This window comes from Elephas maximus, chromosome 10, assembly GCF_024166365.1.
Source record: "Elephas maximus indicus isolate mEleMax1 chromosome 10, mEleMax1 primary haplotype, whole genome shotgun sequence".
Classification (NCBI taxonomy): Eukaryota; Metazoa; Chordata; class Mammalia; order Proboscidea; family Elephantidae; genus Elephas; species Elephas maximus.
This window is the reverse complement of record NC_064828.1, coordinates 93,352,724-94,304,308: the sequence shown is the minus strand read 5'-3', so window position 1 is coordinate 94,304,308 and position 951,585 is coordinate 93,352,724. Positions and strand designations below refer to the sequence as shown.

Below are 951,585 nucleotides of genomic sequence, written 5' to 3'. Positions count from 1 at the left end.
GCTCTTAAAATGGTGCTTGGTATATGGTAAGCACTCAGATGTCATAATTAAATTATTTACACAATTCAAAATGACTTAGTGGAGCTGAACATTTTTTTTAAATTGTCAAAATGGTGAAAGAGCTTGTGGTCTTAATTGAGAAGGCGTGAAAGGTTTGGTTACAACCAAATTAAACCCAGGAGATTGAGTTAGTGAGGCAGTAAATCTGGCTGTAGGGCTGCTGTGAGTTGGAATCGACTCGACGGCAAGGAGTTTATAGCAGAATGTGCTGGAGGAAAGAATAGTGAATGGTGGTTATAGAAGAGGAATAATAAAACACAATGGGAAGGCTAAGAAGACTTCCTGACCTGTTGATCTAAATTAGGCTGAATTTTCCCAAAGCACAAACTATAGTAAACTATAATGGTTTTTAGATTAAATGCTTTTCCCAAATTTTAGTGGATTCTGCTCAGTTTATTTATGGAGAGAAAAAACATTGAGCGATGGTAAGAGGTGAAGCTATGACTCCCTCTTCTGTTGCTTCTTGGCAGCCTTATTTCTGGAGGCAAATGGCTTTTTTGTCAACTCTCCTACCTTCCAGCTCAGGAGGAAGAGGCAAATCCTTACTTTTAATTCTATTTTGAAATAACAGTTTTTCTTAATTTGAGAGGGAATTTGAGCACAGGCATATATTAACTCACTTATTAAACTCATTTAGTGATCTATGTTCCAGGAATTACGATCAGTACTGTTGGTGGTCCCCAGAGATGACTAAGACAGTTGCTGCCTGCCTTCCATCCTTGCCACGGACTGGATTACTAGCAGCCTGATTTGGGGCATATTAACAAACCTGATTACCTCATAGGGTTGTGGTGAAGAGTAAATGAGATAATGGATACATTGCCTTTAACACAGTCTCTGGAACATGGTAACTGTTCAATAAATATATATATATTTTTTAGTGGGGAATAATGGTCACAGAAAAGATTTTATGTTGCCTTCTAGATTGATTATGTGAGTCTTCCTCATCTTCTGTCTTCATAGAAACAGGTTCATGGCCTTCAGTGCCTCTACAGATTGAAGTGAAGGATAGGGACTTAATGATAGTAATTACAGAGCACTGAGTTTGTCAGTGAAAATACAATCCTAGAAGCTTAATTGTAGACTCCACATTGGAAATGAATTTTTGTTCTCTTGAATCAAGAATGTCATGAGAAGAGGCCCCAGATACGTAAAGCATTACTGAAGAAGAACAAGGTGGGAGGCCTCACACTACCTGATTTTAGAATCTATTATACTGCCACAGTAGTCAAAACAGCCTGGTAATGTACAACAACAGATACATAGACCAGTGGAACAGAATTAAGAACCCAGACGTAAATTCATCCACCCATGAGAAGCTGATAATTCAACAAAGGCCCAAAGTCTCCAACAACTGGTGCTGGTATAACTGGATATCCATCTGCAAAAAATGAAGCAAGACCCATACCTCACACCATGTACAAAAACTAACTCAAAATGGATCAAAGACCTAAATATAAAATCTAAAAGATTATGGAAGGAAAAAATAGGGACAATGTTAGGAGCTCTAGTACATGGCATAAATAATATACAAACCATAACTAATAATACACAAATACCCTAAGAGAAACTAGATAACTGGGAGTTCCTAAAAATCAAACATGCTCATCAAAAGACTTCACCAAAAGAGTAAAAAGAACCTACAGATGGGAAAAATTTTTGGCTACAACACATCCATAAGGATCTATACAAGATACTGCAAAACTTCAACAACAAAAAGACAATAAAAAAATGGGCAAAGGGTATGAACAGACAGACAAAGAAGGCATTCAGGCGGCTAACAGATACATGAGGAAATGCTCATGATCATTAGCCATTAGGAAAATGCAAATCAAAGCTACAATGAGATGCTATCTCACCCTAACAAGGATGGCACTAATCCAAAAAACACTAATAAATGTTGGAGACGGTGTGGACAGACTGGAACGCTTACGTGCTGCTGGTGGGAAGGCAAAATGGTACAACCACTTTGGAAATCAATTTGGCACTTTGTTAAGCTGGAAATAAAACTATCATACCATCCAGCAATCCTACTCCTTGGAATATATCCAAGAGAGATAAGAGCTGTCACACGGATATGTGCACACCCATATTCATTGCAGCATTGTTCACAATAGCAAAAAGATGGAAACAACCTAGGTGCCCATCAACAAATGGATAAGCAAATTATGGTACATACAATGGAATACTATGCAATGATAAAGAACAATTATGAATCCGTGAAACATTTCACAACATGGAAGAATCTGGAGAGCATTTTGCTGAGTGAATTTCGTCAAAAATGGACAAATATTGTATGAGACCACTATTATAAGAACTCGAAAGATTTAAACACAGAAGAAAACATTCTTTGGTATTTATGAGGGTAGGGAGGGAGGGGGAGTGAAATTTACTAACTAGGTAGTAGACAAGGATCTTCTTTGGTGAAGGAAAGGGCAACACACAATACGGGGGAAGTCAGCAGAACTGGACCGAAGCAAAAGCTACAGTTCCCTGAACACATCCAAACACTTTGAGGGACAGAGTGGCTGGGGCTGGGGTCTAGGGACCATAGTTTCCAGAGACATCTAGGTCAATTGGCATAAACAGTTTATTAAGAAAATGTTCTGCGTCCCACTTTGGCGAGTGGCATCTGGGGTCTTAAAAGCATGTGAGCAGCCATCCAAGATGCATCAATTGGTCCCAACTCACTTGAAGTAAAAGAGAATGAAGAACACCAAAGACACAGGAAAATATTAGCACAAGAGACAAAATGTCCACATAAACAGAGCCTCCACCAGCCTGAGACCAGAACTAGATGGTGCCCAGCTACCACCAGTGACCACCCTGACAGGGAACACAATAGAGCCCCAGATGGAGCGGGAGAGAAGTGGGAAACAGAACCCAAATTCATGTAAAAAGACCAGACTTAATGGTCTGACAGAGACCGAAGGAATCCCTGAAACTATGGCCCCCGGATGCTCAACCCAGAACGAAAACCATTCCCAAAGCCCACTCTTTGGACAAAGATTAGACAGAACTATAAAACAGAAAATAATACTAGTGAGGAGTATGGTTCTTAGTTCAGTCAGATACACGAGACCAAATGGGCCGCTCCTGTCTGGAGGCAGGATGAGAAGGCAGGAAGGGACAGGAGCTGGTTGAATGGACACTGCGAACCCGGGATAGAAAGGGGGAGTGTGCTGTCACATTGTGAGGATTGCAACTAATGTCACAAAACAGTACGTGTGTAAATTTTTGTATGAGAAATTAACTTGAGCTGTAAACTGCCACCTAAAGCATAATAAGCAAAAAGAATGCCTTGAATCCTCACTTACCTTCAAACTTCACCTTTCTGAAGCTTGTTGATATATCAGTTAGTTTCCTACTGACCACTTCTGGAATATCCCACCATCTCAAACACAATGTGATGAAAATGAAATTCATTCCTGTTTCTATTTTCTTATCCCTAACCTCATGTCTCAGTGACTAGTACTATTATGCCCATCACTGGGATTTGAAGTTTAGTGTCATCTAATCCTGTTTCTTCGCTAAATTTAGTAAACAACTCCACTGTCTACCAGAAGCTCAAGCCAAAATCCAGGAGTCATCCCTGATTCCTTTCTTTCCCTCATTTTACCACATGCAATGAATATGTCTCTGAATTTTGCTGATTCTACCATCAATGTATGTCTTGATTCTGACACACAAAACAGGGAGTCAGTTTATGAAAAAAGAAATATAAAAGGAAAATAAATTGACCCTTTTAGTAATTAAAAAAAAAAAAAAAAAACCCCACTGCCGTTGAGTCGGTTCCAACTCATAGCAAACCTACAGGACAGAGTAGAACTGCCCCATATGGTTTCCAAGGTGCGGCTGGTGGAATCAAACAGCTGACCTTTTCGTTAGCAGCCATAGCTCACTGTAGCTTTTAACCACTGTGCCACCAGGGCCCCTTAGTAATTAAAGGAATGTAAAATAAAACACTGCCTTTTTTTTTTTTTTTACAACAAAGATTGATAATATCCTGTCATGATAAGAGCATGGGTAAATGAACCTTCTGATATATTGCTGGTGGAAGTGTTAATTGGTACAACTTTTTTGGCCGACAGAGGAAACAAGGCACAAATGCTCTGAGTTAGGAAAGAGGAGGGTGTGTACAAGGTACTGTCAAAGAGAAAATAACATACAATTTCCTTTGATTTTAAGGTTTTCTTACCAACGAAACCAAATATTCACTGTAAGGAAATTCCTAACCAAAATTAATCCTGCCAGTGCCTTTTCTTTCATCCGAAGTGGCTAATCTTTTCTCCTGTTCAAAGCCAGGATACTAACAAAAGATATGGCTGGGTGGGGGGCCTGAGACAATCTTGTGACCTGATATCAGTTGATCTCAGTGAAAGAGGAAGGGCAGGGCTCAATCAATCATGTTAAGATCAGCCAATGGTTGATCTATAAGGAACCCTGGTGGTACAGTGGTTAAGCTGCTAACTGAAAGGTTGGCGGCTAGAGCCTCTCCATGGGAGAAAAATGTGGCAGTCTGCTTCTGTAAAGATTTACAGCCTTGGAAACTGTGGGGCAGTTCTACTCTGCCCTATAGGATCATAATGAGTCAGAGTTGGCTCAGTGACAATGGGTTTGGAATTTTTTTTTTTTTTGGTTTTTGATCTTCTATATTTCTCTTTCTTTATAAACCTTATTTTTATCTAGCTTACTCCAAGCCATTTGCTTTTTCTGTAATCAAAATGGTCTCCTTAGATGCATACAGAATAACTGCTCAGAATAAACCTTATGTTTCAATTTCATTGAGTTTTGATTATTTTTAGCAGTACAAACATTTACCCAAGAGGCTGCTGTGTAGTGAGTATGAGCGAGGACAGGTATTTTGGGGAAAAAAATGAAAAGATTCATATTTGCTATATTAAGTTTTCAGTGCCCATTAAGCATCCAAGCTGAGGTATCAAGATAGCAAGGTGAATATAAGCAGATGGAGCTCGGGGAATGTTTTGGGCTGAGTAATGTCTTTGGGATTCACTATCATATGGAGAGCATTTAAAGCCATGGAAATGATTCATCTGAGCAAGAATGATAAAGAGGGCAATAGAGAAAGGAATAGGACCTAGGACCAACCCCCAAAGCACTCCCAAGATAGATTGGGAAGAGGAGTTAGCAGGACTGGCTATATAATTTGCAGGGCCTAGTCCAAAATGAATATGTGGAGCCCATTATTAAAGAATTATCAAGAATTTCAAGGCATCTGGCAACAGAGTATTAAACCAAGCATGAAGCCCGGTGCGACTATACTTGTCATACACCTATGAAGCTAGCCCTGGGAGTAAGAAAGGGAGAATGAGAAAGCAAGGCCAGTGATGTAGGAAGGAAGGAAGGAGAGGCTGGCACTTAGAAGCCAAAGAGGACAGTGTTTTAAAAAAAGATTAAGTCCTGGTTGGCTTAAGCCATTCTACTTCCCTGGCCATGGCCATTGATTCAAGGATGGACATGTCTTTGGCTAATCTCAGGACTCTGGCTTGAAGTAAACAAAACAAAACAAAACAAAACAAAACAGTGCTATCGAGTCGGTTCAAGCACTAGGACAAAATATCTCCTGTCAGATTTGAATGAGGAAGCATGTGGCTCCAGTGCCACTGGAAGCTGTCTGCGACCTTGAGGAGAACAAAGCTTAAGATAAAGATGATGAAGGGGAGGCAGAGCAGAAGATAGATGATAAAGGGGCCTTGATGACACCTTATGGCTCATGCCTTTTAGTGGGTGATTTAGTCCAGTTACAGTCATCACGGATACTGGTTTTGCATTTTCTGTTTACCATTCTTTTTCTCTATTTCTTCCCCCTTCTCTGCCTTTTAATTGGATACAACTTCCTGCATTTTTTTCTGTTGATTCGATGGCTTGGTTTAGGCCTATGTTGTGAGACCGTGTCTCCTGCTTCCCTAGAATCTCAAAGATCTATAAGCATAGCTTCTAGATTCATAGTGGAAAATAGAGTGAAAAGAGCCCAGGCTTTGGAACAAGATTTATCTAGCGTCAAGTATCGGGTGTCTCTACTCTCTCTGAGTTCCATAAACTCGTTGCTGTAGAGTTGATTCTGACTCACAGCAGCCCTTTAGGACAGAGCAGAACTGCCCCATAGGGTTTCCAAGGAGTGGCTGGTGGATTTGAACTGCTGACCTTTTGGCCAGCAGCTGAGCTCTTAACCATTACGCCACCATGGCTCCTCTGAGTCCCATATCCCTCACTTATAAGATGGACATAATAATGGTTATCTCACATCCTTCCTGTTAGATTTAGTTCATGTAAAGTGTTGGGCACTTATTTAAAAAAAAAAAAAAATCAGTTTTGTCAAGTCAATTCCGACTCATGGTGACCTCATGTTGCAGAGTGGAACTGTGTTCCCTAGGGTTTTCATGGCTGTGACCTTTCAGAAGCATATTGCCAGGCCTTTCTTTTGAGGTGTCTCTAGATGAGTTCGAACTGCCAGCCTTTCTGTTAGTAGCTGAGTGCTTAACCATTTGCTTCACCCGAGAACTCCAGGTGCATATTAGATGCTGAAAGTATTTTATGTTAACATCAATGACCTTAGGGTTCTTTTGGTTTGATCTTATGTTACAGGTGAGAACTTAAAAACCCAAAGAAGTGATGCAAATTGACCTAGGCTATGCAACTAATAAAAGCTATAGCCAGAACCTGATACCACACCTTCTGATACCTAGTTCCCTTTCCACTAGCTAGAGGCAGGCAGCGTGCAGGCAGTGGTGCTCTATGGTCACGTTTTGTAAGCCTGTTTTTTCCTTCCCTTTTTTTTTAAAAATAATTTTTATTGTGCTTTAAGTGAAAGTTTACAAATCAAGTCAGTCTCTCACACAAAAACCCATGTACACCTTGCTACACACTCCCAATTACTCTCCCCCTAATGAGACAGCCTGCTCTCTCCTTCCACTCTCTCTTTTCGTGTCCTTTTCTCCAGCTTCTAACCCCCTCCACCCTCTCATCTCCCCTCCAGGCAGGAGATGCCAACATAGTCTCAAGTGTCCACCTGATCCAAGAAGCTCACTCCTCACCAGCATCCCTCTCCAACCCATTGTCCAGTCCAATCCATGTCTGAAGAGTTGGCTTCAGGAATGGTTCCTGTCCTGGGGCAACAGAAGGTCTGGGGGCCATGACCACTGGGGTCCTTCCAGTCTCAGTCAGGCCATTAAGTCTGGTTTTATGAGAATTTGGGGTCTGCATCCCACTGCTCTCCTGCTCCCTCAGGGGTTCTCTGTTGTGTTCCCTGTCAGGGCAGTCATGGGTTGTAGCCGGGCACCATCTAGTTCTTCTGGTCTCAGGATGATGTAGTCTCTGGTTCATGTGGCCCTTTCTGTCTCTTGGGCTCGTCATTGCCTTGTGTCCTTGGTGTTCTTCATTCTCCTTTGATCCAGGTGGGTTGAGACCAATTGATGCATCTTAGATGTAAGCCTGCTTTTTAACAGCTTATATACAATGGCTTTTTTATGCTTATTTGCAACACAGCCTCCTACACCCAGTCTACTTCATGCATTCATACCAACTACATGTCTTCTTCACCCACTGAAACTGTGGCCAACGTGACTGCCTGTCAACCCCTCGTGTTTGTTATAAGAACAGATGCAAAACGATTTATAAAAGTATCCCTATTCAGTTCGAAGTCAAGGAGCTACCTTCTGTTAGACATTTTCTTTCTCTGGGGCTTGCCAGTAAGAAACTGCAGAAAGCCTTGCTGCCTTTTCAAAATAACCGTCAATTGTGTTCTGCAACAGGGCAGGCTATGGGAATGGGAGGGGAGACCTAGGGCTGTTATTGGAGTGTCTGTGTTTGCTTGGTCCTGCAGTCCCCTTGTGTGAGGGGCTCCTGATTGTAATTAGAGAAATGGCACAGCTGGCTGCTTTGCTGTTTTAAATCTCAGCTTGTTTTAAAGGAGTAACTTCCATTCCTTCATAATCATCTGTTTATCCAGTTGCCTTCGAGTTGACTCTGAATCATGGCAACCTGTGTGTGTGTGTGCGAGTATGTGTGTGAGAAAGAGAGGGTAGAACTGTGCTCCATAGGGTTTTCCATGGCTGATTTTTCGGGAGTAGATCACCAGACCTATCTTCTGAGGTACCTCTGGGTGGACTCGAACCTCCAACCTTTTCAGTTAGCAGCCGAGCCTGTTAACTGTTTACACTACCAGCTTTAAAATGCAAAAAAAAAAAAAAAAAACCCAAACATGAAAACTTTATACAACCCATGGAGTGAGGGAATCTTGAGGAGCCACATGGATCATTATTTTTTTAGGAATAGCCAGTTGAAAGTCATCAAATTGATCAGGTTTCAGGCAATTACTGAACACCTCAAGAGAGAAATATTCTATAGGGTTCCTTCGGGGTGAAGATTGGTCACTGAACTATAAATTCCATTAGAACCGAGACTGTCTTTCATATTCACAACTATAGTTCCAGAACTGAATTCTGTGCCAGGCATATTCTATGCCGGGCACATAGACGTGCATATTTGTTGAAGAATCAGTGAAGGACTGAGTGAGCAAATAAAAGTGTGGTGCTGATTAATTTTAAGAGAGTCAAAGATCTGTCTTCTTCATTTTGAAAACTACTACTGACTTTTCTGCAGAGTTGACAGAGCTTTCATACTAAGGATGCTTATAAGATGGGTGGCAATGCTGGGCAGGGCAAGTGAGGCTGGAAAAACCAATAATTCCACCTAGGTTGTTTTCAAGAGACAATTAGAGTTAAGGCTTTTTATAACTGTTTAATTGCAACAGGAAGGAGCCCTGGTGGCACAGTGGTTAAGCGTTTGGCTGCTAACTGAAATGTTAGCAGTTCAAACCCACCAGCTGCTTCATGGGAGAAAGATGTGGCAGTTGACTTCTGTAAAGATTACAGCCTTGGAAACCCTATGGAGCAGCCCTACTCTGTCCTATAGGTTCGCTAGGAGTCAGCATCAACTCAGTGGCAATGGGTTTGGCTTGGTTTTTTGTAATTTCAATGGGATGCATCAGGGACACTTCCCACTTTGGCTTCCCAAAATGATTTATAAAAATATCCCCTTTCAGTTCGAAGTCAAGTAATTACCTTCTGTTAGACCTTATTTTGCTTTGTACCAAGCAAGATGGAAGACAGGGCTATGCCTCCCTTAATAGAAGTCGGGTAGAGGAAGTGATTTCTCTCCCTGCCCGTTTTAGTTATCTAGTGCTGCAGTAACAGAAATGCCGTTAAGTGGATGGCTTTAACAAACAGAAATTTATTCTCTCATGGTCTAGGAGGCTAGAAGTCCAAATTCAGGGTGCCAGCTCCAGGAGAAGGCTTTTTCTCTCTGTTGGCACTGGGTGAAGGTCCTTGCCATCAATCTTCCCTGGTCTAGGAGGTTCTCAGTGCAGGGACTGGGGTCCAAAGAACCGACTTCCCCTCCTGGTTCTTCATTTTTGGTAGCGTGAGGTCTCCTTTCTCTGCTTGTTTCTCTATTGTTTCATCTCTTGTAAGATAAAAGGTGATGCAGACCACACCCCAGGGAAACTCCCCTTATATATGTTCAGGGCTGTGACCTGAGTAAGGGTGTTGGATCCCACCCTAACCCTCTTTAACATAACTTAATCTTGCCTCATTAACCGCAGGCAGAAATTAGATTTACAACACACAGGAAAATTACATCAGACCACAAAATGGAGAACAACCAAACAATACTGGGAATCATAGCCTAGCCAAGTTGATACACATTTTGAGGGGACACAATTCAACCCATAACACTGCCTCTGCATCTAGAAAGAGGGACAAAAACCTGAGAGGTAGCCAGTCAGATGCTTGCACTCAGGACTTTGAATCTTGAGCTTATGAGACCAAGTTGCGGGGTCATTCAGAGGTTCTATATAGGTTCAGGAAACCCTGGTGGCGTAGTGGTTAGGTGCTACAGCTGCTAACCAAAGGGTCGGCAGTTCGAATCTGCCAGGCACTCCTTGGAAACTCTATGGGGCAGTTCTACTCTGTCCTATAGGGTCTCTATGAGTCGGAATCGACTCGACGGCACTGGGTATATGGGTTCAGGCCTACTGGTGTGACAGTGACTGGGGCAACAGTACCAGTGGCAATCTCCAAAGCTGACCTTTGGTAGGGTGGGACCTTGCTATGTCTCACCTTGCTTGATTCCTGCCTGATCCTGGTTCTCCAGCCTTCTATTTGGTTCTGCAAACTACTTAGCACCTTTCCAATCTATTCCTTTTCTGCTTCAATTAACTGGAGTAAGTTACTGTTGTTTGTAACCAAGAACCCTGAGCATTATAGCTCAATTCATCTGGGGATGAACCCATATTTAGCAGTGATTTGGCACGAAAAGGTTTATTAATCATGCAAAGCAGTGTCTGTTGCATAGCTCAGCAACAAGGTTCATGCTCAGTTACACGTCTATATAGTATGCAAAAAAACTCATGTATCTGTTGAGTAAACAAGGTTGGTTTTCAATAAACCTCTAAAGATGATGAGGCATGCATTAAGAATCACCTTCCTTCCCTTGCAGGGTATCTTCCTTTTCACCTTTGTATTTACCCCTTCTTCCCATTAGACACTCAATATCTTCCTAGTCTATAATCTTCGCCAGATGAGCAAAACAGCAATGCATCTCAGTGTCAGTTACACTTGTCGCTGGCTGACCGGTAATCCTTGAGCATGAAAAATTTTCAGCTACATTTTAAGCCCTACATATATTGTTCTGTCAATCATTTATTTAACAAATATTTATTGAATGCCTAGTCTTTGCACAATGACAAACAAAACAAAACCCTTTGCCTGTTGAGTTGATCCCAACTCGAAGTGACTCTATAGGGCAGAGTAGAATGGCCCCATAGGGTTTCCAAGGAACAGCCAGTGGATTTGAACTGTTGACCTTTTGGTTTGCAGCTGAACTCTTTAACAACTCCTCCACCAGGGCTCCTTGACAACTAGACCCAAAATCAAGCCTGTATAGTTTTGATGAAGTAACTGACTCGCAGGGGTGATGGAACCAGAACAAGATGCCTCATTCCTAGCAGACCTGCTTTGTGAAAGCCCTGCTGGGGCTTGCCTGGATGAGGCCACTGGAGGCCCCTTTGTAGGAGATAAAGGAGCATGGAGGTTTCATAGTCTATTAGCATCTCCTGAACCTGTCCTAGCACAAGTTGGCCTACCTTCGGCTCCTCTTTCTAAAATTTCCTCTCCTTTCTTGGTGTGAACACATATTAGGGCCTCATGCCCTAACTTAAGGTTATTTTCATTTTCTTGAAGCCGTCTTTTTTTTTATATGCTCCATAAATTAGGGAACCTCCAAAGCCCACTTCCCACCACCAAGGAACCTCATGTAAACCAAAAAACCAAACCAGTTGCTGTCGAGTTGCTTGTGACTCAGGACAATCCCATGTGTGTCAGAGTAAACCGTGCTCCATTGAGCTTTTAAGGCTGTGAACTCTTGGAAGCAAATTGCCAGGCCCTTCTTCTGAGGTGCCTCTAGGTGGGTTTGAATGCCAACCTTTCAGTTAGTAGTCGAGCTCTTAACCATTTGCACCACCCAGGAACACCTGAGCCTTGTGTGTGAGGTTCTTTTTCTCAAATAGAGAGGGCATTAAAAATGAAGGAGGTCACAGAAAGATTTTATAGACACAGCTCTTTTCCATGGGGGACAAAGAGGAAGGGAAGGGGCAAGAAAGACTATTTTTTGAGTGCCAAGTACTTTGCCTGCTCATTTAATTCTCACAATAGCTCTAAGAGGGGTTATTTTTATCCCCATTTTACAGATGAGTTGACTGAGTTTTAGACGAGCGAAGGAATTTGCCTAAGATCACATAGTGAAATGATAGTAAAGCTTGGCAGGTTTGGCAGAGTCAGGTCCAGATGTCCCATCCCTAGCATAGCCAGGATAAGATAGGTCCCTCCGTCTCCCCAGTGTGCAGGGAACAAATGCTTTCCACTTTAAGCTAAACCTGGCAACAAGAGGCTGTGACCCTCGCAGTAGCCTGGCCTGCCTGTTCATGTTCAGAGGAGGTGTTCTGGAACACTTCGTATCTCTTCACTTATTATACTCACCATTCTGAAAAGACAGGGGAACAAATAAAAACATCACCTGTGGCCACAATAGTAAAGTCACTCTAGAGAGCTACTTCATGCTAACTTGGGATCAGCAAAGTGCTCTGTTAATGGCTTTTCCGCCCTCTAATACTGTCAGGTTAAATGAGCTGAAGCAAAAGTGTGTATTTCCAGAAAAAGAAAATCAATTTTTTTGTTTGCCTGAAGGAGGGTTGTCCACACTCAGCTTGCATCACTTATCTTCTGGTGAGTCTGAAAGCCATGGAAGTTTATTTCCAAGAGAGCTCCCTAATGCAGTCAAAGTGGCCCCAGCTTCTGAGGGTGCAGCAGGAATATAAAAAGCCAGAGGCCAATGGTCATTGAAACACCTGATTTTTATTTATTAATTTAAGGGCGTGAGCATGGTAGCCCTTGTCACTGGGACTGCCTCCAGGTAAAGCTGTTGCAGGCTGCTCTCTGAGGCTAACTTTGCAGGAGTGGCGCCAAGGGCAGGGTGATGGGAGCAGTCTGCCCTGGAGCAGCAATAAGGGGGTGAAATTGGCAGGGAATTTAAGCACAGCAGTAATACTGACTACTTTCAGTGTGCTTTTTATTATTACCACGATCCAGCAATTTTTTGTTGTTGTTAGGTGCCATCAAGTAGGAGCTGACTCATAGCAATCCTCTGTACAACAGAACGCAACACTCCCCTGTCCTGCGCCGGACTCACAATCATTGCTACGTCTGAGCTCATTGTTGCAGCCACTGTGTCAATCCATCTCATTGAGGGTCTTTCTGTTTTTCATTGACCCTTTACTTTACCAAGCATGATGTCCTTCTTCAGGGACTGTCCAAAGTACGGGAGGTGAAGTCTCACCATCCTTGCTTCTAAGGAACGTTCTGGCTGTACTTCTTCCAAGACAGATTTGTCCGTTCTTCTGGCAGTCCACGGTATATTCAATATTCTTCACCAACACCATAATTCAAATGCATCATTTCTTCATTGTCCAGCTTTCACATGCTTATGAGGTGATTGAAAATACCGTGGCTTGGATCAGGCACACCTTAGTCCCCAAAGTGACATCTTTGCTTTTTAACACTTTAAAGGAGTCTTTTGCAGCGGATTTGCCCAATGCAATGACTCTTTTGATTTGTTTCTTTTCACAATTATGGGGTTTATTAGGGAAGTAATAGGTTACGATTCAGGTTGAGGAATGCTCAGGATATTTCTTGGATCAGGATGGCCTTTTCTCAGCTGTGTCTGCAGGCATGCCTCTCTCTGGCCCCCTGGCCTCTCAGCCTGGCCTCTGCCCTGATCAGGTAAGTAATTACAAAGTTCTTTTTAGCTCTGCCAGTAAGTGCCTAGAGGCACCCAACTCTGCCAGTAAACCTTGACCCAAAGCCGCTCAGTTCCAGCTCCATGGGTCTGCAAACCCAGCTCCACCAAGTGCTTGGAGGCACCCTACTCTGCCAGCAAGCCTTCTGCTCAAAGATGCTCAGTTTTTTTGCTCCGTGGTTCAGGAAGCCCCCTGCGCCGTCTCCTGCCGGTTTCCTGCCTGCCTCTGCTGCCGCCGTTTGTCTGCCGCCATCTTTGATGTTATAGCTGTCTCTGCTGGTCTCCGGGTTCCAGGACCTTCTCAGCACAGGGATCCAAAGGACATGCTACATTCCTGACTCTTCTTTCTTGGTGGTGGTGAGATCCCTTGATTTCTTGATTGCCCCTTCAATGCGCATTGATTATGGATCCAAGTAAAATGAAATCCTTGACAACTTCAGTAGTTTCTCCAGTTATCATGATGTTGCTTATTGATCCAGTTCTGAAGATTTTTGTTTTCTTTGTGTTGAAGTATAATGCATACTGAAGGCTATAGTTTTTAATCTTCATCAGTAAGTGCTTCAAGTCCTCTTTACTTTCAGCAAGCAAGGTTGTGTCATCCGCACATCACAGGTTGTTGATGAGTCTTCCTCCAATCCTAATGCCCCATTCTTCCTCATATGGTCCAGCTTCTCGGATTATTTGCTCAGTATACAGATTGAATACGTATGGTGAAATGGTATAACCCTGACACACACCTTTCCTGATTTTAAACCATGAAGCATCCCCTTGTTCTATTCAAACAACTGCCTCTTGGTCTAAGTACAGGTTCCTCATGAGCGCAATTAAATGTTCTGGAATTCTCATTCAATATTATCCATAATCTGTTATGATCCACACAGTTGAATGCCTTAACATAGTCAATAAAACACAGGTAAGCAACTTTCTGGTATTCTCTGGTTTCAGCGAAGATTCATCTGACATCAGGTATAATTACGTATAGAAATTGCATAGATTTTAAGTGTTCACTTCAAGAACTTTTGACAAACATATGTATCTATGTACCAAGACTTTGGTCAAGAGGTAGAACATTTCCATCACCTTAGAAATTTTTTTTCTTACCTTTTCCATTTAATCCCCCTCCATAGAAGCAAATGCTGTTCTGATTTCTATTCCTATACATTGTATTTGTTTTTTAAATTGCAAATTACAACACAACCATCCTGATCACACCACTGCCATAAGTCTTTGGATGATATTAATATATTTTTATTGTTCAAATTTCACCACTTCTCTGGATCCCAGATTCTTGATTTTTAAAATCGAGTTGACTTTTAATCTACTGGTCTAGCCTCTAGAAAGAATAGATGCTATATTGATACAAACAGTCATGCATAATGGTTAAGTAACACAATATATATAATAGTCATATTAACTGGTCTTCCTTGTAGGCATATGGCTATTATCCTATCACTGACTGCGTTGTACTTCAGGATGGATCTTAAAATGTTCTTTTTGATGATGAATATGGTGCTATTCCTCTTTAATTTGTCATTCCTGGCATAGTAGACCATATGGTTGTCTGATTCAAAATGGCCAATACCAATCCATTTCATCTCACTAGTGCTTAGGATATTAATCTTTATGTGTTCCATTTCATTTTTGCAGACTTCCAGTCTTCCTAGATTCATGCTTTGTACGTTCCATGCTCTGATTATTAATGGATGTTTGCAGGTGTTTCTTCTCACTTTGAGTCATGCCACATCAGCAAATGAAGGTCAAATGACAAACTGACAGACAAGTGGTGGACATTTATATTACAAATCTTTTAATAAATGTATTCTGTATGGAGTTAATTTCAAGAACTATCAGTTACACAGTTAGACCCCTACAGGTGGGTATCAGACACGTACATTTATTTAAATATAACAGTTGGAATTCTATGAATTAATTTTTAAGTAGTTTAGTATAGTTCAAGACTACTCCCAGAGACCAGGTTACTTGATTACCTAACTATCATGTGTGACCATTTGTATTAATACAGCTTGTATTCATTCTAGAAGCTAGACCAGTAGATTAACAAGTCAGCTTCACCTTAAAGAAATCAAGAATCCAGAACCCAGAGAAGTGGTAAAGTTTGAACAATGAAAATATATTATTAGTACCCAAAGATTTATGGCAGAGTTGTGATCAGCATGGTTGTGCTATAATTTGCAATTTAAAAAACTAACACAATCTATAGGAATAGAAATCAGAACAGTGCTTGCTTCTTTAGAGGGGGATTAACTAGAAAAGGCAAGAAAGGGAATTTCTAAGGTGATGGAAATGTTCTGTGTCTTGACAGGTGGTGGTACGTAAGTATATATGTTTGTCAAAAGTCCTTGAAATGAACACTTAAAACCCAGGCATTTTCTGTAAGTAATTATGACAGAATTGAAAATAACAAAACCAGGAAAAAATGTTTAACTGGAAATGACTCCCGCTAGCATCAGTTTATTCCTTGGAAATGGTTCAGAATTGTTCTTACTCCCTCTGGACTCCACTCATGTCTCTAACTCCTGGGATAGCATCTATATCTATGTTAAAACAGTACATTAGAAAGAAACAGTTGGAGCATGATTGTAAGGAAAGAACTAGAACTTGGGTTATTCAATTACGCGATTTTATGTGACCACTTCAGAGACATTGGTGGTTCACTGGTAGAATTCTCACCTCCATGCGAGTGACCCGGGTTTGATTCCTGGCCAATATACCTCATGCACAGCCACCACCCATCTGTCAGTGGTGGTTTGCATGTTGCTATGATGCTAAACAGGCCTTAGCAGAGCTTCCAGACTAAGATGAACTAGGAAGAAAAGCCTGGTGAGCTACTTCCAAAAATCAGCCAATGAAAATCCTATGGTTTACAATGGTCCAATTTGCAACTGATCGTGGGGATGGTGCAGGACTGGGCAGCGTTTTGTTCCATTGTGCATGGGGTCACCATGAGTTGGGGTGTTGGACTGCTGCTAACAATGACAACAATATGTGACCACTTGGAGTTTTCATTTGTGCTTAAATATGAAACAGTGCAAACTGTGAAGTGCAATCATTTTGTTTAGTAAGTGCAAATTTTTGTCCATACCAGAAATGCATCCATTTCATTTCATGATTGTTACTGAAATATTTGTGTTGCTTAAGAGAGGAGGGGGTGTTAAAGGATGATGTGCTCTGGGTGTCAGATATGTATAGACTGGGTATCAGGATCAGACCCTATTCTTACATGATGTGGAAACAAACACTTTATTAAATACGGAGATAGTGACCCAAAGGAAAGAGCTGGGTAGATCAGATTTTGAATTCAGGTTCCATCCTTTCTGTGGCAGACGTAGGGTAAGGCATTTAAATCCTCTCATTTTTTAAAAGGGTCACTAACACCTCCCTTTGCAAGGATGTTTTACAACAAATGAAGGAGAATATGAATACAATGTACCTAGCTTAGGTATGTTGTTGCTGTTTGTGGCTGTGGAGTCTTAAGTACAGATTAAGCAAGATCTGAGCTAGTGTATTAATTTCCTAGGGATGTCACAGCAAATTACTACAAACCAGGTGGCTTCAAACAACAGAAATTTTTTCTCTAACAGTTCCCAAGGGCATAAGTCCAAAACCAAGGTGTTGGTAGGTCTGTAGTCCCAAAGAAGACTCTTGGAGAGAATCCTTACCTCTTCCAGATTCTAGTGGCTTGGCTTTTGGCTGCATCACTCTGCTTTCACAGGGCCTTCTCCTCCATGCTTGTGTTCTCAAGCTGGAGGTTTAAAGGAAAGTAATAGATCCCTGCGAGGTTATAAACGTATTCAAGAAGGGGAAATTCAATTGAGAAGCAAGTTGGCACAATCAAGTGCTATGCATACAGGAGTCATGGCCTCACATCTACAGCCTGGCTTTGGCAGAGCATTTTTCTGTCTTTCACCCTGAGTTTTCTGATGAGCTTTAAAGCACCCGGTGTGAATTTTTCAGGCTCTGGCTTTGGCAGGAAATGTATTGTTTTGCAACCAACTGGACACGGTCAACCTGACTGATGTCATTGCTTTTCTCCTTTCATACAGGAGGAGACTAAAGCCAGCCGCAGCTCTGTGTTTAGGCATAAGATTTTTGTTTGCTTCTCATCTGGACTGTGGCCATTGGGAAAGAGTTGTGGGGGTACAGGGAAATGGAGGAAAGATCATAGCCATTGCTGGTGCTGTAGACGACCAGATCTGGAGCAAAAGGATACTCTTCAGGTTGGGTCCTGGGTGGAAGAAAAAGCCACCCCCCCCCCCTTGTCACTTATAGAATTGTGAGAGGAAGGAGAAATTGGCAGAGACCTCTCAGGTAGCATGAAGCTGCTCTGAAGTGGGGGAGTGGACTTATAGCTGCCTTCTCTCAAGCTCAGTTTTCATTTTATTTATTTTGCTATTGTGCTTTAGATGAAGGTTTACAGAGCAAATTAGTTTCTCATTAAACAATTAATGCACATATCATTTCGTGACATTGGTTGCCAACCCTGTGACGTGTCATCATTCTCTTCTCAACCTTGGGTTTCCTGTTTTCATCCATCCAGGTTTCTTGTCCCTTCCTGCCTTCTCGTCCCTGCCCCTGGGCTCGTGTGCCCGTTTAGCCTCTTACACATGGTTGAGCTACATGTATTTTCATTTGTTTTGGCTGAAGGATGAACCTCAGAAGTGACTTCAGTACTGAGTTCAAAGGTTGCTGGGCTCCATACTCTAGGCGTTTCTCCAGTCTCTGTCAGATCACTAAGTCTGGTTTTTTTTTTTTGTGTGAGTTAGAGTTTTGTTCTACATTTTTCTCCAGCTCTGTCCAGTACCCTGTATTGTGATATCTGACAGTCAAGCTTAGTTTTTAAACAGCATTCCAGAATCCAGGATGGCAGGTCCAAATGCCCAGGATATTGTTTGGTATGGCTGTGCTTTATTCTTTCATTTGGCAAAGAGGAACAGAGGGCTTGGGAGTTACCTGTATTAAGCATTTATTCACAGTCAGGACTGTTTAAGTTGTGTGGTACAGAAACCCAACTCAAAGTGGCTTAGCAAAAATGGAAATTTAGTGGCTCACAGAAGTGGGATGCTGGGTTTCAAGCAAGACTGGAAGCAAAAGCTCAGCTGATGTTATCAAGGCACTCTGATTAGCTTCTTCTCTTGGCCGAGTTTCACTTTTAAGTTTTGTTCTCATTCTTATTACTCCTGATGGATTCCTTCTATGTCAAAGGAAGATGGTGGCCACCAATGGCCGTACATCTATATCCTTAATGCTTGTGAGCCAAGAAGAGAGAGATACCCCTCGTAGCTTCATACTTTACAAAAAATTGGAGAAGAGTCAATTGACCTGGCTTGGACCAAGTGCCCAATCCTTGGGCCAATCGCTGTATCCAAAAGAATATAGGACCATAATTGACGCAAGCGGGATCACATGCCCAACTCTGTACCCGGGGATGGCAGGGGAGACATTATGATTTACAACTCAGTCATGGAGTGGGGAAAATGTCCTCAAGCAAGAGTAGACACAATTTTATTTCTTCATGTATTTGTTCATCCATTCAGTTAATCCAATTTATTGAGTGTCTACAATGTGACAGGAACTGTTATAGGTATTAGGGATACAGTGGGGGAGCATAACGAACCATGCCTCTATTCTCGTGGAGCTTTCATTCTAGTTTGAAAGGCAGATAATTCACAAGTTAGATAAATAAACAAATAATATTTGAAAGTAATAAGTGCAATTGAAACCAAAGAAAGATGATGAAATACATAGTGACCAGGGGAGTTGGTCCTACTTTAGAAAAGGCAGTTGGAAGAAGTCTTCTCTAGGAGGTAAGTTTTCAGCTGTGACCTAAAGGGACAAGGAAGAATCAGATCTTGCTAAACTCTGGGGGAAAAGTGTTCCAGAATGAGGGGACAGCAGCTACAAATTCCTTTGGGTAGGAAAGAATTTTTCTTTTTTGTTCACTGATGTACTTCAGATGCCTAAACATTACCTGACACATAGTAGATTGTAAAAGTGATGTGGGGGTGGTGTCTGACCTCCTCTAAGTTCACAAGGGGGAAGTAGATCAACAACTCAAGGCTGACTGCTATGAGGTGGAGGTCAGACATGCCTCTTCTCTGTGATCTAACCATCCCTCCTACGCCACTCTCTACTTCTCTGCTGAGTTTGATAATTCATTTCAGTGGCCACACAGAACTCACAGTTATGGGTTTATTAGGGAAATAACAGGTTACAATTCAAGTTCAGGAACAATTAGGATACAGTTCTTCTGATCAGGATAGCCTCTTCTTAGCTGTGCCCTTAGCCACAGCTCTCTCTGGCCCCTTGGCCCCTGCCCTGCTCCGGCAAGTGTTATGAAGCCCTTTTAGCTCTGCTGATAAGTGTCCAGAGGCACCCCATTGAGCCAATAAGCCTTGGCCTGTAGGCACTCGGCTCTAGCTCCATGGGTCAGCAAACCCAGCTCCACCAAGTGCCTGGAGGTACCCTACTCTGCCAGCAAGACTCCTGCCCGATGGCATTCAGCTTTCTCACTCCATGGGCTGGGAATTGTCTCCTGCCAGTCTCTCCTGCTGCCATTTCTCTGCCGCTGCTTTTTGTCATTTTTAGTGTTACAGCTCTCCCTCTCAGTCTCCTAGATCCAGGAGCTTCTTAGCACAGGGATCCTGGGTCCAAAATATGTGCTCCATTCCTGGCTGTTTTTCCTTGGTGGTGGTGAGATCCTCTCTTCCCACCTCTAGGATGGCTCGTTTTAAGGCTAGCAGGATGGCAAAACTGACCAATCCCCTTGATGGGCTACAATTACCTTTTTTGCATAGTCCCACCCAGCCACTTGGGTGGGAGTTATAAGACCATGGTGAGAAAGACCACACAAAAGCAATCCATTGCACCTCATAGATGCTCAATACATATTTAGGGAATGCAAGAATTAAAGGAAGGCCAGTAAGGCTGAAGTGTTGTAAATAAGAGGGAGAGTGATAGGAATGAGATTGAAGAAGTAGGAAAGGGCTAGAAAGTAGGGCCCATAAGCCTTGGTGATAAAGACATAGGATTTTATTCTGAGGGCAATGGGAGATCTATTGGACTTTGAAGCAGGGGATAACATGATTTATTTCCATTTAAAGGAAAATCATTATTTCCAGAAGGAAGAGATATGAAATAGTACTAGTCAAATAAAATGATAGCAATTATTATTCCCCCTACACTTAGTGCAGGCCAGGCAGTTCTGTCAGAGAATGGTCTTATTCCCTGCTGTGAGAAAGGAAGAACTGCTATTTAAAATGAAAAAACAAGTAAAAAAGAGCTGTCTTTGGTCCTCCAAAGGAGATAGCAGGGGCCAGTGGCATAATTCACGTAATGGGAAGGATGCGCCTTTATACTACTCTCTTCTCCTTGAAGACATAGATGACAGAGGGAGCCATTCCAAGGGACATGAGTATATAAAGACCATACAAAGATGTCACTGCTTCTGCTGTGTTTGGGCTTGGGGCTAGGAAATAGAGAAAAAATAGATAGTCTTTATTTTCAAAGCGTCTTGATTAGTTTTGGATGTGCAAAAGTAGGCCTCTGATAGTTTAGGGTAAGGAACAGAGAGAAGAACTGCTCTGTATGAGAAATGAAAAGAGATTGTGGGAACATGAAGGTAGGTTGGACAAGAAGTAAGAAAAGTAAAGAAGTCTGATCCTTGAGCTACAGGGCAGGAGTGTGGAGATACCCGGGGAGAATAAGAGTCAAGAAGAAGTTTCCATGATTGAGGATGGCTGAAGGATTTTGAGAACAATAACATCTAGTGTTCATATTTAAGGCATACGAGGGTATGATTCTGTGATGACAGGCATTACACTTACCCTCATCGCCACAATCCCCATTTTACAGAATGGAAAATAGGTCACAGAAAGATTGTGCTCCTTAGTGGAGCCAACATTGGGCCCAGTTCGATTCTAGAGACTTACTACTTAACCAATGACAGCAGATATTTCATAAAAAAGAGTATGGCCTAGTATAGTCAAGGTACCAAGGGAAGATAATTTGACCCAAAAATCTATACCCAACTAAAAATATTATTTGAGTGAGGATGAAATAAAGATGTTTTTATAAAAAACTCCGAGTGTTTACCAATTACAAGGTTCAGGTTGAAAGAACAACTGATGAATTTTAGGAAGAAGATTATGAAAACCAGAAATCAGAAGGGGGATGGAAGAAGAAATGGAGAACAAAGAAATTGGTAAATGTAGATAAATCTAAATATTGACTGTAAGAAAAAAATTAGTTTTGGAAATTTTAAAAGAAAGTGGGATAAATATATAACAAAATTCAATTGCTGAGTTAGTTGGAGACAATGTGGGTGTATTGTCTTTTATATAAATGAGGAAATTCTTTTTAGCCTTTATTTAAGTTTAGTTGTCTCTTCTCAGAAGCAATAGCCCAATAAGCACTTCTTTATGTATAAATATGTAAGAAAAATTCAAAGATAACAAAATGGCATGTCAAAAATATTTTTGTTCATGCCACTCTATTTTTTATATTTTACCCTGGACTAATGAGCCCTACGGGGCAGTTCTACTCTGTCCTGTAGGATAGCTATGAGTCGGAATCGACTTGATGGCAATGAGTTTTAATGGAGATCTAAGGAGCCCTGGTGGTACAACGGTTAAACTCTAGGCTGCTAATTGGTCAGTGGTTCAAATCCACCCGACACTCTGTAGGAGAAAAGATCTGGCAATCCGCTTATATAAAGATCACAGCCCAGGAAAGCCTCCCCATAGGGTGACAATGAGTCAGAATCTATTGACAGCATGAAACAAAAACAACCATGGAGATCTGTAAGAAATGAACACTACTTTTCTCCCTCTTACTTTATTTGACTTTTGTTCATTCTGGACACATCTTGATCCTTATTAGTCTAGGTAATCCGGTGGTATTCTTAGTAAAAAAAAAAAAAAAAAAAAAAATTCTCGGTAGTACAGCATTAATGCCGGTGTCAAAAAATTTCAACATTATTCCTTTTAAGAAAAAAAAGAAACTTTTTGAAAATTCCTTTTCTCATATATTGGACAATAGCAACGATTTCCTGTGTGATTTTGAGATCTTTATTGACAGTAATATACATGACATGAAGAAAAATTTTACTTTCTCATGAAATGGCCATTATGGAATTTATTACTAAGGAAGGAGTCTAACATTTAGAATATTTTCTCCTAACAATTTTTATTTGGGTTCTATGCATTTTTATTCCAAGCTTAGCATCACTAATTGGCATGACTATCCATATGAAAGATGACTGCACAATTCTGTATTATTTATCTGCCGTCAAGTTGTTTTGATAATGGAAAGAATTCATGTAACATTGACAAAGACTTATAATATGTTATAATTATAGAGAAAATATGTTGCCTACAGTTGTTCAGTTTCTGAAGTAAAATAAAGATTACTGTATAAGAATGTGAGTTAATCAGAGAAGGTAAACTTAATTCCAAGATTTCAGGGCTTAGCTCAATAAAGTTATGTTTCTTCTTCAATCACAATACAATACAGGTTGGTGGGGATGGCTCTGCTCCATGCAGTAAGTCAGGGATAAAGTCTTCCTCCATGTCTACTGGATTCTTTCCCTGGAACTTTGGGCACCCACCGTCTTTCCCCAGGGTCCTTTACATTTTTCTGGCAGAGAAGGAAGATAGAAAGCAGGAAGAATTATGTGGGAAGTTTGATGGACCTGGATTAGACACTCGTTAGCCGCCGTGAGTCAGCCATATTCATGGTGACTCCATTCACAAATGGAGCTAAACTTTCACAGAACAACTGAATATGGCTTCATTCTGCACCATCCCCATGACCATTGAATTGGACCATTGTGAGTCATAGGATTTTCACTGGCTGATTTTCGGAAGTAGATGGACCTTTCTTCCTAGCCTGTCTTAGTCTGGAAGCTCCACTGAAACCTGTTCAGCATCATAACAACACACAAGCCTCGACTGACAGACAAGTCGTGACTATGCATGAGGTGCATGGGCCAGGAATCCAACCCAGGTACCCTCATGGTGAGACTTCTACCACTAAACTGTGCTGCCTGTATTCCACTGGCCAGATCTCAATCACTTAGAGGAGGGCTGGGCAAGGTACATGTGGCTGTGTGCCTGATGTGCCAGGAAAATGAGCTTAGTGCGCATATATCCTTGTGTTTGCCACAAGATAGCTAATTATGACTTTGTTTTCCAGGTATGGAAAAACGGGTGATTTAATCATACAGTAATTACATTTACAATTTATCATTGATCACTTACCCAAGTTAATCACATTCTGTTGTTTTCTGATAGCCCTTAGCATGAGCTCTACTGCCTAAACACTATTTCATTTATTTGTGTGTTTGAATAATTCATTAATATGAATTGCTGGTTATTTTGTTTTAGGTAGAGTGTAAATGCTGCATTACTTTAAGTGAAGACCTTTGTCAACATTTTGCTTTATAAATTTAATAGAAGTATGCATCAGTGAACTTTCATAAAAGAATAAAGCTATATGGCAAAGAAGAAGTAGAGCAACTCTTCAACTCTACCTACACCCATAAATGGTGATTGTACTTCCTTGAACAGCATTGCTTTGGACTTAATTGGGCAAAGGAGTTCAGGATACAGATGACAGAAACAGAGGCACGGTATCAAAGGGGGCTGTCATGGATTGAATTATGTCCCCCCAAAATGTGTGTATCAACTTGGTTAGGCCATGATTTCCAGTATTCTGTGGTTGTCCTCCATTTTGTGGCTAATTTTTTGTTAAAGAGGATTAGGGTAGGATTGTAACACCACCCTTACCCAGGTCTCATCCCTGATCCAATGAAAAGGGAGTTTCCCTGGGGTGTGGCCTGTACCACTTTTTATCTCTCAAGAGATAAAAGGAAAGGGAAGCAAGCAGAGAGATGGGGATCTCATACCACCAAGAAGGCAGCACCAGGAGCAGAGCGCATCTTTTGGACTAAGGGTCCCTGTGCCTGAGAAGCTCCTTGATCACGGGAAGATTGAGGACAAGGACCTTCTTCCAGAGCCGATAGAGAGAGAAAGCCTTCCCCTGGAGCCAACACCCTGAATTTGGACTTTTAGCCTACTGTACTGTGCAGAAATAAATTTCTCTTTGTTAAAGCCATCCACTTGTGGTATTTCTGTTACAGCAGCACTAGATGGCTAAGACATGGGCTAAATCATTAGATGTAGCTTCACCTGAGGGTACAGTCTGATTCTTGTGGTAAGATGGTATATGGGAAATTCAGGGAGAGACAGTCCTGTGAAAGTCTAATGCTCAACACGTAAAGTATAAGTTACTAGGCTACGGGAAGCACTCCCGTCTTATGTGATTCTTTCCTTACAGTAATTTCTGCCCCTTGACTGGTCACAAGGAGACTTGGTGGCAGATTGGCTGGATTCCAGGGCTCTATCCTTTTTGAAAGAGGCAACTTATTTTCAAATCACCCGAGTAGTTTGCAATGAGGGTGAGGGAGTGCTATCTACCATTTCCCAACTCAACCATCATCAAATGGAACAAGCAATCTTGGAGATTTTTAACTAAAACAAGAAGATGTTGAAATGTCTCATAGAATGTGGAAAAGCTACACCTATGTGTGATGTTTTCTAGTACTGCTGGGGACATGCTAATACTGGTATGCCTAACTTTATGTTATGGACCAAGGAAAGAAGGTAAAGAAGCATAACCAAGTTTCAGGCCCACACATTGTTCAGCAGTGATTTTGTATTCCTTGGTCTATGAATCCACTATAGAGCATTTAGATGTTATCCTACTATGTTGGCTGAGAAAATGATGTCCAAAAGTGAAGGACACAGGAAACATGCCAGTTATACTCGGAGATAGCTGTGGAGATGAGCCTTCCTTATGCTTCAGGTGTGTAGCCTTTAGAAGGAGGGACGTTCTCCCGGTGAAGATTTAGTGTGTGAACTGTGAACATGTTGTGAGGCCCCTAATTCTCTGGCAAGAGGGAAGGAGGAGAAAGGTGTGTTTTTAAGCAATTCTAGGTTGGGGCTGTGCTGCATGTCCAGTAAATTATTTAACTTTTTTCCTCCTTCTCCTCTTTTTGTTCCATTGGTTGACAATGATCCTTCGGTTTGGCAAACTCTTGACCTCATTCACTGATCTGACAGGCTTGCTGAGTAAATGTCTGTAATAAGGACCTAGTGACACAGGTATATTTCATTAAGTTTTTCTTTTTTATTCCTCACAAAAAGGTCGTTCATGTCTGGCAAAAAACAGAGGAGCTTTGGATATAGGTCATGTTAACCTTTTCCACATTTGGAAAAAAATTCATCCCTTGCCACATTTTGACTCTGAGCCTGAGGCTGCTGGATCCATTTTGTGTTTCTATTGTAGAAATCATCTGCCCAGCAGCTAGATTTACCTGGGACACAGGTGAGAAATAAGGTATATACAAATAGACAATATAACTAACTAGTCAAAGGGACCTTCAATCCCAATGTGAAAGTATGTGAATCTGACTTGTGAGAAACCCTCTTATGCTTACTTTATGCATAATAAAAACAGCTTCCTAATAAAATCAAGTATATATTCAAGGTGATCATGGAGTAAGTCCTCCATATAGAGAGATACCTGAACTTCAAAGCTTCAACTTCTATTCTTCCACTCCTAGTTTTTATTTCCAAACTTGGAAGGCAGGGGATTAATTTTGCTAAGGGTTTGGTGTTATACCTTATGGTTAATGCTGTTGGATTAATGGAATCAGCTTAGATGGTATGTGGCCCAGTTGTAGAAGTCAGGGTAGAAGCTTCAAGAGAGATCACAGAACTGGCCAAACTTCCATGAGACCTTAGGTGTCATCAAGCTGTATCCTAAGGCTCAATACATTGGAGGTTCAAAGTGTATCTCAGTATTTGATATGCGAACATGGCTATTGTGAAAGATTAAGCCACCTAGAGAAGAGCCAGCCAACAGGCAGGAAAGATCCCTTAAAGGCCTGACAGTCAACTTCCCTGGTAAAAGAGTCAGAGAAGAGAGGGTGTGCCAGGAGAGCTACAAAGGTGCCCAACAAGGTAAAGAGACAACCTTCTTATAGGCCCCAAACAGGTAATATGAGTAAGCAGCATTTTGTAAGGCAGATTATTGAGTGCTGTTACTTCCTCTTTATTTCTCTAATCCCATAAGTTTTTAGTAACCTTGTTTAAATATTCCTGATCTGGACTAGCTGCTGTTGCACTCTGGTGGCACACCATCCAGAGCAAGGATGCCTTTTTCTAATAATATGGATTAGCTATGACCCTGGCTGTACTTCAGGGAATCAAGGAAAGAGTTACATGTCTGTGTTTGGATTGGAATGTTAAAGAAGAAGCAAGCCCCATTTGAGAGATCCCCAAGGGGAAGGGGTTCTTGTGCTGATAGAGTTGAAGCTCTGAGGTAGAACTTCACAACTAGTGTGCCTAGTTAGCCCTTAACCCTTAGAGAAGCTGAATAAGGTTTGGGGCAGCCAGAGCCTCTATAGCAGTCATCTCTGGCCAAGATCAGCCTTGTCCATTTGCCCCCCTCAAAAACCCTTAGCCATCAAGTCGATTTAGACTTCTGATGGCCTCATGTGTTACAGAGTAGAACTGCTCCATAGGGTTTTCTTGGCTATAAGCTTTATGGAAGCAGATTGTCAGTCCTTTCTTTCACATTGTCCCTGGGTGGGTTCAAACTACATACCTTTGGGTTAGTAGTTGAGCACAAAACTTTTGTGCCACCCAGGAACTTTCCTATTTACCCTAGTTTTCATGAAAATATGATTATTTTCTCGGTGTACCATGATGTGAACTAGTTTGGGCAGCACTGCTGTAAGGTATTACTTGTCTACTGCAGACTTTGAGGGACCTGGATTCAATTTCTTTAAGGAAACATGTCGTCTTCCTTATACTTGGCTATCTGACTTCTAGGACCAAGGCAAATTAACATCAGAAAATGATAAAGTGGGAAAATGGATGCTAAAGTACCTCGAGCTAAAGCTGGTTTCTAAGCCAGAGTGATAGAGGATCCTGAAGTGAATAGACACAGGTTGTTGCAAAAGATAAACTCTGAAGCTCTGGAGAGAATGTGGGCTACTAAGAGCTAAGTAGCTATGACAGTCTGTTTAAAACTGAGACCACTCTTACTCTTCACAGTGTTAGTAGAGTGTTCCTAAAATACTCTGAGCCCCTGTTAACATCACGTAGATTCTCTCCTTGAAATGTTTCACATGTAGCCCTTTCCTTCGTATTCTTTTTAATTATATCACTCCCTTCCTTAAGAGCTAGGGCCTTCACATAAAGTTGCACCATGCACATCCTACACAACTGTGTGCTAAGAGCCTTGATTTTCTCCATTGTCTATGGAATAAAGGTCAAATTTTCAGTCTGGCATGCAAAGGCCCTCCATGATCTGGCTTCAATCTACCTATATCAGTCCAAGACACTGGTGGGAAACAGATGGCCCCCTCAAAAGATTTAATTGAGGAGAATTTAATGAACATACTATTTACAGAACGGTGAGTAGGGTTGAGGGAACCAATCAGAGGTGGTGCAACGCCCAGGATTTAGCCACAGAGATGCTGTTACCATCTCTGAATGCAACCCTATTTGGAAATAGGGTCTTTGAAGATGTTACCAGTTAACATGAGGTCATAATGGAGTAGGATGAGTCTTAATCCTATATGACTGATGTCCTAGTAAAGCAGAAAATATACAGAGACAGAGAGACAGAGGAAGGATGCCACGTGCTGCTGCAATTACAAGCCAAGGAATACCTGGAGCTATTTTTTTTACCAGAAGCTAGAAGAGGGGCATGAAATAGATTCTCCCTCAAAGCATCAGAAGGAATCAACATGGCTGACACACTGGTCTCAGAGTCTCAGTCTCAGGAAGTGTGAGACAATAATTTTCTCTTGTTTAAAGCCACCCACTTTGTGGTATTTTGTTATGGCAGCCCTAGGAACCTGTAATGGATTGAATCGTGTCCCCCCAAAATATGTGTCAACTTGGTTAGGCCATGTGTAGTTGTCCTCCTTTTTGTGATTTTCCTGTGTGTTATAAATAATAATCTCTGCTTGTGGTTAAAAGAATTACTCAGGTCACCTCCCTGATCCAAAAGGGAGTTTCCCTGGGGTGTGGCCTGTACCACCTTTTATCTCTCAAGACCCTATAGAACAGAGTAGAACTGCCCCACAGGGTTTCCAAGGAGCAGCTGGTGGATTTAACTGCCGACCTTTTTGTTAGTAGCCAAATGCTTAACCACTGCCCCACCAGAGGCCAACAGAGAATGAGAGGGAAACAGTAAGAGGGAAGTAATTTGCAACAAAGAATAAAGACAACTATTCTACAGACTGCTAATAGGGAAGGGCGGCAGCAATTGAGTCAAAAAGAGATTTTTTTTTTTTAACATGGGAAAAACAACAGCATATTAGTATGCTGATGGAGTACCAGTAGAAAAGGAGATGGTAATTTCATTCTGTTACAATAACTCAAGGAGGAACAACCTATACTCCATTTACGATGAGCACCCATGCCTACAGTAATTATACAAAGTTTTTTTTTTATATAGTAAACATAAAAATACTGTAATTCAGCTAAAATGTTTTTAATATTTAATTAATGGTTTTGCTGGCCACCTTCTAACTTAGAAGGACTCTTATTTTTTGATAAATGGTAAGCCCCAATTCTGTTCAAGAAACTAAGTTGGTGCTTTGATATTTCTGTTTATTAAATTTCACAATAACAAACAGAGGTATTCAATATCAGTCCATTTACCATAGAGCTACTGTCATTAGCCTTATCTGCCAGTAATTTTATTATCAACGAAGTCAAAGATGATTATTTCCTTGAAAAATATTTCTATATGCTCAGGCTAAGGTCAGTTTGTTCACTTTGTCCTTCCCTCCCTGTTAATTTATTCAGAGCAAGCATAATCAGAAGAAATAGAGGCTTCTAGGAATCAAATCATTCATATCAAGGCATTCAGCCTCCAAGTCCCCACCCAACACCTGGTTGACAGCTCTCAGAGGACTTTGAAATTGAAAGCCAAAGTCATGGAAACAATTATCAGGTTCTGAGCAGAGTTTTTTAAAACAAAATTCCAAACACCTGTAGTGAATTTAAGAACAACTTTAGATACTCTGCTGATTTGCGTACGTGTTAATATCTTGGTGTGCTCAGACTTTGAGTAAACACACTTTGAGCTTTGTCTCTCAATTATCATTTAAATTAGGACATCTATTAGTACATAAAGTCCCTGAGTGGTGCAAACCATTAACAGACTTGGCTGCTAACTGAAAGATTGGAGGTTTGAGTATATCTAGAGGTGCCTGAGAAGAAAGGCCTGGTAATCTACTTCTGAAAAATCAGCAGTTGAAAAACCTACAGAGCACAGTTCTACTCTGACAAGCACGGGGTCGCCATGAGTTTGAGCCGGAATTGACTCAATTACAACTGTTGTTGATTAATATGTAAAAATACTTTGCATCAGACAAAGCTGAGGATAACTTCAGGCATCTCTGAGAAGGTGGTGTTTGTTAATTCATCAAAAAGTTAAAGAAGAGGTGGGGCCAAGATGGCGGACTAGATAGATGCTACCTCGGATCCCTCTTGCAACAAAGACTTGGAAAAACAAGTGGATCGATCACATACATAACAATCTACGAACCCTGAACAACAAACACAGATTTAGAGATGGAAAACAAACAAATACGGGGAAGCAGCGACTGTTTTCGGAGCCAGGAGCCAGCATCCCAGTCAGGTAACCTTTGGCGCCCGATTTAGGGCAGGGCCCAGGGGAGCTGACGGCTCAAACAAGGGGCACAGCCCTACCCCACTGAACTCACCCAGGGAGGGGGCCCAGCCGGTCCGCGCGGGTGGCGTGGCGACGCGGCCAGTGGGAGAAGTCCCCGGGAGGCAGTAACTGGTCTTGGAGCTGGGAGAGCAGCGTCCCAGCCAGGGAATCGGGCCTCCGGGCATTTGACTGGGCGCTGTCATGGCACAAGCACGGGGAGCTGCTCCACTCCCCTGAACTAACCCCGGGAGGGAGCCCAGCCGGTCCGCGGGAGTGGCGCGACGATGCGGCGGGCGGGACGAGAAATCCCCGGGAGGCAGGGACGGCAGCGTCCCAGCCGGGGAATCTTGCTGCCAGGCATTTGACTGGGCGCTGTCAAGGCGCAAGCATGGAGAGCTGCTCCACTCCCCTGAACTAACCCTGGGAGGGGGCCCAGCCGGTTTGTGGAGGCGGTGCAGCGACGCGGCTGGCGGGACAAGAAGTCCCTGGGAGGCAGCGACTGATTTTGGAATCGGGAGTGCACCGTCCACGCAGGGGATCCTTGATGCTGGGCGTGGGACTGGCAGCGGAGGATCTGACCGTGGCTTCAGTGGGCCAGACCCCTGGGGGCAATCTCCACACAGCCAGCACACATAGGCGACACGCCCCTCGGGAATCTCAGATATAATAGTCATTCCGAGCAAGACAAGCAACTCTGGCTATATTCTGAGGTGCTACTCTCCTATCCCTCTGATCCCTCCTCCACCCTCCCCAGGCGGCTTCATTAACATTGGAATTTCCTGAGCCAGATGGAGAATGGCTCCGGCTCCGTGGCGGCTTTGCTTCCCCCCCCCCTTTTTTTTTTCTTTTGGTCTTTTCCTAACCCACTCTTCCGGCCTGAGAGAAGGAAACACAAAAAACCCAGGGACCAAAAATCCACCCCTAATTGGACTAAAAACACAGAACCAGCTACAGCCAAGCATATATGATCCAAATCTCAGACTTTCATCCTTACAGGGAACAAGGTGGCGGTTATAATCCAAAGGCAGTTCTGATAGGAATCTGACTGCATTTTTTTTTAAGCAGATTTTCTGGAAAAACTAGTTTCCCAGTGATGGCTCGGAGACAGCAGTCCATATCAAACCACATAAAGAAGCAGACCATGACAGCTTCTACAACCCCCCAAACAAAAGAATCAAAATCTTTACTGAATGAAGATACAATTCTGGAATTATCAGATACAGAATATAAAAAACTAATTTACAGAATGCTTCAAGACATCAGAAACAAAATAAGGCAAACTGCAGAAAAAGCCAAGGAACACACTGATAAAACAGTTGAAGAACTCAAAAAGATTATTCAAGAACATAGTGGAAAAATTAATAAGTTGCAAGAATTCATAGAGAGACAGCATGTGGAAATCCAAAAGATTAACAATAAAATTACAGAATTAGACAACGCAATAGGAAGTCAGAGGAGCAGACTCGAGCAATTAGAATGCAGACTGGGACATCTGGAGGACCAGGGAATTAACACCAGCATAGCTGGAAAAAAAATCAGATAAAAGAATTAAAAAAAATGAAGAAACCCTAAGAATCATGTGGGACTCTATCAAGAAGGATAACTTGCGTGTGATTGGAGTCCCAGAACAGGGAGGGAGGACAGAAAACACAGAGAAAATAGTTGAAGATCTCCTGACAGAAAACTTCCCTGACGTCATGAAAGACGAAAGGATATCCAGGATGCTCATCAAACCCCATTTAAGATTGATCCAAAAAGAAAAACACCAAGACATATCATCATCAAACTTGCCAAAACCAAAGACAAACAGAAAATTTTAAAAGCAGCCAGGGAGAAAAGAAAGGTTTCCTTCAAGGGAGAATCAATAAGAATAAGTTCAGACTACTCAGCAGAAACCATGCAGGCAAGAAGGGAATGGGATGACATATACAGAGCACTGAAGGAGAAAAACTGCCAGCCAAGGATCATATATCCAGCAAAACTCTCTCTGAAATATGAAGGCAAAATTAAGATATTCACAGATAAACACAAGTTTAGAGAATTTGCAAAAACCAAACCAAAGCTACAAGAAATACTAAAGGATATTGTTTGGTCAGAAAACCAATAACATCAGATACCAGCACAACACAAGGTCACAAAACAGAACATCCTGATATCAACTCAAATAGGGAAATCACAAAAACAAATTAAGATTAATTAAAAAAAAATGCTCATAACAGGGAATCACTGAAGTCAATATGTAAAAGATCACAATAATCAAAAAGAGGGACTAAATACAGGAGGTATAGAACTGCCATATGGAGAGTGATACAAGGCGATATAGAACAATACAAGTTAGGTTTTTACTTAGAAAAATAGGGGTAAATAATAAGGTAACCACAAAGAGGTATAACAACTCCATAACTCAAGATAAAAGCCAAGAAAAACGTAACGACTCAACAAACATAAAGTCAAACACTACGAAAATGAGGATCTCACAATTTACTAAGAAAAACGTCTCAGCACAAAAACGTAAGTGGAAAAATGAAATTGTCAACAACACACATAAAAAGGCATCAAAATGACAACACTAAACACTTATCTATCTATAATTATGCTGAATGTATATGGCCTAAATGCACCAATAAAGACACAGAGAGTCTCGGACTGGATAAAGAAACACGATCCGTCTATATGCTGCCTACAAGAGACACACCTTAGACTTAGAGACACAAACAAACTAAAACTTAAAGGATGGAAAAAAATATATCAAGCAAACAATAAGCAAAAAAGGAGTAGCAATATTAATTTCTGACAAAATAGACTTTAGACTTAAATCCACCACAAAGGATAAAGAAGGACACTACATAATGATAAAAGGGACAATTGATCAGGAAGACATAACTATATTAAATATTTATGCACCCAATGACAGGGCTGCAAGATACATAAATCAAATTTTAACAGAACTGAAAAGTGAGATAGACACCTCCACAATTATAGTAGAAGACTTCAACACACCACTTTCGGAGAAGGACAGGACATCCAGTAAGAAGCTCAATAGAGACACGGAAGACCTAATTACAACAACCAACTTGACCTCATCGACTTATACAGAACTCTCCACCCAACTGCTGCAAAGTATACTTTTTTTTCTAGCGCACATGAAACATTCCCTAGAATAGACCACATATTAGGTCATAAAACAAACCTTTGCAGAATCCAAAACATTGAAATATTACAAAGCATCTTCTCAGACCACAAGGCAATAAAACTAGAAATCAATAACACAAAAACTAGGGAAAAGAAATCAAATACTTGGAAACTGAACAATACTCTCCTGAAAAAAGACTGGGTTATAGAAGACATCAAGGAGGGAATAAGGAAATTCATAGAATGCAACGAGAATGAAAATACTTCCTATCAAAACCTCTGGGACACAGCAAAAGCAGTGCTCAGAGGCCAATTTATATCGATAAATGCACACATACAAAAAGAAGAAAGAGCCAAAATCAGAGAACTGTCCCGACAACTTGAACAAATAGAAAGTGAGCAACAAAAGAATCGATCAGGCACCAGAAGAAAACAAATAATAAAAATTAGAGCTGAACTAAATGAATTAGAGAACAGAAAAACAATTGAAAGAATTAACAAAGCCAAAAGCTGGTTCTTTGAAAAAATTAACAAAATTGATAAACCATTGGCTAGACTGACTAAAGAAATACAGGAAAGGAAACAAATAACCTGAATAAGAAATGAGAAGGACCACATCACAACAGAACCAACTGAAATTAAAAGAATCATATCAGATTATTACGAAAAATTGTACTCTAACAAATTTGCAAACCTAGAAGAAATGGGTGAATTCCTGGAAAAACACTACCTACCTAAACTAACACATTCAGAAGTAGAACAACTAAATAGACCCATAACAAAAAAAGAGATTGAAATGGTAATCAAAAAACTCCCAACAAAAAAAAGCCCTGGCGCGGACAGCTTCACTGCAGAGTTCTACCAAACTTTCAGAGAAGAGTTAACACCACTACTACTGAAGGTATTTCAAAGCATAGAAGATGACGGAATACTACCCAGCTCATTCTATGAAGGCATCATCTCCCTGATACCAAAACCAGGTAAAGACATTACAAAAAAAGAAAATTATAGACCTATATCCCTCATGAACATAGATGCAAAAATCCTCAACAAAATTCTAGCCAATAGAATTCAACAACATATCAAAAAAATAATTCACCACGATCAAGTGGGATTTATACCAGGTATAAAAAAAAAAAATTTTTTTTATGCAATATCAGAAAAACCATTAATGTAATCCACCACATAAATAAAACAAAAGACAAAAACCACGTGATCTTATCAATTGATGCAGAAAAGACATTCAACAAAGTCCAACACCCATTTATGATAAAAACTCTCACCAAAATAGGAATTGAAGGAAAATTCCTCAACATAATAAAGGGCATCTATGCAAAGCCAACAGCCAACATCACTCTAAATGGAGAGAACCTGAAAGGATTTCCCTTGAGAATGGGAACCACACAAGGATGCCCTTTATTGCCGCTCTTATTCAACATCATGCTAGAAGTCCTAGCCAGGGCAATTAGGCTAGACAAAGAAATAAAAGGCATCCGGATTGGCAAGGAGGAAGTCAAATTATCTCTATTTGCAGATGACATGATCTTATACACAGAAAACCCTAAGGAATCCTCCAGAAAACTACTGAAACTAATAGAAGAGTTTGGCAGAGTCTCAGGTTATAAAATAAACATACAAAAATCACTTGGATTCCTCTACATCAACAAAAAGAACATCGAAGAGGAAATAACCAAATCAATACCATTCACAGTAGTACCCAAGAAGATCAAATACTTAGGAATAAATCTTACCAAGGATGTAAAAGACCTATACAAAGAAAACTACAAAGCTCTACTACAAGAAATTCAAAAGGACTTACTTAAGTGGAGAAACATACCCTGCTCATGGATAGGAAGACTTAACATAGTAAAAATGTCTATTCTACCAAAAGCCATCTATACATACAATGCACTTCCGATCCAAATTCCAAAGTCATTTTTCAAGGTGATAGAGAAACAAATCACCAACTTCATATGGAAGGGAAAGAAGCCTCGGATAAGCAAAGCATTACTGAAAAAGAAGAAGAAAGTGGGAGGCCTCACTCTACCTGATTTCAGAAGCTATTATACAGCCACAGTAGTCAAAACAGCCTGGTACTGGTACAACAACAGGCACATAGACCAATGGAACAGAATTGAGAACCCAGATATAAATCCATCCACCTATGAGCAGCTGATATTTGACAAAGGCCCAGTGTCAGTTAATTGGGGAAAAGATAGTCTTTTTAACAAATGGTGCTGGCATAACTGGATATCCATTTGCAAAAAAGTGAAACAGGACCCATACCTCACACCATGCACAAAAACTAACTCCAAGAGGATCAAAGACCTAAACATAAAGACTAAAACGATAAAGATCATGGAAGAAAAAATAGGGACGACCCTAGATGCCCTAATACAAGGCATAAACAGAATACAAAACATTACTAAAAAATGACAAAGAGAAACCAGATAACTGGGAGCTCCTAAAAATCAAACACCTATGCTCATCTAAAGACTTCACCAAAAGAGTAAAAAGACCACCTACAGACTGGGAAAGAATTTTCAGCTATGACATCTCTGACCAGCGCCTGATCTCTAAAATCTACATGATTCTGTCAACACTCAACCACAAAAAGACAAACAACCCAATCAAGAAGTGGGCAAAGGATATGAACACGCACTTCACTAAAGAAGATATTCAGGCAGCTAACAGATACATGAGAAAATGCTCTTGATCATTAGCCATTAGAGAAATGCAGATTAAAACTACGATGAGATTCCATCTCACTCCAACAAGGCTGGCATTAATCCAAAAAACACAAAATAATAAATGTTGGAGAGGCTGCAGAGTGATTGGAACTCCTATACACTGCTGGTGGGAAAGTAAAATGGTACAACCACTTTGGAAAGCTATCTGGCGTTATCTTAAACAGTTAGAAATAGAACTTCCATACAACCCAGAAATCCCACTCCTCGGAATATACCCTAGAGAAATAAGAGCCTTCATACAAACAGATATATGCACACCCATGTTTATTGCAGCTCTGTTTACAATAGCAAAAAGCTGGAAGCAACCAAGGTGTCCATGAATGGATGAATGGGTAAATAAATTGTGGTGTATTCACACAATGGAATACTACGCATCGATAAAGAACAGTGACGAACCTGTCAAATATTTCATAACATGGAGGAACCTGGAAGGCATTATGCTGAGCGAAATCAGTCAGAGGCAAAAGGACAAATATTGTATAAGACCACTATTATAAGATCTTGAGAAATAGTATAAACTGAGATGAACACATACTTTTGTGGTTACGAGGGGGGGAGGGAGGGAGGGAGGGAGAGGGTTTTTTTTTTACTGATTAATTAGCTGGAAAGAACTGCTTTAGGTGAAGGGAAGGACAACACTCAATACATGGAAGGTCAGCTCAAATGGACTGGACTGGACCAAAAGCAAAGAAGCTTCTGGGATAAACTGAATACTTCAAAGGTCAGAGGAGCAAGGGCGGGGGTTTGGGAACCATGGGTTAAGGGGACTTCTAAGTCAATTGGCAAAATAATTCTATTATGAAAACATTCTGCATCCCACTTTGAAATGTGGCGTCTGGGGTCTTAAAAGCTAACAAGTGGCCATCTAAGATGCATCAACTGGTCTCAACCCACCTGGCGCAAAGGAGAATGAAGAACACCAAAGTCACACGACAACTACGAGCCCAAGAGACAGAGAGGGCCACATGAACCAGAGACCTACATTATCCTGAGAACAGAAGAACTAGTTGGTGCCCGGCCACAATCGATGACTGCCCTGACAGGGAGCACAATAGAGAACCCCTGAGGGAACAGGAGATAAGTGGGTTGCAGACCCCAAATTCTCATACTTAATGGTCTGGATGTGACTAGAGGAATCCCGGCGGTCATAGTCCCCAAACCTTCTGTTGGCACAGGACGGGAACCATCCCCGAAGACAATCCATCAGACGTGAAAGGGACTGGACAGTGGGTGGGAGAGAGATGCTGATGAAGAGTGAGCTAATAATATCAGGTGGACACTTGAGACTGTGTTGGCATCTCCTGTCTGGAGGGGGGATGGGAGGATAGAGAGAGTTGGAGGCTGCCAAAGTTTTCACGAAAGGAGAGACTGGAAGGGCTGACTCATTAGGGGGAGAACAAGTGGGAGTAAGGAGTAAGATGTATATTAACTTATATGTGACAGACTGACTTGATTTGTAAACGTTCACTTGAAGCTCAATAAAAGTTAATAAAAAAAAAAAAGTTAAAGAACCTTTCCCTGGAAATGGTGGACAATACTAAGCAATTCTTCTAAGGCGCAGCCATGTAAATGTGAAATTATTAGCCCCTGCATTTCCTTTTCAGATGACTGGGACACCAGGCACAGATTTCTTTCTTATTATGTATTATTACCCTATCTAATCCTGAACAACAACAACAACAACAACAAAAAAAATCAAGAAATCAAAAGATGCATTGTATTGGGCAAATCTGCTGCAAAAGATCTCTTTAAAGTGTTGAAAAGCAAGGTGTCACCTTGAAGACTAAGGTGTGCCTCACTCAAGCCATGGTATTTTCAATCGCCTAATATGCATGTGAAAGATGGACGATGAATAAGGAAGGCTGAAGAAATGACAGCTTTGCATTGTGGTGTTGTCAAAGAATATTGAATATACCATTGACTGCTAAAAGAACAAACAAATCTGTCTTGCAAGAAGTACAACCAGAATGCTTCTTTGAAGCAAGGGTGGTGAGACTATGTCTCACATACTTTGGACAAGTTATCAGGAGGGATTAGTCCCTGAAAGATGGACATCATGCTTGATAGAGGGTCAGCAAAAACGAAGAAGACCCTTGATGAGATGGATTGACACAGTGGCTACAAAAATGAGGTCAAGCATAACAATTGCGAGCATGGCGCAGGACTGGGCAGTGTTTTGTTCTGTAGTACATAGGGTTGCTATGAGTAGGAACTGACTCGAGGGCATCTAAGACAATAATCCTGAACCAGTCAGCGATTCTTACTATTGCACTCTGCATCTTCTCGCTGTTTCCACTGCCCGTTTATGATGATCATTCTTGAAAAGTGTCTGAATATATTCTAGATGCAGTATCATCCACTACTTGACCCTTTCCCCCTTGTGAGGGTGGCATGAGGGACATAGAAGTCTATTTTCTAGGGCTTGGACAAGGATAATAGGATAGGCTGGAGGAGGCATGTGGAACTGGGGTAGCATGGAGAGTTTGGTGTAGGTTGAGGATCTTCTAGCTGGAAGACAGGGTGTGGCTGCAGGGTGAGTGGGTTTGGAGAGAAGTCATGGGCACCATATAGGCCAGATGTGCAAACGGTTAAAGATTTAGAAAAAAAAACTTTAACTTCCTTCAAGTAGTGCTCCAATTGGTAGTTCAACTGGAGCAATTAAAATGAAATTGAGCAGTAGCTTCGGTGCCAGTGGTGTGTGCTCATTTTTGCCCTCTTGCCCGAGTTGCCTTACAGATGGTGAAAACATGTGTGATGTCAGGCATCTCCTCTTTCATTTGGATCATGACATCAGTTGGTCAGGGTATCTCATTTCTCCAACATTTGTTGAAGCTATTAGTACTTCCCCTAGGACCTCTTCTGTCAGAGTGCTTAAGGAACACTTTGAGACATCAGAGAAATATCTGGGAGCAAACAGAGTGTTATATTTGTTATTAATAATAAATCCTAGGAGTCCCATCAATAATTTAACCATGTCCAAATTTGTTCACTATTTTATTTGAGGTCAGGGAAACTGAGGTAGAATGTAATAAAATTTAAACCTAAGATTTGCTAAAAAAAGAAACAGGAATAACACTAGTCTTGTTTTTCTCAAACTTTTACCTCATCATTTTAATATGGCTCTTGCTGAGAAACTTGAAAATCCTTCTAGAGAACTGAAGTGTTTTTGGACTTTTTGCAAGTTCCTTTCAAGTTGGTCCTTAAATCACAGTGCCTGTGTTGAAAGAGAAAATTGAGTCACAGGAGTAAGTTATGAGTTTTTGTCAAAATATTTTCTAATGGGCAGATATGAAGTGTTGCTTTTGATTGTAAATTTCTTAATGACTAGAATTCCATTATGGTGAATTATTAATACATCATTACATGGTTTCCAAACTATTGAGTGTGTTCTAAGCTGCACCTTCTCCACTCTTGAGTTATTCATCAACTCAAGGCACATACTTTCCATATTCTAGAAAGCCATCGAAGTCCTCTGTCTGCTGGTGGTGCCATTCCTCTTGTTCACAGTGCAGTTTTGGCTTTCTCTCATTTTATACTTTTTCATGGTCATCTTAGTGGAATTTGAAAAAGAATGGTAGTAAATCCTGGTTCTCAGTTCACTACATTGAGCTGAAATTTTTATATCTTTTAAAACAGAATGCATTGCTGCCAATAAATTTATCTTGTCCCTTTAGGTATTCAGATTGAATGAAAATCACTCTACTGTGTTATAATACCCTTTTTGCCAAAACGTCAAGCAATTAGGACTATTCTCTAATTGTTATTATTTTTAACTCTTTCAATTACACTTTTCTTCTTTTTGCCTTTGCTTTATTGATGCTGGAAACCCCAGTGGCATAGTGGTTAAGTGCTACGGTTGCTAAGCAAAAGGTCGGCATTTGGAATCCGCCAGACACTCCTTGGAAACTCTATGGGGCAGTTCTACTCTGTCCTATAGGGTCGCTATGAGTCGGAATTGACTTGATGGCAATGGGTTTGGTTTGTTTATTTTTTTATTAATGCTGTCACTGTGCTGCCCTGTAGTAGACACTCCTCTTCTAATTGGCTGCTCTTGTGTAACGGATTATCCATGAACCAAGAATTAATAAACTTTGAGGGTATTTTGAGAGTTGAGTAACATTTATAAGCTTTAGGGTATGCATTTCATGACATATATTGTGATTAGCCTGAGGCTTTTGTTGTCGTTAGACTCTGTCAGTCAGTTCCAACTCATAGTGACCCTATGTACGACAGAATGAAACACTGCACCGTCCTGCACCTTCCTCACCATCGTTGTTATGCTTGAGCTCATTGTTAAGTCACAGTGAAAATCCGTCTCCTTGAGGTTCTTCCTCTTTTCACTAACTTTCTACTTAACCAAGCATGATGTCCTTCTCCAGGGATTGCTCCCTCCTGATAACATGCCCAAAGTATGTGAGACATAGTCTCGCCATCCTTGCTTCTAAGGAACATTCTGGTTGTACTTCTTCCAAGACAGGTTTGTTCATTCTTTTGGCAATCCATGGTATATTCAATATTCTTCACCAACACCATAATTCAAAGGCATCAATTCTTTGGTCTTCCTTATTAATTGTCCAGCTTTTGCTTGCGTATGAGGTGATCGAAAACACCGTGGCTTGGGTCAGGCGCACATTATCCTCAAGGTGACATTTTTGCTTTACCAGAAAAAAAACAACTTGTTGCCATCGAGTTGATTCTGACTTATAGCAACCCTACAGGACAGAGTAGAACTGCCCTATAGAGTTTCCGAGGAGCACCTGGTGGATTCAAACTGCCAATCTTTTGGGTAGCAGCTGTAGCACTTAACTACTACTACGCCACCAGGTTTTCCACCAGAGTTTGCTTTGCTTTAGTCCTCACTAATTTGGGTCTCTCTTCAGAGAGTTGAAAGCTACCAGATAAAATGAACTGTGGAAAGACCTGAGAGATTTATTATCTCCATTGGAGCACTATTTAAATTCTTATTGTCAATACTAATCATTTGTTTGACATAGTCTCTTACTATTTCTTTCTCTTGTCCATCACTGCCTGTCAAGGAATTGTAATTCAATTCACCTTCAGTAAGTTTTTCACATAAAGACCATTTATAATCAAGATATTGTGTTATGCTTATAAGTTATTGATAGTCCACAATTTATTTATTAATACGGATTTATTAGCAAATGTGCTAATTATTTTTTCCTATATTTAGTTTTAAAACATACAATGTTAACCCCAAAAGAAATTCACAAATTACAAGAAGCAAGACTCTGAGAGTCAGCACAATTATTTCATAGGAAGAAAAATGTATTTCATGCTGCATTTGCAATATTCAATTTTAATAGCAATTCTGTTGAAGTCACATTTCTAGGACAGTTTTCCAAAGTATTAGTTCAGCTACTCAAGATAAAAGCACATTATTTATCAAGATGAGACATTTGAAAATGTCACAGGTGAGAAACACATGCCACAAGGTAACAGGTTTGTTTAAATTCATTAGGCACAGGTGAACCATTGGCTAAGTCATGATTTTAGGTGTTTATAATATTTCTATTAACATGTACAAGTTCCGGTGGTAACCGGGAATGGGTACAGCTCTGGAGAGATTCCAGGGGAGGCAGGCCCACTAACCCTGCTGCACAACTCAAACGACAACAAAGGGCTTTTTTTTCCATGGTGTGGTTCACTGAGAAGCAGTACATGGGAATTCTTTTCTAGCAGGAAATTAAGGGGCTGTCTTTATAGATAACTTGGAGAGTACGTCTATAGATACAGACCTTGACTGTTTTATGTAAAGGAGAATTTGGAGAATAGAGGCTCCATGTCCAGTGATCAGTAGGGCTTGAAAAGGCTGGAAGTTGCAGCAGAGAAGAAAGTACTCTTAACTGCTTTAGCATAGTAGTATGGGCTGGAAGTGGCTAAGTAAAGAAACCAGTCCTTAAAGATAAGTTAAATGTTTTGAAGTGACTCTGGACAGTGGCGTAGTAACTCTAACCAAAATTTTGCAAAGCTACCTTTTACTCCATTATATGAGTAACAACTACTTTTTATTTCTGTTTTTGGCCTGATAATTAGAGCTGTGTAGATCGAGTATTAGATGAGTGATTCAGATCTCGCCCAACCTGGTCGCTCAATAGGGTTTTTGGCTCAGGTATTATAACCAAAAATGAAACAAAGGGAAACTTTCCTGGATCCTATGTCTAGGCTCCAAAGAGAAGAAGACAGCAGCCCTACAGGATGGAAAACACATTCTGTTCCCTTAATGCTTTGCTTTCTCATTGTTATGGAAGTGCGTGTTTTGAGGGAAAGGAATAGGCATAGAGTATTAAAACTGGAAGAGGCCATTGAACCCCTTCACTTCTACAGAATTCTGGAGCCCAGATATAGATTGGTTTGCCCAAGGTTCCACACTTAACTGGTGTCCAGCCTGCTTTACTAATCAATTGATGATTTAGTGTCCTCCGCCCACAACTCATACTTGTTGCTACTTAGAAATACTTTCTAGAGTTCATGTCTATCAAAAAAGAGCAATACCCTGCTAGGCCACATAAGCTGAAATCCTGCCTGTTTTTCCAGGCAACACCTAACAGCTGGGACACATCGGGTAGATCCTTGTGAAAAGATGATTACAAGTTTCAAAGAATTAGACCAAAGCAACAACTCAAAACTAAGGCTTTCGTCTCCTTCATAATTACTAATCCTTGTATGGCGTCTAGTTATATTGTTTGGTTTTTCAGTTTCAAGCCAATTCAAACTCTCTTTGGTTGTTCCGGGGATCATGAAGTTGAACTGAGCCTATATGGGGCCTATTTTATCTTGTGGTCAGGAACCAAATTAATAGCATTTGCCATTGGCTAAATGCTATATGAAACTGAGCAGCTCGTTGTTGATATCACTCAGCTGATACTTACTGAGCATCTTATGCAATGTCATATCTAGATTAGTCATCAAGGAAACCTTCCAGACAGGGCCTTGAATCAATTCATTCTCATTTGAACCCCTCCTGAGAATTTGTATTTCCTCCCCAGATAAACTGAATAAGAATCTACATTTTAACAAGATCCCCAGGTGACTCTTATGTATAATAAACTTTGAGAACTACTGGTTTACTAGTGGTTCTCAGAACTGACCCCTAGCCAGTGTCATCTGAGAACTTGTTAAAAATGAAAATTCTCAGCCGGGGTTCAAACCAGAACAAAGTGGTTCAAAGCCTTGGTTCCAGAGGATTGATAATTTTGATATCACCTGGGTTTCAGACATGTTGGTAGAATCTCTTCCTTCTCCAAGGTGATGATTTGGTTAACACAAGTCACTCTCCAGAGATGAACTCTTGCCCCCTGAAATATCACCTGCACAGGGTTAGATTAGTTTGGCTCTGCATTGTATGTGTCATGGGGTTGGAATGTACCTTTCAGGAACCAGCCTTTTGTTAAGTCCCCCTACCACTGCAAATAGTGTAGAGCCAGCCTACAAAACTGTTTGTTTATACTCTTCTGGGATTTGGCCCTGCTTATTTGGGGCTAGATAGGAGTTTTCAATCAGTTCATAGTCATCTGGCATGTTGGGAAGACTTTGTCTCATGTCTCGGGTAACCCTGTGGATCTGAATGCCAGTGCTGTTCTTTAGAGAAACTCCCTGGCTCCTGTATGCTTGAGCCTGGTGTTTACAGATGCCAAACTTGCTGAGCAGGATGAAAACATCCCTCTGGAAGGCCTTGGTGAAAATAGCATAGAGGAATGGATTGGCACAGGAGTTAAGAGGATAGAAGAGAACCAGTAAGATTTTGGAGTTGGTAACGGTGATGAGAGGCTTGTTCATAAGTGCTGACAAAGCATAGAATGAGATCGGGGCCATGCACATGAAGTCAGTGAAGATCAACACAGCCATCCTCTTGGCAATCTTGGTGTCTTTGTCCCCTGGGTTGTACTGGGGGTTTCGGACTGTAATGTAGATCTTCACGTAACAGGAGCATACGATGATGAAGGCGACTATGTTGAGCACCAGAACAAGGACAATGTAGGCCAGAGCGAGAGGGGTGTCGGTGTCCATGGGCAGGCAGATACTGACCTTGGCATAACTACTTATTCCCACCAAAGGGAGCAGGGCGAGCAGGAAGCAGCAAACCCAGCCTGCAACCATGACGGCGCATGCGTGCCTGAGGCGAATCTTCCGGTCCAGGCGCATGGCGAAGGTGATGGCATACCAGCGTTCCAAGGTGATGACCGTCAGTGTGTACACTGACAACTCACTGGCAAAGACAGTAAAAAAACCAGCTGTGTTGCACCCAGGGCCTGTCTGCCAGTCGATGGCATGGTTGTAGTACTCAGAGTGAGTGTAGAGGTCTACAGAGGCAATAAGGAGCAGGTACATCCCCATACAGAAGTCTGCAAAGGCCAAGTTGCACATCAGAAACCGTGGAACAGTCAGTTTGTAGTGGCTAGTGAGGAGGACAAACAGGACAAAGACATTGCCCAAAAGAGCCAGTAGACTCACAAACCACACCACAATTCTCAGGAACTTGTAGCCCATTATATCCTCACAGGGGTTGAACTCATCTGACTTGGGGGTGCACATTATCTCCTCATTGTCCCCACACACGGTGTAGTCGTAGTGGCTGTCAAAGGCCAGTAGGGCCTCTTCCTGGGGGTTTTTGAGCTCCTGCCCAAAACCAATGATCTCATCCTCTTGTTCTTCAAAGAACACATAATAATGAGAGTTGCTGGGGGTATCCTGGAACTTGGAGTTTACATTATACCCAGCACTGCTGTCATCTGGATCCTCCTCATATTCCTGGTAAAAGGGGCCATTCAAGGCATTCGCAGATTTCCTCTGACGTAGGCTCCGAATACTGCTCTCATTGCACATTAAGGACTCAAGGATTCTGCAAGGCAGCAGAAACAAGTCATTTCCTGCTTAAAGCCTGCTAATGGTTCTGTCTGCATTTAGAAAAATATGTAAACTCCTTACTATGGTCTATAGGAGTCTACATGACCTGGTCATGCCTGCCTCTCCTATGTCATCTCCTGTTGCTTTCCCCTCCTCTACAGCGAGCCAGTGACATTAGCCTTATTTCTCATTTGCAACAACTTTGAGAACATCAGTGATAAAAAAAAGTATGGATGGTGGAGTTAGCCCACTTAGGTTAGAAGCTGGTTCTACAATTTACTAGCTATTTCATCTTGGGCAGGGGTCCCTGGGTGGTACAAACAGTTAAGTGCTCAACTACTTGCCGAAATGTTGGAACACAGGCCTGGTGATCTGCTTCCAAAAGGTCATAGCCTTAAAAACCTTATAGAGCAGTTCTACTCTGCACACATGGGGTTGCCATGAGTTGGAATTGATTAGATGGCTACTAACAACAACAAACACCTTGGGCAGGTCCAAGAATAATGATAGTATCTATTTCACACAGAAGCGTTAAAGAACTAGATGGGTTTATTTTTTAAAGGTCTTTCTATAGCACCTGGCACATGTTAGCATCATATAAATGTTGGCTATTATTATCATTCCTATTCAGGGCTTTGGCGTGCCATGACCCCCTTGCCTGGAAAACTCATGACCATTTGTGTTCATTATTTAGTTGTAAACTCAAATTCTCAACCTTAGACACGCCTTCATAGTCTCCTTAATGAAACTGTCCCGTCCTTCCCTTTATCTCCTTTACAGGACTATGGGATATTTTCTCATTTGTTTGCCAGTTTATTTTCTGATTTTCTCCACTAGAATGTAAACTCCATGAGAGAGGAGTTGTCCTATTCACTGTGGTAGCCCCAGTGCCAGGATAATGACAGGCACACAGTAGGCGCTCAGTAAATATTTGTTGAACAAGTGGATAAATGGGCACTCTCATACAGTCACGCTCATGGAAGTAAGACAGTTTTTCCCTAGCCCACCAGTTAAACAAATGGGATTCTTTAACCTGCTTCAGCTACTGAGCAGATTTTGATTCACTTTCTAGGCCCTGGTTACAATGGTCAATGGAGGCTCTGGTTACAATGCCCAGTGAGCTGGCTATTTCAACCTATTTGGAAGTTAAGCAGAAAGGACCCTGCCCCTGATGCCCACCTTAGCCTTCCACCTAGCCTCTGGTCCTCTCTTATTCAGTGCTACAAGGCATCAGCATAAAGTCTGCTGTCACCAGACTCCTAGTTTTTTTGAGGTAGTTTTGCCTATATTGACCTCCTTTCCGCAACTGTTCAACTTTCCTCTTTGCTTCTGCCTTCACAGCTGGATCCCAATTCATGGCCCACTGGAAATATGAGTACAGAAAGTTATCAGTCAACATTTAGATAGTCCCTAAGAGGGAATGAATAAGAGATAAATGGAGGTGGAGTTAGGAGAATTGGGGAGGAGTGCATGAGACATGAAGGGGCAAATAATGCAGGCAAAAGTCAGCGAAGGCATGGAGAGAAAAAGAAGGCCATTTGTCCTTCACAGCCTCACAAGCGGCCTGATATAAAATAATACGTATTGTAGTTAGTATTTACTGAAAACCTATAATATTCTGGGTATTATGATTTTCCAGTTGCTGTTGAGTTGATTCAGACTCATGGCGACCCCATGTGTGTCAGAGGGTTCTTAATGGTTGATTTTTTCAGAAGTAGATTAATAGGCCTTTCTTCCAAGGCAGTGCTGGGTAGACTTGAACCACAAACCTTTTGTTTTTGTTTTTGCATGTAATGCACAGTATATTTTATTTCTTTACCTTTGAAACTTTTATTGTGCTTTAGGTGAAAGTTTACACAGTGAATTAGTTTCCCATTCAATAATTCATACACAAATTGTTCTGTAACATTGGTTCCAATGTGTCAGCACTCTCCCCATTTCCACACTGGATTCCCCTTTTCCATTGGTCTGGTTTTCCTGCCCCTCCCTGCCTTCTCGTTTTTTTATTTTTGGGCAATGTTGCCCTGTTGGACTCGTATAGTTGATTGTTCCAAGGAGCACATTCCTTATGTGTGTTGTTTTATGGGCCAATCTATTATTTGGCTGAAAGGGAGTGGCTTCAGTTCCAATTTAGGCCTTTGATCGATTTTGAGTTAGTTTTTGTGTACGGTGTGAGGTATGGATCCTGTTTCATTTTTATGCAAATTGATATCCAGTTTTACCAGCACCATTTGTTAAAGAGACTATCTCCTCCTCATTTAATGGGCTTCAACCCTTTGTCAAAGATCAACTGTCGAGGTGGATGGATTCACTTCTGGGTTTTCAATACTGTTCCATTGGTCTGTGTGTCTGTCATTGCACAAGTACCAGCCTGTTTTGACTACCGTGGCTGTAGAGTAGGTTCTGAGGCTGGGAAGTGTGAGGCCTCCTATTCTGTTTTTCTTCAATAATGCTTTAGATATCCAAGGTCTCTTTCCTTTCCATATGAAGTTGGAGATTAGTTTTTCCATTTTGATAAGGAATTTGGATTGGAATTGCATTATGCCTATAGATCACTTTGGGTAATTTTCTTAGTCATCTAACGCTGCTATAACAGAAATACCACAAGTGGATGGCTTTAATGAACAGAAGTTTATTCTCTCACAGTCCAGTAGGCTAGAAGTCCAAATTCAGGGCACTGGCTCCAGGGGAAGACTTTCTGTCTGTGTTGGCTCTGGAGGAAGGTCCTTGTCATCAGTCTTCCCTTGGTCTGGGAGCATCTCAGCACAGGAACCTCAGGTCCAAAGGATGTGCTCTGCTCCTGGTGCTGCTTTCCTGGTGGTATGAGGTCCCCCTGTCTCTCTGCTTGCTTCTCTCTTTATATTTCAAAGAGATTGGCTTAAGGCACTATCTAATCTTGTATATCTCAACAATATAACTGCCACTAATCCATCTCATTTCATCATAATGATAGGATTTACAACACACAGGGAAATCACAAAATGGTGGACAATCACACAATACTGAGACTCATGGCCCAGCTAAGTTGACAGGTATTTTTGGGGGACACAATTCAATCCATGACAGTAATACTGACATTTTCACAGTGTTAAGTCTTCGTATCCATGAACATGGTACGTTTTTCCATTTACATAGGTCTCTTGAAGTAGTGTTTTGTAGTTTTCTTTGTAAAAGTCCCTAGTTATATTTGTTTCTAATTATTTTATCCTTTTGGGGGCTACTGTAAATGGTATTGTTTTCCCAATTTTTTCTTTGGAGTTCTCTTTGTTAGTGTAGAGGAACCTGAGTAATTTTTGTATGTTGATCTTGTACCCTACCACTTTACCGTACCCTTCTGTTAGTTCCAGTAACTTGTGGAGTCTCTGGTATTTTCTACATATAGGATCATGTCATTTGCGAGTAGAGATAGCTTTACTTCTTCCTTATCAATTTGGATGCCCTTCATTTCCCTTTCTTGCCTTATTGCACTAGCTAGGACTTCCAGTGCAATATTGAATAAAAGTAGTGATGTAGGGCATCCGTGTCTGGTTCCCATTCTCAAGGGGAATGCTTTCAGTCTCTCTCCATTGAGAATGATCTTGGCTGTTGGTTTTGTATACATGCCTTTAATTATGTTGAAGAATTTCCCTTTCATTTCTATTTTGCTGAGAGTTTTTATCAGGAAAGGGTGTTGGATTTTATCAAATGCCTTTTATGCATAGATTGAGATGATCATGTGATTCTTTTCCTTTGTTTTATTTATGTGGTGAATTACATTGATTTTCTAATGTTGAATCATCCTTGCATCCCTGGTAGGAATCCCACTTGATCATGAGGTATTATTTTTGGATATACTGTTTAATTCCATGGGCTAGAATTTTGTTGAGAATTTTTACACCTACATTCATGAGGGATATTAACCCAAATTTTCTTTTTTTGGTGTCTTTGTCTGGCTTTTGTATCAGGATTATGCTGGCTTCACAGAATGAATTGGGGATTATTCCTCCCTTTTCTATGTTCTTGAATAGTTTGAGTAGAATTGGTATCAACTCTTCTCTAAATGTTTGGTAGAATTCTCCAGTGAATCCATCTGGGCCAGGGCTTTTTTTTGTTGGGAGTATTTTTTTTTTTTTTTATGATTTCTTCAATTTCTTCTTTTGTTATGAATCTGTTCAGATTTTCCACCTCAGTTTATGTTAGCTTAGGTAGGTAGTGTTTTTCTAGAAATTTGTCCATTTCTTAGGTTTTCAAATTTGTTGGAGAACAATTTTCATAATATTCTGTTACGATCTTTTTTATCTCAGTTGGCCGCGTTGTAATGTCACCATCTTATTTCTTATTTTGGTTATTTACATATTTTCATTCTTTTCCTTTGTGAGTCTGCCCAGTGGTTTGTCAATTTTATTGATCTCAAAAAACCAACTTCCAGGCTTGTTGATTCTTTCCTTTTTTTTTTTTTTTTTCTGATTTCTGTTCCATTTATTTCTGCTCTAATCTTTGTTATGTCCTTTATTCTGGCACCAATGGGCTTCTTTTGCTGCTCTTTTTCTATTTGTTCAAGTTGTAGGGTCAAACCATTGATTTTGGCCCTTCCTTTTTGATTATGTGCATTTATTGCTATAAATTCTCCTCTGAGCACTGATTTTGCTGTATCCCAAAGGTTTTGGTATGTTGTGTTTCATTCTAATTTGATTCTAAGAATTTTTTTTTTAAATAATTTTTATTGTGCCTTAAGTGAAAGTTTACAAATCAAGTCAGTCTCTCACATATAAACTTATATACACCTTACTACATACTCCCATTTACTCTCCCCCTAATGAGTCAACCCGCTCCCTCCTTCCATTCTCTCCTTTAGTGACTGTTTTGCCAGTTTCTAAACCCTCTCTACCCTCCCATCTCCCCTCCAGGCAGGAGATGCCAACATAGTCTCAAGTGTCCACCTGATACAAGTAGCTCACTCTTCATCAGCATCTCTCTCCAACCCATTGTCCAGTCCCTTCCATGTCTGATGAGTTGTCTTCGGGAATGGTTCCTGTCCTGGGCCAACAGAAGGTTTGGGGACCATGACTGCCGGGATTCTTCTAGTCTCAGTCAAACCATTAAGTCTGGTCTTCTTATGAGAATTTGGGGTCTGCAACCCACTGTTCTCCTGCTCCCTCAGGGGTTCTCTGTTTTGCTCCCTGTCAGGGCAGTCATCGGTTGTGGCTGGGCACCATCTAGTTCTTGATTCTAGGAATTTTTTAATTTCCTTTTTTAATTTCTTCTGTTATCCAGTGGATCTTAAGCATGGTGTTATTCCATTTTTATGTATTTGATTTTTTTTCCTATTATTGATTTCTACTTTTATGTCATTGTGATTAGACAAGATGTTTTGTAATATTTCAATGTTTTTGAATTTGTTGACGCTGCTTTGTGGCCTAAAATATGATCTACTCTGGAGAATGACTCCTATGAGTTGGAGAGGAATGTGTAATATGTTGTTTTGGGGTGGAGTGTTTCGTATATGTCTGTGAAGTCAAGTAGGTTGATTGTGTCATTCAGATCTTCTGTATCTTTGTTGAGTTTCTTTCTAGTTGTTCTGTCCTTTATCAAAAGAGGTGTGTTAAAGTCTTCTACTGTTATTGTGGAACTGCCTATTTTACTTTTCTATACCGTTAGAGTTTGTTTTATATATTTTGGAGCTCTGTCATTGAGTATGTAAATATTTGTTATGGTTATATCCTCTTGGTGGATTGACCCTTTAATCATTATATATGCCCTTCCTTATCTCTTATGATGGATTTTGATTTAAAGTCTATTTTATCAGAGATTGATATTGCCACTCCTGTTCTTTTTTGGTTACTGTTTGCTTGATACATTTTTTTCTATATATCCTTTTATTTTTAACCTATTTATGCCTTTATATCTATGATGTGTGTCTTGTAGACAACATATTGATGGGTTATGTTTTCTTATCCATTCTGCCACTCTGTCTCTTGACTGGCGCATTTAAACCATTTAAATTGAGTGTGATTATCAGTAGGTATGAATTTACCTGTTGTCATTTTTTTTTTTCTGGTGGTGTTGACAGTTTCTTTGTTTTACTTAATTTTCTGTGCTGAGTTCTTTTTGTTTCTGGATTTTCTTTTCATTTCCTTTGTTGTTGTTAATTTTGTGTTTAATGGATCTTTATAATTTTCTTTTATTCTCTTTGTGGTTATTCTGAAATTTATCTTTATCTCCAAAGTTTAAAACAGTCTGTTATTTCTTGATATCACCTTGACTTCCTCACCATATGGAAGCTCTGTAACTAAATCATTAATTCCCACTTTTTGTTTTAAAGTTATAGTCACAAATTGATATCTCTGGTTCCCTGTTCTCAGTTTTGTAGCTTTATTTTCCTTTTGAGAATTCTTTATCTGGGTTGGTATCTTGGTGAGGCTGTCAAGTGTCTTAATTTCAGGTTATTGCCTGATGTCATTGGTTCACTGTCAGAAGGACTCACTTGAATATTTCTTGTAAGGCTATTTGGATTTTTACAAATTCTCTTAATTTCTGTTTATCTGGGAATATCTTAGTTTTGCCTGTTGTTAGACAATTTCGGTGGATATATGATTCTTGGTTGGCATTCTTTTCTTTTAAGGTTTTATTTATGACATCCCATTGCATTCTTGCCAGCATGTTCTCTGCTTAGAAATCAGAGTTTAGTCTTATTGGTGGCCCTTTGCAAGTGATATTTCTTTTTTCACAAAGTGCTCTCAGAATTCTTTCTTTGTCTTTAGTGTTGGAAAGTTTGATTATGATTTGTCTTGGTGACTTTCTTTTGGGATCTATCCTATATGAGATTCATGGGGCTTCTTGGATTGAAACCTTTTCATCTTTTAGGATATTAGGGAAGTTTTCTGCCAGTAAATCTTCAAAAATTCTCTCTGATTTTTTTTTTTTTTAAAATCTCTTCCTATTCTGGAAGTTCAATCACATGTAAATTATTCTTCTTGATAATGTCCCACATAACTCTTAGGCTTTCTTCATTCTTTTTTCTTATTGTTCCACAAACAAATTAGTATGAAGGAATTTGTCATCTATTTCACAGATTCTTTCTTTCATTGATTCAATTCTACTTTTATGTCCTTCCATTGAGTAATCTATGTATTGTTAATCTTATGGATTTCTAGTTGCTGTTTTTGTATGGCTTCTAATTGTCTATTTATTTTGCCATTTCGTTCTTGTAATTTTTTATTGAATTCTTCTAGAGTTTTGTCTGTGTTTTCCTTGATCTCTTTGAAGATCATATATATAAGTCTTTTGAATTCCTCATCAGGTAGTTTCATTACCATTTCTTCCTCTGGAAGGTTTTCTGCCCTTTATTTTGGTCACTTGCTTGAGCCATCTTGTCCTGCTTCTTTATATGATTTGATATTGTCTGCTGTCTCCAAGGCATTAAGGTTATTTTATTGATTGATTGATTATATGTTTGTTTGTTTCATCCTGATTTTTTGGTTTGTGTTGTTTTGATATATCAGGGCAATGGATTGAGTGTGCTCTGCTGTTAACTCACCTGGCAGCACAGGAATGTTCACCACCTTTCTCTGGCTGGGTAGGGCAGTGGCAGGCAAGGTAAGCCCAAGTCACTGTTCACTAGACTTGCAAGACAGCTGAGGCTGGGCTGGGTGGGTGCTGGCTGTCTGCTGTCATTGGTTCAGTGGTATGAGAATGTTTATAGTCACTTGCTGGTTGGGTGAATTGGGCAGCTGAGAGGTGGGCTGGGCTTGTTTTCCAGTGCTTGGTGGCTGAGTGGGTCAGTGGGCAGGATGGGCAGCTGGGGGAACACTGGAGCACTCTGCCTCCCCTCAGAGGGGTCCATAGGCAGGAAGAGCAGGGCAGGCAGCTGGGGGAGCTCCAGAGCACTTTGCCACTTCTTGGTGGAGTAGGCGAGTAGGAGGATTGGCAGTGTTGGCAGACAGGGGCGTGTGGGGGGTGGAGGATGGGCTAGGTGGGGGAGAAGGAGGAGGTCATATTGCGGTCCTTGGCAGCCAGGGCTCCTGAGATGGGGGCGGGATTCTTGCTAGTAATCACCAGAAGGGTGGCAGATGGGAGAGTGTACCCCTCTGTTCACCTGGGCACTTCCTGTTGTCTGCAGCCAGCAATCAGGACCTAGCCTTGACCAATTACCAAGTCTAGTTAGGTGGGAACCTCCTGTTGATGCTCTACAAATCTATTACTCCATGTGTGCCACCCATCCCAATGGCCAGGGACTTCTGCTGGAGAGTAGCCTGTATCTGAGTCCTGTCTCCTTTCCTGCTCTGCAGATGCTGGGATCCCTTGTGCTTTCACCTTCCTTCCTGTACTTTTCCTCCTTAGATCTGATTCATGTCCTGCTCACCTTGCTTTGCTCTGGGTATGACTACACAGGTTCTCTGTCTCCTGTTGGGAGTTCTGTGAACTTGCCTTCTTGTGCTCCTCACCCAAGATCGCTGCTGGCTTTTTCTCAAGATGGCTACACTGTGCCAAGCTGGCTGGCAGGGTACCTCTGCTCCATATCTCTCCTTCTTTGCTGTTTTTGATTGGTTTCTTCTTCCCACTGCCATCTAATCTAATTCTTTATCCTTTCATTTGATGCTCAGGGTTCCAAGGATAGTCATCTGTATTTGTTTCCTTGATTTCTCAGGTCTTTGCTGTACAGAGACAATGTGGTGTGTCTGACTAACCCACCATTCCTTTTTTTTTTTTTTTTAACTTTTTTTGTGCTTTAAGTGAAAGTTTACAAGTCAAGTCTGTCTCTCATACAAAAATTTATATACGCCTTGCTATATACTCCTAGTTGCTCTCCCCCTAATGAGAAAGCACGTTCCTTTTCTCCACCCTGTATTCCTGTGTCCATTCAGCCAGCTTCAGTACCCCTCTGCATTCTCACTCCCCTCCAGACAGGAGCTTCCCACTTAGTCTGATGTGTCTACTTGATCCAAGAAGCTCACTCCTCACCGGTATCATTTTCTGTCTTATAGTCCAGTCCAATCCCTGTCTGGAGAGTTGGCTTTGGGAATGGTTCCTGTCTTGGGCTAACAAAGGTCTGGAGACCATGACCTCCGGGGTCCTTCTCGTCTCAGTCAGACCATTAAGTCTGGTCTTTTTATGAGAATTTGAGGTCTGTGTCTCATTGGTCTCCTGCTCCCTCAGGGGTTCTCTGTTGTGTTCCCTGTCAGGACAGTCATTGGTTGTAACTGGGCACCACCTAGTTCTTCTGGTATCAGGCTGATGTAGTCTCTGGTTTATGTGGCTCTGTCTGTCTCTTGGGCTCATAATTGCCTTGTGTCTTTGGTGTTCTTCATTCCCCTTTGCTCTAGGTGGGTTGAGACCAATTGATGCATCTTATATGGCCGTTTGCTAGTTTAAGACCCCAGATGCCAGTCACCAGTGTGGGATGCAGAGTGTTTTCTTAATAGATTTTATTATGCCACTTGACCTAGATGTCCCCTGAAACCATGGTCCCCAAACCCCTGCCCCTTCTACTCTGGCCTTCAAAGTGTTCAGTTTATTTGGGAAACTTCTTTGCTTTTGGTTTAGTACAGTTGTCCTGACTGCTCCTGTATTGTAAGCCACCATTCTTGCACCCCCTCCACCACCACCACCATTTTGGTTAGTAGCCAAGTGTGTTAACTGTTTCCACCATCCAGGGACTCCAGCAGTATGATAGATATTTTCTATTCATTTTCTTATTGACTCTTCTGAAAATCCCTATGATGACAGCATTATGATCTCCAGTCTCAGAAGATAAGGGAGGTTATGTAACTTGGTTGAGATAGTACAGCTAGGAAGTAGCAGAGCTAGAGTCGAAACCCAGCTGACTCCAAAGCCCGTATACATGAAACCAGTAAACCATGACATTTGCAAGGCCTGAATGGACCAGATAATACAGTTTTTGAAGTGTTTGTGTCCTTCGTGAGCTTGTCCTATGGCTGTGGCATCTAATATGCATTGTGGTGTTTAATATTTGTTGCAGATGGAGGCCAGAAATCATGTCTGTGTAACTTGCCATTGCCCCGTAGATTTTCTGTTTTTGTGGATGCCTCTAATTCTTCTCCACCTTGTTTTCAAACCACAAAGCTTCTTCCCCAAACCCAGAATTAATTCAACTTCCACCAAGGCCTGTTGTCACTTATTCAAGACCTGTGCCACTTACCCTCTGATTTTCTTCTGATTCTTAAAAGCACAGCAATGGCTTGGATAAGAAAGGTCAGCTCGTGTGAGATGAATGAAACTCAAGGAAAGTGGGAGTTTCTTCAGCGTCCAAGTGTTCCTTGCTATCAGTTCCTTCAAGTTCTCTAGGCCTTTGGATGGCAGGTCTGTAACACTGGTATAGGAGATGTCCCTGTAAGGGAGAGAGCAGAAGAAACCAGAGAGGTGGTGAGTAGCCAGGGGCTTCTAGTCCTTGTCCAGGAAATCCAACAATACTGAGCTTAATGGGGAGATAACATTTTTTTTTTTTTTTTACTATTAAATGTGCACTCTGAGTTCTTTATATACAGCCTCTGGTTTCAGGAGGAGTCCCTGGGTGGAGCAAATGGTCAAGGGCTGGACTACTAGCCAAAAAGGTTGGCAGTTGAGGTTACCCAAAGGCTCCTTAGAAGAAAGGCCTGGCAATCTACATTTGAAAAGATCACAGGCACTGAAGGCCCAATGGAGACCCTGGTGGTACAGTGGTTAAGAGTTCGGCTGCTACCAAAATGTAGGCAATTTGAATCTACCAGGCACTCCTTGGAAACTTTGTGGGGCAGTTCTACTCTGTCCTATAGGGTTGCTATGAGTTGGAATCTACTTGATGGCAGTGGGTTTGGTTTTGGTTTTTGAAGACCCTATAGAGTGCTGTCCTACTCTGAAACACACGGGGTTGCCATAAGTAAGGCTTCACTAGAACTGATATATATATATATATATTTTTTTTCTGGTCTAAGGAGTGATAGGAGCCTTGGTGGCGCAGTGGTTAAATGTCCCACTGCTAACCGAAAGGTCAACAGTTCGAATCCACCAGCTGCTCCTTGGAAACCCTATGGGGCAGTTCTACTCTGCCTTATAGGGTTGCTATGAGTTGAAATTGACTTGATGACAGTGGGTTTGTTTGTTTTAAGGAGTGGTATTGAGCTTCTAAGCCAGTATTTTGGAGCCCTGATGGTGCCGTGCTTAAAGTGCTTGGCTGCTAATGGAAAGATTGGTGATTTGAACTCACCAGCCTCTCCTTGGGAGAAAGATGTGACAGTCTGCTCCCATAAAGATTACAGCCTTTGGAATCCTATGGAGCAGTTCTACTTTTTCCTGTAGGGTCGCTATGAGTTGGAATAGACTCTATGACAATGAGTTTTAAGCTAATATTTTAGAAGGGACTCCCTTTTTTCTTGCTTGGAACCGCAGTATGTAGCAATACAAATAAGATTTCCACAGCCATTTCATCTGCTGCAATACCTGCAAACTCTTGGAATTGAGGCAAATGTCAGTTTTACTCCGGAAAGCTATACTATATAACCATTAAAGAGTCTGAAAGGGTAAGAGGAATAAAATTGAACAGGCTCAGAGGGGCCTGAATTGCTCTCAGCCCCCATGGGACTAGGGTTTTGGATTGATAAACTGCTGACATGGATCATCACCAATATCAGGAAAATCTCCCCCTAATAATGCAGAGCTTGGGAGTGATAACTAGTCCCACTGTGAATTCGTGACTGAGGACAACCTCCCACAGGGTCTTTAGAAGGCTGCAGTTGTATTCCTGGCAAGAAAACTCATGTATTTACATTTACAAATCTGAAATGAGATTCAAGTCACTTCTGAAAGCAAGGAGTTTGGAAATGTGGGAGGTGAGGCTGAGAACAACGTAGACATTAGCTGTTTCTAAAGTAGAATTAAATTCATGCTTTATTAGGGTGACATTCCCTGTTTTTTTTCAATCCCAGAGAGTCCAGGTTACCTGTCTTGCTCTGTCGTTCTTTTACTTGCACTACACGATAGCTTGAATAAGATGACAGATATTTAACCTTACAGTCCTCTTATTTTATATTTTATCACTTAAAATATTCACTAAATGTTCCTTAAACCAAAAGGAAAAAACATCAAACCTGTTGCTGTATTCCTTAGGGAAGGCAGTTATGTTTTCTTTTATATCTAATTAGCAAGTGAATTCCAGTATTTATAACTCCTTCCTCCCCATCACTATAATTGGACTTAGCTGAGATTTACAGTCTCAGGGTTCAAGTCTGCTAGAGCTTGTAACTCAACACGAAGCACCTGTACTCAACCCTTCTTCTGGCAGAACTGGGACTGTTGGGGTAAGTGTGCTGTTTGCTATTTTGTTGTGAATATCCCAAACTTGCCTGCTGGTAAGAATTACCCTTGGTCCTTGTTAGCATAGGATCCCGAGGCAATTGTTAGTATTAAGCAGGCATGTCTGGGGAAAACTTTGCAGTTAGTGAGGTGATTGAGGGATTTTTAGAGCCAGTCTTCAGCACAACTGAAGTAAACGAAGCTGGATTTTGCCAACTCCCCCAGAAAGCATCTCTTTCCCCTTTGGCTACATTGCCTTCAAGATGTGCCCATCTTTCTGTCTCCATTAGTCTGGAAGCAACTTATGTGTCTTGTTCTTCAGTGCTGTTTTCATGTCGGCTAAACAGGAGAGCATCTCTTAACTCTTTTGCCCTGATTTGCTCTCTGCTGGATACACTCATCGTCTTCATCTGAAAGAGTTTATTCTTCTAAGGAAAGTGTTTGCCTTTTAATAGATTTTTTGGAGAAAATAGTAACTATTCTAGTTACTACTGCTGCATATTACAACATCCCAAAACTAAGTGGCATAAAACAACAATCTTTTTATTATGAGTATAGGTTTTGTGGGTCAGGAATTCACACAGGGCATGGTGCGGATGCATTGCCCTTGCTCTGTGATGTCTGGGATTCAGCTGGGAAGACTTGAAAGCTGGGGCGACCCCATGGCTCGGGGCTGGAATCATCTGAAGTATCCCTCGCTTACACATAAAGTGCCAGGGCTGAGATGGCTCAAAGGCTGAGCTCAGCTGGGACTGTTGGTGTGGCCCTTCCAAGTGACGTGGGCCTCTCACATCATGGCTCGCAGGTTCTGATAAGGAATGCCCTGAGAGGAAGCACCCAGAGAGCAAATACCCTAAAAGAACCAAGCAGAAGGTGCACGGCCTTTTTAAACCTAGCTTCAGAAGTCACACAGGGTCCCAGGGTGGCACTTGCAGTTCGTGATCATCTATGAACCTCAAGTTTGGCACTTTGAACCCACCCAGCAGCACTACAGAAAAAAGGCCTGGCAATCTGCTTCTGTGAAAATTAGAGCCAAGAAAACCGTATGGAGCAGAATACTCAGTGACACATGGGGTCACCATGAGTCAGAACTGACTCAGTGACAACAGGTTTTTGGTTTTCAGAAGTCGCATGGTGTCACTTCTTCCATATTTTTTTGACTACAGCAGTAACAAGCCTGCCCAGATTCAAAGATGGGGGATATAGGATCCACCACTCCATGGAAGGAGTGTCAAAGAATTCAGTGACATATTTTAAAACTGCCACAGTAATCTAAATGGTGGGAATATCAGTGAGTCAAGTAGGTGGTGAAAACTGACAACACAATACTCTGTAAATCCGTGTTTCTGGCCTGGGGATCGCCCTGAGTTTCCCTTGCAATGCAGACTCCTAAGCCACATACCAAACCAACCAAAACTACGTGCCGTCGAGGTGACTCTGACTCACGGAGACCTCATGTGTGTTCAATGGCTGATTTTTTGGAAGTAGATCACCGGGCCTTTCTTCTGAGGCACCTCTGGGTGGACACAAACCACCAACCTTTCAGTTAGCAGTCAGCGTGTTAACCATTCGCACTCTGAACCATATACCAGACCAACTGAATTATAATCTCTGATGGTGGAGCCTGGGAATATGCATTGTTTAAGAAACTCTCCAGGTGATTCAGAAGCTCATCTTAATTCTCAGAGCATTTTTATGAAGCAGGCAGATGCTGTAATTAAGACAAAGAGACAAGGCATGTTGCATCCAAAGGGACTCAGCAAACCAAGGATGGCACTTTCTCCTTTCAGGTCTTGGGCTCTCAGGTTTTTCTCTACCTCTAACTTCAGACCTCATGGAATCTTTTAGCACAGATCCGGGTGCAGAAACCCTCCAGAGACTCATTAGGAACCTGGGAGAGAGGAATTGATTCCATGGTTTCAGTGTTTGCACAGAGTATCCCAGGTGGCCTCTAGTTGGATCGCAGTGGGGCTGAACCGGGAGGGTGCTTGGGTTGGCATGTAGAAATCAGGTGTTTGAAATGTGGGTAAAACTATGACAGAAACGCCTGCAACATAATGGGTGCTTGGCATATAGTGGGTGCTCAAAGAAGGCTAATTTCCTCCTTGCCCCAATTTGGAGTTTATCTGACCTTAAGCCAAAAGCAAAGAACCTGGGAAATACTGCCACAATCCAGATTTTGACTTGTACATCCAACTACTTTTTCGACATCTCTACTTGGATGCCTCACAGGCATCTCCAACTTAACAAGTACATTCAAAACTGAGCTTTTGATCCCCCATTCCAACCTGCTCCTCCTCTGTTTTCCCCATTGTAGTAACTGGCACTTCCATCTACTCAGCTGCCCAAATTAGAAGTCTGGGAATTACTAAAACATGTTAAGCCTCCTTGCCACCATTGCCCCATCAATATTTGATCTAGCAGAAAACATGTGGATCTGAATTCTAAAAGAATCTTTTGGATCCAGCTTTAATTAGTAATTAGTATTTGTGATCCTATGTCAAAAACTTTTTTGAAAATGTAGTAGTAACTAAAGAAAAAGAAGGAGTGATATATGGGAATTACAATTTATGAGTAACATTAGTACAAAAAACATTACTAAGGATTCTGTATGGCCTGGTAGGGGAGGAAGTCCACTGGGGGGTCTGACACCATGAGTTACCACACTGGGTGACATCACCCTTAATGATGTCACTGGTGGGAGGAACTCTCTCGTTGACCTTGATAGTCTCCTCAAAGAGCTCATCAAGCAGTAGGCACTGAACTCCATGAGAGTTTGTCCCTAGCAAGTATTTACTCACAAAATAAAATGCAGCTGACCTGAGTCCTGGCCGACAATTTGCAGTTTAATTGCCTAGGTTATGGGAACCATCTCCAGTTATGTATCTAATGAAAGTAAAAGGACCTGTATTTGGAGAGACTAAGTCCTGCAATGTCATACACAGGTCAATATACATCAATTGACTTTTAATGATGCCAGAAGAAAAGAGCCCACTAATATTTAAAGTCACAGGAAGGACAAATTGCTCCTCAGAAGCAGTTATGAACTCTAGTACCCCCAAACATTGGAACAATTTTCATTTTTGTGAGATATTTTGACATCATGATTGATCCTTATTTAAAATCCAATTGCAATTAAAAAAGCAATAGTTGGCTAGCTGATGTTCCCACAGTAAAGTAGTTCAATATCTCTTTTCGGTTTGCCTGTAATATGTGTGGGTTTTTCTAAAGGTCAACATGCAGAAGCTGCTCCATTATAAACGTGCAGTCACGTCTGTAAATTGGTAGGTAAAATGCATCTAAGAATAGAAAGATTTGTTTACTGCTTAAAAAGCAATTTGATTAATTTATCAATACCCAAAAAACCACCCATTGCTGTCGAGTCAATTCTGACTCATAGCAACCCTACAATACTGAATTAAAAAATAACCTAAAGGCTTAAAAACTATAAGTTCAAGAGAGTCAGCTTGTCTAATAAATTGTTTATAAGAATTTAAAAATATGATATTCGTTCATTCAACAAATATTTTTCGATTGCCTATGTCTCAGGTACGGTTTTAAATATTGGGGCTAGAGTAGTACACTACACAGACAGAAATTTCTGCTCACCTAGTGCTTACATTCTAGTGGAGAGAGGAGGGACAATTAAACAAAAAATAACTGTGTAATATATTAGTACTGTGGGAAAAAGTAAAGCAGGGAAGAGGGAAAAGAAGAACCGAGAAGTAGAGTCACCGTTAGAGACTGGAGGCCTCACTGAGGAGATAGCTGAGGAAAGATCTGAAGGAGGTGAGAGAAGTGGGTATGGAGTTGAATGGATATTTCAAAATTATATTTTAATATGTATCCCTAAAAGACAAAAAAAAGTCTTAAAAAATAAATTTTTAAGGTCATAAAATATTTAATCGATGTTTCAAGAGGGGTGAGGTAGTTGTCTCATTAGATTCAGGATCCAGGCAGACCTAGGTATTGCATGTGGGTGATACATCTCTTATCGTTAGTGGCCATTGAGTGGGCTCTGACTTATGGTGACTTTATGTATAAGGGAATGAAATGTTGCCTGGTCCTTCACCATCTTCATGATCATTGTTATGTTTGAGCTCACTTTTGGCTATTGTGTCAATCTATCTCATTGAGGGTTTCCCTTGTTTTCGCTGACCCTCTACCAACCATGATGTACTTTTCTACTGCGATTGGTCTTTCCTGATGATGTGTCCAAAGTAAATGAGGCAAAGTCTCAGCATCCTTGCTTCTAAGGAGCAGTAGATGTCTTTTAATCTATAGGTTCAAGAAAAACTGTTGTAAGATGGAAGAAACTGCAGCATATTTAAATGTTGGTGGGAATAATCCAGTAGAGAGTAACACATGGATGATATATAACTGAAGGGAGAGGACTGCTATAGCAATACACTTGAGTTGTTGGAAGGGATGGGACCCAGGACCCTAGCGAAGGGGCTGGTCTTAAAAAGTGATTTAAAATATAGGAGGTGAGACAGAGGATGTGGACACAGGTGCAGGAAAATGGGAAGATGTGGTGGTGGGAGCATGAGGAATTCTCTTCTGATTGATTTTATTCTCAATGAAAAGGAAATCAAGGTGGTCAATTGGGCATGAGAATGGGTGGGAAGAAATAGAGGGCTGAAGAAAGGTGAGGAGGTATGACATGATCATCTAGGTGAGTGGGAGACTGAATAGGGAAATGGGGTGTGATTGCTGGGTAGTATTTAGGGCTGATTTATGGTGAATGATTTGAGGTGAAACCACATGCCATGCTCAGCTGCAAGGGTCCAGGCCCACAGGAGGCAGGAGTTGGATTTAACCAGGGCTGAGTTTTGCCAGGCAAGAATGATGAGGGAGAGGGCAAGGTAGTTAGTTGGTTGTGTGTACAAGTCAGTGATTATGATGATGGGTCATGGAATTTAAGCTGCATAAGGAAGGAGTGAAGACATAAGAAAGGTGAGGGACAGTGAAACATTAGTAACGGACTATAGCTCCTCGTAGGATCAAAGACTTGAAGGAATAAACATATTGACAGGAAAGAGATAGAAAGACAGTAGGATGTTTGAAGTTGAGATTATAGAGGGTTTGTAGTCATTGGTAATGACAAGAGGGTATGGTCGTGGACGGGAAGGTTGGAGGGAGAGCAGAGGGTAAGCTTATTGGAGGAGAGAAGGTCAGAGGCTAGAGTATAGGAAAAATGACCTATGTGGGCAGTGAAATAACCAAATATTATGAGAGGAATAGTATTGGGGAGGCCAGTAAAAATGAGTCAGGAGCTCAGACCTTCAATAAATTAAATAAAATGACTTTGGGCTCATGGATAACAATAAAACTGACATTAGGTGGTATGTCTGATGACCTGGGAGTCAAAGTTGGAGAGGGCTTTTAGGAAGAGGGAGGGGAGAGTGGCCCAAAAGCAGCACTGAGGAAGGAGGACATTCACCTAAACTCCTTTTTATATAAACTGTTCATGCTTCTACAGTGTTAGCCAATAACTAGCATGTTTTAAAATTGGATATTCTGCTTTAAGATTCCCAAGGTGTCAATGTCCACCAGTAAAAGGAAATGCCTTTACTACTTTTCTCAAATGAAGATGGAATTGTAACATGAATTTGCATTATCTTTATGCTTAAAATCATCCAGTGCCCTATCATCTTATGCAAAAAAAGCCACAGTCATCATAAATAGCCTACACGGTCCTATGCTGTTGGTCCCCCAGAAGCCTCCCATTATCTCTGATCCCATCTCCTATTTCTTTCCTCCTCCATCACTCTGCTCCAGCCACATGGAACCGGTCACCCCAGGCATGTTCACACCTTGCAGTAGCTGTCCCTCTACCAAGAAAGTTCTTTCCCAGATATCCATGGGGCTTGTTTCTTCACCTCCTTCAATTGTTAGCTACTGTGTGCTGATTTTCAGAGAACCCATAAGGAGAGAGATATTCTTATTCTAACTTTAATGCCAAGACAAAACAATTGATGAACAGAAAAATGAGACTATTCTTGCTCCACCCATTGCTTTGGCTTGAAGTTCTTCATCACTCAACAAATATTAATGAGTTTCTGCTACGTGTCAACATTGTTCAAGGGACTGGGGTTACAACAGTGGAAAAAATAGACAAAAATTCCTTCTCGCATTGCATTTATGTACTAATGGAGGGAGACAGTGAGAACACAAGTAAGTAAATATCTAGATAAACATCATGGAGAAAAATGAAGCAGGGAGGTGGGACAAGGAGTGGGTGGGTATACTGGAAATTTAAACAAGGTATTCGGGGAAGACCTTAATGAGAAGCTTACATTTAAGCAAAGACTTGAAGGAGATGAAGAAGCAAGCCCCATGGATACCTGGGAAAGAACTTTCTTGGTAGAGGGACAGCTACTGCAAGGTGTGAACATGCCTGGGGTGACCTGTTCCGTGTGGCTGGAGTAGAGTGATGGAGGAGGAAAGAAATAGGAGATGGGACCAGAGATAATGGGAGGCTTCTGGGGGACCAACAGCATAGGACTGTGTAGGCTATTTGTGATGACTATGGCTTTTTTTTTTTGCTTGAGATGATAAGCCACTGGATGATTTTAAGCATAAATTTAAGAAAATGATCAAGAAAAGTTAAAGAATTGCAGCAGGTATGAGACAAAGCGTCCATGAAAAGGGCTGACCTGGCGTGCTAGAAAGATATTGTATTTCTGAGTTAGTTAGTACTGGATTTATATCTGTGCACCACCACTATGACCAGGTAACCTTGGGTAGCTTACCTGATAATCTCTGCACCACAGTTTTCTCATTTGTAAAATAGGGATAACAATAGGGATAATAATACCTACTACTGGATACAACAATCATGAAGATGGTGCCAGACCACGCAACGTTTGGTTCTATTATCCATAAGGCCACCATGAGTTGGAGCTAACTTGAGGGCAACTAACAACAACTGGAAAGTTAACAAGGCTCAAGGAGATGCTGCTATCTGTAAGGACCTAGCACATAGCTGAAGCTTAACAACGGCCGTTATTATTAGTAAAAAAAAAAAAAAAAAGCTTTTCTAAAGATTTCAATGATCATAAATTATTAAGTTTTTCTCAAAGTCTATGATGGACAAATAAAATTGCTTTTGTTTTGCTGAGATATCACTGTTATCCTCCTTCCGCCCTCCCCCCGAGTTTGTATAATTACATTTCGTTTACACCTATGGCTTTCACGACCTATGTAATCTCATGGAATTCATTGTTTCGGCCTAATGGATCCTGCAGTGAAAAACTGCCCGTACACCGTAATTCAGTAAGTTTAATAGCGCTCTACTAGAGTGACAAGAGGAAACGCTGGCAAGTCACTGCCAATTGTCATACATGAAACACAAACACACAACATTTCCTTCTCAATGTTGGATTCCATCCTCTCTCCACCCCAAACACACACAAACTGACCATCACCAGCAGAAAAAGGATAGGGCTTGCTGTTACCTGTCAGAAATAAAAAGCCCACTTTAAGATGTATCATTTCTTTTAGACTCAGAGGCAGAACATAACAAAATGGATTTCAGTGACTTGGCAGAGAGAGTGTGTCAGAATGAAGGAGTAAAACTCCTAGAAGTGTCAAAGAATTTAGTACCCATGCATATTTACTTGGGAAGAATCCTGTGCCTAAGAATTGCGCACATCAAAAACTGCTCTGTTCGCGTTTGTGGATTGTTTACTGAAAAATTTAACCCGAGGTTGATTTATCCCTCCCACCTGTTAGGTTGTTCCCAATATCATCTAATTATTTGTAAATGCATGAGTAAATCTTGCTGCAAAAGAGAGTACAAATGACTTTTGCCTCATTTATTTTGTTGCATGAAATCTCTTTTCCAATAACATCACACAAATATTTGGGACTTAAAATGCATAAAATCTCCAACGATTATGAGAGGAATAGTGTTGGAAAGGGGTCCGTGGGAGGTGCAAACAGTTAATGAACTTGGCTGCTGACTGAAAGTTTGGTGGTTCAAGTCTATACAGAGTACCTTGGACGAAAGCCCTGGTGACGTACTTCTGAGAAGTCAGCCATTGAAAACCCCGTGTAGACAGGAGCACAGTCACACTCTGACACACATGGGTTGCCATGAGTCAGAGTAGATGCAACGCAACTGGTTTTACTGGTTTAGAATTAGAAAAGTCAGAATCATTTAGGGTTGAAAGAATGAGATAAAATTTATATGATAATGTTTAACACAGAATCTGGAGCTTGGTAAACACTCACTAAATGGTGGATTTATTTATACTTCGTTTGCAAAGGGAAGCCCTGGTGGCACAGCGGTTAAGCTTTCGGCTGCTAACCAAAAGGCTGTGAGTTCGAATCCTCCAGCCACTCCTTGGAAACCCTGTGGGGCAGTTCTATTTTGTCCTATAGGAGTCAGAATCGACTTGACAGAATGAGTTTTTGGTTTGCAAAGGAGGAACAGTAAAAAAAAAAAATTGTGCTCCTATTTGATTTTTATTCTTAAGATTCATCACTGTTGGGGTCTCCTGGCTAAATAGTGATAATTAGCTAATAAAATTGTTCAGAATTTTCATGGTTTAGAAAATCTTACAAGCTTGTTAACCATTAGATTCATAGTCAACAACTATTCTTTTATGTTCTATCAGCTTTGATCTAGGTAAAAGCCCCTGTTTAAACAATTAACTTCAGCAAAGCCATATTAAAAGAAACAGTTTATGGATTTGTGAGTTATTCTTTCTTAAGGATAAAATATCATCCTAGTTTATTCTTTGGCCTGGCATAGATATGAAAACATCTCTTCAGACTAAATCCCTTGATATAAAATGCACTGTCGTTGAGGATGGTGGCTCCCAGCGCTTTGGAGAACTTATTATTATTTTTAATTCAAAGCTTTTGAGGATGATAGTAGTTGTAGTTTATTTGATTGAAGAAACACAAAGGTTTGCTTTGCATGGCTTTGAGGGTCTTTACAATAACTCCATCACCTCTTTTCCACCAAGAGTCAGCTACCTAGTTGGGTACTACAAATGATTTCTCAATACAAGCAGTTCCCAACTTACGACACACTTGAGTTACAACAAGCCCACTTATGACTTTTTTTTTTAATATCTTATCATTAGTAATATGTGCTACATACAATGTTGAGTATGTAATTTGCTAATGTTATCATTTTCATATGTTTGCTCACAGATGTTCAAAGATTGCATTTATAAAGATGTTGTTGTTGTTAGGTGCTGTTGAGTCGGTTCCACCTCATAGTGACCCTATGCACAACAGAATGAAACACTGCCCGGTCCTGAGCCATGCTTACAGTCGTTGTTATGCTTGAGCTCATTGTTGCAGCCACTGTGTCCATCCACCTCATTGAGGGTCTTCCTCTTCCGCTGACCCTGTACTCTGCCAAGCATGATGTCCTTCTCCAGGGACTGATCCCTCCTGACAACATGTCCAAAGTATGTAAGACACAGTCTTGCCATCCTTGCTTCTAAGGAGCATTCTGGTTGTACTTCCTCCAAGACAGATTTGTTTGTTCTTTTGGCAGTCCATGGTATATTCAATATTCTTCACCAACACCACAATTCAAAGGCATCAATTCTTCTTTGGTCTTCCTTATTCATTGTCCAGCTTTTGCATGCATATGATGTGACTGAAAATACCATGGCTTGGGTCAGGTGCACCTTAGTCTTCAAGGTGACATCTTTGCTCTTCAACACTTTAAAGAGGTCCTTTGCAGCAGATATGCCCAATACAATGTGTCTTTTGATTTCTTGACTGCTGCTTCCATGGCTGTTGATTGTGGATCCAAGTAAAATGAAACCCTTGACAACTTCAATCTTTTCTCCATTTATCATGATGTTGCTTATTGGTCCAGTTGTGAGGACAATAATAATGAAAACCAAAAAAAAAAAAAGGAAGTATTCAACTTATGTCAAAATTGACTTATGACAGAGTTGCTGGAATGGAACCCCACTGTAATTCAGACACTACCTGTAGTTCTAAGAAGTAAACTCTATCATTATAGATTTCTTTTATCAGAGGATATGGTAATAAGAAATGCTACCAATTGATAAGTTAGAATATTTTGAGAACCAAGTATCCTGAGTTGTCCACAAAACTCCTCTGGTTTGAAGATTCCTAGGGCTAGTGTAGACCACCTGCTTGTTCTTGGCAAGATGCCAGCATGTACACAATTCTGAAAGGGTACTTGTCAATTCTTCCTCTTCAAATTCTCCTGTGACCTTTCTTTTTCTTTTCTTGTGATTTAGGTGAAAGTTTACAGCTCAAGTTAGTTTCTCATACAAAAATTTATACGCACATTGTTATGTGACCCTAGTTGCTATCCCTATAATGTGACCACACATTTCTCCTTTCCACCTTGGATTTCCCATGTCCAGTCAACCAGCTCCTATCACTTTCTGCCATCTCATCTCGCCTCTGGACAGAAGCTGCCCATTTAGTCTCCTGTATCTACTTGAACTAAGAAGCTCACTCTTCATGAGTATCATTTTATGTCTTATAGTCCAGTCTATTCTTTGTCTGAAGAGTTGGCTTTGGGAATAGTTTTAGTTCTGGGTTAACAGAGTCTGGGGACCATGTCTTCTAGGGTTTCTCCAGTCTCAGTCAGACCATTTAAGTCTGGTCTTTTTAGTAGAATTTCAGTTCTGCACCCCACTTTTCTCCTGCTCCGTTAAGGACTGTCTGTTGTGTTCCCTGTCAGAGTGGTCATTGGTGGTAGCCGGGTACCATCTAGTTTTTCTGGTCTCAGGCTGATGTAGTCTCTGGTTTATTTGGCTCCTTTTGTCTCTTAGGCTCATATTTTCCTTGTGTCTTTGGTGTTCTTCATTCTTCTTTGCTCCAGGTGGGCTGGCATAAATGATGCATCTTACATGGCTACTCACTAGCTTCTAAGAACTCAGATTGCACTTACCAAAGTGGGATGCAGAACACTTTCTTAATAAACTTTGTTATGCCAATTGACCTAGATGTATGACCTTTCTTGAAGCTCTCACCTACTCCACAAAGGTGTTGCAGACCCTCTCCTTTGCTGTGCCTCTGAGATGTGTGTGTGTGTGTGTGTGTGTGTGTGTGTGTGACTTAGAAGGGATGAACCACTTTGGTTGCTTCCCCAACTTGGCTCTCTTGACATAGGTCTGGCTTGGTGCCTGAGAGTCTATTTGAAACTCATTTCACAGTCAGTGAGCAAAGCAGTGTAGTGGACAAACCTCCCTTGGCTTTGCCCTCCAGCAGGTTCCTTTTCTCTCCAAGATTGCTATTTCTCGGGATCCACTTGGCAAGCACAGAAAAGAAGACAAGGAGCTTTGGGCTAATTAGGTCTTTGGGGCTTGGTTTTCCTCACCTTTAAGGGAGGTCTAAACCAGAAAAACCAAACCTATTCAATAGCACTATTTTTTTTTTTAATTGTCCTCGAGTTGATTCTGACTCATAGCGACCCTATAAGACAGAGTAGAACTGCCCCATAGTGTTTCCAAGGAGTGGCTGGTAAATTCAGACTGCTGACCTTTTGGTTATCAGCCGAGCTCTTAACCACTGCATGACAAGGTCTAGTGCCTGCCAAAAAGCAAGGAAGTACAGATGGGCAATTCTGGCCAAGCCACTTGGACAGAGGTACCCAGGATTAATGTTGGTTAGGGTTAAGGGTGGACAGAGGCAAAGGAAAGAAGGCATGACACCATGGGAGTGAGTTGAACAAAACCGTAAACTATGATGGATTATACAACTATTATTATATTTCCATGGTAACCCTTCAGTGGATCACCTTTACCTGCTGAGTCAGGTCCAAAGGTTCTCCACAATATGATTTGAACACATCTTTCATATAACTCCCTTTATCCCTTGGACAGGAGCCCTGGTGACACAGTGGTTAAACACTTGGCTGCTAACTGAAAGGTTAGCAGTTTGAGCCCACCAGCCACTCCATGGGAGAAAGATGTGGCAGTCTGCTTCCGTAAAGATTTACAGCCTTGGAAACCCTATGAAGCAGTTCTACTCTGTCCTATAGGATTGCTATGAGTTGGACTAAACCAAAAACCAGACTAAATTATGTTTTTAGTTCTCTGAACATCTCCTGTGTGTTCCTTAGACTTGCCTTTGTTCTTTCTCTCATAACTCTATCTGTCTGCTGCAATTCTGTGCTTTATTCAAAGCACTTCTCAAATACTACCATCTTTAATGAGGCCTTTGCTGATCCCCTGTCTTATGCTGGGTTCTCTAGTGAAGCATATAAATATATATAGAGAGAGATTTATATCAAGGAAATGTCCCACGCTGTGGGAGAGGCTGGAACGTCCCAAGTCTGTGGGTCAGGATAGAGGCTTCTCCTGATGCATGCAGCCACAGGGGCTGGTGAACCCAAGATTGGTAGGTGGGAGAACAGAGCTGTTGCTCACAGGCTATGAAGGTCGATGAATCCCAAAGATCATCAGGGAAGACAGCAGGTAAGCCACTAGCTCAAGTCCCAAGAACCGGAGGTCAGAAGAATAGGAGCCAGCTACAGGATACAGAGTGAGGAAAAGCCCATGAGCCTTGCCGGAATAACCGCTTATATTCAGTGCAGGCCACACGCCCAAGGAAACTCCCTTTCAACTGATTGGCCACTCACAGCAGATCCCATCATGGAGGTGATCACACCATCATACGACTATCAATCCACTGAGAATCATGGCCCAGCCAAGTTGACACACAACCACACCCATGACACCCCCTTACTCAGAAATGTTAACTTGATTCTCTAAATATCTCTTATGGCTCTTTTTACATTTAAACTTATAGTTACTTATTCACGTTTCTCCTGAATTTGATTGTAAAGTCTTTAAAAGCAGTGGCTGTGTTTTTTTCAGTCTTATAACCTTTATGGAACTCAGTAGGTGCTCAATAAAATGCCCATCAAATAAGTGAGTCAATGAACACCTTGCACTATTTTGTTTTGGATTAGTCATTTCTCCTTAGCAAGGCAAGGGAAAAGGGCAAGACAGGATGAAATTTGCATGGCACAGGTGTGGTAACCAGTTGCTGTCAAGTTGACTCCAAGTCATGGTGACATCATGTGTGTCAGAGTAGAGCTTTGCTCCATATGGATTTCAATGGCTGATTTTTTGGAAGCAGGTTGCAAAGACTTTCTTCTCAGGTGCCTCTGGATAGACTTGAACCTCCAATCTTTTGGTTAGCAGTTAAGCGTGTTAACCATTTGAACTACCTAGGGACTCAGGAAGGGTGTTAGTTAGGACTAAAACTGATTTTGGTCTAGGCCAAAAAATTACCCAGAATATCGTCAATAATAAAAAGACGAACAACCCAATAAAAAAAATGGGTTAAGATTTGAACAAGCATTTCATAAAAAGTATACAAGTAGCCAGTAGACATATGAAAAAATCTTCAACATCATGAATCGACAGGAATACAAATTAAAACCATTAAGAGATACCACTTTACATCTACCAGAATAACTAAAATCCAAAAGATTGAGAATACAAGGTGTTGCCTAGTGTGAATCTCTCCTATCTTGCTGATGGGAAAAGAAAATGAAACAACCATTTCGGAAAATAGTTTGGCAGCTATAAACTTAAACACATGCCTAGCCTAGGACCCAGGCTCCTATATATTTACCCAAGAAAAATAAAAAGAGTGTGGTTGTCTATGGAAGGGTGGAGCAGCATGACAGAACTTTCTGGGATGACGGAAATGTTCTAAGCTTTGATTGGGGTGGTGTAACATAGTTTTGTCAAACTTTATCAAACTGAATCCTTAAAATATGTGCATATTATTGTTTATAGATTATACCTCAAGAAAAAATTATTTTGCCTAGGAGCAACCTAAAAAATCATGTATTCAACATGTCTGTGGACTCCAGGCATGCTAAAAAGAATCCTGTAGTAATTTTTCAACCACGTAAAAGTGCGGTCTTGTGAGAATCATTAAGAGTCAATAAGGAAAACATAAAAGGCTTACTTTCTCTAAACCAAAATGGCAGTGCCACCACCCTTGGATTTTCAAATGATTAATTTGATTAGCTAATAGCAACAAAAGTTTATTTTTGAACTTTGTTTTTGTTGATACCTGTAAGGAAAACTCAAGGATATTATCATAGAGATTTCTTAGGAGATATAATATTAAGTGAGACTATCAAAGTAATTTTCAGTGGTACACTAAAGCTTATAAAAATGGGTTACATAATTTAGACATTAGAGAACTCCTGCTGTTGTGAAAGGCATTGCATTTCAGTCTGTTTTTTCCTTTGGGATTATAAACACCAAGGGCTTCTTTCAAAATGTGATTAAAAGAAAACAAGGTAATCAAAAACAGAAAGTATAAATATAGAAAATGAGATCGCATACCTTGATTAAAAAAAATCGCTAAGTAAAAAATGTTATTAAATTACAAATGCTTTTTCTTTTTTTTAATAGCAAAGATTAGAGAATCGATTTTCTTACTCTAGATGTTGCATTTGTTTTAAATTAGATTCTGTTTTGAGAAATGACCTTGAAAAAAAGGTAGTAAACTAAGTGGGCGAGTTGCATTGTTTTTGTTAACTGTTAGAGATGATTGCGCTCTTTTGCAAAAACCTTTATGAGGTAGAAGTACAAATACAGCTCTCTGCACTTTAAATGGACTTTAAGATTTTCTAAGTTTGGCTTTTACACCAAATGCCCATTACTGCTATTTGATATTCAGTTACAATTCATGAAATATTTATCAAATACTTGCTATCTTCTCTTTTAAGGTGTGGGGATTAAAAAAAGTGGAAGACACAGTCCATATTCTCAAGGATCTTAAAATCTAGTTGTGGGGAGAAGATATGTGGGAAGTAAAGCAATGAAGAATCTGAGGGCAGCTCAGGATGAGAATTAAAGAGATGTCACAAGGCTAGGCATGACTAGTTAACAAATGCATGTTAAATCAACAGCTGTGCTTGGAATTTCAGGAATGAGGCTGGACTCCTCTCTTCATTTCCTCCTTTCCTTCCACTGGCCTCCCAGGTGCTGACGTCTCTATTTTCCTCACTTACTTTCTTTTTAAATTAAATTAAATTAAATTAAATTAAATTTTTTATTAGAATAATACATGGACTTATTTCAAAATGTAAAGTACACTGGAAGATTTATAATACAAACAGCAGGCCTCTGTCTAACCCCTCCCCACAGCCTGGTTTCTGATGGCCCAAAGTCTATTTCAACTTCTGGAATTGCTTTGCGTAATTGTACATATTTCTTGATTTGTCAGTTTTAGATTTCACCCATTGACTCTCTACTACGGAAGGTGAGGCCCTAGCTCTCTTCTGTCACTCCACATATGCATACATTTCCCCTCCAGACACCCTTTTACCCTCTCGAAATAGTTTTAGGACACACACATTTGTTAAATCTACATTCAGGATTTTGGTTATTACAACTCTGCTGTTCACTGCTAGGCCAAACAGTGTGTTGTGATTTCACTTTTTTCTTGTATAAGCTTTTTTGTTTCTTCGTGAGATGTCTGTCTCTCTTTTTTATTGGCATAATTTGATTTGAATGTATCTCTCGCTAAGTCTTCCTACCTACACCAGAAGTTCTGTAAAACACATCTCAAACCCGTTTTTCACAAGGTCAAGCCCGTCAGATAATCTATCAATGGTATTTTCTTCCTAGAAGACCTTCCTCTTGGAGCCTTCCATCCTGCTCTGATCTAATTGGCCCCTGACTCATGGCGACCCCATGCACAATTGAATGAAACACCAACCAATTCTGCACCATCCCCATGATCAGTTGCGCTATTGTGATCCAGAGGGTTTTCACTGGCTGAATTTTGGAATCAGATTGCCAGGTCTTTCTTCCTCATGCAGCTTTAGTCTGGAAGCTCTGCTGAAACCTGTTCAGCATCACAGCCACACACAAGCCTCTACTGACGGAGGGGTAGTGGCTGCACGTGAAGTGTCTTATTTTTCCATGAGAGAGCCTCTATGAATGTCCATGCAGAGGTGGCTGCCTGATAAGACATCAGGATGACATGTTTGAGCCTAGGGTCTTCTGAGTCTCAAAGAACATGGACTTTCTTCCAAGGAGTAGCCTGTACAGCTGGGCAGGAAAGCATCAGAAGGAGCCCTTATCTAAGACAGCAACATCCCCTGCCATGAACACCAGCTGCTCCTTTTAATCTTCCTCGCCCTTCCAAAATAAATAAATAAATAACAGACAAATATTCTCTTCATGTCTTACTCACAGCAAGGTCGGTCCACTGTATACTCCTCCAAATGCATCCTTGTCAATAACCGTCAGGTGTTTATTCTTGTTCAGGTAACTACAGGAAGAAAGAGAGAAAGACAAGGAGGGAGGAGAAAAAGGGGGAGACACAGAGTCAGACAGAAAGAGAGAGACACCGAGAGAGAGAAAGACAAGGAACGAGCTGAGGTTAAGCAATCCCACCAAATTAATACAAACACCAAAATAAAATGTAACCCGGCCTCACTAGCTCTTAACTGGTTTTAAGAATTTGTAAAATGCCTTATTTCTCTTGGCTTCAGCATTCAAACTGTCTGGATTTCAATTGTACAAGGTGTACATACATAAATTATGGTAGAGGCTTTTGAAAATGAGCATGTTTATGATCTAGTTTTCATAAAATTTGCCTAGTTCCCTATTCACCAGGTCCATAGGGATGGTATTTTTCAGTCCTTATCAGCATCAAATGACTTAAATTTTGTTTCTCACTGTCAAACAATATTCCCATTTATTCTTGAAGACCAGGCTTGAATCAGGAATAGAATAAAGGTGGTCACGATGGTGAGTGGTGATGGGGACTGTGAGAGGTTCAGATGTTTTCTCTTGGGGTGGGGTTGGCAGATTTAACAAATGAAAGTACAAGATGCTCAGTTATATTTGAATTTCAGATAAACAATGAATGATATTTTAGTGTAAGTATACCTTGTACATACTTATGAGACATTCCTATACTCAAATTTATATTATAGTTCAGAATTTTTATATTAAAAACTGTTTTGTTGTTCATCTGAAATTAAAATTTGATTTGGTGTCCTGTGTTTTATTTGGCAAACTTATTTTGCAGGGATGTAGGTAGATGAGATTATAGACTATACCGTTCATAAAAGGGGTCTGATGGGCCCATGGATCTTTCTATTTTGAAGATACTGGGCATTTGGGGGCAAATATTTTGGAAGCAATTTAAGTCACACAGTGATTTTAAGATATAAAATTTCCTCCAAATGGATAAAAGCTTCCAAGGATTTTGAAACTTCTTTGTTTTTTCACTCCTAGCTTCTTTAGAGAACAAAATTATCTAAAAAGAAACAAAGTACACAAATATCACTGTTATAAATGATCACAGTTTATACGTGTTATGGATTGAATTGTGTTCCCCCCGCAAAAAAAAAAAATGTGTCAACTTGGTTAGTCCATGATTTCCAGTATTGTGTGATTGTTCACCATTTTGTGATCTGATGTGATTTTCCTATGTATTGTAAATCCTACCTATACGATGTTAACAAGGTGGGATTAGCTGAAGTTATGTTAATAAGGCAGTACTCAATCTACAAGATTAGGTTGTGTCTTGAATCAGTCTCTTTTGAGATATAAAAGAGAGAAGCGAGCAGAGAGACAGGGAGACCTCATACTACCAAGAAACAAGACCCAGGAGAATAGCGCATCTTTTGGACCCGGGGTCCCTGCACTGAGAAGCTACTCAACCAGGCGAAGATTGATGACAAGGACCTCCCCTGAGGGTCAACAGAGGGAAAACCTTCCCCTGGATATGGTGCCCTGAGTTCAGACTTCTAGCCTACTAGACTGTGAGAGAATAAACTTCTGTTTGTTACAGCCATCCACTTGTGGTATTTCTGTTACAGCAGCATAGATAACAAAGACAACAAGTTTTGCTGTTGTTAGTTGCCAGTTGAATGGATTCCAAATCATAGTGACCCCATGTGTGCAGAGTAGAACTGCTCCATAGGGTTTTCAAGGTTGCAATCTTTCAGAAGCAGATTGCTAGGCCTGTCTTCTGAGGCACCACTGTGTGAGTTTGAACTGCCAATATTTTGGTTAGTAGTCTGGCACTTAACCATTTGTACCACCCAGAAACTCCTTACACATGTTTAGCCTGCTCAACTTAAGGGTTAATGAGTGGCCACCAGTTGATGAAAATGAATACAGTGGAGGTCCTTAAACCCGTTGCCCTTGAGTCAATTCCAATTCATATCAACCCTATAGGACAGAGTAGAACTGTCCCATACGGTTTCCAAGGAGTGCCTGGTGGATTCAAACAGCTGATCTTTTGGTTAGCAGCCGTAGCTCTTAACTACTACGCCACCAGAGTTTCCTAAAACAAAACCTGTGGCCGTCGAGTTGATTCCGACTCATAACAACACTATAGGACAGAGTAGAACTGCCCCACAGGGTTTCTAAGGCTCTGTAATCTTTATGAAAGCAGACTGCCACATAATTCTCCCTTGGCGAGGCTGGTGGGTTGGAACTACCAGCCTTTCAGTTAGCAGCCAAGTGCTGTAAACACTGTGCTACCACAGCTCCTATGGAGACCCTTAGGTATATGGATAATGATTCCATTATTCTAGTTATGGTATTTGCTCTTCATGATGGAAACATTCTTAAGGATGACTGTTAACAAGAGCGTGGTATGAAGACCTATGGCCAGAAGTATTCCTTTTCCAGAGCCCTCACAGAGAAACTCCCCCTAGTTAATTGGCTAGCCCCTCTCTTTTCCTGAATCAGAGTTGGGGAGAGGGAGTGAGGATTTGCTGTGGCTGACCAAAGGGGAGGCAGCCTCTGTTGCCTATAGAAGGCAAAGGTGGGCACAGCGCTTCTGTGGAGGTCCCTTCCTCAGCCTCCTGGTCCAGCTGCTCCGCTCCTCTCAAGTCCTCTGTAGAGGATGGAACTTAGAATAAGAGAGGGTATCCTCAGAGCCAAGATGGATTTTGATTGGTGTAGTTGAGGGAAGAAGAGTTTTACCAGCCACTGATGCTGGAGAAGTCTGCCTCTTCTGGGCAGGACGAGGGATTCATCAAATGACACGTAAGTAATGGGGCTCATAAACTGATCTACCTTTTGCTAGTCTTTCAATTTTTTCTCAAATAGAAGTTGAAAACTCCTGAATCTAAAGTGGCTTCCGCTGGTTTTCATCACTTAACACACTATTTCCTTCATGCTGCTTATCACAATCTGTAATTACTTTATTTGTTTACTTGTTTATTGTTTGGCTCCCAGCTAGAAGAAGAGCTCTATGTCTTATTCATTGCCGTAATTTCAGTGCCTGAATTCAGTGCCTCCACAACTATTTGTTGAATGAGTGAATAAATAAATCAATACACCTTTCCTCCAAGATAGAGAGGAGCAAATGTCAAGCTCTATGTTGACAAGTGTGATTGCTTTAAAGAAAAAATAATGAAGAAAGAAAAGATAGAAGACTTAGCATATGATGTAGTGGCATTTGGCCATTTGGCCTTCTTGGCAGTGACGAGGCAGCTGGCTTACAAATGCCACAAGGGTATGGCCCAGACACGATCTGTTTAGGTAGTGGCTGGCCGTCCGGCTTTCAGGGCATTGGTAAGTCTGACATGGAGAAGGTCTAGTAAGCTTATCTATGTATAAAGACGCAAGTCACTGGGTGGTGCAAACGGTTAATGTGCTCAGCTGCTAACAGAAACTTTGGAGATTGGAGTTCACCCAGAGGCACCTCAGAAGAAAGGCCTGGTGATCTATTTCCAAAAAAATCAGCCATTGAAAGCCTTGTGAGCTAGCAAGGAAATTCTGGAAGTTGAAAGTGGTAGACTCTGGGCCATCAGAAACCAGACTGTGGGCAGGGGCTAGACAGAGGCCTGCTGTTTGTGTTATAAAGCTTCCAGTGTATTTTGCATGCATGCGGTTACCATGAGTTGGAATTGACTGGATGGCAAATGGTTTTTCTAAGGTGCTAATGTAGCCAATCCATTTCTCCCCAGTGGGTCACTGGCATGTAAGGTTCTCCATCACAGACCCTACTCGATTACTGTTTGACTCTCTTTCAACCCACTCTGTCCACGGAATTCTTTATCCAATGACAGCTTCAGCGGGTAAAAGCCACCTTTGAGAAAACAACAACTGGAGAGAAGATTTGAACAGAATGATTTTGTAAAAAGATAGCTAAGCTAAGCTCCAGCATAACGGCTGCCCTGGCTTGCATCTCTTTTTGTATTCTTTGGATTGTGCAGCTTGCAGATCACATCCTGTTCCCAGACTGTTGAAAATCAAGCAAGAGCCGTGAGCTCATCTCAGTTTTTCTTCTTCGTCTCTGACTGCTGCAAGTGAAAAATCGGCTAGGTCTAATCATTAGAAATTATTGTAAAGCTAAATAATTGCTTGTCCAATTCTGCAGTGTTTTCATCTGATATTTAATATGCCCCTGAGGATAATGAGGCTAGTTGATAAGCATTGCGGTTTACCAGAAACGCTGCCGGAGACCTCAAGCTGGGAAAGCCAGCCAGGGTCCAGGAGGAGAGGAGGAGGATGCAGAGAGGTACAGCCAGCTCGAACAGAGATGAACTGCGTCCTTGGGGAGGCGCAGTTTCTAAAACCAATATGGATGTTGGGGACTTTACCTCTTAGAGATAATTTTAAAAAACCAAACCCACTGCTGTTGAGTTGATTCTGACTCATAGTGACCCTATAGGGTTTCCAAGGCTGTAAATCTTTATGGAAGCAGACTGCCACAACTTTCTCCCATGGAGCGGCTGGTGGGTTCCAACTGCTGACCCTTCTGTTAGCAGCCAACTGCTTTAACCAGTGTGTCACCAGGGCTCCTTAGAGATAATTAGGTGCTTAAAATTAAACTGCCACTCTGCTTTTAGCAGTTTTGAAGGCTGCCTTGTTTAGCTTTTTAACTTTGGGTTTAGATTGCTACTCCTAACTATCTAAATCTAAAAAGGTGGGATGAGCACTGTGCAATGAATTATTTAATATGGTTCTTCTAGCCATAGTTTTTGTGACTCAAACACAATGACTGCATTGGACTATGCAAATAAAGTGTATGGAACAGGTGATGGCTGGGGTTATGTGTCAATTCGCCTAGGCCACAATTCCCAGTATCGTATGGTTGTCTTTTGTAATCTGATGTAATTATCCTCCATTTTGTGATGTGTTGTGAATCCTAGCCTCTATGTCCATGATTGTTAACGAGGCTGGATTAGGGATGTATCTTGAGTCACCACCTTACTAAAGGGTGTGACTCAAGTCACCACCTTCTCAAGTAGGGGAAGTCTCCTTTAGGGTGTAGTCTGCATCAAATGTGTGTGAATGCTCTGGGAAAGTTCTCTCTCTCACACTGGATCCCGCATCCAGTTCATGATCATCTGACTGGATGGGTTCAAACCAGCACCCTTTTGGTTAGTAGCCAAGTGAACTGTTTGTACCACACAGGGCTCCAGAAGCCTTATTATCCAGGAAGAAAGTGCTTCCATCAGCCCCATTTATCACAGCAATTCTGGGAATGTCAATCTACCTAAATTTATTCCTTGACCATGACTTTGTTCTAATTCCTCTGCAATTCCCATGTCGTAAATCAGTTTGGCTAAATCACAAGTCATGATAAGCCCTATGATAAGCCTACTCCAGATGATGATTATTTTATAAAAACCAGTTGTGGCCAAGTCAATTCCAACTCATAATGACCCCAGGTGTATCAGAGTAGAACTGTGCTCCATAGGGTTTTCGGTGGCTAGTTTTTGGGAAATACATTGCCAGGCTTTTCTTCCAAGGTGCTTCTGGGTGGACTTGAGCTGCCATCCTTTCAGTTAGCAGCTGAGTTTGTTAACCATTTGCACCATCCAGGGAGTAGATTATTTTACAGAGGGTGATAATTTATCTCTTGCAAGGACAAGTTAAACATAATTGCACTTAGAGTAGAAAGGCTTGGAATCAGAAATGAAAGAAAGACCTTCTTGTAGGTCAGGATTCCTAAATAAAAATACTGGGAAGAGCTATGAGACAAGAACAGGCATCATCTAAAAAAATAAGATAGACACTCCTACATTTGTGTGTGTTCAACAGCTTTTCTGGGGCATACGCCTCTTTGAGAACCTGTTGGAAGCAGGTCTTTTTAGAAGTCTTTCTAGAAAAAAATGTCAGATTTTTCATGGTGGATGGGAGGGGTTAAGGAGCTCTGCCTTGATTTTAAGTGCTATATATCTCATAGTAAGCCTTGGTGGTGCAGTGGTTAAGAGCTTGGCTGCTAACTGAAAGGTTGGTGGTTTGAACCCATGAGACACTCTGTAGGAGAAAAGATGTTACAGTCTGCTTCCATAAAGATTTACAGTCTTGGAAACCCTGTGGGGCAGTTCTACTCTGTCCTATAGGGTCATTATGAGTCAAAATCAACTTGACAGCAACAGGCTTGGCTTGGCGTTTTGGTATATCTCGTAATTAAGGGAGAACAGTGCAGTCAAAAATATAAAGGTGGTCATAAGTGAGCTGTGAAAGAATATCCAATCAGCAAACTCTGTAGTATATGTGTACAATATTACAGCTCACATCCTTTCCCACTGGACTCACTCTTGGAACATAGCAGCCATTCCATAAAGACTTGCTGGTTGAATAGACGAAAGCCCAGTTACTAGTAACGTCTAGAGATTCTGACTTATAGCAGCTCTAGAGGACAGAGTAGAATTGCCCTATAGCATGTCCAAGGAGGGACTGGTGGATTTGAATCGCCAACCTTTTGATTAGCAGCTGAGCTTTTAACCACTGTGCCACCAGGACTCCAATTTCAGCATTGTTTTTGCTGTTATTAGGTGCAAACAACTCCACAGTTCCTTTACGGGAAATTTAGGTTGACATCCGTTTATGTCGTGAGACTCATGTGGGAACCTTCTGTGGGAAGCTGTATTTCCTTCCCATAGTTTTGGCTATTCACAAAATTAAAGGGGAGCCCTGCCTAGCTCTCACGTTAGCCTAAGGGAAGCTAGCTTGCTGTAGGGAAATACTTTTGGTAGGAGAAATCAGGATGCCTGTTTGTAAACAGTCACAGGTGAGACGATGCTCAAGGTTTCAATAGGCAGAGGTAAAAATCCACCTTGGAGCATATCCTACAAACTGTTCAAACACTTATCCCATGAGAAATAATGGCCCGCTTAATCCTATAATCTTCTCTATCGTCATTCTTTTCTGGTGCTCCAAGCTGTGGTGTTCTACTTCTGATGAACTAATGTGTGATGCTAATTAGCACATTAATTGTGTTGACTTCTCTATTCATGATGATTAGCATCATGGTAGGTTCTTAGCATATTAAAATGCTATTTTTTTTTTCCTGCCCAAATGTTCACTGTCAAATAGTAGCTAGTTACAAGAGTTTGACAATAGAAACCACAGTACAGAGAATCAGATATCCTACGAGAAGAAACACATCCCCATGCCAGATTGTGTGGAAAGAGGACTGAAAAGAAGTTCCAAAGAATGAACGTGTGACCGAACTTGTGACTGAGTACAGTTCAACTTCTGTTGAGCAAGAGATGCTTGTATTATTATTAATTTCACATCTGAGTGATGACAGGGTGCCTGGTTCCATATGAAATGACAGCTGTGCTTTTACACATCTGCCATAATTTTCACCACTGTCTAATTACTCAAATGCTGCTGAGGCATCAGCGTTTGTTCTCAATGTGGAATTCATCCAATTTGGCTGCAATTGTATTCTCCAGCAATGCTAAAAAAATGAGTGTAAATGAGGTCAAATCAGCTAATTTCAGCAAATTGGCATGAGGCTGATGATGGGGGAATAATTGTTCTTTCGGATGACACATTGTTTAAACGTTATATTAAATTAGAACCTAAAGATATCTGAACATACTTGTGGAGAATTTACCAAATTGTTAAAATGCCATGTGCACTCCTTTGACCGCTATTAGGATAATGATAAAAGATTGATATGCTTATTTTGGTCTATATTTACAGAAACAGCAGCCTTAGGTTAAAAAACATAAAATGAATACTATTTCATGATTACTATCAAATCTTAACCTCTGTTTTCTTCATCTAGAGCTCAATCCTTGTCCTCCTCCAGCGCCATAACTCCTTACTGTGATCATCATCTTGATTTTACTTTGGACTTACATAATAGCTTTTACTGAAGGCTTAAATCTAGGAAAAATTAGGTTTCCATTCACTACGAACCAGAATCTTAAGGTAGATTGATGAATAGATGGAGCATTGTTTTATTAACAAGAACAGAGTTTCAACTTTGGATTCAAAATATTGATTAAAAAAAACAATTTTTGTTTTCTATTGTGATTGATCTGAACTTTCTAACCGTGAAATATTCTTCTCCAAATACTTTTTTTCTTTACCTCATGCTTACCCTTTAACATTTACCAGGAATTGGGAGCAATAGACTACATATTCATCACACAATTGTCCTCACTGAATATCTTCATCTAAGACCAGAGTTCAGCAAGCTATGGCTCTTGGGCCAACTCTTGCTTGCTATCTGTCTTTGTAAAGAAAATTTTATTGGAACAGTCACACATTTGTTTATATGTTGGCTACGGCTACCTTTGTATTAGGATTGCAGAGTTGAGTACTTGTGACTGAGACCATATGGTCGGGAAAGCCTAAAATATTCACTATCTGGCCCTTTATAGAAAAAGTTTGCTGACCTCTGATGTAGACTTTTAAAAATCAGGACGCAAATGATTCTTAACTAAGCAATATTGCTGACATTTGTTAAACTCTTCCAAATAACTTTAATATTTAACATAAAAATGTCAGGAAAGTATGGTGGACATGGCACACTGATTTCTTTCCTGTGTTTGAAAGAATGGTTACAGTGACTAGAACAGACTGTTGATCAGGACACCAGTTCACGAGCCCTGGTGGTGCAGTAGTTTAAAGTGCTCGCCTGCTAACCGAAAGGTTGGTGATTCAAAACCACCAGCGGCTCTGTGGGAGAAAGGTGTGTCAGTCTGTTTCCATAAAGATTTCAGCCTTGGAAACCCTATGGGGCAGTTTTACTCTGTACTTTAGGGTCACTGTGAGTTGGAACCAACTCGACAGCAGTGGGTTTGGTTTTCTTGGTTTGGGTTTCTAACAGAATAACTTCCTGCCTTCAGCCAAGCCTCTCACAGAGCCCATGATACGGTCTGAGGTAAAAGGTGAGGGGGAAAATCAGGAGAGCCTCCCCACATAATCTCGTCATAGTTTTAATTTCAGATGACCACCAGGTAATCTGAATCCTTTACTAGTTCTTAGAATCTCCACAGGCTGACTCTGGAATAATAATAATAAAAAAAACCAGTTGCCCTTGAGTCAATTCCAACTCATGGCAATCCCATGTGTGTCAGAGTAGAACTGTGTTCCATAGAGTTTCCAGTGGTTGATCTTTTGAAAACGGATTGCCAGGACTTTTTTCTGAGGTACATCTGGATGGACTTAAACCTCTAACCTTTAGGTTAGCAGTTGAGTATGTTGACTAACTGTTTGTACCACCCAGGGACGCTACTCTAGAAAAACCTATGTTAAATTTATCTGCTTCCAACAAGATGGAATATCAAAAGATTCTTCTTGACTAGTGTTTCTCAAAATACGTTCTATGAAATGTCCACCCAAAGAGATGCTCCTGGAACCAATGGCTCCCCGGGAAGCTCTGTATATTATATCCCCCTCTTGGATACTACTAAATCAGGCTGATCTATGAAAAGTCCTGAGAAGTCCTTCAGTAAACACATCTGGATACTTTGTTTTATGTTTTAAGATGATGAACCTCTTTTTAAAAGTAACTTCCATTAACTCTTTCATTACTGTTGGATTAATGGTGTATCAGCCACTTTTTATGTCTCTTGGAACTCAGACATAAGGCATTCTTCTGGTTCTAATGCATTTAGCATCAAGGTGGGTCTCTTGAAATGTGTGAAGCTCAGCAGACAGGAGTTGGAGCCTAATAGTTGTGTAGGTTGAACATTCTATTAGGTGATGCTTCCTGGATGTGTTAGTTTTGTAAATGTTTGCCTTTTTTCCCTTTATTTCTGTGAGATAAGACTTGCAAACATAATTATGGCTTTCCTGTGTGATAGTTAGGGAGCCCTGATGGGTTTGTTTTGGTTTTTCTACGTCATATTTGAAAAACCAGAGGTTCCCCATATAACCTAGTGGAAAGGTGCCCATAATAAATTATCTATATAGCTCCATTGGAATATTGTCATACCACAGATCGGTGGTGCTACAGTGCCACTCACCTCATTGGTAGCTTGTATTACCAGATTGTATTTCTCAAAATCCTTATTAAACCCATAAAATCAAACCTATCGCTGTCAATTCCAACTCATAATGACCCAACACTCAATTAGTAAGCAGGCATTCCAATACTGAAAACACATGTCATCAAAAAAAGAAAAAAAAACTAAGGAGAAAAGACATAGTAATGAAAATAACTTATTCTTGATAGAGAATTCAAGGGAATGTAGTTTGGGAAATGTCACCATCCCCCCGCCCATCTCTTCTCTTATCAAAAAAGCTGGGGGAAACCTGGGACAGAGATTATGTTCCCTTGTCAATTTTCATATCTTTTTGGTAGAAAATGTCTATAAACTCTGTTGATATCTCGTACTCGAGTTTATGGCCAGAGCCATAACATAGGAGGCTGTGGACTTACACTGCGATCCACTGAGCACAGAGAAGTCTCCTGATCACAAAAAGCTCTTCCAGAAATCTCTTGAAATCTCTGTGGTCTTCTCTAATCATGACCAAAAGTCCAATCATGAGCAGGTGTGACTCGTTTTGAAGCAAAGTGGCCAAAACTTGTGACCTAATGTCAACCTTAATTTTTAAAATTTAACATCATTTTTACCATGCCAGCTTTTTCATCCAGATGCCCCCACTCACACCTCATTTGGAAGCTCACTGATTTGGCTTGTTCCATTTGTACAGCCAGGTTCTCCCTGGCTAGTGGTGCAGCCCCTTGGTGTGATTTTCCTCTGCACCTTCTCCTGGTCATGCCCTGAATCTTCAGTTGTCTCCCTTTGCTCACATGATCCCAGTCTTTCCAGCTGCAAGATATTTAGTTTCTGCATTTGCTGCTTTTGATGGACTAAGCAAAGAAGCCTAAACGTTCTCCTGGGTTAAGAAACAAAGCAGAACTGGCCAGAGGAATTGGGTGTCCAAGCTTGGTAGTGGCTGGAAGTCAGCGATGATGAACCCCAGCAGGGTGTAGGGAAGAGTCCTGCATGAGGTGATGCTGGTCCTGGCCTTGGCTTAGGCACTAGACCCAAACCAAAACCCACTGTTATTGAGCCGATTCTGACTCACAGTGTTCCTATAAGACACAGTAGAACTGCTCCATAGGGTTTCCAAGGAGTGGCTGGTGGATTTGAACTGCTGACCTTTTGTTTAGCAGCCGAACTCTTAACCACACCGCCACCAGGACACTACATAGCACTACAAAATTTAAAAGCCACTTAAAGACAAAAACAGAAAAAAAAAAAAAACATGTAACCTCTTTGGGCTTCATTTCCTTCATATGTAAAACGTGGAGCTTGGACAAGAAGATTGGTAATTACTCCACAGCAGTGGTTCTTGTGTTTTGTTCTACATTGGACTCACCTGTGGAGTTTTGAAAATCCCCATGCCCTGCCCACACACAGTCCAATTAGACCAGAATGTCTGGTGGTCAAACCCGGGCATCAGTGTTTTCAAAACTCCTTGGGTGATTCACATTTTTAGCCCAAATTGAGAACTGTTATTCTACAAACCTAAAGTCTGAATTGTAAACCTCAAATCTCAATCCTTAAGAAATGACAGCTGAGATTGTTTGAGGGCCATACCTTCTGATGGCAAAATATGGCAAGATAAAGAAGCAGAAAATTGCAAGTACAGATTCTGATCTTGGGCTTTAAGACCATTTGCTTGTGGAAAGGTTAAAGTTTTAGAAACGAATTACCCCATATCCAAGATTTCTGGTCTTTTTTCTTATCAGCATTCTGGAAAGGCAGTTTTGGTTTAGGCAAGAGTTAGGTGGAAACACCCAGTTCAGGGCACCACAGTATCAGCTCTGGTCTCCCTGGTTGAAGGACAAAATTTAAAAGCCACTTAAAGACAAAAACAGAAAAAAAAAACAAACATGTAACCTCTTTGGGCTTCATTTCCTTCATATGTAAAACGTGGAGCTTGGACAAGAAGGTTGGTAAGTACTCCACAGCAGTGGTTCTTGTGTTTTGTTCTACATTGGATACACTCTGGTGGCGTTAACTCAAGATCAACAATATCAAGGGTTGCATTACATTTAGGGAGAACAATTAGTTTCAATCCAGTCCAAAAATATACATCTCAGATTGGAAGTAACATTGGCTGCTTTGTTTGATGTTATGATTTTCCCTAGATTTATCCTGTAGTTTTTTTAAATTATTAGCTCTCAGTTGTAATAATACATGAATCTGACTAAATATTTTCCTCCTTGATTTAAGTATTCCTAGAAAACAGTGACCCTTAAGGAAATGATCTTTCTATTTCAAATTTTCTGTGGATGAAGTATTGGGACTTCTTAAATTTTTGAAGATAGTTTGTAGATGTTTAGGGTATAAAGATTTCAGGAGATTGTCACACTCTTCTAGACCACTGGGGATACCAAGGGATTAGCATTTCAGCAACAGAGAACCACATTAGCAGGAGGGGCAAGGGTGAGAGTGGTGAGACCTTTTTGAGAATGAAGAAAACCAAACACACAAGGGAAAGATTAGTCCAAAGGACTAACAGACCACAACTACCACGGGCTCCACCAGACTAAGCCCAGTAAAACAAGGTGGTGCCTGGCTACCACCACTGACTGCTCTGACAGGGATCATAATAGAGGGTCCTGGACAGAGCTGGAGAAAAATGTAGAACAAAATTCTAACTCACATAAAAAGACCAGACTTACGGTCTGACAGAGACTAAAGAAACGCTGAAAGTATGGTTCCTGGACACCCTTTTAGCTCAGTAATGAAGTCACTCCTGAGGTTCACCCTTTAGCCAAAGATTAGACAAGGACCGTAAAACAAAACGAGACTAAAGGGGCACACCAGCTCAGGGGCCAGGATTAGAAGGCAGGAGGGGATAGGAAAGCTGGTAATAGGGAACCCAAGGTTGAGAAGGGAGAATGTTGGCATGTCATGGGCTTGTTAACCAATGTCATAAAGCAATATGTGTACTGTTTAATGAGAAGCTAGTTTGTTCTGTAAACCTTCATCTAAAGTACAATAAAAAAAAAAAGTGAGGCCTTGTTTATGAGAACTCAGAAATCTATGCCTAAGTATAATGACTTAAAAACTTGCTATTATTTATCCTGTAAAAATGGAATCATACCAGAACCTACCACCTAACCCTAAAACTAGACCACCACCAAAACCACTGAGTCTACATATGTGTTCTTTTCCATCCAGGTTCACGGCATATGGTTGTGCATCCAGTGTACCTCACCCCTGCTGTGTAAGACAGGTGACTAGAGCAGTAACATCAGTATCCCCTGGGAGCTTGCTGGAAATGCAGGATCCCAGGGCTTACTGCAGACCTACCGGATCAGAATCTGCATTTTAACAAGGTCCTTCTGGCAGCTTGTATGCCCAAGTTGGAGAAATGCTGTGCTACAAACAAATTTAGAATCCTCAGGTCTTCAGATTTTGCAATGACCAGTTCCAGAGTAAAAAATAATTATGTATGAAATATTTAAAGGAAAAAAGATGGAATCGTAAAAAATGAGCAAACAAATGACACTATCAAAAGGAACCAGGTAAATTTAAACAAACAAACAACAACAACAAATAGAACTTCTGGAAGTAAAGAAATATAATTGTTAAAAAAAAAATTTTAAACCTAAATGAATGGTTGTAAGAAAAATCAAACACACAAGTCGGTTGTTTGTTATTTCAGCTGACTTTTACTCATGGTGATTTTTTTTTCCTTCTATATATGATCTTTGGCTGCGATTTTAATTTTCATAAAACCAGCCACTTGCATTGGGATTTTTTTTTTTTTTTTGGTAGAGGATTTGTATTTATTTCTGCCAGGAGTCAGGAGGTACTATTAGTGAGAGACCACTCCAGTTTTTGTCCAGCTTTCCTGGCTCACTGCAGGTATCTCAGTTTCACACCACCCCCAATTGCTTCTTACTGCCCTAAGTTCCAGTTTCCTGGCACTACTGATGCTGGTACTGGCCCATACGGGAACTCCACCCTTTATGAGCACTAACCGCTTTCGTTTTAGATCCTGGTTTGTTATTAATTTGTTTTATTTCCCTCTCTTGGAGCTATGCAATAACAAGGATGTTTTATGTATGATTTAGTTGTTTTGTAGTGGGAGAGCTCTACAAATTAACTAGTCTATCATATATGAGACGAAGATACTAAAAAATGCTATTTTTCATTAGTTGGGGTATTAGATTAAAAGATAAACCAGTATGACTTAACCAGGCTACAACTCTCAGACACAAAGTGTAACCTGGCACTGACACTTAGGACCACAAAGACCTGAAGTAAAAGTACAACAAGCCCAGAAACCTATGCCAGTGGCTGTCTTTTTGCCAACTTCCTGTTCTGGGCATTATTTATTTTTCGAAAGGGCAAAAGTTGGCTTTTCAGCTATTTCTGAGTCAGTCAAATATAAATTGAGACCCTTCTTGAGAATGTGTCATAAAGGACTAAGAGAGAAACCTGGCATTTTGAACAGCTTTGGGCTTAATTGAAAATACCCTTTTACTTCCTGTACATAGTAGGTGAACATTCACACACACATACACACCCCTCCCACCCACCCCTGCACATTCCTACAAGATCATTGAAAACGAATCCATGGTTCTCCACTGAATTGAGGATAAAGCTTTGGGATTTAGAATTACAGACAATTTAAGCACCTACTAAAGCTGGCCCTTGTCATGTTCCTTAACATCATTTCCGAGTCTCGGCCACACTAATTCTGGTGTTGAGACATGCTCTGGGGACCCTATCCCTCAGCTTCTAGTCACAGGAGATCTGCTTATGTACTAAAGGCCCAGTATGTAGTGTGAAGATCAGCCTGTCCTGGAGATCATCAGCAGATTTCCTGAATTGATGTAGGTAAGCAATCATCGCATCATCTTAGGAATGGATGGAGATAGGGCTGAAATATTTTCTTTTTCCCTGGTAGGGACCCCAAAACCAATCATAAAGCGGTCCTTCCAGTTTCTGCTTTTCTAATGTGCTGTAATTTCCCTTTCAGTGCCTAAAACTGTGAATGTTTTAGACATTCTGACTTTTTTTGGAATGTTCTACTCTTTAGCTATTTAAGTTTAGTTTCCTCATATTTAAGGTATTTCAGAAAAGCACTACCAAGCAAAGTTAAAAAAAAAAAAAAAAAGACTGGGAATTCTGACCCTCCTTCTTGGAGGGAGGGGAGGTGGCAGTTTCCATGGCTACCCATGACTTACACAGCATCCAGCTTTGTCCCATTGAAAGCATGTCCTTGGACTGAAGTAAAGCCATTGTTGTATAGTTTCCTACAATCAACAGAAAAAGGAGAAATCAGTGACCTGAGAAGGGTGGTGTTGGCCCTTTTCTGGAGGGTTGGACTTCATTTCTTCAGTGTCAGAAATGTGTGTGAAGGCTCTCAGGTTCCACGTATGAACTCTACAAGAAAACTTTGTGCCTTGTTTGGGACATAAAATAGCATTTTATGCCCATTCTTCAGAACTACCTCCTGGTAACATTTAGCTGTTTCTCAGAACCAGATTCACTTAGAGGAACAAAAATTTACTACCATTAAAAATTAAAAAAAAAAAATTCCACATATATTTGGAAAAAGGGGTTTCACGCAAGAGTTAACCCAATGGCAGGACTTTGAACTGGTTCATTCAAGTTTCAACCCCTGCTGAGAATCTGCATTTCTAACAGGTGATGCTAATGCTGCTGGTTAGGGACCAGTTCTGAAAATCACTAGTAGAGCAATGGTTCTCAAAATTTATTATAATAAGAATCACCTGAGGACCTTGTTAATTGCAGATTCTGATTCAGTATATCTGAGATGGAAATGCAAATTCTCAGCAGGGTTGGAACAGGTATGAACTGGTTTGAAGTCCTGCCTAATGGTAATGGTAGAAGTGTTCATAGGTGTTTCAAGATTTGATCTCAGAGAAGTCTGGCTAGATAATAACTCTTGCTCAAAATTGAAGCCATGTGAGTAAGTGAGTTCACCGGTGGTGAGAAAGGAAGGTGACAAAAGACAGAGCTCACATCTTTAAATGCCACAGGCACCAGGAGGTCACATAAATGGGTAGGCAGGCTGTTTGTAAGAGGCAACAAGAAATGATATGAACTGTGGCAAACTGGAGGGTGTAATGCTCTGTCTAGAGGCAGAGGCCCAACTCGGCCTCTGCTGATCAGTGCCAAATAGGAATGTGATCCATCTTTGCACATCATCTGATATTTCAAGGGGAGCCATGCTTCAGATGTTTCTGAGGAATCTCCCAATTGTAAAAGGAATCTGAGAAGAATTGACTTCAGGAGAGAGAGAGAAGAAAAGCCAGGAGAGAGAACTGTATCAGAATTCAAAGGAGGTCAACAGTAATAACAGTAATTTCAGACAGGTAAAATAAGTTGAGGATGGAGAATCAAAAAGTCACCATTTTTGCTAGAGTTTTAGTGATGTGATGTAAGTTCAGGCCTGATTTGGATAAGTTGCTGCAAGATGCTGAAGTCCCAGCTGAGTCTGTTGATTATAAATTTCCAGTCCATTTGTTTTCTCCAGCGTCACTTAATAATCTGGGACAGGAATGAAAAGGATCAATGATTGAATTGACCTAAGTCTGGGTGTATGTAGGCTGCATGTGGTATCAAGATAGGAATCATGGCCATTGAGGAGGATATCTGGATGACACTAAGCAGGAAGTGAAATCAATAAGACTATAATACACTAGGAGAAGACAAATAGTATGAGGAATTGAAGGTTTATATAAGATTTAAAGGTAGATATTGGACAGTAAGGGTTTCAGGGAGATGGGAGATTGTAAACTGTAGTAAGAGAGTAGGATATTAGAGTTATATATTCTGTAGCTAGAGAACTATTGTCATGGATTGAATTGTGTCCCCCTAAAATATCTGTCAACTTGGCTAGGTCATGATTCCCAGTATTGTATGAATGTCTATCATTTTGTCATCTGATGTGATTTCCCTATGTGTTGTAAATCCTATCACTATGATACAATGAGATGGATTACTGATAGTTACATTGATGAGAGCTACAAGATTGTTGTTGTTGTTGCTGTTAGGTGCCATCAGGCTGGTTCCAACCCATAGCGACCCCATGCACAACAGAATGAAACAGTGCCCTGTCCTGAGCCATCCTTACAATCGTTGTTATGCTTGAGCTCATTGTTGCAGCCACTGTGTCCATCCACCTTATTGAGGGTCTTCCTCTTTTCCGCTGTACTCTGCCAAGCATGATGTCCTTCTCCAGGGACTGATCCCTCCTGACAACATGTCCAAAGTACGTAAGATGCAGTTTCGCCATCCTCGCCTCTAAGGAGCATTCTGGTTGTACTTCTAATACAGATTTGTTCATTCTTTTCGCAGTCCATGGTGTATTCAATATTCTTCGCCAACACCACAATTCTAAGGCGTCAATTCTTCTTTGGTCTTTCTTATTCATTATCCAGCTTTCACATCCATATGATGCGATTGAAAATACCATGGCTTGGGTCAGGCGCACCTTAGTCTTCAAGGTGACATCTTTGCTCTTCAACACTTTGAAGAGGTCCTTTGCAGCAGACTTACCCAGTGCAATGCGTCTTTTGATTTCTTGACTGCTGCTTCCATGGCTGTTGATTGTGAATCCAAGTAAAATGAAATCCTTGACAACTTCAGTCTTTATCATGATGTTGCTTATTGGTCCAGTTGTGAGGATTTTTGTTTTCTTTATGTTGAGGTGCAATCCTTACTGAAGGCTGTGGTCTTTGATCTTCATTAGTAAGTGCTTCAAGTCCTCTTCACCTTTAGCAAGCAAGGTTGTGTCATCTGCATAATGCAGGTTGTTAATGAGTCTTCCTCCAATCCTGATGCCCTTTTCTTCTTCTTATAGTTCAGCTTCTTGTATTATTTGCTCAGCATACAGATTGAATAGGTATGGTGAAAGAATACAACCCTGACACACACCTTTCCTGACTTTAAACCAATCAGTATCCCCTTGTTCTGAACAACCACCTCTTAATCTATGTAAAGGTTCCTCATGAGCACAATTAAGTGTTCTGGAATTCCCATTCTTTGCAATGTTATCCATAGTTTGTTATGATCCACACAGTCGAATACCTTTGCATAGTCAATAAAACACAGGTAAACATCCTTCTGGTATTCTCTGCTTTCAGCCAGGATCCATCTGACATCAGCAATGATATCCCTGGTTCCACATCCTCTTCTGAAACCGGCCTGAATTTTTGGCAGTTCCCAGTTGATATACTGCTGCAGCTGTTTTTGAATGATCTTCAGCAAAATTTTGCTTGTGTATGATATTAATTTTTTTATGATATTAATGATATTGTTCTATAATTTCCACATTCGGTTGGATCACCTTTCTTGGGAATAAGCATAAACATGGATCTTTTCCAGTCAGTTGGCCAGGAAGCTGTCTTCCATATTTCTTGGGATAGATGAGTGAGCACCTCCAGCACTGCATCTGTTTGTTGAAGCATCTCAATTGATATTCTATCAATTCCTGGAGCCTTGTTTTTTGCCAATGCCTTCAGAGCAGCTTGGACTTCTTCCTTCAGTACCGTGGGTTCCTGATCATATGCCACCTCTTGAAATAGTAGAACATCGACTAATTCTTTTTGGTATAATGACTCTGTTTATTCCTTCCATCTTCTTTTGATGCTTCCTGCGCCGTTTAATATTTTCCCCATGGAATCCTTCAGTATTGCAACTCGAGGCTTGAATTTTTTCTTCAGTTCTTTCAGCTTGAGAAACACTGAGCTTGTTCTTCCCTTTTGGTTTTCCATCTCCAGCTCTTTGCACATGTCATTATAATACTTTACTTTGTCTTCTTGGGAGGCCCTTTGAAATCTTCTGTTCAGTTCTTTTACTTCATCAGTTCTTCCTTTTGCTTTAGCTGCTCGATGCTCAAGAGCAAGTTTCAGAGTCTCCTCTGACATCCATCTTGGTCTTTTCTTTCTTTCCTGTCTTTTTAGTGACCTCTTGCTTTCTTCATGTATGATGTCCTTGATGTCATTCCACAACTCGTCTGGTCTTCGGTCACTAGTGTTCAATGTGTCAAATCTATTCTTGAGATGGTCTCTAAATTCAGGTGGGATATACTCAAGGTCATATTTTGGCTCTCGTGGACTTGCTCTGGTTTTCTTCAGTTTCAGCTTGAACTTGCATATGAGCAATTGATGGTCTGTTCCACAGTCGGCCCTTGGCCTTGTTCTGACTGATGATATTGAGCTTTTCCATCGTCTCTTTCCACAGATGTAGTCAACTTGATTTCTGTGTGTTCCACCTGGTGAGGTCCATGTGTATAGTCGCTGTTTATGTTGGTGAAAGAAGGTATTTGCAATGAAGAAGTTGTTGGTCTTGCAAAATTCTATCATTTGATCTCCAGCATTGTTTCTATCACCAAGGCCATATTTTCCAACTACTGATCCTTCTTCTTTGTTTCCAGTTTTCACATTCCAATTGGCAGTGATTGTCAATGCATCTTGATTGCATGTTCGATCAATTTCAGACTGCAGAAGTTGATAAAAATCTTCTATTTCTTCATCTTTGGCCCTAGTGGTTGGTGCGTAAATTTGAATAATAGTGGTATTAACTGGTCTTCCTTGTAGGTTTATGGATATTATCCTATCACTGACAGTGTTGTACTTCAGGATAGATCTTGAAATGTTCTTTTTGATGACGAATGCAACACCATTCCTCTTCAAGTTGTTATTCCCTGCATAGTAGACTATATGATTATCCCATTTAAAATGGTCAATACCAGTCCCTTTCAGCTCATTAATGCCTAGGATATCGATGTTTATGCATTCCATTTCATTTTTGATGACTTCTAATTTTCCTAGATTCATACTTCGTACGTTCCAGGTTCCAACTGTTAATGGATGTTTGTAGCTGTTTCTTCTCATTTTGAGTCGTGCCACATCAGTGAATTAAGGTCTCAAAAGCTTTACTCCATCCACGTCATTAAGGTCAACTCTACTTTGAGGAGGCAGCTCTTCCCCCGTCACCTTTTGAGTGCCTTCCACCCTGGGGGACTTATCTTCCAGCACTATATCAGACAATGTTCTGCTGTTATTCATAACGTTTTCACTGGCTAATGCTTTTCAGAAGTAGACTGCCGGGTCCTTCTTCCTAGTCTGTCTTAGCCTGGAAGCTCAGCTGAAATCTGTCCTCCATGGGTGACCCTGCTGGTATCTGAATACCGGTGGCATAACTTCCAGCATCACAGCAACACACAAGCCCCCACAGTACAACAAACTGACAGACATGTGGGGGTCTACAAGATTAGATAGTGTCTTAAGCCAATCTCTTTCAAGATATAAAAGACAAAAGCGAGCAGAGAGGCATGGGGACCTCATATCACTAAGAAAGCAGTGCTGGGAGCACAGTACGTCCTTTGGACCTGAGGTTCCTGTGCTAAGATGCTCCCAGAGTAGGAGAAGATTGATGACAAAGACCTTCCTCCAGAGACGACAGAGAGAGAAAGCCTTCCCCTGGAGCTAACGCCCTGAATTTTGGACTTGTAGCCTACTAGACTGTGAGAGAATAAAATTCCCTTTGTTAAAGCCATCTACTTGTGGTATTTCTGTTATAGCAGCACTAGATGACTAAGACAACTATCTAGGAAATATGTGGTACTAGGGCATGGCAGTGGTTATTGTTTGATAATGTGGACTATAGATGAAGGCTTTTGGAGTTCAGAGATGTCAGGAGCTTTTGAGGCGTCATGGACACTGAAGCTGCATTTGATAATGGCCTAGCTATGAAGAGGCTATGAATGACGAAAATGAAAAACGGACAATGTAGCAAAGTTACAGAACATGAACTTCAAAGAAGTGAGGATTTTTTTTTTAGGAATGTGGAAATAATCTTCTGGAAATGAGAACTGAGAACCCCTGGTATCCCTATCTCTAGTTTTAGGAGATCTTAGGCTCTCTCTCTTAGACGTTTATCAAGTGCCTACTAGGCACTGTGCCAGGTGTGGGACAATGAGAAGCTTTCAGTTGAGAGGAATACATGGGATATGGGATCCTCAGGAAAAAAAAAAAAAAGCCAAAAGATGAAGTAACATTCTGTACAGAGATCTAAAATGTAGAAGTTTATTTATGATGGGTGCTAGATGATAAAATGAAACTTATACGGAGGAAGTAAAAGGCCTTGAGGTTGGGACTGAGCAAGCTAAAATTCCAGGTCTTTGCTTTGCTGTCAGAAAAGAAATATTGTCTGAGAAGGCGACTCCTATCTTTTTAAGAGAGCTCTCCCCATATTGTGAGAAGAAAGATTAGCTGGAATGCTCCAGTCTCGATAGAGTCCCAGTGATTGAGATGGCTTCATAGGACCTAGATTGATAGATCTGGCATAGTTTGGAAAATAGCCCCTTAGAAGGGCTGTGTGGAGGGTTGGGTCAGTTTTGCTAGGCAGTATTTCTATCAGATTTGTATCTAAGAAGGAATCCTTTGACTGCAGTGTGATGAAAGAAAAATTGGGGTGATAGTCCATAGTCCATAAGGCCTGAATTTAGGTAGTGCCCAGGGAATGAAGAGAGAAAATCCTTTGGAGGTATCTCTGACTCTACTTGGTGGCTAATTTGATGAAAGGAATTCTCTACCAACATGGAGAGGTAACTTATCTTTTACACTTCTATTAGAACATTTTGTGAATTTTCCCTGAAAAAAAAAAAAAAGCATCTATTTTTTAACATCTAAACAGCAGATCTCATCCAGGCTGTGGAATCACAATGATGGGTAGTAATGCTATGTTTTTGATTCAATGTTCCCTCACAGGAGCTTATAAGAGTTTGTGATTACTAAGTTAAGATCTGAGTGCAAAGCATGTACAAAACCCTTGCAGGCATCATTTTCAAACTTAGTGACCTTGGGAAAGTTACTTAAATCCCAGGTTCTTCCTCTGTCAAATGGAATACTAGACTATAGAAAATTATACCAAAAGACCTGCAGGCCAAATCTGGCCCACTGCCTGTGATTGTAAATAAAGCTTTATTGGAATACAGCCATGCTCATTCTTGTACATATCCTTTATGGCTGCTTTCACCCTACAATGGCAGAGGTGAGCAGTTGTTACAGAGGCCATGTGGTCTGTAAAGCCTAACTGGCCCTTTACAGAAAAAATGTCCCCACTGTCGTAAGAGAATCCGCCACAACCACCGATTGTCATTGAGTTGATTCTGATTTATGATGATCCCACGTATGTCAAAGAGAAATATACTCCATAGGGTTTTCAGTGGCTGATTTTTCAGGAGTAGATAGCCAGGTCTTTCTTCCAAGACATCTCAGGGTGATTCAAACCACCAAATTTTGGTTAGCATCCAAGTGCTTAACTGTTTGCGCTACCCAGGGATTACGCTTGTCATATTACCCGAAACCCTTTTGTAGTCTATAGAGTACCATACCATAAGGCAATACTCTTATTCAGTTATGTGAAACCCTTTGTAGACTATAGGGTACATAGAATAAGTTAGTATGGTTCTTGGATAGCTTGTGAAACCATGGCAATGACGCAAATAAAAGTGCAATTGTTGGCCAGAATACAACTGGCAATACTCACAGTGTCAAGGTTTCATTGCACAGCCCCTGAAAAGCATTCACAGGAATTGAAGTCATGTAAGGGTTGTCTGTAATTTCACTGCAAGAGAGTGGGACAGAAACACTTGAGGAGAAAAAAATACTTTGCTCTCGGACATGATCCAGCTCAGGGCTCTTGCTGCAAATATGCACTCAAATGACTAACCTTACACAATATTTTAAAACCTTATCTCTTTTCAATATTTAGTGAACCTCCTTAGCCCTGTTGGCTCACCAGCCCAGTGAGGTGGTGAGAGCTGCCCTAGGTGGGCATACACTCGGAGCCCCAAATGTAAGCGAGTGAGATTTGAGTGCGAGCTAAGGTTCCTGACTTAATCCTCATCTACAGAGGAGCAGGTAGGCCTCAGAGGCTTCTGAATCTGTGACACATAATTTGTCTATAGCAACTAGAGTTTTCTATGTGTATGGGATCTCTAAGAATGGTCAGGAGAAAGGGATGGAAGAATTTCATTTCAAGTGTGTTACTGAAATGTCCTCCACCTGCACCACTCTGCCAGGCAGATGCTCCTGTGAAATGTTTCTGCGCCAGCCTAGTTCCTGGAAGATGGCCTATATTTTGAGTTGGGCTTTTCTGCAGCAAAGGAGTGTGATCATTTTTTATGCTGGCAAAAGCCCCAGAGTTTGGATCTTATCACTCTACATTTTGCTGATTCTGTAGTGCTAACTCAACCCGTGATTCTCTCTGAGTATGTCCTTTCTCTTCTGTACAATTAGAGTAAGACAACTCACCTGTGTTATTGGATTTGGAAAAGAGTGTGGGGCCATCAATCAGAAGCCACAGGAGATAGACTGAGCATCACTACTGAGTGCTCCTCGGGATTTTGCTGTTATCTCATTTGTCAAATGGAAAAAATAACTTCCTTTTATGCTTGATAAAGTGGTTGGTTGTTCTGGTCACTCTATAATTTTATCCCTGCAATTATCTCTTGAGCCCACTCCAATCAATCTTCTCCACCCCTAGCACTCCACTGGAACTTTTCTTGACAGAATCGCCAAGGCCCCACATGCCTAAATCTCATGCTCGTTTCTTAGTCCTTGCCTTACTTCATCCATCAGTGCATTTGTCATGACTGACCACTTCTTCCTCTTTGAAATACTTTTCTCTCTTGGCTTCAACCAACCCCCAGAGCTGCACCCTAGTACTTGTTGGTAAAGAACATTGTCAAACACTGCATGTGTGAATACTTACAGTATAAAGAATACATCAGTGGAATAAATTTTGGTCAAGTCAGGAAATACTTTAAGTCCAGTGTTGAAAATTCCACTAAATTACATTAAAAAGAAGCAAAAAGGACAAAATTTAGGTTAGGAAATCAATACGTAAAAAGTAGAATAATGTAAGAGCTGAAAGCATGGATTCTGAAGCCAGACTGGAGTGGCAGTGAGTAAATTCTAACCCTTTGATGACATAGTGTTCCCTCAAGGCACAAGAGTCCAATCCAGTTCACCAGTGCTTAGAGGAATCTAGGGGTTCTTTAAACCAAATGAGACTAGAAGGTAGAAACAGGCATTTAAGTTTCTTTCTGTGTAGGAGAGAGAGAGGGAGAGAGAGTTTTGGGGTATGTTGTTTAATAGGATGGTGCTATGTGGGGAGGTGGAATGGGGGGGATGGGGCAGGGGGACATCAGTTAAAGACAATGCCTTAACTTCCGAAGTTTCTATCATCCAGGGCAAGATATTGGCTAAAAAATGTGCACAAAACAACATAAATACAAAAACTCTCAGGTTCTTGATGTCTCTTGCATTTAGTTGATTTAACATTTGTTGCAGCTACTAGAATGGTGGTAGTAGAACCAGTGACAATTTTGAGAGGGATGACATGCTATGGGGTGAGACCTAGGCACCCAGTAAGCTTTAGAAAAAAACCTCTCAGTAGATACTTCTAGTTCCATTGATACATCTTCTAAGGCAAATATAGACTTGACTCTTTGCAGAGGGGAAGGCATAGAGTTTGAAGAGGAAGTAGGAGACAGAGCCTCAAAAATGACAAATGGAACATTCCAGATAAAGAAAGGGAGGCGTTAGATTCCATATGATATATTTGAGGAACAGTAAACAAATGAGTTCATGTGGAAGAGTAGGGAGGAAAATGCCCAATAGTTAAGTGAAGGCCAGATAGTAAAGGGCTGGAAATGCCAGACTGGGCTTGGACCAGGACCTCTCTATTCTTCAAAGGCCCAAGCAAGCCTGTCTGCTTTTTAATGTTTCCTCTAATTACCTGAGGAGGCCTGGTGGAACAATGGTTAGGCACTCGGCTGCTAACCAAAAGGTTGGTGGTTCAAACTCACCAGCCATTCCACCAGAGAAAAGAGCTAGCAATCTCATCTAGTAAAGATTACAGCCTTGGGAACTCCATGGGGCAGTTCTGTTCTGTTCTATAGGGTCCCTATGAGTTGGATTCAACTCTATGGCACACAACAGCAATAAGAGCAACTAATTTCCTGACCGCCAGACACTGTAGGTACCTCTTACTTGTTGCTTACCATCATCCTCCTGTAGGAGAGGACCTTTTCATTTTGTATTCAATATCTTCCCAATTAGACTGTAAAATTTCTTGAAGACAGGGAAAATGTCTTGTAATCCTGTGTGTTCCCCACAGAGCCTCGCATATAGTAGGGTATCAGGATATCAAAGAGTTATTGGTTTATTGAAATCCCAATTCCATAGGAGTGATCGCCTTGTCCCACAACCAATTTTTATTGTCCTCCAAAAGTTCCTCTTTGGATATCCCTTCAGCTGCATCTCCCATCAGACGCCTCTTATAGTCTACCCATATCTCCCATCCGCACCTCTTCACAATACTGAACAATTGTTAGCTCCACAAATAAGCCATGTGGTTCCCTACCACTGTGTCTTTGTTCATGCTATTCTATCCAACTAGATTTCCCTTCTACCCTCTCCCCTTCTTTTCCTGGATAACTTCTATTCATTCTTAAAGACTTATCTCATAAAAAATATATATGGATAAAACGTCTTGCTGGAGATGAACTAAAACATTAATGGTGATTATTTCTGGGCATTGGGGTTAAGTTTGGTCTTTATTTTCTTCCTTATACTTTTTTGTTCTCCATTAAAAAAAAAAAAAATCCATGCAATAGGAAATAAGGAAAAGTTTCTTCTATCTGTGTGCCTCGAGGACGTGAGGTCATAAACACACATCCATCTAATATATTTATATTGGCACCTACTATAGGGAGCGAAGATGGACAAGAGAACTAGAATGTCGTGGTCCCTGCCCTCAGGGAGTTATAATCAGCTCATAGGTGTCACCAAAGCAAAACAGTGGGTGTTATCCCTTGCATTTTTCCCCTCGTCCCCCCATCTCTCTCTCTCACACACACATACATACATACACACATATGTGTTTGGATTTACCCTTTGTGGCTTTTTGGAGGGGGAGCTATTTAAGTTATTGTAATATTGCTCTGATACTCATTTCCCTAATAAAATTGAAACATTTTCTCTCAGGATTGTATATTTGTTGTTCTGGTATACTCCATTTAAAGACTACATAAGCGGGATTACATTTGCTCTTTTATGTCTCTTGGAGCATGTCGCTGGTCCCAGCATGTTAAGCCAAACCCGTTGCCACTGAGTTGATTCCAGCTTACAGCAACTCTATAGGACAGGGTAGAACTGCCCCATAGGGTTTCCAAAGCTATAAATCTTCATGGAATTAGGCTGCCACATCTTTTTCCTGAGAAGGGGCAAATGGGTCTGAACTGCTGAGTTTTTGGTTAGCAGCCGAGCACTTAACCACTGCACCATCAGAGCTCCTTCCCAGCACGTTGCTGACTTTTAAAAAGATTTATAAAAACTTGGACCTTGTCACCTAACACCTTTTCTTTGACTGATAGAGAAAGTAGTCACAGTGTGATTTAACCCAGGCAGGTAAAAACCAAACCAAACCCGTTGCTGTCAAGTTGATTCCGACTAATGGCTACCTCATATGTTACAGAGTCAAACTGCTCCATAGAGTTTTCTAGGCTGTAATCTTTACAGAAGTAGATTGCCAGATCTTTCTTCCGTGGTACCCTGAGTGTGTTCAAATTGTCAACTTTCAGATTAGTAGCCGAGCACAAGCTGTTTGAGCCAACCAGAGACCCTCCTGCCAGACAACAGTATTGCAATTATATAAAAAAAAAGAAATGGGGAAGGAGCTAATACTTACAGGAACTTCAGGAGGGGGAGCTCTTTTAGGGCACCAGGGTCTATGTAAGTTAAGCTTCTGGTATTCCGGATCTCTCTGTAAATGTTACAAGGAACACATTTGCCATGATACATTCATTTCTGTTTTTATCAAAGATAAAACCACATCAAAACACTCCTGAGAAGAATATGCGTTTGCATGGTGCCCCAGGGACTGCAGGTGCCAAGAGTCAATCCCATCAACAATGGCTCCAACTCCTCACAGGGACACAAAGGCTGTCCAGCCACCCAGCCATCACTTTGTCTTAACTGTAGTCTCAGAGCCTTTTTTCCCCCCTTTTAGATGTAGATAGAAAAGAAGGATCCACCCAGTGGTTTGCTGAGGACAATAGCAAGTATCCTGGCCAAGACAAGCAGCTCTGGAGGGGAAGGTCCAGTGATTCCATGATAGATAAAAACAGAGCAATCACAGCAGTGATTTTCTTTTTGCATAACTATTTCTCCCCAGTGGCCCAGGGGTTAAGAGCTTGGCTGCTAACCAAGAGGTCAGCAGTTCGAATCCACCAGCCACTCCTTGAAAACCCTATGGGGGGTGATATGAGTTGGAATCCACTTGTTGGCAATTGGGTTTGGGGGCTGTCAGTCTTAACTGTTCACTTGGATTTATTTTGCAATGTCAGTCATTTAATTTAAAACACTTCAGCATATGCAGTGTGATATCATGTGCGTATGTGCCTTGAATACTTAGGTTTGCACACATGCTAATCAAGAATGCACAGTCGGCATTAGTGAAATTAACTAGTTGCTGTTGAGTCGATTCAGACTCATGGAGACTCCACGTACGTCACAGTAGAACTGCTCCACAGGGTTTTCAGTGGCTGCCTTTTTGGAAGTCGATTGTCAGGTCTTTCTTCTGAGGCACCTCTAAGTGGACTCGAACCTCCAATCTTTTGGTTAGCAGCTGAGTGCGTTAACCATTTGCACCATCCAAGGACTCCTTAGTGAAATTAGTGGTTTGCTAATTAGCACAATGACTGTGAGAACTGGGGTCTTACTGGTAAAATTAAATATATTCAACATATGTACATTGGCTGAAAGAGTTTAAATGTACTGTCCATACTTTTACGAAGAGGATAAAAGAACCCAGCAAGACCTATAGCCTTTTTCTTAGGACTACCAGCAGAGGCTGGATTCCTAAAGAGGCAGAGGCTTAGAATCCAGCCTCTGGAATTAAAACAAAAAGTTTTATTGAAAGATAATTTACATTCCATAAAATTCACCCATTGCAGGTACACAATTTGATGATTTTTAGGAAACTTATGGAATTGCACAACCATCATCGCAATCCAGTTTTAGAAAATTTCCATCACCCTGAAAGGTAACCTTATACCCATTTGTAGTTAATCTACACTCCCTGTCTATGCCTGTGGGTGGAGGAACAAACCTGTTGCTGTGGGGTGGATTCCGACTCACATTGACACTATAGGACAGAGTAGAACTGCCCCATAGTGTTTCCAAGGAGCGGCTGGTGGATACAAACTGCCAAGCTTTTGGTTAGCTGCTGAACTCTTAACCACTGTACCACCAGGGCTCCTCCATATGCCTAGGAGCCACTAATCTGCTTTTTATCTCTATAAATTTGCCTTATCTAGACATTTCATATAAGTAGAATAATATAACATGTAGTCTTTTGTGCCTGGCTTCTTTCATTTAGCATGTCTGTGAGGTTCATCTATGTTGTAGCATGTATCAGTAGTTAGTTTCTTTTTATTGCTAAATAGTCAAAAGGACTTGAGATCAAATCTTGGCTCAGCCACGTTCTGGTTACATAACCTTGGGCAACTTCCTTGACCTCTTTGAACCACGGTTTCCTTGACTGTAAATTAGGGACAATAACAGTACCATTTTCATAGGGCTCGTGTGAGGATTAAATTATGCCTGTAAGGGGTATGACACAGAGTGAGGGCTCTATATACAATGACTATTATTATTATTATATTGTTTCATTCTATTCAAGTAGAATGAAAGCTAGAGAAGACATCAGACCTAAAAAAAGTTCATAGTGACCCTATATGACAGAGTAGAACTGCTCCCTAGGGTTTCCAAGAAGCAGCTGCTGGATTTGAACTGCCGACATTTTGGTTAGCAGATGAGCTCTTAACCACTACGCCACCAGGGCTCCAGAGCACACATCAGCGACCTGGTACTGGAGGTGCTGCAATGTTCTTGCAAAACCATCCAATAACATACTGGTCTTCTTTCTGTAGGTATCTCCAGCTTCTTGGCAGCCGCCTTGGACCAAAAATAAATGCTTAATTCACCCAGTTAGAGGCAACAATGGGCCTCCACCTAGGACTTCTGACTCCAAATACAGATTCTCTGTTTGTTTTTTTCCTAGTACTGTTTATAGGAGATCATCCACCAGAGCCAAAACCAACCAAACCCATTGCTGTTGAGTCAATTCCGACTCATGGCAACCCTATAGGACAGAGCAGAACTGCTCCACAGGATTTCCAAGGCTCTAATCTTTACGGAAGCAGACTGTCACATCTTTCTCCCATGGAGCAGCTGGTGGGTTAGCAGCTGTGCTTAACCACTGTGCAACCAGGGCTCCGCCCAGAACTAAAAAGAAACTTAAGTACCTATTATACAGGGCCAGATTATGGCATGTGAGGGCTCTAAATACTGAGAATCTGTGGAGCGCTCTCCTCTGCTTACTCATGCATTCAAATGGGATATGCGAGTTTTATCGACTCGATGGCACTGGGTTATACATATATACACACACACATATGTGTATATATACATATGTATATGTGTTTGTGTCTTAGCTATCCATAATGTAACTACTTTTTAAATGCAACTATAATATTAGCAATTGAACACAAAAGTGGGGTGTATTTTAGCAGAATGAGATGATTATAAAATTGGATGTGGGGCACTAAGATTTTTACTATATACCACAATTTCTACAAAAAAAAATTCCATATATTCTACAACAGAGGAAATGAAGTCAGTGAGCTTGGTTGTTTCAGCAATCAATGTAAAATTCTGTTGATCTCCCACAGCAAAAAACTGACTTTCACCAATTTTGTTTTCAACAGCTCATACTTCAATTTTGATGCTTGTTTTGTAATAAATATTATAACTATAAATGAACAAATGAAAAGATGTCATAAAAGAAAATTTAATGATCAGAAAACAAATATTACAAGTTACTATATTTTATTTTTAGATAGATCTTCCATCTCTAACATGTTATAATTAAAAACATTTCTTTTTGTTCTTTGCTCTTACAAATTCTTCAATGATTTCATCACAATTAAGCTGCCAAAAAATATCTACCTTCATACGCAATAAGAATAATGAATAGATACTTTCTTGGATCATTATCATATCCTGAAGAGTTTCTGAGTTTCTTTAGGGATGAAAATGAGCATTCTGTTGTACAGTTAGTGATCATTAAGGTTAGGAATACGGGTAAAACAATTCCAACATTGGGAAATATGCATTGGTTTTTATCTTCTATTATGGAATCATACATGACTACATGAGTAAAATTTGTCTTTCTTGAATCTGTAAACTTAGTTCTCAAGTAAGAATGCAATTGTCACACTTCTCCATAAAGGTTGGTGTTTAAGTCATTGGGATAAGCCTACACTAATTTCTTGGATGGCTTCATGCGTTATTCATCAGGTGTATACACACTGTTTAATACAACCTGTCCTTGTCCAGTAACCACTCATGTTGGATTCAGTGGTATATTGGGGAATGTACCAAGAGTTAGATTCGACAGCCCACGCCACCTCTTGTTTATTAGAAAGAAATGGCACATTCCCAAGAGACTTGCCGAGATAAGAAGTTTCAATTACATGGGAGGGGACTATAGGAGAAAGATGTCAACAAGGTGTTGAAGTGGTAGGGGCCTCATAGCTTAAATAACCTTGGACATGAGCACCCTCGTGACCCTGTGTGAGCTTTATTTCTGGCTGGTACATTCTCACACACTGGAGCTGGTATTCATTTTCATTTAGTGCCCTGCCAGTTCCCTTCCACTGTGGTGCTCACTTTTCCTTGTGCTCTGTCTGCTTGTTATTTATGGGTCTTTGCTTTGGACAACCGGTGCCCTTGTTTTGTTGACGTCCTAAGCATGCGCTTACCTTGCATATTGGGTAATCCGTCCCTGCTATTATTGCTTGATCCTCCTTCATTGGATTTCAAATAGCATGGAAATTTAGATGAAAGTGTAAAATTGATGCCCAGTGTGTGGTGTTGATTTCACAAGCCAGCAGATGAATAATGTGGCATAAATTAGGCCCGTTTAATTGTATGCCTAGGCTCTGAGTTTTTTTCTTCTTTTGGGAAACATTTGTTAGTTCTCAATAAGAGTCAAGAACAAGCATCCTCAGAGAAACTGACTTGCCCAATACTATCAGCATGGAGGCAGCCACTTAGGACTGGAGCCTAAACTCCAAACAATATGGGAAATCAGCAGCATGAGATGCTCAGGTGGGTTGGGAGGAACCAAAGGAAAAGAAATGGAGGCTTAAATCTTCTCATTATTAAGGAACTTACTGGTTTCCTCCCAATGTCGAATGTACCTCCCTTCCCACCTCAGTTATTCAGGTATTAGATCATGGCATTTGACTGCAATCCTCAACCTTAGACATATATGCCCACACCTCAAACTTCCCACAGTTCATGAGTGAAAGGCACACGAGATGGGAAACTAATGGAGGGCAATCATGGAGCAGATGTGGTATTTCCCCTGCAAAGATAGATGAGACCAAGGGAGGTGAGAAAGCTTCAGACCAACATGTGCTAAGGAATCTGGAGAGAAGTTGCCTCAGCCAGCACAGCTGGTCTTTTAAGAAACACAAATTCAATAGTCTGTACCAGTAAACTGTTTAAAGCAAGAAACTGAAAATTCACATAAAAGTAAAAGCATCCTTCTGAGGGCAGCTTTTTCTCTGGTCATTTTAGCTTTTAATTACAGAGAGTAAGTCTTCACACTTTATCTGTCACACATTACACATTTTACCTACCCAGTTGTAGGATTTTTATTTATTTGTGATTTTTAAAAAATAAAAGTAAAAATATCCTTCTGACAGCTTTTTCTTTTATTATTTTAGCTTTTAATTACAGACATACCAAAAACAAACAAATAAACAAACAAAAAAACCCCACTGCTGTGGAGTCGATTCCAACTCATAGTGACCCTGTAGGACACAGTAGAACTGCCCCATTGGTTTCTGAGGAGCACCTGGTGGATTTGAACTGCTGACTTTTTGGTTAGCAGGGCAACTCTTAACCACAACACCACCAGAGTTTCCTATTGCAGACATATGGTGTACATATTATTTAGCTTTTAATTGTGGTGTTACATCCACTTTGGAGAGGGGCACATTTGGGTTCGAAATTTGAAATTCCTCAGCTGAATAAACCTGGGCAAGAGTGTTAGCTCTCAAGCAGCCTCCGGTTTCTTTTCAACTCATGCATCAATTTGCTTTTAAATTGTTTTTCTTGTCTGTTTTTAAGGGCCTACAGTTAAAAAAAGTGGGGCAGGGGGCAGGAGCAGGCAGGCCAATCTGACTTTGACTGGGTCAGCTTGCTCTAATGAGCAGAAAGAGATTAATTCCAGTTGAATGAATAACTATTGGACATCTGTTATGCACAACTTTACCGAGCATATGAGGAGGTATAAAGAAGTAGTTCCTAATTATTTAACTATTTTAAAAACAAGACATATATATGTATATTGGCAAAGCCATAATTTCATTACTCTAAGTGCTTTAAGTACTGTATAGGACCGAGGTGATAATTGGGTGAATTAATTTTAAATGACATTTTATAATAGATTTTCACCACATAACAAATCACCCAAGTATTGTAACTAAAAAAACAGCAAGTATTAATTTCAAGCTTAATGCATATTGAAAGAATCCTTAATTTTTTTTAAAGTTCATTATATCTAGAATCATTCATTTTTTTAAGTTCATTTTATCTAACGATAAAGGTAATGGAAATTCATTAAAAAATTAAATATATTCACATAAAAAAGAAATGAAATTTACCATCTTTCCATGACTGAGAAAAAAATCAGTTTTTTCTCTCCATATGTCTTTTTTTGTTTTTCAGACAACATGTCAAAAGTATCTCCTGTGTTACTGGTTTATGGAAACAGATTTCTAATGGTTATACAGTATTTCATACTTAACCATTTTTTCTAGCTAAACATTTGAATAGTTTCCAAATTTCTACTCTTATAAATTAACTCTGAGGGAAATGGCCTTTTTTAAAAAATTTTTATTTCTTCTGTTGTTCTTGAGAATATATACAGCAAAACATACACTATTTTGACAGTTTCTACATATATAATTCATTGACATTGATTACATTCTTTGAGTTGTGCAACCATCTCGCCCTCCTTTTCTGAGTTGTTCCTCCCCACTAACATAAACTCACTGCCCCCTAAGTTTCTTACCTAATCTTTCAAGTTGCTGTTGTCAATTTGATCCCGTATAGATAAATCTTGAAAGAGCACAACGCTCAAGACAGATATTCTTTACTAATTAAGCTAAACTATTGTTAAAAAAAAAAAAAAAAAAAAAATTTTTTTTATTGTTAGGTTTTTGGTGAATGGCTTTTTATGTAAACTCTTCTCACTCCTCTTTTTATTGTGTTAGGGAAAATCTATAGAAGTAGAATTACTGGGTCAAAAACGATAAAGTTTGTCAAATCTGTTGGTACATATTAAATCCTTAGCTCTTTAAATCCTGATGTAGAGACTATCACTTGCTTATCAGCAGTATTCTACAGCTTCAAAGAATAAATAATTTTCTGACATCATCCAGGCTTTTCAGTGAGAGGAGACTTAATTATTCTACTTGCTGATTATCAATGAATTATATTTACCACCAACATTCTATTATATAATGGGAGAAAAATAAAATAATCTATAACCAAAAGATTATATTCAGTTTTTGGTGCATCTTCTAAGTAATGAAATTAAAAAATAATAAATGCAAAAACAAAAAAGATGTTAATTTAAAGAGAGGTCATAGATGTTCATATTTTTGAAGTAGACTGAAGAAAATTTAAATTTTTCCAAGATTCTCTACCAGAAATAGAACATTATACAAGGAATTCTCTAAATTACCTGGCAGATACATGCGGGTACTTTAATGATTTAATGATTTTGGAAGAATTACAGTCAGAATGCTCCTTAGAAACAAAGATGGTGAGACTTCGTCTCACATAGTTTGGACATGTTATCAGATGGGACGGTCCCTGGAGAAGGACGTCAGGCTTAGTAAAGTAGAAAAGACCACTGCGGTCGAGTCGATTCCGACTCATAGCCACTTAATATAGGACAGAGTAGAACTGTCTGGACCATAGAGTTTCCAAGGAGCGCCTGGCGATTCAAACTGCCGACCTTTTGGTTAACGGCTATAGCATTTAGCCACTACGCCACCAGAGTTTCCTAGTAAACTAGAGGCTCAGGGAAAAAGAGGAAGACCCTTGAGGAGATGGACTGACACAGTAGCTGCAACAGTGGGCTCAAACACAGCAATGATTGTGAGGGTGGTGCAGGACCGGGCAGTGTTTCCTTCTGTTGTACATAGGGTGGCTATGAGTTGGAATTGACTGGATGGCATCTAACAACAACAATAATGTAATGATTAATTATTGGAACTAAGGCTGGTGCTGTTAAAACTGCCATTGAATCTACTTGACTCAATTTAGTGTATCAGTGAAATTAATCTTCACACGCTCTTATAAGTCAAACATTTTACCTACCCAGTTGTAGAATTTTAATTTATTTCTGATTAAAAAAAAATCCACATAAGAGTAAAAGCATCCTTCTGAGGGCTTTTTCTTTATTTTAGCTTTTAATTACAGAGTCATTAGGGTGCTACATTGGCTTTGAAGAACGACACACCTGGGTTCAAATTCTGACTCTGAAATTTTTCACTTGAATAAATTTGGCCAAGAGCCTTGTGAGGTATGTGTTATCGTCTTCATTTACATAGTGAAAACTGAGGCTTAGGAATATAAGTGAGACAATGAATATGAAGCACTTTTAGCAGACCGATGGCCCATAAAAGGCAATTGGTAGCTGTTGTTAATAGATGATGGTGGCTTGGACAAGGTTGGTGGCAGTGAAGGGAAGAGGGTGGACTTTACATGTGTTAGGATAGTCAAATCAACAGGACTTGGTGAAGGACTGGAAGTTGGTGAGGAGGAAAGACGGTGTCAATATCACCTCTCAGGTGTCTGGATTTTCCAACAAGGTGAATGGAGGTTCCATTAACTGGCTTGGGAAACATTGAAGGAGTAGTATATTTCAGGAGAAGAATCAAGATTTCCATTTTGAATATTTTAAATGTGGGATATATGTGAACATCTGAGAGGAGATGTCAAGTAGACAGATAGGTATATGGTCCACTGCTAAGAACACAGGCCTAGACATATTAATGTGAAAATTGCTGAATGAGACCACACAGGGGGAGAATATAGAATGAGAGGATAAGGGGCCACTGGACTGGGCTATGTGGAATCCCAACATTTAGAAGCAAGGATGGTTAATAAACCAGCAAAAGAGACTGAGAAAGACTGACCAGCATGGTAGAAAGACAACCAGAAGTGTACTGTCACAGAGCAGGGGAAGAGATATGGGTAAGAATGGAGCGATCCACTCTATTGAATTCTCCATACAGGCTTGTAAGATACACAGCATTACACATACTGTGAGCTCTCAAAGAACGTGTGTTTCTTGGATGAATGGGTAGCCTTTTATCTTTGGAATGCCAGCTCTAGATCACTAACAGAAACAATCGTAGTGCCTATTTTCTATCACCCCAATTCTTGGCACAGAAAAACACAAAACATGAATAGGGAAGCCATCTCAGAAGATAAAAGTAAGTGATTTATCAGGAGAAAGTTGAAAAGGCATTGGCAGGGATGATTGACAGGGATGAGTGGAACCATGAACAGCAAGTTCCTCAAAAACCCTACCTCAGCTTCCTATTTATTAAATCACATGGCCAAAAAAAAAAAAAAAAAAAAAGGGAAGGCAGAGGGAGGGGAGCTGAGGAGGAAGGAAAGACAGTTGTGAAACAACTGTTCTTTTACTGTTCTCCTCACTGAGGCTTTTCAATAGTAATCTCCATGCTCTGACATTTGAAGTAAATGCTCTTTAGTATCTACCCCTGGCAGCAAATCTAACATGGTGAAGAGCTCTCTTTCCTGAATAAACAACAAAAAACCCATTGTCATCAAATCCATTTCCACTCATGGCAACCCCGTATGTTACAGAAACACTGCTCCACAGGGTTTCCTTGGCTGTAATCTTAACGGAAAGCAGTCCCGGTAGTGCAATAGTTGAGAGCTCAGCTGCTAATAACCTAAAGGTCGGCAGTTCAAACTCACCAGTGGCTCCATGGAAGAAAAGATTTGGCCATCTGCTCCTGTAAAGATTACAGCCTAGGAAACCCTATGAGGCAGCTCTACTCTGTCACCTGGGGTGGCTATGAGTTGGAATCGACTTGAAGGCATACAAAAACAACAATAATCTCTATGGAAGCAGACCACCAGGTTTTTCTTCCACAGCACTGCAGAATGGGTTCAAACTGTCAACCTTTAGTTAGTCGAGGGCAAACTGTGCCACTCTGAATAAACCAGAGGGCTTTAATTCTATACTTGGGAATCCCAGGAAAGTTTGGTTGATAGTATTATGTGGTATGTAGATTAAACAAATCATTCTCTATTGATATTTGGTTTCATATCTTATATCCACAAAATGATTATCAATTCCTTGAGGACAGGAGAATGATTTTTCAGCTGTCTCTCTCATGCAAGTAACATAATCCATTGTTTATACCAGTTGCTGTCAAGTCAATTCCGACTGGTAACAACTCTACAGGACAGAGTAGAACTGCCCCATAGTTTCCAAGGAGTGCCTGGTGGGTTCAAACTGCTGACCTTTTGGTTAGCAGCTGTAGCAATTAACCACTACACCACCAGGGTTTCCTCATTGTTTATAGCTGTTGCTTAATAAGTGATTACTAAATAAATGCATTAAACATTTAAGTGGCACACACTTCAAAGGTCTCATTTGTACTTTACACTGACAGAAACTATTTGTAGATAATGACATCAGATATATATTAGGAAAATTTGACAAATGGAAGATGCAATATTCTTTTATTTTCTAAGACACTAGATGCTCAATATCTCAAATATAAAGCAAATTTTTTTTTTAATCGAACTTTAGATGAAAGTTTGCAGAACAAACTAGTTTCTCATTAAACGGTGCACATATTGTTTTATAACGTTGGTTAACAACCCCATGACATGTCAATACTCTCTCTTCTCGACCTTGGGTTCCCTATTACCAGCTTTCCTGTCCCCCCCCCCCCCTCCCGTCTTCTAGTCCTTGCTCCTGGGCTGGTGTGCCCCTTTAGTCTCCTTTTGTTTGGAAGGCCAGTCTAATCTTTGGCTGAAGGGTGAACCTCAGGAGTGACTTCATTCCTGAGCTAAAAGGGTGTTCGGAGGTACAAATATACTTTTAAAGATTCATTTTAAGCTTCTCCTTTTTTTAGTCATCATATTGAATAAGTTCCTTTGCTTTAGTAAATTAATACTTTTGTTCAGAGGAAAAATTGATATTTATAAGGGAGCTGTTAGCAACTGGAATCTTTAAGAGAAAAATGACTATAATGTAAACAAAACAGTTGCTTTGAAGAGCAACAGGGTTTATGTAGGGCTTTATTAATTTTTTTTTTAATTACAAATTAGTAGCTTTTAGTTTTTGGTGAGTGGGGCAGAGAAGCAAAATGGTGTGATAAATGAACATTGCCTTTGGAGTAAGGAGATGGGTTTTGAATTTTGGTAACTCCATATTGATCTGGGACTTAGTTTTCTTGGGCTTCAGTATTTTTCTACTTTCTTTGATTTTAATTTACTGTTCTTTTATAAATTTCTTGTGAAGGATATTTAAATGATTTGTTTTTCAGCTTTCTTGTCTAAATATCTTTTTAAGACTATACATTTCTCTCTGAGCATGCCTTTAACTACATCCTACAGGTTTTGGAACATCATATTTTTATTATTATTTAGTTTAAATATCTATTGTGATTTCTTCTTTGATTCATGGTTATTTAGAAGTGTATTGTTTGCTGGTCAGACAACATGCTTTAATTTTTTGTAAGCTATTGAGATTTGCTTTTATGGCCCAGTATATGGTCAATTTTAGTAAATAGTCCATGTACCTTTGAAAAGAATGTGTATTTTGTAACTGTCGGGTACAGTGTTTTATATGAGCCAATAAAGTCAAGTTGGTCAACTATGTTGTTCAAATCTTCTACCCTTATTAATTTCTTGTCAGTATTATTATTTACTTTTTTGTTTGTTCTATCAGTATTGATAAGGGCATATTAAAACAAACTCACTATGTGGGTTTGTCCATTTCTCTTTTCGGTTCTATCAATTTCTGCTTTATATCATTTGAAGCTATGTTCTTACAATTATTCAATTTAGAATCATTATATCCTCACTGGTGGTGCAGTGGTTTAAAACATTTGGCTGCTAACTGAGAGGTCAGCAGTTCAAACCCACCAGCTGCTCTGCAGGAGAAAGATATGGCTGTCTGCTTCCATAATAATTTACAGCTTTGGAAACTGTATGTGGCAGTTCTACTCTGTCCTGTAGGGTCATTATGAGTTGGAATTGACTTGATGGCAGTGGGTTTGGTATATCTTTTTGGTGAAGTAATCCTTTTATCATTACGAATTCTCTGTTTTTATAGATGGTAAAACTTCATGTTTTGATGTGCATTGGTCTAGTCACATCAGCTTTCTCTTGGCTTGCATGCTATATATTTTTATCCTTTCACTTTCAACCTTTCTACATAATTACATTTGAAATGCGAATCTTGTAAGCAGCATTCAGTGGATTTTTTAAATTAACCAATCTGACAATCTTTGTATTTTGATTAGAGTGTTTAGTCCTTTTACATTTAATGCAGTTGATGCAAATATTGATAATTTGGGATTAAATCAACTATTTGTGCCAGCATTTCTTTATTTCTTCTCCTTTCTTGTCTTTTTAGATTAGTTAATTTGTATTATTCCATTACCTCCCCACCCCCCACATACATTAGCTTGGTAGTTATCCACTCTTTTAAAATTATTTTAGTTGTTACCTGTGGATTAAAACATTTATTCATGACTTATAAAGTCTAAAGAAATTAGTGCTTTTGCCACTCCTCAGACAATTCAAGGACCTTAGGACACCCTTCCCACCCCCAACCCTTTGTATTTTGGTATTATATATTTTACTTCTATCTGTAAGGAGCCGTGGTGGTGCAGTGGTAAGTGCTTGGCTGCTAAACAGAAGGTCAGCAATTTGAAACCACCAGCTGCACCATGGGTGAAAGATGTGGCAGTCGGCTTCCATACAGATTAAAACTTCAGAAACCCTATAGGCAGTTCTACTCTGTCCTATAGTGTTGCTATGAGTCAAGATTGACTGGATGACAGTGGGTTTATACAGGAAGTCCTTGCTCTGCATAGTTTCAATACACATGAACTTCAGTTACCACAACTTAGTTAAAGAATAACAGTCTCCCGGCAATATGTTCAATTTTTTCAGTTACTACAGTAAATTAACTGAATAACTGCATAAAGTACAGACTTTGCTGGCAGCTCTTCAGTCCGCAAGCCACTGTGTAAATAGCAGATGCACATCATGATAGGTAAATAATCACACCACTTCTTCCATAGTCATCAGTGATTGGTCACTGTGCATCTGTTGTTTGGTTCATGCACAGACAGTAAAGCATGTAGTTGTGTTCCTTCTTTGTCTCCCAGTGATAAGCCCATGTGACATTTTATAAAACTGGATAATTGAAAGAGGGAATTGGTCAACAAAGATGAAAGTGCAGCAAAGAAATGGAATGTGATAATGCTGGAAGTGAAATTTGAATCAAATGTAAATGAGGTTTTAGAAGAAATAGCTGACTGAGAATATACACTGTCACCATTTGTAAGACTCTAGATATTCAATCAGGAGGCCTGGTGTCACAGCAGGTAAAGTGATCGACTGCTAACTGAAAGGTCAGCATTAGAAACCACCAGCGGCTCCACAGGAGAGATGTAGCAGTCTGCTTTTGTAAAGATTTACAGCCTTGGAAACCCTATGGTATTGCTATGAGTCAGAATCAACCTGACAGCAGTGGGTTTGGTTTAGATAATGCAATCTGAAGAATGTAGTGAACGTAAATTATTGACATAAATGGGAAAAGTGGTTGTGAAGAAAAAGCTGAAGATGACCCCAAAGAAGTGATACTAGCAAAAACAAAACAAAACAAAAAACACATTAAAGTTACTGTCATAGATAGTTCATGACATTGAAAAAGCAAAGGATAAAATGTTGGCAGCTTATTCAAACCTAGAAAGAAGTATGATAATTTGCTAAGGCATAGAAAAGATAAAAAAAAAAAAGATACCCCCTTAATATTATGACTTATATGGTGAAGGGAAGAAGGCAAGGACCATTCAAACTGCTCTTGATAAGTTTTTTACACAAAAAAAAAAACCCTCATGTTTAAATTCTCAATGTTTCAAATCAGAGTGTACCTAAATAAATATTAGTTTTACTTTTTTTTCACTTCCCTAAAGGAGCCGTGGTGGCGCAATGGTTAAGGGTTTGGCTGCTAATCAAACAGTGGGCAGTTTGAATTCACAAGCTGCTCCTTGGAAACCCTATGGGGCAGTTCTACTCTGCTCCTATAGGGTTGCTATGAGTCAGAACTGACTCAACGGCACATAACAAAAACAACATACATACTTTTTTTTTTTTTTTTTATCTTCAGCAAGCTTTATTTTGCTTGAGTCAAGCAAAAGGAGTCAGCAAGGATCTAAGCCTCTCCAAAAGACTGACTCAAAAAGGGAAGCAAGGCTGGGGCTTATATGGGTTCGGTGGAGACAAGAGTAATGAATATTTAGGGAAATTCTTTCAAGGGTTGGATACTTCTCAGAATGGCAGTGTATTTTAACTAGGTTGAGCACACATCTGGAATCTAAGACGGAACCCTCTGATATTCAAGATGGAGTCCTCTTGGTAGCCCTTGGCATCCCTTATTATGGGATATAGCGCAAGAGCACTTGATCTTCGGCACTATATCGCCATCTTCGCAGGGCTAAGGAAGGTTAAACAGGGGTCACACTTTGTTTTTCTGCCCATGTGGAGCCTGTAAAGGAGGAGGGGACTAGAAAAACACTAAGAAGGAGATAGTAATTCATGGGTTGTTTCAATCTTCTCTCATGTTGACAGGGTGGGTTCCTGTTTACCCAACTTCTACATGGTAATCTTTTTTTTATTAACTTTTATTGAGCTTCAAGTGAACGTTTACAAATCAAGTCAGACTGTCACATATAAGTTTATATACATCTTACTCCGTACTCCCACTTGCTCTCCCCCTAATGAGTCAGCCCTTCCAGTCTCTCCTTTCGTAACAATTTTGCCAGCTTCCAACTCTCTCTATCCTTCCATCCCCCCTCCAGACAGGAGATGCCAACACAGTCTCAAGTGTCCACCTGATATAATTAGCTCACTCTTCATCAGCATCTCTCTCCTACCCACTGTCCAGTCCCTTTCATGTCTGATGAGTTGTCTTCGGGGATGGTTCCTGTCCTGTGCCAACAGAAGGTTTGGGGACCATGACCGCCGGGATTCCTCTAGTCACAGTCAGACCATTAAGTCTGGTCTTTTTATGAGTATTTGGGGTCTGCATCCCACTGATCTCCTGCTCCCTCAGGGGTTCTCTGTTGTGCTCCCTGTCAGGGCAGTCATCGATTGTGGCTGGGCACCAACTAGTTCTTCTGGTCTCAGGATGATGTAGGTCTCTGGTTCATGTGGCCCTTTCTGTCTCTTGGGCTCTTAGTTGTCGTGTGACCTTGGTGTTCTTCATTCTCCTTTGATCCAGGTGGGTTGAGACCAATTGATGCATCTTAGATGGCCGCTTGTTAGCATTTAAGACCCCAGACGCCACATTTCAAAGTGGGATGCAGAGTTTTCATAATAGAATTATTTTGCCAATTGACTGAGAAGTCCCCTTAAACCATGGTCTTCAAACCCCCGCCCTTGCTCTGCTGACCTTTGAAGCATTCGTTTTATCCCGGAAACTTCTTTGCTTTTGGTCCAGTCCAATTGAGCTGACCTTCCATGTATTGAGTGTTGTCCTTCCCTTCACCTAAAGCAGTTCTTATCTACTAATTAATCAGTAAAAAACCCTCTCCCACCCTCCCTCCCTCCCTCGTAACCACAAAAGTATGTGTTCTTCTCAGTTTATACTATTTCTCAAGATTTTATAATAGTGGTCTTATACAATATTTGTCCTTTTGCCTCTGACTAATTTCGCTCAGCATAATGCCTTCCAGGTTCCTCCATGTTATGAAACATTTCACAGATTCGTCACTGTTCTTTATCGATGAGTAGTATTCCATTGTGTGAATATACCACAATTTATTTACCCATTCATCTGTTGATGGACACCTTGGTTGCTTCCAGCTTTTTGCTATTGTAAACAGAGCTGCAATAAACATGTGTGTGCATATATCTGTTTGTGTGAAGGCTCTTGTTTCTCTAGGGTATATTCCGAGGAGTGGAATTTCTGGGTTGTATGGTAGTTCTATTTCTAACTGTTTAAGATAACGCCAGATAGCTTTCCAAAGTGGTTGTACCATTTTACATTCCCACCAGCAGTGTATAGGAGTTCTAATCTCTCTGCAGCCTCTCCAACATTTATTATTTTGTGTTTTTTGGATTAATGCCAGCCTTGTTGGAGTGAGATGGAATCTCATCGTGGTTTTAATTTGCATTTCTCTAATGGCTAATGATCGAGAGCAATTTCTCATGTATCTGTTAGCTGCCTGAATATCTTCTTTAGTGAAGTGTGTGTTCATATCCTTTGCCCACTTCTTGATTGGGTTGTTTGTCTTTTTATGGTTGAGTTTTGACAGAATCATACAGATTTTAGAGATCAGGTGCTGGTCGGAGATGTCATAGCTGAAAATTCTTTCCCTATCTGTAGGTGGTCTTTTTACTCTTTTGGTGAAGTCTTTAGATGAGCATAGGTGTTTGATTTTTAGGAGCTCCCAGTTATCTGGTTTCTCTTCGTCATTTTTGGTAATGTTTTGTATTCTGTTTATGCCTTGTATTAGGGCTCCTAGGGTCGTCCCTATTTTTTCTTCCATGATCTTTATCATTTTAGTCTTTATGTTTAGGTCTTTGATCCACTTGGAGTTAGTTTTTGTGCTTGGTGTGAGGTATGGGTCCTGTTTCATTTTTTTGCAAATGGATATCCAGTTATGCCAGCACCATTTGTTCAAAAGACTATCTTTTCCCCAAATTAACTGACACTGGGCCTTTGTCAAATATCAGCTGCTCATATGTGGATGGATTTATATCTGGGTTCTCAATTCTGTTCCACGGGTCTATGTGCCTGTTGTTGTACCAATACCAGGCTGTTTTGACTACTGTGGCTGTATAATAGGTTCTGAAATCAGGTAGAGTGAGGCCTCCCACTTTCTTCTTCGTTTTCAGTAATGCTTTGCTTATCGGAGGCTTCTTTCCCTTCCATATGAAGTTGGTGATTTGTTTCTCTATCACCTTAAAAAATGACATTGGAATTTGGATCGGAAGTGCATTGTCTGTATAGATGGCTTTTGGTAGAATAGGCATTTTTACTATGTTAAGTCTTCCTATCCATGAGCAAGGTATGTTTTTCCACTTGTGTATGTCCTTTTTAATTTCTTGTAGTAAAGCTTTGTAGTTTTCTTTGTATAGCTCTTTTACATCCTTGGTAAGATTTATTCCTAAGTATTTCATACATACATTTTTAACTCACAGGGAGATTTTAATGCTTTGACAAAATTTTAAAGATCACGAAGTAATCATAATTTTCCCCATTGATTATTAAAATTTTTTTACACATTTTCAGCCTGCATAGTCAGTTTTATGATCCCATACTACCATGTAGAACAAGGATTATCTATTTTTTAAACCCCATAAGATACTGTACAGTCAAGGATCATTTTTATTTACATGCACACACACAGACATATATATATATATTTTTTTCTGCTGCTTTTTATTTCCTCCTGTACCTCTGTGCTACTATTTGGGATCATTTCTCTTTTGCCTTAAGGATTTCCTTTAACAATTCCTTTAACATGAGTCTAATGGAGATGAAGTTTCTCAATTTTCGTTTGGTTGAATATGTCTTCCTTTTGCCTTCAGTATTGTAGGATCTTTTTGTGGGGTTGTCAGGTAATTGCTGTTTTTATTTATTTTTGTTTTGCTGTTTGTAGATAGCATCCTACTGCTTTATGGGTTCCACCACTTCTGTTGAAAAGTTAACTATCAGTCCTGCTACTTCTTTAAAAGTATTATGTGTTTTGCTCCCTCTGGCTGCTTTTTTAGTATTTTTCCTTTGTCTTTGATTTTTATCACTTTTAAAAAGATAGATACAAAGAAAACCACCATATGATGTGCCATGATATGGTGGTTTTCTTTGTATCTATCTTTTTTGGGTTTGCAGTAATTCTTACATCTTTGACCTGATGTCTCTATATAAGTCTTAAAATTCTCTTCAAATATTGCTTTTCTCTCATTCTTTCTCTCTCCTTTTTCTTTTTTTGGTGATCCAACAATAGGTATATTATACTTTATACTGTACTGATATTTATTTTCTCTATGCTTCAGGTTGGATATAGTCTCCTGATCTGTCTTCCAGGTTACTAATTGTCTCTTGAGCTGTGTCTAATCTGTTGTTAAACTCTTGTATTTAATTTTTATTTTAGTTGTTGAATTTATAAGTTCTAGAATTACAATTTCATTTTTTATAATCTGTTATCTTCTGAAATTATCTTGTCATTTAAATTCTTGAACATATTAATTATAGCTGTTTGAAAGTCTGTGTATGATAGAAATCTGAAGGGTTTCCAGTATCTGCAATTCCTGTGGATAATTTTCTGTTTTTTTCTCTTCATTTTTCCCCATTAATTCCTTTTTTTTTTTTTTTTGTATGCCTGGTTATTATTTTCTTATTCAAATAAAAAAAAAATTTAGTCTTCATGAGGCTTCAGTGTTTATGAGGAATGCTCTATTTCTAGTTATCCCATATACCTAGAATGAGACTCTTTAGAGATCTTAGCTAAAATCTTGAGGTGTTTACTAGGAACCATCCTTCTTAGTTGAGCTCTGAACTCAAATTTTTATTTCCTTAGCCCTGTGAGGCCGTCTAAACCTCTAGTCAGCCTCATTCTCTCAGCTGTCACTTACAATTCAGCAAATGCTCAAGGGTAAGATAACTAAAGTGTTGGGTTTACTCTTTAAGTAGACTTTTTTTTTTTTTGGTCCAGCTCTTCTAGTTGTTCTCAGATAATCATTGATTTGATGTAACATTTGAGACCTCAGTATTGTTGAAGGCAGCATAATGTAGTGCTTAGGGCATACATTTTTGAGTGAGACACTTATGGTTTAAAAATTCTAGCCTTATCCCTTAGTGACTGTGTGACCTAGGAAAACATATTTAGCCTCTTTTTGTTTATGTTTTTCTTATGTAAATAAAGAACATAATAACCTCTACTTCACAGTGTTATTTTTGGGGGGTCAAATGAGGGCTAATTGGATAAAGTACATAAAAATGCTTAGCATAGTGTCTAGAACATACTGAGTATTTATTGATGATAGCTATTTCTTTTTCTTCATTAACCAAATAAAGTTAATATTCCATAACATATGGCTTCTTAAAAGAATGAAATGTGACTTTACATGTAAAATTCTTTATAAGCTATAAAGCACTAGAGAAATAAAAACAAATAATTATTTCTAAAGTGTATGGACTGTTTCTTACTTGCTAGTCATTGTGCTAAATGCTTACATGCATTATCTTATTCAGTATTCGTAATTACCATATCGAGTTGGAATACTTGCTACCTTTATTTTACAAAGGAGGAAACTGAAGAGAGGAAAAATTACATGATTTGTCCAAGATTAAACAGTGAGTAGACAGGGAAGACAGGGTTTGAACCCAGCTATGACCAACTCCAGAGCCAGAGTTCTTAACGACCCTTTCAATTCTAATCTCACTAAGCTATTCTTATCTTTCCTAATTAAGGAAAAATTTTTGTTTTATATACCTCAGAATCTTGTACAGTCCCTGGCATCAAGTAGGCACTCAGTATATATCTACTGACTCGCTGACATATACACCAGTAAAATCTACAGACGCCATAGTAATAGAATAAAATAATAGCTTAAATCGAGGACTTCTAATGTCTTTCAGCTTCCAGTCATGGAACTGAGAAGTAATTAGGAAGGATTAACATAAACTCAGAGTGATAAAAAGTCCAGAATTTGATCATAAATAGAATTTTTGACCCATGATCTAGAAACCAGTTCTCATTGTCATCTGGAGCCCCCAAATCATCAATCCCAGTGGCTAAAGCTGGGAGCCCTGTTGCATTTTCTGTTGTACTTACATGTGAGTCATTTTACTCATATTGTAGAAGGAATGTGATTCCAGTCGCTGCAGAGTTGCGTCTATTGATAAGTAGCTGAATATCACAAAAATATAAGACAAAGTAGGAAGTTAGTAGGGTTGTGAACCTCAAACATAGTGTTAATTTTGAAGTAACTTCTTTGTCAGGGGTGTTCCAGACCACACAACATCCATAATCCTCATGATTTCTCCTTATGTTGAAATTAGTTACTACTTTTTTTTGCATCCCATAATGCCTGAAGTTTCCCAAAACAGTAAGTCCTATTCATTCTTCAGATCTCATTCAAATGTCACTTCCTTCAGAAGCTCCCCTAGGTCAGGTTCCCCATAATATACCCTCTTAGCATCATAAACCTCTCCTTTCACTAATTATAACAATGTGATATTTTAATTGTATAATATTTGATTTATGTTCTCTCACTCACTAGACTAAGTTCTCTGAGGTAGAAAACTGTTTCTGCTTTTGCTGACCATTGGATCTTGAGTGCCTTTCATAGTGCTTGGCATGTAGTAGAATCTCAATAAATATGGGTTAAGTGAATGAATAAATAAATGAATGAATAGATGAGTTATTCAAAGCAGAAAATGCAAAGCCTTAGAAAAAAAGCATAAAAATTAATAAGAGGGCATCTTTAATAGAGTACCCCAATAGCATGGAATTAGAAATACAGGTTCAGAGAGGGTGAAGAAAAATCCACAATCCCCTGATGGAACATTCCAAGAAGTAGTCATTGCATATTTCTTCAAGACTTTTCTTGATTTTAAATGAAGCTAAAAATTCAAGATTCATCTTGAACTTTGTGAGCAAAAGATAATGCAAACAAAAGTTTTCAGTACTTAAAAGGAGAAAAGAAAAACTCTGAAGTACAATTTGTCAAGAAAACGTCAGGAATGATGTTTCAAATAGTTTCCTCAAATTCCATCTTATAGTCAGAATGACTAATGCCATCAAATTCAACAACTATTTTCCGATGAAAGACCAAAAAAAAAAAAAAAAATCAAACCCAGTGCCGTCGAGTCAATTTTGACTCATAGCAACCCTATAGGACAGAGTAGAACTGCCCCATAGAGTTTCCAAGGAGCACCTGGCAGATTCGAACTGCTGACCCTTTGGTTAGCAGCCATAGCACTTAACCACTACGCCACCAGGGTTTCCCATTGAGAGACATTTCTATGATATTTGGGAAAACTAATGATTAACAGATGGTGTCCACCCGTAGTCTTACCAGAGATTCTCAACCTTGGCCACACAATTGAAACACCTGTGGGGCTTTTAAAAATACTGATATCAAAGACTCAGTCCAGGATAATTAGAATTCATGAGGGATGGGAGAAGCATTTTTATTTTTAAAAAGCTTCCCAGGTGATTCTATATGCAGGCAGGGTTGTGCACCACTGGCCTATAGTTTGAATTGAATCTTCCAGCGGAATATTTTCATTGATGCAATGTTTATAAGAAAGCACTGACTGCTCCATTCTGAGTTTCTTTCAAGGTTATTGTGAGAATTCTATTGGCCCTGCGCTTTCTGGTTTGAATTACCTAGTCTCTGAACAACTATCCTATGATTTACCAGGTCTCCTAAACCCACGGTCTCTTGTGGATAACAACGGTAATAAATTATTTCAATCCAAATATCGGAAACAATGGAAGACATGGAAAAGAATTAATTTATTGTATAGAAAACCTATTGCTGTATTGATTCTGGACTCATAGTGACTCTATAGGACAGAGAAGAACTGCTCCATAGGATTACCAAGGAGCAGCTGGTGGATTTGAACTGCCAACCTTTTGGTTAGCAGCTGATCTCTTAATCACTGAGCCACCAGGGCTCCTTATTGTGTAGAGATGGCAGGTATTTATAATGGATGAAGCTGAACCATCTGAAGAACAAGATTTATTTTGAGGCGGCCAACTTGTTTCCCTAACTTTGCATATCCGTTGTTTCAAACTATCTCCTAAATTTCTTAGTTTAGAAGTATGAGCCTTTCTCAAGGTTTTAGTGGAATGGTCATTTAGCTCATATTATAAGGACTGGAGTTCTGGTTTCTCCATCTAATGACGTGTTCTTAGAGGGGTGCTATAACTTGGTTGTAAAGACAATATGTAGGAATCATTTATTCAGAGGGGTGGAAGTATTGATTCTCTGATTACTTACTCCTTTTTTATAACCAAGAAAAATCAGATTCCATGTCTTCATCAAATTTCTTCTTAGCATGTAAATCTTGTATGACCACTAGGCTGACCATATCATTTATCATTCAAAATAGGATATTTTTGCAAGTGAAAATGGGATGCTATTAATAATTATGCCAGAATAACAAGTGGGAATTTGAACTGTGCCAGACAATTCCATCTAAGGTCATCCTGGTGATTTCTCCCTTCCCCCTAGATATACCAGCTCTTTAACTATTATTCATTCATGCTTATGTGTTTCCATTGAATAAATATCTATTGAACATTTACTCTATGTCAGACGTCCTTCTGGACATTGACAAAACTGACCCATTCCCTAGTTTTAAGGAACTCACAGTGTAGTGGGAGATACAGACAGGTAAGCAGAATCAATGAACTGGGTTGATAAGTGCTCTGAGGAGATTCAGGAAACACTTAACCCAGACTAGAGCATCTAGCACAGGCTCCCTGGAGGAAGGCTCAACTTGCCTGGGCATCTTGTGTATCTCAGTCAACCCTCTTTCTCTTATTGCCCTCCACATTTAGTGCAAACCTTCTCCTCATATTTCTAACCCTGCCACTTTTGCCTGTAATCATATACAGATAACTTTTTAGATGAGAACTCCTAAAATTTCCTACCAACAAGTTAACTAACTGACCTGCATCTACCCCATCTCTTGCTACTTTCTTGTTACAATGCAGAAGGTGATCATCTGCCTATAGAAGGCCAATCCCTTCTTTTTGGACTCTATCCCTTCCTGCCTCCTCAGGGCCTTCATGCTTTCAAAATTGTTCTTTCTTCACTCTGTTGCCAACTTCCCCCTCTTTATTGACATATTCCAATGGTCCTAGTTACATCTACCTATGACTCTTAAGTCTCAATCTTCACCCAAATCTCTCCCTTGAATGCTCTCTACACACCCAGCATTTTCAGTCTTCCTTGCTTTGTTTTACTTTTCCCATACCCACTGTTACCTTCTAAATTAGTATATAATTTACATATTATGTTTTTGGTTCACTGTCTATCTCCTCCATTCAGATGGAAGTCCCACAGGGGCAGGGATCTTTGTCCACTTTGCTCCCTGATGTATCCTTAACTCCGAGGACAGTGATTGACACATAGTAGGAACTGGGTAAATATTTGTTGAATGAATGAGTGAGAAATTATGCATATGTACTAACTAATGTCTATTGGGCATATCTGCTTGAAGCTTAACAGGCATCTCCAAAGCCACAAATGAACTCCTAATTTACCCTCCACTCCTCCAAAGCAGACCCACAAAAAATACTTCTCTATCTCAGCAAATGCCCTCATCACCACACAGTTGTCCTAGTCAGAGTCTTGGATGCAATTCTTTTCCATCTCCTTTAACCTGCAAATCGATCAAATATCACGTTTTTCAATTCTCCCTTATTTATTTTTCAAATCTCACCACTTTTTCTTTTCTCCCCACTTGACCACCATTATTCAGCCTCCTCACTAGTTTAAGATCTCCAGCCATGATCCTCTTTAACCCACTCTCCACAGGACAGTCAAGGGAATGCTTCTAAAATAATAATCTGATCATGTTACTTGGCTGCTTAAAACAATACAGTGGCTCCACATTCTCCTTAGGGAAGTCTTCAGATTCCTTTACACGACTTAAACGACCCTGAACCTTGCTTACTGCTAGTATTATTCTTTGCTACCACCTCCCTTCCCATCCTAAGCTCCAGTGTTAACAAACTTACTTCAGTTCCTCAAATAGCCTAGAATTCTCTCTCGTGCTTGGAACTATTTTTCCCAGCGACTTTTCCCCTTGATAACGCAGATCTCAAGCTAGGCGTTATTTCCCCCAGGAAGTCTTCCCTGACCATACCATCCAGGTCATGTGTCCTTCATATGAGTTTCCACAGCTTCCTATAACTTCTCCCGTCATGACACTCATCACTCACACACCGAAGTCTCCATGAGTGTTGTCTATGGAACATCTAGCATAGTGCTAGGCATAAAGTCAGGCTCAATAAATATATGTTGAATGATTGAAGTAATAGCCAAGCTACTGGAACATCCAAGTGGAGACACCAAATAGGCAGTTGTATAAGAGATGAGGAAAAGGGAGGGGCTCAAGGTGATCGAGGTCTTTAGTTTATAGGGCACTAAATGGTGGTGTTGTTAAAAGGAGAAGAAGTTTGGGAGGAAGATGATGTGTTCATTTTGGATTTGTTGAGTTTGAAGTGCCTATGGAACATCAAGGAGCCCTGGTGGTGTAGTGGCCAAGAGCTTGGCCACTACCCCAAAGGTAGGCAGTTTGAATCCACCAGCTGTTTCTTGGAAATGCTACTCTGTCCCATAGGGTTGCTATGAGTTGGAGTCAACTCAATGGCAACAGATTTTTTGGTTTGGTGGAATATCAAAGTGGTGATTTTCAGAAGGAAGTTTATAATGCAGGCCTGCATTGTAGGAACGAGTCAGGGCTGCAGATGTTAGTTTATGAATTAACTGCATTAGGTAAGAGTGAAGCCAAAAGTGTTCATTAAAGGAGAGTAGGGTATATAGGAATTAAGACAAAATCAACAAAGGAAGTGTTGGTATTTAAGCAATTGGCAAAAATAAACTAAAAATAAAATGGGAAATGAAGAAGGAAACTGAGGAAGAATACTCAGTGTAAGAAGTTAAGAAGAGGGATGAGAGAGCAATGAGAAGGAAACCAAAGGAGGCAAGAACTTAAAAACGGAAGGCGACATAAAAAACTGCAGAGGTTCAGTTAGAATGATTTCTCAATCTTGCGCTATTGAGATTTTGGGCTGGAAAATTCTTTGTTATGGAGGATGTTGTCCTGCGCATCATGGGAAATTTAACAGCATCCCTGGCCTCTATCACTAGGTGCCAGTAGTGCCCCTGCCAGTTGTGACAACCGGAAGTATCTCCAGACATTGCCAAATGCCTCTGGGGGGCAAAATCATGCCTGATTGAGAAAACACTGAAATGACACAGTAGAAACTCAATAAATGGTCACAAAATGAGTAAATTTACCCAGACACTGCACAGGCTGCTCCTGGTTGTACTGTGATTTGGTGTGCCTGAATGATCTGGATTGCCTGTCACAATAAATTAAATGAAATAGAGACCCGATTCACTTCATATATAGATGCACTCCTTGTCAACCCAACAGAGAAATCCTTTCCCCCTTCATTCTGAGTGGATAGCAATTCAGTTTTCTAAGGTTTAGAATTATTCCTAATTATTTTCTCTTATTGCCTTTCTCTTTTATAAGAGATGTCAGAAATCATTGACTGCAATTACGACAAATTTAAACTTTTGTATTAGTGTGGAAGGTAAATCAAGAATTGATTACTGGAATAGATAGATCAAAGATAGAGATATAAATTTGTTTACGGAAGAGATTCCCAGCTAAAGTTTTCATCCCAAGATATATTAAAATACATCAAGAATTGTAAAATTCACAAGACCAACTAAATTTAAATTTGCTTTAGTTAAAAAAAAAAAACATTTGGGGACTAAGAAGCAGAAGTGTAGCAAAGTCAAATAAACATCTCGTACTTTCACATACTTTAAAAGTGTACAAAGTGTACATTGACTTACAGCAAGTACAATATATAATAAAACATTTTTAATAGAGCACATGTCACAGTTCAAAAATAACATGTCAGAATTGCAAACTATTTTGGTATTCAAAAGAATTACTTACATCCTGGAAATATTGGGCAGATTTGAAAATGCGTGACTGGGAATGGTTTCCAGATGAGTCTCTGTAAACTTCCTATGAAAATAACAGTTACACAATTAGAGTTTTAACCACTGGACTTTTCTAACAACCTATTTAACCCGTTGCCGTTGAGTCAATTCTAACTCACAGTGACCCTATCAGACAGGGTAGAGCTGCCCTATAGAGTTTCCAAGGAACACCTGGTGGATTCCAACTGCCAACCTTTTGGTTAGCAGCCATAGCTCTTAACCACTACGCCACCAGGGTTTCCTTCTAACAACTCACCTTAATTAAAAAGGAAACATTACTAGAAACATGTCAGTCCTTAAAACATGTATTTCATCATATGTAATAAAAAAAAATAACAGTCAATGAAAACATACAGGTTTTTTTTCTCAATAACGAGAGTTCAAAGTAAGATCCAGATGCAGAAAACAAACCTTCAAATCTCGTCTTTGAGTTAGCTGTAAACTAGCATGCCTTGCTATTGTTTCTAAGATTCCATTCCATTCCACTTGTTAACTGAAGGGCAGCATAAGATATTCCTAAATATAGCAGGACTACTGAATTCACATTATACACTTGTCAATGAACATGTCCTAGAATTTCATCAAAATGTATATTAAGCACAATTAAGAAGAAATAAATGCATTTGATTTTATCTTAGATTAAAACCAGTGGTATAGTTACAATCCTTTTGCCCAAGCAAAGACCTCTTCATCCATCATCTTGATCTCATTATCTACTTGCTGCCCTTCATAAGTGACAAGGAGCATCCTCAGGATCTCAAGACATCATTGTTAGATATGCAAGATAAAGGTTGCGGTTTCCCCTTCAGTCTGTTTTTTTTTTTCCTGATATGATTCAGAAGGCTAAGATTATTTTCCTCATAAACAAAGAGACATCTTCATGAATTCCAGTATGTCTCTCCACCTACCTAACTGCTTTATTGTTTAGGAGTTCCCCTTTACTATAGCCACTGCTTGAATAGAATCTTGTATGATAAAAGATCTGCCTGGTGTCCTAACTCACTTTTCAAATACAGTGACTCCCCACCATACTACCATCTTCCTCCCATACTACCATCTTTCTCCTGAGTCTGTTTTTGCCGTTCAAATATCTATAATCCCATATCTTCCATTTAATATCTTATTTATAGATGTTAGATTAAAATTTAGTGTCGCTCCTTCTAGTCTAGGGGTTATTTCTCAACAATCTATTTTCTTGGTCTATGCTGCTTTCTTTCTCATTATAGCCAAGAAAACCCCTATGAGTCGAAGTGGACCCAGTGGCACCTAACAACAACAAATGCTGCTTTGAGCTACCATTTTTGGAGTGATTAAAATGCACCTGTAACTTACCTAATCGATGCATCAGCAGGGCTATGTTAGTTTATAAAGGGACCTGTCAACTTTGGGGAGGGAGAGGTGAAGTAAATGACAAAAAGGCATCTTGTCAACTCTTTGTGTAACCTAGGGTTTCACTACTGGAAACCCTGGCGGCATAGTGGTTAAGAGCTACAGCTACTGACCAAAAGGTCAGTAGTTTGAATCCACCAGGCGCTCCCTGGAAACCCCATGGGGTAGCTCTACTCTGTCCTTTAAGTTCAGTATGCGTCGGAATCTACTCTAAGTCAACAGGCTTTTTTTTGTTGTTGTTGTTTCACTATGAAGTCCAATGTTGCCTTAATATGATTTCGGAAATTTAGGTTCCATAGATTACCTGACCTCCCTCATAGATCTCCTACTTATATTTCCCTAACTGGGTTGATTAAAAGCCTTGTTGGCCCAGATACAGGATTCTGAAGTTTAAAAGATGTGAGCAGAACAAGTTGTTCTACTAAAATTTTTATGTAAAATGGGGCCATGCCAAAGGAAAACAAAGGATAAGATACACACTCGTTGGGTATTATCCACAAACAAGATATTCTACCTAGCCAAATTTCTCACCAAAGAAACCCCACCGAAACACATAGGCCAATAAGGATTATGTCTTTCAGAGCAGCCATCTTAGTAATAATAATATAACGTGCACAATAAATCTGAAACAAAAAAGAAGGAAAGAATGCTAGAAATTCTAGCCTGAAATGAAAATGAATTATCTATTTGTTGAATGAAATTAATTAGAATCATGATAATCATAATGTCCTGGTGGCTTAGTGGTTAAGAGCTATGGCTACTAACCAAAAGGTCAGCAGTTCGAATCCACCAGCTGCTCCTTGGAAACACTGTGGGGCAGTCCTACTGTGTCCTATAGGGTCACGCTGTGAGTCAGTATTGACTGAATGGCAATGGGTTTTAATCATAATGCAGTTTGAGACTGAAGATGGATTTCAATAATGTTAAATGAATAAACTAAAAGAATGACAGCTTATCATATAAATCAACACACTCAATCTCAATTTAGCAGCTCCTATTTTGCCTGGATATGCCCAATAATAATGTACACATAATCTAGAAAAATAAACTCATTACTGAATTAATTATGATTATTACATTTGGTACAGCTCGTCTTGGTTGCCTCTCTAAAATTCACCACACGATGGCTTAAACTTTACTTTCTTTCCTGGTTTTTTAAATGCTATTAACCTGATCAACATTATGAAAACATTCAGGAGGATTTTCCTTCTAAGGCATCTATAGCTCTTCAAATAAAAAACAAAAATCATCAACTAGGATATGGGACCTCGCTAATTAAATAAGGAAGATGCCATACTTATTTGCAGAGTCTTGGTTCCATTTTCCCCAATAGTTTTATTCTAAGATGGGGGTGGTAGAGAATAAATTATCATATTATGCAGATATCTTACTGGTCCCCAGCTGACCCTGGATGTCAATAACCCTGCATGAGCAATAACGCTTATGGAGCTTTTGTGGTTGGATGTTAAGGAGCAGTTTGGTGGTACAGAGTGTTTACAATCAACCTGTTTGTCTCCACCCACCCTTCCTTCTAGTGGGAAGCAGCTGGATGTCCCTTCCATTGCCCACATTTTCAAGAGTAAAACTTATATTCAAAAAAATCTTTTATGGTATTGTAATGATTGCTCTAAAGACAGTTGGAGAAAACAAGAGAATCAGAAAAACAGATGGGGAAAACAAGAGAATCAGATTATTTGGCCCTAATATTTTATTTTAGTTTCAGGATTTAAAAAAAAAAAATTTGTCATTGTTGAGGATATACACAGCAAAACATACACGAGTTCAACTGTGTTTACATGTACAATTCAGTGACGTTGGTTACGTTCCTTGAGTTGTGCACCATTCTCACCCTCCTTTGCTGAGTTGTCCCCCTCCTTTTTTGAAGAATTGTAGAAAAGGAAAAATACATGCTTAAGTATATAAGTATATATTCTTCTGACAAAAATATTAGAAAAGCTTCAAGGTGTTATACTATTAACCAAGGAATTAGCATCCAAGTAGTATTTGTTTCATATAAAAGTACACTAGGAACTGAAGGGACTCTGTTTTCTATTGGCCTTTAATTGCTCAAAATAAGAAATCAATGGTTATTCTCTTTAAAATATAATGAAAAAAATTAGAAAATGTACCTGTCGTGGATTGAATTATATCCCTCCAAAACTGTGTGTGTCAATTTGGCTGGGCCAGGATTTCCAGTATTGTGTGGTTGCCCTCTATTTTGTGATTGTAATTTTATGTTAAAGAGGATAGGGTGGGATTGTAGCACCACCCTTTAAACCACCCTTACCCAGGTCATATTCCTGATCTAATGTAAAGGGAGTTTCCCTGGGGTGTGACCTGCACCACTTTTTATCTCTCAAGAGATAAAAAGGAAAGGGAAGTAACCAGAGAGTTGGGGACCTCATACCACCAAGAAAGCAGCACTGGGAGCTGAGAGTGTCCTTTGGACCTGGGGTCCCTGAGCCTGAGAATCATCTCCACCAGGGGAAGATTGATGACAAGGAATCTTCCTCCAGAGCCAACAGAGGGAGAAAGCCTTCCCCTGGAGCTGACACCCTGAATTTGGACTTGTAACCTACTAGACTGTGAGAGAATAAATTTCTCTTTGTTAAAGCCATCCACTTATGGTATTTCTGTTATAGTAGCACTAGATGATTAAGATAGTACCTTATACAAATAGTACAAGTATTTACTATTAGTAATTAATAAAAAAAAAGTAATTAAGAGTACATATAATTCATCAGGAAAAAGGTACATAAGTATAGTTTCACAACCTAGGTGGGGTATACACATTTACTAGTTAATAAGTTAACTTTAAGTTCTAATGGGAAACTTTGATATGGAAATTACATAAGAGAATACATATTTCACCTGGTGATGCAATTTAAAGTTTTTTTTTTTTCTCTGTGATTTATTTTGGAAACCCTGATGGCATAGTGGCTAAGTGCTAGGGCTGCTAACCAAAAGGTCGGCATTTCAAATCTACCAGGTGCTGCTTGGAAACTCTATGGGGCAGTTCTACTCTGTCCTATCAGGTCTCTATGAGTTGGAATCGAATCAACTCGATGGCAATGGTTTTTTTCTTCTTTTTTAATGATTTATTTTAATCAAGAGTGATCAGTGAAGATTTGACTTCAAATCAAATGTTTCCTTTGGGCTTTAGCGTGGCAAGATTTGTATTTCTTAAATGTCTGCATTTGGAAGACATGATGCAGAAATAAAAATGTTGCATGTGAAATATCACTGATTGGCTTGTAGATTTTGCAGAAAAGGATTCAGCTTGAAGTACTGTCTTTTCGGACTGGCAGTAACAATGGGGGAGGAAAATGCCAAATGGTTAATGCCAGAGAAGGGAGCAAACAGTTCTCTTATTTTCCAACAAGAACAGACTGTGCAATTAAAATTCTCACAGTAATCTTGCATGATAATAGGCTCACTTCACTGAAATGGCATCATGTATTCCCAGTTATCACATTCCAGCATTTTGTTTTCTTACAAGCTTTCTGAAGTCATAAATATACAGTTTGTGTGTACGTGTGCCTACGTGTGCGTCAGTTTTAAAATAGTCAATGTTGCAGGTTTTCCACCAGCTCCTATTTGACAAACAACTGTAAAGTATGAATGGATGAGCATGACTGAATTGTACTGGGCAGAGAAGCCCGGCTTATCTGATTTGCCATGGCTAAGCCTGTGGTCCAGAAACACCAAACTTCCCATTTGTGTGCCATCTTTTTGATCTGGCAATCAGGCGGAGAATATTTTGTGATTCTGCCTCAAGCTTGTATGTTTAATGTTGGTGTCATCTGCATTTTAAGGGCCTCTTTTTGTATTTAATACCTAAGCCAATCAATCGATGGGTATTTCATTGAGATGTGTGAAGTGTATGGTGCTGAACTAATTACCATGAAGATAGAAAGTATTGGTAGTATGTTGTTGTCGGGTACCATCAAGTCGATTCCGACTCATAGCGACCACCATATGACAGAGTAGGACTTCCTCATAAAAACCAAAACCAAACCAATTGTCCACCAAGTCAATTCCTACTCATAGTGACCCTATGGGACATAGTAGAACTACCCCGCAGAATTTCGAAGGAGTGGCTGGTCAATTCAAACTGCCAACATCTTGGTTAGTAGCCATACTCTTAACTATTGTGCCCCCAGGGCTCCAGAACTTCCCCATAGGTAGAATAAAAAGAGGGAATTTGTACAAATAATTCAGACATTTATATATTATGAAGTTGTGGTCTATAAATTTTTACAGTAATCCTGCATGATAATAGGCTCACTTCACTGAAATGTCATCATGTATTCCCAGTTATCACATTCCAGCATTTTGTTTTCTTACAAGGTTTCTGAAGTCATAAATATATAGTTGGTGTGTATGTGTGCCTACATATGCGTAATTATAACCTGACACATTTGTCTTGTGTTTTTACTTTAGTGAGAAGAAAATCTCACAGGTGAATTTGCTTTGCTATTGAAATTATTTTTATGTTCTGCAGCAAATCATGAGAGAGTGCAGTCAACCACAGGTCTTAAAATTAGGGATACAGACCCTGAAGCATCATTCAGTCAAGCATTTGGGATTATTTGCATATAGACAGCAGTGGGACATCTTTTTAAAATGAAAAAATTTAAAGATCTGTACCATGCTGTGTTTTTGTTTTTGCTGGTGGAGTGGATAGGGTAAGAGTCTGAGATTTTAATCACTGTTTCTGCTGAATTATTTACAAAAATACTGGGGGATGTCTACATGAAAGGTGTGAAACTACAGCTGAAATACAGTAACATACCACTCAAATGCCAAATGCCTCTGTGAATCGTCATTTTGGGACAGAATTTCAGTTTGGGCTTTAGTTATTTTTTGTGATCTGAGCCTTAGAAACCCAAGCAATAGCCTGACTGTTTTGATTTATGGAAATTGTCCAGCTTAGACTGTTTGGGAAAGAGTTGTCCATTCACAATGCTTACTTTAAGTCTCCAGGAGATTGAAAATATTTAATTTGGTTTTATTTCATTATTTGGGGTAAATTTTTATATTGATACTTCTTTCACAGTTCTTTATTGAGGTATAGTTTATATCCATTAAAATGTACAAGTCTTAAATGTATGCTTGATGACTTTGTATGTATATACACTCATGTGACCAGTATCCGGCTGTGATTCAGAAATCAAGATGTATTTAGTACTACAGTACATTGCGTGCCTGTCACAGCTAGGCCTCATGTAAGGTGCTGGGGATGCAATGGTAAGTGAGGCAGCCGTAATTCCTGCCTTCACAAAGCTGAGAGCAGGAAAGGAGTCAAATACTATAATAACCATATTGTCATCATTGTAATAACATTATAAACTAAAAGTACAGGGTCTATGAGAATGTATGAGAAGGCCTTTCTGAGAAATTGGTTTAAGCTAAGACCTGAAGGTTTTTAACAAGCTCTGAAGGATCTAAAAGTGTCAGCAAAAGAAGCAGGGTGATGGGTCGAGTCAGGGCTTTCTGAGCCTCGCTTTCTCAACTCAAAAAGCATGGTAATACCATTACTTAGTTGTCATGAGGAGAAGGTGAGGTAGATATGAAAGTGAATCATATCTGGCAAAGCAGTAAATGAAAGACAGGGATTAAAACGCATGGGATGTTACCTAAAATGAAGCCCATAAAGATCGATGGCATTCAGTTCATACCTCTAGATAAAAAAGGCTGGTTGAACACTTATCATCTGTCCAGTATCCTGAACCCCCGTGTGTCTGTCAGTTTGTTGTACTGTAGGGGCTTGCATGTTGCTGTGATGCCAGAAACTATGCCTCTGGTATTCAAATACCAGCAGGATCACCCATGGTGGACAGGTTTCAGCTGAGCTTCCAGACTAAGACAGACTAGGAAGAAGAACCCAGTGGTCTACTTCTGAAAAGAATTAGCCAGTGAAAACCTTATGAATAGCAGCGAAACATTGTCTGATATTGTGCTGGAAAATGTGCCCCCCAGTTTGAAAGGCACTCAAAAGAAGACTGGGAAAGAGCTGCCTCCCCAAAGTAGAGCTGACCTTAATGATGTGGATGGAGTCAAGCTTTTGGGCCCTTCATTTGCTGATGTGGCACAACTCAAAATGAGAACAAACAGCTGCAAACATCCATTAATAATTGGAATGTGGAATGTATTAAGTATGAATCTAGGAACATTAGAAATCATCAAAAACGAAATGGAACACATAAACATCGATATCCTAGGCATTAGTGAGCTGAAATGGACTGGTATTGCCATTTTGAATCAATCACATGGTCTACTATACTAGGAATGACAACTTGAAGAGGAATGGCATTGCATTCACCATCAAAAAGAACATTTCAAGATCCATCCGGAAGTACAATGCTCTCAGTGATAGGATAATATTTATATGCCTACAAGGAAGACCAGTTAATACAGCTATTATTCAAATTTACACACCAACCATTAAGGCCTGAGACGAAGAAATTGAAGATTTTTACCAAATTCTCCAATCTAAAATTGATCAAACATGCAATCAGGATACATTGATAATTACCGGTGACTGGAATGTGAAAGTTGGAAGAAAGAAGGATCAGTAGTTGGAAAATATGGCCTTAGTGATAGAAATGATGCTGGAGATTGTGTGACAGAATTTACTTCTTTACTGCAAATACCTTTTTTCACTAACATAAATGGCAGCTCTACACATGGACCTCGCCAGATGGAATACATAGGAACCAAATTCACTACATCTGTGGAAAGAGATGATGGAAAAGCTCAGTGTCATCAGTCAGAACAAGGCCAGTGGCCGACTGCAGAACAGACCATCAATTGTTCATATCCAAGTTAAAGTTGACACTGAAGAAAATTAGAACAAGTCCACAAGAGCCAAAATACAACCTTGAGTATATCCCACCTGAATTTAGAGACCATATCAAGAATAGATTTGACGTGCTGAATGCTAATGAGCGGAGACCAGATGAGTTGTGGAATGACATCAAGGACATCATACATGAAGAAAGGAAGAGGTCATTAAAAAGACAGGAAAGAAAGAAAAGACCAAATAGATGTCAGAAGACACTCTGAAACTTGCTCTTGAACATTGAGTAGCTGAAGCAAAAGGAAGAAATGATGAAGTAAAAGAGCCGAATAGAAGATTTCAAAGGGTGGCTCGAGAAGGGAAAAGGGAAAACACACTTGGCATTTCACACAAGCTGAAAGAACTAAAGAAAAAACTCAAGCCTCAAATTGTAATACTGAAGGATTCTATGGTGTAACTAATAAACGATGCAGGAAGCATCAAAGGAAGATGGAAGGAATACACAGAGCCACTATACCAAAAAGAACTGGTCAACTTTCAACCATTTCAGGAGGTAGCATATGATCAGGAATGGATGGTACTGAACAAAGAAGTCCAAGCTACACTGAAGGCATTGGCAAAAAGCAAAGCTCCAGGAATTGGTGGAATATCAATTGAGATGTTTCAATAAATGGATGCAGCACTGGACGTGTTCACTCATCTATCCCAAAACATTTGGAAGACAGCTACCTGGCCAAACTGACTGTAAGTGATCCATATTTATATCTATTCCCAAGAAAGGTGATGCAACTGAATGTGGAAACTATTGAACAATATCATTAATATCACACGCAAGTAAAATTTTCCTGAAGCTCATTCAAAAGCGGCTGCAGCTGTATATTGATAGGGAACTCCCAGAATTTCAAACCGAATTCAGGAGAGGACACAGAACTGGGGATATCATTGCTGATGTCAGATGGATCCTGGGTGAAAGCAGAGAATACCAGAAGGGTGTTTACATGTATTTTATTGACTATGCAAAGGCATTTGACTGTGTGGATCATAACAAATTATGGATAACATTGGAAAGAATGGGAATTCCAGAACACTTAATTGTGCTCATAAGGAACCTGCATATCGATCAAGAAACAGTTGTTTCAATGGAACAAGGGGTTACTGCGTGGTTTAAAGTCAGGAAATGTGTGTATTAGGGTTGTATCCTTTCACCATACCTATTCAATCTGTATGTTAAGCAAATAATCTGAGAAGCTGGATTCTATGAAGAAAGTGGCACCAAGATTGGAGGAAGACTCATTAACAGCCTGTGTTATGCTCATGACACAATCTTGCTTGCTGAAAGAGAAGAGAACTTGAAGCATTTACTGATGAAGATCGAAGACCACAGCCTTCAGTATGGATTACAACTCAATGTAAAGAAAACAAAAATCCTCACAACTGGGCCAATAAGCAACATCATGATAAATGGAGAAAGGATTGAAGTTGTCAAGTATTTCATTTTACTTGGACCCACAATCAATACCCATGGAAGCAGCAATCAAGAAATCAAAAGACACATTGCACTGGGCAAATCTGGTGCACGGGACCTCTTTAAAGTGTTGAAAAGCAAAGATGTCACCTTGAAGTCTAAGGTGTGCCTGACCCAAGCCATGGTGTTTTCAGTTGCCTCATACGCAGGCAAAAGCTGGACGATAAATAAGAAAGACCAAAGAAGAATTGGTGCTTTTGAATTGTGGCATTGGTGAAGAATATTGAATATACCATGGACTGCCAAAAGTACAAATAAATCTGTCTTGGAAGAAGTACAACCAGAATGCTTCTTAGAAGCAAGGATGGCAAATCTGCATCATACTTTGGGCATGTTGTCAGGAGGGACCAGTCCCTGGAGAAGGATATCATGCTCGGTAAATTAGAGGGTCAGTGAAAAAGGGTCATTCTCAGTTTGCATTTCAGGTGATAACACTTTTGCATGAGCTAATTCTCCTTTCTGTGCTTCCATTTCAACTGTTACATGTTGATTTCAAATCTCTAAAAATGGCAGGGCGGGGCCATCATCTGACCTCTCTAACTTCACAAGGGGGAAGAATCAGCTTCAGCAGCAATAGCCCAAGCTGATTCCTATGAGGTGAAGGTCAGACATGGCTCCACCCTTCAACCTTTTTACCAATTCTAACACCATCTGTTTCTCTCATGGCACTCTCTACTTCTCTGCTGGGTTTGATAATTCATTACAATAGCCACACAGAACTCACAAACCCTACTCATGATTATGGGGTGTATTGAGGAAATAATAGTTTACAATTCAGGATCAGGAGATACTCAGGATACAGTTATTTGATCTCCTCAGCCCTGCCTGCAGGCAAGCGTCTCTCTGGTTCCTTCGCCTCTGCCCTACTCACACAAGTATTACAAAGCTCTTTTAACTCCACCCACAAGTGCCTAGAGGTGCCCCACTCCATCAGCAGGCCTCCTGCCTGAAGGTACTCAACTGTGATCCAGGAATCCCACCACTTTGTCTCCTGCCAGTCTTCTGGTTCTGCTACCTCTGCTGCCACCATTTCTTTGCTGCTGCTTCTCGCTGTGTTTCACTGTCTCTGGTATTACAGCTCTCTCTCTCTGTCTCTCAGATCTAGGAGGTTCTTGGCACAGTAATCTCAGGTCCAAAGGATGCACTCCACTTCTGGCTCTTCTTTCTTGGTGGTGGTGAAATCCTCCCTTCTTGCCTTTGGGATTTTAAGCCTAGCAGGATGGCAAAACTGACCAATACCTTCGTTAGAGTTCCATATAATTTATTTGGATAGTACCACCTCACAAGGGTGTCATGTACCTAATTTACATTGTTAGCAAGCTATCCAATCCCCCCGGGGTGCCACAAACACATCATTTACATAGTCACACTCAGTCATTAAGTAACTGCATCACAAAACGACATTCTTCCTGCCCACCATTTCTTTTTTTTTCTAATAATATCTCACTGTATTTCTGGTGAAAGTTTACGCAGCAGATTAGGTTCTCATTTAGCAACTTCTACACAAATTGTTCAGTGATGTTGGTTACATTTTTCACAATGTGTCAACATTCTATTACTTCCATTCTGTTTCCAGTAATTTAGTTTCCCTGCCCCCTTACCTTTCCGTCTTTGCTTTAGAGTAATTGTTGACAATTTGGTATCATATTGACGATTTTTTAAAGGAGCACAGTACTCATGGGTGATATTCTTTATTTTATGAGCTGATTTGTTTTTTAGCTACAAGGTGGCCTCAGGGAGAGAGTCTCAGGGAGTCCTCTAGTCTCAACTGGTCTAGTATGTCTGAACTTTTTAAGAATTTGAGTTCTGTTCCACATTTTTCTCCCATTCTATCAGGATCCATCTATTGTGGCGGTAGCCAAGCACCATCTAGTTCTTCTGGTCTCAGGGTAGATAAGGCTGTGGGTCGTGTAGACTATTAATCTTGTAGACTACTTTCTTCTCTGAGTCTTTTGTTTCCTTCTTTATCTTTTGCTCCGAACGAGTAGAGACGGATAGCTGTGTCTTAGATGGATGCTTGCAAGTTTTTAAGATGCCAGAGACTACTTACCAAACTAGGGTGTAGAACACACACTTTATGAACTATATTGTGCCAATTGACTGAGTTGTCCCACTAGGCTATAGCCTTAATCCTTCAAACCCAGAAAACCAGTCCCTTGAGGTGTTTTGTTACGTCTAAGAAGTATCTGTAACTGTGCCCCCATGTGCTTTATTATTTATATGAATATATATGTATGCAAACACATACATGTCTATACATATAAATACAGCTACAACTATATGTATATATACATGTATAAACATACATTCCCATCATTTCTGCTGCTCTTCATTCATTTACGTGAATCCAAATTTTCATTTGGTATCATTTATTGCCTGAAGGACTTCTGGAACCTTTTTTTCCTTCTTTTTTTAAGTGCAGGTCTGTTGAATATTCTCAGCTTTTGTTTATCTGAAAAAGTCTTTATTTTGCCTTCAATGTGGAAAGATAGTCTGGCTGGCCAAAAATAGGTCGACAGTTTTTTTTTTTTTTCAGTACTTTAAAGAGGTCATTCTATTGCCTTCAAGACTGAGAAGTTTCTGACAAGAGGCCTTCCTGGTTCTTATCTTTGTTCCTCTGCGTGTAATGTGTCTTTTTCTCTGATTGCTTGTAAGATACTTATCACTGTTTTTCAGTAATTTGATTATGATTTGCCCTGGTGTAGTTTTCTTTATGTTTATTTTGTTCGGGATTTGCTGAAAGCTTCTTGGATCTCTAGGTTTAGAGTTTTTATCAAATTTAGAAAAATTTTATTGATTCAAATTTTTTTTTTTTTCTGTTTCTTTTCTCTCTTGTCTCCTGAAACACCAATTCCATGTGTGTAAGGTCACTTGACTTTGTCACACAGGTCATTGATGTGCTCTTCATTTTTTTTCTCTTTATGCTTCATTTTGGATAGTTTCTGTTGTTATGTGTTCAAGTGCACTGAATGTTTTTCTTCTGTAGTATGTAGTGTTGTTAATACCATCCAGTTAAATTTCTTCTTTTTTTTAAATTGTACTTTAGGTGAAGGTTTACAGAATAAACTAATTTCTCATCAAATGGTACACACATTGTTCTAGGACATTGGTTAACAACCCCACAATATGTCAACACTCTCCCTTCTCAACCCTGGGTTCCATATTACCAGCTTTCCTGTTCCCTCCTGCCTTCCAGTCCCTGCCCCAGGGCTGGTGTGCCCCTTTAGTCTTGTTTTGTTCCATGAGTCTGTTCAATCTTTGGCTGAAGGGTGAGCCTCAGGAGTGATCTCATTACTGATCTGAAAGGGTATCCAGGGGGCATACTCTCAGGGTTTCTCCAGCCTCTGTCAGGCCAGCAAGCCTGGTCTTTCTTTTTGAGTTAGAATTTTGTTCTACATTTTTCTCCAGCTCTATCGGGGGCCCTTTATTGTGATGCCTGTCAGATGAGTCGGTGGTGGTAGCCGGGCACCATCTTGTTGTACTGGACTCAGTCTACCATACAGTTAAATTTCATTTTATATGTTGTATTTTTAACTGTAGAAGTTCCGTTTAGGTCTTCTTTATATTTTACATTTCTCTTTTCCCTATGTTCACATTTTCTTTTACGTTCTTGGGCATGTTTAGAAGATTTTTAATAAGTGTTTTAAGATCCCTGTCTGTTTATCCTGTCATTGTTAAGGTGAGACATATTTGGGTCTGTTTCTATTGACTGATTTTTCTCTTTGTGATGGGTCTTATTTTTCTTTTGTTTTTTCTGATGCTGAGAGGGATAAGATGATGTGTAAAATACCACTGAAGGGAAAAAGATTTACTGGGTTCCACTGTGGTAGTAAAAATATGGACACAAATTTCTCTCTCATTGAATTTAGGTTGACCTTGGTAATTTTCTTGACTAAAATAATGCTGCAGGACGAACATTCCAAGACTTTTGAGGCTAGGTCAAGTCAGCTCCAACTCATAACATTCTTATGTGTAACAGAATGAAACACTGCTGAGTCCTGTGCTATCCTCACAATTGTATATTTGAACCCATTGTTGTACCTATTATATATATTTATGTTCTGCCTGGTCCTGCGCCATGCTCACAATCATTGTTATGCTTGAGCCCATTGTTGCAGCCACTGTGTCAATCCACCTCATTGAGGGTCTTCTTCTTTTCTGCTGACCCTGTACGTTACCAAGCATGATGTCCTTCTCCAGAGACTGATCCCTCCTGACAACATGTCCAAAGCATGTAAGATGCAGTCTCGCCATCCTTGCTTCTAAGGAGCATTCTGGTTGTACTTCTTCCAAGACAGATTTGTTTGCTCTTTTGGCCATCCATAGTGTATTCAATATTCTTTGCCAACACCACAATTCAAAGCATCAATTCTTCTTCAGCCTTCCTTATTCATTGTCCAGCTTTCACATGCATAAAATGCGATTGAAAATACCATGGCTTGAGTCGGGCTCACTTTAGTCTTCAAAATCTTTGCTTTTCAACACTTTAAAGAGGTCCTTTGCAGCAGATTTGCCCAATGCAATGCACCTTTCAATTTCTTGACTACTGCTTGCATGGGTATTGATTGTAGATCCAAGTAACATGAAATCCTTGACAACTTCAGTCTTTTCTCCCTTTATTATGATGTTGCTCATTGGTCGAGTTGCGAGGACTTTTATGTTGCAGTGTAATCCATACTGAAGGCTGTGGTCTTTGATCTTCATCAATAAGTGCTTCAAGTCCTGTTTGGTCTTCTTCTTTGGTCTTCCTTATTCATTGTCCAGCCTTGTGAGACAAGTCAGTCAAATGGTACAATATAATTCATAAAGTGAGAGTCAGAGAGGTTAATTGGCTTGCTGAAGGTCACACAGTAAGTGAGTTGTCAGGGATTTGAACCCTCTGAAGTGAGGGCTCAAGCCGTCTCAGCAAAAAGAAGTAAGAGACGTTTTTATGGCTTGATGAAGCTCTCTATCCCATTACTTTTTGATTGAAAGGGTGAGCACATTTGTATAAGGATCAGGCCTCCTGAGAACGAAAGCTTGACCCCTTCATTCCTGAGTTGTGATGTCACTAAAAACCAAAAATTAAGCCAGTCACCATGGAGTTGATTATGACTCATAGCAACTATATGTGTGTCAGGGTAGAACTGTTTTCCACAGGAGTTTCGATGGCTGATTTTTCAGAAGTAGATTGCCAGGCCTTTCTTCTGAGGTGCCTCTGGGTGGACTCAAGCCTCCAACCTTTCTGTTAGCACTTAACTGTTTGCACCACCCAGGGACCCAGCTTCTCCCCACCCCTTCCCATGCAACTCACTCTGCAATTAGTGAGGTTATCAGGGCTGCTGAACTAAACTCTATAGACTGGGCTGTGGCTCAGTCATCCCTCTGGTTTGGTCATCATGGAAAAACTTGTCATGAGAACTTAAACTAAGTAATTATAATTTGAGGCACCCAAACACGGACCTTGGAAGGTTGAGTGTGAGCTCTTCTTTCCTTGAAGATCCACTTTGTTCCATGCAGGGACCTGGACCAATAGTGGCTATATTGCAGCAGTGGGCTGTTTCTACCTGCCCTTGGGAAGTGGAATTGACTATATGAAAGGAACCCAACTCTGGGGATTTTCAATAATTTGTGGGTGAGATGGAGAGAGGCTTAAGCAAACTGGATATCTTTCCCTTTTACTAATGTCCCCTGAAAATTAGACACTAAGGCAGATGTTTTGCATTTGTGAAATTACCTTTTAGAAGTCTTGCTTCCCTAACTATCCAGAAAATGTGAAATTGGCTTGGATTTGTTTTCACTGAAACATACAGTGATTGTGAAGAGAAACAAAAATTACAAGATAGAAGAGATGGTGCTCACCTGTTTTATTTTCTTTCAGAATACGTACTTCGAAAAAAGGAGGGGACTGTAATTAATACTGTTTCCTCTCATAAGCTGAAAAAGCATTTGAAATGTACTCAATCTTTAGACATGTGCATGGTTTTTCTGAAATTTCTATGTGGATACTTTAAGCAGGCTAAGTTGAACACTTTAAAGTACCTAGACAAACAAAAACTATTATTTAGTGGGCTTCGATTTGCAAACAAACTCCCTATTTGTTGGATTACCTGTAAAATTATCTCCTGCTTTTTCACTTCAAACATGAACGAAACAAATCTAAAGTATAGGCTCTTTCCTGATGGCAAAGGAATATGGGTAATCGAAATGTCTAATGACGAGAAACTGGAAATTGGCCAAATAAACTGTGATACATCCATGAAATGAAATCTTATTCTGCTATTAAAATTTACATTGGAGATGTGTGAAAAGAATATGAAAAAATGTTTATAATATAATATTAGTTAAAAAGAACCAGTTCAACAGAGTACATGCATTGTAAATCTGCTTTTACTGAAATATGTGCAAACTGTACAAGAAAACGTCTAATAGATGAACAACAAAATATTAGTAGAAGCTCTCAGGGAATAGAATTCTAGATATTAAAAATTTTTTTGCTAATCTCTACTTCCTAATTTGTCTACAAAATATGTATTTCATTTAAAATGACAGGAAAAGTTATTAATCATTTTAAAAAGTGCAGGTGGGTGGAACAGGGTCGGATCAATATCATTCATAACTATGAGCAAGCTCTACAGTTCTAGGATAGTCATTTTCCACTAAAAGGCTAAAAGCCTAGGTAGGTGCTTGGGGTAGTGTAAAGAGGAAGTATTGGTTATTTCAACCCAGTAGGGCAGGTCACAAGCTTCTTTCACAGAACAGAGCTATGCTGTTCAACATGGTAGCCATGGCCACTGTGGCTACCGAGCCCTTGAAATGCAGCTAGTCTGAACTGAGTTGTACTGTGGCTATAAATACACACTGGATTTCAAAGATTTAATAATAAAAAAAGAGTAAAATATCATATTTTCTATTGTTTATGTATCAAAATTATAATATTTATATATACTGGTTAAATAAAATATATTATTAAGGTTTATTTCACCTGTTTCTTTTTACTTTGTTTAATGTGGCTATGAGATTTTTAAAAATTACATATGTAGCTTGTATTATGTTTCTATTGGACAGTGCTGGAGCTAAAGAGGAAACTCAGCTTTAATATTCTACGACTCTTTGTGAACCATGAAGGATTTTTAGGAAGTTGTGCTAAGTACTTGAGATGTTAATATAGAATTGAAATAATGTGAATCAATTTCAGGTTTAAAGAAATAATGCCTACTTTTAAAACCTGAAACAAGACACTTAATGATGTCCTATAGTAGCAAAGTATAAATAAATAAGGAACAACGTGACTAGAACTGCTCTTAAAATATATTTTGTTTTCCAAGTTGGAAGCCTAATGTTTTCAAAAACAATGCACTTAATATTTTCCCCATGACTCATCATTTGAGAAATTCAATTAAAAATACATTTTTGATAAACTTATTTATCAAAATAGAAATGAAGATACCTAGAGTCAGAGCTTTGCCCATTTTGCCTCTGAATTACGCAGTGCCTCCAAAATGAAGAGTGTAGGGACACAAACTGGACAGTGATCGGATGCCAAGAGAGGGATGGCAATATGGAGAATACCCATGATCTTCCAAGCATAACACTTCGTATATCCCTAAGAAATCAGCTTTCTGTCCTCTCTAACCCCAGGGCCAGAATGTGGAATTTTATAAGATTGAAGGCTTATACAGGGTATACCTGGTTACCCAAATCTATGGAAGGAAACTGTAGAGATTTCCTGATTGTTTTAATCATCAAGGCAACCAGTCAGAGCACCCTGGTTCCGAATACACCTCACAGTCAGGTCTAAAGTTTTATAATGCTATGATTTTATACAAAAAAGGCAGCAAAACTTGGTGTGTGTGTCCCTGAACAGCCTCCACTGTCATAAAATGGGCAAATGTTATGACCAAAAAGACATGTTTGCTCCATATGTACGGTACACAGAACTGACACTTCCTACTGACAATGCTCTCGATTAAAGCAAAACAGATAGCAGTAAAACCACAAACACGTTTCCCACTGGTAGTCTTCTTAATTAAAAGTGATAAAAACAAAGCCAAGTGATTTTCCATTTTGAATGAGCCTGAGTGGTTGGGAAGTCCAAATGCACCTGTATCAGGAGATCACATTTCGATAGTTTCGTTCAGAAGGATCAGGAACTCTATTCGGTTAAGTCTCCTTTTGAGCGATAACATTGAATTAGAAAAGTTCATTTCACAAAATGAAAACATCGCTGGTAAAAATCATTTGCTGCTTGATTTTTAAATGGTGCTTTTACGTATTTTAATTCATTGTGTGTGTGTGAGAGGATTAATACCAAAATGTAGTGTCTCCTATCATAATTAAATTGTTATCATAATTAAATTGAAATTTACTTTCGACAAAATTCAGAGCAAAAATTTCAGGTTTTTAAAGAAAATATATTGTGATATAATAAGCTTGGGCTCGATCCTTGACATAAAAAAATGGATTTAACAAAAGGAACACTTTTTTTTTTTTTTCATGAAATTAAGTGAAAGGTAGGCTTTCTGCGATCTTTTAGGCTAGATACAAGGAAGAAAAAAAGGACTCGGTCTATTCTCTTTAAGGCATCAGAGAGCAGGCAATTGAAAGTTCCTTGTGAAAGTGATTTCTTTTTTTTCAAGGGCTCTTGAGGGTTCACATTGGAACATCAGTAACCTTGTTTTTACTGAGTTTGTATGAGCCACCCTTAACTGTTCTCTGTGTTGCGATAAAAATGCTCCAGAAATTATAGGTACTAAGTTTCCAGGACTAATAAGCATCATTCCTTAAACATCCAGAGGCTGCTCTTTTTGACAACATAGGCTTAATGTAGGTTTTGCACTGAACCTACATAACTACCAGCACCCTCACCTCATACTGTGGTCCAAAGTGCAGTGTTAAGTATTTGTACATTATAAAATCGCTTGTAGGCAGTTCTAGTGAATTATTTTTATAGAGTGGAGGCTTGGAAATTCCAGACAATGTCGCACAGCCTCAACAAACTACGTACAGACAACTGGCAAGAATGAGGAATTCCTGGGGGTATATATACACCCCTAAACAAACAAATAAACAAACAAACCCACCACCATGGCGTCGATTCCTACTCATAGCGACCTTATAGGACAGAACAGAACTGCCCATAGGGTTTTAAGGCGTGCCTGGGGGATTCGGACTGCCGACCTTTTGATTAGCGGCCGCAGCTCTTAACCACTGTGCTACCAGGGTTTCCATATATGTAGACCACCATTCTAGAAAGTGGGAATTCTTTACAATTTGTTTTTAATATTTTCTGTATTTAAAAAAAAAATCTTTTACCATCGGTCTGTGATACATCGAAGGAAGCCTGGTGGCACAGCAGTTAAGCACGGAGTTGCTAACTGAAAGGTTGGTGGTTTGATCCCGCTCAGCGGCTCCAAGGGAGAAAGACCTAGCTAGCTATTTGCTTCCTCAAAGATTACACCCAGGAAAACCCTGTGGGGTAGCTCTCTAGATATTCATAAGACTCTTTCTTTTTCTTTGAAGTCCATTAAATTTATTAGATTATGCCTGCACATGAACAAATATGTATTTGTGCTGGGAAGTCCCTGAGTGATGCAAACGGTTCATGTGTTAGGTTGCTAACTGAAAGTTTGGAGGTGTGAGGCTGCCCAGAGGCACCTCAGAAGAAAGGTCTAGAGATCTGAAAACTCAGCTACTGAAAACCCTATGGAGCACAGTTCTACTCTGACACACGTGCAATAGACATGAGTCAGAAATGACGGCAACTGTTTTTGTTTTTGCTTATGTTTATTGGAATACTGTGTATCCTTCAATTCTATAGATTCAACTCTTCTTTTATTTCAGGAGTTTTTTGGACATATATTTGAATTTTTTTCTGTTCCATTTGTTCTGTTCTAAGTTTTAGAAACACATGTTACACCTGTTGGATTTCCTTCTGTGTTCTGCATTTACAATCTTCTCTTTGGTTTATTCTTTTCTACTTCGTTTTGCTCATTTTCTCAAGATGTCTTGACTCTATGTGCAGGATTGGCAGCATTGCTGTTTCCGTAAGCCTTTATTTCTGTAATAATTGTATTTTTGCTTTTACTTCTATCCCAAGATCTTCCAGCTAAAATTTTTTAAATTTTATGTTGTCTTAACCTTTTTTCAAGACTTTCTAAGTTTAGGCTCTTGATTCATAGAGGGTATTTTATTCATTAAGTTTTGTGAACTCACAGGCTATCCTTTGGTTTTGTGAACTCACAGGCTATCCTTTGGTCAAATTTTTATGTGCTCTATGGCAATAAAAATATTTTTGGTGGGTGATATTTTTGCAATTTTTATTTGCTCTGTACATTTTGTTCCTTATTTGTGTAGCACTTTTTTTGTGTAAATATTATGCTAATTATGCTCGTGAAAAGACTTCACCAAAAGAGTAAAAAGAGAACCTACGGACTGGGAAAAAAATTTAGCTATGACAAATACAACAAAGGTCTAATCTCTAAAATCTACAGGAAACTCCAACACCTCTACAACAAAGGGACAAATAATCCAATTAAAAAATGGCAAAGGAAATGAACAAATGGCTATGATTCAGATCACTAGCCATTAGAGAAATGCAAATCAAACCACAATGAGCTACCATCTCACCCTGACATCACTGAAACAAATCAAAAAAACAGAAAATGACAGATGTTAGGCTGCAGGGAGATTGGAACTCTTATTCATTGCTGGTGGGAATGCAAAATGGTAAATCACTTTGGAAAAAAATATGGCACTTCCTTAGAAAGCTAGAAATAGAAATACCGTATGATCCACCAATCCCACTCCTAGGAATATATCCTAGAGAAATAAGAGCTGTCAAGTGAATAGACATATGCACACCCATATTCATTGCAGCGTTGTTCACAATAGCAAAAAGATGGAAACAACCTAGATGCCCATCAACAGATGAATGGATAAACAAACTATGGTATATATACACAATTGAGTACTACACAACAATAAAGAAAAACGGTGAAAATGCAAAACATCTCACAACATCGATGAACCTGGAGGGCATTATGCTGAGTGAAATAAGTCAATCACACAAAGACAAATATTGTATGAGGCCACTACTGTATAAACGCATGAAAAGGTTTACACACAAAAAGAAACAATCTGATGGTTATGAGGGAGGGGAGGAGTAGGGCTGGAAAAACACTAAATAGACAACAGGGAAGTGGTAACTTTGGTGAAGGGTAAGACAGTACATAATACTGGGGAAGCCGGCACATCTTGTCCAAGGCAAGGTAATGGAAGGTCATTAGACACATCCAAACTCCCTGAGCGACCAAATTACTAGGCTGAGGGCTGTGGGGACCATGGTCTGGGGAACATCTAGCTGAATTGGCATAACATAGTTCATAAAGAAAATGTTCTATGTTCTACTTTGGTGAGTAGCATCTGGGGTTGTAAAAGCTTGTGAGTGGCCATCTAAGATACTCTACTGGTTTCACCCTGCTGGGAGCAAGGGAGAATGAAGAAAACCAAAGACAGAAGGGAAAGATTAGTCCGGAGGACTAATGGACCACAACTGCCACAGCCTTCACCAGACTGAGTCCAGCACAACCAGATGGTGCCTGGTTACCACTGACTGCTCTGACAGAGATCACAATAGATGGTCCTGAACAGAGCTGGAGAAAAATGTAGAACAAAATTCTATCTCTCTCTCACACACACACAAGAAGACCAGACTTACTGGTCTGACAGAGACAAGAGAAACCTTGAAAAGTATGGACCCCGGACACCTTTATAACTCAGTAATGAAGTCACTCCTGAGGTTCACCTTTCAGCCAAAGATTAGGCCCATAAAACAAAATGAGACCAAATGGGCACACCAGTCCAGGGGCAAGGATGAGAAGGAGGAAAGCTGGTAATGGGGAACCCAAGGTCGAGAAGGGAAGAGTGTTGACATGTCATGGGGTTGGCAACCAATGTCACAAAACAATGTATGTATTAATTGTTTAATGAGAACCTTGTTTGCTTTGTAAACATTCATCTAAAGTACAATTGAAAAAAAACACCATGCTAATTCCTTTTTTATAATGAAGGGATTTTCTCTAGATGTGGCAAGATAATATATAAGAATATAGGAGGGACCAGAGAAGTGATCTGGGATGGTAGGAAGACTTTTCAGTTCATAGCAGGGTCCCAAATCACACAAGATTGTGTGTGCGTACGTGTGCACACACACATATAAATATGTTAATCGGGTAGTCGATCCACGACATCTTCACCCATCCATACCACAGATATTCTTGTGCACCTATTTTGTGTAGGCACTGTTCTAGGTTTCAGGAATACAGCGATAAATAAAACAGAAAAATATCCGTCTTCATGGTGTTTGCTCTGTAAAGAATAAAGATTGACAGCTTCAGGCTGCTTAGTATTCACCGTTTCGCCTCTAGTCTAAGGAGAGGTGGCTTGTCCATACATGTCCTCATGTATCACTATGACTCCTGCCACTACAGGGTCTCTTATGGGGTGGGGTTCCAGGAAATCCTTGTTCTCTGCATGTTTTGCCACCGGCTTTGGAGAGCTCTGCCTTCTCAGCTTGTGATCTTCTCTCAGCATCTTCCCTCTGTCTCATGCAATAGTCACTGTATTTGACAATACTTCTTCATGTATATTATGATTCAGGTTAATGAGGCTTTTTTTTTTTTAATCATCATCATAAATGGGAATGTCTATTGCTAATTTTCCATGTTGCTTTTGGTAGAGTTCCAGAGAGCAGTGCAGGGATTGAGATGTCTTTAGGATCCTGAAACTGAATACCCCAACCTCTCCCTTTTAAAATGAAGGAACTTGAGCCTAGAGAGGTTCAGTGCTTTTCTTGAGGTCTCATACATAATTTATTATAAAAATCCAATCCTAGAACCCAAGTTTCTGGACTCTCAGCTTGATGTCCTTCCCATTATATTTTATTTTTCTGTGAAAGAGATATAAGTATCGAGTATAAGATATAAGTATCAAGTATAAGTATTAGGGATTTATTTAGAAAAACATCTTTCTCCCTCTTCTTACATTAAAAACATGTGCTCTTATTTATCCTGATTTCCCTCTATTAATTACTGCAATTTCCAAGCCTGCTTTCAGGTCAATGAATGCATTGTACCAGAGACTGAGTAGCATCAGTGAATTGAGGCTGTAAACTTAGAAAAGAATAAAAGCAGGTCATCGTTAAAATTATAGCCCTATATTTACTGTTGTTACCTAGAAAATTTCTTCTTTATCGTGAGTTATGTTGTACATTTCACATATTTAAGTGTTCTAGGTGATTTCAAAAAGCTGTAAGGAAGGTAGTAAAAAAGAAAGAATTGATCCAAAATGCTTTAAAGTTACAAATTTTTCCCAAAGTAGTAGAGCTGTTAATGCAATTCAACAATGTTTATTGCATATAAGGTAGAACTGAGGTCTCGGTTATCTGACAACAAAGCTACCAGCCCTTTAATCCACCATAATTTCCCTAGAAAGATTTTCCTAAAGATTTATTTTACTTTCTTGCCTCTCCCCCTTACTTTTACTGCTCTTCTTTCTTTTTCCTTTCCCCTACTACTAGCAGTAAACTTGGGGAAAACAAGGATGGAAAACACACAGAGTCTTTTTGACTTCAGCCTAGTGAGGAGGAAAACAGGTAAAACATCTAACCTACAAGATGATAGCAGTTCCTGGGTAGTGTAAATGGTTAACATGCTCAGTTGCTAACCAAAAGGTTGGAGGCTTGAGTCCATTCAGAGGTGCCTCAGAAGAAAGGCCTGGCCATTTGCTTCCCAAAAGTCAGCCATTGAAAACCCTATGGAGCAGTTTTACTGTGATACACAGGGAGTCGCCATGAGTTAGAATTGACTCAATGACGATTGGTAACCTTGTCATGTTCGATGAAGTAGCTGTCCCAGCTCAAGACATGTTTAAAAGTAATATATGCTAGGTACTGTGCTAAATGCTTTCCACATATCGGTTTTATTTAATCTTCATAACAACTTTGTGAGGTATATGTTTTTATTTTCTCTTTACCCCCATAAATAAGGAAACAGAGTTCCAGAAGACAGATCTGCCTAAGTGAGTAATAAAGAATTTTGTTCATCAATTTAAGTTTGGCTTCTACTCATGTCTGGCTTAATGGTGAGCTCTCAAAGGTATCTAACTGTCAAATAAATGGATAAATCAAGGTATCATTGACTTCAAAGTCTATGCTCTTAATACTGTCAATAAAATGAAACATTTGTTGGCTTAACCAACTATCCAAACTCACTGAATAGGGATCTGTGGTTGTTTCCAGGCCTAACAGTCTAGTTTCTAAGAAATTTGAAATAATTAATGATAGAAATAAATACATATACCCCTTAGATTCAACATGTATCTTATGGTGAAATTAAATGAAAGCAAAATTTCTTTCTTGCTTACTTGCTTTTTCATTTCTATCTTCCTACCTACCTACCTACCTACCCATCTATCTATCTACCTATCCATCCGTCCGTCCACTCACCTACCCATCGATCCATCCATCCACCCATCTAATCTATCTATGTACCTACCTATCCTGAATCGGTTTTGAGTTGCTTTCATGACATGAAAAACAGAGATTTCCTTTTATTTTATCAGAAAGGTCTCCAGTAGATTTTCTAAAGACTTACATACTTAAAATTGCCAGGTAAGCGCATTCAGCTATATTATCGCAGAGGCTTCCTTTGAAATATACCAACTTATATTTAAAGTTATTTTAAGTAATATCCTTATTCTTCAGTTGTTTTAGTTGGCATAAAGCTGGCAGGAAGAAAAACAGCTCTGTTAGGCAATTCTGTTTCAGGGACTAGCTTTACTTTTATTTCAAAAATGACTTTTAAAATAAGCATTCCTTAAATATGAAGACATTCAGTGTTAATGCTGGAAATTTTTAAGTTATTTATTGCATTTTAAGTGAAAGTTTACAAATCAAGTCAGTCTCTCATACAAAAACTTACACACTCCTTGCTATGTACTCCTAGCTGCCCTTTCCCTAATGAGACAGCACACTCCTCCTTTCCACCCTGTATTGCCTGTGTCCATTCAGTCAGCTCCTGTCCCCCTCTGCCTTCTCATCTTGCTTCCAGACGGGAGCTGCCCACACAGTCTTATGTGTCTACTTGAGCCAACAAGCTCACTCCTCATCAGTATCATTTTCTGTCCTGTAGTCCAGTCTAATCCCTGTTTGAAGAGTTGGCTTTGGGAATGGTTCCAGTCTTGGGCTAACAGAGGGTCTGGGGACCATGACCTCCAGGGTCCCTTTAGTCTCAGTCAGACCATTAAGTCTTTTTATGAGAATTTGAGGTCTGCACCCCGTTGTTCTGCTCCATCAGGGATTCTCTGTTGTGCTCCCTGTCAGGGCAGTCATCGGTGGTAGCCAGGCACCATCTAGTTCTTCAGTCTCAGGCTGATGGAGTCTCTGGTTTATGTGGCCCAATGGTGCATATTTTATGTATCTTTTTAATAGACCCTAGCTTGGATTAACATTATGTATTACCTCTGGTGCAAGTTTTTGGTGATTTAATATAACTCTTTGGGTCTACACATGAACTGAGTTTGTACAACATACTCTAAACTTCTGATATCATTTCTGTTTCACCCAGCCCACCCCAAACCTGCCTTTTCTTTGGTTTCCTCATCTCATAAAGATCCCCACCAGTTGCTCAAGCAGGACACTTGGAAAATATCTCTGGGAGAATGGCAGTGTATTTGAAGGCATAAAATTAAATGCACAGGATTATAAAAGGAACAAATATACTGAAATATAGTTATCAAAATATTAAAACAAATTTATGATTAGTAGTATATGAGTTTTCTTTATTAACACAGTTAACAACAATATCTAAGATATGGTGTGGTAAACCATATTTTAAGATATCTCCTTCAACAATAACAGGACATGAAAGATCTGTGATTCCTATTGATGACAAAGTTGCAAGGACTCTAATGCAACTGTGGTTTCCTGCCTGTGTTCATAATAGAAGGAAGTGCTGAATTTTAGAAGTTTGTGAAAATAAAAATGTAATTTTTTTTTTCCATCTGGGTTCATGGAGACTCATTATGAAACCTTAGAAAACTAATTAAAGAGATCAGCACACCAGGCAACCTAAAAGGGGTGGGGATAGAGTGGGTGGTTTTGAGCCCAAGGAGGGAGGGATGATTTCTCGTGCAAGGAAAAATCTGAAAGTTGATTGGTCCCTAGAGCAGAACAAGAGGACAAAGACCTCGGAAAGAATATCTAGGAGGATGGATCTTAGGGACTAGGGCTCCCAGCTGTAGTAAAGATCTTCTGTGGTCCATTTGCCATGGCTTGGTTTTTTTTTGGGCAGCAGGTATTTTTTATTTTTGTTTTTTACTGTACTTCAGATGAAGGTTTATAGAACAAAATAGTTTCTCATTAAACAGCACACATATTGTTTTATGACATTGGTTACCAACCCCATGACATGTCAACACTTTCCCTTCTCAACCCTGGGTTCCCTATTACCAGCTTTTCTGTCCCCTCCTACCTTCGAGTCTTTGCCCCAGGGCTGATGTGCTCCTTTAGTCTCGTTTTGTTTTATGGGCCTGGACAGCAGGTATTTTAGTGGTATGGACTGGAGTGTAGGGGGTATAAATCAGTGTTTTGATCTGAATAAAGTACCAGTTACCAGTTGCTTTTTGAGTCAATTCTGACTCATAGTGACTCCATGTGTGTCAGAGTAGAACTGTGCTCTATAGGGTTTTCAGGGGATGGTTTTTCAGAAGTAGATCACTAAGCCTTTTTTTGTAAGGTGCCCCTGGTGGACTTGAGCCTCCAAACTTTTGGTTAGCAGCTGACTGTGTTAATCATTTGCACTAGTCAAGAGCTCTGGATAAATTACTGGGCTCCTTTATATGTTCTTGGGTGGGGAAAGGAAGCCATGAAACAGCAGGAAAGAGGCTCAGAGAGCAATTTAAATTATTTTAAAGAAAAGGAAGAATTTCTTACAGACTTCGGTTTTAAAAATGTTTTATACCCACTACTTATCCTTGACTCTTCTTCTTAATCCCCAAGCCCAACCGATGGGCCCATCTTGCTGATCGTACCTTGTGTGCTATACCATCTCTCCCATCACTGTGGTCCAGGCTGAAGTATTCAGACCCCTGCACATGCCCCCTAGCATCCACTCTTGTCACTCACCAAAACATTCTTCATCCCGCAACCAAGAAGACATTTTCAAAGCACACATCTCAAAACCTTAGAATAAAGCCCCAACTTTTTAACCTGGCCTGAAACACCCTCCTGAGCAGGCCTCGGCACACTTTTTCCAGCCTCATTCTGCTTGACTTTGCCCTTAGTTTTCTAGACAGCAGTTCCTAAATGGCATTTGCTACACATGTCTGCTTTAAGGTTCAGAAAATTGGGCCATTTTGTTCTTTTTATTTGCTTAAGGATATTCGAGTACTTTTTTCTTTTAATTTCTTCTACCCCTCACACGGCATCTGCCTTCCCTCGCCTAAAATGTCTTTTTTTTGTGTCTCTAGGGTCCTGACTTTTGTCTTCACAAATATAATCTGCTTTTATTACTGAGTTGATTTTCAAGAGAAATATAATATAGGCCTTGCTCAATTTCTGGGTTGGTTGGATTCTAAAGTTTGTTTGTAAATCTGTTTCCTGGGATTTTAGATACATTTTTCCATAAGGTGGTCAAATTCTCAGGCTGGCCCCCAAAAGCCTGCCTCGCCCTCAAGATAGTGGAACTAGGACCAGCTTGAGTTTTGTGTTCAAAAACTATGAGGAGGCCACAGTCATCACAGGAGAAGGGTGTTAAGTAGGTAAGGTAAATAAATGAATGAAAGATACACAGGCTAGTGAAGAAGATCATACAGAGCGTGGTTAAGTACTATTACAGAGTTGCACAATATGAGATTTGGGCTGTTCAAGCTTTCCAGAGAAAATGACACTAAAACTGAGACTCAAACGACAGAAATTATCTGTTCACAGAAAAAGGACATTTTAGGCAGCAGGAACAGCTAGTGCAAAAGAATGGAGTCAAGGGAAAGCATGGTATGTTTGGGGAACTGCAGTCAGTTGAGCACAGGCTAGAGGGCAGAGTTCAAGAAGGGAAGTGAAGAGAGATGAAACGGGTCCCGGCCACAAGTCTGTCCCAATAAGTGGCATGTTGTCTACTTATTCAGCATGTTGTAATTCTTCCCTCCCTTCCTTCATTTCATCATAATCATCTTCTTCTCTCTTTTTTTTAAATACTATTTTATTGTGTTTTTGGTGAAGGTTTACACAGCAGTTTAGGTTCTCATTCAACAATTTCTACACAAATTTTCAGTGACATTGGATATACTCTTCACAATATGTGAACATTCTCATTATTTCTATTCTGGTTGTTACATTTCCTTCCTTCATTTCTAAACCAGACCGAACCAAAACCGTTGCCGTTGAGTCGATTCCAACTCATAGCCACCCTATAGGACAGAATAGAACTGCCCCATAGGGTTTCCAAGGAGCACCTGGTGGATTCCAACTGCCGACCTTTTGGTTAGCAGCTGTAGGACTTAACCACTATGCCACCAGGGTTTCCTCTAAACAAGACATTCTCAAAAAATTCTGTTTGAAAATTTCCCAATAACTCCTAAAGCAATTGCAGAAGGGATCTTTACTGAAGGATTGTGGAGCCCTAAGCCGTGGGCATTTTTATGTGTGATGTTTCTAAGTTCCATTTTAACTTAGTCTTTCTTACTTACTCTTGACTTTTCTGTGCAGAGGTTCAAACTTGAGCGCCCCTAAGAATTACCAAGGCTACTTGTTTGAAATGCATATTCTCAGGCTCCATTCTCAGTGTTCAGATTCCACTGATTTGGAGTAACATCTGGAAATTTAGACTTTTAACAGGCCCACAGGTAATGTGGACATAGTTGGTCCTGGGGCCACACTCTGAGAAATAACATTCTGGCATCCCAGGCAGGGCTGACTTTAGCTTAAATTGTAAAGTGAGTCAGGTTTTTTTGTGTACTCCCTACCCTCCTCCCACATTCCTGGTATCTGCAAGCTGCCTTGGGGTTACTTGAAGCTTTAATGGGGCTCCTCTGACCTAAGTGCTCAGTCCCTTTCCTCTATCATCCAAATATACCATCCTGTAAAAATCACAGAATGCTTGTAGAACATTAGAAATCGGTAAAACTTGTAATATGGGTAAAAGTGAGGCATTGTCCAAATTCACTTCCCTCTGTTATGGACAGAATTGTGTGTGCCAAAAACATATGTTGAAGTCCTAAATCCCAGTACACTGTGAAAGTGACCTTTTTTGGAAATAGGGTCTTTGAAGATGTTATCAGCTAACATGAGGTCTTACAGGAGTAGCCACCACCATCAGTTGCCATTGCATTGATTCCAACTCGTGGCTGCCCCATATGTGTCAGAGTAGAACAGGTTTTCAATGGCTGATTTTTCTAAAGTAGACTTCCAGGCTGTTATGCATTGAATTGTGTCCCCCCAAAACATTATCAACTTGGCTAAGTCATGATTCCCGGTATTGTGTGATTGTTCACCATTTTGTTATCTGATGCGATTTTCCTATGAGTTGTAAATCCTACCTCTATGATGTTAACGAGGCAGGATTAGAGGCAGTTATGTTAACAAGGCAGAACTCAATCTACAAGATTAGATTGTGTTTTAAATTAATCTCTTTTGAGATATAAGAGAAGTGAGGAGAGAGACAGCCAGGAACCTCATACCAGCAAGAAACAAGAGCTAGGAGAATAGTGTGTCCTTTGGACCCAGGGTCCCTGTGCCGAGAAGCTCCTAGTCCAGGGGAAGATTGATGACAAAGACCTTCCTCCACAGCAGACAGAGAGAGCCGACACCCTGAATTTGGACTTCTAGCTTACTTAACAGAATAAACTTCTGTTTCTTGAAGCCATCCTTTTGTGGTATTTCTGTTATAGCAGCACTAGATAACCAAGACACAGGCCTTTCTTCTAAGGTGCCTCAGGGTAGACTCAAATAGTCAACCTTTCAGTTAGCAGCCAAGTACAGTAACCATTTGCACCATCCAGGAATTCTGTACAGAAGTAGAATCAATCTTAATGCAATTGGAGTGACTCCTTATTAAAGAGAAGAAGAGACACAGAGAGACAGAGGAAGGTCACCATATGACACTGCAGCTGCAAGCCAAGGAATGCCTTGAGCTACCAGAAGCTAGGAGAGAGGCATGGAACAGATTCTTCCTCAAAGCCTCATAAGGAATCAACATGGCCAACACCCTGGTCTCAGACTCCCAGACTCCAGAGCTGTGAGACAATACATTTCTGTTCTTATAAACCATCCAGTTTCTGGTGTTTTGTTATAGCAACCCTAGAAAATTAATACACTATTTCAGCTTACTTCTGTAACCCTGAAGTGCAATTGCCCATCCCATTTACTGTGTGTTGAAGCCTATGCGCCACTTCCTTATCTCCTTGCTGTTCCCATCTCCTCTGCTATTAAATTTTGAGGTGACATTCACATGTTGATTTCCAACACACATGAAACATTGTAACTACGTTTGGATAAAACAATCTCAAACTGTTGCCAGTCTTGAGAACTGTACACTTGAAATTTAATATGAATTTTAAATTGATAATAATTACTTTTCCCTCTCCTTTTGTTCCCTATTGCCAAAAAAAAACAGAAAATTCTCCATCATTTTTCCCTCCAACTTTCCAACTTCTTTGCCAGCCTCAGGTTTTCAGAGCTATTTTTTAAAAGAAGCTTCCTAGATAAAGTGTAGAACTTCATGGCAAGAAAATTCAATGTTTATTTAAAATTTCTCAAACAAATGCATTCAGGTTATTTGCAAAGTCCAATTCCTATGCTTAAAAAAAAAAAAACAGCATGTGATTTAGAAAGGTTTTTTTAGCTTATATGAAAAGATACATTGTGATCCTAATACTTAGAATCAGACCATTTCTTTACTTATACCACATAAACAGATTTTAAGAACTCTATCTTCAACACTCAAATCACCAGTCTATGGAATTGAAATGAAAATTAGGATCAGGTGAAGGTTTATTTATAAGGAAGATTTGATCCAAAACACTGTTAACCTTAAAGCATAAATTCTGTTCTTCCAGCAACTCTTCAGTTTCTTGCTGTCATTAAAGTTGGCCAAAACCAACTGTGTGAAGAACCAGGTCTTTGGAAAGCATTTAGGAAATTACCTTTTGAGTTTGTGTTCCACTAACATACCATGACTAATGACTAAAGGAATTATGATAAGTGTCCAAGTCATTTTATGCCTCCTCTTGGTATGGGAATTCTAGTACAAAGTCCGTTACACTCAGTTTGGTTGCCAACCATGCTCCCACCCAATGAAACTGGGGACCAGGACATGTTGAAGAGTCTAGTAGCATTAACTGTACGTGCCATTGTTAGATCAAACCCTTAGGACTTGTACAGACAAGTCCAGAGGAGTTGCTAAAGAATAAGCTAAAGAGAAGGAGAAAGAATTCATTGAAGACTTTTCTGGCACTCTCCCTGGTATTTTCACATATATTATCACATTTATACTCCTTTATATCCCCCTAGATACAAACTCCCCACCATCCTGGATTCTGACACCCAACAGAAAGAGATTTATTATTTGTTGTCTTTGTTGTTAGCTGCCATCAATTCAGTTCTGACTCAGAGCGACCCTATGTACAACAGAACAAACACTGCCCGGTCCTGTGCCATCTTCACAATGGGTTATGCTTGAACCCCTAGTTGCAGCCACTGTATCAATCCATCTCACTGAGCGTCTTCCGCTTTTCTCCTGACATTCTACTTTACCAAGCATAATGTTCTTCTCCAGGGACTGGTCCCTCCTAATGACTTGTCCAGAGTATGAAAGAGGAAGTCTTGCCATCCTCGCTTCTAAGGAGCATTCTAACAGTACTTCTTCCAAGACAGATCTATTTGTTCTTCTGGCCATCCACAGTGTATATTCAATATTCTTCGCCAGCACCATAATTCAAAAGCATCATTTCTTCTTTGGTCTTCCTTTTTCTTTGTCCAGTTTTGGCATACATACAAGGCTACTGAAAATACCATGGCTTGGGTCAGGGGCATCTTCGTCCTCAAAAGTGACATCTTTGCTTTTTAACACTTTAAAGAGGTCTTTTGCAGCAAATTTGCCCAATGCAATATGTCATTCGAGTTCTTGACTGCTGCTTCCATGGGTGTTGATTGTGGATCCAAGTAAAATGAAATCCTTGAAAACTTCAATCTTTTCTCCGTTTATCATGATGTTGCTTATTTGCTCAGTTGTGAGGATTTCTGTTTTCTTTATGTTGAGGTGTAAACCTTACTGAAGGCTGCAGTCTTTGATCTTCATCAGTGAGCACTTCAAGTCCTCTTCACTTTCAGCAAGCCAGGTTGTATGTCATCTGCATAATAGGTTGTTAATGAGTCTTCCTTCAATCCTGATGCTACTTTCTTCTTCCTACAGTCCACCTTCTTGGATTATTTGCTCAGCATACAGATTGAATAAGTGTGGTGAAAGGATACAACCCTGACACATCATGTAATATAGAAAGGCCTTCACTGGGTACGTATGAATCAGTCAGAAGACCTCTAAACCTATGGATCTGCTGCTGATGTCAAGCTACTCTCCCTGGTTTGTACTTAAGCTCAGCTCTTCTGATGATCTCCTGGTGAAATAAAACTTCCTTAAAGACAGACCCCTTTGGGACCTGCAGAAAATCACTGTGACATTATTTTCATCCTCAAGGCTGTAAGCAAATGAAAAACAGCTCCTTCTCACAAGAGGGCTGGGAGACTTTGATACATAACAGATCTCCAGCTGGCTTTTGAACTGGAATAACTAAACCAACAAGATATTTTAGAAGTGTTTACTTGTTGCATTTCTCAAATTAAGATGAATTTTAGAGACCCATCTCTCAGGGGTATATCCATTTTAATCCTAAATTGGATTAGTACATTTTTTCCCCCAAATTACTGTAATCACAATTATCACCCATAAGGCTAATTTATCAAAATCCTTTCATCAAGAACTAGGATTCTGCTCTATCCCAAATCAAGCCAAGTAAATATAGATGGTGCCAGACCACTAAACAGTGTTTTCTTGGCCTCTAAGGGCAGAGTAAATATCAGTCCTTGAGCCACATATGTGAGTATAAAGTGTGAGTTTTGGAGGGTGGGGCACAGGCACAAGTGCTCACTGGCTGTGGGGCCCAGGCAAGTCACTTGCTCTTCCAGGGAGCCAGTGCCCAGAGTTGTGAGAACTTGAGTAATAAAGCCCTTGAGTCAGAATATGTGGACAATAAAGACTGGCAATAAATTTTCATTGGCTTAAAAATTCCTATAGGACAGGGTGTGTTTGCTCACCTTTGTAGCAGCAATGTTTATCAAATGGCTCTTATCTAATAAGTTCTATATAAACATAGGTTCATCAGAAAAGAAACACCTAAATATGTCTGCAGTCATGTAAATCTAATAAGATTTCCAGGAGGCTTTTTTGTGTCATTGAAATACAGAAATAAACTTCTTCCTAGAAGTTATTACATATGGCTAAAAATTCTAATTGCATTTCTTTAAGCCATAAGTATTGTACTATAATTTTAAAAACTAGTAAAAAAAACTGGTCCTTTGCAAGAATTAATAAAATAGGCAAATATCTGGCAAGATTGGTCAGGAAAAGAAGGGAGAAAGCACAATATATAATTGTACTAGGAATGAAAAAGAGGCCACAATTACAAAAAAAGTAAAAATTTAGAAAAATAACTTAAAAGAATACTATGAGTAGCATTATCCTCATAAATTTTGAAAATTAAGTGAAATTGATGTCTCTGAAAAAATGATCAAGAATAGACATAGAAAAAACTTGAAAAGACAAATAATTAAATGAATCATATCTATCTTCTGTCTATCTCTCATTTGTCCATCCATTCATCCAGCCATCTATCCTTCCCTAGCCCCCAAAATGGCACCAGGCCAAAATGGATCTATAATTTTCCAAACCTTCAAGAAATTGATAATTCCTCTCTAATAAAAACCATTTCAGAAAATCAAAGAGACACAAAAGAAGAAAGAAAGAAAAGTATTCCAACTCATTTTATGAAACTGATAAAATCTTCACACCAAAACTGGACCTGGATACTATAAGAAAGGAAAAGCCCAACATAATCACACTTAGTTCCTAGCTTCTGTTAGTTGGATGCTCTCACTTTAAATTTTGAGAGAGTGACAAAAAGATGGAAGGACAGCTCAGAAATATTTCTGGAAGCTGTATCAGTGAGAATGTCGCAGAGTCAGTGCTGAGTGCCAAGTGGCAGTGATGCCTGTAATGGTATCACCCTCAGCAGCATTCTAATGAAATGGATTCATTCAATTGCAGCTTAACCTTGGTGAGTTGCTGTTGCTTCCAACCCCAAACCCTGATTGATATACCATATAGAAATCATCTACCAAAACGTATAACCCTGTGCTGTTGAGTTGATTCCGACTCATAGCCAAAAAAACATATAGCAATTTTTTTTTTTTTAATAGGGAAACTATGGTGGTGTAGTGGTTAGGTGCTACGGCTGCCAACCAAAAGGTCGGCAGTTCAAATCCACCAGACGCTTCCTGGAAACTCTATGTGGCAGTTCTACTCTGTCCTATAGGGTCGCTATGAGTCAGAATCGACTCGACAGCAACAGGTTTGGTTTTGATTTTTAACAGGAAAACTTTAGGAGTATTGTCTCTAAGGTTAAGAAGACAAGGGTGTCACTATCCGACATTGTTCAAGAGTTCCCCATCAATGTAACAAGACATAAAAAATGAGAAATTAATATCAGAAAAGAAGAACCAAAATTGTTATTTTTATATATTTTTCTGTAGAGAACAGCAAGAGAGTTCAGCAAAGTTATTGGATGCAAGGCTAACATGTAAACATCAACAGCATTCATATATATTCTAGCAATAATCATTTAGAAAATGTAATTTAAAAAAACTCATAAAAACAAAAACTAAGAGGTACTTAAAAATAAAAGCACAATATTTCAGTGGGCAAAACATTAGATTTGATTAAAAGGTATAAACTAAAATCCAAATAAATAAAACAATATATTAATGAATATAAATTCTCCAATTTGGCCACATCTCATCAAATTAAGTTGAAAATTCAAAACTATTTAAATTAAAATTGCAACAATTTTAAATGGAAATTGATAAGCTGATTCTTAAAATTCACATGAATTATTATGGGACCAAGAATAGTCAAGATGATCTTGAAGAAGAATGGGGTACTTCTCCCAAAAGATATCAAGATTTATTATAAAGCCACAGTAAATTAAACAAGTATGATTTTCACGTAGGCATAGAAAATAGACTCATAAGAATAAACTAGAAAGTTCAACACAACCAGCATTTGTGGTTTGTGACAACAGGGTCACTAAACTCAGTAGGGAAAAGAATAAAATTGTATAACAAACAAAATACTAATATCAGGATATACAAAGAACTCCTAACAAGTAATAAAAGGACAAGGTAATAATTTACAGACAAATAAGTTAAAATGGCTAATAAACATGAAAAATATTCAACCTCAGTAGACAAGGAGAGCAAGGAGATTCATCAGATTGGTAAATATTAAAAATGTCTGAGAATGTTGGGAAATAGGAATTATTCTTATTCTTAAGAGTAGTATATGATATTCAATCTGTATGCTGAGCAAATAATACAAGAAGCTGGACTATATGAAGAAGAACGGGGCATCAGGATTGGAGGAAGACTCATTAACAACCTGTGTTATGCAGATGACACAACCTTGCTTGCTGAAAGTGAAGAGGACTTGAAGCACTTCCTAATGAAGATCAAAGACCACAGCCTTCAGTATGGATTTCACCTTAACATAAAGAAAACAAAAATCCTCACAACTGGACCAATGAGCAATATCATGATAAACAGAGAAAAGATTGAAGTTGTCAAGGATTTCGTTTTACTTGGATCCACACTCAACAGCTATGGAAGCAGCAGTCAAGAAATCAAAAGATGCATTGCGTTGGGTAAATCTGCTCCAAAGGACCTCTTTAAAGTGTTGAAGAGCAAAGATGTCACCTTGAAGGCTAAGATGCACCTGACCCAAGCCATGGTATTTTCAATCACATCATATGTATGTGAAAGCTGGACAATGAATAAGGAAGACCGAAGAAGAATTGACGCCTTTGAATTGTGATGTTGGCAAAGAATATTGAATATACCGTGGACTGGAAGAAGTACAACCAGAATGCTTCTTAAAAGCAAGGATGGCGATACTGCATCTGACATATTTTGGACATGTTGTCAGGAGGGATCAGTCCCTGGAGAAGGTCATCATGCTTGGCAGAGTACAGGGTCAGTGGAAAAGAGGAAGACCCTCAACGAGGTGGATTGACACAGTGGCTGCAACAATGAGCTCAAGCATAACAACGATTGTAAGGATGGCTCAGGACTGGGCAGTGTTTCGTTCTGTTGTGTATAGGGTTGCTATGAGTCAGAACCGACTCGACGGCCCCTAACAACAACAACTCTTAAGAGTAAATTCTGATACGATCACTCCAATGAAAAACTTGGCAGTGGTTGTTAAATTGAAGTTAACTAAAAAAAAAAAAAAAAAAATTTTTTTTTTTTTTTTTTATATCTTACAACCCAAAAGTTCTCTTTTAGGTATGTACCTGTCTTGGCTATTTAGAACTGCTATAACAGAAATACTTTTTTTTTTTTTTATATAACAGAAATACCACAAGTGGATCGTGTTAACAAAATTTATACTCTCACAGTCTAGGAGGCTAAAAGTCCAAATTCAGGGTGCCAATTCCAGGGGAAGTCTTTCTCTCTCTGTAAGCTCTCAAGGAAGGTTCTTGTCATCAATCTTCCTGGTCAAGGTGCTTCTCAGTGCAGGGACCCTGGGTCTTATTTCTTGGTGATATGAGGTCCCCCTGTCTCTCTGCTCACTTCTCTGTTTTATATTTCTAAAGAGATTGACTTAAAACACAACCTAATCCTGTAGATTGAGTCCTTCCTCATTAACACAACTGCCACTAATCCCACCTCATTAACATCATAGAGGTAGGATTTACAACACATAGGAAAATCACTTCAGATGACAAAATGGTAGACAATCGCACACTATTGGAAATTATGGCCTAACCAAGTTGACACACATTTTGGGGGGACATAATTCAACCTATAGCAACACCCATTTCCGTCAAGTTGATTCCAGCTCGTGGAGACCCTGTAGTGTTTCCAAGGCTGTAATCTTTACAGAGGCAGACTGCTACATCTTTCTCCCAAGGACAGATGGTGGGTTCAAACCACTGACCTTTTGGTTAGCAGCTGAGAACCTAACTACTGCACCACCAGGGCTCCTTTTCTAGGTATATAGAAAACTCCAAGAAAACTGTCACATAGTGACATATACAAAATGTACAAGGATTTCACTACACTATTCTTTGAAAGCATCAACTTTTAGAGACAAAGCCCATCAATAAGGAAATGGATTAATAAATTCTGATTTATTTACATGATGAAATACTACGCAGCCATTAGAATAAATTAGATTACATGTATCAACATTCATTTCCCTCAGAACGCATATATGGAGTCAACAAAATAAGTTATAGAATGATACAGAAACTATAATACCATTTAAACAAAATGTTAAAATACAAAACACAATCCTACAGTCTTTATGGATGTGGGCATATATGGTAAAACTATAAAACCCATAGAGGAAGAAGCACATCAACTGCAGCAAAGTGATAACTTCTGGAGAAGGAAGGAAGGTAATGGAATTGGAACAAAGAGGAACTCAACTATTATATTTTTATTTTTTTATAACACAATTGCTAATAATTTTCTCGGAGGTCGGTATCTGGGATACTTATTACAGTACACTGTGTATTTTTAGGCATTCAAAATATTCCATAATAAGAGAACTTACAATTAATACATAGAGCGTAGCCAGTATGTGAATCAATGTGACCTACAAATCGAATGGTGTTGTTGAAAAACAATTTCGCTAACGTGAAAACCCCAGAACTACATCATTTCCTATATCCAGGACAAGATCACTTATTCCTACCCTGTAAATTATGAGATTACAGCATGATCATATTGACATTGTTATTTAAAAAAAATCTGAGACTGGGGAAGCAAATGCTCTGAACTGACATCATAGAGCTCTCAAAAAATACAGGTATTTTGCCTACATCATCATAGTTAGGAGCCCTGGTGGCGCAGTGGTTAAGAGCTCGGTCGGTAACCAAAAGGTCAGCAGTTTGAATCCACCAGCCACTCCTTGGAACCCTGTGGGGCAGTTCTACTCTGTCCTATAGGGTTGCTATGAGTCAGAACTGACTTGATGACAATGGGTTTTGGTTTTTTTTTTTTTAAGCATAGTTAATGTGGGCTTGAGAACTATATTCTTTTCAACTTGATTTTAATTAGCCTGTTAGCAATAAAATTGTGTGTCCATTGTTTGAGGATGCTTTTTGGGTAAAATATAATTCTGTATTGTATGAGTACACTGCTGTATACCATGGACAAATGTGCCTTTATAATCATTTAAAAAAGGAAACTCATTTAAAGAACAACTAGTGTTCTGATAACTTCAAGAGAAAACTACCCATTATTTCTAGAGCAACTGGAGCTTTCATGCTTTTAATGAGGGGCACACTTAGAACTAATGTAGGAAATAAGAAGTTAGATATGAAACAACTAGCAATTCTTCACATTTTAAGAATAATTCATTTATGATGAAGATTAAGGACCTTAATTGCCATTCAACATTCATTTCTTGTAGCCTTGTTTTACATATTCAGGTTGCTAGAATTTCAATCATGTGTCATACACAGGAATTAAAAAAACGACATAGAGTTTATATTCAAGATGAAATTTCTGGTACATTTCATTTCACCTTTTAGTTATAGAAAAGGGTCCTAAGGTTGTCTTGTGTTTTGTCAGATGTAACGACTCAGCAATCAACATAATCATTGAGTACCGATACTGATAATCAGTAAATGGCATCTAATTTTATGTCATTCAAACTTATTGCCATCCAGTCGATTTTGACTTGTAGTGACCCTATACGACAGAGTAGAACTGCCCCACAGGGTTCCCAAGGAGTGGCTGGTAGATACGAACTGCTGACCTTTTGGTTAGTAGCTGAGCTCTTTCTGTCATTAGTTGTGAAAAAATAGACCCCTACAAGCCTCTCGAAGTGAGTCTAAACACAGGGGTTAAGTGATCTGCCAAAGGCTGATCAATATTACTGGGGCCAACTTGTATGACGTCACTGCAGTCACCATGTTTTTTGTAGTCCATCAGTTCAGAGTGCTAAGAAGGTTAAAATTATAGGCTTGATCCTAAGTGATCCTGTTCTCTTACCCTGTTCTGTGAATACAGGCTACATTTTTAATCAGAACAGTATTTCTCATTGATTATGATTGTCATGGATTGAATTGTGTCCCTCAAAAATAAGTCTCAACTTGGTTAGGCCATGATTCCCAGTATTGTGTGGTTGTCCTCCATTTTGTGATTGTAATTTTGTTAAAGAGCACTAGAGTGGAATTGTAATACCCTTACTAAGGTCACATCCCTGATCCAATGTAAAGGAAGTTTCACTGGAGTGTAGCCTGCACCATCTTTTATCTTACAAGAGATAAAAGGAGAAGGAAGCAAACAGAGAGTTTGCTTCCTCATACCACCAAGAAAGCAGTGCTGGGAGCAGAGTGTGTCCTTTGGACCTGGGGTTCCTGTGCAGAGAAGCTCCTAGTTCAGGGGAAGGTTGATGAGAAGGACCTTCTTCCAGAGCCGAAAGGGGAGAAGGCCTTCCCCTGGAACTGACACCCTGAATTTGGACTCCTAGCCTACTAGACTGTGAGACAATAAAATTACTCTTTGTTGAAGGCATTTACATGTGGTATTTCTGTTACAGCAGCACCAGATGACTAAGGCAAAGAGGAAAAAACCAGAGGTGATTTAGAAATCAATTAGTTTAGCCCTGATATTTTACAGATAAGAAACATCATATTCCATAACTCCCCAATCCTTAAGCGTGGGCTGTGCACAGAGAGTTCCTTCCAAAGAGGACAGTATGAATGGGGGAAAAAGAGTGACTTTACAGTGGAGAAACCTGACAAACACTATCTCAGCCAGGTGATCAAGGTAAACATCGGCAGTGACAGGACATGTGGATATTGTTCACCTTTGATGTAATGTGATGAGAATGGCACTTCACCTCCACAGACTTCTTCCCAAAAACACATACCCCAGCCTAACTATAAGAAAAACATCAGACAAATCACAATTGAGGGACAGTCTACAAAATACCTGACTAAAACCCAGTGCCATTGAGTCGATTCCGACTCATAGAGACCCTATAGGATAGAGTAGAAATGCCCCATAGAGTTTCCAAGGATCGCCTCGCGGATTTGAACTGCCGACCTTTGGAATACCTGACTAGTACTGCTCAAAACCGTCAAGAGGTCATCAAAGACAGGAAAGTTTGAGAAAATGGCAAAACCAAGAGAAGCCTAAAGAAATGTGGTGACTAAATGTAATGTGGTATATTGGATGGGATCCTGGAACAGAGAAAGACATTAGGTAAAAACTAAGGAAATCTGAATAAAGTGTGAACTTTTGTTAATAACATATCATTATTGGTTCACTGATTGTGACAACTGTACCATACAAATATTATATGTTAATAATATAGGGAAATGGGTGTGAGGTATAATGGGAACTCCCAGGACTCTCTCCACAATTTTTCTGTTAAATCTAAAACTATTCTAAAACAGGAAGTTTATTTTAAAAAGTGAAGCCCAAAGAGGTAGCCCAAAGACCCAAGGTGAAGCCTGGGTATGCTGTTTACTCTGTGGGCAAGTTACTTACCATAAGCCTTTGCTGGTTTGGAGAATGAAGACGGTATGGTCTGCCCTAATTATCTCACAGAGCTATTGTGACATCAGTGGAATTAATACGTGCAAAAGCAATTTAATCAAAGGACTAATTATTACTAAATGTTTCACCCAAAGCTCCACAGTTCTTTTAGGAAAAGGTCAAATTAGTTAGAATTCTTATCTGCGGTTAATCCAGTTTTTTCCCCAATCATTCCTTACTGATCTGCACTCAAAAACTTGTAGCCCAGTGGTTTCAAGGGCAAATTACTCATATTATAATCTGTGGCTGCAGTTTATTTTTCTATTAGGGTTAGCATCTCAAAAGAGCGCACAGTTGCCCATAACAGGGCCCAGAGTATGTAATGTGCAGACAAACACCACATCTTGAAAAGTAACTCTAAACAATATTTATTGTGGATCAATATCATTTCTGTATATGAAAGAAAATGTGTTTTCTATTAAGTACAATACTTTATAGCAGGTATCCAAAGTGCAGCGTCCAAGGGCAATACTCTGTGGTCCAGAAAAAAAATATATTAGAACTCTTATAATTTTTAAAATGCATACTCTTGGAATTTCTATTTTTGCATGTTTATAATTTACGTGGTATATTAATATACCCAGTGCCGTCAAGTCGATTCCGACTCATAGCGACCCTATAGGACAGAGTAGAACTGCCCCACAGAGTTTCCAAGGAACACCTGGTGGATTCAGTAGTACGCATCTACAAAACATACACACTTGTATTTTAGAGTGCTGATTGGGAGCATGTACAAAAAGATTTGGAGACCACTTTACTGGGGGCAGGAGAAATGGGATCATTGGATGGATAAGTACTAACTTGATTCTTAGTCTTTTTATTCCCCCTTAAAACAATAGCAGAGATAAGTAGCATATTTTTACCTAGGAATGTTTCAAATTGTAGGCTCTGCCACTTACTGGCTTCTGTGCCTTGCACAAATTACTTAATCTCTCTAATCCTTAAAGTGGGGATAATAACAGTGCCTACCTCCTGGTGGTGTTTTCCCAGGTAGAAGGGGAAGGAGAAGGAAGTTCTTATTTCCCCATGATGGAAACTTTCTTAATCAGAAGGCTAAGTGGTATAAAACCTGCAGGCCACCCTGCTCAGATGTGTCTTTCCACTTGTTGGTCGACAAACTTTGATCAGGCTTCTAGTACCTCTGAGACAGAGCAAATGAGAGAAAAATGAGGTGCAGGCTACTGCAACTAGAGATTTATGCAATGAGCTGGGAGGAACGGCATGAGCCTTTGCCAACCATTCTAGCCAGGAAACAGAGCGATAGGAGATGCATATGAACTGGGCTCAGTACCACCATTATTGATTTGTCTTTTATAAAAAAATAGATTTTTATATACAGTGTTAATATTCACCTGATGAAAGGGAATATGCAAGGCATCCCAAGCAAGGGGAACAATATGTGCAAACCCATGGAAGTATGAAAATGCATGGAGGTGTGAGGACTCTGTCAACGGTAAATGCTGTCATGGCAAGAACCATGCTTATTTGGCCCACCGTCGTATGTATGCCTTATGTATACCAGTTGCCATAGAATCAATTCCTGTTCGTGGTGACCCCACGTGTGTTGGAGTAGAAATGTGCTCCCTGGGGTTTTCAATGGCTGATTTTTTTGGAAGTAGGTTGTCAAACCTTTCTTCTGAGACACCTCTGGGTGGACTTAAACTTCCAACCTTTTGGTTAGCAGTTGAGCACATAAGCCCTTTGCACCACCCAAGGACTCCTCATACACATTAACTTAATTAAATCTTCACAACAACCCTGATGTGCTATTATTATTCTTATTTTACAAATGAGGAAACTGAGGCAGAGAGAGGTTAAGTAACTTAACCAAGGTCACAGAACTTGTGTCCATGACAGGATTTGAATCCAGGCCAGGGCACCAGAGTCCGCGCTCTTAAACTTGACAGTTTGTTCGGAAGAGGAAGATGTAGGAAAATAGAGAATAAAGTGCCATGATCTTTCACCCAGAAATTTTTGAGGTCAGATGTATTTCAGGATTCAGAAACTTTCAAATTTTAGAGAGGCAATACAAAAAATATATATATATATATATGTTTTATTACACTCAAGCAGGACCTGGGGCTAAACCTCAAAAACAATCGCACTGATGGTTGATATTTTTGTAGTAAATGTGTGAGCAAAGACTATAAGTAACTTCACATCAGTTCCAGCCAAACTGTGCCGCCGTGTGTATTACCACAAAACTGCCGATGTTCGGAGCTTTTTGGATTTTGGATTTGTGGATAAGGGCCCTGCAGTGGTGGAGTGCGTCTGAGGAGGGTAGAAAGGGAAGCAGGTGATGGTGGGCGGTTAACCTGGAGAAAGGCTGGGAAAACCTGCTCCTTTGTGGAGAGAGAAGGGGGGCAAAAGGAAGATCAATAAAGTTAGGCTCCAACTCTTTATTCCTAACTCTGCTCTTACCAAAGGTCAGATGTCAGGCCTACCTCACCTCATTTTCCTAAGGGTCTAGAATGCCCTGTCTTTGCTTTTCCTCTGAAAAGTCAAGGGTGATTTTGCCTTTTCCTGACAGATATAAGTAAGACAGAGAATGAGGAGAGAGATCGAGGGGATGGATGTTTCCCATTTGCCTTTTACAACTAATAACAGCCCCGTTTTTGCTACCAGCAGGAATGGGGAGGGGGGAATACCTTAGAAATCTGTTCAAACTGTGAGTGGTGCTTAAGGGATAAGTGAAGCAAAACTGAAAGTTTTGTGATACCAGGAAAAGAGAGAGTTCATTGTGATCCCTGGAAAAGAGACAGAGACAGAAAGAATATACGAGATTATTAATCAATCCAACATGCGAGAGAAGAAAAAAAAATTGGGCCTCAGCAGAACCAATGAAGACTGAGAAACATACCCTGAAAGGTATGGTAAAGCCAGTGAGCAGAGATGGCTCTGCTTCCTTTTTCCATTAGGTCTGTAGCATCTATCACTGTACTTCGCCTTCCCAGCCACAACCAGGCTCAGGCTACAAGGAACTCCAGGTATCTTTGTTCAAGAGACTTGGGGCAAGGGGTTCTTAGTGCAATTAGGTAATAAAAATTAGATAATAGAGGGGAAATATAAGAGTGTTCCTGGTGTTCCCAGGAGTGACTCTGGTTATATTAATCCAATCGAACATTGTTAAACATAGTGTTGAGTGCTAGAACACTTGCAATGCTTAAGGAACATGTTGAACAAAAAAATTAAGAGGCTCCATTCTGATCCACAGCTGATTTCTGAAATGGTATTATAAATGTCAGGTTTCTTATGGGTTAAAAAGTCTTTATTAGGCTGGCCTGAAAATTTAAGATTTATGGAAAATATATTCCAAAGAACCGACTTTAGAATACAACCACATAAGTTGGGGACTGCCTGTTTTTATATTCCTTTTGCTGAAGTTACTAAAATTAGTGGCAAAATAGAAATAAAAACATAATATATTCCCGTGACTCAACAGGAAGGCACCATCTTCAAAACCAAAGCTTAATCTTAGAGTCAATATTATTTTAGTGGGCATTTTGTAGACCCAAAAAGAATAAGCTGCCAAACCACTCTGTATGGCCATGGTTAAAGGAGAAATTCTCCTTTTGTCTTAACAATTAAAGTATCTCCATGCGGTTTAATTATCAGTGTGAATGGGGTGTAAGTAGTACACTGATCAAATCCATTGATGTTACAAAACTTAAAGGAATAGCAAATAGGATAGGTAACAGACACAAACATTATCCTCTCCCATCTCAGTTTCCATCATCCAAAATGGCAGCCATTTGGAGGATCATGTTGTGTATAGAATGGAGAAAGGAACTGGGATGTTTAGCCTAAGAGAGAAAAGACTTGTCAGTGGCAGGGAGTTGGAGAGGAGTTACATAGAAGTGAGATTTCATCCGATTTGATCCATGAGGCTCTAATGGACACATCTAAGAACAATGGAAGATAGATTTTCTTCAGTACAGGAAAAGATAAACATCTCATACAAGTATAATTTTGCTGAAGATCATTCAAAAGCAGTTGCAGCAATACATTGACAGGGAACTGCCAGAAATTCAAGCCAGATTCAGAAGATGATGTGGAAAAAAGGATATCATTGCTGATATCAGATGGGTCTTGGCTGAAAGCAGAGAATACAGAAAGATGTCTATCTGTGTTTTTTTGATTATGCAAAGGCATTCGACTGTGTGGATCATAACAAATTGTGGATAACACTGAGAAGAATGAGAATTCTAGAACACTTAATTGTGCTCATGAAGAACCTGTATTTAGACCAACAGAACAAGGGGATACTGCGTGGCTTAAAGTCAAGAAAGGTGTGCGTCAGAATTGTATCCTTTCACTATACTGATTCAATCTGTATGCTGAGCAAATAATCCGAGGAGCTGGACTATGTAAAGAAGAACGGGCATCAGGATTGGAGGAAGACTCATTAACAACCTGTGTTATGCAGATGACACGACCTTGCTTGCTGAAAGCGAAGAGGACTTGGAGTACTTACTGATAAAGATCAAAGACTACAGCCTTCATTATGGATTACACCTCAACATAAAGAGAATAAAAATCCTCACAACTGCACCAATAAGCAACATCATGATAAATGGAAAAAAGATTAAGATTGTCAAGGATTTCATTTTACTTGGATCCACCATCAACAGCCATGGAAGCAGCAGTCAAGAAATCAAAAGTCGCATTGCACTGGACAAATCTGCTGCAAAAGACCTCTTTAAAGTGTTGAAAAGCAAAGATGTCACCTTGAAGACTAAGGTGCGCCTGACTCAAGCCATGGTGTTTTCAGTTGCTTTATATGCATGGGAAAGCTGGACAATGAATAACGAAGACTGAAGAACTGATGCCTTCGAATTATGGTGTTGGCAAAAAATATTGACTATACCATGGGCTTCCAGAAGAACAGAAACTCTGGTGGCGTAGTGGTTAAGTGCTATGGCTGCTAACCAAGAGGTCAGCAGTTCGAATCTGCCAGGCGCTCCTTGGAAATTCTATGTGGCAGTTCTACTCTGTCCTATAGGGTTGCTATGAGTCGGAATCGACTCGACGGTGGTGGGTTTGGTTTTTTGGGGCCAGAAGAACGACCAAATCTCTCTTGGGAGAAGTACAGCCAGGATGTTCCTTAGAAGCAAGGATGGCAAGACTTTGTCTTACATATTTTGTACATGTTAGCAGGAGGGACTAGTCCCTGGAGAAGGACATTAAGTTTGGTAAAGTAGATGGTCAGTGAAAAAGAGGAAGACCCTCAACGAGATGGATTGACACAGTGGCTGCAACAATGGGCTCAAGCATAACAATTGTGAGGCTGACATAGGACTGGGCAGGGTTTCGTTCCATTGTACCTAGGATCTCTATGAGTCAGAACTGACTCTAGGAAAAGATAACAAAATTCTTCAAAAAGAGATAGCAAGCTTCCTCTTCCCATATGCATTCAAAGGATAAACATTATGAATTGGGCATAGGAGATTCTTACATTGGGCAGAAGGATAAAGTAGACGATCTCCAAGTCCCTCTTCCAATTCTAAAACTCTATAATCCATGAAAATCATAATAACTACTTCCTCTTTCCTCCCCCAGCAATATGATAGCCTCAAAATTAGATGCCAAGGAGAAAATTCAAGTTGATTCTAAGACCCCAGTTGGTCATAGAATTGTGTAATTAAGTTTTAAGTGTTCTGATGGAGCCAAACAACCTGAGACTGCCCATTTCATTAGTCATGGAGATACACTTTTGGGAACCAAAATCTGTAGTAGGCAAAACTCAGTCCAAGCCATGTGGCTTTCCATCAGTGTATGATTACAAAAGAGGCAGAAATTATGATAGCTCAGAAGGGGAAAAGTCAGCAGAATTCATTATCCTTTTAAAACACATCCTTTGATCCTGCCTTCTACTCTATTGCATGCACTGTTTCTTGGCCTATCTAGTGGTCGGTGAGGTCAAGATAATGTTGTTTATCTCTGGTTTCCTTTATATTGGCTTTAGAGAGACTGAGCCAAGATTAGCAATTCTCGTTACTTTTTAGAATAGTTACTATTTACGGAGTTCCAGGTTTTCATTGTTGGTAATCTTTTGGAGTTCTCCAGTCTGCAGTAGCAGATTCTGCCTGATCTTTATGCGTGTAACATCATGGCATTACAGCGTGCTCATATAGAAGTCCGTTTTTCTCTAACATCCACCAAATTTGGGATTATTTGGTTGATGTTGGTTTTCCATCTTGAATGCAAATTTCGTGAGTATAGATAACTTATCTGGTTTATTTAGCATTCTATTTCCAGCACCTAGCAGAGTATTGTTGCTGTTATTAATAGTTGCCAGTCAATTCCACTCATGGGGACTACATGTGTTACAGAGTGGAACTGCTGCATAGTGTTTTCTTGGAAACAATTTTGAAGGAGCCTTAGTGGTACAATGGTTAAGTACTTGTTTGCTAACCAAAAGCCAGTGGTTTGAACCCACCAGCTGCTCTGTAGGAGAAAAGACTTGGCAACCTGCTCCCATAAAGATTACAGCGTAGGAAAACCTATAGAGGGGTTTTACTCTGTCTGATACTGTCACTATGAGTCAAAATAGACTTGATGACAAACAGCAATCTTAATGAAAGTAGATTGGCAGGCCTATCTTTTGTGGTACTGCTGGGTAGGTTCAAACCACCAACCTTTAGGTTTGTAGTCCAGAGCAAACTGTGTCACCTAGCACAGTGTTAGCACTCAATAAATACTGAATTGAATGAATAAATCTAGCAAGGGAATGACTGCCTACCCCCTCCAATGCTTCTCATCTATCCCACACCACCCCCTCACCTCCCACACTTACTTATGCAGGACAGTGTCTTGAAAGAACAGAAGCAGCCTTCTTTTTTGTTTAGCAATTGCATAAAGAAAGGAGTCGTGCCTTAAGCCATTACCCAGGAAGTAGTGAGTATAAACCAAAACAAAAAGCACTTTTGGTTACATCCTCAGAGCCTAGAGGTTCAGGAGTTTTCGGTTCTTGATGCAGGCAGAGATCACAGCCACATGAGAGCTGCAATCAATTCTGAGACCCTACTTTACTTTCGTGCCCCCTTGTCTTGGATCAGTGCAAAGACCCTATTTCTTTTAACCTACTTCATTAATCCTGGTTTTAACCATATCAAATGGACAGTTCATAGTGGCGTAATGACAGTACATCTGGCTTTCAAGCTCTAGCTTGCAAATCCCCACCAGGAGAGCTTCCTTACCTAAGTAAATATCACCTCATGGGACAAGCAGTCCCACCATAAAGTTTAAGTAAATACGGAAAGACTACCAGCCCCTTAAATACCTTCTAATGCCCTTCCAGGCAACATTCCTCCCTGGCAAGTGGGACAAAGGCAGCACTTGCTCCCTGGGTATTGGGAAGTGGAGAGATAAGTAGTATTAAAACACTAACTTGCCCTTTTCTGAAATTTTGCCAGAAGCAGGTTGTAATCTAGTTTTAAACCCATGAAAATCCTAATAATAGAAGTATCTTGGTTTGTACATTGTTTACTCCACCACCTGTCAGTTTGTCTACTATGGTGGCTTGCTTGTTACTGTGAGGCTGGAAGTTCTGCCGCTGATATTTCAAATATCGGCAGGGTCACCCATGGTGGAAAGGTTTCAGTGGAACTTCTAAACTAAGACTTAGGAAGAAAGGCCTGGTGATCTACTTCCAAAAATCAGCTAATAACAACCCTACTAATCACCACAGAACACTGTCTGCGTCACTGGCTTCGGACACATCATCCGGAGGGAGCAACTGCTGGAGGAGGACATCATGTTCACTGAAGCAGGGGGTCAGCAACGGTGAGGGAGACCCTCGGTGAGAGGGACTGGCACAATAGCCACAATGGTGGCCTCGAGTATGGCGGCAAGTTTAAGGATGCCACAGGACAAGGCAACATTTCATTCTGTTGTACATTAGGCTACCAGGAATCTGAGTTAATGTGAAGGCAGCTATCTATATCGTTTACTTGTTCCATAAACACTCATGTGTATTATTTCATTTAATCTCTGTAATAACACTGTGAGGATTATTGCTGTTGTTATTTTCATCCATTTTGCATATGCAAAAACACCAGGGTTTACATGACCCTTTTTGGGTCAAAGTGCTAGTTAGAGGCAAAGCTGGGTCTCTTAACCTCTAAGTGACAATGCAATGTGGTTCAGGAAGCATAGGACTACCCCACCTCAAAAAAAAACCCAGTGCCATTTTTTTGCATAGGACTAAAAAAAACTAAAGCCCTTTAATTCCAACTCTTTTATTTATTATCTATGTGACATTTGAACAAATACTTTGCATTTTCTGAGCTTTAGTTTCCTTAACAATTTAAAAAATGGGGACTAAGGAGATAAGGAAGGATAAGGAGGGATGGCTGTTGATAATTGGCCTGTTTGTAGGTTAAAATGCTTTGTAAGGTGTAACCGTGAGATGGAATTACCCTTCTTATTTCCAGCACAGGTGCAACCATGGGGCTTTGGAATCAGAGAGGCTTCGTTCAAGTCTCAGTGCCACTCTTTCTAGTTGTGCGACCTTGGTCAATTCCTTAACCTCTCTAAGCTTCATTTTCCTCAGCTGTTAAATGGGACTAACAAAACCTGCCTTATATGGCTGATGTGAAGATTAAGTGGGACTAAGTGTATAAAACCAAAGGCACTAAACGGATGGTAGTAAAAAACGGATGGTAGTAGTAAGGACAAATGGTTAAGTGCTGGGCTAATAACCAAAAGATTGGTGATTTGAACCAAACGGGTAAGGTCAAAGCCATGAACACGCCATGGAGCTCAGTTCTACTCTGCATGGATGGGGTTGCCGTGAGTTGGAACTGACTAGGTGGCAATTGGTTTTGTTTTTTTTAGTAATAATAATGATGATGACAGTAGTTACGTCTTTTTTTTTTTACAGTTAAAGAAACTGAGATTCAGTAGCTTATTGATTTGGTCTCAGGGTACTCAGACAGCAGAGCAGCAAAAGACTTCATATACAAGTTTGTCTGGTGTTTACTCTGGGGGGAAGCAGATTTGGTGGTAGAAACTGGGAATGAGAAGAAACTTTTCTTTTTCTCACCATCCTACCACTCCTACCCAGCCTAGTCCACAGGCTCTGTTCCTGTAGGATTTGGGAAAACAGGAGCCAGCAGATGCCCAGAGAGGAACTAGTACATAAAGAAACTTCTATCTAACTACAGGAGTGCCAAGAAATCCTAAGCAAAAAGTTGGATTACTAGTGGGAACATTACTAACAGCCCAGGTTTCCATATTACTAGAACAAAGCTTCTTCCTGTTGAGGACAAGATCTGAATTTGTGCCAGTTTTTTTTTTTCTGGCCAACCCAGGACAAAGGAAGCAAGCTTCTGAGGTGAAACTAGTTTGTCTCTTGGTGCTCCCTCTGCTGGTTGGCTGACAGCTTAATGCAACAGAGCAAAGTGACTCAGAAAATTTTATAATAAACGAGCCATTGTTACCTTACTAGGTCACAGAGGAAAAGTTCTCAAGAATAATGAAGGTTATGGGAACATGTGGCATAGTATCATGTAATAATTCACTTAAAGGTAGACGAATCTGAAACAGGGTGTTTGGGAGGAGAGAGAGAAAATACTGGTAAAGCAAAGAGCATCTACACTTCCAAACCAGGTTGCTGGGTTTATGCTGGGACGTTGGGATTTAATTAAAGTTTGACAGAAAGGAGTAAGAATTATCAATCTGGATTATGCTAATGCATTTCTTTGAGTTTCTCATTTGAATGAATACCTGTTACAATTTTGTAAAATTGCAATTTTGTGAAATTTATTATCTTTATAAGGATACACCATCTATTTTTGAGACAGAGGTAGGAAAAACTGGATCAAAATCATGCAGGTCAATAGGAAACTTACTTTTTAAAGTTTTTTTTAAATTTTTTTAGGCTTAGAAAACACATATATGGAAACTTCAGGTAATCACTTAAACTTCTTTAAAAAAAAAAATCCTGACTGGTTTTGTCTGCATGGGGAAAGGGAAATGGAAAAATCGAGACAGATATGTAGATACTTCAGACGAAAGAGGGTCTGAAATATTCAGATATTTCAGACCAACCACAAGTTGCTGTGCAGTCCATTCCAACTCGTGGCGGCTCCCTGTGTGTCACAGTAGAATTGTGCACCATAGGGTTTTCAATAGCCGATTTTTTTTTGGAAGTAGATCTCCAGGCCTTTCTTCCAAGGTGCTTCTGTGTGGTACCTTTGGGTGGACTTGAACCTTCAACTTTTTGATTAGCAGCCGAGTATGTTAACCCATTTGCACCACCCAGCCACTCCAGTATTTGAGACAGAAGCTCTTGAATTGCCAACCAGTGCTCTCCAAGGTGGGGTGGTCGTGATGATCCATTAGAGTGTGGAATAAAAATACATTAACTTTTTTTTTTTTACCTCACACCTTTTGCCTTTCAGATTTAGTGTTTTCTATAAAATGTGCTGATTAGTACAGTAGTATAGTATGACATTTATAAACAAACATATATTTGGACTGCATGGTCAAAAACTTTACTATCGGGAGTGCACAACGAAATTTGGAGATCACTGATCTAGAGATTGGCTCAATGCTACACTTAACAGGGCAGAGTAGGTTTAAAAAAACCAAAATCCAGTTGCCATTGAGTTGGCTTCAACTCATGGTGACCTCATTTGTGTTAGCGAGTAGAACCGTGCTCCATAGGGTTTTCGGTGGCTAAGTTTTTGGAAGTAGATTGCCAAGCCTTTCTTCTGAGGAAACTCTGGGTGGACTCTAACCTCCAACCTTTCAGTTAGCAGCCAAGCGCATTAACCATTTACACCACCAGGGACTCCAGAGTAGACATACATTCATAGTTGAATATGATTATTTGCCCTGGCATCAACATGTGAAAAATATTTAGTGAATATGGATTGTGTGCCAGTGCTATGCTAGGCTGAGTTTGAAAGCCTTTTGTGACATAATCTCTCTACCATTGTTGAACAGCTGTTACCTTTGGAACATCCCTTCTTATATTGAATCTACACGTGACATGTGATAGTCCACTTTGGAAATACAAATTTTATTGGTCTAAGTTTCGCCTATAGGAGCAACAACAGATAGCTTTAAATAACTGAAGGCAGCTCAAATCTATCTTTTATTCTTCTATTCCCCAGGGCCCTCCTTAGGATCTTTAACTGTTTCTAATGTAGCATGGAGTACTGTCTACTCTTTTGAATGGTGTCATGGATTGAACTATGTCTCCCAAAAATATGTGTCAAATTGGCTAGGCCATGATTTTCAATATTGTGTGGCTGTCTTCCATTTTGTGATCTGATTACTCTTCATTTTGTGATGTGTTATAAATCCTAGGCTCTGTCCCTGTGGTGGAGTCCTGGTGGCACTGTGGTTAAGAGCTTGACTGCTAACCAAAAGGTTGGTAGTTTGAATCCACCACCCACTCCTTGGAAACATTATGGGACAGTTCTACTCTGTCCTATAGGGTTGCTATGAGTCGGGATCCACTGGACAGCAACGGGTTTGGTTTCACCTTCCAGGCTAAGAAAGACTAGAAAGAAAGGCTGGTGATCTACTTCCAAAAATTAGGCAATGACAACCCTATGGATCACAACAGAATATTGCCCGATATAGTGCTAAAAGATGAGTTCCCTAGGTTGGAAGGCACTCAAAATACACAATGGCCACCATAAAGGACTTGAGCATACCAATAATTGTGAAGATGGTACAGGACCAGGCAACATTTTGTTCTGTTGTACGTGGGGTTGGCACAAGTTGATGCTGACTCGATGGCAACTAACAACAACAACAAGGAGTCCCCTATGTATAGAAGAAGGACTTGAGGCTCAGAGCATTTAAGTGACCCAACAAATAAGAACCCTGGAAGGCATTAAACCTACATGTTCCAAGTTCAGATCCAGCCTGCTTCCTTCTGCCATGCTGTTACTCTTTCACATTCTAAGTAGAGGTTAAAGTATCCCATTTTCTCTTGTTCTCCTATCTAACCATTTTAAGAGCAGCAAATGAGGAGGCTTCTACACAGCCTAAAAAGGAAAACAAATACTATATCATCAGCTTTCACTTACATAATTGCTAATTGTGGTGAAAGATTTTTTTTCCTACACTGAATGCTGAAAAATATGGATCAAACAAAAAACATTCAAAACCTTTTTTCCATAAAGAAAGTTTTTAGTGTCTATTCAATTATATTTGGCTTAATTCTCATTAGAAATCCAATATGTGACTTGCTTCATGTTTTTTAGTATTATGTTTTAGTAGTGAAATTAATTCGTAGAGTGTGGATGATTCTAGGAAGACAGTAGTGAGCTGATTCTCAAATTTAAGTTAGACCTAATATTTTGGACAGATTTTTAATTTTATATATTTTTTGTTTGCAGCATGTCTCATCTTTGAGAAAAAATTTACAGAGTAAAATGCATAAATCCGAAATGCATAATTCTATAAATATTAACAAATGCACACACCCATGTAACCCATACCCCTACCAACATAGAGAATATTTCCATTACCTTTGAAAATTTTCCCAAGTCCCTTTTCACTCAGTCCACAGGGGGTATAACGGGAGGTTCTGTCAAAAAATTTATTGCAATTAAAATATACTATTCATTTCCTTTGGAGCCCTAGTGGCGCAGTGGTTAAGAACTTGGCTGCTAACCAAAAGGTCAGCAGTTTGAATCCACCAGCCCCTCCTTGGAAATCCTATGGGGCAGTTCTACTCTGTCCTGTAGAGTCACTATGAGTCGGAATCGACTGGATGACAGCTAGTTTGGGGTTTTTTTTTTTTTTTGGCTATTCATTCTCCTTATCTTCCAAACTAGTGATTCATTAAACAGGGCATGAAGTTCACTTGGTTGACAAGACGTATGAATAAACTGGTGTATGCGCCTACCTTTGCTAAAGGTTTCCAAAGCATCTACTTAATTTTTTACAAGAATTTTCTAATGGACAAGATGAAGATTATCTGTTTTCATTTCTGGCATCCACCTTTTCCCCCTTTTGGAAAATTGGGACAAAATAATCCTATTTTTCTGGTTCAACTCTTATTTTCCAAGACCTGCCAGAAATCGCATATGGTATCCCCAGAGTTACGATTGAGCCACATTAGCACCAGGGATATAATCCCTGCAGGCTTGTTGGTGTGAATTCACTTCAGGCAACTCTTCCACCACTAGGTCATCTGATCCTGGTCTGCAATAGTCAGCTTATCCTTTAATTACTCGTTCTCAACTTTGAACATGGCTTTAAAAGTCCCCTTTGTGTTGTATTTTCAGTTCCCAGACTTTCCTCCCCCCTCTCACCAATATCTGAAAAAGATTCAATAAAATCTGGAAACAGTGGTAGTGTTAATAATAAAATGAAGCCAAATCCTTGGACCTGTCAGCATTAATTGCTTTCAAAGTTTGGATTTTCTTTACAAAATTTGTTTCTTTATTTCCTCTTTGAAAACAAACTGGGGTTATTGAACGTCTGGGCTGGAATTTCTGCTGAAGAAAAATATTCAGAGGTCCTTGAATTGTGTCCAAGTTCTCAAGCCTTTTTGTAAGTAGGTAAAACCACTTGTTTGAAAAAAAAAAAAATTCTTCCCCACACTTAAGTGTTTCTTGTCATGTGCACTGGTGAGCAACTTTCGTTAAGATTATGAGTTGCATATAAGGACAGAGAGTGACAGGTTAAGAGGCTGGACTGTTCTGCACTACATTGAGTCCTCTAATGGGAAGAGAAGTTTATAAGTCTTTGAATTTAGAATTATAACATCATATGGGAAAATACTGATTTTTAAATTCCTGAATTTGCAAATTATTCTCAGTTAAGGGAAAGAAAAATTGGTACTTTTTCTATCTGTATTTTAATCTTCCTATTCATGAACATCACTCTTCACTTGTATAAAATATTTTTAAATTATCCCTGATTTAAGCCTCTCTCCTGAAAAAAGCTGTCATCAATTTTGTGTTTCCAACATCAGTATATTTCAAAAACTCATGCACTAACAACTGTTACAGGCCTAGTTTTAGGGATATTTTATTGGACACATTCCTCTTCCACTCTTGACTCCAGTGAGAAGCCTCCCAACAGGGGATGGGATCTGGTTTCCCAGGTAGAGATGGAGGGGGCCAGATGACACAGCTGGAAGGACAAGAGAATTAACTTTTATCAGTGGGAAATAGGAGGTGGGAGGGAGCAGGGAAGGCAAGCTCCTCCTTATGAACTGCTTTAAGGTATGGTTTTTCCCTAGTGTGGGTTCACAGATACCATGACCAGCTGTGCAGGTGCGCTTGTCACGTGACCTGGTGAGTCTCTCCTAGCTCATTGGGAAACAGCAGCCAGTGCCTTGCTTCCCAGCCATCCCTGCTTTACTTCTCTTTCTCCTCACTCTCACATCAGCAAGTAACCCCTGCTTCAGGCTATATTTTCAGGGAACCCAGGCTGAAACAGCTGTTGATTGGAAATTTATGTTAACCAGCACATTAAAAGTTCATCTCAGTATGCAGGGATGGTTCAACATTAGAAAAACAATTAATGTAACCCATCATATAAATAAAACAAAAGACAAGAATCACATGATTTTATCAATTGATACAGAAAAGGCATTCAACAAAGTTCAACACCAATTCATGATAAAAACTCTCAGCAAAATAGAAATAGAAGGAAAATTCCTCAACATAATAAAGGGCATTTATACAAAGCCAATAGCCAACATCATCCTAAATGGAGAGAGCTTGAAAGCTTTCCTCTTGAGATCGGGAACCAGATAAGGATGCCCTTTATCACCGCTCTTATTCAACATTGTGCTAGAGGTCCTCGCCAGAGCCATTAAGCTAGGTAAAGAAATAAAGGCATCCAGATTGACAAGGAAGAAGTAAAAGTATCTATTTGCAGATGACATGATCTTATACATAGAAAACCCTATGGAATCCTCCAGAAAACTACTGAAACTAATAGAAGAGTTCAGCAGAGTATCGGGATACAAGATAAATATACAAAAATCAGTTGGATTCCTCTACACCAACAAAAAGAACATCGAAGAGGAAATCACCAAATCAACAACATTTAAAGTGGCCACCAAGAAGATAAAATACTTAGGAATAAATCTTACCAGAGATATAAAAGACTTATACAAAGAAAACTACAGTACACTTCTGCAAGAAACCAAAAAAGACCTACATAAGTGGAAAAATATACTTTGCTCATGGATAGGAAGACTTAACATTATAAAAATGTCTATTCTACCAAAAGCGATCTATACATTTAATGCAATTCCGATCCAAATTCCAATGAGATGGAGAAACAAATCACCAACTTCATATGCAAGGGAAAGAGCCCCGGATAAGTAAAGCATTACTGAAAAAGAAGAACAAAGTGGGAGGCCTCACTCTACCTGATTTTAGAACCTATTGTACCGCCAGGAACTCTATAGGGCAGTTCTCGTCTGTCCTATGGGGTCGCTACGAGTCGGAATCGACTCGACGGCAGTGGGTTTTTTTTTTTTTATACAACCAGGAATCCCTGGTGGTATAGTGGTTAAGTGCTACAGCTGCTAACCAAAGGGTCGGCAGTTCGAATCTGCCAGGTGCTCCTTGGAAACTCTATGGGGCAGTCCTACTCTGTCCTATAGGGTCGCTATGAGTGGGCATCGACTTGACGGCACTGGGTTTGGTTTTGGTTTTTATTATACCACCACAGTAGTCAAAACAGCCTGGTACTGGTACAACAACAGATACATAGACCAATGGAACAGAATTGAGAATCCAGACATAAATCCATGCATGTATGAGCAGTTGATATTTGACAAAGGCCCCAAAACAGTTAAATAGGGAAAAGACAGTCTTTTTAACAAATGGTGCTGGCATAACTGGATATCCATCTGCAAAAAAATGAAATAAGACCCATACCTCACACCACGCACAAAAATGAGCTCAAAATGGATCAAAGACCTAAATACAAAATCTAAAACAATACAGATCATGAAAGAAAAAGTAAGGACAATGTGAGGAGCCCTAATACATGGCATAAACACTATACAAAACATTATTAAGAATGCAGAAGAAAAACTAGATAACTGGGAGCTCCTAAAAATCAAATATCTATGCTCATCTAAAGACTTCACCAAAAGAGTAAAAAGACTACCTACAGACTGGGAAGAAGTTTTTAGCTATGACATTTCCGATCAGTGCCTGATCTCTAAAATCTACATGATACTGCAAAAACTCAACTACAAAATGACAAATAACCCTATTAAAAAATGGGCAAAAGATATGAACAGACACTTCACTAAAGAAGACATTCAGGTAGCTAACAGATACATGAGGAAATGCTCACGATCATTAGCCATTAGAGAAAGGCAAATCAAAACTGCAATGAGATTTCATCTCACTCCAACAAGGCTGGCATTAGTCTAAAAAACACAAATGTTGGAGAGGGTGTGGAGAGATTGGAACACTTCTGCACTACTGGTGGGAATGTAAAATGGTACAACCACTTTGGAAATCAATTTGGCACTTCCTGACAAAGCTAGAAATAGAACTACCATACGATCCAGCAATCCCACTCCTTGGAATATATCCTAGAGAAATAAGAGCCTTTACCCGAACAGATATATGAACACCCATGTTCATTGCAGCACTGTTTACAATAGCAAAAAGATGGAAGCAACCAAGATGCCCATCAACAGATGGATGGATAAATAAATTATGGTATATTCACACAATGGAATACTACACATCGATAAAGAACAGTGATGAATCTGTGAAACATTTCATAACATGGAGGAATCTGGAAGGCATTATGCTGAGTGAAATTAGTCAGCTGCAAAAGGACAAATATTGTATAAGACCACTATTATAAGAACTCAAGAAATAGTTTAAACAAGAGGTGGGGCCAAGATGGCGGATTAGGTAGACGCTACCTCGGATCCCTCTTGCAACAAAGACTCGGAAAAACAAGTGAATCGATCACATACGTGACAATCTACGAACCCTGAACAAAAAACACAGATTTAGAGACAGAGAACGAACAAGAACTCAAGAAATAGTTTAAACAAAGAAGAAAATATTCTTTGACGGTTAAGAGAGCAGGGAGTGAGGAAGGGTGGGAGAGGGGTACTCACTAATTAGATAGTAGATAAGAACTACTTTAGGTGACGAGAAAGACAACACACAATACAGGCAAGGTCAGCATGACTGGACTAAACCAAAAGCAAAGAAGTTTCCTGAATAAACTGAATGCTTCGAAGGCCAGCGTAGCAGGAGTGGGGGTTTGGGGACCATGGTTTCAGGGAACATCTAAGTCAATTGGCATAATAAAATCTATTAAGAAAACATTCTGCATCCCACTTTGGATAGTGGCATCTGGGGTCTTAAAAGCTAGCAAGTGGCTATCTATGATGCATCAATAGGTCTCAACCTACCTGGATCAAAGGAGAATGAAGAACACCAAGGACACAAGGTGATTAAAAGCCCAAGAGACAGAAAGAGCCCCATAACCCAGGTTACATCAGCCTGAAACCAGAAGAACTAGATGGTGCCTGGCCACAACTGATGACTGTACTGACAGCGAACACAACAGAGAACCCCTGAGGGAGCAGAAGAGCAGTGGGATGCAGACCCCAAATTCTCATAAGACCAGACTTAATAGTCTGACTGAGACTAGAAGGACCCCAGTGGTCATGGTCCCCAGACCTTCTGTTGGCCCAGGACAGGAACCATTCCCTAAGCCAACTCTTCAGACATGGATTGGACTGGACAATGGGTTGGAGAGGGATGCTGGTGAGGAGTGAGCTTCTTGGATCAGGTGGACACTTGAGACTATGTTGGCATCTCCTCCCTGGAGGAGAGATGAGAGGGTAGAGGGGGTTAGAAGCTGGCGAAATGGACACGAAAAAGAGAGTGGAGGGAGGGTGTGGGCTGTCTCACCAGGGGGAGAGCAGTTGGGAGTATGTAAAACCAAAACCAAACCCACTGCTGTTGAGTTGATTCTGACGCATAGCGACCCTGTAGGAAGGAGCAGAACTGCCCCGTAGAGTTTCCAAGGAGTGCCTAACAGATTTGAACTGCCAATCTCTTGGTTAACAGCTGTGGCACTTGACCACTACGCCACCAGGGTTTCATGGGAGTATGTAACAAGGTGTATATAAGTTTTTGTGTGAGAGGCTGACTTGATTTGTAAACTTTCACTTAATGCGCAATAAAAATAAAAATAAAAAAAAGGTTCATCTCAGTCCAGTATAATTTTGTGAACCTACTATACACAAGGCACTATACAGGGTACTGGAAACCCTGGTAGAATAGTGGTTAAGAGCTATAGCTGCTAACCAAGAGGTCAGCAGTTTGAAACCATGAGGTGCCCCTTTGAAACCCTATGGGGCAGTTCTACCCTGTCCTATAGGGTCACTCTGAGTCTGAATCGACTTGACGGCAATGTGTATACTGGGTATTATGTGGGAACTAAAGACAAATAAGATTCAGTTCTTGACCTTAGGCACTAGTGGTCTAGAAGAGAAGATAAAACAAACACATAGTTCTGGAATAGGGATCAGAGGAGTGGGTTCTAAGTTTGGCTCTGCTGGTCACTGTTTTTGTTGTTGTTAGCTGCCACGGTGGAGTTGGCCCCGACTCATGGTGACCCCATGCACAACAAAACAAAATGCTGCCCAGTCCTATGTCATCCCTATGATCGACTGGGAATGAGACCATAGTGATTCAGAGAGTTTTCACTGTCCAATTTTCAGAAGTAGGTCACTAGGCCTTTCTTCTTAGTCTGACTTTGTCTGGAAGCTCTGCTGAAACCTGTTCAGCAACACACAAGCCTCCGTTGACAATGGTCACTGGCTGACATTTAATCTTGAGCAAGACATTTAATCTCTCTGGGCCTCAGTTCCCTCAGCTTCCTAGTTGTAAAATACAGGGTCATCTTACATAACCTTTAGATGTGCCCCATCCTCATCTAAAATCCTATGATTTTATAACTTTAGTCTAACAGAAGGAAAACTGTAACTAGTTCTATAAAAAAAAAAAAAAATAGAGAGGTTTAATCCTGTGGGGACCCAGAGCTACAGGGATTTAGGAAGCTTTTGTGAAGAATGAATCATTTGAGCTGAATCTTGAGGGATTTGTAGGATTTTAATAGGCAGCAAGGGGGCAGATAAGGAGCCCTGGTGGCGCAGTAGTTAAACACTGGCTAGCTAACTGAAAGATTGCTGGTTCAAACCCATCAGCCGCTCTGCTGGAGAAAGATGCAGCCTGCTTCTGTAAAGATCACAGTCTTGGCAACCCTATGGGGTAGTTCTACTCCATCCTGTATGGTCACAAGGAATTGGAATGGGCTTGACAGCAACAGTTTTGGTTCAATGGATGAATGGGGCAAATGGGCATTCCAAGCAGAAAGAAAAGCGTATACAAAAAATGCAAAAGGAAGAGCATAAAGTACATTCAGGAATAGCAATAAACAGTTCAGTTTGGTTGAAGCAAGGGGTAAATGAGGGTACCCAAGGCAAAGAAGCAGTCAAGAAATCAAAAGACATGTAAACCCATTGCTGTCAAGTTGATTCAGACTCATAATGACCCTATAGGCGTTAGGCAAATCTGCTGCACAAGACTTCTTCAAAGTGTTGAAAAGCAAAGATGTCACACTGAAGACTAAAGTGTGCCTGACCTGAGTCATGGTGTTTTCAATTGCCTCATATGCATGGGAAAGCTGAACAATGAATAAGAAAGGCTGAAGAAGAATTGACACCTTTGAATTGTGGTGTTGGCAAAGAATATTGAATATACAATGGGCTGCCAAAAGAATGAACAAATCTGTCTTGGAAGAAGTATGACCAGAATGTTCCTTAGAAGCAAGGATGGTGAGACTACCTCTCACATACTTCAGACATGTTATCAGAAGGGATTAGTCCCTGGAAAGGGGCATCATGCTTGGTGATTTGAGGTGCTTCCAGACAGAAGTGTTTAACAAGTGGAAAAATGTTGGTCTAGGCCTAGATTGAGACATTGGAGCATGAGATTGAGATATAAGTTTACTACTTGAGTAACTCATGGATCTGGACAAGACTGTCAAGGAAGAAAATATAGACAGAGTCAAGACAGTCAGAAACATTGAACAACCAGCATAAAAGATGCCAAAAGAAGAAGGAATCTCAAGGACGGTGGGGGAGATGAACCAGATCAGAGACTCCCAAAACTTAGTGGACTTAACTATATCTAATTCAGCTGAAACATGTATTAAAATTATTGATTTCATGTCTGGTGGTTTCCTTTATTACTGTGTGCTGTTGGGTCAATTCTGACTCATGGTGTCCTATATGACACAGTAGAACTGCCCATAGGGTTTCCTATGCTGTGATATTTATGGGAGCAGATCACCAAGTCTTTTCTCCTGCAGAGAGGCTGGTGAGTTCAAACCACTGACCTCTCAGTTAGCAGCTGAGCACTTTCCCACTGTGCCATCAGGGCTCCTTGGTGGTTTCCTTAGGGGAAGAAATTTAAGGAACCTAAGGGGGAAGCTGGAGAATGAATGGCTTTTTATCATTTACCCATTTTGGTATTAAAGATTTTACCATATGAATCTTTTACCTAACTGAATAAGTAAATTGAAATGCAGAGTTCCAACCTCTACTCCAGAACTACAGGGTGAGAATTTTCAGGAACAGGACCCAGGAATCAATATTTTAAATAAGTTTTCCAGGTAATCCTAACCTGCAGCTAAATTTTAATATCCCCAAAGTAGAAAACTTTTAGTAGGATTTTCAATTCTTAGGAAAAAAGGCCCTTGTACACATGTGATAGCAAGTTTTGGTAGAAAGATGGGGGCAGAAGAAGTCAGTCTGCAAATTGGCGAGGGATGAATAGAACACGATGAAAGGGTGGCTGTGAGGAATATGAAAGTTAAAGAAGATACTAGAACCTGTGGGATAACTAAAACCAAACCCATTGCTGTTGAATCTCATAAAGACCACATAGGACAGAGTAGAGCTGCCCCATAGGGTTTCCAAGGAGCAGCTGGTGGATTCAAACTTCTGACCTTTGGTTAGCAGCCATAGCTGTTAACCACTACAACACCAGAGCTCTGGGGGATAATGACATTAAGTAAAAAAGTTAACATTGGCAATGTAAGCAACTTGAGGTACTAATCTGGCATTTACCAGGAGAGGGCAATAGAGAGCTTCCAGAACTGAGAGACCTCACAAGGAATCTTAGGAGAACTTCACTGTCAGAAGTGAAATGCAATAGAAAATTAAAAACAAAAAAAATTTTTTTAAGTGTGAATGCAGCATAAGACTTGGATCAGGATTTAAACATAATCACATATAAAAATATTGAATCAGGGTTGAAGTACCCACACAGAAATAATTCAAGCAAGAGATTAAGTGAGTCATCAGGGGGTAGGTAAATTAGCCTGGAGTCTTAAATACAGACACCAGGTAACAGCTAGAGTGCAACAGCAAGTTGCCCCATGGTAAACTGCTATTATTTTGGAAATGACATCTAGGAAGCACCCAGGTTATGTTGCCTGGTTTTTAAGAGAATTTAGAGATGCAGGAATGGTGAATTGAATAATATGTCACAGAAGAAGAAAAGATTGTTATCTTGAGAGGGTAACAATACTAGGACAGGTATTATTGTTTTGTTTTGCTTTGCTTTTAAGGATAGAGGAGGCTTGAGCAAATTTATAGGCAGAGAAGAAAGAAGTTGAGAAAAAGGAAAGGTTGATAGTGCAAGAATGATGGGGAAAATAATAGACTGATAATTGAATTTTTATAAAGACACTGAAAATCTTCAAGTACTTCCTGAAACAATTTAATAGACTTAACTGTGTTAATGCATTCAACAATTATATTATAGTTCCTACAATGTCTGGGCTTTTTCAAAGTGTTGTGGATTCAGCAATTGAGAGGATATTTGTTATCATCTCAGAGCCTATAGTCTGGTCTAGAAGATGATACAAGCAAGCATGCAATTAAAACAGTGTGATACAATGGGGAAATATAGAGAGCTGGATTGGGTCTATATCTAGATTTGAGGAAAGTTAAGGTAATCTTCTAGAGTAACTATCCAATTTATAGTGTAAAGAATCTGTATATGTTTTGTTTACTGCAATGTCTTCAACACCGAAGCAGTTGCTAAGATAATAAATACATGTAGAATGAATGATCTAGGAACTAGAATATGGAGGCTTCCTGGAAACCTAGATCCTCTGACAGCACTTCTTACTATGACTACCTGGAAATGCTGGATACAATATAACAATTCTTTCAAATGAATAGCTGAGCTCCCTAGGAAAAATGCCTCATGTGACAAGAGGGAACTGAAAATCAGAGTGTTAAATCCTGTGAGTGCTCTAGGTAGTAGCAAGGTGATAGTAGGGGATCGGTTGCCAGTAGGTGAGGAGTTTGCTTTTAATGCTGATACTGTGTCAGAAGAGGAGACCTTAGCACATGTGAAGGAGAGATTTGGAACTATGATACTGCTATAAAATTAGAAACTTCAAAGGGCTTCACATTTAGCGAAAATGTGAGTCAGGAAAGATCTGCCCACTGGCTAAAGTTTGTATATATCTTGTATATATTCTATTATATACATATATAAACATATATACATACATATATATATATCCTTGATAATCTAGAATCACGGATCTGCCCATGGACTTGGATGCTTGGGGTTGGCATCTAAAATACTGCATGCTCCAAGAATCCTCCAAGCTGAGAGAGTAACATAAAATTTGACCTTGAGTAGTGAAATTGTTGAGTTTGCTGGTAGAAACAAATGCATAAATCTGATGGGACATGTTCTTAGCCCAGGCTGCACAAGATGCTCAACAATATAACCCTAATGGAGATGAGCTTATAATTCAAAATTATAAAATAGTTAATGATTTATCACAAAAGAGCCAGTAGACACCAAAACTGGCAAAATGAGACTCCCAAGAATTATCAGATAATAGAACAATTTCACAGAAACTATAAAACAGGTTTGTTTAAAATAATTCAAGACATAAAAGACTTAACCAAAACCATGAGAAAAGAACAGAACAATATGAAAAAGAACAGGCAAATGAAATACAATAGAAATGAGAAATACAGTCAGTGATGCATTAAACAGAATAGCCAGTGGGGAAATAATGAACTGAAAGATAGAGCTACAGAAATTAGATAAAATGTAGCACAGAGAGATATACTGGAAAATATAAAAGAGAAATTAAAAGACAAGTGCGGAATGGAAAGGTCCAACATACATCTAACAGAACTTATAGAGGAAAATAGAGAAAATATTAAAAAGATAATGACTGAGAACTTCTCATTTAAGAAAAACAATGATGTCATATCAGGATACATAAAAATTAATACCTACATACATTTATAGTAAAACTTGGACATCAAAGATAAAGAGATCTTAGAGACAAATGGAGGTCAAAGAATATTAGATTTCTTAAACGGAATTAAAAAAACAAAAAACTTGTCAAGTTAATTCCAACCCATAGCAACTCCATAGGACAGAGCAGAACTGCCCCTATAGGGCTTCCAAGGAGCGGCTGCTGGATTCCAAATACTGATCTTTTGGTTAACAGCCGAGCTCCTTAACAACTGCACGACTAGGGCTAGAATTATATCTTGACCTCTGAGTGAGGAGTAAGGAAAGGATGAGATAGTGGTAGGTCTTTAGCTGTTTCTGTAACATTTCTTTAAAAAATGAAAGTGAGTGTGGACACAAGTAGGGCAAAATGTTGACTCCTAGTTAATCTTGATGATACTACATAGCTATCTGTATTGATATTTTCTGTGCTTTTTATATTGCAAATTGTATTATAAACAGTAAAGGATGAGCAAGAGTTAACCAGATGAAAACGAGTGGTGATAAAGAATGTACCAATAAGAACAAATAGCTTGTTCAAATGTGTAATAGCAGCAGAGTACACAGCACATGCTAGACTATAAAAATAGTTCAACGTGGCTAAATAATAGAGTGACTGAAGTGCAGGGAAACTGGAAACCTGAAAAGGGATGAAGGTCAGACCATGAGGGTCTCATCAGCAACGTGAACAAGATTGAAATTTCTCCTGAGAGCACTGAAAGCCAGTAACATATTTTAAATCAGGAGCCAAGAACCCATCAGTAGTACATTTTAGACTGATTGCCCTGAATTCTATGTTTAGCAAGGACAGAAGAATAATATATGAAGGGAGGGATTCCATTTGTACTGGTTCTGGTGGAAAACGATGACGGTGTGAACTAGGATGGCAGTGATATGAATGAAATAGAGACAGATTCAAGACAGATTGATAATGATTGTGGATTTGATACTAGGAATGAGTGAGAAGAAAGTATTAAGGATAATTCTATGGTGTCTGTTTTAAGCATTTGAGTAAACAGCAATTCATTCATCCATTGGATACTGCCTGGTCCTGCACCATCCTCACAACTGCTGCTTTGTTTCAGCCCATCTCTGCAGCTACTATGTGAATCTCCTTGAGGGTCTTTCTCTTTTCCATTGATCCTCTACTTTAACAAGCATGATGTCCTTCTCCAGGGACTGGTCCCTCCTGATAATTTGTCCAGAGTATGAAAGATGAAGTCTTACCATCCTCGCTTCTAAGGAGCACTTTGGCTGTATTTCTTCCAAGACAGACTTGTTTGTTCTTCTGGTAGTCTGTGGTATATTCGATATTCTTGTCAAAACTATAATTCAAACACGTCAATTCTTCTTCAATCTTCCTTATTCATTGTCCAGCTTTCACATGCATATGAAGCAATTGAAAATATCATGACTTGGGTCAGGTGCACCTTAGTCCTCAAAGTGACATCTTTGCTTTTTAACACATCAAAGAGGTCTTTTTTGCAGATTTGCCCAATGCAATACTTCGTTCAATTTCTCGATTGCTGCTTCCATAGGTGTTGATTGTGGATCCAAGTAAAATGAAGTCCTTGACAACTTCAATATTTTTTCTGTTTATCATGTTGCTTATTGGTCCAGTTGTGAGGATTTTTGTTTTCTTTAAGTCGAGGTGTAATCCATACTGAAGCTGTAGTCATTGCTCTTCATCAATGCTTCAAGTCCTCTTCACTTCAGTAAGCAAAGTTGTGTCATCTGCATATTGCACATTGTTAATGAGTTTTTCTCCAGTCATCATGCTGCATTCTTCTTCATACAGTTCAGCTTCTAGATTATTTGCTTAGCATACAGATTGAATAAATATGGTGAAAGGATACAATCCTGATGCACTCCTTTCCTGACTTTAAACCACACAGCATCCCCTTGTTTTGTTTGAATGACTGCCTCTAGGTCTATGCATGATCACAATGAACTATTCTGGAATTCCCATTCTTTGCAATGTTATCGATAATTTGTTATGATCCACACAGTTGAATGCCTTCGCATAGTCAAAAAAGCACAGGTAAACATCTTTGTGGTATTCGCTACTTTCAGCTAAGATCCACCTGACATCACCAATGATATCCTTCTTTCTACCATATGATTGCCAGATTCAAAATGGCCAATAATAGTCCATTTCAGCTCACTATGGGACTCTTCTGAATCCATCTTGAATTTCTGGCAGTTCCCTGTTGATGTACTGCTGCAACCATTTTTTAATTATCTTCAGCATAATTTAATTTGCATGTAATATTAATAATATTATTCAACAATTTCTGCATTCTGTACGATCACTTTTCTTTGAAATAGGCACATATATGGCTCTCTATCAGTTGGCTGGCCAGGTAGCTATCTTCCAAATTTCTTGGCATAGACAAGTAAGTGCTTCCAGCATTGCATCTGTTCTTTGAAACATCTCAGTTGGTATTCCATCAGTTCCTGGAGCCTTGTTTTTTGCCAGTGCCTTTAGTGCAGCTTGGACTTCTTTGTTCGACATCATTGGTTCTTGATCATGTGCTACCTCCTGAAATGGCTGAACATTGATCAATTTTTTTTGGTTTAATGACTCTGTGTATTTCTTGCATCTTCTTTTGATGCTTCGTGTGCCCATAGAACTCTTCAATACTGCAACTCCAGGTTTGAATTTTTTTCTTTATTTCTTTCAGCTTAAGAAATGCCGAGCATGTTCCTCCCTTTTGGGTTTCTAACGTCAGGTCTTTGCACATTTCACTATAATACTTTGTCTTCTCAAGCGGCCCTTTGAAATCTTCTGTTCAGCTCTTTTACTTCATCATTTTTTCCATTCACTTCAGCCACTCTATGTTTAAGAGCAAGTTTCAGAGTCTCTTCTCACATTCATTTTGGTCTTTGCTTTCCTATCTTTTAACATATCTTCTTTTTAATGACCTTTTGCTTTCTTCATGTATGATGTCCTTATTGTCATTGCACAACTCTTCTGGTCTTTGGTCATTAGCGTTCTATATGTCAAATCTATTCTTGAGATGGTCTCTAAATTCAGGTGGGATATACCCAAGGTTGTACTTTGGCTCTCATGGACTTGTTTTAATTTTCTTCAGCTTCAACTTGAACCTGCATATGAGCAATTGATAGTCTGTTTCGCAGTCAGCCCCGGCCTTGTTCTGACTGATGATATTGAGCTTCTCCATTGTCTCTTTCCACAGATGTAGTTGATTTGATTCCTGTGTATTCTATATGGTGAGGTCCATCACTGTTGATGTTGTTGAAAAAAGGTATTTCCAGTGAGTAGGTCATTGGTCTTACAAAATTCTGTCATGCAATCTCCAGCATCATTTCTATAACCAAGGTGATATTTTCCAATTACTGATCCTTCTTCTTTGTTTCCAATTTTTGCATTCTAATTATCAGTGATTATCAATGCATTGTAATTGCATGTTTGATCAATTTCAGATTGCAGAAGTTGGTAAAAATCTTCAATTTCTTCATCTTTGGCATTAGTGGTTGGTGGGTAAATTTGAATAATAATTGTATTAACTGGCCTTCCTGTAGGCATGTGGATATTATCCTATCACTGGCAGTATTGCATTTCAGGATAGATCTTAAAATGTTCTTTTTGACAATGAATGCGATGTCACTGCTTCTTCAACTTGTCGTTGTTCCCAGCATGGTAGTCCATATGATTGTGCAATGCAACATGGCTAATACCAGTCCATTTCAGCTCATTGTTGCCTTGGATATCAATCTTTAAGCATTCTATTTCATTTTTGACAACTTCCAATATTCCTGGATTCATATTTTGTACATACCACATTCTGATTACTAATGGATGTTTGCAGCTGATCCTTCTCATTTTGAGATGTGCCACATCAGCAAATGAAAGTCCTGACAGCTTTAATCTATCCACATCATTAAGGCTGACTCTAACTTGAGGAGGCAGCTCTTCCCTAGTCATATTTTTAGTGCTTTACAACCTGAGGGGTTTATCTTCTCACAATATATGAGACAATGTTCTGCTGCTATTCATCATGTTTTCACTGGATAATTTTTTCAGAACTAGATTGCCAGGTCCTTCTTCCTAGTCTGTCTTAGTCTGGAAGCTTCATTGAAGCGTGTCCACCATGGGTGACCCTGCTAGTATTTGAAATACCAGTGGCATAGCTTCCAGCATGACAGCAACACACAAGCCACCACAGTATGACAAATAGACGAGTTGTGGAATCTAGCTACTACCACCTCTTAAGACTCTAACCTGTTAGCAACAAAGATCAATGTGGCACTATTCCTCAAAGAGATTAAGTGGCCACTTAGTGGCAAGTTGACTACATTGAGCTCCTTCTTTCAAAGGGGAGTCAGTGGTTTGTTATCATGGTTTGTTGTTGTTAGTTGCTACAGAGTCAATACCAACTCATGGTGACCCATGTTGTCATAGCAGTAGAAACTTATTCTGGGTAAGTATCACCTTTCCTGCCTTCACAGCCTCAGCAAGCACTGCTATCCAGGGGATTTCAAAGTGCCTGATCCACAAATGTAAAATTTTGCATGATATTGCACCTGGCCATGAGACCCACTTCACAGAGAAGGAGGTAGGGGAATGGGCCCATGATCATGGGATTCATTTGTTGTATCAAGTAACACACAATTCAGAAGCAGTTGGCCTTATAGAGCAATGGAATGGCCTGTTGAATGTGTAACTAAAGTGCAAGCTTAGAGGTAATACTCTGACATGATGAGGTTCTATTATCCAAGGTACACACTGAATCACAAACCCCTATCAGGTTGTTGTGACAAGGAAGAATATATGGGTCTGGGAACCAAGTGGTGGAAGCAAGAGTGGCCCCACTTGCCATTATATCCAGTGACTCACTGGGAGACTTTATGATTCCCATTCCTACAATTCTAGGCTCTGAAGGGAACTACAAGCTATGACTGCTGCCTGAGCATTTTGGACCTCAGACTAAAAGAAGAGTGACTACCTTGGTAGGGGTAATTGACCCTGACCGTGAAGAGGTGGTAGGGCTGCTGTTACACAAGGAGGGAGGGAGTAATATGTGTGGAATTCAGGTGATCTACTTGGCCATTTCTTGGTACTTGCTCAATTATGACTATAAGTGGACAAGAGCTGCAATCCTAGCCAGAAAAGAGTATGGTTACTAGGGGCTCAGAGCCCTCAGAAATGAGAGCTTGGATCGTACCACCAGCTAAGTCATCAAGACTAGCCGAGGTGAAAGTTGAGAATGAGAGAAATATGGAATGAACAGTGAATGAGAGAGACGAGAATTAGTAATAGTGGCTCTAATACCAACTACAGCAACAGAGGATGGAGTTCATCCCCCTAACTTTCCTCCTCTAAGTTTCCCCTCCAGAAGACAGGCCCACTGGACTCTTGCAAGATCTGTTCTTTAAATGTGTAAGGAGAGGTACATCTACCCAGTGCAAGGGGTGGACTGTGGCAGCCATGCAGGCAAGTGTACCATTCAAAAATGAACTTGCTGTTAAGCCGCAAGAAGTGTGGTTGGCACTGCTAACTCCAATTGAATATCTCATTATCTGAGCATTTTACCTCCACCTGCTGATCAGACCCTGGTGGCATAGTGGTTAAGACCTACGGCTGCTAACCGAAAGGTCGGCAGTTCAAATCCAGCAGGCACTCCTTGGAAACTCTGTGGGGGCAGTTCTATTCTGTCCTATAGGGTCGCTATGAGTCAGAATCAACTCAACAGCAATGGGTTATTTTGGCTGACCAGAAGACCCACATCGAGGCATCTGGCAACCAAGGAATGTGATGTGGAGGAAACCAAAGGAAGCAGTCGGCAGTGACAAAAGCTGCTAAAGGTTCAACCAAGGAAAGAATCTAAAAACGTTCATTGGATTTTGCAACAAAAGTTGTAAGTGACTTTGACAAAAGCTTTTCCAGTTGAGTAATGGGGGCAGAAGCTAGATTGCATTAAGCTAAGGAGTGAATGGGACTTGAAAATGTGAAGAGAGCAAATGAAGAAACTCTTCGTAAATGTTTAGCTGTGAAGGGAAGGAGAGAGGCAGGGAAGTAGGAGCACATTGTATTACGATATGAGAGTATGAAGGGAGTTTTTCTAGATTAAAGTGACTTAAGTGTATTTAGATACCAACAGAAAGGACCTGGGGAAGGAAAGACCAAAAAAAGGAGAGAGGGAGGAAAAAAGTCAAAGTAAGATGACTGCAGAGACCAGGGAGCAGGAATTTAGGGGGAGGCACTCCTATTGCATTGTCGCCAGAGTGGAGGAGGAAATGATGGGTGTAGATGCTTTTAAATTAAGTATTTAATTACTTGTTTTTATAGTCCACTTCTCTCAAAATCCCTTTATGATAAATCTGTGTTCAATTTGGTTCATTATCAAAATATTTGATAAATCATAACATCCTATTTTCTTACAATGTTGGATAAGAAAGACTGTCCCTGTATAAGGAAGAGCTCCTTGTGTACTTGAGCAATTACTTCCTTGGTCTTCCCAACAGTTCTCTGAAGTAGGACAGAGTTATACTACGGTTTTCATTTAACACATAAAAAAGGTGAGACACAGAAAGATTTAGTGCCTTGTTAAAAGGTTCATGACTTATTGAAGGTCTTCTGACTTACAATCTCCATTTCTATTTCCCATTCTTACTGGAGAACTAGTTCTTTCACATAGTCATACAATGATTTCCCTATTAGGCAGAAACCGCCAGTCCTCTGTCTTCTTCATCATGATTTTTAGCTGCATAACTTCTTACAGGATATTTTTCCTTCCTACTTGGTTGCTGTTGAAAATGAAGGTATTGGACACAATATAAAAAGAAAGCATAGCCTTCCAAGTCACTCTATTTTTTGGTCATGAGATACATACTTTCTATAAAATGCCGAGTTTCCTCCGAGTAAAAGGAAACTGTTGTAAGTACATCAGACCTTCTATTGTCACCTAGAACTGAATCAGACAGGGCCGTAATGGATTCTTTCATGCTTCGTGGAGCACATTTCAGAGCTCTGGCTTTGTTGATTTAGATTTCAGGAATTGAGTTGGTTGTGAAATGGCATGCTACATAAGAAGGCCAGCCAAGCATTAAATACTGGCATCTGGAGAGCTGGAAACACTAACAGACTTTTTAGCCAAACCCTGACACAGAACAGATAAATTCTTCATACAGATTTACAGGCCGTATTGGGACAGAGACCCCCCCTCATTAGAATTTTCTTCACTTTACCCTACTAACAGCAACTCTCTAGGGATGAATATCTCTGGAAGAAGATAGGAAATCGTGTAAGTCTTTTTTAAATGTCCCTTTTGCAAAGTGGACAAGCACTTGCTCTTCCTAATAAAACTGCATAACCCTCGAGCCAAACAGCTGCTGAACAGTCCCTGCATGGAAGCTTGACCTCTACAAATCGATGTAATCCTCACATTGAGACTTAAATCAGGCCAGATCTCACAGGCTCACAGATCTGTTACTGCATTGGTAATCTGGGATCATGACTTTTTTTTCTAGTTTACCAGGTATTTCATATACATGCTACCAGCAGGAACTCACATGATCCTCATAATCACTCAATGATGTGGGTAGAGTGGATGTTACCTCTTTGTTCATCCTGTGAGTTGAGCAAATATAGTCTCCCACATAGTGAGTTGTGAGAAAGCTAGGATTTAACTACACGTCTTCTGCCTCCAAGTCCAGAGCAATTTGGGGAGAAGTAGGTGAGACGTAAATTCTGGCCAACATAAGGGGAAGAATAATCTACTCCTCTTGCTTAATACTTTTATTCTTAGCCCATTTTCTTTCTTGGCATATTGTTGAATTCTTAAATGGAGATGATAAATAAGATATAAAAGCCAATATTATAAGAAACACCACTATAAAAGGGATATTGTCTCAATTGTTCTTCTGCTTCCCTCTAGGAAAGGGAAAAGCCCTCTGCATGACTGTTGGCTCTTAGGAGGGTAAAAGAGTTACAGATAATGGCTCATGCATTGTTATTAGGTCACCTCTTGCTAGAAGTGTTGCTTAAGGTTGTCGTGGGATCCAGAAGGGATAAACATATTGGCTAGAAACACTCTCCTTCACAAAGTGGGTACTCTTAAACCAAAAGACTTGGGAAAGTAATTTTGTAGCTCTGCGCCTTTGGGATTAAGTTCGTAAATTTTTGGTGTTCAGGTTACCAGATCCAAGGTATGAGGAAGGTTCTGAGACCTGGAATGGGACTGCTCTCTAAAAACGATGTGTTAGAAATGAACCTGCCTGAAAAGTCCTGCAAGTACATCAAGCTCAGCCTGCTTACATCTGTGTTCCCTTTGAGCTAGTCTCTTTCTAAGCCTAGATCTGAGTTTCCAGTTATGGGGCCTGACATAAAACAGGGCATGATTCTGCTATACGAGCCTCCTAAAGACTTTAGTTATCTGATTGGCATATACAACAGCATGTCAGAAAAGAAAGTAGAGGATATTTTTCTACACCTGACCCTTGGCTTGATAGAGAGCAGTTAAGCTGACCCACCCTTCAAATGATTTAGATCCATGCAACCCACTCTGGGAGATGTAAATAAATGAAGACAGACAGGGCTGGGTATGGCAAAAGACCTTCATTATTATTCACATTGGTTCTCTCCATGCCCAAATACAAGATAGGTACTACCTGTGTGCTATAAGATTTTGTGTCCTACAAACACAGTCTGAGAAGGAGCTCAAGGGTATGGATGGAGTGACACAGGAGCTATTTATTGGAAGGTCAGTTCATGAGAAAAACACAGTTATTGAAACCATGGCCAAGTAGACAGTTCAGAAAAAGAGAGGTAGGGTAGTTTTGGAGTTGGGAGCTTTGAAAGCATAGTATTCCCTCCTTTTCCACCCTTCCTTCTCAGCTCTACCCTCTGTTCTTCAGAGGAACTAGTCCCCTGTTCCTTATAAAATAAAACACTTCACTGGTCACCTGCCTCTGAATACATTCAACTTACTAATGTCATTTTTAAAATGTGGTACCCAAAATTGAACTCAGCCCTTCATTCAGGTGTGGACAGACCAATGTGACCTGCAGGGCTCCCTGGATGTCTATTAATGTAGGTTGAACATATTAGCTCTGTTGAACATATTAGCTCTGTGAATAGTCATGATATATTCTTGACTTAAATTGAATTTGCAGGTCACTAGGAATTTTTTTTTAGGAATTTCTTTAAGATTAATTGCTGATAAACTAGGTCTTTCTACTGCCACCCCCTTCCAGGCTGATCCTCCTTTTGCCCCTCCAGGTTCACTCTTCACCCTTCACCACCCAGCTCTGTGCCCCAAAAGGCTGACCCGTATGAACTCCACTAATAGGCAACTTTATCCTCAGCTTTCTGGTCAGGTTCAGCCAATGAAAGGCACTGGTAGGAGACTGAAGGGTAGGAAGAGAATAAGGCTGGGATGTACATCCTGCTGGTTCCCTGTCTGCCCAGTTGTCATCAGTTGGTTGTGTTCTTCTCTACAAAAGCTACTGCCCCTATCAGGCAGGTGCTAGTACCTCCTTTCTCTCCTGTCCCTTCAGTCCTGTTTTTTTTTTTTTTTTATTAACTTTTATTGAGCTTCAAGTGAACGTTTACAAATCAAGTCAGTCTGTCACATATAAGTTTACATACATCTTACTCCGTACTCCCACTTGCTCTCCCCCTAATGAGTCAGCCCTTCCAGTCTCTCCTTTCGTGACAATTTTGCCAGCTTCCAACTCTCTCTATCCTCCCATCCCCCTCCAGACAGGAGATGCCAACACAGTCTCAAGTGCCCACCTGATATAATTAGCTCACTCTTCATCAGCATCTCTCTCCTACCCACTGTTCAGTCCCTTCCATGTCTGATGAGTTGTCTTCAGGAATGGTTCCCGTCCTGGGCCAACAGAAGGTTTGGGGACCATGACCGCCGGGATTCCTCTAGTCACAGTCAGACCATTAAGTCTGGTCTTTTTGTGAGAATTTGGGGTCTGCATCCCACTGATCTCCTGCTCCCTCAGGGGTTCTCTATTGTGCTCCCTGTCCGGGCAGTCATCGATTGTGGCCGGGCACCAACTAGTTCTTCTGGTCTCAGGATGATGTAGGTCTCTGGTTCATGCAGCCCTTTCTGTCTCTTGGGCTCTTAGTTGTCATGTGACCTTGGTGTTCTTCATTCTCCTTTGCTCCAGGTGGGTTGAGACCAATTGATGCATCTTAGATGGCAGCTTGTTAGCATTTAAGACCCCAGACGCCACATTTCAAAGTGGGATGCAGAATGTTTTCATAATAGAATTATTTTGCCAATTGACTTAGAAGTCCCCTTAAACCATGGTCCCCAAGCCCCCACCCTTGCTCTGCTGACCTTTGAAGCATTCATTTTATCCCGGAAACTTCTTTGCTTTTGGTCCAGTCCAACTGAGCTGACCTTCCATGTATTGAGTGTTGTCCTTCCCTTCACCTAAAGCAGTTTCAGGCCTGTTTTTGATAAAGGCTTCCACCTACACTATTCCTTGTTGGCTTTGCAAATTCTTCTCAAATTTATGTAAGTTTTCCTTTAAAAAAAAAAATCACCCTACTATACCATCTAGTTGCTGCCAGGGCCATACTAAGAACTATAAAGTTTAGAGTTTATTCTCAAGAATATGGGAAGGCACTGAGAGGTTTAACATGAGTAGTATAGTCAAATATATATTTTAGAAAAATTACCCCGGAAGCAAGACAGAATAGACCAGATTTAGGAAGATAGGTATAGAATAGTAGAGAGAGCCTTGGATTTAGAGTTAGGAGATCTGAGTTCAAATTCTGATCTTTCACTTAGTGCCTGTGACACAATAGATAAGAAAACTGACATTTCTGGACCTGTTTCCTCATCTAAAGCAGAGCCAAACACCCACTTCATGGAGCCGTCATGGGTGCTGAAATATTGTATGTGAAAATACCTAGCGTGGAGCTGGGCACACAGTTGACACACATTATGCATTGAACAAAAGGAACAACACAACAGTGATAATTAGGTCTTTAAATCCCAGTACCCAACAAAAAATAAATCCCAGTAGGGTCACAAAATCATTAGATCCACAAAGTTTATTTAATTCATATTATAGCTGAAAGCATTATAACGTAGTAAAAGTAACTTGGACTAATAAATTCATGAGAGGTAAAGAATATGACCATTTTTGGAAAGCCAATCACTCTGAAGAACTAGATGTTTTTGTAGTTTTAGTTTATACTTCATTCATCTGGCACTGAGGCTGAAATTTAGACCTAAAAGTTAATGCTACAGTTAAGTTCTTTAGTCTAGCACTGTAGTATAGCTACATCAAGAGCTACCATATTTCATCAATTTAAGATGATCTTAAAAAAGAAAAAAAAATCTTTAACATTGGTAAAACCATGAGTCCATTGATTGGAAGGGATGCTGGATTACTGTGAGGAAGTATCTACAATGCCAGTACAAGCATACATGGTGAATATTCCCCCGATCCTTTCTCCCTAGGGACCTTTGGCCACTTGTCAGAGTAACTGTAAACTGTTAAAGGGAAATTCTTGACTCTATGAGGTGGATTAGATACAGAGTTTGAGCTGGCACTGATAATACCACATGCCCAAGAGGAATTAAAGATATTAATGTCATCTTCAGTGACTTAAAGGATGCAGAATGGTGGTCCTTTCCTATTCTCATTCAATTCACCTGTTCATTACCACTGCAAAACAAAAGAAAACAAAAATGAACTAAAGAAAAAAACCCCAAACAGATGGATTATAGTGGATGACAATGGGCTACATTAACTTAACCAGTAAGTGACTTGAATCATGGTGGCTGAGCCAGATATGCTACTTTTTGGTGGGGGGAGGGGAGCTCAAAAGCATCAATAGATTATTATCTGGTTCAGAAAAAATGTTTACAAAAACTTAAAATGCCCTTGTAAGGATCTACAAAGTACAGCATGCTCGGTCCCACTATCTATATCTGCTCTGAACTTGTTTACTACTACCCCCTCAGCTCAGCCACATTTCTCTCCTGTCTACTTCTTAAACATAATACATGTGTTCCTCTTGTGCCACCCCTGCTCCTGGGCCTTTGCATTTATTTACTCAGAATTTTCTTCCCCCAAATATCTGCCTGGCTTACTTTTTTTTTTTCCCACCTCCTTTAGGTCTTTATTCAAATATCATCTTCTCAATGAGGCCTTCTGGGCCATTTAAAATGCCATCTTCTAACAACCCCTCTCTCTCCCTTCATTTTTTCAATTATATTTATCATCATCTGACATTTTGTGTCTTACTTATTTATTTTGCTTATTGTTTATTTTGCCCTGCTGAATGTAAGATCAATGAGGTCAGGAAATTTTATATCTCCAATGATTTGAATAGAACTTGCATATTAAAAAAAATGATAAGTGGTTGATAAATATTTATTTTAAAAAAAAGAAGGAAAGAAGAAAGGAGTAAAAAGGAGGGGAAGGGGAGGGAGGAAGAAAAGAAAGAAGAAGAGAGAAAGAAAGAAAAAAACTACGTACATAAAATGTCACTTGTCTAGAGATTTCTGGTAACCTCACATCTTGGACCAGGGTTATGGGCCCAGAAATAAATGAAAAAGTTGCTGAGATGGAAACACTACAGTCGCAAAGCCCACTACAGACCTTCTGACAGGACAGATCCTCATTATGCCGTCCATTAGATCTTATGTATTCTCATATGCAGACCCTTTTCTCAAAATTAGCCTTCTAGCTTCCAGTTCACAGAAAGATTGAAAAAACAAAATATAAAGTGACAGTACCTGGCAGAAAAAAAAGAGACAATTTGAATCCCCTCTCTGAAACTGAGTAATAATGATGACACTGGAGTATGGGTAAAATTAAGCTAATGCCTGCAAAATGTGAGCAAAAGCTTTGTGTATCATATAAATATAGAGATTGTGTTTTCTGAAAGAAAAACTGAGACACAAGAGAGCTCTTTCCAGGTGCAAAGATGGCATGGGAAGCTTAGTTTAAGACCCAACCCAGACTTTAAGGTAATAATGAAATATTAGAATTTCTTGAATATTCTGACGGCAAAATATTTTCAATAGGACTATAGCAGAAAAATCCAGGGCATAGATACTCACCACATGTAAGAGTACACTATTTATAAGATGTCTTAAAAATCATAAATATCTGCTTTGTAATTTTAAGGAAACAAATTTGTGTTTTGAAAATCATCCAGAATACTCAAAATGCTCTTAAGATTCATACAGAAATGAAGTTGACATTTAAATGCAATACTTCTTAGTTTTGAAAAAATGAGACTATTTTGCCCATATTTAATTTTTGTTCCTGTTGTTTTTTTAATTGCAGTGGTCAGCAGCAAAACAATAATTAAGCATATAGGCCAGGTTCAGTGAAAATGGAAATCGGGTCAGCACTGAATGATTTAATGTCAGATATGAGGCATTACACCCTTTAAAAGTCTGTTTTCCAACTAATGACTTGAGGAATAGCCATACTTTGTGAGGTTCTGTGTGAAGAGCCTATTCAACGGACAGGCTAAAAGTGAGGTATAAAGAAAGCAACCACCATAATAATGTATTCAGGAGAATTTATTCGATGGCACACAACAAAAATAGTATATACCAGGTTCTTTTTGGGCACTTGGGATTTAAAACTAAACAAAACAGACAAATCAAAACAAAACCCAACAACAACAACAAAACAACCCTTGCCTTTACAGAAATTATATTCGAGTGGGAAAAGACATAAATAAGAAACATAAAAATAAGTAAATTATATAGGATGTCAGAAGGCGATGACTGTTATGGAATCATAAAAAAACAGCAGGAGCGTTAAATTTTAGAGTGAACAGGAGTGCCTTATTGAGAAGGTAACATTTGAGCAAAGAAAAGCTTGCAGGGGGCGAGGGTGATGTCTGGAAAAATAACTTTCCAGGCAGAGGGAAGAACCTAATGTGAGAGGATCAGCCAGGACACAAATGGGATGAGAGCTGAATTAGTTAGCGAGAGTAATAAGAAATAGAATGCGAAAGATAAAGAAGGTCCAGATCATGTAGGAACTTTTGGCCCCTACAAGAACTTTGGTTTTTAACTAGGAAGCCAGTATGTATATACATGTTCAACCATTTCAGGAGATAGCATATGATCAAGAATCGATGGTATTGAAGAAAGAAGTCCAAGCTGCACTGAAGGTGTTGGCAAAAAACAAGTCCCCAGGAATTGACGAAATACCAATTGAGATGTCTTGACAAACAGACGGAGTGCTGGAGATGAGCACTCATCTATGCCAAGAAATTTGAGAGACAGCTGCCTGGCCAACCAACTGGAAGAGACCCATATTTATATCCATTCCAAAGAAAGGGGGTCCAACCAAATGTGGAAATTATCTAACAATATCGTTACTATCACATGCAAGTAAATTTTTGTTGAAGATCATTCAAAAGCTGTTGGAGCAGTACATCAACAGGGAATTGCCAGAAGTTCCAGTCAGATTCAGGAGGGGACATGGAACGAAGGGTATCATTGCTGATGTCAGACGGACCCTGGCTGAATGCAGAGACTACCAGAAAGATGTTTACTTGTGTTTTATTGACTATGCAAAGGCATTCGACTGTGTGGATCATAACAAATTATGGATAACGTTTCAACGAATGGGAATTCCAGAACACTTACTTGTTCTCACGCCAAGCCTGTGCATAGAGCTAGAGGCGGTCATTTGAACATAACAGAGGATATTGTATGGTTTAAAATGTGTCAGCGCTGTATCCTTTCACCATACTTACTCAATCTGTATACTGAGCAAATAATCTGAGAAGCTGGACTACATGAAGAAGAATGTGGCATCAGGATTAAAGGAAGGCTCATTAACAACCTGCAATATACAGACGACATAACCTTGTTTACTGAAAGTGAAGAGGACCTGAAGCACTAAATGATGAAGATCAAAGATTATAGCCTTAAGTATGGATTACACCTCAACAAAGAAAACAAAATCATCACAACTGGACCAATAAGCAACATCATGATAAAGACAGAAGAGGCTGACATTGCTAAGGATTTCATTTTACTTGGATCCACAATCAATGCCCATGAAAGCAATGGTCAAGAAATCAAACGATGCATTGCACTGGGCAAGTTTGCTGCAAAAGACCACTTTAAAATGTTAAAATAAGTAAAGATGTCACTTTAAGGACTAAGGTGAGCCTGACACAAGGCATGGTATTTTCAATTGCCTCATATACATGAGAAAGCTGGACAATGAGTAAGGAAGACTGAAGAAGAATTGATGCCTTTGAACTGTGGTGTTGGTGAAGAACATTGAATATGCCATGGACTGCCAGAAAAATGAATAAGTCTGTCTTGGAAGAAGCACAACCAGAGTGTTCCTTGGAAGCAAGAATGGTGAGACTTCGTCTCACATACTTTGGACATGCTATCAGAAGGGAACAGTCCCTGGAAGATGACATCATGCTTGGTAAAGTAGAGGGTCAGCGAAAAAGTGGAAGACCCTCAATGAGATGGATTGACAGAGTGTCTGCAACAATGGGCTCAAAGATAGCAATGACTGTGAGGATGGTGCAAGACTGGGCAGCGTTTCGTTTTGTTGTACATAGGGTTGCTAGGAGTTGGAACAGACTTGACGGCACCTAACAACAACAGGAAGCCAGGAAAGAGTTCTGACTAGAGAAATGACATGACTTGACCTAAATTTAACAAATCCACTCTGGCTCTTGTGTGAAGAACAGATGCTTACGGCTTGGGGGGGGCGGGGCACCAGTGAGGAGGCTCTTGCAATAAGCTGGAAGGAAAGACATCTTAAGGATCTTAAAAGAGTCAAAGAAATGCAAAATTCAACTGAAGCAGTGATGGTAGTTCACTACCATCTAAGTGGAGGTTGTAGACTTTGAATCTGTATTGAGAAATCAACTGAGTAATTCCCTTGGTAGACCATAGTCACTTAATTTTCACAGTAATCAACCAGTTCCACAAGGTCACTTAATCTTATTAGGTGATTTTATGCACGCTATTTTTTTTATTGGCATAGAACACTGACCAATCTCTATAAGGTGTGTAAAATATGCCAATCACAGGGCTGGCTGTGGCCCAACCAATTATTTTTGGCAGAATTATAAACCCAAGGTGAGAAATGTGACATTTAAGAGAAACCCATTGCACTGCATGCCCCCAAGGACATTAAAATTCACCTTGGCCTGTATTTTGTTATGAAGAAAGTAGTAAAACATTTTTTTGCCCATAAATGTCTTCATCTCAAGTAGATAAGTCAACCCCTCCTCATCCCTCAGGTCAGAATTCTTCTAAGATCTCATTGCTTTTATGATAAAATCTAAATCCTATTCCTGTCCTACAGTGCCCTGCATGGTCTGACCCCTCCCTACTTCTCCCGCCACTGTCTCATTTGATCTCTTTCTAGAGCCACAAGGGGCTTCTTTTCGCTCTTAGGCTATGCCTCAGGGCCGTCAAATGTGCAGTGTCATCTTCCAGAACATCGATTCCCCACTCATTCACCCCTGCAGCCCCTAATACCCAACTCCTACTGGTTCTTCAGGAAAAAGCTCAAAGCCTTTCCTGAACCCCTAGTTTAAGTCAGTCTCCCCTCCAGTCCCATCAAATACTCCCTTGCCAACTTATCATAATCATAATGATGCATATTATGTCACTATTTGATTAATATTCAGCTTCCACACAAGACTGTAAGATACAGCCAGTGTTTAATAAACATGTGCAGAATAAATGCAATGATGAGCAATGCTGGGGACATATGGCATCCCTTTGAGGGGAATTGCCCATCATATGTAATGCTAGAAGGATCCAGTCTCCCACTAAATATTAGAATGATAGATATTAGAATATTTAAAGGATACCAAATATTAGGATTAGAATGATATTAGATGTTACAACATTAGAAGGACCCATCTCCCTCTACAGACATCAAAAGCATAGGGAGTGTGTGTGTGGCAGGTCTCTTCCCTCTCCTTAAGGGAATCACAGATAATATATGCCTGCCAATCAGAAGCTCCCTAATAATACAGGTCATTAACTCTCTAGCTGGTGGTTTGAAGAGGAAGGGACAGTTTAGAAATCACTTATGGCAGTAATACAATACAGGCAGTTCAGCAGCTATAGGACTGGGTGCCCAGTACCGCAGGTGTCCATTGGCTGTGGCTGTGGTATTGTCTGTGGAGTGGTCCTAACCAGATAGCTGACTGTGGTTCCAACAAACTGCCCGCCCTGGGCCCTGGCCTATCTTCAAAGCCTGCTTCTGCAATGATTCTGTAAATTGTATGTTATTCTTTCAAAATACTTCTTTTCTCCTTAAGCTAACCAGGATGGGTTTTCTATTACTTACCATGAAGAATTTTGACTGATTAAAAAAATGTATACATACAGAGAGATAAAGAGAGGAGCAGAGAGAAGGGAATGGGGTGGGGGGAGGGGAGGTGAAGGGAGAGACCAGAGAAAAGTTAGGAGAAAGAGAGTTGTGGAGCCAGGAAGCATGAAGCAAAGAAAAGACAAAGTATTGGCCTGTGTGTGGACAGAGTGTGGGTGCTGAAATAGAGGGCTTCACTTTAGATTGGGAACCAAATATTATTCAGGTCACACCCACCGATTGTGGCTATAAAAAATTGTGAAATATGGAATAAACCCACATTTCCCTAAGTGTGGCACAGAAATGACTTGAGATAAAGGAGATCATCCTAGGTGGAGTGCCAGTATGGCCTTAAATAATACTGAATTACGCAGTGAGAAAGTGATTTCCTTTTCCATTGTCTTTCGTTTCTTCTGATGCCACCAAGGATGCCCAGTGTTGGATCAGTATGTCTTTAATAATTTTCTAACACTTACTAGGGGGTACTGTTGGTTCAGTGGTATAATTTTCACCTTCCATGCAAGAGACCTGGGTTCAAGTCCCAGGCAATGCACCTCATGTGCAGCCACTGATTGTGACTTGAGACTAGTGTGTTCAGCTATGATGATGAACAAGTGTCAGCAGAGCTTCCAGACTAAGACAGATTAGGAAGATAGGCCTAGTGATCTAGCTCTGAAGATCAGCCAGTGAAAACCCTGTGGAACACAACAGTCCTATTCCCAACTGATCATGGAAATGGCACATGACTAGGAAGTGTTTCATTCCATTGTGCATGGGGTCACCACGAGTCGGGGGTGATTGGACGGCAGATAACAACAACATTTGCTAATCTCCCTTTTTAACAAAGAGAAAGGTATCCTGGGCTCAGAGCAGTCACAGGCAGTGGTCTCTAGCTAGAATTTAATTGAATTTTTGTTTTCACTATATTTAGCTTTCTGCTTACCTCCTATTATGACAAGTGATGCTGATTTTCTATTATAGTCATTATTTTCCATTATAGTCAAACTTTCCTAAATATACTTCTTTACTATGTCAACTTAAAAATATTAAGTAAATCATAGTACAGGTAGAATACAGGGTGAAAATCCTGAAGATGGTGAGTGATCATCTAAAGTTTAAAAAAACACTAGGAAAAAAAAAAAAAAAAACACTAGGATAGTCCATTCATTAGAGCCACAGATGCAGAAGGCAAATTACTGAAAACTGAAGCAAAAGCCAGAACCCCAAAAAACAACAACATCAACAACTCCCTCAGAAGCACTTCTGGGGGCACAAAAGTGTGTGGTGGACATCGTTACTTCATTGAAGCCTCCGAGGTTGGGAGTGGTGATTCTCACCATCAAGAAACTAAAACCAGGTAGGTAAAAAAGACAAGGCCAGGTAAGGCAGTACTTCCTTGAGGAAAAGTCCGCACAAATCCAGAACAGTTGGCTAACTTCATCCCTCTCATCATTGCGAGAAGGGATGGTCTTCTCATGCATGGAGGCAGCAAACAACAACGTTCTGAGTGAGAACGATGTGCTGGTCTTACTATTCTTGATTTTGAGATATGATTTATAATTATATACTTTCTTTATTTCAGTTCCTGTAAATCACTAATTCTCAATTAGTGGGAGCAATTTTTAAAACTACCTGCATATCAAAGATTCTAGGATCCACTAGGGGATGGAGAGACTCGCGCCTTTTGGGGGGTGGAAATGAGAAAAAGATTCAGAACCGCTGATTCAGTTAGAGCTACAAACAGTGTGATTCTCTCCTATCCAACCACCACAGCACATGGCAGGCTTATGGGTAGTGCAGAAAGAGGAGCTCTGCTTACTTTTTGCATTGTAATGTAGAAAATAAGATAGAAGATAAGTTTTAGGAAAGCTTGCTCTTAGCACCATAATAATTTGTAAAAATGACTAGGCAGTGATTACACAGCACCCTGCTGAACTTCGCAGAAATAAAATAAATGCCGATGCAAACAGCAAAATCTATGCATTTTAAACCATGGAGAGCTCTTCAAATACTTCTGAAAAGAGGACAGACTGGATAATATATATATATATATATATATACATACATATATATATATGTCCCCCATATGTCTGTCAGTTTGTCATACTATGGGCCTTGCTGTTGCTGTGATGCTGGAAGCTATGACACCAGTATTCAGATACCAGGAGGGTCACCCATGGCAGACAAGTTTTAGCTGAGCTTCCAGACTAAGGAAGACTAGGAAGAAGGACTCAGCTGTCTACTTCTAAAAAGAATCAATCAGTGAAAACCTTATGAATAGCAGCAGAACATTGTCTGACATAGTGCCAGAAGATGAACCCCCCAGGTTGGAAGGCACTCACAATACAACTGAGGAAGAGCTGCCTCCTCAAAGTAGAGTCTACCTTAATGATGTGGATGGAGTAAAGCTTTCAAGACCTTTTTTTTTGCTGATGTGGCACGACTCAAAATGAGAACAAACAGCTGCAAGCATCCACTAATAATGGGAATGTGGAATGTATGAAGTATGAATCTAGGAAAATTGGAAATTGTCAAAATGAAATAGAATGCATAAACATCAATATCCTAGGCATTAGCGAGCTGAAATGGAGTGGTATTGCCATTTTGAATCAGACAATCATATGGTCTACTATTCCAGGAATGACAACTTGAAGAGGAATGGCATCACATTCATTGTCAAAAAGAATATTTCAAGATCTATCCTGAAGTACAATGCTGTCAGTGATAGCATAATATCCATACACCTATAAGGAAGACCAGTTAATACGACTACTATTCAAATTTACAAACTAACCACTAAAGCCAAAGATGAAGAAATTAAACCATGAAGAAATTGAAGATTTTTATGACCGTCTGCAGTCTAAAATTGATCAAACATGCAATCAGGATGCATTGATAATTACTGGTGATTGGAATGCTAAATTGGAAACAAAGAAAAAGGATTACTAGTTGAAAAATATGGCATTGGTGACAGAAATGATGCTAGAGATCGCAGGCTAGAATTTTGCAAGACCAACTACTTCACCAACATAAATGGCAGCTATACACATGGGCCTCACCAGATGGAATACACAGGAAATCAAACTGACTACATCTGTGGAATGAGACGATGGAAAATCTCAATATCATCAGCCAGAACAAGGCCAGGGGCCAACTGTGGAACAGACCATCAATTGCTCTTATGCAAGTTCAAATGGAAACTGAAGAAAATTAGAACAAGTCCATGAAAGCTAAAGTACAACCTTGAGTATATTCCACCTGAATTTAGAGACCATCTCAAGAGCAGATTAGACACATGGAACATTAATGACCCAAGGCCAGACGAGTTGTGGAATGACATCAAGGACATCATACACGAAGAATGCAAGAGGTCATTAAAAAGACAGAAAAGAAAGAAAAGACCAAAATGGATGTCAGAAGAGACTCTGAAACTTGCTCTTGAACACAGAGTAGCTACAGTGAATGGGAGAAATGATGAAGGAAAAGAGCTGAACAGAGGATTTCAAAGGGTGGCTGGAGAAGACAAAGTAAAGTATTATAATGACATGTGCAAAGAGCTGGAGATAGAAAACCAAAAAGGAAGAACACACTCGGCATTTCTCAAGCTGCTGAAAGAACTGAAGAAAAAATTCAAGCCTTGAGTTGCAATAGTGAAGGATTCTATGGGGAAAATATTAAATGATGCAGGAAGCATCAAAAGATGAAAGGAATACATTAAGTCATTATACCAAAAAGAACTGGTCAACACTCAATCAATTCAAGAGGTCGCATATGATCAGGAACCAATGGTACTGAAGGAAGAAGTCCAAGCTGCACTGAAGGCATTGGCAAAAAACAAGGCTCCAGGAATTGACAGAATATCAATTGAGATGTTTCAGCAAATGGATGCAGCACTGGAAGTGCTCATGCGTCTATGCTAAGAAATTCGGAAGACAACTACCTGGCCAACTGACTGGAAGAGATCCAATATTTATGCCTATTCCCAAGAAAGGTGATCCAGCCAAATGAGAAAATTATTGAACAATATCATTAATGCCACACACAAATAAAATTTTGCTGAAGATCATTCCAAAGTGGCTGCAGCAGTATATTGAGAGGGAACTGCCCGAAATTCAGGCCAGATTCAGAAGAGGACGTGGAACCAGGGATATTATAGCTGATGTCAGATGGATCTTGGCTAAAAGCAGAGAATACCAGAAAGATGTTTACCTGTGTTTTATTGACTATACAAAGGCATTCTACTGTGTGGATCATAACAAATTATGGATAACATTGCAAAGGCTGGGAATTCCAGAATACTTACTTGCACTCATGAGGAACCTGTACATAGATTGAGGGGTAGTCATTAGAACAGAACAAGGGGATAACGCGTGGTTTAAAGTCAGGAAAACTGTGTGTCAGGATTGTATCCTTTCACTGTACCTATTCAATCTGAATGCTGAGCAAATAATCCGAGAAGCTGGATTATATGAAGAAGAACGGGGCATCAGGATTGAAGGAAGATTCATTAACAACCTGTGTTATACTAATGACACAACCTTGCTTGCTGAAAGTGAAGAGGACTTGAAGCACTTACTGAAGAAGATCAAAGACCACAGCCTTCAGTATGGATTACATGTTAACATAAAGAAAACAAAAATCCTTACAACTGGACAAATAAGCAACATCATAATAAACGGGGAAAAGATTGAAGTTGTCAAGGATTTCATTTTACTTGTATCCACAATCAACACCCATGGAAGCAGCAGTCAAGAAATCAAAAGACACATTGCATTGGGCAAATCTGCTACAAAAGACCTCTTTAAAATGTTGAAAAGCAAAGATGTCACCTTGAAGACTAAGGTGAGCCTGACCCAAGCCATGGTATTTTCAAATGCCACATATGCATGGGAAAGCTGAACAATGAATAAGGAAGACTGAAGAAGAATTGATGCCTTTGAATTGTGGTGTTGGCAAAGAATATTGAACATACCATGGACTGCCATGGAAGAATTACAAACAGAATGCTCCCTCGAAGCAAGGATGGCAAGACTACGTCTTACATACTTTGGACATGTTGTCATAAGGGATTGGTCCCTGGAGAAGGACAACATGCTTAGTAAAGTAGAGGGTCAGTGAAAAAGAGGAAGACCCTCAACGGGGTGGACTGACACAGTGGCTGCAACAATTGTGAGCATGGAGCAGGGTTGGGCAATGTCTCGTTCTGTAGTCAGAAGCAACTCAACGGCACCTAACAACAACAACAACTTATATAATAATATAAAACTTTTGAGCTAACATGTCTCAACAATGGTTCCTGTACTTTTAAAGTTGCTTTGGAACAAGGGTTAGTTAGTAGAATAGATTTTAAATGACAAAGATCTGGTTTGTTTCAGTAGGGAATGCCTTCTATAACTTCCACATATTCTTTCTTTTCCTCCTCCCTTCTACCTTGTCTCTTCCTTCTTTCCTTCCTCTTCCCCCAACCTCCTCGTTTCTGAGTTTTTACATACTTCTCAGGCCCATAGTACCCAAGGTTATTTGAGGTTTATTGGACATCACTGGTTTTCAAACTTCTTTCCCTGAAACCTCATGACCACACAGGAGGAAGGTGGCAGGGTGAGACCCACTTTCATCTGAGAGCAGTGGTTTAAGATTGTGGGCTCCGTAGCTGACTTTGTGGTCTTTCAAATCCTGGTTCCACCACTTACATCCTGTTTGATGTGGAGAAAGTTGCTTCACTTTTTTGTTCCTCAGTTTCCTCATCTATAAAATGAGGGTAATACAAAGTGCCAACTTCATGGGACTTTGTGAAGATCCAAAGGGTTAGTGCATGTAAAGTGCTGAGAACAGGGCCTCACGCAAAATAAGCACAATGTAATTGTTAGCTTTCTGTACTGACTTCTCTCATAAGCTTTCCTTTGACGAAAGAGTTTTACTGCCCCCAAAATTTTGAAAATCACTTTGCTACTATTGCATATGGTTGCAGTTATTTTTCAAATTAACATACCATTTTATTCACACTTTTCATCAATTTCCTCTTCTTTATCTCAGAATAACTTTATTCTCTAGATCATAGCCCCACACCCCCATTTCTCTCAAAGTCAGATTCCCCTTGCTGCTGTGTTTATTCAGTTATTACTCTTTGTGATTCAGTGGCTTCCCTTAGACTAGTGTCATTAGCACTACAGACATCAGAAAGGACTTAGTTCAACCCTCTCTTTTACCCAGAAGGAACCTTGGGTCCTTCTAAATGAATTATCACACCCAGCTTCATAGTGAGAGGGATGAAAAGAATGCAGACTTCCTGACTCCTATCCCAGTGCTCTTTCTCCATTGCCTTTTCTCCTCAACACTTGGTAGGATTATAAGCATGATGACTCCAAGTTCCTTTCCATTGTCAGAGGTACATCTCTCTTCGAGGACTCTTGAAATTCTGTCACTTTAAAAAAGTCCCGGAAGAAGGATGTCACTGGCCCTTTTCCACCCTGCCCCATCATGGAAATCTGAGACTAACATTCATTCTTTCATTCATTTAACATGCTTTTTTTTTTTTTTTTGAGCACTTACATAGTTCCAGGTTCTGTGCTGGGTGCCATGAATTCAGGGTTGAATGACAGGGCCCCTGCCCTAAAAGAGCTCATATCCAGCTTGGCTAGGCACACATGGAAATAACAAGACACAGAAAAAGCACACTGTGTGAGATCGGGTCATGCACAGAATGTTACGGCTCACCCAGCCTAGGGGTCATGAGTTAGGAGAGGCTTCCTGAAAGAATTGACACCTAATCTGGATCTAGAAGTAGGCATAAGCCACACGAAGAAAGGAGAAAAGGTGCTTTAGGCAGAGTGGGAAGGCACGGGCAAGAAGGAGCAGATCACTTTGGGGAAAATGTCAGACGTTCTATTCAGTGCCATTAGGAGGTGAGGTAGATGAGGTTTGAGAGAAAGATGGTATTAGGTCTTGAAGGATCTGATAAGCCATACAAAAGAATTTAGAATTTTTTCCTGGAGGCCGTGAGCAGCCAATTTAGGAATTTAATAAAGAGGATGATAAGAACATATTCTATTCTGTGGTAGTAGCACAGAGAATGGAGCACTCTTTACAGTATTAATTAGTATGAACCTTCATTTGCTGATGTGGCACAACTCAAAATAAAAGAAACAGCTGTAAACATTCATTAATAATTTGAATATGGAATGTACGAATCCAGGAAAGTTGGAAGTTGTCAAAAAATGAAATGGAACACTTGAAGATTGATATTCTAGGCATGAGTGAGCTGAAATGGACTGACATTGGCCATTCTGAATTGGATAATCACATACTCTACTATGCTGGAAATGACAAATTGAAGAGGAACAGTATTGCATTCACTGTCATAAAGAACATTTCAAGATCTATCCTGAAATACAAGGCTGTCAGTGATAGGATAATATCCATACACTTACAAGGAAGACCAGTTAATATGACTATTACTCAAATTTACGCATCAACCATTAAGGCCAAAGATGAATAAACTGAAGATTTTAACCAACTTCTGCAGTCTGAAACTGATCAAAAATGTAATCATGATGTATTGATAATTACTGGTGATTGGAGCATGAAAGTTGCAAACAAAGAGGAAGGATCAATAGATGGAAAACATGGCCTTGGTGATAGAAATGACGAGGGAGGTCGCATGATAGAATTTTGCAAGATCAACCACTTATTCATTGGAAACACCTTTTTTCAACAACATAAATGATGGCTATACATGTGGACCTCACCAGATGGAATAATTAAATTGCTGTCAAGTCCATCCTGACTCATAGTGACCCTATAGGACAGACTAGAACTGGCTGGTAGGGTTTCCAAGGAGGGGCTGGTGGATTTGAAATGCTGGACTTTTGGTTAGCAGCCAAGCTCTTAACCACTGTACCACCAGGGCTACAGATGGAATACACAGGAATCAAACTGACTGCATCTATGGAAAGAGATAATAGAAAAGCTCAATACCCTCAGTCAGAAGAATAAGATCAGGGGCTGACTGCAGAACAGACTGTCAATTGCTCATATGCAAGTTCAAGTTGAAGCAGAAGGAAATTAAAACAAGTTCGTGAGAGCCAAAATATGAACTTGAGTATATCCCACCTGAATTTAGAGACCTTCTCAAGGATAGATTTGATGCATTGAACACTGACTGAAGGCCAGACGAGTCGTGGAATGACATCAAGGACATCATACGTGAAGAAAGCTAAAGGTCATTAAAAAGACAGGAAAGAAAAAAAAGACCAAAATAAATGTCAGAAGAGACCCTGAAACTTGCTTTTAAACATAGAGTAGCTAAAGGAAGAAATGATGACGTAAAAGAGCTGGACAGAAGATTTCAAAGGGTGGCCTGAGAAGACAAAGTAAAGGATTTATAACGAAATGTGCAAAGACCTGGAGTAGAAAACCAAAAGAGAAGAACATGCTCGGTATTTCTGAAGCTGAAAGAACTGAAGAAAAAACTAAAGCCTCAAGTCGCACTATTAAAGGATTCTATGGGCAAAATATTGAACAACGCAGGAAGCATCAAAAGAAGATAGAAGGAATACGCAGAGTCACTGTACCAAAAAGAACTGATCAACATTCAACCATTTCAGAAGGTAGCATACGATCAAGAGCTGATGGTACTGAAGGAAGAAGTCTACGCTGCACTGAAGGCACTGGTAACAAACAAGACTCCAGGAACGATGTAATACCAATTGAGCTGTTTCAACAAATGGATCCAAGGCTGGAAGCGCTTACTGGTCTATGCCATGAAATTTGGCTACCTGGCCAACCAACTGAAAGAGATCCATATACACGCCTATTCCAAAGAAAGGTGATCCAACAGAATGCAGAAATTATCAAACAATATCATGATTAATATCACATGTGAGCAGTGGTGTCCCTATGAGTGTGTGGGGTGTGTAGACTGCACTGGGTGACACTATCAGAGGGGGTGTCACCAAAATGACTGTCTATAAAGTTTTTGTTCAGTGTTCCAGCAGAAATTTATTTTTTTATAAAAATATCCCTGTCAGTTATAGCAACAAAAACATTTTTTCATAAGTACTGACACATTTTACATGTATCAGTATACCTACAAGGCTAAATCTCTATGCTTATTTACTTTTTGAGCCTTCTAATGCCCTCCGGTCAGAGGTGTCATTATTACCTAATTACAATGACGCTTTGAATCATGTGCTACAAGTACGTGCTGTTGTTTTCGTTGCTCCTGGTGTTTTTACAGTCACTGATTTTGTCAAATTCTGTATGGTATGGGAGGAGGCCCAAGGGCGAGTGATACCATGAGTTACCACACTAAGTGATACCAACCCTAGCGATGCCACTGCATGCGAGTAAAATTATGCTGAAGATAATTAAAAAATGACTGCAGCAGTGCATCCACAGGAAACTGCCAGAAATTTAAGCTGGATTCAGAGGAGGACATGGAACCAGGGATATCATTGCTGATGTCAGATGGATCCTGGCTGAAAGCAGAGAATACCAGAAAGATGTTTATCTGTGTTTTATTGACTATGCAAAGGGATTCAGTTGTGTGATCATAATAAATTATGAATGAAAATTCCAGAACACTTATTTGTGCTCATGAGGAACTTACACATAGACCAAGAGGCAGTTGTTTGATCAGAACAAGAGGATACTGCGTGGTTTAAAATCATGAAAGGTAGCATCAGGGTTGTATCTTTTCACCATATTTATTCAATCTGTATGCTGAGCAAATAGTCTAGGAAACCGGACTATGTGAAGAAGAATGTGGCATCAGGCTTGGAGGAAGACTTATTAACAATCTGCAGTATGCAGATGACACAACCTTGCTTACTGAAAGTGAAGAGGTCTTGAAGCACTTACTGATGAAGATCAAAGACCACAGCCTTCAGTATGGAATACACCTCAGCATAAAGGGAAAAAAAAAAATCCTCACAACTGGACCAATAAGTAAAATTATGATAAATGGAGAAGAGATTGAAGTTGTAAAGGGTATCATTTTACTTGGATCCACAATCAACACCCATGGAAGTAGCAGTCAAGAAATCAAATACCATATTGCACTGGGCAAATCTGCCGCAAAAGACTGCTTTTAAAAAGCAAAGATGTCACTTCGAGGACTAAGGTGTACTTGACCCAAGCCATTGTATTTTCAATTGCCTCATACGCATGAGAAAGCTGGACAATGAATAAGGAAGACCAAAGAAGAACTGATGCATTTATACTATGGTGTTGGCGAAGAATATTGAATATATCACGGGACTGCTAGAAGGATGAGCAAATCTCTGTTGGAAGGACCGACCACAGCCGGAATGCCCTTTAGAAGCGATGATGGCAAGACTTCATCTCATGTACTTTGGACATGTTATAAGGAGGGACCAGTCCCTGGAGAAGGACATCATGCTTAGTAAATTAGAGGATCAGCAAAAAAGAGGAAGACCCTCAATGAGATGGAGTGACACAGAGACTGCAACGGTGAGCTCAAGTATAACAATGATTGTGAAGGTGGCTGTGAGTTGACACAGACCGGAAGGCACCTAACAACAACAACAGGTTGTTTTACTGTTTCATTTCAACCACTCAAAAGTGCTTTTTTTTTCCTCCCTTAATCTTGACCACAATTGCCCTTTAAATAGTCATTGATTTAGATTTCTGTTAAAGAACAGACATGCAAAACTTATTGAAAATCAGGTTTCTGATTTGGTACCATTTAACACTCAGATGAAAATGTATTTTATAAAATGTTATCCCTTTGCATCTATACCAGGCCTACATCCCAAAGGGGAGGTCTGGAGGCACCATATTAGTGGGAGGACAGTTCTCATTTGAGTAAGGAACTCTACACATCATATAAAGGGTTTATTTAAAAAGGAGCCCCTCATTAAATCTTTGTCAACTATTTGATCAATCAGCAGAATTGCTAAGATAATTTCTCACCTACCCTAGAAAGGCTAAAAGGAGAAATGCATTTCTGCAATCTTTCACTACTCAGTAAATTTCAAGTTTCAAAAGATCAGCTTTGTGTTGCTATTAATCTTATTAATATGTGAAGTTTAATTAAGATTCAGCCAGGGCTAAGAGAAAAGGAAAATGAAGAATAGCAGCTCCTTAGAATAACTCTCACTTTCATCTTGTACCAAAGTTTTGTTACCTTTTCCTGCCTTACGAATAACTAAAGTGTCAGCAATTATACCCTCCTAATTTTTTTTTTTTTTTAAGTATGAGCGACTGAGTTTTTTACCCACTAAACATACAGGGCCCTCTTCACCTTCTCCCAAGCTGTTTTTGCACACTCTGTCCACCTTTCCAGCAGCCCTTGGCCTCTGGGTCCTACCCTCTCCTCTCCCAGGTACTCACAGAGTCTCCGTACTGGCCGGAAGGCTGGGGATGCGGTGAATATCCTTGCAGGTGACTCTGAAGTCGTCGTCCTGGCGGCACTCACAGGGCGGAGGGGAACACTCCTTTCCCCCCAGGTTCCTGGGCAGGGCGAGCAGCAGCACCAGCTGCAGCAAGGACTTCTGCCTCATTTTCCCCGGACCCCCAGGCTACTTCTTCATCCTCCACTACTGCCTCATTCCCAGCCCAAAGCGCCTCCGGTTCCCCCTCGGCTGAAGGAGATGGGAAACGGGAGGGGCAAAAGAAGGGAGGGCTCTTGTAGGGGCTGTGACCTCACCACAAAAGAGGAGGCTGGAGAGGGGGAAGAAGAGGCTCTTAAGTGCTCTGCTTCCCTAGGCAACTCTCCATCCAAACAAGCTACTTGCTTCACTTCCCTTGCCTTGAGCCACGCAGCCCGCGCGCGCTCCGTGTGTTCCCTGACCCCTGACACCGGTCTAGGCTGTCGCCTACTGCTTTCCAACGTTACCTACTTTCCAATCGCTACCCCTTCTTGCCCCACGTGCTCCTCCCCTCAGTTCCCTCCAAAGCCTAGTTTAGACTGCCCTTCCTTTCCTCCTCACGAAACCCAAAGGCCCACCTTTTTGGGTGGGTAGCCCCTAAAAGCGCTGCCTGCCTGGGACCCACCCGCGCGGACTTTCTCTCCAGAAAGTCTCCGCTGGACCTAACCCAGAGCAGTCCCAGAGCGGACAGTTCCCAGGCGAACTGGTGTCCTGCAGAACTATAGCTCCTCCTGCCCTAAGACACCTCTGCTGAGAGTCGGAGGGAACACTGGCCAGCCCGGGGTTCAGCCGAAGCCGGGGCGCGATGGCCCAGCAGCTCTCCGCAGCTCCCCAACTGCAGCGCTAACAGAGGACCGCTTGGCCGCGAGCAGCCTATCTCGCGCAGAGATGGTCGCCAGAAGTCGCCTGGTGGCGCCCGGCGCCCACTGCAACGGGGTGGATTATCAGAGGCAGGTCAGGAATTGGGCTGTGGGGCCATCTGCTGTGGAGAAACGGGAACGACAGAAGTTCCGGGTGCCTTGAGTGGAACCCTGAATCCAGCTTTGTGACACGGGTTTGAAGTCTTCCTGAACTCTGGTTTGTCCAGCAATTGTTTGAGCCCATTTTCCCAGAAGATGGGAAGAAGAGGAATACTTAAATGGCACGCCATCATCTATTCATTATTTTTCACACAGTAGCCAAAACGATGATCAAAAATATAAATCAGATCTTGCCGATTTCCCTCTTAAGAGCCTTCAATTGCTTCCTGTTCCCCTTGGGGTTGATAAGGGATAAAATCAAAACAGAGACACTGACCTATTTGTAAAATGACTGAGCTAACTATAAGAGCTCAATGTAACCTTTCCTCCAGGCCCTACCTTTGCTGCCTAGGAACCAACCCCTGAAGAATGTGAATACCTCATGGAAATACATTTGTTCCCTGATGGAAACTATTCGTTCCCAATCTCCTTCAGGGGCTGACACTCTGAGCAAGATAACTTTTAACAGACCACTCCTAAGAATTTCCATCCTGTCATTTGCTTTGTGACCAACATGAAGCACCCCCTTTGACCCCATGTCTTTCAATTGTGTCTTTTAGCCAGTCAGTGTGTTCATGTAACCAATAATGTCAGAGTATGCTTTATTTTGTCTTGCATCCTATGGTAAAATCACCACAAAGTTATAGTAAAATAAGAAGAAAGATTTTATTCGGCATATGTTCCAAGAAGCAAAAGTGAGAAATGGACAAGTATGCTGCCAGGGCCATTGGCTGCCCGAGTCCAAGGAATGTGACAAAACAGGCAAAAGCAGATAAGCACGCTACCAGAGCTATGTCTGTCTGGGTCTGGGGAATGTTGCAGAATCATCAGTATGTATCGACCTTACAAATGGGTAAAATTATTAAAAGCTTCACCTTCTCACAGATTGGCTAATAGCTACTAAATCACTGTGATTCTACGTTCTGAATAGTCTTTCTTAATAATCAGTGGTACAAGCTTCAGTAATGACAGTCAGGAGGGTCTTCATTGGTCCAACAATCTTACTATGTACTAAATGCTCATAGAAAAAGATAAGAGTGGAAAATACGTGGGTCTTTTGTGTTCTAAGTATTTGTTTATGATAAAGGATCCCTAAAAGATGTTTTCCAAGATTGTCCCAGTCATTGTTCTTATACCTCAGGGCCCAGTTGATGTGTCCTTGTGAGTTCTTCTGAGATTGGAGGTAACACATTGATGATCAAAACCTGGACTCAGTTGGCCTCCTTAGATGGTGGCCATGGCATCTTTAAACACAAGGTACCGGTTTTCCACGGGATACCATCTGATTCTTTAGAAGGATCTTAAGTAAGAGTGATGTTCTCACCAGTTGCACTGCAGAAATGAGCAAAGTCAGTGTACATCAACGTTTTAGCCCAAGCCTTTCAAGTGTGTAAGACAATAGAAGATAAGTTTTATTATGCTTAATACTATCAGGATGCAGACTATTATTATTCCTTGCAATAGTGTTCTACCCATGTACTTAGTTCTGATGGTAATCAACCTAATAAATCTGGTGTTCGTAGGGGTGTTATAGTATGTAACCGAGTAGCTTGCTGTCTAATTCTATGTATATCCTGTTCTATTTCTTCTGTGTTATTTATCCAAATGCAACAAGAGATATTTGCTACAGCACAGACTCCACCTTCTTGGGCTAATAAAAACCCTAAGGCTATTCTGTTATCTAATGCCATCTTAGCTAATGAGGTCAGAGATCGCAGTTGTGTTTCCATCCCATTAGCTACTTTGTCTGCTATTTGTCCCATACCCAAAAAACCCAGTGCCATAGTGATTGATAAATTTCCTAAAGGTTTATTGAGGGCCATCTTGGAGGCTGGCTACCAGATCACCCTTCACAGCTATCTTGACAAGCTACTTCCAATATAATATCCTTGTATAGTTGTTGTTGTTCTTGTTGTGTGCCATTGAGTCAGCTCTGATTCACAGATACCCCATGTGACAGAGTAGAACTGCCCCATAAGGTTTTCTTGGCTATATATAATCTGTATGGAAACAGATTACCAGGTCTTTTTCCTGCGGAGCTCCTGGGTGTGTTCAAATCGCTAGCCTTTCGGCTAACAGCCCAGTGCCTGACATTTGTGCCATCTGGGCTCCTTCCTTATATAGTAGGTGGATATATTTATTCACTTTTTTAAGATGTAGAAATGAGTGGTAGGATTCACCAGTGAAGCCATCTAGAACTTGAGCTTTCTTTTTTGGAAGGTTAAAAACTACAAATTCAATTTTTTTTTTTTTGTAAAGGATATGAATACTTTTATTTTTCTCGGTTCATGTTGCCAAATTGTTTTAAAAAGGGTTGTGAAAATGTATAGTCAATGACCAAGTATGAGAATGTCATATCATCATTAGCATTGGGTATTTTCATTAGAATTTTATTTATTAACAACTTTAAAACAAAAAACTCCATTATTTTTGTTTGCATTTCTTTACTTATAAGTGAAATTGACGATTTTTGTTTTAAAAGCAGTTGTATTTCTTTTGTTATCTGTTCGTATCCTCTTTTTATATAATTGTTTCATAAACATTTTTGAAATTTATGCATATGTAATATATATGAAATCTCTTAGCTTTATTGCTCCTCCCTTTCCAACTTCTAATTTTTGTTTGAGTTATTTATTAGAGTTAAAACGGTCAGAGGATTGTTGGTGTCACAGTCTGCCTTCCTTTCCCTACCCTCTGATAAGAATACTTCTTCAATATAAATATTGATTTCATTGTTTTAAAATTCCTTTTTTTTTTTTACTTTAGATGAAGGTTTACAGGGCAAACAAGTTTCTCATTAAACAATTAATACACATATTGTTTTGTGACATTTGTTGCCAACCCCACAACATGTCAACACTCTCATCTTCTGGACCCTGGGTTCCCTATTACCAACTTTCCTGTTCCTTCCTGCCTTCTTGTCCCTGTGCCTGGGCTGGTGTTACCTATTCACTCTTGTTTAAGCATTTTAAAATTCTTTTCTTTCCCCTCCGGAGGGTGTTTTTTTTTTTTTTTTTTACTTTAGATGAAGTTTTACAGAACGAACTAGCTTCTCATTAAACCGCTAGTACACATATTGTTTTGTGACATTGGTTACCAACCCCAAAACATGTCAACACTCTCCCTTCTAGACCTTGGTTTCCCTATCACCAGTTTTCCTGTCCTTTCCTGCCTTCTAGTCCTTGCCCCTGAGCTGGTTGTGCCCCTTTAGTCTCATTTTGTTTTAAGGGCCTGCTTGGAATCTTTGGCTAAAGGGTGAACCTCAGGAGTCACTTCATTACTGAGCTAAAAGGGTGTCCAGGGGCCATACTCTTAAGGTTTCTCCAGTCTGTCAGGCCAGTAAGTCTGGTCTTTATTTGTGAGTTAGAATACAAATTCAGCTTTTGAAAATAGATATACGGACACAATACCAAGACAAAATTTATGAAAGAAAAAATTGATAAGTTGGACTGCATTAAAATAAAAAAAAACTTCTGGTCTATGAAAGGCACTGTTAAGAGAAAGAAAAGTCAAGCCACAGACTGGGAGAAATACATACCTGATATTTGCATAACACAATCTGATAATGACTTGTAACCAAAATATGCAATGAACTATTAAAATGGAACAATAAAAAAACAAATACTCCATTTACAAAATGGGCGGAAGATCAGAACAGACTTCACCAAAGACTGTGTAACAACCTGTAACAACAACCAGTTGCCATTCAGTCAATTCCAACTAATAGTGATCCTATAGGATAGAACAGAACTGCCTCATAGGGTTTCCAAGGAGTGGCTGATGGATTTAAAGTGCTGACTTTTGGTTAGTAGTCGTAGCTTGCCGTAGCTCTTAACCACCTTGCCACCAGGGCTCCAAAGAATATATAGTGATGGCAAATAATAAGCTAAAATGATACCCAACATCATATGTCATTAGAGAATTACAAATTAAAACAACAATGAGTTACCACTACACACCTACTAGAATATCTAAAATACAAAAAAACTGGCAATACCAAATGCTATCGAGAATGTGAAATGACAGGAACACTCAGTCACTGCTGGTAGGAATGCAAAATGGTACAGCCATTTTGGAAGAAAGTCTGGCAGATTCTTCCAATGCTAAACATGGACTTACCATATGATCTAGCAATTGCACTCCCAAGTATTTACCCAAATGAGTTGAAAATGTATATCTACACAAAAACATAAATGTTTATAGCAGCTTTATTCATAATTGCCAAAAATTGGAAGCAACCAAGATGTCCTTCAATAGGGGAATGGATAAACACACTGTGATACATCCATACGATGGAGTATTATTCAGTGATAAAAAGAAATGAGCTATCAAGATACTATAAAACTTGAAGGAACCTTAAATGTATATTGTTAAGTGAAAGAAAAGTCTGGAAAACTATATACTGTATGATTCCAAATATATAACATTCCGGAAAAGACAAAATTATAGAGACATTGAAAAGATCAGTGGTGGCCAAGGGTTCAGGGAGCGGCTAAGGATGTGACTAGGTGGAGTACAGAGCAGAGTAGATGAAATTATTCTGCATGATACTGTGTTGGTGAATACATGACATGCACTTGTCAAACCCCATAAAACTGTACACAAGGTGTGAACCCTAATGGACTATAGTTAAAAATAATGTATCAATATTGGTTCATCAGTTGTAACAAATGTACCAGACTGAGGCAAAATGTTAATAATAAGAGAAACTATTAGAGAGCACAGGGAGTAGGGAGGGTGTATGGTGAATCTGTGCTTTCTGCACAATTTTTCTGTAAACCTAAAACTGCTCTAAAACATAAAGTCTACTTAAAAATAGATACGGGGCTGTTCAAACTAATTCTTCTTGAGGCAGCTATGGTAGTTTGTGTCTTATAAGGATTGTGTCCATTTCACCAAAGTTGTATTTATTGGTACAAATTTCATAATATTCTCTTATCAACACTTTGATATTTATATAATCTTTAACGATGTAGTGATGTAGAGACCATACCTGACATTGGTAATTTGTGGCTTCTCTCTTTTTTTTCCTGGCTAGCATTAGTCTCCTGATTAGTATTAGTGTTGCAGGGACACTGGAAGCTATGCCACCAGTATTTCAAATACCAGCAGGGCCACCCTTGGTGGACAGGTTTCAGCGGAGCTTCCAGACTAAGACAGACTAGAAAGAAGGACCTGGCGATCTACTTCTGAAAAAAATTAGCCAGTGAAAATCTTATAAGTAGCAGTGGAGCATTATCTGATATAGTGCCAGAAAATGAGCCCCTGAAGTTGGAAGTCACTCAAAACACAACTGGTAAAGAGCTACCTCCTCAAAGTAGAGTAGACTGTAATGACATGGATGGAGTAAAGCTTTTGAGAACCTTCGTCACTGATGTGACACAACTCAAAATGAGAAGAAACAGCTGCAAACATCCATTAATAATTGGAACGTGAAATGTATGAAGTATGAATCTGGGAAAATTGGAGACTGTAAAAAATGAAATAGAACACATAAAGATCAATATCTTAGGCATTAGTGAGCTGAAATGGCCATTTTGAATCAGACAATTATATGGTTTACTATGCCAGGAATGACAAATTAAAGAGGAATGGGTGTTAAATGTATTGTCAAAAAGAACATTTTAAGATCTATCCGGAAGTACAACACTGTCAGTGATAGGATAATATCCATACACCTACAAGGAAGACCAGTCAATATGACTATTATTCATATTTATGCACCAATCACTAGGGCCAAAGATAAAGAAATAGAAGATTTTTATCAACTTCTGCAGTCTGAAATTGATCAAACATGCAATCAAGATGTATCCATAATTACTGGACTTTGGAATGCCAAAGGTGGAAATAAAGAAGAAGGACTGGTAGTTGGAAAATAAGGCCTTGGTGGTAGAAATGAGGCCAGAGATCACATGATAGAATTTTGCAAGACCAACGATTTCTTCATTGCAGATACCTTTTTTCACCAACATAAATGGCAACTATACATGTGGACCTTGCCAGAAAGAATACACAGGAATCAAACTGACTACACATTTGGGAACAGAGGATGGAAAAGCTCAATATCGTCAGTCAGAACAAGGTCAGGGGCCGACTGCAGAGCAGACCACCAATTGCTCATATCCAAGTTCAAGTTGAAACTGAAGAAAATTAGAACAAGTCCATAAGAGCCAAAGTATGACCTTGAATATAGCCCATCTGGATTTAGAGACCATCTCAAGAACAGATTTGATGCGTTGAACACTAATGACTGAAAACCAAACGAGTTGTGGAATGACATCAAGGACATCATACATGAAGAAAACAAGAGCTCGTTAAAAAGACAGGAAAGAAAGAAAAGACCAAAATGGATGTCAGAAGACACTCTGAAACTGGCTCTTGAATGCTGAGTAGCTAAAGGAAAAGGAAGAAATGATGAAGTAAAAGAACTGAACAGAAGATGTCGAAGGGTGGCTTGAGAAGACAAAGTATTATAATGACATATGCAAAGACCTGGAGATAGAAAACCAAAAGGGAAAAATACACTTGGCATTTCACAAGCTGAAAGAACTGAAGAAAAAATTGAAGCCTTAAGTTGCAATAGTGAAGGATGCTACAGGGAAAAATCAAACGATGCAGGAAGCATCAAAAGATGGAAGGGTTACACAGAGTACCTATACCAAAAAGAATTGGTAGATGTTAAACCATTTCAGGAGGTAGCATATGATCAGGAACCAATGGTACTGAAGGAATAGGACCAAGCTGCACTAAAGGCATTGGGGAAAAACAAGGCTCCAGGAATTGGCAGAATATCAATTGAGATGTTTCAACAAAGGAATGCATCACTGGAAGTGCTCGCTCATCTATGCCAAGGAATTTGGAAGACAGCTACCTGGCCAATTTGCCGGAAGAGATCCATCTTTATGCCTCTTCCAATTGAATGCAGAAATTATTGAACAACGCTAATATCATACACAAATAAAATTTTGCTGAAGATCACTTAAAAGCAGCTACAGTAGTATATCGACAGAGAACTGCCAGAAATTCAGGCCTGATTCAGAAGAGGATGTGGAACCAGGGATATCAATGCTGGTGTCAGATGGATCCTGGCTGAAAGCAGAGAATACCAGAAAAATGTTTACCCATGTTCTATTGATCATAAAAGCTGAAGAAAATTAAAACATGTCCGCTAGAGCCAAATTAGGACCTTGAGTATATCCAACTGAATTTAGAGACCATCTCAAGAATAGATTTGATGCACTGAACACTAATGACTGAAGACCAGACAAGTTGTGACATGACATCAAGGACATCATAAATGAAGAAAGAAAAGATCATTGAAAAGATAGGAAAGAAAGACCAAAATGGATGTCAGAAGAGACTCTGAATCTTGCTCTTGAACGTTGAGTAGCTAAAGCGAAAGGAAGAATTGATGAAGTAAAAGAGCTGAATAGAAGATTTCAAAGGGGGGCTTAAGAAGACAAAGTAAAGTACTATAATGAAATGTGTACAGATCTGGAGTTAGAAAACCAAAGGGGAATAACAGACTCGGTGTTTTTCTAGCTGAAAGAACTGAAGAAAAAATTCAAGCCTCGAGTTGCAACACTGAAGGATTTTACAGGGAAAATATTGAACAACACATCTTCACCAAAAGAAGATGAAGGGAATACATGGAGTCAGTGTACCAAAAAGAATTGGTCAATGTTCAACCATTTCGGGAGGCAGCATATGATCAAGAACTGGTGATACTGAAGGAAGAAGTCCAAGCTGCAGTGAAGGTATTGAAGAAAAACAAGGCTCCAGGAATTGATGGAATACCAACTGAGATGTTTCAACAAACGGATGTGGCACTGGAGATGCTCAATTGTCTATGCCAAGAAATTTGGAAGACAGCCGCCTGGACAAATGACTGGAAGAAATCCATATTTGTGCCCATTCCAAAGAAAGGTAATCCAACAGAATGTGTAAATTATTGAACGATATCACACACAAGTAAAATTATGCTGAAAATCATTCAAAAGCAGTTGCAGCAGTACATCAACAGGGAACTGCCAGAAATTTAAGCCAGATTGAGAAAAGAATGTGGAACAAGGAATATCATTGCTGATGACTGATGGATCATAGCTGAAAGCAGAGAATACCAGAAAGATGTTTACCTGTGTTTTATTGACTATGCAAAGGCATTCAGATGTGTGCATCGTAACAAATTATGGATAGCATTGCGAAGAATGGAAATTCCAGAGCACTTAATTGTGCTTATGCCTTGTACTTAGACCAAGAGGCAGTCATTCATACAGAACAAGGGGATACCGTGTGGTTTAAGTCAGGAAAGGTGGGCTTCAGGGTTGTATCCTTTCGCCATACTTATTCAGTCTGCATGCTGAGCAAATAAACTGGGAAGCTCAAATATATGAAGGAGAACGTGGCATCAGGATTAGAGGATTACTCTTTAACAATTTACAATATGCAGACGACACAACCTTGCTTGTTGAAAGTGAAGAGGACTTGGAGTACTTGCTGATGAAGATCAGACTATAGCCTTCAGTGTAGGTTGCACCTCAACAAAAGACAACAAAAAAACCTCACAAATGGACCAATAAGCAACATCATGATAAATGGAGAAAAGATCGAAGTTGCCAAGGACTTCATTTTACTTGGATCCACAGTCAACGCCCATGGAAGCAGCAGTCAAGAAATCAAACCATGTGTTGAATTGGGCAAATCTGCTGTAAAGACCTCTTTTAAAGTGTTAAAAGGCAAAAACATCACTTTAAGGACTAAGGTGTGCCTGACCCAAGACATGGTATTTTCAATTGCCTCATATGTATGTAAAAGCCAGACAAGGAATAAGGAAGACTGAAGAAGAATTGATGCCTTTGAATTATGGTATTGGCAAAGAATATTGAATATATCATAAATTGACAGAAGAATGAATAAATCTGTCTTGGAAGAAGTACAGCTGGAATGCTCCTTGGAAGCGAGGATGGTGAGACTTAGTCTTATATACTTTGGACATTGTCATGGATTGAATTGTGTCCCCCCCCCCCCAAATATGCCAACTTGGTTAGGCCATGATTCTCAGTATTGTGTGGTTGTCCTCCATTTTGTGATTGTAATTTTATATTAAGAGGATTAGGGTGGGATTGTAACAGCACCCTTACTCAGGTCACCTCCCTGATCCAATGTAAAGGGAATTTCCACCTTTTATTTCTAAGGAGATGAAAGGAAAGGGAAGCAAGCAGAGAGTTGGGGATTTCAAATGCCAAGAAAGTAGGACCAGGAGCAGAACATGTCCTTTGGACCTGGGGTCCCTGCACATGAGAAGCTCTTCGACCAGGGAAAGACTGGGGACAAGGACCTTCCTCCAGAGCTGACAGAGAGAAGAATTCTTCCCCTGGAGCTGACATCCTGAATGTGGACTTTTAGCCTACTTTTTACTGTGAGGAAATGAATTCCTCTTTGTTAAAGCCATCCACTTGTGGTATTTCTGTTACAGCAGCACTCCGTAACTAAGACAGACATGTTATCAGGAGGGATCAGTCCCTGGAGAAGTACATCATGCCTGGTAAATTGGAGGGTCATTGAAAAAGAGGAAGACCCCCAACGAGATGGATTGACACAGTGGCTGCAGGTTTATCCATTTTATTATTTTCAAGGAAACAACTTTTTGTCTTATTGATTTTCCTATTATTTTTCTCTTTTCTATTTCACTGATTTATGTTCTGATCTTTATTATTTCCTTTCTTCTGCATACTTTCGGTTTAATTTGCTCTTCTTTTCCTAGATTCTTAAGGTGAAGGCTGAGGTCATTGAGATCTTTTTTTCTTTGATAATACAGGTTTAGAGTGCTATAGACGTAGCTACAAGTACTACCCTAGAGTTATCCCAAAGATTTTGGTATATATGATTTCATTTTCCTTGTGTTCAAAATATGTTCTTATTTTTTTGGTTTCTCATTTGATTCATAGGTTGTTTAGAAGTGTGTTATTTAGCCATATATTGGAATTGACTCAAAAGCCTTTTTTTTTTTAATTTAGTTTCCAAGTATTTGGGCATTTTCCTGATGTCTTTCTGTTACTGATTTCTCAATTTAATTATGGAGACAGAACATAGATTGTATGATTTAAAACCTTTTAAATTTACCGAGACTTGTTTTATGGCTCAGAATACGATCTATCTTGATCAATGTTCTATGTACACTTGAAAAAATGTATATTCTTCTCTTGGATGGCATGTTCTATAAGTGTGAATTAGGTTAAGTTGCTAACAGTGTTGTTTGAGTCTTCTATGTATTTCTGATTTTTCAGTCTACTTGTTCTCTCAATTATCTTGTAATTGAGTACTGAAACTTTTGACTGTAATTGAGGATTTTTCTCCTTTTTCCCCCTCGCATGTCTATCAGTGTTTGATTCATCTATTTTGAAGCTCTGTTAGTAAGTGCATAAATGTTTAGGATTATTTTGTTTTCTTGGTGAGTTGGCTTCTTTGTCATTATTAAATGACCTTTTTTATTCCTTGTGATAGATACCCTTTGATCTTTAATCTACTTTGTCTGATATTGATAGAGCCAATCCAGCTTTATTTTGATTAGTCTTACCTTGGCATTCTTCTTTCATTCTTTTGATTTTAATCTCTCTGTGCCTTTATATTTAAAGTGCATTTGTTATAAACAGCATATAGTGGGTCTTGCTTTCAATCAGCCTTACAATCTCTGCTTTTAATTGGGTTGTTTAGTCCCTTTACATTTGATATCATTATTTATGTAGGTTTAAATCCATAATTTTTCTGTTAGGCTTCTCTTTGTTCTACCTATTCTTCTATCTTCCTCCCTTTTGTTTTTCTTCCTCCTTTTGGGTTAATTCAGAAATTTTCATGATTCCATTTTATCTCCTCTGTTGACTTTTAGCTAAAACTCCATTAATTATGAGGCATTTCAATGTGATGAGAATAGTCACTATTCTTTGCCTGGTATGAGTGCCAGGGACTTTTCTCCTCAATCCTGTCAGATGATTCTTGCTCTCTGGACTTAGGTCGTTTGTTCACATGCGTTTTCAAATCAGTACTCTGCTGAATATTCCGTGGGGAACCTTCACAGTTCTCTGGAACTCGCTCTCTGGTTTGCTCTCTGTGCAGTTCTCTCCTCTCTTACAGTTTGTCTTGCAAACTCTAGCTGCTTTGGTCTCCCCAGATCCTCAGGTCTGTCTCCTCAATTCAGGGCAATCTAAGAGCTTCTGTCTTGGTTCCCCTTCTTGGTATCTTGGCCTGAAAATTTTCTTAAGGCAGTTATGGCTATTATAAGTTCTACTTCATTTTTCTCCTGCCTCTCAGGGATCGCTGTCCTCCTGTGCATGCTGTCCACAGTTTTTATATGTCTATGAGGTCACATTGGTTGATCGTGGCCTTTAGATCTTCTGTATCTTGAGTTTCTTTCTAGATGTTCTGTCTTTTAGTGAGAGTGGTGTGTTGAAGTCTCATACTATTATTGTGGAACTATCAGTTTCTCTTTTCAGTACTGTTAGAGTTTATGTATTTTGGAGCCCTGTCATTGGGTGCACGGATATTTATCGTGGTTATGTCCTCATGGTGGATTGTCCCTTTAATCATTTTATAATGCCCTTCTTTGTTTTTCATGGTGGATTTTGTTTTAAAGTCTATTTTGTCTGTGATTAGTATTGCCACTCTTGCTCTTTTTTGGTAGCTGTTTGCTTGATATATATTTTTTCCATCCTTTGAGTTTTAATAAATTTGTTTTTGTTTCTAAAGCATATCTGTTGTAGAAAACATGTTTATGGGTCCTTTTTTTTTTTTTTTAAATCCATTCTGTCACTCTCTGTCCCTTTGTGGGTGCATTTAAGCCATTTACATTCGGTGTGATTATTGACAGGCATGAGTTTATTGCTATCATTTTGTAGTGCTTTTTTGTGGTGCTGATGTTTTCTTTGTCCCTCTTACCCTTCTGTGCTGAATTTCTTTTTGTTTGTGTATTTTTTTCATTTCTTTTTGTAGATTTTGTGTTTACTGAGACTTTATGTTTTTCTTCTTTATTTTGATGAGTGGGTTTGTTAACTTTCTTCATGGTTACCTTGACATTTTCTCCTATCTTCCTAAATTTAAACCAGCCTTTCATTATTTGATAATGCCTTGACTTGCTCCTTATTTGCAAATTCTATGTCTATGCCATTTATTCCCTCTTTTATTGTTGTGACATTGTTGTCATTTACAGATTGATGTCTCTGGTTCCATTTTTTTTTTTTTTTTTTTAGTTTTGCTTTATCCTTGGGAGTTCATTATCTAGGTTGGTATCTGGCTGATGCTGTCTTATATGCTAGATTGAGGTTGTTGTCTGATGTTGTTGGTTCACTAAATGAAGGACTCCCTTTAATAATTCTCATAAGTTTGGCTTGGTTTTTAAGTGTTTGCTTAATTTCTGTTTATCTGGAAATGTCCTAATTTTGCCATCATACTTGAGTGAGAATTTTGCAGGATATTATTCTTGGGAAAACTTGGTGGCCTAGTGGTTAAGTGCTATGGCTGCTAACCAAAAGGTCAGCAGTTCATATCCTCCAGGTGCTCCTTAGAAACTCTATGGGGCAGTTCTACTCTGTCCTATAGGGTTGCTATGAGTCAGAATTGACTCGATGGCAGTGGGTTTGGTTTGGTTTTGGGATATTATTCTTGATTGGTAGTTATTTTCTTTCAAGATTTTATGTATGTCATTCCATTGCACTCTTGCCTGCATGGTTTCTGCCGAGTAATCAGAGCTTAGTATTATTGTTTTCCCTCTGTATGTGGCTTTTCACTTTTCTCAAGCTGCTTTCAGAATTCTTTCTTCGTCTTTGGTTTTAGGGAGTGTGATTATGATATGTCTTGGTGTTTTTCTTTTGGGATCTACCCTATATGGCGCTCGTCGGGCTTCTTGGATAGTCAGCTTTTCATCTTTCACGATGTTACGGACTTTTTCTGTCAGCAGTTCTTCAATGATCCTCTCTGTGTTTTCCATTTTCTCCCCCTGTTCTGGACCTCTGATCACATGCAAATTTTGCTTTTGATTGTATCCCACGTTGTTCTCAGGGTTTCTTAATTTTTCTTTGTTCTTTTCTCTGATTTTTCCTCAAAGTGTTATCCAAGGATTTGTCTTCAATTTTGCTATTCTGTCTTCCATTGTTTCAAATTTGCTGCTAAAACCTTCTTTTACAGTGTCCATTTCTGAAATCGTTGTTGTTTATCTCTTGGATTTCTAACTGCTGTTTTTGTATGATTTCTACTTGTTTATTTATTTTGACATTTTATTCCTGTATTATTTTCCTGAATTCTTCCTTTGTTTTGTCTATCTTTTCCCTTATCTTTGTCTGCATTTTCCTTCATCTGTTGCAGAGCCCTGAATGTTAGAGTTCTGAATTCCCTGTCAGCTAGTTACGGTGCCTCTTCTTCTAGCAGAAATTCATCTGGTGTTTTATTTTGGTTGGTTTCTGGCGCCATCCTGTCCTGTTTTTTATATATTTTGATATTGACTGCTGTCTCTGGGACATTCAGGAATTTTTTTCTTCATTTATGGATTGCAAATTTGATTGTTTTGTCCTGCTTCTTTGTTTTATTTGGTTATTTCTGGGCAGGTGAGGTTGGTGTGTTTTGTTGCTTACTCGCCTGTGGGCACGATTCTTCTCACCACCTTGTCCAAGTGGATAGGGCCGGTTGCTCAGCTATAGTGCAGCAGGGCAGGTCCATCGGGGGTGGAGAAGTGGGGATGGGTAGTTTGCAGTATGAACTGGAGGCTATGGGGCAGGGCTGTGGGGCACTGCAGGCAGGGTCTGGGGACCGTGTCACTACTGCTCAGGGGCATGGCACTTGGTGCATGGTGCAGATAAGCAGGAGGGAAAGGAGAGGCTGTGACGTGCACATCTAAGTGGATGGGTAAAACCAGAAAGAGGAACAAAGGCAAAAAGAAAAAAAAAGGCAAAAAAATGAAGTAGAAGAATAATAAAAAGAAAGAAAGTAAATAAAATGGCAGTGCAGTAGGATTCAGCAGGTAAGGGTGGGGCAGACCCAGTGAGACCATGTGTTGGTGCTTAGCTTTCTAGCTAAGTGATGTGGCTCAGCCTGTTGAGAAGCAGCTTGGGTGGCACCCAGGGCTAGGTGGGCAGGAGAAAGGAAAGAGGGGAGATAGAAGAAACCAACAATCAAACAAAAATAAAAACAACAACAACAAAAGAATATGGTGGTGGGTACACTGGCCGTTGGGAGTGGGGCAGAATTGGAGCAGTAGCAAGCCGATGTCTCTCTTGCTGTCAGGAAGGGGCAGATGTCCACAGTCTTGAAAAAATTGTTTTTTAGATTTTTGTTTGTTTGTTTGATTCTACTGGGAGGGTAAATTCAGGCTCAAGATGTTACTGCACCTTGGCTGAAAGCAGAAGTGCTATGTTGAAATATTTAACATTTTAATCTAGATTTAGAGAGCATGAAATTGGCTTAATGGAAATCATTAAAAAAAAAAAAAAACCAAAACCCGTTGCTGTTGAGTCTGAATAATGTAGGTAAACTCTCCTATGCCTACAGGTTTCAGTTTAGTAAATTAAAACCTAACTTTAGGATAAAAAATGCCATTGCTGTCAAGTTGATTCCAACTCATAGCAACATTATAGGACAGAGTAGAAATGTACCATAGCATTTCCAGGGAGCAGCTAGTGGATTTGAACTGCCGACCTTTTGGTTAGCAGCTGAGCTCTTAACCACTGTGCCACCAGGGCTCCAGACTTTAGTATAACCATATTCTAATAGCCCGCTCCACAAATTGCTATGATAATCAATATAACAACTTTTTCCCCCTTAGCATAACTTTTAAACTGGGGCAAAAAAAAAAAACAAAAAACTCATGAGATGTGAAGATGAATCAGTTTAAGTAAAGCTGAAAGTGTTTGCACTCAGATCCATTAAACACACCCAAAAAAATCCATTTAAATGTAACAAATAAATGATAATGGCTCTAGACTATTACATTTTCATTCACGTAGAATAACCGTTAGCATGATCCAAATATCAGAAAGTGGTGTTTAGGTATGAATTCTTGTATGAATTCTCCTGTTTCTTTCATCTCTTTTTCATATGGTATCCATTAAAGTGGATATTGGCTATATTACTTAGCTACAATAAAATGTTCTATAATTTTGCTTTTGTGCACTAGTAGTTGCTTATTCTGACATAAATGCATACGAATTACTGCATTTTATCTTTGTTATGCACTTGACAGTGATGTTGTTCTTAGGTGCTATCAAGTCAATTGAGTGCTAACTACCTATAAATAGTAGGTGTGTTGCTGAAAAGAACAGTATGTGATCAACAGAGCTTCTACACAATGAAAGCCTGAAGGCAGGGGCAGATTATTCAATAGGCAAGGTAGGCACAGTGTTTAGCATGCTGAACAAATTATCTGTAGTGAACAATTCCACTTTTTTCACCACATCAAATATTCTGCTTCTAGGTATGGCTGGCACTTTGTCTCTCTCCCAAGCCCACAGCTCCTTCTTACAAAATCAAAGCCTCTATTCAAAGTTACGGAAACCCTGGTGGTGTAGTGGTTAAGAGCTACCACTGCTAACCAAGATTTCAGCAGTTTGAATCCACCAGGTGCTCCTTGGAAACTCTGTGGAGCAGTTCTACTCTGTTCTATAGGGTCGCTATGAGTCAGAATTGACTCGACGGCAGTGGGTTTGGTTTTGGTTTTATTCAAAGTTACAATCCCTAACAGAGACAGTTTACCCAGTAAGTAAGGTAAGCATGTGTTTGCTTGTGCTCCGTCCACACTTCTGTCATTTTGTCGTACTGTGGGGGCTTGAGTGTCGCTGTGATGCTAAAAGATATGCCACCAGTAGTACTCAAATACCAGCAGGATCACCCTTGGTGGACAGGTTTCAGCTGAGCTTCCAGACTAAGACAGACTAGTAAGAAGGGCCTGGCAGTCTATTTCTGAAAAAAATTTGGCAGTAAAAACCCTATGAGTAGCACTGGAACATTGTCTGATTGTCAGGTTGGAAGGCACTCAAAATACGACTGGGGAAGAGCTGCCTCTTCAAAGTAGAGTTGAACTTAATGATGTAGATGGAGTCAAGCTTTAGGAACCTTCATTTGCTGATGTGGCATGACTCAAAATGAGAAGAAATAGCTGCAAACATCCATTAATAATCAGAATGTGGAACATACAAAGTATGAATCAAGGAAAATTGGAAGTTGTTAAAATGAAATGGAATGCTTGAAGATTGATATCCTAGGCCATAGTGATCTGAAATGGACTGGTATTGACCATTTTGAATCAGGTAATCATATGGTCTACTATGCCAGGAATGATAAATTGAAGAGGAATGGTGTCTAAAAGAACATTTCAAGATCTATTCCGAAGCTGTTAGTGAAAGGATAATATCCATACACCTGAAAGGAAGACCAGTTAAGACAATTATTATTCAAATTTACCCACCAAGCAGTAGGCATAAGATGAGAAAATCGAAGATTTTACCAACTTCTGCAGTCTGAAATTGATCAAGCATGCAATCAGGATGCATTGATAATTACTGATGATTGGAAAGGAAAGGATTGGTAATAGGAAAATACGGAGTTGGTGATAGAAACACTGCCAGAGGTTGTATGATAGAATTTTGCAAGACCAACAAACTATTCATTACAAATACCTTTTTTCAACAACATAAATGGTGACTATACACGTGGACCTTCCCAGATGGAATACATAAGAATCAAATCAACTACATTTGTGGAAAGAGATGATGAAAAAGCTCAATGTTATCAGTCAGAACAAGGCCAGGGGCCAACTGTGGAACAGACCACCAATTCCACATATGCAAGTTCAAGTTGAGGAAAAGTAGAACAAGTCCATGAGAGCGAAAGTATGACCTTGAGTATACCAAAAAACCCAAACAAAGCCCACTGCCGTCGAGTCGATTCCGACTCATAGTGACACTATAGGACAGAGAAGAACTGCACTATAGAGTTTTCAAGGATCGCCTGGTGGATTAGAACTGCTGAACTCTTGGTTAACAGCCATAGCACTTAACCAGTACACCACCAGGGTTTCTACCTTGAGTATACCCCCCAAAAAAAAACCAAACCCAGTGCCATTGAGTCGATTCTGACTCATAGCAACCCTATGGAAACCCTGGTGGCGTAGTGGTTAAGTACTATGGCTGCTAACCAAAGGGTTGGCAGTTTGAATCCGCCAGGCACTCCTTGGAAACTCTATGGGGCAGTTCTACTCTGTCCTATAGGGTCGCTATGAGTCTATGACCTTGTGTGTATCCCACCTAAATTTAGAAAGCATCTTAAGAATAGATTTGACACACTGAATGCTAATGACTAAAGACCAGACTAGTTGTAGAATGGCATCAAGGACATCATACATGAAGAAAGCAAGAGGTAATTAAAAAGACAGGAAAGAAAGAAAAGACCATTATGGATGTCAGAAGAGACTCTGAAACTTTTTCTTGAACGCTGAGTACTAATGCAAAAAGAAGAAACGATGAAGTGAAAGAGCTGAATAGAAGATTTCAAAGGGCAGCTACAGAAGACAAAGTATCATAATGACATGTACAAAGAACTGGAGCTAGAAAACCAAAAGGGAAGAGAACAAGCTCAGGATTTCTCAAGCTTAAAGAACTGAAGAAAAAATTCAAGTCCTGAGTTGCAATTCAACAGGAAAAATACTAAATGATGCAGGAACTATCAAAAGAAGATGGAAGGAATACACAGAACCACTGTACAAAAAAGAATTAATGGACTTTCAACCATTTCAGGAGGTAGCATATGATCCAGAACCGACGGTACTGAAGGAAGAGGTTCAAACTACACTGAAAGCACTAGCAAAAAACAAGGCTCCAGAAACTGACGGAATACCAGCTGAGATGTTTCAACAAAGGTATGCAGCACTGGAAGTGCTCACTTGTCTATGCCAAGAAATTTGGAAGACAGCTACCTGGCCAACCAACTGGAGGAGATCCATTTTTGTACCCATTCCAAAGAAAGGTGATCCAATAGAATGCTGAAATTATCAAATGATATCATTAATATCACACACAAGTAAAATTTTGCTGAATATCATCCAAAAGCGGCTGCAGCAGTATATCAACAGGGAATTGCCAGAAATTTAAGCCAGATTTAGAAGAGGGTGTGGAACAAGGAATATCACTGGTGGTATCAGATGAGTCCTGGCTGAAAGCAGAGAATACCAGAAAGATGTTTACCTGTGTTTTATTGACTATGCAAAGGCATTCGACTATGTGGATCATAACAAATTACGGATAACATTGTGAAGAATGGAAATTCCAGAACACTTACTTGTGCTTGTGTCTTGTACTTAGACCAAGAGGCAGTCATTCAAAGAGAACAAGGAGATACTGCATAGTTCAAAGGCAGGAAAGGTGTGTGTCAGGGTTGTATCCTTTTACCTTATCTATTCAATCTGTATGCTGAGCAAATAATCTGAGAGGCTGGACTATATGAAGAAGAATGGGGCATTAGGACTGGAGAATGACTCATTAACAACCTGTGATATGCAGATGACACAACCTTTCTTGCTGAAAGTGAAGAGGACTTCAAGCACTTACTGACGAAGATCAAAGACCACAGCCTTCAGTATGGATTGCACCTCAACCTAAAGAAAACAAAAATCCTCACAAAGGACCAATAAGCAACATCACGATAAACATAGAAAAAATTAAAGTTATCAAGGATTTCATTTTACCTGGATCCACGATCAATGCCCATGGAAGCAGCAGTGAAGAGATCAAAAGATGCATTGCGTTGGGCAAGTCTGCTGCAAAAGACCTCTTTACCTGTTAAAAACAAAGATGTCACTTTAAGGACTGACCCAAGCCCTGGTGTTTTCAATTGCCTCATATGCATGTGAAAGCTGAACAATAAGGAAGACTGAAGATGAATTGATGCCTTTGAATTATGGTGTTGGTGATGAATATTAAATATATCATGAACTGCCAGGAGAACAAAGAAGTTTGTCATGGAACAAGTACAGCTGGAATGCTTATTAGAAGCAAGGATGGCAAGACTTTGTCTCATGTACTTTGGACGTGTTATCAGGAGGGACCAGTCCGTGTGGAAGGACATCATGCTTGGTAAAGCAGAGGGTCACTGAAAAAGAGGAAGATTCTCTGCTAGATGGACTGACACAGTAGTTGCAACAATGTGCTCAAGCATAACAATGATTGCGAGGATGGCAAAGGACTGGGTATTGTTTTGTTCTTTTGTACATAGGGTTGCTATCAGTCGGAACCAACTAGATGGCACTTAACAAGAACAATACTTGTGCTTACTTACTCTTCTGTAGTGAATAATTTCACATAGGTTTTGTGTAAAATTGTTTACTACAGATTAACAGGTAAGCACAAGTAAGTCCATACTTACCTTGCTTGCTGGGTAATCCTCCCTTCCTGAATTTGCAGTGGGCAATACCATCTTTGTAACATCTTGTCTTTTGTTTTGACTCTTCTTAGGCTTTCAGTTAGCTTGAAAATTGATGCACAAAGAGTCACACCATTTCTGATTGTTTCACAATGGTATAGGAGAGTGGCTTTTACCATATCTTGTGTCAGAGGGAATTTTGAGTGGTTCCATTCAGCCTCAAAAAATCAAGATGTGGGGAATTTCCCTTTTACTGTCCCCCTAGCACCTCACTTGGTTCCTTGGTGCTCAATCTTACTTCTAAAGACTTATGAGTGTCCTGGGATATTACAGAGAAGCTTGATCATCTTCGATGGCTAGATGGAACCAAGCAAAGTAATGGTACAGGTGGTTGTTACTGGCGCTTGGCAGTCACCAGGCTAAATATTGGCTGCTTTTGAAGGGATATTCTCCCCTGATGTGAATGGGTAGGGCAACTGGGCTCAGGTCATGAGTAGTGATTGCTTAAGTGGAGGTTAGGCACTTGGTGGACGTGGACTTACCTACTTTAGGATTTAACTCCTTCAAGTCTGTCCCTGCCCCCCATCCTAGTCCCTCTTTCTTATGTGTTTCTTACCATATTGCTGGTCAGGAATCCCTTTTCTTCTGAAGTACTGCTCTGGCTCATGATATTTTTTGCCAAATCCTTTGCTTATAGCATGACTCCTTTCTGAGAGCAGGGTGGCTTCATGAGTTCTCAACCTGTGAAATGGCCTACAGTCAGAGGGACACCATATTTAATTTAATACCCTCCTGTTCCCATTTTGAAATTCTTAATCAGTTTTGAACAAGGGCCTCACATTTTCATTTTGTACTGAACTCCACAAATTCTAGAGCCAGTACTCTCTGAGAATCTGTATGTTCAATGCTCAAAAACCAGGAAATGACTACTTCTTCTACTTTGCCTCCTCTCCCTGCTTTCTGCAGTAGCCTTCTCTGAGGCCACAAAAGAGAGCCAAGGGGAGAGGAAAATTCTGATTAGTATTTCAAATATGTCTTCCCATTACATGGAAATAATCAGTCACCTGACATTGTTTCATAGTAGGATGATTTTGCAAGGTATCACTGAAATACAGCTTCTGCCTCTTCTATTTCAAATAGCACTGCCTCGCTTTACCACCCAACAACATCTTACATACTGTTTTCCCTCCCCTTAGCCACTCTAGATGAGTTGGGTTATGATGATTATGTCAATTATTTTCGACTACCCCATTCCAGAAACTCATTATGGATTATCTCATGTAGGTGTTTAATGTTAGCTACGGTGTCTGATGAAACTTGTTCAAGACACTAGATGTGAATTTAGTACCTCGGGTCTCACAAGCTGGTCAGTCACGACCAAGGCCACAGCTTCGCCAACATAATCTTAGTCAAGGCTCTTTGGATTTTAATTAACAAAATTTATCTTAAGCTTTGAAAGGGAAATCATCACAAAGCAGCAAGGTATATTCTTTGCTCTAGAACCAAAGAATGAAGTCTCAATGTTAATGCACCAAACATTTTAGAATATCACAGAATATAGCAGTTCACATATATGAAGTTCTTACTACTGGGTAGGCACAGCGCTAAGTGCTTCACACACAATAATTTATTTTATCTCCTACATGTTAGGTATTATTCTTATCATCCACATTTGGTGGAGGAAGAACTGAAGGCACAGAGTGGTTAGGTAACTTGCTGAAGGTCTTATAAACCCCGTCCTGTGGCCATAGAGTCTATTCTGACTCATAACACCCTACAGGACAGAGAAGAACTGCCCCACAGAGTTTCCAATGAGTGGCTGGTAGATTCAAACTGCCAACCTTTGGTTAGCAGCCGAGCTCTTGACCACTGCGCCATCAGTGCTCGGAAAGTCTCATAACTGATGGGTATTACAGCTCAGATCTGAACCAAGTGGTCTGGGTTCAGACTGTGTGCATTTAACTACGGATAACTGCCTCCAGTGTACCACGTAACACACAAATAGGAAGTTTCTGTGGGAATAACAGAAGTTGGGACCAGGAATTTGAAGTCGTCAGAACCCATTCTCTCAGACTTATTCCCTCTGGGGCTGTCCAGTTTTGCTTATCTCTATCCATTTTGACTAGATAATCTTTCTCTGTTCCCTTTTAATTCTAAGAATTTGTGAGCCTTTGGAACAAGGCCTTAGGCCCTGGTATTAAGTAGATTTTAACATTTCACTGCTGGCAATTACTCCTCCCTGTTCCCGATATGGGTCCCTGGCGGCATAGTGGTGAAGAACTCGGCCTCGAACTGAAAGGTTGACAGTTCGAATCCACCAACGCTCGTTGGAAGTCCTATGGGGCTGTTCTACTCTGTCCTATAGGATTGCTATGAGTCGGAATTGACTCGATGGCAACAGGTTTGGTTTGGGCTGGTTCCCAATATGTTAGCATTACAACTACTTTGGATTTCCTCATTTTTTTAAAGTGAATATTTTAGATTTTTCTGATTAAATTACGGTCAGGGCCAAGGCAGCTCTCTTACTCACTTTGTGTCCGGACACTGAGTTTGTCTTACACATGAATGTACTGGCCCTTTAAGAAAAATAAAGACCGGACGAAGAGGGCGCGGCCCAGGGACTCAGATGCCAGCTACTGCCGCTCCTTCCGGGAAAGTCACCCGAAGGGCAGGCACTTTGTTTTCTGGGAATTGCAGTTTTCTTTACAGCCTCTTCGTCTTGGTTACTTCTTGCTTTTGAAGGCGGGATGGACTACAACTCCCACAGGGCCAAGCGGCATCGGCGGGGTCCTGTCCAGTTGCGGCTGCTGGGCGGCTAGTTCAAGTTGCCATAGCTGCGAGTCTGGGGAGAGCAGAATCAGTTGTGCCGCAGCGTCTGGTCAGTTGCACCTTCTGGGTCACTGGTAGCCGTGGGAGCCGAGTGGGGTCTCGGCGATGATCCGGCATTAAGGACTTGGAGTCCTGTTTTGTCTCAGGTACCTGTCCCTACTGCCCCTTTGCCCTTTCTCTTCACTTCCCTATCTTACTACCGACGTTTCGGGCCCCACTTCCCTTCGTCCTGGAAGTGGGATACCAAAGCTTCGCGGAGATCTGGGGTGGGGCGTGAGTGAGTAGGCTGTGTGCCGAAGTTAGGGAGAGACAACGTGCTTGGTATCCCCAAGCCGTTGTGTCTTGCCACGAGTGTCGCAGTCAGGTCCCAACCAAGTTATGCAGGGAATTTGGGCTACGTGGGCTTCCTTTGGGAGCAGCTTGCCCTGCCGCTAGCATCTGTGAAGCTTGAGCTGTCAAGGAGATTGGTCTCGGACTGTTTGTCCTTCAGAGAACGATGTGATGTTTGCTCGGCTGGCCCGGGGTATAACTTGATGTTTTTGTACTTGTCTCGTAGTCCCAGAAGTTTGCTGCCCTCGGAGACTTTATATCAGTGACCTATCTTTCCTATGCCGGTACTAGAGTTGCCCCCACGTTAGGTATTAGTCGTCCCTTATTTAGATAATATTGCAGGGATATTTGCCATTGAATCCCAGCCGCATCCTTTATTGGTTTGGTGGAGCTAGTCACTTCCGCCTTTCATCTGTAAAATGGGACGGTTATACCTCGCAGCATTATTCCAAGGAGTATATAATGTGTCTAGTACAGTGCCTGGCACATTGGAGGTGCTCAGTACTTGATATTTATTTTTATTAATTAAGCAGAACAGTGTCGTTGAATAGAAATATAATGTGAGCCACGCACAAAATTTTAAAATTTCTAGTAGCCACATTAAAAAAAAATCAAAACAGGTGAAAATAATGTTTAATAGTTTATTTAGCCCAATATATAAGAATATTTTCATCTCAACATGTAATCAGTTTAAACTTATTAATTGGACATTTTGCCCTTTGTTTTTTTTTCAAAGTGGTACTAAATCTTCAAAATCTGGTGTTTTACACTACAGCACATCTCTATTTGGACCAGCCAGATTTCAAGGGCTTGATAGCCATATGCCCTAAAAGAAACTAGTGACCGCCATATTGGACAGTGCAGACAGAAATTTAAAACTTTGACACTTTTACATTGGCACAGAGAAATTTGGTTTTGCCTATGGCTCTTTTGGAGCCCCGATTGCACAGTGATTGAGGGCTTGGCTGATGACCGAGAGGTTGACAGTCTGAATTCACCAGCGGCTCCTGGAAACCCTATAGAGTCACTACGAGTCTTAATCAATGCAATGGCAATGGGTTTAGTTTTTGATGGCTCCTATCATGGGGTGAATTCATAGGGTGAAGGTTGCTGCTTTGTTAGAAGAGTGAAATATGTGCCATAACTGTGTCCCCTCGGCATGACTCTGCCGTTTTACCTCTCTGCCATTGTGTAACCTGGATCACTTTGAATTGTCTCTCAATGGTTTATTTTGTTTATTTGGATTAACTTTCTCAGGTTACCTCTTTTCTTGAAATGGTTTATTGACTTATCCCAAGATTTACTTTTTATGTGGGCAACTAGTAGTTCTCTGGATGGCTTTACGTGGATTCTTACAGATTGCTTTGAAAAAAGTCACCTAGAATTAAACATATTTCTCTCCACAGCTCTTTCCTGAAATGAAAGGCATCTTATTTTTATTTGTTTGATTGTAATACTAAGTGTGGCAAGAACTGGGTGTCTGATAAAATGTTTCTTTTAGAGTTGCTAGCGTGTAGTTCATTATTGGCTTAGAAATACAACTGGGCCTTTAAAAATTCAAAGTCAGAAGTGGCATATTAATTTTATTTAATTTACCAATTGATAGACATACTCAGAGACAGTACTTTTGGCCAGATTTGGGCAACAGTTCACACCACAGAGTGACCTGGTAAGCCCGAGGTGAATATCTAGTGCTACTGTAACAGAAATACCACAAGTGGATGGTGTTAACAAAGGGAAAATCTTTCTGTCATAGTCTAGGAGGCTAGAAGTCCAAATTCAGGGTACCAGCTCCAGGGGAAGGCTCTCTCTCTCTCTCTCTGTTGGCATTGGGGAAGGGTCCTTGTCACCAATCTTCCCAGGTTGAGGAGCTTCTCACCACGGGGACCCTGGGTCCAAAGGATGCTTTATTCTCCTGGCTCTTCTTTCTTGGTAGTATGATGTCCCCCATGTCTCTTTGCTCGCTTCTCTGACACAATTCAATCCATAGCATGAGATGTGAGCAGAAATTCACCAGTGAGGGGTATGTTGAGTGGGGCACTTGGATGTGAAGGATTCCTATGAGGTCAGTTGAGCTTTTGGATGACCCCAGAGGTGTTTTCTGTGTTCTCTGATAGCCATCAACTGTGCATAGTGAGGGTAAAAGCTAATTTGATTATTTTTTAAGATTTAAAGTTGCAGGTGTGGTTTATTCCCTTATTTCATTTATCTGTAGGTGGTTTGGGGCAAGTGTAGAAGCAATCAAAGATCATCACATCTACGGATTAGGCCTTTTGCCCTGAACCTCAGAAGGAAATGATAGGAGGCAGATATATGTGCCTAAGGAGAAAAGCACTGAGCTAAGAGAAGAGCGACTCAGAGTTTTGGGGGCGTGTGCTTTGTAAGTATGCCTTCTCTCTGAGTTTCTGAGATAACAGACTTCTTCATATTTATAGTGAAAAAGCATCAACAGATAGACTTTTGGGGGCAAGAAACCCTTTTCTAATAGGTAAAATAAAAACAGGATGATCGTGCATGCAATGTTACAAAAACTTAGATGAACAAAATAGGTAGATTGAGAGACATTGAAAACCTTAACAGAAGCAACAGTGAAGCAACTGTTATATTAGACAGGTATTTGAGGACCTGTTTTGTCACAGCCACTGTATTAAGTACCTTTTACATGTATTCTATATAATCTTGTTATTATGATCATTTTTATTTTAAAGATAAGGGATTTGAGTCTCAGATAGGTTGTTCTATTTGCTCAGGACCCTGGAACCCAAAGAGAAGTCTTTACCCTCAAGTTTTCTGACTTCAAACCCCAGTGCTTTCCACTACAAAGAGACTCCACTGTTTAAGATTGCTGTCTAAATAGAATTTGATTTACAATCAGCATTTTTAGATTCTGTATACTATATAATGAAAAGCTTATTTTTTGTACTAGCTTGCTAGTACTGCCGTAACACAAATACCACAAGTGGGTGGCTTCAAAGAACAAGAATTTATTGTCTCACAGTGTTGAAAGCTAGAGTCGACATCAAGTCATCGGCTCAAGGGGAGGGTCCTTCCTTGTTGTTGGTGGTTGTTTTTAGTTGCCACCGAGTCAATTCTGATTCATGACTATCCCATGTGTACAGAGTAGAAAGAATTTCAAAATATTTTGTTTCATGTTTTCTCCAAAAGAAGATTTTTCTCTCAGACTTTAATTTTGATTGTGAATTACATATCCTCTGATCAGTGTGAATATCTTCTTGTACAAAATTTGCTCACATGGCCTATGTCTTCTTTTCCTTGCGTGTACCTGTGACTATTCAGCTCTTTTTATAACACTCAGAGGGGTTTAGGTTTAAGACTCAGCCAGCTACTATATGACCTCATTAACATGACAAAAGAAATCCCCTATTTCCAGTGGGTCATATAGATAAGTACAGGGGTTAGGACTTCAGTATAACTTTTGGGGGGATACAGTTCAATCTATAACACCGTAATTCATTTCTTTATATGTTCAAAGGTTCTATTATATTAGTTACTTTTAAAAAAAATACAATGGTCCATACTTTATAATGAACATATTCAATGTGAATCATCTTTGGAATCAGGGGTGCAGTGTTAAATACCAAATTTTGCAACATTTATTTAAAATTATAGGAACTTTTTAGCATTTTAATGTTGCAATTTGAAAAAAGGCACTTAAACATCTTGCATCGGAGCCTTGCAGTAACACGATGTTCAAGATCTATGCTTTACAAAATCCTTAGGATTAAAGACTTTTTTGAGCTAAAGAGGGTGACAGAGAGCTGATAGGATGCTCTAGTCCAAAAGTTCTCAACTGCAGTGTCTGGACACATTTGGGAATAATATAAAAATAATCTAGAGTAGATTCAGTAGATTCACAGTTATCCATGTAATAATGTCACTGGGTTGATTCTAATGTGAAATGGTTTTACTGTATTCACATTATTATATAACGTATTTTCTTCTTGTAAAAATGTTTTGTTATATGTTAGTACATAAAATTCTACCTTGGCCCTTTAACTGCTACATAGTATTGTAGTGAGTGGATGAACTAAGAGTCATGTAATGAATCCTTTATCAGTGGATGTGTTGTTTCTTCTTTTTTTTTAAGCTACTAGGAATAATTCTCAATTGAATGTTCTCACACATACCTTTTACAAACTTGTCCTTCTGTTTTCCTGAGGTAATATTCTTAGTAATAGAATTTCTGGGTCAAAAAAAAAAAAAGCATATGCATATTACTTACTTTTTCTTGCATTGCCAGGTGGTTTTCCAGAAAAGCTATTCTAGTTAATACTACTTGTTCCCTTGCCAACACTGGGCATGATAACTTTTTTTTTTCTTTCTTCTTTCTGGCTTATCAAAATAGATAGAGAAGAATTCCATTTTATTATTTTAATTTGCAGTTTCTAGATTAGTGAAACCAAGTAAGTTTATACATGTTTTAGGGCTATTTGTATTCTTTGAATTGCCTGTTTAAATAGTCTTCGCACCTTTTTCTCCTCATGTTCTATCGTTTCCACTACTGTTCTTTTTTTTATGTTTTTTAAAGAGCTAATTAATCCCGATTCCCATACAACGCACGTATTTTCCTGAGTTGTCCTTTAGTCTGTTAGCCTAGTTTCTGATGTCCTATTGTCAATAACTATGAATGACCTGAAAATGGTTATCACACCTTGCTCAGATATGCACACCTCTCTGAAATTCATATAAACCTCAAAAAAAAAAAAATTTTTTTTTTTTATAGATCTGTATAATGCTGGTGCTTGGCGTGTTTGGGAGATGGGAGTATTTGTGGGTACGTGAATCCATTTAGCTGACAAACATGTTAAATCTCCTCTGTGCTGGCAGATAACTAGCATAGGGTTTGCCATGGAGCAGGTGCTCATGAATGAATGGATGGGTTCTCATGAATGAATGAGCTCATAGATGAGTGAATTAAAGCTAAACGTGAACCAGGCTTGTCTGAATGAACAGAGGTGTTGTGGAAAAGTGAACTATGAATTTTATTTTAAAAGATGAAGACAGTAATTTTATAGATAGTAGGAAGAAGGAAAAATTTTGATGGTGGAGAGTGAAGGCTTTAAAATGGCAGAAATGAGTTTGCCTAGGAGCAGTGATTGGTACAATGAAACAGTAGTGTCTGGACCCAGATGATAAAGAGCCTAGCTAATTCGGAGTTTAGAGCTTTATATTGCAGATAAATAGTAATTGAGGAATGCGAGTAACTGCAAATGACTATGATAAATTAAAATGGTTCCCAATAACTCAAGTCAACCTCCTAGGATGTTTCAGTTATAATAACGTTTTAACACATTTATTCAAATGAATTTGAAATGTTTATCTTTGTTCACTCTATAATAGACATTATTGAGTATTCATATTTATGCTATTTTGAAGCTTAATCCATATCGTTTGAAGACTTAAGATAATTAACGTAGGCCATTTGCCACAAGAATTACTTCATCCAACAATTATTTAATTTGTACTTGCTTGCTATTTGCAAAACCCTGTCCTTTGAAATTTGTCTCTGGATTAATCATAAGGGGTAATAAGGAAAATTTAATTGTAAATTCATTTAAAATACATGCCAGGCAGTATGCTAGGTGCTGAGATACAACCATGAACAAATAAACAAAAAACTAATCTCTGATGAGATTTTAGAGTCTAGTGGGAGACAGACAAGTAAATAGCCAGTTACCAATCTATGGGCTGTGATGAGGTGCTATTCACCGTGGACATACAGCTAAAGGGCACTTGGCCCAGAGTTGGGGTAGAGCAGTGAAGGCAGGCTTTCTAGGGAAATTTCCTCTGGAACAAGACTTGAAGCAAAAGTGGAAGTTAGCCAAGGTAAAAGGATTGAAAAGAGTATTCCAGGCAGTGAGTCCAGCATAGGCCTGAAGGTGAGATGAGCATGACGTATTTGAGGAACTTAAAAATAAAATTCAATGGCACAAATAAACATTTCATGAATGTGCTTAATAAAAGCCTTGTTATATAGATATAAGAATGCAGAGGGAGGAAATACACTTCTTGCTGGAGATGGAAGGCCTCACTGAGATGAGAATGTATTATTTGAACTCTGCCTTGAAGATTAAGTAGAATTTAAATAGGTGGCAATAGTACACAGGGGAAGGCATACCAGAGAGCACTAATGATATTAGTGAACGATGGAAGTGGTAGAATAGCTGGTGTGTTCTATGGTTCTTTTGTTAAAGAGAAGGATTTTTTTTTTCCTTTCACCATTGAAAGACTCTCATATGTCTTTGCAGTCTGAAACCCGGTTGTTCTCTCAAGGATTGTAGGTTTGGGAGAAAAGTTCAGGAAATGAACTGCTTTTTGAACCAAGTCAAATGATTTATTAGTAAATTATATGTATCAGTTAGCTTTTTCTGTATAACAGACAACCTTAAATTTTGGAGGTAGACAGCAATAAATGTTTACTGTTTGCAAAATGGGTTAGCTAAGCTGTTTATGGCTAGAATCACTTGTCTAGGATCAGAGGGTTGATCTGCTGATCTAAGCTGGAAGTCACTGGGGTAATAACGTGTCCCTCACCTTCTAGTAGTCTAACCTGGACATGTCCTTTTGGTGATAGAAGAGCTGCAGAGGACCAAGTTCCAGTGTAAGTCCCATCTCAAGCCTCTGCTTGTGCCATGTCAGCTAAAATCCTATTGACCAAGAGCAAGTCATATAGCTAAGCCCAGAGTTACGGTTACACCACCTATGGTGGGAGGATAGTGCATATAGGGAGGAATGAAGAATTGGGGTCAATTTATTGAGTGTACTACACTATTATTCTGAATTTAGTTTCTTATATACACAATAACCGGAAAACATTCAAAGTAGTTTGCTTAAAATCAAGCTGTCTTGCTCAGTAACAGTATCTCGTTCTGGTTTTATAGTCTATAGGCAGGACTAATACTAAAGCTGTATCGAGATCATTATTATTCCTATTCTGTTTTACCTAATTTTTCTTTTGGCCTGTGTAGGAAAGCATATCTCTTGGTCATTTAACCCTAATTAATTAATTCTCTCCAACTGAACTGTTCTTTTTCAGCTGAACAGTGGGACTGATAAACTTCCTTTGTTTTGATTCTTTGTCCAAAATAGGGCTTCAAATTCAACTGCCAAGTGGGGTCAGTCAGGTAACACAGTGAGTGAAGCAGACCCTGTGGAGACTGAAGCAAATAGGAGACTACCTGCCTGACTATAGCGTAGCTACTCTTTACGTCTGGGTTGTTATGGGAATATTTGTCCTCAGTATTTTCAAGAGAAGCTGGAAATCAGAATTTTCATGTGAAGTCTTCCTTCTTTTCAAATAAAAAAATTAAAACAGCACAAACCAAAACAAACAAACAAACCTGTTGCCATCGAGTCGATTCTGACTAATAGTGATTCTGTAGAACAGAGTAGAACTGCCCCATAGGGTTTCCGAGGAGCACCTGGTGGATTCAAACTGCCAACCTTTTGGTTAGCAGCTATAGCTCTTAACCTCTACGCCACCAGGGTTTCCCTAAAATAGCACAGTGAGTGTTATTTTAAATGGAACACATTGTTGGGCTGAGTTTAGTCGATAGTCCTCCACTTTTCACCCTCTGATTTAAAAAAAGCAATATTAGAAGCGTGGGGATTATAGCTTCATCTTATCCAGGCTGATCTCCTGTCTAGTCTAGGGCAGTTTGAATAATTAGAGATTGCCTGAACTTGCAGAGAATTTAATTCTTCTCTGCTATTTTGGGACTGTTATACTGTTTGTTTATTATTGTCGTAGCACAAAATCACGAAGTCTGGTTAAAATTGAAAGTAAAGAGTTTTATTGAGGGAATAGAGTCAGCCGCAGCACAAAAGAACATTGCAATGCGGAAACGTGGAGTCCCAGCAAAAAGAACAGATGAATCCATAGGGGAACAATTGGGGGCACATGGTTATAGGGCTGGAAGAGGAAGTACAAAACACAATATTCTGATTGCTTTACAGGGGTTTAGGTCAGTTAAAGGTGAGACAAAGTAAAGCATAATCTTTGACATTATTAGTTACATGAACATATTGATTGGCTAAAAGACATAATTGAAAGACATGGGGTGGGGGGAGCTTCATGTTGGTTACAAAGCAGTGATACGAAATTTTCAAGAGTGGTCTGTTAAAAGTTACCTTGCTCAGAGTGTCAGTCGCAAAGGCTATTGGGAACAAATAGTTTTCATCAGGGAACAAATAAGTTTCCATGATGTATTCACATTCTTTAGCCTGGCTGCAAATAAACTTATTTCCTTAAAATAGTAGGAGTTAGTTCCTACACAACAAAGGTAGAGTTTGGGGGAAAGATTACATTGAGCTCTTAGTGTTAGTCCAGTCATTTTACAAAAAGGTCAAATGTCTTTGTTTTGATTCTTATCATTCTCTCCTTTTGATAAAAGATTTTGAAGAACATCTGTTGATCACGGTTGCGGGCATACTCTCTTCTGCATGGGCTTGACTTTAAATTGTCCTTAACGGCTGCTTGACATTACATGATAGAAGTGGCGAGACACCACTATGTATTTTTACCTTGTTACGGGGTTTTTTTTCATGGGGGAGTTCTCATCTTAAGGCTGAGCTGGTCTTATGTCGCCCACAAAGGAGTAACTCATCTTCTGCAAGCCTTTTCTGGCAGTAGGACAGCTTCAGTTTTCTTCACCATGCTATTGCTGAGCAGCCATCTTCAGTGACTTTGGTGTGGGGAATGGATAGGATGTAGCCAGATTGGAGAAACAGCCTCACCTACTTTCAAATGACTAAGTCATGAAGCTTCTTTAGTTTGGGTTCTCAAATACATTGTTGATATACATAATTCTCTGAGCATGAGATGAAGTGGAATTTTCAGTTCCTATAGTGGTTGGAAGCCCTGGTGGCACAGTGGTTAAGTGCTATGGCTGCTAACCCAAAGGTCGGCAGTTTGAATCTGCCAGGCACTCCTTGGAAACTCTACAGGGCAGTTCTACTCGGTCCTATAGGGTCACTATGAGTCGGAATCGACTCAATGGCAGTGGGTTTGGTTTCTTGGTTTTCATAGTAGATGCATATCTTATAGCATATTTTATAACTCCAGAAATAAGGATTATTATATGGGGCCCTGGTGGTGCAGTGGTTAAGAGCTATGGTGTGCTATGGCTGCTAGCCAAAATGTTGGCAGTTCAAATCTACCAGCTGCTCCTTGGAAACCCTATGGACCAGTTCTACTCTGTCCTATAGGGTCACTATGAGTCGGGATCAACTTGATGGCAACAGGTTTTTTTTGTTGTTGTTGTTAATATAATCAACCTGGTTCGCAACAGAGATTGTAACCAGGAACTTGCACTATTAGGTAGACAACTGAAGATACTAAAGAAGGATGGTAAAGTTATAGGGGGCATAGAATGTAACCAAACAGTGTTTTGGTGAATCTTAGCAATATCTTGTTTAACTTTTCCAGTGGTGCTAATCCAAGAGCAATAGAAGATGTTAGCAATGGTGCAAGCCCCTTTTTGCTGGGCTAGTAAAAGATCTAAAGCTGTTTGATTATTAAGTACCATGTTAGCCAGTGAATTAAGGTATTTTTGTGCTGCCATTCCATCTGTAATATCGACAGCTCTTTGAGCTGACAGGTTACGAAAAGACAGTTTTAATTGTATTGTACCAAACCAAGGAATGGTTGATTACAAAATGGACCAGTCCTATCTGGGGCAGTCAGCAGTAGGATTGCTGGTAAGTGTTGGGCTATGTTGGGCTAAAGAAATGAAATTTTAAGTAACTGGTCCAATGTAGACTTTTATTACCGGTGTAAATATCTAGAGGAACTCCCAAGGTTCTTATCATACATTGACCTTTTATTCTCCAAACTATCTAAGCATGTTGTGGCCTATGCATAAGGAAAATCTTTAGGTTAGGGGTCATCTATAATGAACCTCCACAAAGGAATAATAACCACAGGGGTCACACAGGGCCTGTTTAAAATCAGAGAAATGAGGGTTAGATAAATTTGCATTTACCAGCTAGGTTTCTACGTAGATACTATTATAAGTTCATAGCGTTTCCAAGTTTAATTCCTGACAGGTGTAGTTTTGTGAACATGGGTTATCGTAATGTTTAACAGTTCTATTCAGTGTCTTAAATTAATTTTTACACCAACTACAATATAATTGGGCTTCTTCAGGGTATTGTTTAACAAAGTGGTATTGCCCACTATAATCTTGGTTTCTGCATATGATTTCAGGATTCAGCTCTTTAGCTTCAGCACAACCATATGGGATAAACAAAATAACAAGGATCATTATAAAATATAAAAAGCGAGTAATACCATAAACATTTATGCAGTATAAGTACTCCAACTACTATTAGAACAAGTCCTTGAACTTCCAAAGGTTGGTAGAAAACAGGAAAGATCAAGAAGGGTTGGACTAAGTTTTGCTAGGCTCAACTTCACTTGATTTATCTTTCTTAAGAAATTGGACTTTGAAAAATTTGAAGAAAAATGGGAAGAAGACCCTAATTTTATTCTGCCTATTATTCCCTCCTTTTTATCCTGCTCATAATTCTAGCATGAAAACAATTAGTTAAAAATTACTAATCTATAAATGTTAACTTATACAATGAGGCAGCTTTAAAGGCTCTAAGTGTTAGGCAGGGATAACAACATCTCGTAAAAAAAACTTGTTGCTTTTGAGTCGATTCTGACTCATAGCGACCCTATAGGACAGAGTAGAACTGTCCCATAGGGTTTCCGAGGAGTGCCTGGTGGATTCGAACTGCTGACCTTTCGGTTAGCAGCTGAACTCTTAACGACTACACCACCAGACATCTAGTGGGAACATAAATAATTAACACCATGGAAGGTAATTTCCTGATATAGGGATAAGGCAATCTAAATGTAATTCTGTAAGGATCACCTAAGCCAATAGGAATAGAAGCTCAAGGACTTTAATAACCTGTATATACATGGGAAAGAAAGTAGTGGATGTAAATCAGAAGGTAACAGTTGGCAAATTACCAGTCTATAAATCCCAGCTGATGGAACAGTGCCACTTTAAAAGTTTTAAGCATTAAATAATGAATAACTATTTCAGGGATCTTTATTCAGCATATTTTACTAGGAGAGAATACTAAGTTGGTAAAGGATAATTAGATAAATAGGGAAGTAAAGCTTATAAAGAATAGTCCAAAAATCTTAGCTGCTTGTATGAAGTCTTGTTCCATGATCTTGGGTGGAACCTTTTGCTTCAGTTGCAGTTGTTTCCTTCAGTCTACTGGGATGGATGAATTTTAGTGGGAATCCTTTAGTTGGCTGGACAGTTTAAGTAGGGGCCGCAGTCTTCTTTAATATAGAGAGGCGTATTTACGTCTTAACTCTCTGTAATTTAGTGGTATAAGGATGAATAAGGAGAACTGCATACTGTCCTGTCCAACAAGGCCCCACTGACTCTTTTAGCTGAATTTTTTTTCTAATATATATGGTCCCCTGGAATTATATCAGGCAGATTTTGGAATTTTGGTTTTTGGTCATCAGAGATTCTTTCCACCTGTGAAAATGTTCCTTAGAGTATTGAATTAAAAATTGACAATATTTAACAATATTAGAGTTGGTATAAGTAATATAAGGGAGGGCTATTTGATTTTGAAGAACTGCTTCTCTCGCCATAGTTATTTCTAGTATGTATTTCTTGGAATCTGTGGCATTTCTGAATATATTTTAGTTAGAACTTTGACATGAGCCATAACATTTTTTAATTCATAGGATATTCCATAACTAGTGCAGTGTTATTAGTTCCTGAAATAGCTTATTCATACATAAAAAAGGGAAGAAGGAAGAGAGGAAAAATGATTTTTCATATCTAGAGAATAGAACATTGTATATTAGTGATGCTCTTATATAAATCTTATAGTAATCTTTTTAGTTTACTTAGTTTTAGGTAGCCAATTTTGGTGTCATGTTACTCTGGGTCAGCATCAACTTGAAAAACTCCCTCAATTTCTACAAAAGAGTTCTAAAAAACTTGATTCAGTCCAATTGCATTTATATTCAAAATACTATAGTCCTTTTTATGAGTCTGATATAGTCCATTTTTGTTGTTTTCAGTGAATCAGGAAGGTAAAACTTATCTGTGAATGGCAAATTTAAAAATGGCTATGTGGAGCCCTGGTGGCGCAGTGGTTAAGAGCTTGGCTGCTAACCAAAAGGTTGGCAGTTCGAATCCACAAGCCGCTCCTTGGAAACCCTATGTGGCAGTTCTACTTTGTCCTATAGGGTCACTATGAGTTGGAATCAACATGGCTGCAACAAGTTTTGGATGGTAGCTTATAATAATAATTTTTAAAATGAAGAGACTTGATGGTAACTAACTACAAAAGTACTGCAAAGTTAAATAACGTAAAATAAAAACTTTAGATGAAAATATCTCTAAACCTAATGATTAACCTCATTTTAAAAGAGAATCAGAGTATATGAAGAATCATAAAAACTCCTTAGGTGAAACAATTGTCTTTGATGATGCTAGATTTTTTTTTTTGCTCAATAATTTTTTTTAAATTGCACTTTCAGTGAAAGTTTACAGCTCAAGTTAATCTCTCATACAAAATTTTATATATATACTGTCATGTGACACTAGTTGCAGTCCCCACAATATGACAGCACACCCCCCCCCCCCCACACCTCGGGTTGGATGTCCATCCAACCAGCTCCTGCCTTCCCATCCTGCCTCTGGACAGGAGTCCCCCTTTTGGTCTTGTGTATTTTCTTGGACTAAGAAGCACACTGTTCATGCGTATTATTTTATGTTTTATATTCTAGTCTAATTTTTGTCTTAAGAGTTGTCTTTGGGAGTGGTTTTAGTTCTGGGTTAAAAGAGCATCAGGGGGCCATGGCTTAGGGTTCCTCCAGTCTCGGATCATTAAGTCTGGTCTTTTTACATGAATTTGAGTTCTGTTCCACGATGAGGCTAGATTTTAACAGAAATAAAGTTGTGACCAAGTTAGTAATTTGAAAGGATAATAAAAGTATAATAGAATGAGCTTACTTTCTAATATCAGGCAAAAAATATAAGGGAAACGTTAGTGCATAAAACTTTAACCTAAAGAAAATTTGGCATTTCTCTTGATTTGACATGTTATTAAATAAACCTCTTTAGCACTTTTTTCTTTATGAAACAAATCTTTTGTGGCTTTTTTTGAAGTTTCAAAAGTTGTCAGGAGTTTAATACAGGGTATCGAGAAACAATATTTGAGTTATTTAAAGATCTTACAGGTAAAAATTGTAGTTTTTCCACAGCCATGTGGCTTGGTTTTTGATTTAGGAATTTATTCTATTGAACCTTTGATTTTGAGGCAGAGCATATTAAAAAAAAAAATTAATTCTTTAGTTTTAAAGAAAATTTTGTTATCAGTGAGAAACCCAATTCTTAGCTTATATGTTATTTAATATTAAAGTTCTTAAAAATTCTTACAAATCAACTTATTAAATTTTTAAATACAGTGAGTAAGAACTTTAACCATACCAAATAAATTTTCTGTTTATAAACCTTTTAAATTTCTTATGAAAATGAATATTTTTTTTTTCCCCTGTGGCATAAACAGATCCTATAAACTTTAACTGAAATTGTAACAAACATCCACCAACCCAATTTAATATCAGTAAGTTACAGTAAGTTACTGTTGAGATAAAGCTTATCTAAACATTCGGTATCGCTATGTAAATTTTTATTTCTTTTGTTAAAAAAAGGTTTTTATTTGGTTGGGAAGGGGCCTTTTGGGGTCTTTTGGTGACTACATGAATAACAAAAACTTATCAGGAGCAGAACTGATTTTTAGCTGGATGTCTTATCCTCATAGAGGCCTGCTTTGTATGTTAGTTTGAGGGTCATTAGTGGCCAGATTGAATGGCCAGGCTTTTTCCTATAGCCTATGTTATAGTTTCTATGTGCTGCTAAAAACAGTGACCTTGATTGCAGCAATTTTTGTCAGTGCTTGGAGGCAAAAGTTTACAAAGGTGTACATTAATATATTACATCATGAGTTTAAAAGGAGCTTATTGGGTTTTTGAAGGGACTTATCTGTGGTCAGACCTGGGCAAGGGTCTCGATAATGGTTACTTCAGACTCAAAAGTTTTCTTTGTCTTGATGTCAGGTGTTATAAAAATTATAGTCACTTGTGTAATGGTATCTAAAGTCTGAGACATGTAATTTTTTCATTTCTGAAAGTTAGAAGATTTAGGTGGTGTTGTTAGGTGCTATATCGAGTCAGTTCTGACTCATAGCAACCCTATATAACAGAATGAAACACTACCTGGCTTTGTGCCATCCCACAATTGTTGTTATGCTTGGGCCCATTGTTGTAGCCACTGTTTCAGTTCATCTTATTGAGGGTCTTCCTCTTTTTTGCTGACCCTTCTACTTTACCAAGCATGATATCCTTCCCTAGGGACTGTCCCTCCTGATAACATGTCCAAAGAATGTGAGACAAAGTCTCATCATCCTCACTTCAAGGAGCACTCTGGCTGAATTTCTTCCAGGACACACTTGTTCATTCTTCTGGCAGTCCATAGTATATTCAGTATTCTTTGCCAATGACATAATTCAAAGGCATCAATTCTTCTTTGGTTTTCCTTATTCATTGTCTAGATTTTGCATGCTTATGAGGTGATTGAAAATACCATGGCTTGGGTCAGGTGCACCTTAGTCCTCAAAGTGACATCGTTGCTGTTTAGCACTTTAAAAAGGTCTTCTGCAGCAGTCTGGCCCAATGAAATACGTCATTTGATTTTTTTACTGCAGCTTCCGTGGGTGATGTTTGTGGATCCAAGTAAAATGAAATCCTTTATAACTTCAGTCTTTTCTCTGTTTATCATGATGTTGCTTACTGGTCCAGTTGTGAGGATTTTTGTTTTCTTTATGTTGAGGTGCAATCCATACTGAAGGCTGTAGTCTTTGATCTTCATCAGTAAGTGCTACAAGTCCTCTTCACTTTCAGCAAGCAAGGTTGTGTCATGTGCATATTGCAGGTTGTTAATGAGTCTTCTTCCAACCCTGATGCTGCGTTCTTCGTATAGTCCAGCTTCTTGGATTATTTGCGCAGCATACAGATTGAATAAGTATGGAGAGAGGATACAACCCTGACGCACACCATTCCTGACTTTAAACCATGCAGTATCTCCTTTGTCTATTCGAATGACTGCCTCTTGGTCTGTAGAGGTTCCACATGAGCACTGGAATTCCCATTCTTCACAGTGTTATCCCTAATTTGTTGTGATCCACACGGTCGAATACCTTTGCATAGTCAATAAGACACAGATGAACATCTTTCTGGTAATCTCTGCTTTCAGCCAAGATCCTCCTGACTGACATCAGCAATGATATCCCTCATTGCGTATCCTCTTCTGATTTCTGTTTGAACTTCCGGCAGTTCCCTGTTGTACTGCTGCAGCCACTTTTGCATGATCTTCAGCAAAATTTTACTTGTGTGTGATGTTAATGGTATTGTTCGATAATTCTCACATTCTGTTGGATCACCTTTCTTTGGAATGGGCACTAATATGGATCTCTTCCAGCCTGTTGGCCAGGAAGCTGTTTTTCAAATTTTTTGACATAGATGAGTGAATACCTCCAGTGCTGCATCCTGAGATGTATAATTTTTTCATTTCTGAAGGTTAGAAGATTTAGGTAAAGCTGGCAAAGTCCTCAGTCATTTGTGGAGCTACACCTCCACCTTTTCAAATGCAAGTAGTATGAGTTCAGCCCAGTTGCCTGGTGTAATACAGAAGTGGTCAGTGCACTTTTCAAGCAGACTAATTTATCTTAATGCTTCTTAGAGTAGCTGCCAAAAAAAAAAAAGATTATAAGGCAGGTGAAAACAGTTTTATGAAAAATATAGTAATTGTTAGCTGTAGCTTTTGATACAAGACAGAAATTCAGACACAATTTTTTAGACTAGAAGCAAGTTAAAACAAAACAGAAAAACTACATAGTTTATCTGTCCGTGAAGTCAGCTAACCTGAAAACTAACTGAAACATTTGTAAAATAACAAATGTGTGCACAGAAAAACAAAAAGCAATTGTGAGAAGCCTTACTTTCAGTCTCTCTAACCCCTTAAGGTAACCTCCACAATGCCAAATTTTGCACCCAGGTGTGAGGAGCATTACTTTAGGTCTCTCACCCCTTAAAGCAACCTCCACAATGCCAGAATGCAAGGAATGATCTCAAATGTGCACCAGACCTAGGTCAAACAAACTTTAACCTGAACTTGTAAGTGGGAAAAGAGCAAAGACAAAAACGAAAAACTGAATGTGCGCTGGAACTTGAATGCTTGCTGTAACTTGAAAGTGCACTAGAAAATAGAAAGTGAGCTCAAACTTAATAGGCTGGAACCTTGATCTCCCTAGAGTAGACTGTAGACCTGGGGATATCGTAGGAACAACCTCATCAAGCTGAATTTGGCAGTGAACTCATCAGAACGTTCAGAGAGTGAACCAAAGATAAAAGTAAAGTCAGATCCTCAATGAAGGTCAAACAGCTCTATACAATGAAGATGGAGCTTGGGTTTCAAAGACTTTAGACTACTTCTGGGCATCTGGGAATGTGGTAAGCCAAAAGGCTCTGCTGGTGAGGCCCATGTCGTCAAGGTCCCCAGGGTTATAGAAGCCAAGATGTCTTTGAAATTTCATGTATCTGACACCAAGTAGTGTTGTACAGGAAAATCACAAAGTCTGGTTAAAATTGAAAATAGTTTATTGAGGGAACAGAGACAGTTGAAGCACAAAAGAACATTGCAGTGGTGTCTTAGTCATCTAATGCTTCTATAACAGAAATACTACAAATGAATGGCTTTAACAAAGAAAAATTTATTCTCTTACTGCCTAGTATGCTTCAAGTCCAAATTCAGGGCATCATCTCCAGGGGAAGCCTTTCTCTTGTCTGTCATCTCTGGAGGAAGGTCCTTGTCATCAATCTTCCCCAGTTGAGGAGCTTCTCATTTTAGGGACCCTGGGTCCAAAGGACATGCTATGCTCCCAGTGCTTCTTTCTTGGTGGTATGAGGTCCCCCTTCTCTGCTTGTTTCCCTTTCCTTTTATCTCTTGTAAGATAAAAGGTGGTATAGGCAACACCCCAAGGAAACTCCCTTTGCATTGAATCAGGGGTGTGACCTGAGCAAGGGTGTTACATCCCACCCTAATCCTCTTTGACATAATCCAATCTTGCCTCATTAATCACAGGAAGAGATTAGGGTTTACAACATATAGGAAGATTGTATCAATCACAAAATAGAGGACAACCACACAATACTGGGAATCATGGCCTAACCAAGTTGACACACATTTTGGGGGGGGGGGGGACACAATTCAATCTATGACAAATGGGGAAATGTGAAGTCTTAGAAAATGGAAAACAGGAATCCAAGTGGGAGGAATTGGCAGCATGTGGTTATAGGGCTGGAGGAGGAAGTACAAAACACAATATTCTGATTTGTTAATAGAGATTGAGGGTGGTCAAAGGCAAGACAAAGTAAAGCATAATCTTTGAAACTATTGGTTACATGAATATATTGATTGGCTAGAAGATGTAGTTGAAAGACGTGGGGTCAAGGGGAGGGGGGCTTCATGTTGGCTACAAAGCAATGACATGACAAATTTTCAAGAGTGGTTTGTTAAAAGTTGCTGTCATGGATTGAGTTGTGTCCCCCCAAAAATGTGTGTATTAACTTGGTTAAGCCACGATTCCCAGTATTGTGTGGTTGTCCTGCATTTTGTGATTGTAATTTTATGTTAAAGAGGATTAGGGTGGGATTGTAACACCCTTACCAGGTCTCATCCCTGATCCAATATAAAGGGAGTTTCCCTGGGGTGTGGCCCGCACCACCTTTTATCTCTCAACGGATAAAAGGTAAGGAGAGTAGGCGGAGAGTTGGGGACCTCATACCACCAAGAAAGCGGTTCTAGGAGCAGAGTGCGTCCTTTGGCCCTGAGGTTCCTGTGATGAGATGCTCCCAGACCAAAGGAAGACTAATGCATCCTAAGGACCTTCTTTTAGAGCCGACAGAGAGAGGAAGCCTTCCACTGGAACCGGCTTTTTAGCCAACTGGACTTTTAGCCTGCTGAACTGTGAGAGAATGAATTTCTCTTTGTTAAAGTCATCCACTTGTGGTATTTCTGTTATAGCAGCACTAGATGACTAAGACAGGTACCTTGCTCAAAGTGTCAATCTCTAAAGGAGACTGGGAACAAAGATTTTTTCATAAGGAACAAATGAATTACCATGAGCTATTCAAGTTCTTTTTTTTTTTTTTTTTATTCAAGTTCTTTAGCTTGACCGCAAAGAAACTTATTTCCTTAATAATAACTGGGGTTGGTTCCTAGGCAACAAAGGTAGAGTCTGGAGGAAAGGTTACATTAAGCTCTTAGAGTTAGCTCAGTCATTTTACAAATAGGTCAGATGCCTTTGTTTTGATTTTATCCCTTATCATTATCTATCTATTTTTAGCTGACAGCAAATGCAAGAAAGTGTAATTTCAGTGCTAAACTACAAGTAATAAATTTATCTCAGGGTTTTGTTAACATCTTTTTGTCTGTAAATTTCTCCCCCCCACTTAAGTTTTTGTTTGTTGTTTTCTGTCTTGACATGTTTTACTTTTTATTTAACTTTGCATACTGCTTCATTTATTTATGAAGTGTGTGTGGGTGTGTAAGTCTAAAATATCTGTGCCATTCTGCTTGTGAGACAGGGAGAGGGGTTGCTTAGTAACTATTTTCTTTTGAAACTGCACTGATTTTTGACAACTTATACATATATAATCATCTGAGAGCTAATAGTTGTTTCTCCATGTGTGCATAAGCAGTCCTTTTTTACAGCGTGGCCAGTGGCCTTTCCCAGAAGTGCGCTCAGTGGGCAGTGGTCCACATGGCACAGTTCTTCAGCTCTGAGGTGCTTGACCAGGAGGGACTCCTGATGCGAGGGAAGCAAAAACGCAGGCTGGAGGCTGAGCCTGCCAGGTGTTCTATCAGGGACTAGAGGTGTAGGGATGTGCGTACGTGAGAAAGACAGTGGGACAAAGAGAGTGTGAATGCGTGAGTTTTATGTGTTGTGAAGAGTTCAGCCATTTTATATATGGGCTCTACGAGGTCCCTGTAGGGCTTTTGAGCATAGATTCTGGAGCCAGACTGCCTTGGTTTGAATCCTGGCTCTTCTTCATCCTAGCTGTATGAATTTGGGCAAGTTAACTGTCTGAAGCCCATTTTAATCACCTGTAAAATGGGCTCTAGCAGTATTATTCTATAGGGTTGTTAGGCTTTAATGAGTTAATATATGTAAAGTCCCTAGAATAGGGCCTGGCATAAAGTAAACCCGGCCCTATAGGACAGAGTAGAACTGCCCCATAGGGTTTCCAAGGCTATAATCTTCACAGAAGTAGGCTGCCACATCTTTCTCCCACAGAGCGGATGGTGGGTTCTAACTGCTGACCTTTCGCTTAGCAATTTAGCAATTGAGCACTTAACCACTGTGCCATCAGGGCTCCATTGGCACAGAGTGAGAGCCATATAAGTGTTAGTTATCCATATTATTGCTTACTTAGGCTTATACCATGATGATTACCACCATCACTGTTATTATCATCATGTTCCCCACTCCCTTTTTAAAAAAAGGTAATATACCCTTTTTCACTTAAAGCTAGCTCGTGTGTGTTTCTGACTTTTGGGTCACAGAGTCTTGATTAGAACAACACTATTCCTTTCTTACCAGTTCATTTTACTTTCAGAGAAGAGTACATTCACCCAATATTATCACCATCCCTCTTCCCTTTTTTTGTCTTGTCTGTACTGACATTGGCATGTAACAGCATAGTGATTAAAAACTTGGATTTTAGAGATAACTCCTTGACTGGATTTGAATCCTGGCTCTGCCACTTAGTAAGTTACTTTACCTCTATAAGCTTTAGTTTTCTTTTCTATAAAATGATGGTAATGATGATAATGTTATGATGATTAAATGAGATACTGCACATAAAACACTTAGTACAGAAATTAGTAAATAGAAAACTGAATCAATGGCAATTGTTATAATTCTTACAAAGTTGTACATTATCATACCTTTGTATAGACGTAAGCCAACACTAGTCTGTCAGTTTGTCGTACTGTGGTGGCTTGTGTGTTGCTGTGATGCTAGAAGCCGTGCCACAGGTATTTAAAATACTAGCAGGGTCACCCATGGTGGGTAGGTTTCAGCAGAGCTTCCAGACTAAGACAACTAAAAAGAAGGACTTGGTGGTCTGCTACTGAAAAAATTGGCTAGTGAAAGCCTTATGAATAAGAGTGGAAAATTACTTGATATAGTGCTGGAAGATGAACTCCCTCAGATATGAAGGCACTCAGAATATGACTAGGGAAGAGCTGCCTCCTCAAATTAGAGTCAGCCTCAATGATGTGGATGGAGTCAAGCTTTCAGGACCTTCATTTGCTGATGTGACACAACTCAAAATGAGAAGAAACAGCTGCAAATATCCATTAATAATCAGAACGTGGAATGTACGAAGTATGAATCTAGGAAAATTGGAAGTCATCAACAATGAAATGGAATCCATAAAGATCGATGTCCTAGGCATTAGTGAGCTGAAATAGACTGGTATTAGCCATTTTGAATCAGATAATCATATGGTCTGCTATGCTGGGAATGACAAAATTGAAGAGAAATGGTGTCACAGATCTATCCTGAAGTACAGCACTTTCAGTGATAGGATAATATCCACGTGCCTACAAGGAAGACCAGTTAATATGATTATTATTCAAATTTACACACCAACCACTAGTGCCAAAGATGATGAAATAGAAGATATTCACCAACTTCTACAGTCTGAAATTGATCAAACGTGCAATCAAGATGCACTGATAATTACTGGTGATTGGAATGTGAAAATTGGAAACAAAGAAGAATCTATAGTTGGAAAATATGGCCTTGGGGATAGAAATGGTGCTGGAGATTGCATGATAAAATTTTGCGAGACCAGTGACTTATTCATTGCATATACCTTTTTTCAACAAAATAAATGGTGACTATACATGTGGACCTTGATAGATGGAATATGCAGGAAACAAATCGACTACATCTGTGGAAAGAGGTGATGGAGAAGCTCAATATCATCAGTCAGAACAAGGCGAGGGACCGACTGCAGAACAGACCACCGAGTGCTCATATGCAAGTTCAAGTTGAAGCTGAAGAAAATTAAAACAGGCCTGCTAGAGCCAAAGTAGGACCTTGAGTATATCCAACCTGAACTTAGAGATCATCTCAAGAATAGATTTGATGCATTGAACACTAATGACTGAAGACCAGACAAATTGTGACATCAAGGACATCATACATGAAGAAAGCAAAAAGTCATTAAAAAGACAGGAAAGAAAGACCAAAATGGATGTCAGAAGAGACTCTGAAACTTGCTCTTGAACATAGAGTAGCTAAAGTGAGTGGAAGAAATGATGAAGTAAAAGAGCTAAACAGAAGATTTCAAAGGGCGGCTGGAGAAGACAAAGTAAAGTATTATGAAATGTGTAAAGACCTGGAGTTAGAAAACCAGAAGGGAACACACTTGTCATTTTTAAAGCAGAAAGAACTGAAGAAAAAATTAAAGCCTGTAGTTGCAGTTTTGAAGGTTCTGTGGGCAAAATCGGAAACCCTGATGGCATAGTGGTTAAGAGTTACAGCTGCTCACCAAAAGGTTGGCAGTTCAAATCCACCAGGTGCTCCTTGGAAACCACATGGGGCAGTTCTACTCTGTCCTGTAGGGTTGCTGTGAGTTGGAATTGACTTGACAGCAAAGGGTTTAGTTTTTGGTTTGTTGTTTATGGGCAAAATATTGAATGACACAGGAAACATCAAAAGAAGACGGAGTACACAGAGTCACTGTACAAAAATGAATCAGTCGATGTTCAGCCATTTCAGGAGGTAGCATACGATCAAGAACTGATGGTACTGAAGGAAGAATTCCAAGCTGCAGTGAAGGCATTGGTGAAAAAACAAGGCTTCAGAAATTTGTGGAATACCAATTGAGATGTTTTAACAAACGGATGCAGTGCTGGAGGTGCTCACTCGTCTATGCCAAGAAATTTGGAAGACAGCTGCCTGGCCAACTGACTGGAAGAGATCCATATTTGTGCCCACTTCAAAGAAGGGTGATACCACAGAATGTGGAAATTATTGAACAATATCATTAATATCACACGCAAGTAAAATTTTGCTGAAGATCATTCAAAACCTGGTGCAGCAGTACATAGACAGGGAACTACCAGAAATTTAAGCTGAATTCAGAAGAGGATGTAGAACAAGTGATATCATTTGCTCCTGTCAGATGGATCTTGGCTGAAAGCAGAGGATACCAGAAGGTGTTTATCTGTGCTTTAGTGACGATGCTAAGGCATTCGACTATGTAGATCCTAACAAATTATGGATAGCACTACAAAGAATGGAAATTGCAGTGCTCATGAGGAACCTGCCTCTGGATGTCCACCACACAAGATGCTAAAATGTAAATGCAGTAAATGGAAAACACTGGAGCTGGGAAGAAAAGCCCCTTCCTTCTGTAGTTTTCTTTTTTTTTTCCAGAGCCCTCTACTGATAAAGCTTATTGTTGTGTCAGCTGCGAAGGAGAAATATTTGAAAGGTCCATCTCTATTTTTACTGAGTAGGCAATGAAGGGTGATTTGGAGCTGAAGGGCAGTAGATTGATAACTGACATAATTTGTAACAGTTCTTTCCTCATTTTCTTGAAACCCTCTTTTCCATAGCTTTTGTTTTACCGTTTCCCCTAGTTTTCCCCCTACATCTCTTGTTTCTTCTCAGTCTTATTGGCCAGTTTCTTTTGTCTGCCTTTTTTATGTTGGAGTTCTTCAGAGTTCTCCTCTTACCCTACTTCTTTTCTCACCATGCTGTTTTTCCTTGGTAGTCTCATTCATTCCCTCATCATTCATTACCTTTTAATAGCCTCCCACTTAATCTCCCTATTGATGTGGTTATTACCATGTCAATCCCCATATAAGACTTCGTTTTTTCCCTTTAGTTATAGTATTTTTCTGTTCCTTTGAGGACAACAGCATCCTTTTAAAAAACAATCTGTACTGTATGAAACTGAAGCGTAGAAATGAGATGAAGGCAGCACTGTGCTGGTGGAAGGATGCAGGAACTCTGCCTATTTGGGCTATCTTTAGGTCCTCAGAGGCTTCAAACTGGTTTCTATTTCTTTGTCTCATCCATTTGTCAAACTTCTACTTATCCTTCAGGATAAGTGGAAGGATCCTGACCGCCTTTGGTATTTTGTCATATTACTTTGCTCACTGTATTATAACTAATACATTTATAAGCCTTTTTCTCCCATCAAGGGCTGTGCCTTATTTATTTACTTTTTAGTTTCTGATATAATGATAGTTTAGTAACTATTGAATGAATCAATCAATTCTAAGTATCTCTTTGATTCTGTTTTATATATGTTACATTGTCTACTGACTTAACAAAGAACTGGCTGATGAACTGGACAGCTGATTTTTATCTTATATGAATTTGCCAAAAGGGTTTGAGGAGATAAAGGTACGGAGGAGTAGTGATGTAAAGAAGAAAGATAAAATTGATAATTTTTTGTATATGATAACACTGCTGGCTTGCTAACCTTTTACTTGAAGGGTGCAGCATAGCTCTCAAGCCTCACAGTTATTGAAACAATGAGAAATACATTCTAAAATTTGAAGTTGGGTAGTTGTGGCACAGTGGTTAAGTGCTCGGCTTCTAGCTAAAAGGTCTGTAGTTAGAAACCAGCAGCCGCTCTGAGGGAGAAAGATGTAGCAGTCTGCTTCCGTAAAGATTATAGCCTTGGAAACCCTGTGGGGCAGTTCTACTCTGTCCTGTAGGGCCGCTATGAGTTGGAATTGATGGCAGTGGGTTTTGGGTAGTGATGAAGCTCAAAATATACTCCCCACCTCCTCCCACCCCCCTAAGTATTAACATCATTTCCTTGAACATGTCCTTTGGGGATGGTTACCTCAGACAGGGAGGGCTGAAGCACTTGGAGGCCACAGAAGCAATCACCTACTTAACATGTACTACTAAGCCTTTGTGAAATATCACTCCATGCTAGGTTCTTATCATTTATAGAACAGCTTGCAAATCCTAATTATTTTACACTGGCTTCTGAGGAAAAGAGATTTGAGAATCAATAAATTACAGCTCTCATACATACGAATATGCATCATTAGAATGAAGACAATCTAATTATTTAGGTCAAATAACAAGAGGTGGACTTGAGTTTGTAAAGACTTAGTGCCAGTCTTCTTATTACAGGGTGTGAATGCAGTTTTACTCTCTGTGGTCACTATATTCAGCTTTGCATATGGGCATTTGTTTTAGCTGAATAGATCCGCAGTGAGAGCAAATTGATGAGGGTTCATTACTTGCTCTGGTGGCTATATGTCTTCTTTAGAATATTCATTAAGGCAGAAGCAACAATATTTATGCCTTTAAATACTGATGTGTTGGGAGCAGCTAAATAAGCAATTCTAGGGGTTGTGCCATTTGCTTTTCAGACCCAGTTTTCTCTAAAACTCTAGGGGCTTTCACCCAAGGTCACCCATGTTAGTTCTCTCTAGAGTCTTGGAGAAGGCTCCAGGTCTGAAAAGCAGACAGCACAAACATTGTTGCTTTTTCATCAAGATAAATTTTGGTGCACTAGTAGGTGGTAGTAAACTGCAGAAAAGTATTTATTGCTTTTTTCTCTGATTGAAGCAAGCTCCTTTCTCACCTTTAACTAGAATTTAGGTAATTTAGATTCTCTAAATTGTTCTTCAAGAGTACAATCGGTTTTCAAATTTAGCAGCTATTCCCTTTCTTTCATCAGGAAATGTCATGTTGAAATTTCATGATAATCAGAAGGAATTTCTAATTCAATTGAACTTTTTTTCTTTTAAATCTTTAAAAATAATGCAGAGAACCCCTGAGGGAGCAGGAGATCAGTGGGATGCAGACCCCAAATTCTCACAAAAAGACCATACTTAATGGTCTGACTGAGACTAGAGGAATCCCGGCGGTCATGGTCCCCAAACCTTCTGTTGGCCTGGGACAGGAACCATTCCCGAAGACAACTCATCAGACATGGAAGGGACTGGACAGGGGGTAGGAGAGAGATGCTGATGAAGAGTGAGCTACTTGTATCAGGTGGACACTTGAGACTGTGTTGGCATCTCCTGTCTGGAGGGGGGATGGGAGGGTAGAGAGGGTTGGAAGCTGGCAAAATTGTCACGAAAGGAGAGACTGGAAGGGGTGACTCATTAGGGAGAGAGCAAGTGGGAGTATGGAGTAAGGTGTATATAAACTTATATGGGACAGACTGACTTGATTTGTAAACATTCACTTGAAGCTCAATAAAAATTAAAAAAAAAGTTATTAAAAAATTTTAATAGCATAAAAAAAATAATGATGAAAATTTTCCTTGAGTATGTATAGATGTTTTTCTACTAGTCTTAAGAATTCTTTTTTGGGGATTCAGATTATAATAGTGATTAAATATCGTATGTGAACCATTTTGAATTTGTTTTCCGAAGTAGAATTTTTTGCTTTGATTGCATAAGCTATGTCAGTACCCATTTTTTTTTTGCATAGTCCTTAAATTTTTAAGTTCATTTAGTGTTTAAAATATTTAAGAGGTTAATTTTTGACTCTAACAATTGTCTTTCAGTAAATTTGCAAAGAGAATCATTCACGATTTTTAAAAATTCTTCCTTTAGCTCTGAAACTCATGATAAATGGTTCCTCTGGTGAGCCAGCGCTTTTCAGCATGAAACAATAGAGGTCGATATTGCAATCCTATCTCTGTAGCTCAGAGGTGACAAATATCAGCTCATCCGCTCATCAGTTTTTCCTGACGAGGCTTGTGTATTGCTGTGATACTGAAAGGTATGCTACCGGTGTGTCAAGTACCTGGAGAGCCACCCATGGTAGACAGATTTCAGCGGAGCGTCCAGACTAACACAGACTAGGAAGAAGGACCTGGCAGTCTACTTCTGAGAAAATTGGCCAGGGAAAGCCTAATGAAGAGCAGCGGAACACTGTCTGATAGTCCCAGAAGATGGGCCCCTCAAGTTGGAAACCCGAAAGAACCAAACCCAGTGCCATCGAGTCGAATCCGACTCACAGTGGAAGACATTCAAAATACAACTGGGGAACACCTGCTTCCTTAGAGTCGACCTTAATGACATGTATGGAGTAAAGCTTTCAAGACCTTCATTTGCTGTTGTGGCGTGACTCAAAATGAGAATAAACGGTTGTAAACATCTATTAATAGTCATAATGTACAAAGTATGAAACTAGGAAAATTGGAAGTTGTCAAAAATGAAGTGGAACACATAAACATAGATATCCTAGGCATCAGTGAGCTGAAATGAACTGGTATTGGCCATTTTGAATCAGACAATCATATGGCCTGCTATGCTGGGAATGACCAATTGAGGAGGAATGGCGTTGTACTCCTTGTCAAAAAGAACATTTCAAAATCTATCCTGAAGTACAGCACAGTCAGTGATAGGATAATATCCATATGTCTATTAAGACCAGTTAATAAGACTATTATTCAAATTAATGCACCAACCACTAATACTAAAGATAAGGGAATTGAAGATTTTTACCAACTTCTATAGTCTGAAATTGATCAAACATACAGTCAAGATGCCTTGATAATTACTGGTGATTGGAATGCAAAAGTTAGAAACAAAGAAGAAGGATCTGTAGTTGGAAAATACGACCTTGGTAACAGAAACAACACCAGAGATCCCATGATCGAATTTTGCAAGACTAATGACTTCTTTGTTGCAAATACCTTTTTCAGCAACATAAACAGCAGCTAAGTTCGTGGGCCCCCCGGATGGAAAACACAGGAATCAAATCGATTACATCTGTGGAAAGAGCCTGTCATAGACATCTAGTGCCGCCATAACAGAAATACCATAAGTGGATGGCTTTAACAAAGAAAAATTTAGTTCCTCGCAATAAAATAGGCTGAAAGTTCAAATTCAAGGCGTCAGCTCCAGGAGAAGGGTTTCTTTCTCTGTCGGCTCTGGAAGAAGGTCCTTGTCCTCAATCTTCCTATGGTCGAGGAGTTTCTCAGGTGCAGGAACCCTGGTCCAAAGGACATGCTCTGCTCTTGGTACTGCTTTCTTGGTGGTATGAAGTCCCCCGTCTCTCTGTTTGCTTCTACCTTTTAGATCTCAAGAGATTGCCTGAAGACACAATCCAATCCTGTAGGTAGAGTCCTGCCTCACTAACACAACTGCCGCCCAGCTTTCCTCATTAATATCATGGAGGCAGGATTTACAACTTGTAGGAAAATCACAATACTGGGAATCATGGTCCAGCCCAAGTGATACACACACTTTTTGGGGGACATAATTCAATCCATGACAGAGCTGATAGAAAGGCTTGATATCGTTTGTCCGAACAAGGCCAGGGGCCGAATGCAGAACAGACCATAAAATGCTCCTATACAATTACAAGTTGAAGCTGAAGAAAATTAAATTAAGTCATGAGAGCCAAAATACAACTTTGAGTATATCCTAAATTCTGAAACTTGCTCTCGAACCTAGAGTAGATAAAGTGAATGGGAGAGATAAGGTAAAAGAGCTGAACAGTAGATTTCAAAGGGAGGCTGGAGAATACAAAGTAAATATTATAATGTAAAGATCTGGAGTTAGAAAACTAAAAGGAAAGAACCATGCTCAACGTTTCCTAAGCTGAAAGAACTGAAGAAAAATTCAAGCCTCTAATTGCAATTTTGAAGGGTTCTAAGGGAAACCCTGGTGGTGTAGTGGTTAAGAGCTACGGCTGCTAACCAAAGGGTCGGCAGTTCAAATCCACCAGGCGCTCTTTGGAAACTATGGGGCAGTTCTACTCTGTCCTATAGGGTTGCTATGAGTCGGAATCGACTCGACGGCACTGGGTTGGGTATGGGCAAAATACTGAATGACACAGGAAGCATCAAAAGAAGATGGAAGGAATACACAAAGCCACTGTAGCAAACAGAACTGGTTGATGTTCAACCATTTCAGGAGGTAGCATGTGATCAAGAACCGATGGCATTGAAGAAAGAAGTCCAAGCTGCCCTGAAGGTGTTAGTGCAAAACAAGGCTTCAGGAATTGACCGAATACCAGTTGAGATGTTTTCACAATGGGACGCATCACTGGAAGTGCTCACTTGTCTGTGCCAAGAAATTTGGAAGACATCTACCTGGCCAACTGACTGGACGAGATCCATATTTGTGCCCATTTCAAAGAAAGGTGATCCAATAGGATGTGGAAATTATCAAACAATGTCATTAATGTCACATGCAAGTAAAATTATGCTGAAGATAATTCAAAAATGGTTTCAGTAGTACATTGACAGGGAACTTCCAGAAATGCAAGCAAGATTCAGAAGAGGGCATGGAAGGAGAGTTATCAGTGCTGATGTCAGATGGGATATACAGATAATGCAACCTTGCTTGCTGAAAGTGAAGAGGACTTAAAGAACTTACTGATGAAGATCAAAAACTACAGCTTTCAGTATGGTTTACAACTCAACATAAAGGAACCGTAACCATCACACTTGGACAAATAAGCATCATAACAATAAATGGAGATAATATTGAAGTTATCAAGGATTTCATTTTTCTTGGATCCATGATCAACACCCATTAAAGCAGCAGTGAAGAAATCAAATGATGTATTGCGTTGGGCAGATCTGCTGCAGAAGACCTCTTGAAAGTGTTGAAAAGCAATGATGCTACTTTGAGCACAGAGGTGGCCTGACCCAAGCCATGATATTTTCAATTTTTCATATACATGCAAAAGCTGGACAACAAATAAGGAAGACTGAAGAAGAATTGTTGCCTTGGAATTATGGTATTGGTGAAGAATATTGACTATATCATGGACTGCCAGAAGAACTAATAAGCCTGTCTTGGAAGAAATACAGCCAGAGTGCTCCTCGGAAGTGAGGATGGCGAGACTTTGTCTCACGTACTTGGGGTGTGTTATTAGGAAGAACCAGTCCCTGGAGAAGGCCATCATGCTTGGTAAGGTAACCAAAGGTCTGAAAAAGAGGAAGACTAGGTGGGTTGACATAGTGCCTACAATAATGGGCTCAAACATAACAACAATTGTGTAGGACTGGACAGAGTTTTGTTCTGTTGTGTATAGTGTTACCATGAATCAGAACCAACTCACGGGCACCTAGCGACAATGGCAACAACAACAACAACAAATAGATGTCAGGGAACAAGGAAGTATGGTAATGAAGTTTCAAGGGAGGAAAAGAAAACAGCTACCAAGAAAAAAAGAATTCTGAGTGTAAAATTTACTTAGTGTCTTAGTTATCTAGTGCTGCTTTAACACAAATACCACAAGTGAATGGCTTTCAGAAACAGAAATTTATTCTATCACAGTCTAATAGTGTAGAAGTCTGAATTCAGGGTGCCAGCTTCAGGGGAAAGGTTTCTCTCTCTCTAGGCTCTGTAGGCTCTGTAGGAAAGTCCTTGTCTTCAATCTTCCCCTGGTCTAGGAGCTTCTCAGTGCAGGGATCCCAGGTCCAAAGGAAGTGCTCTGCTCCTGGCACTACTTTCTTGATGGTATGAGGTCCTCTGTCTCTCTGCTCGTTTCTCTTTTTTATATCTCAAAAGAAATTGACTCAAGATACAGCCTAATCCTGTAGATTGAGTCCTGCTTGATTAACATAGCAGCCTCTAATCTTGCCTCGATTGCTGTTGAGTCTATTCTGGCTCATAGTGACCCTATAGGACAGGGTAGAACTGTCCCATAGGATTTCCAAGGAATGGCTGGTGGATCTGAATTGCCAACCTTTTTGGGTAGCAGCTATAACTCTTAACCACTGTGCCACCAGGGCTCCACAGGTCAAAGGTACAAACTGCTGTTAATACATGTTACCTGCTGACATCTAGACAAGTTGTGTCAATTTATACGTTCCCATTAGCAGAGTATAGGAGTGCTGTTTTCTGTACAACCTTGCTGATCTTAGATGTTATTATTTAAAAGGAAACCATTTGACAGTCTAGAAAGATGTCTCATTGTTTCATTTACATTTCTTAGATTATTGGGTAGAATACTTGTCATGACCATGTACTTTTTTTTCTTCCTATGTGACCACTGTTAGTATGCTTTTATCAGCAGGCAATAAATCAGTATTTTAGGTACAGGTTCACTGGGGAGAAAATTTTTAGAGACCTGGTCATTTTTCATTAATTTCATCAATCGTTAATGTTGTGGTGTGATAGATTGCTTTTGTGTGGCCTCTTTTGCCATGGTCTTGTAACTCCTACCGAAGTGATTTGGTAGGACTATGCAGATAGGGTAATTGTGGCCCACCATGGGGATTGGTCAGTTTTGCCATCCCGCTAGGCTTAAAAAGAGAGCCAATTCCAGGGCAAAGAGAAGATCCCACCACCACCAAGGAAGAACAGCCAGGAGCAGAGCGTTTCCTTTGGACCCAGGATCCCTGTCCTAAGAAGTTCCTGGAACCAGGAGATAGAGAAAGCTGTAACCCTGAAGATAGCAAGAAGTGGTGGCAGAGAAACAGCAGCAGGAGAGACTGGCAGGGGATGGTACCGTGGGCTTCCCAGCCCACAGAGTGACAAAGCTGCGTGCTTTTGGGAGGGAGACTTGCTGGTGGAATATGGTGCCTCTGGGCTTTTATTAGCAGAGCTAAAAGAGCTTTGTAATACTTGCCTGAGCAGGATAGAGGCTGAAGGGCCAGAGAGAGGTGCGCCTGCAAAACACCTGGGAAGAGGCTGTCTTGATGGAAGAGCTGTATCCTGAGTGTTCCTGAGCCTGAGTTGCAACCTGTTACTTCCCTAATAAACCCCATGATCTTGAGTTTTATCTGTGAGTTCCGTGCGTCCATTCAGTGAATTATCAGACCCAGCAGAGAAACAGAGAATGCCATGGGAGGGACAGTTGGTGTCAGAATCAGTAAAGATGGCAGGAAGAGGAGGTATGTCTTACCTCCACCTCGTAGGAATTGGCCTTGGGTTGTTGATCTTGATTCTCCTTCCCCCTTCTGGAAAGTTAGAGGAGGTCAGATGACGACACCACACTATTTTTAGAAATGTCAATAATACTAGGATAAATAATACTTTGTTTTTTAAATTAATTTTTTAATTGTATAATACATTCTTAATGGTGATTGAAGAGTGTATAATTGGCACTTAGCACTTATGAGTCGGAATCGACTTGACGGCACTGGGTTACTGGGAGTGCTTTCTGCATTTCTTCTTGAGTCAGTTATATTGAGGGGCTCTCAGGAACTATTTTTATGGCTCTCCATACATCCTACCCTAGATGCTGGTTATGTGGTATGAGCTTTTTGTTGATGTCAGTGGCAGCTCTACTCTTATTCATTTCTCTCTTCCTCGTCAATTCTGTCTGGGGAGCTGTAGTGTTGGCTGATGATAGACTGGCATCTTTTGGTGAGGGAGGACCTCTGCCACCACAGCTGCCTTCTGCATTGTGGCACTCAGGTTTAGGTGGTTCCCTCAGCTAGCTGTGTGAATCAGGTACAGTAATAATTGAATAAAGTGCCCATGATTTTATCACCAATGAAAATAATTAATTTCTACTTTTTACTGTAATTAGATTAATTTTTGTTAGTACAGTATTTATGAAACATACGTAATTAAAGTTTGTAGTAGTTGCTTAGTATTTCATATGCTTAAAACGAATGAACAAAAAGCCAGGCTAAATTCTCAGATATATCTCACCTTAAGTGTTGATATCTCTGCAGGAGTTCTGTCAGATGCAGGAGTTTGAGCATCTTTTATTGCTCAAAGTAATTGAAATTAATAGCCACGACTTTGTGTGTGGGGACTAGTGACACTCATGGTGGAAAGTGTGATTCTATTTTATTAAAAGTATATAATCCTTAGTAGAGGTAAGTCAATTTTTTTCCTGTATTATGTGACAATTGAACATAATGTTTTTCTTTTATTTAATGCTGTTAAGGTTTTCTATTTTACCATTAGATTCAGATACCCCATATCTTCACTGACTAATAAGGAACACTTGATAATAATGTGTTCCATTAAAAAAACAAAAAACTGTCAGGTACATGTGCCCATGGTAAAAGTGTTAAAAGCTGAACTGGAAGGTTACCCAAGAATCATGCTAGTGGTTATCCTGGGGAGCTAGGGCAGTAATGGTACAGGGTAGGGAAGTACTAAGACTTTATAATGTTTTAAATCTTTTATTAAAAAATATTAGAAGCACACATCAGAATGATAATATTTATTAGTTCGAGGTAGTAATACATGCCTATTAGCCTCCGTACTATTCTATATTTGAAACACTTTCCCATATTATTAAAAACAACTCAACATTTTCATGAATTACTATTTTTATTCAAGTTAAAACTCAAACTGCCTGCTGGTTGGAGGTGCCTGACACACAACTTATATCCATTTAAGTTATCTGCATATAAACAATTATTATAAAATATTTGGTGCTCTTAGAAAATCAGGTTGTTCTAAGGATGGTTATATTGTTCTTTGTTCTCACCAACAACTGTTATAATAAACACCTTGACTTTTTCAATATCATCTTTTTATTTTGCCTCATGATTTCTTGAATTCAATTTAGTTTCTGGAAATATAACTTGTTAAAATGATAATTATCATGCTTTTAGCTATAGGATTTTGCTATGAAAGAGATAGATGCAAGGCGTAATTACTTTTTCAGTTATAGAAGAGATAGAAGAAATGTTGTTGTTAGGTGCCATTGAGTTGCTTCTGATTCGTAGTGACCCTGTGTAGAACAGCACAAAAAAAAAAGCCAGGTCCTGCACCAATCTCTCAATTGTTGCTATGTTTGAGCCCGTTGTTGCAGCCGTTCTGTCAGTTGAGGGTCTTCCTCTTTTTAGCTGACCCTCTGCCTTACCAAGCATGATATTCTTCTCCAGGAACTGGTCCCTCTGATAACATGTCCAAAATATGTGAGATGAAGTGTCGCCATATTCACTTCCAAGAAGCACCCTGGTATTTCTTCGAAGACAGTTATTAGTTCTTCTGGCAGTCCATGGTATGTTCAGTGTTCTTAGCCAGCACGATAATTCAAATGCATCAATTCTTCTTTGGTCTTACTTGTTCATTGTCCAGCTTTTGCATGCATATGAGGCAGTTGAAAATACTGTGGCTTGGGTCAGGTGCACCTTAGTCCTCAGAGTGACATCTTTGCTTTTTAATACTTTAAAAAGGGGTCTTTTGCAGCATATATGCCTAATGCAATATGTTGTTTGATTTCTTGACTGCCGCTTCCCTGGGTGTTGATTGTGAATCCAAGTAAAATGAAATCCTTGACAACTTCAATCTTTTCTCCATTTATCATCAGGTTGCTTATTGGCTCAAACCCAAACCTAGTGCCATCAAGTCATTTCCGACTCATAGTGATCCTATTGGGTTTCCAAGGCTGTAAATCTCTACAGAAGCAGACTGCCATGTCTTTCTTCTGTGGAGCTGCTGGTGGTTTTCAATCGCTGATCTTGTGGTTTGCAGTTGATTGCTTTAACCACTGCATCAGGGCTCACTGGTCCAGTTGTGAGGATTTTTGTTTTCTTTATGTTGGGATGTAATCCATACTGAAGGCTGTAGTCTTTGATCTTTATCAGTAAGTTCTTCAAGTCCCCTTCGTTTTGCAGCAAGCAATATCGTATAACGTGCATATAGCAGGTTGTTCGTGAATCTTCCGCCAGTCCTGATACCCTGTTCTTCTTCATATCATCCAGCTTCTCAGATTATTTGCTCTGCAAAGGGATGGAATAAGTATGGTGAAAGGATATAACCCTGACACATACCTTTCCTGATTTTAAACCACACAGTGTCCCCTTGTTCTGTTCCAACGGCCACTTGGTCTAAGTATAGGTTCCTCCTGAGGACAACTAAGTGTTCTGGAGTCCCCATTCTTTGCAATGTTATCCATAATTTGTTATGATACACACAGTTGAATGCCTTTGCATAGTCAATGTCTTAGTCATTTAGTGCTACTATAACAGAAATACTACAAGTGGATGGCTTTAACAAAGAGAAATTTATTTTCTCACAGTCTGTTAGGTTAGAAGTCCAAATTCAGGGCATCAGTTCCAGGGGAAGGCTTTCTCCCTCTGTCGTCTCTGGAGGAAGGTCCTTGCCATCAATCTTCCCCTGGACTAGGAGCTTCTCTGCACAGGAACCCCAGGCCCAAAGGACCCGCTCTGCTCCTGGTGCTGCTTTCTTGGTAGTATGAGATCCCCACACTCTGCTTGTTTCCCTTTCCTTTTATCTCTTGTAAGAAAAAAGGTGGCACAGGCCACACTCCAGGGAAACTGCCTTTACTTTGGATCAGGGATGTGACCTTAGGAAAGGTATTACAATCTCACCCTAATTCTCTTTAACATAAAATTACAGTCATAAAATGGAGGACAAGTATGCAAATACTGGGAATCGTGGCCTAACCAAGTTGACATATATTTTTGGGGGGCATAATTCAATCCATGACATTCCACCCTTTGGCCCCCCCAAATTCATGTCCTTGACACATGTAAAACACATTGACCCCATTATAACAAAAGTCTTAAATCAGCTCCAAGTCCAAAATCCAAAAATTCTTCTTCATCTGTGAAATCTAGAATATAAATTATCTGCTTCCAAAGTACAGTGGTGGAACAGGCAGGCACAAGCTAGACATTTCCATAACAAATGGGAGAAATTGGAGGGAAAGAAGGCATTACAGGCACCAAGCCAGTCAGCCGAACACATTACATTAGCCCTCAAGGCTTTGAAAATAATCCTTTGTTCTCTGAGATCATTTACACAATAGCCCTGCCCTTCAGACTCTAGGTATTGACCGCACAGTCTGGATTCTGAGTGGAGGCCCCTTGGCCCTGGGCTTCAGCTCTACCTTCTAGGCCCACTGGGAGGGCAACTCTGTTCCCTGGGTGTTAGGTGCACCATTCTTCTAGTCCATCTGAGTGGCAACTCCACCCTTAGAAACTCCAGAGGCCATGGCTCTGCCCTTTGAAACCCCTGAGGTAGCTCTGCTTCTTGTGTTCATTGTCTCTTCAGCTTCTGCTTCCTTGTTCCTTGGCCTCTCAGCCTGCAGGCCTCACTCCTGCAACTGCCCTTCTGGGGCAAGTGTTCCAAAGTTCTGCATTTCTACCAATAAGTACCTTTGTACTTTTAGACATAGTAATGGAAGCAAGAATCAGAGAAGATAAGTGAGGAAGGAAGTTGAGAGTCATGGACAGGGGAGAGACATGAGTATTTGATAAGATGTTGTCTAGCCTTGTCTCAGCTAGTATGAAGAAGTCAGATGTCCATTGGTTTTTTTTTTTTTTGACACGACAAGGACAGATTCTATTTGTTTGTAAAACATAAGTTCACAGCAGCAGTCCTTTCCTGCCTACTTATTTAGTTTTATTTGATCCATATTTAAGAAAAATGATTGTGTTGTTACCAATTGCCAATCTGACACAAAGAGTCCTTGTCTTTTCCCGAGTAAGAACGCACGCAAAAGGCAAACTATCTTCGGCAAGCTTTGTTTTGCTTGAGTCAAACAAAAGGAGTCAGTGGGTGACTAAGCCTCTCCAAAAGGCTGACTAGAAAAGGGAAGCAAGGCTAGGGCTTATAGGGGTTCGGTGGAGACAATATAGTAATGAATATTTAGTGGGCTTCTTTCAAGGGGCAGGTTCTTCTCAGAATGACAGTGCATGTTAAATAAGTTGCGCGTGCATATGGAATCCGAGGTGGAACCTGCTGTTATTCAAGATGAAGTCCTCTCGGCAGCCCTTGGCATCACTTATTATGGGATATAGTGCAAGCGTACTGATCTTTGGCACTACATCACCATCTTCATCTTTGGAGGGCTAAGGAAGGTTAGACAGCAGTCACACTTTGTTCTTCTGAGCATGCGGGAACCTGTAAAGGGGGAAGGGACTAGAAAAACACTAAGAATAAAAAAAAAAAAAAGAAGGAGATAGTAATTCATGGGTTGTTTCAGCCTTATCTCATGTTGACAGGGTGTGGTTCCTGTTTACCCAACTTCTACATGGTAATCTTTTAACAGCTCTTTTGTTCCACCAGCACAGTTAACCCTGTCTCACTTTCATTAAATGTTCTAGGATCTATACACATTTAGCAAATCCACTTTATCACCTCCTTAGATCTACAGTCATGTACTTTCCAGATGCATTTGAAATAAAGATTCAAAAAGCCCAGAATATTCTCTGTCATCAAGGAAAAGTTTCTTCACACTGTACTTAAGTCAGAAAAAAAAAAATACCGTTATAAATTTTAGGAAGATTATAACAATTAGTGTTAAAAGTCAGGTTAACCCTCTGTTAAGCAGAAAATGAGAAATTATGGAAATACTCAATAAACTTTTAGTTTTGATCAGTTGAGTTTTCTCTGATGTTTCTTTGTTCTAAATATGTTTAGTTTCTTCAACTTTTATAAAAAGTTTTCTGAAACTTTTGAGGTTGTCTTGATTCTTGATGAAATATATTTTTCTGTATTAAATAGAAAATTGAGAAGAAGATTGGAAGAAAGCATGTTTAGAGAATTTTTACTGATTAGATTATACTCAGGATGTTGTTTTCTATTTTGGTAGTGAGGATGAAGATGCCATTTCCTCATTTATTCCTTCCAGTAGAATTTGTACCTCTGGTACAGCCTTGATTAATTCTGCTGTATTTTAAATTGAGGTCTGTGGGAGTATTCACTGTATTCTGAATAGGAATTCTCATTTCAGGCTGCTCTGTGTGTGTTTTGTATTTTTTGTCGAAAGGTACGTATGTTCTGTAATATTAGAATGGACATCAGACTAATATTAACTAAGAGACCTGTAGGTCCAAGCTTCAGGGAATATCTGTTTTTCTCAACTGTAAAGATAACATATCTGTCCCATTTACCTTACAGTGTTGTTGGGAGACTTAAGTGAGATATCATATGTGAAAGGGCACTTAGAATTTGGAAGCATTGAAGAAAGCTAAGGGATTATTATTATTTGTAGTTACAAACAACTAAAATTATATCTGAGGAATTGCTTTCAAGGCAGAAAAAACAAAGAAGGGAGAATTATATGGGAAAGTGACTTGTTTTTGTTGTGTTTTCAAGCTATATGTATATATATATATACACACACACATGTATATGTGTGTGTGTGTAGAATTTACAATATGCCAAAGGATCAAAAGGTAAATAACTAATCTCTTATTTCCAGGCTCCTTACTAAATTTTTAATTTTTTACTATTTAATTGACCTTGACTTGAATTTATTTTTAAGGAATTGTGTACGTCAATGGCAGAATCTTCCAGTGATTCAGACTGCTTCCGCCATCAAGACCAGTTGAGTCGATGGGCCACAAGGTCAACTCACAGGGGAACTCAAAATCACCCTACAGTAGATGTCACCAAGAAGGTCAACACTATAACAAGTACTTTACAGGTTAGTTCAACAATGGTTGAATTTAATGGATTTTAAATAGTTTGATCTGAGTAATAATATCAGACAATTTATTAGTTTTCTATTGCTGCCATGACAAATTACAACAAATCTAGTGGTTTAAAGCAACACAGTTTTATTATATTACAGTTCTGTAGGTCAGGAATCCAATACAAGTTTCACTGGGCTAAAATTAAGGTGCTGTCAGGCTGCATTCTTTTCTGAAGGCTCTAGGGGAAATTCTGTTCCCTTGCCTTTTTCGGCTTCTACAGCCTACCCACATTCCTTGTCTTGTGGTCTTCTTCCTCCATCTTTAAAGCAATAATGGTGGATTGAATCCTTCTCACATCACATCACTCTAACTTCATCTGCATCTCTCTTCCACTTCGAAGGACACCTGTGAGTACATTGCCCGTTTAAATAATCTAGGATAATCCAAGACAATCTCCTTTAATCATATCTGCAAACTTCCTTCTACCTTGTAAGGTAACATATTCACAGTTTTCTTTAAATAAGGTAATAACAATATAAACCAGCATATTTCCCTCTTAGATGTCAGAAAACTCAGAACTAAATTAAATGTTAAACCACGATAGCTCCTTTTGGGTACCTGGGACACTACTTCTTTGTTCCTCTAATTTTTTTTTTCCCTAATTTTATTTTTTAATTTCCTTCTGTGCATCTTTTATCACTATGCTATAACTCAAAGTGAAGTAAGAATAAAATTTAAAAGTGATTATACATGAACAAAGTGCTTACAACTGTTTAAGACAATCAGGGGGATATGTATTTCAGGTTCATTCATGATCTATGCAAGTTCTTTAAATTTTCTTGCTGTATTTAAATGAACAGCACTGAAGATGTATAGAGAGGTATAGGGAAATTATATTCATTTTGAAATACCATATTCCACACATTTTAAGAACTTGGTGCATTTCTAGGTTAATTTCAGTAGTTTGAAAGTCATGTATATATTTCTAACTTTCTCATAGTAGGAAATACCTGAAGATGGCTTACGTACTCAAAGAGATTCAGTTGCTGAAGAATTACTTGATATACAGGGGATCAAGTGGCAGACAAACCATTAAAGATCTAAAATTTCATGATTTTATTGGTGCATTAATTTTCTATTGTTACCATAACAAGTTACCACAAACTAAATATCTTAAAACAACAAAAATTTATTATCTTACAGTTCTTTGGGTTAGAAGTCTGACAGCAGTCTCACTGGGCTAAAATCAAGGTGTTGGCGGGACTGAATTTCTTTCTGGAGACTCTAGAGGGAAATCGGTCTCACTGCTTTTTCCAGTTTCTAGAGGCCGTCCACGTTCTTTGTCTCATGACCCTCTTCCTTTATTTTCAAAGCCAGCAAAGGCGGGTAGAGTCCTTGTCACATCACATCACTCTGACTTCCACTTTTGTCTTCCTCTTTTAAGGACTCTGGTAGTGCAGTGGTTAAGAGCTATGGCTACTAACCAAAAGGTTAGTAGTGTGAATCCACTACTCTGTCCTATAGGGTCTCTATGAGCCGGAATTGACTTGACGGCAGTGGGTTTGTGATTTCATTGGGGCCACTTGGATAAGCCAGGATAATCTCCCCATTTCATGGTCCTTAATTTAATGACCTATAGAAAGTCCTTTCTGCCTTGTAAGGTAACATATTCATAGGTTCTGGGGATTAAGACAGGGACCTCTTTTGGGGCCATTATTCTGCCTACGATAGACTCAAACATACCAGTGATGATAAAGATGGTACAGGACTTGGCAATGTTTTGTTCTTTTATACATAAGGTTGCTGTGAGTCAGAGTTGATGGGACGGCAGCTAGCAATGACAGTGTCCTGCCTGTCGCAGTCAGTAAAGATATTTAAAATATATGGTAGGTGGAGAGTGTTTGGGAGAAAGTGATATTTTCAAAGAAAGTATTATGGAAATGAAACCAGTAGGAAATTACCACAGTTTAGCTCCTAGTGAAGAAGAGGCAGCTAGTGGGCCTTTAGAGAAGTTGCTTATGGTTTCGGTAGGCAGATTATTTATGGATTAGTAATATGGAAATGCCATTTTGATTTAGAGGCTAACCTTTGACAGTATTTGGACATTTGAATGATGGCAGATTATAGCCTTCACATAGAAGGGCATGGGAAAACAGGTCAGGGAAAGGGTGGCAGGGTCACACTAAGAAAAAAAAAAATTAGAAGATTTTTTCTTCTCATTAATCCCTTGCTTTTCTCTTTTTTTTTTTTTGTCTTAGCTAGGATACACATAGGTTTTGACTTTTAATTGCTTTCACTTAGTGTGCTTAGACAAGAAGAGGCTTATTTCTGAGGGAGAAGCCATAATCTACTTAAAAAATCAGAAGGCTTTTTCTTTTTTTTAAACTTATTTAAACAACATAATGATGGATTTTGAGGGTATAGATCCTTGCACTTTTCCATCAGTGAGTCACATTAGTAAGTATATATTTTTTCGGAAAAAAAAGTCTCCATTAATCTTTCAGTGTAAACCTAGCATAAACAAAATGTAATCAAAACCATTTTTGTTTCAGTTACAACTAAATTTATTATTGATAGCTACAGGTTAAAGGATACTTTAATCAAATTCTGGAGTGGAGTAATAATTGAAATAATATCGATCCTAATAATTTACTTCTTATACACAATTTACTAATTTACTCTTTCAGAATTCCTCCTCTGTCAAGAGGGTGTAAATTTGTTGAGGTGCGTAAATTTATAATGAGGATTCTTTTCAATTTATAATTTTGTCGTGTACTGATTAGGGAACCTTGGATAAGGATTTAAATTACGTTCTTCACATTTCACACAAGTAAGTAGGAGATGGATTTCAGATTTTCAGTGGCGTTGATAAGATTTATTTGATATTTATGAAGGACCTTGATATCCAACTTAACTATGATATAAATTATACCTTTTATAAACTGTTGACTTAGCTGTTTGACATACTATTAAGGTCCATTAAGAAGAAAAATGTTTGGAACAATTAATAAAGTCCATTTTCTTTCTTAAGGACACTAGTCGGAACCTGCGACAAGTGGACCAGATGCTTGGACACTATCGAGAATATAGTAATGAACAGGCGGGTGCTATAGAACAAGTAAGAACATTTATATATGTTTACATTTTCTCTTACCTACCTTTCTGAAAGAGCAGTCTTTGGAGAGTGCTTTATTATTTTGTAGTTTAAATTTAAGTTAGCTTGTTAGATGAACTGCCAACTAGCTTAAAATAGATAGGATTCTTTTGAATTTACAAGCTTTATAGCAATAGGGAAAGAATACCGAGTATGAATTAAACTGAGACGGGCTAAATTTGGGCCAAAAGTACTCCTCATGGGGAGTTAAGAATTTTAAATGTAGCTTATTATAAGGTAATAATACATGTGCATGTTCCAAAAATAGAACTCCTCTCTCAGAGTCTCTTTCAGTTCTGCTCCACAGAGGGAACAATTTTGATAATTTCTTATATATCTTTCCAGCGTCCTCTATGCATGTATAAGCATATGCATGTATTTCCAACATCCTTTATGCATGTTCAAGCATGTGTAAGCATAGGAACCATATAAAAATAATGTTTTGGAACTTTCCTCGTTGAATAATGTATTTTATATCACTTTCTATGTGACTTTTTGTAGCTGTTCCTCGTTCTTTTGAAAAATTATACAGTATTCCATATTATGAGTGTTTCCACTGGGTTTTTTTTTTTTATTTTTTGCTATCATAAACAATACAGCAGCTACCAGTATTGTACGCAAATTTTTGTGGGATTATATAGGATTCCTGGAAGTAAAACTGCTGAGTTAAGGGGTATGCATTTTGAAAATCTGCTATATATTTCAAAATTGCCCTTTAAAGAATGTACCAGCTTATATTCACTTCACATGCGAGTATAAGAAGGAAAGATACCCCAGAATTCTGGGACAAAATTAATATTTTTTATTAATGTTTTGCAAATTCTATTTTTTCTTAGATTTTGTTAACTCATCTTTTATAAACTCTTGGAAAACCAATTAAATTTATTCCTTCATGTTCCCAATGATACGTATATTATCCTTTAAAAAGAAGATTAATATTACACTTACGCTATAATGATTATTTTTATACTTATCCATGCTGTACTGGATTGTCATATAACTCCCAAGTTGTAATTCGTGAGTTGTTTTATTCGTACAAAAGTATAGTAATCAGTATTTGTAATTGTAAGCTAATTGCTTTACCACAGGGGAACATATCTTTTCTCATAAGGTTTTCTACTATTTTCATTTAGAAAATAAATTTGGGCATTTTTATACTTACAGGATTTTTATGACTTATGATGTTTTTGACAGATGAAGCCACATGTAGACTTTGCATATTTGGATAGCTCATGAAATGTTTTAGGTTTAATTACCTTTTTAATAATAGGAGTTAATTCTTTGCTTTCTAATTAGTGAAAAATTAAAACATTTTTGTTAACTGGTAGCAGAGAACAATCCTACTTTTTCATGTTAACTATTAGATGCTTATTTTTGCGAGCAAATTTCAGAAAATGAAATTATGTGTTAGAGAAACTTCTGTACGGATGAGCATCGGAAGCATGAAATGTGCTCTACTGTGGCGTTAAGCCTCAGTGGTAGGCCTAACGTTGAATAATGTTGAACTCTCTGGGGGAATGCTTTTTTCATGGGAGGCAAATAAACTCAACAGTTATTTTATTTCCACCTGAGTTGTAAGTACGTTTAATGCAAAGCCACTCATTTAAAAAATGAGACAAAGAAGAGCAAGAGTCTTCCCTTTTGCTTCAGGCTGTTCCTTATTCTGGTTTCAAGTCTACTTCTTAGTTTCAAACAGTTGGTCTTCAGTGTTCTTTTCCTCCAGCGTACAAGGGAATTATGTGGCTCATTGACTTATGTTACGTTGTCCTGACAAAGCAATGATTTTCACCCTGCCATCTAGAAGCTAGCTGGGGAGCACCTGCCAAAATCTATGGGAAGGCTTGCAAGTCAGAAAGAGTGTTTCTCATGAGAAGTGATTGTGATGCACCCCTCCCTGAAAATTGCTTTCTTAGTATTAAAATCTTTATTGCTATGAAATACGTCATACCTAAAAAATGAGTATATGTAATATGTCAAGCCTCAAGGGATTTACCTGAATCTTTCTATCTTTACTCTTCAAGTCTTTAAAATGATTCTAGGATTATTCATTTGACTTTTTTTCTTTCTTTTTTTAAGTTTTATTTAATGATAATTAGATGTGTATTCTGTTTAGAGAGGGACCCTGGAGGGTAGGTTTTTTTTTTTTTTTTTGAGATTATGCTGCAATTTCCACAAATCCTCTTGCCGTGGAGCCTGTTGTTATTTTTTTATTCCAAACGTCCTTTAACAGGTTAATTCATTTTAACCAGTGTCCCAATGTGAAAAATATTCTTTTTATAAATAGCTTTTGCTTAGTTGAAATTAGCATTTCTCATTTAAAATATGAAGAGATTTCCAAGAAAATTAGATCAGTTCTTTTGCCTGAGGGAAAACAGGAACATTTATTATTAACTTAGATTTCATAAGTTAATTTATTGCTAAGCCTCAGTAAATGGATATAAATGATATGTATATATTTAAATATTTATTTTCTTGGGGTTTAACTTTGTGAACATAGTTTACCAATGGATGAAGGGAAGAGTTTAGACATATAAATATTCAGCATGATGTTTTCTTTCTGAGAGGATCTACTCCCAAAAAGGGAACTCTGGGAATTGTTCCTGTCGATATTTAAGGACTAAGGGTCATAAGTCACGTGGAGTCTCTTCTTTGACTACTTTTCCTTGGAATGTATAAGGTTTCACTGTTTTTCCCTTGAATCTTTACAACCTCCAACCTAGAAGTCTGTGCTTTGCCTGTAGTATGTGAAGGCCTCTCGGTGAGGAGTTGAGCAGTGTTACAGGCTCATTGATGGGGTCCATGGTGTTTCATAAAGAGATAAACGACACCTGTCTTTGTATAGTCTCTTTGAGAACTCTCCAAAAGCTTAGTGTGCCCCAGGAGCCTTTATCTGTATTAACTCATTTAATCCTTTTAGCAGTCCTATAAGGTTTTTTTTTTATAAGGTAGATACCGTTATTGTCATCATTTTTAAGATAAGGAAACTGAGACACTGGATAGTTAACTAACTTCCGCATGGTTTCATAGTTAGTCTGTGACAGAGCCAAAGATAGAATGTTATTCCCAAACACAGTGTCAGGGTTCGTTTACCTCACTGAACCATGGCTGCTCACATTTTCATGAAACTTTGAATTTGTATTTCTGAAAATTGGGACTTTGGAATCAAAGTTTTAAAGGTTACATAATTGTACATCAATAAATTAGATTTTGGAAGTTATCTTAGTGATTAAAAGACAGAGGCCCACTGTCACCCACGTAGTTAATATTAAAGCTGGTAGAATGTTTAGAATGAGAGTTATATGGAAGCATACGGAAACAAAATTGGAGAGAAACCTGGTCTGAGCTAGAATTGGCCTTGGGCCATTGTCATCGTTGACAGTTCTAGCTGCCATGTAGGCAGCGTGGCAGCTTCTGAGAGCATCAGTTTTTCTCTTCTTCCTATGCAACAGCCATTGTGTTTTCACTAGCCTTTCTTGGAACTGCTCCAGCCAATGACCCATATTTAGGTCGATTGTGTGATTTAGGGTCTTTGGGCTCCATGACATTCATGATCTTAAAGAAATGTCATCCTGCATTGTCTCTCATGTTATAAATTTCTTGGGTGGTCTGAGAACATGTGGGCCAAAGAGGACATGCGGGAAAGGTTTTATTTTAAAGCTTATTATGGAGATTTGGAACACATTATACTCCTGTGCTATACAGTGTAATACATTAGCTTAGTTTTTTAGAATAATTCTAGAGCTGTGTGTGTCTATCCATGATATCAAAATGGAATGTCTTCAAGAAAGAATATTCAGCATAAAAAGTTAATACCTTCTACAGTGGATATCTGGGCTACAGCTGATGAAACTAAAATAGTTAGTATTGGGTATAAAAGAAAAATATAGTTCTCTTGTTTCAAGTTGCAGATTGATTAAGTTCATTTTTAAGGTGAAGATTGACTAAAGTCTAGTAATATCAAAATAGAGTTTAGAGACTTGCATTAATAAGTCACTTTTTTTCTAATTAAGCAGTCTCATTAAATTTTCCCTCCAGGAATAATAGGATGTTGGCCATCTGCTGTGTAAACTTTGGAAGAATTTCAATATTAAACTATAAAGTCCATGTTTCACCTTCTATTTTAATGGGTTTCAGTTGTCAAATATCCTTAGTGGCACCCAGGAGGGTAATGTTAATGGGTTCAAACCAGACACTGACCACTTGTAATTTCCTGAAACTGAAAGTATCCACTCCTTTCTCTGTGGCTGAGCTTCACTAATTTTCCTGAAGGTAATACTTGTTCACCATCTTTTAAAAAACTTTAATGTTAGCAGTAAGAATCTGTAGGAAAGAAAGTTTCATTAAACAATTAAATTCTCCTAAGAGCTTCTTTTTGTACACATATTTCAGATCTTAGGAATTAGGTTCTGAGAGTCTGTTGTTTAAAAATTTATTCTCAAGTCTCTCACAGAAGTACTGGACCGGAAGATAATTTTTACAGAATTTTACTTTGAAATGAATGGAAAAAATGTAGACTTTGGAGTCAGACTTGAAATTGAAAACTGATTTTTCCACTAGAAACTAAATCATTGACATTGGGCAAGTTACTTAACTTTTTTTAAGCCTGAATTTCATCACTTGAAAAATGAACATAATCATGTCTCCTTCATTATAGCTAACATTTATTTAAGTGCTCATACTGTTTTAGGTGCTTGCTAACCATTTATTTTCTTGTTATTTCTTTATTTCCTCCGGTAATCACCACCACAAATTCTTAATGTAATACCTGGCATGTTATAGACACTCAGTACATGTTACTTACCTTTCCTTGAATTCACTGGGTCTGACTTCATTTGCTGTGTGTATCACTGTGACTCTAAAAAACAATGTATTATTGCAACATTGAAAGTGATTTGTGTGCCTAATTATTTTCACTTCAATGTATCTGCTAAATTCAGTAGCTGATACATTGATTTTTCTCCCCCTTATGCTTGTGAGTGAATTCTGTCCGCCCAAAATAAGTAATATATTGCTATTAAGAGCACCTTCCATTTTCGATGAATTCTTATTTACTGACATTCAAAATCTTACGTGGAAATATTTAAAAAATTATTTTAAAATTGTGATTAGAACATGTGATGTATGGGATTTTCAATATTGGTATTTCATTTAAAAAGAAAATAGTTACACAAATAAGAACAGTGCATAATTTGAAAGGATTATTCTGAATTTTGGGAAAATTATTATGGACTTATATTTACCTAAACCAGCATATGGACAGAGGTTTAGGCACAGCAGCAGGAGCTAATGATCTTTCAGTAAATAAAAAATAAAATAGCAGCAACCATCTTAAAAATACATTTCAACAACAGATGGTGGAAGCAGAAAGATAAGCAAATCATTAACTCGTACTCATGTTTAATTTTACATATTTTTCTTCTTTTTCTCTTCTTCCTTGTTCTCTTTTCCTTCCTCCTCCTCTTTCTTCCTCTTGTTTTAATCATAGAAGATACACAAAAACCGTGTGGAACCAAAATAGTGCTCATAAAATTAATTTTATACCAAGGTCGTTTGCAGTCTGTTGCCACATCAACCTTGGCATTCTGTAGAGAAACAGGAAATAGAAGAAAGCCAAGCATAAAACACTTAATCAAAGGGCCTAGAGATATTATTATCCTGGGCAAATTTTTTTGAATGACCTCTTTTCTGGTTCCAGTTTTGTCTTGGATTCTGTCAAATTGACCCTTAACATTTGTAAATGGAAGTAATTACATTTTTTTATATCAACATTATATGTATGTCTACACTTGCAACACAAACCATGTCCACAGTCAGGAGTGCTGTAGACACTGAATGTTTGCTAAATACTAACTGTTTAGTGTCAGGTAGAAATACAGCTGACTGGTTAGACAGAAAATATTTAAATGTTTCCAGTTTCTACTGGGCTGTGCAGCTAAGTAGATACAGTAATCGATACATGACCAAATTTGCATGCATTTCTGTATAATCTTTGTTGTGTTAAGAGAGGCATTTTCCTTTTTTAAATAATTTTTATTGTGCTTTAAGTGAAAGTTTACAAATCAAGTCAGTCTCTCACACAAAAACCCATATACACCTTGCTACACACTCCCAATTACTCTCCGCCTAATGAGACAGCCCGCTCTCTCCCTCCACTCTCTCTTTTCGTGTCCTTTTCGCCAGCTTCTAACCCCCTCCACCCTCTCATCTCCCCTCCAGGCAGGAGATGCCAACATAGTCTCAAGTGTCCACCTGATCCAAGAAGCTCACTCCTCACCAGCATCCCTCTCCAACCCATTGTCCAGTCCAATCCATGTCTGAAGAGTTGGCTTAGGGAATGGTTCCTGTCCTAGGCCGACAGAAGGTCTGGGGGCCATGACCACCAGGGTCCCTCTAGCCTCAGTCAGACCATAAAGTTTGGTCCTATGAGAATTTGGGGTCTGCATCTTTTTTTTTTTTTTATCCCACTGCTCTCCTGCTCCCTCAGGGGTTCTCTGTTGTGTTTTTGTCAGTACAGTCATCGGTTGTAGCCAGGCACCATCTAGTTCTTCTGGTCTCAGGCTGATGTAGTCTCTGGTTTATGGGGCCCTTTCTGTCTCTTGGGCTCGTAATCACCTTGTGTCCTTGGTGTTCTTCATTCTCCTTTGATCCAGGTGGGTTGAAACCAATTGATTCATCTTAGATGGCTGCTTGCTAGCGTTTAAGACCCCAGATGCCACTCTTCAAAGTGGGAGGCAGAATGTTTTCTTAATAGATTTTATTATGCCAGTTGACTTATATGTCCCCTGAAACCATGGTCCCCAGACCCCTGCCTCTGCTACAGTGGCCTTCGAAGCATTCCATTTATTCAGGAAACTTCTTTGCTTTTGGTTTAGTCCAGTTGTGCTGACTTGCCCTGTATTGTGTGCTGTCTTTCCCTTCACCTAAAGTAGATCTTATCTATTATCTAATTAGTGAATGCCCCTCTCCCTCCCCCCTCTCGTAACCACAAAAAAATGTTTTCTTCTCAGTTTAAACTATTTCTCAAGTTCTTATAATAGTGGTCTTATACAATATTTGTCCTTTTGCAACTGACTAATTTCACTCAGCATAATGCCTTCCAGGTTCCTCCATGTTATAAAATGTTTCACAGATTCCTCACTGTTCTTTATTGATGCGTAGTATTCCATTGTATGGCTATACCATAATTTATTTATCCATTAATCCGCTGATGGGTACCTTGGTTGCTTCCATCTTTTTGGTATTGTAAACAGTGCTGCAGTAAATATGGGTGTGCATATATCTGTTCGTGTAAAGGTGAGAGGCATTTTCTTAGTATGAAGATAAAGGACAATTTGAAATAAGAAAGTGTTTGAGGAACCTAAATGGGATCTCTAAATGGTTTCCAAAATTTTAATCTACTTTAAGTTGCAACATTTTGAATTTTTTTACTAAGGTTGTTGTTTTTATTTATTTTTATTTTTAAATTGCATCTTCATATGTATAGAAGCTCATTATTTCATGACTTTGATAATTACTATATTTGTGTGGAAACCCTGGTGGTGTAGTGGTTAAGAGCTATGGCTGCTAACCAAAAGCTCAGCAGTTCGAATCCACCAGGTGCTCCTTGGAAACTCTGTGGGGCAGTTTTACTGTGTCCCTTTGGGTTGCTGTGAGTCGGAATCGACTTTGCGGCAATGGGTTTTAATTGTGTGGTGATCTGCTTCCGAAAGGTCACAGCTGTGAAAACCCTGTGGAGGACAGTTCTACTCTGAAACACATAAGTTAGAATCAACTTGATGGCAACTGGTATATTTGTGTGCAAGTAATCACTGCTCCTAGTTTATTTCTCTTAAGGTCTCAGTGAAAGTAATGGTAGACACCTTTTAAGAATTTCCTCATAACTATTTTCAGTGTTATTTTTTCCCTCCTTAAAGAAGTCCTGGAGCCCTTGTAGTGCAGTGGTTAAGAGCTTGGCTGGTAACCAAAAGGTTGGCAGTTCGAATCCACTAGCCACTCATTGGAAACCCTATGGGGCAGTTCTACTCTGTCCTACAGTGTCGCTATGAGGCAGAATCAACTGGATGGCAACTGATTTGGGTTTTTTTTTTTTTTTTAAAGGAGCCCTGATGGCGCAGTGATTAAAAGCTAGGCTGCTAACCAAAAGGCCAGCGGTTAGAACCCACCAGCCTTTCCATGGGAGAAAGATGTGACAGCCTGCTTCTGCAAAGACTGACAGCCTTGGAAACCCTATGAGGCAGTTCTCCTCTGTTCTGTAGGGTTGCTAAAAGTTGGAATGAAGCAATTACTGATGCCGTATATTGACCATTGAAGCTTATGCATGGGGCTCTTTGCCATTACCCTTCTTGTCTTATGCAAGACAGATTTTATCAAACGATTTATTTCTCAGGCATTCCTTTTTGTGGAGTTAGTTCCTAGTTTCCTTTTTAGTTCTAGGTGAGAGGGAGTAAGTGCAGTCTCACTGAATTCAGCTGTAAGACCTCTACTGAATGCATGGAGAAGCTACTCGGGGACTCTGAAAGCAAATACAGGCAGTCTTTGTTGCATGAATTTCAGTTACCACAGTTCAGTCAGATAACGTCAGTCCTTAGACTACATGGTTTTAATTTTAGTTTTCATGGTGTATTAATTGTGAATAGTGGTTTACAGGAGGAACTTTGCCACTTACTCTTCCGTCTACTCATCACTATGTAAATAGCAGATGCATACCATGATCAGTGATCAATTACGTAATTTCTTTCAAAGTCTGTCAGTTATTGGTCACAGGCAGCAAAGTGTGTAGTTTTTGTCTCCCAGTGATAAACCCACATGCTATTTTACAAAAATGGATAACTGAAAAAGAGAATTGGCCAACAGATGAAATTGCAGCAAAGAACAAAAAGTGATAATGCTGGAATTAAAAATTGAATCACATGTAAATGGAATTATAGAAGAAATAACTGAGACTGTGGGAATATTGACACTGTTGCTGTCTGAGCATCTCGGCATGTGCAGTCAGAGGAACTTAGTGAAGTGACTTTTAGGGTGTGACAAACTGTTCTAAAGAGCTTCTCCAGATTAAAGCATCCCATTTCTTTATTCCATTTTTTTTTTTTAGCAGTTACACTCATTGTCATTAGTAATAATAATAAAACTACCACTTACTGAACAAACAATCTGTCCTAAGCATTGTTCTAATTATTTTACATACATTGTCTTATTTCATCCTCAAAATAAAACCTATGAGAAGGTTATTATCTGATGGGGTAGATGAAAGCAGGAGCAAAAACAAAAGTATAGCTGAGGAAAGTTCTGTCAAGCTTCCTTTTGGTCCTGAATCATGATTTTAATGATCACATCTGTTATGGGGAATACCCGTTGTTGTCTGGATGATCAGTTTTCATAGATCGGGTTTGCATTGTGGTAGATGCTTTTGAGTTATATGCCTTTTTTTCCAGTTCATTAAGCTTGTCAATGAGTCCATTCTTACTCATAGTGACCCTACAGGACAGAGTAGAACCACCCCGTAGGGTTTTCAAGGCTATAAATCTTTATGGAAACTGACTGCCACATCTCCTGCAGAGCAGCTGGTGGGTTTGAACTGCCGACATGTCAGTTAGCAGCAAAGTGCCTTAACCACTGCACCTGCGGGGCTCCTTCAATCTAAAGGCATATATCATTTTTTTCATCTCACTTATTTTATCAGTTTCCAAAATAATGAGTTGGTTCTTTAGCATCTGTCAGTAGTGACCAATGGTTTTTTTTTTTTTTCTTGAATATCATTATGAACTCACAGGTGTGTGTGTATTTTGAAGTGTTTTAACCCTTTGAAGTTATTGTTTTTTATTGATGTCCAGATTGTTTGGTCTTTGGCTAGAGGGCGCCTGTATAACTTGACTCCTAAGTCTAAAAACAAATCTTGATGATTTGGATAAAATAAGTTATAAACAAGTATTGTCATTTAATTACAGTTCCCAGGTTTTACTTGTATTCATATTGGTGCATAGTAGTAATGCTTCGATTGTTTTAGTCTAATTAAAAAAAAAAAAAAAAGAGGAAAAAGAATAGACCTAATATGTAAATAATGCATTTATACCAAATTGAGGTGAAATATGTCATAGCATGTTTTATGATGCCAGTTTTGTGGTATTTCGGGTAGGAAAAGCGATAGAAAAGCCAATCATAACTTGGTAAATGGTGAGGTCATCATGTCAGATGCAAAAGGATCCTGCAGTAGTCTTATTGGAGCATAGGTAGAGTTTCAGTGAAATAACTTCATACATTATAGTAAATTAATGTTAAATTTTATTAGTGTCTTTATTTCAAGTTGGGTTTGGTTTTACAGTTACTTAGGAGTTATAATCCTAAAGTATTTAAAGTGATTTTAATGATTTTACATCTTTTTCTTTTATCTCTTTGCTTTTTGTGTTTTAGTTCTCAGTTTGGTTTTGTGTATCCTGATTAGATTTTGTGCAATGTGTATTGTGTTGTTAATACTTTATAAGTATAGATTTTAATTTCACCTATTACATAGTTAGTTTTGTGTCTTAGGGGGAGGACCTGTTTTTGCTATGATACCTGTTGTAGGGGTAGTAAAAAATTTCTTATTTATCTACTTTTTTACGTTCCATTTTTTGATCTTTGTGTATCAGCTGTTAATCTTCAGTGGCTTAGGACAGATCTTCTTAGGTTTTAAATAAAGTTGCCAAATAATTTTCTATCATATTTTTGAAATAATTAATTTTTCAACATCTGTCATTCCTCTTAGATTTTGGGATGACGTTTCATTTCTCTTGCTCTGCAGTATTTTTCCATATGTTCCATGGTGACTTTTTTTTTTTGGCGGCAGGAAATATGTGTGTGTCCAAATTCATTTTATTCATCAGCTTTTATTTACTGCTTGAAATTTGTTAGCAAATGAGCTCACATAAAAAGGATACTGAGATGTTCTGCTTCTGGCATTCATGGACAGTATTATTTTGAATCAACTCTCCTACTGAGAACAACTGGAATGGTGAAAAATGTACAACAACAACAACAAAAAAATTGTGTGCTTGTCAGAGAACTACCAAGGCAGTTAGAAATTGGGTAGTCAGGATCTGGCAAAGAAGGAAGTTCAGAAGGATGAGTCCTGCATTTGGGATTATTTTCCCCTCCAGATGATGTTGTTGTTAGGTGCTGTCAAGCCGGTTCTGACTCATAGGGACCCTGTGAACAACAGAACGAAACCCTGCGTGGTCCTGTGCCATTCTCACAGTTATTGAGCCCATTGTTGCAGCCACTGTGTCAATCCATCTCATTGAGAGTCTTCCTCTTTTTCGTTGACCCTCTACTTTACCAAGCATGATGTCTTTCTTCAGGGACTAATCCATCCTGACAACATGTCCAAAGTATGTGAGATATAGTCTCTCCATCCTTGCCTCTAAGGAGCATTCTGGTTGTACTTCTTCCAAGATAGATCTGTTCATTCTTTTGGCAGTCCATGGTATATTCAATATTCTTCACCAATGCAACAGTTCAAAGGTGTCAATTCTTCTTCGGTCTTCCTTATTCATTGTCCAGCTTTTGCATGCATATAAGGTGATTGAAAACACCATGGCTTGCGTCAGGTGCACTTTAGCCCTCAAGGTGGCGTCTTTGCTTTTTAATACTTTAAAGAGGTCTTTTGCAGCAGATTTGCCCAGTGCAATGCGTCTTCTGACTTCTTGACTACTTCTTCCGTGGGTGTTGATGGTGGATCCAAGTAAAATGAAATCCTTGACAACCTCGGTCTTTTCTCTGTTTATCATGATGTTGCTTACTGGTCCAGTTGTGAGGATTTTTGTTTTTTTTATGTTGAGGTATAATTCATACTGAAGGCTGTGGTCTTTGATCGTCATCAGTAAGTGCTTCAGGTCCTCTTCTCCAGGTGATAAAAAAAAAAGCCAGTCCAAAAGAGGTGTCTTTGAGGTTCAGAGGCTAAGATCAGAGGTGTTGATTGACTCTAGGGATTAAAAAAAACTCTAGGGATTAGGGAGACCAAAACTGGAGTTTAGGTATCCTTCAGCTTTCGATTGAGGCCCCAAAGGCTATAACTAGGATACAAGGTGAACAGAAAATAGAAGTGATAAAGTGGAAATAGACCAGCCCTCCTGAGGACAGAAACCCAACTTTGAATCATCTCAATTCCTAACTGGATTAAGGTGATTTGGGATTGCTAGTGACCCTAGCCCAGTTTCCTCTAGGAGCAAAACCAAACCCCTCTGAAAGAAGATATCATCTGGACTTGTAAATTATCTCTACAGTTTTTCATGTACAATATCTAGCACATGATGAAAAATACTCAGGAGTAAGTTGGAAATGACTTGATGGCAACAGATTTTTAAGAGAACACCAGAGCTGACTGAAAACCAAGGGAAAAAATAGATAATAGAAACATACATGGAATGGTAAAATAGCTATGATTAAGAAGTACAAAAATTAAAGGACAAGATCAAGAATATTGGCCAAAAAAAAAAAAAAAAAGGAAACTTTAGAACCAAATGAAAATTCCAGTAACTAAAACAAACAAACAAAAAACAGTAAACCTTAATAGATGGGTGAAACAACAAATACAAGAGAGAATTAATGAGTTGAAAAATAGGCCAGCATAAACTATCTAAAAAGAGAACATGGAAGTCTAAGTATAAAAAATACAGAAAATAGTACAGAAGACAATGAGATTTGGTAAAAGGTATAGCTTATATCTAATTGGAGTTCCAGAAGGAGAGGGGAGAGAGAATAGGGCAGAACAATGTTTGAATAGACGGCGGCTGAGAATTTACAATACATGAAAGATATCAAGCACAGATTCCATGGGCCAAGATCCTGGTATGGGCCGATAGTGGGATAAATATAAGTAAAGTTGCGCATAGACATGTCCTAGTAAAACTGTTGACAATCTAAGTCAAAAAGAAAATTTAAAAAATAACCAGAGTTAAAAAGGGAGATTACCTTAAAAAAGAAATAATAATAAGAAATGATAGCTGACTTTGCTTTCAAAAGGGTGTTGACATTAGGCCTAGCTTGAAAGATGTGAATGATAAAGATAAACACAGTAAAAGTTAAAGGAGCTGGTTTTACATTTGATTCTGTTACTAACTCATGTGATCTAAGGTTACTTTACATTTCTAGTCCTTTTCTCATGTCATAACTTAGATTGGGCCTTTTAACTTTAACATTTATAAATAAATATTAAATTTATAAATAAATGTTAAAATAAAACTTTAATTTTATTCTGAGTCTTTTGTCATAAGTTACTGATATACTACTTTGTATTCTCCATAAACCTCTAATCTACTTGTATGTTAGATATAGTTTTATTTCTCTTATATAAAAATTGCTCTCAAGGTTGACCTTGGCTCTCCAGGGCCTCACCTGTATGTTTCCCTTGATCGACAGGCTGTGTCCTGTGACTGGTGGACACTCACATAAGATGGTATCACACAAATCCCAACTTAGAGAGGCTGTGGACAGAGGGAGTCTCTTCTCTGAAATGAGGGAGCCAGTAGAGGTAGAGTCCTGAAATTCTAACTTTTTTTCTTTTAATCCAGACTGTTTTAACCTTGATTCTCTAGAAGAGCTAAACCAAACAGCCAAAATTAAAAAAAAAAAAAAAAGACTTGCTTCATTTGTGCCATATTCTGTTTGATCTGTGCTTTCTTTTCCTCTGAAACGACTTTCTTTCCACACATTTCCCCAAGGAAACCAACTTGGCCTTTTCATTGATTGTATTCTACCTCTTAACCCTGGCTGAATTTAAGAAACCCTGTTTCCTCAATCAATTCTTTTGTTTTGTCATTCTCTTTAAAGATTATATGTGACTTGTTCTATGGATCCATGTATTTTTATTATTACTGGTTTTTATTCATCCTTGGATGAAAGATCGAGACCTGAATTTTCCCAGCAATTCAGAGTATGTGGATTTTCCTCAGCTTTCCTCTTTGTTTCCTTGGGTCCCAGTTGACTTGTCTTCTCAGGTCTATAGCTATGAACAGCTCTGGACATTATTGTCAACATTTAGCATGTTCTAATTTAATGCACCTCTTTAGTCTAGAAAGGTGTATTCTTATATCCCCCACTGGCAGACACCCTCATATTCTGGAGAGAGCATTTGGACAACTGTAATGCCTAGTTGTATTGACAGTTCAGCATCTGACCCCATGGTTTTCTGGGATTTGAGTTTTTGAATAAATGAAAGAGATGTTCTGATGAAGAGTTGGACAGTACACATTGTTTGAATAGCAGCAGTTGCTGGGATAGCAGTTCATTTTCCTGTTTGATACAGATTTGGCATTTCTGAACGAATATTTAGAGAGGAGAAAGGCTTTCTTCCTTCTTTTGGATGTGTTGACCTTGTTATGTTTCTAAGCATGGGTGGACACCAATTACACATTTCAGTCTGGTTGTGTAAGTCCTTAAATAGTAGACATCTCTTATGCATTCTGGTATTAGAAAGATGGAATAGGTAGTGACAGATGCCATTTAAAACCAGATGTTAGCACCGGCTCTTAAAATACTGGCTACATTTATATTTCCTGACATAACATAGTTCAAAATTTTCTCTAATACAAATTCTTTGACTCCTTAAGATCAGGATATTTAGAATAGCTTATAAAATCTCTAGTCTATTTGTATTTGGAAGCTGTTTAAAAAGAATAAAATTCTCTTCATTATATTCTTTAATTTAGTTAAAAGAAAGCTTGGAACAATCAATAGGCCAACTCCGAAATCGACGTTTACTGAGAAACTCAGGAGGGAGGAGTATTTCTGTTACAAGTCTGAGTCCAAGTGACCTCGATGGTGGTGCTGCAGCAGGTAAACTCGTCAGCTGTTCTGAAAACTCCTTTTTGTTTTAAACCTATTTCTGAAGTATGTATTGAATACCATTGATCTTTAGAAAAATGCAACCCATACATAAAATTGTACAGACTAGATGTCTGCAGATGCAGTTGTCAAGGATATGAAGGATTTTATAGTACATGTTTTGAAATATGTTAAGTGAGACTTTATTATTTTGAGTCTATAATCTTTGCTTTTCTGAGACTCCACAGACCACATAGAGCTTTACCTGCCAAAGCTTGGATTTAATAATCTGCTACCAAAGAATCAAAACAAACATACAAATAAAATTTACTGTATGGTGTAATTTCTGGGTATGGGGTCTTGTCCTAGATTAATGGTTTTCAAATGTCTCGTTATGAAGTATCCTATGACACTCGTTAAGAAGAGGTGAATTTAACCTTGATGTCCAGCTAGATTGAAATAGCTAGATTAAAAGTGGCAGCTCTTAGTTTGTAGCTAATCTACTTTCTTATTGTACTAAGATTCATATTTCAATAGAAAAGATTTTTAAGTCTGCAGTGAAGAGAGGTGATTTAGAGTGAACATCAGTACCTCATATTGTTAACATTTCTATTAAGCATTACAATAATGATTAAAAATTAGACCTAATCTTTTTTTTTTTATGTAATTGGTTGGTTTTTATTGATTTTTAAATGCCATTCAGATCTTAATTAGTTTTTTTATTTGAAAAGTCTGTTTTACTGGTATTTAGTTACATCTTAAAAAAAAAAAAAACCAAACCAAACCCGTTGCGTCAAGTCTATTCCAACTCATATTCCACTATGGGACAGAGTAAAACTGCCCCACAGGGTTGCCAAGGAGCGGCTGGTGGATTCCAACTGTGTACCTTTTTGGTTAGCAGCCTGAGCTCTTAACCACTGTGCTACCAGTTACATCTTAGGGAGTTATGAAAGTTAATTTTAGTTAGCAATTTCTTTTTATATAAGGAAAATTATTCATCTTGCTTCTTTGGAAAGTATAGCAAATTGAAACTTTTTGTTTTGTTTCCAAATTATTTCTGTTTTCCATTTTATCTGCTTTAAAAGCAAAATTAGTGCCAATTTTATGGAGCTTTATTTATGTTCACAGCAACAAACCAAACCAAACCCACTGTTGTGGAGTCAATTCTGACTCATAGTGACCCTGTAGGACACTGTAAAACTACCCCATAGGGTTTCTAAGGCTGTAAATCTTTAAAGAAGCAGACTCACACAGCCTTCTCCTGTGGAGCGGCTGGTTGTTTGAAACTCCTGGCCTTTGGGTTAGCAAGTAAGCCCTTAACCACTGTGCCACCAGGGCTCCTTTTATGGCTATAGCAGGATTAACCCACTGCCATCGAATTGGTTCCAACTTGTAGAGACCCTATAGGACAGAGTAGAAGTGCCCTGTAGAGTTTCCAAGGAGCGACTGGTGGATTTGACGTGCTGACCTTTTGATTAGCAGCTAAGCTCTTAACCACTGTACTACCAGGGTTCCCACAGTATGATACTTGGAAATAAATGGGAGAATACTTGGAAATAAGTGGGAAGGTATTTGAAATAAATGGGTTAAGGGCACATGTGTATATCCATTAATGGGTTGCAGGTACTGAGTAAAATTTTAGATTGTTTTTTCTCATACAGTTTTTTTTAATCCTTTCTCTCTCTCTTTTTTTTTCCTAATTGTGAAGAGAGCCACCGTTTTCCACCTACCTCACCTCTCAAGGACTACGGGGATCCACAAGGTAGTAAACCAATGAAGTCCAGACCAACTGGTGTCCGGTTTGTTCGGGAGAATGATGATGTGGGCCAGGTACTTAGGACTATTCTGTACTCTGTATAGAAGCATTTCCTTACATTTCTGTATAAATGACTAACACTTGAACTTAATGGCCTATATTTTGGCCAAGAGTTTGAACATTGGTAACATTTTGCTTTTTTTTTTTTTAACCAAGTAAACTATTTTCTTGATGTACTAATCTTCATCAAGTGTTTATTTTGAATATTGTTATGGAGGCTTGCATTTTGTAGAACATTTAAAAGTGACCGTAGTTTTTTTTTTTTAGTTAGACATTATATGTTTCTTTGTTTAGTTGGCTAGCTCTCCTTTAAGCCCTGGTAAGCCAGCTACTTTTTATTTTACTAAACTTTGTTTAGTATGAAGAAATTGGTCCGATTTTTGCAGCATTAGTGTTTTTCTGATTGTTGAATCATTGATGGAGCCACTCTCTATTAAGTAAGAACTTCCATACTTCCTCTATGTATTCACTAAAGATTTGTTAGTTCTATGGACATATTTATTTTCCTGCCTTTTTAAACTTCTCTGCAAGAGCTGAAATTTTCTCTTTCTTGCCTTGGGTAGCTAAATTAATTAGGAAAGGGCTAGGGGAAGTTTTTAACTTTGACACCTTTGCTTTGGAAGTTTTAGGATTGGGAGCTCAAACTTTGTCTTAGGATACTCATCTGTAGCTATTGCACGTTACAGCTTAAGATAAAGAGATAACAGAGCCAAATGCATTACAAAATGGCTTATAGAAACTTTCTTTGAATGTGTTATTTTTTGGATAGGTGCAACTATGCTGTATGGACTATATGATTACGTCTAGAGCAAAAAATAATTTCTTAAAATTATCTGTTTAATCTTTCATTGTATTTATTTAGTGCCTCTATGCCAGGAACAATGTTTGTGCTTGGAAAGAGTGATGAGCAAAAGTAGACATGGCCTTTGCCTTTTCATGGAGCTTATAATTTATAGGAGGAGCTAGATATTAATCAGATAAGTGTATTAATACTCATAACTGTGAACTGAAGTGTATGTTATAGTGGAATGAACATAGTGCAATGGGAGTGTATAGAAGAGGTACCTGCCCCAGTCAGGGAATTCTTTGTTGAAGACAGGCTAGTTGTGTTGAGATCCAAGAGTTAAGAAAGACTCATTCCAGGTAGAGCAAATAGGTTGGCAGGAAGGAAGATAGCAGCTAAGAGTAATTTAAAGAAGGCCATGTGGCTAAAGAAGCATGAAGGGCCGAGGCCATGTAAAGCATTGTAATTGGTGACAAAATTATTTAGAAAAGATCACTCTGGCTCTCGTGTGCAAGGTAGAGTTAATGTGTGCAAACTGATTGGGAGGATATTACTGTGTTCTGGGTGTGAGATGGTGGTCACTTGGATTAGAATGGTGAAATGGAGTTGGAAAGAAGGGAGTGGATGCAAGAGCTATAGTGGATAAAATTGAAAGGTCTTGAAATTCAGTTGGCCATGTGGGGAGGGTAGGAATGAGTGAAAGCGTTGTGTCAAGAATGAATCCTAATGTTCTGGTTTGTAAAATTGGGAATCCATAACGGTAAAACCTAAGTGGATGGCCTCTTCATTTATATACTGCCTCTACTCCTTTCTTTTAAATTATCCTTCCTTATTTTAAGTCCGTTGTCTTAAGATGACCTTTAACTTCACATGACTGTGTACTTACTTTCTTTCTGCCCCTAGTTTAGAAATTGTGGTTAGCTGTTTACTTATGTCTCCCCCCCAAAAAATTATTGTGAAATATAGCACACACACACACACACACAGACACAGACACATAACATATATATCTATGGTTGAAAGTATAATAATAAGAACATTATGTAACTATTGACCACGCCAGGAAACAGAGGATTATCATATTCCCAAAGCCTCTTTTATGCTCCTTCTGTCCCCAGGGGGTATTCACTATCTTGACTTTTAAATTAATTATTCTCTTACTTTTAAAAAAAAAATCACTTTTACTACTTATATCTTATTTAGTGTAGCTTACCTTAAAACTCTGTATTAATGGAAGATACCATATGTCTTCTTTTGTAACTTGCTTTTATTATTCAGCATTATGTTTTTGAGATTCATCCTTACTAATGGGTGAGTAGCTTTAATAGTTTCATTTTCACTGAGGTGTGATATTCTGTTGGCAGAATATACTGCAGTTTATTTATGTCCATCCTACTCTTGATGAACTTTTAGTTTATTTCCAGTGTTCCCTATGAACAATGCTACTCCAACATCTGTGTACATGATTCCAGGTGCATGTGGGCAGGAGTTTTTCTAGGGCAGGGGTTGGGACTGTACACTGTGGGCTGGTAGAATAAAGTTTTATTGGAACATAGCCATGCTCATTTTTTTATGGCTGCTTTTGTGCTACAGTAGTAGAGTTGAGTAGTTGCGACAGAGACACTGTAGCCAGCGAGCCTGAAATATTTGCCATCTGATCCTTCACAGAAAAAGCTTGCTGACACCTTCTCTAGGAGTGGAATTGCTGTACTATAGAGGACCTATTAGTTAATATTAGGTATAGTTCTTAAAAAAATGGCTTTTCTTTGAAAAAAATATTTCTTTCAGAGTAGACATTTGTTTTATTTTTAAAGTAACAGCCATTGTAGAATTCAGGCATATTGCAAGAAATAAGAACTTATTCTTACCTTCGGTGAATCTTCATGATCAATTCAGTAGACTCCTAAATGAGTAACTGTGTTTTGCCTTTATTAGCTTCATATTTTGCATCAGTCCCTTCGAGACCTCAGCAGTGAACAAGTTCGCCTTGGAGATGACCTCAACAGGGAATTTTCAAGAAGAAGCCGGTAAAAGCAGAATATGGTTTTTACTAAAAAAAAAAAAAAAAATAGAGGCATGAATTATTAGAAGAATGAAATAAGTTCTGTAATCGACATGTTTATGTAGATTAATAAAAAAAAGTGTTTTTCTTTCACTGTTTTAAAATTTATTAATAGAGTAGTTCAAAGCCCTTTGGATTTAGAGTGTTCTGTGACTCAACGTTAAAAAAAAAAAAAAGAAAATTTTTTCTTTTTTTACTTGTGACTCAACGTTAGACAAATTAATTTCATATTTCTAAAAACACTTTAACTTAGTACAATGGAACCTTGATATCACTGAGAAATACATTATAAAACTTTAGCAAGGAGGTATATTTGCAAATATATTGAAAGAGTGCAAGAATGAGAGTGTGAACCTGTGCATGCATATGTGTGCAACCAACCCATGGCACTGCAGAGTTAGGAAAAAAACATAATTGTGGAATATTTCAATGGCTATGAGCAACTATAGAATCTGATATTTTAGCTTTTAGTTGAAATATTTGAATGCCAGTGGTTTACATCTATACAGTCTTGACAATTTTGTCAATTCTATATCGTCTCCAAGAACTATCATTTTAATTAGCTTCTTCACTTTTATTTTCATTTCCTCATCAGCAGTGGCTTTTTGGAGGCCCTATTTTCCAAGAAGCAAAGATTCGTATCCCTTCTCAAGAGTTACAATTATGTATAGTAATGATTAGGGAGGAGCCCTAGTGGCACAGTGGTTAAGAGCTCGGCCACTAACGAAAAGGTTGGCAATTCGAATCCATCAGCTGCTCCTTGGAAGCCCTGTGGGGCAGTCCTACTCTGTCCTATAAGGTTGCTATGAGTCGGGAGTCGACTTGATGGCAATGGGTTTGGTTTTTAATGATTACTGAATAAATTACTAGGTTTAACTTTTTGATTGGCTCAGAAAGGTTGGTATTTTCATTTAGTTAGTAATTTTTTATTAGCATTTATTACCAAAGGTATGTTGAATAAGAAAAGCACATTGAAATGCAGGCTTTTAGAAAGGATTAAGTGAAGTTTAATTCAGCATGTCTTTACAGAATTCACTATCTTGTTCTTAAAACATATTGTAAAAATAAAACCACATGATAAAGGCATATCAATTTATCGTTCATTAAAAAATAGATATTAAGTTAAAAAAGAGGAAAGTTTCTCATAATTGCTTCATTCCACAGAACAGCACAAACTATGAATTCATTAAGACAAGATATCAAAGATATGATAAAACAGAATCATATGAAGTTTTTGACTCTACACTTAAGACAAATTGAGAACGAAATCATTATCATTACAGAATGAATAAATGAATTAGAAACAACAAGCAACAGAATTGATAACAGTGAAAATGGGTTACAGAAATAGGTTTTATAAAATAGGTTTGATAAAAATTATAGTATTCAGATTAAAAATACAAAAAGATTAAGCAATTAGAGAGAAAGTAATAGATATGGAAGTCAAAGACACATCAACAAAAAGTATAATTGATATTTCAGGAGTCCGGAACCCAGCAAACACAAATGAAGATACCTTTAAAGATATACTGAATTAAATGAAAAAAGACTGGAATCTGAGATATGCAAATACATTCAGTGTTCCAGGGAATTTGATATTGAATACTAATTGCAGAGACATATTTTACTTAAGCTGTAGAACTTCAAGTTTAAAGAAACAGCAACAGCTCTCATGAAGCTTACATTCTAGTGGGAATTGCCATATTCTAAGATGTTAATAGTGGTTAATTCTAGATAGGGGAAATATGAGTGTTTACTCTGTATTTAATTACACTTTTCTGTATACAGTTTTGCAAAACGTGGTGGCATAGTGGTTGGCAGTTCGAATCTACCAGGCGCTCCTTGGAAGCTCTATGGGGCAGTTCCACTCGGTCCTGTGGGGTTGCTATGAGTCGGAATTGACTCGAGGGCAATGGGTTTGGTTTTGGTTTTGGGTATATATAGTTTTAAAATCTAATCACAGAACATTTTCTTGGGGTGGGGACACAGGTATAGTTTCTGCTTTTACATGGTGGCATGGGTGACAAACAGTAACTGAACCAGTACTGATACAGAGAAAAATGGAGTTCTAGTTTAGGTTGGATACTCAAGGAAGGCACTTCTGAGAAGAGTATTTAAGCTTATAAGGATGAGAACGAACCACCCGGAAGAGGAGCATACAGACAGACGAAACAGCGCAATGTGAACAGAACTTGGCTTGTTTAGGGAACCAAAAGAAAGTCTGGTGAATGAGGGAGAGTGGCATGAGATGAAGTTAGAGAGATTGTCAGGAACCAGGTCATGACAGGCCTCTGTGCCATGCCAAGGACTCTGAATGTGATTTTGAGGGCAATAGGAAGACATTGAAAACTAAATTAGAGAAGTTATGTGAACTGACTGACATTTTAGGAAAATTATATTGGTTGCCATGGGGAAAATTGGTTTGAGGTGGGCAAGTGAGAAATCTTTTCCATTACTGTATGAGAGATGAAGGAGCCCGGGTGGCACAGTGACTAAACACTCGGCTGCTAATCGAAAGGTTGGTGGTTCGAACCCACCATCTGCTGTGCAGGAAAAAAGATGTGACAGCCTGCTTCCATAAATATTTTAGCCTCAGAAACCCTATGTGGCAGTTCTCTGTCCTATAGGGGCACTATGAATGAGAATTGACTCAACAGCAATAGATTTGAGTTCATATGAGAGATGGTGATGTCTTGACCAGGATTATGGCAAGGGAGAGATGGAGAGAAGTTGATTTTATGATTTTTTTTGGAGATTGAAGAGGCAGGATTTGGTAATGGACTGGATATGTAGGATCAGGGAGAATTAATCTAGGATGAAACCCAGATTTACGACTTGAGTAACAGGCAAATGATAATTCCACTTCCTGAGGTATATAAGATTAGTTGGGAGTAGGTGAGGTGTAGTAATTAAGTTTGGCTGCAGACATGTTAAGTTTGAGATGCTGTGAAACATCCAAATGGAAATGTAAGGTACATAGCTGGATATTTACCCTGGAGCTCAAAGGAGAAGTCTCAGACAGATATAAATTCAAGAGTGGTCAGCATATAGAAGTGGAGTTTGGAAGCATGGGAATGGGTGAGATTATCTAGAGAGAAACTGTAGGGAGAGAATCAAGGTCAGGGCTGGGTGCCAGCAGTTCTTATATTTAGGAGTTCTATAAAAGACCTGGCAATCTGCTCCAGGAAAGATTTCAGCCTAGGAAACCCTATGGGGCAGTTCCACTCTGTCCTATAAGGTTGCTATGAGTTGGAATTGACTCGAGTGCCCATATCAACAACATCCAAAAGGAAGAATCTCTGGTGGCACAAATTGCTGCTAATGCGGTCAGCTGCTATCCAAAGGTTGGTGGTTGGAGTCCACCTAGAGGTACCTCAGAAGAAAGGCCTGGTGATCTGCTGCTGAGGAGTCAGTCATTGAAAACCCTCTGGAGCACAGTTGTACCCTGACATACAGAGGGGAATCGACTGGATGGCTCTGGTTTAGTTTTGGTTAAACATATGGAGGATCTGGCCTAAGAAGAAGTACCTAGTGAGATGTGAGAAATCCAGGAAAGCATGGGACCACAAAAGCCAGAAAAGAGGTAAAAATAAAGTCATTTTCAGATATTTAAAGACTTAGAAAATTTATCTCTTAGGATAACTTTTTTCTGAGAAAATCGCCAAAGGGCATTTAAGTAAAATAAAATCATAACCAAGGAAGAGGAAAATGTAAGTTTCAAGAAATAGTAAAACTGTGCCAGGAATTCAGTAAAAATAATCCCCAGAATGATAGCCATGTAGCTGGGCCAGGAAGTATTCACTCTAAATTAGAGCAGGAAGTGTCTTCTGTGAAAAGCATAGTTAATTAGAGTGGAGTAGATTCTTTTTAATAGATGATTCAGTAAGAAGCAGAAGGAAGATATCAATGATGTGATAAGTCAGGCCCATGTAAGGCTAAAAGATCATAAGAAACTCTAAAAAAAAACAAAAGCACGAGAAAGTTATGATCTAAGTATTAAGGTGACTAAAATGTGAGGGTGATAGAATGTAAACCAAGGATCAATTTGACTACGATGGAATAATTCATAAGAGGTATAAATATATAAAATTACACAGGTAAGCAATAGAAGAACTAAAAATAGTGATAAATTTATCTAAAATTAGGAGTGAGAGAGAGCTAAATATTTTAAGTCAATAGAAGTTGTGTAGAGTACAGCTGAGGTAGTCACCAAAAGAATAAGAATGGAAATGGTTGAACATAGTTGGCTGTGGGGAGTGTAACCAAAGGTAAGGAAGTGTGAGGGAGGAAGGCTTTTTTTTTGTTTTTTAAATAAGTCTTTTTGAAGTATTTGATTATTTATCGAATAATTTGATGGAAAAAAGTCATGGGAGATGTTAGTTGGGACAGAATTTGTAGAGCACACTCTGATGTGATTTGATTATGAATTGCTTAGAGAGAGAGGGTGTAAGATCAAGGGTTTTTTCTCTTCTTTCCTTCTTTTACGATGGAGCTATTGTAGCATGTTGGTATATTGAAGGTGATGTACAGTACAGCAGTGGTTCTCAAAGTGTAGTCCCTAGAGCAGCAGCAGCAATACCTAGGAATTTGTAGGAGTGCACATTGTTGGGCCCCATCCAATATCTACTGATTCAGAAATTTTGGAGGTGGGGCTCAGGCCATCTGTGTTTTTACAAGCCATCCAGGTGTTTCTGATGTTTGCAAGAGTATTTATGCAGTAGAGAATTACGTAAAACATAATATGTTGTGAATTTCACTAATTGTATTTTCCCAAATATGCAATTTAAAATATTAGTCTTTGTTTGTATAGGTCGGATGCTGAAACAAAAAGGGCTTTGGAAGAATTGACTGAAAAACTTAATGTCCAGAGACAAGAAGTGGTAAGAACTCTCTGTTTATAAAAAGTTTTATTTGATATGTGGATAGTAGGGAGGGTGGCTGGGCTGGTCATAATCACAGTGGAGTTTGGTGCATTTAACTTTTTGAGTGGTATATGTCACTTTGTCTAAAAATATGTTCTTACACCTCTTATCAAATATTTGAAAGTTTGAAATATTACATCTGTGGTATGTTCGAGATAGAATTGTCATTTGTTTTAATTTTTAAAGCTTTATTATGACTATTTGAAAGATATTTTAAATGTTATTTCTTCAGTGATTCTTCTGCTAGAGTTTTTGTTAAATGATATTTGAAAACAGAATTTTTTTGTAGTGGCTCCGTTTCACTCTCCGTTGAGTATTTTCAGGTCATCTCACACAAGTGTGAACTCACAATTGCTACAAGGATCTCCATGCTGTTTTGGCCCTTTTTTAATATGGTGCCAGTTGAAAATACCCCTAATTCTCATGTTTAATTTTTTCAAACTCAGGTCATTGACTTATTTTTCAGTGATTTTTTTTTATTTTTATCATATCACTATCTTTGAAAAAAAAATTAAAAAAAAAAATTTATCCTTGATGGAAGTGAGGTAAAAATGGATGGAAGTGAGGTAAAAATGGATGGAAGTGAGGTAAAAAAATAAAGTGGTTACGGTCGCTTTCTTTGCATGTCGGATTTTTTTAGAAGGAAATTACCAATAGAAATTGTCACTAAACTGTTGGAAATTTGTCAACTTCAGGAGCAATGAGCATTCACTCATTTTCTATAACACCTTTTGTTTTTTCAAGGAAAGGAAAGTTAGCAGAATTTTTTTAACATATTTTATTCAGATTGAAAATTTCCTAGTGAAAGTAGGTGAATTTTCTCCAGTTGTATTTACATTTGTAGATATATCAAGATCATTTTGGAGGTTGAATTTAGATATACTCTATTTTCGAAGTGGTCAGCTTTTTGCAGTAAAATTTGCTCATTTCAAAAATATGAATAAGCAACTGATTATATAAAATCACCTCTCTCCTCTGTTTTGGTATTAATTTCTTTGTGAAGAACCCCAGAGAGGTGAAGGTAGTATAATGCTTGTCTTCTGATGAAGTAGATAACATCTTTGCAGTTAGTGCCTGATGGTGTGACATTTAATGTGTGATCAGGATATGGGATACACTCTCATGTATACATTTGTGTATGTGTATATATATTTACATAATGTTCTGGATTTTTCCAGGCATACCAAGGGCACCATCAATGTGCATTATATGAATCTATAAAATTTCTATACTTAAAAAAAACTCTCTGCTGGAATAACAGATTGGTACTGTTCTTAGTTAAATGCTGTGGCTCACACAACAAGAAACCTATGCTGTTGTCTGATTTACATAACTAAACAGAAGGTGAATGCACACTTTAAGAAGTGTAGCTCCGAGGTCCTCTTTAATGTACTATGTGATAGTCTAGTTCTTCTCATAAATTTTAGAGTGGAACCTGTCATTTGACAAAGGAGCCTGCTGAAACTATTTTTTTTTAATTTTTAAAACTTTGAGTTATAATATGTGTACAGAAAAGTACATGAATCAGCATATAGCTCAGGTGAACATACCTATGTAAACTGTCACCCAGGTCTAGAAACGGAACACTACCAGCACCTAAGAAACCTCATTTAATCACTAACTCCTCCTTCCTTTCTAAAGGGAACCATTTTTTGGCTTTTAACCCTGTAGATTAATTCTGCCTGTTTTGACCATTTTATGTACAGCAAGTGTTCTTCTTGTGTTTGACTTTTGCTGATCATTATCATTGTGATATTTATGGGTGTTGCATTGTGTTCCTGCAGTTTGTTCATTTTTATTGCTGTTGAGTATTCCATCGTATGGATATACTGCAATATATTGTAACATTTTATGATGGCTATTTGAATTATTTCAAATACTGGGCAGTTGTGAATAATGCTGCTCTGAACATTCCTGTTCAGTATTTTAGTGCACACATTTCTGCATTTGTATTGGTAAGTATTATGGAGTGTGAATGCTAAATGTCTACGTATTTCGTAGATACTGATATCTATCGTACTATCATGCTGTTTGTTGAAATTTTTAGATAGTTGGGATGGTTAAGTTTGGCGTTTGGAAGTACTAAGTTGTATATAGTACATGTTACATTTTAAGTTTCACCTTTTATCATGTGGCAAGAGAACTCATAATGAACAGAGCTGTCAATTCATTTGTGCCTCTCACATAGCAAATAAAATTAGCAAGTATTATCTACATATATTCTAGACTTTTACTGTGGGTCTAAAGTTTAGCCACTGATCTAAAGTTAACAGCTGAATTCAAAAAAAGCCTAAGGTCTTTCATATTATCATTGCCATGCATAAGGAAATACGCCATAACAGGTAAAGCTATGATTGCATAACTGGACATCACACTTCATTGATGCTCATTGGTTTATGCAACTTACTACTTTACTTAAATGTCCAGGGTGCCCGTTTCATCAGGAAAAAGCCTTGTATATTGTGTAAACCCAGGAAATTGTCCACAGCCTAAATGTGTGCTCCGTTGAGTTGTGCATTTGTGTACAACATTGTGCTTTCTATAATTTGCCTTCACAGTAAGGTTGTCTCATAACTATACAGAGGACATCTCGAATCTCATGTGGGTGTATGTGTACTTCTGATTAAGAAACAATCATCTAATGCAAAACTTAAAAATAATATTGTTGAATTTTAGAAAGTCTTCTGAAGGCCACATGATGTTTGCTTCCAATTTGTACAAGGCTTAATATAGATTTTGTGACTCACTTATTCCAACTGAAGTCAACATTTACATTTTATAACTGTTTGACATATTGTGTTGTATTTGTGAATTCATGATAGCATGCTGTCAGAGAAGATGCAGTTTTGAGTGTTAAACTTCTTAGAGCTTGCAGCTGTTTCCCCCCTCCAGATTTAAGTTTAAAATAAAATTACCAAAGTGATACACGTTCACTGCAGAAACTTTTAAATATTATACAAATATGTAAAGTAAAAATGAACAACTGCCCTTTTCTCCCACCAATTTCACTTTCCACTGATACCCACTGTTAATCACATTTATTGTGTATTATTCTGAGGTTTACCATGCTTTTTCTCAGTAACTAAAATATATCTTGAGGGTTTATAGAACCCATTTTTCTTTGATAGGTTAGAAGTGTTGGTTGCTATCACGTATACCAAAATCTGATTTGTTAATCCTTTTGGGATCATAGGTTTATTTGCTTGCTTGTTTGTTTCAAACTGCCCATTGGAAGAGAATAGTTAGCATGTATAGCAATGATGTTAAAAACATATTTTATTAACACTTAACCTTGGTAATAAACAATCACTATTGCATGGGCTTCACACCACAGGGGAAATTTCAGTTCATTAGTTGTCTAGATTTTACCTAGTTGAGTTTGACAGGAGTGTGTATGGAGTTTGATTATTCATGGAAGAAAAAGTCAATTTTATTTTTCTGTAGGAGGGCCACTGTTTAAATTAAAAATGTGAAAATGGATCCAGCTGTTTCCAAATAGGTTGGTCATTAATAATACCCTAAGAATTTTGTCAATACTGCGTTTGGGGTATCATGGTTATTGCATAGATTACAGCAATAGAGTATATAATCAACATGTATTTAAATGGATTTAAACCAGCAGGTATTGTTAAAGTGTTGAAGAATCAACATATTGAAAAACCAGAATACAATCCCATAGACAGAATGCTTTTGCTTTTGTTTAAGCTTATTTCATTAAATGCTAATGTTAAAGCTGTTATGTACCACCTGTCCATCATTGTGTCCTACCAGGGGGCTTGCGCATTAATGCGATGCTGGAAGCTATGCCACTGGTATTTTAAATACCAGTAGGGTTACCCACGATTGACAGGTTTCAGCAGAGCTTTCAGACTAAGACAGACTATGAAGAAGACCTGGCGGCCATCTACTTCTAAAAAACTGGCCAGTGAAAATCTTATGAATAGCGGTTGAACATTGTCTGATATGGTGCCAGAAGATGAGCCTCTCAGGTTGGAAGACACTGAAAATATGACTGGGGAAGACTTTCCTTGTAGTAGGAAAAAACTCATTGCTGTTGAGTTGATTCCAGCTATATCAACCCTATAGGACATAGTAGAACTGCCCTATAGGGTTTCCAAAGAGTGGCTGGTGGATTTGAACTGCTGACCCTTTTGGTTGGCAGCCAAGCTCTTAAGCACTGTCCTACCAGGTCTCCAAGTAGAGTTGACCTTAATGACATATGAAGTAAAGCTTTTGGGACCTTCATTTACTGATGTGGCACAACTCAAAATGAGAAGAAACAGCTTCAAGCATCCATTAATAATCAGAATGTAGAATGTATGAAATACGAATCTAGGAAAATTAGAAGTAAAAATTGAATGGAATGCAGAAACATCAATATCCTAGGCATTAAAAAAAAAGGCATTAGCAGGGTGAAATTGACTGGCATTGGCCATTTGGAATCAGACAGTCATATGGTCTACTATGTCAGAAATGACAAAATGAAGAGGAATGGCATCGCATCCATCATCAAAAAGAACATTTCAAGATCGATCCTGAAGTGCAACACTGTCAGTGATAGGATAATATCCATATGCCTATAAGGAAGACCAGTTAATGACTATTATACAAATTTACACACCAATCACTAGTGCCAAAGATGAAGAAACTGAAGATTTTTATCAACTTCTGCAGTCTGAAATTGATCAGACGTGCAATCAAGATGCACTGATAATTACTGGTGATTGAAATGCAGAAGTTGGAAACAAATAAGAAGGATTGGTAGTTGGAAAATATAGCCTTGGTGATAGAAATGACGCTGGAGATCACATGATAGAATTCTGCAAGACCAATGACTTATTCCCTGGAAATACCTTCTTTCCACAACATAGACAGCTACTCTACACGTGGACGCCACTGGATGGAATACGCAGGAATCAAATCAACTACATATGTGGAAAGAAATGATAGAAAAGCTCAATATGATCAGTCAGAACAAGGCCAGGGCCTGACTGTGGAATAGACCATCAATTAATTAAAAAAGAAAAAAAAATTTTAATTGCTCATATACAAATTCAAGTTGAAGCTGAAGAAAATCAAAACAAGCCCAAAAGAGCCAAAAAAGGACCTTGAGTATATCCAACCTGAATTTAGAGACTATTTCAGGAATAGGTTTGATGCATTACTGAAGACCAAACCGGTTGTGGGATGACATCAGTGATAGCATACATGAAGAAAGGAAAAGGTCATTAGAAAGACAGAAGAGGAAAAAAAGACCAAAATGAAGTCAGAAGAGACTTTGGAACTTGCTCTTGAACATAGAGTATCTAAAGTGAATGGAAGAAATGAAGTAAAAAAGCTGAACAGAAGATTTCAAAGTGTGGCTCAAAAAGACAAAGTAAAGTATTATAATGAAATGTGCAAAAACCTGGGGTTAGAAAACCAAAAGAGTTTTCTTAAGCTGCAAGAACTGAAGAAAAAATTCAAGCCTTGAGTTGCAATTTTGAAGGATTCTGTATTTTGAGCAAGTAATCTGAGAAACTGGACTACATGAAGAAGAACACAGCATCAGGACTGGAAGAAGACACATTAACAACCTGCGACAGGTAGATGAAACAATCTTGCTGGCTGAAAGCAAAGAGGACTTGAAGTACTTACTGGTGAAGATCACAGACTACAGCCTTCAGTACGGATTACACCTCAACATAAAGAAAACAAAAATGCTCACAACTGGACAATAAACAACATCGTGATAAACTGAGATAAGATAGACATGGTCAAGGATTTCATTTTACCTGGATCCACAATCAACCCCCTTGGAAGCGGTAGTCAAGAAATCAAACAACTTAATGCATTGGGCAAATCTGCTGCAAAAGACTTCTTTCAAGTGTTAAAAAGCAAAGATGTTACCTTGAGGACTAAGGTGTACCTGATCCAAGCCATGGCATTTTCATTCGCCTCACATGCACATGGAAATTGGACAGTGAATAAGGAAAAGAGAAGAATTGATGCATTTGAATTATGGTGTTGGAGAAGAATATTGAATATACCATGGACTGCCAGAAGAACAAATAAATCTGTTTTGTAAGAAGTACAGCCAGAATGCTCCATGCAGCGAGAATGGCGAGGTTTTGTCTTACATGCTTTGGACACGTTATCAGGAGGGATCAGTCTCTGGAGAAGGACATCATACTTGGTAAGGTAGAAGATCAGCTGAAAGACCCTCAATGAAATGGATTGATGCAGTGGCTGCAACAATGGGCTCAAACATAGCAACGATTGTGAGGATGGTGCGGGATTGAGCAGTGTTTCGTTGTGTTGTACATAGGGTCACTATGAGTTGGAGCCATCTCAATGGCAAAACCATTCTAAATTTCATTCTTATTATTTTGTATTTTTATAACTGACATATGGAGATTTAGAACTATCTTATATCTCAGCAGTAAATTTAGTTGATTAATGTGAGACTGTGATAAAAGTGAATTGTATAGTATTTGATGACATTGTTAATATTTTTTCCTTAGGTCTCAGAAATTGAAAAAAAAAAGTAAGGAAGCATTAAATGGATGCATTCTTTGAAATAATCCTTATTCTGGACTAATGTCATCATTCAAAAATGATGCATATATATTGTATCATTAAGTATCAGACTCCAAGCCCTTGTAGTTTTCACTTGTTCTTCCTTCGGTCTTCCCCACCTCCAGAAGTGACATTACAATCCATCCAGTGGCTCGTTGTTCATCTAGGATTCATGCTAGATTGTTTTCTTTCCCACACACTACACTTCTAATTCATTACAAAATTCTTCCCTTTTTGTTGCCGAAATCTTGCTTGGTTCCATCGGCTTCTGTTTAATACTTTCGACCAAGCCATCACCTCTCCTTGGGGTCCCTGCAGTGACTTCCATAGGACTTGATCTCTCTGCTCCCTCACCTACCTCCATCTGGGCTTCTTACAGTAGCCAGAGTAATTTTCAGAAATGGTTATCACATTAAATTATTCCTCTCCTTTAATGCAAATCACAACCACCATGAGGCACCATCACACCCTGGCATTATTGGTACAAATCAATAAAACAGGAAATAACAAATGCTGGAGAGGCTGTGGGGAGATCGGAACTCTTATGCACTGCTTGTGGGAATGCAAAATGATTCAGCCATTTTGGAAAACGATATGGTGCTTCCTTACAAAGCTAGAAATAGAAATACCATATGACCCAGCAGTCCCACTCCTAGGAATATATTCTAGAGACTTAAGAGTCATCACACAAATAGACATATGCACACCCATGTTCATTGCAGCATTGTTCACGATAGCAAAAAGCTGAAACAACCTAGATGCCCTTCAATAGATGAATGGATAAACAAATTGTGGTATATACACACAATGGATAATTACTCAGTGAAAAAGAACAATGATAAATCTGTAAAGCATCTCCTAACATGGATGAATCTGGAGGGCATTATGCTGAGTGAAATAAGCCAATCACAAAAGGACAAATATTGTCTGAGACTACTACTGTAAAAACTCATGAAAAGGTTTATATACAAAAAGAAACAATCTGATGGTTACAAGGGAGGGGAGGGATGGGGATGGAAAAGTACTTAATAGACAATAGGTAAGTGGGAACTTTGGTGAAGGGTAAGACAGTACACAATACTGGGGAAGCCAGCACAACCTGTACAAGGCAAGGTCTTGGTAGCTTCATGGACACATCCAAACTCCCTGAGGTACCAAATTGCTGGGCTGAGGGCTGTGGGGACCATGATTTCAGGGAACACCCAGCTCAGTTGGCATAGCATAGTTTATAAAGAATATGTTCTACATTCTACTTTGGTGAGTAGCATCTGGTGTCTTAAAAGCCTGTGAGTGGCCATCTAGAATACTCCACTGGTCTTAACCCCTTCGAGAGCAAGGAAGAATGAAGAAAACTAAATACAAGGAAAAGATTAGTCCAAAGGACTAATGGACCACATCTACCATGGCCTCCACCAGACTGAGTCCAGTACAACTAGATGGTGCCCGGCTACCACCACTGACTGCTCTGACAGGGATCACAATAGAAGGTCCCTTACAGAACTGGAGGAAAATGTAGAACAAAATTCTAACTCAAAAAGAAAGACCAAGCTTGCTGGCCTGACAAGACTGGAGAAACCCTGAGAGTATGGCCTCTGGACACCCTTTCAGCTCAGTAATGAGATCACTCCTGAGGTTCACCCTTCAGCCAAAGATTGAACAGGCCCATGGAATAATACAAGACTAAAGGGGCTCCCCAGCTCCAGGACAGGGACTGGAAGGCAGGAGGGAACAGGAAAGCTGGTAATGGGGAACCCAGGGATGGGAAGGAAGAGTGTTGACATGTTGTGGGGTTGTTAACCAGTGTCATAGAAAAATGTGTGTACTGTTTGATGAGAAACTAGTTTGTTCTGTAAACCTTCATCTAAAGTACAATTAAAAAAAAAAATTATTCCTCTCCTTTTAAAAACCCTACATGGGCTTTTGTCCAGATTCTTTATGATGGCCTGTAGTGCCTATACTATCTGGCCTTCTCTATGTATCTTGAATTTACCTACCTCATTGTTACCTCAGGGTCTTTGCACTGCTTTTTTTGTTTTTTCCCTCCAAATTTTCATGGATGGCTTCTTCTTATCATTCAGGTTTCTGCTTAGATGTCACTACTTTCAAGAGAAGCCTTTCTCCCACCTCCTTTTTTTGTTACGCAATTGGTAGCAGGTAGTATACTAATGCTACCGCTGCTAACCAAGAGGCCTGCAGCTTGAATCCGCCAGGCGCTCCTTGGAAACTCTATCAGGCAGTTCTACCCTGTCCTATAGGGTCGCTATGAGTCGGAATCTACTCCACGGCAGTGGGTGGGAGCATGCTAAACACTATTCTCCATATTGACTTTTCCACTTAATATTATTTTTGAGATTTGAGATTATTTCATGTCAGTATTCAATGAATATCTCATTTTCTTTTTGTATTTAAAGTATTCCATTGATGGATGTTCCATAATTTATTTAACCAGTTTCATATTGATGGACATTTAGATTGTTGCATTCTTTTGCATTTATACAGATTGCTGCAATTAATGATCTTGTATATGTGCCATTTAGTTCATATGAAAGTAAATTGGCAGTATAAATTTCTAGAAGTGGACTTTCAGGGTCAAAGTATATGTGCATTTGTAATGTGTTAGATGTTCAATTTTATAATTACTAGTATTTTAATGTCCTCTGTTAAAATTTTTGTCTGGCAATTAACATTTGTCTCACCCTTTCCCAAAAAGTATTAAAGGTGGCTTACTTTACTTTTTTTTTTCTGCTTTAACATTACAATATGTATTGAAGTTACTGACATATTTCTCCCTGGCCTCTAGTATGCATTTATCCATTTCCTTCTAAGTCCCTGTAGCTATCGATTAAGATCAGTTTCAGCTGTGAATCACAGAAAATTCCATATAAGAGTTGAAAGTTACTTCTCTTTTATGGAAAACTACTAAGTAGAGAGTCCAGGGTTCCATGTGGTTCTCCATGTAGTGATCTGCAACATGCCATAGACTCAAGCTTTTTCCATCATGCCCTTCTTGTCTTCCTGTTGTTATGGCCTCAGCTTCATGAGCTAAGATGGAAGCATCTTTGTACTAGTTAATAGGGTGAAGGAAGAGATGAGTAAGAGGGCAAAAGGTGCCTATGTGCTATCTCTTACACATGTTTTTTTTGAAGTTATCACTTGACACTTAGGTTTATGTTCCATTTGTCAGAACTCAGCCACAGGGCCACCTAGCAGCAGGGGAGGCCAGAACATGTATTGTTTATGTTTGGCAGCTACGTGTCTACCTAAAAAACTCACTGGTGGTGCAGTGGTTAAGTGATACAACTGCTAACCAAAAGGTTGGCAGTTTGAATACTCCAGCCATTCCTTGGAAACCCTATGGGGCAGTTCTGCTGTGTCTGATAGGGTCCCCTGTGGGTCAGAATCAACTTGACAGCAACGGGTTTGGTTTTTGGCTTTTGTCTACCTAAAAATTCCATTGCTATGGAAGAAGTGGGTGTGTGTGTATGAGTGTGTGAGATATTGAAGAAGTGGGTGTGTGTGTATGAGTGTGTGAGATATTGAAGAATATCAGTTTCTGCCCCATCATCTGTATTTTTTATCTTACTACTGTACTTTTTAATCCACACCTCTCTGTATGGCAAGCAGGGCAGGTTTTATTATCCCCATTTTATAGATGATGAAATTGATTTACTGAGAGATTAAATGAGTTGGACAAGTCAAATTGTATATGTTTCTCTTAGAAGGCTAATGATAGGGCCAGTGTGCTTCAGAACTGGGAGTACAGAGACGGTCATCTATCATTGGATTACAGAAAAGCCTAATACCAGTGCTGCAAACTCTAATATTTAGAAATGGAGAACAAAATTCTGTGGTGTAGATGGGAATTTTGTGGGTGGAGTGGAAAACAATTTTTTTTTTTTCCTCAGCACACTGTAGCCTATTTCCTGGTGAGGGTTTATTTGAAAGCAAAAATACTGCATTCGTTTTCTATTACTGTGTAACAAATTTCCCCAAATTTACTGGCTTAAAACAACATTTATTATCTGATTGTTTCTGTGGGTCAGGAACCTGGTTATGGCTTAACTCTGTCCTCTGGCTTTGAGTCCCTCAAAGGCTATAGTCATCTCAAGGCTTGCTTGGGATAAATCAGATTCATAGCTCACTCTGCTGGTGGTTGGCAGGACTCAGTTCCTCATGGGTTACTGGACTGAGGCATCAGTTCTTCACGACCTGTTGGCCAGAGGCCTCCTTCATTTCTTCGTCATGTGTGCTCCTCCTAGAGTATTTCACAGTGTGGGAGCTTGCTTCATCAGATCCAGCAAGAGAGTCAGTTCTACCAACACAGAAGTCAGTTTTTTTGTAACCCAATCATGGAAGTGACATCTCATCATTTTTACTGCGTTCTACTCATTAGAAGCAAGTCATTAGATCTAACCGATATTCAAGGAGAGGGGCTGTACAAGTATGTGCATACCAGGAAGCAGGGATCATTGAGAACCATGCTAGAGGTTGCGTAACACAAATATTTCTATCAAAAGTGAAAAAGACGGTAACTTTGGATGATATCTGTCTGAAGGCAGTACTATCATGACGTTTACTAGCTTTGGTGGTAGAGTAGCTAATGTCTAAATAATTTGGGTTTAGTTTCAGTATTTGGCTACTTAAACTGCTTTAATTTTGATAGGATGCTAATAATCAGCCCCCTTTCCTGAAATATAGAAGTCATTTAACATACTGAATTTAATTAGAGAAGTTCTAACTGCTTGTTCAATGTTAGTCTTCAATAGTAAGTTCTTTGAGGACAGAGTTCATGAATATCGCATGTTTATTTCTGTATTCCTAACCTTTACCGAGCATAGTAACTAACACAAATTCGTGTTCCTTGCATGCTTCTTGCATGTATGAAAATTGGCCTGGAATTTACAAGGTACTCTGAAAATGCAGACCTCTGTTGGGCCCATTTTTCTCACTAATGAGTTGTGTGATTTCTGAATTACTTAATTCATCTCCTAACTCTTCTTTTTAGATGATTTGGATAAAAATCCAAAATTAATGATACCTATTGTTTTTTTTTTTATTGATTCAGTAATTCCACTTTAAGGATTTTATCTTGAGTCTCAAATATGATTTTATATAGGAGTGTTTGTCACAGCTTATGATAATAATAAAAAATAATTGTTATCCCAGTTATCTATCAATAGGGAATTTAATCAACTACATAGAACTGTGCAGTTGTTAAGAATGATGATATAGATCTATTTGTTGTCATGGAAGGTTGTTCATGATATGTGAACTGCAGAAAATTATAAAACACTGTATAATATATGATTTTGTTAAGAAATGAAATGCATGTGTGTTTGCATAGTCGTGCGCATATGCATAGAAAAAAATCTGGAAGTGTACAACAAAGTACTTAGTATTTTTCTCTTGATGGTTGGTATTGACAGATTCTTTTTATTTTTTATCATTATTATTTATTTTTTGACAAACACTGCTGTTGTCTTAGGCTGGGTTCTCTAGAGAAGCAAAACCAGTAAAGTATCTAAGTATATACATAGAGATTTATATCAAGGAAATGACTCACGCAGTTGTAGAAGGTAGAATGTCCCAAGTCTGTGGGTCAGGATAGTGGCTTCTCCTGACTGATGTAGCTGCAGGGGCTGGTGAACCCAAGATGGGTAGGTCAGAGAGCAGCACTCTTGCTCACAGGCTGCGAAGACTGATGAATCCCAAGATGTGTAGGCAAGACCGCGGGTAAGTTGCTAGCTCAACTCCCAAGAACCAGAGGTCTGACTAACAGGAGCCAGGTGCAGGATCGAGAATGTGCAAAAACCCATGAGCCTTGCCAGAATGTACACTTATATTTGATGCAGACCACATGCCCAAGGAAATGCCCTTTCAATTGATTGGCTACTCACAGCAGATGTCATCATGGAGGTGATCACATTATATCATATATCATTAGGGAAGTGATCACAACATCATACAACTGCCAAATTGCTTAGAATCAAGTTGACACACAGCCTTAACCGTCACAGTTCACCACTTGCCATCTTGGCACCTGTACACATCTCCTTAAACCGTACATAATCTCTGAATAAAAACCTGTTGCCGTTGAGTCGATTCTGACTCATAGCGACCCTATAGAACAGAGTAGAACTGCCCCTTAGAGTTTCCAAGGAACGCATGGTGGATTTGAACTGTCGACCTTTTGGTTAGAAGCTGTAGCTATTAACCACCACGCTACCAGGGTTTCCTCTCTGAATAAAGACAATTATAAAGTCATACTTATGCCTAACATGATACAGTGAACACACATACAACTGAAAATATACCAGCCCTGTTTAAATCTTATATTTTACAAGTGAAGAAAACAAAAATATTTGTTGCACATATACAAAGCAGAAATATTCATATCAATTACAGTCCTCGTATGTGTAACTGGTCACGTGGTCATAATTGGTATTTAGAACTACCTTCTTCCACTACTCATTCCATATTCTCTTTGCCCTCAGCAAGCACTTCGGCTGGTAGTGGTTCTTTGCCTGGTCGGGTGACCCAAACCTTCATTCCTGAAGGCTCTGGGCCATTATTACTCATGTCAGAATTGGATTGCTGTATTTCTCCATTGACATTAATCACAGGACATGGTAGTACTAAGTGATGCCCTAAGAGATCTCCTGCATTCCAGACATACTCTTCTTTACTTTCATTACGTAATATCAATCCGATTCCCTCATTGTAATCAAGATCAATCACATCAGCCAGTATGGTACCTGCCTTCTTTGCCTGTTGATCCAGAGGCATAACGAGCCCAAAGTGGCTAGGTGACATTCTTAGCTTCCAGTTCGATGGAATCAGTGATGTGTCTCCGTGTGGGAGCATTCCTCCCTTTGGAACTAAGACCTCTGGACCTGCAGTGCATAAAGCCATGGGGATAAGAAGCAAAAATCTCACGAGTACCATTTCCACCCCTTAATTCCTGGACCAATGAATCCTGGCTATGTGAGAAATAACGCCATATATTGGACACTGGCTTAGAGCATATGCAGCCTTCTGGAGAACATTGCTCCAACCCTGCAATGTATGACCACCTAGGTGGCACCATAATTGTGTCTTTAGAAGGCCATTCTATCATTCTATCAGGCCAGTTGCTTCAGGATAGTGAGAAACATGGTAAGACCAGTGAATTCCATGAGCAAGATTGCATTGCCACACTTCATTTTCTGTGAAGCGAGTTCCTTGATCTGAGGCGATGGTGTATGGGATACCAGATGGTGGATAAGGCATTCTGTAAGTCCACGGATGGTAGTTTTGGCAGAAGCATTGCATGCAGGGAAGGTGAATCCATATCCAGAGTGTTTATTGAAGTAAGAGCAAAACGCTGCCTTTTCTGTGGTGGAAGTGGTCCAATGTAATCAACTTGCCACCAATTTGCTGGGTGATCACCTCAAGGGATGATGCTGTATTGGGGACTCAGTGTTGGTCTCTGCTGCTGGCAGATTGGGCACTCAGCAGTGGTTGTAGCCAAGTCAGCCTTGGTGAGTGAAGCCCATGCATAGCATAACCTCCATCCCTGCCATCATGGCTACTTTGTTCATGAGCCCATTGAGCAGTGATGGGAGTAGCTAAGGAAAGAGGATGACTACTTTCTACAGAATGAGTCACCCTATCCACTTGATTGTTAAAATCCTCCCCTGCTGAGGTCACCTTTGGGTGAGCATTCACATAAGACACAAATATCATCACTTCTTTGGCCCTTTCAGAGAGGTGTGTCCACATACCTCTTCCCTATATCTCCTTGTCTCCTATTTCCAGTAATGTACCTTCCAAGTCCCTGATTATCCAGCCAAACCATTGGCCATAGCCCATGAATCAGAGGATGGCAGGGCTTTACTCCAAAATCCTAAGGGTCTGCATTGTGATTCACCAATAGGGGCCTGCCAAAGACTCCAAACAGTATCTCTATCTGCCACAGACACTACAAGCACCATTGGATCAGCCAGATCATATGGCCCAAGAGACATAGCAGCTTGCATGGCAGCCTGAACCTGTTGAAGAGCTTTCTCTTGTTCTGGGCCCCACTCAAAACTAATAGCTTTTTTGAGTTACTTAACAAATAGGCCAGAGTAGCACACCAAATGAGGACACCCAAAATCTAAAGATATTCAGAGTGAACAATAAAGGTATTTTCATTTTGCAAAACATTGATTGAAGTAATTTTTTTTTTTTTGTATTTCTTCAACATTTTGTTTTATATTATGGCAGGTACTATATTTCAGATGGAAGAGGATATTAGGATTGATTTTAGGATAAATTAGGGCATGATGATGAAGGATAGAGTTTTTAGTAAAGCAATGTGAATATCATAATATCTTTTAAACAAAAATCCTCACAGCTGGACCAATAAGCAGCATCATGATAAATGGAGAAAAAATTGAAGTGTTCAAGGATTTCATTTTACTTGCATCTACCATCAACACCCATGGAAGCAGCAGTCAAGAAATTAAACAGGGCATTGCATTGGGCAGATATGCTGCGAAAGTCCTCTTTAAAGTCTTAAAAAGCAAAGATGTCACCTTGAAGACTAAGGTGTGCCTGACCTAAGCCATGGTGTTTCCAATCACCTCATATACATGTGAAAGCTGGATGATGACTAAGGAAGACCGAAGAATTAATGCCTTTGAATTGTGGTGTTGGTGAAGAATATTAAACATACCATGGACTGCCAAAAGAATGAACAAATCTGTCTTGGAAGAAGTATAGCCAGAATGCTTCTTAGAAGCAAGAATGGTGAGAGTACATCTCACATACTTTGGACATGTTATCAGGAGGGACCAGTTTCTGGAGAAGGACACCATGCTTGGTAAAGTAGAGGGCCAGCAAAAAAGGAGACCCTCAATAAGATGGATTGACACAGTGGCTGCAGCAGTGGGCTCAAGCACAACAATGATTTTGAGGGTGGCTCAGGACCAGGCAGTGTTTCGTTCCATTGTGCATAAGATCACTATGAGTCTGAACCAGCTTGATAGCACCTAAGAACAACAACAATTGTTTATAAGGACTAGACATTGGATATCCAGGACTGATCGGCCTGAGTAAATATAGACTATTTTTTAGTTGAATATTTTTATTCAGACTTTATTGACTAATTAAACATTTTTACCAGTGTGTTTTTTAAAAAGACAAATATTTTTGAGGTACACTTGACCATAAAATTCCCCTGCTTTAAGTGTACAGCGATTTACTGAGTTCTGCAGCCATCACCATAATCCAGTTTTAGAACAATTCTGTTACCTCAGTAAGATCCTTTGTAACCAAGACCTTTCTTGATTCTATATCAAAGATAGAATTGGTGATAAAAGATTTATTATAACAGGGATATATTTATTGTTTCTCTAAAATGAATATAAAATGTCTTCTATCTTCCATATTCTTCTGCACCCAATATGCATATATCAAATAGTGTAGTTTTTATTTAGAAGACTGTTTGGTGCAGTAGAAAGAGCTCAGGCTGCTAATCAAAAGATAAGCAGTTTGAATCTGCCAGCTGCTCCATGGAAACCTATGGGACAGTTCTCTTGTGTCCTGGAGGGAACTATGAGTCCAAATCACCTTGACTGCAACGGGTTTGGAATAATGATGAGCATGAAATATGTTTGAATTTGCACAGCTTGTAGTAGGGAAAATTTGCATCACAGAGAAAAATTCTTTCATGTGTATTTTAGAGTCCCAATTAAACGTTTTTTAGTTTGACATTAGTGTTTTGATCTTTTACAGCTGGTTTATTTTTAGTAGCTCACAGTAGAAAAGGTTGACAAGCTAAAGAAAATCCCTTTTAATTATTCACTGCATGTAAACATCAAGACCTTTCTAGGCAGGTCATGCTCGTGGGTAATTAAAATGAAAAATAACTAAATCGATTGACAGTTTATCATTAATCTGATAACAATTGTAGTTGGCAACATTGGTATTTTCCGTCTAACGCACCAGAGGGCGCTCTTTTCTACTGTATTCTTTTAACTATGACCTAGTGAATTATTTGAAAAATTTGAGGCTGTTATTGGAATCTAGATTTGGATTATTCGAAGACTATTGCTTTCTTTTGTAACTGAGCTAATTTTTTTTTTTTTGTCAGCTTCTTTAAAATAGTGTCATTAAAAAGGGCTCCACTAGCAAGCCATTCTTAAATGCTTAGGCAGTAGCATATCTGGTGTAAAATACCACCTCAGTTTCATCTGTTTTCGCTTAACAGCTTTATAATGTCATTATTTCTGTTATTCATATTAAGATTTCAGATCGGGTAGAGCGGCGGCTTCAGGAAATAGAAAGAGAGATGCGCACAGAAAGAGAGTTGGTGGAAAAACGTCAGGATCAACTGGGGCTTATGTCCTTGCAGCTACAGGAGGTTTGTGAAAAATAATTTTTCGGAATGTAAGTCTTGAATTTGTAAGTCATTTAGCCATGGTTAGAAATGGCTGTAGTTCCTTAGTTGTTGCACAGAACTGTATAATTTGACAAACGAGAACTATAGCATATTGGTTATATAATTCAGCGTGTGGAATCAGACTTCTGTGGCTTCAAACCCAGAGTCTACTGCTTGGTGAGTGTATGACCCTTGGGCAAATTCCTTAACTACTCTAAGCTCTGGTTTCCTCATCTGGAAAATAGAAAGAATAGTAATATCTACATTATGTGAGGATAAATGAGTTAATGCTGGTAAAGCACTAAGCACAGTGTCTGGCATGTGCTCAAAACATGTTGACTGAAAGTGTAATTAATCTGATTAATTTTCCTTGACACGAATACAGGGGTCAACAAACTATGGCCCATGGGCCAAAGCTGGCCACTACCTATTTTGGTAAATAAAGCTTTATTGGAACATAGCCATACCCAATCATTTATACATTGTGGCCACTCTCATGCTATAACAGCAGTTGAATAATTGTGAAAGAGGCTGTATGGCCCACAAAGCCTAAATTATCAACTCTGGCCCTTTGTTGAAAGAGTTCATCAGCCTCTCTACTAGACTATCATCAAGCCGATTTGAAATGGTGGGTAGTTACCCTTTAGCTAACTTTTATTTTTTTATTGTGCTTTAGGTGAAAGGTTACAGCTCAAGTTAATTTTCATGCAAAAATTTATACACATATTGTTATGTGACACTAGTTGCAATCCCTATAATGTGACAGCACACTCCCCCTTTCCACCCCAGGTTTCCCATGTCTATCCAACCAACTCCTCCTGTTCCTTTCTGCCTTCTCATCCTGTCTCTGGACAGGAGCTGCCCTTTTGGTTTCGTGTATCTGCTTGAACTAAGAAGTACACTCTTCACCAGTATTGCTTTATGTTTTATAGTCCAGTCTAATCTCTGTTTGAAGAGTGGGCTTTGGGAATGGTTTTAGTTCTGGACTAACAGAGTGTCCAGGAGCCATGGCTTTGAGGGTCCCTCTAGTCTCAGACCATTAAGTCTGGTCTTATGTGAATTTGAGTTCTCCACAATTCTCTCCTGCTCTGTCAGGAACTCTCTGTTGTGTTCCCTGTCAGGGCGATCATTGGTGGCAGCCGGGCACCATATAGTTCTTCTGGTCTCAGGCAGGTGGAGCCTCTGGTTTACGTGGCCCTTTTATCTCTTGGGCTAATATTTTCCTTGTGCCTTTGGTGTTCTTCATTCTCCTTTGCTTGAAGTGGGTTGGGACCAATTCATGCATGTTAGATGTCTGCTTGCAAGCTTTCAAGACCCCAGACACCACTCACCAAAGTGAGATGCAGAACATTTTCTTAATAAACTTTGTTATGTCAGTTGACCTGAAACCATGGTCCCCAGACCTGTGCCCCTGCTACTCTGTCCCATGAAGTGTTTGGTTGTGTTCAGGAAACTTCTTAACTTTTGGTTTAGTCCAGTTGTGCAGACTTTCCCTGTATTGTGTGCTGTCCTTCCCTTCACCTAAGATGATTCTTCTCTACTACCTAGTTAGTGAATTCCCCTCTCCCTCCCTCTCTACCCTCGTAATCATCAAAGAATGGTTTTCTTCTGTGTTTAAATCTTTTCTTGAGTTCTTATAATAGCGGTCTTGTACAGTATTTGTCCTTTTGTGACCAATTTCACTCAGCATAATGCCTTCTAGATTCATCCATGTTGTGAGATGTTTTGTGGATTCATCGTTGTTCATTATCATTGCATAGTATTCCATTGTGTGTATGTACCATAATTTGTTTATCTATTCATATGTTGATTGGCACCTAAGTTGTTTCCATCTTTTTTGCTATTGTGAACAGTACTGCAGTGATATGGATGTGCATATGTCTATTTGTGTGACAGCTCTTATTTCTCTAGGATATATTCCAAGGAGTGGGATTGCTGGATTGTACGGTACTTGTATTTCTAGCTTTTTAAGGAAGCACCAAATTGATTTCCGAAGTGGTTGTACCGTTTTACATTCCTACTAACCGATAAACCAGAACCAAACCTGTTGCCATTGAGGTGATTCCAACTCAGCAACCCTATAGGACAGAGTAGAACTGCCCCCATAGAGTTTCCAAGGAGCACCTGGTGGATTTGGTTAGCAGCCATAGCACTTAAGTACTACGCTACCAGGGTTTACATTCCCACTAGCAGTGTATAAATGTTTCATCTCTCTGCAACCTCTCTAATATTTATTATTTTGTGTTTTTTTTGATTTTGTTGGGGTGAGATGGTATCTCATTGTAGTTTTGATTTGCATTTCTCTCATGGCTAATAATCGTGAGCATTTCCTCATGCATCTGTTAGCTACCTGAATGTCTTCTTTAGTGACGTGCCTGTTCATATGCTTTGTCCCTTTTTTAACTGGGTTATTTGTCTTTTTGTTTTTGAGGTTTGGCACTATCTTGTAGATTTCAGAGATTAGACTCTTATTGGGTATGTCATAGTGAAAAATTTTTTCCCAGTGTGTAGGTAGTCTTTTTACTCTCTTGGTCAAGTCTTTGGATGAGCGTAAGTGTTTGATTTTTAGGAGCTTCCAGTTATCTAGTTTCTCTTCCAGTGTTTGTGCATTGTTAGTTTTGGTTTATATTCTGTTTATACCATGTATTAGGACTTCTAGGTTGTCCCTATTTTTTCTTCCATGATCTTTATTGTTTCAGATTTTATATTTAGGTCTTTGATCCATTTTGTGTTAGTTTTTATACATGGTGTGAAATATGGGTCTTGTTTCTTTTTTTTGCAGATGGTTATCCAGTTATGCCAGCAACATTTGTTAAAGACTTCCTGTACCCCATTTAACTGTCTTTGGGCCTTTGTCAAAATAAATATCAGCTGCTCATAGGTGGATGAATTTACGTCTGGATTCTCAATTCTGTTCCATCGGTCTATGTATCTGTTGTATCAGTACCAGGCTGTTTTGACTACCGTGGTGGTATAATAGGTTCTAAAATAAGTAGCATGAGGCCTTCTCTTTGTTCTTCTTCTTTAGTAATGCTTTACTTCTTCGGGACCTCTTCCCTTTCTATAGGAAGTTGGTGATTTGTTTCTCCATCTCATTAAAAAATAACGTTGGAATTTGGGTAGAGACTGCATCGTATTTGTAGATTGCTTCAGGTAGAATCGACATTTTCACAGTGTTGAGTCTTCCTATCCATGAGCAAGTTATGTTTTTCCACTTTTGTAGGTCTCTTTTGGTTTCTTGCAGTAGTGTCTTATAGTTTTCTTTGTATAGGTCTTTTATGTTTGTGGTTAGATTTATTCCTAAATATTTTATCTTCTTAGGGGCTATTGTAAATGGTACTGATCCGGTGATTTCCTTTTTGAAGTTCTCTTTGTTGGTGTAGAGGAATTCAACTGATTTTTGTATGTTTATCTTGTATCCTGAAACTTTGCTGAAATCTTCTATTAGTTTCAGTAGTTTTCTTTTGGATTCTTTGGGGGTTTTCTGTATATAAAGTCGTATCATCTGCAAATAGGGTTACTTTTACTTCTTTCTTAGCAATTAGATTTTCACAATATTCACTTTTTACAATACTTGCTTTATCACTTTTCTATATTTATCCATATATATGTAATTTTGTTTTCTGACTATGAGTAAGTCGAAGACCTGATGTCTTTAAATACTTCTACTTCTAAATAATATGGTATATATTTCCTAAAACCATGCATTCTCTTCCATGATCGCTGTATAATTATTAAAATCAGGAGATTAATATCAGTATAATAATGTGATTTAAACTATGGATTTTATTCCACTTTTGCCGTTAATGTTCGTTTGTGGTACAGAATACAGTATAGGATCATGCTTAGTATTTATTTGTCATGCTCTTGAGCCTCCTTTAATTTGGAATTGTCTGTCAGTCTTTCTTTGTTATTCATGACCTTGACAACTTCAAAGAGTACCCGTCAAGTACTTTGTACAATGCCTTCATTTTGAGTTTGTTGAGTCTTCACAACTAGAATCAGTCTGTGGACATTTGGCCGGAAACCCAGAGAACTGGTGTTGTGTTCTTCCCAGGAGGCATATGATATCGATTTGTCGCATTACTGCTGAAAATGTTGAACAATTGGTGGAGGTAGGGCCTGCCAGGTTTGCCCACCGTAGAGTTGCTATTTTCTCCTTTTAACTAATAAGTGTTTTATGGGGAGATTCTTTGTGATTTGGAAATACCCTATTTCTTATTGTACTTTTACCTACTAATTTTAGTATCTATTGTTGATTCTTACTGAAACAATTCCTACTATAAGTGGAGCCAAATGGTTATTTTTCTAATTCCATCATTCCTTCTAATTTGGAACTTTTATTATTTGGAATTCTCCTGTAAGAAAGAACTTTTTCTTTTCCTCTATTATTTAATCTCTTTATCTATATTGATATGGGAGCCTGGGTGGTTAAGCCAGTGGCTAAGTGCTGAGCTGTTAACTGAAAGGTCAGTGGTTTGAATCCACCAGTGTTTCTCTGAAAGAAGATGTGGCAGTCTGCTTCCGTAAGGGTTTATAGCCTTGGAAACCCTATGGAGCAGTTCTACTCTGTCCTATAGGGTTGCTGTGAGTTGGAATGGACTATGGCAATGGGATATTGATATGGACTCTTATTTTATATAAATTTAAAAATTATGAAACAAGAAAACCAAAGGGTTAAAAACAAAAAAAATATTTTTTTCTTTTATGAATTGGTTTTCTATAAAACTTAAATTATACTCATGTACTTATATATGTTTGAAAATCATTAATCTTTATGAATTGACAAAGAAATTTTATTAAGAGATACTGCCAATTGAATATTAAGTACAAAAATTATAACATTGAAATTACAATGAGAACGGATAGAAAAACCAGCTTTTGTTTTCTAAAATTCCATTTTCTTCTATTTCACAAAAGGAGGCATACCCTTGTTAGTTGGTAATTACTTTGAAGAGGATACTTTGTCGAATAATTAGATACAGCATGTGGATAGCCCTTTTTTTAAACCTTGATTTTTATACATTTGTTCTCAAAGCAAATTGCATCTGGTGAGCATAAGAATAGTACTGAAAAGACAATTGTTCTTTTTTGCAAGAGAAAATTAGAGAAATTTTCTGTACTTCTTTTCTTCTCTCTTTGCAGAATGCACAAAATTACAAAGAAAGAGGGAGAGGAAGATTGCTTCCCACCCCTATTCTTGAGAAACCAGAGCCTGAGTATTTGCATTGTAATTGTCAGTTTAACTAAAAGCTTGAGCTATGATTTGGAATTTCATCTCTGACAATACAATAGAGTATCACTGTTGATAAAAAATGTTTAATTTCATATTTTGTCACTTTAAGTGGTGACCTGTATGCTTTTTAAAGGTGGTTTTGGATTAAACAGTGCAGTGGAAACGAAAGGATTAATTTAGCCTGATACATTTTCCTACTCTTAAGTGGCTTAGACTGTTCTGGAAAGGTCATGTTTAAGGAGAGAAAACACTTTGCTTTCTTTTTGATATTAAAAATACTTAAGAAAATATCTGCTGCAAAAGACCTCTTTAAAGTGCTGAAAAGCAAACATGTCTCTTGAGGACTAAGGTGCGCCTGACTCAAGCCGTGATATTTTCATTCGCCTCACATGCATGCGAAAATTGAACAGTGAATTTAAGGAGGTCTGAAGAAGAATTGATGTATTTGAATTGTAGTGTTGGCAGAGAATATTGAACATACCATGGACTGCCAGAAGAATGAACAAATCTGTCTTGGAAGAAGTATAGCCAGAATGCTCCTTGGAATGAGGATGGAGAGACTTCCCCTCACGTACTTTGGACTTGTTGTCAGGAGGGACCAGTCCTTGCAGAAAAATATCATACTTGGTAAAGCGGAGAGTCAGTGAAAGAAGACGACCCTCAATGAGATGGATTGATACAATGGCTGCAACAGTGGGCTCAAACATAGCAATGATTGTGAGGATGACCCTATTTTGTTGTACATAGGGTCGCTATGAGTCAGAACCAACATAACTGCACCTAACGACGACGACGACGCCAACAACAACAACAACAACATAATAGTAGTTGATGTTTTTATTTCTGGTTATGATGATAAACTGAATCTATGGATTACACCTCAACATAAAGAAAACAAAAATCCTCACAAATGGACCAATGAGCAACATCATGATAAACGGAGAAAAGATTGAAGTTGTCAAGGATTTCATTTTACTTGGATCCGCAATCAACAGCCATGGAAGCAGCAGTCAAGAAATCAAAAGACGCATTGCATTGGGCAAATCTGCTACAAAGGACCTCTTCAAAGCGTTGAAGAGCAAAGATGTCACCCTGAAGACTAAGGTGCACCTGGCCCAGGCCATGGTATTTTCAATCACATCATGTGCATGTGAAAGCTGGACAATGAATAAAGAAGACCAAAGAAGAGTTGACGCCTTTGAATTGTGATGTTGGCGAAGAATATTGAATATACCATGGACTGCCAAAAGAAAGAACAAATCTGTCATGGAAGCAGTGCGGCCAGAATGCTCCTTAGAGGCAAGAATGGCGAGACTGCTTCTTACATACTTTGGACATGTTGCCAGGAGGGATGAGTCCCTGGAGAAGGACATCATGTTTGGCAGAGTACAGGGTCAGCGGAAAAGAGGAAGCCCCTCAACGAAGTGGATTGGCACAGTGGCTGCAACAATGAGCTCAAGCATAATGATTATAAGGATGGTGCAGGACTGGGCAGTGTTTTGTTCTGTTGTGCATAGGGTTGCTATGAGTCGGAAGCAACTTGACGGCACCTAACAACAACATAGGTGAAAAAGTATAAGTAGATTCTGGATTTTATTTATGTCTGATCCCAGAGCCTAGACTTTTATCCACTATGCTCTTCTGTCTTCCTACATGTACAGTTCAGTGCTAGTGAAAATTGTGGCATTTAAAAGTTGTGAAGAGATTAAGAGTACTCATTAAAAATTCCAAGATGTCAGAGATTTCTAGCTATTTTCCTGTTATAGAGAGGAAAACTGTGGTTTTGACTAACCCTGCTTCTTTTTAGTGACATAATGAGGCCCTAAGGTTCTTTGAGTTCTGTTACCATGTAATGAAAAACGGAAAAGAGACTCTTTTTGTCTTGTTTACAGTTTTTAAGGAATTGTTCACTCTTTTCCTTTTCCCTTGGACTGAACAAATGGGCCATGCATGCTCTGGAATCCACTTCATTTTTTGAGCCTCAGCTACTCATGAGTCACATGAATGCCAGATTTTCTAAAACTTGGTAAGGACCTTAACTGGCTTTTAGGCCTTGTTTGTCATATTTTAAACAACCTTGTTTGGGTATCTCTTCTTTAGGAGAGGCGGGTGGTTATTCTGGTACTCAGCTTGTACTAATCAAGGTCAAGTCTTGTTAAGCCTGTAGCCATCTATCAGCCTTACCTTATTGAACCATTGCACAAATATCAAAGTGTTTGTTTATCATTAGGGTACATTTTACCTTATGATATTATAAACTCCTTTTGATCAGAAGCTTGATAATAACCTAATTATAATTAGTTAAATTTAGTGGAATGGGGGTAGGCATAGTAGGCTCTGGGATCAGTTCCAAAAATCACATAAAATCCTACATAACACTTCTAACTCTTATCTGTTGTATTTTGGGAATTCCTGATTTGCCTTTTACTAGCTGTTTCATTTAAATTGACTGTTATTTCCTCACCTTCAGTTGAATTACTTGACAGGAGAAACATAAATGCTCTGTGTATATTTGCATACGATTTTCAGACATTCCGTAACATAGTAAAATGCTAGTCTTCTCCCACCCCGTTGAGAATATTCCACGCCTGCATATACCTAGGGCGATTCAAGTATCTTAAGGTTTCAGTGTGTTTCATGGGGAAGTATATGAGGCAAGCAAGGAATGGACTATGAATAGAACGTGATGAAGATTAAGTGAGGAATTAAATGTTTAAGGTGGGAATTCAGCTTAGTGGTTTTCAGCCTATGCTCTCATGGAAAACCAGGTTATGTGAGCCTCATCAGTAAAATAAAACCACGAAAGTCTTTTTCTAATTTATCGAAAAATTAAAGATGATTGATAGATTACGTTTTTTTCTCTTCTTTTATCATTTCTGGAAACCCTGGTGGCATAACGGTTAAGTGCTACAGCTGCTAACCAAGAGGTCGGCAGTTTGAATCCACCAGGCGCTCCTTGGAAACTCTATGGGGCAGTTCTACTCTGTCCTGTAGGGTCACTGTGAGTTGGAATCAACTTGACGACAGCAGGTTTGGTTTTTTTTGGTTTATCATTTCTACCAATTTTGAAAAACTTAATAAAGAAATAGATACTCATTCCTGGCCGGCAATGTGATTATGGTTCCAGAGATGCCAAGTAATAGGATATTTAATAAGGAAAGCCTTTGTACAAATGTATTTAATTTGGACTCATTAAGGGAGAAGCTTCCATGGAAGCCAAGAATGCTTTTCTAATGTTTTCTCAGTACCTTTAGCATCTCCCTTGAGAGTTGCGTGTCAAAGCAGAGGTGAACCTAGTCAGGCATATGTTCTAACCTGGCTCCATTAGCCCCCTCTCCTGTACTTCCTTTGACTCTCCCAATTTTCTTTAAAGACAGAAATGCATTTCTAAGGCTCTGGTAGATTTTAAACTCGTCTTTACTTACCTTTCCAAGGCAGAATTGCAAAACTTTTGATTGGCTGTTCACTTTAGCCTCTCCCTCTTGTTCCCAGAGCTACTGCCCTCTTTTTTAGGTAACCAACCGGTGATAGTGATTCCAACGTTTTCACGTATATTTATTTCATTGTATAAACTTCCCTTTCCCCATTGATATTATAAAGGTGCCTTATATAAATGTCCACTAAGTAACCTTCACATTGACCATCCCAATAACCTCCCTGGGCTTTGAGAAGGACCAATAGAGTTTATAAATAAATAAGAGTTTAAAAATAAAACATAAGCTCTATGGAAGTAGGAGGAATGCTCAGAGCATGCGTTTTATTTTCCTAATCCTTGGGAAATGAACACTAGAATTCACTTCTTTGTTAGGCCTAAGTGACCCCTTGTAGAGGCAGTGTATAAGCAGAGTGTAAGGCAGGTAGGGTGATAGACAGGGGAGGTGACCTCCTCAAACCACCAAGCACTCCAGAGCACTGCGTAGCACAACAGGATAGCCATGCACGTACTGCTCTGTAGGAAAATATGTGTAGCAAGTGAAATGAACATTCTGAAACGTCTGCTCTAGTGTTTATATTCTTCACAGGGTGAAGCTGCGTGTTCACTTTATAACTAGGACTTGTTTTCGGCCACAGTATTCATTCTTTTTTTTTTTTGGTGAAGATAAGTTTTTTGTCCTCACTGTCCACTTTATAATGATGTGTATTATCTGAAGTTTTTTTTTTTTTTTTCCATTTTTGGTCTTGCGTTATTATTGCTAATTACTGTTTCTTGATATGCTGTCTTTTTTAACTGTACTTATCTTTGAACGTTTTGCATTCCTAGCACTTGAACATAGTATGCAATTAAATATTTGTTGAATGTGTCAGTGGCTCTATTAATATGTTGTTTTGATCCTGTGTTTAACTAGTTTTATTTTTCATGAAGTTCTTTTAACATTTCTATTTTTAAATATTTAGTATAAAAGTATTTATTAATATATAATTTAAATAAATATATAAGTATGGTCATAATATAAACGCTTATACAAGCATTCTGTTTTTTAATGTAGCTCACTCTATTTATCTAATCTATCATTTGGCTCATTTATTTTCCTATCTTCCTCTCTGTTTTCTCATCATCAGCCACTCTGCTTGCTTCCTAAAAAAGGGGTAACCATTGTTTGCAATCTAGTATGTATCCCTTTATATTTTTGTCTGTGCTTTTGTGGTGCAGTGCATTTCTTAATATGGTCCTTCTAGCCATAGTCTTTGTGACTCCCACACAATGATTGGGTGGGACTATGAAAATAAGGTGTTTGTGGCCTACCAAGGGGGTTGGACAGCTTACTAATAATGCAAATAAAGCACCCTTGAGGGGGTAAAAAAACCATGCAAATAAGGTGTATGAAACCCTAATGAGAGGGTTGGTCAGTTTTGCCATAACACTAAGCTATCCCAGAGACAGGGAGAGGAGGACCTCACTACCACCAAGAAAGAAGAGCTAGGAGTGGACTGTGTCCTTTGGACCCTGAGTCCCTGCACTGAGAACCTCCTGTACCCAGGAGACAGAAAGAGATCTGTAATACCAGAGACAATGCAAGACAGAAAGAAATGGTGGCAGAGAAACTGCGGCAGCAGAACCAGGAGGCTTCCTGGTGGAGTGGGATGCCTCTGGGCACTTATTGGTAGAGCTAAAGAGCTTTATAACACTTGCCCTAGCAGGGCAGAGGCAAGGCTGAGGGGCCAAGGATCAGAAAGAGGCCTGCCTGTGGGCACGGCTAAGAAGGGGCTGACCTGATCGAAGAACAGTGTCTTGAGTAGTTCCTGAGCCTGAATTGTAAATTGTTACTTACATAATAAATCCCATAACTGTGAGTATGGTCTGTGAGTTCTGTGTGGCCATTGCAACAAAGTATTGAACCCAGCAGAGAAGTAAAGAGTGCCATGGGAGGGACAGCTGGTATCAGAATTGATAAAAACATTGGAGAGAGGAGGTATGTCTGACCTCCGCCTCATAGGAATCAAGCTTGGGCTGTTGATCTTGATTCTCCTTTCCCCTTGGGAAGTTAGAGGAGATCAGATGCCTCCGCCATGCCATTTTTACAGCTCTCAATTGTTATAGAAAGATATATCTGTATCTCTAGATAATATCTCTCTACCTCTATATCTATAACTCTAATGAACATGAAGATGGCACAGGATTGGACAGTGTTTCACTGTTATATATAAGGTTCACCATAAGTCAGAGCCAACTTGATAGTAACTAACGGCAACAAATATATATATGTGTACGTATGTATGTACATGTATGTAGATATATAATACACCTTTTCATATGTAGAATTTTTTTCTGTTCTTATTTTAAGAAAATAGGATCATATTACATACACATTTCTGCATCTTTTTCTGTTCATCAATACTTTCTGGAAATTTCTCCAATTAGCTGTAAAAATAAGAGCTTGTGGAAAGGATCTTTTATTATAGTAGATATCTCCAGATTACTTTTCCAAAAGGTCTTAATACTTCACATTCCATCGGCAGTGGTTGAGAGTGGCCTTTTCCCCATATCCCTACTGACAGTCGTGGTTATAATTCTTTTTAATTTTTGCCAAGCTGATGGGTATAAAGTTTTACCTCATTTTTATGTTTATTTGCATTTCTCTGTTAGTGAATATGAGCGTCTTTTCACACAGTTGTTGGCAGTTTATAGTTGTGCGTGTGTAGATTGACTGTTCAGAACCTTTGCTCAGTTAGAAAAAAAAAATTGGTTGTTTGTATTTTCCCCCAGGGTTTTTTTTTTTTTAATGGAGGCGGGAAGGTATCTAAGTTATTTTCCATATGACTGATCAATTGACTCAACATCATTTTTGAATAATTGGTCTTTGCCTCTGATTTAATGCTGCTTTTGTTTTATTTCTACTTTTCCTAGATATCTCTATGGTTTCTGTATTCTTTGCTATTGATCTGTTTTTCTATCCCTATACTGATATAATTCTGTCTTAATTACTCAATGATAATGATAATGAAAATTCCTTGTCAAGTTCCATGAAAAATCTTGCTGGCATTTAGATTGTAATTCTTTTAAATAATTGGTTAATTTTCAAAGGATATCCTTTCTACTGTTCCTTAATAATGTTTTGTAATTTTCTCTATAAAGGAAGTCCTGTACATCTTTCGTTGGACTTATTTCTAGGTACCTATGGTTTTTCTTGCTATTGTGAACGGCAGTTTTTCTTTATTATATATCTAAGTGGTTATTTATAGTATATGAGTGCTTTTGATTTTATATATGGCTTTTGTGTCCAGCAACCTTGCTGAATACTCTCATTAGTCCTTATAATTTATCTGTAGCTTTACTTGGATCTGCTCAAGTAAAGCTACTGATAAACAAGAGGTCGGCAGTTCAAATCTGCCAGGTGCTCCTTGGAAACTCTACTGAGCAGTTTTACTCTGTAAAGAGGGTCACTATGAGTCGGAACCGACTGGATGGTAGTGGGTTTGGTTTTTTTTTGGTTTTTACTTGGATGTTTTCTGTAGATGAACATATCATTTGAATTGAAGGCAATTTAATCTTTCTTTATAATTCCCTTACTTTTTGGGGGAACTCTGATTGCACTGCCTAGAACTTAATATGCAGTACTGAAAAGAAGCAGTGACAGCAAGAATCTTTGCCTAATTCCTGTATTTATAGGGATTTCTTCTAAAGAGTTAACTCTTATTTATGGTGGTTCCTTCTGGTTTCCAATGCTACCTTTTATCAGTATCCCAGGTTGCCAATAGGGCACCCCAGCAGTGAAGTGGTTAAGCGCTTGGCTGCTAACCAGAAGGTCAGCAGTTGGAATGCACCAGCCGCTCTATGGGAGAAAGATCTGGCAACCTGCTTCTGTAATGTTACAGCCTTGGAAGCCCTGTGGGACATCTCTGCTCTGTCCTATAGGTTCACTATGAATTGGAATCGACTTGACAGTACCTAGCAGCAACAGGTTGCCAAGAGAGTTTTTTTTTTTTTTTTTTTTAATAATGAATAGGCATGAAATTGATCAAATGCTCTTGCTGCAGTACTTCTCTTTTGCTCCTTAAATATGGTTGCCTTTATGAATAGATGGTGAGCCCTCCTTGTATTGCTGAGAAGAATTTATTTGGTCAAAGTATATATTTTTTTAATACACTGCTGAAATAATTTGCTGATATTATATGTAGTTTTATATTTCATTTTGTCATACTGTGGTGGCTTGCATGTCGCTGTGATGCTAGAAGTTATGGCACCAGTATTTCAAATGCTAGCAGGGTCACCTATAGTGGACAGGTTTCAGTGGAGATTCTAGACTAAGACTAGCAAGAAGAACCAGGCAGTCTACTTCTGAAAAAATTGGCCAGTGAAAACCTTATGAATAGCAACAGTGTATTGTATGATAAAGGGCTGGAAGATGAGCCCTTCAGATGGGAAGACACTCAAAATATGACTGGAGAAGAGCTGCCTCCTCAAAGTACAGTTGTCCTTAATGACATAGATGAAGTCAAGCTTTTGGGACCTTCATCTGCTGATGTGGCATGACTCAAAATGGGAAGAAACAGCTGCAAACATCCATTAATAACTGGGATGTGAAATGTATGAAGTAGGAATTTAGGATAATTGGAAGTCATCAAAAATGAAATGGAATGGGGGGCAGAGCCAAGATGGCGGAATAGATAGACGCTTCTGGCAAGCCCTCTTTACAACAAAGACCTGAAAAAACAAGTGAAATGAGTATATTTGTGACAAGCTGGGAGCTCTGAGCTTCAAAGGTAAGCTTAGGAAATGAACTGAGGGGCAGGGGGAGGAAGAGACCTTTCAGAAGTGGGGAGGAGTTACTGGACTTGAATCATGGGGAGCCCTTGGGCAGCATTCCCGGAGCGGCAGTGGTGGGCTGGTACGGGCGTTCGGCTGCAGTTTCCTCAGCCTACTCAAACCTCCGGAACCTGAGAAGAGTGGCACTTTTGGCAAAAACTAAGTACTTGGGTATATTTTACCATGCCCCTCCACCCCCAAGCTGGCTTCAGTGGCTGAATTGCCTGGGCCTGAGATAGGCACTGTTGAGCACCTAGAGCTATCCCCCCGGCCTTGGGGAAGGAAAAAATTTGCAATTGGGGGAAAAGATAATTTGCTAGTTCCACTAAGCCGAGAGCTTAGAACAGAAGAGGCCCCTGTCCAGGCATAAACCATCCATGGACTTTGAGCACCTTTCCCTTCTGCATGGACCTGTGTGGGCCTATTTTGGGAGAATAGGCCCTTGTCGGCAGACTCCAACTGTTTTAGCTGTGCAGTGGAGAGGTGGGTGTTTGATGTTTGTCATTGCTTTGCCTATTAAAGAAGGTTCTCACCTACCCACATCAGGTACCTAAGGATTGGTAGCTCCATTCAGGTCACCCAGCCACCCATGACAGAGGTCCAAAGATAACTGGTACCTCCCAGTCCTTACAACCAAAAACTTTGGGTGCCCATGGTCTATCTGCAGAACCCACCCACCTGCACACTCTAGGAAACAGGGACACGCTTTCCTCAGAGACACTTGGGAGTCAGTTTTCAGCCCCCTGCCTTGTTCAGAGCATGACCCCTGCTGCAATCAGATACCGGTATATACGGCAATTACCCCTGCCCCTCTAAGACTGTAGGACAGAGCCTGTACCACACACTTGATGATCAGCTACCTGGAAACCTGAGCTGAATTCATACAAGAAAATTGAACGTACTCCTAGACTGATATACAGGATAACAGCTCTAGCCATCTGGGGACAGGATGTCAGAGCTCCAAAGGTGAAAATAATCAAGCTAGCTCACTCAAGCAACCCATAGGGGTATACCAAAACCAAAAAAAAAGAAAGAAGCTATGACACAGTAAGCAAGCATAAACTAATACGATAACTTACAGGTGGCTCGGAGACAACAGTCAATATCAAGTCACATAAAGAAACAGACCATGATCACTTCAACAGGCTCTCAAAACAAAGAGTCCAGGGATCTTCTAGATGAAAGTGCATTCCCAGAATTTCCAGATGCAGAATACAAAAGTTTATTATACAGAACCCTTCAAGACATCAGGAAGGTAATGAGGCAATACGCAGAACAAGCCAAGGAACACACAGATAAAGCAATTGAAGAAATCAGAAAGATTATTCAGGAACATAATGAAAAGTTTAGTAAGCTGGAAAAATCCATAGACAGACAGCAGTCAGAAATTCAGAAGATTAACAGTAAAATTACAGAAGCAGACAACTCAATAGAAAGTCAGAGGAGCAGAATTGAGCAAGTAGAAGCTAGAATTTCTGAACTCGAAGATAAATCACTTGGCACTAATATATTTGAAGAAAAAATCAGATAAAAGAATTAAAAAAAATGAAGAAACCTTAAGAATCATGTGGGACTCTATCAAGAGAAATAACCTATGAGTGATTGGAGTACCAGAACAGGGAGGGGTAACAGAAAATACAGAGAGAATTGTTGAAGATTGGTGGCAGAAAACTTCTCTGATATTATGAAAGATGAGAAGATATCTCTCCAAGATGCTTATCGAACTCCACATAAAGTAGATGTTAAAAGAAAGTCACCAAGACATATTATAATGAAACTTGCCAAAACCAAAGATAAAGAGACAATTATAAGAGCAGCGAGGGATAAAGAAAAGTCACCTACAAAGGAGAGCCAATAAGAATAAGCTCAGACTACTCGGCAGAAACCATGCAGGCAAGAAGGCAATGGGATGACATATTTAAAAAATTGAAGGAAAAAAATTCCCTGCCAAGAATCATATATCCATCAAAACTGTCTCTTAAATATGAAGGTGAAATGAAGACATTTCCAGATAAACACAAGTTGAGGGAATTCATAAAAACCAAATCAAAAGTACAAGAAATACTAAAGGGAGTTCTTTGGTTAGAAAATCAATAATATCAGGTATCAACCCAAGACCAGAACACTGGGCAGAGCAAGCAGAAGTCAACCCAGACAGGGAAATCCAAAAAAACAAAGCAAGATTATTAAAAAAGAAAAAAAAAAAAAAACCTCAAAACACGGAAACAGGGATGTTATTATATAAAAGAAGACAACATTAAAATAATAAAGAGGGATTAAGAGATGTAATCATACACCTTCCATATGGAGAGGAAGATATGGTGATACAAAGAAATAAAAGTTATTTTTAAATTTAGAAAAATTGGGATAAATAATAAAGTAACTACAAAGGAGACAAACTGTCCTACTTATAAAAATAAAATAAAATACAAGAAAAAAATAGAGACTCAGCAGAAACAAAATCAACAGCAACAAATATGAGGAAAGGACAATATGTAAAGATTATCTACTCGGCATATAGAATTAAGGGGTGAAAGAAACTGTCAACAGTACACAAAAAAAGACATCAAAATGATAGCACTAAATTCATACCTATCCATAATTACCCTGAATGTAAATGGACTAAATGCACCAATAAGGAGACAGAGAATGGCAGAATGGATTAAAAAAAAAGGATCCATCTATATGCTGCCTACAAGAGACACACCTTAGACTTAGAGACACAAAGAAACTGAAACTCAAAGGATGGAAAAAAATATATTAAGCAAACAACAATCAAAAAAGAGCAGGAGTGGCAATATTAATTTCTGGCAAAATAGACTTTAAAATTGAATCCATCAAAAAGAATAAGGAAGGACACTATATAATGATTAAAGGGACAATACACCAAGAGGATATAACCCTATTAAATATTTATGCACCCAATGACAGGGCTGCAAGATACATAAAACAAACTCTATCAGCATTGAAAAGTGAGATAAACAGCTCCACAATAATAGTAGGAGACTTCAACACGCCACTTTCAGTGAAGGACAGGACGTCCAGAAAGAAGCTCAATAGAGACACGGAAGATCTAAAAGCCACAATCAACCAACTTGACCTCATAGACATATACAGAACACTCCACCCAACAGCCGCCAAGTGTACTTTCCTTTCTAGTGCACATGGAACATTCTCTAGAATAGACCACATATTAGGTCATAAATCAAGCCTTAGCAGAATCCAAAACATTAAAATATTACAAAGCATCTTCTCTGACCATAAGGCCATAAAAGTGGAAATCAATAACAGGAAAAGCAGGGAAAAGAAATCAGACACTTCGAAAGTGAACAATATCCTGCTCAAAAAAGACTGGATTATAGAAGACTTTAAGGATGGAATAAAAAAATTTATAGAAATTCATGAGAATGAAACCACTTCCTATCAGAACCTTTGGGACACAGCAAAAGCAGTGCTCAGAGGGCAATTTATATCAAAAAATGCACACATCCAAAAAGAAGAAAGGATCAAAAGCAAAGAATTATCCCTACAACTTGAACAAATAGAGAGCAACAAAAGAAGCGTACAGGTACCAGAAGAAAACAAATAATAGAAATTAGAGCAGAACTAAATGAAGTAGAAAATAGAAAAACAATTGAAAGAATTAACAAGATTTTTTGAAAAAATCAATAAAATTGATAAACCACTGGCCAAACTGACAAAAGAAAAACAAGAGAGGAAAAAAATAACCTGAATAAGAAATGAGATGGGTAATATTACAACAGACTCAACTGAAATTAAAAGAATCATATCAGATTACTACAAAAAATTGTACTCTAACAAATTTGAAAACCTAGAAGAAATGGGTGAATTCCTAGAAATACACTACCTACCTAAACTAACACAAACAGAGGAAGAACAACTAAATAGACTCATAACAAAAGAAGAGATTGGGAAGGTAATCAAAAAACTCCCAAGAAAAAAAAGCCATGGTCTAGAGGGCTTCACTGCAGAGTTCTACCAAACTTTCAGAGAGGAGTTAACACCGCTACTACTAAAGGTATTTCAGAGCATAGAAAAGGACGGAATACTACCAACCTCATTCTATGAAGCCACCATATCCCTGATACCAAAACCATGTAAAGACACCACAGAAAAAGAATATTATAGACCTATATCCCTCATGAACTTAGATGCAAAAATCCTCAACAAAATTCTAAAGCCAATAGAATTCAACAACATATCAAGAAAATAATTCACCATGATCAAGTGGGATTCATACCAGGTATGCAGGGATGGTTCAATATTAGAAAAACAATTAATGTAATCCACCACATAAAAAAAAAAAAAACAAAAGACAAGAATCACATGATTTTATCAATTGATGCAGAAAAGGCATTTCACAAAGTTCAACACCCATTCTTTATAAAAACTCTCAGGAAAATACGAATAGAAGGAAAATTCCTCAACATATTAGAGGGCATTTATACAAAGCCAACAGCCAACATCACCCTAAATGGAGAAAGCCTGAAAGCATTCCCGTTGAGATCGGGAACCAGACAAGGATGCCCTTTGTCACCGCTCTTATCAACATTGTGTTGGGGGTCCTAGCCAGAGCAATTAGGCTAGACAAAGAAATAAAGGGCATCCAGATTGGTAAGGAAGAAGTCAAAGTATCTCTATTTGCAGATGACATGGTCTTATACACAGAAAAAAATTTTTTTTTTTTTCTGTGTATAAGACCATGTCATCTGCAAATAGAAAACCCTAAGAAATCCTCAGGAAAACTACTGAAACTAATAGAAGAGTTCAGCAGAGTATCAGGATACAAGATAAACAATCAAAAATCAGTTGGATTCCTCTACACCAACAAAAAACATTGAAGAAGAAATCACCAAATCAACGCCATTTATGGTAGCCCCCAAGAAGATAAAATACTAAGGAATAAATCTTACCAGAGATGTAAAAGACTTATACAAAGAAAACTACAGTACACTTCTGCAGGAAACCAAGAGACTTACATAAGTGGAAGAACATACCTTGCTCATGGATAGGAAGACTTAACATTATACAAATGCTTAGTCTACCAAAAGTGAACTATACATTTAATGCAATTTTGATCCAAATCCCAAGGACATTCTTTAATGTGATGGAGAAACAAATCACCAACTTCATGTGGAAGGGAAAGAGGCCCTGGATAAATAAGGCATTACTGAAAAAGAACGAAGTGGGAGACCTTACTTTACCTGATTTTAGGATCTATTATACCTCCGCTACAGTCCAAACAGCCTGGTACTGGTACAACAACAGATACATAGACCAATGGAACAGAATTGAGAATCCAGACATAAATCCATCCACGTATGAGCAGTTGATATTTGACAAAGGCCCCAAAACAGTTAAATGGGGAAAAGACAGTCTTTTGAACAAATGGTGCTGGCATAACTGGATACCCATCTGTAAAAAATGAAACAAGACCCATAGCTCACTCCATGCACAAAACCAAGCTCAAAATGGAGCAAAGAGCAAATATGAAATCTAAAACGATAAAGATCATGGAAGAAAAAATAGGGACAACGTTAGGAGCCCTAATACATGGCATATATAGTATACAAAACATTATTGGGACGCAGAAGAAAAACTAGATAACTGGGAGCTCCTAAAAATCAAACATCTATGCTCATCCAAAGACCTCACCAAAAGAGTAAAAAGACTACTTATAGACTGGGAAAAAGTTTTTAGCTATGATATTTCCCATGAGCACCTGATCTCTAAAATCTACATGACACTGCAAAAACTCAACTGTAAAAAGACAAATAACCCAATTAAAAAGTGGGCAATAGATATGAATAGACACTTCACTAAAGAAGGCATTCTGGTAGCTAACAGATACTTGAGGAAATGGTCAGGATCATTAGCTATTAGAAAAATGCAGATCAAAACTACAATGAGATTTCATCACACTCCTACAAGGCTGGCATCCAAAAAACACAAAAGAATAAATGTTGGAGAGGCTGTGGAGAGATTGGAACACTTATACACTGCTGGTGGGAGTGTCAAACGGTACAACCACTTTGGATATGGATTTGGCGCTTCCTTAAAAGGCTAGAAAGAGAAGTACCATAAGATCCAGCAATCCCACTCCTCAGAATATATCCTAGAGAATTAAAAACCTTCACACGAACAGACATATGTATACCCATGTTTACTGCAGCACTGTTTACAATAGCAAAAAGATGGAAGCAACCAAAGTGCCCATCAATGGATGAATGGATAAATAAATTATGGTATATTCACACAATGGAATAGTACGCATCGGTAAAGAACAGTGAGGAATCTGTGAAACATTTCATAACATGGAGGAACCTGGAAGGCATTATGCTGACTGAAATTAGTCAGTTGCAAAAGGACAAATATTGTATAATACCCCTATTATAAGAACTTGAGAAATAGTTTAAACTGAGAAGAAAACATTCTTTTGTGGTTAGGAGAGGGGGTAGGAAGGGAGAGAGGGACAGGGGTATTCACTAATTAGATAGTAGATAAGAGCTACTTTAGGTGAAGGGAAAGACAGCACACAATACAGGGGAGGTCAGCAGAATTGGACTAAACCAAAAGCAAAGAAGTTTCCTGAATAAACTGAATGCTTCGAAGGCCAGTGTAGCAGGGGCAGGGGTCTGGGGACTATGGTTTCAGGGGACATCTAAGTGAATTGGCATAATAAAATCTATCAAGAAAACATTCTGCATCCCACCTCGGAGAGAGGCATGTGGGGTGTTAAATGCTAGCAAGCAGCCATCTAAGATGCATCAATTGGTCTGAACCCACCTGGATCAAAGGATAAATGAAGAACACCAAGGACACAAGGTAATTACGAGGCCAAGAGACAGAATGGGCACATGAACCAGAGACTACATCATCCTGAGACCAGAAGAACTAGATAATGCCCGGCTACAACTGATGCCTGCCCTGACAGGGAACACAACAGAGAACGCCTGGGGGAGCAGGAGAGCAGTGGGATGGAGACCCCAAATTCTCATAAAAAGACCACACTTAATGGTCTGACTGAGACTAGAGGGATCCCGGTGGTCATGGCCTCCAGACCTTCTGTTGGCCCAGGATATGAACCGTTCCCAAAGCCAACTCTTCAGACATGGATTGGACTGGACAATGGGTTGGAGAGGGATGCTGGTGAGGATTGAGCTTCTTGGATCAGGTGGACGCTTGAGACTATGTTGTCATTTCCTTCTTGGAGAGGAGATGATAGGGTGGAGGGGGTTAGAAGGTGGTGAAATGGACACGAAAAGAGAGAGTGGAGAGAGAGAGAGCGGGCTGTCTCATTAGGGGGAGAGTAATTGGGAGTATTTTAGCAAGGTGTATATAAGTTTTTGTGTGAGAGGCTGACATGATTTGTAAACTTTCACTTAAAGCACAATAAAAATTATAAAAATAATAAAAATGAAATGGAGTGCATAAATATTGATATCCTAGGCATTAGTTTTTTGGTTAGGCATTAGTTAGCTAAAATGGACAGGTATTGGCCATTTTGAATCAGACATTCATATGGTCTACCGTGCGTGGAAGGAGAAATTCAAGAGGAATGGTGTCATGTTCATCATCAAAAAGAACATTTCAAAATCTGTTTTGAAGCACAGCACTGTCAGTGATAGGATAATATACAAGAAATACCAGTGCATTCGACTATCATTCCCATTTTTGCGCCAAGCACTAAGGCCAAAGATGAAGACATTGAAGATTTTTACTGACTCCTGCAGTTTGAAATTGATCAAACATGCAATCAGGATGCATTGATAATTATTGGTGTTTGGAATGCAAAAGTTGGAGAGAAAGAAGAAGAATTGGTAGTTGGAAAATATGGCTAGGTGATAGAAACGATGCTGGAGATCACATGATAGAATTTTGCAAGACCAACAACTTAATTCATTGTAGGTACTTTTTTCAACAATGCAAATGGTGACTGTACATGTGGACCCCACTGGATGGAAAACATAGGAATCAAATCAAGTACCTCTGTGGAAAGAGATGATGGAAAAGCTCAACACCATCAGTCAGATCAAGGCCAGGGGCCGACTGTGAAAATTGATGAATTGCTAATATGCAGGCTTAAATTGAAGCTGAAGAAAATTAAAACCAGTCCACGAGAACCAAAGTAAAACATTGAGTATATCCCACCTGAATTTGGAGACCATTTCAAGAATAGATGTGACTCATTGAACACTAATAACCAAAGATTGCAGGATTTGTATGTTGACCTCAAGGCCCTCATAAATGAAGAAAGCAAAGAATCATTAAAGAAACAGGGAAGAAAGAAAAGACCAAAATGGATGTCAGAAGAGACTCTCAAACTTGCTGTTGTATGGAGAGTAGCTAAAGTGAATGGAAGAAATGGTGAAGTAAAAGAGCTGAACAGAAGATGTCAACGGGGGGCTTGAGAAGACAAAGTAAAATATAGTAATGAAATGCACAAAGACCTGAAGTTAGAAAACCAAAAAGGGTAGAACACGCTTGGCATTTCTCAATCTGATAGAACTGGAGCAAAAACTCAAGACTCAGTTTGCCATATTGAAGGATTCCATGGGAAAAATATTGAATGATGCAGGAAGCGTCAAAGGAAGATAGAAGGAATACACAGTCACTGTGCCAAAAAGAAGTGGTTGATGTTCAGCCATTTCAGGATGTAGCATATGATCAAGAACCGATGGTATTGAAGGTAGAAGTCCAAGCTGCACTGAAGGCATTGGTGAAAAACAAGGCTCTAGGAATTGACGGAATACCAGTTAAGATGTTTCAGCAAACAGATGCAGCACTGGAGGTGCTCACTTGTCTATGCCAAGAAATTTGGAAGACAGCTACCTGGCCAACTGACAGGAAGAGATTCATATTTGTGCCCATTCCAAAAAAAGGTGATCCAACAGAATGTGGAAATTATCAAACAATACCATTAATATCACACACAAGTGAAATTTTGCTAAATGTAACTCAAAAACAGTTGCAGCAGTACATCAATAGGGAACTGCCAGACATTCAAGCCAGATTCATAAGAGGACATGAAATGAGAGATATCATTGCTGATGTCAGGTGAATCTTGACTGAAAGCAGAGAATACCAGGAAGATGTTTACTTGTGTTTTATCGACTATGCGAAGGCATTTAGCTGTGTGAATCATAACAAATTATGGATACCATTGGGGAGAATGGGGATTCCAGAACACTTAATTGTGCTCATGATGAACTTGCACATGGACCAAGAAGTAGTTTGAAAAGAGCAACAGGATACTGCGTCATTTAAAATCAGGAATGGTGTGGATAGGGTAGTGTCCTTTCACCATACTTATTCATTTTATATGTTGAACAAATAATCCTTGAAGCTGGATGATACGATTAAGAATGCGGCATCAGGAGTTGAGGAAGACTCATTAACAACCTGTGATATGCAGATGACACAACCTCGTTTGCAGAAAGTGAAGAGGACTTGAAGTATTTACTGATGAAGCATCCTTCAGTATGGATTATACCTCCACATAAAGAAAACAAAAATCCTTACAACAGGACCGAGAAGCAACATCATGGTAAATGGGGCAAATATTGAAGTTGTCAAGGATTTGGTTTTACTAGGATTCACAATCAACGCTCATAGAAGCAGCAGTCACAAAATCAAACAACAGATTGCATTGGGCAAATCTGCTGCAAAAGATCTCTTTAAAGTATTGAAAAGCAAAGATGTCACTTTGAGGACTAAGGTGCACCTGACCCAAGCTATGGTATTTTCAATTGCCTCATATGTATTTGAAAGCTGGACAATGAATGAGGAAGGCAAAGAAGAATTGATGCATTTGAATTATGGCATTGGCTAAGAATATTGAATATACCATGGACTGCTAGAAGAACCAACAAATATGTCTTGGAAGAAGTACGGTCAGACTGCTCTTTGGAAATAAGGATGAGAATTAGTCTCCCATACTTTGAACATATTACCAGGAGGGACCAGTTCCTGGAGAAGGACATCATGCATGGTAAAGTGAAAAAGAGGATGACTCTCAGTGAGATGGATCTTACTCAATGGCTGTAACAATGGACTCAAACATAGCAACAGTTGTGAGGATGTTGCAGGACCTGGCAGTGTTACATTCTTTTGTATGTAGGGTCACTATGAGTAGAAACAGACTTGATGGCATCTAACAATAATGAATTAGGATTTTTATGTTCATGTTGTTGTTTGAGGCCCTTTTATTACTTTCTTTACTTGTACCACCCTTTTTGCTTTTAGAAGCTAGATTTTACTAATCTCATAAAATCAATTAGGTAGCTTCCGTCTTTTATTAGTCCTTCCCTCATTTTGTATGAGACAGTAATTGTCTCTTTGAATGTTTGCTAAAACTCACTCAAAAAACCATTTGGGCCTGTTATGTTTTTTTGGTGAATGAGACCTTCAGTTAGTGATTTAGCTTCTTTAATGTTTATTGATTTATATAGCCTTTCTATTTTTTTAGTCAGCTTGATAAATCATAATTTTAGAAGTTACCCATTTCATCTAGGTTTTGAAGTTTATTTTTTAAAAATTTATTGTTGATTTTAATTCCTTGGAAATTTGTACTTCCTTTTTGAGCCACTGTCAATGAGTTTTTTTTTTTTGTTGTTCGTTTATAAGTATTCCGTGAGTATAAAAATACAATATATTTTCTGTTTTTTGGATGTAGTGTTTTATGTATTTGTGTGTCACACACGAAAATAAATTCAGTAGATCAAGTTCGTAAGTTTTTTTTTTTTTTATTCTTCTATATTCTTATTAAATATATTGGTTTAAAGCCTCCTATTATGATAGTGAATTGTCAGTTGCTGTCTATAATTTTTGGGAGCTTTGCTTTATATCTATTTCGTGACCATGTTTTCATGGATATAAGTTCACTATTGCTTGGTTAATTATTTTTTAAATTATTTAGTGTTCTCGACATTGACATTCTTTGGGTTACTATTTTCGTGGCTTTTTTTCCCCCTTTAATTCTCTGTAATTGTATTTTTATATGTTCCTTGTGAACATTATATGTTTTTATTAGATGCCATCAAGTCGTTTTCGACTTATAGTGACCCCATGTGACAGAGTAGAACTGCTACATAGAGTTTTCTAGGCCATAATTTTTAATGGGAGCAGGTTGCCAGGCCTTTTTGTGTGGAACTGCTGGGTGGATTCTAACCGCCAACCTTTTGATTGGTAGCTGCGCACTTAGCCGTTGTGTCACTAGGGTGCCTAAACACCATATACCTGGACTTAAAAAAAATCTGATCTTATAAATTATGTCTTTTAATAACTGGGTCAGTCTGTTTATACTTATGATTATTGATACACTTAGAGGTATTTTTATCATCTTATTTGTGTTTTTTAAAAACCTCTCCTCTTTGTCCCCCCTCCTTTCTTTTCTGCCTTCTATTGGATTAATAATGTGTTCCATATTTCATTTCATACTTTCTGCTGGCTTTGAACCTGTAGATTTTATTCTTTTGATGGACATTCTAAAATTTTAAACATACATGCCAAGCTATAAATTATTCTATGGAATTTGTGCTCTAGTCACAGTGGTCTCTTCTCCGTGTCTTGTTGAGACTTTTTTTTTCCTGTCTCTCAGCATAATTTATCCCTTGTCATCCCTTATTTCTGCAGAGGGAACTTTTATTTCTAAACTAACCCCCTTCTGTCCCATTGCTCCCTATTGTATCATACCAGTTTACTTTTTTGAAGAGCAGTTAACTTAAATTGTCATTTACTTGTTTACTTATATTATTGTATGTCTTCTCTAGAATGTAAGGTCCATGGGACTTTGTCCAACCTGTTCACCCCTGTTTCTGGGTATGTCGTTGTTGTTGGCTGCTGTCAAGTCAGCCCCCAACTCATGGTGACCCCATGTACGATAAAACAAAACGCTGCTCAGTTCTGCATCATCCCCATGACCAGTTGGGGATCAGACTGTTGTAATACCGTTTTTATTGGCTGTTTTTTTAAAGCAGTTCACCAGGCCTTTCTTGCTAGTCCGTGTTAGTTTGGAAGCTCTGCTAAAAGCTCTTCAGCATTATAGCAAAACACAAACCTCCACTGACAGAGAAGTGGTGGCTGCGTGTGAGGTGCCTTGGTTAGGAATTGAACCTGGGTTTCCCATGTGAAAGGTGAGAATTCTACCACTAAATCATCACTCTCCCCCTCTGGGGACACTCAGTGATTAGTTGTTGAAGGAATGAATGCTGTTATTAAATGTAAATGACCGTTTGGCTGCTTATAACATTTCTGGTAAAAAAACAAAACAAAACTTTTTTTTTCTCAAAGATTTATATACATCGTTGTATTATCCTACTGCTCTTTTCCTTGCAGAGAAGAAAGTGAAGATTAGCCACATTTTAACTTCTTTGAAATTTAATATTTAGTAGTTTAAATGATGTAACCAAAACCCCATATTCTCCAAGAGTTCAAGTAATCATAATTTAATAAAAAATTCCAACTTTATAAAGAGAATATGTCGATATAGTAGGTGGTTGTTTTTCATATTCTACTGAAAGCATAAACAAAGACAAGTGGATTTCTAGTATCTTGGTGTCTGAAAGACAGTTAAATAAAATTTAGAACAGAGATGCCCAGGTACATAAATACTAAAAGTAAGGCCTCTTTGGAATATTAATTATGTATATCTGAAAGAGTGCTAATTCAACTGTAAATGTGAATAGACTGGCACTTCAGGGAACTGTTCCCATTAAGGATCATCAGCTCATGCTGATTAACTTTTATTTTGGGACATCATGAATAATAGAGAAGACTTTTTAAGAGACTTTGCAGGTAGTTTTTTTTTCTTTTGTATTTTTCTGAATAATTCTAAGGGCTAGATCTTTTAATTTAGACTTTTCACATAAAGATATTGACATTAAATGCTTTAAACTTAGATCATTGAAAAAAAAAATCAAATACTTGATAGAGAATTGCTGCATTTCTTTGACCACTAGTCGTCAGTATTGAACCATCAATTGTGACCCAGCAGGGATCATTTATTAGAGTTGCCAGACTTTGTGAAAACTGATTCTTTGTGAAATATATACCCTTAGCCTCCTGAATTTGTACTTGGTACAAATGTTGTCATTGGAAAAAAATTAATTATTTAACTATTTTTATATGAAAAATTAAATTTGAGACAATATGCTCCTCCATCGTTGAAAAATAAAATGCTACACTTTTGAGTATTACATGTGTCACAGCCCTCTTCAAAACCTTTCAATGGTTTCTCTTCACGCACATAGAATAAGTGCTAAATTTCTTAGCCAACCAGGCCCCCTGACCTGGTCCCTGACTTCCTCTTACCCTACTTCCCTGTCATTCTTCCTCTTGCCCAGTCTAGGCAGCTGTCCTGGACTCTCATCTGTCTTCCACATGCCATGCATCCTCCTGCTTCTTGCACCTTTGCACTTTCTGTTCCCAGAATCTGGAATTTTCACCTCTGGAACTGTTGTGTGGCTTGTGCTGTCATGTCATTCAGGACTCTACCTCAGACAGGCCTTACTAACTGCCCTAGATATTTTTTTTTTCACCTGTAAGCTTCTTACACCACCATGTTTTTTCCTTCATAACACTTTTCAGTACCTGTCATTGTATAGCTCTGTCTTGTCTTTCCCCTTCACTAGAACGTAGGCTTTATGAAGGCAGGGACTTAGTCTGTTTTGCTCACTGCTGCATCTCTGCACCTAGACTAGCAGCCAGCACAGAGCAGGTGACTAGTAAATGTTTCTTGAATGAATGAATGAATGTTGCTTACTGTATGGCCAGAGCAGACAAAGTTATGTCACGTACCTGCTGTGTGCCAGGTATTGTGCTGGGGACTAGGGATTGAAAGATGTCTAAAACTCTTTCGTGCCCTCTAGGAACTCCCAGTTTCGTTGGGGATATAGAAATATCAGCAATCCTTGCAGTTGAGCACATGCTTTATTCCAGCTTTGCGTAAGACCCCAGAGCAACCCAGAGGGGAAAACCGTTACCTCTTCCTGGCCTGTTTGGAAAGTTTGGGCATTTTTGTTGAGACTTTGCTTTTCCCCAAAATATGTCATTTTAGGAAATTCTTTGGTGACTATGATTCTTCCTCATTGCTTGCTGCTACCTGTTAAGCACTTCACTGATCTATGGCTAAGACACTTATTAAAATCCTGATTTGCTGTAGTTTTGATTCACATCATTGCTCTTTCCTTATCATTTTATGCCATGCTAATTGTTTTCTCCTCTCTTGTGTTGGTTTCCTGTAAATTATTTTTTTCCTTTGCAAGGACAAAGTAAACACTGTTCTCTGTAAGGTTGTGAAAGACCCATTAATGTCAACATGATGATACAAAGGAAATGGATAGAAAAGAATGACTGGCTATTACGGGATTTGTCTTTCAAAGCTGGTTGAACACTATTGGCACAGCTTGAAACTATCAGGTCCAGGCCCAAGCCATGTCATGCTCTTAGCCTTCTTTAGTCCTTTTTCTTGGCTTTCTTTCTTCACTCGTCCCCATCCTCCCTTTTTTTCAACGGATGGTCTGTTTTCTTAGGTTTTGGTAATTTCTGACGACACTAAAGCACTTTTAATACTTTCAGTGGAACATAATTTTTCCCCAAAAACTTCTTACGGAAGAGAATTTAGAAGAGATTTTGAAGTTTGTTTCATTCTCATCCTTGATACTTGAATTTTTATTCATAGAGCAAACTTCTTATGCGGGTTGTGGATATTGTAGAAGCAGAGTCTTCACAAGCTATATTATCTTTCTAGTATTGGGAAATACTGAGAGAGTGGCTGGCTGGATTAAGAGATAGTCCATTTAAAAAAGATTTATTGTATTTTAGGTGAAAGTTTACACAGCAAATTAGTTCTCCTTTAACAAATTTTATATAAATTGTTCTGTGCCATTGGTTAAAATTTTTACAATGTGTCAGCATTCTCTATTTCTGTTTGTTCTGTTTCCATTGATCTAGCTTCCCTTCCCCTCCTTGCCTTCTCATGTTTATTTTGGATAACTGTTGACCATTTGGTCTCATATAGTTAATTGTTTAAGGGAGCACGTTACTCACGGGTGACATCGTTAATTTTATAAGCCAGTCTATTATTTGGCTGAAGGTTGACCTGCTGAAATACCTTTAATTTCAAGTTCAAAAGGTATCTTAGCGTGATAGTCTCGGGGGTTCCTATAGTCTCTGTTGGTCCAGTAGGTCTAGCCTTTCTTAGGAATTTGAGTTTTTTCTACATTTTTCTCCTATTCTCTCCAGGACCTTCTATTGTATCCCTGCTCAGGATGGTTAGTAGTGGTAGCCAGGCACCATCCAGTTCTTCTGGTCTCAGGTTGGAAGATGTTGTGGTCCATGTGGGCTTTTAGTCCCCTTGACTAGTTTCTTCTTTGAGCTTTTGATTTCCTTCATTCTCTTTTGCTCTGTATGAGTAGAGACCAATAGTTGTATCTTAGATGGCTGCTTGCAAGCCTTTAAGACCCCAGACACTACTCACCAAACCAACTTTATCTTTGTGAACTATGTTATGCCAATGGCAAAGTTATCCCCTGAGACTATGGTCCCAAGCCTTTTGACCCAGTCAATTAATCCTGTGAGTTGTTAGGATGTCTAGGAAGCCCCCTATACGGTTTGTTATATATGTAGATATATATGCAGCACACACAAAGTGTATATATATGTATGCCTACAGATACACTAATACATGCATGTACATTTACTCACATGTGCCTTCCTATGTGCATATGTGTATTCATATCTACCTATGTAACCACACGTGTATTTTCTGGTTGTTTTTACTGTTGTTGCAAAATTGTATATAACATTTACTGAAGTTGTCCCTTTTTCTTGTGTACTTCTCAGTGTCTTTATTTACCTTGGTCAAGTTGTGCTGACTTCGCCCATATTTGGGATTGCCTTTCTTATCACCAGAAGTAACAAGTGCCTACCATCTGGAAAGTGATTACCCCTCCCTCTCACTCCCATCCTTGGTAACCATCAAAGAACTTTGCTTTCTGTATGTATATCTATTCTTGACTTTTTATAATAGTGGAACCGTACAATACTTGTCTTTGACTTATTTCAGTCAGTATGATGTCCTCCAGATTTACCTGTGTTATGTTTCACGGACTCCACATTATTCTTTTTAGTAGTTGTGTAGTATTCCATTGTATGTATGTACTACAATTTGTTTATCCATTCATCTCTTCATGGGCACTTAGGTTGTTTCTGTCTTTTTTCTGTTGTGAATAATGCTGCAGTGAACATAGGTGTGCACATGTCTGTTTGTGTTACTGCTCTTATATCTCTAGGATATATAACTAGGAGCTGGATTGCTGGATCATAAGGTATTTCTGTTTCTAGCTTTTTGAGGAAGTGCTGTACTGTTTTCTATAGTGGTTGTACCATTTTACAATCCAGCCAGCAAAGTATAACAGTTTCAATCCCCTTACAACCTCACCAGCATTTGTTGTTTTCTGTTTTTTTTTTTTGACCATTGCCATTTTTGCAGGGATGAGATTGTATCTCATTGTAGTTTTGATTTGCATCTCTCTAATGGCTAACGGGAAACCTTGGTGGTGTAGTGTTTAAGTGCTATGGCTGCTAACCAAAAGGTTGGCAGTTTAAATCTACCAAGTGCTCCTTGAAAACACTATGGGGCAGCTCTGCTCTGTCCTATAGAGTTGCTATGAGTCAGAATCCACTTGACGACAATGGGTTTGTTTTTTTTTTTTTAATGGCTGATGATCATGAGCATCTTTTCATGTTTGTTGGCTGCCTGAATGTCCTCTTTGGTGAAGTGTCTGTTCGTTTTCTTTGCTTATTTTTTATTGGATTGTTAGTCTGTTGTTCAGTTGTTGAAGTCTTCTGTATATTTTAGAGATTAGACCCTTATCAGATATGTCATTGCCAAAGATTGCTTTCCCAGTCTGTAGGTTTTCTTTTTTTTTCTTGGTAAAGTCCTTGGATGAGTGTAAGTATTTAATTTTTAGTAGATCCCAGTTATCTAATTTATCTTTTATCATTTGTGCATTTTTACTTTTGTTTGATAGTCTATACTGAAAATTAGGTCCCTTAGTTTTGACTCATGTTATTATCCAGGAACTTTATAGTTTTAGTTTTAACATTTAGGTCTTTGATCCGTTTTGAGTTAATTTTGTACATGGTGTGAGGTATGGATCTTGATTCATTTTTTTTTTGCATATGGCTATCCAGTTTTGCTAGCACCATTTGTTAAAGAGACCGTTTCTTCCCCCGTCGAATGGACTTTGACCCTTTGTTGAAGATTAGCTGCTTGTAGATGGATAGATTTATTTCTGAGTTTTCAATTCTATTCTGTTGGTCCATGTGTCTGTCATTGAGTCAGTACCAGGCTGTTTTGATTACCATGGCTATATAGTAAGTTTGGAGATCATGAAGTGCGAGGCCTCCTACTTTGTTCTTCTTCTTCAATATTGCTTTAGCTATTCAGGGCCTCCTTCCTTTCCATATAAAATTGGAGATTAGTTTTTCCATTTCATTAAAGAATGTCTTTAGGATTTGGATTGGGATTGTATTATATCTAAGGATTGCTTTTGGTAGTATTGACATTTTCACAGTATTAAGTCTTCCAATCCATCAGCATGCGATGTTTTTACATTTATATAGTTCTCTTTTAGTTTCTTGCAGTAGTATTTTATAGTTTTCCTTGTAAGTCTTTTATGTCTCTGGTTAGATTTAGCCATAGGTATTTTATCCTTTTGGGGGCTGTTGTAAATGGTATTGATCTCTTGATTTCCTTTTCAGAATCCTCCTTGTCAGTGTAGAGCAACCCAACTGATTTTTGTGTGTTGATCTTATTCCCTGCCACTTTGCTGAATCCTTCTATTAGTTCCAATAACTTTCTTGTGGAGTCTCTCGGATTTTCTTTGTCTAGGATCATGCCAAGGATATGCCATTTTGATAAAATATTTTGAAGGCTTAGACTTTATTACTGATAAAACTGAAAGTTTACAAATGTATTTTATATCACAGAAGAAGTAGCATACTGACAGCCTGCCTGCTAAGGCTTTGGATTCTTTTGAATGGTGCAGTTTTATGAGATGATGTATAAATATAAGTTATCTTGAAATTCTTGTGGTCTCATTTCTGTATAATTAACACATCATTTCTTCTTAGGCTTTGTACCTTATTGAGGAAATATTACTTAAGGCTATTAATTATTAAGTGCTTGCAATGCACTTTCTTCCTCATTTCACTTCTGTTCTTCTTTCCTTATGTCAACTATCTATCTCTAAAATTCTCCCATTCATGCTAAGGTACTTTCTTATTATTCAAGTGTTTTTGAAGAATTGGTATTTTCCAGGATTTCTTCCTAGGCTGGTCAGTTTGCTTGTACCTTTCTTGGCCCTATCCTGATTAAAGTTAGTCCTCGCATAATTTCTCTTTCCTCTTTTTGTTTTTTTCTCATCACTAATTATGTTTGTTCTCTAGGTTCTTAAAGAGTTATTACTTACTGTCTATCAAAGAGCCCTGGTGGCGCAATAGCTAAGAACTCGAGTGCTAACCAAAAGATTGTTGGTTTGAACTCAGTGGCAGCTCCATGGAAGAAAAGACCTGGTGATCTGCTCTTGTAAAGATAACAGCCTAGAAAACTCCATGAGGCAGTTCTACTCTGTTACATGGGGTTGCTATGAGCCAGAATCAGCTCAATGGCACCCTTCTTTAATTTACTTATTATTTAATCGTATATGTTAGGCGTTCATGTAAAGCACCTCAAATTCTGTTTAGAAATAGAGTTTACATTTTAAATAAATACTCTGATTGCTATTGTGATTTGCATTTAAGCCTGACAGATATTTTTATGTTTGTACCGTGTATTACTAAATCTCGAAGTATTGTTTAATTGCATTTGTTTTGCTATGGGTACTTATTTGTTTTTGCCAATATTGTCATTGTAAATTATAATAAATAAGGCTAGCATGGATTCATGTGAGTCCCTTTGTGCAGTGCCATATGCAAATAGACAGTTAATGCAGTTAATGCTATGATGATGATGAAAAATGTCTGCTACTCTTGTCGACTGAACAGCTGTCTGACAATAGACCAAGATTTTCTGAGTGCAGTACTTGCTTAATTTCTGTTATGCTTTTCTTGAAGAGCAAAATGTTTTTATCTATATTTTCAGTGAATTTATGCTAGACCATCTGCTTATAAAGCCCTTTTCCATCATTATCAATTAATATTTATTGGACAACTACTGAGTGCATAGTAATATTGTGCAAACAAAGACCACTCTGCTACCGATAGGCTTATTCATTGACTTAATACTGTATTATTTTTATTAGAAAATAGTAAAACAACAAAAACAAAACCCCAAAGCATAAAATAACATCCAACTTTGAACAATGAAAGATGTTGTATATTACAGGGCTTTCTGCTTAAAGACATGTAAAATTTCAGAAATTCTAAATTAAATTTACATAATTATCTATGATCTGTTTGTCAATAATTCTAACTGAAGTTGTCTTACATTTAGAAAGTCAAATGAGATATCCTATTGCTCTGGTATTTCTAATAAAACTATGTGCCCCTTTTTTGAGAGAAAGCTATTCAGATAAAAACATACCCTCCACTAAGAGCATTTGCTTTTTAATTTTGAAGGAAATCCTGGAAAGTATACTTGTTGGGCTCATGTTTAACTTTACTTGCAAGATTTTTATTAAGATTGTGTAAAAATATAGCCTGTTCCAGTAAAAACAATATCATTTGAGGGAATAATACTCATTACCATTTTTGCTTTTGATTTAAAGCAGCCAAAAGACTTGAATGCCTTTTCAGCCTACCAACTTTGTTCGCAGAAATTAAGGTTTTATTTTGCAGATCGGCAAATTTAATAACATTTGAAGAATGAAATTCTGACACTAGTCAATAGTGATTTTGCTTTTGAGTTATTTTTCTAGTCATGGTAGTGGATTTTTGCTGATTCATCCATGGTCTCTGGCCTAGTTAGTCTTCCATGTGGCCTTTGGCTAAGGTTTAAGGTAAAAGCTAGGGCCATGGAACAGAGCATAAGGAATTTGCTCTCATGGAGATTGAACTTATGACCTTGGTTGGCTTCATTAGCACTGGTTGCCCTAACCAGTCACAGACTCCACAAACGTGGACTTAGTGAAACCAAGATTCTTGCTCATTCACTGGGGAAAATGGGTCAGTAATAAGTGCTCATCAATCTTAACACAGTAATGCCAGTAGGAGCTCTTGTAGACTCCTGAAATAATAATTTTTTCTTTTTTTTTTTTAAAGGAGAGGAGGAAATAGATATCTAGGTTATTGTCAAAGAGAGGCTTTGAACTTTAGATTTCAAAACCTCAGGTAATCTTTAAAGATATTTATTAAGAATTACCATCAGAATAATACCATGGTGGTTAATTTCTGATAAATCTGACTTTAATACATGATACTGGTTGCAGCTTATTACTCCACTTATGCACTTACCACTTCCATCTGGAAAATATCCACTGATTGGCAGCAACTTTTTTGTTTCTTCCTTACTTTGATAGTCCCAAAATTTGCATGATGTCTTAATAGTAATAATCTGTATTGGGTCCCATTTGGACTTCTTTACACAGTTCTGTTTTTACTTTTAATATTTTTATTTTATTGTAGTTATTAGTATAAACTTTTCTTTCCTTGGTCATGCTGAAAAATAAATTTCTTTGAACAATTCAACTAAAATCCACCTAGCTATTTTAGAGTTAGATATTGCTTCAGGGATTTAGAATGCGAATGCGTTGTTTTCTGTCTCAAAAAGAAATTTAATTTTTTTTGGTTTTGTTTTGGTTTTTGTTGGCACAGATAATCCCCGACTGGATGAACTTTAAAGGCTAAAATTTTCCATGACTCTAGCTAGTTTTCTCTCATGTGGGAGGAATCGCTAACTTGATTTAGGAAAAAACAGAATTTGGAAATTCAAAGACCTTGACAGGAATAAAGCCTGTGTTAATTTAAATGAGTGTACTCGTTCTGATCAATAAAATCCTGCTGTGTTGTACATATATATTGCTGTCCAAAATACCTATTATGCTACTAATGTTCAGTGGATTTGTAGGTATGATCGTAGCTTCCAAAAGGGAATTTGGAGATAGACACTCAGATTTCCATCTTAAAAAAAAAATAAAGTTTCCGCCATAGTGTTTTGTACATACTGTTTTAAATATGACAAATGTCTTTAAAGCTATTTAAAATTGCTGATAAACATAAATATAAAAAAATGTGGTTTCAATTTATAGCCTATGCCATTTAACTTGGGTCAGAATTTCATTATAAGGTGAAACTTAAAATATTTGCTGGCTGATTTTTATTTTGCGCCTACAGGAAGAATTTAATTACAAAAATATAAGAGCAACCATTTTCAAATTCTCAGTAACATTGCTTTTTTATTCTTTATTGTTCCTGGAAACAAACCAACAAACAACTCTGACTTGAATGTTCATATCTTCAAGTATAACGATACTGTTGTGTGATATGAGCATAGGCTTGTTTTGTTATAGTTTTGGTTTACCAGTGAATCATCTACATGATCTTGCCCTTGTGACCAGAGGCTGCAATTGTGGTACTGCTGAGTAATTAGGATGAGAGGGGATAGTTTATATTTATAGTTTTTCTCGGGAAATTTCATGACATGTTTGGGAGTTAACGTGACTTTTTTTCATTACAACTCCATCATTCTTAACCTAGCTTGATAGTCCATTTAAAGCAGACAAAGGCCCTTTAATTCCCTAATTTTTCTACATCTTTGAATATGTTATCTGTTAGAGCCTCTTGATAAACACGCCTGTTATCAATTGTAGGAGTTTTCACCTTTACTTGAGATGTCTACAAACATTTTCCTTTTCCCCTTTCCCCTACTCTCTTAAAGGAAAACCTACGTTTTTTTGATTATATACAACTGTGAGAGTTCAGAATCATCTACTTCTAAAAAAACTGCAGTAGTACAATACTCAATATCTTTGTCTTTTTAGTGGAAATAGGCACATTTAAAGAAAAGAAGAAAAAATGTTGTTATTAAAGATTTAAATATGCCCCAGAGACCCTCTATTAATGCTCTTTGTTGTTGCTGTGATCTTAAATGTGTAGGAGACAAGCTGAATCCTGGAGCCAGGCACATGATAGCTTTATAACTAAACTGCTTTTAAGGAAAAAAAAAAAAAAAAGCTTTAAAGGGCAAAATAATGTAGTAATCCAAATTTATTGGCATGTGATTTTTTCCTTCCTTTTTTAACTGCTTTTACTGGGTCAGTTTTAATATATAATTTTAAGTTGCTTGATCTAACTCAAATGGAAAAGAAATCCAGCGTACCCTTATGCACTTAAACGTAGTAAATGAGTTAAAGTTTATTATTAAGGTTTTAAAAAAAAGGCTTGTAGTTTTGGTTTAGTTAATTTTTGTGGTGTTTCTCTTTGAGTAGTAGCTGTGTTTTTAGAAGTTTAAAGTGCATATATATGTAGTAGGTCTTAAGAGTTAGATTTATCTTTCATTTAAAGCTAATAAGATGAAAAATAATATTACTTGTAAATAACATTTATCTTTCATTTTAAACTAGATAATGTAAAAAATTGATTCAGTACTCTGAGCTAGAATATTGCATATGTATTTACTTATTTACTGACTCGTGGTATATGGGAAGCAGGAATAATGTTCAAACTTAATGACATTCTTAGATGGTTTATTGGAAATGTAGTAATTTGCTTTGGGTTGCTCCTCAATACTTCACTTTTGTTCATTAGCTGAACGCAATAGAATTTAAGTTGTCATTGACTAAGTTTTCTAAGACTTACATATCCTTAGAGGAAAAGAAGAAATAAAAAAAAGGGGTCTTAAATAATATTTCAGGCTGCAAGTAGAGCTATAAAAGGAAAATATATTATTTTGGAAAAGCAGTATTATAAATAACTGGTCAGTATTGAAAGTCAAGAGAAAAAGAGTGATACAGATATTTTTCTTTTTATACAAATTCCTGGGTATCCAAGAGAATTAGAGATTCTTTTATTCATATACCTCATATAGGGAAATTTGGATTTTCAAAAAAATAGACAATTGACTTTCAGATGAATTATGTTTTTGTAGAGTATAATTCCATAAAGTAGAAAACACAATTTGATTTATTAAAGTTCGGTTCATTGATTTTTATTTCTTAAACACTGAGTAAAACTGTTAAAATTTATATTAATTATAGCAAATGACGATCACAGCAACTATCTATTTGTGTTAGATTGAAAATACTGTTTTCCACACTGCTCTTTAAAAGGGAATGGATCCTGATAATTGAGGGATCATTTTTTTAGGGGTGGGTGGAGTGGGGAGCATGGTTATGAGTATGGATATTCAAAATTTCAGATGAATTGGAATAGAAGTAAATTGCTTTGTATGACTTGAAGAGGGAGATTTAGAAGCTGGTGAGGATGGTCCAGGAGCTACAAAGAAACCAAATATAGGCTGAGCAAGGTGTAGGTGAACAGGGAAGAAGGAGAATGCCTGGTTTTTGAATAGTCTGTGAGAATTAAGAGAACAGAAATATTTGATAGAAATTTAATGAGTATATTCCATCCACCTACATAGTCATATAAATTCTAGATCCTTCATTATGTTTTTGGTGTGGGGAGGTGATCTTGGGTTGGATACAAATTGGTTCAGAGCTCTGCTTACTCATAAGCAGTGGTTTGAGAGGACTGGTCCTTCCTGATAAAAAAAAAAAAAAAGCATGTCCAAAGTACGTGAGATGAAGTCTTGCCGTCCTCACTTCTAAGGAGCACTCTGGCTATACTTCTTCCAAGACAGACTTACTCGTTCTAGCAGTCCATGGTATATTCAGTATTCTCTGCTAACACCACAATTCAAATGCATCAGTTCTTCAGTTTTCCTTATTCTCTGTCCAGCTATCGCATATATATGAGGTGACTTAAAATATCATGGCTTGGAAAACTCTCAATAAAATAGGCATAGAAGGGAAATTTCTCAACATAATAAAGCATCTATGCAAAACTAACAGACAGCATGATCCTAAATGGAGAGAGTCTGAAAACATTCCCCTTGAGAACAGGAACAAGGCAATGATGCTCTTTATCATCACTCCTATTTAACATTGTGCTGGAAGTCCTAGCTAGAGCAATAAGGCAAGAAAAAGAAATAAAGGGTGTCCAAATTGGTAATAAAGAAGTAAAACTGTTCCTTTTTGTAGACGATATGATACTGTACATAGAAAACCCAAAAGGTTCCATGAGAAAACTACTGGAACTAGTAGATTCAGCACAATAGCAGGAAACAAGATAAACATAGAAAAATCGGTTGGATTCCTATATACCAATAAAGAGAACTAGGAAAAGGAAATCAGGAAAATAATACCATTTATAATACCCCCTAAAAAGATAAAATACTTAGGAATAAATCTAACCAGGGATGTTGTTATGGATTGGAGTGTCCCCCCAAAAATGTATGTGTTAGTTGGGCTGGGTCATGATTCCTGGTATTGTGTGATTTCCTATATGTTGTAAATCCTGCCTCTATGATGTTAATGAGGGAGGAGGGGTGGCAGTTGTGTTAGTGAGGCAGGACTCAACCTACAGGATTGGATTGTCTTTTGAGATACAAAAGAGAGAAGCCAGCAGAGAGACAGGGGGACCTCATACCACCAAGAAAGCAGTGCAGGGAGCAAAGCACCTTTGGACCCAGGGCCCCTGCATGGAGAGGCTCCTAGTCTAGGGGAAGATTAATGAGAAAGCCAACAGAGAGAGAAAGCCTTTCCCTGGAGCTGAAGCCCTGAATTTGGACTTTTAGCCTACTTTTTAAGAAATAAATTTCTCTTTGTTAAAGCCATCCACTTTTGGTGTTTCTGTTATAGCAGCACTAGATGACTAAGACAGATGTAAAAGACCTATACAAAGAAAACTGCAAAACACTACTGCAGGAAATCAAAAGAGATCTACAGAAGTGGAAAAACATACAATGCTCATGGATAGGTAGACTCAACATTGTGAAAATGTCAATTCTACCCAAAGCGATCTACAAATAAAATACTACACAATCCTGATCCAGATACCATCAACATTCTTTAAAAAGATGGAAAAACTAATTGTTAACTTTATATGGAAAGGACAGAGGCCCCAGATAAGTATTGAAGAAGAAGAATAAAGTAGGAGGACTTGTGCTACCTGACCTCAGAACCTACTATACAGCTATAATAGTCGAAACATCCTGATACTGGTACAACGACAGACACATTGACCAATGGGACAGAGTTGAGAACCCAGATGTAAATCCATTCACCTACGGTTATCTGATCTTTGACAAGGGCCCAAAGTCCATCAAATGGGGAAAAGACATTTTTAACAAATGGCGCTGACAAAACTGGATGTCCATCTGTAAAAAAAGAAATAAGACCCACACCTCGCATTATACACAAAAACTAATTCAAAATGGATCAAAGATCTAAGTATAAAACCAAAATCTATAAACATCATAGAAGAAAAAATAGAGTCAATGCTAGAGGCCCTAATACATGACATTAACAGGATACAAACCATAACTAACAATGCACAAACACCAGAAGGTAAGCTAGATAACTGAGATCTTCTGAAAATTAAACACTTATGCTCATCAAAAGACTTCACCAAAAGAGTGAAAAGAGAACATAAAGACTGGGAAAAAATTTTTGGCTATGACAAATCTGACAAAATTCTGATCTCTAAAATCTACAGGAAAATCCAGTACCTCAACAACAAAAAGGCAGATAATCCAATTAAAAATTGGGCAAAGGATATGAACAGACGCTTCACCAAAGGAGACATTCAAGTGGCTAACAGATACATGAGGAAACGCTTGTGATTAGTAGCCATTAGAGAAATCCAAATCAAAACCACAATGAGATACCATCTCACCTCGACATTACTGGCACGAATCAAAAAAACAGACAATAACGAATGTTGGAGTGGCTTCAGGGAGGTTGGAACTCTTATGCAATGCTGGTGGGAGTGGAAAACGGTACAACCATTTTGGAAAACAATATGGCGTTTCCTTAGAAAGCTAGAAATAGAAATACCATATGATCCAGCAATTCTACTTCTAGGAATGTATCCTAGAGAAATAAGAGCAGTCACATAATAGACATATGCACACCCATGTTCGTTGCTGCTCTGTTCACAAAAGCAAAAAGATGGAAACAGCCTAGATACCTACCAACAGATGAATGGATAAACTATGATACATACACACAGTGGAATACCACGCAACAATAAAGAAAAATGATGAATCTGCAAAGCATCTCACAACGTGGGTGAACCTGGAAGGCATTATGCTGAGTGAAGTAAGTCAATCACAAACGGACAGATATTGTATGAGGCCACTACTATAAAAACTCATGAAAAGATTTACACACAAAAAGAAGCAATCTTTGATGGTTATGAGGGAAGGGAGGGGTGAGAATGGAAAAGCATTAAATAGACAATAGATAAGTGGTAACCTTGGTGAAATGTAAAACAGTACACAATACTGGGAAAGTCAGCACAACTTGTATAAGGCAAGGTCATGGAAGCTCCATACCAAAAAACCAAACCCACTGCTGTCGAGTTGATTCTGACTCATAGTGACCCTATAGGACAGAGTAGAACTGCACCATAGAGTTTCCAAGGAGCCTGGAGGGTTCGAACTGCTGACCTCTTAGCAGCCGTAGCTCTTAACCACTATACCACCAGGGTTTCTGGAGCTCCATAGACACATCCAAACTCTCTGAGAGACTGAATTACTGGTCTAAGGGATGTGAGGACCATGGTCTCGAGGACCATCTGGCTCAATTGGCATAACATAGTTCATAAAGAAAATGTTCTACATTCTACTTCGGTGAGTAGTGTCTGGGGCCTTAAAAGCTTATGAGCAGCCACTGGTCTCACCTGGTCTGGAGCAAGGGAGAATGAAGAAGACAGAAGACACAAGGGAAAGATTAGTCCAAATAAGCACCACAGCCTTCACCATACTGAGTCCAGCACAACTAGATGGCACCTAGCTACCACCATCAACTGCTTTGACAGGGATCACAATACAGGGTCCCGGACAGAGCTGGAGAAAAATGTGGAACAAAATTCTAACTAAAAAAAAAAAAAAATCCAGACTTAACAGTCTGTCAGAGACTGGAGAAACCCAGAGAGTATGGTCCCTGACACCCTTATAGCTCAGTAGTGAAGTCACTCCTGAGGTTCACCCTTCAGCCAAAGATTGTTATTGCTGATAGGTGCCATAGAATCGGTTCTGACTCAGAGCAGCTCTACATATAACAGAATGAAACACTGCCTGGTCCTGTGCCATCCTCACAAATGTTGCTATGCTTGAGCCCATTGTTGTAGCCACTGTGTCAATCCATCTCGTTGAGGGTCTTCCTCTTTTTCACTGACCCTCTAGTTTACCAAGCATGATGTCCTTTTCCAGGGACTGATCCCTCTTGAGAACATGTCCAAAGTATGTGAGATGTAGTCTCACTTTCCTTGCTTCTAAGGAGCATTCTGGTTGTACTTCTCCCAAGACAGATTTATTATTTTGGCAGTCCATGGTATATTCAGTTATACCATTAGATTAGACAGGCCCATAAAACAAAATGAGACTAAATGGGTACACTAGCCCAGGGGCAAAGATGAGAAGGCAGGAGGGGTCAGGAAATCCAGTAGTGAGGAACTCAAGGTCAAGAAGGGGAGAATGTTGATATGTCGTGAGGTTGGTAACCAATGCCTCAAAACAATATTTGTATTAATTGTTTAATGAGAAGCTAGTGTGTTCTGTAAACCTTCATCAAAGCTACAATAAAAATAATACTGTGGCTTGGGTCGGGCACACCTTAGTCCCCAAGGTGACATCTTTGCTTTTTCAATACTTTAAATACTTTCAAATCGGCCTTTGTAGCCAATTTGCCAAATGCAATATGTCATTTGATTTCTTGACTGCTGCTTCCATGAGTGTTAATTGTGGATCCAATTAAAATGAAATCCTTGGCAATGTCAGTCTTTTCTCCGTTGATCATGATATTGCTTATTGGTCCAGTTGTGAGGATTTTTGTTTTCTTTATGTTGAGGTGTAATCCATACTGAGGGCTGTAGTCTTTGATTCTCACCAGTAAGTGCTGCAAGTTCTCTTTGCTTTCAGGAAGCAAGGTTGTGTCATCTCCATATCGCAGGATGTTAATGAGTCTTCCACCAATCCTGATGCCACATGCTTATTCATATACCAGGTTCTTGGATTATCTGCTCAACATACAGGTTGAGTAAGTATGGCAAAAGGATACAGCCCTGACACACACCTTTCCTAATTTTAAACCACACCGTATCCATTTGTTCTGCTTGAAAGTTTGACTGTTGGTCTCTCAGGTTCCTCATGAGCACAATCAAGTGTTCATGGAATTCCCATTTTTCGCAGTGTTATCCATAAGTTGTTGTGATCCACACACACAGTCAAACGCCTTCGCATAGTCATAAAACACAGGTAAACATCTTTCTAATATTCTCTGCTTTCAGACAGGATCTATATAACATCAGCAATGATACCCCTCAGTCCATATCCTCCTCTGAACCTGGCTTGTATTTCTGGCGGTTCTGTCGATGTACTACTGCAACTATTCTTGAATTATCTTCAGCAGAATTTTACTTGCGTATGATATTATTGGGAAACCCTGGTGGTGTAGTGGTTAAGAGCTACAGCTGCTAACCAAAAGGTCGGCAGTTCAAATCCACCAGGCACTCCTTGGAAACTCTATGGGGCAGTTCTACTCTGTCTTATAGGGTCGCTGTGAGTTGGAATTGACTCCACGGCAGTGGGTATGATACTAGTGATACTGTTTGATAATTTCTGTGTTTGTTTGGGTCGCTTTTCTTTGCAATGGGCATAAGTATGGATCTCTTCAAGTCGGTTGGCCAGGTAGCTGTCTTCCAAATTTCTGGGTATAGACCAGTTAGCATATCCACCGTTTCATCTGGTTGTTGAATCATCTCAGCTGGTATTCTGTCGATTCCTGGAGCCTTGCTTTTCACCAATGCCTTCAGTGCAGCTTGGAGTTCTTCCTTCTGTACCCTTAGTTCTTGATCATATGTTACCTCTTGAAATGGTTGAACATCAACCAATTCTTTTTGGTACAGTGACTCTGTATTCCTTTCATCTCCTTTTGAAACTTCCTGCGTCATTCAATATTTTGCACATAGAATCCTTCAAAATTGCAACTCAAGGCTTTAGTTCTTTTGCAGTTGTTTCAGCTTGAGAAATGCCGAGCGTGCTCTTCCTTATTGGCTTTCTAACTCCCAGGTTTTGCACATTTCATTATAATACTTTGTTTTCTTGAGCTGCCCTTTGAAATTTTGTGTGCAGCTCTTTTTTGTCATCATTTCTTCCATTCGGTTTAGCTACTCTGTGTTCAAGAGCAAGTTTTAGAGTTTCTTTTGATACCCATTTTGATCTTCTTGAGATGGTCCCCAAATTTAGGTGTGATATACTCAAGGTCGTATTTTCCTTCTGTGGACATATTTTAATATTCTTCATCTTCAGCCTGAACTCGCATACAAGCAATTGATGATCTGTTCTTCAGTTGGCCCCTGGCCTTGTTCTGACTGATGATGTTAAACTTTTCCATTGTCTCTTTCCACAGATGTAGTTGATTTGATTTCTGTGTTTTGCATCTGGTGAGGTCCATGTGTGTAGTCACTGTTTATGTTGTTGAAAAAAGTTATTTGCAGTGAATACATCGTTGGTCTTGGAAAATTCTATCATGCGATCTCCAGCATCATTTCTATCACCAAGGCCATATTTTCCAACTACAATTCCTTCTTTTTTTTTCTAAGTTTCGCATTCTAATCACCAGTAATTATCATTGCATCACGATTGCATGTGTAGTCAATTTCATACTGCAGAAGTTGGTAAAAATCTTCCATTTCTTCATCTTTGGCATCAGTGGTTGATGCAAAAATTTGAATAATAGTCATATTAATGTCTTCCATGTAGACATATGTATATTATCCTATCACTGACAACGTTGTACTTCAGGATTGATCTTGATGATGACTGTGATGCAATTCTCTTAAATTTGTTATTCCTGGCACAGTAGATCATATGATTGTCTGATTCCAAATGGGTAGTCCCAGTCCATGTTCAGCCTAAGGTCCGATGAGTGGCAGGGTGGGGGAGGGGAGGAGGAATGGGAAAGAAACTAGAATCTGTTACAATGAACTATGAATTTGACTCTGAGTTAAAACTGGTGGGTGAAACTTTAAGTTTATTGCATAGCTGTAACTCCCTCAATGCATTAATTACTGTGGTAGTTTTAACATAATTCAACAGATTATTGGGCACTCTCCCTTTGGGACGTTGAGCTTAATTGTTTACCCTTAGACTTTGGGTTGGACTTCATGACTCTCTTCTAACAAATTGAGTATGTAAAGGGAAGAATACTAATTTTATGGTGGAGAAACTTGACAGACCAGACCGTGTATAACCTTACCTTAAGCAAGTGATCAAGGTTAACATCACCAGTCATTAATCAGGTTAGTATTATGTATCCTATGATGTGATGTGATGAGAAGGGCACTTTAATTCTGTGGTATCCTTCCCCCAAATTTATAAGCCCAGTTAATCATGAGAAAACACCAGAAACACCCAAATTGAACATTCTACAAAGTACTAGACCAGTAATTTTAAAAAATGTTGAGATCATGAAAAACAAGAAAAGATTGATAAGCTTTCACAGGCTGACAGAGGCTGAGACAAGACAACTAAATGTAACGTAGTGTCCCGTATTGGATCTTGGAAGAAGGCACGTTAGTAGAAAAACTAACGATATTCTAATAAAGTCTGTAGTTTAGTTAATGGTTTTGTAGTAATGTTAATGTATTAGTTTTGATAAACATATCGTAGTTCTGTAAGATGTTAATATTAAGGAAAATTGAGTAAAGGACGTTTGGGAACTCTGAACTATTTTTAAAATTCTGAAATAATTTTGAAGTAAAAGGCTTTAAAAAAAACCATCCAGGGAATTTCTTTCTAAAGAAAAGATTAAAATGATGAATTGTAAAGAAAGGAAAAGATCAGTACCTCTTTGATGTAAACCCCAAAATAAATATTATTTTTCAACACAGCTCCACTGAGATAATGATTTTTAACAGTGAAAGACAACTTAGTGCTTGAGAAATATGGCGATTAAGAAAAAATGGAGATATCGGGAAAGCCTACATCTGTGTGAAGAACATTGCAAAATAAAGTTATTCAGAGTTTATAAAGGGGTATTTATCCCTCCAACTGGTGTTTACCGCCTACTGTGTGCCAAGTACTGTGTTGGAAATACAATATGATCATGACAGATCAGGTCTTGGCCTTCTGAAACTTATGCCTTAGTGACACAAAAGCTTTTGTGTTACTCTTCGGAAATGTCAGCCTCTTGATAAATGAGGATTTTTTTGAACCATGTTTTGAAAGACTATTTTGAATGCCTAATTAAGTAAAAGTAGTTATTGTTAATGTGTTTAATAAAAATAATAAGCAAACTCTAGCGAAATGTTAACAAATCTTGTTTTTTAACGTGAAATGTTACAGGAGTTTTAAAATTTAATTTTTGGAAATCCTAGAAAAGGGGCAAGAATGAATTAATTTTAGTTAATAAGTTGGAAAAGCTTCTTCACTGGAGAATTTTTGGGGTTTAAATTCTTAAGTTAAGCTCTTTGTGTTGCAGCATGAGGTTGAGTTTTAATGGCCCAGAGGCGGCTTCTACTGTTTCTCTTGCCCCAGTGAGCAGGGGCAGAGGAGGAAACAGCATCCGAAACATGGCGAGGTACACAAAGTCACATTGCAAGGATCATTTTATTTTAGCTACTCCTGGTTCATAGCTGCCATGTCTCCCAAGTTAGAATTTGAACTCTCCCCCTACCCCTGCCCTCACCCTCATACCAATTTTTGGAAAGCTGTGATGTTGTTTCCTTTATTTGGCACTTCAACTTCTTTACAGCTTTGGAAGGACTCTTGTGTTTGAGGCAAACTCTTCTTCTCTGAAGTTATTTAGTCCTTCTCTCTTCCTCATGTTCAGCCTCAAGTAATGTCACCCAGCTTGGGTGAGTCTTCACTGTCAGCTCATTTGGAATGGATTCTTTTCAGGAGTTTGAATCTGGAAGTGGCAGCTGGCTGTTCCTGTAGTTTGATGGATCTTATCAACTGCCTAAAGAAGTCTTCCTTAGAATCACTCCTGTATGGAAAAGTGTAGGCTGGTTTTTAGTCCAATGAAAAATATGGAAAAGGTAATTGATTAAGTTTAACTCATAAAAAAGTAGGATTAGGTTAGAATGATGATGATGAATAAGATAGTAAAAAATTAAAAAATGAATTGATAAAAAAGTAGCAACATCTTTCTCTCTCTCACACGCACACATAAACACATGCCCTCTCTCTCTTTCTCACACATACATTGATTGGGAAGACCAAGGAAGCATGAAGAAAATAAAGAAGGCAGCGGTAATTTTCTAGGATCAAAAATCAAAATCATCTGATAACTACTTGAAAGGCATTGTGCTTTTTAATACTTGATCAATTTTAATAATTCAGTAATTTTAATGGTTGTCTTTTATTGAGCAGTTACTGTGTGCCAGGTATTGTCCTATGTGCTTTACAAGTAGCAAATTAACTTAGTTTTCACCCCAACTATATAAGGTTGGTATTATTTCAGTGTGGTGAGGCCATGCTGTTCAATGGTTAAGAACCAGGCAGCCTGAATCTATGCTCTGTTTCTGTTACTGAGTGACCTTGGGCAAGTTATTTAACTCTCTGTGCCCCGATTTTCCCCCAAATAAAATGGCCTTAATGATAACTCATGGAATTATTACAAGGATAAAAATTATATATGAGTATATATAAAGTAATTAATGAGAGTGGTAATAGTAAACTCTATAAAAATGGTATAATGTTATTGTAATATTATTATATTACAAAATATAACTTTTCATTTTGATGATGTGTCTCTTCTTTTTTACCCAATTGCTGCTTAACCCATGACAGTGGGGGCCATGGCAGAGCAGACAGTAATCTTATGGGTAAAGGGGCCATGATTATTTCATATACATGCTTAGAAGTAATGCCTACCACAATGCCTGACACATAGAAAGCACACTTAGTAGATATTTGTTGAATTCATAAGTTAATGAAATTGATTATGATTGAGTATGTTTGCGTCAAAGCCACTTTCAACATGTTCTGCCCTTTCCCTATGAATAGTTTTTCCATTGAGCCCATATGTCTTGGTGGAAAAGACTTCTGGCATTTTGGCCTTTCTCAATTTGTATGTCTTCTGCACATACAGCTCGCTAAGTCTAAATGCTAAAATTGTCAGAAGTTTTTTTTTTTTTAATAAGTGGAATACCTTTTAGATGTTTTTGAAAGACTGCTCCAAGTATAACTTTTTTTCCCTTAAGTTTAATTTTTTTTTTTTAGCACAGGAGAAACAAAAACAAACACTTTTATGTCTAACTATTAAAATTTATATTCTCTTAAAGTTATTTTTTTGATTTTATTAAAGGGAGGAAAATATAGAAAAGAATGCTTTCTCTTCTCTATGTGAGGTATGGTTTGAAGAGCTAGTTAGATGTAATAAAATATTGTATATGTAATAATGATGTAAAAAAATGATGTAATGTTGAGCATATTTTTCAGAATTTTTAGGGAGCTAGTTTTTGATATTATGTCTAAATAGTTGAACAGATAATATAACTTTTAAATACTATTATTTCAGTGGTAAGCTTGTTTCCGAGACAACTGTTAACTATCTAGGCTCTCTAAGTATGTAACAAAATTCCCACAAATGAGAAAAAAAAAAAAATGAAACTAGATGAAAATTTTTATGAAGATCAGGAAGTTGTTTATATTTGATCCCCACTAAAATGTCCTTAGGAATTCAGTGCTTGAGCAGGCTGTACTCATTTATAGATTTTGTCTAACTCATAACCCTCTCCTTCCCCACCTTTTTATTAATAAATACTACTAGTGGCTTTCAGTTTTATAAATTTTTTTGAATACATTTTTTGCAATGATTTTCATTCTAGGCACTGAAGAAACAAGAAGCTAAAGCAGATGAGAATGAAGATGTAATGAAAAATAAGCTAAGACAAACGGAAGCTGAGAAGAGTCAAGTAAGATATTGAAAGTTACTTTTCAAAGATTAATGCTTTTTTGAGACTGTGTTGGCATCTCCTGTCTGGAGGGGAGATGAGAGGGCAGAGGGGGCCAGAAGCTGCCCGAACGGACATGAGGAGAGAAAGTGGAGGGAAGGACTGTGCTGTCTCATGAGGGGGAGAGCAATTAGGAGAGAATAGCAAGGTATATATAAATTTTTGTATGAGAGACTGACTTGATTTATAAACTTTCACTTAAAGCACAGTAAAAATTAAAAAAAAAAAAAGGTTTGGAAGTACAATAACCTTAACTTATGACATAGGACTGTTTTTGAAAAATAATATATGAATAAAATTTAAAAAGGATTTTCAGCAGTTTAAGAATTTTTTCATGTGAACCAATTTGTGTTTCTTAATTATAAATTAAATTTAAATTTAATTTCATTAAAAAAAAAAAGAATGATGCTTTTCGGATCCAGTGATATTCGCTGAGTGCCTTGAAAAGTGTCTCTGAAGTCATTCATTATAACGCAGTGAAGTCTGTTTGGATGTGGAGTCCCTTGGTTTGATGGCTGTGTCACTCTCTGCTAAGTGCCCTTGGAAACATACCCAGGTTTTTTGCCACCTTGTTGTCTATGGTTGCTCTGTTCTCCTAGAGGAGACTTAAACTTTACCTTCCCTGTCTGGGGAACATTTAAAGAGCCTGACTTTGCTGCAGCTTTCGGAAAGACCTGTTATTTGAAAGCTGGATATTTTGGGTATATTTAAATTCATTGTAGAATATAAATATAGTTTAATAGCCTAGTTCTGAAAACGTTCTCTAGTCTCATAAATATTAAGGACTTTTGACGTAAATTCATGTCTGTGAGCACACAGAGCCTGGCAGTTTAGAGTTAGAAAGGCATTCAGAGGCAGGTGAATAGAATTAAGGGTGAGGCCAATGTGATGCATGATAACATAAAAATTTGACTTTATTTAATGGTCTCTGTATCACTTCTTTTTAATCTACCCCCCCTTTTTTTTTTTTTACTTTATTTTATTTTACTAACCTATGTAAAATTAAGTAAGGCTTCCATATTGGCTTCTTAGAAGGCAAGCTATGTTAGGTTGTGGATTTTGCCCTTTGGAAGATGCGGTTGCATAGGGATCATGACCAATATGGGCCTTGGTCAATTTCAATAGCATCTTGGATGGAAGTGTAATTTCTTTTCTCTTTATTTCTTCATAGAAACAGGAGAACAAATCAGACTGTATATATAGTCTCTCTGTGTGTGTGTGTGTGAATTCTGTGATGCCACATGTACTTTACTCCTGTTTCTTAATATACCATTTATTTTATGACCCAAATGTATAATTAAAAAAATTACATGGCTGGATTTAATTTTTTTTTTTTAATTTTGAAATAACTATAGATATATGTGATGTTGCAGAGAACAAAAGTATGGAGAGATCCTATGTACTCTTCACTCAGCTTCCTCCAGTAGTAACATTTTGCATAACTGTGGTCCATTATTAGACCAGGACGATTGACATTGATATAATCCCATAGAGTTTATTCAGATATCATCAGTTTTACATACACTTACCTGTGTGTGTATGTGTATTTGTAGTTCTATGCAATTTTATTTCTTGTGTGGATTCATGATACCACCACCACAATCAACTTATAGAATTGTTTTATGACCACTAGGCTCCCTTGTGTTGTTCCTTGATAGCCATACCCACAACATGTACTGTTTTAAAGGATTAATATATAGAAAGTAGGTTTTTTTTTTGGTTTAGTTTGTTCAAATGACATGATAATTCATAGTTACTATTACTAATATGGAGCCCTGGTGGCTCAGTGGTTAAGAGCTCGGCTGCTAACCAAAAGGTCCGCAGTTCAAACTCACCAGCTGCTCCTTGGAAACCCTGTGGGGCAGTTGTACTCTGTCCTACAGGGTTGCTGTGAGTCGGCATTGACTCAACGGCAATAGGTTTGTTACTAATTTAGGATCCCTGGTAGTACAGTGGTTAATGCGCTTGGCTGCTAACTCACAGGTTGGTGGTTCGAACCTACTGGTCGCTCCTTGGGAGAAAGATGTGACAGGCTACTTCTGTAAAGATTTTCAGCCTCAGAAACCCTATGGGGCAGTTCTCCTCTTTCCTATAGGGTTGCTATGAGTTGAATTGACTCAACAGCAGGGAGTTTTGGTGTGGGGGGTTATTACCCATCTAGCTAAAAACATCTTAATATAAATATGTGATAAAAAAAAGCTACTTTACTGTTATAAAGTCCAAGTAAGTCTGTTACTGTTGTTGTGTATCATCGAGTCAATTCCAACTCATACTGACCCTGTAGGATAGAATAAAACAGCCCCATAGAGTTTCCTTCGCTGTAATTTTTATGGGAGCAGATTACCAGGTCTCTTCCCCTGCAGAGCCACTGGTGAGTTCAAAATGCTGACCTTTTGTTTAGCAGCCAAGTTCTTTAACTATATGTAAGCTCTGAGTTTTTAACAACTGGTATCTCTCCTGTTACATTTTTCAACTTGACGTAGGCTAGGCATGTTCAGACTTTGTTGGGTATTTAGTTATCTAACTGGCCCCTCATTCCATTGATATTTATCTAGTTGCAATATTATTAAGAAAATTTTCAATTTCTTGCTCTGATATTTTAAAATTTCCACTGAAATGAAAGATTAGGAATTTAAAAGATCACCAGTTAAAAGAAATACACTTTGAGTTATTGGGTCCTTGCAGTGTTTATCCTAGCTCAGTTCATTTGACAGCATATGTGACAATTAAAAGAAAAAATTGTTTTAGAATTTAGGTTACAATGTTTTATTGCTGAAGGGATCTTATAACCAAAATAACCAAACCTGTTACCGTGGAGTTGATTCCGATGCATGGCAATCCTATAAGACAGAGTAGAATTGTCCTGGGATTTCCAAGGCTGTAATCTTTACAGAAGCAGACTGCCACATCTTTCTCTCATGGAGCAGCTGATGGGTTTGAACTACTGACCTTAGGGTTAGTAGCCAGGCGTTTAACCATTGCATGACCAGGGCTCCTTGGAAGGGATCTTAAAAAAACCAAAAACCCGTTGCTGTTTAGTCTGTTCCAACTCATGGCAACCCAAAGTAGAACTGCCCCATAGGGTTTCCAAGGAGCAGCTGGTACATTTGAACTGCTGACCTTCTGGTTAGCAGCCGAGCTCTTAACCACTCTGCCACCAGAGCTCTGGAATGGACCTTAGAGATTGTCAAATACAAAATTCTTATTTTAGAGATGACAGAATAGAGACATGAGGAGTAAAGTCTTAATCAGGATCCCGAGGTCTGGTCTAGTTCATTTTATATTATACAATTCACATTATTATTATTTTTATTTTATTATACTGTAGATGAAGGTTTAAACAAACTAGTTTCTCATTAAACACTTAGTACACATATTGTTTTATGACATTGGTTTACAACCCCATGACATGTCAACACTCTCCCTTCTCGACCTTGGGTTCCCTATTACCAGCTTTCCTGTCCCCTCCTGACTTCTAGTCTGTGCTCCTGGGCTGGTGTGCCCCTTTAGTCTTATTTTGTTTTATGGGCCTGTCTAATCTTTGGCTGGCAATTCACATTATTTTAATGAAAGTATTGATACATGTTTATAGCAAGATATTTACCCTTGCATATTAGCTGTAAATAGCTTCTGGAAACTTTCCCACTTTTTTCCTCTTAAACTTTTCCTATAATAAATTAATTATCTTCCACCCCACTGGATCTTAAAGCATTTTTCTTTATCCTCTAGCTTGAACAGGAGCTGGAGCTATCCCGAAGGTTATTGAATCAATCAGAAGGCAGCAGAGAAACACTTATGTATCAGGTAAGTCTATACACGCTATGAAGATATGCTTTTATATTAAATCAGGATTGATTCTCCTCTGTTAAATGTCTTATGAAAGAGGAGAGAAAAAAAAAAAACAGGTCTAGAAAATTTTTTCCCTAATGAATGTATATTAGCATACGTAAGCAAAAGATGGAAATCTTTTCAGAAAGATTCAGAGAAAGCTAGTACAAAACACAGGTCCAGGTTCCCACTGTGACAGTGTATCTTGCTGATTGCTGCTACAACTCTCTTAGCGTGAGCAGTGTAGAAGTAGACTGGATGTGTGAGATAAATTTCCCCAGGAGCTTAATTTTATTCCAGAAGGCATTGAAGAGTGAAGGAAGGAGCAAAATGCATAAAGCAGACCTTTACGTGTTCAGGTTACTTTGATTGCATCATTGTCTTATATTCAGGTTTTCAAGATGTCACCTACCCCCTTTTAACCAAAGATAAAGCTTAATTTTTAAGCATAACATTTTGCAGTCCATTAGCCCGTAATGGGAGTTTGGCGCTTCTGATATTTAAAGTTCAATAACTTTAAATAGCCATCTTTTATAATACATTGGATAAAGGCACATGGATTTCTAACTGCCTCTATGCCTGTGTTTAATATAAACTGCAAATGTACCTTCCTCCATTTTGAGGTGTGCGTTATATAACTCAGTTACATAATGTGCTTGGTAAGCAAAGGTGTCAGGCATCATAGATGTTCAGACGGAGTATTACTTTTTGACAGTTGGTACTGAAAATACAGCACCTGTTTTAACAAAACTTTAAAAAATGTTCATTGACTTTGTTCTGTAGTCAGTGACCACATGGAATTAATGTTGGCAGAATTCAGACTTACTGTTTTGAAGATTTATGTTTGTATTCAAATCTATTCTGATTTTTTTGGAACACTGATTCATAATCTCTAATTTCAGTTTTCGAAGCAACATATTTCTGTGTTTAGGTTGTCATTGTGACTTTAGCTGAGCCTTTTTGCCACTGCTGACTTTGTTTAACAGTCGTTGGGGAAGTTCTTGCCATGTGCTAGGCTGTATGCTCGTCTCTAGAAATACAAAGATGAGTAGACAGTCCCCTACCTCAAGGAGCTCATAATTTATTCGACAGCATTTTATTGCTTATTTATTTTGCTTACTTTTTGAATATAAAAATATGCCCAATCATGATCCTTTTACTTTAATTTGCCAACTATAGTTAGTTCCCAACTTACAATAGGGTTCCATGCAAACGATTCTGTTGTAAGGCAGTTCTGACATAAGCTGAATACCTCTTTTTTGTTTTTAGTTTTCATTATTATCGCCTTTTTTAAAAAACAATATCTTTATAAATTCAATCCTTGAGCAACTGCAAGTAAACATCTGAGAATGATAACATCAGCAGGTTACGTACTGTAACACTGTCTGTAGTACATATCACTAATGATAAGATGTATAAAAAAAAGAAACATGGACGGTAGTAAGTGCAGTTCATCGTAACTTGTATACGTTATAAGTCGGTGAATGCCTGGAGTAGATTATGTTCACATGGAAGAAAATAGGTGAAAATTATAAGAACATGAGAATACAAAGTACATAATTGGAAGTGGTTTGGATTAATGGTGGAATGGACTGGATCAAAATAAGTTTTTTTTTTTTTTTAATGTGGTCACATTCTTTTTGACATGGACACAGGGAAGGAAAAGACATTTATTCTTTGTGGAAGGGATGGGAGGAATGAAGAAATGGAACGAGATAATTCCGTTGTGCTTGGTATAGCAGGGACACCTTGTATTTACAGTAGCTCATTAGAAGTAATTTTTTTTCCCAAGGGACATAATTGGTTATAATTGTAAGTCGAATTAATTTTTTTCCTGCTTTCGAAAACTGGTAACAGTTTCATTTTTAACATATTATATTTAGATAGAAGAACTGCGGACACAGCTAATGAAAGCAGAAGGCGATCGAAAGGGTTTACAACATCAAGTATCTCAGATTTCCAAGCAACAGTCAAACCATCAGGATGAACAAGCAGATGACTGGAGGTTTAGGAGAGGTAAAATTCTGATTTGTAAATGTGTGGGTTTTTTTAGGTTTCTTAGAAAATGGAGTCCTTGGGTGCTGCAAACTGTTAACATGTTTGGCTGCTAACCAAAAAGTTGTCAATGTGAGTCCTCAGAAAAACGGCCTGGTGATTTACTTCAGAAAAGCCAACTATTGAAAACTCTATGGAGCACAGTTCTACTCTGGCATGCGTGGGGCCTGGCACACATAAGTGAGGATCGACTTGATTGCAACTGGTCTTAGAGTGCATTCATTCTGTTAGGCTATTGTCAGCATATCAATTTCTTGATCTACTGCAAGGTTTTCGAACAGGTTAAACGTAATCTGGTATCTAGCCTTGATATCTTCTCTGTCTGATTTCTAAACCCATTTCAGTTGTCAGACCTGCTTATCTTGTGGGACTTTTCTTTAGAAAGAACCAGCAAAGCTAGTAGTGGATTTTTTTTACCCCAAATTCCAACTCCTATACCTCAACGTGTGTGTCCATGTTTGTCTTTGTATTTAAGTTGTGAATATCCGCAATTTTTTACTTTCTCTTATTCCAGTTTTCAATATATATGAGCAACTAAAATTAAGCACCTGTCTTTTTTGTTATCTGGAGATTAACCCACTGCCGTTGAGTCGATTCTGACTTATTGCGACCCTATAAGACAGAGTAGAACTGCCCCATAGAGTTTCCAAGGAGTGCCTGGTGGATTTGAACTGCCGATCTCTTGGTTAGCAGCTGTAGCACTTAACCACTGTGCCACCAGGGTTTCCTCTGGAGATTAGTTACAAAAATTATTCACCTCCCAGATGTAGTCATGAATCTTTGAGCCATATGACTAGCTTTTTCTTATATGGATTGGGAAGGCTTTTTGTTTGCAAACGTTAGAATACCTGTTCAGCAGAGGTCTTGATTTAGGTTGTGAAATTTAATGACTGTATATGTATTTCTTTTTGAAAGTTCAGGTTTATCAAAAATGGTGATATCCAGATTGTATGATGGTTTCTAATGTGCTTGTCCAGATTGCTCAGGTTGTAGATTATTTCGGTAATGAGACTTCTTACTCGAATGCCCAAATTATCGGAGAAACTCTTGTAAGCGTTATGATGTACTGTTACCTTTAGGAAAGGTAAATATTTCCCCAGGATCCTCACATGTAATTCAGTATGTTGTCTAATCTAGAATTTCCACATTGCCAGAAAATCTTTAAAAGATGTCAAATTTTGACATAGCCATCTAATATGGATCATGATGTTGGATTAAATACCATTTGGTATCTATTTTCATTTATTTTTAAAAAAGTAAAATCCTAAACTTTTAGATTATTCATCAAATTTTCATTAAGATATACATGGGAACTCTCATTTTGTTTGAAAAACACATCTGTGACACATTTCTTATATGTTTTGGTGCCTCATAAAATCTAATAATTTTTGGCATAAGCCTTTGAAGAGTAGAAGAATCTCACTTTTATTTACTACTTAACCGGGTCTTAAAAAAATGTCTTTGAAATTTCTTTTTTCAATGTGATAATGGACTTCTGCACGTCTTTTAACAATTCTAATTTTTTTCCCCATCTTTATAAAATACTTGTATTATCTAAAAACAATTCTCTGTGAGAAGTCACACTCATTGTCACATTCCAGGTGCTCTTTATTCTTCCACCCGCTGAGAAAGGGCTTCTACCGTTGCTACTAAATTGACCTCACTTAGGTTACTTGTGGTCTCCTCAGTCACATCCAAAGGAACCTTTCCATTACTTATCTTACTTGACCCTTGTTTATATCCTCTTCCTTCTTGAAAGGCTTTCACTGATTTCAGTGCCATCACTGTTTCTTGGTTCCTTTGCCGTAGTTAGGAACCCTGGTGGTGCAGAAATTAAATGCTCAGCTGCCAACCTGTGGTTTGAACTCACCAGCCACTCCACAGGAGAAAGACGTGGCAGTCTGATTCCGTAAAGATTACAGCCCTGCAAACCCCTACGGGGCAGTTCTACTCTGTTCTTCAGGGTTGCTATGAGGCGGAATTGACTCAACAGCAGTGGGTTTGGTTTGGATGGGTTGCTGTAATTGTTTTCATTCTCTTTATTGGAATCTTTCTCCTTTGTTCACAGTTTGTCCTTTAAATGCTGGTATTGCCTAGTATCCTTTTCATGGATTATCTCACTTAGTACGTCTCCCTAGGGCTTGTCATTTAGTCTTATGCTTTAGCTATCATCTATAAATGCTGATCCCTAAACCTAGTTCTCCTCTCTCTTCTAATCTTCAGCTCCTCAGATGCTGTTGCTCACTAGACATCTCCATATGTGGTTCCACAGAGTGCTCAGTCAACACATATAAAAGTGAATCCATCCTCCCCTCAAAACCTGCTTTTCTGTCTTGTTTCAATTGATGGTATCATCCTCCACTGAAATACCCAAACCTAAAAAACATCCAAAAATTTTCCTTCATCCCTCCATCTAGTTAGTCACTGTCCACTTACGCTGTTGGTGCTGTTGAGTCGGTTCTAACTCATAGTGACCCTATGTACAACAGAATGAAACACTGCCCTGTCCTGCACCATCCTCGTAACTGTTATGCTTCAGACCATTGTTGCAGCCACTGTGTCAATCCTTCTACTTATAGATCCTGATATTTCTTGAATTTGCCCCATTTTCTTTCTTCTCATTCCCACTATCTCAGCTAGGTAGGCTTTATCTCATCTGTGTGTTTCTCTTACCTTACTATGCCTTTTTCTGGCTCCTCTGTAATCTATCTTCCATGCAACTTCTAAAGGGACTTTTCTAAAATTCAAACTAGTCATGTTATTCACTTGGTTAAAACCTCTCATTACGATTTATTGAGTTCTTACTACTTACCAGGCATTATGTTAATCCTTTTCCATTATGTCCTTTAATTCTTACAACTACTCTGTGAGAAGGCTACTATTTTTATTTCCATTTTAGTGATTAAAAAAAGACTAATGAACGAAGAGATTGAGTAACTTGTCCAAGATCATGTATGTGGGAAGTAGCAAACCCAGATCTTTTCCTCCCCAAAGCCTGAATTTTATTAGCTGCCTATGCTGACCCATCACTGTTTATAGCCAGTGTTTACCAAAATGGAGTATAGGAGACAATCTTCTGGGTGTGGGAAGAGAGTATTTGTAAAGCTATTTATATTTTATGTTTTAAATATTACAATTTTGGTACCTGATTCATTATATATGATATAATGTACATATGTATAAACAACCAGAATGCTCTTTGGAAGTAATAATGGTAAGACTTCGGCTCACTTACTTTGGATACATCATCAGGAAAGATCGATCGCTAGAAAAGAGCATCACAGTTGGTAAAGTAGAGGGTCAGTGAATCCAGAGAACCCCTCAATGAGATGGATTGACACAGCAGTGGAAATGATGGACTCCAGCATACCAGTGATCATGACAATGGAGCAGGACTGGGCAGTGTTTTGCTCTGTCATACATAGGGTAGTTGTGAGTCGGAATCAACTCAACTCAATGGCACACAACAACAACAACATATAAGTGTATGTATGTATACATATGTATATACATAGGAAACCCTGGTGGCATAGTGATTAAGAGTTCGGCTGCTAATCAAAAGGTCAGCAGTTCAAATCCACCAGGTGCTCCTTGGAAACCCTATGGGGTAGTTCTACTCTGTCCTATAGGGTTGCTATGAGCCAAAATCAACTCGATGGCACCGGGTTTATGTATATATATTAGATATCTACATATGTGTGTATATATAGTTTATGAAGTGTAAATATGTGTTTATATGCTAAGTAGATAGAACTGCCCCATAGAGTTTCCTAGGCTATAATCTTGGCAGGAGCAGATTGCCAGGTCTTTTCTCCTGCAAAGCAGCTGGTGGGTTTGAACCTTTCGGTTCATGGTCGAGTGCTTTAACCATTGTGTTACCAGTGCCCCTTGCATATGTATATGTACATGTATACATATGCGTATGTATTTTTATATATCCATATTTTCTATAATATTTATATATATTATGAAATGTATCAGAAGTATGTACTATGGAGACATATATGCTATATGCACACATACATGAACATATATGCATATATATAAAATAGATAATATACACATGTTTATGAAATAAATAAATACATTTACATATAAGCAAAGATGCATGTTTTCAGGTTTGAGACCTCTCAAGGGTGGCAAAGTATAGACCATGGGCCAAATCCAGCTCACCACCTGTTTCTGTAAATAACTTTTATTGGAACACAGCTACTCCTATTCATTTATGCACTGTGTCTTTGGCTGCTTTCATGATACAATGGCAGAGTTGAGTAGTTGTAACAAAGACCATATGGCCTAAAATATTTACTATCTGACTCTTTTCAGAAAAAGTTCACTGGCTCTTGGTCTACAGGAAAAATTCTAAGTTCCTAGCAAGGTATAAAGTCCCTGTTGATTCTCCCTATTTTCTTCATTATATATGTAATTACATAGAACTACTGTGTTTGCAGTTACCTGAATGTATAATACAGTTTTGTACTCCTGAGCTTTAGCTGTTTCCTTTCCCTGAAATAGCGCTCTACTCCATTTCCTTTGCTTGGTAAATTTTTGTATTCCTTCTTTAAATCTAACTGAGTTCCTAATTCTTCCTACCTCAGTTTCTCACCGAGATAGAGTAAATCACTCTGTCCTTTGTACTATGTCTGTATAATGCATGTGTATCTGTCAGTGCTGTTATCATGTAGTTAATATGCCTATATGTCTTCCATTTTAAGAAGTACAATTTTGAACACTAATATTTCTGAAGTTGAGATGTATCTTACGAATGATCTATAAATTTGATTTGGTAGTGTTTCCTTGTTCCCTCCCTCCTCTCCTTTTCTTTCTTTTTTAGAAAAATAGTTTTAAATTGATGGTATGTGTTGGAATCGACTCAATGGCAATGGGTTTTGTTTTTTTTCTTGGTTCCAATTGTTAATATCTTTGGCTTAAAGATTTGCTTTATGTATCTTGTCCCTATTCTTGGACTTCAGGCTCTTTGAGGGTGGGTTTTTGTCTTATTAATTTTTGTATTTGAAGAAGGTGGTATGCGTAGTGCTTTGGGCATCACAGATCCAAGTGTTTCATGTTGAATTAAGTACTAAAGTCAATTTTTATTGTTCTTTGTTACAATTTCAGATAGCAGTCTCCAGTATTAGTAAGAATTAGTAAATTGATGGTCATACACTGTTAGAAATTTATCAGCATCACTTGTTCCTTATGTTGTAGAAAAGCATTTCATTGTGTGAACTTCGGTGACTTTATTTAGATGGAGTAGCTCAGTTGAAATTTTCATACCATATTTTTGTTACTTTAGAGCTGGGAGGAAATGTGGGAATATGAAGACAGTTAACAAAAATGTGGGATTTTCTTGAAATAAGTTGTACTAGAAATCAGATAACACTTTAGCTATTAGTATCAAAATGGAATAATATTGGATGGCACAGTAATGTATATATTTTTGAAAACTGTATGAGACTTGAAATAATAACTATAAAGTCTGAAAAATCTGTTGAGTGACAATGTCAGTAAGTGGATGGTGTTAGCTAGAATATGAAAATATCAGGGCTCAGTACCACTTGAGAGGCCATTGTACTGTGAATAAGAACAACCTTCTAGCTTTACATTTTCTCTTTTAAGGGATTGAGCGGGAAAAACAGGGTCTGGAGAAGCAGATGTCAGATGTGAGAGCGGAGCTGAACTTCAACGCAATGGCATCTGAGTTAGAGGAAGTGAAGCGGTGCATGGAGCGAAAAGACAAGGAGAAAGCACATTTAGCAGTGGAAGTAGAGGTAACTGCTCTTTTTAAACCATATTTCTGGGACTTAAGTTTTGTTTCACAGACTTGCTTCAGGAAATTTTAACATAAAGATTGTGTTATTTTATGAGCTCTTTTGGGTATAGACAGTTTAAAATTATGTTGATGACTACTTTATACATACAAATTCCTACGGATTCATTTCTCTTTCATTGGGGCCCCAATGTCAGGCACCTGGATTCTTTTTCTTCATTATTTCGTAATGAAATATTTTACTGTTATTAAACATGAAAATATTCTTGTTCTACCGGCAATTGCGCCCTTTTTCCAAAGAGAAGTAACCCTTCTTCTCTGAGAGAACAGTAGATTATCATTTATTTTGGGAGTGAAGCTGACACAGCGGAAAGGTGTTACTGATATTTCTTCTTTAAAGCCAAAAATGTTTTCAAAATCTCTGGCTGTTTGGCATGAGGAAGAATGGTGATGCCTCCATTAATTTAGAGTTGTGTACTAATCATCAGTGATGTGGTAATCATGAATAAAGAGTAACTAGGCAGCTATTGTTTTCTTCTTGTCCTTTTTCTAGCGTGTTGTTGTTGTCGTTAGGTGCTGTCAAGTCAGTTCTGACTCATAGAGAACCTATAGGACAGAATAGAATTGCCCCATAGGGTTTCCAAGGAGCAGCTTGGTGGATTTGAACTGCTGACCTTTTGGTTAGCAGCTGAGTTCTTAACCAGTATGCCACCAGGGCTCCTTATCTGGCATAGATGGGATATTACCAGAAAATGTTAAAAGCAAAGGAAAGAACTTCACCAAAAGGAAATAGCTTAATTCCAATTCTGCAAATTAGATCAAATATAGAGGACACATTTGGAACTAGATATGTTTTTTGTTTATGCATCTAGTCTCCTCTGTGTATGTTTTTATTAATGAAACTATGTTCTAGTTGTAATAGATTGCCATGTTTGAAGAGTTTTCTAAATTATATTGAAAGAGAGAAAATTGACATTAAAAGTACCTAACTTTATATAACCTGAAGAAAAGATTTAATGTTACTCCAGTGTGAGTTTCTCTTTCATCTTATCAAAGTGTCAATAGAAAATGCCTTTTGGATTTGGTTCAAGATTCAAATTGTAAGGATAATGAAATATTCACATGCTTTCTACAAAGCCCTCAACACGTTTAATAAATACCTATCATAAATATTCTCAGTGCAATGGTAATTGTATAACTTTTAAAGTATGATTCATGGGTATTTATTTTAGCCCTTGATTCTGCTGGTGAAAGTGCTAAAATGTGATTATATTTCTGAAGTTATACATTTTTAAAAAAACTAATAACTATAAAAGGTAGAAAAATCCCTCAGCTACCTGTTCATAACCATATGTTGGTTCTCTCTCCCTTCTTTCCTCTCCCTCCCTTCCTCCTTCATTGCTTTCCCCCATTTTCCACTTGTGTGATAAATTGAAACAAATCTCAAATACTTGAGCATTTTAAAATTGCTTCTAATAGCCTCATTCAAGGAGCCTGACTTTCCTCTTGCCCTAACTTAATAGCCCTTTGATGTTTTCACATAGATTAAGGGAACAGTTTGCGTTTTCTTGGGTTAGTTTGAATTGGGCATATGGATTTGGGGGTAAAAACCCATTGAAGTTGAACATTTACTCATACATCAAATACACATTGATTGTCTATTACGTGCCAGGCACTGTTCTGGGTGCTGGTGACGTTAGCAATGAACAGAAAACAGGCCGACTCCCGTGTTCTGTGCAGCTGACATTCTAAAATTGATTCAGAAAGTTCTGCAGTGCTATTGCTTTGAGTTTGTCACACTTCTCAGGACAAATTCCTTTTGGAGGATTAAAGATTTTTGCCCAGTCGCTATTGAAAAAGATGTCATAAAATGACATTGTTCTTCCCTGGAAGAAATTACCATTAATCAGTTTTATTTGCATCAGTTTTCTTTTTAGCAACAAAATAATTAAATTTACATCAGCTGTTTTAGACTTAGTGTCATTTCTGATTATGCTCCTTTTGTTCTTCATCCCTTGTGGAGGCCCTTTGAATATCTTAATTCCCAAGCAGTTTTCAGACTGATGTCTAGTGCAGACAGTGAGAGATTTACGTTATGGATCTCTCAGTTGTAACTGCCAAAAGTTGGAAATTTAATTAAATAGAGTTAACCTCTTTATTTTTAAATCTGGGTGGTGCAAATGGTTAAACACTCAACTACTAACTGAAAGACTGGTGATTTGAACCCACCCAGAGGTACCTCAGAAGGAAGGCCTGGAGATCTCTGCTTCTGAAGGTTCACAGCCTTGAAACCCTGTAGGACACAGTTCTATTCTGCAATACTCGGAGCTGCTGTGAGTTAGAATCGACTCGCTGGCAACTTTTTTATTTTTAGACAGTATTAGGTGGTGTTGCATTATCCATTCTATAAAAAATGATGATTGATATCCCTTAGTTGGTTTCTAGAGACCAGATGTGAATAGGAAAAGATGCAAGAAATGGCCCAAGGAAGTGTGTGTGGTAACACATCTCCCTGTGGATGGTTCAATCATTAGTGTCTTTCTTCTTAACCTTGACTTTCTGACAACTCTCCTACAGGAACCTCATATGCAGTCTTGTCAAACAGCTAATTTTTTCATAAATTTCCCTTCTTATTTCTGTCTTTTTGCCTTTGTTCTAATTGTTCACTCTTCCTGTAATGTCTTTTTTTGTGTGGAAGTACTAAACCGTTTCCACCCTGAAGCCTTCTTGGATTGTATCAGCTGCAAGTAATAATACTTCCTTCTCACGATTCTTTTGTCCGTATCATTAATGCTGTTATGGAACCTTTCTTATACTGTTTTAAAGTCTTTAGGTGTATTTTCTTAAAATAAGGTAAAAAGGGACTGCAGAACAACTACCCTGCCACCAAAACAGATCCTACCTTGATATCCTTAATGTGAAGAAGTCATCGTGCTTCAAGGTCTTCTCTTCACGTCTGGAAATTTGAATTTTCTGTGTCCTAGAATTTATATGACCCAGGAGACTGGCTCAGATTAACAGTGAAATCCACAAGAGGGTAGTGTATAAAGAGCACCAGTTCACTGATTTACACTCTGGGATCCCTGTACAGATATTAAAACACTATTCTCCTATGAAGGGCACCAACCTCCTAAGTTTCTGTACCTAGATACTTGGAAAGCTGACTTAGTAACCAGAACATTGCTTGGTGAACACAGAATCAGAGAATAATAATGCTTAAAGGTTATTTGGAGCCTTGGTGAAGCAGTGGTTAAGAGCTCGGCTGCTAACCAAAAGGTTGGCAGTTTTAATCCTTTAGCCGCTCCTTGGAAACCCCATGAGGCAGTTCTGATCTGTCCTGTAGGGTCACTATGAGTCAGAATTGACTCGATAGCAACAGGTTAAAGTTTATTTGCTTATGGCTCAAGTAATGTCCTCCTCTCTCCCCTTTGTAATGGGAGTCCATGTAACCAGATATCCTATTTATTTCAGCCAGGTTGTCTGTCTTTATTCCTGGGATGTGTTGAACTAACATCTCGTCTCTCAAAAATCCTTTCCTCTGCTTCCATCTTGATGATCAGTCTTCTCCTTACCTTTTCTTTTAATATGTTGCTGTGCACAGATTTTGCTCTTGTCCATTTTCCAGAATGCATTGATGTTATTTGTACCGTGTTGTTCTGGAAGCCACTTAACGTATTAAGGACTTTTATGCCTTTGTAGATCATAAACTGGTGTGAATCAAGAACCAGGTCTTATGTCTGTGTCTCCTTTTACCCCCATACAGTGGCTTACCCATATAAGATAATTAATATTTGTTGACTGAGATAATATATTGTAGAAAAGTGTTATAGTTTTTTTTAAAGCTAACATTTGTTGTTCTATCATTTCTAAAAAGCACATTAATTTCTGCAAGAGTCATCAATATTTAAAGAGACCTTTGTTTGCTCTGTCTCACTAATTGCATTAGTTTTTGTTGATCCAGAATATACATTTTAAGTGGTCATTTTACACTGGGGAAAAACAGTGAAAATAGCTTTTAAAAAACCCAAATCGAAGCTACGTTAAGTTTGCATAATATGCCTTTTAAATTGTACCTAAAACCTTAAATCAGTATATGCATAGAAAATACTAAGCACATTCTTCCCTTCTTCTAAACTCAAGTTGAACCTCATTAACCTTGATAGGCTATTTGTATTCATAAGAACTCCAAGCATCCTTGATCAATGATTCTCCCTGATTTAATCTCTGCCTCAATTTTCCATCAACTTACTCCTCTTCGAAGAAAAAAAAATGACTTTTAAATTCAATGAAGAGCTTCAAAGGAAAAAAAAAAATAAGGTACTGCACATAATTTAGATTAAATGTTGAAAGTGATAATTGAGTGACAACTGACATGATTATTTATTAGCAAAGACTTGGTACTGTAATGCTGAAATTTGCTTTTAAAAAGACATAAAGGGTAGTGGAAAAAAGAAATGATAATCAGTAATAACTTTTTAAAAAATTAGTACAGTAGAAACCAGGGGAAGATTATTCCTTTTACCATGATTCTAGCAGAAACTCTAGATTTTTGTATTTCTTCTGTAAAACTGGCCCCATTGCTATGCAGGAATGCCCCCCTTCAATACTGCTTTTAGTAGTGAAAGATTAAGCCCTACAGTGAGTCGGAATCGACTCGACGGCTCTGGGTTTTTTTGTTTTTTTTTAGAGATCTAAGGTCTTAGACACCTTAATTACTCTGGCTGTAATTTCCTTTTGTACTTAATGTTTAATCTTAATAATGTCTTCCTAATCTAGGTACATGTTGTAAAATCAGGTATTACCTGAGTGTTAAGTAATTTTTAATACCCAGGTTAGACTGTCAAGAAAACAAATATTGGGGATACAGTCTTATAGACAGAGGCCGACATTATGTAGCATAGCTTAGTGGAGATGAAGTCTTAACTCTGTTTTTAAACAAATTTCTCTGAGATTGGGATAAATTGCTGAGTCTATAAATGTTCTATACTCCAAGTTCTTCATAAACATGATGAATAGCGGGTATGTTCTGTAAGTGAAAACTCTACAACTAAGTAAACTTTTGCACTTCCCGAAAGATTTAATTTGATTCTCAAATCCTTCATTTATAAGAAATAGTTCTACGAATTCTGAAGAAAGGTAATTTTTAAAATTTTCTGTAACTCTATGAGTTAAAAGAAAATTTTCAGAAAGCCAGAAGCACGAAATGGACCAAATATTTTGTCTTTAAGGTATCTGTGGGTCTTAGTTATCTAGTGCTGCTGTAACAGAAATACAAGTGGATGGCTTTAACAAAGAGAAATTTATTCTCTCACAGTCTAGTAGGTTACAAGTTCAAATTCAGGGTGTCAGCTCCAGGGGACGGCTTTCTCTCTGTGTTGGCTCTGGAGGAAGATTCCTTGTCATCAATCTTCCCCTGGTCGAGGAGCTTCTCAGGCCAGGATCCCCAGATCCAAAGGACGCACACTGCTCCCACCACTGCTTTCTTGGTGGCATGAGGTCTTCTTGTCTCTCTTTTATATCTCAAGACATTGCCTTAAGGCACAATCCAGTCTTGTAGATTGAGTCCTGCCTCACTAGCACAACTGCAGCCCCTCCTCCCTCATTAACGTTGTAGAAGCAGGATTTACAACATGTAGGAAAATCTCAATACCAGGAATCATGGCCCAGCCAAACTGATACACAAATTTTGGGGGGACATAATTCAATCCATGACAGTATCACAGATATTTACTAAAGTTATCATTTTACTTTGACCAGTAAAGAAACAATTTAGGAGTAAAAATGTCTATTTTCAAATTACTGTATTTGCCCTTCAACATTATTTTCTGAAATCATGGTAATTTCTGTCTCATGTTTTTTACATGTAAATTAAATACAGGCCTTTGAGATTGTTGTGGGTGTGTGTGAAACAGAGAGAGAGAAAGACTTACATGCTTCACAAAATAATGAAACATTGATAACTTTATATGAGCTATAGTCTTAATATTTAAAGTAATTATAAAGATAAAATAGCTTCAGGAATAATTATTGAAGGGCTTACAACGGGGAAATGGGTGATAGGAAGCAAATAAGGTAATGTTCTTGCAATATCTAAGTAATTGATAGTTATTCATTACTTGAATACCACCAATACCATTAAAAGGGGGTTAGGATTTTATAATAAACAAATTTTAACTATTCATGCATTGTTCCTGTAGTCTTTATACTTTCCTTATCTTTAGAATGATTATAATTTGGTAGTATATCATTTTAAATGGCAAATTAAAGTTTTTTAGGTGTTTGTTTTCTGGCAGCCTTCTAAAAGGATATAAGAAGAAATGAGACTGTCCTTAACCTTATATAGCAATAACAAAAAAGTCAACAAGTCCATTATGGTCTTTAAAGTATTAAAATAATACAAATTATCTCTGTAAAAAATAAAACTAAATCATTTCATATGCACTGAGAAAACATTCTTTTAGTTTTTAATAATCAAAACATGTTCAAAGGTCAGTGTGAACAAGGTTTTTCAAATGTATTAAATGCATTAATTTCCATACTTCGCTTGGGTGAAGTATGTGTTTGTTTCATACAATGTTTTATTTTTGAGAAGTGTATAATTGTAAGATATTGGACTATATTGCTTGCTCTTTCTTAGAGAAGATCAACAAATTAGGCAAATTTTTGGCTGTTCAGATTTTAAAAGTAGAGTGATTTCTGTGTTTGGTAATGCTAAACTAACTTGTGGCAGAACAAACCTACCAAGAAAAACTAGAAAATTGGGCAAAATATATATTAAAAAAAAATCTGTTTAAAGGCATCGGAGAGCTATCTAGGTAGTGAGGACAAGAGGGGCCTAATATCTTGGTGAGAAGATGAGTGCAGATTGGTAGACCTGACACTTGGCACCACTTTTCCCTTGAAGTGTTTTCTGATTCAAAACCTGAGCAGAGCTTATGACAGTATTATAGGCCCACTGAAGTGGAGGAGCATGAATAAACATCCCATACATCCAGTTGGGTTACCTGGGTTACCCAAAGGGCTAAACCCTAGAAGTTGAGGTCAACTGAAAATATACTAACACTTACAAAACTGTAGCATAGCTTTGAATCTGGCTTAGAGTGATAAGTCCATACCCTAACTGACATCAGAATAAAAGTAAATCTTTCAGGGAAGAAGATATCATCATCCAGAACTTGTATTAGTTCTATTATTTGTCGTACAGTGCCTGGCATTTGATCAAAACTTAGCAGGCATTTGAGGAAGCAAAATCAAATGTCCAAAAAGCAAGAGAAAAAAAATAAGGGATAGAAACAGGCATATTCAGATATTGGAGTTATCAGATGTGGACTTTAAAATAATGGAAATTAATATGTTCACAAATTAGACCATATGGTGATTAATTCTAACAGAGAACATGGAATTACAAAAAGAATCAAGCAGAAACACTAGAACTTAAATATAAAATAACTGAAATTAGAGCTGGATACATAGGTTGGGTTTAAGAGAAAAGTAAACACATTATTTTCTATTACTCAAAAGCTTTTATTAGGCATCCATCCATGTGTATGCTTAGATTATACAATTTAGTATGTGGTTTGGTTTCAGCTTTTATACTCTTCCTTTTGTACCTTCTAATTGGTGTTCGACTGTGTGGATCATAACAAATTGTGAATAACATTTCGAATAATGGAAATTCCAGAACGTTTAATTGTGCTTATGAGGAGCCTGTACATAGATCAAGAGGCAGTCATTCAGACAGAGCAAGGGGATACTGCATGGTTTAAAGTTAGGAAAGGTGTGCATCAGGGTCATATCCTTTCACCGTACCTATTCAATCTGTATCCTGAGCAAGTAATCCAAGAAGCTGGACTATATGAAGAGGAACAGGGCATCAAGATTGGAGGAAGACTCATTAACAACCTGTGTTATGCAGATGATACAACCTTGCTTGCTGAAAGTGAAGAGAACTTGAAGCACTTACTGATGAAGATCAAAGACTACAGTCTTCAGTATGGATTACACCTGAACAAAGAGAAAACAAAAATCCTTACAACCGAACCAATAAGCAACATCATAATAATTGGAGAAAGGATTGAAGTTGTCAAGAATTTCATTTTCCATGTATTCACAATCAATGCCCATGGAAGCAGCAGTCAAGAAACCAAAAGACATTGCATTGAGCAAATCTGCTGCAAAAGACCTCTTTAAAGTGTTGAAATGCAAAGACGTCATCTTGAAGACTAAGGTGTACCTGACCCAAGCCATGGTGTTTTCAGTCGCCTCATATGCATGCCAAAGCTGAATGATGAAAAAGGAAGACCGAAGAAGAATTGATGCCTTTGAATTATGGTGTTGGTGAAGAATATTGAATATAGCATGGACTGCCGAAAGAATGAACAAATCTGTCTTAGAAGAAGTACAACCAGAATCGTCCTTAGAAGCAACAATGGCAAGACTACATCTCACGTACTTTGCTCATGTTATGAAGATGGATCATTCCCTGGAGAAGGACATTATGCTTGGTAAAGTAGAGGGTTCTTGAAAAAGAGGAAAACCCTCAAAAGGATGGATTGACACAGTGGCTGTAACAATTGGCTCAAGCATAACAGTGATTGTGAGACTGGCACAGGACTAGGCAGTGTTTTATTCTGTTGCACCTAGGGTCACTATGAGTCAGAACTGACTCAACGGCACCTAACAACAACAACTGGTAGTGAGAGAAACAATTTATTCAGTCTTTTTGATAAATTTTGTTGAAAAGCCTATTATTTTTGGGTCTGGTTATAAGATCCAGAGGTACACAAAGAAAAGTAAGACAGTCATTATCTTTGATAAAGTCACAGTCATTGAACTCACATTTACCACAGAAGAATTGATTCACTAGAGAAGCCAGATCCCTTTAGAATGGAGGTGCAGAATCATAGGGAGACTTGAATTGGGGTTGGGGAATTCGGAATCTTGGGAAGTAGGCATGGGTTCCTCCATTTTTACAGCACCAAGTTGGCCTCTGTCCTCCAGACAGACAGACATATATAAAAGCAAAAGGTAAGTGGAACATAAAACAGCAGAAATGTCCTCAAATAGAAATTGATGTTTGGTGATTGAAAATATAAAGCAGTGGTTTCATAGTTTCACAGGTGTAATTTCTTTATTATGTCACATACTCTGGGTATATTTGTTTATCCCATCTAGGTTGCAAGAAGCTGAGACACACTCAGATGGTAGTTTATTGTAGGGAAAGCAAGAAACTATCTTGACTGTTGCCTGCTGGGCTCCATGATGGACACAAATTTCATACATGTTGCCATAGTGACCATGGGATTAAAATACTTGATTTTGCCTTTGTCTCTGGTCCTGAAAGATAGCCTGTGGAATTTCTTGAGCAATCAAGGTACCTTTGTTTTTTGAGAACAGTCAGGCAACACTTAAACTTGGGTAAATGGGTGGGGCAACATACCACAGCTGGCAACAAACCTTGGGAAAGGGGACTTCATAATGTAGTCAATCATGCATATTCATTAATCTATTAATTGATTATGCATTGAGGTCCCAATCATGTGTATGCATTAAGGCCCCAACTGTGCATATGCAATGTTATGAAAGATCCTGAACACAGAAGCAGCTGGGCTTCCTGGATATGCAAGAACATCCATGCATGGGAGAGGGTGGCATGTCCCTGGGGGCAGTGGGGCCTCATGCTGGAAATTCTCCCAGACTTCACCTGATACATCTCTTTATTTATCCTTTTGGTTGTAATAAATGAGTAACTGTAAGTATAAGTAGCCTGTGAAGTTTGTGAGCCATTCTAGAGAATTAATGAACCTACAAGGGTCAGTGAGCCAGCAGAGGCTGGCATCTGCCTGTTTGGCAATCTGAGGGACAGAGACCTTCTAACTTGTGTGAAGACCCAGCTTAGGGTAGCTGGTGGTCAGAGTCCTTCTGACTTTAACTTGTGAGGGCTGACCTAACACTGGGTGATTAGGTTCAGAGAGGACTAAAGTGCCATGAGAGTGGCTGGATTCAAAGGAGGGCTACACTAGCAGTCAATCAGGAGAACAGAGTCCTTCTAATTTGTATTTTGACCTGGCCTCAAGTGGTCAGGGATGAGGAAGTGCCATGGGGGTGGCTGGTGACAAAGATTGGAGACGTTGGAAGGTGAAGCTTAGATCCATTTCCAAGTGGGAATTGGATTCATGCTGATCCTTATGCAGTTAGCAATAAGGGTGGGATTAGCCCACCCTGCACCTTTAGTGTCACACTGGTGTGCTCTTTTCATTGAGAATCTTTATGCAAAGACTGAAACCTTAAGCTACCTGTGGATGGCTTGCTTTGGGTCAGTCATCAATCAATTGGACCAATCATCTATGGCCAATACAGTGGGATCACAGGGATCTACTGGCATTCTTTGTTTTTGTGTGTGGATTTGACTTACTGTCTGGTGTCAATTACTTTTAGGTTGAAGAACTTTTTTCCGTATTTTCTGTATGCCAGTCTGCTAGCAACAAGTTTTCTCTCTCTGTCTCTCTCTTTTTTTTTTTTTTTTTTTGGTTTATCTGAGAACGTCTTTATTTCACGTTTGTTTTTGAAAGATGGGTTTCCTGGACGTAGGATTGTAGTTGACTCTTTCAACACTTTGAATATGTCATCCCACTGCCTTCTGGCCTCCATTGTTTCTCATGAGAAGTTAGCTGTTAATCTTATTGGGTTCCCTCTTACAGAATGAGTCATTTTACTCTTGCTGCTTTCAAGATTTTCTTGTTGTCTTTGGCTTTCAACATTTTGACTATCATATATCTGACTGTGAATCTCTTTGTCTTTATCCTGTTTGGAATTCATTGAGCTTCGTGAATGTGTAGATTAATGTTTTTCTTAAATTTGGAACATTTTTAGTTGTATTTCTTAGAATATTTTTCTTCTCCTTTCTCTCATTGTTTATTGGTATGCTTAATAGTATCCCACATATCTCTGAGGCTCCAAGGCTGTGTTTCATTTTTATTTATTATTTTTTTCCTCTGTTCTTCAGATTGCATAATTTCTATCAATCCATCTTCAAGTATGTGGATTTTTTTCTTCTATTGAGCCTTAATAGTGAATTTTTTTTTTTAAATTGTACATTAAGTGAAAGTTTACAGTTCAAGTTAGTTTCTCATACAATAATTTATACACACATTGTTATGTGACCCTGGTTGCTCTCCCTATAATGTGACAGCACACTCCTCCTTTCCACCCTGGATTTCCCGTGTCCATTCATCTAGCTCCTGTCCTGTTTTGTATAGTGAATTTTTCATTTCAGTTATTATACTTTTTAACTCCAGGATTTCCTTTTTTTTTTTTTTTTTTAATTCTTTTTGTAGATATTCTCTATTTGGTAAGCCATCATCATCATACTTTAATTAAAAAAAAAAAAAAGGTTTCCTTTAGTTCTTTCAAACATATTTTTATAATATCTTCTTTGAAGTCTTTGTCTGCTAAGTCCAACATCTGGTTCCCCTCAAAGACAATTTCCACTGCCTTCTTTTGTTCCTTTGTATAGGTCAGATTTTCCTTTTCCTATTCCTGTCTTGCAATTGTTTTGGTTAAAATCTGGAAATTTTATATAATATATTGTATCAGCTCTGGATAATGATTCCCTCCTTCTTCCCCTGGAGTTTGTTTAGTTGTTGTTGTCTATTAGTGTAATGACTTGACTGGAGTAATTATTTTTGTTAGTGTAATGACTTGACTGGAGTAATTTAGTTTGCAACATCTGTTGTCACTTCTCATGGCCATGTGCCCAGTCTCCCTGATCACCAGGGATACCTACCTGGTTTTGTCTGTGTTCTCTTTAACTGTGTCTTTTTCTGATCTCCCCATTAAGCTTCTGGCTGATCTGCCTCTTTTGGTATCCCACTTAACCTGTTAGCCTCTACTACTGTATTTTTACACAGATGATGTACACCTTGTGTATTTGCTTGCCAACTGTGCCCTCCTCCTGTGAAGTATTTTTATTAGTGTACTATGCTAATTTTATTTTACAGCAACATATTAAAAGAGATTGACATAGACATGCATAGTGGTAATTGGTAGCTGATTGCTCTATTGTTTTCAACAATGTCCTGGAAGTCCCACCTCAAGTAAACACAGTTTAAGGGAGAAATGGTGAACTAGTCAGAAGAAAATATCCACTTTGACAAAAAGATAGAAATTACAGAACCTTCATAATAGATATATGGGACATTGTGAACAGGTTTAAAGTTCTAATGGATACGTTGTTAAGAGTCCCAAAAGTAGAACAGAGTGGGGGAAAACCAATATTTATGAAGCTCTAAGAATACTGTGCAGGACAAGTAGAATGAAAATCACAATTAGACATGGCATAGTATCAAACTGGACTTTCGGCTGGTATCCTTTTTTGCTGTTAAGGCCATCAACTGATTGGATTAGGCACACTCACAAATGGAGTTTAGTATGTTTTCCTTAAGGCCAACTAATTTAATGACACTTTTGAAAAATATTTTCATGGGGTATAGAATTCCAGGCTGACACAGCTATTCTCTTTCATCAGCTTGGTGACAGACATCGATACATGTGGGAGGGTAGTGTGTCCCTTTTTGAAATATGGAAGCTTTGCCTTGGGAGGTCTCCCAGACCTCGCCATATACCTCTCTTCATTTGTATCTTTTTTGTCATAATAAAACTGGAATTGTAAGTATAGTGCTTTCAGTGAGTTCTGTGAGTCATTTTAGTGAATTATTGAACCCAAGGGAGTAGTGGGAGCCAGCAGGTCAGAAGTGGGGGCGGGGGGGGGGAGCCTACGAATCCTGAGCTTATGGATGGCTTCTTAAGAAAGAGTAGTGGGAAAACCCTAAATTTGTATCTAGCAGGTCAGAAGTGAGGATACCTGTTGTGGGAACTCCCAAGCTTGCAGCTGGCATTTGACGTCTTGGGCAGACTTGGCAGTCTGGAGGACTGTGCTCCTTAACTTGTGAGATCTGACCTAGCTCCAGGGGGTTAGGGTCAGAGAAGGAAGTGCTCCATGTGCACCTGGTGTCAGAACAGAAGGAAAACAGAATTAATGGTGAGTTGATTTGGATCGATTAACACATTTGGTGTCAGAGAAGTGGGACTTGAGGTTTTTCTAAGTACAGAGTGCCAAGTGAAATAAATCAGATGGAACAGTCAGTGCAGGGTTCTTTGGATCAGAACGAATAATTATACTACTCACTGGCGTTGTCACTGGCTTTTATTACTTACAGTAATCAGGGCAGTGATAAATGGAGTAGGGGTGTATCAAGAGCTAGGTTCTCCCAAAAGGCTACCATCCAAGTAGGATTATTATTATTATTTTTTATCACTTCCGTAAGTGCCCCTCAATGCACCATGGGTGAGAGAACAAAGGGGAGATTGGGGACATTTGGAGCCCTGGTGGCGTAGTGATTAAGAGCTTGGCTACTTACCAAAAGTTTGGCAGTTCAAATCTACCAGCCACTCCTTGGAAACCCTATGGGGCAGTTCTACTCTGTCCTGTAGGGCTGCTATGAGTTGAAATTGACTCAACAGCAATGAGTTTGGTTTGTTTTGGGACCTTTGGTTTTTATAGTAAATTGGATGGGCGTATGTACTAGACTGCATGGAAGTAAGAGGAAGGAGGAGGTAAGAAGAGGGTACCTTAGTTTTTAGGTGCAAACAGAATACCATTTGGTGACCAGGAGGGTGCCTTTGTTCTTGTGCAAACAGCGTGGTCATCCTGTGATCAAAATGCAAATTTCTTTGCTTCTAGATACAAGATTAATTCTGTACAATTAAGTTGTTAGAGGTAATCATGGAGACAAAGTTACTGTGAGCTCAGAACAGGGAAGCCTTTAACAAGGAAAAGAAACTGGGAGAGAGACAGCGAGACTCAATTCCCAGCCACCTTTCTCGGAGAGGAAACCCTGGTGGCGTAGTGGTTAAGTGCTATGGCTGCTAACCAAAGGGTTGGCAGTTCGAATCTGCCAGGCACTCCTTGGAAACTCTATGGGGCAGTTCTATTCTGTCCTATAGGGTCACTATGAGTCGGAATCGACTTGACGGCACTGGATTTGGTTTTGTTTTTTTTATCAGAGAAGCTCTGAGCCCAACACCTCAGCTTAGGAAGCCCAGATGGGAATCGTAGAGGCTGCCTTCCCAGTCCTAAGTAATTCCCAATTGGCATTTTAAAAATCTAAAACAATCTACACATAAATTATTAGAATTAATAAGCATGGTATGTGTTTCAGCTAAGACAGATATTAAAACTAAATGTCAAAGTAAAGTGAACTTTGACCAGACCTTTGATCAGATCTTTAATCAGCATGCCTTCATTAGTGAAAACACATAGTGTCAACAAAAAATTCAAAGGAGAAAATAATTGGGTCTTGAAAGGGTTAAAGCTAGATTAAAAAAAAATAATGAAATATGTTCAGTTACATTGCTTCCCCAAACATACTGTCATAAGTACTTTTTTTGAGAAAAAAATAGTTTTTTTGTACTCTTAAAATTTTTACAATTTATTTTTTAAAATTTTATTGTGTCTCAGGTGAACATTTACAACACAAATTAGTTTCTCATTCAAAAACTTACACACAAATTGTTTTGTGACATTGGTTGCAGTCCTCACAATGTGTCAGCACTCTCTGCCTTTCTCTTTACACCTTGGGTTCCCCGTGTCCATTCGTTCAGGTTTCCTGTCCATTTCTGCCTTTTCAGTCTTTGATTTTGGGCAGGTATTGCCCATTTAGTCTCATATACTTGTTGCGCATTTGCTTTTGTATGTAAAATTTATGCGATTTATTTTTAAAATTTCAAAAAAAGAAGGAATACACATGTTCAACATTAGAAACAAGAAAGCGGCTGTATGTATAGATACAGTTGTTGTTAGGTGCCTTTGAGTCAGTTCCTACTTCTAGCGATCCTATGTGCAACAGAATGAAATACTGCATGGTCCTGTACCATCCTCACAAGTGTTGCTGTGTTTGAGCCCATTGTTGCAGCCACTCTGTCAGTCCATCTCGTTGAGGGTCTTCTTTTTTGCAGACTCTCTACTTTACCAAGCATGGTGTTCTTCTCCAGGGACTGATCCCTCCTCATAACATGTCCAAAGTATGTGAGATATAGTCTCGCCATCCTTGCTTGTAGGGACCATTCTGGTTGTACTTCTTCCAAGACAGATTTGTTCATTCTTTTGGCAGTCCATGGTACATTCAATATTCTTCTCCAACACCTACAGTTCAAAGGCGTCAGTTCTTCTTTGGTCTTCCTTTTTCACTGTCCAGCTTTTGCATGCATATGAGGCAATTAAAAACACCATGACTTGGGTAAGGTGTGCCTTACTCTTCAAGGTGACATCTTTGCTTTTTAACACTTTGAAGAGGTCTTTTGTAACAGATTTGTTCCGTGCAATGCATCTTTGTGGCGTAGTGGCTAAGTGCTACAGCGGCTGACCAAAGATTCAGCAGTTCGAGTCTACCAGGCGCTCCTTGGAAACTCTATGGGGCAGTTCTACTCTGTCCTATAGGGTCGCTATGAGTCAGAATTGACTCGACCGCAGTGGGTTTGGGTTAATGCATCTTTTGGTTTCTCAGCTGTTGCTTCCATTGTGGAGCCAAGTAAAATGAAATCCTTGACAACTTCAGTCTTTTCTCCATTTATCATGATGTTACTTATGTGGTTGCTATGAGTTGAAATTGACTCGATGGCAATGGGGTTATAGATACAGAGGAGATAAAAAAATTATAAAGACTGTGAAGTCATATTGATGTACCTCAGGGTTGCTTTCGATTAGTACTGCCCAGGAGAACTTTCTGCAGTGATGGAAATGTTTTATATCTGTTCTGTCCAATGCAGACTAGCCACATTTCCCTGCTGACTACTTGAAATAATGTCAATATGACTGAATTTTAAATTTTACTTAATTTTAATTTAAACATCAGTAGAGCTTTAAAGATGGCAGTGTGATTGGATGGTATAAAATTAGAATAGGGGCCATAGATCAATTAGATCATTGGCATAGAAAGATCACTGATTTACTTTGACTTTTAAATATGAAGAGGCTGTATAGGGACAGAGTTGATAGACTTCATTGAGAGGCTAAAGAAATGTTTCCCAAAACTATGCCTTCACCTTACCGCTGCTTTGAATACCCAGTCATTATACTTGTAAATTGAACTCTGATTAAAAAGAAAATTTGTAGGAAAATGAAAATTTCTAATACTGGCTCCAGTAAATATAGAAATATTTTGAAACTATGTTTGTTAAAAAAAAAAAAAAAAACCCACAGAATTCTCTTTATTTCATTTAGCCTCTCTTAGTGCCTGTTTCCTCCTCCTGTTTAAAAAAAAAAAGAAAGGATTTTCCTTAAATGCACAAGGTTATTATATCATGTAAAATAATATGTCTGAAACCTGTTTCAGAAAACACAATAATGCTCTATAAAGATGTATAACAATAATATGAGGTGTTAGGTTACATTTAGTTTCTCTTTCTCAATATTATGTTGTTAGAAGGAAAATAATTTTTTTTAAGTTAAACTATATAATTTATCTTAGTCCTCTCAGCTGCCACAGAAGTTTTAGAATGACACAGGTAGGTGTATGTCATTCATTGATACCTGCTTTGGCTTATTGCATTTCGTAGGAATCATATAACTAGGTTGTTCCACCTCAATTGAAAGTAGTCCCAAATACTAATCTGCTTCAAGCAGAATAGTTTTATCTTCTTTTACATTCAAATTTTCTTCTTCCAAAGTGCTTACTTTAGTTAGACATCGGAGTTGCAGAGTTAAAATTATCAGGCTAATAGAGTGTGAGAAAAAATAAGAAAACACAAATGTACTTTGAGATATGTGTGCCAGAGTCAGAATTTCCCTAGTGTGTTGCTGGGGCCTAGATGTTAATTATATGCCCCCTTATGTTTTAAGTTAAATACTCTGAAAAGTGTGTATTTAAAATGTTCAATGTCATGAACATCCCTGCTAATGAAACAGAAGTCAATATTTTATTTCTTTATAAAGAGATGAATGTATTTAATTAATTGAACATTATTTTCCTACTTTGCTTAAGCTTAGTCTCATGTTTCATTAAAAAGTACAAGGAAACTAGTTGTATGAAGCAGATATGTTCTCTTCGGATTTGTGGAGAAATAATTATTTTTAATCACTGCGAAAGACTGAGAGTAGCCAATTATTTGGGATTAATGTTCTTTGGGTGTCTCTACTACATTTTGCAAAAACAAAATAATAACAATATATATGGTCAAAATTAATATGATAGAAGAGACAGAGGTGATCTTTTTAAAGGAAGAATATCTGTGACATAATTATTACAATAGCCCCTGATATTTTATGTTTCTGCTTCCTAACTCATTAAGAATTTGAATTAAAAAAAAGAAGACTCACAGGTTTAATTATATATTCTGCTTTCAACCAATCAAAATTTTAAAAAAGCTTAAATAATATCCCCAGGAGTGATGGCCTAATTTAGCAGCATGCAGGTATATTTTGGGGCTACCAGGCTTATTTTGATTGATTTGAGCTCTTTTATTCAAAGAGACTTGCCTTAGTTCTTTTGACTGTGGAAAGTTGATTAGTTGTCCTCTCAGTATCAGTTCATAAAACTCTTAAATTATACTGAAATGAATGAGTTCATCAAGATATGCAAGAATGTATCAGGCTAATTTCCCAATAGAGGTGAGTAGGGGCATGATTTAATTGAGAATCTAAGAATTGCAGGTGAAATCCTATTAAATCTGTTAGTTCTTTTGTTTACTCAGTAAAGGCAAAACTTCTTAGTGTGGGTGAGGATTTAGTGCAGGATGGTTGGGGAAGGGAGGACAGAAACTGCTCTAGGCACTTTATGCAATCCTTGTTTATAAGATAATTGGCAGAGCTGGCCCTGGGTAGGTCTCCAAGGATCGGGAAGTTGCCTCTGCAAAGGCCTGTTGACCACCACCAAGGGGAGATTCACTACAGAACAAAATAAATTGTCTCCTTGACCTTGCTGGCCAGCAAGAAAAAGCCAAAATTTGCAAGAATGTGGTCTCTACCTCACTTCCACTTTCTGAATCTCTTTATATTGCATCTGATTTGCATCGCAAACCCTAGCTCAAGGGAGCCCTGAGAATTCAGCTCTGCAGCCTCTGCAGGGTAATAGGGCACATTAGGAGGTGGTGAAGGGGGCTGACTGCTACGGAGTCATGTACATCAGGACTAGTAATCAGGTTTTCTTTCAGTTGGGAAACAGGACCTATGCCTTGGATTTTTCATAGCCCTTGAGTCTGGCCTTGTGTCCTAGTTGATGCTCAGTGAATGCTGACTGAATTCATTTAATCCTAGTACCACATTTTCAAATACATATCTATGCATTATTAATGTTATACTCAAACTGTGGTTTCTTTGGAGAGCTTTTTTTTTTTTTTTTTAAAACTTTTTCTCTGTTCATTTTAGTTTAGTTAAAATGAAATCATCTGTAAATACAATGAACTGGTCACTTGGAAACTGTAAAATATCAACATTCTGGAAGAAAGTATAATTTTAATTAAATAAGTAACATTTCAGTATTTTTTCCTGTTCTTTACTCGGTCATCTTTCTCACTTTCTGGGACATTTGTGTGCCATTTTGGATACAACTGCTCTATTCTCTTCAGTGTGTTTTAGCTTGGCCCTCCTTTAAGGAAATCATAGGGTCAGTATTAAAAATGATTAATTGAATTATATTTCAAATGATATTCTGCTTGAGGCTTGTCTACTGTTTATTTGCTTTACCTTCACTGTTTTTATCCTTGTAAAGTGCCCAGCTGTATATGTCTGTGCTTTAAAAATCATTTTGCTTTAGTGTGTCGTTTTGATACGTTCAGACAGTTGCTACTTTTCACTGTACTGGTAAACAATTTCTTTTATAAGAGTCAGCACAAAGCTGGTTCCTATGAGGCGGAGGTTAAAGATGTCCTAAACGTCCAAATTTTGCAAGCTGCTGTACCATTCCATCATCTCTAACATTAACTACTCCCTCTCCCCTCAGTACTCTCCATCCTGTCTTTGGGTTCCGTAATTAGCTGCAACGTCTCACAGAACTCACAGTACTTAGGAACCATATAAAGGAAATGGCTCATGAGGTTGTGAAGGCTGGCAGTTCCCAAATTCGTGGGTCAGGCATAGGCTTCTTCCGACTCAAGTGGCTGCAGGAGCTGATGAACCCAAACTGGCAGTTTAGACCACAGGCTGCTGGCTCACAAGGCTGTGGAAGCTGGTGAATTGAGTCACACGATAGGCCTCTGGCCCAGGGGGCTGTGGAGGCGGCCCAATCCCGGAATAGACAGGCCAGACAGCAGACCTCTGGGGAGGCCAATTGATCAACGAACTGTTCTTGGGATCCAGATACAGAGAGAGAAAGAGGCTTGCCAGGACACACACATATATCTAATATGCAGGCCACACCTCAGGGAAGGGCATAACTTTAAAAGGGTGGGGCTTAAGTCACACCCTCTTGCAAGACTGCCACCTTACACCAACCCTGCCTCATCAACATGTAGAGGTCAGGATCTATAACACATAAAATGCAGGACAACAACACAATACTGGGAATCATAGCCTAGCCTAACTCCAACCATCACAGTTTCTAGGTTTCTTATTTGCATAGTCCTACTCAATCATTGTGTGTGAGTCCCAAAGACCATGGCTAGAAGGGCCATGTTAAGTAATTCATTACACCACAACTGGGTTCTTAGAAACTGTATTATAAAAGAGATCGTTCTGTTTTGGTTTGTGCATTTTTAAAAAATTTTATTGTGGAGAAATATATATAACCAAAATTTTGCCCTTTCAACCATTTTCAAGTGTATAATTCTGTGACATTAATGACATTTACCATGTTGTGTAACCATTGCCACTGCATATGTCCAAATCCATGACATTTACCATGTCATTTAATCATGATATTCACCATGCTGTGCAACCATTACCAGTATCTATTTCAAAAATTTTTCGTCATCCCAAATAGAAACTCAGCTCCCCTTAAGCAATACTTCCGCATTCCCTTCTCCACCCAGCCCCCGGCAACCACTAATAAACTTTTGTTTCTATCCATTTATCTATTCTAGTTATTTTATATAAGTTGGATCTTACGATATTTGTCCCTTTGTGTCTGACTTATTTCACTCAGGTTCAAGGTTATCTTCAAGGTTCAACCATGTTATAACATATATCAGAACTTTATTTTTCTTTATGACTGAATAATCTTGTATTGCATTTATACATTTTGTTTATTCATTCATCTGTTGATGAACATGGAGTTGCCATGACTCAGAATCTACTCTCTGACAACTAACCACAACAACAATGCCCTCTTTCATGATCAAAGTGCCCTTAACATTGGTGTTAGTGGGGCAAAGGGGGTTGAGAGAAGAAGGTATTAAAGGAAAGCAAAGGACAGAAGTGCTAGGCACATTCTTACCTTAGTGGTGTTGGGAATTGCTTATGAGTTCTCAGTCTGGTTGTTACGGGTATTAATTTTTTCTGTCTTTCTCTCATCCTGCCCCCTCATTATCTTTACTTCTTTCAGCAGCAACTGGTGAATTACCTGTTGGTTCTCTTAGTGACCACCTAATGTTGTTAGATCAGAACTCTTCTTCTTTTGGAGTTAGCACCATTGTTGAAAAACATCATATAATGTTGTTTTTCAAATGTAGCGAGGAGTGAAATATAAGTATATATTAAAAAAAAAGAATTTTTTTTAGGCAGCATAAATTGGGAAGACAGGCAGAATTTAAAATAGAAAAGAAAGAATTGTTCATATATATCACATTTATTAAATATAACTGTTATGTATCTTGTTCCCAACTAGGGTACATGGTTCTCTGGAGCAGTAGAACGTAGAACCATGCCATCTTATTGATGTCTGTGTCTCAGCAGCTAAGGTATTGCTAAGTACATTAAATGTTTATTGGACTGAATAGAAACATACTGGTATTTTCTTGAGATAGACTAACAAGTGTTTTTTTTTTTTCCAGTTTCTCAAATGCCATTTGTTGTTATTAGGTGCCATCGGCTCAGTTCTGACATACAGTGACCCTATGTGCAACAGAATGAAACAGTGCCCAGTAGTCTTGCATCATCCTCAAAATCATTGATATGTTTGAGGCCGTCGTTACAGCTACTGTGTCACCCCAAATCAATGAGTCTTCCTCTTTTTTGCTGAGGGTCACTATGAGTCGGAATTGACTCGATGGCAGTTGGTTTTTTGGTTTTCTGCTTTACCAAACATGATGTCTTTCTCGAGGGATTGGTCACTCCTCATAACATGTCCAAAGTACGTGAGATGAAGTCTCACCATCCTTGCTTCTGGGGAGCATTCTAGCTGTTCTTTTTCCAGGACAGATTTGTTTGTTCTTCTGGCACTCCATGGTATATTCAGTAATCTTCACCAACACCATAATTCAAAGGTATCAATTTTTCTTTGATCTTCCTTATTCATTGTCCAGCTTTCACATGCATGTGAAGTAATTGAAAATACCATGGCTTGGGTCAGGCACACCTTAGTCCTCAAAGTGACATTTTTACTTTTTAACATTTTAAAGAGGTCTTCTGCAGCAGATTTGTCCAACGTAGTATGCTGTTTGGTTTCTTGACTGATGCTTTATTGGTGTTCTCATGGATTGAATTGTGTCCCCCCAAAATGTGTGTCAATTTTGTTAGGACATGATTCTCAGTATTGTGTGGTTGTCCTCCATTTTTGTGATTGTAATTCTATGTTAAAGAGAATTAGGGTGGGATCCTAACACCCTTACCCAGGTCGCATCCCTGATCCAATGTAAAGGAAGTTTCCCTGGGGTGTGGCCTGCACCACCTTTTATCTCTTAAGAGATAAAAAGGAAAGGGAAGCGAGTATAGAGGAGGGACCTCATACCACCCCGAAAGCAGTGCAGGGAGCAGAGCGCGTCTGTTGGACCTGGGATCTCTGCGCGGAGAAGCTCCTAGTCCAGGGGAAGATGGATGAGAAGGCCAACAGAGAGAGAAAGCCTTCCCCTGGAGCTGACACCCTGAATTTGGACTTTTAGCCTACTTAACTGTGAAGAAATAAATTTCTCTTTTTAAAGCCATCTTCATGTGGTATTTCTGTTATAGAAGCACTAGATAACTAAGACAGGCTTTGAATGTGGATCCAAGTAAAACAAAATCCTCGACAACGTCAGTCTTTTCTTTGTTTATTATGATGTTGCTTATTGGTCCAGTCGTGAGGATTTTTGTTTTCTTTGTGTTGAGGTGTAATCCATACTGAAGGCTGTAGTCTTTCAAAAACACGGGTAAACATCTTTCTGGTATTCTCTGCTTTTAGCCAAGATCCATCTGACATTGGCAATGATATCCGTCATTTCACATCATCTTCTGAATACAGTCTGAATCTGGCAGTTCCCTGTGGATATACTGCTGCAACCATTTTTGAATGATCTTCAGCAAAAGTTTACTTGGGTCTGACATTAATGATGTTGTTAGATAATTTTCGCATTCTGTTGGATTACCTTTCTTTGGAATAGGCACAAATAGGGATCTCTTCCAGTTGGTTGGTCAGGTAGCTGTCTTCCAGATTTCTTGGCATAGATGAGTGAGCGTTTCCAGCCTTTCGTCCTTTGTTGAAACATCTCAGTGTTCTCTTAGTTCCTGGAGCCTTGAATTTCTCCAGTGCCTTCAGTGCAGCTTGAACTTCTTCCTTCATACCATTGGTTTTTTATCATATGCTATCTCCTGAAATGGTTGAATGTTGACCAGCTTTTTTTGGTATAGTGACTCTTTGTATTCCTTCTATTTTCTTTTGATGCTTCCTGCATCCTTCAGTATTTTGCCCACGGAGTCCTTCAGTGTTACAGCTTGAGGCTTGAATTTTTTCTTCAGTTCTTTCAGCTTGAGAAATGCTGAGAGTGTTCCTATGTTTTGATTTTATAACCCTAGGTCTTTGCTAACCAAAGGGTCGACAGTTCGAATCTGCCAGGCGCTCCTTGGAAACTCTGTGGGGCAGTTCTACTGTGTTCTATAGGGTTCCTATGAGTCGGAATCGACTTGATGGCACTGGGTTTAGGTCTTTGCACGTTTCATTATAGTACTTTGTCTTCTCAAGTCACACTTTGAAATCTTCTGTGCCGCTCTTTTCCTTCATCATTTCTTCCATTTGCCTTAGCTAGTCTATGTTCAAGAGCAAGTTTCAGAGTCTCTTTTGATACCCATTTTGGTCTTTTCTGTCTTTTAAATGACCTTTTACTTTCTTCACGTATGATGCCCTTGAAGTCATCCCACAACTAGTCTGGTCTTCAGTCATTACTGTTCAATCCATCAAACCTTTTATGGGATGGTGGGATATACTTAAGTTCGTACTTTGACTCTCATGGACTTGTTTCAATTTTCAGCACCTTCAACTTGAACTTGCAGGTAAGCAATTGATGGTCTGTTCTGCAGTTGGCCCCTGGCCTTGGTCTAGCTGATGATACTGAGTTTCTCTATCATCTCTTTCTGCATATGTAGAATTCCACAATTTGATTCCCATGTGTTCCATCCAATGAGGTCCATGTGTATCATCGCCATCTATATTGTTGAAAAAAAGTATTTGCAATGAATAAGTCTTTGGTCTTGTAAAATTCTGTCATGCGATCTCTGGCATCATTTCTATCACGAAGACCGTATTTTCCAACTACTGATCTTTCTTTGTTTCCAACTTTCACATTCCAATCACCAGTAATTACCAAGTGCATCTTGATTGCATGTTTGATCAATTTCAGATTATAGAAGTTGGTAAAAATCTTCAATTTCTTCATCTTTGGCATTAGTGATTGGTGCATAAATTTGAATAATAGTTATATTAACTGGGCTTCCTTGTAAGCATGTGGATAGTATCCTATCACCAACAGCATTGTACCTTAGGATAGATCTTGAAATGTTCTTTTTGACAGTGAATGTGATGCCATTATTCTTCCGTTTGTCATTCCCAGTATAGTATACTGTATTGTCCAATTCAAAATGGCCAATACCAGTCCATTTCAGCTCACTAATGCCTAGGATATCAATCTTTATGTGTTCCATTTCATTTTTGACAATTTCCAATTTTTCTAGTTTCATACTTTGTAAATTCTGCATTCTTATTCTTAATGGATGTTTCCAGCTGTTTCTTCTCATTTTGAGTCATGCCACATCAGCAGATGAAGGCCCTGAAAGCTTGACTCCATCCACGCCATTAAGGTTGACTCTATTTTGAGGAGGCAGCTCTTCCCTAGTTGTGAGGGGCTTATTTTTTGGTACTGTATCAGATAGTGTTTTGTTGCTATTCATAAGGTTTTCACTGGTCAGTTTTTTCAGAAGTAGATCACTAGGTCCTTCTTCCTAGTCTTTCTTAGTCTGGAAGATTCTCTGAAACCTGCCCACCGTGGGTGACATAGCTTCCAGCATTACAGCAGCATGCAGGCCACCTAAGTGGGGCAAACCGACAGATGAGTGGTGGGTAAATGTAGCTGGTTCTTAATCTATTATAAGCTTGCTGTGTTGAATTTGATTGCTAAAACTGAATTCAAATGAGAAAAGAATTGGTTCTAAAAGTCAGTTCCTGCTTTAGAAGGATGGTCATCATTTATTTTTAATGTTGTCATAGAATTTTAATGTGATAGTGTTAGCGTAATGCCACTTGGTGATTAATCTTCCTCAAGCACATATCTGATCATGTTATCCATTTGCTGAAAAACCTTTGAAAGCTTGGTACTCTCTCAACCATATTTCTCACCTTCCTTTCCAATATCTTTTTAGCCCACTTGGACTATCACTGTTCATAAACAACCATCCATAGCCAACTCTGCAACTCTTGCTCACGCTATTGTTGGTCATAAATGATTGTCTGTTTTCTGTCAGTGACCAAATCTTTTTTTTTTCTTCACACTTTGGTTTGCCTGTTATCTGCCTATTTTAATCTTTCTCCCTGTCTGTGATATTGCTGATCAGAGTAGTTTCTCTTGAATTTACTAACTTAAATTCATCTGTTTCATCAGCTAACTTTGATCTCACTTTTCTCCTGGCCAATCATATTTCTGCATATCTGTATTTCTCATGCAGTATTTTCCTCAGTGTCCAGTTCAGTGTCTTGCACACAGAAGGAGTTAAGTTAGCTATGACTGGTTTTGTTTTAGCTTGAGTCAACCATATTTGAGATTTCCCTGTTCCAGATTCAGAAACTTTCCAGGAACATCTATGCATCAGAGAATGTGTAATTCTTATTCAGGATTTCTTCTTGGCTCTGGAAGGAACATACTAAGTTATTTATTTATTAAAGGGTTTGTTTGGCTAGTATCTAAGTCCATAGTATATTTAAGTGGAATCAATATGAGAATGAACATCAGAGACCTGGGGCTAGCCCTTTCTCTACCAAAATCTACCTACCTTTCTTTGGATTAATTACCATATCTTCCTCTGCCTCTATTTCTTCATCTCTAAAGTGTGAGCATTGAATCAACTTTATAACATTGTCTCTAGCCAGTAATACAAACTTCTCTTTGTTGTGTGCCTACTGTGTGCTAGTCATTCTTACTTTACTAGATAATGGTATGTAGATCCTCATTCTTCTGAGAGGTAGGTGTTACAGAGTCTGTTTTACTAATGAAGCTGCCTTGGTTCACAGACAGTAAACAGTTGCTCTAAGTTCACAGAGTGGCAGAGCTGGAATTGAACTCAAGTCTGTGCAATTTATGCTCTTTCTATGATATGTCATTGTTTCGTAGAGTCATTAAAGTCTCATTTACTCTTATGAGTTTCTGCAAAAAGTACACAAGTGCCATAGATGAAAATCTTATTTAAAAAATATATTCTTCAGAGTACCTTGGCTTCTTTGAGATTGATTTTCAGTTTTTGATATGTGTTTTCACCGAATTGCCCAATCTTTTGTGTTGGATGACTCTCAAGTATGAGTATAGGAGAAATTGTATTATGAAATTTTAGTTACATCAGTGAACAAATAGTCATTGTTGCCACCTACACTGTAGTCTACTTTATATCTGTGAACACCTCATGGAAAATGCTTTAAATGCAGGCTTAGGAATTCTTCACGAATATCAGAAATAAGAAGGAAGGTGGGTAGAAAGATTTTGCATGTTAGGCAGAGCAGATTTCTTTATTCTGTAAATTTTCACTATTATTCTTCTACCTTGTCCAAATTTTCCACTTCTCTAATGATAAATATCCTTTTGTAGTCAACATTCATAAAATTATAATCTTAGATGCGTGATAAGTGAAAGTTAGACTTTATGAAGGGCTCTATCCATACTACTGATTTCTTTTGTAGGATATCTTTTTTATTTTTTTTATCTTTATTTTAATGCCTTATTGTTATGAATAGGCTTTGTGTAATTTTCTTGGAATTTGAATACTACCATTGCAGCAGTTACAAAGGGAGATAATGGCAGCCAAAGCCAATCAATTTTTTAAAATTTTTATTGTGCTTTAAGTGAAAGTTTACAAATCAAGTCAAAAACTCTCATACAAAAATTTATAAACATCTTGCTATATACTCCTAATTGCTCTCCCCCTTATGAGACAGCACATTCCTTCCCTCCACTGTCTCTTTTCATGTCCATTCGATCAGCTTCTGACCCTCTCTCTACCTTCTCATCTCCCCTTCAGACAGGAGATGCCAACATAGTTTCAAGTGTCTACTTGATCCAAGAAGCTCATTCTTCACCAGTATCATTTTCTATCCCATTTTCCAGTCCAATCCATGTCTGAAAAGTTGGCTTTGGAAATGGTTCCTGTTTTGGGCTAACAGAAGGTGTGGGGACCATGACCTCTGGAGTCCTTCTAGTCTCAGTCAGATCATTAAGTCTGGTCTTTTTACGAGAATTTGAGGTCTGCATCCCACTGTTCTCCTGCTCCTTCAGGGATTCTTTGTTGTGTTCCCTGTCTTGGCAGTCATCAGTTATAGCCATAGGAGAGGACTCTTAAAAGCTTGCACCTGATTTCCTTTGACTTTGCTCCATGTGTTTTTTTCCCTTTTCTGATTTTTTCTTTCTTTCTTTCTGTTTTGCTTTGTATCTTTTCACTGTAATAAATCTGAGCCAGGAGTGTGACTGTATGCTGAGTCCTATGAGTCCTTTTTAGTGAACCGCCAAGCTTGGGGGTTGCCTTAGGGAACCTCACACAACTATCCATCAACATTTTTTCCCTACATGCAAAAGGAAAGAGAAAACAAATGAAATTTAATTGTGTTAAGTTTTAGGTTTAGTTGGAGTTTTTTTTTTTTTTCCAGAAAGAATTCTTGGTATAAAGGAGGTTTTTATGGTTTTGGATTGTTCATTTCTTTTACAGTGTTTATATAATGGGAAACAAATTATGAGCTTAATTAAGTGATATGAAATTTAACCAATCTGCTTTAGTGGCTGAGATAATTTCACACAATTTAAATGCAACAAGTTCTTCAGAGTAGAAGGTGCCTTCAGGAATGTATAATAGTAATAACAGAAATGAAAATCATTATAATGGAATAAATAAGAAAATTGCTTTTTATTTAGCAATTCGTATAGTATATCTGGAAAATGCTGATATTTCCTGTATGTACCTACCCTGAAAGCATTTATCCATGGGTTAATGACGTGTTTGTTCTTTCTATGTAAATGTGTATATTATGAATGCGTGTGTGTGTGGGTGTGTGTGTGTATGAAAGGATTCATTGATGAGAGTTCTATAGTATAATCCTTTGACCGAAGGGGAAGAAATGTTTATTAAAACTCAGTCTTCATGATTGGTTATTTGAGGAAGGTAAATCTAAAGAAAATATCAGAACAGTGGCTGAATAGGATCTGCTGAGGGAAGAATATAAGAAGTAATTCTTTGATGAATTTTAGCTGAAGCACAATACAGACTCAGCAACCCTATATGACAGAGTGAAAATGTCTGATATGGTTCCCTATGCTGTGGTCTCTACCAGAGCAGATCACCAGACATTTTCTCCCACAGAGCAGCTGGTGGGTTCTGGACTCCAGGGCAGCAACAACAAAAACAATACAGACTGGCAAAGCAGTAGCAACAGTTTCCAACTCAGGGCATTCAGAGACGGTGTTTATCCAGTTCAAATTCAAACCTGCCTTCCCATCAGTAGACAGAACCACAATTATTTACAATAAGAACTATACCCTTTTCTGTTAATTTATGCTCCTATATCCAGTCAATGGTGTGTTTTCAAATATTCTTTTAAGTGAATTATTGTGTGTAACATGTTAATAGGAAGGTCTGTCATTTTTAGATGTGAGAACAAAAGAGTTTATGTGCCTAAGCTCTGGGCTTGTATATATTAATCCTATGCTTATTCTAGTTTCGCTGTAATTACAGAAGGATAAATAATGCTCAATTTCTGTTGCTTTTTGTGTTCAAAAGAGTTACTGGAGAAATCGGAGGAATTTTGTACACTCTTGGGTCCATTATAAATTTGAGACTGTCTGACTAGTTCCTTAATTCTGTTTGTCAGCTTGTAAGCATTTATCTCTTTTTCGTTTCCTTTTTCCCTGCAGTGATTATTTTAGAACTTCTTACTAATTAAACGCACAATTCCACCTCCATTTCTGTCCTTGCTTAGCAGAGAGAGCCTTTACTGCCTTTTTAATGGAAGTATCTTTTAGTGATCAGCTGGGCATCAGATAAGTTCACTTATTTGACATGCTAAATTTAAGATGCCTGTGGGATTCCAGGAAACCCTGGTAGCATAGTGGTTAAGTGGTACGGCTGCTAACCAAAAGGTTGGCAGTTCGACTTCACAAGGCACTCCTTGGAAACTCTATGGGGCAGTTCTGCTCTGTCTTATAGGGTCGCTATTTGTCAGAATCGACTTAATGGCAATGAGTTTTGGCATTCCAAGTGTAGGAAGTCATAATGCAATTAGATATTTAAAGGCATGGAGTTGAGGAGATTGGTCTGGCCTCTGAATTAGAAATCACTTATATCTCTATTGACCTACACATATACTTACTACCAAGGATATTGTATAATGGGAGGATGCCTAATTTTGGAACCCTGGAGAGTTATCTATATTTTAGAGTTAAGTGGTAGAAGAAGAGACCCCAAAGGAGATCATGAAGGAACAGCGAGAAAAAGGAGGACTAGAGAAGAATGGCATTATGAAAGCCAAAGAAGAAAAGAGGCTTAACAATAAGAAGAATTAATTAACAACGTTACATGCTATAAGGAAACTAGGTGAGGAAAAATTTTTAAAGACTTCCCTGCATTTGGTTATGGGGACCTTTAGGGACGCTATTTCTATTGTGTGTTAGGAATAGAAACCAGATCCAGTGAACTGAGAAGTGAATTGGAAATAAGATTGTGGTGCACCAAGCATTGATTACACTTTTCAGGAGTGTGGCTTAGAAGGCAGAAGAATACAGGGTGTCGGTTAGAAGATAATGTAGGGTTGAGTAAGGCTTTGTTTTGTTTTTTAAATCATTATTTTTTAAGATGGGAGAAGTAGAGCAGAATGAGCCGCTAGGAAAAGAGATGATCAAGACATGGAAGAGTTGGTTGTTATAGTGAAGCCCTTGATGGTCATGAAAGGGAATAGCAAAGGTAGGCTTATTTGTCTAAGGAAGAAAAATTTCTTTTCCTCAGAGGTTAGAGGGGAGGACATAAGACTAGACATTGGTAAGTTTCCGGATGGCAAGAGTAGGAGAAGTTTGGGATGTCTCGCTTCATGACCTCAATTTTATTTCTTAAGGAAGAACTCTTATTACACACTAAAAGTGAGGGAAAAGATGTTAGGGTCACAGATGAGACATTTTGGGATGACCATTGTGTGAGCTGGTTAGAGGCATACAGAAGAATTTCTGGGCACCGAGGAGCTGGCACACAACGTCCAATCACATTAACTGATGCCCGTGTGTGATGTTCTTTACAGCACTCAGTAACCTGGTGTAGGAAATGGGAAATTTTTGAGTTTACCCAGAGTTGGTGGTTTTGCTATTCAAGTTCAGTGGATGAGCAATTTGAAAAAGGAGTTCGAGCTGTGCCAAGAGAGTGGTTAAAGTGAAAGATTTTGGAAGTTAGGTTAGACAGCCAAGGATTTAAAGCCAGCAAAAAGAGTGGCACCTTCAAAGAGAGACCCTCCCTGGCCACACTGTAGAAAATAGACTCCTTCAGGTAACTAACTCTTCATCACATTTTAGCACCTAACACTATCTACTGTTGTAATTTAGCTGTTGGCATGAATAGCTCCTTAGTTAGGTTGGTAGCTCCTTTGGTGTTGAACCATGTCTCAAAAATCTTTCTATAAACCATCCGCCTGGCACATAGTAGGTGTAACCACCCTCCCTGAGTATTTATTGGGAAAAAAAAATCAGCTCCTCCTCTCGTTTGTTGTAGAAATCATTCGAATACTGGTTGTTAATAAAATTGATTTCTAGCATAGTGGTAAAACTTTTAGAATAAGGGCAAAAGGATAAACCACGATCACTAGGGTTTTCTGATCTCATTTTAGAATTTTCCACACAAACAAGTGCACAGTTCTCAATTTACTATTTTGTTTGGGTGGATAAAGGAGTGACTCAGCTCTTCCAGGCTGCACTGAATTTAGCAAACTGAACAAATACAAACTTGTTGCTCTGAAAATGAAGCTTATTTTTGAAGCATTATTATGATTTTTTTTTTCTTTTGCCATAATATCAAAGCATGACTTTAATCATGGAGGAAAATTAAATTGAACCTTACTTGAGCCACAGATCAGATCTAATGGAATCTGGAACTGAAAATTCTACGGTCAGGGCCAGAGCAACTTGGTAAATGTTTCCAGTGTCTTCAGTTCTCAGTGTCTTAGTACAATGTAGATGATAATTATTGTTTATCCAGCTCACAGCATCATGCTAGCATGAGGTCATTCTTACTTGAACACACATCCTTTTCATTTCACCTTTGTTACCCAGGTATTTGGAAACTAAGGCTCAGAGGGACAGGTTATGGGTATGTTATGTAAGCACTTAATTTATTTGTCATTCCCTTCCACAGCTTTACAAGAGTGGCTTAATGTTAATGTTATAACATTCTTTTATATGTTTTATTATAAAAGCAATGTCCTCTCATTTTTAATTTAACCATTTGGTGACCTAGTTATTTTCAGCTTTGAATTTTTTGTTGATACCATGTGTTTTCATTAATGGAAGCATGCTGAATCATTGAGTGTGTCTGAAGTTTTGGTAGATAATATGGATTTTTTTTTTTTGCTCCCTCCCACAAGCCTACCCTAAGTATCAAGTGGTACATATGAAGTACCAGTAATTATACCCCAGAGTCCCCACCAGGATCTATTGGTACATATGTGTAACAAAGAAAGATTTTCAGAATTTCTATTCTTCCTACCCAAAATTCAAATACCTCATGCAATACCTTGTAAAAACATTAATTTATGGCACATGTCCATTTCTTCAGTTTCAAACAGTCATAAAGGCCCCTGCTTTGTGGCAGTACCCACTGTCAATGGTACAGCAGCTCCCCAATAAACCCCAGAGGCTGAAAAAGCTCATGGCCACTGTATGTACCACCAGGCACGAAAGGGTTAAAAATAGACATTTTTTTCATTCTTCTCAAGTTAAAGTATATATTATTCAGAATGGATTTAGTGTAATTTCCAAAGGTATTATTCATTTTAAAGAGAGTTCAGGTTTTTTCTTGGTTAGAAAAATATTACAAATAATTTAAAATTAAGTTTATTTAAAAATCTATATTACTATGATTCATGTAAGCTAGAGCTAAGTACATCAGCTTATTATGTTGTTTTAGTTGGAAATAACCTAATCTGTAAACACTTTATTGGGAGCTTTTTAAATGGACTTCCAATATAGTGTTATCTATACTGATGCTTCTGTCCTTTACACTTATTTTATTGTTACTGATTTTTATTTTAATATAACAGAATTTTACGTGCTTCTGGAAAGTGAAATGTTAAATGTGATTGCTGGTAATTGTTCTCTGACACATTTTAAAACATTGACATTTCTTCAGTTGGACAAAAACTAGGTTCTTACCAAAGTAATGCACATTGTTTTTCTCATCAACAATGACTTCTACTTTAGTAACAGTCAATTGCAAACATAGATATTTTCTCTTTTTGGATAATAAAGTAGCCTAAAAAAAGATAACATTTCTACAAAAAATTATTCGCCACTAATGGGGTTATAAAATACACAGAAAAAGGCTCACGTTTTCTATATTAATTGCTAATGAGATTTAATATGGATTATTCCCATTCCCATGATGTTAAAGATTATTGTCTGATAACATGTTATTCAACTTTGGCAAGAATATGCTCCTAATATTTCACACACTTTATTTCTAGAACTTAACACGGGAATTGGAGAACAGGGAAAAGCAGCAACTGCAGATGTTGGATCGACTTAAGGAGATCCAGAATCACTTCGAGACATGTGAGACCGAGCGTAAGCGTGCTGACCTCCAGATCTCCGAGCTGACTCACCACGCGGAGGATGCGACCAAGCAGGCAGAGCGGTACCTCAGTGAGTTCCAGCAGTCAGAGGCCCTGAGAGAGGAGGCAGAGAAGAGGAGAGAAGAGCTGAAATTGAAAGCTCAGGAATCCATTAAGCAGTGGAAGCTTAAGTATAAGAAATTAGAGCGGGAGTTGGCGAAACAGTCTGAAACTCTTGATGAACTGACAGACAAGAATAATCAGGTATAAAAGTGAAATTCCTAAGGCATGGTCTTTGCTGTGACCAACCATTCACTCATCCATCCTTGAGTGCCGGTCTGTGTATATGATCTATTAATATGTCCTTGATAAAGGGTCTGTTTGTCTTGGCTATTTCAAGATAAAACTATTTATTTTTTTTAACTTTCTTAATAGCTTAACGTTCCATGGCTTTTCAGAGTTGGCCCTTAAAATAGATCACCACCAACACCATTTAGCTTTAAGTTCCCTAATTCAAATTGTTCTATAATATTAAATAAAAAAATCACCAAATGTTCCTTGACATCCCTTGCTCTTATAGTGGTTAGTTGCCATAGAGTCTGTCCTGACTTGTGGTGGCCCCATGTGTCTGGAATAGAATTGCTCCATAGAGGTTTTAAGGCTGTGACGTTTCAGAAACAGATTGCCAGACTGTCTCCCGAGGTACCTGTAGGTGAGTTTGAGCTGCCAACCTTTCGACTAGTAGTTGAGAGCTTAGCCGTTTAACATCCCTAACGTGTGTATTTTAAAATACTGTTTATTTGTACAATTTTACTTAAGTATTGGTTAGAAAGAAGCATTTAAAAATGCAGTAATTACTGCGGGTCCATTATCTGGCAGCAGCAACAGTAGATTTAGTTAAATGAGTGATACCGACAATTTAAATGACTGAATAGTGTTATTGGATCATAGTCCTCTTTAAGACTCTGCTTCTGTGCCCTTTTGATAGCAACTCAAAGCATTTTACTTATTCATGTATGCATTCCATGTTATCTATTCTCTTGTATAATCAGTTTCTCCATGTTATCTATTCTCTTGTATAATCAGTTTCTCTAAATGGATTTTATGCTCCTATGCTGATTCTCAACTATATCCTGGGGTTGAATTAAACCCAGATGTTTATAAGATAATAAGCAGGGAAGTCATGATGGATTTTATCCGTGTTTAGTCTTGGTTTATCACTGATACTTTGTTATTTGTCACTTGCCAAGAACTCTGAATGTTTCAGAAGAACAATCATTTGGATGAGTTGACTTTCTGTCAAAAGAAAACGAAGTACAAGGCAATTGTATTTATAAAATCACTTGTCAGCACTTAAGAGTGACAGATGAGCTGTCATGGAAAAGATGTTTTACCTCTTCCATATGAATTTCTAGGAGCCCTGGTGACACAGTGGTTAAAGCACTGGGCTACTAACCAAAAGGTTGGCGGTTCGAACCCACCAGATGCTCTGAGAGAGAAAGATGTGCAGTCTGCTTCTGTAAAGATTACAGCCTTGGAATTCCTATGGGGTAGTTATCCTCTGTCCTATAGGGTCGCTGAGTCAAAACCAACTCAATGGCAGTGGTTTATATGAATTTCTCAGACATAGGGAAGATGAAGAAAGTGATCACTTTGCATTTACTGTGGAGTGCTTTTCATTTTAACTCATCTGACTCGTGCTGGGTGCTTGGTTGCACTGAGGTAAAGCCGTTCTAAAGCTTTCTGATTTTAATCTGACTTATTTGTTCTCAGGAAATTGCCCTACCTGTATTATTCTGTTTTCAGCCTGGTTTGGTTACTAGTTCGATGAACCCTAACTGTAAGGGAAGTAGCTAGAGAGAGGAGTGGTTGAGGAGGTTGATTGATTGAGAACCATCTGGGGATTTTACTAAATTAAAGGAAATTTAGAAGGGCCCATGTCATCAGACAGTATTCCACTCTATGGTGCTGAGAGTTTGCTGGATTGAGCTTTTTGGAATATTAAAAATTATTAAACAATCATTTCCCAGAATACTCCCGGTATAATTATTTTTATCACTTAGCACTGCTAATGAATGATAAGCAAAGAAGTGGTTTTAAAGTGATTGCCACAGTTAGGATAGTATCACAATTATCACAGCAGGCATTGTAGTTTCTCCTTTAAAACCCTTAAAAATTAATGGGGCATGTCTCAGAGCAACGGTTAATCAAGGAAGAAAGGGTGGGAAACATTTCATTACAAATCTAGTGCCCAGTAAATCCGTGATGTAGAAATACATTGTAAATAATTTTGAAAAAAAGTATGTTTTTATATCTTACTGAATATACCTTTAAACTAAAAAGAAAACCAAACCCGTTGTTGTTGAGTTGATTCTGACTCATAGTGACCCTGCAGGGCAGAGTACAAGTGCCCCATCGGGTTTCTAAGGCTATAAATCTTTATGGAAGGTGACTACCACATCTTTCTCGTTTAGGTGCCTGGTGGGTTCGAACTGCTGAGCTTTTGGTTAGCGGCTGAGTGCTTTAACCACTGTGCCACCAGGGCTCCTTGAATACACCTTTAAGGAGTATTTAATTCTTAAATATTCACATTACCACCTTAAGGCATTAGGAATACAGTCTACCCCCTTTTTGTTTTTAGGAGTAATTATTTTCAAATAGTAACTGCAGCTTGTATTTGGAAATATATATTAAAAGAAAAATGATACCGATCCACAAATATAACATTGTGGTTTGTGGAATAAATTAATTGTTTAATAAGTAGCCTTGTTGAGCCATTTTATATGCTCAAATGATACAATCTTTGTATTTGCAAAACAATTCTGTTCCTAATGCCATTTCTCTTTTTTAAGCATAATTTATTTTCTTCTTTAAGATTTGCCACTTAAAAAAATACATTAGAAGGCAAAAGACATTTATTCCCTTTAAAATTGCTCTGATTCTTTTTTCTGCCTTATACATTTTGGAATCTTGGTAAGATTATTGTATATACAGTTGGCCCTCATTATCTATGGGTTCTGCATCCATGGATTTAACCAGCTGCAGATTGAAAATATTCAGGAAAAAAAAAAACAAAAACAAAAAGTTCCTAAATTCAAAACTTGAATTTGTCGCCCTGAGCACTGCTGGGTGCATGCGAATGCAGCAATGTGTGGGCATCCCCTTGGGGCAGGCTCCCACAGAGGATCTGTCTCTCTCTAGTACTCTGGCTTTGAGCATCGTGGGCCTTGCATCTCGTTCGTTCACTACTTGTGTTGTGTGTACACTTTGTTTCTATGAAAAAACGGCAGTGAAGTGGTCAGAGCAGTCCCTCAAAGCCTAAGAGGAAGCATGAAGTGCCATCTGTCAATGAGAAAATAAAAATTTTAGACCTTTTGAAAAGTGCCCTGTCGCTTGCCGAAGTGGGCCACATAAGATAGGTGAGAATGAATGGAACATTCCCACATTCAAGCAGAAAGAAGCTGAAATTCATGGAAGTGTTAGTGCTGCCTCTACACTGGCAGAGGTGGTATCTCTGGTTCATGATAAACTGCTTGCAAAGACTAAGAAAGCGTTAAGTGTAAGCTTAACAACTGTTTACATAGTATTTACATTGTATTGGATATTATAAGTAAACTCAGTATAAAGTATACAGAGGATATGTGTAGGTTATATGGAAACACTATGCCATTTTATATAAAGGACTTGAGGGTCTAAGTATTTTGGTATCTGAGGGGATCCTAGAACCAGTCCCCCATGGATACCAAGGGATGACTGTATATAATGTTTCAAAACTACATCATTACTGAAGGAGATGTAATATCAAATAAATAGCATATCATTGCAGAAAAAAACAAGATTGAATTGCTAACTTTCCTTAAAAGGCAGTGGCATAGATGTTTTCATCAGGGAATAAAGGAATACATATTGGGAGACCTAAAATACTGTTCATACAAATAATTTAGTCATAAATTATGATATTTTTGTCTATTGTTTTCTTTTTTAAAATAATTTTTATTGTGCTTTAAGTGAAAGTTTACAAATCAAGTCAGTCTCTCACATATAAACTTATATACACCTTACTACATACTCCCATTTACTCTCCCCCTGATGAGTCAGCCCGCTCCCTCATTCCAGTGTCTCCTTTCGTGACCATTTTGCAGTTTCTAACCCCCTCTACCCTCCCATCTCCCCTGCAGACAGGCGATGCCAACATAGTCTCAAGTGTCCCCCTGATGCAAGTAGCTCACGACTCATCAGCATCTCTCTCCAACCCACTGTCCAGTCCAATCCATGTCTGACAAGTTGGTTTCGGGAATGGATCCTGTCCTGGGCCAACAGAAGATTTGGGGACCCTGACTGCCGGGGTTCTTCTAGTCTCAGTCAGACCATTAAGTCTGGTCTTTTTATGAAAATTTGGTGTCTGCATCCCACTGTTCTCCTGCTCCCTCAGGGGTTCTCTGTTGTGTTCCCTGTCAGGGCAGTCATCGGTTGTGGCCAGGCACCATCTAGTTCTTCTGGTCTCAGGATGATGTAGTCCCTAGTTCATGTAGCCCTTTCTTCTTTTTCTTTTAATGTAGGATCTTGAAGTCATTGGATTTATATGTGCTTTCAAAGTGACAAAGGAAAATATATGAACTTGGACTCTCATCATAGTGTATGCTTTTCTGAGTGTTTCTAATTTTTTTCATATTCTTTTTTAGCATGGATAATGGGAAAGCTTTCTAGGTTTTTTTTCTTTTTTTCCTTGCTGTCTTTCGCTTTCATGCTTGGTGAAGTAGAGGGTCAGCAAAAAAGAGGAAAACCCTTAACGAGATGGAATGATACAGTGGCTGCAGCAGTGGGCTCAAACATAGCAACAATTGTGTGGATGACACAGGACTGGGGGGTGTTTTGTTCTGTTGTACATAGGGTCACAATGAGTTGGGACCAACTTCATGGCACCTAACAACAACAACAGAGGGCTGATGTATTAGTATAATCCACCAATCTTTCTGTGTTTTCCTTTCCATGTAGAAAAATGGTGTTTTTAAAATTTCCCTATTTAACTTTTTTCTAATTAAAAAAACTGTGTATTCTTTGCAATCAGGCTTTTGAGGAGTTGGTTCCTATTCCTATAAGTGCCATGGTTTTAGATAGTTTTTATTCTTCTGGCTTCCTACAGCCATTTCAGTCCTGCTTTCTGTAGTCTTCCCTTGCAGCCCTTCTTCTTTGGAAGCTGGGTTTACCTAATCATAAATTTTCTTCTTAATCTTGTTCCTGATCACTACTTATTTTTCCATTATGCCTCTGCATTTCTTCAGGGTTTTGGCACCTGACTCCCCCTTGACATGTATCATGTATCTTGCCATCATCCTTGTTGACCTCATTGTTCAAGTCAGCAAGATATTGAACTCCATTATCCTTATACTTCAGTAATTTCCTATTTCACAGTGACCTTCAAGTCACTGTATTTCAGCAACTGATTTCTGTGGTTAATATTTGTTGTCATCTGTAATTGTTCTATGTTCAGATCTTCAGTTCCAAAATCCCAGTCTCTGCTTTTTCACAGTCCTTTTATTTCCTTGCTTTTTTTTTTTTTTAACCATTAACACCTGGTTTTGATTTTTCTGCATTCCTCTGGTTGATCTGCCATTTCCTGAACTTAGGTTTTTTTTCCTCCAGTTTAGATTGGACTTCATAAGAAGCTTTTTTGATGATATGCTCACCAACATCTTCAATTTCTTCCTCCTGCCTCACACATTTTAGTCATCTTCAATCTAGAATCAACCTAAATCTCTGCTTTTTTCACTCTTGCTACTGAATGATACCAGCAAATTTTTATAGATGTATCAACTAGCTCTTGTAGGTATCATGGTTACCTGCTTCTACCCCCCTTTCAATAACTAATATAAACCAATTGTTCCTAGGCACACGACCCAGTCCTGAATGAGGAATGAAGTATGAAGTCTGTTGGGGAGCTTCTGGTAAACGTTTAGCTTACTCAAAAATGATACATAAGAAGAGAGATTTTCTTCTGGATATGGTTGTTTTTGGCTTTTATGCCTGGAGTAGCTGAAGCTTTCTTACTTCCACCTTGAGGATGAAGCTATACACAGAGGAGGTATTGCTGAGAGAGTTGCAGAGAAGTGGAGCTAGAGCCTTGACATACTACATCTGGAGCCATTCTGCTTAGAGTGATAAGTGTCCTTGTGGTTTAAGACCATTTGCATCTACATTTTCTCTTACTCTCAGCTTGAAGACATTGATATGAAATTTAAATTTTAGGAGTGAGGAGCTATAAATAAAAAAATCCTAAACTGTAGGATTGACTTAGTGGTGGCAGGGGGTGGGGGACGGTGGGTTGGGAATGGGTCAAGGAGGATAATACTATTCAAATGGGATAGTTGTTGAATCTTCATGTGTACTTGGAAGTATTTGGTTAAACCATCAGAAGTTGTACCTTGGGTAATTGATGCTGTATCTCAGAGTATGGTATTAAGTAACTGGTAGAAAAACTTAAGGTTGTTGGAGTATGCTGCTGTCTCCTTATTTTAGCCTTCAGAAAAATCCTACAAAAGAAGTTTAGATTGAAGCTCCTCTGTCTAAAAGCAGAGAGGAAGAATTATTTTGTATGAGGGGGTCTGAGGTCTTCCATCTGCAATCCAAGTTAACTGAGTCTGTGTCCAATAATTTGGAGTATTTTAGGATTGGAAAAGCAAAATTATCTATCTTAAACTGAAGTTAGTTCAAGCAGGAGGGGGAGGTGGGACACTTAGTGGAAATAAAAATGAGGTCAAATAGAAGCAAGATTTTTCAGTCCCCTTTCCATTAGTTCTAGTTAAGCATTCCTGGTCAGATACCAAAAAACCAAACCCTTTGCCGTTGAGTTTGTTCTGACTCATAGCAAACCTGTAGGACAGAGTAGAACTGGCCCATAGAGTTTCCAAGGAGTGCCTGGTGAATTCTAACTGCTGACCCTTTGGTTAGCAGCTGTAGCACTTAGCCACTATGCCACCAGGGTTTACCTGGGCAGATAAAGGGAACCCAATTCCACTGTTGCGAAAAGCCTCAAGAAAGAAGCTATTGAACTGAAGTAAAAACAAAACAAGGCAAAACAACAAAAAAAACCAAAAACCAAACCCGTTGCTGTAGAGTCAATTCTGAGCACATAGACAGAGAAGAACTGCCCCATAGAGTTTCCAAGGCTGTAATCTTTATGGACATAGATTGCCACATCTTTCTTCAGCAGAGTGGCTGGGGGATTCGAACTGGTGACCTTTTGGTTAGCAGCTGAACACCTGACCACTGCGCGAGGGCCCCTGGGAATGGCCAAGTTGCTTAGGGGTGGTTAGAGACTGACATTGTGAAACTCAGAGACAATGTCTAGACAAAGTCTTGGGCTGTGGCTACTAGCTAAATAACTAATCAGAAACAAATAGTTTTCAAAAACTATCCACCTTCTCCTCACTTTCCGATTATCTCGTTAATTAACATTCCACATTTACAATAGTAACAAAAATCTACTATTTTGCACATTAACAATGTATATTTGGCAATAACAAATGCCAAAGTGCAAGGCGAGAGTGACGCTGGCTGTGATGGTTAAGGTGATATGTCAACTTGGCTAGGCCATGCTTCTCAATAGTTCAGCAGTTATCTAATGATGTATTAGGCAGTTAATGCAGTGAAGTAGTCATCTTCCACTTTGTGATCAGATGTGGTCACCCTCCATTTTTACACAATGCTGATTTTGCATAAGGACTTGGTCTTGGGAACCTAACCATGTCAATAAACAGGGAGAGTGTATTGCCAAAGAAGTTCCAAACTTGACCAACATAGTTTGTGACTGGCTACTCCTAAGGCTGTGGCTTTGTTGTGAATTGATGTGATACCTGGGACACCGAAGGGGGAGCAAAGCATGGAGAATTGCAGAGTTGCAAGAGCCTAAGCTTCAAAGGATCTTCTTGAGCCACCCCATCTTTATGGGAGAAAAATAAATATCCTTGCTTTTTAAGCCAATTTCAAGGAGACATTATAATCTTTTTATAGTTACAGGCATTTACCAGATAGAGCTTTGTCATGAAAACATGATTTTTTATCTTCAGGGTGACCTGCCAATTTCTTAGCTCATGGCTGGGGAGCCATGTTATCTGTTCCAAACATTAATCACTATATGTAAACTACCTCCCCTCACTCTGAGGCCCTTCCCATGATATCTTTACAATTGAGAATCCATAAAACTTGAGTTCTTTCAGTTTCTTCTCTATTGTGGCAGGCAGAATGGTCCACCAAAGATATCTTACCCCAATTCCAGAAACCTGTGCATATGATGAGATATCACTCCCATGATTACATTGTTATATAGCACAGTTGACCTGAAGGTACAGAAATTATCCAATTAGACTTAATCACAGCTCTTAAGAAATAGAGACTTTTTTCTGGCCGATGGGAGGAGGGTAAGTCAGAGAGATTCAAAGGACATGTTGTTGCTGGCTTTATAGATGGAAGGATCTGTGAGGCAAAGGTGGCCTCTAGAAGCTGAGAACGACCCCTGGCCAACAGCCAGCAAGAAAATGAGGACGAGAGTCCTACAAGTACATGAAACTGAATTCTGCCAAACCTGAGTTTGAGCTTAGAAGTGTGTTCTGTACCGAAGCCTCCAGAGAAGAGCCCAGGCCAGCCAACACCTTGATTACAGCCTTACAAGACCCTAAGCTGAGTACCTCAACTGTACTTCTGACCTATGAAAAAATGAGATAATAAATGGATGTTGTTTTAAACCACTAAGTTTGTGGTAATACACATCAATAGAAAAAGAATACATGAACCTGAGGCTTGTCTATATTTCTAGCTAATTTTCTTGCCTTTCTTACTTGTTTAGATATACAAATAGCTTTATTTCTTTTCAAAGTTAACTCATTCATCTACGTTCCAGTCATTCCACTCCAGGAACTTGCTTCACCAGTTACTATCTCTTTCATAGTTTCAGTCACTGCCTTGCATTAATACCTCCCTGAGACCTGGTTCCACCTTGAACTTAAATCTCACTCCTATTCTTTGTTTCCCTTTTCCCACTAATCTTTATCACAATCCTGTGAAATAGACATTATTATTGTCTCTATTTTACAGATGAAGAAACTGAGGCATAGCAAAGATAATTTCCTTAAGGCCATAGAAATACTAAATGGCTGGACTGAGAACCAAATTAAGTTCTTTCTGTTTTCAGAGCCAACTGCTTAATCACTTCGTTTTATATTTTTTATTTTTGTGGCCCCATTATGTTCTTTCACCCTATCAGAACTGAGATCGATTTGAATAAACTCTTTATGTATTAAATTCATTTTGAGATACTGAGTTGTGGCAAATTATTTTACACTGAAGTATATATTGAACTGCAAAGCTCACAATTATTTCCATTTTAACTCATTATTTCTAATTCCGAAATGAGAAATTTGTTTTTCCTCCAGTTCAAGCCATGATGGGCATTGGTAAGATTGACCTTGGTACCAGTGTTGTTGTGAACCAAAAAAAAGAGCAACCTTAATTCCCTTGGCTGCCTGGTTTTTTCATTTGCATTGGTTGGGTGGTGAGCATTAGCGACCAGAGAGTTAGTTCTTGGCTTCTGTCCCTCAGTATATATCTTAACCCTCTGTAGAGGTGGCCAGAGGGTGATGGAGGTCTGGTGCCTTGAATTTTTCCTTGAGTTCCTTCCAAACCTCTTCTAATTTTAAATTAATATCATTTCTACTTTTCTGGGAACTTCAAGACTCCAAGTTACGTACCGATGTGTACCTTATCACTACGGATATTATTTTATTAATAATGACTGATTGTACTGTAACCTTTCTTGGATTGTGCTTATATGCTTCTCTATATTATTTTTCATCTCTGTTTTGAAGTTTCTTCTTTTTAAAAGTATATCATTAGAGCATAAATTGTTTTTATTTTAGGAAACACTGTATTTTTTCAGGAGCCCTGGTGGCACAGTGATTAAGAGCTCGCCTGCTAGCCAAAAAGTCAGCAGTTCAAATCCACCAGCCACTCCTTGGAAACCCTATGGGGCAGTTCTACTCTGTCCTATATAGTCCCTGTGAGTTGGAATCAACTCAATGGCAATGGGCTTGTTTTTTTTTTTTTTTTTTTGGTTTAAAAAAAATTTTTATTTTTTATTTCAACCTTGTTATCTTCATAATAGGAGTCATTTTTTTGGCCCTTCCTTTTGTTCAATTTTATCTTATATTTAAAAAATTATTTAAGACTATGTGTCGATATAAAATAAATTTCGGTGATGAAAAAATCCAAAACCAGTGTGCTCCTTTGGGCCTTGTAGTTTCAAGGTAATTGTATATTTTTCCTCATTTTCAAACCTAAGGAAAATTCTTCATTAAAAAATATGAAAAGTATAAAGCATTATTTGATACATTTTTCTTCTCCTTATGGATTAAGCCTTTTTTCTTACCTAGGAGAGTCTATGGTGTATTTCACAGTAATTTCTTTTCTTCTTTTTGTTCTTACCCTGATAGATTCTGAAAGAAAGGGATGAATCGAAAAGCCAGCTTTTTGCGGCATTACAGCAAATAGACAGTCTTCGAAAGGAATTGAACGATGTCTTAAGCAAGCGTGCCCTTCAGGAAGAGGAGCTTGACTGTAAGGAGAAGAAGCTAAATGATGTTAAGTCTCATCAAGCAGACCTTGAACAAGAAGTCAGGGATTCCCTGGATACCATACATAGGCTAGAAAGTGAATTGAAAAAGCAGAGTAAGCTTCAGAGCCAGCTGAAAGCTGAGAAAACTCACCTGGAGGAAGAAAATGCAGCTCTAAAGAAGAGCCAGGCTGAGGATAAAGCTAAACTTCTAGAGATGCAAGAGTCTGTCAAGGACTTGAGTGCCATCCGGGCAGATCTTGCTAACAAATTGGCCGAGGAAGAGAGAGCCAAGAAAGAGGTGCTGAAGGACCTTTCTGACCTCAAGACCCATGAGAAATCCAGGGAGGACGAAACAGCTACAATCATCAAGCAGTTAAAGCTAGAGCGAGACGTTCACCAGAGGGAGCTGAAAGATCTTACATCGTCATTGCAGAGCGTGAAAATGAAACACGAACAAAATATCCAGGAGCTGATGAAGCACTTTAAGAAAGAAAAGAGTGAGGCTGAGAATCATATTAGGACCCTGAAGGTACCCACGTTGAATTATCCTGATGATACTGGAGGAATTTTTATGGTGGCTCATGAAGTTAATAAAGCATAAACGTTTAGAGATCTTTCTGTATTCCCAAGTACTGAAGGGAAGATAAAACTAACAGTAAAGAGGCTTATTCATGCCTGTTCGGCCAGGTCGAAATGAGTTATAGCAGCCACCTGGGAGCACCTATTTCAGAGCACTGAAGCCCTTTAAAAAGAACATTTAGCAATTTTGGGAGTTCAGGAAAGGCAGAGGTGGCAGTAAGTTGTGGACCTGAAACGTGCCCGCATTCAACATTTATGACCTCCTAAAGGCAAAGACTTGTCAAGGCCACAGAAGCCTAACCACGGTCCTTATCAGTATGGTAACTAAGGTGGATCAGCTTATGGGCTGTGTAAACACAAGGTTTTTGAGGTTTTAACCCTTCTTTTCCAAATCAAAGTTGCTTGAGTAAATGCCTAATTGAGATTTTCCATTTGGGGAAGTGTTTCTAAGGTCTTTTTTTCTAAGGTCTAATGGTACTTACCACAAATGGTATTGGCATTATTACCATGCAGGAGAATCATTTCATAACATGAATCTCAGGAGCGTGATAAATCTGTCCCTTTTTCTGCTTTATTTTTTCTCCATAGCCCTTTTCATCACATGGTATAGATTCCATATTATTTATTTTTTATCTCCCTACATTAAAATGAAAGTTCCACGAGGACTGGGATTTGAATCGGTTTTATTTACAGGTGCATCCCCAGTACCTACAACAGTTTCTGGAACACTGTAAATATCTGTTGAATAGACAGATGAATGGATTGATCTTCAAAGGTTAATCATAATTGTTTAAAAAAAATTTTTTTAATTCCTTGAAAATCAGCAACTACCTTAAAAATGTTTGTGATAGAAGTTGAAGTCAAATTATGTTGAAATAGCTGACATTTGTAGAGTGCTTTCAACTATATCATGAATCCTTCCCCAGTCCCATATAATCTTCAGTTCATAGTAGTTTTGGGATCACCAGTTGGGGTGGGTAGGGCAGGGCAGAATGGAGGCCAGAAGAATAAGTAAGAGACCTTTACTATATTTCCTTGAACCTAATTCACACATCAGTGTATTACTAAGAGAAAAAATATTCCTATGAAACCATGACATGCTATCAATTGTAAGGTAACATCCCAAGTCAGGAATGGTAAAATAGGAAAAATATACATCGTAATATTGATGAAATATGACATAATAGTCCTTGAGAGTTGATGAGGATGTAATCAAAAATAAAATCAGGGTTATGGAGAAGTTGATCTTATATAAAATAAAATATATATTACTTTTTGACTGATTGGTGTGGCAATAATAATAATACTAGGAAACATGTTTTTAGCCATTTGTGTTGGTCACTGATCAGGACTTTACATGTGTTACTCATTTAGCATTCACATCATTAGCGCAGATTGTATAATATTATTTTTTTTTCCTGATGGTGAAACCGAGACTCAGGAGATTAAGTAACTTGGCCAAGGTCTTAATAGCTGGGGAGTAGTAGAGGTAGGATTTGAATCCAGGTAGTCAAGTGCCTGTGTTCTTAATTACTTTGCTGTGCTGGACAGAGTGTAGAATCAAGGATTACTAGGTAATGACTTGGGTAAGTACGTGGATAATGAGACTATGTGCCAAGATAAAGAATATAGGCAGGAGAACAGATTTGGAGAGAACAATGCCAAATCCAACCTTTTCATGTTGAGTATGTGCGAACAACAGTAAGCTTAAGGATGAAAAATCTAAGTAGAACCGTTTGGTACATAATGGGTCAGGAGTTGAGGGAGAAACTGAAATTAGAGTGAAATATTTGGAAGCTAGTTACCTATAGGTGATAGTTGAAATCACAGGATTTAGATGAGATCATCCAGGAAGAAAGAGAGGGCAGAGGATAAAACGCCAGGACACCAGCAGTTCCAGCAAATAAGAATATAGAACCATACAAGAGGCAGGAGGAGAGCCTCCCCGCCCCACCCCACTTCCTCCTGGTGCCTCTTTCCACCCCCGACTTCTCTCCTTTAACCTTCAGATAGGACCATATTTCCCTTTCTCAAACGCATCTGAATGTGCCACTTCCTGCTCAGAAATCTGGATTGATTGTTTACCGCCTCTGGAATGAGGTCTCCACTCTAACCCAGCCCTTCTCGAGATGGCCTTATTTATTGCCTTTTATGCTTCCCAATATTCCTCATACACGTGTACAACCACTCCCCGAATTTTTCACTACGTGTTTTCCATCTGTATATGACCCTTTCCTCCAGTCTGCAGGAAGAAACATTCTGCCTAGCCCATCAAAGCTCAATTAATTTTTTACATCTTTTACGAATCCTGAGGTTGGAATACATCTTAACTGAGGTTGTTATAAATCCTTCCATCCTCTGTATTTTCATTGACCTTGGTTAGTATTTCTAGTATAGCACATTTAGGCTGCCTTGTATTATGGTTAGGAGTCCCTGGGCAGTGTAAATGGTTAATGTGCTTGGCTGCTAACTGTAAGTTTGGAGGTTGGAGTCCATCCAGAATCACCTTGGAAGAAAGGCCTGGGGATCTACTTCCAAAATATTAACCATCGAAAACTATGGAGTGCAGTTCTACTCTGACACACATGGAGTTACCATAAGTTGGAACTGACTTGACAGCAACTACGTTTTTTAAATTTTTATTTATTTTTGTATTATGGTTTGGTGTGTGTTCACGTCTCCAGAATGGCAGGTGTCAGGTCTTAGCCGTCTTTTAGTCCTCTTATGGTGTATAGAATAATTTCCTGTATTTACAGAAGATATCCAATGAATGTTGGGTTGAAATGTTTAAAAAGCCAGAAATCAGAGGATTTGTTTTTTCACTTTTTCTGTGATCTCTCTGGTTTGGATCTCTCCATGTAATATGGGAAAATTGATTGTCCCCATCCGTTTTTTAAAGGAATTACTATTCAGTATAATGAGATAAAAGAGCTTCATGAAATTACCTGCGTGTAAAGAATTATAAATATTCTATAAATATTCTGAAAGGTTTAGATTTTTTCCCCTAATTCGGAAAACCGGTGTCCATGAGGGATGTTGCAGATACTCTTTAATACGACACAGAAGCAGCAGGGGAGCTAAAAAGAGAACCAGGGATTGTGAGAGTCCAGCAGTTTCCTTGCAAGTGAGCTTAAACCGAATGAGTTACTCATAAGGAACAACCCCAACCTCATGCTATTCTATACTTTTTATTTATATTTATTAAAAGGATTTGACAACAGTGGTCATCACAGGAGATTGTTATTGTTGTTAGGTGCTGTCTAGTTGGTTCCAACTCATAGCGATTCTATGTACAGCAGAACGAAACACTGCCTCATTCTACACCATGTTCACAATCATTGCTATGCTTGAGCCCATTGTTGCAGCCTCTGTGTCAATCCATCTCATCAAGGGTCTTCCTCTTTTTTGCTGACACTCTGCTTTACCAAGTATGTTGTCCTTCTGCAGGGACTGGTCCCTCCTGATAACATGTCCCAAGTACATGAGATGAAGTCTAGCCATCCTCACTTCCAAGGAGCACTCTGGCTTTATTTCTTCCAAGACGGGAGATTAGAATGCTGAATTATGCACAATAGGGCTTTGAACAAGTAGCTGTATAGCTCTATAAGTATTTCTGTGGTTTTTTTAGCCTTGTCTTAGTTTATTACTTTTTCTGAGTCTAATAAGCTCTGGTATGTTGCCATATTTTTTTTCCTCTGGAAAGATCAGCTATATTTTTACCCTATCTAGAAGTACCCATTTAATACTTATTTTTAAAATTAACTGTAAAGTATTTTTATGAAACACTCTAGCTATTAATATTTGCAGAATATTTGGTTATTGATCATCTCTTCATATTTTCAACAAAATCATTTTGTAGCATCATTTGTTTGGCATGAAAAGACCCCGGAATGGAGTTCTGTCCTTTTGCCACCTACTGACCATGTGATCTTAGACAAGTTACTTAACCTTTTTTGGACCTTATCAATAAAATGGCAGTAGTAATGTTTTTCTCTGTCAGGGTTGTTGTGAAAATGACATAGCTTTTGAATTCTCAAGTGATATGAAAACATAATAATAAAAACTACAACAATTTGTAAGTTCTTAAACTCAAGCAGGCATACAAATGCTGGTAAACATTTAACAACCAGCTCTTTAGGGGAAAAACCCTGCTTGGTAGCATCTGCCATTTTCATGGTGTAAATAATCACATCATGACTGATTTCAAGCTGTCAATGAGACATCATTGCACTGGGGAGGAGTTGGGAGGAGATGAGCACAATTGGCTCTTGCCAGTCTCCTGAGCCAGCCTGAGCACGCTATTGACCTTAGGAGGAGACCTAGGCTTTTTACAAGACATAAAGAAAACACATTCTACTGAAACTTAAAATTGTAATTGGGCAATGTTCCTAATGAGAGACTTTATCTTGTGAATTTATGTTTGGGTTGTAAATACAGGATTGCTCATTAAAAAATCAATTCCTTTGTTAATTCGAAGTGGCATCAAGTCTTAGATGACTTTTGTGCAGTGAATAAAATATAGATTTTTGTCTAAAACTCACAAAACTTTCTTTCAGGAGATTGCTTCCGGTGATTGTATTCCTACTTAACTGATTAAATGTACATAATAAATTTATAACATTGGTATAAATAAATTTATAACAAAGAAATATATGTACAGATATATTTTAGGCATTAAAACATGTATTTTGGACAGATTATATACGTAATTGCAATTAACATTGCAGGTTACACCCATATGGTTTTTAAAACCATATGGTATATGTACCTTTTGAGGATCAGTGGAGTGGAGTTGTTGAAAGCATGGACCTTTGAGCCAGATTTCTTGGGCTCAAATCCTGTCTCTGCATTCAGCTACTACATAAAACCCATCATAGTCGAGTCAAATTTGGACTGATAGCAACCTAATAGGACGGAGTGGAATTGCTCCATGTATGAGAGGAACATACTCCTTAGAACAATCAATCACATGAGATCAAAAGGGCAACTTTGGACCAAAAGCAAAGTTGAGAAGGCAGGAAGGGGTAGAAAATCAGAATGAAAGGAAACTGGGAACCTAGGACGGAAATGAGAGTGCTGACGCATTACAGGGAATGAAACCAATGTCATGGAATACTTTATGTACAAACTTTCAAATGGGAGCAATTCCCCACCTACCCACTATATACCCTTGGGTAAATTACTAACTTCTCTGTGCTTCAGTTTCAAAGGGGGAAACGGTAATAGTACCTACCTTGTCAGGTTGTTGTGAGGATGAAATTAGGAAAAAACAGTGTTCAAAAAGGTCTTAAAATAGTGCCTGACCTGGCATACTGAAAGTTTATGTTGTTAATGATATTTTGAAATTCTGTAACTTCACATACCTAGGAAATCTTTCTTGAATCCCATATACCAAATAGATTATTCCTAATTTTTTTTTTTAAGCTGATTCTGGCTATATTGCAAATAAAGATAAAAAAGAACAGGTACTTTATTATGCAGTTGGTGTTGAAATAATCACACTTAAGCTCTTTTTCATATTAGGTTATTTGTAATGTTTTGACTGCTACAGGTTATAATCCTTTTAGCCCCACAAAGATGGTATAATTAATTATGTTAACCAGAAAGTACACAGTTCTTTCATAATGACCAGGAGATAGGTAAAATGTTAAGCTCATTTTATAGATGAGAAAATTGATCAGTCAGCACTATCATCTCATAGTATTTCCTTCTTGGGATGCTTCCCTAATAACTCCTTCCATTCTCAAGCCAAATTGGTGTCCCTTTGTGGGTTGGCAAAATACCCAGCTTTCACCTTTATTAAGCACTTTTCACTTTTTCACATGTTGTAGAAATTCGTTGTTGCATCTTCAGCACCTAGTACAGTACCTATCAGTAAATGCTCAATAAATGCTGTTGAATGATTGAATAAATGCAAAAAACATTTCCTTTGGGTGTATTTTAATGTTTGTATACGAATGTTTAAACCAAAAACCAAACCCGTTGCCGTCTAGTCGATTCTGACTCATAGCAACCCTATAGGACAGAGTAGAACTGCCCCATAGGGCTTCCAAGGAGCGCCTGGTAGATTTGAACTGTTGACCTTTTGGTTAGCAGCCATAGCACTTAACTACTACCCCACCAGGGTTTCCTATAAATGTTTAGAAAAGGCAAAATCTTTAAGTATTTTTCCCATTGATACAATGTGTAATTTGTTTGGTATATAATTTGGCTGTGGCCAGTGGACTTTTTTTGTTCTCTTTCTCTCTTTTTTCAGGCAGAAAGCTTAGAAGATAAGAATACAGCTAAAGTCCATCTCTGGCAGCTGGAGAAGTTGAAATCACAGTGTGACAGGCTGACACAAGAATTAGCCCAGAATGAGGAGGAGAACAAAAAACTGAAGCTAAAGTATCAGTGTTTGAAGGAACAACTAGAAGAAAAGGTAAATATATGAATGGATTCTAATTTAAAAGACTTAATTGAATTTCTTCTACTATTTCTCCTAGAACATACTTGATGTGTTAATAAATGATAACTGTAGTCCTTTGTAGGAAACTTGTGACAATGGGAAAAATTACAGTTTATTAGAATGCTGCACTTTTTTTTTTTCTTTTTATTGTACTTTAGATGAAGGTTTCTAGGAACAAACTAGTTTCTCATCAAACATTACACACATTCTTGTATGACGTTGGTTAACAACCCTGTGACATGTCAGTACTCTCCCCTCTTAACCCTAGGTTCCCTGTTACCAGCTTTCCTGTTCCCCCCTACCTTCCAGTCCCTTTCCCAGGGCTGGTGTGCCCCTTTAGTCTTGTTTTGTTCCGTGGGCCTGTTTCAATCTTTGACTGAAGGGTGAACCTCAGGAGTGACCTCATTATATTTAAGCCTTTGATTCATTTTGGGTTAGTTTTTGTATATAGTGTGAGGTATGGGTCCTGTTTAATTTTTTTGCAGATGGGCATCCCGTTTTGCCAGCACAATTTGTTAAAAACACTGTCTTTTCCGTATTTGATGGGCTTTGGGACCTTCTCGAAGATCAGGTGACCATGCTGCTATTAGGTGCCGTCGAGTCAGTTCTGACTCATAGCGACCCCATGCACAACAGAAAAAAACACTGCCCGGTCCTGCCCCATCCTTAGGATCGTTGCTATGCTTGAGCTCATTGTTGCAGCCACTGTGTCAATCCATCTCGTTGAGGGTCTTCCTCTTTTCTGCTGACTCTGTACCTTACCGAGCATGATGTCCTTCTCTAGGGACTGATCTCTCCTGACAGTATGTCCAGAGCATGTAAGACACAGTCTCGCCATCCTTGCTTCTAAGGAGCATCCTGGCTGTACTTCTTCCAAGACAGATTTGTTCATTCTTTTGGCGGCCCATGGTATATTCGATTTTCTCCACCAACACCATAATTCAAAGGCGTCAATTCTTCTTTGGTCTTCCTTATTCATTGTCCAGCTTTCACAGGATGCAATTGAAAATACCATGGCCTGGATCAGGCGCACCTTAGTCTTCAAGGTGACATCTTTGGTTTTCAACCCTTCAAAGAGGTCTTTTGCAGCAGATTTGCTCAATGCGATGAGTCTTTTGATTTCTTGACTGCTGCTTCCATGGGTGTTGATTGTGGATTCAAGTAAAATGAAATCCTTTCAGTTCAGTAATGAGTTTTATGTGTGTTTTCCTTGATTTGTTTGAGGATCCTGTATATGTCTTTTGGATTCCTTATCAGGTATTTCTATTACCATTTCTTTTTCAGGAAGATTTTCTGCCCTTTTATTTTGCTGACTTGTTTGAGCCATCTTATCCTGTTTCTTCATAGAATTTGTCATTTTTGCTGCCTTCGAGGCATTAAGGTGTTTATTTATTTATTGTATGTATGTTTCTTTTGTGATTTTTTAAAATTTGTTTTGATGTATCTGGAGCTTTGTTCTCTTTAGAATCTTTCTTCCTCTGTATTATTATTTGCTGTTGTTTGTGGTTCTGGTCTGTGTGTGACTTTGGTTGTGTCTGTTGGGTGGGTGTGATTTTCTTTCACTAGTGGGAATGGTGGGTCACACCCATGTGTGAGTCCTCTGTGATTAGGCTCGTATGTCTGCCCTTAGAAGATTGCAAGGAGGTGGAAGATGAGTTTTTTTCCCTGGTATTGGGTGACAAGTATTGTGTGATCTGTCTCCCTCCATGGCCTTTGTGGGATCCTTCCGCTTTGGTGCTGGCAGTTAGTGCATTCTCTGGTGGTCAGGGCAGGTCATCTCTGTATCTGCTTTGAAGGGGTGCTACCCAGTGGATGGGGTAGGCTTGCTGTTTGTTCACAAAATGGCATCGAGCAGATGGTGTAGTATCAAGAGGTTTTAGTCCAAGTGCAGATGGCCTGCAGGAACTGTTTGGATGTGGGATGTGTGATGTTGCAACCAGGTAGATATTGGATGAGGGCACTAGGATCTCCAACTCATCATTTGTCAGAGACACAGATGGCGCCTGTCAGGATGTGACTAATGTTACTGATGAGGTGATGTGTCTGTCCTGCTGGTCAGTGGGGTGTGGGTGCAGGGAGTGTTCTCACTCACGCTGGGTTGGGCGCTGTGTGTTTGCACTGCCTGTTGCTGGGTAGTCAGGACCAGGGTGCATGGGTCACTGGTTACCGGGTGGGTGGGATGGTAACTTGCACCATCAGTTGCCAGGCAGGCAAGGTGGCAGGTGTGGGGAGGGGGGATCTCATGCCTCTGTTCACTGGTCTGTTGGCAGGCATGTACACTGCCAATTGCCAGGCGAGTGGGATGGTGCAAGGATGGGCGGAGTGGGCATGAGCCTCTGGTCACAGGTCTGACAGCATGGGAGTGTGCACCACAGATCACTGGGCTGTGGAGGGAGGGAGATCACACTGCTGGTTGCTGGGAGGCAGGGGTTTGGAAGGGGCAAGCATGTTTCTGGCGTGGGCAGCGGGTCACTCCCCACAGACTGCAGCCAGTGATCAGGACTTAACTCCAACGAAATGCGAGGACGGGGTCCGTCTAGAGTTGGGACAGGTTGGGGATCTCTATCCGTCGCTCCAAGGATCCTCCACCCTGCCAGCAGCACCCACCCAAATAATCAGGGACTGCTTCTGGTGAGTAGTTCTGTCCCTATTTTACAGCTCCCTGCCTGTTCTGTGGTTATCTGGATCCCTCGGACTCTCGCCTGCTTTCCTGCACTTTCCCTCCTTAGATCTCGTTCTTGTTGTGCTCACCTTGCTTTGCTCCGAGTTTGTCTACACAGTATCTCTGTCTCCTACTGGGGATTCCATGAGAAGTTGCCTTCTTGTGCTCCACACCCAGGAACGCTGCTTGCTTTGTCTCAAGATGGCCATGCTGCGCCAGGCAGGCTGGCAGGGTGCCTGTAGTTTGTAAGTCTTCTTGTTCCCTGTTTTCATTTAATTTCTTCTTCCTTTCAGTGTTGCATCTAATTCTTCATCCTTCCATTTGCTGTTCTGGTTTTCCAGATTGCCATCTGTATCTGTTTCACTTAGTTTCTTGGTTCTTTGCTGTATGAGGATGGCATGGTGTGTATGACTAAGCCGCCATCCTGAGCTGTATCTGTTTTGTGTCTTAAAATAATCTAGATGAAAAGTGGAAAAGAAAAGAATTACAGTTTATTGAGGACCTATTATGCCAACTGATTTGCATATGTCTACTCATTTAATTTTCATGGCTCTTTGGGTTTTTTTTTTTTTTTAACTAGAAGATTATATTAACATTCATATATTTTTTATTTATATTTAAGGAATAATGTATAAAAATTTTGATTTGTCAAAATCATTTGTGCTTGGCTTAAAATCAATATTTCTTCACGGATTCATGTGTGATGTTGCAGATACCTGTGCATTATTGTACATTTATATAAGCGGGACCTTCACCTTGGAATAGAGTTTCAAAAGTCAGTGATTTTATTCATTGCTGTGCATTGAGCACCTACTATGTGTCAGACCTAGTGCTGAATCCTGAGGTTTAGTGTACTGATAAGACACAAGTCTGCAATTGTTGAGCACATAGTGGTTATGAGAACCCCTTTCAGTTATTAAAATTATTTAGTCAGTCTTGACACTGTGTACTGATGCAGAGAAAAGGTGGTACCTGAAGTCTAAAATGGTGAATAATCTTAAAAATACACAAAGGTATGTACACACATCAATATATACAACTTACATGCTTGCTTTTCTTTAATATTTACGTAGTGTATGCATAATTGTTACGTACTGTGGTTTTACTTAGTTCTTTCTGTTGCCCAATTTGTTAGTACATTTAGCTATTAATCAAAAAGTTATTGGGTCGAGCGATCTATAGATGTCAGCTACTATTGTGTCAGCTCCAGCTCACAGTGACCTTATGTATAACAGAATGAAATGTTGCCTGGTACTGTGCCTTTTTTTTTTTACTGTGCCATTTTCATGATCAATGTTAAGTTTGAGTACATTGCTGTGGCTATTGTGTCAGTCCATCTAATGGAGGGTTTCCTCCTCTTTGCTGACCCTCTACCAAACATGATGTCCTTTTCTAGCGATTGGTCTTTCCTTTTGAGGCGTCTAAAGTAAGTGAGCTGAAGTGTCACCATCCTCGCTTCTAAACAGCACTCTGGCTGTGTTTCCTCTCAGACTGATTTGTTCATGTTTCTGGCAGTCCACAGTATGTATTCAGTATTCTTTACCAACACTTCACTTTTAATGAGTCAATTCTTCCTCAGTCTTCCTTTTTCATTGTCCATTTTTCACATGCATATGAAGCGATTGAAAATACCATGGCTTGGTTGATTCACATCTTAGTGATCAGTGTGACATCTTTGCTTTTTACAACTTTAAAGAGGTCTTTTGTTATCAAATTTTCCCTGTATGTCATTTGATTTCCTTACTGCTGCTTCCATGGACATTGACTGTTGATCCAAGTAGGATGAAATCATTGACAACTTCAACTTTTTTCCTATATATCATGATTTTGCTTAATGGTCCAGTTATGAGGAATTTTTTTTTCACATTCAGATGTAATTCATACTGAAGGCTGTAGTTCTTGACCTTCATCAGTAAGAGCCTTTATATTTGGGAGGTAGTTTATAGCATTAGTTGTTTAGAGCAGGACTTTGAATACTTTTCTAGCTGTGTGACTGGGGAAGTTGTTTAAGACCTAAAGCCCCGGTTTTATCATCTAATATATCAAACAGGTATAATAATTTGTTATAGGCTTAACTGTGAAAATGTATGTAAAGTTCTTGGCACTGTATCAGGTATCTAATAAACTATCAGTTAATGGTAGCTGCCATAATTTTATTGTGTTTCCAAGTATATGCTGATAATGGTTCAGTCAAGCCATCAACCAATCAGTAAGTATTGATTTACTGCCTATGGTGTGCCTAAAAATGTGTTAAGTAGTTAAGGGCCAGGAAACTCGGAGTCAGGGATTACCCCAGAAATATGCTGACTGGAAGTTCAGAGCCAGACTTTGTTGAATCATTTGAGACAGATGGTCTTCAAAGGCGGTGTTGTCGTTAGGCACTGTCGAGTTGGCTCTGACTCATAGTGACCTTATGTATAACAGTGTGAAACAATTGCTTGGTCCTCTGCTATCCTCACAATCATTGCTATGTTTGAGCCCATTATTGAAGCTACTATGTCACTCCATTTTATTGAGGGTCTTCCTCTTTTTTGCTGACCCTCTATTAAGCATGATGTCCTTCTCTAGAGATTGGCCTCTCCCTGACAACATGTCCAAAGTGCGTGAGATGAATTCTTGCCATCCTTGCTTCTAAGGAACATTCTGGCTGTACTTCTTCCAAGACAGATTTGTTTGTTCTTCTGGCAGTCCATAGTGTATTCAACATTCTTTGCCAACACCATAATTCAAAGGTATCATTTCTTCTTCAGTCTTCCTTAATCATTGTCCAGCTTTCCCATGCATATGAGATGATTGAAAATACCATGGCTTGAATCAGGCACACCCTAGTCCTCAAAGTGGCATCTTTGCTTTTTAACACTTTAAAGAGGTCTTTTGCCACAGATTTACCTAATGCAATACATCATTTGATTTCTTGACCGCTGCTTCCATTGGTGTTGATTGTGGAGCCAAGTAAAATGGCTTGACAACTTCAGTATTTTCTGTTTATCATGATATTGCATATCAGTCCAGTTATGAGGATTTTTTTTTTTTTTTATGTTGAGGTGTAATCTGTACTGAAGGCTGTAGTCTTTGATTTTCATCAGAAGATTAGAGGTACTCTTGTGAAAACAGCTAACGGTTCTATCAGCAGGTGATTCTAAAAAAAAAAAAAGCACGTATTTGTGTGTGTGCTAAGCAATCAAAACAGGTGGGCAAATTTATAATTGTAATTTTTTTTTAATTTAAGGACAGGAACCATATCTTGTTCCTTTTTCCATCCACAAGACCAGACACAGAGCCTAACACATAGTAGATAATTTACAGGTAAATTGTGGAAAAAGAGAAAGAGGAGTATGTGTGTGTGTGCACACACACAGATGTGGATATACACATACAAATATGGATATATCTCTATATCTACCTCTCTCTATATGAAGATATATATACATATATATATATATATATAAACGTTGGACAGAAGGGAGGAAATGAAAACTAGCCAATAAGACAAAAAGTATGCTTTTATTGAAGGAAATTTCAATGACCTGTAGTCCAAATATTATTTTTTAAGCAATGCCATGTACAAAGGAGGTTTATAATGCAGCACTGCTGTAATCAAAATGGAACGCTTTTGTGTTGACTTGACACGGTAGGTATTCTTGCATTACCCCCACCCACAACATAAATATGGGATACTACTTAAACACCACTAATAAACACACCCCGGTTTTTTTTTTTTTTTAAACACCCTGCTCTATTATTTTGATTTCATTCTTTAAGCCTTTGTTTCTTGTCTTGAACAGCCTTATGACTTGATAAATGAAGAAATGTTAAAACTGCGTCAAAATTCATAAAGTTTAACACCACAGACAATCAGTGGCAGAAGATTGTTGTGAGGTGTATATATGTACAGAAAAACTAATTCTAGCATATTTTTCTCATGTATTCGGTAGTGATATGTGATAATAAAATACATTTTTCCCAACACCTTATGTTGCTTTGTCAAATGTCATTTTTCAGTTTTAGATGACAAAAACAACAAGTATTGTGCAATCCCCAGAATTTTTACATATGTATTGAAGACTTAATTACGAACGTATTACCAGGGAAAACTCTCATGAAAGATTACAGGAAGAATTTTTTATCAATGGAAGTATCATTAAAAGTTTTTATTCCTTTTGCTTAAAATTTTAAAGGAAAATATTTGATTCTTCTTTCGTTCCAGATGGATCTTATTAACCTTTAATTCAACTGGCGTTTACCTGGAAACTCATAATACTGTTTATTCTATCAGAAATATCTTTTTATTGGTTTACTAGAATCTGTGAATCAGTGAGAGCTTGTGAATAATTAGATCATTTTTGTTCAGCAAGGCAACATCCAAGTTTACATAGCGGAATTTTTAAACGTCTCTGGATCCAATTTTTAAAATATTTTTTATTAAAATAGGTTTAAGTTTATTAATGATACTAGCCTTCTTTGTAGAAATTTCCAAATAGTTTTGTAATATAAAGAAAAAAATGATTTTAATTTTGGACATATTTGCATAATATTTAAAAATATTTGGTTCCTAAAATTAAGGAGTCCTGGTGGCTCAGTGGTTAATCATTTGGCTACTAATCTAAAGGCTGACAGTTCGAATCCACCAGCCACTCCTTGGAAACTCTCTGGGGCAGTTCTACTCTGTCCTGTAGAGCCACTAGGAGTCAGAATTGACTGGATGGCAGTGGGTTTGGTTTTTTGAAAATTTAGAAAATGTTATTTTCTAGGTTATTCTGTTTATACCATATATATTGTCTTGATCCTTATGTTTAACCTAAAGCAAAACATAACAAAGACATTTCTTTTAAATGTTAGTGGAAGAATGATTTAATTTTACTGATTGTGTTTATTTAAATATGCAAGAAAAGGAGAAATTATAAGTATAGGTAGTACATGTCTCTTTAAAAGGGAGCATTTAAAAATTATAAAACCGTAGATATTCATTGTGGAAGATGTAGGACAGTAGTTAAACCAGCAGCCACCCAGTTGCTTCTGACTCATGGCAATCCCATGTGTGTCAGAGTAGAGCTGTGCTCTCTAGGGTTTTCAGTGACTGAACTTTTAGAAGTAGATGCCAGGCCTTTCTTCTGAAGCACCTCTGGGTAGATTTGAACTACCAGACTTTTGGTTAGTAGCTGAGCACATTAACCATTTGTATCACCCAGTGACTCCTAGATACCATTAAAAAAGCCTGTTGCTATCGAGTTGATTCTGACTCATAGCGACCCTATAGGACAAAGCAGAGCTTGCCCCATAGGGTTTCCAAGGAATGCCTGGTAGATTCGAACTACCGACCTTGTGGTTAGCAGCCATAGCTCTTAACCATTGCACCACTAGGGTTTCCTAGGTACCATTAGGAAGATATAAAAACTCGCCTGTAATCTTATCACCTAATTTTTTCTTCATTCAAATTTTGGTAAAATTTATCCAGAAGTTTTTTCTATGCACATAGACTCAGATCCCAATTGGTATCATGTACTGTGCACAGCTTTATATTCTGAATTTACACAGATCATTGAATATGTTTCAAAATCATTTATTTGCCACCCAGCCTGGTGAATGTTGCTCTCTTTTGCTGTTAATTACATTATTTGTTACTTTTCCATTTTAAAATTATTGATCAATTAATTTTTTTCCTGTATGATCCAGTACTTTCAACATTTGGAGCTGTCGTATGCTCTTGTTACTATTCCAATTCTAAGCAGATTTACTAAAATGTGCTTCTTGCTTATTGGCACCCAAAGTCAGAGGTAGCTCCTCCCCGTCTTTCACTTTTCCCTCTCAGTTACCCATAGGTACATCCATATGAGGAACGTCCTCTGCTACAGGACCTGCTGTCCTGTAGATACACGTGCCCTTTAGCTAACTAGCCTTATCAAGGTTTGAAGAGTCTTCAGTGGTTTTTCCGTTTTCCTCCCTTACAAAAATCTATGTGGTAGCTTTGGATTTTAACAAGCATAGTCACAGAGTTTACAATGCAGCATTGGACTATTACGGCAAATGTATTTCTCAAAACACTTGTCATCAGTGTTCTAAAGTGAAAAAGGACCTGAAACATCATCATCTCCCAATGCCTCATATTATAGATAATTCTGGCCCAAAATGTTAGCTGACTTGTCCAAGGGATCCCAGCTGTATGTTGGTAGAAATCAAAATAGGACTTGGGTTTACCGATCCTATATTACCATTGTATCAGATTTGATAAGAATCATTTACAGCCAAGACTATAGCTTGTATGAGTCATTTACTTTTCTCATATAATATGTGCTTGTTTCAATAACAGGAGCCCTGGTGGTGCAGTCTTACAAGCACTTGGCTGCTAACCGAAAGGTCAGCAGTTTGAACCCACCAGCCGCTCTGCAGGAGAAAGATGTGGCATTCTGCTTCCGTAAAGATTAACAGCCTTAGAAATCCTGTGGAGCAGTTCTCCTCTGTCCTACAGGGTCGCTATGAGGCAGAATCAACTTGATGGCAGTGGGTTTGGGTTTTGATTTGTTTGAGTAGGTACACTGAGTTCCTTTTAGGGGACCTTATTTTCTACTATAAGCTCCTTGAAGAGGTGAGAATAACTGTGACGAACAACTAGGAGACATCTGAAAACTGCAAGTTGTCTCTAGTTTATATTCATGGGAACTTAAAACATCAATAAGTTGAATAGATCAGGGTTCATAGATATGTATTTTCTTTCTTCCCATAAAAGGTTTCATTTGAAACATCTGTGAAGTGATGCCTAGCAACATATTGTAAAGCTGTAGCTATGTTGGGTGAAACATTTTAGGAGTAGTTTTCTTCAACAAAAATGCGGACCTTTCAAAAATTGTAATTATAATTCATATTTTCAAAGTATGTTTACGATAATCATCTTTAGATGTGGTGAAAACTGATGTTGAGAGAATATAGTGACGTGCCTAACATTGCATAGATCAAAGTGGTAGAAACAGGTTGTTGTTGTTAAGTGTCTTTGAGTTGGTTCCAACTCATAGAGACCCCACGTACAACAGAACAAAACACTGTCCTGTTCTGTGCCATTCTCCCAATCATTGCTATGTGTGAGTCTATTGTTTCAGCCACTGTACCAATCCATCTCTTCATTGAGGGTCTTCCTCTTTTTCAGTGCACCTGTGCTTTACCAAGCATGATGTCCTCCAGACACTGGTCCTTCCTGATAACTGTGCGCAGTATGTGAGACGAAGTCTCACCATCCTTGCTTCTAAGGAGCATTCTGGCTGTACTTATTCCAAGACAGATTTGTTTGTTCTTCTGGCACTCCATAGTATATTCCATATTCTTCGCCAACACCATAATTCAAAGGCGTCAGTTCTTCTTTGGTCTTCCTTATTCATTGTCCAGCTTTCACATGCATATAAGGTGATTGAAAATATCATGGCTTGGGTCAGGTATACCTTAGTCCTCAAAGTGACATCTTTGCTTTTTAACACTTTAAAGAGGTCTTTTGGAGCAGATTTGCCCAATGTGATATGTTGTTTGATTTCTTGACTGCTGCTTCCGTGGATGTTGATTGTGGATCCATGTAAAATGAAATCCTTGACAACGTCAGTATTTTCTTGGTTTATCAAGGTATTGCTTATTGGTCCAGTTGTGAGGACTTTTATTTTCTTTATGTTGAGTTGTAATCCATACCGAAGGCTGTGTATAGTCTTTCATCTTCATCTGTAAGTGGTTCAAGTCCTCTTCACTTTCAGCAAGCAAGGTTGTGCCATCTGCATATTGCAGGTTGTTAATGAGTCTTCTTCCAATCCTGATGCCCTGTTGTCCTTCATATAGTCCAGTTTCTCGGATTATTTGCTCAGCATACAGGTTGAATAAGTATGTTGAAAAGATACAGCCCTGATACACACCTTTCTTGATTTTATAGCATGCAGTATCCTCTTGTTCTGTTGGAACAGCTGCCTCGTGGTCTGTGTACAAGTTTGTTGTGAGCACTATTAAGCATTTTGGAATTCTCATCCTTCACAATGTTGTCTGTAATTTAGTACAATCCACATGGCCAAATGCCTTTTCATAGTAAAACACAGGTAAACATCTTTCTGGTATTCTCTGCTTTCAGTCATGATCCGTCTGACATCAGCAATGATATCTCTCGTTCCAGGTCCTCTTTTTAATCTGGCTTGAATTTTTGGCAGTTCCCTGTCAATGTACTGTTGCAACCGCTTTTGAATTATCTTCAGCAAAATTTTATTTGTGTGTGATATTGATGATACTGTTTGAAAATTTCCACTTTCTGTTGGGTCACCTTTCTTTTGAATGAGCACAAATAGGGATCTCTTCCAGTTGGTTGGCCAGGCAATTGTCTTCCAGATTTCTTGGAACAGACAAGTGGCACTTCCAGTGTTACATCCATTTGTTGAAACAGCACAATTGGTATTTCTTTAATTCCTGGAACCTTGGTTTTAGCCAATGCCTGCAGTGCAACTAGGACTTCTTTCAGTACCATCAGTTCTTCATCACATGCTACCTCCTGAAATGGTTTAACCTTGACCAATTTTTTTTGGTACAGTGACTGTGTATTCCTTCCATCTTCTTTTGATGCTTCCTGCATCATTCAATACTTTGCCCATAGAATCCTTCAGCATTGCAACTTGAGGCTTGAATTTTTTCTTCAGTTCTTTCAGCTTGAGAAATGCTAAGAGTGTTCTTCCTCTTTGGTTTTCTAACTCCAGGTCTTTGCATGTTTCATTATAATGCTTTACTTTGTCATTTCAAGCTGCTCTTTGAAATCTTATGTTCAGTTCTTTTACTCCATCCTTGCTTCCATTCCCTTTAGCTCCTCTACATTCAAGAGCAACTTTCAGAGTCTCTTCGGTCATCCATTTTCTTTCCTTCCTGTCTTTTTAATGACCTTTTGCGTTCTTCATATATGATGTCCTTCCACAATTTATCTGGTCTTCAGTCATTAGTGTTGCATGTGTCATATCTATTCTTAAAAAATTAGATGGTTCTAAATTCAGGTGGGATATACTCAAGGTCGTACCTTGGTTCTCGTGGACTTGTTTTAATTTTCCTCGGCTTTCTTCACCATTGTTGACCCTGCTGTTATTTGAAATATTAGTGTCATAGCTTCCAGCGTCACAGCAACAAGCATGTCATCACAGTACAACAAGCTGACAGATGACTGGTAGGAAAACAGGATAGCAGCATAATTTCCTTGTATTTTTCCCCTTTGCTGTCATTCTGCCAGTAAAATGACTCACGTTTTTGTTTTTCCTTGGGTTGTTAACACTGAATTGAAATTCAGAGTTAGTACCACATACTCTTTTATTTTTTATTCTAACACACATTTTGGAATAGGAATCACCAATGATTTTGTTAGAAAAAGATAATTAAAACCTGATATTTCCATAAAAGATATCTGTGAGAGGAAAAAATGAATCAGTATGTTTTAATTTCCTGTTTTGGTTTGAATTTGACCATCTGCTTAAGATTGCTGTTTTTTGATGATGTGGAAAAATATATATGATTGTCAGATGTCTGTTCTATAAAGTGTTCCCTACTTTGCAAAATAACGGTTTCATGTTTTTAGCTGAAAGCTATTTGATAGTAGCCAGCAAAATTCTCTGATTTTGGATTTCTCCAGAAGAATGGGAAAGAAATAGACACAAGTGACCTGTTGACTTCCAGCATGTACTTTAATGTTTACAACTATAGTTTAGTCTACTTTTAGTCAGACTGTGCTCTTCTTTGGTGGTTTATCTATTTTAAGTTGTGTGAGTAGATTAAAGCTGTGGCTACCACATGTTAATTTGGAAGCAATTTTAAACCAGACACTCTGAACACTAACTAGAATATTATGAGTAATCTCCTGTCGGATTCCTGTCATCTTAAAAAAAAAAAAAACAATAAAATTATGATAAAAAGTTCAAATTGAAGGTAATTTTATACTTTTTTTGGTCATGTTCAAAATTATTTTAATTGAGTCATTTGTGGTTTTTCAGTCCAGAGTAATTCTTGACTTTTAGAGAATTGACTGAAACATCAAAGTGCTTATCATGTATGAAACACTATGTCAGACATGAAGATACAAGTTTAGAATGCAAAGGTGGATATAACTATACTCGTGGGGAATGGGGTGGGCATACAAGTGACTGTGGTTGAGGGAAGGACAAGAAATAATAGCTTAGAAATACATTTGATCTCTGTGTTCCAAATTGGAACATTGGTGTGGAGAAGCCATTTCAAACTCTGTCCCATTGGCAATGACTTCTTTACCAACATTTTCAGTCTAAGAGGTTGTTTTTAAATGAGTTCCAGGGGTGAAGCCAAAGATGGCCAGTGTCAATGGCCCCTGACTTGGATTTGATTGAGAAACCTGCCGTTTTAATCCTTAACTCACTGAATGAGAACTACAAGGGCTTGGAGAGGAAAGCAGACCTGTCGGGCACGTTCCTTTGCAATCCTGTGCTATTAGTTTATTTATTTTCTTCTCCAATTGTGAGTAATCTCTAGTATAGGTAGTAGGCTAAATAATGATAGGGTTTAAAGCCAAGGGCGGTAGACCGTATGAAAAGTTCTATATCACATTCTGTTTCAATGATTTGATGGAAGTTAAGTGGTCTTAGCTGGCTTTAGTAGAGTGTCAAAGGGAATATAAGATGTCCAAATTTGTTTTAATGAGTTCTTCTTCCATCAACATTTATAGTTGATATGGTGCTTATTGACTGAATCTGTAGTACTGTTTAATATTGAATGAGCAATACTCCGTAAGTTTTAGGAAAAAAATGGAACAGCTGGGAAGGGCTTATCGTATACAAGACTATTACACATTAGTATGTAGAGATTAATTTTTAAACTTTTTGTTTTATATTTTTTCGTTAGAATGAGTGCATGCTTAGGCATCCTTTAAAAAAAAGAAGAGGGAAAGAAACTCTGATGATTTTTAAAGATACTGTAAAATTATTTCTCTTGAGATGAATGATAAATTTTTGTCTTTTGAAAATTAAACAACATTCTTTCCAAATACATAGTGTGAAACTCTAGTTAGTTTCTTTGCCCATGTTTTGTTTCAGAACTAGAAATGCCTCAAAAGTGGCTGATTTTAAATAATGTTATTTCTGTTTCCTGGCATTTGACTTAGAGAAATACGTAATAATTACAGATTGGTCCTAAAATTTAATGAATGCATAAAATATCCTTTGGAAGGTATTTTTGTTTCCAACTTTGAATATTAATTTCTAGGAATTCATCCAATACCTAGTCTAACACCTTTTTATTATGTTGCTAATGATCTTTGTATTGCTCAATATTCTTCCAGAAAAAGATACTAAAAAGGCTGAAGCCAGAATAATTTCCTTAAATAGGGATAAAAGTTTAATTTTGAATTTCCAGTTTTTTGTTTCTGTTTTGTGGATAACTTTTGTAAGCCTGCCTAAGACTAACTTATGGAAAGTCAAATCTTTCACACCCAAGCTTTGTATTTAACATGTATGAAATAATATAGTCAGTGTTCTTATTATACCACTATTTTTTTCTATTAGCTCCACTGTTTTACTAATGCTCCCGGTTCTTCATCTTAACACACTATTAATCATAACTTCTTCCCCACCTTTGAAGGAAATAGCGCAAAGCACTTACTTCTAGAGGAGAAGGAAGAGCGTATACTTAACTTCACAGAATAGTAGCATTTTTATTTTGGGAAACCAATTGTGTAGTAGGAATTACAATGCTTTTTTGTTCATTAAATATATATAAACATCTCATTCTCTCACACGCAACCCACCCCATATTCAACTCATTGCAAACCTTGTTGTCTCTTAAAAATTTACCTTGAATCTGATTACTTCTACTAGTTCCACTACCACACTCACTTTTGTGCCTTCATCTTGCCTTGAAGATTACAGTAGCTTGATTCTAACAAGATGACTGCCCTGATAAGCTTGCTAATTAATTTGTGGCAAAAACAAACTTACTGAGACAAGAAGTTATTTGATCAGAAATTCTGTTGTTTTCATTGCTGTGTAGTTGAGCTCATAAGGAATTTGCTCAAAAAATGCTTGTGGGATGAATGAAACATAAAAGGATATTTATGTTCCAGAACGAATTATTGATTTACTTCTGTGCGAGGCACTGTAGTAGGGGTTAGGATATTTAAAGGAAGAACAGTAACATCCTTACTTTAGAAGAACTCACAGTGTGATGAGGAGACAGACATAAGTGACACACATAGTAGTAAGTGCTATGGCAGAAGCTTGTATAAAGTACCATATGAACACGAAGAGGGGTACCTGGTCTCCCTCTCTAAGTGCTCAGCTTATCTGTCATTGTTATGATATTGATGTGGTTGAAGAAGATTTGTGTTATTGGGCTTTTATACTAGATGAGGAAAGTCAGTTAACGACCTTTTCTTGTCCTTTTTATTCCTTAATTGTGTTGGATTCACAGTGTTACCCATTGCAGTAGAGTCAATTCCAACTCATAGCAATCTGTAGGACAGAGGAGAGCTGCCCCATAGGGTTTCCAAGGCTCTAATCTTTATGGAAGCTGACTGCCACATCTATTTCCGAGGAGCACCTGGTGAGTTCGAACTGCTGACCTTCTGGTTAGCAGCTGAGTGATTAACCACTGAGCCACCAGGGCTCCTTCACAGAAGGTTAAAAACAAACCAAACCCATTGCCATCTAGTTGATTCTGACTTACAGCGACCGTATAGGACAGAGTGGAACTCCCTCTTAGGGTTTCTAAGGCTGTAAATGTTTATGCAAGCAGATTACCACATGTTTCTCCTGTGGAGCTGCTGGTGGGTTCGAACTGCTGACTTTTCAGTTAGCAGCCAAGCTCTTTAACCACTGCGCTACCAGGGTTCCTTCACAGAGGGTTAGGGATAGATTAAATCCATGGATTTTTTTTTTTTTTTTCCAAATTTACCGAGCTGTTTAGGATTGCTGTTTTTTTAAATACATGTTTATATAGCCATACTTTGAATTTAAGAATTCTACCATGATATAAGATCTATTTTCAAGCCATAAGTTCAAAAAAGTAGTTTTGATATGAGCAGCAGTTGATGTAGTATGATTTTTCTTTTTTTGCCATTTTCTAGGACGTTTTGAACTGCTTTATGGTCACTTTCCAGATTAAACTCTTTTCAAATCTCCCATAAGCTCCATTGTATGCCACTTCTCTCTTAGTCCGAAGACACCTCGCGCTGCAGATTCTGCCCTGGTTGGCATTTCATATTGTATCTAGCCTTCCTGGCAGAGTCTGCTTTGTTGGCATATGTAATAGAAGACTTCTAGAGAGTCAGATAGATGGTTTCCAGACAGATCCAATTTTTGTTCAGAATTGTTTCATAATTTGCCTTGTAATGTTAGTGTCCTGGGTTTAAAGCTTCGGTGTTAGCTATCTTGAGTTACAGGAAATTTCTTTCTCAGAACTTTTTAGGTGATGTGTGGAAGTCTTCTGTAGTCTCAACATGTCATGCTTTCAATACCCTTTGAATTAAATTGCTTTAGTTTTAATTTCAGCCTTTAATATTATTTACCTCTCTCTTTTTATTTCTTGTACTCTTTTCCCATCCCCTGCTAATGTACTGAAGGTGGCATTGGGCCTGAGATATTGTTGTACTTGCCTTTTCAGGTTAGTTTTCAGTAAAGTAAAAACATTAAAGTTGTAAATTAATGACCTCTTTAGTCATGTGTGTACTTTATATAATGTAATGTTTCTGTTAAGGGGTGTGAAAAACTGTTTTCATTTCATGTAATGATTGTCTTGGAAATAAAGTGGCTTTTCTGGAACTCTTCAGACATTGCAGGAATTGTACAAGCTTTTGCCAGGGAGATCTTTGGACATGCTTGAGTTTTACTGACATTTGCTATGTTTTCAATAAGATCGTGTCTCCTTATAATGTTTAGAGTCCCTGGGAAAGTGAATGTTCTGAGTTGTGAAAAGTAGATATATAATTAGAGTAGAATTTCTTACCCTTTGAATTACAGGCCAATCAGTCAATCCGGTAAACAGCGTTTTGTTTTTTGGTCCTGTCATTTTGAGTACCTTATTTATTATTTCCTTCAGGAACAAATGTCAACAAAATAAACCTTTTTTGTCCTAAAACGGAACTTCCTAAAACATTTTCTGTTTCAACAGTGGAACCGTACTCTGTTCAGTGTGTTATTAATATACTTAACTAAAATTTGCCAGGAGCAGACTTTGTGTATACATAGGGTAAATCTCTAGTGTAGGTAGCTGGCCTGTAAAAGTTTAAGGTATTCTATGTGTGATGGGCTTTTTAGTTCTATTGTGGTCTATTCTGAATATACCAATACATCCTACATTTTCATTTAAAATGATAAAGCTCATTTAGAATTTTTCTTTTGAGTTATTCTTTCTTTTGGATACTACACTAGCCCCCACATAACCTGCTGGTAACTTTTTGAATTTTTCGCCTTGGCTTTCTGATTTCCAGTTTTGAACTTGGCCTTTCTGGCATTTTAACAGAAAGAACGCTAGTCAGGGAGTCAGGGCACTCAGGTTAGAGTTGTAACCTCTGCGGCTATAGTCAAGTGAATCAGCCTTTCTGGGCTTTGGTTCCTTCATTTTTAAAATTAAGGATTGGGCTTGATCTCTAATATTCTTTCTCAAATTCAGCCGTGGGCTAGGATATCGTTCCTCTTAGACCACATAGAGTGCTATGTTTGATTCTTCCAACTCCCCCCCAAAAAAGCCACTTATCTCCTTGAGCCTCAGTCATCTGTGTTTTACCCTGCAACACTGAAGCTAGCCCATGTAAGTATTCCATATTTCAAAATAGTCTCTAGAATACTGTGTCTAACATCTGGTTTTGTTCTTTGGTCTTCCTTATTCATTGTCCAGCTTTCACATGCATATGATGCGATTGAAAATACCATGGCTTGGTTCAGGTGCACCTTGGTTTTCAAGGTGACATCATTGCTCTTCAACACTTCAAAGAGGTCCTTTGCAGCAGATTTACCGAATGCAATGAGTCTTGATTTCTTGACTGCTGCTTCCATGGCTGTTGATTGTGGATCCAAGTAAAATGAAATCCTTGACAACTTGAGTCTTTTCTCTGTTTATCATGATATTGTTCATTGGTCTAGTTGTGAGAATTTTTGTTTTCTTTATGTTGAGGTGTAATCCATACTGAAGGCTATGGTCTTTGATCTTCATTAGTAAGTGCTTCAAGTCCTCTTCACTTTCAGCAAGCAAGGTTGTGCCATCTGCATAATGCAGGTTGTTAATGAGTCTTCCTCCAATCTTGATGCTCCTTTCTTCTTCATATAGTCCAGCTTCTCATATTATTTGCTCAGCATACAGACTGAATAGGTGTGGTGAAAGAATACAACCCTGACGCACACCTTTCTTAGCTTTAAACCCATCAGCATCCCCTTATTCTGTCCGAACAACTGCCTCTTGATCTGTGTAAAGGTTCCTCATGAGCACAATTAAGGGTTCTGGAATTCCCATTTATGCAGTGTTATCCATAATTTATTATGATCCACACAGTCGAATGCCTTTGCATAGGCGATAAAACACAGGTAAACATCCTTCTGGTATTCTCTGCTTTCAGCCAGGATCCATCTGACATCAGCAATGATATCCCTGGTTCCATGTCCTCTTCTGAAACCGGCTTGAATTTCTGTCAGTTCCCTGTGGCTGTACTGCTGCAGCCGTTTTTGAATGATCTTCAGCAAAATTTTGCCTGCATGTGATATTAATGATATTGTTCTATAATTTCCACATTCGGTTGGATCACCTTTCTTGGGAATAGGCATAAATATGGATCTTTTCCAGTCAGTTGGCCAGGAAGCTATCTTCCATATTTCTTGGCATAGACAAGTGAGCACCTCCAGCTCTGCATCCGTTTGTTGAAACATCTCAATTGATATTCGATCAATTCTTGGAGCCTTGTTTTTCGCCAGTGCCTTCAGAGCAGCTTGGACTTCTTTCTTCAGTACCATTGGTTCCTGATCATATGCCACCTGTTGAAATGGTTGAACATCGACTAATTCTTTTTGGTATAATGACTCTGTATTCCTTCCATTTTCTTTTGATGCTTCCTGCATCGTTTAATATTTTTCCCATAGAATCCTTCACTATTGCAACTCGAGGCTTGAATTCAGTTGTTTCAGCTTGAGAAACGTGGAGCATGTTCTTCCCTTTTGGTTTTCCATCTCCAGTTCTTTGCACATGTCATTATAAGACTTTACTTTGTCTTCTCAAGTCACTGTTTGAAATCTTCTGTTCAGTTCTTTCACTTCATCAATTCTTCCTTTTGCTTTAGCTGCTCGACATTCGAGAGCAAGTTTCAGAGTCTCCTCGGACATCCATCTTGGTCTTTTCTTTCTTTCCTGTCTTTTCAGTGACCTCTTGCTTTCTTCATGGATGATGTCCGTGATGTCATTCCACAACTCCTCTGGTCTGTTGTCACTAGTGTTCAGTGCGTCAAATCTATTCTTGAGATGGTCTCTAAATTCAGGTGGGATATACTCAAGGTCATATTTTGGCTCTCGTGGACTTGCTCTGATTTTCTTCAGTTTCAGCTTGAACTTGCATATGAGCAATTGATGGTCTGTTCCACAGTTGGCCTCTGGCCTTGTTCTGACTCATGATATCGAGTTTTTCCATCATCTCTTTCCACAGATATAGTCAGTTTGATTTCTGTGTGTTCCATCTGGCGAGGTCCATGTGTATAGTCACCGTTTATGTTGGTGAAAGAAGTTATTTGCAGTGAAGAAGTCGTTGGTCTTGCAAAATTCTATCATTTGCTCTCTGGCATTGTTTCTGTCACTAACGCCATGTTTTCCAACTGCTGATCCTTCTTCTTTGTTTCCAACTTTTGCATTCCAATTGCCAGTAATTATCATTGCATCTTGATTGCATGTTTGATCAATTTCAGACTACAGCAGCTGATAAAAATCTTCTATTTCTTCATCTTTGGCCTTAGTGGTCGGTGCGTAAATTTGAATAATAGTGGTATTAACTGGTCTTCCTTGTAGGTGTATGGATATTATCCTATCACTGACAGTGTTGTACTTCAGGATAGATTTTGAAACGTTCTTTTTGACGATGAATGCAACACCATTCCTCCTCAAGTTGTCATTCCCAGCATAGTAGACTATATGATTGTCTGATTCAAAATGGCCAGTACCAGTCCATTTCAGTTAATGCCTAGGATATCGATGTTTATGCGTTCCATTTCATTTTTGATGATTTCAAATTTTCCTAGATTCATACTTTGTACATTCCAGGTTCCGATAATTAATGGATTTTTGCAGCTGTTTCTTTTCATTTTGAGTCATGCCACATCAGTGAATTAAGGTCCCAAAAGCTTTACTCCATCCACGTCATTAAGGTCGACTCTACTTTGTGGAGGCAGCTCTTCCCCAGTCAGTCATCTTTTGAGTGCCTTCCTACCTGGGGGGACTCATCTTCCAGCACTATATCAGATGATGTTCCACTGCTATTCATAAGGTTTTCACTTGCTAATGCTTTTAAGAAGTAGACTGCCGGGTCCGTCCTAGTCTGTCTTAGTCTGGAAGCTCAGCTGAAACCTGTCTTCCGTGGGTGACCCTGCAGGTATCTGAATATTGGTGGCATCGCTTCCAGCATCACAGCAACATGCAAGCCCCCACAGTACGACAAACTGACAGACACATACGTATGTGAAAGCTGGACGACGAATAAGGACGACCAAAGAATTGACGCCTTTGAATTGTGGTGTTGGTGAAGAATATTGAATATACCATGGGCTGCCAAAAGAATGAACAAACCTGTCTTGCAAGAAGTGCACCCATAATGCTCCTTAGAAGTAACGATGGTGAGATTGCGTCTTACATACTTTGGACATGTTGTCAGGAGGGATCAGTCCCTGGAGAAGGACATCATGCTTGGCAGAGCACAGGGTCAGCGGAAAAGAGGAAGACCCTCAACGAGGGGGGTTGACACAGTGGCTGCAACAGTGAGCTCAAGGATAACAACAATTGTAAGGATGGCTCAGTACCGGGCAGTGTTTCGTTCTGTTGTGCATAGGGTCGCTATGAGTTGGAACCGACTCGACGGCACCTGACAACAACAACATCTGGTTTTCTAGAAATATTTTAGCTTTTGGTGAATCGTATTATAGAATCATGGGACATTGCTCCCTCTAAATTCCCTAGACTACAAACTAAAATTCCAGAAATGAAGTCCCTTCCCTCTTGGCATTCTGCAGGGTGTGGTGCTGAGTTGAGGGTGGTTTTCTGCAGGGCCACTTGGTGGAGCCTACTTCTGGGCCTGGAGCACCGTCTCATCCTACTGCCAGGGGAGCTCTGCTCACCCTTAGGAGTCAGCTCTGGGAGCTCTCTGTCTGGAAACGCTTACCTGCTTTGTGCTCAGGCGGAGTCAACTGGCTCCCCGTCCCTCCTCTTGGGCTATGCTTTGGATTCCCAAACAGGACTGTGTGAGAGGCATCCCTGGGCCCCAGTGTGAGCTCTTGGTGTGTGTTTGTGGTATGACGGAGGTCACGGTAGATAGAGAGTGTCCTATGGCCCCTACAAAGCCTTGCAGACTCCACAGGGTAACACATACCCTAGGAAGTCCTTGCACCACCATCATCAGCTGCTGTTCCCATTTACCGAAGACCAGGGTATGCCAAGCCCTGACCTGGAGGTGCACATTCACTGAGCCTCCAGGCCCCTCCAGTGTAGGTGCAAGGGCTGTGCCTCTTTTATGGGTGAGGCCATTGAGGCTCAGAGGGAGGCAATGATTTGCCTGATTGTCCAGCAGGAAAGCCGCAGCTAGGGAACTGGAACCCAGGACCATAGGGGCTCTTCAGCCTGACCCTAATATAGTGCCTGAATATTTTCATTTACCCTTATGAATACCTCTGTCCCCAAACCTTACACGTGAGAGGGTGATTGGATTAACTTTAGCCAATCTCCTGAGTCTTCCCTCTGTGAGAATTAGCTCTGCTTACTCAGTTGATAAAGCTGTTTCTGAAACATAAAGCTAGGAAAAAGAGCTAATTCATTAGGTGTCTTAGTGAGTATTCACGTAGATACTCCCAACCCAGAAGAATGGGATAAAACAAAAGTGGTAAAATTTCATGGATGTATTTGTTGAGTTTGTTAGGGCAGGGGCCTTTTTTAAAATCTTGTTCACTCTATCCCTAGTGTCCAGAAGGGTATTTTATTTATAGTAGGCCTTCTAGAAATATTTGTTGAATGAACCAATGAATGATGTTATATCTGCTTAAGTATAGAATGGAAGAGCTTACTTAACTTCTAGGTTTAGGGCCTGCCTTGAAGCACATGCAGAGTTTGGTAGCCAGTGTGGTACAGTGTCTGAAATCTATTTTAGAAGTAGTGGGGAAAGAACAGGGTTATTTACCTGGAGGTTGAGAAGATTTAGAGGGCCTGGAGGAGTCATTTATTTGCTCTAATTCTCAAGTATAGCACTTAGACTAATGGAAAGATTTTACAGTCTTGCCAGGAACTCTGTTCCTTGAAATTTTAGGTGTTCATGTGGAGGTTGGATGACCATCTCTCAGAAATGTCAAAGAAGGTATTCATGAAGGGGCAGATTGTTAAACCCACTGATCCCTAAAGTCCATGTGAGTCTGATTCTGTGAGTTTTTTCTTCAAAGGGTGGTTGGACATGGCATACTAACTGCTACTATTCTAACAGAGAACAGTGAAGTAGATAATGAATTGTTCTGTCTTTGCTAAAGAGATTGAACGTTTCTGTTAATAGCAATATTCTTAAGGACATCAAAAGATAGAAATAGTTTTAATCTCATTAATAAGGGAGAAGTAACAGAGATTGTTGAAAATGATAGTGGATAAAAGAGAGATAGCTATGAGGGGAGAGAGAAAAGAAAGATTATTTAGAACATCATTGTGAGTTGCCTGGATTTAGATTGTGGGCTGTCTTCTAAATATATCAGTAACCCCTGATAGAGTACTTTCTTTAATGACATCATACCAGTGTGAGGACTGCAACAGTCTGGAGGCCTTATGTATGTGTAGGAGGAAACCTCCTAGCACACTTCAATAGCCCCTGCAGGGTATAGACCCTGCACAGTAATTGATGACATGATTTTTACAGTGTTGTTTGAGTTTTAAAAAAATGTTTAAATCATTCATCCAAGTGATAGAGTTTAAAGATGAGTATAAATATATTTTGTGGTCTCCTGGACTTAGTACTGATAGATGCATGAGTAAATAATTATATTACAGCTTGATAATTATTTTTTATATATAAGTTTTTAAAATTTTTTCCTGGGTGGTGCAAATAGTTATGCACTCGACCCCTAGCCAAGAGGTCCGGGGCTGAGCCCAACCAGAGGTAACTCAGAAGACAGGCCTGGAGATCTGTTTTTGAAAGGTCACAGCCTTGAAAACCCTATGGAGCAGTTCTACTCTGCACACTTGGGATAACCATGAGCTCAAATTTACTCAAGGGCAACTAACAACAACAACAGCGTGATACAAATAACCTGCTGTGGGGACATTCTTCTTCGAGAAGTCAGGAAAAGAGAGAAGACTGGGTCTTAAAGGATAGACTTTGAAGGATAAGTAGTATAGGTGATAAGTACATAGGAACACCAGTGAGACAAGTATCATCACCTAGGGACTTGGCAGTAAGGTTTCTCTCTAATAAGTATTGTATTTTTGTGCAAATAATGTGTGCCTTTTACGCTTGCAGATGCCCCTTTCCCTGCGAGGTATTTTTGTAAGCACGTTATGATAATTTTTTTTTTTTTTTTTACAGCAACATGTGAAAAAAAAATTGGCATAGCAGCACTTGTGAAAATACCTGGAGGGGGAGGACAGTTGGCAAACAAACGTAGAAGACACATGTTATTTGCATAAAAATATAGTAAACTCTAAAATCATGAAGTACTGTTCAGAGCCAGGAAGTTGATGTTTCAGAAAGGCTTTTAGTTGAGAGCCAGATGTGGTCAAGATGATAAATAAAGCTAATAAAATGTAGTATAAATCAAGAGAGAGGGGACTGGACAGAGGCTAAATGTGGACAAAAGAGAAAGTTAAGGATATGTACTTTGGAAGTTTCTGTCCAAACACTGCAAAAGAACAGAACGGTCCTATTTTTGTGGTTGGTAAATTCCTACTGTGTAGATGGACGCGCAGGCTGCCATTAGTCTTATGCCATTTAAGCACTGTCTGATAAAATGAACTCCCTTTGTTCCTATTTCCTGCTCATTAAGCAACATTCTGATTATAATTTGCCTTCCCATCTAGATTGGCCTATGGGGAGAACATGTCCTGGGTATGCTGACATGAGCACTCTGATCCATATAGCAGTTATGGTTCTCGTTGTAAATTAATGTAGTTAATTGAGTGGTAGTCTAGTTTGTACATTTTTTTTTCTAGTTAGTACATTAGTCTCTTGTGAGCTTAATGTTACTCTCCTGCTGAAAGATGGCTCCACTCTGAACACCAAAAAGAAAAGAAAATTGAGTTCCTAAGTTTACAAAGCTGAGAGCCAGACTCAGATGATGGATTAAGGTGCATGTGTCAAGATAACTCGACGGCATTGGGTTCTTTTTTTTTTTTGTCAAGATAAATGCTGTGTCTCTTGGCCACCAGCCTCACTTTGAAGAAGTACTACTTCAAGGAGAGTTATACAAGACAGATGTGGTTGGGGGAGACGTATGTAGGTGTATTCGAGAGATTGCATGCATGAGAAAGTAAAAGGAGGGAGATGAGGCTGGAGAGAAGAGTAGAAGACAGGTAGTGAAGGGACTCTGTCTTTTAGGGCAGTGGGTATTTCATTCATTTTTAAAAAGTAAGTGAAATTGAAAGGAAATGGCATGTGTGTTTCTTTTGGTAAAACATCATTCTGCCTTTCATGCTTAATTTTCAGTGAGCACATCTCCATGTTATTTTTTCAAATTCAGGCTGAGTTTGTTGACCACATAATCTTCCTGGTTATGTTGTATTTACTATGCTAATTAAAGACTGTTAGGCTCCTATGTAACGACTGAAGGCTTAATAGCTGGCTGTCATGACTTTAGTCCACCATTTATACATACAGTTCTAGTGATTTTGTTACTTTCTTCCAAGCCTGGTGCAATATGACTTGAATCTCTTCAGTAAAGAAATAGTATATCTTAATGATTGAGAATTGTTTGCCTAGAGGGGGCCCGAAATCCTTCTAATCTCTTAAATGACTTCTTAGAAAAATCCTTTTTCATTAAGCATATTTGCTCATTTTGGCTCCATCAAACTTTCATGTCAAAAACATGTATATGATATGTGTGCATTTCAAAACTGAGCCTGTTTTTAAACTATGTTCTGATGAGGTAAAGGTGGTAATGTTGATTTTTTTCTGGAAATGAAGAAACAAACACCATCTTATTTGGCAGTTTGAGTTTTCTAAGGCTCTACTAATGCTTACTGGAAGCTTGCCGTTACTTTTGTGGCAGCAGCTCTTACTCTTTGATGCATTAATGGCAATATATTATTAAAATGGTAAAGGATTTTTTTTTTCAATTTCTTTTTTCTTTACTTCCTTTGGTTAGGGAATTACTATAGTTTTCTTTCTTAACCATCATGCTCACCAGCTCCCTAACTGCTCCACTTCTGAACTCTATGAGTTACCCTCAGCTAACGAGTACTGAAAGTGTGTTTTAAATTAGTAAAGTCACTGATGGTGTGAGATCTGTTTTCTAATCCACTTCTTTGAGTTGGTTGTATGGATATTACAGGTGTTTCTTCCATTTAGTAATCAATTTTTATTTTTACTTCTTATCAATGCCTTAGGAAAAACATATAAGCAATGAAGAAGAGAACTTAAGAAGGATGGAAGAAGCCAGATTGCAGCTCAAGGATCAACTTCTTTGTCTGGAGACTGAACAGGAATCCATTTTTGGCATGATAGGAAAGGAAATTGATACAGCTTGTAAAACCTTCTGGAGGGACTCAGTGGAGAAATTGAAAGTAATTACAAGTTCTTATTGTACCTTAGAATCTCGGCTAGTTTCCTAATATATGATTATAATGAGATTTTAATGAACGGCTACATGGTTGTCACATTTTTATTTCAAACAGTTTTATGAATCAAAATAAAGAACTTGTATTTCTAGAATGTACCACTGTATCTATTGTGCAATCATAGTGAGAGAAATTGTACTGTTATTCCACTGAATTGCCCATGTCTCACTGTGTAAAAGAAAATGTCTTATAAGAAGGGTAGCAGTTCTGGCTAAGGAAAGTGTCCTTGGAGTTAAGAGTCCTGGATTTTGAACTTTCATCCCCACAGATTATTTTTATTGTTTTTATTATATTATTGGCTAACATTTACTGAGCACTAGCATCACTCCAGATGCTTCGGTGAGTGTTGTATATGCATCTCTCCCTGTGTCCCTAAAGTGACTCTCGCAGATGCCCTGATTCAATTTATTTTAGAGAATAGGAAACAAAAACTCAACAGGATGAAGTAACTTGCTGTAGTCATGCTTCTAGTTAAATGACAGAACCAGGACTCTGATCCTTTAGGGTCTAACTGGTACCTAAACAGTTACTTTGCTATCTGCTTTTTAAAAATAAATTATGTTTAATTTAGTTTTTGTGTCTTTTAAATGGAGTAGTGCTACTCAGTGTGTAGTTCTAGTGAGACGATAAATAAAAACAGAAGTGTTCGTGGATGTTTGCATTCCTTTAAGGACAGTGCCTCTGTCAACTCTAGGTGCTTTGATGTACTATCACCATGACACGTTATAGTTCAGTCCTCATTCACCTCTCTGTTTACTTCATATGACGGTATAGCAGCACTTAGAGTGTAGTGTTAGCACACATACTTTTTATGTTCCAGGTGCTTCTTTTTTAACTCTGTAATTCATTTGTCTTTTTCCTCCTCCAGAGTGATATTCCTCTCTCATACTGTTACTTTCCCCTCTTTACTTTTTTTGCATTCCTCCTCATCTGTGTTTGCTTGTTTAACTCTTTCTCTAAAGTAGTGTTTCAAAAACAGAAACTAAAGCTATAATTCTACTCTTGCAGTTGAAGGTATCTTAGGATATGACTATAATAGAAATATTTCAATGGATAGAATTTGATTGAATTGATGGAGTTTCTACACTATGTATTTTTATATACATTTTTTTAAACTTCAGATGTCAGTTTGGGAAGCTGTGAGCCTAATCAGAGAAGTAATTGGCTTTAGGAGAAAAGCTAACTCTTTCAGGCTGTTGTTGTTGTTAGGTGCTATGAAGTCGGTTCTGACTTAAGACCCAGTGTAAAATGAAACAAAACACTGTTTGATTCTATGCCATTCTCATAATCGTTGCTATTTTTTGAGGCCATTGTTGCAGCCACTGCGTCAGTCCATCTCCTTGAGGATCTTCTTGTTTTCTGTTGCCCCTCTTCTTTACCAAGCATGATTCCTTCTCCAGGTGCTGCTCCCTCCTGATGACATGTACGAAGTACTTGAGACGAAGTCTCATCATCCTCACTTCTAAAGATCATTCTGGCTGTACTTCTTCCAAGACAGATTTGTTTGTTCTTCTGGTGGTCCATGGTATACTCGATATTCTTCGCCAACACCATAATTCAAAGGCATCAGTTCTTCTTCAGCCTTCCTTATTCATTGTCCAGCTTTTGCATGCATACGAGACCATTGAAAATACCATGACTTTGGTCAGGTACACCTTAGTCCTCAAAGTGGCATCTTTGCTTTTTAATACTTTAAAGAAGTCTTTTAGCAGCAAATTTGTCCAGTGCAATGCATCGTTTGATTTCTTCACTGCTACTTCCATGGACGTTGATTGTAGATCTAAGTAAAATGAAGTCCTTGACAGCTTCAGTATTTTCTTTGTTTATCATGATGTTGCTTACTGGTCCAGTTGTCAGGATTTTTGTTTTCCTTGTGTTGAGGTGTAATCCATACTGAAGACTGTAGTCTTTCATCTTCATCAGTAAGTGCTTCAGGTCCTCTTCAATTTCAACAAGCAAAGTTGTGTTGTCTGCATATCACAGATTGTTAATGAGTCTTCCTCCAATCCTGATGCTGCATTCTTCATAGTCCAGCTTCTTGGATTATATGCTCGACGTACAGGTTGAATAAATATGGTAAAAGGATAGAACCCTGATGCCCATGTTTCCTGATTTTTAAACACACAGTGTCCCCATGTTGCATTCCAACAACTGCTTCTTGGTCTATGAACAGTTACACATGAGCACAGTTAAGTGTTCTGAAATTCCCTTTCTTTGCAATGTTATCCATAATTTGTTATGATCCATACAGTCTAATGCTCTTATATAGTCAATAAAACACAGGTAAACATTTTCCTGCTATTCTCTACTTTCAGCCAAGATTCATCTGACATCAGCAATGATATCCCTCTTTCCATGTCCACTTCTGAACCCGGCTTTAATTTCTGGCAGCTCCCTGTCGATGTACTGCTGCAACCATTTTTGAATTATCTTCAGAAAATTTTACTTGCGTGTGATACTAATGATATTGTTGGAGAATATCCATATTCTGTTGTATCACCTTTCTCTGAAATGGCACAAATATAGATCTCTTCCAGTCGGTTGGCTAGATAGCTGTCGTCCCCCCAAATTTCTTGACATAGATGAGTGAGTGCTTCCAGCACTGCATCCATTTGTTGAAACATGTCAATTGGTATTCATCAACTCCTAAAGCCTTGTTTTTTGCCAGTGTTTTCAGTGCAGCTTGAACTTCTTCAATACCATTGGTTCTTGATCATGTGCTGCCTCCTGAAATGGTTGAGTATTGACCAATTCTTTTTGGTGCAATGACTCTGAGTATTTCTTCTATCTTCTTTTAATGTATCCAGCATCATTCAGTATTTTGCCCATGGACTCCTTCATTATTGCAATTAGAGGCTTGAATTTTTTCTTTGGTTCTTTCAGGTGGAGAAAGCTGAGGGTGTTCTTTCCTTCTGGTTTTCTAACTACAGGTATTTGCACATTTTGTTGTAATACTTTGTCCTCTCCAGCTACCCTTTGAAATCTTCTGTTCAACTCTTTTACTTCATTTCTTCCATTCACTTTAGCTTCTTTGTGTTCAAGAGCAAGCATCAGGGTATCTTCTGATATCTGTTTTGGTATTTTCATTCTTTCCAGTCTTTTTAGTGACTTTTTGCTTTTTTCATGTATAATGTCCTTCCTGTCATCCCTCAGCTTGTCTGGTCCTCAGTCATTTGTGCTCAGTGCATCAAATCTAGTCTTGAGATGGCCTTTAAATTCAAGTGGGATATACTCAAGGTCATACGTTGGCTTTCATGGACTTGTTTTAATTTTCTTCAACTTTATCTTGAACTTGCATTTGAGCAGTTGATGGTTTGTTCCACAGTGGGCCTTTGGCCTTGTTCTGATTGATGATATTGAGCTTCTCCATTGTCTCCTTCCACAGATGTAGTTGATCTGATTCCTGTGTATTTCATCTAGCAAGGTCCATGTGTATAGCACTGTTTATGTTGTTCAAAAGTGGCATCTCCAAAGATTAGGTGGTTAGTCTTAAAAAATTCTATCATGCAATCTCCAGCATCACTTCTGTCACCAAGGCTATATTTCCCCGCTACTGATCCTTCTTCTTTGTTTCCAACTTTCACATTTCAATCACCAGTAATTACCAATGCATCTGGATTGCGTGTTTGATTAATTTCAGACTGCAGAAGTTGGTAAAAATCTCGTTTCCTCATCTTTGGCATTAGTGGTTGGTGGAATTTGAATAATAGTCTTATTAACTGATCTGCCATGCAGGTGTTTAGATATTATCTTATCAGCGATAGTGTCATACTTCAGAATAGATTTTGAAATGTTCCTTTTGACAATGAATGCTACACTGTTCCTCTTTAGTTTTCTATTGCTGGCATAGTAGTCCATATGATTGTCGGATTCAAAATGGCCAGTACTCGTCCATTTCAGTTCACTATTGCCTGGAATATCGATGTTCAAGTGTTCCATCTCATTATAATGCTGGCTTTTTCTTTTTCCTATATAATGCAGCTTTTGCATATAAGGTTGCCTTGTTACATATATTCAGAGGATATGTGGCATTGACAACTCTAATTTCATTTAGAAGGAGCACATATTGTCAATGTATTATTTATTCTGTGTTTACATATTTGTTTTAATCAAATAGTACTGTAAATATGGAAACTTTTAGATCATGCTATAAGATATATAAACCTTGTCACAGGCAATTCTGGGCTAAAGTGTGTGTAGACAGCAGGTTACTTAAATATTTTATTTCTTTATAAGGTGCAGATTTTCATTCCCACATCTTCCCAAGGAAGCACCCTATTCTTTAATAGGGTCTGAGGAATGGAGTAATTTTGGTAATGTGGCTTTGTATCCCTTCTTCTAGAGAAAGACTAATTTTTTTAAAGCATATAACTTTTTGTTTAGAATCCCTTTCCATTAGTAACTTCCATTGTTTAGCCCCCATAATCTTAAAAAAAAGTGAATACCCACAGGATATTTACTCTCACCTGAAAAGAATTACCACAAAGTTTGTTGAAGATGTAGCTGTTGCTTTGTAGTTTAGAGTACTTGAGAGGGTAATGCAGGAATCACGTAGTCTTTTCAAAAAAGGAATAATTCCAAGTATTTTATGTCATATGTTGATTTTTTTAATGCTGTTATTGAAATTTTCCACCATTTTATGTTGAGAGTGGTCATGCTAGGAATGGATTTGATAATAGATGTGTAACAAATGAACTTTGGAAAAATCCTGGGGAAAGTTGATCTTCTTTCCAATTATATTTTTCTTCTTCCAGCCACCATATTTGTCATTTTTTTCACTTCAGTAAATGCAAATATTGTTTCTAAACCTCAATGTCAATATCCTACAATAAACCACTGCCTTTCTAAAACAATTAGGAAAGTGTCTGAATTAAAGATTTGTAATTCTTGTATACCAGTCTTTGATAATTCCAGATTTCAACTAAATAGGTTAGCTCTGTACATGTCTTTATTTTCGTCTTTGTCTTCCCATAGTGCTTGGTCTGAATATTCATTAACACTCAGTTGTAGATGGACTTTGAATTAAGACAGATCTAGGTTCAAACTGCAGCTTTCCAAATGGTAATGGAAGACCTTGGATAAGTTATGTAATCTCTATCCCCTCTAAGAATTTATTTCCCCAGTTGTAAGCTGGTTCACTATGAAGATAAAGTAAAATAAGATATAGAAAGTACACTATATAGTGTGAAGTATCTTGCACTTAATAGGTGTTCAGCTAATGTTAGCTATCATTATTATGGACTGCCCATTTTGTAACATATTTACATATATGTATGGCTTCTCTGTCTTCATCTTTTCTATGACAAGTGGCTGCTCTGGCCATAATAGACCTTGAAACTTATTTATTGATCATGGTATCTTGATATGCTGTCAGTAGTAATAATGGTAGTATTGAATGCATTCTGTGTGCCAGATACTGTGCTAAAGCTAATTTTATTTAATCTATATCTTGGCCTTATGAGGTAGTTGGCCCACTTATAGACATGTGGCTTATAGAAATTAAGCCACACTACTTGGAAGTGTTCAAGGCTGTTTTCTTAAGCACTGAACTATGTATGAATCTGTAATACAAATCAGAAAATACTGAACATTATTTTTACTTATTATCTCAAATCATTTTAGATCTCAATCTTAAGGACTATATCTTAGGTCACTGAAGATTTCATTGAGAGGTATTACGTAAGTATATGAAAAATAATAATAAAAGTATATTATGATCAATGGCAAATGGATTTTTACAAACATTTAGCACAGTAGAGAGTCAGAAGAGGAAGAAAACATGGTGAACTAGGGTAGTTACGGAAAATTTCACCGAAAATCCAGGAAATTAATGTTGAGTGGGCTTTAGATAGAAAGGTGAGTAACACTCTTGTATAGGGCACCTGGTAGGTACTCGATATGTGTTTATTATATGTCTAAATGAATTATTTAATAATATCCCTGATAGGTGAGTTATGCATACACACCTTAGGAGGTATGGAAGTATCTTTTCTAAGGGATAGAATATTTTTAAACAGAACATTTCTAGAAAGAGAGCCTGCAAAAATATGTGTAGTAAAAAAGAAGAAGACCCTTGACAAGATTGACACAGTGGCTCCAACAATGGGCTTAAACATAGAAACGACTGTGAGGATGGTGCAGGACCGGGCAGTGTTTTGTTCTGTTGTACATGGGGTTGCTATGAGTTGAAACTGACTTGATGGCACCTAACAGCAATAAGCGCAAGGTGTAAAGAAAGAAGAAATTGAGAAAAAAAAGATTGTGAGTGACTTTGTGCTTATAATTATAAAATCATAGATAATCTTTTAGGATAGTACAGTACTTAAGTAATATGGCAAAATTAAATAAGGCAAGGGTTTTATAAACAGGATGATATGAAGGAAATCAGGGAAGCTAGTATAGAAAACTTACTGTCAGATTTTGTTACAACCTTGAAATATAAAGCAAAGCTTGCATGAAATCGTGTATAGTTTCTGTCAGTCCTACCCAACCATTGATGAGACAAAATGGCTGTTGTAGTACAAAACTAAACGATATATGAGACAAACATGTTCAGGTAATCATATCTAACCCACTGTGAAGTACATTATGTGAACAGACAGAAGAAAAGAAACAAAAATGAAATTAACGTGCTTTAATTGAGGCTGTTATCCGTACAGATCTCTATGGGATTGGCCTCCAGAGATTCCAGTGACGATAGCACTTTTGAGTTGATTTTTCCAAGTTTCTATATTTGAGCTCAGTTGTTCATTCTGTTGTACATAGGGTCACTATGAGTTGGAATTGACTCAATGGCACCTAACAAGAACATATTTGAGCTACATATGTAACAGCCATAGGTACATAAATGGTGGTTTGGAATTGGTTGAGTACTTGTTATAGACTGTCTTCTTTTTAAACCTTTAAGTTTAGTAATTAAATTTTTGGGTGCTAATGGTGAGAATTTAATTTTTGAGAAAAATTTACATCTAATAGACTTTATTTATCTTTTGGTAGGTTTTTTCATCTGTTCCTGATATACATTTTGACCCACATCGCTGGTTAGCAGAAAGCAAGGTAAGTACTTTTTAGATTCTAAAGTTTTCATAATATTTATGACCTTCAAGTTATCCTATTTGGTTTAGTTAAATATTTTGTCATATAACTGAGCATATGAAACTACACTATTTCATTTTTGGTGGTGATATCTTTGCAGTGCATTTAAGAAGCCTCTGGGAGTTTCTTCAGTTTAACATTTATAAATTAATTAAAAATATAGGCATGGAATTACAGAATAAAGAAAGGCAAAACTATTGAAGTAATTAGAGCCAGACTGTCAGAGAGACAAATTTTTCTGTGTTTTACTTGGGATAGGTAACTTCTTTGGAAGTATACAAAGGTCAGGGGTGCTGGAACTATCCTGAATTATATGTATATATGCCGTCAGTAGTAATGTTATATGTATTTGTTTCATCATGATTCCTGAAGGTAAGCGCAAAGCCTGTCAACTCTCTGTGTGGCTCAGGCATATCCCTTTATCTCACTAGGTGCCTTGTGTACTCATTTATTTACAAGATAAGAGACCTAAACTTTACATTTGAAAGATATTTTCCATTTCCTGGTTTTTTACCATTCTGACTTAAATTTAGTGGAAGGTAAGTACAAATAAGTAAAATGGAATAATTTGCTGGATTTAGCAAAGAGATTCTTCTACACTTTGGGATAGTTATCAACTGTCAGATCAATTTAGAAGTTTATTAATTGAAATACATGAAAAATTTTGACCAGATGTGATATAAACCAAAAAAAAAAATCCATTGCCTTTGAGCCGATTCCAACTCATAGCAACCAACCTCACAGCAATCCACCCTGCTGGTGGATTTGAACTGCTGACCTTTTGGTTAGCAGCCAAACACTTAACCACTGCACCACTAGGGTACCAGATGTGATATAGATAGCTGTTTATTTAAGCAACAACACTTCTAAAATACTTGCATTCCATTTTAGCCTAGGTTTTCAACTTTTAAGATGCTAAAATGAAAAATCGTCCATCCCATTTAAATTCTGTAGGACAACCACCTGCATTAAAACCTGACCAACTGTAGTCCAATTTAGGATTTTATTGCAAGAAGGACCTTTAAGATTTTGTCAAGTATCCTTACTTAAAAATATGAGAAAAGCGGGGTTCAAAGAAAGCAAATGACTTACCTAGTGCTATGTAAAAAAGTGAGAAAGCAGATTACATGTCACATCTAACTTGCAATAAATGCTCTTATCATTGTGCATATTGCCATCCAAAGTCTTCGTTCATGTAGCCAAGATTTATTAATTGTGAGGTATACACTGAGGTATAAGGGTTGATGAGCCATGGACTTTGCTCTCATACAGTTTAAAGTCTGATAGTGAAAATGGAGGTGTAACAAGTAAAAATAAATCCCTTAAAGTGTGTTATATTGAGTTAGAATTATGTAAACATTGTCAGAGGAACACAGAAGAAGGAAGAACTGTCTGTGCTGGGAGGATGGGAGCACATGATAATACCAACATATCACAGAAGTGATATGTCACTCTTACAAAAAACATGTCGAAGTTCTGCAGTTCACCGATTATAGGTAGAGAAATGGCAAGAAGATGAAAATATTTGAGTAACCACAGATAATTTATTGAGATCCATAAGTAAGGTGAATAGCGTTCAGCTCTGTATTAGAGAAGCCTCTTAAAACACATGCAGTCACACACAACATTTTTAACAAGAAACTAATAATATTATAATTCAGCGCTGAAATTTATATGACTTCGTAATTTTTCCTCTCCCATGTTATATACAGCGATCTGTGCATTCCTGAGCATTTTTGGTAGAACAAAATGCAAATTTGTATTTATGCCACCTGCCTAGGAAATGTAGAATATACATGTTTTGCTCTCTCAGTTTCTTTTGGCCAGTAACTTCTATTGTGCATAAATAAAACATTTTTCTATTTCCCGATTTTACAATTCAGACAAGAGCAGTGTACTTGGAATTTTCTTTCAAGTTAAAATCTTTATCATTTCTGAACAGAAAGCTTTCACTACTGTGGTTCAGTTAAATTTTGAGAACCAGAGTTGGCTCTTAATCATAGCTCTTTAATTTGGCAGCTGGTGGGCACTTTTCCCTTATCATTTAATGGGATTGAACTTCTGATCAGACAGTTTTAATACTCCACAAGACAACTGTTCCTTTACAGTGTAAAAGGGTCATGATAAGCAACATCACACTGACCAACTGACTAAGGAGCAATTGAATCTATTTACTAGAAAGATGGTTTATGTTATTGATGGGCTACAGTCCTGTAATTCCCATGAACTATGACTGGGCAGCTCTATAAGTATTGACGATAAGATCTGAAATCAGAGGACAAAAACTATATGAAAAGTACAATTGCTGTTCAGCTAGCCCATGCTGACATCTTGCAGTATTAGAAGGACCTGTGAGGGATTTGGTAATTGTTTTAATAAATCTGCCAGCTGAATTTCTTCTCTTAGTGTTAATCCTAGAAGAACTAGAGGATTGGGGAAGAATTAGTGTCACTGTTGTTTTGTTGGCAGTAGTGGGGTAATGTAAACATGAAGTTCAACTAAGAGTTTGGCCATATTCACAGAGAAAATAACCAATGAAGGGTGAGAATAAGACATTACCAGGAAGGAAGAGGGTTGATTTGGTAATTAAGGAATTCCAGGCAAGGAGTTCCCATAGATGAGGCATTTGTTTTTGTCATAAATTCTGACAAGGCACGTAGAAGACTAATTTCAGTTCAGTTTAATAGAGAATTTACTGAGTAACTGCTGGGTCCTAGATGCTATATTATATGCATGAACATAAAATGAGTAAGCCATGAGCCTTGCTCTTGGAGAACATATTTTCTGAAGAAAAGGCAGAGACATATGCACATAATTTCAGTATTATATTTAAGAACTGTGACAGAGGTATGCAGAAGCTGCCTTGGAGGTAGAGATTCTGAAGAAGGAGCAGGTAGCCATGTATGAGGACAGGAGGTGTAACCAAGGGCTTCTGGGAGAATTGATGCCTCAGGTGCATCGTGAAGCTAGCCAGGTAAAGAGGAAGGAGCATGCATACAGAGAAAACAATTCTAGGAATGGCACAGAAGAGAAACATGCATGATAAATGCAGAAAAACCCAAAGTTTTGGAAATACTAGAGTATGGAAGTATGAGACAGGGAATGATGGGAGTGAGGGCAGGAATTAGAGCCACCAAGAAGAGTATTGTGTGCCATTTCAACAGCTTGCATCAGATCTGCGTTTAGTGGAGAATCACAGAAGTGCTTTGGACAGGGGAGTGACCTGTTCATGTTTTAGAAACGTTGCTCTGACAGTGATATGAAAGGTGCATGAGAGACGGTGAGACCAAAGACAGGGAAAACGGTCAGAGACTTTTCCCACTGCCTGGGTGAGATAGGATGAGAGGGTGGGTCTGAACTAAGGAAATTACAGGCTCCAGTGTACAACAGGGTTCCGCTCTTAGAGCTGCATCAGAAGTCACTTTTGTCGTAAGTTGAATACCTCTTTTTTTTTGAGTTTTCATTATTATTTCCTTTTATTATCAGTATGTTTATAAATCCAATCTGTGTTTGTCTTTGGGGGAGTTGGAAACATTACATATAAACATCTGTAAGTGAACATCTGAGAATGATAACATCAAGTTAACGCACTGCAACATTGTATGTAGTACATATTACTGACGATTTAAGATGTATCAAAAACAAAACAAACAATAAAGATGATCGTAAGTGTGGTTCATTGTAACTCAGATATGTCGTAAATTGGGGACTGCCCGTACAGGGATTCAGAGGAAGGGGCAGACTGGAGTAATGTTTTGGTGATAACATGCAAGTGATAATTGATGTTATGTTAGAGGATGATAGAGGAAGTTTCCATGGTTTTCAAGCCAAAGTAGGAACTCGCAGTCAAGGCTTGGTACCTGAATAGGTAGGCATTCAGTATCTTATAAAGGCAAGCTAGCAGGAGTACTGAAAGAGTTTCCACCCCAGGGATTTGATATCCAAAAGTCTTAGTTGGCCAAGAAGATCCAAGGAGAAGCAGAGGACACAGGCACAGGTTAGAGTTTAGGTTTGAATCATGTGACAAGAAATGGGAAGTAGCAAAGAAGTTCACATTGGGAAAATAGCGACAACTTATCAAATCTAGAGCTAGTAGGCCCTCTCAGGATGGAGCAACAATACCAGCAAGCTTTACGGTTGATCCTGGGTTTTAAGCTGTCATCTTGGTGATAGCGAATAAAGGAAAGCTGGTGTCTCTCATTTGCTCCTCAGAGCAAGGCAGGGCCCTGAGTCCTGTTATTTACAGTGTACGTTTAAGTCTGGGAGTCCACTACTGATTACCCCCTTAAAGTAAATTGATCAGCTTCTTTGCCTGTAGAAACCTGTACTTTTCCTTCCTAGCCTTTGTCCCACTGTATTGAAAGTCTCCATTCACACTTCTCTTTCTTTAATCTGTAAACTTTCTGAGGGCAGGACTTGGGTCTTTCCTGTTCCTCATTGCATCTGTAGCATTAAGCACAACACCCATAGAATGCTCAATAAACATTTTTTAAAAGAGTAGTTATATTGGGCTTGCTGCATTTTCCTCGCTTAAGGTACTTCCTCAGCTTAAATATCATAGCGTAGTAAATAACTAGCAGGTTAGAAACCAGTTTCCATCAAGTCAGGCCTGACTCACGGCAACCCCATGTGTGTCGGCGTAGAACACAGGGTTTTCAGTGGCTGATTTTCCAGACATAGGTCACCAGGCCTTTCTTCTGAGGCACTTCTGGGTGGATTCCAACTGCCAGTGTTTCAATTAACAACTGAGTGGATTAACTGTTTGCACCACCCAGGGGCTCCCAAAACAGGCAGATTAGATTTTAGTAAATATATTAATTCCCAAGTGTCTTAGTTATCTAGTGCTGCTAACCCACCCAGTCCCTTAGTGCTGCTAGAACAAAAATATGAGAAGTGGATGGCTTTAACAAAGAGAAATTTTTTTCTCATAGTCTAGTAGGCTAGACGTCCAAATTCAGGGCGTCAGCTCTAGAGGAAGGCTCTGTCAGCTCTGGAGGAAGGTCTTTTCATCGTTCTTTCCCTGGCCTAGGAGCTTCTCTTCGCAGGAACCCCAGGTCCAAAGGACGCGGTCTGCTCCCTGCATGCTTCCTTGGTGGTAGGAGGTTCCCAACTCTCTGCTCACTTCTCTTTCCTTTTATCTCTTGTAAGATAAAAGGTGATGCAGGCCACGCCCCAGGGAAACTCCCTTCACATTGGGTCATGGATGTGACCTGAGTAAGGGTGTTATATCCCACCCTAATCCTCCTTAACATAACCCAATCCTGCCTCATTAACCACAGGCAGAGATTAAGCTTTACAACACGTAGGAAAATTACATTAATCACGAAATGGAGGACAGCCACACAATACTGGGAGTCATGGCCTAACCAAGTTGACAGATATTTTTGGGGGACACAATTCAGTCCATAACACTAAGTATTGGTTTTATTCGATCAGAGATGTAAATATAAAAATTTTATGAATGAGAAATACACTTCTGAATTATTCAGGGGATTTTCCTATTTTATTCTTTGGTATCATGGCAAAAGAATAACATTTTTATAGTGTAACAAGCTCTAGGTATTGATAAGCATTTTCTTACCTTTTTTAGAATGTTAGAACTGAAGCAGTTTTGAGACCATGTCATTTGACCTCATTTTTATACATGAGAAAACCAGGAGATTTGAGTTTTACCTAAGGACTTAAAGCTAATTACAGAGAAGGGTTTAGAACTTGGGTCTCCATATTCTGTGTCGTAGCTTCTCTCCATTGGCTGCATGATGTACAGTTATAAAGGAATGCCACTGTTGTAGTAATGTGGATTTTTAACGAACTGTCTTGGTGTGAGAAGTATTAGACCCAGTGTCATTCTTGTTGAAGGATGTAAGTAATCACCTGGTATCTCTTCTTTCTGACGTAGAAATGAAATACTGTACAAATGCTCAAGTATTTAGATTCATTTGTTGTAAATACGCTTTAGATTTTGTGCATGGAACAGATTCAGTTTAACTGGAGAATATATTTCATATTTACAAAAATTTACTCTTATGGAGATATTTTTGCTTTTTTTCTTGATAACATGAAATGTGGAAAAGGTATTACTGGAAGTATCCTTTTAGTAATAATATTTATAAGTTGACTTGAATTCAAATTTTGCAATTCTAGTTAAATTATTGTTTTGGTGACCTAGCACAATCTAAAAAAAAATTACTATCATCTTTCTTTAACTTTACTTCTTATATAAACATTTCCTCTTGAAATTGTTTTTCGACTTTGGCAAAGACAGCATAGTAGTTAAAACAGCAAAATTATGGGTTTCAATATTACTGCTAACTCTATCAGCTATAATCTTTTTGTTCAGACTTTCTGTTTTCCTGGTTTTTAGCTTTGAGTCACTCCTTAGTGAGTTTAGTATATTATTATGGTGAATCTCAGTAGAGGATTTTAACATATTAAAAGATCACTCTGATAGTTTTACTAGATACCAAAAACAAAGATACTTGTGAATATCTCCACCTATTTGTGAGCTATCAACCATGAAGTTTAAAAACATAAAAACTGTCTTATTTAGAAATTCTTTCTCTGTTTTGAGTTGTTCAGCAATACTCATCGATGGAGTTAAATAAATGAGCCCATTATGTAATCTATAAAAAGCACTTGTGAGCGGTTAATAAAATGGTGTTTGTGCTGTGATTAACAGCATTGTGAGCTAATTTTTATTTGGAATTGTTAAAGTTTTACTATATTCCAAGCTACTTCTGCAAGATATTTAATGCAGATGCTTGGTGTTTATCTAACAGACACTGATTCTCATAATACATTATTGGTTGATTAAATTTCCATAAATTGGTATCTTGTTATGTAGGATTAATAATATATTCTCTATAACAAGCATCTAACTATAACCTGTTTTTAATTTTGTATGGTAATGGGATAAAGGCTTCATAGGAATAAATGAAAGCCATAGGTCATGTCAAACCTGATTAATGCTTTATTTAGGGATTTTTTTTTTGTTTGTTTTTGGTATTGTTTTGTTTTGCTTTGTTTTTACCAGAACCAGTAGAATTATTGGAAGGACTAAATAGATTTGTCATTTCCTTATTACCACATTTTAGCAGTAATTGTAATGACCATACGTAGTGAACAAAGGTAACAGATTAGGAGGGAGTAGGTAAGAAAGCATTGAGAGAAGGGAAATGGGAAGTAATTTTCTAAATTTGCTGTTAATTTTCTAAGTAAGCACAGATTAAATTGGAGATTAAAATTGTTGACCCCAGGACCCATCTCCTTTGGCCCACGTGGGTTTTGAAACACTGAATTGATACCGGACTTTTGAAAAATAAGACAATTGCGTAGTTACAACAGGCATTTTTATTTCCTTTTGCTATATCAGAAGAGCTGTTAACATGGGTGCTTTGTTATCACGTGGTAGAAAACAGTTTGAGCTGAGAAGAACAACCCTGGAACTGACCATAAGAAGGGTCATCAGCATCATATTTTCTCAACATGGAGGAAGAATCACTTGCTTTTTATCATTACGCTTGCACTGTTGTATCCATTTCTCTTAAATCTACTCTAAGAAAAATATTTCTTGTTTCCATGTTGTGATTCAAAATGGTAAAACGAAAGTACCCTGAAAGAAAAATGAAAAGAGAGCATCCTACCTTTCACTGATGTTATGCACCTGGCATTGTAGCTATTTACATTTGCCATCTCTGGTGCAAACCAACCAGATTAAATCCTGTCATATCACCTAATAGTGACTTGTCCCTAGAACAGGTGGTCTCTATTAATAGGAAGTTGACTAACTCTCACTCCTTTTACTCTTTTCACTGTGGTCACCTGTGAACCTCATACTTTTATCAGTCTGTGTTCAATCTGTTATTGCTTTAAAATGTATTCCTTTTTAAAATGCAAATTTCTCCCTTTTTATATATATTTCTTCTGTTTTTCAAAATTATTTCATTTTATTCTCTGTTAGAAGGTGATAATTGTCTCTATCAAACAAATAATTTAATATTCTAATATCTAATTATTTGTTATAATAGTAAACAATACAGATCTTAGACCAGCTGGGGGAATGCTAGCAGATTTCCTTTGGCAGACAGTGTTTAAAATTATTTTGTAAATGTACTTTAGTTTCTACGTACTTCAATTTTGAAATATGAATATGGGGATTATAGATTTGTTTTTAGCCAAACTTCCCAAATTGTGAAATACAATGGTTAATATCTAGATCCTTGAAGCTCATTTATAAGTACAAATTTGACTGAACAAAATCAGAGCCTGGAGATTTTCAAAATGCAATCCAAGAACGGTAGTTTAGGACGATGCCTAAATGGCATGGAGGTATTAGGGCGTGCATGTGTATATCCTTCCAGTCCTTCTTTGTGGTTGCATTTTTATAATCAGAATTGATACTGTTCAGGTTCTATACGTGTTACTTCTGAATACTCATTAGGCTTTCTTAGTATGGATAGATAGATAGCTGTCTTTGAGTTGACTCTGACTTATGGTGACCTTATGTATAACAGAACAAAACCTTACCTGGTCCCGTGTCATCCTCAGAGTCACCAGCATGTTTGAGTCTGTCATTGTGGCTATTGTGCCAATCCTTCTTACCAAGGGTCTCCCTCATCCTAGTTGGCTCTCTACTTAACCAAACATGATGTCCTCCTCTAGTGATCGATCTCTCCATGTGTTCAAAGCAAGCAAGTCAGACAATGTTGTGTTGCGACCCATAAGGCTTTCATTGGCTAATTTTTGGAAGTAAATCACCAGGCCTTTCTTCCCGGTCTGTCTTAGTCTGGAAGCTCTCTTGAAACCTGTCCACCATGGATCACTCTGGTGGTATTTGAAATACTGGTGATATAACTTCCAGCATCATAGCAACACATCAGCCACCACAATATGACAAACTGACAGATGGGTGGTGGTTCTTAGTATAGTAAAACTAAAAACAAAACATTTTGTATTTTTTATTTTCAGGGTATTACTTTCTTATATTTGTTTTATTTTAAACACAAAGGGCTACCTTTTTACAATAACTGCATCTCATTTTTCATTTTTTACATATGTAGGATCTTACTATGTGAAGAGTGCTCTACCAGACTCTCTACCCAGTCCCAAGGAACTTTAAATTTAACAATGTTACTGATTCTGTTTTCCTTGAATATCTTGAGGCTCTAGTATACTAAATTCTTCAATATACAGGATAAAGATATGTATGTTTGAGGTACCATATAAACAGCAAAACAACTTAGCTGAAAATATATCTTTTCCAGAAGGTATAGGTCTAACTGTTTCCTTTTTCCCTTGTATAATGCCAATAATAATATACTTCACTGGGGCTTTCCAGCTTATTATTTAATTTTCCTGAGGAAATGGCAAGATTTGATGAGGTTAACAAAAGATACAGTCTTTTGATTTAGATCGTAGTTTTAATATAGAAGCAGGCAGTGACAGTGTAGGCTTCCTTTTGTTTTGACAAGTTTATATCAATTAAATTAATGACTTAAGGAGTAGCGCTTTAGAATCATTTTCCAATTGACCTGTATCTAAATTCAGTAGTGAAATTGTCTAGAGTAATTTTTACGACATAATGCATTGAATACATTCTCATTTTAAAGATCCTAACAACACAGAAGAGTGCAGAATTGGAAATTTAGTAACCAAGCTCTTCTTTACTAGTGCCTTGCCAAAGATGACAGACTATAACTCATGTTTTTTCAAAATCCAAGAAATCATGGCTTGATTTCTCTACCAGCTTTTAACTGATGTATATCAATATGTAAATGAAAACATTATTGATATCGTTAGTATTTTTTGTTTTGTTTTCCTCAGTTTGGTAGTTATTGTCTTTATTTGTTGAGGTTACCATGACATTACTTCATTTCCTTCCTTATGTTTTATAATGTTAATTGCTGTTTTTTTCTCTTTCAAAATTTAATTAGGTATAAATTTTGCTTTTTAGACCAAACTTCAGTGGCTCTGTGAGGAACTGAAAGAGAGAGAAAGCAGAGAGAAAAGTCTGCGGCACCAGCTGATGCTGTGCAGACAACAGCTCAAGGATATGACTGAAAATAAGGAGTGTGAGCTCCAATATCTTTTTGAACAGATAGAAAGGCAGGAGCAACTTCTAGAAGAAATACATCGGGAGAAGAGAGGTGTGTTGGCTACTCTTACTCTTATTTTTCTGTGTTCATGCTCACTGAATCCTAGAGTTGAAAAACAAAACAAAAGAAAACATAAAGGTGTCTTCGTCTGCTTCTGTTCCTGTTTTGTCTGTTTTGAAACCAGTGTCCTTTCCTTGTCTGTTGTTTCTTATCTCCTTGTCTGTCTTCATTTTTGGATCTAGAAGAGAAAACTGTGTAGCCTGAGAGGCCTTCATTATCATGCAGTTATTTGGGGATTTTCCTTCAGGTACTGTGTCCCCACTGTGTATATAGCACTTGTGTCTACTGGCTGTTTGCAGGTGTTCATTTGGTAAGAATTGCTTGGATTCCTGCAGTGAAATGCCAGAATTTATATTTTACTTCAGTAATACATCCATTAATTCACTTAGCAAATGTTTATTTTGTGCCTGTGTTGAATTAGGCACTGTTCTAGGTGCTGGGGATACATCAGTGAATAAAACAGAAGAAATATTCCTACCCTTGTTTAGCTCCCACGATGTTGGGGTAGGGGGACAGAAAATAAATGTAATAGATTAGTTAATTATCAGAAGGTTATAAGCACAATGGGGAAAACAATAGAGTAAGGGAAGGGGCATTTGGGAGAGGAGGGACAGAGATAAATATATTTAGTATGTAGGCAGTACCTAACTTTAAATGATTAACAAGAGACACGAAAAACTATTGTTTAGTAATATTAGAGGTGCATTATGACAGGAAGAAGAAAAACAGCATTTATGTATGGGAATCATCTGTGTATCTTGTGCTCTATTAGCCTTAGAGCACTGCTTTATTGGGGAACTTTATTAATGTAAGAATCATAAAGAGGCATAAAGTAGTGTTCTATTAAAAAAAATGTTAACATATGATAATCCTTTTTTAAAATAAATGGTATGTTTTTCATTTTAGTAGTCAGTGTTATTCTCCCCGTATATACCACTTATTTTTTATACCACTTAGAAATTATTTATTACTGTACCACAGTAATTCTCAATTTGTTTGATAATGGGACCACTTTAATTTTAAAGTGTTTGTGGGACCAAAGGGTTTTTGTTGATGTGAGTTCTGTTTACCAATATTTAGCATATTAAAACTTAAAACAGACTTTTAAAAATATTTATTTATACACTTTAACAATTATGAACCCATGTTTATATGTTAACATAAAAAACATTTTAATGAAAATTAACAGTTCTCCAAAACAAACAAATGAACTGAAAAAGAGCGGTGCTTTGCATTTTAAATTTAGTTGTTGGCTTGAAAGAAGTCAGCTGGAGTCTCATTTTTTTTTCTGTGATACTACGTGTCATGTAACTGCTAGAAAACCTGTACATTAGTGAGTGATTACAGGTGAAAAATGCAAATATTCATGTGTGATTACAGGTGAAAAACATGGTTAGTGTTTGATCTGTTGTACATGGGATCAGTATGAGTCAGAACCAACTCGATGGGACCTAACAACGAGAACAATTATTATTAAGGGGTCTTGGAGGGTCCCCAGCGTGCACTTGGAGACTTTCTGCTCTAGTGCTATTGAAAAATATAAACTGCGACAGTAATGAAAGTCAGAGGCTACTCGTGTATTTTTTTTTGGCAGTACAATAGCATCTTTTTATGGACTTGGTAGATAAATACTGTATAGTTCCTATACATGTTATAGACTACTGTCTAATTAACAGTTAATTGCAACCCAGTTTTATTTTCAGTAAATTATCCATATTGTCACCCTGTAGATAATTTCTTTATCTAAGGAATTAATGCTGTAGTGTATTATAAATGCATGAAACTATCAGTGGGAAGTAGTTAAAAAATAACAAATATTTGTACACTTAGATATTTATATTCGAATGGTCAGCTCTCTTATAAAAGCTTTGGAAGGTAAGCTGTAGTATTTGTAACTTCTATTATTTATGAGGCCATTGTGTTTTCCCCTTTTTTTTTTTGGTAGCATTTGTGTAAGGTTGGTATTATTTCTTTTCTAAGTGTTTGATAGAATTCACCAATGAAGTCACCTGGACCTGTAGTATTCTTTGTGAGAAAGTTTTAATTTCTAGTTCAAATTCTTTAATAGATATAGGGCTATTCAGAATTTCTGTTTCTTCTTGAGTCAGTTTTATTAATATATGTCTTTCAAGAAATTTGTCTGTTACACCTAAGCTGTCTAATTCATTGGCATAAAATTTTTCATAATATCCCCCTTTTAAATTATTTTAATGTCTGTAGTATCTAAAATGATGCCTCTTCTTATATTTCTGATATTGGTAATTTGTATTTTCCCTTTTTTTCTTTTTAAGTCTTACTAAGGGCTTTATTAATTTCTTTTTTTAAAACAATAGATTTTAATATTTTTCTGTTTTTTTTAATATATTTTATTCACCTCTGGTCTTATTTTTATTTCCTTCCTTCTACTTACCTTGTGTATCATTTGCTCTTTTTCTGGCTTCTTATGATGGATGATTTATTTTAATACCATTCTTTTTTAATATAGGCATTTAAAGCAATAAATGTCCTTCTTAAGAATACTTTAGGTGCATCCTGCAAATGTTTCTGTGTTGTGATTTCATTACCATTTAGTTTGAATTAGAAAATTATCTACCTTGTGATTTCTTTTTTGGCCAGTGGGGTTTTTTTTTTTTTTTTTAAATGTACTACCTAATTTCCAGTTATGTGGAGATTTTTATAGCTATCTTATTATCATTGTTTTCTAACTTGGTACAGTTGTGGTCATAGAACATAGTGTATATGATTTTGTTCATTTGAAATTTATTCAGACTTTTTTATGGCACTAAATATGATATATTTTGGTTAATTTTCATGTTCACTTAAAAATAATACATGTTCTTTATTGCAGCATTCTATAAGGTCACTCATGTCAAATTGTTTAATACTCTTCAACATCTCTACTAATTATTTTGCCTCCTTATGTCAATAACTCAGAACCCTGGTTGCACAGTGGTTAAAGTACTCAGTTGCTAATCAAAAAGTAGGTAATTTCAACCTATCAGTCGCTCTTTGGGAGAAGACGTGGCAGTCTGCTTCTGTAAAGATTTACAGCCTTGGAAACCGTGTGGGGCAGTTCAACTCTGTCCTGTATGGTTGCTGTGAGTAGGAATTAACTCAACGGCAGTGGGTTTGGTTTAGGTATATCAGTAACTGGAGAAGATTGTTAAAATATCCAACTACCACTGTGAGTTTTTTTGGTTTTCTGTCTTTTTTTTTTTTGCTTCATGTATTTTGAAACTTTTACATCAGAGTCTACTCTATGGCAACTGATTTTTTTAATCTTAAAATTGAATGTGGGAATGAGTCTAGTTAAAAGCTGATCATAATACTCCCCATAAAAGGAAAAGAAGAGTATTGGTAAGGAATTGGAAAAGAGGCAACAAATATGAAAGGTCTTGTGGAGGACTTAGCAAAGGGTTGGGTTGTATAAGTGAAAGAGGGATAGACGTGACAGGAGAATTTAAGGTCTCGATGGTTATGCCATTGGGGGAAATGGGAAAGTCAGTGAATAGGGTCCCATTTGGTGGAAGAAAGAGAGGCCCCATTTTTAAAAAAATTATAGAAGACAAAAATGTGTTGTAAAGCCCCAAACTTTTGTAACAGAGAAATAATAATCTCATGCCTTATGTATGTAAGAAGTAGGTACTGTGAGGGATTCATTGGCTAATTTTTGGAAGTAGTTTGCCAGGCCTTTGCTCCTACTCTCCCTTGCTCTGGAGGCTCTGCTGGAACCTGCCCACCATGGCTGACCCTGTTCTTATTTAGAACACCAGTGGCATAGCTTCCAGCATCATAACAACATGCAAGCCACCACAGTATGACAAACTGATAGTTGGGTGGTAGCACAAGACAAATCAAATATTTGTTGAAGTGAATGAATGAGAGGATGAACATAAGAATATTAAAAGGGTAGAGTTAAAGAGAAGCCATAGTATTAATATTTAATGAAAAAAATCAGCTTAAAAACAGAAGCATAACTTCTCCCAAAATTTTAGATTTTGAATGACAAAGATGATGTCCTTTGCACACTTTTGGCTCAAACTTTTTTCTTCCCCCTGTTTGAAACTTACTTGGATACTTACGAATGCTGTATAACCAAAAGACAAATCAGCAAATGTTTGGCAGAAGTTAAGTAATCTTATTGGAGTGATTTACATTTTGTTTAAGACTCACTGGGATTAGGCAACTGTATTTGTCTTTCCTAATATTTCAGTTACGTACTGCATTTTATAGTAGCAGTATTTAAACCATTTACATTTTTATTCATTTCACAATAATATTCTCCATGAGCTCCCTGATTGATTTAGGGACACTATAACATTGTTAGCAGTTATTCCACCCTCATTTCCTAATATGATTTGAGTTAGCTCTTGAGTATAACATGGGAAAAAAAATTCAAAATACTTGAATACCAAAAAAGTAAACAAAAATATTACAACTACGTGGAAAGCTACAGTTCTCTAAGTCTGAGATTTATCCTTAAGAGTAGCATGAATATAACTTCTAGAATATTATTTTTGATAACTGATTATAGAAAAACTTGAACATGATTATATGTGCTAGTAGAAGGATTCAGGGATGGGAGAGATTGAACAGGTGAAAGAAAGTTTAATTGGTATAGGAAGATCCCAGAAGATACGAGTATGAATGAGGTCAAAGTAAAGGTGGAGAAATGAATCTTGAAAAGAACAAAGGCAGAAGAGTTAGGCATTTCTTCTTCTGTAACCCTTTTAACCCAGAAAACCCAGTGCCATTGAGTTGATTCCGACTCACAGCGACCCTGTGGGACAGAGTAGAACTGCCCCGTAGAGTTTCCAAGGAGTGCCTGGTGGATTCGAACTGCCGACCCTTTGGTTAGCAGCCGTAGCACTTAACCACTACACCACCAAGGTTTTCGTAACCCTTTTAGCACTTTGCATATACTACTACTTTTGGCAGTTTTTCTTATCACAATAATTTGCATAGTACTTTCTTTTTTTTTTTTTTTTATGAGTCAGAATTGACTCGATGGCAATGGGTTTTTTTTTTTTTTCTTTATTTTTGCCGCTAGCTTTTCAACATCTATGATTGGGTCCAGTTGATTTTTGTCTTATATGTTTGCTTAATACCTGTTTGGAAAAGGATGGAAAGAACAATGTGTAGCCATTGGATTTACCATCTAAGACTTTTTAGAGGGTTGTTTTAGTAGAGGCTTTGGGCGTTTTATGCTGGGTTGTAGAATTGTTTTCATGACTATATTCTTTGCAAGCTGCTTCCAAGGGATAATACCTGTCACCCAAGGCATGAGGGTCAGCTTAGCGATGAATCTGGCATACTACAGACTCATTGTTCTAGCCTTAAAAAAGTCTCCAAAGATGAGTAATTTTATTATAACTGTGCCCCTCTAATGTTCTTTCATTCATAGAAACATGACTTAGGCTTTTTTCAATGTTTTTAAATTGCTGTGCTGTTCATGTCATTGACTCAAAAAAAATGCACTGCATTTCCAAAGGTTCATGTCTACCCAGTTTGTCTGCATCTACCAATGGTAATCTCAGTTTTTTTGTTTTCCATCCTTTAATTTCATTGTTTGTAGTGTTCTGAGAAACTCCTTTCAGCTGATTTCTGTTTTTTTCCTTACTCTTCCTCAAACTCCCTGTAGCACTTCTGCAGTTGGTAGTGGATGGCTGAGCAGAGGATAATTTCTTAGAATTCATTGTAGGACAGAATCAAGGGAGGGACTCGTGAATTACAGGCATTTTTTCCTGACCTGTCCATTTTTTTTTTTTTTTGTCCATTAGACATGGAATTGCATCATTTCTTTTTTGTTTCTACCAATTATTTACTTATTAATTTATTTCCCTAGCCACCCACCCATTCTCCTATTATTTATTCCCCATATCATTTCAAGCAGGTTTTCAGGTTTGTCTCGTTGAAAGATTTACTGACGACCATATTACTTATGGAAGTACTAGTCGTTGTCATTTAGTCCAATAACAAGGATAACCCATTTTTTTCTGTTGCATATTGAAACATAGTATTTAAATATTATGAAGTCATTGAAGGGATGATCTCTAAGTTAATTTTTAAACATCTATTTAGCACTTTTTCATTGTCACCAGCTGTTCAGAAGTTTGGTGATGCTGACCAGTAGAGATAATGAAATATTTTTTAAAATTACTTAAACTCAATAAACAGTTATTTTGTTTAATAAGAAATGATCTCTTATTTAATTTTCAGGCTTTTGGTATGATTCATTTTAAAAAACTATCAAGCAACAATTGATTTTTACAATTATGCCCACTGTTATAGTCAGAGTCCCTGGCTGGTGCAGCTGTTAATTCCCTGGGCTGCTAACTGAAAGGTTGGAGAATTGAGTCCACCCAGAGATGCCTTGGAAGAAAGTCTTGGCAAACTACTTCTGAAAAATCGCCATTGAAACCCTACAGAGCACAGTCCTACTTTGATACACAGGGGGTTGCTGTGAGTCAGAATCAACTCAGTGGCAACCGGTTAAAAAAATTAAAGTAAAATCAGAATTTTGTCTTATATTTTAATCTTAGTCTATGGTTTTGCTCATGTGTGTTTCATTATAATAATTTAGTTTCTCATGTGTTTTATGTTATAACTTGAAATCTAGCCTAGGTTAATAGGGATTGAAATTAAACTCCATTGGTTGGGTGTTTTTAGAATCAGAATTATGGGTAAATAAATTAATGCTATGTCTAGGGCTCTTGATACACAGATCTCTGCGAGTGTCAACTTTGATTGAATGTATAATTGACATTTATGTTGTTAGTGAGTAAATGGCAATGAAAAGTCATGGCTAATTATTCTCCATCCTTTCCTTTCTGTCTCCCACCCCATTGTTTAATGAGCCTAATGCTTGTGCTACTTCTTTTGGCTGAACTTATTAGAAACAAATGTTTTCAGTATTTCCAATAATATACTCAGTTGGCAATAGGCTAGTACTGATTGAATGAACAGCTCATATGTTTGAAGTTTACATTTTTTCCTCTTCAGAATGTGTGTTGCATGGGCATGCATCTATATTCTGATGGAAAATTCAGAAGTGTTAAATATATTATGTGAATCAATTCTTAGATTTTTCTTGTTCTGTCATAGATTATCTGTGTAATCTATATCTGTTTCATAGTTCAGCAAAGCTGGTCTACTTGAATTCAAACCATGTGTACTCTCAGGGAGAAAGATAGGCAAAGTGTGTATGTTAAAATAGATCTGATGTGAGTTTTTAGGCTAGTAGGTAGCTTTCATTGAATTCAAAGCATATTTTTGCTGTGTTTGGGCTCTTTTAAGCTTTATATCAGTGCTACCTTAAAACAACTGTAGAAGGAAAATCTGTACATTTTGACTATTCATTGAGAAAATAATTCTTGGCAAAGAATGTCTTCTTATTGGTTTATCATAATGAACACAGTTCATCTTTACTATTTTGTTGCTTGCATAACAGTTACCAATTGTTGTAGGCAGAATAGTAACCTCCCAAAGATGTCCACATCCTAATCTCCAGCCCCTGTGACTATGTTACTTTACGTGATAAAAGGGATTTTGCAGATATAAGTTAAGGACCTTGAGATGGAGAGATCATCCTGTATATCTAAGTGGACCTAATGTAATCAAAAGTAGTCTTTAAAGTGAAAGAAAAAGTAGATGAGAATGTCAGAGTGATGTGATATGAGAAGGGCTCAACCTACTTTTGTTGGATTTGAAGACAGAGAAAGTGGACCATGAGCTAAGGCATATGGGAAGCCTCTAGAAGAAAAAGTCAAGGAAACAGATTCTCCCCCAGAACCTCTAAAAAGGAGCACAGCTCTGCCAACATCTTAATTTTAGACCATTGAGATCTGAGAGGGACTTCTAACCTACAGAACTGCAATGTAATATATTTGTGTTGGTTTAAGGCACTCGGTTTGTGGTAATTTGTTACAGCATCCATAGTAAACTAATACACCAATAAAATCATGAAATTAGAGATTTGCAGTGGTTTCTTTGCCACTTATTCCCTATATATTAAGTAATTCTCCAGCCTCTTTGAGACTCTTTGGGAACGTAAACCCATCTTTAGATATTTCCTACTATCAGAAAGTTAGGGATATACATATATGACTTTCAGGCAACTTAATTTTACCTTGAAGAGCTGAAGTAGGTCTTAAAAAGGTGTGGAATATTTTATTTTATTTTTTTTTGCCAAGCCAGCAGAGGTTTATTAGCAAGCAGAGGGTTAGTAGCAAAAGTACACTTGACTAGGAAGTGTCAAGCGGGCTACTCAGGTAGAGAAATAATCTGAGTCCCTGAATATGGTATTTTTAAAGGGAATATAAGTTCCATAAATCTATGTATACATATTTGTTTCTGTTTATTTAAATATAGCAAGAAAATTTAAAGTTATGTGCATTACCAATGAACCTGAAATGTACATAACTCATATTGTCGTAGACATTTGTAAGTGTTTTGTTCATATATAGACATACTTTAAATTGTATTCACACCCCACTTTGCATTGTAACAGTGTTAAAGGGCACACAGAAGGAAATTAAAAAATTGGGGGAACAGAGAAATAGTATTCCAGGCATCTGGAAGCAGCCATTATGTTACATCACTTAACTTAGCTCTGACTTTCCTGACATCTAAGAGGGAAAAATGTTGGGTTACATTGTTCTTATTATCTTATTTAAGGAAGCAGGCAAACTCCTGAAGAGAAACAAACTTATTCTGGAAACTAAATTCAAAAGGAATGTATTATATAGATTTTTCTACAAGCAATATAACAGACAGTGTTTCTAGTAATGGTTTTAGGAACTAAGAGTTAACATTTATTGGTATATTCCAGACACAGTTTAAGTGCCTTAAGCAATATATTATTTCGCTTAATTCTGAAGTAGGTACTCTTATACAGCTTTTGAGGAAAAAAAACAAGGTTTCATTTTTTTCTCTGTAAACAAGTAGAAGCATGCAATTAAATCTAAAGTCAGTGAGAACATATTTTATAGGAATGAGAATCCTTCCTATATTGGTGAGAAATGAAAACATAGACCAGGTATTTTGCTTTTCAATGTGAACTTTGATGTTTTTGAGAAATGAACAGTGCCATTAATAATTGGTGGTTTGTTTTGCATTATCCCATTATCTCATCTGGGGTGTCTCCTGTCAACCTGTGTTTACTGCTGCCCACATACCCCATGGGCTCTGCAAAGTACCTGGCAGCCCTGTTCTAGCCCCACCCATAGCCTTCCTGGAATCCTCCGGGCTGTGAGGGCGGAAGGGAGGGAATTGGGTCTGCCTAACGCTTCTTTGTAAAGAAATCCCAACTAAGCACCATCTGTATTTAGTAGTTTCAGCGTAAAGACCTCCCTATGGTAATCAGTGTTACAGCTCAAGTGTCCTCAGAGATCACAAAGATCTTTTCCCATTTTACAGGTCTGAAAACTGAGGCTTTGAAAGGCTATATGGCTCAGTTGATGCAAGATGGAGTTTTCCTAGCTCCTAAACCACCTTGAAATCCCTTTTTCTCTTTCCCCAATTCAAATAAATTCCACATATATACACTAAGTACTTAGTAGACACAAAGCCAGAAGTCAGCGCTTCAGGGGATATACAAATGACCAACACCAGTGGGTGCAGTGGGAAGTTGGGATCCCTGGATTCCAGGGACTACCTACCTCTAAGACAATAAAGGTAATTGTAAAAGCGGCTGCAGCAATACACCAACAGGGAACTGCCAGAAATTCAAGCCAGGTTCAGAAGAGCACCTGGAAGCAGGAATATTATTGCTGATGTTAGATGGATCTTGGTTGAAAGCAGAGAATACCAGAAAGATGTTTACATGTGTTTTATTCATTATGCAAAGGCATTCAACTGTGTGGATCATGACAAATTTTGGATAACGTTGCAAAGAATGGGAATTCCAGAACACTTAACTGTGCTCATGAGGAACTTGTACATAGATAAAAAGGCAGTCGTTTGAACAGAACAAGGGGATACTGCATGGTTTAAAGTCAGGAAAGGTGTGCGTCAGGGTTGTATCCTTTCACCATACTTCCTCAATCTGTATGCTGAGCAAATAATCTGAGAAGCTGGACTATATGAAGAATACCACAGCTTCAGGATTGGAGGAAGACTCATTAACAACCACCGTTATGTAGATGACATAATTTTGCTCTTTGAAAGTGAAGAGGACTTGAAGCACTTACTGATGAAGATCAAAGACTACAGCCTTCAGTATGGATTACACCTGAACATAAAGAAAACAAAAATCCTCACAACTGGCCCAATAAGCAACATCATGATAAACGGAGAAAAGGTGGACATTGTCAAAAATTTCATTTTACTTTTGATCCATAATCAACACCCATGAAAGCAGCAGTCAACAAATCATTGCATTGGGCAGATCTGCTGCAAGAGACCTCTTTAAAGTGTTAAAAAGCAAATATGCCACTTTGAGGACTAAGGTGCCACTTACCCAAGCCGTGGTGTTTTCAGACGCCTCATATGCATGCGAAAGCTGGACAATGAATAAGGAAGACCAAAGAACTGATGCTTTTGTATTATGGTGTTGGCGAGGTACATTGAATATACCATGGACTGCCAAAAGAATGAACAAATCTGTCTTGGAAGAAGTACAGCCAGAATTCTCCTTAGAAGCAAGGATGGCGAGACTGCGTCTCACATACTTTGGACATGTTATCAGCAGGCATCAGTCCCTGGAGAAGGACATCATGCTTGGTAAATATCGGGTCATTGAATAAAAGGAAGACCCTCATCGAGATGGATTGACACAGTGGCTGCAACAGTGGGCTTAAACATAACAATAATTGTGATGATGGCACAGGACTGGCCATTGTTTTGTTCTTTTGTACATAGGGTCACTATGAGTCAGAATCATCTCGACCACACCTAAGAACAACAACAAGGAAGCACCTTAAAGATACTATTAGTAGCTAGCATTCACTGAGCACTTGCGATGTGCCATGCACTTGGCTAAGAGCTCTGTGTGGGTTCTCCCCTTAAATCCTCACAACAGCTTTGTAAAGTAGGGATTAGTCTCACTCAGGTCTTACAGATGAGGTAACAAGCACAGAGATGTTAAAATAACCAGCCCACTTAACAAAAGAGTTGAACATGGCTTGAATCCCTCCCCCCGGCCCCCCCCAATTTTTTTTTTTTAGTCTCAAAACTGTTCTGTGAGGTAGGTAAGAAAGGACCATCATTATTGTGTTCATTTATTCAGTATTTATTGAGCAGCTGCTCCTTGGAAACCCTGTCGGCCAGTTCTACTCTGTTCCATAGGGTTGCTATGAGTTGGAATTGACTCGATGGCAGTGGTTTTTTTTTTTGTTTTTAACCATGTGTCCAGTACTATGTGTCAGGCACTGGAGACAGAGTAGTAAACTTAATAGACACAGTCCTTGCTGCTTTTCCTGAAGTTATACTCAGGTGGTAGAGAGAAGTATTTAAAAATATTTACATAGTAATTAATTATAATAATTGGAAAGGCAGTTAACCATTATGACTTGTGTAGACTCTAGATACTTCTGCCTTTGTGAGTCTCTTCCTCCATTAAAAAAAAAAAAAAATTTTTTTTTTTGTTTGACTATATTGATACGAAGATCCCTGGGTGGTGCAAACTGTTTGTGTTCTGCTACTAACCTAAATGTTGGTGGTTGGAACCCACCTGGTGGTGCCACAAAGAAATGCCTAACGATCTGCTCCCATGAAGATTATAGCCAAGAGAGCCCTATAGAGCAGTTCTACTTAGTAACACATGGGATAACCATGAGTTGGAATGACTCGATGGCAACAAATTTTTTTTTTAATATGAAGATGAATATAATCCAGATTGGATTTATTATTACATATTTATTATTGTTATATGCATTTTTCTCTTCCAATCTTAAAATTAGTTTAAATGTTTTCATAGGACCTACGCACTGTGCTTACTGTGTCTAATGGAGGACTGTAATGCTTACTGTGTCTACACTGGGCGTACCAGTATAGGCTGTGTTGTCTAAATTTGTAGGATCATGGGTGAAGGAGAGGTTGAAGTTAGGGTTTCCTGAGAAAGTGACGTGGATATGGAACCTTAGCCTGGATAGGTGTTAGCCACATGAGGGGTGGCAGGCACAGCTTTCTGGGTAGAGGGAACAATGTTTGTGAAGGACTGAGGTAGGAAAGACCTTGGCTGGAGCATAATAAGATAAGGAAATTGGAGCTGAAGCAAACAGGTTCCGATTGACCTGATGCTGTGTGCATTTAGTAATGTAATAAAGTTATCTCTGTCCTAAAATGCACCCAATTTTCAGATGACTGGTGTGCCTTTAAGAGGTACTTTCAATATATGACTGAATTCTTAAGCATATGAAGTTCAAGTGTTCTTTGTTGTAGATTAAGGTGGGATCCAGAATGCTTTAGATACCAGATGTGGCTACTGGGAATAAATATATGCATGTTGTGAAATTTAATATGGAAATAATCTAAAATGGGTGGTGGCAATATATTGTATATAAAGTTATGTTGTTTCATAGCTGTGAAATTTCAGTTTGAAACTGTAGGGAAATTTTTCTTATTTTATTAATTTGAAATTTTTCCTAAGAGCATTTAAAGCCTATCCTTACACTTGCCATTTGGAAGAAGGATTACATTCCCCAACTTCCTTGTCCTGGCGACCAGTGACGTTACAAAGTTTTCCGCTGTCCTTCCTTGCACCTCCATCCCACCCCGTCTTACTTCATTCTTCAGTACCTCAACCTCCAAGCTTTGCAAAAGCTCCTTCACTGCAGGATCTTCCTAATCTGTAGGCCTTGCCTTCCTTGACTGGTCTTCACCTATGTGCCTGCCACGGCTCCATGACAGATGACTTTCCTGGGCGGGCACACTCCAGTGGGTACGTCTAAGGTCACATCTCAGCGGGATAACCTTGAATATGCTCTAATTAGTAGAGAAACGTAAATCATTCACAAACTTTGGTTTTGCATTTTTTATAATAAATTACTTGCAACACACCCCACAATTGACCTCCACCCAGCAGTGTTTCTTCAGAGAACACACACACGCATACACGCAACCTGCTGTTCTAACCAGTTCTGCCATATGAATGAATCTTCATTAAACACAGCTTTGATCCGATCACCCCCCAGCTCAGAAACCTCCAGTGCCTTTCCTACTGTGGAGCAAATAAAGTTCAAAGTGTTAACAGAAGCCCCACCATTTTTCCCCCCCTTTTTTTTTCATGAATTTACTCTACTCTTCTTATCACCGGTTGCCAGAGGTAATTGGTCATTTTACCACCTCTCTACTGTTAAAACCTTTGGATGTAACTACATGACATTTGACAACTGACTGCCTTTTCCTCAGAGTATCAGCATATATGTTTTTTAATCTATATTAAATTGCAGTCTCCTGTTTTATAGACCCTTGTTTTCCCATTCCGTCTGGCACAATGTTTGGTGTTTAACAAGGAATAAACATATTTCTTTAATGTTTAGGTGGTGGGTAGGTGGATGGATAGTGAATGGTGGGATGGAAGAATGGATAAATGGGTAGCACAAATTTAGGCTCCTACCTCTTTATCCATTTATTATGGTATCTTCAATAAATGCCACACCTCCTTATAATATCCACACTACACATTTAGGTTTCTTCTACCAATCAAAAAGAAAACGCATATCAATATTTATTTTTATTTCTGCATCTTTAAGGCAGTGGAAAAATATGAAGCATTGGACAACAACTAAAATTACCTTATCAAATTATTTCTAGTGTGCCCTTTATTGACTTGTTATCTATTGCATCTTTTGAAGCTAGGATACTTGGCAATAAGAAACTGTTCCCCTTATATATCTTTCCAGAGTAAAGGCCTTCACGTTCTCCCTAATACAATTTGTAGAGACTTTATTAATTCTCTTTTCTAGATCAGGTAACTCCTTCATCATGTCAGTCATGAAAGATTACAGATTTGCTTTTTTTTTTTTCTATTGAGGCTAATGAGCTTGGACTTTAGGTATTTAAAAGCAATTTTTTTTTTTAATTTTTGTCGTGCTTTAAGTGAAAGTTTATAAATAAAGTCAGTCTCTCACACAAAAACTTATATATATATACCTTGCTACATACTCCCAGTTGCTCTCCCCGTAATGAGACAGCCCTCTTCCTCCCTCTACTCTCTGTTTTCATGTCCATTTCGCCAGCTTCTAACCCCCTCCACCCTCTCATCTCCCTCTGGACAGGAGATGCCAACATAGTCTCATGTGTCTCCCGATCCAAGAAGCTCGCTCCCCACTTGCATCCCTCTCCATCCCATTGTCCAGTCCAATCCCTGTCTGAAGAGTTGGCTTTGGGAATGGTTCCTGTCCTGGGCCAACAGAAGGTCTGGGGGCCATGACCACTGGGGTCCTTCTAGTCTCAGTCAGACCATTAAGCCTGGCCTTTTTACAAGAATTTGGTGTCTGCATCCCACTGCTCTCCTGCTTCCTCAGGGGCTCTCTGTTGTGTTCCCTGTCAGGGCAGTCGTCGGTTGTAGCCGGGCACCATCTAGTTCTTCTGGTCTCATGCTGATGTAGTCTCTGGTTTCTGTGGCCCTTTTTGTCTCTTGGGCTCTTAATTACCTTGTGTCCTTGGTGTTCTTCATTCTCCTTTGGTCCGGGTGGGTTGAGACCAATTGATGCATCTTAGATGGCCGCTAGCTAGTGTTTAAGACCCCAGATGCCACTCTCCAAAGTGGGATGCAGAATGTTTTCTTAATAGATTTTATTATGCCAGTTGACTTAGATGTACCCTGAAACCATGGCCTCCAAACCCCCGCCCCTGCTATGCTGGCCTTCAAAGCGTCCAGTTTATTCTGGAAACTTCTTTGCTTTTGGTTTAGTCAAGTTGTGCTGACCTCGCCTGTATTGTGTGTTGTCTTTCCTGTTACCTAAAGTAGTTCTTATCTACTATCTAATTAGTGAATACCCCTCTCCCACCCTCCCTCCCTCCTCCTTCTCGTAACCATCAAAGAATATTTTCTTCTCTGTTTAAACTATTTCTCGAGTTCTTATAATAGTGGTCTTATACAATATTTGCCCTAAAAGCAATTTCTTAATCATGTCACACTCTGAAAAGTTGCCTAGCCATAGGCCCATACAGGTGATGTTAGGTCTTTCCATTCAGCTGTTTACCCTCATTTTCTGAGTTGGCTGTTGGGAGAATGAATGTGTGCTAATATGCAGGGTTTTTTTTTTTTTTTTTTTTAATGTATCACCTCATTTAATCCTTAAACATCCTAGTGGGATCATTAAACTTTTCTACAGTTGAGGCAGCAGAAGCTGGGAGGCAAGTGTGGGTAGGTTATTTCTCCAAGATTGGATAGTGAATTGAATTACAGATGAGAGAGAACTTTGTGAAATCTAAGCCTTTGTTCCTACCACCAGATCACATATCAAAGTGAATCAGCAATACTGTCAACCTCCATAAGCGTTGCAAATTTGAACCAACCTGTTTGTCTTCATTTTATTGGGATCTCTATTGTCTTGAAATTGTAAAGACAGCATGTTTTTATTAGGGATGTTAGAATGAAAATTGCTGTTTCAAAAATCTTAAAGTCCTTTTGGCTATTATAATAACTAAACTGCTAGAAATGCTTAACCATAAAAAAAAATGAGCAGCATTGGTATTCAGATACTAACTCCTTGGTTGTGAGAGCTTTGGCATTTCTAAGATTTTTTTTTGCATCATTTTGTTATGTGATAGCCTGTAATTTCTGAGTAGCTTACAGGAGCATCTAACCTCAAGACCCAAGTAATTTTAAGGTTATGGTACCTTAAAATATAACTTCTCCCTCCCATGAACAGGAAACTAAGATCAAAGCTTTTCTTATGTATGCCTCCACCTCAAAACTGATGCTACTACATAATCAATCAGCCAAGAGCACATCTTTCTGAAGAGTATTTAAAATGCAGAGTGGTTTTAAAGGATAGCATAGTTTTCAGGACACCCAATTAATTTTCACAGCCACTCACATAAATCCCATGGGACAACTATTTCTACACTATTCCTTCTGACTAACTTCTCTTGTTTTTGTTGTCATAGGAATTTGGTTCTCCTCAGATCTTTCAAAGTTCATTGGGGTCATTACAACTGTACGTGTAGCAGATGATCCAGTTTCTCTTTCCTTATTTACCTTAAAACACTCAAATCTCCCACTAACTAGCACCTCAGCTGGCACTGGCTCTGTGATAGCTGCTGTGCTCCGGTTAAGATCTCCCCCTACCTGCTTCTGTTCTGACTACAGGATGACCCAACCAACCTTAACAGAGAAGCAATTTTCATCTTGATAAACGGGATGTAAACTGCAGCTGGAAGGATTTAGCTAAGATGTGAGAATACTTTGAAACTATGAATTTACTAGAAACTGGAACCTCTTTGGCAGTTAGAAGGATTTCTTTCTTTAAAGATCTCCAGAAGGAGAGGCATCTGTGTCTGTCATCGGAGTTAGTTGCAACGAAATGCTAATAATTATGAAAAATAGGGAAGGTCATTTTCTTATTTTGCCTTAATCTGAAGTTGCCGGTATTTAAATAAGGGACTCGTCTTGCTCCCCAGGTACTTCATGGCTATGGCTATGGCTATTTGGTGTGTACACGCCAAAGCCTTCTATATCTCAGTAACAGGATCCCTCGTTCCTTCACATCAGTGAGGCCCAGTTTGGTTACTCTTTAAATTTGTTTCATTAAGGAAGGAAAGGAGAGGCAAATGGAGATTCACCGAGATATCCTGTTTCCCAATAAAAGTTCTTCTTGTAAAAATTGTTCTTGAAAAATAAACTGTTAAAGGAGAACAGATATGTATTTACATTCCAGTTAGAAATCAAAGCAAATCGAACTCTGGTCTAGTGTATTTATACTGTTCTTCAGTATTGATGTCTGCATATATGTTTATACTAATTTTCTACCTAAATCAGAAAATTATCACTTTTTTCTGGCTTTGTCTTAACCTAGACTGAGGATAATATAGTCAACTATTAGGAGAGAATAAGAAAGGGCTTTGATTTAAATGCACTATGAATAAGCGTGAATAAGAATTTGTAGTATCTTTCTGCCCCTTGCGTTTGAAATGTTGGCCTATACCTCCTTTCCCACTCTTTTTGGAATATGTGGAGCAGACATTTGAAAGGTTGTATTTTCTGGCAAAGGGTGGCTTTAGGATTTGTTCTTTTTGCCTCTGTGTTGCTGCTTCTGATATGTGGAGTGGGCTGTGATTGATATCTATACTTCATCCTCAGGCTTCTGCACTAAGAGCTTTTTAGAAAACTTTTAAAACTTTCCTGTAAATTGACCTTTATTCCAAGTTAAACTAATGGGCCATGCTACTTCTTCAGGATTTTTTCTTCAAGTTAGATTGCAACCTTTTGTCTTTGTAATTCGTGTTGTAAGGTCGGTTTTAGACAAGATGTAAATGTTGCTTGGCCTCTGGTGCATGTCTCCATGTAAACTAATCGGAGCTCCCTCATGGTGGTATTGTGTTGGTCTTTCCGTCTCTACACCTCCATAACCATGTCCAGATGACTAAGCATCTTTACTTGTCCACAACTCTAGTTCTATCTCAATTTCTTGTTTCCTTTGCAATTTTTATATACTACTTATTGGGTTCATTCTTCCTCCATGAGCACCTTGAAACCTCCTTCCCCTGCTTTTGAATTCCTAGTTCTCGGATATTTTATTCACATTTCAGCATCTCAGTCCCGAAGTCCATTTGATAAAAAATTAGCTATATATGATTACTAAACTGTGTTCACTTTCTTTCTCCCCCTTCTCTTTGAAATATCCATTTATTCATATTATTACCTTGGCAAAAGTAGTAAGTGAGCTCCATGCCTGGATAGCACAGAGTTGGCTGTATAGTTTACATTTTTCTCCCAAAGTTCAGCTTGTGCTAATGCAATATTTGTCTTGCTCAAGATTCGTAGGCCAAAAGCAACTCATTTTCAATGATTACTTATTAGTGTTAGGAGTGTGCATGTTCCACTGGATGCTATATGGGAAAGAAACATACTCTACATTAAGAGAATTTAAAGTTCTAATTCAGATAAGGATTTAGCCAACAAATTATGTACAAAGCTATAAGAAGGATTATATAGATAGGAATGCGTGTTTTACAGAATGGAGGAGTTATTGATGGAGTGCCTGTGGTTGGCCGTAGAATTTTTTTTTTTTTCATGTAGGTTTGATGCTTCCAAAGAATCAGCCTCTGAAGGGATCACTCCTTCTTCTATGACTATGGCATGCTATAAGCACCCTGAGGGATTACAATTGTAGCTTATGGTAAACCCGTTGCCGTTGGGTCGATTATGGTAGCACTCATAAAAAAAAAAAACTTTGTGACTTTTGGTAATAGGATGTTCGCAAACTAGTCAGATGTTACAAGCATCTCTTGCCTTGGCGAACACGGGCACATCATAGCTGTATGGTAATATGAAGTGGAAGATGTCTGTTGGGTTTCTAAACTTCTAGAAGGGAAGGAAGCACCTGTACTTTGAGGAATGGAGGTTAGGAAGAAAAGGGGGAGATGTGTGCTGAATGCTTACAGAAAGGTTCTTATAGAATTTTCATAATTATTTTTATGGATAGTACCTCATTCTTGTTTTCCCCTCTTCTTTTATCGAGGTTAAGGAAAAGAATAAATGAATGGTTAGAGCATTAATTGGGAAAGAGTTATTTTTGGAGAGGCAGTGGTTTTTTTCAGTTCACATATTTAGTTCAGTTTCATACTTGAATTTTGATTATGAATTACATATCCTCTGATCCATGTGAATTTCCTCTTGTATAAAATTCTCTCATAATTCTTGGAATTATAAAACTTTTCCTGCTTGTATATTCAATTTTCATGAATTGTGGGTCATACCTGGCAGGGATAATTTGAAAAAGAGGAAACAACATGTGTTCTGGAATCGATAATCAAGATAAATGAGAAGTAAACTTTTCCGCAGTAAAGAGCCTTGGGAAATAAGAATGAAATAGAGTAAATCTGGACTTAAGAATTGAATTCAAGTGGTTGATAAAGAAACAAACATCTTAGATGAGTTAATAGAGGTAGATGGAGGTGGAACTGCAGGAGTATAGGCACCTTGATTTTTCTTGTTCTTCCCAGCAACTGACACATATTACGTGCTCAATAAATAGTTTTTGAGTAAAGTAATGAGTGAAAGAACAAAAGAGCAAACACTACGGAAGCTAAAGAGTAAATAATTAAAGCATTGAACCTTTGCATGGAGAACCAACTGAAAGAAAACATTAAGCCTCTCGTATTGTTTTATAGCAGCAAAGTAAAACAAATTTATAAGCAACTTACTGAAATTTCCGAGGAAGGAGTGTCTGAATTTTCTAGTGAGCACTGTCTAGTATGTAGAATCAGCAATAAGTCATTGTTATCAATGCAAAATATGTGAAATGCCATTTGATATCTTTTTTTTTAGTATGTTTTTATTGTTAGGAAACCCTGGTGGCGTAGGGGTTAAGTGCTACGGCTACCAACCAAAGGGTCGGCAGTTCGAGTCCGCCAGGCACTCCTTGGAAGCTGTGTGGGGCAGTTCTACTCTGTCCTATAGGGTCGCTATGAGTCGGAATCAACTCGACGGAACTAGGTTTGGTTTTTTTTTTTTTTTAAATTGTTAATGCAGGTATAAAATCTTTGAAAAAGTATCTAATAGGTTAATTCTGATATTTAACTTACCTTTTTCCATGGAGTGTTAAATTTCACAAATAAAAATTTGCTCTGGGCTTTTTGTTTGTTTTTGGAACCTGTCGTCAGTAGTTAAAGTTGATGATAAAGAAATTAATTTACTTAAAATGTATTCTAAATTGACTGCTTGTTTAATGTGTATGTTGATGAATTATTAATAATTATAATATTATTATTAAGAAATGGACTGCTCCAGTGACAGGATAATTCCGTTCGATGTCTTAAGTGTCTTTTATCACATAACACATAATGTTGGGTGAGTGAATGAGTAGATGGATGGATGGTTACTCAGCTCTGCAAATGTCAGGCTTGACTGTAGGTCCTTTGCTACCAAATGAACAAAAGTGTTACTAAGTAGCAACCCTCTTGAACTGTGAACACATGGTCGCCGGGACATAGACATTATTGAAGATGTAACCAAGTAGTTGAAATCAAGAGTACACCAGTGGACAAATCACAGTGCCCAATTTCTATCAAGCTTGCCTGGTTTGTTATGATATTCAATTATTAAGTGTTCATAATTGTTTCTGTGTTTTATTTCTTTTGTTTTTAAGCTAACTTCAACTGTTCTGGGTTCTGTATTGTGATGACAGATGATTATATTCCATTCTGTGCAAGTTACTGCTTGGTAAAACTTTCCAGAACACTGTGTAAAATTGAGGCAATAGCTTCCAGCTAGCTCTTCATCTGTTCTCAAGTGACCTGGCAATCTTGCCCTTCTCTATGAAGTGGGCTTTGTATGGTCTCACATTGCCTCAGCCAATTAAGACCTTAAAATTAGGCTTTAAGGAACACTGCTTATGCTTCCAGGAACATAATGGCTCCACTTTTCATTGAAGGAGATGAGAAGTGTTTAACTTTGGCCAATGAACAAAGCAAGGATAAAAGCAAGTGCTAAAATCATAATTAGCCCTGAATATTTTAATGCAAAAAGGGTATCAATTTTTGGACACTATTCTACCATTTTGCTAGATTTCATTCCATAATTTATGGTTCAAAGTTTTTTGCTTCTTATAGATGTAATTAAGTCATATAGTAAGACATTTAGAAAAGGGCATTAGCCTTATTTTTAAGGCAAATAGCCTTGCTACCCTAGATTTCAGTATGGATTAAAACATTTCTCTTGCCTCAAGGTGCTGTAAGATTCTAGAATGTAAGTTCGTCAAAGGATCTTTTTTTGGTTTGGGTGGGAGAGGTAAGCAGATTTGACATTTAAGGTATGACATTTTTAGGGATTTCATACATACTTAAATGTTACCAAAAGTGAATACCTTAATTCCTATTTAGATTAGTTTGACTTGTTTCTTCCTTAAGGATTCTGCCATTTTTTGTTGAGTAATGACTATCTTTTGTTTACCCTACAGTTCTAGATTGGCAAGATCATTTGTAATGGTTAAAAGAAGTAAAGAGTGACCTCTCTGGCTGTCAAATGACAGAAGGTTGTTGTTGTTTCCTCTTTGCTTGTTTGTCATTTGAGAATCAGATAAGAAAGACAATATCGGTATTCCTGTTTCAATAACAAAAATAATATTATTGCAAACATTTATAAACTCGAACATTTTAAAAAAGTTATTTCTATATATGTGGAAATTCTGTTTATACTGTTAAATACTTCAAGTAACTTATTACTTTTTACTGAGAATGTCACATATATTATACCAACACACACGCCCTCACATACACATGTATGTGAACGTGTGATACATTTTTGTGTATGTGTATGTATTTAAGACACCAAAGAATAGAGATGGTTTTGTGTAATCTTATGTTGATTGTATTCTTGGGAAGAGCTCTCTATTTGGCTGTAGAATTACTTCACTGTTCAGGAACCAATATCAGAAAACAATCACTAAATCTGTGTTGTACTTTGCAGTGGTGACTCTGTCTCTCATGTGCCATGACACTAGGTGGCTCTCAGTGGGAATACTATTAATATTTTGAACTGGACAGTTCTTCATAGTGTAGGGCACTCCAGTGCATTAAGGACATTTGGTTATCCTGGGTTCCAGACACTAAATGCCAATAGCACTACTCATGCTGTGGAACAAGACAAATGACCCATGCATTTCCTGTAGAGAACTACTGGATGCTTTTCTCACAAAACCAAAAACATTTTATTGCACTTGTTTTCTTGTTTATATCCTTCCATGAAACTATAAACCATGTATATTGGTGTATCATGACCTAGCACAGGTGTGACTGATAGGCATTTAATTTAATACATGTCTGTTCATCAAAGAAAATGTAATACTAACTTTGGCGTTTACTAAATTATTTAAGTGTAGGATTTCCCTTAAACAATTATTAAGTAATTTTATGAAATGATTTAACCAAAGATAGTCTATCGTGAGCTTTATTTATTAATTTTTCCACTTATGCATTCATTCATTCATTCATTTTTACTTTTATTCTCAATTATTGTTATTTCCTAACTTGTTCTATAACAGATTTACACAATGGTGATTTAATTAAAAATGTACAATATTATAGAGTCGTGCTGTTCAATAGAAATATAGTGGGCTACAGAAGTAATTTCAAATCCACATTAAAAAGGTAAAAAGAAAGTATGACGTTAATTTTAATAATACATTTTATGTAATCCATTATATCCTAAATAAGACCTTCAACATGTAATCAATATAAAAATTATTGAGATATTTTACAGTTCTTAAAATTTCATACTAAGTCTTCGAAATGTGGCATGTACTTTATCTTTACAGCATATATCAATTCAAATTAGCCATATTTCGTGTGCTCAATTGCCACATGTAGCTCATGGCTACCATATTGGACATATTTAGAAAGTCTTCTATATTGGCCGGTATTTTGTCTCATCATTCTCTTGATGAGAGAATCATCTGTAGATGGTTGCCAGGATTCTTGAGAACTCTTTGGGAGATTCAGGATGATGAATGTAAACTGAAGCTTATATATTGTAATATTAATTTTATTTATGAAAAATATCTATTATACATCTAAAAAATGATTTATGGCATCTTACAATAAAGACTATAGCCACAATATCAAAATATAAGAAGGGAAGTTAAAGGACTGTTAAAATTATTTGCATAGGTATAGTTCATTTGAATTTTCTACTTTTTTTTAAAAAAGGTTGAATGTAGTAATTATTTATAAAGCTGGCTAGTAGGTAAAGATAACTGGAGCAAATCAGAAGGAAGGACATTTCAAGAATATTTATTTACCTTTTTTACCTAGATTTTTCTGTTGTTGTATAGATTGAGTTTGAGGATTTGAGTGGCTATTAAATACAGAGTTTATTCTTTGGAGTACATAGCTGTATTGTCTTTGGTTTGTAACGTAGAGCCTAGTTAATATTTTTTTCAGGTCATGGTGGTTTTCCATTCAGACTATAGAGTTTGAATTGGTTAGGTACTTGGCTTCAACTGCTTAGACTAAATTACATAAAAAAAAATTGTATGGCTCTAGCTTTTTTTTTTTTTTGCCCCCCTTCTCCCACAGTTTTGGCACCCATTAGTTAATTTGGAGTAAGGCATTGGTGGTTCAGTGGTAGAATTCTTGCTTTTCATGTGAGAGACTTGAGTTTGATCCCCAGCCAGTGCGCCTCATGCACACCCACCATCCATCTATCAGTGGAGGCCTGTGTGCTGCTATGGTATTGAATGGGCTTGAGTGGATCTGCCAGACTAAGAGAGACTGGGAAGAAACTCTTGGTGATCTACTTCCAAAAATCAGCCAGCTAAAACCCTATGATCACAGCAGTCTGATCCTCAACCGATCATGAAGGCAGCAAAGAAATGGACGGCATCTCATTCTGTTGTACATGTGGTTGCCATATATCGGGGCTGACTTGATGGCAAACAACAGCAATGAATTTGAAAGAGTTTTTAAGCACAAGGAAAGTAAATGAGAAGAGTTCTCACACTTACTGAGTACCTACCACATGCTAAGCATTGTGGTAGACATGTAATTTCTCAGCTAATCTTCCATTTGAGGTAGGTATTTTTACTCCTGATGTATCAATGAGGAAACCTATGTTCATAGACATTAAGAAGCCTGTAGATCCATACTTAATGTAGAAGAGATTCACTTGCAAAACGTGTGGCTTATCTGGGGAGCATGGGGGAACAACCCTATGTTTACTTTAAGCGAATGCAAACCATCCCTCAGCATCTTGAGGTTGTCATTTTGTAACATAAATAACATCTTACTACCCTGCCTCAACCCTACAATTTTTTTTTTACCGTAGTTTATAACATCATTCCCTATTTGGCAGCTGCCTAGTCTCTAACTTCATCTATTTCTCCTCTCAACCTTGAGGATTATGTTCTAGATATATTTTATACTGACCCTATTTCTGTTCTGCTTACATGTCAAGCCCATTTCTGCCTCACAACTTTTGCACCTGTTGTTCCTTTTTCTAGCACCTTCCTATCCACCTGCCCCTGTTTCCCAACCCCTGCATGCACATGGCATTGGCCTCCTCACACTTTAGGTCTCAGCTTAAATGTCACCTCCTTAGAGTGGTCTTGTTTGATCACTTGATTTGAGTAGATTCCTTTCCTTATTTCTATCATTGCAGCTTGTTAATTTACATCAGAATACTTTAAACCGTACTTTTATATGCATATATGTTCATTTATATATTGCCTATCTTCACTAATCTGTAAACTCCATGAGGCCCGTGACCATGTCTGTTGCCTTTTCTCTGTAGCTGCTCGATAAATATTTTTTGGAAGTTTAAGTATCTGCTCCCCATTATCTGGATTGCCATAATTGCATCGTAAACTGTTCTTCCTCACTTCATTTTGTCACTTTTATGTTTTATCTGCTAATGCTTCCACATTGTAATATATACAATTTAGGGTGGCTTCCTAGCCCCCTATATCCTTCTTTTTTCTAGTGGACACTATTTCTTGGCCCATATGGATGGAAATATAACCAGGCCTGGCCTGGCCTAGTACCTCACACCCCTCACCACAGTGATTGTTTCAAGAGATATGATTCAATCCAGGCTATTTTGCATTCTTCCTTGATTGAAAAATTTCAAATGCAAAATAGGAGAGAGAACTTCTCTTCACACTTTGGTCATTTCACTGAAAGGTTATGAACAAATTCCCTGTCAAGAGGAGAAAGTTATAAATAATGGCAGAAAAATATGCCAACAGTGAGAAAGTAACAAAAGTGTGGGGCAAGAGATAGTCTTGCTGGTGTCAAGCCTTTGTACCCGTTTGCCCAGTCATGCTTGCACCCTCTGTGATAAGTTGCATTTTTGCACTCCTTCCTTTTTAGCTTGAACTAGTTAGATTTGGCTTTCCCTCCTTTACAGAGTCCTGACAGATTTATGGTCCCAACTATATCCAGTACGGGCTGTCAGAATCAATTTTGTTTTTCAGCATTACAAATTAAAAAAAATACTTCTGAGTATCACTATAAAATTGTTACGCTAATTTTATTTAGTTTGGATATGGTGGTTCCACTTTTTCTGTTACTGTGTATCTTGTGTCCAGAATTCTCACTATTCTTTCAGTGTCTAAAAACCTAGACAGCTGAAATGACTATGTGTGATATACATATACATATAAAACAAAATGGTTGTATGCTTATAGACTATATGATTTTATTGCTTAAACTATAGTCTTTTTTACACCATGTAAATTTTAGGTTCGTCATTAAAACTAATAGTTTAATTTTGAATCAGCATTTTTTTTTACTAGTATGTAGAAGTAAATGCTGTGAAACTCTATTTTTATTGAAAAGATTGGGAAGTAGCTACTATTGTGAAATCCCTATACTGGAAGTAACGGACATTGATAATTTATATACACTTTCCTTTTTGCCAGTAAAATCATTGCAACTGAATTGTGTAATTCTTGATGATATCACTCTAGTCTGATTCACACCTTCAACTGGAAAATAAGAGCCTTACCATATTTATTCACTCTTTATGCTAAACAAATCTGAGAAGCTGGATTATATGAAGAAGAATGTGGCATCACAATTGGTGGAAGACTCATTAACAACCTGTGATATGCATATGACACAACCTTGCTTGCTGAAAGCAAAGAGGACTTGAAATACTTACTGATGGAAAATAAAGACTACAGCCTTCAGTATGGATTACACCTCAGCATGAAGAAAACAAAAATCCTCACAATTGGACCAATAAGCAACATCATGATAAATGGAGAAAAGATTGACATTGTCAAGGATTTCATTTTACTTGCACCCACAATCAATGCCCATGGAAGCAGCAGTCAGAAAATAAAACGACCTATTGCATTGGGTAAATCTGCTGCAAAAGACCTCTTTAAAGTGTTAAAGAGCAAAAGATGTTGTTTTGAGAACTAAGGTGGGCCTGACCCAAGCCATAAAATTTTGAACTGCCTCATATGCATGAGAAAGCTGGACAATGAATAAGGAAGACTGAAGAAGAATTGATGCTTTGAATTATGGTGGTGTTGAAGAGTATACCATGGACTGCCAGAAGAATGAACAAGTCTGTCTTAGAAGAAATTCGGCCACAGTGCTCCTTGGAAGCAAGGACAGCGAGACTTTGTCTCCTGTACTTTGGAGGTGTTATCAGGAGTAGCTAGTCCCTGGAGAAGGACATTATGCTTGGTAAAGTAGAGAATCAGTGAAAAAGAGGAAGACTCTCAACGAGATGGATTGACACAGTGGCTATAGCAGTGAGCTCCAACATAACAATGATCGTGAGGGTGGTGTAGGATGGGCAGTGTTTTGTTCTGTTGTATGTAGGGTCCCTATGAATGGGAACCAACTCAATGGCACCTAACAACAACAATGATTTTGGCTTCATTAAATTACATGGAAATGAGAATTAGGTGATAAAGGCACTGAAAAGTAGCATTTGAAATGACATGCTAGGTTAGATCAGTGATGCATTTCACCCAATATTCTGATTCTCATTGTAGCACCAAGAAAGTTTTTGTAGGAACATAGTCCTTTTCTTTTGATCGTTTTCAAATGTTAAGACTATACTGTAAACAGCTGTCATTTAAAAAAGAATGAGCCTTTGTGTATTCACTGTTCTTGAATTACTTTTACATTTTCAATTTATGTGGGCCATCTCAGGGATGGCACCATACCACCATTCTCCCCTTCTGATGCTTCTGGCAGAGAATACTAAACTTACTTTCCCCCAAGCCTTGTCATAACTTCAGTGTCCCTTTGAGAGTATTCTAGGTAACCATGGCCAGCTGATCTAAATTGGCCCATGAAATGAGACTTACTTGTTAATCCCTGTAGGAAATGATTTCTAAATGTTACAGCCTTCTATCTGAACTGAAGATAATGGCACTTCCTTCTTGCTTTGAAATAATTAACTTCCAATTCCGCTAGTCACTATGCTAGGAGCAAGGGTCATTCAGAGTGAGTGATAGTGAAGTCCCTGCACTTAAGAGCTTACAAATTTTGTGAACCAACATGACATAGTAGACTTGATCATTGTTTCTTTCTCAGTTAACCTTTGCTTTGTTGAAGGGATTTTGCTTTGCTCCTGCAACTCAATAATAAAAAGGCAAGCCAAGTAAAAAATGAACAACATGTCTGAGTAGACAGTTCTCCAAAAAGATATACAAATGGCTATTAAGCACATGTGAAGATGCTCAACATCATTAGGCATCGTGGAAATGTAAATCAAAACCACAATAAGACACTACTACACACCCACCAAACCAAACCAAACCCATTGCTTCTGAGTAGATTCCGACTCATAGCGACCGTATAGGACAGCGTAGAACTGCCGCATAGAGTTTCCAAGGAGTGGCTGGTGGATTCAAATTGTTGAACGTTTGGCTAGCAATCAAGGTGTTTGACTACTGAGCCATGAGGGCTCCAGTAAATCCATACAGTAGAATATTATTTGTCAATAAAAAGAAATGTAGTACTGATACATGCCACAACACGGATGAATCTTGAAAATATTATGCTAAGTTAAAGAAACCAGTCATAAAGGACTGCGTGTTGTGCGATTCCACTAATATGAAATCCAAAATAGGCAAATCCATAGAGACACAAAGTATATTAGTTGTTGCCTAGGGGTAGGGTGAGGGCAAGGACATTGGGGGATGTTGGCTAAGAGGTGTGGGGTTTCTTTTTGGAGTTATTAAGATGTTGTAAAATTGATTCTGCTGGTGGTTGCACAGCTCTGTAAATATACTAAAAGCTATTGAATTGTACACTTTAAATGGGTGAATTGTATGGTATAGGAATTATATCTCAACCTGTTTTAAGAAATTAACTGGCGGGGGGGAAAAGATTGCAGCCTAGGAAACTCTAAGGGACAGTTCTTCTCTGTCACTTGGGGTCCCTGTGAGTCAGAATCAACTCAGTGGCATACAACAACAACAGTAACAGTTTAGTTACTCTAAACATGTGCAGATGTTACCTAACACATTATAACACTTTCCAATAGTAAGTTTTTAAGGTTGGTTAATAAACTGGTTCTGAACTGATTAAGAAAAATTAACTGGAAGTAGTATCCTACTTAAGGAAATAATTTTACTAAGCAGACTTAATGGATCTACTTCTTAGCTATATTCCAAATTTGCCCCATTTTACAATCTCAGTTCAAAATGATCTTTTGTGTGGACAGATTGTGGTGCCTGCTACCTGGTCTTCCTATCTCCATACTTATACAGTTATTTTTTTTCTTCATCCAGCGGCCAGAGTATTTTTTATTGATGATGATAATTAATGCTAACAAAATTAACAGTTATTTCACAATTTACTGTGCCAAGCACTGTTTTAAGTACTTAAGTATTAACTCATTAAATCCTCACCACAACTCTGCGAGGTGGGTACTATTACTGTCCCCATTTTATTGATGAGGAAACTTATGTACAAAGAGTTTAAGCAGTTTGTTCAAGATCATACAACATATAAATGACTGTTTTACAAATTGATCAAGGCATCCCCTTACTTAAGACTACTTACTCTCCTTTGCCCTTCTGTTTCTTAAACTCCAGTCAGCCTGGCCACCACCCTGTCATGCCCACAACCCAAGCTCGTTCTTTCCTTGGGCCATTTGCACTGATTCCTTCAAATCTGGAATGCTCTTTCCCCAGAGTTTTTCTTTTTTCCATTATTTATGGCTTTAATATCACCTCTTCAGAGAAGCCTTCTTCAGTAACTCCAACTTCTTGTCATATTTTCATTTCTTTATTGTATTTATTAGTGTTTGAAGTTTGCTCATGTATTTTAATTTTATATTCTTTGCTGTCCATTTGAACAGTACTTGGCAAATAGTTGGAGCTCAGCAATATTTTATGGTTGAGCCCGGTTTCTAGTGGATAAATTGTATATGGGAAGACTATTTCCATATCTAGACTAGAGGGTCATTGAAAGCATATTTCTCAGACGTTAGCATAATATTGTTTTTTAATAAAATAATCCTATGTAATTGATAAATTTCCAAGTATCATTTTTGGTTTCACTTAGTTTAAGGTGGGACATGGCCTTTTGATAAGATGATGTATTTTCTGTGTTTGAGTGATTGGACAATATTGCTATTCTTAAAAAAAAATGCCATTTTAAAAAGTCTTACACTGCTGTTTCTACAATGTGGTGTTACGATTCTCATGTGTGTTTATAAGGGGTATGGGTAGAAAGTGTGAAAGGTGGGAAGAGCAATTTTTGGCTGTTAGTTTCATGGGGGAAGTTGAAATGATGTAGCTACAGTCAACATGGGGAAATGTGGGAAGTTTAAGGTTTACGTAGGTAAGAGGTTAGATAATTTTCTAGGTGTGTTCTTTTCTGATATTTATTGATTCTAAATTAGGATTGAGAAACTTTACTATATGAATCATGCCTTTCTTCCCTTAGTTGGACAAACACACGAGTGCGTGCATATGGCCACACACTGTGTGCACAAAGATACCCCAATGTTCCACTTATACAACAGTGTCTCAGCAACAGCTTCCTTTCTATTATTTTTCTACTGCCCTACCAAGCTCAGAATCTGAGAATGGTGTTATTTATATTCCCTGTAAGAGAAATGGCCTTGAGTTGGGATGTGTGCGTGTACTTGTGTGTTGCTCCTTGAACGGGTGATGCCACCAATGTAGACTCATGGGGGCATTTTAAATTCTAGTTGTATATACACCTTAAAGAAAGCATGAGCTTCTTTAGGGAGAAGTGTATTGTCCAATTAAATGTCAGAGGTTTACATTTTGGCATTTTTCTCTCCTCTGCTATATTGAGAAAAAATACAATAGTATATTTTTACAAGTAGCTTCATTTTTTTTTTTTTAGAGTATTAAGATTGGTTCCCAAGTGCATAAATAATATGCACAGCATTGAATTCTCTAACTTTTCACTGCTCAGTAGAGCCAGAGAGAGATAAATGCTAGATGCTGAAAAAAATAAAATGGGGGAACGGCTCTAGTTGCTTTTACATAGTTTGTAATAACCAAGATTTTGCATGTAGCTGACCCTTGATTCTTTATGGAACTAGGCCAGTTGTAGGGTGATAAATATAATCTACATAAAATTAAAAATGAAATTACTGTCATTGTTTCAAGCCTCCCCTTTTATCCAGTACTTGTAAGTGATGCTAGACAGAAGTTACCCTATTTTTAAAAATTATATGCTTTAAATGCATACAAAAAATAAACTATGTGCAAGACTGGATACAGTACATTAATATTATAAGTGTATATGTTTACAACTATATGCATATGTATATGTACAGACACATTCATAAATGTGGTGTAGTCTCGTATGTCAGCCTTCCAACAGTACTTTAGAGGGTGTTGTTTTTTCTTGATTAGGAAGAAAAAGGCAAGTAATAAAGTGCTGATTTAGAGAAGTTACAGGAAAGGTCTCCTAAGTGGATTCATTGGTTTTATATTACCTCAGTCCCACATTGAACTCAATCTATGGAAACAATTTACCATTTCTTGAGAGCAGAAAAACAAACAAATTAGATAGCTTCTCATGGAAGTCAAAAGAGCTGTTTTGTTTTTAGCCACCATACTTTAATTCTCTGAAGAGAATGTAGGCTTATTATATATGGGGCATTATCAAGATTTACTTTGATGTTCCAGAGTGTGTAAGTTAATGATTTCAGCATATAATTTTTGTATCACTTTAAAGAAAACTCTTGGACAATTTGGAAATCAGATAGTTTATTTCCAAAGTCATATTATGGTCTTGAAATTGTTTCATGTAAATGTTTTGTTGAAGTCTGCTCTTTGTCAGTTCTGGTTATTCTAAATCACTTTTGATTTTTTTTTATTGTGTTCAAGAAAATATCCAGTAAAAAAGTCAATAGAATGTATATGCTGTAAAATTCCTGACTAGTTATATACCATTTGGACAGGTTGATATATGGATCAGTCAACAAGGGGTTAATTAGATAGACTTTTTTAGGAGAATTTTAAATTATGACTTGCTTTATTTTATATCCAGTTGTATGGTATTTAAAGTGTGTAAATAATATCCGTTTTAATACCTTTAATATTCTAAAAATAATACCACAAGAAATTGGTTCTTATGATATGGACAAGCTACTGTTTACTTTTTTACAACAATTTTTTTTTTAAACATTATGTCAGTAGGGGGTGCAGAGATATGTAAGACTCCACTCAGCTCTGAAGTAGATGAGAATATATATACCTTCTTTCTTTTCTATGTGCTTAATCAGAATTTCTTCAGTTTTCTTATAACCTATACTTAATGTGATATACTGATTTTGTACTATGATTGTGGGATGTCATGTGAGAAAGCAAAATCAATAAGATCTGGTATCAAGTAGGAAAGGATCAAGTAAGGCAGATGAAAACAAGACAAAAACTGTTCAGCTGTGTTTAAAAGCCTTTGGCAATGAAATTATGTTTGTACCAATTTATGGCATGATTTCATCATTCTGAGATTGTCCATACTTGTCCTTAACAAATAGCTATTTTATTTTGACAAATAGCTATAGGTATTGAATACCTGTTTTTGCCTCCCAAAGTCCCCAAGTTCAGAAGTAATTGTTAGAACAGAATCAATTAAGAGAAAATGTTCCTTGTGCTGGATTTTTTTTTCAAAAGAATTCCTCTTTCAATCGTTTGGTTCTTTTTTTGTTATTTCCCCAGTGTTTAAATTTGCCACATTGGTCTGGAATATGAAATGGGAACATGACAATCTACTCATGGTATTTGTGCATTGGTTATAGAGGCAAATGTGATAGATGTGTTTTTTCCAACTCTGAATTATGCTTTACTTCCTAATGTAGCTACTTATGAACATTGAGAACTCTGCATTGATCAAATATCATCTTTAAGCAAGACAAACATTTCATTTACCATTCTATTTACAAACTACCAAATGTATTGACAATAAGGTACTGAATCATTTAGAAAAAAAAGCCAGCCGATAAAATAAAAGATAGGATCCCATTCATTTTAGCAAAAAAGAAAATAACATACCAGGGTATTACTAGCCTTCAGAAGAAATGTCAAAACCCATATGAAGAAAACTATAAAACACATCAGAAATACACAAAAATGGAATAAATGAAAGACATACCTTCTTCTTGAGTGTGAAGACTCAAAAATTATAAGTATGTCATTTCTTCCTAGGTTTTATTTATAAATTTAATGCAATCTCAATACAAATACAATCAGGTGTTTTCTTTATTTCTTTTTTAAACTGGAGCTTGGAAAGCTGATTATAAAATTCATTTGGAAGAACAAAAAGAGCGAGACTATCCAGCAAAATTCTGAAAAAGAATAACAAGGGAAAAGGCTAGCTCTGCCAGACATTGAAACATAATATAAAGCCTCTAGACTTAAAAAATAAATAAATAAAAATGAATAAGGAGGCTGTCTAAGTTATCTAGTGTTGCTGTAACAGAAATACCACAAGTGTTAAGAAACAGGAATTTATTTTCTCATAGTTTAGGAGGCTAGAAGTCTGAATTCATGGTACTGGCTCTAGGGGAAGGCTTTCTGCATCGGCCCTGGAGGAAGGTCTGTGTCTCTTCTGAGCTTCTGCTCCTGGGCAATCTTTACATGGCTTGACATCTCTCTTCCTCCATGTCTACTTGCTTGCTTGTCCTAATCTGCTGTTATATCATGTAAGAGACTGACTCAAGACACATCCTGCACTAATCCTGTTTCATTAACATAACAAGGCAATCCATTCCCAAGTGGGATTATAACCATAGGCATAGGGGTTAGGATTTACAGCACATATTTTTGGAGGACACAGTTCAATCCATAACAGATCAATATAACAGAATAGAAAATCTAGGCATAGACACTCGTAGATTGAATTATGTCCCCCCAAAATGTGTGTATCAGTTGGGCTGGGCCGTGATTCCCGGTATTGTGTGATTTTCCTATATGTTATAAATCCTGCCTCCATGATGTTGATGAGGGAGGATGGGCAGCAGTTGTGTCAGTGAGGCAGGACTTAACCTACAGGATTGGATTGTGTCTTCAGGCAATCTTTTGATATATAAAAATAGAAGCAAGCAGGGACACATGGGGACCTCATACCACGAAGAAAGCAGCACCCAGTGCGTCCCTTGGACAAGTTCCTAGGTTAGGGGAAGACTGATGAGAAGGCCAACAGAGAGAGAAAGCCTTCCCCTGGAGCTGACACCCTGAATTTGGACTTTTAGCCTACTTTACTGTGAAGAAGTAAATTTCTCTTTGTTAAAGCCATCCACTTGTATTTCTGTCATAGTAGCGCTAGATGATGAAGACAGATACAATGACATAAAAAAATTTAGTTTACAAAAGTTGGAATTTTACATCAGTGCAGATAGATAGCCTTCTTCATAAGTGTGCTGGGATAACTGGATATCCATATGGAAAAGATAAAATTAGATCTATTCTTGCTACCATCCACTGGGAAAAAATTTAAATAGTCAGGAAAAAATGTAGAAAATGGAATTACAACAACAACAACAAAATTCGATGAATGCCTCTGTAACCTGGGATTGGCCAAAACTTTGTTGGAAGCAGTAAGGGAGGAAAAAAATGATAAGTTTCATTGCATAGGCTTTTTAATTTAATGTCAGAAGAAAGAAAGAATAAGTGCTATAAGGAAAGTAAAAGACAAATTATAAACTGGGAAAAATATCTGCAAATTTTATCACAGATAAGAGGTGATATCCCTAAGATACGAACAGCTTATTAAGAAATTCACGTTTGACAATGTCTTTGGGACTGGGGACTGTGGGAAGAAACAAGCATTTTCATATATCACTGGTGAAAATGCAAAGTGGTGCAACTCCTTTGAAGGTGACTTTGAATCTAGTTAATTTACATAAATATTTACATTTTGACTCCTCAATTCTACTTATAGGAATCTAGGTCAAAGATATAATGTAACAATAATAATAAAAAAAAGTCCAATGCATAAAGCTACTTATTGCATCACTATTTGTAATAGCAAAAGACTAGAATAAAGCCAAATATTCATCCATAGGGTACTGCTTGAAGAAAGAACAGCATGTCTACAATAAAGTAATATATAGCAATGAAAAGAATGCAAATATCTCTACATAGAATTGCAGAGGAATCTGCAGGATATACTGTAAAGTAAGAAAAAAATAGTGGAGAAAATATATGTCATATACTACCATTTACCTAAGAAATAGGGGAATATGAATAGATACAATTCATTTAATTTATTTTACTTAGTAGCTATTTATTTTTATCTAAAAAAAAAAAAAAAAAAATGAGATCACCCATAACACTTTTTTAAATGGTTACTTACTTAGAGGAAGGGATATAAAAATAGCTGTTTTTGGAGATCTGACTATAGAACCGTGCATTTAATATAATTTAAAAATAAAATTAATTTTAAACCAAAAGAAATTTTAAATAGTCAAAAGTGTGTACCCACTTAATGGTACAAACATAATAAGAGGAACTTCCAAATGTCTTTAACACAGATCCTTAATAAATTATGTTGTTGTTAGCTGCCATTGAGTTGACTCCTACACGTGACGACCTTATGTACAACAAAATGAAATGCTGTCTGGTCCTCTGTCATCCTCACAAATGCCAACATGTTCAAATCCGCCATTGTGGCTATTTTACCAATCCATTTCACTGAGGGTCTCCCATGCCCTCACAGTACCTCCTTTAGCAGCTGATCCCTCCTCATGCCATGTCCAAAGCAAACAATTTGGACAATATTCTGTTATCATCTATGAGGTTTTCATTGACTTTTGAAGTACATCCTCCGGCCTTTCTTCCTAGTGTGTCTTAGTACCGAAGCTGTACTGCAACCTGTCCAGCATGGATGACCCTGCTGATATTTGAAATACCGGTGACGTAGCTTCCAGCATCATAGCAAGATGCAAGCCACCATCGTATGAAAAAGTGGCAGATAGGTGGTGGTAATGAATTATACCTTAATAATAAAAAGAACTGCAAAAAACTTAAATGGATTTTAAAAATCATATTATTAAATGCAGTGTTGAAATTATTTTGAGACTATTGTGTGTACTGAGGGATATGTCAAATCAGTAAGTATGTAGGCATTATTGAAAAATGAATCTATCCCATGACTGAGAAAGAATTTAATTGATCTATTAAGTAAAAACCCTATAGTACTAAATTTGAATTGAGATATAAGTATGACCTCATTTCTTAGTTTTACCTTAGATGTGGCACTGTTAGCCAAAATAGCCTGAGAAACTGAGACCAATGCAAGTAACAACGAGTACCCATGGCACCCAGATTATGGTATTTAAATACTATTTCCCACTAAAAGAAACTGGCAAATCTTGGAGAATTAGCTGATTCCAATCTGGGGTAAACATTTATAAGGTAAGTCTGAAATATCTTATTATTCCAGAAACTAAGGAAGCTATCAAAAACTACATTCACCTCCCCCCATGCAGCGCCGTATAAACCAAGCAGACCAAAATAACACCACCAACATGATGAAAATTAAACCAACATTAGAACCACAACCCATAAAAATAGGCCAGATCTGCATGCTAAACCTAAACTGGATGGTGGCCTGTTTATATGAAGAATGTAAGTAGAACCCAGAGTCTCCTAACTTAATAGACAAAATGCCCAGAATATAAAAATGAACTTCTTGTCATAGCGAGAACCAAGAACATCACAACGTTAATGAGAGAAGATGACCAACTGATGCCAACATCTCAATGGATCAGAGGTTGGAGATACCATCAAGTGATGTTAAAGCAGCCATTGCAAAAATCCCACAGTAGTCAATTACAAATTTCTTGAAAGAAATGAAAAAAAAGAAAAGAAAATCTCAACAAAGAAATAGAGGTTATAAAAAAGAACTGGAAATTATGGAACTGAAAAATACAGTAACCAAAAGAAAAAAAACTTGCTAAATGAGTTCAGTAGTAAAATGGAGATGGCAGAGGATAGAGGAGAAAGGGGGGCTGAAAGAGTATTTGAAGAAATAATGACTGAATACTTCCCAAATTTGGTGAAAGACATAAATCTACAGATCCAAGAAGCTGAGCAAACTCCAAATAGTATAAACCCCAAAAAACCATGCCTAGACACATCATAATTAAACTTTTGTAAACTAAAGGTATAGAAAAAGTCTTGAAAGCAGCGAAAGAGAAATGACATTTTGCTTGTAGGGTAACACCAATTTGAAGACAGCAGATTTCTTTTCTGAAGTTATGAAGGCCTATATCTGCACAAGGGGCAGTGGTGGTTTAGTGGTAGAATTCTTACTTTTCATGCAGGAGACCTGGGTTCGATTCTTAGCCTATATACCACAAGTACAGCCACTAACAGAATAAGAGAATGAGTTTTTTGCATTTATGAAAGTACAAATGTATTGGGGGGGCATACACACACACACACACACACACACACACACACACACTTGCTCTAGAGCCTCAGAATTCTAATGTGTATTTAATCTTCATACATATACGTTCATATACATAAAATATAGAAACGTATGCATCTCTCTATATGACATTGCATTTATTTTAGGTCTATAAATAATTATTTTTCAAATACTCAAATTTTATTATGTAACATTTTATGTAGAATCTGCTACCTCTTTTTTTCCTCTTAGAAAAATTAGTTTAAACATTCTTTCGGCTAGAATGTCAACTTTTGGTCTGCGTTTACTCTATGGTTTTCTTTTCATTTCTCCAAATGAATACTGGCTGCTTAAATCCCAACTTAATCTTAGTAAAATCTTATAATGATTAGGTCTACATATTAAAATTATTTCCCAGAGATACTGACATTCTAAATTTAATTGTATGGTAAGAAACAAATAGATGTGTTATCTTTAGTGTGTTTTTCCCATTGCGTAAGCATCTGTCTCAGTAATCTAAATAGTTTCTTAATTCTAGCAGTTTAATCGGTAAGCATTCTGTGGCTTGAATCTAAATCAAGATGCTATTTTCCTGATAATTTTCTCATTCTGAAAGAAAATAGGAAGGGAGGGGTGGCTGTGGCTGTGGATGCATACCATGAGAGATCCTTGTGATTGAACAGCTCTGTGTCTTGGCTGCCCTGATGGTCACACAAATCTATACCTGTGATAAAATTGTATAGAACTAAGCGTGCGCGCGCACACACACACACAAATGAATGCATGTAAAAGAAAATGGTAAAATTAGAATAAGATTGATGGATTGTATGTGTCAGTTTTCTGGTTGTGATATTGTACTCTGTGGTTACATAAGATGTTGCCACTGGGAGAAACTGGGTGAAGAAAATGCGTGTGAATCTATAATTATCTCAAAGTAAAAGACCGAAAAATATTGATGACATTGATTTTACTATTTTTGAATTTCTGACATAACAATATCAGATATCAAACCTAGTTAAAAATAGTAAACCTTTTTCTAATTTCTTATTTTTTAACTTTTGAGTTTTTAAAAATTTAAAATAGAATAGGACTTTAACGAATTTTTAAAAACTGATACTGTTCAACAAAGGATTTTTTAAATAAGGCCTGCTGAGCATCTTAAATAACTAAAGCCTTGTTAAGTGGATAGAATAGTAAACCGAATGCAGGTCTTACGGAGGATACTATAGAATTTATGTATAAAAACTCAATTTGGACATACAGACAATCATAGTTTTTAGGATGAGGAAGGTCCTCTTATAAAGTTTCTGTTCTTAAATATCTCTATGACAGTTGAAGGAACTGATGGAGAAAGATTAAGTGATTGTTTTCGAAGGTTCTACAAAGAACCTAAGGAAGTTTTAGCACAGCAGTTATTGATTTTGCTTACCTTTCTTTTGCCTTATTTTTCATGTCATTTACCCAATGAGTGTATTTTCACTGTCTATATTAAGACTTTTTCATTTAATTTCATTCTCTCCAAAGTTACCATAAGCATTGTATAGTAGTAATAAAACAATCTTTCTATAGCATGCATTTTTAAGGTGATATCATCCATATGACAAGAATTTTCTGCTATATATTTCGTTTTGTTTTTGTATTTTGTTTAGTGGTTTGCTTTATGTATTTGTATCCCTATATGTATCTTAAGGGGCTGTGGTGGCACAGTGGGTAAGCACTACAGCTGCTAACCAAAAGGCTGGCAGTTTGAATCCACCAGCTGTTCCTTGGAACCCTGTGGGACAGTTCTATTTTGTCCTACAGGGTCTCTATGAGTTGGAACTGACTGGATGGCAATTTTTTTTTTAATGAGTTTTTTTTTTTTTTTTTTTACCTAGCTTTGATTGTTTTTGCTTGATTTTAAAGAAAGAGCTCTTAGTTTAGTGTAGTGTACAAAATAAGTACTCAGTTACTGTGAAGTATCTAAAAAAATTATGAAAATGCACTAGCAGTAGGGTAAAGGTAAGAGCATGGGCTCTGAAGTCCAGCTGCCTATGCTTGAATGCTGGTTCTACCACATTGTAACCTTGGGAAGCTTGTTGTTGCCATCGAGTTGGCTCGGACTCATGGTGATTCCATGTATGACAGAACGAAATATTGCCCAGTTCTGTGCCATCTTCATGATCGCTGGTATGTTTGAATCTATTGTTGTGGCCACTGTGTCATCCATCTCATTGAAGGTTTCCCTTGCCTTTGCTGACCCTCCACTTGACCAAACTTGATGTCCTCCAGTGATCAGTCTCTCCTGATGATTGGTATAAAGTGAGTGAGTCAAAGTCTCAAACAGTATTCTGTGATCTATAGGGTTTTCATTGGCTAATTTTTGGATGTAGTTCTCTAGAGCTTTCTTCCCACTCTGTCTTAGTCTGGAAGCTCTGCTGAAACCTGTCCACCATGAGTGATCTGCTGGTGTTTGAAATACCAGTGACATGGCTTCCAGCATCATAGCAAAATACAAGCCACATAGTGCAACCAAACTGACAGATGAATGGTGGGAAATTCTCTTAACCTCTTTGTGCCATAGTTTCCTCACTTGTTAAGTGAGGTTAGGAATATTGTTTACCTTGTAGGATTGTTGTATCAAATGTATTGTGATATGTAGAGTGATTGGAACCATAGCTAGTAAGTATTCCACAAATGCTCACAATTGTTTTCACACATTCTTCATAGTTGTGGTTTTCTTCTCATTACACATCACTTAGTCTTGGGACTGTACTGGGGAATGGGAAAAGTTGACAATAAGAATGTGGTCGTGGTGTGTACACAAGGAATTAGTTAATCTTTTTTTTTGTGCTTTAGGTGAAAGTTTACAGCTCAAGTTAATTTCTCACACAAAAATTTATACACACATTGTTATGGGACCCTAGCTGCAATCCCCACAATGTGATAGTGCACTCACTCTTTCCATTCTGGTTCTCCCATATCCATTCAACCAGCCCCTATCACTTTCTGACCTCCCATTCTGCCTCTGGACAGGAGCCACGTGTTTAGTCTCATCTATCTGCTTGAACTAAGAAGTACCAGTATTATGTTTTATAGTCCAGTCTAATCTTTGTCTGAAGAGTTGGCTTCGGGAATGGTCTCAGACTCTAGCCCCAACTACTCTGTCCTTCAAAGTGTCTGGCTGTGTTTAGGAAACTTATTAGCTTTTGGTTTACTCTAGTTGTGCTGACTTCCCCTGTACTGTGTGTTGTCCTTTGCTTCACCTAAGATAATTCTTGTCTACTGTCTAGTAAGTGAATTCTCCTCTCTCTCCCTCCCCATGCTCATACCCATCAAAGAATGTTTTCCTCAGTGTTTAAATCTTTTCTTGAGTTCTTACAATAGTGGTCTCATAAAATATTTGTCTTTTTGTGACTAACTAATTTCACTCAGTGTAATGCCTTCCAGATTTATCCATGTTGTGAGGTGTTTCACAGATTCATCACTGTTCTTTATCATTGGGTAGTATTCCATTATGTGAATATATTCAGTTAATCATTTTTTTTTAATTAATTTTTATTAAGCTTCAAGTGAACATTTACCATTCCAATCAGTCTGTCACATGTAGGTTTACATACATCTTACTCCCTTCTCCCTCTTGCTCTCCCCCTGTTGAGTCAGCCCTTTCAGTCTCTCGTTCCGTGCCAATTTTGCCATCTTCCCTCTCTCTCTATTTTCCCATCCCCCCTCCAGTCAAGAGTTGCCAACACACTCTCCAGTGTCCACCTAATTTAATTAGCTCACTCTTCATCAGCATCTCTCTCCCCCCCGCTGACCAGTCCTCTTCATGCCTGATGAGTTGTCTTCGGGGATGGTTCCTGTGCTGTGCCATCAGAAGTTCTGGGGAGCATTGTCTCCGGGATTCCTCTAGTCACAGTCATACCATTAGGTATGGTCTTTTTATGAGCATTTGGGGTCTGTATCCCATTGGTCTCCTGCTCCCTCAGGAGTTGTCTGTTGTGCTCCCTAACAGGACAGACATCGATTGTGGCTGGGCACCAACTAGTTCTTCTGGTCTCAGGATAATGTAGGTCTCTGGTTCATGTGGCCTTTTCTGTCTCTTGGGTTCTTAGTTGTCGTGTGACCTTGGTGTTCTTCCTTTGCCTTTGCACCAGGTGGGTTGAGACCAACTGATGTATCTTAGATGGCTGCTTGTTGGCATTTAGGACCCCAGGCGCCACAATTCAAAGTGGGATGCAGAATGTTCTCATAATAGAATTATTTTGCCCATTGACTTAGAAGTCCCCTCAAACCATGTTGCCCAGACCCCAGCCCCTGCTCCTCTGACCTTTGAAGCTTTCATTTTATCCCGGAAACCTCTTTGCTTCTAGTCCAGTCCAATTAGGCTGACCTTCCTTGTATTGAGTGTTGTCTTTCCCTTCACCCAAAGCAGTTCTTATCCACTGATTGATCAATAAGAAACCCTCTCCCTCCCTCCCTCCCTCCCCCCATTGTAACCACAAAAGTATGTGTTCTTCTCCGTTTTTTCTGTTTCTCAAGATCTTATAATAGTGGTCTTATACAATATTTGTCCTTTTGTCTCTGACTCATTTCGATCAGCATAATGCCTTCCAGATTCCTCCATGTTATGAAATGTTTCAGAGATTCGTCACTGTTCTTTATCGATGCGTAGTATTCCATTGTGTGAATATACCACAATTTATTTACCCATTCATCCGTTGATGGACACCTTGGTTGCTTCCAGCTTTTTGCTATTGTAAACAGAGCTGCAATAAACATCGGTGTGCATATATCTGTTTGTGTGAAGGCTCTTGTATCTCTAGGGTATATTCCGAGGAGTGGGATTTCTGCGTTGTATGGTAGTTCTATTTCTAACTGTTTAAGATAATGCCAGATGGATTTCCAAAGTGGTTGTACCATTTTACATTCCCACCAGCAGTGTATGAGAGTTCCAATCTCTCCGCAGCCTCTCCAACATTTATTATTTTGTGTTTTTTGGATTAATGCCAGTCTAGTTGGTGTGAGATGGAATCTCATCGTAGTTTTAATTTGCATTTCTCTAATGGCTAATGATCGGGAGCATTTTCTCATGTATCTGTTGGCTGCCTGAATATCTTCTTTAGTGAAGTGTGTGTTCATATCCTTTGCCCACTTCTTGATTGGGTTCTTTGTCTTTTTGTGGTTGAGTTTTGACAGCATCATGTAGATTTTAGAGATCAGGCGCTGGTCTGAGATGTCATAGCTGAATATTCTTTCCCAGTCTGTAGGTGGTCTTTTTACTCTTTTGGTGAAGTCTTTAGATGAGCATAGGTGTTTGATTTTTAGGAGCTCCCAGTTACCTGGTTTCTCTTCATCATTTTTGGTAATGTTTTGTATTCTGTTTATGCCCTGTATTAGGGCTCCTAGGGTTGTCCCTATTTTTTCTTCCATGATCTTTATGGTTTTAGTCTTTATGTTTAGGTCTTTGATCCACTTGGAGTTAGTTTTTGTGCATGGTGTGAGGTATGGGTCCTGTTTCATTCTTTTGCAAATGGATATCCAGTTATGCCAGCACCATTTGTTAAAAAGACTATCTTTTCCCCAATTAACTGACACTGGTCCTTTGTCAAATATCAGCTGCTCATACATGGATGGATTTATATCTGGGTTCTCAATTCTGTTCCATTGGTCTATGTGCCTGTTGTTGTACCAGTACCAGGCTGTTTTGACCACTGTAGCTGTATAATAGCTTCTGAAATCAGGTAGAGTGAGGCCTCCCACTTTCTTCTTCTTTTTCGGTAATGCTTTGCTTATCCGGGGGTTCTTTCCCTTCCATATGAAATTGGTGATTTGTTTCTCTATCCCCTTAAAATATGACATTGGAATTTGGATCGGAAGTGCGTTATATGTATAGATGGCTTTTGGAATTGACATTTTTACTATGTTAAGTCTTCCTATCCATGAGCAGGGTATGTTTTTCCACTTAAGTATGTCCTTTTGAATTTCTTGTAGTAGAGCTTTGTAGTTTTCTTTGTATAGGTCTTTTACATCCTTGGTAAGATTTATTCCTAAGTATTTTATCTTCTTGGGGGCTACTGTGAATGGTATTGATTTGGTTATTTCCTCTTCAGTGTTCTTTTTGTTTATGTAGAGGAATCCAAGTGATTTTTGTATGTTTATTTTATAACCTGAGACTCTGCCAAACTCTTCTATTAGTTTCAGTAGTTTTCTGGAGGATTCCTTAGGGTTTTCCATGTATACGATCATGTCATCTGCAAGTAGAGATAATTTTACTTCCTCCTTGCCAATCCGGATACCCTTTATTTCTTTGTCTAGCCTAATTGCCCTGGCTAGGACTTCAAGTACGATGTTGAATAAGAGTGGTGATAAAGGGCATCCTTGTCTGGTTCCCGTTCTCAAGGGAAATGCTTTCAGGTTCTCTCCATTTAGAGTGATATTGGCTGTTGGCTTTGCATAAAAAAATTTGCATAGGTGCCCTTTATTATGTTGAGGAATTTTCCTTCAATTCCTATTTTGGTAAGAGTTTTTATCATAAATGGGTGTTGAACTTTGTCAAATGCCTTTTCTGCATCTATTGATAAGATCATGGGGTTTTTATCTTTTGTTTTATTTATGTGACGGATTACATTAATGGTTTTTCTGGTATTAAACAAGCCTTGCATACCTGGTATAAATCCCACTTGATCAGGGTGAATTATTTTTTTGATGTGTTGTTGGATTCTATTGGCTAGAATTTTGTTGAGGATTTTTGCATCTATGTTCATGAGGGATATAGGTCTGTAATTTTCTTTTTTTGTAATGTCTTTACCTGGTTTTGGTATCAGGCAGATGGTAGCTTCATAGAATGAGTTGGGTAGTATTCCGTCTTTTTCTATGCTTTGAAATACCTTCAGTAGTAGTGGTGTTAAGTCTTCTCTGAAGGTTTGGTAGAACTCTGCAGTGAAGCCGTCTGGGCCAGGACTTTTTTTTGTTGGAAATTTTTTGATTACCGTTTCAATCTCTTTTTTTGTTATGGGTCTATTTAGTTGTTCTACTTCTGAATGCGTTAGTTTAGGTAGGTAGTATTTTTCCAAGAATTTATCCATTTCTTCTAGGTTTTCAAATTTGTTAGAGTACAATTTTACGTAGTAATCTGAAATGATTCTTTTAATTTCATTTGGCTCTGTTGTGATGTGGTTCTTCTCGTTTTTTATTCGGGTTATTTGTTTCCTTTCCTGTTTTTCTTTAGTCAGTCTAGCCAATGGTTTATCAATTTTGTTAATTTTTTCAAAGAACCAGCTTTTGGCTTTGTTAATTCTTTGAATTGTTTTTCTGTTCTCTAATTCATTTAGTTCAGCTCTAATTTTTATTATTTGTTTTCTTCTGGTGCCTGATGGGTTCTTTTGTTGCTCACTTTCTATTTGTTCAAGTTTTCGGGACAGTTCTCTGATTTTGGCTCTTTCTTCTTTTTGTATGTGTGCATTTATCGATATAAATTGGCCTCTGAGCACTGCTTTTGCTGTGTCCCAGAGGTTTTGATAGGAAGTATTTTCATTCTCGTTGCTTTCTAAGAATTTCCTTATTCCCTCCTTGATGTCTTCTATAACCCAGTCTTTTTTCAGGAGGGTATTGTTCATTTTCCAAGTATTTGATTTCTTTTCCCTAGTTTTTGTGTTATTGATTTCTAGCTTCATTGCCTTGTGGTCTGAGAAGATGCTTTGTAATATTTCGATGTTTTGGATCCTGCAAAGATTTGTTTTATGACCTAATATGTGGTCTCTTCTAGAGAATGTTCCATGTGCACTAGAAAAAAAAGTATATTTTGTAGCAGTTGGGTGGAGAGTTCTGTATAAGTCTATGAGGTCAAGTTGGTTGATTGTTGTAAGTAGGTCTTCCGTGTCTCTATTGAGCTTCTTACTGGATGTCCTGTCCTTCTCCGAAAGTGGTGTGTTGAAGTCTCCTACTATAAATGTGGAGGTGTCTATCTCGGTTTTCCATTCTGTTAAAATTCGATTTATGTATCTTGCAGCCCTGTCATTGGGTGCATAAATATTTAATATGGTTATGTCTTCCTGATCAATTGTCCCTTTTATCATTATATAGTGCCCTTCTTTATCCTTTGTGGTGGATTTAAGTCTAAAGTCTATTTTGTCAGAAATTAATATTGCTACTCCTCTTCTTTTTTGCTTATTATTTGCTTGATATATTTTTTTCCATCCTTTGAGTTTTAGTTTGTTTGTGTCTCTAAGTCTAAGGTGTGTCTCTTGTAGGCAGCATATAGATGGATCATGTTTCTTTATCCAGTCCGTGACTCTCTGTCTCTTTATTGGTGCATTTAGTCCATTTACATTCAGCGTAATTATAGATAAATAAGTTTTTAGTGCTGTCATTTTGATGCCTTTTCATGTGTGTTGTTGGCCATTTCATTTTTCCACATACTTTTTTGTGCTGAGACGTTTTTCTTAGTAGATTGTGAGATCCTCATTTTCATAATGTTTATGTTTGTTGAGTCGTTGCGTTTTTCTTGGCTTTTTTCTTGAGTTATGGAATTGATATTCCTTTTTGTGGTTACCTTATTATTTACCCCCATTTTTCTAAGTAAAAACCTAACTTGTATCGTTCTATATCGCCTTGTATCACTCTCCATCTGGCAGTTCAATGCCTGCTGTATTTAGTCCCTCTTTTTGATTATTATGATCATTTATCTATTGATTTCCATGATTTCCTGTTATGTGTATTATTTTGTTTATTTATTTATTTTTTAGAAGGAATCTTAATTTGTTTGTTTTTGTGCTTTCCCTATTTTAGTTGCGTTGATATCAGGACGTTCTGTTTTGTGACCCTGTATTGTGCTGGTACCTGATATTAATGGTCATCAGGCCAAAGAATCTCCTTTAGCATTTCTTGCAGTCTTGGTTTAGTTTTTGCAAATTCTCTAAACTTGTGTTTATCTGTAAATATCTTAATTTCTCCTTCATATTTCAGAGAGAGTTTTGCTGGATATATGATCCTTGGTTGGCAGTTTTTCTCCTTCAGTGCTCTGTATATGTCGTCCCATTCCCTTCTTGCCTGCATGGTTTCTGCTGAGTAGTCTGAACTTATTCTTATTGATTCTCCCTTGAAGGAAACCTTTCTTTTCTCCCTGGCTGCTTTTAAAATTTTCTGTTTGTCTTTGGTTTTGGCAAGTTTGATGATAATATGTCTTGGTGTTTTTCTTTTTGGATCAATCTTAAATGGGGTTCGATGAGCATCTTGGATAGATATCCTTTCGTCTTTCATGATGTCAGGGAAGTTTTGTGTCAGGAGTTCTTCAACTATTTTCTCTGTGTTTTCTGTCCCCCCTCCCTGTTCTGGGACTCCAATTACTCGCAAGTTATCCTTCTTGATAGAGTCCCACATGATTCTTAGGGTTTCTTCATTTTTTTTAATTCTTTTATCTGATTTTTTTTCAGCTATGTTGGTGTTGATTCCCTCGTACTCCAGAAGTCCCAGTCTACATTCTAATTGCTCGAGTCTGCTCCTCTGACTTTCTCTTGCGTTGTCTAATTCTGTTATTTTATTGTTAATCTTTTGGATTTCTACATGCTGTCTCTCTATGGATTCTTGCAACTTATTAATTTTTCCACTATGTTCTTGAATAATCTTTTTGAGTTCTTCAACAGTTTTATCAGTGTGTTCCTTGGCTTTTTCTGCAGTTATCCTAATTTCATTTGTGATATCTTTAAGCATTGTGTAAATTAGTTTTTTATATTCTGTATTTGATAATTCCAGGATTGTATCTTCATTTGGGAAGGATTTTGATTCTTTTGTTTGGGGGGTTGGACTAGCTGTCATGGTCTGTTTCTTTATGTGGTTTGATATGGACTGCTGTCTCCGAGCCATCACTGGGAAACTAGATTTTCCAGGTAATGAGCTAAAAAAAAATGCAGTCAGATCCCTATCTGAATTCTCCCTCTGGCTCAGGGTATTCGGATGTTAATGGAGCTGCCTGGGGAGGGTGGGGGAGGGATCAGAGAGCTAGGAGTGTAGCACCAGAGACTATAGAGCTGATCCCCGCGTTCACGCTCCACCCCTGTCTGCCAAAATCCTGGCGGGACAGCTCCCCGGCTGCGACGCTACTCTCCCCGCTCTGAGACCTGTCACTTCCTCCTGGGGACTTCTCCCTCTGGTGGGCCGCACCGCTCATGCGAACTGGGTGGGCGTCTCCCGCACGAACGGCTGGGCCCGCCCCCGGGGTCTATTCAGGGGAATATAACTGGACCCCGCGCTCACGCCCCGCCCGCGCGTGCCAGAATCCCAGCGGGACGGCTCCCCTGCTGGGACGCTGCTTTCCCCACTCCGAAACCAGTCACTTCCTCCCAGGGACTTCTCCCTCTGGTGCTCTGCACCGCTCGCGCGAACTCGGTGGGCGTCCCCCGCATGAACGTCTGAGCCCCACCCCGGGGTCGCTTTAGGGAAATATAGCTGATCCCCATGCTCGCGCCACGCCCGCTTCCTGCCAAACTCCCGGCGGGATGGCTTCCCAGCTGGGATGCTGCTCTCCCCACTCCAAGATCAGTCACTGCCTCCCAGGTGCTTCTCCCACCGGCTGCGCCGCTACTCCGCCCGCGCCATCCAGCTAGACTCCCTCCTGGGATGGGTTCGGGGGGGTAGGGCTGGGCCCCTTGTCTGTGCCGTCTGCCCCCCTGGGCTCTGCCCCAGCTCGGGCTCCGAAGGTGACCTGCCTGGTACGCTGGCTCCTAGTTCTGAAAACGATCGCTGTCTGCCTGTATTTGTTTGTTCTCCGTCTCTAAGTGTGTGTTTGTTGTTCAGAGTTCGTAGATTGTTATGTATGTGATCGATTCACTTGTTTTTCTGAGTCTTTGTTGCAAGAGGAATCCGCGGGAGCGTCCACCTAGTCCGCCATCTTGGCCCCGCCTTTCAGTTAATTATTTTTGACCACGTGCAATCACAAGAGCAAATGGAGGTAGTTAAAATGTGATTTTCATAATTTGGCCTATAACTAATTTAATTTTCCTTCTGAGTCCTGAACCCTTGGTTATTTATTCATTCAACAGGTATTTATTGAGCACCTATAATGTGTTAGGAGCCCTGCTGGCTCATTGATTAAGTGCTTGGCTGCTAACCTGTAGGTTGGCAGGTTAAACGCACCAGTCACTCTGCAGGAGAAAAATATAACAGTCTGCTTCTGTAAGGATTTATAACTTATGGGGTAGTTCTCCTCTGTCCTATAGCGTAGCTGTAGGGTTGCTATAAGTCAGATTCAACTTGAAGGCAACGGGGGTTTTATAATGTGTTGGGCTGTATTCTTAGAATCAGGGATATAGCAGTGAATAAAATATGCAGAAATATCTGCCTCTTTGATGCTTACAATATATAGACAGAAGATAGACAGCTAACAACAACAAAAAATGAGGAAGTATAGACCATGGTATGAGGTGATAATTGCCATGGGGAAAAACAGGAAAGGGAGGTTAGGGGTCTGAGGAGTGACAATGAAGGCAAACTGTAACTTTGAGTAAGATCACCGTAGTAGGCCTCATCTAGACGGTGCCATTGGAGCAAAGGATGAAAGGAACAATTCATGTGCATGTCTGGGGGAAGAGTGTTCCAGGCAGAGAAGCAGCAGTGCAAAGCCACTGAGGCAGCGGTGAGCCAGACACATTTGAGAAACCACGAGGAAGCCTTTGTAGCCAGAGATGAGTGAGCAAGAGGGAACATCATTGTGAGGGAGAGAGAAAGATGGGTCAAGGATGGAGACCAAGTTTTTGGCCTGAACAGCTAAAAAAATGGAATTCTTATGTCTGATGGTAGGATAGGAAAGAGAATTAGCAGGCAAAAGTAAAGAAAATGTCTGAACTAGTTTAAAATTTAAAACAGTCCCTCTCATTTGTCTTGGGTCAAAAAATCTTAGTATCTCAGATAACCCTTTCATTATTAAAGTTTTATTAAAGAAAATTTTTTTTAATGGCATGTGTTTTCAGTACTGGAATAAATGCTTACTAATTGATTGTGTTTAAATTTTTGGTTTAGTGTAGATTTTGAGAAATATGATCTGGCAGTACAATCTGCCAATAAGACTAGTGGCACTATGACACCACCGATCTGTGGCATGACAGTATGCCAGTGGGAACTAGAAGTATAATTTATTGTGGGCACCTTTCTAAAACAAACCCATCAAGGTTCGCTATCACACAGGAAAGTCAAGAATATGGTTGCAAGGCGTATCTCACAGAAATGAAGGGGAAGAAAAGGCAGAAGTTTACAAAACACATCCAGGAAGCATCACCTAATAGAATGGTCAACCTACACAGCAATGAGGCTCCAACTCAGGTCTGCCGAACTTAACGCATTTCAAAATGGACCCAGCTTGATGCTAAAGGCATTCGAACTGGAATAACGCCTTGCCGGTGAGGTTCCTAGGCAAAAAAAGTGGCTGGTAAAACATTTATACCAATGGTAACAAATGGGATAACTTCCCTTTACCTCTGCTTCTCTTGCTAACATGATTCCAGGGAGGGAAGGGGTTATGCATCTTACGGGCAGAAGAGAATTGGCCCCTCTGGCTCCTCTGGCTTCTCTGTTGCAGTTAAGTTCTTCATCTACTTGTTTGCTGTTTGCTTTTTTTTTTTTTTTTTTAATGTACAGAATTTTTGTTGTTGTTGTAATAATATAGAGAAGACAACATTTGCCAATTTGACGTTTTTCACACGCCATTCAGTAAAACCAGTTGTATCAATCATGTTATGCAACCATCACCAATTTCAATTGCCCAGTTTTCCATCCCCAGAAACAAAAACGCAGTGCTACCTGGACAATGATTCCTCCCTTTTCCCAGCCCTCCCATCCCTGTTGACCACTATTAAACTCTCATCTCTGTACATTTGCTATTCTAGACATTTCGTATTATGATTGATTAATTTCACTCTGCGTAATATTTTTCACGGTTCATCTATGGTGTAGCCTGTATCAGGCATTCATTTCTCTTTATGGCAGAGTAGCTGGGAGTATTCCATTGTATCTCATATCACATTTTGTTTACCCATTTTTCTGTTTATGAACATTTGGGTTATTGATTGCACTATATAAGATCCTAAGACAAACTTTCTTTAGTGTTGTGGATTGAATTGTGTCCCCACCAAAGTGGATGTTGGAATCCTAAACCCTTTATCTGTGGATGTAATCCTGTTTGGGGATAGGGTATTCCTTGTTACCTTAATGAGGCCATAGCAGTATAGGGTATGTCCTAAACTAATCACTTCTGAGTTATAAGGAGCAGCATAGGCAGAGACTGGAGAGCACAGATAGCGAAGGGATAGATGCCATGTGAAGATCTCCAAAGAACCAAGAAGAACAGGGGCTCCAAAAGCTGAGGTGAAGTTCCTCCCCTAGAGCAGACCAAGAGAGTTTTCTGTTAAAGCCTGTGCCCTGAATTCAGACTTCTAGTCTTCTCAACTGTGAGAAAAGAAATTTCTGTTCTTTAAAACCACCCACTTGTGGTATTTTTGTTACAACAGCACTAAGAAACTAAGACAGATAGGTTGATATATTCTATTAAATTATAACTGAAGCCATTCTTTTAGGTGATGTCACATCCCTCAGTTCAGATCATTATGCTGTTATCGTGTCTGTTTTGTTCATATTGGACCTCACGTGCATAGAGCTGAGTTAAGCATACTCCTTCATTTGAGGGTCACCATCATCATTGGTCTAAGCAATGTCCCTCTCTTTTTTTTTTTAATTATTGTTTACTTTTCCCTTCATTCCTGCTCCCCATGCCATTCCCTCCCCTCCTTTCCCTCACTATATAGTTTATTTGTGTGGACATGTTTTTAATTTATGTAAGTGGTTTTTGCTGTAGATCTCATTTGTTTCTTACATCTTAAACTCAGTATTTTGAAGATCTATTCATGTTCCTGTAAGCACCTCCAGCTTGTAGTTCTAATTCCTATATAGTATTCCACAGCCTGCACTTATCACATTTACTCATGCATTTCTTTAGTGATGGACACTTGGTTTGCCCTTAATTTCCTGGACGTACAATCAATGCTGGATGAGCATCTTTGTACATGTCGTCTTGCTTGTCTGGGCTTGCTTCTGTGCGGGTATATATCCAAGAGGGGGGTTGCCGAGTCATAGAATAAACATGTCTTAATTGCACTGAGGACTGCCAGACCAGTGGTGCAGGAAGGCTCCTGTTTCCCTATGCTCACAATGACATTTGGGATTGTCAGATTTCTGTGTTTTACCAATCCGATAAGGGTAAATTGGTATCTTGTTGTTTTTGTTTTTTGCTGCTTGCTCTTGTTGTTCTTGTTAGCTGCTATCTAGTCAGCCCTAGACTCATGGTGACCCCATGTACAGCAGAATGAAATGCTGCCCACTCTTGTGTCATCTCAGTGATTGGTTGGGGATTGGACCATTGCAAGCCATAGGGATTTCACTGGCTGATTTTTTGGAAATAGATCACTAGGCCTTTCTTCCTAGTCAGTCCAAGTCTGGAAGCTCCACTGAAAGTGGCTCAACATCATTGTAACACACAGTTCATCACTGGCAGAGAGGTGGTGGCTGTTCATGAGGTATACTGGCTAGAATTGAACCTGGGATTTCACATGGAAGGTGAGAATTCTACCACTGAACCAACAATGGCCCTAACTGTGTCCCATAGTACTATCAGAAAGACACTCCCTTCACCAAAGATGACCATGCTCTACAGCCCATGGATGGTGATGGAAGATGCTGCTGTTTATTTGGATAGGAATGGGAGGATTTGGAGGTGAGATTAGCGTACTTGCTGTTTCATCCTCTGCAGTCCTATTAGCGTGGTTTCCTCGGAAATGGTCAGAGTCTCAGGTAATGTGGATTAGATTGTGCCACAGAGGCTACGTACTGAATGTGTACTATTCGCTCCAACAGGTGAAAGTAATCCCATTTTGGTTTTTGATTATCAGAGCTGTCGGATTTCTAGTTCACAAAAAGACTGCTAGCATTATCTCTCTTCCTCTCATTCTTTTCTAACATTCCACATCTAAAATTCAGGACATGGCAATTATAACCATTTTCTAAGAGTAATTTAGGCATTGCTTATAGGATATTCATGTTTACTGCCATACTGGGGATCCAGACTGGGAATGAAATGGCATTTTGATTTTAGCTTTATTTCTCATTTTTGCAAAATAGAAAATGAAGAGTTACAAAAGGCTTATCTTAATTGTCATCAGTGCTTTAATATGCTTACAGTTTTTTTTCCATGATGGGATTTGATTAAGATTTAGGTTTATCACTACTAATCGTGGATGCCACCTTTATAATAAATCTGTCATACCCTCCACAGAAAACAGATACATGTTAGGAAACCTAGGCTGCATTCAGATGACTCTTAATTTTTGAAAAGTGCATGTTGATAAAGTAGTGATTAATTAGTATCTATGCATTAGCAGTTTTTAATAGATTTTAAAGTTCATTAGTCAGAGGTAGACATTTGGCTCTGCTATATACTAAAAGTGTAAATTAACCTATTGAGTATCTGTTTCCTCACCTCTAAAATGAACATGGTACCCACCTCACAGGGTTATGTGATCAATAATTATTTAAATAATTGAATATGCATTTCAAAATGTTTTGTATGTAATAGGCATCTTCCCTATGTAAGAACATGCAATGGACTTTTTCATATTATTTTCTTAAGGTCTCTTCTTGATGACATTTGAATATTTAGACCACTGTTTCTTAATATGGACATATTTAATTCCTAATAAGGAATATCACAGAACGATCAACACCAAAAATTTATTTAAGAGATAAATGTTCCACAGCAAAAAATGAAATAAATGAAATAATTTAAAAAACAGAAAAAAATAAGCTTTTCAGGAAACACTTTCACTAGTTTAATAGAAGTTGCACAGTAAATTTATGGTGATAGCAAGTCCCAGTTCCAAAGATGGGGATTCATTAACATTAACTAAGGCTCATTATAAAAAAAACCAGGCTCATTGAATGTTTTATAGTTTTACAGCCAGATTAGAATAAAAGAGACAAAGAAAAATTCCTAGAAGATTTTTTGATCCCGGAATTCTTGTGGGACACAAATCCATGTTCAACACCATAATGACATTTTCCAAAATGTAGTATGTCCGATTTTCTGCTTTTGCTTATCAACACTTTGTTCAATGAATCTTTCTGTAATCTTCCCTAAGTTTTAATAAAACAAAGCACATAGGAAATCTGATTTAATATCTCTTCATATTTTCAGGTAAGCAAATAGAATAGATGTTACAGTATAACTTCTTCTATATTTCTATTTTAAAATGTTAGCCTGTTTTCTGTTCAGCATTTTCCAAGTTAGCCTGAGTTATTAAAACAAAATGCAAACACAGACAAAAAGAAAATAGCTGTGCCTTCTTACTTTAAGAATAAAATCAATTAAATGGGGATTTCCCAATGTGATTTTAATACTAATAAGTTCAGAGAGGGAAAAATGGACTACTTAGAAAGTATTTCATTAAGAATCCCTGATCTCAGATATTTCAAAAGATGAGTTTGAGGACATTCAATTGAATGAATATTAAATGCATTTGAAAACAGAAAATCCATTACTCACTCTTTAGTACCTCTAAATTCTTTTTATTGTATAGAGACAACAGCCATTACATTCAGTTCATTGATATTGTTGTGGTTTTTAGGTGCTGTCTAGTTGCTGCCGATTCATAACGACCCCATGTCATTATGAGCAAAACACAGCCCGATCCTGCCCCATCCACACAATCATTGCTGTGTTTGAGCCCGTTGTTGCAACTGCTGAATCAATCAGTCTATCTTGTTGAAAGTCTTCCTCTTTTTTCCTGACCCTTTAGAGTATGAAACATGATGTCCTTCTCCAGGGACTGGTCCCTCCTGATAACATGTCCCAAGTTTGTGAGAAGTCTTGCAGTCTTTGTTCTTCTGGCAGTATATTCAGTATTCTTCGCCAACACCATAGTTCAAATACATCCTTACTTCTAAGGAGCTTTCTGGCTTCCAAGACAGATTTTTTTTTTCTTCTGGCAGTATATTCAATATTCTTCGCCAACACCATAGTCTAAACGCATCAGTTCTTCTTCGGTCTTCCTTATTTATTGGAAAGAGATGATAGAGACGCTCAATGTCATCAGTCAGAACAAGGCTAGGAGGCCACTGCAGAACAGATTATCAACTGCTCATATGCAAATTCAAGTTGAAGCTGAAGAATTTTAAAACAAGTCCATGAGAGCCAAAGTACGAACTTGAACATATTCCACCTGAAATTAGAGACCATCTCAAGAATAGGTTTGATGCACTGAGCACTAATGATGGAAGACCAGACGAGTTGTGAGATGATGTCATAGACATCATAGATGAAGAAAGCAAAAGGTCATTGTCTTAGTTATCTAGTGCTGCTATAACAGAAATACCACGTGTGGATGGCTTTAACAAGGAGAAATTTATTCTCTCACAGTTTAGAAGGCTAGAAGTCCAAGTTCAGGGTACCACCAGCGCCAAAGGAAGGTTTTCTCTTTCTGTCGTCTCTGGGGGACGGTCCATGTCATCCGTCTTGCCTGGTAGAGGACTATGTCAAGAAAGCCTTCCCTGAAGCTGACTTTGCCTCACATACTTTGGACATGTTATCAGGAGGGCCCAGTCCCTGGAGAATGACATCATTCTTGGTAAAGTGAAGCATCAGCGTAGAGAGCAAGACCTTCAACAGGATGGACTGACACAATGGCTGTAACAATGGGCTCAAACAAAGCAAGGATTTTGAGGGTAGCATAGGACTGGGCAGTGTTTCATCCTGTTGTACATAGGGTTGCTATGAATTGGAACTGATCCAAGGGCAACTAACAACAACACTCTAATGTTATGTAAGTTTCTTGAAACGTAATGTCTTTTTAATATATGTATCATAAGAATCTGACATATACCTATAGTATATTTTTGAGTAATGATGTTATTTAAATTCAGCTGCATTTCCTATACAACTCACAAGAATTTGGAAGAGATTTAAAAATATGTAACAGTTTAAGTAACCTAGAATATTTGCCCCTGTTCTTCTGCCTTCTCTAGCTCCAATGTCTGTCCCCTCCTACTGATGGCCCCTTTTGATTTCCTTCCCCATTTCATTACATTGATAGCTCAAACAGTCCTTGATCTCCTCCTACTTAGACTGTGTGTTCCTTGAACATAATATATGTTTCTTATCCATTTTGGGTCTCTAGCAAGTGATGTATTGTGAAGCACCATATAGTCTCTCGCTGAATGTTGTGGAATAATTACGTTTGCTCAGGAAAACTCTACCTTGTGATTCTTTCATCTTTAACTTTTAGTGTTTTTGACTTGTACTCCGTCTAATGTCTTTCTTCAAAAGGATTTGGAGTAATTTAGAGACTTGAGGATAAGGAATTATATAGGCGAAATTACAGCAAAGTAGCTCCTTAGACGCATGAGTGGTGAGACTTTAGCTTACTTACTTTGGACCTATCATCAGGAAAGACTAATACCTAGAAAAGGGCATCATGATTGGTAGAGGAGCAACGAAAATGAAGGAAGCCCTCAGGAAATGGATTGACACAATAGCCAAAACAATAGACTCACATACAGCAATGATCACGAAGATGGCACAGGAACAGGCCCTGTTTTGTTCTGTTATACATACGGTTGGTTGATGTGAGTTGGTGCTGACTCGAGAGCACCTGACAATGATAGTGACAACAACAACTGTACTTTCAAAGAGTTCTCATAAATTTACTTAAGCTATTTAGTTTTTCAAAACCTTTATAAAACAAGCTAGGACTCCTCTCTCTTATTTTCCTCCTGAGAAACAGAATGGTAATTTTGTTATTAAGAAGTCACTTCTGGGGAATGTTTCCAATATTTTAATAGCCTTTGATTTGTTGTCATAAAGTAATGGAGAGGTGAATGGGGGGCTTCCATGAGCTTCCTTACATCTTCTCTTACTGTGATCTAACTGTTGGGAGAACGGAGCTTAGAGGATTGTATATTGTGAAAGTTTGTTCATTACAAAAACATTTGTTATCTGGGTTTGAGTACTGTTGCAAAAAGCTTCTTGCTAAGAGTAATACTATTTTTAAGTCAGAGTAAAGAAGGCCAATTTCATTTATTTTTGTTTATTACATGGATATAGAATAGGCTAGTGGATAACTGAATTTATGCATTCGTTGTATTTGTTGGCAAGGCTATTTTATAATGAGCACAGAGTCACAGGGTGCAGAGCATTAAGGCCAGCATGGATTCAGGGCCGGAAAAGTGAAAACAATAAGCAAAGGATTGGAAGAATTTACAAAAACCTCATGAAGCAGTTATTAATCATCTGGAAACATTTTTTCTGGATGAAGAATGGGTTTGTTGTTTTAAGTGAAATGAATATAATATATAATACTTGCTCTAACCAGTCTATAGTTGACAGAAGCATGCGTTTTGATGCAGTGTAAATATTAAGTGATGAGGTTAAATTGATATACTGGCAAAGCTGTATTTTCTGAAAGAGTGGAGGGAAAAGTAGAAGTAGATAATCAGATAAAGACTTAGGCCATTAAAATCAAGCCAGAATAAAGTAGAGCAACTATCAGAAAGAGAGAAAGAAAGTGACTAAATAATTTAAGGCTTTCATATAGGAACAAAAAAAAATTCTTATTAATTTCTAGACTATAAATTTCAGTTTCTATCTGGCACCTGGAAAAAAATTCTAAAGTGTATTTAGGTTTTTTAAAGAATTAGGTGTGTTATCAAGTAGCCATGTGTTCAGGTAGTCAGATTTTTAAGTGTGAATAGAATCCCGCTCAGAGTTCTCTTTTTTTTTTTTTTTTAGGAGTGGATTTTAGAACGTTTTGGATTAAGCTAAGTCAACTGTAATGTAAAGCTATTTTTGATATTTTTGGAGAAATGATTTTTTATGTGAAGGCAGTATTGGGTGCATTTCCCTTCACAGTAGGATTCCACGTCATGACAAAGGATCGCATCCAAGAAAAGAGTGATAGGAAGTCTGGATCTCCTGTATACATGCTGTTCCATTTCATTTTAATTGGAAGGAAGCTTTCAGGTAACCTGTGGGAATCCACGCTTAGCTGATGGGTAGGTCTCCATGACTTGAGCTGCCATGTAGTTTTCCCCGACCGTATTATATGCCTTAAGGAGTAACTGTCTATGCTGAAAATAGACAGAAGGTAGATAGCATTGACAGAATGCCTTTTGTAAAGCCCAGAAAATCTGAAACATATAGATTTGTTTATCCTAGATTTTTATGTTAGGAACTTCATTATGTAATTCTAAGACATCAAAAAAATGTCTCTAGAACAACGTTGCTGTTGTTACATGCCATCAAGTTGGTTCCCACTCATAGTGACCCTGTGCACAACAGAACAAAACACTGCCGGTCCTGCACCATCCTTACAATCTTTGTTATCCTTGAGCCCATTGTTGCAGCCACTGGGTCAGTCCATCTCATTGAGAGTCTTCCTCTTTTTTGCTGACCCTCTACTTTACCAACATAATATACTTCTGGAAAGACTGGTCTCACCTGATAACATGTCCAAAGTATGTGAGAAGAAGTCTTGCCATCCTTGCTTCTGAGAAGCATTCTGGCTGTACTTCTTCCTAGACAGATTTGTTAGTTCTTCTGGCAGCCCATGGTATATTCATTATTCTTTGCCAAAACCGTAATAGAGAGGTGTCAATTCTTCCTTGGTTTTCCTTATTCATTGTCCAGCTTTCCCATGCACATGAGGTGATTGAAAACACTATGGCTTCAGTCAGGTGTACCTTAGTCTTCAAGGTGATATCTTTGTTTTTCAACACTTTAAAGAAAAGACAGGAAAGAAAGAAAAGACCAAGATGGATGTCAGAGGAGACTCTGAAACTTGCTCTCAAACGATGAGCAGCTAAAGCAAAAGGAAGAATAGATGAAGTAAAAGAACTGAACAGAAAATTTCAAAGAGCGGCTTGAGAAGAAAAAGTAAAGTATTATAATGACATGTGCAAAGAGCTGGAGATGGAAAACCAAAAGGGAAGAACACGCTCGGTGTTTCTCAAGCTGAAAGAACTGAAGAAAAAATTCAAGCCTTCAGTTGCAATACTGAAGGACTCTATAGGGAAAATATTAAACCACGCAGGAAGCATCAAAAGAAGATGGAAGAATAAACAGAGTCATTACATGAAAAAAAATTAGTTGATGTTCAACCATTTCAAGAGGTGGCATATGATCAGGAACCGATGGTACTGAAGGAAGACCCCCAAGCTGCTCTGAAGGCATTGGCAAAAAACAAGGCTCCAGGAATTGATGGAATATCAACTGAGATGTTTCAATAAACAGATGGAGTGCTGGAGGTGCTTGCTCATCTATACCAAGAAATATGGAAGACAGCTTCCTGGCCAACTGACAGAAAAAGATCCATATTTATGCCTATTCCCAAGAAAGGTGATCCAACCGAATGTGGAAATTATAGAACAATATCATTAATATCACATGCAAGCAAAATTTTGCTGAAGATCATTCAAAAACGGCTGCAGCAGTGTATCGACAGGGAACTGCCAGAAATTCAGGCTGGTTTCAGAAGAGGATGTGGAACCAGGGATACCATTGCTGATGTCAGATGGATCCTGGCTCAAAGCGGAGAATACCAGAAGGGTGTTTACCTATGTTTTATTGACTATGCAAAGGCATTCGACTCTGTGGATCATAACAAATTATGGGTAACTATATGAAGAATAGGAATTCCAGAACACTTAATTGTGCTCTTGAGGAACCTTTACATAGATCGAGAGGCAGATGATTGGCCAGAACAAGGGAATACTGATTGGTTTTAAGTCAGGAAAGGTGTGTGTTGGGGTCGTATTCTTTCACTCTACCTATTCAATCTGTATGCTGAGCAAATAATCCGAGAAGCTGGACTATATGAAGAAGAATGGGGCATCAGGATTGGAGGAAGACTCATTAACAACCTGCGTTATGCAGATGACACAATCTTGCTTGCTGAAAGTGAAGGGGACTTGAAGCACTTACTAATGAAGATCAAAGACCACAGCCTTCAGTATGGATTGCATCTCAACATAAAGAAAACAAAAATCCTCACTACTGGACCAATGAGCAACATCATGATAAACAGAGAAAAGATTGAAGTTGTCAAGGATTTCATTTTACTTGGATCCACAATCAACAGCCATGGAAGCAGCAGTCAAGAAATCAAAAGACTTACTGCATTGGTTAAATCCGCTGCAAAGGACTTCTTTAAAGTGTTGAAGAGCAAAGATGTCACCCTGAAGACTAAGGTGTGCCTGACCCAAGCCATGGTATTTTCAATTGCATCATATGCATGTGAAAGCTGGACAATGAATAAGGAAGACCGAAGAAGAACTGACGCCTTTGAATTGTGGTGTTGGTGAAGAATATTGAATAGACCATGGACTGCCAAAAGAACGAACAAAGCTGTCTTGGACGAAGTACATCCAGAATGCTCCTTGGAAGCAAGGATGGAGATACTGGATTTTACATACTTTGGACATGTTGTCAGGAGGGATCAGTCCCTGGAGAAGGACATCATGCTTGGCAGAATACAGGGTCATCGGAAAAGAGTAAGACCCTCAACGAGGTGGATTGACACAGTGGCTGCAACAATGAGCTCAAGCATAACAACGATTATAAGGATGGCTCAGGACTGGGCAGTGTTTTGTTCTCTTGTTCATAGGGTCGCTATGAGTCAGAACCGACGCGATGGCAGCTAGCCACAACAACAAAAGGGTCTTTTGCAGCAGATTTGCCCAATGAAATGCATTATTTGATTTCTTGGCTGCTGCTTCCATGGGTGTTGATTATAGACCCAAGTAAACTGAAGTCCTTGACAACATCAGTCTTTTCTCTGTTTATTATGATGTTGCTTATTGGTCTAGTTGAGAGTATTTTTGTTTTCTTTATGTTGAAGTGTAATCCATACTGAAGGCTGTGGTCTTTGATCTTCGTCAGTACCCACCACCAACCATAAGTGCTACAAATCGTCTTCACATTCAGCAAGCAAGGTTTTGTCGTCTGCATAATACAGGTTGTTAAAGAGTCTTCCTCCAATCCTGATGCCTTGTTCTTCTTTGTATAGTCTAGCTTCTCAGATTATTTGCTCAGCATACAGATTGAATAGGTATGGTGAAAGGATACAACCCTGAGACATACCTTCCCTGACTTTAAACCACGTAGTATCCCCTTGTTCTGTTTGAACGAATGGCTCGTGATCTATGTACAGGTTTCTCAAGAGCACAATTAAATGTTCTGGAATTCGCATTCTTCACAGTGTTATCCATAATTTGTTATGATCCACACAGTTGAATGCCTTTGCATAATCATTTAAACACTGGTAAACTTCTTTCTTGTATTCTCTGCTTTCAGCCATGATCCATCTGACATTAGCAGTGATATCCCTGGATCCAGTCCTCTTCTGAATTCAGCTTGAAAATCTGGCAGTTTCCTGTCAATATACTTCTGCGGCCACTTTTGAATGATCGTCAGCAAAATTTTGCTTGCACGTGATACTGTTCAATAATTTTCGCATTTTGTTGGATCACCTTTTTTGGGAATAGGCATAAATATACATCTTTTCCAGTCGGTTGGCCAGGTAGCTGTCTTCTAGATTTCTTGGCATAGACAAGTTAGCACTTCTAGCACTGCATCCGTTTGTTGAAACATCTCAGTTGTTATTCTGTTAATTCCTAGACCCTTGTTTTTCAACAATGCCTTCACAGCAGCTTGGACTTCTTCCTTCAGTACCATCAGTTCTTCATCATATACTACCTCCTGAAATGGTTGAATGCTGACCACTTCTTTTTGGTACAGTGACTCTGGGTGTTCCTTCCATCTTCTTTTGATGCTTCCTGCGTTAATAGTTTACTGAAGAATCCTTCCATGATGCAACTTGAGGCTTGAATTTTTTCTTCAGTTCTTTCAGCTTGAGAGATGCTGAGCGTGTTCTTCCCTTTTGATTTTCTATCTCCAGGTCTTTGCACATGTTATTACAATATTTCACTTTGTCTTCTCGAGCCACCCTTTGAAATCTTCCCTTCAGGTCTTTCACTTTATCATTTCTTCTTTTTGTTTTAGCTACTCGGTGTTCAAGAGCAAGTTTCAGAGTCTCTTCTAACATCATTTTCTTTCTTTCCTGTCTTTTTAATGACCTGTTTCTTTCTTCATATATGATGTCCTTGATGTCGTTTTACAACTCATGCGGTCTTCAGTCCTTAGTATTTAATGCGTCAAATCTGTTTTTGAGATGATCGCTAAATTCAGGTGGAACGTACTCAGGGTTATACTTTGGCTCTCATGGAGTTGTAAGTTTCTTCAGTTTCAGCTTGAACTTGAACACGAGTAATTGATGGTCTGTTCTGCGTTCGGTCCATGGCCTTGTTCTGACTGATGATAAGGAGCTTTCCCATTGTCTCTTTCCACAGATTTAATCAATTTCATTCCTGTGTATTTCATCTGACAAGGTCCATGTGTATAGTTGCCATTTATGTTGCTGAAAAAAGGTGCTTGCGATAAAGAAATCGTTGGTCTCACAAAATTCTATCGTGCTATCTCTGGCATTGTTTCTGTCACCAAGGCCATGTTTTCCAACTACTGATCTTTATTTGTTTCTAACTTTTGCATTCCCGTCACCAGTAATTATCAGTGCATCCTGGTTGCATGTTCAGTCAATTTCAGACTACAGAAATTGGTAAAAGTCTTCAATTTCTTCATCTTTGGCCTTCGTGGTTGGTGTGTAAATTTGGGTAATAGTTGTATTAACAGGTGTTCCTTGTAGGCATTTGGATATTATCCTGTCACTGACAGCAATGTGCTTCAGGATACATCTTGCAGTGTTTTTTTTTTTTTTTTGAGGATGCATGCAGTGCCATTTCTTTTCAAGTTGTCATCCCGGCATAGTAGACCATAACTCAGTGCCGTCAAGTCAATTCCGACTTATAGCGACCCTATAGGACAGAGTGGAACTGCCCCGTAGAGTTCCCATGGAGCGCCTGTCAGATTCTAACTGCTGACCTTTTGGTTAGCAGCCGAGCCGTAGCACTTAACCACTATGTCACCAGGGTTTCCATATGACTGTGCAATTCAAAATCGCCAATACCTATCCATTTCAGCTCACTAATGCCTAGGATATCAACATTTATGCATTCCATTTCATTTTTGATGATTTCCAATTTTCCTAGTTTCACACTTCATACGCTCCAAGTTCTGAACATTAATGGATGTCTGCAGCTGTTTCTTCTCATTTTGAGTTGTGCCACATCAGCAAATGAAAGTCGCGGAAGTTTGACTCCATCCATGTCATTAAGGTCAACTCTACCATGAAGAGGCAGCCCTTCCCCAGTTGTCTTTTGAGTGCCTTCCAACCTGAGGGGGTCATCTTCTGCCACTATATCAGACCATGATCTGCTACTATTCATAAGGTTTTCACTGGCTAATTCTTTTCAGAAGTAAGCCGTTGGGTCCTTCTTCCTAGTCTGCCTTAGTCTGGAAGTTCAGCTGAAATCTTTCCATTTTGGGTGTTCCTTCTTGTATTTGAATACAGGTGGCATAGCTTCCAGCATCACAGCAACATGCAGGCCCCCACAGTATGACAAACTGACAGACGTGTGGGAGTGAACATGTTTATGAGCATCCAGAGTTTTTTCTTACTGAAACTCATAAATACTTGTTTTAATGCTAGTCTCAACTGCCATTATAATGAACTTTTTGGGCTATAATATATTGTAAGATAAATAATATTTTTATATTCATAAATATCTAAATCTCTCACTTTAGTTTTTTATCAAGATAACCATACTTCGACAAATTATGCATTTCATCAGCTTTAGATTGTTACTTGAAGAAGAATGGTCTTTCCTTTAAATACAAGTTAACTTAAATAAGTTAATAATAAGTTGCTTATATAAGTAAAGCAACCTCCTAAAATTGATATTTTAGCTTTTTTGACTTACATATCATTACTTTCCTTTCAATCTTTGTTGCCTGTTTTCAATTAAACTTACTTACATCTGGACCAAAACCTCCTGGGTGGGCAAATTGCTTTTTATCTCTTTTTAAGACAAGGAAAAGATTATGAAGACAAAAAAAAAAAAAAAAAATAGGAATAACCATACATACACATTACACATTCCAAGTTTGAGGAATTTTTTTTATATGTAATTTAGCTGTAGAGTTGCTATGAGTCGGAATCAACTTGATGGCAGTAGGGTTTTTTCGGTTATGTAATTTAACAATAGAAAGACTTCATTTATTTAAAAGCATTATTTTCGATGAGTACCAGTTTGACTCCCAACATTTTCATAGCGACCTAATAGGACAGAGCACGGCTCTCCCAGGGGGTTTCCAAGGAGAGGCATGTGGATTTGAACTGCAGATCTTTTGGTTAGTAGCCTGAGCTCTTAACCATTTCACCATCAGGTCTCCAACTTAAGAACAGAAGCACTTCATTTATTTAAAAGTGTTATTTTATAAAACATGAGGCCAGTATGATCTTGATAACGAAGATAGTGTAAGAGTTCAAGAGAGATGACTTTAGGCTAATTCACTTGCACATATATAATATTGTTTAAAAAGATAATGTATCATGATCACGTTGGCTTTGTCCCAGAAATATAAAGATAGTTTAATATTAGAAAATATGTAAATGTTATTTACTACATTAAAATGTTAAATGAACTATTAAAATATTAAAACCGCATAATCATGTCAGTAATTTGATTAAATTCAAGACAAATTCATACTACAAAAAATTCTTAGTAATCTGTAATAAAAATGGTTTAGATAGGGTGGAATGGGATTTTCATTTGAGTCTTACAACAGGTCTGTGTTTTAACCAAGATGTAAGTAATATGCTACAGAGAGCTACAGAGAGGTTAATGGGAAATTAAATCTGTGTCTTTTATTCCTGCATAGAGTGATGTATTTGGGTCACTTTATAAGGAAAATATGAAATAAAGTCTCTGTTAAGTCATTTGTGATTTTTTTTTTACCTTAGTGTCTTATCAAAAACAGATGTAGTTCAGTGGCAGTGTCTATGTTGGAAATAAAGCAAGTTAGATCCTATGAAATGTAGTCTTTTTCTCCTGTTTCTTGCTTTATATATGTATACATACGCATTCACACATATAACGGTATACACATACACATTTTTAGACTTCAGTTTTTTCTTCATTTAAAACCGTAGAGTTTTTATAAAATTCAATAAATAAATTTTTGTATAAGGAGAAGAAAATTCAGCCCTTAAGTTTTTTCTCTTAGCCTACTTCATGATATATTTTGTGCTTGCCATTGAATATTTTAGAACCTCGGAATATGTTTGTCGAGATCTTGGGAAATGCACCGATATTGAGCACTGTGGCATCACTTGTTGTTGACCAGAAGTAGAAAATCGTCGTGCAAATGTGGTCTCTAAAATTTCTATGATAAAGATAATAAGGGATGATAGTATCTAATTATAGGAATAATTATTATTAGAATACTACTATTCCTGGCCTGTTTATTGTACACTAAATTTTTTTTTTTTTTTTTAAGCATAGTGGTAATTGCTTTCAGCAATCCTTTCAATTGTCCTCTGAGTGAGAACCCGTTAGGTTCGGCGATCACAGGACTGATAGGTGTCAAATCCAGGATTGGAACCTAGGGATTCTGATGAAGACTTTTACTCTTTATCAGTTCTCTATACCAAAAATGTGTACATTTTTCAAAGTGAAAAGCAAAAAAAAGGAGAGAGTATTCAAGAAAGTATAAGAGCTCTGCTGCTGTCTCCAAAAGGTCAGCAGTTCTAATCCATCAGATGCTCCTTGAAAACCCTATAGAGGCAGTTCTACTCTGTGCTGTAGGGCCACTGTGAGTCAGAATTGACTTGAGAGGAACGGGTTTGCTTTGGTTTTTTGTTCTAAAGTCTTCTGTCTAGGAAAAGGAAGGTAAATGGGCTTCTTTTTCCTAAGCCTGTTTACTTGTATTTATTTTCTTTTCTATGCTCATTTGGTTCAAAATTTAGTCAATTGTCTATTGCCTAAAAAGGACTAGTGATTCAAAATCCTTTATTTATTGTTTTTTGCAGTGAAGATAGCATGCTCTTGGATTTTTTAATTAATTTCTGGGACTTTGTGGAAGCTTATCTTTTCTAGCTTTCTGAAGCTTAAAAAAAACAGAAAGAAAGGAAAGGAAAGCGTACACATCTCCTTGAGGAGAACTGAAGGTAGGCCAGTATTATAGGTTGTAAGTAGTTTTACATTTCTGAGTGTGATATTCCTTTGCTTCAGTGCATTTTTAAAAATGCTTATCAACTCATTAATGCAACAATGGTTTTAGTGAGGCAAGAAATGATAATATATTTATTTTAATGAATAGTCTGACTTTAGTTATGCAAACGAGTACCACAAATGGTTCTTTTATGATTTCAAAGTGTTGTTTTAAAATTACTCATAATATGTCAATCTTCTAGTAATATGGTAATTTTTAATTTTTTCTGACTGTATATTTCCATGTTGTTGTTAATCAGGGTCCTAAAAATAGATTTCAGAAGGAAAAACTCCCGGGAGTTTCTTTTTCTGAATATGAGAATCGCTGTTGTTTAGGTCTTACAATACATAAGTGTTTACTTCTTTCTAAGATTTCTAATCATCACCCTTTTTTTTTTAACCTCTAAAATCTTAGGGATAAAAAGTTTGTAACTTGAGGTTTGAGAACAAATTATTTTTGGAGGATAAAAAGATAAGAATTAAATTCTCACTGATAATTTTCACTTAATTGCACTTCAATAGAATGATTATGCAGAAAACTATTATCTTTTTTACTTTTGCTTAGTTTTCATGTAAATATACTACTTCCCCCTGGTGCTATAGTACTTTTGAGTGATAAAATAAACATTTTTGAATGAGAAAGCATAGGCTGTTCTTATAAAATGAAACTAATCAAATGACTTAGAGGTGAAAGGAGTTTTAGAAGAAATGAGATGATAAACCATACTACAGATTTTCCTTTAGCGGGCATGAATAAAAAATACATGTCTGTAATTGGCAGTGGAAAACAAGGGACTGAGAAAAATATTAAAAGCATCAGAACTTCAGAGATATATTTGATTCAAAATTATTATGGCTTCCCAGGGTGGAAAGGGGAAGAGTGTTGTCATATTGTAGGAATTGAAACCATTGTTACAAATCAATATGCATATAAATTTTTGAATGAGAAACTAACTTAAGCTGTAAACTTTCACCTTAAGCACGCACACACACATACACAAAATGCGTATATTGCAGGATTGTAGGGAAGATTAAAGATGACACTTTAAACTAAAAAAAAAAGTGTCTGGCATATGATGGGTATTCATTAAATAATCATTATATGTTCATTAAAGAGTAACTGAATATATTAACATTCTCAAAATTTTTATTTTGAGTTGATGTGAAATATTGGAATTGCAGGAATAATTTACATTCCCTTAATTTCCTGATTTGAGAATACTTAAGTCTCCGTACAGGGTTGAGTTATGAGTCAGAATCAACTCAGTGGCAATGGATTTGTTTTTTTTTGCTTATAGAGTTGGGGATATAATACCCCTAAATGTGGGAATTCCAATGTAGATCTTATATTTGGAAACTTGATTCAGATTAAATCAAGTTACTTTCAACATATTGAAATGAAAATAATTTAAAATATATTAAATATCAAACTGTTTACCCTAGTTGATTACGGAATTGTTGAAGGAAAAGCAATCAAAATCAAAAAAATTTATTTATATGAATTTATCCTTATGGAAGAAACAGTACAGTATTTCCCTATTCAATATTATTCCTTTTTTCAAGTTCTAATTTTTAATGTTCCATACATACCACATATAGTTTACTAAATTGAATTAGTGTTGCTTTTTTATTGTTTATTCACTCAGAAAAGAAATTGTCAAGCTTTGTATTAGGAAATTATTAAATTTACATACAGTGTGATTTTTTTTTTTTATAATCATTATGACTTCCTCTAGGTATTGTAACTGAATACCTTACCTAAAAAGACGTAGCTATGACAAGTTGGTTTATTTGTTTGTTGGTTATCTTTATGGTTTGTGTCTTAGTTATCTGGCGCAACTATAACAGAAATACCATAAAGTGCATGGCTTTAACAAAGAGAAATTTATTCTCTCACAGTCTAGGATCTAGAAGTCTGAATTCAGGGTGCCAATTCCAGGGGAAGGCTTTCTTTCTCTGGTGGGTCTGGCAGAAGGTCCTTGTTATCAATCTTTCCTGGTCAAGGAGCTTCTCACCCAGGAACCCCAGGTCCAAAGGGCTCTTGTTTCTTGGTGGTATGAGGTCCCCTGTCTCTCTGCTTGCATATCTCTTTTATATCTCAAAAGAGATTGATTTAAAACACAACCTAATCTTGTAGATTGAGTCCTCCCTCATTAACATAACTGCCGCTAATCCTGCTTTGTTAACATCATAAGGTAGAATTTACAACACATAGGAAAATCACATCCGATGACAAAATGATGGACAGTCACACAGTACTGGGAATCATGGACTAGCCAAGTTGACAAACATTTTTTGGGTACACAATTCAATCCATGACAGCTCCTTTTATAGAAACTAAACTTCAATGAGTATTTAGTATACTGAGTATGTATTAGCAACTCTGTGGTATTTTTTTTTTTTTTTTAATATTTTTCTTTTCACTTGCCACACATTTTTTTTGTTATTGTTCCTGAGTATATGCCTCAACATTTTTTTTTAAGGATAATGTAAAGTTAATTTCAGAGAACAAGAGAAGACTTTTGTGTTTCTTGTGTAGATTATTTTGGACACTATTTCTTCTTAGTTTGAATTTCTTTATTTACATAAATTCAATAGATTTTTTTTTTTTTTTTAAATCTGGTAACTAGCTTATGTGCCCTATTGACATTGCCAGAAAAATAGGCCTAGAAATCTATAGTTTATAATGGGCAGGCCACTAGGCTTCAAGGTCAGAATTTATGAGTCATCTCTTCAGCGTAAATCTTTGTTTTTATTTTTACCAAATTGGAATTGTGAAAGGTGCTTTAAACTTCAAGGGCCTGTCAGTTTTGATAAGTGAGGATAATTTTGAAGATGTAAAATTCTCCCCAACCTATCCGCTCTGCTCTTTCCCCAAAAAACAAGAAGGAGAAAGCAGATTACTACATATAGACAATACAATAAGGAGATCAGTGATTTGTGAACAGTAAACCGTAAAGCAACATCCCCCTACAATCAATCAGCCCTTCTTCATGGCTCATTAAATCAAGCATCCAATTTGCCCAGCCTGCAAAAAAAAAAAAAAGTGGTGAATTTCAGTTCAAACTGTTCAACACATCCAGACTCTTTGGTCTGTTATCAGTATATTGTCTGCTTAGTTCTATTCATTCCTCACATCTTGACTTTAGCACAGAATGGGAATTTTATCTTTGAATTATGTATAATGTCTGTAGGGGGTCTCTGGGTTTCACATTAATCGTAGAGGGGAATGGTGGTTTTGTCATGGCGGGTTTGACATTACACAAGATTTGAGAATGACTGAATCGATCTTAGGTTTGATACTCTTCCCCAGGTGCCTCCCTGCAATATTTTTATTAATGACGAGCCGTGTAAAACTGATGGGGAGAGCTCAGCATTTGTTAAGGATTGTTTGACACTTCTGGTGCCTCACCTGCAACTCAAATCCATTTAAGTTAAATGAGAAGTGATTGAGGGTCCTCAGTCCTTATTTTAACTTCAAAAATATTTAATCAGTTTAATAAACTTTCATAATTCTATATACTTTTACCTCCCTTATAGAAATACTTAGCCTTCTAACTTTTCAATGAATTATGTTTGATAGCTTACGCTCTGATGTTTGTCTGTAACAAACCCCTTCATGCTTTCCGGATCTATCTTTGATCTGAATTTCCACTTCCTAGAGAACCACGAAATGATGGTACTCAACCCTGGTAACCTATAGGTTTAAGTAAAGATTCTCTGGTTTCATAGAATTTAAAAGAAAGAAAAAAGCAACAGAAGTGATACTTCTCTTACAGCTCAAGGTAACTATCATTAACAATGCAAAAGAGAAACTAGGTAACTGGGAGCTCCTAAAAGTCAAACACCTATGCTCATCCAAAGACTTCACCAAAAGAGTAAAAAGATTACCTACAGACTGGGAAAAAGTTTTTAGCTATGACATTTTAGATCAGCACCTGATCTCTAAAACCTACATGATACTGCAAAAACTCAACTACAAAAAGACAGCGCAACTAAAAAATGGGTAAAGGATATGAACAGACACTTCACTAAAGAGGACATTCGGGTAGCTAACAGATACATGAGGAAATGTTCACGATCATTAGCCATTAGAGAAATGCACATCAAAACTACAATGAGATTCCATCTCACTCCAACAAGGCTGGAATTAATACAAAAAACACAAAATAATAAATGTTGGAGAGGTTGTGGAGAGACTGGAACACGTATACGCTGCTGGTGGGAATGTGAAATGGTACAACCACTTTGGAAATTGGTTTGGCGCTTCCTTAAAAAACTAGAAGTAGAACTACCATACGATCCAGCAATCCCACTCCTTGGAATATATCCTAGAGAATTCAGAGCCTTTACGTGAACAGATATATGCACACCCATGTTCATTGCAGCACTGTTTAAAATAGCAAAAAGATGGAAGCAACCAATGTGCCCATCAACAGATGAATGGATCAATAAACTATGGTATATTCACACAATAGAATACTATGCATCGATAAAGAGCAATGATGAATCTGTGAAACATAACATGGAGGAATCTGGAAGGCATTATGCTGAGTGAAATTAGTCAGTTGCAAAAGGACAAATATCGTATAAAACCACTATTATAAGAACTCAAGAAATAGTTTAAACAGAGAAGAAAATATTCTTTGATGGTTATGGGTGGGGAGGGAGGGAAGGAGAGGGGTTTCCACTAATTAGATAAAAAAAAAAAATTAGATAGTAGATAAGAATTATTTTAGGTGAAGGAAAGACAACACACAATACAGGAGAGGTCAGCACAACTGAACTAAACCAAAAGCAAAGAAGTTTCCTGAATAAACTGAACACTTTGCAGGCCAGTTTAGCAGGGGTGGGGGTTTGGGGACCATGGTTTCAGGGGACATCTAAGTCAATTGGCATAATAAAATATATTAAGAAAACATTCTGCATCCCACTTTGGAGAGTGGCATCTGGGGTCTTAAATGCTAGCAAGCAGCCATCTAAGATGAATCAGTGGGTCTCAACCCACCTGGAGTAAAGGAGAATGAAGAACACCAAAGACATGAGGCAATTATGAGCCCAAGAGACAGAAAGGACCACATAAACCAGAGACTACATCAGCCTGAGACCAAAAAACTAGATGGTGCCTGGCTATAACCGATGACTGCCCTAACAGGGAACAACACAACAGAGAACCCCTGAGGGAGCAAGAGAGCAGTGGGATGCAGACCCCAAATTCTCATAAAAAGACCAGACTTAATGGTTTGACTGAGACTAGAATTACCTGGGAGGTCATGGTCCCCAGACCTTCTGTTAGCCCAAGACAGGAACCATTCCTGGCGCCAACTCTTCAGACAGAGATTGGACTGGACTATGGGATAGACAATGATATTGGTGAAGAACGAGCTTCTTGGATCAAGTAGACACATGAGACTATGTTGGCATCTCCTGTCTGGAGGGGAGATGAGAGAGCAGAGAGGGTCAGAAAGAAGCTGGCCGAATGGACACGAAAATACAGAGCGGAGGGAAGGAGTGTGCTGTCTCATTGGGGGAGAGCACTTAGGAGTATATAGCAAGGTGTATATAAGTTTTTGTATGACAGACTGACTTGATTTGTGAACTTTCACTTAAAGCACAATAAAAATAAAAAAAGATAACTATCATTGAGTCAAATTTATATAAAGATTACAAAGTATAGGATCTTACTGATAAAAATATTTTTAAATAATAGTTTTAAGGTTTATATTATAGCTTTAAATGGTAATGGATCTTTATAAAAGTAAACCAAAAGACGGTGGTGAGTATATGCATCAGTAGCTAATAAATGAAGTGTGAGTACTTTCGATATCAGAAATATTGATCTATTAAAATACCACTGAGTACCTGGAATTGTGGTTCATTTTCATGTTTCTAGGTTGGACACACCGTGAAGCATTTAGTCCTGTGCCCTTTTATTAACCTCACAGTGAAATTGGATAATCGTGTTCCGTAGCCGTGTTCTTTCAAATTTTCTGTCTATTTTAAAGTACTTTTTGTTGGTAGAAACCTGAGTACCAGGAAGCAATCGGCAGGAAGAACCTTGGGAGAGGAAAGAGTTATGTTCTTTATCTTTAAGAGCTGCATCAAGGTGATTTTTTTCTCCTCAAAAACAATGCTTCCCAAGCAACACAACAAAAAACAATGTAGCAGTTTCCAATTTTGCTGAAGTAATACAAATATAATAGCATTGGCTACATTCACTAGGTAAATGTTTATTTTCAGTTGATTTCTTTCCAAAATCTTGTCTTTTTAGTATTTCTGAGTCCCTCTAGTTTTAACTGTGATCTAGTTGCCATTTTGCAGATAGGTTTTTCCCCCTTCTAAATTGCTTGTGGAGCTCTGGTGGCAGAGTGTCTGTGAGCTTGGCTGCTAACCAAAACGTTGGCAGTTTGAATCCACCAGCTGCTTCTTGGGAACCCTGTGGAGCAGTTCTACTCTGGCCTATAGGGTCACTATAAGTCGAAATAGACTCTACGGCAACAAGTTTGGTTTTGGTTAAATTGTTTGCAGTTTGGGATTCTTAGAAATGGTACCAATTTGTTGTGAAAATTTGTTTTTATTATGCTTACAGTACAGTGAGGAGCCAAATAGTTTTCTTTTTCTGGAATTAATGAATTATGTGCTAAGTTGGTAAAGCTTTTTAATTTCTATGTTAGTATTATAAGAAAATTGGGAAAAATCAATAACAGTTATTAAATTGAATTGATCATCTCTGACTCCATCAAGTAAATTCCAAACAAATCAAATATTTAAATTATCAATAAATGTCATCCCACCAAAGATGTCAGTCCAACCAGTGTTGGAATGTTTTAGGGAAGGAGATGTTTGAAATTAGCTTATCTGCACCTCTTGCATTTTATTCAAATATGAAATACTTGAGCCTCTAAGAAAGTTATTTTAGCACCTTTCTCATGTATTATTTATTTTGAAAATAATTTAAAATGTGTTTATGGTAAATTAAATGTGCAAATGCCCTTTAAGGACATTAAAAGAAAGGCCGGCCAAAATAAAATGACCGAACCTGTTAGGATGCATGAGTGTTACAAAGCCACAGAAAAGATAACTCAAATTGGCTTCATCAATAAGAGGACTTCCTTTGCCTATGTGACTGAGAAATCTAAAGGTATGAAGTCTAGAGAATGACACAATAAAGTCACTGTATTCTCTTTCTCTTCTGCCTTTGTGGTGGTAACTTCCTCCTTGGACTCCATTCTTTGGTGTCCACAGCTCACTACTTTCCTCATAGTTACACAAGGCCCTTGCTCTTGCCATCCTGATGCCCTTTCCAGACTACACCAGGGGAAAATTGGAGAACCAGCATTTCCAGCAAAGTCCTGAGATAGGCTTTGCTTGGAGTGGCTTAGGTCACAAATCCACGCCTGAACCAACCTCTGTGGAGGTGATTAAAAAAAAAAAAAAATTTTTTGTGGAGGTGATTAGTTTCATTAAAAAAAAAAAAAAAAAAAATTAATTTTGCTAAAATAAAAAAAGAATTCTTATAATAACACTGGGTATATATTCTGCACGTAAGTCTGTTGTATATTTATAGAGCTATATCTGTAATGTGGCAATAGGGTCAGCAGAAAAGCTCAAGACAATCATAAAGCAGTTTTACTTTCACAAAATTTTATTTTATGCAAGACTATTTAATATCCATTTATTTTGCATCCTAAGAAAATTACCTATGTGAGTAGAATAGGTGAATTTTCTGGATAATTGTGTTTAGTCCTTTGAGTCTAAAACTTAAAATAGTTGGAGCCTAAGACTTTAGAAGTAGAACTTACTTTGAATGGGAATTTTCCTAGTTATGTTGTATAACTTGCTAATTTAGTTAGCTTAAAGTGAACATAATTTTTAAAAGAAACTCAGATCCGTCATCATTGTTTTGTCTCATTGAAATAAAAGTAGATGAATGTATAAAAGGTATGAGGCTTAGGCAAGCATTTAGGTACCTATCTCCCAACTTTAAATTCATCACCTTTATTATTTTTTTCTCTTAATCAGACTTGACAACTGATTTTTCATTGTATTGGCCTTTTAAAAAAGTTAATTTTGGGTATTTTTAAAGAATTAAATTCAAACCTCTATTACTTGCTATTCTTTCCCATTTCCATTATTCTTAAGACGTATTTGTTGACCGTATAGTGTAGTCCTATTGCATTCACTTTAATTGCAACTGTACTACAATTTATTTTTCCATTTTTGGTTAATGAACATTTGGGTTATTTCCAGTTTTTGTTTTTAAAAGACTTTCTGCACTACGGTGTCTTGTGAGATAATTTCTTCTAGATACCCAGGAGTGAAATCCTTGGGTCATAGCCTAGCCTTACACGCAAGCCAACTTATTGCCAAATTGCTGTCTCCAAAGTGGTTGTTTGATTTGCACTTCCATTGTTCTCTTTGTTTACATTTTCCTCTCATACTTGGCTTTTTCGGAATTTTTACTTTGAGAAAATCAGTTGGCTGGGTAATGGTATCTCATTGTTCTTTAATTTATATTTTACTGATTATTAGTCAAGCAGCATTTTCATATTTATTGGCCATTTTTCTTTTCACCTCTGTGAATCTGTGAATTGACTGACTATATCTGCTGACTATTTTTAAAATCAGGTCATTTGGCTTTTTCTGTTTGACATGTTGGAATACACACACACTATTAACTTTATTTTTGTTTTATGCTTTGCAAATCTGTTATTCTATGACTTGCCTTTTAATTTTGTATATTGTCTCAGTTATTTAACAGACTGTTTTTGTTTGTTTTGTTCTGGGGTAAAGTTTCTCCTAATAAAAGTTTTGAGTTTTGCGTCTCACATTTTGATGTGTATTTCTCTTGCGTGTGTGCATTGCGAAATAAACATTTGCCAAATAATTTTCCATTTTGATGATCTTTAAAGAAAACAACATTGTGTTTTATTGATCAACTGTATGAGTATTCCTAAAGAAGTCTGTTGAAGCCCCTGTTTTTACCAATTCTCAATTCTATTATTTCTGTTCCTCTTCAGAAGTAACCACTATGAGTTTGATATTAGCCCACATTCCTGAACCATGTCTTATAATTGGTTCCGGGTTCCTGCCACGGGAAGATATTGTGTAGCTCCAGAGCCAGTTATTGAATCACTTGGCCACTCTATTATTTCCATTTGTAAGGTACACACACACCTGTTTCCTTCAACCTCAGTAAGCTTCAGAGTCTCAGGCAGAATTAGGCAACGTTTTTCATCACATTCCTTTTGAAAGTCTGTAACACTACTCTAAGCTCCTGGATTCAAGGAGCGATCCATCCCGGGCCCATTTGATTATCTAGGGTGAAGACTTTCGATCCCCATTATCCCATAGGAGCTAAACTTCCTGTCCACTGTCTGCTTCGTGATCCAGAACCAACTAGGCCTTTGGCTTCAGCTGTGGCCATCATTGGAGGGCTGTGAAACTGCATGTTCCTGGAGGTGTTTGCCTTCTTTTGGGTCCTGAAAATGGCTTTTTGGTTTCCTATTTTTATGAATTACTTATCATTGCTGTAATTTTGAAGTAAAAGGAGTCAATCAAAACCTGGGTGTTCTGTGTCATCCTGACTGGAAATTTCTTAGTGCCTACTTTTATCTTTATTCTCTCTTCCCTTCTACTTTTTTGTGTGGTTGGTTTTGTTCTTAGTCACTTACTCCCTATCCCTCTTACCCTGCTTAGTTTTGTCCTTGGACTCATGGCATATTATATTTACATATTTATTGAGATATTTTTTGTCTCTCCCTTTTCACTAGAGTATACATTTGTTGGGGACGGTACTTTGTTTTATCTACTGCTGTATCCCTAACAGCACATCCCTGGGTGGTGCAAGCCATTTGCACGTGGTTTTTTTTTACTAACCTGAAGGTTTGCGGTTTGAACTCACCCAGTGGCACTGTGGAAGAAAGGCCTGGTAGTCTGCTTCCATAAAGATTACAGCCAAGAAACCCTATGGAGCAGTTCTACTCTGTAACACATGGGGTTGCCATGGGTCAGAATTGACTTGACAGCAACGGGTTTGGTTTTGGTTATATTCCTAACGTCTTAAAAAGCTTCTGTTACTTTCGAAAAGGTACTCTATAAACATTTGTAGTATCAGTGAATGAATAGTGTGGTGTTTTTGTCCTCAAACATTTCATAATTACTGGCTTTCTGTATAATGTATGTTCAAGACAGGCCACGTGACCAGATAGTTGTGAGCTTAGCTGTTTTTTCAGGAAATGAAGTATTTTCCTACTTCCTGTTGGTGGTGGTTGCTATCAGCTCTGACTCATGGCAACACCATGTGTGCAGAGTAGAACTGCTCCGTAGGGTTTTCAGGGCTGTGATCTTTTGAAAGCAGATTGCCAGGCCTGCCTTGCAAGGTGCCTCTGGGGGGGGGGGGGGTTCATAAATGACCAAGACTTGCTGTATTTTTCCTGTCCCAGAACCATGTCTGTATGCCTCTGGTATCAGAACTCCAGTTCAGAGAGAACACAAGGCTTAGTTTGGGGCCCAGATACTGGAACTGGGTACTTCCATTACTTTGTTTCTTCCACTAGTGTCAGCAGAACTTGGAGATTTAATCTGTGCTTGTCCTTCTTCTCCCTTGTCATACTATTGTTTTATTTGAAAGGATTAAAGGCTTGTCCTGGGAACACACATCCCTCCTCTCTGCTGCTCATTAAAAGCAAACTTGATTGAGTTCGCCTAATAGTTGTAAAATGAACTATCCAGGGAGTTGTCCTCTCCTGATTTTTTTATAATTGCTTTACTCTGCTGTCTGAAGAGCCCTGGAACTGTTCATACCTCCACGGTAATTGTCTTCTGTCCTTCTTTTGTATAACAGTTGCTTCTCTTTTCTTTCTCCATTATTCTGGTTCCATGTGCTTTAAATGCTGGAAGAATTGACCGTGCTCTGGCATACTTCCTGGTTTCCAGAGCTGGTGTAGGTGTATCTTCTTTCTTTACTTTATTTTCATAGCTGTCATTTTATTGAGTTTGAACCCAGGTGGGAGGGAGGTGCTTTTGCCCGGTTACCCATCTTGATTCAGTTCTTCCATATAATTTTTTTTTCCATTTGTTTGAAAAAGGATCTTTCTACATCCACATAATGTAAGGTATCTCTGGGAAAGGTTAGGGGACAAAGAACAATCATCGATATAGTGATTCTGGTCATTTAGAAGATGGGAATTGTTTATATTTTAGCATATTTTCTTCATGCTTACACTATGAGTTATCCCTTTTTTATTATTATAGAGTTTGAAGCTTTTACTTTTGCCATGTGCTATATAAGGCTCAAAATATATATGTGGTAGCATGAGTTTGATTGTACTTCTATCGCAGGCCACAATACCTGACAATAAAGGAGTGAGGGCTGAAGCCAGGTGAGTCAATTAAATCTGGAGTCCCCTTTCAGCCTGCCTTCTGCCTCTTCTCCCAAGTTAATCAACTTCCGTATCTCCTGGCTGTAACCAGTTGATTGAATCTTCTTTTTCTTTAGCCTAAGGGGTCTTGTATTGGTTTTGGCTGTTGTTGCTTTCAGGAAAAGCTCTCTTATTTGTTTTAAAATATGCTCAGATTTCAGTGTTGTACCACGTGCCAGAAGTTACTTCAAAGCTGACCTCCAGCTCAGTAAAGCCATCCTGCCCCCAGATCTACCTATACAGTATAGTATATTTCATGTGACACTTAAAAGGGGGGAAGACTTCTTCAAGCACTTGGGACCTAAAAAATTCTTGGAGTGAACGTTTGGATTCAGGAATTCAAAGTTCCTGTGTTTCCACATGGAGCTTTTAATCAATAAAACTAAATACTTCAACACAAACACTCGCAAAGCACAGTGGAAAATCCAGTTGAGGCAGACTGTGTCTCTAAATTGACTTAAAGTTTACTTTGAGTTGACTTTGTGTGTGTGCTATTACAGCAAATTCATTTTAGGATTGTAGACACTAAGTTTTATGGTTTAAAACTTTTATTGGTGGCAGAGGTGTTTGCTCATTGGTTTTTAGTAAGCCTACTGTCATGACAAGTCACTGATTACATTAATGAAATACACTGAAATCAAGGTGGAGTCAAGTCTCCATCACCCATGCTCACAGAGGGAAGGTTGAGAATGCAGAATTATGTGTTTATCTTTGCAGAATCAGTCCCAAAATCTTGGATGCAAAATCTGCTATAGAAAAGTTTCTTAGCACCAAATCACGTGATAAGCTGTATGGTCCTGATTTTAGACATGCCTTCTTTTTTTTTTTTTTTTTTTCATCTCAGCTGGCAAAACTTTTTTTTTTTCCTCTCTTTTTAAAAAATTTGTTCTGAACAGTAAAGGTTAACAATCCATCCCTGAAGCCAGGTAGACCTAGGTTTGAATCCTGTGTCTTCTACTTTGTGACTTGGACAATGAACTGATTCTCTCATGGCCTCATTTTCCTCAAGGAAGACACACAATGCCTACTTCCTAGAGCTGTCGTAAGTAGCTGTTTAGCACAAGGTCTAAAATGGTCAATAATTAATGTAATATTATCTCCATTAACCCTATTTCCTCTCTCTGTTTTGTGACTTAATTTTGTGAGAACCTCAGCTTGCTGGCTACACCCCTCTGATAGCTCTTTCTCAACTCGTTCACTAGTTAATTAGCTAAGTTGGTGTTGTAGATTTAATTGTGTCACCCCAAAATGTTTTTGTTGTTAGGTGTCCTCAAGTCAGTTGCTACTCATAGAGACCCTATGTACAACAGAACAAAACACTGCCTGGTCCTGTGTCACCCTCACGATTGTTATGCTTGAGCCTATTGTTGTAGCCACTGTCTCTATGTATCTCATTGGGGATCTTCCTCTTTTTTGCTGACCCTCTACTTTACCGAGCATGATGTCTCTCTCCAGGGACATGTTCCTCCTCGTAACATGTCCAAAGTATGTGAGACAAAGTCTCACCTATTCTTGCTTCTAATGAGCATTCTGGCTGTACTTCTTCCAGGACGGATTTGTTTGTTCTTCTCGCAGTCCGTGGTGTATTCAGTATTCCTCACCAACACCATAATTAAAAGGCATCAATTCTTCTTTGCTCTTCTTTATTCATTGTCCAGCTTTCACATGCACATGAGGCAATTGAAAAGACCGTGGCTTGGGTCAGGCACACCTTAGTCCTTAAAGTGACATCTTTGCTTTTTAATACTTTAAAGAGATCTTTTGCAGCAGATTTGCCCAATGCAATGCATCATTTGATTTCTTGGCTACTGCTTCCATGGGCATTGATTATGGACCCAAGTAAAATGAAATCCTTTAAACTTCAGTATTTTCTCCATTTATCATGATGTTGATTATTGGCCCAGTTGTGAGGATTTTTGTTTTCTTTATGTTGAGATGTAATCCATACTGAAGGCTGTGGTCTTTGATCTCCATCAGTAAGTGCTTCAAGCCTCTTCATTTTCAGCAAACCAGGTTTGTCATCTGTATATCTTTGGTGGTTAATGAGTCTTCCTCAGATCCTGATGCCACGTTGTTCTTCATATAGTCTAGCTTCTCAGATTATTTGCTCAGCATACAGATTGAGGAAGTATGGTGAAAGGATACTATCCTGACACACACCTTTTCTGACTTTAAGCCATGCAGTGTCCCCTTGTTCTGTTCAAACAACTGCCTCTTCATCTATGTACAGGTTCCTGATGAGCACAATTAAGTGTTCTGGAATTCCCATTCTTTGCAGTGTTATCCATAATTTGTTATGATCCACATAGTTGAATGCCTTTGCGTAGTCAATAAAACACAGGTAAACATCTCTCTGGTGTTCTCTGCTTTTAGTCATGGTCCATCTGACATTGAGCAGTGCTATCCCTTGTTCCATGTTTTCTCCTGAATCTGATTTGAACTTCTAGCAGTTCCCTGTCCATGTACTGCTGCAACCACTTTTGAATTATCTTCAGCAAAATTTTACTTGTATATTATTAATGAGATTGTTTGATAATTTCTACATTCTGTTAGATCACTTTTCTTTGGAATGGGCCAAAATATGGATCTCTTCCAGTTGGTTGACCAGGTAGCTGTCTTCCAAATTTCTTGGAATAGACAAGTGAGTACTTCCAGTGCTGCATTCATTTGTTGAAATATCTGAATTGGTATTCTGTCAATACCTGGATCCTTGATTGTTGCCAGTGCCTTCATTACAGCTTGGACTTCTTCCTTCAATACCTTAATCATATGCTACCTCCTGAAATGGTTGAATGCCGACCAGTTCTTTTTGGTATGGTGACCTGTGTATTCCTTCCATCTTCTTTTGATGCGTCCTGTGTCATTTAATGTTTTCCCCATAGAATTCTTCACTATTGCAACTTGAGGCTTGAATTTTTTCTTCATTTCTTTCAGCTTGAGAAACTCTAAGTGTGTTTCCTTTTGGTTTTCTGTATTTTGTCTTCTTGAGCCGCCTTTTGAAACTTGTGTTCAGCTCTTCTACTTCATTATTTCTTCCTTTTACTTTAGCTACTCTGCGTCAAGAGCAAGTTTCAGAGTCTCTTCTGACATCCGTTTTGGTCTTTTCTTTTTTTTTCCTGCTTTTTAAATGACCTCTTGCTTTCTTCATTGTGATGTCCTTGATGTCATTCCACAACTCATCTGATCTTCAGTCATTAGTGTTCAATGTGTCAAATCTATTCTTAAAATGGTCTCAGAATACGTGTTGTAAACCCTAACCCCTATATCTGTGGTTAAAATCCCATTTGAGAATGAGTTGTCTTTGTTATGCTAATGAGACAGGATTAATCCAGTGAGTGTCTTAAATCAATCTCTTTTGAGATATGAAAGAGATTAAACAAGCAGGTAAGAGAAGCAGAGATGGGGAAGGAGAGATGTCAGGCCCCATGGAGATCATCAAAGTGCTGTGAAACAGAAACAGGACAGACAAGGACCTTCCTTCCAGAGCTAAGAGAGAGAGAGATAGAGAAAGAGAGAGAGAGAGAGAGAGAGAGAGAAAGCATTCCCCTAGAGCTGGTACCTTGAGTTTTGACTTCCAGCCTCCTGAACTGTGAGAAAATAAATTTATCTAGATAACTAAGACAGTTGGAAAACTCCTGACACTCTTATTTCCTTCTAATAGTTCAGTTGTTTTCAAGGCCTACTAAAAGTCAGTTTCGACTTGAACCCTTTTGTGTCCTTGCTGATGCCTCCTGCCAGAAGGCCTGGGATCATCCCCTCACCATCTTTGAGAGCACCTAGACTGTTGGCCATCTCCTCTTTCTCATAGTTAAGTACTACCTAGATCCCTGTTCATATTTGAAATCAGCCCATATTCCAGACTGACTTTGTTATTGTTTGTTATTGTGTGCCCTCAAGTTGATTCTGACTCATAGGACAGAGTAAAACTGCTCCATAGGGTTTTCTGAGATGTAATCTTTATAAAGGCAGATCACCAGGTCTTTTCTCCCATGGAGCTGCCAGTATGTTTGAACCTCGACCTTTCAGTTAGCAGCTGAGTACTTAACCATTGTGCCACCAGTGCTCCTTCCAAGCTGTCTGAAAAGTGGTAAATAAGGCCAGAAGTGTACATTTTCCAAGAAAGATGGAAAGAATAATGATTTAGTACCTTCCTGCCAGGGGCAGAAATGGATGATGGTTACTTTGTGGGGGCTACTAAGAATATTGGAAGTGTGGAAGGGTGGGGGCGAGTGTCAGAGAGCATGGAGAAGGGTGGCACCTGATAAAGTTGGCACTGGAGCTGCCTCTAAGTACTAACATTACAGTTAGGGAAGAACAAACCTGACACCAGGCACTGGGGTAGCGGTGCTGTGTTGTGGAACAAGAACAAGATTTGAGGTCAGTCCTGTCTAAGACATCTGCCGTTGTAAATGAGCGCTGCAGTTTATGCAGTTTCATAATTCTGTGAAAGCTGAGCCTAAGCTTCGTCATTTGTGATGGGGCCAAGGAAAATAGTACCAACCTCATGGGGTCACTGTGAGAATTCAGTATAATCGTGTGTGTAAAACACCACTGACAGTGCCTAGCACAAAAGAAGGGCGTAGTAGGTGGTGTTGCTATTCTTATCATTGTTGCTACTGTTGATATTGTTGTTATTTTTACTATCATATATTGGAAGGTGTCTGAGAAAGAACTGTTTATCAGATCTGGGGGCATTTTATACCCTGTCTGGCTAACAGTTGGTTTTATGTAAAGTGTGCTAAACCAAAAACCAAACCCTTTGCATCAAGTAGATTCTGATTCATAGCAACACTGTAGGACAGAATAGAACTTCCTCATGGGGTTTCCTGGGCCATAATATTTATGAAAGCAAACTGCCACATCTTTCTTCCATGGAGTAGCTGGTGGGTTCAAACTGCAGACCTTTTGGTTAAGAGCCGAATTCTACAGCTTATATATGTTCACTGACTGAAGGCAAAATGTCATTCTTGTGGTAGAGGGTATTGCTGGTGAAAATTTTTGCGACTCCTCTCTGGAGAGGATTCTACAGCCTGGCCCCATTGACATCAGCTTGAGCATGTAACATCGGACTCCATCCTGTTGAACTCAAGAGTGGCCATGCTGGTTTTGAATAATAAATTGTATGTGAAAGTAGCCTGGATTACTTTCCAACAGAAATTTTAAAAGCCAGATGGCAGTCCATAGTCCTTCCACCACCACCCCCATCCCCAGCCTGGGGCATGGAGCAGAGCCATTTGGGGATGGAGCATGGTCAAAATAATCTTTAGTCACTTATTGTTTGGGGTGGTTTAATAGTACAACACAGTCTAGCATTTTGATGGAATTCTCATATTTTTGTATTTCAGGCACTTAAGAGTACCAGTGTCAAAATGGTAGAAAAGTATAGAACTGTACTGTCTAATACAGAAGCCACTTACATATAGCTATATGAAATGAAATTGTTGTTGTTGTGTGCTGGTCAAGTCGCTTTTGACTCACAGTAAGAATATAGCAACCCTATAGGACAGATGGAACTGCCCCATAGGTTTTCCAAGCCTGAAACAAAAAAAAAATTTTTTTTTTTTTAATCTTTATGGAAGCAAACTACCACATCTTTCTCCTGTGGAGCGGCTGGTGGGTTCAAACCACCGATTTGTTGGTTAGCAACCAAGCACTTAACCACGGTGCCACCGTGCTCCTTATGAAATTATATAAAATTAAAAATTCAGTACCTCAGTAACACTGGCCACATTTCAACTGCCCAATAGGCACATGTAGTTGGTGGCTTCCAAACTGAACAACTCAGATATAGAACATTTCCATCATCACAGAAAGTTCTATTGGACAATGCTGGTATAAAATATCAGTGTGTTCTCTAAGACCTACCTAAGATTAATTTTAGCTCAAAGGACATGTCTAACATTTTGTTATTATCCCATCACCTATCATATAATTAATATATGTAGAGAAATAATGGAGCCCTGGTGATGCAGTGGTTAAGAGCTCAGCTGCTAACCTAAAGTTTGTATACACCAGCACTCCTAGCAAACCATAGGGGGAGTTCTACTCTGTCCTGTAGGGTTGCTAGGAGTAGGAATTGACTCGATGGCAACGGGTTTGATTTTTGGAGTCATAATAGGTATACTCTTGTTAACAGAATATAATTACATACCTTATCCTTTTATTTTAATTATTTATTTTGCATTGTTGCAAAGTCTCTGTTTAAATCTAAACTGTCAGACTAAAGCCTGGAAGCATGTCTTTATATTTTTGAGTAGACAAGATAGATATTGGCCTCCATTTGGATTCTTGTCAAGGTTAAGGTGACAATGAGTAATAATTCTTCAGAGATAGTTGATTTTTTTTAAATTCTGATAACTATCCATTAATTAAATAAGTAGTAAAATGCCCATATCTAGAGACTATAATTTTAGACTTTAAAGCTTAATGTTTGAAAGTATGCTTAATATTTTGACACAGAAACAATCACATTTACTACTGTGAAACATATAGTTGGGTCCCTTTTATAGCATAAAACTCTTTAGACTAATTTTCCTAAATATTTTAGTGCCCTCAAATGATAAACCAATACACACCACCATTTTTCCTCAGTTAGCTATTGAAAGTTTCAACAAATTTCCTCTGATAATGCCCTCGGTCATTTGAAATGTCTCTGCTATGTTTCTCATGCATTCAGCTCAGTTGCTCATATCTAAAATCTTGTAGTGTTACCGGATCTGGGGAGAGCGTTTGTCTAAGCGGCCAAAAGCGTCTATCTCTGTGAATGGAAGATTTGATAGAAACTGAGTGATATTGTTTCAGCCCAGTGTATAATTAAGCAATTGATGTTCTTTGGTCCATTAAGCAATTTTATCTACCCTTCCAAACACTGCTTTGCATTCATATTTTGTTGGTTATTCTGATCATTTTTAAAAATCTCATTAATTGGAGTTGAGAGGCAACATTACTGAAAAGTTGGAATTGTAAAGCATAAGGCATTCCAGAGATAAAGCACTTATTTTGCTTAATGCATGCAGTTATTTGAAGTCAAACCACTCAGCAAAAACCTGTTTTAATGAAAAGAATTATAATTTCACATTATCTTTTTAACCCTTTCATGCCCACAGTACATATAGCAACCATGAACTTTTTCAGCCTCTGGAGTTTACAGGGAAGCTACTGTACCAGTGAGAGGATGTGCTGCCACAAGGCAGGGGCCTTTATGACTGTTTGAAACCAGAGAAATGAACATGTGCCACAAATTACAGTTTTTACAAGGTATTGTATGAGATGTCTGAATATTTGGTAGGAAAAATAGAAATTAAAAAAAATTTTATTTGTTACACATGTGTACCAATAGACACTGGTGGGGACTCTGGGGCATAATTAGTGGTACTTCATATGCACCGCTAAACACTTAGGGTAGGCCTGTGGGAGAGGGCAAGGAAAAAAAAAAATCCATACTACCTACCAAAATTCAGACACATTCAATGATTCAGTGTGCTTCCATTGATCAAAATATGTGGTATCAACAAAAATCTCAAAACAGAAAATAATTGGGTCACTGAAGTTAAAGGACAATGTTGGCTTATAGGCATAGTTTATTTATATTGTATCTCGGTTACAGGTGCTTCTAACGTGCTTGCAAACAGTGGTCTCTCAGTTTTTTTAAACATTCTCTTTGAAAACGTTTGCACTATTTTTGTTGTTGCTAATCTTGTTAAACTTTAGCGTCTGTCACAAGCAGAAAAATATCTCCAATTAAAAAGGTTCATGACTTTGAACCACTAAGCAAAACCACTACCTGCTTCTACTGTGGTTTCCCAGGGCCTCCCTGAGCTTTGAAGAGTGCTTGAAGTGTATTGATGATGGCTCTCAGATCTAGAGGTGGCCCTAGCAATGACATTAATAGCACAACAAACCAGCAGAATCTTTATTTTTAAACAGATGGAAATAACACTATAGCGCTGTTAAACATTGAGCAGCAGAGGAAGAAAAACTGTAGCTATTGCTTTTTCTGGCAGGGGAGCACTTTTCATTTAATACTCCTTTTATAATACTTACTAGTTCCATTTCTTAACCTCATATTTCTGTTTCATTGGGTGGCCAAGCCCAAGTTCAGGCAAATGAACTTTCATTCATCAATCAAGTCTTCATTGAACTTTGATTAATGTTTAGTTAGTATTGTCCTGGTTTTCATGGGTTCTTCTGGTACATGTGTTAAAGTCTCTGTAGAAAGACATAATGAGTGAATTAATGGATAAGAATCTAGAGTTTTTTTTTTTTTTTTTTTTCTGAAGCTGAGAAATAACTAAGCTAAAGATATTTGGTAGAACCCTCCCCCCAGGGCTTAAGTTGATAATTTAAATAAAAGATATTTCTATATGTCACAAAGGTCCCTGGGTGACACAAATGGTTTGCGCTTGACTGCTTACCTAAAAGTTGACTGTTTGAACCCACTCGCCAGCGCTGCAGAGTAAAGTCCTGGCAATATGCTTCTGTAAAGATTACAGCCAATAAAACATGTGGAGCTCAGTTCTACTCTGTAACGCATGGAGTCACCAAGAGTCAGAATCAACTTGATGGCACCTGGTATATGTGACAAGGGTACATGTTAAAGGAAAATGTGCTAGGGACACAGAACAGCCAAAGGACTAAGAAAACAGCTCTGAAGGCTGACAGACCCAACTTAACTATTTCATATGTGACTTTGGGGATGTTACATAACATACGTATACTGGGGCCCAGTTACTTCACATACATAAAACGGGGATAATAGTAATACTATATACATCATAAGGTTCTGATGAGGATTAACTGTATTTAGCATAAAGCAAAACCAAACTCACTGCCGTCGAGTCAATTCCGATTCATAGTGACCCTATAGGACAGAGTAGAACCGCTCCATAGAGTTTCCAAGGAGCGCCTGGCGGATTCCAACTGCCGACCTTTTGGTTAGCAGCCATAGCACTTAACCACTACGCCACGAGGGTTTCCGTATTTAGCATAAAAAAAACTAAAAATTGCACATTCACTAAATGTGGTTATTGAAGCATTCTAGTTAACATGACAATGATCCGTTAATGTTTCTAAATTGCATTTTACCTTGTATCTGTGTATGCCTAAGTTTGATGTAGGCTAAACTTGTGTTAGCTACAGACTCTTCTACATTTACCACAGTAATCATAAGATTTGGTAGAACTAGTTTTACATTCTCTATACTTGGCAAGTATGTCTTATGTAAAAAATGGCACAGAACCCACTCAAGATTGTTGTTGTCAGGTGCTGTTGGGTCGGTTCAGACTCAATAGCGACCCAATATACAGCAATATAAAACAGAACAAAACACTGCCAGGTCCTCTTTCATATTCGCGATTGTTGCTATGTTTGAGCCCTGTGTTAGTCAGTCTCATTGAGGATCTTCCTCTCTTTCGCTGACCCTCTATTATACCAAGCATGATGTCCTTCTCCAGGGACTGGTCTCTCCTGGTAACATGTCCAAAGTGTATGAAATGAAGTCTCACCATACTCCCTTCTAAGGAGTATTCTAGCTGTACTTCTTCCAAGATGGATTTGGTCTTTCTTCTGGCAATCCGTGGTATATTCAATATTCCTTGCAACACCATAATTCAAAGGTGTCAATTCTTCTTCAGTTTTCCTTATTCATTGTCCAGCTTTCACATGCATATGAGGCGGTTGAAAATACCCAGGCTTGAGTCAGGTGCACATTTGTCCTCAAGGTGACGTCGTTGCTCTTTAACAGTTTAAAGAGATCTTTTGCAGTAGAGTTGCCCAAGTTAGTACATCGTTTGATTCCTTGACTGTTGCTTCCATGGGTGTTGATTATGGATCCAAGTACAATCAAATCCTTGAAAACTTTGATCTTTTCTCCATTTTTGATGATGTCGCTTATTGGTCCAGTTGTGAAGATAATTGTTTTCTTTGTGCTAAGGTGTAATCCATGCTGAAGGCTGTAGTTTAGGATCTTTATCAGTAAGTGCTTCATGTCCTCTTCAATTTCAACAAGTAAGGTTGTATCATTTGCATAGCACAGGTTGTTAATGAGTCTTTCTCTGATCCTGATACTGCAGTCTTCTTCATATAGTCCAGCTTCTCGGATAATATTTGCTCGGTTTACAGACTGAGTAAGTATGGTGAAAGGATACACCCCTGACACACACCTTTCCTGACTTTAAACCACGCAGCGTCCCTTCGTTCTGTTTGAATGACTGCCTCTTGGTTTATGTACAGGTTCCTCATGAGCACAATTAAGTGTTCTGGAATTCCTATTCTTCAAAACGTTATCCATAATTTCTTACGATCTGCACAGTTGAATGCCTTTGCATAGTCAGTAAAACACAGGTAAACATCTTCCTAGTATTCTCTGCTTTCAGTCAAGATCCATCTGACTTCAGCAATGATTCTCTCATTCCACATCCTCTTTTGAATCTAGGTGGAACTTCTGGCAGTTTCCTGTTGATGTACTGCAGCAACCACTTTTGAGTCATCCTCAGCAAAATTTTACTTGTGTATGATATTAATGATATTGTTCGATAATTTCTACATTCTGTTGGATCACCTTTCTTTGTAATGGGCACAAATATGAATCTCATCTAGTTGGTTAGCCAAGTAGCTGTTGTCCAATTTTCTTGGCATAGACAAGTGAGCATGTCCAGGGAATTAAGTTCTTCAATAACTTTGTCCTTTGAAATTATTTATTAACTTGTCACAGTACTCTTTCTAGTGTTTTTCTAAATATGCTTCTAAATTTATTCTCTCAATTATTCACAGGCCATGGTTGCAGCTTCTGTTCATGTGGGCCAGTTTAACATTGAAACAAAAGTTTTGTTGTACAGTCTGGTTGTCCTTTTCTCCCGTCAGCAGCCTAATTTGTGACTTTAAGTACTACTTTGGGAGTGGAATCCTCATCTAGGTAAGAAAAAAAAAAAGTAAAAGATAAGTAGAAAACCTTTGTAGAGCATATGATTTTGCCCGTGGTCCAATCATATCAAAATAACTCTTCATAGACCACGAGAGCCAGGTTCTGTTGGTTGCCTGTTCCCTTTTCAAATTCTTGATTAACCTTACCTCTTCTACTCACACCAAACCAAAAACCAAACACGTTGCCATCGAGTCAATTCTGACTCATAACGACCCTAAAAGACAGAATAGAACTGTCCCGTAGGGTTTCCAGGAGCAGCTGGTGGATTCAAACTGCCGACCTTTTGATACAATGGAGCTCTTAACCACTGAGACACCAGGAGTACGTTCTACTCACACGGGTATCACATTTATTGTACTTATAATAAACTTTTAAGCAAGAATTTCCATCTTCTGGGTTTGGAAAGATAGAGACACTATATCCACAGTAATGCTACAGTAGCATTACTAGTTGCTTTTAAATCTCAATAGAGATTATCTTGATTTTGTACTGTGGTGACTGGAATATAGTAATAATTAATTTAAAAATAAATAAGTATGTAAACTGCCTGGGCCCAAGTGACATGCTGTGAGTCTTTTAAAAGGAGGAAGCTGGCAACTCTTCTAGAAATCAGATAATGTCACTGGGCCAAGAACTGGCTTTGATATATTCTTTATTCATTGAGGAGTGTGGATGAACAGCTGTCTTTTGAATGTAGCCAAGGGAAATTTGCTGACAGGCATAAATATGAGTAGGGCAATAAAGCTTGCAAACAACAACTAAAGAGTGTTGAGGCAAAACCTAAGAAGACTCAAAACCAATTTCCTGACTCTATCGTTTTCTATATCCCCTGCCATAATTCTTCTAGAGTTGCCATGCACTAAGCAATGTCAGATCAAAAATGACAAATTACCTTTTTTAAACTTGTACTAGGAGAATTAAAAACCAATTAACTTTTAATTTTTTCTTCATGTTCTTGGATGATCTAAATTATCAATCTAAAGTACTGTGGTTTGGTGGTAGCTTTCAAAAATTTCAAGTACGAGCAGTAACAGGATACAGGATGTTCAGTGGGACTTTCAAATTACGTTTGGGTTACTCAGAGGCCTTGTCTTTAAAAAAAGCTTTAAAGGTACCTTTTATTGTCCTGCTGAACATCATGCATGTCACCTGCTAGTTTTTGATTACAAAGACTTCTTGTTCTTGTTCAAAACTGACCCTTGGCTGCCTTACTGAAAAGAGTTTCAAATTTCCCTTTTCCCCCTCCGTTCCTTCCTTAAAGCTTTTTAAATGTTTGTTTTCTAATATTAATGAGAATTACATGTATAAATCACACACTAAGTGTAGCTACTTCTTTATGTCATTCCCTGAAAGAATCTTAATCTCCATTTTCAAGGACCACTCAATCTAAGGCCAAATAGATTTCTGCCGATTGTGAAAACAGATGCCACTCACGCCCACCCTCCCTTTTTTAATAGGTCAGTTTATTCTTAGAAAACACATAGTTTTCTAACTAGTCATACCTGGCTGAATGTTCTGTTAGCATATCTGGTTAATTTTTATTTACACCGTATTTTTTTTTAGGGTTAGGCAAGGACAGCTCGGAACAGGAAAGGCCTGTATGAGTGAGCTTTGGTGGACCAAGGGCCAGTAAAAAAGAAGTGGGAACCTAGACTTAGGTGATGGCCAGATGAGGAGAATTGAGGAAAATTTAGTAATGTACTATAAATATTAATTCTGGTTTCTCTCTTGGTCAGAAAAAGTTAAATTTGGATTTGGTTTTAAGAATGCTTATTCAAAATTTTCCCATTAAATTCAGGTAGAATATAGCTAAATTTAATATTCTCCAGAGGCAATTTAGGACTTGCTGCTTTTAGTTTCTGAATAATTAAATGGTTCAGTAGAGTAAGAACTTTTCAGCTGGAGGAAAGACAAAGAGTCCCATCTTTTGAAGCCTATTTGTTTCACCCAGGGCTTTAATATTCCATTGTAGTGCCATGTCCTTACTTTCAGTGAAGTTGAGTAGATGTAGCCTATAATTCAAGCTGTAGGAAGAAGAATGTTGAAAGCAGAAGATCTGTGGGTTGAATGAGTTTTCTTTCATAAACTTGAACTTAACCAAGAAGTGCTATGGCTCCTTCACATTCATATTGATCTGTTTTCCTCACTCATTAAGTCTCAATGAAGAGCTTTATTATGGAAAACTAACGTTGGACTTTGCCAAAGATTTCTCCTGGCCTTATTGATAGAGACCAGTTTTTATCTAGCTCTGTGTGACCAGATGCTGATATTTGGAGTAGAGAAACAGCTATATGGAACCCAGAAAAGGATAAGTAAATCAAGCTTGGAAGATCAGCAAAGCCTTCCTAGAGTAGGTCTTATCAGTAGAACTCTTTAAGTTGCAACAGAAATAAGACAAACTCAAATTGGCTTAAACAAAAAATGGACTTTCATTGGCTCATGAAACTCAAAAGACCACAATAAGTTTTTGTCAGCAATCTGTCTTCATATCTTTTCTGTTTCTCAGGCAAACACCTCCCAAGTGGTGACAAAAATAACCACCAACAATCTTTCTTTCTACTGGCCAAACAACCCTGATGGTAAGGTGCTTCTTTCCTGACAGTTATAACAAAAGTTCCCTGGAGACTCTTCATTAACTCAGGTTCAATCAGCTTCTGTCTAGACACTGGACATAGCATACCTTGGCCAGGAGGAGGTTATTCTTTATTTGGTCAGGCCAGGGTCATGTACTGGACCCTGGAGCCTTTAAGGAGAATGTCAGACAGACCAAAATTGCGGGTGGGAGAAGACAATAGGAGAATCACAAAGAAATACTTATGATCATAGGGAAGGGCATGTGGTAAGTGGCTAGAGTAGAAGTGGAAATAGTACCCAGATTATGAACAGTCTTTCATGTTATCTAGTGATTTTGCACATTATTATAACAGGTTTTAAGTGATATAATAGATTTATAAAACCAAACCCATTGCCGTTGAGTCAATTCCAACTTATAGTGACCCTATGGGACAGAGTAGCACTGCCTCATAGTTTCCAAGCAGCACCTGTTGGATTCGAACTGTTGACCTTTTTGGTTAGCGGCCAAAGCACTTAACCACTATGCCACCAGGGATAGATTTATAAGGGGTATAATAATATTACCAGATTAATAATTTAGTAAGATCACTCTCATAGCAGCATGAAGAGGATAGATATATATAGAGAGAGAGGTAGATAGATTGGTAGATTGATAGACACAGACATATAGGTACATAGTTAGATGGCAGACAGATGATAGATAATTGATTGATAGATAGATGATAGAAAGACAGATGATAGATGATAGATAGATGATAGACAGACAGATGATAGATAGACAGATAGATAGACAGTAGAAGTTTAATATTTTATTCCTGAATTCCAATATATAATCTTGTACCCTTTTACCCCTACTCCTCTGCCTGAGTTTGGCAATGTCTAGATTTTTTTTTTTTTTTAGATATAAAAGAATAAGGACTTCAGCAGGGGTAGAAACAGTACAAATAAATTAAAGGATTGATTACGAGCAAATATGAACAAAGAATCAACAGGAATTGCCGGCTTAAGAAAGTGAGAGAGAAGGAATATTTTGCCTGTATAACTGCGAGAATGGTGGTGACGTTTAGAGAAAAAATGATTTTGCTGACAGTTAAATGATTATTTATATAAATTGTGTTCTCAGACAGGACAATTGCTAAAACTCTGAAACTGAAGTTTGGAAGAGCTGCAGCCTATAAAGAGTGTGTTAAAGCCTTCAGAGATTTAGATTGTCCATAGAGATTTAGTTTACTTAGTGGGAGTTGTTGAAAGAAAAATTATTAAAAATTGGCTACAAAAAGAAAAGGGTCAAGAATAAGAATTTAAGAAGTACCAACATTTAGAGAATAGAGAGTAAGAAGAAAACAAGACAGAAAAAGATAGAGAGGTAGGTGAACCAGGAGAGTAAAAAATCCAAAGAAAGAGTTTTAAGAATGAGAGGGTGATTGTATAAGATACCTCAAAAAAAATTAAAGAAAGGGTGAATGTATAAAGTACCTCAAAAAAGTTAGAGGTGAAGATTGAGAAAAGGAAAAGCCATGGCATTTGGCAGTGAGGTCACTATTGATATTTGAGAGACCATTTCAAGCTAAATTGCAGGAGTTGAATAGGTGTTAGGAAAGTGGAGATATCAGGAAGTTTTCTTGTGAAAGGAAGATAAATTCTCCAAGGCTCTGTCTTGGAGCTGCTGCTTTACTTACTTTAATCACTCTCCTGAGGAGCCTTATCCACCCTCATGGTTTCAACTACTATGATGACTTCCAAATCTTTTCTCTAGCCCAGAAGTCTCCCCAAATCTGGCCTATTACCTACCGCCAAGTTAATTTTCCTAGAGTTCTTTTAGTTCTTGTCATTTCTTTCTCTGGAATTCCCAGTGGCTTCCCATTACTAAGTGTTTGAAGGCTAAGCTGGAAGGCCTGGATTCAAATCATCCATTCAGAGCCAGCCTAACTTTTGAGGGTTAACCTCTCACCAATCCCTGGGGTGAACATTATATTCTTCTACATGCTGCCTGTATTACAGCCAAATTGAGCTTCATGCTGTGCCCTGATCCTGTCCTATGCTCTCCACTCCGGCTAGTCTGGAACGTATCAAGTGCTCTGTGTTTGGCAACCTGTATTCATTCTTTTTTTATTCTTTCAGTCATTCACTCAGCAAATACTTGTTTACTGTTTACTATTCAAGGTATAGAGTCACTATGAGTCAGAATCAACTTGAAGACAGTGGGTTTGGGTTTTATTCACGTAAGGGAAAAGGAGTAAGTGTTTGGGTGATGTATAGGAAATGTAAAAATAAAGAAGACACAATCACTGACAAGATGAGAACTTTTATTACTATTTCCATTCTTCCTTGAATACTAGCTCTTGCTCTCTGATCCAATTTTACAATAAATATTGAGAAGGCTTACGGCATCTACCATATTATCTGTTTAACAGGGCAGGATATAGCATCCTCCTCAGAAATGTCACTGTGTTTATTCATGTAATAACTATTCACTCTTTCTAATTTTGATTCACGTATTTATATATGGATTTATAATGCACAAATATACAAATGAGCATATAAATGTATTGGAGGGTATTGCTAATCCCTGACCACTTCATGGGATTGGGTGTTTATAACAAGTTATATGCTTCCGTTATGCTGTTCCAGACATGAGTTTTGAGTCTAACTCCTCCTAACAGGACTTATTTCAAAAGCTGTCTCTTACATGAAGCTTTACTTAATTTCCTTTTTAAGTCATTTCTCCTTGCTCTAACTCCCACTGCAATTCATCTGCCTGTATTTTAATACCAATCACGTTCGATTAGTGTAATGACGTGCTATATGTCCTACCTCTTTTTCCAAAGTAGAATTTCCTTGGGGTAGAGCCAGTTCCAGTTGGTTTGTTTTTTTTTTTCGTATCTCAGTAAGAGACTCAGTGAGTATCTGTTGAGAAAGTGAGCCCCATTGATGAAACTTATGACATTGTACTTACCTCTTTATGTTCAAACTCTAAAGTTCACAATGAGTGTCATCCATACTCTCCAGCATGCTATCCAGATGTCCACAACCATTTGTATAGTTCTTTACCCTTGCTTGGGTTATTTTATCCTGACAAATATTTGGCTTGCTTTGAATAGTCTTTTATATAATACCTGATTTTCAACTTTTCTTCCACTTATCTACACTTCAGATCAAAACCTCTTTGGCAATAGAAATCCCACCAGATTTTTTCTTCCTGTTAATAAAATTCCTTTCCCTGCCAGGAGCCCATTTTGGTTTCATATCTTTGGTTCAGAAAACCAAATCCTTTTTGTTCTATATCATACGTTAACTAGTTCTTCACTCCCTATATCCCCCTTTCTGTTTAAATGCCCTGAGCAACTAAAAGAAGAAAGGAAATCTGTATCTCCCAAGCCCTTCAGCTTCCTATCTTGGACTTAAGAGTCACTATGAATGTGTTCCACTTTTTTCCTGACTGTGTTATTCATGCCCAAGTGAATCTGAAATAATAAATGTCAGCCAGTAGATTTTATAAGCCTTGTCAGGTCACATATCTGATATTTGCTACAGGAAAATTGCACACTTTCTGATTTGTCATGCCACGCCTATATAGCACACAGCAGGACATTACCAATGACAAATGCCCATCTCATCCTCTTTAGATCAAGAACTGAATTCCTCAAACCTGCTTCTGCTATTCTGTAAGGCATGGTTATCACACTTTTTTGACCATAACCCTCCATAAGAAATGCTTTTTGTCACTACCAGTCATTCACGTATAGCAGTGAACACAAACACAAACATACACATCACACATGCAACCAACACATATTTATGACTGAAACAAAAATTTCACAAAACAATACTTTCCTTATATCAGAATGTGATTTTTTTTTTTAATTCTTTGCTTTGCTATGCTGTGTCATTACAAAAATGAAGAAGCCTACCAAGCACACTAAATTAATATAAATCCACTAGCGGGTCACATCCTTACAATTTGAAAAACACTTCAGAGGTTTAGAAAATTGCCTTTTAAGCAAAAGAACTAGATTTGCCCTTTATTCTAGTAGTTCACAAAATTCAATGTGCATAAATAATGGGGGCTTTTAAAGTGCATATATTTTTTTAAACTTTTATTGAGCTTCAAGTGAACGTTTACAAATCAAGTCAGTCTGTCACATATAAGTTAATATACATCTTACTCCTTACTCCCACTTGCTCTCCCCCTAATGAGTCAGCCCTTCCAGTCTCTCCTTTCGTGAAAACTTTGGCAGCCTCCAACTCTCTCTATCCTCCCATCCCCCCTCCAGACAGGAGATGCCAACACAGTCTCAAGTGTCCACCTGATATAATTAGCTCACTCTTCATCAGCATCTCTCTCCCACCCACTGTCCAGTCCCTTTCATGTCTGATGAATTGTCTTCGGGGATGGTTCCCGTCCTGTGACAACAGAAGGTTTGGGGACCATGACCGCCGGGATTCCTCTAGTCACATCCAGACCATTAAGTATGGTCTTTTTATGAGAATTTGGGGTCTGCATCCCACTGATCTCCTGTTCCCTCAGGGGTTCTCTATTGTGCTCCCTGTGAGGGCAGTCATCGATTGTGGCCGGGCACCAGCTAGTTCTTCTGGTCTCAGGATAATGTAGGTCTCTGGTTCCTGTGGCCCTTTCTGTCTCTTGGGCTCTTAGTTGTCATGTGACCTTGGTGTTCTTCATTCTCCTTTGCTCCAGGTGGGTTGAGACCAATTCATGCATCTTAGATGGCCGCTTGTTAGCTTTTAAGACCCCAGATGCCACATTTCAAAGTGGGATGCACAATGTTTTCATAATAGAATTATTTTGTCAATTGACTTAGAAGTCCCCTTAAACCATGGTTCCCAAACCCCCGCCCTTGCTCCGCTGACCTTTGAAGTATTCAGTTTATCCCGGAAACTTCTTTGCTTTTGGTCCAGTCCAGTCCATTTGAGCTGACCTTCCATGTATTGAGTGTTGTCCTTCCCTTCACCTAAAGCAGTTCTTTTAAAATGCATATTTTTAACCTCATCCCTAATAGATGCCCATTGTGTTGTTCCAGGATGGAACTCTGGAGTCCACTGTTGAAGCCACCCAGGCATTCCCAGTGGACTTGGCCTGGGGACCATACTTAAGGAAGGGGTTGCATTTTCTTTATGCTGCAGAGATTCAGAGCTCCTGCTTCTTCTCCTTCTTTATCGCTTTGTCTCATTCATTTACTTCTCGTTTTTTTCACCAGGCTTGAGTTTTCTCATATTGTAGTAACATTTCTTTCAGGCTTAATTTTTCAGCTGATTTAATCTTTCATGCTCTCTGGATATGGTGTCCTTTGTTATAAGCCAGAAATTAGGGACTTAATATTTTTTCCCCTCCACTTTTTACCTTTATCACCTGTTGCTGTCTAGTCAATTCCTGCTAATAGCGACCCTACAGGGCAAAGTAGGACTGCCCCACAGGGTTTCCAAGGAGTGGCTGGTGAATTTGAACTGCTGACCTTTTGGTTAGCAGCCAACCCTTGCTCTGGTGGCGTAGTGGTGAAGAGCTCGCTGCTAACTGAAAGGTCAACAGTTCAAATTCACCAGCTGCTCTTTGGAAACCCTATGGGACAGTTCTACTCTGTCCTGTAGGGTAGCTATGAGTCAGAATGGACCCGATGGCAATGGATTTACCTCTACCAGAGAGATCAGATATCAGGTAAAACGAGAGATTTTAGATGACCTCCGAGACAAATGTAATGCCTGCTGGCTCTTTGTGTATCTGTAGGTTGGGGAAAGTGAGACCCACAGTCCTTTATGTTTGCCTTTGGAGTCCACTTGCCTCACTCGTCCGCCTTATTTTTCTCCCCAGTTTCCATACATTTTCAGGAAGCAACTACAACATTCTTCCTGCTTGCCAGGCCTCTTCTTCCACAAGTACTTAGAAACTTTATAATTAAAGCTTTTCTTCTCCTTACTTTTGCTGCTAAGGTGTTTAATGTCAGTATTTTCTACTTCCTTATATCGGTTGGATTCACCCATGCTCCATTGATCCAAACTCCTTTAAAACTCTTTCTTGGAAATTCTAAGCCATGATGGAAACCCACATGGCACTATTTACAGTAAACTTGCTTATATTTTTGTTCCCTACTAGCTGAAATTAGATTTTCCCTTTCATCCCCACAAAAATCATAAGGTCCTAGAAACAAGTAGTCTGTTGTCTATTTCTCTTTAAACCATTAATACTTCATATAATTTCACACATAAACTAATATTTAATAAATGAACAGATGAACTTCTATCACTGTGATGTCATTCACTTTTTTAAAAGTGTACACATCTGTAGATATTCTACAGATTTTATTAATTAATATATCAGCATACTTTTTATTTTTGTCTATATATCTTATGATCTCTTAGGAAAAAGTTGAAATAGAAGTTTAATAAAGTAAGTGAACTGAGGCAAAGGAGGATTAGGAATATTAGTTTAGTGCATCCATTATTGTTGATAACTTAAAATCATAATTTAGACTTTGACTTATAATGGTATATTAGTTGCAACCTATAATGAAGTCTCTTTCAACATTCCACCAAAATTTCTATCAAGCCACTTACCAAAACAAAAATAATTAGCACAAGTGTTAAAAACCAAGACGAAAAGGCAATCTAATGCCAGAATCTACAATTATACTCCACTAATGGAGCCCTGGTGGCGCAATGGTTAAGCGTTTGGCGGCTAACCAAAAGGTCAGCAGTTTGAATCCACCAGCTTCTCTTTGGAAACCTATGGGGCAGTTCTCCCCTGTCCTATAGGGTTGCTATGAGTCAGAATTGATTCAATGGCAGTGGGTTTGAGTTTCGTTTGGTTAAAGGAGCCCTGGTGGCTTAATGTTTAAAGCTTGGCTACTAACCAAAAGATCGACAGTTCAAATATACCAGGCACTCCTTGGAAATGCTATGTGGCACTTCTACTCTATCCTGTAGGCTCACTATGAGTTGGAATTGACTCAGTGGTAACAGGTTTGGTTTTCGGGTTTTTAAAGGAGCCGTGGTGGCACCATGGTTAAAGCACTTGGCTGCTAACTGAAAGGTTGACAGTTTGAACCTACCAGCTCCTTTCAGGAGAAAGATGTAGCAGTCTGCTTCTGTAAATATTACAGCCTTGGAAACCCTATGGGGCAGTTCTTCTATGTCCTTTAGGGTCACTATGAGTTGGAATCAACTCGATGGCAATGGGTTTGGTTTTTTGGTTTGGAAACTGGATTGGGGAAAATCTAATCAGGCTTCATTTCATAAACAGAGATCCCCTGAAAGAGGTAGATAGACTCTTGTGCTTACCCCCCAGCTTTGCTCCAGGCTCAAGAGACCCAAGTTCTTCAGCAACCTCTAAACTGGCCATCTCTTACTCCGCAAAGTTGCCGCTAAGTTTTGAGGTGACTGTATTTCTGTATCCATTTAGAAGCAGTGGGTTCCAGAAAATAATTCATCAGGGCATAGGGGTGAATTGGTTGTGACAATTTGCATATTCTGACCTTTTCTCAACAGCACAGCCTGGAAGAATACTGGAATTAATTAAAGTTGGAAATTATCATTTTCTGTATACTCTGTCTGTTTAGTGGATCTGAGAACCAAGCAGTGGGATTAGGAGCAATATCCACCTCAGACAAACTACATTATGTTATTGAATGCCTGCAAAACGTTATCAGTTAGCCCTGGAGCAGAGAACATCAACTGATCCTTTAACACAGGGTTTCTCAGCATCACTGAAATTTTGGACTGTATAATTCTTTGTTTGGGGAGGATGTCTTATGCATTTTGGCCTCTACCCAGTAGGTGCCAATAACACACTCCCTATATCACCACCACCCCTAGTTGTGACATTCAAAAATGTCTTTAGATATTGCCAAATGTCCCCCCACTCCCAGGGATAAAACTGCCCCCAGTTGAGAACCATCGCAATGCTAGGTCTCAAAAGGGGAGTATTTGAGTCTTGATAGCTATTGCCTTATTTAAGGATTGGTAAAGGGGAAGAAAATCATTATAGGGCCTATCTTTAAAATACTGTAGCTCAAAGGAAAGGAAATACTACCTGAAGACTCAGAGGAAAAGCACATCTTTGAAAATGATGTACTTCAAGTTCTAGGAAAAAAAAAAATTAGGCTATTTGATGTACTCAACAGAATGCAAGGCCCTCAAATGAGGAGAGGGGAATTGAGAGTGGGAGGAAGAACAGGATTAGTAAATTATACAGAAAGAACTGGCTGAGAATCACAATAGCAAATTGGAATGAAAACGTCAGAAAGAAGCATATTTTAAGGAAAGTTTTGCATATTTTTTTGAAGCTGATGACACATAGTGTTGGTTAGGGGTAGGGGTATTAACACATGCATTCTTAAACCTACCATATAATCTTTCTATAATACAAATTTCCTGTATACATGAAAAGCTTTATAAATGAAAGCACCCTTTGGCTCAGCATTCTACTTCTAAGAAATTGCTCATAGAAAAAATTTAAAATGTGTGCAAAGATTTATATAAATTGGCATTAATCTCAGTGCTATTTATGATAATAAAAAAGTGAAATCAATATAAATGGCCAGAATAGAGAATGTCGAATAAATTATGGTCCATGTAAGTCATGCCTGGAAGTAGTAGGCACTCGGTAATACTTGGCGAATACATTTATGAATGAATTTAATGGAATAATATGCATCAATTTCCAGTGATAATGTTGAGGACTATTTAATGATAAAAGTGAATATTCACATTTGAAAACAGCAGGTTACACTGGAAGTATAGTATAATCCCATTTTGGTAAAACTATAATATATATATACATAAGAGATTGAGGAAAAATATACATCATACTATTAATTAAAAATAGATTCCACTGCTGATTTAAAAGACTTGTGTGTTTTGATCAGTCTGGACATCACCTGAATCTTTAATAGCCACTGTGCACTGCTAATTCCATGCTTTTGTTTACATTTTTATGTTTTCCTGGAATACATTTTCTCTCAACTCATTTCCCCAGTCATTGCTATTTTAATTTCTTTCTACATTAAGTGCCCAATTCAAAGGCTTCCTTCTATATAATATTGCCTTAATCAACCCATGAAATAATAATACCTCCTAAATACTGTAATTATTGCCATTTTTACTACTCATTTAGAATTACTGTATGCTGCCAATTTCTTGTCTCATTTCTTCTATTAGATTATTAGTTCCTTGATGGCAAAAGTCATTTTTAAACAATCTATGATACTTGAATATGTTTCTGTAAAATATAAATATTAGTTAACATTTATTGAAGTATTGGGGTTTTAGTTTGGGGATGAAACCCATTTTTAAAAGTAAATCCATTTGGAAATGTACCCATATCCTATCTCCGCCACTTCCATATTTATTGTAAACTGGGTAAAGCAGTTTTATATTTATATATATTTAGTTCATGAAGTCATAGCTCATTAGAGTCAAAAGGAACTTAGTTAATTTTTTTTTAATTAACTTTTATTAAGCTTCAAGTGAACATTTACAATTCCAATCAGTCTGTCACATGTAAGTTTACATACATCTTACTCCCTTCTCCCACTTGCTCTCCCCCTATTGAGTCAGTCCTTTCAGTCTCTCGTTTCGTGCCAATTTTGCCATCTTCCCTCTCTCTCTATCTTCCCATCCCCCCTCCAGTCAAGAGTTGCCAACACACTCTCCAGTGTCCACCTGATTTAATTAGCTCACTCTTCATCAGCATCCCCCCCCCACCCCCCCCCACCCCCCCCACTGGCAAGTCCCTTCCTTTCATGTCTGATGAGTTGTCTTCGGGAATGGTTCCTGTCCTGTGCCAACAGAAGGTCTGGGGAGCATTGCCGCCGGGATTCCTCTAGTCACAGTCAGACCATTAAGTATGGTCTTTTTATGAGAATTTGGGGTCTGTATCCCACTGATCTGCTCCCTCAGGAGTTCTCTGTTGTGCTCCCTGACAGGACAGTCATCGATTGTGGCCGGGCACCAACTAGTTCTTCTGGTCTCAGGATGATGTAAGTCTCTGGTTCAAGTGGCCCTTTCTGTCTCTTGGGTTCTTAGTTGTTGTGTGACCTTGGTGTTCTTCATTTTCCTTTGCTCCAGGTGGGCTGAGACCAATTGATGCATCTTAGATGGCCGCTTGTTAGCATTTAGGACCCCAGACGCCACCTTTCAAAGTGGGATGCAGAATGTTTTCATAATAGAATTATTTTGCCAATTGACTTAGAAGTTCCCTCAAACCATGTTCCCCAGACCTCAGCCCCTGCTCTGCTGACCTTTGAAGCATTCATTTTATCCCGGAAACCTCTTTGCTTTTAGTCCAGTCCAATTGGGCTGACCTTCCTTGTATTGAGTGTTGTCTTTCCCTTCACCCAAAGCAGTTCTTATCTACTGATTAATCAATAAAAAACCCTCTCCCTCCCTCCCTCCCTCCCCCCTTTGTAACCACAAAAGTATGTGTTCTTCTCAGTTTTTACTATTTCTCAAGATCTTATAATAGTGGTCTTATACAATATTTGTCCTTTTGCCTCTGACTCATTTCGCTCAGCATAATGCCTTCCAGATTCCTCCATGTTATGAAATGTTTCAGAGATTCGTCACTGTTCTTTATCGATGCATAGTATTCCATTGTGTGAATATACCACAATTTATTTACCCATTCATCCGTTGACGGACACCTTGGTTGCTTCCAGCTTTTTGCTATTGTAAACAGAGCTGCAATAAACATGGGTGTGCATATATCTGTTTGTGTGAAGGCTCTTGTATCTCTAGGGTATATTCCGAGGAGTGGGATTTCTGGGTTGTATGGTAGTTCTATTTCTAACTGTTTAAGATAACGCCAGATGGATTTCCAAAGTGGTTGTACCATTTTACATTCCCACCAGCAGTGTATGAGCGTTCCAATCTCTCCGCAGCCTCTCCAACATTTATTATTTTGTGTTTTTTGGATTAATGCCAGTCTAGTTGGTGTGAGATGGAATCTCATCGTAGTTTTAATTTGCATTTCTCTAATGGCTAATGATCGGGAGCATTTTCTCATGTATCTGTTGGCTGCCTGAATATCTTCTTTAGTGAAGTGTGTGTTCATATCCTTTGCCCACTTCTTGATTGGGTTGTTTGTCTTTTTGTGGTTGAGTTTTGACAGAATCATGTAGATTTTAGAGATCAGGTGCTGGTCTGAGATGTCATAGCTGAAATATTCTTTCCCAGTCTGTAGGTGGTCTTTTTACTCTTTTGGTGAAGTCTTTAGATGAGCATAGGTGTTTGATTTTTAGGAGCTCCCAGTTATCTGGTTTCTCTTCATCATTTTTGGTAATGTTTTGTATTCTGTTTATGCCCTGTATTAGGGCTCCTAGGGTTGTCCCTATTTTTTCTTCCATGATCTTTATGGTTTTAGTCTTTATGTTTAGGTCTTTGATCCACTTGGAGTTAGTTTTTGTGCATGGTGTGAGGTATGGGTCCTGTTTCATTCTTTTGCAAATGGATATCCAGTTATGCCAGCACCATTTGTTAAAAAGACTATCTTTTCCCCAATTAACTGACACTGGTCCTTTGTCAAATATCAGCTGCTCATACATGGATGGATTTATATCTGGGTTCTCAATTCTGTTCCATTGGTCTATGTGCCTGTTGTTGTACCAGTACCAGGCTGTTTTGACCACTGTAGCTGTATAATAGCTTCTGAAATCAGGTAGAGTGAGGCCTCCCACTTTCTTCTTCTTTTTCGGTAATGCTTTGCTTATCCGGGGGTTCTTTCCCTTCCATATGAAATTGGTGATTTGTTTCTCTATCCCCTTAAAATATGACATTGGAATTTGGATCGGAAGTGCGTTATATGTATAGATGGCTTTTGGAATTGACATTTTTACTATGTTAAGTCTTCCTATCCATGAGCAGGGTATGTTTTTCCACTTAAGTATGTCCTTTTGAATTTCTTGTAGTAGAGCTTTGTAGTTTTCTTTGTATAGGTCTTTTACATCCTTGGTAAGATTTATTCCTAAGTATTTTATCTTCTTGGGGGCTACTGTGAATGGTATTGATTTGGTTATTTCCTCTTCAGTGTTCTTTTTGTTTATGTAGAGGAATCCAAGTGATTTTTGTATGTTTATTTTATAACCTGAGACTCTGCCAAACTCTTCTATTAGTTTCAGTAGTTTTCTGGAGGATTCCTTAGGGTTTTCCATGTATACGATCATGTCATCTGCAAGTAGAGATAATTTTACTTCCTCCTTGCCAATCCGGATACCCTTTATTTCTTTGTCTAGCCTAATTGCCCTGGCTAGGACTTCAAGTACGATGTTGAATAAGAGTGGTGATAAAGGGCATCCTTGTCTGGTTCCCGTTCTCAAGGGAAATGCTTTCAGGTTCTCTCCATTTAGAGTGATATTGGCTGTTGGCTTTGCATAAAAAAATTTGCATAGGTGCCCTTTATTATGTTGAGGAATTTTCCTTCAATTCCTATTTTGGTAAGAGTTTTTATCATAAATGGGTGTTGAACTTTGTCAAATGCCTTTTCTGCATCTATTGATAAGATCATGGGGTTTTTATCTTTTGTTTTATTTATGTGACGGATTACATTAATGGTTTTTCTGGTATTAAACAAGCCTTGCATACCTGGTATAAATCCCACTTGATCAGGGTGAATTATTTTTTTGATGTGTTGTTGGATTCTATTGGCTAGAATTTTGTTGAGGATTTTTGCATCTATGTTCATGAGGGATATAGGTCTGTAATTTTCTTTTTTTGTAATGTCTTTACCTGGTTTTGGTATCAGGCAGATGGTAGCTTCATAGAATGAGTTGGGTAGTATTCCGTCTTTTTCTATGCTTTGAAATACCTTCAGTAGTAGTGGTGTTAAGTCTTCTCTGAAGGTTTGGTAGAACTCTGCGGTGAAGCCGTCTGGGCCAGGACTTTTTTTTGTTGGAAATTTTTTGATTACCGTTTCAATCTCTTTTTTTGTTATGGGTCTATTTAGTTGTTCTACTTCTGAATGCGTTAGTTTAGGTAGGTAGTATTTTTCCAAGAATTTATCCATTTCTTCTAGGTTTTCAAATTTGTTAGAGTACAATTTTACGTAGTAATCTGAAATGATTCTTTTAATTTCATTTGGCTCTGTTGTGATGTGGTTCTTCTCGTTTTTTATTCGGGTTATTTGTTTCCTTTCCTGTTTTTCTTTAGTCAGTCTAGCCAATGGTTTATTAATTTTGTTAATTTTTTCAAAGAACCAGCTTTTGGCTTTGTTAATTCTTTGAATTGTTTTTCTGTTCTCTAATTCATTTAGTTCAGCTCTAATTTTTATTATTTGTTTTCTTCTGGTGCCTGATGGGTTCTTTTGTTGCTCACTTTCTATTTGTTCAAGTTGTCGGGACAGTTCTCTGATTTTGGCTCTTTCTTCTTTTTGTATGTGTGCATTTATCGATATAAATTGGCCTCTGAGCACTGCTTTTGCTGTGTCCCAGAGGTTTTGATAGGAAGTATTTTCATTCTCGTTGCTTTCTAAGAATTTCCTTATTCCCTCCTTGATGTCTTCTATAACCCAGTCTTTTTTCAGGAGGGTATTGTTCATTTTCCAAGTATTTGATTTCTTTTCCCTAGTTTTTCTCTTATTGATTTCTAGTTTCATTGCGTTGTGGTCTGAGAAGATGCTTTGTAATATTTCGATGTTTTGGACCCTGCAAAGATTTGTTTTATGACCTAATATGTGGTCTATTCTAGAGAATGTTCCATGTGCACTAGAAAAAAAAGTATATTTTGTAGCAGTTGGGTGGAGAGTTCTGTATAAGTCAATGAGGTCAAGTTGGTTGATTGTTGTAAGTAGTAAGTAGGTCTTCCGTGTCTCTATTGAGCTTCTTACTGGATGTCCTGTCCTGCTCCGAAAGTGGTGTGTTGAAGTCTCCTAGTATAAATGTGGAGGTGTCTATCTCAGTTGTCAGTTCTGTTAAAATTTGATTTATGTATCTTGGAGCCCTGTCATTGGGTGCATAAATATTTAATATGGTTATGTCTTCCTGATCAATTGTCCCTTTTATCATTATATAGTGTCCTTCTTTATCCTTTGCTGCGGATTTAAGTCTAAAGTCTATTTTGTCAGAAATTAATATTGCTACTCCTCTTCTTTTTTGCTTATTATTTGCTTGATATATTTTTTTCCATCCTTTGAGTTTTAGTTTGTTTGTGTCTCTAAGTCTAAGGTGTGTCTCTTGTAGGCAGCATATAGATAGATCGTGTTTCTTTATCCAGTCCATGACTCTCTGTCTCTTTATTGGTGCATTTAGTCCATTTACATTCAGCATAATTATAGATAAATAAGTTTTTAGTGCTGTCATTTTGATGCCTTTTCATGTGTGTTGTTGGCCATTTTATTTTTCCACATACTTTTTTGTGCTGAGACGTTTTTCTTAGTAGATTGTGAGATCCTCATTTTCATAATGTTTAACTTTATGTTTGTTGAGTCGTTAGTTTTTCTTGGCTTTTTTCTTGAGTTATGGAATTGATATTCCTTTTTGTGGTTACCTTATTATTTACCCCTATTTTTCTAAGTAAAAACCTAACTTGTATCGTTCTATATCGCCTTGTATCACTCTCCATCTGGCAGTTCAATGCCTGCTATATTCAGTCCCTCTTTTTGATTATTATGATCATTTATCTATTGATTTCCATGATTTCCTGTTATGTGTATTATTTTGTTTATTTATTTATTTTTTAGAAGGAATCTTAATTTGTTTGTTTTTGTGCTTTCCCTATTTTAGTTGCGTTGATATCAGGACGTTCTGTTTTGTGACCCTGTATTGTGCTGGTACCTGATATTAATGGTCATCAGGCCAAAGAATCTCCTTTAGCATTTCTTGCAGTCTTGGTTTAGTTTTTGCAAATTCTCTAAACTTGTGTTTATCTGTAAATATCTTAATTTCTCCTTCATATTTCAGAGAGAGTTTTGCTGGATATATGATCCTTGGTTGGCAGTTTTTCTCCTTCAGTGCTCTGTATATGTCGTCCCATTCCCTTCTTGCCTGCATGGTTTCTGCTGAGTAGTCTGAACTTATTCTTATTGATTCTCCCTTGAAGGAAACCTTTCTTTTCTCCCTGGCTGCCTTTAAAATTTTCTGTTTGTCTTTGGTTTTGGCAAGTTTGATGATAATATGTCTTGGTGTTTTTCTTTTTGGATCAATCTTAAATGGGGTTCGATGAGCATCTTGGATAGATATCCTTTCGTCTTTCATGATGTCAGGGAAGTTTTGTGTCAGGAGTTCTTCAACTATTTTCTCTGTGTTTTCTGTCCCCCCTCCCTGTTCTGGGACTCCAATCACTCGGAAGTTATCTTTCTTGATAGAGTCCCACATGATTCTTAGGGTTTCTTTATTTTTTTTAATTCTTTTATCTGATTTTTTTTCCGCTATGTTGGTGTTAATTCCCTGGTCCTCCAGATGTCCCAGTCTACATTCTAATTGCTCGAGTCTGCTCCTCTGACTTCCTATTGCGTTGTCTAATTCTGTAATTTTATTGTTAATCTTTTGGATTTCTACATGCTGTCTCTCTATGGATTCTTGCAACTTATTAATTTTTCCACTATGTTCTTGAATAATCTTTTTGAGTTGTTCAACAGTTTTATCAGTGTGTTCCTTGGCTTTTTCTGCAGTTTGCCTTATTTTGTTTCTGATGTCTTGAAGCATTCTGTAAATTAGTTTTTTATATTCTGTATCTGATAATTCCAGGATTGTATCTTCATTTGGGAAAGATTTTGATTCTTTTGTTTGGGGGGTTGGAGAATCTGTCATGGTATACTTCTTTATGTGGTTTGATATGGACTGCTGTCTCCGAGCCATCACTGGGAAACTAGTTTTTCCAGAAAATCCGCTGGTACGCTGGCTCATGGCTCTGAAGACAATCGCTGTCTCCCCGTATTTGTTTGTTCTCCGTCTCTAAATCTGTGTTTGTTGTTCAGAGTTCGTAGATTGTTATGTATGTGATCGATTCACTTGTTTTTCCGAGTCTTTGTTGCAAGAGGGATCCGCGGTAGCATCCACCTAGTCTGCCATCTTGGCCCCGCCCCCCCAGGAACTTAGTTAATTTTTTAATTTATTGTTGAGGAATCAGAAATGTGGAGTGTTTCCATCATCTGGGCCACATCACAAAGGTAGAGTTGTAGTATGTCTTATTTTTCAGCTTTTGTATTCTTTCTTCAACACTATATTATTGCTCTCGCACTTTTACTGAGTGGAATAGGATTTGATTTTTCCCAGCAAATGAATTATTCCTTAGAAAATGAAAATTGATATTTTAAGAATATATTATTGAAAATGTTCCATTTTGTTAAAATAACCCCTATAACCCATTGCCATCAAGTCCTATAGTGGGAGCTATATATATGCTATTGTGCCTTTTTAAAAAAATCTTTATTATCTAATTAATTCACATGAAACTTTAACTAAAGGGCAGTTGTTATGACTCAAATCCTTTTCCTTTCCAATGACTTTAATTTTATAGAAACATATAACAGTTAATTACCTTAAAGCAGGGTTTTATATTTGTACTGTTGCACTGAATTTAAATACTAACAAAAGAGTATAATATTAATAGTGATTATCACTAATCACTTCCTTGATATTTGAACTTTGCTTTCTCACTATTTTGTATCAGTGAGATTTCTAAGAAATTCAACAGTATCTTTTTTTTTTTTTTTTGAACATCAGGATCAAATAATGCAGGAAATATGCAGACAAAACAAAGTGGACTACATATATCGTCCTTCACAGTATGACACACCTGTTTGTTTTACTACTTTTGCCATAACTTGCTTTTGTAGGTCCCACCCTCTCATTAAAACTCTTTTTCCTTTCACCATAAGTAGTTTGTGGAGTCCCCACTGCTTCTCTGCATATACCCCTGTCTAAGGCAGTAACATGTAAATCCTGGTGGCGTAGTGGTTAAGTGCTACTGCTGCCAACCAAAAGGTCAGCAGTTTGAATCCATCAGGCGCTCCTTGGAAACTCTATGGGGCAGTTCTACTCTGTCCTATAGGGTTGCTATCAGTTGGGATTGACTCAGTGGCAATGCGTTTGGTTTTTTTTTTTTTTTTTTTTAATCAATAACACTTGGTATATTAGTTTCCTAGAGCTGGTGTCACAAAGTACCATAAACTGAATGGCTTAAAACAACAGAAATTTGTTTTCTCAGAGTTCTGGAGGTCAAAAGTCTGAAATCAAGGTATCAAGAGAATTGGTTCCTTCCAGAGGCTCTGAGAAATAATCCATTCCTAGCCTGTCTTCAACTTCTGACGGTTGCCAGCAGTGCTTGGTGTTACCTTGGCTTGTAACTGCATCACTCCGTTCTCTGCCACTGTCTTCACATGGTCTTCTCCCTGTGTGTCTTTGTGTGTGTGTCCAAATCTCTCTGTCCTTTCTTTTATAAAATCACCAGTCCTTGGATTTAGGACTCACCATACATTTTACCTATAGATCCTTACCTAACCCTATTTCTAAATAAGGTCACATTCTGAGGTTCTGGATGGACATGAATTTTTGAGGGATACGGTTTGACCCACTGCGCATAGTGTGAGCCAGACACTGTGCTCCTTTACTGGAACTGTGTTAATTTTTGCGATGTGTTGCTGCTCCTACCAGGTTTTGCTGCCTCTGTTGAAGGCCATTGCCCCTTTGGCTGCATATTGTTGCCTTTCACATACTGCCACAAATTGTTAACCCCAATTGCTAAACTGGGGTGTGCCCCACATTTACTGAAGCCTCCCAACTTTTCTGATGACTACTATAGTGCCTGCCAGCTGCTGTTACTGATGGTACAGCTGCCATCTCCCACAGGGCCCTGTCTTCCCTAATGGCACCACTGTGGATGCACTGGAAATGCGTGGTATTAAACAACATTCGTTTTTAGTTTATCCGCTTAAATAGGATCTAAAGCAGTATCGCTTGACCGCTTGCCCTATTCCATTGACTTTAAGAGATTTTAATGATTTTAGTGAACTGTTTCTTTTAAGTTTTATTTAAATCAATCAATCAATCTCTCTATGTCCTAAAGAAATTGATCTCTCTGCTTGATTTTTGTACTGGCAATAAATCCTAGTTACATATCCCGCATTGTACTAAGAATTACTCATTTTCTTTAATGCTAAGGTCTTACTGCTGGGCAAAGTTTGACCCCTCTTTTCATAGGATGGGTTTTTTTCTAGGAAGCACCTCTTTCTTTCCAGCAAGCTGGTTCTAGGCAGGCGCCTCTCTACCTACTGCCCAAATCCATGGGCTGATATGAATCCTAGCAGTTTGCAGCTTAATTTCAAGTTGGGGTCAGCTTTCTATCTCTTTATATTTCTACCACCAGAAACATGTAAATAGAATTAAATTATGTTGCTATGTGGCTGTGTTAAATATTTACAGTAGAGCTTTCTTTCACTGTTGAGATAAATGCTGTTGAAAACCAAACCCAAACCCATTGTCATTGAGTCGATTCTGATAGCGACCCTATAGGACAGAGTAGAACTGCCCCCCATAGAATTTCCAAGGAGCACCTGATGGATTCAAACTGCTGAACTTTTTGTTAGCAGCTGTAGCACTTAACCACTATGCCATCAGGGTTTCCTGTTGAGTAGGAAGAAAATATCATTTTTTGACCTTTTAATAGTATATTTGTATTAGACCCAGAAAGTACTCTTTTTAGCAGCCGTAAATACTTTAAATATTTGTTTTAAATTATAAAGAATTTTAACTCAACAGATACTTATTCTATGCATACTTAGCACCAAGTATTGTACCAGACTTGAGGAAAAAGGTGGAAAGACAGGCTTTCTACCCTTGACAGGGCACACAGTCTAAAGCAGAGAAATAGAATCAAATAATGACAATATACCATCAACGGTTTCTGCCTGAAGCATGGGGTACTGCGGAAGATGGCATTTGATAAAGCTGAAAAAACAGGTATGGGCCAAGTAGAAAAAGCACTTGGGCCCCATGGTAAGAACATATAACATTAGCCTTTGAGCAACAGGAAACTACGGGTATTTTTTTACATTTAGGGGAGTCATATAAAAATTCAATTAAAAGCACAAATCTAAATGCACAGCCACAATAGAGAAGAGAAATGATGAGGAGCTAAGGTAAAATTAGGGTAGTTATATAAAAGGGGCAAACGCTGGAGTTATGCAGATGGTAGATGGCCCGGGGACTGTTAATAATTGGTTCTGGGTGCAGGGAGTGGGGGAAACGTGCAGAATGACTCACAGGTTGCTACCTTAGCTCTCTGGGTGGGTGATGGTACCATTAACTTAGATACAGACTACAAAAAAAAGAGAACTGAACTTTCAAATTTATGTTTATGGAGAGCCATTGTATAATGCAGTTTAATTTTTATAATAACAGCCCTTCATAATAGCTAGGAATCAGTTCTCAAAGAACGTAAATAATTGAGGTTCTCTAACTAGTCAGTGACAGAGCTAGGTATTTTCTCTAGCACCAAAACTCATGCTTTTAGATATTTTTTGGGGGGAGGGGGACGGGAGGGGAAGAGAGATACCAAATTCAGACTTTAGATGTTTTGTTTGAGGTTAACTTATGATATCTAGGTCAAGACTTCTAATTGGCAATTGGAATTTGTAATTTAAGCTCAGAAAAGGGATGGGCTCTTTTGTTAGGGCCAATTTGAGAGTTGTTTACATATGGGCACTTGTTAAAACCAGATTCATATTTGTAATTCTCCAGAGGCTGAGTATGGAGTGAGAAAAGAAGAGGGCCTTAGATGGAACCCTGGGGAGCATCAACATTTACCAAAAACCCAAACCCATTGCTGTCAAGTTGATTCTGACTCAGCAAGCCTATAGGAGAGAGTATAACTGCCCCATAAGGTTTCCAGGGAGCGCCTGGTAGATTCAAACTGCTGACCTTTTGGTTAGCAGCCGTAGCTCTTAACCACTACGCCATCAGGGTTCCCATCAACAGTTAAGGGGATGGAAAAAGAAGTAGAAGCATGAAAGCTAGGACTTAAAACAGATATTTGTATACCAATGTTCATTGTCGCGTTATTCACAATAGCCAAAGTAGCCATTTGGATAAACGAAATGTACAAAATGTTATATATATATAGATACATAACAGAGAAATGAAAGAGAAATGAAGTCCTGATGCTATGCCTTGAAAACATGGTGAATGAAATTTCAAACACTTAAGGACAATTATTGTATAGTTCTACTTTTATGAAATATCCAGAGTAGGCAAATGCATAGAAATCAGTTTATTAGTAGTTTTAGGGGAAGGTGGAAGGAAGACATGAAGGGCGGGGGGAGTATTGCTTAAGGGATACAAAGTTTTTGTTAAGGGTGATGAAAAAATTTGGAAATGGATAGTGGCGACTGATGCACAACATGGTGAATTAGTATCACTGTATTTTACACATAAAAATCACTGAAATGGCAAGTGTTTTGTAATATATCAAAACATTTAAATACATATATTTCAAAACAATGTAAATTAAATAAAAAAGCAGAACCAGGAAAGTATGCAGAGAAGTGAAAGGTCAGAAAGATAAAAGAAGGGAATACTGTGAAAATTATTTCACAACTGAAAAGTCACATTAGGTTAGGTAAGTCATTTAAAATGTCCATTGGACTCATAAGTTGGAAGAGAATTGGTAGTGCTTTTAAGAAGAAGGGGGAGCCCCTGTACAGTAGCTTGAAGAATTAATAGAAGATGAAGTAGTGAAAATAATGAATATACTGCCCTCCATATGTGAATGTAATAGTCTTCACCCACTAGTAATAGTCTATGAATTTCTTTTAACAAATAATGATGATGGATTTAAAAAATGACGTACTTTATATCTTAGAGAAGAAAGAGAAGGGTACTTCTTATATAACTGAAGTAAATTTGGCCTTATTTGCTCTGTGATCTAGCCAGTTGAACTAACTAATCACAGAGAGATCACATTTGGAATAAATTCTGTTACTGTAAATATCCTTTCAAAGTAAAAACAGCAGTGTTTCCATATTCCAAAAGACCATGGTTAGAAACAATGCTTTGTTATTGAGGTTGCTATAAATTTCATGCAGTGAGTGCTTTCTTTGGTCTCAGTCCATGGAAAAGTCACTTTCTATAAGAAAGAACTTGATTATGTGTTGTTTGCTTTTGTAGTTGGAGAGACTGAGTTACACTTAGTTCTTTGTTCTTTAGTCCTAACAGTGCGTAATAATCACGGGTCAGCTCTTCTCACCTATTCCAATTTTAGAGCATAACCCTCCATCAAAACACACTGTTGCTCCTTATAAAATTATAATCCTAGTCAAAGGAATGAGAAAATTTGCATTCTGTCCCCAGCTTGCCTTCTTTACCCTACAAGTTAAAGATTAGTCACTATAGAAAGATGGTACTCAGTTTTTTCTAAGACATTCAAACTAAGAATATGATTTCCAGTAGTGTGTTAATTTTAGACAAATTGTATTAGAATAAAAGAACTTGGGTGGTCTCTAGATTTTATTATAAGGATCTAGCAAATTTCAACAATAAGTATATTTGAGAAGAACATAGAGTACCGTATTATCTTTTAATTATAATAGAGACAATGAGTTTCCTTCAAACACGCATTGCTGGGGAGAATGCCAGTTGTCTTAAACATGTATTTTACTCTCTTCTCCCCCACTCTTTATTTGAATTGTATGTAAATACCCATTTTGCTGTCAGTGGAACATATTGGTGTTTCTTGCTTCAGCAGTTCTCTTTTGGTAACTTATCCCATATGTTTGTTAGCTTTTGCATAAAATTGTTTTGTCTGAACTCAGCTCCTGAACCATATCTTGTATGTGTCTGCCAGAATGAGGACTATTTGAATTATTTCTGTACAGTAACTTCATAATAAAAAAAAATTCAGTTATCTGAAGGTAAAATGAGTTCAAATATCATTCACAGAAGTAGATAAAAAAGGATAATTTTAATATAGATTTGATTCTTTGGTTGGATACCATAGTCTTACTAAGTCCACTCCACTGACAAATTGAGCTGCAGAACACCACAGGGAGCATAGCCATACATGGATTAGAGTTAGAGGGCTACATCCCATAATTTTCCCTCTCATCTCAATGTTCAGAGCTTCCCTATAATGAAATGAAATGAAAAGTAAGACTTTGTTTGTTTTTCACCCTGTAAGTAGATTTGAAATAGGCATTGACTTCAGAAGATGCTGAAATAAAGGGACTATTGGAGTTGAAATACTGAGTCTTGGATGAATTCAAAGATAGTATTTCAAATGTTGGGAACCACCGTTTTCATTCACCTATGTTCAGACTACTTAATCTCATAAAGCTAGTAAGCAAGATAATATTAGGTACTTATTTACTTACATTCAATAATTCATTCATCAATTATTTATTAAGTTCCTATGATGCTAGTTATTGTCTCTGCCCTCTTGGGGCTTACTATCTCACTGTGGAAGGGGCAAGAGACATCATAAAAATTTCAGATGGTATGATAAGTGATATGGAGAAAAAGCAGTGTAGAGAAGTAGAGGTTATCTAGGAGGGTGCAAATTTTAGATTGGGTGGTCAAGTAAGGCCTCTGTGATAATGTGACAGTGGAGCAAACATCAGGAGGAAAGGGCACAGCCCTGTGGACAGCTGGATGGAGAGTGTTCCAGGTCTTTTGTGCCAACCTTGAGCTTGGTGCACAGTTTGAGGGACACCAAGAAATATTAAACACCAAATTACTTCTGTGGGATATTTAGAGAAATAAATCAATGGGTATAAAAGTTCCAGATTCCTATCCTAAGTGAGATTATTGACACTTAAGAGTGAAGGCCAGAGGGGATAACTGAATTATCTAAAGCCACTTAACTCAGGAAAGAAGTGGAGAAAAGGGGAACTGCAATCTGCTTCACCAAATGAACATCTACTGAGGTGCGGTGAACTCTTAAGTTGAAGAGGCATGTGTTTGGTAGTTTAGGAAAATGCATCTAGAATTGGTATGCAGAATGTATTAGAGGAGAGAAATACTGGAACAATCATACCCTAGAGGACAGTAGTCAAGGATTTGACAGTACCTGCATTCATTCAACAAATATTTATTTCGCCTACTCTCTGCCAGGCTCTGGGTTGAGAGCTTGTAACAGAATACTAAGCAAAAATGAGACACTGTCTCTACATTCGTGGAGTTTGCCATCTGGTTGGGGATGTGATATTAATCCAAAGATTATGCAAATTGTTGTCGTTGTTGCCATTGACTTGGCTCTGACTCATAGGGACCGTATGTATAACAGAAGGAAATGTTATCTGATCCTATGCCATCTTCATGATTATTGTTAAGTTTGAACCTATTGCTGTGTTTGAGTCAATCCATATCACTGATTTATTTTCACTGATCCTCTACCAAACATGATGCTCTTTTCTAGTCATTGTCATTCCTGATGATATGTCCAAAGTAAGCGAGCCAAAGTCTTGCCATTCTCACTTCTAAGGCACATTCTGCTGCATTTCTTCTTAAACTGACTTATTCACTCTTTTCGTAGTCTATGGTTTATTCTTTGCCACGCCATAGTTTGAATGCATCACTTTTTCTTCTTTCTTTTTTATTATCCAACTCTCACATGCATATAAGATGACCGGAAAGACCATGGCTTGGGTCTGTGTCTGCTTCCATCCTCACATTTCCTTCTCTAACTCTTGACCCTTCTGACTCCCTCTTCCGCTTTTGAAGACTTTTCTGATTGCAGCAGTAGTCTGTGTCTCAAATTTGTAGACTTAAAATGTGTCCTAATTGTTTCAGTGAGGTTACTCTCATTTCCTAAAAGAATTAATATTAGAAAATAAGGTCTTCTAAAAGAATTAGGAGTCCCTGGGTGGTGCACCCAGTTAATGTGCTTGGCTGTTAACTGAAGGGTTGGAGGTTCAAGCTCACCCAGAGGCACCTGGGAAAACTCAGAATAAAGGCCGGGTGATCTGCCTCCAAAGAATCAACCACTGAAAACCATATGGAGCACAGTTCTACTTTGACACATGTGGAGTAGCCAGGAGTCAGAGTCAACTTGCTGAGAACTTTATTATTCTTTTTACTGATTATATCGGGCCTACCCAGAAAATCCAGGATTATCTCCCTATTTTAAAGTCGACTGAGTAACAGCCTTAAATCCATCTGCAACGTTAATTCCTGCTCGTAATGTAACCTACATATTCACAGGTTCCTGGGTTTAGGACATGGACATCTTTGGGGGGCTATTATTCTGTCTACCATTGCTATGATAGGCCATGTTAAGAATTTTTATTTATTCTAAGAGGACTGTTATTCCATTGCAGGGTTTTAAGCAGACTGGTGGTATATGGTCAGATGTGCATTTTGAAAAAATGATTCTGACTCCGCTGTCATGAAGAGTTGGGGGCAAAAATGAATTTGGGGAGGCCACATTGGAAATTATTTTAGTCTTATGAAAAAATAGAGTAGTGTTAATGGAAATGGTGAGACACAGATGGATTTGAGAGTTTAAATCTGAGGGACCTGGTGATTGGTCATTGATGAGAGGTTCATTTTTGGTATGCTTATTAGTTTCCTAGGACTACTGTAGCAAATTACCACAGACAGTATACTTTACACAATAGTACTGGATACTAGAAGTCAGAATTCAGGGTGTTGGCAGGGCCAAGCTCTCTCCAAAGGCTCTAGGAGAACATACTTTCCTGTCTCTCCCAGCTTCTGGTAGCCCCAGGTGTTCTTGGTGTCTTAGTTATCTAGTGCAGCTATAACAGAAATATCCCAAGTAGATAGCTTTAACAAACAGACATTTATCCTCTCACAATTTGGGAGGCTAGAAGTCCAAATTCAAGGCACCAGCTCCAGGGGAGGGCTTTCTCTCTCTGCTCTAGGGGAAGGTCCTTGTCATTAGTCTTCTCCTGGGTATAGGAGTTTCTCAGTGCAGGGACCACAGGTCCAAAGGACCCACTTCACTCTTGGCTCTTCTTTCTTGGTGGTAAGCAGTGCTTCTCCTGTCTGCTCGCTTCTCTCTTTCATATCTCAAAAGAGATTGACTCTAATCCTGAAGATTGAGTCCTGCCTTATTAATATAACTGCCTCTAATCCTGCCTTATTAACATAACAGAGGTAAGGATTTACAACGCACAGTATAATCACATTAGATCACAAAGTTGTGGACTATCACACAACACTGGAAATCATGGCCTAGCCAAGTTGACATACATTTTGGGGACACAATTGAATCTATAACACTTGGCTTGTGGTAGTGTAACTCCAATCTCTACCTCAGTTTTCACGTGGTTATCTTTACTTTATGTCTCCTCTTCTCGTAAGGATACCAGTCGTAAAGAGATTAGGGTCCACTCTAATGACCTTATCTTAACTAATTACTCCTGTGATGACCTTAAAAGGTCATGTTCTCTGGTATTGGGGTTAAGATTTCAACATATTTTTTGGGGGGGGCACAGTTTAACCCATAACAACATATAAAATTAAGACACTGTGGTGCTATTTACTGGGAGAGAACACTAGAAGAAAAACTGCTTCTGGGGGAGAGTGTCATGTTGTGTTTGTGCAGAGCCTAGAGACACTGATACCAAACCAAAACCAAACCCATTGGCCGTCTAGTCATTTCCAACGCAGAGCGAACCTATAGGACAGACTAGAATTGCCCTATAGAGTTTCCAAGGAGCAACTGGTGGATTCGAACTGCCAATGTTTTGGTTAACAGCCAAGCTCTTAACCACTGTACCACCAGGGCTCCGAGAGACATTGATAGCAGGAAGAAAAAAAAAAAAAAAAACCTGAAAATAAGAGACATTTTGGAGGAAGGATTGACAAGAGTCGGTAACTGACTGCATATGAGAAATGGAGGAGGGAGGGCTCTGTATCTTTATGCTTACAAAATATAACCTCTGATCCTAGAGAACTGTGATGTTGGGAAGTGTACATGTGGCATGGGATGGGGTGGATGCTAGGCTTGGTCGTAGCGTTCTTAAGTATTTATGAAATATTAACGAGCCATTATTTTTCAGGTTCCATGCAACCATCTAGCAAGCAGTCATTGACTACCATACACTGTGGCTCCCATTCTGTGGAGTAACATCAAAGAGGTATACAATATAGTTACAGCCAGAGATTATTTCAGGAAACAAAAGGACATATTATAAAGCAATAAATAGCAGGAACCCGATAATGCACTTTTAATTTTTCAGGAAGCCCTAGAATTAAAATTCCCTTGCTCACTGATAGATCTGTGTTACTTAAAACAATGATTGATGATGGATTAATTACAGAAAACCTACTTATTATTGTTGTTGTTGTTAGGTGCTGTCGAGTCGGTTCCAACTCATAGCGACCCTATGCACAACAGAACGAAACACTGCCCGGTTCTGCAATCGTTGTTAGGCTTGAGCCCATTGTTGCAGCCACTGTGTCAATCCACCTCGTTGAGAGTCTTCCTCTTTTCCGCTGACCCTGTACTTTGCCAAGCATGATGTCCTTCTCCAGGGACTGATCCCTCCTGACAACATGTCCAAAGTATGTAAGATGCAGTCTTGCCATCCTTACTTCTAAGGAGCATTATAGTTGCACTTCTTGCAAGACAGATTTGTTCGTTCTTTTGGCAGTCCATGGTATATTCAATATTCTTCGCCAACACTACAATTCAAAGGCATCAGTTCTTCTTCATTCTTCCTTATTCATTGTCCAGCTTTCACGTACATATGATGCAATTGAAAATACTATGGCTTGGGTCAGGCACACCTTAGTCTTCAAGGTGACATCTTTGCTTTTCAACGCTTTAAAGAGGTCTTTTGCAGCAGGTTTACTCAGTGCAATGTGTCTTTTGATTGCTTGAGTGCTGCTTCCATAGCTGTTGATTGTAGATCCAAGTAAAATGAAATCCTTGACAACTTCAATCTTTTCTCCATTTATCATGATGTTGCTTATTAGTCCAGTTGTAAGGATTTTTGTTTTCTTTGAGTTGCAATCCACACTGAAGGCTGTGGTCTCTGATCTTCATTAGTAAATGCTTCAGGGCCTTTTCACTTTCAGCAAGCAAGGTTGTGTCATCTGCATAATGCAGGTTGTTAATGAGTCTTCCTCCAATCCTGATGCCCCGTTCTTCTTCACATAGTCCAGCTTCTTGGATTATTTGCTCAGCATACAGATTGAATAGGTATAGTGAAAGGTTACAACCTTAACGCACACCTTTCCTGACTTTAAACCACTCAGTATCCCCTTGTTCTGTCTGAACAACTGCCTCTTGATCTATGTAAAGGTTCCTCATGAGCACAATTAAGTGTTCTGGAATTACCATTCTTCACAGTTATCCATAATTTGTTATGATCCACACAGTCGAATGCTTTTGCATAGTCAATAAAACACAGGTAAACATCCTTCTGGTATTCTCTGCTTTCAGCCAGGATCCATCTGACATCAGCAGTGATATCCCTGGTTCCACATCCTCTTCCAGAAGCACCCTGCATTTCTGGCAGTTCCCTGTCGATATACTGGTGCAGCCATTTTTGAATGATCTTCAGCAAAATTTTGCTTGCATGTGATATTAATGATATAGTTCTATAGTTTCCTCATTCCATTGGATCACCTTTCTTGGGAATAGGCATAAATATGGATCTCTCCCAGTCAGTTGGCCAGAAACCTATGTTCCATATTTCTTGGTATAGATGAGTGACCACCTCCAGTGCTGCATCCATTTGTTGAAATATCTCAACTGATATTCCATCAGTTCCTGGAGCCTTGTTTTTTGCCAATGCCTTCAGTGCAACTTGGAGTCCTTCCTTCAGTACCATCGGTTCCTGATCATATGCTACCTCTTGAAATGGTTGAACATCGACTAATTCTTTTTGGTATAATGACTCTGTGTATTTCTTCCATCTTCTTTTAATGCTTCCTGCGTCATTTAATATTTTCCCCCACAGAATCCTTCACTACTGCAACTTGAGGCTTGAGTTTTTTCCTCAGTTCTTTCAGCTTGAGAAATGGCAAGCATGTTCTTCCCTTTTGGTTTTCTATCTCCAGCCAATTGCACGTCATTATGATATTTTACTTTGTCTTCTCAAGTCACTGTTTGAAATCTTCTGTTCAGTTCTTTTACTTCATTTCTTCCTTTTGCTTTAGCTGTTTGATGTTCGTAAGCAAGTTTCAGAGTCTCCTCTGACATTCTTCTTGGTCTTTTCTTTCTTTCCTGTCTTTTCAATGACTTCTTGCTTCCTTCATCTATGATGTCCTTGATGTCATTCCACAACTTGTCTGGTCTTCAGTCACTAGTGTTCAGTGCGTCAAATCTGTTCTTGAAATGGTCTCTAAATTCAGGTGGGATATACTCAAGGTCATATTTTGGCTCTTGTGGACTTGCTCTGATTTTCTTCAGTTTCAGCTTGAACTTGCATATGAGCAATTGATGATCTGTTCCACGGTCAGCCCCTGGCCTTGTTCTGAGTGATGATATTGAGCTTTTCCATCGTCTCTTTCCACGGATGTAGTCATTTTGATTCCTGTGTGTTGCATCTGGTGAGGTCCATGGGTATAGTTGCTGTTTATGTTGGTGAAAGAAGGTATTTGCAATGAAGAAGTTGTTGGCCTTGCAAAAATTCTATCATTCAATCTTTGGCATTTTTTCTGTCACCAAGGCCATATTTTCCAACTACCGATCCTTCTTTGTTTCCAACTTTCACATTCCAATCACCAGTAACTATCAATGCATCCTGACTGCATGTTCAATCAATTTCAGACTGCATCAGCTGATAAAAATCTTCTATTTCTTCATCTTTGGCCCTAGTGGTTGGTGTGTAAATTTGAATAATAGTTGTATTAACTGATCTTCCTTGTAGGCATACGGATATTATCCTATCACTGACAGCGTTGTACTTCAGGATAGATCTTGAAATGTTCTTTTTGATGATGAATGCAACAGCATTCCTCTTCAAGTTGTCATTCCCAGCATAGTAGACTATGTAATTTTTTGATTCAAAATGGCCAATTACAGTCCATTTCAGCTTACTAATGCCTAGGATTTTGATGTTTATGTGCTTCATTTCATTTTTGACGATTTCCAATTTTTCTGGATTCATACTTCGTACATTCCAGGTTCCAATTATTAATGGAAGTTTGCAGCTGTATCTTCTCATTTTGAGTCATGCCACATCAGAAAATGAAGGTCCTGAAAGCTTTACTCCATCCACATCATTAAGGCCAACTCTACTTTGAGGAGGCAGCTCTTTCCCAGTCACTCTTTTGAGTGCCTTCTAACCTAGGGGGCCCGTCTTCCAGCACTATATCAGGCAATGTTCTGCTGCTATTCATAAGGTTTTCATTGGCTAATGCTTTTCTGTAGTAGACTGCCAGGTCCTTCTTCCTAGTCTGTCTTAGCCTGGAAGCTCAGCTGAAAGCTGTTTTCCATGGGTGACCCTCTTTGTATCTGAATACTGGTAACATAGCTTCCAGCATCACAGCAACACAGAAACCTCCACAGTACAACAAACTGACAGACATATGGGGGTTTATAGAAAACCTAATTATAGAAAACCTGTGTTGCATTGTATTCTCTAAATACAATGCTCAGGCACTCTTCTAGCTTCAAAAACTTAAATTTTAGTCTTAGAGACTATATGGTAATTTAATAAGTAAAGTAACAAAGTCATGTTTAGGTGTTGTGGGATGACAGTGAAGAGCCTTTTTTTTTTTTTTTTTTTACTTTAATCAGTGGTCTTGGAATTCTGGGGAAGATGGGATACATAGAAACAGTGATTATGTCAAGTCCCCTGTAATACACTCTGCATTGGATTCAATGTTTCATGTCTATTCTAGATTCAAATCAAAGGGAAATTCAATTAACAGGTGTCTCATTTATAATTGAGTATGTGCTCCAAGGAGAACACTGTAATGAATTTTCATTGACAGACTGAGGGAGTGATCAGAGATGTATGAGATAAAGCCAGGAATATTTCTTTAAGTCTCTTGGAATATAGGCATTAAAGCTAACTAGAATGAGCAAACCAAATAAAGGGATTGATCAGAGGGAACTAGCAATTATGAAAAGAGATATTTTAGAAAATACTAAGTTAGGAATTAGGAGGACTGGTGGCTTGGGAGCAGCGTCATAGTTTAGTGGCATAGCAAAAATATTATGGTGAGGGCAGACTGATAAAGCAGGCAGTGGGAAGCCACTGGTGGTTCTTATTTATGAGGAAAAATATTATGAAAATTGAATAAGGGAGATTATTATGGTATCTGCTTTGGGAAGACAGGAGTGGAGAGAAAATGCAGATAAGGGAGTTTGTCTGTTTGAAGGCTTTTGCTATAATCCAAGAATGAGAAGAATGGACCAAGATGGTAGCTGTGGAAATAGAAAAAAGACACGTAAGTGACTTCCTAAGAGAAGGTGGAAAGGTAGGAGTCAAAGAGAGAGAAATAAACGATAATCAAGATTGTGAGGCTAGCTTGTCTGAACCAGAAAGTAGAAAGAAGTGATTGCCAGGGTAAAGAGAGAATAACAACCTTAGGTTCATTTTCTCAGTTATACCTCTGGAAAAAAATACCTACCAATTTTAACCTGCCCATTGTGAAAATTTAAAATATTGAAATAGGTACATAATCAAAACACTATTTTGCCTTTTTTTCTATATTGATATTATTGCTACTTTCAAATCTTTAGAAACAGTCATATATGTCCTTGCAGAATGTTTTCATTATTTTAAAAATTTCTATTCAGAAATGCCCTTTAGGAATCTCTGGTATCAAAATCCAAGAAGTATTCACAGGAGGAAAACCTTAAAGACTCACTGATACATGAGAATACAGTCAATGTAGAGCAAAAGTTGGGTTTCTATGAGGAAGCCTTATTCCTCAACAGTTTGTCTTCCATGAAGCAACCTAAGAAGTTCATCTGAAACATCATTATTAGTTATGACCTGCCTGCATTTAAACCTTTCCACAGCTCCCCAGGTCCTGTAGGATAAATAATCTCAGTAATGCACTATGCAGGGTCTTTAGTGATCTGATAAACATCCCCAAAATTCTACCTCGTCTCCTGTCCCTTTCATCTCCAGTTCTTCAGCACAGGAAATTGTTACTTCAGATATTAAGAAATACAAGTAGCAGAGGCATTTCCTATCTGAGACAAGAAAAGATTACTTGGTCAGGAGGGCTCTGTAGGTAGTCCTTTTCCTTGGCAAATTCATCATGGTCCAAGGTCTCATACTTAAACTTACAGATTCGTTTTTTTTTTTTTCCCCCACACCACGAATTGGTACCGTCCATAAGGAGCAGATTTGGAGCCCTGGTGCACAGTGGTTAAGTGTTCAGCTGCTGACCAAAAGATTGGCAGTTTGAATCCACCTTGGAAATCCTATGGGGCAGTTCTACTCTGGCCTGTGGGGTTGTTATGAGTTGGAATCAACTTGACGGCAGTGGGTTAGGTTTTGATTTTTATAAGGAGCAGATTTACTTTAATTAGAAACATGCAGATGTTTAAATAAATATATACTGAAATTTTCATTTGAACCAGGCAATGAGCTGGGCAAAGAAGATTCATTAATAGATCTTAGGTTGAATGCAACAGAACTGATTCCCAGCTTCACGAAACCTACAGCCCAACCGGTCGATGGGAGCATGTACTGGGAAGTCCTGCTTATCCTAGGTGTGGGAGTAGAGGTGCAAAGGGCAGAGGACTGACTGATAATCAAGCTTAGTTAAGCTTGGAAGTTTCATTTATGGAACTGAAAGAAATTCGGTTTGGCCAGCATATAAAAGCGGTAGAAAATGGTTTGAGAAGAAGCTGAAGAAGCAGTCAGGGGCTAGTAACAGACCCAGGAGAAGGTAGCCACTCAAGGAGGTATTGACTTGAATCATAAGGCCGTTGCGGTACTTTTTATACTTTAAGCAGAAGAGTGATATGATTAGATTTGTATCTTAATGCTAATCGAAAATTTTACAAAGAAAATTTTATAGTGAAAAGTATTGCTATTAACATAGCAGCCCTCTCATGTCATTAAGCACTATCCCTCAGGAGAAAAGTAATAAAGGAAGCCAGTTTTTAATCAGAAGATCATTTCGTGAGGAGTCAGGATACAGGAAAGCAGAATAGCATACTGAGTAAGAATCTGGACGTTAGAGTTAGACAAACCTGGGTTCCAATTTGTCTCTCTCTGTTAGTAATTGTGAGATTTTTCTAGGCCCTTGTGATACAGCACTGAGAAAAATTGGCAAAAATCCCTATTCTCATTCAGGTTATGAATTTTCCTTAACATGATAGGCTCCCTGGAACATAGGATCTGTGTGCATCTTTGTATACCAGGCACCTAAATCTGGCACATAGCCATGGTGGCGCAGTGGCTAAAGCAAATGACTGCTAAACAAAAAGTCGGCCATTCAAAACCACCAGCAACTCTGCGGAAGAAAGATGTGGTAGTCTGCTTCCATAGAGATTTACAGCCTTGAAAACCCTATAGAGTCGATATGAGTCGGAATCCACTCAACGGCAGTGGGATTGGTCTGGGTTTTAGTGGGTATGTTTATGGAATTGAGTTAACGAGACTGTTTATGGAATGGAATTGAGTTTTATTAATTAGCGAATGCTGTACTTTTTTGGAAAAAAGTCTATACAAATTGCCCTAGGCTTCGTCAATCACTGTTACAGCCTCAACTGAACTTTACTCATTGATCTGAGCAGCAACAGAATCATATATAGACACTGATATTAATAATGTTGTCTTTGAATATGAAGACTCGAAGTGAATAAACATTGTTAACAATACATAGACGGTAGGTTTTAATTTTTGAATTATATCTCTCTAAAAAAAATTTTTTTTAAGTTGTTTAGGTCAATCATTTTCATTTCAGCAATAAGTATACTACATTTTGCATTTTGCTGAAACCTTTGCATTGTTTTCTTCCCATTATCCTAAAAATTATTCCTATGTATTATGAAATGATATTGACTAATAGTTTTCAAAGTTAGATGGCAATGTAGTTTTCCAACATGTTCATTGTGTGTGTGTCGGAGGGTGTGTGCACGTACACACATGTGTGCATTACAGAAGTAAAGCATACATGGATTTTCCTGGGGTGCAGAATCCTTAGTGTTCATTAGATTCTTAAAGGGAGTTGATAATTAATCCTCTATTGTTGGTCATTAGGTTCTTTAAAATATGGGGCTATTATAAGTAACAATAAAATGACAATCCTTGCACATATAGCCAGTTGCCATTGAGTCGACACCGATTCATGGTGGTCCCATGTGTGTCAGAGTAGAACTGTGCTCCATAGGGCATCTGTAGCTGATTTTTCAGAAGTAAATCACCAGACTTTTCTTCTGAGTTGCCTCTAGGTGGACTCAAACTTCCAGCCTTTAAGTTAGCTGCCAAGAACATGTAACCATTTGCACACATAATTCTGCACATTTCTGATTACATTCTTGGCAGTGGAATTGTTTAAAAAAGTAAGAATATTTTTAAGTTTCTTGACAGAAAGATAAAAATTATCCTCCAGAAAGATGACACTGCAGATGTCCTTTTACATTTGCCCATAAGTAACAAATAGAAATCCAATTAAAACATCTAATGGGAAATTGTTTGACAACGTTTGTGGGATTATGACTCTTGTAATCTTATATTGCCTTCTGTTAGTATCAAGTTAGATCCTGCCCTGATAGTGACTCTTTGTAATTCTAGATTACTGGAGTTATTTTCTTGTTTTTCTCATTGCATCTAGATGGGATAACTTATTTGCACTATATTGATTATTCCTTACACCATAAAAATTTGCATAGATTCTGCCATGCGAACAAATTATGGGATTTTATCAGAAATAATTATTTATTGACTTAGGGAACTGGAGTTTTTAATTGTATAATTCAGCAGTAATGTATATATCATGGAAACAGGTCAGCAACTATTGTAACTTGTGATTTTTGCCCTCTGACTCAATTTCTAACTGACACAGGTTTTAGGCTGTTTCTTAAGAGTTTCTTTTTAGTATCTTAAAACATTACATTAACTACCCATAAAATACTATGCTAGTGAATTTGCCTCATATCTAAGTATAAAGCTTAAAGACTATATAAATTTTAAATATTATGTCACTTTAATCTTCATAACAATAAGTATTCGATTCTAGTTACTTGCCAAATTCTATGATTTTTCCAAAATCATGTTATATAATTTATAAGGAATTGCTTCAAGTTTATAGAATCTAATTTTGTTTGAAGTAAAAAAACTGAACAGAACATTTCAAAGGGCAGTTCAAGAAAACAAAGTAAAGCATTATAATGAAATGTGCAAAGACCTAGAATTAGAAAACCAAAAGGGCAGAACATGTTCAGCATTTCTCAAGCTGAAAGAATTGAAAAGAAAATTCAAGCCTCAAGTTGCAATATTTAAGGATTCTATGGGGAGAATATTAAACTATGTGGGAATTTTTTTTTTGAGGGGGGAGAATATTAAACTATGTGGGAATAATCAAAAGAAGATGAAAAGAATATACAGAGTCACTGTACCAAAAAGAATTGGTTGACATTCAACAATTTCAGGAGGTAGCATATGATCAAGAACCGATGGTACTGAAGGAAGAAGTCCAAGCTGCATTGAAGGCACTGGTGAAAAACAAGGTTCCAGGAATTAGCCGAATATCAACTGAGATGCTTCAACAAACTGATGCAGTACTGGAAGCGCTCACTTGTCTATGCCGAGAAGTTTGGAAGACAGCTACATGGCCAACCCATTGGAAGAGATCTATATTTGTGCCCGTTCCAAAAAGGGCAAATGCAAAAATTATCAAACACTGTCATTAGTATCACACACAAGTAAAATTTTGCTGAAGATTATTCTAAAGTGGTTGCAAAAGTACATTGACAGGGAACTGCCAGAAATTCAAGCCGGGTTCAGGAGAGGATGTGGAATAAGGGATATCATGGCTGATGTCAGATGGATCATGGCTGAAAGCAGAGAATACCAGAAAGATTTTTACCTGTGTTTTATTGACTATGCAAAAGCATCTGACTGTGTGGATCATAACAAATTATGGATGACATTACAAAGAACGGGAATTCCAGAACACTTAATTGTACTCATGAGGAACCTGTACATAGACTAAGAGGCAGTCGTTCAAATAGAACAAAGACATGCTGTGTGGTTTAAAATCAGGAAAGGTGTGTGTCAGGTTTGTATCCTTTCACCATACTTATTCAATCTGAAAGCTGAGCAAATAATCTGCGAAGATGTACTATATGAAGAAGAATGTATCATCAGGATTGGAGGAAGCCTCATTAACAACCTTCAATATGCAGATGATACAAGCTGAAAGTAAAGAGGACTTGAAGCCCTTATCGATGAAGATCAAAAACTCTAACCTTCAATATGGTTTACACCTAAACATAAAGAAAACAAAAATCCTCACAACTGACCCAATAAGCATGAACATGATAAATGGAAAAAAGACTGAAGTTGTCAAGCATTTATTTTACTTGAATCCACAATCATGGAAGCATCAGTCGAGAAATTAAATGACATATTGTATTGGGAAAATCTGCAGCAAAATACCTTTTTGAAGTGTTAAAAAGCAAAGATGTCACTTTAAGGACTAAGGTGGGTCTGACCCAAGCCATGGTCTTTTCAATCGCCTTATATGCCTGCACAAGCTGGACAATGAATAAAGAAGACCAAAGAAGAATTGATGCCTTTGAATTATGATGTTTGCAAAGAATATTGAATATATTCTGCCAGAAGAATGAACAAATCTAAATCTGTCTTGGAAGAAGTACAGCCAGAATGCTCCTTAGAAACAAGGATGGCAAGACTTCATCTTACCTACCTTGGACATGTTATTAGGAGGGACTGGTCTCTGGAGAAGGGCATCATGCTTGATAAAGCAGAGGGTCAGTGAAAAAGAGGAAGACCCTCAATGAGATAGATTGACACAGTGGCTGCATCAGTGGACTCAAACATAACAATAATTGTGAGAATGGGCAGGACTGGGCATTGTTTCGTTCTATTGTACATAGGGGTTTCTATGAGTAGGAACTGACTTGACAGCACCTAACAACTAACATAACAATCTTATTTGTAATCCAATGCCATGTAAGAAAGGTGTCCATCTTAGTTTTTAAAAATAGGTGAATATTTCATAGTATATTTAATAATTTTTTTAGCTTTTAAACCACCTGTGTAACTAATGTATCTATATTAGCCACTGCTATTGCAAAATTAAACAAAGCAGAAGGGATTGTTCTACCCCACATAGTACAGATCATTTTTCCTTTGTAGGGTAGGCAATAATTATATGAAATATCATGTAGATTGAATTTCAAAGGGAAAATGAAAAATGAAATTTCATAAGTTTTTTATGCTTGTTGACGTGTCTTTAGGAATTTACAATTTTGCCAAATTTATCCTAGAGTGTCTTGAATGGGTTAATGAATACCAAACCACATGATTAAAATATACTAAATTCAGTCTTAAGTAGATTTTTCTGACTAAAATGAACTCATGATGTTTACTCACATACCTAATTGTCATGTTTTTTCCTAGAATTATAGTATCCCAGAAATATGTGACTCAAAGTTTCAGACACTCATGTTGAATAAGTCACTGATGGGAAAGAAGAGAAAAATAAGCTAGAAAACCTTAAGCCAATTAAAATCAATAAACAAGAAAAACCACATAGAAAAACTTCTGCATAAACCTCGGGCCAACCTAGACTGTACTCATGTAGATGTACAGTAATAAGGCCTTTGCTAGTTTGAAAGAATTTTACTCAGACCCTTTACTAGTGACCCATTTCTAAAATTCTTTTTTCCAGTTCTCAAAGACAAGGTGCCCCTATGTCTTTTAAAAATAAAAAGTTTCTTATTGGTGTATGAAGGAGTTCCTTTGTTGTTTGTATTTGAGAACCCCTTCTGAGAGGAACTTTTTTCCCATTCTACCCATCAAATATAAGCAAAAACGTAAAACTCTTTCTGTCTCTCTAAGAAGGCAAAGGAAATGCAATATACCAATGTGTCCACTGTATAGGCATTTGATATACTATGCATTTACTTTTCTCCACTACCCTGAAAGATACATATTTTTAAGTGTATTTTTATGGATAAAGAAACCAGCCTCAGAAGACTTAGATAGCTTGTCAAAGGCCACACAGTTTGCATTGCTGAGTCAGAATTAGAACTCAGGTCTTTTCAAGAAGTCAAAATGCAATGCTTTCAATTGTTACAAAATAATAAAATGTCAAAGTCATTTGGAAAATAATGAATTTTAGGAGCAATTCTATTTAGTCGGGAATCTCAGTTGAAGAGACTCTAAACCTAGTAAAAACTGGCTTAAGGGGAAAAAAAGAACGAATGAAGTGATAGAGAAAGAAATAGGAGGGGCTATGTATTTACTTACATACTAAAGGTAAAAATAGCTAAAGTATGGCACAAGTAGGTTCGTTTCTGGCATCCAAAATCTTACTCCCTGCATCTATCAGCCCTTTTATATTTAAAGCTTTCTTTTATGTTCACTTCCTTCTCAGCCAGTCTTTCTCTAAGTAGTGGCAAAATGGCCCCAGTAGCAGTAGACTCACATCCTGCCGTGTTATAAGCAAGTGCTTACTTCCAGGTAGTTCCGGTAAAAGTCCTGGGGCTCATACTCCTTGACTTTGATATATCCGATCTTGAATGCTTGCCCTTAAACCATTTCCTGTTCCCAGAAAGATGTGGTCTTCTCGTTGACCAGGTTTCAGTCACTCACCCAAAGCTAAATTCAGAGTTGTGTTGCCACGAGAACTTCACAGGCTCAGTGGAAGAAGGGTGTTTACCCAGGGAAAATCTGGCCATTCTCTTTAAAGAAAAGGGGAAAATGGATGCTGGACAGACAAAAAAAAAAAAAAAAAAGATGTCCATTATAGCTGTAATTTCTGTTGGCAATTGAGCCTCTTAAACAAAGCCATGGTAGTTCAAATGGTAACACTTGTTGCAATATGGTAGAAGACATTTTGTTCTTTTTAGCTTTTACTGCGTGTAACCACTTTTGCAAAGTGCTTTTCCTCATTTGATACTTGATGCAATTTCTAAATAACGTGATAATGATGCTGAATAAAATGTACATTATGTTGAAAATACAAGAGGATACCAACAAACACATAGATATCTATAATGCTTCCAAGTATTGGAAAGGAAAATATTTATTACAAGTGTTCACTATTTAGGATAACAGCTCCATCAGTGTTTCTAAATAAAACCTCAAACAGATGTCCAAAATCATTTACTTACTATTCAAATAGAAATTTCCCCTTTGGAGCTTAGCTTGAACTGTCAAACCACCATAGGAGTCTTTTACATTGTAAAGTTCCCTGGATTTCCTGCCCTGGCATTTTTAGCTTTTTTTGCTAGTATGCTTACTCCTGAGAACTAAACTGCCCTCAGTAGAGCTGTGCTGAGGAGACTTTGAACATGGTTTAAACACACAAACAGATGAGCGAGGTAAATGCATTAGGTTACTTGAAAAACTCTCAAGGGAAATCGAATGGAATCTCTGGTATGGGACTTTCATTTTACAGCCTAGTGGGATTCTTGCTCTAGTTCTACTACGTCTAACACCAAAAATCTGAGTGAGCAGATGTACTATTCATTCATGAGTTAGCTGATCGAATGTCAGTCGAACACCAGCAATGGGCTGTGCAGTGTCCTGCCAGCAGTATTACCAGTGAGGTGCTGTATATAAGTTAATGTTTCGGGTGATTGGTGTTTTCTTCCTTAAGCAAGGATATTTGTTTTAACCACATCAGAAGGTCTTTTAATAAGTTCTCTACTTTTCCTTAGGAGTCCCTACCAGTTGTACCCACTGCCATTGAGTCGATTCAGACTCATCCCTAGGTGGTGCAAATGATTAAGCGCTTGACTACTAGACAAAAGGTTGTCGATTCAAACCCACCCAGAGGGACCTTGGATGACAGGCCTGGTGATATGCTTTCAAAAGGTCACAACCTTGAAAACACTATGAAGCAGTTCTATTCTGCACACGAGATAGGTTCGACTTGACAACAGCTAAAAATAACTTTTCCTTCTATTTCCTTATATTCTTATTAAGCAGAATATGCTGAGATTAAGATTTCCCTTAAGATTTAATGACTTTGGGCAGTTGTTCTCAGAACTGATGATTGTGTTTTAGCCCAATAATTTGCCTCAGAATCAACTGGGAATATATCAAATGAGAATATAGCATTATTTCCTTTTTACCACTTAGACTACCGTGCTCTAAGGTTTCCTATGTCACTTCCCTTCTTGATTGTGAGGCATTGCTTCTTTCAGCAATCACGGTGTTTTCTATTAGAAGTTTCCCAGAATCTCCATGTAATCAAGTCTGATTTGCTTCTTTCAATTATATGCTGTGGTCTAAGAAGCCCTGGCAGTGCAGTGGTTAAGTGCTTGGCTGTTATCCGAAAGGTTGGCAGTTCGAACCTACCATCTGCTCCGAACTCACTAGCTACTCTGAACCCACCAACTGCCCTGAACCAACCAGGTGCTCCAGGTGAGAAAGATGTGACAGTCCGCTTTCTTAACGATTACAGCCTTGGAAACCCTGTGGGACAGTTCTACTCTGTCACATGGGGTCACTATGACTCGAAATCTGCTCGACAGCAATGGGTTTGTTTTTTGTTTTGCTTTGTTTTTTAGCAAATACCTTGTGAGGATTGTATAGAATATAAAAGTCATTAAATACCAAGAAATTCCTGAGGATTTCACCTGTGAATAAAATGTACAGTTTTTAGGATACATAGACTTTGGAGCATTTGTTTTGAATACTTACTTATGTCGTTCCCCCCGTCCCTCAAACATGCGTACATATGTGGGATGGGGGAAAGGGAAAGTGAGTGTCTTTGGAGGGAGGAGATTGCATTACCACACTTCACAAAATTGAGACTGCTGGACTCACACTGGATATGTAGTATTTCTTCTTTTTTTTTTTTTTAATTTTGTTTTTTAAATGGGAATTCTCAATATGAAATTTGAGGACATGATTTAAATAAGATTCGACAAATGCATCTATAGGAATCACATTAGGGAGAGAGAAGTTGGTGGGACTTGTACCCTGACTATCCTGTTGTTTTGGTTGTATTTGTGTATTTCTCTCCTTTGAAACACATAAACATAAAATTCAAAATCAAATTCCTTGACAGATCTTGATTCCTAGGGACCAGGGACTAAACGTAAGCAAAACTGGGGTGCAAAGGTCAAGGACCAATTAGTACCTCCTGATGGAAGTGGGAACTACCTGTATGTGTGTTCTGTTGCCACTGTAATAAACTACCACAACTTGGTGGCTTAAAACATCACAGATGCATTCTCTTACAGTTCTAGAGGCCACAAGTCTAAAATCAGCTTCACTGGGCTGAAGCTAAGGGGTTGGCAGAGTTAATTCCTTCTGGGAGCTCTGAGGAGGGAATCCTTTTCAGTGCTTTTTCAGCTTCTAGTTGCTGTCTCTATTCCTTGGCTTGTGCCCTCTTCCTCCATCTTCAGAGTGCATCACTCCGGTACGTGCTTCCATCACCACATGCCGTTTTCCTCTTCTGTTGTCAAATCTCCCTCAGCCTTTCTTTCATAAAGCTAATTATGGTTACATACAGGGCTGACCCAGATAGTCCAGAATATTCTCCTCTTCTCAAAATCCTTAATTCAATCACTCTTGCAAAATCCCTTTTGTCATGTAAAATAACACTTTGATAAGGTCCTGGGATCAGGACCTGGTTATCTTTGGGGGCCATTATTCAGCCTTCCATTGTTCCTATTTAGTATTTTGTGGCTTATAAGAGTAACATAGGCCCACTTGGTATTGGAGTGAATAAGAGAACTAATCTGATACCTTAAAAATCACTTCTGGAGGGAAATTTTTGTTTTTTAATATGTGTTTCATTTAATACTAGTAGAGTTCCAGTTTTTATGTTATTTGCTGTTCCTTTTTTCTTTTTAATGATACTGCTTTTGTGTATCGAAGATTCGAAAGAATAGCAATTTGACCTATTATACAGTCAGTTCCAATCAGCTACCTAGATTAATGGTTTCTGAGCTATCAACCCCTTTGAAGGTCTGATGAAAGCTTTACCAAGTCTACAGAAAAATGCATATATATCCAAATATTTGTTATTTAAAAAACCAAGAATTGAAGAAATTCCTGAAGAGTAACCATTGATTCTAAGTATAGGTATATGGCCCCGTATGAAGAATCCCTGCTTTAGATATTTACTTAGATTATTATAACATTAAACTCAAATCAGTGTATCTGTATTTGCAAGATGTGTGTTGCTTTCAGTCAGTGGATGCATGGAGCTACAGATTACTAATCTTTTGTGAATCTACTCTGAAAGAAAAAATACGTGATCTGCATAAAAACAAACAAATAAGAAACAGTTGCCATTGAGTCATTTCTGACTCATGGCAACCCCATGTGTTGCAGAGAACTGTACTCTATAGCGTTTTCAAAGTTCTGACCTTTTGGAAGCAGATCACCAGGCCTGTCTTCCAAGGCGCCTCTGGGTGAGTTCAGAATGCTAGTCTTTGACCTACATTATACACGTATAATTCTGTATACAATTTTTTAAATTGATTAACAACCTAACTACTTTGCTCATGCTTTGGATTGTTATCCATATTTCTTACTATGTTCTTTGATTTTATCCTTTTTATTCCGTATGTAATTTTGAAAAATAAAGTCCAGATGCCTTACAAAATCACAAAACTCTATTTGGGGTCGGCAAACGATTCTGGCTTGCTGCCTGTTTTTGTGTGGCCCATGAGCTAAGAAGAGTTTTATATTGGAAGGTTGAAAAAAGTCAAAAGAAGAATAATTCTTTGTGGCATCTGAAATTATATGAACCTTAAATTTCAGTGTCTATAAATAAAATTTTGTTGGGCCATAGCCACACTCATTTGTCTATGTATTATCTAAAGCTGCTTTCCCAGTATTACAACAGATTTGAATAGTTGGAACAGACTGTAAGCGCTCTGCTGCTAACCAAAACGTTGGCAGTTCGAACCCACCAGCTGCTCAGCAGGAGCAAGTTGTGGCAGCCTGGTTTCATAAAGATGATAACAGCCTTGAAAACCCTACTGAGCAGTTCCACTCTGTCCTATAGGGTCGCTAAGAGTCAAGATCAACTAGATGGCAACGGGTATATGGCCCACAAAACATAAAATATGTATCTGGCAATTTACAGAAAACGTGTGCTGACCTCTGCTCTAGTTCATCGTTCAATTCACCAAATGTGTATTGAGGCCTTCCCTTGTGATAAGTCATGTAAGATTCCGGTTCCTGTTCGTCTGCTTCGTGGCACTGGCCAATCATCAAGAATTTATTTGTTTTTGTTATATAAAATATTAATATAAGTTATAACATTTTATATTTCTGACTGGAACAGATGAACTTGAACCAGACGATGTTTTAAACCTTAAATCAACGAGGTTCTCCAGGATAGGTCAACTTGGAGGTCCATTTCAGTGAAACATAGATCATTTGTAGAGGCAGAAACAAACAACAAAACAACCAAACAAAAATCCAGTCCCATACACCTACCTATTCTTAGCTGCACAAATAATGCCCCAAGTAGATTTCTCAAGCCTGTCACCACATCTGTGGGTGCATGTTTTTGTTTTGCCTTATTGTACCTGTCTGCTGCAATTTTAAAAGTTAGGCAGGCAACTCCATTGCTCTGACTTCCGCCCTCATGTTGCTGCCTTATAAGCAATGAGCGGCTGGAGAGGGGAGAGGTCACAGCACGCACATACCTGCCCAGGAAGGAGCTGAAAGCCAAAAGGTCTAATTTTAGCCTTCATTCTCCTGGGGATATCATAACAGTCACTAACAGGAATGGTTTTGGAATTAACAAACAACATATTGTAAGGTATGAGTCATAAAAAAAAATAAGAAGCATGATTTTCATATGATGTTGAGTGGAAAAAGAAACTCCTTACAAATAGCAACGGGCTTGAGTTAACAGTGAAAAATGCCGAGGTTAGAAATTCTTTGAAGCCAAAGCAAAAATACGTCACAGCAGATCTAGAGCTTGACATTTGAGAAATAAGAAAGTGAGTGAATTTTAAAGACTAATATAGACTGCAATCCCTTTTCAGTCTTTCTGATTTTCTTATGTGTATGTTTTGAACTGTTTTATGTATCACCATAGCCTCACAGAGAGCTGTACCAGACTGTGTTTGATTTGTAGTATTTGCTTTAAATCCCACCTAATATTATTTCTTATTCATTCATCTCCATTTCTGACCACTAATGTACTTTCATGAAGAATCTTAGACAAACCGTATAAAAAGGGGTCCAAGAGGATAGAGATTAGATATTAGACATGTTTTAACTTGTTTTCGCTAGGACTACTATCTGATTAGCCCATTCTGATTTTTTTTTTAAATAAATGCATGGATGGTTGTTTATTTTCCAGCAGTACTAAGTCTTTCTTACTGTGTTGGCTTAGTTAAACTTATTTGCCTTCTTAACTTTTAAAAATAAGTTAATAATGAAATATTTCCAACTATAGTAATATGCAGAAATCAGTATGATAGAAGTTCGTGTATTCACACCCAGGTTTAGCAGATGGTGACAGTTTCCTGGACCCCTGGTGGCTCAGGGATTAAGCGCTCGACTACTATCAAAAGGTAGGTAGTTTGAATCCACCAGCCGCTCCTTATTTAGGTTTATCCATATATTTACCTTTTTTTGTTGTTGTTGTTCATCATTGTATTTGTGTCTCAGTCCTTCCTTCTGGGCTCAGTATCCTTCTTACTGAAAAGCATCGTTTAGTATTTCTCTCACTGAATTGTAAAATCTCTTTTTTTTTTCCTAGAAGTGTCTTTATTTTGCCTTTATTATTAAATAGTTTTTTTACCTGGGTAAAGAATTCTAGGTTGACAGTTATGTTTTCTCGACTTTTGAAAGATGCTTTATTATCATCTGGCCTCTATTTTTGTCACTGTTATCTTCTGTCAGCAAAACTGTGATTTCTTTACAGGTAAATTATCTGTATCCTCTTAAGATCTTTTGCCAGTGGTATTCTGCAATTTTTTTTTTAATGTGCCTAGGTTTAGAATTTTATTTATTTTCTGCTTGGTTGTCTTTGTAATTTGTCAGTCCAAGGGTTCCATTCTGTTCTAGAAGATTCTTAGCCATTATATAATCTAAAATTGCTTCTTCTCTGTTCTCTACTGGAACTCCCATAGTCACATGTTGGAAGTTCTCATCGTGTCCTTAGTATGCCTTTGTTGCTCTTTAGTATCATTTATCTTTTTGTCCTCCTATGCTGCATTCTGTGTAACTTACTTAGACTGCTCTTCCGGTTCACTAGTTCTTTCTTCGCCTGTGTCTAACCTAAATCCTGTCTATTAAACTCTGGTAGGAATGACAATACTTTTTATTTCTTGAAGTTCTTTTCTTATGTTTTCTATTACTTCATGTGTGTGTCCTTAAATAATTTAAAATGTATTTTATAGGCTCTTTCAGATTATTCTCCTACCTGAAGTTTTGGGAATGCCAATCTTCCTGTGTATTATTTTTGTAGACTCTTGCTCATAGTAAGCCTTTCTTTGCATGTTTTGTAATTACTGGCTGTGAATTAAGCTAAATGGAAGTTTCACATGATCTGGGTTGTGAAAGTTTCCCTACAGAGTAGTGTTGTTTACTTCTTTCATTTGCCGCAGGGGAATCTCAAACCCAGAATGAAATGTTCAGTGGTAATTCTCAGGTACGGCGCTCACAGGCCATGCAGGCAGTGCACGTTTTTACTCCAAACCGTTATACAGCACAGGAGCCCCAGTCAGAAATACGCTTTCTTATCATTTCCCTGGGCCAGGTAAGATAATTTTTTAGGGCCCCACTAATGATGCATTTTTTTTAGTATCATGAGATTTAAAGTTTGGAGTCCCTGGGTGATGCAAACAGTTAAGCATTTGCTGCTAACTGACAGGATGGCAGTTTGAGTCCACGCAGTGGCACCTCAAAAGAAAGGCCTGGTGAACTGTTTCTGAAAAATCAGCTTAATAAAATAAAATCAGTTCTACTCTGACACACACGTAGGGTCACCATGAGTTCGAATCAGCTCAGTGGCCCATTGTTGCAGCCACAGTGTCAATCCATCTCCTTGCCAGTCTTCCTCTTTTTCACTGATCCTCTGTTTTACCAAGCAAGATATCCTTCTCCAGGGACTAGTCACTCATGATAACATGGCCAAAGTGTATGAGATGACGTCTAACCATTCTTGCTTCTAAGGAGCATTCTGGCTGTACTTCTTCCAAGACAGATGTTTGTTCTTTTGGCAATCCATAGTGTATTCAGCATTCTTCACTAACGCCATAATGCTTGTTAAAACCCCAAAACCAAACCCACTGCCATCAAGTGGGTTCTGACTCATAGCCCCTCTATAGAGAAGCAAATTCCCAGAAATGCTGATTCTACATCTCTGAGGGTGGGGCCAGGAATATGGGGGTTTAACAAGGCCACTAGGTGATTCTAATGGATGCTGATGTTTGAGAAGCACTGCCTTAGAGAGAAATCTCAGCTTTACGAAGGAGCCTCAGTTCTAGCTTCCTTCCACATTCAGAATGGTCCTTATCTCCTGTCACTTAATGAGCATTAAAATTAAAACTCTAGCCCATTAGGGCCCATTAAAGGTTTGATGGATGTGACCCCTCCCATCCTCCCCCACCTCAGGGCCTGCTGCAGGAACAACTTGTTTGTACCACTTGGGTTTTCACTTGACTCTTCATGCATCTGGAGACTTTCCTTTCTTCCTTATGAATTCGCCTATATGTTTGTTTTATTCAGCATTTTTAGATATACAATAGGAGAGCTCCTAGCTTAGCTAGTGCCACCTCATTGCCAGAAGGCCTTAGCTAAGTTGTCCATACTGTATGTTGACATCATCTTGAATAATGAATGCAAATCGTGATTTGTTTTAAATTTGAAAATGGGATATGAATAATAGATATGTGAGCTTCAATTTTCTTTATATTATGATAGATTTTTTGTAATATCTACTCTAATTATTTGATGGCAGCAGGTTCTTTAAATCTTCATTAAAAATGATATAGAAATAAAAATTGAAGCAAAGATATTGAGACGGTACTTATATAGAATAAAAATAATGAAAATATTGAATACTTATTGTTCTTGCATGTTACAGAATGGGAGCAAGACAATTCCTCTTAGTTATTGAATATTTACCATGTCTCAGGATCTTTTTTTTTTTTAGGATCTAAGCTAAGTGCTTCCCATTGCATTATCTAATTAAATCCTTAGAAACAGCCCATTCCCACTTTACAGATGATAAAGCTAAAGCACAAAGAGGGTAAGCAAGTTGCCCAAGTCAGATGGCTAGTAAGTGAAGTGTTATTTGAACACATATAGCCTGACTGTCAGGGGCAGTGGTGGTTCAGTGATAGAATTCTCACCTTCCATATGAGAGAATGGGTTTGATTCCCAGCCAGTACACCTCAAAGTGCAGCTACCACCCACCTGTCAGCGGAAGCTTGTGCATTGTTGTGATACTGAATAGGTTTCAGTGTATTTTCCAAACTTAGACTGAGAAGAAAGGCCTGGTAATCTATGTCTGAAAAAATCAGCCAATGAAAACCCTATTAATCGCAATGGTACAATTCCATTGTGCATGGGGTCTCCCTGACACGGGGGCTAGCTTGATAGCAGCTAACAACAACGACAACGAGTCTGACCACAGAGCTGGTGCTTTAACAGATACACCATACTTCCTTTTGGGAAAGGAAAACAAGTGTTTTGAACAAACAGGTTCTGTGTGTCATTCTAGGTGCTTTCACGTATTTTCTGTTTAATCCTTAAAACAATCCAGTGAGTAGTTATTACCAGTCTGCCCTATCCTTTTATTTAATTTTTTTTTTTTTTTTGAGATGATACTCACATAGATTAAATGATTTGCCTTAGTAAATCAGAGAGTTGAATTTGAACCTAGGTCTGTTTGCTGCCAAAGCACTCTCCGTGTGGCAAATGGGTTGGTTTACTTAGTGTGAAACGTGTTCCTCTGTGGTTATAATGTAGTTTAATGATTGTAAAATTGCCATCCCAATTATTGGAGTTTTTTGATTAGAGGACTGAGTAATTTCCACTGGAGCCATCTGATATCACAGAAAGAGTTACTGGATTATGGTCTAAGAAGTCTGTAGGCTTTGTTCTGTGACTGACTAGCTGATGGGGCTATTCTTTGTCACTTATTCTCTCTGGGTTTCAGTTTTTTCTCCTCTCTCTCTTTTTTCTTTTTCTTTTTTTTTGTTTGTTTTAAGACTATATCACTTCTAAATGTGCTTGTACCTCTGACATTACTAAGTCAACGATGGTAGTCATTTAATAGTTTAGTTTTTTTTTTTTTTTAAATATAAACAGCTGGGTCTTCCTGATTCAATCCAAATTTGCCACTTTTCCCTCAGTGAGACTCCATGTAGTACTCTGTGATGTATGGCAGTGTGAATTTAAAACCTTCATAACGGATGATGGCAGAACCAAGGTAAATTTTGACATCTTACATGATCCTCCTACTGTTTTCTTCTTAAGAATCCCATCATCATCCTTCAACATGACTAGAAATATGAGCACTTGGTTTTTAAAACACTTGTATCATGGAAAAAAAAACATATGGATTTGAGTAATTTAGCATAACATAGAAAAGTGCAGGTTCGGAAGTCTGACCAGGATTAGATGTCCAGCTTTGCCAATTCCTGGCTTCTCTCTCAGACTGCTTCTTCCCCTGTGAAGTGGGGAAAATAATAGTTCCTACATAACTGGGTGAGGATTAAATGAGAAAATGCATGAATACCCTTAGCACAGTGTCTGGAGCGGAGTAAACCCTCATAAATTTTAGCTATTATGACTGTCATTGTCCCTATGATGATATCTTTTAAGTATCTTTCCTTTGTATTATAGCTCTCACTGAATGAACTACCAGGGCTGTAAAAATGTAATCCTGAAACTGAATGCAGATTTTCAAGTTTTGTTAAATAATTATTTGAGTCCCATTGGGATGCTGTTCCCCACTGACAAGAGTGAAACTGAGCAGGCCACAGGAGACTTTTACACTTTCCAAGTGAAGTACATAAGTAGTTTTTTCCGTTGGTTAACAGCTGCTGCTAATGCTTATATAGCCTTTCTGTATTCAGGATTTTACTTTTTAGCCGCCAGGCCACCTACTGTTGATACATAAATTGAAACAATCTGTCTCTCATTCCTGTACACCAGTGGGCCTGTTTACTGCTGCCACGTTTTAGCAATTGACTCTTGGAGCTGCGTTCTCCATGTCCCTGTAGCGTTTCCCCATCCACCTGGTTTATGGTCTCCCACTTCCACTCACCGTGGGGCTGATGGGTAGCTGTTACATTTTCATCAATCCTTTTGACACTGGATTTTTATTCACTGCTGAGAAGTGGAGTTACTTAGCTGCTACTCAATTGTTTATCTCTGGGTTTTGCTGTTAGAGATCTTCTATGGCTATTTTTTGTAACTGGCTAGCCCAGAAGATCATGTGTTGACAAAAGGAATATCATTTGATGAACCCTGATCTTTCCATGGGTTTTGATGCCAAGCTCTCCGTATCTTTTGTTCCCTGGCAAGATTGTTGTTTAACATCATATTTGTTGAATTGCAAATTTCAATTCTTTGCTGTTGATAGTTTACTTGACAATAGAATTTCCCCATTATAAATGATATTTGATATTGGCATCTAAAATCTGATTTCTTGGATCTTAGACTGAACTGATTTCTTGTAATGATTAATATTCTCCAAACCTGATAAATGTCATTCGTTACTATGCATTTATCATATATTTATTAACTACTTATTATATACTAGACACTGAGGATGCAAGTACAAATAAGATAGGATCTTCCTGGGAGTGGTTACACAGGTGAGCAATTGGTGATATTTCATTGAGCTGTACATTTGATAACCTTTTATACATGCATTTTATACTTCTTAGTAAAAAAAGTTTTTAAAAAAGTTGCAGTCTGCCCTCAAGTTGTTTATAATCTAAGTATGGAAGCAAACATGCAAATTGGTTATTTCACAGCAGGGTGATGAATACTATCACCTGAGCAGATTTTATGTAAGCACACAGTAAAGACATCTTATAGTAGAGGAGACTTAAGAAAATTCTTAGAGGAGATAAAACTGTACCTGAGTTTAAAAGATTGAGTAGAAGTTATCCAGACAAAGAAGGGCATTTAGAAGAGAAGGAGCAGCATTAGGAACACAAGGTCACAAGAAGTAGCCTACGTGGATGGAACAAGGGTTCTATATTATTGGAGGTGGGAGCTTGGGACTGAAATTAAAAAAAAAAAGACTTTTTTTTTTTTTTTTAGGCAGGTGGTATTCTGGAACCAGATTTGCAAAGGCCCTGGATGTTAAGCTGACGAGTATTAAGATTAGTGTAGGAGGATGCAGGAAGTGCAAGCCGAACTAGTGTCATGGGAGTAGGAATCAAAGCCCCCTAAAACAAACAAACAAACAAACCCATTGCCATCAAGTTGATTCCAACTCAATAGCGACCCCACAGGGTTTTCAAGGCTGTAAATCCCTATGGAACCAGACTGCTACATCTTTCTCCTGCGGAGCTGGTCAGCAGTTGATCCGTTTAACCACTGCACCACCAGGGCTTCAAATAGGAATCAAAACAAATGGAAAGATAAGAAAGGGAGTAGAATCAACATAAATGAGGGATTAACTGTATGTTGAGAGTAAATGAAATGGAGTTTTCTGGGATCACTCTTAATTTTTGACTTGAACAAAAAGGTGGGATTCCAATATTCAGCAAATATTTTTGAGCACTTACTATGTCCCATGTACTGTACTAGGCACTGGAGACTTCATAATAGATAAAAATAACTTATTTGCTATCATCAGAAATATAAGAGAAGTAGAATCGACTGGTGAGGGAGATAAAAGATTGGTTGTATTAGAAAGGACTGTGGACAAATAAATGTTTCAGGAGCTTGGAACAACATTTGGGCCTAATGGCAGACAGTCATCAGCATAATGTTGTTAGGTTCCGTGGAGGCAGTTTCAACTCACAGCAACCCTGTGTACAACAGAATGAAACACTGCCCGATCCTGCACCATCCTTACAATCGTTGTTATGTTTGAGCCCATTGTTGCAACCACTGTGTCAATCCATCTCGTCTAGGGTCTTCCTCTTTTTCATTGACCCTCTACTTTACCAAGCATGATGGCCTCCTCCAGGGCCTGGTCCCTACTGATAATATGTCTAAAGTATGTGAAACAAAGGCTCACCATCCTCCCTTCAAAGGAGCACTGGCTGTATTTCTTCCAAGACAGACTTGTTCTGGTGGTCCATGATATATTCAATATTCTTCGCCAACACCATAACTCAAAGGCATCAATTCCTCTTCAGTCTTCCTTATTCATTGTCCAGCTTTTGCATGCATATGAGGCTGTGAGAATATGATGGTTTGAGTCAGGTATACTTTAGTCCTCAAAGTGACACGTTTGCTTTTTAACACCTTAAAGAGGTCTTTTGCAGCAGATTTGCCCAATGCAATTAGTCTTGATTTCTTGACTGCTGCTTCTGTGGGTGTTTATTGTGGATCCAAGTAAAATGAAATCCTAGAAATGTCAGTCTTTTCTCCATTTATCATGGTGTTGCCTATTGGTCCATTTTTGAGGATTTTTGTTTTCTTTATGTTGAAGGCCGTAGTCATTGATCTTTATCAGTAAGTGCTTCATCGGTATATAGCAGGTTGTTAATGAGTCTTCCACCAATCCTGATGCCACATGCTTCCTGATATAGTTCATATAGCTGCTTGGATTATTTGCTCAGCATACAGATTGAATAAGTATGCTGAAAGAATGCAACCCTGACATACCCTTCTCGATTGTAAACCGCACAGTATCTCCTTGCTCTGTTTGAACGACTGCCTCTTGGTCTATGTGCAGGTTCCAAGTGAACATAATTAAGTGTTTTGGAATTCACATTCTTCGCAATGTTATTCCATAATTTGTTGTGGTCCACACTGTCAAATGCCTTTGCACAACCAATAAAACACAGGGGAACATCTTTCTGGTATTCTCTGCTTTCAGCCAAGATTCATCCGACATCATCAGTGATAAATCCCTTGTTTCACGTCCTCTTCTGAATCTGGCTTGAATTTCTGGCAGTTTCCTATCAATGTACTGCTATAGCTGCTTTTGAATGATCTTCTCAAAATTTTACTTGCGTGTGATGTTAATAATGTTTGATAATTTCCATATTCTGTTGGATCACCTTTCTTTGGAATGGGCATAATTATGGATCTCTGTCAGTTGGTCAGGTAGCTGTCTTCCAAATTTCTTGGCATAGATGAGTTAATGCTTCCAGCAATGCATCCATTTGTTGAAACATCTCAATTGGTATTCTGTGAATTCCTGGAGTCTTGTTTTTCCCCAATGCCTTCAGCGCAGCTTGGACTTCTTCCTTCAATACCATTGGTTCTTGATCACATGCTACCTCCTGAAATGATTGAATGTCAACCAATTCTTTTTGGTACAGTGACTCTCTATATTCCTTACATCTGCTTTTGCTGCTTCCTGTGTCATTCAATATTTTGACCATAGTATCCTTCACTGTTGCAACTCGAGGCTTGAATGTTTTCTTCAGTTCTTTTAGCTTGAGAAATGCTGAGCGTGTATTTCCTTTTTGGCTTTCTAACTCCAGATCTTTGCACATTTCATTATAGTACTTTATTTTGTCTTTTCGAGTTACCCTTTGAATCTGTTCAACTCTTTTATTTCATCATTTCTTCCCTTTGCTTTAGCTACTCTACTTTCAAGAGCAAGTTTCAGGGTCTTTCCTGACATCTATTTTGGTCTTTTCTTTCTTTCCTTTCTTTTTTGCTTTCTGCATGTGTGATGTCCTTGATGTCTTCCCATAACTTGTCTGGTCTTCGGTCATTACCATTCAGTGTGTCAAATCTATTCTTGAGATGGCCTCCAAATTCTAGTGGGATATATTCCAGGTCATATTTTGGCTCCTGTTACTTGTTTAATTTTCTTCAGCTTCAACTTGAACTTGCATATGAGCAGTTGATAGTCTGTTCCACATTTGGCCCCTGGCCTTGTTCTGACTGATAGCACTGAACTTTTCCATCGTCTCTTTCCACAGATGTAGTCAATTTGATTCCTGTGTTTTCTGTCCAATAATGTCTACATGTATAGTCGCCGTTTATATTGTTGAAAAAAGGTATTTTTAATGAAGAAGTCATCAGTGTTGTACTTAAGGGTGGATCTTGAAGTGTTCACCATAATAGGGGTAATTAAAACTGTGATTATGTGGATGAGAGATCACCCAGGAAAAGTGTACAGAATGAATAGAGGAGAGGATTAAGGCAGAACCCAGGAAATAGTATGTATAAGGTTTAGCTATGGGAAGGGAAATTCTTGGGAGATACAGAGGAGAAATGACAGAAGAGTAAGAGGGACCTAGTGAAAATGCTGTCACAGAACCAAGGAAAGGGTGTTTTCAGTATATAAATGTTGCCAGCAGTGTCAAATATTTTAGACATTCCAAATAAGATAGGAACAAAAAGTATCCATTGGCTTCAACAATATAGAGGTTATTAATGGTAATGATTATTTAATTCTATAAAACAAAATGAACTTCATTATTTCTGAATGTCATTTTTTCATTTGGGAGTCATTGTCTTCCTTTTCATCATTTCTTTTTTAGCTACCTCAATTTTTTTTCCTTACCATTTGTATTTTGTGTCTTTCTCTTTAATTCTTATAGCTCTCTTAGCCTTTATCCACATTTTCTTCCCTATTATTTAAAAAATCTAGTCTTGTCAAATGTGAAATAGATAATTTTATTATGAATAATGATGTATAAAATATTATCTGTAAACATCTTTATTCAGTGGGACTAGCTTTTATATAAACAATTAAGTGGCTTTCCTTGAAGTTTCCTTTTGATGGTAATAAATAGGCATATTTGTATATGTGCATATCTCAACTTGCCAATCATCTAGAAATTTATTTCCTGAAAAGCACTTTTTACTATCGTCTGCTCTGTGTTCCAGTCTAGTCCTGTTGCTTGGTAGCTTGCTACCATAATTTATAAGGACTTTTTTTAAGACTGTAATGAAGCCACTTATAATTAGTATTTTCAAACATAGTGTACACATACACACCCACCCACCCATACACACACGTATGTACCATCTCTCGTAAAAGATCGTTTATCCAAACGATACAGGAAAAAAACTTTTTTAAAAATGATTCCCATTTTTTCAGAATAGTTTTGAGACAGACTGCAGCTATAGTTTGTGCCATACATAACAGATCATAGCCATCATTACGCTACCAGATACTTTTATTTCTGATCTTTTCAGAGGAATGTTTCTGGGTTTCTCCGATCTTTAATGATTTTGTAAATTACTTTCCAAATGTAAATGAATCAAATTGGAGCCTTCCTGGAGGACTTAATTGAATTCAATATCGCCAACTATAACTTGGAATGCACTGTTTTGATTTTCACTGATATTACTAAGGTATCTAAATTTTACTGGGTCCCTTTTTTCTGTTCAGGTTAGTTTTGATTAGATTATTTTGCTTTCAATTACCAAAATGTAGTATTATTAAGTAATTCATGGACTTTCCAAGAATATGATTATCCTTTGATTTCTTTGAATTGAAACTCTGGTTAACTCTCAAATGAAAAGCACTGGTACTTTCTTATTAAGTGAATAAAAATCATAATGTCCTGATCTAGTAAGACCTAAGGTGGTAATGACCAAGGGCCCTATACATAAGACGAGAAATACGTTAATCAGTTTAATATGATAATTGTATTTGTCAATTATTTTTCTAATTTTAGACTATAATATTATTTTTATTCTTTGATTTTGTTTGTGTTTACTCTCTTGCTCTCATATATATATGTATATTTATGTAAATATAAAACCAAAAACCAAGCCCATTGCCGTCGAGTCAGTTCTGACTCATAGCGACCCTATACAACAGAGTAGAAATGCCCCATAGGGTTTCCAAGGAGCACCTGGTGGATTTGAACTGCAGACCTTTTGGTAAGCAGCCGAACTGTTAACCACTATGCCACCAGGGTTGCGTGTGTGTGTGTGTGTGTGTGTGTGTGTATATATATACACACACATGTATATACGTGTATATATGTATGCATATACTTGCGTATATATAGGAGCCCTGGTGGCACAGTGGCTAAGAGCTTGACTACTAACCAAAAATGTCAGCAGTTCAAATCCACCAGGCACTCATTGGGAGCCCTATGGGACAGTTCTACTCTGTCCTATAGGGTCCCTCTGAGTTGGACTTGATTCGATGGCAAAGGGTTTGGTTTTTTCATATATATATATATATATATATATATATATATATATATATATGAAGTTTCCCAGCACTGCCTTACCAAAATGCCACAAAATGTGTGGCTTTAAACAACAGAAGTTTATTGTCTCACTGTTCTGGAGGCTGAGAATTGGAGATCATGGTGTCAGCTATACTAATTTCTTCTGAAGCTTTGAGGGAAAATCTGTTCCATGCCTCTTTCCTAGTTTCTTGTAGTTCTAGGTGGTCCTTGGCTTGCAGGTGCAGTGCAGAATCCCAGGTCATACTTCATCATTGTCTCTCTGTGACTCTTCTCCTCTTTCATATATACACCCCTCAAATGGGATTAGGACACATCCTATTCTGGTATGACCTCATTTTAATTGATAACATCTTCGAAGACCCTATTTCCAAAAAAGTTAGTATGGACAGGTAGCAGAGACTGGGACTTCAGCATATCCTTTTTTTTTTTTTTTCTTCTTTCGGTGGGACACAGTTCAATCCATAGCATCATCTATCTAGATTTTCCTTCTCCTACCATTTTACCAAATCATTTTGAGATTTCTGAGATGTGTTTAGTATAATTTTGTCAGAGACGATAAAAGAATTCTGAAATCTATCAAGAATATTTGACAAAAAATACTTGCAATTGTTTCAGATCAGTTAAAAGGCAGACTACACTTTTACAGTTTGTACTACATATAATGGCAAGATCATAGCCATTATTACTCTAGCAGACACTTTCATTTCTGAGCTTTTAAGAATGATGTTTACTCCTTTCTTTGATATTTAAAATATTTAATATTCTTTTATCATTTAACTTTGAAGGGTACTTGAAATGAAGCTATAATTTTTTCAAGATGTTTTTATTTTAAAAGAACCATTATCTAAAATGCTATGAAGTTAGCATTAAATTGAATTATCCCTATGTTTCATTGTGGTCCTTTTCACTAGATTTCACTGCAGATTTACTTGGCCGTAATCCATAATGTGTAATTAATTTTCTTTCTCATTCCAAGTTAAAATTTTCCTTAGATTAAAAAAAAGGGGGGGGGGGAGACACTGTTTTTGGTTATTTGATGCTGGTATCTAGTTTGTTTTTTTATTGCTCAGTAATTCATGGGATTGGAAACCCTCATGGCATAGTGGTTAAGTGCTACAGCTGCTAACCAAAAGGTCAGCAGTTTGAATCCACCAGGTGCTCCTTGGAAACTCTATGGGACAGTTCTACCCTGTTTCATAGGGCTGCCCCGAGTCAGAATCAACTCGACGGCAGTGGGTTTGGTTTGTTTTTTTTAGTTCATAGTACTATAAGATTCTCAACTTTTTTCTCTTTTGCCTTTTAATGTTTACTAAACATGAATCGAATAATTTGGCAACAAAAGTGAAAATTACTAATCTATAATTCTTGGACCATAATAGGTTCTTGATAAATACTTTGTTTTACCATTGATTCTAAGGTTTAAAACTAAAATGATACATTAGAGGATTTGTTGAAAACTCTGTCTCTCAGCCTTGTTCTTCTGCTGCACAGTTGCGCACTTTTATTTTCTCATGTATCCTGCCTGAAATAACTTATGCGTATACAAGCAAATGAAAATACACATTCTTTTTCTGTTAATTTTTACCAGATGATAGCACACTATACACTTTTCAACATCTTGGAGATCATTCCATATTACTGCATAATGAACTTCCTTCATGCAACTGTGTAAAAATTCCGTGGTGTGAATATACTATAATTTATTTAACAAGTTTCCCTACTGATATGAATTTAAGATGCTCTCAGCTTTTACTGTAACATTGCATTGAATGACGATATACATGTATCATTTTGCCCAAGTACAAGATTTGCTGTAGAATAAATTCCTAGAGGTAGAATTGGTAAATCAAAGAGTATATGGGTTGAAAATTTTGGTAGCGTTTGCATAATTTCGTTCCATAAGGTCTTCCTGATTTACACTCCCACTGGTAATGAATTAAAATCTGTTTCCTCATGTGTACACTGATACGGTGTTCATACTTCCTGAGCTGTGAAATGAAAGGTTTTCTCCCTATTTTTTGTGTGAAAAATTAAGATTCAGGATTGAGGAGAGCATCTCATGATTTATAGTTTCCAGCATTATCAGATAATACCATATTTAAATTTGTATAGCTCTCCTGAATTATCAAAACATATTATAAAACAATGTTACGTCAGTGATGGTAGCAATGACAAGACAAGTAGTAGTATCCGTAGGTAAATACGTAGAGTTCATTTCTAATAAGGTATCATTTCAAATCAGTGGAATTAAGATTAGTAATACTGTAATGGTTTTGAGGCAACTAGCCATCTATCTTGAGAGAAAAGATTAAGTGTGATCCATATCTGGTAGCTTTCAACAAAATAAACTCCAGATGGGTCAAAGATTTACACATTAAAAAACCATTTGTTAAAGGAAAAGGATAGAGCTGTACACATGCATACCTATGCATGCAGATACACACATACATACCACATATGCCTGTACAAATACACTGAGCTGGAAATAAAATTTAGAAAGTAGAAATAGAGGCTGACTCTTGAGGGGACCTCGAGGATGGAGAACCAGTATTTGAGAATGAGGCTTAATTTTCATTGTAAATCTTTTTTTTTTTTTTTTAACTGTTCGAATTTTTTAAACCACATGTGTGTATAATTAAAAAAAAAAAAATCAATACTTGTGTCCTCTTTTGGTCCAAAAAATATGAGACCAGGTGCTTCCTTCTTACTACATTCTTTCCAATGAGGTTGATTTCTTCAAAAGATGGAGTGTTCTGCTATTTTTGCCTGCTGTTTACATTGAGGTTAACTCTGTTGGTTAGAGTGTACTGGTAATGACACCAATGACATGGGTTTTATTTCCATGTGGTTCAGTAACTTTGGTTTTCCAGTGCCACAGACTGCTTGCATAATTATGTCTAAAATGTGGTGTTGGCCCAAGGGAGACCTGATGAAGCAAAGTGCAAATCCATAACTATGTGGGAGAATGGACCCCAAATGCTCACCCAGCTGATGGTGGGAAAGAACAGAGGAGGGCCATCATGTAGACCCTAAATTCACACGTTAATATATATAAAATTCCTACTATTTATTTTATAAAGTTCAAAACATGTGATTTAATGTCTTGGTTTTAAGAAGTTCAAAGTTAGTTACAGGCAAGAAGGTTCAGGTTATAGGCAAATCTTGAAATATTAACCAAGGTTACTTTTTGAAAAAATAATGAGTCATGCATAGCCCATCCCAATTACATAATATTTACTTATCCCAGTGCCTTACCGAGTTTAAAATATCTCAACCTAATGTTTGAAATTACATGTAACAAATATTTGATTATGTATTTTATTGAAAATGAACATTCTAATGTAGAAATTTATGAGTTAAGTCTTAAAGTATAGAGTAGCTCCAGTAATCTCCAGTGGTGATGGTTTCAGAAATCTCTAAAATCAGAATGCTTTCATTTTAATATAAATGTGTAACATACATCCATATAGTCAATATAGATTGTTTACTGGTTTCCAGGAACTATGTTGAAAAAATGCAAGTAGGACCTCTTATAGCTCCCAAGAGTCCCAATGTAATAGGGTGGGAAGAGGACAGATAAATAAACAGACCATTATTTTTAAAAATAGTGTGGAAGTGCTGTGTTAAAGCACAGGGTACTACTATGTGAGCAATTACTAAGTGTATCTAACCCCAAATGGGAAAACTTTGCTGGATCCTGAAGGACAGTAAGATTCAGCCGGGGTTAATGGTGTAGGTAGAGCACTCCAGGTAGAAGAAACAGACTTGGATTTAGAGATTACAGATAACATTATCTGTTTAGGAAGTGCAGATAATTTAGTATGACTAGAATTTAGGATATGGAAAGAGATGGTGAAAGATAAGACTGGAAAATTAAACTTAATCCAATCCATAAAGAACTTTTGAAATCCTGCCAGGAAATGCGGATCACATTCTGATAGTAGTTAGAAGCGATTAAGGTATTTTAAGCATGGTTAGATTGGTGTTGTAGAAAAGTAATGATGTGAAATGAGATGTGGTTTAGATTATATAAAGTTAAATTTTATTTATCATAGATGAAAGAATAGATTGGAGTCATTTATTCAACAAATATTTACTGAGCATCGATAATGTGCCAGGCACTGTTCTAGGTGCCTGAGGTATATTAGTAACAAAAAACAAACAAAATCAGCGTCCTCGTGGCTCTTACATTTTGTTATTGTTGTTACTGTAGGTGCCTTCGAGTTGATTTTGACTCGTAGTGATCCTATGTACAATAGAACGAAACACTGCCCAGTCTTGTGCAATCCTCACAGTCGTTATGCTTGAGCCCATTGTTGGAGCCACTGTGTCAATCCATCTCATTGAGGGTCTTCTCCTTTTTTTTGCTAATCCTCTGGTTTACCAAGCATGATGTTCTTCTCCAGGGACTAGTCCCTCCTGATAACTCGTCCAAAATATGTGAGACAAAGTCTCACCATCCTTGCTTCTAAGGAGCATTCTGGCTGTACTTCCTCCAAGACAGATTTGTTCATTCTTCCGACAGTCCATGGTATATTCACTATTCTTCACCAACACCATAATTCAAAGGCATCAATTCTTCTTCAGACTTCCTTACTCATTGTCTCGCTTTCGCATGCGTATTAGGCAATTTCATATACCATGGCTTGGGTCAGGCACACCTTCGTTCTCGAAGTGACATCTTTGCTTTTTAACACTTTAAAGAGGTCTTTTGCAGTAGATTTGCCCAATGCAAGGCGTCGTCTGATTTCTTGGCTGTTGCTTGCCTGGGTGTAGATTGTGGATCCAAGTAAAATGAAATCCTTGACAACTTCAATATTTTCTCCATTTATTATGATGTTGCTTATTGGTCCAGTTGTGAGGGTTTTTGTTTTCTTTACGTTGACCTGTAATTCATATTGCAGGCTCTAGTCTTTGATCTTCATCAGTAAGCACTATATTCTAGAGGAGAGGAAAAGACAGCAGATAGTTAAATAAATATATGGATACTAATCCAGGTATAAAAAAGTGCTATGAAGTAAATCAATACAAGATAAGTGTATATAGAGAGTAATGGTGGAGAGGGAGGGTGTGTGTACTCTTTTGGATCAGGTGAGTCCTTTCTAATAAGGTGACAGTTGATGGCGTGAAGCTAAAGAGCAAATGAAAAGTGTGTTTCAGGCAGAATGACCAGTCATGACAAACACGCAGAGGCAGTGTTAATGGCATGTTCAGGAAGAGCAAGGAGGTCAGCATGGCTCTGGAGCAGAGACTGCAAGGGGAGTGTAGTAAATAAGAACACAGAACTAGTGGAGGTGTTGAAAGAACTATCGGATATGTGAATGTAGAACTTAAAAACGAGATCTGCGGAGAAAGGAAGAAAGCTATTTTGTAATCTGTAAAAAGTAATGGTGTTGAAATTCCATTTGTTAAAGGAATTAGTTGATTCTACAGAGCCCTTCCTTCCAGTAGAGTTGAAGAGAATTGTAGAGGCGTCTTCCCTTTGCTGCAGCTTGTCTGTACCTGCGATGCTGGATGTGTGCGCTCTTGATCGTAAACTCCTGAAAGCTTTTTGAAATTATGCCTACGATGATTAAATTGCAAAATGGCTCTTTGAAACATCAACAATATTTTTTCCAAGCAGAATTTGGTAAAGAACTTTTTAGGACTTTGGATTCATTATAACACACCTGTGGTAGATGGTTAGTCCAGTTTTGTGCATGTGGATACTTTGAACTCTTTCATTGAAAGATTGGGGTGGTCTTATAAATTATGTCCAAAGGAGATATTTCACTGAAATTCAGCCTACATTTCCTTTGGAATTCATCATAATAATTCCTCATTCGTTTTTGTCTCAATCTATATCATTTCTCCCCCTCTTTCTCTAAATTTGGGTTATCATAACAACAACAACAAAAAAACCCAAACCCGTTGCCGTCCCGTCGCTTCTGACTTATAATGACCCTATAGGATGGAGTAGAACTGCCCCATAGGGTTCCCAAGGAGCACCTGATAGATTCAAACTGCCTAGTTTTTGATTAGCAGCCATAGCTCTTAACTGCTATGCCACCAGGGTTTCCTGAGTTATCATAGTTACCTAACTATTGATATTTATTATGCAACTTCAATCTTTTCTTAGTATATGCTTATTTTCTTTAGAATACATGTTTATTTTGAAAATGAGTTAAATGTCTTAGCTTTAGCCTTTGATATTGTTGACAAATTCGTTACATCCATTGTTGTCGAGTCGATTCTGACTCATAGTAACCCTGTAGGACAGAGTAGAACTGCCCCAGAGGGTTTCCAAGTAACAGCTGGTGGATTTGAACTGCCGATCTTTTGGTTAGCAGCCAAATGCTTAACCACTGTGCCACTGGGATGGCAAATGCATTATATACACACCCATGTATGTATATATGTATGTATATAAAAATTGCAGAGTGATCATGGAGCCAGGCGCTCTTGCTCTTTACATATGTTTATATATGAAAATGCGGGAAAAAGATCATTATTTGAGAATAGAACCTTTGAGGTCTGTTATAAACTAGTCAACCTACCTAAACTAAACCTTAGGGATTATGTTGCAAGTACAGTACATTCAGTTTCCCAAAGATAACAGTTTCTACTTTAGGGAATCTAAACAATGTGCATTTTCCTTTCCTGTTTTATAAGCCTGAAACTCTTTCTAGCCTGTCAGTTATGATTATGTGTACTGTTTCCAGCTAGTGCAAATCAGAGAAGCTGCTGATGGAAAGGGGAATTTTAAAGAGATTACCAGAATTATTGTGGCAACATAAAATTGATTTCAGTCAGCGTGTTGGTGGAGTTCGCAGAGCCTGGTGTCTTTGAATGTATCTACAAGTCATCACCACCATCCAATTTGGTGTTTAATTTTTTTTGTGTGTGTTTTCTGGACCTTTTTTTTTCTCTTTCCTCCTGTCAAAATGATGCAGATTCAGAAGCAAAACAAGCAAACTGCGTCTGTTGCTGTTTAGTGATCAGCCTTAGTGGGAAAGGAAAAGTTGATTAAAATCTATGAAAATGAAATGAGTAACCTTTAAAAACAGGCCGTACAATGTGGCCAGTGTTAATATGACAATTTGTTAATGGACTAGGCAATTGTAATCAGTATTGAAAACTACTTTAGGCTTTTTTATGTGTAGCAAAAGCTACTAATTAAAGAAAGCAACAACCTGTGAGATTATCCATGAAAACCATTTGCCATCTGAACATAACACCAAAGAAAACAGTCATTTTCAACTTTTCTTTTTATGCTGTAATCTTACATTGGAGACTGGTTTCGGTTTACTTTTCTTTTTCTATTACCAGTGGTTTATTTTTATTTTTATTCTCTCTGTGTAAATGAGACTCACATTCTTAATTCTTGTTAATAGTAAAGTTCTAAAACCACTAAAATCCCAATTTTCCCTATTCATGAGCTGGGTTTGATATGCTTGACTGCTCCTTAGAAAGCCTGTCTGATGCTGGTTTGGACGAAAGTTCTTGTTTGAAGACATTCTTTTTTGCCTTGACGTTGACACAAAAATAAACTGATCTGACAAATAAAAATAGGCCTGTTATGTAATCCATCTGTGTAAAACTCCATTTCGTGATCTTTTTCTACTTCCAGAGGAAACAGTTGATTTAATTTTTTTATTGGAATTTGAAAGATCTCTGGGTAAGATATAGGAGAATCACTGTAATTGTTAAGATCTGAGGAACAAAAAGGGAAGATTTGTAATTATCTGAAGTGTGTTTACTCTGGGTGTAAAAGAAAACAGATATTAGAGGTGAATGGGACTGAATTTGTCACATCTTTATTGTCTATAAGCAGTCTTAACAAAGAGAACAATTACTTAAACTCAGTGAAGAATCTGTTAAGGTTTTTAAAAAGTTTTTGGGGAATGATTGTTATTCATATTAATTCTGAATAATTATTATTCGTACTGATTAAACCACTGAACTAAGAGACAACAGCTAACAGAGACCAGGGAGCAACATACCAAAATACAGCGCTTAAAATGTAACCGCTGGTGGAGACTTTGCAATAATCTAGTCTTCTTCCACTATTTTGTTGATACGATCGTTCTGGCCAAGTAAGATTTACCATTATTATCGTAATTGTCAAGTTATCCTGATTTCAGATCTGGCTAGATTTTTCTGATTTTTGCCAGTGGTTAACTACTTTTGGAGCAGGAAGTCCCAACCATTTTAGGAAGACGAGGGAGAGAAAAAACAGAGAGAGGAAGATAAAGTGCCATGAAGTGAATTGTGGTTATAGCTTCAGAGTAATTAGTACTTTGAAATGTTGGTATTTTTGTGTCATCTGGCTAATTATTTAATTGTCCTACCTTGAGGGGGAGACACTAAGCCTGTGAAGTTTCTATATTAGCCAGGCTGACAAGCTCTTGACCTTCCCAACTTTCTAGACATCATGGTGAAGATAAAAAGATAAGCAAAACAGGAGTGAAGATTTCCCCTTCACCTTCTTCTCCCTTAACTCTCTAGCCATTTTGTGAAATTTGGCTTTTCATGTTTTCTTAAATTCATTTATTCAATTAAAAAAATATTTCTGAGCCAAATCCTCTGTATATGATCAAAGGATTTGAATCTAGTGACAGATCTAAATGCATTACAATTAACTGTAATAGAATGGTAGCAACAAAGTGCTTTGGAACACAGGCGAAGAAGCAATGTCTCCAGGAGATGAATAGGGTTTAGACATGGAGTGTTTTGTGAAAGCTAATAAAGAATATTTGTTTTGAGCTGGGATTTGAAAAATGATTAGACATTTTCACTGTAGTGAAGACCAGGAAGTGCATTACAGATAACGTGAGATGTTGCAGTAATGACAGAATATGATGTTCTTAGAAGTAAATTTGTGGATAAAACCAAGAAAAATCTAAACCTTTTGCCATCAAGTAGATTCAGAATCATAGCAACCCTATAGGACAGAGTAGAACTGCCCCACAGGGTACCAAGGCTGTAATCTTTACAGAAACAGGCCGCCACATCTTTCTTCTGCAGAACCACTAGTGGGTTTGTACCACCAACCTTTTGGTTAGCAGCCAAGTGATTAACCACTGTGCCGCCAGAGCTCTAATTTGTGGATAGATACTTTATAAATGATATACTAAGGAGTTTGGACTTTGTCTCCAGGGATAGGAAATACTAGCCACATTGCACTATTGTGCCCTGCCCCCATATCAAGCCGAGAATCAAAATTGAATTTCTTTCCAGTGTGCTTAGGCATAAACGTAGAATCTTTGACTGTGTATGTTCCAGGAAGCCATAATCATTCAATGTCCTATGGCAGCATAGATAGAATCTAATACTAGAAGCAGCTCAAAGCCAGAGAATGTCTTTGAACAAAGAGTGAAGTAAGTAGACCTGTTTTCAATTCATAACTCAGCAGCATGGGGAAAAGATTGGAGTGTTAAGAAACAAGGGGCATGGAAAACGGGAAGGACACTATTGTGATTTGAGTGAGAATTCCAGGAGATGTTTTAGAAGATATCATTGCACTTCTAAAAGTTTCATTAAATACTATTTTTTTTTAATTAATCCAAAACATCTCTTTTGGATGTAATAAAAACTATACTCTATTGATTCCTACTGGTTCAAATCCGAAAGAAAGGACTTAATTTCTAGTTTACAAGATACGGGGAAGGGAAGGCAATAATATTGTACAGTCTCACTTTTCAGAGCAGAATTTAATATCCAAGACAGTATTGATGGTCCTTATCTTGGTACAATGGGGTTTTACCCAATTATTTTCTTTGCTGCCAAAGCAGGGCTCTCTAGTAATAAACACAATTTATATTCATAATCGATAACAACCATGATTATCCTGATATCTTTGGACAGGTGTGGTGGAATAATAATGATGATGATAATTACTATTGAGAAACAAGTACATTATCTCATTTTATCGTTATAACAATCCTATAATGTTGGTATTTTTGTCCCCATTTTAGAGTGGCGGAAAGAGTAAATGGATAAGATTGTATATCCAGGTGACTGGCTCCACAGCTCATGCTCTATATTCCTTTCAGAAAAGGAGTAGTAGTACTTTCCATGTGTCTTTTTTTTAATTGGGTTATGATTCACATAAAATAAAATTTAATCTCTTTAAGTGTACATTTTCATATATTCGAAAGATTGCGCAACCATCACCACTAATTCCATAACATTTTCATCTTCGAAGGAATTCCATAATTATCAGTAATCACTCCACTTTCTCTTCCTGCCACCCTTGGCAACCACCAATCTACTTTATTGATTTGCCTGTTCTGTCCTTGTCATATTAAGAGAAATCGTATAGCATGTGACCTTTTACACATGACTTCTTTCACTTAGTATAATGTTTCCAAGGCTCACCCATGTCGTAGCATGTATCAGTGCAACATTTTTTTGATTGAATAATAATTTATTGTATATATGTACAACATTTTGTTTATTCCTTCATCAGTTGATGGACAGTTTTTTTTTTTTTTCTCCGCACCTTTTGGCTATTGTGAATAATGCTTTTAGCCCAAAAGACCATTGTCTCTTATGCCAAAACTGTGCTCCTGAGTCAGGACACACACAGAAGGCTTTATTCAGGAAAGGTGGAATCACTACTTCCCAGTCTGCCTTAGTAATCTAGTGCTGCATAACAGAAATACCACAAGTGGATGGCTTTAACAAAGAGAAGTTTGTTTTCTCACGGTAATGTAGGCTAAAAGTCCAAATTCAGGTCGTCAGCTCCAGCGGACGGCCTTCTTTCTCTGTCAGCTCTGGAGGAAATCCTTTCTCGTCAATCTTCCCCTAAAGTAGGAGCTTCTCTGTGTGGGAACCCCTGGTCTAAGGGACACGCTCTACTCCCGGTGCATCTTACTTGATGATATGAGGTCCCCCATTCTCTGCTTGCTTCCCTTTCCATTTATCTCTTGAGAGATAAAAGGTGGAGCAGGCCAAACCCCAGGGAAACTCCCTCTACCTTGGATCAGGGAAGTAACCTGAGTAAGGGTGGTGTTACATTCCTACCCTCATCCTCTGAACATAAAATTACAATCACAAAATGGAGGACAACCACACAATACTGGGAATCATGGCCTAATCAAGTTGATACACACATTTTGGGAGGGGGGGGCACAATTCAATCCATGACAGTCTCTTTTGCCAAAACTATGCTCCTGAGTCAGGACACACACAGAATGCCTTATTCGGGAAGGGTGGAACCACTACCTCCCCGTAAGGTTAAGAACGCTTTGGAAAGTAAGCTTTCTGAGCCTCCTTGCTAAACACAGCATCCCATATGTTTTGGTGTTTTCTTGCTTCTCAAAGTATTTTCTAGTCCTTTTCGATTTCTTCTTTGATTCACTGGCTATTTTAGGAAAGTACTGTTTAATTTCCACATATTTGTGAATTTTCAAAATTTACTCCTGTTACGGATTCCATTCCATTGTGGTTAGAGAATATGCTTTGTATAATTTACTAAGTTTATTGAGACATGTTTTATGGCTTATCCTGGTGACTATTCTGTGTACATTTGCAAAAAGTATGTATTCTACTGTTGCTGGATGACGCTTTGTGTACGTGTCTCTTAAAAAAAAAACAAACTTAGGTCTACTTAATTTATAGTGTTGTCTAAGTCTTTTATTTCCTTGTTGCTTTTCTGTCTAATTTGCCATCATTTTTTAAAATGAGACGTTATTGAAATCTCCAACAGTTATTGTTGAATTGTTTGTTTTACCCTCAAATTTGTCAGTTTTTGTTTGATGGATCTTGGGGCTCTATTGTTTGGTGCGTATATGTTTTTAATTATTATACATTCTTGATACAGTGACCCTTTTATGATCCTTTTAGCAGTATATACTTTCCTTTTTGTCTCTTGTAGCAACTTTTATCTTAAAGTCTGTTTTGTTTAATATTATTAAGCCACCCTCACTATCTTTTGGTTACTCTTTGCATGGTATATCATTTCCATCCTTTTTCTTTTAATATACTTGTGTCTTTGAATCTGCAGTGTGTCTTATGTAGAAAGCATATAGCTGAATCATGATAAAAGGGATAACAGTTATCCATTGTGCCAACCTATATACATATATTTTAATTGTGGCGTTTAATCCATTTACATCTAGTGTAATTACTGATAAGGAAAAAATTATTTCTGCCATTTTGACATTGTTTTTTATATGTCTTTTTTTTGGTGTTCTAGTGGTTAAGTGCCACGACTGCTAACCAAAAGGCCAGCAGTTCAAATCCACCAGATGCTCCTTGGAAACTCTATGGGGCAGTTCTACTCTGTCTTATAGGGTCGCTATGGAACTGACACGACAGCAATGGGATTTTATGCTATTTCCCTATTACTGCCTTCTTTTGTGTTAAGTAGGTATTTTGTAGTGTGCCATTTTAATTGCCTTGTTCCTTTTACTATGTGTTTTTTAGTTTTTTTAGTGGTTGCCCTGGGGATTGCAATTACCATCTTAATTCATAACAATCTAATTTGGATTAATGCCAAATTAATTTTAGTAATATGTTGTTGTTAGGTGCCATTGAGTTGATACTGACTCATAGTGACCCTATGTATAACAGAAAAAATGATGCCCAGTCTTACACCATCTTCACAATTGTTGTTATGCTTGAGTCCATTGTTGCAGCCACTGTGTCAGTCCATCTCGCTGAGGGTCATTTTCACTGACGTTCTACTTTACCAAGCGTGATGTTCTTCAGGACTGGTCCTCCTGATAATATGTCCAAAGTATGCGAGACAAAGTCTCACCATCCTTGTTTCTAAGGAGCATTCTGGCTGTACTTCCAAGACAGATTTGTTCATTCTTTTGCAGTCCATGGTATATTCAATATTCTTCACCAACATCATAATTGAAAAGCATCAATTCTTTTTTAGTCTTCCATGCTCATTGTCCAGCTTTCATATGCATATGAGGCAATTGAAAATACCATGGCTTGGGTCAGGTGCACTTTAGTCCTCAAAGTGACACCTTTGCTTTTTAACACTTGAAAGAGGTCTTTTGCAGCAGATGTCCCCAAAGCAATTGATTTCTTGACTGCTTCTTTCATGGGCATTGAGTGTAGATCTAAGTAAAATGAAATCCTTGACAAATTTCATATTTTCTCCACTTATCATGATGTTGCTTATTGGTCTAGTTGTGAGGATTTTTGTTTTCTTTATGTTGAGGTGTAATCCATACTGAAGGCTGTAGTCTTTGATCTTCATCAGTAAGTGCTTCAAATCCTCTTCACTTTCAGCAAACAAGATTGTGTTATCTGCATTTCACAGGTTGTTGATGAGAGTTCCTTCAGTTTTGGTGCTGAGTTCTTCTTCATATAGTCTACCTACATGGATTATTTGCTCAATATACAGATTAAATAAGTGTGGTGAAAGGAGACAACCTTGACACATACTTTTCCTGACTTTAAATGCAGTATTTCCTCGTTCTGTTCAAACAACTGCCTCCTGGTCTTTGTACAGGTTCCACATGAGCACAATTAAGTATTCTGGAATTCCCATTTTTCCCAATGTTATCCATAATTTTCTGTGATCTACATAGTCGAATGCCTTTGCATTGTCAATAAAACACAGGTAAGTATCTTTCTGGTATTTTCTGCTTTCAGCCCAATATCCATCTGACATCAGTAATGATATCCCTCATTCCATGTCCTCTTCTGCATCCAACTTGAATTTCTGGCAGTTGCCTGTCATTGTATTGCTGCAACTGCTTTTGAAAGATCTTCAGAAAAATTTTGCTTGTGTGAAATATTGATGATATTGTTTGATAATTTCTGTATTCTGTTCGATCATCTTTCTTTGGAATGGGCAAAAACAAGAATCTCTTCCAGTTGTTTGGCCAGGTAGATGTCTTCTAAATTTCTTATCGTAGATAAGTGAGCACTTCAGCACTGCATCTATTTGTTGAAACATCTCAATTAATTTTCCATCAATTCCTAGAGACTTGTTATTTGCCATTGCCTTCCATGCAAGTTGGACTCCTTCCTTGAGTACCATCAGTTCTTGATCATATGGTACCTCCTGAAATGGTAGAACGTCGACCAATTCTTTTTGGTACAGTAACTGTGTGTGTTCCTTCCATCTCCTTTTGATGATTCCTGCTTTCTTTGATATATAAATAGTAATATATATAACCTATATTCCTGTATAACTCCATTCCTCATCCCCTTGTGCTGTTGTTGGCATACAAATTAAATCTTTATACCTGTGTGCCCTTCAACACAATTTATAATTATTGCTGTATGCAATTGTATTTTAAATAAGAAAGGAGAAGGGGCAAAAAAACAAAAAATACTGTCTTTTATGTTTACTTAATGTAGTTACCACTACCACCTATCTATCTATTGTATTGTGGTAACTTGCATATTGCTATGATGTTGGAATCTATGCCACTGGTATTTCAAACTTCAGCAGGGTCACCCATAGCGTACAGGTTTCAGTGGAGTTTGCAGACTAAGACCGACTAAGGAAGAAAATCCTGGTGAAATACATTTAAAAAATTAGCCAGTGAAAACCCTGTGTATCAAAACAGAATATTGTCTGATGTAGTGCTAGAAAATGAACACCCTAGGTTGGAAGACACTCATAATACGTAGTGGCTACAACAGTGGACTTGAGCATACCAACAATCATGAAGATGGTGTAGGACCAGGCAGTGTTTTGTTCTCTTGTACATGAGGTCACCTTGAGTTGGAGCGAACTCAGTGGCAACTAACACCAATGAGTTACTTTGACCAATACTCTTTATTTCTTCCTGTGGATTTAGGTTACTGCCTAGAGTCCTATCATTTCAGCTTGAAGGAATTTAGTATTTCAGCCTGAAACATTTAGCATTTCTTCTAGGACAGGGTCCTTGTGATGAATTTTCTGTTTTTATTTTGGGGGGAAATATCTTAGTATCTTAATATCTGCTTTAGTTTTGAAAGACAGATTTGCTGAATATAGAATTCCTGGCTAACTTTTTTTTTTCTTCCTTTTTACACTTTGAATACGTTATCCCACTGCCTTCTGGCTCTATTGTTTCTGATGAGATATCACCCATTCATCTCATTGAAGATCCCTTGCATGTGAGGAGTTACTTCTCTCTTGCTGCCTTCAGGATTTTCTCTTTGTTCTTTAAGAGTTTAATTTTGATGTTTCTTGGTGTGAATTTTCTTGAGTTAATCCTTCCATAGTTTGCTGATCTTCATAGTTGTGTAGATTGTTTTTTAATTAGATGTGAGAAGTTTTGAGGCATTAATTCTCCAGCTATTTTTTTTGCCCCATTTCTCCTTTCCTTCTGGCATTCCCATTATGTGTATCTTGGTATGATTTAAGGTGTTCAGTGGCCTCCAAGTCTCTGTTCATTTCTCCTTATTCTCTTTTCATTCCTCTGACTGTATAATCTCAGTTGTCTTGCCTTCAAGTTCACTGATTGCTTCTTCTACCTACTCAAATCTGCTGTTGAGCCCCTCTAGTGACTTTTTTTCATTTCATTTATTGTATTCTTCAACTCCATGTAAAGCAACTCATGACATACGAGGAGTCCTCAATGAGATTAATAGCTGATTCTCATTAAAAACAATAGAGCCAGAAGGCAGTGGGATAACATATAATTATCAAAAAGAAAAAAAAAATTAATCAAGAATTTTATATTCAGCAAAGCTATCTTTCAAAAGTGAAGCAGATATTAAGATATTCCAAAAAAAACAAAAGTAGAAAATTCATTTCTAGGACACCTGCCCTAAAAGGAACGCTAAAGTCTTCAGGCTGAAATATTAATATATACTTATATGTGTGTGTATCTTTTTATTGACATTGTATTGAAATCTGTGAGAGTCAGAACCTGACGGGACTCTCTTGTTTTTCCAGGTCTGACAAGTTTTCCACCTTTGACAGGGTATAGTCTTGCCACTTTTCTTCTCTTTGCTAATTTTAGTGAAAAATATTTTAATTTTCCTTCTCTGACAGGTTTCCACCCTACACAGTTTCTGACTTTCACAGGTTTTACTGTATTTGACGAGACATCTTTTTAATGCTTGCATTTAATTCTTTACTCATGATTTCCCTTCGTTCTTTGGATACCTTTTAAATAAATTATTTAACATCTTTAGATCGTAAGTCCAATATCTGAACTTCCTCAGAGACTTTCTGTTGATTGGGTGTATGTTTAGGTGTGTGCATGTGTATGAACCATACTTTTCTACTTCTTTACAAGCCTTGCAATTTTTTGTTGAAAACTGAACATTTTAAATAATATAATATGGAACTCTGGAAATCATATTCTTCTGCTCCCCAGAGGTTTGTTTTTGTTGCTGTTTACTGTAGTAGTTGTTTGTTTACTTTTTTAAACTAAATCTGTAAAGACTGTTTTTTTTTTTTTTCTTTTAAATGTGTGGCACCTGAAACCTGTACTTGTTTAGTTTACTGGTAAGCTAATGATTGGATAGAGATTTTTCTTAACTACCTGGAACCAGTAAATCTTCTAGTGTTTGCCAAAGAGATCTGTGTGCATGTTAGGGTACAACTTTAATACTAAGCCAGGCACTTGACAGCTCTGCCTTAGCCATCAGTTTTTCAGAGTCTTAAGTTCAGTCAGAGGTAAAAGCTTAGGTCTTCTCAGGACTTTCCTGAGCATGTGTGTAGCCCTGAGCAAGCATACTGTCCTACACATGTACATAGCTTTCTATATTGTCTGGGTTGTGTCACAGTTTTCAAAGCCCCTATAGATATCTTTCCCCCCAGCTTTTTCTTTGAAGCATTTAGTCAGTGTATTGTATCCCTCACCTACTTCCCACCACCTCAGGCAACTGCAGAATTACACAATTGACTTTATTTGAATTCAGCAATATCCCTGAGGAAAAGGCTTTTGTACTGGGTGAGCTCTGAGTCAGGTTAAATATATAAGTATGGTGTTCCAGGGAACCACCAAACAGATCAAATAATGATAATTATCTGGGAATGAGGTATTGAATGAGCTCTAGCCCAATTCTACTCCCTCTGATGTTTGCCAGGCTGCTAGCTTTTTTTTTTTTTGTCACATATAAGTTTATATACACCTTACTCCGTACTCCCACTTGCTCTCCCCCTAATGAGTCAGCCCTTCCAGTCTCTCCTTTCGTGACAATTTTGCCAGCTTCCAACTCTCTCTATCCTCCCATCCCCCCTCCAGACAGGAGATGCCAACACAGTCTCAAGTGTCCACCTGATATAATTAGCTCACTCTTCATCAGCATCTCTCTCCTACCCACTGTCCAGTCCCTTTCATGTCTGATGAGTTGTCTTCGGGAATGGTTCCTGTCCTGGGCCAACAGAAGGTTTGGGGACCATGACTGCCAGGATTCCTCTAGTCTCAGGCAGACCATTAAGTATGGTCTTTTTGTGTGAATTTGGGGTCTGCATCCCACTGATCTCCTGCTCCCTCAGGGGTTCTCTGTTGTGCTCCCTGTCAGGGCAGTCATCGATTGTGGCCGGGCACCAACTAGTTCTTCTGGTCTCGGGATGATGTAGGTCTCTGGTTCATGTGGCCCTTTCTGTCTCTTAAGCTCCTAGTTGTCGTGTGACCTTGGTGTTGTTCATTCTCCTTTGCTCCAGGTGGGTTGAGACCAATTGATGCATCTTAGATGGCCGCTTGTTAGCATTTAAGACCCCAGACGCCACATTTCAAACTGGGATGCAGAATGTTTTCATAATAGAATTATTTTGCCAATTGACTTAGAAGTCCCCTTAACCCATGGTTCCCAAACCCCCGCCCTTGCTCCACTGACCTTTGAAGCATTCAGTTTATCCCGGAAACTTCTTTGCTTTTGGTCCAGTCCAGTTGAGCTGACCTTCCATGTATTGAGTATTGTCCTTCCCTTCACCTAAAGCAGTTCTTATCTACCAATTAATCAGTAAAAAACCCTCTCCCACCCACCGTCTCTCCCTCCCCCCCTCGTAACCACAAAAGTATGTGTTCTTCTCAGTTTATACTATTTCTCAAGATCTTATAATAGTGGTCTTATACAATATTTGTCCTTTTGCCTCTGACTCATTTCGCTCAGCATAATGCCTTCCAGGTTCCTCCATGTTATGAAATGTTTCACAGATTTATCATTGTTCTTTATCGATGCTTAGTATTCCATTGTGTGAATATACCTAATTTATTTATCCATTCATCCGTTGATGGACACCTTGGTTGCTTGCATCTTTTCGGTGTTGTAAACAGTGTTACAATAAATGTGGGTATGCATATGTCTGTTCGTGTAAAGGCTCTTATTTCTCTCGGATATATTCCGAGGAGTGGGATTTCTGGGTTGTATGGTAGTTGTATTTCTAACTTTTTAAGGAAACGCCAGATCGATTTCCAAAGTGGTTGTACCATTTGACATTCCCACCAGCAGTGTATAAGAGTTCCAATCTCTCCAAAGCCTCTCCAACATTTATTATTTTGTGTTTTTTGGATTAATGCCAGCCTTGTTCTTTTTTTTTTGTTGGAGTGAGATGGAATCTCATCGTAGTTTTAATTTGCATTTCTCTAATGGCTAACGATCGAGAGCATTTTCTCATGTATCTGTTAGCTGCCTGAATATCTTCTTTAGTGAAGTGTGTGTTCATATCCTTTGCCCACTTTTTAATTGGGTTGTTTGTCTTATTGTGGTTGAGCTTTAACAGAATCGTATAGATTTTAGAGATCAGGCGCTGGTCGGAGATGTCATAGCTGAAAATTTTTTCCCAATGTGTAGGAGGTCTTTTTACTCTTTTGGTGAAGTCTTTAGATGAGCATAGGTGTTTGATTTTTAGGAGCTCCCAGTTATCTGGTTTCTCTCCGTCATTTTTAATAATGTTTTATATTCTGTTTATGAGTTGTATTAGGGCTCCTAATGTTGTCCCTATTTTTTCTTCCATGATCTTTATCGTTTTAGTCTTTATGTTTAGGTCTTTGATCCATTTGGAGTTAGTTTTTGTGCATGGTGTGAGGTATGGGTCCTGTTTCAGTTTTTTGCAAATGGATATCCAGTTATGCCAGCACCATTTGTTAAAAAGACTCTCTTTTTCCCAATTAACTGACACTGGGCCTTTGTCAAATATCAGCTGCTCATATGTGGATGGATTTATATCTGGGTTCTCAATTCTGCTCCATTGGTCTGGGTGCCTGTTGTTGTACCAGTACCAGGCTGTTTTGACTACTGTGGGTGTATAATATGTTCTAAAACCAGGTAGAGTGAGGCCTCCCACTTTCTTCTTCTTTTTCAGTAATGCTTTACTTATCTGGGGCTTCTTTCCCTTCCATATGAAGTTGGTGATTTGTTTCTCCATCACAATAAAAAATGTCTTTGGAATTTGGATCGGAAGTGTGTGTATATATATAGATGGCTTTTGGTAGAATAGACATTTTTACTATGTTAAGTCTTCTTCTCCATGAACAAGGTATGTTTTTCCACTTATGTACGTCCCTTTTAGTTTCTTACACTAGTACTTTGTAGTTTTCTTTGTATAGGTCTTTTACATCTTCGGTAAGATTTATTCCTAAGTATTTTATCTTCTTGGGGGCTACTGTAAATAGCATTGATTTGGTGATTTCCTCTTCGATGTTCTTTTTGTTGATGTAGAGGAATCCAAATGATTTTTGTATGTTTATCTTGTAACCTGAAACTCTGCCAAACTCTTAGTTTCAGTAGTTTTCTGGAGGATTCCTTAGGGTTTTTTGTGTATAAGATCATGTCATCTCCAAATAGAGATAATTTGACTTCTTCCTTCCCAATCCGGATGCCCTTTATTTCTTTCTCTAGCCTAATTGCTCTGGCTAGGACCTCCAGCACAATGTTGAATAAGAGTGGTGATAAAGGGCATCCTTGTTTGGTTCCCGTTCTCAAGGGAAATGCTCTTAAGTTCTCTCCATTTAGAATGATGTTGGCTGTTGGCTTTGTATAATAGCCCTTTATTTTGTTGAGGAATTTTCCTTCAATTCCTATTTTGCTGAGAGTTTTTATCATGAATGGGTGTTGGACTTTGTCAAATGCCTTTTCTTCATCAATTGATAAGATCATGTGGTTTTTGTCTTTTGTTTTATTTATATGGTGGATTACACTAATGATTTTTCTAATATTGAACCAACCTTGCATATCTGGTATAAATCCCAGTTGGTTGTGGTGGATTATATTTTTGATATGTTGTTCAATTCTATTGCCTGGAATTTTGTTGAGTATTTTTGCATCTATGTTCATGAGGGATATAGGTCTATAATTTTCTTTTTTTGTGGTATCTTTACCTGGTTTTGGTATCAGGGATATGCTGGCTTCATAGAATGAGTTAGGTAGTATTCCATCCTTTCCTATGCTTTGAAATACCTTTAGTAGTAGTGGTGTTAACTCTTCTCTGAAAGTTTGGTAGAACTCTGCAGTGAAGCTGTCCAGGCCAGGGCTTTTTCTTTTGGGGAGTTTTTTGATTACCTTTCCAATCTTTTTTTTTTGTTATGGGTCTATTTAGTTGTTCTGCTTCTGATTGTGTTAGTTTAGGTAGGTAGTGTTTTTCTAGGAATTCATCCATTTCTTCTAGGTTTTCAAATTTGTTAGAGTGCAATTTTTCGTAATAATCTGGTATGATTCTTTTAATTTCAGTTGGGTCTGTAGTGGTATGGCCCATCTCATTTCTTATTCAGGTTATTTGTTTCCTTTCCTGTATTTCTTCAGTCAGTCTGGCCAATGGTTTATCAATTTTGTTAATTTTTTCAAAGAACCAGCTTTTGGCTTTGTTAATTCTTTCAGTTGTTTTTCTGTTCTCTAATTCATTTAGTTCAGCTCTAATTTTTGTTATTTGTTTTCTTCTGGTGACTGATGGATTCTTTTGTTGCTCGCTTTCTATTTGTTCAAGTTGTAGGGACAGTTCTCTGCTTTTGGCTCTTTCTTCTTTTTGTATGTGTGCATTTATCGATATAAATTGACCTCTGAGCACTGCTTTTGTTGTGTCCCAGAGGTTTTGATAGGTAGTGTTTTCATTCTTGTTGCATTGTATGAATTTCTTTATTCCCCCTAAATGTCTTCTATAACCCAGTCTTTTTGAGCAGGGTATTGTTCAGTTTCCAAGTATTTGATTTCTTTTGCCTGTTTTTTCTGTTATTGATTTCTACTTTTATGGCCTTATGGTCTGAGAAGATGCTTTGTAATATTTCGATGTTTTGGATTCTGCAAAGGTTTGTTTTATGACCTAATATGTGTTCTATTCTAGGGAATGTTCCATGTGCGCTAGAAAAAAAAGTATACTTTGCAGCTGTTGGGTGGAGTGTTCTGTATAAGTCTGTGAGGTCACGTTGGTTGATTGTAGCAATTAGATCTTCCGTGTCTCTATTGAGCTTCTTACTGGAAGTCCTATCCCTCTCCGAAAGTGCTGTGTTGAAGTCTCCTACTATAATTGTGGAGGTGTCTGTCTCACTTTTCAATTCCGTTAAAGTTTGTTTTATGTATCTTGCAGCTCTGTCATTGAGTGCAAAAATATTTAATATGGTTATATTTTCCTCGTCAATTGTCCCTTTAATCATTATGTAGTGTCCTTCTTTATCCTTTGTGGTAGATTTAACTTTAAAGTCTATTTTGTCAGAAATTAATATTGCCACTTCTGCTCTTTTTTGATTGTTGTTTGCTTGATATATTTTTTTCATCCTTTGAGTTTTAGTTTGTTTGTGTCTCTAAGTTGTGTCTCTTATAGGCAGCATATAGGCGGATCGTGTTTCTTTATCCAGTCTGAGACTCTCTGTCTCTTTATTGGTGCATTTAGTCCATTTATGTTCAGTGTAATTATAGATAAGTATATTTTTAGTGCTGTCATTTTGATGCCTTTTTGTGTGTGTTTTTCACAATTTCATTTTTCCACTTACTTTTTGTGCTGAGAAGTTTTTCTTTGTAAATTGTGTCTTCCTCATTTTCATAGTAGTTGAATTTATGTTTGCTGAGTCATCATGTTTTTCTTTTTTTTTTGTATTGTGGAATTGTTAGACCTTTTTGTGGTTACCTTAATATTTACTCCTATTTTTCTAAGTAAAAACCTAACTTGTATCATCCTATATCGATAGCCTTGTTTTCGTCTCCATATGGAAGATCTATGCCTCCTGTATTTAGCCCCTCTTTTTGATTACTGTGATCTTTTACATAATGACTTCAATGATTCCCTGTTTTGAGCTTTTTTTTCTTTTTAAAATTAATCTTATTTTGTTTTTTTGATTTCCCTATTTGAGTTGATATCAGGATGTTCTTTCAGTTCTGTGAGTGACCTTTTGTTGTGTTGGTATCTGATATTATTGATTTTCTGACCAATTTCCTTTAGTAATTCTTGTAGCTTTGGTTTGGTTTTTGCAAATTCTCTAAGCTTGTGTTTATCCGTAAATGTTTTAATTTCAACCTTCATATTTGAGAGAGAGTTTTGCTGGATATATGATTCTTAGCTGGCAGTTTTTCTCCTTCAGTGTTCGATATATGTCATCCCATTGCCTTCTTGCCTGCATGGTTTCTGCTGAGTAGTCTGAACTTATTGATTCTCCTATGTAGGAGACTTTTCTTTTATCCCTGGCTGCTGTTAAAATTTTCTCTTTATCTTTGGTTTTGGCAAGTTTGATGATAATATGCCTTGGTGATTTTCTTTTTGGATCAGTCTTGAATGGGGTTCGATGACCATATTGGATAGATATCGTTTCGTCTTTCATGATGCCAGGGAAGTTTTCTGCCAACAGATCTTCAACTATTCTCTTTGTATTTTCTGTTATCGCTCAGAACAGGAGCATTTTTAAAGGGTCATTATTCTGCCTCTCACATAAAGCACAGACATAAATATACTACATATACTAGATAATTTCAGAATCTCCCCAAATTACTGCTATTAGTTCTTTTCTTAACTAGAATGTTTTTGCCAGAAGTGACTCAGTCTTGCTTTCAGTCTATTTCCTACTTGGTTTATGCCATTATATTTTTCTAATGCTTTCCTATAATAATATGCCACTTAGATTTTCTTCTTATACACCAAATGATTAGACTTAAATTTAAGTTGGGTCATAAGAGGCAATTTATTTCTAAAATCACCAATAAATCAAAATAAGCATATGTCTGTGTTTCCAGGATTTATAGAAATGAATATTGATTAATGCAAATCAGACAGACTGTGTAAGGAAGATTGGGCCAATTTGCCTTATCATATTCCTGGGAAACCCTGGTGGCATAGTGGTTAAGAGATACAGCTGCTAACCAAAGGTCAGCAGTTTGAATCCACCAGGCACTTCTTGGAAACTGTGTTTGGCAGTTCTATTCTGTCCTGTTGGGTCTCTATGACTCAGAATTGACTCAATGGCAACTGGTTTAAATTTTTTTTTTTTTTTTGGTATCATATTCCCGATTTCAGGAAATAGCATATGATCAGGAATTGATGATACTGAAGGAAGAAGTCCAAGCTGTACTGAAGGCACTGGAAAAGAACAGGACTCCAGGAATTGATGGAATACCAACTGAGATGTTTCAACAAACAGATACAGCACGGGAAGTGCTCATTCATTTGTGTCAACAAATTTTGAAGACAGCTTCCTGGCAAACTGACTGGAAGAGATTCGTGTTTGTGTGTATTCCCAAGAAAGGTGATTCAGTCAAATGTGGAAATTCTCAAACAATATCATTAATGTCACATGCAAGTAAAATTTTGTTGATTTTCATTCAAAAACAGCTTCAACAGTATATTGACTGGGAACTGCCAGAAATTCAAGCCAATTCAGAAATGGATGTAGAACCAGGGATATCATTGCTAATGTCAGATGGATCCTGGCTGAAAGCAGAGAATATGAGAAAGATGTTTACCTGTGTTTTATTGATTATGCAAAGACATTCAACTGTGTGGATCACAGCAAATTATGGATAACATTGGGAAGAATGGGAATTCCAGAACACTTAATTGTGCTCATGAGGAACCTGTATGTGGATCAAGAGGCAGTCATTCGAATAGAACAGGGGATACTGAGTGGTTTAAAGTTAAGAGAGCTGTGCATCAGAGATGTCTCCTTTCACCATACCTATTCATTCTGTGTGCTAAACAAATAATCCAAGAAGCTGTACTATGTGAAGAAGAACACAGCATCAAGACTGGAGGAAGACTCATTAATAGCCTGTGTGGTGCAGATGTCTCAACCTTGCTTGCTGAAGGTGAAGAGGACTTGAAGCACTTACTAATGAAGATCAAAGACCACAGCCTTCAGTATGGATTACACCTCAACAAAAGAAAACAAAAATCCTCACAACTGGACCAATAGGCAGCATCACGATAAGTGGAGAAAAGATTGAAATTGTCTAGGATTTCATTTTACTTGGATTCAAAATCAATACCCATGGAAGCAGCAGTCAAGAAATCAAATGACGCATTGCATTGGGCAAGTCTGCTGCAAAAGCCCCCTTTAAAGTGTTGAAAAGCAAAGATGTCACCTTGAAGACTAAGGTGTGCCTGACCCAAGCCATGGTCTTTTCAATCCCCTTTTTTTTTATATGCATGGGAAAGCTGGACAATGAATAAGGAACACCAAAGAAGAATTGATGCTTTTGAATTATGGTGTTGGCAAAGAATACTGAATATACCACAGACTGTGAAAAGAATGAACAAATCCGTCATAGAAGAAATACAGCCAGAATTCTCCTTAGAAGCAAGGATGACGAGACAGTGTCTCACATACATTGGACATGTCATCAGTCCCTTGAGAAGGACATCATGCTTGGTAAAGTAGAGGGTCAGCAAAAAAATGGAAGACACTCAATAAGATGGATTAACACTTTGGTGCAACAATGTGCTGAAGCATAACAATTTTGAGGATGTTGCAGGATTGGGCAGTGTTTTGTTTTGTTGTACATAGGGTCGCTATGATTTGGAACTGAGTCGATGGTACCTAACAACAACAACAAATCATATTCCTTTGTTTCCTGATTTCTGTAGAATTTAACATCCGTGGAATTCCTCTGCATAAATATTTTTGTTTTTCTTGAACCTACACAAAAACACACAGAGACACTGTACCAGAAAGAATTGGTTGATGCTCAGCCATTTCAGGAAGTAGAGTATGATCAAGAACCAATGATTCTGAAGGAAGACGTTCAAGCTACACTGAAGGCACTGCGGAAAAACAAGGCTCCAGGAATTGACGGAATATCAACTGAGATGTTTCAACAAACAGATGCTGTGCTGGAAGGGCTCATTCACCTGTGCCAGGAAATTTGGAAGACAGCTACCTGGCCAACCAACTGGAAGAGACCCATGTTCGTGCCTGTTCCGAAGATAAGTGATCCAACAGAATGCAGAAATTATTGAACAATATTATTAATATCACACGAAAGTAATATTCTGAAGACAATTCAAAAGCAGTTGCAGCAGTACATCAACAGGGAACTGCCAGAAATTCAAGTCAGATTTAGAAGAGAACACGGACCTAGGGATATCTTTGCTGATGTCAGATGGATCTTGGCTGAAAGCAAGGAGTACCAGAAAGATATTTACCTGTGTTTTTATTGACTATACAAAGGCATTCGACTGTGTGGCTCATAATGAATTATATGTAATATTGTACTCATGGGGAACTTGTACATAGACCAAAAGACAATGGTTCAGACAGAATAAAGGGATGCTGTGGAATTTAAAATCAGGAAAAGTGTTGGTCAGGGGTTTCGTTTCACCATATCTATTCCATCTGTATGCTGAGCAAATAATCTGAGAAACTGGACTATATGAAAAAGAACATGGCATCAGGATTGGAGGAAAACTCATTAACCACCTGCGATATGCAGATGACACAGTCTTGCTTGCTGAAAGTGAAGAGGACTTTAAAAAGTTACCAATGAAGATCAAAGACCACAGGCTTCAATATGGATTACACCTTAACACAAAGAAAACAAAAATCCTCATAACTGGATCAATAAACAACATCATGGTAAATGGAGAAAATAATGGAAGTTGTCAAGAATTTCATTTTACTTGGATCCACAATCAATGCCTCTGGAAGCAGCAGTCAAGAAATCAAATGATGTACTACATTGGGCAAATCTGATACAAAGAACCTCTTTAAAGTGTGAAAAAGTAAAGATGTCACTTTGAGGACTAAGGTACGCCTGACCCAAGCTGTGATATTTTCAGTTGTCTCATATGTATGCACAACCTGGACAAGGAATAAGGAAGACCAAAGAAGAAGTGATACCTTTGAATAATGGTGTTGGTGAAGAATATTGAATATACCATGACTGCCAGAAGAATGAACACATCCATCTTAGAAATACAGCAAGAATGCCCCTTAGAAGCAAGAATGGTGATACTTCATTTTGCGTCCTTTGGACATGTCATCAGAAGGGACCAGTCCCTGGAGAGGGGTATCATGCTTGGTAAAGAAGAGTGTCTTAGTGAAAAAGAGGAATACCCTCAATGAGACAGTTTGACACAGTGGCTGCAATAATGGGCTAAAAAATAGCAACGATTGTGAGGATGGTGCAGGACCAGGCAGTGTTTTGTTCTTTTGTGCACAGCATTGTTATGAGTCGGAACTGACTTGATGGCACCTAACGACAACAACACTGTTACAAATAGGAGAAGAGTAACGTAGAATTAGTATTTAAATAGTATTTTGAATTTTCCTAAAAATAATGTGTTATTTTAGAAAATAATGAGAATCTTAGGAATTAATTAAAAATCACCTATAATCCCATCACTTAGAGATGACTACTGTGAACATTCTGGAGTGTTGATTTGTACAGCCTTTGCATGTGCACAGGTGCGCACACACACACCCCCTTACACTTCTTTATAAACCTGTTCATCTATTTTGTCAATGTTTTTTATAAAACCACTTTAAGGCATTCATTGTGTTTCCTAACATAAATATTGCAAATGTATTTAGTCTATGCTGTTTATTGAACATATACCTAATTTCTTTTTTTTCTTGCTCACGATAAGTAGTGTTTTTGTGGCCATCCCTGTGGCTAAATCTTTGTACCTATCTCTGATTTTCTTACTCCTGTGTGTGGAATGACTGAGTGAAGCAGTATAATATTGTTTTTATTTTTTTGTTTGTTTTTTAAGGTTTTTTATATTTATAGCTAAATTGCCCTCCAGTTGCATCAATTTAGAGTCTTCCCAAGTTAGATTCTTACCAATTTAGGGTGCTTCATTGTGTATTTCGTTGTATTCTTATAAATATTTCACTATGTTCCAGAGTGCTCTATTGCATCTCCATGCCTTTCAAATGTTTTATTTGGGTGCATATATCATAAAAACACTTTTAAAAGTTTCTAATTGTTTACTCCCCTAAAAGAATATATATGGAACAAATGACATACAGTACAACTGCCAATTTGATAGATTAAAAATCTTATTTGCTTTTAAAACTTGAATGTCTTTTATTACTAATGAGGTCAAATTTTTTATACTGATTATTTTTGTTTCTGCCTTTTATGTAGTCTCCCATAAAATTTAAGGAATGGGGAACACTTTTAAATTTAAACTGTAGGAGCGGTATGAATTTATGTGATATGTTCTTGGGCTACCTTAAGCCTTAGGTGGAGCTGAGGACAAACAAATGTAATGGAAACATTAGTCTACCTACACCATAGACTCCATGCACCTAATTAAATATGTATAGAGGAAAATATATAAATGCATGCATCTATGTGCCTTGATTTATATGAAACTTAATTCTGTCATCGCCCTTTCTTCTTTATCCCATTTTATTCCTCATAGCTACTTTGGGAATTAAGACATAATGTGGTTCAATGCTTTATGGAATAGGAAACAAGACAAAGAGGATCGAAGATTTTCTGACATGGGGTAGATGGTCATGACATTTCTAAAATTCAATACAAATTTCATGTTTTTTGGACAGTCCACTGGATGAAAAGATAATCTTGTTTTATTTAAAGATTTTTTTCATTAAATCTTTAAAGAAACTTTAAGTTGAACAGAGCTATGATAGTTGATCTCTAAGATGGCCTCAAATTGTGGGGAGGGCTGGGTAAACAATTGAACAAAATATGCCTGAACTTGGAGTGATCAATCAGATTTTAAAACTGAAGACTTTGACTTCAAAAATTTTCTGAATTTTCTGTTGCATCTCCGTTGCTATCTAATACATCATACATACACTAAAAATATCTCGAAGCATTTATGTCTCTAGTATAATTTATCAATATACTACGACAAAGGGGGTAAGAAGCACTGGTATTTATGATGACCTTGAAAGAAATTGCCTCTACTTCAGCATGGGAAGTATTAACAGTGTGATGTACCAAATATGAACACATGAGTACGTACTGTCTCTGTGTGAATTGTCAGAGGAGACACAGCTGGTATTTGACATTGAGCTCTACTCTGGAAACAAGCACACTGTACATCATGCTGTTATTCTATTTCTATGGTTTGTATTACCCTCAGATCATAAAAATTGTAAAAACTGGAAAGAAATTTCTCTAAAAATTAGCTTTTAGTTTTAATCTAGAGTAAGCCAAAAAAAAAAACAAGTTCCCATCAAGTTGATTCCAACTCATGGCAGCCCTCTGTGTGTCAGAGTAGAAATGTTTTCCGTAGAGTTTTCATGGCTGTGACCTTTCAGAAGCAGATTGTCTGGCCTTTCTTCTGAGGTACCTTTGGGTAGGTTTGAACTGCCAGTCTTTCAGTTAGTAACTAGCACTTAACGGTTTGTGCCACCCAGGAATCTGATCTAGAGTAGACATTCTGAAAACATTCAGATTTTTTGATCTAGAGTAGACCCAGGGGTCTGGAAGGTCTCAGAAGCTTAGATATGGTTCAATACTATTGGTACGTCAAGACCCAGTGCAGACTCTTGTAGCTTTTATAAGCGGATGACCAAAGAACAAGTCAAATATCCAAGACTTCTTGTTTGGTTCGCTGCCATCAAGTTGGCCCCAACTCGTATGGATTGGACCATTGTGATCCATAGAGTTTTCATTGACCAATTTTTTTTTTGGAAGTAGAGTGCCAGGTCTTTCTTCTTAGTTTGTCTGCATCTGAAAGCTCCATGGAAACCTGTTCAGTATCACAGCAACACACAAGCCTCCAGTGAGAGATAAGTGGTGGCTGCACTTGAGGCCCATTGGCCAGGAATTGAACCTAAGTCTCCTGAATGGAAGGTGAGAATTCTACCACTGAACCACCACTGCCCAGCTGGACCTTATGAGTCTAGAATCAGAGGAGAATATAGGATAAACTGCCTTCTGACCTAAAAAGCATAAATAAAAGTCAACTTTCCATGAGGGAAGCATAGTTTACACAGAGTACATGTTGGAAGAAACATGATTTTATGCCTGGATTTGAACATAAGAAACTTGTTCTTGAAATACTGTTTGTTGTTGTTGTTGTTAGGTGCCGTCGAGTTGGTTCCAATTCATAGTGACCCTATGCACAACAGAATGAAACACTGTCCAGTCCTGAGCCAATCTTACAATCGTTATGCTTGAGCTCATCGTTGCAGCCGCCGTGTCAGTCCACCTTGTTGAGTGTCTTCCTCTTTCCACTGACCCTGTACCCTGCCAAGTATGATGTCCTTCTCCAGGGACTGATCTCTCCTGACAACATGTCCAAAGTACGTAAGACACTGTCTTGCCATCCTTCCTTCTAAGTAGCATTCTGGTTGTACTTCTTCAAAGACAGATTTGTTCGTTCTTTGGCAGTCCATGGTATATTCGATATTCTTCACCAACACCACAATTCAAAGGCGTCAATTCTTCTTCAGTCTTCCTTGTTCATTGTCCAGCTTTCACATGCATATGATGTGACTGAAAATACCATGGCTTCGGTCAGGCGCACCTTAGTCTTCAAGGTGACATCTTTGCTCTTCAACACTTTAAAGAGGTCCTTTGCCGCAGATTTATCCAATGCAATGCGTCTTTTGATTTCTTGACTGCTGCTTCCATGGCTGTTGATTGTGGATCCAAGTAAAATGAAATCCATGACAACTTCAATCTTTTCTCTGTTTATCGTGATGTTGCTCATTGGTCCAGTTGTGAGGATTTTTGTTTTCTTTATGTTGAGGTGCAATCCATACTGAAGGCTATGGTCTTTGATCTTCATTAGTAAGTGCTTCAAGTCCTCTTCATTTTCAGCAAGCAAGGTTATGTCATCTGCGTAACGCAGGTTGTTAATGAGTCTTCCTCCAATCCTGATGCCCCGTTCTTCATATAGTCCAGCTTCTCGTATTATTTGGTTAGAATACAGATTGAACAGGTATGGTGAGAGAATACAACCCTGACACACACTTTTCCTGACTTTAAACCACTCAGTATCCCCTTGTTCTGTCCGAATAACTGCCTTTTGATCTATCTAAAGGTTCCTCATGAGCACAATTAAGTGTTCTGGAATTCCCATTCTTTGCAATGTTACCCATAATTTGTTATGACCCACACAGTCGAATGCCTTTGCATACTCAATAAAACACAGGTAAACATCCTTCTGGTATTCTCTGCTTTTAGCCAGGATCCATCTGATATCAGCAATGATATCCCTGGTTCCACGTCCTCTTCTGAAACCGGCCTGAATTTCTGGCAGTTCCCTGTCGATATACTGCAGCCGTTTTTGAATGATCTTCAGCAAAATTTTACTTGCATGTGATATTAATGATATTGTTCTATAATTTCCACATTCGGTTGGATCACCTTTCTTGGGAATAGGCATAAATATGGATCTCTTCCAGTCAGTTGGCCAGGAAGCTGTCATCCATATTTCTTGGCATAGACGAGTGAGCACCTCCAGCGCTGCATCTGTCAGTTTGTTGTACTGTGGGGGCTTGTGTGTTGCTGTGGAGCTGGAAGCAATGCCACTGGTATTCAGATACCAGCAGGGTCACCCGTGGAGGACAGGTTTCAGCTGAGCTTCCAGACTAAGACAGATTAGGAAGAAGGACCCGGCAGTCTACTTCTGAAAAGCATTAGCGAGTGAAGACCTTATGAATACCGGCAGAACATTGTCTGATATAGTGCTGGAAGATGAGCCCCCCAGGTTAGAAGGCACTCAAAGGATGACTGGGGAAGAGCTGCCTCCTCAAAGTAGAGTAGGCCTTAATGACATGGATGGAGTAAAGCTTTTGGGACCTTCATTTTCTGATGTGGCACAACTCAAAATGAGAAGACACAGCAGCGAACTTCCATTAATAATCGGAACCTGGAATGTACAAAGTATGAATCTAGGAAAATTGGAAATCATCAAAAATGGAATGGAACACATAAACATCAATATCCTAGGCATTAGTGAGCTGAAATGGACTGGTATTGGCCATTTTGAATCAGACAATCATGTAGTCAACTACGCTGGGAATGACAACTCGAAGAGGAATGGTGTTGCATTCATCATCAAAAAGAACATTTCAAGATCTATCCTGAAGTACAATGCTGTCGATGATAAGATAATATCCATACGCCTACAAGGAAGACCAGTTAATACGACTGTTATTCAAATTTATGCACCAACCATCAGTGTCAAGGACGAAGAAATAGAAGATTTTTATCAGCTGCTGCAGTTTAATATTGATCGAGCATGCAATCAAGATGCACTGATAATTACTGGCGATTGGAATGCAAGACTTGGAAATAAAGAAGGATCAGTAGTTGGAAAATAGGCCTTGGTGACAGAAACAGTGCCAGAGATGGAATGCTAGAATTTGGCAAGTACAACGACTTCTTCATTGCAAATACCTTCTTTCACCTAACATAAACAGTGACTATACACATGGACCTTGCCAGATGGAACACATAGAAATCAAATTGACTACATCTGTGGAAAGAAATGAAGGAAAAGCTCAATATCATCAGTCAGAACAAGGCCAGGGTCCGACTGTGGAATAGAGCATCAATTGCTCATATGCAAATTCAAGCTGAAAATGAAGAAAATCAGAGCAAGTCCATGAGAGCCAAAATATGACCTTGAGTATATCCCACCTGAATTTCGAGACCATCTGAAGAATAGATTCGACGCATTGAACACTAGTGACCAAAGACCAGACGGGTTGTGGAATGACAGCAAGAACATCACCCATGAAGAAAGCAAGAGGTCATTGAAAAGACAGGAAAGAAAGAAAAGACCATGATGAATGTCAGAGGAGACTCTGAAACTTGCTCTCGAATGTCCAGCAGCTAAAGCAAAAGGAAGAATTGATGAAGTCAAAGAACTGAACAGAAGATTTCGAAAGGTGTCTCGAGAAGACAAGGTAAAGTATTATAATGACATGTGCAAAGAGCTGAAGATGGAAAACCAAAAGGGAAGAACACGCTCGGTGTTTCTCAAGCTGAAAAAACTGAAGAAAAAATTCAAGCCTCAAGTTGCGATAATGAAGGATTCTATGGGGAAAATATTAAATGACACAGGAAGCATCAAAAGAAGATGGAAGGAATACACAGAGTCATTATACCAAAAAGCATTAGTCGATATTCTACTATTTCAAGAGGTGGTACATGATCAGGAACCGATGGTACTGAAGGAAGCATTCCAAGCTGCTCTGAACTCATTGACAAAAAACAGGTCCCCAGGAATTGAAATAGTATTTACAATAGTTTATAAACTTCTCTTGCTCATTTTGCTAATTCCCACTTGAGATCTTTTTGACCAGGACATCCCTTAGACCAATTTAAGACAGATACTTGTTTTTTAATGAATGTTTTCTTACTTTCTTTGCTTTCGTGGGCAACAGAAATAACAACAACAAAAAAAACCTTAATACTTGACTGACCAGAACTTTCTTATCCTACGTAGTTGGTGTTTCTCCATGCCATAGCCAAGAATGAGGTGGGTTATGGCTGTTTTCTGTAATGTAACAGTTTTGTGGGTAAACCAAAAAAGCCAAACCCAGTGCCGTTGAGTCGATTCCGACTCATAGCGACCCCATAAGACAGAGAAGAACTGCCCCCATAGAGTTTCCAAGGAGCGCCTGGTGGATTCGAACTGCCGACCCTTTGGTTAGCAGCTGTAGTACTTAATCACTACACCACCAGGGTTTTGTGGGTAAGAGGTTTTAAATCTGTAAGGTTGTCAAAATGAAAGATTTCACCAGAAATGAATTAATATAAAATAAAAACATGAGTATCTGCCTTTGGATGTTTTACCACATACCCAAGACAGACAGTGGACTATAAACCTTTCATTTATTGGACCATCTGGGCTCCATCTGCAGACCAGTATGTTGGTTCAATGTCTGAGACAAGCCACAAAGAATAGCCATACTTTTGAAGGTTGTTCTTTATTTTAACCTATGTGAAAACTCTTAATTCATTGTGGTATATCCAGATATTTACCAGTGGGTGGCAGTAGATATGGCAAAGTTCTAAATCGCTGAGCTACTAACAATAAATGGAGGCTAAAAGCAATATACCGGAAGGCCTTTTTTGCTTCTTTTAAAATACACCTGATTATTTTTTGACACATTTTCTTGATTTTAACAGTGGTATTGAAGGGTAAGTTTTAAAAATAATAAGAGCTAACACATGTATAATTCTTACTATGTGCTAGACACTATTTTAAGTGTTGTACCTATATTAATTTGAAGCCAAACACTTTTGAGATATTTGGGCTAATATAGAGTCATATTGTTATACTTTTACTAGTGTAATAAAATAGGAAAAACATACCTGACAAGTGTTAAATATGAAGCTGAGAAACTATTCAACTGTCATCCAATCATTTACATACCTTTTGGTTTGTTTTATTTTATGACAAGCTCTGAATTTTGTATCTTGAACACACATACTTTGCTGAAAACAACTGCCTTCTCAAGTGTCTAGGCATTTGCATTCCACCAGAAACCACTTCTTTTGATGTTCTCTCTCATATTTGGGGGAATTTTATGAAGACAGTCAGTAACTGTCGGTCTATCCCCTCCCCTCTTTTTTTTATTTTGATGTTGACACAAGTGCTTTAACAAAGTTTTCTTTTTGTTTAGGGAGGCATTAGAATGTGTAGGCATTTATGGTACTGCTTGGAGTATGATGTCATTGCAATATAAATCTTAAAGGCAAAAGGAGGGTGGTAACTGTTTCATGGAAAAAAGTTCTGGACCCTGACCCAGTTGAGAAGCCTTGTGTTTAAATTCATGCACTTCCTAGCTGTGCAACATTGGCAGAGGCACGTGATCTCTTGGAACTCGGTCCTCATTTGTACAATGTGAGGATGTTGAATTAGATCAGCGATTTTCAGTCCGTATAGTTTGGAGCCTTACAACTTTACCCTGGATCCAGCGGGGTCTACCCCAGGATAGGATGGAAGCCCAGGAGGCTGACCTCCAGGCCCTCCACTTCTGCTTCCACCAAAGCAATGTCCACTTCAGCGTAACAATGCTTTATTTCTAAGGTACCTTAGAAGAGTATATAGTTTCATTTATAAGACAAAAACCAAAAACCAAACCCAGTGCCGTCAAGTCGATTCCGACTCATAATGACCATATAGGACAGGGTAGAACTGCCCCATAGTTTCCAAGGAGAGCCTGGTGGATTCAAACTGCCGACCCTTGGGTTAGCAGCCATAGCACCTAACCACTACACCACCAGGGTTTCCTTTATAAGACAGAATTCCACTTTTTAAGAAACAAAATATGGAAACCTTGGGATTAGATTGTTTCTATGGTGTCTTTCAGCCCAAAGTCAGTGATTGTGGTAACTGGGTAGCCAAGGAGGAAAAAGAGGAATAGACTGTTGTCTTCAGTGTGGAGCTAGTGTCTTCAATATCTAGTGTGTGGCGGTGGCAAGTTTGGTTTGCTATTTATGGCCTTTTGAGGGTTGTAGTGCATCGTTTTATTTGATTAATTTCATTATATCACCTGCCAACAATAGAGGAATGGCACGTATTTACTTTCTTAAACATTGGATTATTTAGAGAATTTACGTTATATACATTATATATATTTTTTTAGATGTCATGATACACAGGGTAACACTGAACCTGTTAAATAAAAAACAAACCAGTTGCTGTTGAGTTGATTCCCAGTCATAGCGACCCTATAGGACAGAGTAGAACTGCCCCATAGGGTTTCCAAGGAGTGGCTGGTAGATTCAAACTGCCAACCTTTTGTGTAGCAGCCATAGCTCGCCATAGCTCTTACCACTGAATTACTAAGTGAGGTACACAAGCCAGAAACCAAGTGATTTTCCTAAACTGCAGCCATTAATTCCTGTATTCTCTTGCCAGTGCTACTTGGTTCAGTGCTATTGTCATAAATGTTGCTGGGTCTGAAGCCCCTGTTTCCATAAATGTTTCTCCAACACAGCTGGATGGTGCTATAATGGATGAGAGACTTTATATTAGTTAAAGAAAAGAAAAAACTACTGATTTCTAAACTTGATCTTCAGCCTTCCTATGAAGGGTCAAGGTATTAGATGGTTATGTTGCATAGGCACTCCTGGATGTGATTCTCCTTTTAAAAACAAATTAACAATCAACCTACCTGCTTCCTTGGCTGCTAGGAAACATAATCAACATAAAAAGTGTCAAACTTCCTCTAACAGCCAGGCTAAACTACTGGCTGCAAAAGCTGTAAAGAAAGTGGCACAAGACTGTCTTAGCCAAAAGCATAGCCATGATATATTGCCCTGGGTGTGCCAAAGAAATGCACATTGGAAGAGAGAAAAAAAAGAAAAAAAAAAAACTAGATTCTCTGATTCTCATCCGTGATGCCTTGCTTTTTTACATGGGATTATTTTCCCCTCTAATGACTGTATGTCACAATGAGTTAGTACCAGCTCATTTAAAAAGCTGGAGCCAATCCAAGAAAAATATACAAGGCTACTGCCCTTTTCACCAAAAAATCCTTCATTAACTAATGTTGATGGAAGCCCATTTAGCTACAGCAATTTGCATGGCAGTTGAATTGCCTTTTGTATTGAATAGCAAACCAGAGAATAATAAAGGAGAACAAGAACGTGCCAGTGGTGAGTAAGGGAGCATAGCGGCCCTTCACCTTGTTCCACGCTTATCATTTGGTCTAAAGCTGGTGAGAACAAATAACAAGGTTGCTTATTATGACACGGAACACTAATCACACTCTGTTGTCACAGCATTGTATCACTTCAACTTTCCAGGGGTCATACCTACATTCTCTCCTCTTGTCTGTTTGCAGTAGAGAGGTGCTTTTCAGAGATACTCAGTAGCCATATTTCATCAGCATAAGTCAATGACACCCTTAATCATTCCAAATGCATGTACCTGGACAATGCACCTAACAAAAGAGCAATTGCTTAGAACTGTGATATAAATAGAGAAGACAATTTTTGAGGTCTAAGTTAAGTACATAGCTAGGGAGAATATGGATATAAAACATTGTAGCTTGGTTGTTGACATCAGAGAACTCCCGGAGCAAGTTAGGAGGATAAAACATGCATACTTGTTCTTTTGTTTTTTTTTTTGACAATTAAGTACTGAGGTACAAGTGAGAGCATGGTATGTAGAGAGGGCAGGAAGATAGGAGAACAAAGCTCCAGCTGCGGCTCTAGCACTAACTAGGTAATCCCATGCAAACCATTCTTTTTAAGCCTCGTGTCTTCGTCTATTTATTGTAGCATGAAATGTTCTAATGTGGACTGGAAAGTTCTTTCCGACTCTAAGTTCTTCAGGTTTCTGAACAGAGATAGGAAGGTTCAATGCATCTATGTCCCTGGAAACTTTTGAAAAAAACAGAAATCTAACTAAAGATAATTTAAGCAAAAATAAAAAAAAGGGAGGTATTGGGATCAGGACTTATGTGGACTTCGGGCAAGGGTGTGTCCAGTCCTCAACCAGCTGTCTCTCTCTCTGTCCCTTAGCTCTTTCTTCTTTGCTGGCTTCATTCTTAGGCAGATTCCTTCTATATAGTGGAAAATATAGCCTTGAAGCACCAGGCTAATATAAGCTTGCAGCCTCAGAAGGAGATTGAATCTCTCCTGGTATCCTTATTGTTCCTTAAAAAAAAGGATTCCTGCTGATACTTCTTAGCTCAGCTCATATGCTCAGGGAGTAAGGTACTCTGACTTGCCAGCCTAGGTCATAACCCACTTTTGTGGCACAAGAGATTAGACTCCTTGGCTGAAAGTGTCATGGAAATCACCTGGAGAGGGGGAACAGGAAGTTCTCAAAGAGAAGGGATGTACACAGACAAAAACAAAAACAAAACCAGGTGTCCACTTATACCCTGATGTAGGCTGAGCAGAGGGTCGACGGGGGAGAACAGAAGAGGATTTCTGTATTTTAAATGCCAGTTGTAGGAGCTCTTTTATAGTTTTTTTTTAATTCAATTATCCCAAATCAAGCATTGTCGTTGGTGTCAGCTTTTTAGCAGAGCAGTGTGACTCATTACCTTTATGTATTTGGAACAGACAGAACATAATTTTTATTACAGTAATTCTACTATGAAGTTCTGGGGACAGATTGAAATTTTTACACCTACATTTTATCAGATGAGTGGGTTGAGTTTGGATAAATAAGAGATCCAATACATGTGATCTAGTGAACTTTACCTAGGGTGTTTGCCGTACCAAGGTGACTCTAGACGTATGATACTGATTTTCCTTTATGGCTGATTGACCCCACTATCCATTACACCAGCTTCACTGCACTGTAAACAATGTAATTCATTGCAAGGGGCACACTGTTAGAAGTAGTGGAGGAAAATGGCCACTCCCAGTACTGAAAGATCACATTGGGACTCAACAGTGATCTTTTATCTCCTGAAAGTTGGGTTGAAAACAATTTACTAAAACCAACTAGGGTGGACAACTATTGTTTTGGCTTTCTGTTATCCATCCCTCCTTCTTCTATAAACAGTACCCTGGTTTTGCATTTGGAAACTATCCTTTTTGGTGTTAGTCTAGTCCTTTTAGGATTATCAATGAAAGTGCCCCATACTTTTCTCTAGCCAAGTAGTAGGCAAGAGATCTAAGTTGGGCCCATTAGCTATTCTCTTTATGTAATTTCAACTTGAGTGGAGTAAAACCAAGATTGGAACACCCAGAATAAAATGCCCATTAGTTAGGGCTACCACCCAGACCTACCCTAGCTCTTCAGAATCTGGATTCTCTTTTCCATTGTGTCTGTTAGTTACTTCTGTATCCTTCTAATAATTTCTGAACACTGGTATTTCTAAATAGCTGGTATCAGTTAGCAAACCATCCCAAAATCTCATTTATTTACTATACGATTTTGTGAGTTGAAGCTTGCACTTGAGCTAGACAGTTTATCTAGTCGCAACTGGACTCCCCATGCATCTGTATTCATCTTTAGGATACCTGGGTAGCTCTGTTTCTAGGGACTTGCTGACTGCCAGCCGTGGGAACTTACAGGGTAGAGGGGACAGGAAGTGTCCTGGACCATGTGTCTCTTGTCATCTAGTAGGCTAGCCTGGACTTGTTCACATGGTGGTTCCAAGGGCAAAAGTAAAAGTCTGCAAGACCTCTTGAAGTCTCAGCTCAGCACTGACACAGCATTGTTTCTGTTGTATTCTATTCGTCAAATTGAGTACGGAGGCCAGGCCAGATGCAGGAGGTGGAAAAATAGACAAGACCTCTTGATGGAAGTAGCTGCAAAGTCACATTGCAAAGGAGTAAGGATACAGGAAGAAGAATAACTGAGGATACTTAAACTAATTGTCATACCCCAAGTTAGTTTCTCTTTTATAAGAACGGGATACACCAACCAAAAACCCCTTTAAAAGCATAACCTAAAACAGTGGCATACACCTTAACTTTAATTGATATAACACTGATTATAGGAGGTTTAGGAAGCCAAAGTCTGCTCCTCTACAGGATACAGAGTAAGAGCTACCTCTTACTCTTAATCCTAGTAAATTGTATCTTGAGGGAATTGCTTGCCATTCCTTGGTAGCCCTCTTAGCCATGCAGTCTTGAAGGGCCACCACCAGACAATTATATCATCTGCCTGGTCTCCTAAAGTTTCACTGTATTGCCTGCCCAATTATGACATATATCAGCATGCCATGGCTACCCACTGTCTTACCACTTCCTGCTGTATCTAGTGAACACTTGCTAATAATGTTTGCATTTGCCTTTCTGGGATATGTATTGAATTTCTGTAAGTTATATTTCCCTTTTATGCAGCACAGCATCTTAGGAAGCAGCATCAATCACAAAGTATAGCAAATACTAATATTAACATGTGCTGCTGTAGGTGTTCCTTGCCAGTTTTCATCCAAGTTCTGACTCAGCCCAGCCCTTTTTAGGTTTGTGAGATCTAATAAGATCATAGCAGAAGGTGGTATAACTGCAGGCAGAAAATTCTGCTTGCCAAATATATTTTGCTTTATAGCAAGTTATAAATTAACGTAGGGCACTGAGACACCAAGGCTGTACACATGCATTAATTCAGAACTCTCTTCACTTGACTACCTTCCCTTCAACCCCTAATTTCTCTGAGATGGTGCCAAATTCTTGGTCAGGTGTAGCTTCAATGGTTCCCCACCCTCTCAGTGTGAAACGATAATTAATATGCCTTTACAGTTAAGGTGATTTTCTACTTCCATTAACAACATTCATTATTCCAAGGTGTTTTAATTTGGTTATAAAAATTGACTCTGGGGGTGGAACTTGGCTTGTGAGCTTATTTTAAGAGCAAGTGGTTTGTTTCTAATTTTTCTTTCAAAACAAATTTAAAGAAAAAAATTGTGTTCCTTTTCAGTTATATAAATATTGGACCAATTCCTAAAATATAGGTATGATTTGGTATTTGTAATTGAGTTGTGTTCATTTTCTGGTATCTCGGGTAAAGCTGGGACCTCCCAGGGCTTCTCAGCTAGTTTTGGTTTGCCAAGGTCTAGAGCTCTGCCATATCTTAAGCAATTGGGATCATCAAGCATTTAGTTTGCATAGCTTGGAGCCATGGTGGCACAGTGGTTCAGAGTTCGGCTGCTAACTAAAAGGCTGACAGTTTGAATCCATGAGCTGTTCCTTGGAAACCCTATGGGGCAGTTCTACTCTGTCCCGTAGGGTCACTGTGAGTCAGGATCGACTCGATGGCAACAGGTTTGGGTTTTTGGTTTTCTCTCACTTACACATAAAATTCTCTTTCCAGGCAACAGTTTATCAAGCTACTGACTGAATTGGGTTTGATAATAAGAAGCAACTCATTTTAACATTGTACTTAGATGGGTATTTTACTTTCTTGTAGATCTGCTGGATGAAAACCACAGAAAAGATGCAGAAGTGGAATCTCTGCAGGTAAATTCTTAAATAGGACAAGTATCTTTAGGATAAAAACATTTGTGTTTTTACTTTGCTATCCTTTATTTTATTATTCTCACATTCAAACCACGGTAGCAAATGGGGTGAAAATTACAATGTCAGAACTCAAATTGGAATCTTCTATCTTTTATAGTCTTTGAGAGCACTTGTAGTCTCCCTAAAGAAGGAAGCCAGCTCAGACTTTATGCTGAGTTTTGAAATGAACCTCTATCCCTTGGTGTAGCTTAATAGGAACTACAGCATTAGGAAATGACAGCAACATCCCCTCAAAGTCATTTCCTAAAAAACAGAAGTGATGAATGAGGGTGAATTCCTGGAATTTACATTTTCAAGTGAAAATCAAAATTATTCTGATACCATGAATGTTGTCTACCAGTGACCAACCAAGAATCTGAGCACATACGTGGAACATAAGAATTACCTTCTATAGCCTCTCAATTCACCATGGGTTTATGCACATTTCTTGAACTGAAAAATTGTGTTTGAAAGATTCTACTGGAATTTTAATTGACATGTCCATGGTGTGAGCTCTTGATGTTAAGCTGGCATCTGGCAGAAGTTCACTCTTCCTTTTACATTGAGCTATCTTATAAATGGATAATTCTAGTGTCCATTTTTATTAGGAGAAACATAATCAGTTATACTCCCATGATAGAACCAATTCACTTAATGTCACATTGGGGATTAAGAACAGTAAATACTTTGGACATTTAGAGTTCTTCGTAGGCTTGGAGCTGCAGAACTAGAGAGTGATATAATGAGCTGGCTTGAGTGCTGTAAGTGGTAAAGATGATTGCTTCTGGTAAAGACGTTGCAAATAAAGGATGGGCCTGGTAAAGCCCAAAGAGCAAGAGGAATGTTCTATGGCTAGGAATTCTTTTGATGATGTATCCGTTAAAAGCAGAAAAAAAAAAAATGCTGAGAAAGCATATAGTTTTATATACCTAATAAAACTGGGACTTGTTAGCCACAGTTTTATGCAGATTAAATTCTTATAACATCTTGAGCCATATTTAGGCATTAAAAAAAAAAAAGCTCCGGTTACTCCCGTCTGGGGCTAGGAAAGACCTAACTCTGAGAAATTAATATCAGCAGTACCTGTTCTTATACAAAGCAAAGCTCAATGTATGTTAAATGTGTTTATCAAGGCGGTAATAAATGCTTTTTCAGGCATTTTGGTTATGTTTTGTGTTTGTCATTGGCCACAGGATACCACGTATAAACATTTATTGAGTACATAGCTAGCCTTTTGAAATGGCAGCACGGATCTTTTTGAGTTTATTTTTCTCGATATATAAATGTTGGGACTAGTAATCCCATTAAATTTAATAGTCTCTGTTGCTTCTCAAATGCCTATTAAGTACTGGCAGCATTTTTTACCAAAACACCCATCCAACGCAATAGAATGTGCCAGCCGACTAGCTGTGGACATTTATAGATGTAGAGTACCCAATATGATATCCAACGGCAGAAGAGTTAATTGTTGGCACTTTGTAGTGACAATTAGTGTCTGATGCTAATACTCTACGAAGAACAAAGAGGGAGCTGACACTTCCCAGAGGACAATAGTTGAAGATGAATTAAGCACGAGAGAAGTGCCTAGTGCAGAGACATGCTACAGAAAGCCTTTAATTACAGAGACTAGAGGAAAATGCATGGAAAAAAATTCCTGTATTATATTCAAATATAAATTTTGGAGAAGTGATAGTTTGGAGAAGAGTATTAAAATATATATGTGGAAGTCTGACAGTCACACAATAAAACTTTGGGGGAAAAGACATAGTCATTTGTAAAATAATAACAACAGCACTAAAGATTGAAGGTTGGCTCTGACTCTGATTTACTGGGTAACCTTGGGCAACTCAATTAACTTTGCTGTGCCTGTTGTCTCGTCTGTAATATAAAATCATAACTGTCTTCCAGAAGTGTTTAGTGTGGATTAGATTATCCCAGAAGAGAGAGCTAAATATTTAATTCCAATTTACAATGTTAGCAAATCCCTGTGTATCCAAATTGGAGTCAATTTTATTTTCTCATTATCATCATGTAGCTATGTATAACAGTCATTCTGCATTTAATGTTATCCTTAAGGGTCCCGTTTTATTTATCTCTAAGCCCTTCTCAGCCTCCCGTATTTCCTCATTGAACAAATATTTATGAGCGCCATTCTGTGCAAGGCACTTGTTATGGGTTGAATTGTGTCCCTCCAAAATATGTGTTGTAATTTTTAACCCCTATGCCTGTGGTTATAATCCCATTTGGGAATGCGTTATTTTTGTTATGCTAATGATGCAGGATTAGTGTAGGGTTTATTTTGAGTCAATCTCTTTTGACGTATAAAAGAGATTAAAAATAAGCAAGCCAGCAAGCAGAGATGGGGGAAGAGAGATGCCAAGCCACATGAAAATCTCCCAGAAGCAGAATCTCAAAGAGACAAGGACTTTCTTCTAGAGCCAAAAGAGAAAGAAAGCCTTCCCCCAGAGCCAGCACCCTGAATTTGGACTTCCCACCTCCTAAACTGTGAGAAAATTAATTTCTGTTTGTTAAAGCCACCATTTATGGTATTTCTGTTATAGCAGCACTCATTTAGGTGCTAGAGCTAGAAAGGCAACCTGCGTATGCTGGACACCTTCTTGCCTTCTAGACAGAATCTAGACTTTTAATGAGTATTTGTAATAAAATATCTTTTAAGTGATATTAGAGGGAAGGTATAAGTTACTGTGGAAACATATAGCAAGAGCACTTGTCCCTGTTTGTTGGGGGGAAGGGTAGGTTGAGGTTGAGTGGAATTAAAGGTGGGTTTTTTTTTTTTTTAGGGTCAGCTGGGATGGGGTGATGATCCCAGAAGGCCTCCTAAAGGAAGCTGATATTTAAATAACAGGAGTTAGCCAGGCAACTTTGGGATGAAGATAAAAGTTTTGGGAAGAAGAAAGGCCATAGGACAGACTGAAGTAAAGAGAGCAACAATTACATATTTAAGGAACTGAAAGAAGCCTTTTAGTCCATGTTTAAGAGAGTAAAATGGAGTGTAACAGCTGAGAAAGGAGAAAGATGCAAGATAGGCGTTTGTAAGGCAAGCAGAGGTCTAAATAACCTCATAAAGGAGTTTGGATTTTACCTTCAGTATTTAGGAAACCAGTTAAGGGTTTTCAGAGAAAGTAACATGATCACATTTGTACTTTTAATAGGTAACTAGCTGCAAAGTTTAAAGTAGCTGGGGGTAAGCAAGATTGAAACCAGGGGGACCATTTAAGCAGCAATTATTTGTAATAATCTTGGCAAGAGGTGATAGAGACCAGATTAGGTGGTAGCGGAGAGCATGAGGAGTGGGTAGTTTAGTATGTATTTTTATGATATAAAAATCCATAGAATTTTGAGATTGGTTGTTAGGGAGTAAAAAGGAAGAAGTCAAAAATGACTCCTGGGTTTCTTGATTGGGAACTTCATCATTGAGAGTAAGGAAGATGTTAGCTCAATTTTTTATATTTTCAGTATGGGTGCTTTGAAACATCCATGTGGTGATGACAAGAGGGAGTTTCGTATATGAGTCCAGAGCTTGGAAGGGCTTTGAACTGAACATGTAGAATTTGGTATTATCACATCTGGTATCTATATCATATGCCATGATACTGAAAGTTATGAGAGTAAATGAGGACTCCCAAGGAAGTGTGTAGAATGAGAAGAGATGAAAGTCAAGGGTAGAATCCTCAGGGACACTAACACTTAAATAACAGGCTAATGATGAAAATACTGCAAAGGGGGTCTAAGATGTAAAAAAAAAAAAAAAAAAGGCTAGCATAGTGGCATGAAGCTTAGCAGAGAGTACTCCAAGGGGAAAATAACAGAATTGAAAAAAATATTTGTTAAATTTTTGGACCCATTTAGCAGTAGGGTTTCAACCAAAACAAAACAAAAACACTAAACTCGTTGCTGTCAAGTCGATTCCCCCTCATAGTGACCCTATAGGACAGGGTAGAACTGCCCCATTTCCAAGGCTGTAATCTTTATGGAACCAGACTGCCACATCTGTCTCCTGCGGAAGTGCTGGTGGGTTCGAACTACCAACCTTTCAGTTAGCAGCCAAGCACTTAACCACTGCGTCACCAGGGCTGTGGGGCTTAGGTTTCAAAATAAAATTTACTGTTCAGTGACTTATAATTTCCTATTATACCTGTTTGAATCAACTCTCCTCTCATTTACCTTCCCAAATATCCAGTATTTAGTACAGTGCCTTACCATAATAGCTACTCAATAAATAAATATTGACTAAATTAACAAATGAATGCCATCCTACTTTGTCTCTTGCTCGTATAGCACCTGTACCTGGATCTTCCCAAGACTCACCAATTAAAAAATAACAAGCAGCCCTAATTTTTCCCCCCAGTGGTGGGAGGTAGGGAGCTTCCAAATTCTATCATTCCTGTACGTGCGTGCATGCGTGTGTGCGCGTGCACACACACACGCACGCGCGCACACACACACCCTGCCTCTCCCTCCTGCTCTGCTCTCCCTTCTTTAAATGTGGTAGTGAAACAGAAGGTTAGTGAGCAGGACCTGAATGGTAGGAATTGGTGGGAAAGGAAAAGGATAAAATAGCAAGGGGGCAGCAGGGAGAAGAGTGTTTTCAATCTTCTGAGGAATTACAAACAATAGAGACAAACTTGTTTGACAGTGATTTTTACAGTGCAGCTTGTAATTACCTAAATTCTTCACTGGAGCTTACCATTGTCTGGCTCATTTTTCCTGACATCCATTTGCAGTTACATTGTGCTGCTCTTCTTAAAAACCAAGTATTGTCTTTGACTATAAATGTATGATGCAGTATCAGAGTTCTGTTTGTATATGGGGCTGATGTACATTGAAACAAGAAAATCCTTGCTTTAATCCCCTCAAGATCAGCTGAAACATTTAAAATAGACACAAAAGGAAATCCATTTTTCCTCAATTTAGCTGAAAAGCATTCAGTGCCTCTGACAGCTTGCTTCTGATAGCTGATGGTGGCAGTTGCTGCTGCTGGAGTTTGTTTTCATTTCTTTAAATACCAAACTACCTGATCCACCTTTTATTGGCTATCTGCCTTCCCCCTGGTGCTCTGTGAGCCCCAGAATACAAACTACACCAAAAGGATCACTATCATGCTTAGTTATGAAAACTCTGGAAATTACCAAAGAGAGTTTCTGGAAAAGTCATTTGCCCCGCCTCTTATGTGTTTTTTTTTTTTTTTTTTTTTTTATGTCTCTCTCTTTTTGTTATTATTTGAAATGAGATAAAAACTAGATGATTTTGAACATGATTTTTCCTATTCCTATTTCTTCTTCTCGTAGGCCATCTGTAGGTCATTTTGAAGGAGCAAACACAGCTATTGGGGAACAGAATAATACTTCATAGGACTGTTGGGAGGATTCACTAAGATAAGAAATATGAAAATCTTGGTGTTTGGCAGGTACTCAATAAATAGTAATTCTACACACACAGAACATTTATTTGTACCTACTGTGTGCCAGGCATTATGCTGCATGCTGGGGATAAAGCAGTAAACCAAACAATATCCCTGCCCTCACGGAGCTCATCTCTCCTTCCGTCCTCACTTTCTCGGGTAACGGTGAAACTTAAATTCAGATTTTGGTCAGATTATGTGGAAAGGTTTTTGGATAAGTATGAAATATAATAAAGAAGTGAAAAAATGCACAATGTAGCAGTAATGAAACTGATTACATGGATCCATATAAATATCAATCTCATTTTCATGAGGGAAAAGAGAACATTTTAGGTGCCGGGCTGATAATTTAAAAGTTTTCATAAGCATTTCCAAATACGTTCTTTGATTAGAGATGAACTGAGTCCTTCATTTATTTGAGTAAAAATAGGTTTATGTTTTTAAAAAGAGTAATATATTTTTCCAGAGACATTCCAGAGACTATGCTCTAAAAGATATCATTAAAAGATATTGTTGTTGTTGTTAGGTATCATGAAATCGGTTCTGATTCGTAGCGACCCTGTGTACAACAGAACAAAACACTACCCTGTCGTGCGCCATCCTCACAATCATTGCTATGCTTGAGCCCATTGTTGCAGCCACTGTGTCAATCTATCTTGTTGAGGGTCTTCCTCTTTTTTGCTAGCCTTCTTCCTTACCAAGCATGATGTCCTGAAGTCTGTGAGATGAAGTCTCCTCATGCTCACTGGTAAGGAGTATTCTGGCTGTACTGCTTCCAAGACAGACCTGTTTGTTCTTCTGGCAGTCAATGGTACACTCAATATTCTTCACCAACACCATAATTCAAATGCATCAATTCTTTAGTCTTCCTTATTCATTGTCCAGCTTTCACATGCATATGAGGCAATTGAAAACACCAGGGCTTGGGCCAGGCACACCTTAGTCCTCAAAGTGACACCTTTGTTTTTACCACTTTAAAGAGGGTCTTTTGCAGCAGATGTTCCCAGTGTAAAAACTGTCTTCTGATTTCTTGACTGCTGCTTCAATGGCTGTTGATTGAGGATCCAAGTAAAATAAAATCCTTGACAACTTCAGTATTTTCTCTGTTTATCATGATGTTGCTTATTGGTCCAGTTGTGAGGATTTCTGTTTTCTTTATGATAAAATGTAATCCATACTGAAGACGTTAGGCTTTGATCTTCATCAGTAAGTGCTTCAAGTCCTCTTCACTTTCAGCAAGTAAGGTTATGTCATCTGCGTATCACAGGTTATGAGTCTTCCTCCAATCCTGATATGGTGTTCTTCATATAGTACAGCTTCTGGGATTATTTGCTCAGCAAACAGATTGAGTAAGTATGGTGCAAGGATTCAATCCTGCCCCACACCTTTCCTGATTTTAAACCACTCAATATTCCCTTGTTCTGTTTAAACAACTGCCTCTTGATCTATGTACAAGTTCCTCATGAGCACAGTTAAGTGTTCTGGGATTCCCATTCTTCCCAATGTTATCCATAGTTTGTTATGATCCACACAGTTGAATGCCTTTTCATAGTCAATGAAACACAGTTAACATTTTTATGGTATTCTCTGCTTTCAGCCAAGATCCATCCAGCATCAGCAAGGATATCCCTATTTCCCCATCCTCTTGTGAATCCAGCTTGAATTTCTGGCAGTTCCCTGTCGATGTACTGCTGTATCCGCTTTTAAATACTTTTCAGCAAAATTTTACTTATGTGCAATATTAATGATATTGTTCTATAATTTCCACATTCTGCTGGATCACCTTTCTTTGGAATAGGCAGAAATATCTATCTCTTCCATTCAGCTGGCCAGGTAGATGTGCTCCAAATTTCTTGGCAGATGAGTGAGCACTTCCAACACTGCATCCATTTGTTGAAACATTTCAGTTGGTTTTCCGTCAATTCCTGGAGCCTTGTTTTTTGCCAATGCCTTCAGTGCAGCTTGAACCTCTTCCTTCGGTACCATTGATTCTTGATCATATGCTACCTCCTGAAATGGCTGAATGTCGACCAATTCTTTTTGTTAGAGTGACTTTATGTATTCCTTTCATCTTCTTTTGATATTTCCTGTATTGTTCAATATTTTGCCCAGAGAATCCTTCAGTATTGCAACTTAAGGATTGAATTTCTTCTTTGGTTCTTTCAGCTTGAGAAATGTGTTCTTCCTTTTTGGTTTTCTAATTCCAGGTCTTTGCATGTGTCATTATAATATTTTACTTTGTCTTCTCGAGCTGCCCCTTGAAATTTTCTGATTAGCTAAACATGGTCATTTCTTCCATTCACTTTAGCTATTCTACATTCAAAAGCAAGTTTCAGAATCTCTTCTGACATCCATTTTGATCTTTTATTTCTTACCTGTCTTTTTAATGAGTTTTTGCTTTCCTCATTATCACGTCCTCAATGTCATCCTACAACTCATCTGGTCTTTGGTCACTAGTGTTCAACGCATCAAATCTAGAGATGATCGCTAAAAATTCAGGTGGGACGTACTCAAGATCATATTTTGACTCTTGTGGACTTGTTTTAATTTTCTTCAGCTTCAACACGAACTTGCACATAAGCAATTGATGGTTTGTTCCGTAGTTGACCCCAGGCCTTGTTCTGACTGATAATACTGTGCTTTTCCATCGTCTCTTTTGACAGATGTAGTCCATTTGATTCCTGTGTATTTCATCTTGTGAGGTCAACATGTATGTTACCATTTATGTTGTTGAAGAAAGATATTTCCAATGAATAAGTCATTGGTCTTGCAAAATTCTGTCATGCTATCTCCACCAACATTTCTATCACCAAGGCCATATCTTTTGACTATGGATCCTTCCTCTTTGTTTCCAACTTTCATTTCCAGTCACCAGTAATTATCAGTGCATCTTGAATGCATGTTTGATCAGTTTTAGGCTGCAGAAGTTCATAGAATCTTCAGTTTCTTAATCTTTGGTTTTATTGGTTGATGTTGGGAAACCCTGGTGGCATAGTAGTTAAGTGCTTTGGTTGCTAACCCAAAGGTCAGCAGTTCAAATCCGCCAGGCGCTCCTTGGAAACCCTGTGGGGCAGTTCTACTCTGTCCTGTAGAGTCGCTATGAGTCGGAATTGACTAGATGGCAATGGGTTTGGTTTCTGGTTTTGGTGTAAATTTGAATAACAGTAGTATTAACTGGTCTTCCTTGAGGGGTATGTATATTATCCTGTCACTGACAACGTTGTATTTTGGAATAGATCTTGAAATGTTAATTTTGACAATGACAGTGATGCTGTTCTTCAATTTGTCATTCCTGGCATAGTAGACTGTATGATTGTCAGATTCAGAATGGCCAATGCCAGTCCGTTTCAGCTCACTAATTCCTAGGATATCAGTCTGCAAGCTTTGAGCTTCATTTTTAACAACTTCCAAGTTTCCTTGATTTATACTTCAAACATTCCACTTTCCAAGCATTAATATTCGGTGGCATTATTGTCATGCTGTTTTTCAGAAAACCCATACTACATTTAATTTCTCCAATATTGGCTTTTAAAAATGCTCTGGAACATTTCATTTGAAAAGTTTGATATTTATTTTTTAAGAAATGTTTTGGGCAAGAAAAGTGTGTGATTTTGTTTAGTCATCTGAATACTGTTTAGGTAAAGGAGAAGAAAATATTTTTCCCCAACCATTGTTTTATTTGAGCTATTTATGGAATAAAGTCCCTATAGCAGCAAAGTGTTATGGAGGAAAAAAAAAAAAGGCAGAACTATTGAATTTGGAGGTTCTTTTGGAACAATCCTAGTAAATATTAATGTGTTGTTGCTGTTCTGTTCTATTGAGTCTATTCCAACTCATAGTGACCCTGGAGGACAGAGTAGAACTGCCCCATAGCGTTTCCTAGGCCATAATCTTTATGGGAGCAGATCGCCAGGCCTTTTTTCCCTTGGAGCCACTTGGTGGATTCAATCCACCATCCTTTTGGTTAGCAGCTGAGCACTGAACCATTGCACTACCAAGGCTCCTTAAATACTACGATAGGGGTATCATAATTTAGAGAAAAATCCCAGTGTTAGAGTGGGTAGACACATTGTTGAAGATTAACTGGGCAAAAATTTGAATGACATGGCCAAATAAATTGTGCTGGCAGAGGCTGACAAGATAGTAAGTTAACATCTCCTTGATCCCAGTCAATGACCAGCTCTCCTGATAAACAACCAGGAAATTGAGCTAGTGACAGACGAATTGAACAGTCAATGTCAGTGGTTTTGCGGTCAATCATGTCTGCCATACTGTAGAATGCCCATAATCTGTCCTTTCAAACCACAGAATATTTTGGCGATCTTAGAGATTGTAGGTAAAAATGCAGGGGTAGGGCAGCTAAGAGTCCCAGGTTACATAGTAGGGGGCATTAGGGTGAAATGGGATGCTCTTCTCCAACCCTGGCTTTCCAAATGAACTGAAGGGTTGGTTAAAGCAATTCTTAAATCTTCCCACAAATTCTAATTTGCCTTTGAAGATACTAAGGTACGTTTTTGGCAGTCTCAATTTTAATAAAGTGATAAATTAGGATTGACTATTTAAGGCTTTATTTAACTAGAAAGTAATGCAGTATCTTCTTCATGCCTAGAATGACTCATGTGAGCGATAATGGAGCTTCTTTAATTTTGGAAACCAAAATATATTGTACACCTACTTGTTCTTCCCTGGTTGTATTCCTCAGATCTTAGGCAAATCACTATGTACCTCCATCTCTTCTTCTGATACATGATAGAGATATTCTAACCAATGACATAAATAAAACAAAACATAGGTAAGTATGGGAGACAGGTAGGAGTTGGGCAAAGGCAACACTTTGGCACTTCAGGACTGGGTGACTTACTGGTAATGACTCATTAAAATCTCTATTTTCTCAAAAGGTGAAGAGGCTTATCAAACCTTAAATTTAGTGTGACGTCTCAACAGAGATGAAACACTAGCAGTCTGTATTAGGGTCAAACAGGGTCTCAGCCAATTAGATTTGCACAGTTCAATTTACTATGTCAAAAGGCCTCAGGAGAGCAAGGAACCAAGCTTAGTAAAATGGATTCCACTTGAAATTTTAGTAACCGTTAAATTTTACCACCCTGCTTTACCTAAAGTTTGCAACTTAATTTTAGTTCCAAATTTATGACAGAATAAAACTTGAAAATAGAACACCATGAGAGTGAAATATTCTTGTGTCTGAAAGTATGGTAGTTGATTGACTAGGTCATTTTCTTTTGAGAATAAAAGAAATATAAAATCATGACTGTTTCTGTTTATCCAGCAGGATGAAAAGCACAAGTCTTCAGGACTCAGCAATTTCCTTGAGTCCTGACATGCTTCTAAGAAACAGAAACGCCATTTATTGTTTGGAAATGTTTAAAAAAATGCAGTCTTTCCAACGTGAGCTTTCAAAAGCCCAAATTTTATCCTGTTGCAGAAAATTTACGAAAAACTTGGTCGTGGAAAAGAACCAGGTTGTTTTACAGAGTTTGCAAATTGGGAAGGGAGGAGGGGAAGGACTATTTTATGTATCTTCATACCCCACATTTCCTTTTCAGTTGACAAGCAACTCTTCCAGAAAACATCCTGTGGCGCCCATGTGGAAGCCCAAGCTCTTGCCCCACGGGCATTGGGTCTGATAGAAATAACAGCTTATGTTTTCTTGTGAAAAATGAAAAACTATCATAGCACAATATGATGTTTCACAGTGTGGAGACTGTCTGGACTTTTTTGCCATGTACTTGAGTCAGCTGTCAGCTTAGAATTTGGGGACATTTCATATGAGTTGCAGAGTTTAAGTGATCACTTCAAGACCATTGTCCAAAATGTGTATCTGCTTATTCTCAGGCCACAGCCCTAGATATGTCCCAAACTTTGGGCAAATAATCTTATTTCTCCATTTTCTCCTCCATCTCCTGATAATAATGACAGCTGTGAAAAGCAGTATTCTAAGTAATGATTAAAGTGTGCAACAGATTTGGAAACCAGTTCTCAGCATTAATACATTTTTGGCTGAAACAAATTTCCATTGACTCATAAAGCAAATCTCTGAGGTTCTAAATATTAATAGGATGGTAATGAAGAAACTGTAGTTCTCCTTCTAGGGCTATCTCTCCCCAGTCTCTGGATCTGGATGTTTTTTTCCCACAATATAAAGAAACACTACAGACGATTTCCCCAACCTGGGATCTTGAAAACTCACTAATACTGTCTTTGAAGATATTAACAAATACATATTTAGCACTTGTTAACTCCTGTCATGATTGTGCTAAATCAGCACCAGTGGGTAACGACGACCTATGCATCAAAAAGGGAAAAAGAAATTACACTGTGACCTGATGATGATACTGATATCTACTAATTTTTTTGTGTCACACACTGTGCTAAGATCTCCAAATATATAACCACATTTATTCCTTACAATGGAAACCTGGGTGGTGTGGTGATTAAGAGCTACAGCTGCTAACCAAAAGGTCGGTAGTTCGAATCCACCAGGCAGTCCTTGGAAACCATATGGGGCAGTTCTGCTCTGTCCTACAGGGTTACTATGAGTTGGAATCCACTGGATGGTAATGGGTTTTGGGGTTTATGCGTTACAACAACCCTCTGAAGGCAGATACTGCAAATCTTATTTTACATATAAAGGAGCTAAGGCTCATGGTTTGTTCAGTCAGTAAGTGGCAGGGCTAGTACTTGAATTCACATCTGCCTAGTTTCCTTACCACTGTACTTAAATACTTCATGAGCCTACCGAGAATGGAATTCATACACTTTGTTGGGGGGTGGGGGGGTTCTTGGCCTTAATATATTTTTTCTTTAATTTCTTCCATTTTTTTTCTATGAAAATGATGCATTAGCAAACATATTACTCAAACTTGTTGCCATCGAGTCAATTCCGACCCATAGCAACCCTTTAGGACAAAGTAGAACTGCCGCATAGGGTTTCCAAAGAGGGACTGGTGGATTCAAACTGCCAACCTTTTGATACCAGCTGAGCTTTTAACCTCCGCGTCATCAAGGCTCCCTATTACTCTTAACAACCCTAACCCTTATTGCTCTTAAGTGTGGTAAAATACTAACCCCATCTCCTTAAAAAAAAAAAAAGACTATAGGAAACTATGTGATTTTTAGAGAATACGTTAAATAAACCAGGGAATAAATAACCAAAAACCAAACCTGTTACCATCGAGTCTATTCTGACTCATAGTGACCTTATAGGACAGAACAGAACTGCCTCGTTGAGTTTCCAGGGAGCGCCTGGTGGATTCAAACTGCTGACCTTTTGATTAGCAGCTGTAGCTCTTAGCCACTACGCCACCAGGATTTTCAGCCAGGCAACAGTGGGGACTTAATAATAGTTAAGCTTCTTACTCCCTTTCAATAACTAGAACTACTCATGAACCCATAAACATTAAGCTTACATACACATGGCAGCTGGGACAGTGAGTTTATGTGTATATATTTGGCTACACACATGTAAGGAAGATTTTAATTCTTAGTGGAAGATGATGTGCAATCCAGAAATCTCAAAAATTTCTAGGAAGGCAAAGGTATCATTTTTCTTTTTCCATTCTGCACCTTTTCGTTTTGCTTATTCATCATGTTTTAAATAAACAGACTGAAGAAAGTTGTTATTAAAGCCCTCCCCGGGCTTCTTCCATTTCAGTTTTAAACCAAGTTCAAAATATTCTGGCAAAACTAAAGACAACATTGAAAAAGTTTCCATAAATTTTAAATTGTATAAAAAGTGATAAAACTAAAATGAGCTGGGAAAATGGCTAATAAGCATCTATTCGTGTATCTTTGTCTTTTCATCATAATCAGTGATTATTTTAAAACATTGGTTCTAAAGTTCAGTCCTTTTCCAGAGTATCTCTGCATTACACTCACTATTATAAATTTAATTTGTTAATGTTTATTTTTTAAAGTGTGAAGGCGTATTACCTTGTTAATAAATAACATTTAATGTGTATTAAGGAGCCCTAGTGGCACAGTGGTTAAGAGCTGTGCTCTTAACCAAAAGGTCAGCAGTTCAAATCCACCATCTGCTCCTTGGAAACCCTTATGCGGCAGTTCTACTCTGTCCTGTAGGGTCATTATGAGTCAGAATTGACTAGACAGCAACAGACTTTTTTTTTTTTTTTTTTTGGAATGTCTGTTAGTTTCTTACCACTATTTCTGTATTTCCTCTTAAAATGAAGTAGAGAAGTATTAACTACCTGTAAGAGACTTTGGGCCTTTACTATATTCTGGTTATAATTGATGTCTCTAGTTCTCATCTCATTGTTTAAAAAAAGAGCTAATAAATATGTCACCGATGAAACAGAATGGGAGAGAAAGACCATTTACAGACACAGGAATGGATCTAAACCCCTGCAGCCCAGAGCCAAAAGAATTGGGGGACCAGCACAAAAGAGTTGCCATTGAGCTGCACAATATCACAAACTAATTAAAGTTTAGGTTTTTCTTTCTATTATCCTCTCCTCTGATATTTCCCCAGTGGTATTGATTGTGTGTGCTTCAGCTGGCCTGATGTCAGGCCCAGAAGAAGTAGAAAGGAGTTGCAACTTAAGAAAAGCGTATGGCAAAATGATAATCATTTTTATCATCTAGTGAAATAAATGTGAAAATGTGTACAAATAACAACTTTTGTTTGAATATTAAATTTAATTGGGCTACAGTTTTGTTACACCTGTACCTGACAGCTGTTAAAAATGAGAATGCTGTCCTAGCATGTGTAATTTTGAGGAAGAGGCTCCAGAACAATCTTCCAGTGGATTCCACCAGCCCCCACCATGCACATACACAAAATAGCCATGATCGTAATGAAAAGGCATTTATTATTTGCTCATAAAGCTGCAATGTCAGGCTAGGTGTTTCCATTAGTTCCATTTTGCAGAGCTATTAAAGGAGATATATATATATAAATATATATATATATATACATTTTTTTTTAATGTAACCTTTAATTTATTTTTGAAGGTCAGGGTAGACCTGACCTTCAAAAACAGTTCAAGTCCCACCATTTAATCAGTGTGGACTTCAATACACATCATTTCTTTGGGGCTGTTCCTTTGACTTTACCTGAATGAAATTAATAATATCCACCTTTTGGGAATTTTTCTGAACATAAAATGAGAACATATGTGAAAAGTACTCAGTACAGTTTTGGTGCTAATAAGCTTTCAGTAAATAATGTTTGTTATTATTGATACTGGTAATTTAAAGTAATGTTTAAATTTATAGCCATACCATTGTCCCCCTTGTTCCTGATATTCAGCAAACCCTTTCCTGCCCCAGGGCCTTTGCAGTTGCTACTCCCTCCCTCTGTAATGTTTTTCCTATGGCTCTTTCAATTGCTAGATCCTTTCCACTCAAGTTTCAGCTCAAATATCACCTCTTCGTAGGGACTTAAACTGACCCGTCTGTCTAAAGTAAACCCCCACCTTCACCCCAATCACAGTCCTTGAGTATCTTCTTCATTTCCCCCTTTATCTTCTCCTTTGGAATGTAAGCTCCATGAAGGCAGAAAAAATGCTGTGTGCCCAATATCCAACATCTTGGGCCAGTGCCTGGCCCAATAAATGTGAATAAATAAATTGATGATTTAATTAAATGAGTAAATGAGTAGGAATGAGGAAGGCAGGAGAAATAAAGAAGCAAGGAAAAACATTGAAAGAAAGAAGAAAGGATGGATAAAAGAAATAGACAAAAGAAGAAACTTACATGGCCTGAGGAATAGTTTATATTCTGAGTATTTCTATGTATATGTATACAACTGTAAATTTTTGCTTTAAAGTTGGGTAAATATTGTACAATTTCTATTCTGTTTTTTGTGTCTTTGGTCTGTGTGTTTCACCTTAACCTCTCCTTCCAGAAACTTACAGGGTTTGCTACAGGGTCACCTCTGTGAGGCAGGAAGCAATTATTATATGATACCAACACCTTAGACCAAGGATTGCCAAACTTCCTGTAAAGGGCTAGATTCTAAATACTTTGGTTTTGCAGGCCACATGCTATCTTGCAGTTACTCAATTCTGCTATTTTAGGACAGCATAGACAATACATAAACTGATGAGTGAAGCTGCATTCCAATAAAACTTTATAAACACTGAAATTTGAATCATTTTTACATACCATGAAATATTATTCTTACTTTGATTTTTTTTCAACCAATTAAAAATGTAAAAGCCATTCTTAGCTTGTGGTATGTAAAAACAGGCAGGAGGCCGATATGTACCACTGCCCTATTTTGCTGACCCTTATCTAAGAATGAATTAGTTTAATGAATGTCTATCTCAGGAATATTTGCATTTTGAAAGGTGAACTGCGTGGTATGAGTCAAAGAATAAATTTCTGAGTTCTCCCTCAAAGAATAAGTCACTGTTGGTAGAATTTTAAATACTTTGGCAAATGAAAGTATAGTTTTGAGCAGTCAGGCTTCCTGCGCTCCTAAAAAATCACACAGTATCAGCTTTTTGTTACCCGCAGGTAAGGATGTGAGTAGGAAGAGTAACTTTCGTTAACAACTAAAATTGCCAGGTGTGTCTGTCAAACAACCACTTATTGTGGAATTTAGGATTAGTGACTTTCAGTGATGATTTTGAAAGAAACACAATTGAAGATACACTGAATTAAATCACTACTCTTTACGGTCCTGCAGAGTAAAATAAATGTTTTAACTTTCAAGTAATCATTTCCCTGAAATTGTGACTTTAAATTGGGTCTGAAATTATTTGCGGGGGGGTTGGGAGAACATTTTAAAAGTACTATGATGATACTATTTTCTCTATATATAGAAATTTAAAATTTTGTTTGAAATTATAGCCCTATTGGTGTTATTTTGTAGAGCTATTAGTATTATAGTGCTTTCCCATTTCTTTGAGATAAAAAGAGCTTTCCAACTTTTTTTTTCTTTACTCACATCTCTCTTGAACAGCCGAAGCTACTGTTTAAAATTCCACCTTGGGAGGATGCTAGTCATACTGCAGTGAAAAATCAGAGTGAAGCTCAATTTGAAGAAAAAGCAGTTAAGTATTTCATAGGTAGGAATATTTAGGATATTGAACTTAATAGGCAAAATACATCGGCTTTATTTTAGGGCATTCAAGATAAGTCAGCCTTCAGCTATGCATCCCAGGAGTTAAAACTAAGTCGTTGGGTTTTTATCTTAAATTATCTTGGAGTGTAATAACAGTGCACCATTGATTAATAGCATGCAGATTATCTGAGGTTAGTTTTAAATCCTTCAGCCACCTTTCCCTTCTTTCCTGCGCGTCTGTATTGGAAAATAGAGATTAATAATAGTTTTAAATTAAGTCAAACCAAATTAGGAAGTAGGAAAAACCTAACATTTCAGTCAAATATTTTATTTTAAAACTACCAGCTCATGTTTTGATTATCCTTATCAGCAGCCTCTCTCTTCAATATAAAGTGGTAAGAGGTAACTGTACAGAGAAGGCATGTGGGAATGAAGGCTGAGAGAGACTCCAAGGTAGCGTGCCTGTGCTTTAGGTCCTGAGGAATATTGAGTAAAATACTCTACATGTAAATTAGGACGTGGATGACTGGAACTGCTCAAAGGTAAGCAGTTTAATTCCCAAGGTGGACAATTCGCTTGTGCCAGTTCATGACTCAACCATATGACATGCATGATAGTCACAATCAAGTTCTGTAATTCAAATATTCAGGAGGAAGGAACTTGGGAAGATGGGTTCAATGATTATATGCGTTTACTTTTGAACATTCTTCACCTGGAAGCCCAGGAGACATGCGCCCTTCAGGGAAACCATGGAGATGTCAGCCTTAGGGAGCTTCATTAGACTAGCTAAGTTTGGTGACAGATACACACCCCTTTGTATGCCTGAAAGTGAAAACATACCCTGTTGTTTTCCACAAACTCTGTATGACACAAACCTGCTCATGAGTTATGCCATAGTCACCATTGCACCATGATTTGCCTACGAGTTCAGAGCATATTCAGCTGATACATGACTAACCTCACAACTGGAGACATGTACTTTATTTTTTTAAATGTAAATCCTCGGGGAAAAAAATATGGTGTGTTGGTTTCTGGGTTGTTGGTTTTTCCCCCTACTGCTCAACTTTTCTTCCTGCTGTTCTCTAAGCATCTCTTTTTGGGGACAGTCAATCTTGGAAATTATACGGGTTGTCATTTGCGTTGCCCCAACCACCGCCATTTCTTTTATTGTATCTGCAAATAATTTTTAGTTGTCCCCCAGTTCAGATGTCATTCACCAAACAAGCACCTTTGTTACCTGTTACCAGCAGTGTCATTGGAACTGAGTAGTTCCAGGACAAAGACCATTCTGCTTGTTTGTAGTTGTATCCTGTAGGCACACACCTACACACCAAATTACATTTGTGCTTTGAAGAAGGAACGTTAAAGTGACTCTTCATTTTAAAGAGGGGGAAAAAGAAACCCCGCTGCTTTGCTTTATGATCTGAAATATAAAGGGTAAATATGAGATTTTTTGTTAGTAGATTCATTCAGCTGTCTGGAAGTGTTCATGGGAACTTTAAGGAAAACCCCTATCTCACTTCTCAGGCTGCATTTTCCACTGTGAAATCTGTTGAAACAAACCAACAGAGGTCCACTTCCGTTTCTTTCACTTCATCTTCCTCCTCCAAGCCACATGCACTCCCCACCCCACAAACCCATGCAGATCCCACTTCAGTGTAAGTGCAACCTCAGCCTTTCCCGCACAGTGTCAGACTGTGAAGTGTAGTGATCAGTAATGGCCTCATAACAAACAAAAACACCAACATGAGACTATAACAGACAAAAGTTATAGAAGAATAGCTGGCTGCCTTGAGTCTCTATTGTGACAATGGCCGTGGATGAGAGAAGAGATCAGAAATGAAGAACACATACTTTTACATTGTTCGTAAATCCTGTGATCATTTCTGCTTCTGGTTCTATTAGAAATGTGCTCCACCCGGAGTGAAAAGCTGGTAACATAGAACATTACTGAGTACTCCCCCTAGGCTGAGACATGATGTTTTTGTTGTTGTTAGTTGCCATTGAGTAAGTTCTGACCCATGGTGACCTTATGTGTAACAGAAAAAAACGTTGCCCAGTTCTTCAACATTGTGCCCATCTTCATGATGGTTGGTATGTTTGAGTCCATTGTTGTGGCTGTTATGTTAATCCAGCTCATTGAAGGTTTCTCTGCTTTTGATGACCCTGTACTTTACAAAAATGGTGTCTTTTTCTAGGACACGATACCTCCCTTTAAACTGGTGTTTCTTAATAAGTAAAAAAAATTTTTTTTTAACTGGTAGCTTTTTAGGCAAAATCATGATAGCTTGCCATGGTTCTTTTCAATGTTCCCATTGTGTTATTTGGACGCTGAAGTAGATGATTTGAAAAGGTCATGTAAGCAGCTATGAGATGAGTTAACAAAGTTGAATAATTGAAAAGCAAACTCATTGCCATTGAGTCTATTCTGACTCATAGCAACCCTATAGGACAGTAGAAGTGCCCCATAAGGTTTCCAAGGCTGTAAATCTTTACGGAGGTAGACTGCCATATCTTCCTCCCCTGGAGTGGTTGGTGACTTCAAACCACTGACCTTTTAGTTAGCAGCCGAGTGCTTAACCACTGTGCCACCAGTCTCCTGAAGCTTGAATGCAGGCCTCTAAATGATGGCTAAATTAAACACTGATGATTTGGAAACCACTGCAAGCTGCTTTTATACCATCAATCCAAAAGTTTTTTCTGAAATACAGAAAAACTTTGACTTTTAGGAGATAACGTGCAATTTTATGTATAGACCATTGATGTATTTGATATCTTCAAAGCCAATTTATACTATATTTTAAAGGTTTTTTTGGAGGGGGAGAGGGCATTGCAATGTTGAGGTTGTTTGCAATTTCATTTCTCTTTATATTGTTTTAACTTATTTTAAATCATGATATGTAATGCCGATTTTTGTGTGTGTATGTGTCACGGTTAATAAAGGCCATTTCTTTTTCTTTTTAATATCTTGAAGCTTGGAAAATAATACACTTGATATTATTGCTATATCATTTAATTATTTAACAATTGACAATTTGTTAAATGCAATGGATTGGCATGTGGAAAATGACTAGAGAAAAAATAGTACATATTTGCATTTCCTTCTACAGCCTTCATATAGGAGGTAACAAGTGAAATGGGTTCTGATTAAACAGTTAATGCTGACAGGAAGAATGGCAGGCAGTATTCTCTTTGGGTGAAGCAAAGTGGATTTTTCTCCAGAAGAGAGGTTTTGTGCTTTTCCAACACTGATAGGAGTCCTCAGTGTTGATTTGTCTTTTTGAAAAATACATGTCCATCATAGCCCTTCAGTCCCAGACAAGTTACCAGAATTGTTCTATACTCTTCAAGCTTCTTAGACTTGGAAGGGATAGAGACTCTTGTTATATTTTTATGCCAGCACTGTTCTTTATCATATGCTGATGGACATATTTAAAGCATTCTTGGAAAATGCCACATTATTGTGATGAATTAAATCACTAGAACTATTCAACTGTATTTACCAGAGGCAAAAGAGCCTGATTATTTAGACCTATAAGCCTTTCAGTTCATCTATTTTTTTTTTTTTTTATTAGATGGGATGGATGGATCAATGTAGCTAATTGATTGGCTCAGTTGAATCAAATAAAGTGTTAGTGATCAGGGATTCAGATACCAACAATCCATTTAGCACTCATATCCTTACTTGGCCTTCAAATATTTGCCCATCTTTAGTGATGCTAATGAATATGCCTTGGTCCATTCATGAATTCTAATGTAGATCCCACTGTGACCAAGTAGCAAATGAATGTAAACAACTGAAGGCAGGTTACTAACTTTATCATAAAAGCTAAAATACATCTTTTTATAGTGTATACACTAGAGACCTTCTCCAAAATATGTCTCTCCCAACTTGACCCGTCAAGTTCAGAATAAATTAAAGCAGCATAATTTTCACATGGAAATTTGTGTAATATTTAGTTATTGATAGGAACGGGCACCAGTACTCTCCATTGTAACTCAATTACTATGCAGTGGACTACATGTATAACCTTTAAGAGTAAACATCAAAATGATTATTTGTTGACATTTTAGTTGTTTCTTGGACTCCTCCCCTCCACCTTAGATAGAATGAAAGTACAGTGGAAGAGGGACTATTCGATTACAAAAAAAAAAAAGCAACCAAAAATATTTTTTCCCTGTAAGCTTTCTCTTTACAAAATACTTGAAGAAAATTCCTCCTTAGATTTATATTTTACCCTCCATGCCTGCTTAGAGTTTTATATTTTTTACCTGCGCCTTGGGCCCTTATATTCATAATTGTTTCTTTCTTTGTAATTGGTGTAAATTATCTAGAAATATTTCATAAAAGAAATAGATTTAGTTTCATAGACTAATTTGGTTGTATAATATTCTTTACATCTTATTCCAGGTGTTCTTATTTGGAGTAAAAAGACTTAGAGGCCCATGGGTGGGTTTTTGAGAGTCTGTGATCCTCTTAATTTGCTAGTATATGCAAAATTATGTATGTATGTGTGTGTGCATCGTGTGCAGTGTACATTTTCCTAGGGAGAAGATCAAGTTTTCATCATCATACTTTCAAAGTCCATAAATAAAAAATACAAACCACTGATTTATTACAACCACCTGAAGTAGCATGATTGTAGGGACCGTTTCTTCATTACTTCTGATGGCTATCTTCCCTCTCCACTCTTCCCACCTCCTGACCCCCTTCACCCCTTCAATTTCCTAACATTGCTTTTCTTTTCAGGTACCGGAGTTGGGGGTGGGGAGAAGGTGTTGAGCCTTCAGGCTGAGCTTGAAGATGAACTGTTGAAATGAAAATTGGAGATTAAAAAGAAAAAAAAAAAAAAAAAAACTGCAGCCCTAGGGAGAATGGGAGAGCTGAAGAAAAATGCAGTTTATTTCGCTGTAATTTTATGTGCATTGTGGAACATATACTGGCCTTTTTCCCATGGACTGCATCTGTGCCACAATACTAGCTTAACTTAGCTCTGTTTTAATGACAAGAGCATGATAGGAAGTATGTAAATATTTGTTTGAGAAAAAAAAAGTTACACTAGCTTAATTCTTTTTTATACAGTATTACAATATTGTGTGCCAAAAGCAAAAACTGCAACCATTTAAATTTTTCAAAGTAAACTTTTTAAGTTTTAAAAGCAAGTAAAAAGTTCAGAAGGATTGAGAGTAGTTTATTTTTATTTATAGCCTACAATTAAGATTTGGAGGAAAAAAAAAAAAACCTTTATAGTTTCGAGAAAGCTCACTAATTGGCAATAATTCCTGGTATCTGTTATCAGCTATTGTAGATAGGCAGATTCAGTTACTGAAATTCAGGTTAGTAAACTGAATTTCTTATTCCCCTAATTTCCTTAAAATTTTTTTTTTACATTGAAAGCCTCAGTACTGTTTTGGAATGAAGTAGATTATAAATAAATAAAAACTTAAATTGCATCCAAGTGCATTGTTTATTGACATCTAAAAAAAAAAAATTTTTTTTTTTATTTGAACAAAATGGAGTTGTTTTGATCATTTGGGTCCATAATTTTATAGTCTAGGATCTTATAAAATCATGGAAAAATAAATAAACCAAACCAGTTGCCGCCAGTCGATTCTGACTCATAGCGACCCTACAGGACAGAGTAGAACTGCCCTATAGAATTTGAAGGAGCGCCTGGTGGATTTGAACTGCCTACCTTTTGGTTAGCAGCTGAACTCTTAACTACGATGCCACCAGGGTTTCCATAGTGACCCTATAGGACAGTAAAACTGCCCCATAAGGTTTCTAAGGAACAGCTGGTAGATTCAGACTGCCAAACCTTTTGGTTAGAAGCCCAGCTCTTAACTGCTGCACCACCAGGGCTCAAAAAACCATGGAACACATATTTAAATAAACTGAAAACACTAAAACATATAGTTAAATTATTTTATCATTGCCAAACACAAAGATACGAATTAAGGCAAACAGAATTTAATGCAGCCACCTATTTTGAACCAGCTCTGTGTGTGTTCTTAAAATATGCTAATCTTAAATAAAAGGCACCCTGGTGGTACAGTGGTTAAGCACTTGGCTGCTAACCAAAAGGTTAGTGATTCGTATCCACCAGCTTCTTCATGGGAGAAAGATGTGGCAGTCTGCTTCCCTACAAGATTACAGTTTAGGAAACCCTAGAGGGCAGTTCCACCCTGTCCTGTAGGTCAGTATGAGTCAGGATAAACTGGATGGCATTGGGTTTGTTTGTTTTTTGTTTTGTTTCTTTTTTATCTTAAATAATACCAGCACATAAACCAATAGTATGGGGAAGACTTTGTGTGCAAATAGGGGCTATAAATATTTTCAACCTTCTAATCTGGTTCCTATAAATGTGAGACTGCCCAAGGGCTGTCTCTGCTTGTACAAGGCATCTAATGAGTGGTTCTGTTCAGTCTGCAAAGAATGATAAAGCACAACTGAATGGTGAATAAAATGCTGAGTAGCCACAGCTCAAAGCCCCCTTGAGGCACCATGTGCATTTATTATGAAGTGCTCAAATGAGATAATACATAAGTCGCCAAAAAAATAGCAGTTACTTTATGAAAATCATGGGGGCGAGGACAAAGTCTTCTCAAGTATGCCAACAGAATGCAGTTGAACAGATTATATTGCTAAAAGCAGTCTGCTTTGGGCTGATTTTTCATTAACATACTCATTTTAATTCGTGCCCACATAGCCAAATGTTTAAAAGGTAGAAATGCTCGACTCAGTCACCAGGTCTAAGGGCTGGAGGTCCGGTTTCAGAAGCCCCAGAGGCAGATGTGAACCCTCAGTGATGTAGATAAGGCTGAGAGAATGTAGGTGAGGGCTGATTTCATTCTGCCCCTAAGTGTCTTGAGTCTTTGGGAGTCTCTGCAGGGCCACAAGAGATCTGAGCTGGGTAGCTCTCTGCACCATTTTTCTCATCATCCCTGTTAGGACAAGTGATTAACAAATTTGAATGAGGAAAAAAGAAATTGCGATTTCAGACTTCTCCAGCTTCTTAAAACAAGAATAGAGGAGAAATGTGGCCTTGGCTCTCTGAAAAATGATAGCTTTCCATTTTCTTGAAACTTCACTCTCTTCTCTCCCCAATACAGCCTTTCTTATTTAGTTACGGCTTCCTGTTGTAACCACCACCTCTGGAAAGAGTTGAGAATATAACTATTTAGAATGCATTTTCTTACCTTTAAAAAAAAAATTAAGCAATATTATTAATGACCCCTTTTAAAACCAGCATTTCTGTAAAACCTTCTCAGGTGTTGTAGGTAGTGAGGGCCCATCTGGGTTCAGGATTGGCTGCATGTGGCCTAGCCTTTTCTTTTTCTTTTTTTTCCTTGCCTTGTTTTCAATAATGGTTTACTTAGTAATTTTTTTTAGATGAAGTTATTCTTATGTCTGAACTTTTAGCTCCCTGTGAGACCACATTTTGCGCTGCAGACCAAACTGAGAGCTGGTACATGTGCTGAATTCTGACGATTGGCTTTTGAGGCTCTAATCTTAGCCACATGTTCTTTTCCCCTGGTTAAACTTAGATCTTGGAAACTTCCTTTTGTATGTTGGTACTATTGTCTTATTGTGGTTCCTATATTTAAATCTAATATTTATATGTCCTTATGTAGATAAATAATTTTCCCAGTGCAGAAGTGGTAAGATCTGGTCCTTTCAGTAACCATATATAAAACCTCAAAATTAAATCTTGTGGTCCTAACACTAGCTGAGATAAGGTACAGTGATCCTTTCGTGATATTTTTATTATGGAGATAACTCTGAGTTGGAATTTTCATTTTTCACATTTTTAATAAATTATTATTAAACCGGATAAATAGAAAACTTGAAAATTAAATAAACTGGAAATGTGGTTTTAATAGTTTTGGTTTTATAACTATATATTATGCTTTCTTTGCAGGACCGTGTCATTGCATTAGAAACGGTAAGTTGGGGCATTTTCTTTATCCTTGTATCAGAATTACTTCTGTCTCCTGTTGTGGATTTCAGAGCACTCCACAAAGGAAGCAGTTCCAGAAAGCATTTCTATAACTGCACCTAGGATTGAAAGGGGAAAATCAGCTAACCTATACCAAAAAGGTATGTGGATACAATCTTTGATAACCTCCCCCCCCCCCAAAAAAAAACCACACACACAAAATAACAAAAATGTGGACATATTTAAGTGGTCACTGCTATCCCAGAACTGCTGATGCCAAGATATACTTATTTATGGGAAGCTGTAATCAATACCTTGTATATATTTTTTATATTTCATAGTTACTAAAATGACAGGCTCATAAGAAACTGACACAGGATGCTATTTATACTTTGAGGTACAAGTTTTCAACATCCATATTTTTTAGATACTTTTTACTAATGTCCAGAAAAATGATAAAAGCCATCTAATCTTTTTTCAGTAATCTTCCTTGCAAAATCTGCTCTCATGAACATAATATTTTTAATGTACGGGTGTAAAAACTAGATGACTGCGATTTTATTGAAAAGTGCTTATTTTTAAAAGAAAAGCAGAAGGGAGGGGCAACTTATTGTTTGGGATTAAGTAATGGTTAGGTAAAGTATGGAGTTTCCACCCAACATGCCACAGTGGATGCAAAATGCTTACAACATAATGTTAAATAGAAACAAACTCAAGATAGAAAATTATGTGTACTTTAATTATAATGTAATCATAGGCAGATGAAAAAAGAATAGGACAGAATGGGAAAACTAATAATAGTAGCTTGTTAGGCAAGAATTATGGGTTGCGATTTTATTCTTTTCTCTGTTTTTGTTGCTTACTCTGCTTTATTCCTCACTCTGTCATATAACTTTTATAAATAATCATTTTTAAATAATAAAAATGATGTAAACTGGAGGAATAGTAAAATAAACCATGGTACCACCATATGATAGAGTATTATTCGGCCACAAAAAGTCATGTTTTCAAAAAAAAATTTCCATGCTGTTATGTAAAAAGAAAAAAAGTATTATTTAGAAATATATAGAGACTATAATGCAAGTTTTGAATATGCATATTTTTACACAGGAAAAAGACTAAGAAAATACATAAAATAGTGAGAATGGCTATTTTGGAGTATTAGTGTTTTTATTTTCTCTTTTTATTGTTTTATTGTTAAGAACAAAATAAGAAACCTTTAAACAATAGGGTTAATAAAGAATAAAGTCTTTATTTTGTGACTATGAGGAAAAATACCTTAACAGAGTATATTTAGTGCTGTGTAAGCAAGTGGTTTTGATTGATAGCGTCTAGTCCCTAGCAAGTAAATAAGCTCTTAAATTTAACTGGGTCATTTGGAGAGTACTCTGACTGTCTCAGTGAAAGTATGATGAGATTGTAGGTGAATGAAATGTTTAGTTTCCTTCACATATATTTTACTTGCCCTTAAGTATCTTGTATACGGGATTTGGCGCATAAATTGAATGGTCTTTCTAAAATTATGCCTAAAAACTAAATTTTTGACTTCAAGGATCAGGGTTCAGTGTACAAAATGCCACTTTGACAACATTTAGCAGATCATTAATTTGTTTCCTTCTTCAGTAAAAATGGCTATCCAACTGTATTGCCATCAAGTTGATTCCAACTCACAGCGACCCTATAGGACAGGGTAGAACTGTCCTGTAGGGTTTCCAAGGCTGTAAATCTTAAATGAAGCAGACTGTCACATATTTCTCCTGCAGAACTGGTGGGTTCGAACTGCTGACCTTTTGGTTAGCAGCCAAGTGCTTAAGCACTGCACCACCAGAACCCAAAACCCGTTGCCACTGAGTTGATTCTGACTCATAGTGACCCTATAGAACAGAGTAGAACTGCCTCATAGAGTTTCCAAGGAGCATCTGGTGGATTCAAACTGCCAATCTTCTGGTTAGCGGCCAAGCTCTTAACCACTAAACTACCAGGGCTCCTGTGCCACAAGAGCTCTTTAAAATGGCTATAAAAAACAAGAACAACAAAAAAACCTATTGCCATTGAGTCGATTCTGACTCATAGCAACCCTATAGGACAGAGTAGGACTGTCCCATAGGGTTTCCAAGGAGTGGCCAATAGATTCGAACTGCTGACCTTTGGTTAGCAGCCAAGCTCTTTACTACTGTACCACCAGGGGTCCCAAAACGGCTGTAGTTATCTAGTTTATCAGTTTGTTGTAAAAATAGAGAAAATACATGTGAAAATATTTAGGACCACACAAATGTTAGGTTATCATTACCATTACGTGGTGTCTTGTTATTTCTTATTTAATCTGAATTTTAATAATATGCCACATGAAATTGAAAATCATACCAACAAACAAAAAAAAGTGTATAACTGTTATTTATATTTATTAGTCCTTATTAAAAACTGAATCTCTTTACTAACAAACTACTTTGAAATAGAATCTTAAGTGCCTTATTCTAAGGGTCCCTCTAGGAACAAAGATGAAAAAGTCATCATAAGAAAAATAAAATTGATTAAATGGACTAGATTTTTTACAGTGGCAGTTTTCTCAAGATGGCTTTAATTTGAAGTAATTATCCTAAGTAAAACCATAAAAATTAAAATGTTCAGTAATAATATTAGTGCTCAAATATTATGAAGTCTTTTGGTTTTGGATGGCATTATAAGGAGTTGATTTAATACACTTAGTAGACTCTTCAGCTGGTGAAGTATTTTATAGCTCATAAAATCAAATATGCCGAAAGTGATCTCAAGATCATTTGTTATTATCTCACAACTCATCACTTAAACCATAGAAAAGTGATGGTCTGCATTTGGTTGGGTTGGTATTTAGGATCCATAAGGTATTACACTTAGAGTATGTATTAAACCAAACCAACCCTACTGCTGTGGAGTCAGTTCCAACTCATAGCAGTCCCAAAGGGTTTTCAAGGCTGTAAATCTCTATGGAAGCAGACTGCCACGTCTTTGTCCCACAGAGCTGCTGGTGGTTTCAAACCACCAACCTTTTGTTTAGCAGTCAAGCAGTTTAACCACTGCTCCACCAGGGCTCCTAGAGTATACATTATGGTGAGACAAATCTGCAAATATTTGAAATGTTATCATTCCATTAGAAGTATTTATAGTAGACTGATTTTAAAGTTCCAGTAGCTTTAATAGTTGAAAAAATAAGATAGTCTTCTTATAATAATGAGAAGCTTGGTTTGGCTTGTCAGCAATTGTCTGTGTGTTTAGGTCATAATCACGTGTCCATTTTCCCCTCTTTTCCTCAACTTTTCTCTCTCCTTCACTAGCAAGTAAGTACCTTGGTTCAGAAATTTCATTTATTTGCAAGTGCATCTCCAAGGCCCTGAAAAATGACTGAGACAAGTGGACAATCAGTAATCATTTGTAGAATGAATGTATCTGACCCTCGCATAGCACTGTACTTAGGAATATAGATATAAACAGTACCAGTCCAATAGTTAAGGGAACAAAATTCCCCCAGAATCACATCAATTTATTCTTTATTCTCTGGTTTTTCTGGTCAATAATGTATTTGATGTTCTGCAGAAGTTCTGTCTTCACCAAAGGTCAGTGTGAATTCTCCTGGGAAGGAGCTACTTGCAGCCAAAACGTAGCAAGTGGATTCTCCAAATAAAGCTAAGTGATTACCTAAAAAAGAGTCTTGATTGGGAGCCCCAGTTTTGGCCCCTGATGAGACTCAGCCAGTGGGTATTTATTGGGCACTATGTTGACACTGAAGAGGAAAAAAGGAAAAATGAGTTATGACCTGTGCCTTCAAGGAATTTGTACTCTGAGGAGAGAAAATACTTATGTATAAGTAATTATGTAAGATAGAAATATATCGTCTACCACATATGAATGGCATAGTCAGTGCATTTGGTAGGAGATATTATGAAGAAAAGATAACTGCAAAAACAATTTAAGACCTCACTATGTTCTAGTTTTATCATGGAAAGCCATGGATTTTGTAGTTTGCAGGCATAATGGAGGAGGTGAAATTTGTCTCTGAAATGTGAAGAATTAGTAGTGTCGAGTAGATAGAGGCAGAGAAGGCATTCCATACTGGGGATATAACAAAAATGAAGATAGTAATGAACATTGTGGTCTTTTAAAAGGATATGTATATATTTTAAAAAGATAAAATTATGACTCCTACAAATACAAAATGACTCATGTCAAAGATTTTATTTAACTCATTAATTAGCAAACGAACAAGATGTTACAACTAACTTAAAGGAGCATTCAAAAATCATACATATTTAGGTACTAACAAGTACTGAAATGAATTTAAAATAGATGTAAAACTGGCTTCTTCCACATCTGTGAGAAATTGATTGAACCTCCACCAGATAAAATTTATTTGCTTGTCTATGGACAAGAATCATTTGCATTGCTCTCAGTTGCCTACAACTCACAGAGTTATAAAGAACTGAAAGACAGTGACAGCTACAGAGATTCTATAGAATCAGAAAATCAAGAACAGTGTGCTACACCAAAAATGAGTTTTCCATTGATGACACCCAGGAAGCTTTTGTTTTATTTCAAAGTCTTTCACGTTTTTTCTCTATACGTTCATAGGAGATAATAAGCATTACAGTTTGGGAAAGAAATGGTAGACAGTCTGGGGTCTTAAAATACAAACCAAGGTGTTTACTTGATCTTTTAGATTCAGGAATAAAGATGGATTTCTTCCTGAGTGCCAATTCCTAATGGTTGGTTCTGGCCACTGAAACGTTCTTTTGAGGATCCTTTGGCTGCCTTTTTAGAAACAGTGCTGTGATCACGGTGCATTCTCCGTCGTGATCATTGCAAGTTCAGGAGGTATGAGGTGGTAGCACAACTATTTAGCTAACAGGGAACCACCAATAGTTTTTAATCAGGGTTTAGTTGCAACATGATACGTCTGGTGTATAGGAATACAAATGCAGTAGCAATATGCATAATAGATTGAAGTGGTAAGAAAGTGCACCTTTGAGGTAATTGAACCAGAAGAATTTGCTTGGCAACTTAAGGGCTGGGGCAATTTGGTGACAGAAAAAGCAAGGTTAGAGTGGATGCCCTTGATTAGAGAAGAGAACTAGTGCAGTCAGTAAGTGAGAGGTTAAGGGAGAAGAGTGTATATAGGCAGCACAGTAAGAGCTGTTTTAGGAAGCGAAGGGAATAGAAGGTGATTGAGCTTGGAAATATAAATTTTCCATTTCCCCTCTCAAATCTGCCTTATTTTCATTTCCATTAATACCATGATATTTTAGATTCTCATACCTTTGTATTAGTTAGAGTTAAGTATGGTAGTTCAGAGAAACCCAAAAATAGTAATGGGTTAAATAAGATAGAAATTAACTGTCATGTAGCCATCTAAATAAACATAAGCTGTCCAGGGCAGATATGGTGGTACTACAGTGTCAGAAACCTAGGATCCTTTTGTCTTTTTATTCCACCATCCTCAATACACTGCTTTCTCCTCATGATTCAAGATACCTGTTCCACTTCAAGCCTTATATTTGCACTGTAACCAGAAAAAAAAGAAAGAAAAGGCATGCAGTTTGTCTTCAAGGGAAACTAGAAGTTGCACACATCATTTATGTTCACATGCCATCGGCCAGAACATAGTTATATGGTCATATCTAGTTCTGAGTTTCAAAAGGAGAGCCAGCTAAGCCATAGACGTTTGGAACTTTCAAAGCAAAATTCTGAACAATTCATAGGTCAATGAAGAAGCTGTATAATATATAGAACTGAATGATAATATTAAATTGCTTGGGATATAATGAAAGTAGCACTTACAAGGAAATTTAAAGGCTTAAATGATTACATAGAACAGAAGGGATAAAAAATTAATGATCTTATCAACCAATGTAAGAAATTGAAAAGATGGCAGAATAATCCAAAAGAATACAAAACAAACAGAAAATAGAAAAAAGATTAGAAATTAATGAAATAGAAAACAAGTATAATAAAATAGACAAAACCAACATAGCAAAGCTGGTTGTTTGAAAAGAATAATAAAAAAGACCAATGTCTAGCATGACTGATTAAGAGAAGAAAAAAAAAAAGAACAATATTACCAATTTAAAAAGAGGTTATAACTACAGCTAGTAAGAAGGTCTTGGAGGACTCTGTTAAATGCCCAACTACTAAACAAACGATTGGTGCTTTGAACTTACCCAGAGGTGTCTCAGAAAAAAGGCCTGGAGATCTGCTTTCAAAAGGTCACAGCCTTGAAAATCCTATGGGCCTACTCTACAACTCATGGGGTCCCTGTAAGTTGGAATCAACTTGATGGTAACTGGTATATATATAGAATGGTATTAAGTGTGTAATCGCGTTGTGAATGATTATGCATTTTTAAGTTGGAAAATTAGGAGAAATAACGAAATGCCTAGAAAGATATGAATTGCCAAAACTGAGAAGAAATAGCATGAATAACCCTATAATTCAATAATAATAATAAAATTAACAATTAAAAATTTTTCCAGAAAGAGCCACCAAGCCCAAATAATTTAATAGATAAGTTCTACCCAGTGTTCTAAGAACATATCATTTCAAGTTTATACTTTTTTTTCCCTAGGGACTAGAGAAAAAGGAAACCTGCCCAACTCATTTTATGAGTTGGCATAACCTTTGTGTAAAACTTAGATACAGAAAGTGTAAACAAGGGCAATTACAGACACTTCTCACTCATGAACATAGATGCAAAAAATATTATACACAAATATTAGCAAAATAAATTCAAGATTGTGCAAAAGAGATAACTCATCATAAACAAATTGAACTTATCCTCGGAATTCAGGACTGGTTAAATATTAGAAAAGAATTGAAGTGACTTACCATAAAGGCAAATAAAGGAGAAAAAAATTATCACAATAGATCAATAAAGAGCATTTATTCTCACCATTCTCATCATCAACAACCTTTTTTTAGCAAACTAAGAATAGAAGGGAATCCTTAATCTGATAAAGGTCATATGAAAATATCTATAGTGAACATCACCTTTAATGTTGAGCTGTTGGAAGTCCTTCTTTAAGACCAGAAACAAGCACAGGATGTCCCATTCCACAGTTTGTATTAGACACTGTGCAGGCAGGCAGGCAGGCAGGCAGGCCTATCCAGTGCTGTAAACCAAACCAAACTAAACCTGTTGCTGTCCAGTCAATTCCAACTCATAGCGACCCCACAGGACAGAGTAGAACTGCCTCATACAGTTTCCAAGGAGCAGCAGGTGGATTAGAACTGCAGACCTTTTGGTTAGCAGTCAAGTTCTTAACCACTGCACAACCAAGATTCCTCCAGTGCTGTAAATTGTCATTATCTACTAATAATGTGATTGTTTATATTAAAAAGCAACAAGGTGTATTCATAGCTAAATTATGAGACAAAAAAAGAGTTTAGCAGGTTGACTTTATAAAAAACAGTATATGAAAGACAATTTAATTTTTCTAACACCAGCATCACTGAGAAAACATAATTAAAAGCATACTATTAACAAAAAATACAAAGTACCTAGGGATGACTCTAACAACAGCAACAAAAAGTGCAAGTCCTTCATAGAGAAAATATGCTGGAAGAGCCAAGACTCTTCTGAAGAAAAACAAGGTAGAGGGAGTTGTCCTAACATATATAAAAGTTTATTAAAGCTATGAAAATTATGACGGTGTTTACTCAGCACAGGAATATATCAATAGGTAAATAGAACCAATTAGAGAGCCCAGAAACAGAACTGCAACACATCATCAGGGACGCAAAGATGGACTTTTGAATAGATAGCATTGGAAAAACTGGTGTGGAAAAAAAGATGAAATTGGATACCTATCTCATATCAGATGCAAAAAATGAACTAAAAGCTTTTAGAATGCAGTATAATAGAGTATCTTTATAACCTTGGGATTTGGGAGGATTTTGAAAAAATAAAAAAGGCATTGAAAACAGGTCATAAAGGAAATGACTGATAAAAGTAATATTAAAATTGAGAACTTCTGTTTTTAATTGGTGGTTCTTCTAAGCAGAAGGTCACTTAGATTTTCTTCTGTGTTATCTTCTAGAAGTTGTTTAGTTTTGTGTCTTACATTTAGGTCTATGATCCATTTTGAGTTAATGTTTTTGAAACATGTAAGCTCTGTGTCTAGATTCTTTTTTTGTATGTGGTTGTCCAGCATCATTTGTTGAAAAAACTATCCCTCCATTTGAATTGCCTTTGCTCCTCTGTCAAAGGTCAGTTGACTATATTTGCGTGAGTGATCTCTTTCTCTATTGCTTCATCAATACCACACTGTCTTGGTCACTGTAGCTTTCTAGAAAGTCCTAAAGTTGGGTAGTGTCAGTCCTCCAACTCTATTCTTTAGTATTTTGTTGGCTGTTCTGAATATTTTACCTTTCCACATAATTTTCAGAATGAGCTTGTTGATACCCACAAAATAACTGCTGGAATTTTGATCCAGATTATGTTGAATCTATAAAAAAAAACTTTTTTCTTTATAGATCAATTTGGAAGGAATTGACATTGTAATAATAATATAAGTATTCCTATCTGTAATTGTTGGATATCCTTTTTTTACATCTTCTTTGACTTATTTCATCAGAATTTAGTAGCTTTCTTCATGTGGATCTTGTACATATATTTTTATAGTTACACCTATTTCATTTGTTATAAACTGAACTTCATTAAAATTAAAAATCTCTGCTCTGCAAAACAAACTGTTAAGAGAATGAAGTAAGCCACAGACTGGGAGAAAATATTTGCAAAACACATATCTAATAAATGACTTATATCCGAAATATGCAATGCATTGCTGCCAAGTTGATTCTGACTCACAGCAACCCTACAGGACAGGGCAGAACTGCTCTATAGGGTTTCCAAGGAGCAGCTGGTGGATTCAAACTGCTGACCTTTTGGTTAGCAGCAGAGCTCTTAACCACTGCGCCACTGCAGCTCCAAAATATACAAAGAACTATTAAAACTCAACAATAAGAAAACGAACAACCGGTTACAAAATGGGCAAAAAGCCTGAAGTCACCTTACCGAAGAAGATAAGCATATGAAAAGATACTCAACATCATACGTTATTCCAAAAACAACCCAAACCCGTTGCCATCGAATGGATTCTGACTCATAGCTACCCTATAGGACAGAGTAGAACGGCCCCACAGGGTTTCCAAGGAGCAGCTGGTAGATTGGAACTGCCGACCTTTTGCTTAGCAGCCATAGTTCTTAACCACTGCGCCACCAAGGCTCCCACATGCCATTAGGGAATTAAAAGTCCAAACAACAAGATACCATTGCACACCTATTAGAATGGCTAAAATCCAAAACACTGACACAACCAGCTGCTGGTAAGGCTGTGGAATAACGGTAACATTTATTGATTACTGATAGGAATGCAAAATGCTACAGCCAATTTGGAAGACAGTGTGGGAGTTTCTTAAAAAGCTAAGCATAGGTTTACCATATGATCCAGCAGTCACGCTCCTAGTTATTTACTCGAATGAGTTGAAAATATATGTCTACACAAAAACCTGTGCACGAATGTTTATAGCAGCTTTATTCATAATTGTCAATAATTAGAAGCAACAGAGATGCCCAGCCCATCAATAGATGAATGGACACACACACTGTGGTACATCTAAGCAATGGCGTATTACTCAGTGATAAAAAGAAATGATCTATTAAGCTAAGAAAAAACATAATGGAAGAACATTAAATGCATACTGCTAAGTTAAGAAAAGCAGACTTGGTGGCGCAAGTGGTTTGCAATTGTCTGCTAAGCTAAAGGCTGGTTATTCAAACACATCCACCAGCTGCACAGAAGAAAGGCCTGGTGAACTGTTTCCATAAAGATTACAGCCAAGAAAACCCTGTGGAGCAGTTCTGCTCTGTAACCCATGGGGTCACCGTGAGTCAGTGGCTGACTTGAAGGCAGCTAACAACAACGAGTGAAAGAAGCCAAGCTGAAAAAGCTATAAACCCTATGATTCCAAATATAGGACATTATGGAAAAGGCAAAACTGTAGAGATAGTAAAAAGATGAGTGGTTGCCAGAGTTTGGGGGGAAACGGGAGAGGGATGAATAGGTAAAGTGAATTCTTAGGATGGTTGAAACTATTCTTTACAGTACTGTAATGGTGGACACGTGGCATTACATTTGTCAGAACCGGTGGGACTATACAACATAGAGTGAACCCAATGTAAAACATCCACTTTAGTTAACAATAGTGTATCAGTGTTGATTTATCAATTGTAACAAATATACCACAGGAATACAAGATGTTAATAATAGGAGAAACTGTGCTCTAAAAAAAATAGCCTATTGAAACAAAAATGAGAACTTCTTAAGTTGACAACATAAAGACAGCTGAAAGAAAATCTACAACTAGCATATATTTGTAAAACATGTAATTGACCACTGATTTGTATCCAAATATATTGCCTACAGGCAATAAGAAAAAGACAATACAGATTTACAAAAAAAGGGGGGAAGGGACATGAGCAAGCCTTTCAACTGAAAAAGAAACACCTGTGAAAAGATGGTCAGCTTCATTAGTAATCAGAGAAATGCTCATTATAACCACAAAGAATTATTTAAAATGTATTATATATTTTATGTACTTTTTTATATCTATGACATGTTTTACCAGAAAAAAATAAAATGAAATGGAATTGAAACATGTTATTTTACTGTGAAATGATTAATGCTGATAAGTAGTCGGTGATAATTATTATCAGTATTCTATAACTGATGAATTAGAGCGTGGTCTTCACACTGGGGTAACACACCCCTGAGACTCTGCAAAAGTCTCCCAACGGATATTCAGGCAAATGGTAGTTTTAGGGAATCAATTTTTATATCCTCAACTTTACATGTACTTTTTTTCCTAAAATGGTTCTGCTTCAAGAGGCCATCTTGCCTTTCAAAGTCCATGTCCTCCCACTTTTCAAAAGTAAGGCCTATTTCACCCATCCACAATCCCACGGCCAGAACTTCCCCCAGGTATTTCATTGTACAAACAAAGGGATCATTTAAGATTTTGGTGCCTGCAAAGCCTCCTTGGGTGGCACAAATGGTTAAGCACTTGACTACTAGCTGAAAGGTTGGTGGTTCTAACCCACCCAGAGGCACCTCAAAAGACAGGCTTGCTGATTTGCTTTGAAAAGTTCACAGCCTTCAGTTCTACTCTGCACACACGGGAGTCACCACGAGTTGGATTTGACTTGACGGCAACTAACAACAACAAAGCCTCCTTTAATCAAGACACCGAAGTAAGGTTTCTTGTCATTCTTGGAGCATGTGTAGTCTTCTTAAGGACAAACAGTTGTATCAGATATTTGTGGTATTTTAGCCAGATGGGGGTGTTCTGAATTAGAGATATATTGTTGATTGGGATGGGGGGAGTGATGATAATTGTATGTAATGACTTCATCTCTTCCACCACTCTACTATAATCAAAGAATTTGTAAGTCTAGAGAATAAAGCAGAGAATGTTCATAAAAAAATAATTGAAGGCAGCAGTGTCTTATTTCAGGTGACAAACTTTGGCCCGACTTCATGCTTTATTTATTTGCTTTAGATTTATAACTTAAAAGTGAGACAGTTGTCAAAGGGGCACATATTAGCATGCTTCATTGAACCGAAAAATGAGGTCAGACTTTTTTCCTGCCTGAGAGGAAGCCTGATTTGGCTGATTGGTTTGGCACTGAGGACTGGCTTTGCCAATCTGTAGCTCTTTGGTTTTAATGAAAATATATTTAATTCTACAATAAATGTATCAAAATAGACTGTTAGAACAATATTGAAATTAAGATTTCTTTTTTCCTCAACTCTTTCTGCATATTTTGGGTTAAACAAAGCATGTCTCTAAGTAAAAGAAGAGCAAATACAGTAATTTGGTAAGTCTTGAGTCGGAATTGACTCGACGGCAACGGGTTTGGGTTTGTTTGTTTTTCTGGTAAATGCCTTTTTGGTATACCTTCGAGAAACACAGAAGGTGAATGACTCTAATAACTACATTACAATCCTTTGGCAAGTCAGGTGGTTTCCAATTTTGCCTTCAACAAAGTTGCAAGAGGATACCTTCGAGAAACACAGAAGGTGAATGACTCTAATAACTACATTACAATCCTTTGGCAAGTCAGGTGGTTTCCAATTTTGCCTTCAACAAAGTTGCAAGAGGACCTAGTTGAGCTGATAGATCATTAAAATTATTTTTTGATGACATAGCACTATGTAATATTTGTTATACAGCTAGGAAAGCATTCAAGAAGTTGAGTGACATTGTTACAACAAAACTTTTTCATTCTCATGTACTTTTTTATGTGAACAAGATTTCTCAGTGATTAAATCTATGGAAACATAAACAGGAATAAAAATAATACAGAGCCCTGTCTTATTCACACAAAAGTTAGTGTTTACCCATGGACGCATGAACTAATTGAGTGCTGGGAGGAGGGGAAGCCATGTCTATCCCATTAAGAGATGTATTTTGGAATTTTTTTTTTTCTTAATATTTCACGTTTAATATTTTTTCTGAAAATGTATAATCTACTTAATATTAGTTCTAATGACAATTAACCCATTAAAAAATGTAAAAGTTGATTATTATGGTCACAGAAAAAACTTTTAAATCAACTTATATACTTACATAGGTAGATATATATAGACACACACACCGTATATATATACACACACACACACATTTGTCTTACAGAAAAGTATGAAGTATAATTGAGTAACCAATGAAAAATATTGCAAGCACAAATATATTTTATATTAGGATAAAAGTCTGTGAGAAAAACAGATATAAATGCAAAGAGAAAAGGAACAATAGAGAACTTCTGTCTTTTAAAGAGGGTTTTTCTTAGTCATTTTGTAAAAAGATAAATGGTGATACCAAATTATTAAGTTTCAATTTCACAATGTAAATGTAAGTAAGTAATATAAGTTTTACTTGAAGAAGTCAATATTTACAATATTCTAGAATCTTTATGCTTTGTAACTACCTTATGATGAAAAAGTTTAGACAACTTAAAAAGTGTGTGTGTGTGTTGTAGGAAGAGTTACATAGTTAAAAAAAAAAATCTTAGTATCTAATCAAAATTTTGAAAACCCCTTTTAAGAGCAGATGTGCAATTATGTTGTTGCAATTTGTCAGCATTTAATCAGCTTCTCAGATCAAAATTACCAAACAACCTAATTTCCCTTATTTTCAATGTAAATTTATAGTGCTAATATAATTTCTAGACTAAATCCCAACCTGTAGCTACATGGAGAAAAATCCGTGCACATTTGCCTATATGGGAAAAAAGACAAAACATTGGAAATTTAGGAATACGATTTTTATTTTTAAAGAAACTGCTATAGCTTTCAGCCCATCTGTTTAGGGTCCCTTCACCTCACATTAACAGTACCAGATTTGAACTATGCACATTGGTTTAGCTACAAGATCTTGGCGTCCAAGAGTACAGGAGTATGCCAATATATCTCTACAGAAATTACAGGCTAAGTAACGCTGTGTGCACTTACTTCACTCGTCTGTGTCAAAGTGGACAATTGCTGTTTTTATTTTTAATTTTCTTTTTATCCTGGATCTTACACTAATTATATGTCACCGTTCTGTGTATTCAAAGCAGTGTATAGGTGCGTAAGTTGTTGGGGAAGCACCATTATTCTTCGTCATGACGCTGAACTGGGCTGTAGTACACTTAGGACTATGTGGCCCTAAATGAGTTAATGTATCTGCTAAAGTGCCTTTGTTAAGTTCAGGAAATAACTGACTTCAGTATATAAATCTGGCCAAATAGCTTAATTATTTGTGATACCTCTTTTAAGTGTTTGTAATAATCTTGGAGCTAAGTAAAACTTGTGTTTATTTCTTTATAAAGCCAGAGCTTGCTGTTTCAAAACCAGAGATTGGGCTAGATTCATTTTTGGTTTTGCCAAGGCTATGAGCCTCTCATTGAAGTTGCCTGAAAGGTTCAGTCAGACTGGCTTTCCACCAAATGAAACGCAGTGTGCTCTGTACGGTTTTGACCCAGAATCAGGTGAATCTCAGCAGTTTTGGCTGAGCTACACTGTAAAATTTTGGATTTGTTCAAACTTGACACTTCCTGGGAACCCATTCAAACTGAAAGCGGAAAAAGGTTTTGCACAAACTCAGTCCGCGCCAGTTCTGCCAAGTTTCCCACTGCTCTAAGGTTAGTCTACCTTCTGTGTATTTGCATCGAGGGCAAACGGAAATATCCTCATGAATCTCTCATGAGGGATCTTGGTTGAAACAATCTAGACATTCTCCTTTTGCCACCTTGTCCTAAAACACAGAGCCTGTATTCTGTGTTAGTATTAAAATATGTATGATTTTCAATATTGGGGTTATCTTCAAAGGGTTAAGCTTTTGAAACATGACTGTGTGTTTATAGTCAAATGGAGAATATACTGCTACAGCAAGTGGGCTGTTTATGTGGGGATGCAACCTTGTTGCAGAAGGTGATGACCATTTTAAAAATATAAGACTTCCTTTCAGCCTGCAGAAATGGTTCCTTATAGCACTGTCAAATTTTTCATCAAAGTGGTGACATCAGGAAAGTATCATTGAGAAATTACATAATGAATGGAGCTTCACCAGGGGATGAAATTCATATTATTGAATTGCTTAGCGTTTGGACGTCAGACTGACAGCTTCATTTTTGATGCTCATAAGTAGTCATACTTCCTGGCCTAAACTGCCTGGCTTGATAATGTGTTTTGTAGGCTTCTTCTTTTTTTTAGTTCTAAATGCTATCAGTAAAATAGTGCATTCTCTGGGTGAAAAGCCCATGCTTTATATCGTGAAGATAACATGAGTGTATATTACAAAACATAATGAACTTACCTTTCTGCAAAATATAATACATGTAACAAATGCTTTCTACTATCTTAAGAGAGCATATCTGAATGAAATTTCAGAATGATGGTGTATTAGTTTTCTATAGATCTATAGACCAATGGTCTTACACCCTTAACATACCATAGGTGAGAGTAGTATATGTATACGTATTTCTGAAGTAGACTTTAAATAAAAAGCTGATCTGGAGAATTTTCATTTTGTGGGTCTAATTAAAAATATATATAAAGCTCAGCTGAAAATAATTATATACCTAGTTAAAATGATGGAAGGTGAGATGGTTAAAAAAAAGAAAAATAGTATCTGATTAAGAGTCAGAAAAGCTAGGTTCTTCACCATGGCCAGGCATCTTGGGCAAGTTGTATAGTCTGTCTGTATTTCAGTTTTCTTGTTTTCCTATGAGTGAAGTAGACTAGATGATATTTCAAAGCTCCTCTAACAGGCTCTAGCCTAATCCAGGAGGAATTAAAAATATGATCATTACAGAATTTCCACCTTGCCAGTAGTTCTTGGACCCCTGGTGGTACAGTGGTTAAGGAATCCGATGCTAGCCAAATGGTCAGTGGTTTGAATCCATCAGCCACTCCTTGGAAACCCTTTGGGGCAATTCTACTCCGTCCTATACGGTCGCCATGAGTCGGAACTGACTCCCTGGCAACATTTTTTTTTTTTTTTTTTGGTTAATAGTTGTCATCAAACAATTTACGTTCATAGAATCATAGAATATGTAACAGATATTTATTGAGATTTTGCCATGTTTCAACACTGTTCTGAAACATGCACCAGACTACATCCCTACTGCCATGGATCTCATGTTTTGGATAATGTTAGAGGTGGAAGGAGTCTTAAAGATCTTTGTAACAAAAAAACTCTCACTCTATAGATGGTAAGTCTGGAGCCCAGAGTAGTTTATCAATTGCCAAGTGTGGCAAAATAGGGCTGGAATTCAAACCTCCTGATTAGTAACATAGTGTTCTTTCCATTCCACAACCTCTACTTGTGACTGGTGAGGGTAATGAGGACAGGAATAAGGAACACATCCCAAGTATCTAGTAAATGATACAAAGGGAAAAGGAAGACAATTAACAACTAGATCCCATATTTACTTTGACTAGGGCACTGGTGGCACAGTGGTTAAAAGTTTGGCTGCTAACCAAAAGGTCGGCAGTTCAAATCCACCAGCCACTCCTTGGAAACCTCATGGGGCAGTTTTACTCTGTCCTACAGGGTTTCTGTGAGTCGGAATCAACTAGGTGGCAAGGAGTTTGGTTTTTGGTTTTTAGAACAATTAGAAGACTCAGAAATACAGCACTGATTTTTTTGTACCATATTTAGAATTGGTAAAATATGCCCTAAACTTATTGATAAATGGAGTTTTATAAAGCAACTTTGATCTTATTTTCTTCCTCTTGAATGCTGAAGAAGAGTTGGCATGCCCTTAGGTTGTAATACTAGTTCTATCTTGAGCTTGCTCAGTAATATTAAACACCTCAGTTGATCTTTTACATTTTATATATCTGCATAACAGCTCTAATATCACTCACATACAGTGTTAATAAAGTTTGTTTAGGGCTTTTAATAAACTTTGATCTTAGATGAAAGACTTGGAGAGAGTATAAAATTGTCACTACTAGCACTGTTACGATAAATACCCAAAGTAGTCTCATGTTAATTATTTAATATTAGTGAATGATTTCAACCTATCATTGCCCCCAGTTACATTATATTTGAACATCAAACAGTGAAAGGCCAAACCAGCAAAATAGCTGTTCCCTCATTATTCTCTTTAGGCTCTGTTCTTAATTATTTTGCATAGCTGGTCTTCCATAAATGATTTCCTGGAACCCCTTCAGTGTGTGTGTGTGTGTGTGTGTGTGTGTGTGTTTTCTACTAGCACCTTACTGTCTGTCTATATCCACTGCAAAGGCCAGTGGCTTGTTTATTTCATTGCCATCAGGCATTAACCTTATAGTCTAAAGCACATTAATCGTAGATAAACTCACCAGCTTGGAACACTTGGATTCTATGAAGAACTTCTTTTATATCTTCTTTTCAGAGGAATTCCTGCTTTTATCTTTTTTTACTATTATTTCTAACTAAGACTTTGTTTTGCTCTGTAATTCCTTAAAGCTCCTAACTGACATTAGTTTTTTTCATGAAGAAGGCTCTGTTTGTTCTAGAAGTGTAGGAGCTGAGTGATAAGGCAAGGCAAAAGCCAGGGAATTTCCAAATGTATTAGAGAAGGATTAGGGTTTGTTGGACTGGGAATTAGAAGATCTAGTTATGAGTCTTGGCTCTTTCACTTAGCCTCTCTGAGCCTAATTTTTATTACCTATGTAACGGGCCTAATTTCGTCACAAGTAGCTGGGAAGATCAAATGAGATAATCGATGGGAAAGCCCTTTACTAAGTTTTAAAAATGTTCCTCCCTTATGTCTGGCCAGCCACAAAAGCAGTATATGGAATGGAAAGGTTTGACTCTTTAATCAGGATATTTAAATTCTAGCCCTAGTTTTGCCATACTGTTGTGTGCCTTGGCACTCTATGTTATATAAATTTTACATCCAAGAGTAATTTAAATTGTTTTAAGTTTAAGTTCTGAGAAATTTAGATATAGAGCCCTTATTTGATAGTCTTAATCATTTCAGTTCAACAAGCCTACCCCAGATTTGTTCAGGCTAGAGTTAGGACCCAGTATTTCTTAAAGTCCTCTAGATGATACTGATGTGTAGCCATGGTTTCGAGTCACTGATTTAGGTCGTTTTTGATGTGCCCTTAGAGAATGTGCCTTTACAGTCCATCTCCAGAGCTTGCATTGCTCTGCCTTCATGTGTGTTAGATTCAGTCCTATTCATTTCCACTGATTTAATTTCATGTCTTTTCTACTGATGCCATCATGTCTTCTTTCACCAGTATTTCCTATTTCTAATCTACCCAACAAAACGGTAAGATTCTTTCTCAAGTTTTGTTTTCCTTAATTTTCCGAGAATCTTGAACAGCTTAATTTTAGTCTCTTCCTAAAATTTTAATTTGTCAGACCTGACTTCAAGGGCCAGTTTGGCCAGTCATGAGTCCACCAAATGACCAACCTGATTTTAACAAATTCTAACAAATTGGCCAATTCACGAATATAGTATCTTTGCAAACTATATGTATAACTTTAAAAAATACCTTTTTTTCTTTTTTTGTAAATTAGTATATTGGGCAAATTGGCCATTTAGTCAATTAGCTTTTGACATATTGACTAAAATTATGGAAACTGCCTCTCTTATACCTCTTTCTCATTTTTCCACTTACGACTTTTGCATTAATCCCTTCTGTTCCATTACCTTTCGTTTATTTCTCCATCTAACGTGTGACAGCCAACTACTCTGTGCAAAGGACAGTATGAAGCATGGTCCGTTCAAGGCAGCAAAAGACAGATACCTCATGAAGCCCTATCAAACTTCATATGGGACTCTACAAAAGTGGTTTGGGGAGGCTCACAGGGAGGAGAAATTTGCAACTAAAAGGATGAATGGATTCTGAGAGGTGATGTAAAAGGTAGAGAGCTTTCCAGGGGTAGTTTAACCCTCAGTTTACCATCAGGTTCATTGGATCCAATGTGGGTTTGTCGATTTCTTTTGGTAAGATTGATTTTCTTTTGTTTTGTTTACTTTTACTCTTTTTTCAAGGTTTTCCAAAGAAAAAAGTTTTCCTTATTTTTTAAGCAGACCAAAATTCATTCTGTCTTGTAAAATACCGTATGGGTATATTGCACCCTGTTATAAACCTAAGATCCATAAGGAGATGTTGGTGATCTGATTTTATTGAAACATGTTGCTTTTTCATCATCCTAGGAATTATTGTATCATTACTTATCAATTGTTCCCAACAATTGTGAAAAGATTAAAATTATATGATGATAGAATAATGGAATCACATAAGAAGATGTTATAATAGTAAAATAAACCTAAATCACCATATTACATAATCCTTCAGTTTTCTTACTGTGTTAAAGTATTTCAAGTATATCAGGAACAGTGTGGGATCTGGGATCTGACCCTATAGGCCAGCTAGCAAGTTAGCCTGCCACAGTTTCGATGCTGCTGGCAGAAGGCACAAGACACAGCGCAGCAGGCAACATGAGCTTCATATCTGCATTGGTTCTCTGTGTCTCCTCCCTCCCCACCCCCTCTACTCTCATAGGGGCAATGCGAAGGCAGGCCCAGGTGAATGTTGCACACATAGTGAAACTGTGTGACGGCTGAGGAAACTCCTGATTTTATAAAGAGAGCAACAAGCAAACCTACCCAACCTTTAACCCAGAAGGAGATACTATCTCTTATCTTCCAAGGCTGTTTGCTGTACAGGCATCATTGAGGAGGTAGTCAGGACCAAAGCTATCACAAGATGTGAGCAATGCCATGGAGAAGTGTCTTCCAACAATGTAGTGAATCATCTTTCAAGAAGGTATAGTCTTTTTTTTTTTTTTTTTAACTTTTATTGAGAATTCAGAATTTAAAAAAATTTTTTCCCGTAATAACAAAGAAAGGAGACTGTCAGAGGAAGGCATTTCACAGTTATTAGATGAATCAGAAGTTGATTATAAAGAGACAGTGGCACTCTCAGCTCTAATGATGATGGTGAAATTGATTGTATAAGTAAAATATCAGATTATGAGCCTTCACGTGGTGATATCCTAGATGAATTTTCACGAACTCAAGAATTATTTCTGAGGACGACAAAGGAAATAAGGTACATGCAGTTAGTCATTCAACAGGACTTCAACAGCCAATATTTTGCAACAAGAACCTGGACCAGCCCATTTTGCTAAGAGATGTGTCATAGTATTCTTTTAAAATTTACTTCATGTGGTTCATAAGTGGGCAAATGTTGAAAACAAGTGTGTATACAAAACGGATTAGAAGAAAAAAGATGATACAGAAATGAAAATTTTTAATTGGATTCATTATTCTAATTCACGTTTATAAATCTAAAAATGAAAAATCTTGCAAAGAAGTAAAGAAGAAGGTCTTCTCAAACTAAATTAGGAGCTGTTAAGGTTTTCAAAAGTGTTGTGTTTTAAAGATGCAAGTGCAAGAAAAACAAAAGTAATAATAAGCTAGAATTCATTAGAAATATATTTGAAATCTAGAATCAGTATTTACAAGATGGGTATTTTTCAAATTGGGGAATACCAGGTTAGCAGTTTGTTGCATTTATATCTTCAAAACCATATATCTTCAATATGGGAATATGTTTAAATTATTATTAACTTTTTGAATGAAGCTCTTCTTTGCTATGCATTTATTTTTCTCTAAATTATTCATAAAATAACTAATATTTTTTTAAATGCCCACTGGTTCCACGTAGTAAATGGGTGGTGATGACATATTTTACTGACAGACCACAGGTTAAGCAAAAGTACATTGTTGTGTTCCAGGTTCTGGGAGCAAACTGCCATTCTGTATTCCCATCATTAGGTTTATTTGGTTGGTTTTTATAAATGAATTTCCTGTGGTTCCCAGAGTGTGCAAATTGCATCTAACTTTCTCAAATGATATAACGGTACATCTGATAGATTCAGTTCTCACTGATCAGTAGTTACTTTGTATTTCTAGGAACTTCCATTTCTTATAATTTTAAGAGGGAGAGAGCACATGTATTTAAAGCACCGCTCTGCATGACATTAAGAGATGTACCTATGTCTCCACCTTCTTTGAAATAATATAGAGCAAAGTTCTCACCATTGGCTTACAACTGATGTCAGAGGGAGTGGGTAAAGCAGATGAAGCAACATAAAATATTCCAAATTTGGTCTTTCTACCTAATATGTTCCATGAGTGCTGTCTTAGAATGTACCCCAAGAAAACATGGAGAGTGGGAGTCCTCAAAGAAAAAGTAGAATACCATTCTAACTTAATATGATCTTTTTGTTATAAATTTACTATTTCATTTGGAGTTTACTCCTAGAACTCTTTACATACCCATATTCACTTGACAGCACATAGGATCATTCTTGATCAAATATAAATCATCTGCTTTGTCACACTGTATATATGCATGTGTATATGTATCTATGTATATATATACGTGTAGATGTGTGCATGTGTGTGTGTATATATATATATAAAATATTGCACCAAGTTACCGGATAGCTGAGCAGTAGTGGTAGCACCAAATTCAATAAATATTTATTTAGTAGCTATTGTGTGTTAACACTGCAGATATGGAGAATGTAAGTGAGACATAGTTCCTAAACTTACGAGTTCTCAATTTAATGGGGAAAAAGCTGGTTAAATTAGAATTACATTATAATGTACAGAGTTCTCTCTATTGCCCTAATAATTTAATTTCACTAAGAAACTCAAAGACTAGCCTTGAACTAAATCTGATCAGCTTCAGCACAATGAAGTCTGATGGAGTGATGTTATAGATTCAATTTACACATAAGACCAGTGCCGTTGAGTTGATTCTCATTCATGGCGACCCCGTGTATGTCTGAGTAGAAGAACTGTGCTCCATGGCATTCTCAAGGGCTCGTTTTTTTTGGAAATAGAGATCACCAGGCTTTCTTCCGAGCCGCCTCTAAGTGGATTCAAATCTCCAACCTTTCAGGTGAACCGTAGCAGCTGAACACATTAGCCATTTGCACCACCCAGGGACTCGAATTTACACATAACCCGTTGCTGTGGAGTCACGGGTGCTTAATAATTGCTTGTTGACTGAAGGAAAGACAGAATGTCCTATCCAGTGTCTGTGAGATAAGATTCTGTGAAATCCTGCTTAATTTTTAGGGTATCGTGTGTTTTGGCTATTTCTTGGTGTTTTTTTATTGTTTTGTTTTTAATGTGTCTAGTAAAGGCTGCAGAACTTGTTCGTTTTAGTTAAATATATTAAAATGAAGTGGAGGAAGAGGGGCCTAGCTTCAAAATTTCAACTTTTTGGCAAGACCAGGCCATTATCATTCTAACTGCCAGGCTACAAAGCTTCACTGATGTCCAGTTGCATGAATGCATGGCTTTCATTTGGAGGAAAGGGCAAAACAAACAAACAAAAAACTTTCTAGCAAGTGAAGTTTCAGGAAAACAATTGGTTGTGGCTAATGTCAGATGATCTTTGCTCACCAAATAACATTGTCAGTGTATCATACTCACTAGCTTTCAGGGTCCATCTTTCTCAGCCAATGGCTGACAGTGCAGAAACTGGCTGACTTTATTTAAAAATACATATTTGCCCTCACATAGGCCCCATATGTCCCCTCTTGCCCTTCCTGTTTGGTCATTCAGGACATAGTTTAACAGAGCACCTCAAACATAGTTCACCTTTAGCATTACTTCTTTAGATGAGGTGCCTGGCAAAATGTACTGCTATAACTTCAAATTATTGGTACATTTAACTAAGAATGGCCTGTCCACAGGGATTCCTTAAGAGATAGTTGAGTTGAATTTTCCATGATCTTAAAATACACCTGAAGGTCTCAGGCTCTGTCTGTTTTAGCAGCAGTTAGTCAGGAAAGTGTTTTGTACAAGAGCCAAAAGAGATTTCTAAATATTCAAAAAAGGATTAATAATGAAAGCAGACTTTAAAAGTATAGACAGAGTTGATCTCAGTTATTTTTAAATGAAGTCTCAAAGCCACAATGATAAAAATAAAATACTTTGCTTGATTTCTATTTAGATCTGATCTTCCTGTCACCAGAAGCTCATCCATATAGGGGGATTAACTGTTCACATGCTCTTTCAACATCCAAGTGCTATGTGTGGAGTAATGGAAAATGATTCATTTGTTCTGTCATCCTCTTTGAGAACACAGGACATCTCTTAAAAAGAAAATAGCCCTTTATTCTGAGAAAATAGAAGATTGATTGTGTTTACCACACTAAGGTACTTTAGCTAAATTAGCCCGGACCCTGCCTCACCCAGAACAATTATCATACCTTCTCAGTGTTCTGTATCAGGACCCTGTGTTCAGTGTTAAATATGGAACAGACTGATGTGATGGCCTCTTCTAGCATGTCTTGAGGCGTTTTGGCAGGAGGATTGCAGGATTTGAGAAAATGATTAGCATTCCTCAGTAACTGCCTGTGTCATCTGTCCCCATCATTACGTAGCTTGACTAAGCCCCTGTCAACTGATCCACGGGAAGCAGCTTGCTCTTCAGGTCATTGACTTCCTGCCCCACCTCATCAGGCTCACAAAACAATTTTGTTCTCATCGCTGCTCTAACTCGGTCTAGACTGTTTAATTCAGCTTTACTGTCTCCTCGTTTTTCTTCCAGTTATGTTTTATTTAATTAATTCCTTAAATTTGAGGCTAATTAGAAGTATTTTGTCCCTCAAAAATGCTCGGTTTTAAAACTCTATCTTTAAAAAATAATTTTTGCCTTATTTTCCTTTCCACAATATTCCTAAGCTCTAAACTTGTCTTTTTTTTTTTTTTTTTAACTGTGGTAAATATGTAGCAAAACCATTGTCATTTCAGCATTTTTTTTACATGTACAATTCAATGATATTAACTATGTTCATCGTGTTCAATAAATGTGTCTTTATCTTTGTGATGAGAAGATTTTTTCATAAAGCTAAAATTCATTGTGTGCGATACCATGTGCTCAGCGCTGGAAATATATGAATCAAAGATAATCCTGCCTTTAAGGAAGTTGCAGTCTACTGAGAGACAAGTAAACACAGTTATGAGATGATTAGATACTTGATAGGAGACAGGAAGTGCTAAGGATAGGCATTTAGCCCAGGCTTTAGGGAAGAGGTTTATTGAATAATAACTATTATTATCATCTTAATAATAGCTAGTGTTTGAGTGCTTACTTGCTGCCAGGCCCTGCTCTAAGTCCTTTACACATGTTAATATGTTTGATCCTCATGCTGTCTCTACGTGATGGGTATTATTATCGTATCTATTTATAGATGAGGAAACTTAGTCCCAGTGCAGAGGGATCCAGGAATTTTCCTAAGGGCAAGCAGCCAGTAGATGACTAATCCAGGATTTGAACTCAGACAGATTGCCTTAAGAACCCATGATTTTAACCAACTTAGAGAAGATGGTGGCTAAACTAAATTTTGCAGAATTGGTGAGCTAGGTTAAGAAGTGTATAGAGATGTTGTATGAGACCACTATTATAAGAACTCAAGAAATAGTTTAAACAGAGAAGAATATATTATTTGATGCCTATGAGAGTGGGGAGGGAGGGAGGGAGATGGGTATTCACTAATTGGATAGTAGATAAGGACTATTTTAGGTGAAGGGAAAGACAAGACACAATACAGGAGAGGTCAGCACAACTGGACTAAACCAAAAGCAAAGAAATTTCCTGAATAAACTGAATGCTTTGAAGGCCAGCATAGCAGGGGTGGGGGTTTGGGGACCATGGTTTCAGGGGACATCTAGATCAATTGGCATAATAAAATCTATTAAGAAAACATTGTGCATCCCACTTTGGAGAGTGGCACCTGGGGTCTTAAATGCTAGCACGTGGCCATCTAAGATGCATCAATTGGTCTCAACCTACCTTGAGAAAAGGAGAATGAAGAACACAAAAGACACAAGGTAATTATGAGCCCAAGAAACAGAAAGGGCCACATAAACTAGAGACTACATCAGCCTGAGACCAGAAGAGCTAGATGGTGCCCAGCTACAACCGATAACGGCACTGACAGGGAGCACAACAGAACATCCCCGAAGGAGCAGGAGAGCAGTGGGATGCAGACCTCAAATTCTCATAAAAACACCAGACTTAATGGTCTGACTGAGACTGGAATGAGCCCAGAGGTCATGATCCCCAGAGTTTCTGTTGGCCCAAGACAGGAACCATTCCCAAAGCCAACTTTTCAGACGGGGATTGGACTGGACTATAGGATAGAAGATGATACTGGTGAGGAGTGAGCTTCTTGGATCAAGTAGACACATGAGACGATGTGGGCAGCTCCTGTCTGGATGGGAGAGGAGAGGGCAGAGGGGTCAGAAGCTGGCAAAATGGACATGAAAATACAGACAGTGGAAAGAAGGAGTGTGCTGTCTCATTAAGGGGAGAGCAACTAGGAGTATATAGCAAGGTGTATATAAATTTTTGTATGAGAGACTGACTTGATTTGTAAACTTTCACTTAAAGCATGATAAAATTTTTTTAAAAAAAAAGTATGTAGAGAACATTCTAGACAGATGGACCTTCATGTGCATATGGCATGAAGCTTTGAGGAGAGCAACAAAAGTCTGGAATAACCTTTGTGGCAATAGAACCAGAAGCTAGTTAGCAGTATTTGTTGTTGTTGTTGATCTTAGTTGCCACTAAGTGGACTCCAACTCATGACAGCCCCATGTGTTACAGCATAGAACTGCTCTGTAGGGTTTTCTGGACTGTAATCTTAACAGAAGCAGAATGTCAGGCCTTTTCTTGCATAGTACCTCTGGGTGGTTTTGAGCCACCATCCTTTAGGTTAGTAGTCGAGCACTAACCATTCGCGCCACCTGGAGATGGCAGTATTTTGAAGACGGGAACTTGCAAAGTCATTTTGTTAGGCTAGCTATAAAGTGCAAAATGAAAAAGCAAGTTCTTTTCCTGCTTTTGGAAGTTTCTGTCCTGAAAGTACAAAATGATATTTAGAGTTGGGCATTTGATGAGGCAAACACCCAAAAAGTCAAAAATGTCTTTCCTTCCTGTTTTTCTTACACAATCACTAGCTTTGCTTTCTGCCATAGAAGAGTGAAGGTTTTTCTACCCAACAGGTGCTTTTGGGTAAATACTAATCCCTAGAATCCTATATCAGATTTTCTGGTTTTACTTTCTCTTTATAAAAACATTTTTCATACTCTTCTCAAACTTTCAAGCCTAAAGTCAGATCTCAACCTACTATGGGAAGAAATTAAAGTTATAGTGAACTAAAGCTAGAGCCAAAAGGCCTCATAGAGATTTTCAAATACCACTTTCCCATTTTCCTGATTTGGAAACTAAGGCCAATGGGTTAAATGATTTCTCCAAGTTCATACAACTGGTTGTGGCAAAGCCATAACTTTGATCTCTTAATTTCTAGTCACTGATCTTTTCCACAATATCACCTTGCCTATCCTCTAGCAATAAAAAAAACATAGGCTACCAAAAAAAAATTTTTTTTAATGTGATTAGAGAGACCATTTTGTGGTCTTTAGGGCATTTTCAGAAGTTTATGGTCAAATGTATGTTCTTGTGTTGTAGAGTAAAGCCAGAGACTTTTGGGGTCCACCCTTGGCTTTTTGGGGATTCAGCTCCTTCTCCCAATAAATGTCTCATCCAAACGGCCTCCCTGAGGTGGATCTCGGAGTTTCTGCTTCTTAGCAAGACCTTCTCACAGCCTCCCAAGCTTCCTAAGTTCTTCTCTTGGGAGTCCTCTGACAGCGTTAGGGATGAGGGCTGACAGTCTGTTCTTTCACTACTTCCAGAATGATCCTTTTGAGTGTAAACGAGAACGTGTCACTGTGAGAACCTTCTGAAGACCTTCCATCTGATTCAGATATAATCCGAGCACCTTACTGTGGGTAAAGGGCATCTTTGACCTCGTCTTGTAGTGCTCTCCCTCAGTTCACTCCTACCCAACCACACCTGGCTCACACAGACCCCTCCTTCGGGCCTTTGTCCTTAGTTTATTCTGTTCCAAATGCTTTGTGCCAGGGATTCTCGTGACATACTCCCTCACCTTCTTCTGCTCCAAGGCCGTGTTATCAGGAGCAGCTGTCACTGACCATGCTATTCAAATTAACAACCTGTCATTCCCTGCCCCCTTCTTCAAAGCATGTATGACAACTTGAAATATTATGTATTTGTTTCTTCCCACTAAAATGTAAGCTCTGTGAGGGCAAACATTATGTCTGCCTTTTTGTTCACCCCTAGAACAGTGCTGGATATATAGTAGGCATTCAGTGAATATTTGCAGATTGAATAAATGAATGAAAACCTTTTAGTTTATTGAATGGTATTCATTTGTTAAAGAAACATTTAATGAATACTTCTTCTATGGCAGGCCTGGGCTGGGTGCTAAGGATATGGTGAATAATAAAAGTTATCCCATCAGTAATTAGATTAATGGATATACTGAGGGGTAGATAGATGGATAAAGAAATACAGCAAAACGTTACTAGTAGAATGTAGGTGGTGGGTGCATCTGTGATTAAATTGTATGTATGCTCGAAAATGTTCAGAATGTGTGGGGGTGGGAGAAGCGTTAACCAGATGAGGAGATTGTAGAGGAAACATTTCCACCGAGGGCACAGCATGTGCAGAAATAATTTATGCGTCATTGTGTTTCTATTAACATTTATGTTTTGGATGATAGCTATAGAATAGTAAATGCATTTCTAAATAGTGGACATTGTTTTAATTAAGTTTGCTTTGCATCTGCTTCGTACTCTTGACTAGTTTTTTTTAGCAGTAATTTAGATTGTCACTGACCTATTCCCTATTTGAGAATTACCAGAGTTGGGAGTGCCTCGCAGCTTCAGTATTTTTTTAACACCTGATATTTGGAAAGTACTTGACAATTTTCAATGTACTTTCACATTCAGTATCTTACGTGGTAAGAGCCCTGGTGGCCCAGTGGTTAAGAGCTTGGCTGCTAACCAAAAGTCTGGCAGTTTGAATCCACCAGCCGCTCCTTTTAAACCCTGTGGGGCAGTTCTGCTCTGTCCTGTAGGGTCGCTATGAGTCAGAATCGACTGGACAGCAACAGGTTTGGGGTTTTTTTTGGCTTATCTTTCTTGATAATCACAGCTACCCTGTGAGTGTAGGATAATAAAACCCAGCATAATTTATCCTCATTTTGCAAGTAAAAGTCTTCAGTTTAGAAGAGCAAGGCAACATGACATTCCTCAAAACAAAAAATACTAGTAAGTAACATTAGAAGAACTAGAAGCCAGACCTTATAATCTCCATTTCAGCATACCTTCCACTGCTCACCATTGTTCTTCATGAGCCAGGTTGAAACACCTATCTGGGACCAGCACATCTAGAAGCATAGCTTCTTTACCTGTCACATTGGAAGAAACTGTTAGACTCAATCTTTTCCAGGAAGGCCTTGCTTATACTGGTTCCCTAATATTAATATGTAATCATATATATACATATGTACATATATATACGTGTATATGTATACATATATATATACACATATATATAGGGTCACTTTTTTTTAATCAACTTGATGACAATGAGTTTTTTTGGATTATATATATATGTATGTAGGTATGTATATTGGCAAATGCTCTTAAATTTCTTTCCTTTGTGAGTACATTTTTTTAAGTTTATTTACATTTAATTTTTTTTTTAATTTTTATTATACATTTAATTTTGAGAAATAAGTGATTTCACAGAGATTAAATAGGTTGTGGAACTGGAGACCCTTCTTGTAGAGCAATCCTAGGGCTTAATTCAGTAGTCAGCACACAGAACACTAAGGTAGTCCTTATGTGTCTTTGTATATTGTTTTGTTATATCAGGAAGTGACAAGAATGATATTTAATGAGAGTAAAGAATCTTTAAAGAGCACTGATGGCACAAATGGTTAAGTGCTTGGCTGCTAGCAGAAAGGTTGGCTGTTCAAACCCACCCTGTGGCTCCATGGAACAAAGACCTGGACATCTGCCCCCATAAAGATTACAGCCTAGGAAACCCTATGGGGCAGATCTACTTTGTCATGTGAGGTTGCTGTGAGTCGAAACCAACTTGACGGCACCCAACAACAAAGAATCAGTAGGGAAAGACTTTTATTTCTTCTGTCTTCCTTTCTTCTTCAACACATTCTTGGTATTTTCTTATATAAAAAAAAAAAAAATCCCGAAATTAGTTAAACTCATTTGGAGAAAATACTGCGTCTGTTTAAGCTAATAATAAGATCATAGGTCGACCATAACATAATTTGGTAATGTCTAGAGATAAGAAAGCAACAACCTGGAATGGCAGATTCTGTCTGTTTTATTTAATGCTTCCCTTAAAAGAGTAACTGAATGAGAATCAGAAAGTCTCCTCTCTCCAGGTTTTCCAGAGAAGATATGCCACTTATTCTCATATTTTATAAATTCATACTTCTTAAAGAAGATCTTCTACTATTTTGTATGAAAATGGTGTTATATGAAGGCAAATAGAATTCGTTGTTGACAAAAATTCTAAAAGCAGTCCAAATGTAGTTAGGTGTTTGTATTTAACAAGGCTTATGTACTCTCTTACCCAAGACATACATGAACTCTTCTAAGTGGGTCTCTGAGTTTCAGACATCTCTTAAAGTACACAGTCTGGAAATAGAGCATTCTTTTGCTACTCCAACAAAGCCACACAACTTTGAGCACCGGGGCTCTTTCAAGAATGTACATCAACAACATTACTTTGCCTGCTTATTCTCTGCTACTAGTTTGGTTCTGGTGAGTGCCTCATACAGTCTGGATGAAAACAGGTCCTATGAAGCTGATACAGCTGTGCTGGAGAGAGTCAGCACAAGTGAAAAGGCACACAGTCTACCCTTTTATGATCTCACCCTTCGCCTCCTGAAAATGTGTTTACTTAAGTCCTTTTACCAACTTTCAGCCATTTGTCAGGAAAGGTTTGCAGCGGATCTCTTTCCAAATGAAATAGAAATGCATTTTTGAACCCAAATAAAGTGCTTCATAACCTTGTTTATTTAAAGTCTGTGTGGTGCCAAAAATACACATTTTTTTTTTAAATAAGAAGATAGCATCCCTTTTAATTTATGTGCCATTTCAACCCCAAAACACATATGATTTCATAGTACTATAAGAATGTGGTAATTGTAATATGTTGATAAGGAAATAAATTATGCATTTTTACAGTCAAAGAAAAGTATATTAAAAATATACCCAAGGTTAAATCTATTCTTTAAGCTTTCTGTACCGAAGACAAGAATCTAAAAATTGCAACCCATGCCTCTTTCTAATTCTTAATTACTGCTAATTATATTGTCATTCTGTGTTATTCAGCTGCCCTGTAGTCTGAAACACAGGAATGACTAAGCAAAAAATGTACTATGGAGCATTACAAACTGCTCAACCCTACAGTGGTTAGGTTTGTGATGAGGATTTTGGAATGGTAAAATTGGCAGTTGTTCTTTGCATTGTCCACAGAGATCTGAACGTACCTGTAGGTGCAACACAGGGCCTGATAGACAGGACTTCTGAATTTCATTGTTGTTTCTACCACTTGATCTTGCCTTTACCCTAGAGAAAATACGTAAATGAAATAGCGAATTTTTAATTCTGGGTTTTTAATAAAGTAGTCGATATTGATTCAGTGGGTTGGTTAGAACATGGTAGTTCGGCTTTGTCGTCATTCAGCTAATATTTATTGAAGCCCTTCACATGGGCCAGATAGTGTGCTACACTAGTTATGAAAGTTATGAGCATATTTTTTAAAAAAGTGTGACTGAGGATCATAAAACTCATACTTAATGTCCTCTAGTAACAGAAAGACTATCCAAACCCCTTTTCTGCATATTCACGCTTAAATTGGTGGTCCTGAGCAAGGACTCTTCAGCACAGAAGGTGGAATTCTTTCTAGGTTCATCCTAACACTTTTCCAGAAATAAATCTGTCAAAGGCATATCTTTAAAACTCTAGTTGCTAAAAGTTGATAGCTAGAGAGGGGTTAAGAATTTCAGATTTTACAAAAGCTGTTACAGCTTCTGGTTGATATCTAGTCCTTCTTAGATGGTGATTTGCCATGAAAAAAAAATTAATAAGAACATTACCGTTTCTGCATTCAGACCGCCTGGTTTTGCATCTCAGATTTGCCAGCACATGACTTTAAGAAGGTTACTTATGCTCCGGTTCTCAGTTGCCTCATCTGTGTAATGGAGATACCAATAGTATCTACCTCAGACAGTAGTGTGAGAATTAGTATGTGTATTCGAAATTGAATTACATTTTTATGGTTTAGACTTTTGTTGTGCTACTAAACAGGATTAGAATTAACTGATCATTTGCTTTAACAGTGAAAGGAAGTCCAGCTCTTCAATGCTCTGAGATAGCACAGTATTGCATGCAGACATATTGGTGCTTTGTGAGATAAAATCTTGGTAATAAATTTTCTTTGTTTTCAAATTTCCCTCTATGAAACTTAGTATCTTGTAACATTTTCCGAAGAGAAGCCATCTTTAAACTTTTTAAGAGCATTTTAATTAAGGAGTCCTGGTGGTACAATGGTTAAAGCAATCAACTGCTAACCAAAATATTGGTGATTGGAAACCACCAGTGGCTCTGAGGGAGAAATGGTTGCTATGAGTCAGAACTGACTCGACGGCAGTGGGTTTTTGTTTTGTTTTGTTACTTAATTCTTCTAGAAAATTGAATTAAGAAAATTAAAGACAAGTTAAGTAATTAACTGTCATTTGCTGGTGCCATTATTGAATTAAACTTGAAAACTTGCTCTCGTACTTCTAACAGCAGGGACTTATTTTCCCATTTAAAACATTAAATAACGTAAGGCAGGAAAATTTAACCAACTTAAAAAATTAACAGTTTCCCTAATTCTGTACTAGGAATCGTGCCCCCAGGAACTAACATGTATAAGTCCTCTTGGCATCTCGGATGTCCAACAAGCTATTTTAGGCTATTTATCTGTAAACTGATCTTGTCTCTCTAGCACTGTTAGCTTTTGGGGAACAGCGAATTTGAAATCACATATAATGTGACAAGGCTGTAATCACAGAACCCCAGCCAATCTCACATTAAGAAAAACAAAAACTGGAGTTTAAACATACATGTACATATTCTCAAGTCTATAGGCCAAAGTGGTGGTTTTAAGCAAGCAAACTTAACACTGAGAGAGAATGAGAGAGAAAAGAAGGAGGAAGAGAAGGAGAAAGAAATAAGGAGAGAAGAGTCAGAAAATAAGTATACTCCAAAAAATATCACGGGATCATTTTTATGAGATCTGAGATGCAGACAAGCCTGGACTCATTTCCTTCACTGTTATTGCAGATTCCCTAGAAATCTTAACATTTCTATATGTAATTTCCTTAAAATAAGTAGAAATAATTTTTTTTCCTTGTATATTTCTTACATCTTTTGCAGATGCATTTTTCTCCCACCAGTAAGTTAAAGACTCCTCAAAAACAGAAAATGTGTGTTCTCTGTCCTGTGGATCTCTCTATGACATCTAGATACACATTTGTTGTTAATTGATTGACTAGAATATAAGGATGAAGAGAAAAATCATGTGTACTAGAAAGTATTTCTGATAGGAATATATTTAGAGGTAACACATAAATGGAATATAAAATAAGTCAGAAATGAGATAGGTAATGAGAAAGTGTGAAGATCTGTTAATCACTGCACTTAACCCTTTCGAGAACCAATTATTTTCTGCTTTGAAGTTTTTGTTGATACTACGTGTTTTCATTAACGGAAGCATGCTGAATCATTGAGTGTTGCTGAATATTTGGTAGGTAGTATGGATTTTCCCCCCACCAACAATCCTACTCTCCAAGTTCGAAGGGACATAGGTGGTTCCCCTAATTCTACCCTGCAGGCATCCCCTAGAGTTCAGAGGGACCATATAGTCTCCCAAAGAAAATTTTTCAAAATTTCTTTATTTCCTACCAAAAATCCACACACCTCATACAACACCCTGTAGAAGCTGTAGCTTGTGGCACACGGTCGGTTTTTCAGTTCCAAACAGTCATAAAGACCCCTGCCTTGCGGCAGCATGCGCTATCAGTGGGAAAGCAGCTTCCCGGTGAACCCGAAAGGTGGAAAAAGTGGATAGACAACTGTATATCCCAAAGGTCATAAAAGAAGAAGCCAAGGAATTTTTCAAGGTTTACTCACACAAAAAAGTAGCTGCTTGAATATGTATCCCCAAACATAATAAAAGAGGCAAAATAAACTGGTATTTGAGAACATTCAAGAAAAAAATGTTTTCATGCAGTCACCTGGCTGATCGAAAATTTTAAGCAAAAATATTTGCATAGCATGCCAGTTTTAGAGTAGGGAAAGATCGTTTGCTTATTCTAAGAATAAAATTAATTTAACATGCTTAACCTAGGTTCAGAGGACCACTGCTGAATGAGAAAAATTAATGGGATGAAAAAAGAGAAATAAAGTTTTAAAACTATAAGCCTATTAGCACCTGTATTTTTGAAGAGGGTTGTATTCAATGCATAAAATTTTGGTTTAAAATTATTGGGGCGTTGCTATGTATTTTATTGTTCAAGGGCCAATACGATTCTTGAGAAAATCTATACTTTTATTATTTAAATGATTATAGCGTATATGGTTGATAAATCCATCTGTTCTCCTAAACCCGGAGCCCTGGTGGTGAAGTGGTTAAGAGCTTGGCCGCGAATCGAAAAGGTTGGCAGTTTGAATCCACCAGCCACATCTTGGAAACCCTATGGGGCGTTCTACTTTGTCCTATGGGGTCGCTATGAGTCAGAATCGACTTGATGGCATGGTTTTTTTTTTTGTTTGTTTTCTCCTAAACCTACAGGTTGTGGCCTATGTTAAGAAACATTTATTTTGATGCATCTTTCCTACATATGAAAGAAATTTAAATGTAGCCATTTAAAATATATGGCAGTTGAAGTTAGCATAGGAGCACATGTGGAAAGAAGACTAACAATAATATAAATGTAAAGCAGAAGGAACAAAATACTAGCTCCTTTAAATGGACCTTGAAAAAATAAGAGTTTATGAACTTGAAGACAGTACATATAACTTCTAATTTCAAATTAGCAAAATAAGGGTATTATGGATTGAATTGTGTCCCTCAAAAATTTGTGTTGTAAATCCTAACCTCTAAACCTGTGGTTATAATCCCATTTGCGAATGAGTTGACTTTGTTATGTTAATGAGGCAGGATTAGTATAGTGTTTATCTTGAGTTAATCTCTTTTGAGATATAAAAGAGATTAAATGCAAGATAACATGGAGAGACAGTGTAAGAGAGATGCCAAGCCACATGAAGACTGCCCAGTTGTGGAAGCTAAGAAAAGACAAGGACCTTCCTCCAGAGCTGACAAAGAAAGAAAGGTTTCCTTTAGAGCCAACACTCTGAATTTGGGCTTCTAGCCTCCTAAGCTGTGAGAAAATAAACTTGTTGGTTAAAGCCACCCACTTGTGGTATTTCTATTGTAGCAGCACTAGATAACTAAGACAGAATTGGTACCGAGAAGTGGGAGTGCTGCTCTAACAGATACCTAAAATGTGGGATGGTTTGGGAATTGGGTAATGGGTAGAGGCTGGAAGATCTTTAAGGTGCCTAATAGTAAAAGCCTAGATTGCCTTGAAGAGACTGTTGGTAGAGTTATATACATCAAAGGCAACTCTGGTGAGGGCTCAGGAGGAAGTGAGGAGAGCTATAGAGAAAGTCTCTGTTATCATCTTAGAGAACATATATGATGCTGGCAACAGAATATCGCTAGAAATGGGGGTGTTCAATGTGCTTCCGGTGAGGTCATAAAAGAAAATGGTGCACATGTGATTGGACAGTGGAGGGACGGTGATGCTGGTTATACAGCGGCAAAGAACCTGTTTGAATTATATTCCAGTGTTTGGGGGAAGGTAGAATTTGTACATGATGAACTTGGATATCTGGCTGAGGAGATTTCTAAGCAAGATCTTAAAGGGTCCACATGGTTTCTCTTTGTCACTTATAGTAAAATGCAAGAGGAAAGAGAAGGACTTAACAATAAGCTGTGCAAAATGAAAACAAAATTTAAAGATTTGAAAAATTCTGTTCTACAAACAAAGGACACGTGTCCTAGGATGTTCACCGAGAACATGGCTACACAGGCTTTTGATAAAGAGATTAAGGACGTGACTGAGAATTAACCAACTACCAAAACAGAAAACCCATCAGCTTAGACTGAAGGGAACAGAGAAAGGAAGAAAGGAAAGAATACTGTCTCCCTCTTGGAACTCTACAGGCAGGAAACTGGCCAAAGGAGCTACATCTGTTGTCCTTCAAGAAAAGGAAAGAACCATCTCTGAAGCAGCTCCGAGATCAGCAGAACTGCTGGGAGGAACACAGGAAGCAGTGCTTTCTCAGTGTCAAAGGGTGGGGCCACAGCCTCCTAGGTTTAAAAAGGTCAGATCTTCACCAGCGGTTCCGGAGCGTGTGCTGCAGTTAAGATGTGCCAGGGGGATGGGTCTGCTGCCCAAAGCTGAAGGGGCAGGGCTGATATGCTCAAGGGGCAGAAGAATGGTGCCTGGCAGTGCCAAGGGGTTGGGGTCACCACTCAGATGGACTAAGAGAATGGGGTTACCCAAATTCGAGGGAGCAAAGTTGCCTCTCCAGTGGACCTGGAAAGCAGAGCTGAAACCCAGGGCCAAGGGGCCTCCACTCAGAATCTGGAGAGTTTGGTCTCCCATATTTGATTTAGATGATGCAGAAGATGAAATTTTTTTTTTTTTTATTAACTTTTATTGAGCTTCAAGTGAACGTTTACAAATCAAGTCAGTCTGTCACATATAAGTTTATATACATCTGACTCCTTACTCCCACTTGCTCTCCCCCTAATGAGTCAGCCCTTCCAGTCTCTCCTTTCGTGACAATTTTGCCAGCTTCCAACTCTCTCTATCCTCCCATCCCCTTTCCAGACAGGAGATGCCAACACAGTCTCAAGTGTCCACCTGATATAATTAGCTCCCTCTTCTTCAGCATCTCTCTCCTACCCACTGTCCAGTCCCTTTCATGTCTGATGATTTGTCTTCGGGAATGGTTCCTGTCCTGTGCCAACAGAAGGTTTGGAGACCATGCCCGCCGGGATTCCTCTAGTCACATCCAGACCATTAAGTATGGTCTTTTTATGAGAATTTGGGGTCTGCATCCCACTGATCTCCTGCTCCCTTAGGGGTTCTCTATTGTGCTCCCTGTCAGGGCAGTCATCGATTGTGGCCGGGCACCAACTAGTTCTTCTGTTCTCAGGATACTGTAGGTCTCTGGTTCATGTGGCCCTTTCTGTCTCTTGGGCTCTTAGTTGTCATGTGACCTTGGTGTTCTTCATTCTCCTTTGCTCCAGGTGGGTTGAGACCAATTGATGCATCTTAGATGGCCGCTTGTTAGCATTTAAGACCCCAGACGCCACATTTCAAAGTGGGATGCACAGTGTTTTCATAACAGAACTATTTTGCCAATTGACGTAGAAGTCCCCTTAAACCATGGTTCCCAAACCCCTGCCCTTGCTCCGCTGACCTTCGAAGCATTCATTTTATCCCAGAAACTTCTTTGCTTTTGGTCCAGTCCAATTGGGCTGACCTTCCGTGTATTGAGTGTTGTCCTTCCCTTCACCTAAAGCAGTTCTTATCTACTAATTAATCAGTAAAAAACCCTCTCCCTCCCTCCCTCCCTCCCCGCCTCGTAACCACAAAAGTATGTGTTCTTCTCAGTTTATACTATTTCTCAAGATCTTATAATAGCGGTCTTATACAATATTTGTCCTTTTGCCTCTGACTGATTTCGCTCAGCATAATGCCTTCCAGGTTCCTCCATGTTATGAAATGTTTCACAGATTCGTCACTATTCTTTATCGATGCGTAGTATTCCATTGTGTGAATATACCACAATTTATTTACCCATTCATCCATTGATGGACACCTTGGTTGCTTCCAGCTTTTTGCTATTGTAAACAGTGCTGCAATAAGCATGGGTATGCATATATCTGTTTGTGTGAAGGCTCTTGTATCTCTAGGGTATATTCCGAGGCGTGGGATTTCTGGGTTGTATGGTAGTTCTATTTCTAACTGTTTAAGATAACGCCAGATAGATTTCCAAAGTGGTTGTACCATTTTCCATTCCCACCAGCAGTGTATAAGAGTTCCAATCTCTCCGCAGCCTCTCCAACATTTATTATTTTGTGTTTTTTGGATTAATGCCAGCCTTGTTGGAGTGAGATGGAATCTCATCGTAGTTTTAATTTGCATTTCTCTAATGGCTAATGATCGAAACATTTTCTCATGTGTCTGTTAGCTGCCTGAATATCTTCTTTAGTGAAGTGTGTGTTCATTTCCTTTGCCCACTTATTGATTGGGTTGTTTGTCTTTTTGTGGTTGAGTTTCAACAGAATCATATAGATTTTAGAGATCAGGTGCTGGTCGGAGATGTCATAGCTGAAAATTTTTTCCCAGTCTGTAGGTGGTCTTTTTACTCTTTTGGTGAAGTCTTTAGATGAGCATAGGTGTTTGATTTTTAGGAGCTCCCAGTTATCTGGTTTCTCTTCGTCATTTTTGGTAATGTTTTGTATTCTGTTTATGCCTTGTATTAGGGCTCCTAACGTTGTCCCTATTTTTTCTTCCATGATCTTTATCGTTTTAGTCTTTATCTTTAGGTCTTTGATCCACTTGGAGTTAGTTTTTGTGAATGGTGTGAGGTATGGGTCCTGTTTCATTTTTTTGCAAATGGATATCCAATTATGCCAGCACCATTTGTTAAAAAGACTATCTTTTCCCCAATTAACTGACACTGGGCCTTTGTCAAATATCAGCTGCTCATATGTGGTTGGATTCATATCTGGGTTCTCAATTCTGTTCCACTGGTCTATGTGCCTGTTGTTGTACCAGTACCAGGCTGTTTTGACTACTGTGGCTGTATAATAGCTTCTGAAATCAGGTAGAGTGAGGCCTCCCACTTTCTTCTTCTTTTTCAGTAATGCTTTGCTTATCCGAGGCTTCTTTCCCTTCCATATGAAGTTGGTGATTTGTTTCTCTATCACCTTAAAAAATGACATTGGAATTTGGATTGGAAGTGCATTGTCTGTATAGATGGCTTTTGGTAGAATAGACATTTTTACTATGTTAAGTCTTCCTATCCATGAGCAAGGTATGTTTTTCCACTTAAATAGGTCCTTTTGAATTTCTTGTAGTAGAGCTTTGTAGTTTTCTTTGTATAGGTCTTTTACATCCTTCGTAAGATTTATTCCTAAGTATCTTATCTTCTTGGGGGCTACTGTGAATGGTATTGATTTGGTTATTTCCTCTTCGATGTTCTTTTTGTTGATGTAGAGGAATCCAAGTGATTTTTGTATGTTTATCTTATAACCTGAGACTCTGACAAACTCTTCTATTAGTTTCAGTAGTTTTCTGGAGGATTCCTTAGGGTTTTCTGTGTATAAGATCATGTCATCTGCAAATAGAGATAATTTTACTTCCTCCTTGCCAATCTGGATGCCCTTTATTTCTTTGTCTAGCCTAATTGCCCTGGCTAGGACTTCTAGCACAATGTTGAATAAGAGCAGTGATAAAGGGCATCCTTGTCTGGTTCCCGTTCTCAAGGGAAATGCTTTCAGGTTCTCTCCATTTAGAATGATGTTGGCTGTTGGCTTTGCATAGATGCCCTTCATTATGTTGAGGAATTTTCCTTCAATTCCTATTTTGATGAGAGTTTTTATCATAAAAGGGTGTTGGACTTTGTCAAATGCCTTTTCTGCATCAATCGATAAGATCATGTGGTTTTTGTCTTTTGTTTTATTTATATGGTGGATTACATTAATGGTTTTTCTGATATTAAACCATCCTTGCATACCTGGTATAAATCCCACTTGATTTTGGTGAATTATTTTTTCGATATGTTGTTGAATTCTATTGGCTAGAATTTTGTTGAGGATTTTTGCATCTATGTTCATGAGGGATATAGGTCTGTAATTTTCTTTTTTTCTAATGTCTTTACCTGGTTTTGGTATCAGGGAGATGGTGGCTTCATAGAATGAGTTGTGTAGTATTCCTTCATTTTCTATGCTTTGAAATACCTTTAGTAGTCGTGGTGTTAACTCTTCTCTGAAAGTTCGATAGAACTCTGCAGTGAAGCCGTCCGGGCCAGGCCTTTTTTTGGGGGGGAGTTTTTTGATTACCGTTTCAATCTCTTTTTTTGTTATGGGTCTATTTAGTTGTTCTACTTCTGAATGTGTTAGTTCAGGTAGGTAGTGTTTTTCCAGGAATTCATCCATTTCTTCTAGGTTTGCAAATTTGTTAGAGTACAATTTTTCATAATAATCTGATATGATTCTTTTAATTTCAGTTTGGTCTGTTGTGATGTGGTCCTTCTCGTTTCTTATTCGGGTTATTTGTTTCCTTTCCTGTATTTCTTTAGTCAGTCTAGCCAATGGTTTATCAATTTTGTTAATTTTTTCAAAGAACCAGCTTTTGGCTTTGTTAATTCTTTCAATTGTTTTTCTGTTCTCTAATTCATTTAGTTCAGCTCTAATTTTTATTATTTGTTTTCTTCTGGTGTCTGATGGATTCTTTCGTTGCTCACTTTCTATTTGTTCAAGTTGTAGGGACAGTTCTCTGATTTTGGCTCTTTCTTCTTTTTGTATGTGTGCATTTATCAATATAAATTGGCCTCTGAGCACTGCTTTTGCTGTGTCCCAGAGGTTTTGATAGGAAGTATTTTCATTCTCGTTGCATTCTATGAATTTCCTTATTCCCTCCTTGATGTCTTCTATAACCCAGTCTTTTTTCAGGAGGGTATTGTTCAGTTTCCAAGTATTTGATTTATTTTCCCTAGTTTTTCTGTTATTGATTTCTAGTTTTATTGCCTTGTGGTCTGAGAAGATGCTTTGTAATATTTCGATGTTTTGGACTCTGCAAAGGTTTGTTTTATGACCTAATATGTGGTCTCTTCTAGAGAATGTTCCATGTGCGCTAGAAAAAAAAGTATACTTTGCAGCAGTTGGGTGGAGAGTTCTGTATAAGTCAATGAGGTCAAGTTGGTTGATTGTTGTAATTAGGTCTTCCGTGTCTCTATTGAGCTTCTTACTGGATGTCCTGTCCTTCTCCGAAAGTGGTGTGTTGAAGTCTCCTACTATAATTGTGGAGGTGTCTATCTCACTTTTCAGTTCTATTAAAATTTGATTTATGTATCTTGGAGCCCTGTCATTGGGTGCATAAATATTTAATATGGTTATGTCTTCCTGATCAATTGTCCCTTTTATCATTATGTAGTGTCCTTCTTTATCCTTTGTGGTGGATTTAAGTCTAAAGTCTATTTTGTCAGAAATTAATATTGCCACTCCTGCTCTTTTTTGATTGTTGTTTGCTTGATATATTTTTTTTCATCCTTTGAGTTTTAGTTTGTTTGTGTCTCTACGTCTAAGGTGTGTCTCTTGTAGGCAGCATATAGATGTATCGTGTTTCTTTATCCAGTCCGAGACTCTCTGTCTCTTTATTGGTGCATTTAGTCCATTTACATTCAGTGTAATTATAGATAAATAAGTGTTTAGTGTTGTCATTTTGATGCCTTTTTATGTGTGTTGTTGACAATTTCACTTTTCCACATACTATTTTGTGCTGAGATGTTTTTCTTAGTAAATTGTGAGATCCTCATTTTCGTAGTGTTTGACTTTATGTTTGTGGAGTTGTTACATTTTTCTTGGCTTTTATCTTGAGTTATGGAGTTGTTATACTTCTTTGTGGTTACCTTAATATTTACCCCTATTTTTCTAAGTAAAAGCCTAACTTGTAATGTTCTATATCGCCTTGTATCACTCTCCATAAGGCAGTTCTATGCCACCTGTATTTAGTCCCTCTTTTTGATTATTGTGATCTTTTACATTTTGACTTCAGTGATTCCCTGTTTATGAGCATTTTTTTTTAATTAATCTTAATTTGTTTTTGTGATTTCCCTATTTGAGTTGATATCAGGATGTTCTGTTTTGTGACCTCGTGTTGTGCTGGTATTTGATATTATTGGTTTTCTGACCAAACAATATCCTTTAGTATTTCTTATAGCTTTGGTTTGGTTTTTGCAAATTCTCTAAACTTGTGTTTATCTGTAAATATCTTAATTTTGCCTTCATATTTCAGAGAGAGTTTTGCTGGATATATGATCCTTGGCTGGCAGTTTTTCTCCTTCAGTGCTCTGTATATGTCATCCCATTCCCTTCTTGCCTGCATGGTTTCTGCTGAGTAGTCTGAACTTATTCTTATTGATTCTCCCTTGAAGGTGACCTTTCTTTTCTCCCTGGCTGCTTTTAAAATTTTCTCTTTATCTTTGGTTTTGGCAAGTTTGATGATAATATGTCTTGGTGTTTTTCTTTTTGGATCAATCTTAAATGGGGTTCGATGAGCATCTTGGATAGATATCCTTTCGTCTTTCATGATATCAGGGAAGTTTTCTGTCAGGAGATCTTCAGCTATTTTCTCTGTGTTTTCTGTCCTCCCTCCCTGTTCTGGGACTCCAATCACTCGCAAGTTATCCTTCTTGATAGAGTCCCACATGATTCTTAGGGTTTCTTCATTTTTTTTAATTCTTTTATCTGTTTTTTTTTTCCAACTATGTTGGTGTTAATTCCCTGGTCCTCCAGATTTCCCAGTCTGCATTCTAATTGCTCGAGTCTGCTCCTCTGACTTCCTATTGCGTTGTCTAATTCTGTAATTTTATTGTTAATCTTTTGGATTTCTACATGCTGTCTCTCTATGGATTCTTGCAACTTATTAATTTTTCCACTATGTTCTTGAATAATCTTTTTGAGTTCTTCAACTGTTTTATCACTGTGTTCCTTGGCCTTTTTCTGCAGTTTGCCTTATTTTGTTTCTGATGTCTTGAAGCATTCTGTAAATTAGTTTTTTATATTCTGTATCTGATAAGTCCAGGATTGTATCTTCATTTGGGAAAGATTTTGATTCTTTTGTTTGGGGGGTTGTAGAAGCTGTCATGGTCTGCTTCTTTATGTGGTTTGATATCGACTGCTGTCTCCGAGCCATCACTGGGAAACTTGTTTTTCCAGAAATTCCGCTGACTGGGACGCTGGCTCCAGGCTCCGAAAACAGTCGCTGCTTCCCCGTATTTGTTCATTTTCCGTCTCTAAATCTGTGTTTGTTGTTCAGGGTTCGTAGATTGTTATGTATGTGATCGATTCACTTGTTTTTCCGAGTCTTTGTTGCAAGAGGGATCCGAGGTAGCGTCTACCTAGTCCGCCATCTTGGCCCCGCCTCCAGAAGATGAGATTTTTGACTTGGAGTTGATTTAAGACTTTTGAGATGTTGTGATGGGTTGAATATATTTTGCATGTGCCAAGGACATCAAATTTTGGAGACCAAAGATTCAAATATTATGGATTGAGTTGTGTCCCCCAAAAATATGTGTGGCAGATCCTTACCTGTATGCCTGTGGTTATATTTCCATTTGGGAATGGGTTGTCTTTGTTATGTTAATGAGGCAGGATTCCAAACCCAGTGCTGTTGGGCAGATTTGACCTCATACTGACCCTATAGGACAGAGTTGAACTGCCCCAGAGTTTCCAAGGAACACTTGGTGGATTTGAACTGCCGACCTTTTGGTTAGCAGCTGTAGCAAACTTAACCACCACGCCACCAGGGTTTCCATTGAAAAAACAAACCCATTGCCGTCATGTCAATTCTGACTCATAGCGACCCTATAGGTCAGTCTCTTTTAAGAGGTAAAAGAGATTAAACACAAACTATGAAGGAGAGACAGGGGAAGAGAGATGCCAAACCACATGAAGATTGCCCAGGACCAGAAGCTCAGAAGAGATTAGGACCTTCTTCCAGAGCTGTCAGAAAAAGCCTTCCCCCAGAGCCAGGACCCTGAATTCAGACTTCTACTGTCCTAAACTGTGAGAAAATAGATTTCCGTTTATTAAAGCAATCCACTAGTGGTATTTCTGTTATAGCAGCACTAGATAACTAAGACAAAGAGTATTTATGTCGTCTCTCAAAAATGACATAAAAAAAAATAAGAATATGAAGAAACAGAAACACTGATTTACATGGGATGAGAAAAAGAAGAGCATCTATGACTCCAAATCACAGAGCAATGAAAGAAAAATGTTAAAAATGACTCAAAACAGAGGAAAGTGAAACCCAAGTGCCCGCCAAAGGAGACAGCAATAGAAAGCAAATACATTTCACCCTGCGGAATATACCACGGACTGTCAGAAAAATGAACAAATCTGCCAGAAAAACAAACAAATCTTCTAAGGAATGCTCCTTAGAAGCAAGGATGGTGAGACTTTATCTCACGTACTTTGGACATGTTATCAGGAGGGATCAGTCCCTAGAGAAGGACATCATGATTGGTAAACTAGAGTGTAGTGAAAAGAGGAAGACCCTTGATGAGACGGATTGACACAGCGGCTGCAATAATGGGCTCGAACATAGCAACAATCGTGAGGATGGTGCAGGACCAGGAAATGTTTTGTTCTGTTGTACATAGAGTCAGAGTCGCTATGAGTCGGAACTGATTCAATGGCAACTAACAACAGCAACATTGCCTGCCTACTATGTGCTGGCACTCTGACATAGTGGCAGTCTGTATTACAGAGATATATGTAATACAGTCTCTGGTCTCAAGTTTATTCTACCATTTAACTTTTTATTTCACATTGCCTATGAAATAATTTTCAGATCATTCCCTTTTAATGTTTTTATTGACAATGACCAGGCTAATAAAAGACTCTAACGTACTGATTTATAATCAACAGGATCTTGTATCCACGTCGCAAATGTTTAATTTCAGGTATTTTTCCCAAGTCTTTTGAGAACTGTTCTTTTTCTTTTTAACTAAAATAAATGTTAAGAACTCTTTTCTTAAAAAATATCCCTTATAGATAAGTAATTGCAAATTCATCTTTTCCTCAGTACTGCTTGTGGTTTATTTCTCATGTTCACTGAAGCAGGTTTGTAAATTAATATTAAATATGAAAGGCTCTATAAAATGTTTCATACCATATCGGATAAAAGCAATTATCCAGGGAGCTTTTTTTTTATCTGAGTAAGTCTTGCAAATAAATCACATACACTTCTGGAAAGGAAATAATTCTTCGATTTAAAAAGGTACATTTATCTTAGAGACGCTATTATATCTGTTCTTATTTACTCTAAATCTACAGCTTGAAGTGCTAATGCTAGCGGTACACCTGATTTTTAGTATTTGGATTCTGAGAGTATTAATCAATTTTTTATGATGTTTAGTTTCCTTATGTTTTTGTTTTCAGAGTACCCGAGTGGCCTTGGACCATCTGGAGTCTGTGCCTGAGAAACTGAGCCTACTGGAAGATTTCAAAGACTTTAGAGTGAGAAAGAATTGGCTTGTCTCTTTCAGTATTGTTTTCTGAGTGAAAACTCTTGACACCTTCCTGATGCACAAAGAAAATTGTGGGGAGGGAGGAAGGACCAAAAAACATGGGGGACTTTTACACTCCATCTTATCAGAGTTTACTACATTTGTGAAGTCAGGATTGGAATCAATGGAATTAATGTATCAGCACAATATAGGTAAATAGAGACTTTTATGCTTACTACTAGAAGCTCATTTGGCCACCTAAAGTCTTAACTATAATTCAGAAAGACCTAGGAATTAAAGAGAGTTGTACATTCTATTGACAATAACTTTTTTGATTAGCGAAGCGATTTTAATTTATGACCTATCTTATTTTAATGACAAATTGCCAGGATACTATTTGTTTTAGAGATATGATAGTTCACAGGCTGTCGCTATAGTATGATATGTGAATTCAAATCCACATAGGGCATGAGTTATCATACCGCATGCCATTTATTGATAGAACTCTAACCACAAAGCATTTCATTATCAAGGCAATTAATTACGTGTGTATTTTTTATGTACCCATGTAATTTTTAAAGTTCCTCATAGAGGAGAGATGCAAAGCAAATAACCCTGCTGTCCAGTCCTGCCAGACAAGACCTTCCTCCAAGGATGTCGCCACAGATCTATCCCCTTAGGGCTGCATTTGTAATGTATAGTTTTTGTGATTTATAATGTATTGACCCTGTATAGCTGAAGCTAACAATGGTGAAGTTTTCTTTTTGGAAACCATTTAATCTCTTATTTCACATTGGCTTTGAAATATAATTAGATTATATTTAAGTTCTATTTAAATCTAACATGTTACTTAAAGATATAATAGAGAAGAACTATAGCTAGATCATGTTATGTTGATTTATTTAAAGCACTGACATGATGTGGCCCTAAAGGTCTACACTATCTTAAAATTACCTTTCACTAAGCATGTTTCGTTAGTTTGGTTACTGAACATATTTGCGTGAAATCCAAGCATAAGTAGACACTTCTAGAAATCTAGACTAGCACAAATAGAACAAAACCACGTGTTCCTAGTATATTTTACTAAACTTTTAATTATTTATCATGATTTGATTATATATTTGCAGTCTAAATCCTTACCAAGAGATTACGAAACCAGAGTCTAAGTAGATGTAATTTCCACTGATACTTATTTGACCCGATGTGCACAGAGGCAATATGTTGTGCACATATTCTTCCCCTTTTTTCTCTGTAGCTAGTAGAAGTCATATAAGTGAATGAAGGGCAGGCAAGAGAAGGTACTGGAAACAGGTGGCACTTGGCACTGATGAACAGATGCCTGTCGTACCAGCAGAAAAATATAAAGTTTAACTTTCAGTGACAGCTCACTTTTTACTAGTGTTCTACATGGAGCAAAATATTCATATGTGCAATTTAAAAGTTGTTTTCTCTCCTGCTATGAAATTATTTTTGTTTATTTTTTCATTATGTGGACAAGTGATTATCTACAACCCTGGTTTATATATACACACATTCATACACAGAGATGCCCTACATAATGAAATTTCTAGGGAGAGTATTTTTCCAGGTTCAGAATTGTGTTTTCAATGTTAGTCATTAAAATGGAAAGCTTTATTTATCTTGAAAAGGGAAAGAAGGCAATTAGCAAGTATTATGTACATACTGTGGAAACCCTGGTGGTGTAGTGGTTAAGTGCTACAGCTGCTAACCAAAAGGTCAGCAGTTTGAATCCACCAGGTGCTCCTTGGAAACTCTAGGGGGAAGTTCTGTTCTCTTCTGTAGGGTCAGTATGAGCTGGAATCAACTCAATGGCAATGGTTTCTTTTTTTGTTTATGTACATACTGTTTGCTATCATGCTGGAAGCTATGCTACCAGTATTTCAGATACTATGGTGGATAGGTTTCAACAGAGATTCCAGACTAAGGCAGACTAGGAAGAAGGAGCTGGCGAGCTACTTCGAACAATATTGGCCAGTGAAAACCTTAGGAATAGCAACAGAATATTGTCTGATATAGTGGCAGACGACGAGCCCCTCCAGTTGGAAGACACTCAAAATATGACTGGGGGAGAGCTACCTTCTCACAGTAGAGTCGACCTTACTGACGTGGGTGGGGTAAAGCTTTCAGAACCTTGATTTACTGATGTGGCATGACTCAAAACGAGAAGAAACGGCTGCAAACATCCATTAATAATTGGGATGTGGAATATACAAAGTATGAATCTCGGAAAATTGGAAGTTGTCCAAAATGAAATGGAAGGCATAAAGATCAATATCTTAGGCATTAGTGGCTGAAATGGACTGCTTTGGTCATTCTGAGTCAGATAATCATATGGTCTGCTATCCCAGGAAAGACAAATTGAAGAGGAATGATGTCACAATCGTCATCAAGAAGAACATTTCAAAATCTATCTAAAGTACAACGCTATTAGTGATAGGATAATATTCATACACCAACAAGGAAGACCAGTTAACATGACGGTTATTGAAATTTATGCACCACTCACTAATGCCAAAGATGAAAAAATTCAAGATTTTTACCAACTTCTGCAGTCTGAAATTGATCAAACATGCAGTCAAGTTGCATTGATAATTACTGGTGATTGGAATGTGAAAGTTGGAAACAAAGAAGGATTGGTAGTTGGAAAATATGACCTTAGTAATAGAAATGACACCAGAGATCGCATGATAGAGTTTTGCAAGTCCAAGGACTTATCCATTGCAAATATCTTTCTTTCAACAACATAAACAGTGTCTATATACATAGACCTCATCAGACAGAATGCACAGGAATCAAATTGACTACATCTGTGGAAAGAGGTGATGGAGAAGCTCAGTATCATTGGCCATAGGCCAACAGTAGAACAGACCATCAATTGCTCATATGCAAGTTGAAGTTGAAACTGAAGAAAATTAAAAGTCAACAAGAGCCGAAGAACAACCCTGAGCATATTCCACCTGAATTTGGAAACCATCTCAAGAATAGATTTGACGCATTGAACGTTAATGACCAAAGACCAGACGAGTTGTGGGATGACATCAAGGACACCATACATGAAGAAAGCAAAAGGTCAAAAAAAGACAGGCAAGAAAGAAAAGACCAGAATGGATGTCAGAAGAGACTCTGAAACTTGCTCTTGATCATACCAAACCCACTGCCATCGAGTCGATTCCGACTCATAGCAACCCTATAGGACAAAGTAGAACTGCCCAGTAGAGTTTCCAAGGAGCACCTGGCAGATTTGAACTGCTGACCTCTTGGTTAGCAGCCATAGCACTTAACCACTAGGCCACCAGGGTTTCCCTCTTGAACATAGAGTAGCTAAAGTGAATGGAAAAAACGATGAAGTAAAAAGAGCTGAGCAGAAGATTTCAAATGGTGGCTCGAGAAGACAAGGTATTATGATGAAATATACAAAGACCTGGAGTTAGAAAACCAAAAAGGAAGAACATGCTCACATTTCTCAAGCCAAAAGAACTGAGGAAAAAACTCAGGCCTTGAGTTGCAGTATTGAAGGTTCTACGGGCAAAATATTGAATGATTCAGGAAACCTCAAAAGAAGATGGAAGCTCCTATTTAACATTGTACTGGAAGTTCTAGCTAGAGCAGTGAGCCAAGAAAAAGAAATCAAGGGGACCCAAATTAGAAGGCAAGAAGTAAAACTATTCCTATTTGCAGATGATATGATCCTATATATAGAGAACATCAAAGATTCCACAAGAAAACTACTGGGAACTAATAGGAAGACTCAGCGGAGTAGCAGGATACAAGATCTACATACAAAAATCAGTTGGATTCCTATACACCAACAAAGAGAACTTCAAAAAAAAAAAATACCATTTATAATAGGCCCTAAAAAGATAAAATCCTTAAGAATAAATACAAAGAAAACTACAAAACACTATTGCAATAAACTATAAGAGACCTACATAAATGGAAAAACACACTATGCTCATGGATAGGAAGACTCAACATTGTGAAAATTTCAATCCTACCCAAAGCGATCTTCATATATAATGCAATCCCGATCTAAATACCAATAGCATTCTTTAACAAGATGGAGAAACTGATCACCAACTTTATATGGAAAGGAAAGAGGCTCCAGATAAGCAAAGCGATACTGAAAAAAAAGAACAAAGTAGGAGGCCTCATGCTACCTGATCTCAGAACCTACTATAGAGCTACACTGGTCAAAACAGCCTGCTACTGGTACAATGACAGACACATAGGCCAACAGAACAGAATCGAGAACCCAAATGTTAATCCATCCACCTATGATCAGCTTATCATTGACGAAGGCCCAAAGTCCATTAATTTTGGAAAAGACAGTCTTTTTAACAAATGGTGCTGGCAAAAATGAACGCCCATCTGTAGAAAAATGAAACAGGACCCATACCTTACACCATACACAAACCCTAACTCAAAATGGATCAAAAACCTAAAATGATAAAAATCAAGGAAGAAAAAATACAGACAATGCTAGGGGCACTAATACGTGGCATAAGTTATATACAAACCCTAACTAACAATGCACAAATACCAGAAGATAAACTAGAAAACTGGGATCTCCTCAAAGTTAAACACTTAAGTTCATCAAAAGACTTCACCAAAAGAGTAAAAAGAGTACCTATAGACTGGGAAAAAAAATTTTGGCTATGACATATCTGACAAGGGTATAAACTCTAAAAATCTATAGAATACTTCAATACTTGAACAACAAAAAGGCAAATAATCCAATTTAAAAATAGACGAAAGGATATGAACAGACACTTCACCGAAGAAGACATTCAGGGTGCTAACAGACACTTGAGGAAATGCTCGCGATTGTTAGTCATTAAAAAAATGCAACTCAAAACTACAGTGAGATATCACCCTGACATTACTGGCACTGATCAAAAAAACAGACAATAACAAATGTTAGAGAGGTTGCAGGGAGATCGAAACTCTTATGCGCTGATTGTGGGAGTGTAAACTGTTACAACCACTGTGGAAAATGATACGACACCTCCTTAAAAAGCTAGAATAGAGATACCATATGATCCAGCAGTTCCACTGCTAGGAATATATCCTAGAGAAATAAGAGCTGTCACATGAATAAACATATGGGCACCCATGTTCATTGCAGCATTATTCACAGTAGCAAAAGATGGAACAACCTAAGTGCCCATTAACAGATGATTGGATAAACAAATTATAGTACGTACACACAGTAGAATACTATGCAACAATAAGGAATAATGATGAATCTTACAACATGGATGAATATGGAGGGCGCTATACTGAATGACATAAGTCAATCACAAAAGGACAAATATCATATGAGACCGCTGTTATAAAAAACTCAAGAAAAAGTTTACACCCAGGAAGAAGAGTCTTTGGTGTTTACAAAGGAGGGAATGGGTAGAAAGGGGAAATACTAACTAAATAGTAATTTTGGTGAAGGGAAAGACACACGATATATGGGAAAGCAGCACAACTTGACCAAGACAAAGTCATAGAAGCTTCCTAGACACATCCAAACATCTTGAGGGACTGAGTTACTGGGGCTGAGTACTGGGGACCATGGTCTTAGAGGAACATCTAGGTCAATTGGCATAACATAGTTCATAAAGAAAATGTTCTACATACGACTTTGGTGAAGAGCATCTGGGGTCTTAAAAGCTTGCAAGTGGCCATCTAAGATACACCTATTGGTCTCATTACATTCGGAGCAAAGGAGAATGAAGAAAACCAAAGACACAAAGAAAATACTAGTTCAAAGGACTAATGGACCACACCAACCACAGCCCCTACCACCCTGCACCCAGAAGAACTAGATGGTGCCTGACTTCAACAAGTGACCACTCTGACAGAAATTACAATAGAGGGTTCAGGACAGAGCAGGAGAAAAATGTTGAAAAAAATTCAAATTCACAAAAAAAGACCAGACTTGCTGGTCTAACAGAGATTGGATAAACACCTGAAACTATGGCCCCTGGACGCCCTGCTAACTCACAACTGAAGCCGCTCCTGAAATCCACCTTTCAGCCAAAGACTAGACAGGCCTATAAAACAAACGATAACATGTGAGGTGCGTGCTTTTTATTCTTAGTTTGAACAAACACATGAGACCAAATTGGCAACTCCTGCCCAAAAGCAAAGACAGGAAGGCAAGGAGGGACAGGAAAACTGGACTAATGGACATGGGGAACCCGGAGTGTAAAGGGAAAGGGGGAGAGTGCTGACACATTGCGGGGATCGCAACCAGTGTCAGAAAACAATTTTGTATAAGTTTTTTAATAAGAAACTAATTTTGGAAATTCTATGGGGCAGTTCTACTCTGTCCTATAGAGTCGCTATGAGTCAGAATCGACTCGACGGCACTGGGTGGGTAATTTATGCTATAAACTTTCACCTAAAGCAAAATAAAATCTAAAGAAAATAGTAACTTGGTAAAGTTAAAAAAAAATTGTACATATGTGCATTTTTCAATAAAGTTGGTAAAGCTTTCATCAGCTCTTCAAATGGGTTGGTAGCTTAGAAACCATTAATCTACGTAGCTGATTGGAATTGATTGTATGATAGGTCCAGTTATTGTTATTTTGAATCTTCGGTACTCAAAAGCAACATCATTAAAAAAAATTTTTTGCACTGTAAACTTTTATCTCATACTCAATAAAATAAAAAAAGAAAGAAGATGGAAGAAATGAGTTTTATGAGTCGGAGTTGACTTGATGGCAATGGCTACACCAAGAAGAATTGGTTGACATTCAACCATTTCAGGAGGTAGCAATACCAAGAACTGATGGTATTGAATGAAGACTTACAAGCTGCATTGAAGGCATCAGTGAAAAACAAGGCTCCAGGAATTGAGATAATGCCAATTGAGATGTTTCAACGAACAGATGCAATGCCGGAAGCACATGCTTGTCTATGCCAAGAAATTTGGGATACAGCTGGGGAGCCAACTGGAAGAGATCCATTTGATGCCCATTCCAAAGAAAGGTGATCTAACAGAATGAAGCGATTATCCAATGATATCATTAATATAGTACACAAGTAAAATTTTGCTGAATATCATTCAAAAGCGGCTGCAGCAATACATCGACAGGGAACTGCCAGAAATTCAGGCTGGATTCAGAAGAGGATGTGGAACAAGGGGTCTCACTGCTGATGTCAGATGGATCTTGGCTGAAAGTAGAGAATACCAGAAAGATGTTTACTTTTGCTTTATTGACTTGCAAAGACATTTGACTGTGTGGATCATAACAAATTATGGATAACGTAGAGAAGAATGGGAATTCCAGAACACTTAATTGTGCTCATGAGGAACCTGTACATAGTACAAGAGCAGCCATTTAAAGAGAACAGGAGGATACTGTGTGGTTTAAAATCAGGAAAGGTGTGCTTTAGAAGTGTATCCTTTCACCATACTTATTCAATCTGTATGCTGAGCAAATAATCAGAGAAGCTGGACTATATAAAGAAGAATGTGGCATCAATAAGAGGAAGGCTCATTAACAACCTGCAGTATGCTTGCTGAAAGCGAAGAGGACTTGAAGCACTTACTGATGAAGATCAAAGACCACAGCCTTCAGTATGGATTACACTTCAACATAAACAAAACAAAAATCTTCACAACTGGACTAATAAGCAACATAATGATAAATGGAGTAAATATTGAAGTTGTCTAGGATTTCATTTAACTTGGATCTACAATCAATGCCCATAGAAGCAGCAGTTAAGAGATAAAACGACACATTGCATTGGGCAAATCTGATGCAAAAGACCTCCTTAAAGTGTTAAAAAATCAAAGGTGTCACTTTGAGGAGTAAGGTGCGCCTGATCCAAGCCACGGTATTTTCGGTTGCCTCCTATGCATGCAAAAGCTGGGCAATGAATAAGGAAGATGGAAGAAGAATTGATACATTTGAATTATGGTGTTGGTGAAGAATACTGAATATACATACCAGGGACTGCCAGAAGAGTGAACAGATCTGTCTTAAAAGTATAGCCAAGATGGTGAGACTTCGCCTCACATACTTTGAACATGTCATCAGGAGGGACCAGTCCTTGGTAGAGTAGAGGGTCACCGAAAAAGAGGAGGACCCTTGGTGAGATGGATTGACACAGTAGCTGCAACAATGGGCTCAAACGTAGTCACAATTGTGAGGATGGCATAGGACCGGGCAGTGTTTCGTTCTTTGGTACATAGGGTCACTATGAGTCAGAACCGACTCGATAGCACCTAACAACATGTACGTAGTGTGTGGCAGGCTGTAGCTAAGTACTTTATTAATCTTCAGAGTAAGACCTATCTATAGATGAGTATTTCCCCCATTTTGTACACGAGGAAACAGTTAAAACTGATCTAATTATAGGCCTAACAACAAATCCCATGTGCTCTTCCCTGCTGCCTCTAGCTTGAATCCTCTCTACCTGCTGTCTAAAGTTATCTATATGATTAAAAAGAGCTCACTTAAATCAAGTTAGTGAAAACAACCACACATAGCCTTAAATGAAAATACATAAAGCCTTTAGATTAGTAGATGTAGGCTATCTTTTCAAACCCCTGAAAGTTTCTAAAACTCAGTGTGCTATAGTAAAAGAAATAGTGACAGTCCAAAGTCCTAAGTTCTAGTCCAAGCTCGTGTACCAAACAAATCACTTAATATCTCAGGGGCTATTTCCTCATCCATAAAATGAGTGATTTGAACAGTATTATTTCTCTGGTTCTTTCTTACTGGGATCAATAGCATACATATTAAAAATATATTTCACAGATTTTTTGATAGGACTATAGCCTCTATATGTGAGTGCAAACCTCATCCTAATTAGAGAGGCTTGATTTTTTTCTTGGTTAAATGTGGCCATATTCTGGTTTTTATGGTTTTTTCTGCCTCGTTTTATTAGGACTGATTCAGCTCTACAATCCCACATATAAATTTACATATTTGGTAAGATAGAAAGGAAATGGTACTGAGTTCCAAGCCCAAACTGCCACAAATTGCCTAGTCTTGGGCAAATCATTTTCAACGTCCATGGGCTTCAGTTTTCTTATTGAAAATGAGCACTTTGGAATTCTAGTACCCCTTCCAGCTTGAACATTCAGTAAGTTTAAACTTTCTTGGGATTATTTGGGTGGGGGGTGGGGGGGGGGGGGGCGGTGCTAAATCCCGTGGGTCATTCTTCTCATATACGAAAGTCAGTCATCCCGATTTTATTCTAACTTTTCCCTAGTTCATTATAAAGAAATGTCAAAATTGGCCGTAGTGACTGATTTCTGTGTTCCACCTTCACCAAAAAAAAGGCAAGAAAAAAAAAAAGAAACGCTCTTCAAAGTTTTGCTTTCTTAAAGCTATTACATCAATTTGACTATCTGAATCAAATCGTTTTATGCTTATGAGGGAAGATGAGATTTTCTTAAGCTTAAAAATGTATGTGATGTAGTAGTTAAAAGTTAGAATGTTACTTGGTGATTAGTGAAGCAAAAAGGACTCCCATTTTAGAGGCAACAAGGAGAATATTTTGTATTCTCCAAGGGACCATGCACAGCATCCAATCATGGCATAATGCCTTTGGACAGCTCATTGTTATGGGAACCTTATTCCCTTTAACTAAAGGTGTCATTCATTTCAGCCTGGCTGGGGACTAGGCTTGAAAAGAATGCAGATATGTGGGACCTCATTTTTATTTTTATAGTAGCATCTAAAAAGACCATTTTCTTTTTCTTGGGGTACTGCGATTCCCCCATATATCTCTCTAAATGTCTATAATAATTATCTGCATATCAATACTTTTTTCAGTCTAACTTCAAGCCCTGATTTTTCTTTCACCCACCAGTTCAGACCTTTTGTTGTTTTTGCAGGAGTCCTGTGGCTTATCCGAGAGACCTGACGGGAGCTATTCTAAATACAAAATGCAGAGAGATTCTCGTCGGCTGCACCGAGATGATGCCAAGTACAGAATCAAAAGCTTCCAAGTAATGTCCTTTATATGCCTTTTTCGTCTCGGAATATTATCTACATTTACAGCTACAGCCTCCTCCTAAGCAGCTTCTTTGGTGTTCATGCAAGGGCACATGTAAAAGATAAGTTTTTTCGTAATGTATGAAATAGATTTTCCATTTTGTGGGAGTGGAGAAGGAAACTCTGACGACTGTGTTTATAACTTTTTTCTTGGGAACTGAGCTTTAAGTTTATGCATTGTTGCTTAGTATGTTTGTCTATTGGCATTGATATTGCTTAAGAAATCCTGAGCAAGGAAATCCCAGGTCACTTGGTTGGTAAAAACTGTAGTGTGAATATTTGCCTTTCTCTATGCACAAGTCGAGGTGCTATACAATGAAGTCCCCAATAGATCAAGCCACATATTAAAAAATAAACAGCAACATAAAAAAGAAAAAAAAAAAAAACTGTTGCCATTGAGTCAGTTCTGACTCATGGAGACCCCTTGTGTGTCAGTATAGAACTGTGCTCCGTAGGGTTTTCAATGGCAATTTTTTTGCAAGTACATCACCAGACCTTTCTTCCAGAGCACCTGTGGGTGAAATTGAACCTTTAGCCTTTTGTTTAGCAGCCGACCATGCTAACCGTTTGCACCACCCAGGGACTCCGAACCACCTATAGTCTTTGGTAAACTTTAGCCCTGACATCTTTGGTCATTCTTTTTTTGAGGATATGAACTCCATGCTAACCACGGCAGTTATGGCCCATTAACACTGAACTAACACAGGAGACTGGGAAGATTGAACCATATTGACAAAAAGCCTACCTTCTCCTAGAGGCTACCCAATATCCACCTATGGCGTAGTTGATTTTAAACCCATTTGACCCTGAATAGTGCTTAGCCTAGAGCAAAGTTTCTCAATCTTGGCATTATTGTCATTTTGAGCCAGATATTCTTTGTTGTGGGGGCTGTCCTGTGCATAGTAGGATGTTTAGCAGTGTCTGTATTATCTAAACACTGGATGCCAGTAGCCTCCCTACCCCTGTATTATAACATTCAAAAATGTCTCTAGACATTTCGAAATGTTCTCTGAAAGGCAGAAATCACCCCTGGTTGAGAACACTGGCCTAGAGAGAATCCATCTATATTTGAATGTATACCCCAGGTTAATTTAAAAACATAAGCTTCTGGCTTTTTTATATTCTTATAAACTTCAATATGCATGAATATTCATTACACTGTATATATTCACTTATTACATCCAAATATAATTATTTCTAAGAAGCATCTTTGCTCCTCTGAATGTAATTGGATAGAATGCTCATTGGATATAAAGTCAGTGCTCATTTCCAAAAGTGCTTCGTAGCATGCTTAAATTGAGCACTCCACGTCGCCAGCCCAAACAAAAACTTAGCACAATTAGGCCAAGTTATCAATACCCTTACTGTGAAGAGAGCACCCTGTGACTTTGTACCTTGTCATCTTTGTTGTTTATAGATTGGCATTATTGGTTATAGTAGTGAGTTCATTATCTCACATGGCTGCTTAAGTTCCCTAAGAATGTTCTAAAACCCATGCGCAACAACCACCCATTTGTCAGTCGAGGCTTGCATGTTGCTGTGTTGCTGGATGGGTTTCAGTTTATTTTCCAGACTAAGAAGAACAGGCAGAAAGTTTGGAGATTTACTAAATTAAAAAATTAGCCCCTGTAAATCTTATGGATCACAACAGTCTAATCCACAGCAGATGGCACAGGACTGGACAGTGTTTTGTTCTCTTGTGCATGGGGCCGCCACGAGTCGGTGCTGACTTGATGGCAGCTGACAAACAATAGTGTTCTAACATTCCCATCAGGTCTCGTATACTCTAGCCTTATTTCTCCATCATTTAAAGGAGTGCCACTAACCTTAAACAGAAGTGTAAGGCTTGGGCAACAATAGATAATAATAATAACTACCAGTTATTGAGCATATATTAAAATGAACTACCTGAAACTGGCACATTATTTTTCCTCTTTTACTAGTGAAGAAACTAAGGTTATAGAGCAATGAAATGGTTGGATCAGGATTAAGACCTCTATCTGCTTGTATTCAGTAATCCATGTCCTTAACAATGTCATTGTAGTGTGAGTTATGACCTCATATACTTTAATTTTTCTAGAAATTGCCAAATGTAGGACTATATTTTTAACATGTAAAAGTCAGTTTTCTCTAAAAATACATAAAGACAACACTTGCCTCTTACTTCAGCAGGAGTCTAGATGCAAATCAAACGGATGTATTGCATTGGGCAAATTGGCTGCAAAACACCTCCTTAAAGCAAAGATGTCACCTTGAGGACTAAGGCACGCCTGACCCAATCTATGGTATTTTCATTCGCCTCATATGCATGAGAAAGCTGGACAATGAATAAGGAAAATCAAAGAAGAATTGATACATTTGAATTATGGCATTGGCAAACAATATTGCCCATACCATGAATTACCAGAAGGATAGCCAGAATATCCCTTAGATGTGAGCATGGCCAGACTTCATCTCATTTGCTTTGGACATGATATCAGAAGGGATCAGTCCCCGAAGAAAGACATCATGCTTGGTAAAGTAAAGGGTCAGTGAAAAAGAGGAAGACCCTCAGTGAGATGGATTGACACAATGACTACAACGATGGACTCAAGCATAGCAATTATTGTGAGGATGGCGCAGGATGGGGCGATGTTTAGTTCTGTTATACATAGTGTTGCTGTGAGTCAAAATCAACTGGATGGCACCTAACAACAACAACAACTAGATGCAAATGAAATATTTAAAACATTATTTTTCCATAAAGTTAGATTGGGCATCAGGTGAATCAGTGCTATCTGGTGATACCAAATTGGTGTAAATCAATGGAATTTCCATAATAGCATATGGCAAAGCTATGAGTGTTTAGCAACATGTTTAGTAAGTAATCTCAACAGAATTCTCTTACAAATTTCATTTTGCAGCTGAAGAGGAAATCAGGTCTGGTTTGAAAGGAACACCAAGCCTTGGCAATATGAGATATAAGTTTGAAGTTTTTGAAAATAGGTAGTGCAAGTAGAGGAAGGGGCCACAAGCATATTTTATGATGACATTGTTACATATTAATACTACCTAAGCACTTTAGTGGTGAATATATAGACTTACCATCATGTGTAGAAGACATCTGACATGAAATAATACAGTAATCTACACAAAACTGATGGATGTAATCACATTTTTTTAAAGTCATTGGAGAGGAAAATATGAGAGCACATTTTGGCAAATATAGATACCAATGGTCTTAGGCTCCTATGACTTTTATGAAAACAAGTTATTAAGAAGACTGAAAGAGGTGCATCTTCAAAAGAAGAATGAGTCCGGATTGGTAGTGAGAAACTTATGTTAATAATTGCGTGGCTTCTTGGATAATTGGAAGAGCTAGCTCAGTTGATCATTCACTTCCTGAAGAAAATGCTTCAAATAAGAGGCATTAGAACTATTTCTATCAAAGAGAGAGAGCACCCCATTAGCTCAATTAGTTATGGAAGGCGTCATCTCAGCAGCTACTAACTTCTCCCACATTTTGCTAGGACAAGAAATTAAAGAAAAGCACACTGCAAGGACTTGAGTTCACTGGCTCTTCCGAAAACTGCTGTTCTGGGAAATCAGCTAGTATAGAACTCAGTTTAATTCAGCAAATACTACAAAGCGCTGTACTGCCTGTTGGGTCGGTGGGGGGTGGGGGGGTGCATATAAAGATCTAAAACACATGATCTTCAAAGAAAGAATTGTTATCTGGCTGTCTTAATCCTAATAGATAATCCTCACATGGTTGTTCTAGAGCAGGTGTCAGCAAACTACAGCCCAATGGGCCAACTCCTGCCTGCGACTTTTTTTTTTTTTTTTTGCAAATATAGTTTGTTGGAACACAGCCACACTTATTCATTCACATCATCTATGGCTGCTTTCACACTAGATGTCAGAGTTGAGTAGTTGTAACAGAGACCGTACGGCTCACAGAGGCTGAAATATTTACTGCCTGCCCATTTATAGAAAAAAAATGTGCTGATCCCTGGTATAGAAAAATAAATCACCAATCTACTCTTTCTTCCATCACATATTATGTAAAACATTTTCTCTCCTTCATTGACCAAATAAATACTGCCCAAGCTCTTTGGAAAATCAGTACTTATCCATTCATTTTTATCAAGGACGAGCTATGTGCCAGGAATGTTCTAGGCACATGAGATTCACATCAGTAAACAAAACAGAAATCCCTTCCTTTTTTGAGCTTCTGTTCTAGTAGACAGATATTCATGTTTGTTGTTGTTTTTACCTCAACATTCAGCAAGCACTTATTGAATTTCTGTGGTGTACAAGGGCTCAAGAGAATGACATGAAAAGAAAAACAGTTACCAACCCTTAGGAATTCAAAGCCTTCCCCAAAACAACTGTACTGCAAAGGAAAAAGGGATAAATGCTATAAAAGAGACCTCAGTGAAATGCTGTGAAAGTTTAAAGAATGGAAGATGCTGACGAATCTTTTGAAAAGATGTTTTTGATGACAGGTTATGGGGAAGTGTTTTATCTGCAGCTCAATTTGAAAGTAAACCTCTGTTAGCATTATAGCTGTAGTACCCTGACTGTATTGTTGTTGACAGAGAAATAACTGTTAGAATAACAGAACCATCTTGGCAATTGGCTTCTCTCATATTGTTGCTGTTTTAGGAAGGCGGCGAAACATCCAGCAGGTCCAGACTGCTGGTAGAGGGAAGGGTTAGCAGGAAGAGTGCACGTCAAGCTCTTCTTTTTCAGTCCAAGGCTAGAGCTGACCTCCTGCTGTTTACTCCCATGGCAATCACCAAGACAAAAGTGATCAAATTTCTAGAAACTTGTTTAGATTTTGAGTAGGACCAAGGTCTGCAATCGCTGAGAGCGTAATGTAAAGTTGTACTAAGCTGACTGAGAAACAGGACAAAGGCTGATCTGAAAGTTTATGTTTAGAATTCAATTCAAAACTGAATCTAACACAACATTGTCCCTGTCTCTCTGTAGACAACAGGAGCATTTCATGGCCTCTGTTTTCATCAGGCTTAATTGGGTTTCTGTAGGACCGACAGGCCTCCTTGCTGTCCCAGCTGTTTCCAATAGAACAGAACGTTAAAGAGTCAGCCAGTAACACAGCATTGCTCATCTGAATTCACGGAAGAGCGTGGTTTTGTCCAAGAAATCTCCATTTGTTACCTGCCCTTTTTGCTCCCTACCCATACTAAATATGTGGTTTTAATTAGCACTGGATTTTTCTTTTTTTTTTTTTTAGTAAAATCACAGAAGACACGTTTTTCTCCTACCCTTCCTCTACCTGAAAAGAAATTCATTTTCTCTTTGGAGAGTTAGTATGCAGCTTCTTTTTAAAGAAAGAGATGTTTTACAGAATAAGATGAAATAAGTGAGCAAATGTTGATAATGGCTTTCAACAGAGTTTATGAAGGGAGAGTTTGCTAAAGCCCTTTGTCATATTTGTTCTGTGTAAGCATGTGTGTGGTATAAGTACATGCTTTGGTCATGGAAACCGTTTCTCCCTCACTGAACCTGTCTGTGCTTTGTTTCTACCTGGCTCATAGCAATTAATGGCCGTTAGCCCTTTCTCCTTAACTCAGCTATTTCTGTATATGTCTTAAATCTCCTACAGCAGTAGTTTCTAAAACATGCTATGTATAAATCCTGGTACAACTCAAGATTTTAGTTGATACATAAGCATTTTTATTTTAATGACTATTAAAATATATCACTAGTGCATTATTCATGTAATTTTACAGATGCTGCTTCGGACCAATAGTGGCAGCCATAGGGACATTTGGGGAAGCTTTGACTCCAAAATACCCCCATTATCTCATTTATAACCACCCCCTCCATGCTTTGATAAGAAATTGTATGTAAACTACCATGCAAACACAGCTGCATGTACTGTGCAACCCCTGAGGGAACATAAGCAGTTTGCAATTGGCTTCCAACCTAAAGGTTGGCAATTCAGGCACACCCAGTAGTGCCATGAAAGAAGGGTCTAGAAATCTGCTTCCTAGCCAAGAAAACCCCATAGAGCAGTTCTACTCTGTAACGCCTGGGGTCACCCTGAATCAGAATCAACTCGATGGCAATGAGTTTGTTTTATTTCCTTTGTTTTTTTGTTTTTCGATAGATAGATAGACAGAGAGAGAGGAAGGAAGGGAGGGGGGGGAGGGAGGAAGGAAGGAAAATTAATTTTAGGGGGCAAGGTTTTTTTTTTAAGTTAATGTAAAATCAAATAGTAAAAGTATAAAAAAAAAAAGAAGTTTGAGAATTGTACTACTGGATTGCATGACCTTTGAGGGCAGACACTCTGCCTCATTTTTTTGTACTCCAGCATACACAATGAGTGTAACAATATATGTTATACTAGTGATTTAAAATAATTAAAATAATTTTTTTCCTAGGTTAAGCCTTTTCTGGAATTCTAACAATAATTTAATTACTGTTTCCCCAGAAATGCTTACATGACACATCCAAAATTTTGTAGGCAATCAAGTCATGCTGAAATATGGAGATTCATTTGAGATTCTTTTGAAATGATCAAGACTAATCTGCCAGCCATGACATTTGACTAATTTTATCTTGCTGATTAAAAATTGAATAAATATTGCCAATTGAGTTGGGATTTTCGTTTGTTACAAAATCTGAAAGTGACAATGGATCGAAAGTGCTTATGTAGCAAACAGTATGGATCCGTAGATAGATAGCACATTAATTTTTTAGCCATGCTTGAGGCCTAAATCCATGAGAGCCAAAGTACAACCTTGAGTATATCCCACCTGAACTTAGAGACCATCCCAAGAATAGACGTGCTGCGTTGACACCAATGACCGAAGACCAGACAAGTTGGGGAATAACACCAAGGACATCATACATGAAGAAAGCAAGAGGTCATTGTCTTAGTCATCTAGTACTGCTATAACAGAAATACCACAAGTGGATGGCTTTAACAAAGAGAAGTTTATTCTTTCACAGTCCAGTAGGCTAGAAGTCTGAATTCAGGGCACCGGCTCCAGGGGAAGGCTTTCTCTGTCTGTCAGCTCTGGAGGAAGGTCATTGTCATCAGTCTTACATTGGTCTGGGAGTATTTCAGCACAGGAACTTCAGGTCCAAAGGACATGTACTGCTCCCAGCACTGTTTTCTTGGTGGTATGAGGTCTCTGTGTCTCTCTGCTCACTTCTCTCTTTTATATCTCAAAAGAGGTTGGCTTAAGAAACTCTCTGATCATGTGAATCTCATCAATATAACTGCCACTAATCCACCTCATTATAGTGACAGGATTCACAACACATAGGGAAATCACATCAGACGACAAAATGGTAGACAATCGTACAGTATTGGCAATCATGACCTAGCCAAGTTGCAGAACACATTTTGGGGGGACAGAATTCAATCCATGACAGTCATTAAAAAGACAGGAAAGAAAGAAAAGACTAAAATGGATATCAGAAGAGACCCTGAAATTTGCTCTTGAACATAAAGTAGCTAAAGCGAAGGGAAGAAATTATGAAATAAAAGAGATAAACAGAAGATTTCAAAGGATGTGTCAAGAAGACAAAGTAAAATATTATAATGAAATGTACAAAGTCATGCAGGTAGAAAACCAAAAGGGAAGAACACACTCACCATTTCTCCAGCTGAAAGAACTGAAGAAAAAATTCAAGCCTTGAGTTGCAATTTTGAAGAATTCTATGGGCAAAATATTAAATGATGCAGGAAGCATCAAAAGAAGATGGAAGGAATACACAGAGCACTGTACCAAAAAGAATTGGTCGATGTTCAACCATTTCAGTAGTAGCAATGATGGTATTGAAGGAAGAAGTCCAAGCTGCCCTGAAGGCATTGGAAAAAATAAGGCTCCAGGCATTGATGGAATACCAATTGAGATGTTTCAACAAACGGATGGGGCACTGAAAGTGTTCGCTTTTGTATGCCAAGAAATTTGGAAGACAGCTACCTGACCAACCAACTGGAAGAGATCCATATTTGTGCCCATTCCAAAGGTGATCCAAAGGAATGCAGAAATTATCGAACAATATCAGTATCACATGCAAGTAAAATTTTGCTGAAGATCATTCAAAAGTGGTTGCAAGAGCGCATAGACAAGGAACTGCCAGAAATTCAACCCAGATTCAGAAGAGTACATAGAATGAAGGATATCATTGCTGATATCAGATGTATCTTGCCTGAAAGTGGAGAATACCTGGAAGAGGATTACCTGTATTTTTATTGTCTACAAAAAGGCATTCAACTGTGTGGATAACAACAAATTATGGTAACATTGCAAAGAATGAGAATTCCAGAACACTTAACTGTGCTCATGAGAAACCTGTACATAGACCAAGAGGCAGTCATTCAAACAGAACAACGAGAACTTCATGGTTTAAAATCAGGAAAGGTGTATGTCAAGGTTGCATCCTTTGACCATACTTATTCAGTCCGTATGCTGACTAAATAATCTGAGGCGCTGGAGTATATGAACAAGAGCATGGCATCAGGATTGAAGGAAGACTCATTAACAGCTTGCGATATGCAGACAACACAACCTTGCTTGCTGAAAGTGAAGAGGACTTGAAGCACTTACTGATGAAGATCAAAGACCCCAGCTTTCAGTATGAATTACACCTCAAGTTAAAGAAAACAAAAATCCTCACAACTGGACCAGTAAACAACATCATGATGAATGGAGAAAATATTGAAGTTATAAAGGATTTTATTTTACTTGGATTCACAATCAACACCCATGGAAGCAGTGGTGAAGAAATCAAACGACGCAGTGCATCGGGCAAATCTGCTGCAAAAGATCTCTTTAAAGTGTTAAAAAGCAAAGGTATCACTTTACGGACTAAGGTGTGCCTGATCCAAGCCAGGGTGTTTCAGTCACCTCATAGCACGGGAAAGCTGGACAATGAATAGGGAAGACTGAAGAAGAATTGACGTCTTTGAATTATGGTGTTCATGAAGAATATTGTATATACCATGGATTGCCAGGAGAATGAACAAATCTGTCTTGGAAGAAGTACAACCAGAATGCTCATTAGAAGCAAAGATGGCAAGACTTTGTCTCCCATACTTTGGACGTGTTACTAGAAAGGACCTGTTGCTGGAGAAGAACATCATGCTTAGTAAAGGGTCAGTAAAAAAGGTAAAGACCCTCAATGAGATGGATTGACGCAGTGGCAGCAACAGTTGGTGCAAGTATAACAATTGTGAGGATGGCACAGGGCCAGGTAGTGTTTTTTTTCTGTTGTCCATAGGGTCACTGTGAGTTGGAACTGACTAGACAGCACTTAACAACAACGACAGAGCCCCACTCTACCAAACCCAAGCCCTTGACAAGCTACATGCTTTCACCTCTCCAGATAATATAATCAAGACAAGCCTTAATGGCAAGATTATAAAGAATTTTGCCTATGAACATACCATGAATAATCATCTAAGATTCAAAATTCTAGGTACTAAAACCATAAGAAAACCGAATTAAATTTGTTATTAATTCTTAATATACATGTCATAGCATATTCATCCAAATACTTATTGTTTTCTTTAAAATAGTCACTTTAAGAGAATAAGTACTGATTTCAATGAGGCTACCATCATTAAAACATCTTTGCACTCTGTCTTTGGCTCTTTATTTGTCAGTAGTACATTCTTTTGAATATCCCTATGGATGGCAGTTTTTTTATCCAGTATGAGTAGGTTTAGTTTCTGAAAATGGATGAAAGTTGTGTCAGGCCAAGACTGAGTTTGGTAAAAAAAAAAAAAAATGCTGAGTAAAATGTTTTTCATCAGGGATTTTCTTGGACTATAAAACTTTATACAATAAAATATCAATTGGATAAGGGTGAATCTATCAGTACTATTAGAAAAACTACTCAAAGAGACTCAAACAGCCTGATCTAGCAGAGTATTTTCACGAGTTTGACCCATCTGGCAGATGAGTGTTGTTTTGGGTTTATATTATTGTGTAAATTTGGATTTCCTGTGGTAAAGATACTTTGCATATTTACACATACTCTTTGCTCAATGATTCCGTTGAGGTAGATCAGAATCATAAAATGTTGGTACTGAAAGGGCTAAGATGTGATCTGGTTCGGCTCTCATTTTTTTTACATGAAAAAATTGAGAATGTGAGAGTGGCATTCTCCTATCTCCTGACTTCCACCATAGAGGACTATCTGTATTTCGGTCAAGAAATAATCATGCATGACCATTATTGAGTTCCTTACTCCAGGTGGCACTGTGCTAAATAGTAGAATATTTGGATGGCTAAATGGAAGGATAGAGAGACGGAGATGATCAAACCCCCACCCACATGGATGTTAAAATCTAAAATAGCATCCTACAGATTGAAATGTGGAGGGCAGAGGTTAAGTACTCTGTCTGCCCAGATTGATCTTTTAAATAGGAATAAAGTTACCTAAGGAAGAGGTTCAGCTTTCTTGAGCACTAGTGGAGGACTGAGAATTAAGAAGACAAAGATGGAGGGACGGTGAATTGTTAGAATTGTTAGGCTAGAGACAAATTCAAGAAAACCTTTCTGCCATAGATTCAGAAATACATGTGTTTTTTTCCTTCTCTCCAGGGGAAGCGTTGGATGAATTAAAAAAAAAAAAAAATCAAATGTATCATTTGTCATATAAACTTTGAACTTATAATATTCCTGAGAGAAAAATACTTGGTGGGCGTCTTTAAATATTAATCATTAGAGATCAGTTTAGCAAAAAGATTTAGTCAGGTTGGAACAGCTTTTAAGAAACCAATTACAATATGGGTTATGAAAGAGAAGTGGAAGAAGCCCAGGGAAAATATTAGAAAATGCAAGTCCCTTCACCCAGTGGAATTTTTGCAGGGAATTCTGGCTAACTAGACGACACTTTTTTTTTTTTTTTGGACTGGGTTAGCTTATTGAAACTTATGACAGCAATAAAAATAGTTCCTTGTGCTAAGGATATAAGAATTGGTAAAAAGCAGGAGTTGGGATTATTAAAATTGCAAAGAATCTTGGTTTTTAACAAGCACTTCCTTTTTAAAACTTACGTATTTTATTAAAAGGAAGGTAGAACTTAGGCAGAAACATTCATCTTATAGTCAACTTGTGAATTTACTTATATAAAAAGTCCACAAATTAAATATCAATATTTAATTGGAGGACATGAAGGTATTTTTTTTTCATATTCTGCTAAGTATGTTGAATATTCAAAGGGAATGTAAAATAATTTTCTTTCAGGGTGTTCTTTCTGGGCTCATTTCACTAGTTACACTTCGACTTAAATATGGTAGATTATAAGTCTTTTGAAGACAAGATGTTAGAACTCCATGACGTATTAGAGTTAAACCTGTTCATTTTCCACAATGAAAAAAAGAAATGTGAGTGGTTTAATGATGAATAAATCAACAATTGTAAAGGAGTAACCCCCCTGAATGTGTATGTACCTGTTAATGTTGTTGTTGTTGTTAGGTGCCATCGAGTGGGTTCTGACTCATGGCGACCCTGAGCACAACAGGACGAAACACTGCCCAGTCCTGCACCATCCTCACAATTGTTGCTGTGCTTGAGCACATAGTTACAACCACTGTGTCAATCCATCTGGTTGAGGGTCTTACTCTTTTTCGCTGACCCTCTACCAAGTATGATATCCTCCAGGGAATGATCCCTCTTAACAACACATCCAAAGTATGTGAGACACAGTCTCACCATCCTTCCAAGGAGTATTCTGGTGGTACTTCTTCCAACACAGATTTGTTTGTTCTTTTGGCAGTCCATTGTATATTCGGTATTCTTCGCCAGTACCACAATTCACAGGCATCAATTCTTCTTCTGTCTTCCTTACTCATTGTCCAGCTTTCGCATGTGTATGAGGCGATTGAAAACACCATGGCTTGGGCCAGGCGCACCTTAGTCCTCAAAGCAACATCTTTGGTTTTCAACACTTTAAAGAGATCTTTTGCAGCAGATTTGCCCAGTGCAATGCATCATTTGATTTCTTGACTGCTGCTTCCATGGATGTTGATTGTGGATCCATGTAAAATGAAATCTTTGACAACCTCAATCTTTTCTCCATTTATCATGATGTTGATTATTGGTCTAGTTGTGTGGATTTTTGTTTTGTTTATGTTGAGGTGTAATCCATACTGAAGGCTGTGGTCTTTGATCTTCATCAGTTAGTGCTTCAAGTCCTCTTCACTTTCAGCAAGCAAGGTTGTGTCATCTGCATAACACAGGTTGTTAATGAGTCTTCCTCCAATCCTGATGCCCCATTCTTCTTCATATAGTCCAGCTTTGCAGATTATTTTCTCAGCGTACAGATTGAATAGGTATGGTGAAAAGATATAACCCTGACACACACCTTTCCTGACTTTAAACCATGCAGTATCCCCTTATTCTGTTGAAATGACTGCCTCTTGATCCATGTACAGATTCCTCATGAGCACAATTAAGTGTTCTGGAATTCCCATTCTCAGCAATGTTATTCATAATTTGTTATGATCCACACGGTCGAATGCCTTAGCGTAGTCAATAAAACACAGGTAAACATCTTTCTGGTATTCTCTGCTTTCAGCCAGGATCCATCTGACATCAGCAATGATATCCCTGGTTTCCATGTCTTTTTCTAAATCAAGCTTGAATTTCTGGCAGTTTACCGTTAATATACTGCTGCAGCTACTTTTGAATGATCTTCAGCAAAATTTTGCTTGCATGTGGTATTAATGATATTGTTGGTTTCTGCATTCTGTTGGATCACCTTTCTTTGGAATAGGCATAAATATGAATCTCTTCCAGTCAGTTGAGCAGGTAGCTATCCTCCAAATTTCTCAGTATAGATAAGTGCACACTTTCAGTGCTTCATCCATTTTTTGAAACATCTCAATTGGTGTTCTGTCAATTCCCGGAGACTTGTTTTTGCCAATGCCTTCAGTGCAACTTGGACTTCTTCCTTCAGCACCATCAGTTCTTCATCGTATGTTACCTCCTGAAATGGTTCAATGTCGACCAATTCTTTTTGGAATAGTGATTCTGTATTCCTTCCCTCTTCTTCCATATTATTCCTGGTGATATGAGGTCCTGTCTCTCTGCTCACTTCTCTGTTTTATATCTCAAGAGATTGCCTCAAGAAGATGGAAGGAACACCTATTAATAGAGTATCAAAATGCATGAAGCAAAAAGTGATGTAAGTTTAAGAATAGGCAAATCCTTAATTATGGTTTGATACTTCGTTCATTTCTCAGTAATAGATAAATAGTGGGCTTAAAATCAGTAGGGATATAGAAGACTTGAACAACACAATCAACTAACTAGCTCAGCTGCTAACTAAAATGTTAGCAGTTCAAATCCACAGGCCACTCCTTGGAAACCCTATGGGGGCATTTCTCTCTCCTATAGAGTTGCTATGAGTCAGAATTGACTAGATGGCAGTGGGTGTTTGGTTTTGGCTTTTTCTAACCAACAACATTAGATTAAACTACTTTTTCTAGTACACATTAAACATTCACCAAAATAGACCATATTCTGGGCCATAAAACAGATATCAATAAATTTAGAAGGGTTGAAATTACACAAAGCCTGTTGTCTAACTACAACGAAATTAAACTAGAAATCATTAATAGAAAGACAGCTGGAAAATTCCCAAGTATTTGGAAATTAAACAACATTTTTAAATAACCCATGGGTCAAAGAAGAAATCAAAAGGAAAATTAGAAAGTATTTTTTAACTATATGAAAATGAAAGCATACTTATCAAAATTTGTTGGATTCAGCTAAAACAGTACTTGGAGGAAAATTTATAATAAATGCTTATATTACAAAAGGAAGTTCTCAAATTGATAAGCCAAGCTTCCACCTTTAAGAAACTAGAAAATGAAGAGCACATTAAAACCACATTAAGCAAAAAGAAGGAAATAATAAAGAGTAGAAATCAATGAAAGAGAAAGCAGAAAAATAGAGAAAACCAATGAAACCCAAACTGGGTACTTTAAAATGAACAATGAAAATTAAAAACTTATAGCTAGACCGATCAGGAAAAAAAAAAGAAGAAGATACAGCTGGCCAATACTTGGAATGAAAGAATCAATTTTGTTTTAGGAATTTAAAACCATGCCTTTTAGGAAGAATGAGTAGGATTTGAATATCTTTCATCCTTCTAGTTAGGCACATTTTGTGGCTGTCATTACACATCTGTTCCAGCAAGATGTCCAAACCTATATCCCTACACCTGTCCTCTCATCGTCTCTCTCTGTCTAGGAATCAGTGAACAAAATCTGAGTATGTTTGCTTTCCCCTATTTTTATTCTTTTTCACGATCATCAAAGCATCATTCGGATCAAAACCTCTCCTTACACTTTTTTTTCTTTCATGCTTCGCATTAAAACCGTGATTAAATGGAGGTTACTAGCATTGGTTTAGATCTTAGCCTCCCTTTGCATTTGTACATCTCACTCCACCCAGACCTTCAGTATTTCACTTCTGAACTACAATAGCTGGCTCTCTTGCCTCTAGCTGCTCCATGTCAACTCATCTAAGACTGGTCCTTAAGTATACCTAGGACACAATGTATATCCTGTCCTTTCCAGCAATCCTACAGTAAATGACTTCTAGTTTCTTATGAAATCTTGATAGTGAGAACTAAAAATCACTTGGTTAAAAACTTCAGGGCTGTCGTTTATATAGACCATAACTCCCTTTTGGTACATAAAGGCTAATTATCTTGAATCATCTGAAGGTTATGTTCACATGTTTAGCTGAATAAATCAGCCTTCTAGAAATATAAAAAACTCTTTATTTTTGGCCTTTCTTTTGCATTTGTATACACTGATACATGACAAAGAAATAAAATATAAACTTGGTGCTTACAGAGAATAACAACTAATTCATCAGATAGCCATGTTATATGAGGTTGTATTGTATGTGGCACTGTGTTTTGAGGAATCTGTTTTGGGCCACCTCACTTACAGTTGTTTCATCTAGAATCTTTGGACATTCTTGATCTCTTCCTCTCCCAAGACAGCAACCCCAAAATTTAGCGTCAATTGTAGTCTTTTAACTGTTATATCCACCTCGACACTTGTTCCATTCCAATCTGTTTTCCAAAGTGATCTTTCAAAAATATAAATTAAAGCATGTCATTCCTCTTAAAACTCTTGGTTGCTTTCTGGTTTACTTCTAAACATGGTGTCTGCCCACCTGTTGACCTCATTGTACCCGCTTCCCCCAGCGTTAGTGTGCCTAAGTCCTGGAACCTTCCTTCAGTTCTTCAAACACAGCAAACTCTCTCTCACCTCGGTACCTTCGTATGAGTTTGGAACATCATTCGCTGACCCTACCCTTCTCCTTAAAACTCCACCCTTCATAAGTTTTTGGCTGACTAATTTACTGACTCACACTCAGCATCCAAAGCTTGGCTTAAATATCACCTAACAGAGAGGTCTTCTTTGGACCCCAAATCTAAATTTGATTTTTCCTATTATATCCTGTTCTCTTTTATAGCACTTATCATAGTTTTTAATTGTGTTTTGTGTAGTTTATTTATTGCCTTTCTCTCCCACAGTCCTGAAGGTTTCATGAAGGCAGGGCTGTGTTCACCACCATTACCTGAGTATCTTGTTTGTTCTTTGCCTGGCACATAATAGATGCCCAACAAATTATTGTTGAATGAATGATTTAATGAGTGAAAGAAAGAAGAAAGACATACAGCACCTAATTAGAAAATAATCATTAGGGAAAAAAATCACAATTTTACTGTTTATTAAAGTACCTATTTTTAATCTATTTAATTAGTATTTAAAGTTTTAGTTCTCATTTTCAGCTAAGACTTGGAGAAAAGGACAGTTCATACAGTCTGTGAGGAGAAGGACTTTTTCCACGTTCATTTTTGTTTATGCATTAAATATTTGTTGAATGAGTAAGAGGATTAGCATAATCATTACGGAAAGCAGTCTAGCTAAAAGTGTTATAAGACATCATATTGTTTTTACTGACCCAGTGTATCCACTTATAGAGATTTGTCATAAGGAGTAGTCCTAAATATGGAAAAGGTTTTATTTTTAAAGATATTTCTTTCCGTGTTATTTACAGCAATAAAATACCAGAAACCACCTCTATGTCTGGTAAGGTGGTAACTGAGTAAACATAGTATATCTGCTAGATATTATATGTGTAATGCTGAAGCTAAAGGTTAGGATAATAAAATGACGTTTAAAATACTTATATTGTTAATATAAATAAATAAATAAAGAACACAACGTTTTGTAACTGTGTTTTAATATCCTAGTCATAGAAAAGAAAGGCTGGAAAGAAACATGTCATGCTGCTATGGCCATGAGTGATTTCCTTTTTCTTTCTTTTTGCATGTTTTCTTTAACATGCACATATTGTATTTTTACAAGAGTTATATTTGTATTAAGTTGTTCATGTACAGCATAGCTTGTATGTTAACTTTCAGTTTCAGTACATTTAAATGAATCCTAGTCCTTACATTTTATAACTATTGAACTGAAATGCTGCGTTCTCTCCCTTAGGATGACGGTTCCCATGTTCATGGGCTAGATCACTCATCCTCTTGGCAGGACCACAGTAGCTTCCTGTCAAGTCCACGATTTTCACACTTGAACTGTAAGTAATAAAGCCCTATACCAGTTTTTTTTTTTTTAATTGAATTTAAGAAAAAACAACTCATGGAAACAATTATATATAAGGTCAATACATGATAGTAATATTCACATTGTGAGTTTGTGAAAATGTATCATACAAATAATAACTCCACATGCCTTTATAATAATGTACAGTTTACTAAAAAATGCATGGAACTCTTTCTTTGCAGACCTTAACTTCTCAGGAGAGCTTAAAATAAATCACCCCAAACAAAAATCTTAATTAAGCATTTTTTGTTTGTTTCTTTTGACAATCACTGATAACTCTGGATGAGTGGATAAAAAAAAGTTAGGTATTATGACAAAATCCAAATCATCAAAAAGTGGAAAATATTTGCACAGAACTCTTCAGGAATCTTGTGCAAAGAATAAGGATACTGATACTATTATTTGCTAGATTTCACTCCATGAGCACTCAGTGAATGTTGATAAAACATCTTCAGAATCATCCACAAGGCATGAGTCCATTGCTGCAGGATGCCATCTCCTACCGTCACGCCCTCTCCCAGCACCCCTTCTGCTCTCTTGTTGTACTCGGTCTTCAAGTTCCAGCTCATCCGTAGCATTCTCTAGGAAACCTTCTGAACTTCCTGTTTTAAGTGGAGCCTCTGTTGTGAGCTTCTTATTATAATTATGGAGTTATTTGATATCGGAATGATTTTGATTCTTTTCTCCACCGAAGACCAAACTCTATGATGATAGGAACAATGTTTAGGTTGTTCACCAGTGCTTCCTCAGTATGCTGACACTACTTGGCACGTAGTAATTACTCAGTTAATATTAGATGAATGTACGTATGAATTTTTTTTTTTCCTTTCTTTCCAAGTCTAGTTTTATCGAAACCTGTAAGGCTGAAATGAATTCTTATTTAGATTATCATCTCTTCCATTTTTCATGGGCCTGGAGGGTTGTACATTAAATTTGATAATTTTGCCATTTGAAATAGCTAAATTGCTATTAAATAAAATACTAAAATAAGCCACAAGAAGTAGGTCAAATCCAAAAATGATAACTTTCACTTTTGCTGATTTATATTCATGGATTCATTCAATAAATATTTATCACTTTTTGATAAATGATTTGATTTTTATTTTATCATGATTATTTTATTCCAAAAGCTAAGCATTTTCTCTTTCCTGTCCTAATCATTTTCCTGGTTATTTTGCATTTGCATAAACCCTCTGCTATTCTCATCTGGCAGCTGCTCTTCAATATGAATCGTATCTCAAGTTGCTTATGGGACCTTAGAATCTGATATATACACAGGCCACATTTTTATCTTTCATATTAAGCAATGAAAAAATATCCCCAGGTCTGTGTACACACGAGGATCCATTTAAACATGAGGGTTGGGCAGGAGAGAACTTAGAACTACCAAACATCAGAGTGTTTGGAGACCCTGGAGACAAATTGCACCAGGATCTGAGCATGGAGGTCTATGACCATTTAATGTTGCCAATATGACTTTCATATGGCTCCCTAGAAAGGCACCTAGAAGGAAGTGCTTAGAAGACATGAGGAAGAAAATGTTAAGATTTTTTAAAATTTTATTTAATATTGTGGTAGGCAGTGAAAGAAACTGTATCCAGCTTTTCATTCAGTAGCACTTTTTGACCAGCTGTGGTCATTTCTCTAAGTTTCCTGTGTAAATTCACTGTTCAAAAGGAAATAAAGTTAAATAAGAATAGGAAAAAATATGTGAGAACACAATTTAGGTAAGAAAATACTTATTACAGTTTATATTGTAAAATCTGACTGGAAAATTTAACATAAATTTATAACGCTTTATTAATTCAAGGAAGCAGTCTTATTCAAAGCCTTATGACTTACTATTCTTCTTTTACAAATTTGCTTTATGATTTTCCTCTCATCTGTACTCCCGTTTACAAGGATAATTTTTTAAATTTATTCTCATAGGCACCTTATCACTAATCATTTTTAAGTGATTTAATTAAACTCTTTCTTGAAATCATATTTATTCCGATGTTCTTTTCTGGCAAACCTTGAATTTTCTGTACCTTTTTCATAATGTGTTATATCAGAAGTAGGAAAAGTTAGGATCACCATAAATACGTCTCCATTTTTTCAGTACAAGGAATTTCAGCTTAGTTGTAGAAATTGTTCTATAATTTCTTTTTAGTTTTTTCTTTAAACCTTCAAGATTGAAAAAAAAGAGAGATGACAAGACCAGCAAAAGAAAAATGGAACCTATATTAAATGTGCCCTAAATACAAGGAACAAAAGAAAGCAAAAAAAACTGCCATTAATGCCCTTAGAGAGATAAGAGAAAATATTACCTTCATTAAATAAGGGCAAGGTGCTGTGAAAAAGGAACAGAGAATAAAAGGTTTCAGAAATTTAAAATATAATCGTCATAAGAAAAAATAGATGGGAAACAAAGTTGAGGGAATCACCATGAAAGCAGTAGAAAAAAAAAAAAACAACAATTGAACAGTAAGAGAAAAAATAAGATATTTAGAAGATCAATTCATAAGGGACAGTACCTGATTAACTAGAGCCTTGGCATGAGAGAACAAAGAATACAGAACAGTTGGTTTCCTTGTTTCCCAGATTTCAAGCTTCCTCTTTCCTGTTTTATTCCTTTCTTTTGTGAGAACAAATCAAAGAAAGGGAGGTAAATGTTTTCAGCTTTTGTATTTCTGGAAACGGATTTCTTCTACCCACGTGTGATTGAGAGGTTGGCTACAAAAGTTTAGGCTAAAAATGGTTTTCCTTCTGAGGCTACTTTAGAGTTGTCTTCCAAAATGCATTGTTGCTGTTGAAAAGCTTTATGTCATTTTTGGTTTCAACTCCTTTAAAGTGATTCTGGCCCCTTCCCTTCTCTCTGGAAACTTTTAGGATCTTTTCTTTAACCCCAGTGATTTTTGTAATGATCAGCTTTAGATGATTTTTCTTGCTGCATGTTGGTTGAACCCTTTTAATCTGTACACACTTATGCTTCAGTTCTCCCATATTGAAGGTAGAAAGGAAAGATTCCATCAGGAAATTCGGCTAAATTTTCCAGTCAATCTTTTGGGGGAGGGAGGAGGACAGAACACTGATAGATTATCTAATACATTTGAGTACTCAGAAAAAAACTACCATAGATATATGGCAGATCTGATTGAGCAATAAGAAACAATTAAGGATGGTCACAGAAAAAAAAAAAAAAAAGGATCGATTAAAAACCCAAGGGGAGAATGAAAAATAAGAGAGGAAGCATTGCCGTAGTATACTTATTAGGTTTATGTGAGCCATATAATAATGTAATGTAATGTAATGTAATGTAATCTAATCTAATCTAATCTAATCTAATCTAATCTAATCTAATAATATTTATTTATTTACATAGTCCTAATAATATAAACCACTACCCCGGTGGTGTAGTGGTTAAGTGCTATGGCTGCTAACCAAAGGGTCAGCAGTTCGAATCCACCAGGTGCTCCTTGGAAACTCTATGGGGCAGTTCTACCCTGTCCTATAGGGTCGCTGTGAGTCGGAATCGACTTGATGGCACTGGGTAATAATATAAACACTCTGTTGACATAACAAAAACGTCAGATGTAACTATATATACTGAGAGTATGGGGTGAAGAAAAATGAATGGATGTATATAATGTCTAAAAATGATAAATCAGAGAAATAGCAATATAAGCTTTTTTTTTTTTAAGAAACATTGGAGTAAATACAGAACACATAGCTAAAGGAGTTGATCATTATTGACTCAGGGGAGTAAGACTGTGGGATTGGAAGGGATGGGGCAAGAAACCCCTGTTTTTCTGACTTTTGGTATACTTTGGCTAAAAATTATTCTTTTAAAAGATAAGTTCTACTAATAAAACCCAGCTTTTATGTCTGACAAGCAAATTTTCAGTTTTCTTGTTAGCATGTTACTGGGACAGGAAAGTTGGGGTTTAGAGTTTAGAGAGGTTTAGACCTATATGGTTCATGTGACTTAGGAGAGAATCCATAGGTCCTTAGTCAGACATAAGTTTCTGAGCCCACAGAACAAGCAACTTCCTACTCAAGTCGTGATATGAACTGTACGAGGCCCTTTTGTCCAAGCTGTAGACGCTAAGGCCTTCATTCTGCTGACTTAGATGCCCTGTTAAACTGTGACCAAACTAAAATGTAGAATCACTGACCATGGAAAAAACAAAGGAAATGGGAAAATACTGCATAATTTGTGGTCTCTGAAATGATCCAGCATTAATGAAAGTTTGTTTTAAGTAGTAATTTATGTCAGGTTTGTGTAGTTCAGGTCAATTCAAGAAAAGGTAGATTCCTTCTGCCAGGAAGGAGGGAAGAAATGTATAAATTGTAAGTTTATATTACCATTGGAAATAGGAACACAAAAATCCATTATTTAGAGCCATGATCAGTACCAAATTTATCCTGGCTGGCTGGAAATGATGGCCGCGATTCAGGACACTCTTTTAGAACACTTGGATTCCATTACCTTCGGCCTGTAGACAGTGGGGGCTTAGTAAGAGAGACTCATAATGTCAGCTTTTGAAACTGTCATTTTTACTTTTTATAAGTAGTGACTGACCACTGGTCTCCCTGTATAGCTTCTTTTAGGCTAAAGGAACACGACTCCGGGACAGGGCCTTCACTCATGGGCCTCTACCACCCTGGACTTGAGTGAAAGCTGTGTAATCTGGTGACTCCTCGAAAGCTTGAGTCCTTTGAGACTAGAATGCTTAATGCTTGTGAAGTCAGTATCTCTGAATTTTGAAATAAACACAAATTACAGTTTTTTCTGAAAATTTAAAACTGTTCTAAAAACTGAAGTTAATTTAAAAAAAAAAAAATTTTTTTTTTTTTTTAGTTATCCTGAAAAGAAGGGACTGTGGTTTTTCATGTGAGAAAAATGTTATATGAGGATTGCTATAGGAGTTTGGCGAGTGAATCTTACATATTAATGTAACTCAATTGTTTCAGAAAAACAAATCAATGTAAAGTTGCTAAACAATTTGATTTCACTTCCTTACCTCAGTTTACATTGCTATGAAAGGAAAAGTTAGTATTCTCAATTTGCTTTTCGAGGTGAGTTTAGTGAGAGTTTAAGTCCCTCAGATGAAAAATAATTTGTCCGTAGCAAGAATAGCACAGTATTTTCAGTTCTCTGTCATACTTCAAGGTCCACCCAGCTAACTGTGAATAGACACTCATATGTAGTCTATCGTCAAACTTGTAGAGTAAAATGCAAAAGATTTATGGCATTTAAAACATTGCAGTATCGATACGGCAAGAAACTTACTTCTTGTCCATTAAAGGATTTATTTATTCCGTGAAAGCACAGTCCTTCTGTCTCTCTCATTTTATAGGCTCATTTTATGTTACAATGTTTTAGGAATTTTTAACTAGCCAGTTAAGTGCTAAAAAAAAAAAATCGAGTTCTAGTTATTGCAATTTGACGAGATAACTCTTTCTAGATACTCTCTAGAAAGCAGCTAGAAAAATCCCAGTTGCTGCCTCTTAAAAGTCTCTTAAATATATTCATTTGTTCAACCAATATTTATTAAGAGTCTGTATACAAGGCTCTGGTTTCAGTTCTGGGGTTGCAGTAGTGAACAAGACAAACAACATCACCTCGACTCATGGAGGAAATGGGTAGTAAAAAAGTAAACCACTAAATAAAATAAATTGGTGATAGGTGCTGTAAAGGTGAAATGATAGAGGTTTGCCTGGAACAGGACTGCTACGTTAAATTGGTCATCAGGAGAGGTTACAGTTGAGCTGAAACCTGAATGGCAAGGAGAACCTGCCAAGTTAAAACTGGGTGGGAAGAGTCTCCCTGTTAAGTTAGAGGGAGCAGTAAGTACATAGGCCCCAGAGAGGAAAAGAGCTTGATCTGCTGCACAAACACCTAGTGAGTGAGTGAGGGGCGAGTGGTGGGAAGTGAGATCTGAGTGGAGCCTTTTCAGCCACAGAACATGCTTAGAGTTATTCTAAGTTCACTGGGAAGCAATGGGGGACAGGGGTAGGCATAATCATAGGGGTAAAGTGTGACATAATCTAATTTACCTTTAGAAAGAGAATTCTGGCAGTAATGTGGAGAAGGGATCATAAGGGAGCAAGAACGAAAACAGGAAGAGAAAAATGGTGGCTTGGGCTGGGATGAGGGTAATGGACATGGTGAGTAGCAGAGGCCTCGGGTGAGTTTGGGAGGTGGAATCATCAGAACTTACTCTTAAATTGGATGGGTGGAGCAGGCAGGGTAAAAGAAGAGAGGAAGCAAGGTTTGAGAAACTGGGCAGTTGGAGAAGCCTAAGGGATGGGCAAGCTTCAAAGAGTAAAAATCAGGAGGGAAGATTTCACGTAGGCAGTTGAATATAGGCATCTGGACCCAGACCCGTAACTCACTGCCATCGAGTGGATTCCGACTCATAGAAGAGAGGTAAAAGGTAGTAGAAAAAACAGTAGACCTAAATTCCAGATCTAGTCCTAGTTTCCTTTTGTATAACAGAGATCATTCTGTAGACACGAAGCCTGTAAGATCTCTCCCTCCAAAATCCTGCATGCGTGCATGTGTGTAGTTTCTATCATTTTGTACTGACCAACCACACATCTTCAACTCTCGAGACGCTTCACAAAAATTCTTTTAATCACATGAATATGTGTTTTTGACAATATAATACACTGGTTATGTTTATTCCTACGCTGAAGGTCTGCCAGTCCAAGTAAAGTTTAATTACAGAAAACTAGATCAAATGCCATAATTAACTAATTATCTTATGCAGAATTAATTTTTTTCAGCCCAGGGTGTATAGTTACCTATGTTTGCTTTTGTCTTTCCTCTTACCTCGCTAGCATTTACAAAAAGAGCGGCTTCCGTGGATTCAGCTTCAATCAAGGAAGATCCCACGAGTTTAACAATGAATGGGAAAAGCCTACAATACAAAAAGGAGGAATCTGAGAACAAAAAAAGCAAAATGTAATTAGTTGCCTTACATGAGGTTTTAAAAATAGCATATCTTTCCTTGCTACAGCGTGGCCCAGATTATCTAGGAAACATACCTGCAGCTTCAGAGTTGCCAAACATTGACTAGAATGACCAAAAAGTTGGTCTTTGTGAATGCTATATGTTAAACCAATCCAAATACTATTGGCTGAATGACTTATTGGCAACTTACGCCAGCAGAGAAAGAATAATATGTTTCACTGTGCATTTCCCTTTTTAAGGTGTGGTCAGATCACATTTTCCCTGACCAAAATTTAGATTTATAATTGAGGTCTTTCAAAAATTACTGGGTAAAGAGAAGGAAAATGAGTTTCCCTTGAGGCAAAAGTTGCCAGCGCTTTAGATTCAGGGAGCATTTATATAAACTTGATTAAAAAAAAAAATGCCTTGTCTCTAATAACTTATCATGTGTTATAACATGTCATGGAGATATGCATATATAATATTAGACAGTCTACAAATGCTCAAGATTGTTACATCCATCATCTCAGAAGTCTGTTACTAAGTACAGTATCTTAAAATTATTTCCAGTCATTCATTTTTAATATCAATAAAGAATTTATCAATGTCCCCTGAATTGTAATGGACTATAAAGAACTCATAGCACAATTTATTTGTCTTTTTGTGACCAACCACCCTACTGTGGTTATTTCAGTCATATCCTGGACCATCTTTGGTTTACTCTGCCCAAAATCAGTCCCAAACTCCTGTATCCTCAAGATTCACTCTGCAGAAATTCTTCTATAATTTGATACTCTCTGCTTTCAGCATCCCAGTTGTTCTCAACATCGAAGTGTTTTTCAGAACTTATACCATTTACTTATTGATCTACCAGTGGAGAAAGCTTTATATTAAATGCTAAATAATGATAAGAAGAAAATAAGCATCCAGGAATTGAATCCCACTGGGTCACAGTGGCGAGATTCTGCACAGAGACAAGGACAATAAAGCAATACCTTTGTAACTGTGCACTACATTTTGTGTTTGCTAAAGTATAATTGCTTGTTAGATTTCTCACGTTTCGTAAAGATGCTTCTATTCCCACTCAAGATATGTTTTTTTTTTCTGACTTAGCATATTTAATTGCAGAACAGAAAATGACTGTCTTTCCATGAACTTGAAACAATGGTTACTACCAAAGATGGAGATCTTTTGTATCAAAAAATCACAAGTGTAGTGAGTTTGTGCACAATCTGCGTGACTTCTAGAGTATAGTTGTGCGTGTTCTCATTTATTCATTCCTACTATATGCCAGACATTGTGCTAGGGCTGGCAGGGGGTAGGGGGAGGCACAAGAACAGGAGCAGTATCCCAAAGCTTGTTTGCTGTTAGGTAGTATATGACACTTAGGCTGTCCCAGGGCTGTGAGTGTTCTAGCAGTATTGGGTTTTAGCAAGTGGAGCACCTTTTGAAGGAGCGGCTCACAGTCCCAGTGTTTCACATGATCTGTAATGCTCTAGAGAAATATCTGGGACATTGAGAAATTACTTCAGCATTTCCACTGATATGTTGACCAACAGCATAGCATTTTATCTCCTTGAATAAATGACTAATGGAGAAGAAAATAAGGGAGAAAGATAACCAGTTTTACTTAAATCCTAAGGATACAAGCTAGTTAAATAGATTTTCCTTTATGTATTAGTAGGAATGTCATACAGTCCATTCTGTTTAGCAGGAACTGGTCTAAGCCGCTATTACAGCATCTGTGGTCATTTAAAAAAAAAAAAAGTACATCAAGGCCAGTTAGACCTGAAAGTTTAAAGTAACTCAAAGGATGTACTTGGAAAATCCTTGAAAACATAGCAGCTGATGATTTTATGACTGAATAGGGAGGAATCTTATGAAAGATCATTTTAAATCTGAAATAAATAAATAAAACCATTAAATCATGCTATTCAATGTCCTATGCTACTGTTGGATGAATGAAGGTGTTTGACTTTAAATATGGAACACACAAGAACTTCAAAGGCAAAGTCAGACTTTTCTGAGTAACAATTTTGTCCAAATCCCTTGGACCTCTGTTTATATGGAATTAAATCCAAGGACCTGTCTCCTCTGAGGATTTTTCCTATCTCTTGCAGTCACCATACACTTGAATTGGAAATCCAAGGGAATGTTAAGGAAACACTAATAGCTTGATTTACATGTTTCAAAGCCAGAAACTGTTTTTCCTTTGCTTCACCCCTTTGGCAGAAAAACCTCAGTTATGTGTGTTATCGGCCCCATTTGAGCTGTGGCTGGTCAGCCATATTGCTTGTAGCACTGGGATATTATAAGGAAGAAACGTTATTCTGCACTGAGTCTGCTCCAAGACTTAATTTGAAGATTGACCTTTTTGGTTTAGTAGTTTTGATTTTCTGGCCATCTTTCTCCCTACACACACCAAACTTCCATTGAAATTATTGAAGGCCACAGAGGGGAGAAACAGCTGGGAGAAATCTGGCTGGATGTTTTTCCCATTAGCGAAAGTCATATTATTCCCTTGACTGGTGTCTGACTTGAAAGTTGGAAACCAGTTGGTTATATAACTGGATTCTGAACCTAGCAACATGTTAGTACCCTTTCAGGGAAGATAGTTGAAACAGTATATAATCTTACGAATCAGTCTCCCAGAACCAACTTCTCATTTTATTGTTACAGTTTAACTATGTATCTTTACAAAAAAAAAAAAAAAAAAATCAAATCAATAGCATAATAAAATAGTGTTCTTATGACATTTCGATTTAAAGGTCACGTGGATAAAATTGCCTACCTACCTACCTAAGAAAACAATTAGGTCTGTTTTTCTTTTCTCTCCTTTCAACTATGGTAAATGCATTTTTTATTTTGAGCCTCAGTTCAGTGTTATCCAAAGATTCTCAATAATCTTGGTACATTTTCCCTATCTAATCTGTACTGAAGGAGCCCTGGTGGTATTGTCGTTAAGGGCTTGGCTGCTAACCGAAAGGTCAGCAGTTTGAACCCATCAACCCACTGCAGGAGAAAGATGTGGCAGTCTGCTCCCGTGAAGATTATAGCCTGTGAAACCCGACGGACAGTTCTGCTCTACCGTGTACGGTCACTCAGAGTCAGAATGGACTCAGAGGTTTTTATCTGTATTGGCTCTTAGAGTTAAATAACATTTATTGTTTTAAATGGGATCAAATTCTTACATATAATGAAATGGTAAATTTACTTAGAAAACCTTTTTTTTTTTTTTTAAGGAAAGAGTAAATACCTCCGATTCGTCTACTTAAAATTTGTGCTATAAACCCAACTGCACACGATTCAGCAGCAAGAATGTTGAATGGTCATTGAATAAGTGATTCCTTTTCCAAGATTCTTACACCCCCTCCCCAAACAAACTGTCCTAGTATTTTTCTTCAATTTAAAACAACACAAAACAGAAAATCTGTGACATTCGTGACCTTCAACCGAGGAAGCTGTCCTCACAAAGGCATCTGGTTTTCTTGGATCAAACCTAAACCATGAAAATAAAGTTGGGAAAGTTTGTATATAAAGGCATTTCACGCACCAACATATGATATAAAAATAGTTACATATTTTAACTTTTAAATTCTCTAATGTTTAGCAATAAAAACATATCCCTATTTGAGAAACAGAAATTTAAACCAAGAAAAGATTCCATTTAGTTTCATTTCTGCACAAAACGACACATCTAATTGAAGGCTAGAAGAGATGCTTTCATCTAGAAACAGAGTTTTAGATTCCAAACAAATTTCAGAGACGTCTCCCTTGCTTTTGATTAGTAACAAAATACACCAATCTGCTCAGGGACAACCAGCCTGACCGTTAAGTTCTAACCTCATCTGCCCCTACTTTAGGCTCTCCTGCCATACCTACACCTATGCTTATGTCCTATCTGACCCCAAGGCCAACCCAAGTCACTCAGGATTCTAATAGGTCAGCCCCTACTGTTGACCCCTGAAGTCCACTACCTATACAACCCACACTGAGGAACTAAACTCTCTAGGGTCTGTCACACCTGCATTTCTTGCAGAATTTCAGTGTCATATGTTTGCGTACTCTCATTATTAAAACCCTGGGAATACTTTTGTGGCTGGGTTTCTTTCCTTCCCTGGCACAGCTTGACTCCCATTTGGTTGCCAAGTCAGGTGACAGTTGTGGATGTGAACTTGCCGCCTTGTTCTCTGCAAGAATAAACGGAATTCTAAACATAGCAACATGTTAATACCCTTTCAGGAAGGTAGTCAAAACTACATGTAATCAGATGACTTCTGCCTTTCAAAATGTGGAACTTTATGCCTTTGAGCATATAGTAGTGAAAATGAGAAATGAAATTGCTACTGTAGCCCAGATAGAGGCACCCAACATTTATCACCTATGCGTCTAACAATAACTTGCTATGGTTTAAAAAGTTGAAGTTGCAGAATTGCCATCCCTTATTCATTCCCTAGAACGAATGCTCTGTTTTCCTCAATCTGGCAGATACTGGACTGTCAGAAGTAGCAAGAGGTTATTGAGAAGCGAAGGCATGCCCATCATCTCCACAGAGCTCCATGGCCTGACACCCTCTCATATTTCATTCTGTCAGTAAAGCATTTTGACTAGCATTATTTAAATAAAAACAAAAGTGAAAATGTATCCTCAAATGTTGGAACTCTGTCGTTTTCGTTATATACAGGAAAAAAAAAAAAAAAAAACCCGTTGCCGTCGGGTCCATTCCAACTTCTAGTGACCCTATAGGACACAGTAGAACTGCCCCATAGAGTTTCCAAGGCTATAATCTACGGGTCCATCACCTGCCACTCCTTGCATTTGGTGTGGGTTAATTACACTAATTAACCAAAAAAAATAAACCAAACCTGTTGCCTTCGAGTCAATTCCAACTCATAGCAACCCTATAGCATGGAGAAGAACTGCCCCATAGTGTTTCCAAGGCTGTAAATTTTACGGAAGTAGACTGCCACATCCTTCTCCCGTGGAGCAACTGGTGGGTTTGAGCCTTCTCAGCAGCCAAGTGCTTACCCACTGCACCACTAGGGCTCCTTTTCACTAATTGACAGTCTCTAAGTTCTGATTTGATATTTTTGTAAAATCATGCTTGTTTAAAAAAAAAAAAAAAGGCAAGTCAGTTTTATAGCATCAGATTTTCCATCAAACTAGCTTTTTTTTTTTTTTTTTTTTTGCCCCCCTCTTAAAATCTTTCAGTGAAGAGTCAGGTGTACTTGTGAGTCATATGAAGCCACCAAGGGCTCAGATGGCTTTTGAAAGCCCCAAACACTTGGTCTGCAAAGTGCATCTCTCTTTGTCTTGGAAATATTATGTTGGAAGCATTTCCTTAGAACCAGCATCTCTCTTTCATTCCCTTCTCTGGGGCCTGCAGTCATCAAGCAGTTTTGAAGGCAGCTCCAAGTCCTTTATTTGAGCGAGCCTGTGGACTCTATGAGTCGGAATCGACTTTACGGCACCGGGCTTGGTTTTTTGGTTTGGTGGACTGGAGTCAGGCTTATCTGTCCTTTGCATCAGGGCAGTGGCAACCATACAGAGTTAGTGAGATTAATACATGAGATGTTTATGTTATTTTTCTTATGATGTGGGCTGGTTGTTAATCAGGTGTAAAAGATTTCACTTGGTAAAACAGATCATTATTCTTTATCAGGGAATCCTGAGGATACACAGCTATTTTTTAATATAGTGTTTATATGTACTTCATATATCAGGAGAGCCTATTTATATCACCTTCTTATCGTAAAGCCATAAAAGCAATTCCCAAAATGTGTGTCCACTTGCACATTAGGACTTAAAATCTAAATGTCTAATATCCTTTTTAGAAGTTCTTTTTTTTCTTTTTTCAGCTTCTGAAGCCAACTATTATTAGATTATACTGTGTAACTCTTATTCAATGTTATCCCTAGAGTAGAGGTAATGCTAGTTTAGATTTTGTTTGTCCATTGTTGCTGAGCACATAGCTGGATAAGGAAATGAAGGATGGCAGGAGTTCTGTAAAATGATACGAACACAGAGGAAACTGGGTTGCCTTCAACAACACACATTTTCAATTGTTTACTTGAAAGAAAAAAACTGCGGTAGCACTCAATCCTTTATCTGATGCAGGGCCCTGGAAAGAAACGTAGTGAGAAGGCTTGCTGAACTCGACGTGCACTGTAAAGTCGTGTTTCTGGTGAGAGTTGCACTAATCCTAAATGCACCTTATGGAGTGCTTGCTGGCAGTTCAGATCTGCACGCAGAGCTGCCTCCTTTCATATATTCTTCAGTCTGGGTACCCTGTGCTTACCTGTCGCTTTGAATTTTTATTTTATTCACACTATGATCAAGTCCACCCTGAGTGAAGATACAGGTTTGATTTATGACTTAGCATTTTAAAAACTTCCCATCACCAAGAGCCTCAAGCTGTCAGTTACCAGAAGTCAAAGAGCCCTGGTAGCAAAGCCATCTAAGACGGTGGCTTGGGAGCAGGATGGAGGTGCAGTTGGTTAAGAGAAGATTGGAGAAAACTAGGCATTTTTGCCTTCCTTTTTTTTTTTTTTTTTCTTTTCTGGGCTAAGTAAAATAGATGCATCAGTTCTAACGAGGCACTTCCTGCCCAGAGTCACTGGCAAAGCAGCCTCCTCCCAACAGCTGCAGGCTTGAGAGACCTCATGCTGCTGGCTGGCCAAGGTTCATTCTGTGCTTTGACTAAGACCACAGCCAATAAAGCCAGTGTGTACTGTGGAATGAGTTTCCTTTTTTTTTTTTCCCCCCATTGGAGACGTCTTTTGTGAGGTTAGTTTGAATGTTCCAAATTAACTGGTTGTCATTGCTCATTTTTTAATTTTAACTGCATGTAAACCAACTGATTAGATTCCATTGAAGACGAATCATAGTTTTTGTGAGGAAGATGCATATCCTTTTGTTCAGTATTCCTTAAAGGACTGATTGTCAAAATGTGGTCTGTAGACCAGCAGCAGCAGCAGCAGCAGCACCTGGAACCTTGTTAAACTACAAATTCTCTGGCTGTTCAAAGACCTACTGATTCAGGAGCTGTGGGGGTGAGGCCAGCAATCTATGTTGTAATGGGCCTTCTATGGGATCCCAAATGCATGCTTATGTTCAAGCACCGCTGCCTTAAAGGTTTGTTTGATTACAGCATTCTCTGAGTTTTAGCCTCTATTCCAAAGCAGAAACAAGAGAATGGTTTCTTTTCCAGGTGTGCAAGGGTACCCTTTTAAAATTTGGTTTCCTAAGTGACTCCAATCCTGAGGCTTACTCAAGCAAAGGCCTTTAAGCAGATTCCAAAGATGCTTGATTTACTACTAAAGGTCACTTCCACACCTGCTCCTCCTAACAGACTTCTATTAACTAGAACTCTCTACCCACTCATTGGGCAACCTAATTAAATCAGGACTTTCGGGTATAGCTCTTCTTGGGTTTGAAAGGCAAGACTAAAAAAAAGGACTTTCGGGTATAGCTCTTCTTGGGTTTGAAAGGCAAGACTAGTATTTGATTATCTAAAGGGTCTGGACTTCTTTAAGGCCACATTCTGATCTTGTTTATCCCACCCTCCCAGGAACTAGAATACAACCTGATTTGGGGCATTGGTTCTGTGTTATCAGCTTACACTCAATTTCATTTTTCTCTTTCTATAATATTCTTTTTTTTATACTAGTGGTTCAAGGTATCCACTGTGTTTCAGAGTAATATTTCCAGGCTTCGACATTGTCATCTTCAGAAAGATTTTTATTAGATGACTCATAAATATTTAAGTCCAATCCAGCTTTTCCTCACCCTCTACAACTGAGATGATAACTTATTATATCTTTCTGTCTCTTTGTACCTGAAAACTGATAATTAATAGCCATATATAATTTGTCTTGGCCTTTTATTTTACATTTTAGATCCCCTTTAAACATAATTGACAACATGAAATATTAATTTCAAATTAAGTTGTCTCCTCCCACTCCCTTATTTGCTTAAGAATGGACTAAATACAAATCTATGCAAGTTCTCCAATTCTAAAATATCTTTACTAAATCCACTCAAGCACTTCTTTAAATTTCTGACAATCAATTTAAGTATTACACTATATTAGGTGTCATAGAATGTATTTTTCCCCAAAGAGTATTTATTTTCTGAGTAACTACAATGTGATAGGTCCCATTCAAAATCTTTGCTAAGTAACAAATTAAAGCAATAAAAATACTGAAATGTTACAGATCTTTTGCATAAATAACAAAACCAAGTAAAACTGAGCAAACAGCATAACCCCAACGTGTGTTTAAAACATCTCTAATTATCGTGACCATTGAGGTTCTATGTCAACTTGGCTGGGCCATGAGTCTCAGTGGTTTGATTATGATATAGTTTGGCAGTCTTACAACGATGTAATCACTTCCATTATGAGATCTGACATAATGTGATCACCTTCACAATGGGATCTACTGTGAGTAGCCAATCAGTTGAAAGGGAGTTTCTTTTGGGGCTGTGGCCTGCATCCAACATAGGTGAACTTTTCTGGTGAGCTTTTGCTCACTCTGGATCCTACAGCTGGCTTCTGTTCATCTGACCTGCAGTTCCTGAGACTTGAGCTAGCACCTTACCTGCTCATCTTGGGATTTGTCAGCCTCCACAGTCTGTGAGCCAGCAGCCTGCCAGCTTATCTACCAATCTTGGAATTTGTTGACCTCTGTGGCTTCTGAGTCAGAGGCCTATTGTCTGACCTGCAAATCTTGGGTTCACCAGGCCCTGCAGCTACATGAGTCAGGAGAAGCCTCCAGCCTGACTTGGAACTTCCCAGCCTCTACAACCACGTGAGCCATTTCCTTGATCTCTCTCTCTCTCTCTCTCTCTCTCCATACACTTCACTGGTTTTGCTTCTCTAAAGAACCCAGCCTAAGACATTTGGTGCCAGGAGTGGCTCTAGAGAAACCGAATTGTAAGGATGAATTTTCTAAATTGATTCTAAATCCTGGTTAGTCTTAAAGATGTTGATGACTCTGCTTCCAGTAGTAAAGAGGGCACTGCTAATCCATGGCGTGAGGTGGCGATACAAATACACAAAATAGCCCGACCAATAGATCAGGTATTGGTGAGAGGCGAGGCTCTGGATGATCACATGTTTGATACCTTTCTACAATTTTTTCGTAATGTGAAGTACTAGGAAGCAGGTTGGTTGGTCCTACTTTTGCCAGACAAAGTGGTGAAATAAAGAGATGAGCTCATGGCTTCAGAGTCAAAGCTTAAGTGCCATATAAATGAACTTAAAGTTTCCACTTGTGCCTGGAAAGAAAGCCTTATTTCTTGTAGTAACAGAGCTGATGTTGCTGAAAACCAAACCCAGAATCTTTTCATAAGAGTGGCTGAATTACAACACCAACTGAATTCCCAACCTTGAATGGTGTCTGAAGTTAAAGCGAGGGTATTAACTGGGAAGAAAAGGGATCCTGAAACTTGGGATGGGGACATATGAGCAAATAATCAGGAAGCTGGGAACACTGAGCTCCTAAATTCCATTGAATCACTCCTGCCAACAGAACCAGCCCTCTCACTCCCATCTAAAGACATGACTCTATCTTTGTCTGCTACGCCAGCCTCCCCAGTAAAACCGTCAGCCCCTCCACCCCCATCTGATGAGATTAACCCAGCTGTGTTTGAAGAGCTTTTGTCTGAGTCATTGCCTGGGGAATTGCCTGAGGCAGATGTCTTACAAGACAATGCTGAATGTTCTAAAAACACCCCTATCACACATTTTGGCTTCTAGACCTATAAATTGTCTTAAGTCCCAGGGAGCCCCAAAATGTGAAATACAAAGTGTGACACAGAAGGAGATATGCTACACTCCAAAAGAACTGCTTGACTTTCCTAATATGTACAAGCAGAAACCTGGGGAATATGTATGGGAATGGCTATTAAGATAATGGTACAAGGCACATGAAGATAGATCAGTGTGAGTTTATTGATATGAGCCCGCTAAGCATGGATTTTTCATTCAATGTTTCAGCTCAAAAGGTTAGGAAAGGATTTCATAGTTTATTTGGTTGGGTTGCTGAAGCAAGGATCATGCAGTGGTCCACCCTAAATCAAGTTGAAGTATCAGACCTGCTTTGGTATACTGTAGAAGAAGTTATCCAAAGGCTTAGGGGAATTGACATGTTAGAGTGGATTTATCAGGTTAGACCCACAGACCCACACGTGGAATGCCCAGAGGACATAACTTTTACCACAATGGTGAAGGAGAAGTTATTGCATCTAGCCCCTCCCACAAAAAAGAGGAGGGACAGCACCTAGTGGGCCTCTTTGGATTTTCAGAGGCAACATATCCCTCATTTGGGTGTGCTTCTCAGGCTTATTTATCAGGTGATTCAAAAAGCTGCTAGTTTTGAGTGTGGCCCAGACCAAGAGAAGCCTCTGCAACAGGTTCAGACTGCCGTGCAAGTGGCTCTCTGCCACTTGGGCCATATGATCTGACTGGTCCAATGGTGCTTGAAGTGTCAGTGGCTGATAGAGATGATGTTTGGAGTCTTTGGCAGGCCCTATTTGTGAATCACAGCACAGACCCTTAGGATTTTGGAAGAAAGCCCTAGCATCCTCTCCAGATAACTACTTTCCTTTTGAGAAATAGCTTTTGTCTTGTTACTGGGCCTTAGTAGAGACTGAACGCTTAACCATGGACCACCAAGTCACCATGCAGCCTGAGCTGCCTATCATAAACTGGGTGTTGTCTGACCCACAGAGTCATAAAGTTGGACATTCCATCATTAAACGAAAATGATATATATGAGATCAGGCCTGAGCAGAACCTGAAGGCAAGAGCAAGTTGCATGAGGAAGTGGCAAAATGCCCATGGTCCCCACTCCTGTCACATTACCTTCTATCTCCCAGTCTGCACCTATGGCCTCATGGGGAGTTCCTTATGATCAGTTGACTGAGGAAGAGAAAACTCATGCCTGGTTTACAGACGATTCTGTGCAATACACAGGCACCACTCAAAAGTGGACACCGGCAGCACTACAGCCCCTTTCTGGGACCTCCCTGAAGGACAGTAGTGAAGGGAAATCCCCCCAATGGACAGAACTTAGAGCAGTGCACCTGATTGTTTACTTTGCTTGGAAGGAGAAGTGGCAGCATGTGCAACTGTATACTGATTCATGGGCTGTGGCCAATGGTTTGGCTGAATGATCAGGAACATGGAAGGAACATGATTGGAAAATTGGAGTCAAGGGGCTATGGGGAAGAGGTATATGGATATATCTCTCTGAATGGGCCAAAGAAGTGAAGATATTTGTGAATGCTTACCAAAGTTTGACCTCAGCAGAGGATGATTTTAATAATCAAGTCAATAGGATAACATGTTCTGTGGAAACCAGTCACCCTCTTTCCCCAGCCCCTCCCATCATTGCCCAATGGTCTCATGAAGACAGTGGCCATGCTGGCAGGGATGGAGGTTATGCGTGGGCTCAGCAACATGTACTTCCACTCACCAATGCTGACTTGGCTACAGCCTCTGCTGAGTGCCCAATCTGCCAGCAGCAGAGACCAACACTAAATCCCCAGTATGGCACCATTCCTTGAAGTGATCAGCCAGCAACCTGGTGGTAGGTTGATTACACTGGACCACTTCCATTATGAAAAGGATAGTGTTTTGTTCTTACTGGAATAAACACTTACTCTGGATATGGATTTGCCTTCCCTGAATGCAATACTTCTGCCAAAACTACCATCCGTGGACTTACAGAATGCCTTATCCACTGTCATGGTATCCCACACAGTGCGAGCCATTTCCTTGATAAAAATTTCTCTCTATATATAAAGAGAGAGATGCTTCACTGATTTTGCTTCTCCAGAGAACTCAGCCTAAGACAATTATTTTAAGGTTTGCAATTTGTACCAAGTTGCTATGTAGATAAAAAAAAAAAGCAGCCTATATGAATGTACAAATGCATTTTACTACTGCTATCTGTTTTGAAAAATCTTCCCACTGTTGAATAAGGATTTATACCAACCATTCTGTACTTACATTCATGTTTCCTCAGCAATAGCAGCCTTCTTCCCAAGAAAGGATTATTCCACTAATTCAGTGGTTTATCTATTCATTCAATAATCAGTTATTAAGCACCTATTATGTGCCCAACTTTATTTAACTGACTAAAAAAAAAAGTCAGAAAGAAAGACTTCTGTGTATAATACCAATCTTAATCTTGTGATTTTAAGAATTTAAATATAATTCCTTCACTTGGTGCACTAATAAAGTTGATTAGCCAGTAATCTATGCATCTATGTCATCATTCCTAGTTACCATTTATAATAGTTAGATGAGCCACAATTTGAAATTGACACAACTATACTTGCATATGCTAAGCTTTCATTACCCATCAACATTTTGCTCTTCAGAGAATGAAACCGAACTTTGAAAAAAAAATCTGTATATATTTAGATGATATCAAATACTGTATATATTTAGATGATATCAAATACTGTATGTATTTAGATGATATCAAATACTGAAAGACAACCTAGACCCTTACTCCCATTATCCCTGACCCCTTTTGAGGGTAAATAATAAGGTCACAGCCATGCAACCCAAAAATGATGCTTCCTGTTTTAATGTTTACTTTTGGGCCCAGAAACAGGAATCTTTTATATGTGAGAATTTATCATTCGTTGGGTTCTAAATAAAGATTAGATTCAAATCCTCAGAACCATTACTGAACACGGGAGCTTCTCATATACAGATCTCATGTGAGAATAATCTGCTTCTGGAGCCACTGAAATCCAGATGTCCAACTGAACAGCTGCCATCTTCCATCTGCCGTTTACCTCAAGATCACTGCTTGTGAACTGTGGACCATGTGTTATGCATTTCTTATGTTGATGTCCATGATTGAGATCAGATGTTCTCTACCCTTAGTTTTGCCCTTAGGGACTCTTTGTATCTCTCAGTGGGATGTACATTCACAGACACCGGTACCAAAGAGCAGCTACAGAGAAGTTTCCCATGCAGTGTTCTTGCAAGTAGCTAAACTTTCGTTACCCCCAAATACTTGGTGTTTATTGCTCTTCTCAGTGATTACAACTGAACTGAAAACAGAGTAGGCATCTAAAGCAGAATAAGCTGAAATCGTATAGGGTCTGTAATCCTGATGTTACATTTCAAAAGCATGGTTGTATAAGGAATCTTTTCTTTTTTGACCTTCCACATGTGCAGACAATAGATTTGACTTGAAACCTGTCGAGTTTCCTAATGTGATAACCTGCCTTTCCAAGTGGTGAGCACTGGAGTGAGACTCATGTGTCCTTTGGTGCTGATCTCAACAACATGACTTCACACAAATGTTTGATCAATTTTACAAGAACCAACACTGTCTTTTACCAATGGAGTAATTACTTAACAAGTTACCCATACAACTTGTGTGAGGAGCCATTTGGTAAGATTTGTAATCTAGGCAGGATTTAGGGAGATCACTCCAAAGTAAGTCATTACCAATTTAATATCTGTGGTGCATTTTTGTAATTGTTAGCCAAAGGTCTAGCATATAGAAAAAATTGTGTAATAGAAACAAAGACTTGAAATTTTTTTATAGTTGTTTTGATAGCATCAAAGATTAAACATCTTTACTCATTCAATTAATATTGTATCCAAAATCAGCATCCTTGAAAGCTACATGGAAAATTATTGCATACAACCAATGATATCTACAAATCAACTTTATTTGGTGATGATATAAATACAATTATTGTATTTCTAAATTGCAAGATGCTTCACTAGACAATAAGCTCTGAAGAAAAGCGTTGTATTTTGTCTTGCGCAGTGGCTGGCATATTGTTAGTGTTCAAAATACGGTTGCTAACTGAACTATACCTACACTCTCAACCATCTTTTATTAACAGAGAGAAAAGGGTGTTTATTAACTGGTCTTGCTAGCCAAATTTGCAAAGTCTTTTGCAAGTTGCCTGATTATATCCATGAAATATAATCAGTTGCCTGATTATATTCATGAAAATTTAGGTCATATTGTTGTTCTTGGAAGCTCTGCCTAAATATAAAAACTATGCTTTCAGTGCCATGAATGACATGAAAACCACACCCATCAGAAAACAAACATAAGTGACAAGTTACTGAACAAAATGTGCTAATATTCTCGTAATGAATATCAGTAAAATGGCTGTTATCACCGCATGCACCATCTGCTTTGTATTTTTAAAACCATACAGGTGAAGGCCTTAAGTTTGTGTTGGCTATCATATTTGTGGATTTTGTTTTAGAGATTCCATCATTCACAGGTAGTCCACAGGACTGTTCATTAAAAAAAAAAAAAAAAAATTCTTAAGATTGTGACTATGGTCCCTGAAGTCCCAATTTATTTTGTAATAGGGGCTTTTAGGGAGAGCAAGAGACCCAAACATCATGATGAGTTAACATCAATTGCTCCATGATTATTGACTTTTCAATATCATCTTCAGGAATTTGTACTCCCCTCCCCCGCCCCCCAACACACCAATGTGGCAGGTGGATACTTGCCAGTGTGTCTTACAGAATTGTCAGTGTCCACTTAATCTGCAATTGATTGTGGTTTGGTTGCCAGTGTTTCTTCATTCCAGGATGTTTGGCTTGAGAAACTCACTTAACTTTTATGCCAATTTCTTGTCATTTAGCTATTTATTTGTGGACCTGGGATGTCTACTGTAAAAATCATTTTGAGTTGTGTGATTCCATCCCTCTTTGTATCTACCTTTAGGACTTTCTTTCTCCACATTGCTGTTGCAACCTCCCATCCTTCCTACCAAAGTGGTATCTGGCACATTTTGAAATTTAGGCCTTAAAATTTGAGCTTCCCAGAGTCCTGCTTTTTCAACTGCTTTGTTAGGTTTGTAATGGTGCAGCCTGGCTGATGCAGTGGATAATGCGCTTTTTTCATGGTGCTTTTTAGGACTCAAGTTAGCAAAGTTTCCTAAGCCCTACGATATAGCTTTAAACTATGATATAGATAGAATGTGCAATTTTTTTTAGTATGAGTACGATCACACAACCTGATGTTTATCCCCCAATAAGAGATAGTGGTATTGATTGCAAGCTTTGGTACATGCACGATGAAAGCAGTCACAGCCTTTTGACTCTACATTACTGATAATATTAGAACAAGAAATTGCACCCTGTACTGCATGCTTCTGGACAATACAGGCATTGGGATAGCCAAGAGCCATCTGCCTCTGCCTATGTGACAGGTCATTAATAGTAGCCAACATAACCTCAGTGACTTTTATCCTAAAGTTTCTCTTATATTGAATATTGGAAAAGGCAACCCAACCAGTCAATGACTAATATGGAGCATCTACCAAGACCCCATCATTACCACCCAGAGTAATAAGTGCTGTGAAATATGCAAGGAAAGTAGGAGTGACTGTTGCTAGTAATAGTTGCTTGGTACTATTTTAGTTACAATCAATGGCACCTAGTGCTGCTGTTAACAGAAATAAATGCAAGTGTGTAGGTTTAAAAAATAGAAATTTATTTTATCACAGCTCAGGAGGCCACAAGTGTGAATTCATGGCGTGGCTGTAGGTGGGTAGGAAGGTCCTTCATCTATTTCAGCTCCAGGTAGCAGTAATTCTTGGAGTTCCTTGGCTTCCTCCATCATCAGAGAGCTTCTGTCCTCCATCTGTCTGTATATCCAATCTGCTGTTTTTATAACTCAGAAGTGATTAGGTTTAGGTTCCACCCTGTACTGGTATGACCTCATTATCATTAAAAAAGAAAATTCCATATTTACACTTAGAGTTAGAATTTCAGCACGTATTATTTGGAGACACAATTCAATACAAACCAGGAACTTAATAAAGATTTGCTGAGTGAATGCAATGTACCAGAAAAAAAAATTTTAATATTAAAAATCCTTTGAAATCCTCCTCGCTGCATAGAGAACAACAGTACTTTTCCTTTAAAGCTGTTCTCCCACCCAGACTATATTTAACTCTTGCTCTTGTTTTTGTTTTGTTTTTTTCTTGTTTGTCAGAATACAGCAATAGCAAAAGAAGCTTTTGGTCAGGTTTTAAAAATAGAAGCTCCTAGATATAAACTGTACATACTTTCACTACTAGAGAATATTCTTATGTATTATATCTTACCAGAGGACTTTAAGAATCATCCTAATTTTTTTTTTTTTTAGTTTAGATACTAAAGTAAGAATTGGGATATGTTAAATGAAATAGAATCTACATGCACCTAAATGACTGGATTTAAAACCCAGGTGTCCCAGTTGGCCATAGCCTATCCTTCATATCCTAAGCGGAAGAATGTTGGGTCTGGAGGAATCCTGGCTGATTCTGCCACTAGTGGCCTGCATGTTCTTTAGCCTGGCATCTCACCACTCTGCATCTAGTGTCTCTTAACTAATGGAGTTAACTGAGGAAGCTGGACCAGACGGTTCCGGGTCACTTTCTATCTTCCGTGCTCTTCAAGACTACCGCTGTTGAAGTGTAAGACAATAGAATTCTTCACTGGATTAAAACTTAATGGTGTGTAGTCTGAATCTCTACCTCAAAGCTAATTCTAAGAGAGACCAAACCATGTTTATAAATTTCACCTGTCAATGATCTATTAAAAAAAAGACCTTTTTTTTTTTAAAAAAAACTCACTTGTATAACCCACCCTCCTCCTGCTTTTTCTATGTTATTTTTTGCTTAAAATGGTACAGGATTAGAATCCTATTACCACCCCTAACTGACCAGGTATATGATATGGGGTAAATTGCTTAACATATTTGAGCCTCATTTTATTCATCAGTAAAATGGAGCTAATAGTATCTACATCAAAAGAACTGGTAGGAGACTTGTATGTCATGGCTCGTGAAAAGTGTCAGGCTTAGAATCTGGCACATGGTGGTTCTCTATACATGTTTCTTATTTTTCTTTACCATCTAGGCCTGATCCACTTTATCTATAAAAACCTCCACTTGGCTCTGAGATTCTTGTCTCCACTTACTAAAGAGTAATGGATCACCAAACTATAGAGCAGTCAATGGCAAAGCTAATTGGAATCTAGAAGTAGCCTATTTATTCTATTAATTGCCTTCTTTTACCAAATATTTAAAAAAAAAAAACTGAGTGTCAATTCCTTAATGCATTCATATACATTTGAATACATGTTTAAAGTACTTATATATATAATATAAAACACTTTAAACTTGTCTTCAAATATTCATATCCATCTGGAGAAGAGATGTAGATACTTTATACCTAACATCCGCATATTGTATGCTATGTGCCAACACTCTTCTGAAATGTTTTGCATATATTCACTAATTTAATTCTCACAACAACCCCTGAGGTTGGTATTATTATTTCATATGAGACTATATCTCAAAGATATATGAGAGGATGAGAAAACTAAAGTACAGAGGGGTTGGGTAACTTATCCAAGATGGTATCTTAGTAAGTTTGGAGCCTAAATTTGAAAGCAGAGAGTATGGGTTCAGAGTCCAAGGGCTTTGTCATTAGGCCACATATGCAAACAGCCACTTAAAAATCATTTGCAAGCATTAATGACACTGTGAAGTTTTTTTCTTTTTTTTTTCAGAAGGGCAACCCATCTAAGAAAGGAAAGAGGCAGCTGCTGTTAACCCCACTGCGCTGATTAAAGGTTGTTGAGGCTTGACGGTGCATTAGGTTTTGATATTCCTACTCTTCCTGAAAACCAAGGGAGAGGGGAAAAAAAGCAGCCGGGTGGGTTTAGAGCCCAGGGGATTGAGCACGGACTCTATTCCCTCTCTTCATAGTCCAGCCAGTGCCAAGCAGTTTTGTTTTTGCTTTTTAATTTAAACACTTTTCTGCCATAACAAATATAAAGCATGCATGACCTAAAGAAGCCTAATAAAAGTGGCTTTTGATTTGAGAAGGAAAAATATATGTATGTGTGTGTGTGTCAGAAGAAGCTGAGGGGAAGTGTAGAGAAAAGCCAGGGGAAGAGGTAGCTTTTCTTTAGACTGTCCTATTAAAATGTGTGAGTGGAATTTGGGGTGGATTTTATGAGTAAATAAGGAATTTTGCCACCAAATTCTTTCCTCCAGAGCTAATATTCTCATGGGATATTAATATTAATACAAGGAAAATGGCCCTGGGTGAAGAAAAATTATTTTTCTTTTTAGGGGCAGAGTTCTGTCAGGACAATAGTGAAGTTAAAGAGTTGCAGAAAGTGGTAGTAGAATATTAAACATTTTAATATACACAAACAGGAAAATAGGCTACAATCTACAGCATTCCTTTTGGAAAGTGGAAAAAAGGAACTGGTAAAATCAGCCCGGTCAAAGGCTTTTTACCCTCCAAGCTGTCCACGGTGTGGGGGCCTTTTGGTCCTAGTCAGTATTCTGGTCTAGTTAAAACCATCAAAAGAAAAATCTGTAATATATGTGGCTGCAGTGACTGTATCGTGCATTAGATACATAGATAACACACTACATGGAGGCAGTATTTACATTTTATGCATTTCACCATTTCATCATTATAAATCAATCCTTTTATGATTTCTTTGAATCATCCTTTTGGAGCATCCTAAAAGAGGGAGAAAAAAAATGAAAGCTCTTCTCAAGCAACTTCACTTAATGGATAGCTAAATGTCCAGTTTCAAAAGCTATTACTTATAAAAGGCCAGGAAAAAGTTAATATGGGGCATATAACTGCAACATAATTTTTCCAAGGTGGAAGAGGCAATAAATTACAAAATCTCGTACTATTGTAATGTATGATTTTGAAGAAGATCGGCTGTTATTTCACTATGGTTTACAATATTTTAAGTCCCAGTGTTCTGTTTTGGAATTGTATTGATTTGTTCACTTGTTTTACTTAATTTATTTCCAGTCTCTGGGTTTTTGTGATTCTTAATTGTATGATGTGGTTCATATTCACTGTTTTTACATGATGCGAATGCCAACAATGTTCCTTTGGTCTTTTTATGCTTAAAAAAATAAACATTAAAAGGTGAAGCTATGAGGGATGCTCACAAAGAGTTGCATGCCCTTGACTAGATTCTTTAGCCATGTGGGTACATAATAGCTTGCATGTGGGAAGTTATGTGATAACTTACTGTGGGATAGTTTACTGAGCTGGACTTCAAGTTCACTTACCTTGTAGATAAATGAGCAATATGATAAAAATGTTAACCGGTCCAAGCAGAGGTAGATTAACCAGTAAACAAGGTACACATGGGCTTCCTTGTGTTTACTCTCTGACGTGGTGAAACCCATGTGAAATTGTGCACTACAGATTAGTAAATAAGCACAAGTAAGCCTGTGAGTACCTTGCTTATTGGGTAATTCGTCCCTGGGTCCAAGAATGCAGAATTCCTTTTGGGCAGTTTTAAGCCAGTAGCATATAATCAATTAAAAAAACAAGCTTACTTTTATACTAAGACTTGCCATATATTGGGAAATAAGTACCAGAAAACAGGTAACTTCAGGTAAATTCATAGGAGAAGCCTATAACTTTCCTGGTAATAAAGTTTGTCTTCAAATGCTTTGAGTATTTGGGACTTGAGGGGTTATAGTTAATTGCATTTGGGGGTCAAATTTTGATGAATGAGAAATGCATTCTGGCCTCAATTTTTCCAGTTGAAATCTTTCTAAAATGTATGAGTAGGTTTTCTTAACTAGCAACACAATGAATTTTATCAATTTTTTTTTTTTTTAACGATTTAGATCTGGCATGCCTCAGGGACATCATTCTCAATATCAGTCATCATTGTACAATATAATAAAGAGGTAGAAGGTGAAGCAGATGAGACCATCTGTATTTTTGGTACCAGAATGGTGGACAGTTAGTCAATCAGTTACTGTGAGGGTCTATTACAGGCCAGCCCTGTACAAATTACTGGAGGTGATATAAAAATATGATAATTCTTTGTTGCAAGGGGCTCTACTATGTATTTTAAGATATATAGTAGCATCCCTGGCTTTTTTCGGTAGTGCAGAAATAACATACTTCCTGTAAATGTAATAGGGATTCAGAAAATGGAAACAACAGGGGTTAAAGGAAACTTCTTAGAGGAAGTGGGTTTTGGACAGGATCTTGAAGGATGTTTAGGGTTGGCAAGTCAAACAAGCTAAAGAGCTTGATGACTAGGGGTTCACTATATTTGACCAAAAGGAGATCACTGGTAACTTTGAGGAGAATGATTTCAGTAGGTTACATTAAAACCACTGGGTAAATTAGGAAGATGTTTTAAAGACAAATTCCACTTATAACTCAGGCCTAGGCATAGCCTTAGAGTCCATCATGTAGGTAGAATTTAGGGGTTACGTGCACTTTTTGCTCAATACAATTCTGTAGGTCAGTACACATGACCCGTCGTTCAATGAAACTTTCTCCTCCATTTTTCCCTGCTTTCTCTTCCTTCCTGTCTTTTTCTATTTTTTATCTCTTACTTGCTTTCTGCTTCTTTATTCTCTTCTTTTTCCTCCATTTCTTCTTCCATTCCATCTCTCACTCTTGGGTTAGACTAATTAGGGGCAGATTAACCAGTAAGCAAGGTATGCACCAGCTTACTTGTGTTTACTTACTAATCTGTAGTGCACAATTTCACATGGGTTTCACCACATCAGATATTAGTAAGTAAGCCCGTGTGTACCTTGCTTATTGCATAATCCATTTCTAACACTAATGTAGGCCTTTGAGAAGAGAATCCACATTCCTGATCAGGATATGTTTTCTTTGGCTGCTGTAAGAAATTACCACAAACTGTGTGGCTTAAAACAAAAGAAATTTATTCTCTCACAGTTCTCTAGGCCAGATGTCTGAAATCAGTTTTACTGGACCAAAATCAAGATGTTAAAAGGCTGTGCTCCCTCCAGAGGTTCAAGGGGAAAATCCATTCCTTACCTCTTCAGCTTCTGGTGGCTGCTGGCATACATATATGTATATTTTGGCTTGTGGCTGCATCACTCCAATCTCTGCCTCCATGATCACATTACCTTCTCCTCTCCTGTCTCTGTCAAATCTCCCCCTCCCCCTCTCTTATAATGACACTTGTGATTGCATTTAGGGCCTTCCCAGATAATCCAAGATAATCTATCCATCTCAAGATTTTTACCTCAATCACATCCCCAAAAATGCTTTCTACAAATAAGGCAGTGTTTATAGGTTCCAGAGATAAAGATCTCTTTGGGGGCCTTTATTCGGCCCACCACAGATTGGTATAAGTAGTGTGATGGTCCTCCTTTGACCTAGGGCAGACAGCATTAATCACATCCTATGCACTTAATGATGAAGCACTTACTGATGAAGATCAAAGATTATATATAGCCTTCAGTAAGAGTTGCACCTCAACATGAAGAAACGGAAAATCCTCACAACTGGACCAATAGGCAACACCACGATAAATGGAGAAAATATGGAAGTTGTCAAGGATTTCATTTTACTTGGGTCCATAATGCCCATGGAAGCAGCAGTCAGTACATCAAATGGCGTTCTGCCTTGGGAAAATCCGTTGCAAAAGACCTCTTTAAAGCATTAAAAAGCAAAAATGTCACTTTGAGGACTAAAGTGCGCCTGATCCATGCCATACTACTTTCATTCGCCTCATATGCATGCAAAAGCTGGACAATGAATAAGGAAGACTGAAGAAGAATTGATGTCTTTAAATTGGCAAAGAATATTGAATATACCATGGAGTGCCAGAAGAATGAACAAATCTGTCTTGGAAGAAGTACAGCCATATAGTGCTCCTTAAAATTCAGGATGGCTAGACTTACCTCACATACTTTGGACATGTTATCAGGAGACCAGTCCCTGGAGAAGGACATCATGCTTGGCGAAGTAGCAAGTCAGCAAAAAAGAGGAAGACCTTCAATGAGATGGATTGACACAGTGGCTGCAACAATGGTCTCAAACGTAGCAAAGACTGTGAAGATGGTGCAGGACTGGGCAGTGTTTTGTTCTGTTGCACATAGGGTTGCTATGAGCCAGAACCAGCTTGATGGCACCTAACAACTAACAATGCTGCATATATGAACATCTTTGGTGAATCTCGCCTGCAAGCTGGAGAAAAAAGTCATATCTCTTCATATGTCTTCTGTTAACTTGAACACTCATACTTTCTGTGTTTGAACAGTAACTCCCTGCCAAGGATTGAAGAAGGACAAGCACAAACCACTGAGTTCTAAGGTGTGAAAGTAGGACCAAAGGTTTGCATTTAAGAATCTTAGTTCAGTGAGAGTAGTTCTCTCTGTAATTTCTGAGTTACAGCACAAAGAAGAGTGGCCACAGAGCTCTTTAAGGATGCTGGGGCTCATCTCACATATTTATTCCTTATAGTTATGGTGAAAGTTGTTGTCTGACCCTGTGCAAGTCACATAACAACTGGGAGCTTCAGCTTACTTTTTTTGTAAATACAGGGTTAATAATATACACCATGGAGGGTAAATATTAGAAATAATGTATGAAAGTGTCTGGCGTCTTATTACTATTATTAACTAGTGGAAATTTTAGTTATTAAAATTGTAAGCTAAATATTTTCCAATTTTGTATAACAAGTATTTTGCCACATTTCTTCTAGTCCCCTTCCTTTCAAAGCACCAGCAATGTTTCTACTCCATGCCCCCTAGTCCAATTAAGAGTATCTCGAAACTTGCCATTAGAAATTCATTAAGTTACATTCTTAATTAAAATGAAGATACCTTCAGGATAGACAGAATATTTGAAGTCTCCTTTAGCTAAATGCCCTTCTGGAGACTGGCATGGATACCTGGAGAGGGGAGGTGAAGACAAAGAGACAATGACTCCAAACAATTTTGTTCAAACAGCCCACATGAAAAGGCTTATTTTGAAAGCTAGCGTAGCCTGTAATGTATCCACAAAGAGCAAAATTTAACACTAACAACTTGTTTTCAAAAGAAAAATTCCTTTTATCAAAGACCAAATTAAAATTAGATTGGTGGGCTTTGAATTCATATATACCACCAATTGCTGTCAACTTAATTCCAACTCATGGTGACCTCATGTATGTCAGAATAGAAGTGTGCTCCGTAGGGTTTTCAATGGCTGATTTTTTCTAAGTAGATCACCAGGGCTTTCTTCCAAGGTATATCTGGGTGGACTTGAACTTCCAACCTTTCTATTAACAGCCAAACACATTAACTGTTTGCATCAACCAGGAGTTATGTATGTATGTGCATATGTGTATGTAGATAATAAGGGTGCAGGGTAGAAGAAGTGAAAATACAAGAAAGATTGAGGAATATAATTCTGTAGGACAGTATTGTAAACTTCACAGCTCAAATATATATGGAGATATTAATAAAGGTCTTCTAAATTGAATAAAAAATTTCCATCCATTCATAGGAACATGTATCATATGTACTCAAGTCAATGAATTGAGACTTTATAAGGTGACCAGTTTCTCAAGGGAGACAACATTTTTAAAAAAAAGAGAGAAAGAAAGAAAAGAGGATAGAGAAGAAGGTGTTCATATCTAGCTGCTTTGCTGAGAATGTGGGTCACAGTCTAAAGAGATTCCAATGGTAATGTGATAATACCACATGTCTACTCAAGGGCAACCAGTAGAAATGTTCTGAATCAAAAATAACTCAATGTTTGAGAATCGTGAGAGGACATTCAGTACATATCCATCCAGAGAAATTGGGAAGGAAGAATGAGTTAGTTTTAAGATTTCAAGAAATTAAATTTAGTGTTATGAATTTATTGTTGAAAAGACTAAATATCATTACTAGTGGAATTTCACCAAAGATGAAGAAATTGAAGATTTTTACCAATTTCTGCAGTCTGGAATTGATCAAACATGCAAGCAAGACGCATTGATAATTACTGGCGGTTGGAATGTGAAAGTTGGAAACAAACAGGAAAGATCAGTAGTTGGAAAACATGGCTTTAGTGATAGAAATGAGACTGAAGATCACATGATAGAACTTTGCAAAACCAACGACCTATTCATAGGAAATACTGTTTTTCAACAACATAAATGGTGACTATACACGTGGACTTCATCAGATGGAATAGACAGAAATCAAATCGACTACATCTGTGGAAAAAGACGATGGAGAAGTTCATTATCAGTCAGACCAAGGCCAAGGGAATATTGCAGAACAGACCATCAATTGCTGAGATGGGAGTTCAAGTTGAAGCTGAAGAAAGTTAAAACAAGTCCATGAGAGCCAAAGTATGACCTTGAGTATATCCCACCTGAATTTAGAGACCATCTCAAGAATAGATTTGATGCATTGAACACTGATGACTGAAGACCAGGTGAGTTGTGGGATGACATCAAGGACATCAGTCATAAAGAAAGCTAAAGGTCATTAAAAAGACAGAAAATTAAAAAAGACCAAAAGGGATGTCAGAAAAGATTCTGAAACTTGCTTTTGAATGTAGAGTAGCTAAAGTGAATGGAAGAAATGATGAAGTAAAAGAGCTGAACAGAAAATTTCAAACGGCAGCTCAAGAAAACAAAATATTATAATGAAATGTTCAAAGACCTGTAGTTAGAAAACCAAAAAGAAAGAATGTGCCTGCCATTTCTTCAGCTGAAAGAATGGAAGAAAAAATTCAAGCCTTGAGTTGCAATAGCGAAGGATTCTATGGGCAAATTTTGAATGACTTAGGAAACATCAAAAGAAGATGGAAAGAACACATAAAGTCACTGTACCAAAAAGAATTGGTCAACGTTCAACCATTTCAGGAGGTAGTATATGATCAAAAACCACTGGTATTGAAGGAAGAAGTCCAAGCTGCACTGAAGGCAGTGGCTAAAAACAAGGTTCCAGGAATTGATGGAATACCAATTGGGATGTTTGAACAAATGGATACAAAGCTGGAAGAACTCACTCATCTATGCCAAGAATTTTGAAAGATAGCTACCTGACCAACTGACAGAAAGAGATGCGTATTACTACTCATTCCAAAAAAAAGGTGATCCAGTAAAATGCAGAAATTATCAAACAATATCATTAGTATCATATGCAGGTAAAATTTTGCTGAAAATAAAAAATGATTGCAACACTACATCAACAGGGAGCTGCCAGAAATTCAAGCCAGATTCAGATGAGGACACAGAAGGAGGGATATCCTTGCTGATGTCAGATGGATCTTGGCTGAAAGCATAGAACACCAGAAAGATATTTACCTGTGTTTTATTGACTATGCAAAGGCATTTGACTGTGTGTATCATAACAAAATTATTGATAACATTGAGATGAATGGGAATTCCAGAACACTTAATTGTGTTCACGTGGAACCTGTACATAGACCAAGAGGCAGTCCTTCAAACAGAATAAGTGTATACTTCATGGTTTAAAATCAGGAAAGGTGTGTGTTAGGGTTGTATCCTTTCACCACACGTATTCAATCTGTGTTGAGCAAATAATCTGAGAAGCTGGACTATATGAAGGAGAATAGGGTATCAGGATAGGAGGGAGACTCATTAACAACCTGCAATATGCAGATGACACAACCTTGCTTGCTGAAAGTGAAGAGGAATTGAAGCACTTACTGATGAAGACCAGCTATAGCCTTCGGTATAAATTATACTTCAACATAAAGAAAGGAAAAATCCTCACAACTGGAGCAATAAGCAACATCATGATAAATGGAAAAAATAATTGAAATTATCAAGGATTTCATTTTACTTGGGTCCACAATCAATGTTCATAGAAGCATCAGTCAAGATATCAAACCACGTACTGCCTTGGGCAAATCTGCTGCAAAAAACACCAAAAACAAACCCATGTTGTGGTCGAGTCAATTCCGACTCATAGTGACCCTATAGGACAGAGTAGAACTGCCCCATAGAGTTTCCAAGGAGTGCCTGGTGGATTTAACTGCTGTCCTTTTGGTTAGCAGCCATAGCTCTTAACCACTACTCTGCCAGGGTTTCTGCAAAAGACCTCTTTAAAGTGTTAAAAAGCAAAGATGTCACCTTGAAGACCAAGGTGCACCTGATCCAAGCCATGGTGTTTTCAATCACCTCACATGCATGTGAAAGCTAGATAAGACAGAAGAACTGCTGCCTTTCAATTATCATGTTGGCGAATAATGTTGAATATACCATGGACTGCCAAAAGGATCAACAAATCTACCTTGGAAGAAGTACAGCCAGAATGCTCCTCAGAAACAAGAATGGCGAGACTTTGTCTCACATTCTTTTGACATGTTATAAGGAGAGACCTGTCCCTGGAGAAGGACATCATGCTTAGTAAAGTAGACAGTCATGGAAAAAGAGGAAGACCCTCAACGAGATGGATTGGCACAGTGGCAGCAACAATGGGCTCAAACATAGAAATGATTGTGAAGATGGCACAGGACTAGGCAGTGCTTCATTCTTGTGTACATAGGGCCACTGTGATTTAGAACCAACTGGATGGCACCTAATAACAACAATAATGGTATCACACCCTGGTTATCAGGAACGGTCATGGCGTAATTAAAATATGGTGTGTTGGCTATCTGCCATTTCAGCAATTATCATTATAATAGTAAAGTCTATGTTTAGCTAAATGATTCTTAAGTTTCACTTTTCCTTTCACTCAGTAGTGAGTGTAATAAAATTTTACCCCCGAGAAAGGAAGTTAGAAACTCCCTTGTTCTATTATGACAGAATCTGAACTGAACATTCATTTGAGCAGTCAAGAAGTGAAGATGAAATGACAAGCAAAATTATTCTAGTTATTACTCCTTGTAAATCATATGGGTTCATTCTATAATATGGTGAGGGAAGCTAAGAATAAAGTATTTTTTTTCTTTTTTCAGAAAAACAACCAATAGTTGAACTGTATCATAAGAAACTTCCCATCAGACACACAAAAGGAAAAAAAAATCAAATTAACAAAGGAAAATATTGTTAATCCTGGTAGGAAGGTGACAAAGAAATAAGGTAATAATGAAATTTATAAAATTTTGGAGGTGCTTGATTTGGAAGACAAGCCAGAGATTCAAATATGGAACCTGAGATTTGTTCTGGTGGTGATATACCAATCACTCAGACCACCCCTCTAAAACCGAACCACATCATGATCTAAATCCCACAGGTGAAGAAAATAGGTAGCCTCCCTCAGCCTTTTTGAAGAGCTAAGAGCTGTGAAAGTGAGAAAAAAAAGTCTCCAGGAAAAGGAGTTGGAAGAATCTACCACTCACTGACTCTTACTTTGGGTCATTGGAAATACGCATACGTTGCCTAGGACGTGCGTAGATGCTTTGGGGACGTTGGAGTTGTTAACCCTGAGTGCTGCTGAGTGGAGAACACTTCAAAGGCAAAGGGCAGTGAGAGAACCAGAAGCCAATCAGAGTGAAGGGGGATGTTTGAACTGAAGGAGAGGGGGCATATAAAGATTAAAGGTTTGGGGATTCTCTTCACTCTTTCTGCTGGTGGACTACTGGGTAGGTATTTGCAACTCCAAGAGGATAAAAGGGATCAGGTAAGCCCGGGGTCAATTAGATGGTATTTACTTGTATACATTTTGTCCCTTTGCAGTTGCTCTGTGAGACAGGTTAAATTCTAATTACAGTAACCAGCGTTCCCAACATATTCTGCTTGTTTACTCTGCACTTGCTGAAGGAGTTGGCCACTGACATGTGAGCTCACAATGCACATATAAAAACTGAGTGGAATGTGGACAGCCAATACGTGCCCACTGCCTCCTCTCTTCTCTGCTTGGGGAGAGGGTGGGACTCTGACACTCAGGCCTCCATTTGTAAAATAGGGCTTGCGCTCTCTGCAGCCTATTTGGCAAGTACACTGTGATAATAAAGGAAACACTGCTTTCTGAAGTTTCCTTTGGAAGAAAAGCACATTATGGCTCAAAGGTGGCATATTTTGAACACACTGTTGTAGTACTCTTCTCTAGGAACTGTTTTCTTGTGAGGATAATACAATAGAAATGTTAGTCTGGAGAAGAAGAAATCCCACCTTCTGAAAAACCTATGTCTCGGTTTTGAAGCTTTCTAATACCTGGAAACACCTTGGCTACTGGAGTGATTTTTTGGCTGAGTGATAAGTCCAACCAGAACGTTAGAACATAGAATGGAAACGGTGTTCAATGATTGGCTCTCTTGAGGTCTTCAGGCCATTTGCACAGAGATTTCTAACCCATTTCACATGGTATTGCTTTGTAAATAAAGGCTGCAGGGAGGGTGGCAAATCTCTTTAAATGCCATTCTTTGCTAGTGTCAATGTTAATCTAACGATTACTCTGGGAATTTTAGTTTGGAGGGTCACACTACTAAACTGTCCAGTAAAAATACAATTTGCTATATTTGGTGCTCAGGTTGAGGGCTGAGGTAATAAAATGCAATGCCTTGCTTTTGGTTGTTTTAAAATAAATATCGAAGGGGATTGATAGATGCTTCAGAATAGTGTGGTATTGTCTGAGTTGATGAGTCAAAGGTGTGTATGTGTTACCCTCCACACCACAATGAAATTCCTAATTTACTTACAGATATATACATGTATATATTTATATACCAAAACGAACCCACTGCCGTGGAGTCAATTTCGACTCATGGTGACCCTATAGGACAGAGTAAAATTGCCCCATAGGGTTTCCAAGGCTATAAATCTTTATAGAAGCAGACTGCCACATCTTTCTCCTGTGGAGTAGCTGGTAGGTTCGAACTGCAAAACTTTTGGTTAGCAGCTGGGTGCTTTAACCAACGTACCACTAGGGCTCATATATATAAAAATTAGGAATTAATTTCTAATGAATATGTGTGTGTGTGTGTGTGTATGTGTGTGTCTATATATATTAAATATAACTTAAAATTATTTTAGGAGGGAAGATAATTGGAACTTCAATAACTATGAAGTGGTATACCAAACCCCTTGCTGTCAAATCAATTCCAACTCATTGCGACCCTACAGGACAATAGGACAGAGTAGAACTGCCCCCATAGGATTTCCAAGGAGTGTCTGGGTGGATCTGAACTGCCGACCTTTTGGCTAGTAGCCATAGCTCTTAACCACTGGGCCACCAGGGCTCCCATAAAGTGGTATGGGACTAAGTGAAGAATAGTTATTATTGTCATCTTGTTCCTTAATCTCGTGATTAAAGATGACCGTTAAGAAAGAAGTACAAAAAGACTGTTGCTTATAACAGTCCTGTTGACTTCAGAGTGCAAGCAGAATGTGGGTCTTGTATTCCACTATGGGAATTTGATGCCTCCCAGATGTTACTTCTTGAGAAATTAACCTTATCACAGAGGAATGGGGTATGGGTGAAGCTATATGGATAGATGCAGGTCATTGTCAAGGCTCTGGCTTTTATTTGGGGTCTCGGAAGGGAGTTCACAGGTGTTCAATATATTATTAGCAGTAACCTGTTATTATTAGTACAATGTCCTTGTCCCTGCTTTGCTTTCGGCCATCAGTGAAGAGCAGCAGGGCTCCACTAAAAAGTACTTACTCTTTAAATGCCTTCTACAAGGACTCAGTTTTGTTTTAAAACTTCCCATTGCACCTTTGCATTTGTGTGTTAATCTTTAACTGCTTTGAGTAATTTATGTGATTAACTAGCCAGGATATAAATCTCAAATAGTAAAAAATTTTAATTTAAGTAATGTGTATCTGTTAAGATAGACAGGCAGACACGCTCACGTACACACACAGAGAAGTACACACCTGCATTCATATGTATAAACAAATACAAATATAGGTGAGTTTATATTAATAATGGAGCCCTGGTGGTGCAGTGGTTAAGAGATCGGCTGCTAACCAAAAGGTCGGCAGTTCAAATCCACCAGCCACTCCTTGGAAATCCTTTGAGGCAGTTCCACTCTGTCCTACAGGGTCATAATGTTAGTTTTTCTTACACACACACACATGAACAATATTGTATATTTGTATAAAGCTTTAATTTCCAAGATACTTCCACATAGAATATCTTACTCTGAACTTCATAATCACTCTGCAGAGAGATTAAATGACCTGCCCAAATTCACACATAGTAAATGGTAAAGCCAGGACTAGCAATGAAGTTTCCTGATTCCTAGCCAAAAGTTCTTTCCACTGCAACAGCTGTCAGTAGCTATTGGGGAGGCAAGAAGGATGAAACTGATTTGGCTTCTCTGAAGTTGAGAATTATAGAGAGTGACTGAAGTATCAGCAATGCAGTTATTTTCCAGGTCAGTTGATTCAGGGCGGTCCTATCTGTGACTGAGATAAATTGTATAAGTGGCCACATATGATAACTTTGATATGTTTTATCTATATTAGACTATTTTCCAAGATCACCTAAAAAAAAAAAATACTCTAGTTCTTTTATATTCTATCTTTTTCTATTGACTGTTTACTTTTGACATATAAACAATTTCAGAGCTATTCATTACACTGGAAGTAAAAATACAGATGCAAGTTAGTCTATCACTGAAGGCATGCAGAACTAGAATTTTGAATAATATTTTTTCTTTATCACCAAAAGAGTGGCAAAGCAATATAATAAAATTCTGTTTCCAAGACCACCTTTCAGTCAACAGATTTTTAGATGGATTTTGATAATTACGGTCTACAAAATTGACACTATTATTTCAAGGTTAAAGCTTGGTGGGCCATTTCTTTATTTTGACCCTCATTTCTTTATCTAATTCATAATTAGTTCCAATAACAGAGATAGGGCAATATGAAAGGCCTGTCTTTGGATTACTCAACCAGCATTTACTGGCACGGTTAGTAAAAGAAATGGAAAAACTTCTACTTGATTATAAATAATAGTATAATCGCAGTCAAAACCAACCAAGTTGACAATTAAGAGTTCTTCGTGCAGAATCAAAATACTGTTACCAGATAAGTAACAACTCAAAGGCCTTCCATAGTAACCTCAGTCTGATAATGAGTATTCAGAAAGTTTAGGTTGACACACCAGACTTTTGTATTTAAAATCTCTTTGTCCTATAAATCCTAAAGGCAGTTCTCACAATTGAAACATTTTTAATCTTGAAAACAAGGAAAACCTTGTATTTCGTGGGGTACAGGCTGAGATGCTATAACAAAGAAACCCCCATTTGTAGTGGCTTACATAATATGGAAATTTATTTCTCTCTCACATTGCAGTCCGGCAGGTCCAGGTAGCAGAGTGACTGGACTCCTCTAGGTCATTAAATGACACAGGTTGCTTCCTTATTTCCACATTGCCATTCCCTGGGTGTTGTGCTTGTCAGCATTGCCGAAGCTGGGTCACTACCACGTCTGTGTTACAGCCTATAAAAAACGGATAGGAGAGAGTCCAGGGCAAGTGTCTTTAAGGAGATGACCCAGAAATACAGGTGTCAATTCCACTTCTCTCCCATTGCCTAGAACTTCATCACGTGAACATTCCTAGCTTCAAAGAATGCTGGGGAATGTAGTCTGCAGATGGGAGGCCATATTCCTAAAAATGGTGGGGGGCTGGTGGTGAAGGGAGAAGACTTGAGGGTGGAAGGGATAGGTTCAATGATTAAAAGCAAGTAGAAGAAAATGAATACTGAGGGACAGCTAGCAGTATCTACAACCGCTACAATATACAAAGTAAAATGCATTTATTCAAGCAGGAATGATATCAACAATGAGTCATTCAAAGACTTTCAAATAATCCTACAATATTAATGCTGGTAGCATCTGGGTGATTTAAAAATCATGGTTTTCAAGTCTTCTTAGTCTATGTACCACTTTGGGGGTAAAATTGATACAGGTTACTTACATGCTGCACAAAGATTTAGGTATGCATCTGACTTTGTTTTCACTGAGAAGATATGAAGGTAGTATCTGGTTTTTATGCAATACATGTGGATTAGAGCAGCATGCCATTTATTTGACGTATTAAAGAATGAATCTAAGTACGTTAACTTTTCAAATAATAGAAGCTGACCGCTTTAAATTCCAGTCCAAAACAGATTTTATATCACCTTTTGTGTGGATGTAAGATTTTCTAAGCTGAGTTACATAGTTTTCTGTCTCCTTAAATAGGATATAATGAGCACAGTTGTATTAATTCATACTTTCATTTAATGTACATTTCTTGAGTGCCTACTATGTGCCACCACTGTGGTAAATACTAGAGATGGTAAACAAGATGGACTAAAAATCACATAATCATGGAACTTGCCTCTAGAGTAGGGCCTTTCATTGGTGACTCAAATCATGATGAACTTCACATATTGTATTTTTCTATGATACCATGGCATGCTGTATAATCAGTGGCTTTATTTATTGTTGTTGTTTGTTAGGTGCCATCAAGTCAGTTCTGACTCATAGCAACCCTATGTACAACAGAATGAAACACTGCCTGGTCCTGTGCTATGCCCACAATTGTTATGCTTGAACCCATTGTTGCAGCCACTGTGCCAATCCATCTGGTTGAGGGTCTTCCTCTTTTTTGTTGACCCTGTACTTTACCATGCATCATGTCCTTCTCCAGGGACTGATCTCTCCTGACAATATGACCAAAATATGTAAGACTTAGTCTCACCATCATTGCCTCTAAGGAACATTCTGGTTGTAGTTCTTCCAAGACAGATTTGTTCATCCTTTTGGCAGTCCACAGTATATTCATATTCTTTGCCAACACCACAATTCAAAGGTGTCAATTCTGCTGTCTTCCTTATTCATTGTCTAGCTTTTGCGTGCATATGATGCGATTGAAAATACCATGGCTTGGGCTTGGGTCAGGTGCACCTTAGTCTTCAAGGTAAAATCTTTGCTTTTCAACATTTTAAAGAGGTCTTTTGAAGCAGATTTGCCCAATGCAATGAGTCTTTTGATTTCCTGACTGCTGCTTCCATGGGTGTTGATTGTGGATCCAAAGAAATTGAAATCCTTGACAGCTTCAAGCTCTGTTCTGTTTATCATCATATTGCTTGTTGGTCCACTTGTGAGGCTTTTTATTTGTTTATGTTGAGGTGCAATCCATACTGAAGGCTGTGGTCTTTGATCTTCATCAGAAAGTGCTTCAAGTCTTCGTCACTTGCAGCAAGCAAGGTTGTGTCATCTGCATAAGGCAGGTTGTTAATTAGTCTTTCACCAATCCTGATGCCTCATTCTCCTTCATACAGTCCAACTTCTTGGATTATTTGCTAAGCATACAGATTGAATAGGTATGGTGAAGGATACAACCCTGATTCACACCTTTCCTGACTTTAAGCCACACAGTGTCCCCTTGTTCTATCCAAACAACTGTCTCTTGATCTATGTACAGGTTCCTCATGAGCACAATTAAGAGTTCTGAAATTCCTATTCTTCGCAACGTTATCCATAATTTGCTGTGATCCACACAGTTGAACGCCTTTGCATAGTCATTAAAACACAGGTAAACATCTTTCTGGTATTGTCTGCTGTCAGCCAAGATCCATCTGACATCAACAGTGATAGCCCTGGTTGCACGTCCTCTTCTGAATCTGGCCTGAATTTCTGGAAGTTCCCTGTTGATATACTGAGGCAGCCGCTTTTGAATGATCTTCAGCAAAATTTTACTTGCATGTGATATTAATGATATTGTTCGATAATTTCCACATTCAGTTGGATTACCTTCTTGGGAATAGGCATAAATATGGATCTCTTCCAGTTGCTTGGCCAGGTAGCTGTCTCCCAAATTTCTTGGCATAGACAAGTGAGCACTTCCAGCACTGCATCCGTTTGTTGAAACATCTCAACTGATATCCCATCAATTCCTGGAGCCTTGCTTTTCACCAATGCCTTCAATGCAGCTTGAATTTCTTCCTTCAGTATCATCAATTCCTGATCATGTGCTACCTCTTGAAATGGCTGAACATCAACCAACTCTTTTTGGTACAGTGACTCTGTGTATTCCTTCCATCTTCTTTTGATGCTTCCTTCATCGTTTAATATTTTCCCCATAAAATCCTTCGTGATTGCAACTCAAGGCTTGAATTTTTTTCTTCAGTTCTTTCAGCTTGAGAAATGCTGAGTGTGTTCTTCCTTTTTGGTTTTCTATCTCCAGCTCTTTGCACATGTCATTATAATACTTCACTTTGTTGTCTTGAGCCGCCCTTTGAAATCTTCTGTTGAATTCGTCATCATTTCTTCCTTTTATTTTAGCTACTAGATATTCAAGAGCAAGTTACAGAGTCTCTTCTGACATCCATTTTGGTCTTTTCTTTCTTTCCTGTCTTTTTAATGACCTCTTGCTTTCTTCACATATGATGTCCTTGATGTCATTCCACAACTTGTCTGGTCTTTGGTCAGTAATGTTCAACTTGTCAAATCTATTCTTGAGATGGTCTCTAAATTCAGATGGGATATGCTAAAGGTCATACTTCGGCTCTTGTGGACTTGTTCTAATTTTCTTCAGTTTCAACTTGAACTTTCATATGAGCAATTGATGGTCTGTGCTGCAGTCAGCCCCTGGCCTTGTTCTGACTGAGCTTTTCCATTGTCTCTTTCCACAGATGTAGTCAGTTTGATCCCTGTATATTTTATCTGGCAAGGCCCATGTGTATACTCACTGTTTATGTTGGTGAAAAAAGGTATTTGCAATGAAGTTGTTGGTCTTGCAAAATTCTATCATGCAATCTCTAGCATCACTTATATCACCAAGGCAGTATTTTCCAACTTTCGCATTCCAGTCACTAGTAATTACCAATGAATCACGATTGCATGTTTGATCAATTTCAGACTGCTGAAGTTGGTAAAAATCTTCAATTTGTCTTTCGCCTTAGTGGTTGGTGCATAAATTTGAATAATAGTCATATTAGCTAGTCTTCCTTGTAGGCGTATAGATATTATCCTGTCACTGACAGGATGGATCTTGAAATGTTCTTTTTGATGATGAATGCAACGCCATTCCTCTTCAAGTTGTCGTCCCCGGCATAGTAGACCATATGATTAGCTGATTCAAAATGGCCAATAGCAGTCCATTTCAGCAGTCTAATGCCTAGGATATCAATGTTTATGTGTTCCATTTCATTTCTGATGATTTCCAATTTTCCTAAACTCGTACTTTGTACATTCCACATCCCGATTATTAAAGGATGTTTGCAGCTATTTCTTCTCATTTTGAGTCATGCCACATCAGTAAATGAAGGTCCCGAAAGCTTGACTTTATCCACACCATTAAGGTCGACTCTACTCTGAGGAGGCAGTTCTCCCCCTAGTCATCTTTTGAGTGCCTTCCAACCTTGGGGCTCATCTTCTGGCACTATATCAGACAATGCTCTGCTGCTAATTCTTTCACTGGCTAATTCTTTTCAGAAGTAGGCTGCCAGGTCCTTCTTCCTAGTCTGTGTTAGTCTGGAAGCTCAGCTGAAATCTATCCTCCATGGGTGACCCTGCTGGTGTCTGAGTACTGGTGGCATAGCTTTCAGCATCGCAGCAACACGTAAGCCCCCACAGTATGACAAACTGACAGACATGTGGGTAGTTTTCCTTATTAAGCTTCTATTATGTGCCAATGACTATATTAAACTATTTGTTTATGGTCTCACATTTAATCTTCCTAACAACCCAGTGGAGAAGGTCAACTTTTCCCATTTTCACAGAAGGGGAAACTTGGGTGTCCAGGAGTTTAGGTAACCAACCTAGATTTAAATACCAGTCTCTGCTATTCATTCTGCTTCTGTTTTTTTCATTCAATGCATGTTCATCAAACAACTTCTATAGGTCAAGCAGTAAGCTAAATGTTTTTATATATTTTACCCCTATTTATATGCACAGCAATCTGATGAAGTAGGAATCATTTCTACATTTTATACAGTTCAACTGTGATTTGAAATGGTGAAGCAACTCACACAAGATTGCAGAGCAGTGAGTTGAACAGATAGAATTCAAGTGCAGAACAGTGCTCTTTCCACTTGGAGCCTACCTTTCCTCCTATTTTATGAAGTTACCACTTCCATTGTGCTCCCAACTTAGACACAATGCAGATTTGGTTAACCTCCCTCTCTTCTACATTTCCCATGTTCTGACTTCCACATACTGTCAACTCTCTTGCAGAAGAATCTTTCTAATTCACCCTTCCTGTCCGTCCCTACCTCCAGTCAACTCAGGCCTTTATCATTTTGGGCCTGGACCACTGCAACAGTTTTCTAACAGGTCTTTCTATAATCAAATTACCCTTCCTTATTCCAACCTCTACAGTGTTAAGAGATGATCACTGAAAAATAAATAAAAACATCCAATTACAGGTTTCTTATGTTTAAAACCTCATGTTTTTTCTTAGGTCTCCACAGAGTAACATCTCAGTTCATTACTTTGGTATACAAGGATCTTCTCAATTCAGCTCCAGCCTCATCTCTCATCACACAGTTCCCACCCAACTTAAATTCTATCCAAACTTAATGCTTTGCTAATATCCAAATCCCTCAGCTTTTTCATGTCTCTGTACTTTTGTATATAATGTTCTTGTGACCTGGAATAGCCTGCCACCCTGTCTTTTTCTGCCTGGAAAACATATATATTTTAAAGATGCAATTATAATTATAAAATTATAAAGTTGTTTCTCCAAATGAAATAAGTCACTCTTCTTTGCTCCCATAGTACTCTCATGTATCTTAATATATTATAGTATGTACTATTGTAATCATCTCTGGGTGATGCTTAACAGTTAACGTGCTCAGCTGTTAACCAACAGGCTGGAGTTTCCAGTCCGCCTAGAAGCTCCTTGGAAGAAGGGCCTGGCAATCTACTTTCAGAAAATCAGCCACTGAAAACCCTGACACAAATAGGGTTGTAATCTGACACACATGGGGTCGCCATGACTTGGAATTGCCTTGAAGGCAACTGGTGTATTATTACTATCATGATTAAGGGTTTACATGGAGAACAACTGTTTATTGAACAGTTACTATAGACAAGCCACTGTGCTTATACTATAGGGGATCAATAAAGGATAAGATAATCTTTGACCTTAACTCCTTGCCTATCTTCATTGGGTGCTCTACAGGAGAAAAATTGATAATATATATATAAAGTAAATATATATAGAGAGATTTACTTCAAGGAAATAGCTCGTGCAATTGTGGCAGCTGGCAGGCCCGAATCTGTAGGTCAGATGACATGCTGGAGACCTCTGCTGGCTCATGGGATCATAGGGCCTGGCAAATTCAAAATATATAGGTCAGGCGGCAGGCCAGAGACATCTGCAGATTTATATCCCAAGATACAGGGGTCAGGAAACTAGAAGTGTGCAGGGTTGAGAGAGAGAGCTCTGTCAGAACATCCATTTATATTCTGGTGGCAGACCACATCCCAAGTAAACTCCTCTTTAAACTAATTGGTTGATCACATCAGATCACATCATGAAAGGTGATTACATTACATTACATACATCAATTTACATTATGGAACAGCAACCAGTCCAGTGTCTGCCAAACCACTGAGAATCATAGCCTAGCCAAGTTAACACATAAAATTAACCATTACATTGCCCTAGCTTAAAATTTAATTAAACAGCTAAGGCTGCATCCATGTCCCTTCTTTTTTTTTTTTTCATGTCCCTTTTTAATTGTTGCTGTTTTGTTCCTATTAGACTGTTTTAAACTTTTTGAAGATTAATTATGTTTTTATCACTGTATTCTCAGCTCCTATCATCCTTCCTGGCACATAGTAAAAATAGTAGATGTTCAAAAATCTTTGTTAAAAGGTGATTGAATAACAAGTTTTCAAAAACACACAGAGTGAGTATATTTAAAACGGGAAGCCTCTATAGATACCATTAGAGACAAGATGAAGACACAGACACTGAAAGATGTTTTGGGTCTTAACCTAAGGCACAGGAAAGATTTAAGAAGATTAAGAATGTGAGGAAAGCACAGCAAGGATGTAGATGTAGAAACAAATATGAGAAAATGCATTTTATTAGCTAGTACCACATAAAAGCTGTGTAATTAACCACTCAAAAACTAGGAGTTTTAAAACAGCAGATATTTATTGCCACATTTGGAGGTCTGCTGATTTAGGCTGATTTAGCCGAGTAGATCTGTTTCATGTTGCAGGTCATCTGAGTTGGGGTTGGCTCTTGATTTTGGTTGGGCTCAGGTCTGCTCCACTAGCCTTCTTTCTTAGGGTGTCTTAGGAGACGTTAAGGGCATTTTGGGTGGGGGAGGTAAGTGAATAATTGTGACCAAGAGATAAATGGTGGTATACTGACTCATTCATTGTTTATTATTTTCCATGACCTCCCTTTATTCACACCCTTTGCCATATGATCCATAATATCTCCCACTGGAATGAGAGTGGTGCATATTCCCAGCCTCACTGATGTTGGGATTGGCCATTTAGTTTGCATTGGTCAATGGAAAGTGGGCAGAAGTCACGCTTTTCCAGTTTGGGACTGAGGCCTCAAGAGGCATTGCGTTTTTTTTTTTTTTTTTTTTTTTTTTTTTCATGCTCTGGTGTTCTTATCCTTTTTCACAAGAAGAACATGGCCTAAATAGGTCCTAATTCAAGAAGGATGAGAGACATGTGACATAAAATTAATCCTAATCCAAAGTTTGGAGCCCTGCTAACTACAGCTAAAACAGAGCCACCCTGCTGACCCTCAAACCAACGATCAAGAAAATTTTACCCTTAAAGTTGTAAGACCCTAAGTTTGTAGCAATAGCTTACTAGTAAACTAGTTGCCCTTGAGTCAATTCTGCCAAATGATGACTAATATAGGTGTGGAAATGGGCAAAGGCAGAGACCATTCAGAAGTCATGTTGGACAGGAGGCTAAAGATTCATTCAGTGGTGGCATGAATTGGATAAAGAAGCAATAAGGAAGAAGGGACAAAAGCTGACTGAGTGGTCAACTCCAGGTTGAATGCTGGTACCATTGGCTGTAATATTGAAGTCAGGATAGGACTGGTTTAATAACCATGGAACATTAAAGCTGAACGAGATCTTGGAGTCCTCTTGTGATTGCAATCTCCAAGATGGAATTAGCCTGCACAATAGTTTTGTTTGGCTAGTACAGCGTTTTGTATTTAAAATTTTTTTAATTCAATTTCAGTACATTAGGTAGGTCATATACTTTCTAGTTCTCTATTTTCTTTACCTCTCCTTCTTTATCCTCCATATCATTGAATGCATTTGAGTTTACATTCCCTGATATAAACTCAAACTAACACTTATCGATTTAAAGGTAAATATGAGGTGTGTAAATTATAATGATGATAATAGATGGTATGAATTGAACACTTATTGCAAGCTCCAGCACTGCTCCAAGTGCTTTACACATCTTAACTCACAAATCCTCATTTCACAGGTAAGGTACAAGGAGGTTAAGTAACTTGCCTAAGGTCAATAGCTAGAAGTGGAGGAACCAGGATTTGAAAATTGGTTTATTGGACGGTTTCAACTAACTTGGCTTAAACATACGAAATGGATTATTTTTCTCTAAACACTGTCCTCAGCTGTGAAGAGTTGCTTCATTAGAGCAAAGTCCTAGCTAAGAATGATGACATTTCTTCTGCAATAAGCATGCACAAACTAGGCTGTATTTCTTTCTTTCTTATTATTATTATTGTGCTTTAGGTGAAGGTTTACAGAGCAAATTAGTTTCTCATTAAACAATTAATATGTATATTGTTTTGTTACGTTAGTTGCCAACCTCACAATGTGTCAGCACTTTCCCCCTCTAGACCTTGTGTTCCCCATTTCCATTCATCCAACTTTCCTGTCCCCTCCTGCCTTCTCCTCCTTGCCCCTGGGCTGGTATGCCAATTTTGTCTCTGTACATGGTTGAGCTATGTGTAGTATTGTTTGTTTTATGGGCCTGTCTAATCTTTGGCTGAAAGGTGAACCTCAGGAGTGATTTCAGTACTGAGTTAAAAGGGTGTCCAGGGGTCATACTCTTGGGGTTTCTCCAGCCTTGTCAAACCAGTTAAGTCTGGTCTTTTAAAACTAGGCTATATTTCTGTTCAGTCTTCCTGGGCCAGTGGGATGACCTTCCATCTGGATCAACATGAAGAGTAGCTTCCTAGTTGCCTTGTCTTCATCTTTGTATTCAGATTTGTTGTACTAAGGCAATATCCATTTGTTTTTCTCCTCTGAGTTAGACCTCTAAAAATTGGCACAGTCTTTTGTTTTGCATTATATGTTCCTATTTGTACTTTTCCCATTTTAATTACTCTGTTATGGCTTCTTTTGAATGTTTTCTTTTCCCATCTCCTTTGATGCCTCTTTCTGCCTCATCTATTTACTCCAGGCTTTGAGTTATTCCCATCCATTCTGTAGTTCTATCTTCCATTCATCCAACAAATATTTATTTATTGAGTGCCACTATATGCCAGGCACTGGATTCCCTGGATGGTGCAAATAGTTAACGCACTTGGCTGCTAACTGAAAGGTTGTTGGTTCAAGTCCACCCAGAGGGACCACGGAAGAAAGTTCTTACGATCTGCTACTTCTGGGAAATCAGCCATTGAAAACCCTATGGAGCACAATTCTACTTTGGTGCATATGCGGCTGCATGAGTCAGAATCAACTTTATGCCCATTTTTTTTTTTTTTGGTACAGGGACATGAAGATGCAATAGAGAACAAGGCAGGCAGGGTCTCTGCTCTCATGGAGTTTTTCTTTTAATATAAAAGAGACAAAACCAAGTAGACAAATAAATGAATAGTACAATTACAGATAATGATATATGCTATGAAAAAAAATAAAACAGTATAATGGGATGAAAAACTGGGTTGGGGTAAGCATGCAAACAATTATTCTGATACAATAAAGGCCACTCTGATAAGGTGACTTTGAGCTAAAAACAGAATGGAATAAGAATTGAGAGAAGAGCCTTCCAGACAGAGGGAGCAATAATGTTAATGACCTTGAGATGGAAAATAGCTCCATGAGGAGCAGAAGGCTTTGTAGCTGAAGCAGAGCTGGAGAGGGTGGGATTGGTAGGAGGTGACATTGGAGAAGTGCACGGGGCAATGTCATATAGAACATTGTAAGAATTGGTAATAATTTTGAATTTTGTTCTAAGGGTGATAGGAGGCCACCAGATGGTTCTGAGTTCAGGAATAAGGTATGATTTTGAAAGGTCATTGTCTTAGTTACCTAGTGCTGCTATAACAGAAATACAAGTGGATGGCTTTAACAAAGAGAAATTTAGTCTCTCACAGTCTAGTAGGTTACAAGTCTAAATTCAGGGCATCAGCTCCAGAGAAGGCTTTCTCTCTCTGTCGGTTCTGGAGGAAGGTCCTTGTCCTCAATCTTCCCCTGGTTGAGGAGCTTCTCAGATGCAGTGGCCCTGGGTCCAAAGGACATGCTCTGCTCCTCATGCTTCTTTCTTAGTGGTATGAGGTCCCCCTCTCTCTGCTTGCTTCCCTTGCCTTTTATCTCTTGAGAGATAAAAGTTGGTGCAGGCCATACCCCAGGGAAACTCTCTTTACCTTGGTTCGGGGGGTGACCTGAGTGAGGGTGGTGTTACAGTCCCACCCTAATCCTCTTAACATAAAATTACAATCACAAAATGGAGGACAACCACATAATAGTGGGAATCATGGCCTAACCAAGTTGATACACACATTTTTGGGGGGACATAATTCAATCCATGACAGTCATTTTGGCCACTCTTTTGAGAACAGACCACCAAGGGACCAGTTGTAGGTTTTGTTTCATCCTTGTGCTGGTAGCAAGTTAGCTGCTGTAGCTCTAAGCCTAACATCCAGTCCAAAGGTAGGAGAAAAATCATTGCATTACATGGCAATCTTTTAGAACCTGTCCTTTCTTCTAAATTTTCCTCAGAGCTCAGTGACTAGACTGGTCACTCCTGAACCCATCACCGGCAGAAGCTATAGAATTGTCATGATTTGCTTGGACCAATGATTTGGAGATGGAGTGGATAATGGGGAGTCAGCCCCTACTAAAAAAAAAAATTTTTTTTTTAATAGAGAGAGATAAATACCTAATACCTAGCCTAATGTGTGATGTGTGGCAGAGTCTCAAACCAAAGCAAACCAAAATAAAAACAAGCAAAACAACCTCCTTTCTGGGGCTTAAAAAAAAAAAAAAAACCAAAGCCACAACAAACTATTTTTCCTGTGGCATTACAAACAGGGTTGTATCCCAGTTATGTAATGTAGAAATATTAAACTTTCCAAGGTCACTTATAAAGACAGTGAATATTTGAGTGTCTTTTATATGACAGGCAATGTGCTAGGCAGTTTACAAATGAGAACTGATTTAGACTTCCTCTGAAATAAGCATTTCTAAGTCCATTTTTTGGAACAGAAAACTAGGCCTAATTAAACTGATGAAGGACACACAGCAATTTTTCCTATTATCCAAAGTCCATGAATATGCTTCTAGAATTTTAAGAATAAAATTAAAATCTCTTTCTGGCCATAGTTTGACCTGCATACTTGAGCCTTTTTTTTTTTTTTTTTTTTTTAAGAATCTGTACGGATGGATAGCTTTCCTAGATCTTGATAACTGGATCGCATTTTCAGCTTCCAGGGGAACACAGGCAATATGAAAAGCAATAATCTTCAAATTGAACAAATAAAGATGAGAAGGGATGCATAACCGAGAAGCAGGCTCCTGAGAGAGTGTCTCTTCTATTTGACAACTCACATATAATAAAGACAATGCCTAATTATTAAAAAAAAATCCTTTGGTTGGAGGAGGGTGCTGTTTTGCTGATGTGTAAGTGTTAATCTCTCTTGACAAAGGTATGATGAAAGAAAAAATCCAGGTAAATACAGAACCTTTCCTCCCAGAAAGGAGCCCTGGTGGCATAGTGGTTAAGCGCTCAGCTGCTAACTGAAAGGTAGTTGGTTCGAATCCACCAGCCCCTCCTTGGGAAAAAGATGTGACCGTCTGCTTCTGTGAATATATACAGCCTCGGAACCCCTGTAGGGTAGTTCTACTCTCTCCTATGAATTGGAATCGACTCAACGGCAATGAGTTTGGGTTCCTCCTAGAGGTAAGTTATTTATTCCACTACGTTTGGAGTTTTGTCTTTGTGTTTTTAGCCTCTGCCTCAGTGTGCACTTTGCACTGATACGGACCAAACCATAGCTGCTGAGATGTGAAATTAGGTGATTTAAAGATTCACTTCTGATTTCCAAGATATGCTCCAGGGCATATCCTGTGATAAGCTTTGGGGCATAAAATGAGCTCAAGCTGGAGCTAAAGGGGAAGAAAATCTCAGCAGTAACAATAAATATTGCATAGTTGCAAGGTGATTAGAGAATAAGGTACTTAAATATTTTTCCAAACAATTATGATTTTTATAAAATCTGGTCATAGGAGGGGAGCTAAATTATATCAACTGTTGACTTATTATGCAATGGAAAATCTCAAAGCTATGCTGCGTGTAAATTGTTCTCACCAGTTCAAAGAATAAGTTCACTTTCAGTTTCCCCTCCGCCCCAAACTAGTTTTGAATCAATGTGTGGAGCTAAAAATAAATATAAAAACTCTGGGAGCATTTTGGTACATCCAGATTTTAATTTATCCACGGTAATGAGGAAAAAAGGGGATGGTTAGCCATTGCATGTCTACTTCCAAAGAATGGAGTGTTGGTGTAGAAAACAAGATAATTCCACTAGGGCATTGATTGATCTGCATTTGCGTAATCAGGAGTAAAGGGTAGTCTTAGAGTTATTCTTCCAAATAACTTTTATCTGTGTTAGCAGAAAACAATGAAACATTGACTCAATACTTCCTGAACATGTTCTTTTCTACCCTCTGGCAAAGCTTCTAATAAGTGAAGTGATCAGAAAATAGTGAAGGAAAGTAGGCAGAAAGAGAAACAAGGAATCTGGGTTAATTTCCAAACTGAATAATCAGCTTCCTACTAGAAAAGAGAATTGGCAAGGCTGTATGGAAGGTTCCATGATTCCTTCATTCCCATTGTGGCAGCAGTATGTGAGCTGGCAAGAGGAACCTGCAAATACTATGGATAAACATAATCATTTCTCAAAGGCTCCCATTTAACTCACTATAATTTAAGATTACACAGCTCTACTTGCCCTGCATACATCCTCTTCTGTGTTGAGTCTACAACTTTGCTTGAGAACCTAACAATAATTGCTCTGAATGGTGTGTTAACGTGGAATGCTTTATAGTTGGTGACATACTTGGGAATTTGTAAGCTTGGCCCAGGGGAAAAAAAATCTATCTGCCGTCTCTGGATCTCAGAAAAACTTGGCTCCTAGTCTACTGGCCCATATCCTTTGAGTCGCTCCTCCTTTTTTTTTTTTTTTTTAAATAATAAAAACATTCCTGCACACCATTCCTAAAGCCAACTCTTCAGACAGGGCTAGACTGGACTATAAGATAGAAAACGATACTGGTGAGGAGTGAGCATCTTAGATCAAGTAGACACATAAGACTATGTGGGCAGCTCCTGTCTGGAGGAGAGATGAGAAGGCACAGGGGGACAGGAGCTGGTGGAATGGACACGGGGAGTACAGGGTGAGGAGAAGGAGTGTGCTGTCTCTTTGGGGGAGAGCAACTAGGAGTACATAGCAAGGTGTATATAAATTTTTGTATGAGAGACTGACTTGATTTGTAAACTTTTACTTAAAGCATAATAATAATAATAATAATAATAATAAATTCCTGTTCATTTGTGTTGTTCCAGATTGGTGTAGGGCAAAGACCTAGGACCCATGACCTTGTGTCCTAAATAGTCTAGATACTTCCCGACAGATCAGAGTATTCTAATCCTTAGAAAACCTTCAGAGCTGTTGTTAATACACTGATTGTACATATAAGGATATGGAACTCACAGTTTAAATGATTTATATGAGGTCACACAGGAGATAAATGTCAGAACCAGGCTTTGAACCCAGGTTGGGTCTTGTGCAGAAGATTATGTTCTTTCCGTTATAATATGCTGCCTCCCAGATTTACATAAAGGTAAAAAAAGTAAGTACCAAGAGGTAAAGAGTAGAAAGTTGTCTTTAAGAAGAACAATGCTGGCATATAGTAAGCATTTAATAAACTTTCCTGAATAAAAAAAATGAAATAATAAGCAACTGGTTTCTGGATTTTTTTTTAATCCTTTATACTTTACTTTTTAAGTTTTCGACAATGAGCATTCACTACTTTGTACCATGTTTTTATGCAAATAACACATGATTTCTACATTTGTTTGCCAACTGTGCCCTACCCCCATGAGGTGTTTTTGTAAGCATGGTATGCTGATTTTTTTTATAGCAACATGTAAAAAAAAAAAAAATCAGCATAGCAACACTTATGAAAATCCCTTGGGGTGGGAAGGGCGGGGTTAGCAAACAAACATAGAAGGCATGCGTTATGTGCATATAAACACAGTAATTACTAAAAGGAGGAGAAAGGAAAAAAAAAAGGATAGCTCTTTTCCACAGATGCTGACAATGTTTCCAGAAACAAACAAAAAAGTCTGTAAAGAAGCTTTGGATGAAGAATGTTCTTCAAATGCCAAATCATTGCTATTAGCACTAGATCAACTCTTGTTGGTGTAGTGAATTTGGTTCTTAGAATGGTCAATGTCACACAGTGACCTTGTAATTCTCTTTCCCTATGTCTCACCATCTGTGAGCAGATTTAATCCCTGTCACCCAACCAGAAGAATGAGATGTTCTAATGAGTAAAGAGATGTAAAGTACTCTCAGAGCCTTGGATAAAAGGGCCTGGGAGTAAAGTGTTGTAAGTTACATACGAGCCAGGACACATTTAACAATTACTTGATTTATAGCCCACAAGAAGCAGAGAATGAATAACTGCCAATGTGCATCCAGATCTTGATATATTGTAATTGCACGATCAGAATTTTACTTTGCAAAAAACTAGTCCGTGCTTTTTTAATGTGAGAGAGACAGCCACATCCAATCTTTGGGTCTCAGAGATAAGGTAAGAGAGGTACACATAGGTTCTTGAATTTTGGGAAAAAAAATTTTTTTGGAAAGCAAATGTACTTTCTCAAAGATTTCTAATTTCAGAAATGTGTTTTCATGGAAAATACTGGGGCCAGAAACATAGTTTGACAAATCTTACATATGGTTTAGGGCAAAAACACAACCCCTGTGCCATGCTGTTGATTTCATTAGAGCTGTCCTTCTGTCTAGAGCAGCTGTGTTGAATAGAACCTTCTTTCATGACGGAAATGTTCTACTCTGTGCTATCCAAAACAGAAGCCACTCGCCACATATGGCTATCTACCTACTGTCATCAAGTTGATTCTGACTCGTAGTGACCCTAGAGGACAGAGTAGAACTATCCCATAGGGTTTCCAAGGCTGTAATCTTTACTGAAGCAGATTGTCCTATCTTTTTTCTGTGAAACAGGCGATGGGTTGGAACCACTGACTTTTGGGTAGCAGCTGAGCGCTTAACCACTGTGCCACAAGGGCTCCTTACATACGGCTATAATAAAACCAAACCAAACCCACTGCTGTCAAGTTGATTTCGACTCATAGCGACCCTATAGGGTCTCCAAGGCTGTAAATTCTTAACGAAAGCAGGCTGCCACATTTTTCTCTCAATATGGCTATAAAAAAAATTTTTTAAAAATGGCTATAGAGTACTTGAAATGTGGATAGTGTGACTGAGGAGCTAAAAAATTAATTTTAATTAGTTTAAATTTAAATTTAAATAGTTACACATGGCTAGTGACTGTCACCCTGAAGACTAAGATGTGCCTGACCCAAGCCATTGTATTTTCAATCACATCATATGCATCTGAAAGCTGGACAATGAATAAGGAAGACCAAAGAAGAGTTGACGCCTTTGAATTGTGGTGTTGGTGAAGAATATTGAATATACCATGGACTGCCAAAAGAATGAACAAATCTGTCTTGGCAGAAGTACAACCAGAATGCTCCTTAGAAGCAAGGATGATGAGACTGTGTCTTACATACTTTGGACATGTTGTCAGGAAGGATCAGTCCCTGGAGAAGGACTTCATGCTTGGCAGAATACAGGGTCAGCGGAAAAGAGTAAGACCCTCAACGAGGTGGATTGACACAGTGGCTGCAACAAGGGGCTCAAGCATAACAACGATTGTAAGGATGGAGCAGGACTGGGCAGTGTTTCGTCCTGTTGTGCATAGGGTTGCTATGAGTTGGAACCGACTCGATGGCACCTAACAACAACAACAACAAATGATTTCCATATTGAATAGCACAGGACTAGAGGTAGGTTAACACACCAAAAATTATAAATGCATTGCCCCTGGCCTGAGCATGGTTAATTTCAGCAGCTGTGCTGGCTTGTCAAACTTAGCAGGGTCAGGAGAGCTCTCTCAGAAACTAGACTTCATTGGATGAAGATTCTCTTTTCCCAACGTTCCATGACTTCAGGATTTGGTAAGCGAGAGAATTCTTGTGCAATTAGGAAATCAAAGGCCCCCTTCAGGCTTCGTTGGCTCCCTCACTGAGTGGCTGTTTATCTGTAGATAATGCCAAGACACAGATTGGCATATTACTTTTTTTTTCAGCTTTAACAAAGAGAAATTTATTGTTTCACAGTAAAGTAGGCTAAAAGTCCAAATTCAGGGTGTCAGCTCCAGGGGAATGCTTTCTCTCTCTGTTGGCCTTCTCATCAATCTTACCTTGGACTAGGAGCTTCTTTGCGCAGGAACCCCAGATCCAGAGGATGCACTCTGCTCCTGGCACTGCTTTCTTGGTAGTATGAGATTCCCAACTCTCTGCTTGCTTCCCTTTCCTTTTATTTCTTGAGAGATAGGAGGTGGTGCAGGCCACAACCCAGGGAAACTCCCTTTACATAGGATCAGGGAGATGATCCAATCCCACCCTAATCTTCTTAACATAAAAGTACAATCATAAAATGGAGGAAAACCACAGAATACTGGAATCATGGCCTAACGAAGTTGATAAACACGTTTTTCAGGAGCATAATTCAATCTATGACATTCCACCCTTCGGCACCCCCAAAATTACATCCTTGCAACATGCAAAACATATTTACCCCATCATATCAAAGCTAAAGTCTTAACTCCAAGTCCAAAATCCAAAAATTCCTCTTCGTCTGTAAAATCTAGAATACAAGTTATCTGCTTCCAAAGGTACAAAGGCAGAACAGGCACAAGCTAGACATGTCCATTAAAAATGGGAGAAACTGGAGGAAAAGAAGGGATAACAGGTACCAAGCAAATCAGCAGTACACATTACATTAGCCCTCAAAGCTTTGAAAATAATCTGTCCTCTGAGACAATTTACACAATAACCCTGCCCTCCAGCTTCTAGGCATTGGCCACACTCTCTGGATTCTGAGTGGAGGCCCCTTGGCCCTGGGCTTCAGCTTCACCTTCTAGGCCCACTGGGACAGCTACTCTGTTCCCTCGGCTTTAGGCTCACAATTCTCCTAGTCCATCTGAGTGGCAACTCCACCCTTAGAAACACCAGAGACCATGGCTCCACCCTTGGAAATCCCTGATGTCATGGCCATATCTTTTGAGACTGAGGCAGCTCAGCTTCTTGTGTTCCTTGTCTCTTCAGCTTCTGTTTCCTGGTTTCTTGGCCTCTCGGCTCCTCGGGACTCACACCCGCATCTGCCCTGCTGGGGCAAGTGTTCCAAAGACCTTTACTCCACCGATAAGTGCTTGGAGGCACCCCACAACTCCAGGAAGCTTCCTGCACACAGGCACTCAGCTCTCTGACTCCTTGGGTCCGCAAGCCTAGCTCCACCGATAAGTGCCTGGAGGCACCCCACTCTCCAGGAAGCCTCCTGTGCACAGGCACTCAGCTCTTTTGCTCTGTGGGTTGGCTCCAGCACCTTCTCCCACTGGTCTCCTGGTTCTGCTCCTGTTGGTTCTCTGCTGCTGCCGCTTCTCTGCCACTGTAGTTTCTCTGCTGCACCAGTCCTCTGCCCCTGTGGCTCCTCTATCCATTCACAGTTTCAAAACTTCTTCCACATTTTAGGTATCTGTTAGAGCAGCTTTGGGTTAAAGCAGCACCATACTCCTGGTACCAAATTCTGTTGTAGTCATCTAGTGCTGCTATAACGGAAATACCACAAGTGGATGGCTTTAAAAAAGAGAAATTTATTTCTTCACAGTAAAGTAGGGTTAAAGTCCAAATTCAGGATGTCAGCTCCAGGGGAACACTTTGTCTCTCTGTCAGCCTTCTCATCAATCTTCCCTTGGACTAGGAGCTTCTTGGTTCAGGAATCCCAAATCCAAAGGATTCACTTTGCTCCTGGTACTGCTTTCTTGGTGGTATGAAGTTCCCCTAGCATACTACCTTTTAAGAATACTGGTTTCAAAGAGTCCCTCTTTGTCTATAAATATTTCTTTATGCATTTATTTACTGAGGAAATATTGAGTATTTGCCATGGACCAGGCACTGTCCTCTCAAAGATAATTTCCCACTATTAACATGTTGATGTATTGCCTTTCACCCTCACCCCATCTGCACCAGAGCCACATGGCATGGAGCTTTGGAGTCATATCAACCTGACATGTTGCTGTTTTCTAGAACAAGTCTTGGCAAACTTTTGTCTTAACGTTTTCCCAAGAAACAGAATGAATAAGATACATATATGTGTGTGTGTGTGTGTGTATTTATATATCTCTGGTTGGTGCAAATGGTTAAATGCTCAGCTACTAACCAAAAGGTTGGCACCCAGATGTGCCTTGAAATAAAAGCCTGGTGAGCTACTTCTGAAAGATCACAGCCATTGAAAACCCTATGGAGCGTAGTTCTACTCTGAAACACATGGAGTTGTCATGACTTGAAATTGACTGCATGGCAGTGGTAACAGGAGATACATATGGGTATACATATATATCGTTATTAGTCGCCATCGAGTTGATTCTGCTTATGGCAACATCATATGTTAAGAGTAAAACTGGTCCATACGGTTTTATTGGCTGTAATCTGGCAGCAGATTGCCAGGCCTTTTCTTCTGTTCTACTTCTAGGTAGGTTCAAACTGAATTGCCAGCCTTTAAGTTAGTACTCTAGTGCAAACTGTTTGTGCCACCTAGAGACTCTCTCTCTCTATGTATATATACACATGGACATTGCCAGGTGGAGTACACAAGAATCAAATCGACTACATCTGTGGAAAGAGATGATGGAAAAGGTCAATAATCATCGGTCAGAACAAGGCCAGGGTCCGACTGTGGAACAGACCATTAATTGTTCATATGCAAGTTCAAGTTGAAACTGAAGAAAATTAGAACAAGTCCAAGAGAGCCAACATACAACCTTAAGTCCATCCCACCTGAATTTAGAGACCATCTCGAGAATAGATTTGACACTTTGAACAATAATGACCAAATACCAGACTAGTTGTGGAATGAAATCAAGGACATAATACGTGAAGAAAGCCAGAGGTCATTAAAAAGAATGAAAGAAAAGATCAAAACGGATCTCAGAAGAGACTCTGAAACTTACTCTTGAACGTTGAATAGCTGAAGCAAAAGGAAGAAATGATGAAGTAAAAGAGCTGAACAGAAGATTTCAAAGGGTGGCTCAAAAAGACAAAGTATTATAATGATATGTGCAAAGACCTGAAGTTAGAAAACCAAAAGAGAAGAACATGCTTGGCATTTCTCGAGCTGAAAGAATTGAAGAAAATATTCAAACCCAGAGTTGCAATATTGAAGGATTCTATGGAAAAAATATTAAATTACTCAGGGAGCATCGTCAAAAACCAATGGAAGGAATATACAAAGTCACTATACCAAAAATAATTGGTCAACATTCAACCATTTTAGGAGGTAGCATATGATCAGGAACTGATAGTACTGAAGGAAGAAGTTCAAGCTGCACTGAAGTCATTAGTGAAAAACAAGGCTCCAGGAATTGATGGAATACCGATTGAGATGTTTCAACAAATGGATGCAGCACTGGAAGTGCTCAGTCATCTATGCCAAGAAATTTGGAAGGTGGCTACCTGGCCAACCTACAGGAAGAGATCCATATTTATGCCTATTCTAAAGAAAAATGATCCAACAGAATATGGAAATTATTCAACAATATCATTAATATCACATGCAAGTAAAATTTTGCTGAAGATCATTGAAAAGCGGCTTCAGCAGTACATTGACAGGAAACTGACAGAAATTCAAGCTGGATTCAGAAAAGGATGTGGAACCAGGGACATCATCATTGATGTCAGATATATCCTGACTGAAAGCAGAGACTATCAGAAAGATATTTACCTGTGTTTTATGGACAATGCAAAAGCATTCGACTGTGTGGATCATAACAAATTATGAATGGAAATTCCAGAACACTTAATTGTGCTCATGAGGAACATGTACGTAGATCAAGAGGTAGTCATTCAAATAGAACAGGAAGATATTGCCTGGTTTAAAGTCAGGAAAAGTACATCATTTTACCATACCTATTCAATCTGTGGAAACCCTGGTGGCGTAGAGGTTAAGTGCTATGGCTGCTAAGCAAAAGGTGGGCAGTTCGAATCTGCATGCGCTGCTTGGAAACTCTATAGGGCAGTTCTACTCTGTCCTATAGGGTCGCTATGAGTCAGAATCAACTCAATGGCAGTGAATTTGGTTTTAGTATTCTACCTGTATGCTGAGCAAATAATCCAAGAAGCTGGACTATATGAAGAAGAATGGGGCATCAGGATTAGAGAAAGGCTCATTGGCAAACTGTGTTGTGCAGATGAAACAATCCTGCTTGCTGAAAGTGAAGAGAACTTGAAGCACTTACTGATGAAGATCAAAAGCCACAGCCTTCAGTATGGATTACATCTCAAAATAAAGAAAACAAAAATCCTCACAACTGGACCAATAAGCAACATCATGATAAATGGAAAGATTGAAGCTGTCAAAGATTTTGTTTTACTTGGATCCAAAATCAACACCCATGGAAGCAGCAGTCAAGAAATCAGACTCATTGCATTGGATAAATCTACTGCAAAAGGCCTTTTTAAAGTGTTAGAAAGCAAAGATGTTACCTTGAAGACTAACACGTGCCTGACCCGAGCCGTGGTATTTTCGGTTGCCTTATATGCACGCAAAAGCTGGACAATGAGTAAGGAAGACTGAAGAACTGATACCTTTGAATTATAGTGTTGGTGAAGAATATTGAATATACATACCATGGACAGCCAGAAGAATGACCAAATCTGTCTCGGAAGAAGTACAGCCAGAATGTTCCTTAGAAGCAAGGATGGCAAGACTTTGTCTCCCATACTTTGGACATATTATCAGGAAGGACCAGTCCCTGGAGAAGGACATCATGCTTGGTAAAGTAGTGGGTCTTGGAAAAAGAGGAAGGCCCTCAACAAGATGGATTGACACAGTAGTTGCAACAATGGGCTCAAGTATAACAACGATTGTGAGGATGGCACAGTACTGGGCAGTGTTTTGTTCTGTTGTACATACGGTCGCTATGAGTCAGAGCCTACTTGATGGCACCTGACAATAACAAATATATCTATATATATGTGTGTGCATATAGTATATGTGTATATATATATATATGTATATGTGTAGAGAGACTGGGTTGTGCAAACGGTTAAGCACTGGACTACTAGTGGAAAGGTTGAGGGTGCCTCAGAAGTAAGGCCTGGAGATTTGCTTCTGAAATGTCACAGCCTTGAAAACCCAGTGAAGCAGCTCTACTCTGCACACACGGTTTCACCATAAGTCGGAATAGACTTGACAGCAACATAAACCCATTGCTGCTGAGTTGATTCCAACCGACAGCCACCCTATAGGACAGAGTCAAAATGTCCCATAGGATTTCCAAGGCTGTAATCTTTACTGAAGCCGACTGCCACATCTTTCTTCCATGGAGCAGCTGGTGGGTTCGAACTTCAAATCTTTTAGTTAACAGTTGAGTGCTCGACTGTGGCACCACCAGGGGTCCTTAACCAACAGCATACATACATACACATATGTAGACACACACACACAAACATAGAGAGCGAGAGAGAGAGAATTATTTAAAGTGAATTGGTTTACTCAATTTAATTGTGAGGGCTGGCAAGCCCAAAATCCGTAGTTCAGGTGGCAGGCCGGAAATTCTAGCCAGGTGTCTATTTATAGTCTTGAGGCTGAATCCTTCTCCCTCCAAAAGCCTGAGTTTTTCTTAAGGACTTCAACTGATAAATTGATTAGATGAGGCCTGTTCACGATATGGAGGGTAATCTGCTTTATTTAAGGTCAGCTGATTTAAATGTTAATCACATGTAATTACCTTCATACCAACAACTAGACAAGTGTTTGACCAAACTGCTGAGCACCATAGTCTAGCCAAGTTGACACATAAAATTAACCACTACAGCCATATAAAAAATATTTTAGACTTTATCGCCCACATGTTCTGTGTCACAACAAGTCAGCTCTGTAGCTGTAACAACAAAGCAGCCAGAGACAATATGTAAATGAATGGGTATGGCTGTGTTCCCATAAAACTTTATGGATACTAAAATATGAATTTCGTATAATTTTCATATATCACAAAATATTCTTTGGTATTTTTTCAGTCATTAAAAAATGGAAAACCTATTCTTAGCTTGTAGGCTGTAAAAAAAAAAAAATGAAGGGAGAAATGTTTTTGGCCAATGAGCTGTACAGCCCTGGTGGCACAGTGGTTAAAGTGCTCGACTGCAAACAGAAAGATCTTTCAACCCACCAGCTGCTCTGAGGGACAAAGATGTGACAGTCTGCTTCCATAAAGATTACAGCCTTGGAAACCCTAAGAGACAGTTTTACTATGTTCTATAGGCTCGCTATAAGTTGGAATTGACTTGGCGGCAATGGTTTTGGTTTTGGATTTTTCGACTAGCACATAGGAAATGAGAAAATGCTTATAATGCAGCTAAAAACTTAATGAATAATTTAGTAATTCTATAATATTCTATCATTTGTGAGTGTGTGTAGCGTGTGTATGATGGTTTTCCTTATTTTTAGATTTTTACAATTTCTCCATGTTTTAGTCATTAAAAATTAAAATGAGTATCTTTATTCATAAAGGCTTTTCCTTTATTATGGATTATTATGCAGGTTGGAAGGTGTAAATATTTTAAGACTATTGATACATTATTGCTAGTTTGCTTTCCAAAACATTGTGCAAGCTATATTCTACAACAACACCAGGTAGTCTTTTTCAAGTTTCTTGGAATTCATCTATGTAAGTTGCTCTGCTTCTTCATTACTAAGGATCTTAATCCCATATTCAAAAAAGTCCTTCACACTAACTTTTAAAGACAGGTAGAATAAAATATCCTACCTGGAACTTTCCGAACAACTGAAAAGTGGGCAAATATTATTTATTAAACTATAAAACTCCTGCTAGGAATAATATCTTTCTGCCACCGGAGGAAAAAAAAAATAAGATTTTACTAGAAAAAAATGATTTTACTTGAAAATGCATTGAAAGGTTGAAATTTTTTGACATATATATATGCCATGAGTCAGAGGAGTGTCTCAAGAACTTAAAGAAGAGCTCAGATAAAAATTGGTCTTGAATGGTTTAGACATTCAGTTTCCTTGAGATCAGAGCCTGAGTTTAGGTTCAAATAATATTTATCTTATATCTACTGTAACCGTAGGTCCCCATATTCAGTCTGTAAACTAGTACTACTTTGGAGAAGTACATAACATAAAGATAAGTATGCTCAATTTAAATTAAAAGATTTGCTCTTTTGTTGTTAAAGTATATTTTATAAAATATTGTGCTTTATAGATAATTTTTTTCATGATATTTGGCAAGTAACAACACTATGGATCTTATCTATTAAAATATATACACACATACATATAATATATTTATATATATATATGAATATATATATTTGTCATGGATTGAATTATACCCCCCAAAAATATGTATATCAATTTAGCTAGGCCATGATTCCCAGTATTGTATGATTGTCAACCATTTTGCCATCTGATGTGATTTTCTTATGTGTTGTTCATCCTGCCTCTATGATATTAATGAGGTGGGATAAGCAACAGTTATGTTAATAAGGCAGGAGTCAATCTACATGGTTGGATGGTGTCTTGAGCCATTTTTTTTAGAATATAAAAGAGAGAAATGAGCAGAGAGACAGGGGGATATCATACCACCAAGAAAGCAGAGCTGGGAGCAAAGCTCATCCTTTGGACCCAAGGTTCCTGTGAAGAGAAGTTCCTAGTCCAGGGCAAGATTGATGAGGATTTTTTCTCCAGAGCTGACAGGGAAGGCCTTTCCCTAGAGCTGACCCTTACTTTATTGTGAGGAAAATACATTTCTCTTTGTTAAAGCCATCCACTTTTGGTATTTCTGCTATAGCAGCCCTAGATAACTAAGAATTTGATACTGAGAGTGGGGTGCTACTCTAACAGATACCTAAAATGTGGAAGCAGTTTCAAAACTGTGTATGGCTAGAAGACTCAGAATGAAGTGAGGAGAATTGTTAACACTGGAGACAGTGCACATGGTGAGAAACAGCAGCAGAGCACCAGCAGCAGCAGAACCAGGAGACTAAGTGCTACTCGGTGCTGGAGCCGTCCCATGGAGTAAGAGAACTGGGTGCCTGTGTGCAGGAGGCTTCGTGGCAGACTAGGGTGCCTACAGGCACTTATCAGTGGAGCTAAGCTTGCCAATCCACAGAGGGAGGGAGCTGAATGCCTTCTGGCTGAAGTTTACTGGTTAAGTGGGGTGCCTCCAGGCACTTATTAGTAGAGCTACAGAACTTTGGAACATATGCCCTATCAGGGCAGATTTGGGCAATGAGGCCCAAGGGCCAAGAGGCCAAGAAACCAGGAAGCAGAAGCTGAAGAGACAAGAAACACAGGAAGCTGAGCTGCCTCAGTCTCAAAGGGTATGGCCATGACCTCATGGGGTTCCAAAGGGTGAAGCCATGGCCTCTGGTATTTCTAAGGGTAGAGTCGCCACTCAGACGGACTAGCAGAATGGTGCGCCTAAAGCCAAAGAGCAGAGTTGCTGTCCAGGTGGGCCTGGAAGGCAGAGCTGAAGTCCAGGGCTGAGGGGCCTCCACTCAGAATCCAGAGAGTGTGGCCAATGCCTAGAGTCTGGAGAACAGGGCCATTGTGTAAATTGCCTCAGAGAACAAAGGATTATTTTTAAAGCCTTGAGGGCTAATGTAATGTGCTCTGCTGACATTCTTGGTGCCTATTATCTCTTCTTTCCCTCCAGTTTCTCCCATTTGTAATGGAAATGTCTAGCTTGTGCCCATTCTGCCACTGTGTCTTTGGAAGCAGATAACCTGTGTTCTAGATTTCACAGATGAAGAGAAATTTTTGGATTTTGGACTTGGAGTTAAGGCTTTTGTTATGTTACGATGGGGTGAATACGTTTTACATGAGGCAAGGTCATGAATTTTGGAGGGCCAAAGGGTGGAATGTCATGGGTTGAATTATGTCCTCCAAAAATATGTGTATCAATTTGGCTAGGCCATTATTCCCAGTATTGTGTGATTGTCTACCATCTTGTCATCTGATGTGATTTTCCTACATGTTGTAAATCCTGCCTCTAGGATGTTAATGAGGGGGGATAGGCTACAGTTACGTTAATGAGGGCAGACTTAATCTATATGGTTGGATTATGTCTTGAGCCAGTTTCTTTTGGGATATAAAGGAAAGAAGTAAGCGGAGAGATGGGGGATCTCATACCACCAAGAAAGCAGTGCTAGGAGCAGAGCACATCCTTTGGACCCAGGGTTTCTGTGCAGAGAAGCTCCTACTCCAGGGGAAGATTGATGAGAAGGACCTTCCTCCAGAGCTGACAGAGAAAACCTTCCCCTGGAGCCAACGCCCTGAATTTGGACTTCTAGCCTACTTCACTGTGAGGAAAATAAATTTCTCTTTGTTAAAGCCACCCATTTCCAGTATTTCTGTTATAGCATCACTAGATAACTAAGACAATATTCAAGTGTATATGTGTTTATACATATGTATTTATGCATATACGTACTATATAAAACGTTCATGAAATCCATAAGGGTACGAAAATAAAGACCAAAATGGATATCAGAAGAGATTCTGAAACTTGCTTTTGTATGTACAGCAGCTAAAGTGAAAGGAAGTAATGATGAAGTAAAAGAGCTGAACAGAAGATTTCAGAGGATGGCTTGAGAAGACAAAGTAAAATATTATAATGAAAATAAAGACCTGGAGTTAGAAACCCAAAAGAGAAGACAATGCTTGACGTTTCTCTAGCTAAAAGAACTGAAGAAAAAAATTGAAGCCTCAAGTTGCAATGGTGACAGATTCTGTGGGCAAAAAATTGATTGACACAGGAAGCATCAAAAGAAGATGGAGGAAATACACATATGAGTTGGAAGCAACCCAACCGGCAATGGGTTTGGTTTTTGGTTTGGTACCAAAAAGAATTGATCGACAATCAAACATTTCAGGAGATAGCATGTGATCAAGAACCAATGGTACTGAAGGAAGAAGTCTAAGGTGCACTAAAGGGATTGGCGAAAAATAGGGCAACAGAATTGATGGAATACCAATTGAGGTGTTTCAACAAACAGATACAACGTTGAAAGCGCTCCCTTATCTATACCTAGAAATTTGGAAGACAGCTATCTGGCCAACAGACTAGAATAGATCCATATTTATGCCCATTCCAAAGAAAGGTGATCCAAGCAAATGTGGAAATTATCAAACAATATTGTTAATATCACATGCAAGTAAAATTATGCTGAAGATCATGCAGCAGTACATCGACAGGGAACTGCCAGAAATTCAAGCTGGTTTCAGAAAAGCACGTGGAACCAGCGATATCCTTGCTGATGTCAGGGGGAACTTGGGTGAAAGCAGAGAATACCAGAAAGATGTTTACCTCTGTTTTATTGGCAATGCAAATGCATTTGACTGTGTGGATCATAACAAATTATGGATAATGTTGCAAAGAATCGAAATTCCAGAACAATTCATTGTGCTCATGTGGAACCTGTACATAGATCAAGAGGCCACTGTTCAAACAGAATAAGGGGATTAAAATCAGGAAGGGTATGCATCAGGATTGTATCCTTTCACCATACTTATACAATCTGTACGATGAACAAAGAATCTGAGAAACCGGGCTATATGAGGAAGAATGGGGCATCAAGATTGGAGGAAAACTCATTAACAACCTGTGGTATGAAGATATCCTTGCTTGCTGAAAATGAAGAGGACTTGAAGTATGTGCTGATGAAGGTCAAAGACTACTGCCTTAAGTATGGATTATACTTCAACATAAAGAAAGCATCCTCATAATGACCAATAAGCAAAATCATGATAAACGGAGAAAATATTAAAGTTGTCAAGGGTTTAATTTTACTTGAATTAACAATCCACAATCAAAGCCCATGGAAGCAGCAGTTAAGAAATCAAATGATGTATTGCACTGGGAAAATCTACTGCGAAAGACCTCTTTAAAGTGTTAAAAAGCAAAGATGTCACCTTGCAGACTAAGGTGTGCCTGGCCCAAGCCATGGTATTTTTAATCGCCTCATATGCCTGGGAAAGCTGGACAATGAATAAGAAAGACCTAAGAAGAATTGAAGCATTTGAATTATGTTGTTGGTGAAGAATATTGAGTATACCATGGTCGACGGCACTGGGTTTTTTTTTTTTTTACCAGAAGAATGAACAAATCTGTCTTGGAAGAAGTACAGCCAGGATGCTCCTTAGAAGTGAGGATGGTGAGACTTTGTCTCATATACTTCGGACATATTATGAGGAAGGTCCAGTCCGTGAAGAAGGACATCATGCTTGGTAAAGCAGAGGGTCAACCAAAAAGAGGAAGACCCTCAATGACATGGATCGGCACAGTGGCTGCAACAATGGGCTCCAACATAGCAATGACTCTGAGGATGGCATAGGGCCAGGTAATGTTTTGTTCCATGATACGGAAGGTCACTGTGAGTAGAAACTGACTTGATGGCACCTAACAGTAACAGTAACAGGAATTACTGTGCTAGACGGTTACCAACGTTTGCTGATTACTATGCACTTGCTTTATAAATGCTATCGTTTACTTTACTCTTCACAACCATGTGAGTTAGGTATTATCATCTCTTTTTCACAGAGTAAGAAATGGAGGCTAAGAGAGGTTGAATAATTTACCTGCGGTGACACAGCTAGTAACTGGCATAGTGAATGACTCAGAATTTAAAGACTTTTTCACTATCTGCACTGCCTCTTTATATATTTTCTTATAAATTAATTTTAAAAAATTAATGAAAACTTTTCCAACTCTATTATTTTAATCATTAAGAAAATAATGGACTGTTTCTCATCATGCCACTAGAATATTAGGAGGAACAAATATGATCGGTCATTGAATGGCCCAATCAGGAAGGGATGTCCTGAGTACCACAGAGAAGTCAAGTAAGTGGAGATAAACCAATTAAATTGGGTGACATAGAGGTCATTGGTGACCTTGGCAAGAGCTGTTTCAGGGGATTTGGTGTTGGACTGGAGGACAAGGTTATGAGGAGCTAATAAATTGGAGACAGAGACTGCATATGGACCTTATGAGAGTTTGACTATGAACAAAAAATAAATAATTAAAGAGAGATAGCTTAAGTTGAAAATAGAGTTGAAGGAATTTTTTTTTTTTTTCAAGAGAAGAGAAACTTGAGAATACTTAAATGTTGATGGCAAGGAGGCCACAGAGATGAAAAATTTGAATAGGAAATCAGATGATGAAATTCATAGGGTGAATGATCTTCACATGTCATCTGTCTTCCTTTGTGTGTATCTCCATGTATAATCTTCTCTATTTATAACTCAGAAGTGATTAGGTTTAGAACCCACCCTAATTGGTTATGATCCAATTAACATAACAAAGAAAAATCTATTTCCAAACAGGATTACATCCACAGATATATGGGTTAGGATCCAGCACATATTTTGGGGAGACAAATAGAGAGACCAGCCATCCCTTATGTAGAAGGATGCAATATGTGCCAATTCCATACTTTCGTAGGTTTGCTCTTGGGAAGGTGAGGTAGCGTGAAACAGATGGCTTCAATTTTCTCTGTGATGTAGGGGATGAGGTCACCAACTAAAAAGGAGTAAGCAAGTGAGAGAGGAAGGAGATTTAAGGAGTGCAGAGAGTTGTACGTACTCCTTATGATGAATGGAAGAGTCAATAAGAGAGGCATAACAGTACTGCTGGCTGGTATGGAGGGCTCTATGTTTGTGTGAGTGGGAGGGGGCATTATTGGAGAAACAGGCAAGTGAAGGGTTGATCCTAAATGCAGATGATCGTGCAATAAACTTAGTGCAAAAAGGTGGTGGTTCTAGAATGTCATTGTTAGGTGTCATTGAGTTGGTTCTAGAATAGAAGGTCACTAAGTGCCTTTCCAACTCTGATTCTAAGTTGTTTCCAAGAAGAGATTAAATTTGGTAAAATTATGTTCCATGTAGGTACTTAAGAATTTATTGATGCGTATGGGTGGCGTCTTAGTTATCTAGTGCTGCTATAACAGAAATATAACAAGTAGGTGGCTTTAAGGAACAGAAATTTATTTTCTCACAGTTTAGGAGACTAGAAGACTGAATCCTGGGTGTTGGCTCTAGGGGAAGGTCCTTGTCTCTTTTGAGCTTCTGCTCCTGGGCAATCTTCATGTGGCTTGGTATCTCTATTCCTCCATCTCTGCTTTCTCTCACTTGCTTAATATCTTTTCTATCTCAAAAGAGATTGACTCAAAACATGCCTTTATACTAATCCTGTCTAATTAACATAATAAAGATGACTCATTCCCAAATAGGGTTGGATAGAGGTTAGGATTTTCAACACATATTTTGGGGGGGACACAATTCAATTTATAACATGCCATTGTTTGAACCCATGAAATTCATGTCCTTTCCACGTGGAAAACACATTCACCCCATCACAACATCTCAAAAATCTTAAATCAACTCCAAGTTAAAAATCTTATCTTCTGAATCATCTAGATCAAATATGGGTGAGACTTTAGGCATATTCCACTTTGGGGCAAAATTTCTTTTCATCTGTGAACCTGTGAAACCTAGAATACAAGTTATCTGTCTCCAGAGTACAATGGTAGAAGAGGTGCAAAGTAGACATCTTCATTACAAATGGGAGAAAGTGGAGGAAAAGAAGTCCAAAACCCAGCAGAACAATTTACGTTAGCTCTCAAGACTTGAAAATAATCCTTTCTTTGGGACCATGTGGGCAATGGCCCTGCCCTCCAGACTCTGGGTGTTGGCCATACTCTCTAAATTTTGAATAGAGGACCCTTGCCCTGTGCTTCAGCTCCGCCTTTCAGGTCCACTGGGATGGCAACTCTGCTGCCTCTGCTTTGGGTGACCCCATTTTCCTAGTCCCTCTGAGTGGTGACCCCACCACTTTGGCCCTGGCAGGCCCAGTTCTTCTGCCCCTTGGGCATGTCAACCCTGTCCCCTCAGCTTTAGGCAGCAGCCCCATCCCCTTGGCACTTACGAATGGTAGCCCCACACTTTGGAACCAAGTTAGCGAGGATCTAATTCTTAAACCTACGAGGCTGTGACTCTACCCTTTGAAACCAATGCAACCCTGCTTCCTGTGCTCCCTCCAACAGTTCTGCTGATCTGAGAGTTGCTCCAGGGATGGCCCTTTTCATTTCTTGGAGAACAACAGATGCAGCTCCTTTGGTCTGTTCCCTGCCTGTAGAATTCCAAGAGGCAGACAGTGCTCTTTCCTTTTGTCATTTCTCTGTCCCCTTCAGTCTGAGCTGGTGGGTTTTCTGCTGTGGTAGTTGGTTAGGTCCACCAGTTACAGGCTTAATTTCTTTAACAAAATATTGTATAGCCATGTCCTTGGTGAATATTCTAGGACACACACCCTTAGTTTGCACAACAGAATTCTCCAGATCTTTAAGTTTTGTTTTCATTTTGTACAGCTCATTTTTAAGTCCATCTTTCCTCTCGCATTTTACTATAAGCAGCAAGGAGAAACTGTGCGGCCCCTTTAAACTTAGAAATCTCCTCAGCCAGCTATCCAAGTTCATCACTTACAAGTTCTACCTTCCATCAAGCATTTGAACATAATTCAGATAAGTTCTTTGCCTCTGCATAAAAAGGATCACCCTTCCTCCATTGTCCAATCACAAGTTCATCATTTTCTTTTAAAGCCTCCCCAGAGGCACATTTAATTTCCAGCAACATTGTGTTGCTTGTGCTGTGTGTATTCTCTAAGACCATAGAGACTTTCTCTTCAGCTCTTCTCACTTCCTTATGAACCTTCACCAGAATTGCCTTTGAGGTACATAATTCTATCAACAGTCTCTTTAAGGCAATATAAGCTTTTACTATTAGAGGCCTCAAAACTCTTCCAACCTCCACCCGTTACCCATTTCCAAAACCACTTCCACACTTTAGGTACTTGTTAAAGCAGCATCCTTACTTCTCGGCACCAAATTGTCTTGGAGAACCCAGCCTAAGACAAGTGGCAATAGCCATACACTATTTTCCCACAAGTCTAGACAGTGTTTCCAGTTCTGTACTGCTACAAAGATAGAGCCAAGGATGACTTTATAGAACAAGGATTCCTATCTTGGTTTCCTTCTCCAGCTGCCTGGTGCTAACAGCTTGGAGTATCTTCTTACAGTCATATGATTGGTGTCTACAATTCAGAATAAGCCTCCAGACAGGAATTTGTACCATTTAATTAGAGAAGGTCACCGCACTAATCCTTAGCTGGGATGGAGGTGGGCAGAGATGCAATTGGCAGACAGCAAGGCTAATTTTGTCATGTGGCATGCAAGGGCATGTGGCAAGCCAATGGACCCCACCTTATCTAAACTCATAGCCTATAATCTTTGGTTGTGATGAGGTGTCTGAGGAGGGAACCACTTACACTAAAAGTTGCCATTGGGTTAACTGTGTATTCAAGAGCAAGCCTTTAAGCTTTCCTTAGTAATAAAGAATTCCAGAACGTCATAGGCAGCCTTGCTGTATGACCCTCCTCCTCATCTCTGCCTGGTGAGACTTTATATGTGTGTGCCTTGGCAACCTCACAGTTACCCTGTGAAGTACATTGCAGTGGGGACATTTATCACATTATGTGCTGAGAGAAGTAAAAGAAATTGGAGTTGGCTGAACTGAGCAAAGTAAAGCAGGAGCTGTTGACCAAGGACTCAAATGCCAACACTCAAATAATACCCATGTGGTGAACACATTTGTCACTGGATTAAAATATTAGGCGTGTTTCTCTCTGTATGTGTTTTAAGGAAAATTAGGAGTTGTCTTAATATGTTGTAAGGAAATACACTTAGTGACAGGGTATAAATCAACACTTTTGGTGGAAAATCAGAATGCATTTTAATAAATATTAAGTTCCCATGATTCTTAAATGTCCAATATTTAGAAGTGATGTAAACCGTTTTGCTTATGAGGTTTGGAAACATTTTACTTGCAAGTAATTGACTCAGGGTAATAATGGCTTGAAAGTATTACAAGTATTATAATTATTATAGCTATAATTTATTGTCCATTTAGTTGATGCCAGTCACTGTGCTAAACATTTTGCATACATTGTATCATCTAAGACATACAATGACCTCATGAGCAGGGACTATTATTTTACAGGTGCCTATTTCACCAGCAGAGGGGCAGTGGCGGTTCAGTGGTAGAATTCCTGCCTTCCATGTAGGAGACCTGGGTTCAATTCCAACCAATGCAGCTCATGCACGGCTACCACCTGTCTGTCAGTGGAGGTTTACATGGATGCTGAAAGGATTTCAGTGGACAATCCAGACTAAGATGGACTAGGAAGAAAACCCACCCAGAGGCACCTTGGAAGAAAGGCCAGGCCATCTACTCCCAAAAATCGGCCATTGAAAATCCTATGAATCACAACAGTCTGCTCTGCAACTGATCATGGAGATGGTATAGAACTAGGCAGTGTTTTGTTCCATTGTGCATGGGGTCGCCATGAGTCAGAGGTCAACTTGTTGGCAGCTTACGATATTTTACCAACAAGGAAACTGGGCATTAGTAAGTGGCAGAGCTAAAATTCACACCAGGATGTATCTATCTTCATAAATGCTCTGCCCCTTTTCTGCCATCAATTCTGCAAACTCATTGTCTCTGTGCCGCAATTTCCTCTGTATAAAATGAGAATAAATAATAGCATCAATTTCATTAGGATGTAAGGATTATTTGAGACAGTATGCATAAAACATTGAGAACAATGCCTGGTACATAAAAAACACTCAAGTGAATGTTAGCTGCTATCATTATTTCTTAGTTCACTGACATGAATTATGTGTATATGAGAAGTTTTGCTGCTTGAGTTCTCTCTCTTGATAATCATTTGAGTTGCTCTTTGAACTGTTTTTCTTGCAGTAGCTTGAACAAGGGCTGACTTATCCACAAATTCTTTCTTGTGATCAAAAGCTCATATCAGCTAGCTGGTACACAGGGGTACAGTATATAAAAATTGAATAAATTAAAGCCTAAATAGCCCATAGGAGTCACTGGCTGGTGCAGTTAATGCACTTTGACTACTCACCAAAAGGCCAGAGATTCGAGCCCACTTGGAGGTACCTCAGAAGAAAGGCCTAGAGTTCTATTTCTGAAAAACTAGCCATTGAAAAAGCTGTGGAGCACAGATTTACTCTGACACACATGGGGTCTCCGTGAGTCAGAATCAACTCAATGGCAATTGGTTGAATGACCCATTGGGAAAGAACATTTGTAACTACAATTTTGTAATAGCATACTCTATTCAGCTAAATAGTCGAAGACTGTGAAAAGGGAAAAAGATATTTAGCAACAGACTCTTTGAGTCACTCTTGTCTATTTATACCACTTCTTTGGTGATCTCATCCAGTCTCATAGTCTAAATACCACCTATATTCTGATGACTCCAAAATTATACCTCCCTCTTACATCTTTCCCCAGCACACAGTAAGCTGCATTTATTACATAACTGTATACCCCCTGTAGGACTGGTGGACCAAGTGGCATTTAAGACTGACAGAAGTCAGAATCGGTTAAAAGCAATCCCCCAGTTGTTCGCATAGTACACTGCCAAAGATTCCTGTAGGTCAGAACATTCTGATTACCAATTTATTCCTGCTGTCTATTATTTATTTATTTATGTATTGTCTATTATGATAAATATGTCCACATTGTCTCTGCAACTGCAGGGTCCCACTGAACATTGAAGAAATCTCATCTAAACTGCAGCGTACCTAGTGTAGAAAGGTTGACAACTAGAGAATTTTACCAAGATTCTGGTTCTCTCCTCATCAATGTAAAGAGAGTGTCCTTTGAGCTCTTTCAGTAAATGTAGTGTGGATTGATGGTTTGGAAGTGGGGTGTGTATGCAGGTCACATATGATAAATGTCCTCTAACATTCTTATCTCCTTAAGCCTTTGGATTCTCTCTTCTAAATTTTGCCAGGGATGTTCTGTCATCTCAACCTAATCAAACATAGGCTACCAGAGACCAAGTATCATTTACCAAAGTAAACTGTCAGAATCACATCAAGTTAACACGTTAAGTGCATTGACATCAGTAAATTTGGCCCTTTACAAAGTTCTGTTCCCTTCTCCTTGGTTGAATAACTATAGATTCCAGTCCCCCAGCATTCTTCATCTTTTTTCTGTAAGTGTTCCAATGCCCTCAGAGAAATTGTCCCACACCACAGTCCTTGTCATCATTTTTACTGCCACAATGCTGAAGGGCAGCAGCAACTTGGTCTGCCAAGGTACCTGCTTCAGTTGGCATTTCACCACAATCAATCACAAATGATACACTGATTAAGCATATGCCACTGTATGTCATGGGAATCCATTCCCCGTCGGCAAGTAGCTTGACACTCATGCAAACCCCAGAATGACCAAATTAACCCTCAAGTACTATGCTTGATGTTCTGTTTCTAGGACAACATCTAGCACCAATGTCTTTATCAGCCCAGGTCAATCAAAAAACAGAAACCAAGTCAGAATGATTGAATCTCTTGAACTGAAATGATTCGATTTAAAGAATTATTAATGATGTCTGAATTTATCTATGTAAGGGAAAAAGAAAAAAGAGAGACAGAACATTAAATGTTGTGGAGGCAGCAATTGCAGGAAACAGCCAACACCCTTAGGATTGCGGAAGCAAGGGGAAGAGATTGGAAATTTAAAAACTTAGAAGCTGGGTGGAGGAGTGGTCCTATGATGCTGAAACTCAGCCTTCTGACAAGAGGATACTTCTTAGCTCATGCTGATATCTTTGGTGGTGGTGGTGGGGAGAGGGTGATGAAGTGGGTACTAACAGTATTAGAAAAGCTAAAAACTGGGTTCACTTGCTATTACAGGAAGGAACTACTCATACCAAACCAAAAAAAGCATTACTAGAGTGATGCTCACAGGAATAGGAAACAGGTAGGAAGCAAAAAGGAACCCTATAGCAAATGACTTGCATTATTTTGGGTCTAATACTCATCTTGCACTCAAACTACATCTTAAAAGGTCATAACAAGCCAAATCATTGTTAGGGCAAAATAAAGACTAAATATTTAAAGACAAATGAAAATAACACATGTAAATTATGGTCTGAAGAGTAGAAGATGGTATGTCTTCATCCCTCTCACTTCGTGTAATATGTAAAAGAAAAACATCTGTATGTATGCACATGTATGAAAAGCCAAACATTTTGAGTTTATCCATGAGAGCACACAATTTTAAATTTGTTTCCATATGATATTCCTTGACTAAGTGTCAAGGAAATTAGTGATATATAATGTCAAAATATCACTTTTATTGTTCATATATTTAGTGTGTTTTTAGGTGAAAAATATGTTATTCTGAACAAAAAAGGAGTTGTCTAGAATGTGGTACAACTTTTCAGAGGGCCATTTTGGGGAAGAGTTGCGAAATGGGCATTTAAGACATGAGGGGAGCCTTTATTGAGATTCATGTGGCTCCTGGAAAGGAAGAAGTAATACTGCCTTTATTTGAAGACCACATAGTTGTTTATGTAGAAATTCTTAAATAAAATCCTATAAAATTGCTGACAATTATGGACTTAGCAAAGTTTCAGGTCAATAAACAAAAATCAATTGTATTTCTATATATGAGCAACAAATATTTGGAAATTGAAGCATAAAATATTTATCATTTATAATAGCAATAAAAGTATGAAATACTCAGGAATTAGTTTACAAAATTATGTACAAAATCTGTATACTTTAACCTGTTAAACATTGCTGAAAGATATTAAAGAGCTCTTAAATAAAGTGGGGGTGGGGCGGGAGCTGGTGGCGCAGTGGTTAAGCATTTGGCTGCCAACCAAGAGTTTGGCAGATTGAATCCACCAGCTGTTCCTTGGAAGCCCTGTGGGACAATTCTAATCTGTCCTATAGGGTCACTATGAATTGGAATCAACTCGATGGCAATGGGCTTGGTTTTGTTTGGAAATAAAGGGAGAGTTAGCATATCTCATGAAAAAAATTACTAGTCATCAAAGGGTTGTAAAATAAAACCACAACTAGATACAATTTCACACCTAGTAAAAGGGCCAAAATAAAAATGCTGAAAATACCAAGTGGTGGTGAGGATATAAAGTAACCAGAGCTCTTATCATTGCTGGTGGGAGTGCAAAATGGTACAGCCACTTTGGCAAACAGTTTCTTATAAGTTATAAGTTATAATTTATAAAGTCAAACATATATCCACCACACGCTCCACAGTTTCCACTCCTAAGTACCCAAAGAAATGAAAACAGTTGTCCACACAATAAATAATACGGAATATTCATAACAACTTTGTCCATAATAGCCAAAAACTGAAATAAACCAAATACCTATCAGTCGATTAATGAATAAACAAATAGTGGTATATCCGTAAGATGGAATACTATTCAGCAATAAAAAGGAGCCTACAATTTACCAACAAGGTGGAAAATCCTCCGAAACATTATGCTAAATGAAGGAAGCCAAATGGAAAAGTCTGCATAGTTCCATTTACGTGATAATCTAGAAAAGGCAAAACGAAAGTGATAGAAAGGTGATCCATGGGATTTTGGACCTGGAGTTTACATAGATGATTAACTTTAAAAAAGAAAAGAGAGCTTTTCGAGGTGATGGAAATATTCTAAATCATCATTGTATGGTGTTTATACAACTATGTACATTTCTCCAAACTTATCAAATTGCTCATTTAAAATTGGTGAATGTTACTGTATATAAATTATATCTTAAAAAAACTGATTTTAAAAATTTATGAAAGAAAATGAAATGTTCTTTCATAAAAGTGAGAGTACACTTTCACCAAAAATGCAATTGAATGCCTCTGGTCACTTTCTGAGGAAGCAAAAAGACAAAATGAAAGAGAATGAAACTCTAAATTTCCCTTAGCTCCTTAGCTCAAGGGAACATAACCATAACATGTAATTTTTTCTTTTTGTTGTTATCATTCACCAAGGGAGCAAGTCTACCTTACAGCGTGATTTTAAAGTGCTTTTGGAACATGTCTCAGGTCTTTATTAAAACACTTTATTAAAAATATAATTTTAGGCTTGGTTTTTACTTGATATTTTCTGATTGGAGTGTCAAGCTTAATATTATTCATTAATGAATATGCATATACAGGTAGTTCCTGATTTACAACCTGTTCCTACAACTCTGACTTAAGTTCTGATACAAGTTGACTACTTTTTCTTATTACTGCCTTTTATTATCTATACCTTTATAAATTTGATCTTTGAACATTTACAAGTGAACATCTGAGAATAATAACACCAACAAATTACATGCTGCAACATTGTATGTAGTATATATTACTACTAATAAGATATTTTTTTAAAAAAAAGACAGTCTTAAGTGCAGTTCATTGTAACTCAAATACTTTGTAAATCGGGCACTACCTGTATTTTGTCTGTTGTGCAACTGTGGAGAGCATAGTCTCCAAAAGAATAAACGCTCTAATTTATTGCTTTAATATGTACGTGTCAGAAATGACCAAAATACACCTTATTTTTTATTGTTCTTTAGATGAAGGTTTACAGAGCAAATTAGTTTCTCTTTAAACAATTAACACACATAATGTTTTGTGACATTGGTTGCCAATCCCATAACATGTCAACACTCTCCCCTTCTTGACCTTGGTCCCCATTACCAACTTTCCTGTCCCTTCCTGGCTTCTTGTCCTTGCCCCTGGTCTGGTGTGCCCATTTGGGTTTGTTTTGTTTTATGGACCTGTCTAATCTTTGGCTGAAGGGTGAATCTCAGGAGTGACTTCAGTACTGGGTTAAAAGGGTGTCCAGGGGCCATACTTTCTGGGTTTCTCCAGTCTCTGTCAGACCAGCAACAAAATTGACCTTGTTTTAATTTGCTGTCCTGATTATGAAGTTTGAGAAAGTCTTTATATTTACAAGGGATCCCTGGTGGTACAGTGGTTAAAGCACTCAGCTGCTAACCAAAAGACTGACAATTTAAACCCACCGAATGCTCCATGGAAGAAAGATGTGGCAGTCTGCTTCCAAAAAGTTTTACAGCCTTAGAAACCCTATGGGGGCAGTTCTACTCTGTCCTATAGGGTTCCTATGAGTCAGAATCTACTTGATGGCAATGGGTTTTTACCTTTACAACATCATCTTTATTTATTTTAAATTATAGCTGGCATTTGCTTAGTTTCATTTGCCACACTAGAATTTTGTACACATCTTCTTAATTTACTCCTCCCACTAACCAGGGAGCAGAGATTATCCCATTTTTTTAAATGAGAAACTGAGGCTAAGAAAGGCCAAGTGGCTGACTGAAGCTCACGAAGCCAGCAAAGCCAGTAAGTGGTAGAACTAGAATATAAACAGGAGCTGGACCTCTGGCTTTGAAGTCCCTGTTCTTTATATCCCAGGACGTAGTGGTTCTAAAATAAGTAAAGGGTGCGGAGGAGAGATCAACGGTGATGTACTGCTCTGGGGGACGCTACAAATCCGTGAGTCAGGCACAGACCTGCTGCTCAACCTAAGAAAAACCTTTGTACCTGTCAGTTGCCATTGGACACAGGCAGGTCTGTCTTCCAAGGTGCCTCTGGGTGGGTTCCAATCACTAGTAGTAGAGCACTTAACCATCATGCTGCTCAGGGGCTCCTGAGAAAACCTAGGCGTTCTAAAACTTAGCCCCAAGCCTTCTGAGTACCAGGAACAGCCAGTATTTGTGCACTAGAAATCAAATCATACTCCCTGAGGACTGATACACACACACATACACACATGTACATGTATATATTTATATACATACGCACGTACATATATGTGTATACATACGTGTGTGTCTATATGTGTCTGTGTATCTCTGTGTGTGCAGGTGTATATAGACACACACACACATATTTTAAGTGTTTCAGGTGATTCCAGTGTGTAGCTGGGTTTAACCATTGTTTCAGAACAGTTGTTCTCAAGGTTTAATATGCAACAGAATTTTACCTGGAAAATTTGTTAAAAAACAGATTGATGGGCACAGCTCAGGATTTCTGACTCTTTAGATCTGGGGTGGCATGAGAGAATTTGCATTTCTAACAAGTTCCCAAGTGGTGCTTACCCTGCTGGCCCAGGGACCTACTTCACCTTGAGAACTACTGTTTTAAAATTTGTTGACTTCTGATATATACTGTTATTGTTAGGTGCCCTTGAGTTGGTTCTGACTCATAGTGACCCCATGTACAATGGAACAATACATTGCCTGGTCCTATACCATCTTCACAATCATTGTTACATTTAAGCCCATTGTTGCAGCCACTGTGTCAATCCATCTCATTGAGGGTCTTCCTCTTTTTCAATGGCCATCTCCTTTACCAAGCAGGATATCCTTCTCAAGGGATTGGTCCCTCCTGATAACATGTCCAAAGTATGTGAGACAAAATTGCTCCATCCTCACTTTTAAGGAACATTCTGGCTGTACTTCTTCCAAGACAGATTTGATATATACTAGCTTAGTAGAATTTCATTTTAAATAATCTTAATCAACTCTTGATTTCAGGAATTCAGTCCATGCAGATTATTTCATTTAGTCCAGCAGTATTTATTGAGTGTCAAGCTCCACAGATTTTAAATGGGTAGTGATGTGACCAGATTTGCATTTCACAATCATTACTGTGGCAGTGGCCTGCGGGAAGATAGGACTGTGAGAATAAAGGCAAGTTTGGAGGCAAGGAGTTCGTGGCTAACTGCTCTGGCTCTGGAGCTTGATTTCCTGGGTCTGAATTATTCCTGATCTTCCTCTTGCTAGTTGTAGTACATTGGGTAAATTATATAATTTCTATGTACCCTCAGTTTCCTTCTCTGTACAATAAGAAAAAAAAAATGGGATTTATTCCTTAGGGTTGTGAAAGAAGGATTAAATGAATCAATTCATGTTAAGTGTTTAGAACAGTGCCTGGCGATAGAAAGTACTTAGTAAATGTTGGCTACTATTATTATTGTTTTTGTCATTAGTAGTAATAGCAGTAGAGGAAGAATAATGGTAGCAATGTTTAGGTGACAAATATTTGAAGGATAAGTTAAGGGGATAGAGTAGGGGAACATTTTTGTATGATAGTGTTATAGATTGAATTATGTCCCCCCAAAATATCTGTTGGGATCCTAACCCCCATACCCGTGAATGTAATCACATTTGGGAATAGGGTTTTTTTGTTACGTTAATTAGGTCATATTGATGTAGGGTGTGTCTTAAATATAATCACTTTTGAGATATACAAAGAGCAGATTAGGCACAGAAGCAAGGAGGGACAAATGGGGGAAAGATAGGTGCCAGCTGGAGATTGCCAAGGAGCTGAGGACTCTGGGGCTAGAGAAGCTGAGATAAGGATGTCCCGCAGAGTGCATAGAGAGAGAAATTTCCCTTAGGTTCCTAAACTGTGAGAAAATAAATTTCTGTTCTTTAAAACCACCCACTTGTGGCATTTCTGTAACAGCAGCACTAAGAAACTGCAGTGCAATTACTTTTGTGCGTGGCCTTTCTAGCCATGGTCTTGTAACTCCCACCCAGGTGACTAGGGGGGACTGTGAGATAAGGTAATTGTGGCTCACCAAGGGGATTGCCAGTTTTGCCTTCAAAGACAGCCAATTCCAGAGCAGAGGGCAGGAGCCTACCACCAAGGAAGGAGAGACAAGCGGGAGTGGCCCAGCAGCAGGAGATGGTGTGGTGGGCTTCCCAGCCCACGGAGAGAGAAAGCTGACTGTGTTTGGGTGGAGGCTGAGGGCCAGGGAGAGGTGTGCCTGCGAGCACAGCTGGGGAAAGCCCGTCCTGATGGAAGAACAGTATTCTGAGTGCTCCTGAGCCTGAATTGTAACTGTTACTTCCCTTGTAATAAACCCTATAATCGTGAGTATGGTCTGAGTTCTGTGTGGCCATTGCAATGAAGTATTGAACCCAAGAGATGAGTAGAGTGCTCTGTGAGGGACAGATGGTGTCAGAATTAGTAGAGATGGTGGAGAGAAGACTCTTGTCTGGCCTCCGCCTCACGGGAGTCAGCCTTGCACTGTTTATCTTAGTTCTCCTTCCCCTTTGTGGGGCTTGAGGAGGTCAGACACTGCCCCCACACCATTTTTTACAGAAACTGAGACCGATAGTTAGGTGGCAGTCTTAGTAACAGTTTGATTTAGAAGGGGATGAAGAGATGCAGGTTAGGGCACCTGACTAGATAGACTGGCTATGGTACCACTTCCTGAGGTAGAGATCTCAAAACAACGGCTGCTATTAGTGAAAAAAGTGGAAGGAGTTTGGTTTTGTATATATTGAGTTTGAGATATATTTGCTGCATCCAGGGGAGATGTACTGTATGTCATAGGAGAGTCTATACAGCTCCGATATCAAGGAGACAGATTTAGCCAGGGGATAAAGATTCAACAGTCAAGAGTGTATTTACAACTTAGCATCTATTTACAGCATTTTTTTAAACTAGTAATTGAGAAAATAATTGGAAAAACTGAGATTAAAAAAATAGCTCATAAAAGGGTTTTAAGCCAAGGTATAGGAAGGAGCTCTCAGGAGGCCCTGGCAAAAACAATGGAAAATATAGCCTTATGAAGAGTACACGATACACCAGAAACCTTAGGTAGAAACAAGAAGACCCACCATTTCTGTAAAACTACGAAAGTAGATTTCTGTTGTCTAGGTGATGTCTGCATTTCCCAGACCACAGAGAGAACAGAGATATAAAAGAAGGGATTTTTACCTCTAAAGTCATAGATGACATTCTAGCGCAAAGTGAGAGAGATATCACGCTTGCAACTCATGGCCCTTTGATAAATTTTCTTTGAACAATGGAAGCCTAGGCTAAAGTAGTCCCACAATGCGTAATGCTACCTCTGAAGAAAAGCTGACAGTTATTTTAGATTTCTTAAATTTATAAAACTAAGAGCATGCTATCATAGCGTGCTACAGTGATCTACAAACTAAAATTAGAAATTGAAGAAATAAAAAAAAAAAACAAGGAAGAAGTGTATATATATAATTATTCTGGGAATAGGAGTTCACGTTTCCCTACCAGAATTAGAAAAAAAATTTTTTTTTAACTATAATAAGGGATTTAAACCGTATTTTATAAATCTACGTGTATAAGATATATGCTATTGTTTTGTTCTTTTAAATTAAACTTAACCCCAAGCTCCAATACCCTAGGAATGATGGTTAATTCACTCTAAGTTATCATTATTGTGGCTCCTTCCCTTTTTTCAAGTGTCAGGCAAGGGGTTTCAGGAACTCAAATTGAGCAGGATTTCAGAGATGTGGTCATCATTCTGGTTACTGCTGAGAAGTCCATGATCCTTTAAATCTAGAGGTGGTGTTTTCTCTTTCCTATGCAACTCTCAAAGCCTAGGTTTAATGCGGTTGGATGTCTTTGAGCCAAGACTAGCTTCAAGTTATCCTTCATGAAGCCATTCCCAGCTTCCCATCCTCCACACACCAAATTCAAATGTCTGCTTTAAGTACTGTGATATAACCTGGCCCAAGGCAATGCCCAAAGGAGTGGGTGGGAATGAGTTCATGGTAATAGACATGAGCCACCAGGTTCTCCAGGGAGTGGAAACGTCGTAGTTCACCCCAACCAGGTGCCATACTAAGCTTGCAGAAAGTATTACAACCACACAGGGGGCTTTATCCAACTACAGAGGCACTTGCTAGAAAAAGCACTATTTGTAGTATACCTCTCTCCACCTTTGAGAGTCATTGGTAACAAGATCCTGTTACTTTTAGGAGTCTGTCACATTCTTCAGATGTGAAGAAGAACCAGAGCTCTAAGACCTATAGGGGAACATGAGGGTCCCTACTGAACCATTCTAAGTGAGAAGTGTCCCTCTTCCCAAAAGGAAGCACAAAAAATATGCAGTGACAGCTAAAGGCAAGGAAGGATTTCTCGTTTCCAGTAGAGCCTCAGAAAACTTAGGAAGAACCCTGTCAGGCAGTTTTTAGAGATGACATGTTTCCCAATAAAACTTGTACACAGGACCTCTGTTTCTGGGACTATGGAGTAGCTGAAATTTTCTCTATTCCTACCACTAAGTATAACCAAACACCCTGAACATTCTATATTAAAAAAAAATGGAAGAAGATTCTAGAAGATGGAGAGAAGATGGCAGACCAACTAGGACCTTATATATGGTGTGAGCTAGAAGTCTAACCCTTGGAAATCTTGTTGAAAATCAATTGACCACAAGTGTAAGGATTTATTTTAGGATTCTTAATTCTATTCCTTTTTTCTAGATGTCTTTATTCTTAAATCAGTATCATGCTCTCTCGATTACTGTAGCTTTGTACTAAGTCTTGAAATCAGGCAGCCTGAGTTCTCCAATTTTGTTCTTTTTCAAGATTGTTTAGGTTATTTGGCATTCTTTACTTTTCCATGTGAATTTTAGCATCAGCTTGTCCATTTCTGCAAAGAAGTCAGCTAGTATTTGGTAGTGATTACATTGAATCTGTAGATCAGTTTGGAGAGTATTGCTCTCTGTAAAAATGGCTTGAGGGCAGCTGCACAAGGGGGAAGGAGAACCAAGATCAACAGCACAAGGCTGACTCCAACGAGGTGGAGGCCAGACAAGCCTCCTCTCTCTGCCATCCTTACTAATTCTGACACCAACCATCCCTCGCACAGCATTGCCTACTAGATTTAATAATTCATTGCATTGGCCACACAGAACTCACAGATCATACTCACAATTATGGGGTTTACTAGGGAAGTTACAGTTAAAATTCAGGCTCAGGAACACACAAGATACAGTTTTTCCATCAGGATAGCCTGTTTCCAGCCATGCTGGCAGGTATATCTCTTCCTGGCCCTCGGTCTCTGCCCAAAGGCACTCAGCTTTTTCTCTCTGTGGGCTGGGAAAGCCACTTCACCATCTCCTGCTGATGGGTCTCTCCTCCCTTGGTGGTGGTGGGCTCTTTCCCTCCGCTCTGGAATTGGCCTTTTTAAAGGCAAAACTGACCAATCCCCTTGGTGGACCACAATTACTCTATCACACAGTCCCGCCCAATCACCTGGGTGGGAGTTACAAGACCATGGCTAGAAAGGCCACACAAATGTAATCGATCACGCCACACCATCTTAACAATATCGAACCTTCTGATACATAAATATGGAATGTCTTTCCATTGGTTTAGGTATTTCATTTCTTTCAACCATGTTTTGTAGTTTTCAGAGAATAAGTTTTGTACTTCTTTTGTTTAACTGATTCGTAAGTATTTTATTCTTTTTGATGCTATTTTAAGTAAATTATTTTCCTCATTTTATTTTTGATTTTTTTCATTTTTACTGTATAGAAATACAATTGATATTTGTATGTTGGTGTTGCATTCTGTAACCCAGATGAACTTATTCATTAGTTCTAGTAGTTTTTTAATGGATTCCTGGAGGATCTTCTAGATACATGATTATATCATCTGTAAACAGTGATAGTTTTACTTCCTCTACAGTCCAGTTTCCTTTTATTTATTTAGCCTAACTGGCTGGGCTAGAACCTCCGGGACTATGTTGAATAGAAGTGGCAAAGTAGACATATTTGTCTTGTTCCTGAGTTTCACTGTTAAGTATCATTAGCTGTCATTCTTATGTAGATATCCTTTTGTATTTATCTTTTTACACCAAGAGGGTTATACCAGACTTAATAATTTTTAGCCTTATTTCCCCCCAATATACCAAACATTTCTCCATGTCATTAAAGTCTTTTACAAAATCATTTTAATGGTTTATGGCATCTGTTGTATGTAGGGAAACCGTGGTCGCGTAGTGGCTAAGTGCTACGGCTGCTAACCAAAAGGTTGGCAGCTCGAATCCGTCAGGAGCTCCTTGGAAGCTCTATGGAGCAGTTCTACTCTGTCCTATAGGGTCGCTATGAGTTGGAATCCACTCGATGGCACTGGGTTTTTTTTTTTTTTTTTGGTTGTATGTAGTCATCTTCTAAAATTAACTGTTGCACCCTAAAGTTAATTATTCTAGTAAATCCATGTAGTTATATCCATGATTATTTACTTAGGCTAAAATCTGAGAAGCAGCACATCTGAGTCAAAAGTCATATACTTTGTGATATGTTTTTTTAAAGTATGTTTTAGACATATTTGTTCTGTTTGTATTTTCACTCCAGCTGGATATTCAGCTTCCTGAGGGCAGAGCCTGACTTTTACTCCTTGGTACCCACCATAGGGTCGTTTACATAGGAGGTACTTAGGAAAAATATTTAAATGGCTGCTTATTTATTCTTAAGCTTCATCAATGTATCTAAGATGTTTGAATTAGGTTTTGTTTTTTTTTTTTTTAAGTTTTTATAGCAAAAAAATACTACATATACACTCAATGGTATTTCTTTTGGGTTTTTTGTACATTCTTTTTATCCAGCTTTGTTTTAAACTTTCAACTTCTCTGGTGTATGGTTACCAAAATGTTTCAAAACCTTTTTATTTTTTTCCTATTCCAAACAGAGAAGGGAGTATCAGGAACTTGGCCCTTAAGAATGCATTGTCTAAATAGTGCAGGATTTTGGTCAGTAAATGTAGTAATAATCTTAGTTTCTTTTAATAGCTGGATTGAATGAATATTTTTAACTTGTCTAAACAATCATCACAGGTAATAACAATAAAGGCTTGCAACTAGATAACCAGAGTTGACTGAGAAGCTAGGTGTGTTTAGCAGACAGTTTGCAGAGGGAGGAGACAAACAGGAACAAATGAATTAAAGAATGGGAGGGGAGGAGCCATCTGAAAGAACAAGAAAGGAGCCCAAAGAAAATTAATGAAAATCTGTGCCTGGTGAAACCAACAGGAAAAGTTAACCCACTGCTGTTGAGTCTATTTCGACGCATAGCGACCCTATAACACAGAGTAGAACTGCCCCATATAGTTTCCAAGGAGTGCCTGGTGGATTCAAACTGCCAACCTTTTGGTTAGTAGCTGTAGCACTTAACCACTATGCCACCAGGGTGGTTATCAACTGTAAACAGTCAGAGCTTTTGTCCTATTAGAGTTTACCTGCTGCCATCAAGTGGATTCCAACTCATAGTGACCCTGTGGGACACAGTAGAACTGTCCCATAGGGTTTCCAAGGCTGTAATCTTTATGGAGGCAGACTGCCACATCTTTCTTCTGTGGAGTGGCTGGTAGATTTGAACCACTGACCTTTTGGTTAGCAGCCAAGCTCTTAACCATTGTGCCACCAGGGCTTCTCTGTTAGAGTTTACTATGTTATAAATTGCTGTTTTGGGATTCCAGTGCTTTGCAACAAATGACATTTTGCTTAAAAAGAGAAAGAGATGCTCCCCATACGGGGCCCTGTTTGACTTTAAAGTTTAGTTTTCCAAGGAAACTCATAAAGGCCTTTTTTAATATGTGACACTTCAAAGCCTGGGTTTTCATGCTTATATTTAATTTATCCATTTTTTATATATTACTGAGAAAACCTCTTTTATGAATTTCACTCACCTGCTAGTAAAGTCCATTTGTTTAATGTTTAGGAATTCTAGAGTTTCTTATCAAGATATCTATATCTGTATTCCTAGCTCTTTAGCAAGGAATATAAACATACCAAAGATTGGCCCATTTTTTTTTTTTTAATATTTATTGAATATGATAGTAGTCCTTCTCTTAGGCTGGGTTCTCTAGAGAAGTAAAACCAGTAAAGTGTGAAAATATATATCCAGCCAATATAGAGAGAGATTTATATCAAGGAAATGGCTCATGTGGTTGTAGACACTGGAACATCCCAAGCCTGTGGGTCAAGATGGAGGCTTCTCCTGATTCATGTAGTCGCAGGGGCTGGTAAACCCAGATTTGGCAGGTCAGAGAGCAGGGCTCTTGCTCACAGGCTGCAAAGATCGATGAGTCCCAAGATTGGGAGGCAAAACTGCAGGTAAGCTGCTAGCTCAAGTCCCAGGAACCAGAGGTCAGATGAATGGGAGCAAGCTGCAGGATCCAGCATGAAGAAAAGCCCACGAGCCTTGCCAGAATGTCCACTTATATTCAATGCAGGCCACATGCCCAAGGAAACTCCCTTTCAACCTATTGGCTACACACAACAGATCTAATCATGGAGGCTATCACAGCATCATTCAACTGCCAAACCACTGAGAATCATGGCCCAGCCAAGTTGACACACAACCTTAACCATCACAGTTCTGTCTTGAATCTAAGCAGCATGAGGTCCTTGTGATTGGTGAGCTTAGATTCCAGGTAGTGAGGTAAGCCTATAATAAAGCAAATTCGTAATGATGTAGTATAAAATTTGATTGTGTAGCTCTATATATCTGAACTGTTTAAGACTAAGACCAAATCATATTATTGAATATCTATATGTAATATGTGAAGATGTTTTAGAGAAGCTGTGGGGTTACTGGAGTCCCTGGGTGATGTAAATGATTGAGCACTTGACTACTAACCAAAAGGTTGGCGATTTGAATCCACCCAGGTTCACCTTGGAAGAAAGGCCTGACAATCTACTTCCAAAATATCACAGTCACTGAAAACTTGATGGAACACAGCTTACTCTGAAACCCATGGGGTCACCATGAGTCAGAATCAACTCTATGGCAACTGGTGTTACGAGGATAGTGGCTAGAGAAGTCAAATTAAATAAGAAGAAATTCTACTGTGCAAAGAGCTATATGTTCTGGATGAGATGGAAGCTTGAGAAGGAAGTATGAAGTAGCCAGATATGATCTCAGATGCTTCTCATTTTCATCATCAAACCATAAAGCATGAAACACATCATTCTCTCAGTTTAGAGGAAAGAAAGGAGGGCTTTAGGAGATAGTAAAACCCCCAAACCAAAACCATTGCTGTCGATTCTACTCTGATTCATAGTGACTCTATAGGACAGAGTACAACTGCCCCAATGGGCTTCCAAGGTTGTAATCTTTATGGAAGCAGACTGCCATATTATTCTCCTGTGGAGCCTCTGGTGGGTTCAAACTGCTCACTTTTCAGTTAGCAGCTGAGTGCCTAACTACTGCACCACCAGGGCTACTTCCAGGAGATAGTAAAACCAAAAACAAACCTATCGCTGTCAAGTCACTTCCGACTCACAGCAATCCTATAGGACAGTAAAACTGCCCCATAGGGCCTCCAAGGAGCAGCTGGTGGATTCAAACTGCTGACCTTTTGGTGAGTCACTGAGCTCTTAACCAATGTGCCACTAGGGCTCCAGGAGGTGGTGGATAATAGGAAGTAATGGAAGAAAGTACCGTGGATCAGCATGTCATTATGACACTTAAAAAGATCAGCAATATCCCCCAGGGATATGCTACTGTCTTTGCTTGGATCCTGGAGCAATCCACATAAAAGGGGTTGGGAAGGGACACATCAAATGTGGAAGAATTAGATAGGGAGCCAGGGTTCTGAAAAAGATCCCATCAAAGTCACTGCCTCTAGTGTGTAGCTTCCACTGTGATCTCTATTTCTGGGTTTTTAGAACATTTTTCTTTCTTCTTGCAGCCATTTCTCTAGTAGGACTATTACTCACCTATACCTGGGCCGTTCCTTACAAGGTCTGCCCCCCTCTTGCCAAACCACTCTTCATATAGATGACCCATCTTTCCAAAACTCCACTTAAGCATGTCTGACTTTGCCGAAGAACTGGCAGTAGTTCCTGCTTCACTTCCATACTTCTCTACTAATTTTTTTAAGCTCCTCCACAAATTGTTATGGATCTTACTTCACAGTTCTTTCCTCAAATCTTTAGGCCTTGCCTCACTCAAGTCAGACTTTTAATTTTTGCTTCTGTGGGTTTATTCAGCTATCTCCACTACCCTGTTTTCTCAGTAGAGATGGTACTCATCCCTTAAGGCTCAGTCTAAATCCCATTTTTAACTTGAAACTTAAGGTTATGTACTTCAGCTCACAAATGTGCATTTTCTTTTCTCTTTGCTTAAGATGAATATTTTAACTAAGATGCTGGAAAAGAAAGGACCGCATTTAACATTCCGTCAAATCCGATAGTTTCATATATTTCCGTTCTGCTTTCTAACCAGATCATAAACATTGTGAAAATGGAAGCCATTTCAAGAATTCCATAGTAAAGCAGACAGTGCTGGATGCCGAGCAGTTAACACACAGTACATGCCAGTTGACTGAGGAAGCCATATTGGATAAGATAAAATGTTACGAGGATGCAAAGTTTGGTGAAGTGATCAAGAGTTGAATGACACTAGTCAGAGACAGTTTCCAAAGAAGGTGATAGAATTTTGCAAGGGTTTTTGTTTCTTCTTTCTTCAAAGGCTTAGAATTGGTAGGGACAGGAAAGAAAAAATTCCAAATATTATATGGTTCACTGTGTTGTTTGGTGCAAACATCCTAGGGAAACTGGAACCTGGAATATTTTATGGCAAATATGGCACGTCAACCTGGAGTGTGCTGTATTTTCTTTTATTGCTCAGAATCCCTGTGATTATTAATAGTGGAGATCATCCAAGGGCAAAGAATGTGTGGTCCTTTGACCAGAGACTGTGTTCCATAAATAAAATAGCTTAGTAATTATCATTTCTTCTCTCTCCAGTCTACTTCTTCTACCCACAGCAATGAAGGACTCCATTAAAAAACATGACTATTTTATTTAAAATGCCAAATTGATTTGCCATTCTTTTTAATTTCCCAGTAGACTTCTAAGAGATTATGGAACCATCTGTGTATGCCCAGAAGTGGTAATAATAATAGCAGGACAACCTGCCGCAGCCTTGCTGGCCCTTTCTCTTTTAAAACTGACCTGAATGGGGTTATTGCCTTTACTATCTTTATGAAATAAGTCTCCCATATCTTCTTTCAAACTGGTAATAAGAGATAAAATACTTCTCAATACTGTTTTAGAACATAGGTGTGTCAACAATGAACTATACTGTAGTAAACAGTTCATCCAGACTACTTAATAGGCTAATCAGAGTTCATGAAAAAGTTGAGCTGGTTCATCCTTAATTTGTTTTTATGTACTGTGCATTCTTTGGTGAGGCTTATAAACCACTTCTGTACTAATTATTAAGCTATTATATCTCATCTCCAAGTCCACCCTTCTGTACTCCACTTTGTAATGCTGGGGCTGGGACTTTGTAAACCACGTTTTGGCAGGCCAATTGGACCCCTGTTAGGATCTGCCTATAGGAGGCACTAGAGAGAATAAGCAAGACTGGAATGGGGGAAAGGGGCTTTCTTCTTCTTCTAGCATGCCTATTTCACCCATGTTATACTTCTTCACCTTACAACCAGAATTGCCTTTTCATAGCAACAGATGAATTCATCTGGCAGGTTTTTTAGCACTTGCGGAGTTGGTATATGGCACCACCTCAGCCACATCAGGTCTAGTTGGTGTTCCTTCCTCAGAAGCCTGAGTTCTAGCTCCATAGGCTCCCTCCTCTAGAACTCTAAGTTCTAAAACTTCCAACCTCTTCGTTTTGTTCCCCCACGCCAGAGTGTGTGGCTGCCTTGTGAAATTGCTACCTCCATGAGATCTTAATGCAGTGGTGGGCAAATTCAGGTACATATTGTCTATAGCTGTATGACCTGCAACCCGGAAACATTTGCTGTCTGGCATCTTGTACAAAAAACTTACTGAACCCTGCCTCAGTGTTTTCTTCTTGCCTTTATAGTTATTAACTTTATACCAAACTAATATTTTTTAATATTAAAATCACTCTGCTCAAATAACTGGTGTGATTTTGTCTCTTGCTTTGACCCTGACTGATACAGAAATTGGTACCAAAAGCGGTCCCAGGAAACAGATGCCCAAGGTGGGGTTTAGTCATGTTCTTGAACATTATCCTGAAATTAGATACTAGTAATCTATGGCACACAGTAGCATCTTGTTTAATCAAATTACTACCTATTACTGACTGTGACCAGGTACTTACTAAAGCAAGTGCCTAACAAGCTGCTGAACTAGACCATTATGACAATATTGATGACTACAAAGACTGTATAGTATGGGGTGGATTTTCTGATTGTATTGGAACTTGTATAGAAAGAAAATATCTTACTCAGAGACCCAGAGAGCTTCTAAAGCAGCTCTAAAAGAATGTTTTTTTTTTTTTTTTTGTAGCCACAGGGCTAACACTACTAAAATAAAATATAAAATGTAATTGGGCAGATGAAAAATTACAACATAAGTTAAATGCATAGCTTTGTCAAATCTCACATGTGCAAGTGCTGAGTCCAGCCTCGGAAGAAATGCATTCCTATTAGTCTGCTGAAATCCATGGCAGTATCTCAGAATGTTGCTTTTTAGATGCATAAAATAAGGCATATAGACTCAAAAAAGGAAACCAATTGTATGGAGATAAAGTAATCAGTGTTCTGCTGCTATCCATAAGGCTTTCACTGGCCAATTTTTTCAGTAGATCACCAGGTCCTTCTTCCCAGCCTATGTGGAAGCTCTGCTGAAACTCTGCTGGTATTTGAGAGCAAAGACACCACCTTGAGGACTAAGGTGTACCTGGCCCAAGCCATGGTATTTTCGATTACCTCATGCCAAATCTGGACAAGGAATAAGGAAGACCAAAGAAAAATTGATGCCCTTGAATTATGGTTTTGGCAAAGAATATTGAATATACCACGGACTGCCAGAAGAATGAACAAATCTGTCTTGGAGGAAGTACGGCCAGAATACTCCTTAGAAGAAAGGATGGTGAGGCTTTGTCTCACTTAATTTGGACATGTTATCAGAAGGAACCAATCCCTGATGAAAGATATCATGCTTGGTGAAGTAGAAGGTCGGTAGAAAAGAAGAAGGCACACAATGAGATAGAATGACACGGTGTGTGCAAACAATGAGCTCAAACATAGTAATGATCGGGAGGATGGTGCAGGACCGGGCAGTGTTTTGTTCTGTTGTACATTGGGTCACTGTGAGTTGGGACCAACTCCAGGGCACCAAACAACAACAACAAAATAATCTGTTAAAAATGTTTTTTAAAATTAATACTTTAAAGAACAAAATCTAGCAGCAGATCTTCTGAGTACAGTAATTTTGAACGGCTTTTTGCAATATCTGCATGAACTGTAATGTAATGTGAAATGCCTGTGATTTCTATTGGTGACAAAGTCATGGGTAATGATAATACAGCTGTGATTTGTTGCCTACATTTATAGTTGAAGGAAATGCTCCATTTCAGTTAGGAGTAAGTGAAAATAAAAAGATGTAATTTTTTTTTTCCACTCCGAGTTTACCAACTTCTGATCCATCTACGTATCGCAAATTAAGAACTCTGTTTTAGTGGTATACGTATCCTTAAGAAGTTATCTGAGATAGTCAAAATTAATTAAAGAATGTGGTTGTAGGGTTCACCTAGCCTTCTTTCTTCTCTTTCTACTTACAACCTATCCTTGTATCACCCTTGATTTCTTATTTCAGGAGTCTCTTCCTCCAGGAGACTGGGTGAGGTACATCTTCTATGTGCTATTATGTAGTGCCCAGGACTTCCTTATCAAAGCGGTCATCATGCTGTGCTATTAAAGTAATAACTCTTTCCTTATGAAAGCACTATGATGCTATGTTGCCTATTCATCTTTATATATTCTCCCCACTAGACTGTAAGCTCCCTGAGATCAGGTACCATGTCTGACTTGTTATTATATCTCTGGCACAGAGTCTGCCAGGTAGTAGCTGCTCGATCTCTACTTGTGAATAAACAAATGAATGAATAAATGCTTTCCAAGGTGAAAATGGCTTTTCTCTTATTCATGGCCACAGGCCTTGGCTAGGTACTTCATAAAAATGTCGCCATGAGTGGAGATAGAAGCGAGAATGTTAATGAACGTATCAGTACAAATCTGCCAACCATTGGGAAGGCCATTTAGTGTTCAGACCCTACTGCAGTAGACATGTCACCTTTTGGATTAGATACTGTTGGTTGCCTACCCAGCAACCATTGCCCTATTTCTTGCCTTACAAATAAAATCATGATTTGCTTTATATTACCAGGATGCCATGTATATCAGGGAAGACTGGGTCTCTCCTCAGCTATAGAGGTGGGAGGTCAGTCTTGAATAAGCTATACTAGTCATAGTAATTCCCTTTGACAGTAGTTGGTGTAGACATGGGCATGTGATGCAATTATGGGCAATAAAATGTGATGGCAAGTCTGGTGAGGGGATTCTAGGAAAGGATAAAGGACAACTCATTGAAAGCAACATTTCTGTTTTTCCTCTTTTGAATGTGGTTATATGAGGAGGTAATTCCTAGAGCCCATGTAACATTGGTGTGATGATAAGGGAAGCAGCTGGCACACAGAGAGTGGTAATGTGGAAGAAAATTGCATTGTTGTGTCACTGAGATGCTGTATTAATCAATTGCTATACTTGTGAGCCCTGGTGGCTCAGTGGTTAAGAGCTCGGCTGCTAACCAAAAGGTTAGCAGTTTGAATCTACTAGCCTCTCCTTGGAAACTCTATGGGGGCAGTTCTACTCTGTTCTATAGGATCGCTATGAGTCAGAATCAACTTGATGGCAACAGGTATGGGTGGTGCACGTGGCTAAGTTCTTGACTACCAACCATAAAGGTTGGCAGTTTGAACCCACCCAGCTTGGAAGAAAGGCCTGGCAGTCTGTTTCCAAAAGGTCACAGTCTTGAAAACTCTTATGGAGCACAGTTCTACTCTGACACACGTGGGATTACCATGAGTCAGAACCGGCTTAATGGTGACTGGTTACTGATTCTTCTTATACAATAAAAAACGTCTTTATTGTTCAAGGCAAATTTTGATTGGTTTTTAGGTTACTTGTAATCCAAAGTGTGGTAAGTGCATCACCTTCATAAATAAAGGACAGCTTTACTAATACCCTGCACACATGTGATAGGAATTTCATTCTTCCTGAAATCTTGATATATGAGAGTAAAAGGAACCTGCCACAGCACACAGGAATTCTTTTAAAGCTCCAAAACTTTAGCAGACTAATTGAGAGAGAGGGTAGGGTGCTGGCCATTTCTGAAGCTTATCAAAGAAGAACATTTGAGTTGGGGTGATAAGTATTTGTAGGTGGACTCACCCCAAACACCCCTTTAACCTGAATATACCATGGCGAGGCATTGCCGTGCAGCATGTTATGTGTTACCATGTTATGAAACTGGCTTTGACATTGGATGTCTACCACTTGGTGAGTGGTTAGTTTTGAAATGCTATTGGTTCGACAGATTATACTTCTGGAAAAAAGCCTGGACTTCTGGGATCTTTTTAGTGGCTGGTTTATTTGTATTTCCAAGGCCATTTTTGCAATAAGCCAACACAATCAAATTATATGCAGCTTTGAAGACGTTCTACCTTACAGTTTGACATTTTAATTAGGACTTTAAAGAGATAATAATCACTGCCCACAACTTCCCTAATGTTACCTAGAAATGGGTCAGTTAATTAGGATCCCAGAAAAACCACCGAACACATTTCTTTCTAATTGTTTTTCCAAACTTCCGTCACCACATCTCTTGGCTTCAACTCAGACCAAACAGTGGGGAAGGGTTCAATCTTTCTGGCCTTCAGAAAAATCTGTGGGTGCAAATGAGGAAGTCTGTCTGTGCCCATCATCAAAAAATGTACGTTTTATCCTGCAAAAGACTTTTTCTTTCATCTCACGAGATCTTTTCAAAGAAAAACCACACCAGTTTGTTTCAATAGATCGTTCTCTAGGAAAGCTGTTAGCATCTTGCTCACCTGATCCCTTTGATTTTTGTATCTGTACCTCCTTTTTCTTTATCTCTACGGGGGTAAAGTTGTTAATTGGTGGCCCCGTTAGAGAATTTTTTAACGTTCCCTGACTGCATTAAAATCCTTCTAAGTGGGTTTTTATAAGATGGAAGGGAAAATGATTCCATCTATTGTTAAGAAACAAAGGGGCCCAGGGTGTGATAGCAATTCAGGAAAGGAATCCTATACTTTTGGGCAGATTATGTGTAACAGGATGCTGTCTGCCTCACAGTGCCTTGCCCTGCTCTATCCCTTGGGTCAATATACAAGAACGGAAATGTGGTAGATGTCTGAGTTGTTTGTCTAATGCTCCGATGTGTTTTGACACATTTAGGAGGAAGAGGTGGTTGTTGCTTTGCAGAAGGGGTTTAAGGAGTGAAACAATATGCCACTCTGTCATTCTGCCGAGCAAGTACTTTTGGTCTCTCTCTTGAATCTGATTACGTGAGCCCTGGTCTCCATTTTGGTGATAGTTGCAACATGTGTCCCATTCCTGAGATCCAGCAGTTATAAAGTTTCTTTAGTTAAATAGTTGGGCTGTTGGTGGTTAATTTGGAAGATATCCTCCACTTACAACTTCATCGACTACTTCTTTGTCAACATCCTACAAAATGTCTTCACTCTTGCTCATTGTCAGAGGCAAATATACCATAAAGCAAATGAAACCCAAGTGTTAGAGCCCTTGTTTCCGTGGTCTCCTTCGAAGGCTCTGGCAAGAGCTCCTACGATGCATTCATACGATCCAAGCTTTTGTGAAATTTGCAAATATCAGATGATCCAGCAACTATCGATTACAACTATTGTGTACCTTCATAACAAAATCTGTATTCATGATTTCATATTCTTTTTCCTAAACAGTGACTTCCAAACTGCATAACCTTCAGGCTCTACAAGACTGGATTTGTCCCTGCTCTTTATATAAGTACATTATTTAAGGTTGTAAGGTCCTAGATTAGAAAACGGCGACAAGTCCAGATACCATGTATTTAATTTATAGCAGGTTTTCAAAGTGTCTGCCTATACAAAGGGATGTCCCTGAAGTAGGCAGAGCTCCTTTGGCAGGTTTCTATTTTTCTTGCCACCAGGTTTCTCTGAGATTTTTCCAAATTCAAGATACTTCTCTGATCTTCGGGGTACAAATTAGTTGAGATATGTGCACACTTAGGACAAAAGATGCACATATAGTAAGTCTTAGTGACCTACTGGAAGAGCAAAGGGTCTGGATGCTGGCTACATTGCTTATTACCTGGGTAACTATCCTAACTTCACTTTCTTCATGGAAGAGAGGAGATGATGTTTACTTCACAGATATGTTTTGGGAGACAAGTATGTAAAAACACTTATCACAGTGTCTAGAACAGACTAGACACTTGATGAATCGTCATTGTTATTATAATCAGGGCATTCTTGATGACTCAGTGTCTGAACCCAAAATAAGGCAACTTTATTGGAGGAAATTCAGATGATTCTGGCAATTGGGGAAATACACAGGGATGTGGTGATTTGTCTAGGGTTTCTTAAATCTGGTGTGGTTAAAATGCCTATACCTATAAACAGCTGTATGTTTTCTTAAAATATATCCTGGAAAACCATGAAAATGCAATATTCTGACGTACTTAGAAATCCTGGGACATTAACTCATAGGCTCACTTTATAGGGTTTCACAGAACTTGGAGTGAAATTCTAAATCTACCTAATTTACTTGCAGGCCTACTAGAATTGAATTGAAATGTTATCAGAAATGAAATCTGAATGTATTTACCTAGTCAGTCTAAACTTATACTGGATTTGTGTATAGATTTAAGTAATTCTTAAATTGGTAATGGTTAAGAATTAGTGAGAACATACTTGTAAGCAAATATAGTTAAGGATAGTGAGAAAGTACTTGCAGGCAAATATACTCTTCAAATGTCAGCTGAACTTCATTCCAATCACCTTCACAATCAGAGATTTGAGTTCTTGAGCATTACCTTTCCTGGAAAATGAAAGAAAAATATTTATAGTACCCCCTTTACTTACTTGAATAAGCTGTTTCTTATTATTGTTTTGTTTTGTTATACTAAATAAATAATCTCTTAACCTCTTTGTCTAATGGGGCCAAAACTTATAAAACATTCCTCTGCACTTGAAGATATCTCAAGAGTGTTAGAACGAGTTGGACATGTCTACACTGACTCACAGAAACAAAATAGATGACATGCTACATAGGAGTATATGTAGATATACTTGAATACCTACTTAAATATCTAAAATATTTAAAATAAGTAGATATTCAGGTATAAAATATATAAAATTCTAGACTATGACCTTCTTAATGACATTGCCTAGCAGAATGCCTGGAACATAGTAGATGCTCACATTATACGTGTTGAATTAGTTGAATGAACAAATTGACTTGAGTTTAATTAAGTGGAGTAGTTTGAGCCTGGTAGGGAAAAATCCATGAAATACCCTCAAGAATGTGAATATTTGAGTCTTTTAGAGAAGAATCAGAGACTTTCAGGATTGAGAAAGAAAGTTAGAGACCATGTAGGCCAACTACCTCATTTTACACCAAGGAGACTGAATAATGGTTTAAATTCGCAGTGGAACCAAGAGAGGGTATAGAGGACAAAATCAGTACACATGAAACATTCCCTGTGTATTGTATCTCCAAGTCAATACGTAAATGATAAGAAGAATTTATGGAATGAGATTGAGAAAATGAGAGTTTTGTCAGTGAAAAAGCTTGGTTTCTTCTTAAATAATTTGTGTTTACTTTTTATTATCATTTTCTTTCAAACTAATAACTCCAAAGGACTGTCCAGATAACTTTGCTATAAAGTTGCACTGTGTGTTGCCTGAAAAAAAGGGTAATCATGGTCCAGAGTTTGGAATCATCTGTCTTTCAAAGGTTTCCATTATACTGAGGCTTGACAGATACCATGCATAATGGTGAAAAATGAAATTTAGAGGGAAGTGAAGACTGGAGAGTTGGTTTTATACAAACGGTAAAACCTGAAGCACAACCACCCAAATGACTCCAATCACTGACAAACCCCATGTAATTGATGATGGCAGGAAGGGAAACAAGGCAAAAAGGTCGCTGTGCCTCTGAGGTTGATAAACACCCCACTACATGATTTGGGATTCCTAGGCTTTGTGTGCACACAAGTGTGTGTGTGTCTGTGTGTCTGTGTGTGTGTGTGAGAGAGAGAGAGATGTACTATTGGTTCATTGGAATCCTGAGTTCTTTCTGTTGGAAATATTTGTCTTCTTTAACCTTATGCAAAGCTATTTACTTAGAGAGCCTAGGAAACAGATCATCACGACCAAAAACAAAACAACACACCAAACCCATTGCTGTTGACTCACAGTGACTGCCCCAAAGGGTTCCCATGGCTGTAAATTTTTAGGAAAGCAGATTGCCACATCTTTCTCTCACAGAGGGGCTGGTGGGTTCAACCTGCTGACCTTTTGGCTAGCAGCAGAGCACTTAACCACTGTGCCACGAGGGCTCCTTTATCACAGTGAAGCTGGCTATATATTGGCTCAAATAACCGGTCAATTTTTAAGTCCCAAGGGAAATCTAGCCTTAGCCAAACCTTTTGAGTTTCTTTGAATGATACTCTGGGCTGGTGCTTCTTAGACTGATTCTTCCCATTGGTAACAGTCATGAGATCTGGAGTGTCTTTCCATCTTAGCTTTGAAGGCCATTGAGGAATGAGCTTAACTAGAGCTTGGGCTGATTATCTGTAGAATATGTGTGGCATCTCACACTAAAATTTCACTGTCTTAAAACAAGACTAATAACTTAGTCTATTTTTGGTGGTGAGTAAAAGATTGGTAGGAAAAGTTACAAAATTCAGGCATGTCAAATGTATTTTATGTACCTTGCCAACATGAATCCTGTACTACAGGAGTGCTAGAGCTACAGGTGGAAAACATTAAATTACTGTTTTGCACTTTTTTTTTCTAATGACCTCAAAAGTGCTGACATAGGTGTGACTATAGACTGCCATTCTTGCTGTAATAAAAAAAAAAAAAAACCATTTAGGAGAGAAAATTGAATTCAGAAGCTGGACCCTTAGAATCTGGGCTGGCTGAGCAAATGTTAGTTTTTCAGTGAAATAATTTGTACAGGTAGAATTACATTGATTTGATGGCTCTGAAGATAACACCTTTGGTTGTCCTTTTTTAAGGGTCTTTTGAAATGTCTATTTGTGGTCTAGATATGAGGTTCACGATGCTATTTGAAAACAAGTTAGGCATATCAAAATGAGAAATTTAATTACAATATTCTCGGTCTTCTCAAAATTTAATCTTGCTTCATCTTTCATTACTAAATAAATCAAATGTTCCTCAAGCATGGCTGATATACCCAAAGCTGAGAGTTAGTCAGGACTTTTTGCCAAAATATCGGTTTGCATTTCTTTCCTGGAGGAACTGAACTAGCAAATGGATGCCATTTTTATAAATGCACAAGTGCCTTTTTGGTCTATGCTAGAAGAAAAAGCTTAGGAGAAAAAGAATCTTCCATCCGCATAAAATTCTATCTTGTTAATATCCGAGAGCTAAAAGTTGCTTGTAACGTTTGGGGAGGCAAGAAGCTTGGGACAATAGCTCTGGCATTTGGCTTTCAGTTGGACAAACCACATTAACTATACACCTTTATTATAGTACATTTTTCCTTTCCTGAATTTTCAACACTTCAACATTCCATTTGACCAGGAACCTCTGCTAAAAATTTCTCTAGGTCTATACAATATTTAAGAAGACTGTACAATGTAGAATATTGCTGGATGTCTTATCTGGTTCTTGTTTGCTTGTGCCTAGCCAGTCTATGATCAAGGGCGATTGTATTTTTCCAACCTCAAAGAATGTGTTGTATTAATTTCTTTTCAAATTCTTCACAGTCAGTGAATGATTCAGGAGGAAAATGCTCAGATTCAGGTGAAGGGAGTCATACCAAATACTTGCCAGACCGCAAATACTCCAACTGCCTGGGTTTAAGGTTGATTTCAGTCACTTAAGAATTTAGGGATGAAAACACTGCTTATAGAGAACTTTAGAAACCCTGTAAATGTCATAAGGATAGGGATCATGGCTGTCTTGTTTACAGTTGTATTTCTAGGGTCTGTGCCTGGAACATAGAAAGTGCTAGGTAAATATCTGTTGCATACATTTGTTGACTACATTTAGGGTAGACGCAATTGAAGAACCATTTAACAGTCTAACTTAGTGACCCTTTTCATTTCTTTGTTATCATTGTTTCTACCACCCATCTGTCTGTTTGCCATACTGTGGTGGCTTATGTGTTGCTATGATGGTAGAAACTATGCCACTGGTATTTCAAACACCAGTAGGGTCACCCATAGTGGACAGATTTCAATGGACCTTCCAGTCTGTTTTCCAGTCTAAGACAGACTAGGAGGAAAGGCCTGGAGATCTACTTTCAAAAATTAGCCAATGAAAACCCTGCGGATCAGCACAGAATACTGTCTGATAAAGTGAAGAAAGATGCGCCCCCTATGTTGGAAGACACTCAAAATACACAGTGGCTGCAACAATGGACATGAGCATACTAATGACCGTGAAGATGGTGCAGAACCAGGTAAGGTTTCGTTCTGTTGTACATGAATCAGAGGCAACTCAATGGCAACTAACCACAACAACAATATTGACTAGATTGTTAGGTCTTCTCATGATTTACAGACTCAAGGATCAGAGTTCGTTTTGCTGGAGAAATTGATCTGCCCTGCTTAGGGAAATATGGTTTGATCTGTCTTGTTTTTTTTTTCCCCTGTGCTTGCGTTTTCATGATTTAGCTCAGTGGCTCCCAAATTTTAGTGCATCAAAATCACCTGGAAAGCTTGTTAGGTCACAGCTGGGCTCCCCTCTACAGCATTTCTGATTCAGTAGGTCTTGGTTGGAGCTTGAGAATTTGTATTCTAATTAGTTCCCAAGTGTGTCTAATGCTACTTGTCCTGGGCCCACACCTTGAGTATTATTGCTTTAACTTACTACCAACCACCAACCATCATGCCCAGAACATTCCATTTTCTTTTGTTCACAGGTAATTACCCTTTTTCTTTTTAATATTTTTTATTGTGCTTAAGTGAAAGTTTACAAATCAAGTCAGTTTCTCACGCAAAAACCCATATACACCTTGCTACACACTCCCAATTACTCTCCCCCTAGCCCGCTGTCTCCCTACACTCTCTCTTTTTGTGTCCATTTTCACCAGCTTCTAACCCCCTCCACCCTCTCATCTCCCCTCCAGGCAGGAGATGCCAACATAGTCTCAAGTGTCCACCTGATCCAAGAAGCTCACTCCTCACCAGCATCCCTCTCCAACCCATTGTCCAGTCCCAACCATGTCTGAAGAGTTGGCTTTCGGAATGGTTGCTGTCCTGGGCCAGCAGAAGGTCTGAGGGCCATGACCACCAGGGTCCTTCCAGTCTCAGTCAGACCATTAAGTCTGGTCTTATGAGAATCTGGGGTCTGCATCCCACTGCTTTCCTGCTCGCTCAGGGGTTCTCTGTTGTGTTCCCTGTCAGAACAGTCATCGGTTGCAGCCGGGCACCATCTAGTTCTTCTGGTCTCAGGATGAGGTAGTCACTGGTTCCTGTGGCCCTTTCTGTCTCTTGGGCTCGCAATCACCTTGTGTCCTTGGTGTTCTTCATTCTCCTTTGATCTAGGTGGGTTGAGACCAATTGATGCATCTTAGATGGCTGCTTGCTAGCATTTAAGACCCCAGATGCCACTCTTCAAAGTGGGATGCAGAATGTTTTCTTAATAGATTTTATTATGCCAATTGACTTAAATGTCCCCTGAAACCATGGTCCCCAGACCCCTGCCCCTGCTATGCTGGCCTTCGAAGCATTCAGTTTATTCAGGAAACTTCTTTGCTTTTGGTTTAGTCCAGTTGTGCTGACCTCCCCTGTATTGTGTGCTGTCTTTCCCTTCACCTAAAGTAGTTCTTATCTACTATCTAATTAGTGAATACTTTCGCACCTTCCCTCCCTCCCCCCTCTTGTAACCACAAAAGAATGTTTTCTTCTCAGTTTAAACTATTTCTCAAGTTCTTATGATAGTGGTGTTATACAATATTTGTCCTTTTGCAACTGACTAATTTCACTCAGCACAATGCCTTCCAGGTTCCTCCACGTTATGAAATGTTTCACAGATTCCTCACTGTTCTTTATCAATGTGTAGTATTCCATCGTGTGAATATAGCATAATTTATTTATCCATTTATCTGTTGATGGGCACCTTGGTTGCTCCCATCTTTTTGCTATTGTAAACAGTGCTGCAATAAACATGGCTGTATGTATGTCTATTCATGTAAAGGCTCTTATTTTTCTAGGATATATTCCAAGGACTGGGATTGCTGGATCACATGGTAGTTCTATTTCTAACTTTTTAAGGAAGCACCAAATTGATTTCCCAAGTGGTTGTAACATTTGACATTCCCACCAGCAGTGCAGAAGTGTTCCAATCTCTCCTCAGCCTCTCCGACATTTATTATTTTGTGTTTTTTGGATTAATGCCAGCCTTGTTGGAGTGAGATGAAATCTCATTGTAGTTTTGATCTGCATTTCTCTAATGGCTAATGATCGTGAACATATATCTATTAGCTACCTGAATGTCTTCTTTAGTGAAGTGTCTATTCATATCTTTTGCCCATTTTTTAATTGGGTTATTTGTCTTTTTGCAGTATCATGTAGATTTTAGAGATCAGGCGCTGCTCAGAAATGTCATAGCTAAAAACTTATTCCCAGTCTGTAGGAAGTCTTTTTACTCTTTTGGTGAAGTCTTTGGATGAGCATAAGTATTTGATTTTTAGGAGCTCCCAGTTACCTAGGTTTTCTTCTATGTTCTGTATAATGTTTTCTATACTGTTTATGCCGTGTATTAGGGCTCCTAATGTTTGGGTTTTTTGGGTAATGTTGTCCCTATTTTTTCTTCCATGATCTTTATCGTTTTAGATTTTATATTTAGGTCTTTGATCCATTTTGAGCTAGTTTTTGTGCATGGAGCGAGGTATGGGTCTTGTTTCATTTTTTTGCAGATAGATATCCAGCTATGCCAGTACCATTTGTTAAAAAGACTGTCTTTTCCCCATTTAACTGTTTTGGGGCCTTTGTCAAATATCAACTGCTCGTATGTGGATGGATTTATGTCTGGATTCTCAATTCTGTTCCATTGGTCCATGTATCTGTTGTTGTACCAGTACCAGGCTGTTTTGACTACTGTGGCGGTATAATAGGTTCCAAAATCAGGTAAAGTAAGGCCTCGCATTTTGTTCTTCTTTTTCAGTAATACCTTATTTATCCGGGGCCTCTTTCCCTTCCATATGAAATTGGTGATTTGTTTCTCCATCTCATTAAAGAATGTCCTTGGGATTTGGATTGGAATTGCATTAAATGTATAGATCACTTTCGGTAGAATAGACATTTTTACAAGTCTTCCTATCCATGAGCAAGGTATGTTCTTCTACTTATGTAAGTCTCTTTTGGTTTCTTGCAGAAGTGTACTGTAGTTTCCTTTGTATAAGTCTTTTACATCTCTGGTAAGATTTATTCCTAAGTATTTTATCTTCTTGGGGGCTACTGTAAATGGCATTGATTTGGTGATTTCTTCTTTGATGTTCTTTTTGTTGGTGTAGAGGAAGCCAACTGATTTTTGTATGATTATCTTGTATATCGATACTCTGCTGAACTCTTCTATTAGTTTCAGTAGTGTTCTGGAGGATTCCTTAGGGTTTTCTGTGTATAAGATCATGTCATCTGCAAACAGAGATAATTTGACTTCTTCCTTCCCAGTCTGGATACCCTTTATTTCTTTATCTAGCCTAATTGCTCTGGCTGGGACTTCCAGCACAATGTTGAATAAGAGTGGTGATAAAGGGCATCCTTGTCTGGTTCCCGATCTCAACAGGAATGTTTTCAGGCTCTCTTCATTTAGGGTGATGTTGGTTGTTGGCTTTGTATAAATGCCCTTTATTATGTTGGAAGTTTTCCTTCTATTCCTATTTTGCTGAGAGTTTTTATGATGAATGAGTGTTGAACTTTGTCAAATGCCTTTTCTGCGTCAATTGATAAAATCATGTGATTCTTGTCTTTTGTTTTATTTGTGTGGTGTATTACATTAATTGTTTTTCTAATGTTGAACCATCCCTGTATACCTGGTACAAATCCCACTTGGTCATGGTGAATTATTTTTTTGATATGTTGTTGGATTCTATTGGCTAGAATTTTGTTGAGGATTTTTGCATCTATGTTCATGAGGGATATAGGTCTATAATTTTCTTTTCTTGAGGTGTCTTTACCTGGTTTTGGTATCAGGGATATGGTGGCTTCAGAGAATGAGTTTGGTAGTATTCCATCCTTTTCTATGCTCTGAAATACCTTTAGTAGTAGTGGTGTTAACTCTTCTCTGAACGTTTGGTAGAACTCTGCAGTGAAGCCGTCCGGACCAGGGTTTTTTTTTTTTTTTTTTTTTTTGGGAGTTTTTTGATTAGCTTTTCGATCTCTTCTTTTGTTATGCATCTATTTAGTTGTTCTACCTCTGTTTGTGTTAGTTTAGGTAGGTAGTGTGTTTCTAGAAATTCATCCATTTCTTCTAGGTTTTCAAATTTGTTTGAGTATAGTTTTTCATAGTAATCTGATATGATTCTTTTAATTTCAGTTAGATCTGTTGTAATATCGCCCATCTCATCTCTTATTTGGGTTATTTGCTTGCTCTCCTATTTTTCTTTTGTCAGTTTGGCCAATGGTTTATTAATTTTGTTGAGTTTTTCAAAAAACGAGCTTTTGGTCTTGTTAATTCTTTCAATTGTTTTTCTGTTTTCGATTTCATTTAGTTCAGCTCTAATTTTTATTATTTGTTTTCTTCTGGTGCCTGTGGGTTTCTTTTGTTGCTCTCTTGGTATTTGTCCAAGTTATAGGGATAGTTCTTTGATTTTGGCCCTTCTTTTTGAATGTGTGCATTTATTGATATAAATTGGCCTCTGAGCACTGCTTTTGCTGTATCCCACAGGTTCTGATAGCAAGTGTTTTCATTCTCATTGGATTCTCTGAATTTCTTTATTCCATCCTTAATGTCTTCTATAACCCAGTCTTTTTTGAGCAGGGTATTGTTCAGGTTCCAAGTGTTTGATTTCTTTTCCCTGCTTTTCCTGTTATTGATTTCCACTTTTATGGCCTTATGGTCAGAGAAGATGCTTTGTAATATTTCAATGTTTTGGATTCTGCTAAGGCTTGCTTTATGACCTAATATGTGGTCTATTCTATAGAATGTTCCATGTGCACTAGAAAGGAAGTTACAGTTGGTTGCTGTTGGGTGGAGTGTTCTGTATATGTCTATGAGGTCAAGTTGGTTGATTGTGGCATTTAGATCTTCCGTGTCTTTATTGAGCTTCTTTCTGGATGTCCTCTCCTTCACCAAAAGTGGTGTGTTGAAGTTTCCTACTATTATTGTGGAGCTGTCTATCTCACTTTTCAATGCTGCTAGAGTTTGTTTTATGCATCTTGCAGCCCTGTCATTGGGTGCATAAATATTTAATATGGTTATATCTTTTTGGTGTATTGTCCCTTTAATCATTATATAGTGTCCTTTCTTATCCTTTCTGATGGATTTAACTTTAAAGTCTATTTTGTCAGAAATTAATACTGCCATTCCTGTTCTTTTTTGATTGTTGTTTGCTTAATATATTTTTTTCCATCCTTTGAGTTTTAGTTTGTTTGTGTCTCTAAGTCTAAGGTGTGTCTCTTCTAGGCAGCATATAGACAGATCTTGTTTTTTAATCCATTCTGCCACTCTCTCTTTTTTGGTGCATTTAGTCCATTTACGTTTAGGGTAATTACGGATAGGTATGAATTTAGTGCTATCATTCTGATGTCTTTTTTCGGGTGTTGACAGCTTCTTTTTCCCACTTGATTTTATGTGCTGAGTAGATTTTCTTTATATATTGTCCTTTCCTCATATTTGTTGTTGTTGATTTTGTTTCTGCTGTGTTGGTATTTTTCCTTTGTATTTTATTTTGATGAGTAGGATCACTTGTCTCCTTTGTGGTTACCTTATTACTTAACCCTATTTTTCTAAATTTATAACTAACTTTTATTTCTTTGTATTGCTGTTTCTTCCTCTCCATATGGAAGGTGTATGATTACATTTCTTAGTCCCTCTTTATTATTTTAATGTTGTCTTCTTTTATATAATAACATCGCTATTACCCTGTGTTGGGCTTTTTTTTTTTTAATCTTGCTTTTTTTTTTTTTTCCCTGTGTGGGTTGACTTCTGGTTGCTCTGCCCAGTGTTGTAGTCTTGGGTCGATACCTGATATTATTGATTTTCTAACCAAAGAACTCCCTTTAGTATTTCTTGTACTTTTGATTTGGTTTTTATGAATTCCCTCAACTTGTGTTTATCTGGAAATGTCTCAATTTCACCTTCATATTTAAGAGACAGTTTTGATAGATATATGATTCTTGGTAGGCAATTTTTTTCCTTCAATTTTTTAAATATGTCATCCCATTGCCTTCTTGCTTGCATGGTTTCTGCCGAGTAGTCTGAGCTTATTCTTATTGGCTCTCCCTTGCAGGTGACTTTTCTTTTATCTCTCGCTGCTGTTATAATTGTCTCTTTTTATCTTTGGTCTTGGCAAGCTTGATTATAATATGTCTTGGTGACTTTCTTTTAAGATCTACCTTATGTGGAGTTTGATGAGCATCTTGGAGAGATATCTTGTCATCTTTCACAATATCAGGGAAGTTTTCTGCCAACAAATCCTCAACAATTTTCTCTGCATTTTCTGTTATCCTTCCCTGTTCTGGTACTCCAATCAGTCATAGGTTATTTCTCGTGATAGAGTCCCACATGATTCTTGAGGTTTCTTCATTTTTTAAAATTCTTTTATCCGATTTTTCTTCAAAATATATTAGTGCCAAGTGACTTATCTTCGAGTTCAGAAATTCTAGCTTCTACTTGCTCCATTCTGCTCCTCTGACTTTCTATGGAGTTATCTAATTCTGTAATTTTATTGTTAATCTTCTGAATTTCTGACTGCTGTCTGTCTATGGATTTTTCCAGGTTATTAAACTTTTCATTATGTTCCTGGATAATCTTTCTGATTTCTTCATTTGCTTTATCTGTGTATTCCTTGACTTGTTCTGCATATTGCCTCATTTCCTTCCTGATGTCTTGAAGGGTTCTGTATATTAAACTTTTGTATTCTGCATCTGGTAATTCCAGGAATGCACTTTCATCTAAAAGATCCCTGGATTCTTTGTTTTGAGAGCCTGTTGAGTTGAGCATGGCCTGTTTCTTTATATGACCTGATATTGACTGTTGTCTCCGAGCCATCTATAAGTTATTGTATTAGTTTATGCTTGCTTACTGTGTCATAGCTGCTTGCTTTGTTTTGTTTTGGTATACCCCTATGGGTTGCTTGAGTGAGCTAGCTTGATTATTTTTGCCTTTGGAGCTCTGGTGTCCTGTTCCCAGCTGGCTAGAGCTGTTGTCAGGTGTATGGGTCTAGGAGTCCATTCAGTTTTCTTGTATGAATTCAGCTCAGGTTTTCAGGTAGCTGATATCAAGTGTGTGGTACAGGCTCTGCCCTACAGTCTTAGAGGGGCAGGGGTGATTGGCTATATACCCGTATCTGATTACAGCAGAGGGTCATGCTCTGAACAAGGCAGGGGGCTGAGAACCGACCCCCAAGTTTCTCTGAGGAAAATGCATCTCTATTCCCTAAAGCATGCTGGTGGGTGGGTTCTGAAGAGGGACCATGGGCACCCAAAGTTTTTGTTGTAAGGACTGGGAGGTACCAGTTATCCTTGGACCCCTGCCGCGGGTGGCTGGGCCACTCAAGTGGAGCCACCAGTCCTTAGGTCCCTATTGTGGGTAGGTAAGGACCTTGTCTAATAGGCAAAGCAATGTCAAATGTCAAACACCCACCTCTCCACCGCACAGCTGAAACGGTCAGAGTTTGCCAACAAGAGCCCATTCTCCTGAAATAGACCCCCACAGGTCCATGCAGCAGGGAAAGGTGCTCAAGGTCCATGGATGGTTTATGCCTGGACAGGAGCCGCTTCTGTCCTGAGCTCCCCGAGTTAATGGAGCTAGCAAATTATCTTTTCCCCCAGTTGCAAACTTTTTCCTTCCCCAAGATTGGGAGGATGGCTCCAGGAGCTCACAAGGGTCTATCTCAGGCCTGGGGATTCAGCTGCTGAAGCTGGCTTGGGGGTTGGGGGGGCGAGGTAAAATATCCGCAAGTACTTAGCTTTTGCTGAGAGCACCCTTCTCCTCAGGTTCCTGAGGTGTGAGTGGGCAGTGTGGCTGGCTGCTTCTTCCTGAGGAAACTGCCATCAAACGCTAGGACCAGCCTGCCACCACCGCTGCTGCTGCTGCCACCGCCACTCCAGGAATGGTGCCTGAGGGCTCCCCGTGATTCAGGTCCGGTAACTCCTCACCACTTCTGAAAGGTCTCTTCCTTCCCCTACCTCTCAGTTCGTTGTCTAAGCTTGCCTTTGATGCTTAGGGTTCCCAGCTTGTCACAAATATACTTGTTTCACTTGTTTTTTCGGGTCTTTGTTGTAAAGAGGGCTCGACGGAAGCGTTTGTCTATTCCGCTATCTTGGCTCTGCCTCCCCTTTTTCTCTTTTGCGATCATTTTTTTTATTCATTTTTTTAACATGATGCTAAATATGCTAAAAATACTTGAGCCTTACTATCTGTATTAGTTCCTAGGCGTGCTGCAACAAAATATCACAAACTGGATGGCTAAAGCAACAGAGGTTTAGTTTCTCAATGTTCTGGAGGCTAGAAGTCTGAAATTAAGGTATTGGCAGAGCCCTGGTCCCTCTGAAGGCTCTAAAGAAGAATATGTTCCATGCCTTTTTCTTACCTTCTGATGTTGTCAGCAATCCTTGGTAGTACTTGGCTTGTAAACGTATCACTCCAATCTCCGTCTCCAAAATCAAGTGGCATTCTCTCTGTATGTCTCTGTTGTTGAGTAACGACCCAGCAGCATCTGGACCCAAGGTCAGCCACATCTCCAAGAGATCAAAGAAAGACTCTAGAACCAGCGATCATGACATATGGTTTATTAGGGGAGCTTTCTTTGGCGGTTCAAATCCACCAGGCACTCCTTGGAATCTCTATAGGGCAGTTCTACTCTGTCCTGTAGGGGTGCTATGAGTCGGAGTTGACTCAATGGCAATGGGTTTGGTTTGGTTTTTCTACTTAAGGGATGGCCCAGGGTGGTGGCTAGACCTGTTCAGTGCTCCACAATGCCTAGAAGGGGACACAAGCTCATATACCGTTCCAGCTGGGGCTAAAGCTTATTGTTTTTTTTCTCCCAAGTCCTTGGGCAGCCAGTGTTCCCAGGGACTTCATGTCCAGGCCCAAATGTTTTTCTTTTTGTTGCTAAGTCATTCCTTGGCCTTGGCCACTGACCCAGTCACACCACTCCTGGCCTTGTACCTTAGCCCAAGTCTATCCCGGGCTCGTTCCCAGTGTGCTTTGGGGAAGAGCAAAGCTGCTTCCATTAGGAGGGGATGCATATAGCTGAATAGCATTACCCTATATCTGTGTCGTTTCTTGTAAAGACATCAGTCATGTTAAATTTAGGGCCCACCCTCCTCCAATATGACCTCGTATTAACTTTATTATATCTGGAATGACCCTATTTCCAAATAAGGTCTCATTCTGAGGTTTTATTAAGAACACAAATTTTGAGGAGATTCTTTCTTTTTTATTGTACTTTAGATGAAGGTTTACAGAACAAACTAGCTTCTTATTAAACAGTTATTAAATATATTGTTTTATGACATTGGTTAATAACCCCATGACATGTCAGTAGTCTCCCTTCTCGAACTTGAGTTCCCTATTACCAGCTTTCCTGTCCCCTCTTACCTTCTAGTCCTTGCCCCTGTGTTGGTGCACCCCTTTAGTCTCATTTTGTCCTATGGGTCTGTCTAATCTTAGGCTAAAAGGGAAACTCCCGAATGACTTCGTTACTGAGCTGAAAGGGTGTCTGGGGGCCATACTCTCAGAGTTTGAGGAGATACTTTCTAACCTCCAACACTTGTCTGTTAGTTTGTCTTACTGTGGTGATTTGCGTGTTGATGTGTTGCTGGAAACTTTGCTACCAGTATTTCAAATACCAGCAGGTTCACCCATGGTGGACAGGTTTCAGAGGAGCTTCCAGACTAAAACAGACTAGGAATAAGGCCCTGGCAATTTACTTCTGAAAAAAAAAAAAATTAGCCAGTGAAAATCTTATAGATAACAGCAAAACATTGTCTGATATAGAGCTAGCAGATGAGTCCCACAGGTTGGAAGGCACTAAAAATACTGTTGGGGAAGAACTGCCTACTAGAAATAGAGTTAACCTTAATGACATGGATGGAGTAAGTCTTTCAGGACCTTCATTTGCTGATGTGGCATGACTCAAAATGAGAAGAAACAATTGAGGCGCTTCAACAAATGGATGCAACACTGGAAGTGCTCACTCGACTATGTCAAAAAATATGGAAGACATCTACCTGGCTAAGAGATCAATATTTGTGCCCATTCCAAAGAAAATTATCCAATGGAATGTGAAAATTATTGAAAATTATAATTAATATCACACGCAAGTAAAATTTTGCTGAAGATAATTCAAAAACAGTTGCAGCAGTACACAGACCGGGAACTGCCAGAAATTCAAGCCAGATTCAGAAGAGAACATGGAACAAGAGATATCACTGCTGATGTCAGATGGATCCTGGCTGAAAGCAGAGGATACCAGAAAGATGTTTGCCTGTGTTTTATTGACTATGCAAAGCCATCTGACTGTGTGGATCATAAAAAATTATTGATAACAGTGTGAAGAATGGGAATTCCAGAAAACTTAATTGTGCTTAGGCAGAACCTATACATAGACCAAGAGGCAGTTTTTCGACCAGAAGAAGGTGATGCCACGTCATTTAAAATCAGAAAAGTGTGTGTCAGAGTTGTAATCTTTCACCATACTTAAACTTTATGCCGAGCAAATAATTCGAGAAGCTGAACTATACGTGGAAGAATTTGGCATCAGGATTGGAGGAAGACTCAGTAACAAACTATGTTACGCAGCTGACACAACCTTGGTTGCTGAAAGTGAAGAGGGCTTGAAGCACTCACTGATGAAGATTAAAACTACAGACTTAAGTATGGATTATACCTCAACGTAAAGGAAACAAAAATCCTTACAACTGAACCAATAAGCAACATCATTATAAAAGGAGAAAATATTGAAGTTGTCAAAGATTTCATTTTATGTGGATCTACAATCAGTGTCTATAGAAGCAGCAATCAATAAATCAAATGATGTATAACGTTGGGCAAGTCTATTGCAAAAGATCTCTTTTAAGTGTGAAGAAGCAAAGATGTCACTTGAGGACTAAAGTGCACCTGACTCAAGCCGTGGTGTTTTCAATCACCTCATAAGCATGTGAAAGCTGAACAATGAATAAGGAAGACGGAAAAAGAATTGATTCGTTTGAATTACATTGTTGCTGAAGAACATTGAATATACCGTGGCCTGCCGGAAGAATGAACAAATCTGTCTTGGAGGAAGCACAGCCAGCTAGAAGCAAGATTGTGAGACTTCATCTCATTTACTTTGGACATATTATCAGGAGGGACCAATCCCTGGAGAAGGATATTATGCTTGGTAAAGTAGAGGGTGAATGAGAAAGAGAAAGACTGTCAATGAGATGGATTGGCACAGTGGCCACAATAGGCTCAAACATAGCAATGACTGTGAGGATGATGCCAGACTGGGCAATGTTTTATTCTGTTACACATAGGGTTGCTATGAGTCAGAACTGACTAGAAGACACCAATAACAACTTTCTAGCCCAGTATACCATCTAACATAATAGCATTAAAAATAAACAGCTGTCTTCTCAGATTATTTATCGGGATATTGTACTTATATAACTAGTTACCCGAGGATGGCTTGACAGCTCCAACTGTCAGACCCAAGCTCCCTAATCATGTGAACTCAAACAGAAAAGGCTGAATCAAAGGTCATAGTAGAGTTCTGTGCTGAGGTGTAAGCTTATCTCTATTTCATAATGGAGCAATTCCTCCAAATGATGTTATTTACTCATCAACCCAACCTCCAGCTATCATTAGGGATGTTCCTTGAATACTTGTTTTGGAAAATGAAGGTGTTATTGTTTTCATACAGTGATGCATTTGTTATTTTCAAATCAGTATGCCTAAGTAGATCATCCAAGTTGGTCACCACCAACAGAAAAGAAGTGTAAATACAACCCATGCTAAATATAAAAATAAAGGCCAAAGCTGCAGTTTGTCCTGCTAAATTTCATTGAGGGCAGGCTACTCAGTAGCTGCCAACCTGTCCATAGTGTCCTGGGAAGTACTTGTCTGTACTTTAAAGATCCTGGCTCTAGCCTCATCTGTGGGAAAATCTTGCATATGACTAGAGATACACTTATAATCTGACTTGACAAAGTAATTGAGAGAGGCAGCCTTTTTCACAATGTTTAGGACTAATTCAATGGATATTCTTCACCCTCTTTAGCAGCATTCGGCAGCTTCTTTGGAGACCAGCTACGTCACTTGGCAGCAGGCTAAAGTGCTCGCAATTGCGTAGAGCAAAGAGCGTGCTGAATAGTGATGTTCCAGTTTTCAAAGGACAGAACTGCAAACAAAGGGAGGCTTTTATTTTGGGCAAGATTCTTTTGACTGCACAAAACTTCGTGCTTGACCACATGCCATTCACCACTGCCATGCTCACAGCACCTGGGCATATGTCCTCATTCTCTTATTCTCTGACTCCAGAGAAATGGAACTTGATGCCAGCATCTTGTCCTGTGTTTCCTATTTCTTTGACTCTCTCCATGTTACATTAATCTCTTTGCCTCTCTTCTTCAGCCCTTTTTAGCTCCTACCCTCTCTTTCTTTTGGGGCTTATGTTTTATTAATATGATTATTTTTGGCAGGTGATTTGGATACCTGAATGTAACATTCAGTGTTTTCTTTTGATAGGAAAAAGCTCATAGCATTGCAGCCTTCACATAGAATACTGAGTGAGCCTAGCTCCCTGCCAACAGGTCCGTTGGGAAAGTCGCTGTCTCTTTTTGTGCAGTGATACTTTCCTTTTGCTGCACTTGTCAGAGCTGATAGTAGTATATCTTTAAGTGATTGATCAATAGTTGTCTGTCTCACTGAACATAAGGCCCTGTGAAGACAATGGCTATTTTGCCAGTTATTGTGTCCCTAATGCCCATCAGAGTACCTGGTATACACTAGATACACAATAATACTTGTTGTGGGAAGGAAAGAATATGCATCTCACGTGTACCAATTGAATCTTGGGAAGTCCTTAGTTGGTCTTTACTGAACTTTGGAAATGATACTCTGTTTTGGGAAAGGTTGTACAGAAAGACCTAAGTTTTATTTATGAGTTTTTTGTCTTAGTTTATTTTGAGGCATTCAGCTGATGGTATTTGTCTGGTGGTGGTGGGGGGGGGGGGGCGGTGGGGAACAACAACATATCACCAAATAAGGCGAAATATTAATGATTATGAAGTCTACAAAACCTTCTTCTATTCCATCGACTTATTACTGAAATATACAGATTGCTAGAGCTTTCTATTAAGTCTCTCAAAACTTTGGAAGTATGGGCCAATAACATATAATATTGAACAAAAGACTCACCTGCCAGAATTTCTACGCCCAGAAGTGCCTCTTTGCCCTCCTGCCACATTTTTACAGGGGCAGAGCTTCTACCTTTTTCTGCTGGAAGCAGTGGGGTCAGCATAATCTGGGCTTGGAAATTAACTCTGATTTTGCTAGTTGAACCTGTTTCACACAGGAGTCCAGCAGGTGAGTTGCCAGCTGCCACGCCTATCTGTACCATCCCAAGTGGCAGTTAGGGACATGATGTAGAGGCACTGCCTGAAACAATATGTTTGGGCAAAGTACAAATCTCTACTGGTACTTGCAAAGCAGTCCCCTTGCTCCCCAACGTATTAAGAAGGCAAGAGAAGCTTCTAGGATAGTATATGCCATTGGCTATTCAGAACCTTGACATCAGTTGATGAACACCACTGATCTATCTCGATAGAGGAGCTCCTATGCAAAGATGAAACTAGGACAATGAAATAAAATGGAGCCACCCGACACAAACATTTTACTTTATCACAGTAAAGGGGGAAAGTGATGTTTGACTTCTGGTTGAATGCCCTTGAGAAAGACCAATATTTAATTTTATCTCTGGCTTCTTATCAAGAAAACATGTTACATCACTTGCTTACAGCTTCCAGGTGCTTAATAAGGTAACTGGCTGAGATAAAAGGTCTCCCCAAAGTGTAAATTTCTGAGTAAGTTGTTCCTTGTTCATGCGACCTATCTCCAGGGTACATCCATCAGCAGTGCAGTCCTTGCCCTTGTTTTGGGATCAACAAGAGTGGGGCAATTGAGCAAAGTCACATCAAGGATATAGGCCAGCATCAGGGGAAATGCTTTTTCCTACAGTGAGTTAGGAGCGGAGGGGAACTTGAATGTGGCTCTCTTGCTGAATGGGCCAGAGCTCTCTTTAATGAAAACTTTAATTTGGTGAAGAAAGTGGGTTGGGGACAAAACTAATGGAAACAAAATGCAAGTGGTGAGAATAAGTAAAGCCTGTGGATGGATTACAAAACATGGCCCTATTTCCGTTCTTCACTACATACGTAATCCCAAATGAGTTGCTTCAGCACCTTGGGCCTTATTTTTCTTATGTGGAAATGAGGGTAATGGGATAACTTGTTTCTAAGAAAGTTTTAGGATAAAATTTCCATAATATTTTCATTTCAAGCCAATCTAGAGTCAGGATTCCCTAAATCTTTAGTTAGCTGGATCTGTCTCCAGAGTCTTAATTTTTCTGTATTTAAGCTTCCATCTAATTGATTTTTGTCATTTTACATATAAAATTTTAAATGTCAGTGCCATAAAATATACCTGAAACTGTTTTATACAAAGAGCAAGTAGCCAAAACTTTTAAAATGATTTATTTGTCCTGTTTTCGAAGCTAAAAACCTTAAAAAGATAAGTCTCAATGGCACAAAACAACATAACCTTCAAATGAATAGACAAGCATACAAAATAACCAACAACAAATAGATCAGTGTGTTCTAAATATATACACACACAAATACACACACACAAAGATCCTACCTCCAGCCCTTCAAAGCATAATTCTAAGAATAATTAGATATAAATATTTAAGCATATTAGAAGAGAGGAAGTTCCTATGCAAGATGGGCCTCAAACCATATACTGTGGATTCAAGTTCCTAATGACATTTGGAGGTACGGTAGGAGCCCACTCAGTAAGTGGCTAGTTGAGTGGATGTCATATTGAATTAGCAGTTGATAAGTTCTCAGGTGAGAACTTACCTCCACTCGGAAGACCCTCATAAAAGCTCTAGCAGGCAGTGTCCATAAATACTTTGTGATGCTGTGCTGATAGATTATATTAGAATGGTAGGAGACTAAGTTGGACAGTGGTTAAGAGGGCAGGCTCCCCAATGGCTGTTTTGAAATACTGGTTTTGCCTCTCACAACTGTGTGACCTTGGACAAGTTATTTAACCTTTCTATGTCTCAGTTTCCTGACTTGTAAACTGGCGATGAATCTGTGTACATATTTCAATGTGTGTGGGTGTGTGTATTAAATGAGATAATAAATGTTAAGTGCTTAGCAGAGTGGCACATAATAAATACTCAATAAAGGAGTAGGTAATAATTGTTATTATTCTTGCTATAATGCCCTCCCTTCTGGCTAAACTGACTCCACAGTAATAAAGAAATCAGAATCTGATGACTTTTCCATCAACGTGGAACACACTTAATCTGTGGATGATCACAGAGTTCCAAATATACCAGAACCTCACATTACCCTATAGACCAGAACTGAGGAGAAAGAAAATATCCCTGATGTAATGCATGGGTGTGGTAGCCCTGTTGTCTTGGGAGCACCCAGTTCATTTCAAGTCTGAACAATGTGATCCTTGCCCTGGGCAGAAAACACTAAGCAAGGAAGTTTCTGTTTTGTAAGAAGACAATTCAGGCTTGTTTTTCAGGATATTCCATAATCCCAGGCTTCTCAGCTGCAGCAGCAGCAACAATAGTTATTGAACATGGTACCTAGATATTGTGAGAAAATAAAAAAGGAAAGGTGGTTTGCAACCTCAGGGAGACAGAAAATAAAAGCCTGGTAGGAAAAAGACACACCAAAGATATAAAAACAAAATGTGAATAAATACAAGCATATATCCCTAGATTTTGAGGACAAAAATGACTTTCGAGAACATGTTGGCGTTCCTTGACCACCTTCAACAGTCCATGTCTTCTGAAGCAGCCCACCCACTCTAGGGACTAGCCAGACATAGCTTCATAGAGGCAATAGTGAAGAGAAAAAAAAAAAAAAGATCTTTATTGTAACCTTGGTTTAAATCCTAGCTCTATGACTTCGTATTTCTGAACTTCAGATGTAAAATAAGGACAGTGTATAAAAGTGGACATCATCATAATACCTACCTCTTGGAGTTGCTGCAGTAGCCCATGGAAGCAGTAGTCAAGAAATCAAATGACGTATTGCATTGGACAAATCTGCTGCAAAAGGCCTCTTAAAGGTTTAAAAAGCAAAGATATCACTTTGAGGACTAAGGTGCACCTGACCCAAGCCATGATATTTTCAATTGCCTCGTATGCATGTGAAAGCTAGACAATGAATAAGAAAGACTGAAGAAGAATTGATGCATTTGAATTATAGTGTTGCCAAAGAATATTGAATGTATTATGAACTGCCAGAAGAACAAACAAATCTGTCTTGGAAGAAGTACAGCCAAAATGTTTCTTAGAATGGAGGATGAGACTTCGTCTCACGTACTTTGGACATTTTATCAGGAGGACCACTCCTTGGAGAAGGATACCATGCTTGGTAAAGTAGAGCATCAGCAAAAAAAAAAGAGGAAGACCCTCAAGACAGATTGACACAGTGGCTGCAATGATGGGCTCAAATATAAAAATGGTTGTGAGAGTGGTGCAGGGCCATTCTGTTGTACATAGGGCTGCTGTGAGTCAGAGCTGACTCAGTGGTACCTAACAACAATAATAATTGTTTATATATATATATATCATATCCATAAGGTTTTCACTGGCAAATTTTTGGAAGCAGATTACCAGGCCCTTTTCCTGGTCTGTCTTAGTCTGGAAGCTCTGCTGAAACCTGTCCACCATGGGTGACCCTGATGGTATTTGAGATACTGGTGGCATAGCTTCTAGGATCGTAGCAATATGCAAGCCACCACAATGTGACAAACTGACAGATGGTCAGAAGAAAAGAGGGAGACCCTCAATGAGATGGACTGACACAGTGGCTACAACAATGGGCTCAAACATAGCAATGATAGTGAGGATGATGCAGGACTAGGCAGTGTTTTTCTCTGTTATGTATATAAGGTGGCTATGGGTTGAAGTGAACTTGATGTCACTTACCAACAACAACAGCAGCACATAAACACAAAAAATCCTGTTTTTTTTTATAATCGCCCATATAACAGAATGCCTGGCATATAACTAACAAGTATGGAACACTTAACATCTCAATTGATATTCCATCAACTCCTGGAGCCTTGTTTTTCACCAATGCCTTCAGAGCAGCTTGGACTTCTTTCTTCAGTACCATCGGTTCCTGATCATATGCCACCTCTTGAAATGGTTGAATATTGACTAATTCTTTTTGGTATAATGACTCTGTGTATTCCTTCCATCTTCTTTTGATGTTTCCTGTGTCGTTTAATATTTTCCCCATGGAATCCTTCACTATGGCAACTCCAGGCTTGAATTTTTTCTTCAGTTCTTTCAGCTTGAGAAACACCGAGGGTGTTCTTCCCTTTTGGTTTTCCATCTCCAGCTCTTTGCACATGTCATTATAATACGTTAATTTGTCTTCTTGAGAGGCCCTTTGAAATCTGTTCAGTTCTTTTACTTCATCAATTCTTCCTTTTGCTTTAGCTGCTCAACGCTTGAAAGCAAGTTTCAGAATCTCCTCTGACATCCATCTTGGCCTTTTCTTTCTTTCCTGTCTTTTCAGTGACCTCTTGCTTTCTTCATGGATGATGTCCTTGATGTCATTCCACAACTTCTCTGGTCTTCGGTCACTAGTGTTCAATGCGTCAAATCTGTTCTTCAGATGGTCTCTAAATTCAGGTGGGATATACTAACGGTCATATTTTGGCTTTCATGGACTTGCTCTGATTTTCTTCAGTTTCAGCTTGAACTTGCATATGAGCAATTGATGGTCTGTTCCACAGTCGACCCCTGGCCTTGTTCTGACTGATGATATTCAGCTTTTCCATTGTCTCTTTCCACAGATGTAGTCAATTTGACTTCTGTGTGTTCCATCTGGCGAGGTCCATGTGTATAGTCGCCGTTTACGTTGGTGAAAGAAGGTATTTGCAATGAAGAAGAAGTCGTTGGTCTTCCAAAATTCTATCATTCGCTCTCTGGCATTGTTTCTGTCACTAAGGCCATGTTTTCCAACTGCTGATCCTTCTTCTTTGTTTCCAACTTTCGCATTCCAATGACCAGTAATTATCAATGGATCTTGATTGCATGTTCGATCAATTTCAGACTGTAGCAGCTGATAAAAATCTTCTATTTCTTCATCTTTGGCCCTAGTGGTTGGTGTGTAAATTTGAATAATAGTGGTATTAACTGGTCTTCCTTGTAGGTGTATGGATATTATCCTATCACTGACAGTGTTGTACTTCAGGATAGATCTTGAAACGTTCTTTTTGACGATGAATGTAACACCATTCCTCTTCAAGTTGTCATTCCCAGCATAGTAGACTATATGATTGTCTGATTCAACATGGCCAATACCAGTCCATTTCAGCTCACTAATGCCTAGGATATCAATGTTTATGTGTTCCATTTCATTTTTGACAATATCCAATTTTCCTAGATTCATACTTCATACATTCCAGGTTCCAATTATTAATGGATGTTTGTGGCTGTTTCTTCTCATTTTGAGTCATGCCACATCAACAGATGAAGGTCCTGAAAGCTTTACTTCATCCACGTCATTAAGGTCAACTGTACTTTGAGGAGGCAGGTCTTCCCCAGTCATCTTTTGAGTGCTTTCCAACCTGGGGGGCTCATCTTCCAGCACTATATCAGACAATGTTCCGCTGCTATTCATAAGGTTTTCACTGGCTAATGCTTTTCAGAAGTAGACTGCTGGGTCCTTCTTCCTACTCTGTCTTAGTCTGGAAGCTCAGCTGAAACCTGTCCTCCATGGGTGACCCTGCTGGTATCTGAATACTGGTGGCATAGCTTCCAGCATCACAGCAACCATTTCAAGAGGTGGCATATGATCAGGAACCAATGGTACTGAAGGAAGAAGTCCAACCTGCTCTGAAGGCATTGGCAAAAAACAAGGCTCCAGGAATTGATGGAATATCAATCGAGATGTTTCAACAAACAGATGCAGTGCTGGAGGTGCTCACTCGTCTATGCCAAGAAATATGGAAGACAGCTTCCTGGCCAACTGACTGGAAGAGATCCATATTTATCCCTATTCCCAAGAAAGGTGATCCAACCGAATGTGGAAATTATAGAACAATATCATTAATATTACACTCGAGCAAAATTCTGCTGAAGATCATTCAAAAATGGCTGCAGCAGTATATCGACAGGGAACTGCCAGAAATTCAAGCCAGTTTCAGAAGAGGACGTGGAACCAGGGATATCATTGCTGATGTCAGATGGATCCTGGCTGAAAGCAGAGAATACCAGAAGGTTGTTTACCTGTGTTTTATTGACTATGCAAAGGCATTCGACTGTGTGGATCATAACGAACTATGGATAACACTGAGAAGAATGGGAATTCCAGAACACTTAATTGTGCTCATGAGGAACCTTTACATAGATCAAGAGGCAGTTGTTCAGACAGAACAAGGGGATACTGATTGGTTTAAAGTCAGGAAAGCTGTGTGTCAGGGTTGTATTCTTTCACCATACCTATTTAATCTTTATGCTGAACAAATAATCCAAGAAGCTGGACTATATGAAAAAGAACAGGTCATCAGGATTGGAGGAAGACTCATTAACAACCTGCGTTATGCAGATGACACAACCTTGGTTGCTGAAAGTGAAGAGGACCTGAAGCACTTCCTAATGAAGATCAAAGACCACAGCCTTCAGTATGGATTACACCTCAACATAAAGAAAACAAAAATCCTCACACCTGGAGCAGTGAGCAACATCATGATAAATGGAGAAAAGATTGAAGTTGTCAAGGATTTCATTTTACTTGGATCCACAATCAACAGCCATGGAAGCAGCAGTCAAGAAATCAAAAGACACATTGCATTGGGCAAATCTGCTACAAAGGACCTCTTCAAGGTGTTGAAGAGCAAAGATGTCACCCTGAAGACTAAGGTGTGCCTGACCCAAGCCATGGTATTTTCAATCACATCATATGCATCTGAAAGCTGGACAATGAATAAGGAAGACCGAAAAAGAGTTGACACTTTTGAATTGTGGTGTTGGCGAAGAATATTGAATATACCATGGACTGCCAAAAGAACGAACAAATCTGTCTTGGAAGAAGTGCGGCCAGAATGCTCCTTAGAGGCAAGGATGGCGAAACTGTGTCTTACATACTTTGGACATGTTGTCAGGAGGGATGAGTCCCTGAAGAAGGACATGATGGTTGGCAGAGTACAGGGTCAGTGGAAAAGAGGAAGACCCTCAACGAGGTGGACTGACATGGTGGCTGCAACAACTAGCTCAAGCATAACAACGATTGTAAAGATGGTGCAGGACTGGGCAGTGTTTCATTCTGTTGTGCATAGGGTCGCTATGAGTCGGAACCAACTCGACGGCATCTAACAACAACAACAACAACAACATGGAACACTTGCTTTTTGAAATAAGTGTTCAAATAAAAAAAAAATTAGTTTGTTATTAGGCAAGACTATCTGTATTTCAATCCTGGCTCCAATATTCTAAACTTAAACGATTGACTTTATTTCTCTGTCCTTCCATTGCCTCCCCTCTGTAAAACTGTTGGTTTGAATTCACTCAGAGGCTTCTTGGAGAAAGCCTGGCAATCTAACTCTGAAAGATCACAGCCACTGAAAACCCTACGGAACACAGTTATATTCTGAAACACATGGGGTCACCATGTGTCAGAATCAACTTTATGGGAACTGGTTGGTTTTAGTAGTACCTATCTCATGGAGTTGCTGAGAGAATTAGGTGAGTTGCTGCAAAAAAATTTCTTAGAGTAGTGCCTGGCACATAGCAGAGATGCATTCAATGTCAGTTATCATGAAGGAGTTTTTTTCTGATCAGTTCCTACTTCTTTTTTTCTCTCTTCTTGCTCAACAAATGTGTCTCTTAAGCAGAACTCCTGTGCCCTTCCTAGCTCTCTCTCTTTCTTCTCTAGAATGCTACTGGAGTGGGTCCCAACTGAAGCCAAGACATTGGGTTTAATCCTGCAGGGTCCACTTAGACTCACTTCCTCCTGTGGCTTCCAGGGGTAAGAGTCAATGAGCATACATCCATTACTAGGGTCTCCTGGAGAAACAAGTCACAGAGCAGGCCTAAGGAAGAGGTTGGTCAGTAGTTTCACGGTGGTTTAGAAAGAACACGAAGTGGAGGTCTGGTATGGGGAGCCTGGCAATGTGGTAGACATAGGGAGGGCTCTGAACTTGGGAGCTTGCTCTGCCAGGTGCTGCTTATTTCTCATAAGCATGAAATCCACTTAGGCAACATTTGGTACATACTCTTCTGAATCCACAGCTTGTTCTTTATATGTTTTTGGCAAAACGTGGTGTTCACGGTCACACCCATCTTATTCTATATTTATTGAGTGCACAGGACTAAGGAGATAATTGTCCCCTGGGGCTTAATTGGTTGAAATCTGTAAATCTCCTAAAAGTGTAGTTACCTATTCATAATCCTTCTTTCCAGTGTTGCATAAATCTCGTTAGTATATATTTTTTAACTATGCATGTTATGGAAAAAGTTGATTTTTTGCCATTGAAAAAGAAGTTGGTGAGGGAGACCCAGGTGCATTGTTTGAGCGATTTGGTTTAATCTCTGTGATTAACTTAAGGAAGGCACCCACAAGTGTAAGAGATTCCCTCAGCAGCCTGCTCTGTTCAGCCCTTTGCTTGTAGAGCAAGGGCCATCTTTGAAGTCCTGTTGGTATTGATGCGAGGCTGGGACATTGCAGAGTGAGGACTTTGCCAATCACAACTCTTATCAGGAATGATTCCTAGAAAGACCTGGACCCATATGCCATCATGTAATAAGAGCCCCACAAAAACAAAATTAACTCTGATGAAGATTTAATTTATCTCTACAGCCATCCCTGAAAGGGCTACTAGCACCAATGCCTGTTTGGCTGAATAGTCAAGGGAGATAGAGATGCTAGGCATTTGTGAAGGGATTTTTCTAGTGAGGTAAAGAAGGGATATGCTGGGATATGGAAGCAGGTTTGTCCATTGCTCTCACATGTCTGTGTGAACTGGGTAACATCCCTGTAGGATTTATGTTTGTAAGGTAAGAATTGCAGGTGATTGGTGATTATAGAAATGCTGTTACCAGAATTCACTTGATTCAAGAATTTTTCTAGGCATAGATGGCATGAACATTAATGGGAATTTCATGACATTCCCCATTTATTTCATAAATAGTTTGATTCATAACATAATTTATTGAATAAATTGGGAAGATCATGAAATGGTTCCATAGTTTTCTTTGAAGATTCCAAATGGATCTCTTTTATGTTGGATGCTGCCTAATACCAAATAAAATTGCTTGAAACAGGTACCCCCAAATACTATGTAGAATGGGGCAGGGCAATATTTGCCTCTTCTGTGTTCATGTGTGTGTTTACAGGACCCCACACTCCTTCCTGTACACCTTCCATTTAATGTACTCAAAAGAACTCTGCTGGAGAAGCAGATCGAGATTGTCCTTTGGTCATTGTTACTAGCTATATTTTTTATATTAATATAATTAATATTTAATATGCTATGGTGGGTGAGCTACATAATTTCTCTGGGCCTCAGAACTGAGAAGCATGGACTATGTGACATTTGGCTTACACTTTAGTTATCTGTGGCCTGCAACAAACCTGATCTCAGCATTGAGAGGACTACTAGCACCATTGCCTGGTTGCCTAAGCAGTCAAGGGGAGTAGAGAAGCAAGGTGGTGGTGGGAGAGGATTTCTAAAGGTCTAAAGAAGAAGGGTTTAAAGAAGAAGGAGTCAGTCTATCTCACTGAAGGTCTTCCTCTTTTCACTGACCCTCTAATTCATCAAGCGTGATGTCCTTTCTCCAGGGACTGGACCCTCCTGGTAACAGGTCCAAAGTATGTGAGGTGAACTCTTGGCCATACTTGCTTCTCAGGAGCATTCTGGATGTACTTCTTCTAAGACAGATTTGTTCATTCTTTTGGCAGTCCATGGTATATTTAGTATTCTTCACCAACACCATAATTCAAAGGCAACAATGGAGCATAAATAACAACGATTGTGATGATGGCTCAGGTCAGGACAGTGTTTCATTCTGTTGTACACAGGGTCGCTATGAGTTGGAACTGACTTGATTGCACCTAACAACATCAAAGAAGAAGGGGTACTCTGGAGTATGGAGGCAGGGTTTGTCCTTTGCTCTCTGAATGTCCTCATCTCCTAACTGTAAGAAGTAGGGATGAGGCTGGAGAAGCTGGCTTATTCTCATCACCTCTTCCCCATATCAGCATCTACATGGAACTTCTGTAATTCCCTATATGACTCACTGTTAAAGGGCATCACTTTAAGGATAGTTTATAGCTAATGGATCAAATGCTTTTGAACTGAGCCTGAGCATGCATTTTTTTTTTTTTTTTGTTCAGGCAATGTCTTAATATGTGAGACATGTATAGAAATATTGTAGGTTGCCAAACTTCCAAAATCTGTAAATTTCTGAATATCGAAAACTTTGGAGTCCTACAAGCCAAATATCTGGATGATCACTTTTTCTTCAATGATTTGGGTTTATGGACCTACCTTTTTAGACCTAGCCTTTATTTATACACTATTAGACCTTGCCACAGTAGTAGTGTATAACATCTTAAGTGACTTTAAAAATGTATTTTCCCTATAACGCTTTATCTTCAAGTGTCTTAAAGAGATTTAGCTCGTTCTATCTTAATATACTATAACTCAGAAGTGAAGCAGCTGATCGCTATAGGATGCAAGCAGGAGACATCTTTATTTTCGACTTCCTAATCCTCCCCTGGAAACCCTGGTGGTGTAGTGGTTAACTGCTACAGCTGCTAACCAAAAGGTCGGCAGTTTGAATCCACCAGGTGCTCCTTGGAAACTCTGTGGGGCAGTTCTACTCTGTCCTGTAGGATTGCTGTGAGTTGGAATCAACTCTATGGCAACGGATTTTTTTTTTTTTTTTTTAATCCTTCTCCCTTCCTTTTAAACCTACTGTCTCACTAGGCAGCTCTCTTGGAAAAGTACCCTTTAAACGGCTCTGGGACAGCTGTTTCTCGTTATCTGTGGACCACACATAGCACCTGGGTAACAATTCTCTATCTTTGTCTCTGTCATCAGTGGAGGCACAGTTTGCTTTGCATACAACCCTTTAGTTGGGTGCTACGGGCAGCTTCCACCAACTTCTCGCTTAAAGATTTTTTTTGAGGATGAGTCTGGCATTAGACTTTGTACTCTCACATACTGTTAAGGGGACCATGTTTAGCTCTCCAAGTGGTTCTCCTGAAATGCCTTTCACTTAACATAAAGGAGAGAGTATTCCCTCATCTTCTCCATTGGGAGGTTGGAGGTGAGTGGAGACGGAAATACATAGAATTCCAACAAATTGTCTCTCTCCAGGCCTCTCTAGCCTCAGTCCTTTTCTCCCCTGGGGAGAGTGTTAGGCTAAGGATTTTAAAATCAGCTTTTGTCCACTTCCGTTGTTAATGCTGTGTAAGTGGTCTGACATCTCCCTCTTTGTACATATGTATTATCTTCTCTGAAAGCCTAAAAGCTCCTTAAGAGTAGAGGTTTTTATCATGCATTTTCTATTCCTTAAATACCTAGCACAGTGTCCCCTGTGGTAGGTGCTCAATATATGTGTGAAGAGTGAATGAATGAATGAGGGTAAGCCTCACATCCCAGCCCGACTGGCTGCCCACATAGAGAATGATCAGTTCCTGCTAAACTGCGCACTTTCAAGTTACCCTCCTACATTCTGCTTCTCATGTAAGTACTGTTATTAAACTTCTAAATACTTAACAGAAAGCTTGTTTTTTGGCAGTGAATGAACTCCTTTTGTCTTCTGTCCCGTGAATATCCTAACCACTTTGTCACTTTGATCTAGGGGGCATTTCATCCTCAGAAATGCAAAGGAGTTGGCAACTGCACAAAATGTGCTCTATTTCCTATTGCCATAAAACCCATTGCTCTTGAGCTTCTGCCCGCCCCCTTTCATGGTAATGTGTGAGCCACTAAATTGCAGCTACTGGCTGTGGCCATGGCCATCAAAAAATCGTGAATGCCATGTAGATTTGAGGCTTGCTCCACTAAAGAGCCCACAATGGCTTTACTGTAACTGGGTTAACTAGAACTTGGCAAACAACCGTCCAAGGAGGGTGATACCAAGCCCCCTCCCCCCTTCCAGGATGCTGGCCTGATCTTCTTGTATTTGTGCAACTGGCCCATCCAGAGACCCACGAAAGCTGGGAGGAGGGCCCCGGTGAGGGCGAATCTCTCTGGGTCAGGTTGTCCTTTCGCAGCTCTCTTTTCACACAGTTTCTCTTCCTGCGATGTGAAGTAGGTTAGAGAATAGCTTGTTTTCTTTTGCTGTTTGAAATACAGCATTTGGGGTCATGCTCTGAATAATTTGTGCTTGTTAGAAATGACTGTCGTCTTCTTGAAGCAATAACAAAGAACTACATTTAAATTAAATTCAGCCAAGCAAGAGCTTCTCCACAAAATCAATGGAGCCAGGCGTTTTTCAAAGAGTTATTTTGCTTATTTATTTATTTTTATTATTTGTAATATTCCAGGGCATAAATCAGCAAAGATACGTCAGAATCTGAAAGGAGCTGGGCCATAGTTCATACTGCTCCCAAAGTATTTGGTAATGTGTAAGGTGGGGGTAGAAAGAAGAAGACAAAATATTAAATACAGTCACCTTTAATATCACTTATTTTTACATTTGTAAATTTTATTTTTCCTGGACTTTCTACTATGAAAAATTAAGTATGGATTTTTGAAAGAGAGCATCATTTATTTACTAAATCTGTAAGACCTCGAGACCAAAGCCCTGTCACGCATAAGTTTCAAAAAGGTAATTTGCATAGATATATACCAACACACATGCACTGATGTGAATTTCTTACCAAATGTGGCATGAACAGTAGTGACCAGCAATGTGGCAACCTCAAGTGCCAAGTAGAGGACTTGTTATGTCAATACATAATACCAGATCTATTTTTTAAAATATTCTTTCTTCACAGTGTCTGAATTAAACCCTACTTTGGTTCTTTTTTTTTTTTTTTTATTGCTTCTCAAGGAAACCCTGGTGGCATAGTGGTTAAGTGCTACGGCTGCTAACCAAAAGGTCAGCACTCCTTGGAAACTCTATGGGGCAGTTCTACTCTGTCCCATAGGGTCACTAAGAATCGGAATCGACTCAACGGCAGTGGGTTTGTTTTTTTTTTGTTTTTGGAGCTCAAAGAATCCAGTCTTTGCTGGAATACATCAAAGCAGTCACACTTTCTAGTTCTTCAAGACCAAAAGGCTTCATTCTTTTCCCATACTAGACATTTAAATATCTGGAGCTGCCAAATTTCATCTATTAATGTCAAGGAAGAAAGTTCTATTGGTTATTTTAATAATTTGCCTTGAGGTTTCTCTGCTCCAATTAGGGGCTAATCCTGTCTAATAATCCTAACAAGCAGGTGAATTTTTAACACACATTGAAAAATTAAATGCCTCATATTCCTTTGCCTTCTTTATGTGATAGGCACTATCAGTGTTGTAGAACATGTGCTTTTTTTTTTTTTTTTTTTTTATAATTTCTACTTCTGAAACAAGCAGGTGGTCCTTAATTTTACCTGGGACTACTTGGAATACAGTCACTCTATCTGGTTTTGCCTCACCTAGAATACAGTTGCAGCCACTGTGTCAATACATGTTGTTGTGGGTCTCCCTCTTTTTTGCCGGCCCTCTGCTTTACCAAGTGTGATGTCCTTCTCCAGGGACAGGTCCCTCCTGATAACATACCCAAAGTACGTAAAACAAAGTCTCACTATCCTCCCTTCTAAGGAGCATTCTGGCTGCAACGATGGGCTCAAACATAGCAATGATTATGAAAGGTGGTACAGAACTGGGCAGTGTTTTATTCTGTTGGGTGTAGGTTCACTATGAGTTGGAACTGACTTCAAAGGCGCCTAATAATAAAAAGAGAGTAGAGTATCTTTTCTGCGCTTGCTGTCCCTATCGCAAAATTCTTTAGTGTAACTTTTTGCGTGGGTATGACTTAACCTCAATCATGTCAAATCCTTAGCTATTGACTATGGTTACAAAGGAAATGCATTTCATTTGCTATTAGACTATTCCACTTTCCCTTACTTCTTCCCTTGTGACCACTCATGCCCATCTCAGCCTCTGCCTCTTCCAGCTATTTTGACTTTGAGGAGCCTTGCTGAGTCAAGGGCAATGTCTCTAGCAACTCACATATTACTCCTTCGGGTCCTGAAACGTGTGGAAAAAATCCTTATAATGACTGAAGAAGATGTTGTTGTTGTTAGTTGGTGTTGAGTTGGCTCAGACTCATAGTGACCTTATGTGTAAGAGAACAAGATGGTGCCTGATCCTGTGCTTGGTCCTCCATGATCGCTGGAATGTTTGAGTCCCTTGCTGTGTCTGTTGTGTCAGTCTATCTCATTGACAGTCCCCCTCATTTCGCTCAACCTCTACTTTACCAAATATGTTCTTTTCTAGTGATTGGTCTTTTCTGATGAAGTACCCAAAGTAAGCAAGCTGAAATCTCACCATCCTTGCTTCTAGAGAGCATTGTAACTGTATTTCTTCTAAAGCTGATGTGCTCATTCTTCTGGAAGTCTATGGTATATTCAATATTATTTGTCAACACCAAATTCAAATGCTTTAATTCTTCTTTTGTCTTCCTTTTTCACTATCTGGCTTTCACATGCATATAAGAAAATTGAAAAGACATGATATATGCCTATTACTCTTTTTTGTCTCAGTTCAAACATCAATTTTCTCCTGAATCCTTTTTCTCTGCCAAAAAGAGTTACCTTCTACCAATACGAGCTGTACCTCTGGGGCTGCTTTCAATTTTTGCTGGACAAAAAAAAATTTTAATACTTAAACTTTATGGTTTATGGTTAGAATCAGCAAGATTGGCTTTGTGAACCAACCTCCCCCCCACCCCCCCGCCACCATAGCTTTCCAATGCTGTCCCCAGAAATTCTGATTGGCTCATTTGGTCTCAAATGGCATTTAGGAATCATTTCACAAACGTGATTATGACGCACATGGTAACATTTTAACAAACACTGGTCCAGTTACTCTGCTGGTTTCTGTCTGCATCTCTCTGTGGCGATGCCTCATTTGTTACCTTGGTATGGGTCAAGGGACACTTTTTGTTGCAGCTTCAGCAAAACCATGAAGGTGAAGGTGAGGGTAGATATGGTAGGGTAATCAAAAGAAAAATACTTTTATTTTATAACACACCTTTGGATTCAGGAAGAGTTTCCCGCCTTACCGGTTACATGTGAACTGTTCATTCTTATTAAAAAGACACAATGCTGATAAGTTGGAGCCGATTAGCTTATTTTAGAGTCATGATTAGATACCTGTCCCCACCCCCACACCCCCTTAATAGCTTTTCCAGATGACTGTAGTGTGGTCAGGGAGGTTGTGATCTGTGAACCCATGTGCATGTCATTCACTGCCAAAACCCTCAAACCTGACCTCAGAGACCCCTGTTCCTGATTGATGAGGACACTGCTGCTGAATTTTTGTCCTTAGCCTCCTGATTTTAGAAATAACTTCTCTTTTGAATTCTGTAAAATTTATTGAATGTTATTTTTGAATGTTTAATTGTCAAATTTAATCCTATGAAATAATACAAATATAGCAATTTCTTCTTCATTACAATGGTGGACAGCTCTAATAGCTGTTTAAGAAGACAGTTGCCACTGAGTCAATTCTGACTCATGGTGACCCATGAGTGTCAGAGTAGAGCTGTGCTCCGCAGGGTTTTCAACGGCTGATTTTTCAGAAGTAGATCTTCGGCTTTCTTCCAAGATGTCTCTAGGTAAACTCAAACCTCCAGCCTTTCAGTTAGCAGATGAGTATGTTAACCATTTGTACCACCCAAGGATTCTCCTGTTGGCTTGTTGCTAGGTGCCATTGAATAGGTTCTGTCTCATAGCGACCCTATGTTGTTATGCTTGAGCCCATTGCTGCAGCTACGGTGTCAATCCATCTCGTTGAGGGCCTTTCTCTATTTTGGTGACCCTCTACCAAGCATGATATCCTTCTCCAGGGACTAGTTCCTCCTGATGGCATGTTCAAAAGATGTGAGACAAAGTCTCGGCATCCTTGCTTCTAATGAATACTCTGGCTGTACTTCCAAGACAGATTTGTTCATTCTTTTGGCAGTCCATGGTATGTTCAATATTCTTCGCCAGCACCATAATTCAAAGGCGTCAATTCTTTTTTTGGTCTTCTTTATTCATTCTCCAGCTTTCACATGCATATGAGGCGACTGAAAAGACCATGGCTTGGGTCAGGCAAACTTTAGTCCTTAAAGTGACATCTTTGGTTTTTAACACTTTAAAGACACATGCTGAATGCAATGTGTCATTTGACTTCTTGACTGCTGCTTCCATGAGCATTGATTGTGGATCCAAGTAAAATGAAATCCTTGACAACTTCAATCTTTTCCCTATTTATCATGGTGTTGCTTATTAGTGCAGTTGTAACGATTTTTGTTTTCTTTATGTTGAGGTGTAATCCATACTGAAGGCTATAGTCTTTTATCTTCATCAGTAAGTGCTTCAAGTCCTCTTCACTTTAAGCAATAAATTTGTGTCATTTGCATATTGTAGATCATTAATGAGTCTTCCTCCAATCCTGATGCTTCTTATTCTTCATATAGTCCAGCTTCTCAGATTATTTACTCAGCATACAGATTGAATTAATATGGTGAAAGGAGACAATCCTGATGTACACCTTTCTTGATTTTAAACCACAAAGTATCCACTTTTCCTGTTTGAATGACTGCCTCTTGATCTATGTACAGGTTCCTCAAGAACACAATTAAGTGTTCTGGAATTCCCTTTCTTTACGATGTTATCTATAATTTGTATGTTCCACATAGTCAAATGCCATAACATAATCAATAAAACACAGGTATACACATTTTTGGTATTCTCTGCTTTCAGCCATGAGCCATCTGACATCAGCAATGATATCCGTTGTTCCATGTCCTCTTCTGAATCTGGCTTAAATTTCTGGCAGTTCCCTGTCGATATACTGCTACAACCACTTTTGGATGATCTTCAGCAAAATTTTACTTGTATGTGATTTTAATGATATTGTTCAATAATTTCTGCATTCTGCTATATCAAGCTCCTCAAGTTGGTTGACCAGATAGCTTTTTCTTGGAATAGACAAGTGAGTGCTTCCAGTGTTGCAGCCATTTGTTGGAACATCTAAATTGGTATTCCATCAATTCCTGGAGTCTTGTTTTTCGCCAATGCGTTTCAGTGTAGCTTGGACCTCTTCCTTCTGTACCATCAGTTCTTGATCACTTGCTACCTCCTGGAATGATTGAACGTTGACCAATTCTTTTTGGTGCAGCAAATCTATGTAACTGTTTACTTATATAATGCTAAATTTACAAGGCAGAGTATTATAGAAAGGCAAGTGAATTAGGAACTAAGCTGATCTTGAGGATCCTGGGGTTTGGTGATCTACTTCTGAAAATTAGCCATTGAAAATTCTAAGGATCACGACAGAATATCGTCCAACTCAACTTTCTTTGGACACATCATCAGGAGGGATCAATCACTGGAGGAGGACATCGCATTTAGTGATGTACATGGCCAAGGAGGTTAACAGGGAATCTTGGTAAGAAGGATTAACATAGAAGCTGCAGTGATGATTGAACATGCCAGTGATGTGAAAAAGATGCAGGATCAGGCAACATTTAGTTCTGTTATACGGAAGGAGTAAACTTCATGGCATCTATCTTTCTCTATCCCAAACTTGAAAGTATTGACTATCAGATATGAAAGTAGTACTGTGTCAAGTAAAGACAAACTAGTTATCAGGTATAAAATATGTCAAGAGAAAAGCCAATGAACCCAACATGGGACATAAGGTCAGAATAGGGCTCACTAAATCAGTGATGAGTCATGTGAGTTGCTGAATTAAAATTCCTTATATTTCTCTAAGAATACATCGGTCCTCTTCTCTAGACTCAAAGCTCTCCAGTTGCTTCCCACCGCAAATTCTTTACCATGGCAGACGAGGCTTTTCATGATCTGGCTCTGACTCCCCTCTGACCTCATCCTCTTCCATTTTCCTCAGCTATGCTGGCTTTTTCCCTTTTTCTTGAATATAGCATGCTCTTTCCACTCTAAAGGCCTTTCCACTTGCTGGTCTTTCTGCTTTTCCAGATCTTCCTTGACTCTCCCTTTCATGACGTTCAAGTCTTATCTCAAATGCCTTTTTCTCAAAGAGGCCCTCTTTGACTTCCCATTCTAACGTTATATCTCTCTCCCAGTTATTCTCCATCATATCATACTGCTCTTATTTTCCATATAGCACATATCACTTCTCATACATTTCATAGCACGTATCTGCATTTATCTTATTTCTTTGTTTACTGTCTGTCTTCTTTTGATATAATCTCCATGAGTGGAGATGCCTTTGTTGTTTTGTTTGCTGTTGTTCATTGCTCTATCCATGTAACATAAACAATGCCTAGCATTTGGTGGGTACCCAATAAATATCTGTTAGTGATTGATAGAAAGAGCCCCAAACTCCAGTAGAGAAAAAGTGGCTGGTGGTGACAGGTAGGAATAGAAAAAGGGGCAGGAAGTTGAGGAGAGCGGAACATTTAAATTCTCGGTAACTCAAAGTTCTCAGCTGTAAAATACGTACATTAGGACTGATCTATTTTGTACCATTATGTTGAGAATCACTCATGCAAAATTAAGTACCTTGTAAACTCAAAATTCCTGAGTAAAGATCATCAGCCTTGATGTCCCAAAAAAGATAATATTGGAGGACATGTTATGAAAGCTCAGAGGACCATCCAGAAAATGTTTAAGTGACCCTAAACACAAGTGATATGAAAAAAAAAATTAGGATAAGTTAAAAATTGTACTGGATTAATGCTCATTTAAATCTTGAACACAAAATGATCTATAGCAGGAAACTTTCATCTTCACTCCAGAGATCATTAAGAGGCCAAAGAAAAGAGAAGGATAATACAGTGTTTTTCTTCTTTGCTTTGGTAATTATAGTTGTTTGTTTTCCTAAAAACATTTATGAAATCAACCCTATCACACCTTGGAGGTTTCTAGCAAATTGTTCCAGTACATTGGATCTTATAAATAAATGACCTCTACTGATAGAGTTTATCTTTTGTATATTACTAGAATTTAAAAAATCAATTTCTAAATAAAGACATGGGATTGAAACTTATTATAATTCATCTGAGCCCATACATAATTTCAGTGGAAAATAAAAACTAACATAAACTTAAAAAAAGGACATGAATTTCTCCTTCTTGTTCCTCTCATGCCTCATGGTTCACTTGATTTAGTCTGTAATCATAGGTTTTTTTTTTTTTTTTCCCATAGGTACTTTATGTTTTCATTTTACTGTTTTTGAATACGGCCAGAGCTTTCCTTAGTGCCTGGCATCAACAGGATTCCATCTGACGACTAGTTTCACCTGCTCTTGCTATTGTTCTTTGTGTTTATCTTAAAGTAGACTGAATCATACACCTGAGCCTATATGGTCTAGTTCCTCAGAATGTAATCTGATTCAATGCTTCCCAAATACCAAGATAAGGATCAGTCCTGGTCCATGGCCAAGGGAAAAATATAAGAATCAGGCAATGATGTTTTCATGAAGCTTTTTTTTGTTTCAAATGGAAGAAATTTCCTTGATTTAAAGATGGTATTTCTTCTATTATTAGGTGTAGATGATTGTTTTATGAAATGATATTAAATGGTAGTTTTTTAAAAAATTTTTTTTATTGTGCTTTAAGTGAAAGTTTACAGATCAAGTCAGTCTCTCACACAAAAACTTATATACATCTTGCTACACACTCCCAATTGCTCTCCCCCTGATGAGATAGCCCGCTCCCTCCCTCCACTCTCTCTTTTTGTGTCCATTTCGCCAGCTTCTAACCCCCTCTACCCTCTCATCTCCCCTCCAGGGAGGAGGTGCCAACATAGTCTTAAGTGTCCACCTGATCCAAGAAGCTCACTCTCACCAGCATCTCTCTCCAACCCATTGTCCAGTCCAATCCATGTCTGAAGAGTTGGCTTCGGGAATGGTTCCTGTCCTGGGCCAACAGAAGGTCTGGGGCCATGACTACTGAGGTCCTTCTAGTCTCAGTCAGACCATTAAGCCTGGTGTTCTTATGAGAATTCGGGGTCTGCATCCCACTGTTCTCCTGCTCCCTCAGGGGTTCTCTGTTGTGTTCCTGTCAGGGTAGTCATCGGTTGTAGCCAGGCACCATGTAGCTCTTCTGGTCTCAGGCTGATGCAGTCTCTGGCTTTATAAATGGTAGTTTTAAAAATGCTTTTACTTGGAAAATTTCTTCTACTTTCTTTAAAACTTTCAAGCATTTTGAAAAAGCAGAGAGTATGATAATGAGCCCATATGTATTTAGCTAAATTAGCAACTCATAACCAATCCTAAATCATCTGTGTATTCCCCTGGATTATTATTATTATTTTAGCAAACCAATCATATAATTTTATCCTTAAATATTTCATCCTTTAGCTCTAAAAAGTAAGGATTCATTCTCTTAATTTTATTTTGAAACTTTAGCAGTGTGAAATCCAAAGTAGAATTGAAACCGGCTTCAGAGAAAAGAAAAATGGAAAGCCAGAAAGGAGAAACACCTTACCACTAGTAAATGATGGAACAGACATGAAAATGTTCTGTAATTGGATAGCGCTGATGGTTGTACAACTTTGTGAAGATACTAAAAAACCAATGAATTGTACATTTAAAAAATGTCATTTTTGTGGTATGTGAATTATGTTTCCATAGAAAAATACGTATATAATTTGTTACAATTAATGTACCAGTATGGGTCATTATTATCAATTAATGTCCATAGTTTGCATTAGGGTTCACTGTTTATGTTGTTCAGTTGTACGGATTTTAACAAATGCATAACCTCATGTGTCTACCATTACAATATCAGAGAGAATAGATTTACAGTCCTAAAGATATCCTGTACTCCACCCACTATTTTCATTTTAGTTATTTTCTTTCTGTTTCTACCTTTTTACCCCATCCCCTTTTTGAAAAAGGAAGTTCTAAAGTGGCAAACTAAAGTCTTAGATAAACAAAATGGCTTCAAATTCTAAAAGCAATCATCATTTTTGCTGTCTAATTTTTTTACTAACCTTTTCATTTTGAAGTAATTTTAGATTTATAGAAATGTTGCAAAAATAGTACAGAGTTCCTATATGTCCTTCATCAAGCTTTTCCTAATGTCAGCATCTTCCAGAACCATCGCCCATTTGTCAAAACTAAGAAATTAACATTGATACATGGCTGTTAAATAGACTCCAGAATTTACTCAGATTTACCAGTTTTCCACTGATGTCCCTTTTCTGTGCCACTATCCAATCCAGTATACCACTTTGCATTTAGTCATCCTGTCTCCTTTGTCTTCCTTGTTCTATGACTGTTTTTTAGTCTTTTCTTATTTTTCCTGAACTTGATAGTTTTGAGGAAACCCTTGTAGCGTAGTGGTTAAGTGCTATGGCTGCTAAACAAGAGGTCGCTGAAGAAAATTGTCCAGCTATTTTGTAGAATATCCCTCATTTTGGGTTGTCTGATGTTTTTCTCATGGTTAGACTGTAGTTAATGTTTTTTGTGGAAGACCTAGAGGCGATATGCCCTTCTTATCACATTACGTTAGGGAGGACATGCTATCCAAATGACTTATCACTGGTGATGTCAGCACTGACCATTTGGTTAAATTGGTGTTTTCCAAGTTTCTCCACTGTAAGGTTACTGTTTTTCCCTTTCCATACTCTATTCTTTGGAAGCGAGCTTATACTCAGCTTATACTCAAAGCATGAGGGAGGAGGTTAGGCTCTACCTTCTGGAGGGGGGAGTGTCTACAGGAATTGTTTGGATTCTTCTCTATGGAATATTCATATCTTATATCTTCTCTACTTATATATTAAGTCATTAATTTATATCAGCGTGGACTCATGTATATTTATTTTATGCTTTGGATTGTAATCCAGTTCTATATTATTTATTTTGTTGCTCAAATTATTCCAGCCTTGGCCATCGGGGACTCTTCCAAGTTGGCTCCCTCTGACACACACACATTCTTTTTTTTAATTTTTTTAAAGCACTTCTTTACTCTTGGCATTACAAGCTTTTCCAGGCTTATCTCTTATATTGCCTGCCTCAACTCTAGAATCAGCCATTTCTCCAAGGAGCCCCAAACCCAAAAACCAAACCCTTTGCCAGCAAGTCGATTCTGACTCACCCTATGGGACAGAGTAGAACTGCCCCATAGGGTTTCCAAGGAGCGCTTGGTGGATTCGAACTGCTGACCTGTTGGTTAGCAGCCGTCGCTCTCAATCACTGTGCCACCAGGGTTTCCCAAGGAGTCCCAGTTGTATTTAGTGGAGAATAGTTTTAGAAACTAAGATCTGGGCACTGGGTGGGTGTTAAAGCAGCAATTTTTGTATAGCGAGGATGTATCAACTTGAAGGAAAGGAAAGGATCAGCTGTCTAGGAGTAGAAAAGGAGTTGAGTTAGATCATAGCTGAGGATTGAATGATATGTACAAGCTGAAGATAAAACATACGTGTCTACTGTTACCTATATGAAACACTGTACATAAATGTCCATGGCAACTCAACACTGCATTTAAAATTGATGATAATATGCTAAGGTAAATGTATAAGAAACTCCCTTTGAAACTGAATATAATATGTATTTCTACTAAAAAAAAAAAAAAAAACTTACACCTGACCTTTCAGATCCACCTTCATTTGGATTTTCAAAACTGAATACTATCTCTTTGAACTCGGTTTTCTGTCCTTTTATGAAAAAAAATCAAATAGACACTTAAAATATAAATGGACGTAATAATAACTACAGAGTACAATTGCTTGACATCTTGAAGCTCCTGTTTATGTTTTATTATTATGCTCCTTTTATTTGGTCCCAGGTAGAGAAAGACTGGATACCAGGCATGTGAATAGCTGTGGTGGAGAGATGGGAAGCAGAGAACAGTGTTAAAGTCATGGTACAGCAGGCAGGAAAAGCATTGCAATGCTGTTCTCTCTAAACTTGAAATGCAGAGGCTGGCTATGTGGGAGATTGTAAAGGGAAATCTGCTTAATAGGAGAGCAACAATCTTTGCTATACTTATATTAACATATGTGTACCTCACAATATACATTTTTGAAAGTGCTGGCAGATACATTTTTTTTTATAATAAAAACTAGAGAATTCAGTTTTTTTTATCAGCTGAAGATTTTGAGTTGTGCTATAGATCAGCTAGAAGTAAAAAAGAGCCCTTCCTGAGTCAGCTAAATAGTGAAATGAGGTTTCCCAAAGTTGGTTTAGCACTAGTGGGTCACGTAATAACTCAGAAATAGTTGGTGCAGTTTTGGGAATAGAACAAATGTTTTGATTCCAGCCTCCTATTTGCCCAGGGTATCCGAAGGCCTGCTGAAGTTAACAATACATTGTTGTACTTATGGGTTCCCTTTCATCTCCGAAACCCAAGATCCTAGAGGAAAACTATCTCATATTTTGGCTTAAATAAAAGTAAATGGGATTTTCCATTTGACGTATAAAACTTTATTTTCCCACTGACCTCTCTCTGGAGGCATCATAGCTAGGCTAGGGCTGGGCTTATCCTGCCTCTACTATTTATGTGCTGTATGGCTTTCTGCTCATTGTGCTATATGGAAATACAGGATTTTTTGGGGGGAAAGGGAAAAACCACACTATTTATTAAGAGCCACTGTATCAAGAAATTTAACTCTTTTGTTACTACATTTTTTTCTTATTTATTTTGATGGAATGTGTTTTCACTGTTGGAACACATGCTTACTAATTGTGTTTAAATTTTTGGTTGGTAATACGAATTTTGAGAAATGTACCCTGGCAATACAGTCCGTCAATGAAGCGAGTGGCACTTTGGTGCCACCGATCTGTAGCGTGACAGTATGCCACAGAGAACTAGGTAGATAATGTATTGCTGGTGCCTTTGTGTTAGATTACATGGGGGAACCTCTGGTTTTCCAAATATGGCAGAGAAAAGCCAAAATAAACCCATCACACAGGAAACTAACTATCACACAGAAAAGTCATAATTATGCTTTGCAAGCCTTATGTGGCAGTAATAAAGGAATTTAAAAAAAAGCAAAAGTTTTCAAAAGTAATATCCAGGAAGCATCTCCTAATGGAATGCTCAACCTACACAGCAATAAGGCTCCAAGTCCTGTCTGCTGAGCTTCACACCTTTCGAAATGGACCCACCTTGACACCAAATGCCTTAGGACAAAAATAACACCTTATCCCTGAGGTCTAGAGGCATAAAAAAGTGGCTGGCATACCGTCTATGCCAATGGTAATGAAATTAAATATATACCAAAGACCTCCTTTAGCCATTATAGCTACCCAGGAAATAGGTATTAACTTCAGTATTTTGATGAAGAAATGAACACTTGGAGAGATTGGATAACTTATCTAAAACCAAAGAGTGGGTGGTGGAATAGATTTGAACTTACATGTCTTCAACTTCTAGTCCTTGCCCTTGTGTCAATGGAAAAGAAGCTACAACAGGTAACTCCTACCCAATCTTTGACGTACTTCTATGATGACTTCAATAAAATATATACTTGCATATTTGGGAGTAGAATGAAATCCAAGGAAGCTTCAGTCTGGAAATAACTCTAAATCTCTTGACAAAAGAACCGCTAAGGATGGCAACTGTCTTAATAACTCATGAGTTACTCTTTTCTTCCACTAGATGGCGCTAAAGCCTATTTCTGTGTCATGAGGCAACAAGGTAATGGGCTATCAATCCAGTTCTACTTCTGGTGTTTTGATCATAAACTATTTCGGTTTAAAATTTCTTTCCCATTGTTACTCATGTTTCCCTACTTATAACTGAGAATGGAGTCCTTACAAGCACCGAAGTGAAGGAGTCGTCCATCATGTTGGCATGGCAGTAAACATATAATAGCGTGAGTAATGATTCATTCAATGAGCAAAGAACTTTTTTTCTTTTAATTTATGGAAAGGACTTTATTTAATACATTAATTCATGGTCGAATGCATAGATAACAAGGGACTTAAAATCATTCCATCTTTAGTTCTCCTTGTGATTGATTCACTCTTGGGAGAGGCACAAAACTGCTCTCTGGCCTAGTTTTTCCATTTATAACATAGAAATAAAATGTGGGACACTTTACTTCCAAAAGCATCAGAAGATGAATGAGGTACTGTCTTTTAAAATACTCTGTGGTTGTTGGAGAAATAGAGTTATATCCTCTTTGCAAATAGCGCAAGAATGATGAGGCCCACAACTTGACTCTGACCCTTCAATGCTTACTTGAGTTTTTTAACCCTACTTGATTACAGATTGTCTCCAAGTGCTTCCACCGCTATTTTCGTCAGTAAGATAAAAGGGTATGCACGTGATGGAAACTACCATTGGGGTGGATTAATGGGTGCCCTTCAGTCTCACAATGGAGGAATTTATCCTGCCCTCCAGAAATCATTTCATCTTTATTTTTCTCCAAGCTCAAATGCTTTGTTCTGGGTAACATTTGGGGTAAGGATTCTGGATATTTTCTTTATTCACAGAAAGGAAGGAAGGTTTCCACTATACTTCGTTTTCAACTTTTTTTCCAGATATGTTTAGAAAGGCACACTGGAAGATACATTGAGAATGACAGATGGTGGATATTTCAGACCAAATCAGACCTTGTAGGTTTGAAATCATTATCTCATAGCTTTAAGAAAGAGGTTGGCAAACTTTAATTGTAAAAGATCCTCTAGTAAATATTTTAGGCTTTGTGGGCCACACAGTCTCTGTTGCAACCGTAGGGAGTCCCCGTGTTAAGAACAAGAGCCATTCCTAACTGTGTCTTTAAGTTGAATCTGTAGGTAAGTCCGAGCAGGTGCATACGGTTCTTATTCAGCCTTAACTGTAGTACAAGAAGGGCTGGAAGACTTCTCAGTGATTTAAAAGGTGCACATGCAGGAAGTGAAGGCAAACGTGATGCAGAATTTGTTGCTGAGCAGGGTTGGTTCAGTTGTTTCAAAGGGAGGGCAAATTTACATAGCATTAAAGGGCAGTCTGTAAGTCAGACCTTTGGACCCAGAGACTGCCTGTACTTAACTCTGCCATTGTAACAGGAAAGCAGCTACAGACAATACCTAAATGAATGAACAAAGATGTGTTCCAATAAAACTTTATTTGCCAAAACAGAAAGCGGGTCATATTTGGACACAGGTCATAGTTTACTGGTATCTCCTGTAAGAGAACCCAAAAATAACTTAAAGAGATATCCTCAGGGTTTCTTCTCAAGGGCAGATTTCCATTATTACTAAACAAATAAAAAAAAAAAAAAAGACAATTGTCTTTTCCATTTTTTTAAAGTTCCTATATGTGATTCTCTTTATAATATTATGGTTACTTTTAGGCCAGGGAAACCCTGGTGGTGTAGTTGTTAAGAGTTATAGCTGCTAACCAAAAGGTTGGCAGTTCAAATCCACCAGGTGCTTCCTGGAAACTCTGTGGGGCAGTTCTACTCTGTCCTATAGGGTCTCTATGAGCCGGAATCAACTTGACAGCAGTGGGTTTGGCTTTTTTTTTGGTTTTTAGGCCAGAGGTACAAGGGCTAATGTGTACTTCCATGGCTAAGGTACATAAATTCTAAATCTCTTTTGTATTTCCCACAATCAAAAGAAAATATATTCTTGATGCTTTATTTTTCCTGGATGCAATATTTAGACAAAAGATCATTCATGGCCAACAATCCTTCATGGTCTGTCTTTGTTATACATAGTAATTTGTTGCCAAGCCTTTTGTATCTTCATGCATGTCAATCCTGACATTCCTTTTTTTTTTCTTCCATTCTTCCCAGTGTTGCCAAGCATTTAGCTAAGTTTCTCCTTTTTCTATCCATGGGCTATAACCATTTGAAAATGTCTCCTCACTGGCCTCTGCAATTCTACTATGACTGTCAGATTTTCTACTTGATTCAGCTATAAGCACAACTACCATTTATAGGACTCAATATGTTCGAAGCACTAAACTAACTACTTTCTAAGTATAACCTCACTTAATTGGCATGACATTTCTATAAGACAGGTATTATTATGTCTATTTTGCAAATGAAGAGACCAAGGTGCAAAGTTGTTATGTAATGAGCCTGTTATTGAGCAATTGTCGAGTAAATGGCAGAACCTGGTTTAGAACCAAGTAGTCCCTAAATCTAGAACATGTGTTCTTATCCATTCCTTCCAGTTTGCACCTTGCAATGCATACACTTTAAAAATGTCCTTTTCCCTTTCATATTCACTTATGATACAATAAAATGTGATCCCTATATAATCTCTACCCCTCCAAAAATGCTGTAGGTGCTGGAGGTTGGATTTGTTATATATCATCTTGATGAAGAAGACCTGGGTAATTTAGGATTATTTTTTAATTTTAGGATCTAATTTCTTGTAAAAGACTGACCTTTTAGATTCATGAATGTACCATCTTAGTACGTAGTTCTCCACTGAGTTAAATATAAATGCGTCACTGTTTTAATGTGCTTTTGTCTATGTGTTTTATTATGACTATAAATTCCTAAGAAATAGGGATGGCTTAGCTTTCTTTTCCCTAGCAAAAGGAAACTTGATAGCATCTGGGAAAACAGAGGGTGAGCTTCCGTGTAGGCAGGCTTGTGTTAGCCTTTTATTTGTTTCACACGTTACTAAACTTTTGGGAACTTTAATATCTTTATCTAGTAGTTGGGTTAATAATCTTTACTAGCGGGGTGTTTGAGAAGATGAGAACTAACGTCAAGTCCATAGCCTAACGCCTGGCACATAATAGGGTTTCAGGAAATGTCAAAGCCGCTGATGGTGTTGATCAGGATGCTGAGTATAACCAGAAATGGTATCAATTAATCAACTGGAAATAGATGATTATGTTCCATGAGGTGTGAGTTCAAACCATATGTACATCTTTTTGACTGTTGTGTCCTTCGGAAAAGTAATAGTTGTCTCATTTGGAATAAAAATGACATTCTGGAAGTCCTTGATGCAACAGTGCGCTCTTTCAGAAGAGTTTGCTGTGAGAGGGAAGAAGTGAGACACATGGCTTAGATTTATCTCTGAAATACACAATTTAACTTTTAAATGGAGGGGAAAAGGCTTGGGGCAAAACACATTTTTGGTTTTTTTTTTTTTAAAGACTACACAAAATGAACTTCTATTCTTTCCCATAGGCACTTGGTATAGACTTGGGTTACTAGATCAGAGCAGGATTACATAAATTAACTGACTCCTGTTTCATTGTATTTATTATTGTAGCTATCATGTTGGGTCAGCCAGAAGTTGCTGATCTCATCGGTCCTCTGAGATGAGCACACAAACCCAGAATTTCTTGCTTAAACTGCCCCTTATATATCAGCCGCCAGTGGGATTAAGTGTGGTCACCCCTCCTGTCTCGGCTTTGTGGATTATCTGCAGAAAAATAGAAATTTGAGGCTGCTTCTTTTCTTGCATCCTGTGTCTATTGACTTTATCTGACATTAGTTAGTATGTGCTCATAGAATACTAGGAAAGATTGATACTTACCCAAAGGACACATGATTAAGAAAGCAAATCTTCTAGAAAAAAAAATCCTAGAATACATTGCAAAGACAAATATATATGATTTAGGGTTTATTAGATATTTGGGAACTATGTATATTAATATTCCTTAATCTCTGCCTCGGGTAGTGGTGACTGGGAAGTCAGGTTATAAACTAAAGTACTGCAAAGTAAGGAGTAGGAATGCTGGGAAGAAGAAAGTAAACCAGGTTACCCAGATCCTGGGATGGGGTTGTCAGATTTAGCAAATAAAAACATAGGATGCCCAATTAAATTTGAGTATCAGATAAACAACTAACAACTTTTTTTTTTTAACGTAAATACATTCCAAATATTGAATGGGACATATCTATACTAAATAAAACTCATTGTTATATCTGAAATTCAATTTAACTGGGCCTCCAGTATCTTATCTAGCAACTGTACCCTGGAAGTATGACCAAGTCAGACGTTAAGGCAGAGTCGTGCGTCCAAGGTAGGCAAATTGAGTGGCAAACAGAAACAGACACAGTGGATTGGGTTAAGAGGACCTTGAAAATAAGAGGAAATCTGTATAGGGCACAGCTTTTAGATCTTCTGGTTGTAATAAGAATTAGAAACTAGCTTTCTAGAATACGTCCTACTCAGATCTATCATTGCCTAACCCAGCAACTCACCACATGGAACATATCCTGACAGGTCCATAGAATAAAACAAACCATGAAGTGGTTCAGTGGGAAAAGCTCTGGACTGCAAAATGGTAGACTTGTGATGTACTCTTGTTTCTGCCACTTATTAGCAGCATGACTGGACAAATCAACTAAACTCTATGAATTCTATGATTCTCGCATCTAAAATGGAGAGATAATTGACTGGATCACTAGTTCTTAAAATTGTAATGGGCTAAAACCATTGCCTAAAATTCATCAATTAGACTCCCTCTCCTGCCTGGGTCCTCCATCTTTCCCTCTTTACATTTTTCTCATTGGTACCTTAACCTCTTTTAGCCTAGGAAGAGAAGAGTAGAACACTGCTGTTGAGTCTATTCTGACTCATAGCAACCCTGTAGGACAGAGTAGAACTGCTCTGTAGGGTTTCCAAGGACAGCTAGTGGATTCAAACTGCTGACCTTTTGGTTAGCAGCCATACCTCTTAACCACTGTGCCACCAGGGCTTCCTTTTAGCCTACAGAGATACCTAAATAAATAACTAAGGTTTAACCTTGTATCCTCTATTGTTCCCACTATTGACACACACCTTTCCTTCTGCTGAGAGCCAACCATCTTGAAAGAATAGTCTGCACTAACTGTTTCTCCTTGTTCTCCCCACATTCACGTCTTGGTCCACTGTGGTCTGGTTAAGATTACCAACAATCTCTTGGCTATTTAGTGGACATGACCTCTCTGTAGCATTTGGCACTGCTGGTGTACCTCTCCTCATCTATACACTCATTCGTTTGGCTCTTGAGACAGCATACCAGCCTTCGCAGACTCCTTATCTTCTGCATGTTATTTCTATATGGATGCTTATGAGGATTGTCTCCTAGCTCTCTTCTCAGTCTGCAGATTGTCCTTTTACTGGTTTGTGCATCGTTAGGGCTTCAACTAACATCCATAAGTCAATCACCTAGAATTGCATATCTCCATGCAGATCTTTCTTCTGAGCACCACACTGATATTTGCAAATACCCAGTGCCATATACAGGGTATGTTTAATTGCTATCCTAGAGCCACATCACACTTAATCTGGCCTAAATACTTGTTGGCCCTATAGCAGTAGACCATAAAGACTGCCTTTTTTCACCTGACAACCAAGGAGATGGTAAAGGAAACAAGATTTAACTCTTTTTTTTTTTTTTTTACTATTATTTGTTAGAAAAATATTTTCTGAATACAGACAGACATTAGTCTTTTGTAATTATAATTATTTGTTTTTGAAAATTAAATATCCTGGCTTTGGCCAAAGTTGGGCAATACCCTTTATTCCGACTGTATTGCTTCATAAGAGGTATTTCCACAGTCTCAACTTGTTTACTGATCGCCCAGAGACATATCCTTTGATGATATTCTACATGCATTTTTGGTGGTGCTTGTTACACACTGAGTGGTTGCCATGCTTACTATGTTATCAATGCTTGCCACGGTTTGGGCATGAGGCAGAGTTCCCCGAGAGGCACATGGTGATATTTTATTCCTCCCAAGTGCATCTTTTGCCATCTGAACAAGGGACACATCAGAAACCTCTGCTAAGGCTACAAACGCTAGAGTGCTTATGCACATTGTGGGGGGCATTGCAATTTACCAAGTTTTATGCGTCTCAAAAATCGTTCTGTATTTTTGTAAATAATGTGACATTTCCCAGTGTTTTACATTGTACTTTTAGGGCTGTATCTCCTTCTTGGAGCCCTGGTGGTGCCATGGTTCAGCTGTTGGCTGCTAACAAAAGGTCAGAAGTTTGAATCCACCTACTGCTCCTTGGAAAGCCTGTGGGGGTAGTTCTGCTCTGTCCTATAGGGTTGCTATGAGTTGGAATCAACTCAGTGGCAGCAAGTTTATGGGTTTTGGTCCCCTTCTTAAAAATATTAGGTCTAAGGAGAATTAAAATAATTTTCTAATGTGAAAAACTGTACAGTAACATACTTAAGAGGCTCTGAGAAATTGTTCAAGACACCAAAAATAAATGAAATACCTTACAGGGACATTTTTTATTTCATAAAATTTCAAGACACAAAGTTACATTTAAAACAAATTATTCATTTTAATTTTCATAGTTTTTTTTTTTTTTTTGCTTTGTTTGAGAAAAGAAAGAGGTTCTTTGAAAATGGGGTAAAGGCCATTGCATGGGATGTTCTGTCTGCCATGAAACTATTCCCTACATCTTTAAGTCAGAAGCAAGGTTTTCCTATCTTGAAATAAAGAGTATAAAGCCAATCAAGCATTCTTTCTTAGAATCAACTATTTAAACTCAGAAACAAGTCTCGGGGATTTGTTTTGTCTCAAGAAAATCTGTGGCCTTGAGTGAGTAGAGGCAGAAGCAGTTTTTATTATATTCTTTAGACTATTGTATACCTGGAGGAAAAAGTACCTAACCTTTGATAAAGGCTACCTTTCTAGCTTTTCGATTTGACCCTATGTCATTTCTCTGTATACAGTTACCTGGACATAGAATAAATTTGAGGAAAAGTCAGGTAAAGAACAGAGCAGACTAAAAAGAATTAGGTCAGGCTTTGCAAATTCCTTTAAAATCTTGCTCTTGTTCCATTTTCTGTTTTTTTTTTGCCATTCCAATAGAATTTAAGATGCTGGAATTTAGGAAAAAAACTATTCTGGGAGTGGGAGGAGATTACTTTGATTTTTGGTGAAAACATGTACACTCAAAGACGTGTACGTGAATGTTCGTAGCAACATTGTTCATGAGAGCCAAAAACACTAGAAATAATTCAAATGACTACCAACTAGTGAATGGATATACATACAATGGAATATGAAACCAAACACATTGCCTTTCAGTCGATTCTGACTCATAGCGACCCTATAGGACAGAGTAGAACTGCCCCATAGAGTTTCCAAGGCTGTAAATTTTTATGGAAACAGACTGCCATATCTTCCTCCTGCAGAGCAGCTGATGGGTTTGAACCACTGACCTTTTGGTTAGCAGCCCAGTGCTTAGCCACATGCCACCAGGGCTCCTTTAATGGAATACTAGTCAACAACAGGAGTGAAATACTGGATACATGCTGCAACATAATTGGACCTCAAAAACAATTTTCTTAGTGAAAGAAGCCCAAAGAAAAAGACTAAGTATTGTGTAATGTCATTTATTAAAAATATTCAGAAAAGGCAAACCCAGAAAAAAGATCAATGTTTGTCAGGGGCTGGAGTGGGAATGGAGGTAAACCGCAACTGGGGGACACAAAAGGACTTTTGAGGGTGATGGAAATATTCTAAAACTAGATTGCGGTGATAGATGCAGAACTCCATAAATTGGCTAAAATTCATTGAATTGTACACTTACAGTGGGTGAATTTTATGCTATGTGAATTAGACCTCTAGAAAGCTGTTTTACAGGAGCATTGAAGCTCTTATAAGGCTTCCTGTTCTTTCTTAATGAAAAACTGATGAAAGCCCATATCCTAGAAATCGCCTTTGTTCTGGCCCAGCTTAGATTTCTCTTCTTTTAGATTATGCTGATCTTAACACCAGAATCTTTTCACAAATCCCTTGGAGTCCATTCAAAAGCATCGCTGGCGAACGGGACATCTATTTTCCTTGGAAAGATGGCTTAGGGGGAGATGAGGCTACTCAGACCACAGAATTATCTGTGACTTTCAGGCACAAACTGCTTAGCAGAATGACAGGACTTGTAAACACACTAATTGGGAGACACTCGGCAAGGACCCCTGTCTTTTCTGGCGCTGTCAGGCTAAAGTGAAGTGTGGCCTTGGCAAGTCAGTCACATCGCTGTGCTTCATTCCCGTGATGAGCCACATGGGCTCAGTTCCTGACATACCGAGATTCTTGAAGAATGTCCATCAGCACTTTGTTCTCAACGAGCTGCAGATTGAGCATGTTCTTGTTTGAGGAACACTCTGCTCATCCCTAAACCAGAATCGGAGAAAATGCAGAGCACTGTGGAAAAGCAGATAATAAACAGCAATGGAGCAAGAACGGGGCCATGTTAGTCCTATTAGTCACAGTAAATGCATCTGATATTTTCTCCTTAAACTATAACTCTCACCATTACCCCTTGTGCAAAGAGCAAATGATGTTTATAAACATGTCTGGATAGCCGATCTTTCACAGAGTTTTCCACATACTAACTCAGTTAATAGAATCCAATGCCTAAGTGTAGTTCACAAAGAGAACATAAAATCAGAATGCAGATCTTGCCACTGGTTCTGCCATGACCTAAAAGTTGGAAAATAGTGTCAGACTTTCTATAACTGAGAAAGCCGTAATGATTGGGTCATCATGGATAGTATGTAGGGAGGCACTGAGTGATTCTTTGATTTGAAAACTAAAACAAACACTATTGTCATGGTCCCATCAAAATACTGCTGTAGGGGACACAAGTGTGACCTTTGTATAAAGCCAAACATGTGATATGATTCTTGTGTACAGCTTTTAGGGGCTGTGATTAGATTGTGGCGCATCTAAATCTGTAAAAGGTCAAGCCATTCTATAATGGAAACCTTTAGACAAGCAGAAGTATAACATTAGGAGTTTTAAGGTAAGGAAAGTAAGTAAAAAAAATCAAGGCTCCAACCTTAAGGAAACGGAATTTGGCTTGGAGATAACATATATTCATCTTTATTAAGTCCCCGGGTGGTGGAAATAGTTAATGTGCTCACCTGCTAATTGATAGGTTGGAGATTTGAGTCCACCCAGAGGCACCTCAGAAGAAAGGACTGGCAATTTACTTACAAAAAGTCAACCATTGAAAACCTTGTGAAGCACAGTTCCACTTGGACACACATGGGCTTGCAACAAGTTGGAATCAACTCGACAGCGGATGGTACTGGTTATTTTAGCTAAGTCAATATCGGATGGATACCAAGATAAGCAAAATAGTCTATACATCCTGAGAGACTTCAATATTGATTAGAGGAATTAAGGAATAATTTTAAGTACTAGGATTAAAAATATATCTTAAAGTGGATGAAATGGCCAGCTAGTGAAGAAGATGGGGGAGGCATTGTAGAATGTGCTGAATATAACCACAAAAAACAAACCCGTTGCCATCAAGTCGATTCCAACTCATAGCGACCCTATAAGACAGAGTAGAACTGCCCCACAGGGTTTCCAAGGAGCTCCTGGTGGATTTGAACTGCTGACTTTGGTTAGCAGCTCTAGCTCTTAACCACTATGCCACCAGGGTTTCTGTGCTGGATATAGAAACCCATTGCTCTCAAGTCAATTCCGACTCACAGCCACTCTATAGAGGTGGAAAAATACACAGAAAGTTCTGTGGACAGTGAAGGGAGTAATCTGGCTGGAGCAGAAAATGTAGATTGGCGAGCTATGGAGATAACAGATTTAGCTTTTATTTCATAGGTAGTGATGAACCATTAAAGGTTTTGAACAGGAATGTGATGCTATGCAGATAATATTGTCAAATTAACTTGCCAACTGTATACAGAATGGACTGCAAGGAAAAAAACCCTGAATGCTACGGTATCAATTAGAAAATGATGGAAGAAAAGACATGAAATAAAGAACAGTTAGGATATGGAGTGGAGACCAAAAAGTATGCTCTTGTCCTTCACCCCAATATTCAAGTTAACTCCACAACTACATGACTATATGACTAGGAGAGTGTTTGCAGCATTGACAAAAAATAATATTAATCAAGAAAGAGAGTAGGAAAAAATGGAGAATGGTGTGTTTTAAACAAGGAATGTTGAATGCAATGAGGTGTCTTGATGAACAGGTATTTAAGGAGAACATAGAGGTTGGCAGCTTTGTGCTTTGTTGTATCCCTGGTAAACAATAAGTGCCCAATATACACTAATTGAATGATTTAAAAGAAATGCATAATAATGGAGATTTGGTTAAAGTTTAAAAAACAGACTTGGAACTCCTCTGCACACATATTGTAATTCAAATTGTGATAAATGCCAAGTCTTCTGAGTAGAAATGTCACAAGTAAAGAAGAAAATTACTGGGAGTCAACTCTTGGGAAAGTCCCCAGTGAGGAGTAAGGCCAGAGCCCACTAAAAAACATGAAGATAAGTCAGAAAGATAGTAACTTTGATATATAAAGTTTCTACAATTTTAAAATGGTAGTTGGAAAGAAAAGGTTCAGTGGTAGTTTTAGAAGAAAAATGTTTCTTTAATACTGTATGATAATCTTATTTTTTTACTTTGATTATGTGGGAATTGAATATGCTTGGTTGCTACAAACTCTCCCATATTAGGTTGTGTTAAAATTGAAGGACACAATAGTACATTTAAATATGGAATTGAACTTTTTCATATTGGCCAAAAGTGAAGAAAATGTGTGCCACGTGTGTAGGTTAATGAAAATCGAATAGTGAGACACAATCCTGTTCACTTGCTCTGGAGTAAACAGGGTGATATTTTACTCCACTATGATTACTTAAAAATTAATTTTGGAAGCCAAATTAGGCACAATTTTTTAAATCTCTTTTTGGCGCTACTCATGCAGAGCCTGATGCTAGAAAATAACTTTGTGTGAATTTTCAAAAGGGATTTTTAGCCAGAGCATCAAGAGAATACCATCCACATGTTTCTTGTTGTAGGGGTAGGTCAGACTTGATTTTCTCCCCCTTTAAAGCATTTTCAAGAACTTTGTCCTTGAAATCTTCACCAAGTTGAGACACTAATTAGATATTTTTTAGCATTAATATGCTGTATCCATATCTGGGTTTTGGCGATAGATGCTTGAAATTTATGATAATGAGAAATGAGGTTGGAAATTTTCTCTTGAAATTTCAGATACAGTATATTCAGTGCTTAAAGTAGATTGCCCAAACAGCCAAGATCCACTGACAGTTATAATTTTTTTCAAGTTTGACACAGTTGGTCTTTTCTCTAGTGTTCCAAAAATAGGCCACTTGGTCTTTCAGCTCATAAATTTAGCCAAGCACATTTCCTTTTGAGAATCAAAGAACCTCAATACGGAACACAAGGATTTTTTGATTCACATACCTATCTTCACAAAGCAAAGAAAAAATCTGGTATTTCATGCACTGTTTTTCTCATAATTGGCTCTCTTGACACTGAGGTTGAGGTCTCGTCTTTAGAGAACTTGGGAGCATGGCATACAGCATCTTTTAAATCTGATGATTTTTCTTTCTCTCCATTTTTTTCCCCGGAAATCCAGATCATCACCCTAATATATCTAGAACAGCAACAGCGTATGATACAATCCTCCTTACCCTCAGTTCTGCTCCTTTGTTTAGAAGAACCTTGTCAGAACCATAAAGATAAATCATCTTTGTGGTAGTCCCTAAGGCTTGAGCAAACAGCACATCTGTTTCAAAGAACATTTAGCCAAATATTCAACATAAACTAATAGCTGAATAGACTCACCCATTGGTAGAACCATCACAAGTCAGACCAAAGAAAATAAAAGGTTATAATTTGATCTTTTGCTAAACCTGAATTATGATATCCTCTGTTGAGCAGCCAGTTTGAAGCTGGACTACAGAAATTACACAAAGAAATGCCTTAGTGTTTATTAAAATTTTGGAAACATTCAGAATGCAAGGTTTAATGATAGTCACCAAAGAAGTAAGATTTTTAGTTTGTAAAGTGTTATTTCACATAAAATTTTCATAGCTAGCCTTTGAGGATTCTGGATAATAGGCTTTAGTAATGCCAACTTCTTGTGTGGGGTACAGAATGAAATTATCTTTTTAAAAGAAGGTTTGTGTGATTTTTTAAAAAATTAAAACATCATTCAAAAAGGTCAGTTGGCTGCCCTGACAGAGAACACAGCAGAAAATCCCTGATGGAGCAGGAGAACAGTGGGATGCAGACTTCAAATTCTTGTAAAAAGACCAAGCTTAATGGTCTGACTGAGACTGGAGGGACCCTGGAGATCATGGTCACCGGACCCTCTGTTGGCCCAAGACTGGAACCATTCCCGAAGCCAATTCTTCAGACAGAGATTGGACTGGACTATAAGATAGTAAATGACACTGGTGAGGAGTGAGCTTCTTGGCTCAAGTAGACACATGAGACTATGTGGGTAGCTCCTGTCTGGAGGTGAGATGAGAAGGCAGAGGGGGACAGGAGCTGGCTGAATGGACACAGGGAATACAAGATGGAGAGGAGGACTGCTGTCTCATTAGGGGAAGAGCAGCTAGGAGTACATAGCAAGGTGTGTATAAGTTTTTGTATGAGAGACTGACTTGATTTGTAAACTTTTACTTAAAGCAAAATAAATATAAATAAATAAAAGGAGATCCGGTGGTATCATTATTCTGTATTTTTAGATTTAGACTTCACTGAAAAATCTAGATCTCCCCTTTTTACAATGTTTGTGGCCTTTTATTTGTTACCATCTTCATCACATTTTATAGTTTTGATTTCTCCAATATTGGTAGTTACCCTACTCGTCCCCCATAATAAAAGATACCCAATACTCCACTCCCCAAATAACTTATAAAACAGGAGGTACTGATTGGAGGCTGAAGTTTCTTTTATAGAGCCCTACGATCTAAGCTGTTTCTAGGAAGGGACTTTCTTATTCATTGATCAGTCCTCTCACATAAAGAGTCGATGCTCTAGTAAGTATCTGTTGAGTAAATTTCTTAAATAAATACTTATTTAATGTCATTAGTGACATAATCAGTGAACAATGGGTGGCAGGCCTGGCTCTTCCAGATATGTGCGATCTCCAATAAGCTATATTTTGGATCATTTTCCATACTCAGCTACCATTTATATCCATTTAAAGGTGTCTCAGCCAGGCCCAAATGATCTTATTTTTCTAAATCTTTGTTTAGCTTGCATAGTCAGAATGACCTATAGCTCATGGTGAAGGGAATGGAAGATGCATTATAAAAAGCTTTTGTGAGGCCCCTAGCCCCCTTTCTGTACATTCTAGTAAATTCGAATGGTATATATTTTTTAAAAAGAGAAAATATTTATTATTATGGTAAGCAATAGGTTTATCAACATAAAATGAATCATATACATAAATGACATCAGACATTGACAAGAGGTACATATCATATGCTGGGATAAATGTAGAGCTTATTATGCATGTATTCTCATGCTGTTTTTTGTGTTGCATACCCCTAAAACCTGGAAGTATTTGTTTTGACATTAACTTTATGTATTTTATACTATAAAAGATATTTGTAGTTTTAAATATTTTCCAAGTGTGCAGTACCATTTTTAAATATGTATTCCTTGAAGAGGCCTTCCCTGCCTTATCTACCAGATTCATATCTGATCTTCTAAAGGGGCATCTTGCTTTCTCCCCACTATGCTCCAGAGTGTTGTTACATGGAAGCACAGAGCAAATAGAGTTTGGACTCAGTGGTTACCAGCATGCCAAATTCAGTTGAGGTCAAGCAGAATGATGAGTATAAGAAAAGCCTTTGGGATTTGGCAAGAAGGTGATTATTATATGTACATGGAGTGGACAGTTTTTATAGCTAAATGAGGATGGAAACCAGACTGGAAAGCAGTGATATGTTTTAAACCAATCAGATGGACAAAAATGTAAAAGTCTGACAGTAGCAAGGTTTTAAGGCTGTGGGTAAACCTCATACACCAATAGTGGGAGAGCACTTTGGAACCACTACTTTGGAGAACAATTGGCAATCCCTATAGTATATAGTAAGGTTGAAAATACACATGGCCGATGGCCTAGCAATTCCACTTCTGGCTATGTACCTTAGAGAAACCTTTACCTATGTCCACAAACAGACGTATATTAAAATGTTCTTTTTGATGTTATTTTTGTTAGACTATTTTTGTGAGTGAAACATTGAAAGCAAAGTCTATGTCCTCCAGGAAGGAAATGATAGTTGTGTTTGGTTCATATGATAAATAGTACTCAGCAGATAAAATGAATGAATTAAAGCTATATGCACCAACGTGGATAAATCTGAAATATATAAATACTATAGAAAATAGATTAAAAAGTCAAGTTTCAGAATGAAATATGAGTATGATATTATGTGCTTTTAAAAGCACCTACAAGAATACTCTGCATTTTAAAGACACATATACATAGAGTAAAACTACATAGACCCATACCTATGTGGTAAGGGTACAAAACACTGAATGGGAAAGACTCAGGTTAGTGGTCGCTTGATGAGGAAAAGGGTTGGCAGAGATGTTAGACAGGGATGGGACTGAGGAGAGCTATAAGAACGACAGCTGTACTTGCAATTTTTTTTGTCTTGTTATAAAAAATGTCTGAATAAAATATTAACATTTGTTAGAGTGATAGGTAAGTGATTTGTTTTATTTTACTGCATTTTTATAAAGGATATATTTTAGTGAAATGTGAAAATAAAGGTAAGTTTTTGTTTTTTTTTTCCAACTTGAGAGGCTTATTTATATGTGAAGTTAGGAGGTAAGATGCCATGAAAGGGGAATAATTTTAAGACTCTTGAGGTATTGGGTTAAAGCATGGGCCTGTTGAAAATGAAGCATCATGGGACATATGGCACAGGTGGAGAGGAGTAGACTTTGAGCTTAATGTCTCATTGTATTCTATGTGCATTCATCTGTCACCATCTATCTCCTCCTATAACTGCCTCATATTCATCTTAAGGTCTCTGGTGCTCAGCACAGGACCTGGTAGTCAATCAGTGTTTGTAGGAAGAAGGAAGATTGAGAAAGTAGAAGGGAAAGAAAGACTGGGAAACACAAAAGGAGGGATGAAAAGAAATGAGAGTGAACAAGAATGAGAGGAATAAAGCAGAAATAAAAATTAAAAGGTAAAAGACGACGCACTTGCACTCTGTCGCCAAGGTGTATGGTCCTACTGAGAGTGGGTGGGCTTTAAAGAGCCGGGGTTTGTCTTCTTTTTGAAACACTTGAATCGTGTCCTATTGATACTAAAGCCTAATTAGATGCCTAAAACTTACATCAATAATGCTGTAAGTGAAAATTGACAATTTTGGGAAAAGTAATTGCCAGATCAAACAGTTGGTAAGAGATAGCTTGTAATGGTGTAGTAAGGGAAAGCAGACATAAAGAGAATTTTATGAAGCTTCAGATAAATCACATAGTTGGCAAATACATGTTGATTAATTAATTGATAGGGTTGAACTGGGTTAGACAGCTCTATGGTAATCGCCTTGATTTGTGTTAACATGAAGAATATGCAATCATATCCCTTGTACAACTTACACGCATGCAAATAGTGCTGTTCCAATCATGGTTAGTATTACCATGAACTGTAAAGCATACTGTGTGGATAATAGCAATAGCTACATTAAAACTCCCACTAGAGCAATTCCCAGGAACGGCAATTACAGTCAACCTCAACTCTTTGGATTTATTCATTTAATACCATCACCGATATCAGAGGACCAAGGGCAGGGTAGGTATTTCATACAGGTCAAATGTAATTGTGTTATTGCACACAGTAAAATCACCAAATAATTCTGAAATAGTTTCTGTCTGCTAGAAAACAAATCTCAGGGTTTCATGACAGTACATAATATTTCAGCATCAAAAAATCGCAGTTGATGGGTAGTCAAATTATTTGAGACTTTCAGATTCGTCTGCATTGTATTATTATTTTTTTTGGTGGGCAAGAAGTTCTGATGTACCAAATACAGAGAATTACAGCATATTAGAAAAGGTAAATTTCGCTTGAAATTCAGTAATGTCGATCTGGTACCCGTTGCACACAACTTGAACCAACTTTAATTATGTTTAAATCAAGTCATAAATCTAAAAATATCATTATATAATAAGAGTCTGAAAACACATTAGATAGTCTAAATCAAGGCAGGGCAACTATGGCATTGCTGGCAATTCTACCTGCCACTTGTTTTTTATGGCTAGTGGGCTAAGAATGGTTTCTACATTTTTGAGTGTTTGAAAGAAATATAAATAAGAATAATATTTTGTGATGCAAGAAAATTATAAGAAATTCAAGTTTTTTGTGTCCATAAATGAAGTTTTATTGAGATACAGCCATGCTCTTTCGTTTATGTGTTGCCTGTGGCTGCTTTCACGCTGCAAGCATAGAGTTGCGTAGTTGCAACAAAGACCATACGGCCAACAAAGCCTACAATATTTACTATGTGGCCCTTTACAGAAAAAGTTTGCCAACCCCTGGTCTAAATATGTAATTTTGTAATTATATAGTAGTACTTTTCCTCCCTGAGATTGGCATAAACAACTCTTCGGGTCACTTTATAGTCTTGGGGTTTGGCTGGTCATCAAACATATTAATAGTCCTCCCAAGGCCACAAGACAGAGAATAGACAATTACACAATAGTCATTTAAGTAGGAAATAATGGCAACAACATGTAGAACTTCTGAGGGCAGCAAGAGGAGATACTGTAAGCATACTTAGATTAGAGGTCTTTTGGCTCTTGTGGGAAAAAAGATCTTATTTAACTAACTCGTTGGGAATGCTTTGCAAATAATATTGCCAGTCATAGACAAAGAAAACAGAGTTGGTAGTCCTTAAACCCAGAACAGAAGTTACTAAATTAATTTCTGCTTTCTTCTTATTTATTATTTGGACGCCAGCTTGTATAGCTGAATTTTGCCCTTGTTATTAAGCCTTTTTTTTTTTTTTATTATTATTGGTTAATAATTCAATTATATAAAATAATTCTTACATGAAAGTAGCCATAGAAGTCTGTGTTCAGAGGTTGTTCATTATTTCTGTGTGTGTGCTAGTTGTTTAATTGTCTAGCCACTTTGGCTCTCCTACTAATGCTTGTTACTGTAAATGCTACCCCAAGTTGGTCTTTGTGTTTTTGTTCCAATGCACTGATGTTGGTCTGTGCCACCAGGCATTGAACATGGGATGAAATGTTCCCACATACTATAAAGGAGCCACAGAGCCATTAAGGGGATAGGGAAGAAAAAAAATAAATCTCCTTGGGATTTGACCATCTTACAATAATTTCTCTGCCTTGCAGAGTGAAAGTCCAGAAATGATGTTTTCCTAATAAAACTTAGTTTCAATTACTGGATTTTATTGGAAATGTCTAACTTTGCTATTGGCCTACCCAGCTCTTTCAAACAGTTGTGATTTTGTGTTTTCAGAACTGGTGGGTTCAGAAATACCTACCTGAGTAAAGACATTTTTTCTTTTTTTTAATGTCACGGCTATGGAGCTTTTGCTTCCTCGGATGGCGCTAAAGACTGTTTAAGCAGTCAGGGATCTAGTCAAGCTATAAGACCGAAAAAGCAGAATGGAAATGGCATATTCTCTATTGCTTCTGGAGGACTTCAAGAGAAATCTGATACCACCCAACATCAGCCTGATTTTCGATATAGAATTTTATTTCCCCTAAAAAGGATTTTTCCTTTAGTTTCCTTCTCTTCTCCCTTCCTTTCCTTTCCTTCCCCTCCCCTACTGTCCCTCCTTTCTCCTTCTTTCTTCTTCCCTTTTTTCTTTCCTTCTCTTTTTTTTCTTTCTCCTTTTTCCTCAAGTGTGCAAAAAGCCCTTTTTGTCCCTTTTCTTATATTTTCCTACATAGTATGGATAATGATTTCAGTTTAATTTTACGAAGTATTGTGTGCTTAATAATCAAATTCCCTATCACCACCCCCTGCAAACAGAGGGATAGTCAGAGAGGCAAATATAAGCACCTTCTAGCTCTGACCGTGTAAAATACTTGGAAACCCTGGTGGCTGTAGTGGTTAAGAGCTACAGCTGCTAACCAAAAGGTCGGCAGTTCGAATCTACCAGGTGCTGCTTGGAAACCCTATGGGGCAGTTCTACTCAGTCCTCTAGGGTTGCTATGGAGTTGGAATTGACTCAGTGGCAGTGGGTATGTAAAATACTTAAGTTCAGGAAAACTTCATGAATGTTATCTTCTTCCATTTTTAGGCCTTTCTTCCCTTCTCTCCTTTGATCTTTCTCTGTTCTACTTAATCTTTGGTCTCTTCTCTCACTCTATTCATTTCTCTTTTCCCTCCTGATCTCTTTTTTTCCTTTTCTTAACCCAATGTAATAATGTATTTGTTGTCTATTGCTGAGAACTCACCACAACCTTAACAGCTTAAAACAATATCTGTTTAATATGTAACAGTTCTGAGATACTAAAATCCTGTTTGGCTTGATTGAGTTCTCTGGTTATGGTTTCAAAAGGCTGGGAGCTTACCTGGAAGTGCTGGGGAAGAATCTGCTTCCAAGCTCATTCAGGTTGTTGGCAGAACTTAGTGCTTTGTAGTTGTCGGACTGTGGTCCCTGTTTTCTTGCTGACTGTTGGCCAGGAACCACTCTAAATTCCTAAAGGTCACTCTTAGGTTCTTGCCCTCATAATTCTCACCATTTGAGCAATTGGGAACCTCCCTTATGTTGAATCTCTCTTTGAATCATGCTTCGATTTCCTCTTCTGCCACCAGCTAGAGAAAACTCACTGTTTTTAAAGGGCTCCTGTGATTTGAATAGACCACTCTGGATAATCTCGCTATGAAAAAATCAACTGATGGGTAACCTTAATTAAAAAAAAAAAAAAAAAAATTAATTAAAAAAAAAAAAACCTTAATTACATCTGCAAAATTTCTTTGCCATGCAGTGTAACATAATCTTTGGAGTAACACTGGGGGCTGGAGGTCATGAGGCCATTTTGCAATTCTCCCTACTACAACAAGAGCACCCTTCTCCTTCCTTCTGGGACAGAGTAAGACATTAGTGATCATGAAAGTTAACCCTTGAGTTTTATTTATGAGTGAAACTCGCATCTTCAATAAAATTAGCTGAATCAGACAGTATTACAGAGTATTGTGACTCCCACTAAAGTGCTTTCTCGGCTACACCATGGCAATTCTCTTAGAAAGTTGTACAATGCAGAGTTCCACTTTTTTTTTTGCAACGTACAACCCCAACACTTAGCAAGGTATACAGTAATTAAGAGCAGAAAGGGAAGGTATATTAGAAGAGCTTTTTATTTGTTCCCTTATTGAAAGCCACCAAGTTGATCTGATTTTAAAACTGCAGCCCATCAATCATATACAACAGCTACATTTTGCATAGGTACCATCTGAGATCTAACAGATGATTGTTAAGTGGTCTGGTAAAAACATTTCAGAAATCAGAGATGTTAGACTTTGGTAAAAATATATCCTATCCTTTTGCATATTGAACTCTCATTAAGTAGTACGGTTTTAAACGATATAAATGGAAAAATCTGTGAGCAACTTGAAGTAAACAACCAGGATTCATCCTTGTATCCAAGCCTTAGCACAGTGTCTAGTTTATAGTAGGTACTCAATAAATTGTTATGCAATAAAAGAAGGTGAAGGAGGAAAGTTGATTAACATACAGTATGATAGTTTATCAGTCCATAGAAGATTAAAGAAACAAATAAAAAACTAAACAAAATCAAAATGCTTTTAATTCAAAAGCAAATGTCTTAAATATATGAGCCTTTCTCAGGAAAATTCTAAGTTCATCAATTCAGTCATTCAATAAATATTCCTTGTACATCTGTGATCTGCCAGGCACTATTCTAGGAAGTAGGGGCAGAGTAATGATTAAGAGAGACCCAGAACCCACCCTCATGGAGCTTACGCTTGAATGGGGAGAACATCTGAAACAAATAAACACTCACAGATTTAATTACAAATTCTCTTAAATGTTGTAAAGGAAACAAGGTCCTCCATTTTTGTTCACTGTATTATTTTTTGGGTATTAGTTTTCTGTTGCAGTTGTAACAGATAGCCACAGATTTATTTTCTTGCAGTTCTGGAGGTCAAAACTGCAAAATCAGTTTCATTGGGCTAAGGTCTAGGTGTCCAGTGGGCTGGCTCCTTTTGCAGGGTCCAGATGAGCATTGATTTCCCTACATTTTTTCACATTTAGTGATTGTCTATATTCCTTGGCTTGTGACCACTTCCTCCATCTTCAAAGTGCATCTCTCTGATCTCTGCTTACATCATCACACTGTCTTTTCCTCTTCTGTAGTCAAATCTATGTCTGCCTCCCACTTATAAGGGTAGTTATGATTGCATTTAGGGTGTACCTAGATCATTCAGAATAATTTCCCCATTTTGAGATCTTTGACTTAATCACATCTGCAAAGTTCTGTTTGCCACATTTAGGTAGCATACAGGTCCTGTGGATTAGAATCTGGATATCTTTGGGGACCATTATCAGCATACCATGCTCCCCTATAAATTATTTCCACAAAAGGCTATGGAGTAATCCTTTCAAGATGCAAAACAGAGCATATCACCTTCCACTCAGAAGCTTCTGATGGCTTCTTATTTCACTCAGAATAAAAGCCAGGAACCTACTGTGATGTCCAAGGCCCTACCACATCTGTGCCCACCCTTACTTCTCCAGTCTCATCTCTTACTACTGTCCCAGACTCAGTCCACTTCAACCACTCTAGCTCCTTGACTTCCTCAAACATTCCAGATACTCTCCTGCCTAGGGCCTTCGTACTTGATGTTCCCTCTGCCTGGAACACTCTTTCCTTGGATGGTCACATGGTTGTCTCTTACCTCCATGCTCTCTGTTCTCATATGTCACCTTCTCAAGGAAACTGTCCCTAACCACTCTATCTAAATTAAAATTAAGTATCCAAATGTTTACTCATTTACCCGTTTATTTTGCTTATTTTCTGCTTCTCTGACTAAAATGGCATCTTCATGAAGGCACTCAGTTATTGTCTGTTTTCTTCATTTTGTATTCCCATTGCTTAAAACAGTTCCTGTCATATTCTAAGTACCCAAAATAAATCTGTTAAGTGAATAAAAAAATTGCACAGGGTGTTGGGATAAGGAATGGTGGCTAAGGTCTGTCCAGGTCCATAAAGGTAGGCCTTTTGTCTTGGAAGGGAAAATAAAGCTGAAACCTAAAAAACAAGGCACCATTCCTAAAAACAGTTAAAGGGAGGGGAGACTAGCAGGGTGGGGATATGCACCAGGAATAATGTGCTCTGAATTACAAAAATAATTTGCAGATCCAGAAAGTTAAAGGAGAAGAGTGTGGTTGGAACATATGGGTGAGGGGGAGAAAGGCTGAAGATCAGGCTGAAGAAGCAGCAAAAGCCAGATGATATGGACTGCCTTTGTTAGTCAAGCGAAGAAGTTTGAATTTTTTTTATACCATGGTATTATACTGAAAGTCTTTCAGTAGGGTAGGAGTGTGATCTGATGTGTTGTTGTATGCTGTAGGGCCAATTTCGACTCATAGCAATACTACAGGACAAGTAGAACTGCCCCATAGGGTTTCCAAGGAGCAGCTGGTGGATTTGAATTGCTGTCCTTTTGGTTAGCAACCTGAACTCTTAACTCTTTGCCACCACGGATCCAATGTAGTATTTATCAAAACAAAACTAGCCAGTGTGAAAAGAATTGGGTGTAGACAGTAATGGAAGCAGAGAATGTATTACTATCATCTGGGTAAGAAATGACAATAGCTTGGATTAACGTTATCCTCCCCTAGAGGGACTTTGGCTTTATTTACCTGGTGCAATTGTATAGCTGGTTTGTATCAAGAAGAACTATCTGTTTGTGCACATTCCTCTTGTCTAGTCACCACTTCTTGGGTACAGCGTGAGTATTAAAACAAAAACAAAAACAGTTGCCATGCAATCTATTCCAACTCATGGAGACCCCATGTGTGTCAGAGAAGAACTGTGCTCCTTAAGGTTTTCAGTGACTGTCATCTTTTGTATGTAGATCACCAGGCCTTTCTTCTGAGGCATGTCTTATGGACTCAACCACCAACTGCTCAGTTAGCCACTGAGCCTGTTAACCGGATGCACAACCAGGGACTATCTGAAACATAATGACAAATGCAGAGTTCTATAGCATTTATTTTACTGGAAACATTGTTCCCAGTATATTTGACAACCTTAGTGGGATGCGAGGGTGAGGATTTTTTTTTGAATGGGTACTCTTCAGTTGTTTCATTTATGAGTTTTGTCTGGGCTGGATGTCTTTCTGGAATAGTAATCATATGACTACAGAAGAACCAATCAGACACCCATCTTCCCATCTGTGAAGTGGGGATGCTCATTATTTTCAAGGGCTACTGTTTCTTCTGAGTTAGAGATGGAGAAGAGAATGAACGAGTCAGCAGGGATAGCACTGGAGATGAAAGGCGCCATGTATAACTACAGGTATTCTAAGGACTATTCAAGATCTTTTCAACTGAGGATCTCAAAGGACTTTACACGTTCTCTGTTACTGGTTATGACTGTGCCAGATGAAGAGAGAAGTAGCTTGTACTGATAAAGATTCTGGGGCTAACAAAGTTGAGTTCTTCAAAGCCCTTGGCCTGTTTTTCACATTTTAATAAATATGTAATCCAATCCACCTATTCTAGGACAGAACTAACATTTTATTTGGATGCAATACAGTGTGCAATTGCAACTGTTTTTAAAATCTCAGTACAGTAAAGAAGAGCTACTGAACCCTGCTATTGTCCAGGGCCAGAAAATGGATAGTGAATAGTGCTGCTGAATCTTAACATCTAGAAATAATGAGTCTAAGGACAATGAATCAAACTGGGGAGCTATGTTAATGAGCTCATGTACAGAAAGGAAATTGTCATGCGAATACAATTCCCCAGGGCAATAACCTGATGGATGCTGGCATTGAAATGACCTACAGATATGTAGGTGTACAGGCCTGGACCAGAATATACACCAAAAGGAAGATTCCACAGTTCCCATGTAACTTTGTGATCTTCAGAATTGCTAGTCATTCTTTCAGTGAAGGTTATGCTCAGATTAATTTTTAATCAAAGCTTATCATGAAAGAGGAATTGCCAAAGTTCTGGAATTCAGTGAGGATGCTATAGGGAGCTCTGGCTATACCTCACAACCATATGGGGCCATCTGTAGGCCTGCTGCTTTGGCAGAAAATTTGGAAAAGTGAGTTAAAGAGACTCTCAGTGGTGTCCCTGTAGAAACAGGGATTATGGGTGAGACTTTATGACAGGTCACGTTTCCTTTGGGGACTGCACTTATGAGAACACAATCAACTTTTACCGTATAGCCTCAGCTTGTCATGTGGTCATTGGAGAATTAAGCAGAATTTGCTTACAGGGCATTGCACCTCTGCCAGCAGATCTCACACTGTTTCTGCAGGTCCTTCCAGTGTGCAGCCAAATTTCCACCACCAATGTGTCACATGGATTAAGCCACCAGGTAATATGCAGACACTGCTATGGTAATGCCTGTAATAGGCAGGTGAAGCTGGGGTGTCTTGTGGGGCATATGACATTGTAGTTAAAAGCAAGGGCTCTGGAGTCCATGCGCCTGGGTTCATATACCAGTTTTAGTCCTTACTACCACTCTGACATTGACCAAATTACTTGACGATGAAGATAATAATATGAAAATCAAATTAATCGAATTAATTGATCCGTGGAAAGTACTTAGAAATGTGTGGAGTACATAGTAAGCTTTCAATAAATATTTGCCTTAACTATGTAGCAGGGAGTAAGACACGATCAAAATGAGAGATCAGAAGCCTAAAGTAACATCAGATCAGCCCCAAAGAAAGAGTATATGTTTACTGGAACACAGGATGACTTTGCTCTACAAGAATTTAAGAGACAACATGCATAGTTTCACTTAAACAGTGGCATAGTGCTGACAGGTGACCAGTGTGTGGTGTGGTCACTATGAAAGGTCTGTAGACATTGTCCGATATTGTTATTCTAGAGTGGTGATCACATTATTGGTATTTTACTGCTGTTTGGAGACTTGTTTTCTTCAAATGTCCCACCAAATGTGGTGAATATTTGAAATTGAGCTGAGAACAAAGAAAGAGTGAGGTTAATTGTTTCCTTAGGCATCTCCCCCCACCCTTTAAATATCTTCATGTAGCCCAATGCTCATGCACTTCTGTTGCTCCTTTGCTAATTCCTAGTTAATTGATTAATTAGTTCAGTCATTCAGTGAACTTTTTGGAATGCATCACAGGGATAATAGTGTTTACGAAGTGCTTACTCTGTGCCAAGCACTGTGAAAAGCACTGAAACCATATCTCATTTATTACTCAGAAGAATATTTGGAGGAACGAGCTATTATGCCCATTTTGTAGATTAGGCTCAATGAGGTACAGTGTATTACCCAAAGTCACATAGCTTGCAAATGGCAGAATTTGAACTCAAGCCCAGGTACCTTAAATCAGAGCATGATGTTTTACTGTCTTGCATGTTTCAGGGCCTCTGCAGGTACTGACAAAACAAAAACAAATGAGGAAAAGACCTCCAATTTCAGGGAGATGCACTTAGACCAAGGATGAACTATGTATGCAAAGAATGAAAGAGTGGGATAAGTGTTGAGGTAATAATACGGATTGGTAAGGGCATAGCAAACATACTGTAATTGACCGCTTTTACTTGTCTAAAGCTCTGCACCAAATCTTTCCTTCCTCCTTTTTCTTCCGTCTTGCCAAAATTTGCCTCTTTTCCATTTTTCAAGGCTCTGATTTCAGATAGGAGTCCTGGTGGTTCAGTGTTTAAGAGCTCGGCTGCTAACCAAAAGGTCAGCAGTTCGAATTCACCAGCCACTCCTTGGAAACCCTCTGGGGCAGTTCTTCTCTGTCCTATAGGGTTGCTATGAGTCAGAATCTACTCGGTGGCAGTGGGCATTTGGTAATTTCAGATAAGGAGTTGTTAAGTAATTCGTATACTTGGGTGTCTGATACAATGTGTTAGAATTCCATCTCCCAGGTAATTTTATAGAGTCCTTCTAGAGGTGGCATCTTCTCTGAAGAAACTGAACTAAGCAGGCATCTCAGGTACAACAGAAGAGGTGTGAGGTGTACGGTGGGATGGTGTTTGAGCATTCATTAAATCAAACCACATGGGCTGTGGCTCATGCAGTATCTGTGCTTATAGCCTCTCTATTTGTGCAAAAGAGTAGCCTTCCTTACCCCCATTCTCCTGAGCAAAACTGTCCTTCCTCTGGTTCTTGACCACCTGAATTCACTTTTGAAGGAGGGGAAGACAAAAAGCCCCAATATTTCACAAAAGTAGACAATTTTCTTTGGGAGTTGACTCTGGTAATGTAACCAGGAAATCTTTTTTTTTTTTCTCCTGGGGAAAAAAAAAAGTTCCTGGTATTTCCTGCTTCTATGCAGATAATGAATTCAGAAAGGATGACCTCCCCCCCACACCAAACTTAAAAAAAATGTTTACCTACCCTTCTGTTTTCCAATCCAAACTGGTATGATAACATTCAGGAGGTCAACATTTGAAAATGGCTTTTGAAAAAGAAAACCACCCACACTCAAAAAACTATTTTCTTTCCTAGTAAATGTAATTTTAAATTTCAAAGGCAGGATTTAGGTCAGTGGTTTGGGTCATTTTTTATTTTACCCAAACTGGGCCACCCTCCCCTTATTGTGCAATCCAGAGGAATCAGAAAGATGTCAGGTAATAAAAATCCAGCAATGAAAAAAAAAAAAGTTGGAACACATTCTGCCCAAAGTTGCCTGCCCTTAAATTCTGCTGACTTTAGCAGGATTTGTACATTAGTAACCAAGGGCAGAATCTGGTCCACTGATTTTATTATCATTGAAGAAGAGGAGATTTTTCTGACTGTAAAATGGAAGAATATGATTTATGGTTAGACTCAGGCTGACAGGCTGAACAAGAGATGGAAACGTACCTGCTTGGGGCTTTAAATACACAGATGTACAAGTGAGAGGGACCAGGAGCACCCACACATGACCTAGAGGCATTCGGGTCCAAAATGACCTTTCAGGTCCTGGAACCCAAGGCATATGGATGTGAGCTCAGACAGGGTCTCTAAGTGAAGTTCACAATGACGTGGCTGAGAGATGAGGTGTGGTGGGCTGACTGACCAAGTGACCTTTTCAATCTGTCGGTCTCTGTGATCCTCGTAAATCATTTCAGTGCCAGGCAGGAGCCAAGAAACCTACTTTTCACCTCATACAGAAAGCTTTGTACCTTGCTAGTGCTGACACTTAACCTGGACTAATCACCTTTGATGGATGATGAAAATATGAATGAGGTGTGAAAATGATGTTCCTTTGAAAACCCTTTGCCATTTTCCTTCTTTGCTCCCTCCAACCTGCTGTACTCATATTTGAACTTGGAGACTTCTCACTGCCTGCATTTACGTGACCTTTTCATTTCATATGAATGTGCCACTTGCCTGTACTAAATGCTCCAGTGCTCTGGTCCTTCAGCTGACTGGTGGCTGTATTTCAGAGGTGACTAACGTGATTCCAATCAATTGATCTATGTATCTTTGGTGCGTGATCCTATTAACACATAGACTTGCTAACCAGTTTAACTTTAATGAATATGTTTCTCTTAATCATACCAATTTTCTCTTTATGTAACTCTTCTTAGGACTGCGTATGTTTATTCAATAAACATAACCCAGTGCTTGGTACATGGTAGACATTTAATTACTGTTTGCTGAATAGATGAATGGCTTCTTATTCATAGAAGATGTTATATTTGAGTTGGATTTTGAATGATAGATGGAATTAAATAAGTGAGCGGGGGGAACGAGCAAAGTCAGAGAAGTAGGAAAGTATAAGGCATGTGTGTGGCATGGCTCAATGCCTGGTACGAGTTAGGTAACCAACAAATAGACGTGGAATGAATGAAGAATGAATGAATGAATATGAATGAATGAATGAATAAGATGTCTACTAATATTTAAGGCCTAGTGTAAGGCACTGAAAAAATAGGAAGATGAACACATAGCTTCTTCAAGGACCTTATAGTTGAATAAGGAATAGGATCTATAAAAAAATAATCATAAGATATTCATTCATTCATTCAACAAGAATTTACCAAGTGGCTATTAAGTGGTGGGCCTTGTTCTGGGCACTAGGCACGTAGCAACATATAACAGTGAACGGATAGATGAAAATCCCTGTGTTTATGGTGTTTCCAGGACCCTGGGTAGGGCAAATGGTTAAGCAGTTTGAACCCACCTAGAGGTACATCAGAAGACGGGCCTGGTGATCTGCTTCTGAAAAATCATAGCCTGAAAATCCTGTGGAGCAGATGGCTGCGTATATGGGGTCACCGATGATTGGAATCAACTTGATGGAAACTAACAACAGAAACAACAACAACAATGATATTTACAGCAAATAAATATGTAAAACACCTTATGTCATATGGTACATGTTATGGAGAAAAATAAGATAAAAAGGGAGGAAGGTAACAACAATTTTAAATAATGGTCAGAGAAGGCCTCAATGAGGTCACGTTTTAGTCAAGACCTAAAGGAGCTAAGGAAGTATATATATAGACATACGGGAGAGAAGTGTTCCAGAGAGGGGATAGCAAGTGCAAATCTTAGGCAGTAGGGCTCCTGAGAATCAGCTTTAGATAAGTGCTTCAATGTATGTAAAATGAAATATAAGCAAAAATGTATCATAGATGAAGTTTGCTATGGGATTATCATGAAGGGAGAGATTATTGCCTTCTTGGAATAGACCACAGTGCTTGGTACATAATAGGTATTTAATTAATGTTTTCTGAATGAATGAATGGCTTCTCATCATAAATGATGCTGTATTTTAGTTGGCTTTGGAATAATCTGTGGAATTAAACAAGTGAATACAGGGGAAGGAGCAAGCAAAGCAGGAGGAAAGTACAAGATATTTTTGTGTCATGAATGCAAGTCCAGAATGGCTGAGTCATGGAAGGCTAGGTGGATTGGGAGTGTAAGGGAGACAAGGTTCAAAGGAAGGCTGAAGCCATACCATTAAAGGCCTTGCATCTAAGCCACAGAGCTTGGGTGCCATTTCATAGCCAATTATAAACTGTTAAATTTATAAAGGAGGGGATAATGAATTCATGTTATGATTTAGGAAAGAATTTGCCAAGGGCCATGCCATTAAACACTTATTCTTAGGGTACTGGTAAGTATTATATTAAAAGGAACACAGCTTAATTTTCAAACAAATTTGAGACATGCTAGGTTAGGCAAAGTTATTATTATTTTTTTTTACTACAGTAATTCAAATAGCCTTTAATATACCAGTATGCATTGTAAAATTCAACTGTGTGGATCATAACAAATTATGGATGACATTGCAAAGAATGGCAATTCCAGAACACATAATTGTGCTCACGAGGAATCTGTACATAGAACAAGAGGCAGTTTTTCAAACAGAACAAGGGGATACTGCATGGTTTAAAGTTAGGAAAGGTGTATGTCAGAGCTGTATCCTTTCACCATACCTGTTCAGTCTGTATGCTGAGCAGATAATCTGAGAGGCTGGACTGTATGAAGAAGAATGTTGCATCAGGATTGGAGGAAAACTCGTTAACAACCTGCCTTATGCAGATGACACAGCCTTGCTTGCTGAAAGTGAAGAGGACTTGGAGAACTCATTGATGAAGATCAAAGACCTTCAGTATGGATTACACTTCAACATAAACATAACAAAAATCCTCACAACTGGACCGATAAGCAACATCATGATAAATGGAGAAAAGATTGAAGTTGTCAAGGATTTCATTTTACTTGGATCCACAGTCAACACCCACGGAAGCAGCAGTCAAGAAATCAAGAGACGCATTGCATTGGGCAAATTTGCTGCGAAAGACTTCTTTAAAGTGTTGAAAAGCAAAGATATTACCTTGAAGACTCAGGTGTTCCTGACCCAAGCTATGGTATTTCCAATCACATGTTATGGATGCAAAAGCTGTACAATGAACAAGGAAGACCAAAGAATTGACACCTTTGAATTGTGCTGTTGGTGAAGAATATTGAATATACCATGGACTGCCAAAAGAACAAACAAATCTGTCCTGGAAGAAGTACAAACAGAATGCTCCTTGGAAACAAGGATGGTGAGACTTCGTCTTACATACTTTGGACATGTTATCAGGAGGGATCAGATCATGGAGAAGAGCATCAAGCTTGGCAGAGTACAGGGTCAGTGAAAAATAGAAAAGATCCTCAATGAGATGGATTGACACGGCAGCTGCAACAATGGGCTTAAGCATAACAATGATTTTGAGCATGGTGCAGGACTGGGCAGTGTTTCATTCTATAGTACACAGGGTTGCTATGAGTTGGAACCGACTGGACAGCACCTAGCAAAAACATGCAGTGTAAAACTGAAAGAGATAGATACAATATGCTATATTTCCCTAACATTGTAGGCTATGGAAATGTTTTGTTTTGATAGTGTATTTGAAAGAACTAATAGTTCTTAAAGCACACTCTATTTGAAATCCTGTTTTAGGATGATAGTGCTTGTTGTAAGAGGTGTTACCTTGAAGTGATGTTACACCATTTCACGTATAGCTTAACAGGTTTCAACAGTATACTTCCATATCATTACTCCCATGCTTTGTGATATTGCTTCTATAAGTTTTACTTCTATGTGCTATAAATCCTGCAAGGCATTGTTTTACTTTAGACAGTTAATTATTTTTTAAAGTAATAAAAACAAGAAAAGTGTTTCTTTCGTTTTTAACATCAGCTTTTAACCATTTCAGCTTTCTTCACTTTATTGTGTAGATACATATTTTTAATCGGGATGGTATTCCTTCTGACAGAAAAATTCCTTCAATATTTTTTGAGTATGCATCTGCTGATAATTATTTCAGCTTTGGTTTGTCTGAAAAAATTTACTTTCTCTTCAGTATTGAAATTGTATATATATACCTTTTTTTTTTTTTCCCTGAAGATAAAATTCTGGGTCATCAGTTTTGTTGTTTTTATTGCTTATGCTCCTGTCAGGCCTGTAAACATATCACTGTATCTTTGGACGTTCATAATTTCTGACAAGATGTGCTCTGCAATTGTTATCTTTGTTTCTCTATATGTATGCTCCTTTTATCTCTGCCTACCTTGAAGATTTTCTCTTTATCTTTGGTTGTCATCAATTTGACTATTATATATCTATTCTTGTTAGACACCATTGAGTTGATACCAACTCATGGCAATCTCATGTGTGCAGAGTAGAACTGCTCCAAAGGGTTTTCAAGGCTGTGACCTTTTAGAAGCAGATTGCCAGGCCTGTCTCCCAAGGCACCCCTGGGTGGGTTTGTAGTCAAGTGCTTAATCATTTGCACCAGTCCAGGACCCTGATGGTGTAGTGATTAAGAGTTCAGCTGGTAACAAAAAGGTCGGCTGTATGAATCTACCAGTTACTCCTTGGAAACACAATGGGGCAGTTCTACTCTGTCCTATAGGGTCACTATGAGTCAGAATCGACTTGATGGCAACAGGTTTTTTTTTTTTTTAGCTAGGATCCTTATGATGTGTCTAGCTATGTCTTTTCATTTTTATTCTCTGTAGAATTCTTTGAGCTTCTAAGATCTATAGTTTGTTGCCGTTCATCAATTTTGGAAAATATTTAGCCATTATATCTTCAAGGATTTTTTTTTTTTCTAGTGCTTTGTTTGCTCTTTCTTCTCCTTATGGGACTTTAATAATACTTATTTTGTTTGATATTGTCTAGCAGTTTTTGAATACTTTGTCGCCTGCCCTCCCCCACCTTCCAAACACACACTCCTTTTCCTTTTTGTGTTTCAGTTTGGATAATTTTTATCAACCTATCTTCAGGTTTGCTGATTCTATACTTACTGTCTCTATTCAGCTGATAAGACTATCAAAGGATTTCTTCATTTCTAGTTTTATGTTTTTTTTTTCATTTTATTTTATATAGCACTATTTTTATCATAGATTCTTTTTAAAAATAGTTTCCATCTTTCTGTTGAAATTTACTATTCATCTATGCTGTCTACACTTTCTACTTGATCCTTTAATATATTAATCATAATTATTTTAAAGTTCTTTTCTGATAGTTCGAACATTTGGGGCACCTCTGAATCTGGTTCTGTTGTTTGCTTTGTCTCCTGATAAAATCTTTTTTCTAGCTTTTTTTTTTTTTTGTATCTCATAATTTGAGACTGAATGTTGGACATCACAACAGAAAAGTATTACAGACTGAGATAAATAGTATTTACCTTCAGAAATGGACAAAGTATGTGGGGGTTGAGTCAATGTAATTAGTAGCTGAACTGGGTTTAAATTTCATTGTTTCTAATATTACTGTCAGTGCTTCATGGGCTTCAGTGGTGGGCTGCTTTAACACTGTGCTTAGTGCTTCATGGGCTTCAGTGGTGGGCTGCTTTAACACTGTGCTTAGTGTTAAGCCTAGGGCATCTCCTGCAGTCCCTGGACGCCTACATCACAGAGGGGTTTCTCTTCACTCTCTGCTGCCTCCCCACACATTAGAATGTTGTTACTTTTAGCTCAGTGCTAGTTTCAAGGAAGGGGAGGGGTGGTTCTCAGTCCTCCTGGTCTAGTCTCAGTCTTAGGCACACAGGGTACCGACTAAGAATTTCTGCTTTTCCCTCCAGTAACAGCTCTGTATTTGTGGCACCTCTTGGACAGAAGAGTTTCCTTACCTTTCTGCAGTGGTAACTGACCTCTGCTTTGTATCAGTGTAAGATCCTAGACCCAAAAGAATTTCCTGCTCTCCCCAAGGAGTAGAGGGTTTTTGCTTCTACGGTCTCCCAGAAACAGTGAATTCTTGCCTGAGACCTGGGGCGGGGGAGGTGGGGCGGGAGGGGCTGTGAAAGGATTTCTACACCTCTCCTAAAGGCAGATGAGTTTTGTTTCTACCCCCTCTGAGAAGCAGTGGAATGTTCCCTGGGTTCTGGGACTGAGATAGTTTATTCCACCTCCTGTGGAGGCTTAAGGCTTTTGGTTCCTATGAAAGAAAGGTCTGGGATGTGTTGTTTATCAGTCCTTCAGCAGTATCTGATCACCACTTGCATAATTGTGCCATCAAGGGAGACTCACTCTGCTATCCCGATCTTTCTCCAGTCTTTTCCATGAGCACCTAGTAGAGGCCCATGGTAGGAAGTTGTCTGAATGCAGCGTCACCTTGTGTCTCGTTACTGTAAATTGAGACACTAGCTCACACTTAGTCTTTAAGTGATTGTTAAAAGTTTAGCTGTTTTCTTCTTATAAGATTTCATGGTGGTGGCTGCCTCCCATGCTCTGCCAAAGGTTATACAGTTCACATGTCCTATCCCTTTTCAGAGGAACCCTGATTGTGCAGTGGTTAAAGTGCTCAGCTGCTATCCAAAAGGTCAGTGGTTCAAAACCACCAGCCTCTTCATGAGAGAAAGATATGGCAGTATGCTTCCGTAAAGATTACAGCCTTGGAAACCCTATGGAACTGTTCTATTCTGTCCTATAGGGTCACTGTGAGTCAAAATTGATTCAATGGCAGAGGGTGGGATCTCTCTTCAGGGAACTTGTCACTCTTTGGAGTTCTGTTATCTTGGCTGCCATGGACCTCAATTCTCTTATGGGCTCAAGAAAAGTTGATTTTTTTAGATTATGTGGCTTTTCTTCATCATTAGGATGAGAGAGATGTTATCTTGTCACATTCTATATTTTTATTGAGAAAACAATTTTCAGGAGGGAAGAAAGAAATCAGAGTAAATGATGCTGGAAATATAGAATGACCTAGACAGACATATGGAGAGGCAAATAGAAAAAGAAAACTGATTACTTAAGTTGAGGTTTTATGAGAATGATGATGTTCTTCTCATATGATGGCATAATCCGTGTCTGTTTGCTCAACTTACTTCTCATTTCGCATTCCATTAGAATGGACAAAAAAAAAAAAAGAAAGAAACAAACCCTTTGCCATCAAGTTGATTCTGACTCACAGTGATGCTTTTGGACAGAGCAGAAGTGCCTCATAGGGTTTACAAAGCACAGCTGGTGGATTCAAAATGCGGACCTTTTGGTTAGCAGCCATATGCTTAACCACTGTACCACCACGGCTCCAGAATGGGCAAAGAAATATTATACTGAGGGAAACTTTTTATCATAACTGGAAATTAGGGCCTGTATTCGAGAAGGGGTAGTGGTGGCTCAGTGGTGGCGTTCTCGTCTTCCATGTGGGTGTCCTGGTTTCAATTCTTGCCCAATGCACCTCAAGCATAGCCACCGCCTATCTGTCAGTGGAGGTGTGTGTGTGTTGCTCTGATGCAGAACAGATTTCAGCAAAGTTTTTAGACTAAGATGGACTAGGAAGAAAGGCCTGGCTATCTACTTCTGAAAATCAGGCTGTAAAAAAACTTATGGATCACAATGGTGTGTTCTACAACCAAGCATCAGGATGGCTCAGGACTAGGCAGCATTTTGTTCCATTGTGCACAGGCTCACCATGAATTGGGGGCTGACTAGGTGGCAGCTAAAAGTAACAATAATAATTATAAAGATATGGACATATTTGTGGGTCAACCATTGTGCCTACAAAAGACTCCATAGGATATCTAGGTTTAAGGAATATTTGGGGGGATACTGGGTACAGAAATGTTGTTTTTCACGAGAGTGTCTTTGTCCTACAACTAAATCAGACAAATATTCATGCTGCAAATGCCAGAGGTTACAAAGAATTTACTGCTCAGAGAGGAAAAGGGATAAAGGCTTTATTTATATAGATGATGCTTGAAAAGTTGAACTGAGATTCTGTTCTTACCGTGAGGCTTTGACAGGGAAATAACTGTGCTAATGTAAACTAGTGTGCTCCTTACTTCAGTTGCAGAATTTACCACGTTGTTCTCTACTAGGGCTATGGCATTTGAGGGGATGTTATTTGGAGTTTGTGGACATTTGGGAAGTTGCTTTGGAGCCTTGATATTTTTGAGTTAGACATTCTCTATCACTGGAAATAAATCACTCTGACTACATATGTATAAAATTAAGAGGAAAGAAAATATCTCTGACTGTGATATTTTTGATAAATATTAACAATGATCCCAAGATAAACCAGATACACAGGACTTTAAGCGAGATTGCTAGAATTTAATTAAGCCACAAGAAGGGGCTCCACTGGCATGTTTACATACTTTGCATGTCAGTTATTGGCAGAGAAGCATTAATAATCACAGCAGAGTATGACCTATATTTGTCTGAGTATGTAAATAATAAAGCCCTTTTGCCAAAAGTTAAAGCCGTTTATAGCCTGTGGAGAATTTCATAGTAACTATTTTTATCCAGTCATTTCTCTGTAAACATCACTCGAAGAGGATTATCTGCGAGCAGGAATTAGCATTAAAAATAAGATGTACTCATCAAGCTTTCAACAGAGATACGGTTTTCCAAGCTGCTGTGTTGTCAAAGGGCTTCATGACTGCAAAGATAGCGTCATGTGAAGAAAAGGGCCAATGCCTAAGCGATTCAATGGCCCTTGTTTTCTACACAAATTTCCTTTGGCAAATGGAATGAATTCTCATGTGCACGCCAAAGATGTGTGTGTGTGTGTGTGTTGCATGTCTCTGTCTGCCAATGAACAGCCAATCTACCTATAAATCATCAAGAGTATTTTTTTTTTTTTATATATATTCCTGAATATTTAGGCAGTAGAACCAGCTGTTGGTGTGGTTACCGGCCAATGATACCAGTCAATACAGAGGCAGTGATCTGATCCTGGGTACATAAAAGACAGAAGCTGAAGAGACCCAGACATTTTGCTGCCTACCAAAGTCCTGTGGTTTCCTTAGCTTGGGGATGAAAGGTCATATGGTGTAGTGGTTAGGAGGGAGGCCCCAGATCCAATGGCTGAGGTTGAAACCCTGACTCTGCCACTTTCCAGCTGTGTGATCTTGGGAAAGTCACTTGACCTCTAAAACCTCATTTTCTTCATCTATAAAATGAGGGCAAAATGGAACCTGTCTCATAGAATTGTCGATGTAATTAATTTGACATACGTGGAGTACTGAGAACCATACCTGGCACAAACTCAGTTCTAAATCAGTGTTCCTTATTAGATTACTATTCTTGGTTGAAACCATTTTGCAAGTGAAACATTTTTATCAAAAGTACACAAAAATGTAATTGTTTCTAGAAATGCTTTTAGGAGAACTACTTGAGGAATTGTATAGGAAATGACTAGCTAAAAAGCACTGCGGTTTCAGGATACTTACATCTCACGTTCCATATCTCCTCAGTATCTGTTTGCTGGGCTATGTAATCGTAGGACTATGCCTTGTTAAAATTACGTGAGTAACATCAGGGCCAGGACTCGGGTGAGGTGAGTGAGGCACTCAATTCAGGCACCAAAAAAATCGAAAGAAATATTTTAATGCATTATTTTTAAAAATCAAAATTAATGCAAAAAATCCGTGATGAAGAAAATATCAAAAGTTTCAATAAAGACGGGGTCAGTATTACTGAATTTTCCTTTTGCCTCAAGCTTCAGTATCGGTTGGCATGGCGCTGAGTACTACACTAATACTATCCATATAGAAATCCCATTTCTTCAAAAATATATGAGTAATAACAACAGTTAATATTGACAGACAACAATGTGCCAGGCACTCTGCTAAGTGCTTTAAGTGAGGTAACTCAATTAATACTCACAAGTGCACAGTTACTCCCATTTACACATCATTAAACCAATTTAAGTTACTATGTCAAGCTAATTACAGTATTGGTGGCAATGACATTTAAACCTAGGCTGTCTGACCATAAACTTAACTACTCGACCAGTGTCCCTGCAAGTGTGACTCAGGGACTACTCACAATCTAATTACTTATCATATTTTCCAGTCTTTTTTTCTCTCCATGTTTTCATTTGGTTATGATACTATGTGTTCAAGTTCACTGATCTTATTTTCTACAGTGTTTAATCTGTTATCAATCTCATCTAATACATTTTTAATAACAGATTTTGTTTGATTTGGATCTTTTTTACATTATTAACTTTTCTCCTCACTACGTTTATATTTTTTATAACATTCTTGAACATATGTAATATATTTATAGTAACTGTTTCAATGTCCTTGTCTACTTATTCTGTCATCTCTTTGTTTCTGGGTCATTTCTATTGATTGATTTTTCCCTAGAATGGGTTATAGTTTCCCATTTATTTGCATTTCTGGTAATTTTTGATTGGATGCCAACATTGTGAATTTTATGTTGTTTTATGCTAAATTTTGTTTTATTCTTAAATAGTGTTTGGCTTTGTTCTGCATTGTATTTAAATTGATTGGAATTAGTATGATCCTTTTGAGGCTTGCATTTAAATTTTTGGGTAGATCCAAAGGCAACCTTCAGTCTAAAACTAATTTATCCCTACTTCTAAGGCAGTACCATACTGAGAACTCTATCCAATTTCCCATATATTAGAAGGTCTTTCCACTCAACCTGATTGAAACAGAGCTATTCTCAGTCTTATGTAAGCTTCAGCAATTTCCCTAGTATACTCATTTTGCAAGGCTTGGGTAGTGTCCTTTCTCCATGTGCAGAGCTCAAAACTTGAGAGTACCCCTTTGTTCAAATCTCTAGAGCTTTCCTACTTTGTGAGATTCTTTCCTCTCCTGTACACTGCCCCACAAATTCTAGCTGTTTTAGCCTTCCCTAAATTTCAGACTCTGTCTCCTCAACTCAGAAAGACCTCAGGCTTTATTTGGGTTCCCCCTTTCTGTGCTGCATCCTGGAAATTCTCTTGGATATAAGCTCAGGAAATCACAGGGCTCACTTTGTTTCACTTCTCTCAGAGATCGTTGACTTGTGCTGCCATTTATCAAATATGTGAATATTGTTGTTTCAGGTATTTTTCCCCAGTTTTCTAGTTATTTAAGGTGGGAAGGTAATCTGGTATACATTATTTCATCATGACTGGAAGTAGAAGTCCAATCAAGAATAGTACTGTTTAAAAGTTACAGCCATTGATGTATCATTTAACCTTCATGACAGTCCTCTAGGATAGGTCTTATTCTTTTTTTACAGACTAGGAAACTGAAACTTAGAAAGAAATATTGAATAATGCTGAGAAATTGTATAGCATACAGGTTAAGAGTATGGCTGAGGAGCCAGTGCCCTGGGTTCAAGTATTGATTTCTTTATTCACTAGCCATGTAACCTTAGGTAAGTTACTCAACTTCTCTGTATTTCTGGCTCAACATCACTAATCATAATAAATAGTAACAATATCTAATTCACAAAACCAGTATGTAGACTGCATGACTTAATTGTTCCGGGTGTTCAGAACAATAGCAGGCACAGCCTGACATGAAGTCTCTCTGGCTCTAAAGTTGATGCGTTTTTCACTATTTTATGCTGCTTCTGAAGAGCAAAGCTTATGAACATGCTATTATCAAGACAGCTGATGGAATCTGGTAACAGAAGTCTTAGTAACCTTTTGTTAGCATATATACTTTTGGTATATTCTTTTAGGTTTCCAAATATTTAAATACAGGAACTAGCTATTTATGATGTGAAGTTACTCCCCAGTGATACAAGTCAACTTAGTGATTTAGTCCTAGGAATATAACACCTCTAAAGTTTTAAAAAACAAAGATGTTACTTTGATGACTAAAGTGCTCCTGACCCAAGCCATGGTCTTTTCAATTGTTTCATTTACATGCAACAGTTGGACAATGAAAAAGGAAGACAGAAAAAGAATCGATGCATTCAAATTGCAGTGTTGGTGAAGAATATTGAAAATACCATGGACTGTCAGAAGAACAAACAAATCATTCCCAGAAGAAATATAACCAGAATGGCTCCTTAGAAGTAGGGCTCACTTACTTTGGACACACCATCAGGAAAGACCAATTGCTAGAAGACGACATCACATTTGGTAGACGGTCAGTGAAAATGAAGGAGACCCTCAATGAGATGAATTGACAAAATAGCTGAAACAATGGACTCAAACATACCAATGATCATGAAGATGGCACAGGACTGGGCAACTTTTCATTCTGTTATACATAAGGTCGCCGTGAGTTAGAGCTGAGTCTACAGCAACCAACAACAGCAAAAAAGTATAAAAACAGAAGCTGAAGGGTCTCAGATTTCTCTGCTTTTTCAGTAGGTCAGTGCTTTGGTAACTTGGCAACATATAAATGAAAATATTTAATGTATCATTTCTTTCTCCCTTTCCACTTCAGGACACTTGTTTGCCATATCCCCATACTACCAGCTCAACTAAAATTCAACTCATAGCCCATGTGAATGTTTTGGGTGGCACTTTGACTGGATCATAATGCCCGTGGGGGTTTGACTGTTCTCTTTAAGCTTCCTTCTGTAAAATATGTATGTATGTCTACAAACAACTGTTTCAATGAAAGATTAATCTCCTTTAGGAGGCCATGTGTATCAGTCAGAGTTCTCCAGAGAGATGCAAATATATAATATTATATATAATAATATATAGTTTATAATATAGTCATATAATATATATAATTAATAAATAATATTAATAAAATGCTAATATATAATTTTTAGAAGTATAAATATATTTCAAGGAACTGGCTTATACAATTATGAAGGCCGGCAAATCTGAAATCTACAGGGCAGGCTGGAATGTTGGAAATTCTTGGTCAGGAGCAGATGCTGCAGTCTTGGGGCATAATTTCTTCTCCTTCAAAGAAACTTCAGTTTTGGTCTTAAGGCCTTTCAAATGATTGACCACATGATTAAGGGTAATCTCCTTTACTTAAAGGCAACTGATTGTAGATGTTAACCATATCTACAAAATATTTTTATAGCAGCACCTAGATTAGTGTTTGATTGAATGACTGGCTGCTACAGAATAGACAAGCTGACACATAAAACTGACCATGACATCATGTTTCTATTTAAGTGCCTTGAAAACATAGTATAAGGCACTGGAACTTTCGCTTTATTCAAAAAAATTGAGAGAGACAGAGAAAGAAAGAAGAGGAAGGAAAAAGAGAAAGCAAAAGCCATGGAACAAAAAGAAATGATGAAACAGCAACTTCCATTACGTTAAGAAAAAAGAAATTCACAAACTAAATTTGCAGACCTCCAAAGATTTAGTTACAGATTTACAAATCAGGAAGTGTCTGGCCTGAAATTCAGATTAGAGCTTCTGGGGAACAAAGAAAAGGGTTCAGGTTTTACAGTAACAAGCATATAGGAGACTTTAGCTACTTGAATGACAGCTGAGGATTGGCTGGCTTGGGTTTAAACAACCTCTGTAATCGTCCCAACTGCTTTGTGTTTAAAACAGGAAATTGATGAGGTACTGATAAACAGGAAATCGATGGGATCCTGACAGGCAGGAATCTGACAGACTTTATTTGGTTTCAGATGACATGTTGACGTGGGCCCAGAATGAGTGACTCCATATTAGGTTAATTACTTAGGTGATCAATTCTGCCTTTTTTGACCATACTCTCAAGTCCTTGAGAGATGTGATCAAAATTTAAGGCAGAATGGCATTCTCAGTCACTGCATCATTGCTCTGATATGATTTGCACAGTATTTACAGGTCACAATGTCATTCTCACAGTTTGTTTCATGTTTCTTTTTTTTTTTCCCTGCCTTAGTGAGATCATCTGTTGATGCATTAGCAGCTGTGAACACACATTTAAGAGTTTTGAGAGAATACAGTGCACCAGGGAGACTAGAAGAACAATACCCACAGTCTGGAGTGTACTTTGGAGCCAAGGTCCCAATGACCCAAACCAAGTGAAATCAAATAGATCAAAAATGATCTTCAAGGATGATTTTACCACTTTAAGGCAAGTGACTTGTTGTATTATTTTATGCAGTTGAGTACAACAAACGATATTAGCCATTGTACGGTCTCCTCCCTGCACAGAAAGAAGACAGTCAAGGGATAGCCTATCATCCAGAATGACTTTGACCAAGTAGTCTAAAGACTTTTCTTGGGTTCTTACTGCCTTAGCAGTGCATTCTTCAATATTTTCTAAGGTAAAAAATTAGTTACAGGAAGAGTCAATGGGTCTCCGGAGTCATGAACGAAATGACAAATTCAGCAGTTGGTAAGGTTTCTCCCTTTGGCTATGACTTGGGAGATGTGAATTATAGAACTATCTTCCCCAGACCAAGGACATGGAAAATATAGTGAGGAGAGGGAAAATAAAGTGAAACAACAACAACAATAACAACAAAAAACCACAACTTCATTATAGATAGTGGAATATCAAGAGAGGAAGGCAGAAAAGAACACTGAGGATGACAAGGATAGAGGTGTGGAAGGAATATCCTGTAGGTGCTTGATCTGCGATCTGGGGAGGAACCTGGTCACTTCATGATGTCATAGATTTCTCTTCCTGGTTAGCTTGATTTTCAGGTCTCCAGTGGGCAGACAGGACCAAGAGTCAGGTGGAGCCAATTTAAGCTGGGAACTAAGCATCCATAGTTTAATTCCTTGTAGCTTGGAAGCAGTATCATTGGTAAAAGAATATGATAAGGTCCCTTCTGCTGTGGCTCTAGGGCTGTTTTTGTTCTAGTGAATGAGTTCTAACTAACATTATCATGAAGTCAGGTGTTTGGCATGTTTTTTTTCTTGCCCAGGTCACTGTTCAGGCAGGTATTCTGGTACTTTCCCAGAGTCCTCTTTGGGCAGGATCTATCTTGTATTGTTCAGGGCCCTCTCAATCCACTCCTTCCTGTCCATCTCTTACAATCTCATGTGCCTCCCTCTTCTGTGATTGCCCCAAAGCCTGCATGGGAGGGGAGTAATATCACTAGAGCCTATGTCCAAATGTTGTAAAATTTCAAGCAAAACCCGCACCAACAATAAAGACAAGAGCAACAAATTATCCTTATTGTACATAATTATTGTACATAATAATTCAAATAGTGGTTTCTTCCACCAGGTTCCCAAACCAGAGAACCACCCCTTGATTTCCGTCTACCTAGTATTACCTCCAAGATGTTCAATTCTGTCTAATTTTGTTTGTAAATGTATGAGGGGAAGAATTAAGTAGTTTCATTATCAGAAAAATATGCACGAGATTCAACTTTTAGTAAAGCACATGTGCCTCTTTGCACCACAGTAATCACGCCAAATCTGATGCCAAATCATGCCAGTTTTGCAATACTACCTTTCTCATAGCTGCAGTTTCTGTATTTAAGGCAGCCAGTCAGTGCTCAGTGTCATTTAGGGCAGATGAAATGAATTTCTATAAAATCTCAATTTTTGCCATAATGTTAATATTTCCAATACTAGGGGTGAATATCTTTTAGGTGAAAGAAAGAAACTTATTAGGTACCTAAGTACAATAGCATCTAAGGGAACAAAATACCTAGGAATAAATTTAATCAGTGACATGAAGAACTTATACAATGAAAATTATAAAATACTGCTGAAAGAGATTAAAGAAGACTTAAATAAATGAAAAGATCTCCCATGTTCATGGATTGAACTACTTAATATTGTTAAAATGCCAGTACTATCCAAAGTGATCTATAGATTCAATATAATCCCAACAAAAATCCCAACAGCCTTCTTTAAAGAAATTTAAAAAAAAAACCTCAAATTTATATGGAATGGCAAGAGGCCCGAAATAGCTAAAGCAATGTTGAAAGAGAAGAATAAAGTAGAAGAACTCAAAAACTTTCTGATTTTAAAACATACTTTTACAGCTACAGTAATCAAAACAGCCTGGAATTGGTATAACAGTAGACACATAGCCCAATGGAATAGATTTGAGAGTCCAGAAATAAACCCACACATCTATGGTGAACTGATTTCTGACAAGGGTGTAAAGTCCATTCAATGGGAAAAGAAGAATCTTTAACTGGTGCTGGGAAAATTAGATTTCCACATGCAGAAAAGCTAAACAGGATTCATGTCTCACACCATACACAAAACAAAAATGAAATGGATCAAGGACCTAAAGATGCGAACTAAAACAATAAAATACTTAGAAGAAAATGCAAGGGCAATGCTGTCAGGCATAGCTTTTAACAATGGATTATCTAATACAATAACAAAAGCAAAAACAGTAAAAGGCAAAATAAATGAGATCTCATAAAAATTAAAAACTTTTGTTCATTAAAAAAAACAAAAACCCAGTGCCGTCGAGTCGATTCCGACTCATTGCGACCGTATAGGATAGAGAGAACTGCCCCGCACTTAACCATTACGCCACCACGGTATTAAAAAGGCCTTACCAAAAAAGTGAAGAGACAAGCTACTGACTGAGCGAATATCTTTGAAAACCATGACTCTGTCAAGAATCTAATAATCAAAATATATATAACACTTTGACAACTTAATAACAAAAATACAACCCAATCATAAAATGAGCAAAGACTTGAATAGACATTTCACCAAAGAGGACATTCAGATGGCCACCAAACACGTGGACTCCCATACCAGACCATACAGAATCCTTAGTAATGTTTTCTGTACTAATGTTACTTGTAATCGTAATTCCTGTATATCACTCCTTCTTTTCCTTTAATTACTACTTCATTCTCAAAAAAGTTATTGATATCAGCTCACAAATACTAATTACCACAATACTGTAGTTAAAATACTGGAAAATTTGACAAAATCAGTGACTATAAAAACACCAGCAATGATGAAAACAACAACAGGTGCTTGTAGTACAGATGAATGTGATTCGAAGGATCATTGAAATTGGGTAATAATGACAGCTCTGACTGGAGCCCATTAGAATGTTCAAAAAGTAAATTAGTATAGAGTTTTAGCCTTAGTGGGTATATTGATACTTATAAGCTGGGCTTCTGAAAAATGTTTTTTTTAAATAATTAAAAAAAAATAAATTTCTGCTGAAACACTGCACAAAAATTTTATAGACAGTCATTTTGGTGTCACCCCTCTGATAGTGTCACCTGGTGTGGTCTGCACCCCCCTTTCATCCCCTTAATGACACCAGATAGCAGTGGCTGAACATTCAGGGGGCTGGCCTGTGCTAGAATCATCCATGTACCAGGTGTCCTTCAGGGTTGTTCCTGCACCCTCCTTGGCAAGCGTAGGGCATACCAGAGGTATCTGTTGGTGGCCAGTGGGATTTCTTGTGTAAATTTGATAGGTACCAAATTTTTCTGTAACTCTTTGGAGAGGAGGCTAGGGAACAATTTACTACATTGTTGCTGATGGACATGCCACCTCACTAAGGTACTACTCATTGCCATAGCTGGCCACTGCTTGGCAAAGGGGCCCTTTGCCCAACCCTTTAGAGCGCATGCTGTTCTGACTTTTATGTGCACTCCTGTACTGAGGCCTTGTGTTTATAACAATGCATTATGCAAGGCAAGAATTGTTTCTACATTAGAGTGTAGTGCATCTCTGCACCTTTAAATAATTGTAACCAGAACCCTATGGGCCATCTCTATTTATTTTTTCTTTGCCATAAAGCCCATCCCATGCCATCTTTTGTAGTAGTAATTCAAAAGGCACCCCCTCTTTTATAGCCTCTAGTTCTTGGGTTTGTTGCAAGGTGAAAGTATTCCAGTTACAATATTTAGTTTTTGGTAACCCACTGTCATTTTCCATGTTTTGTCTGGGTTATGAATTATCTACACTAGACTATCGTAAAGGTTCGGAGCCTGCTGAATGATCTGTGTCTTCTTTTTCATTTAAATTTTATTATAGTCTGTGTAATTTTCTTGTGCCCTCGTGGCAACTGGTACTGCTTCTGTTTACTTTGCTCTGGGTTGGGGTAGTGAAAATGGCTCTAATTTAGCCCAGTCTTGAAAAACTGGTGTTTACATTCTCAGCCCACAAGCTAAGCAGAACTCTTCCATTGTTGTTTTTAGGGAGGCTCCAGGCAAAGTGTCAACTCCCAGTATGTTTTCTGGAACAGGAAAATTATAAACACAAAAGGTAGAAGGAAGAGCATCCACAATTTGCATTATGATTTATTTTCCCGTTTACCGGTGTCACTATAGGCCATAAAAACCAAACTAAACCCATTGCTGTCTAGTTGATTCTGACTCATAGCAAACCTGTAGTACCGAGTAGAACTTTCTCATAGAATTTCCAAGGGTGTAACTTTTTTTTTTAATTATGTTTTAAGTGAAAGTTTACCAATCAAGTCAGTCTCATACAAAAACTTATATACACCTTGCTATGTACGCCTAGTTGCTTTCCCCCTAATGAGACAGCACACTCCTCCTCTCCACACTATATTCCCCATGTCCATTCAGCCAGCTCCTGTCCCTCTCTGCCTTCTCATCTCTTCTCCAGACATGTGTCTACCTGAGCCAAGAAACTCACTTCTCACCACTATCATTTTCTGTCTTATAGTCCAGTCCAATCCCTGACTGAAGAGTTGGCTTTGGGAATGGTTCTAGTCTTGGGCTAACAGAAGGTCTGGGACCATGACCTCCAGTGTCCTTCTAGTCTCAGTCAGACCATTAAGTCTGGTCTTTTTATGAGAATTTGAGGTCTGCAACCCACTGTTCTCCTGCTCCATCAGAGATTCTCTGTTGCTCCCTGTCAGGGCAGTCATTGGTTGTAGCCAGGTACCATCTAGTTCCTCTGGTCTCAGGCTGATGTAGTCTCTGGTTTATGTGGCCCTTTCTGTCTCTTGGGCTTGTAGTTATCCAAGGCTGTAAATTTTTATGGAAGCACACTGCCACATTTTTCTCCTGTGGAGCTACTGGCAGGTCTGTACCATAGACCTTTTGGTTAGCAGCTGAGCATTTAACTACTGCACCTCCAGGGCTCTTATAAGCCGTAAAACAAAACAAAACAAAACAAAACCCATTTCTGTCAAGTCAATTCAGACTCATAGCAACCTTATGGGATCTGCAAATTTATCTGAGTTACCATGAATCAAAGTACATTCAGCTCCAGTGTCAATCAAAACCAGGATCTTTTGTTTGGCCTCCAGTACTCCCGAATGGCTTTACCTTGAGGGAAACATTGGTCAGGGCTTCATGGGAGGCACACAGGAGATTCTATCCTGGTTGCTACTCTAGCCCTTTGTTCTCTTCTAGGGGAGGGGCTGAATGCTTTCTTAGTTTCTGTTTATCTCCCTTTTTCTCTAGTTAAGTCAGTCCTTAGTAAAAAAGGGAAGTTAAGATAGGAGGTTAGCAAAGACAGTGGATATTCAGGTGAAGAAGGATAGAGTGGGGTTGGGAGAGCAGAGGAAGTCATGTCAGTCTTTGTCCTAGATGATCATCTATCTTTGAAGCATCTTGAGTTTTTAACTTTTCATTAGCCTTTTGTAATAAATCTTACAATTAAGCTATTTTAGGTTCCTTAGACCTCCTAGATGACTCAGCATACCAATTAAAATAAGCATTCCATTTCCTTTATTTTATTGTTGTTAGGTGCCATCAAGTCAGTTCTGACTAATAGTGGCCCTATGTATAACAGAATGAAGCACTGCCCAGTCCTGGGTCATCCTCAAAATCATTGTTATGCTTAAGCCCATTATTGCAGCCATTGTGTCAATCCATCTCATTGAGAGTCTTCCTCTTTTTTTGCTGACCCTCAGCTTTACCATGCACGATGTCCTTCTCCAGACAACATGTCCAAAGTATGTGAGATGTAGTCTCACCATCCTTGCTTCTAAGGAGCATTCTTCCAAGACAGATTTGTTCTTTTTTTGGCAGTCCATGGTATATTCAATGTTCTTCACCAACACCACAATTCAAAGGTGTCAATTCTTCTTCAGTCTTCTTTATTCATTGTCCAGCTTTTACGTGCATATGAGGTGATTGAAAACACTATGGCTTGGGTCAGGCTTACCTTAGTCTTCAAGATAAAGTCTTTGCTTTTGAACACCTTAAAGAGGTCTTTCGCAGCAATTTTGCCCAAGGCAATGCATCTTTTGATTTCTTGACTACTGCTTCCATGAGTGTTGGTTGTGGATCCAAGTCAAATGAAACCCTTGACAACTTCAATCTTCTCCCCATTTATCAAAATGTTCCTCATTAGTCCAGTTGGTGAGGATTTTTGTTTTGTTTATGTTGAAGTGTAATCCATACTGAAGGCTGTGGTCTTTGATCTTCATCAGCAAGTGCTTCAAGTCCTCTTTGCTTTCAACAAGCAAGGTTGAGTCATTTGCATAATGCAGGTTGTGAATGAGTCTTCTTCCAATCCTGATGCCCCATTCTTCTTCATATAGTCCAGGTTCTAAGATTATTTGCTCAGCATAGAGATCGAATAGGTATGGTGAAATGATACAATCCTGACACACAGATTTCCTGACTTTAAACCATTCAGTATCCCCTTGTTGTGTTTGAATGACTGCCTCTTGATCCATGTACAGATTCCTCATGAGCACAATTAAGTGTCCCAGAATTCTCATTCTCTGCAATTTGCTATGATCCACACGGCTGAATGCCTTAACATACTCAATAAAACACAGGTAATTTGTTATGATCCACACAGTCGAATGCCTTGGCATAGTCAATAAAGCATACGTAAACATTTTTCTTTTATTCTCTGATTTCAGCCAGGGTCCATCTGACATTAGCATGATTTCCCTGGTTCCATGTCCTCTTTTAAATATGGCTTGAATTTCTGGTAGTCTCTGCTGACTGCAGCTGCTTTTGAATGATCTTCAGCAAAACTTTGCTTTCATGTGATATTAATGATATGATATTGTTCCACATTGGTTGGATCATCTTTCTTGGGAATAGGCATAAATATGGATCTCTTTCAGTCAGCTGGCCAGGTAGCTGTCTTCCAATTTTGTTAGCACAGACGAGCGAGCACTTCCAGTGCTGCATCTATTTGTTGAAACTTCTCAATTGGTATTGTGTTAGTCCCAGAGCCTTGTTTATTGCCAGTGCCTTCACTGTAGCTTGGACTTCTTCTTTCAGTACTATCAGCTCCTGAGCATGTTACCTACTGAAATGGTTGAACCTTGACCAATTCTTTTTGCTATAGTGACTCTTTGTATTCCTTTCATCTTCTTTTGAAGGTTCCTGTGTCATTTAACATTTTCCCCATTGAATCCTTCAGTATTGCAACTCAAGACTTGAATTTTTCCTTCAGTTCTTTCAGCTTGAGAAATGCTGAGCATGTTCTTTCCTTTTGATTTTATATATCCAGATCTTTGCACATGTCATAGTAATACTTTAGTCTTCTTAAGCTGCCATTTAAAGTCTTCTGTTTAACTCTTTTACTTCATCATTTTTTCCTTTTTCTTTAGCTACTCAACATTCAGGAGCAAGTTTCAGAGTCTCTTCTGCATCTGTTTAGGTCTTTTCTTTTTCGTCTGTCTTTTTAATGATCTCTTGTTTTCTTCATGTATGATGTCCTTGATGTCATTCCACTACTCATCTGTTCTTCGGTCATTAGTATTCAACATGTCAAATCTATTCTTGAAATTGTCTCTAAGTTCAGGTGGGATACACTCAAGTACACATTTTCACTCTTGTGGACTTGTTCTTTTTCTTGAGTTTTCCTTTCAAACAGACAAGTCTATCTGATTAAAAAGTTTCCCACAATGGCCACTGTAATCCAAAATCTTTAATGAGATTTTGCAATTTTTGTAAGATGGTACAACTTCTGGGTCTGATATATTTTTAAGGTGGGAGTTCCAGAAGTTGGAGTGTTCAATACCTTACAACATAAAGATCTTATCTTCAACATATAGACTAGTCTGCCTCATTTCAAATGTGCACAACAAAACCAACAGTATCAAGAAAAGACTGTGGACTTACCTAGGGCTAAGGACTTGTACCCCACAATGTCAAGTCAAAGGCCAGTTCACATAACTGTCTCACTAGTCCCGGTGTGGAAACTTACCTAGGACTAGGGACTTGGTTCAACACAGTTGAACATCTGTTTCATATAACTGACCCACTAGCCCTGGGCTAGAAATTTTAATGAACTTGGAGAGCTCAACACAAAAAGGCAGAGCTCAGATCCAAGAGGGACTCACCAGCATCTCCAGAAGCTGAAAAAAAAAGGCAAAGAACACAAAGGGTTCAGTGACACCATGCCTGTGTTTCTCGAAATCTCTGTAAAGTGCTAATGGTCTTTGGATCTCATCCTCTTCGTCAAAACTGTTAAAACAAAATCTCTCACAAAGTTAATTTGCAGAACTCAAAAGGTTTACTTAGAGATTTGTGAGTCAGGAAGCATCCAGCCTGAAATTCATACAGGAGCATCTGGGGAACAAAGAAAAGGGCCAGCATTTTATAGTAACAAGCATATAGGAAACTTTAGCTATTTGGATGACAGCTGAGGATTGGTTGGCTTGGTTTTAAACAACTTCTGTAATGATCTAACTGCTTTTTGTTTAAAACACGAAATTGGTGGAGTCCCCATAAATAGGAACCTGACAGACTTTACTTGGTTTTGCTTCATTGCTGAGGTGGGCCCAGCATGAGTGATTCCATCTTGTGTTAATGATTTATATTATCATTTATTTCCAAATGTTTATAAGAAACAGAAAATATTCCAGGTGTTTCAAAGTGATTTCACCTTAAACTTATTTGGTAAAAATATCTGGTATACTCCACGTTGAGAACCCCTTTAAAAGCCCCAGCATCCTAAGGAAGATAAGTAATCAGAGGATCAACGACACCTCCCCCACTCCCCTTTTTTTTTTTTGTTTAAACAAACACATTTACGTTGTTAAGCTCTTAATGACTGGCTTTTCTTTCTTACCAACATGGCTTTCTTTCCCTTGAATTCTCTGTTAATGTGGCTTTCCTATCAAAAGGATAATTCTTTGAAGGCCAATCTGTTATTCTTACAATCTGGGGTCACTTCAGGCCTTCAAGGGGTGAGCATGTTTAATTTTTTTTTGTTTTTCATTTCTTCATTTCTTTTGTGTCTCTGTTATTTCCCTTTATGATTATATCTGAATGGAATTTCTTCACTTTAATTATAAGTCATCAGTGTGTTCTTTACAACTTGCTCCCCAAGCGATGAGGAGCAGCTGGTGCTTCTTCAAGGTAGGGAGGCACTGAGACAGGCTCCCTCCCCTATGCTGAGAAGTCCTATTAGGAATGCACCATGTTTAAATGTAAGTGTGTTTGTTTATCTGCAATTGCATGCCTGACCTTAGTTAAGTGAAACCTGATGAAAGAGGAGGGAGACTCTCATCACCACCCACTCTTTTTTTTTTTTTTCTTGGCCCACTAACTACATTTTCCCAAGTTTTTGGCATTTCCTTTTAAAATTTAGTTGGAGCAATTTTTCTGTTGCATATCTAAAACTAATGCATTAAAAGCTCTTATGCGTTTTGCGAACAAAAGCTTTTCAAAATGGTTAACTCTGTGACATAAGAACAAAAATTTTGTTTTTATAGCTCTTTTTCCTCCTGGAATGGCAGAAGTGAAAGGTATTTTAAATAATCAAAGCTGTAATCTCAAATGAAAAGCACACTCCAGAAGCATCCGTGGACAATGAAAGGTCTTCTATTGGTACTCAGCACATTATTTAGCCAGTTAGCCATGATTCGTAAAGAACTTCTTATTTGATGATCTTAATATCTTGGTGACCCATTCTCCATTGTTCAGTGGAGATAACCAAGCAAATTGAACCACATAGCTCCCCTCACTCCTGACAGCATCACATGCCACAGTCACTGCCCTTTTTGCAGTGATGTGTCTCTCCACACATGGAAATAGGAGTCATTAAATTATAAATGTCTTTATTTAGACCCATAAAGCGTTGGTTAAAATCTGGAGCAAATTCTAGATGAAGGGTTTATTGTATTGCCATAGTCTTTCTTATGGGGCACATCTTGGTTTTATAGATGGATATAACCACAAAGAAAGTTTGAGTAAACACATTCAGAAGACAGAAGAACATGTAGCTACTACTCTCAAATCTGATTTAGAAAATTGTTATATTCATCCAAGTGGATAAATGTGTGTTAATTTTTCAGTGGCAGGATGGAATTGGATATGAAGCCTTGCATTTCCAGAATGCCCAACCCTATGTAGTACCTGCAGTAGCAATTCTCAATCTCATTTGTGTATCAGAATACATGTGGAGCTTTATAAAAATACAGGTGCCTGAGCCCTCCTCAACACCTATGGAAAACAAATTTGTGAATGTGAGGCTTGGGTGTTTTATTTCTTTAAAGCTACTGGTAATCATGTAGGCTTAAAAACCACAGTGCACTAAAAGACATAAAATAAGTTTTTAATTTGTGTAGCTTTAACTTTTTAAACACATCATCGAAAATTATCAGGATAGTCCAGTTGATAGAAAATTTAGAAGATTCTGGAATACCCAGCTAGATTTTTCAAAGATAGATTTAAAACATTCTGACTTGAAAATTAGATGCTTTCCGGTGAGAACATCTTTCCTTTTCTCTTTCTTCAAAACGTCACCGTATAATAAATAACAACAACCATCACTACTATTGTTTATTGAGGGTCTACTCTGCATAGCAATGATTGTGAGGATGGTACAGAACTGGACAGTGTTTCCCTCTATTGTACAGAGGGTTGCTATGAGTCGGAACTGACTCCAGGGTACCTAACAACAACACTCTTTGTCATATACTGTGTTAGCCATTTTCATTCAATATCTCATTTATTCTTCACAGTTACCCTACAAAGTCAATATAATCACACCCACTTATACAACTGAGACTATAGGACAGAGTAGAACTGCCCCATAGAGTTTCCAATGAGCACCTGGTGGACTCGAACTGCTGACTTTTTGGTTAGCAGCCATAGCTCTTAACCACCACAGCACCAGGATTTCCATGTGGGCCCAAGGAATTAAATCAATTGCTCAAGGGCACATGACAAGTGCAGGAATTTAAATCTATGTCCATGTGAATTCAAAACTTGTTCTCTTTTTTATACCATCCACTTTCTCTCCTCTCTTTTCATCTTTCCTACACTTGCCCTCTCAGCTCCTGTCTCTTTTAATTCTTTTCTTGTTTTCTTTACCTTTCCATGCCATAATATGTCTGTCTGGAAAATAAGAGAAAATGGTGCCTGTCTCACAAAAGTTCTCGGTAACAATGATTGCTTCAGCCTTCTTGTAAATGTTTCCACTTGGAAAAGTCTTCACAGTCACTGAGTTGACAAACCTTGGTTTGGTATCCTTTGACTAATGGAAATATTTATATTTTCTGACTGCTTCATTTTAAAGAATGTCCTGGTACTTGCTCAAGAGAATATAAAAACCTGCTGTCCCTGTTTCCATTTCCAGACCCAGACATGACCCCAGTATATTGAAGCATCTGCTTTTAATTTCACATCTCTTCTATCTTAAAGGCCATCTTATTGAACTAAGGTTTAAATGAGCTCAACAAATAGCAAGTGTGAGGGGAAGCTAATGAGAACACTGACTTTAGTTAAAAAGTGGCAGAGGTGACAGAACTATCTGCCAGGGATGTTGAAGAGTTATGTAACCTGGGCTTTCACAAAGTCATCTGTATTCAAGAACTCCCACCTGCACTTGCCACCAGCCCTAGTGCATTTAGCTGCTCATGACCCATACTCCTCAAAAAATACCAAAGAAACATTCTTTTGCCTACCCCTTTCTCCTCTGATTCACTTTCTTTCTTTCTAGCTGGGACATGGGGGCAATAGGGTATGACTGAAAACTACTATGGAAAATAAGAAGAGAATTTACAAATTGATATGATTTATGGATAAAAGTTTTGACCTTTGGCATATCTTTCAAGGGAAGAGGGCATATATGAGAGAAGACAGACTCTCTGTAATATTTTATAGTACTTGGCTGAAAATGGTAGAGGAAACTGGTTCTAGGTTCAGGGAACACAGAACCAGTACCAGTTACCATCGTGTTGACTCTGACTCAGGGTGACCACATGTGTGTCAGGACATCACTGTGCCTCATAGGGTTTTCAAAGGCTGATTTTTTTTTTTTTCTGGAAGTAGATCACCAGGCCTTTCTCCCAAAGCTCCTCTGGGCTGACTTGGACTTCCTGCCTTTGGTTAGCAGCTACATCTGTTAATCATTCGCACAACCCAGGGACTCTTTAGGGAACACATAGATGAACAACTTCTCTTGATCAATTTCAGAGCTGAAGAAATTGACAAAGTAAGGGCTGACTACCCCTGCCTAGCAAAATATTCTCCACATAGCTGGTGCTCAATTAATATTTGTGAAGTGAGTGATCAAAGAAGACTTGAAGGAGGTGCTAGTGTAGATGTCAGATGTCACTGTAGTGAAGTGATTTGGAGACAGATAACTCCATTTTTGATCTATGTGACCTTGGGCAAATCATCTAACATCTCTGAGGTTCTGCTTCTTCTATAAAATGAGGTTTATGACATCTACTTCACATATTGTTGTGAGGATTAGACAAAATGCTATATGTGAAAGTACTTTGTCAATCACAGGCTATGACTAATCAAAGGAAATAGATGATCCCTGACATCACTGATATGCAGTATGGGTTTAATTAAAGGTTTGGTAGACAGCCACAAGGAAAGACTAATAGGAGTAAAGTTACATAGACTGAATATCTTTGGACCTAAAAGCTGTTGTTGTTATTGAAGAAGAAAACTCTGGATTGAGGTAAATAATTGCTTCAGAGCCAGAACCATGTGTAGTAATGCTTATACTTGCAGTTCCAGCAGAGTTTCTCCCACAGTAGATGTCCAGTGCATCTTTGAGTGGACAGATGGATGGATGGACAGATGGCTGTGTGGCTTCATAGCTCTGGAGTCACTTTTAGGCTCTGAAATAGAGAAGCAGATTTTGATACTCTCTTTAGCTCAGCTCAATTCAATTTTAAAAGCCCAAAATCATGACTTTTGCCAAAAATTTTGGTAAGACATACAGTGTTGTATCTTGTTTTCTAGAAAGATAGATGATATGAAATGCTGCTCAGAAAACAAGGCTTGTTCATTGATTGAGAGCCACATTTTCTGAATTAGTATTGTCAGCTGATGAGACTGAGCCAACTGTTAAATGATTGCTAAACTCAAAAGAGGAAGAAAGGCTGTGCTATCAGCCTGTTTACTCACATGCCATAGAGTGGGCACTGTGGTGCCTGCTGGCAGTGGAAACCAATATCCTCGTTAGGCATTGGGGTAGGAAGGAGGGAGTGATCTTTGTTGGGGAGGCAGCTTCATGCAGAATTAGGGGCAATTATGCACGAGACTTTTACTTTAATCCGACTTATTTGAACCCATCAGAATTTCAAAAGCACCAATTTGGCATATCTCATGATTTGTGTGTTCACTTTGGTAAGCTTGAGCTTTTGTGCCCTTACATTTTTCCCATTAACATTTTGCACAGAGAATTGTGTGTATTTGCAGATAGACATCCACACTCTTGGTGAATTCAACCTAATAGCTCTTTGGTTGTACAAACTTGTTTTGATAGTTTAAAGTTCCCTGTAAGGGAGCACAGCTGACATGATAGACATATAACCCCATGAAAACAAGCTGGTTCCTGTTATTGCTCCCATGGGGAAACTTTCTCAGGATATGTGAATGCATCAAGTTTAAGCCTACACAGTAGAAACAGAAGGAAAAAATGTAGAGACAAAGCAGCACAGTTTCTGGACCTATGACCATGGGACAACACAGCTCAATGAAGGATGCTTTTTGATGACTGGACACCCTAACATTATTATGCCTAATGTGTACAGGACAGAGATACCTGGGGATATGTAGAGAACAACTGCAGGCACCTAGATACTACTCACAGCCCACATCAGTGTGTCCAGATTTAATAGGTAAAAACTCATTCCCATTCCTTTCCCATCTGTAACTTCAAGACCTTAAATAATACTAGGGTACTGGAAGTAAATGAGAGGTTCTCCTCCATTATTAGGTGAAAGTTAAGTATAGAGAACCTCCATTATTTATTTGTCAACAAATATTTACTGACAAGGTATTGTGTACCAGGTATTTTTCTAGGTGCTTGGGTTACAGTCATGAACACAACGAACAAAATACCTGCTCATAGGAAGCTTGGGTTCTGGTGGAAAAGGCCAACAGCGATCAATCGACCAGATATTATCATGGCAGGTAGGGATATGTACTGTGACGAAAGACAAAGCAGGCTAAGGAGAAGGAGATGGTCAAGGATGGTTAGGGGGAATGGTCAAGGAAGCCATCTGTGAAGAGACAATTGAGACAGCTGAATGGAACAAGGGAGTATATGGGGAGGGGACCATATGGAGAGGGAGGTGTTGCAAGAAGACAGAGCAGCAAGGGAAGAAGCCTTGAGATGGAATCAAGCTAAGGGTCCCAGAGAAGCAGAAAGGAAGTCAGTGTGTCTGGAGTGGAGGGATCAAAGACCAGATTGGAGAGAGGGACAGCAGGAGAATCTGGGAGCCCCATGTAGATGACGGTTGCAACTTAGATATCATTGTAAGTGTGATGAAAGTCTCGAGCAGGAGAGCAGTATGATTCAATTTGTATTTTAAACCCATCTTTCTGCTGCTATATACAGATTAAACTTCATGGAGGGGGCAGTTATAACATGGAAGCAGGAAGACCAATTATCCCCACTCATGATCTCTAGCCCACAGAGACCAAGACTAGAAGGAAGATCCAATCAATTTGTTGTCATGACTTGAAAGTCACTTTGCAGCCTTAAGCCACGGAATCATTAGAATTTCCTTTCTTTTTTGTCAGTATAAAAAAAATATTTGATAAGGTCAGTGAGTGTTGGATAAGAAATAGGTGTTTCTTCTTTGATGGGCCCCTCTGGAGGCAGGTCTTGACCTGTATAATAAAATTACCCTTTACTAGTTAAATAAAAGAAACAAATCTGTACAAGCCTCCTCATAATTTTGATTTGCAGGTGTCAGGCATGTCTGTGAGCTCCCACCCTCATTATAAACACCATCTCCAGAAGAGACAAGTGTTCTTAACTTTACTGTCAGGATGCAGTCATGCTTTGAGATCATCTGAGAAGTGCTGTAGAAACACAAAGTATTATTACTATCATTATGGCTATAAAGACTGTGATTATAATGCAGTTAGGGGCAGCTGAGCGGAATGGCAGTAAAGGGTGAGTAAGCTTTACCCCCATACCTCAAGTAAGAGTTGCCATATCAACAACCTTGGTATGTGCAGGGGTGTGTCTGCATGTGTGCGTACATACGTGTGTGTGTGTGTGTGTATGTGTGGTGGGTGTAGGGAAGCAGATGTGAGTGTTGAGATATCATTACTGAATGATATGTACTTATCCATTTTAGTGAAACTGTGTACAGAAAACATTTCATTCATTTCTGTTCAAACTGAGAGTTCAGCTTTGCATTGTTTCAGTGGTAATATATTGGTATGAAATATGATTTCCCTGAAAATCACTTGGAGTGTGATGGTGATCTTAGAAGCTCTGGGTGGAGTAGTAGGTTGTGATATAAAACATTCATTTCAAACATTACTCCAACTGCTCTGGGGAATTAGAAGGAGATGTAGTGGGATGTTTGTAGTTTGGCATCTTCCTCATCTACTGTTTCCTCACTTTCTTCCTTGATCACTGTTTTTAGGATTCTGAAAAATTCATAGTTACTCACTGAGCAGTCGTTGATGAAGTACCTATCAAATGCCACGTCTTATGTTAGATTGTAGGAGTAATGGAGTGAATATGATTTGTTCCCTGCCTTAAAGGGTTTACATTTTTGTGAGGGAGTTTTATAGGAACATCAATAGGTTTGGGGTGTTAAAAGCTCTACCATTGCCCAAAGTGCTATGGTCAAACTCGCACCTCGGAATCTTTCTCATCTCTGCCTGGAGTCAGTATGTAGGATGGATTTACATGGGTTGGGCTGGAGGCAGAAAAGATTGATCCAAGCCATTGTCCTTTGAAAATCTTTCATCACTGAAACCCAAATACTTGACATTTGTCATGAGATGGTGTGGAGGGAAGGACTGGTTTGTAGGATTTGCATAATTTATGTGGTTGGAATATTCAGTTACCTGGAAGAAGTAGCCGGGCTGTGAATGGGAAAGAATTGTGATCATATGCAGGGGTGGGAAATGCCTAGAAGCTTCCTCTGTGTTTGGAGGAATTTGTGTAGTTTAGGAATAGAGTTACTCAGAAATCTTTTGTGTGAAGTTTTATAAAGCTCTAAAGTTGCATGTACCATTTTGGACATGGCCCTAAATGTTGCCTAAGATGGTGCACAATGATAATCATCAAAACTATTGCTCCTTTTCTACCAGAGTAAATTACCACAGAAAACTTTGGTGATCTTCTTTTGGGATTTGAGAATTATTCTGGGGGAGAGGGAGACAGAGACAGACGAACAAATACACGCACATAGAGAAAAAGAGAGAGAGATAGAAATGGAGAGAGAAACTACATCTGCCTTGACTTGGGCAGATACAATATGTTTTAGGAGTAGGTTTCTTGTGGTTCATTTCAAGCACAGGAATCAACAGCTAAGCTACTTATGGGGTTGTATGAGATGTACTTTATAAATCCTTCTCTATCCTGGGAATGCTTTAAAGCCCATGACTTTTAAGATTATATAGTAAAATAGCCCATTGTTTAGAACTTATAGTTCTTAAAGAACTTATCATTTTTAAAGGCTGAAGTTTGTCTTTGTATCACTGTGAAAGCTATAATCGCTGTGAATTAATGATGCAGAGCATGTTACAGAAGTCACGTTTTACCCACTGAGAGTTCAAACAGATTTTTGAGACTTCTGGAACTTTGCTTATATGCAAATATTTTTCCGTTAATTACAAAAGAGGCTTAACTGAAGATGGCATAAATTCATACTAGATTTGAGTTATAGAGTATGGGGACCAGCTATTTTCCATTCCCTCTGAGGGTGTGGAAAAAAAGAATGGCCTTAAATTGAAATAGGAAGGATAAAGCCAGTATGTCTCTTTCTTAGTATTTTTATAGTATAACAAGCAAACAGCAGAAGACTAACAGTAAGTGCTTGAGAAAAAATCTTCTCCATGGTCATTGTAGTGAGACACTGAAAGAATCTAACTTGGTGTTGCCAAAGTTCTTTTCCTAAGAGTTTAGGTAAATACATGTTTGGTACTTTTATGGATCCTTTCAAGTGTGGCAAACGGACTGGACAAAAAAAAAATTTTTATATAAAACCAAAAACCAAACCCATTGCCGCCGAGTCGATTCCTACTCATAGCAACCCTATGGGACAGAGTAGAACTGCCCCACAGAGTTTCCAAGGAGTGCCTGGCGGATCTGAACTGCCAACGTCTCGGTTAGCAGCCGTAGCACTTAACCACTACACCACCAGTGTTTCCATAGCTGTGTTTAATTGGAAAGTACCTTTGTTGCATTTTCAGAAGTATAGACTACTGGTAAATGTAAAAAAAAAAAAAAATGTAAAGGTGTTGTTTATTTATTGTCTCTAAGTGTTATGGGTTGAAATGTTTCTCCCCAAAAGTTATGTTGAAGTCCTAACTCCTATACTTGTAAACAGGACCCTGCTTGGAAATAGGGGTTTTCTTTTGTTATGTTAAAGAGATTGAACCAGATTAGGGTGAATCTTAAACCTAATTCCTTTCTAAGTGATGTCTTATAAAAGTGCGGAATAGGCTCAGGCACACACAAGAGGAAGAGACCATGTGAGACACCATCTACAAGCCAAGGAATGCCTAGAGCTACTGAAAAAGAGGGACCATCCTCTAGGGTTGATGTTCTGATTTGGACTTCTAGCCTCTAAAATGTGAGACAATAAATTTCTGTTCTTTAAAGCCATCCGCTTACGGTACTTTTGTTACAACAGCACTAGGTAACTAAGACACTAAGTAAGAAAAGGCTTTTCAACTTCATTGTCAGGAAAGGTAATTACCAGAAGTAAAAAAAATATAGGGTACGTAGGAATGCACTCCAGGATGTTATACATTCCCTCCTATACCTAAGCAGATGATTTTGTATTTTCACTGTCACGAGAAGTGAAAAATTAAGATGCATAGGTGTGATTCAGTTGATATTTATTAGTATTTCTTGTATAAGGCACTGTGCTAAATGTTTTCATATGCATGCTCTTATTGCATCACCTTTGTAAGGAAACACACTTAAGAGACTAAACAACTTTTTAGAGACTCACGGTTGAAATGTGGCGGAACTATGATTGAAGACTTCGCACTTTGAAGTTCAAGATCCTTTCCTGCACGTTGGTGGTCTTCTGCTCTCATTGACATGCTGGTGGTTATTCCCTGGCTATCAGGCAAATGGTCTGAGCCTCAGGTAATACCCTCATCCCACCCACCACCACCTTTAACCTTCTCCTCAACCCCCAAGTTATGATAAATTCTGACCTACTCATGGAAAGTGCCCACCTCGTACTTTAATTCTCACTTCCATGCATACCCAGTGCTGAGACAAGAACTTCCAGGATCTGCCTTAACTTTCAGAAAATTCGGTTTCAGAGGCATTCTAAATAGATGCATTGCTGTAATGTTGACTTAATTGGTATGCTATATAAAAGCCGTTGGTTATGACTCGGAAATATACCTCAAATCTCTCAAATTTATCATCACATTCAACATCCTAACACATCCCCATCTCGAGAGAAACAAGAGTCTGAACTACTGTGAAAGTTTCCTCAGGTTTTGATACAGAGTGTGATTCATAGACCATTAGCCTCTATATCACTTGGGGGTTTGTTGTAAATGCACAATCTTGGGACCTCCTTGGACCTAGGTAATCAGAATCTGCATTTTTACGAGATCCGTGTCCCCCAGGGGTTCGTGTGCACTTTAAAGTTAGAGAAGCGCTGTTGTAACAGATCCATTCTCATATTCTGTTTGCCTCCTCCGTTGCATTCTTCCCATTGCATTCAGAGTGATAATTTAAACGTATAAATGCTTAAAATTTACCTTTCTCCGCTTTAAACCCTTCGTATCTCACTTGTAATAAAGCCCGAACTCCTTATAGTAACCTACAAAGTACTCCTAGATCTAATCCTTGCCTACTTCTACGCACTTTGACTTTCTTTCAGTTCCTAAAACATACCAAGTTTGTTTCTATCCCCAAGACTTGCTGTCATTATTTTCTCTACTCGAAACAATCTCCTGCTCTTGGATAATTTTCTTATCCTTTAGGTCTCAGTTTAAATGTCCCTTGTTGGAGAAAATATCTCTGACCACTCTATCTGCAGTAGATTCGCTCTACTCTATCTCTATCACAATCATGTTGGTGTCCTTCATCAGATTTATCTCAATTTGTCATTATATTATCTCTTTATTTGCCTACATTATGTCCATTTTCCCCTGGGCTCTACAAGAGTAGCGCCAATGACTGTTTACCCAGAACTTACCACAGTGAATGGCACAGAGAAGACATTCTATAAATATGTGTTGAACAAATGATTAAACATACTATAGTTATATATAGGAAACCTGGGTGCACAGCAGTCCTTAACCACTGTGCCACCAGGGCTCCTGTATGACTAAAAGATTAACCAAAAGTTCAGCATTTCAAACCCACCAGCTGCTCTGTGGGAGAAAGATATGGCAGTCTGCTTCCATAAAGATTTATGGCCTTGGAGATGCTATGGGTCAGTTCTACTCTGTCCTATAGGGTCACTGTGAGCTAGAATTGACTTGATGGCAATGGGCTTCTTCTTTTTTTTTTTTTTTTTTTAATAGGTATCTATCTTAATCATCATATTTTTAAGAGTATATTATTCAAGAGAAGTGGTTGATGTTTATAATTATTGTAATTATTACTTGTTATTTGTAGTTTTAGTTGAGATATGTTCAGTTAGCATGTCAGAGGTCTGTCCTAATACTGACTTTCTGCATCACAATTTATCACAATTGGTAAATGAGAACTCGCTCACAGTTTTAAATAGTTTGGAACTGAAACTACTTAAAAATGTAAGTGAGTTCTCATTTACCTACTGCAACCAACAAACATAGCCCTTATATCAAATGCCCAGCCATCTCTTGAATGGAAGCCAGAAAAAGCTGTCCACAAGTGTAGTTGCTCTGGTGCACAGTTAATGAGAGAGCACACTGGTACATGATCTGAGATTAGGGATGGGGAACTATTCTCTCACATGGTCTCTACAGCATGAGTGTAGTAAAAGATGCGGAAGTAATGAGTTCATGGCTTGTGTCTTGAAATATTAGGGCTGCACCTGA

At 38.3% G+C, this 951,585-nt stretch overlaps 2 protein-coding genes across 14 annotated transcripts; one reads left to right on the top strand and one right to left on the bottom strand.

The window, feature by feature from the left end:
* Positions 1–41,237: 41,237 nt before the first annotated feature.
* Positions 41,238–218,811, bottom strand: TSHR (thyroid stimulating hormone receptor). 4 transcript variants are annotated; one of them, XM_049899780.1, is made up of 11 exons: positions 218,276–218,363; positions 178,751–178,809; positions 125,575–125,646; positions 119,690–119,764; positions 100,162–100,236; positions 97,180–97,254; positions 95,953–96,030; positions 88,614–88,682; positions 73,416–73,493; positions 55,096–55,284; positions 41,238–44,952 (listed from the first exon to the last, which is right to left on the bottom strand). In XM_049899780.1, the coding sequence occupies exons 4-11, from the start codon at positions 119,707–119,709 to the stop codon at positions 43,539–43,541; spliced, it is 1,998 nt and encodes a 665-aa protein (XP_049755737.1). In that variant the 5' UTR covers positions 119,710–119,764; positions 125,575–125,646; positions 178,751–178,809; positions 218,276–218,363; the 3' UTR covers positions 41,238–43,538. The 4 variants fall into 4 exon arrangements, with proteins under 4 accessions (XP_049755737.1, XP_049755736.1, XP_049755735.1 ...); XM_049899778.1 differs by lacking the exon at positions 178,751–178,809 and having other exon boundaries at positions 41,239–44,952; positions 218,276–218,810; XM_049899779.1 differs by lacking the exons at positions 73,416–73,493; positions 178,751–178,809 and having other exon boundaries at positions 218,276–218,811.
* Positions 218,812–241,468: 22,657 nt separating this feature from the next.
* CEP128 (centrosomal protein 128) lies at positions 241,469–764,767 on the top strand. Of its 10 annotated transcripts, none has more exons than XM_049899760.1 (25): positions 241,470–241,699; positions 279,198–279,359; positions 282,380–282,466; positions 297,187–297,313; positions 299,010–299,131; positions 301,837–301,928; positions 306,774–306,843; positions 323,714–323,830; positions 371,410–371,496; positions 375,265–375,339; positions 377,247–377,379; positions 383,038–383,189; positions 415,489–415,839; positions 426,060–426,710; positions 433,017–433,181; positions 458,628–458,804; positions 465,855–465,914; positions 475,906–476,098; positions 660,159–660,208; positions 676,615–676,704; positions 684,639–684,662; positions 728,468–728,545; positions 738,404–738,517; positions 755,068–755,161; positions 762,016–764,765. In XM_049899760.1, exons 2-25 carry the CDS (start codon positions 279,213–279,215, stop codon positions 762,141–762,143), a joined length of 3,384 nt encoding a protein of 1,127 aa, XP_049755717.1. In that variant the 5' UTR covers positions 241,470–241,699; positions 279,198–279,212; the 3' UTR covers positions 762,144–764,765. The 10 variants fall into 10 exon arrangements, with proteins under 10 accessions (XP_049755721.1, XP_049755717.1, XP_049755719.1 ...); XM_049899763.1 differs by lacking the exons at positions 241,470–241,699; positions 279,198–279,359 and adding exons at positions 290,600–290,753; positions 295,898–296,009 and having other exon boundaries at positions 282,379–282,466; positions 762,016–764,767; XM_049899764.1 differs by lacking the exon at positions 323,714–323,830 and having other exon boundaries at positions 241,469–241,699; positions 762,016–764,766.
* The last annotated feature ends 186,818 nt before the right edge of the window (positions 764,768–951,585 follow it).

Bases quoted from the DNA above. Each gene is read 5' to 3' on its own strand.
- TSHR (XM_049899778.1), bottom strand. From the start codon at position 218,445: ATGAGGCAGAAGTCCTTGCTGCAGCTGGTGCTGCTGCTCGCCCTGCCC. The intron at 88,683-95,952 runs GTGAGTATTGCC...TGTTGATTGTAG, and splicing joins TGCAATGAAACCTTGACACT to GAAACTATACAACAATGGCT. The intron at 44,953-55,095 runs GTAAGTGGCACA...GCTGCCTTGCAG, and splicing joins AATCAGAAGAAAATCAGAGG to AATCCTTGAGTCCTTAATGT.
- CEP128 (XM_049899760.1), top strand. From the start codon at position 279,213: ATGGCAGAATCTTCCAGTGATTCAGACTGCTTCCGCCATCAAGACCAG. The intron at 299,132-301,836 runs GTACTTAGGACT...TGCCTTTATTAG, and splicing joins AGAATGATGATGTGGGCCAG to CTTCATATTTTGCATCAGTC. The intron at 415,840-426,059 runs GTATAAAAGTGA...TTACCCTGATAG, and splicing joins TGACAGACAAGAATAATCAG to ATTCTGAAAGAAAGGGATGA.